At 39.7% G+C, this 1,153,433-nt stretch overlaps 5 protein-coding genes, 2 non-coding genes and 5 pseudogenes across 31 annotated transcripts; 4 read left to right on the top strand and 8 right to left on the bottom strand.

Annotated features, from left to right (window-relative positions):
- Positions 1 to 1,173: 1,173 nt before the first annotated feature.
- LOC143681898 (U6 spliceosomal RNA) lies at positions 1,174 to 1,279 on the bottom strand. The gene has a single exon (XR_013174946.1). It is a non-coding gene; the product is annotated as a U6 spliceosomal RNA (small nuclear RNA).
- Positions 1,280 to 20,491: 19,212 nt separating this feature from the next.
- On the top strand, positions 20,492 to 21,138 carry LOC143680598 (large ribosomal subunit protein uL18 pseudogene; annotated as a pseudogene).
- A 19,785-nt stretch (positions 21,139 to 40,923) lies between these two features.
- On the bottom strand, positions 40,924 to 91,320 carry MTMR6 (myotubularin related protein 6). 2 transcript variants are annotated; one of them, XM_077158855.1, is made up of 15 exons: positions 91,107 to 91,315; positions 72,358 to 72,474; positions 64,609 to 64,771; positions 60,152 to 60,309; positions 59,719 to 59,847; positions 56,379 to 56,513; positions 53,387 to 53,500; positions 51,987 to 52,119; positions 51,230 to 51,339; positions 50,695 to 50,820; positions 48,223 to 48,272; positions 47,516 to 47,716; positions 45,619 to 45,750; positions 45,402 to 45,528; positions 40,924 to 43,123 (listed from the first exon to the last, which is right to left on the bottom strand). In XM_077158855.1, the coding sequence occupies exons 1-15, from the start codon at positions 91,128 to 91,130 to the stop codon at positions 42,863 to 42,865; spliced, it is 1,980 nt and encodes a 659-aa protein (XP_077014970.1). In that variant the 5' UTR covers positions 91,131 to 91,315; the 3' UTR covers positions 40,924 to 42,862. The 2 variants fall into 2 exon arrangements, with proteins under 2 accessions (XP_077014970.1, XP_077014969.1); XM_077158854.1 differs by lacking the exon at positions 53,387 to 53,500 and having other exon boundaries at positions 91,107 to 91,320.
- Positions 65,251 to 66,346, top strand: LOC143679670 (testis development-related protein pseudogene; annotated as a pseudogene).
- A 27,167-nt stretch (positions 91,321 to 118,487) lies between the features above and the next one.
- Positions 118,488 to 118,978, bottom strand: LOC143680599 (glia maturation factor beta pseudogene; annotated as a pseudogene).
- Positions 118,979 to 124,999: 6,021 nt separating this feature from the next.
- On the top strand, positions 125,000 to 189,901 carry NUP58 (nucleoporin 58). Of its 3 annotated transcripts, none has more exons than XM_077158858.1 (16): positions 125,001 to 125,306; positions 131,668 to 131,807; positions 135,264 to 135,410; positions 136,043 to 136,180; positions 139,300 to 139,437; positions 146,005 to 146,115; positions 151,574 to 151,598; positions 153,347 to 153,412; positions 155,150 to 155,324; positions 158,574 to 158,653; positions 160,967 to 161,085; positions 161,402 to 161,484; positions 165,267 to 165,468; positions 171,048 to 171,146; positions 172,770 to 172,865; positions 189,491 to 189,901. In XM_077158858.1, exons 1-16 carry the CDS (start codon positions 125,200 to 125,202, stop codon positions 189,571 to 189,573), a joined length of 1,809 nt encoding a protein of 602 aa, XP_077014973.1. In that variant the 5' UTR covers positions 125,001 to 125,199; the 3' UTR covers positions 189,574 to 189,901. The 3 variants fall into 3 exon arrangements, with proteins under 3 accessions (XP_077014974.1, XP_077014973.1, XP_077014971.1); XM_077158856.1 differs by lacking the exon at positions 189,491 to 189,901 and adding an exon at positions 174,075 to 176,227; XM_077158859.1 differs by lacking the exons at positions 136,043 to 136,180; positions 189,491 to 189,901 and adding an exon at positions 174,075 to 176,227 and having other exon boundaries at positions 125,000 to 125,306.
- A 12,220-nt stretch (positions 189,902 to 202,121) lies between these two features.
- Positions 202,122 to 859,078, top strand: ATP8A2 (ATPase phospholipid transporting 8A2). 11 transcript variants are annotated; one of them, XM_077158861.1, is made up of 37 exons: positions 202,122 to 202,292; positions 342,179 to 342,320; positions 393,477 to 393,576; positions 394,870 to 394,968; positions 395,866 to 395,911; positions 396,540 to 396,580; positions 400,845 to 400,918; positions 402,868 to 402,937; positions 403,941 to 404,068; positions 405,393 to 405,504; positions 411,571 to 411,736; positions 416,737 to 416,864; positions 418,059 to 418,136; positions 427,826 to 427,914; positions 428,928 to 428,972; positions 431,242 to 431,317; positions 442,055 to 442,160; positions 443,131 to 443,213; positions 445,641 to 445,690; positions 448,837 to 448,906; positions 450,693 to 450,777; positions 451,718 to 451,857; positions 453,796 to 453,934; positions 461,802 to 461,866; positions 549,523 to 549,695; positions 618,908 to 619,091; positions 622,854 to 622,964; positions 683,814 to 683,888; positions 695,969 to 696,091; positions 698,072 to 698,150; positions 708,251 to 708,312; positions 708,939 to 708,995; positions 710,422 to 710,529; positions 810,943 to 811,031; positions 817,448 to 817,552; positions 849,170 to 849,261; positions 856,413 to 858,828. In XM_077158861.1, the coding sequence occupies exons 1-37, from the start codon at positions 202,232 to 202,234 to the stop codon at positions 856,508 to 856,510; spliced, it is 3,549 nt and encodes a 1,182-aa protein (XP_077014976.1). In that variant the 5' UTR covers positions 202,122 to 202,231; the 3' UTR covers positions 856,511 to 858,828. The 11 variants fall into 11 exon arrangements, with proteins under 11 accessions (XP_077014976.1, XP_077014981.1, XP_077014984.1 ...); XM_077158860.1 differs by lacking the exon at positions 202,122 to 202,292 and adding an exon at positions 239,911 to 240,002 and having other exon boundaries at positions 856,413 to 858,829; XM_077158862.1 differs by lacking the exons at positions 202,122 to 202,292; positions 710,422 to 710,529 and adding an exon at positions 239,910 to 240,002 and having other exon boundaries at positions 856,413 to 859,078.
- On the bottom strand, positions 240,389 to 296,374 carry LOC143679671 (ribosomal protein S6 kinase alpha-3 pseudogene; annotated as a pseudogene).
- On the bottom strand, positions 382,984 to 383,175 carry LOC143681980 (U2 spliceosomal RNA). The gene has a single exon (XR_013175012.1). It is a non-coding gene; the product is annotated as a U2 spliceosomal RNA (small nuclear RNA).
- Positions 859,079 to 869,423: 10,345 nt separating the features above from the next.
- Positions 869,424 to 878,082, bottom strand: SHISA2 (shisa family member 2). Of its 2 annotated transcripts, XR_013174766.1 has the most exons (3): positions 877,743 to 878,082; positions 873,289 to 873,956; positions 869,424 to 870,075 (listed from the first exon to the last, which is right to left on the bottom strand). XR_013174766.1 is itself a non-coding variant. In XM_077158871.1 (2 exons), the coding sequence occupies exons 1-2, from the start codon at positions 878,080 to 878,082 to the stop codon at positions 873,403 to 873,405; spliced, it is 894 nt and encodes a 297-aa protein (XP_077014986.1). In that variant the 3' UTR covers positions 871,121 to 873,402. The 2 variants fall into 2 exon arrangements, 1 of the variants encoding a protein (XP_077014986.1); XM_077158871.1 differs by lacking the exon at positions 869,424 to 870,075 and having other exon boundaries at positions 871,121 to 873,956.
- Positions 878,083 to 901,074: 22,992 nt separating this feature from the next.
- LOC143679610 (actin-related protein 3 pseudogene) lies at positions 901,075 to 902,966 on the bottom strand (annotated as a pseudogene).
- Positions 902,967 to 906,374: 3,408 nt separating this feature from the next.
- Positions 906,375 to 1,138,384, bottom strand: LOC143681660 (phospholipid-transporting ATPase IB-like). Of its 11 annotated transcripts, XM_077158873.1 has the most exons (38): positions 1,138,257 to 1,138,384; positions 1,128,641 to 1,128,785; positions 1,125,884 to 1,125,983; positions 1,109,261 to 1,109,359; positions 1,104,690 to 1,104,735; positions 1,104,063 to 1,104,103; positions 1,094,906 to 1,094,979; positions 1,084,356 to 1,084,425; positions 1,068,665 to 1,068,792; positions 1,057,665 to 1,057,776; positions 1,051,726 to 1,051,891; positions 1,049,018 to 1,049,145; positions 1,045,601 to 1,045,678; positions 1,038,675 to 1,038,763; positions 1,038,352 to 1,038,393; positions 1,037,830 to 1,037,914; positions 1,019,513 to 1,019,618; positions 1,018,854 to 1,018,936; positions 1,017,627 to 1,017,676; positions 1,012,038 to 1,012,107; positions 1,005,696 to 1,005,780; positions 1,001,219 to 1,001,358; positions 988,882 to 989,020; positions 985,272 to 985,336; positions 970,835 to 971,007; positions 963,481 to 963,664; positions 960,122 to 960,232; positions 954,076 to 954,150; positions 947,987 to 948,109; positions 942,866 to 942,944; positions 940,696 to 940,757; positions 939,165 to 939,221; positions 935,819 to 935,926; positions 928,964 to 929,052; positions 921,812 to 921,910; positions 915,791 to 915,879; positions 907,940 to 907,985; positions 906,375 to 906,675 (listed from the first exon to the last, which is right to left on the bottom strand). In XM_077158873.1, exons 2-38 carry the CDS (start codon positions 1,128,742 to 1,128,744, stop codon positions 906,600 to 906,602), a joined length of 3,471 nt encoding a protein of 1,156 aa, XP_077014988.1. In that variant the 5' UTR covers positions 1,128,745 to 1,128,785; positions 1,138,257 to 1,138,384; the 3' UTR covers positions 906,375 to 906,599. The 11 variants fall into 11 exon arrangements, with proteins under 11 accessions (XP_077014988.1, XP_077014989.1, XP_077014995.1 ...); XM_077158874.1 differs by lacking the exon at positions 907,940 to 907,985; XM_077158872.1 differs by lacking the exons at positions 906,375 to 906,675; positions 907,940 to 907,985 and adding an exon at positions 909,357 to 909,639.
- Between the last annotated feature and the right edge of the window lie 15,049 nt (positions 1,138,385 to 1,153,433).

A 1,153,433-nucleotide genomic window follows, 5' to 3' on the forward strand; every position in this document is an offset into this window, starting at 1 on the left:
ACACACTCCTTAACTAAAAATAACATCTTCAAAAGGTCCTATTTGCAATGGGTTCACACTCACAGGAATGCACATCAAGACCAAGAGTATGTGTTTTTTGAGGGGTACATAACTCAACCCATCGTACTCAGTGAACGAGGAAGGAAGGAGGGCCATCATCTGAGAGACAGGAGGTTCGAGGAAAGAAAGCATAAACTGAAAGGGAGACATCAGCTACTTGGTGCAGATGTGAAGCTGACAACTTTTTGAGATATCTTGAGCACGTGCAAACTTCCTCTAACATTTGCATTTTTTTGTAGCCGTTCATCCCCACAGCATGGGCATGTGTTTGCTTCAGAGAAAGCAAGAGGAATGTAGGGTAGACTGCAGAGAATGCCCAGGTTCCTGGGAAGGTCACAGAGGAGCCACCACGCCTGAAGTCTAAGGAGGGAAGCATAGGCTTGCTCAGGTAGACAAAGGGAGCTGGCAACATTGCCCAGCAGGGACCATGTGAACCTCATGTAGCTAAGCAGAGCAGGACTGCCCTTTCATATGTGACCTTATTTTCTATGAGGGAAATTGCACTTACCATGTTTGGAATTGCTTGAATTTCCCTTATGTGGATCACCAATATATCTTTATTTCTTCAAATATATCGCTATGGTTGCAGAAACTCATGGAAGCTATTTCACATACTCGCTTTTGCTTTTACAGAATAAAACATGTCTCCTTCCCCTCTCCCACAAGCACACATTTTTAGTGTTCTCCATCAGTGACCTCTACTTTCCTCTGTGATTGAAATACTAACCTTGTAAATGTACTCCTAGTCTATGGATGAGTTGGAAAGAAGTCAAACACATAAATATTTGAGATGACTAAAAGTAGGCTTTCCCTGTTAAAACAACTGTGCTTTGCCGCACACACACACACAAAAATGAATCTTTTGTCTTAACAGGCTTCAATTTTTGCCTGTGAGCCCCTGACGACACTTCTAACCTTTTAGCTTTCTGATTACTTTCAGTTTTCTTCCTTACCTTTTTATTCCTTATATACAACTCAAAGTTTCCCATTTTAACCACTTTCAGTTGTACAATTCAGTGGTGTTAATTACATTCACAGTATTGTGCTACCATAACCAATATCCATCACCCTACTTTTTCATGACCTCAAACAGGAACTCTGCACCCATTAAGCAAAAATGGGGAGTACTCCACGAATTTGCATGTCATCCTTGCACGGGGCCACACTAATCTTCTCTGTATCATTCTAATTTTAATGCATGTGCTACCGAAGCAAGCATTGACTTTCACTTTTAAAAGATAAGAGATTCTCCTCACACCAGTTCCCTATCATGCTAAGACTCCATGGCAGACCTCTAACTATAAATTGAATCTAAAAAGTGGATGCCGAATTCTAGAATCCCAAATTACAAATCTCTGGCATCTCCCACAGCCAGAGATTTCTTCTCTTCAGGTTCTGGCTATTTCTGTGAGTCCTTGCTTAGCACCCAGGCCTTTTCTGTCTTGATCTCCAAACATCTGGGCTTTCTCCAAAAAGTTTCCCCTTTTAAAGGACTCCAATAAACGAATCAAGATCCACCTTGAATGGGTGGAGTCACATCTCCATCTAATCAAAATGTCACAGCCACAATTGGGTGTGTCACATCTCTATGGAACAACCTAATCAAAAGATCCTGCCCTACAATATTGACTCAGGATTAAAGAACTTGGCTTTTCCAGGACACATGAAAATTTCAAACAAAGCACAGTGCTCTCTCAGCCTCTCTGGGGCTTTTCTCTCTATGAGCTTCTGGGATTTTCTGTCTTTAATCCTCTCATAAAGGACTCCAATAAAAAGATTAAGACCCACCTTGGGGCAACTCCTCAATTGCAATAATCTAATCAGAAGATTCTACCCACAATAGTTCTGCACAAACAGAAATGGATTAAAAGAACATGACCTTTTCTGGGGTTTTAACAGTTTCAAACCACCACACCTATGAAGAAATAGATACACCAGTACCTTCTCTAAGAGTGAAATAATATATTTGATTTTGGATATGAAGGTACACCTTCAGGTAGGGATGTTTTCTTTGACTGTATTTGAACCCTGGAGTTAAATTCCAAGATTATTCTTTATAGAACTCATTCCTATCCATCTTCTAAAAACACTAGTAAAACATTGTGGAGTGGTTCAGTGGTAGAATGCTCACCTTCCATGCGGGAGACTCAGGTTCGATTCCCAGGCCATTCACCCCCAAAAAAGAAAACATTGTGGAGAACAACTGAACATCCTACAGGTCAACCCTTGAAATAAAAAATAGATGACAAAAGTATATGACTCAAATAAATAAGAATGAGTTCCTTATGGCTTTTAACAGGGTCCATATGAACTCAAATCAAAAGCCAGAAGCAAGCTTTCATAAGCAAATACAGTGGAAGAGAAACATGGTTTAATTTTAGAGTCACATAGAAAATTTGCTTATATTCAGAAGTTTCTATGTTATAATAACCTGTCACTACGGGTACGTTACCAAAGTCAAGGGTTCTTTTCCATGCTTACTTTCTCTGATCATTCTGATGCATTCCAAATAGTAAATTATTCCCCTTTCTGGAGGTTTCCCCCTTGTGGTTTCCTGTATTCATTCTTTAATACAAGAATACTAGTCAACAAACACTTGTGTTCCATCACAAACATCATGGATGTCCCTGGGCTCAGAGATTTTGTGTTCTATTGAGTTGACTTCATTTTGAGAGGATCACTCTGGCTGCTCTGTTGAAAACAGACTAAAAGGGTGAGGAGAGGTAGGGGCACAAAGAGGCCAATGGCCTGCTCGTGCCCTACTGTCTTCCTTGCAATTCCTCAAGCATACCAGGAAAACTCCTGCTTAGGCCCATTATAAACTGCTTCCTTCCCCCAGATTGCTGGTGGCTAAGCCCTCATGCCCCTTTCATCTTTGCTCCAATGCCACCTTCTTGGGGAGGTCCACCATGATCACCCTATGCAACCCACATCCTTTCCCCACTCCTTGGCTCTACTACTCTGTATTTGCTTTTTCGTGGAATTTATCCATTTCTACCATACAGCTTAAATTACTTTTAATGGTTCTAGTCTCTTGACAGTTTCCTTTCTCTCTAGCAGCTCCTTCTGCGTTATCTCAAAAGTCTCTAGCCATACCCATATATGATAGATTGAATTATGTACCTTGAAAAAAGACATGTTCTTAATCTTAATCCATGTCTTTATGGGTGCGACCCCATTGTAATTAGGATCCTTTTCAAGATGTTCCTCTAGTTAAGTGGCACAACTGAACAAGGGTAGGTCTTAATCTTTATTTCTAGAAGTCTTATAAAAAGAAGTCAGAGAAAGTCACAAGAGGAAACCAAGGACATTGCCATGTGATGGAGGCAGAGATGCAAGCCAAGGAACTCCAAAATTGTGGCACGCCTGTGCCAGAGCACTACCGACCCCAGGAGAAGACATAACCTTCCCAAAGTCTTGATTTTGGACTTCTGGCCTCTGAAAGCATGAGACAATAGTTCTTATTGCTCAAGCCAACCAGTGTGTGGCATCTGTCATAGTAGCCTGACATTTTAAGACACCATACCTTATCTATTCCCTTGGATGTCACACTCACTTCTTTTCAACAATGATTTAGAGCCTGTTTTATGTCAGTCACTAAGGAAACAAAGATGAAATAAGCCTAGGTCCCTGTCTTCCAGGAGCATACAGTATATTTGAGAAGCCAGACATACAAATATTTTCATATCTCCCATCTTGTGCTAAGTGCTATGATAAAGACATACATATTGTTGCTGGGAGATCACAAATGGATCACTTGGCCCTTTTGGGAGTTAAAGGAGGTCTTCTGTTGATCGGGAACTCAAGGATTCATCAGCCTAAGATGAAACTTGAAGGATGAGTAGAAGTTGGCCAGGCAAAAAGAGGGATGAGAGGAGAGTAAGAACATGGATGGTGTCAGCAGAGCCAATGAACTTCCCCCAATTCCAGGCAGTCCTCTTAAATTCCCCAGCATACATGATCCTTGTATGGCTGCATCTTCCAGTGCCTTTACAGTGCCCTTGGAACAAAATCCAAAATCCTGACCTGCAGTAAGCCTACCTGCCTAGCTCTCTTTCGTGCACTGCACCCAAGCGCAATGAAAGGCAATTTGGACTTTATCATGAATCCTTTTATTTTAGGAAAACAAAATTAAATACTCCAATTAAACTATGATAATACAATTTTTAATTGATTAATATTCTCTTATCTTGAAAGACCATGATGAGAAATTAAACAGTGGGATACAGAAAATAAGGTCATTTCATGGCACTCCCAGGTTCATCTCTCCCTTTCCCCCTGAAAGCCTGGGAAAAGAGCTCTATTTAACTAATATTAGATATCCAAATAAACATAGGCACTCTCTTCTTTTTGTATGTCCACAGTTCACAAAACGGTCAGGACCAGACCTCTCTCCTGAGCTCCATACTCTTGATTCTGCCTTCCTACCAATCAGCTCACCCCATTGTCCACAGACGTCTTAAATTCTTCCTGTGAAAATGGGATGCATCGTCTCCCCCACATATACCCCACTCTTACATCTAGATTTGTTGATGTGGTTAACAAAAATGTGGTCCAAGTCAGCAATCCAAGGTTTCAGAACTTTCTACTTTTTCTCTATCCCTCATGTTTAATTGGTCCTCAAGATCCTTCAATTCTACCAGCCACCACTCTCTCAACTCCTTCTCCAACTCTACATCTTGGCAGTCAATAGTTTGATTTTGTCCTTGAAACAATCATCTTCACCTGAGCAATAGCTTCCTCATTGGCAGCTGCACTCCCAGCCTGGTGCCCCTTATCCTCCTCTCCAAAGTAGAGCTCGGGACTAGAGCTTGTGAACAGAGAGTTGATTTAGGAGGTTGTCTGGGGACAGGAATGAGGGAGAGGGCAACTGTGGGCTTGACCCCACCTAGGGCCATGTAAGCCACAAGCAGATGGCCTTTCAGAATTGCTCAATGAGGATGAACCAGGTAAAGCATTTACCCACTGGCTCCCATCCCTTTTGGTTTAAGGGCAGTGCCTGAGGGTGTTTGTCTGAGTTTGCTGATCTGCCATAAGAAAGTACCACAAACTGGATGATCTAAAACAACAGTAATTTATTGTCTCACTGTTCTGGAGGCTAGAACTCTGAAATAAGGTGTCAGCAGGGTCACGCTTTCTCTGAATTCTGTAGTGCTCTAGTGTGGCTTGCCGGCAATCCATGACATAACTTGATCTCTGCCTCCATCACATGGTCTTTTTTCTTTCTCTTACTCACTGTGTCCAAACTACCTCTCTATTTAAGGACACCAACCATATCGGATTAGGACCACCCTAATCCAGTTTGGCATCACCTTACCTAATAGACTCTGATCCTTTTCAAAGAGGATCACATTCATGAGATGAGGGGTGAGGACCTAAGCATACCCATTCGGGGGGCCACAATTCAATCCATAGCAGTGTTAAATCCCCTGCACCTCCCAAGCTGGGCAGGGCCTCATTGGAGTCGATGGTCCTGCCTACTGCAGGTGTGGCTTTACAGAGAGGTCAGGAGAAGGGAAGTAGGCAAGGCACCCAAGGCATTAGACACCACACCGATCTGATCCAAAATGTCTTCTAAAATATAAATCTGATTATGTAACTCCTCTGCTTAAAATCCTCCAGGTCGCTGAGACATCCAACCCAATACTCACTCCTATTAGACAAAGTATGGAGCCATTCACCATCCAGCCACTGAACTCTTTCCAACCTGCACCCTACTGCCCTCTCTAACCTTAACCCACCTAGTCATCCCCACAAATACCCTGGGCTCCACCCACACTGATGCCTGAATCACCTTGAACTGGTCATGATTTTTTATTCCTTTGTATTTGTTCATCCTTCTACCTTGAATATCCCTGCTGTCCTTCTCCACTTGGTGAATTTCTACTCTTCATCTAAAACTCAATCCCAAACTACGATTTCCCTCTGTATAACCTTCCTGACTCCTACCACATTCTCCCACCTTCACCTGAAAAGAGAGCACTAGAGCTCTCCTCCTTTTCCCCATAACAAATTAGAAAGAAGTGTTGTAGGTAGAGTAACATACAGGATGGTGCTATTCTCCCTACCAATTTTCTCATATTATGCGCCTGCTGTCTTAAGGGCAGAACCTATTATGTCTTATTTATTTTTGTACTCTCATGCCTTAAACAACATTTGACCCATAAGTCATTCACTAAAACCTTTTTGAAGAACAGCATGAATTGATCACTTATTATGCACTACCACTTTGCTAAGTATTTAATGCATATTATAGTTAAATGCATGGAGGAACCAAAAACTTATCCAAATAAAATACACCTGGAAACTTTACCAACATATAGTTAGCAAATGGGGAAAATGAACAGAGTCAGATACATAGTTGAAGTTTCCATTCCCCTATCTTATCCTTCTCTACCATAAAAAGCAGCATTCTCTCTATTCTTTTTATATTCTACCCTTTAAAAATATAGTCCTGTGAGAGCAACTGCTGTCAGTTTTATTAGTTCAAGTCAAATCCGTGGGAACTCGAAAAAGGACACTAAATCAGAGGCTTGGAGTAGAATGCCTTGGGAAAGGGTAAATGGAGACAAAGGCAATGTAGAGCAAGAAATTGGTGAAAATGGTCAGCGGAAACAATCAAGGAAACAGCACACAAACACAGGATCTTCTCAGAAAACAGCACTTCTCTTGCAGCTTCATGGGAAGTAGCAGCATTAAACATTTATAATATTGCCCATTTTCAGAAACCATTTAGCAAAGAGTCTCCTGGCCCTGGCTCCTGGAATGCCCAACTGCTGGGAGGCTGGCTTCAGAGCACAAGAGGCCTTCTAAGTGGAATCTCTATTTATTGCCCAAAAACTACAAGCAGTGTTAAATGCATCATTTTGATGCTGTATTCTTATGATGGAGTACCAATACTCAAATTTTAAAACCCTATTTTTCTTCTAAGGTCTATAGGATATTAAAATATTTATATTAAATGCTTGCCTCAAATTAAAGGGAAGGGAAGATAAAGCATATTAAAAATAGAACAATCCTAACAAATTGAGAAAATTAGAGGGCATTGGAAAATAAAAAGTATCATTCTTGGTAGGTATCAATATTTTAATATTGATGATTCATTTTGATTACCTCTTTTAACTTCATCTGAAAATTTTCTTAAAAGTCTGGGCCTGCAGGTACATGTGTAGTTCAGTGGTAGAATGCTCACCTTCTATGCAGGAGATCCAGGCTTGATTCCTGGACCATGCACACACACCACACCACCACCCCCAAAAAAGGAAGTCTGGACCTGGATACCTATCCATCTGTCCAGTCATTCAGATCTATTGAGCCACAACTGGGTGCTAGGGATTGCGCTTAAGCATTGTGCATAGAAGAAAGAAGATACTTCTTGCATTGAAAGGCTTACAGTCTAATACAACAAATCCCCTAGGAGAAATTTTCCTTTTTCCATATAAAATAAGGTATATTTATTCAGATGTTTTAGAATGATGGGTGTTGGGGATTGAATTATTTCTCCAACAAGATATGTTTTAAGTTATAATGCCCAGTCCTGAGGGTTTGAACTCATTTATTAGTAGGGAACTTTGAAGATCCTGTTAAGATGTAGCTAAAGTGAATCAACATGAGCCCTAATTCTATATGAGTAGAGTCTTTATAAGGAATGGAAATCAAGATAGAGATCCAGGTAACTTAACAGGAGCAGGAAAAGTCACAAGAGATTGGAGGAGACAAATGGCCATGTGACAGAGGCAGAGATTGAGTTATGGATTGCCTGCAAACTACCACCAGAAAACTACAGACATCGGAGAAAGCCTGCAGATACCTTGATTTTGAACTTCTCACCTCTAAAACTGTGAGTCAATAAATTACCGTTGTTTAAACCAACCAATCTGTGGTGTTTGTCATAGCAGCCCTGGCAAACTAAGACAACGATCTTTAATATACTTCAGTTATTTTAATGAAAAGTTATGGAGATAAGTTAAGATTTTTTTTCTAATCCTAAATTTAGTCTTCAATAAACCAGAAATGGGTTGGCTTTATCAATGTGGATTTATTAGTTTACAAATTTACTATTCTAAGCCCATGAAGATGTCCAAATTAAGGCATTAAGAGGAGGATAACTTCTCTGCGGAAAGGATGCTGGTATCCAGTGTTCCTCTGTCACATGGAAAGGCACATGATGATGTCAGCTGGTCCTTCTCTTCTGGGTTTGGGTTTCAAAATCTCTCCCTCACTCCAAATGTCCCTGGGCATTTCTCTCTTAGCTATTCTGAGCTCTCTGAGTTTCATCTGTCTTTTATCCTCTCCTAGAGGATTCCAGGAAGGGGATTAAGATCCACCTTGAATGGGCTCCATGGAAACATCCTAATCAAAATGTCCCAACCAACAATAGATCTGCCCCCCACAGGAATAGATTAAGAGAACATGGCCTTTTGTGGGGTATATAACAAGATTCAAACCAGCACAGAACCAAACCACAAAAATTCCTTAGACAGGTTCAACAGCAGAAGAAAGAAGTGAACTTGAGGTAAGAGAATTGAAATCATGCAGTCTGAAAAGCAGAAGGAGTAAAGAAGAAAAGTGAACAGAGTCTGAGGAACCTGTTGGACACCATCAAGCATATCAATGTATGCATTGTGGGAATCTCAGGAGAATAAAAGAGAAAGGGACAGAGAGAATATGTGAAGAAACAATGGCTGAAAACTTTACAAATTTTAACCAAAGACATGAATATACTACAAGATGGTCAATGAACTCCAAACAGGATAAACCCAAACAGATATACATGGTGACATATTATAATCAAATTGTCAAATGCCAAAGACAGAGAATTCTGAAAGCCATAAGAGAGAAGCAACATGTCACGTACAAGGAATCCTCTATAAGATTAAATGCGCTTTCTCATCAGAAACCATGGCATATTCAAGAAGACCGTGCAATGACATATTTCAAGTGCTGATGGTAAAAAAGCACCAACTGAAGGCATAACTATACACTTAGGTTAGATTAAATGATGTGTGAATAAAACTTTAAAAATAAACAGAGAGAAACAAGTGCTAGGAAAATGTGGACAAAGAGAGGTACCTATTCACTGTCAGTAGGGAAGCTGAGAGGTGCAGCCCCTTGGAGGGCAGTGAGGTGGTTCCACAGGAGGCTAGGAGTAGGTTTGCCATATGATCCTTAAACCCTGTTGCTCAATATATACCGGAAGGAACTGAGTGTGGGGACATGAATAGATTTTTTTTATTAATTAATAAAAAAATTACGTGTCCATCAATAAGGTAGACAAAAGGAGCATCAGATACAAATGCAAACATTCCTTTGATCATTCTGTTCTACATATATAATCAGTAATCACAATAGTTGCATATACATCATCATGATCATTTCTTAGAACATTTGCATCAATTCAGAAAGAATAAAAAGACAACAGAAAAAAATTCATACATACCATACCCCTTGCTCCTCCCCTTCATTGATCACTAGCATTTCGATCTAAATTTATTTTAACATTTGTTCCCCCTATTATTTATTTTTGTTCCATATGTTCTACTCATCTGTTGATAAGGTAGACAAAAGGAGCATCAGACACAAAGTTTTCGCAATCACACAGTCACATTGTGAAAGCTATATCATTCTACAATCATCTTCAAGAAACATGGCTACTGGAACACAGCTCTACATTTTCAGGCAGTTCCCTTCAGCCTCTCCATTACATCTTGACTAACAAGGTGATATGTATGAATAGATATTTGCAGAAAGGTATTTACAGTGGCAGTGTTCATGATCCACAATGGATGGAGGTGGCCTAAGTGTACAATGACTGAGGAATGGAAGGGGGAGCTGTAGTGTATACATACAATGGTCTACTGACCGACTACAGGAAGGAATGAAGTTGTGAGGCATGCAACTAGGTGAATGAACCTTAAGAGATGTATGTTGAATAAAACGTCAGTAACAAAAAGACAAATATTATCATGCTTCAATCGTATGGAAAAACTATAATATAAAAACTTGGTAAGCTGAAGTTGAGAACATGGGTTATCAGGTTGGGGCCTATGTAAAGGGTCCTAGATTGTAAGCTCTTACAGTAGTCACATATATTCAGAAGGTATAACTGTCATTTCTAAATTCAGAGATGCTGAGCTGTTTGTTTCTAACCTGGTCATTCACAGAAACTTCGGGTATTTATGTGACACCTGAGACTCAGAGTTAGAGCTCTGAAGCTATGAAAGTCAGCAGCACCCCTTTCAGAAACTGTTTAAATAGTTGAAAAAGTGATCAGACTTCAAGTAGAGATTTGAAGGAAGCTGATCTGGACAGGACTAAGATAAATCAGAAGACAGGGTAAAGGATGATATCGTCCATATTTTGAAACTTCAACTTCTGTCTGAGGCCAAAGGGAGAGACATTTATTTGGTAAAAATTTATATTTTGGGTAGTGCATTTCCTAATTTAACTTTTATGATCAGTTAAGTTTAACATTATAAGTACATGGAATCTTTTTTTTTATTTACTACACATGCCAACATACAAACACAAACATTCTTACCATATGATCATTCCATTCTACATATATAATCAGTAACTCACAATATCATCACATAGTTATATATTCATCATTATGATCATTTCTTACAACATTTGCATCAATTCAGATAAAGAAATAAAAAGAAAACAAAAAAATTTCATGCATACCATACCCCTTACCCATCCCTTTCATTGATCACTAGCATTTCAATCTACTAAATTTATTTTAACATTTGTTCCCCCTATTATTTATTTATTTTTAATCCATATATTTTACTTGTCCATCAATAAGGTAGACAAAAGGAGCATCAGACACAAGGCTCTTGTGACAACCACACAGTCACACTGCGACAGCCATACATCATACAATTATCTTCAAGAAACATGGCCACTGGAACACAGCTCCACATTTTCGGGCAGTTCCCTCCAGCCTCTCCATTACACCTTAACTAAACAGGTGATATCTATTAAATGCATAAGCATAACCTCCAGAGTAACCTCTCGACTCTGGAATATCACAGCTACTGACACTTTATTTTGTCTCATTTCGCCCTTCCCTTTGGTCGAGAAGGTTTTCTCAATACCTTGATGCTGAGTTCCAGCTCATTCTAGGATTTCTGTCCCACCTTGCCATGAAGGTCCACACCCCTGGGAGTCATGTCCCATATAGAAATGAGGAGGGCAGTGAGTGTGCTTGCTGTGTTGGTCGTAGGCCTAATTCTAAGTAGGCTTAGCCTATCCTTTGCGGGGTTAAGTTTCTTATGAACAACCCCCAAGATTGGGGGCTCAGCCTATTGCTTTGGTTGTCCCCACTGCTTGTGAGGATATTAAGAATTCTCCACTTGAGGAAGCTGAATCGCCCCCCTTTCTCATCATTTCCCCAGGGGGACTTTGCAAATACTTTTTTATTCACTGTTCAAATCACTCTGGGATTTATCAGGGCATCACTCTGGACAAACCTACAAAATCTCATGCCTTATTTAAGGTTCTAAGTATTATGGTGTTCAATTAAGCTGTCCACATAAGTTATATTCAGAAATGCACTAGTCAAAATATTTTGTATCAAATAAACATTTTTTGCTTTAGTCTCACACATAAGTTAAAGTTTTAAAATATGAATTACCATCTATTTTCAACACCCTGCAGTATTGACATTCCTTTGTTCTTCCTCATGGAAAAACACGTTTTAATTTGTACATTTAGTCACCATCATTATACACTCTAAGTATTCCTAGATTATACCATCTTAGTCTTTATTGTATATCTTTCCTTCTGATTTCCTTTGTGCCCCCAGGCCATCTCCCTCTATCATTCTCACATTCAACCTCATTCAGTGTTCTAATATTATCGTATAATAGTTAGGTACTATTGTGTATCCATTTCTGAAGTTTTACAATCAGTCCTGTTGCACAATCTGTATCCCTTCAGCTCTGAATACCCAATACCTACCCTATTTCTATCTCCTGATGGTCTCTGTTACCAACTGAAGTCTTCCAAGTTCATTCACTAACATCAGTTCATAGCAGTACGAACATACAGTATTTGTCCTTTTGTTTTTGGCTAATCTCACTCAGCATAATGTACTTAAGGTCCATCCATGTTATTACATACTTCATAACTTTATTCTGTCTTACAGCTTTATAATATTCCATCATATGTATACACCATAGCTTGTTTAGTGACTCTTCTGCTGGTGGACATTTAGGCTGTTTCCTTCTCTTGGTGATTGTAAATAATGCTGCTATAAACACTGATGTGCAAATGTCCGTTTGTGTCCTTGCCCTCATGTCCTGTGAGTAGATACTTAGCAATGGTATTTCCAGGTCATATGGCAATTCTATACTTAGCTTCCTGAGGAATCGCCAAACTGCCTTCCACAGCAGTTGTACCATTTGACATTCCCACCAATAATGGATAAGTGTACTTCTTTCTCCACACCCTCTTCCAGCACATGTCATTTACTGTTTTATTGATAATGGCCATTCTGGTGGGTGTAAAATGATCTCTCATTGCGGTTTTGATTTGTATTTCCCTAATGGCCAGGGAAGTTGAGCATCTTTTCATGTGCCTTTTGGACGTTTGTATTTCCTCTTCTGAGAAGTGTCTGTTCATGTCTTTTGTCCATTTTGTAATTGGGTTGTCTGTCTTTTTGTTGTTGAATTGAACAATCTCTTTATATATTCTGGATACTAGACCTTTATCTGATATATCATTTCCAAATATTGTCTCCCATTGTGTAGGCTGTCTTTTTACTTTCTTGACAAAGTTGTTTGATGCACAAAAGTGTTTAATTTTGAGGAGCTCCCATTTATTTATTTATTTCTTCAATGCTCATGCTTTGGGTGTAAGGTCTAGGAAACTGCCTCCTATTATAAGATTTATAAGATATCTCCCTACATTTTCTTCCAAAAGTTTTATGGTCTTGGATCCATTTTGAGTTAAGTTTTGTATGGGGTGTGAGATATGGATCCTCTTTCATTCTTTTGCATGTGAATATCCAGTTCTCTAGGCACCATTTATTGAAGAGATTGTTCTGTCCCAGGTGAGTTGGCTTGACTGCCTTATCAAAGATCAATTGTCCATAAATGAGAGGGTCTATATCTGAACACTCTATTTGACTCCATTGGTCAATATATCTATCTTTATGCCAGTACCATACTGTTTTGACCACTGTAGCTTCATAATATGCCTTAAAGATAGGTAGCGTAAGACCTCCGACTTCGATTTTCTTTCTCAGGATCCTTTTAGCTATTTGGGGCACCCTGTCCTTCCAGATAAATTTGGTTATTGATTTTTCTATTTCTGAAAAGTAAGTTTGGGGGATTTCAATTGGTATTGCACTGAATCTTAAATCAATTTAGGTTGAATTGACATTTTAACTATATTTAGTCTTCCAATCCATGAACATGGTAGGCCCTTCCATTTATTTAGGTCTTCTGTGATTTCTTTTAACAATTTCATATAGTTTTCTTTGTATAGATCTTTTGTCCCTTTAGTTAAATTTATTCCTAAATATTTTATTCTTTTGGTTGCAATTGCAAATGGATTTTTTTTTCTTGATTTTCCCCTCAGATTGTTCATTACTAGTGTATGGAAACACTACAGATTTTTTAGTGTTGATCTTGTAATCTGACACTTTGCTGTACTCATTTATTAGCTCTAATAGTTTTGCTGTGGATTTTTCAGGGTTTTCAGCATATAGTATCATCTCATCTGCAAACAGTGAGAGTTTTGCTTCTTCCTTTCCAATTTTGATGTCTTGTACTTCTTTTTCTTCTCTAATTGCTCTGGCTAGAACTTCCAACACAATGTTGAATAACAATGGTGATAGTAGTCATCCTTATCTTGTTCCTGATCTTAGGGGGAAAGTTTTCAGTTTTTCCCCATTGAGGATGATGTTAGCTGTGGGTTTTTTCATATATTCCCTTTATCCTGTTGAGGAAGTTCTCTTCTATTCCTATCCTTTGAAATGTTTTCAACAGGAAAGTTTGTTGAATTTTGTCAAGTGCCTTTTCTGCATCAATTGAGATCATGTGGTTTTTCTGCTTTGATTTGTTGATATGGTGTATTACATTAATTGATTTCCTTATGTTGAACCATCCTTGCATACCTGGGATGAATCCTACTTGGTCATGCTGTATAATTCTTTTAATGTGCTGCTGGATTCAATTTGCAAGAATTTTGTTGAGGATTTTTGCATTTATATTCATTAGAGAGATTGGTCTGTAGTTTTCTTTTCTTGTAATATTTTTTCTGGCTTTGGTATGAGGGTGATGTTGGCTTTGTAGAATGAGTTAGGTAGCTTTCCCTCCTCTTCAACTTTTTTTAAGAGTTCGAGCAGGATTGGTATTAATTCTTTCTTGAATGTTTGGTAGAATTCACAGGTGAATCCATCTGGTCCTGGACTTTTCTTTTGGGGGAGCTTCTTAATGACTGATTCAATTTCTTTACTTGTGATTGGTTTGTTGAGGTCATCTATTTCTTCTCAAGTCAATGTTGGTTGTTCATGCCTTTCTAGGAAGCTGTCCATTTCATCTCTATTGTCGAGTTTATTAGCATAAAGTTGTTCATGGTATCCTCTCATTACTTCTTTTATTTCTGTGGGGTCAGTGATTATGTCTCCTCTTTCATTTCTGATTTTATTTATTTGCATCCCCTCTCTTCTTTGTTTTGTCAACCTCACTAAGGGGTCATCAATCTTATTGATTTTTCTCATAGAACCAACTTCTGGTTTTGTTAATTTTCTCGATTGCTTTCATGTTCTCAATTTCATTTCTTTCTGCTCTAATCTTCATTATTTCTTTCCTTTTGCTTGCTTTGAGGTTTGTTGTTCTTTTCTAGCTCTTCCAAGTGCACAGTTAATTCCTCGAATTTTGCTCTTTCTTCTTTTTTGATATAAGCATTTATGGCAATAAATTTCCCTCTTAGCATTGCCTTTGCTGCATCCCATAAATTTTAATATGTTGTGTTTTCATTTTCATTTGCCTTGTGATATTTACTGATTTCTCTTGTAATTTTGTCTTTGACCCACTAATTATTTAAGAGTGTGTTCTTGAGGCTCCATAGATTTGTGAATTTTCTGGCCCTCTACCTATTATTGATTTCCAACTTCATTCCTTTATGATTTGAGAAAGTGTTTTGCATGATTTCAATCTTTTTAAATTTGTTGAGACTTGCTTTGTGACCCAGCATATGGTCTATCCTTGAGAATGATCCATGAGCACTTGAGTAAAAGATGTACCCTGCTGTTGTGGGGTGTAATGTTCTATAAATGTCTGTTAAGTCTAGCTCATTTATTGTATTATTCAAATTCTCTGTTTCTTTATTGATTCTATGTCTAGATGTTCTGTCCACTCATGAGAGTGGGGAATTGAAGTCTCCAACTATTATGGTAGATGTGTCTATTTCTCTTTTCAGTGTTTGCTGCATGTATTTTGGAGCATTCAGCTTGGTGTATAAATACTTATGATTGTTTTGTCTTCTTGCTGAATTGTTCCTTTTATTAATACATAGTGTCCTTCTTTGTCTCTTTTAACTGCTTTACATTTGAAGTCTAATTTGTTGGATATTAGTATAGCTACTCCTGCTATTTTCTGATTGTTATTTGCATGAAATATCTTTTCCCAACCTTTCATTTCAGCCTATGTTTATCCTTGGGTCTAAGATGTATTTCCTGTACACAACATATAGATGGGTACTGTTTTTAAATCCATTCTGCCAGTCTATGTCTTTTGATTGGGGAGTTCAATCCATTAATATTTAGTATTATTACTGTTAGAACAGTACTTTCTTCTACCATTTTGCCTTTTGGATTTTATATGTCACATCTAATTTTTCTTCTTTTTACCTTTACTGGTAGTCTTCATTTCTATACTCTTCTAGACACCTCTCTCTCCTGTTTTCTCCTATCTGTCTCTAGTGCTCCCTTTAGGATTTCTTGCAGAGTCTGTCTCCTGGTCATAAATTCTCTCAGTAATTTTTTAATTTGAAAATGTTTTAATTTCTCCCTCATTTTTGAAGGACAATTTTGCTAGATATAGAATTCTTGGTTGGCAGTTTTTCTCTTTTAGTAACTTAAATATATCATCCCACTGTCTTCTCACCTCCATGGTTTCTGCTGAGAAATCTGCACATAGTCTTATTGGGCTTCCCTTGTATGTGATGGATTGTTTTTCTCTTGCTGCTTTCAAGATTCTCTTTCTCTTTGACACCTGACATTCTGATTAGTAAGTGTCTTGGAGTACATTTATTTGAATCTATTCTGTTTGGGGTGTGCTGTACTTCTTGAATCTGTAATTTTAAGTCTTTCATAAGACTTGGGAAATTTTCAGTGATAATTTCCTCCATTAGTTTTTCTCCTCCTTTTCCCTTCTGTTCTCCTTCTGGGACACCCACATCATGCATATTCATGCACTTCATGTTGTCATTCAATTCCCTGCTCATATTTTTCCATTCTTTTTCCTATATTTTCTTTTGCTTGTTGGATTTCAGATGTCCCATCCTCCAGTTCACTAATCCTATATTCTGCCTCTTGAAATCTGACATTGTAGGTTTCCATTGTTTTTCTCATCTCTTCTGCTGTGCCTTTCATTCCCATAAGCTCCGTGATTTGTTTTTTCAGACTTTTGATTTCTTCTTTTTGTTCATTCCTTGCTGTGCTGGTTTGGAAGGATGTTTGTCCCCTAGAAAAGCTATGTTTTAATCTAAATCCCATTTCATAAAGGCAGAATAATCCCTATTCAATACTGTATGTTTTAAACTGTAATGAGATCATCTCCCTGGAGATGTGATTTAATCAAAAGTGGTTGTTAAGTTGGATTAGGTGACAACATGTCTCCACCTATTTGGGTGGGACTTGATAAGTTTCTGGAGTCCTATAAAAGAGGAAAGATTTTGGAGAATGAAAGAGATTCAGAGGGAGCAGAGCAGAATGACATAGCCATGAGAAGCAGAGGGCCCACAAGCCAGTGACCTTTGGAGATGAAGAAGGAAAATGCCTCCTGGGGAGCTTCATGAAACAGGAAGCCAGGAGAGAAAGCTAGCAGATGATGCCTTGCTCACCATGTGCCCTTCCAGCCAAGAGAGAAACTGTGACTGTGTTTGCCATGTGCCTTCTCACTTGAGAGAGAAACTCTGAACTTCATCGGCCTTCTTGGACCAAGGTATCTTTCCCTGGATGCTTTTGATTGGGCATGTCTATAGACTTGTTTTAATTGGAACATTCTCTCTGCCTTAGAACTGTAAACTAGCAAGTTATTAAATTCTGCTTTTGAAAAGCCGTTCTGTTTCTGGTATATTGCATTCCAGCAGCTAGAAAACTAGAACAGTTGCCTTTTTATAGCCTTCCTCAATTCATTGATTTGATTTTTGATGAGGTTTTCCATGTCTGTTCAAACATTCTGAATTAATTGTTTCAACTCCTGTATCTCATTTGAATTGTTGGTTTGTTCCTTTAACTAGGACATATCCAATTTTCCTAGTATGAGTCGATATTTTTTGCTCACGTCTAGGCATTTAATTACTTTAATTAGTTTATTCTGGAGATTGTTTTCACTTCTTTTACGTAGGATTTTCTTGCTGGATGAATTTGTCTATCTGTTCTTTGACATTCAGTTCAGCTTGTTCTGGACCTCCAGTTTAGGATTTGTTTAACCGATCAGAATTTTTCATTTTTTGTTTTTTTGTTTCTTGCCCTGCCTGTATTGTGCCTTCTTTCCCCTCTTAGGAGGGTCTACTTAGGTATTATAGGCCCAGCCAGATTTTCTCAGACCAAACTGGCCTTCTCTCAGGAGGAAAGAGTCATCTGTGTCAGTTTTCCCCGAGGGTGCAACCCAGCAGGTTGAAAGGCTTTCCTATGAAGCCTCTGGACTCTGCATTTTTCCTATCCTGCCCAGTATGTGGTGCTTTTCTGCCTGCAGGTCCCACCAGCATAAGGTGATGTGGTACCTTTAGTTTCAGAGGACTCTCCCTGCTGGGGGTGTGGTTGAGATAGAGGAGAGGTTGTAGGCTGGCTTTAATCACTTCACTTTTCCAGATCCTGGGGTCTGAATTCCTTGAGGGAGGGAATCCATCTGAGCTGGGCCCCACCCCTCTCCTGGGGAGGGCACAGTCTCCAGACAAACACTCAAACAAGCTTAATTCTTCCTATGCCTGGGGCAGCTGAAGCCAGAGAAGCCCTGCAGCTGTATCCAAAGAGTAGTCAAGCTATAGCAACAGCCACAAAAAAGAAAGAGAAAAATCCTTTTCAGAGCAGGACCCCCATTCCTCAGGTTTGCCAATCAAGAGCTTAAGTTGTTATGTTGCTCTGTGTACCTTCAGGCCCTGTGTGCCCACCCCTTTCCTTCAGTGCCCACCTTTCAAGTATTATGTGCTGTCCAATAAAAAAAACCTGTTTCTTTTTTCTTTTTCTGTCAGCCCTGCCCTCTCTGTGCTGGGGCAAAACCAGCAACATCCACTTTTACTCGAGGTTCAGCTGAGCTGGGGGCCTATTTTTAGTAGAATTTGTTAATTAATTCCAAAATTGGAGCTTGGTTGCACTCAGCTCCTGCTGCTGGTAAATTCTCTTTTTCTTTCCCCTCTGGAAAGTCGCTGCAGCTTGGGGGACTCACGGTTCTGGAGAGCTCACAGCCAGTCTGGCTGGTCCAGGCTGGGGTATGTTGTGTGCCCAGTCACTGATGTGGCCCCAGCAGTTGTCCTGTTTTGTTCCTGGCTATTTACTAGCTGCTGTGGAGGACAAACTAAATCCCACACCTCACCGATCCGACATCTTGGCCTGATCTCCGTACATGGAATCTTGATTACGGAGTGAGATCTTGTTGGTTTGTCCAGGTTAGTGTGATGCCCCGATATATCCCAGAGTGATTTGGGCAAAAAGAAGTATTTACAAGGTCCCCTTGGGGGACTGGGGAGAAAGGAGGAAATATTCAACTTCCCCATTTGGAGAGTTTCTGATATTCTTGCAAGCAGTGGAGACAACCAAAGCAATAGGCTGAGCCCTCGATCTTGGGGTTTGTTCACATGAAACTTATCCCTGCAAAGGATAAGCTAAGCCTACTTAAAATTAGGCCTAAGAGTCACCCCCAGAGAACCTCTTTTGTTGCTCAGATGTGACCTCTTTCTCTAAGCCAACTCAGCAGGTGAACTCACTGTTTTCCCTGTTCCCCCCCCCCCCCCCAACATGGGACTTGACTCCCAGGGGTATAACTCTGGGAATGTGGGACTGATATCCCGGGATGAGTTCAGACCTGGCATCAAGGGATTGAGAAAGCCTTTTTGATCAAAAGGGGGAATAGAGAAATGAGAAAAAAAATTTCTCATTTCAGTGGCTGAGAGATTTCAAACAGAGTTGAGAGGTTATCCTGGAAGCTATTCTTATGCATTGTATAGATATTCCTTTTTAGTCTGGTGTATTTGAGTGACTGGAGGGATGCAGCTGAAATAATAGGGGGGACAAAAAATAAATTGGGTAGCTGGAAATACTAGCAGTCAATGAGAGGGAGGGGCAAGGAGTATGGTATGTATGAGTTTTTTCTTTTTTCTTTTTATTTCTTTTTCTGGAGTGATGTAACTGTTCTATAAATGATCAATGAATACACAACTATGTGATGATACTGTGAGTCATTGATTGAATGCCATGTACATGATTGTACACCATGTACACTGATCAATAAAAATATTTTTATTGATGAAGATTTATCAATAAAAATAGTTTTTAAAAAAGCACTGGTACAGAATTCTGTATCTGGCAAAACAGTCTTTGAAAAATGAAGGGAGGGTGGGCCATGGTCACTCAGCAGGCAGAGTTCTCACCTGCCATGCTGGAGACCTGGGTTTGATTCCCGGTGCCTGCCAATGCAAAAATAAATAAATAAATAAAGGAAGAGAGCATTCAGACGTTCCCAGACAAACAAAAGGTAAGGGAGTTCATCACCATGACCAGCCCTACAAGAGGTGCTAAAGAGAGTTCTGCAGTTTGAAAAGAAAGGACAATAGACAACAGATTGAAGCCATGTGAAGAAATAAATGTATCTAGTGAGCATAACAACATGGTTAAATATAAGTGTCTAGTATTGTATTTTTGGTTTGGAACTCCACTTTTTATTTCCTACAGGATCTAAAGTCAAATGCATAAAATGTAAAGATAAATCAATGGTTTGGAACTCAATGTATAAATATGTAATTTGTGACAAGAGCTGCATAAAGGTGGAGGATAAAGATTTATAGCAACATAGTTTATATATGGTATTGAAGTTAAGTCAAAGCAAACAAGATAATTATAGGTTTAGGATGTTACATTAAGCCGGCCCTATGGTAACAAAAAGGAAACTATCCCCCCCATTCCCGTACCCCCTGCCACTGTTGCACTCCTGGGCCTCCTGTACTAAACTGTGGGCGCTGGTTTCTGTTCTGCAGAATGGGGTTTGTTAAAGTTGTTAAGAATAAGCCATATTTCAAGAGATACTAAGTGAAATTTAGAAGATGAGAGGACCATGCAATGGTGGCTCAGTAGCTAAATTCTCGCCTGCCATACCAAAGACCAGGGTTCAATTCCTGGGCCTGCCCATGCCAAAAAAAGAAAAATGAAAAAAAAAAAAAAAAGATGAGAGGGTAAAACCGATTACTATGCTCAGAAATGCTTGGTAATACAGGATAAAAATAAGCACAACACGCCCAAATACAGGATGATAGTTCATGTAACTAAAAGGGATATCATTTGCCTGATTGCTTATGCCCATGTAGAAGAGGATATGACAGTCTGCGCAGCTTATGCCTATGAACTCCCAAAGTATGTGTGAAGGTTGCCTGAGAAATTATGCTGTAGCACGTTGTACTAGCCTGCTGCTAGCCTGCAGGCTCCTCAGCAGGTTTGGCATGGACAAGATCTATGAAGGTCAAGTGGAGGTAACAGGAGATGAATGTAATGTAGAAAGTATTGATGGTCAACCTGGTACCTGCTATTTGGAGGAAGGACTTTCTGGGGCTATCACTGGAAATAAAGTATTGGGGGCTCTTAAGGGAGCTGTGAATGGAGGCTTATCTATTCCTCACAGTATCAAATGATGAATCCCAGAGCAATTTGATCAGTGAGAGGAAAAGTATTTGCAAAGTCACCTTCAGGGAATGGCGAGAACTGGATCAAGGAATTGAGAAAAACTCTAGAATGAGCTGAGACCCAGCATCAAGGGACTGTGAAAACCTTCTCAACCAAGAGGGGGAAGAGTGAAATGAGACAAAATAAAGTGTCAATGGCTGAGAGATTCCAAACAGAGTCCAGAGCTTATCCTGGAGATTATTCTTACGCATTAAGTAGATATAACTTTGTTCTTCAAGATGTAATGGAGAGGCTGGAGGAAACTGCCTGAAAATGTAGAGCTGTGTTCCAGTAGCCATGTTTCTTTTTTTTTTTTTTTTAATTTTTTTATTAATTAAAAAAAAAGTTACAGAAAGAAACACAAACATTCCCAATATGTGATCATTCCATTCTACATATATAATCAGTAATTCACGATATCATCACAGCTGCAGATTCATCATCCTGATCATTTCTTAGAACATTTGCATCAATTCAGAAAAAGAAACAAAAAGACAACAGAAAAAATAAAACGAAAACAGAAAAAAAAATACCCTACCCCTTACTCTTCCCTTTCATTGATCACTAGCATTTCAAACTAAATTTATTTTAACATTTGTTCCCCCTTTTACTTATTTTATTCCATATGTTCTACTCATCTGTTGATAAGTTAGATAAAAGGAGCATAAGACACAAGGTTTTCACAATCACACAGTCACACTGTGAAAGCTACACCATTATACAATCATCATCAAGAAACATGGCTACTGGAACACAGCTCTACATTTTCAGGCAGTTCCCTCCAGCCTCTCCATTTCCTCTTAGATAACAAGGTGATATCTACTTAATGCATAAGAATAACCTCCAGGATAACCTCTCGACTCTTGTTGGAATCTCTCAGCCATTGACACTTTGTCTCATTTCACTCTTCCCCCTTTTGGTCAAGAGGATTTTCTCAATCCCTTGATGTTGAGTCTGAGTTCATTCTCGGATTTCTGTCCCACGTTGCCAGGAAGGTCCACACCCCTGGGAGTCATGTCCCATGCAGAGAGGGGGAGCATGGTGAGGCTGCTCGTCATGTTGGCTGGAGAGAGAGGCAACATCTGAGCAACAAAAGAGGCTCTCTTGGGGGTGACCCTTAGGCCTAATTTTAAGTAGACTTGACCTATCCTTTGTGGGGTTAAATTTCATATGAACAAACCCCAAGATTGGGGGCTCAGCCTATAGCTTTGGGTGTCCACACTGCTTGTGAGAATATCAAGAATTCTACTTGGGGAAGTTGAATTTTCCCCCGTTCTCACCATTCCCTGAAGGCGACTTTGCAAATACTTTTCCACTCACTGATCAAATCGCTCTGGGATTCATTGGGGCATCACTCTGTACAAACAAACAAAATCTCATGTCTTACTCAAGGTTCCATGTACTTATGTTGTTCAACCAACTATCTACATAAGTTATATTAGGAGATGCACTAGTCAAAATATAAATTTTGTACCAAATAAACATTTTTTGCTTTGGTCTCACACATAGGTTGAAATTTTAAAATATTAATTACCATCTATTTTCAGCACCCTGCAGTAATGACATTCCTTTGTTCTTCCTCATGCAAAAACATTTTTTAAATTTGTACATTTAATCACTGTCATTATACACTCTAGGCATTCCTAGATTATATGATCTCAATCTTTGTCGTCTATCTTTCTTTCTGATTTCATTTGTGCCCCCAGCCCTCCTCCCTCTATCATTCTCACATTCAGCTTCATTCAGTGTTTTAACATAATTGTATTACAGTTAGGTAGCATTGTGCTGTCCATTTCTGAGTTTTTACATTCAGTCCTGTTGCACAATCTGTATCCCTTCAGCTCCAATTACCCAATATCTTACCCTATTTCTATCTCCTGATGGTCTCTGTTACCAATGAAATTCTCCAAGTTTATTCACTAATGTCAGTTCATATCAGTGAGACCATACAGTATTTGTCCTTTTGTTTCTGGCTAATCTCACTCAGCATAATGTCCTTAAGGTCCATAAATGTTGTTACATACTTCATAACTGTATTATGTCTTACAGCTGCATAATATTCCATCATATGTATATACCACAATTTGTTTAGCCACCTGTCTGTTGATGGACATTTTGGCTGTTTCCATCTCTTGGTAATTGTAAATAATGCTGCTATAAACATTGGTGTGCAAATGTCCATTTGTGTCCTTGCCCTCATGTCCTTTGAGTAGAGACAGCATATAGATGGGTCCCGTTCCCTAATCCATTCTGCCAGTCCATGTCCCCCAATTGGGAAGCTTAATCCATCAACATCAGTGTTCTTACTGCCCGGGCTTTTTGCCTTTTGGCTTTTATATGTCCTTCTAATTTTCCTTCTTTTTACCTTTACTCATGGTCTTCCTTTCTACACTCTTCTCTACACCTCTCTCTTCTGCCTTCGTATCTGTCTCTAGTGCTCCCTTTAGTATTTCTTGCAGAGCTGGTCTCTTGGTCACAAATTCTGTCAGTGATTTTTTGTCTGAAAATGTTTTAATTTCATCCTCATTTTTGAAGGACAATTTTGCTGGATATAGAATTCTTGGTTGGCAGTTTTTCTCTTTTAATAATTTAAATAGATCATCCCACTGTCTTCTCCCCTACATGGTTTCTGCTGAGAAATATATGCATAGTCTTATTGGGCTTCCCTTGTATGTGATTGATTGCTTTTCTCTTGCTGCTTTCAAGATTCTCTCTTTTTCTTTGACCTCTGACATTCTGATTAGTAAATGTCTTGGAGTACATCTAATTGGATCTGTTCTCTTTGGAGTACGCTGCACTTCTTGGATCTGAAATTTAAAGTCTTTCATAAGAGTTGGGAAATTTTCAGTGATAATTTCCTTCATTAGTTTTTCTCCTCCTCCTTCCTTCTCTTCTACTTCTGGGACTCCCACAACATGTATATTCGTGGGCTTCATATTGTCCTTCAATTCCCTGAGACCCTGCTCAAATTTTCCCATTTTTTTCATTATATTTTCTTTTTCTTGCTGGATTTCAGATTTTCTATCCTCCAGTTCAGAAATCCTATGTTCTGTCTCTTGAAATCTACCATTGTATGTTTCCATTGTTTTTTTCATCTCTTCTACTGTGCCTTTCATTCCCATAAGTTCTGTGATTTGTTTTTTCAGACTTTTGATTTCTTCTTTTTGTTCATTCCTTGCCTTCTTTATATCCTCCCTCAATTCATTGATCTGGTTTTTGATGAGGTTTTCCATGTCTGTTCATATATTCTGAAGTAAATGTTTCAGTTCCTGTATCTCATTTGAATTGTTGGTTTGTTCGTTTGACTGGGCCATATCTTCAATTTTCCTGGTGTGATTTGTCATTTTTTGCTGGTGTTTAGGCATTTAATTACCTTAATTAGTTTATTCTGGAGATTGCTTTACTTCTTTTACCTAGGGTTTTCTTGTTGGATGAATTTTTTTCTATTCTTTGTCATTCAGTTCAGCTTTTTCTGGACCTCTAGCTTAGGTTTTGTTTAACAAAGGAGAATTTTTCAGTTCTTGTTTTCTTGTTTCTTGCCCAGCTTGTGTGGTGCCTTTTCCCCTCCACCCTGAGGAGGGTCTACATAGGTATTATAGACCCCAGCTGTATTTTCCCAGACCAAACTGGCCTCCTATGAGGAGGAAATATTCAGCTGCATCAGTTTCCCTGAGGGTGAGACCCAGCAGGTTGACAGGCTTTCCTGTGAAGTCTCTGGGCTCTGTTTTTCTTATCCTGCCCAGTATGTGGTGCCTGTCTGCCTGCAGGTCCCACCAGCATAAGATGATGCGATACCTTTAACTTCGGCTGGGGGCGTGGTGGAGACCAAGGAGAGGTTGCAGGCTGCTTTTAATGGCTTCAAATTACCAAGCCCTGGTGTCTGAATTCCTTGAGAGAGGGATTCCACCTGAGTTGGGCTTCACCCCTCCCCTGGGGAAGGCACAGGTTCCAGACAAGCCCTCAAACGAGTTTGTTTCTGCCTATGCCTGGGGCAGTTGCAGCCTGAGAAACCCTGCCCCTGTACCCAAAGGCAGTCAAGCCTTTGTAGAAACACAGCCACAAAAACCTGTTTCCTTTTTTTTTTTTTTTTCTATTTCTGTCAGCCCTGTCCCCTTAGTGTCAGGGCAAAAATGAGCGACCTCTGCTTTGACCAGGTTCACCTGAGCTGGGGGCCTATTTTTAGTAGTCAGAATTTGTTAATTAATTCCACAATTGGCATTTGATTGGGCTCAGCCCCTTCTGCTGGTAATGTCTCTTTCCTTTTCCCTCTGGGAAGCAGCCATGGGGGAGGGGCACCAGCTGCCAAGCTTAGGGAACTCACAGTTCTGAGGGGACTCGCAGCCGGTCCAGCTGGTCCAGACTGGGGTACGCTGTGTGTCTGGTCACTGACGTGGCTCCAGGAGCTGTTCTGTACTGTTTCTGGTTATTTACTAGTTGTTCTGGAGGATGAACTAAAACACGCACATTGCTAAGCCACCATCTTGGCCCGGAAGTTCAGTAGCCATGTTTCTTGATGATGATTGAATAATGATATAGCTTTCGCAATGTGACTGTGTGATTGTGAAAACCTTGCGTCTGATGCTCCTTTTATCTACCTTGTTAACAGATGAGTAGAACATATGGAATAAAAATAAATAATAGGGGGAACAAATGTTAAAATAAATTTAGTTTGAAATGCTAGTGATCAATGAAAGAGAGGGATAAGGGGTATTGTATATAAAATTTTTTTTCTGTTTTCTTTTTATTTCTCTGTTGTCTTTTTATTTCTTTTTCTGAATTGATGCAAATGTTCTAAGAAATGATCATGATGATGAATATGCAACTTATGCTGATGTTGTGAATTACTGATTATATATGTAGAACGGAATGAGCATATACTAAGAATATTTGTGTTTCTTTCCTGTAATTGTTTCTTTTAATTAATAAATTTTTTTTTTAAAAAGCAGAATGCTGTAGATTATATGCACTACCTAATAGAGGAAGATGAAGATGCTTACAAGAAACAATTCTCTCAATACATAAAGGACAATGTAACTCCAGATGTGATGGAGGAGACGTATTCTACCGAAAGCCCATGCTGCCTCGATTCGAGAGAATCGAGGCTATGAGAAAAAGCCTAAGAAGGAAGTTAAAAAGAAGTGGAATTGTCCCAAAAGAAGGACTGGATAACTCAGAAGAAGGCTGTTTCTTCAGAGCTCAGGAATGGGCTGCTGAGAGCTAAACCAAACCGTACTTTTCTAAGACGATTTTTCAGATAAGGACAATAAATTACCAACCTGCTATCTTTGTGTTAAGCTCTTGTTGCTATGAAGTTGTAGGAAATACCTTGAAATACGAAAGAGTTAGGCAGTTAAAAAAAAAAAAAGATAGAAAGAAACTATTAGAGAATTTGCAAACTCATAGAGACAGAAAGTAGAGTATAGGTTACCAGGGGTGGGGAGAAGGGCAGTGGGGAGTTTGCAAACTGAGGGTAGGATTTCTGTTTGTGGGGAAAGGAAAGGAAAGTTCCAGTAATGAATGGTGGTGAGGGTGCTGCAACACTGTGAATGAAATTAATCCCATTGGATGGTATGCTTGGGAAGGGCTGGCAGGGGAAGATTTATGTTGTATATATGTTTCCACAACTTAAAAAAAAGAAAGAGAAACTAAAGAGATGATGACAATTAAATGCAATATACCAAACTGGATGGGATCTAAGAATGGAGGAGAAAAGGCTCAAAAGGATATAACATAAGAAAAATCAGGATATAGAATATAAAATTCGTATCAGTATTAAATTTCTTAAACTTGGTAATTGCACTTAAGGTGACTATATAAGTAAATATCATTTCTATGAAATTTAAAATTATGATGTGGCTTGCATAATTCCTCTTTAAGAGCACTGGTCTAAAAAAAAGAGCACTGGTTTAAACTTTCCCTACCATTTTTTTAGTCACTAATTTGCCACAGAAAAACCTTCAGAAAAATTTTGATGACTTAGTAACTTGAATAAGAGCTTTTAACTCACTCAATTTCACACTTATGTGTGCTATTTGACATGTTTCTATTGCATTTCTTTATATACCATAATCGCTTTCAGGTGGCTATGTTGTGAGTCTAGAATTTCTCATTATTTTACATGAGGCTTTTAACCAATTTATCTTTACTTTCATATTTTGGCATCCATATCAAGAGTAATTTTAGATGCATTGAAAGATGATGGTTCCGTTAATGAAGCTGAGAAATGCTTTTACTCCCCCTGCCCCTTTTGTTACTGAAGTATAGCTTTTTATGATGGTTACCTTCCTTCTAGTTTACCAACCCATATCATTTACCAACATTAAGGAATAGGTGTGGGGCTTTTGAGTTCCCACAGGATAATGGTGGCTGCTCAAATTATAACTCCCTCCACGCATCCCCAAAACAACCATACATGTCAACTGAGATAACAAATGAAGCCACCCTTGGTGCACATCTGCATAAGTAGGAATCAGCTAATTATATAAATTCCAATTTAAATGACTGGGAAAATAAAGATCTGAGACAATCAGAGTTGGTGTCAGATTCCATAGTCCACACCCGAGTGGGAGTCAGGTGACGAATACACAGAAACGTGGCAATGAGTTCCCAGTAGTAATGGGAAAGTTAATGCCAAAGAGTGTTTACTCTGAGAAAGAGAGGGACCTCTCTAAGTGAAAAAATATCGCCACCATATCTGAAATTTGGTGGCTCAGAGCACTGACAACTTGAAAGTCAAAGGAAGAGGATTGAAAAGTATGTGGCAGCATTATGAAGGAATTATATCTAGGGAAAAGGGAGCATCTTGGAAGGGTGAAGGTAATGGGAAAGAACACAACTGAAGATAAGCATATTTCTAAGACAAGATAGTATAATTGTTGTGGGAGACAGATAACAAAAGCACCATTTATAAACTAAAGACCAAATTTTAAGTTTCCAAAGGGAAAATATAAACAAATGGGCATACAATAAGGAACACAGAGGAAAGAAAAAGTGCCAAAAAGCAAACAGAAATTAACATAAAAAGGTAAAAGGATCAGAGAAAAAGTGATAGATATAGAAGAAAATGAAGATCCAACATTCATATAATATAAGCTCCTGGAAAGGGAAAGTCAAAAAATAAAATAGAGCTAACATTTAAAGCTACAATTCAAGAAAACGTTCCTGAAATAAAGTGAGACTTAACTGTATATACCGAGTTGGGCCCTAGTATATCTGAAAAAACTGACAGTTTACAGCAAGACATAAACTTGTAAAACTACTTTAAAATAAAAGAAAAAAACACCCTGCTAAACCTTAGGGCAAAAGACTAAATCACATATAAAGGGAAGAAATCAGGTTGGCATCAGCTGTCTTGACAACATCTGTGTCTATATGAATCTGTATCTGTGTCTATATGAATCTGTTGTGTACCCCAGAAAAGCCAAGTTCTTTAATCCTCACTCAATATTACTGGTAGGAGCTTTTTGATTGTGTCCATGGAGATGTGACCCACCCAAATGTGGTGGTAAATTTTGATTAGATAGTTTTCATGGAGATGTGTCTCCACCCATTCAAGGTGGGGTTGCTTACTGGAGGAGCCCTTTAGGAAGGAACCATTTTGGAAAAAGCTTTAGAGCCCATGAGCAAGAGACCTTTGGAGATGAAGAAGGAAAACACCCCAGGGGAGCTTTTTAAAACAAGAAGCCTGAAGAGAAGAGTGATTTGAACAGTGAATAAAGAAGTATTTGCAAAGTCCTCTTGGGGGAATGGGGAGAAAGTTAAACATTTCCCATTTGGAGAATTTCTGATATTCTTGCAAGCAGTGGGGACAACGAAATCAATAGGCTGAGCCCTTGATCTTGGGGTTTGCCACTATGAAACTTATCCCTGAAAAGGATAGGCTAAGCCTACTTAAAATTAGGCCTAAGAGTCACCCCCAGAGAACCTCTTTTGTTACTCAGATGTAGCCTCTCTCTTTCTCTCTCTCTAAGCTGACTGGCAAGTGAACTTGCATGACTCCCAGGGGTGTTAACTTCCCTGGCAACATGGGACAGAAATTCTGGGATGAGCTGGGACCCAGCATCAAAGGATTGAGAAAACCTTCTAAACTAAAAGGGGGAAGAGAGAAATGAGCCAAATAAAGTGTCAGTAGCTGAGAGATTTCAAACATATTGCAAGGGCTGCCTCACAGTGACCAGGCAACTCTGTGCACAGACCAAGGTAAGAAAAGACTGTCATGTATTGGCTTGGTGGTTGGGATGAATTCTGATGAGCCTAGTGGTGAGTAAACAAGTGCAGAGTCCCAATTTGTGGTTCCCTTCTACCACAAGGTGGGACCAAAGTTGGATGAAACGGTGTTGAGACAAAGGAACCCAGGCAAGACTCAGAACGGGCAGAGGCAGTCGGCTGGCTAGGGAAAAAGTGAGGGGTCCCCGGGAACGTTACCATGGATAGTCCATAGGGAGAATGTTGGGACATCTGCAGACTAAAGGAAAGAAGAATGTACGTTTGGACAAAAGAAAGCATTATGCTACCTGATGTATTCTGACCAAACTATGGGGCAGATGAGGATTGGCATTGTGCGTGATCTTTAAGGCTTCACTATACAGGGGATAAAATTGGCTGTACCTAAATCTCAGAACTTAAATGAAGCTTTGGAGGTGGCTCAAGGAAAAGACAGCTTAAACTATCCACTAATTTTCAGTCCTTAAAAGGGACTTAAAGAAGTTACCTAGAGTTACTAATATTCTGGTAATTTTCTAGTTTTGTCTCTGTTTCAACAGAACTATTTCAAAGTGGTTGTGACCACTAGATGCATAGTCTGGGTTTCTCTATAATAAATCCCTTTTCCAAATGCAGGAATTGCAGACTTACTACTAATAGGAGTAAAGAAAATGGGTGAATAAAATTATTTTGATGTGGGCACATTCTCCTGTAGGAGTTCAGTCTTGATGAAAGTGTCCATGCAGGAATGGGATGCCTAGGAGGGTTATGGTGTCTTCTAACAGAACCTGCCAACTACTTCTGAGCAATTATGTTGGCATTATCCAAGGTGGCAGAAAAGATGCCTCTTTCTTATTTATTTAGGCAAATAGCTGAGCCAAGGAGAGGTTGGAAAAGTTGAGGGACCTAGTAAGGAAATATTCAGGATGGACCCTGATAGTCCTATGGCCCAAGGATGTAAATAGGTGTTGTGCTGACATCCGGAAAATAGATAGCTGAAAGGATAAACCACTAGGAGAGTTATTAAGAAAGTCTCAAAGCATATTTTAGTTGTGATTTTTGCTGTATTCAACTTTATTGATGATGGCGGCCCTTAAGAACCAATTGGGTTCCTTTCTTTGCTTCCACATTTATTTTAGATGTGGGGTCACTTGCTCCTTCTTTGGCCAAGGTGTGGGCTCTTGTTTGTTGTTTGCTTGCTCCAAGGTGTTATATGAGACGGAGGTGGGGAGCAGGTGAGAGGGGGGTGTTCAGAACTGCTCAGTGTCAGGCTGTGAAGGACACGCTGGAGCTCTCAGCTTCGAATCTGCTCTGGAGAAGCAGCATGAGGAAATCTGATAGTCACTGGGCTTTTCCTAAGTGCCCAGTTAACAGGGGCCTTATTTACTCAAGAGTGAAGTAGAAAAGAGGTGCTAAAAGCAGGCCCTGGTTGTAATGGCCATGGGGCATATGCCAACCCAGCAGCTCTATAGCCATTAGCTATGTGCATGCTGGTCACTACTGCATGGAGGAACCCACAGTCTCTGCTGAGCCCAGGAACACAGGCAAACCAGAGCCACCTGGCAGACCAGGGGTAGGGGAGGGGTAAGAGGCATGAGGGCTGAGCACGTGGGCTTGATACATGCCCGGCTCCTTCCTCTAAGCCCCCAAGCCCTTCCACCATGCTTGGCCCAGCACTGGGCTCCCAGACTGCATAGCTGCTAGCCCCTCTGAGGGTGGGGACCAGTGCCAGGGATGGGCTGCCAGGGATGGGCTTGGCTGAGGGACCAGCACAAATGCTGACTGGATGGATGTCCCTCAGGCTGCCTGCCAAGTGCAGAAACCAAGTCACTTGGCTGGATGGCTTCCCATGCCATGACATTGGTCATAGAGGGTTGTGAAAAGGGAAGAGGAAAGCAGAAGCAACAAGCTAAAGTCATGTTGAGCACAGTCGACCCCATAGTCAAGAAGGGATTAGAGATAAAGCAGGGAGGAGACAGGCAGAGGCGAGATAGAGAAACAGTCTGGGCCGAAGGGGATAAAGGAGTAAGGAGAGCACAAGACACAGCAGAGGAATGCCCAAATTTAAAGAAAGATCAGGGGATACCCCTGATGAATTTTGAAAATTAGGGAGGTTAAAGCCTCCTCATCTCAAGAACCCACCAGGAACATTTGGTAAATCTAAAGGTGGGCCCGTATCAGGGAGAAATTACATTTTTAGTGGACAAAAGGGCAGCTTTATCTCTGTGACCCATATCACAAAGGGGACCGAATTCTCGGTAGCTCCCTCAGTTTCAGGGGCAAAAGGGGAAAGATTAAAGTCCCCATTTTCAAACCTAGTGATATCTATTGGGAAGATAACCAAATTATAAGCCCCCTGCTGTATATTCTAGAAGCTGGGAGTAGTTTGTAGGGAAGGGACCTAATAATACCCATGGGACTGGTTAATGACCATAACCCAAAACTACTGCATAGGCCAGTAAGTGTTGCAGCATCTGTATAAAAAAAGTCACTGCCAGTTGGGACTGGGAGGGGCAGGGAAGGGATGCAGTGGAGGAAAATGGCTTCAGAGGTAGAACTATGGAGGTTGGGATCTGAAGTTGGAAGGCCTTGGGCTGAGAGAGCAGACCCACCCAAGCACTTGGAGAAGGTGAGTTGGCCCCGAAGGCAGAGGATGGGACTTCTACCTCACGGTGGAGGAAAGGTGCCACCCCAGCCTTGGAGAGAGGGTTGAGCACATTCCTTGGGGACTGGGAAGAGACTGGCTGCCACCATATGGAGGGGTCGAGCATGTGCCCCAGAAATGGCAGAGAGCCCAGGTATGGCCCCAATGCTTGCAGAGGGTGGAGCTGAGAGGGGTGTGGTCTCCCCAGTGCCCCCCAGGGTTGTATTCAGAGAGGTGGCCACTGTATATGCTCTTAGAAAGGGTGGGACTACCGCTTTCTAAAGCCCCGAAGATAAACAACTCTCAGACTTTGAAATCTAATGCAGTTTTCCCTGAAGGTTTTTGAAACTGCTTAGGTCTGGTGACCCCTGTGTTCCTTCCAATTTCTCCTTATGTAAATGGGAATATGTATCCCATGACTGTCCTGCCTTTGTATGTCAGCAACAAATAACTTATTCTGAGTTTTACAGGTCCAGAGCCAGAGGACAATTTTGCCTTAGGATAGACCATGCCAGTAGCTAACTTTGCAAAGGACCTCTACCTTAAGAATTATATACTGGCTTTGTCCTCTGCTCTGTCATCCCACAGGCACCTAGGCTTGCTGGTTCAGACCCCACCTCTTGAATTTGCCACCCATCAACATCAACCCAGCAGTTCAGTCCTCATCAAATTGTAGAAAGAGTCCAAACTCCAACTGGCCTGGGAAAGATGTTGACAACTGAAATGACCATCTGGATGTCAGAGAAAGACTGGACTCGCTACACCCAAGTGAAAGGACAAATATCTAAGCCAGATGAAAAGTAACACAACAACACGGTTCAATTCCTAGAAATTAATTCCAACTTCGGACCCTTTAAAGTACATTAAAGAGACAATGATTGGGGGGATAAAAGTGGTTTTTGGATTTAGAGTTTGGATTCTGTATTTTAATCTAACATAGTTAATAGTGACCTGGCCAAAGAAAAGTTTTACCCAAGGAGGACAGATGAGGGATCTGGGGCCCAATTTAAAAATGAGAATAATTATACTAGTCATAATGTCCCAAATTGGGAATGCAAGAAGCCCTGTCAAATTGATAATGAATGAAACTGAAGGTTTAAAGCCCCAAACTACATTTTGATGAAAGGCAAACTCAGCAAAGTCACCAAGAAGGAGGTGGAACAAAAGAGTTGAAGCACAGACATGGAGGTAGTGTCAGACAAACATCCAGCAGGGGGTGGCAGCAGAGATGCAGTGAGAGTTGATACAATATATGGGATGGGGGCAGACCTCACTGGAAAAGACCCTCTAGGAAGGTTCAGGATACAAGTCCTGTCCCCAACACCAATAATGCCCTCACCAGTGAACTCTTCACTAGCCCTAATACAGAATAATCCCAAAGTTGTCAGGGTGGACAGAACAGAAAATTTGGAGCAAACCCTAAGGGTAAGGATAGGTTGCAGAGATACAAGTGTCTGGGTGGAATGGATCAAATATACAATTCAGAGTCTAAATAAAAGCAACTGTTATGCTTGTGCAGCAGGCTGACCTACTGTTCTTGTTGTGCCTTTTCCAATGGGTATGAACACAATAAGGAGTTCAAGTGCATGGTACTCCTTTGTCAGAATACTACCCCTGGTGAAAATTGTAGTATGTTGTCCTCTCTTTTCCCTCTACTCAGGGGCGGAAAAGTCAAGACCATACTGGCTTCTCACCTCATATCAGGAAGATGGGCTCCGGTACCTTGGGACCATGGCCTCATGTACCCAAGCATGGGATGTGGCTGAGGATAGTACTGAAAATTTCCCCAGTTTTTCACACCACCAACTGGGCTTTGATGGTATTGTGGAAAGGGCATTCTCTGACCAGTTTTACCCAAGTGGAAGGTACCTGTGCTCTGGTCCAATTGGCCTCCCATTCACCCTGGCATTTAAAAAGGAAAAGGAAGTTCTAACCTAAGGAGAAAGAAAGAAAAGAAGCTTACTTCGTTCCTTTAATGATAGAGATGCGAGGGGGAATCCTGGATAAATTAAGGCTAAGAATCAAGTAGCTGCAAGATTTGAGTCATCCTTATTCTGGTGGATCACCATCAACAAAAATATGGAATGGATTAATCAGCAAAGATTTAAGGAAATAGCAGAACAGTTGGATTCTATTAGCCAAATAACATGGGAGAATAGGATGGCCCTAGACCTATTTGTGTTATGGTTGGGGGTAGTTATACACTTTCCCCCAACAATACAGCCCCCAATGGAACTATCACCAAAGCTTTACAAGGCCTGAGGCCTTATCCAGAAAATTGGCGAAAAATTCAGGCATTGATGACCCCCTCACAAGACGGTTAGAAAAACAGTTTTAGGGGATGGAAAGGGGTGGCACTGTCCATGCTAATTTCTTTAACCATCATAGCTGGGGTACTCACAGCACTTTGGTGCTGCATTATCCCACGTACCTGAGGGTTAAATGTGAAAAGGCTATCAAGTTTGAAGACTAAAATGTGAAAACTAAAAAAATTTCAAAAAAGGAAAGGAGGGGATTTGTAAGAAAATTAAATTTAGTTTTCACACAAGATGGGGGAGGAAAGGGCTGCAGAATAACTCAAACCAGTTCTGCAGGCAGGGAAGAAGAGCACCTCTGACGTAAGCCTAGAAATGGTGCCAAACAGGTAGAAGCAAGTTTAAATAAGTAATGGCCAGGATCATTGAAAAATAAAGCGTAATCAAAAGCAGAAACCTTCCACTGGAAATTTGAATTAGACTATCAGGAGAGGCTGTAACTTCTGGAGTATCCAATCAACGGAGAAATGGGAGGGTCTTCAAGCTAGGCACAGGTATAACCATTTTGGTGTTCAGCCACTATTTTGTGTTTGGCTGGGGACCCATTCTTGCAAAATTGTGGATAAATTATTTTCTTCTCCACAATCAGGTGAGTTTATTCCCTTTCAAATATGGCATTTTTTCTAACATACAGCAATCAAGAGCCAGAGTTGGTAACTGCCTCTATCTGCCCCTTTTTCTTTGGGGCATGGCCTTTTTCCAGTATTTTCAGCTCAGTCAACTCCAAAAGCCTCTGTTTTCGCCTTCCCCACCCACCCCCCATCACCCCAACTCCTTTCTACTGAGGAGAGATCTCCTGGTTTCTCTTGTATTTACCCTGTAGATTGATCTGTGCTCAGAGTTTGTATTCAGCAGTCCAAATTAGTTAATCAAATCCACAATTGGAGCTGGGTTGAGCTCTCTTTGCTCCTAGTAGAGAGGGCTTCTGTTTTCCACTTGGGTGAGACTCCGAGATAGGCTGCTGTGCCCATGGGGGAGGAACCCCAGCCTCCATAGAAGTGAAGTTTAATTACAGTTCTGTGCTGTGATCTCAGCACTTTCACCCATTCCAGGCTGTTGTATGATGTGCATCTGATTACAGAAGTCCCGCAAACAATTATTCCATAAGTTTCTGGCTATTTACTAGCTGCCCTAGAGGATGAACTAAACCCCACACCTGCCTACACTGTCATCTTGCCCCACACCCCCTGGAACTTATTTTAAAGGGAGAAGAATGAATAAAAACATTGGCAAAATGCCAGTGCTTAATAATTGCCTCTTGATACAGATACATGAAAAACTTATTTGTGAACATTGAGATGTTTGCATAATAAAAAGTTTAAAAATAGGGAACTAGTTGAATAGATTTGTTTGATAAAATCCACTCAATGGAGTACTATGCAGACACAAAGAAAGAGTGAACTTTTAATACAGTGACATGGAGTAATCACTAAGGTTCATTAAGTGAAAAAAGCAAGGTGTATAGTATGATAATTTTTGCTTTAAAAGGGGTGGTGGTGGTGTTAATATATACACATATTTCCAAAGTTTGATGCTCCCTGTATTAGTTAGGGTTCTCTTGAGAAACAGAATCAACAGGGAACACTCACAAATATAAAATTTATAAAATAGGCTCATGTGACTGCAGAAATGCACAGTCCAAAATCCACAGGGCAGGCTGTGAAGCCGATGATTCCGATGGAGGGTCTGGACAAACTCCACAGGAGAGGCTTGGCAGCCGAAGTAGAAAGAAAGACTGTCTCTTCTAAATCCTTCTTAAAAGGCTTCTAGTGGACTTCCGGGCCAAGATGCCAGCTTAACACTGTGTGCATTTTAGTTCATCCTCCAGAACAACTACTAAATAACCAGAAACAGTACAGAACAGCTCCTGGGGCCACATCAGTAACCAGACACACAGCATACCCCAGTCTGGACCAGCTGGACAGGCTGCGAGCTCCCCCAGAACCATGAGTTCCCCATGCTGCAGTGGCTAGCGCCCCTCCTCCACAGGCTGCTTCCCAGAGGGAAAGGAAAGAGACGTTACCAGCAGCAGGGGCTGAGCCCAAGTAAACACCAATTGTGGAATTAATTCACAAATTCTAACTGCTAAAAATAGGCCCCCAGCTCAGGTGAACCTGCTCAAAGTGGAGGGCACTCATTTTTGCCCTGGCACTAAGGGGGCAGGGTTGACGGAAATAGGAAAAAAAAAGGAAACAGGTTTTTCTGGCTGTGTTTCTACAAAGGCTTCACAGCCTTTGGATACAGCAGCAGGACTTCTCAGGCTGCAACTGCCCCAGGCATAGGCAGAAACAAGCTCGTTTGAGGGCTTGTCTGGAGCCTGTGCCTTCCCCAGGGCAGGGGTGAAGCCCAACTCAGGTGGAATCCCTCCCTCAAGGAACTCAGACACCAGGGCCTGGTAATTTGAAGCCATTAAAACCAGCCTACAACCTCTCCTCTGTCTCCACCATGCCCCCAGCAGGGAGAGTCTGCCAAAGTTAAAGGTATAGCGTCATCTTATGCTGGTGGGACCTGCAGGCAGACAAGCACCACATACTGGGCAGGATAAGAAAAACAGCCCAGAGACTTCACAGGAAAGTCTTTCAACCTGCTGGGTCTCACCCTCAGGGAAAACTGCTGCTGGTGACTCCTTTCTCCTGATAGGAGGCCAGTTTGGTCTGGGAAAATCTGGCTGGGGTCTATAATATCTAAGTAAACCCTCCTAAGTGTGTGTGGGGGGGAAGGCACCACACAAGCAGGGCAAGAAACAAGAAAACAAGAACTGAAAAATTCTCCTCTGTTAAACAAAACTTAAGCTAAAGGTCCAGATAAAGCTGAATGCAATGTTAAAGAACAGATAGACAACAAATTCATCCAGCAAGAAAACCCTAGATAAAAGAAGTGAAAGCAATCTCCAGAATAAACTAATTAAGATAATTAAATGCCTAGATGCCAGCAAAATATAACAAATCACACTAGGAAAACCGAAGACATGGCCCAGTCAAAGGAACAAAACAACAATTCAAATGAGATATAGGAGCTGAAACAATTAAGAATATACGAACAGACATGGAAAACCTCATCAAAAACCAAATCAATGAATTGAGGGAGGATATAAAGAAGGCAAGGAATGAACAAAAAGGAGAAATCAAAAGTCTGAAAAAAAAATCATAGAACTTATGGGAATGAAAGGCATGGTAGAAGAGATGAAAAAAACAATGGAAACCTACAATGCTAGACTTCAAGAGACAGAACATAGGATTAGTGAACTGGAGGATGGAACATCTGAAATCCGACAAGAAAAAGAAAATATAATGAAAAAAATGGAAAAATATGAGCAGGGACTCAGGGAATTGAAAGTCAACATGAAGCATACGAATATACGTGTTGTGGGTGTCCCAGAAGGAGAAGAGAAGGGAAAAGGAGGAGAAAAACTAATGGAGGAAATTATCAATGAAAATTTCCCAACTCTTATGAAAGACTTAAAATTACAGATCCAAGAAGTGCAGCGTACCACAAAGAGAATAGATCCAAATAGACGTACTCCAAGACATTTACTAATCAGAATGTCAGAGGTCAAAGAGAAAGAGAGAATCTTGAAAGCAGCAAGAGAAAAGCAATCCATCACGTACAAGGGAAACTCAGTAAGACTATGTGTAGACCTCTCAGCAGAAACCATGGAGGCAAGAAGACAGTGGGATGATATATTTAAATTATTAAAAGAGAAAAACTGCCAACCAAGAATTCTATATCCAGCAAAACTGTCCTTCAAAAATGAGGGAGAAATTAAAACATTTTAAGACAAAAAAATCACTGAGAGAATTTATGACCAAGAGACCAGCTCTGCAAGAAATACTAAAGGGAGCACTAGAAACAGATAGGAAAAGACAGAACAGAGGTGTGGAGAAGAGTGTAGAAAGGAAAACTATGAGTGGGGACCCAATCTCCAGCTTGCCCTGAGGAAAGAGCTTCCTGATCTCTAGTCTGCTTTGAGGAAACAGTTCCTGGCCTCCAGTGTGCCCTGAAGAGCCTGCCATCCAACCTCAACCTAAAGAGATTAAGCCTTCAATGCCTGCTAAACCTGTAACCATCTTGCCTGGAGATGCAGCCCTCACTCCTCTGTCTGGAGCAACTAATCCTGTTTCATCACATGAAACTGCAATGGAATGCCCTGAGGTATTTGGCTTGCAAGACACTTCTATTTCTTTTCATGACCTACCCCCACAACCCCTCTTTTCCCCAAGACCTATAACTAGACTAACGTCCCAATAGGCCCTGAAAGGTGAGGTACAAAGTGTGATCCATGAGGTACACTATACTCCAAAAGAACTGCATGAATTTTCCTATCTATATACACAGAAATCAGGGGAATGTATGTAGGGATGGATATTAAGGGTATGGGATAATGGTGGAAGGAATATGAAGTTGGATCATGCTAAATTTATTGACATGGGCCTACTGGGCAGAGATTCTATATTCATTGTAGCTCGAGGTGGAGAAAGGGCATTAACAGTTTGGTTAGATGGTTGGCAGAAACATGGATTGAAAGGTGGCCAACATTACCTGAGGTCAAAATGCCAGAACTGCCCTGGTATAATGTAATGAGGGGATCCAGAGGCTTAGAAAGATTAGAATGTTAGAGTGGATTTATAATGGAAGACCTGATCACACAACCCAGGAATGTACAGAGGACACATATTTCACCAGAAAACTTTGAAAAATAAATTTGTGAGACTAGGCACCCACCTCCACCCCCACCCCCAAAAAAGGGCTTCTAGTGATTAGACTGAGCATCACTCATTGCAGAAGACACTCCCCTTGGCTGATTACAAATGGAATCAGCTGTGGATGCAGCTGAAGTGATCATGATTTAATTCTATGATATGTCCTCATTGCAACAGACAGGCCAGCACTTACCCAACCAGACAAACAGGTACCACGACTTGGCCAAGTTGACACATGAACCTTACCATGACACTCCCCAATCTATTGCTCTTTATACAAGAAAAATTCTGCGTCCCTTTAAAAACAAGAGATGCTTACTGATCATAGTAGATGTTTTAGGGCAGTGTTTCTGAGTGCAACTCCCCAGCCATTCTGGGGAGAACTGGCTGAGTTCTCCCCAGCCATCAGAACCTCCAAAATAGTGTTAAATGCAAACACTTTATTGCTATGCAAATGCTTTTCAAACACTACAGAGACCCAACCCATACCTACTGAATCAGAAGGCAAAGACTAGAGCTCTAGATTTTATTACTAAATATCTTCTGAAAGTTGCTTTCAATTATACATGCCACAATTTTATAAAAATTGCTGGTTAACAGGATTTTTACTTTAATGGAAATAACCAGAGTAGCAATAATATTATTAATAAAATTTGCAAGAATGTTTTTTACTAATTTTCTTATTTGACAAGTACAAAGGTATGCATATTCCTTCTTATATAATTAACCATTCTAGATTACAAGCTATCTTTTTTTCTAGTTATCAGTTCTGACCTAAACTCCCCACTGGTCTAATATACTTCTCCCTGACCCAGGGAGAATCCAGATGGAACCTGTTCCACCCAGCCTAAAGAGGCAACCCAGGAAATAACACCATGTGATGACACACCTTGACCTGCCCTTAATGTCTTCCAGTACTTTTCTACTAGTTTGCACTACAGTTCTTAAAAACCCTTCCACCCTCTGCTTCAGGAGAGTAGCATTCAGACTTAGATCTGTTATCTGTCCCCTACCGTAACAGCCTTGAATAACGTCATCCTTGCCTGTTTGTGTTTGGTGCAATTTTCTTCTTTGACAGCTCCTAAGGTTTATAATTTTATATATTTTTAAAAACAGACTCCACATTTTGGCAATTGGGCCATTACATGGAAATGTTAACAAACTCACTAGAACTTGGCTAATGAAAATGGGCCAATATCGCTGATTGCTCTATAGTTTTGCAGAAAATCAGCATTTCATCCAACTTTGAATACTAACTGGAAATTTTTCAGTATTATAACTTGCCTTCCTGCTAAAAATAATTTCAAAAAAGGCTAGACTATTACCATCTCTATGCCCTGCTATCCACCAAACAGATTTAAAAATGTGTGTATATACATACATACATACACACACACACACACACACACACACACACGCTTCCTTTTGTTTTTATTTATTCCTCAGCAACTTCTGGCCTAGCTAAACACCTCCAAATAAAGTCATACTCTTCTCTGCCAGTCATTTTCTTCCTTGTATTTACATCCAGACCTCCCTTTGGACAGAAATTCCACCTTACATACACATTCTCATCCGATCCTGCCTTCAGTCAACAAGGTGGCAAGGGCACAAGAAAATATTAACAGTAACATCAGTTAGTGACAGGAGCAAAAGAAAATGTTAATGACATTTTAAACTATATCTGCTGAAAATTTTAGCCTACTATGCCTATTTTAAAGATTGTGGAAATATTTTTATTCAATTATTATTTATCAACATGAGTCTTTTGAAAAATGAACTGCTCAAATCTTGTATTTTGTTACAATTAAAGTAACATGCAGGCCCATTTGCTTAGGTGCAAAACAAATATATAATGTGATCATTTGTTTTTTTCGACAAGAAAACCATTCAAAATGAAACATAAACATTTAATTACCTTTAAAATAACGTACAAAATAATTTACATGCTATACATTCCCAAACATTCTGAACATAAATCCAATTTTATAAGACACATACATATTACCAACATATCCTGTAGGTCACTTAAGATGTTAATTGATTCCTCAACCCATGTGTGCACATATAAACACACAGATATATGTATGAAGTTGAAAATCAAGATGATAAATCAAAGAGTTTAATATGAGAAATCTGCCAGGGAAGATTTCACAACCAAATTCAGTGACTGGAACCAAGTAACAAGGCACAAAAGTTTTCCTTTGTTGTCACAGAGATTAAAAGTTTCCTCTCCCAATGTTTAAAAAATGGAAGTAGGCTTGGCTAAATCACAAACTGAATTTTACAGTGCACTTCTGTTACTATTTAAAAAGAAGCATTTTTCTTCTTATGTAATGTGTCACAGAAAAGACCTGAAAAAACATAGAATTAATTAAATAAGCTTTCATACAATAAAGCTATTTTCCATTCAAAAAGCTATGTTTATGTTCAAACTAATATAATATAGGCATAAAAATTGTGAGAATCCTGTGCAGACTTCCCAGTACCCTTGCATTATACCTAGTGCCACCCATGTTACTTAAAGTATCCATTTTAAATCCAGATGATATTGCCAATTGCAGGTGATTTTTATTGTAATGCAAAGAAATATATTAGTACATAGAATAAGCAGTTAAATCACAAGGCAAAATGAAACTGTTCCCAGAGTTTAAGTTGCTTTTGTTAAACATTTACTTTATATTAGGCACTCTTGAATTTTCCCTTTTATTCTTCTATATTTAACAGAGAAGAAAAAATGTTCGATGTTAAAATTCATGTCACCAAGCCTAAACTATCTGTACTTCCATTTGATTTTTACCCAGGAGTTTATGAGTAAACTGAAAGTTAGATATTCTAGAAATTAACAGCTCACTGAAAGATAAGGCAGTTTTTAAAAAAATGTGTACTATTCAGTTTCTAAGAAGTATTAGACCTTATCTCTTTAAATTTACATAGTTATCAAAAGAATAAAGCCAACCACAAAACAGGAATTAACAGAATGCTATAATCCATATATAAAAGGCCATTAAATAAGCTTATACATGTACAAGAAATCAATGATCTATTTAAACCATAAAGAATAAGTTATCAAATGTAGCACTACACAAATTGTAATTAGAATAAAACCTTCAATTTTCACTAATTCTGAATAGAGAGGTGGGACCAGCTAAGCATGTACCAAATAGTGTACTTCTGCAACTGTTTACATGGAAGTATAGTATATACATGCAATTCCTACAGTTATGAAAGCACAATTTTTTATAAACAAAACAAGGCTGATTAAACCCAAACCAAACCATCTTGCTCCAGACTATAAAACTTAATGGTAAAGAATGAGCTGAAAATTTATTTTAAGGCTTTCTCTTAGACATACTTTTCATGGCACTTCAACATTAAACACCACTAATAGGCAAAATAGGTCGATATTCACAGTTACATTACATAACTGAAAGTACATGCCATGTCAATTATTAAGTAAGGGACCATTTTGTCAAGTTTTGTTTTTTCGCAATTAAATTATATTTAAGGAAGGCTATTCATGTTTGGCTGTATTAACATAAAAATCATACAGAAACGTCAGTTCACTGGTAGACAATGCAAACCGTATTTTGGGTAAATCCCTCAAATGTCACTCATTTCTCATGGAACTGAATGTCACTCTTTGCAAAAACTGCAATTAAGTTGGCTTATTTTTCTCACATGAGTAGTTCTTATCCTTTCTTCAACTATGAACCTACTGTCAAACCCTAAGATCATTATTAGACAAATTCCTTTTTTGGTCATGCGGCACAGACCATCCTCAGGATAATCCTTTTTCTTGCATTACAAATAGTCCAGAAAATATTTCATGAGTCTAACAAGTCATTCTTGCTACACCATACTCTAAGCTGACAACAGCAGGTTCCGGTTTGGAAAACTCATCTGCATATTCACTGTAACGATTATCTGCTGTGTTACTGCCCTCTATAGTTCGAAGAGCATCATTCACAGGGAGCAGAGACTGTTCCTTAAAACACAAGGAAGTTTTGAGAGGAGGTGATTCAGGATGAACTGAATGTAACAATTCCTTGGTGAGGATTCCATCTGTTTGTTTATTTTTACGTTGCTTAATTTTCTAAAACAAATTCAAATTTGAAAAAAATTAGTAACTGCACATACCTCAAGGTCAATGTATATTAGCTGAAAGACAAACTTGTTTGCATATGTTCTTTTTATGTAAGTACAATACAAAATGAAATCCCAAATGAATAAAATCTAGTACAGATGAATAAAACATGGTTGAAAACTCTAATCATTTACAACTTTTGTAACTGAATATGCTTGTTTATACATATATAAATATATATATATGTATGTATTTTTTTAATCAATCCAGCCAGATTTGACAGAAGATCATTAGGCCTTCACATTTGAAAAGGATATACATTACCCTAGAAAGCATAACAAGTATACATTTTATGATAAAAGAGATATAAGGGAGATACTCACCATGAAAGCACAAATGTATATTATAATAATCATAAACGTATTTAGGTAAAGGGCTGCTGAGTATAAACAGCTTCTTCTTACATGGTTTTCCTACCATGGTTTGCTACATAAACACAAAAGCTTTGGAATATAACAAAGCTTTTTTTCCCTTTAGAAAGCTGAAGATTTGAAAAGTGTTCTTTGACAGAGCATCATGCTCTCTAAATCACTGGACTGATCTCTGGACTGTCTTCTTGTATTACTTATGACTGGACCTATCTATCTTCAATAATTTAGTAGTAATCAATTACATCCTTATCTAAAAGATAACTAAGAAGCACTCCTGCCTAAACTGGATACCAAGTACTAAGATAGTCTTATTGAGCTCTAACAAGTATCTAGGATTTTAAAAAGATATGTAAAAAAAAAAAGGGATATATATATATATATATGTTTTGATTTTATATGATGGCAGAGAGAAAAATTATAGGAAAAGAGTTAGGTGGGAAGGGATTTCTTAAACAAGACATAAGAAAAATCATAAAATAAATACTCACTACATTAAAATTCAAAAAGATCTATACAAAACATACCAGAAATAAACTGGAAAAGACAAGCATGGACTGGACAAAGACCTTCACAATATATAACTGACAAAGAATTAGTGAGTGGTAAATAAAGAACTCTTACTAATCAAGAAAAATGCAAATATGCCAAACGGAAAAATGAGCAAAGGTTTGACTAAATGATTCTCAGAAAAGAAAAACCTAATGGCCAACAAATACATGAAAAGACATTCAACTGCACCTGTAATCAAGGAATTTTAAAACTGAAACAAATTTCAATGTTCATTGGTAGGTGAATGGATAGATCAGGATATATTCATACAATACCATACAGTAGTTACCAATAAAAAAGATGAACTAAAGCAACACGTATCAATATGGATAAATTTCAAAACTATGCTGAACAAAATGAAGCACAGGAGCTATGACAGCCTTCATGGGAAGTTTTAAAACCTGCAGTTTCTTAAGCCAAGGGAAGGTCACATCATATAGTAAAAACAGTATTTTAAACCATGTAAAATGATACCATAACTTGTGGATAAAAACATTTGTAGCAAAGTTAAAAAATGCACTGGGATGATGAGCACAGAATCTGCACAGAGAACGTGCCCACCTCCAAGCAGGCAGAAGAGGCTGGGTGGGGAGGGGTTCAGAGAGGAGTGCACAGGGCTCTTCAGTATATCTATGATGCTTCATTTCTTAAAACAAAATCAAGAAAGATCTGGAGCAAATACGACAACTATTAAAGTCTCACAAAGCTAGGTGGAGGGTGCCCAGACATTTATTACATTTATCTCTACGCTTTCCATATACTTCAAGTATTTCAGTACATTTTAAGATTTTATTCAAAGTAATCTAATCAGTCAAAATAGAGGAGACCTGATTGTGAAGCAACCACATGTACTTTATGAGGTTCGTTATCTGTTTCTATTATTTTTAATTAGAAAAGTTGGGAGTTCTCAGAATAATCATGCATAAAATAAAGGATTCCCAAATACCATCCCACCAGCAACACCTTACAATGGTGTGGAACACTGGTTATAACTGATGTTAGCCTATTTTTATAATTGAACTATTAATTAAAGTCCATAGTTTAACCTAGGGATTCACTGTGTAGTGTAGTTACATGGATTTTTATCTTAGTTTCTTATCATATATACAATCTAACATTTCCCCGTTTAATCATATTCAGATATATAGTTCAGTGCTGTTAACTGCATTCATAATGTTGTGCTATCATCACCACCATCCATTATCAAGATATGATGTTTTTATATATCCTGATTTACACTGAAAATGCAAGTAAGGAAATAAACTAACTGAATATCCCAAACAGATTAGATACTTCAGAATACTTACAGATTCTAGGTCTTTAATATCCTCCTCTAATTGTTTATTCTGCTCACTCATGTTCATAATTAGGTTAAACACAGACTGCCTAGGATGCAATGTTCGGTCAAATTGGTGGTACATGGTTCTCCAAAATCTTTATAACCAAGAAAAAAAAAAGTTTCAGTAAATTGTGTTTGAGAAAAATCATGTTAAACTATTCAATTATGACAACTTGCCAACTTACTTAAAATTGAAAGATACCGTATTTGGCTCCAAAACTGCAAATCTCTGAGATCTGGAACTGTAGAAAGGATTCAAGTACTTCTTTTGGTCATCAAAAAGAAATGGCCACAGCGAGTAAGTCTTCTCCTCCAACCTTAATGTAATCAGAAAAACAAAGATCTTTCCTATAGATAAAAAGTAGTACTACTAAACATCCATTCTTATAAATCAGACAACTGTTTTGAAAGTAGATTTAGGTTTTAATTTTCCCTTCTATTCAGTCTGACCTCACCTTGTCTCTGAATTCTATATTATTTTCCCCTAAGACCGTATCTCCTGAACATAACACAGGTATACAATTTTCTCTCCTAACTACCCATGTTAAGAGATTCCTCTTTTAATTCACAGTTTCATAAACATGCACTCTGTCACACTTATTTCACATCAACACACACATACACAGAGAATAAGAAATTAAGCTATCACCCCATTTGGTCTTGTCTCTTAGTACTTCCTCTAGGCAGAAACAAATTTAAGTGTGAGGGAGTGCAAAAAGAGAGTTAGGACAAAACCAGGATATTATTCAGGAGTAAAAACTGTCAATTAAATTTCAAATCTACCAGCAGTCAAGGGGAGAATGGTTTTAGGGAGTAAATCTACATCTAGTCTGGGCAGAGATACATGATGACAAAGGGGGAAGAAAGGGAACAATCATCTTCTTCCATGATCCCTAGAATGACCCACAGCCATTTCTTAAAGAGAAATTACTAGAAAAAAATCAGCTTTTGTTATCATCTTCCTATTTGTAAGGGTTTTCTGCAACAACTAAGAAGAGTTTTTCCTAATGTATTTCTGTACTCCAAGAAAAGTCACCTGCTCCAAATCACGATAAACTATTGTGAATTACTATAGCACAGAGCTAAACTTTTAACGTTCTCTGATTTGTTCATCTCTATCATATTCTTTATTCACATACTATTTTCCCTGTAACACCTTTAGAATTTTCCACACACTATCAGTACTGCCATCAACTCTGTTGAGAGTGAGGGTACATGGCTGTCTTCAAATTGTTACCAGGTTTAGCTTCTCTAACATGCCATTTCTGTGTTCAAGAATCTGTAACTGCTCTTTATTGCCTACTCTAAGATACCTAAACTCCTAAGTCCAATTTAAAAAGAAATAGGCCATCCCAGCCTTACCCCAGATGTCCATTACTTTACAATTCAGCCAGAAACCCCCACCACTAAAGACTAATTAGGAAAGCACAGCAGAACTAGAGCCAAGGAGAGTGTCTCAGAACTCATCTAAGATCCTACTCAGGGACAAACACATCACAGCCAACACAGGTCGATTTATTCTTCCCAAAGAATTGCTTGTTTAGAAAGTGAGGAGAGCTATAGGTCTCATCTTACCTTAAAATAAATCAACCATTTTTAAATCGTTACCACATTTTGAAGCAATTATCAAAACTTCTTAAGACATGAAATAATGTAAAAAAAAAAAAAAAAGAAAGAAAGAATGTAAGGACTTCACTGTTCTAAAATACATATTCAGACTGGAAAGTAGGATGGGGCGACTGCAACGGTGCTGGTCATGTTTCTTGTTCTGGATTCTAGTAACATTAGGGGGAGCTGTTTGTTAAGACGTATTAAGCATCATACTTATGTGTACTTTTCTGTATGTATGCTGTATTTCACAAATTTTAAAAATTAAAAAAATGTGTATTTAATGGTTTATATATGAGAGGAAGGGGATATTCAGAGGGGACTTAGATTCAGTAATATAGAAGATAAGATCTTTATAATAAAATTTTACTCTATTTCATACTGTCAAGATATTTTATTAGTTTTAATTATGATTTCTGTTATACCTCAGCTAGGCAGTAGTAGAAAAGACCAATTTTAATCAAATCATCTTACTTGAGTTCTTCTCTTTCTTTCTGATAATTTCCAAGGAAATTTCCAAATTGGCATGAATGAATGTGTTCATGGATCTGAAGAAGAAATGCTTCATTGAATTCAAAGTCCTGTGGAAACTGTTCAGTCAGATGCCACACACATTCCAAAAACTGAGTAAACACTGGTGATACTTCCTTTGGGTCACCATCCAAATGGCCACACCTAACCTCCCCCCAAAAAAGGTACAAACTTTTAAAAATGCCTCTGAAAGAAGTCTATTATGCAGGTATTTTTAAACAAATATACTAAATAATAATAATAATCCTAAAATAATGCTACATTTGCATTTGTTACATGTTTTTTGGTATTTAAAATAAAATAAATAAAAAAATAAATAAATGCTACATTAGCACACAAGACCTGAATGTTTTGATTGGAACAAGTTGTACATACTGTATAAAGAGTTTTTCAACCACAAATTTAAAAGATCTGTTACCTTTTAAATAATACAATCCAACCAAATAGAAAGGTAACAAACAGCTATGAAAATGAGCAGTTATTAGAATCAAAGCACAAAAAATTAAATCAGTGTTGATACAAAATGTAGTACAAAACCATAGCCCTTTCACCTCCCATCAGCCATGTAAGTTCATGAACACAAACACTTTGGCATTCTAAACTAGTTTTACTAATTTTACAAAATGTATAAATCTATAGCTGTGACTCACCTCTCTGAAAATTTATGGCCAAAGGAGATCCAATCCTTTTCTATTAAAACCTTAAGGAGAAAACAGTAAAATCCATTTTATAACAACTTTCAATTTTTGCCTTTAAAATGGATTAAATCCCACTAGTTTAAAAACACAGGTACACTTTAAATTTATGTATGTAAAACCGAAAAAAACTACAGGCAAAAGATAGCTGGAACCTGGAGTAGAGCTGGGGTTAAAGAAGAATGAAAATAATACCTAAAAAGAAACCGCATGATCTTCTGACTTAAATTGCCAGTTGTATTCATTACATTTCAAGTGAAAAGTACATGTTATAAAGCAGTACTACTTTTAAATTTTTGGATGTATGAAAATGACATTTGCATAAAAAAAGGCTAGAAAAATATAAATCAAAATGTTAACAGTGATAACTCTAAGTAGTAGACTAAGTGGGATGTTTTAAACATGTTATCTTACTTGTACATAACTTATATAATACTTAAAAAAAGAATTATAAGGAGACCAATACAAATGGTAAGTTTTATCTTCAAATCCAAACATTGCTGTCTAACCTCCTGAAGGACTGCCTTTCTTCTTTTTTCCTTCAGAGCTTATGTAGTCAGCAACTCCACAGAAATAACTGGTTCCTACTTTTTTCATTGTAATCTAAATGTATCTTCCTAGTATTTAATATATTTTATACTTTATATAATCAACAAGCACATTGTTAGCAGTGTTAAAATTTCTACTTTAGCTCCTCTGAAGTTATCCTCAACCTCCCCCACCTCGGCAGCAGGTCTGCAGCATGTACTGGTTAAAAAGGTGGTTTCTGGAGTTACGCTGGCCTCAAGCCTAGCTTCACCACCTACGCGCTCTCCGAGCGACCTTGGGCAAGGGGCTTTCAGACTGCAGCCGAAGATTTCATTCTGTGCCCTCCAATCCTCTTCCACAGCCCATGTGCTTAACTCAGCATCTTTCTCATTAAACCTGCCACTCTGCTATGTCAGTGAAGTGCAGAAGAGAACCAGCATCCACCCTGGCAACTGATTCAAGAACTGGGAGATCAGCTTAGAGGATGTCCCCTTCTCTTAATCTGCACATCCAATCTATAAGCCATTCTTACTGACACATCTTCCTCAACATCATTGGAACCCATCACCTACCCTCCATTTCTGGGTTACTAGCTCTGGCCCTCATTTCTCTCCAGTTTTAACAGTTTCTGCACTGGTCTTAAAGCCTCCATTCCCACACCCTGTCTTCCACAAGAGAGCAAACCATCTTTTTAAAACGCAGATCTAATCAAATCACCATTTCCTCTGTTTAAAGCCCTTTAATTGCTTCTCACTAACTAGAGAGTGTTGAGTTCTAGCTCCAGCCTTCTCTTTCTCAGGCCCTCACCCCCAATACCCCTCTGCACCCAAGCCCCCACTCTAACATGTACCCTGAATTCCATCTATAATGGAAATGCTCGTAGTCACTTAAAAAGGGCTATGTGTAGTTCATGTTGTTCTTTTTGCCTGGGAAGCCCTCTCATTGTTCCCAATCATTTTATTCCATGATTTCATTTGGAGGTCTAGCAAACAATTAAAGCCTTATGTGGCAACAAAAGACATTGCTTGTTATACACTTTCAAGGTAAGCTAAACATTATTTTCCTACTAGCAGTATTCCTACTTGGCCTGCTCCAGATTTAAAATATTTGCACCACAAAATGATGGTCCTGAAAGGGGCCTGGTGATTTTAAATCTTCCCTTACTCTAAGATGGTAATGTGTTTAATAATTCTAGACTAATGAAAAGTTTCTAAAATCTCTCTCATTTACTACGCTCCCCCCATGGGTTAAGAGGTAAATTTTGGAAACATAAATTAATTTAATCACACGTAAAAAAAACCTAACAAACAAAAATAGGAACCAGTGTTTTATTTTTACCAATAAATTTATTATTTTTACAAAGCAGAAAATCTGTTCAATAAGAAATTTAATCTTCAGATTTAAAACATGCCTCCTAATATGTTAGTACACTTATCAAATGAAAGCACCTTAAATAGAAAGTTTCCTCCAGAATATAGTATTTAAGTAGTCTTATTTATGTCTTCTTTTATCATATTATTTACATAATAAAAACAAGTGAGAAAATACTCAATACTTCTCTTTTAATATTTTAGAAGGAAAAAACACCTTAACTCTAACACTTTTTGTCAAAGAGGTAGCACAAATGAAAATCTGTCTAATTCAGAGCATCTTAACCTCAGCACTACTGAACTTTGGACTAGATGAGTCTTTATTGTGAGGGGATGATCTGTACACTGGAGGATATTTAGCAATATGTCTGGCCTCCACCCACTAGGTGCCAGTTCCACCCCTTCCCTTCAGTATTAACAACCGAAGAGAAAAAAAAAAAAAAAAAACCTCCAGATATTGCCAAATGTTCCCTGGGGGGCAAAATCATTTCTATTTGAGAACCACTGGTCTACCTGAAAAAATCCTTACCATGAATCCTTTGATTGTCCTATAGTAGGAATCTAATAAAAGAGAGCCAAGGGAGCACACCTGGGAAGTCCTATCCCAACCATCAGAACAATGCACCAACACACTTGCACTTTCAACCATGATTGCCTGAAAAGAAAGATCACATATTTACATTCCAGCAAACCATATTTTAGGTCAATCAATAAGTTCTACTCACTCAAAAACCATACTAGCAAGTATTGCATGATAAGAAGAGCTACAACTTTTCCGTAACAGCATTGCAGCTACAACTGCAACTGAAAATGTTGCTGAAATATTCTTTCCCAAAACAAAACAAAAACCTACAAAAACATAAAGCAAGAAAAAAATTCAAAGACAAAATTGCTCTTTCAAAGTACTTGCGACCTTCTTTTTAAATCCCAATATTGTGTTACATATTTTAAATATCAAATTAAAGTGAGTCTCATTAGAGAGGTAATGCATAATAAAAATGATCTAAAACTCTATTTCTTCTCAACCATTATATACCCCACAAATATTACAAATAAAAAGTTACTTTGGCCAAAAAGATTGCAGCATCCATAACAGCTTTGATGTGGCGAAGCCATCCAGAGCTCTCCAAACCAGAGTAGAAATCATTGACAGAAAGTCCTCTGGCACCACTGACTAAAAGGGGGTGGGGGGACAAACATTTCAATTAGAATGGCACAAGAGTCTCCACTTCTCCTAGTCAACATATCTCTAGTGAGTGAATTTGGGAAGAAGAGAAGATGAGGACAATATAAACAGACAAGACTCTATAAACAAAAAGATGTTATTAAAAGCTCAATAATGAATTTTTAGTGAATTTTTGTCATTTCTTGTGTTTAAAAATATAATTCATTCTCCTTAAAAATACTTTTGTGGCTCATGTTTAACTAAAAATTGCTTGACATTTTAATTTTTAAATCCCATACCAAACTGCAAAAATACATTAATATTAAAATGGAACAGCGTCACAAATTAATTAGCTCTTACCCCACTGTGGCTGCCCAATACTTGAAATGTAGCAAGTGCAAACTGAGATGTGTTGTCAGTGTAAATACACACCGAATTTTGAAGACTCAATAAAAAATAGTATAATATCCTCTTTACTAATTCATTACATGTTGAAGTAATAACATTTTTGATATATCAATTAAATATATATTATTGAAATTAATTTAGTCTGTTTCTTTTTACACTTTTGCAAGTACTAAAACTTTTTAAATTATATGTGACTAGCATTAAATTCTGTTGGACAAAACTGCCTAGAAGGTAAGTAGGAATCATACCTTCCAATAATTTCTGAAGGCTGGACCTCATGACATGAATATTTTCAATTCCAACAAACTGAAATCTAATATTAGAATAGTTGTCTTCATTTTCATAACCTTTTCCAGCTGCTCTGTTGGCCATTGCATTCAGCTAAAATTAAAAATTTCAGAATTTAGAGAAAAATTACTTTTAACTTTTAGTTTATCAAAATGTCATGAAAGCAGTACATAAACCATATTTTAGATAAAAGAAAGTTTAAAGGAACTTATCAAAACTGAATAAACTACCACTTTTTAGTTAAGAAAAAGCTAACATGTCATTAATAGTGAAGAAGGATACAAAGTAACAATAGGAGTGCTACATAATGGGAAGGTCCAGGCAGGAAGTTTCCTACAAATGATTCATAAAGCTAATCCATTTTTGTCTTTAATCAATTTTCCATATGTTTGTAATAATTCACAAGTAAAAAGAAAGGTCTTCTATCCCAATTCTAAATGATTCAGAGATTAAGAGACCTGGGGAGCTGGATCATTCAGAAAGCAATAGGGACCTTGAAAATCAGATCTGAGAAATGAGAGATTACTGAAGCCCTAGTACAGCATACAGTCCTCTGATTCTGACAAACCTCTATGAATTGGAACCAAAACTAACTGGTCTCTAAAGAGAAAGACTAACTGTAGGCCCATGATTTTCAATTATTAGATCAAATATCATCAGAGTTTCATTTAGGATTTGGCATGTTTAATTCCATCAGACCAGGATTTCAGATGTATATTTTTAAAAAAAACAATTTACTATGTATTCTTATGAATTGGGATGAAACAGAACTTAAACAACTTCTCATTTGTGGATTAGGACTCCAGACTGGTAACAAGCACAGCTGAATCATATCCACTGGCTCACCGGTTGTTCACCACATGACTAAAGAAAAATTGAGTTACGTATTTAAAATGTTTCTATATCATTACTAATTGACTTATATAACTATCAAAAATATATTTTCTGTGTAGAAAACAATTAAGAGAGATTAAATTCTAAGAAATAAATCACCCTCAGATTTCATCTTCAGAAAGTCTTGCATTACAATCACCTCTTATATCTACTATTAATTAAAATAGTTCATCTAGTTAATCAATTCAGATTATATAAAGAAGTAAAACAAGTACTTTTCTTATGGGAGATGTCACCAACACTCTTGATTCCTAAGAAAGTTTTTTACTTTAAACAAAATAAAAGATTATCAAACGTAAAGATATTCTTCCTAATATTTTTAATACTTCTCAAATTACTCAAATTAATCTCATCTTCAGCTTGTTCCATTTTCTTTTCTCTCATGGGCTGCATAATGAGAATTACTTCTAAAACAGCTACCATTCCTTTCACAAAGCTGCCTAAAATTGTGTTCTATATCGCTCACTCGCTTTCTCTCATCGCTTTCTCTTATTTTCTCATCATTCCAGATTTTTGAAGAAATCCTCACTATAATTCTGCCAATGTCCTTTTGTGTAGCCCACCAGCTCTGCATGCGATGCTACAATAAAAATTAAAAGTAATGTTAGCTATTATCACTGGGGATTTTAGCTACTTTAGTTTCAGGATCCTATAGGAATTGGTTCTTTATAAAAAGGGATTCTGACATTTGTCCTGATAAAAATTTAACCTTACACTATAGATGTCTAACGGAACAAGCATTTCCTGTTCAACATTTAGCACTCTCATGCTCAGTACTTCCTAAGTGAATTCAATGCTTTCTTCTCTTGAATATTTCAAATTAAGGTCCATTGTTTAATATAAAGTATTTTACAACTTAAAATACAACCTACATACACCATTTAGTATTTCCTCACAATAACAAGACTTACATACAATCAAGAGTTCGCATTACAAATTTCAGTTTTCTTAAATTCATATCTATATAGATAAAGACATAAAAGATAACCACTCTGGGTTATTAGGAAATCGGTCTTCTAAGTTGGGACCCTTTAAAGGATCACAACTGACATTTTACAACAGTGTATGCACAAATACCGGTGTGTCAATTTTGAATCCAAGGTTCTCACCACCTCTAAGATAACAACAGAGAACAGTAAAGAAAGTATCAGAGAATAAACAGATTTTTGAAGGGCAGGAGGGAGTAACTGCTGTTCCTTGTTACTCTCTTTAAAGATACTAACAGAAGTACACTGCCTCACATCTCCTTGTTCTCCTGTATGTAGCCTGTCTTTTATTCCCTCTAGCCACCTTTAAGATATTCTCTTTCAAAACTTCTCGACCAAAAGGGGGAAGAGAGAAATGAGACAAAATAAAGTGTCAATGGCTGAGAGATTCCAAACAGAGTCAAGAGGTTATCCCAGAGGTCATTCTTACGCATAAAATAGATATCACCTTTTTAGTTAAGGCATAACAGAGGCTGGAGGGAACTGCCTGAAAATGTAGAGCTATGTTTCAGTAGCCATGTTTCTTGAAGATGATTGTAGAAGGATATAGCTTTCATAACGTGACTGTGTGATTGTGAAAACCTTGTGTCTGATGTTTCTTTTATCTACCTTATGGACAGATGAGTAAAACATATGGATTAAAAATAAATAAATAATAGGGGGAACAAATGTTAAAAATAAATTTAGTAGATTGAAATGCCAGTGATCAATGAAATGGAGGGGTAAGGAATATGGCATGTATGAATTTTTTTCTGTTTTCTTTTTATTTCTTTTTCTGAATTGATGCAAATGTTCTAAGAAATGATCATGATGATGAATATACAACTATGTGATGAAAAAAGAATGTTCATATTGTATGTTGACTGGTTTTATTAATTAAAAAAAAGAAATTCTCTTTTTCAGTCTGAATCTATTTTTTCTTTAAGTCCTGCTTTATATTCTCTTTGGTTTGGGGATCTGAGATTTGATGTCTCATTACTTTTTGGAAAATTCTTGGCAACTATCCTTTCAAATATTTCTCTCGTTTGTCTCTTTTAAAGATTCTTATTACACATTAGACCATTTGATGCTCTGATCTGTTTTGTTTTTCTTCCTGCTTCCTCTTGCACTTTAGTAATTTCTCTTGACCCATCCTCAGTTCATTGATTTTTTTTTTTCTCAGTTGGGCTGAGTCTACTGATAAGCCTGTTGAACGAAACTCTCACCTCTCTTTCCATGTTTTTTTTTTTAGTTTCTAGAATATCATTTGATTCTTTCTATAGTTTCCATCTCTCCTGAAATGAACTACTGATACATACAACAACAAATAATTCTCAAATCTATTATGCTAAGTACAAGAACACAGACTCAAAAACCTATATATGTATGATTTAATTTACATGACACTCCTGAAAAGGTAATGCTATAAGGACAGCAAACAGATTGGTAGTTACCAGGAAGGACTGGGAGTGGAGGGGCAAGAAGTCAAAAGGGAATTTTGGGATATTGATGGTACTGTTTTGCTTGATTGTGGTGGTGGTGGTTAAACGAAATGTATATGTCTGTCAAAATTCACAGAATCACATTAAAACAGGTAAATTTTACTGGCTGTAAATAAAACAAAATTAAAAAGGTAAAAGACAACAAAACTTTTTCTAAGATTTTGCTCTAAAATTCACTTGGCAGCAAAACACCATGTGAAGCTGGGTTTATTTAGCCCCACTTAGTATAAGCACTCATATGTTTCGATTCAGAATATTAACGTTTGATTACAAGCTGCTGCCACAGACCTGCTGCTGCTGTCATATAATACCCAAATATGTACTATGTTATTTTTTTTAATCTGAAAATTTTTGAATTACAAAACATAAGAATTCTTATGAATTTGGGATAAGGTTTGCAGATCTGCGTAAAAGATTCTATCAGCTAGTGGATACAGTGGGAGATAACTGAAAAGCACTGCAAACTGAATATCTCACCTAAAAAAAGTAGAAGAATTTACCTACATATTAAATGTTACATATATCCAATCAAGCTATCATTTGTAACTTAACCTTTCCTAAACCCTGAAATGACTTTTTGTATTTGATCTTAATTACATGTATAACAATCTAAAAACTGGCCTATTCAGTTAATCACTGTCCTGATGATTATAAAGGCCTCCACTGCCACAAATAAATGTAAACAATGACAATCATTTCTCAGCTCCAAAGAGTTTTTTGTGCAAGCATTTTAGAAAATCCACGAAGAAAAAATCTCTAACTATACCACCCTTAAGCAAAGAAATATAAACAGGAAAGCTAAATATAAGATAGCTACGTGCAACAACATTAAAAATGTCAGTTCATTTCCAGAAAGAATTAAAATAACTTCAGTGATTTCCTTAATATCATTAGCCTCAGTTCATTTAACACTAGAAATTCAGATATTCCTATTAATTAAAGTAATAATGCTAATTACATTAAAATGCTGTATAGTATTCCAGATACGTACTTTGGGCCTAGTGTCCATGACATACATATAATGATTGACTGGATTGGCTTTACTAATAGCTTGAAGCAAATGTTCATCCTCCAGGCACCTGGCACTGAATCCTGACAGTGGCTGACTACATCGGCAAATGGCAGCCTAATTCAAAACAGAAAGAGAACAGATTATCCAAACAGGTTACAAAAAATGTTAAAAAGAAAAAAATACACACACGCAAAAAGAAAAAAGAAAAGTTAAAATCAAATATGCTCTCTGTTTAAAAGTTGGAAGGACAATTAAAAGGTATTAACTTTGAAATACCCTCTGAATTAAATACTATTTCAATATCTTGATGTTCTCTAAGAGTCCCCAATATTCTCTTCTCCAAAGAAACCTAATCTCCTTACCTATTTTGACCAAAAAAAAAAAAAAACCTCAGTGTCTAAGAAGCAATACCTAGTCAATTCTCTATCAAGCAAACTACTGTTAAGATACTTGCGTTGTGTGCTCTATTTAGATTACAGGATTCTTTTGACTCAACTTCAAGTAAGGAATTATTTAAGACAAGTAGAATAGGATTTTTTTTTAAGTGGTAACATTTGAACTTTTACTTTCTAAATGCTTTTAGATCTCTAATTTGAGTGTAAAGGGCTAAAAATCAGCAATCTATATAAAACAAGGCAAATGAACTTCAACTAAAATTTGGGTTAAAATTCAGACAATCCAGGAGGCAAGAATATGTATAAAAAGTAGTGGAAGCTGAATTAGATATGAGGCTTGTTTATAAATATTTCCACACTTAGTTCAGACCAAGTGGTTCTCAACTGGAGGCGATTTCCTCCCCTCTCTGTTCCACAAGGGTATTTGGCAACCTCTGGAGGCATTTTAGTTGTCAAAACTTAAGGGAGAGGTGCTACTGGCATCTAGTGGGGGTAGAAGCCAAGGGTGCTGCTAAACACCTACAATGCACAGGTCAGTGCCCCCACAATAAAGAATTATTCAGTCTCATATGCCAATAGTGTCAGGTTGAGAAACCCTGGTTTAGACCAAAATTTTGTTAGGAAAACACATAACTGGTTGAAAGTATTTAGAATATTTCATCGTAGTATATACATACAATGGCAAATATGTGTTCCACGATAACTGTTTTGACACTAACCCCGTAGAATTTTTTTTTCTTTCAATAACCTAGATGATAAAACAGAAAACAAAGCCTTTTGAGGTAAACTCAGTATGATTAAAACTGACACAGGGGACAGAACTAATAACTTCAAATCCACTAAATTCAAATAAATAACGCTATCCACTGAGAGAAAAGAATGGAAGGAGGCTTCATTACAATGAATCACTTGTTATCTTCACACAGATATAAGAATTTATATGAAAAGGCATATAACTAGTACAAAAAGTAAAAACAAAGTAATGTTTGCTTTATACTCAACATTTGATCACTTACTAATCAGCAATTAAATGTTAAAGAAAAATGTGGACTCACAATTTATAGGTGGAGAACCTAAAAAAAATTCAAACGAAAATAGATCTAAAATGCTACATAACAAGACTTAAGAAAAATTCATTGAACTAAAGGAGTAGTGAAGACCCTCAGAAACTCCTCACCCTGAAAACAATGTTCATTCTACAAAGAGGATTAACCTGAAGACTAGACAGCCAAGCACTGCTGAGGCAAGGGCGAAGCTCTGAACCAAAAAAAGGGGAGGATGAAGTAAGGCCTACAAAACAAAGGGCGAGATCCTCCCCCTTCCTCTTCCCACATATGGCTCATAGCCTAACTTATTACACAAACTAAGGGGAAAAAATCAGAGGATTGTGCTTTAAGAATCAATTCACACAAACAGATAAAATCCAAAGATAGGGATCACCTGTGCACACAAATTTCTGAACAATGCTGTCATGCCTCACTCTTAAATATAAGGCCAGCAAAGGATCAGATATTTGAGAGAAGTGAAAGACCAAAAAAACAAAATAAAATGAAAAATAAAGGAACTCTGAACAGATAGTTAATGTGGGGAGTTCAAGAACTCTAAAAAGAAAAAAACCTTCAGAGAACTAAGAGCAGATACCACGTCCAAGAAGAGAAAACTGTCTAAAATTAAATCCAGAAAATAGGAAAGAAAAAGCTGTTGGATATTAAAAACATTATAGCAAAAATAAAAGACCAAGAGATAGATAAAACATAAAGCTGAGGAAATTGTCCAGAAAATATAAAGAAATAGAAAATAGGAAAGATGAGAAAAATAATGGATTATGCTAAAAATCCCAAATGCCAAATGACGAGTTTTTTTAAAAAGTACAAAGAAAACAGAGGATGTTACCAAAGACATAGAGAAGCAAGTTCCCCAAACTGAGAGACAAGAGTCAAAAAAGACATGCCAAGGCAAATCACAGTGACTTTTCACAAGGAAACAGAAATAAGATCCTAAAAGCTTCTAGACAAAAAATGAGATCACACACAAAGGTCTGGGAATCGGGTATGGCATCAAACTCCTCAGCTCAGCAATCCAGCTCAGGAGGGAGATTTTCCCTCTCTCAATCTCAGTTTCCCCATTTGAAAGTTACAGCTAACAACAGAACCTACCTTACATGGTTACTATGAGGATTTTGTACATATAAAACATTTACCATATGGTACTTCCAGACCTTCAGTTAGTAGGCTACAGAGGTAACGAGTAATCCCTATTACTGATTCTCAGTATAAAGCTGCTTTCCCCACCTCTTCATATTGCTTACAGATTTGAAGAGCTTACTATGGAATTGGGAACCTGGAATACCCATGATTCCTTTATCTCAACAGATGTCACAACTACCCAGTTTTCCCAAATACAATCAGAATCAAAAGAGAACCACAGTGGGGGGAGGAGGGAAAGGGTGTGCACGGGTAGTTCAGTGGTAGAATTCTTGCCTGCCATGCGGGAGACCCAGGCTTGATTCCCGTCCATGAACTTTCCAAAAACCAACCAAACAAAAATTCAACAAAGGGTGCTGCAATAACAGGATACTCACATGGAAAAAATAATGACATGTGACCCCACCATACAATATACAAAAAAAAAAGAGAACCATACGGAAAAGTACTAGGTTCACTAATCCCATTATTTTCAAAGTCATTACTAGAAAGAAGGGAGGGAGAGGAAAGGAAGATGATAGGAATGTATGAAATTTCTGTATTTCAGGATAGTTTTGTTTTAAAATTTCAAAAATGTACATTAAGTGAAATGTCAGCATTTTCCTACTAATAACATTATAATAATGAGTTTTTTAATATAAAAATTAGTGTTTATTTAGTTACTTAAACCTAAAGAAGCATAATAAAACTTTTATAAAAGAAAAGGAAAAAGTTTTCTACCTCCTTTTCTTGATGATAGTATGAAAGAACTGGGAATCGTCCTTTGCTCCGGAACTTGGAACTGCCAACAATTATTGGTTTGCTTGCAATTCGGGGAACATAAAGTTCTCTGGGATAAGTTTCACAAACCTGTAAATATAAAATAATATACAACCATTTCAAACACAGTTTAAAAACAATGAGGTAGGGCAGGCCACGGTGGCTCAGCAGGCAAGAACGCTTGCCTGTTGTGCCAGAGGACCCGGGTTCGATTCCCGGTGCCTGCCCATGTATAAAAACAAACAAACAAAAAAGAAAAACAATGAGGTAAAAAGCACCTTTGAAAGCTTAAATGATATCAAATGCAGAAACATTATACAGTAATACACAGACAGATTACTACTGTGAGAGTTAACCCCCTGACATGAATTTCTCCAAAAGGTTGCTAAATTACCTTGTACTCACGGTTTGCATCAGACAACTGCCAGTTTGAATTTGGTAATCCCATTCTCTTATATTCTTCAGCAAGGTCAATGAGCTTCCAGCCTTGTCGTCGTTCTGAATCATTTTGTTTGGGATTATAAGAAAACGCATATAGATCTTCATATTTTGCTACAGAATACAAAATACATAAATACTGAAATGCAACTTATGGGACATAATATACTATATATAAAAATTACTTTTCAATTATATTCCCCATTTTTTTCTTTAAAATCTTCAGAGATGGCTAATACCTAAACATACTTGGACCTAAGTTTCTCGGTTCTTTGATACAAATGACTTTTAAAGGCACACATATCACTCTGAGAGTCAATTAATGTCACCACTAAGTTAAACTAGTAAATAATACAGTCATATGTTAAGTTCTCATTGTAGTATCTCCTTTTCTTAAAAGTAAAATTTTTGAAACATAAATAGAATCTTCGCCTTACCACTTTTCCTAAATGAATATATAAAACAGAAAATGTAATGTTGTACTAAAAAAAAAAAATCTGAAAAGGCATACAGAACATAAAGGTGACTTATACATTCCTATAGAACACTGTTGGGCAAAACGACAATGGTTGCACAGAGCTCAAGTGAGTACTTACTCTTTTTTTTAACTTTTTTATTGCATAATATAACATACATACAAAGCAAAGAGAGAAAAAAAGCAATAGTTTTCAAAGCACTCTTTAGCAAGTCGCTACGGGACAGATTCCAGAATTTGTCATAGGCTACCATACCATCATTTCAGATTTTTCCTTCTAGTGCTCCAGAACATTGGAGGCTACAAGGAATAAATATTTTTTTATATCATCACAATCGACTTTCTTTTTCTTTTTTTGTGTGTGAAAATAACATGTATATACAAAAAAGCAATAAATTTCAAAGTACATCACAACAATAAGTTGTAGAACAGATTTCAGAGTTTGGTATGGGTTACATTTCCACAATTTCAGGTTTTTACTTCTAGCTGCTCTAAGATACTGAAGACTAAAAGAAACATCAACATAATGATTCAGCAATCATACTCATTTGTTAAACCCTCCCTTCTCTGTATAATTCCACCATTACCTTTGATCTTTCTCCCATTCTTAAGGGGTATTTGGCCAATGCCCATCTAACTTTCCCATGTCGGAAAGAGCTGTCAATATGTAGTAGAGAGATGGAACTAGCTGGTGTTCTGGAGAGACTGGTTCCTCCAGGCTGGCCCAGTCCAGGTTTCAGGACTTATTTGGTCCAGGGACCCAACTGGAGGTGGCAGGTTTCTAAAACGTTACCTTAGTGTATGGAACCTTTGTAGAATCTCATATATTGCCCTATGTGTTCTTTAGGATTGGGTGGAATGGTTCTGGGTAGGGTTTGGCAAGTTATGATAGGTAGCAATGTCTAACTGAAGCTTGCCTAAGAGTGACCTCCAGAGTAGCCTCTCGACCCTATGTGAACTCTCTCAGCCACTGCTACCTTATCTGTTACAATTCTTTTTCCCCTTTAGGTCAGAATGGCATTGTTGATCCCATGGTGCCAGGGCTGGACTCATTCCTGGGAGTTATCTCCCATGCCGCTAGGGAGACTTTCACCCCTTGATGTTATGTCCCACACAGGGTCGGGAAGGCAATGATTTCATTTACTGAGTTGGGCTTAGAGAAAGTGACGCCACATCTGACCAACAAAAGAGATCCTCCAGAAATAACTCTTAGGCATACCTACAAGAAGGCTAAGCTTCTCTACTACATGCATAAGCTTCACAAGAGTAAGCCTCAAGATCAAAGGCTTGGCCTACTGATAGGGGTGTCCCTAATGTTTGACACAGTATCAAGGGTTTCCCCAGTGATAAAGTTTAATAATTTCATATTTTTTCTCCCATCCCTCAAAGGACTTTGCCAATAGTTTTTGATTATCTGCTTAATATATTCTAGGATGTATTCAGGCATTACATTAAGCTATACACGATTAAAGGTCTTCATTCCTATTCTGGGCTCCCTGTGTTCTGATTGTTTAAATGAGCTATCCAGACAGATTGAGTTAGATTATGTGAGTGTACTTACTTTTTTTTTTATTAATTAAAAAAAATTAACAACAAACAAACATTAAGATATCATTCCATTCTACATATATAATCAGTAATTCTTAATATCATCACATAGTTTCATATTCATCATTTCTTAGAATACTTACATCGATTTAGAAAAAGAAATAAAAAGACAACAGAAAAAGAAAGAAAACGATAGCAGAAAAAGAAAAGATTATACATACCATACCCCTTACCCCTCGCTTTCGTTTATCACTAGCATTTCAAACTAAATTTATTCTAACATTTGTTCCCCCTATTATTTATTTTTATTCCATATGTTCTACTCTTCTGTTGATGTGGTAGATAAAAGGAGCATCAGACACAAGGTTTTCGCAATCACAAAGTCACATTGTGAAAGCTATATCATTGTTCAATCATCATCAAGAAACATGGCTACTGGAACACAGCTCCACATTTTCAGGCAGTTCCCTCCAGCCTCTCCACTACATCTTGAACAACAAGGTGATATCTACTTGATGCATAAGAATAACCTCCAGGATAACCTCTTGACTCTGTTTGGAATCTCTCAGCCATTGACACTTAGTCTCATTTCACTCTTCCCCCTTTTGGTCGAGAAGGTTCTCTCAATCCCTTGATGCTAAGTCTCAGCTCATTCTAGGGTTTTTCCTCAATCCCTTAATGTTGAGTCTCAGCTCATTCCAGGATCTCTGTCCGACATTACCAGGAAGGTCCACACCCTGGGAGTCATGTCCCATGCAGAGTGGTGAGACTGCTGGTCGTGTTGGCTGGAGAGAGGCCACATCTGAGCAACAAAAGAGGCTCTCTTGGGGGTGACTCTTAGGCCTAAATTTTAAGTAGACTTGACCTATTCTTTGTGGGGTTAGGTTTCATATGAACAAACCCCAAGACTGGGGGCTCAGCCTATAGCTTTGGTTGTCCATACTGCTTGTGAGAATATCAAGAATTCAACTTGGGGAAGTTGAATTTCTCCCCGTTCTCACCATTCCCCAAAGGGGGCTTTGCAAATACTTTTCCACTCATTGATCGAATCACTCTGGGATTCATCGGGGCATCACTCTGGACAAACCAACAAAATCTCATGTCCTACCTGAGATTCCAAGTACTTATGACGTTCACTCAAACTATCTATATAAGTTATATTAGGAAATGGAGTGCACTTACTTTTGAACAATGATAGTCAAACCATCTTGACTATAAGATCTGGCTTAACATGGATGATAGGTTAAATGTCACAGGCTTTATGTGTCAGAAGAGTGAACATAAACCTGCTTCTACAACACCTGGAAGGCTGATCTTTTGTACGTGTGTGTTTAACATTAAAAAAAAAGAGAGAGAGAGACAGTAACATTCAGTAACAAGTTTGCTTTGTTTCTCTCAAGAGATCTATGTAATTTCACCCTAGAGTGAGCTGGGATGCAGCATTAAGGATATGAGAAAACCTTCTAGACCAAAAGGGGGAAAGAGAAAAATGAGACAAAATAAAGTGTCAATGGCTGAGAGATTTCAGAGTCGAGAGGTTATCCTGGAGATTATTCTTACACATTATATAGATATCACCTTTTAGTTAAGGTATATTGGAGAGGCTGGAGGGAACTGCCTGAAAATGCAGAGCTGTGTTCCAGTAGCCATGTTTCTTGAAGATGATTATATAATGGTAAAATTTTTGCAATATGAATGTGTGATTGTGAAAACCTTGTGTCTGATGCTCCATTTATCTACGGTATGGACAGATGAGTAAAACATATGGATTAAAAATAAATAAATAATAAGGGGAGCAAATGTTAAAAAAAAAAAAACTTAAATTAAAAAAAGGAAATCTATGTAATTTCAGTAATGTTAGGGGAATTAAGCCTAGTAAGAAGATTCCTCTTTAGGGCCTACATCCCTCTCAGTCCTACCTGAACTAAAATAGGATTCATCCTCTTTTCCCTCTGTTCATCTCTCTAAACAATTAAAGATATAAGGCTCACTGCTACGATGGCACCTTAACGTTCCTTAACTTTTGTTTAGTAAGTTCAGTTTCCAAGTCATCCCCCCGGTTGTGGAATACTTCACTTAAGAAAAAAAAAATTGTGCTACTAGCTATCAACAGCTTCTGAAAACATTAATATAAATCTGAGGTTTCTTAAGTTTGTATAAATGCTTCTTTTCTCCTTATTCTCATTGCCCTTTCTTTTGGCACCATGGTTACAATTCAGATCAGTAGTTTCTAATTATTTCTAGGCCATGTTTTTTGGGCTAGAATGCACAGGAACCTGATCATAAGAGTAACAAAGTATAAAACAGCAATAATGAGACATTAAATGGAGTTATCATTAATCATCTAATTCAAAATAAAGCATCTAAGTGTTGACCTCTAAAAGCAATACCTTGTTTCGACAGTTGCAGCAAAGAGTTGTAAATATCGTGGCAATCTCTCTCTCTAGGAACGATGAAATGCACAATCCTGAAGTTCTTGCATTGAATCACAAGTGGGCATCCAGAAGTAGTCAAAGCAAGTTTCTCTACTGAAGCAATATGGTGATGTAAGATCTACAGCATAAAAAAAAAAAGCTGAAGATACCATGATAAAAAGTACCAAATATCGTATTCTCTTCCAGAGTGCACAAATGTTAGATGTGCTCTTTAAATAAAAAGTATTGAATGCTACAGGACACTCCCAAACTTAAAATTTTGAAATGACAAATGCCCAAGCCAGAAATAATATCAGAAATCTGATAATACTCCATCACCCCATATAGTCAAGACATCACCAGATCCTAAGGATCCCACCTCCTAAATATCTCTATAACCTGTTTTACTTCTCTCCATTTCACTTCTACCTCCTAGTTGTAATGTCCTCATTGTACCTGAATTACTGTAAATAGCCTCCTAAAATATCTCTTCATATTTACTCATGGCCCTTTCTAATCTATTTTCTACAATACAGTTGTGTTATCTTTAAAAAGCACTCTACCTAGGAGCTGCCACAGGGTGGCAGAGGCAGCAGCTAGCATTGGGGACAGTTGGAAATGCAGGGGGTCTGTGGTAGTTAGATTCAGTTGTCAACTTGGCCAGGGGAAGGCACCTAGTTTTGTTGCTGTGGACATGAGCCAATGGGACGTGAACCTCATCTGTTGCTGATTATATCTGAGGTCGGCTAGGAGCCGTGCCTGCTGCAATGAATGATGTTTGACTTAATTGGCTGCTGCTTAAATGAGAGAGCGCAATGTAGCACAGCCCAAGCAGCTCGGCATTCCTCATCTCAGCACTCACAGCTCAGCTCAGCCCAGGCCTTTGGAGATACATAAAGAAGTCACCCCGGGGAAAGTTGTTGGAACCCAGGAGCCTGGAGAGAAGGCCAGCAGAGACCATCCTGTGCCTTCCCACATAAGAAAGAACCTCAGTGGAAAGTTAGCTGCCTTTCCTCTGAAGAACTAACAAAATAAATCCCCTTTTATTAAAAGCCAATCCGTCTCTGGTGTGTTGCATTCCGACAGCTAGCAAACTAGAACAGGGTCCAAATTCACCCAATTGCCAGTGGGTGGCCAAGGAGAGGGAAGAAAACAGATTCCAGTGCCCGAACACCCTGCTTAGGAGCATGGGGAAGCTGAACAAGATCAAGCACTTCTGGAGGACTCCTTCAAGGAAGAGGTGGAGGACGGCCTGCGGGAAGGGAGGCTGCTGACACCGTCCACTGCTGCACAGGTTCAGGGAACAAGTTTCCAAGGTTGGAAGGAAGTGACTTCTCTGTTTAATAAGGATGGTGAACATCATCTACTCGAAACATGTAAATCTCCGAAGTCTAAAGGAACTAATTTACGATTAAAGGAAGAGTTGAAGACAAAGAAGATATCTGGATTTTGGGACAATTCGGTTTTAAAACAGAATATACAGGATAAAAAAAGAATTGAGACTTAAGGGTAGGAGCCTCAAAAAATTGCTACTGAAGATGTAGCAGCTGAATCAAGTGACACCTTTAGCAACTACATGTCCTGGCCACCCTGGGAAGATGATACTGAAGACTCTACTCAATAGACTACCATGGCCAAATCAGGAAATGGCTCCAAGTGGAGCATCAAATCAGCTGGAAATTTGGTCAGTATTAGATGACAAAGCAAATATTAAAGAATGCTATAAAGTGTGAAAAAAAAGCAGTCTAGTAATGCTATTTCCCACTTCTCCAGCTTCATCTCAAGTCCCTCTAACCAGCCCTATGTTCTAGCCACAACAGCTTCTTTTGGATCCTCAAATGTGCCACGCTCCTTCAAACAGGCTCTGAGTTGCTCCTACTAAGTGGGATAATGTAGTTTCACCTCTTCACCTAAGAACCTCGCATCAAATTCAGACCTTTGCCTAAAACTCCTATCCCTGAGAAGTATAGTCTGATGTGCCCTCTTCCTCAACCCAATTACGTTAGTCCACCTTCATTTTCTTATCACAATCAACCTATACTTTCCATTCATTCAACCTGGTACAAAAGTGACTTGTTGTATGGTGACTGTTTTTTATTCTCTAGCTAGATTTTGCATATTTCATAAGGACCAAAACTGCAGCTAAGATTAAGACCACTACTTCTTCAGCACCTCACACAGTATCTGGAGCCTCAAATGTGCCACGTTCCTTCAAACAGTTGTTCAATAAATGTTTATGGAATCAATGAAAAGAAAAAAAAAAGATTCATTATAAACTCAATACTGGTGGCATTTTAAACACATCATTTTTAGCTACTACCAAAAATATTCTGTTTTCTACTAAAAAAATTCTCCTGTTTCTCTGTATCAATCATGCCTTTTATCTAAAAGTATGTATAGCAATCTTTTATGGAAAACAAAAGGTCTCAGAGTCACACCAGCTTCTTGAATGGGAAGACTCAATCATAGCAAGAGATCAATTCATCCCAAATTAATCCAAGAAATAAAAATAAATTCTAGGAAAAAATTTCAGCCTGCCTTTTATTTTTGTGAAAGGGTGAAGGATGGATGAGTATGCATACTATAAACATATACATATATATATATATACTAGGCATAATGTAATTGCAGTATTATAATTAATTACATGTTAACAGTCATTATATTAAACATATTATATATTAAATTTAAAGTTTGTATGTAAGATAAAACTAATTTAAAAACTGGGAAAGCTTGAAAATTAAGATTAATGAGGCAAAAAATTGCCCTATGGAAATTAAAAATGTGCAATTAACACACACACATATGTAGTCCATACTTATGGCTAAGATTTACCACCACCACCATCTATAGTAGTGGACCTGTGCCAAGTTATTAAAAATGATCTAATAGTAACATCTAATTAGAAAAAAAGGGACAAAAGACTAACTACTATTAAATCAATATTATAATTCCAATTATTGTTATTTGCAGGAAGAGAATGATGAAGGGTTCTGGCTCTACCACTAACTAGCTACGTGATCTTGAAAAAAATGATACCTTTAAAAGAAGAAGGATCAAAAACTATTAAGGTCCCTTTTAGACCTAGAATGCTAATTTCTATGGCTCTATTATACTAAACAGACTTCACTCAGTAGAGACATGGGAAAATACTGATAAAAAAGCATTTTTAAGATAACAATAGGAGAGAAAAAAAACACAGATATCTTGTAGCTGAGACAGGCTAAGAACTAAAACTAAGTTCTCAACATTTGAAACAAAAGCTGCATGGGAAACTTTCATTTCTATCTCTAGGAGATGAGAACATATACGGAAGACACTGAAGCACGTAGACAAAGGAAGAGTAACTAGAGTGAAAAATTACACAAGCAAATATTTCACATGCCACTTTAAGAAGAGAAGAGAACAGAATGGATGGAAGGAGGGAGGGGAAAATGTGACATGTTCTCTAAGGTTGTATCATTGAACAATGAGATCCCCTGGACAAGGAGACAGACATAATTAGCTGAACTCTAATCTTGATTCGACTGACTGCTTAGAGAAATAGTAAAAGCAGCTACAATTTATTGAGTCACTAATATGTTTTAGGCACAGGTGCTTTTCATATTTTATCTCATTTAAGATTTACAAAGTCCTACATGATTACTGATGCTATCCCCATTTTACAGAAGTGCTAAGACTCAAAAGTTAAACATTTTCTACCAGACAGTTAGGAAGCCATTCTTCTCCACCTTCCTTTGCTGCAACACCCTTTTTCTATAAAAAACTGAAATGCCAGAAACCTTCTTTCTATCTTCCATGCAGGTGGGGGTTGCCATGTGTCCCATTTCCAAACAATCAGTTGGTAGGGAAAGCCCACTGAAGGCATTCTGGACAATCTTTTCCTCTCTGATCAAAAGGAAACGGGGATACCGAGGAGGAGCCCACCCATTCTTCTTGCTTTAAGAGGTTTGGTGCCACTTTTTCATCAGGTATTTTCCTTAAACTAGAAAGCACCCTAATAGTCACCCAGCCCATAAGCAGCAGAGCTGGTAACTGAGTCCAAGTCTATCTGAGAGGAAAGTCCAAGCTCATTCACTATTCTGGGTTACTTGTATCATATTGAACAAGTCACAATCTCCCTGGCTTCACCTATAGAATTTCTTCACCTATAGAATGGAGATAACAAAATCTGGCATAATCAGCATGACTAAAACCTGCTCCCATCTCTCCCACCTTTTTTTGCAGGAGAAAGTAGGAATTGTGCAGTCAAGAGTAATCTGACCTAGATTTGAATCCCTGCTCCATGTATAATGTTAGGCAAGTAACTTGTACCCTTTAATCCCAGATTACTACAGATTCCTGTAAAATAAGGATAATAATAGGGATAATTATGAATAATGAAATTACTTCATATGGTTACTATAAGGTATAAATGGTTTAATACCTGTAAAGCACTTTGCACCCTATCAGTATATTAGAAATAGAGGGAACATCATTAACCTAATAAAGGATGGAAACCCAAAACCAAAACCTACAGCAAACATTACCCTTGATGAAACACTAGAATGATTCCTTTTAAAATCACTAGCAAGACAAGAATGCATCACATAATATTTTCTATTCATCTGTGCCAGTTTGAAAAGTATTATGTACATCCAGAAAAGCCATGTTTTAATCCTGATTCCATCTTGTAGAGGCAGCCGTTTCTTTTAATCTTGATTCAATAATGTAGGATGGAACCTTTTGATTAGATCATCTCCAGGGAGATGTGGCATACTCAAGTATGGGTATTAACTTTTGATTAGATGGAGATGTGACCCCACTCATTCCAGGTGGGTCTTGATTAGTTTACTGGAATCCTTTAAAAGGGGAAACATTTTAGAGAAACCTCAGAAATGACTGGAGCCTACAGAAACGACAGAGACAGCAGAGACACAGATGTCTGAAGATGCTTGAATTCCTGAAGACATTGCTGTGTGCCTTACCATGAGATGCTAAGCAAGCCCGAACCTGGAGGGAGCTAAGGGAAGCCAAGAGATGAAAGCCAGCCCCAGAAAAGCAATCAAAGTGAGGAATCCTGACAGGAACAGAGACTAAAAGCAATAGAGCCCAGGAGCAAGGGACCAGCAGATGCCAGCCACATGACTATCCAGCTGACAAAGCTGTTTCTGACCCACTAACCTTCCTTAAATTAAGGTATCTTTCTCTGGATAACTTACTGTGGACATTTTTGTAGACCTAGAACTGTAAACTTTTAACTTAATAAATTCTCCTTTTACAAAAGTTATTTCATTTCTGGTATATCTCATTCCGACAGCTTCCAAATTAACACATCACTATTACATTAGTAGACCTGCTCTGCGCAACAGGAGAAGAAAAGGAAAGAAAAGGCATAACACTGGAAAAACAGAAACAGAGACTGTCTTTAATTATAGCAAAAATGATTAAAGCACATAAAATATTCAAGAGAAGCTAGAGAAAAATTAAGTTCAGCAAAGTTGCTAGGTATATGATCAATATACAAAAATAAACTGCTCTTTCATAGCAAGGCAGTGTTTTTTCAAATATAATTTAAATTCATCTCAAGGTATAAAAAAAAAATCATTATCTATGGGTTAGATCTAACAAAAGATTATCACATCCAGAGTGGAATGTATAACACTTGATTGGAAGACATTAATGAAGATCTAAATACAGAGCTTTAGGGATACAAAACTCAAGTTTTGTCAAGATCTCAATTCTCCTTAAATTAATTTTAAAAATTCAATGTTAATTCCCACAGGGTTTTTGGTGGAACGTGTCAAGACCTTTTACTACTCCCCCTCCCCCATTACATTTCTACTCTTACTTGCTCTCATTTCCTACTACACACCCCCCTCACTCCACTTCATCAGCATTCTTTAAATGAACAAGGTATACTCCCACCCCAGAGCTTTCACTTGCTGTTCCCTCTGGTGAGAACACTCCCTTAGATACTCACACGGCTCATGCCCCAACCTCTTCAGGCCTGACTCAAATGTTCTCACCAAGGGCCTTGCCTGAACATACCATCTAAAGCTGCAACCCAACCTCTCAAGCACACAGACCTATAAACCCCACATTCCAGCCCCTTTTCCTGCTTAGCACTTATCACTATGCATTTTATTTATCTATTTATTCTGTTTTACTGTCTATCTCCCCGAACTAGAATGCCTGCTCTATGAGGACAGAAGTTTTATCTGTTTTATTGATGTTTGTTTCCAAAGCACCTAGAATAGTGATACAAAATACACATGTACTAAATAAATGTTTACTCTGTGAAGAGAAAATAAACGAATGAATTCTAAATTAGAAAAGGAAAATCAAAGGGCCTAAACCTGCCATGACAACTATGATGAACAATTTGGGAGTAGATGCCCTACTTGATAACAAGACTTCTTAAAAACCTAAGGTTATAAGCAGTATGGTACAGCAGTCCAATACAAAAAGAATTGAGAGCTCAAAAGCAGACCCACACATATACAGAAGCTTATTTATGGCAGAGCTAGTAATACAGATGAATGGAATGGAACATCAATACATGGCATTGGGTTTATCCATATGAAGAAAGTAACGGAAAGCCTTTATCTCTCCATACATCAAAATATTTCCCAGATGTATCAACAACTTAAATATGGAGGTAAAACAAGCTTTTACAACAAAATATAAGGGAATCTTTACAAACTTGACTTAGGGAAGGATTTAAGGCCCAAAACAGGATAAAATCACAAAAGAAAAAAATGATCTTTAAAATTTTAGTTTTTAATTAAGACACATACATTTACAAACATACACAAAAAGACAACACATAAACTGTGAGAAGCTATGACATATATATCTGACAGAGTCTTAAATAACAATAAAAGAAAGACAAAAACCCCAAAAGAAAACTAAAGGAAAATTGAATGGCCAAAATATAGGAAAGGATAACCTCCTTGTAATCAGCAAATTACAATCACAATTACCCCTTCACCAGATAAAAATTTCAAAGTTGACAACAAAGTTGACCAGATAAGAATTTCAAAATGTGTATTTTGTATATTGCTGGAGATATGGAACAATGTCATACTCTACTGAGAAAATAAACTGGAACAATCACTTTGGAGAGTGGCATTTACGAAGGCTGAATATGCACTATTCAAGATCCAGCAATTTTATTCCCAGGCAAATATCCCAGAGAAACTCTGGCACATATACACTGGGCAACATACACTAGATGTCCATTACTGCAATGTTTGTAGTAGCAAAAAGTAAATGTAAACACCCTAACAACAATTTGGTATAAAAATTATGTGGGTTACGCTATTTGATCTGTTAATATATATGTATGTATTATTTAAAATTTTTTTTAATTAAAAGGAACAAATAGGCATTTTATAATTATTTATGTAGGCAAAAAAAGACTTTCTGGTATTCTACTTTCTACATTTCACATAATATCTCTCTTTTATTAGGAGGAAGAGCTGAAGTGATCTGGCTACTCAAAAATTTTTACTTGAGGGCGGGCCACGGTGGCTCAGCAGGTAAGAGTGCTTTCCTGCCATGCCCAAGGACTCAGGTTCGATTCCCGGTGCCTGCCCATGTTAAAAAAAAAAAAAAAAATTTTTACTTGAGATAGTTTGCCAATTATCAAAAAATGTAAATACATATTCAAAACAGAATATAGCAACAGGCCAAGTCCATTATTACAGCGTTGTTAAACAGTATAATTGTGATCCTCCTTACCCAAGTTTCTTTTTGATGAGCGTCTATAAATAATAGATGTGTAGCCGTAAGATACAGCGTTCCTGTTAGTGATTTGTTGCTGGTACTGAATCGATCAAGTAATTTCACTTGCTCAACCTAAAAAAGAACAAGATGTTATTTCTCATTTCAAAAGTAGTATAAATTCTTTTTCTGTCATCCCAAGACTTACATGTACCATTTTCACTATTTTTCCTTCTTCTGTTCGAAAGTATAAGAGTTTACTTAATATTGACTGTTAAATTGCATACATCTTTTGGGAGAATTAAGGAACTACAAAAAACATAGACGTTATTTATAGTTCCAAATGTAACTGACAGAGAATAACGTTATAAAAAAATATTAACACAAATATTAGATCAAGAAGGAGACGTGTAGTATAAAATAAGCAAAAACATTTCTCACATAAAAGAGTCAATATATGTTATTTCAAGCTGACAAGTCAAGTAACATATCTTTATTAAAACAAGTGGATATACACACACATATGAACACACAAGGCTGCCTCTGAAGAATCGGATTAAGGTAGACCAGGAACGTGCAGAGACTACTGCTTTGAAAATAGTATTTAGTGTTATCTTTTTTTATGGAAAAAAGTAAAATATCCAGAGTACTGACATTTTAATCTACCACTGTGGAGGCAGGCTGTAGAATTCTTTAAATTGAGAATGTCTTCAAAATTAGAGAACTAACCATTATTTTATTAATCTATACTTTTCCCCTACATGTATTTCCTCTCCCTTACTAGAGTTCAAGAATTAAATGCCCCCAATTATGAAATTATGATTTCCAAGCAATCAATAACTACCATTTAAAAGGCTTATTAGCTTCCCTTACCTCCATAAATTTACTTCCATGAAGGATTTTTATGCTTATAGCAACAACTGTTCAAATCAGTTAAAACTTTTATGCAAAATTTAAACAATCTGTTTTTAATCCAAACTTTTATTCTGTATATGTTTAAGGCAAAGAATTAAGTTTTAAAATTGTCCTCTGTAAACTCAGAGATATATTTACGTAGCTCAAGTCTGACAGTTAATGTGACATACAAAAGCCATCAGATCATTATATATTGCATTTTAAAAAAATAGGACTGGTTCCTTTTTACAAATCTGAATTAAGATTTCTCTTGGAGATCAACATTTATTTCATTATTTAGGACTACTTTTTCCTTACTTAAAAATCTGACCTCAGGGTAACCACATATTGCAAATCAAAAACTTAAATTTAAATACCTTTTAAGATCCATAGGATCAACTACTTTTTACTAAACTATGCTCAGCCTTGCTTATAAGGGTATAGAGCCAAGGAACAGCAATTACTGTAACATCAATATCAAATCCTTAGGCAATTAAACTAAAGTTTTAATGACAAAGAGAAATACAAAGTATTACAAAGAGTAGTAATGTAGTAATTAATATATATGGAAATAAATGTTATAAAAGTATCACTCATCACTGCTGAAGATAACAAATTATGCTAACATCACTTTGTAACACTTCAAAGAAGAGAAGACAAAAAAGTGTGTCTGGCAACAAGTAGTTTTTTTTTTAAAAAAAAGTCTGATTTTATTACCATTATCAATTATTTAATTAAACAGTAAGTTTCTTTTTGTTTTAAAAAGCCCACATGCAGTTTTTTTATTTCCAAATTTTTCAAAGATAAACTCCAATTATAAGCTTTAAATTGCAATCTCTCTTTATACATATAATAATAATTCTTGACATAGTATTGCGCTATTATGTGCCCAGTACTATATGATAAGTGTTTAACATACACAATCTATATTAATTTTCACAACTCTTATGGTAGATACTATTACTATCCTCATTTTAAAGACAGAGATGCTGAGATTGAGAGAGGCTAGATAAACATCCCAAAGTCAATCAGCTAATAAAAGCTAACAAGTGATAAAGCAACTCAAAATTCAATGTAGCCCAATTCCCAAGCCCTAACGCCTTCCCACCATGCTAGACTGCCTCAACTTAGACATCTTAGAGTCATGTCAAAAACCTGGAAATCGGTTCTTAGCTTCTGGCGGCCATGGCATAAGCTTCTACCAATAAAGCTACCCTGCTTCATGCCCTAATTGACTCGGCCTTCAGTCCTTTAAACCCGCAGTGAGGTTTCCTGTGCGCGCCCCTTGGACCCAGACCTTCGAGCTCGAACCCCTTTCAGTGTCGTCTAGCGAGCAGTGAGAAGCCGAGGAGCAGAGGTACCCCGCTAGCCTAGCGGCCAGGATGACCGCAGGACACCTACTAGGGGAGTAGAAACGATACAGAAAGCGCCCAAAGCCACAACAGAGATAAAAAAGACAGCGTACCCCATCCTGGAACGGCTGGCTGGCTGAGAGAAGCAGCTCGGGTGAGATCGCCGAGGCGCGCGGGCCTTACCGGGCGGGGTGGCAAGCGGCCGGAGTTACTCCCTTCCCCCTTCCCGGGCCGGCTGGGAGAATTGGATCGGAAACCCCCAGGCCGCGGAGAACGGTGACCCCGTGACTCCCGGGGAACGTGCACTCTCTTGGGCGGGCCGCTGCCGCTGGCGCCCTCCCGCCACGCTTGTTGCCCAGGGCCGACTAGGAAATTCGGACGGGCTCTTTCCCTGGCTGCGGCGACCAGCAACCCTCCCTGCGTTCGGACACCCTCCCTGCGTTCGGACCCCGGGCCGGCTCAAGCCGCTTCGGCTAGCGAACCCCCAGGACGGCGAGAGTTTTCCAAAGTTAAAGGTCCCACAGCACCTTTTACTGGTGGGACCCGCAGACAAACGTGTGCCACGAGCGCCACCTACTGGGCAGGATAAGAAAAACAGAACCCAGAGATTTCACAGAAAAATATTACAACCTTGCTGGGTCCAACACCAAGAGAAATCTGAATAAATGCCCAGACGCCAGCAGCAGAAGATAACTGTCCACGCTCAAAAGATTGAGAATATGGCTCAGTCAAAGGAACAAACCAATAGCTCAAATGAGACACAAGAGCTGAGACAACTAATGCTGAATATACGAACAGAAATGGAAAACCTCTTCAAAAATGAAATCGATAAATTGAGGGAGGACATGAAGAGGACATGGGCTGAACATAAAGAAGAAATAGAAAAACTGAAAAAACAAATCGCAGAACTTATGGAAGTGAAGGATAAAGTAGCAAACATAGAAAAAATAATGGATAGCTACAATGATAGATTTAAAGAGACAGAAGATAGAATTAGTGATTTGGAGGATGGAACATCTGAATTCCAAAAAGAAACAGAAACTATAGGGAAAAGAATGGAAAAATTTGAACAGGGTATCAGGGAACTCAAGGACAATATGAACCGCACAAATATACGTGTTGTGGGTGTCCCAGAAGGAGAAGAGAAGGGAAAAGGAGGAGAAAAACTAATGGAAGAAATTATCACTGAAAATTTCCCAACTCTTATGAAAGACCTAAAATTACAGATCCAAGAAGTGCAGCGCACCCCAAAGAGATTAGACCCAAATAGGCGTTCTCCAAGACACTTACTAGTTAGAATGTCAGAGGTCAAAGAGAAAGAGAAGATCTTGAAAGCAGCAAGAGAAAAACAATCCATTACATACAAGGGAAACCCAATAAGACTTTGTGTAGATTTCTCAGCAGAAACCATGGAAGCTAGAAGACAGTGGGATGATATATTTAAAATACTAAAAGAGAAAAACTGCCAACCAAGACTCCTATATCCAGCAAAATTATCCTTCAAAAATGAGGGAGAAATTAAAACATTCTCAGACAAAAAGTCACTGAGAGAATTTGTGACCAAGAGACCAGCTCTGCAAGAAATACTAAAGGGAGCACTAGAGTCAGATACAAAAAGACAGAAGAGAGAGATATGGAAAAGAGTGTAGAAAGAAGGAAAATCAGATATGATATATATAATACAAAAGGAAAAATGTTGGAGGAAAATATTATCCAAACAGTAATAACACTAAATGTCAATGGACTGAATTCCCCAATCAAAAGACATAGATTGGCAGAATGGATTAAAAAACAGGATCCTTCGATATGCTGTCTACAGGAAACACATCTTAGACCCAAAGATAAACATAGGTTGAAAGTGAAAGGTTGGGAAAAGATATTTCATGCAAATAACAACCAGAAAAGAGCAGGAGTGGCTATACTAATATCCAACAAATTAGACTTCAAATGTAAAACAGTTAAAAGAGACAAAGAAGGACACTATATACTAATAAAAGGAACAATTAAACAAGAAGACATAACAATCATAAATATTTACGCACCGAATCAGAATGCCCCAAAATACGTGAGGAATATACTGCAAACACTGAAAAGGGAAATAGACTCATATACCATAATAGTTGGAGACTTCAACTCACCACTCTCATCAAGGGACAGAACATCTAGACAGAGGATCAACAAAGAAATAGAGAATCTGAATATTACTATAAATGAACTAGACTTAATAGACATTTATAGGACATTACATCCCACAACAGCAGGATACACCTTTTTCTCAAGTGCTCATGGATCATTCTCAAAGATAGACCATATGCTGGGTCACAAAGCAAGTCTTAACAAATTTAAAAAGATTGAAATCTTACACAACACTTTCTCGGACCATAAAGGAATGATGTTGGAAATCAATAATAGGCAGAGTGCCAGAAAATTCACAAATACGTGGAGGCTCAACAACACACTCCTAAACAACGAGTGGGTCAAAGAAGAAATTGCAAGAGAAATTAGCAAATACCTCGAGGCGAATGAAAATGAAAACACAACATATCAAAACTTATGGGACGCAGCAAAGGCAGTGCTAAGAGGGAAATTTATTGCTCTAAATGCCTATATCAGAAAAGAAGAAAAGGCAAAAATTCAGGAATTAACTATCCATTTGGAAGAACTGGAGAAAGAACAGCAAGCTAACCCCAAAGCAAGCAAAAGGAAAGAAATAACAAAGATTAGAGCACAAATAAATGAAATTGAAAACATGAAAACAATAGAGAAAATCAATAAGGCCAGAAGTTGGTTCTATGAGAAAATCAATAAGATTGATGGGCCCTTAGCAAGATTGACAAAAAGAAGAAGAGAGAGGATGCAAATAAATAAGATCAGAAATGGAAGAGGAGACATAACTACTGACCTCACAGAAATAAAGGAGGTAATAACAGGATACTATGAACAACTTTACGCTAATAAATACAACAATTTAGAGGAAATGGACGGGTTCCTGGAAAGACATGAACAACCAACTTTGACTCAAGAAGACATAGATGACCTCAACAAACCAATCACAAGTAAAGAAATTGAATTAGTCATTCAAAAGCTTCCTAAAAAGAAAAGTCCAGGACCAGATGGCTTCACATGTGAATTCTACCAAACGTTCCAGAAAGAATTAGTACCAATTCTCTTCAAACTCTTCAAAAAAATCGAAGTGGAGGGAAAACTACCTAATTCATTCTATGAAGCCAACATCACCCTCATACCAAAACCAGGCAAAGATATTACAAAAAAAGAAAACTACAGACCAATCTCTCTAATGAATACAGATGCAAAATTCCTCAATAAAATTCTAGCAAATCGTATCCAACAACACATTAAAAGAATTATACATCATGACCAAGTAGGATTCATCCCAGGTATGCAAGGATGGTTCAACACAAGAAAATCAATTAATGTAATACACCATATCAACAAATCAAAGCAGAAAAATCACATGATCATCTCAATTGATGCAGAGAAGGCATTCGACAAGATTCAACATCCTTTCCTGTTGAAAACACTTCAAAAGATAGGAATACAAGGGAACTTCCTTAAAATGATAGAGGGAATATATGAAAAACCCACAGCTAATATCATCCTCAATGGGGAAAAATTGAAAACTTTCCCCCTAAGATCAGGAACAAGACAAGGATGTCCACTATCACCACTATTATTCAACATTGTGTTGGAGGTTCTAGCCAGAGCAATTAGACAAGAAAAAGAAATACAAGGCATCAAAATTGGAAAGGAAGAAGTAAAACTATCACTGTTTGCAGACGATATGATACTATACGTCGAAAACCCGGAAAAATCCACAACAAAACTACTAAGCTAATAAATGAGTACAGCAAAGTAGCAGGTTACAAGATCAACATTCAAAAATCTGTAGCATTTCTATACACTAGTAATGAACAAGCTGAGGGGGAAATCAAGAAACGAATCCCATTTACAATTGCAACTAAAAGAATAAAATACCTAGGAATAAATTTAACTAAAGAGACAAAAAACCTATATAAAGAAAACTACAAAAAACTGCTAAAAGAAATCACAGAAGACCTAAATAGATGGAAGGGCATACCGTGTTCATGGATTGGAAGACTAAATATAGTTAAGATGTCAATCCTACCTAAATTGATTTACAGATTCAATGCAATACCAATCAAAATCCCAACAACTTATTTTTCAGAAATAGAAAAACCAATAAGCAAATTTATCTGGAAGGGCAGGGTGCCCCGAATTGCTAAAAACATCTTGAGGAAAAAAAACGAAGCTGGAGGTCTCGCGCTGCCTGACTTTAAGGCATATTATGAAGCCACAGTGGTCAAAACAGCATGGTATTGGCATAAAGATAGATATATCGACCAATGGAATCGAATAGAGTGCTCAGATATAGACCCTCTCATCTATGGACATTTGATCTTTGATAAGGCAGTCAAGCCAACTCACCTGGGACAGAGCAGTCTCTTCAATAAATGGTGCCTAGAGAACTGGATATCCATATGCAAAAGAATGAAACAAGACCCATCTCTCACACCCTATACAAAAGTTAACTCAAAATGGATCAAAGATCTAAACATTAGGTCTAAGACCATAAAACAGTTAGAGGAAAATGTTGGGAGATATCTTACGGATCTTACAATTGGAGGCGGTTTTATGGACCTTAAACCTAAAGCAAGAGCACTGAAGAAGGAAATAAATAAATGGGAACTCCTCAAAATTAAACACTTTTGTGCATCAAAGAACTTCATCAAGAAAGTAGAAAGACAGCCTTCACAATGGGAGACAATATTTGGAAATGATATATCAGATAAAGGTCTAGTATCCAGAATTTATAAAGAGATTGTTCATCTCAACAACAAAAAGACAGCCAACCCAATTACAAAATGGGAAAAAGACTTGAACAGACACCTCTCAGAAGAGGAAATACGGATGGCCAAGAGGCACATGAAGAGATGCTCAATGTCCCTGGCCATTAGAGAAATGCAAATCAAAACCACAATGAGATATCATCTCACACCCACCAGAATGGCCATTATCAACAAAACAGAAAATGACAAGTGCTGGAGAGGATGCGGAGAAAGAGGCACACTTATCCACTGTTGGTGGGAATGTCAAAGGGTGCAACCACTGTGGAAGGCAGTTTGGCGGTTCCTCAAAAAGCTGAATATAGAATTGCCATACGACCCAGCAATACCATTGCTAGGTATCTACTCAAAGGACTTAAGGGCAAAGACACAAACGGACATTTGCACACCAATGTTTATAGCAGCATTATTTACAATTGCAAAGAGATGGAAACAGCCAAAATCTCCATCAACAGAAGAGTGGCTAAACAAACTCTGGTATATACATACGATGGAATATTATGCAGCTTTAAGACAAGATAAACTTATGAACCATGTAATAACATGGATGGACCTAGAGAATATTATGCTGAGTGAATCCAGCCAAAAACTAAAGGACAAATACTGTATGGTCCCACTGATGTGAACGGACATTCGAGAATAAACTTGAAATATGTCATTGGTAACAGAGTTCAGCAGGAGTTAGAAACAGGGTAAGACAATGGGTAATTGAAGCTGAAGGGATACAGACTGTGCAACAGGACTAGATACAAAAACTCAAAAATGGACAGCACAATAATACCTAATTGTAAAGTAATCATGTTAAAACACTGAATGAAGCTGCATCTGAGCTATAGGTTTTTGTTTTGTTTTGTTTTGTTTTGTTTTGATTTTACTATTATTACTTTTATTTTTTTCTCTATATTAACATTCTATATCTTTTTCGGTTATGTTGCTAGTTCTTCTAAACCAATGCAAATGTACTAAGAAATGATGATCATGCATCTAGGTGATGATGTTAAGAATTAATGATTGCATGTGTAGAATGGTATGATCTCTAAATGTTGGGTTAATTTCTTTTTTTCCGTTAATTAAAAAAAAAAAAAAAAAAGAGAAGGGATAATTGGAGATGAAGGGATACAGACTGTACAACGGGACTGGATATAAAAACTCAGAAATGGACAGCACAATACTACCCAATTGTAATGCAATTATGTTAAAACACTGAATGAAGCTGCATGTGAGGTATAGGTTTTTTGTTTTTGTTTTTTTTGTTTTTTTTTTCTTTCTATTATTGTTTTAATTCTTATTCTGTCGTCTTTTTATTTCTTTTTCTAAATCGATGTAAATGTACTAAGAAATGATGAATATGCAACTATGTGATGTTATTAAGAATTACTGATTGTACATGTAGATTGGAATGATTTCTAATTGTTTTGTTAATTCTTTTTTTAATTAATAAAAAAAAAAAAAAAAACCTGGAAATCAAACTCACTTCTTTCACTCCCTGTATCTGTTCCTAGTTTTCTATTTCCAATCTGAGTTAATGTCACTCCATCCTCATCGAGTAAACCACACTGGAAATTTGGGTACCATCCTATGACTTTTTCTTGACCCCCAACATTCAATTAATCACCAATTCCTATCAATTTTAGCCCATAAATATTTTTTACATCTGCCCCTTCCACCAATAATAAAGTAATTCCTAAATTATACTGAAATTATCTGTTTCATTTGTCTGTCCCACTAAAGACTATACTATGTCCCAGGGCAAGAACTGTCTCTTATTTATGTCTAAATACCTAATGGCTGGTAAAGTATAAGATACAATAAATGTTTGTTGTGCTAAGGTGAACTGTCATAGGGGAAAAAGAGAAGGGGCCTACAATACACCAGTGGTTTCTTTTGTGGAAAAATAGACTTATTAAATAAGATTCTTCTTCATATCATTATACTGTTCCTCATTTCTCTCTTGTTACTTGTTCCCTACACAGTGGGTGAGCAGTAGTAACAAACTAACAAGTAGACAAATTACTAGTAAAGTGTACAATTACAATTCATCTGTATTTTTTTTTAATGCATGTCTGGATTCTTAGTCCTTTATCCCCACCCTATCAATGAATTAAGGCAAAATCACTTGTTCACTAGAGCTGTATAGTACAACATAAGTTCTTTTCTTGCTGGGTCCTATCAAGATGAGAAATTCAGACTGAATATATTCTTTTCAACACTGTAAGCCAATCTCCTTATTCTCCCCAGTTTCTACATCCAAAATTATCTGAAATTTCTTTTGTTAGATCTCTAACTTTGGTCAGCTGTATACAAGTTTCAAAGACTAGCTAATCATCTGAATCCATTCCAAAATTTTGCAAAAGTATAAATCCAAGCCCCACTGCATATCCACTCAATCATCTCAGGAGATGGAGGCCAAAATTTCATTATCTCAGTATCAAGACATTCTTATACAGCTAATACTCCTTCTAACTTTTAACTCTACATTAATATTCTTTCAAAATTAACTCACATTAGGTTACATACCTTCTCCATCTTAGACACTTGTCCCAAACATTTAAGGCCCCAGCTTGCCCAGTCCTCGCCCTTTTTTTTTTTAATTAATTAAAAAAAATTAACTAACACAGCATTTAGAAATCATTCCATTCTACATATGAGTCCTCGCCCTTTTTAAAGGAGCTTATTACAACTTTGATCCGTGAAATCAAAGACACACATATCTTTAAAGAACACAGAGTACATAAATATACAATATCAGGAAACATAATGAACTAGTTCATGCAACAAAATTTTCTGGCTATTAACTGAAGGCCAAGCATTATCCTGAGCAAAGCGCTTATCTTGTCTGGGTCTCATTTTCTTCATCTATAAAATAAGGGCAATAATCTTTCCCTCAAAGGGCTGCAGAAAAGTTGCATAATATGTCAGGTACTTTATACAGTTTATCTGTAAAATAAAAAGTGATAAAGTGCTCAAATAAATGTAGGCAAAAATTACTATGTTTTTAAGCTGGAAAGGTAAATTGAGTCCTGATCATCTTCCATGCTAAGCTATAGAGCAGATAAGTTCAAATGGAGAAAGAAAGAGGATGCACAGAAAGTTTAAAAAGCATGTTCAATATTCTGATATGCTCTATAGTTGGAAAAAAATTATTGCTTTCCAAATGCAAATGTCAAAAGCAAATATCAACAGAATTTTCTTGACTAGGAGGAATACAAAGAAAATAAATAAATATATAAATATAATAAGGGAGGAGTATTATACTTCATCTGATAAAAAAAACAAACCACGTACTAAGAGAATCTGTGCTGCAGATTAAAGTATACAAACAGGTTTTAAGCACAGTAGATCCTGACCAGATACTCCAGTGACAATGTGTAGAAAATGCTGAGTTGGGAAGAAACTGTGGCAGGCTAGCCAAGTAAAAGGCTAATGAAGGAATTTAGGTTTGCCTGGGAAAGACATAAGGGCCTGGACTAAGCTGTGACAAAGAAAATAAAATGAAAGTCCATCTTGAGATGATAAAAACCGGATGTGAGAAAGGAAGAAGACAGAGAAACAAAGGTTTCTTAAAGATTTCAAGCTTGTCAACCTATTTGTATTCACTAAGATAGGGTATAGAGAAAGAAAAGTAAGTCTGAGAGAAAAGAGAGCCCATTGTGAATTTAGTACATTGAGGAGCATTCATTGCCTTAGTAGTGCAAAATTATATTCAAATCCAGAAAATATAATAGTAGAAAATCATCACACAGAACCACTTCAATGCGGCACACTTTGTGTGAATGTGACAGATAATAAAATTAGCCAGAAATTTTCTAAGGCATTATTTCTAAGTATAAACTAAAGTACTGAAGAAAATAAGAGAATTTCTAAGGAAATACACTGTTCTGTCCTTTGTTGCAAATCCTAAAATCAAAAGGAAATCAAATCTTTTTATTTGCTAAAGACATTCAAATTTCAAACCACAGACTTAGCCAATTTCTAGAAACCAACTGCTTCTTTATATTTCCCTTTTTCATCAAGGAATGGAAAATATTTTATAGATGTTGCTACAGATTTTCCTCTGTTTTCTTGGAAATATTTTCAGTTAGATGTTTAGGAAGCAACTATAACTCTTTCGGGTCACTATCATGGAGGCACTACAGAAACAATGTTTAAGGTCGTTTAATTATAGGTGTAAGGCAAAAAGTAAATGGGGAAAGGGGGAAAAGCATACGGGTAAAAAAAAAAAAGAATAAACAAAGAAGAAAAAGATGAGTCAGGAGAAAGGAAATGGACGTGGACACTATAATGAGGAATGGTAAATGCCAACACACATTACCTTAAGAGCCACCAAGTTGAACTACTGTCAAATGTGGGTACTTTTTCAGACTAATGGTCTGTCTATACAGGAAGCTCAATTTTCAGTTGAGTGCATATTTGGAAATGGGAAAGGAAACGACAGGGAATCACATACACACACACACAACCACATTCAGAAAACTCAGATACACCTATTCACTTCTAAGAGGGAAAAGTTGCCTCTGGGAAAGAGAATTGCACACTGGCCTTCCTCAAACTTGTATGGCCAACAGCTGTAGTTACTCTACAACTACGTGATAATGGATGCCATGATTACTGAAACAGAAAATGCACTGTCACGGCTTCTCTGGCTTTTTGTGCTCCTTCCCTACAGCTAGGCACCCACTCAGAATACTAAGAATCATTACTTCACACTCCAGAGCACAGACAACCTGCCAAATATTAGCTATCAAAAAGAAAGAATACATCAAGTTGTCACCCATAAAGTAACATAAGTATCCCAAGGGCAGAGATTTTTATCTTTTTTGTTCACATATACACAGTTCCTAGAACACTGTCTGGATGCATAAATCATCAAATCAAACAGTCGTGTCTTTCTTAACAGAGAAGAGAGTAACCTCAGATCATAAATACAATGGACACTTTCCATTCCTATCTTTGGTTTTCCGCAGCACTGGACTCAGCTGATAAATCCATCAACAGTTTATCTCACTCAGGGTAAAATCAAAGGTTTCACAATGGCCTTCAAGATCCTACAGTAACTTGTCAAATTTCTCCAATGATGTTCACTACCTTCACTCACTCTGCTCTAGTCATATTGGCCTTCTTGCTGCTTCTTAGCAAGCAGGTATCCCAGACATAAGGTTTTGCCCTTATTGTTCCCTCCACCTAGGACACTTTATCCCCAAGTGTAAAAATGTTTCGCTCACCTCCTGCAATCTGTGCTCAAGTGTTACCTTCTTTGCAAGGGTTTCCCTAACTATCCTATTTAAATTGTACTCCATTAACCCCACCCCAGCACTCTCCATAGCGCTTGCTAGCTTTATTTTTATTATATTGCATTTAGCAACCATATAACACATTATATATTTGGTTTATAAATTTTTCTTATTGATATGCCTCCTCCAACTAGAAAATAAGTTTTCTAAAAGCAAGGACTTTTGTTTGCTGCCATTCTCCAGTATCTAGAACAGTGCCTGGCCTAGAGCATTACCTTAATCATTTGCTGGAGCAGAGGAGGAAGCAGAGAAGAAAACTGGAACACAGAAGATTCCTACCTTTCTATGATACACCCTCCAATTTTATCCTAATATTCTTTTTCTCAGGATCCTCTTTCTTCCTCTGCCTGCCCCTTTTTAAGTAGTAAGTTTATCCAGGGCTCCAAACTTCACACTCTTTTCTCCAGTTTCTACACGCCTCCTTGAATAGACTCATTCACAATAGAAATTTTCGACTATTAACTACATACTGTCAATTCCCAAATCTATGTTCCTGGGCCAGATCCTTTCCCTAGATTGAGACACTCATAATCAGCTAGCTAAAAGACAATACTCTCAACCACCACCTCCTCTCTGTTCCCTCTCACACTGCCCTATCTCACTATGGAACCCCCTTAATTAGATTATTATGTGAAACAATAGAGTATAAGGGTTAAGAAAACAGGCCTGGTATAAGAAAGACCTGGCCAGAGTTAAGTACCCAGCTCTACCACTTCCTTAGTAGGTCTGTATGTGCCAGGGGCAAGTTACCTAATTTCTTCAAACCTCAGTTTCCTCATCTGTAAAATGGTGCTAATGTTACTGAAAATCAGAACAGCATTTAACTTGGGGAAAAAGTGTTCAGGTACTCCTCAAAACCTATTGGTTCCTGTTTCATAAACAATTAAGGTCAGTTTCTCCTTATTTTTGGTCCATTCTTAGTTTTATGTGCCCTACCTCTTTTAAAAGATAGTTAATATTTATCTACATAAATGTATCATCTCACATTCTAACGGCAAAAAGGTGGAAGAAACTAAGATTCAATTGTACATTACTTTTGGAATAACTCAATTTGAGATTTTAATGGGCTATTCCATTTAACAAATTCTAGGAAGCAGTCTTTCATATATGGCTTAGGAAAACCTTCTTCCATTCCATTCTATAAAGTTCCAGTCACAAACAGCACATCATTTGACATCAATATATGATGTCAGCCAAAGACTTGGGGCCTGGCAGGGAAAGAACAAGGACAGCATAAAGAGGATCTGTCTCTGCATATTTCTCATTGTTTCTTGGCAGGACTATCTCATTATGGCAAAATCAGAGCTCAACTGAAAGGCAGTAGCTATACTGTTTCTAAGTATAGCTTGGAAATTGCTCTTTCAGAAATTCAAGTTCAGAGACTTGACATTCTTTATTGATGCTATACAGCTATTAAACCAAATGTGACCAAAACAGAATGATATAAATGTTCTTGAATGTTCAAACGCTAAAGCTATTTAATTAGTACTCAGCTAAAACATCTTATCTGATAGATCTCTGGTTAGCAAGATATAAAACAAACAATGATCCTAAACAATACAATAAACTACACTATTACAAAAACATTATTTACTTACACCAAGAAGAGGTTTGGGGAAGAAAATGTGATTTTAATACAAATTTAACAATTAGACTAAAACTAGAGAAGCAGCGGAAAAAGCATATATAGTTTTTGGAGTGAGAGGAACCTTGGTTTAAATCCCAACTCTATCCATCATGAGCTAACTGAGCAGATAACTTAAACTCTCTAAACGTATTTCCTCCTCAGGGTCATTTAGCAAGCAGATGAGTGATAATATTCATAAATTTACATTTGTGAAATTGTAAATACTGTGAAGTTAACATAACATTGTATAATTGACTATACTGACACATAATCACTCAACAAATAGTAATTATTACTTTTCAAACACGGATGAACATAGAATAAAGTACTAGTCCCATCATACGGTCCATTCTTCACCATGCTGACTAAACTACACAAGAGCTCAAAAGAGCTAATAAACCTAAAGCAATCCATTTCTGGTTCTGAAATATTTTGAACTATTTTTGCAGAAAATTAACTATGTTCAGACGAAGGCTATGCATTACAAAGAAATAGTTTGTATATTCAAATCAATCTTTTAGGAGTAAGTTATTTTCCCAATAGTCTTAATAACTGAAGAAAATGTTATAGCATGTACAATTATCAGAATGTATTATCAGGTCCATGTCTATCTTGCTCATTTTTGTATATCCAGTGTCTAGAGCAGTGGTGGCACATATGTGCTTAATTGTAGTCTACATATACCACTTAAGATTATTCCAGGATAGTGGGCCAACACTAGAAAAATAACCCCAAGCAATGTAAGAGCACACCTGAGAAATAATTTGGATTGAAAATTATTATAGTCAAAAATTTCGTAGTCTTTACAAAAGCACAAAAGGGCCTTCCTAAAACAACTGTATGGGTCCACTGTGAAAATGAAGACTAAATCAGAAGAGTAATCGAAATAGTCCATCAACTGGTAGTTCAAGCAGGAGCATCAGAACAAAATGAAAGCCACCAAGCAAGGAAATAAGAAGGGCTATAACTATACAGACAAAAACAAATTTATATTTCCATCATAAATTTAAGGACAGCAGACTTAAAATAAGCCAAAGGTCCTTAAAAATTTTCCAATTTTTTGTTCACTCATCACCTAGAAATGAAATGTGTTCTAGTCTATTAAATTCAGTTCACTTTTACTGCTTTCTACTGTGTCCTATACAGTTGCAAGCATTTTGGAAGATGTGAAGGCAAGGTTCAATACAGTGCAGGAGGCCAGGGCACACAACTACTATATAACACACATCTGGAATCATGGAGTCTAATCTAATTCCTTCTCTAGTTCTCTTTTCTATCTCTGCACGTGTGATAGTTTTGTTACTTACTTAACTATCCTCCTAATTTCAAATTTTAAGTGCCAGCAGCTTGAATTCCAAACTTATCCTACCTTTCTGCTATTAATATATATATATATATATTTAAAAAGGGAATTAGTTCTAGTACCTGTAATTTTATTCTGTATAGTATACGCAATATTTTTAAAAGATCTATTAAAAATCCACATGCAAGAAAAAGAAATACAAGGCATCAAAATTGGAAAGGAAGAAGTAAAACTATCACTGTTTGCAGACGATATATTATACGTCAAAAACCCGGAAAAATCCACAACAAAACTACTAGAGCTAATAAATGAGTACAGCAAAGTTGCAGGTTACAAGATCAACATTCAAAAATCTGTAGCATTTCTATACACTAGCAATGAACAAGCTGAGGGGGAAATCAAGAAACGAATCCCATTTACAATTCCAACTAAAAGAACAAAATACCTAGGAATAAATTTAACTAAAGAGACAAACAACCTATACAAAGAAAACTACAAAAAACTGTTAAAAGAAATCACAGAAGACCTAAATAGATGGAAGGGCATACCGTGTTCATGGATTGGAAGACTAAATATAGTTAAGATGTCAATCCTACCTAAATTGATTTACAGATTCAATGCAATACCAATCAAAATCCCAACAACTTATTTTTCAGAAATAGAAAAACCAATAAGTAAATTTATCTGGAAGGGCAGGGCGCCCCAAATTGCTAAAAGTATCTTGAGGAAAAAAAACGAAGCTGGAGGTCTCATGCTGCCGGACTTTAAGGCATATTATGAAGCCACAGTGGTCAAAACAGCATGGTATTGGCATAAAGATAGATATATCGACCAATGGAATCAAAGAGAGTGCTCAGATATAGACCCTCTCATCTATGGACATTTGATCTTCGATAAGGCAGTCAAGCCAACTCACCTGGGACAGAACAGTCACTTCAATAAATGGTGCCTAGAGAACTGGATATCCATATGCAAAAGAACGAAAGAGGACCCGTATCTCACACCCTATACAAAAGTTAACTCAAAATGGATCAAAGATCTAAACATTAGGTCTAAGACCATAAAACAGTTAGAGGAAAATGTAGGGAGATATCTTATGAAACTTACAATTGGAGGCGGTTTTATGGACCTTAAACCTAAAGCAAGAGCACTGAAGAAAGAAAGAAATAAATGGGAGCTCCTCAAAATTAAACACTTTAGTGCATCAAAGAACTTCATCAAGAAAGTAGAAAGACAGCCTACACAATGGGAGACAATATTTGGAAACGACATATCAGATAAAGGTCTAGTATACAGAATTTATAAAGAGATTGTTCAACTCAACAACAAAAAGACAGCCAACCCAACTACAAAATGGGAAAAAGACTTGAACAGACACCTCTCAGAAGAGGAAATACAAATGGCCAAAAGGCACATGAAGAGATGCTCAACATCCCTGGCCATTAGAGAAATGCAAATCAAAACCACAATGAGATATCATCTCACACCCACCAGAATGGCCATTATCAACAAAACAGAAAATGACAAGTGCTGGAGAGGATGCGGAGAAAGAGGCACACTTATCCACTGTTGGTGGGAATGTCAAATGGTGCAACCACTGTGGAAGGCAGTTTGGCGGTTCCTCAAAAAGCTGAATATAGAATTGCCATACGACCCAGCAATACCATTGCTAGGTATCTACTCAAAAGACTTAAGGGCAAAGACACAAACGGACATTTGCACACCAATGTTTATAGCAGAATTATTTACAATTGCAAAGAGATGGAAACAGCCAAAATGTCCATCAACAGAAGAGTGGCTAAACAAACTGTGGTATATACATACGATGGAATATTATGCAGCTTTAAGACAGAATAAACTTATGAAGCATGTAATAACATGGATGGACCCAGAGAACATTATGCTGAGTGAGTCTAGCCAAAAACTAAAGGACAAATACTGTATGGTCCCACTGACGTGAACCGACACTCGAGAATAAACTTGGAATATGTCATTGGTAACAGAGACCAGCAGGAGTTAGAAACAGGGTAAGATAATGGGTAATTGGAGCTGAAGGGATACAGACTGTGCAACAGGACTAGATACAAAAACTCAAAAATGGGCAGCACAATAATACCTAATTGTAATGTAATTATGTTAAAACACTGAATGAAGCTGCATCTGAGCTATAGTTTTTTTGTTTGTTTGTTTGTGTCTTTTTTTTATTATTATTATTTTTTCTCTATATTAACATTCTATATCTTTTTCTGTTGTTTTGCTAGTTCTTTTCCTAAATCGATGCAAATGTACTAAGAAATGATGATCATGCATCTATGTGATGATGTTAAGAATTACTGATTGCATATGTAGAATGGAATGATTTCTAAATGTTGTGTTAATTTCTTTTTTTTCTTTAATTAATAATAAAAAAAAGTATAACAAAAAAAAATCCACATGCAGTTTAAAAGATTTGTGAAACATTTTAAAGACACATATCTCAAATGCTCCTCGTAACAAATCAAGGTAACTTATGTCTGCTAGTTCCCTAAACGAATGGTAACTTCAAGTTGAGGAACAATTGACTGATGGTTTCAACAAAATCCAGGAAGTCAAGAGTTCACAGATAGGTCCTCCCCCTAATTCCTTGAGGCTGTAAGTGATCTTCAAATCATGTCAATTCTTTTGGTCTCAATTTAGGCTTTTCTTCTTCCCAACGTTGAAATTTAACTTAAATGTTGGCAAAGTAATTAGGTAATTTTTAATGTCATTTCTTTCTTTTTAATATCTTATTTCTAACAGTGTCATAAGAATATTTGTTCGTTCTCCAAATAAATTTCTTTCATACATAAAAATTAAGCATGGGATTTAATAAGTTCAAATGAAGAACAGTTCCACCAAGACCATTAAAAATCTCGGGTAATAACTGTCCCTTGCCTATAACTTCTCTATTAAGCTGACTACGGACAATTAGACAATAACTCAAGTTTGAAGCACAGAGACGGAAATGCCAAATCTAAGTAACTGGGCACCGAGGCAAAGTGTGACACGGGAAGATTAACTGTCAGCAGAGAAGATACCGTCGTATTTATTAATTTGGGAACAGCCCCCTCCTCCAGTTTTCTGACGAGGCGGCAAACGACGGAAAGCCCCTTCGAGCAGCCGGGATGTTGGCCTCCACCCAAATTTCGCCCACAAAAGTGCATCGCTGAGGGGCCGGTCACCAGTACCCCCGGGACTTACACCCCACAACATCCGCGTGCACAACATCCCCGTGTACCCCAAGGCTGAAACAGACTCCACTCCGGACAGACGGCGCGGCGGCAGCACGCCGGCGCCCGGGCTGTTCCCGACTGCCCAGACCAGGCGCGGCCAGGCCCTCTGCCCCAGGCAGGCCCCGTCGGGCCGGAAGCAAATGGCTCGCCCGCGCCCGACTACCTTGGTCGTCCGGATGTGCTCCATCCCGAGGAGACGTCGGCCGGCAGCCCGCCTCACAGGCGTATCATGGAGCACGAGGAACCTGGCGGCGACAGCGACAAAAAGCCGCGGCTCTGCCTCCACCAGCCAGTGCCACCGTCGGTCAGCCCGCCCCCGGCCCGCATCCACGGCGCAGGCGCGGCCGGCGAGCGCCGTCTCCTGGAAACCCTTCCCCAAACCCGGCCGCCGCCGAGTGGCAGAGAGATCCCGAGGGAGAGCGTCGTATTGGCGCACCCGGGGCCGCCGCGAGTCTCACAGCGCCCCCTGGCGTGGAGGGACGATATGGCTCACCACCTCAAAGCTGGTCCTTCGTTTTCCAGCGGGCGGGGGGCGGGACCGGAACAGACTTTCTCCGCCCCCGACTGGATCCTGAGGACCTGAGTGGGTAAACAGCGTTAGGAGGTGAGGCGCGATTGGCTGGTACAGGAGACCATCACCATACCAGCGGACAGCACGAAATTTAAAGTTTCTCTTTGAGTTAAAACTCTAGTTGAAAGAATTTATTCTAAAGAAATAATCAGATATATTTATATCTACCATATTCATAAGAGAGGAAAATTTGAAATCATCAAGTTCACCAATACTAGAGGATTAGTTAGGCAGATCATGGCATGTTCACACAATGTTAGTATTTAAAAGCCTGCTTTAGAGTGATTTTACAAAATAATAATGTTCATGTTGTATTACTGAGTGAGAGAAAAAAGCTGACTACTGAACAGCAGGTACAGTGTGATCATGTTTTGTAATTTTTTTGGTAACAAAAAGTTAACATTTATAGGTGATAGGATTATAGGTGATTTTTGTGATTCCCCTATGTCAGGGGTCTCAGCCTGGGTGATTTTGCCCCTCTGGGGACACTTGGCAATATCTGGAGCCATTTCAGTTGTCACAATGGTCATTTTCCTTAGAAAGTTAATTATAGGTGGGAAGAGGAAGCGTGAGTGGCATCTATTGAGTAAAGGCCAGAGCTGCTGCTGAACATTCTAGGATGCACAGGACAGCCCCCAGAGCAAGGAATTGTCTGATCCAAGATATCAGTAGTGCAAAGGTGGAGAAACCCTGTCCTATGTTTTCCAAATGTTCTATACTAAGCAGTTTCATTTTAGTAATTAGAAATTTTATTTTTAAAAGTCAAGGAAGGAAATGGTTACATCATCCTTTTTAGTATGATGGGTGTTACGAAAGTGTTTTCTACAACTAAGTTTCCTTCTCTAAATGAAAGTTTTGCTTCGCTTGGCCTGCGAAGCGGCCATTCATTTTCATTCGTTTTATTAAGTTTCTTCTTGTCATTTTTTTTTTTATTCTTGTTGTCATTGTTTTGAATGCCCACTTTCTTTCTGACAATAACAAAGCAATGAACATTGTGGAAGAAAAGGAAATGTTTTCATATAGATTATGGTGGCGAAGGCAGGTCTATATACTTAGGTTGGACCATCTAATGTGCAAATAAAACTTTTAAAAGGAACAACGAGAAACAGTGCCAGAGAAAATATGGAAAAGAGATGTAGCTATTCACTGTTGGTAGGGAAACTGAGAGGTGCAGCCCTTTGGAGGGCAGCGTGGTGGTTCCACAGGAAGCTAGGGTTGGGTTGACATATGATCCTGCAACCCTATTGCTTAATATATATCTGGAGAAACTAAGGTGGGGACACGAGTGGACATTTGCACACTGGTGTTTATGGCAGCAGTGTTCACGATTCACAATGGATGGAGGTGGCCTAAGGGCACAATGACTACGGAATGAAAGGGGGAACTGTGCTGTATACATACAACGGACTACTGAGCAGCCACAAGAGGGAATAAAGTTGTGAGACAACAATGTGAGTGAACCTTAAGGACTGTTTGTTGAATGAAATGTCAGAAACAAAAAGACAAATACTATTATGCCTCACTCATATGGACTAACTGTAATATATAAACTCGATGAACTGAAGTCGATTGTATTGTAAAGGGTCCTAGAATGTAAGCTCTTACAGCAGTCGCATATATTCAGGTGTAACTTATTTCTAAATACTGAGCTACTGAGCTGTTTGTATACTGACCTGGTTTGTTCCCAGAAACTTCAGGTATATATGTGACACCGGAGACTCAGAGTTAGAGCTTTGGCGCTAAGAAAGTCAGCAGTATCCTATGCAAGAACTGTTTAAAAAGTTGAAAAAAGGATCAGACATCAACTAGAGATATGAATGAAGCAGATCTGGATAGGACGAAGGTAGATCAGAATACAGGGTAAAGGATGATATTTTCCATAGTGCAAAACTTCATCTTCTGTGTGAGACCTAAGGGAGAGATGTTTATTTGTTACAAAATTTATATTTTGAGTAGTGCGTTACCTAATTTAACCTGTATGGTCAGTTTAGTTGAACACCATAAGTGCATGGAATCCTGACTAGGGTGTGAGATCTTGTTGGTTTGTCCAAGTTAATATGATGCCCTGATATATCCCAGAGGAATTTGGACAGTGAATAAAGAAGTATTTGTGAAGTCCCCTTGGGGGACTGGAAAGAAACGAGATAATATTCAACTTTCCCATTTGGGGAATTTCTGATATTCTCACAATCAGTGGAGGCAACCAAATCAATAGGCCGAGTCCTTGATCTTGGGGTTCACTCCTATGAAACTTATTCCTGCAAATGATAGGCTAAGCCTACTTATATTTATGCCTAGGACCCACCCCCACTCCCACCCCCACCCAGAGAGCCTCTCTTGTTACTCAGATGTGGCCTCTCTCTAAGCCAGCTCGGCAGGGGAACTCACTGCCCTCCCTGCTACATGGGACATGACTCCCAGAAGTGTAAATCTCCCTGGCAACGTGGAATAGAAATCCTGGAATGAGTCAGGACCCAACATCACGGGGTTGAGAAAAACTTCTTGACCAAAAGGGGGAAGTGAGAAATGAGACAAAATAAATTTTCAGTGGCTGAGAGATTACAGAGTTGAGAGATTACCCTAGAGGTTATTCTTATGCCTTATATAGATTTCCCCATTTTAGTTTATGGTATATTGGAGTAGCTGAAGGGAAGCAGGTATAACTATTGAGCTGTATTCCAGTAGCCTTGATTCTTGAAGACGATTGTATAATGATATAACTTTTACAATGTGACTGTGTGATTGTGAAAATCTTGTGTCTGATGCTCATTTATCCAGGGTATGGACAGGTGAATTTTTAAAAATAGGGGGATAAGGGGTAAAATAAATTGGGTAAATTGAAATGCTAGTGGTCAATGAGAAGGAGGGGCAAGGGGTATGGAATGTATGTTGTTTTTTCTTTTTATTTCTTTTTTCTGGAGTGATGCAAATGTTCTAAAAATGATCCTGGTGATGAATACACAACTATGTGTTGATATTGTAAGTGATTGATTTTATACCATGTATGGACTATATATGTGTGAAGATTTGTCAATAAAATAAAATAGATTTGTTTTATTTTTTAAATAGATTTGTCATAAAAATAAGATAAAATAATTTAAAAAAGAAAGAAATGAAGATGCTCAGTAAACACGACAGTCTCTACAGTGGAATTGCCTACTCTTTTGAGGCAATTGTGCAATAAGAATAAAATTGAGAAACCAGCCTTGGATGTACAGTGTCACATCCAAAAGGAACACAAATCCTACTCCAAAATGAAAAGTAATGTAGGTTTTTACTGAATGCCTTTTGGAAAATGTAAAGGGGTGAATTATGTTGCATAATGCACAGGAAGAATTCCTTAATAAAATGTCTTTTTACATTTTTCCTCTAAACTACTGTTGCCTTATTCATCCTGTCTTCCCATGCAGGTTCTCCTCATAGCATTACTCCCCCTTTTCTTCTCTCATCGTTTCTCCTCTTCCCTCTCTCACCAGTTCTCATATAGAGGTAATAATAATGATGCTGGCTAATACCTTATATTAAGTACTTGTCAGGTGGCAGGAAGTGCGATAAACGCTTTACATATATTGAAGAAAATAATATTATTTCCTCATCTTTAAGATGAGGAAACAAAATGAAGTAACTTGCTCAATATCACACAGCGGGTGAAGCCTAGATCCATGGTATAAAACTAGGCAGTCTTACTGTAGAATCAATATTCCTGATCAATATATTATAGTGATTTGCCATTAGTGAACGAACTTGGAGAATTTCAGTTGGGAACAGAGACCATCAGGAGATAGAAATAGGGTAGATATTGGGTATTTGGAGCTGAAGGGATACAGATTGTGCAACAGGACTGATTGTAAAAATTCAGAAATGGATAGCACAATACTACCTAACTACAATATAATAATGTTAGAACACTGAATGAAGTTAAATGTGAGAATGATAGAGGGAGGAGGCCTGGGGGCACAAATGATACCAGAAGAAAAGATAGATGATAAAGACTGAGATGGTGTAATCTAGGAATGCCTACAGTGTATAATGACAATGAATAAATGTACAAATTTAAAAATTTTTTTTGCGTGAGGAAGAGCAAAGGAATGTCAATAATACAGGGTGTTGAAAATAGATGGTAATTAATATTTTAAAATTTTAACTCGTGTGAAACTAAAGCAAAAAATGTTTATTTGGTACAAAATTTATATTTTGACTAGTGCATTTACTAATACAACTTGTGTGGACAGTTTAATCGAACACCGTAAGTACATGGAACCTCGAATAGGGCATGAGATTTTGTAGGTTTGTCCAGACTGATGCCCCCAATAAATCCCAGAGTAATTTGAACAGTGAGTAAAAAAGTATTTTCAAAGTCCCCTTGGGGAAATGGTGACAAAGGGAGAAAATTCAGCTTCCCCAAGTGGAAAATTTCTGATATTCTCACAAGCAGTGAGGACAACCAAAGCAATAGGCTGAGCTCTCAATTTTGGGATTTGTTTATATGAAACTTAACCCTGCAAAGGTTAGGCTAAGCCCACTTAAAATTAGGCCTAAGAGTCACCCCTAGAGAACCTCTTTTGTTGCTCAGCCAACATGACAGGCAAACTCACTGCCCTCCCCTCTCTTTGTGGGACATGACTCCCAGGGGTGTAGGAATTAACTTTTGATGAGATGGAGATGTGACTCCGTCTATTCCAGCTGGGTCTTGATTAGATTACTGGAGTCCTTTAAAAGAGGAAATATTTTGGAGACAGCCAGAAATGACAGAAGCCTCAGAGCTGACAGAAACTTTACAGCAGAGCTGACACAGATGGAGACACATGGGGAACAGAGATACAGATATTTAGAGATGCTTGGAGCCCAGCAGACGTCCCCACGAGATGTTAAGCAGCTAGAACCTGCAGAGGCAGATGCCGGCCACGTGATACCCAACAGCCAAAGGTGCTCCTAACCCATGGACCTTCCTTGAATTAAGGTAACCTCTTGTCGGTGCCTTAATTTGGTGTTTTCATTGCCTTAGAACTGTACACTTGTAACTTATTAAATTCCCCTTTTGAAAAGCCATTCTAGTTCTGGTATATTGCATTCGAGCAGCTTGCAAACTAATACTTTTTTTTTTAATTCCATTTTTCACTTCTACTTACTTGGAACTTTTATGTTATTTCTATTGTTTTAGCAATTACCCTAGAAATTAAAACATACAAACAAAACTTGTTGAAGGCTAAAACTAATCAACATTCCTACTCTTTTCCAGGGTAATACAAGGATCCTAGAACACCTTATTTCACTCCTGATTTATGTATTTGAACTCTTTATTTTCAGCCTCACCAAACTTTACTATTATTGTTTAATGTGGTTGAGCTTTGCTTACATTTACCTATTTATTTACATTTGATTGGTCAATGTATATTTTCATACCTCTGGATGATACTAGCAAATTAACAACAACAACAAAAATTCTTAAAGAGCTCTATTCAAATTGCTTAAAGATAAATAAGCATATATATGTTTATATATGTATGGGTGTGAGTAAACTAGCACTTCTGTCTTCCCAGGGGAGAAAGGAAAAAAAAAGCCCTCTAGGTACCAGGGATTCAAAGCCTTAGTTTTCATAATTAGTGAAAACAAACCTGAACATTGGAAAGAAAGTGCCCTCTGAAATTTCCCAAAGGCAGTAGAAGACTGCCTCTGGAAACAGCAAAGTCTTTTCCAATTGTCCAGGTCACAGTTTTAGGCAAAATAGATCTAATTGGAAATGATTAAAAAGGCATAGGAACTCTCATTAACATTGAGGCCACCTTAGGGATCTTAAATCCTACTGCCTTCATTTAAAACTTTTACAACCAAGTTTAACAGATAAGGCCTCATTCTTTCTGCCTTACCTATCCCTGCCCTCAGGACCTAACCAACTAAGGCAGGTATAGGGGAAAGGTTAGGAACAGAAAGATGGGTAGCTTTGGGCTTGGTTTAGAATTCCTCCTACTGGACCTGGAAATTAGAAATGGTGGGCACAGAAGAAATGCTATAGAATAGGCCATGTTCTGAAAAAATTCCCCACTCAAAATTGTTTTTTCCAGTAATACCTCTGCAAGGGTTACCATAGTAAACAAATCATTATTAAAATATAAATAGCCTTGGGATAGGAGTAGATGAACAAGACCTAACTGCTGAATTTCCATAAGTAAAAGAAAATGTCCTTGAGAGATGTGAAAGTTTTCTGGGATTTATGCTTGGGACAAAGTCAACAATTTTAGTATATTTTCCACAGCTTGAGAGTCAGTATACTTTTAAGGTTGTTCATAATTTTAGGATATTATGAAAAGAAAGAGATTTTTTTTTAACTACCAGTAGAAGGAACAAAAAAGCCAATACAACTGTAAAATATGCAATGATAAAGTCTGGTCCTAGTCCTGTTTTTATGATGACTTTTTGAATCAAATACATACAATTTTATTCTACTTAGGGATGTTCTCCCTAAATTTATGTAAGTTTTAACATTCTCTTTGTTATTTTAAAAAGTCACTTTGTATTTAATGAAATGAGGTCATTGTTTTGACAAACTATATTTTGTTACAAACGATGGAATATTATGCAGCATTTAGACAAAATGAGGTCCTGAAACATGACAACATGGATGAAACTTGAGGACATAATGCTGAGTGAAATAGGTAAGACACGATAGGACAGATACTCCATGATTCCATTATTATGACTCTGATAAAGCTGCCGATATTTTGGAACAGCTAGAAGGAAAAATCTGAGATGAGGGCATGGTAGCCTATGACGAACTCTGGAAACTGCTCTGCAGCTGCTTGTTGAAGTGTGCTTTGAGAATTATTGGGTTTTTCTTTTGTTTGTATATATAAATATATATATTTATATGTTTGTATATATAAATAGAATGTCATATTTTACAATAAAAATGGTAAAAAACAAAAAACTATAAGTGGTTATAGTAATATTAGATAAAATGTATTTCTGAAATAAAAAATTTGAAAATATTTAGTGACATAGCTCACTAATATAGCAAAGTTGATATTTGTAATAACTTTTTACTTGATATTTTGAGATTGCACAGAATTCTGATAGTTAATCAAATGGTATTTAAGATAGTGTTTAATGTTTAGAATATAAGAAACTCTGATATCTGTGTCTATAGATTTTTTTCCTTCCTTGCTTTAATTTTAAATTGGTTCATGAAACATATTGTACAAACAGGTTTTATGATGATTATTTAAATATATATTTTTTAATATGCCTATGGATATGCTGACTAAAATATCCATTTTATACTAGTAAGATTTTCATGTTAATTGTAAAAATATTTGTGTCTTCATATTCATATCAAATGGTATCTAAGTTAATGGTTAATACTTAGAATTTAAGATCTTTGCTATCTGAATTTGTAGATGTTTTCCTTGTTGCCTTAATTTTAAATTGGTTTATGAAACTTACTATGCAAATACAGACTTTACAATGATTATATGGATATTTTATTTAAATGTGCCTATGGTAAGCTAACTATCCATTTTTGGTGGTTCTAAGTGTATTGTTTGTTTTCTTAAATAAAAAAAACAATTATACTAAACAAACAAAAAAGAATTGTATTTTGTAAGATGTTTACAGAGAGTATCAAAGAACTTTTTGGTGATGTAAAGTGTGTGGATATATAAAATATATAAGATGTTTCTTTGTTAAAGAAAAGTGTGTTTTTTTATTGATAAAACAAACAACATACAAACATGAACATTCTTAACATATGAACATTCCATAATTGGTGTACAATCAATGGCTGACAATATCATCACATAGTTGTATATTCATCACCATGATCATTTCTTAGGACATTTGTACCACTCTAGAAAAAGAAAAAAGAGAAAACTCATATATACCATACCCCCTACCCCTCCCTCTCACTGACCACCAGTATTTCCATCTACCCAAGATATTTTTACCGCTCTTCCCCCTATTTTTTCTCCTATCCCCGTTACCACTCCCTTTCATTGATCACTAGTATTTCAGTCTACTCAATTTATTTTAACATTTGTTCCCCCTATTATTTATTTATTTTTAATCCGTATTTTTTACTTATCTGTCCATACCATAGATAAAAGAAGCATCAGACACAAGGTTTTCACAATCACACAGTCACATTTTGAAAGCTATATCATTATACAGTCATCTTCAAGAAACATGACTACTGGAACACAGCTTCAGGCACTTTCCTCTTGCCTCTCTAATACACCTTAAACTAAAAAGGGGTTATCCATATAATGTGTAAGAATAATCTCCAGGATAACCTCTTGACTCTGTAATCTTTCAGCCACTGACACTTTACTTTGTCTCATTTCTCTCTTCCTCCTTTTGGTTGAGAAGGTTTTCTCAATCCCTTGATACTGAGTCCCAGCTCATTCTAGGATTTCTGCCTCACATTGCCAGGGAGGTTTATACCCCTGGGAGTCATGTCCCATGCAGACAGGGGGAGGGCAGTGAGTTTGCTTGCTGTGTTGGCTGAGAGAGAGAGAGAAGCCACATCTGAGCAACAAAAGAGGCTCTTTAGGGGTAAAGAAGGGTGTAGTTTTGTTGCACAAAACAGGGAAAAGGTTTCAAACCCCCTAGAATGTTACGTGGAAACAGAACAAACTGGGGCTGAGGCTCCAAAGTTTCAGGAATTAGGTTTTATTGTCTATGGCCATAGGGCTTAGCCTAGTAGCCTCTGAAAGTCTGAGCCCCAAACAAAAGGTAAACATCAGTTTTTATAGACAGGATGACATGTTAAAGACAAGGTAAATGATTGGCTGGTTTAAATTGGGAAGGGCATGAAGCTGGGTTTACAGAAGCAGATGAGTGGTTGGTGGGAAGGGGGCTTCACAGGGACTTTTCTTATCCTGCCTATTGACCATCCTCAGGGTCTGGGAGATTTTTCAGCAGGAAGTGATCCGAGTAAACAGGGGCCTGCTTGCTGCAACAGAAAGTGGCTTTAGCAAATAGGGGATCCTGCAATCGTTTTATCCTCAAGGATGTGTAGGACAAAGCTGCACGAATTTGGAAAATTATAGAAGGTTTGTGAAAGTAAATTTTGTGTGATGTAGTCAATGCTGACTAAAATTTGATGAGTTTGTCTAAGGAAGTATTCTTTGTCCTAGTAAAATGGCTAGTTTTAATATGTAAGTTAAGATCTGAATGAATATAGAAAGTTGTAGAAGGTTTATGAAAGTGAATTCTCTCTGTCATAGTTAATGCTGACCCAAAATTTGATAGACCTCTTTATAACATGTTTTTGTGTCAAATCATGTGTGCTGAGGCATTTATGTACCCTAGAAAAGCCATGATTTAGTTCTAGTCCAATCTTGTGGAGGCAGCCGATCTTTTAAACCCTATTCAGTACTGGATGTTGGAAACTCGATTAGATTATCTTCATGGAGATGCAACTCACCTAATTGTGGGTATTAACCTTGGATTAGAGGAAGATGTTACTCCACCCATTCTTTTTATTTTATTTTATTTTTTATTTTTTTAATACCAAAAAAACACACAAATTAACCCAAACATTCCTATTTTGATTGTTCCGTTCTACATATGCAATCAGTAATTCACAATATCATCACATAGTTGCATAGTCATCATCGTGATCATTTCTTAGAACATTTGCATCAATTCAGAAAAAGAAATAAAAAGACAACAGAAAAAGAAATAAAAAGACAACAGAAAAAGAAATAAAAAGACAACAGAAAAAAATATATATATATACACATACCATACCCCTTACCCCTCCCTTTCATTGATCACTAACATTTCAAACTAATTTTAACATTTGTTCCCCCTATTATTTATTTTTATTCCATATGTTCTACTCATCTGTTGACAAGTTAGATAAAAGGAGCATCAGATGCAAGGTGTTCACAATCACACAGTCACATTGTGAAAGCTATATCATTCTACAATCATCTTCAAGAAACATGGCTACTGGAATACAGCTCTACATTTTCAGGCAGTTCCCTCCAGCCTCTCTGTTATGCCTTAACTAAAATGATATCTATTTAATGCGTAAATAACCTCCAGGATAACCACTTGACTCTGTTTGGAATCTCTCAGCCATTGACGCTTCATCTCATTTCACTCTTCCCCCTTTGGTTGAGAAGGTTTTCTCAATCTGTTTATGCTGAGTCTCAGCTCATTCTAGGATTTCTGTCCCACATTGCCAGGAAGGTCCACACTCCCGGGAGTCATGTCCAACGTAGACAGGAGGAGGGTGGTGAGTTTGCTAGTTGTGTTGGCTGGAGAGAGAGGCCACATCTGAACAACAAAAGAGGCTCTCTTGGGGGTGACTCTTAGGTCTAATTTTAAGTAGGCTTGACCTATCTTTTGACTCCATCCATTCTTGATTACTTTACTGGAATCCTTTAAAAGAGGATGCATTTTGGAGAAAAAGGGAGAGAGAGAGAGAGCTATGAAGTACAGACTCTACAAGTCAGAGCCCTTTGGAGATGAAGAAGGAAAACACCCTCAGGAGAGCTTCATGAAGCAAGAAGCTTGGAGAGATAGCTAGCAGATGTCACCACGTTCACTATGTACCTTTCTGGTTTAGAAAGAAACCCTGAACTTATCATCGTTTCTTGAGTGACGATAACCTCTTGTTGGTGCCTTAATTTGAACATTTTTATAGACTTGCTTTAATTGGGATATGTTAATGGGCTTAGAACTGTAAACTAGCAACTTAATAAACTCCCCCTTTTATAAGCCATTCTGTTTCTGGTATATTACATTTCAGCAGCTAGCAAACTAGGACACCACGTAGTCATACAAAACTGGAGTTTAGTTTCTCTCTGTTAAAATACTGTGGACGGTTGGTGTGCTCTTTTTTTATTGTGAAAAATAACATATATACAAAAAAAAACACTAAATTTCAAAGCACACTGCAACAATTAATTGTAGAACAGATATCAGAGTTTGGTATAGGTTACAATTCCACAATTTTAGGTTTTTACCACTAGCGGCTCCAAACACTGGAGACTAAGGAAATATCAATATAATGATTCAACGGTCATACTCATTTATTAAACCCTATCTTCTCTGTTATAACTCCACCTTCTCCCAATTTTTAGGGGTATTTGTTATATGTCTATTCTAGTATTTTCATGTTGGAAAGGGCTGTTGATAATATGGGATAGGGGGATGGAAATAGTTGATGTTCTAGAGAGGCTGGCCCTCTGGGTTTCAGGACTTATCTGGCATAGGAACCCAGCTGGTGGTTGAAGGTTTCTGGAAAGTAAAAGTGCATGGAACCTTTGTAGAATCTCAGATAATGCCCTAGATGTTCTTTAGGGTTGGCAGGAATGGATTTGGTTGGGGTTTGGCAAACCATGATAAGTAACAATGTCTAACTGAAGCTTGCATAAGAGTAGCCTCCAGAGTAGCCTCTCAACTCTCTTTGAACACTTTCAGTCACTTATACCTTGTTACAATTCTTTTCCCATTTTTTGTCAGGAAGGCATTGTGGATCCCATGGTACCAAGGCCAGGCACATCCCTGGGAATCATATCCTACTTTGCCAAGGAAACTTTCACCTTGGATGTCATGTCCCACCTAAGAGGGAGGGTAAGGATTTCACTTGCAGAGTTGGGCTTAGAGAGAGAGAGGCCACATCTGAACAACAAAAGAAGTCTTCTAGAAGTAACTCTTAGGCATAACTATAGGTAGTCTACGCTTCTCTACTACCTATGTAAATGTCACAAGAGTAATCCTCAAGATCGCGGTCATGGCCTATTGACTTGGGGGTCCCTAAAGTTTGAGACAGTATCAGGGATTTACCTGGTGGTAAAGTTGAATAGTTTCATATTTTCTCTCCTGTTCCTCAAGGGACTTTACCAATCCTTTAAAATTATCTGCTCAACATACTCTGGGACATATCCAGCATTACATTAAGCTATACAGTATGACAAGTCCTCATTCCCATTCTGGGCTCCCTGTATTTGGGTTGTTTAAATGATCTATCCAGACAGGTTGAGTTAGATTATGTGCCACAGAAAATTTAGGTTCTGGACAAAACAGAGCTCTCTTCCTTTGGTCTCATAGAATAGGTGAAGTTCTAAAATATAGCCAACGTCTTCTTTACCCAACTATTCTGATTTACTTTAGTCCTAACCTGATTAGGTTCATTCTTATTGCTAATTGAAGCCTGATTTCTTTTTAAATTTCTTTAACAGTTGCTGTCTGTGGCTGTTGGTCTGTTCTTAATGGAAGGTTATAAACTGCTTTTCTTAACTATGTAAGTACTCTATCTAGAAGATAGAGATTTTATATTATATCAGAATAATATCCTTGTTGATGTTTATGTTGACCTTATCATCCTTTATTTCAGAAGATAAACTTATCACTTTTAAAGAAAAGCTGTTGCAAAGGATTTGTTCTTTCACCTTGTAAAAGTAAGGTGCTAAAATAGTTTAACATATTACATGGGAAGGATTTGGGAAGTATACAATAATTAAAACAGATTTAAAAAATATATATTTTTACTGGGAAACAAAACACAGATACAGAAAAACTCACAATAAATGTATAGCTCCACCACCGGATTAAAAACAGAATTTTTATGGTCACCCCAGAAGACCTTTCATGGACCTTATGCAAATTACCTCACATTTCCTTCTTCCCCAAATACCAGTATTTTGACTTTTACTGTAATTGGTTCCTTGCATTTCTTTAGTTTTGTCACCCAAGTGTGCATCCACTTACTTTAATCTAGGTTTTTTTTTTAACCACAGATTTATTAAGATACAGTTCAAATATATATATGTATAATTTACCCTTCAGTGGTTTTTAGTGTTTTCACGGAAATGTGAAACCAAAACCACCAATTAGGTTTAGAACATAAAACAGATTTTGTATCTGTCTGTTAGCTAAATTTATATGGGTGAAATGCTATTCCTTTATTTAAAGACTGTATAAAATTCCTGAAGACTTGAGAGTGCTCTCATTGTCCATGTTATATCCTGATACTGATCTGCATGATGTTAGACAACAGTACGTACGATATTGTTAGTCATGGTTTAGTTATTCTTAGAAGAAGGTAATAGATCCTGGAAACAACCAAATTTACTTGTCAGTTATACTACTTTCCTATGATCCTTCTCTAAAAGTACATGTGTTCAGCTATATGTCAGAACTTCATCTTCAACAAAAAGGGACTTCAAAAGAAGACTAAGGCAAGTATATAAACTATATTCTACCTGTTAAATTAACACAACCCTCATAAATATGTAAAGGTGAGACAGGACAAAAAGCTTCTGCTATGGTTTGTGGTTGATGACACCAACGTAAGTCAACTCTCAAATGTTTTTCTTTCTAAAAATAATTTCATTCAGAAAATGCTTAAAGAAAACTAGGGCCTAGATTGTAAGCTCTTACAGTGTCATATTTATTCCTGGGCTTTAATTGTTATTTATTAAATTCTAAGATTCTTTGTTCTTTGTGTATAACCTGGTAGTTCCCTGGAACTTTGGGTTTCTATGAGACACCTGAGACTCAGTTATACATCTCTGAAAGTCAGCATTACTTCATACAGTAACTGTTAAAAAAAAAAAAAAAGCTGAAAAAGAAATCAGGCTTTGAGTAGAAATGTAAATGAAACTGAGTTGGCTAGGACAAGGTAAATCAGAATTCAGTGTAAAGGATGATATTATTTGTATTTTAAGATTTTAATTTCTGTATGAGACCAAAGGAAGATACATTATTTTGTCCAAAATTTAAATATTTTGTAGCACAAAACCTGTCTGCTTAGTTTATTTAAACAAATTACATGGAACCTAAAATATGGAGGGAGCTATTGATATTCTGTACAGATTGATGTAATACCTGCTGCATTTCAGAATATTTGGGGCAGAAAATGAAAAAGTATTTGCAGAGTCATATGATGGACTGGAGTAAAAAACATCGAACAATTAAACCTCCCCATTTAGGGAATTCTTGCTATTGTCTTAAGCAATAGGGACTTGCAGTTTAACAAGTCAAGCACTCAATCTTGAGGCTTGCCCTTATGAATCTTATTTCTGTCCTTGTGAAGCTAAGCCTACTTATAATTAATGGCTATGAGCTGGATCTAACCAAAATTGGCCCACCTGACATGCGCAGTAGCTTGAACTTTAACTAATAAGTGATCTAAATCTCATTATAAGACTAAAAGTCACACCCATCATCCTATTAAGACTGCCAGTTTCTTACATACAGTCTGTGATTAAGCATGTAATCAATCTGCGTGCTCAATAATTAGATTATCTCTAAGCTCATCATTTAGAGCCATTGTGCTCATTATCCTAAAACCTGCCCATCTTTTGGTACTATAAAACCATCCAAGTTACTGGAGTTTGGAGAGACAGAGTTTTAGGCCAATAGGCCATCTGATTTCCTTTTTCACACCTAGCAATAAATCTTTCTCTCTTTGAAACGCTGGTGCCTCAGGAACTGTTCATTTAAGTGGGTCAGGCAGAGAAACCACTGTTTTTGATTGGTATCAAGCACTTCCTTATTTTCTGGCACTACCAAGATGTTCCAGGTTCAACTTGCTTCTTTTACACCCCAGTCTTGAAATCAGCCATTTCTCTAAAACGTCTTGGAGACTTGGTTCCTTTTATTGCAGAACAGTTAAGAAATAAAGCTCTGGGTGCCAGGTGTGCTTGATTCAATTGGTATGTTGTTACTTCTAGGCAAGGAGTTCTCTGCTTAAAATAAAATTTTATGTTTTAAAAATAGCACCCTTTTCTGATATTGTGATGGTGATTTTCTGATCTAATCATCTCTGTTGGAATATGATCATTTTAATTTTTCCTTTGCTTCCTGAATGATCTTTATTCCTTCTAGGCTCCCTCTAGTTTTGGTTTGGTTTCAGACTTCTCATGTTAGAAGCTTTCTTCTCATGTCTGAACATGTTTGTCCTTTCAGGCAATAAAATGCTAATTGGAAACCTAATCATTGTGGGAGAGCTTGTCTATGTGGTGGGGACTTGGTTTGGTGGGGGATCCCCCAAGTCACTATTTGGAAGTATTGAGTATGTGATTAGGGACAACTCTGAGAACAGACATCGAGTTAGAAGCAGTAGCAGGTCCTGAATAGAAGCCCTGGTCGGGCACCAAATATAAAACCCGAGTCATCCAGACCATCTGCTTCTCTGTCACTACCTCTCTCCTGGTGATTACTGCATGAAACAAAGAACCCAATTCCCCTGTCAGTGCAAGGGGGGAGGGTTTACCCAAGGGAAATAGAGAGTAGAATGGTTATTGTTATTGATGTTTATGCAGTTTATGGTCCAGTTTAAGAGGACTTCAGTGCATACCAGTGTTTCTAAATCCTACCCTTCCTTAAAATGTTGGTATCTAATAAAATTAATCAAATTAAGTATTTTCCGCTGTCCTGATCGCGTTACTATGCAAAGTTAGTATAGTTAGACTGATGGCTATCAAATTAGCAATGTAATCATTTACAATGGAAGCAAGTTTAAAATAGACCAGAATGAGGATCAGCATATTCTCTTCCTATAAATCTATGAGGGAAGCCACACTACAATAGAAAAGTTTGCCTAGTTAGCATGAATTCACAGCAAGGGAAATTAGCTCGATGATATGAGAGGCTGCTGTAATTCTGCCAAGATCTTAGTGCATTCTTATACACCATTGGGAGAAGATAATAGTGTTCCTGGGCCAAAGAAGCCACTGGAAGCAGGTCTAGAGGCTAATTATTGGTGTTTGCCTTTCTTAATTTCCCTGGTCTGGGCTTTCCTGCTGAAAAATCTCTCTTCTAAGGGCAGTATTCTTTCTTTAGCTATACCACTCTGTCAACTAGGTTCCTACCAAGTCATGGTCTAGAAAACATGCTGTCTTTAAGGAGATAACATATCGTGCTTTGATTCATTTTGTTTTGACATGTATATTTATAATTTCTTTTAGTACCCCAGTTCTTGGGGACACCTAAATGTTTGCCTTACATATATTTAGAAAAACAACTTAAATAGTCAAGTGACAAGTTATTGATGACTTTACTAAAAAATTATTTTCTTAATTGAGCTTGCACTGAAATTAAAGATAGATTTTTCTTTTTGCTGCAAAATACAACAAATACACAAAAAAGCATCAAATAAACAGTCATGATTGTTTGAAACTTGAGGAAACAGTCTTCTGCTTTCTTTCCTTAAACATTACATTAAGGTGTAGTGTTTATTTTTACACTATTAACAAAAAACCCCACTTAGTTCTTTCATACAAGACATAAGATATTGTAATGTGAGAAAACATTTCACATTTTAAAATCAAATGTTGATGCTTTTATAATTGTTTACTGTTTAGCAACTATTGGAATATTATACAAGCAATCACACTGCTTAATCTGGGTGCTTCTTTAATAAACGTAAATCATAAAAGAACAAGAATATTTTGCTTGATTAGATTCCTTAACTTTTATTTTTAGGTGTTTTATAGCAGACAGTGAAGTTTATCATAAGAATTGGGTCAGAAATCAAAGATATCTGAATTCAAATCTCATTTCTTTCAAGACTTTCAAATCTAAAGTCTTGTGACTTTAGTCTAATTATTTGATTTTTCCGTTTCTTAATTTTCCTTATCTGTAAATAGTGAGACCTATCATTATCTTTCCCATTGAATTATTTGTGGGGGTTAAGTGACATAATGAACAGATAAATGATCAATGAATAACGGCTCTGTGTGTGTGTGTATGTGTGTATGTGTGTGTGTGTCTGTGTGTGTTAAACAGAATGAACCCTAGAATCCCAACAGTGGTCTAGATACCTGTTGATCCTCATTCTAATTTTTCAGCACAGATTTCAGAGATTTATGTGGGTCATGTTGTGTTCATGTGGGGAGACTGAAGTGAAGGATGAAACATTTATTCTTGTCTGAACTCCCTCTATTCTGAAATTGAGGAGATGCATCTGGCTCAGATGCCCCAACTAAGCAAGATTTTCTATTGCAGTTTCAACAGAAATGGACAATTTCTATTTGGCCACTTCATTTTTCTCTCAACCCTCTCTTCTGCAACTTGAATAATCTCAAAAAAGAAACTGACTCAGACAAAACTAGAAATCTGTTGAGTTTTACCTCTTTCTATAGGGCTTCTCTCACCCCCCACTCCCGTTCCTTATCCCTTTTCCTACCTTCCTTGAAGAAAGGTAGGATCGCCGCCATGTTCCTTATTCTCCATTCCTGTCAAAGAGACTGCCGTCTTCTCTTGCCCCTTTTGGAAAACTTATTTCAATTTCTGAGAGAAATAGTTCAGATTTTCCATTTTAAAAGTTACACCTTTCCTAAACTGCAAGGATTTGTTAAGTGGTGGGGATGTGCATTTATTGGGGGAGGAGGGGTGATTTAGTTGGGTTTTTAGTTTTTGTTTTTGCTTGTTTTGGTTGGGTTCAGAAAAGACTTTTCTGGCATCTGAAATCACTTCTTAAATATCTTCTTACTGGATAAAAAGCACATAAAGAGACGTTCCTTTTCATTAGCTGTAAGGGAAATGCAGATCAAGACAATAATGAGATCACCTTACATCTATATGAATTGCTGCTATTAAACGGGAAACTACAAATGGAGAAACTGGAACACTTACGCACAACAGGTGCCAAGGTACAATGGTATAGCCCCTATGGAAGTTTGGCAGTTCCTTAGAAAACTAAATATTGAGTTGCCATACCCCAGGGAAGTGCACATTTACAGCAGGGCTGCCTCAGCCTTACATTGGTCTGAAGGGAAATATATTATTACGTTTGTAGGAGGTTGATGAGACCCTCACTTTCTCAGGGCTTGGGGGTTTTGGAAGCTTTCTCCTTATTTTGTCTTAAAGAAGTGAGAGACTGAATATACGATAGGACAGTGACCAGGAACCTCTGACCCACTATCCTCAACAGCCAGACCAGGAAAGCCTGTCCACTCCCTGTAACACTCAGGCTGGGTAGCTGGCTACGATCTAAAACAACTAGGAAGTCAAACCACAATCCCTGTAACAGTCAACCTAAAATAGCCAAGAATTAATCAAAACTGATGGCTTCCCTAGTGCTTGCCCCCAATTCCAACTTAGGACCACCTTGAAAAAGCTAAATATGCTCCCCCAACCAATCACGTAGGACGGCCCACTTCTGGTCAACCTGCCTTCATCCTGCCCAGGCCAACAGCCACCAATCAGTCTTCCCCCTTTTCTGCCATGAAGCTTTCCCACTTCTCTGAGTCTGTGCCAAATGCAAGTGATGGTGGCTGACTCCCTTGCTATAATAAACCCTGAATATACAGCCTTTGTGTCCGCGACTTCTCGCTCAGCGTCAAGCCCCCGGCCGGCGGGTGAGACAATGAGGAGAGACAGAGAGACGCAGACAAATCCGCGCTGGTGAGAAACACAGATCCAAGACACGTAGCAGTTGTAAGCACAGACCTTTACTGGAGTTAAGCTTGCATTCTCTGTTACAGGTTCCACGCGGGACAAGATACCCCGCGGGGGAACAACCTCTATGCGGCCGTCAGGTACGGCTCCCTGCGGGTCGTCTCCACCCACCCTGTCCGGGTAACCTCTTATATACTGTGCCCAAACCCAATAGGTTAGTGCCACGTATACAGAGGTGATTGGAAGATAGGGTTGGTGGGCGCGTACGTCATACGCGGAAACAGGATGCGGGCGCCATCTTGGCTCACTCGATGGGCGGGGGGAACTCTAGAGCAGGCTGCAGCGCGACCACTAGGCCTGACCCGGGAGGCGGCTCTCCACATCTCCCCCTTTTTTATTATTTTTGGTCCGTAGACCCTTTCTTAGACCCAGTGTCTCCATTGATGAGTGAGCTCCCGTGAGCTTGATTAGCCCACTACTTGTTTTGGTGCTTTGGGGAGTCTGGACTAGGCTTGCTAGGCACCAACCAGAGTGCACTCCTCATATAGAGACCGGAGAGCCCGTGAACTGGAAACCACGTGACTCTCCCTGCAGTGCTTCGCCTCGCAACTGGGCTAAGCGGGGCTCAGGAGAGAGGCAACCAGAGTCGAGAGTGTCACTAGATGTCTCTGTGCAATGGCCGGAGTCTAGTCTGGCCAGGACCGTGACTCTGCCTTAGAGATCATCCTTTAGACAAAAATTATGACTTCTGGTGCCGCCTTTTACACCCGGGACACGGCCATGGGCTTTGCAGCAGACCTTACTTTCGAGCGTCCCGCCTTGAGTGGCCGTGACGGGCCACGCAGTGCGGGGGAGGACAGGGCTACGGTGCGGGTGTCGCCAGGGGCATCAGGGGCAAGTGACATAGCCAACATAGTGGTGACGCGTAGCTGTTGCTGCGTCTGGAACAAGCGTTCTAACAAACATTTAACAATGAGCAGAGTTACTAAGAGTCCCACTGCTAAAAGAATCCAAGTGGTCAACCTGGGCCAAGAGAACCATGAGGTGACTTGGTCCCACAGTAGCTCGTAGTGGGAAAAGTGGGGTTAAAGCTAGTTTCTCTTCTACTCGGTCGGAGGGTCACTTGCACTGTTGTTGTCATCTTTTCGGTCGTCGCCATCATCAGTAGGGCTGGAGACCGGGCCTGATGGTTCAGGTCGAAAGCTTGCTGACTTGTCGGGCAGCAGTTTCTCGGCGCCCCCGGGCGGTGTCACGGTTCTCACCAGTCTCTCCGGAATCCACACCGGCTGGCGTCCTGGTTCCTGGGGGAAAACACAAACAGAGCCTCTGGCCCAGCTGAGCACTGGGTCAGGGCCTTGCCATTGTCCTGACAGGACATCCTTCCAACGGACTAGACCTCTATGTGGAGGACTCGGAGTGGTGTGTTGAAGGGCAGGTGTCATTCCCTGTGAATTTTCATTTAAAAAATTATATGTAAATAAGGCTACAGACAGTTGAGCCTTCGGGGACAGGCCGTGGCCTATTCCCCCTTTCTGTTTTTTGAGCAAGTCTTTAAGAGACCTGTGTGCTCTTTCAATGATTCCTTGCCCTTGAGGGTTGTAAGGGATACCATGTTTTAATTGCACTTCCATATTTGCACAAAATCTTTGGAAGGCTTTGCTGGTGTAAGCAGGTCCGTTATCTGTCTTTAATATTTTTGGCTTGCCCCAAGCCGCCCAAGCGGCGAGGCAATGAGCAATAACCTGGTGGACTTTCTCTCCTGTTTCAGCAGATGCGAATATAATTTGAGAACATGTGTCTATTGACACATGTAGATATTTGGCTTTGCCATACTCTGGATGATGAGTGACATCCATCTGCCAAATGTCCCCCGGGATGAGGCCCTTGGGGTTAACTCCAACTGAAGGGACTACCCTCTGTTCTGCACAATTATTGCAGGCTCTGACTATATCTCTGGCAGCTGCACGCGGTATGTGAAACCGTCTGGCTAAGGTGCTTGCATTGACATGAAATTTAGTATGAAACTCTTGGGCCTGTTGATACGGTGTCAGCGCAGGGAAGATATGTGGCTGTCGAGTGGCCACATCCACTACGTGATTTCCCTGTGCCATGGGGCCTGGCAGGCCTGTGTGGGCTCTAATATGGGTTATGAAGAAAGGACATCGTCTGGCATATATTGTCTCTTGAAGTTTGAGAAAGAATGGTCTGACTGAGGAGGAGTGGTTTATAATTCCCACCGTTTCTAAAATTGTTACAGAATTCACTACATAAAGGGAATCGGATACAATGTTTAGGGGGTCGGTAAGTTCTTTCAGGACTGTGATAACAACTTGCAGCTCTACCCATTGAGGTCTCTGTGGTTGGAAGAACACAGTTTTAGGAGAACCTCCTTCTACGCAATATGCTCCTGAACCGGAGCTGGAACCGTCTGTGTACACGGTGAGAGCGTTCGCTAGTGGCTTAGATGAAGTTACCTTAGGAAAGATTACTGGGTGACGGGTGACGAATTGTAAGAGGGGATCTTTTGGGTATTGGTTATCAATTTCTCCCAAAAAGGTACATCGGAGGATGGCCCACTGATCTATACATCCAGTAAGTATCTCAAGTTGCTGAGAAGAGTAAGGTACTCTGAGGTACTTAGGCTGTTGGCCAAAATGCTGTATGGCCTTCTTGATGGCCTCCAATGCCAACTCTGCAATTGCTGTAGGAAAATGCTCTAAACTTTTCTTAGGGGAAATTCCAGGGTGGACCCAGAGTAATGGTCCCTGTTGCCATAGCACTGCCGTGGGCTGTAGTTTTGTTGGCAGTAAGCAGGCTTCGAATGGCTGTTGGGGGTCTATTCTTTTTAAAGCAGCACTACTGAGCGCCTGTTCTACCTGACGTAGTGCTTGCCTCGCCTCTGGGGTGAGACACCGGGGCGAGTGTAGGTCTGAATCTCCTTTTAGCAAATCAAACAAAGGTATTAATTTGGCATTGGTGATCTTTAAGTACGGACGAACCCAATTGATATCTCCCATAAGTTTTTGCAGATCATTAAGGGTATGTATGTCATCTACTCTGAGAGACACTTTTTGGGGGGAAACATGCTGAGGCATGATTTTTGCCCCCAGGAAGGTGGTAATCTCTGTCATCTGGATTTTTTCAGGGGCCACTTCCAGGTTGGCTTCTCTAAGACTAAGGACTAAATGTGATAAAGCTGTTTTAAGAAGATCTGTGTCTTTATGGGCTAAGAGAATGTCATCCATATAATGGATGATTTTCACTTGGGGGAACTGCTGCCGAGTGCTAGCTAGCTTTGTAGCAACATACAGCTGGCACATGGTAGGACTATTAGTCATGCCCTGGGGCAGGACCGTCCACTCGAAGCGTTGACAGGGCTCGCGTACGCAGGCGGGGGGTACGGCTGTAACTGCCCCTCCCCCGACCAGCCTGTAAGGGGTTCCCGGTCTCGCAAAGGAGGGCCACTGTAATTACCTGATTCGGCCACCAGAGGGAGCCCGTGGTGAGGGTTTTTGGCGAGATCACCAAAACCATTCACCGGAAGCCGCCGCGCCCCTGCAGCAGACGCTGGCGGGGCGGAAGGCTGCGTGGGTGAGACAGGGGGCCTCTCCCAATCGATTAACGGAGGCGCATCCGCACCTTCGGTCTCACCGCTATCTGACTCTGAGTCAGAGGTGTCTGAACTAGCGCCAGACTCTGGCGGCTTACAAGTGGGCGGCTCACTTTCACAGGAGCCGTCCGCTAAAAGGGTCTTTAAGGGAGCTAACAAAGGTAAACTTCCGAACTGCCCCATGTTTGCAGTCGGCACTGTACTTTAATCACTTGGAGAGCTCTTCCGAGTCCCCGGGGCTACCTGAAAGCCCGCGGGCCTTAACTCTCACGTAATAAGAAGTACTCACCTTCTGGCGGTGATCAGGTGCGGGAAGTCCGCTGCGAACTCAAGAAGCACGTCCTCACCAGCTCGGGGAAAGGCAGCAGAAGGTTCCCCGTATGGGCCACCACTTGTCCGCGACTTCTCGCTCAGCGTCAAGCCCCCGGCCGGCGGGTGAGACAATGAGGAGAGACAGAGAGACGCAGACAAATCCGCGCTGGTGAGAAACACAGATCCAAGACACGTAGCAGTTGTAAGCACAGACCTTTACTGGAGTTAAGCTTGCATTCTCTGTTACAGGTTCCACGCGGGACAAGATACCCCGCGGGGGAACAACCTCTATGCGGCCGTCAGGTACGGCTCCCTGCGGGTCGTCTCCACCCACCCTGTCCGGGTAACCTCTTATATACTGTGCCCAAACCCAATAGGTTAGTGCCACGTATACAGAGGTGATTGGAAGATAGGGTTGGTGGGCGCGTACGTCATACACGGAAACAGGATGCGGGCGCCATCTTGGCTCACTCGATGGGCGGGGGGAACTCTAGAGCAGGCTGCAGCGCGACCACTAGGCCTGACCCGGGAGGCGGCTCTCCACACCTTTGTTCTCATTTGGGTGTTCTTTATTCCCACAGAAGTTTACCAATCATTTTCCTGAATATTCCAAATGTGCTATTTTCTCTCTCTTTAGGTAAGTAAATCCTGACAATGCCCAAGTGGGATCTGCATCTGGTCTTTCTGTTCATTTGTATCTGCTATTGATATTGGTCAACACAGTGCTTGTGCCCTATTCTATATAGTCTCTTTACTGAAACTGGATTTTATTGGATCCAAACAGGTTATCAGCATTCCTCTTCCTCACCACTACTTTTCCCCTCTCCTCAACTGGAATTTAAGCAGATCCTACAGCAGGATCAGTCACTCTTGGGTTTTAGAGCAATCTAATTTTTAGGAATCAAACAGTCCAGTCTAACAGAAATCAAAGTTTGGCCTGTGTCCAATTCAAATCTCCTCCCTTCTCCTTCCATCCCCAGTTTTAGTAAGCTAGGGTATTGTGCTGGTTTGAAAGGAAGTATGTCCCTTACAAAAGCCATATTTTAAGTAAAATCCCATTTCATAAAGGTAGAATAATCCTTATTCAATACTGTCTGTTGAAACTGTCAGATCAACTCCCTGGATGATGTGATTTAGTCAAGAGTGGCTGCTAAATTGGATTAGGTGACAACATGTCTCCACCCATTTGGGTGGGTCTTGATTGGTTTATTGGAGTCCTATAAAAGAGGAAACATTTTGGAGAATGGGAGATTCAGAGAGAGCAGAGCAGAATGACATAGCCACGAGAAGCAGAGCCCACCAACCAGTGACCCTTGGAGATGAAGAAGGAAAATGCCTCCCAGGGAGCTTCATGAAACAAGAAGCCAGGAGAAGAAGCTACAGATGACGCCATGTTCGCCATGTGCCCTTCCAGATGAGAGAGGAACCCTGACTGTGTTCACCTTGTGCCTTTCCAAATGAGAGAGAAACTCTGACTGTGTTTGCCATGTGCCCTTCCACTTGAGAGAGAAACCCTGAACTTCATCAGCCTTCTTGAACCAAGGTATCTTTTCCTGGATACCTTTGATTGGATGTTTCTATTGATTTGTTTTAATAGGACATTTTGTTGGCCTTAGAACTGTAAACTAGCAACTTATTAAATTCCCCTATTTAAAAGCCATTCTGATTCTGGTATATTGCATTCCAGCAGCTAGCAAACTAGAACAGGTATGGAGGTGGGGTCAGAGTGGCAAAGACTCTATTATGACAGAGTCTTGTTTTACCTCCTCCCCACTTGCTTGCTTGTTTCTGCTTTTGCTTCCTAAGAACCAGATCATACTTGACCAGTGCTATTATAAAGGGACATCACTGCTCTTTGTGGACAGATGTCTGAGTGCCTCCTCTTTCTCCCCTGGGCACCTGGTGAACTAGTTCAACCCTTTCCCCAATCTCTGGGGCCTCCAGCACTTCTCAATTTCCTGAAGTACTTACAACTCTATCGAGCACATCTCTTATAAGCAGGATCCTGGTTTCTCATTTCCCTGAAGCCTTGCTATTCTTTTTTCAGATTCCCTTAAAACTTGCCTGTATCCATAAAATAACACTCTCTTCCCATGCCTCCTCCACATAGGTACCCACTATGAACTACTTTGAGAGGATCTCTATTCCTTACAACCCAAAGAGTTCTAATTAAGTTATGGAGATACTGACCAGAGCGAATGTAATCAGACAGTTGAGGGAAGTTTTATCCATGCTATGGAAAAGACTTAGGAATGTATTCCTGCTTCCAGCTGCAGGACATCTGTGTAGTGGCTGGAGTACTCACCTAATACAGTGATTTGTTTCCTTGAAAGGTAAGATAAATGCAGATAAATTCTTCCTCTTTAGCTCCCTTTTTTGAGACTAGGTAATGATCCTTCCATTAGTATGTTTCAAGACAATTAACTAGATAACAGGTTGTTGTTCTTGCTGCTTTTATTGCTATATTTAGTCCTATAGATATTCTGGAAATATCTATATTCTAGTTCAATCGTGACTATTCCCTAGGTTTGCTCAGTAACACACATAAAATTCATCTTTTGAACAGGTTCCTACTAAGGATGTATACTAAATTCATGAATAATAGAGACCCTGCTATAATATAAGAAAGACCCTAAACAGAATAGAAGCTGTTTTTTTTTTTTTTTAATTTTTCTCTCTCTCTCATTTAAAAGAAGTCTGAATGTAAGCAATCCAGGGTTGAAAAGGTGTCTCTGTGGTATCATCTCTGGAACCTAAGCAATCCAGGGTTGAAAAGGTGTCTCTGTGGTATCATCTCTGGAACCTAAGCAATCCAGGGTTGAAAAGGTGTCTCTGTGGTATCATCTCTGGAACCTAAGCAATCCAGGGTTGAAAAGGTGTCTCTGTGGTATCATCTCTGGAACCTAGGCTCATACTCTTTTTCTATTATACATTCCTTAGCATATAACTTCCATTCTTAAGGTCACTTAGAGTCCAATATAGCCACTGAAGATCGAACTATTGTGTCTAAATTCCAGGCAGCTGAGAGGAAGAAAGAGAGAAAGGCAAAAAGGATATATGCCAGTTATCTGTCCTCTTCTAAAAGAATCATCTTGGAAGTTTTATCTCACAAATTCCATTTATAGCTAACCAGCCACCTCTGCCTATAAAGGAGGCTGATATATAGTCAATTATCTGGTTAGTGTGCTACCTTAAACAAAAGTGGGATTTTATGAAAGAAAGGAAGAACGAAAATTGTTGGCAACTTTATTGCTACCCTCATTTATTTTATGTTGGCACAGCCTGGTTTCTTTTTCTTGATTGTATCCTTGGTCTTCAGTAGTATTTATTGCCTCCTTCACTCTGAAAACATTTCTCCACATTTAAAAAAGTTAAGGTCACAGACTGCCAGATTATTAATTTATAATGACATTCGATCCTGGCCATCTAGCCACAGCCATACATAATGTCTCTCTTTCCATCTCATATGAGTTTTCTGCTGACACAAATAGAACCTCCAATATTTCTGAATCAGGCTTCCTTCTTTATAGTTACATGCTTTTGTTTCCTCACAATGTTTCTGCCAACTTTTACATTTCAATCTTAATAGTTATAAGATTAAGGCACACCTTCAAACATTTCTCAGTAGAATTTTTTAAGTAACATATTATTATTATTTTTTTTAAATATGAAGCTGATTTTATTACAAATTTTGGATACACATACTAGGAAACTGCTTTATTTGGACCCTTTACAAAAGTATTAATCTCACCAAATCTGGAATACTGGCAGTGAAAAAGTTTTAAGCTAACTTTAAAGTTAACAAATCAAAGGCACACTATTAACACATTTAAAATAACCAGTTTTCTGCCACAGACCCAGGTTCGAGTCTCGGTGCCTGCCCATGTAAACAAACAAACAAACAAACAAAACCCAGTTTTCTTAGAATATTAGGAGGTACTTTATAAATAAAGTGTTATTAACCTAGGTTAGAAATGACCTAGAAATGACATAATTAGGAATGAAGCCCTTGATTGGTTACAACCCACCTATTTCTAAGACTAAGATGCTATTTCCATAAGAAGAAAACCCAGTAGTCGTAACTTTATCACAAAATCTAACTTCCAGACTTGAAGAATAAGTGAGTGATAAAAATAGTTTCTGAACTTGATTAAAAAGATACAGGGAACCAAAATGGGTATGGATTGATGAAAAAATGTAATGCAGATTACACAACAGTAAATCATTATTCATGGCTCAAAATCGGGTCACTGAAGTCTTTAGCCTCAAATTAATTTCAAAGATTTGACAAGTGATAATATGCTATTTTTATATAAACTGCTAATATTCAGTATTTGTCCAAAGGAGGCAACTGTTGTCTATCACAATGGAATATCCTCTTTCCAATGGTGCCTGTAAATAGTAACAAATTCTGAACCATACATTATAGAAATTAGTCACAAGAGTGCAAAAAGTCCCTGGAGAGAAATAGTCCATCTAACAATTACAAATATAAGGACACACTTTACAAAGTTTCATTACCATGAAGATAATCTCCTCATTGTTCACACTTTGCACAAATGAAAACTTTTTCTTTACTGGAAAAGGAAACAAGACTAAATAACAGTGCATTTTTAGGCATAAATAAGTATTTATGTCTGGTTCCAGCATGGTCAGGATAATACATAAATACTTTCGAAACACAGAAGTTCACATTAGTGGAAAAATCCAAGTTTCTCACATAACCTTTTTTTCAGTCAGATCTTTGGTATTTATTTCAAATACTTTGGTTAGTTCAGCTGTTTGGACTAGCTTATTCTTACTCTCAGCATACATCATCTGTTCTGCAGGCTTACATCCAACAGGACTGGAGAAAATAAAGCACAAAGGATACAAAACTCTTTCATCATCATGCTGATTATAAGTACACACAATGAAGCAAGGTTGTCGTTTAGGCAGTTCATCTTTAAGATCATCAGGTGAAATGCCCTCAAGCTCCTCATCCAGTACCATCAGGCGTTTATCCTTGTCAATCTTCATTATTGTTCGCTTCTTTGCAAAGAATACACTTTCTTAGTTTTTCCACTAAATCTTCAGCAATACAGCAAACCACCAAAGACTCACTCGTTTTCCTTCTGGCCACTGTCAGCAACCTCTTAACTTCGCTGGGGTCCCTTTTTTGACATGTTATTATGACTGGCAAGATTTTTTTTTAAGAAAGCAATCACTACTGTCTTAGTTTCCAGGCTGCTAAGATAACTGCCACACAATGGGTTGGTTTAATAAGAATTTATTGGTTCACGGTTATGAAGTCCAGAAGGCTTGCTTCTTCCTGTGGCTGGTAGCATTTTGGTTTGCCAGTGGTCCTTGGGCAAGTCATGTGATAATGTCCTGTGCTGGTCTGAAAGGAAGTATGCTCCCTAGAAAAGCCACGTTTTAATCAAAATCCCATTTCATAAAGGTAGAATAATCCCTATTTGATACTGTATGTTTGAAGCTGTAATCAGATCATCTCCTTGAATGATGTGATTTAGTCAAGAGTGGTTGTTAAACTGGATTAGGTGATGACATGTCTCCACCCATTTGGGTGGGTCTTGATGGTTTATTGGAGTCCTATAAAAGAGGAAACGTTTTGGAGAATGGGAGATTCAGAGACAGCAGAGAATGCTGCAGCACCACAAAGCAGAGAGTCCACCAGCCAGCAACCTTTGGCGATGAAGAAGAAAAATGCCTCTCGGGGAGCTTCATGAAACCAGAAGCCAGGAGAGAAAGCTAGCAGATGACACTGTATTCACCATGTGCCCTTCCAGCTGAGAGAGAAACCCCGATTGTGTTCACCATGTGCCTTCCCACTTGAGAGAGAAACTCTGAACTTCATAGGCCTTCTTGAACCAAAGTATCTTTCCCTGGATGCCTTAGATTGGACATTTCTATAGACTTGTTTTAATTGGGATATTTTCTTGGCTTTAGAACTGTAAACTAGCAACTCATTAAATTCCCCCTTGTAAAAGCCATTCTGTTTCTGATATATTGCATTCTAGCAGCTAGCAAACTAGAACATGTCCTCTCCTTTCTCTTTACTGTTCCATTGACTTCCTGCTTCTTGTTTCTCCCCTGTGGCTTTCTGTTTTATGAGGCTTCCAGTAATAGGGTTAAGTCCCATCCTGATTTAGCTGGTCACACCGTAACTAAAATAACAACTTCTAAGGTCTTATTTACAACAGGTTCTCACCCACAGAAAAGGGGTTAAGATTCAGAACGTGTTTTTTTTCTGGGGCCCATAGTACAACTTGCCATAACGACCATCTACCATCATCATCAGGTCATTAGAACAACTTTTCGCTTCCCCATCCCTCACTCCCACCAATAGGAAGGACATAATTTCAAAATAAATGACCACATTTTGAATTAAATACATTTAGTTTTATGAAAAGTTCTCTATATTGCTTTTATTTTTCTCACTTTTGGGTAATGGGTGAAAACGTCATTAGGAAACAACCAGTCTTTTGAACTTGTGATTGGGGATTCTTATTTTAGCTTTAGTTTTTTTTTTTTTGCCCTTTAACTTTGTTTTTAAACAGTTTCATTCATGCACCATATAATTTATCCTAAATGTATAATCAGTGGCTCTTGGTATAATCACATATTTATGCATTCACCACCACAGTCAATATGAGAACAGTTTCATTTCTTCTGGGAAAAAAGTCCCATACTCCTTATATCTTTCTAGTATTGATATTTAATGACATTTAGCTTTGGTATAGTGCCTTTGTTACAATTAATGAAAGAATGTTACAATGTAACTGTTAACTACAGACCTCAGTTTGTATTAATTATATGTTTCCCCATATGCCACCCTATTATTAACACCTTGTAATAGTGGTGTACATTTGTTCCAGTTCATATAAGAACTTTCTTATTTTTGCACACTTAACCACCATTATCATCTACTCTAGGTTTTGCCAAGTTATATAGTCCCAGTTTTTATCCGTTAGCTTTCCTTCTGGTGATACACATGATCTAACCTTCCTCTCTCATACTCAGACTCAGCTGTGTTAATTACACTTACAGTATTGTGCCCCTTAATGTTCTATTTTGAAAAATTTCAAACCTACAGAAAAGTTGAAAGAGTGGTATAATGAGCATATCTTGCTTGTGGAATCATTAGTTTCTAACATCTTGTCACATTTGCATTGTTGATCTCTTTATATACATATCATTGTTGTTGAATCATTTGAGAATTTAATAGGATTTTTAAAGAGGAAGGACACTATCTAAATCTTTAAGATAAAACCTGTGCCAGTTTGAATCTGTGGTGAAAACCCATGTCCTTTAATCCTTATTCAATATGGCTGGGTGGGAATTTGATTAGATTCTCTCCACAGAGATGTGACTCATCCAATTGTGGGTATTAACCTTTGATTAGAGGGAGATGTGACTCCACCCATTCCAGGTGGGTCTTGGCTAGTTTACTGGAATCCTTTAAAAAGAGGAAACATTTTTTTTTTGAAACAGCAACAGAGCCAGGAGAACCACGCAGCTAGAGACCTTTGGAAATGAAGAAGGAATATGCCCCCGGGGGAGCTTCGTGAAACAAGAAGTCTGGAGAGAAAGCTATCAGACATTGCCTTGTTCACCATGTGCTTTCCAAGTTGAGAGAAACTCTGAACTTCATTGACCTTTCGTGAGTGAAGGTAACCTCTTGTTGGTGCCTTAGATTGGACATTTCTATAGAACTGTAGACTTGCAACGTAATAAATTCCCCCCTTTAAAAGCCATTCTGTTTTTGGTATATCGCATTCGGCAGCTAGCAAACTAGAACAGACCCATTCTGGGAAAACTTTTCAAAAGAGAGCCTTAACTGAGGACAAATATTTACATGTAGTTTCTTGAAGGTAACTTCTCCATTGGATATTTCTGAGATTCACAACCATGAATATTACAAATCCTTTTAAATAACTTCAGATTCCACTACCCTCCTATGTTAGAATCACTTAACTGAAGCTTCTCAAAGTATTAGCGTGATCTGAATGCATAGATGAATTGTGTACAAAACAAGCTTCTTCATAGAGTTTAATGCGAATAAAATTAGAAATGTTTTTAGAGTGCTATTGCTTTTCAGATAATTCATTCTGATTATGACATTAACAATGTCATTATCCAGCCAGCAAATCAGCAAAAGATGGAATTTCTTAACAGATGGAGTTTCTCAACAGGAAGTGAAGTGGCTTGCCTTAGAATTTAGAATCATTTGCTTCATCCTTGGAAAGCAGTAATTCACATAGAACTGACACATGGGTTCAGTTCCCATAATTTCAGACAGTGATATTTGGAACATCCCTTGTAATAAGGATTGGTTACTCTTGCTAGGTAAGGAATGCTAAGCCAAATTGCAGCTCTCCATGTTTTTGCCTGGCTAGAGGGTAGACTTTAGGCTTTAGTAGGCATTAAGCTCAGGTTATTGTCAAGTTTTCAACTGATAACAATTGGGATTATTGAAACTGCTCACTTTGATGTTATGGTTCTGTAGAATTTAAGGATGTAAAGTTTTTTTTTTCTTTCTTCTTTTCAATAGGACAAACAGAAGAACATATAGGAGATAAGATATAGTTTTTAAGGTTCAGTCTTAGCATTTGGTGCATCTAGACGCATGTGATAGAATAACTGTTCATCAAGTATTTCCAGTTTCCCTCTTGGTAGTGCTCCTGCCTGTGGGATTTTGGGGGGTCATTTTTTTATTGCAGCATAACTTGAATTACTCTTCCAGATACAAAGCAGAAATGTTATACTAAAATTTTTCTAAAATAAAATTGAAAGAATAATTTGGTTGTCAATTTGAATGGTGCTTTCCACACAAAAAAACATTTATTATTTCCTGCTTCCCTACTTTATTTTCCTAATAAACTTTTTATTTTAAAATAGCTTCATATTTGCAGAATTATTGCAGATAGAGTTCCTGTATACCCCATACCCAGTTTTCCCTATTATCTTGCATTAGTTTCTACTATATTTTTACACACTCTTTCCATCCAACTAATCTTATATATCTTTTTTATTAATAAACAATTTTCAGTATCAAGTATTTTGCTCTTATTAATTTTATGTGGTATTCTTCAAAAGTTTTGAAAAAGAATATTCTAGGGAATGAAAAGAGATAAGGAGCAGCTTTCTATCTTCCCACAAAATAATCTGAATCCATCTTTTGTTGTTTCAGTTCAAAGGAACTACTGTAGATTTTAATTTTTTTTTTTTTTCATGGGCAGGCACTGGAAATCGAACCCGTGTCCTCTGGCATGGCAGGCGAGCATTCTTGCCTGCTGAGCCACCGTGGCCCGCCCTACTGTAGATTTTAGCCATCACTGAAAATAACATTCTCTGTAAAACCCATATTTTTTCTTTTTCTGTTCAGTAAATCACTATGAATTTCTTTATAATAGTGTTCAAATATGTCCCATCCCTTTCTTATTTATCATTCCCATTGTGATCTACATAATGTTTACAATGCTATTTATCTTCGTTTTAATTATGGAAACATAGAGGTGGGAATGCCCAGGCTCAACACAGGAGAAAGTGTTGCATTAAGGGAGTTAAGAGAGATGAGGTGGGAAAGATGGGTCAAATGGACAACCCTGAGGGCCAGACCAAGGAATCACTGGGAGTTTTTTTAAATGCAATTTTGTTGGTATATATTATATATTGACATACCATATAATCATCCAAAATGTACCATCACTGATTCACAGTATCATCATATAACTGCATTCATCATCACAATTTTTGAATTTTCATTACTCCAGAAAAAGAATAAAAAGAAAAATAAAAGTAAAAAAGAACATCCAAACATCCCATGTCCCCATCTCTCCATCCCCATCCATTATTTATCCATTTTTTGTCTTTATTACTCATCTGTCCATATACCGAGGTCTATTTTAAAAAAAATAGCTAACATTTACTGAACAATTACAATGTGTCTTGCATTAAAAAAAAATTTTTTTTTTAATTGTGAAAAATATACACAAAAAAGCAAATTCCACAGCACACCACAACAATTAGTTACGGAACAGATTTCAGAGTTTGGTATGGGTTATAGTTTCTTAATTTTACGTTCTTCTAAAAGTCTAGCTGCTCCAAGACACTGGAAATGAAAAGAAACACCAATATAATGACTCAGCAGTCATACTTATTTGTTAAATCTATCTTCTCTGTTGTAACTCCACCTTCTCCATTGACCTTTCTCCCAATCTTTAGGGGTATTTGCCTATGCCCATTCTAACTCTTTCATGTTGGAAAGAGCTGCGGATAAAATGTGTTAAGGGGATGAAACCAGCTGATGTTCTGGAGAGGCTGGTCCCCCCGGGTTTCAGGATTTAACTGGTCTAGGAACTCAACGGAAGGTTGTAGGTTTCTGGCAAGTAATTATGGAATCTCTGGAGTTTTTGATCAAGTCTGTGTCAATGTAAGAACTGTATTTCAGGAGGACTAAAATCTGGTGGTCGTTTATGGAATGGATTTTGCCCAAAGAGATGGCAGGTAGAAAACCACTTCTGGGGAGAAATAAAGACCCACATTATGACGGCGGCGGCACCTCAAATGTCCCATCGTCACAAGATGCCGTCTTCGGAGTCAAATTTTTCTTACGTGACTAAAATAACGCTTAAATTTCGCCGTATATTATCCTTGCTTCTGTACTTTTCTTATCCCTTCCGTTCACACTATTTGACGACTTGTCTAAATCATTTTCGGTTCAAGGAGCTTGGACACCTGTGTTCCCTCAGCACCACGCACAGCCCCCGTCGCCACCCCAAATCTATCCGGGCGTTTCTGAACCCCCTATCAGTGGCTGCACCGCCAGTACTCAGTCTCAGAACGTTACTGAGCACAGAATCGAGGCTCAGCTCGTCGGACGGACAGCTGAATTATTATTAGTCCCCTTCTTTTTCGTAAACGGAAGGGCAGGTGGATGGTCAGTAGGGCCCGTCTCCACTCTAAGACTCTCCGTGCCCTTTTGGCAGAAGGCAGGATATATGCAATAATTGATCAATAAAACACACAAAATATAGATAACGTCAAAAACAAATGTCAAAATAGAACTAAAAGGAAAAAGAGTGGTTGCCTTTGCTTCTGCTTCAATCCTGCGTACTTATCCTCTCAAGAAAGCTCGGCTCGCCGGCCCCACCCCCGTCCCAGAGTACCATGCGGGGCGCGCCGACTCCACCCCCGTCCCAGGGTGCTGTGCGCGGCGGGCTCGCTCCCGACGAGCTGCGTGCGCGCGGCGTCCCACCCCTTTGGCCTGGTCGCTGGGGCTTGAGGTTCCCGCCAGGTCGGGCCTGGGCTACAGCGATGCTTCCCAGCCCGTCACGGCTTTGAGGCGAGAGGACACCCTGACTACTCTCAGCCCGTGGACGGCGCCGGGCACAGGGTGCAGCCATGTCCACCGGTTTCTCCTTCGGCACCGGGACGCTGGGCTCCGCCACCGTAGCCACCGGCGGGAGCGGCACGACCGGTGGCTTCTCCTTCGGAACCGGGACGTCTAGGTAATCGCGTCTCCCCGCCTTCCCGTCGCGGGTCCTCGGCCGTGGGACCCCCTATGGGCCTCTCTTCTTGGTTTCCATCCCTGTGGGGCTGGAGATTTGTACCGGCCGAGCCGAGGACCTCGTAGGCCGCCACCTGGCCCGGGCGCTGCTGGCGACCTAGTGGGGAGGAGGGCGGGCGGCCTCTGCGAGGTCTCCAGAATCCACGGAGGGGCCAGGCATTGTTCCCACAGAGTGGGGTCTGCGGGTAAGAGGGCCTGAGGGTTCCCACTGCAGAGCCTTAGGGAAGCGTCCGTCTTAAGCGTGGAATGAAAATGGAACGAATGAATGAAATAATAGCTTATCATGGAGTTTTAGAAAGAGCACTTAATGAATGGAAATTTGTAAGAAGGATGGTTAGGTTTTCTCTGATAATTCAGTTTCCGCTGCAGTGGGAATTTGACATATCATGGTGTCTTTTAGCGAGCTTTCAAGTCTTTGTGGCACATGGGACCCTTTCCGCCTTTAAAAAGTGTTTTTAATAGCATTTACTGGTAGTGATTTTGTACAGTTTGTACAGGTTATAGTGTCGTAGATGATGTTATTACTCGCATTGTGAAATTTTAATGGCAAAATGTAGCGTAGTCAGCCTCTTTGTACAACCTGCTAGTTTAAGTGGTGGCAAAATATAGCTAGCAGAGGTCCAGAAAGGGACAGTTAGGATGGTGAAAGATCAATTTTTAAAAATTTTTTGTTAAATTAGAGTAATTGTAGGTTTACAGAAAAATCATGCAGGAAGTACAGTTCCCATATGCCATCCTCCCACCAGTTTTCCCCATTATGTTTTGTTACCATTGATGAACCAATATTATTACAATTATATCATTAATTGTAATTATATAGTTTTTAAATTTAGTTTTATTGTGATATATTCACATACCATATAACCATCCAAAATATACAGTGCTTCACAGAATTATCATATAGTTGTGCATTCATCATCACAATAGATTTTTGAATATTTTCATTACTCCATGAACAGTAAAAATAAGAATAAAAATAAAAGTAAAAAAGAACACCCAAAGCATCCCATAACCCCTCTTCCCTCCCTATTATTTATTTATTTTTTGTCTTTATTTTCTTACTCATCTGTTCATACACTGTATGAGGAGAGTGTCAGTCACAAGTTCATAATCACAATGTTGCACCGTAAAAGCTGTATAGTTATACAATTATCCTCGAGAATCAGGGCTACTGGATTACAATTCGAAGGGTTCAGGCATTTCCCTCTAGGTACCCCAATACAACAAAAACCGAAATGGGATATCTACAGTCCAGAATGATCTCAACTCTTTGAAATCTCTCAGCCACTGAAGCTTTATTTTGTTTCATTTCTCTTCTTGCTTTTGGTCAAGATGTGAAAGATCATTTTAATGATGAAAGATTTAATCTTTAGAGTTCAGCATTTTGAAGCTAAAGGCTGAGAAGTTCATAAAATCAGGTATACAGAGGATGAGTTACAAGATACCTCCTGAAGTTTGAAAGAATAGGGCTGTAAATTAAAAAGGCAAAAATATCCTCAGGGTTGCCTTTGTTAAATAGTAGGGCTTGCAGACTACACTGTCAAGTCAGAAATCTGTGAGTTTTCCTTGATGACTCCTTTTTCACTGTTCCCACTTAATCAATAAGACTTGGTAATTTTATTTCTGTAATTTCCATTTGTGTTCATTTCCAGTGCTCTGCACCAAGCTATGGCCATTCATGAAACAAATATTTATTGAATTAACTCATGTGCTAGGCTGTGTTTTAGGTGTTAAGATACAACTACCCTTAGAATGAAATAAAAAATATCCTTGCCGTGGTCTACAAGGCCCAAATAACCTGGAACCTCTCAGACTCATCTTGAGCCTATCTTTTTATTTTATTTTGCTCCCCTGCAATGATCCAGATCCACCTTAAAAAAAAATAACACTTATGTTACCACCCACATAGCGGTACACAAATAAATAACTGAAATAAAGTTTTGAAGAAAGATACTTAACCTCCTTTCATGTGATGTTTTCTATTATGTTCCATTTCATAAAAAAATCGAAATACTGGCTGTAACCTACTAAATTGATTCTATGCTTCTCTAATGGGTCCCAGTCTCAGTTTGAAAAACTCTGCTCTGATGACATCAGCCTTTTCTTATTTCCTCAGATAGGTTTGCCCAAGCCCTTTCTCACTTTGAAAAGTCCATTCTCTCTATGTGGAATATTCCCTACTACTCCATGTACTTTACTAAGGCCTACTTACCTTTTTTTTTTAATGTGCCTCCCTACATATTTGTATATCTACATCTATTTATAACATGCACAGAGGCAGATATGCGATATGTTTATCTGGGAATTTTTGTTCATGACAGGTTTATTTTTTTTGCCTACCTACTTACCTTTTGAGACTCAAATGGTCACTTCCTGAGAGAAGCCTTTTCTGACCTATCTGCCTAGGGTACCCTGTACTTAGAGCACCTTTCCTGTAATCAATTGTATACCAGTTTGTATAATTACTTATTATTTGTTTATTATCTGATCCCAACTCTAGAATGTAAGCCCCATGGATGTAGAGAACTTATCTTTTTCACATTGTTTTTCCAGTGGATAAAGTGCTTGGTGCTCAGTTCATATCTGTTGAATGAATGAATGTCTGTTTCTCACACTGACTGGAAATTCCATGTGGGCAGTGACTAAGTCATTCCCAGTCCCTGTGACAGTACTAGCATAAAAAAGGGGCCTGGTAAATACTTGCTGAATAACTGAATAAATGAATTGGTTAATACACTAGAAAGATTTAAACCGGCTTTAGAAAGGTTTGGGTAAATGAATGAAAGTGATGCCTGGCATCTGCCCGTTAGAGTACTGGCTTCAGGACCTGATGACTCCTGGTACTGCCTGGTGACTTTGTCTTTTCACCATTTAAACCTCCAGAAAAGGAGTACAATAATGTACTTTCCTCAGAAGGTTGTTGACTGAGATAAAGCTGGAAATGTATTGAGCATCTTGGTAAATGCTCAATAAGCATTAGTTATTATGTTAGCTCCTAACTCCACAGTCACTGCAAGCAGGGGAAGTTAAAGTAACATTTCTGTTCCCATGGAGTGAACTTTGCTTTTTCACAGTGCATCCTGGCACATAATACTGGATTGAGACAATAATTGCTGGGGGTATTGTTCATCTTTTGCTTCGCTGCTGGAGTATAAAAAGAAAAATTTTCGCTTTGATGTGTCTTTCATAGTGTTTTCAGTTTAAGTCATGAATGCTTCAGTGTCTTCAGTTTTCAAGAAATTTAAAAAATTTAATTCATTGTCTAAAAATACATACCTTTCCTTGTTCATCTTTTATACACTTATGGAATAACAGTAGGGCACAGCTTTAAAAAAAATGGTATCACTGATGTGTTTGGAGGAAGGGGAGCATGATAACCATCTTTAAAATTTTATGTCTTTAAAATATACAAAGAATGTTTCTTAAAATACCTCTAATTGTTCAATAGATTAAAAATTTTAAGTTCTGTGCTGTAATTGTCAATGAGATCTTGCACCTCTGCTCTATTGAACCCCCCCTCCCATTCCATTCCCACCCGAGGGCATTTAGGTATGTGCTTTTAAGAATCATTTTTCAATGTTAATGACTCATCTCAAGTTCACCTCTATAAGCTCCTCTCTACACTGGCCTCATGGTGATTTTTTAGGTGATTACCTCAAATTTCAGCCATATCTGTTTTCCCTCACTTGGTACTTAATTATAATCTGCTTTTTAGTGATTATAAATTTCTTGAAGGTATAAATTTCTACTTTTTCATCATAATGCTCCCATGCCTCTAAACACCTAAAAAACTGAATAATTCCTTCAGTTTGGGCTGATTATGGAATTGATGAAGTTTGGACCCAAGTAACTTGGATAATTCTTCTACCTTGGATGACAGTTATTGCTGTTATCTTAGCCTCTTGGTAACACAGACATTTTAGTCATCTTTGTGTGCCCTTTCTATTTCTGGCATGATGTTTTGTGCGTAATGTGTTTAATTTAACCTAATGATAATGATGGTTACAACATTTATTGAGGGAGGTTATTTCACCCTGCCTAGTGTCTTAATCTTTACTTATTGTAATCTTCACTTAATCCTTATTAAGTGAAGTGGGTTCTGTTTATTCCTATTCTGCACACGAGGAAATAAAGGCTCAAAAAGGTAAAGCAATGCCACACAAGTACCAGTAAGTAGCAGAGTGTTTGGATCCCAACCACAGCACTGCTGTCTTCCCCTTAAATTGAAGTGGATCTTTACACTTTTTAGTGGGTTCTCTCAAGTTTACATTTTTATGAAAGGTCACGGAGGGAAGTAATAGATAAGTATATTTGAAGTCTCAAGTCAAGATTTTTTGCATATTTTTATGATTTACCCTCCCACCTCTAGAGAGCAAATTTGAGCCTTTGAAGCTTGAAAAGAACAGTTGTGAAGTTTGTGGATTTTGTTCAAATTGACTTTTTAAAAGAATTTCAGCTGCTCTTTTTAAGCTTTCTGAAGAGAATTTTCTGCTAGTGAACACATAATCTTGATAAAGGGTAATTTTGCTCTGCATTTGCAGGGTGTCTCCCCCAAATTCTTACTTCTCTTCTGGTGCCAAGATACCTAACCATCCACTGCCCTTCCTGTGACCGTAAATATGGTGATATAGCAATAGAGTGGTAGAGAAGACAATCTAGAATGACTTTTCTATTTTTGTAATGTTTTACTTTTGCTTATATTAGTATTGGGGGAAGAGCAAATGGATTTAGGAATGTGAACTGTGCCTAAATTATTCAAAAAGAAAGGGGTCCATGTTCAGACAATTTCCTATGGCCGTTGTAAAATATGTGAGGTTCTTCTTTTGTTGCTCAGATGTGGCTTCTCTCTCTAAGCAAGCTCCACGGGTGAACTTACAGGCATGTAACTCTTCCTGAAACATGGGACATGTCTCCCAGGGATGAGCCTAGTCCTGGCATCAAGGGACTGATAACCTTTTTGACCAAAAGGGGAAAGAGAAATAAAGGTTCAGTGGCTGAGAGATTTCAAATAGAGTCGAGAGGTCATTCTGGAGGTTTTTCTTATGCAGTGTATTGATACCCCTTTTTAGTTTTTGGTATATTGAAGTAGCTAGAGGGAATACCTGAAACTGTTGTAATCCAGTAGGCTCAGTTCTTGAAGATAATTGAATAACTATAGAGCTTTTAAAACCTTGTGACTGACACACCCTTTATCCAGTGTATGGACAGATGAGTAAAAAAAAAAAAAAACAAAAAATAAATGTATAATAGGGAGTGGGGGTATGGGATGTTTTGGGTGTTCTCTTTTGCTTTTTTTAGTGGAGTAATCAAAATGTTCCAAAATTGATTATGATGATGAGTGCACAGCTCTATGATGGTATTGTGAACCACTGATTGTATGCTTTGGGTAATTATATGGTATGTGAATATAAAATATTTCTCAATAAAATTGCATTAAAAATATGCTAGGGTCAGTCATAGAAACAAAAACTGGTGAAAGAATATGGGTGATCTCTGAAATCCTGATTACTAGAGTATGCTTTTCTGGAAGACTGGTGTTTTAGTTTCCTAGGCTACTTAAAGCAATACCATGAAATGGGTTGACTTAAACAATGGGAATTTATTCACTTAAAATTGAGGCCAGGAAAATGTCCAAATCAGGCATCATCAAGGCGATGCTTTCTTCCTGAAGACCATCTGCTAGAGATCCTTGGCTCCTCTGCTACATTGCAAGGTACATGGCCACTGCTGCTGGTCTCTCCTTTCTTTTCTGAATTTCATTGATCTCAGCTTCTTGCTTCCGTGACTTTTTTTCCTCTCTCTGTATACATTCTTTTTATAAAGGACTCCAATAGTAGGATTAAGACCCATTTTGAATGATGTAGGTCACACCTTAACTGAAGTAGGCTCATCAAATGGTCCTCCTTACAATGGGTTTACACCCACTGAAATGGATTAGTTTAAGAACATATTTTTCTGGGGTGCACAGAACTTCAGGCCACTGCAACTGGTGTTGTGTTTTTTCTTTAGGATAATTTTTTTTAATTGTGGTAACATATAATAGAATTTCCCATTTAGCCATTTTTAAGTGTATACTTGGTATTACTGATATTTTTAAAGAATAATTTTACATACAGGTTTATTTTTAAGGAGAACAGACAAATATTTGAACTTGGTTGGTTAAAGGAAGATAGGCTGTTCATTTTGACTCAACAGAAATGTATTAGGTATATTAAATGAAGAAAATAACCCTGAGTTAATTTTTATGTTTTCTTAAGTGAATATTGGCTCTAGTAGACTTTTTTGTGTTTTTTATAAACAAGCAATCCTGTGGGGCTCAATTTTGGACCTCTTGGAAGCACTGCAACCCCAGCAACTACATCAGCTCCTTCAGGTGGTTTTGGAACTGGGCTTTTTGGATCTAAATCTGCCACTGGATTCACTCTAGGAGGAACAAATACAGGTAAGAAAGATTGTTGCATTTTCAGGGAGTAGACTTGGAATATTTTTTCTTTTTCAGGTTCCGTCCTACATTTCTTCCCTTTACAAAGTTGTCTCTGTAAAGAATCAGAGTGGGAGACCTAAAAAGTGGTAAATACTAAGATCAGAATAAATACAGAGATTTGGAATTAAGGCTCAGTCATAGGCTATGATCTAGTGAATGTAAAGAAGGGGAAAAAATCCTACAAGCATGTGTTGATATCTTCTTTCAAGTTTAATGAATTAAGATAACTTAAAATTTTATATTAGATTACATAATGCACTGTTTTATTTTAGTGAAGATAGTTTTCTAAGTCGTTTATCAATTTGAAACATTAATTTGACAGTTGGGACAGTCAGCATTCTGTTTTGTTACAACATCATAACTTGCTTTAGATTTTTCTATTAAAACTATTCTCTCAATAGAAAAGGACAAGAAGGTTCCTCGTAATTATTTCAATAAAAAAAAATACCTATCAATATGTTTGCTATTCTAAGCTAAAAACATTTCACTAGAAATGATCATTTAAAAATTTTGTTTCCTTATCTTTACTCTATATATCCTTAGAGCCTCATGGTCTATGTTAATCACCTTTTCCTTTGACTGCTGCACATTTCATGACCACACATAGAAGATAGAAGGCCTATAGAATTAACTATGAGCAGACCAGCCAGTCAGCCTTCAGACTGTTCTGTGTTCCTTTGTTTTGCTCAGGCTGTCTTTATTCCTTCATGCCTAATTTTATTATAAGCAATAGCTTGCATTTTACAAGTCTTATTTCTTCATTAATCAAATTACGTATATATAGCATGTAGTATAAGAACCAATGCTATAGGCAAAATGCTTGTGTTACTTAGTGGTTATGGTGGAAGATACTGTGGTCTTATTAGAAGTATCTCCTAATAAGAATCGCTGAGGTTGATTCTAAGTCTTTCTTTTATGACAAATAAACCGAAAAACTGCCATCTTCCATTGATGATTACACTTTCATTTCTCTTTTTGTCCTCAGGAATAACAACAGCTAAAACTACAGTATTAACTCTGGGTAAGAATTTGAGGAAGGTCCCAGATCTGTCGCTTTCTAATAATTTAAACTAGTTGATTGATCTTTCTACTCTCCTTTTTCCAATATCTCACAGAGTTGGAGTATATAGGAGAAAACTTGTAAGGAACTGAATATAAATAATGGATACTGAATTATCAGAGAACCTTCTAATATTTGAGTAGTTTAAGAAATTAGTGACTTTATATGATTTCCTTTTATAATTTGGAAAAAAATTTAAATACCAAAATGGTTTTAATGTGGAAATCTATTTCACATTATTTTTCCCAGTCATTTCTGAATCCTTTTAGAGGAAAAAGCACCAAACCAGAAATCAGAAGTCTTGGAATTAAGCACTGGTTGTATCTGCAAATAGTTGTGAGGTCTAAGATAGTCATGTAATTTCTAGGAATTTTTAATTATCACATGAGGATATTAGACTGAAAAGTTTTAGATTCCCTTCCAGGTCACAAACTTGATTCTCTGTAGTATGCTGAGGGGGATGTAAATAATTAAGGTTGCAGTCTTTCCTAAAATTTGGATGGCAGTAAATTATGTGAAAGGAAATAAGGAATAAAAGGAAATTGAGAAGCCTTTTAAATTTAAATTAAATTAGGAAGTGGCTACTTTCTTCATTTGGGTGCTACTTGCCTATTTTCAGTAGAATGCACAGCATATCTCTTTACTGCCTGGACAGGATTGGCTACAAGAGCAATCAGTATGGTTCCCTTGTAGAACCCATACATGATTTCAAAGTACTGTATTCTGACAGCAGTTTCCAGTTGTAGGAAGGGCAGTTCAGGAGCATAATATAATATCTGGCTAAGCCAAAATGCTGCTCATCAATACACTTCTTCATTTAATATTTTTTGAGCAACTCCTTCGTCCTAGCTATGTGGCTTTGAGTAAAGTTATACATCTTCTCTAGGGTTCAGATTCCTCAATTGTAAAATAGGAATAATAACGTTAATTAGTATATGAACAAATGCGTAGGAAATCCCCAGCACTGTGCCTTGAATAGTCAATATTGGCTGTCGGTGTGGTGTTTCTGGTGGTGTGGTAGCACTGAGGGTGAAATCTGAGTGCTGAGTGAACACCATGTGGTGTCTGCCTTGAAGAAATTCAGTCTTCTGAGGTGAAGGGGACAAGCATGCATCTTAATATGTTCGTCTGTCTCTGTAAATGCTCTAACCAGTGTATGAAAGGCATTTTGGAAGACAGAGGAAGAACAGAGTTGGAGTTTATTTTATGGGCAGGAAACCTTAATCAGGAAGAGAAGTGCAAAGGCCCAATCTTAAAAGGGCCCGGGAAAATATGAAAAATGTTTTTTACTTGGAGCTTAGGATTCATAGGTCAGAATGGTAGGGAGACCTGACATTTTAGGAGCAGGTTGGGACCATATAGTAAAGAGAAGTTATATGCTAAGCCTTTAGCCTTTATTTTAGAGAAACTCTGTGCCTAATGGAGAATTTAAATCGGAAGGAATCACCAGGATGTTTGTTCTCCCTTTTTCTTTTTTTTTATGGTAACAGATAATTCCAAGGATAGATTAGAAGTTGGAAGAAACTAAGTAACAAATTAGGAGATTATTGTAATATATCTTAAGGGAAAGTTGACCTGCACTTAGTTTTTTTTGCCTGAAATCCAGGGCTAGTTCTGAGATAGCATTGACAGACTTTATAACTAATGGAATGTTAGGGAGGTAAGAGATGTCAAGGATGGTTATGCTTTCTGGCTTGAGGAATCAGATTTACCAAGATGGGGAATTTAGGAAATGTTTTTATGAGGAGAGCTGTGAGTTCAGCTGTGGACATGTTGGGGTCCAAAGGGTCATTAAGGGAGAAATAACCTAATGGGAACTCAGGTAGCTATGGATTTAGACTTGTACCTAAAGCTGAAATTCTGAAAGTGGGTAAGGTCATTCAGGAAGTAATGGAGCAGGGATGCAATTCTAGGGAGCATCATTTAAGAAGTCAACAGAGGAAGATCTATGAAAGATGACTGAAAAGGAGATGTAAAGAAGAATAGAAAAAGCACTGGGAGTTAATAGAAACATGGAGATTGAAAAGGAAGAGAATTTTAAAGTATAGAGAATATTTAAATAGTCTTAGAGAAGAGGGCTCATTCTTCTGCTGAGGCTACAGGGGGAAGGAAGAAGGATAAACACTGTTCTAAATAAATCTAGAGATGGAGTTGAAATTGGCTTGCAATATTATGTTGGCTGGACACTCCTTTGCTTTTCTTAACCCACAGGGCCATCTTTTTGCTGTTCTCTATGATTTAGTCTCAACTCACATATGTACACCTCGTTCTACCTAAAAAATGTCGGATTCTCATTGAGACTGGGATAATACATATACTCTTAAGGTAAAATGAGATTTTTTTCTTTAAAACAGGAGCACCAACCACCACATCTGCATCTACAACAGGTTTCAGTCTAGGATTCAGTAAACCTGCAGCGTCTGCCACACCATTTGCTCTACCTATTACTTCTACCTCAGCTAGTGGTATCACTCTTTCATCTGCTCTGACATCAACTCCAGGTGAGACAGAATTGAAAAAATTGTTTAATGGTTATATTTTAATTTTGTTTGGTTAATGAATATATATAGTTATCCACAGTATATGTAACTTTGATTTGAAAAAAATTTCAGTCATTCAACAATTTTGACTCACTAAGCAAAGGACTTGGGAAGAAGCAAAGTCAACATTAGGCATTAAAGCAGGAGAGGCCATCTTGGGAGTTGTTCTCTATTTACAGAGCAAAGTAGAAGAGAGATGGAGAGGTGTAAAACCTAAACCTATTAACATCTACTTTGTTTTTAAGGAGCATTTTGATGATAGGAAAGGATATAGAGTTCACACAAATCTTGCCTTGCTTAGGATTTGTGGAATGAGTGGCCTGGGTTGAAAACTCTTTATTACTGTCTGGAGTCAGTTACCTGGTTCCATTCTAGTATTAACTGAGGCCCTTATTTCTGTTACTGGTTTTTCTTCTAAACTATTATTTCTTGTTATTCTTGAGTATCTTTGATTTTGATTTTACTGAGTAGTTTTTCTAAAGAATCAGTTTTATCATGGAAATCAGGTTTTTAAAAAAAGTTATTTGTATTTTTCTACTGTGTTCTTAGAAATAATGTTGCCATTGGAAGGATTGCTTTCTCATCTTTTACAGCTTCTACAGGATTAACTCTAAATAATTTGGGCGGATCAACAGCCACAACAACCGCAGCATCAACGGGCATTTCTTTAGGAGGAGCCTTAGCTGGTTTGGGAGGTTCACTTTTCCAGAGTACAAACACAGCAACGTCAGGTAATTTATTCTCTAGCAATATTAAATGTTTAGATTTAAATTTACTTTGGCCTTTTGAGCAGATCAATGTCTCTCTTTTTTTTTTTTTAACTTTTTTACTGTATAGTATAACATATATACAAAGCAAATAAACAATAAAGCAATTGTTTATAAAGCACTCTTCAGCAACTAGTTACAGGACAGATCCCAGAGTTTGTCATGGGCTACCATAAAATCCTCTCAAGCTTTTTCCTTTTAGCTACTCCATAATATAGAAAGCTTGAAGGCTTAAATATTTTTTATCACCACAATTAGCTTTTTTCTTTCTTTTTTGTGAAAAATGACATATATACAAAAAACAATAGATTTCAAAGCACAGCACAATAAATTGTAGAACACATTTCAGAGTTTGATGTGGTGTACAATTCCACAAGTGAATAAGGTTTTTACTTACTGCTGCTCTGAGATACTGGAGACTAAAAGAGATATCAATTTAATGATTCAGCAATCATATTCATTTGTTAAATCCTGTCTTCTCTGTATAACTTCACCTTTACCTTTGGTCTTTCTATCCCACTCTTTAGGGGTGTTTGGGCTGTGGCCATTCTAACTTTTTCTTGTTGGAAGGCTCTATCACTAATAGGGGGTAGGGGGATGGAACTATCTAATGTTCTGGAGAGGCTGGGTTCTCTAGGTTTTAGGACTTATTTGCTCTAGGGAGCCATCTGGAGGTTGTAGGTTTCTGGAAAGTTACACTAATGCATGGAACCCTTGTGGAATCTTATATATTGCCCAAGGTGTTCTTTAGGATTGGCTAGAACGATCCTGGTTGGGGTTTGGCAGGTTGTGATAGGCTAGCAAGGTCTAACTGAAGCTTGTGTAAGAGCCACCTCCAGAGTAGCCTCTTGACTCTATTTGAAGTCTTTCTGCCACTGACACTTTATTAGTTACACTTCTTTTCCCCCTTTTGGTCAGGATGGAATTGTTGATCCCATGGTGCCAGGGCCAGATTCATCCCTGGGAGTCATCTCCCACGTTGCCAGGATGATTTTCACCCCTGGATGTTGTCCCACATGGTGGGGGAAGGCAATGATTTCACTTGCAGAGTTGGGCTTAGAATAAGGCTACATCTGAGCAACAAAAGAGGTCCTCCAGAAGTAACTCTTAGGCATATCTATGGGTAGACTAAGCTTCGCTACCTAAATAAGCTTCACAAGAGTAAGCCTCAAGATCAAGGACATGGCCTATTGATTTGGGTGTCCCTATAGTTTGACAGAGTATCAGGGGATTTCCTGATGATAAAGTTTAATAGTTCGATATTTTCTCTCCCATCCCTCAAGGGATTTTGCCAGTATTTTTTGATTATCTGCTTATATACTCTAGGATGTATCCAGGCATTACATTAAGCTATTCAGTATTAAAGGACCTCTTTCTTACGCTGGGTTCCCTGTGTTTCAGTTGTTCGAATGAGTTATACAGATAGGTTAGATTATGTGCTACAGAAAATTTCATTTCCAGGCCAAACAAACCTTTCTTCCTTTGGTCTCAAAGAATATAGAAATTGTTTTCTTTACCCCTGTGTTCTGAATTACTTTAACCCCAACCTGATCGGCTTTATTCTTATCATATATATATATATAAATATATAAATACATATATATAAAACAGCCTCTCGAAATCCAAAAATAATAATTACCGCTCCAGACTTAATGTGTCTACTATAAAAGCTTACAGTCTAGGCCCCTGTTTTCTTGTAAGCATTTTCTAAAGGAGACCATACCATTGTTGTTCTTTTGTTTCTGGCTTATTTTGCCTCACAAATGTCCCACACATTCATTCACATTGTCCCTTGCCTTGTAACTTCGTTCCTTTATTGTAGCAGCACAACGTTTGTTTATAAGTATACACTATTGTTCGCCAATCTACTTCTCAGTCAGTGCATCCTTCAGTTACCTGCATTCATCAGGGATCATGTTTAGTCCACAGCCCAAAGCTCACAGTCCATCAACACTCTCACTTTTAGATAATTTCATTGTTCCCAAGAGAAAGAAAAGCAATTACACACCCTCGCCAATTAGGAAATCTTAACCTCCTCTTAACTCTTGTACCTCCCCCGTTACTTACCTCTCCTGTTGCTGTGATAATGCTGATGTTTTCCTTTTAAACATAGCCAATAGCATGCAATAGCAGTTTTCCCCTGTACCCTGGGCTTAAACACTCTTTGCACATGAGTCCTACCTTTGAAGTAGTTCTTATAAGAACTAATTCATATTTCTAGTGTTAATTAGTGGGACACGTAGGTCTGTACAACCCCTTTCAATCCTGTTCATCTTCAATATGGTAATATTACTTATAGACCCATAAGAGAACTGCTTTCATTTCTATTTGTTCCCTTACATTGGAGTTCAACCTCATTAGCTAATCGTTCACCCATCTCTAGTTTCTATATGTCTCTAAGTCCCCTATATTCTGTATTATAAACCTCTGATTTTACCTTTACCTTGGTTATAAAAGAGGAACCATACAAGATTTATCCTTTTGTATCTTATTTCACTCAACATTCTGTCCTCAAGGCTCATCCATCTTGTCATGTACTTCAGGATGTCATTTCTTCTTACTGCTGCATAATATTCCATTGTATGTATATTCCACATTTTGTTGATCTGCTTAGTTGATGGGCATTTGGTTTCTTGCTTTGTTTCCATCTTTTGGCAATTGTGAATAATGCTGCTATGAATATTGGTGTGCAAATGTCTGTGTCATTGCTTTCAGCTCTTCTGGGTGTATACTAAGTAGTACCGTTGCTGGGTCACAGGGCAACTCGATACTTAGTTTCCTAAGGAACTGCCAAACAGTCTTGGATAGAGGCTCCACCATAGTACATATCCACCAGCAGTACATAAGTGATCCAATTTCTCCACAGCCTCTCCAACATTTATAATTTTCTGTTTGTTTAATAGCATCCATTCTTATAGGTGTGAGGTGGTATCTTAAAGTCTTGATCTGCATTTCCCTTATAACCAATGAAAATGAGCAATTTTATCAATGAAATCAGATTTAAAAAAAGTTACTTGTATAATTCTATGGTTTTCTTAGAAATAATGTTGCCATTTGAAGGATTGCTGTCTCATCTTTTACAGCTTCTACAGGATTAACTCTAAATAATTTGGGTGGATCAACAGCCACAACAACCGCAGCATCAACGGGCATTTCTTTAGGAGGAGCCTTAGCTGGTTTGGGAGGTTCGCTTTTCCAGAGTACAAACACAGCAACGTCAGGTAATTTATTCTCTAGCAATATTAAATGTTTAGATTTAAATTTACTTTGGCTTTTTGAACAGATCACTTTGTCTCTTTAACTTGTATGTTTTTCTTTTAATATGAAAAATGTATTAACGAAATGTTTTTCATACATAATTGGACATCTTAGCTATATTTTAGAAATAAAATTTCCTCTTTCTCAATAGTGACCGGCTGACTAAATAAGGAAATACTTAAGGTTAAGGTGTAATGGCTATTTGATTTTGGAAGTTTTTTGAGCACCAGTATATATCAAATACTTGGTTGTGTGGAGAGGATGAAAGAATATGCCAATGTTTTTTGGTTAAAGAAGCTGTAGTACTTTTATTTTATTTTTGGGTGCATGAGCCAGAAATATAGTGTTTTTATGTCCCCTTTTCAAATCCTAAATTTAATGGAAGAAATCTAAGTAGGTGGAAGGGCAGAAAATGCATCAGAATAATCAGACTGTTTCACCTGTAGAAACTTGTAGGATTCAACTTTACATTGATCTTTCACTTATTATTATCTGACTTTGTAAGTGTTCAAAATGCTTTCTGATTACCAAGCAATAGGTGACCATATATGCCTTTGCAATATGAATATTTAAATATTGCTCACAAAAAATCCTATGAAAGTGAAAAAATGAAATAAAATAGAAAGGATAAATACAGGGTAGTTATACATTCTCTCTACTGAGTTTTTAGGTCAGCCCTAATTTTTCTTACACTCTTGGCTCAATATTCAGTGTTTAATTTATAGTATATATAGTATATTGACCTAAAGGTGCCATTGGTATTTTAATTTAATTATAATTGTTGTCATCATGTTTTTGTCACACATTGCTAAGATTTGAACCCAGTTTTCAGTTTTCCATGGTCTTAATTTGTACATCCTACTGTTTCCTCTCTTTTTAAAATAGTAACATCTTATCTGAAAAGAACAATTGTGCCAGCTTGGGATGCATGGACTTACATAAGTATAGATTAATCAACACAAGTTGAAATTTTGTTAACTTGATTCATAAGTATACATTAATGATTTAGGATTAACTATAGTCTACCCCGAAATCTAGCCCCTCTAGTTTCTTTTGGCAATGAGAGGGGGTTTAATTAATGATTTAAAAAACCTTTATAAAAAAAGTTTTAGGAAAGGGACTTCAGAGTATGAAATTTTGATGTTTGTTTAAAACATTCAAATGACCAGTTCTTTAAAATTTCATTCATAATAATATTTCCTTAATATTATACCAAAATCTTGTGAATCTATATTAGATTACTGTTATTATTATTGTTATTATTATTATTTTGGCATGGGCAGGCTCCAGGAGTCAAACCTGTGTTTCCAGGATGGCAGGCGAGAATTCTGCCACTGAGCCACAGTTGCATTGCCGTATACTAGATTATTTTAAAAGCATGCAATTTGCGAACAGGATTGTAGGGTAAGACGTTTTCTCTTGGAAATATGCAAACTAAAACTGCTTTTGTAGAGAGGGTTTTTTTAAAAAACATTTTTATTGTGAAATATGTGTTTAAATAAAAGAAAGAAAAAGCAATCATTTTCAAAGTACAGTTCAACAAGTAGTTTGAACAGATTTCAGAGTTGGTTATGGGTTATTCTTGCACTATTTCAGATTTTTCCTTCCAGCTGCAGTGATTCAGAGTCATACTTGTTTGTTAAATCCTATTTTGTCTGATATACCTCCTTCTCCTTTGATCCTTCTCCCAATCTATAGAGATCTTTAGGCAGTGCCTATTCTGACTTTTATGAGAAGGGATGTCAACACTAAGGGATAGGGGAATGTAATTAATTGATAATCTTGGAGAGGCTGGTCCCTCTGGGTTTCAGCATTTATCTGGCCTAGGAACCCTCTGGAAATTACAGGTTTCAGGAAAGCAAACTTAGTGCATGAAACTTTTATAGAGTCTCAGTTCAAGCCCTAGAGGTTAACAAAAGTGATATGTGGTGTTTAGCAAAGCATGGCCATTAGCGCTATCTAACTGAAACTTGCCAGAGAGTAGCCTTCAGAATAGCTTTTTGACTATTTGATCTCTCTTGGCCACTTATGCCTTATTTTATTATACTTCTTTTTCTCCTTTTGGTCAAGAAGGTGTTGCTGATTTCACGGTGCCAGGGCCAGACTCATTCCTAGGAGTCATGCCGCATGTTGTCTGGGAAATTTTCAACCTTGAATGTCATGTCCTACGTAGGGGGAGGATAATGATTTTCCTTGCAGAGTTGGACTTGGAGAGAGAGGCCACATCTGAGCAACAAAGGAGGTTTCCTGAAAGCAACTCTTAGGCCTCATTATAGGTAGTCTTAGCTTCTGCACTACAGAGGTAAGATTTATAAGGTCAAGCCTCAGAATCAAGGGTTTGGCCTATTTTCTTGGGAGTCTTCTGTAGTTGAGAGGGTACCCAGGGTTCCCCAGATAGTAAAGTTTAATAGTTCCTTTTTTGTTTTCCTTTGGACCCTCAAGGGACTCGAACCAATACTTTAAAATTATCAGTCCACCATTGTCTGAGATATATCCTGGTATTACATTAAGCTAAGCAGAATTAAAGCTGCATTCCCATTCTGGACTCAAGGAGTTTGAGTTGTTTAAATGACCTACCCAGACAGGTTGGTTTAGATTGTGTGCTGAAGAAAATTTAGATTCTAGATATAATAAACCTCTTAGATTTTGGTCTCATACAGTAGGTGAAGGTCTAGTGTAATACACAATCATCTTTTACCTTATATTCTTGTTTCTATTAGTCCCAGCCAGATTGGCTTTGTTTTTATCTCTAATTGAGGCCTGATCTCCTTTTCAGTTACTTTAACTGTTACTGCGTATAATAATGCTAACTTTCAGGGCTGCAGCACAGGGTGTCACAGAGTTACTCAAAATCCCAGGAAAATACCAACTGATACACATGTAACTCAGTGTCTCAGAATCTAGAAATACACTTACAACTTCAGATTAACTGTGGCTGCTATAAAGGTTTACAGTGTAGGCTCCAATTTTCTTATAAGTATTTTCTAAAAGAGACCTTGGCATATTTGTTTTTTTGTTTCTGGCTTATTTTGCATAACACATCATCCTCAAGGTTTATGCAGTTCATTGTGTGCCTCTCAACATCCTTCCCTTTTGTAGCCACACCGTATTTCATCATATAAATGTATCACAGTTTGCCATTCTGTTCTCAGTCATTGTACCCTTTGGCTCCCTCCATTTATTGGGCATCATAGATAATGCCCGAAATAAGCAAACTATATCTTAAAAAGTATCCTCAATTGCTTGTACAGTCAGCTGCATTCTCAGTTTTAGACAATTTTCATTGGTCTATAGTGACAGAGAACCAACAAACACAGCATCACCAAACATCAAATCAAAACTACCCCCTTATTTCCTCTCCCTCCCACCAATTAAGTTGTCCTAGGTAGTGCTGTGGTTCTGTTAATGTGTTCCTGTTAACTATTGGCCATAGCATGTGTTCTAGTTTGCTAGCTGCCAGAATGCAATATACAAGAAATGGAATGGCTTTTAAAAAGGGCAATTTAATAAGTTGCTCATTTACAGTTCTAAGGCTGAGAAAATGTCCCAATTAAAACAAGCCTATAGAAATGTCCAATCAAAGGCAGCCAGAGAAAGATACCTTGGTTCAAGAAGGCCTATAAAGTTCGAAGTTTCTCTTTGAGTTGGAAGGGCACATGGCGAGCATGGAGTCATCTGCTGACTTTCTCTCCTGGCTTTCTATTTCATGAAGCTCCCCAGGAGGCGTTTTCCTTCTTCATCTCCAAAGGTTGCTGGCTTGTGGACTCTGCTTTGTGGTGCTGCAGCATTCTCTGCTCTCTCCAAATCTCCTTCATTCTCCAAAATGTTTCCTCTTTTATAAGACTCCAGAAACTTATAAAGATCCACCTAATCCAGCTTAACAACCACTCTTGATTAAATCGCATTTCCAGGGTGACAATCTGATTACAGTTTCAAACATACAGTATTGAACAGGGATTATTTTGCCTTTATGAAATGGGATTTAGATTAAAACATGGCTTTTCTAGGGGGCATGCAACCTTTCAAACCAGCACAGCATGCATTTTTAGTTTTCTTCCTATACTCCTCTACTATTGATTCTTTGTCCAATATCAAACTTTTGAAATAGTTCACGTGAGAGCTTTTTGTAAGTGTAGATTTAATCAGTGGGATACATGGCACTATACATCCCCTTTCAATCATATTTGCCTTCAATATGGCAATATTACTTATAACCCCACTAATTGGTTAGCATCACTTCTCTTTGTTTCCTTGCATTTAAGTTCAGTTTTGTTGGGTAGCCTTTCCCTTGTCTCTAGCTTTTGTGTACTTCTAGGTCTGCTATCTTCAATAGTGTAACCTCTGATATTACTTTTACCAGAATCATAATAACAAAATCATACAGTATCTGTCCTTTTGTGTCTGACTTATTTCACACGGCTTTATGTCCTCAGGGTTCATCCACGTTGTCATATACTTTGGGACTTCACTTCATCTTACTGCTGCATAATCTTTTATCCTATGCGTATACTACATTTTGTTCATCTACTTGGCTGTTGTTGGATACTTGGGTTGTTTCCATCTTTTGGCAATTATGAATAGTGCCTCTGTGAAAGTCAATGTGCAAATGTCTGTTCGTGTCACTGCTTTCAGCTCTTCTTGGTATATACTGAGTATTAGTATTGCTGGGTCATAGGGCAGCTCAATATTTAGTTTTCTGAAGAATTGCCAAACTGTTTACCGCAGCAGCTGCACCACTATACATTCCACCAACAGTGAATAATTGTTGCAAATTTTCCACATCCTCTCCAACATTTGTAGTTTATGTTTGTTTACTAGTAGCCATTCCTATAGGTGTGAGGTGAGATCTCATTGTTGTCTTGATTTGCATTTCCCTTATGGCTAATGAAAATGAGCATCTATTCATGTGCTTTTTAACCATTTTTATTTGTTCTTCAGAAAAGTGTCCATATACCTTACCCATTTTATAATTGGGTTGTTCTTTTGTTGTTGAACTGTATAATTTTTTTGTGTACACAGCATATCTAGTCTTTATCCAATATGTGGTTTCCAAATATTTTCTCCCATTGAGTTGGCTGCCTCTTCACCTTTTTAACAAAGTCCTTTGATTCGCAGTTGATCTTAAGGAGTTCCCATTTGTCTGTTTTTGTTTGTTTTGCTGCTTGTGCTTTAAGATGTAAAGTTTAAGAAACTACTTCCTATTACTAGATCTCGAAGATATTTTCTTTCATATTCTTCTCAAAACTATGTTACTGGCTCTTACATTTAGGTCTTTTATTATTTGACTTAATTTTTGTATAGGGTATAAGGTGGGGGGGTCCTCTTTTATTCTTTTGGCTATTGATCTCCAATTCTCCCATGCCCATTTATTGAAAAGACTATTCTGCTCCCAGTTCAGTGGATTTGGAGGCCTTAGCAAAGATCAGTTGACCAGATAGATTTGGTGGTCTATCTCCATACTCTCGATTCAGTTCCATTGGTTGATAGTCTGTCTTTGTGCCAGTACCATGCTGTTTTGACCTTTGTAGCTTTACAGTAAGCTTTAAAGTAAGAAAGTATTAGTCTTCTAATACTTTGCTCTTCTTTTTTAGGATATCTTCAGCTATTCAGGGTCTCTTTCCCTTTCAAGTGTATTTCATAACTAGCTTTTCCAAGTCTTCAAAGTAGGTTTTTGGATTTTTATAGGTATCACATTGAATCTGTAGATCAGTTTGGGTAGAATTGGCATCTTAATGACATTCAGCTTTCTATTCATGAATGTGGAATGTCTTTCCATCTATTTAGGTCATTTTTTTATTTCTTTTAGCAATGTTTTGTAGTTTTCTGTGTACAAGTCTTTGACATCCTGATTAGGCTTGTTCCTAGGTACCTGATTCTTTTGGTTGCTATTTTGAATGGAATTTTTTCCTTAATTTTCTCCTCAGGTCATTACTTGTGTAAAGAAACATAACTGATTTTTCTGCATTGATCTTATATCCCATCACTTTGCTGAATTTGTTCATTATCTCAGGTAGCTTTGTTGTAGATTTCAAGGGTTTTCTGAGTATAGGACCATATTATCTGCAAATAATTAAAGTTTTACTTCTTCCTTTCTTATTTGAATGTCTTTTATTTCTTCTAATCATGCCAGGTAGGATTTCTAGTACAATATTGGATAATAGTGGTGACCATGGATATCCTTGTCTCATTCCTGATCTAAGGGGGAATGCTTTCAATCTTTTAGAGAGAGTTTTAATACACATAACAAAAAATAAAAGTTGAATGTCCATATATATTGAATTCATAAATATATCCTGATTCTTTTAATAAGGAAGAATCACACAATCTAAACTATTTGTACTATTGAATTCAAGCAGGGCTATCAGTCCTTGTCCAGAACACAGAGGCTTCTTTCTTGTCATATGCTTAAATCAAGTATGTAGAAAATCTGGTATCCAAATCAAAAGCATTTGAATGCTTTGGTCGGTAATGGGAAATTTTCATAAAGTGTTTTCAGTGAAATTTGTAAATGATGTTTGGCTTATTTGTAGGACCGGGACAGAATGCTCTGGGTGTGGCTTTGGGAACTACTGCATCTACTTCAACTGCAGGCAATGAAGGCCTTGGTGGTGTAGATTTTAGTAGCTCATCAGATAAGAAGGGTAAGTAATATAATTTTATGTTCTAACAGTCATGTTGAAGAAACTTCTAGTTTACTCAAAATTTCAATGTCTGGGAATCATTAGTTATACATTCAGTAGTGAAGTTTTACTTTTAAGTTTGATTGTGTGATCATTAATATATTACAAATTTTGTGTGTGTTATGCATTTAAAATTTTAGTTTAAAAAAGACATATTTGTATGTGCATATGTATTACATGCTATCTTAAAATGTTTATTAATACATTTTTAAAACTTGGGCTCATAATACATATATTATTTTTGTAACCTGTTCTTTCTCTTGGTACCATAACATGAGTATTATAGTGTCAGTAATTCTTAAAAATATTTTGAGCTGCTTAGTATCAATTTTACGAATGGATATATTGTAATTTGGTCAACCATTGTTCTGTTATTAGGTATTTGTTTCCAGTTTTTTTACTCTGGGAAATTTTGTATTGAGCTTCTTTATATAGAGAGGCAGCACAGTATAGTGGCTATGCATGTCAACTCTGGAGCTAAATTGTCTCGATTCACATACTGACTCAACTACTTACAAGCTCTATGTTCTTATTCAAGTTATTCATCCTCTTTGTGCCTCAGTTTCCTCATCTGTAAAGTGGTTTAAAATGTTGTACCTACTTCATCATGAAGTTGATTTGAGGACTACTATTTGTAAAATTGTAGTAGAGCTAAGCATAAATAGTGTTTGCTTTTATTTAAATTTTTTTCCATATCTTTATTTCTATAGGGTAAATATCTAGAAATTGGATCATTGGCTTAAAGAGAGGGATGTTTTAGAGACTATTGTGAAATTGCTTTCAAGAAAGGTTTTTAACACTTTCTATAAAAATTTTACTCTAAAGAATTTATGTTTTATTCTAATAGCTCCATCAGTTAGTCTGGGACCTGAAGTATCAGTGTTAGTGACAAGGGGAAAATATGTATCAAGATCCAGAGATGAGAAGGACCTTGGCCCTTTTGAACAGATAGTATCCAATGTGGCTTTAGAATAGGAAGATCAGATTCCAGAGATGAAAATGCCAGATGATGAAAGGTCTTATATTCTATATTGAGAAGTTTTATCATTATACAGAGGACTCTTGGGAGCTGCTAGAGGATTTTGATTGGGGTAGTGTGATATGATGACATCTTTATTTTAAGAAGAATATTCTGACAGCTATGTGGAAAATAGTATACAGGAAGGCAAGAAGGTAAGCTTTTGTATTAGTCCATATATATATATAAAAGCAAAACTCATATTTCCATGGAAATCTAGAAACAGGCACACATTTTATGTATACAAGTTTATGTACATGTAAATATTTATAAAATGTAATAAAAGCTGAATATCAAAGAATTAGTAAAATCATGTGCTAGTCAATAGAAAAGGTCATGGAACTACTTGGAAAAAAATAAAATAAAAATTACTATCATTTGTACTATGTTTCATCAAATTTAAAACAACATCTATAGAAGATAGGTCCTGATTTTTAAAATATTAAAATATGAAAGAAAAGGCTTAGAATCAATTAAGTACAAAATGTGGAAAAATAAATTATAGTCAGATTAAATAGTTAAAGATAAAAATATGTAACCCATGTACAGAGATAAATGGTAAATGAGAAATTGAAAATAAATTACTTCATTTTTATTTTTTTTCACATTTTAACATCTCTGAAATCAAGACATGTTTTGCAATTATGAGGTAAGGGTCTAATTTTAGACATATACTCAAGAAATATGATACAACCAAAAATTAATACATTTAATATTGAACACTTTTAGAAATCACTAAGAAAATACCTCAGTAGAAAAATGCACAAATAACTTGACTAGACGGTTTACAAAACAAGAAATATACTGGTCCAATGAATAGTTGAAAAATGTTCACTAGTAATGTTGGAAATGTGAGTTAAGATTATAATGAGGGGATATTTTTCATCTCCATGACTGAATAAAGGTTTTAAAAATACGATATCCATTGTTGCTGAGGGTGTGATAAAAAAGTCACTCTTATCTGTGGTAGATGGGAAGGTAAATTGTGACAGTATTTTTAAGTGATTAGTTTGGTGATATGACGGAGGCACCCTCTTTGACCTGTAGATTCTTCTTTCAAAAATAGAAATAAAATAGTGCACAAGTATTTGTGGATAAAGACATTCATTGGAGCAGCATTAAAGCTGCTGGAATGCAATATACCAGAAATGGATTGGCTTTTATAAAGGGGATTTATTAAGTTACAAGTTACAATTCTAAGGCCATAAAAATGTCCAAATTAAGGGACCAAGAAAGGGCTACTTCTCTTAAAAAAAACTGATCATGTCCAGGTCCCTCTGTCACAGGGTAAGGCTCCTCCCTCTCGTGGCATCTGGTTTCACATGGCTCTGTCAGCTCGTTTCCAGTGGTTTTCTCCCTAAGTGTCCATGGGTCCTCACTTTGCTTCTCTGAGGCAGACTCTGGGTTTTATCTCTTAGCTTAGCATCTCAAAATCTCTGTGTCTTGGCTTCATCTCTCTGTGTTCTGGTGTCAGCTCTCCCACCTCCTTTGAGTCCTTTCTAACATCTCTTGGGGAATTTCTTTATTCCCCAAGCATCTGCATCTATGCTTCTTGTGTTGGCTCTTTTAAGGACTCCAGTATGCTAATTAACACCCATTTGAATGGGCAAGGCCACAACTCCATGGAAATTATCTAATCAAAAGGTCACACCTACAATTGGGAGAGTCATGTCTCCATGAAAACAGCCTAATCAAAAGATCCCACCCAAACAATAGGCCTGCCCCCCACATGATGGATTAGGATTTAAGAACTGGTCTTTCTGGGTTACATAAGAGTTTCAAACCAGCACATTCCACCCTCTGGACCCCAAAAGGACATGCTCTTTCCATATACAGAATGCATTAATTCCATCACAAAAGCCTTAAACCATTTCAGGAGCAATACAAGTACAATACAAAGTCAAAAACAGTACAAAATCTCATCAAAGTCAGTTACAGACATGGTCTGTCCTAAGGTAAAATTCTACTCTGGCTGTGGACCTGTGATGAAACTGTCTAGATACAAAGGGTGGCCAGTCATAGGGGCATTTCCATTTCCACAGGGAAAAATTGAAAGGAAAACAGGGGTCAAAAGTCCCAACCAGTTCCTAAAACCTTCAGGACAAATTCCATTAGATTTCAAAGTCTAAAAGTCATTTATAGAATGACATTTCATCCTTGGGCCTTGAGAGAGTGGCAGTCCCACTCTTCGAAATGCTTACAAAGTAGCCCTGTTCTCTCCAAACATTGGGAAGACCACCTTATTCTCGGCCCCACCCTTTCCATGCATCTGGGCAGCACTTGGTCTCTGCCATTTCTGGGGCACCTGGTCAGCCCCTTCAGAACAGTGGAGTGGCAGCTGTTAGACTCTTCCCATTACCCAGGAAATGTACTCACCCTCTCTGAGGTCTGAGGGTGGCAGTGAATCATTGAACCTGCCCTCTGCTTTTGGGGCTAGCTCACCCTCTTCACATGCATGCATGTAACTCCTCGTCTGGCCCGAGATTTCCTGGATCCAAATCTTAGCTTCCATGGCTTTCCCTTTGAAGTCGTTTTTCCTTCAGTCATCCCTTTTCTGTCCTTTTTAGTCCATACTGGCAGTGAATTTGTTCATATAGATCTCTCAAGAAACTTTTTTGATTTTCCATGCAGTGTATAGGGATACACCCATCAGACAATAGGACTTTCCATAAATCCTTTTGGGATAATTGCGTTTCCAGTCCTGGCTTTTTCTGAAATGACTGACTGGTTCCATGTTTGGTTAAATCCTCTCATGGGGCAGTAGCCTCTGGGGTCTCACTTTATGGAAGTCCAGAATTTTCCAGACCATCAGTTCCTGGTTTCTTTGTACCCAAGAGTATAGTTCTCAGCTTATCTCTTTCTTGTCACATTTTACCATAAGCTGCAAGAAGCAGCCAGGCTGCATTTTCCACATTTAGTTTGGGAATCTCCTCAACTAGATATCCAAGTTTGTCACCTTCAAATTCTACCTTCCATCTAAAACCAGGACTCAATTTTGCCAGTTTCTCTGCCACTTTAAAATAAGGGTCACCATTCTTCCAGTTTGCAATGACACAGACATCCTTTTTAAGTTCTCATGGAGGTATTTTTTGAGCCCATATTTCTACCAACAGTCTCTTCAAAGCAATCCAAGTTTTATTATTCACCTCCTCAGTTCTTCCTGAATCTTCCCCCTGTCCATGTAAAAAGCTATTTCAACATGTTTGGTATTTGTAAACCACAGCATCCTACTTCTCTGGCACCAAAATGTGTTTCAGTTTACTAAATCTCCCAGAATGCAATATACCAGAAGTTGATTGACTTTTATAAAGGGGATTTATTAAGTTACAAATTCTAAGGCTGTGAAAATATCCAAATTAAGGCACCACAAGAGTATACTTCTCTTAAGAAAGGCCAGTTACATCCAGGTTCCTCTATCATAGATAAGGCACATGGTGACATCTGCTAACCCTCTCTCCTGGCTTCTGATTTCACATGGCACTCTTAGCTCTTATTTCCAATGGCTTTCTTTCTAAGCATCTGTTGGTCCTCACTTTGTTTCTCTGGTGCAGACTCTGGGTTTTATCTCTTGGCTTAGCATCTCCAAACATCTGTGTTGTGTCTTCATCTCTTTGGGTCTTGTGTCAGCTCTCTCACCTCCTTTGAGTCCTTTCTAACATCTCTTGGGGAACTTCTGTGTTCCCCAAGCATCTTTCTCACTGCTCCTGTGTTGGCTCTTTAAAGGACTTCAGTGTATTAATTAGGACCCATTTGAATGGGTGAGGCCACAAACCCCTGGAAATAATCTAATCAAAAGGCCACAACCACAATTGGGTTGATCATGTCTCCATGGGAACAGTGGAAATAAACTAATCAAAGGTCCTACCCAACAATAGGTCTGCCCCCACAAGGTTTGATTAGGATTAGAAGAACATGGCTTTTCTGGGGTACATAACAGTTTCAAACCAACAGGTGTATACTACTAATAATTATCAAATAGATACTGAGAGAGCTGTTAAAATCTCTGCAGCATTGAAGTATATATATAAATTGGTTTTGTAAAATATTTGGAAAAATTCAGGTAATGTAACATATTACAGTGTTCTATTCTATATGGATAGGGCCCAAAAAGTGTCAAGTTAAGCTATCAGGAATTAAACTACGAGATATGACTGTAAAGTATCCATACAGGATTTTTTAATGGAAGATGGTTGAGAAAGAAAGACTTTTGCCTTTGAAAGTAGATGCAAACCAGTTACATAATGTCTGATTGATATGTTTGTTTTTCAGTTCATGATGTAATGTTCAAAAGGCATGCTCAACAGTTTATATTTATACCTTAATTTATGTTCATTTAATTCTTGTGTTTGGAATATGTTGTTAAATTATCTGTTTTTACATAAACCTTCTTAATTTTTCTAGGTGATAAAACAGGCACAAGACCAGAGTAAGTTTACAATTTTTTAAAATATTTTAAAGAATTTTATTTATTAAATTGTGGGTGGGTAGTATGGTTGGAAGTAAATGGAACCATTTAGAAAGAATATGTCTTCCTTTTAACCATTTTTTTTGTCAAAGATAAAATAATAAACATATGCTTTGTTTCAGTTAGTAAGCTGCTGGAATGTGATATACCAGAAATGGAACAGCTTTTAAAAAGGAGAATTTATTAAGTTGCAAGTTTGTAGTTCTAAGGCTGTGAAAATGTCCAAATTAAGACAAGACTAAGAAAATGTCCAAATTAAGGCATCTAGAGAAAGATACCTTGTTTCAAGAAGGCCAGTCATGTTTCTGTCTCAGCTGGAAAGGCACATGACAATGTCTGCTAGCTTTCCCTCATTGTATAAGGCTTTCCTGGGGGGCATTTTCCTTCTGTTCCAGAGTTCTCTGACTCTGTGAGCTCTTAGTTCTGGTGGCTCTAAAGCTTGTTCCAAATTAGTTTCCTCTTAAAAGGTTTCAGTAAGCAGTTCCACCTTGAATGGGTGGATACACATCTCCATGGAAACCATCTAATCAAAAGTTGCCACCCACAGTTGGGTGGGTCATATCTCCATGGAAACAATAAAAAAGATTCCACCCAGCAATATTGAATGAGGATTAAAAGACATGGCTTTTCTGGAGTACATAATAGCTTCAAACTGACACATTCTGCAAAGACTATGAAAGGTTAAATCTTTAATTTATAGTCAGTTAAGAAAACTTATAACTACTTCTTTCTAGGAAGGTGGTTGGCTTTTCCTCCAAACAATATAAACAAATAAAAATGTACCGTGTATTTTTTTTAATTTATCAAATACTAAACAACTTGTCAAACTTTACTCTTGGAGTACCTTTTATTTTACATGTAAATTACCACAAGACTATTTGAAGTTTATTTCCTGATGGTCTTTGGTTAAGATGGGTAACAGCCTCCATATACATCATCTGTGTTTGAAGATCATTATTTTTATTACCAATTATCTTTTCTCACTGATTTGCATTATGTTAGATAAAGCATTTATACATAAATTACCAAGTTCAGTCCTCACAAACATCTTGTGGCTGTTTTATCCCAATTATATAAATGAAGAAGCTGAGAGGGACAGAGCTTTGCCTGAGGTTTTATCAAAGAAGTTAACAGTAGATCTGTGAAAGCTAACTCCTGATTCTATCACACTGTGCCAAATTTAATTTGCTCTTGTCCTTATAGCGTATGTGTGATTCTCTTAAGCTACCCCTAGGTCTTAGTTTCTTATTCTAGGAGATGTTGAAGAACAAATTGAAGCTATTTTAAAGTGAAATACTCTGAGAGTCTTGTAATGAGAAGTTTTGTAGACTTTCTTTAATGAATCCTTTATTATTTCGAACTGTTAAAATGTCAATCATAGAATCTTTGAGCCCGAAGGAACTTAGTTCAGTAGCTCACCCAATTGTCGTATTTTCTGATCTTTTTCTTTAGTCAAATGGTTTTATTTCATGTGCATTTATAAAAGATGCTGCTCTTTATAGAGAAAAAGTCATGTCAAATTATTTGTTTAGTATCTTTATTTTATAGATCAGGAAATTTATTGTTCTTTATGAAAAATTTTGAATTCCAAGGTAAATCTTAAATAGGGACCATTTTCTATATTTACTCATCTTTTTATATATTCTAGAAACAGCTGTCTATTTGAAAAAACTTGATAATTTGAATATATGTGTGGCATTTTTCTTTAGGGATAGTAAAGCACTGAAGGATGAAAATCTACCTCCTGTCATCTGCCAGGATGTTGAAAATCTCCAGTAAGTGTCAAGTATAAGTAAGTAAGACTCAAAAAATTGTAGTATATATTATAGGGTGAATGTCTCCTATTACTCCTAAACATTTGAGCTTGGATTAAAATTTTAATCCTCTTTGAAAATTGGAAAGAAAGCAGAACAGTGGTAATTAAAATACAGCAGTTACCATATGTAAAAGACTTAAGCATAGATGCTTTTTGGGTTTTGTTTCTTAAAATACTTGGTCTCTGGCCAACATGTTTTTTTTTTTTAATGGTTTATTTATTTTTTTAAAATGTTTTTTAATTTATGAAATGTATATACAAAAAGCAATAAATTTCCAAGTGCATTTTAACAAGTAGTTATAGAACAGATTAGTTTGGTATGGGTTATATTTCCATAATTTTTTGTTTTTCCTCTAGCTGCTCCAAGATACTGGAAACCAACAGAAATATCAATATAATGATTCAGCAGTCATGCTCATTTGTTAAATCCTATCTTCTCTGATATGTCCTTCCTTCTCTTTAATTAATATATATACATAAAAACAATAAATTTCAAAGTACATCACAGCAATTAAGTTGTAGAATAGATGTTAGAGTTTGGTATGGGTTACAGTTCCACAAATTTAGGTTTTTCTTTCTAGCTGTTTTAAGGTACTGAAGGCTAAAAGAAGTATCAGTGTAATGATTCAGCACTCATGCTCATTTGTTAAACCTGACCTTCTCTGTATAACTCCACCATCACTTTGATCTTTTTATTTTAACTTTATTATTATACAATATAACATGTATTCAAAGCAAAGAAAGAAAAGAACAATAGTTTTCAAAGCACTCTTCAAGTAGTTACAGAACAGATCCCAGAGTTTGTGATGGGTTACCATATGATCCTCTTAGATTTTTCCTTCTAGCTGCTCCAGGACATTGGAAGCTAGGAGGAATAAATATTTTTATATCATCACAATCAACTTTTTTTTCTTTTTGTGAAAAATAACATAATTACAAAAAAAGTAAATTTCAAAGTACAGCACAACAGTTAGTTGTAGAACAGATTTCAGAGTTTGGTGTGGGTTATAGTTTCACAATTTTAGTTTTTACTTCTAGCTCCTCTAAGATACTGGAGACTAAAATATCAATTTAATGATTCAGTGCTCATATTCATTTGTTAAATCCTACGTTCTCTGTATGATTCCATCACCTTTGTTCTTTCTGTCTTGCTCTTTAGGGCTATTTGGGTTATGTCCATTCTAACTTTTTCATCTTAAAAGAGACAGTCGATAATGTGGGATGGGGGATGGAATGTGATGATGTTCTGGAAGGGTTGGCCCCCCCTACATTTCAGGATTTAGCTGATCCAGGGACCCATGTGGAGGTTGTAGGTTTTGGAGAGTTACCTTACTACATGGAACCTTTGTTGAATCTTGTATAATGCCCTAGATATTCTTTAGGATTGGTAGGAATGGTTTTGGTTGGGATTTGGCAAGTTAAGATAGGCAGCAATATCTAAATGAGGCATGTGTAAGAGTGACCTCCAGCATAGTCTCTTGACTCTATTTGAACTCTCTGAGCCACTGATACCTTATTTGTTATACTTTTCCCCTTTTTGGTCAGGATGACATTGTTAATCCCATGGTACCAGGGCCAGGCTCATCACCGGGGGTCATCTCCCATACCCTAGCCAACATGTTTTAAATGCCTTTTTTTTTTGCTCTAGGAAACCAAAGATGTCTTCTTTTAAAACCCAGTTTTATTTATTTTTTAGGAAATTTGTGAAGGAACAAAAACAAGTCCAAGAAGAAATTAGTAGAATGTCTTCAAAAGCTATGCTTAAAGTACAAGAAGATATTAAAGCTTTAAAGCAGCTTCTCTCATTGGCTGCCAGTGGATTACAGAAAAACATTCTCAATATTGACAAATTGAAAATAGAAACTGCTCAGGTATACTAAGTTATAACCATTTTACCAAAAACTTTTTTTTTAAATCGAATTAACTTTTTAATTTTAGTTATAAAGTTTAATTCAGGCATACTGTAAGAAATCAGATAGCTCGTTTGCTTTTTAAATTCCTATGATATAGCCAGGTTTTATTGAGTTTCATTGTAAGAGATAGTGTTCCGTGTGGTTTTTGCAGTTTAATTTACCTACAGCTCTTTGCAGTAGGTACTACTATTATCCTTATTTTATAAATAAGAGAGCAAATGGAGAGCTTTGTTAATAAGTGGAAGAGCTGGATTCAGACCCTGTATTCTGACTCTAGAACTTATTTCTTCAACATTTTGTTTTATAAGAGTGCCTGCTAGATTAATTGTTATGTCTTACAAGGTAGAAGATAGCAGTTCAGAAGAAAATAATGTGCTTTTAATCTGTTAATTATCTAAAAATTGTATTATGCTTTATAGATTAACTAAATTTAACTGATGACTTTCACCTAAATTTAACTGATGGCTTTCTTGTATCTTGGTTAATAAAAATAATTATGAGACTAGTCTTTTTATTCCCTATTGTATTATATATATATTCTAACATAATATATAGTTCTACTTCAGTCCAGAAGAGTGATGATCAGTAATTTATTTGTGTTTATTGCAATTTTAAAATATACTTGATCTGATCATGGCGGTCTATATTTCTTTCCCTAAAGTTAGCCCTGATCTGGTAAAGAACATCCTGTGATATGCCTCTTTAATGTAGACTTATTAAAGTGCTATGTTCTTCATAAATGAAGTGGTTATATTTTAAATTAAATTTTAAAGGTGCTTACATACCTTTTAGTCAGGTATTAGAGAATCCTTTGCATCTATTCATAAAAATTGTTAGTAAAATAGCTGTTCTAAACTATGAAGTTGTTAAAGGGAATTTAAAGGCTTTGCAGTCTGCTTTCAGATTTCCTGGTCTCTAACAGATTGTTTGGTCAAATATATAAATAAAATAGTACCCTTGTTTCTTCCCCACTTATTCTTCCTTTTTATATCACTAGACATGTACTTTCTAGGAGGAAGAGGATTTTAATTATGTATTTAGACTGGAGAATGTATAAAAATTATATGAAATTAAAATTTCACATGTAGATTAAATAGGAAATTATTTAATTTACGTGAGTTTAAAGGAGATAAACTCTAGTAAAAGTTAAATGAATGCTATTTATGATAGAATCCTTGTAACTTTAAAACTGATTGATATCATAAATATTAGTGGGGCAACTGTTATGCACCAAAATTGCCAATAGACTTTCAGAGATATAAGTGTTAACTCCAAAGGTACTAAAAGTCCAATGGGTCAGATGAAGAAAATTATCATTAGGTAGAGTACAGAGGTGGCAGAAGAAGAGGGTAGAGGTTAAAGCAAGTTTCTTTAAAGAAGACACATCAGAGCTAAGTATATAGACAATACCAAAGAAATATTATATTACTCTTCTCCAGTATACAGGAACTAGTATTCTGTGTATATTCTGGTGAATTAACAATTGAAAAGAAAAATGTTCTGAATCTCTCAATGAAATGGTTGTCATTCTTTTTTTTTTAATTTTATCATTCTTATTTAACCCTAAAACTTTTTTTTCAAGAAAGCCTCTCTGGGAAATTTAATCAAATATGAAAGTAAACTAATTCTGGAGTGAGGGGTAGTGTTGTTGCAGAGCCCAGAGCCTTGTGGAAAATAAAGCGAAGGCTTTTATACCTTATTTTTGAGATTTATAAGAAGGATGGTAAAAGTCCTCTTTTTTGGGGGGTGGGGATGGGAATGGGATGCCAAATGGGTATCCTAACTTCAATATAATGAACTTCTATTACTGAGTTCAGCTGTTTATTTCATGAGCATGTTTTAGGGGTCTTTTATGTGCCAGGCATTTTAATACATTTGGGATCAAAAAGCTTACGGTATATTGGGTAGAGAGAGTTATGTTAGTCAGCTAATGTGTTCCAGGTACAGGATATGGTTGGGACACAAAGGGCTTGAATGGGTGCTTTTATGACCTGTCCATGGTAGAATACCTTTGCATTGAGTCTTGAGACATATGTAGGTGGGTAAGAAGGAAGGAGAATGTCTGGGAGGGCATTCCAAGAAAAGGAGCTATATGTGCAAAGGCGTGGTGGTGTTTAATAGGCACATTTTATTGTGTGCATCTAGTGTTATGGGAGCATTTGGTGTGAGTCTGGGCTTGGCACAAGTCAGTGCTTAGAGAGGTAGGCTAGGGTCAGAGAATGGTCCAGACCTCTCCCGGGAATTCGTACTTCATTGGGGTAGGATAGGAGCCTGAGCTAAAGAGTGGAAAGAACTTGTGGAGACTTTGAAAACTAGTTTTTGTTTTGTTTTGTTTGTTGAGAAACTTAGTGTAAAACAAGGACAGGAGGTTGGTACAGAAGAATAGAAAGGTGCTTTATTTTCCCTAGCGAGAGAAACTTAAATAGATGTTGACAAAGCAGTGAAATCATAGGAATGTAAAATGTGAGGAGGTGAAACAGAATTTTTGTCTTGGAAACCTTTGACTAGAAGATAGAAGTGGCATGAGGAACAGTAGGAAGGAATATGAGAAAGGTTGTATGTGCAAACTTTATACAAAGGATTAGGTTACTTAGATTTGTTTATTAGTTCTTCCAGTTCCATGGCATTGGGCACTGCTATTGTCTCTGGAACTCAATTTCTTAATCTCTACACAGGTAAACAATAGTACCTACATTTTAGGGTTATTATACTATGTTAATATGGTATAATTATATAATTATATGATAATTATATAGTATATTTATGAGGGTTGATTAAGGTTTAAAATAAAGCCTTTAACATACTTGTTACAGAGTAAGTACCTGAATGTTACCTGCTGCCATCATCAGCCTCGACATGATTATCACAACTCTACCTTTTTTTAAATAGTATTTTTTACATTTTTATGTTAATGAAAATCTAAAAAATGGTAGCATGGTCTTTCATTGTAGATGCATTAGCTTTATGAGGCCTAGAGAAATATAGTAACTTAAAGTGGACCAACAACTTGTTGCCTTTTTATCATGAAGTTTATAATTTATCTTTTCTGGAAAAAGTTTTAGCAACCTGTTATAAAGCAACTGCTTCTGTAATAGGTTCTCATAGCATGAACCACCAGTAATTGCATAATTTGAAGTTTCAGGCGAGGAATAGTTGATATTTTATCCTAACTGGCTTTTTTTTTCCCTAAAACTTCTGGTATATTAGGAGTTGAAGAATGCTGAAATAGCTTTACGAACCCAGAAAACCCCACCTGGATTTCATCATGAAAATACAGCTCCTGCTGAGTAAGTTACTAGATATTTCAAACAAATGTGTCGCACTTTAAGAAAACAAAACAGTAATAATAATATACAAGCTAAGAAGTTTTAGTTGTTTATGTGGCAGGCAGGTTAAATAAGCACTTCACATGGATTTTTTAGCTTAATTTTCAGTGTATTCTCCTTTACTAAATTTGAAGTTTATGCTTTTACCTAGTAGGACTTTAAAAATAATTTTGCAATAGTCCCATCCTTAAACAGGACACACTAAACATAGTTTAACACTTTAGCTTATTTACATAGATTTTATACATATATGTAGGGAATACATCTTCAGGAATAAAAATTAGAAAACACCGATAAATAAAAGCAAATAAAAAACCCACCTGTAACCCTCACCACTCAGCACCTCTGTCTAGTTTCTATACATGTGATATCTTTGGTCTTTTCTTATATCCTTTCATGTTTATAGAGATAATAATAGCTAATATATATCAAATGCTTACTATATTCCAAGCATCCTGCTTAAAACTTCACGTTTTAGCTCATATTTTTCACAAAACCTCTCAGGCTGTTATCTAGTCTTGAGGTAGAAGAGGTGAAATCGTAAGCTTGTGAGTGGTAGGCTGTGCTCTAACTCTTGGTACCTTGTCCTTTTTTCCCTTTTTTTCCTTTATTATTCTATAATTTAAGAGTTGCAGAAAAGTGCCATGAGTCAAACAAAGAGTTCCCAAATACCTTTTATCCAGATCCCCTATGTATTAATACTTTTACCAGTTTTGTGGTGTTCCTCTCTATATATGTGTGTATATATATATTTTTTCCTGAACAGTTTGCTATTTGCAGATGTGAATGCCCCTTTACATTTTGGTACATCATTGTGTGTTTCTTAAAAAAAAGGATATTCTCTTAACCTAATACCATTATCAAATTCAGGAAATTAACAATGACAGTGACACTCCTGTTATCTAATGTACAGACCTTTCTTGGATTAACATGGGATGTGGTACATGGTAGGAACTTTTTTTTTAAACAAAGAAAGCATCAGACTAAGACAATAGGTTGATCTCAGTACCACAGTATAATTCCACATTTATAGTTTTAAAGTTCAGATTTAGCTTGAGGCTCCTTTTTTTTTTAAACCTGTATCATTTAATCTTCTGAGATTTATGTCTTATTTCTCTGTTATAATAGCCTGTAAACATGGTAAGACAGACATATAATAAGGTCCCCCTGGGTGGACCCCCCTAGTGTTTTATCCTCTGTACTGTTCTTCACTTTGCCGTCAACACACATTTTGAAACTGGTTGAATTGTATTATTTTCCACTTAGAAAGCTTCCGTAGTTCCCCATTTGTTATGGCATAATGGGCAGACTCCTTTTTTAAATCTTTTTAGAATTCTCTGTGGTTATATTTATCAGAAAAATAGTAATAATTAAATGCTCTTTCTTTAGTATACTATAGTCATTTCAGATGGTAAATTTTATTAATATTAGAACTGTAAGTATATGGTTGTAAAATCTGGTTGACAGTTGTACTTGTTTGTTTTTTTGTTTTTCCTTTATATGCTATGTGGTATGGGTCACATTTCATTCTTTTCCGTGTGACTGTCCCATTATTGTAGCACCATTTGTTGAATGTTTTTTTTTTGGAGTGCATAGGCCTGGAATCGAACCTGTATCTTCTGCATGGCAGGTGAGAATTCTATCACTGAACTATCTGTGCTCCTCTGCTGCACTTGTTTTTTAACTTCTTATTTTGAACTTATTGTAGGCTTAAAGAAAACTTGCAAACCAGTAGCACAAAGAATTCCCTTGTATTTTTTATCTTGCTTCCCCAAATGTTAACATATTATATAACTGTGGTATAATCATCAAGAAAAGAAAATTAATACAGATACAACATTATTAACTAGACTATAGACCTTATTACAATTTTAGCAGTTTTTTTCACTTCTCTTTCTGTTCCAGGATCCTGTCAGGGAATTGCGCTGCATTTAGTTGTTATTTCTCCCTTGTCTTTTCCAGTCTGTTGCTTCAGTCTTTCCTTTTCTTTCATGACCTTGATAATTTTGAATAATATTACATTATTTTGTAGAATATCCGTTACTTTAGGTTTGTCACGCATGATTTGAGTAAGGATATGCATCTGTTTTTGTTGCCCTGAGAACTTCCTACATGGTTTTTTGTTTCAATAATATTTGTGCCAATTGAAGATATATTGCGCTGTCAAACTAATTCAAAGGTCTTACTCAAATGGGGCATTTATTTGATATTTAGAATGTGAAGAAAATAGTGTTTTAAAAAATATGATTTAATTTTAAAAATGTTTTTATATAGCTACTTCAGAATCTTGGTTCAGCAGTTTGAAGTACAGCTTCAGCAATACAGACAGCAGATTGAAGACCTAGAAAACCATCTTGCCACGCAAGCAAACAACTCACACATAACCCCTCAAGGTGATGTGCTTTCTGTGGTAGTTGTTTTAATAGCACTTTGTTGTTGTGTAGAAGATATTAAGCTTCCATTGGAAAATGTTCTTAATGATCCTTGATTAGAACATATAATAAAATGCTTTATTATAAATTGTGACCATGTTAACCAGCATGGAAATCTTACTGCCTCCCCCCACATTACTTAGGTAGACGTCTTTGGAAATATCAGTGATAATTTTTTTTCCTATACACTCACAATACCAAAGTTTAGATTCATAAATAATAGAAAAGTAAAGTTCTTATATATGTATTTTTGTGATAATATAATTTTCTTTTATAGATTTGTCAATGGCTATGCAGAAAATTTATCAGACATTTGTAGCTTTAGCTGCACAACTTCAGTCTATTCATGAAAATGTAAAGGTAAGTTCTCACTTGCATTTCATTTACCTGGATATCTTTTTATCTCCTATTCATTTGGGGGAGAAAAGTATCTGTGCTTATTACAGAAATAGTTAAAATCGCATATAAATAAACAGACTAAAACTTGTATAATCCATAATCATATATAGACATGACCATTATTCATATCTATGTTTAAAAAAGAAAGTCCATGTACACTGTGCAATCTGTTAAATAACCTTTTCCAGCAGTATATTATGAAAACCTTCCAGGATGTTTCTTCAGTGTCATTTTTAGTGGTTACTTAGTATTTCATTTGTCATGTCAATGCACATGTCAGTTTGTTTAACCCATCCTATATCATTGAACGTTTCGATTGTTCCCATCACTTTACTGCCATAAATAGCACTTTTGTAGTATTTAAATCATCTTGTACTGCCTTAATTTTATATGTTTTAAGTATATATTGGCTACTACATAAAAAACTTGCTTCCAGCATTTCCCCCTTCTAAATACATGGAAAGTTTGTGTTTATTAAATTATGTAAATAAAATTATTTGTCACTGAATATTTTGTCCTTTATGTAATAATCAATGTTAGTTCTTTTTTTAAAACTTTGTATATATAAGTGAAATGTTAGATATAAGTACTTTTTCTCACCTATTCAAGCTTAAAGTAATTAAATTCTTTCTTGAAGTTATTTATATTCAGAATAACTTTAAATTTCAAAGCATTGTAGCCTGAGTCTAAATAGATTATTAAACTGCGTTAAGCAGAATTGAATCAAGAGTACCACATTTTCGTTTTAGACCTTTTTACTTTTAGACCACATTTCACTTTTAGACCTTTTGCTTTAATAGATTAAAGCCTAAACTTCATTTTTTTACATTAAAAAAGTATATTTTTGTTGAGAAATCTTCACATACATACAGTCCATACATGGTGTAAAATCAGTGGCTCATAGTATCATCACATAGTTGTGTATTCATCACCATGATCATTTTAAAAAAATTTTTTTAAATACCAAAAAAACACCAAATAAACACAGACATTCCTATTTTGATCATTCCATTCTACATATATAATCAGTAATTCACAATTTTGTCACATAGTTGCATATTCATCATCATGATCATTTCTTGGAACATTTGAAAAAGTAATAAAATGAAAACAGAAAAAAAGAAATTATGCATACCATACCCCTCACCCCTCCCTTTCATTAATCACTAGCATTTCAAACTAAATTTATTTTAACATTTGTTCCCCCTATTATTTATTTTTATTTCATATGTTCTACTCATCTGTTGACAAGGTAGATAAAAGGAGCATCAGATACAAGGTTTTCACAATCACACAGTCGCATTGTGAATGCTATAACCATGATCATTTTTTAAGAAAATTTTTATCACTCCAGAGAAAAGAAAAAGAAAAAACTCATAATCCCATATCCCTTACCCTTCCCTCTCATTGAGCACTAGTATTTCCATCTACCCAGTTTATTTTACCTCTTATGCCCCCATTATTTGTTTATTTTTATTTTATTTTATTTTATTTTTTTACATGGCAGGCACCGGGAATCAAACCCGGGTCCTCTGGCATTGCAGGCAAGCATTCCTGCCTGCTGAGCCACCGTGGCCTACCCTATTTGTTTATTTTTATCCATATAAAACAAATTCAGTTTAAGGGAGGAACTTTTTTTTAAGGGAAGAACTTTTATCATGTTTTCTTGAAAGTGTAATTAAATCTACAGTAAATATTAGTTTAGTTTTTGAAAGCAGTAAAGAAGATTGTACGTTGGGACTTTGAAGTCTTTGTTGTACAATTATTATTATTTTTTGCATGGGCAGGCACTGGGAATCGAAACAATTAATTTTTAATATTGAAGTTTTCAAATATATGTAAAACGTTTTCTGATATTCTCAAAAATAGGGCACTATTTTAGGTTCATCTGACTTAGCTGTTACCCATATCCGCTTGACCTTGCTTTTTCAATTCTCCACACAGAAATGCTTTTTACCCCTAGAGAATTTTAGAGCAAATCCCACACTTGTTATTTCTAAATATACCTGCTTTTTCAATCACATTTTCCCCTTTGCGCTTCTGTCGTAGTTTGGAAACTATACTCTTTTTGGTAATGTGACCATAAAAAGCAATGCAACGGATATTCACCCACAGCAGCCTCAGATCATGCTGTTACTCAACATGAGATTTTGACCTACTCTTTTTTTTTAATGCATTCCCCCAAATCAAAGAATATTCTAGGATCAGATTTGGTATGTTGTCATTTATGTTCAACTGAATTTTGTGACCAAACTATAAATTCTAGACTTGTTCATTTCTTATATACCTCTCAGGTGGTGGTTTTTGTCCCTTTTGTTTTTCATTAGATAATATTTTGAAACAGACTTTTAAGCTACTTTACCCAATCTGGCCTCAGTGATATTAACTTGGAAGTTTTAGCAGTTTTTAAATCATGGTGGCTGATGTCAGATTTTTTCATTAATTGTCTTATATTTTTCTTGTGCATGTCATTATTTCCTAGTATCTAAAGTAGAACTAAAATGTCTGGGTGCTGACACCAAGGACTGAAAGAGTATGTGCACGTAATTACACAGAAATGGAAAATGGAATTAGAGGAGATCGATTCTGTTTTTTTCTCCTTATATCACATGCCCATCTTCTGACTCCCTGCTTTTTCCCCAGTTTTTATAGAAATAGCAGAATTTGGAACTGGAACATAATACTGACATCCTCACAAAAGGAGGATAGCAGTTTTTAAAGACAAAAAATAGCAATAAGATTACCTGTTATAACCAGAGATCCTAATATTTATTAATTTCTGCTAAGAATAGGTAGGAAATACAAAAATTCTTCATCTCTTCAAAAGCTAGTATAAAGCCTGTTGAAATTAGGTTAAACCTTTAATGAAAGTATTTCATGATTCTAATGTGAAAAGATTCATTTCTATTAATAGCCTTAATCAAGGCAGGTTTTGGGTTGGGTAAGCCAGCCCACTTCATGAACTTGGTAATTCTTCTTTCTACCTCTGAACTAAATTCTAAACTCTTTCTTTTCTTTTTTGGTTATACAAGCTCAAGCTGAATCATTCTCAAAAAGTATTCAAGCAATATTGACTAATAAAACAAAAGTCCTCCCTATTCCCTTCAAAATTTCTCTCTGCTGAGGTAACGTCTTGTTTTAAAATGTCACACAGGTCTTTCAAAAAAATGTATTTAATGAATAGATATTTAGTGCTGGCTTTTTTTTTTTTTAAGCTTTCTGAGTCTAAAGGTTATTAAAAGGTTGGACTTTTGGGGAAAAAATTTTACAAAGCTGAAATGTTTAAAAAGCAATTTGAATACTATTCTGATTATCTGCTTATTCTGCTTAATTTAGCTAACTCATTTTTTTTTTTTTTTTTAATTTTTTACATGGGCAGGCACCGGGAATCGAACCCTGGTCCTCTGGCATGGCAGGCAAGCATTCTTGCCTGCTGAGCCACCGTGGCCCGCCCTAGCTAACTCATTTTATACAGAACCTCACAAAGCCAGAATAATTGTTGGCAGTGTATTGTAAAAATGTGTGACAAAATTAGGGAAGAAAGTATTCAAAAGAGTGCTAGAACTCCCAGACATGTCACTTCCCAATCCAGCATGCACTAACAATAGTTTAGATGTAAAGTATAATATTGACATTGCCTATAATCTATCTTGGGTAGTTTATTTCATAGTTATATTCATTCACATATTACTCAAGTCAACGCAGAATTTGATTAGCCTTTTTTTTTTTTTTCATTGTTTTAGGTGCTCAAAGAACAGTACCTTGGCTACAGGAAAATGTTCTTGGGAGACGCTGTAGACGTGTTTGAAGCCAGGCGAGCAGAAGCTAAGAAGTGGCAGAATACTCCCAGAGTTACTACTGGGCCCACCCCTTTCAGCAACATGCCAAACGCAGCAGCCGTTGCCATGGCTGCAACACTTACGCAGCAGCAACAGCCTGCTACAGGTCTGAATGCATTCAAGTTATAGCTTCTTATGTTAAAAAGCAGAACATTTATGTGCATTTTCATAAGTCTTCCTTTTGTGTTAGCACTGAACAGCTATGAATAGCTGTTCCACAATCTAAAAATTGTGATGGACACAATTATAATCATATACCTAGTAGAAAATGCAGGGTAGTCTTAGCAATAATTATACATCAGCTAGACATTGAATATTGTTAACTAATGATATCTGCTGTATTGCTATAAATGCCCTTGAGAACATGGTGTTTCACTACTGAATTACATTTAAGGTTACTAGATTATAAAACTGTGATTGTGTCATTTATTGTTTAAAGTTGGAGGTAATCCAGCCATAGGTTACAATTTTCACATATGATACAGATAAATGGTGCATTCTCATTTTCCTCATACATGGCAGTTATGAAATACTCACATTCAGGATGAAGTACAATTTTATTGATTAAAGGAGTATTGAAGATCAGTAGGTTTTTTATATGTATGTTGATTGAAAACATTTTATTTCCTTTAAACCAAATTTTGAAAATGATACATGCTGGATTCATTGGTAGCCTTTTCAAAGTGAATATTATAGTAGCAGGACCAGGAAAAAGATGTTTTGAGATGCTCTGGAATTGCATATCATGTATGAATTGCAGAGTCAAGCAACTTAAAGTAATTGGTGAGACACGGGAAGCAGAAAATTTTAGTACTTGGTTTAATTCCACTTTTAGCCAGAGAAACAATTTTCTGATCAAAATTCTATAATGTTTAATTTGGTCCTTATATATTTCTGAAGTTATCATTTGTCTTTTTGACTCCTACATCCCCTTTTGTCTGGTTTGAAATTTGACATAAAAAAGTACAGTCTAAATGAATATTGATTTTTTTCTTTAATCGTTCTTAAGTTTTGGGCTAATGCTTGTTAGTTATATGGCTTGTGTCTTTCTGGGCTAATAGTCCCATATAGATAGGCCAGTAGTAAATTATAATGTAAGAAAGTAAAAATCATATACCTAGGTAAGTTGCTTTTAGGCTGCCTTTACCAGGAAAGAATTATCTAGTTTTCACTGTGGGTGGTGGGAGATGACAGAATAGACTTGTCATCATTAAAGGGTCAGTGGTGGATTTATGCCAAATCCTCCATACTCCGTGGGCTGGACCCATGTGAATGGTGGCTCTGTAGTTGGCTGGAGTGTAAGATTGCATTCTCAAGTTATGGAGATTCCTAAAGAGATCAATCCCATAATTTCAGCCATCAGAAACTAATCAAACTGTACATAAACCAGTTTACTTTTCGGAAGTCAATATTAAGCACTAATGTAGCTCAGAGAATAGTTTGGTTAAGTGTTTTTAAAGCGTAATAGATTTTCATTCTAAGAAGTAAACTAAAGAAAGGTAATCATCTAAAATGTTATGCAGTAGGTGAATTACTGTATATTATACAACTAAAATTGAAAAAAAAAACCCTGTTAAAAGGAGTTTTTAAAAATGTTTTTATATGAACAGTCTTATCTTCAGAGATTTATAGGTTTTTCCCTCGTACATTTTGGCTCATGGATATGTGAAGGTAGATGTTCATTCAGTATATTTAAGCACCTGCTATGTACTAGGGTGGAGGATTATTTTATTTTATTATTATTTTTGCATGGGCAGGCACCAGGAATTGATCCCAGGTCTCTGGCGTGGCAGGCAAGACCTCTGCCTGCTGAGCCACCGTGGCCTGCCCTAGGCTGGAGGATTTAAAGATTAATAAAACAGATGTGGTCTTTGCCCTCTGAGGTGGTAGAGGATATTAGGTTAATTTAGAGTAATAATCTTGGCAAACCTTTTGCTCATATGCTCTAATTTTATCTGTGGTTTTGCCAGACCTTGGGGAAACTGAGTGCTTCCATATTACCTTCAATTTTAAAGCCTTTATAAAGGGGCTTCTAATCAGGAGACAGAAATTATAATTTCTCAACCTAAGCAATCTTAACATATTTTCATTTTGAATTATATGGATTTTTGGAACTGAGAAATAATTGATACAATTTTGCATTGTCTTATCTTCTCTGTTTTTTTCCCTCTGAAGATTGCCCAGTCTCCATAGTCTATCCCTTTATGCCTCTTTAAGTCAAATATTAATAATATTAGTCATTTTAGTCATGTCACCATTATTGCAAGATTTACAAACACTGTTAGGTACATATGTAATGATTTTAGGGGTTGTACCCCATTTCAAAATTGCCCTATTTATTGCATTGTGCTCCCTGCAACTTTTATGAAATCTTTAAGTGCCAGTAACAAATTCTAAAGACCATATAGATGAAACTAAATAGGGCCTGTGCACTGTTTTTATGCATTACCGTTGATCTGTGCAAGATTTGAGTTATCAGAAGGATTTTGTTTTTATTTGCATGTTAAATCTTGACTTCATTGTGTAAATATGGGCACAGAGCGATGGCTTCTTAGACTGCTACCTCCTGAATGAAGATGGTTTATATGTAGTCTTTCTTGGACGTGGAGGAATGGGGTTAAGTGACTTCTGGAGCCTTTTTTATGCTTTTTTTTTTTTTTTTTTTGCATGGGCAGGCACTGGGAATTGAATCCTGGTCTCTGATATGGCAGGCGAGAACTCTGTCTGCTGAGCCACTGTGGCCTGCCCTGTTAGTGCTTTTTTAATGAAAAAACTGTACGTATAAAATAGGGCCAAGGCATGTGTGATTTATAGCTTCTGGTTCTGAAGGCAGAAGAGAATTGCTAAAAATAAAAACCAGCAGGCTATTTATTAGATAAGCATCAGTACATGGTTAAGTTACATGTTGGTAGATCTTGAGTACACTTGTTCACAAGTGCTTCCCAAGCCTTTTAAAAAACTTAAGGCATTTACGTTAGGCTTTTCAATGTAATTTTAACTTATGATAGATTTTTTTTGAGTGCTAATGTCCTGGGGTTGAGTTTTGCCGTTGTGTTTTACTATTTTAAAGGTTTATGATGTTTACATAATAAGACTTTTCTCATGTGACTTAGCTGCTGTATTTAGGGAAAGCTGAGATATTTTGTTAGAATTCTAACTTTTTAGCTTTTAGTGTAGGTTTGGAAATTTAAGGTGTAGTGTTAAATAGTAAATTTTAAGTATTTAACCTTAGTTTCTTGTGGTTTTGTGATTTTGTTGTATTTAGGAACCAAAGGTATAGTCCCCACTAAGTCAGTAAGAGTAAAGCTTTTATAAACTGGGGAAAAGGCTTTTTTTTGCCTTTTTTTTTTTTTTTAAGAAAAATTATTTTAAAATATGACTTAAAGAATAACCATACTAATTAGACATTCTGAGTGATTATGGAAAATTACGAAGAATTTTTAGCACTTTAATCATTTTCCTGTGATTGCAGTTTTACTTTAAAGAAAGTAGAATTTATTCTGGAATACACTAATTGCAGTGCGAAACCTGATTTTGTTTGTGTGACTATGTTATACAGTAACTTGTAAAATGTTACTCAACATAAATATTTCACTTTGGGCCATCATTGGGTATATTACCACTAACTTGGTTTTAATTGTGTAACTAATAGTCTCTCATTGATTTAGATCTCAAAGCAGACTTCTGAACTGTTTACTTAGTTTTTGCCTGAAGGATTTAGATTCTGCTTTCTTGTAGTTATACTAATTTATATGGTGACCAGAGTGTATTATATACTAATACTTTGGCATGGGAGATATTTATCATGAGTTTTTACTATTTAAAAAAATGGTATATATGTTTGCCTACTAGTTTTATAAATGATCTGACCTTCAGAATTTGTATGAAGGTACACAATTCAAAGTATCATGCCCCCATTGTGCAATGCAAAGTCTTATCATCATTAGGTATAAGTTATTGATTATTTATATCCTGAATTTGGTGATGAGGAAAGCTGTGTTCTGTTGCTCTTACAGACTCACCCACAACAGAAAGCCTGTTATTTGAGTAACTGTGGCTTGGAGGGCCGAGGGCTGTGGTGTAAATTATTCTTTAGGGTCTTCCACCAGCAGTGCCTCCCGTTAACATGTGACACTTAAGTCTCTCGATGTTAAAGAAACTGGACATGTGTTTTCTACATACTATTTTTGTTAGAAATAAAAAAGTAATGTGCTTAGTTTCTTTTTCCTATAGTAACATTTTACAAAAGAACTGCTAGGCAGATATTTTATTCTCAAACTGGTCTCAAACTGGATGTAAAAATCCTTTTTTTAATTTATTTTTTTAATAGTGTGAGAACTGTAGCTGCTATTAGTTGCTATTTTTTATTTTCTGGGTAGAAGAAGCTATTTGAAAGTCCAGATTCTGTCCCAGTGTAGTAAAATGTAGTTCTTTAATTTTTTTAAAAATGCTTTATAATTTTACACTACCTTTTTTGAATATTACAAACCTCATTTTTCATTGGGCAACTTGAAGGCTTTGATTTCTTTTGAAAGTTAAAATTTTAATCTGTATATATTACTTTGGCAGTCCCCTCAACATTGAGATGCACTGATCACTGTGCTTGAAAATAAGACTGAAGATTGTACTTTGAAATTTATTGAATAATTTTAGTAAATTATTTATCAATTGAGAGATTTCTAGATTTTGTATTCTGCTTAGTTAAAAAAAAAAACTAGTTAAAAAGAGAGTCTAGTAAGTTTGATGCTATTCTTGTCAAACAAACTCAGCCAAAATCTTTAAAGTAATGAATGGGAAAAGGATAACTAATCATTGTGCATCCAAGAACATTTTCCAAAATGTTGGAAAGAAATTTCTGAATTGAAATCTTGAATGTATTGAATCTGTCAAGGTACACATTGGTGCCTTTGTAAATGTTCGCTAATCGATCTTTAATCAAGTGATAAGTGGTGTAATGTAGCAGAGCTTAACAATAGAACTCAGTCATCACTTTTTGTGAACAAGTTTGAATTGTCATGTTACTCTGTAATTGAATTGCTTTAAAATGAACAATAAATTTAATAAAATTAAACATTGTCTTGTTTTTTTATCTACTTATTGTATTTATCATTTATATTTCATATGAGAAATCATACTTATTTTTTTGGGTACTTACTCCTTGAAGTAACATGATAGTTTTGCCATGTCAATGTCAGTTTTTGATCAAATGAGACTTGATCCTAATGATTAGGAGATTGTTTTTCAAAAAATAAAAACCTTCACTGGTTACACTAACTAGTTTTATCAGAACACAAGTGAGGTGAATTATAACAATTCTAGAAGTAAACCTAAAAGAACTAAAATTTATAATACATTAAAGATTTCAAATTATTTGTTAGGTTAAATTAATATTCATCTTTCAATGTGGTAAACCTTTTTAAATTATCTAGCACTGCACAAGTTAATTTAAAAATTGGGTTTTTTGGATAGGTTAATCAGTTAGAACAAATAAGTTAGGCTGGCAAGACATTCTGAAAAGTAAGCTTTAACAAGTGTAATTTGTTAAAAGTGATCACTGTTCATTTTAAAAATAATTTGATAATTTTAAAAATTATTTCAAAGTAATTAATCTTGAAAGAGTAAGGAAAATTTGTTTTTTTCCCCCCTCCCCCATTTTTTTTTTATTTTTTATTTTTTTTGTACCAGGGCCACAGCCATCTCTGGGAGTTAGTTTTGGAACGCCATTCGGCTCAGGTATTGGCACTGGCTTGCAATCAAGTGGCTTAGGTTCTTCAAATCTTGGAGGTACACTTTAACTTTTCTAATATTCTATTGCACTAATTATACATTTGAATTGATACTAGCCTGTAAAAACAAAATCTCTTAAGAGGAACTGCTCATATTTTGGAAGTTAAGTTTCCACCTGGCATTAATGAATCTCCGAACTTAACTCATGCCTTCTACTTCTAGAATTAGAGTCTTAAGAATCATTTTGTCTTCTGTGACTAGTAAATATGATAAAGTATTAAAATTAAGTTATAGAAAGGTTTGTGTTTTCAAAGCAGTATGCTAAAATACAAACTTGAGAATTCCTTGTTTTTAATAAATTTAATTTTAATTAAATTTTAAAATGTCAGTAGTCTTAATACCAATTTAGAGTCCAAACTACTTCTGTATATACATGCTCCTAATCTTAAATCATATTTGGAGAGAGCACTGGGGGAACGATTTTATTAGATTGAATAGCTTGACTTATGTCCATTCTTAAGCACTTTAGGCATATGTGCCTATATGCATATTTGTGTTCATAAGGAAATATGGTTATTTTAATAGTTTTATAAGTTAACTGTAGTTAATAAGGTAAGTCCTCTGCAAAAACATCATGGTAAATGCAAATACATTAAAAATTCTTCGGTATGGGTCACTGAAAGTTAATTATACTAAAGCGGTTGCATCATAATGTAATGTGATGAGTGAGGTTTTCTTATTTCCACCAAAATATATCTTCATAAGAGGAAAAGCTTATAAGCTGTTATAGCTACTTAAAAATAGTAGTCGAGAATAATGGCTGACAGCGTAATTTTCTGTGATCTATGACCTAATTTGCCATCATATTTCTGAAAAGTTAGAGTCAGTAATACTCTTAAGTGCAATATTTTAGGTAAGCTGTTGCAAAGTAGTCTGAAAGGAGTTTGAATTTTTTGTAGAGCACCTGGCTTTGTAGGCGAGTGGAAACAAGCCCTCAAATACCTTAACAGAAGCTCATGAACTTCCTGTGATAAATATTTCTAAAAATTGTGAAAATATTATTGTTTAGAGGAAAAACATGACACCCTCACCCCCACATTTCTGACGGTTGCATTGGCTGGTGGTATGGGGGGAACCTACTATTATTTAGTAGATTTAAAGTAATAACTAATATAGTTAATGTGGAGTTTTTCTGTGGTAAAAATTAAGTGAAAATGTTCTGGCAAAGAGTAGATTAAAAACGATCTTGCAGTGAGGACTTAGTGTTTAAATTGTTCGTGTCATGCCTGTACATGAATTTAGACTTTTTTCCACAAAATAAAATACCCTCCTAAATAGATGAGATAACTGTTTGGCTAAAACGAAATTTCACTGATCACTAAAATTTCTGGCCCATTTGGGAGAAAAAATATTAATATTATCTTGTTTTTGCATGGCCTTGTTGTTGAAAAATTGCTGATGGATCATAAACTTAGTCTAAATAGATATAAATGTATTATTTCAGGGTTAACCTTTCAAAAATCTGATGCAGTAGACTAAAGAGCAGGTTTCCTTAATCAGGTCATGTTTTCAAGACTGTTATATGTTAGACCTTTGGTACTTCTAGGTTTTACTTGTTAGTGGTCTTTAACAACTTTGTTTCATGTTCCGTTGTATATCTCTCTATCACCCTCCCACCAGGATTTGGAACTAGCTCTGGTTTTGGAAGCAGCACCACAGGGGCCTCCACATTTGGATTTGGAACAACAAATAAACCCTCAGGAAGTCTTAGTGCAGGTTTGTGTGTTTCTGCCTAAACCTTAGGCAAATTTACACGTGCAGATTTCTTAATTTAAAAGTGTATGTATTGTTATTTTCAGTATCAAAAAAAGATCTCTGATTCAGTTTCTATTCCCTGGATGAAGCATGCAAGCCTACCCAATTACATGCCTTTATCTCTTTTATAAGCTAAGGTCAGGTTTGTCAAATATTTCTAATAAGACTTCTTAGTTTGATTTCATAAATAAGTATACCCTTTCTTAACTAAATAGAGGTCCATGGTTAAATTTCCCTCCTTATTGCAAAAAATGAAACTGTTACTGTGAAAGCTTTAATCCAGTTTTAGTCATTATTCTGACAATCAGGAGAATGATTTCCATTCCAAAGAGATGTCCACAGTCTGGTTTTAAGAATAGCAGTCTTACAGATGGTGATTAATTGGGTTTCTTATTCATTTTTGATAGAGATCTTATCTTTTTGACTCTTCTAAGTGAAAATTCCATATTATATCTATTTATGCATTTACTGTTTTTGTAAATAATAGCTTGTTTCAGTGTGTAATGCGTAAGGATAAATAGCATGTCGAAAATAATATTCATAAAATTGGGTTAGATTTGGGAATTTGAAAGAAATTACACTTAATATTAAGTAGTATTTAAAATGAGCAGTTCCAGCAATAGGATAATAGTAAAATTTAGTGGTAACTACGTATGGTATTGGTTAACTAGGTGATAATAGTACTTAATTATGCAAGGGCCCTTATAAAATTGAAATGGTCAGTGCTGTTCTTCTCAGGGTGTTTGTTGTCCTGGAAATTGTGGGTTTGAACCTTTTTCAGAAGACTTGGAGTTGAAGCATGTATGAAGATGTTATAAAATTGTCTTTTCCTTGTTGATAAGTTTTTTATGGTGGGTCTGAAGACAAAGGCACCTTGGCATATGTAATCAACACAAATGGTTCTGGCAACTTCAAGTTTTCTGTAAACTTCAGTTATTTGTGCTCAAGTTTTTCTTTTGTATCATTAAACTGCTTTTCAAGGTGCTACTTAGAGTTATTAGCTTATTTTCCTATAAAATTTCTCAGAAATTAGAAATTTGGGGCCCTAAAGTATTTGATGGTCTTATAAAGTGTTTTCTTTCAGATAGAAATTTACCTTTCTTACCCATTTTTGATAGTTGTTTTTGTGATTTAACTTCTGATGTAAATATTTTCTTCCCTAAACATAAGGCTTTGGCAGCTCAAGTACATCTGGGTTTAACTTCAGCAATCCTGGCATCACGGCTTCAGCTGGTTTGACATTTGGGGTGTCCAATCCTGCCTCTGCAGGTTTTGGAACAGGAGGACAGCTCCTTCAGTTGAAGAAACCTCCAGCTGGGAACAAAAGAGGAAAAAGATAAATATATGGGTTGATGTGTTAAGAGAATCCATAGCAGCATCATTCATTCTGAGTCTATTTTTCTAAAATTTGATGCAGTAATTAAATTGAACCAGGAGATTTATAAAGTTTTGCTATTTTTCTCTACTTTGGAATTTGAATTTTGTTCTTATTTGCCATGCTGAACTGCTCCTTTTCTTGTGAATTAAAAACCCAGTTGTGTATTTTTTGTTATTTTGATTCTCAGTGTAAGAAATATTTTGATTACATCATTGGTTGACTAGTGAAACTTATTTAACCTAGGCTATAGCAATGATTTTGTTAGTAAGGTTTACACTATATGAATATATGCACATTCGTTTCTTAATACAGACAATATGAACTCTAGGTATATACTAGAATCAGTTTGTTCCTGATAAAGGCCATTTGATCTACACTGCAGGGCATCTTATGGTATGTTTGTAAATATATACAGAATAATACACACAATTATGTGTACATATAAACATATATTTACAGACCTACGACTCTTGCCTCAGACTGTTAAGGATTCAATTTTTCACCTTTTAAGCTTCAAATCCCCAGTGCTTGTAAAAGGAGCTATAGATGTACCAGTTCACTGCAGTTGTTTGCTTAAAGACTTGTTGAAATAGTTATTAGTATGTTACTGACTCAACCTCATTGCCCCAGCCTGTTCCATTTTTGTTTCCACCTTAACTTTTAGCAGCTACTCCAAATGAGGAATGTTGTGAGACTGGTCTAACAGATTTTAACAGCTTTTATTATCCCTTATACCCTCATTTTGCTTATATGGAGTATTTTTCCTACATGAGATGGACCTTCAGGAGCGTATTTGAACCCCAGGCTGATATTCTTGGGGCAAATAGCTATTAAGCCAAATTGACTCTATGCAGGTGAAGGATGCACTATTATTTTAGTGGAAACTTTTCTAGCTCTTCCAATACAGAGTTCTTTGTTACAGGGCTATTGATAACGACACCAAATGGAGTGACTTATCAGCCTCTTAATGTCTTAAGTAAGTGTTTAATATGGAATAGAGAAACAATATATTTTAAGAAAAGATATTCTTTGTAGCAACTATAAACTATCCCCTGTTTTGTTAACAGTGAGCAAAAGCACCAGGTAATAACTCATACGCATGTCAGGTTGTGCTTCTGTATAAAATTTGTCTTTATTAGTATTAGAAGTGACATAGACTGGGTAAAAAAGAGAGCCCTTTGAAAGAGAACTGCCTTAGCCATGATTCCAGAGAAACCACTAGGTAGACCTATTTTTCTTTCAAGTACAGTTTTCAGATGGAATGTGAACATGGAATTTCATTGAAAATATTTTAATTTTTTATATAGAAGGTTTTGTACATAATGTGCATCAAGTGAATATTTTCAGAATCATTTTCACCAAGGCACCTTTTTTTCTAAAATAGTACTGCATCATATATATATATATATATAGATAAAATATATATATATATATTTTAGTATACTTTTAGTTGGGTTTGATTATAAAAATGTTGTCAAATCTGTTTTATTTATCTGCATTTTGCAGTGATTGGCTTTTTTAAATTTAAATTTTTGCGCTTTCATGTATTAAAATATAGAAAATTGTTTCTGAGCACTAAACTTGCTTTTATTTTTGCTTACTTCTCTAATAATACAATCCCCAAATCCAGATTGTGGGGAAAGTTAGGAAAAGGTGTGGTTTCTGTGTTTTATTTACTGTCACAATTAAGTATACAGTTATATCAAGCTTTTTTTTTAAAAGGACGTTAAATTGAACTGCAAAAATCTGAATATTTATATTTATTTTTTTGTTATGTATTTTACATTTTAATGTTAAACCACTAGAAATTTTGTGACTGATTACTTTGTCATAGGAGTTTAAATGTGTTGTCATTGTCACCAATGTCTTCACTTTGTCTAGAACTATCATTATATAAACAATAAAATTTGTGTAAGTTGCTTTGAATCTTTATAGGTGTCAGTAGTTGTTCTTAATATGTAGTTTTGCTAATTATTGCCCTTTATTCTCTTTGATTGGTTTTTAATATTTTCCCTTCACTGGTTTGTACATCTCAGTTTTTTCCTAACACATGACTGAGCACTAGTAATTTCTTTGTCACTTGCTTTTGTCTTTTCAATATTACATGAGCATGAAAAATTTTAATAATACATTTTCAGTTATACAGAAAAATATTAAGTAAAAAAGTGAAAGCCCCCTTCAACTCCTGGTCCCCCTGCTAGTCCCACTGCCGTCTCTTAATGGTTTGGTGTGCATTCTTGCAGACCCTTTTAAAAAATCTTTGTCGGCATATGTGTGTATAGGTAGTTCATTCACCTTTCTTCTTTCTCATTCTCTTTTATTTTTTTGCTCTTATTTTATTAAATTTTATCATTTTCTTCTTTCCCTTCTTTAACAATGAAGTTAAAAATGTATGTATTCTCTCTCTGACTTGCTTTTTCCCCCCCTTTTTTCCACGACAGTTTATTTAGATTCACTTTACTTTCTCTATTGATGGACAACTAGGTAGTTTCTGATATTTCACTTTTATAGTAAAAGTTGCAGTGAGTATTCCTTCTACATGACTTTTTGAGTGTATGTGTAATGTTTCTTTGGGATTGATTCTTAGAGGAATTGCTAAAAAGACATAATTTATGTTTTAAAGTCAGATTGCCTTCCAAAAAATGCTATGTAAACATACACTCCTACCAGTAGTGTACTGAGTACCTATTACGTGCATTCTTTGTAACAGTTGGTATTACCATCTTAATCTTTTTAATAAGTACTTGTAAAGTTGAACTTTTTTACATGTATATTACCCATTTGCATATTGATGTAAATTTTATATTACTATCTTTTGCCCATTTTTATTCCAGGTTATATAGGAATGTTTTCTGCATGATACATAGGAGCTTCCTATATAAAATTGATAGTAAAATTTTTTCTGTGAGTATGTTGGACTCTTTGAGTCAGCTGGTTCAGATCCCTCAATGACCGATTAATCCTGGGCAAGTTACTTAGCTTTTCTCGTTTCATCATCTGAAAAATGGAGATAATATATATTGTGTGTTATATTATTAGGAGAGATAATCTACTAATACATTAATCTGTGCATTTAGATAGCATAACATCTGAGAAACTCTGTAAGCATTAACTGTCTGTGCATCAGTGCAATACTATTTTAATCATGGTAGCCTGATGCTTTATTTTAGTACCTGAAATAGAAGCTGCCATGTCTTGTTATTTTTTGTTTGATTGTTTTTGTGGGTATAGCTATATACTAAAAGAATTACTCCTTAAGATGAACTTGGGTTATCTGTTTCGTCGTGTTTGTTTTGTTTTTTAAAGATTCCTATTGGAGTTTTGATTGAATTTGCACATATAAAATATATTAATATTATGATGTGGGCAGAAATGACATCTTCACAATACCTAGAGGTATGGTATGCACATTTATTTAGGTCTTTTATGTCCTTCAGTAAGGTTTTACAGTTTTATTGGAGAGATTCTTTCCTAACAGCAACTTAATTTTATTTCTGAATGTGGATTTTTTTTCCTGTAGTTGGTAGAAGGTCATTTACATTATTAAAAATGTAAATTAACTTCTTTTGTGATAATATATTAAGTCAAGGTTACTGCCCTATCTGAATAATGCCTTTTGCAAAAAGGGAATTTGAATAATACCTTTATAAATATTGTCACGAGATATTTGTTTATGCAATATTGAGGTTTGAATGGTCTGTCACAAGATAATTTGCTTTAGGGTTCTCCTCTTCCAACCTTCACCTCAGTCTCTTTTTTTTTTTTAATTTATTAATTAAAAAAAATTAAGAACAAACAAAAACATTAATATATAATTCCATTCTACATATATATTCAGTAATTCTCAACATATCACATAGTTGCATATTCATCATTTCTTAGAACATTTGCATCAATTCAGAAAAAGAAATAAAAAGACAACAGAAAAAGAAATATAACAATAACAAAAAAAAAGATTATACATACTATACCTCTTACCCCTCACTTTCATTTATCACTAGCATTTCAAACTAAATTTATTTTAGCATTTGTTCCCCCTATTGTTTATTTTTATTCCATATATTCTACTCGTTTCTTGACAAGGTAGATAAAAGGAGCATCAGACACAAGGTTTTCACAATCACACCGTCACATTGTGACAGCTATATCATTATTTAGTCATCCTCAAGAAACATGGCTACTGGAACACAGCTCTACATTTTCAGGCAGTTCCCTCCAGCCTCTCCATTACATCTTGAATAACAAGATGATATCTACCTAAAGTATAAGAATAACCTCCAGGACAACCTCTCCACTATGTTTGGAATCTCTCAGCCATTGACACTTTGTCTCATTTCACTCTTCCCCCTTTTGGTCGAGAAGGTTTTCTCAATCCCTTGATGCTAAATCTCAGCTCATTCTAGAGTTTTTCTCAATCTCTTGATGCTCATTCTCAGCTCATTCTAGGATTTCTGTCCCACGTTGCCAGGAAGGTCCACACCCCTGGGAGTCATGTTCCACGTAGACAGGGGGAGGGTGGTAAGATTGCTTGTTGTGTTGGCTGGAGAGAGGCCCCATCTAAGCAACAGAAGAGGCTCTCTTGGGTCACCTCAGTCTCTTACTCTGAATAACATGGCTGCTTTGCCTTTTTGAGGCACACACTGAGATGGTTATTATTCCTTGGGTAGGTTGACCCTGGGACTTGCTGGAATGGTAGCCAGCATCCTGAAAAATCTGAACTGGAAGGCCTACTTTAAATATCATTTACAAAGTCATCTTTGCCTATCATATCTCCCAGTTTTTGAGCACATACTCTTCTAGGCGTTACACCTAACACATTATGTTCTTGACCTTGTTTAATCTCGGTATTGCCATATGAAGGAGAAATCTCCAATTTACAGATGAAGGAATTAAGGCTTAGGTTAAGCAGTTTGAGATCATGGGGCTATTAAGTCATGAGCTGGAATTTGAACTGACATCTGCCTGATACCAAAGCACAAACTCTTGATCACAATGTTATACTGCCATTCTGTGGAATAGGAATAGTACACTGATTTCCAAGCTGTAGAATAGCATACTGATACCCATGTCTAGCTTCTACAAAGGTACTGAAGATACTGTGATTGGTGTTTACGGGAAAGATTAAAAGTGCAAAATAGGCTCTAGATCAGGGCAAGGTAAGTAGTGCCAGACTATAGGGCTTAATAAAAGGAGGGAAAATAATCAGATCTAGAGTGTAAAGGATATTATGAAGGAAAGAAATAGGGGTTGGACTTTTCTGAGCTTTCTCCACTGTTTCGCTAAAAGTTCACAACAATCCAGTCAACCTAGCATGGTCTGCCCACTTTGGAAAGTGTAAGGATAGCAGTTTTGGCTATTTGAATCTTAGGAACCATAAAAAAAGTTTAACTTGAAAACTTTCCCAGAAATGCTTGTATGGCTGTCCTATGACCCAAAAGAGCATTCTGCTCAGACCAGGGAAGAGTCTAGTTCTTTTGCTGGATTCATTTTTTTCTAGGTCTTTTTGCTGGAGTCTAGGTTAATTAATCCTTCAAAAAGCCAAAGAACCATGGAAACGCATAAGAAGCACTAGGAGATAACAACAAATAGAGCAAAGAGTGGGGACGACTGGAAAAATTGGGTATGACTCAGAATGGCATTTTTTTGCCTTTTCCCACTCATTCAAACTAGTGCAATTTTTTTTTAAACCTAAAACTATTTGTCAATAAGAAACCTACCAGGTCCACAAAGATTTATGGGCTGAAGAGTATGCTGTAGATTTAACTTACAGAAAACTTGGTATTGTCGTCCTCACCCCACTTTGAATTCCTTGGGAGTAAGTTTCAGTAAACATTTCTTAGTCATTTGCCGTGTGCGACTCACTGCTGGAAATGTAGGGCATTATAAGAATGGGTAGAACATGTCTACTCTTCAGTTATAGCATTTATTGACTGTTGAGAAGATGCCAGAACCTGCTCTTAAGACCTTTACATATGTTAACTGATTTAAGCTCCAGTCCAATAAAACAAGTATTATTCCTTTACACAGAAGAAAACAGGCACAGAGAAGTTAAATTAACTTCCACTGGTCACTTAACTAGTAACTGGATGAGCCAGAATTTAAACACAGTCAGTCTTCCTGGAATGTAGGCTTTTAACTCTCCCTATATGCAAATAAGATGGACATGAAATGATAGGAAGAAAAAAAGTTTGTAAGTCCAATGAGTAGAGAGATTAACTCTGCTTAAGGGAATTAAAAAAAATTGTTTTAATAGTAGGTAGTTTGAGTATGATGAATATAATTTATATTTTATGAAAGGTCTACAATTTTAACATAACACACCGTTATATGTTTAATTTAAAATATTCATAAATTTGAACAATTTAAAGGGGTTTAAAATAAAAAGTAAATACCTCCCTTTCCAGAGGAAATTTATTTTATGTTTGTTTTCATCTCAATACATATTGATTTGACTCATTCTATTTAATAGCTGCATAGCTGATATTGCCATACACTGTTTAAATATTTTCACTTTTTTAAATTAGAGAAGTTGTAAGTTTACTGAGAAATCATGCAAAAAATATAAAGCTCACATATACTTCCCCCCCCCACACACTCATGCAATTTCCCCTATTATTAACACTTTAAATCAGTGTAGTACCTTTGCTACAATTGATGACACAATATTATAATTATGGTTCATAGTTTACATTAGGGTTCACTATGTTGTACAATCCAATGGTATTTTTAAATTTTAATTCTAGTAACATATATGCATCCTAAAGTTTCTCCTGTAACCACATTCAAATATATAATTAAGAAGTGTTAATTTCATTCACAATGTTGTGCTACCTTCACCACCATCCATTACCAAAACTTTTCCATTACTTCAAAAATAAACTATACCAATAAAGCATTGATTCCCCAGTCCCCAACCCCTCCCTGGACCCTGATAACCTGTTTTCTAGTTTCTGACTGAATTTGCATATTCTAATTACTTGATTTCAGTGAAATCATGCAGTATTTGTCCTTTTGTGTCTGGCTTATTTCACTCGACATGATGTCTTCAAGGTTCATCTACGTTGTCACATCAGAATTTCATTCCTTTTTACATCACATGAATATTCCATTGTATGGATATATCACATTTTGCTTGTCCATCTATTGATGTACACTTGAGTTGCTTCCATCTTTCTACAGTTGTGAATAATGACACTGAACATAAGTGTACAAATACATGTTCAAGTTCCTGCTTTTAATTGTGGGTAGATACCTAGCAGTGGGAATGCTGGTTATGGTTGTTTGGAACTGCATGTACCCCAGAAAATGATGTTCGTAAAGCTAATCCATTCCTGTGGGTGTCCTACTTATTGTAAGTAGGATATTTGATTAGGTTTACTTACTTCAAATAAGGTGTGGGTCTTAATCCTCTTACTGGAGTCCTTTATAAACGGGATGAATTCAGAGAAAGAGAGACAAGCCACAGAAGCAAGAAGCTGAAAGAAAGCAAAGAAACCCAGAAGAAGAGGGAGAAACCAGAAACCACTACGACCTAACAGAGGAATCCAGGATGGCCAGCAGTCAGCCCTTGGGAAGAAAGCACTGCCTTTATGATGCCTTGATTTGGACATTTTCATGGCCTCAAAACTTAAGTTTGTAAGCTAATAAATTCCCATTGTTAAAAGCCAACCTTTTCTATGATATCAACTTTTGGCAGCCTAGCGAATTAGAACGCTGGATAATATGGTAATTGTATATTTGATTTCCAAGGAATTACTAAACTATTTTCAGTATTGTGGCCACTGGACTACAATACATTTTTACCAATAATGAGTGAGAGTTTCTATTTCTCCACACATCCACTCCAATATTTGTTTTTTTAAAGAGCCCTTTTAGTGAGTATGAAATGGGATCTCATGGTGGTTTTGATTTCCCTAATTAGGGAAATGCTAAACTAGTAATGTTGAGCATCTTTTCATGTGCATTTTGACCATTTGTATGTCTTCTTTGGAGAAATATCTAATCAAGTCTTTTGTCCATTTGTGTATCTTTGGAGAAATATCAAGTCTTTTGTCCATTTTTTAATTGGTTTGTATTTTTGTTGTTGAGTTGTAAGATTTCTTTATATATTCTGGATATTAACCCTTATTGAATATGAAGTTTCCAAATATTTTCTCCCCTTATGTAGGTTGCCTTTTTATTTTCATGAAGAAGTCCTTTGATGCACTGAAGTTTTTAATTTTAATGAAGTACCAGTTATCTTTTTTTCTTTGCTCCTGCTTTTAGTGCAAAGTCTAAGAAACAATTATATAACAAAAGGTTCTGAAGATGCTTCCCTGTGTTTTGGTTATTTTGATCTTTGATCCATTTATCCATTTTGAGTTTAGTTTTCGACATAGTGTGAGGTAAGGGTCCACCTTCATTCTTTTGCATATGGATATCCAGTTTCCCAGCACCATTTATTGAAGAAACTGCTCTTTCCCCATTGAGTGAACTTCTCATAAATCAATTGGCTTTAGATGTGAGGGTCAATTTCTGAACTCTCAATTTGATTTCATTGGTATAAATGTCTGTCCTTGTATCAGTACCATGCTGTAGCTTTGTAATAAGCTTTAAAAACTGGGAGTGTGAGTCCCCATTGTTCTTTTTCAAGAGGGTTTTGGCTATTTGGGGCCCCTTCCATATAAATTTGATGATTAGCTTTTCCATTTCTGCAAAGAAGACTGTTAGAATTTTGATGGAAATTGTGTTGAATGGATAAATGGCATTGGTAGAATTGACATCATAACGATATTTCATTTTCCAATCCATGAATAGAGAATGTCCTTGCGTTTCTCCAAAATGTTTCCTCTTTTAAAGGATTCCAGTAAACTAATCAAGACTCTCCTGGAATATGTGGAGTCACATCTCCCTCTAATCAAAGGTTAATAGATTTAGAGCTATGGATTTCGTTTTCAACACTGTCTTTGCTACATCCCATAAGTTTTGGTATGTTGTTTTTTTCGTCTTCATTTGCCTCAAGATATGTCCTAATACCCCTTGTAATTTCTTCTTTGACTCGTTGGTTTCTAAAGAGTGCATTGTTTAATTTCTACATATTTCTGAATTTCCAGTTGTCCCTCTGTTGATTTTTCACTTCATTCCATTAAGGTTGGAAGAGATACAGCGTATGATTTATATATATATTTTAATTATTGAGACTTTTTTTGTGACCCAACATACAGTCTATCCTGGAGAATGTTCCATGTGCAATAGAGAAGAATGTATATTCTAGTACTGTTGGGTGCTGAGTTGTATGTCTGTTACATCATTTGGTTTATAGTATGGTTCAAGTCTTCCATTTCCTTATTGATCTTCTGACTAGATGTTTCATCCATTATTAAAAGTGGTGTATTGAAGTCTCCTACTATTAATATAGAGCTATTTCTCCCTTTAAATTTGTCAATATTTACTTCATTTATTTTGGGGTTCTGCCCTTAGGTACATATGTATTTATGATTATTATGTCTTCTTGTTGAATTGACCCCTTTGTCAATATTTAATGACCCTTTAGCTTCCTCATAACATTTGTTTTTATTTACAGTCTATTTTAGCTGATATTCATATAGCTATCCAAGCTTTCTTTTGGTTACTATTGTATGATATATATTTTTTCCATTCTTTTTCTTTCAACCTAAATGTGTCTTTGAATTTAAGGTGAGTTTCTTGAAACAGCATATCATTGGGTTGTGTCTTTTTTAGTTAACATTAATTTTTAGTGAATTGAATTTGAACATATTTTCATATGGTTATTGACCATTTAAGGATAAAATGTTTGGTTTATGCATTTAAACTTTTTCTGAAGTATTTGTAAGAGCTCTTTGGATATAATCACATTCGCTCCATAGAGACATTTAAAAATCCTTAGTCTTGGGCTCAAATGACTTCCTTATTTTATTAATGAAAATCATGTCATCATCCTTATTTCATAATGCTATTAAGCATGTTTAATATTTAAATCATCTTATGTGATAAAAACATTTCTACAATTACAATTAACCCTTATTTTACCTCTTTATGATTATTGTTTTGTTTTTTATTGTCTGGAAGTTTTAATCTTTTTATGTAGTCAAAACATATTAGTCTTTTTTAAATGACTTCTTGGAATGAATGAGATCATAATGGGAGGAGAAAAGGATGACGTTGTAAGTTTTATAGTTTATAAACTCTTTTGTATTTATTATATCATTAAAACTTCATGACTGTATGAGGAAGATGTTTAAAAGTTTCATCAGCTTGGCTCAGTTCATCGTATACTTAGAGAGTAGCAGATTGAAACAGAGTTCCCTCCACATACCACTGTATGGAGTGCTTTTACATCATAAAATTATTGGGCATTGCAGCAACAGTAAGATACGTGATAGGGTCATTTCCGTTTTACAGATGAGCTAGGAAGAAGCTAAACTTATCTAAAGTTGTACAAGTACTAAAGTGATTAGGCTAAGACTCAAATTTCAGAATCCCAGATGTCATTGTAGTGAAACCTTTTGAAATCTATTATCAAGTGGATATAGCACTTTCAGCTCAAGTTTTAACTTTGCCCTTCTAGATGGAGGTAAGAATGTGACGACACCAACTTTTATATTAAAAAAGAAAAATGGGTGATAAGTTCTGCTACTCTCATCTTAATTGGCTAACTATACATATCTATAGGTGCCAATTTGAATTCTGAAAAAAGCTATCTTTTAATTGAACTTTCTAGACTAAGTCCTTGTTAGATGTAATGATTTAATTTTATCTATTGCCAAGACCAGTATAGAAGGGTAAGCTAGCTATTTCCTTCTTCCTTTACTATTTAATTTTTATTATGGTAGTATATATACATAAAATCTTGTATTTTAATCAGTTTTCAGTGTACAATTCAGTAGTGTTAATTACAGTCACGATGTTGTACTACCATCACCACTATCCATTACTGAGACTTTGCATCATCCCAAACAAACGCTGTACTCACTGAGCTTTGTGGTAGATTGAGTTATGTACCCTAGCAAAGTCATGATCTTAATCTGCATTTTTGCAGGTGTGAACTCACTTGTAAATAGGACTCTTTGGAGATGTATTATCAATTAAAGTGTGGACTCATTTGTGCAAAGGGTCCTTTTTAGGTATGGGCAAACTGAATGAGGTTAGGCCTTGTTCCATATGACTGGAGCCCCTATTAATAGGAAATTCAGTGGCAGCCAGAGGAGACAGAACCCAGAAGTCAGCAGAGACTGGGAGATCATAATCAAGGAGACAGATTGCCATGCAAAGGGGGACTGAGATATAAACCACACCAGAGCCAGAACACCACTGACTCTGAAGAGTGAGCAGGGCCTCACCAGTGTGTTGATTTGGGTCTTCTGACCTCCGAAACTGTCAGCCAATAAATGCTTGATTAAGCCAGCCAGTGTGGTGTTTCTCATAGTAGCTTGGCAAACTAAGATAACCATTACCTCCACTTTCCCTACCCCCAGCCCAGCCCCTGGCAACCTGTGTTCTAGTTCCTGACTCTATGAATTTGCTTATTTTTTCATATCAGTGAGGTCATATAATCTTTGTCCTTTTGTGTCTGGGTTTATTTTATTCAACATGATTAAAGTTTCACATGTACAGAGCTTCAGTCGTTTGGTTTTGTTTTTTTTTTACAGCTGAATAATATTCCTGTGCATGTGTAATCACATTTTGTTTATTGATTCACCTGTGTTTTCTTCAGTTTATAGAAGGAAAAGGACACACTGATTTAGTGGAATTGACTTGCACAGAGCCCGGCTGCTGGCCTCTATTCACACAGATGTTAGCGTTACAGTCCTCCCTCAAAAAAGCATTAGGAATGAAAACTTACACACTGTGTAGTAAATTTTTCAATGTTATGGAAAGCCTCTGGTTTTCTCATATCAAGCCTCAATCATTTCTCTGGAAGCAATGAATAAAAAATTAGGTGTTCTGCAGTGCAGTGCAGCTGACAGTAGGGGACAAGAGACAACTTTTCTCCCATCACAGGGCTAGTTATAAATTTCTGCCACTGTTATTCAAGTCATAGTGCATGGCCTGTTATTTTATAATTTAAAGTTCTATACCAGGATTTGTTCGTGTGTGTTTCATTCTTATAGGTTCATTAATAGAAAAATGATTATTTCAAATCAATGTTTGCCTCTTCTGTATTAGCTGATCAAGGAAAGAACTGGTCTAAACAACAATATTCTTTTAAATAACTTAGCCAAAATTTAAAAAAAGGTGCTGAGCAATTTTTCCTTCAGGCCTCAAGAAGAATATCTTTTTTTCCCTAAATTTTATGTTTTATTTGATGTTGAGTAATTCTCCACTTTTTAAATCCTGGGCTGTCTGATAATAACAAATATATTTAATGAACCCCTGTTATAAGCCAAGCAGGTATTTGACAAGTTATTCTGTCCTTGAGTGGGAATCAGTGTTTTAATTTGTGCTGGCCAAATGATCACCACCTGAAATATGGCTAGTGCAATGAGGAACTGGGTTTAATTTTAAATTTTAAATTTAAAACCTGACACAATTCAGATATTGGGAAACTTTTAAATACGTTTGGAGCAACTTTGGTATATGAATCTAGTTTTTATATTTTTCATGAAATCTCAATTGAAATAAAATATTTATTTTTTATTATAGGAAAATTTAGCATCCAAATTGAGATATTTTTAAGTATAGAGTACACATTGAATTTGGAAAACTTAACAAGAAAAAAAATTTTGTTAATATTTTTTATCTTGACTTCATGTTGAAGCGATACTATTTTGGGTTAAATCAAACATAGTATTAAAGTTAATGTCACTGTTTCTTTTACTTTTTTCGTGTGGCTACTAGAAAGTTTAAAGTTATCTGTGTGGCTCACATATTTCTGTTGGGTGGTGCTGCTTTGGATGGCACTAGTCAGGATCCTGGAACCACACAGAGCTTATGACTTAAAAGTAAATTGTGGGGCGGGCCGCGGTGGCTCAGCGGGCAAGAGTGCTTGCCTGCCGTGCCGGAGGACCTCGGTTCGATTCCCGGCCCCAGCCCATGTAAAAAACAAACAAACAAACAAAATATAATAAAAACAAGAAAATGTTTAAAGATGTTTCCCTTTCTTCCTTTCATCCTTCCTTCCTTCTCTGTCTTTCCTTCCCTTCCTCCCTCTCTCTAAAAAAAAAAAAAAAAAAAAAAAAAAAAGTAAATTGTAGCTACTTAACTTGCTTCTTTATCTCGTACATCAATTGTTATAGCAGCCCCTTACATAAATATCCCTGCTTTCAATCTCTCTCTGTCCTTGTCATCATCTGACTTATTACATTCATCTTCTCAAAATACAAATGGGATCATGTCAAGCCCATATTCATTAGGACTGTGTTCTAAACTACTTACATTATGTACGAGACCCCCTCATGGGCTGGCCCCTACTTTTTTTTTTTCTGGGAATTTAAAAAAAAATTTATTTATTAATAAAAAAATTAACAACAAACGAACTAAAACATTAACATGTGATCATTCTGTTCTACATATATAATCAGTAATTCACAATATTATCACTTAGTTGCATATTCATAATTTCTTAGCACATTTGCATCAATTCAGAAAAAGAAATAAAAAGACAACAGAAAAAGAAATAAAACAAAAACAGAGAAAAAAAAAGATTATACATACCATACCCCTTACCCCTCGCTTTCATTGATCACTAGCATTTCAAACTAAATTTATTTTAACCTTTGTTCCCCCTATTATTTATTTTTATTCCATATGTTCTACTCATCTGTTGACAAGGTAGATAAAAGGAGCATCAGACGCAAGGTTTTCACAATCACACAGTCACATTGTGAAAGCTATAACATTTTAAAAATTTATCCATTTAGTCACTATCATTTTACACTCTAGGCATTCCTAGATTATACAATCTCAGTCTTTATCGTCTATCTTTCTTTCTGATTTCATTTCTGCCCCCAGCCCTCCTTCCTCTATCATTCTCACATTCAGCTTCATTCAGTGTTTTAACATAATTGCATTACAGTTAGGTAATATTGTGCTATCCATTTCTGAGGTTTTACAATCAGTTTATAATCAGTCCTGTTGCACAATCTGTATCCCTTCAACTCCAATTACCCAATATCTACCCTATTTCTATCTTTTTTTTTTTAAACTGGGCAGTGAATTTTTTTTTTATTTTAACATTTGTTCCCCCTATTATTTATTTTTATTCCATATGTTCTACTCGTCTGTTGACAAGGTAGATAAAAGGAGCATCAGACACAAGGTTTTCACAGTCACACAGTCACATTGTGACAGCTGTATCATTATTCAATCATCCTCAAGAAACATGGCTACTGGAACACGGCTCTACATTTTCAGGCAGTTCCCTCCAGCCTCTCCGTTACATCTTGAATAATAAGATGATATCTACTTGATGCATAAGAATAACCTCCAGGATAACCTCTCGACTCTGTTTGGAATCTCTCAGCCATTGACACTTTGTCTCACTTCCACCTTGCCCCTTTTGGTCGAGAAGGTTTTCTCAATTCCTTGATACTAAGTCTCAGCCCTACTTTTTTATTATGCCCTTCTTCTGACACATCCACACACCAAAGCCATTCCAGAAAAATCTGGATTACTTTATAGCATTTTACTTTTTCACATGCAGCTTCAGCTCTATCATTCCTCATCCTTCCCCAACTCCTCCAGCAAAATTAATATGTTCCTCTTTATTCTAGTCTGACATTGTCTCTTATGAGGTAGGCTTATCACATTATAGGTTTATGGCATATTTGTCTCACACGTTAAACTGGGCACTCCAGGGCAGAAGGCATATCATATTTCTTTTGCTTTTTGTATACTCAATTCTTAGTATCTAATATGACTCCATAAATACCTGTAGATTGAATAACTAATTTAGTGGCAAAAAGTTTAATTCAGTGATCCCCTGCGGACATTTCTCCATATAGGCATTGGAGCCATACTGCTAGGGCTAGAATCTCAGCTCTAACTCTTATTAGCTATATGATCTTGGGCAAGTTATTTAACATCTTTGTGCCTCGTTGGTGAAGTGGAGATAATTCCCACCTTAGAGGTTGATTCTTAAAATTAAAATGACTTAACATATTCAAAGAGTTTAATTATGTGCCTGGTGTCAGCTAAGGATATAAACCACAACTATTCAACTATTATAATTGTCATAATACAGTCTAAACTATTTTTCTCTTTCTCTCAGGCAACAAATCACAGGTTTTAACTGGATTTCGAAAACCCAGTGTTACAGAAACCAATGAAGTAGGAAGAAAAATCCAGTTTTGAGCAGTCATTGAATCAACAAGTGTCTACTTTGCAAGGAACTTCTGATTCTCATTCTGTGACTCTGATTATTTAAGATGAACAGTATAAGGCGTAGAGTGAGATTGGTCAAGATACTTGGAATTCAGGAAAGAGAACTTGCCTTTATGGTTAATGGCAATCTAAGGGATCATATAGCAGATACTGGGAGTGTTTGAAAGAAATGGGAAATAGACCACTAATTCAGTGTGTAGGAAGAATTGTGGAACATTCACAGATGAAGGCTGAAAAGTTGATGCAAGCTACAATTGACCAAGAACTAAATATTTGTTAAAGCTAATTCTGTAACTCATTCCTTTTTTAAGCAGCTTTATTGCGATATAAATCACATATCATATTAACCCATTTAAAAAATACAATTCAATGTTTTTTATTATATTCACAAAGCTGTGTAACATCACCATGACTTAGTTTTAGGACATTTTGTTTTACCCCAAAGAGAAACTCCATATGCCATAGCAGTCACTCCTCATTCCCCCCCCCCCCCCACCATCCCGAGTTCTAGGTGTTAAAGTCTAGCTGAACTGGAAAATGCTGAGCTTCCAAGTTGATTAAGATAACAAACCAAAAAGAAAGTAACAGTCAAGGCTTTGATCACTACTGTGATAATAGAAGTGGGAAGCTAAACAAGAAGTGCTGGCTCCCCCAATGTCTCATTTTTCCCCATGGAAAAGGGTCAAATGAATTCACACAGACAGGAGGGTCATCTCACTCCTGAGAGAACCCTGAACAAAACCCTGCCTTTTTGTGGACTCAGGGGCCGGGTGGGGGGTGGAGGAGGGAGAAGGACTAGGAGTGGGAAAGTACTGAGTCTTGAGTTAAAGTGGTAAAAAGTATCTTCAAGTTCCCTTCACCGTCCCCTTGATAAGGAAGTCTCAGCAGAGATATGTAGGGAAGGCTTTAGCACAGGGCCTCCCATTAAGGAATTGGAAGACAATTGCAAGGCATGTAGGCTGTAAATGCAGAACTTTTGGGTCTTTGGGTGGTCTGTGCAGAGGAGTGACACGGTGACTTCCATTTAACAGGATGTTTGGGGATGCGTGTGTTTTTACATGTGTGAGGGGATACTGGTTGGCACAGTGAATGGGGCCCAGGGATGCTTAACATTTTGCAACACACAAGGCAATCTTACACAAAATGTCAGTAGAACCTCTGCTGGGAAGCACTGGGTCTAGGAAGAAAGAGGGAGGCCCGTCATCTGAAGGCTGTTACTGAAATCCAGGCAAGGAATGGTTGTGACTTCGTTCAGGGTGGGGGCAGTTGTGGGTGTAAAAAGCTAATGATTCTGGCTCCCTCGCAGCCGCCGCCACCGCCGGCCTCGGGCCCCGCGTGGGCCGCCGCCTCCTGTCCGCCGCCGCCTCGGCTGTGCCGGCCCCCAACCAGCAGCCTGAGGTCCTCTACAACCAGCTACCTGCCACAACACTCAAGAAATAGAGAACTGAGAAGATGGCGGCTTAGTAAGACATGCGGATCTTAGTTCCTCCTCCAGAACAGCTACTAGGGGAGTAGAAACAATACAAAACAGCTCCCGGAGCCACGACAGAGATAAAAAAGACAGCGTACCCCATCCTGGAACGGCTGACTGGCTGAGAGAACCCGCTCCGGTGAGATTGCTGAGGGGTGCGGGCTTCCCTGGGCGGGGCGGCAAGCGGCCGGAGTCCCTCCCTTCCACCTTCCCAGGCCAGCTGGCAGAATTGGGCAGGCGGTCCCCTCAAGCCGCGGCGGCTGGCGCCCCCACCACGCGCGGCCCCCCGAACCAACTGAGAGAATTGGATCGGAAATCCCCAGGCCGCGGAGAACGGTGACCGGGGGGGTCCCTTCCAAACATGTGACTCCCCGGTCCGCCTGGGAACGGTACACTCTCCCGGGCTGCGACAGCTGGCGCCCTCCCGCCATGCTTGGCGCCCCGGGCGGACTAGGAAATTTGGACGGGTGCTCTCACGGGCTGCGGCGGCCAGCGACCCTCCCGGCGTTCGACCCCCGGGCTGGCTGGCACTCTTCCAAGCCGCTTCGGCTGGCGAACCTCCCCCACGACAAGAGTTTTCCAAAGTTAAAGGACCCACAGCACCTTTTACTGGTGGGACTCGCAGACAAACCTGTGCCACGAGCGCCACCTACTGGGCAGGATAAGAAAAACAGAACCCAGAGATTTCACAGAAAAATCTTTCAACCTGTTGGGTCCAACACCCAGGGAAATCTGACTAAATGCCCAGATGCCAGCAGAAGATAACGGATGACGCTCAGAAAATTGAAAATATGGCCCAGTCAAAGGAACAAACCAATAGTTCAAATGAGATACAGGAGCTGAGACAACTAATGCTGAATATACGAACAGAAATGGAAAACCTCTTCAAAAACGAAATCGATAAATTGAAGGAGGACATGAAGAAGACACGGGCTGAACAAAAAGAAGAAATAGAAAAACTGAAAAAACAAATCACAGAACTTATGGAAGTGAAGGATGAAGTAGAAAAGATGGAAAAAACAATGGACACCTACAATGATAGATTTAAAGAGACAGAAGATAGAATTAGTGATTTGGAGGATGGAACATCTGAATTCCCCAAAGAAAAAGAAACTATCGGGAAAAGAATGGAAAAATTTGAACAGGGTATCAGGGAACTCAAGGACAATATGAACCGCACAAATATACGTGTTGTGGGTGTCCCAGAAGGAGAAAAGAAGGGAAAAGGAGGAGAAAAACTAATGGAAGAAATTATCACTGAAAATTTCCCAACTCTTATGAAAGACCTAAAATTACAGATCCAAGAAGTGCAGCGCACCCCAAAGAGATTAGACCCAAATAGGTGTTCTCCAAGACACTTACTAGTTAGAATGTCAGAGGTCAAAGAGAAAGAGAGGATCTTGAAAGCAGAAAGAGAAAAACAATCCATCACATACAAGGGAAACCCAATAAGACTATGTGTAGATTTCTCAGCAGAAACCATGGAGGCTAGAAGACAGTGGGATGATATATTTAAATTACTAAAAGAGAAAAACTGCCAACCAAGACTCCTATATCCAGCAAAATTATCCTTCAAAAATGAGGCAGAAATTAAAACATTCTCAGACAAAAAGTCACTGAGAGAATTTGTGACCAAGAGACCAGCTCTGCAAGAAATACTAAAGGGAGCACTAGAGTCAGATACAAAAAGACAGAAGAGAGAGGTATGGAGAAGAGTGTAGAAAGAAGGAAAATCAGATATGATATATATAATACAAAAGGCAAAATGTTAGAGGAAAATATTATCCAAACAGTAATAACACTAAATGTTAATGGACTGAATTCCCCAATGAAAAGACATAGACTGGCAGAATGGAATAAAAAACAGGATCCTTCTATATGCTGTCTATAGGAAACACATCTTAGACCCAAAGATAAACATAGGTTGAAAGTGAAAGGTTGGGAAAAGATACTTCATGCAAATAACAACCAGAAAAGAGCAGGAGTGGCTATACTAATATCCAACAAATTAGACTTCAAATGTAAAACAGTTAAAAGAGACAAAGAAGGACACTATCTACTAATAAAAGGAACAATTAAAGAAGAAGACATAACAATCATAAATATTTATGCACCGAACCAGAATGCCCCAAAATACGTGAGGAATACACTGCAAACACTGAAAAGGGAAATAGACACATATACCATAATAGTTGGAGACTTCAATTCACCACTCTCATCAATGGATAGAACATCTATACAGAGGACCAATAAAGAAATAGAGAATCTGAATATTACTATAAATGAGCTAGACTTAACAGACATTTATAGGACACTACATCGCACAACAGCAGGATACACCTTTTTCTCAAGTGCTCATGGATCATTCTCAAAGATAGACCATATGCTGGGTCACAAAGCAAGTTTTAACAAATTTAAAAAAGATTGAAATCATACACAACACTTTCTCGGATCATAAAGGAATGAAGTTGGAAATCAATAATAGGCGGAGTGCCATAAAATTCACAAATACGTGGAGGCTCAACAACACACTCCTAAACAATGAATGGGTCAAAGAAGAAATTGCAAGAGAAATTAGTAAACACCTCGAGGCGAATGAAAATGAAAACACAACATATCAAAACTTATGGGACGCAGCAAAGGCAGTGCTAAGAGGGAAATTTATTGCCCTAAATGCCTATATCAGAAAAGAAGAAAAGGCAAAAATGCAGGAATTAACTGTCCACTTGGAAGAACTGGAGAAAGAACAGCAAACTAACCCCAAAGCAAGCAAAAGGAAAGAAATAACAAAGATTTAGAGCAGAAATAAATGAAATTGAAAACAATAGAGAATATCAATAAGACCAGAAGTTGGTTCTATGAGAAAATCAATAAGATTGATGGGCCCTTAGCAAGATTGACAAAAAGAAGAAGAGAGAGGATGCAAATAAATAAGATCAGAAATGGAAGAGGAGACATAACTACTGACCTCACAGAAATAAAGGAGGTAATAACAGGATACTATGAACAACTTTACGCTAATAAATACAATTTAGATGAAATGGACGGGTTCCTGGAAAGACATGAACAACCAACCTTGACTCAAGAAGAAATAGATGACCTCAACAAAACAATCACAAGTAAAGAAATTGAATTAGTCATTCAAAAGCTTCCTAAAAAGAAAAGTCCAGGACCAGACGGCTTCACATGTGAATTCTATCAAACATTCCAGAAAGAATTAGTACCAACTCTCCTCAAACTCTTCAAAAAAATCGAAGTGGAGGGAAAACTACCTAATTCATTCTATGAAGCCAACATCACCCTCATACCAAAACCAGGCAAAGATATTACAAAAAAAGAAAACTACAGACCAATCTCTCTAATGAATATAGATGCAAAAATCCTCAATAAAATTCTAGCAAATCATATCCAGCAACACATTAAAAGAATTATACATCATGACCAAGTAGGATTCATCCCAGGTATGCAAGGATGGTTCAACATAAGAAAATCAATTAATGTAATACACCATATCAACAAATCAAAGCAGAAAAATCACATGATCATCTCAATTGATGCAGAGAAGGCATTTGACAAGATTCAACATCCTTTCCTGTTGAAAACACTTCAAAAGATAGGAATACAAGGGAACTTCCTTAAAATGATAGAGGGAATATATGAAAAACCCACAGCTAATATCATCCTCAATGGGGAAAAATTGAAAACTTTCCCCCTAAGATCAGGAACAAGACAAGGATGTCCATTATCACCACTATTATTCAACATTGTGTTGGAGGTTCTAGCCAGAGCAATTAGACAAGAAAAAGAAATACAAGGCATCAAAATTGGAAAGGAAGAAGTAAAACTATCACTGTTTGCAGACGATATGATACTATACGTCGAAAACCCGGAAAAATCCACAACAAAACTACTAGAGCTAATAAATGAGTACAGCAAAGTAGCAGGTTACAAGATCAACATTCAAAAATCTGTAGCATTTCTATACACTAGCAATGAACAAGCTGAGGGGGAAATCAAGAAACGAATCCCATTTACAATTGCAGCTAAAAGAATAAAATACCTAGGAATAATTTAACTAAAGAGACAAAAAACCTATATAAAGAAAACTACAAAAAACTGTTAAAAGAAATCACAGAAGACCTAAATAGTTGGAAGGGCGTACCGTGTTCATGGATTGGAAGACTAAATATAGTTAAGATGTCAATCCTACCTAAATTGATTTACAGATTCAATGCAATACCAATCAAAATCCCAACAACGTATTTTTCAGAAATAGAAAAACCAATAAGCAAATTTATCTGGGAGGGCAGAGTGCCCCGAATTGCTAAAAACATCTTGAGGAAAAAAAATGAAGCTGGAGGTCTCGCGCTGCCTGACTTTAAGGCATATTATGAAGCCATAGTGGTCAAAACAGCATGGTATTAGCATAAAGAGAGATATATCAACCAATGGAATCGAATAGAGTGCTCAGATATAGACCCTCTCATCTATGGACATTTGATCTTTGATAAGGCAGTCAAGCCAACTCACCTGGGACAGAACAGTCTCTTCAATAAATGGTGCCTAGAGAACTGGATATCCATATGCAAAAGAATGAAAGAAGACCCATATCTCACACCCTATACAAAAGTTAACTCAAAGTGGATATAAGATCTAAACATTAGGTCTAAGACCATAAAACAGTTAGAGGAAAATGTTGGGAGATATCTTATGAAACTTACAATTGGAGATGGTTTTATGGACCTTAAACCTAAAGCAAGAGCACTGAAGAAGGAAATAAATAAATGGGAGCTCCTCAAAATTAAACACTTTAGTGCATCAAAGAACTTCATCAAGAAAGTAGAAAGACAGCCTACACAATGGGAGACAATATTTGGAAATGACATATCAGATAAAGGTCTAGTATCCAGAATTTATAAAGAGATTGTTCAACTCAACAACAACAAAAAGACAGCCAACCCAATTACAAAATGGAAAAAAGACTTGAACAGACACCTACCAGAAGAGTAAAATCAAATGCCCAAAAGGCACATGAAGAGATGCTCAATGTCCCTGGCCATTAGAGAAATGCAAATCAAAACCACAATGAGATATCATCTCACACCCACCAGAATGGCCATTATCAACAAAACAGAAAATGACAAGTGCTGGAGAGGATGTGGAGAAAGAGGCACACTTATCCACTGTTGGTGGGAATGTCAAATGGTGCAACCACTGTGGAAGGCAGTTTGGCGGTTCCTCAAAAAGCTGAATATAGAATTGCCATACGACCCAGCAATACCATTGCTGGGAATCTACTCAAAGGACTTAAGGGCAAAGACACAAATGGACATTTGCACACCAATGTTTATAGCAGCCTTATTTACAATTGCAAAGAGATGGAAACAGCCAAAATGTCCATCAACAGACGAGTGGCTAAACAAACTGTGGTATATACATACGATGGAATATTATGCAGCTTTAAGACAGAATAAACTTATGAAGCATGTAATAACATGGATGGACCTAGAGAACATTATGCTGAGTGAGTCTAGCCAAAAACTAAAGGACAAATACTGTATGGTCCCACTGATGTGAACCGACGTTTGAGAATAAACTTGGAATATGTCATTAGTAACAGAGTCCAGCAGGAGTTAGAAACAGGGTAAGATAATGGGTAATTGGAGCTGAAGGGATACAGACTGTGCAACAGGACTAGATACAAAAACTCAAAAATGGACAGCACAACAATACCCAATTGTAAAGTAATCATGTTAAAACACTGAATGAAGCTGCATCTGAGCTATAGGTTTTTTTTTTTTACTATTATTATTACTTTTATTTTTTTCTCTATATTAACATTCTATATCTTTTTCTGTTGTGTTGCTAGTTCTTCTAAACCAATGCAAATGTACTAAGAAACGATGATCATGCATCTATGTGATGATATTAAGAATTACTGATTGCATATGTAGAATGGTATGATTTCTAAATGTTGGGTTAATTTCTTTTTTTCTGTTAATTAATAAAAAAAGAAATAGAAAAAAAAGCTAATGATTCTGGATATATTTTGAAGTTGGAGTTGACAGAGCTTACTGGCAGATGGAATTAAGGGTAAGAATAAGAGAAGAATCAGGGTTCAAGATTCTTCTTGAACCCAAATCCTAGAAGTGCTGGGAAAAATGGATTTGGCATTAATTGTGAAGGGTAAGATTGAAGGAGGAATAAATAAGTGAGGGGTGGAAAAATCATGGGTGTGAGGTACCTTTAGACATAGGTGTGAATATGTCGAGTGGCCAGTTAGAAATACTAGTCAGGAGATCAGGAAAGAGGCCTACGTTGATGATAAAAGTTTGGAAGTCTCATTAGATTGGATGTAATAAAAAGTGGTATAGAGAGGAGGGACATTAGGAGTCAGGGTAGTGAGGAGGAACCAGTCAAGCAGACTTGGAAGTGATGCCTGATGAAGCAGATGGAGAAAGGAATTACCATTCAAGTAAGGTAAATCTTTGGTCACCTTGAGAAGCACAGTCTCAGTGGAGTGACAAGAAGGAAAACCCTACTGGATTAAAAAATGATATGTGTATTTCCAGTTCTGATATTTTGATAGAATCTCCCTATAGCACATCCATCTTGCTGATTACAAATATAAACTCTAGAAAAAACAACTGCCTGAGGATTTTGGAAAGCATACAATAGAAGGCAGATTGTAGAAGGGAGTCAAACCGTGGAGAAAAAGCCACCTGCACCAGGGCAGATTTCCTATTTTTTTAAAATGATTTTTTCTCAATGCTTTGCCCCACTGAAAGAGCAATGTAGTCGAAGTAGCTAAAACTCCAGTAGAAACTTCCCAGTCATTATGGCCAGATGACCCAGGGAGAAAAGCCCTTGTGGACTAGAGTTTGTGTGTAATTCCAGACAGGAAGAAAGCTGGAGAAGGGGATTCCCTAACTGTGTGTTTGAATATGCATAAATTCTCAGACTAAACTTTGAATGATGTGTATGCAGGGAAAACCCAAACCAGGTTAGTGAACTGGACTGAGATGTGAACGACTGAAGGCAAAACAAGAACTCAGAATTTGAATTTAACCTGGTTGGTTGCTCCATAAAATAAAGCATTCAACATTCCCTAGAAGAATATAACAGAACCCAGAGTCTATATGACATAACATTGACAATGTTCAGGACACAATACAAAATTACTTGAGATAAAAAGAACCAAGAAAATGTGACACTAACCCCAAGGGCAAAGCAACTCTGAGATACTCCATGAGTGAAAGAAAATAATTGAGATGACCCCCAAAATAGGAAATCTTGATGAAGAAATAAAAAGTATAAAAAAGAACTAAATGGAACATATAATATCTAAAATGAAAATTTGCTGCGTGAAATCAATAACAAAAAAGAAAATGATGGAGGGAGGTGTCAGTGAAATTGGGGATAAAGCAATAAAAATTATCCAGCCTGAAGAACAGATCAAATAAAATTGAAAAATAGATTCTAAAAATCCAACATATTTGTAATGCAAGTCCAAGAAGAATAGGAGAAACATATTGGGGCAGGGATAATATTTGAAGAAATAACAGCCAGAAACTTAAGTTCTTGAAAGATGTACATCTACAAATTCAAAACTTTTACTACATTCCAAACAGAACAAATTTGAAGACATTATGCCTAGGCATATGATGATCAAACTGTAACATCAAATATGAGGGAAAAATATTTATAGTATCGAAAAATGGCAAATTGTTTATGGAAAAAATGATTTGAATGATCATGGATTTCTCACTAGAAACCAGAAAAGCCAAAAGACAGGGGAATAGTGCTAAAAGAAAAAAATGTCAACACAGAATTCTGTATTCAGCTAAACATACTTCAGGAATGAAAGCAAAATAAAATATCAGATAAAGGAACCCTAGGAGAATTTGTCCCCAACAGATCTCTATAAGAATTGCTGAAAGAATTTCTTCATATTGAAGGGAAATAATACCAGATGGAAATTTGGATCTCATTAAGTTCTTTAAAACGCATAGGATCATTTAAAGCAAAATTATAACATTTTCCAATGGAGGTTTCAATGTATGTAGAAGTACTGCTCATGACAACTTTAAAACAAAGGGCAGTGGGAAAAGAGTAAAGAAACCTTTATGGTTGTGAGACTTCTACAATTTATGTGAAGTGATATATTAACTTCAAGTAGACTTGAATATTTATGTCTATTGTAATCTCTAAAGCAACTACCATCAATAACAACAAAAATACAGAAATAAAGCCAAAAAGCCAAAATGTGAATTAAAATAGAATGTTAAATATGTTCAAATAATCTAAGGGAAGGCAGAAAAGGGGGAACAGAACAAAATAATTGGGGATGAACCCATCTACATTCTGATGGGTTTCACAGTTGTATGCCAAAACTGGTCAAATTGTACACTTTAAATATGTGTGATTTATTGTACGCCAATTTTGCCTCAGCAAACTGAAAATAAATTCAGTTTCTCAGTCATATCAGCCACATTTTAAAAGCCACATGTGATTAATGGGTACCATATTGGACAGCTTATATACAGAACATTTCCATTGTTAGAGACTGTTCTAGTTTGCTAGCTGCCGGAATGCAACACACCAGAAACAGATTGGCTTTTAATGAAAGGGGATTTATTTTGTTGGCTCTTCAGAGGAAAGGCAGCTAACTTTCCACTGAGGTTCTTTCTTACGTGGCAGCCACAAGATGGTCTCTGCTGGTCTTCTCTCTAGGCCCCTGGGTTCCAACAACTTTCCCCGGGGTGACTTCCTTCTGCATCTCCAAAGGCCTGGGATGAGCTGTGAGTGCTGAGATGAGGAATGCCGAGCTGCTTAGCTGTGCTACGTTGAGCTCTCTCATTTAAGCACCAGCCAATTAAGTCAAACGTCACTCATTGCAGCAGACACGCCTCCTAGCCGACTGCAGATGTAATTAGCAACAGATGAGGTTCATGTACCATTGGCTTATGTCCGCAGCAACAAGACTAGGTATGCTCACCTGGCCAAGTCGACAACTGAATTTAACTAACACAGAGACAATTGTGTTGGACAGGGCTGAGAGCACAGCCATGGGAGAACCTAATATGTGGGGAAGATAAAATCGATGGAGGAGATAAGGTCAAGGGATGCTGGGGCCAGGGGTTTGGATGGCTCATCCACATGGATATTGAGGTTACCAAGAATCACAGAAAGAGTAGTGTTGGAAGGAGTGAGAGTAAATCAGGCCCTACGGTCTTGGAGGGATGAGGTCAGGAAGAATGACTAGGGTAGCAGGTGGTATGGTCTGATGATTGGGGCTTTAGAGCTCAGGGATCTCCTAGAGGAAGGAGGGAGAATGCTCTGGAAGCAATAATGAGCAGCAAGAAGGAATACCTACACCATCTCCTGGTAAGGTGTACAGAAGATATGAAAAAGGAAGCAGCAACTCCATGAGAGGACTGTAAGGGAAGCAGTGCACTCAGTGGGGAGGAGGTTTCAAATATATCAAGAAGACGACAGAAAGTTCAGGGGGCCAGCTGATAGTTGACCTTGTGTTGCAGGGGACATAGGATTCAAGGATTGGGGAAGCATGGAAGATAAGGTTAGGGAGGTTGGTGTGCAGGGGCTGATAGAGTCCAAGTGGGGAAAATGAAGGGTGACTAGAGATATCTGGATCGTTGAGTTGACAAAAAGATAAAGGGCATAAATGAGTCGAGTTCTGGTGGTGTCAAGTTGTGGAGTTGAGTGGTATGTGGATCTGGTATCTTGCCTGGAGCATGCAGAATTCTGGCGCTTCCTCGTAGGAATTGCCAATGGAGGTTTGGTGCCCAGAACAAAGGTTTTCTTACTCTAAGCACCTGGGGCTTCCTCTGTCTCTTGCACATGGGAACTTGGGCCAAATCCACCATTTATTTCAAATTAAAATATGTGATACACATGCAAAAGAAGAAAGTATAGGTAACGTAGGAAAATAACACAATAACATGTATGATAATAAGTAAATAATGACGAGTATAGAATACATATAATAGCTGCATAACAATTATAAATAAATATAAAACGGAAATAAGTAGAAATTATGAGGAATAATCATAAATACTCATGAAGCCATTATCCACTTTAAAAACCAGGACAGGATGGATATTGGTGAAGCTACCTATGTATTTTTTCCCAATCCCATCTCCCCCGCAGAAATAAAATAACCACTATCCTAAATTTTGTTTTCATCTTTTTCTTCATTTTAAAAAATTGTTTTTATCACATATGCATATTTCTCTAAACATTGCATTTAAAAAATATTTTTTGTGGTACATACATAACATGAATTTTGCCATTTTAACCGTTAAGTGTACCATTCAGTAGTATTAATTATAATTACAATGTTGTGCTAACATCACCCGCCATACATTACCAAGACATTTTCATCACCTGAAACAGAAACTCTATGCCCATTAAGCAATAACTCTCCATTTCCCTGTTTCCCCCGTATCCCTAGTACCCTCTAATCTACTTTCTGTCTCTCTGATTTTGCTTATACTAGATGTTTCATGTAAGTGGAATTATGTGATATTTGCATGCACTATTTGGCTTATAATTCTCAGCATAATGTTTTCAAGTCCATCCACATGGTAGCATGTGTCAGAACTTCATTCCTTTTTTGCATCTGAATAATATTATGTACAAATGATTGTTGTGACATTTTTGTACATGTTTCCCGACACACCATGTTACAGCTTCTCTGGGGAAATATTATTTCAAACTCTGGGTCAGGATCCATTAGTAAGTCATGAAAATAAACTGAGTAGAATGCAACCAGCATCTATAAAAGAAGTCAGGGATGGCATGGGAGGCAAGGTAAGTTTAACCAGACCTGATATCTATTAGTCTTTACTGAAACGGTGAACAGAAAGGAAGAAAGAGGAGACTTCAGAGAGGTTGCCTAGGCTTTTTGAAAACTTTGAGTTGTTCCTTCGGCTGTATAAATATGGGGATCCACAGGAATGTTGATATTGCAGACATCAAGAACATATTCTAAAAGGAAGACCTCACAAACGTCACCATGGCAACACTGGACTGACTCTCTGGTGCCGCTTGCAATGCTACTGAAATTTCTGGATCCAGGAAGACCCTTACCAAGAGCCCCAATGTCTGCTTGGAGCACTGTAAGCACTCTAAGGGATGGAGACAGGGTCCCGAGATGTGAGGAAAAGTGGTCATCCTGAAATGGAAGCTCAGAGAGGTAGGCACCTGCATCCAACTGAAACACCCCAGCCCACTCCACCCAAAGCAAAGCATTAGTGAACGTCCATGGTAAGGAGTGCAAGCTGCCAGAAACGATACTATAAAAATCCACAGCATGACTGGGATAAAAGAAACAAAGATACATAGGAAAATATATAGAGAAGAAAATCTGTGATGGTTAGGATTAGGTTCATGTGTCAACCTGGCCAGGTAATGGTGTCCAATTGTTTGGTTAAGTCAGCCCTAGCCTGATTGTTAAGGTGAGGACATTTCATGCACTAAAGCATCAGTAAATTGATTGCACCTATGACTGATGACATCCACAATCAGCTGAAGAGATTGGCTTCAACAACAAGAGATGTCTAATCTAATCAGTGGAAGGCTTTAAAAGAAGAAGTGACGATTTCAGCAGTCAGTAGAGTGAATTTCCATCTATCAACTTCCCCTGGGGAATCCGCTTCATTAAAGTTCCCAGCTTGTAGCCTGCCCTATGGAATTTGGACTTGGGCATCCCACAGTTGTGTGAGACAATTTTTATAAAAATCTCGTAATATTATAGATATCTCCTGTCAGTTCTCTTTTCCTAGAGGACCAGGTGATATATGTAGGTCGGGACTAATATGCAATCAGAAATCATCACACATAGTAAGAGCAAGTATTGTTTTATTAAACTAATTTTATTAGTAAATGTATTTGTATGCTGGATTAGGATATAACTGTATTTTGTTTGTTTGTTTGTTTTGTGGGCCAAATGTTTAAAGGCAACTTATTTAGAATATTTGAGAACGAAAATGTCCGAAGTGTTTTTCAATGTGAGTTAACATTCCCTCTAGCAGGGTCTGAGGCTCCACGTCTTGCCAGCCTTAGTAATGGAAGATTTCTTTCCTTTTTGCCAGTCTAATTGGTATTAAGGGTATCTCCTGGCGATTTTAATTTTTCAGTTACTAAATTACTAAAAAGTTGGAGAATATTTTCCTATGTTTATGGGCCATTCATGTTTCCTTTCCTGGGAAATGCCTGTGATAGTTTCTACCTTTCTCTTTTATGGTCTTATCTTATTGACTCGTAAGTTCAAGATCTATTTTGCAAACATTTAATCCCAGTTTGGGATTGCCTTTTCGAACTCTGGTATTTTTTGATTAGCAGAAGTTCTTAGTTTGAATGTATTGAAGTTATGGTTTACGTGGCTTGTTATTTTAAAAAATCATTCCCTACTTAGAAGTCACAAAGATATTCTCCTGTATTGACTGCTAAACTTTTTTTTATTGTACAATATAACGTATATACAAAGCAAAGAAAGAAAAAAGTAATAGTTTTCAAGGCACTCTTCAACAAGTAGTTACAGGACAGATCTCAGAGTTTGTCATGGGCTACCATACCATCCTCCCAGATTTTTCCTTCTAGCTGCTCCAGAATATAGGGGGCTAGAAGGAATAAATATTTTTTTTATCATCACAATCGACTTTTTTTCTTCTTTATGAAAAATAGCGTTTTTACAAAAAAGCAATAAATTTCAAAGCACAGCACATCAATTAGTTGTAGAACAGATTTCAGAGTTTTGGTATGGGTTACAATTTCACAATTTTAAGTTTTTACTTCTAGCTTTATATGTTTTTTCATATGGAAACTGTTTACTGAATCCAGCCCTGTTTACTGATTAATCTCTCCTTTTCCCGCTGCTCTCAGTGTGATCTGTGTTTTATATCAAGTTTCAGGTATTTGTAGATCCCTTTCTAATAATCTATTATACACAGGTCTATTTATCTATTCCAGCATCAGTTCCACCTTGATTTAAATATTAATTTAAATTCTTTAACTTCCTAATAAATCTGGAAGTTAAGTTTTCCACTTTGTTCTTTCTGGGAGTGTCTTGTCTATTCTTGGTCCTTTTCCTTTCTATATAAAGTTGAAAATTGGCTTTTCAAGTTCTATAAAAATTCCTACTGGGAACTCGTTTTGAATTCCATTGAATCTATGGATTAATTTGGATAGAATTACATCATAAAAAACTGCCTTCCTACCAATAAGTATGGTATAAGGGTCTTCTATTTATTCATTTTAATGCCTTTTCATGGAGTTTTATACTTTTTTTCATAATAAGACCTGTACAATGTTTGCTAGATTTGTTGCCATTGTAAAGATAACAATCAACATTTCTTCTTATTCCATAGAAATACAATGGAATTTCATAGAATGAATTTGTATATGATAGTAGTACTAAACTCTTATTAATTTAAATAATTTACTTGTATATTATTTAGTGATTTCAACTCTGACAATCACCTCATCAGCAAGTAATCAGTTTTGTTTCTTCCTTTATGATCCGTGTATCTTTTGTTTTTATTCTTACTCTCCTGGCTAGGTGCACTGGTACAATACTGAATAGAAGTGTGATAGTCTGCATACTTGCCTTTTTCCTGATCTTAAAACAAATGCTGCCCGTATCTTGCCACTGTTAGATTCTCTTTATCTAGTTGAGGAAGTTTCCATCTATTCCTAGTTCGCCAAATACATTTTTTAAATTCAAAGACCATTTGTGTATTCTCATGAAAGATGCTGCATTACAATTTATATATGCCACCTGTGACGTTAGACTAATAGTATTTTTTTAATTTTCATTTTTTAATCATGGTAACACATGTAACATAAAATTTACCACTTTAACCATTTTTAATCTTACAGTTCAGGGGCACTGATTATTTTTACAATGTTGTGCTACTTCCACCATGTTCCATTACTAAAATTTTTCATTATACAAAATAAAAACTCTGTACCCATTGGCCATGTCTCCTCCTTCCCCCTTTCCCTGGCCCTTGGCAACCTCCAATCTACTTTCTGTCTTCATGCATTTGCTTATTCTAGGTATTTCATTTAAGTGGAATCATACAATATTTGTCCTTTTGTGTCTGGCTTGTTTCACTTAGTGTATTTTCAAGGTAATGCAGTACATATTGAAGGATGTATTAGAATTTCATTTCTCTTCTCAGCTAAATAGCATTCCATTATATATTTTAAAAAATCACATTTTGTTTATGCATTTATCTTTGATAGATAGGGGTTGTTTCCACCTTTTGGCTATTGTGAATAATGTTGCTTTGAATATGTATAATGTATGATGTACAAAAATCTGTGTTAGTCCCTGTTTTCAGTTGTTTGGGGTATATACCTAAAAGCAGACCTGCCAGGTCGTATGGTAGTATATATTTAAAAATTTGAGAAACTGCCGAAGTGTTTTCCATAGCAGCTGCCCAATTTTACCTTCCAGGGTTCCAATTTCTCTACAACATCTCCAGCACTTATTTTCTTTTTGGGGGGGTTGGGGGGGTGCATGGCCCAGGAATTGAACTGGGTCTCCCACATGGTAGGCGAGCATTCTACCACTGAACCACCTGTGCACCCTTCTGCTTTATTTTTAAAATAATAGCTCCCATAAAGATATGAAGTCTTACTGTAGTTTTTTGTTTGCTTGTTTTTGTTTTTGTTTTTTTTGCAATCTGCTGGGATTCTTATTGTGGTTTTTATTTGCTTTTCTCTAATGGCTAATGATGTCAAGTTGTTGGCAATTTGTGTATCTTCTTTGGGGAAATGTCTATTCAAGTCTTTTGCCTATGTTTGAAATGGGTTGTCTTTTTGTTGTTGAGCTGTAGGAGTACTTAATATATTATGGATATTAAGAGCTTATCAGATACACGATTTACAACTATTTTGCCCCATTGTTTAGATTTTCCTCACCTTCTTGATTATCTTCATTTTAGTCTTAGGTATATATTAAAATACATTAAATGTTCACCATCAATCTTTTTGGCTGAAGTTTCTCTACTTTCTCTGATTGGAGAATTTATATTTCTTTCTCCATAATTTTTTTTGTTGAAGACTCCTGAAGAAAGCTTGTGACTACAGTAGTCCCTGAGTTCTATTCCATGTTTTAAGTTGTTTTTCTATGGCCTTTATCTTTAAAGCAGCTTGATTGGATCATTCACTCTTAGTTCATGCTTTCTTCCCGTGGATTTCTCGCTTCCCACTGTAATTCCTTGTATTTGCTAAAAATATTGCTTCACTGTTGCTTTGCTTTGGATGTGGCTGTTTAGATAGGAGTCTGTGTTTTGGTTTGCTAAAGCTGCCAGAATGCAATATACCAGAAATAGATTGACTTTTATAAAGGGGATTTTTAAAGTTACAAGTTATAATTCTAAGGCTGTAAAAATGTCCAGATTAAGGCAACAAGTGTATACCTTCTTGGAGGAAAGGCAGCTGGCATCTGGGACACCTCTGTCAGCTGGGAAGGCATGTGGCTGGTGTCTGAGGTTCTTGCTCCCAGTTCATTGCTTTCAGCTTCTGATTCTAGAAGCTTTTTTTCTAAGTATCTGTGGGTTCTCACTTAACTTCTCCAGGGCAAATTATAGATTTAATCTCTTTGCTTCTCTCGGCTCTTTCCAGGTTCTGGCTATTTCTGTGAGCCCTTGCTTAGCACCAGGGTAATTCTGTCTAGCTCCTCTCAGCCCTGAGTGAGCTCTCTTAAAGGACTCCAGTAAATGGATTAAGACCCACCTTGAAAGGGCAGGGTCACACCTCCATGTGTGTGGAAAAAACATGGAAAAAACCTAATCAAAAGGTCCACCCAACAAAAGGTCTGCCCCCACAAGATTGGATTAAAAGAACATGGCTCTTCTGGGATACATAACAGTTTCAAATGAGCACAGCCTGGATGTTTGTTTCCCTTTATCTTTATAGACTAATAGTTTTACTATGCTATGTCAATTTTCCAAAGTATGTGAATAGCCCCTTGTTTTAGTTTGTTAATGCTGCCAGAGATGCAAAAAAATGGGTTGACTTTTTTTTCTTTTAAATAATTATTTTATTAGAATCATTGTCAGCTTACAGAAAATGTAGAGTTCTTATATACCCTCCATTATTACCACCTTGTGCTAATATACATTTATTGATATTGATGAAAGAATATTTTTATAACTGTACTAACTATAGTCCATGGTTTTTATTAGAGCTCACTGTGTTGTACACTCCTATGTTTTTTTTTTTTCACATGGGCAGGCATTGGGAATCGAACCCGGGTCCTCTGGCATGGCAGACAAGTATTCTTGCACTCCTATGGTTTTTTTTTTTTTGGCTTTTTAAAAGGGGAATTTAATAAGTTGCTAGTTTACAGTTCTAAGGCTGTGAAATTGTCCAGATTAAAACAAGTCTAAAGAAATGTCCAATCTAAGGCATCCAAGGAAAGATTCCTTGATTCAAGAAGACCAATGACGTTCAGCATTTCTCTCTCAGCTGGAAGGTCACATGTTGAACGTTGCAGCGTCTGCTAGCTTTCTCTTCAGGCCTCTTGCTTCATGAAGCTCCTCGTGAGGCATTTTCCTTCTTCATTTCCAAAGTTTTCTGACTGGTGGGCTCTGTGGTTCTCTCGTCCTTTTGTCGTGGTTCTGCAGCTCGACCCTCATTCTCAGAAGATCGCTAGTTGGTGAACTCTCTGCTTCCTGGTTCTGTGGTGGTCTCTGCTCTCTCAGAATCTGCAGGCTTTTCCAAAAATGCTTCCTCTTTTCAAGGATTTCAGTAAAGTAATTAAGACCCACCTGGAATGGGTAGAGACACGTCTCCACCTAATCAACTTTAACATCCACATTTGTTTGAGCCACAACTCCATGGAGATAATCTAATTAAAGTTTCCAACATACAGTACTGAATAGGAATTAGAAGAGACAGCTATCTTTTTTTTTTCAGTTTCCTGCATTCTTTTTTTTATTATTAATTAAAGAAAAAAAAGAAATTAACACAACATTTAGAAATCATTCCATTCTACATATGCAATCAGTAATTCTTAACATCATCACATAGATGCATGATCATCATTTCTTAGTACATTTGCATCGATTTAGGAAAAGAACTAGCAAAACAACAGAAAAAATATAGAATGTTAATATAGAGAAAAAATAAAAATAATAATAATAGTAAAAAAAAAGACACAAACAGACAAACAAACAAAAAAACCTATAGCTCAAATGCAGCTTCATTCAGTGTTTTAACATGATTACTTTACAATTAGGTATTATTGTGCTGTCCATTTTTGAGTTTTTGTATCTAGTCCTGTTGCACAGTCTGTATCCCTTCAGCTCCAATTACCCATTATCTTACCCTGTTTCTAAGTCCTGTTGGTCTCTGTTACCAATGACATATTCCAAGTTTATTCTCGAATGTCGGTTCACATCAGTGGGACCATACAGTATTTGTCCTTTAGTTTTTGGCTAGACTCACTCAGCATAATGTTCTCTGGGTCCATCCATGTTATTACATGCTTCATAAGTTTATTCTGTCTTAAAGCTGCATAATATTCCATCGTATGTATATACCACAGTTTGTTTAGCCACTCGTCTGTTGATGGACATTTTGGCTGTTTCCATCTCTTTGCAATTGTAAATAACGCGGCTATAAACATTGGTGTGCAAATGTCTGTTTGTGTCTTTGCCCTTAAGTCCTTTGAGTAGACACCTAGCAATGGTATTGCTGGGTCGTATGGCAATTCTATATTCAGTTTTTTGAGGAACCGCCAAACTGCCTTTCACAGTGGTTGCACCATTTGACATTCCCACCAACAGTGGATAAGTGTGCCTCTTTCTCCACATCCTCTCCAGCACTTGTCATTTTCTGTTTTGTTGATAATGGCCATTCTGGTGGGTGTGAGATGATATCTCATTGTGGTTTTGATTTGCATTTCTCTAATGGCCAGGGACATTGAGCATCTCTTCATGTGCTTTTTGGCCATTTGTATTTCCTCTTCTGAGAGGTGTCTGTTCAAGTCTTTTTCCCATTTTGTAATTGGGTTGGCTGTCTTTTTGTTGTTGAGTTGGATAATCTCTTTATAAATTCTGGATACTAGACCTTTATCTGATATGTCATTTCCAAATATTGTCTCCCATTGTGTAGGCTGTCTTTCTACTTTCTTGATGAAGTTCTTTGATGCACAAAAGTGTTTAATTTTGAGGAGCTCCCATTTATTTATTTCCTTCTTCAGTGCTCTTGCTTTAGGTTTAAGGTCCATAAAAACGCCTCCAATTGTAAGTTTCATAAGATATCTCCCTACATTTTCCTCTAACTGTTTTATGGTCTTAGACCTAATGTTTAGATCTTTGATCCATTTTGAGTTAACTTTTGTATAGGGTGTGAGATACGGGTCTTCTTTGATTCTTTTGCATATGGATATCCAGTTCTCTAGGCACCATTTATTGAAGAGACTGTTCTGTCCCAGGTGAGTTGGCTTGACTGCCTTATCAAAGATCAAATGTCCATAGATGAGAGGGTCTATATCTGAGCACTCTATTCGATTCCATTGGTCGATATATCTATCTTTATGCCAATACCATCCTGTTTTGACCACTGTGGCTTCATAATATGCCTTAAAGTCAGGCAGCGTGAGACCTCCAGCTTCGTTTTTTTTCCTCAAGATGTTTTTAGCAATTCGGGGCACCCTGCCCTTCCAGATAAATTTGCTTATTGGTTTTTCTATTTCTGAAAAATAAGTTGTTGGGATTTTGATTGGTATTGCATTGAATCTGTAAATCAATTTAGGTAGGATTGACATCTTAACTATATTTAGTCTTCCAATCCATGAACATGGTATGCCCTTCCATCTATTTAGGTCTTCTGTGATTTCTTTTAACAGTTTTTTGTAGTTTTCTTTATATAGGTTTTTTGTCTCTTTAGTTAAATTTATTCCTAGGTATTTTATTCTTTTAGTTGCAATTGTAAATGGGATTCGTTTCTTGATTTCCCCCTCAGCTTGTTCATTGCTAGTGTATAGAAATGCTACAGATTTTTGAATGTTGATCTTGTAACCTGCTACTTTGCTGTACTCGTTTATTAGTTCTAGTAGTTTTGTTGTGGATTTTTCCAGGTTTTTGACATATAGTATCATATCGTCTGCAAACAGTGATAGTTTTACTTCTTCCTTTCCAATTTTGATGCCTTGTATTTCTTTTTCTTGTCTAATTGCTCTGGCTAGAACCTCCAACACAATGTTGAATAATAGTGGTGGTAATGGACATCCTTGTCTTGTTCCTGATCTTAGGCGGAAAGTTTTCAATTTTTCCCCATTGAGGATGATATTAGCTGTGGGTTTTTCATATATTTCCTCTATCATTTTAAGGAAGTTCCCTTGTATTCCTATCTTTTGAAGTGTTTTCAACAGGAAAGGATGTTGAATCTTGTCAAATGCCTTCTCTGCATCAATTGAGATGATCATGTGATTTTTCTGCTTTGATTTGTTGATATGGTGTATTACATTAATTGATTTTCTTATGTTGAACCATCCTTGCATACCTGGGATGATTCCTACTTGGTCATGATGTATAATTCTTTTAATGTGTTGTTGGATATGATTTGCTAGAATTTTATTGAGGATTTTTGCATCTATATTCATTAGAGAGATTGGTCTGTAGTTTTCTTTTTTTGTAATATCTTTGCCTGGTTTTGGTATGAGGGTGATGTTGGCTTCATAGAATGAATTAGGTAGTTTTCCCTCCACTTCAATTTTTTTGAAGAGTTTGGGGAGAGTTGGTACTAATTCTTTCTGGAATGTTTGATAGAATTCACATGTGAAACCGTCTGGTCCTGGACTTTTCTTTTTAGGAAGCTTTTGAATGACTGATTCAAATTTCTTTACTTGTGATTGTTTTGTTGAGGTCATCTATTTCTTCTTGAGTCAAAGTTGGTTGTTCATGTCTTTCCAGGAACCCGTCCATTTCATCTAAATTGTTGTATTTATTAGCGTAAAGTTGTTCATAGTATCCTGTTATTACCTCCTTTATTTCTGTGAGGTCAGTGGTTATGTCTCCTCTTCCATTTCTGATCTTATTTATTTGCATCCTCTCTCTTCTTCTTTTTGTCAATCTTGCTAAGGGCCCATCAATCTTATTGATTTTCTCATAGAACCAACTTCTGGTCTTATTGATTTTCTCTATTGTTTTCAATTTCATTTATTTCTGCTCTAATCTTTGTTATTTCTTTCCTTTTGCTTGCTTTGGGGTTAGTTTGCTGTTCTTTCTCCAGTTCTTCCAAGTGGACAGTTAATTCCTGCATTTTTGCCTTTTCTTCTTTTCTGATATAGGCATTTAGGGCAATAAATTTCCCTCTTAGCACTGCCTTTGCTGCGTCCCATAGGTTTTGATATGTTGTGTTTTCATTTTCATTCGCCTCGAGGTATATACTAATTTCTCTTGCAATTTCTTCTTTGACCCACTCATTGTTTAAGAGTGTGTTGTTGAGCCTCCACGTATTTGTGAATTTTCTGGCACTCCGCCTATTATTGATTTCCAACTTCATTCCTTTATGATCCGAGAAACTGTTGTGTATGATTTCAATCTTTTTAAATTTGTTAAGACTTGCTTTGTGACCCAGCATATGGTCTATCTTTGAGAATGATCCATGAGCACTTGAGAAAAAGGTGTATCCTGCTGTTGTGGGATGTAATGTCCTATAAATGTCTGTTAAGTCATTTATAGTAATATTCAGATTCTCTATTTCTTTATTGATCCTCTGTCTAGATGTTCTGTCCATTGATGAGAGTGGTGAATTGAAGTCTCCAACTATTATGGTATATGTGTCTATTTCCCTTTTCAGTGTTTGCAGTGTATTCCTCACGTATTTTGGGGCATTCTGGTTCGGTGCATAAATATTTATGATTGTTATGTCTTCTTCTTTAATTGTTCCTTTTATTAGTAGATAGTGTCCTTCTTTGTCTCTTTTAACTGTTTTACATTTGAAGTCTAATTTGTTGGATATTAGTATAGCCACTCCTGCTCTTTTCTGGTTGTTATTTGCATGAAATATCTTTTCCCAACCTTTCACTTTCAACCTATGTTTATCTTTGGGTCTAAGATGTGTTTCCTGTAGATAGCATATAGAAGGATCCTGTTTTTTAATCCATTCTGCCAGTCTATGTCTTTTGATTGGGGAATTCAGTCCATTAACATTTAGTGTTATTACTGTTTGGATAATATTTTCCTCTAACATTTTGCCTTTTGTATTATATATATCATATCTGATTTTCCTTCTTTCTACACTCTTCTCCATACCTCTCTCTTCTGTCTTTTTGTATCTGACTCTAGTGCTCCCTTAAGTATTTCTTGCAGAGCTGGTCTCTTGGTCACAAATTCTCTCAGTGACTTTTTGTCTGAGAATGTTTTAATTTCTGCCTCATTTTTGAAGGATAATTTTGCTGGATATAGGAGTCTTGGTTGGCAGTTTTTCTCTTTTAGTAATTTAAATATATCATCCCACTGTCTTCTAGCCTCCATGGTTTCTGCTGAGAAATCTACACATAGTCTTATTGGGTTTCCCTTGTATGTGATGGATTGTTTTTCTCTTTCTGCTTTCAAGATCCTCTCTTTCTCTTTGACCTCTGACATTCTAACTAGTAAGTGTCTTGGAGAACGCCTATTTGGGTCTAATCTCTTTGGGGTGCGCTGCACTTCTTGGATCTGTAATTTTAGGTCTTTCATAAGAGTTGGGAAATTTTCAGTGATAATTTCTTCCATTAGTTTTTCTCCTCCTTTTCCCTTCTCTTCTCCTTCTGGGACACCCACAACATGTATATTTGTGTGCTTCATATTGTCCTTCAGTTCCCTGATCCCCTGTTCAAATTTTTTCCATTCTTTTCCCTATAATTTCTGTTTCTTTTTGGAATTCAGATGTTCCATCCTCCAATTCACTAATTCTAGCTTCTGTCTCTTTAAATCTACCATTGTAGATATCCATTGTTTTTCCAGCTTTTCTAGTTTGTACTTCACTCCCATAAGTTCTGTGGTTTGTTTTTTCAGTTTTCCTATTTCTTCTTTTTGTTCGGCCCATGTCTTCTTCATGTCCTCCCTCAATTTATCGATTTCGTTTTTGAAGAGGTTTTCCATTTCTGTTCGTATATTCAGCATTAGTTGTCTCAGCTCCTGTATCTCATTTGAACTATTGGTTTGTTACTTTGACTGGGCCATATTTTCAATTTTCTGAGCGTGATCCGTTATCTTCTGCTAGCGTCTGGGTATTTACTCAGATTTCCCTGGGTCTGGGTTCCAGCAGGTTGAAAGATTTTTCTGTGAAATCTCTGGACTCTGTTTTTCTTATCCTGCCCAGTAGGAGGCGCTCGTGGCACACGTTTGTCTGCGGGTCCCACCAGTAAAAGATGATATGGCTCCTCTAACTTTGGAAAACTCTCGCTGTAGGGGGGCGTCACTAGCCGAAGCGGCTTGGAGGAGTGCCATTCCGAATCTCCCAGCCAGCCCGGGGATCCGCACGTGGGGAGGGTCGCCGGCCTCCGTGGCTTGGGGGAGTGCCTGTCCAAATTTCCCAGCCGGCCCAGGGCGCCAAGTGTGGCGGGGTGCGCCAGCCTCCGCAGCTTGGGGAAGTGTCTATCCACCATTCCCAGCCGGACCGGGAAGCCATGTATTTGGAAGGGACCCCGGTCACCATTCTCCGCGGCTTGGGGATCTCCGATCCAATTCTCCCAGCTGGTCCAAGGGGCCGCACGTGGGGGGGGCGCCTGCTGCCACGGCTTGAGGGGACTGCCTGTCCAATTCTCCCAGGTAGCCCGGGAAGGAGGGATGGAGGGACTCCGGTCGCCTGCCGCCCCGGCCCGGGGAAGCCCGCGCCCCTCAGCGATCTCACCTGAGCAGCTTCTCCCAGCCAGTCAGCCGTTCCAGAATGGGGTACGCTGTCTTCTTGGTCTCTGTCATGGCTCCGGGAGCTGTTCTGAATCGTTTCTACTTCTCTAGTAGCTGTTCTGGAGGAGGAACTAAGACCCGCGCATCTTACTAAGCCGCCATCTTCTCCGGAAGTCCACTCCTATGGTTTTAAAAAAAGTTTATTTTAGTAACATATATAAAACTTAAAACTTCTCCCTTAAACCACATTCAATTATATAATTCAGTCTTATTAATTAGATTTACAATTTTGTGCTCCCATTACCATTCTCCATTTCCCAAACTTTTACATCACCCCAACAGAAATTCTGTACCAATTAAGCTTTAATTCCCCATTCCTTACCCCCTCCTCAGTCCCTGGTAACCTGTTTTCTAATTTCTGACTCTATGAACTTGTTTATTCTCATTATTTCATTTCTGTGAGAGCATACACTATTCGTCATTTTTGTGTCTGGATATTTTCACTCAACATGATGTCTTCAAGGTTCATTCATGTTGATTATATATCAGGGCTTCATTCTTTTTCATGGCTGCATAATATTCCCTTGTATGTATGTACCACCTTTTGCTTATCCATTCATGGGTAATGAACAGGGTAGGAGTGGGAAATGGGGAGTTAATGTTTACTTGTGTTTAGGGTGGTGATAAAGTTTTGGTGGTGGATGGCTGAGGATAGCATAACTTGTGAGTGTGGTTAGCTTCACTGAATGTACATTTAAAAGTGGCTAAAATAGGAAATTTTAGTTTGTGTATATTGTACCAGAATGAAAATTAAAATAAAAAAACACAGGACTGTACAACTCAAAGAGTGAACTCTGACATAAACTAAGGACTATAGTTAATAGGATAGTTGTGATAATATTGTTTCATCAGTGTGCTGGTTTGAAAGGATGTATGTACCCTAGAAAAGCCATGTTTTAATCCTAATTCCATTTTGTAAAGACAGCTGTTTCTTCTAATCCCTATTCAGCACTGTATGTTGGAAACTTTAATGAGATTATATCTGTGGAAATGTGACTCAATCAAGTGTGGGTATTAAACTTGATTAGGTGGAGACGTGTTTCCACCCATTCTATGTGGGTCTTGATTAGTTTACAGGAATCCTATAAAAGAAGAAGTATTTTGGAGAAAGCTTCAGAACGACACAGAACCACAAAGCAGAGAGTCTACTAGCCAGCGACCTTTGGAGACGAAGAAGGAAAACTACTCCTGGGGAGCTTTATGAAACAAGAAGCTGGAAGAGAAAGCTAGCAGACTTCATCATGTGCCCTTCCAGCCAAGAGAGAAACCCGGAACGTCACTGGTCTTCTTGAACCAAGGTATCTTTCCCTGGATGCCTTTGATTGGACATTTCTATAGACCTGTTTTAATTGGGACATTTTCTCGGCCTTAGAATTATAAACTAGCAACTTATTAAATTCCCCTTTTTAAGAGCCATTCTGTTTCTGGTATACTGCATTCCGGCAGCTAGCAAACAAGAACAATCAGTTGTGGCACACTTATGGTATCACAATAATGCAAAATATTAATAGGGAACATTGTGTGTATGGTGGGAGGTGTAGGTGAACTCTGCTTTCTGCATGATTTTTCTGTAAACCTACAACTTCTCTAATAAAAAAGAAAGAGGGAAAAAAACACACAACAACAACAGTGGCTTAAAACAGAAACCTAGTGGCTTACAAGTGCGTATTGGCTGGGTGGTTCTGCAGTTTCCCTCTCGGGCACATTTGTCTAGGCCTGGGCTCACCTGGGATGAGCATCGGGACACTCTGTCCATGTCGTCTTTCATCTTCAAGGCAGTGTTCAGGGAGGGTAAGAGCAGGAGTTGCAAGGCCTCTTGAGGCCTGGGTTCAGAAGTCACACAGTGTCACTCTTACAGCAATCTATTCATCAAAACAAATCACAGGACTAGCCCTGGTTCAGGGAGGGGTAGAAGAATGCAAAGTCACATTGCCAAGCAGCACTCGCATATGGCTGGGAGGAATTGCATTCATCTTTCTGAGCGATCTGCTACAGAACATCCTTAGTTTAAGAGAACCCTCTTCTATTTTTCATAATGTGGATATGTAAGAATCGCTGCTTTTTAATGGATGGAGTTTTTGAGGGAAGCCAAGGAGGCTGGAGTTGGGTTTCCTTTAACTGTTTGTTCTCTTTTGTATTTGAGAATTCTAAATTTTTCTTTCCTTTATTTCCTTTATTTCCAGCTTTATTTCCTTTACCACCAAGTCTCCAAAGGACACTTACCTCTTCTTGTTCAGCTTCTTCTCCCCAAGAAGTGGTGTTCTCCTGTGGCTGCCACCTCACATCCAACACACTTTAAAGACCCTTCTCTGTAGCTGTGCTCTGATGTACTGGGAATCTTTTCCAGTATTTTCACTCTTGAGGTGGAATTTCTCCTTCTGGGGATGCTTTTTGGTAAATCTTAAGCTCTCTCTTCCTTTGTTTTCTTTTCCACGGAGACTTCAGTAGCTCTGCAAAGGCTTGTGATGGCACTTTAGATTAGCTCTTCCAGAAATGGATTTGAAGTTATTAATGTTCTTTGTCTCCTGGTTATGCTGATAGTGTAGGATTTGTGCTGTCTTGTTTGTCCTTGTTGAATGGTGTCATTTGTTGTAGAGTGTGGATAGACAGCTGCCATTACCTCAGGAACCTAGAGGTCTGGTCCTTGCATGGCTCCTCATGACCAATTGTTTCCATCTCCGCATCTCCTTGCTCTCCATCTGCACTTCTAGACACATTTTCAGATCTGTTCATCAATTCCTTTTTTCCTGTGTCTAATTTGCCATTTCAATGTCAAGTTTAATTTTCCCTTTGAAGGTGCCAGCTTATTGGGGGCATTTAGAGTTTAACGCGTCCACTCTGTAGCAGGCTTCAGAAGAGCTGTTGTCTCCAGGGCAAAACCTAACTCAGAAGTCAGCTTATTGTTTATGGTTCCCATTTTAATGCATTGCTCCTTTTAAATTTTCTAACTTCCCACTCCCCTTTTGCAGGAGCCTTTGATGCTCGCTTGCGAATCCAAGGATGCTTTAAAAAGCATGATGATGCCAATTTACTCAGCGTCTAATTGTTTCTGGCCAGAGACACTGAAGTCCCATTATTTATTTTTCATTGCTGCTTTTTCATCATCACCAGGCACACCCATCTTCTCTAGGCCAATTACATAGAGATATTAAGAGGAGCAAGAGAAATTGATTGGGAAATATAGAAGCATTTGAAGTATGAAAAAATGAAGACATCATTGACTGCAAATAGACTCTTGCCTTTGTATGAGCATTTATGCGAGTTTAATCTGGGCCATGCGGAGACTCAGAATAGGGATCTGAACTAGAACTAGACTGTGAACTACGTGAAGTTCTCTCAGAGGAAGCAGCCTGAAGCTTAATTAATTTTGCACATTGAAAGCCTGTCTGGGGACAAAGCAGAGTTCTCTTTAATATATTCAATTTTTCCCCAATAAAGGAGGCTGATGGTAAGGGCAAAGACTTACCGTCTATTTATAACTTCTGTTTAGCAGTGGTTGTGCCTTTTGTTGTTCCAAACCACAGGGCAGGTAGTCCTGAATTTTTTTATTTGATTAACTCAATCAAATCTACGACCTGAGAGCCTGTTCTTTGGATTCTTGCTATTCTGCCAAGTTACGTTAACAGGCTATGAGCTTCCTGACTGGCCTCAAACTGATTATACAGTCCTCAACCTCGCTCCACATTTCCAAACCAGAGTGAGAATAATTTTTCCTTAATGTGGTTAAACTAATGCATGTCTCCATTATCATTGACTACTTCCAAATTTACTCACTCTTTTGTTGCTATAATTTGACTTTTAAATATATATCTTCATAATTTAAATCTTCCAGTTGTGATTTCAGTTCACGAACTAGTTGAGTGGCACGGTTGCAGGTGATTAACGCTCTGACAGCGCTGCTCCATTTATGAGCTGTGCGCATTGAACATCCATACGGTAAAAAATCAGGAGGGGGTCCTTTTTAGAAAAGTCTGCTTTTCATTAAAGTTCTTTCACTGAAGGTAAATTAGCTAGCTCACGTCTTTGGGATGACTCTGAGGGTTGGGAAAAGTATCCTTCCTTTTCTATGAGAGAGAAGGGGAAAGGATCTCGAAAATCTAAAATAGGCTTTGTATCATAGAGATGACTCCAGCTAAAAAGAGATAAATGGGGCAACTGAATAGGAAGAATCAGAATTTCAAGCTGCCTGTGAGGCATCTTCATGCTTATTAGCACTGCGCAGACATTTAATGACCACCACCTTCCTTTTCTAAGCATGCGTCGCCTCTAGCCAGAGAAGGACACATCTGTGTAGACCTAGCACTCGGGGTGGAGGAAGGTGTCAGAATTCTCTTTGCAGTGACAGCTGCCGCATTGAAAGTGCTCTCAACATTCTTGGTTTGACATAGAGAGACAAAGAGCAGGGCAGTCTGTGCTAGATTTTTTTCCAGAATGCGGGAGGCATCCATTCCTAGATCGTCAAGCAAACTTCGTAAGTTCCACAAGACAAGACAATCTTGTCAGGGTAGTTGTGTTTCCAGGTTTTTGAAACAGAGTTGACTTTCTAGTGAGTTCTTTTCAGGGGTTATGAGTATATTAGTTCCCAAAGGAATTTGCCTTTATGTTCTTTTGGTGCCACCATAACTGCTATCTGCAAGAAGGATGCTATTAAAGGACTGACTCTTTGAAATACCCAGTTTGGCCCTACATTTCTGTTTTAAAAAATCATCACATTTCTTCTGCAGAGTTGCATACTTCTGTGGAGTTAAATACACTTCCAGACATATTTTTAAAAAACTTTTTAATTATACAGTATAACATATGTACAAAGCAAAGAAATAAAAAAAAGCAATAGTTTTCAAAGCACTCTTCAACAAGTAGCTACAGGACAGATCCCAGAGTTTGTCATGGGCTATCATATAATCCTCTCAGATTTTTCCTTCTAGCTGCTCCAGAATATAGGAGGCTAGAAGGCTTAAATATTTTTTTATCATCATAATCGGCTTTTTTTTTCCTTCTTTTTTTTGTGAAAAATAACATATACACAAAAAAGCTATAAATTCAAAGCACAGCACAACAATTAGTTGTAGAACATATTTCAGAGTTTGACATGAGTTACAATTCCACAATTTTAGGTTCTTATTTCTAGCTGTTCTGAAATACTGGAGACTAAAAGAGATATCAATTTAATGATTTAGCATTCATATTCATTTGTTAAATCCTGTCTTCTATGTATAACTCCACCATCCCTTTGATCTTTCCACCTCTCTCTTTAGGGTGTTTAATCTATGGCCATTCTAAATTTTTCATATTGGAAGGGTCTGTCACTAATATAGCATACGGAGATGGAACTATCTGACGTTCTGGAGAGTTGGGCCCTCTCGGTTTCAGGACTTATCTGGACCAGGGAGCCATCTGGAGGTTGTAGGTTCCTGGAAAGCTGCTCTAGTGCATGGAACCCTTGTGGAATCTGATATATTTCCCTAGGTGCTCTTTAGGATTGGCTGAAATGGTCCTGGTTGGGGGATGGCAGGTTATGATAGGTAGCAAGGTCTACTGGAAGTTTGCGTTAAGAGCAACCTCCATAGTAGCCTCTCGACTCTATTTGAACAGAGAAGTTATACTATTTCCCTCCCTTTTGGTCAGGATGGAATTGTTGATTCCATGGTGCCAGGTCTGGATTAATTCCTGGGAGTCATCTCCCATATCGTGGAGACTTTCACCCCTGGATGTCATGTCCCATGTAGTGGGGAGGGCAATGATTTCACTTGCAGAGTTGGGCTTAGAGAGAGTGAGGCCTCATCTGAGCAACAACAGAGGACCTCCAGAAGTAACTCTTAGGCAAGCCTATAGGTGTCTAAGCTTCTCTACTACCTACAGAAGCTTCATGAGAGTAAGGCTCATAATTGAGGGCATGGCCTATTGATTTGAGTGTCCCTAAAGTTTGACAGAGTACCAGGGGATCCCCTGATGGTAAAGTTTAATAGTTCCATATTCTTTCTCCCCTCCCTCAGGGGACTTTGTCAATATTTTTTTATTATCTGCTTAATATGCTTTAGGATGTATCCAGGCATTACAATAATCTATACAGGATTGAAGGACTTCTTTCTTATTCTGGGCTCCCTGTGTTTCAATTGTTCAAATGAGCTATACAGATAGGTTGACTTAGATTATGCACTACAGAAAATTTCAGTTCCAGACCAAATAAAACTTCTTCCATTGGTTTCAAAGAGAATGTATGATTCTAAAATATAAACACTGTCTTCTTTACCCCTATGTTCTGAATTACTTTAACCCCAACCTGTTCCGCTTCATACTTATCTCTAAATATCAGGTTATATATATAAAACAGCCTCTCAAAATCCAGAAATAATAATCATCACTCCGGACTTAATGTGTCTGCTCTAAAAGCTTACAATGTAGGCCCCTGTTTTCTTATAAGCACTTTCTGTTTTCTTATAAGTATTTTCCGTGTTTTCTTGTAAGCATTTTCTAGACATAGTTTACCTTTTTTGATTCGTTTGGTCTCTCAACATCCCTGGGAGAAAGGGACATCTGCCTTTTTTTTTTTTTAAACAAAGATTGCTTTATGTACAAATACAAACATACTAATAACAAAGCATGGAGGGAATATGCATACTGTTATAGTCCTCGTTTCTTCTTTTTTTTATTGTGCATAAAATGGATGCTTGTTTATTTGTACATTTCTCTGGTACATAGTATTTGTGTTTTGGGTGTTTGTCGTATGGTACATTTATAATGTAGCCACATATCATGCAATTATACAACAGTTTATACAAATATGTTCTGACCAGACAAAGAGGCATAGAATACAGCTGTGAATTAAGGGATGTCTTCATCCCAGGCTCCTTGGGTGACATGAAGACAAGGGTGAAACAAATTCTTAAGGTCCAGGTTCACCAAAAGGGTTTGCCCACTGCTGGTCCCAGATGGGTGGATCTGGCCCACAACCATCCTGAGAAGGGACTTCACTTGTAAGGTCCAAATCAGAAGGATCCTGGAGAGGACGGATTAGTTCTATGGGCTCAGGTCCTCCTAAGTTGAGCCTGCGCTTCTCTTCAGTCACAGATTCCAGATGTAGTTTTAAGCAGATCCAGCGACCGATGTGTGTGATTATTTGGGGGATTAGTCCTCATTTCTTTAGCTGGTCCCATGGTCTTGCGTCATATTTCTCACCACCGTCCCCCACTCCCCATTCCATGTTCCCTTTCCCCTCAGCAAGCACTTCAGCTGCCCGTGGTTCTTTGTCTGGTGGGATGATCCAACTCTTCATTCCTGAAGTTTCTAGGCCATTTGTAGTCCTGCCTGGATTGGGTTGTTGCACTTTTCCTTTGACTTTACTCTCAGGGCATGTGTTCTAGTTTGCTAGCTGCCGGAATGTAATATACCAGAAAAGGAATAGCTTTTAAAAAGAGGAATTTATTAAGCTGCAAGTTTACAGTTCTAATACTGTGAAAATGTGCAAGTTAAAGCAAGTCTATAAAAATGTCCAAATTAAGGCAGCAACAAGAGGTTACCTTCACTCAGGATAGGTCAATGAAGTTCAAGGTTTCTCTCAACTTGAGAGGCAAATGGGGAACTTGGTGATGTCTGCTAGCTTTCTCTCCTGGCTTCTTGTTTCATGAAGCTCTCCCGGGGGCATTTTCCTTCTTCAGCTCCAAAAGTTTCTGGTTGCATGGGCTCTGGGACACCCACCTTTTGTCTATGGATTAAGTGAATACAGAAAGAAAAGAGATCTAAAGCATTTGTACAATAAGTGATCTGGGTCCAGAATATGTGAGCTTATTTTTTTTTCTTAAAAAAAATTTTTTGCGTTACATATATACAATATAAAACTTCCCATTTTAACTACTTTTGTAATAAAAACAGTACTTCTGAAATCTACAGTGTCCAAAAATTCAATTCAATTTGGAAAAAAGTTCACAATCCCTTAATACCATCCCTTAATTGTGCAGACTTAACAAAAACAATAAATATGTTATGAAAAGTATAAAGGATGGTGTTTGCAACCTCTTCATCCCCACAAAGGGAATGGAGGGAAAATACAGGACAAAAAAAGTAATTATCCTCTTGGCAAACTGGCTCCAAGTTGGAAAATCGATTACATGGGCAGAACTTGAAGGCAATATTTTGAAAAGTTAACATTTAAAATTTGGTTTGTTACCTACTTCATCACTACCATGGACTAAAAATATTTTAGAAACATTAGTGTTTCTAGAACATTAATTGTAAACAGTTTTTTTCTTCTATTTTTCTTGTTTGAGTTTTAAAAGAAGCAGTAAGGAAAGAAGAATATTTCAAATGCGGTAATTTTTGAATTATTTAATAACCCAAATGTTTTAGGTTGCATTTTGGCAGAGTAACAAATGTACTCTCAAGCTGCACCACCACGCTTTGCTGTCAGGAAGAAGCACAACTGGCTCTGCTGAGACCTGCTCCAGGAAGGAGGGAAGTGGGGAGGTAGGGTGGAGAGAGAGGAGCCCTCAGGCCGTCACTTGGCTCTCCAGCTCCACCTGGGCCCAGCCTGGCTTTGCTGCAGGAAGCCAGGTGTCCTTGGCTGCTGGAGGTCACTGAAAATTCTCCTGAGCATGATGCAGTTAAACTGTGCCCTGCTTCTGAGATCGCTGAGCAGGGCTCTGTGTAGAGTAGGTCTGATGACCTGCCGGGAGGACCCATTTACGTCCTCCTGCAGGAGGGTGGCAATCGGCACCATTGTATTGGTGCCTGGATTTGGAAACACAAGGCCATCAAAGATGACTAGCAAAACCATGTTCTCAGAGGACGGATGGAAAAGCTGAAGTCAGCGCCTTAAGAAGGTGCACATTTTATGAACAATAATGGGGAATTGGATGCTAAATATACTGCAAATAGATTAGCAGGGACTCACGTGCTGTCTGGGTGCCCTCAAGCATGTACACACACACACACACACACACACACACACACACTCACACACACCTCACAGGCAGGCCGGGAGAGTCTCTTCCTGGGGTCTAGGGCTGTCTTGGTTTCTGGTGGGCCCTGGGCAGGTCTCTATCAGGGACCTCACCTCCATCCTGGAGCCACTCCCTGATCCAAGTGCTGGAGCCCGGAGAGAAAAACGAGGGCAGCAGGGAGAAATGGGGAAGAGAAAGGAAGAACCTGCAAGGAAGGGAGGGGAGGAGAGAGAACATGGCAGAGGGTAGAGCAGGGAGCGGCACCCAGGCTTGGCACCCTGCCCTGCAGAGCCCCCGGCCCCACCTCTCCCTGGGCTGCTGCCCTGTCCTAGCTCTTCGGCTGCCCCCCCAGGCTCCCACTCGGCCTGAACACCCTCCCTCCCAGGTACCCTCTGAGCTGGCAAATCCAAAACAAATCTGCTATGGGCTCTGTCACGCTGGTGAGCAGTACAGGCTGGGGGATGCCCGAAGAGCTGACTCAGACAAATTCAGTCTCCCCAATTTAGAAGATGATTACCATTGTAGAACATGTAATAACGAATTGTCAAAATTGCCCCCAGTCATAAACAGTAAGAGGGGCTTGTGGCTCCTTTTATAATGATAAGGACAAAGCACATTTCACAACCCCGTGCCTTCCCCCCCCACCCTCTGCTCAGCACTTGGCATTGAGCAAACTCATGAAGGGGTCAACATTTGGTAGAGCAGAGCCTGTGTTCAAGTCTCCCTCTTGGTAGGGGCACAGGCTCTCACTGCCACTGGAAGACTAAGGCTTCGAGACCTCTTTCTTGCCTCCAGAATTCACAGGGCCTCCTCCTGTGCCCAGGGTGAAGGCTCCGAGCTCCTTCCTTCCCAGCCCCGTGCGAAGGCACAACTGCTCCCTAAGCCTCGCTCTCTCTTCCCACCACTGCTGGAGGTCCCAGGCTGGACTTAGGTCTAGACAGTGTTCAGCCTGGAGTCTGGGTAGAAATCCAGATTCCCGGACTCCGCCCAGACACGCTGACCTAGAACCGTTATGAGAAGGATGAGAAGCACTTGGCTCAGGAATCTACATCGTGTGATAAGTTCTTCTGGGCTGATTCTTAAATACTCTGAAGCAGAGATTTTCCGGGTGGGGTGCCTGCCCCTTGAGAGGCACAAAGGGGATCCCCAGAGGTGTGGAAAGGAGATATTAGAACGTCTACTGATTATTTGTTTTTATTCTTGAAGTTGATATTTCTTTTATAAAATTCACAAATTTAAAGTCTTGGTTCTTCCTTAAATTTTTAAGAGCATCCTTGAGGCATAAATTATATATAATAAAATTCACCCAAGTTAAGTGTAGAATTCAGGAACTTTAGGTCAATTTATACAGTTTGGCAGTCCTTTCCAACAATCTGATTTTAGAAAATTTTCTTCACCCCAAAAGATCCCTTGTGTCCCTTTCTAGTCAATCTCTGTTTCCACCCCATCCCAGGCAATCTCTACTCTGCTTTTTGTCTTTATAGAGTTTTCTTTTCCTGTAAATTTCATATAAAAGGAACTATGTTATTTAAATTAATTTTTTATTTTTTTAAAAAATAACAAATGCAAACATTCTTAACCTACGATCATCCTGTTCTACATATATAATCAGTAATTCGCAATATCATCACATAGTTGCATATTCATCATCATGATCATTTCTTAGAGCATTTGCATCAATTCAGAAAAAGAAATAAAAAGACAACAGAAAAAAATTCATACATACCATACCCCTTACCCCCCCTTTCATTGATCACTAGCATTTCAATCTAAATTTATTTTAACATTTGTTCCCCTATTATTTATTTTTATTCCATATGTTTTACTCATCTGTTGATAAGGTAGATACAAGGAGCATCAGACACAGGGCTTTCACAATCACACAGCCACATTTTGAAAGCTATATCATTATGCAATCATCTTCAAGAAACATGGCTACTGGAACACAGCTCTATATTTTCAGGCAGTTCCCTCCAGCCTCTCCATTACATCTTGAATAACAAGGTGATATCTACTTAATGCATAAGAATAACCTCCAGGATAACCTCCCGACTCTGTTTGGAATCTCTCAGCCATGGCCATGGACAGTATTTTGTCTCATTTCACTCTTTCCCCTTTTGATCAAGAAGATTTTCTCAATCCCTTGATGCTGAGTCTCAGCTCATTCTAGGATTTCTGTCCCATGTTGCCAGGGAGGTTCACACCCCTGGGAGTCATGTCCCACGTAGACAGGGGGAGGGCAGTTGAGTTTGCTGGCTGTGTTGGCTGGAGAGAGAGGCCACATCTGAGCAACAAAAGAGGTTCTCTTGGGGGTGCCCATTAGGTCTAATTTTAAGTATGCTTGACCTATCCTTTGAGGGGTTAAGTTTCATGTGAACAAACCCCAAGATTGGGGCTCAGCCTATTGCTTTGGTTGTCCGCACTGCTTGTGAGAATATCAAGAATTCAACTTGGGGAAGTTGAATTTTCCCCCTTTCTCACCATTCCCTGAAGGGGACTTTGCAAATATTTTTTTGGAATCATAATACATTATGGATCTTTTACATCTAGTTTCTTTGGCTTTGCCAAATGTTTGTGAGGTTTCAGCTTGTATTAATAGTTAGTTTTTATTGCCAAGTAGTATTTCATGATATGGGTATTCTAGTTTGCTGGCTGCTGGAATGCAATATACCAGAAATGGAATGGCTTTTAAAGAGGGCAATTTAATAAGTTGCTAGTTTACAGTTCTAAGGCCAAGAAAATGTCCCAGTTACAACAAGTCTATAGAAATGTCCAATCAAAGGTATCCAGGGAAAAATACCTTGGTAGATGAAGGCCGATGAAGTTCAGGGTTTCTCTCTCAAGTGCGAAGGCCCATGGCAAACACAGTCAGTGTTTCTCTCTCATCTGGAAGGGCACATGGCAAACACTGCATCATCTGCTAGCTTCTTCTCCTGGCTTCCTGTTTTATGAAGCTCCCTGGGAGACATTTTCCTTCTTCATCTCCAAGGGTCACTGGCTGGTGGACTCTGCTTCTCATGGCTATCTCGTTTTGCTCTGCTCTCTCTGAATCTCTCATTCTCCAAAATGTTTCCTCTTTCATAGGACTCCAAAAACTTATCAAGACCCACCCAAATGGGTGGAGACATGTCATCACCTAATCCAGTTTAACAACCACTCTTGATTAAATTACATCCCAAGGGAGTTGATCTGATTACAGTTTCAAATATACAGTATTGAATAGGGATTATTCTGCCTTTATGAAATGGGATTTAGATTAAAACAAAGGCTTTTCTAGGGGGCATACATCTTTTCAAACCAGCACAATGGAAATACTACATTTTGTTTGTCTATCACCTTACAATGGACATTTGGATTGTTTCCAATTTGGGGCTTCTAGGAATAATGTCATTTAAACAAGTTTTTTTCATGGAAGGATGTTTTCACATCTTTTGGGTGAATTGCTACGAGTGGAATTGCTGAGTCACAGTGTGTGGGGACCTGGGGGCTGAACTGTTCCCTAAGTCTTTGTAGAATTTGAAAGCGTGCCCCCGCTTACCTGACCTGGGTCAGTTAGTGTTGAAGCTAACCTCCAGAAGGAAGGAGAATGTGCAGGGGGTCAATGCACATAAAAAACCAGACTCTTCTCTGCGTAGGATGTTGATCTACGTCCTACCACCTTCCTGGAGTCCTTGTGATGTTATTCATGTTCACTGTTATCTACAAAGCAATCTATAATCCTTCCCCCATGCACACCAACTACAATTAGTCCTAACCTCATGTCACAAGACCCCTCTGCTCTACCCATGTCCTCATACTCAATGGAATGTCTTTGTCTCCAGACCCTATAACTGGCCCTGTTGATTCCGGCCCAAGTGCAGAGTGTTTTCACCTGAGCTCTGAATACACCACCTCATAGCAGGGTAATTCCTTCTTTGCTCCTATAAGTAAATTCCTAAAATGAAGTTCATGTCTCAGTCCATACCTAGCACTTTCTTTGGTCTCTTGGCTGGAAGGCCCCTGAGGGCTGGGATACAGGGTAAGTTTGTGTTTACCTTTTTAAGAAACTGCCAAAATGTTTTCTGAAGTGGCTGTCATATTTAAAATTCCCACCAACAAAGTATGAGGGTTCTGGTTGCTCCACATCCTCATCAACACTTTTTGTTGTCTGTCCTTTTTACGGTAGCTGGTATGGTTCTCATTTGCATTTCTTTAATAACTAATGATGGTGAGAATCCCTAAATGTACTTGTTAGTCATTTGTATCTCTTCTTTGGTGAATTGTCTATTCAAATATATTATGCATTTAAAAAATTGGGTTATCTTATTGAGTTGTAGGAGTTTTTAGATATTCTTGCTACAAGTCCTTTATCAGATACATGATTTGCAAATATTTCCTCTCAGTTTGTGTCTTGTATCTTTATTTTCTTAATGGTGTTTTTTTAAGCACAAAAGCTTCTTAATCTCAAAGTCCAATTAGTCATTTTATTTTCTTTTATGGATTATGTTTTTGGGTCCTAGGAACTCTTTGTATCACCCAAAGTCATGAAGATTTTCTTCTATGTTACCTTCTATAAATTTTATAGTTCTAGGTCTTGTATTGTCTATGCACTATTTTGAGTTAATTTTTGTATATGTTGGAATGTAGGCGACTAAATTCATCTTTGTGTATGTGGATATTCAATTGTCCAAGTACCATTTCTTCAATGTATTTTTAAAAAGTCAATAAAGAAATTTTCATATCAACAATTTTGCACAGTGTCCTCACTCAATTTGTAAACCAGTTGGCATATGCCATGTAAGAACTCCAGGTGTCTCCAGGTAAAAGAGAACTCAAGATTTAAGGAATAATTTTGATTACTAAATTGTTATATAAATATTCCTTTTTGCTTTCTGATGTAGGCAGAGGAAAATACCTAGAATTTCTGAATAGTAATCCAGCTGCCTTGATCTCTGATAATGATTGTATAGTCCTTATCTTCTGTCCTATGGTTGTAAAAACCTTGTGACTAACTTTCATTTGTACCCAGTTATCCAGTTTTTCAACTTTAGAGTCTTGTAATCACTAAAGACAGCCCCTAATGTCTATTAATGGAGGGTCTTGGATCAACCCAGAACTAATCCACCCCAAGTCCAAAGTTATCTTGATAACCAAGACTGGATTTAATGGAAGTAGGCCTGCCCGACATGTGCAGTAGCTTATACTTTAACCTACAAGTCACCTATACCTCATTCCACCATTTTCTTACACAGGTTCTATAACTAAGCATGTAACTAATCTATGTATGCTCAATAATTAGATCACCTCTAATTATATCATATGGGGCACTGTACTCATTATCCTAAACTGTTCATCTTTTTCTCTAATAAAACTATCAGAATTGCTGGAGTTTGGGGAGACAGATTTTGGGCCCGTAGGCCATCTGCTCTCCGACTACACACCTAGTAATAAACTCTTTCTCTCTTTGAAACTTCAGTGTCTCAGGAATTGGTTATTGAGCGCAACGGGCAAAAGAATCCATGGCCTTTTTCCAGTAATACTCAGTTCCATAGCAGGAAGGCCTGGGCAGTGATGTCCTACCTTTCTTTTCACCAGGTGTATTTTGATATATTACAGGTTACATATACCTGGTTAGGCAAATGTACTGATCATGGTGTCCAGTTTTAACTAAAATAAACCTCGAGAAGTGAACGCATTTCTTTAAAAGTGCCTATTAATGGAGAGGTGGTGAAAGTAAATCGTTAGTATTCCTACAAACTCTCCGTTGATTGCCCAATTTGTTATATTCTCTGTCTACACCATTCTCTCTCTCTCTCTCTTTGGACACTCATGTGTTCCTTGGCCTCCTCTTGTCTCAAGGCAGGAAGGAGAGGGAATTACTCTAAGTTGTTTCTGAAAAGAAGCCAGGGAGGGCATGGTCAAACTTGCATTTCAGTAGGAAGGAGGAAAAATAGTTTGGATGGCAGCTTCTTCTCCAAGTTTGTTTTAGTAAAAAGTTCTGCTCTTCTGAATTATTTCCCAGAGGTCTGCCTTCCTTAAAGTACACATGGCCAAAGATGTTTAGCCCACTCTATTCTCAGTTGGAGAATGGAGTCCTAAAAGAGGGGGTTCAAGCCACGAAGCTGGTCCACCCATTTCTTCCATCTCTTCTTCAATTAGAAGTGCACCATGACTGAAGCAGGAGCAAGGAAAAGATGCTTCCTTTTGGAGAACAGGCAGAATTATCGGTATGGGTGTGGCCACTAGAGCCAGGCTAAGTTCTCTCATTCCGGCTCCATGCAATGCACAGCTGTTTGATTTGGGGCAAATTAAGCTCTCTAACCCTGAGTTTCCTCATCTGCAAAATAGATGGAATAATGCACTTATCTCCGTGCATTGTTTTGAGAATTAAATGAGAAAATGCAAGTAAAGCATGTGCCTTATTGCCAGATACAAAATAAGCACTTCAAAATGTTAGCTATTATCATTATTATAAAGCAACTTCTTCAGCTGTTGACTTGTGAGTTTGCCATCAAGCTGCTGCCTTAGCTGCTGAATTTCCTAGTATTTGGCAGCTGTGTTGCGGTTCCTGATGAGGTATATTATTTTGCTATTATGCTATATCTTCTGTTCCCCCAGTTCAGCTTGGCAACCAACTCTAGCTTTCATAACTTGGCGACATTTTTCCTTTGCACATATTCAGCCAGGTGCCGAGTTATGTTGAAGGCAAGTCTCTGTGCTGATGCACTTCTGTATTCCCAGACTTCATTTAAAAAGACACTTTCCTTATTGTATTGTGAAAAATTTGAAAGATACCAAAAAGTATAAAGAAAGAAATAAAAATCACCATCCAGAGAGAATTACTGTTAACATTTTAGTATTTTTGTCCCTCTCTCCACAACCTCTTTCTCTATAGATATACAGATATGTATATGTTTATTGACATAGATTGGCAAAGATACACACCTCTATTTATATCTATATAATTTACATATAATGGATTGTCTTTCCCCTTTGTTCATTTAGCATTATAACATTTTTTCAAGTCATCGAGTATCTTCAAAATTTTCATTTTTAGTGCCATGTTTTTAGAAATATTTTTATTTGCTCATTCTCTTTTATCAATCTTGTTTTCCAGTTTTTATTATTGTCAATGACACTGTTATGAATACCCTAGCACATTTAAAGAAATCTTTTCATTTATTAGTTTCTTTATTAACCAAATCAATAAATTGAGGGAGGACATGAAGAAGACATGGGCTGAACAAAAAGAAGAAATAGAAAATCTGAAAAAACAAATCACAGAACTTATGGGAGGGAAGGACAAAGAAGGAAAAATGGAAAAAACAATGGATACCTACAATGGTAGATCTAAAGAGACAGAAGCTACAATTAGTGAACTGGAGGATGGAACATCTGAATTCCAAAAAGAAACAGAAACTATAGGGAAAAGAATGGAAAAACTTGAGCAGGGGATCAGGGAACTGAATGACAATATGAAGCACACAAATATACGTGTTGTGGGTGTCCCAGAAGGAGAAGAGGAGGGAAAAGGAGGAGAAAAACTAATGGAAGAAATTATCACTGAAAATTTCCCAACTCTTATGAAAGACCTAAATTTGCAGATCCAAGAAGTGCAGCGCACCCTAAAGAGAATAGACCCAAATAGGTGTTCTCCAAGACACTTACTAGTTAGAATGTCAGAGGTCAAAGAGAAAGAGAGGATCTTGAAAGCAGCAAGAGAAAAACAATCTGTCACATACAAGGGAAACCCAATAAGACTATGTGTAGATTTCTCAGCAGAAACCATGGAAGCTAGAAGACAGTGGGATGATATATTTAAATTACTAAAAGAGAAAAACTGCCAACCAAGACTCCTATATCCAGCAAAATTGTCCTTCAAAAATGAAGGAGAAATTAAAACATTTATAGACAAAAAGTCACTGAGAGAATTTGTGACCAAGAGACCAGCTCTGCAAGAAATACTAAAGGGAGCACTAGAGTCAGATACGAAAAGACAGAAGAGAGAGGTATGGAGTAAAGTGTAGAAAGAAGGAAAATCAGATATGATATACATAATACAAAAGCCAAAATGGTAGAGGAAAATATTATCCAAACAGTAATAATACTAAAAGTTAATGGACTGAATTTCCCAATCAAAAGACATAGAATGGCAGAATGGATTACGACCCAGCAATACCACTGCTAGGTATCTACTCAAGGGACTTAAGGGCAAAGACACAGACGGACATTTGCACACCAGTGTTTATAGCAGCATTATCTACAATTGCAAAGAGATGGAAACAGCCAAAATGTTCATCAACAGACGAGTGGCTAAACAAACTGTGGCGTATACCTACGATGGAATATTATGCAGCTTTAAGACAGACTAAACTTATGAAGCATGTAATAACATGGATGGACCTAGAGAACATTATGCTGAGTGAGTCTAGCCCAAAACTAAAGGACAAATACTGTAAGGTCCCACTGATGTGAACCGACATTCGAGAATCAGCTTGGAATATATCATTGGTAACAGAGACCAGCAGGAGTTAGAAACAGGGTAAGATAATGGGTAATTGGAGCTGAAGGGATACAGACTGTGCAACAGGACTAGATACAAAAACTCAAAAATGGACAGCACAATAATACCTAAGTGTAATGTAACTAGGTTGGAACACTGAATGAAGCTGCACCTGAAATATGGTTTTTTGTTTGTTTGTTTGTGTGTTTGTATCTTTTGTTTTTGTTTTTTTCTTTTTCCTTTTTATATATATATATATTATTAGTATTATTATTTTAATTCTCTTCTCTATATTAACATTCTATATCTTTTTCTGCTGTTTTGCTAGTTCTTTTCCTAAATCGATGCAAATGCACTAAGAAATGATGATCATACATCTATGTGATGATACTAAGAATTACTGAGTGCATTTGAATATACAGTGAAATTATAGAATATAACTGCAGTTTGATGAGTCTTAACTGCATACAGCCTATAGCCACACCTTTATAAAAAATAGAAGCTTCCCATCATTCCAGAAAGTTACCTTGAGACCCTTCCCACTATGTCTTTGCAACCCATCAGTTTATTTTTTTGATTTACTTTTTATTATTTTTTTGTATGCTGCATAGGGGCTACATTTCATTCTTTTTCCATGTGACTATCCCATTACTATAGCACCATTTGTTGAATTTTTTTGGGGGGGAGAGTGAACTTTTTTTTTAATTAATAAAACCAATCAACATACAACATGAACATTCTTAACATATGAAAATTCCATACTTGATGTGCAATCAATGGTTCACAATATCATCACATAGTTGTATATTCATCACTATGATCATTTCTCAGAACATTTACATCACTTCACAAAAGAAATAAAAAGAAAATACATACCATATCTCTTGCCCCTCCCTCTCATTGACCACTAGTATTTCCCTCTACCCAATTGTTCTAGTTTGCTAGCTGCCGGAATGCAACTCACCAGAGACAGATTGGCTTTTAATAAAAGGGGATTTATTTTGTTAGTTCTTCAGAGGAAAGGCAGCTAAGTTTCCACTGAGGTTCTTTCTTACGTGGAAGGCACAGGATGGTCTCTGCTGGTCTTCTCTCCAGGCCCCTGGGTTCCAACTGTCCATGGGGTGACTTGTTTCTGAATCTCCAAAGGCCTGGGCTGAGCTGCGAGTGCTGAGATGAGGAATGCAAAGCTGCTTAGACTGTGGTTCGTTTTGCTCTCTCATTTAAGCACCAGCCAATTAAGTCAAATGTCACTCATTGCAGCAGACACGCCTCCTAGCCGACTGCAGATGTAATTGGCAACAGATGAGGTTCACGTACCATTGGCTTATGTCCGCAGCAACAAGACTAGGTATGCTCACCTGGCCAAGTTGACAACTGAATCTAACTAACACACCAATTTATTTTAAGATTTGTTCCCCCTGTTACTTATTTATTTTCAATGCATATTTTTTACTCATTTGTCCATACCATAGATAAAAGGAGCATCAGAACAAGGTTTTCACAATCACGAAGTCACTTTGTGAACGCTATATCTTTACACAATCATCTTAAAGAAACATGGCTACTGGAACACAGCTCTACAGTTTTAGGCACTTCCCTCTAGCCTCTCTAATGCATCTAAAACTAAAAAGGTTATCTATATAACACATAAGAATATCCTCCAGGATAACTTCTTGACTTTATTTGAAATCTCTCAGCCACTGACACTTTGTCTCATTTCTCTCTTCCCCCTTTCAGTCAAGAAGGTTTTCTCAATCCCTTGATGCTGAGTCCCAGCTCATTCTAGGATTTCTGTCCCACGTTGCCAGGGAGGTTTACACCCCTAGAGGTCATGTCCCACGTGGGAGTGGGACAGTGAGTATGCTTGCCATGTTGGCTGAGAGAGAGAGAGGCCACATCTGAGTAATAAAAGAGGTTCTCTGGGGGTGACTCTTAGGCCTAATTTTAAGTAGGCTTAGCCTATCCTTTGCAGGGGTAAGTTTCATGTGAACAGACCCCAAGAACAAGGGGCCTGTTGATTTTGTTGTCCTCACTGCTTGCAGCAATACCAGGCCTTCTTCAAATGGGAAAGTTGAATTTTCCCTCTTTCTCACCATTCCCCCAAGGGGACTTTGCAAATACTTTTTTTATTCACTGTTCAAATCACTCTGGGATTTATCAGGGCATCACTCTGGACAAACCTACAAAATCTCATGCCCTATTCAAGGTTTCATGTACTTATGGTGTTCAGTTATTTTAGGAGATGCACTAGTCAAAAATATAAATTTTGTACCAAATAAATATTTTTTGCTTTAATCTCACACATAAGTTAAAGTTTTAAAATATGAATTACCATCTATTTTCAACACCTTGCAATATTGACATTCCATTCTTCTTCCTCATGCAAAAACATTTTTTAATTTGTACATTTAGTCATTATCATTGTACATTCTAGGCATTCCTAGATTATACCATCTCAGTCTTTATCATCTATCTTTCCTTCTGATTTCATTTGTGCCCCCAGGCACCCACCCTCTATCATTCTTACATTCAGCTTCATTCAGTGTTCTAACATTTTTGTATTATAGTCAGGTAGTATTGTGCTATCCATTTCTGAATTTTTACATTCAATCCTGTTGCACAGTCTGTGTCCTTTCAGCTCCAATTACCCAATATCTACCCTATTTCTATCTCCTGCAGCTCTCTGTTCTTAACTGAAATTCTCCAAGTTCACTCATTAATGTTAGTTCATGTCAGTGAGACCTTATAGTATTTGTCCTCTTGTTTTTGGCTAATGTCACTGAGCATAATGTCCTCAAGGTCCATCCATGTTGTTACGTAGGAAATGCACTTACAAAAATTTTTTTTTATTGCAAAATAGCCACACACATATAGTCCAAACATATTATACAATCAATGGTTCACAATAGCATTGCATAGTTGTGTATTCTTCACCATGATCATTTCTAAAATATTTGCATCACTCCAAAAAAGAAGTAAAAAGAAGAAAAAAGAACTCATACATTCCATACCCCTTACTCCTCCTTCTCATTGACTCACAGTATTTCAGTCTACCCAATTTTTACCCTCTATCTCCCCCTATTATTTATTTATTTTAATCCGTATTTATTTATTTATTTTTACTCATCTGTCTATACCCTGGATAAAAGGAGCATCAGACACAAGGTTTTTACAATCACACAGTCACTTTGTAAAAGCTATATAGCTACAGAGTCTTCTTCAAGAATCAAGGCTACTGGAACTCAATTCAACAGTTTCGGGTACTTCCCTCCAGCCACTTCAATACATCATAAACTAGAGAAGGGGTTATCTATATAATGCGTAAGAATAACCTCCAGGATAACCTCTCAACTCTGTTTGAAATCTCTCAGCCTCTGAGACTTTGTTTTGTCTCATTTTTCTCTTCCCCCTTTTGATCAAGAAGGCTTTCTCAATCCCATGATGGCAGGGCCAGGCTCATCCCAGGGAGTCAAGTTGCATGTTGCCAGGGAGATTTATACCCCTGGGATTCATGTCCCATGGAGGGGGGAGGATAGTGAGTTCACCTGCCGAGTTGGCTTAGTGAGAGAGGTCACATCTGAGCAACAGAAGAGGTTCTCTAGGGGTGACTCTTGGGCATAACTATTAGTAGGCTTAGCCTCTCCTTTGCAAGAATAAGCTTCATAGGGGCGCGCCCCAAGATTGAAGGCTCAGCCTATTGAATTGGTTGTCCCCACTGCTTGAGAGGCTATCAGGAATTTCCTAGATAGGGAAGTTGAATATTTCCTACTTTCTCCCTAGTCTCTCAAGGGGACTTTGCAAATACTTTTTTATTCTCTGCCCAAATTACTCTAGGATATTGGGGCATCACACTAACCTGTACAAACCAACATGATCTGATGCCCTATTCAAGATTCCATGTACTTATGGTGTTTAAGTAAACCATCAGTTTATTTTTGTCCTTTCTTAAACTTCATTGAATTGGAAGCATATTACATATACCTTTCGTGTTTTGCTTTCACTTCACATAATGCTTCTGAGTTTCATCTAAGTTGTTGTTTTCATGGGTTATTTATTCAATTAAATTTTTTTTATTGTGGTAACATATATACATAACAAAATATCCCATTTTAGCTGCTTTTATGTGTACAATTCAGTGACTGATTGCATTCAAATATTATACTACCCTCATCACCTTCTATTACCAAAACTTCTTCATGACACCAAACAGAAACTCTGAATTATTGCACAATAACTCCTTCACCCTCCTTTTCCTCCTCAGCCTCTGGTAATCTGTAATTTACTTCATCTCTATGAATTTGCTTATTCTAGGTAGTTCACGTAAGTGGATTCATCCAATATTTGCCCCTTTTGTCTGCCGCATTTTACTCAGCATGTTGTCACCAAAGTTCATCCATGTTGTAGAATGTATCAGCTTTTGTTGCTTTTTATGGCTGAATAATATTCCATTGTATGAATAGACCACGTTTTACTTATCCACTCATCTGTGCATGGACATCTAGTTGTTCCTACCTTTTGACTATTGTAAATAATGCTGCTATGAACACTGGTGTACAAGTATCTATTTTTGAGCCTGTTTTAATTCTTTTGTGTGCATAACTGTATTAGCTAGTGTTCTCTAGAGAAACAGACTCAGCAGGAGATATCTATAGGTATAAAATTTATAAAAGTATCTCACATAAGCATGGGGATGTAGAATCCAAGGTCTGTAGGGCAGGCCACAAGCTGGCAACTCCAATGAAGATCCTCAATGAACTCTCAGGAGAGGCTGGTTGGGCAACCCTAAGAACGGAAGGGTCCAAAATCCATAGGGCAGGCTGTAAAGCTGGCAACTCCAATGAAGAGTCTGGATGAACTCCACAGGAGAGGCTCACCATCTGAAGCAGGAAGAGTGACTATCTCTTCCGAATCCTCCTTGAAAACCTTCTGGTGACTAGATTAAGCATCACTCATTGCAGAAGATACTCCCCTTAGCTAATTACAAATGCAATCTAAGCTGTGGCTACAGCCAACATAATCATGATTTAAGTCCATGAAATGTCCCTATAGCAACATACAGGTCAGCACTTGCCTGACCAGACGACCAGACACCACCACCTGGCCAAGTAGACACATGAACCTGACAATGACAATAATTAAGAGTGGAATTGCTGGGTCACATGGTAATTCAATATGATTTATTAAGGAACTGCCAACCTATTTTCCACAGTGGCTATATTATTTTACATTCCCACTAGCAACATAGAAATCTTTCTATTTCTTTGTATCCTTGCCAACATTTTTATTTTCATTTTTTTGGATAATAGCCATCCTAGTGGGTATGAAGTGGAGTTATTTTTGTTATATTGCTGAGTCATATTCTATGAACATACCACAATTTATCGATGGACATTTGGGTTGCCTTCAGCTTGAGGCTATTATGAGTTAAGTTGCTACTAACATTCTTTTACAAGTTTTTTTTATAGATATGTGTTCATTTCTCTTGTATAAATCTTGGAAGTCAAAGTTCTGGCTCATAGGGAAGTCTTCATTTGAATGGGAGGACTTCTTGAGAAAGATGTGAGCTGACTGTTCTTTAGGACCATGAAGACTAAATAAGGAAGAATGGGCTTAGGCTAACCCAGAGGGATATAAGGTGGTCACCAGTAGACCTGCTAGAAAACCCTAGCCTTGAACACTGGAGTGGACTACCAGGAGAGACCATGAACTCTCCTTCCTTGGAACACCTAAAGAAAGGTAGAGACAGCCTCTCCGCAGTCACACGCCTGAGGGTTTGGGTCCCTTCTCAAGGAGACTGGTCTGTCTTGGCTGGACTCATTGCTTAGAGAGGGGTGGAGTACATAGAATAGTGAGAAGGGATGGAGACAGATTTCAGAGGGAGAAGACTCTACTTTCCTTTTCCCCTCCACTTCATCCCCAAGGAGGAAAAGGGTTCTGTGGCCTCATTGATAGTCATCCATCCTCAATGCTAGAGGAATGATGTGTATCTTTCTGGGGATTATCTCTTGTCGGGCTCGTTCTTCCTTCTGCAGGCTCTTTCTGTTACTTGACGGGCAAATGTCTGGGATAGAGGCTCCAGGTATTGAGGCAAACTCTCTTGAGAAGTTCTCGCTCCCATAAAGCTAGAGCTATAACACATTTCTCTGAATCGCTCTGTCGCACTGGATTCTGTATCTGCTCTTTCTTCTTCTTAGAGGCCTGTCTGTCTTCTTTGATTCTAGCTGACACTGCCTCTGAAAAGGGTGAACGGAGTTCTCCACAAGGTCAATACGTCATAGGGGATTCCAAAATGACAGTTGGAGTCTAAGTCCAATAATAGATACTCATCATTTGCTACCTTTTGTCTTTCGCCAATTTCCCTGGAAGACCTCAAAGATAGAGTATAGGTCTGGAATCTTATGGCTAAATACTATCATAATCTCTTCAACTTCCCAACAAAGATACCCAAGCAACCAGTCAGACCAGGGTCATTAACCATGCCAATCAATGAGCTAACAAAGCTCAAGTGGACCATCAGCTGTAGCTCCTCACACCCTGTGCTATGATTGTCAAGGTCGGCCAGGGGAATTTTATCAACACTTCTACGAACTTGTTAGGACTGTTTCAGTAATTGGACGATAAACCTGGAAACAAAAACAACGAGCTAGGTTGTACAACAGGGTTGCATGAAATCAGGTTGGGGTACCGGGTCATTTGGAGGAGATCAAGGCAAATGTTCTATTTGGACAAATTTTGCTTCTTTGTTAAAAATTAAAGTTTACCTCTATTTTTCTGTTTTCATCCAGTTATGGCAAAAAAAAAAAAGCTTTCATTTATCTCAAAGTCCTATTTTCCAGTTTAAGTCCCTTTTAATTCAATTAGATCCTTAAAGGGTTGTCATCAACAAAAAATGTACTGGGTTGGTAGAGACAAAATCTTGACAAATTCATTCCTAGGATTAACCCTTTGTTCATCCTTAACAGCTATGCTGTCTCTGAGAATGCATCTCCTACCCTGAAGCTGATCTCAACAATTTAGAATATTTTCTTCCTCTGAAACTTTCTGTAAAGACTCATTTCTTGCGAATCACTCCACCACCACCCCTTCTGCCCCACAGAATAGAAAGGCAAGAGATCCTAATAGAAGCTAACCTTTTGTATAGGCTCTGGCCAGCCTACAGTTTTTAACATAAATTGTTCATCCCTTCTGGATTTTCCTAAGAAATCCATAGCAGAGACCAGCCAGGAGGAGCTTGGAGGTGGGCATGGCTCTGTCTTCCCAGGCATGGATTCTTTCTGCTGAGCTCTATTCTCTTTTGTTTTAAATAATACATATTTTTATTGAGAAAACAACGTACAAAAACATTTTTAACATACAAATATTCCATACTTGGTGTACAATCAATGGCTCACAATATCATCACATAATTGTATATTCATCACCATGATCATTTCTTAGTATATTTGCATCACTCCAGAAAAAGAAATAAAAAGAAAAAAGTCTATTCTTCTCTTTGCTAGTGCCTCATGTTTAATTGATGTTAGATAACATATAATAATCACATTAGTAAAATGCAGGGTCAAACCTTTTTCTGAATAGGGTTGTTTTTTTTTAAAACTCTGAGGTCAGATTTTCATTAGATATTCTAAAAATTCAGCTTTTTTTTTCCTTTATGAATTGTGTCTAGAAGGACCAAGCTCCATTTAAACATCAACTGACAATTAAAAGCAAATAAACACAGATAAAGTGACTTTGGATAAGTCACTTCACCTCGGGTGATTTCAGTTCCTATGGGAAAAGGTGAGTGGGGGCCTAGGGTGGGGGCCTGGGGAGTGCCAAGTGCTCCTTAGGGTTTCTTACAGCTTTTACATCCCAATAGCTGGAATTCTAAGCAGGCTGGAGAGTAGCCGGGATGAAGCAGCAGGAGGCGGGGAGGGGCGCGAGACCCAGATCTCCTTGGGGTGCCAGGCTCCACAGAGCCTGGGGACAGACACATCAGGCACCTTGGAAATAAATGTTCGCATCAAGAATCGCGGTCAGCACCAGGAAGGCGCAGGATGGGGACTTTCAAAGCGCAACTAGGGGTCTCGAACTATTCACATGAGACACGGTCCCTCCACACTGAACACATGACAGGCGACAGGTAGCAGACACACGAAAACCGGGACACCGAGGGGCGCCCGTCCCCTAGCAGAGCTCTCTAAGCATCGATCCATCTACCCCAAGAAGCCCACCCCACGGCGTGCGCCGCCGCCAGAGAGTCCTCGGGCCCGCTTCCCGCTGCAGACGCTGCCCGGCCTCCGGGTCTCCGCCCTCCTCCACCAGCCCGCCGCGCTCGCCGCACTGGCGCTCGCCGCGCTGCCGCATTGGAGCTGCGGCATCCACCGCGCAGCCTCCGGCGGCCGCTCCCGGTCCCGGCCCCGGCCCCGCGGCGCGCAGAGGAGCTGCAGGTCGATGACCTTCTGGCCGCAGCCGCTGCGCTCTGGCCCCGGCCGCGGACCTCCCGTGAGCCGGCGCGATGCTGAGCCGGCCCGGCCTGGACCGGGCTCTTCGGATGTCCCTGCCGCGAAGGGCGAGGATCGGCTCGTCCGTGGGTGAGCGGGGAGGTGAGCGGGGCGGGGGGGGGGGGGCGCGGGGCGGGCCGGGCCGGGGGGTCTGCGCCGGGCGGGGCGCCCCTCGTTACCTGACACCTCCCCGCCCTGCCCCGCCCTCTCCCGCCCGGGGGCCTCGGGCTGCAGGATCCGGGACCGCGCGCGCTGCCCTCGCCCGCGGGTCCGGGCGTTCCTGCACCCCGAATGCCTGACGGGTTCCACGGCCCGGGCGAGGGGGCGAGGGGCGTCGGAGGGCCCGCCCGCTCCGAGTGTGTGTGTTTGCCTGTGTAAGTGCGTGTGTGTGTCTCTGTGCGTGCGTGCACGAGCGCGCGTGTGGGAGTGTGTGCACGAGCGCGCATGCCCGTCCGCCCCCACGGGGAATGCGGTGGTTAAGGCCGCCCTGTCGGGACCGAGTTCCCACGGCGCTCCCGGCGTGGGCGCCGGTTGGTGGGCGCCGAGAACAGCTCGCCCCAGTGGCGGGCGGGCAGCACCGCGGGCGGTGTCTACTGCAAAGGCTCAAAGGGAGCCCAAAGGGCACACGAATGTCCTTCCCAATTGGGGACCTGGGTCCTCAGGCACGCACTGCAGCGACCCAGAGGCCCTGGCCGCCCCGCAGCCACCCCAGACCCGGTCAGGAAGCACAGGGCTCGCGCACTCCCTGTGTGCAGGCACCCGGCTATGGAATTCTTATTTAGCTAGAGCCTTTCACCTCCAGGGCTTCCAACGCAGCATCCCCAACCATTCATATCGTTGGAAGCCTGTATTTAATTGGTTATATTTTAGAACACATTTAGAAACCAAAATCTTGGTGAGCCATATGTGGTTATGGTACAATGGTTTCCTAGATCCTTAGATGATAATAGTAATAATAAAAAATCTAAAAAAGCGTCAAAAATGATTTATTTCTTGCTATTTCAGGTCTCCCTGTAATTTGTAGATCTTTGATAGGAGGAAGTTTGCATGATATGGGGTTTGCAGGGTGGAGCTGGGATCACTCTGTCTTTGAAAAAATAGGCATCTATACAAATAGGCAACTTTCGTCTGGCTGTAGTTGAGCAATGCGAGAGGGAAACAAGCTTCTCAGGTAATTGAGATGAGGGTTTCTGGTCTAAGGGCACCTTCAAAATTTGTTTTGAGAATATAGGTTTAAAAGGATCACTGTGGGGAGCAAGGGCTGAAGCATGGAGCAACTGGGGCGATGGCGCTGATTAGGTGACAGGTGATGGCTGAGCCAAGGCCAAGGCAGAGAGGCGGGCAGAAGGAGGTGCATTCTTGCTGAGTTTTGAAGATAGAACCAACAGCATTTCCTTATGATTTGGATGTGGGCTTAAGTCAAGGAGGAGGATCAAAGATGGCCCCAACATTTCTGGTCTGGGACTAAGGTATCATTTACTGAGATGAAGAAACTGCAGAAGGAACAGGGGGGGTTGGTGCATCAGGAATTTGGTTTTGAACACATTAAGCCCGAGGTGCCTGCTAGCGTGCCAGTGGGGATGTTTAGTAGAAAGTGGGGTTCTAGGCTAGAGATACGCTCAGGTGTTGTCAGCAGGTCTGGTTCCACCCGGGCTGTGACTGGGCAGTGGCAGAGCCTTGCTCTTGGAAGCGCCATGGACTTGCTTTAACGCTCAACTGCTGCCGTCTTGAAATGCTGGATAATTTTGAAGTAGGAGCCCCACATTTTCATTTTGCACTGGACCTTCTAAGTTATGTAGCCGATCCTTGTTGTTTGTGTGTCTAGAGGCAGCTGAAAAGAGAGGGGTCCTGGGAGAGAGTCCTGGGCCCCCCAACATCAAGAGCTCAGGAACATTAGGGGAACAGCAAAAGGGACTGAGAGGATGGCCAGTAAGGTCAGAGGAAAACCCAGAGGGAGGTGCTCAGAGCTAAGGAAGGCAAATACTCAGCTCTGCCAAATGCTGCTGGCAGCTCAAGGCAAATGAGACCTGAGAACTGACCGTTTGATTGAGTGATGTGGAGGTCACTGGTGACCTTGAAAAGAGCTGTTCTTGTGTCATCATCTGGAAGAATGTCTGAGAATGTGGGTTCAAGACAGATGATGGGGACAGAAATGGGAGACAGCAAGTGTAGGAAACACTCTGGGGAGAGTTTTGCAGAACAGTAGGAAGAAGCGAATTGAATATTAGCTGGAGGAGGACACGCATTCAAGAGAGGTTGTTTGGCTTTGTTTTATTTTAAATCAGATTTTAGAGTGGTGCAGTTTGTTGGCATGGACTTTAAAGCCAGGAGGGAGCTAGGGAGGCAGGGTGCTTTCAGAGCAGCAGTGAGGAAGGGCAGCAGCAGAGCAGAGCAGCGTAATCAGAACCAAAAGTCCAGGAAAAGTCAGAGAGGTGGAAGGAAGAGGGGCGCTTGCTGATGAGAGGCTGCGAATCTCAGAAGACACAGGGAAAAATGTTTCCTTTAAGAGATGGGGATCAATTTAATGTGTTTATGTAACAATATGGGGATGAGGTAGGACCTGGAGAGTGTGGGCTCTTTGGGGTGATTCGTAGAAACTTGAGTAAAAGCCTGATCGGATTGGCTTTCATGATGATCCAGACACACTGTATCATTATTTTCTCTGTGAAGTTTCTATACGTTCAGAAAGATTTATTCCAAGATATTTTTGTTGCTATTATAAATGGGATCATCTCACAATTACATCTTTAGTTGGTTTTGCTGCAAAGTAGCAATTGGGTTTTTGTATTGATCCGGTATCTAGCACCCTGGTGAGCTAACTTAAACATTTCTGATAGTTTATGGGCTATTTTGATATTTTTGTGCAGGCGAAGTATTTGTCTGCAAATAATGATTTGGTTTCTTCTTTTATCATTTCCATAACTCATTCCATTCCATATCATTGCCATTTAATTTTTAAAATTAAATTTGCTAGTATGGTAAGAAATTGTTGACCAGAAGTTCTTTTCTTAATTTGCTCTTAGAACAAAGGGAATCCCCCAGCATTTCATTTTGAGTATGACTTTTGCTGTATTACACTGAGGAAGTACACTTCTGTTCCTACCCAGGCTTCATTAAAAGCAGAGGTGCATATTTGTTGTGCATCTTAAAATAATGACAATGGCCCATGGAAATCTTAAAGATTCTTGGGTATTTGTAGGATTTCTGGATCTTTGCATTCCTCTCTGAAATTTTCCTTTCTGGATCTTCGCAGTTGTTAAAAATAAGTCAGGGCACAACTATCAAAATGGCTAAAAAAAGTGATAACACACCAAATACAAGCAAAGCTGCAGAGAAATTGGATCAATCCTCCATGGCTGGTGGGATTGTAAAATGAAACAGCCACCCTGGAAAACAGTTTGGCAGTTTCTTGAAAAACTAAACATACAACTATCCTATGACCCAGTAATTGTGCTTGTGGGCATTATTCCCTGAGAAGTGGAAAATTATGTTCACACAAAAAACTGTACAGCGTTTTCATTCATAATAGCCCAAACCTAGATGTCCTTCAGCAAGTGAATGATTAAACAAACTGGTGCCTCCACACCATGAAATACTTGTCAGCAATAAAAAGGAATGAACTATTCATATATGTAACCACTTGTTTGACCCTCTGGGAGATCGTGCTGAGTGAAAAAGCCAGTCCCAAAAGGTGACATGCTGTCCAAATCCATTTATATAGCATTCTTGAAAGGTCAAAATTATAAAAATGGGGGAGCAGATCAGTGAATGCCAGGGGTTTGGGAAAAGGGGCAAAAGGGAAGGAAGGTGGGTTTGGCGAGAACAGGGCAGTAGGAGGGGTCCTTGCAGAGACGGAATTGCTCTGTGTCTGGACTGTGTCAATGCCAATATCCTGGTTGTGGATTTTGTGCCATCATTTTACAAGATGTTGCCACTGAGGAGATTGGGTAAAAGGGCGCATAAGATCTGTCTATATAATTTCTGCAACTGCATGTGAATCCATGATGATGTAAAATTAAAAATTTAAGTAAAAGTAAATCATAGTTTTCATCAAAGTCCAAAGAGTTATTTGATTGTCATGTTTCAGATCTTGTAATTTATTCTCTGAAGACATTTGAATTATCTTATTATAATTTTCTTAGTAGGCTGCTCCCTGAGGACAATTAAATTGCAAACCAACTATTTCTAAAACACAGCAGAGACTAGAGCTTGGAACTCTTTGCGCTTGGCACATTATCTCCTGCTTGATGCATCTCGGTAAGGTCGGCGTTAGGGTGGAATTTGGACCATCGTGTTCTTCCACAAAGATATGAAATAAAGACGTGCGCCTTTTCAACCTTGCTTGTGAAAGGAGCTTCACAGATCACAGCCTACTTCAAGATTCTGGGCTGAACTGAATACCGTTTCGTGAAATGATTCTGAAACTATTGTTTCTTGCCTATGAAACATCCTTGACTTCTTTCTCAAGCTTCTGGATATTCAATTGCACTTTTCTTAGTTCTACTGTCTCCAAAGACATATTGCGTGCCGGTATGTCTCAGACATTTAACTGGGTGATGGGCATACAAAGACAAATAAAAAGGAAGGGGGGGTATCCCCCTGCCCTGATGGAGCTCACACTCTGCTCAGGGTGGGCCTTTTTAGTCCAGTAAGGGAGGCAGAATAGAAGCATCGTCATCAGTTTAATGTATGTACGGTGCAAGTCCTACACGGCAGGCACTGCTCCAGGTGCTGGGGACATAGCAGTGACAGAACAGGCGAGCGCTCATGGAACTCATGCTTTCCCAGTTGATCACAATACATGGGGTAAGTGCTTTGAGCTCGGTGATCCCTTCTGCAGGGAATTACATTAAACACATTAGGAATTACTTAATTATAAAATGCCCCTAGAAGTCTTAATTTTGTGTGTTTTAAAAACTGTAATCTTAGATTTGTGTGCACGTAAGTAATTAAGGTACATCATTATTATAGCTTGAGCTGTACATAATAAGACTTTTTTTTTAACTGATGTTTTTACTAAACATTCTATTCCCCATATTAGGGCAAGCAAAAATAAAATTAGGTTAAATGCACTGTACTGCAGGCAACGTGCACAGACAGTGCTCTGAAATGAATAAGGAAGCCCGGGGGCACGTGTGTGCATGGGCGTGTGGAGAGGGTGAGTAGTGGGGGCAGAAAGGAAGGGAGGATTGTTTTATGTGGACCATGGCAGCGGCATTATCTGGGGCAGAAGCTTCCTATCTTATTGAATTTCTCTATTTGTTGAAATGACAAAAATGATAGCAAGAAAAACCAGATGGGCCATAAGTGCACGGACCCATCCAGAACACCACACCTTCCAGAAGCTGCCTAGGGAGCCTGGTCCCTGCCCTGTCCCGGCCCATCCATCCCTCCTACCCTCTCCTGGCCATCAAAGGTGGCCTTTTGTTTAGTGCATTTTTCTTGGGTTCTTATATGGACCCAGTTTTCCCATAACCACCTCCTCCCAAGGTTATAGGGGGAAGAATTGGAGCAGCTGACAATTTCTTATGGAGTTGTTAGATTGGAATGTAAAAGCTGGGAGAGATCTCAGGTAGAGTTTAATCCCCTCATTTCACAGATGAGAAAAGCAACCTCAGAGAGATTAAGTTGCTTGTTTTCAGGTTTATTTCCTGCGGGAGCAGTTAATTCCCAGCCCAGCACACTCTCTACTGTCTCCAACCTGAGTATTTCAATATCAGGCTGAAGTCCAACTCATCCTATACCGTTTCCTGTGTCTCAATAGGAAATCAAGACATGGGTCTACTTTCCTTGCTTCCTGTGCCAGCTATCCTGTGTGTGCTCAACAAGCGGAGGTCTGGCTGAGCTCTGTTATGTATTAATTTTGGGCTTGACCTTATGGCCTCATTATTTTGATAGTGTCTTAGAGGTGGGCACTTAGTGGTTAAAATGCCAGGTTTTAGGGTTAGAATTGGGTTCAGACTCTTAACACTGTTGTTTCCTGCTTGTATGGCATTAAACAGTTTCCTTTATTTCTATATGGAGATTGGAAAGAAAGAGATTGCACTTCGTGGGGTTGCCGTGGTGATTCGTTATATATGTGTATATAATATAATATTATACATGCATATGCATAATGTATATTAAAATATAGATGTTAATTATATGGTACATTTAGCAAACTCTAGGATGGTATTCTATATTTTATAACCTATATTATATCAATGGTATGTCCAGTCTGTCTCTTGCTGCCCTATTATCATCTAAAGTAGACTCCTTCCTCTAGAAAGCTACGCTGCATACTAGCAGAATTAGCAAAAACTTCACTTGTCAGTGTATTTCCTCCACCGAATGATGGGAGGTCCCACTGGAAGGTGACTGCATAGGGTCATCACTGGAGAATTGGAAAGATTGTTTACTTTCATTATCCAAGTGTACACGATGACAGAAATGCAGACCGACTCAGCCAGCCCTCGGTCTAGACAGTGTCCGTCCTTGAATACTTCTGAAGGTCATCACCTTTGTTAAAAGTAACCCCGCCGTTTAATGATGACTGATTTTTACAACAAATATTCTGTCCTAAACCCTCATCTCTCGTAGGTGCCAGCTAGACAAACAGGCTAAATTAAAACTACTCTCTAAAACATTTTCAAACATTTATGGAACGACGTGTACATGGAAGCCTTTGAAGATGGGTCTCTACCTTTTCCCCCTGGATCTTTGCATTTACTAAAAATAACCTCTGGTCAATACCCCACTGGATACAAGATGTTATTTACATCCATTTAGGCGGTAAAAGTGCTCAGAGCGAATATTAGCAACTGTTAAGAAGGGCTAAAAATAACAGTGCGCTCCGTGCCACATCCTGGGAGCTTCCGCCATCATCACCAAGGGCAAACACCGAGATGCCACCCGCCCCGGACCAGGAGAAAGCCCTCATCTGGTCCGAGCAGTGTTGAAGTGGACATGGATGGCTGCATAGGAAAGTAGCCTGGCAGCATCCTCACAGCACTTAAAGATGCACTCACACCTGCCGGGTGGCCTGTAGCTATCCATGCAGGTGTGGCCGTAGGAGGGCACATCTCCAGTTGTCGATTCATTCAGCAATAACTGTGGGGGGTTCACAGTGTCAATATGTGTGTGTGTGCGTGTTTATATACACGGGTATGTATGTTGTTTTTGGGTGCAAGGCTCTTGCTCTGATGGTTCATCTTTTACGTCCCTCACTGCCTCTCTGCAAGAATCATAATTTGAGATGGCATCCTATTTCACCTTAAAAAGTATTCTAATCTGGTTTAATTGATTTAGGGGTTTTGCACCTGGAAGCCACTTTTCTGCTCTTGTGTTATGGCAAATAATAAGCAAATGTACATTTCAGCTTTGGCGTGAAGCCTTTGGGTGCTCCTTCTCCCTTTTCTCTCTCTGGAGGTGCTGTGTGAGCCGTGGGTAGCAGGGAGGGTCTCGAGATTACTGTAAATACTTTAAGCACATTACTGAGGCTGATTACGTGGGAAACTAGGCTAAGCATCCGGCCACATGCAGTAAGTACTTCTCTCTTCTGACATTTAGAATCTCATTCCAGATGTGAAGTTCAAAGAAGGTTGCTTTTTCCCGTGGTACTGAAGTGACACCTAATATCACAGGGACGTTCATTCATATTCCAAGGGGGAAAGCGTGCGCTGCCAGATGCCATATGCAGGGGAGCCTCCTTCCCTGCACCCCCCCCCCCGCCCCTCTCGCATCAGGCCTCTTATCACTATTTTTAACCACACAATGCTTATCCCGATTTAAGACTCTTCTCCATTCTTTTTATTTTCTTTATTCTAAGGCATTGATGAAGACTGACTTAGGTTTTAAAACCACAGAATTCCTGCCTTTAATCCCCCAAGAGACAGAAATGGTTACTGTATATCCAGCAGACAAGCCAAAGGCTCTTCTCTCCTCTGACATCTCAGAGAGACTCAGGCTTGCCGAGTTTAACCTGACCAGATTGCTAAGCCTGTGAGATGCCGTGCCCTTTCTGTGGCATCCCCTGTTACATGCCTCTTCTGAAACTTACCCATGCTGTCAATTTGTGCTGGAGAGAATAAGAATTAGAGATAAGCATTCTGGGCCCAGGGTGAGTTCACAACCCTGTGTGATGCTAGGAAGTACACTTATTCAACTCTTTTGAACAACTCCGCTGCCTGATTGCCTGATGGTAGGGTTTGGGCAGATTTTCTGGAAGGGCAGCTAACGGTGGAGGCTGGCAATTAGAAGGGTTCTCAGGTAAGGGTAACTTGGGTAAATGTAGGCACAAGATTGTAAGTCAAGGGGCAATAGAGAAGACGGAAGTGTTGGCCGGGGGAGGGAGCTGGATGAAGGAAACAATCAGAAGGAGAAACAACCGGGAAGGAAGCAGGCTTCCTGGCTGCCACAAACCAGGCAGCCAATGAGCTCCTCTTTCTGGTGCTGCATCCGGTAAGGGACAGGTTAGCTGGGTTAAAAATGTGGGACTGGCCAGACATCCAGGAAGGCTGCTCCAAACCTTTGTGCTCTGAATTTCAGCTCCTCACTCACAGCTGATAACTTTGCCTCCTGGTTTCTGGAGCAGAGCCTGCTGGGTGCAATTTCCTTCCTTCAATTCCCGAATGTCCCTCACTACCTTCTCTTCTCTGTCACCCCACTTCTTCTTCTCTTATTGTCTCAGCAGAAGAGGTACTCTTTGCTGCTTTTATCACCCCATTTGGACTGAGCAGCCTTTGGACTTCCTCTTTCAATTTCTCTTGCTGTACCCAGCAATCCTTAGCCACATGTGGCTACTGAACACTTGAAAAGTGTCTAGTCCAAACTGAAATGTGCATGAAGTGTAACATACGCTCAGAATTTGGAAGACTATGAGAAAGGAAAGAATGTAAAAATCTCAAATTTTGGGGGGGGGGTCACATGTCAAAATGTTAATATTTTGGATATATTGGGTTAAATAAAAATATATCATTAAAATTAACTTTACCTGTTATTTTACTTTTTAAATCTAGCCACTAGAAAGTGACATATGTGGCTTGATGTGTGACTTAACACTGTATTTCCACGGGGCAGTGCTTCTCTGTGGCTACTCTGAGCTCTGTGCTTCCACTAGCTCCTTCTGTAATCTCTATTTCTGTCTTCCCTCCCCTGAACATGGTTTCCCCTCAATCCAGCTACCTATAAACAGTTTATTTCTCTTTATCCTTTCGTGTCTCTCACATCCTCTACTTCCTCGCCAGTCTTCCTCCTTGACCTTCGCCATCTGGCTTTCTGTCCACACCTCAGTTCCTTGTCCAGCATCACGCCCTTAGTGGTCACCCAAAGGCCTCGGCATGGCGAGAGCAAATGGCCTCTTGTCAACCTCAGCCCCCTCCCTGTCAACCTCGGATCGCAGCCCTTCCTCGGGGAAAACTCCTTCCCATGGGCTCCAATGCTTCTGCCCGTCTGGCTTCCCAGCCTCTCAGATACAACTTTTCTGTCTTCTTCAGTTGTTACGTGTGGGCATTTCTTGAAGCTTTACCCACTTGAAGGTAATTCTTTTCCTACATGTTGTATTCTAGTGATCTCATCCTTTAACATGGCTCTAAATAACTTTATGTAGATTTTGTTATTATTTTAAAATTCTGTATTTGTTGTTTCTAAATGTAAAAGTCTTGCATCTTTATTATATTTGAAAAATAGAGTTAAAAACAAGAAAATAAAATATACTAAGAATCCTCCCACACTTGATAACCATTATGTTTTTTGTGTATTTTTGTGGATGATCTTTTTTCCCCATTAATAAGTTTTTTAGATATTAGCTATATACAGAATACTGTTTTGTATTTTAAAAATCTCTAAACTTAAAAATTATGTTAAATATTTGTTTGGCATTCCATTTGATGAATTTGATGATGTACTATGATTTACTTGATTGCATCCATCTCTTTCTTTTGTGTGTGTGATTTGTATCTTCTTCTCCTTTTGATTTCTATTTTTGTGCTAGTTCCTAATTTTGAATGAATGGCTGACCGTTTCCATCTCTATGTCCTACTGGTGCCTCAGACTCACATGCCTAAAATTCAGCGCAGCCTCATCCTCAGAGGGGGCACAGACCACAGAGTAAGGGAAGAGAGGGCCTTTGGGGTCAGAGCTCCTTCACATTGTCATTGGCCACTTGCTAGCTTTGTGACTTTGGATATATTATTTAACCTGAGTATCCGTTTCTCACATAAAAATGAGAATGATGAATGAATCCTCACAGGTTATGATGCTGTGAAACTCTGTAGAACACCGTGTAATATAGTTGTAGGAGGGGTGAAGGCTCAGGGATTAGGAGATTGTTGTCTCTGCCTTCAGGAAGTCTCCTGGCTAGTGAGGGAGATAGGTGTGTAAACAGCCAATTTTGCTATGGGATAGTGGGAGTTTGGCAGGCAGAACAGGAGGCCTGCATGTTATAGGTGGAGGAAACAACCAGAGTAAAGGCCTCGAGGGATGACGGGTTATGAGGCACGCAGATATACCGTCTGGTGGGGCATAAAGCATAACGAGATAAGACTGGAGAAGCTGGTTGGGACCACCCTCCAAAGGGCCTCAGACACCAGGTTTAGGTATTTGGATATGCATTAAACTAACATTTCTTCTGTAAGATGAAAAAGCACCTGTTCAACGCTCTGTAGTTTATGGCGAACTTTTTACAAACATTGTCTTGCCTAAAGCTCACAAAACCCATTGATAGACATGTTGTTGTTTCTTCCATTTTAATACTTGAGGAAATGAGGACAAGAATGTGATCACGACTCCACTGAGCTCCTCCCAGGTAACACGTGGAAGATCTGGGACTTGAATGCATGTCCTCGGTCCCTGGATGCCTTGCCTTCTTCACTACACCAGGAAGCCTCAGGAGAGAATAGGGGAATGAATGCGGGTGTCTGAGAAGAGAGGGACATGTCTGCATCTGTTTTTAAACAAAGTTAGTGGAGGAAGTAAGAAGGATTGGTTGAGGAATCAAGATTTTGGAGATAAGGGCAACACAAGGGATGAAAAGAGAGCATGACTATGGAAACCGTTGAGTTGGAACCAACAACCTCCCAGAGCAATGGACTCTGGGAGATGGGTGATGAGGCAGAAGCCTTTCCTGACTATATATAAGTAGAAGAAGTTATATTTCCACATTGCCTGTCTTGATATCTGTCCTTAAAGAGGGTCCAAGACAGTCTTCAGAGTAGGCAATATTTCAGAGTCAGAAACTATCACAGCTGAAGGTTTGTGATACAATATGGTGGCCCCTAGCTGCGCTGAGCTCTTGGGAAGTCATTAGTTAGAATTTGACTGGGCTATAGGTGTAAAATCATACTGGATGTTGAAGACTTAATGTGAAAAAAATGTAAAATACCTCATTAATAATGTTTTTATGTTTATTACATATGATAATATTTCAGATATGTTAGGTTAAAATGAATTTCTTGGTTTCTTTTATTTATTTTTATGTGTAGCTACTAGAGCATTTAAAATTGTACATGTGGCCTATAATAAATTTCTATTAAACAACCCCATTAGATCATCTAGTCAAAACATTTTTGATTGACTCATCATGAAATTGCAGAGTTTCAGAAATATAATGATCTGATGACCCAACTTTCTCACTTCTAGATGAGGACACCAAGGTTAGTGAAGGTTAATTGATTTACCTGAGGTTTCAGGGATAGTGATAGAGTGAGTGTCACTGTCTTAGACTACTCCATACTCTTTTCTGTTATTTCCTCTTCCTCTTGCAAATGAGTAAAAATCTCCCTTGAGCATGATCTAAGATACCCACCCTAAATTGATTTTGAAAATGAACTGGGTCATGGGTGCAGTGAAATTCTATTATATTTCTTTGAATCAGATCTCAAATAAAATCTAGGTGCTTGATTCTTTGACTATTGTCTGAGGGGATCTTCAGATATCAGGTGCCCACACTTTATGATTAAATGAACTTTTAACCGTGTGTTGCCCAGCCCAGGGAGAGCAGCTTGCAAATCTTAGGTGCTTATAGAAAAACCCCATTAAAAACCAGTGGGCACCTCAGGGGTGGTTTTGTCTTCCCAGAAGCTAGTCAGTAACTGGAGTTAAGCTGTGTGATTTTTTTTTCTAGCAACATATTTTAAAAATGTTTCCCTCTTAGTATATATGCTCTCAATAATTTATTATTTTCCAAAATACGTGTCCCAGAAGAATGCAGGAAGTACATACAAAAGAAAAATGCAAGCAGATGGGGTTCAAACACCATCAGGCTGTTAGCAGCACTGAATCTTATTGAGAAAACAAAGGTTTTGTTACAAAGGGATGATGCTAGAATTTTAATTTTTTTCTTTTAAATAATAAAAATAAAAACAAATTTTTATTTTTGTTCTTTTAAATAATAAACTTTATTTCTAGAGCCAGTTTTATGTTTACAGAAAAATTGCACAGAAAGTACAGAGAGTTCCTTTGTTCCTCCCCACCTATGCACACATACCACACTCCTAGTTCACATTAAATTCTTCACATCTTTTATTAGTGTGGCACATTTGTTACAACTGATGACCCATTGTCGTTACATTCTTAGTAACTAAAGTCCATGGTTTACATTTGTGGTCACTTTTGTATTGTATGCTTCCATGTTTCTTTTTTTTAGTAACTAGTTTTTCAAACGTAATTTTATTGAGCTATATTCATATACCATATAATCCATCCAAAGTGTATAATCAGTGGTTCACAGTATCATCGCGTGGTTGTGTAGACATCACCATGATCAATCTTAGAACATCTGCATTACTATAGAAAAAGAAATAAAAGGAAAAAAGAAACCCCCAAACACCCTATACTCCTTCTCCTTCCCCCTTATTGACCCCTAGTATTTCATTCTACCCAATTTAAAGACTTATGATAAAGGTAAGTTAACTAAGACAGTGTAGAATTGTCAGATATAGATATATAGATCAGTGAAATAGGATAATACATCCAGAAGTAGATCCATAAAGACACAGGCCTCCTTTTTATTTTTTATTTATTTATTTTTTTTATTAATTAACGGAAAAAAAGAAATTAACCCAACATTTAGAAATCATACCATTCTACATATTCCTTTTTATTTTTTAATTTATATTTTGCTATACAGCTATAAAATCATTTTCAAACATCAGGGTTAGTGGATTACAGCTCAACAATTTCTGGTATTCCCTTCTAGCTATTCTAACACATTAGATACTAAAAAGAATTCTCTGTATAATGTCGGTAGTTATATTCATTTGTTAAATCGGAATTTCTGTGTTATACCTCGCCCTCTCATTTAATCATTCCCTCAGTCTTCAGGGATATTTGGGCAATGACCATTTTAACTTTTCTGTGCTGAAAAGTGGTATTGACCTTATGGGATAGAGGAATGAAATTGGTTGATGTTCTGGGACGAACTGGTACCTCTAAGTTTCAGGGCTTATCTGACATAGGAACAATCTGGATGTCCTATGTTTTTGAAAGAATAAACTTAGTAGGTAGACATTTGTAGAGACATAGGTAGAGCCCAGGGTATTCTTTCGGGTTTTCTGGAATACTATTGCTTGGGGCTTGGCATTCTGTGGCAATTTGCAATATTGTATAAGAGAAACCTCCAGAATGACCTCCTGCCCTATATGAAATCCCTTAGCCATTGAAACTTTATTTTGTTCCATTTCTTTACCCACGTTTGGTCAAGAAGGCATTCTTAATCCCACAATGTCAGAGCCAGGCTTGTCCCTGGGAGTCACGTCCCACGTTGCCAAGGAAACTTACACCCCTGGGAGTAACGCCCTGGGTAGAAGGGAGGGTAGTGATTTTATTTGTGGAGTTGGCTTAGAGAGAGAGGCCACCTCTGAGCAACAAAAGAGATTCTCTGGGGATGACTCTAATGCATAGTTATAAATAGGCTTAGCTTTGCCATTGAAGAGAAAAGTTTCATAAGGGCAAACCTCAAGATTAAGGGTGTGGCTTTTTAAATTGGGAGTCCATAATGCTTGAGAGGATATCAGGAATTTCTCATTCCTGATAAAGGAATTTTAAGTGTTTCACGTTTTTCCCCAGTCCCTCAAAGGGACTTTACAAATACTTAAAAAAAAAAAAAAAGTTCTGTGTGTTAACCTGTATGAAATAACAAGATTTCATTCCCTATTCTAGGTCCCGAGTAGTTAGATTGTTTAGATAAACTGAACTGACAAGTTAAAGTAGATAGTGTGCTACAGAAAATTTAGATTTCAGACAAAATAAGCATCTCTTCTTTTGGTCTCACACAGAAGTTGAAGTTGTGAAATACAGGCAATATCACTTTTACTGTATTCCGATTTGTCTTAGTCCTAACCAGATTAGCTTCATTTATGTCTCTAATTGAAGTCTGATCTCCTTTTTAGCCTTCTTTTACAGTGGCTGTATGGCGTAATCTACCCAAAGTTCCAGGAAACTACCAAGGTATACATAAAGGGTGCAGCATCTCAGATTTTAGAAATAACAGTTAAAACTCAGGAATAGATGTGATTGCTGTATGAATTTCCAATCTAACCTTTACCCTGAGGCTTATTGAATATTCTGTACTCCTTAATCATTGATTGCCAAATCTCTGCCCATTCTCTATCCCCTGGCAATCTACGGTCTCGAATTCAGTTCTCAGAGTTTTCTCATTATATTTAGTGTATATCAGTGAGACCATACAATATTTGTCCTTATGCTTCTGGCTTATTTCACCTAGTTGTATGCCTCACAACTTGATTCCTTCCTGCAGCTGCTCGATATTCTGTTGTATGTACAGTTTGCCTTGCCATTCCTCTGTTGATGTACCCTTAGGTCTCCTCCATCCATTGCAAATTGTGAATAATGCCACCATAAGCACTAGTGTGCAAATGTCTATTCATGTCCCAGCTTTCAGTTCTTTCAGGATATACCTAACAGTGCTTCTCTGGGTTTTGATCAATGCGTAATGTCATGCATTTGCCAACACAGTATCATACAGAATAGTTTCATGGCCCTACAAATGCCCTGTGCTCCACCCATTTCATCTTCTCCTCCAACTAATGCCAACTGCTTGATCTTTTCCCCCTGCCTCTATAGTTTTGCCTTTTCCACTGTGTCTCATAGCTGGAATCAGACAGCATGTAGCCTCTACAGACTGCAATAGGCATTTAAGTCTCCTGCTTGTTTTTTTATGACTTGCTAGTTTGCTTTAATGAATATTACTCCATTGCATGGATGTGCCATGGTTTCTTTTTTTTTTTTTTTTATGATTTTTTTTTTATTAATTAAAAAAAGAATTAACAAAACAATTAGAAATCATTCCAATCTACATGTACAATCAGTAATTCTTAATAACATCACATAGTTGCATATTCATCATTTCTTAGTACATTTGCATCGATTTAGAAAAAGAAATAAAAAGACAACAGAATAAGAATTAAAGCAATAATAGAAAGAAAAAAAACAAAAAAAACAAAAACAAAAAACCTATACCTCACATGCAGCTTCATTCAGTGTTTTAACATAATTGCATTACAATTGGGTAGTATTGTGCTGTCCATTTCTGAGTTTTTATATCCAGTCCCGTTGTACAGTCTGTATCCCTTCATCTCCAATTATCCCTTCTCTTTTTTTTTTTTTTTTAATTAACGGAAAAAAAGAAATTAACCCAACATTTAGAGATCATACCATTCTACACATGCAATCATTAATTCTTAACATCATCACATAGATGCATGATCATCATTTCTTACTACATTTGCATTGGTTTAGAAGAACTAGCAACATAACCGAAAAAGATATAGAATGTTAATATAGAGAAAAAAATAAAAGTAATAATAGTAAAATCAAAACAAAACAAAACAAAACAAAACAAAAACCTATAGCTCAGATGCAGCTTCATTCAGTGTTTTAACATGATTACTTTACAATTAGGTATTATTGTGCTGTCCATTTTTGAGTTTTTGTATCTAGTCCTGTTGCACAGTCTGTATCCCTTCAGCTTCAATTACCCATTGTCTTACCCTGTTTCTAACTCCTGCTGAACTCTGTTACCAATGACATATTTCAAGTTTATTCTCGAATGTCTGTTCACATCAGTGGGACCATACAGTATTTGTCCTTTAGTTTTTGGCTGGATTCACTCAGCATAATATTCTCTAGGTCCATCCATGTTATTACATGGTTCATAAGTTTATCTTGTCTTAAAGCTGCATAATATTCCATCGTATGTATATACCACAGTTTGTTTAGCCACTCTTCTGTTGATGGAGATTTTGGCTGTTTCCATCTCTTTGCAATTGTAAATAATGCTGCTATAAACATTGGTGTGCAAATGTCCGTTTGTGTCTTTGCCCTTAAGTCCTTTGAGTAGATACCTAGCAATGGTATTGCTGGGTCGTATGGCAATTCTATATTCAGCTTTTTGAGGAACCGCCAAACTGCCTTCCACAGTGGTTGCACCCTTTGACATTCCCACCAACAGTGGATAAGTGTGCCTCTTTCTCCGCATCCTCTCCAGCACTTGTCATTTTCTGTTTTGTTGATAATGGCCATTCTGGTGGGTGTGAGATGATATCTCATTGTGGTTTTGATTTGCATTTCTCTAATGGCCAGGGACATTGAGCATCTCTTCATGTGCCTCTTGGCCATCCGTATTTCCTCTTCTGAGAGGTGTCTGTTCAAGTCTTTTTCCCATTTTGTAATTGGGTTGGCTGTCTTTTTGTTGTTGAGATGAACAATCTCTTTATAAATTCTGGATACTAGACCTTTATCTGATATATCATTTCCAAATATTGTCTCCCATTGTGAAGGCTGTCTTTCTACTTTCTTGATGAAGTTCTTTGATGCACAAAAGTGTTTAATTTTGAGGAGTTCCCATTTATTTATTTCCTTCTTCAGTGCTCTTGCTTTAGGTTTAAGGTCCATAAAACCGCCTCCAGTTGTAAGATCCATAAGATATCTCCCAACATTTTCCTCTAACTGTTTTATGGTCTTAGACCTAATGTTTAGATCTTTGATCCATTTTGAGTTAACTTTTGTGTAGGGTGTGAGAGATGGGTCTTCTTTCATTCTTTTGCATATGGATATCCAGTTCTCTAGGCACCATTTATTGAAGAGACTGCTCTGTCCCAGGTGAGTTGGCTTGACTGCCTTATCAAAGATCAAATGTCCATAGATGAGAGGGTCTATATCTGAGCACTCTATTCGATTCCATTGGTCGATATATCTATCTTTATGCCAATACCATGCTGTTTTGACCACTGTGGATTCATAATATGCCTTAAAGTCAGGCAGTGCGAGACCTCCAGCTTCGTTTTTTTTCCTCAAGATGTTTTTAGCAATTCGGGGCACCCTGCCCTTCCAGATAAATTTGCTTATTGGTTTTTCTATTTCTGAAAAATAAGTTGTTGGGATTTTGATTGGTATTGCATTGAATCTGTAAATCAATTTAGGTAGGATTGACATCTTAACTATATTTAGTCTTCCAATCCATGAACACGGTATGCCCTTCCATCTATTTAGGTCCTCTGTGGTTTCTTTTAGCAGTTTTTTGTAGTTTTCTTTATGTAGGTTTTTTGTCTCTTTAGTTAAATTTATTCCTAGGTATTTTATTCTTTTAGTTGCAATTGTAAATGGGATTCGTTTCTTGATTTCCCCCTCAGCTTGTTCATTGCTAGTGTATAGAAATGCTACAGATTTTTGAATGTTGATCTTGTAACCTGCTACTTTGCTGTACTCATTTATTAGCTCTAGTAGTTTTGTTGTGGATTTTTCCGGGTTTTCGACGTATAGTATCATATCGTCTGCAAACAGTGATAGTTTTACTTCTTCCTTTCCAATTTTGATGCCTTGTATTTCTTTTTCTTGTCTAATTGCTCTGGCTAGAACCTCCAACACAATGTTGAATAATACTGGTGATAGTGGACATCCTTGTCTTGTTCCTGATCTTAGGGGGAAAGTTTTCAATTTTTCCCCATTGAGGATGATATTAGCTGTGGGTTTTTCATATATTCCCTCTATCATTTTAAGGAAGTTCCCTTGTATTCCTATCTTTTGAAGTGTTTTCAACAGGAAAGGATGTTGAATCTTGTCGAATGCCTTCTCTGCATCAATTGAGATGATCATGTGATTTTTCTGCTTTGATTTGTTGATATGGTGTATTACATTAATTGATTTTCTTATGTTGAACCATCCTTGCATACCTGGGATGAATCCTACTTGGTCATGATGTATAATTCTTTTAATGTGTTGTTGGATACGATTTGCTAGAATTTTATTGAGGATTTTTGCATCTGTATTCATTAGAGAGATTGGTCTGTAGTTTTCTTTTTTTGTAATATCTTTGCCTGGTTTTGGTATGAGGGTGATGTTGGCTTCATAGAATGAATTAGGTAGTTTTCCCTCCACTTCGATTTTTTTGAAGAGTTTGAAGAGAATTGGTACTAATTCTTTCTGGAACGTTTGGTAGAATTCACATGTGAAGCCATCTGGTCCTGGACTTTTCTTTTTAGGAAGCTTTTGAATGACTAATTCAATTTCTTTACTTGTGATTGGTTTGTTGAGGTCATCTATGTCTTCTTGAGTCAAAGTTGGTTGTTCATGTCTTTCCAGGAACCCGTCCATTTCCTCTAAATTGTTGTATTTATTAGTGTAAAGTTGTTCATAGTATCCTGTTATTACCTCCTTTATTTCTGTGAGGTCAGTAGTTATGTCTCCTCTTCCATTTCTGATCTTATTTATTTGCATCCTCTCTCTTCTTCTTTTTGTCAATCTTGCTAAGGGCCCATCAATCTTATTGATTTTCTCATAGAACCAACTTCTGGCCTTATTGATTTTCTCTATTGTTTTTATGTTTTCAATTTCATTTATTTGTGCTCTAATCTTTGTTATTTCTTTCCTTTTGCTTGCTTTGGGGTTAGCTTGCTGTTCTTTCTCCAGTTCTTCCAAATGGATAGTTAATTCCTGAATTTTTGCCTTTTCTTCTTTTCTGATATAGGCATTTAGAGCAATAAATTTCCCTCTTAGCACTGCCTTTGCTGCGTCCCATAAGTTTTGATATGTTGTGTTTTCATTTTCATTCGCCTCGAGGTATTTGCTAATTTCTCTTGCAATTTCTTCTTTGACCCAGTCGTTGTTTAGGAGTGTGTTGTTGAGCCTCCACGTATTTGTGAATTTTCTGGCACTCTGCCTATTATTGATTTCCAACATCATTCCTTTATGGTCCGAGAAAGTGTTGTGTAAGATTTCAATCTTTTTAAATTTGTTAAGACTTGCTTTGTGACCCAGCGTATGGTCTATTTTTGAGAATGATCCATGAGCACTTGAGAAAAAGGTGTATCCTGCTGTTGTGGGATGTAATGTCCTATAAATGTCTATTAAGTCTAGTTCATTTATAGTAATATTCAGATTCTCTATTTCTTTGTTGATCCTCTGTCTAGATGTTCTGGCCCTTGATGAGAGTGGTGAGTTGAAGTCTCCAACTATTATGGTATATGAGTCTATTTCCCTTTTCAGTGTTTGCAGTATATTCCTCATGTATTTTGGGGCATTCTGATTCGGTGCGTAAATATTTATGATTGTTATGTCTTCTTGTGTAATTGTTCCTTTTATTAGTATATAGTGTCCTTCTTTGTCTCTTTTAACTGTTTTACATTTGAAGTCTAACTTGTTGGATATTAGTATAGCCACTCCTGCTATTTTCTGGTTGTTATTTGCATGAAATATCTTTTCCCAACCTTTCACTTTCAACCTATGTTTATCTTTGGGTCTAAGATGTGTTTCCTGTAGACAGCATATAGAAGGATCCTGTTTTTTAATCCATTCTGCCAATCTATGTCTTTTGATTGGGGAATTCAGTCCATTGACATTTAGTGTTATTACTGTTTGGATAATATTTTCCTCTAACATTTTGCCTTTTGTATTATATATATCATATCTGATTTTCCTTCTTTCTACACTCTTTTCCATATCTCTCTCTTCTGTCTTTTTGTATCTGACTCTAGTGCTCCCTTTAGTATTTCTTGCAGAGCTGGTCTCTTGGTCACAAATTCTTTCAGTGACTTTTTGTCTGAGAATGTTTTAATTTCTCCCTCATTTTTGAAGGATAATTTTGCTGGATATAGGAGTCTTGGTTGGCAGTTTTTCTCTTTTAGTATTTTAAATATATCATCCCACTGTCTTCTAGCTTCCATGGTTTCTGCTGAGAAATCTACACAAAGTCTTATTGGGTTTCCCTTGTATGTAATGGATTGTTTTTCTCTTACTGCTTTCAAGATCTTCTCTTTCTCTTTGACCTCTGACATTCTAACTAGTAAGTGTCTTGGAGAATGCCTATTTGGGTCTAATCTCTTTGGGGTGCGCTGCACTTCTTGGATCTGTAATTTTAGGTCTTTCATAAGAGTTGGGAAATTTTCAGTGATAATTTCTTCCATTAGTTTTTCTCCTCCTTTTCCCTTCTCTTCTCCTTCTGGGACACCCACAACACGTATATTTGTGCGGTTCATATTGTCCTTGAGTTCCCTGATACCCTGTTCAAATTTTTCCATTCTTTTCCCTATAGTTTCTGTTTCTTTTTGGAATTCAGATGTTCCATCCTCCAAATCACTAATTCTATCTTCTGTCTCTTTAAATCTATCATTGTAGCTATCCATTATTTTTCTATGTTTGCTACTTTATCCTTCACTTCCATAAGTTCTGTGATTTGTTTTTTCAGTTTTTCTATTTCTTCTTTATGTTCAGCCCATGTCCTCTTCATGTCCTCCCTCAATTTATCGATTTCATTTTTGAAGAGGTTTTCCATTTCTGTTCGTATATTCAGCATTAGTTGTCTCAGCTCTTGTGTCTCATTTGAGCTATTGGTTTGTTCCTTTGACTGAGCCATATTCTCAATCTTTTGAGCGTGGACAGTTATCTTCTGCTGCTGGCGTCTGGGCATTTATTCAGATTTCTCTTGGTGTTGGACCCAGCAAGGTTGTAATATTTTTCTGTGAAATCTCTGGGTTCTGTTTTTCTTATCCTGCCCAGTAGGTGGCACTCGTGGCACACGTTTGTCTGCGGGTCCCACCAGTAAAAGGTGCTGTGGGACCTTAAACTTTGGAAAACTCTCGCCGTCCTGGGGGTTCGCTAGCCGAAGCGGCTTGAGCCGGCCCGGGGTCCGAACGCAGGGAGGGTGTCCGAACGCAGGGAGGGTTGCTGGTCGCCGCAGCCAGGGAAAGAGCCCGTCCAAATTTCCTAGTCGGCCCTGGGCAACAAGCGTGGCGGGAGGGCGCCAGCGGCAGCGGCCCGCCCGAGAGAGTGCACGTTCCCCGGGAGTCACGGGTTTGGAAGGGGCCTCCCCCACCCGTCACCGTTCTCCGCGGCCTGGGGGTTTCCGATCCAATTCTCTCAGTTGGTCCGGGGGCTGCGCGTGGCGTGGGCGCCAGCCGTCTTTGTTTCAGGGGACCGCCTCTCCAATTCTCCCAGCCGGCCCGGGAAGGGGGAAGGGAGTAACTCCGGCCGCTTGCCATCCCGCCCGGTAAGGCCCGCGCGCCTCGGCGATCTCACCCGAGCTGCTTCTCTCAGCCAGCCAGCCGTTCCAGGATGGGGTACGCTGTCTTTTTTATCTCTGTTGTGGCTTTGGGCGCTTTCTGTATCGTTTCTACTCCCCTAGTAGGTGTCCTGGAGAAGAAACTAAGATCCGCGCGTCTTACTAAGCCGCCATCTTCCAGGAAGTCTCTGCCATGGTTTCTTTATCCATTCTTCTAATGAAGGGCCTCTTGGTTACTTTTTATGCTAGACTTCTTAAATTGGTCGCTGCTTTGAGTTTTCAGGAATTTCTTTTAAATGACACTGATGAAATTGCAGGCTGTGATAGTAAATACAGTACTGGTGACAAAAGTGACACAAGTGTTGTGGGAGTAGCCTGACACTTTGTATCATAGTATGTGGTTATTTTTATTTAAGGATAGGATTGAACTCACAGTGTGTGAATCTGTATAATGAAAAGCTGTGTTGTGTTTAGACTACCATATGTAACGATGGCAGTTATGGATTTATGAGTGTGGGTATAAAGAATGAATTGAGATGTCCAGGGTAGGTTAGCTATTCTACAGTTCTGAAATTTCTCTGTGTTGGCCTAAATATTTTTCTTTTTTCTATTAGTTATCTGCTCAGCGCTAGAAAGTCCTTTTCAGTCTGAAGATTGTGTCTTTCTTTTATTTGAAGCTACTTGGAGCTCCCTTCTTCAAGTGTTGTCTGCCCAGTGTTTCTCTAGTGTATCTTTCAGCTCCAATTAGACTACTGTGGCCTTCTTTAGCTCTCCTCAGGGTTCCTAACTTTCCTTTTATTCTTTTCACCTTGTAATGCCCCATTTTGAGAGGAATGCGCTTCGCATCATTTTCCAGTTTAGTAATTTACTCTTCATCGTTCCCCCATCCCTGTTTTTAGTATAGTTATCGAATTTTTATTTAACAATTATGTATTTTTTTCTTTCTAAGCTCCCCAATTCTTTTTTTTTTTTTTCGTAACAGTCCTCCATTGCTTCATATACTGTATCCTCATTCATATTTCCCGGAGGATATGAATTGCTCTTATTTAAAAGTCTTTTTCAGGCTGCTTTATTATTTGCTTTCTCTTTTTCATGGTGTTCATACACCTTTAATGCCTGTGATTTCAGAACTCACTCTTTTTGCCATCGAGATTCCCTGGAGGGGGGCAAAGAAAATCTTCAGGGATGTGTACTGTGTTGTCAGTGAGATGAGGGCATGGGTGAAACGTGCCACCTGGTGGGGACCTGAGCTGCTCCTTCCTTCCCTGTAAACACATCTGTACCCCCTGAGCAGAGAGACAAACTCAACCTTTCAATCCTAAAGGGCCAGTGTTTTAGTGTTCAGCCACGTTAGCCTCGTGAGGGACTAGGAACGGGGTGGGTGGACAAGTTTGTCTGCATCTTTGCTGCCTCTCCCTTGAATGCATGCTGGCTGACGAGGAGAGCCGACCAAATGCATATACTTCCATGTGATTTCGTGCTGGAGTTCAGGTTGAGTGCAGTTTTTCTTTAGGTGAGGATACCACCCAGATGGCTTCTACTCAGACCAGCTTTTGAGTTTTGACACTGACTCTTACTACCTGGGTGTCTGGGGGAAGTTACCTAATTCTCGCAACTCCAGCTTCCTCATCAATAAAATGTAGGTGATGATATTACCTGCCTCACTGGATTATTGAGAGGCTGAATATGAAGCATAATAAGATGATTCTTATGAGACTGTTATTATTTTAAGAATAATTACTGAGATACTTTACCTTGATCTTCCTCCATTTCATTTTGTCCATGTCTAGATTGTTAACTTTTCCCCATATAATATGAACTCTTTCTAAATGCATACAAATTTCTTTGGGAAGTCTAATGGTTTTTCATTACACCACATTACATTACATCGTGTTACATTACACTATATTACATTAAATCTCTGCTCCTGCCAGTGAAAGGTTAGGAGAATTTGCCTCTGCCTTTAGAGGACCAGTTTTCTACGTGATCCTGCTGGTAAATTCAGAGGAGCACAGCAGTTATCCAGAACCCTCTCTGTCCTCCCCCACCTCGGTCCCTTCCAATCACCGGAAGGTCTATATGTACTGCTGAGGCAGCTGGAGTCGGCACTGATTGCACTTCTTCAACAAGACTATGCTAAGCCCTGTGATGATTAGACACTATATTAGAGTTTTAAAAAATATTAGCTTTTTTTTTTTCCCTCTTGCACTCCAATTTGCCATTCCCTCTGGTCACTAAAGATGAGAGAGGTAAACACCCCATTAACTCCAGATTCCGTTTAATGGTGTCCTTTTTTTCCCCTCTGACTTTGATTTCCCCACAGGGTACTTCTTTCAGGGACTTCTACATTCTGCCTCGTCAGTGATCCTGCGAATTCAGGATGAAGTCACCGCCTCTCTGCATCGTTTGGGGATAACCCCTCCCTGCCTTTGGCCTGGGAAGTAAAGAGAACAGGGCATGCTGTGCCTGGGAGAGGCTAAGGCAGCACTATCTAGAAGGCTGTTGGGGATTTCTCTGGGGTGAGGTGGCAGCGTGAAGCCCTGAACCCCAAACTGCATATTTTAGCAAAATCAAAATAGCACAAGTGTGAGGAACCACTGGGTTCACTCGAAAGTGTGGGGTCTAAATGGACACGTCCTCTCTGCTTCCTACACTTTTCTTTTCACTCGTTGGTACACATTCGTGTCTCACACTTGCTTCTGTCCTTTAAGGTCGCTGTGGGATGAGCTGTGAGTCCTGGTCACACCTTAGGGTGTCTGCAACCCTTTTTCCCTCGGGAAGGTAAACCCTAGAAGGGGAGGGAAATGTATTGGCGCCAAACACTTGAAGAGGTTTATCCAGTAGAGACTGTGTTTGAAGTTGGCGTTGACTCTTTTTTTTTTTGGGAATACCCAGCTTTACTGCCGCAGGTTCTTCGTTGGGTTCTAAAATGGGTACAACTAAGCTGGCTTTGCCAGCTTACCTCAGGCCACCCCTAGGAAAATAGAACCATTGAGATAACTACAAAATGATTTAGTTGCTATAACCTTCCTACAACTCTGATGAGAATTTTGTTGTTGTCAGAGTTTTTGTAAACGAGACCTGTTTCTATAGGCATTTCTTTTCTTTAATCTTTAAATATGTATTTCTATATGCAAATTCAAACCTTTTCCTCTTTACTAGTGTTTTCAAATGTGTTCCTTGTTTTCTGGTGGAGATATTGCTGTATTATCTTTTTTAGAATGTGTCAAAATAAAAAGAAGAAGAGGAAGGAGGCAAGAAGGAGAAAGGAGAGAGCCCTTCCCCGGTACAGAGCGCCTAACACATTGGAAAAGCAGCTGCTGCTGGGCTGAGGCCCTGGTGAGCGTCTGGTCTGGAGAGCTTTCCTCGGGAGAGGCTCCGACCCACAGCAGATGCACAGGTGCCGTGGGGGCAGTGCCCGTGTGCTGGAGGGGAGCTGTGCAGGTGGAAGGGCGGTTGAAGGAAATGACTCACTAAAATAGATTTGTGAAAGAAGCTAAGGGAAATCCATTATGAAGCCAGTTGAAGGGCCAAGGGTAAACCTTGAAATGGGAAAGATTTGCAATTCTGCAGCTACAGGGGATTCAAGCGGCCTGGGACAAATGGCCACTAAACAGAGACTAACACAGATTATATTTCCTTTGAAAAGGATGGGCCGACCAAAAACTTAATTAAGGTACGTACCACTCACGGGAGAATACAGGAAGCAAAGTAGCCATGGTTTTATTTTCAGGAATTGAAATTAGGTAAGTTTGGCCCTAGGAAATCCCAGAATTTTTAGATGTAGTGCGGATCAAATAGAAATTGTTGGATTTTGTACTATTGAAGCAGGAATATGATTTTGTTGAGTTTGACATTATTTCTGTCATCTTTTTACCCCCCTAAAATACTAAAATCTGGGCTTGATGAGTAATCTCCAGCAAAAGTATATCAGCTGCGAGGCCTCGTCTCTTGGTCTAGGTTTACTTGGAAATCTTCAGCTTTCTATGTCAGTGATCAACAACTGGGAATCTGAGGGTAAAATAAGAGTGATTGAGTTGGACAGCCAGTGGCTTTGAGTAAAAGTTGTCTTTGGCAATTCATGGGGAAAGGCAGTTTTGAGTCAATCCTGTTCAACTTTGGACTGAAGAAGTACACAAAATATCTTTGCTTACATGGTTTTCTGCTCAAATCAACAAATATTTTTTGAATATCTCTGAAATATAATGTGTTAGGCAATGGCCTGGAACCATAGTTGTGGACAGAGACTATACATGATATGTCACAGTCCCTGTTTCCAGGGAATCTACAGTCTGGTTGGGAGATGAGGCCTGTGGGCCTGAATATGTAAAGAAGAAATAGGAGAAATGGTATTTCAAGACAATAGCCAAAGAGGTGCCCAAGAGGCAAAATTGGTGCTTAATGAGTTATGAGGATAATAAATGGTAACTTGAAGAAGAGACTTGATAGGCTTTTTTTTTTTTTTGTATGCTGTATGGTGGGGTCACATTTCATTATTTTTCCATGTGAGTATCCCTTTATTGCAGTACTATTTGTTGAATTTTTGTTTGTTCGTTTTCCTTTGTTTGTTTTTTTGGGAAGTACACGGGCTTTATCTGTATTCTTATTATGGATAAATCCAGTTCAAGCCCTCTCTCCCCCTTTGACCTCTGAACAACAGTGATTTTTCACTACCCTGAGGTGCTAAAACACTGTACCTCTGTCCATCTACCCATCTGTCCATCCATCTATTATTTTTCTGTTATAATTTTTCTCCCATTATCTATTTATTCACCATTTAGCAGACATTAGCTGAAGGCCTCCAATATGCCAGGTACTCAGCGATGATTGGGTTATTCAAGTTAAAAATCATGAACTCTTTTCCCAGGAGTTCTTGGTCTAGGAGGAGGAAATAGCAACAAAGTCAACAATGAACCCAAACAATTGTCACCTGATGCTCTGTATAGTTATTCCATGTGGGTCGGTGAAGGCAGGAAGCCCGCCTTGCCTCTGTTTCAGTGCTGTGAGTATCGTAGGAGTTCAGCAAGTACAAAAAATATTTTGCATTGAAGACCTTTAGGTTAGTTTTGATCTTTGGGAAAAGAAAGAACTTAGTTATACGAATTTTGAAGGTTTTGCCCTGGCAGGATGCCATGCAGAAGAAATGTGGCCATGGTGGTGGTCCTCGAGGAGCCTGTCCTAAGAGGGCATTGGACTCACGGAGAACTACAGCGTGCACCCTCTTCTTGGGTGGACACAAGTGGTTGTTTGAACACTGGTTAAAATGGTTGCCCAAGGCCTTCTTGAAGGGGAAAGAAGAGAAGAAATTGCACAAAAGTGTATTGTGCAGGGTGCACAGGTGGTTCAGTGGTAGAATGCTCGCCTTCCATGTGGGAGGGCTGGGTTCAATTCCTGGACCATGCACCTAAAAAAGGCATGTGCGGCCTGCAGAGGTTATGAAAAAACAAAGAACGTTTGGGGTGATAGGTATAAATGGCCATCTGAAATTTGGTTTGCCTTTTTTTTCCTTTTTAATGCAATTTTATTGAGCAGTATTATATATTCATATACCATAGAATCATCCAAATTGTACAATCAGTGTTACAAAGTGTCATCATATAGCTGTGCATTCACCATCAATTGAGTTTTGAACATTTTCATTACTGCCCCCAAAATAAAAATAGGAATAAAAGTAAAAATAAAAGTAAAAAAGAATACCCCAAACATTCCATATCCCCATTATTTATTTATTTATTGTCTTTTTTTTTCTTACTCACCTGTCCATACACTAGATAAAGGGAGTGTCAGTCACAAGGTTTTTCATGGTCACACAGATTCAACTTAAAAGCACTGTAGATGTTTAATCATCTTCAAGAATCAAGGCTATTATATTACAGTTCAACAGTTTCCCGTATTTCCCTCTCACTACACAAAAGCCCCCCGAACTGAAAAGGAATATCTATATATTGCATAAGAATAACTTCCAAAATGACCTCTTGACTGTATTTGAAATTTTGCAGCCATTGAGACTTCATTTTGTGTCATTTCTCTTTCCCCTTTTGGTCAAGAAGTCTTTCTCAATTCCATGATGCCAGAGCCAGGCTCCTCCCCAGGGGACATGTCCCACATTTTCAGGGAGATTTACACCCCTGAGAGTCATGACCCATGTAGGGGGAAGGGCGGTGAGTTCACCTGGGGAGTTGCTTAGAAAGAGAGGCCACATCTGAGCAACAAAAGAGGTTCTCTGGGGTTGACTCAGGCATAATCATAAATAAATCCCAACTTCTCCTTTGCAGCAATAAGCTTCACAGGGGCAAACCCCAAGATTGATGGCCTGGCCTGTCAAATTGGCAGTCTCCATTGCTTTCAAGAATATCAGTTCTTCCCCGGGTGAAGAAGTTTAATATTTCCACCTTTTCCCCAGTCCCTCAAGGGGACTTTGCAAATACATTTTAATCTTCTGCCCATATTACTGTGTGATATATTGGGGCATCACACCAAACTGTACAAACCAACAAGATCTTACTCCCCTGTTTGAGGTTCCATGAAGTTATGCTGTCCAAATAAACTGAACAAGCAAGTTAAATTAGGTAGTGTGCTGCAAAATTTATAAATTTTGCACCAAATAATCATCTCTTCATTTAGTCTAACACGGAAGTTGAGATTTTAAAATACTGTCAATATCATCCTTTACCCTTTATTCCTTATCTTAGTCCTACCCAGTTCAGCTTCATTCATATCTCTAATTAAAGTTTGATCTCTTTTTCAATATTTTTAACAGTTGCTATATGGGGTAATGCTGACTTTAATAGCTGCAGAATCTCCATAATCTTTTTTAAAATTTTTATTAATAAAACCAATCAACATACAGCACAAACATTCTTAACATATGAACATTCCATAGTTGGTGTGCAATCAGTGGCTCACAATATCATCGCAGAGTTGTATATTCATCCCCATGATTGAGAATCTCCATAATGATTGAAGGACACATTTGCCAGATAGAGAATTCTTGTGTTTGGCTTTATTTTTGAACTCACTGATTGTCTTAGTTTCCTAGGGCTACTGTAACAAAGCACCACAGAGTGCGTGGCTTAGAACAACCGAACTTGATCCCCTCGCAGTTCTGCAGAAAGACATCAGAAATCTAGGGGTCAGCAGGGCCATGCTCCCTCTGAAGGCCATACAGGAGGCCCCTTCCTAGCTTCGGGTGCTTGTCAGCAATCCATGGCGCTGTCTGCCTTGATTGTCACATGGGCTTCTCCCCCCCCTCTGTCTGTGTCTCCTCTCCCTTCTTACAGGGACAGCAGTCCTATTGGATTAAGGGCTCACCCTGCTCCAGTGTGACCTCATCTTAACTGATTCCATCTGTAATGACCCTCTTTACTCTATTTCCAAATAAATTCACATCCTGAAGTACTGGAGATTGGGACTTCCACATATCTTTTGGAGGACCTAATTCAACCCCAGCATTAATGGTGCCAGCTCCTTGCTCACTGTCCTCTCATCCCTGAGTTTAGCCCTCAGCTACAACTTACCTCCTTTGAGCAAGAAAAACTTTTTAGGCTCACAGTGATATTGGTCACATTTTCCTCATCCAGTGTCTGTGGCTGAGAAGATGGTTCAAAAAATACCAAAAGGCAACAATCAATCATAATGTTCAATATCCAAGATATGGAATAAAAAAATAAAAGACTGCCAAAACCCATTAGGGAGAGGTGGATTGGCAAGGACAGCTGGGATGTCCCTGGGTTCACTGTATGAATGCTGAGCTCATGCAGTGGGAGAGTAAGGTCAGGGATAAGACCCCATCCTGGGAACAGAATCACTTGCTATCTGATTTGTGGATGGGGGTAGAACTTAGGGGTTTGGTGTTTAATAACTGATGCACTCCCTAGACACATGCTGTGCCTTTCCTTTGCTTGTCTATGCATGTCCATGCAGACCCAGATGTCCCCTCCTCCAGGCAGCCCTTCATGACTGATCAAGATTGAGGAGCTTTTCTTTTGTCTGGATGCATGGTACTTTGTTTGTATCACCTTTTAGTTCATGAATACTTATTTTTTTTAACCTCAGAATTATTTATATTCTTTTTTGATGTCTTCATTTGACTTTCATCATTGTGAGGGAAGGATCACTTATTTAATTTTGCATATGCCTTGAATGTTATACATTTATTATATTTATTTAGAATAAATTTCCATTTATTTATTGAAAATCTACCTATAAGGCTGTAGTAGGTTTGGGAAGATCCAAATTTGGGAAGAGTTCAAGCTTTGGCCTCAGGCAGGCTGGGCTTGAAATACCAGATCTGAGTTATGAGACCTTGGGAAAATTATGGAACTTTTCAAAGATTCTATCTACCTATCTATTAAAACATGAATACTATCTCAATGAGTTCCTTACTGAGAGGAACTAGACAAGATGCAAAGTGCCTGTTTTTTTCTTTAATGAATACCAACTGTTTTATTGTTTTTTGTTGTTGTTGTCAAATAAGTGAATGAATCAATGTAACTATTATCATTTTATGCATGTATCTTTAAAACAGGTTCCAAAGATTCTAATGGACTGCTTCAGTTTTCCAGAATCTGCTTTTGGGCTGTAGATAGGCCAGGCTTGTCCTTAGCAGAGTGATCTGAAATAGAGGCAGTCTCCTGGCCATCATGCTGAGAGTGAGGTGGGACCAACCCAGAGAGGAGAGGGCTTATTAGAAGGTAGCTGTGAGGTAGGGAAATTGGACTCAGCAGGCATCTACAAGTGTTTTCCCCTTAGGATAATTCATTAAGCCATTGTCTTAGTTTGCTAGAGATGCTATGACGAATACCACACAGTGGGTTGGCTTTAACCATAAGCGTTTATTGTTTCATGCTTCGGAGGCTAGACTAGACATCCAAAGTCAAGGCTTCTTTTCTCCTGGGATTGGTGGCCTTCGGGTGAAGGCCATTACCTGGCAATTTTCCATCCAGCTCATTCTGACCTCTGGTTTGTACTGATTTTTCTGAGTCTGAATTTCCTTTCTTTATAAGACCTCCTGGTCATATGATTAAGACCTACCCTCGTTCAATTTTGTCCCCCACCCCCAAACTAATAATAACATCTTCAAAAGGGTCTTATTTACAAATGGATTCACACCATGGGGCGTGGATTAAAATGTGAACATATGCACAGGACATGATTTCATTCCCAAGAAGCCACAGCGCTTGCAGTGTGTAGTTTTAGTTTACAAAAGAAAACCAAGGCAGAAAAAAGCAAAAACAAAAACAAAAGACAAAACTCAAGTCTGACCAGGATGCAGCAGGTAAATCCCAGACTCAGGCCTTGGCCCATGAGCCTGAGGGTAGCTCTGCTCAGAACAGCTAGCGGTTAAGACGAGGCAGGAGACTGCCAGCCACCAGCTGCTGGCTAGGCTGATGAAGTAATTCGGTCTAGGCTTGCCAGTCTTGCCATTTTTTTCTGGCTAGCCCTCAGCAGGAATCTGGCCCATCCGCCTTCGTCTTCTGGAAGAAGGCTTTGGCACTCTGCTTATCTCCTCATCCCTGGCTTTGTGCCTTCTGCCTAGGCGTCAGCCTCTAGAAATGTGGGCTGATACCAGACAGTCTCTGAATAGGAGGGTGTTTGGGGCCCACCATTACCTTCAAGTTTCCAACCTTCACCTGCACTAACCTTAGTCTGGAGAGTGAGAATTTGGCTTTTTAAACAGACGTCAGCCATGGGTGCATTTCCTTCCCTTTCTGCTTTCAGACCAGGCAACCTAGAATAAAGCTTACCTCTTGCTGATTGGACCTTGCTGAAGCCCACGAGTAGTCAACACCCAGTAACATCCTGATGTTTTCCTATCCGTTGGGAAGCTCCAGCTTCTGTTGGGGCTGAAATTGCAGGGCAGCATTCACCCTTGTGCTTTGCTGCTAACTAACAAGGCTGGCAACTTCCTAATCAGGGAAGGGGGAATCCTCACCATTCCTCATCCCGGCTCAACTCAGCCCAGTTTCAGTATTTTAGGATCCAGCAGTAGCCCACATTTGGGGACCAATTTCTCTTTTTGTCTGGAATCTTTTTTATAACTTCCTGGAATGCTATTTATAATTAGTCATTAGATTAGACACCCATTTGCATGATTGTCTGATTGTCAGATCTTGCCAGGAGGTCGTGAGTTCAGCCCATGTCACTTGCCTCATTCTTGCTTCATTTAGTGCCTAACATACAGTACATGCTCAATAAATGTTGTGGACTGGATTTTTAAAAAGTGTGAGACTACAGTCCTGGAAATTCAAACTTGAATAAGGCGTGGTCCCTGTCCTTGGGGAACACAGGAGGGGGGGGAGGATATTTCTAGAAGTATTTTCAGTGCGATGTGATACGTTCTTATTAAAGAGATCTAGATGAGGCTGAGAGATGATAGAGAGAACACCAGTTCTTCCCAGGGTAGAGGAAATCAAGAAAGGCTTCACAAGAGAATACAATGCTGTCACAGAGCGTCCTAATTTAACTGAGGTAATGTATGAGAAAAGAAGTAACCCTATTTTAATACATAGTTATAAATCCATACAGTAAGATATTATTACTGTTATTGCTACTGTCTACTTCCGCTTCAGAGTTTTCCTGCGGTTTATAGTAGTGGTTGCCACATGCCAAACTGTAGACTGGTGAAGCAAACCCTGGGAGCTGGGACCTGGGTCTCTCACCTGCCTGTTTAGCCAGCTCCCCAGGTGGCTCTGCCGTACAGGCAGGTGTGGGGGCCGCTGGGGAGTGCAGTGCTCCTCCAATGTTAGTGAGCATCAGGGCACCTGGAGCGCTGGTTAAACCATGGACTGCGGGGCTCTGTCCGCAGAGTTTCTGATTCAACCTGCCAGGGCCAGGGCCTGAGCTTTTGCATTTCTAACATTCCCAGGTGCAGCTGAAGCTGATGTGGTGCATCTGTGATCACTCTTTGAGAATCCCTGGTATATAGTAAGGGGATGATTTCTTGGCACTTCTGAGGGACGCAGTGTCCTACCCAAACAGACTTGTCCGAATAACTAAAGCTTATCTCTCCGAATGCCCAACATTGGTTCCTTTAAATCATATTAAGAGGACACTTTCGAAAATGAACTCTGCGTTTCTTTGCTTTTTTAACCCCAAGACACTGAACACCACCTAACCCTTTCTTGATGACTCAGGATGATCCAAATGAACATCCATTATTATTATGAATGGAATAAACACGGAGGTGACATTTGAACAGCACGGGCCATGGCAGGCAGGGCAGCCCTCCAGCATAGTGATGGAAGTGGGGGCTGGGGGGTCCTGCTTGGGCAGGCATTACCCTGTTGGCTGCTGGGTCGTGGGAAGGCCGTGGAGCTCCTGGGAGAGGGTCCGCGGGGGCTGTGCCTCAGGGGCCACCCAAGGGCTTGGGACAATGGCCATTTACCAATCGCTCCAGACACATTTCAATATTTCTGCGACCGTTAGGCCATGCTAGTTAGCTCTGAGACTGCCCAGTTCGATCATGGATAGTCTTGATTGTGTAGTGTTTCTTTCTTCTTGCTATCAAGGCCTCAGCTACCATTTATTGTTAACTTTTAATCATTTATTGAACAACTCCGTCAAGCACGGTGGTTATATGTAACGATGCGTCTGGCATACAGCAAGCCTGAGCCCAACTGGAATATCAGACAAGCTCCTTTGTTTCTCAGAGACTCGTTTCCTTCTTAGTAAAATTTGAATATATTCTTGTCCTAATATTGCAAGTAAGGAACATAAAATGAAAATGAATGTGAAAGCAATCAAAATGGTTAAATATTACACAAATGAGAGGGATTATTATTCTTTTTACTGAAAGCATTAAAAATATGATCCACAGATAAGTGGCATGATGCTATAGCAGAAGCAGCATTTTCTCATGTATTTTTAGCAAATGCTTTTAAGTATCAAGTTATAAATCAGATCTGAAAAAAGGGCGAGCAGCAATATTTTTTAATAAATGCCCACTCAGGATATAGTAAGTAGGCTCTTGTTTCTTGTAAACCACAGCCAGAAGCCTTTTCTCTCCCCAAATAACCATTTTTCATTGCTACCCTCCTGCTTCAAGCTGTTCTTTCTTTAGCCGTGACTTCAAGTTAGGCTAGATTGTGAGTGTCGAAGAGAAGTGCTTGTTGGTTCAGGGAGGAAAAAAAATAGATAAGCCTATAAGAGAGCATTATCAAGTGCAAGCAGGGACCATTGCCCCTCGGTGTATGAGGGGGATTATGTTTTTCTGTATGAATGAAAGGACAAGATTAAACACTTTTAAGGTGCCCTTTAAAAATAGCTTCGCTCCTTTTCTTTCGGGCTGGTTTGCCATTGCACCGGCTTCTGGGTCACACAGAAAGAAGCATGTGGCTCATCAGTTTAATCTCATCCTCTTTCAGTAGGGAGCAGCTAAACCAGGCTGTGCACCATTTCCGAAGACCCTGGTGGAAATATCATCCTATTCATTTTAACTTCCCCATACCCACCCAGAGGTGGTGTTTCCTTGGCAAATTGATTCTTGTTCCATGAACCAGTCTAACTCTGGCTATGATATTGATTTAAAAGAGACTTAATTGAAGAAGGCTGTGAAAGAAAGCACAGCATTGTGGTGCATTGGAGATAAAGCATAGGAACAAGTCTGTATCAAGTAGAGCTGGGAATTTGATCTCCAGAGCTGCCAGGAACTCACTGAGTGACCTTGAGCTAGTTTTTAAATTCCTCTGCACCCAGATTTTTCATTGTGGGCCCGACTTCCACACGGGGACATTTGGTGGTTACTCTATACGTGGCAATCATATTTTTCCTGAACTCAGTAGCACTGCATGGACTGGCAAAATTCTTTTTCTAACATTTATTTATTCAAAATGGAATGTTGCCAGCTGATTTGACTCCTTCTGTAGCAAATTGCAGGCATGGCACTTTGAGGGCTGGGGATGTAGGATTTGATGTAGAGGATGTGAAGTTAGGGATTGCCCAAGAAAATCTCACGGTTGCTACAATCTGTATGAAAGTTACCAGTTTGCTTTATTTCTCACAAGGAAGACAAAGCCTAAAAGCCTAAAAAGAATGGAAAGAAGCTTCTTCACTCATCTGTTTGAATGTTTATTGACAGCCAGGCACTGTGTTAAGTGCTGAGGATATGCTGGTGAATAGGATATGATCTCTGCTCTCACGGAACTTAAGGTCTAGTGCAAGATTGAGATGCAGAGAGAGTCTTTTTCCCAGTACAGTGGGGAAGTGCCCCAGCAGGGAAAGTAGAGGAAGCACACAGAGAAAGCACTCAGGCTTGGAGGCGGTAGAAGGCTTCTTGAAGGAAATGATATGTGAGAGTGAAGATTGAGTCGGTCTAAGAGAACCAAGTTCCAGAGAAATGTGAAGAAAACTAGGAGTATTTTAGGCTGGCAGGCCCTTGAGGAGGGAGAGAGAGAAAACTCAGCCTTGTTACAGAATTCGAACTTCATCCTCAAGGAGGTGGAGAATCCTTTGAAGGACTTTAAAGTGATAGAAGATTTCCAAATGAAATCTTGGGAATTTTTACTAAGGAGAATGGCTTGGAGATGACGGTGGCAGGGAAAGCATCATCAGGAGTGAGATAATGGTGGATGTAGCCAGGGAGTGGCCATAAGGGTAGAAGGAACTGGATGCATGTAGGAGAACCTTGGAAGGTTGATTAAATGGGAATGAGGGAGAAAAAAGGATGCTGCTCAGTTCTCTGGTTTGGGCAACTGGGTGGATAAGGAACATGAGAGAAGGAGCAGTGCTTTGAGGTAGATAATTACTTTTAGTTTTTAGACATGACTTGATGTGCCTATGAGAGAGCCAAGACCAGGCATCTTGTAGGTGTAGGGTGTAAGGGTGTGGAGCTGAGCCATGAGAGAGTCAAGGGCACTGGTGAGTACTAATGGGAATCGATGTGGTCATAATAGATGAGGAGCCAAAGAAAGTTGGGTAGAGTGAGGAAAAGTGTCCTGAGCAAAATTACTATGAGCATCAACATTTAAGGAACAGGCAGAGGAAGAGAAAGCTATAAATGGCATTGAGAACAAGGGGCCAGAGACTTTGGAATGTGGTCCCACTGAAGCAAAGGAGGGATGGGAGTGTTCCAGGTTGAGTGGTCAGTGGGGTCAAAGACTGCTGAGAAATCAAGTGAAGTGAAGGAGTGAAAGGGTCCTTGGATTTCAGAAATGAGAGGTTGTAGGAGACTGATGAGAGCAGTTCACCGAGGGCCTAGTGTCTTAGTTTTCCAGTACTGCTAAGACAAATACCACACCATGGGTTGGCTTGGTCATAGGAATTTATTGTCCCCCAGTTTCAGAGGCTGCAAGGTTGGCTTCCTCCCGGGGAAGGAAGTGAGGGGGGGAGGTTGGCAGCTTTCTGCCTGGCCCTGGAAATCCCCAGGTTCCTTGGCTTTCCCATCACATAGGCAACCACACCTCCTCTCATCTCTATCCCGGGTTCCTGTTGATTTCCGACTTCTCCCTGTGGCTTTCTCTAAAAGGCCTCAAGTATAAGAGTAAGACCCTCCCTGATTCAGTTGCCACTTGACTAAAAATAACATCTTCAAAGTCTTATTCACATCCACACCCACAGGAATGGAATTGAGATTGAGAACATGTTCCCCACACACACACACTGGGTACATAATTCTACCTACCACAGCTGGGTACCATTGCAGTGCCTGAGGAGATGATGCTCTCCGCAAGTTCAGCTATGAGGGAAGGCTTGGGGAGAAGCATGGGAAGATGCTGTTGACAAATGAATAAAAGTACAGAAAATGGAGTCCTGAAGAGAAATGATGTCTACTATATAAGGATTGGCCATGCCCTTACATATAAGTTAAAATTAGAATACATAGAGATTTCACAGTGAAACCCATCTCCCCTCGTTCCTTCTAGTTTTTGCAGGACAGCCCCTGTATCTCAGGACCATCACTGCCTTTCCAGCAGATCTCTCTTCACCTTGTACTCCTGAGGTGCCTATTGGGCTCCTTTAGATCTTAAGTGGCACCAGACTCTCTCTGCAGTGAGTGCTGCCCAAACCCATTTGTACCCTACTTTGTCCTGGAGAGCGCAACAAACAAACAGATAAGGCTGATTTGGTGCCATGTTCTCTGGGTCATGAGTTTTGAATAAACAGATAGAATCCTAAAGACCTTCTAATACAGTGAGGTCAGGATATGACATTATATGGACTACTGCTTTGTGTTTTTCTAAAGTAAATATTCTGGATATGGCAGGCTTTAGGGGAAACTGAGGAAAAGATGATTTATCTTCAGTAACTGTCTTGTCTGCTTCTCTTTGGATACTCTTATTTGCACATACTTAGTTTCTGATGACCTGGCTTCGGGCCACTTGAGCCATGACTCATTCCTTCATTCTTCATTCACTCACTCATTTACTCATTCAGCAAAAATACTTTGAAGACCTGCTATGTGGCAGGGAATGTTCAGCACTAAGGATTTAAAGATGAATAAGATGGGATTTTTGCCCGTTGGGGTAATGTGGCAAACACTGGTACCAGAGCCATGTGTATAATGAAGCAGGAGCTCCAAAGAAGGCCCTAATAAATTTTCCCAGAAGTAGAGAAAGGACAGGGAAGGCCTTAAAGAAGAGGCGACATTTGGGCCCAGCCTTGAAGGAAGAGTTAGATTTTCCAGATAGATCAAAGCTGAATCCCATGCCTGGCCTCTCCTGCTTCTCCCAGATCAGTCTCCCTGACACAATTTAAAGGGAAAACAAGTTAGGTATTCTTTCTGAAAGGTCTTTTAAGGAAGAATGTCTTTGAATTATAGTATATGGTTTAGTTTCTAGACAGTATTTTGAATGGGAATTCAAATGACTCAAGTCAGTGAGATGGGAAATGAATTTTTGCAAAGGGTACTTTGTAAATTATTTGATAGTTCATGCCTATACTGGTTCCAGGAAATAGCAAACTCACAATAAATATTTGTTAAACAGATGCAGGAGAGAATGAGCGATTAGAAGTTTCCCTTTGTTTGTAATGACCAGATAACTGTGAAAGTTTGTAGTTACATCAACAGTCTCAATTGTCTGCTTGTGAATTAAGGCTGGGGACTCTTTCTTCCGGTTAGCACATACAGATCTACAACAAAACTGAACACCTGTTGATGTCTTCACCTTTTCTTCAATTTTAGCTATTCTTGCTTTAGGACTTATTAAACTGTGTCTTTGTAGGCAGGCTCAATTCTTTCACCACCCAGAACTATCTGGAAAGCATATATCTTCAAGTAGCTGAAGGAAACCATCTAGTGAGAAATGCAAGATATTTTTCTGTCCACTCATAGATGAGATTCTGGATATTTCTTGCAGGCTTTATTTGCCTGATGTATAGGTTTAGGAACTAGTCCCTGTGAAAAGAGCCAACACCCTCCTTTCAAAGGATCTTTTGGAGCTCTGATATTCAGACAAGGTCAAGGTTATGATTAGGCAGAAGTATGGTGAGACGGGAGGCTTATTCCATCATCCTTTCAGACATGGTCCCCTATGAAAATGCACATATTTCAGAGTGTCATACTTGAGCAGATAGCAGCTGACTCCAAGTGGAGAAAAGACTCTGGGAATGAGATACTGGTAAGTACATGGGGCTGCTAGGTCCAAGGAAGGAGGAAATCCCACCTTGTCCCCAGATCTTGAGGGAAAGAAGACTTGTTAAGTTTTATGCTCCCTATGAAGAGCTTCACTCATTATTGAAAGAGTTAAAATCAAACCAACACAAAAGGGATTTTAAAAAGTCAAAATTTTCAAACTGCTCATATTTGGAAAGTACAACCTGAATTATGTATAATACTACTGAAGCATAGTCTCAATTTGAAGTTAATGAAAACCAAAAAAGGCAGCTATCTTCTCCTTGCCTGGGATTTCCCTTTATATTGAGGTCTAGGAAAATGACTGAGTGATTAGAAAACAGGGATTATTCAATTTAGAGGCAGAATATACAAGGGAATTATAAGGATAGTGGTAAACCACTGTCAAGACGTTTCACAGAGGGAAAAGAAATCAAAAGACCTTGAAGAAAGATTAAAATTGAAGTAAATGTTTACCTTTAGAGAAAATTGCCTGCCTGTGTCACATGGGAGGATCTGAACAAGTTGTCAAAGAAGATTGCAATCTGAAATTTTGTGAATAATAGAAACAAGTCAACAAGTATGTATTGAATATGTAGGAGGCATCATATGAGGAACTGTCGGGGATACCGAAGGGCGTGAGACATGGTTTCTGACTTAGGAAAGGGGATTTGTGGAATGGTAACATCTCATAGTCATTCACTTGAGATTATGGATTACCCCTGATAACAGTTGTCAAAATTCAGCATGATCAATATTTTGCTTTCCTGATTTGCCACTGGCCCAGCCCACATTTGCCAGCATCAGCATCAGCCCCTCCATCTCTATAACCTTTCCCTGAAGACTCTGTTCTCTGAATCTGGTCCTTACCCCAACTTCTTCTTCTTTTTTTTACCTTCCTATTTTATCTGGATGCACCTGGCCCAAAGACACAAATGTCTGCACTGACCATGGTTTCCAGTGGGACAGGATGAAGAGGAATGAAGCTTCTCATGGCAGAATCACGCACTTTGATAGGTCCAATTTGTTGAAAGAAATTTTTCTCCAGCCTTCCCTGCTGTGTGATCACTTGGTTTGTCCTATAGGAAAATGGAAATTTGTAGGGTATTTTATCAGCATCTTCTTAATGAAGTCTACTAATGGTTTATCTACATCAAACCATTTCTCAACTCTTCCCTCTCCCAAAGCAATCTTGTCCATATTTTAAAAGACTGTTCAATTAGGGAATTCTCAAGTTGCTCATGCTTTGGCATAGCTCTCATAGTTCCTTGAGCAGATATGCAAGGAAGCTAATTTTACATCTAATGAACTTTAATTTCTGATTGTAGATGCAGAACAATACTGAGATCCCCTTGAGGCACTGCAAAGGAACATCTTAAATACAGAAAGAATAGGCTTTTTGCAAACATGCTGCGACTTATGATACTTTGAGAAATGAAGCATTTGCTTGATTTTGGTACCTGCAATTATAGTTTGCGACTTCATATATCATTTCATGGGATTGTTCTTTAAAATGTTTTTTCCTTATTTTTCTGTTCCCTGCCTATATCGATGGATGCTCTTTTCTGTTTTGATCTTCCTGTAAAGCTCTCTTTTTCTGCAACGATTTCTGAAAATAGCACTACTGGCTAAAGCAACAGGCTGGCTTTCATTACTTCTCAGACATGATACACTCTGTCTACTCAAGTATTGACTTAAAATTTTCGGGTTTAGTAATAATATCTATTGTGTCTATTTACAGAAAAGGAATTTGCCTGGGCCTCATTTCCTTTTGAGGGGGAAGGAGCTTGTCACTGACATTTGTACAATGCCCTGAGCATGGTCCTTGTAAAGCACGAGAAGGATAAAACCAAAAGACAAAGTCCTGCACATCTGGCACTCAAGATCTAAGATTTAGAATTCCAAATACCAAAGTAAATAAAATAGACAACCTGAGAAAAGAAAAACGATGGTAAAATAGATAAACTGGAAGAATAAATGGAAAAAGTGATTCAGAAGAACAATAATACTTTGTCGGGTGCTTGTAAAGATTTATCATGGGCTTTAAAAAGAGACACTGTGAAATTTAGATAGAAGATAGTGTCTCCTCTGAAATAGACAGGAAAACTCGGGGTGGGGAGTGAGGGGAGATGGAAAAGAAAGGAAAAACTATGTCCATTAATGAACAAGATGCAATGACCTATGACCAGGAAGAACTCATACTTTTTATGTTTTTCTGGTAGAGGTAATAGAATTTTTCTGTGGCTCCCACATCTAATTGTTTTTTTTTTTTTTTTACATGGGCAGGCACCAGGAATTGAACCCAGGTCCTCTGGCATGGCAGGCAAGCATTCTTGCCTGCTGAGCCACCATGGCCCGCCCCACATCTAATTGCTTTTGTGGCAAGTGGTGGTGTTTGGGGTACAGGCTGACTCTAACTGGACAAAGAGGCTGACCCCATCAGTACAGTGCTTTTCCAAATGTGTGACAGTCAGTATAGAACCCATCTTCTGTATGGGCCTTGCTGCCACAGTTGGTTCACACACAAGGACAACTCTGGCGTCTCTAAGAAGCCTTGGTATTTACAAGTATGAATGCATGCATGCCGTTCTTAGCAGACTTTTTCCCTCCTTAGTATAAAATAGTCTCCCACCAGTTTCTGAGTATTGAATTCCTGTTTGTCTTCAAGCCCTTGATCAGATATTATTTTCTCTGTGAAACCTTTCCTCGCTGTCAGAATGAACTGAGCTTTTCCTAAAAACTGTACTGTACAGTTGTATCTGCTTCTTTAAACATGACCAGTCACTGTCTTACATTATCATCTTCATGCCGGTTTCTCCCATTGGATTTTAAATGATTTGAACTCTACGACCATGTCTGATTCTTATTTGTGTTCCCAAGGCCCTGCTTGGTTGCTGGTACCTATGAGGCTCTCAGTAAATATTTGCTGGATAAATAAATTAGTACTAAGCAAAGTAAAAAGATTAGATTTGTGGCCAGCAGACCATGTTAGCTCTTTGTGTATTTTATTGTGGTAGCACATAGATAACAGAAAACTTGCCACTCGAACCATTTTTTAAGTCTGCAATTCAGTGGTGTTAATTACTCTCACCACATTGTACTCCTTTCACCAATATCTGTTACCAAAAGCTTTTCATCATCCCAAACAGAAACTCTGCACCCATTAAGCAATGACTCCCCATTTCCCCACCTCCAGCCCCTCGTAGCCTCTAATGTACTCTTCTTCCCTGTGCATTTGCTTATATTAGGTATGTTCATATAAGTAGAATCATACAATTATGTCTGGCTTATTTCCTTCTGCATAATGTTTTCAGGTTCATTCATTTGTAGCATGTGTCAGAACTTCATTCTTATGGCCAAATAGTATTCCATTGTGTATCTGCACCACATTTTGCTTATCCATTCATTTGTTGATAGACACTGGGGTTGCCACCTTTTGGCTCTTGTGAATAATACCTCTAGGACCATTGGTATACAAGGATCTGTTTGAGTCTCTGCTTTCATTTCTTTTGGCTCTATACCTGGAAATGGGATTTGTTGGGTCATATGGTAATTCCATGTTCACATATTTTAAAAAATACCTCCTGGGATCAAGGTGCTGTCTGAGTACAGATTATATGTCCTGCTAAGCATGTAGCTCCAGAAGAAGCAATGTCTTTTTTGGGGATTGGCCCATATTCCCCACAAATGTCAGGTTCAGACCCAATCCCTGGTTCTGTGGTTGTGGACCCATTATAAATAGGATCTCCTGAAGATATTACTTCAGTTGATGTATGACCCAACTGAATCAGGTTGGGTTGTAAACTGGATTACTGGAAGCCTTTACAAAGAGAATAAAATTCAGACAGAGAGAGAGAAGCTGCAGGGAGCAGCCAGAAGTTGGAAGTCAATAGAACCTGGAAGAGAAAGGAGAAGATGCCGCCATGTGCATTGCCAGATGCCGCCATGTGCATTGCCAGATGACGGAAAAGCCAAGGAACCCCAACGGCTGCCAGCCAGTCAGAAGATGCCAACCCCAGGAGGAAACCGTGAGCCAATAAATTCCTGTTGTTCAGCCAACCCAACATATGGCATTTGTTTTAGCAGTCAGTAAACTAAAACAGCCTTGTAGCAAGGAGTGGAAGAAAGTGTCCGACCACTGACCAATAGTACGACTGCTGTCAGTGAGTTACTAATGCATTGTGAAACCAGGCTGCCTCCTCTATTAAGCTGGAGTGGGCAGGGTGGGAGATGCTGGATGGCACTGAAAACCAAGTAGCTGTGCTCAGTGCCTGGCACAATATAGGTGATCAGAACACGGCAGCCATTGTTGTAGCTTGAGAAATTTCTCTGTCAGTAGTTGACTGAACTGCCATCATCCCAGGAGCTCCACTTTGGGAAATGACCTCAGCTGGTTTCTCTTGCCTTCTGGGCCTGCAGAGTGCTTCCAACTTTTCATGACCAGTCCTTCAGTCACATTCCTTTGTCCTGGCTGTGAATGCCTCCATCTGTCTGGTCCTGTTAGTTTCACCAAGCGGCCCTCCTCTGTTCTTCACATCTCTGGTTTTTTAGCCACCTCTGTCCTCCAGGAGTGCTGGGCTTCTTATCTCCCAGTTGGGGTCCCCCCTTTTCTTCTAAAAGCTGTCTATTAGGACACTATTAGTGAAAGACATTGACTTATTAATAATGTCATCAAATTTATAAGTTTTTAAAAACCCTCTTATTAACTCTGCTCTAAGGAGAGTTCACTGTTCATGAATTTTAAAGAAGGAGATTTGTTTTGTAAAGCCTCAGGGTTGTTTTCCTCTGCTACAGCTTGTGCAGTTTCCTGTTCAGCCTGAAGGAGAGTATTGGGTGTTTATTTCCACCTGGTTAAGAGAGATAGGGATACAATGGAAGAGACCTGGGCTAAGAGGAGAGTCTGTGTACTGGTTTGAATCTGTGGTAGACCCCAGAAAAGCCATGCCCTTTGATCCTCATTCAATATTGCTGGGTGGGATCAAGATGTGACCCACCCAATTGTGGATTGTGGCTTTTGATTAGATGATTTCCATGGAGGTGTGTCTCCACCCACTGAAGGTGGAGTTGCTTGCTGGAATCCTTTAAAAGAGGAAACATTTTGGAGAGAGTCCCTTTTGATAGAGCCAGGAGGAAGCCAGCAGACACCACCATGTTCGCCATGTGCCCTTCCAGCTGAGAGAGAAACGTTGAACCTTGTCGGCCTTCTTGAACCAAGGTATCTTTCCCCAGATGCCTTAAATTGGACATTTCTATAGATTTGTTTTAATTGGGACATTTTCTCAGCCTTAGAATTGTAAACTAGCATCTGATTAAACTCCCCTATTTAAAAACCATGTGCCCTTCCAGCTGAGAGAGAAATGTTGAATGTCATCGGCCTTCTTGAACCAAGGTATCTTTCCCCGGATGCCTTAAATTGGACATTCTATGGACTTGTTTCAATTGGGACATTTTCTCAGCCTTAGAACTGTAAACTTGTAACTTATTAAATTCCCCATTTTAAAAGCCACTCTGTCTCTGGTATATTGCATCCTGGCAGCTAGCAAACTAGAACAGTCTGATATTCAAATTCTGTCGCCCTACTTACTAGCTTCATGACTTTTCATAAACCATTAAACTTTTCTCAGCCTTATACTAGCTTCATGACTTTTCATAAACCATTAAACTTTTCTCAGCCTTAATTTTCTTATACATAAATGAAATAGTCCCTACCTACTTCAGAAGGTGATTATCTACCTTGTAAGCAAAAATGTTAGTACCATTATTAGGAGACTGGGTTAATAAATTAGGTGAGCCGTAGAATAGAGTCCCAGACAGTCACTCAAAGATGGTTTAGCGCTGTCGTTACTGCTCTGGGAAGATGTCTGCGTGTGTTGTTTCAAAAAAGTTACACCATAATCCATAATTCCATTTTTTGTAAAAACAAAGTGTGTGTAAGTATTCTTATTTGTGGTAGTTAGGTTATATAAAGGTGTCGTAAGCGCTGAATTAGCGAATACTGAGACATCGCTCCTTGGAGTTCCCGTGGGTCTCTGGTCAGAATATTTTCATCAGCCGATCAATACGTAACCTTGTTTTCTGTTAAAGACCCTGATTTAATATACTGTTGATTCATTAACATTGAACTCATAGCCAATAGCGTTATAACTCATGCCTTAGCTTAAGCTTATTTAATAAACAAGTTCCTAATGCTTAGACACAGTAGACAGCACTTCAGCACCACCCTTGGGGGGGGGGCATTTAAACAGTGAAATTGCCAACCAAAAAGCACAAAAACATAGCACAGAAAGGACACTTGTTTTCAGTGTGAGCTGAAGCAAGAAGGCAGAGTATAGTCTTGTTCTCTCGTTCAACTCCAGCTGGAAACGTGGGTGTCGGGCGATGTAAATGTTTTTGCCACTCTGCGCATATTTGCAAATGACAGAAAGTGCTGAGAGTGTTGATTTTGGGGGTTACAAATAAATTTTACCGAGTAAGAAAAATCGCAAATAGGGAGTGTGTGACTACTGAGAACTGACTATATACATATCCACTTTCGTAGGCCTGGGGGTGGGAGGTGGGTACAGGGATGGGTCAGGTGAGCTGCTTGCACATGTGAACGAATGACTCTGTTTGGGGGCAGTGGAATGAGGGATTGATTTAATGATGGACAGTTGCTGTCAATCCTGCAGATAGCTAGTATGACCTCAAACAATATGCAAAAGTAGGAATATTTTTATGATACAAAGAAGTATGGCTGAAGCGGCCATATCAGGGACTGGTGCTCCAGGAGTTAGTTTTAGTTTCCCAGTTGCTACGCTCATTGCCTTAATGACAGGTTTCAGAGGCTGGAAGGCTCGTTTCCTCCTGGTGTCGGCAGTCTTTGGGTTTCCTTGGCTTTTCCGGCACATGGCTTCTTTTTCCTATGGGTTCCACTGACTTCCAGCTTCTGGCTGCTCCCTGTGACTTCTTTCTCCATCCGACTTTCACTCTGCCTATAGAGGACTCCAGTTAACCTGGATAAAGCCCCCCCTGACTCAGGGGGGCCACACCTCAACTGAGGTAGTGCCCAAAGACATCTTATTTACAACAGGGTCCACACCCACCAGAATGGAGACCAGAACCAAGAACTCATCCAAACTGGAGTACAGAATTCAGTCCACCACAGGGTTGATCTTTCTAGCATGGAGATGTAAAATGTTTCATGGAGTTCAAGCCACTCTTGTTTCAAATGAGAAAATAGAGGCCAAAAAAAGTTCAGTGACTTGTCCAGTCCCCAGCTATTTAGGGGAAGAGCAGATAACGGCGCAAGGGGAGTTCTTTTCTTCCATCATTGACTGAGGAGCTGACTGTCATTGGGATCACCAGTTGGTTTGGTCATTTCCTTGATGGCTGCTATGTGTTGACTCCTTAGTAACTTCCAGTTTTAATTTGCATTTCTTTGATTACAAATGAGGTTTAACATTTCATCCCTCCCCCTGCAGGTTTTAAAAAGTGGATGGCTCTTTCTCATCTTAGCCGAGACAGTGGTGTGAATATGAGGATTTGTCAGTGTTTTGCATATGGGATGATCATGACCAGAGGAAAGAACCAGAGAAGATTAGAGCTGTCCCTGCTGAGTCTTTTGCTTTCAAGTTAGGAAACTGAGACCCATGGAGATCAAATGACTTGTCAAAAATCAGAGCTGTGATTGGAACCTGAGACACTTGACCCCTTGACTACCTTATCACAAGGACTGTAGTTCTAAACAGAAGTATCAATTGAACTAATCTTCAGAGACAAATATGAAAATTTTAGGAGATTAAACTGGCTGTTCATAAGTCTAGGATATAACCAGAAGTGTCTTTATAACCAGTCCCTGGAATCATTTTGTGATTGCCATTTTTTTTCACACATTGAGCACCCTCATTTATTTGATTGAGACTTTCTGCATGTTAATAATCCTAGGCAGGATATTAATTCCATGCTGCAAAATCTCAGAACCACAAATAATGCTGGATTTCATTGCCTAATTTGTGGCTAATGATCTGATCATGTTCTTCTTGGAAAATTGCTTTTGTTTACTTTTGATAATTTCCTCCCTTTTTGTCTTCTCACCACTACCAGCTGTTATTTCATCTCTTCATTTGTTATTTTATCAGTTCCTGGAGGCACAGGGTCACGTAAAAAATAGATACTGTGTAAATAATTAATCAGGAGAGCATGTATAGTTCAAATTTTCCAGAGAAGATTCAAAAGAGCATGTCACTTTTTGTTGACCAAAGAAATACTAACGGTGGATGGTTTCTGGGAAAACTGGTGCTCTAAAGCAAATTGAGCATGTGGCAGATATAATAGTGTCAAAGCTTTTTCATTAGATTCAAATTTTCACTGCTGTGGAGTCCATAGTAAAAAATTTTATTTACCTTCACGTTTGCCTGTGAACATGCAGAACTCATTGGGTATCTCATTGTCTTCATTTGCCATGGCTGCTGTAATAAATACTTTACAATGGATTGGCTTAAACCACAAGCATTTGTTAGCTCATGGTTTGGGAGGCTAGAATTATTGGGGTTCCTTGGCTTGCATCTCTGCCTCCTAGTCACATGGCAGTTTCTCTCTCCTTGATTTTGTTCTTCTGGTTTCCTTGATTTCCAGCTCCTGGCACCTCTCTGGCTTTCTCTGTCTTTTGGCTCCTGATTTCTTCTCTGTATACGGCCTCCAATAATATGGATTAAGACCCATACTGATCCAGTTGGTCATACTTTAACTAAAAATAATCCTCAAAAGATCCTATTTATGAATACATTCGTGCCCATGGGAGTGTGGATTACGATTAAGAGCATGCCTGTCCCTGGCATGCATAATTCAATCTATCACACTCATTATTAAATGTGACATGTCCCAAGCAGAACTCCCCTTCTTGGTAAATGGCCCCATCATTCATCTAGTTGTGGGGGAATAATCCTTGACTGCTCATTTTCTCCTATGCCCCGCATCTAACCCATCTGTAAATTCTGCTGACTCTGTCTTAGACATATGCTCCAAAGAGAACCCTTTCTCACCACCTTCATAACTAAGGGCTCTGGCCAGAGTCACCACCATCACTCAGCTGGGGTCTGCACTGACCTCCTAACTCCCTCCAAACATTTATTTCTCAGCTCACAGCCAGAGTGATCTTTTCCCTCATTTAATCAGATCACACTGTAGTCCTGCTCAAATCCTAAATGGCTTTTTCAGGCCTATTTAGAAAAACACCTCGAACTCACCTAGGCTAGATGTGCTGCATGATCAGGCCCTAGTGAGCCTTTGGTTCTACCAGTCTCCTCCTCTTAACGTGTTCTACAGCTTCCTTTCTAGTCTTCACATGCACCAAACACATCCCTCTCTCGGCCCTTTGCGTTTGTTGTTCTCGCCATCTTGGATGCCCTTCTCCCACTGAGCTTGCTTCCTCATTGCAGTCAAGTGCCTGCCCAAATGTCACCTCTTCAGAAAGGCCCACCTTGACCATTCCTCCTAAAGTTCAACTCCACTCACTCTATCCTTCTTCCTTCTACTTCTCCCTGTGGAATACACTATACATGTACTTCTCTATTATCTGCCTCCCTGCCTAGCTTGGAGGCTCTGTGACGAAGGCATTGTGTTTTGTTCACTGTTTTTGCTATAAGAAATAAATATTTGTTGAATGAATTATTGGGATCATCTGGGCACTGTATTACAACTATTCAAATTCCTATTAAAGCCAAAAGCTTTACTCCACATTTGGACTGAAAGCTCCTAGAAACATTCAAAGGGTAAAACACAAGTCCCACCCCACTCCACCCTCATTGCCATTGAATGGGTTGCTGCTGAGGTTCCTCTGTTCCCACTTCCCCCATTTGTTTTATAACATTTATCTGTAGATTTCATGTGAGCATCTCTGGGAAGACTTCGGTTTAAGTCCTGGCGCCAGGGTCTGAAGGTTAGAACCTTACATATTTTTTTTTTTAGTCGTTTTCTAACATCCACCAGACAGCAAGCATAGACAATGTGTATTGATTCTGGGCAGGTTTGATGTCTAAGTGTTTATCTCCTTTATAGAAATTTTAGAATCAGTCTGTCCTTCCCCCAGCCTTCTCAAGACCCAACAGGAAACATTAGCTTTGGACAATTACTGTCATTATTTGGTTAATTTGCTGTATCACAAGAATTACAAATTGCCCAGGAGAAACCAAAATTGTCGATTGTCCTTCCAGAACTGCCAACTTCATTAATATTTATGATTAATTTTGGAATGGTGTCTTTTAGCTTTTCTACTTTCTTTTATTCATGGGAGATGCATAAATCAAGCATTCTCCTTATCAGGCTGACAATATTGAGGCATATACAAAACAGAGACATTCAAATCAGGCCATAAATGAGCCAGTGCTTTGTCATTGTAAGCTGGGCTCCTTGATAAGAAGAGGGGAGGTGTGGGCATTGACCCCTTGGGTTGGCTATGCAGTTCACAGCGTGGGCCACCATGGAGGTAGTTTAGAAAACTGGACTACAGATTAATGAAAGCTTTGATCACTTTTATTATGATATGTTGGAGTATTTAGTTTCCATTCACCAATCAGAAAATCTTGATTTTTTAAAATATTTTATTGACAAATCACATGGTAGACAATCAGTGGCTCACAATATCATTACATAGTTGTGTATTTCTCACATGATCATTTTTAGAACCTTTGTATCACTCGAGAAAAAGAAATAAAAAGAAAAAAGAAAGGACTCATGTATCCCATACCCCTTACCCCCCTACCTCTCATTGACCACAAGTATTTCCATCTATCTAATATATTTTTCTCCTTATCCCCCCTATTATTGATTTGTTTTTATCCATTTTTTTCCTACTCATTTGTCCATTCCCTGGATAAAAGGAGCATCAGATACAAGGTTTTCACAATCACACAGTCACATTGTAAAAGTTATATCTTTATACAATTGTCTTCAAGAATCAAGGCTACTGGAATGCAGCTCAACTGTTTCAGATACTTCCCTCCAGCCACTCCAATACACCATAAACTAAGAAGGATTATCTATATAATACATATAAGAATAACCTCTGGGATAACCCCTTGACCCTGCTTGAAATATCTCAGCAGTGAGACTCTTTTTGGTCTCTTATCTCTCTCTCCTCTTTTGGTCAAGAAGGCTTTCTCAATGGGAGCTTCTTTTGTCCCCTGTTTTTCATATGTTCTTGGTCATTTATGGAAGCAGGTGTTATTTGATTTTCCCCAGTTTAGGAGGTACCAGGCATTCCCTCCCATCTTGAACTTACTGGTGTAGCTGAGTGTCCACCTGAGTTGTATCCTAACTACCCAGTAACCTTTGCTCTTATTTCTCTTCCTTTTCTCTGTTTCTCTCACTGCCTGGCTCCTGTGCTCTTCCTTCTTGGTTTACCTAAGAGTTTTGTCAGAATCCAAGTAACTTTAACATTTTAGCCCTCAGTTTCTTCATTTACAGAACAAGAGAGTTGTATTAGCCAATCTATAACGGCATTCATGTATTAAAAAATATTTATGGACCATCATTTTTTCAGACCCTGGATAACTTTTCTTTGATTTATTCATTCATTCATTCACTCATGGATTCTAATATGTTTCAGACAGAATTTAAGGCAACTTATAATTGATGTTTCCTTTTATAGTAAACAAACCACTTTCAAATGTATTATTCCATTTGCTTATTATGACAGTCCTGTGAGGGAGGCATATAAATATGAATAATTCTGTGGTAAAAATGGGATAAAAGGCTTTTCCTTTTTGATGATTATATTGATGATTATATTTGATTTGATGATTATATTAGTCAGGGTTCTTCAGTGAAACAAAACCTACAGGATATATATATATATATATATAGTTTATGTTGTATTATATATTAGTATATATTACATTATACGGGATATATATAAAAGAGATTTATTATAGGAATTAGCTCCTGTGACTGGGGAGGGATTGGTAAGTCTGAATTCTCTAGGGTGGAGCACAGGTTAGAGATGCTGGCTGGCTGAAGTAAGATTCAGAAGTTCTTTCTGATTTCTGAAATCCTTGGTTCTGGCTTTAAGAGCTCCTGATTGACCGAGGAGATCCCTCATTGCTGAGCGCAGTTGTCTTTGGGCTGTCACGATAATCACTGACTGAGATGCAGTCAGCTGACTGTGCCTGCGGAGCCATCTAGAAGCACCCGCCCAGTAATAATCAGCCTGGGGCTTCCTTGAGCAAACAACTGGACACCATCACCTAGACAGACCAACACGTGAACCAAAGCATCACATTGATTCTATAGTCCGGTTGTTCAATGTGAGCTACTTAGTGCAGTCATTCTATTTCGGAAATTCTCAAACATCCATATGCATAAATAGGAAGTGTGTTAAAAAGGGGAGCACTCTGCTTCACAGAACTTGGAGCACGGTCTGGGAATCTGCACTGCTAAAGAACAGTGAGCGGTGATACTGGTCAAGATTTGCCAACTGCACCTAAAGAAAGATCGTCTTCAAGGCTAACGGTGCCTGCCACATTGTGGCTGTTTATTACATGTTTATTGACCTAATTTATGGATGACAGATCTCAAGTCCATATTTGCCAATGCAAATAGACATTTAAAGTTTTTAAGCACAAGTAGGTGACAACCTACATAATGGGTGTAGTGAGCGACTTGATGTCATCATGGAATCAGTTAATTGGCATTTCAAGCATCAGGAAGTGAAATTAACTGGTGCTCAGTATGCCTTGCTACTGGGTCTCCTTTCCAGTGCCAGAGACCTTCAGGTTTTACACACATGCCACATGCTTCTAATCCCACCCACACCACTAATAAACTATCTTTATCCCTCGTTAGCAGACTGTCAACCCCTTTTCTCTTAGATGCCTGACCTAGCCACTAGGGAGCCAAAGATGTCCCAACCTAGAACATACACCCCCTCCAGTGGGGTACAGTGGGGAGCTGTATAAAATGATCCTGACCCCCCTCTGGCACAGAACCAAAGAACGCTGACATTTGCAGAGAACTCAAGAAAGCTCTGTGTTCAGGAGAGCTGATGTTAAACATCAGCTAAAGTTTTCTTGCAGCCTATTGAAGGCTTTGGGTAAATGACAAGTGCTCACAGCAGTCAATGAACCGAATTTTGAGCCTTGCAGCTTCCAGACCTCCCTTGAGGACCCCTAGTCTCCTTGGGGACACAGCCACTCTGCCTCCCTCTTGATCTGTCACCACTTTGTTAAGAACTGTGTTAAAGTTAATTTAAAAAAATGTAAAACAGTAAAGATTTTATTCAATGCTTTAGTAAGGAGGGAACTGGTAACATGCTTAGTTGGTTCAAAGGAGAATCCCCAGAACTGATGCATTTATAGATCAGGAATATTGAAAGGAATATGCAAATAGAGCAAAACTGGCATCTTCCACAGTTGAACCACCATGGAATATAATTTGTCTGTAGGCAAGAATTATTTTGCATTGCTGTCAGTCACCTACAACTTACAGAGTAGTGAAATTGTTCAAAGACAATAAAAGGCTAAAATCAACTCCACTGAGACACTCGTTTTTCCTACCTTGTCTTTATGTACTTATGCCGAACATTCAGTTTGCAGGAGGGGATTTTTTCTAGGTCTGGCTGCTCTGAGATTTCTCATCTAGGTCCTTATGTTAATATAGTACCACATCTTCTAATGAAGGGGATTGAGGAGAGGGAGGAATGGGGAAAGAAGGGAGAGGAGGACACATCAGAATCAGCTATAGGGCTAAGAGTGTTTGTGTGTGTTTTGAAAAAGCTTCTCACTTCTTTGTTGAGATGTATGACTGCTCTAAAGTTTTAAGTTCCAACTATTATCAATGAATGATTGATTCGGATCAGTTTTCCCTGAAATAATTCAAGGTGCAGTCAACCTCTTATACCCTTGGTCCAATCACTTAACCTTGGATATTTCATCGAAATCATGGAGAAAGCCCAGCCATGCATGGCTTCCAGGGTTCTTTTAAGGATCAGCTCAGATAATGTGCATTGAAACATTTTGCATGTGTGGTGTTCTCTTTGTCATGTGCTGTTAAGTTACTTCTACCCTTGTTGATTTTGGAGGAAAGAGTGGTGTCTGGAGGCAAGCGGACACCTCTCCTTCTTGCTAGCCGTGCCAACCAGAACAGAACATTTAACCTCAGTGACTCCCAGTTTTCTCATCAGTAAAACAGAGGTAACAAGATTCCCCTTATAGGAGCTTGTAAAGTTTTAATGAAATCCTGTACAGAGTACCTAGCCCTTAGTGGGTGCTACACAAAGGGGAGTCAGCCTCCATTCTGCTGTCCATTTCTCCTTGGTCTACAGACATTGTGTTCATCTGCTATGGGCTGGGAAGTGGGGGCGGTTAGGTGGTTAAGAGTTGGGCATTTAATCCCCACAACTGCCAAATGACTAAACTACTGTAAAGTTTAGTTAACACTCAAGGTGCCCTGTCCCTGCACAATGTGGATTTTGAGTAAGAGAGGAAGTGCTGTGATTCAACTATGAAACAGTCATTGGGAACAATCAGTAAGATTAAAAAAATAAAAATAAACTTCAATGTGTTTAGTATGAGGGTTTATCTCCTGTGGCCCTCTAAAGAAATGTTAAGGTATAACCTCTTGCTTTCGAGAGTTTACTTTCAGTTGCAAAAATAAGGCTAACGGGTAAAGAAAATAAAAAGGAAATACTCCAAGACTAAAATGTCATTGAGTACCGATAGAGGGATAATATAAATTTGTAGTAAGTGCATATTTATGTTATCTTGCTTAGGAATGTATTTTGCAGAGTGCTGGCCCTTTATTCCTATTTTTAACAATCTAAATAAAGGAAGAGCTCGACTGGTGTCCTACTGGTAATTGAAAGGAGCAAAGAATTGAGGCAAATTGTTCTAGAAAAGAATCTAATTGATAACTAATGGAAAAGTGTGTGTGTGTGTGTGTGTGTGTGTGTGTGTGTGTGTACTGCATAGGTGATAGGTGGAAGAATTAATGATCTTAGCAGAATCCTAGACTTCTTGTGTTACAGATTTGCTGTGGAAAAACCAGTTTTAGGAACAGTTTTCAAACAGAAGCTTGGAAGCATCTCCTAATCTGACAGCCTTTTGAAAGGGGGGGAGAGGGCTGAATGGGATTTATCACTTTCCTTCAAGACATATTCCTTTCTTTCTGTTATCTATTTACTTAGTTTTCTTTGTTTGTTTTAAAATAGATTTTAGAATTAATTGGTGGGAAGAAGGTTACTCCACAGCGGGCAGGTAGAAAGTACAGCTGACTGTGGGGGAATCACAGAGAAGGGAGTCAGGCAGGATGGCGTGTGGCAGAACAGAGGCAAGGCTGTGGAAGTGGGAATGCACAGGCCCCTTTTGTTAGCATTTAAAAACCAATTTTCACAGAAATTGAAATTTCACAGAAATTCAACGTCAAGACTGACATTGAACAGTCAATATGCTTTTCAATGCAGTGTTGTTAGTGCAAAATGAAATGTTGGGTGATAAATGAAAGTGATTTAATATTTGATTTTGCAAAGGTGAATGCTTTAATTGACATATGTCTGGAGCTAGTCAGTTCTTAGTCGATATCTGTGTAATACTACTGGTGCAAATGGACATTGAAATGAGCAATTTGAATATGAAAGGAATAGCACCTCTTCTTAAGTTCAAGTTTTAAGTGATGCACTGCTTTTATGCATAGTTTCGAAAAATAAAATTTGAAACAGTGCTGTTATTTTTGCACAGAGCAGAGTTTTATTGGCATAAGCTTCTGTATTAGTTAGATTCAGTTGTCAACTTGGCCAGGTGAGCATACCTAGTCTTGTTGCTGCGGACATAAGCCAACGGTACGTGAACCCCATCTGTTGCTAATTACATCTGCAGTTGGCTAGGAGGCGTGCCTGCTGCAATGAGTGACCTTTGACTTAATTGACTGGTGCTTAAATGAGAGAGCGCAAGGTAGCACAGCCTAAGCAGCTTGGCATTCCTCATCTCGGCACTTGCAGCTCAGCCCAGGCCTTTGGAGATGCAGAAAGAAGTCACCCCAGGGAAAGTTGTTGGAACCCAGGGGCCTGGAGAGAAGACCAGCAGAGACCATCCTGTGCCTTCCATGTAAGAAAGAACCTCAGTGGAAACTTAGCTGCCTTTCCTCTGAAGAACTAACAAAATAAATCCCCTTTTATTAAAAGCCAATCCGTCTATGGTGTGTTGCATTCCGGCAGCTAGCAAACTAGAACAGCTTCCTTCAGATATATTGTGTAAGCAATACATCTATATATCCAAAAGCCTAATGTATAGATACATATACTCCTGAGAAATGAGTAACTCCGGTGTTTGTCCAAATATTTCTGAAGTACTGGAATTTGTATTTTCTTATCTTCCTTGACAGCACATTTACTTATTTGGAAATTTTATGTTGTTTATACTTGTTATTCAAAGTCTGATCTACTATAGTAAAATACGGTTTACTGAATGTAAAAATTAAGAGATGTGCATTTGCTTTAAATAAGGGACTTCCTTTATAGGCACTCTTGAAAATAGATTAGGATCAATTTTTTTACAAAAGTAATAACTTATTAGTGTATTTATTAGTACATGTGTTATTAGCCTATCATATTTATTAGTCTGTATATTATCAGTATACTTATTAATAGTAAAATTTATTGGTATAATTTTTTTACAAAAGTAATAATTAAAAAAGCCTCAATCCTTCAAACAATTTCAATTGTGTAGTTTGTTCCCAGCCTGTCTTTAAATCTGATTTTACAGTGAGCTTGCAGTGAACACATTGAGTTACTCGTTATAGTTCCGGATGCCTGTATTTGCTTCCTCACCTCCTGTAGTGTTTACACAAATGCCATTTGCTCAGCGAGCTCTGTCCCAGCTGCCCTGTGTATACTGCACATGCTCCCCTTTTACTGTCATCTTTCTCCTTAGTCCTTTTTCTCTTTTGAACTATTTAACCAGATTCAATTGTTGATTGATTAATAATACTAGATTCCAAGTAAAAGAAGTCATGTCTACATTAAAGAAAGCATAGCAGTATGGAAATATACTGCTGTGAACTGTTCACAAAAACGTACCGAATGCTGGGTGGCACCAACGACCCAGTGCTAACAGGAACGAATCATTTAAGCTAAGTGCTTAGCACAAACTGCCCATTACTAATACCAACAAAGAATATTGAAGGGACATGGAATGTTTCCTATACAAATAGTGTTCTGTGGTATAGAGTACTTTATTCAGTCTGTTTTTGGGTGGTGGTCTTTCTTCTTGTTGATTCATCGTGGTTTGCAGAGCTCTAGGACAATCACATCTACTGACCATCATTTAGAGGGAGAAGAAAAGCAGGGGGCAGCAGCACTCTCGGTACCAGCTGGGAAGGTGTGTTCCTGCAGGTGTCACCAGAGCTTATGCTATCTGCTCACACCATGAGGTCACTTCACAGAGCTGTGGACATTGCTTAATTTTTTTTGCATAGGCAGGCACTGGGAAATGAACCCGGGTCTCTGGCATGGCAGACAAGAATTCTACCTGCTGAGCCACTGTTGCATCACCCGGGACATTGCTTTTTAAAAATACCTTCAGCTGAGCAACAGTAGAGGAGCCTACTGGTTCCAGAACTGGCAGCTCATTCCAGGCTCCTTTGCAGCCACTGTGGCCCTCTTTCCTAGCTGTATCTTGTCTATTCTTGGGAACTTTGGAACTTGGTCCCAGTGGGCCATCCAAGAATGGCCTTCGTCTCTGAGGACGGTCCATATGAAGCCACTTGATATGGTCCTTTGCAATGTGTCACCCAATGTGTAAGCATCGAGCAAGATTTTCCACTGCCTATTCGTGCCAGTATTTCCTGCAGTGAATCACCAGGGCCCTTTGCAGTTGGAGTGTAACCAGTGAGCGCTGATCCGGGGGAACATTCCTTCTCCATGTAGCACAAACAGCAGCATAGCCTTGTCTTTTAAAAACCTATGGTGTAACTACATTTGCAGTATAATACAGAGTCGGGAGAAGACTATTTTCTGCTCTTTGCTGTTTTCAAGCCCCAAATCACAATTTTGAATAGCTTCTGGATTAGCAGATTCATTGACATAAAGAATGTTGCTCACTTTCAAGTCTCTGTGACCCACTCTTCGTGTGGGAGGATATTCGGCAGTTTTGGTGTAATAAGCAGGACGCGGCTGGCTTCTTGTTCAGAGAAATCTTTCCATTTAAGAATTATATCCAGCAATTCCCACCCTTTCTTAAGTTCTGCTACAACACATATGTATGTTCCATCCTCATAGCCTTTAGGGTAATAATGTCTGGATGCTGTCCATAAGGAAGGAGGACTTCAATTTCTTCTCTGAGGGTCTCTCTGGCTTTTATCAATAATCTTCACTGCATATTCCATGTTTGTGGTTTTATGTATCCATCGCTTGCAAACAGGGCAGGTGCCTATTCCAATATTTTCTTTGACTTCATACCATCAGTAAGCAGAATATGTTCTTCTGAAATGCCTGAGCAACTGAATGCACACAACTGTCTGCATAGTTTGACTTTCATCATCTGAAGTGACGGCAACAAAATAAATCTTCCAAAAAGCTGATGGACATTCATACTAGGTGGGATGCCAGGTGGGTCTTAAGGAGTTTTTGTAGCATATTCAAGATCAGAATTATTTTCGTTGTAAGTTGCCACTCTCAAAGGGGGCTGGATTGCTTCTTCTGTATGATTTACTCCAGTCTATCACTGAGAAAGATGAATCTTAATTTCTTCAACTCCATCTGCTTCTAGGCCCGAACTGTTCACAGGATTCTATTTGAAAAGCATTCACAGGGGTGGGCCGCGGTGGCTCAGCGGGCAAAGTGCTTGCCTGCTATGCCGGAGGACCTCGGTTCGATTCCCGGCCCCAGCCCATGTAACAAAAACGGAAAAACAAAATACAATAAAGCAAGAAAATGTTTGGAAATGTTTCCCTTTCTTCCTTCCTTCCTTCCTTCTCTCTGTCTTTCCTTTAAAAAAAAAAAAAAAAAAAAAAAAAGCATTCACAAAAGACTCCAGCCTTCAGGATTCAAAACCTGGCATCCCAAGCTTGGCTTTAAGAACCATCATTGTTCCATCTTCATTCTTTTCCTTGGAGCATTTCAAACATTTACACACTCAAGGACCACCAACTAATACTCTGACATGTCCTCCACAATTAGCTACTTCTACAAAAACAATTTGTTTTCTTTTCATGACCAATAGACTTTTTTACTTAATCTGTTACACCTTGATGTGACCTTTCATCAGGAAGCTTGTTTTTTCTTGTTTGTTTATTTGTTTTAAGTCTCTATAGATTATTCCCAGGCTCTGAAGATGGTATAAAGCATGTACAAGTTCAACTAAGTAGAGTTCGATATCTTCTTCTGTGAATATTGCCTTGTTGGATCAGCCTGTAAACAAATCTCCTCTCCTAAGAAAATCCAAAATAAAATACAGCTTCCCTACCTAATGTATAAAAAGCATAATGCAACTTGATAGTAAAGGGATCACTGACTTCTACCAAGATATCATGTCCATTTTTGTGTGAACATGGTCTTGAACTTTGTGTGACCTTCCTCAATACGTCTGCGCTCTCCTTGGTTTTTATCACCGATAACCTCGGGTTGTTTCTCTTGCTTGTCTTTCTCACACTGTCAGCTTCATGAGGGTTCCAGTACCTAGGGACAGAGTATGCACTCGGTAGACACTTGAGTGATTCAAAGGCATTTTAATATAGTCTTCACATCCCATTGTTAATGGCAAGTCAAGCATCTCTGCTGTGTTAATGTAAGTGTGGGGGCTCTGTTAGTGTAAGACATTCAGACTCCCCACCCCCAAAGGTGTTTAAAGATTTGGTTGGTAAAGCTAAACACATCTCTGTACTTTAAATCCATTGATTAATTAATTAAGTTTTAATAGACTGGTTTTTTAGAGAAGTTCTAGGTTTACAAAAAATTGTTCAGAAAGTATACAGAGCTCCCATAGACCGCCCTCTGCCAACACCACCTCATGCAGTTTCTCCTGTTATTCACATCTTGCATTATTGTGGTGCATTTGTTGTAGTTGATGAACCAATATTGATATATTATTATTTGTTGAAGCCCATAGTTTATATTTGGGTTCCCTCTTTGTGTTGTACAGTTCTATGGGTATTGACCAATGCATAATGTCATGTATCTACCATTAGGATAGTTTCACTGTCCTAAAAATGTTCCACCTTTTCCTCCCCCTTGTCCCTGAACCCTTAGGAAGCTCATTTATTTTTTTATTACTGCCTTGGGATTTCTCCCAGAAGACTTTTTTTTTTTCAATCATGCCTTCTCTTCATCTCCAAAACTTTGATTACCAGTTGCAAAGACTACGAAATGCTTAGAATTTCTTGTTTTACATAAAGTGTAATACAACCCTAGATTGTCAGCAGAAAGCTCAATTTCTTTTAGAAATGCTACTATTAATCATCTTGGCATAAAATGCACAGGTCAAAATTAATTTCACTACTGGGTCCGTCATTGCAGTGGATGACAAGATAATTACCTAGGAGTAGATTTTTTTTCTGATTCCTTCCAGAGTTCTATGTGAGACATAGCAACTGTACTTTTTACATTAAAAAAAAATGTTTCTTCATAATGTGTTCTCTTCTTTTTAAAAGAGAAGTCAACTCTATGGCAATGTGAAAGTTACACAAGCAATTTATTACTTTATACTCACCCAGAACTGGAACTAAATAGCAGAGAAAAGAAAACGAGCATGGAATCTCTCTATATTCTTGCACTGGCTCTATTTGGTACCGTAGAAATCTCTGGAGGTGATATAACTGTGAGTATATATTTGCTGAACTCGGCTTCCTGGCTGGCCTGACAAAGGAAATATCTGATGGAAATTCCCTTTGTAGTTATTTGAATTTCTCTTTTTTTGCTCTTTTTAACTTACCACCATTTTTATCCCACATTCTATAGTACTTAAAACAGACCCTCTTATCATATCCCTCACCTGCTTTCCCTTCCCCAAGTTATCAAATGGTGATAATGAGCAGCTATTGGAAGAGGATTGAAAAACATGGAGGGATCCAATCTTGATTTCTGGTTTTCAGGAAAGTCAGCAATCCAGCTGCCATTTCTCTTCTGGCTTGTTCTTTAACTACAGTATTACTTAAACAGACAAACGACTTAGGAATCGACAAGAGTAATATAAAGAATTCCTCAAGGACTTAATAAATTTATACAGAGGCATCTTCAAAAGCATGTATTATTTATCACAGTATGGTTGTGTTTTGACATAAGCACTTGCTCAATAGACTAAAGGATTTTTACTTTAACAGTATTGGCTTATTTTAAATGCTTTGCACTGTGATATGGTTGAGGCTTGGTAGTGGATAAACTTGGTAGATGACACAAGACCGTACTTAGAGGTTTAAGAAAATGTCACCATTAGACCAGCGGGTTAAACCCTATTGTCATTGTAGACTTCTGTCAATAAACTTCTGTGACTTCCCTGCTTTGCAACATTTTGGTGCAGCACTTTTTTAATTTCCGAAAGATACTAGAATATATTCTTGTAAGAGATATCCATTAATATTCCTACATCTCCTAAAGCTATGAAATATATTCACTTGTCCCCATTAATTCCTCTGCCTCCACTGTGACAGCACATACACTTGCTGACGTCCACCCTCTGATCACTTTGGGTGTACCTCTCAGAACTCTTTCTGTGTCTTTTCCTATACACAGAGCTTTTTTTTTTTTTTTGTAACATTAATTGAATCAAGTTATACATATTTGCGACTTTCTTTTTCTCTTAATTTATCCTTCATATCTTTCCTTATTTGTATATCTATCGTATTTTTGATGATGCAGTATATTCCATAATCTGGAAAGATTACATAATGATCCTCCATTATAAACTTTTAGGATGTTTGGCTTTTACAAAAATGCTGAGTGATCCTTGGATATATCTGTTTTTGTGTGCAGTTTTGAATATTTTTTAGATGAGAGAGCCCTAAGGGTGGAATTGAGTTTTGAATTTTGTTCTGTATGTCCACATTACTTTTCCCGAAGGCCATATTACTCTATATTTACATAAACAATCTATGAAAATTTCCAATCTATGAACATGTCCTTTTCTACTTGGCCCTCGCAAGACTGAATTATAGCAATTTTCTTGGATTGTGCCAACCAAAGGGATGTCAAAGGCTTTCTCGTCAGTATGATGAGTGAATTGCTAACTATTATTAAGGTGAGCACCTTTTAATGTTTCTTCTCCAGTTTGATTAATGAGAGATGAGTTGTGTGACACAGATTTTTCTTTGAGCAAAAAATGTAAAGGCCTTTGCATATCACGGGAAAAGTAGGTTCTGAAATTTAGAGTTTAATAATAAGGTTAATAGGCTGAAAGCTCTTCCTTTAAGGAGCACGCCAGCAGTGAGGTGGCAGAATAATTAAATATGAATTGTGTTCATATTTAACACTTTGAACATGTAGGCAAAGTTCTAAAGAAGGAATGTCAAACTGAGAGTGGCAGGGGTCGGGTAAGGTTTGAGCCAGGTTTGAAGATTTCATGAGGTGGAAGAGGATAAGGCAAATGGGGAGGGCCCAACAGCAGTAGAGAACTGTTAGCATAGGGTGCTTTGGAAAAGTGAGTTGTCCTATGTGACTCGAGAGCAGGGTCCTAAGGGGGAGGAGTGGGAGATGGGGCTGGAAAGATGCTGAGGAGCAGGCTGTAGGGTGCTTGGGGGATGGAGCCTCCTCTGGGAAGTGCAATGTGAGATCACCTTACCCTGCTCTCCTCGAAGGGTTGTTTCTTATCCTTTGTACTTAAGTATCAACTGAATATAGGATTCCATGCCTTCAGGCCCCAGTTTAGTATATAACTCTCTCTTGCTTTCCTTGTGATGTTTCTTCCAGTGGGTCGTTCTAATAGTGGTTTTGTTTTAACCTTCTGTTCCTTCAGATGACATCATCAGCCGAGATTGAATTTCAACCACCTTTCCATTCTGGTGCCACTCAACTGGCAATTACTTTCTTCTGTTCTCCAAGTATTTCTCCTGATCTCTGCAGGAATGTCTGAGCAGGATGTCCTAATCCTAAATCTACATTGCATTTAGGTTCAACTGCTGTTTTACTTTGTGTTTTCTATGAAACTTAACTGTAAAATGCCCAGCTAAGGCAGTTTTTTGAAATAAGTTCACTGGAGTCATTCAATGAAGATCTTCAATAAAGATTAAGGTGGCTGAATTTATGTAACTAAAGAAACTTCCTGAATTTTTTCTAGTAGATCATGTGCATTTCAGTGATGACAGATAAGACTTATCTTGTTTTCTACCTATTAGTGGTTTTTGGTAGTCATAGACACATCACTGATAAATTAAGGAGCTGACAGCTTCCCTCCTTAAATACATAACCCTAAAATACATACCCGGTACATCAGTCTCAGCCAATGGGCTTCTCTCTTTCCTTGGACTAACAATATGGAATTGTCTATGTGTTCCACTAATGTGTTTTAAATATATATTTTGCCAGTTTGCATTTCCTCTGGCTTTTGCCTAAGATCAATCTGTTTCTGTTTATAGAACTAGCAACTTCCCCCCAAAGGTCAGAAACTACATCTATGGAGAAGACAATCCTAATGGTTCCTTGCAGAGGTCTATGGAGATGAAGTCAATGTTGACCTCGTTTGCTGTTGTTGTTTTACCCCCTTAGAACTTTCTTGATGAAACTGAATAAAAATGCTCTCTTGTTATTTTTTATTTTGACTTTTATTTGAAATCATTTGAAAATTTTCAACTTTTTTTGAGGTGGGGGGTGTGTGATGGGGAGGCATGGTGTGACTCTTTAAAAAATGAGGTAGATGAGAGAAATTCTTTTTCCCGAGAATTTCTCTTCTTATTTGAAATGAATTGGTGAAAATTCTTACTTCTTTGTAGTTTTTCTTGGAAGGCAAGTCTGATAGAATACGCAGCCTTTGAATTGAGACTGCTGAGTCAGAGAGATGCCATGTTACGCCCTCGCCCAGCGGCACTCTGGTGGTTGCAGATCCAGGAGACCTTGCTGGGACAACGGGTTTGGGGTCTGTTTTTATCAGAACATAAAAAGGAATAGAAGACAAAGGTGAGGAAGGTGTGAGAGTTGGTCATTGAAGGATGGCATGCAGGAAGGATGAGAGATGCAAAAATTCATTTAAAAGGAGCTGGCGGGTCATAGGTGACAGAATTTATGAAGCATGCCTTCCTCTCTGCTCTTTGCCTCTGACAGAGTTCTGTCCACCGGTCCTACTACTATGACACTGACCGCTACTTCCTGGGGTGAAGGGACTCTCTCAGTTGATGGAATGAACATCAGCTTGGTGCCAGGTGCACCAGGTTCAAGGATAAGGAATATCCCTGCTTGAGCTCAGTGTGGTAACTAGACGTGTAAACAGATGACCAGCACTTAACCCGTTGTGTTGAGGTTTGTAGAGTTACGAACCGAGTGCTGTGGTTGTCAGCACTCTGCTAGGAGAGTTAAGGACAGCTTCAGAGATGAGGAGGGGCCTGATGTAGGTTTTTAACTAATTCATACCAGGTTTGATGAGGTGCATGTTTGTGGGGTGAGGCGAGCAGCTGTAACAAACCCACAATGTGTGTCGGCTCAAACATGACAGGCCGAGCTTTCGGCTCACAGAGCATCAAAATGGCCCAGCAGGTAGCTCAGTTCTGAGGAGTTATTTGCCCCCCCAGGGCCTTTCTGGGGTTGCCATGTTTCTGGGGAAAGGGTGGACGTGTGGAGGGAGAGCGGCAGAGGCAGGAACTGGTCTAACCACTTTTCTAGTATCCTAGGGCTGCGTTAACAAAGTACCACAAACGGAACGGCTTGAAACAACAGCAGTTGCTTGTCTCACAGTTCTGGAGGCCAGAAGAAACTGGAGAGTCAAGGCGTCAGCCCAGGGCTCTGCTCCCTCTGAAGGGGAGAATCTGTTGCATGCCTCTCTTCTGGCTGCTGGCAGGGGCACTCTGGGAATCCGTGCAATTTCCTAATTCAGTCATCATCTGGTCTTCTCTGTCCATGTTCAATTCTCCCCTTAAAAGAACACCAGGCATATTGGAGTAGGGCTCACCCTCATTCAATTTGGTCTCATCTTAGCTAATAATGTCTTTAAAGACCCTGTTTCTAAATAAGGTCACTTTCATAGGACTGGGGGTTAGGACTTGAAAATGTCTTTTTGGGGAGATGAAATTCAACCCAAACAATGAGCTTGGCTCAGGCTTGGCTCGCATCACTCTGTGCACGGTAGCATTAGAAAGATGCACTTACAAGCAAGGGTAGCTGGCAATTTCACTCCAGACCGTGGAAAGGTTACTGACAGAGAGCATTCACCACTATATCAGGGGAAGAAAGGGGCTATTTTCTAAACAGGAATACTGTGTGTTCATTGTTTGGAAGGATTCCCCAAATCTTGGAATAGTATTTGCTTTCAAAGAGAAAAATCAGACAGCTGGATAGACAGATGGAGGAGAACTTATTCTTCACTCTGTGCCCGTTGGTACACCTTGACTGTTTCCTTTAACGTGTATTAATTATTGAAGAAATCAGTGTAATTAAAAGACTACCAAAACCGTGTGAAATTCTATGGATATCAGTGAATTTGGTCTTTTTAGGGATGCAAGCATTTCTCGTATTCTAGGGTGAAGTAGTAGCAACAAGAGAAGTCACGCCTTGTCTTTTGCTGAGGAGTTTAGACTCCCTCTTGGAGGCCAGGAGGGGCCTGAGGTTGTTAGGCAGCGAGTGTTACCACGGGGGCTGGAGAGGTGGAGAAGGTGGTGATGAGGAGGGGCACTATTTGGGCAAGAGTAGCACGCCACGTGATGGTCCAGGCTGAGACAGTGGGAACCTGAAGTAGATGATGGCAATGGGGACTGGGTGGAGGGGCTGCAGAGTTAGGGAGCTTTAACTCTCTAAATTGCTAGTATAGTTAACGAGGACTTAGTAACCATTGCCTTAGAGGCAGAAAATCTCCAATGGCTATGATGTTTGTGTTCTGAGAGCTTAACTGTACAGCTGATTTGATGGGGAAAAGCAAACAATTCAGTGGGGGATTTAGAGAGTTGAAGGAGCAATGGGGGCTTCCAGGTACAAAGGCCCAGTAAGCAGCTAGAAATGTGAGCTCATGTTCATAAGAAAGGTTTAGGATCGAGATGAGCTTGAATAAGAATGGCCTCCTCTGGGGTGAATGTGGAGCCTAAGAAGGGACCTGACCTAAGAACTGTGGGAAACCCTGACAGGTGAGCAAGAGCCAGAGGGGAGCACCTGTGTGGGAGGAAATGAAGAGAACATCAACGGCAAGAGGGAATCTTGGGGCAGAAACTTCTAGAAGCAAAAACAAAAGGTGGGGGATACTTCATAAGCCAGATGCTGCAGAGTGTTGACAGGAAAAGTAGTTGTAGACCATTTGATTTGGTAGGTAAGGAGTCATCACTGATCTCGAGGTGACCAATTATAGAAGATGCTCACAGGAAGTCACTGTGGTGGGGTGAGAAATGACTGCCTGGTGGTTAGATGTGAGGACAGTTTGAGATGCATGTAATTTTTTTCTGTCTCTTGGTTATTTTGATCAGATACCATCTGAGTGGACCAGAAAACCTCAATGTCGTTAATTATACATGTTTTCTATAAAAAGATTTTAATTGATGAGTTCTAATGGTGACCTTTACTTTGAACCAATCTTATACAGTCACGATGGAATGGCAATTGATTTTTTTTCCTTGAGCTCTAGAAAACATCCTGAGTTTATCTGAGATACAGTTTTAATTCTAGCTTGATTTCTTCTAATTAAGCAATAATCTTGCTTTAACACGGAGTGCTGCTTAGTAAAATGTAAGTGTTGCTTTTTTGAAGTTAAACTCTTTATTGAAATAGAACCTACATGCAGAAAAGTACATGATCGCTTTAACATATTTTAATATTTATAGTATTGTTATAATTCACATATATAAAATTCACCTTTCTGAAGTGTACAGTTCACAAAGTCATGCAATCATTACTGCTATCTGATTCCAGAACATTTTCGTCATCCTAGAATGAAACCTTATACCCATTAAGCAATCACTATCCATCCCCCTCTCTCCCCAACCCCTAGCAACCACTAATCTACATTTAGTCTCTAAGTATTTGCTTGTTCTGGACATTTCCTATAAGTGGGATCATACGATATGTGAACGTTTGTGTCTGGTTTATTTATTTTAGCATAACATTTTCAAGGTTCACCCATGTTTTAGTAGATATCAGTGCGTCATCCCCTTTTTATGGCTGAATAATATTCCATTATATGAATATGAATATGCCACTTTTTGTTTATCTGCTTTTTGTTTATCCATTATCAATTGATGACCATGATTGCTTTTAAACATGCTTTCATTTGAAAGACTGGGGCCTTGGTTTTGTACGGGAGGACCGCCCTGGCCCTGTGGAGAAGGGTGCACGCTCAGCCCAGCCCCATCGGGGTGTCAGCTCAGGGGGAAGGGGCAGGGGCAGCTCTGTGTCTAACCCACTCTGTAGGGAATAGAATGTTTCTGGGACCCCTAAGATAGAGCAGAACCTCCAGGCAAGGTATGCTAGTTGACTTTCTTTCCTTGGAACTGTTTAGGTTTGCATGAACATGGAGTGAGCTCTTTCTTGTGGTGAACACAGGCTGCCTTAATTTAAGAGCTTTGGGGATTCCCAAATGTATATACATGTGGGAGAAACTGGCATGTGTGGAGATCAGCAGGTTGGATTTGTGTAGCCTTTTCTTTATCACCTTGTCTCACCTGTGGGTGATGGTGAGAGACAGGAGAGGCAGCCACAGAACCATCTATTCTTTGGGCCCTAAATACTCCTTTTGGGGTCTGGGCACCTGTTCCATGCTGGGGCACCTTGAAATTCCTGTGTGTTAATCTGTTGGAGGCTGGTAGAAATGTATTACCAGGAAGTGAAAAGAGCAGAAGGCTTCTGAACCGTAGGAGATTTTGACTACAGGATATCTTTAATTATATAGTCAATTGAGCAACATGTGGCTGCATCTCCTGGGAGAGAGAATCAGTAAAGTTTAAGTTTTTTTTTTTTTATCGATATGATCTTTTGGGGGATTTTTCCTTTTGAAATCATCTAATCTCAGGCTTGATGTAATCCATCCCTGGTGGGAATGTTGCCAAAATTGATGGGATATTAATTGCTTTTTCTTGGGTTGGATTTTCTGTTCATTTTGAGTTTTATTTGTGCAGTTAATGGATCTTGTGGGGTTTTGCCTCCACTGAAAATATACGCATGATGAATTATATTAAATTGTGTCTCTCCTCTTCTTTAATTTACTTAAGCAGTCTGCACAAGGAAAATATAGACTATTAATTTTAATAACTGTGATTGGATCAGAATCATATTTATTCTCCCCCTAACTTTATCTTAGACTGTAGCCTAAAATGATATCATTTTTACAGTTTTACACAGTTAAAGCAAAACAAAACACAGAACTGCCAATAGGTGTGTGCGGCTTTTCTGACCAATTTTAAACTGTTAGCAATGTTTTATTGGTTCCTAGCCATAAAACTTGATCTTAGCACTGAAGATTTTAAATTTTGTTAAAGTGGAGTTATGATAACTTGACTTTGAAGGTGTCCTGCCAGCTTTCCAGACAGGACCTGCATCACTTGGTGAATTCAGAACAATATTTTATGGTCTTGATATTGCTGCTGCTGTCTTAACTTTTATATAATGAAAATGTCAAGTGTTTATATATTTTACTTCCCTTTGCCCCAGGGATGTGTTTATGTAAAGGTATTTTATGACTTTTCAATACTAGATCATAGACCTATAAAATCAGCCATCAAAGCCTTTGAAGCTGTGGTACAGCGAGGAAAGCAGTGCAAATAAAATTAGTATGACTTTTAAAGCACAACTTTTCCTGCTACTGTTAGAGATAGTGTTTAGCATTTTAAAAAGATTCTTTATGGTAGAAACCTCACCACCCAACCAGATTAGAGAACCATGTATGTATGTTTTTTAAAAAGATTCTTTATGGTAGAAACCTCACCATCCAACCAGATTAGAGAACTATGTATGTATTTTTTTTTAATTAAAAATTTTTTTTAAACATAAACACGAACATTCTCACCATATGATCATTCCATTCTTGGTATATAATCAATAGCTCACAATATCATCACATAGCTGTATATTCATCACCATGATCATTTCTTACAACATTTGCACCAATCAGAAAAAGAAATAAAAAGAAAAAAGAAAAAAACTCATATATACCATACCCCTTGCCCCTCCCTCTCATTTACTGCTCGTATTTTTGTTTCCCCTATTTTTTCCTATACCCCTTACCCCGCCCTTTCATTGATCACTAGCATTTCAGTCTACTAAATTTATTTTAACATTTGTTCCCCCTGTTATTTATTTATTTTTAATCCCTATATTTTACTCATCTGTCCATACTGTAGGCAAAAGGAGCATCAGACACAAGGTTTCCACAATCACACAGTCACATTGAGAAAGCTGTATCATTATACCATCATCTTCAAGAAACATGGCCACTGGAACACAGCTCTACATTTTCAGGCCATGTATGTATGCTTTAAGTCAGAATTACAAATGGATTTTAAGGAAAATATATTAAGGGGAACTCCTGCTTTATCTGCAATTCAAAGAATTGGTAAGGAGAGAGGTTGAGGAATTAAGAAATTTTGAACAAGTTTATATTCTGGAATATTTATAATTCCCTAAAGGATTCTTCACCATTGGGCTAAATCCATGATGGCCTACCTTTAAGATATAGATCACTATACATTGATGATGAGATAAGACAGTCTTTATCAGTCCCATGTTAACAAGGCATTTTTTGCTAATACAACGTTTACTAGAAATGAAAATAATCCTTCACATTTTAATATTTTTCTAATCTTAGAATATGTTCATTTTAGAAAATATGAAAACAGGAATAGGAATAAAATAGAGATATGTCATGCAGAATCTTAAAGCCCAAAGAAGGTAACTGTTATTAACATTTGGGGGTATTTTCTCTAAAAAGAAAAGTGAATTTAAAATGTTTGCTTTCACTAGTTTGCTATATTTGTTGTTTTTCATAGTCACAGTATCGTTTTCAAATCTTAAATCAATGAATGTCTCTGGGGTATTGTGTGATCCCTAATTGATTTTTTTAAAGATAATACATGTTATTTATTTTTAATACTTTTTAAATTGTGAAATACATATACAAAATATATTTTTTGTGGCAATAAATTTCTAAATATATTTTAACAAGTAGTTATAGAACAGATTTTAAAGTTTGGTATGGGTTACAGATCCAGTTTTTTCATTTTCCCTTCTAGCGCCTCCAAGACACTGGACACCAAAGGAAATATCAATATACTGATTCAGCAGTCATACTCATTTCTTAAATCTTGTCTTCTCTGTAATACTCCTATCCTCCTTGTCTTTTTTTTTTTGTGGAAAATAACATGTATACAAAAAGCAATAAATTTCAAAGTATATTGCTACAATTAGTTGTAGAACAGATTTCGGAATTTGGTATGGGTTACAATTCCACAATTTTAGGTTTTTATTTCTAGCTGCTCTAAGGTACTGGAGACTAAAATAAGTATCAATATAATATCAGCACTAATATTCATTGTTAAACCCGAACTTCTCTGTATAACTCCACCATCACCTTTGATCTTTCTCTGTAGGGGTATTTGGGCTATGCCTGTTCTAATTTTTTCATGTTGGAAGGGACTATCAATAATATGGGATAGAGGGATGGAACTAGTTGATGTTCTGGAAAGGCTGGCCCCTCTAGGATTCAGGACTTATGTGGACCAGGGACCCATCTGGAAGTTGTAGATTTCTGGAAAGTTACCCTAGTGCATGGAGCCTTTGCAGATTCTTATATATTGCCCTAGGTGTTCTTTAGGATTGGCAGGAATGGCTTTGATTGGGGCTTGGGAAGTTATGATAGGTAGCAATGTCTAACTGCAGCTTGCATAAGAGTGACCTCCAGAGTAGCCTCTCGACTGTATTTGAACTCTCTCAGCCACTGACACCTTATCTGTTACACTTCTTTCCCCCCTTTTGGTCAGGATGGAATTGTTGACCCCACAGTGCCAAGGCCAGACTCATCCCTGGGAGTCCTCTCCCATGCTGCCAGGGAGACTTTCACCCCTGGATGTCAATATCCCACAATTGTGGAGAGGACAATGGTATCACTTGCAGAGTTGGGCTTAGAGGGAGAGGCCAGATCTGAGCAAAAGGAGAGCTCTTCTGGAGGTGACTCTCAGACATACCTATAGGTAGGCTAAGCTTCTCCACTACATACATAAGCTTCACAAGAGCAAACTTCAAGATCAAGGGCTTGGCCCATTGATTTGGGTGTCCCTAATGTTTGACACAGTATCTGGGGTTTCCCCAATGGTCAAGTTTAATAGTTCCATTGTTTTTTTCCCATCCCTTGAGGGGCTTTGCCAATACTTTTTTTTTTTTTTAAAAAAACATAACAAAGAAACACAAGCATTCTTAATATATGATCATTCCATTCTACATATATAATCAGTAATTCACAATATCATCACATAGTTGCATACTCATCATCATGATTATTTCTTAGAACATTTGCATCAATTCAGAAAAAGTAATAAAAAGACAACAGAAAAAATTCATACATACCATACCCCTTACCCCTCGCTTTCATTGATCACTAGCATTTCAATCTAAGTTTATTTTAACATTTGTTCCCCCTATTATTTATTTTTATTCCATTTGTTTTACTCATCTGTTGATAAGGTAGATAAAAGGAGTATCAGACACAAGGGTTTCACAATCACACAGTCCTTAATTGATTTTTTAACATTGTATTTTGAAATAATTTCAAACTTAGACAACAGTCATATGGAGAACTCATATGGAGAACTCCAACATACTGCTCTATCCAACTACCCAGATCCACCAACTTTTAGCATTTTGTCACATTGGCTGTGTCATTCTATTTATCCATCTGTCTGTTATTTCGTCTGTCTTTTTCTCTCCCTTTCTTTCATTTCTTTATTCCTATCTATTCTCTAAACATTTGAGAGTAGGCTGCATATATCATGCTCCTTGAATATTTAATACATCCATGTACATTTCCTAAGAACAAGATATCTTTAAATATATATAATTTTTTAATTAGAGAAGTTATAGATTTATAGAAGAATCATGCAGAAAGTAAGGCGTTCCCTCAGACACACAGTTTTCCTATTGTTAACACTATGTGTTGGCATGGTACTTTTGTCACAATTGATGAAACAATATTATCATAGTTATACTATTAACTATAGTCCATAGATTACATTAGGGTTCCACTGTTTGTGTTGTATATTTCTATGTTTTTTTCACATTTTTATTCTAACATATATCCAACCTCCGATGTCCCATCTTAACCACTTTCAAATATACAACTCAGTGGCATTAATTGCATTCGCAATGCTGTGCCACCATCACACTATCCATTACCAAAACGGTTCCATCACCTCCAACAGAAGCTGTATCAGTTAAACGTGAACTCCCAGCCCCTCTGTGCTAAATCTTCAGAGGAGGAGGAAGGTTCTGCATAAATATCTTGGTAGGGAGCAATAGGTTCTATCAGGTGGTCTTATATAAGAGTCTTTGTTGTGTTTCCATCATGTTCAAAGACAATTCTGTCATTGCCTTTGATACTAGGCTGGCTTTTGGAACATCACATGATTTTTTTTTTTTTTTACCACTTGTTTTTAGATTTTAACTGGAGACATTTCCCATGTATGGATTTGTTAGATATATTGAGTTTCGAGACTGAGTTATTCTATAAAAATGTCAGCCAAAAGCCTTCTTACTGAGAGATCTTTATAGTCTATAAAGTTTGAGTATTAAAGTCCAAGAGACGTTTCATGAGGGTGTTTAAGCTCTGTGGTGCATGTGGCCCCATTGGCTCCCTTAGCCCAAGTGGCACAGTGATGGCTCTTGCAGACATAACTTAATTCTGTCTGCAGATGCAGTTAAATGGCAGGCGTCCTACGGGGTGATGGAGAAGCCTGTGTCCTGGGCTAGGCTCTCGCTGCAACCTGCTCACAGCTTCTAGGAATGAATACTCAGGTGTTATTCAGGAATAAAGCAAGCCCGGGAGGCTGCCTGTCCATTAGGACATGGCGTGGGCTACCACTATTCATGTCCCCGATTTTTTCCTTTGCAAATTTGGTACGTGAAATGTTATTTTTTCACTGAAGTCATTCTGCCTCACCCTATATAACTCTCTACTGTCTGTCCTAGGTTTATTGTACTCGGGAGCTGTGTTTTACACCAGGTTAATTAGCATAGGACAGCGTCAGGGCAAAATGTAATTCTCCCCAGATTATCATAGTATTAAGGGACCTTGAGCTCCCTTAATACTTAGGAGCCTGTGAGAGGTTACTGCTGCCCTGTCTTCATGCACCGGGTGTGAAAGCCTGAGCACCATGCCTCCGACTCGCGGCTGGAGACGATTTTGCTCCATAGGTAACAGATGATGTCTACTAATTTTAAAAAACATATATATACACACACACACATGCAGCATACACAAGGAATGAGTGAAGGAGGATGATAAGAGCAGCAGTTTGCGGGGCAGATGCTTGGCCTATTATTAGCAATTCTCTAGTTCCATGCAGTCTAGCTATGGATTATAGGTCCTACAGCTTAAAATGAAGGAAAAATGATTAGATGATTATTTAGGGATTTTGTTTTTTTCTTTGTGTACGTTTTAGACAGTTATAGTTCAAATATGTTGAGATCCCTGAAATCGCTTTTTGCATTAAAAATATTTAGATGAAAACTTAAGGCAAATTAAATGGGCTGTAGACAACAAGAAACCCTGCAGTTATATATGAAAATGGTCTAATAATGTTCTGTAGTGTTGGAATAGGTTGTTTGCCTCAGTGTCACCAAAAAGAGAACTGCAGGCTGAAAACTGTAAGCCTCTGATTGGCGAACATCATGCTCATATTACTTTAAAATTACCTTTTCTTCCTCCAAATTTGTTTTCATCCTATTTCTTTTAGTTTAACTATCATGCCAGATTACTGCTAGGTTTTTAATTTGCTATTGCAGTTTAGAATTGTGAGTGTAGTGGCTGATGAAGTATAGCAATCTAAAGAAAGTAAATTGACTTCTGAATTTCTGGGCAACTTCTTTTAATTGGTGAAAGTTATAAATGTTGACAATTGTAGTTGGGAGAAGAACCTAAAACACTGTTTGTCAGGACATATTGCTTTTGACAATTGAATGTATTGGTTCTTACCTTACAGTGGGAACATGTTAGGGACTTGAATCCAGAAGAATTCACAGGTTATGGCAACTCCATGTGATGAGAGAATGGCTTCTTCCTTGGTGTGGTCTTGTACTGGCCTCTCCATTGAGTCATTTACCAACCTGGATGGCAACTTCTGATTCAGGTTGTTGCCGCCTAGATTCGAATGGGATTCTTTCAGATGCACTTCATAGTATTATCGGATGACCGAGAAAATTACCATAGTAAAACAAGTACCCACCACTGCAACGTCCTGCTTTGTATATATATGTTTTCAACAATTAGGCTAGGTTGGTTTATTTACAGTTAAATTTCATCCTGAGAACTGTGAGATAGACTAATACTTTTCTTGAGTCCTACTATACTATGTGTAAAAAATTAAATGAGATCTACCAAATAAAATTTAATTTCCAATTCGAAAGGCCATGATCAATCTTCACTTCAGATGGAATTTTTTTTTAAATTTATTTTTATTTTTTTAAATTTTTTTATTAACGGAAAGGAAAAAAAAGAAAAGAAATTAACACAACATTTAGAAATCATACCATTCTACATATGCACTCAGTAATTCTTAACATCATCACATAGATGCATGATCATTGTTTCTTAGTACATTTGCATTGGTTTAGAGGAACTAGCAACACAACAGAAAAAGATATAAAATGTTAATATAAAGAAAAGAAATAAAAGTAGTAATAATAGTAAAAAACAACAACAACAAACAAACCAACAAGCAAACAAAAACAAAAAAAACCCTATAGCTCAGATGCAACTTCATTCAGTATTTTAACATGATTACTTTACAATTAGGTATTATTGTGCTGTCCATTTTTGAGTTTTTGTATCTAGTCCTGTTGCACAGTCTGTATCCCTTCAGCTTCAATTACCCATTGTCTTACCCTGTTTCTAACTCCTGCTGAACTCTGTTACCAATGACATATTTCAAGTTTATTCTCGAATGTCCGTTCACATCAGTGGGACCATACAGTATTTGTCCTTTAGTTTTTGGCTGGATTCACTCAGCATAATATTCTCTAGGTCCATCCATGTTATTACATGGTTCATAAATTTATCTTGTCTTAAAGCTGTATAATATTCCATCGTATGTATATACCACAGTTTGTTTAGCCACTCTTCTGTTGATGGAGATTTTGGCTGTTTCCATCTCTTTGCAATTGTAAATAACGCTGCTATAAACATTGGTGTGCAAATGTCCGTTTGTGTCTTTGCCCTTAAGTCCTTTGAGTAGATACCTAGCAATGGTATTGCTGGGTCGTATGGCAATTCTATATTCAGCTTTTTGAGGAACCACCAAACTGCCTTCCACAGTGGTTGCACCCTTTGACATTCCCACCAACAGTGGATAAGTGTGCCTCTTTCTCCGCATCCTCTCCAGCACTTGTCATTTTCTGTTTTGTTGATAATGGCCATTCTGGTGGATGTGAGATGATATCTCATTGTGGTTTTGATTTGCATTTCTCTAATGGCCAGGGACATTGAGCATCTCTTCATGTGCCTCTTGGCCATCCGTATTTCTTCTTCTGGTAGGTGTCTGTTTAAGTCTTTTTCCCATTTTGTAATTGGGTTGGCTGTCTTTTTGTTGTTGAGATGAACAATCTCTTTATAAATTCTGGATATTAGACCTTTATCTGATATGTCGTTTCCAAATATTGTCTCCCATTGTGTAGGCTGTCTTTCTACTTTCTTGATGAAGTTCTTTGATGCACAAAAGTGTTTAATTTTGAGGAGCTCCCATTTATTTATTTCCTTCTTCAGTGTTCTTGCTTTAGGTTTAAGGTCCATAAAACCACCTCCAGTTGTAAGATCCATAAGATATCTCCCAACATTTTCCTCTAACTGTTTTATGGTCGTAGACCTAATGTTTAGATCTTTGATCCATTTTGAGTTAACTTTTGTATAGGGTGTGAGAGATGGGTCTTCTTTCATTCTTTTGCATATGGATATCCAGTTCTCTAGGCACCATTTATTGAAGAGACTGTTCTGTCCCAGGTGAGTTGGCTTGACTGCCTTATCAAAGATCAAATGTCCATAGATGAGAGGGTCTATATCTGAGCACTCTATTCGATTCCATTGGTCCATATATCTATCTTTATGCCAATACCATGCTGTTTTGACCACTGTGGCTTCATAATATGCCTTAAAGTCAGGCAGCGCGAGACCTCCAGCTTCGTTTTTTTTCCTCAAGATGTTTTTAGCAATTCGGGGCACCCTGCCCTTCCAGATAAATTTGCTTATTGGTTTTTCTATTTCTGAAAAATAAGTTGTTGGGATTTTGATTGGTATTGCATTGAATCTGTAAATCAATTTAGGTAGGATTGACATCTTAACTATATTTAGTCTTCCAATCCATGAACACAGTATGCCCTTCCATCTATTTAGGTCTTCTGTGATTTCTTTTAACAGTTTTTTGTAGTTTTCTTTATATAGGTTTTTTGTCTCTTTGGTTAAATTTATTCCTAGGTATTTTATTCTTTTAGTTGCGATTGTAAATGGGATTCGTTTCTTGATTTCCGCCTCAGCTTGTTCATTACTAGTGTATAGAAAAGCTACAGATTTTTAAATGTTGATCTTGTAGCCTGCTACTTTGCTGTACTCATTTATTAGCTCTAGTAATTTTGTTGTGGATTTTTCTGGGTTTTCTACATATAGTATCATATCGTCTGCAAACAGTGATAGTTTTACTTCTTCCTTTCCATTTTTGATGCCTTGTATTTCTTTTTCTTGCCTAATTGCTCTGGCTAGAACTTCCAACACAATGTTGAATAATAGTGGTGATAGTGGACATCCTTGTCTTGTTCCTGATCTTAGGGGGAAAGTTTTCAATTTTTCCCCATTGAGGATGATATTAGCTGTGGGTTTTTCATATATTCCCTCTATCATTTTAAGGAAGTTCCCTTGTATTCCTATCTTTTGAAGTGTTTTCAGCAGGAAAGGATGTTGAATCTTGTCAAATGCCTTCTCTGCATCAATTGAGATGATCATGTGATTTTTCTGCTTTGATTTGTTGATATGGTGTATTACATTAATTGATTTTCTTATGTTGAACCATCCTTGCATACCTGGGATGAATCCTACTTGGTCATGATGTATAATTCTTTTAATGTGTTGTTGGATACGATTTGCTAGAATTTTATTGAGAATTTTTGCATCTGTATTCATTAGAGAGATTGGTCTGTAGTTTTCTTTTTTTGTAATATCTTTGCCTGGTTTTGGTATGAGGGTGATGTTGGCTTCATAGAATGAATTAGGTAGTTTTCCCTCCACTTCGATTATGTTGAACAGTTTGAGGAGAGTAGGTACTAATTCTTTCTGGAATGTTTGATAGAATTCACATGTGAAGCCGTCTGGTCCTGGACTTTTCTTTTTAGGGAGCTTTTGAATAACTAATTCAATCTCTTTACTTGTGATTGGTTTGTTGAGGTCGTCTATTTCTTCTTGAGTCAAAGTTGGTTGTTCATGTCTTTCCAGGAACCTGTCCATTTCTTTTAAATTGTTGTATTTATTAGCGTAAAGTTGTTCATAGTATCCTGTTATTACCTCCTTTATTTCTGTGAGGTCAGTAGTTATGTCTCCTCTTTCATTTCTAATCTTATTTATTTGCATCCTCTCTCTTCTTCTTTTTGTCAATCTTGCTAAGGGCCCCTCAATCTTGTTGATTTTCTCATAGAACCAACTTCTGGTCTTATTGATTTTCTCTATTGTTTTCATGTTTTCAATTTCATTTATTTCTGCTCTAATCTTTGTTATTTCTTTCCTTTTGCTTGCTTTGGGATTCGTTTGCTGTTCTTTCTCCAGTTCTTCCAAGTGGACAGTTAATTCCTGCATTTTTGCCTTTTCTTCTTTTCTGATAAAGGCATTTAGGGCAATAAATTTCCCTCTTAGCACTGCCTTTGCTGCGTCCCATAAGTTTTGATATGTTGTGTCTTCATTTTCATTTGCCTCTAGGTATTTACTAATTTCTCTTGCAATTTCTTCTTTGACCCACTTGTTGTTTAAGAGTGTGTTGTTGAGCCTCCATGTATTTATGAATTTTCTGGCACTCCGCCTATTATTGATTTCCAACTTCATTCCTTTATGATCCGAGAAAGTGTTGTGTATGATTTCAATCTTTTTAAATTTGTTAAGACTTGCTTTGTGACCCAGCATATGGTCTACCTTTGAGAATGATCCATGAGCACTTGAGAAAAAGGTATATCCTGCTGTTGTGGGATGTAGTGTCCTATAAATGTCTGTTAAGTCAAGCTCATTTATAGTAATATTCAGGTTCTCTATTTCTTTATTGATCCTCTGTCTAGATGTTCTGTCTATTGATGAGAGTGGTGAATTGAAGTCTCCAACTATTATGGTATATGAGTCTATTTCCCTTTTTAGTGTTTGCAGTGTATTCCTCACGTATTTTGGGGCATTCTGGTTCGGTGCGTAAATATTTATGATTGTTATGTCTTCTTGCTTAATTGTTCCTTTTAATAGTATATAGTGTCCTTCTTTGTCTCTTTTAACTGTTTTACATTTGAAGTCTAACTTGTTGGATATTAGTATAGCCACTCCTGCTCTTTTCTGGTTGTTATTTGCATGAAATATCTTTTCCCAACCTTTCACTTTCAACCTATATTTATCTTTGGGTCTAAGATGTGTTTCCTGTAGACAGCATATAGAAGGATCCTGTTTTTTAATCCATTCTGCCAGTCTATGTCTTTTAATTGGGGAATTCAGTCCATTGACATTTAGAGTTATTACTGTTTGGATAATATTTTCCTCTACCATTTTGCCTTTTGTATTATATATATCATATCTGACTTTCCTTCTTTCTACACTTTTCTCCATGTCTCTCTCTTCTGTCTTTTTGTATCTGACTCTAGTGCTTCCTTTAGTATTTCTTGCAGAGCTGGTCTCTTGGTCACAAATTCTCTTAGTGACTTTTTGTCTGAGAATGTTTTAATTTCTCCCTCATTTTTGAAGGACAATTTTGCTGGATATAGGAGTCTTGGCTGGCAGTTTTTCTCTTTTAGTAACTTAAATATATCATCCCACTGTCTTCTAGCTTCCATGGTTTCTGCTGAGAAATCTACACATAGTCTTATTGGGTTTCCCTTGTATGTGACGGATTGTTTTTCTCTCGCTGCCTTCAAGATCCTCTCTTTCTCTTTGACCTCTGACATTCTAACTAGTAAGTGTCTTGGGGAACGCCTATTTGTGTCTAATCTCTTTGGGGTGCGCTGCACTTCTTGGATCTGTAATTTTAGGTCTTTCATAAGAGTTGGGAAATTTTCAGTGATAATTTCTTCCATTAGTTTTTCTCCTCCTTTTCCCTTCTCTTCTCCTTCTGGGATACCCACTACACGTATATTTGTACGGTTCACATTGTCCTTGAGTTCCCTGATACCTTGTTCAAATTTTTCCATTCTTTTCCGGATAGTTTCTGTTTCTTTTTGGAATTCAGATGTTCCATCCTCCAAATCACTAATTCTATCTTCTGTTTCTTTAAATCTGTCGTTGTAGGTATCCATTGTTTTTTCCATCTTTTCTACTTTATCTTTCACTTCCATAAGTTCTGTGATTTGTTTTTTCAGTTTTTCTATTTCTTCTTTATGTTCAGCCCATGTCTTCTTCATGTCCTCCCTCAATTTATCGATTTCGTTTTTGAAGAGGTTTTCCATTTCTGTTCGTATATTCAGCATTAGTTGTTTCAGCTCCTGTATCTCATTTGAACTATTGGTTTCTTCGTTTGACTGGGCCATATGTTCAATTTTCTGAGCGTGATCCGTTATCTTCTGCTGGCGTCTGGGCATTTAGTCAGATTTCCCTGGGTGTTGGATCCCACAGGTTGAAAGATTTTTCTGTGGAATCTCTGGGTTCTGTTTTTCTTATCCTGCCCAGTAGGTGGCGCTCGTGGCACACGTTTGTGTATGGGTTCCACCAGCGAAAGTTGCTGTGGGTCCTTTAACCTGGAAAATTCTCGCCGTAGGGGAGGTTCGGCAGCCGAAGCGTCTTGGAAGAATGCCAGCCGGCCTGAGGTTCCGAATACGGGGAGGGTCGCCGGCCGCCGCAGCACGGGAGAGGGTCCGGCCGAATTAGCTAGTCGGCCCGGGGCACCAAACGTGGCGGGAGGGCGCCAGCTGTCGCAGCCCGGGAGAGTGCACTATTCCCAGCCGACGGGGGAGTCACGTGTTTGGAAGGGATCCCCCGGTCACTGTTCTCCGCAGTCTGGGGATTTCCGACCCAACTATCTCAGTTGTTCCGGGGGGCCTCGTGTGGTGGGGGCACCAGCCACCGCGGCCTAAGGGGACCGCCTGTCCAATTCTACCAGCTGGCCTGGGAAGGTGGAAGGGAGGGACTCCGGTCGCTTGCCGTCCCACCCAGGAAAGCCCGTGCCCCTTGGTGATCTCACCGGAGCTGGTTCTCCCAGATAGTCAGCTGTTCCAGGATGGGGTACGCTGTCCCTTTGATCTCCCTCGTGGCTCCGGGAGCTGCTCTGTATTCTCTCCACTCCCCCAGTAGCTGTTCTGGAGGAGGAAAGGTGAGAGCGGCGAGGCTGTAGAGGCTGGTGGTGGAGGAGCCGGTGAAGGCGGGGGAAGAGGGCACCGTGGTGGTTGGAGAGCGGCCGGAGCAGGAGGGGGAGGAGGGGGAGGAGGGGGAGAAAGAGAGGGGAGAAGGAGGGCGGGCGGGTCGGCTGCTGCGGGGCGTGGGCACCGCGCGGCGGGCCGGTGGAGAAAGAGAGGGGAGAAGGAGGGCGGGCGGGTCGGCTGCTGCGGGGCGTGGGCGCCGCGCGGCGGGCCGGCGGAGAAAGAGAGGGGAGAAGGAGGGCGGGCGGGTCGGCTGCTGCTGCTGCGGGGCGTTCAGATGGAATTTTATATTTATTTTAACATTGCAAGTCTCCCAGGCAAAGAGAACATTACTGGGACAATGGAAAAATCGGAATTTGGACTGTGGGCTTCATATCAATGCTGATGAACTTGGTGGATATGCTTAAGGTAGTTACATAAGCAAGTGTCCGTGTTCTCAGAAAATGTACATGGAAATGGTAAGGGTCAGAGGAGAAGATTTTCTAAATCTCTCAAAGATTTAGAAAAAATAGATAGACTGATAGATGACAGAGAGAGAGGGGAAAGATAGACAACACATAGCAATGGATGAGTAGACACATAGATGAATAAATAGAATGATATAAAATTGTGGCAAAATGCTAATAGTTGATAAATCTGTGTATCTGGAAGGGGGATGCATTGAGTTGCTTATTATTTTTGCAACTTTTGTCTAAGCTTAAAATTATTTCAAAATTAAACGTTAAAAAAAAGTCTTTTGTAAAGACATACTACCATTTCCTTGAGCTATAGTGAAGGACTAATATGGGCTTTATTGGATTTTCCCCCTTTTGGGGGCTTTGCAAATGATAGAAACACTTCCTTACAAAATAAGAAAGAAGGATAATGAGTTAATTTCAGGTAAAGGTAATTTGGAAGAAGAGAGAGCTGTCATTCTAAGTGTGTAATGTTAATGAGTCATAACTTCACAAGCACTTAAGAAAAACCAAACCCACATAAGGAATGTAGTGTATATATCTATCCATCTGATCAATCTAAACAGTACTTTAGGGGGTCAATGCCGACATTATAATCCATCCCTCCCCATTCCCTATCCTCATTCACATTTAAAATTTTTGCTGCCTTACCTCTCTCCTTATAGAACACTCTATAATTTACTAGTTTACTTTGTGTATTGCTTCTCATTTCCTCTAGAGCATAAGCTCTCTGAGGGTAGGAGCTGCTGTCCATTTTGCTCCTTGCAGTATCTCCAGTGCCTAGAAGGATGCCTGGCATATAAGAAGTTCTCAGAAAATATCTGTTGAATGATACGATACTTCCAGTCAAATAGACCCCCTCAATGACAAGTGCATTTGGAATATTTTATTTCTCATATCTTTCACTTTGGGGATTTAACTTATATAAAGTATTTAGCTCAATGAATTTGTATACAGCTACATACCTGTAACCAGAATCCAAATAAAAATGTAAAATATTTCCATTAGCCCTAGAACGGTACATAATTCAACCTACCACACAGATGCAATCACTGTTCTGATTTTGATCACTCAGATTTGTTTGCCTTTGAATGCTATATAAATGGAATTCTCCAGTAGGTACTTTTGTTTCTGGCTTTCTTCACAGAAACCTTTGTGAGGTTTGCTGATGTTGTTGTGTGTACCGTTTCTTTTTATCACGGTGTAGCATTCCACGGTGTAACAGATCGTAATTAGTTTGTTTCCCTGCTGATGAAAATCTGGGTGGTTTTCACTTTCTTTCCTAAGAATAAAAGTCTTGTTTGCATTTTTGTGGACATGACTTCTCATTTATTGTGGGTTAAATAACCAGGAGTTGGATTACTGGGTCATACAGTAGATGGACATGAAACTTTCAGAATCAGTTTTCTAATTTATATTCCTACCCCGTTCTAGTGAACATGAGGAGTCTGTACTGGTGGGTGTGAAGTGGTAGCCTATTGTGGTTTGAATTTGTAGTTTCCCAATAACTAATGATGCTGAGTGTCTTTCCTTGTGGTTATTGGCCATTTGGAATCCTCTTTTGTGAAGTACCTGCTCAAGTCTTTTGCTCACTTCATTTTTACATTTTGTTGGTGCTTTAAATGCATTTTCTCATCTGGATATAAATCTTGGTCAGATCCATAAATTGCAAATATCATTTCCCAGTCTGTGACGTGGCTATTCCCTTTCTGGATGATATTTTTCAATGAATGGAAGCTCTTAACTTTAATAAAGTCAAACCATCATTTCTTTCTTCAGTGGTTTTGCTTTTGTGTTCTGTTTAAGAAAACTTCACCTATCCTGGAATGGTTTTAAAGCCTCCAGTGCAGCTTGCACAATAAAATAAGGTTAATTGGACACTTTTATTTGAAAGGGAAGAAGAAATAGGTTTTATCCTTTGCTTGATCTCAGATACTCTTTCTGTTCTAATGGTTTCTTAAACTCCAGCCCACCTTTTTCTTCAACTTCTATGCATAAATACCTGAATATATACTGCTGAATATCTCTCCTTGAAGGTTTCCTGGCAATCACAAACTTTCAAGTGTGTTTCAAGTATTATAAACACACCTGACAAAAAAATGTCTCTTCTTTCTCTTTCTTACAGCTTTCGTCTCCTTCCATTCATTTCCCTCACTCAAGCACCCACAGTTTTTCCATCATAGTTAATGGGACGGCCATAAAATTGCTCAAGCCCCAAACTGTATCAGTCTTGGCTCCTCTTTCCTCTTCTCCCTGGTGATTTTCCTGTTGATTCCAGTGCCTTAATGTTTCTCCAAAGTGTCTGTTTTTCTTTTTCTTGTTGTTTTGTTTTTTACATTTTTGCTACACCTTAATTTAGGCTACCACGTTTCACCTGTTTTTTTGCTGCAAGATTTTATCTGATTCCTTGCGCCAGGCTTCCCTATTCTCTCTCTATTCCAACCAAGATGACTTTGCTCAATGGAAACAAATGTGAGAAGATCACTTTCTTTCCTTCAAATTCTTCGATATTTATCAGATGGTTATGAAGTTCCTATGACTTCACATGGATTGCAAGGCCCTTCATATTTTGGCCACTGCTTGCCTCTTTCATCCTACTTCACCTCGTGCTTGTGCCTTTTGTTCTAGCCAAACTGACCTTCTTACAGCCTCTAGAATGTTCCATATTCATTATGGCTTTGGGGACTCTAGATATGTCGCTTATTTTATCGAGAATGTCTTTTTGCAGCTCATTCATTTATTCTTAGTTACCCTCTCCAGTAAAATAGTTTCTACCTTTTGTTATTACAAACACACCTGTCCCCCCCAAAAAGCCTTACAACTAAATCTTTGGGTAGTCCATGATTATTTCCATAGGATAAATTTCTAGAAAAATAATTTTGATCTTTTCAAAGAACCAATTTTTGACTTTGTTAATTTTCTTTATTATTTGTCTCTTCTCTGTTTTATTGCTTTCCCTTCTCATTTTATTTCTCTCCTTCAACTCTATTTTGTGCTTAATTTGCTCTTCTCTTTCCAGTTTCTTAGGATAAAAGCATAGTTCATTCATTTTAGACCTTTCCTCTTTTCTAATATAAGCTATACATTTCCTTCTAAGACATATCACACATATTTTGTTATTTTTCTGTTTTTATTCAGTTCAAAATATTCTAATATTCTAATTTCCATTTTGATTTCTCCTTTTACCCAAGGGTTTGAAGCACATTGTTTAATTTTCAAATATATGGAGCTTTTCTAGTGATCTTTCCATTATTTATTTCTAATTAATGCACTTGTAACCAGGGAGCATCCTCTGTATAATTTCAGACCTTTTAAAAATATGTTGAGAGTTGCTTTATGACACATATTATGGTTTATCTTGTTAAATGGTCCATGTGTATTCTTCATTTGTTGAGTGAAGTCTCCTATAAATGTCACGTGTATCAGGTTGCTTTAGAGTTTTGTGCATATGTTGTCATATAATTATTGATTTTCTTTCTATTAAGTACTGAAAAGAAAGTATTGATATATAATTTTGGCTTTGCCTATTTCTCCTTGTACAGTTTTGTTTCACATATCTATTATTAGATGCACAAATGTTTAGGATTGTTAAGTGCCTCCTGATGAATTGACCCCTTTTTTCATTATGAACTGCTTTTTTTTTTTTCTTTACCCTGGTAATGTTTCTTATTCTTAAATCAACTTTACCAGAGGTTGTTGTACTCCAGCATTCTTATAGTGGTCTGCATGGTACACCTTTTTCCATTTTGCTTATAACCTATCTGTGTCTTTATGTGTAAAATGGAGTTCTTATAGGTAGCATATAGTTGGTTCTTGCCTTTCGAAAAAAATCTAAACTGACAATCTCTGCCTTTTCATTGGGATATTTGGACTCTTTACAATTAATGTCATTATCGTTGTGGTCAGGTTTAAATCAACCATCTTGCTATTTGTTTTTTACTGTCCACTCTTGTTTCTGTTCCTTTCTGTGTTCTTTTCTTGCCCTTTTAAGTATTAATTGTATTTTTAAGTATTCTGCTTTCTTCGCCAGGGACTTATTAATGACAACACTTTTTGAAGTGGTTGTTACAGGATTTCCTAAATGCATCTTTTCACTTAGCGCTTTCTACCTTCAAATAACAATGTAATATTTTATGTCTTGTGCAAGAGCCATGTTACAATACTTTTATTCATTCCCTTTCCATACTTTGCACTATTAGTCTCAAATATTTTACTTCTAGCTATAAGCTTTATAATACATGGTTATATTTGATTATCTGTTAAATAAAATATAAATATCTTCAAAGGAATTGTCTCGTTAACTGACATATTTCCAATTTTGGACACTCTGCCTTTGTGTGTGTGATCCAAGTTTCTGTCTGGTATGTTTTTCTTCAGTATGAAGGAATTCTTTTAACTTTTCTCATGGAACATAAATTCTGTCAGCTCTTGTTTATCTGAAAAAAGTCTATATTAACTGTCATTTTTAAAAGTAATATTGCTGGGTATGCCGGTTTGAATCTGTTGTGTACCCCAGAAAAGCTGAGTTCTGTCATCCTCATTCAATATCGCTGGGTGGAGTTTTTAAGTTGTTTCCATGGAGATGTGACCCACCCAATCATGCATGGTAGCTTTTGATTAGATGGTTTCCATGGAGATGTGTCTCTACCCATCCAAGGTAGGGTTGCTTACTGGAGCCCTTTAAGAGGGACCCTTTGGAAAGAGCCACCAGAACCTACAGGGCCAACAGAATGGACAGAGTTCCAGGGAAACCATTGAAGATTCCTGGAGAGAAAGCTCACAGATGTTGCCGTGTCCCTTTCTATTTGAAAGAGAAACGCTGAACATTATCGGCCTTCTTGCACCAAGTTATCTTTCCCTGGATGCCTTAAGTTGGACATTTACATAGTCTTGCCGTAATTTGGGCATTTTCACAGCCTTAGAACTGTAAACTTGCAACTTAATAAAAATTCCCCTTTTTAAAAGCCATTCCATTTCAGGTTTATTGCATTCTGGCAGCTTTTGCAAACTAGAACACTGGGTGTATAATTCTCAATTGACTTGATTTCTTTTTATGCTTTTTAAAGATGTTGCTCCATTGTCTTCAGACTTGCATAGTTCCTGATGAGACGTTTGAGAAGATCCTTATTTTTGTTGTTTTGCAGTATGTAATCTGTCTTCACTGGCTACCATTAAGATTTTTTTGTCCATTTGAATATGATATGCCTTGAGTTTTTTTTTTTTTAATATATATCTTTATGCTTATCTTGCTTGGTGTTCATTGAACGTCTTAGACCTTTGGGTTTACAGTCTTCATCAAATTAAGAAATATTTTACCTATTTCCTCTTTAAGTATTTCTTTCCCCTCCCTCCTACTCCACTTCCTCCAACTCCCCACCCCCACCTCATGGCTCCAATTATACATATGTTTTGTCTCCTTGATAATGTCTCATAGGTCACTAATACTTTGTTCTCCTTGTGCTCCATTTTGCATAGTTTCTATTGCTATGTCTTTAAATTTCTTTGCAGTGCCTAATCTGCCGTTAGTCCTATCCGGTGTAATTTTGATTTCAGATCATCTGTTTTCCTTTTGTTTCTTTCTTATTTGTTTCTCTTCTCTCAGGGATTACTTTCCTATGCTGCCTGTTGTTTTATATCTGAAAAAAAGCTGTTTCCTATAATTTCTCTAGTTTTTCAGTTGTTGTAAGCAGAAGGGCTCATCTGGACCTTGTGCCACCCACATAGTCAGAAGTAGAAATTCCAGCTAGTCTATTTAAACTTTACCTGCTTGTGAGGTTGTATCTTCCTGTTTTAATTTATATTTCTTTGGTTGCTGATGTGCAATTTCCCCCTCTAAATTAGCTTAGACTTTCTAGACTTATCATAGTACAGTTTGTTTGAGGGAGTCATTGTTTGGGTATCTTCTAATTTGGGTTGTTATTACAGTAGTGGAAAGTCACCTCTTGCCAAAAACATGGTTATCACACTGGGTTCAGTTTTCTAAATCTCAATGTAGAGTTTAACAGGGGAAGAGGGATTCTTTTCTGTAAGTAATATATCTTCATGAATTTAAAAAAGTACACTAGTTTTAGTTAGAGAATTTACAGAGTGCAGAAGTTCAGATGTTAGTCACACAGGAAACTGCTGAGAGATCGCGAGTAGAAAGTGGATAGTGGCTCCACATTTGCCTCTGGCATCTTCTCCACCATCAAGGGCTAAGAGTTCTGTAAGAGGACCTCATCTTCTATTCTTTAGGTGCAACAAGGGCATCATCTTTACCATTTCTTCACTAAAATAATTTAATTCTACTTAGGTGCTTTTCTCTGCATATAAATGTATGACTGGTTTTTGTGTCCTATTGGCTGTAACATTTTTGTGTAAATTAAATACTAACATGGAATGTTTGAAAAAGATGCTATTAAAGATTGATAGATATCTTATTTAAGTTCATTTTAAGTATATAGCAGTAATTACTGCTGTATATATATATATTTAAACATTATAAAAGCAATTATAGACAGGCATTTTAAAGATACATTGCAGTGTCATTTTAGACATTTTATATTCCAAGAAAATCGGAATTGTTTTATAAACCAAATAGGTTTATTCTAGCTTGATTGCTAGATACTGAATTAACTATTTATAGTTGATGCTTGAAAAAGAATAGAAAACTGCTGAATCAAAAATAACTTAGAGCAAAGTATTAGGACCCCTAGGAAGGTTTTATATGAACTATTTTTTATGATTCAAAATAGTAAGTGTGAACATAAGTGCCTATATAGTGCCTACTTCGGGTTATTTTTTGTGGTTGGGGTTTTAGGGCCCCAGGGGTTACTGTGCTTGATAAAATGTGGCTTTTTACATGTCTGTGCCCTTCCTTGGGGTAAGCTCTCACTTCTGACTACTGACGAGAGTGCCTGCTTATAGCAATTTTTTTTTTCCTTTGTCTCTTCTATGAGGTAGAGTTGGAACTGGTTTGCTAACCTTATTAGAAACAAGGGTCAAAACTAAATATGTGCTTATATCTCGAAGGTAGGAGTAAAGTTCTCCTGTAAGAAAAGTACATGTATTTTAGTGAAAAACTTTCTGACATTAACTTGGATTTCTCTAGAGGGCTTTTGATCCCTAAATCACAGCTAACTAGGGGAGTTTGCCAGAGAACTAGTTACAGATAGGTGCTAATACTTAGCTCTGGGATATAGCTCTATCTTTCCAGCTGGGTTTTCCCTAATCCAGTATTAAATTACGTATCTTCTTCTTAAATTGTCAGTTTGATTGAGGGTGGGAGGGTGTGTGGGTGGAGGAGAGAACTGGTTTATGTTGTTGACATGTAAGACACAGATGAGGAGATAGATAATTATTAATAATGGAGTTGTAGGTAATAGACCATTTCTGTCTATTGTAAATATAATGCAAACATATTTGTAATTTAATAATATATTGCGCTTAACTCAATGTAGCCAAAGCATAATTTCAGCATCATTCAATATAAAAATATTAATGAGACATTTTCCTTTTTTTCATACTAAGTCTTCAAAATCCAATGTGTATTTTATACTTAACAGCACATCGCATTTCTAATGAACTGTATTTCGAGTGCTCACTAGCCACGTGTGGCTGGGGGGCCCCTATTGTGGGGGAGCCTTCGTCTCTGGTTGTTTATCTGGTCCGCAATGTTCTCACTGCAGTGTGCCCTGCTGTCCCACGCATCTGTCTCCTGCTTCAACAGTGTTTGATAGGAACAGACCCAGGGACTCTCTGCTCCCCTCTTCAGCCTCTACCTCCCTCCAGCTTTCTCTCCAGCCACAACATCTGGGACCATCTTCTAGGCCGTCCCCTACTTCCCGGTCCAGCTAACATCGTTTTCTGCGGCTAGTGCCTCATTGTCCACCAACCAAGAGCTTCCAGATCCATCAGAATTACTCCGCTGGAGTGGAGGTCTCTGCTAACTGCCTGGTGGCCCTCCATCTTCAGGCCTCTGACACCTGCCTCTCTCTGTGCTTCTCTTTTGACTGTGCAGAGGTGGCCCTGAAGGTGTGGATCACCTCTTCTAAGAGTTGGCAAAGGAGAAGCATGAAGGCAATGAGAGTCTCTTGAAGATGCAAAACCAGCTCTCTTTTCTAGGATGTGCTGAAGCTGTTCTAAGATGAGTTTGGTAAAACTCTGGACACATTGGAAGTCACCATTGGTGCTGGAGAAGAGCTAAATCAGGCCCTTTGGATCTGCATGCCCTGTGTTCTGCCAACACAGACCCTCGTCCTGTGACTTCCTGGAGGACCATTTCCTAGAGGAGGAGATGAAACTCATCAAAAAGTTGGGCGACCACCTGACCAACCTCTGCAGGCCGGGCTGGGCGAGCACGTCTTAGAAAGGCTCATCTCTGGGAGCCCTCTGGAGCCCAAAGGCCTTGGGGGGCCCCCTCTGCATTGCCCTGGCATGCAGACTTCTGCCTGAGCTCCTCTCTCCAGCCAGGAGGGATCTTTTTAACCAGCTACCTTGCAGTCTTCTAACAGCTGTGAACCAAGTGCAAACAATAAAGCTTTTTCAGCTAAAACAACTGTTCTTACTATTCGGCATTCATTCATGCACACACAAATCATTTAAAAATTTTCATTTTAATCAATTTGGAAAGCTATAATGAGATAATATTTTATAGATTTTGATCTTTGGTTGTGAATTACTACACTTACTAGTACTGTACTCTGGTTACTGATACCCGTTTAGGTTAGGACAGATAATCTTTAGAATGCAGTGCCTCAAAGTGATAAAAGTTTGAATGCAACCTGAAACAGAGCAAATATTTTTCAAGAGTTTGGGTTGTCTGGAGATACTGAAGTTCTCATTTGCTAAATATGGATGTATATGCAAGAAAATACAAATTGTATATACACAGCTGGAAAAAGTGAGTTCCCTGGGACAAGTAATAAAATATGCAAGCAATTTTTGTGAAAGGAAAGCTTTGGATTCACCTTAGAGTTTTAAGGTGCAGGAGAAATATAGCTAGAAGTAAAAGGTAGATACACGAACATTTGACAGCTATGCCCTTTCATAACAGAGAAGATAGTGTGATTACTGAATTAGGCAAAAGTATTTCCTGGTTAGAAATTTCCTTGACATGAGTTGTATATTTCTTATAGTTAGTTACACCTTATAGTTCCTTTAAGGAATTCCTGTTGAGGCGATTGGCTTTAGCAAATATCACCCCCCCCCATAAAATAGTGTTTAGATCACTGACTTTTGACCTTCAAAGTTTTGCATAATGATTATTTCAAAACTGAATTTAAGTTTTTATTCTTAGAAGGTGAGAGAATAGTTCTAGGCAGAAAGTGAACATGTCTCCCACATTGCTTAAGTTGATGGCAGTGCTCTTAGACACTTTGTAAAGTAAAATGCTAACTTGCATTCTCCCAGCACAATTATTTTTCTATAACCGTTTTGACTGGGTAATTATGTTGACATTAAAAACTTCCCCTGTTAGTCACCCCATTAATAACATTGTATAGGCTGTTATGACTTTTTTTTTTTTTTTTACCATTACTATGAAACATCTGAAATAGTAATCTCTAAATTCACAGCATGAGCTATGGAGTCAGACAAACCCAGGTCTCAACCTTACATATTTCACCTACGAGTTAAGCGATCTTGGGCAAATTACTCAACCTCACAGAGCTCCAATTTTCTCATCTGTGAAAGGGTGACAGTTCCTCTCTTACACGGTGGTTGTGTGAATTAATAATGATTTTGTGTGGGAAGCATCTGGCAGGTGGTAGGTCTTAGGAAATTTAGTTTAATTATTAACCTACAATCACTAAGTAAGGTCCCTAACTTTGCAATTTTAGAACAATCCCCCTTTTAAATTGGAGAACTTTATAGTTTCCTTGGTGTTTTCAACCTGGAGGTCTCATCTTAACATTATGAAAGCCTTACTATGCAAGACCTTCAGGCCTGCCACCCATCCAATCAATAAAGCTTTATTGGAACACAGCTGCGCCTGTTTGTTTGTGAAGGGTCTGTCACTGCCTCCGCGTTGTCATGGCAGAGTTGAGAGTCCGCATGGGCCACAGTTACCCACATGGAGACACTGCTTTTTTAGTGATTAGAGCGCTTGTTCGTTTCAGAGAGTCTCTTTCCCCTGGTTACTGTTTTGAGTCTCTTGTTCCTGAAAGACTACATAAGCGTATTCATTCTGTTAAGCCAGGCTATAGAATTGCTCACATCATTTTAGCTGATCTTAACTAAATTTTGGCTGAGTGTAGAATTTTAAGAGATTCTCTGTTCTTGGGAACATCACATTTACTGATGTCTTTGACGGACTTTTTTTTGCCTTTACCAGTATATCCATTTAGTCTGTTTGCACGAGTTTCAGTTTCAGGGGCTGTAACCCCAATTCTGCAGGGATTGTAACCATATGATTGGTTCTCTCTCTTCCCGGAGTATCTCCTGTTACAGGCATGTAGACAGAGTCTGAATGTCAGTGCAATTAATTCAAGACTGTGCACACCTGGCTGCTAGCTCATTGGCAAAGCGTTTGCAGAGTGGAGTGTGCTGTAGAAACTTACTAACGGTTTAGGACTGTTATGTCAGACATCATTTTGACCTTGGGATAATTATGGCAGGTTTCTGTAATGCTCAGCCCAATTGTTTGTAGTAGGTTTGGTAGGATAGTACATTTGTTTGGAGTGCACACCAAATAGCATGGGCCTGTAATTCTCTCATCGTCATAGAATTATTGGTTATAAGGAAATTATACTATATAGATATTTTATTTGTTTGTATTAACATTTCACTTTCATTCCATTGTTCATTTAAGTGAAAACCCATTCATATAAAGGGAGAATTAATCATTTAAATGATTGAAATCCAATAGGCAAAGGAACACTATCAGAAAGTGCCAGGCCTCTTGTCTTTTCTTTCCTGCCATCCAGTCAACTGCCAGTTTCTGTTGAGCAATTGCTTTGGTCTGTTGTGAGATCTGCTGTTGTCCCTCTCCCATACCAGGCTCTCTAATCCACAAGTAGAGAGCCTTTCTTTGTGGGAATGCCTTACCTGGTTTTTACCTCTTCATATGTATCTTCTTCTATGTGTAATTTTGTACATATTTTCGCTCTTATACCTAGCCTATCAAAATAGTCTTTCTAGCCTTTACATTTTATGTCCTCTTCAGAGTATTATATAGGGAAGTAGAACTAGGATCTTTGTCCTTTTTATATGTCTGTCTGGGCACAGAGGGTAGTAGGGTACAATCCTAAGAGAAGGGACATTTTGGGAAGGTCAAAAATAGCTACCCATGTAGCATATGTGCTCATGGCTTTGTCTCACTGCATGGGATGTCCTTCTCCACCTTTACCTTCTGGACGCCTTTGGATGATGATAACTTGCTCAGATTTTTCTGCATACTTGTGAAGGTTACATTATAATTGTGGGAGGAAAGAAAGGAAGGAAGTCAAGGGTGTTAGGTTAACAGGGCCAATGGTCATAAGCAAATATGACAGACTGATTTGCATGTGACACTAGGATAATGATCAAAGCAAATGAATGAACTTTTCTCTTACACATGACACTTGACTTTTGTCTGTTCTGAGCCTCCACCTTCCTGGGAAAGATGAGAAGAAATTCCAAGAGCAACATCAAGGTAGTTTTCATCTTACACCTTTCAGTATAGGTCAGCTAGCCTTTTGCTTATGAGATGACTTTGTTGATTCATTTTCTCCCTTTTTGTGTCATATTTGCAATTGAGCTTGGAGGACTTGACTCTCGGCATTCTCTACTGTGAAAAAGAGGCATTTCAGCCATTTTTTTAAGAGTAGCTTGGAATCAGGAAGGGGGATGATGTCAGAGTGGTACATTAAAAAACCTGCCTCTGTTTTGATCTTCAGGATCTGTAAAGGAAAGTGGTGGGGAGAGAAGAAAGCAATATGTTAATGTATGTCTTGAGTTTTCTCTCTCTGGAGAAAGTTTCCTCCCTCCAGGAGGGATGGTATGTGGGGCAAATAAGGATACTACTGAGGGGAAAGATGAGGTTTAGACTTCCTGAACTACCCGCCACACTCCTCCTGAGGTCTGGGCTCTTACGGCCCTTCTGAGGACCCACTGCGGCTGGGCTGTAGATGGCTATAAAGAATGGTAGGTCCTGGGGTGGGGGCAGTGGGAGCCCAGGTGAGGCAGATCCACCTGGGGACAGGGCTGCCCTTTGATAATGCCAGGCCCAATGGGTCACCAAGACCGTAAGCACAAATGCCAGCAGGACCAGGAATCCCAACTCTTCCCATCATCCATAACCGTACCCTCTACTGACCCACTCTGTCTCCAGGAAGGAAGAAAGAGCGGGACCTGGGAGCCAAAATATCTTTATTTAAGAGAGATGGAATACTACATATGGGAACTTTTAAAATTTTTAAAAACTGGACTAACCTGCAAATGAAACTGGACATTTTAATTTTTTTCCCCAGCTATCAATAGAAAGGTGCCTCAGTGGTTGGTCAAATTAGTTGTAGCCTGAATTTAAGAAGTTACATTTTCTCTGTACACATGTAAGGCAGAATGTGAAGTTTTATGGCCATGTGCACTTGATTTGTCTGATGAACACACTTACTGAAGGCCTTCATGTCCCATGCCCTGAGGATGTGGAGGTGACTAAGACACACATGGAATCTGGCCCTGTGAAGCTTGTGTCCATTGTTGAAACAAACACATTTCAGGCAGTGGTAAGTGCAAGTGCCATGAAGGAAATAAGACGAGGTGTCAGGGAGCGACCAAGAGGGCTTACTGTGGATTTGGTGGTCGGTGAGTCCTTCTCGCTAGCAGTGATATTTAAGCTGAGGCCTGAGTGCCAGGAAGGAGTTAGCAACGCAAAGACTAGGGGCATAGGATTCTAGGCAGAAAGGAGAGCAGTTGCCAAGTCTTGGGAGAGGGAACAAAGCTGACGTTCCTTGAAGGTACAGGAAGAAGAGCCCAAGTGGTGGCGCTTCAAGAACAGGGGGACGTGGTCACTAAGGACTCTAGAGAGTTGGGGTGGCCATGTGAGCAGAGGTGGTCAATCCACTTATCCTTGGCCAAAGCATTGTGTGTCTTCAGACTGCCAAGAGTGGGCAAACCATGACTTCACAGAAAATGGGACCTCCCTTAGGAGAAACTCAAGTCATGAATTCAGAGACTTTGCATTCATGTGTATTGACTTGGCAATGGGATTTTAAAGTTGGCATTCCAAACTCTGAGCTCAGTTTTGAGATCTTAGGAACAATGAAGAGCACCTATCCTAGCAACGGAAGTTTGTACTTTCAGCCTCAGCCAGTCCAGTCCATATAGAAAAATCCTCTGAATTGAGGATAGGTTTTATTTTCTGTTGCTTTTGGTTTTATATAGGAAATACATTTCCTTAAAAGCACATTTAGTTTGGCTTCCCTTCATTTGCATGGTCAGTGTTAAAATATGTAAGGGAGAAAATGGGTTTCGAGGAACAGAAGGCCAATTTGTATCACTCTCCTTAGTGGAAACAGGGCTTCGGATTACTGTAGCTCAATTTTCAACCATCATCCCGGAGACAGCTACACTGGAGGTGTGCTATTACTGCAGGTGCCTCCGTTCACACGCTGTTACTCCTGGGGCACTCAGCTCTTTCTCTGCACACCCAAATCATACTCAGTCCTGATAGTCTAGTTCAAATACTTCCTTAGTGAAATTGCCCTGTTTGTTTGTTTGGTTCTATTTGAGACTGGAAGTCCCCTTTGTCCTCTGCACGCCCATAGCTCTTGGTCTCTCATAGTCATATCATTGTCATTTCTCTTGCCTCTACCAAAATGTAAGCAAATGCCATACACTTTGTCCTTTCCCTTCCTAGCACCTATCAAAATGCTTTATGTGTAGGAGGTGTTCAGGAGCTGTTTGCATGAATCCAGCACTCAATAATATTTTCAGTTATGAATAGCTGGTGGCCTATTTTTTTTTTTTTTTTTTTTTTTTTTTAAAGAGGGAGGAAGGGAAGGAAAGACAGAGAGAAGGAAGGAAGGATGGAAGGAAGGAAGGGAGGAAGAAAGGGAAACATCTTTAAACATTTTCTTGTTTTATTGTATTTTGTTTGTTTGTTTGTTTTTTACATGGGCTGGGGCCGGGAATCGAACCGAGGTCCTCCGGCATGGCAGGCAAGCACTTTGCCCGCTGAGCCACCGCGGCCCGCCCAGCTGGTGGCCTATTACTTCCTTTCCCATTCTACCCCTGAAGAGAGAGCAAAAAATTAAAAAAAAAATAAGTAAATAAAACCAATAAACACTTGCAGAAATAAGAAATATAAATCCTTCAATGTGACTTTTCCTTTACGTTTTTTTCTTTTGAATTCTTGGGTAGAAATGGATCACAGATGCTATATTTGGAGAGATGTGGTTTATGCAAAGTGGGGTCTTGGAAAGGCCTTCAAAATGTGTCTGCCAAAGCTAGAATAATCACATTTTGCATTTGCTCAGCATTTTCATTGTGTTTGCTTGATTAAAGAAAAACCATCAGCCCAAGTGCTTCCTCGCTGTGGGTGGCTTTGATGTGTCTGTGTTCTGAAGGATTGTGAAACATCTTTGTAAATATGGGGTAGAGGCCAGAGTTGAACTGGAAACTCTTTAGGGAAGGGCAGTGTGTGTGTGTGTGTGTGTGTGTGTGTGTGTGTGTGTGTGTGTGTATGCATGCCTGCGCATGTGCACACATAAACCTCTTGTTAAAAAGCTCTATGATGATTGCACTGTTTTTTTTTATTTTCTTCATAAGTTTTTTTTATTAATTAAAAAATTAACTAACAAAACATTTAGAAATCATTCCATTCTACATATACAATCAGTTATTCTTAATATCATCACATAGTTGCATATTCATCATTTCTTAGTACATTTGCATCGATTTAGAAAAAGAAATAAAAAGACAACAGAAAAAGAAATAAAACGATAATAGAAAAAAAAAGAAAAAAAACTATACCTCACATGCAGCCTCATTAAATGTTTTATGCACTGTTTTCTTAGTTATTTATCTGGAAGCAAAGAGAAAGCCGTCCTTACATGCTTTTCAAGTACATAAAATGTTAGGAAAAAGACAACTAATTTCTTAACTCATGAAACAGAAATTTGAATACCTATGTTTGCCAGGAATTCTATGTCATGTCGTGTAGTTATAGAAGAAATTTAAGATAATGCTTCTTTGAGTTGGGAGTTGGGACAGCATCAGATTGTTAATTATAAAAGAACTTATTTTATGTTAGGGTTTGGGGCCAGGTCTGGTCTGTGAGTGAAGAATGGCTTTGACATTTAAAAAGCGTTTTGTGTTTAAAAAAGAAAGAAGAGTAGAAAAAGAAGAATATGCGAGAAAGAGTCTTTGTGGCCTACAATGCCTTAAATATTTACTAATACCTGACCCTTTGCTGGAAAAGCTTGCCAACTCTTTACACAATCAATTTCTATTTTACTGATGAAGACACTGAGGCTCAGAGTGTCGCCTAAGCTCACAGAAAGCAGCCTATTCTAGTGGAAGGAGAATGGGACACAAGTGTCTGCAGATCTGGCTTCTAAACCTCTCTCTTTTTGAGCTAGTCTGGTTTCGTGGTTGTCAGCGAGGTTCCCTTTAGCCTCTGCTATTCTAGAGTTCACGCTGTCATGTCCGAGCCAGGCCTCGCTCTCCTCCTTTTCTTTCCACCGCATAATGAGCACAGACCTGCTTAGAGGCCCTGCAACAGGGTTACCACTTAAATAGGTTCTGGCTTAGGGTGTTTCTTTCCCAAGAATCTCTCCTGTAAGATGAACTTCTTTGTAAGGGAAATGGGCTAGATGGGGTCTTGAGCATCTTTTGGAGTTTTGAACATTTGATTTGAGTTAGGGGGAGAGTATTGTGGTTTGGAGTACAGAGCTTTGTTTCTGTGTTACTTAAGCAATAAAATGCTTAGTGATAACTTGCATTACATAAACTCTCCTTTTGTGTTTAATTTTCTTACTTGAGGGTCTTAACTCTCTGGATCTAGGTAGTTTATTCTAAATCGAAATAATATTTATTAACTTATTTAAAAAAAAACCCAACTGGATGGCGTTTTCATTTTCTTTCTCCAAACAAACTCCATGGAATTATTTACTGCAGTTGAATGGAAATGAGACACCCTCCTGCCAGAGGGAGGTCTGGTCTGTCTGTCCCTTTCCCTGCTTTCTAATCAGTGGCTACCACATCCCCTCGCCACAGACATGTTACATTTGAGTGAAACAGTAAGGGGTTGAAAATACAATGACAGTGACATGAACACAGTGAGTGGGGAAGAGGCTCACAGGAGAGCTGGAGCCAGGCCGGGGGGAGAGTCGTGGGTGGGAGACGCTGGTGGGAAGTGGGCCCTGTGGACGGTGCCAGAACAGCCGTGGCATGCGTTCCTCTCCCTCAAACTCCCATTCGACTTCGGTCACCAGCACGCTTCCTGTAATTAGTCTCTCTTCCCTCGGCCCCTTCCCTATTGCAGACCGTTCTTCTTCACAGTCTCCTTTTGGGCATACTCAAACAACGATCTCTGTTCCTTAAAATTCTGTTTTCCTCTCTAACATGCAGCAACTCCAAAGGGAGGAGAAGACAAGGGTGCCCACCTCTTTAGCCCATCACCTTCCAGCTACATCTGGGCTTCATCTAAGCCAATTGCCCAAATGTTGCCATGAAGATTTTCCTGTCGGACCCAGGTTTAGTCTTTGGCATTCAACAGCACCTGTGCACAAAGGCATCTAAATCATTGGGTACCTCCTAGTAAATAGGTACCTGTCCCTCCTCTTCAAACCTACTTGCTCATCTATTTTACAGGCCAAAATAGATTCTCACCGTTCCCTTGCCATATTCACTGGGGTTTCTAGCTATGAGTAATTGATATAATGATTCAGGGGTAGTTTATGGAATCCAGGACCCAAAAAAAGTTGCCAGGATGGGATCTGCTGCTCTCCAAGGGTCTACTTCCTTCTTATCTCAAAAGATAGTCTTTCTCTGCTTCCTAGTCCATCGAGTGGCTGAAAGATGGCCTTGGATGCCATGATAAGAGTCCAGATACATGCAGAGGCAGCTTTGTGCATGTCCCATGTCAAAATTCCCAGGAGACGCTAAGTGACCTTCTTGGATCAAGTAACCATCACTGGTGCAAACTGCTGTGGCTGGTGGACGCATCATGCAGTATAGACGTGGCTGCAGGGCCCTGCCCGGGTGCACAAGGGTGAGGGCTTTGCCAACACAGAAAGGAGAAGTCATTGGTCTTTGGTGGGTCCTCAGTTTGTCAGTGCTGCTACAGCAAGTGTCCCAGAATGGTTGGCTTAAATAACAGAAATTTATTGTCTCACAGTTCTGGAGATAAGTCCAAAATGAAGGTGTCAGTTGGGACATGCTCCCTCCAAAGTTTATAGGGTTCTGGCAGTCTGGCTTGCCAGCAATTTGAGGCATAACTCAATCTCTGCCTCCCTCACATGGCACACTCTCTTTCCCCCTTTCCCCCTTTCTCTCTTTCTCCTTCTCTCTTACTGTGTCCAAATTTTCTTTTCTTATAAGGACTCCAGTTATATCGGATTAAGATCCACCCTAAATCACTTTGGACTCATCTTAACTATTGAAAGCCTATCTACAAGTAAATTCACATTCACAGGACAGGGGTGAGGATTGAACATTTCTCTATTTTTGGAGGGATGAGTGGGAATACAATTTGATCCATAACAACTGGGTAGGCACCTTCAAGAGGCAGTCAACACACTAGGCTTTATTTTTTTAACATGTATGTGCCGGGCGCTGGAGACAGCTGGAGCAGGGTTACGTCTCTGCCCTCAGGCCTTGTCCTCAGGTCTCATCTGCCTTTCCACTGTGGAGTGAGCAAGCTCAGTGTGTACAATTTGCCTGCTGCTCTTTCAGTTTATTTTTCCTTTCCCTTTGTTTTCTTTCTTCAACTAATAGATATTTCTCGAACTCCCTCTATCTGATGACATTGTGCTTGTTTATGACCTAAAGCAGGGTCATGTCAAAGTGAGGCCCCTGAGATAGAAAAAACTTATCTGAGATTTTGGAGGAAACTATAACTATTTCTACCTAGACTGAACTTTCCATGTCCTGCCCTGTTGTAATAGGGAAAGATGGGCTGACCTGATGCATGCTAAATGCATTAGAGATGTTATTTCACATGAGTTTGTAATCATTACGTGTGTGCATCAATTATTTTTTCATCCCAGTATTGTTACCTAATATTTGAATTGTTTGGAAAAACCTTCCTGTCTAATTTCTGTTGGTGATGCTTTTTTTGTCCTCAAACCCCAGTCATCCAGCGCTTCCGATGCTTTCCTTGCCCACGCTCTTGCTGGGGAAAGTCTTTAAGTTTTCCTTTGAGATGTTTCTTATGTCATGCTTTTCTCTAGTCTCCATTTAATTCATGCTTTTATCATTCCCCCCACCCCAGATTGTAAAAATAATTTCCTCTCTGATCTTGACTTCACATCCTTCCCTCTTTCTGCTCTTACTTGGACATCTTTGCCAGAAGCACTTCTCTCATGCTTCAACATCTCTTGCAGCTTCCTGTGACCTTCAGGATGATGCTCAAGCTTCTTTGTTTGGGATTTAAGTTGTTCACAGTCTGGCCACAAGCTGTTTTTCTCGAAGGTTCTTTTCTACTCTTCCCCAGTTTGGACCTCGTTTTGTTTTGTTTTTGTGTTTTTATTGGTCCCCTGATATCATTTTATCTACTTGCGCCTTTGCTTAACTCTTGTTCTTACCCAGAACATACTCCCCTTTCCTAATGTAAAACTTACCCATACTTTAAGACACTTAGATTTGTCTTCAAAGTTTGTTTCCTCCCCCAGCAGAGAGGCTGCTGTCTTCTGAACTTCCTTGCATATTCCAGCACCTTTTAAAATTATAAATATATATATACATCATAAAACACACCATTTTCACCATTTTAAAGGTACAATTCATGGCATTAATTCCTTTTTCAGTGTTGTGCTACTGTCACACCTTCCATTGCTGAAACTTTTTCTGTACCACAAAATGAAATTCTGTATCCATTAAGAAATAACTCCCCATTCCCCCTACCCCAGCCTGTGATAACCACTAATCTACTTTGTCTCGGAATTTGCTTGTTCTAGATAGTTTATTTAAGTGCAATCATACAATATTTTTCCTTTAATGTCTGGCTATTTTCACTTAACGTTTTTAAGGTTCATCCATGTCGTAGCATGTAGCAGAGCTTCATTCCTTTTTATGGCTGACTAATGTTCCATTGTATGGATATACCACATATTGTTTATCCTTTCATTTGTTGATGGGTGCTTGGGTTGCTTCCACCTTTTGGCTATTGTGAACAATGCTGTTGTAACATTGGTGCACAACTATATGTTTGAGTCCCTGTTTTCAATTCTGGTTGGCTATATACTTAGAAGTAGAATTTGCCAGATCATATGATAATTCTATGTTTAACTTTTTACTACCAAACTGTTTTCTACAGTGGCTCTACTATTTTACATTCCCACAAACAATGCATAAGAATTCCAATTTCTACACATCTTTTTACCAACACTTGATTTTTTTCCAAAACAGGAGTCATCTGAGTGGGTGTGAAGTGGTATCTCATTGTGGTTTGGATTTGTATTTCCCTAATGGTTAATGATGTTGAACATCTTTGCATATGCTTATTGGCCATTTGTTTATGTTCTTTGGAAAAACGTCTCTTCAAGTCTTTTGCCCATTTTTAACTGTTTAATTATAATATGACATATGTGCAAAGCAAAGAAAAAAGCAATAATTTTCAGAGAAGTCTTCAACAAGTACTTACAGGACAGTTCCCAGAGTTTGTCATGGACTACCATACCATCATCTCAGATTTTTCATTCTAGCTGTTCCAGAACATTGGAGGCTAGAAGGCATATATATATGTATATTTATCATCACAATCGACTTTTTCTTTCTTTTTTTGTGAAAAATAATACATACACACAAAAAAGCGATAAATTTCAAAGCACATCACAATAATTAGTTATAGAATAGATTTCAGAGTTTGGTATGGGTTACAATTCCACAATTTTAGGTTTTTACTTCTTGCTGTGCTCTAAGAAACTGACGACCAAAAGAAATATCAATTTAATGATTCAGCAATCATATTTGTTTGTTAAACCCTACCTTCTCTGTATAACTCCACCATCCCACTCTTTAGGGGTATTTTGCTATGTCCATTCTAACGTTTTCATTTGGGAGGGGCTGTCAATAATATGGGGGTAAGGAGATAGAAGTAGCTGATATTCTGGAGAGGCTGGGCCCTCTAAATTTCAGGGCTTATCTGATCCAGGGACCCATTTGGAGGTTGTAGGTTTCTGGAAAGTTGCCCTAGTACATGGAACCTGTGTAGAATCTTATATACTGCCCTAAGTGTTCTTTAGGATTGGCTGGGATGGTTTTGGTTGGGGTTTGTTTTGCTCATTTTAAAATTGGGTTATTACTCTTTTTGTTCTTGAGTTATAGGAGTTTTTATATGTTCTGGATATTGAACCCTTATCAGATATATGCTTTCCATCTGTTTTTTTCTTCTTCTTTTGCTGCTTGTGTTTTTCTTGTAAAGTCTGAAAATCCATTGCATAATACAAGGTCCTGAAGATTTTCCCATATGTTTTCCTGTAATTGTTTTGTGGTTTCAGCCCTTATATTTAGGTCCCTGATTCAAGGCCACTGCTCAGCGCCCAGGCCTGAACTGTGGGGCTCCGGTTGTGCCCATGGCTTAGCTCACCTGTCACCTGCCACTAGGGGAAGAATCTGAAGGCAGAGTCCAGCTCTTCCATTTTCGGTTCCCAGTAGCATCTAACAAAGTGGTTCTCAGCTGTGGTTAGTATCACTTAAGGAACTTAAAAACAAAATAAAACAAAACAGAATCCAATCAGATTCTGTGAAGATAGGCCCAAGATCTAGTGAGTCATGAAATCTGATAAGATTTCATATGATACGAATGTGCAGGCAGAGTTGAGAAGCACTAATTGAACACAACACAGGCAATGGAATATTTTTGACCAACATGTGTGTACGTAGTTTAGGCCCTTTGTGCTTATCATTACCTCTCTGTCTTGAGAGATTTCAAAGGGACCTTTTAAAAGATTGAGTCAAACAAATATGAATGCCCATTATGTGCCAGGCACTGGTCGGGGGGCTGAGATCACTAAAATGAAGCAAGCCTGCCCATGGTCGCCTGCAGCTTACACTCTTGGGCATTGGAGACAGTCAATGAATAACATCAGATAAAGATAAATGCTGTGGACAACAAGTGGAGTAAGTGGGTAGAGAGCAAAGCAGTACTTTCAGATAGGCTAGCTGAGAGAATATTCTCTATCTCCCTTAAATCAGTAAACGCTTTTAAATCCAGCCCTATCTGGGGGACAGCAGGGAGCAGGGGCTTGCTGGCCAGTAGGACGTCCAGTAGGGTGCCTTGCTCTCTGCTGCCCCTTGTTGATAAGGAGGAGGCAGAGCAGTGTCCAGGGGAGTGTGAGGAACCGGAGAGGGTGGGAGGCGGACAGGAAGGAGGTGAGGATGGGGCCCCACAGTGAGGAACAGCTGGGGTGCTGTGGGGCCAAGAAAAAAAAAAAAAAAGAGTGCATGTGGCCAGGAACTAAGCCCTGGCTAAGGAGCGCCTGCACCCCAGGGTGTCATCTGCCTGGGTGGAGAGAGAAGCCTTAGCTCATTTCAGACTTAATCAGGATGGTCTTTTGGGTCTCAAGAACGGATTTTAAGTTGTGGATGCCCCTCCACCCCTTGAATTTATGATTATGATCCTTCTTCTGGCTTTAAAAGGATGACATAAACAGCACCAATTTTCCCTCTCAAAATGTTTCTCTTATGTCAGTGAGCAGTATTTTTTGTAGCAGAGAACTGGGCGTTTAAGTCAAAGGAGATTTTGATTTCTTAGCTGATACCAAGGAGACTTCCTTCTTTGATAGAGTTAAAAAAAAAAGCATGACTGGTATTGGGTAGAATGAATATTAAAGGAAAACAAGCTACCAGTTTCACCTGCAGGACATTGCTCTGGGATCCTTGACCTAAGAAGCTCCTCCCCGAAGGTCAGTTCTCAAAGGTGCGTCTCCCTCACTTAGTGAAGGAAACCTCCTTGCACTTGGAGAGGAGGTTCTGGTTCTCTGTGCGTGAGTCTGCGCGCGCGTGTAACCGTTTTGTTTTTGGGTGTACTGCTCTCCACGGGGACACCTCCGTAAGTGAAGGTGATGGGGGAGATTTAGCTCACCTCGAGAGCTCTGCCCGAAGGGCTGGAAGCAAGTCTTAAGGAAATGGGCTGGCTTGTGCCGTAACCACAGAAACAGTAATTTAAGCAAGGAAAAGGCAAGATCGCGCCTCGGGCCATCGGCTGCGATGGCTAAAGCTGCCACGGTCCAGGTTGCCAAGCGCATCTAGGCCGAAAATAAACAGCTGGTGCGTTCCGGACAACGGTGGGAGCAAGCCCTCTGCACTAGGGTTTGCAATTTTCGTTTTTTAGAGCGCTCTTGCTGAAGGCAAGAAAGAGACGCGCTCTCGCCCTGCCTTCCCGCGGCGAGTGCGCGCAGGGAGCGTCCCCGCTGCCGACAGCCCTCTGTCCCTAAACACAGCCAAAGACGCAGAGGCAAACCTAGTTCTGGGCCCGGGTCCCTGGGACTGGGCGGGAGCGGCGCCCAGGGCTCTTCCCCTGGGGCCCGCGGGGGGCGGGCCGGGCTCCCCCGAGGGCGGGGCGGGCTCTCCCCGGGGGCGGGGCGGGCGGGGAGGCGGGGGCTCCCTGCGCGCGGGAGCCGGGGGCGGGGCGGAGCCCGGGCCGCAGCCGCCGCGTCTCCAGGGCTGCGCGGTCCAGAGGCGGCCCCGCACCGCGCGCCGCGAGCATCCTCCCCGGCCGCTCCCCGCCCGCGCGCTGCCTCTCCCCGGCGTCTCACTTCTTTTGTGCTCCGTTTTCCGCCCCACGCCTTGTCTCCGCAGGACCTGTTTGTTCTTCGGGCTATAAGAAGGCAGACGATGAGATGTCCCGGGCTACGTCCACTGGGGACCAGCTGGAGACACCAGCCCGCACCATTTACCTCAACCAACCGCATCTCAACAAATTTCGTGACAACCGGATCAGGTAGGAGAACGCGGGCGAGAGGAGGACGCGGCGGTGAGCGCGCAGCGGGATGGGGCTCATCTCCCCATTGTTCTCGGTTCCGCGCACCTCCCCAGCCCCCGCCCCTGTCTGCGGCGCCTACCCTTTGCCCTGCCCTCCCCCCGCGGTTAGAGCCTCCCTGTCTACACCTGCGCTCCGCGTCGGGTCACGTGCACACCGCCTTTCCCTTTCTCTCTTTTCATCTATTATGTGGCCAGGCTGTCCGTGTGTCCCCAGGAAGTTTTTATTCTTATGGTCACCGCCAAAAATAAAGTCTGGTATCTTTTCATCCCTTGGAAGTCTTCCTTCCAAGAATTCCCCCTTAGTCCCGTTTTAAGTCAACCGATAGCTTTTCTGAGCAGATTGCAGACCGCAGTGTAGGGAACTAGCACATCACAAGGGCTCCACCTCAGTTTAAGAGGTCTCTATTTGCTGGAAAACTTTGCCCAGAGGCAGAGTTAGCGGAAAGACCGTCAGACGGTACCATTTAAGTGCCTTCTATTTGCTGGCCGCTGTGTCAGATGCTTTTGATCTACTAGCTTAATGAATTCTCATAACCCCATGATGAAGGCGGGTGTTACTCCAAATCAGGAAACTGAGATAGAAAGATGTTGAATAATGCACCTGTGGTCATAGAGCAACTAAATGAGCCGGAAATTGAACCCAGGCCTGGCTACTAGGCTCAAATTCTTTCTGCATGCATCGCTAGATTTTTAGGTGTGGATATTTGTACGTTTTCAAAGTTCAGGAAGCTTTCAGGCTTAGGCAACGTTATTTATATCTGGGAGCGTTTTCAGATGGAGTTCTGTGAGCTGCGCTACACATTATGTCCAGGTATAGAGAAATGAAGTGATTGATCAGGTTACACATAGTTTACTGACAAAGCTGAATTGCAATCCAGCTGCTTCTTGGAAGCTCTGGTTAAAAGCTTTGTTGTTGTTATAAGTTTAAATATTCCACAATAGCATTACATTTTTACAAGGTGCATAGCCTGACATCTTTATTTAGAAAGAATTATGACTGTTGGATATAATTGTAGTTTCATAGGATTTGGGGTAGAATGATGGCGCATATTATGGGGAGATGATATCTTCATTTACTTATTAAGGGAATGTTAGATATATTTTGGGCTTTAAGAATGACCATTTGGACATATTTTCTACTTTAAAAAGTATAGCTTAAAGAATAGCTGGGCCATTGCAGAAGGACTGGCCTTGGCTTATGATTCAGAGCACTAGCCATAATGAGTTATCGCTTCACATCCACAAGTACGGCCTTAATAAAAAGACAGATAATAACAAGTGTTGGTGAGGATGTGGAGAGATTGGAACGCTCATATACTGCTGATGGGAATGCAAGATGACGCAGGTACTGTGGAAAACAGTCTGCTAGTTCCTCAAACAGTTAAACATAGAGTCACCATGCCCTGACAATGCCATTCCTTTGTATATATCCAAGATAAATCAAAACATATGTCCACACAAAAACAAATGTTCATAGTAGCATCAGCCATAATAGCAAAAAAGTAGAAACAATCCAAATGTCAGTCAACTGATGAATGGATAAATAAAATGTAATTTTAATCCAAGAAATAGGATGAACTTATTACTTGACCATGAAAAAGAATGAAGTGCTGACACGTGCCAGGAAAACATCGTGCTCAGTGAAAGAAGCCAGACACAAAAGACATACAACTTGATTCCATTTATTTAAAATTTCTAGAAGAGGCCAATCTATTGAGACAGAATTTAGATTAGTGGTTGCCAGGATTTGGGGGTGGGGAAAAGGGTGAGGCAGAAATGGGATGTGACTGCTAATATATAAGGGGTTTCTTTTTGGGGTGATGAAAATGTTCTGGAATTGATTGCGGTGGTGGGTGGTTTGCCCAACTCTGTAAATATACTAAAAACCATTGAATTGTATACTCTAAATGGGTGAATTGTATGGTGTGTGAATCATCTCTCAATAAAGCTTCTATTAAAAAAAAACAACCCACAGCATATCTCTGGAACCCTGCACTGCTAACACAATTCCATTTCATCTTCTTTTCTAAATTTTTATTTTGAAATAATTTCAAACTTACAGTGACATTGCAAAAATAATACAGAGAACTCTTGTATCCCCCTACCATTCTTTCTCTATCTATCTGTCTGTCTGTCTGTCTGTCTGTCTGTCTATCTATCTATCTATCTATCTATCTATCTATCTATCTATCTATCTATCTATCCATCCATCCATCCATCCATCCATCCATCCATCCATCCATCCATCCATCCATCCATCCATCCATCCATCCATCCATCCATCCACCTGTCTGTCTGTCAACATACCTACCTACCTTCCTGTCATCTGCTTATCTGTCTTCTAAACGTTTTAGAGTAGGTTGCATGCATCATGCCTCCTTTCCCACTTAAGACATCTATGTATATTTCCTAAGAACAGGGATATTCATTTATGTGACTTTTGTACCCTAAGTACAATTATCAAGTTCAAGAGATTTAACATTGATACTAAGCACACTGTCTGCATTCCATTTTTTTCAGTTAACCTGATAATGTCCTTTTGGGCATTGTCTCCTCCATTACTAGGTCCAGTCTAGGACGATGTGCTGCACTTAGTTGTCATTGTGATTCCATCTCTTCATACCTTATATGAGTTTCTGTTGAATTACTTTTAAAAAGATCAATACTGTATTAGGATGTGGAAATTGAAGAGTTGCTTTTCTTTTTAAGCTTAATATTTTTTCAAGTAGTGTTTTTGCTTAGTTCTTCATTTCTTTAATTTTGTATCCAATTACACATGCTTAAACCCTAGATGAAAGGGGGCTTTTGCTTTTGTCTACATTTTTCGTTTTGTCTAAATTACCTAGTTTCCATGGAAGGTGAGGATTTTTAAGAGCTTTGGTAATGGAGCCTCATTATTTGGTCTGCAGTCAGGACCCAGTGCTGACTTCTGAGGCTGATTTTATTGTCAGTGAGGTGGGTTTCAGGTGGCTACCTGTGGTACAGTTTTGTTTGTCCTTTTCTGGGGAGGGAAAACGTTGGAATGTGCAGTGGGTTGGCTAGGAATGAAGTAGGCACATACCATCTATTCTCTTTGTTTAAAGCCTTGTGTAAGTGTATAATTTAATTAAAATTTAAAATTTGACCAATTTCCGAATTCATGGTTTATTTTTTGAGTAGAAGTTCAGAATACAGCGGATAGGGTCTAAGAAATTAAACTATGGCCCTTGTTAGTCTACAAAATGATCTTTGAGTAATTGGTTCTCCTCAACCATGTATTTTAATAGCAATTACTAATGGTTATTAGTGACTTATAGTTCATTAATGAATTGATTATAAGGCTTCTTTGGATTCTAGTTCAAGGATTTTACAAACATCAAACCACTTTATTTTTAGCACTTCAATATTGCTGAAGTCAAGTTTTAAAAAAATACCAGTTTTTAAAACAAGGCTTTTTATCTAGGCTGTGTGGGTTGTTTGCTAGAAGCTGATCAAGATAGAGGAAATTGTTTTAAAGGGAGCTGATTTTGTTTTTCGCAATGTAATTTTTCTTGAGAAAAGGCTACTGGTTATTCTTAGAGGCAGGGGTGTGGCATCTTTTCCCGGATTGACTGCCCCGCGGTGGAGGGTTCTGAAAAGAAGGACCACAGGGCGCAGGTGAGGCGCCCGCTGGTGACCCCGTCGGCGGGTCCGTCGGCCCGGGCGTGTGTGCACCGCCGCCGGCCACGCTCTCTGCGCCGAGACCTCTCGCTTCCTCCCGCCGCCGCGAACCCTGGCTGCCTTGGAACTTTGCGGAGAGTGCCACGTGCTTTAGGATGGCCTTCGTGGGCAGCTGGCTGGCGTTTTGGGTTCGGGAAAGGGATCTGAGTTCAGTGGTGGGGGTGGGGGTGGGTAGGGGGGAGGGCTGTGCGAGGTCACGTGGTACAGCCCAGGACCGGGCTGAAGTGGCCGGGGTCAGCTGGGGTCAGCGTTAGGAACTAGTGTGACCCAAGGAAGAGCTGGCCCGAGGCGAGGCCCTGGCCCTCCAGGGAAATCTGCTACATACATTTGGTTGACTCCAAATTCGGAAAAATTAGGTGCATCTCCGGTAGGTTCTGCGCCAGGGAAGCAAATGTATCTCCAAACCTTCTTCTCTTTTCTTTACACTTAAAATAATACCAGTATTTGATCTGAAGCCTCTAGTCGGTATACTGACATTTTCCTTTATTGGAGCAAATAAATTTGGTAATTGTGAGAAAGTATGAAGGCATCTTTTTCTCCTAGGCAGTGATTTTTTCCAGAAAGCACTAACTGTATGGAGAATCACTATTTTCATCCTCAATAAATAAGGCGTAATTAATGGACTGTTATTCAGTGCATATACCTTTGTTGCAGTGTGTATATGTCCAACCTAACAGAATTTTTTTTCTGAAGTGAAAATCATATCTCTTTTAAATATGTTCGTTTAAGTATTAAGTGCCTGCAGAGAGCTTATTATTCAGAGGAGCCTGGTGGTGAATTTTCGATTTTATGTATCTAAATTTTCAAAGGTGTTTAAAATCAAGCAAAAGTTTAAATACTCAACCTTCTGATCAAAGGAATGAGAAATATATGTAGAATCAAAATCCAGCATATGCTGTCTTTCTATGTCATTATTAACATTCTCTTTGAAATAGTGAGTTTCAAAGCTGTAAGGCAGTTTTCATCAATGTTTGAAATTAGGTCTTCAAAGCAAGTTAGGATTGTTTTCAGATTGTTCTGAATGACTCATTCATTTCAGGTGGGAGGTGTAGCTAGCAAAAATCTTCATGAAAGCAATTACTTGCTTTACATAAATATTTTGTTGACTTTGCTAAGACAAGTTTAAGATATAATATTGCTTTTTCAGAAAAGGGAATTAACACCGTGCTGGAGTTTACAGGATCATGGTTTTATGATATTATGTATAGGTCCTAATTTCTGGAGATGGTTTTTTTTGCCTTAAGGAATGAAGAGAATGGAATTACGTTTGATAATCAGTTTGTACTTGGAGAGTGGTGATAGATGACATGTCTGCTACCACATTTAGTAAATGATAGTCCTCCAAACATTTTAAAGCTATGGAATTTATGGAGGATCTGGCACTATCACCTAGGATGATTATTAACTAAGGTGCAATATCAAGAGCCTACTAAGAATCATAACTTCCTTTTGAGGTATGTAAAGATTTTTGCCATAAAACCCAGCATTAACCAATCCCTGAATTGAGACGGCTTTATCTGCTGAGTTTGACAAAGGTAAATGAGTACATAAAAAAAAAAGTCCTCACAAAGAGTAATTGCTTATGTTAAAAGCTATCTATCTACCTGCCTTAAAACGCCCCTCAAGATGTTCCTTCTGTGTGTGCTTTTAATTTAGAGGCAGTTGTACCCAGTCTCCATACCAGAAACTGTTTTCTGAACATGAATGTCATAACCTGTCGTGAGTTCTTAATTTACACCTCTCTGCTGCGGCTAGTGCTGTAGAAGAGTCTTACAATTAAAACTTTTATCAGGTGAAGCTTCTGGACAAGGCTGTGCTGGCACCCTGCAGATAAAGCCACCAAATCGGAGGATCCCTGGCATTGTATCTGCCAGATAAACATCGAATGAATGAGCTTTCTTAAAACGGAAAAGCATGCCAGCCCTAGGCCTGTTTTATGTTACACATTTCTAAGGAAACTGAATGTCTAGGAGAACAGACTTACATGGTGATTTCTTTAGCAGGTTGACCCTTGCGTGGAGAGAATGGAGCAGGGGTTGAATTTGACCGAAGAAGCATCTGTGCCTTCCCATTTGTAAAAATAGGTCATGATGTTTGGCTTGAGAGTTTTGGTCAGTGATTTATTTTTCCTATCCCCCCATTATTGTTAACTTAACCGCTAAGTTAACTAATAATTTAATTCAATTAACTCATTGTCATCTGTGAACTTAAGAGCATTTCTCATTCCTCTTGATGAAAAGAATGAGGGGCATCAGAATTTGGGGAAAACAAGTTAGAATGTAATCACACTTGGAGGCGTGACAACTCAGTGCATTGTATGTTCCTGAATTGGATCCTGGAACATAAAAAGGACATCGATGGAGAAACTGGGAAGTTTGAATAAAGCCTGTAGCTTAGTTAGTATTCTGCCAGTGTTATTTTCTTAGTTTTGATGATTGCATTTTGATGATATAAGATGTTAGCCTTGGAAAAACTGGGTGAAGAGTACATGGGAATTCTTTGAACTATTTTTGTGGCTCTTCCATATGTATAAAATCCCTGCAAGATAAAAATAAAATAAACCAGACGTATCTGGGAGAGGAGGAGCTACGTGTGCAATGCTTATCTTTCTGTCAGTACTTTGGAAAATGTTTGGATGGCTTTATAGGCAAGACATGATTTTAAAGAGTTGATGGTCTGGGTGACGCTGGACAGACATATCTTCACGTGTTTGTTGTGCAAGGTAGATGGGAAAACACTCACTGGGTGTCAGAGAATTCCCTTAGATGACAGCACTAATTGTGTAACACCTAATCTAGTAGTACAGATGCTGGAAAAGTAAGTAGCCAAGTGGACTGCAGAATATTCTGTGATCACAGAGTTTAGTCAATTGAGCCTTTGTGTAGTAATCTAGAAAGTAGCATCTAAGTGTTTATTCTACTTGCTGGCTGAATCACTCACAGACAGCAAGCGCTTACTCAGAAAAGCTCATCAGCAATATTTTCAAGAGGGACAATGCTTAGAGAGAACAAAAGGTCAGGACTGACCATTGTTGGGAGGTAGAGATGTTTTACAAAGAAATTTCCTGAGAAATCCATGAGGTTGGGGTTGATCGATTAAATGTGGATCCATCCTTTTCTCTTAAATGAAAGCCAGTTCTTCAAAACTTGCAGCATAGGTTTTTATCTAACCTTTTATATTAGAGGTAGTTAAAATGATTTGGGCTGCTGAGGTCAAGATATTGCTATTGGTCATTCCAGGGGATTGGTCTATAATTGTTCTAGTTTGCTAGCTGCCGGAATGCAATATGCCAGAAACAGAATGGCTTTTTAAAAGGGGAATTTAATAAGTTGCTAATTTACAGTTCTAAGGCCGAGAAAGTGTCCCAATTGCAACAATTCTATAGACATGTCCAATCAAAGCCGTCCAGAGAAAGATACCTTGGTTCAAGGAGGCCGATGAAGTTCAGAGTTTCTCTCTCAAGTGAGAAGGCAGGTGGCTAACACAGAGTTTCTCTCTCATCTGGAAAGGCACATGGTGAACACGATCAGGGCTCCTCACTTATCTGAAGGGCACATTGGTGAGCCTGGCGTCATCTGCTAGCTTCTTCTCCCGGCTTCCTATTTCATGAAGCTCCCCAGGAGGCATTTTCCTTCTTCATCTCTAAAGGTCGCTAAATGGTAGACACTGCTTCTCGTGGCTATGTTGTTCTGCTCTGCTCTCTCTGCATCTCTCTTCTCCAAAATGTTTCCTCTTTTATAGGACTTCAGAAACTAATCAAGACCCACCCAAGTGGGTGGAGACATGCCTCCATCTAATCCAACTTAAGCCACTCTTAATTAAATCATGTAAGAAATGGCTGTCTTTACAAAATGGGATTAGAATTAAAACATGGCTTTTCTAGGGAACATACATCCTTTCAAACCAGCACAATAATCTTCAGTGTTTCCCAGGTATGCCATCATGTTAACAGCTACTGGGGCTGTGGGCTGCTTCCAGTTTTCCACCTGCTTTAGGGAAGGCATCCGTTGAAGAGTGTGCTGCTCTGTCACATATGTTCTGTGTCTAATTCATCGGTCTCTAGACTTTTATGATCGCCTGTCCCATCAGTAAAAATTTTTAGCATGAATCTTTGAATATATATATTTAAATATCTGTACATATGCACTACTCTTATTATCTCAAAATCCATTACCTATTTGCAGCAAGATGCTCAGTTACGAGTTGTGGATGCAAATCTGTATTGTTTTGAATGTTTTTGGCTGACCTCAGATTATGGGTAGGTGATCTGGCTGTTTAACCTGGTAAAATGGTTTTGAAGAGCTCCTGTTGGGACTAAGCGTATCACTCTGCTGCCTTTCTGTGTGCTTGTGATCGCACAGCGAATGGCATTTCCATTGTTGGTTTCATTGCATGATTCTTAAGCCACTTGTTCTTTTTGGGAGGATGAATTGAGTTGAAGTTAGGTAATGGAACCTGCAAACCCACCTAACTGGGCATATAACTGGAACATGTTGTGATAAGCAGAGAGACAGCAAACAGGGAGGATCCCGCTGTTGTCCTGTGAGTTTCCCTCACAGTACCCAGACAGAAAACTGCGTGAAGGCCCCAGGATCAGTCCATTCAATAAATCTTAATGAGGATTAATTTTTTAAAGATACCTATAAATATAAGCTCAGGCAACTTCTTCCCAAACCCCACTTTGGAGCCACCTGCATCAGACTCCCATTGAGTAGGGCTCGGAGGGACAAAGTGCCACTTTTAATCCCACCTTGGGTATCCAATAGGTAAACATTTCAGCCCCCTTCTCTCACGGGAGAGTTGGTGAAGTTCTAAGAAGTTCTGAGAATGGGGGAGCTTCTAGAAGGTGACCAGTGAGCTGAGTTTTGCATGAGCTAAGCAGTATTTAGCCTGAAGGATGAGGAGGACCGGATGTGGGGAAGACCTCCAGGGCATGGGGACAGCCTGTGCAGAAGCACGGAGGAGCCCAGCGGTTGAGCCCGAGCCTTCCCAGGAATGCTGCTGAGGCTGTAGGCAGTGATGGCTGATGGGCCGTGAAGGGGGGAGTGGCCTGACTGAGACCCTGCAGCCCTGCATGCTCTCGTTGCCCAGGGGAAAGATGGGAGGCTCTGGTGCTGTAGGGAAAGGAGGAAAATTCTCTAGGCATGGTTAGAGGTGGGGTTGGGAGTGGAAGGAGGAATCGTCAAGGGTGATTCTCACATTCCAGCTTTGGTGAGAGAAGGGGTGGTGACACCAGTTCTAGGGTTACTGTTTTGAACAGTGGGTTGAAGGTGAGGTCACTGATCCAGAGTAGCCCCAAGTTCCCCTTCATCCCAGTATCTACTACTCTAGGGGACAGAGGAATTCGGGTGACCTCCACTGGCTATGCAGTGAAGGAGGGGAGTGGAGTGGTGTGACTCTCCTGGAGAGACGTCCCAGTTGGGGACAACTCTTCCCCAGCTCTGGATGAGTTTGGCTTCCATTTAGTGAACAGGTCCTACTGCACGGTGTGGTAGGATTTAGATGAGAGTGTGCATGTAACCCTTGTTGTATCGAACATGTTGTGTCATTGTTTAGGCAGGGGCTGCTGCCTCCCTGGTTATTACTAATATTGTTCTGTTACGCAACTCCTGTGGCCCCCTGTCTCATTCTTTGAAACCCTAAACAATGAGTTGATAAGCCGTAACTGGGGTAAAAGGGAAAGTGTTATTGACATTCAGCTCTGCAAGGGGCACAGATTGCCTGGAGAATAAATATGCAGGCTAAAGAATGACAAGGTAAATTCTGGATGTTAGTGGCTTTTGTATATGTTTTCTGCAGCCCACACCTGCTACAACCAAGCTGGCTGCACTGAGCAGAAGGCAGCTGAGAGGTTTTTGAGTATACACATGCAACTGTGCATTGTTCAATCAGGAAATTCACTTCTCCCTTTAGTGTATAGTTGGGTACACATTCACAGTAAATTCACCCCTATACTTCATCCAAATAGAGAGCTAGAATTTTACTGAATTGTGAATGTCTTTCTCTCTCCCTTCTTCATTTTTCCCCCTTCCTTCCTTATTTTGGCCTGTCAGCTTTTCAGGCATTTGGCCTCTGTTTTGAATATTCCTAAGGGAATTTGGCATTATGCATAATATTTATTCTATATATATAATCATAGATTCAATTATATAAACATATATTCTTTAAATGATCCCATCAACAGCATTACTCTTTTATTTTTACTCCAGTAAAGAGTGGAGTTTTTGAAATATTACTGTCTATGTAAGAAATGTTTTTTAAACATGTAAACATTTAGACAATTCTTAAATAGGGCTCTTTATTTTAAAATAAGAAAGCTATTTGCTGAATATTATCATAATTACTTCCCCAGTATTCCGTCTTTGTTCAAACTGGCTCATATTAATTTTTAATGTTACCTTTACACGTTAGAGTTCATTAATCATTGGAGTGCTGATGGATCAGAGTAAATTAAGTCATTTCATATAAAGACTGTGCCGAGAAGAGACGGAAACATTAACTTCTCAGAATTACCATTTTGCCTGCTGGCTGTCACATAATTTCATCGCCAGATGTATTTTTAAAAAAGTTTTGTTCACTATATGCTTAGACATTGCAGGAGAAGTCATTTTAAGAACAGAATAAAGAATTGTGTGCATGTGTCTGTGTTTGAACCTGAGTTATTCTCTACATGAAGATCTTGCTATAGGTTAGCTGACTTGTAAAGGCAAAAAATAGTATGGTGATGATTCCCATGATATTTTTATGTCCCTTCTTCCACCATTTTGTGTAAAGGTGCACGTGCGTTTACACCATTCATCCCTACCCCTTATTTAATGCTTATGATTTATCTGGCCCGTGTACAAGTCTGCTAGGAACTTGTTAACCCATCTGGGAAACCCTTCTTGGCCGTGGTTGATGGGCGTTGAAAGTCCTTCCTTTAAATTGAGGCTTCCCATGACTCCCAAAGCATCAGTTGTGGACTGTGGGCTACCCAGAAAAAGCAGCAGTGGGTTCATAAGCAACTATAAGCATTCTTAGTTTCTGTAGCAAACTATGGATCCCGAGTTCACATTTGGATTAGTATTCATGAAATTGCAATGCATTTCATGGTGCTCCCACTGTTTGGTGCAATGTTGCAGGTGCATTTGTAGAGGTGAACTTTTTAGTGCTTACCCTTGGAGTGCATGTAGCCTCCTCAAATACTAGGTCTTCTACTGTGTCCTTGGAAAAGGGTGTACTTACTTATTAATTAATTGGTAACTGCTTTGATTTTTGTCACTCCCATTCCTAACAAAAATTAAAACGAGGGTGAAAGCCATTTTCATTTTTTGCCCTTACGACTGTACCTACAGACTCCAAGACTACATAGTAATATGTATGAACTTTCAGGAAATGCTGAGACAGCTGGAGGTTGTCAGTCAACTGTTGAAAAAATTTTCGTGTGTTTCTATTTTACTTTCTGAAGACTACATATTTCTAGTTTTACGGTTCAGTTGTTAGTATTTCTTTGGGCGGTTCATGGGCACAAATAGTGTTCCAAAAATGACTTTATCACATCACATACTTGATAAGAAACTCTTTACATTGTAATGCTGGTATTTGCTGCAGAGAAAATGTTTTATAGAAATCAACCTATGATTTAAGGCCTTTGGAATAGAGGATTGCTATATAAGAAAGTTAACTGACCTTGATTTTTAAATAATAAAACTTTTTATAGAAATATTTTGAAAATATCAATTTAACATTCTTTTGCATGTTTTCCCACTTAAGGATTGAAGATAAACTGATTACTCATCAAGATTTCTGTGAACTATTTTGCTAAGGGACCTCATGAGTTTTGAGATTTTGAGATCTCATGATTAGTAAAGTGAATTCAGTAAGAATGTTAGCCTTTTAAAGAAATCCATTGCTGTTTTCTTTTAGAAATATATTGAGTATTTTTAAATTGGAACAGCATAATATTGGATCCACGTATAACCATAGTTACAGCTATGGTTGAGTTCTGTAGAAGCGATATAGCTATGTAGTTCCTTCTAAGATATATTCTCTCCTTAGTAAGACTTCGATGAATATTTGGCTGCAAAGTTAGCAATAATTTTGTCTTTTAATAACTTATTGCCAAGGACTATCATCCCCATCAAATTATCAAATTATTTTTAGGAACTCTGCAAAATGATGAGAGTGCTTCTTCTCAACATCTCACTCATGTCATATTTTGATTTTGGATGCATGATTTGTACTTCATGCTGTAATGTGCCTCATTTCCTGTTGCATGCATATAAAGGTAACTTGGTTGCTGAGACCTTGATACATGGATCAGTTATTAAAAAAAGACATCAATTGTATAAGAAAAAATTTAGGGTGTGTGTTAAACAGGTAGGTTGATGAGTTCTTCTCCTGTCCAAGTTTGTTTTATCTGGGCACAGCTCTGAAATCCTTTGGAACAAGCACTCCAGGTGATTTCACTGAATGCGGTCTTCATTCACTGTCACCCACATCCCACAGCGCGTATTTCATGTGTGTGTGTAAAACACTTTCAACAGTGCTTTATAAGCTTCTATGTTACTGTTGTTTGTATTATAAATTGCATATTTGATAGTCTCCCATCAAACTTGGTACATATCTCTTGAGTTCAAAAAACAGGTTCTGAATTATATTAGTAGAGATTAAAAGGTGGTGTGCAAATGGAGCAGGATGAGTGGCTTTAAGGAACAAAGTAGAAGCATTTTCTTTATTGAAGTACCTGATTTTTAAGATTAATAGGATTGTTCACCCATGGTTATCTTGGAAGACTTTAAGTTAAGCATTTAATGGAAAACATCTAACACTTAGGCCACTTTTTTTTTTTTTTTTTTTTTTGAATAGCCAAGAGGGAGGGTAGTTTGGTATAGTGGAAAAGGCAACATAAACCTGGTATATAAGTCTGGACTTTGTCAGTGATTAGCAGAATGTTCATATTAGTCAGGGTTCTCCAGAGAAACAGCAGAAATAGGATTTATTATCGGCATTGGCTCATGCAACCATGAGGATTGGCAAGACTGAACTCTGCAGGGCAGAGACTCCCCTCTGATGGAGGTGAAGTCAAGTTCCCCAGGAGAGGCTGGCTGGCTGACGTAAAAATAGGATTTCTTCTTTCTGAGATATAAAATCATATTCTGGCTCTAAGATCTCCAACTTATTGGATAAGGAGACTCCTCTCATTGCTGAGCTCAATCTGTTTGTTCATTGTAGATGCAATAGACTGATTATATGTGCATATCCATTCACAAAGTATCCTTACAATAACAATCTGGATGTCATAACCTAGCCAAGTTGACACATGAAATTAACCATCACCATGACCTTTTGCCAATTATATAATTTCTCTGAGCCTCTGTTTCTTCACTTGTCAAGTGGGGACATACTTCTCTTGAAGGGTTGTTGTGAAGATAAATGAGGGTACAATGTGAAAATGTCTAAGACGTAATACATTGGGAATATTGTTTATATCACCTCCTCTGTGACATGTTGGATAGGCATATTGTTTTTTGGAATAGTAATTCTCTGCATTATAAGTTCCCTAAGTTGTTATTTTTAAATGACTTCTTTATCCTTTACTCTTTTTACCCTTGACCTTCTGTCTTCTTCTGCATACCAAGGTAAGCACCGTGGTTTTGAAAATAGGTATAAAAATTTGAAGAGAATTTGGAAAAGTTTTTTCCCTTTCTTTGGCACCCCTATTTCCTCTGGTAACCCTGGGTAGGTTGGGATATACCAGGATCAGGATGGAGAATTAGAGGACTGAGGAAGAAGTTGGGTGGGGCAGAGTATTCTTGTTTGCTAGCTGCCAGACTGTGATATACCAGAAACAGGATAGCTTTTAAAAGGGGGAATTTATTAAGTTGCAAGTTCTAAGGCTGTGAAAATGCCCCATTTAAGGCAAGGCTATAAAAGTGTCCAAATTAAGGCATCCAAGAAAAGATACCTTGATTCAAGAAGGCTAATGAAGTTTGGGGTTTCTCTCTCATCTGGGAAGGTACATGGCCAATGAAGTTTGGGGTTTCTCTCTCAGCTGGGAAGGCACACGGTGATGTCTGCTAGCTTTCTCTCCAGGAATCTTCAATAGCTCCCCTGGGGCTCTCTCCATGGTGTTAGCTCTGTTGTCTGTGTGGGCTCTGAAGCTTTTTCTAAAATGGTCCCCTCTTAAAGCGTTCCAGTAAACAACCCCACCTTGAATGGGTAGAGATGCATCTCCATGAAGACCATCTAATCAAAAGTTACAATCCATAATTAGGTGGGTCATATCTCCATGGAAACAGTAAGAAAGATTCCACCCAGCAATACTGAGTGAGGGTTAAAGGACATGGCTTTTCTGGGGGTACATAATAGCTTCAAACTGGTACATAAAGCCTGGGCTTTTTATACCAGATCTGCTTTTTCTTAAGTAGATTGTTCTTACTGCATTGATTCCGTCCCTGATTTCCCAGCTCCTGCCTCCACTCTCACCTCCACTCCCATTTCCCTTCTCACAGGAAGGTCTCCCGTCTTGTTGGTGGTCATTGTCTTAAGGCTATTGAATGACCATTGCTACTCGCAGTTTGTCTTTAGTAAGATATCCAAGGTTTTTCTCATTTTATCCCTGGCTTCCATTCTGTTTCCCAAATTCCTTCTGTTCCTGGTTCTGGTTATGGTGAGTTACTCTGTGAGCCTTTAATCCCGGTACTTTTCTAGAATGCTCTTCTTCTTTTCCCTTCCCTACCAAAGCTCTTACCCCTGGTGACCTGTCTTCTAAGGCTCAGCTTCTGTATCTCTCAAGAAGCATTTTCTTCCTTGTCCCAACACCTCCCTGCTTTGCAGGTCAAATCCCCCCATGCCATGTGCCGTGGCCTTTCACAGACTCTGCTGTTATGGGATTCAGACTTGTGCATTGTATCTATTTTTATATGTCTCTGCCACTCCTGCTATGCTCTGTCGTATTTGGTGGCAAAGTCTGTCTGATCTGACACTCTGCCCAGGACCTACCACAGTTCCTGGCCCATAGGAAGTGAAAAATCATTATTGAGTGGCTATTCTGCAGGTGAAGGTCAGATGTGGGAAGAAAATAGGAATTGGCTTAACATCTTGTTCTAAGATTTCTTTTCTCTTTCACACTTAATTGCTTATTGAATGAGTTATAACCCCACAGTGATGTATAGGTTACATAAGCCTCAAAAATCAGCATATGGTTTTTGTGTACGTGTGTGTGTGTATAAACTACTCTTGAAATGGAGCCACTAAGTTAAATGCTTTTAATGTCAGTACTTCAGACTTAAAAGATTAATATCTAACCTCAAATGCAGGTACATTTGGAATTTAATGTGATAGCTGGCACCTTAGTCATTTATATCAGTTCACGTTTAAAATGTGTTCATTTAACAAATTTATTTTTAGAGCTTGGTACACAGGCTTGATGTTGGGGATTCAGTGATGGAAGAAAACGCGGTCTCTGCCTTGTTTCTCTGATCTTTTTGCTCCTTTAGCTTCCCTTTCACTCATGCTTCTCTTCAGCTCTGTGGGTAGGTTTCAGTTAGGAAAATGAAAGAGAAAAACGTTATGAGTTATCCATTTCTGTGGTGAAGTTAGTTGCCCCCTATTTTGGCCTAGGTTCTCTGCCTCTTGAAACAGGAAGGTTCCTGAGGGAAAGATTGAGAAGGAACCTTCCAGTATGTCCTTCTGAGGTCACAGGCGGGTGCAGTCAGGCCTCACGGGGTGGGGGGAGCCCTGCCTTGCTCATGCCTCACCCCTCACTTTTCTTTGAGGCCTGCAGGAGTGCCCACGCCTGTAGGTTCAGGTGTGGGTGCTTGCTGGCCGGAAGGTGGTCTCTTCCCCAGGTGAGGTTGTAAGGAGAGTGCAATGCAAATGAGAGCTGGAAGGTGGGACAGTGTCGTGGGTGGAGTGATTCCACGGAAGGGATTCTTGCATGGGTCAGCTGATGAATCACCAAAGAAGCTTCTCGTACTGGCGTGTAGTCAGGGATACCAGGCAAGATGGGGACAGGAGTTGGCGTCAGATGCTGAGGGGAGGAGTTCTCTTGTGCGGTTCACTTAATGACCGCGGGGCAGCTTTAGGGGCAGCTGGAAGGGGGGAAGTCGAATCCAGTGTTGGCTCATAGCTTGGAGATGTGACGTATATTTGTCCTGAAACTAGGGGCTGAAGCCTTGGCCATGGGTAAGGTGAGGCCAGGGACAGAGGGCAGTGGTTCAATTCAGCATGAAAGTGGTGGGCCAAAGCTTGCCAGTGAAAACGAACACCCAGAAGGAAACTGGAAGAGAGCAGTGTCCTGGAAAAGGCAATGTAAGAATGTAAAGGATTTCAGCACTGGAAATTAACTAGAAAAACTAATTAATGTGCCAGGCACCATTTTAGTACTTTACATATTCTTATTTAATCCTTAGAAACCTCCTGTGTTATAGGGGTGATTTTCCCTGTTTTACAAAAGAGGAATAAACAAGTTGAGCTAATTCTGCCAGGTCCCCACAGTCCGTGGATTAGCAGGGGCAGGGTGGTGGAGGGGGCAGTCTGCCCGAGGTGGGGCGGGAAGAGGGCGGAATAGTCAATCTGCCTTTCCTTATTCCCATGCACCAGAAATTCTAAAATAGTGATAAAATAGCCCTCCCTGAAAAGGTCTATTGAACAAACTCCTAAACAATTGCTGTAGTTACTGTTTTATATTTATGCAGATATATATTTATGTATTTATTTATTTTTCTCATATATTTATTTTTAATTTAATTGGTTGCTATTTATACATTTTTGGATTTGAAGCATATATACGCTTCGAGGTAGCACACTTTTATTGCTTTTTAGTGAGTGTTGTGTTCTAGATGGAAATCAGCTGGGAGAACTTCCAGTTTAATCCTTGGGCTCTCAAGCACGTGGACTCAGCAATCTGTGTTCATTTTGGGAGTCAGGTCCTACCTAAGGGTCTGAACTTGTTCTGTGTCACCACGACTTCTGGAAAACGACCTATTCCTGAGTTTAAACAGTGAGCATGAAGTAAACAACGACAATACAGTGTTTGCAAATACAAAACAGTAGAAACGAGTTACTTCAGTTCTGCCATTTTGTGTGACCCCTTGGGGATTTTGTGTTTAAAATTTGAAACAGTGAAACAGAACTATGAACTGAGAGGTGTCGTATCTTTGGTAAGTACAAATTTTGTTTTATTTAAATTTTACTCAGTTTAATAATATTCTAAAGGTGGAAATTTGTTTTTAATTCTTCATTCTTTTAAAAATGAAACCGAGTCAAGGAAATAAAATGTAACCTTATTGGGATGATTTAGACCAGAATTTTGCCTAAATTGTACCTTGTGCAGACTGTTTTGTTGTTTTGAAATTTTGCTTACAAGTTATTTGACAGTTACTGGCATATATTGGCCTGTAGCCAAAGGATCAAAATTCAGCCTATTATGTAGATATAAAGCTATTGAAGAACTAGTTGTCCTCTTTTCATTTTCTGCTGTATAGTAATTTTATTATTGTATTTTATTGCCTGGCACAATGATAGGTACATTAATAAAGATCATTGTTCCATCTGTACCCCTTTTCTGTCAGTTTTATGTAAGCTTTAATTTCATGCTTATTACTGAAAATAAAAGTGGGGGCTGGTCTTAGCTTCTCAGGGCTGAAGTCACAAAGGGCTACACACTGCGCGGCTTAAGACAGCATGGATGTGTTGTCTCCCGGTTCTGGGGGGCAGTAGCCTGAAGTTGAGGTGTCAGGGGGCTGTGGGGCAGCTCCCTTCCTGGCCTCCTCTTGATTAGGGTGTTTGCTGGGCATCCTTGTATCCCTTGGCTTGTGGCACCTGGCGCCTGTCTCATCCGTCACTTCTCCCCGCCGTCTGTCTGTCTCTTCTCCCTTCTTATCCAGTCACCTGTCATATTGGATTTAGGGCCACCCCACTCCATTGTAACCCGATTGATTACATTTCCAGTTACCCTATTTCCAAATACGGTTAGATGTAGGACTCTGAACCTGTCACTTTAGGGGACTCAGTTCAGTCTGTCTCAGGGCTGTAAACACCAATCTGCTGTTGGTGTTGTCAGATGGTCGAGGTGGGGCACCGGCCACAGCCGTGGTGCTGGGGAGCTGGACTGGCCAGTTGTGGTCTCTGAAACCTCCGTTCCTGCCCCCAAGCTCCTCCTGCCCCGCGTAGATGCGGTGCGTAGACAAAGCATGTTAACTTTCAAGATGTCATTTTCCTTAGTGTGAAAGCGAGGGCTTAACTGGATTTTTTGAGTTCTTCCAGTTCTGAAATCCTGTGGATGAGTGGGCCGTGACCTTGGCACTGAGGGAGCCTGGGCTCAGATGACCTGCCGGTCAGCCCCTGAGTCGCCACCTCTCCTACCTGTCCCAGGATCTGAGAGGCGACCCCCCCTCGCTCTGGACCTTGGCAGCACTTGGAGGTGGCCAGTGGGTGTGGCCTGTAATCTGCTCCTGCGACTGGAGTGAAGATTTGAGTCTGGGTTTTCCTTTGTTCTCGGAAGGAGGCTGTGTTCATCTGTCCAGATTTCCTAATTGCATTTTGTGGAATTTGTAATTTTGGCCTGTCCAGTTATTCAGTGTGATAATAGCATTTGTCTCTTCTGACAACTTTCTGGGGCAATTATCTCATGATTTTGTTTTGTTTTCATGCTTTGTTATCTGATACATAAAAATTCATCACCTGATAGTAGTATTTGCTGTAATTATTATTTTGGTATTATCATCTGTTATTTTGTTCTTAAACTTTATTTTTTTTTTAAGGAATAAGTAGTGAAGTTTATTAAAGAGGGGAGCACACGTTAGAGAGGTTACCGTGGACATGCCAGAGGGAGGGACACACTGAGTGGAGTGGGCTAGCTTGTTTTATAGGAAGGTTTTGTTGGTAGCAGGTTTTCATAGTAACCTTTGAATACGAGGTGTCTTCTTTGTTCTAAGAGGAAATAGCTGGCAGAATTCATATACCTAAAATTTGTCTCTGGGCAAATGGTTAACAATCTTTATGGCCCTGTGCTTCCTGCCATTACTGAGCGTTTGCTTTGGGCCCAGGATTTTACAAGCTTTTATGGTTTGGGAGGTTCAGTGGTTTGGGGAGGTTTTTGGGACCTTGGAGAAATTTTTGCCCCAGGAAGCTTAAACTTGATTTTGACATTAACAGTCTGGTCTGTGCTGTTTTTGTGCATGTTTGCTAGTATGACTTTGCTAATAAATCTGTTTTGGGCTCTTTGGTTTTTTTTTTTTTTCTTTCTCACAAATGGTCTCTTTATTATCTGTTACATGGCCAAAGAGTGCAGGGTCCCCAAACCGTCTAAACCCTGAAAATACCTGGAGAGCTTCATAAATGTAGGTAAATTCTGGTGTCCTGCCACTCACTGCTGAGTCAGACTTTGTGGGAGGGAAGGACTGAGACAAACTGTCACCCCCTCCAGGTGATTCTCTCAGCCTGATTGGCGCGGCAGCTGCCTGCACAGTGGGTCAAGGGCAGCCTCTGGGCGGGGTCCTGGGGCAGGTGTAGAGACCCTGTCCTCCCACTAGAGGACACGTCTCTGGGCATGCATCCGCCTTTACTGCGGCAGCTGTCGGGACTTGCCCTTCACGAGGGAGCGATTGTTTGGGGGGCTGGGGAGGGGGGCACCCTGTCGGTCTCCCATCACCATCAGCAGGAAGTGAAAGTGTCGTCAGTCCTTCAGAGACTTTCCGGAGAGATCGGGAGTTTATCTGATGGAAACGGCTTAGGGAGACATTTTGGTCATGGACAAGGACCAGGAAACAGTCGGGATGTGCTCTCCACAGTGGCGATGGGTACCAGAATCGGGGTGGGGCACAGAGGAGACATGATTACACGGTGTTACTTTAAGCGACTCCAGCTCACAGGGAGAGGCAGTCATCCTTTCTCATGGAGGCTGGGGGAAAAAATAGGAAATGTTCTGTGCATCAGCTCCTACAGGGCGGCCGGAGCATGGGGCTGCTTGAATCCGGAGTGAGAGGTGGTCTGTGTGCGCCGGGAGCCCTCCTCGTGGGCCCAGAAGCGGTGTGGAAGGCAGCGGATGGGTGAGGTGAGGTCCCCAGCCCCTGGGCCCCGGCTGCCCTGAGTCCTGACTGATGGGCTTGTCGGTTGAATACAGCTGGTGAATGAGGACCTGCTGCAGAGTTATTCTAGGGCTTTATTCATTAGGGTTTGAATTTCTACAGGATCTTTTATATTTTTGATTTCTCTGAAGTCATCTCTTATCTTCCTGACAGTGTAAGTTCTGTAGTTGTAGGCACTGAAACACTTGCTCTCCTTCAGCATCTAACGCTGCACAGCAGGAGGCTGCCATTTTGGACAGGATACATTTGTTTTAATTATTAAATTAAAAAAATTTTGATACCATATGTGTAATGCAAAATTTCCATTTTAACCTCTTTCATGTGTATAATTCAGTGGTATCAGTCACATCCACATATTGTGCTACCATCACCATCCATTACCACATTTTTTTCCCACCTCAAGCAGAGACTGTGCACCCACTAAGCAAGACTCTCCATTCTCCACTCCCCCTGGCCTCTAGTAATTTCTTATCTGCTTTCTGTCTCCATGGTTTTGCTTATTCTAGGTAGTTCATTTAAGTGGAGTCCAATATTTGTCCTTTTGTGTCTGTCTTATTTCCCTCAATGTGATGTCTTCAAAGCTCATCCGTGTTGTAGTAGGGTATCAGCATGTCATTCCTGTTTATGGTTGAATAATGTTCAGTTGTATGCATCATATATATACAACACATTTGGTTTATCCATTTATCTGTGGATGGGCATGTGTATTAGGGTTCTCTAGAGAAACAGATCAACAGAGAACACTCACAGATATAAAATCTATAAAAGTGTCTCATGTGACTGTGGGAACGCAGAGTCCAAAATCTGCAGGTCAGGCTGTGAAGCTGCCGATTCCAATGGAGGGTCTGGACGAACTCCACAGGAGAGGCTCACCAGCTGAGACAGGAATAGAGCCTGTCTCTTCTGAATCCTCCTTAAAAGGCTTGCCATGATTAGATTAAGCATCACTCATTGCAGAAGACACTCCCCTTTGGCTGATTACAAATGGAATCAGCTGTGGATGCAGCTGACGTGATCATGCTCTAATTCCATGAAATGTCCTCATCGCAACAGACAAGCCAACACTTGCCCAACCAGACAAACAGATACCACGACTTGGCCAAGTTGACACATGAACCTGACCATGACAGCATGTTTTAGTTTTTCTGAGATAAACAACAAAATCCCACAGAGACCCTTTTCCTTTCAGGGCACTTAACCTGTTTGTTGCCTTAACTTTGCGGTAGTGCATTTTTGTTTTATGCTTCTTCTTTTTGCTTCCTTGTCTTGACTCTGGCTGGGGAAATAGGACTGATGGTGGAATCACTAAACAAATGGGGGGAATGGGGGCGAAGCAGTCAGTTTGGTCGTGCTGACAGGCATGGCCTGTGGGACATTCAGGTGGGTGCACCAGAGCAAGTGGAATGCATTCACCTGGGTGGGCTTAGGGCATGGCCCAGCGCTGGGCGTGGACTTGATGGCCGTGAGCATGGTCATCTGAGCCACAGGAATGGGAAGCGCGGCCAGGAAGCTGAATAAAGGAGGGGGCTGCAAAGGAACCATCAGAGGAGGAGGCTGGTGACCAGGAAACGGGGTGACCGGAGCTGAGGAGGCCTTTCCAGGAGGAGGGAGTGGACACAGATCCTCTGGCCGTGGTCATCCAATTGTGGAGCCATTTCAGCTAATGAGGGGCTGGGAGCCAGGAAGCTGTAGGTTAAATGGTGAACATGAGGCAGGAAGGATGGCAGGGCAGGTCACCCTTTCCAGCAGGGTGGGTAGCCAAGGAAAGTGGATAGGCTGCTCACTTCCTGGAGAGGAGAAAGGGCTGGGAAGGATTTGTCCTTTAAGTATGCTCTTGCAAAGATTCCAGAGCCCATCTGTAGGCTGAGGGGCAACAGCAGAAAGAGGAGGGATTGGTTGAAGGTATTGGGTGGAGGTGAAGACAGATGCCACAAGGTTCTGCAGGAGATCCCAGACTCTCTCTCGGAAAGAGAGAGACTTGACCCCTTTCCGAGACGGGCTGGACAGGGTGGAAGACCGAGGTTGGGGAGGTCAGCTGGGGTGTTGTGGACAATGCAGAGAGTCGAGTCCAGTGGAAGGTGGCTTGACTGGCTGGGGTGACGATGAGTCTACAGTCCAGGTGGAGGGGAGAGGTAGGGTAGAGTTCGAGCAGAGGGGAGGGGTGGGGCAGCCACTGTCCTGAGTGGGCGAGGGAGCTGTCCAGGGTCACAGGTGGGAAGACATGTTCCTGCTGTGTGGTGTATTTGAAGGGATCCATTTAGCTTTGCTTTGTTGAAGAATATACTTTATTTTTTTGGAAAAATCTGAATGGAATAAAAAGATTAATCTGGGTCTCCTACCTTTCAGCAGATATAACCTTCAAGTGGTGTGTGTGTGAGTGTGTGAGTGTGTGACTATGGGAATGTGTGAGCATGTGTGAGTGTAAGTACATGTGTGAGTGTGAGCGTGCATGTGTGTGTATTTGAGTCTGAGCATGTGAACGAGCATTTGCATATGAGTTTGTGAATGTGTGTAAGTGCATGTGTAAGTGTGTATGAGTGTGAGCATGCATGTGTGTTTGAGTGTGAATGTATGTGTTTAATGCTGTGAGTGCATGCATGTGTGAGTGTCTGTGTGTGTGTGCAGGTGGGGTGGGGACAGCTTCTGCCTCTCTGTCACTGCTGAGGACTCTTGCTGCTAATATTGAAACATTCATAAATATTTTACGAGGTTTCCTGGGAGCAAAACCATGCTGCCGAGGGGCTGCACGTGCGTTGAGCAAGGCTGAGTGTAGGGAGGGACTGTATGGCATGACGGGGGGTGACAGGGAAGGTGGTAGCCTGAGTTTGTTTGGGGTGAGGGGCAGGAACCCTTGGAATCTGACTCCACATCTTAGAATAGCTTTGCCCTTGTGACAATCTCAGGGCTTTCCTCTGTGTTTAAAATACTGAAAACATGCCGATGAGACGGATTTGAGCTTTTGGCAGTTTCACTATCGTGTTAAAGCACGCTCAGCCCCGCCTCCCTGTAAGGTGGGCACCTGCCGTCTAGCCCTCTCGGCTCTCGGTGGGGTCAGCAACCTCAGGGGTTAGCCCTTAGCCCCCAACTGTGACTCCCCAGCGCCCTGGGGGCCCCTTATTCAGCCCCCCCCAGTCCAGTCCTTCCCTTTCCTCAGCTTTCAGCCGCCCAGCCCTTAGGTGGTCCGGGTTAGAGACCTCCGCAGGTTGCCCTTTTGTGTTCCCACCTCACCTTGGTGGGCCCACCTTTGGGGTTGTCCTTATGGCATCCGAGGGGAAGATGTGTGCAAACTTCGAAGAGTGGGGAGGTTTGGATGTCCCAGCCTAGCCCTCCTCCCCCCGGGGCAGGGCCCATCTCATGCCACCTGCACAGTCTGTGTGGGAATAGCCAAGTTATGTCATTCCCTCAGAAATGGCGTGAGTTGAACATGCTGAAAGGTGTTAGCATGGCCTGAAGGAGCACTTGGGGTTGGCTTTTGGAAGGACTGGAGAGGATGTGCAGCCTGACCAGAAGCTGACCCAGAGGCTGAGGAGACTCTTTCCCTGCCCCCTTCGCCTCCTCGCCCCTCCCCCCTTCTTTGTCCCCTCTCCTCATCCCCTCCACTCGCCCCTTCCCCATCCCCTTGCCCCTCCCCCTCCCCCTCACCCACCCTTCCCATCCTGCCTGTTTTTATTTCTTGAAATCCCCCTTTTCTCGCCCCCCATGTCCGAGTTCTGGCCTAGCTTCACGTTGTGCTTTGGGGCTGAGGTGTCCCACTCAGGCCTTCCCTGTGGGAAGACGCCGTGTCTCTCCGTCTATACTGGCAGCCTGTTTACACAGCAACACCATCGTTTGTGTCCGTTTCCACATGGGAAGCGTAACTGACAGCTTATCTACCGGACCTCTTTTAACTGAGACTCGGGCTCGTTTACAGTCAGACCCGTTGTCCCCCCCACCCAGTGTTCCCCTGGGCGTCAGCCGAGGCTAATTTACAGTTTCATTTGAGTTCTTTGAAAAATTGCTGCCACATGGAAAAAGTCTGGGGCTGGTCTCTGTCTCTGAAAGAGGAAAAGTTCAGCAGGCTGGTGAGTAAGATCTATGAGGTGTCCAGCTATGAAAACAAGATGCCAGATGATTCCCAAGTCCTGTATTTTAAAGATGCTGCAACTCATCTCTTAAAAAAATAAAATGAACCAATTTTTAAAAAATTCTTTGGAGACATTTAAATAGACTCCATGTGCATTTTTGATTCCTCTAATGCCTTGTGCAGTTGCTCACTTTTTTTTATTATTTAAAAAAATTTCTTTACCAAAAAAACACCAAACGCAAACATTCTTAACTTTTGATCATACACCATACTGTCCTACATATGTAATTAATTCACAATATCGCCACATAGTTGCATATTCATCATCGTGATCATTTCTTGGAACATTTGCATCTATTCAGAAAAAGAAATTAAAAGAAAACAGAAAAATATTCATACATACCATACCTCTTACCCCTCCCTTTCATTGATCACTAGCATTTCAATCTAAATTTATTTTAACATTTGTTCCCCCTATTATTTATTTTTATTCCATATGTTCTACTCGTCTGCTGATAAGGTAGATAAGAGGAGCATCAGACACAAGGTTTTCACAATCACACAGTCACATTGTGAAAGCTATATCATTATTCAATCATCTACAGGAAACATGGTTACTGGAACACAGCTCTACATTTTCAGGCAGTTCCCTCCAGCCTCTCCATTACATCTTGAATAACAAGGTGATATCTACTTAATGCATAAGAATAACCTCCAGGATAACCTCTCGACTCTGTTTGGAATCTCTCAGCCATCGACGCTTTATTTTGTCTCATTTTGCTCTTCCCCCTTTTGGCCCAGAAGGTTTTCTCAATCCCTTGATGCTGAGTCTCAGCTCACTCTAGGATTTCTGTCCCATGTTGCCAGGAAGGTCCACACCCCTGGGAGTCAGTTGCTCACTTCTGAGAAGCTAATCCTTTGTACCTGCTTGTGCTTCTTTGTCGTACTCAGTTCCCACGTCTATGACACTGTTTTGGTAGAGGGGTCGGGGGAGGGGGGCAGCCCTAGGAGAGATGGTGGACTGGCTGGGAACCTTCCAGGCGTTTGGTCAAATGGAAGAGACGAGGCGCGCACACACGGATAAACGGTCCTGGCAGACCCACAGGGTCTGGAGTCGGGCAGGCCCAGGTTTGAGTCATGACTGGTCCCTTGCTGTTTGGGTGACGCTGGACAAGTTAACTTTGAAGCTGCAAAGAGTAGCTGCCATTAGAAAGTAACTGCTGTTATAAAACTCAGAGGATGACATTTGGAATAAATGTGGTTTACCCCCTTCTCTGCCTAGAGCACTGGCTGCCCCTGGCCCTCTAGGACCAAACGTCACTTTCTGTGTGTGGCAGTTGCATGAAATGCTCCTTGTGGTCATACTTACGGTTCTGGAGTGTAATTGCCTGTCTCAACTCTCCGGACTCTCTCTCAGTTTCTTGAGCTCAGCCTTGTATTGTTGGCACCTGACATGCTAGTGTTAAGACATACTAGGGCTTTCTTGGGTACTGTTTGGCAATTACATTTGAAGAGGAATTGTTGGGGAGATTGACAGGTGAGGTTTTTATTGATTGTGAGCTTGGAGGGGAGTCCCGGAGAGTTCAGAAGGGGTGGGTGGGGGTAGGGTGGGGGCTGCTGTTTAAGGCGTGTCCTGCGGCTGGGGTGATGGGGCTGGGCCCTGAGCACGTGTGGGTGGCAGGGCCTCTGAAGTCCCGGACCTGCGACATCGCCTGACCTCACCGCCCCCTTCATTGTGCAGTTGAAACGGAGAAGGGTAAAGCAGAGATTTACCCGGAGCCATGCGCGGCGATGGTGCATAGCTAAGCCAGACTCAGCGGTGGCTCTGGGCAGCCCTTTATCTGGTCAGGGACACCTTCCAGGGCGGCAGGGGCCTGGCTGGGGTGCGGCACCGCCGAGGGGAGTAGCCGTCTGGGCAGCTGCATGGAAGGGAAATTGTCGGGATGGAGGACGAGGCCAGCGCGGTGGTAGGGAGTGAAGCCGTGAAGCGCATTCACACAGAAACTTCCCATTTTAAGGGTGATGCAGGTGCAGATTTGCTCCCAGGGGTAAGATATCCGGTCCGGCTGCCACCCTTGGACCTGCGGCTCTAAATCGTAAGAGCTGCTCATCTGTCCCCACGTGGGGCCGGATAGGGCCTCCTTTGCTTGGTGAAAAGAAACTTAATAACGAACTGTTGGGAAAGTCATGACACACGCTGGATATTTTCTCTTATGGCGCACCTTTCAGAATTTGAATATTTAATTAATTTATTTATTTTTCAAAATTTTTAAATCTTTTTTAAAATACCAAAAAAAAAAAAAAACCCCACCAAACAAACGCAAACATTCCTAACTTTTGATCATTCCGTTCTACATGTATAATCAATAAGAGTTTGAATTTTTGCCGCCTACCACAGGATGCGGGAAAGGATGGAAATGCCATCATTTCTGAAGGAAATGCAAGTCCTTGGGTTACAGCACCCAGCCACGTGGCTGACGCCCTGCGCTCCTGTGTTCCTCGGAGCGTCTTCCCCGTGCTGCACCTGTGCCCACGGTGGGGTGGGGGGTGGGTTGCAGCCGAGCAGCTTCAGCCCGGGCGCGGTGGGCGAGGTCCGTGAAAGCAGCCTTCTGAGCAGGACGCTGAGATTTGCCCTCAGGAGTGATTTCCCCAAATGTTTCAAAGCACCGCAAAGTAGCTTTCGGTATCTGAATCGCTTGAGCTGTTCTAAGAGCAGGTGGTGAGGGCCCCACGCAGGCGAATTCCTTGTTGTAAATCATGCTTAGGAGGCGTCTGGTGGGGATGTTGCTGTCTTTTCTCCTCCACCTCGCATCTCATCCCAACTGAATGCTATTCACAATTACCTTTTTTGTTTTTTTTTTTTTTTGCACGGGCAGGCACTGGGAATCAAACCCGGGTCTCCGGCATGGCAGGCGAGAACTCTGCCACTGAGCCACCGTGGCCCACCCCACAATTACTTTTTTTGTGTCTCTACCCCCCACTCCCCAGTCAGGTTTTGGGTTGAATGCTGTGTCCAGAAGAGATGAGGATTAGATATTATTTCAGTAGAATTATTCGTGTATTGGTATGGAGTTTTGGAAAGGTAGAAGGAAAGGAAACCCTCTTCTTTTAAAATTCTTCCTCTGACATCTATTTCATGTGCTCATCCAGAATTATGGTCACAGGGGAAGAGGAATAAATTCCTTTCTCTCTTTTTTTCCTTTCAATATAGTATGTTCAGACCGAGTTCAGACCGAGTCAGTGTATAGAGGGTGGGAAAGGTCACGTATAATTATCCTTGGTTCCTCTGTTAGTTAGGGTATGTCCATAACCCAAACAATTGTCCTTGTTATGTCTAGAACCCTTGCTTGGGTCAGTGAGCTTGTGGCCAGCTGACACTATTTACTTGTTCTGCAGTCTCAGAATCGCGATTTTAATGAGGGTTGACAGGTATTGTTTAGTTACTGAGGAACTTAAGCTCTTTTCCTTATGTGGAGTAATATCCTGGCGTGGTCATTTTAGCAAGAAGGGGTGTGTCTTGGTTTTAGAATGAGTGGATTGGATGAGTCTGAAATGGACTGCTTTGGCCCTGATCTCAAGATTGTAGACCATAAAACTTTTATTTTCTTTAGATTTGCTAGCTAGAATATATGTATCTTTTTTTAACTTTTTTTAATTAAAAAAATTAACAAACAAAACATTAAGATATCATTCCATTCTACATATGCAATCAGTAATTCTTAATATCATCACATAGTTGCATATTCATCATTTCTTAGAACATTTGCATCGATTTAGAAAAAGAAATAAAAAGACAACAGAAAAAGAAATAAAGTGATAACAGAGAAAAAAAAAGATTATACATACCATACCCCTTACCCCTCACTTTCATTTACCACTAGCGTTTCAAACTAAATTTATTTTAACATTTGTTCCCCCTATTATTTATTTTTATTCCATATGTTCTACTCTTCGGTTGATATAGTAGATAAAAGGAGCATCAGACACAAGGTTTTCATATTCACAGAGTCTCATTGTGAAAGCTATATCATTGTTCAATCATCATCAAGAAACTTGGCTACTGGTACAACAGCTCTACATTTTCAGGCAGTTCCCACCAGCCTCTCCGCTACATCTTAAACAGCAAGGTGATATCTACTTAATGCATTAGAATAACCTCCAGGATAATCTCTCGACTCTGTTTGGAATCTCTTAGCCATTGACACTTAGTCTCATTTCACTCTTCCCCCTTTGGTCAAGAAAGTTCTCTCAATCCCTTGATGTTAATTCTCAGCTCATTCTAGGGTTTTTCTCAGTCCCTTGATGCTGAGTCTCAGCTCATTCCAGGATCTCTGTCCCACGTTGCCAGGAAGGTCCGCACCCCTGGGAGTCATGTCCCACGCAGAGAGGGGGAGGGTGGTGAGACTGCTCATCATGTTGGCTGGAGAGAGAGGCCACATCTGAGCAACAAAAGAGGCTCTCTTGGGGGTGACTCTTGGGCCTAAATTTTAAGTAGACTTGACCTATCCTTCGTGGGGTTAAGTTTCATATGAACAAACCCCAAGACTGGGGGCTCAGCCTATAGCTTTGGTTGTCCACACTGCTTGTGAGAATATCAAGAATTCAAGTTGGGGAAGTTGAATTTCTCCCCGTTCTCAACATTCCCCTAAGGGGGCTTGCAAATACTTTTCCAGTCACTGATCAAATCACTCTGAGATTCATCAGGGCATCACTCTGGACGAACCAACAAAATCCCATGTCCTACCTGAGATTCCAAGTACTTATGACATTCAATCAAACTATCTACATGAGTTATATTAGAAAATGCTCTAGTCAAAATATAAATTTTGTAACAAATAAACATTTTTTGCTTTAGTCTCACACATAAGGTGACATTTTAAAGTATTAATTATCATCTATTTTCAGCACCCTGCAATAATGACATTCCTTTGTTCTTCCTCATGCAAAAACATTTAAAAAATTTGTACATTGTACATTTCACTATTATTATACACTCTAGGCATTCCTAGATTATACCATCTCAATCTTTACCATCTATTTTTCTTTCTGATTTCATTTATGTCCCCAGCCCTCCTCCCTCTATCATTCTCACATGCAGCTTCATTCAGTGTTTTAACATAATTACATTACAGTTAGGTAGTATTGTGCTGTCCATTTCTGAGTTTTTATATTCAGTCCTGTTGCACAATCTGTATCTGTCATGGTTAGGGACAGGTGTCAACTTGGCCAAGTTGTGGTACCTGTTCATCTGATTGGGCAAGTGCTGGCCTGTCTGTTGCAATGAGGACATTTCATAGGATTAGGTCATGATCACGTCAGCTACATCCACAGCTGATTCCATTTGTAATCAGCCAAAGGGGAGTGTCTTCTGCAATTAGTGATGCTAAATCCAATTATGGAAAGCCTTTTAAGGAGGACTCAGAGGAGACAGGTTGCATTCCTGCTTTGGCTGGTGAGCCTCTCCTGTGGAGTTCATCCAGGCCATCCATTGGAGTCATCGGCTTCGCAGCCTGCCCTGTGGATTTTGGACTCTGCATTCCTACGGTCACGTGAGACACTTTCATAAATTTTATATTTGCAAGTGTTCCCTGTTGATTCTGTTTCTCTAGAGAACCCTAACTAATACAGTATCCCTTCAGCTCCAATTACCCAATATCTCACCCTATTTCTATCTCCTGATGGTCTCTGTTACCAAGGAAATATTCCAAGTTTATTCACTAATGTCAGTTCATATCAGTGAGACCATACAGTATTTGTCCTTTTGTTTCTGGCTAATCACACTCAGCATGATGTCCTTAAGGTCCATTCATGTTGTTACATACTTCATAACTTTATTCTGTCTTATGTCTGCATAATATTCCATCTTATGTAAGTGTCACAGTTTGTTTAGTCAACTGTCTGTTGATGGACATTTTGGCTGTTTCCATCTCTTGGTAATTGTTAATAATGCTGCTATAAACATTGGTGTGTAAATGTCCATTTGTGTCCTTGGCCTCGTGTCCTTTGAGTAGAGACAGCATGTAGATGGGTCCTGTTTTTTAATCCATTCTGCCGGACTATGTCTTTTGATTGGAGAGTTTAATCCATTAACATTCAGTGTTATTACTGCATGGGTAGTATTTTCTTCTGCTATTTTGCCTTCTGGATTTTATATGTCATATCTAATTTTCCTTCTTTTTACCTTTACTCATAGTCTTCCTTTCTACACTCTTCTCCACACCTCTCTCTTCTGTCTTCGTATCTGTCTCTAGTGTTTCCTTTAGTATTTCTTGCAGAGCTGGTCTCTTGGTCACAAATTCTCTCAGTGATTTTTTTGTCTGAAAATGTTTTAATTTCTCCCTCATTTTTGAAGGACAATTTTGCTGGATATAGACTTCTTGGTTGGCAGTTTTTCTCTTTTAATAATTTAAATATATTATCCCACTGTCTTCTCACCTCCATGGTTTCTGCCGAGAGATCTGCACATAGTCTTATTGGGCTTCCCTTGTATGTGATGGGTTGCTTTTCTCTTGCTGCTTTCAAGATCCTCTCTTTCTCTTTGACCTCTGACATTCTGATTAGTAAATGTCTTGGAGTATGTCTATTTGGATCTATTCTCTTTGGGGTGTGCTGCACTTCTTGGATCTGTAATTTTAAGTCTTTCATAAGAGTTGGGAGATTTTCAGTGATAATTTCCTCCATTAGTTTTTCTCCTCCTTTTCCCTTCTCTTCTCCTTCTGGAACACCCACAACACGTATATTTGTGCACTTCATATTGTCTTCCCTGAGTCCCTGCTCATATTTTTCCATTTTTTCCCTATAGTTTCTGTTTCTTGTCAGATTTCAGATGTTCTGTCCTCCAGTTTTGAAATCCTATGTTCTGTCTTGCGAAATCTACAGTTGTAGGTTTCCACTGTTTTTTTTATCTCTTCTACTGTGTCTTTCATTCCCATAAGTTCTGTGATTTGTTTTTTCAGACTTTCAGTTTCTTCTTTTTGTTCTTTCCTTGCCTTCTTTATATCCTCCCTCAATTCATTGATTTGGTTTTATTTATTTATTTGTTTAAACATGGGCAGGCACCGGGAATCGAACCCAGGTCCTCTGGCATGGCAGGCAAGCGTCCTTGCCTGCTAAGCCACCGTGGCCCGCCTGTTGATTTGGTTTTTGATGAGGTTTTCCATGTCTGTTCATACGTTCTGAATTAATTATTTCAGCGCCTGTATGTCATTTGAATTGTTGGTTTGTTCCTTTGACTGGGCCACATCTTCAGTTTTCCTAGTGTGATTTGTTATTTTTTGCTGGCATCTAGGCATTTAATTACCTTAATTAGTTTATTCTGGAGATTGCTTTCACTTCTTTTATCTAGGGTTTTCTTACTGGATGAATTTGTTGTCTATCTGTTCTTTGACATTCCGTTCAGCTTTATCTTGACCTTGAACTTAAGTTTTGTTTAACAGAGGAGAATTTTTCAGTTCTTGTTTTCTTGTTTCTTGCCCTGTTTGTGTGGTGCCTTCCCCCCCACACACACACTTAGGAGGGTCTACTTAGATATTATAGACCCCAGCCAGATTTTCCCAGACCAAACTGGCCTCCTATCAGGAGGAAAGAGTCACCTGTGTTGGTTTTCCCTGAGGGTGAGACCCAGCAGGTTGAAAGACTTTCCTGTGAAGTCTCTGGACTCTGTTTTTCTTATCCTGCCCTGTGTGTGGTGCTTGTCTGACTGCAGGTCCCACCAGCATAAGATGATGCGATACCTTTAACTTTGGCAGACTCTTCCTGCTGGGGGCATGGTGGAGACAGAGGAGAGGTTGTAGGCTGTTTTTAATGGCTTCAAATTACCAAGCCCTGGTGTCTGAATTCCTTGATGGAGGGATTCCACCTGAGTTGGGCTTCACCCCTCCCCTGGGGAAGGCACAGGCTCCAGAGAAGCCCCCAAAAGAGCTCACTTCTGCCTATGCCTGGGGCAGTTGCACCCTGAAAAGTCCTGCCACTGTATCCAGAGGCAGTCAAGCCTTTGTAGATACACAGCCACAAAAACCTCTGTTTCCTTCTTTTTTTTTTTTTTACCCCCTTGGCGCTGGGGCAAAAATGAGCAACCTCCGCTTTGATCAGGTTCACCTAAGCTGGGGGCCTATTTTTAGTAGTCAGAATTTGTTAATTAGTTCCACCATTGGCGTTTAATTGTGCCCAGTCCCTGCTGCTGGTAAAGTCCTTTCCTTTCCCCTCTGGGAAGCGGCCTGTGGGGGAGGGGCGCTGGCCGCCGCAGCTTTGGGAACTCACGGTTCTGGGGGGTGCCTGCAGCTGGTCCAGAGTGGGGTATGCTGTGTGTCTGGTCACTGATGTGGCCCAGGAGCTGTTCTGTACTGTTTCTGGTTATTTAGTAGTTGTTTTGGAGGACAAACTAAAACACGCACATTGTTAATCCGCCATCTTGACCCAGATGTCTGTAATGTATCTTTTGTCACAACTATTTTCCCATCATTGAAACTGGCTGCTCACTCTCTCTTTCTGAGAGCTATTGACCTTTAAGACCTTTCCTCTTTCCTCCAGTTTCTTTTCTTCAAATCACATAAACTTTTAAATTTATTTTTCCTTGTAAGAATGTTACTTTCCTCCTGAGTATCCATCATATACTCTGATGTCTGCTGTTTGGTATAAAGTCTCAATAGTTAAGCCATTTTGCCTGTATATAACTGGTTGAACATGTTAGAGACACACATAATTTTGTTACCTGCAAAACTTCTTAAAACACAACCTGATGCTACTTTAATATTTGTAGCTGATCCTCAGCGCCTTGTATTTTTTTATTTTCATTTTATATTTTTCCTCTGACCTAGAGACACTTCATCTACAGCGTATGCTTTCTCAACTCTTTTAGCTCCTTGGGGTCTGAGGAGTGTCATCACAATGAGACAGTGCCCATTTGTTTTCCTTCCAGAAGCCTTGCCAGCAGCTTCTGCTTATATCTTTATATTGTTAAATCAGATATCCTTTTGTCTTCCTTTATAGTCTTCTGCACAGATTTTGTTATTTTGCCCTAGAGTTATAAATTAGCCACAACTTCACAAAACCTGTGTGGTAGTTAGATTCAGTTGTCAACTTGGCCAGGTGAAGGAACCTAGTTCTGTTGCTGTGGACTTGAGCCAATGGTACGTGAACCTCATCTGTTGCTAATTACATCTGCAGTTGGCTAGGAGGCGTGTCTGCTGCAATGAATGATGCTTGACTTAATTGGCTGGATGCTTAAATAAGAGAGTGCAACGCAGCACAGCCCAAGCAACTCAGCATTTCTCATCTCAGCACTCACAGCTCAGCCCAGGCCTTTGGAGATGCAGAAAGAAGTGACCCCGGGGAAAGTTGTTGGAACCTAGGGGCCTGCCTGGAAAGAAGGCCAGCAGAGACCATCCTGTGCCTTCCCACGTAAGAAAGAACCTCAGTGGAAAGTTAGCTGCCTTTCCTCTGAAGAACTAACAAAATAAATCCCCTTTTATTAAAAGCCAATCCATCCCTGGTGTGTTGCATTCTGGCAGCTAGCCAACCAGAACAGATTTGGTACTGAGAGTGGGGTGCTGCTGCATTTGCAAATACTAGATATGTTGGAACAGTGTTTTGGGTGGCTAAGGGGAAGATTTTGGAGGAACCCTGAAGAGAATGATCAAGAAGTCCTGGAGTGCTTGAAGAGACTGTCGGTATAAATGGAACCACTGCCAATCTTGACAAGGGAGGACACAAAAGGGAAAAAAATTGGAGTTTGCAGAGTGAGAACCATGGAAGCTTGGGTCTGAAGCCAAGAAACCTCGGCCAGGAGAGTGAACCCACCCACATACATGGAGAGGGTGAGTTTACCCTGAAGGGCAAGGATGAGTCTCCCCTCTCCTTGCAGTGGAAGAGTTGTACAGCCTCAGGCCTTCGAAAAGGTGTAGCACACTCCTTGGAGGACTGGGAGAGCCTGCCTGCCACGACATGGAGGGGTAGAGCATGTGCCCCAGAAGTGGCAGAGAGCCCAGGGGTGGCCCAGGTGCCTGGAGAGAGTGGAGCCGAGAGGTGGTCTCCTCGACGTTCCCCGAGGTTGATTTGGAAAGAGGCGGGCCACTGCATAGGCCCTCGGAAAGGATGGGACTGCCACTTTCTAAAGCTGAAGGATGAATGACTTTCAGACTTCAAAATCCAATGATGTTTGCCCTGCAGGTTTTACATCTGTGTTCTTCCAATTTCTCCCTATGGAAATAAGAACCTGTATCCAGTGAATATCCTCCTTTGCATCTTGGCATCAGACAACTTGTTTTGAGATTCACAGGTCCACAGCAAGAAGGGAATTTTTTGCACCTGTTTAAGGTGATGCTTGTAGTTGCCAAGTTGACAAGGGGTGGACATGTGTTAGTTAGATTCAGTTGTCAACTTGGCCAGGTGAGCATAGCTAGTTTTGTTGCTGTGGACATGAGCCAATGGTACGTGAACCTCATCTGTTGCTAATTACATCTGCAGTGGGCTAGGAGGTGTGCCTGCTGCAGTGAATGACGTTTAACTTAATTGGCTGATGCTTAAATGAGAGAGCGCAACGTAGTACAGCCTAAGCAGCTTGGCACTCCTCATCTCAGCACTGGCAGCTCAGCCTAGGCCTTTGGAGATGTAGAAAGAAGTCACCCCAGGGAAAGTTGTTGGAACCTAGGGGCATGGAGAGAAGGCCAGCAGAGACCATCCTGTGCCTTCCCACATAAGAAAGAACCTCAGTGGAAAGTTAGCTGCCTTTCCTCTGAAGAACTAACAAAATAAATCCCCTTTTATTAAAAGCCAATCTGTCTCTGGTGTGTTGCATTCCAGCAGCTAGCAAACTAGAACAACCTGTGTCACAGAAAGGGAAAAATTGTCTCTACTTACAAGTGCAGCAATAGAGACAGAGAGAAGTCAAGTCACAAATACGAGCTGGAGCTGGGAGTAGAAACCATCACGCCCTACACCGTGCCCAGACCTTCCTCTCCTTTGGAACTCTGAGGACTGTTGATGTAATAAATGCTTACATGGTGTTAACTATAAAGGAAAGTTACTTTCAACTTTAATATACGACTCTGTATTTATTGTCAGTTTTGCCTACATATGATTTCCAGAGCCTTTCCTTCTCTTGCTAAGAGTTGGTTATTTTCTGGTTCAGAGAGCTTCATTTGAGGAGTGGAGACAAATTTCTTCATTTTCAATGTTTCATCATTCATTGTATGGTTCCTAAAGATGGGTACATGATTTTTTTTATGCCCCACGGACAAACCATTAATAATTTAGCTCTTCCCTTTACTAAATGATGTGTGGGACAGCCTCAATTCGACACTGAACTTCAGCCCACATTGACTCACTCATTGAGGATGGGCTGGGGGGCTTGTACCACCAGGCGAACCTACCACAAACCTGAAATGGGTCAATTCTAGGACATTTGCTTATCCCAGGAAAAAGGCCTTAAGACGGATATTACCCACTAATTTTGTTACAGGTGTGCCCAGTTAAATATAAATTGAAATTAGGAATGGCTGTGAGATACAGTTCTGGCCAGTGAGGTGTAAGCTGAGGGTCTTCGGAGAAGCCCACCTTCCCTGAAATAGGTGCAGAACTTTCTAGTTTCCCTTCTTTTTGTCTGGAACACAGCCAAATTGAAGAGGGAGCAGCCGTCTTGTGGCAATAGTGTGAGCAGGCCAAATGATGAGGCTGGTGGAGTAGAGAGAGAAGATGCCCAGGGTATCCCCATTAGGGGAGCTGTGGGCTCAGCTCTGGACTGCCTGCCTGCGGAATTCTTGTAACATGTGGAAGAAAAACACCCTCCCACCCGTGGTGTCTTTTGATGAGTTTCTGCTACAAGAAGCATAATTCACTTTCTGATTAAAAACCTCTTTTTTTCTAACCAAAGCTATCTGCTCATCTTCTAAGAATTCATTTGCATCTTGAGTTGCTTGCCTTACACAATTTTTTTCTTAGTAATTTTCTTTGGCTTTTAATGAATAAGAGTTTTCTTATTAAAGAGAGTCTGCTTTTCATATGAAAATCTAGAGCACTGAAAAATTGAAATATCATACAGTGTTGAATTAATGGCTTTTTGTTTTGGTTATTACCACAGTCGTGACAATTTTGTGACTAGTTCTTAATAAGGTCTACTCCCCCAAATATATTCTATTTATAAAAGCATTGTTAATTGAATATGTTCATCATAATGTGAAAATTCCTCTAGAAAAATTGCAAGTTTATAATCCTAATGTGATGATAGACATTTCAAGAAACCAAATCTTTACCTAAAAATGATAAAATATTTATACTTTGGGATAAAGCATATATGCGGATGACTTAAAGTCTTTAGAAGTGCTAAGGGTAAAACTGCTTTTTCTGTTTTTTTTTTTTTTTTTTTTTTTAGAGAGAGGGAGGAAAGGAAGGAAAGACAGAGAGAAGGAAGGAAGGAAGGGAGGAAGAAAGGGAGACATCTTTAAACATTTTCTTGTTTTATTATATTTTGTTTGTTTGTTTGTTTCTTACATGGGCTGGGGCCGGGAATCGAACCGGGGTCCTCCGGCATAGCAGGCAAGCACTCTTGCCCGCTGAGCCACCGCGGCCCATTTTTCTGTTTTAATTCATCAAGTGATCATATCCAAATCTGCAATAACCATTTTTTTAAACAGATATAGGATCAAATGCTCTTCCCTTTTTATTGTTTTTTGTATGTGGTGTTAATTTCTTGTTGAGAACTTGGAGATTATATATAAATGGTGAGGTTTTAGAATGCTTTTGAAATGTAATTTGCTGTCTATTAAAATTAGAAATAAATGATCCTTTTGGGGGAAAAAAGGACAGTAAGCAAAAACTAAGGTGTTCAGAATAAAGTGTGGAACTTTAGTTAATAACTTAAACAAATAAACAAACCATGTTCCTTAGACTCATTAATCCCATTTCAGATCATTTATTTCATGGAAATAAAATCACCAGTAGTCATGGACAGATATGAACATGGATACCCATTGTAACATGTTTCATAGTATAAAAATTCTGGAAATACCATGAATTCCAAATGTAGCAGAATGGGTGAATGAATTCTGGAGGAATGTATTACCACTAAAAGGAATGAATTAGAGCTATACCACTGAGACGGAGAGATTTTGTAGTGTTGAGAAATTCAGAAAATGGCGTAATGTCCCATTTTGTGGAACATTGACAACCCTCTGTATTATATGTGTGAGTATATATACACAGCTATATAAGCTTGAAGAAAATTATGGGAAGCTATATTTATTGTTATTAAAATATTGTAGTTGCTTACATAATTAGATTATGCAGATTTACTTGGAGCTAATGGAACTTACACTTGAGGCCTTATATTTGCATCTGCACTTCCATCTGCTCATCCCAAGACCCCGGGAGAGACTCTATTGTTTATTTAAATGGCCAGTTGCTTTGATATAACTTAAGAACTATATGTAACCTTGACTGGTTAAGATGCTGTCTCTTTTCATCCAGATTTCTCCTCCATCACACTTCCTCTCTTATTAGCTGGTGTTGGTGTGGCATTTTGGGGATCTGGAGAAGGGAAAGTTGAGTTGGAAATATCATTTAGTTTGGGCTTAGGGATATACTCATTTGGTGTGCAGTCTCTTTTGTGAGTAAATGAGTTATTCTAACTGTTCCAGCCTAGGAGTTAAGCACCAGATGTGCTCCTGTTGCCTATGATGTCACAACATGGTTAGAAGCATCAAATATCAGTGCCACCCACTACATTCCAAGTAAGTGGGTGACATTAGAGAAGTATTGTTCAAAATGTAGAGAACCTGGTCTGCAGTAAATACTTCCATTTTACATGTTGGTTCTTAGGAAATGTACATAGAATACTAGGCGTTCAAATTGCATGATGTGTACAATTTACTCCCAAATATTTATAAAACAGATAGGAGAATAGATAGCTCAATTGATGGATGAATGAATGGATGGATAGAATGTTGCAGGAAATGTGACAAAATGTTAAAGTTGGTGGATCTGAGTATCTGACAGGGGTGAGGGGTATGTTGGAGCTCTCTGGATAGGGTTGGCATTATTTTTGCAGCTGTTGTGTAAGTTTGAAATTTTTTCAAAATAAAAGATTAAAAAGTTTACGTCGCATTTCACTTGATGGATCGTGGATGCTGAAAGAAGCTTAACAAATGAAAATAATTGATCAACCATTGCTAGAAGAAAGAATGGATTAACTTTTTTTCCTTTTTTTTTTGACATGGGCAGGCTCTGGGAATCGAACCTGGGTCTCCAGCATGAATTAACTTTTAATTTTCCTCCTAAAAATAAATTGCAGAGTTGTTATGAAAGAGGTGATCTAAGCAAATGGAGTTAAAAGATGTGGGGAGAAAAGTAAAATACCTGACAGTTAATAAAATTCCTACATTTTCTGGAGATTGTGACATATTTTTCAGCTTTATAAGCTTGTGTTAATTTGTGATTCTTTTCTTACTCTAAATAAACATTTGTTTTTGTGCCCAATTTTGTTTTTGTAATTTTGTATTGGTATTAACTTAAGATTCCAAAGTTGTATCCATATTGTATTCAAATTATATCCAGGCCCCATAAAACTTAAGAATTTGTTAGATTGTTGCCAGGACCTTGAGTTTCACCTTTGGCTCCAGTGTTTTCTTTGCAGTAACCACCGGTCATGATGGACGGCCAGCAGGGGGCATTATGCTATTGGTCCTGAGAAGTGCCGTGAGCTTTTGCAGCCTGCCAGGCTCTAAGTGCAAGGCAGTTAGAGGTGGTAAGGGGAGTAAATATTTGATGCGGCCAGTTAAGAGCTCACTGTGTAAGAGAAGAAGAAATAGCTTTAACACACACAGACGCACACACATAGAGCATTGAAATGAGTGGATGGGGATTACAGACTGTGCATTAAGTAGACATAAATAGGGGAAAATTGGCCAGAGAAGGTCACCCCTGGGCTGTTAGCTGAGAGAGAAGGATGTGGTTTGGTGAAAAGAAGAAAGAACGATGTTCTAGGAATTTGGCTGAGGATTAAAAGATGCAAGAGAACTTAATAAGAGCAAATACTTTTCAGAATAAAGGGATTTCCTTCTAAGGAGTTACAGGGTAAAGCCTCTGCCTGTTCTGAAAGCCAGTCTGCTCAGTTAGAAATGCTATACTTCCAGAGCTGTACTTGGGTTTGCTTCTTGTTTGACTCTCATGGAACAGGTTAGAATTGCTCTTCCTTTTCTCCATGACCGCTGGCCAAAGGAAGTGACTGACATGGGTGGTTCCTGTGTCTTTTTTGTGGTGGGAAGTCATATAAGAATAAATGAGATCTTTAGCCTAATTTCATGTTCCAAAATACAGCTTCCCGTGTTTGACCGTACTGGAAGTTGGCTAAAAGAGCTAATGGTCCCTCAACAGCTAGTTATATTTGGATGCTACTTATTTCTATAAAAATATCAAACTGCTGTTAAAATGGCACCTGGACATGGTTAAAAGGTCACGTAGGATGGAAGGGGTCATTGTGGAAATTAGTGTCCAGCTCCACCGCTCTTGCTCTAGTCCTGTTCCACTAAAGGCAACCAATATGAACTCTTTCTGGCTTTAATTCTTTTGTTGGTTTTCTCCATATTTCTAAATTAAGTTTAGAAATGATCTCTCTGAATTCTCTTACAGATAAAAGATTTAACTCATTTGCTTTAAGCCCAAGTAGTGTAAGAGTGTATACCTGTTTGCTTCTTTTCTAATAGAATTTGCTTTTCCTGCCTCATTTTTCTATCAATCAATTTTTTATGTATTAATCCTTTTTTTGTCAGATCAGTATGCATTTAAGTTATGCAATCACTTTATAATTTAAAATAATCTCTCAGTGCCACTTTTTCCCCCAATAGACCTCTTTCCCAGATAGACTGTTGGCCTGCAGGTGTGTAATAAAATGATCATCCCAGGACTTTGCTTTGTTGCTTTCTTGAGTTGGAGTCATTGGTTTTTGGATACTGTTTTTTATTTCTTTCTTGGATTACTGTCTAGTTTTGTTGAAGCACACATGACGATAGCTTCCTTAAAAAGTTTACGTGAAAATGGAAGTTGAGTGTTAACGCTTGGTTAGGCATCGAAATCTAAAGCGTGTTCTCCTTGTCTGTGTTACTAAGTTCAATGTCATACTGACTTTTTTTTCCTTTATAAATGAGCTCTATTACAATTTTTAAAAATCTTTGGCATTGTGTAATTTCAAAATTTTGATTGTCTTTTATTGTTTTGGTTGATTTGTTGAGCCCTTTCAATCAAAAACCTCATTTCTTAGAGTTCTGGGAAATTTTCTCTTTTTTTTTTTGTGGAGTGTGGTGAGGGAGCCGAGGGTGTATGCAAGGAAATCGATCCGAGTTAATAGAGAGAGGTAAAGAACATGGTGTGTTGGAGGGTGAGTGAAGACAGAGGAAAGTGGCAGGTAAGGCAGAAGGTGAACGGAGAGCATGATGCTAGCAACAACGGGGGCTACAACCAACGGGAGGTGTAAGACCTAGGATAGAACAGAGAGAGTGAGCCAGGAGCAGGTGACGCAGTTCATGGCGACAAGGAGAGAAGGTCTCTCGCAGGTTGGACAAAGTATCAAACAAAGGGCCTGCGTGCAGCACAAGTAAAAGTACTCACGCAAGACTTACTTCCTAGCATCTATTTACCACTTGGGCGAAACTTGGGTTGGCCATCGCCACGAATAAAGGACGTGTCACTAGAAAAGAAAGAAAGAGACGAAGAAGAAACGACCTTACAATAGACATTCCGGTCTGGTAAAGAAAAGAACAAGGAAAAAGCAAGTCTGTCAATTCATACCGCAATTGAGGAGGGGGTGCACCATTCCTGGAAGTACTGCAATACCAGGTCGATGCGTGGCGTGGACGGAGCAAGCTCCCTATTCCCTCTCCCTGTTCCAAAAATCCATTTAATATATTGTCCTCGGATAGAGGATGTATCAGATATTAAACTGATAAGAACAGATACTACACTTGATCTTAGCCAAAAGGCCGAGAAGCGATCTGGGAAATTTTCTAGTATAATTTTTAAAATATTCTCTTTCTCTGGTGTTTTTTTTTTGTGTGTGTGGAACTCATAATTGTTGATTCTTGGCTGTCATGTTGGTGGTATAATAAATCTCCTTTATCTTCCTTGGTATCTTTCTTTTTTTGGTTCTACTTTTTATTTCTTATCCTCTTGATTATAATTTATAGCTAGGATATCATTCTTCTCACTGCCAGTAGTTCTTTTATTCAGTTCACTTTTAAGAACAGCATCTTATTCTTGATTAATGGATGTGTTATCTTTTTATAACTGAGGATGCTAGCATTTTAAAAATAGCCTTTTAAAGTCTCCTGCACTGTCTGTTACCTCAGTTCTCCCTTTCTTCTTTTTTCATTTTGTAATCTCTTTTTCACATTGGATACTTTCTAAATATGCAGGCTAATTTTCACAAGTCTGAGGACAGAGACTGGTGGGATGTCCTGGGAGAAAGGGTCAGATCTCCAGCTTCACTTCTTGTTTCAAACCTGGGTATGTGAAGGGCTTGTTTTTTTTACTTCCCTGAGGTTTGTGTGCTTGCACCAGGAATCATCTTGGGATGTTTGGCCATGGGTTTAGCAGTTGGCTGTGAGAGAGGAACACTGCTTCATTTATTTAGTCTTTTGCTTTTAGCTCATTAGGGTTTATCTCCTTGAGTTTCTCCAGACACATTACCCAGATCTCCTGAGGTCTCCTCTGTCTGGAGACTCCAAACATTTCCTTTTACTTTCCTCTGTTGCCTCAGACCCCTTTCCATATCAGTTTTACAGGCTAAAGCAGTTTGCTTCTGGTCTTGTGCCCCTCTTATCCCCTCTGTCTGTGCCCGCCTTGTGAGAACTCTATTACTCCTTAAAGATGGATCAGAGTGTCTCCTCAGAAGGTTCTGGAGGTAGAACCCAGCTTCCCTTTCTTCAGACTACATCCCCCTCCGTGGTTCCTCTCTTGTTGCGGGTCAAATTTAGAAGACACTTTGGAGGCACACAGACAAGGAGTCTATTTTAGAAAAAAACTCCTTTGCTGCTGATTCCTCTCCTAGTTGTGCTGGTTTGAAATGATGTATGTACCCTAGAAAAGCCATGTTTTAATCCTAATCCCATTTTGTAAAGGCAGCTGTTTCTTCTAATCCCTATTCAGTATTGTATGTTTGAAACTGTAATTAGATCATCTCCCTGGAGGTGTGATTTAATCAAGAGTGATTGTTAAGCTGGATTAGCTAGAGGTGTGTCTCCACCCATTTGGGTGGGTCTTGATTAGTTAACTGGAATCCTATAAAAGAGGAAACATTTTGGAGAAAGCTGGAGATTCAGAGAGAGCAGAGAAGAATGATATAGCCATGAGAAGCAGAGTCCATTAGCCAGTGACCTTTGCAAATGAAGAAGGGAAATGCCTCCTGGGGAGCTTCATGAAACAGGAAGCCAGGAGAGAAAGCTAGCAGATGGTGCTGCGTTCACCATGTGCCCTTCCAGCTGAGAGAGAAATGCTACCATGTTTGCCATGTGCCTTCTCACTTGAGAGAGAAACCCTGAGCTTCATCGGCCTTCATGAACCAAGGCATCTTTCTTTTGATTGGACATTTCTACAGACTTGTTTTAATTGGGTCATTTTCTTGGCCTTAGAACTGTAAACTAGCAACTTATTAAATTCCCCTTTTTAATAGCCATTCTGTTTCTAGTGTATTGCATTCCGGCAGCTAGCAAACTAAAACATTAGTTTTTGAAAATGTCTATAATTGATTCTCATTATTTGCAAATTCCGTATTTGCAAATTCACCTATTTGCCTAGGTTTACTTGTAATCCCTAAATCAGTGCTTGGGGGGCTTTTGCAGTTGTTCATGGATACTCGCAGGACAGTGAAGAATTTGAATCACCTGATGTGATGTGCACACGTTCCCAGCAGAGGTCAGATGTGGCAGCCCTCTGCCTTCTTGTGTCACCTCTCAGACTGCAGGTGTCCTTTCCATGGGACGTTTAATGCCCATTGTCTAACTTTTGTGCTTTTATTTTTTTATGATTTGGCTGTTTAAAATGGCCCTCAAGTGTAGTGCTGAAGTGCTGTCCAGCGTTTCTCCATGCAAGAAAGCTGGGATGCGCCTTACGGAGAAGATACCGTGCATCAGATAAGCTTCATTCAGGCACCAGGTAGCATGCTGTGCGTGGTGAATTCAGTGTTAAGGAATCAGTTATATACTAAATAAGACATCTTCAAACAGAAACACACTTGAATGAAACAAGATTATGCGTTAATTGGTTGATAAAGACGTCACCAGAGGCTCCTAGAAACTGACCCTGGATGTCCTGTAGGTGCAGTGGTTCAGTGTTCCCCGGTTTAGCATTTGTGGTGACTGAATCGAACATGACTACCAGAGTGATGTGTCTACTGCATTTTAAAATTCTGTTCTACTGTTTTAGTGGCATCTCCGTGGGTGGAGCTGATGGGCATGTGTCTGTTTTATAATTGTGAATTAAAAGACTTTAGACTGGACCATCATTGCTGTTAAAATCCTACACATAAAGTCAGAATTTCCCAATTTCTAAATGTTAAGTTTCACTGAGATGACTATGGGGTATATTTACTCTTTGAAAATTTGAGCTGTAACCTTAGGTTTTGTACATTTTTTTTCATATGCATAATAACTTAGAAAAATTTCGTTTAGGATTAAATAGTTGAATAAAGTTTGGTAAGTGAAAAATTCAGAATAATAAGCATATGATAGCTTAACTTGGGTTTTTTGATATTTTTAAACTCCTTTGACTCTTTGCAACCAAAGAACTGAAATTTTTCTTTATGTCTGGATCTAAATTAAACTTTTGTACATTCCATACCAGTGAATTCTATGTATTAATCCCTTAACCTCCCACTGATCTCCCCATTTGTCTGTGCCAGCCTAGTTTCCCATCCAGATATTGCTCGTTATTCTAGTTCCTGAGCTCGGTCTGCTTGAGAAGTGTCCTTTTGACTCTCCAAGTCCTCTCCTTCCACCGATGGCATCACTGCTTTCCTGACCGAGAGCAGTGGCACAGGGCATGCGGGCAGCATGGATTTAGCTGTATCTCATTTGATAATATTTGATAATGTGATATCAGAGTCTTGGCCGTGCCTTATTTGATTTGTAGCATGTCAGTACCTAGGATAGCCATAAATCTTGCCTTTTGATAGGGTCTGTTTCCTTCTCTTTGGAAAGAATTTATTGAATTCTAAGGAAAGGAATGAAGGTGTTATAAATTACATGCGATACATCGTGGCGTTAAAGTTGATACCTTGACTCTTTTTCCTGTTCTCTTGGGGTGGGGTAGAATCAGACCTGGGTTGTGACTGGTTCTGTACTTATTTTTAGACCAGATGTTCTCCTAACAAATATTTGTGGTTTCTTTCGATGGTACGTTGTTAAGGTATTTTATTTGAGGAGATTTCCAGAATATAATCGGGGAGGGAGCTGGCATGGCGTCAGGAGTTGATGTCAGGCAGGGTGGGCCACAGGCTTTGCTATTCATTGGAATGCTCTCTTGGGGGACCCCGTGGATGCAGGTGGCATCTGCTGTCAGGAAGGTGGATGAGTGCCTTGGCGTACAGTGGTCTCACATACTCCTGCTCTCTTCTTCCTGAGATGGTTTAATATATCTTGGGGGATATGTGAATTTAGCTGTTTATGAAGATATGAACAACCTTCTTAGGACATGTAATGTTATCTCCATGTCTCCCACTCCCGAAGACCTCTTTGCCTGGTGAATTTTGAGTGGTGACAAGTAATTGGTGTCTTACAGGGAACTTCTCATGGGGAGGTTTACAAGAGACCTTCTTCCATTCTTTCAGTGAATATTCAACATGCACTGTCCCCTGGGCACTAATGTAGGAGAATAAGATGATCAGTCTGGGCTGTTTTTACACCTTGGTGTGCCTTTGCTGCTCATGTTTTTGAAGAAAGTGTTAAGCTAGTTTGGTTTCTGGGTCTTTAGAGACTTGCCTTAGGAGGAAAGTGACACTTTGAGCAGCTACTGAATTTTAGATTTGCCTCTGAGGAACGGTTGTCAGCTTCGATTTTCCCCATAGCTGGAAAATCATACTCAAATGCTGTCTGTGGTTTTTGCCTTTCTCTCTTTCTTCAGATCAGAAGAATTGCTTTGTGATCTGTGGTGGTTGGGCAGCCCCAGACCTGTAGGTTGGCAAGACCCATAGTTTGGTTTCTGATGGACTGTTTCCCATGCTTGCCAGATCATGAGAATTATCAAGAGGGGAGTGACCATGCCCATCATATATATATAACTGTGCTCCACCCCTGCTGGATCCCAATCTCCAGAGGAGGTTTGCAAGTTGGTATTCTTGTTAGATCGTTTCCTTCTCCTTGGAATCCTCCAGAAGTTTCCCATCTCCTGAAGAGAAAAAGGCCAGAGTATGGACTTGACCTCCAAACCCCATGGGAGTCTTCGATGTTGTCTTTGTGGGTCTCCTCCTCCTTTCCACTCACATTGGCCTCCTGTTGGAGGGACAGTCGGACTCTCCTGCCTCAAGGATTTTGCTCTTGCTGTTCCCTCTCTCTGCAAAGTTTTTTCCCTCTGTATCCACATGCCTTGTTACTACTTCTTTACCTGCTTCAGGGCTTAGCTCAAAAGTTACCTTCGTAGTGGAACACTGTCTGATCACCCTGTTGAACCCCAGCCCCCACTGGTGTACCTTCCACACCCCTCTTCCCTGATATACTCCTCACCATGGTATTCATCATCATCTGTCCTGTTCTGTGCTTTATTTATTTCTTCTAACTCTCATTTCTCCTCTAGAATGTGATTCCCTTCAGGCTGTGACGTTTTGACCATTTGGTTCCCTACAGTATTCGCATTGCCTAGCACAGGACTCAACTCAGCACAGATTTGGGATAACTCAGAAATTATCTGCTGAAAGGATGGGTGGACAGATTTTGACAAGCCCCTAGCTCGTTCTTCATGTCACCCAGTTCCAGGAAACGCTGGGCTACCAGATGTTTAGGCAGAAACAGAATAAATTACAAGGAAAGGTTCCTGTTTGCTCATGGCCAATTCCCCCCAATTCCACATCTCTGAGACTCATTGAATCCCTTGGACTTATGTGCAGTCGGTTCATTTTGTTTTGCTATGACCATCAACACCGATGGCAATGCTGGCACATGAAGTTTGAGTCAGGTCTTTTGGGGATGACTGTTGCCCATGGGTGAGCCATCTGTTCTGCAGGGAACTCCTTCTTTCTCCCACCTAACTCTGTAGATGTTATTTCTCCTGAAACAGTGAATGGTACACTTTCTCCCATCCTCTTACAGATGACCCTTTTATTTTAGAGTGTTTGGCAGAGTTGGTGTGCCTTCATTCAGTTAAGAGATTTAAACACATTTGCCTCCTCAGTCACTACCCTAAACCCTTGCTACTCAAAGTATGAACCTTGGTCTAGCAACATGAGCCTCTCCTGGCTAACTGTATCTCAGAATGAAAACATTTAATACTCCTTTTCCTAGTTCTAGTGGAGTAAATGTTGATATTGTCTCCCTTCCCCCACCCCTGCGTAGCCAGGGTCCCTTCCTCCCCAAGTCCACTCTGCGTTCACAGCGTTTGGAGACAAGTGGGTCTCTAAGCAGACTTCAGTATTTCACTCAAGTGGGAAATACTCGCCCATCAACTGGCTCAAGGGCTAATGGTGTATGTACGGTGTCTGTTTTATTATAGCCGCGATCTTAGATTCAGATATTAGATATGCATATTGTCAAGTTTGCAAGATACTTTCTACAGTCTTGGAGTGCTGTGTGAATTTTCATGTTTTCTTTTTTTTGAATTTTATGAGAAATTATACTTTTATTGATTAAAAGCATGATTATTTATGTACATAGACATGAAGACAACATTCAAATATTCAGACATTACGTATATATTTTCTGCCTGACTTCATAGGCTGTATATAAAAGCATTATAAGTTCAAAGTAGTATTATACTTGTTAATAACTAGCAGTATTTTCATTTTGCTGTACTTTTCTTCAGAATTTCTGGGACACATGCGACATTAAAACATACTAAGATTCTAGAAAAACAAATGATAACAGTAATCCTCTAAATAAAAGCAATTTGGAGATGACATAGCAACTATCTAGCAATTTACCACCAAACCACAGTATACATTCAAGTTGAGAAGGTTTTCTGGTTGAAACAGATTTTTTTTAAAAAAGCATACTGATCATATTTTAAATATATATCTTAAATACCTAAAGCAAATATTTTTCCCCTTTTACCAAAAAAAAAAAAAAAAAAGTCTAGTGAAATCGTTAGTGGGTGTGTGGTGACAAGATGTTTTGATTTTGTGCTATTTGAAAGGTATCACATTTGCCACATTTTCTACTAGTAAAGCAATCAGGATGGACACATGTGGACTGTGGCCTATTTAATTTGCAATTTTGTGGAGCTTGTTACATAGGAATATGTTCTTCATATAATTTTAACAATCTTTGCCTGGCCTAAAAAAGTTAATTATGTTCATTATAGACACTTGGAAAATACAGAAATGTGTAAAGCAGAATATAAAAACCCTGTAGTCTGACCATGTAGAGATATCTCATTGGCAATATTCTGGTACGTTTATTTCCTGTTTTTTTTTTCCCTAAGCATACAAAAATATAAAAATATGTATATAAAATAGGATTGTTTATATAATTTAATCTCCTGCTTTTTCACTGAATAAAATGGTCCTGAGGTGCTTTTCCTTGCCCTTAATAAATAGTCTTCATAAAAATTGATGGTTGTAATGGCAAAAAAATGCATTTTTCATTGAATGGCTATACCGTCATGTAAACACACATGAAGAATGCCATTTTACATTTTGTAGCTTTACATAAGCTTACAGCCTCGCAGCATGCGACTCAGTTGTCACATTCTCTGTATGTTTTCTTAACTCCACGAGGACTGGGAGTGTCGGCAAGTGGTACAAGCACGCTACATCCGAAATATCTAAGGTCCTGTACCCAGAATCCGGCTGAAAGTGAGAAGCTCTGTGCTGAGTCCCACATGGGTAACAAGCTCTGCTGGCAGTGTCCGCCCGCTGCGCTCCGCCGGGCTGGGGGGCAGGGCGGATGCGTTTGGAGCCAGTGTGTCCCGATGGCCGTGTGGGAGATGCGAGTTAATGCTTGCACCTAAGGAGAGAGGTCCGCCTTGCTGAGCTGGGTCCCCTTGGAAATCAGAGGGCCGGCCCCGCCCATCACAGGCTCCCCGGGCCTCCTGAGGGTGGATCTGACTCTTCCTGGGAGCTCCGTCCTCATATGATGGTAGGATGGCTTAGAAAACTCTTGGGGATTTTGGCCGTATTTTCTTGGTGTGCTGTGCAGGTGTGACCCAGGCCCAGCTTCGTGCCACTTCTACTTGCTTTCGTGATATGGGGTGGTGGCTTTATTTCAGAGTTCCTTTCAGGTGTTGCCTTATCAGAGCGCACGGTGTCCCATTCAACTTTGTGTGTCCTCCGAGCTGGAGTAAACACAGCTTTGTGCTGTGAGCTGCCATATACATGCGTGTGATATATTTTCCTTAATCTTTAACCAACTTAATGCAAGCTAGTCTATTCTCTCTGGCAAAAATTTAAAGAGACATCTGATTACCCCTTGTGCTAGATAAACGAGAAGGAAACTCCATGTCAGCACATTTTTCTAGTGAATTTGAATACATCCTTACAAGTGTCAATTTCTTGAAGTCTGAACCATTTTATAAATGCTTTTTAAATATAATTTATCATACTCAACCATTAGCACCTGAAGCAGAAGACTAAGCACGATTTTGTCTTAAGGGAAACTCTGATCATTACCTATTGTAGAATACCAGCCGTCCCTGCAGGATTTCCCCTGCGGCAGTGGCAGGGAAAGTGGTACACTGCTCCACCACATGACCTCTCACTGTTAAATATGTATAAATTGGACTGCCAGCTTTGGTCTTATTTTGTCATTCTTCTGATTGGTTGCTGTCTAGTTCTCCACCAGCAGCACATGTGCCTCTAGCATTTTCAGTCCCCTTGAACCCTCTGCTCTCTACTTTGATGCTTCTAATTTGTTGTATATTTGAAACCCAATAATCTTGCTAAAATTGCATTTCAGTTAAGAGTGGACTCAGACTCATGCCTTCAGGCCTTCAGAGGGTGAATTAGAAATCAAGTATATTCTTATGGTTTGAACTGGGGTTAGCCTTTGAGCAACTGTAGCAGCAGTCCATTTTATCCAGGGTTCTCAATTTATGCTTTTGGGTTCTTTCACTGTGCACAGACTATCTACCTTGTGATTTATATAATTAAAGCAAAGCAGATGATAAGGCAGGGATGTGGTAGTTTGCAAGTTGCCAGAATGCAATATACCAGAACTGGAATGGCTTTTAAAAAGGAAAATTTAATGAGTTACAAGTTTACAGTTCTAAGCCTATAAAATTGTCCAGACTAAGGCATCCAGGGAAAGATACCTTAATTCAAGAAAGGCCAATGGGTCCAGAACACCTCTGTCAGCTGGGAAGGCACTTAGCTGATATCTGCTGGTCCTGTGCTCCTGGGTTCAGTTGCTTTCGGTCTCAGTTCCTGTGGGGGCTCCTCACTTTATTTCTCCAGGGCTGGCTTTCATCTCTCGGCTTCCCTTTGCCCTCTCCAGGTTCTGGCTTGCTTAACATCTCATGGTGATATCTGCTGGACTTCAAAGAATCTCCAAACGTCCGTGGCTCTGTTCTCCAAGTATCAGCATCTGTGTCAGCTCTACTCTGAAGTTTCTGTCAGCTCTATCATTTCTGACTTTCCAAAGTCTTTCCTCTTTTAAAGGATTCTAATAAACTAATCCAGACCCACCTGGAATGGGAGGAGTCACATCTCCATCTATTTAAAAGATCAGACCCACAATTGGGTGTGTCACAACTCCATGGAGATAATCTAATTGAAAATATTCAATAATGTGCAATATTGAGTCAGCATTAAAAGAAACAGCTGCTTTCACAAGATTGGATTAGGATTAAAACATGGCTTTTCTGGGGTGCATAATGCTTTCAAGCCAGCCCAAAGTATAAGCACCAAACTGTGGGCTCAGAGGAAGAAGAGTCATTATGAATTTACCAAACTTAATGGAGGATGTGGGATTAAGTGGGAAGATAAGATGTGAAGCACAGTTTAGTCACATGGAGAAAGCAAAAGTGTGAGTAAAAGGGGCTGCCTTAGGACTCTCTAGAGAAATAGAACCAACAGGATATGTGAATACTAAGAAATTTGTTATAGGAATTAACTCACACTCCTGTGGGGTTTGGCAAGTTTGAATTCTGCAGGGAAACATTAAATCTTCCAGGAGAAACCCCAAGTTGGAAACTCTGGAAAAGTTGACATTGAATTCCCCAGGCAAAGTTGGTTGGCAGAAGTAGAGATGGAAATTCTTCTTTCTGATTGCTGAAATCCTCAGTTCTGAAATCCTCAAGGCCTCCAAATGATTGGATGGGGAGACTCCCCTCATCGCTGAAGGCGATCTCCTTTGTTGATTGTAGATGCAATCAGATGTACATGCCATCAACTGACTAATGATTCAAATCTGTCTACAGAATACCCTTATAGTAACTGACACACCAGTGCTTGCTTATCCAAACAAATGGGCACCATAACCTAGCCATGGTGACACATGAAATTAACTATCACCCTAAAGAGTGTGTGGAAGAAATATAGTTTATTCAGGTGTGGTTGAAGTGTAAGATATCTGTGGTGGGTCTGCAGAGGGACCTATGAACTCTGTTTCCCAGGCCTGTTAATCAGGGCATGTTTTATAGAGTTGACTTTCTATGTTGATTCCAGTGGTTTTGTAATAAATACTGCAGTGCATCACAAATTCTGGAATAATTCCTCTCCTTCACTTGTGTGAGTAAATCGATTGATGGTGCCGCCTCACTCTTTATTTCAGCGTTCATATCTTACCGTATTTGGTACATGCTTTGTGATCCTTGAGACGTCTTCCTCTAACAAACAATCTTTGCATACCTATTATGTGTGTAGCATGTAGCTCGTAGAAGGTGAGAAGATTTTCCTGCTTTTAATGTATGAAAACTCTAGGAATATATGTGTATCAAAGTTTGAAAACAAAGATTGCATCCAAAATTATTCCTATCAGGTGCATCCTTCTATATAATAAGGCCTTTGTAAAAGAGCGCCAGCATTCCAGTTTTCTTGCTCCGAGTTTTGAAGCATTTTGTCATTAAAACTGGTTGTATGTTTTTGAAACTTTTTGTTTTGTTCTAGTTTCTTAGTTTAACTGATAGTCGGGTTTTTTTCTTTTTGTCTTTACAGTACAGCTAAGTACAGCTTGTTGACATTTCTACCTCGATTCTTGTATGAGCAGATTAGAAGAGCTGCTAATGCCTTCTTCCTCTTCATTGCCTTATTACAGGTAATTTTTTAAAAGCTATCTAAAATTTGTAACCTTAATTACATGCAAAGTGAGATTTTTGCTGAAAGGCCACTTCACTGAAAAAGGGTTGCAGATACCTGAATGTAGGTTGCTTCCTTCATCCATTGTTTCCAAGAGTGAACAAACATCATCTTTCTGTAAAGGGAACCTTCTTTCGGTATTGCCTTAAGGATAATTGTGGTTACTAAAAGAGTCATTGAAAAATAGCCCTGTGGTCATACTTTTAACCCCTTTTCTCTCCCCAATACACAGCAATGTTGTATAAAATATATAAAAACATGGCTAGTTTTTTTAAAAATGTTTTTTATTGTTAAATATAGCATATATACAAAGAAAAGAAAGAAGAAGCAATGATTTTCAAAGTAAAGTTCAACAAGTAGATACAGAACAGTTTTCAGAGTTTGCTATGGGTTACCATTCCACTCTTTCAGATTTTTCCTTCTAGCTCCTCCAAAACACTGGAGGCTAGGAGAAATAGTTTTGTTTTTTCTTTTTGTGAAAAATAATATATACACACAAAAACAATAAATTTCAACGCACATCACAACAATTAGTTGTAAAACAGATTTCAGAGTTTGGTATGGGTTACAATTCTACCATTTTAGGTTTTTGCTTCTAACTGCCCTAAGATACTGGAGACTAAAAGGAATCTCAGTATAGTAATTCAGCAATTATACACGTTTGTTAACCCTACCTTCTCTGTATAACTCCACCATCACTTTTGATCTTGCTCCCACTGTTTAGGAGTATTTGGGCTATACCCATTCTAACTTTTTCACATTGAAACTGGCTGTCAGTAATACGGGATAGTTCTTTAGGATTGGCTGGAATGTTTTAGGCTGGAGTTTGGCGAGTTATGATATATAGCAATGTCTAACTGAAGCTTGTGTAAGAATGACCTGCAGAGTAGCCGCTCGACTCTATTTGCACTCTGGGACCTTATTTGTTACACTTCTTTTCTCCCTTTTGGTCAGAAGAGCAATTGTTGATCACCCAGTGCCAGGGCCAGGCTTATCCCTGAGAGTCATCTCCCACGCCGCCAGGGAGACTTTCACCCCTGGATGTCATGTCCCATGTAGGGAGGAGGGCAATGATTTCACTTGCAGAGTTGGGCTTAGCGAGAGAGAGGTTTTAAAAACCGGGTAATTCTGTAATGCGTTTTTCCATTAGAGAAAAGGACCAGAATTGCGAAGGGAGTGGCCAGCGCCTCCTTTCTTCATTGCATGGATTTTAATGTGCCAACTTCCTCTCCTTTGATCTTTTATCTTACAGCAAATTCCTGATGTATCTCCTACAGGAAGATATACCACCCTGGTGCCATTGATCATTATTTTAACAATTGCAGGCATCAAAGAGATCGTAGAAGATTTTGTAAGTTTTTGCTTTCAGATAATATAGCCATTGTATTGAGTATAACTTATAACTTACTGGTTGCTTTGAGTTATGTATTTAAAACAGGAAACTGGGCTATTGATTAACCAGTGTCTTAAGCCTTGTGATGGTATTTTTTGGAGGCAACGAGGACCCTGAGTGCCTTAAATATTTCTAGAGTGACACACAAGTGGTTCAAACTCATTCCAATGTTATGTCTCTGGACCCTCTCTGATTTTTATCATCGATATTCCTTACATCCTACTTCAGAGCTTGCTAATATGGGTGGCAAGTTAAGGATTGTCATGCTGCCTGTTGAGCTGCACTGTGCTTGCTATGCCTGAGATAACGTTTTAACAATTCTCTCTATCCTCACATCTATCCCAGAATATGTATCTCCAAGTTCTTTGTCTATAACCACATTCGTATTGTCTCCCTCTCACATCCCCCCGTGCCCCCACACCCCCTGATACTTCCTCATTGTCACTCATCCATACATACAACCTTCTGGAAATTGATGAATAAATGAGATACAAATCAAGACAAAGGCACTTTGCCCAAAACATACTTTATCGGTAAACTGGACTCAGTTGTTTGTTTAGATTATCGTCTTGAGTAATTCTTTTAATCTCCTCTAGAACAAATGAGGAGAGAGGAGTTTCATACTTCAAAGTGCTTGCTAATTGGTAGAACCAAAACATACTCACTCAAAGCAGCACAGACTCCATCTAAAATTTTGTGAGCAACGCTAGGTCCCTAAACTGTTGAACTGAATTTAGCTGCATTAGAGCCCTTGACAGTTTCCTTGATTTTTTTTTCCCCTGAACTTATCATTTGTGATTTCAATTACTCGTTTGGAACTCTGAGATCTAAGGACCTCTTTTCTTTCTGTAACAGAAGCGGCATAAGGCGGACAATGCAATCAATAAAAAGAAAACCATAGGTAAGAGACCAGGTTGAATCACTTTTTCTATTGTAAAACTTAGAATAAGGTCTGCATTTTTAGAAAGTTTAAGTAATTAGCAGTTAGTGGTATTGAGATAAATTGGGAAGATGATCTAGAAAATATTTTAAGGGAAGAGAGAAATGAGAAACAAATCAAAGAAAATCTTAGTCCTGATAAAATGTCTGAATAGGACTGGTGCACTTTAGAATTTTAGAAAACATTGCAATTTTCAGGAACTAGACAGTTCCTGAAAAGCATCTGCACATTTACATCCTCGATTCATAATCTCTCCCTACCTACTTTTTATTGTAATGATTTTTAGAACATCAACTCTCTCTCTCTCTTAAATCTTATAGCAGCAGACTTTTTTATTGTTCTTTTTTTGGGCGGAACATGAAAATTTATGTGTCTTCATTAAGGTATATATGCAACAGGGTATATAGATTGGGGATCAATTTTCTATGGGAGGGGTAATATAACTTTATGTCTAAGGATAACTTTAACCCTTGATAAGGAATATTAGAATTAATAAATTAACATTTTTAAGGAGCCTTTGGGCTTTGAAAAGCTGATTTCATTTTAATTATCACCAGAATTAACCTGTATGTTGTTTTTTCTTTTGCAGTGTTAAGAAATGGTATGTGGCATACCATTATGTGGAAAGAGGTAAAAACTAATTTTAAAGACATGCCAGAAAGTGCTAGTTGGGAGACTTGAAATTAATTGCTAGCATTGATTGCAATATGTAGTTTGTGAGAAGGCACAGGTCATCTCCATGATATGCAAATTTCACATTGTGGCATTTGCATCCTCTGTGAGGTTTACTTAGAATAAATGCACATTTGCCCTGTTCCCTGGCATCCCTTAGAAGGAGCCCACTGCTTCAGTTCAGACTTGTCAACTGCATTGCTCTTGATGGATATTTCTGAAACCTCAAAGCAATTTTCTAGTTTCTAAATCCAATTTGGGAAAGATTTTCCTTGCTTTTCTGCTATTCTCCTGGCTTAAATTGAAAAAAAAATTTTTTTTTAAATTTTATTTTGAGATTCTCACTTTCAGCATTTTGGGTAGAAATAATTTTGTGTTTACGATGAGCATAAAATATGGAACTATAGCACAGGGGTTGAAAATCTAGTTTCAGTTCCAAGGCAGGGGTGGCTTAGCCTGGCCGTAGTTACGCTTCATTGTACAATGTCAAGGATGGCTGTGCCGCCACGTCCCAGGAGGTGTGAGGGCCGCAGGATGGTCTGCATGCTGTTTGTAGTGATGGGGAGACAGTTGAGAAGAAATATGCTGTGCCACTGGGTATTTTGTATCTGAGAAAATTCGCTTTTTATAAACCTTTCAGCTGGACTTTCTTAATGGCCACAAGGTGTTTTTGGCGCTGACTCTGTTCCAAAGTCAAAGCTGACTAACACAATTAAATAGAAACAACAACTGCATTTCAGGAGGGTAATTTAAAATGTTTCTTTTGCTGAATATTTGATGAACTGTGTTTGAAAACACCATTTTGTCCTTTTATAATATGAAAAATGCCCATCTTAGGGTAAATTCAGCATTTGTTGTAATTTTGTTTTGTTTTTACTTTGTCCTGGGAGGACCACCCACCATTTAAAAATATCTCCCTTTTACACTATTATGTGATAACTTCCTAACCTTCATAGCAGTCTAGAGGTGCTGTGTGAACTGACCTCGCTGTCACTGGAACTGACGTTGGAAGTGACACGCTTCTTGGCCAAGAGAGTGGGAATTCTTGACCAAATAGAAAATAGAATCCCGCCTGGTACTCTGAGGATTTAGGGGTTCCCACAGCCCCCAGGAATTACCCCTCTGCTTCTCTTGTTTTCCTCTGTCACCATCTTCCCCGCTGGCAAGGGTAGGGAATGATTTGGATGGCGGCAGGTACCTGACACTGCTGGAGACAGCAGAAAATGGTGTGACAGTGTCTGGGTTCAGGGCCCAGGCATACCTTGAAGAAGGCTTAACGATGGTGACTTCCCCCCTGCCCACATTTGGAGGAAACAAACCAGCAAAAAGAACCTGTTAGGATGGTTTGCCACATGGTTTTTTTTTTGGGTGCATGGTCCAGGAATCGAACCCAGGTCTCCCGCAGGGCAGGCAAGCATGTTTTACCACTGAGCCACCGTGCACCCTGCCACGTGCATTTTTAAATCGATTAAAATACAGTTTGCTTGCTCTTAGCCTGTGCCAGGGACTGTGCCAGGCCTGGGAGATACAAATAAGAATAGAACATGAACTTGTCCTGAGGAGTCTTGGGTGGGCTTCTCAGACTCGGCAGGCCTGAGCCCGTACCTAGAGCTTCAGCGTCAGTGGGTTGAGGTGGGGCCTTAGGGTTTGCACTTTGCCCAGGTTCTCAGGTGCTGCCAGGGCTGTTGGTCTTCCCGACCACACCTGGGAACCACTTAGAGGAAGTGATGGGCAGTGAATTAATGCACCATAGGCTCTGGCTTGGAGAAGGGGTGTCCTTTGGAGCTCTGGGAGCATGTGCTGGGTGGGGCTCAGGGCAAGACAGGCTGCCCTCAGGAGATGCCATAGTGTGCTCTTGAAGGGTGAGTAGGAGGTAGCCAGTGTAAGAGGAAGATGCTCCAGAAAGAGGGAACTGGGTCAAAGCTCTGTGCTACAGGAAACCAGGCATGTCTGCAAAGCTGCAAGTCATACAGTGTGGGGCTGGGACTCAGGGAGAAAGTACGAGATAAGAGGGCTTGTTTTCCAGCCAGAGGTGGCAGGAAGTGGTTATCTTTGAGGTTCCAGAAACTAAACTCTGAGCTCAAATTGGAATCTGGCTTCTGGGTTCTGGCTGTAGAGTTGGTGGGTGCTGAGAGGCAGCTGTTGAGTGGGTCTCCCCAGCGGTGGAGACTCTGAGAGCTTTTCATTTCTTCTTCAAAATCAAGAGGCCTGAGAACCCTCTGAGGCTAGAGTGGGTTCCATCTTTGGAGGAGGCTCTTTCCCACCACAAGCATTAGAGCTTTTAGCGAGTTTCAAGTACTCAAGAATACATTCATGCACAAAGACCTAAATCAGAAATCACTTTTCAAATAAAATCCCAAGTTGATTCCCCAATACATGAAACTTCTTAGTTCTTTGTGACTGGGATGGAAATGCTTCTTTATTTAGAAAGTAGACATGGGAGAAAGCCATCATTTCCCTTGTCCTCCCACTTTGAATTAAAAAAAAAAATCCACTGTCTTTTTTTCTTTTGAGAATATGGCTCATTTTCCTTATTAATGCTTCTGATTTTTCTATGTAATTAAGCTATTCAGATAAAATAATTTTACTTATAACAAACATTTTCAGTTTATGTAGATATCCTTTGCTTTTGTACTGGTGGCCATTATAATAGCTGGGGGGCATTTATTCTTTAGCGTCTCTTAATTATAGAATATATTTGAAGTATTCAACTCTCTTTGACCTTTAATTAGATACTAACTTCAAAGACCAGGGGCTTTAGAATTTAATTTTTACCATCCTTTTCTATGCTGAGTCCGATTAAAGCTCCAGGAGGAAACCTTTTAGTAAACTCTCCTTTCTCCCAGCAGAAAATTAAACATGGACAGCTGCAGGGTTTGCTCTCTTAGCTTATAAGATCCAATAGTTTTTTGCTTCATTTGAAATTCTTGATTTCTAAGTGAGTAGTAGCATGGATTAGAATAGAAATCAGAAGTGCCCATTATGAGTCTGTGTGAAATGGGTTCTGCACTAGGGAAGCTCTTTCTTCTTGTGTCGTCAGAGAATTCCAGTGCCCTTGCCTCTCACACTCAGTGCCCATTGACTTACACGCGTGCTGCAGGGGCCAGTGTTTAGCACAGATGCCTGTGTCGTGCTGGGTTTAATGCTTGCATCAACCCAGCCAGGCCAGTGGTATTATTTTCCCCTATTATAAGTGCAGAGACTGACGCTGACAAGTCAGGAAGCTTGTCGAGGTTACAGAATTAGGACACACTTGCCAAGCTAGAATCCGAACCTCAGCCTGGGGTGAACATCCACCTTCTATTCCATATGGTGCTCCCCGTGGTTATTTAAAAGATTTATGGCTCCTTGGCCTTGGGGCTCATGATTCAGACACTGGGGCCTGTTTCCTTGGCTGGGAATCTTCTGTCCATTGGAGTTTGTTTCCCAGGATGGTCTCTGACGTTGGCTAGGGATCTTTTTTTCTGGTAATTTCTTGAGGCTAGACATTCCCAGGGGAACTTTTAGATGTGAATTTTTCGGGGTAAATTTTTTGTTGCCTTTTAATTAGAGCACCGGCCTTCTAGGCATATTAGCTCGTGTTGAATCAAGGTTTCTAACACTCATTCGATATGTGACCGGTGGCAGGTTATTTAGCCTCAGTTTCCTCATTTGTAAAATGGGGAAAATGTACCTGTGTTAATTCAGTTGCTCCTCACTGTAACCCATGAAAGACATGCTGTAGTCTTCATTCTACAGATGAGGAAACTGAGGCAGGCAGAGTGCTTGGTCACATGGCCAGTGCTGCAGCGGGGAGTTCCCAGCCGGATGGCCGTACTGTGGTGTCAACCTCACTGCCAAGCTGCCGGGAGCTCTGGAGGTGTCCCAGCATTTGTAACAGAATGAATCATTGTAAGAAAATGAGATTGTGAGAGTTCAGACAGATCCCTTTTCTCCCTGCCCTTGCCCTTTTTCTTTTTCATTAAGTATCTTTGCAAAAAAGGGCAATATTATCAGGTGCCAATATTGAAGCATTTGAAAGCATCTTTGCAAAAGACAGGGCAGTATTACCAGGTGCTTGTACTGAAGCATTTTCCGTTTATTATTGTCAAGGGAAATAATTTGGTCTTCTGTGGCTTCATGGCTTAGTTATATGGTGGCTTTTCCTTCGAATATTTAACTCCCTCTCTCCCCGTTTGTGCTCTTTCTTTCCTGCCCCTCTGCCCTTGTCCCTGGTCTGTAGGTGGCGGTGGGGGACATTGTGAAGGTCGTGAATGGGCAGTATCTGCCGGCAGACATGGTCCTGCTCTCCTCCAGGTCAGGCGTGCGCGGGAGCACAGCTTCTGAAATTAAGGTTAAGAACAAAAAAGCATCCAATGACAACTGTACAGTACCTACAGCTGCCTTTTCCCATGACCCCCGAGTCACTGTCTTTCTCTCTGCAACCTGTTCTTCCATGCCTGACCATTTGCCTCTCTCCTGCCTTAACCCTTAGTTTCCCTTCTCCCATTCATTCCTTTGAACTTTCCCTGAGTTCTTTCTTCATTGATTGCCTCATTTTAGTCTCACGGCTCTTCTGGGGTATTCTTCACTTGTAGGGAAACTCATTCAAGAGCAGTTGACTCATATGTTCAATCGACAGCTAGGTTGCAGCAAAACCGGGTCATCAGAACCAGTTTCCCAATGGGTCCAGCCTGTGAGCTTTCTCACAGAACTCAACACCTCCCTTTACTAGCTGTTCAGAGAACCCTGGGACTTTGCTTGGAGCAGATGTGACCTGCAGATAATATTTCCTCCTCATTAGCCCAGAGTTTGCCCAGAGCGTGCCCCTTTTCTGCTCAACTATCAGTTCCATGTTCTCCAAGTAGTTTTGTGCTCCAAAGGTCTCATCCGTCAGTGCCATAAATAGTGAACACCACAGCCTTTGACTTCTCCTTAGGAATAGCTTAATGCATTAAAATATATATTAAAGAAGGAGCCAAAATTAGAATAGGAATAAACTTCTATTCTTGAGTTCAAGATTACACCATATGACGTTAAGACTCTAATTTCCCATGTTTATGTGCTATTGAGAATCATGAATACTCACCCTGTTTGCATTTTCTTTGATTGCAGACAGTGTTTCTTGTGTTGGATTTGATCAGTCACTGGATTTGAAACCTCAGCATTAATTTCATGCTCAAGATTAAGGATTAAAACATAGGACCTCAGGTTTATCAAGGGGGCAAAGCACCATAAAAACACAGGGCAGGGTTAATATTTGGCCCTAGTGATTGGTCCTGAAGAAATTTTTCATAAAAAATATTAACGTATTGGTCACTTGATAGTTATGGGATATGAATCTTGGCTGTGACCCTCAGAAAACTTGGTTTACAGGATTGTTTGTCTGAACCAATATCATGTTTGCAGGGTGCTTGTTTATTAATGTTTGAGCGTGTGTTTTGTGCCGAACAGCATGCTCAGAATTCCCACACATTATCCCATTTAATCTTCCCAGTGGCCCTTGTTCATCTTATTTCATACATGAGAATACCAGGGTGCAGAGAGATTAAACATCTCGCCATGGCTAATAAAGGTAGCGCCAGGGGATTTTAACTAAACAGTGCGATTGGCGAGCTCTTTCTCTTAACTACTCACTGTTCTGTAACACCCACAGACTGGAAGGATGGTATCTGTGGTGCTTACCCTTCTTGTTTGAGTTTTCTGTCCTTAAAATCACAGGGTTTGATTAAGAAGTTGCTTTTGACGTGGTAAAAAAAATGCAATCACACAAAAACGCAGTGAAGCAAAGTCTTGCCAACCCTCAATCCGTTAACTTCCCAGGCTGTGGTTTTCTTCAAAGGGCGCTTTCATATCAGCCGTTCGAGAGCATCTCTTTTGGTCGGGGGTTGCCCTGAGGGATTGAAAGAAGCCTGAGCGCCTCGCACCCAGCAGCTGGGTCTTAGTTGGAACAGTGTGTGTTTCAGATAACTTGCCCCTTCCCAGCCATCCCCATTTTTTTCCTGTCTCCTTGAGGTCAGGTAGTAAGTATGTGGGGGCCTGTGAGGGTGGATCATTGGGGCACATAATTGTGTAATGGTGCTGAGCCCCAAAAGTGATGCTTGTCTGCCTTTTAAATCGACGATTCCTGCTAAAGTAGTTGTTTATGACTATTTAGTTTTGAAGGGCTGAATCAGCAGACATACTTCCCATCATAGAAACTTGATGAACTATGAATTTGGTAGAGAGGATTGTAATGAACTTTGCTTATTTTCCCCTCTCCTTAGTGAACCTCAGGCAATGTGTTATGTGGAAACAGCTAATCTCGACGGGGAGACGAACCTTAAAATACGCCAGGTAAAGTCCACTTTTGACATTCAGTGTTGTTCTGGCGGCCCAGTTGTAAGTTTGGTTTCCCACATGTACCAGTCCCTATTTTTTATAGAGAAAAAAAGAAAAGATCTACCGTAAAGGTTATGCCTTAATCCCAGTGAGACCTATGGAAATATGCCTTTCATTATGAAGGGAACTAGTTGAGAGTGACACTAGAGAGAAAAAGCTGACCTGGACAAACTGGAGGTCACAAAGGGTAACAGGCCTTATGTTGTGTCTTCCTGAGCTCCATGCCGGTTTGAGCTGCAGGAGGAGACGTGAGTGAGGGAGAAGGTGACCTCTCTACTAGAGAGATAGTAAACAGGATGGAGTACCTACCCTACATCATTGTTTTCATCATGATTCTAATTCCAGCGACATAGTGAGATACACATTTTCCATGCCTTCAATAAAGCTTTTCTTATCGTGTATTTTAATTGGGGAATGAAGAGTAGTCTTTACGTATGAATATGATATATCAAATTTGAAGCATTTTGACATTGAAGAATAATTTTCTGACACATATTGAGTTGAATTTGGTAATTCTGTCCATGTATCCTTCTTTTCTACCTCAAAGGTTTGAGTCAGGCAGTTTTTCCATTTGAAGACGGGTTCCTGAGTGCTAGATGTAGCAAAATATTAAAGGGATGCTTTAATTTTATGACCACTGTTAGGATACTGCTAATCGGTTATGCTTTCTGTAAGGTGTTGGAGTATATTGACTGCTGTTGCACATGGAGGTGTCTAGCACACGGGTGGAATCTTAGTTTTATGCTTTGCCAGATTATTTCGAAACCTTGGCATTAGATTGCTGTTGGCAAAATCTTCTGGTAAAGTCTATCTCAAGGGCTGATAGTTTGACTTGTTAAACCTCCAAATTATTCCGTTTTAGGTGATTCAATATTTTCTTTTGATTAATAATAGGGATGCTGACGATTGCCCCCAAACCCTTATTGCTTATGGTTTTGTCCTTTGGTTTAACTTTCAGGGTCTGAGTCACACTGCTGACATGCAAACCAGAGAAGTCTTGATGAAGTTGGCTGGGACCATAGAATGCGAAGGACCCAATCGCCACCTCTATGACTTCACTGGAAACTTGAACTTGGATGGGAAGAGGTGGTATCACTTTTCCTTTTCTTAGGTTTTTGTTTTTGTTTCTTATTGTGACTCACACTGGAGCTTTGGAAAATGCAGGTCTGTTCTCTAGTTTCATAATATTTTAAAAGAGTGAGATTTTTTCATGTTAAGTTTATATATGAGAGACAGAGCTTTTCTTCAGACACTTAAAGAAAGTACTTCAATCAGTTTATACCATCTCTTAAATGTAAGGAAAGAATCTCTGATTTTTGAAAAAAATAGAGGCCTAAGGGTCCCCAGAGAGACTCAAAATATGTGGCCTGCTCTTTCTATATATGCTATAGGCGAGGGCAGAGAGATGGTTTTGGCTGCATAAGAGAAGCAGGAGAGAAGGCGAGGTGTATGAAAATAAGGTGTAAACTTATTAGCCGAACATCTGATTTTTCTTGCTCGCATTCATCTAAATAGCATTCATTTATTTCTAGAAAGTGGAATGGAATAGATAATAGTTTCTCTTTCTTTTGAATAGTATGTGCGCTTCTGTCTGTATTCTGTTTTCTTTGTCCTCTTGGCATTTGTTTTCTGGTTTGAGCATCCTCTTGTCATTTTGTTGGGATGCAGTTTCCCATTTTCTGCTCTCTTTGTCTGCATGCCTCTTATCAGCACGTCCCACAGGCCGCAGCCCCTCCCAGCGGGGAAGGACCTGGTCTTGTGAACCAACCCAAAACAGATTTGACACCTTACCCAAAATCAGTTTATAAGGGTGACTGTTTTCTTGGTTTCCATTTTGTAGGCTCTGGATTTTGAATTTCTAACTCATCCAGGTATTTGTTCAATTGAATCATCCTTGGCCAAATTTGATATCATAGGTTTCCTGCTTTTATTTTTCTTATAGTGGTGTATAAAATAAACTGGGTTTCCCAAATGGAGAAGTGTCTTGTTGGTATTTTAGCATTTTCCTTCTGGGTGTTGAGTTTTATGATGGGGTTATAAGAGTCACTACTCCTGCTGACATTTTTTAGATTTTTTTTTTTGTAATGAAGACTGGAAAAGATAAACCTTTTCTTCTTTTTATTTTATGTTTTTGCTCATTTAAGCATAGGGTGACTTTCGTTGCCCTTTGTTTCTCAGTGAAACGGTTCAAATTTGACTGAAGGAAACCTTGGATTTATTGTGGGGTTATCTTTTTTTTTTTTTAACATGGGCAGGCACCGGAAATCAAACCCGGGTCCTCTGGCATGGCAGGCAAGCATTCTTGCCTGCTGAGCCACCGTGGCCCGCCCCGTGGGGTTCTCTTTAAGGGGAAAGCTCATGCTTATTCGCCAGGATATCATTAAATATAAATGTTGCTTCTCATTTTTAGAACTGTCCCCCTTGGGCCTGACCAGATCTTATTGAGAGGCACCCAGCTTAGAAACACTCAGTGGGTCTTCGGCATCGTTGTCTACACTGGACACGACACCAAGCTCATGCAGGTAAGCATCTGTGTGCTGCAAAACGATACTGATTTTAGTTCCCCACCCCCCTTCCTTGTTCTTACTGAGTTGAGGCTAGAAAATGCAGATGTTGTATTTTGGAAGCTCACATTTTTTATGAATCTCAATTTGGAAAGGAGGTGTCTTTTAGTTTCCTAGATAGTTTCTTGCTGTCTGTTACCAGGTATTTGTTACCTTATACCTGAAATAGAAATAGTCCTTGTCTTCTGGTTTTAGGGGAATAGTCAGTTTTAACTTAAGGGGGAGATTAGCTGGAGCTTCTTGATTTCTCTCTTTAATTCTCCTCCTTACCCCATTAATTTGGACTTTAATATGGACTGTTATTTAACCGACTTCTTGATAATTTCAAATCCATTATTTCTGAACTTTGAAATTGATGTTTGTTCTTTATATACCAAAGAAAAAATATTAAGTTAAAATGATCCTTCTTTTTCTCCCTGCTAAGGCGTCTCATTATTTATGAGTTTACAGCTCACAGTTGTATTACAACATATTTTGCCAGACAGCTTTTGAAATTCGAATAAATCAGTGACTCTGTGAGTCACTTTGTATGTCTATTTGGTATCCCTCAGTGCTTTATTTTGGACTAGCAATCGCTAATGGGAGCTATTAATAAACATTGGCTTTCTGTATCCCTTCTTGAACACATTTTTGGCTATACTTGTAAATAAGAATTATTTAGTGACCACTGTGCATCGAATCCTGTGCTAGGCTATATGGAGGCAATACTGAAAGGCACTTGGTTTCACCCTGAGGGGCCAGGTAGACTAAGAAGGTGATAAGGAATTGCAAAGTAGAGAGACAGTTGTCCCCACGTCATTACAGAGTGCTACGATGTCCCAGCAGTGTCCTCTAACCCAGGACTGGGGTATCAGTTGACGACATGCTAAGAACGATCCCGAGGTCAAAGTGTGTTTTTGACAATAGACGTGGAGAGCTGTGTGCTGTTGATCCGCATTTGGCATGTGGCTCCCTGAGGTCAAATGGTGGTGCAAGGAGAGAGTTAAATATTTATTGGAACAAAGGAAATGCTAGATCACAGTGTCCAGGCAATTTAGGTAATCGGTAAGGCTGGCAGAAAGGATTAGAAGGGTCGAGTGGCTCATTAACGTTGGAGCTTGCTGGGGTCCCCGAGTGAGAGGCTGATCAGAGTGTAGGATGTGTGTCGTTGAGTTTCTGGGGTGGAGGGTTTGCAGAGCCCCGAGACCTGAGAGTGAACCAGCATGGGGGCCTTGAGCTGCTGAAGGCTGTGGAAGTTGAGAAGTAAAGAACTGTGCTGTGGATTTTGAAGACAGTATAACGGCCAGGCTGGGGTAGAGAGGAACCCCAAGAGCCAAGAATTTAAGTCCCCAGTGAGTGGGGCAGCTGTGGCGGACTTGCTGGGGGAGGGGCCGCAGGTAGTGTAATCAAATGGCATGATTTTAAAAAGGTGCGTTCTTAATTGCTATGACATTAGAAGATTAGAGGTTCAGAGGTGTCACCCGGCCCTGAACGTACATCCAGTAATACTACCTTCAGCTTCCAGGTGGGAGGCTTTTCCCTCTCTTTAAGTGGGCTGTGGGTGGAAGTGTCCGCAGCTGGTAAGGCACGGTGCAGGGGGAAGGCTCATCAAGGACAAGGAGAACTTGGGCAAGGTATTGTTCCTAGAATGGTGCAGCTGAAGGCACAGTGGAGAGGCTTCTAAAGGAAGAGCATCAGGGAGCCCATGGCAGTTAAAAAATGGTCTCTGTCTGTTTTACTTAGGATTATGTATTAAGTGTATTTAAGGGGTACCTGACCTGTCCCTCCTGCTGGGTTCTCTTCCATTCGCAAGCAGTGAGCAGAATGGTTAAAGTGATAGGTTCTGAGCAGCCTGTGCTTGAAGACTACCTCTGATGAGCAGCTGAGTGCTCAACCATGTAGCAGATACCCTCCAGCTCTCCCAGCCCGGTGCCAGTCGCCACCACTTTACACTGCTGGGGCTGCACTAACCACTCATCACTACTTCGCATTTTTATGATGGGGTGGCAAAGACATCAGCACTAGCCAGCCCCGACGCAGGCAGGGCACCAGGACTAGTTTTTAGATAGTGCATATTACACTTTTAACCCTTGCCAAGACTCTTCGGACACTGGGTATTATTTTCAGCCTGTGATATTGTTTTTCTAGATTATACATTGGCAATATCGCTTAGTAGCTAAAGTAGAAGGGTTAATGGGGTCACACTTAAAATAATCCCATCATCTTTAGTGAGCAAAGCCTGCACAGTTACCTCTTGATGTTTACGTCCCGGCAGTGGGATGGGCTTGCTTCCTTACATGAGGTTATACACATTTTTGCAAAGCTCAGTTCCTGTTGACTGCTTGAGTAGAGAATAATGGCAAGCTCCTGCAACATCAGCACTGGATTTTTTGTGCCGTAAGGGCTGAAAAAACAGGTAGAAATAATGAGCTTTCAAAAGAAGCATAGCATGCAGCTGGTAGCCACTCTGTTGGGGTAATAACATTTTTTGACCACAGAGAGAAAGTGTGATTGCTTTAGGATGCTTATTACTCTACTTTGTTTTTTAAAAAACTCTCACCCCTATGGCTTCTAACTTTCAACGTTCTCTCCTTTCATGTTTGGTTTAGTTACACCTAGAGATTTTTCAATATCTACCATCTTAGTTTCCTTCTGCTGCTGTGACCAATCAGCCCAGGCTGGTGGCTTAAGCAACACTCATTTATTGTCTTCAGTTCTCCAGGCCCCATGTTCAAAATCAAGGTGTCAGCAGGGCCACGCTTCCTCTGAACCCTGTGGAGATGGGTCCTTCCTGGCCACTTCCAGCTTCTGGGGTTTGCTGGCGTGGGGTTCCTTGGCAGGTGGATGCTGCTCTCCAAGTCTCTGCTTCCTCCGTTTCTGCTTCTCTGTGTGTCTGGGTCCAAACCGCCTCCTTTTGTGTAGACACCGTTAGTCTTGGATGTGGGTCCGCCCTAGGCCAGTCTGGCTTTGTCTTCGTTTTGCAGCTGCTAAAACAAATACCACACCGTGGGTTGGCCGAAACCACCGGACTTTATTGGCCCACGGTTTTGAGGCTCGAAGTCCAAATGGAGCCATCAGCAAAGTGATGTTTTCTCCCCAAAGACTGTGGTGCTCCAGGGTTGGATGAGACCAACCTCGGGTCCTGGGCTGCTCCGTCACGTGGTGATGCTCCTTTCCCTTCCAGGTGCCGTGGGCTTCCCATTTCTTTCCTTCACGTGGCTTTCTCTCCCTCGGTCTGAATTTTATTCTTCTTACAAAGGACTCCAGAATCCAGATTAAAGCCCCACCTGATGCAGCTGGACCACACCTAACTAAAATTAACCCCCTCAAAAGCTCCTATTCACAGCGGGTTCACACCCACAGGAATGGATTAAGATTACGAAGATGTTTTTCTGGGGCACGAAATTCGATCTGCCACAGGCCTCATGTTAACTCACATCTTCAAAGATCTCTTTCCAGTAAGGCCACGTCCATGGCGCCTGGGGTTAGGACCTGATCATACCCCTTTTAGGGGGCACAGTTCAACAATTACATCTACTATTTCTATTAGTTGATTTAATGGGAAACAGATAATATCACATTTATTTATAGAAAACAGTTAGTGCCCTGCCTTTTTCTATGCCATTCGTGTGCATTGACTCATTTATTCCTCACAGAGGCCCTCTAAGGAAGGTACTGTTATTGTTCCCATTTTGTGGATGAGGAAAACGAGGCACAGAGCATCTGCATTACCCAGGATTACATACCTAGGGTAAGAGGCAGAGCTGGGATTCAACTGACCTTCATGTGGTATTTGGCTGGTGATAGGTCCAATACAAAAAAATAGGAAATACCAATGAATTTCCATTTAGACTCTAGAGGAATTCTTAAAATGTGAAGTCTGTAAAGGACAAGTAATTTAGAGAACTAAAGTGAAAGGCAAACAAATAAACAAAAGTGCACATAAAGGAAAATGTTGCCTGCCATTTAGGTACCCGAAGTTTTTAGCTTTTCAGAATCACCAGAATAACAATTCCTGCTCCAAAGCATACTTTGGCAATAGTAGTATTTTTGGATTTGGTGACAGAATTCAGATAACAGTTTTTGGGACCTTGCAGTATGAGGTTCTTTCATGGAATTTAGGAATGAATTGTCCCCTATTTTTACCTCAATTTTATTTTCATATTGTGACTTTATTTGCATTCTTATTTTTAGGGACATTTTCATGCTGACTCTTTTAATGCCCAGATACTTTGAGAATAGTGAAGGAGAGGGCTGAATTAGATTTAGTGCAAGGTACCATTTTAATGGCCAGTTTATGAATTTATGAATTTTGAAATCACCTTTTAGGTGCAATGGTGCCTCTGAAGAGACAGGGTCCCTGACCTTGCATGGGAAGCCTGTTGGTAGGTGAGGCTCTTTTGCCCATCTCTTCTTGTCCATTTCCTGGCTTCTGATTTAATCCAGACTCTACTCCCCTCCAGGAATGAATTATTATTTCCCACCTGGCTTTCCTCTCCTCAGTGTCTCCTTCAGCCATCTGCTTGACTAATATATTCACTCCCAGATGATGCTCTAACAAATAAATGCAAGCTCAGTGGCTTAAAACAACACAGATGTATTATCTTACAGTTCAGTAGGTCCAAAGCCTGGCATGGGTCTCAGCGTGCTAAAATCAAGGTGTCGGCAGGATTGGATTCCTCTCCGGAGACTCTGTGGGAGAATCGGTTTCCTCACCTTTTCCTGCTTCTAGAGGCTGCCTGCTTTCCTTGGCTCATGGCCCTGCGTTCTATCTTCAGAGCCAAGAACATTGCTCCTCCCCAACTTTTCTTCCTTAGTTCCATCTCTTTCTCTTAGCATAGGCAGGAAGGGTTTTCTGCTTTCAGGGACCATGTGATTAAACTGGGACCACTTAAATAATCCAGCATAACCCCCTACCTCTAGCCTCTAGGTCCTTAACTTCATCACATCTGCAGAGTCCCTTTTGCCCTGTAAGTAACGTGGTCACAGAGTCCAGACATTAGAGTGTGGGCATTTTTAGGAGGCCGTCGTTCCCCCTCCCCAACAGACTTCAAGATCTTTTTAAATAAAATGGGCATACTGATGCATCGCTGCCTTGTTCAAACACTTCTATTGAAGTTTCCAGTGCTGAGAAGATACGGTCCCTAAGTTTTAGCCTGACATGCCGTGGTCTTTGAGTCTGGCCTTAACGAATCTTTCTAAACTTTCTTTCCTACGGTGACCTCTGCTCCATCCAGGCTGGTTTCCCCGTCAGCAGCGAGGAGGCAGCCACGCCGGTCTTTGGATGCTAAACTTGTGACGATGCCCCATTTCCAGCTTGACTTTCCCATTGTGTTTTACCTTCCCATCTGCGTTCTGTCTGTGATCCAGGACTCGGGTCCAGCTCTGCTCCTCAGGCCTAGCCCGACTTTCCCTGCCCACTTCTATTCACGGTTCTCTAAGTAAACTTTTTGTCCTTCGTCTATTTTGACGTCCCTCAGTGTTCTACTGTTTACATTATTGATGTGTATGTGTTCGTGTGTGTCTTTTCTCAATTAAATTTTGAGCCATTGCAGGGAAGATATGCCCTTGTTAATATCCCTTAGTATACTTTTTTAGAGCTGTGTTGTGACTGAGAAGATTCTCTCTGGATTTTTATGGTATAAATTCTCAAAGTTTCTTTTGATTTAGTCACATCCTGATTTCTTTTACTCTGGCCTTAAATTATTTGGAAACTGTGCTGTTCTATGCTAATGAATATAGCCAATTTTAATCTTAAAACATGATCATCAGAAATAGTCTGTAGGTTTGGAGTGTGCTCTTTACACCAACCAGTAGAAGGCGCCTTCTGCCTTTTTCATTTAAAACCAGCTCGTAGGGGAGACGCACTATTTAGGAGCATGATAAACTTTTAAATTTTGTTGGGGTTATTTGGCACCAAAACAAAACAAAAAATCTTTTACTTTGAGTTGCTGCAGTTGCTGCATTTGGTTATCTTTCCTCCTTTTCTCCCCACCCCTTACCTCCAAACCTGTGACCCTTTTCGACTTCAAATGGTTCGTGCAGAATTCAACCAAAGCCCCTCTCAAGAGATCGAATGTTGAAAAGGTGACCAACGTGCAGATACTGGTACTGTTTGGGATCCTCTTGGTCATGGCCTTGGTGAGCTCGGTGGGAGCCCTCTACTGGAACAGGTCTCACGGCGAGAAGAACTGGTACATCAAGAAGATGAGTAAGTGCGGGCGTGGGTTCGAGTTGACCTGGGACAAAAACCATCCTTGCTGAGTCCTTCCAACCATGATTTGCATGGGGGCGGGGCATGGCACTCTTTCCTTCTCTTTGTGTACTAAAGATCCGGTCAGCCTGGGAAGGAAGTTAATAGTTAGGAACCATGTAAAAGAGGTGAAGGTGGGCACATTTGGGGATTGCTTTATATTTAGCTTCATTTTTTTAACTATGTATTTTTTTCAGCTATTTTATCATGGTTTTACATGGTCTTAAGTCTTTTAAAGATGCAAAAAGAAAAATGTAAAAATGTATTTATAGAATTTTTTTCATCAGTCTACTGGTTTATCATTTCAGTACTCTTCATTTCTTCCTGTGGATTTGACTTACCGCCTGGTGCATTTCCTTGTTCCATGTATATTCATTCTCCTTCCGTTCCTTTGTCCTGTCATTTTACATGTTATGACTCCAACTGTGTAATTTTATAATTATTGTTTTAATTCAATTGTTTTGAAACCAATAAGAGAAGGAAGGATCAAAACATAGAATTGTACAGTCATTTATAATTACCTAGTTAATGACTTAAGTTCTTCACTTTTTAATGTGCCTTTGCTGACTGGTGTCACTGCCTTTCATCCTGAATAACTTCATTGTTTCTTATACGGCAAATCAGCAAGTGACAAAGTCTTTCAGTTTTTATCTGAGAAGGTCTTAATATCACTTTCTTTTTTGAAGGATGATTTTAATTGGCATAGGCTTCTTGGTTGACATACCTTTTTTTTTGTCTCCCCAGTATTTTGAATGTCATCCCACTGACTTTTGACTTTTATTGTTTCTGTTAAGTCATCTGTTTTCTTTCGTTTCTCCTACACATGAGTCATTTTTCTCTTGCTGCCAAGATTTTCTGATTGCCTTTGGCTTTCAGTCCTTTTAGGTTTATCCTTTTTAGACTTCACCAAGCTTTTTGGGTGTGTAAATTAATGTTAATCAAATCTGGGAAGTTTTGGCAATTATCTGTTCAATTATTTTTCCTGTCCCTTTTTCTCTTTTCCTTTTGGTACTTCCATTACATTTAAGTTTTAGTCTACTTGATGAGTCTTGCAGGACTCTGAGCCTTTACTGCTTTTCCTTTATTCTGTTTCTTTCTGTTCTTCAATTGCATAATCTCTATTAATTCATCTTCAAGTTTGCTGATTTTTCTTCTGCAAGCTGAAATCTACTGCAGCCCCTCTAGTGATTTTTTTTCACCTTAGTTATTATGGTTTCAACTTGAGAATTTCCATTTGGTTCTTCTTCTTCTTCTTGTTTTTTTTTTTTTTTAATAATTTCTATCTCTTTATTATATTCTCTGTTTGACAAATCATGGTCACCATACTTTCCTTTAATTCTGTAAATATGTTTTCCTTTAGTTCTGTGAATAGATTTATAGTAACTGCTTTGATATCTTTGCATGATCAATCATCTGGGCCTCCTTAAATGCAATTTTTATTGAGTTTTTAGTTTTGGTTTCTTTGCATGCCTCATTTTTTTTGTTGAAAACTGGACATTTTAGGTAACGTATTGCAGCAACCTGGGTTATAATTCTCTCCTTCTCTGGGACTTGTCATCGCTGTTGTTTTTGTTATTTGTGTATTTAGAGACTTGCCTGGGCTGGTTCTGTAAAGTGTTCTTTCTCCCATAGTGCACGGCCTCTGATGTTACTGCTCAGTCTTCCTTGTCTTGACTTTAAACATCTTAAGAATGTACAGTTCAGTGGTTTTAAGTAAAATCTGCAAAGCTGTGCAACCTCACCACTGTCTAATTTTACAACATTTTATTCACACCAGAAGAATCTCTTCTGCTTTTGCAATCATTTTCCTCCTTGTTTTGATTTTGAAGCCTGGATTCCTAGGGTCCACCTGTGGGTCAGTATAGCTGAGAGGCCTGGATTCCTAGGGTCCGCCTGTGGGTCAGTATAGCTGAGAGGCCTGGATTCCTAGGGTCCGCCTGTGGGTCAGTACAGCTGAGAGGCCTGGATTCCTAGGGTCCGCCTGTGGGTCAGTATAGCTGAGAGGTCAGCCAGCGATTGGTCAGTGGTTGTGCCTAGACCCCTTAAGCCAGTAAACCTCTTTGCTGCTGGGTATGGTGTGGCTTGGGGAACACTTCATTGTTTGGGGAGTTTACAAGTCTGGCCCGTGTCCAGGTGGGCACTGGTAGCTTACAGGTGCCCTCTCTGGTCTCTCCTGAGCAGGTGTAACCTTGTCCATTCACAGGGCTCCCTGGACCAGCAGGAACGAGGGTGAGCTCAGCCGGGCTGCTCTGGTTCTCTCTTTCTCTGGCTTGCCCTGTTAAATTTCTGACTGGTCTGTTCTTGTGCTTCGCCTCTCCTAGGGCAAATTTGAGATATTAACCTGCCTGATTATTCAGCACCGAGATCTCTGTTGCTTTTGCCAGATTATGGTAGCTCCACCAGGCTATTGCCTGTCCTGGCAACCTGTTCCACTCTGGGGTAGAATTTTGGCAGCATGGAGCTGGGGTGAGGTGGGGGCTAGTGGGAGCTGCCAGAACTCATGGCCCGCTCTGCTCCCCACCAAGAACAGAATTTCAGCAACATGGAGCTTTAGAGGGCAGGCGGGTGGGCTTGGAACAGCCTCTGGCTTAAAAGCCAGACAATCCCACTGTTGTTTCCAAGACTCAGTGGATTTTCTTGAATACATGCATTTCAATTTTTTTAATATGCTCTATGATCATCTTCCAGAGCATTTAAATGGGTGTTCTGATAATTGTATTGCTGCCAGTTTGGGGATAAGTTTTGCTGTTCTCCGTACATATAGCCATTCCAGAAAATAAGAAACATCTAATGACAAAAATATTTAATGATAAATTTGAATTTTAAAACTTAGGGATAGCTTCTTGGGGTTATTATTTTCATCTTAAAATATCCTCTGGATAAACTGATCAAAAAAAAATTTTTTTTTTCCTTTTCTAATGATTTCACGTAGAAAATGCACTCTCTCCTTTGCCCATGGGGACCCTTGTCACCAGTTTACAAATGTGAGAAATGAGCCTGGGGCTTCAGCTGTAAGCCTTTGGTATGGGTTCTTAAAATGTGGATTTGGATCATGTTATGTTTCCAGCTTCAAATACGCAGCCTGGCAATTTTTGTTCCTGGACCCTGGGCTTCAGAATGTCAGGGTTGGGGGTAAACATGTGCTGTTTTTACTGTCTGTGTACAGAACTTGGGGAAACAGAATGACATTTGAATTGCTTGGACGATGTCATACTCCAGTCTAGCCGCACTGCTTGCAATGGCAGAGCTGTCTTTTTTGACCCACCGCTCGCTGGTCCTGTGAGCAGCTGTTATCCTTATGCGGATGCCTGGGAAGTTCTGGGAGAAGCCTCCAAGGTTCAGGACTTTTGCATTGTTCCGTTGGAGGATGACTTCCATCTCTATCCCATTCTCTCATTCTTCATCTCTACTTGATTACTTGTGTTTGGTTAGAACCTTTAGACAGATGGCTAGAGAGTCACTTTTCTGCTGCTGCTTCTTTTTTTTTTTTTTTGCATCGCTCTGTTTTTCTGCTTCGAACCAGAACTTGCAAGGGTTTCTTCGGCCTTGGATTTGTGTCTTCCCTGAATGTGTTCTACTTTTCAAAACGAAGGATAACACTGCCTAACGCTATGAAGCTCTTTTGGCCGGTGTTTCCTTTGTGCCATTTTTTAGCTCTTAATATAGGATTCTAATTGGCAGCTGGAGATTAGCTTATAAGCAAATGCCATACCTCAGGGGTATTTGTTAACTATGAGTACTTAGAGATCCTATTTAGCAACTCCTTAATTCAATACAGGAACCAGAAAGCAAAGAAGTGTATCAGTTGTGTATCCAAAGCCCTCAGGGAAGATAGAAGACTCAATAGTGAGTAGAAAATGAAAGGATGGTGGAAAGTTATATACTACTGACCAGCTTGTATTCACTCATCCTTGTTATCCTTTCCCAGAACCTTTTCATTGTATCACAACCACCTCCTGAAGCTCTAAATCTGAATCAAGCCACCACCATTTGATGTGATTATCTGGAGAAAAAAATCTCAGTAACTGTGGTTTGAACGGCTAAAAATCCTCGTTTTCAATCCTAGCCTTCTGCTCCTTCTAGTCTAATTCCAATCCCCATCAGAGGCATCTTCAGTGTTATTGAAGCCTTTAACCTGTTGCTGCCGAACCCTGCCTCTGGCCACATTAAGAAGAAAGATCCTACTTGTTTTTATTCAACTTCCTACGACAGCATGGCCATTGGGGAAGAACTTCCTTTTTGATACCTTTGGACTTTGCCCTTCTTTCTCCATCCTGGTCTTTCCTCTTGTCCAAGCTGGCCCAGCCTTGGCTTCGAATTCCATCCTTTAGGGATCCTGCTCATCAAATAATTTTCCTCTCATCTTTAATGAATAGAGTCAAGACATTTTGCCTGCCTCCCTCTCTGTCCCTGCTTCCCTACTGCACACTCCTTTCCACCTTTCTAACTCATTGGAGTGTCCCAGATGTACTTGCAGCTTGGTGAGGACATGCCTGTTCTCGTTTCAGCATCTTTTTTGGTTAGCTCTCTTCCCTCTATCCTTTACAACTTGGCACAAACATCTCTCCTTCTGGATGGCCATCCGTGACTGTGCCTCCTTCTTTAAAAACCTGCTGGCTGGGTTCCTGCAGTGCCTGATGACCTGCCCTTTCCATAGATGTAACCTGGTGAGTGATTACGTTGTGGGACCTGCTTGCTGCCACATGCAGCCCCCTCCCTGCCAATTAGGAGCCAGGTCTTTGTTGGCAGGGATTGTGTCTTAGTAGAACTTATATTCACAGCTCCTAACACATAGTAGGTGTTCAGTAACTGTTTTAGCTTGAATCTCCAAATTTCTACATACGCCAATAAACTTTTGTTGGGACCCCTTTTAGCAAAAGTCTAAAATAATGAAGTACAGAGAAACTGAATAGAGTCTAAGTCTAAAGCTATATAGATATTCTGGTTTTCTTCCACAGACGCAAGCTCAGATAATTTTGGATACAACCTGTTGACATTCATCATCTTGTACAACAATCTTATTCCCATTAGTCTGCTGGTGACACTTGAGGTTGTGAAATACACTCAAGCCCTTTTTATAAACTGGGTGAGTATTAGAGCTGCCAGAGGAATGCCAACTGGTCTTTCCTACTGTACTCTCTGGGCTCCTGGAAACAGAAAAGTAGAGTTCATTTATGGTTAGGTTTGGGGTTAAACTGACCGAATGGGGAACTGGCATTGACATATGTGTCAAATTTAGAATCATAGATCATCCGTGAGGGTGACTTTGATTGCTTAGGGAATTCCCTAGCTGGTTTAAGAAGGGTTGGGTAGTAAATAAAGTTTAGAACATGTTAAGCAGATAAGGAAGGTGTTGGTATACTTGTGAGGGTGTAATGAAGTGAGAGGTCAGCCCTGGAGCCATTGGTGGGGGGGCAGTTGCCTGACATCTCAGCTCCCTGTTGTATGAAATGGGGGGGACTACAGTGCTTTCTTGGTGGTGGGAGGAGGTTGTGAAAATTGTGATAATACACGTAGACTGCTTGGCTGGTGCTTGACATCTGGTGAGCAGTGATGAAATGTCTGCAGCTGCTGTTTGCAGAACCATGGATGTGGTTGCTATGTCTGTAGAGTTGTGTGGTATTTGAAAGTTTTAGTCAATGGAAAATACTGTTTATTTTGATGTGCTTTTTGAGGCACTGCTATATCTAATTAGCACTGCAGAAAAGGTCTCATAGGGTTTCTGCTTTAGTGTTACTCGTGTATCAGAATTCATTGTGATAATGAACTTGAATTCCATTTTAAGCATGGAATTGAGGTTTTCAGGTAGAGTTTATTGTCTTACTGTTATTAGTCCTCAATTCATAACCCCAGTTTTCTAAGCTGTAAGGAGCTGCTGTGCTCTCCATCAGTAGGTTTCAGCAACCAGTATTTACAGACTGGGTCCTTTTGTGTGCATTTTAATTTGATCTTTGCAACAGACCTGTGAAAGAGATGTTACCTGAGCTGAGCTCAGAAGTTTTGATGAGTCTCTGTCATGAAGCCATCACATGGAGACCAGATCTGTATAAAACATCAGGCTTTTACCTTGCATCACAGTGTTTCTCTGCCCTAATAGTCACCATATGTTTTCACCCGAAAATTAAAAGCTAACCTTTATATTAAAGTGCAAGGGATTTAAGTTCCCTGTTTTTAGCTGCTTTTCTGTGTGACTCTAACTGGAGGATTAACGGTATCTGTTTTCTGAATGTTTGCTCTCTCTCCGTCTTGCTTCTCCTCTCTCCCTGCCCTCTGTCCCCAGGACACAGACATGTATTACATAGGAAATGACACTCCTGCAATGGCCAGAACGTCGAACCTTAACGAGGAACTCGGGCAGGTGCGTGTCCTTGGGTGCTTTAACTGCAGGGGTGTGAGCTTGAGAGAGCCGAGTGCCTGGAGAACAACCGTGAGCAGCTTTTACAAAACTCATTCTCCCTGGATGTGCTTGTTATGTCTGAAGGGTTATGTAGCAGTTGAAAGTATTATTAAATGAAGAATATTTTTTTGACATGCCTTTTGAGGCATGCATATATCTTATCACCTAGAAAGTACCTGCAAAAAATGTAGTACAACTGGATCTAATAATGGAGGAGAAAATGTCCAGAAGGACATTATAGGGACAAATGAAAAAAATGAAATATAGACTATGGCTTTATAGTAGCTTTAAGTTTCTTCAACGTATAATTAAACCTAAGGCGGTTCCATAAGTGAACACCCTGTTCTCGGGAACTAGACAGGGAAGTTTATTATATGTTCAAGGAGGATGATATGTATAACCTCCTCTCAGGTGTTTAGAAAATAGATAAATAGGTAGATAGGTGGGTAGATACAATGATGTGGCAAATGTGCGAATTGTGAAAATCGGTGGATCCTAAGTGTCTGTGGGGTGGGGATGGGATATGTTGGAGTTCTTTATGGGTTTTTTCCCTTTTCATATAGTCAGGCACCGAAAATTGAACCCAGGTCTCCGGCACGGCAGGTGAGAACTCTGCCACTGAGCCACCGTTGCCCACTTCCTTTAAGGGTTTTGTATTAATTTTTAAGCAGTCCTGTAAGTCTGAAATCATTTCAAAATGAAGTTGAAGAAAACATGATACAAAGTATAGTACAACATCATTTTGAACTCTTTTAATTGTTTATCAGGAGCAAGTCACAGGGAAAGCAGTAGCTAGGATACTCTGATTTCAGGTACCCTACACCTGGAGAGTTAATTTTGCTGAATATTAGGGATTTATTCTTAATGATGCTGATGAGAGAGAGATCACTCAGACATGAAATCATGTGCTAAATATATAGCAAGCAACATTATTTAAAAATATATAATAAGCAACATTATTTAAAAAGGGACAAAAGGTATTTTAAAGCTATGGGTTTATGATATAAAAACTTTCCTTATTCTCAATTCTACTCAGACCAAATGATAATTTAAATGACTTTTTTTTTTGTAATGATTGCTTCAGCCTCTTTTGGTCAATAGCAAATATGGTAGCTCTCTGGTCTTGGGAAGATTTTTAGACAAAGGGAAAATAATTGATTTTTAATCCTGTAATTAATATAGCCATCTAGAATATATACACAGGACACAGGGCTGTTGTGAACTTGTTGTACCTCTACCCAATTAATTTAAATTGGTATAGAATCAGCTCTGGTGATAAACCCAGAAGGTGCCAAAAAATGAGTAAAAATCAATAATTCTGATTTGAAGAAAAGTATTTACAAAGTAAATAGGCAGGAGTGACATCATCAACATGGTAATGTAAGACAGCCCCTGGGATGATCTCCCCCCAGAAATAACCAATACAAGGACAAATCCCACTTGCTTGGAACTCTGGAGAATGTCGAGTCTTGAGAAGGACTTTATGAACTGTGGATTTAAGAAAAAGAAAAACATGCACACGCAACAGTAGTAGCTCTACGACCTGGACTCACCAGGCTGGACTCACCAGGCTGGGCCTCTCCGCCTTACTTGGTCCTGTGCTGCTTAAGAGACACACAGAGGCAGCTCCACCCTGGGACCTTCTGCTGGGGATGCAGACCATAAAGCCACTCCCAACAGCGGGTTAAAACTCCATGCATATCCAGGCACCGGGACCCGAGGCTGCAGAGACCCAGGGTAGAACCCAAGTGGCTAACTAGCATGTCATACAAAAGGGCCCTCAGAAAATAGAAGACACCATGGCAGAACTGTTGGCAAGAGTGCACACACTCAGCCCAGCCTCTGATTGCTGGATCACATAAACATAAAATGTACCTTTTTGGATTGACCCTATCTGGCTCCCTGGGGCAGAACACCTGGGGAAGTAACTGGTGGCAGAAAAACCTCAAAGAATTAAAAAAAAAAAAGGGTAGTGGTGGTGGGAGCTGAACTGCCGTAAGGCAGGATGGCTCTCAGAACTGAAGAGTGTAATACAAGGGGAGCACTGGGTGAGGGAGAGAAGGCAAACCAAACATAGGAGCTGGGATGAAAATTCCACACAAAAACAAACAGAGCAGATCAAGATTCCTGAAAAAGGAATAGAGGAAAGAAACTTTCTCCTGGTGGTGAAACAATTGCACAAAAAGGGAAATCTTAGAAGTTGTACTATATATCCAGGGTGAGAATCATGAGCAGAATTGCTGGGAAAATCTGAACATTTAAAACATGGGCTACTCTAAAGATTTCATATAGTTTGGTTGAAGCATCATATAAGAGTGTTAACACAGAACCAATTTATGATAAAACCATAGGCAAGAGGGATAAACTGACCTTCAGAGTTAGCACATAAAAATATTCAGATGCCCAGACATCAGCAAAATATTACAAGCCAAACTAAGAAACAAAAAAATATGGCTTAATCAAGGGAGCAAATTAAAACTTCAGAGGAGACATTGAATTTGGAACAGCTGGTCAAAGAAACTCAAATAAATCTTCTAAATCAGTTTAAAGAGATGAAGGAAAATAGAGATAGAAATAAACTAAGGGTGGATATAGAAAGAAAGGATATTAAAAAGACTATATGTGAGCATAAAAAAGAATTTGAAAGTTTTAAAACATCATAACAAAAATTATGGGATGAAAGGCATCATAGTAGAGATTAAAAGTACACTAAAGGCATAAACAGCAGATTTGAACAGGGCAAAAGAAAGAATCAGTGAATGAGATGACAGAACAGTTGAAATAATACAATCAGAAGAACAGACAGAATAAATAATAGGAAAAATTGAGCAGTGTCTAAGGGACTTGAGTGACAGCATGGAGTATACCAGCTTATGCATCATGGGAATCCCAGGAGGAAAAGAGAAAGGAAAAGGGGCAGAAAGGATATTTGAGGAAATAATGGCCCCAAATTTCTCAACTCTTAGGAAAGATATAAATATACATGTCCAAGAAGTGCAACATGCTTCAAACAGAATAAACCCTAATAAACTTACTCAAAGACACATACTAATCAGAAGTTAAATGCCAAACATAGAGAAAGAGTTCTGAAAGCAGCAAGTGACATAACATACAAGAGGTCCGCGATAAGACTAAGTATTGATTCTTACCAGAAACCATGAAAGTGAGAAGGCAGTGGCATGATCTATTTAAGTTAATGAAAGAGAAAAACAGCCAGCTCCAAATTCTTTGTCTCACTAAACTGTCCTTCAAAAATGAGGGAGAGTTTAAGACATTCAAAGATAAACAGAAACAGAGAGTTTGTTAACAGCAGGTCTGCTGTACATGAATTATTAAAGAGAGTTCTGCAGGTTGGAAGGAAAAGACAGGATAGAGGGATTTGGAGCAGTGTGAAGAAGTGAAAATCCTCAGTGAAGGTAAGTAAAGGGTATATGCACAACCATTCGCACTGTACTCTCAACATAGAACTGTATTCTCTAATTACTATAGAAGTTAGATACAATTGAATAAAAATTAATCATATTTCCTGATAATGAATATGCAAAATACAAAGAGATAATGTGGACCAAAAACAACATAAAGAGGGGAAATGGAAGGTTATGGAAGCAGAGGACGTTTATGCTATTGAAGCTGACTTGGTTTCTTTTCAAATTAGTAGGTTATAGATGTACCACTTAATATAAAGTGTATATTTTATATTATATATATATAATATGGCCAAGGGTGACCATGAAGAAAGTATTTTAAAAATATACAGAAACATTCCTGTGCCTGCCCATGCAATATATATATCTAATATATATATATTAGATATATATACAGAATATATATATATATACAGAAACAAATGAGAAAGGGATTAGTCAATATATCACTAAGATCAATTATAGAGAAAAGGAGACTGCAGTAAAGGAAAAGAGAGGCAAAAAGTTATACGACATATATAAACTAAAGGACAAAATGGCTGAAGTAAATACTGACTTTATAGTAATAACACTGAATGTTAATGGATTAAACTCTCCAATTAAAAAATATGGTGTGGCAGAATGGATTAAAAAGCAAGATCTAACTATATACATAGTTTACTAGAGATTCACTGTAGACCCAAAGACACAAATAGGTTGAAAGCGAAAGGATAGAAAAAGGAAATTCATATAAGTAGTGTGGAATAAGCTATATTAATTTCAGACAAAATATGCTTTATGTCAAATGTTATTATAACAGGCAAAAAGGGCCGTTATTTGCTAATGAAAGAGTCCCCCCACCAAGAAGAAATAACAGTTATAACTATTTATGTACCTAACCATGGTGCCCTAAAATATATGAGGCAAAAACTGAGAAAACTGAAGGGAGAGACTTCAGTATACCACTTTCATCAATAAATAGAACATCTAGACAGAAGATTAATAAGGAAACAGAGAGCTTGAATAATATGATAAATGAACTATACCTAACAGACATATACAAAATATTGCACCTCAAAACAGCAGGATACACATTTTTCTCAAATGCACACGGGTCATTCTCCAGGATAGAGCACTTGTCTCAATACATTTAAAACAATTGATATTGTACAACACATCTTCTCTGACCAAATGGAATGAAGCTGGAAGTCAATAACGGATGGAGAACTGAAAAATTCAATTATATGGAAGTTAAATAACCCATCAATGGGTCAAAGAAGAAATCACAAGGGAAATCAGTAAATATTTTGAGACTATTGAACCCAAGAACACAACATATCAAAACTTTTGGGATGCTGCTAAGGCAGTGTTCAGAGGTAAATTTTTAGCCCTAAATGCTTACATTTAAAAAGAAGAGATAGCTAAAATAAAAAACCTAACCGCACATCTCTAGGAACTAGAAAAAGACAGCAAATTAACCCAAAGAAAGCAGAAGGAAAGAAATAGCAAAGCTTACAGCATAAATAAATGAAACAGAAACTGAGAAAACCATCAAGAGCATTAGCAGAGCCAAAAATTGGTTCTTTGAAAAGATCAATAAAATTGACAAACTTTTAACAAGACCAACAAAGAAAAAAAAGGATACAAATAAACTAGAAATGGGAGGGTGGAACATTACTGCTGACCCCACAGAAATAAAAACGATCATAAGAGGATGCTATGAAAACCTGCATGTCGTCGAGTAGAGAGATGAATGAAGCTGACCTGGACAGGACTAAGGTATATCAGAAGACTGGATAAAAGATGACACAGTCCATATTTAAAAACTTCGACATCTATGTGAGACTAAAGGAAGAGATGTTTACTTGGTGCAAAATTTATATTTTCACTAGTGCATTTCCTAATTTAACTTGTATGGTCAGTTTAATTGAACACCATAAGTACATGAAATCTTGAATAGGGCATGCAATTTTGTTGGTTTGTCCAGGTTAGTGTGAGGCACTGATAAATCCCAGAGTGATTTGGACAGTGAATAAAGAATATTTGCAAAATCCCTTTGGGGGAATGGGGAAAAAGGGGGAAATATTCAGCTTCCCCATTTGGAGAATTTCTGATACTCTCATAAGCAGGGGCAACAACCAAATCCATAGGCTGATCCCTCGATCTTTGGGTTCACCCCTATGAAACTTATTCCTGCAAAGGATAGGCTAAGCCTAATTAAAATTAGGCCTAAGAGTCACCCCCAGGGAACCTCTTTTGTTGCTCAGATGTGGCCTCTCTCTCTAAGCTGGCACAGCAAGTGAACTCACTGCCCTCTCCCCCCCTCCATGTGGAACATGACTCCCAGGGGTGTAAATCTTCCTGGCAGTGTGGGACAGAAATCCCAGGATGAGCTGGGACCCTGCATCAAGGGATTGAGAAAACCTTCTTGACCAAAGAAAGAAGAGGGAAATGAGAAAAAGTGGCAGTGACTGAGAGATTTCAGAGTTGACAGGATTTCATGGAGGTTATTCTTAGGCATTATATAGATGTCCCCTTTTTGACTTGTGGTGTATTTAGTGGCTGTAGGAAGGTATCAGAAACTGTAGAGCTGTGTTTGTTTCTTGGAGACAATTGTAAAATGATATAGCTTTTATAATGTGACTGTGTGATTGTGAAAACCTTGTGTCTGATGCTCCTTTTATCTAGGGTATGGACATATGAATAAAAAATAAATAATGGGACAAAGGTTAAAATAAATTGAGTAAATGGAAATACTAGTGGTCAGTGAGATGGAGGAGTAAGGTATATATGAGTTTTTTTTAAAGTTCTTTTTCTGGAATGATGCAAATGTTCTAAAAATGATCATGGTGATAAATATGCAAGTATGTGATATTGTGAGCCATTGATTGTATGCCGTGTATGGAATGTTTGTATGTTAAGAATGTTTGTATGTTAAGTTTTATCAATAAAAATATTAAAAAACTGCATGCCAACAAATTAGATAACCTAAATGAAATGGGAAAATTCCTAGAAACACATAACCTACACTAATTCTAGAAGAAATAGAAACTCTCAACAGACTAATTATATGTAGAGATTGAATCAGTCATCAAAAACTTCCCAACAAAGAAAAGCCCAGGACCAGATGGCATTACAGGTGAATTCTACTAAATACTCCAAGAAGAATGAACACCAGTCCTGTTCAAACACTTTCAAAAATTTGAAGAGGGATCACTGTCTAATGCATTCTATGAGGCCAACGTCACCCTAATATCAAAGCCAGATGAAGATATTGTGAGAAAGGAAAATTACTGGGCAATTCTCTATGAATATAGATGCAAAAATTTTCAACACAATCCAGCAGTCCATTAAAAGAATTATATACTGTGATCAAGTGATTTTTATCTAGGTGTACAGGTATGGTTCAATGTAAGAAAATTAATATATTATACTGCATTAATAGGACAAAGGGAAAAAACCCACATGTCTCAAGGGATGTAGAAAAGGCATTTGGCAAAATCCAGCATCCTTTCTTGATAAAAACATAGAAAACATAGTAAGCCAAAGACAGAAAGCTTACTCTCTAGTATCTGGAATACGACAAGGATGCCCACTGCCACCACTGTTAATTAAATGTACTGGAAATTCTAGCCAGAACAATTTGTCAAGAAGAAGAAATAAAAGGCATCCAGATTGGAAGGAAGAGGTAAAACTTCCACTTTTTGCAGATGACATCATCCTATATATAGAACATCCTGAAAATCTACAACGAAACTACTAGAGCTAATAAACAAACCCAGAAAAGGCACAGTGCAGATCAACATGCAAAAATCACTAGTGTTTGTCTGCACTAATATTGGGCAATCTGAGGAGGAAATCAGGGAAAAAAATCCATTTACAACAGCAGCTAAAAGAATCAGATATCTCACAATAAACTTAAGATGTAAGAGACCTATACATGGAAGACTTTTCTTTTCTAAAAGAAATTTTAAAAAAATCTAAATAAATGGAAGGGCATTTCTTGCTCAGGGATTGGAAAACGAAATATTGTCAAGATGTCATTTCTACCGAATGGTTTACAGATTCAATGCAATCCTAGTAAAATGCAGTAGTTCTGAAATGGAACCTAAAGGATAAGATAAAATTCAGTAGGGGTGGGCCACGGTGGCTCAGTGGCTGAGTTCTCGCCTGCCATACGGGAGACCCAGGTTCGATTCCCAGTGCCTGCCATGCAAAAAAAAAAAAAAAAAGAAAAAGAAATTCAATTAGGCAGAGTAATGTCAAATCATGACAATTCCTTATTATAATTTTTTTCATTTTTTGGTATTCTGATGCAATCTATTTAAATTTTTTAAAAATGCAGAAGGAAACACTGCTTATTAGAAGGTAGATTCTATATTCCTAGACTTTCTGAGTATAAAATTTTTAGTTATAATCAAAATATTAATTACCGCCTGGCCCTGGAGGTTATTCTTATGCATTAAGTAGATATCACCTTGTTATCCAAGATGTAATGGAGAGGCTGGAGGGAACTGCCTGAAAATGTAGAGCTGTGTTCCAGTAGCCATGTTTCTTGATGGTGATTGTATAATGATATAGCTTTCACAATGTGACTGTGTGATTGTGAAAACCTTGTATCTGATGCTTTTATCTACCTTGTCAACAGATGAGAGGAACATATGGAATAAAAATAAATAATAGGGGGAACAAATGTTAAAATAGATTTAGTTTGAAATGCTAGTGATCAATGAAAGGGATTAGTAAGGGGTATGGCATGTAAAAATTTTTTTTCTCTTATATATTTTTTGTTGTCTTTTTATTTCTTTTTCTGAATTGATGCTAATGTTCTGGGAAATGATCATGATGATGAATATGCAACTATGTGATGATATTGTGAATTGCTGAGTGTATGTGTTGGGAATGTTTGTGTTTCTTGTAATTTTTTTTAATTAATAAAAAATTAAAAAAATAAAAATAAAAATAAAAGAAAAAATATTAATTACCCATTTTATGCTAATGTTATATTTCTATGTGTTATATGAGTTCTTTAGGAGCTTTAGTGACCTTTCTTTACTTGAAGGCCTTGATTGCTTTAAAGAGCAATTCTCAGTATATTTGCTTATGTTGTGTGCATTGTGAGAATACAGAAAAAAGAATTCTTGTCATTATTTACCCTTTATAAAATAGTATGCCGCCATCTCCCAGGGGCAACTCTTTGAGGTCTGTAGAGTACATACAGCAACCAGTACCAGTCAACACCTGTTTTTAGAAAATCATTGAGAAACTGGAATTTTTACTGGAGATTATGCTTAATTTCCCCCTCTCACCAATCCATCACGTAATGTCCTGAACGCAATGTTAAATATCTTCTGGTCAAAGTCTTTTATTGTATAGATGTAGGAATTGAAGCCAAGAAGGATAAAGTGACTTTTCCAGGACCCACATCACTAGTTAATATCCAGAGCCTAAACCAGGCTATTCTGTTGTCTCAAGTCTTGGGTTTTATTCCCTTTTCCCCAAATGCATTATCCACCTGAGTTAACATAATTTGCATGCCACATTTGCATGTGGAGTATGTCTTTTTTGCATTCAGGTAGTCATGTTGCGATGACATGCTTATTAACCTCCTCCATTAATATTACCTTTCATCTTGGTATGTTGAGGACTTTGTGTATTAAATCTATAAAACTTTTTATCTTAGAAAGTGATATTATCTATAGCAGATCCACGCTGCTTTCTTATGTATCTTAATTATGATAGTGATTGAGGTGCTTTGCTGAGAAGCTTCAAGTTACTCTGTGTGATATTTCTGCATATGCCTTTTTAATCTAATGATGGGGCAAAGTCTTTCACAACATTTTTTTGAGGGTTGCGAAATCTGAACTTCTTATCTTTAACATATTGGACACTAGAACAAAATACTGTATGAGATCATGGGAATTTCTTGGAGACTAATATATCATTGAGATAGCTTGTGCCAAGACTTATTACTTCTGTATATAGATATAAAATGGAACCAGGGCTGGTTCAGAAGCTTCATTCACACATTTCCATTTAATTTGTTTTTATGTTTCCATGCAATTTGACTCTACAGGTGGTTAAGGAAAAAGGTTTGTAAGCAGTCTAAGTGTTAAAGTACATTTTTTTTTCAAGGCTGATTCGCTTGCCTTAAGAGAATTTTCCCTTTAATTTAATATAGATTTTCATCTATTGGTCTTTGTACTTACTACATTCTTGATGTGTTTCTTCTGTTCTTTGATTTAGGTAAAATACCTGTTTTCTGACAAAACTGGAACTCTTACATGCAATATCATGAACTTCAAGAAGTGCAGCATTGCAGGAGTAACCTATGGGTAAGAGTGCTTATTGCCAAATAAAAATTTTAATTTTTATTCTTCCAATAAAGTAGATGTAGTTTCAGCTGCTTAGTCCAATACTAATGACTTTCTGGTTTTTTGAAAGGGTACTTATAGGGGATGCAGATATATAGTCATTATTCAGTGTGTTGAAATGTATTCCCAATATAACATTGAACAGTGTATTAGTTTGTTAAATGCTGACAGAATGCAGTATACTAAAAGGGAATGGCCTTTAAAAAGGAAATTTAATGAGTTGCAAGTTTATGGTTCTAAGGCCATAGATATAACCTAAGACATCCAGAGAAAGATACCTTGGCTCAAGGAAGGGCGATCTGGGAAGACACGTGACTGGTGTCTGTTGGTTCTTGTTTCTGGTTCCATTGCTTCCAGGTTCTGATGCCAGTGGTTTCCTCTCTAAACATCAGTGGGCCTTCACTTAGCTCCTCCAGGACACAACTCTGGGTCCTGGCTTACTTAGTATCTCATGGGAAGGCACATGGTGATGTATGCTGGGCTCCAAACGTCCCTATCTCTGTTGGCTCTGAAGAAACTGTTCTTCAAGCATCTGCATCTCCAAGTGTCTCTGTCAGCTCTGAGCTTTCTCCAAAATGCTTCCTTTTTTAAAGGATTCCAGTAAACGAATCAAGACCCACCCTGAATGGGTGGAGTCACATCTCCATCTAATCAAAAGGCCATATCCGCAATAGGGCACGCTGCACCTTCATGGAGATAATCTAACCAAAACAGTTTCCACCCTACAATATTGAATCAGGATTAAGAGAAACAGCTGCCCCCATAAGATTGGGTCAGGATTTAAACATGGGTTTTCTGGGGTATATAATAGATTCAAATCGGCACAAATAATTAAAGCACAATTGATTTCTGCAAATATTAACTTAGTGCGAAATCCCCGGGGATCTGTAAGTTTATACTTACTTGTGACTTGATCTTATTGTCTGTCTTTTGATTACAATTTTGTAACCATTATGTTTTTCTTTCCTTGGAAGTCATTTTCCAGAATTGGCAAGAGAGATGTCTTCAGATGACTTCTGGTAAGTAGATTCTGACACTTAATGAAGCTTCTGTGGAAAAGACTTTGGGACTTTTCATGTTGGCATTTCTCACTTGGATATCTTTCCATGTAAATAACAGTTGCATGTATACTATTTTGAGAGGACCAGAATGAAATTTAAATATGAACAAAGTTTTAAATGTCCAATAATACTATAGACTTAACAGAAAATAGTCAACTCCTAGCTCAGTACTTCTCATCCACTTCCTACTTCTCAGAGGCAGCCACCTTCAGCTTTCTAAGCTTTTATTGCTTTGTTTTGTTTTGATTTTTATCTCTATATTTCAAAATAATGTTTTTTACTCATTTGTCCAACATTGTCTCTAGATTTCGATCAATGGAAGATCAGGGTTTAGATGTGATCCTTTGTGTGCGGACTGCCGCCCACCCCCTTCCCTTTTGGAAGCATTTAAATTTTTCTACTGTCTTTGGCTTAGGCAATTTCAACCACGTGCCTTAGTGTAGGCATTTTTTAAAAATTATGTGGGGCACTTAATGGGCCACTAGTGGGCCCCTTCCTAGCTGTACTTTGATTAATTCTTATGCCCTTGTGTCATTTCTGTGATAATTTTCATTCGCTCCAACTTCTCTGTTCCCTCTGGATTTCCTGTTAGTCAGGTTAACTGAATCTCTTGGGTTGATCTTCTAATTGTGTGTCATTTTTCTTTCCATTTCCCCTCCCATGTCTAGATAGATTTTTTAAAAATTTTCTGATGCTTCCTCAAGTTGATCTTCTGTCCTTTATGGTGAAGTTTTCATTTACACTCATATTCAGTTTTGAGAGCATTCTCATACCCTTGCTTGTACTCTGCTTTGCTCCTCTATCCACCATCCCCTTCTCAAGCTCCTTGTGTTTGTGTCTCTCTTATTTTAGAGGCTTTCTCCAAAGGCCCAGTGACCATTGATTGTCTGCTCATATTTTAAGGTCTCTACACAAACAGAATTGATTGGCATTGACTGGGCTCGTGTGTGTGGGGGTGTGTGTGTGTGGTTGGTGATTGGTTGACATTTTTTGTGGGATCAGTCAGCACCCTGCTCTTTTATTAGGGGATGCCTGCATATCAGTATCTGTGGGTCTTCTTTATGGGATGCTCAGTTTTCTTCTGATGAGAAGAGCCCTCCAAAATCTTCTGCCAAGACTTTAAACCTGTGCTGTAGTTTTTATGGGAGCCAAGCAGTAGATATCTTTCAGTGTAGATGGAATGTCACTTACCCTCCCATCCTGGGTCCAAGGCTACTCTGGGTTAACATCTGCTGAGAACGAACCCTCCCTTTCTTTCTGGGTACAGAAAGTTTAGTTGCTGGCTACATGGATTATGGGAGGAGTTTTGTGGGCTGAGTTTTCCTCACATGGATTTGGAACCAGTTGTGTTTTCAGAGTTCCCCATACCTCACAGTTACCCCGCCATTCCCGTCACCTTCCCAGGCTCTGCTGGGTGCATGCACTTGCTAGTTTTAGGGGCTTCCTCTTGTGAGCCGGTGGTCTCAGCTTGCTCTGCTCTGCATTTCCTGGTTATCTATTCAGAGCTGGAAAGTCTCTAAACATCAAACTTTGCTTTTGTCGCTTCTTCCATGGTCTTTGTCCTGAAGAAGGAGTTTCAGGAAGGAGTGGAGATAAACCCGTGACAGGTTCTTCAGGATGTTGTAGCATGTAGCCATCATATTAAGTGTCCTTTCTTACAACAATTTCCCTTCTTCTCTCACTTATCTATGAGCTCTGGCCATAAATGTTTGCATAGTTATGATGCAATCATTCCTTTTGTTTTACCTGCTTTGAGCAGGCATGTTTTTTGTTTGTTTGTTTTTTGTTTTATTTTTGCACGGGCAGGCACTGGGAATCAAACCCGGGTCACTGGCATGGCAGATGAGAATGCTGCCTGCTGAGCCACTGTGGTGAGTCACCATGGCCCATCCGAGCAGGTGTTTTTGGAAGTTTTCCCTGGTAGAAGTTAATCAGGGAACAACTAAAATGAAAAAGTCATGACGTTGATCCTTGGCTTCTGTTTTCCCTCTTATTAACCATTTTGTTATTTATTATTACTTTAAAATATGTTATTATAAGTATTTATTTATAATAAGGTTAAGGATTTGATGTCTTGAGGATTGAACGAACAGATGGTATTCCAAATCCTTAAATGCTTAATATGATTCTGTAGGCTCCTTAGGCACCGTTCTTCCTGAGGACAGGTTCTTACTAGGTGTGAGGCTTTGAATCAAATAGATGACCATTTTCTATCCCTCTCTTACAGCCGGCTGGCTCCTCCCCCTAGTGACTCGTGTGACTTTGATGACCCGAGACTATTGAGGAACATGGAGGACCGCCATGTGAGTCTGCCATTTTGCTTCTGAGACATCAAAGAGCTTAGTGTGCAGTTGTATAAAAGCATCTCAAAAGTTGCACTTTTGGAGTCTGGGGGAGAGAGGCAGCCTCAGTTTCCTGTTGTTGGTACACCAAGGATGCCATCGTAAACACATGTCTTTGGTGAACCCTGTGCATTAGTTAGTGTAAGGCTGAATTTAAGTATGTCATATAGTTATAAAGAAGTACACTGAGATGAAAATGAGTCTTGTAAAGATTTCTGTAGTACCATTTCTTCAGTTACGAGGCTAAGAGGACATTAGAATACTTTAGAAAACAAAACTAAGATACAATAACAGGTTGCCTTTTTTGAATCCTATTATGTACTGGGCCATTAATAGATGTTTTCATTTAGTACTTGAATAGCTCCAGTGAAATGATGAGAAAATTGTGAAGAAATATTGTGACTTGGCCAAGAGCTACCCAGCTGATAAATGTAGAATTGAGGCTCATGATCTCAATCTATTGGTCTTTTAACCACCAACATGACACCACCTCAACTACTGTAGCAAAACCGAAAATAACTGCAAGGTCGTACATTCTTATTTTATAAACTCCCCTGAAAAATACCAACTTATAAAAGCAGTCAATGATTGTGGCATTTCATAACCAGTTTAGGCAGTATAAGTTGGATTAATTTAATCCATTATGATTACTTTTTCCTGAAAAATACTCTAGATATAAAGTTAGGTAACATGAGCAGAGTTAAAAATTTGTTTTCAAAATTTTCTAACGAAATAGATATGTTTAGAAATTTCCCATGGAGAACCCTTCTATTCTCTGTTATAGTGAGTGCCTCTCTGTTAATGCTAAAGCCTTTCCAACAGGGGTCCTCTTATGTGAGTGTGTAAGGAGCCCACACCTGTGGCTAGAACGTGGACACACTGACTCTATATTTTGGGTGATGCTGGTGTCATTGTCCGGGGCCACAAAGGGAACTGCTGCTTATGTACATGCTTTCATCAGAGACATCATGAGGTTCTTTTTGCGTTTGATCTTAGTGATAGGTGCAGGGTAATCTAAGGACTGGATCCAGCCACTAGGCTAGAGTTTCATCAAGCAGAAGCGTGGTGCCTCAGAAGAAAATCTTTTCTGAAGGAGCGTAATTTCAATCAAGCGCCCTTGTCTGTTCAACTACGGCAAGGACTTGTTTCATGAAAGAAGAAACAAGTATTTCCAAGTAGTCTCCAGATTGGGTGATTTGCCAAAGAGGTCCCCTGGGTGTGTCTGGTCAAGTCAGGAGGGTGATGGGGGAGGAGAAAATAGAAGGGTGACGTAGTGGCCCAAGAAACTGCTACTCGTGTAGTCACAGAGGTTTTGTTTTCCTAGCATACTGTCAACAGTTGACATAGTAGGAACCATGGAATGAGGATAGTAGACTGAGTACCATGGAATTCCAGTGTTGGGTTAGGCATAGCAGCCAACTGGTCACTCCCTGTTTATGAGACTCATTTATTTGTCCATTCAGTAACAGTTCAAGGGCTTAGTATATATCAACTGCCTCACTAGGTATGAGGGGAAAAAATGAATAAAAAACACTGAAGAGATTCTTGTTAATTTGGGAAATAGACGTGTGGAATTATAAAGAGACATCATACACTTTCGCATCACAGGATAGGTATGATGTGACTCACATGTGGCCGTCATGGTTTCCATAACTGTTGAAGCGTGGGCCAAGTGGTCACCAGTGAATGCTGCTGGATAGTGTTGCCCTGCCCTGCCCTGTACATGGGCCTTCGTGGAAGCCTGGTAGCCAGGAGCAAATCCTCAGCAAGGACCCTCTGAGGACCTACAAGATGTGTTTCTGGGATACTTCTGCTTGAACCTTTAAATATTTGGCTCAGTTAACTTATACACATGGAGATGGTCTCTCCAAGACTGACCTCCCATTGTGTGTGGTGGATTTCTGTGGGTTTTTGGCCACCACTTCTATGCATTTCTTGAGCTTGTCCTTCTCTCTTGACATTGAGTCAAAACCTGAGCACAGGTCATGGCCCTCTCGGTCTCTTCCCCTAGCCATCTGCTTCTTCCCAACTCTACCTCAGAACCATTTTCTATTTCAGAGCAAGCAGCAAGTGTTTTCATGTCCTAGGCTGCTCAAGCAAATACCATGAAATGGGTCAGGTTAAGCAGTGGGAATTTTTTAGCTTACAGTTTTGAAGCTAAAAGGAAGTCCAAATGAAGCCATTATCAAGGGGATGCTTTCGCCACAAAGTCTGGTATTCTGTAACTGGCTGCTGTGATCCTTGGTCCTTGCATGGCAGTGTCCCCCTTCTCTTCCAGGTTCTGTCGATGCCTAGCCTCTTGCTTACTGTGACTTTTTCTCTCTCTGTGTGTCTGATTTCACTCCATTTATAAAAGACTCCAGTAATAGGATTAAGACCATTCCTGATTCAGTTGGGCCACGTGTTCTTAACTGAAATAACTTCATCAAGGGGTCCTACTTACAATGGGTTCACACCCCCAGGAGTGTATTAGATTTAGGAAGATGTTCTGGGAGGACATACAGCTTCAAACCACCACAACAAGCATTTTAGGAAGAAACCCCAGTGGTTAGAGAAAACATCAGTGATCTTCTTTCTTCTTTCCTCCCCACCTCATTTTCTATACTCCTGAGCGAAACTGCCTTTCATTTCATTGGAAACACCAAAGAGCCAATACAGCCTAGCAAAAAGGAAGCCCTGCCCTGGGAATCTTACCATGAGCATCGAGGAAAACAAGGGAGACTTTTAAGACCATTTAAGTAATCTGGATATCCATAGATCATTAGAAGCATTATAAGGCCATTGATTGGAGAATTTATTTTCAATTTTTTAGTAAAGGCTAACTTGGCCATGCTTTAACATTTTGAGGCTCTCCTGGGTCCCCTAAGCCTTCTGTGATATTCTTCATCTTGGCTACTGCATTGTTAAACCCTCTGACATGTAGCATGTTACTACTCCATCATAAATAGCAAGAACCACAGGCTCCAGTCTTTTTGTTTGGGAAGATGTGGGATTGCATTAGATGTACACAGTGAATGTTTTAAATAGTTTAAGTGCAGGCCTATAAAGATCACTTGATAATTTTGCCAAAATGTGATTGGGGTGAGAGGAGAAACATTTTGGACTTGTAGACTACAGATGCCTTACATTTTAAGCTAAACTGTCTTGGGACTATTGATTAAAATTAAAGCATTTGAGCCTAGGATACCCTTTCTTCACTCCCAAGAGAGTACTTCCATCTGCTACAGAGTTTTGTTTTATCCTAGGTCATCATTTCTGATATTCTAGGTCCCTTAGGACTGTGTTTATAGTTCCCTATGGGCTGATAGCCAAGATGGAATTTGGCTCTTACTCAGAGAATCAGCCTGTGGAAAATTTCAAGGAACAATTGCTGATGTTTCTCACCAGTGACTTCCTATTTGTGGGATAATTTTCCAAAAACTTGGCAGGGAAGAAGACACAGCTTTCTTTTGGGTTATTAAACCTAGAAGTTTGGAGCTTGGAGCTTGAATCTTGAAGAAGAAATCATTTGTATATGTATATCGTTTAGATACTTAATAGCTGGAATTTGCCATGCCAAACAATACATTTTCCTGCTATTTTTTGAGTTTGGCAAATAAATTGAAGATATTCATTTATAAATATATAGCATTTTGTTCCGATTAAGAAGTTGTAATTTCTAAGATGATGTATATATACACATACACACACGTATGCATTTTGATAAACAACTAATTCTTCTTGGAAGTTATCAAAAGTTTTTCTTCTTGAAAGTTACATTAAAAAGTTTACTTTCAAACATGGAGTCTTGTCTGAAATATATTGCAGTCACCTTAGCTATAGGCTTCAGGTTAATTGCATCTCCTTTCCCTAACTTATTTTAGAATCTCAGGTTAAGTAGAGAACTAAAGGTAGATTAATTTTTTCTTAGAAGTCATTTTCTTAGTATTTATGAATTTTATTTGACTACCACTCAAGGATGAAACTCATTTTGAGGTTGTGTGCTTCTCTTCTTTATAGCTTTCATAATATTTCACTATTAAGCCTATTTGTTTGCTTTAAAATCAAAGACCTGCTTTCTTGTTTCACTGTGAGACAAGGACCATGAGCAAGGCTTGTTAGTACTCAAATATAGAAGGCAAATCTTGATTTTGAACCCAGTTTTGAAATTAAAAAGGCTTTTGGGTAACTATTCTTACCATTTTTGCAATGTAGGTCTTGTGGGAATTCGTAAGCTCTCTAATCTAACTTTTTTTACTTCACAGAGATATAATTAATGTGGTTTATCTTTTAGTGTAGGCAGATAAGAAGCAACCACATGAACAGTTTTTTTTAAATTTATTTTCATAAAACTGCCATTAAATCATGTTAATAGAACAGAGGAGAAAACTAAAAATATTTCTGTTGAATTAATCATTCACTGTGACTAAAATAATAACATAAAAACAAAACTCCAAGAAAAATAGCAAGCATAGAGTTGTTTCCTTAATGTGAAAATATTAACCTATCTCAAATATATTACCGGCTGCCTATTTTAAAATGAAACATTAAAAACATTGGCATGAAAATAGCCATGAAGGAAATCTGTTAACACCCCTGTCTTTGCACATCATTCTTGAAGTGCTAGCACAAGCAGGGAGATGAGAACCATACACGTGCATATCCTAGAAAGGGAAAGGGGAGGGCTATCATTTGTGGATGATGAATAGCTTAAAAACCCAGACGAGTCTACTGAAATTCAGAGAGCTAGTAAGAATTCAGTTGGTTGGCAATTAATTTACAGAGACCAATGTTTTTCCTTATATCTCAACAATAAAGAACTATAAAATGTAGTGAGAATAAGATTCCATTTATAATACAAAAGAGATAGATAAAATGCCTAGTATATTTCTCACCTACAGTAGGCACTCAAATATTTGCCGAATGGATAAAAAAATAAAACAACAACAACAAAAAACCAAACAGGAAACATACCGTCTCTTTGATTTAGGAGATTTAGAAGGCTTTAATAAAGAGAGAGAAATGCTGGATTGTTAGATGGAAAGACAGCATTAAGATTTTATTTCTCCACTAATTATAAATGTGGTCTAATCCCAATGAATGTTTGGGGATGGGAGCAGTGGATTAAATATATATCTAGGCCAATTCAGTTTCAATTAAACGGTCATGGCAGCGGGGGTGGGGGGGGGTGGGGGTGGGGTGGAGGGGAGTGCACTTACCCTACAGGTTTTAAGGCATTGTAATGTTAAAGAATGGACGTCTGTATAGAACAGATGCCAGTAGAATGGAATAGAAAGACCAGGGACACACATGTTTTATTGAATCAGTTCTCACTACATTGGCTCAAAATACTTTTGGGTATCTCCTGTTTAGTGGGCTGGGAGATACATGAGTGGGGGAAGTAGACAATGTGCCTGCCTTCCTGAATCTTCCAGAAGAAGGATCTTATAGGAAGGAGGCACATCGATACGAGGAATGTAGAAATGAATGATGTTTTAGGAGGGGGCAGCCCTCTTTTTTATTCTCACCTGATGGTACAGGCCAGCATGTCAAGGGGTGGTAGTACGCTTCTCAAATGAGATGAGGGTTAAACAGAAACTGAAGTCTCAGATAGAAGATGAGCAAAAGGCAGGTAGAGGGGAGAGATTTATCAGTAGGAAAGGATGTGCCTCCTTTGAAGAACTGAAAGACAATCAGCCTGGTTGGTAGGGGACCAAGTGGCAGATGCAGGAGACGGGGCTGGAGGGTGAGCAGGTGCTAGCTTGTGTGGGACCTGGGTATTCACGTGTAAGATCTTTGCAGGAAGCCGTTACAGGGGACCACTTAATCTGATTTATATTTTGAGTAGGCGACTGTGATAATTAGTTTCATGTGTCGGGTTGGCTAGGCTATATTGCCCAGTTGTTTGGTCAAGCACTGATCTAGATGTTGCTCTGAAGGTATTTTGTAGAGGTGATTATTAACATCTACTCTCAGTTGGCTTTAAGTAAAGGAGATGACCCTTGTGATGCGGGTTGACCTCATCCCATCAGTTAGGGGCCTTAAGAGCAAGAAACCGAGGTTCCTAGAGAAGAAGAAATTCTGCCTCAATACTACAACATCACCTCCTCTGAGTTTGCAAGCCCACTGGCCTCTCCCATGAATTTTAGACACAAAACAACAAACATGAACTCTTAACAGAATTTCTAGCCTGCTGGCCAGCCCTACAGATTTCAGAGTTGTCAGTCCTTATAATTGTCTGAGCCAGTTCCTTAAAATGGGTGTATATAAATCTCTGTATCCTGTTGATTCTGTTTCTCTGGGAACCCTGACTAATTTGACAACTAAATTTGCAGTGTGGAGAATGGACTGAATGGGGCAGGAGGAAAGTGGGAAGCCAGTAAGAAGTGGCTCTGAGTGATTCAGGGGAGTGTCCCAGCACCATCCCCCTATCGGAGTAGACCCTCATTAATAACTGTTGAATGAATGGGCATATATACTGCCCAGCTTCTTTCTGAATTATGCTTTCACTGTATTCCCAACTACAGTGCACCATTTTCCCCACAGCCTCAGGGAAATGACACTATTGTTTATTCAAAAATTCCATTTTAATTGGCGTTTCTTTGATTATGAGATCGAACATGTTTATCAGACACTTGTAATTAGAAATGTATAAATTGTCTGTGTTTTTGCTAACCCCTGATATGAATAATAGAAGGGAACTAGCTGTCACCCACCCAAATCTTTAGCCAGGTATGCCAGGACCGAAGAGTGCATTTTTCTAGAAAAATAGGGATAGGTGTTGTGTGTGTGTGTGTGCATGTGCAAATGTTAAACATAGTGGTGTTAATTATTATGAAAAATTAAAAGCAACCAGAATGTTTATCTATAGGACATTGTGCTATAATTGTGGAATAGCATACATTCATTAAAAATGAGCAAAGGTTGCGTCTGGCTCCCGCCCTCACAGCCATTGCTGTACGTTGAGCTCCATGGAGACAGCCCCGGGGCACATCAGGCTGGGTAGGTGCTGGGCGACTCTGAGCCTTCTGGATGAAAAATAACTAGGCATGGGCGAGGGACACCTAAAAGCCAAGAAACAAAATGTGTTCATATGCCTTCTTCATGCAAACCGGCCGGGAGGAGTACAAAAAGTACCCGGATGCTTCAGTCAACTTTTCAGAGTTTTCTAAGAAGTGCTCAGAGAGGCAGAAGGCTGCATCTGCTACAGAGAAAGGAAAATGCGAAGACACAGCCAAGGTGGACAAGACCCATTATGAAAGAGAAATGAAAACCTAGGTCTCTCCTAAAGAGGAAACAAAAAAGAAATTCAAGGCTCCCGGTGTATCCAAGAGCCCTCCTTCCGCCTTTTCTTGGTTTGTTCTGAGTAGCAACCAAAAATCAAAGGTGCACAGCTGACAAAGACAAGCTGCCTTGTGAAAGGATGTCTTTCCCAATTTATCTAACCATTATAATTAGATATTTTAAATGAATTTTGAAGTGATGGTGCCACATTTAAAGGAGGGGATGTTTTCATATATTGCCCCTTTATGAATAGGCACAAGGAAGGAAGACACTTTGCATCTCAGTACGTTATCCAATTTATATGAATTTGGTTTTTCTTCATATAATCCAAACACATTCATTAGGGTCATTTGTTACTGCTTAGCATCTTAGGGAACAATTTGGCAACTTTGTGATTTTTACAATTTGCATTCTCTTAAAAAGCCAGTGTGTTAAAATAGTGTTCTTATAATTTTACATGCTTTGGGATGGAGTAGTGTTATTTTAATATTATTTTGACTTTTGGATTCTTTCCATTTGCATTTGTTTGTGTGTGATTTCAGGAGAAATATTGACTGTCTGAGTCCTGGGTAAGACTAATAAACTAATAAATGCAGAGGTTTTAAAAAACGAGGCAGAGACATATTCATGATAGAAATATACTCAAGATACATTGAGTGGAAAAATTTAGAGTGCAATAAAGAGCTGGGGAGCTATGCATACAAGACTAAAGTTGTATACCATCAGTGGTTATTCCTAGGGAATGACTATGGATAATCATTACCTTCTTCCTTGTACAATTCTGCATTTAAAATTTTTTTGTCATGAGAATGTCTTACTTCAGTTAGTAGGAAATATACTCAAGAAACGCAATTATGTAATGTAGTAGTTTTCATAGATTCCTGTTGGTATAATCCTAGACAGTTATCTTTCTTGATGGGCCAGAATTGCACTTTATTAGCCGTGGTGAATTAAATATTTCCACTGCTGCTCTGAGTCCCAGGAAACTTGGTGCACTCTTCTGCATCTGTGTTCCCTTCCTACTGTGGAGGTGGGGACACTCCGAGTCTCAGTGCCACCCAGCGGGGGCCTCGACTCAGCTGAAGGGAGGTGGCCCCGACCTACCTCCCACGCTGGGCATCGTTTCAGAAGCTGAGCCTCTGGTCTCAGCAGGGGGCTCAGGAAGGACCCCCTTTGTGGAGTATCAAGGGTCTACGAGGAGAGGCGCCCCTCTACCTTTCCCTGCCAGCTTCTTGCTGATGTGGAATGCTTCCCGTCTCTTGGAATCCTGGTCTCTGTGGGACATGTGGGAAATGCAGAAAAGGTGAAGAAGAAAATAAGCCCCCACCCCCCTTTGTTTTGTTCTTGTAGTTCTAATCCTAAGTGCTTGATGGGCAATTTTAAATAACTTTGCGTCAGTAGGTGAACAGTAACCAAGTGAGTTTAGTTGGAGGTCGTAACTGGTAGGCAGGCGGTTTATGCGTCTCCCTCTTTTTGCTCCCCTTCTTTCTAGCTCTGGGCTGGTGCCCATTCTTTGGGATAAAAAAGCATCCCCGTGGACCTGCTTCTTTGCCCCAAAGAACCTCCGTAATTATCTTGTGTAGTAAAATCGCTCAAGTTCAATTCCTTGGCAAGTCAGAATGTCTGTTTTTATGTCACTAGAATAGGGAATGGCTTGTGCTAAAATGAAAGAATGTATTTATATATATTTCCATATATGTATATATATGGAAATGTACATATATATGTGTACATATATGGAAATGTCCATGGAAATATTAGTGTTCGAAGAGCATGATGAATGCAACTTACCACTCAAATGTTCAGAAAATAGAAAAACAGATTAGATAGACAAATGAACAGAGATAGCTAGAATACATGGATGGATGGATGGATAGATAGAATGATGTGGCAAAACGTTAAAAGCTGGTGGATCTGGGTATCTGGTGGGGGGCGGTGCTGGAGTGCAACTGTCTTCTAAGTTTGGAATTTCAAAATAAAATCCTTAAAAATTAAATAAAATAAAGGGACATATACTTTGGTCTCAGAGGGCAGCAGTGATGAGCAGGCCTTGAGGATTCTCTGCTATGAAAGCTGTGCGCATTTCGGGTAACTCATCCCAGTACGACGGCAGGAACAAGTACAGTGACTGTGTCTCTGGGAACTGTGGGGTGGACTTGAACCCCCTGGGGAGGAATGTGGGGGGCTGCCTTCCCCAGAGGTAGTCAGGGCTTCTCGCTTAGGTTTCACCCTCATTCCCACTGGAGTTGAGAGTGGAGCAGAAACAGGTGTAGAATTGGGAATTGTGTGGTTATGAATTGTAATTTCTATTCTTATTGACAACCGTTGTCCTTTGTTGAGAATTTACTGATACACTGGGCCCCTGCCTAATTTCCACTGTCCGCATAATCCTACAAGGCAGTCGGTACCCTTAGTTTGCAGATGAGAAAACAAAGCTGAGTGAATTTCCCGAGTGTGCCAAGGGTTATCAAGCTGGTCTGGCTTTTCCTAAACACCAAAGCAGTGTTTCAGGTCACGATTGTTCAACCTTTAGAACTGTGGCAGTTACAATTCTGGCTTTGGCGGATTGTTTCCATGTGTTTGTAAATAACCTCTAATGTAACTATGATGCAGAATTGTACTTCATCAGAGTTTTCTCACACACTCATACCCCTTTGGATCATTTGGAACGTGGCCTGATGAAAATAAATTAAAAAATTTTCAAAGTTGATGCCTTTTGATTGTTCTATTCAATGGGGAAAAGGAGGCAAAACATTCTCAGCAATTGAAATACTACTGACTCTATTGAAAGCTGTAAACACCACTGTCAGGGGTGGGCCACGGTGGCTCATCAGGCAGAGGTCTCGCCTGTCATGCTAGAGATGGGGGTTCGATTCCCAGTGCCTGCCCATGCAAAAATAGATAAAATAAAATAAAATAAAATAAAAAATACTGCCAGCAAATCCTTATCAACTCTAACTTTTCCCAGATTTGTAACTAGGAGTTTTCAAGTACCTGAGAAAATTGGTAAATCACCTGAAGTGTTAGCATACCAGTGATGCCCAACGTATTAAAAACATATAAATTATATGAGTTTGAGCCCTGCTTTGAAATCCAGTGTATTATTTTTGTTTGTTTTGTTTTCCTTTTAGCACTAAGAAGCCCCAGCTATTCACAAACCTTTTCACTAATGCATAAGATTCCTAAACATCATTTGAATGTTTATTTCTTTAAATTTCTATGCCAATTTTTTTTTTTAAGTTTGAGTAATACATTTTAATTTTTTTTCAGAGGGACATTGTTTTGAAGTTCCTTTTGTAAGTTTGCAGCATTTATACTCCTGGTGTTATTAAAGCTGAAGGGGTTGTGCATGTTGGTAGCTGCGAAGCTGCAGGGGCGGGCGGGCGGGCTGTGAGTCCCGGGCACGGCGGGTTAACTGGGCGCCGCGCTCTGCAGCCCACAGCCCCGTGCATCCAGGAGTTCCTCACCCTCCTGGCCGTCTGCCACACCGTTGTTCCCGAGAAGGATGGAAATGACATCATCTACCAGGCCTCCTCCCCAGGTGAGGGTCCCCGAGGGGTGGGCCCTGCTGTCCCACCCGGAGACGCGGGAGGCTTGCGGGACATGTGGCCGCCCCGGAGAGACCCCGCCCTCCGCCGCTGGCCCCACCGGGTGGCGTCCCAGGTTAGACCCGGCGCTGGGCGCTCCCGGCGGGGAAGGGGGCCCGGGCTGCCGTGCGCGGCCGAGCGGGGGGCGGGGTGCCAGAGAAAGCTCGGGGGTAGAGCAGGGCTGGCGCCCGGGCCCGCCCCCCACCTCGGGGTGGTCCGCCCGCTGGAAGCTCTGCCCCTGGGGCTGGGAGCCCTGGGCGCCGGGACGGAAGCGGCGCCCTGCTCGGTGCCCGGTGTCTGAGCTGCTCCTTGCCGCGCACCGGGTGGCCGAGCCACCGTCTCACGGTTCCCGGGCGCAGGAGTCCGAAGTCAGGGTGTGGGCAGGGCCCTGCTCCCTCTCCAGCCTGTCAGGGGGTGTCTGTGCCCCAACTCCTCCTGGCTTCAGGGGGCGCCCAGGCAGTCACGCGCCCTCCCTCCCCTGCCCGTCTGGGTGCAGACGTCCCCTTCCCGTGAGGACACCCGCCACTCCTCTTAACTTGCCCAAGTCCCTCCGAAAGGTCCTGGGCGCAGGACTCCAGCCTGTCCTGGGGCTGGGGGACAAGTCAGCCCATTGCCCTCAGAGAAGCTATTAGTCAGAAATTAAAGGGGATGCTAAGTGGGTTACTTAGAGAGAACCTGCCCCCAGCCGAGAAGGGTAGGCATGTCGCAGCCATTTGTCCTGGTGGACCAACCCCGTGTCCCCCGCTGGTCCCACTGAAGCAGCCATTTGAGGAGAGGCGGCCGTGGGAGAGTGCGTGTCCCACCCGAGCCCTTTCCTGCCACCCAGGTATGGCCGGGTCGCTTGCAGTGGGTGGGTGGGTGGGGGGTGACCACCCGGCTATTTGGAGTGACTGGGCATGGTCTCACCAGAGTCTCTGTTGGCAGATGAAGCCGCCTTGGTGAAAGGAGCACGAAAGCTGGGCTTTGTCTTCACGGGCAGGACCCCCTACTCGGTCATCATCGAGGCTGTAAGTGAAAACCCTGCCCCCCCATCCCCCCAACAGCATGCGTTTGAGCAGCGTGTCTCTGGTAGATGCAATAATTAAATTTCTATTTTTTTTTCCTATAAGAAACATGACCTATTTAGAAACGAGGACTTTATTATTTATTCTTCGTTATTGGCTTATCTTTGTTGCTTTTTGCCCTTCTTAAGATGATTCACCACAAGCCTTTCATAAACCGATGAAGTTACTGTAGCAAAGCTCCCCGCAGACCTCTTTGTTCTCGAACAGTTGGGAAAGTAACTCCACGGCCCACCTGGTGGGCTACAGATTTAGCTTCACAGCGGCAGCACCCAATGGCATGTCCTCGGCCATGAGAGAAGGAAGACGGGGTTTAAGATTGCGTTTATCTGTACTGAATCTGTGAATTTTTCCTAAAATTATTTAATTCTTATTGCTGTTTAATTTTATTTATTTTATTTTGAGTTTCCCTTTCTTTGGGAAAGAAGGAGAAATTTGGTGATAGGAGAAAGATAAGTCAAGAATTAGATCACCAGGGGAGGTGGGAAACAGAGGGAGATGAGGTTTAGGATTGGGGAAACCAGGCACTTTACACGGCGACCAGTTATAAGGACCGCGGCTTTCCGGTCTGGGCTATCCCTGCCTTCTCTGCCTCTCCCTTGCCCTCACTTAGGGAAGGACCCGTATGTTAGGTTTTCGGTTCTGTTCATCCTTCAGACCCTTGACCTCTCTAATTCATTTAGAGTGCACTTCCAGCTGGTAAATAACTCGATATCCTTGTCTGACGTGGTAGTCGTCAGTTTTCTTTTACATATACTCGAAACCTGTGAAATGTTGTACCTTACACAAAGTGCCCATTTCTTGGCATTTTTCTTTTTTTTCTTATGGAGCACAGAGACCCGTTTGTATTTATTTTTATTTTCTTTATTTCAGTCACTGGAGGGAAATGTGCAGTCATTCAGAGTGAATGAAGTGCTGTGTGGATGTCACATCTCCTTCCCTGATGCTTTTCAAGTACAGGGTCCCATTTCCCTTCCAGTTGAGGAGACTTCTAACCGCCACTGCAGGATCATTGGTTGCTTGGGTGCCCACGGCCAGCCCTGAGTGTCTCAGGGCAGGTGGGCATGGCAGGGTGAGGCTGCTGCCCCTGCTTTCCTAGCCAGGCCAGGAGAGTACCGGAACCTGGCGCCCCTACGTTATTTCATCAAAGGGTTCAAGTCATTTCTAGAAGTAAAAAATTCTATCTGATTGATTAAGACTCAAAATGCATAATAATTCTTAAGATCCTTTCCAGTCTTTAATACTGGGATATCATCAGATCATTTATTCCAGAATTACTTGCCAGCTATTGACATGAAAAGTCCTTCCTGGGAATCAGACTGCAGGAAAGGCCCATCCTTTCCAGGCTGAGTCCATTGGCTGCACACAAAACGGGTGAATATAATTGTGGGTGCAAGGAGGAGGCCACTCCTCGGGCAGGGGTGAGACCATTTCTAGACAGGGATGTCACAAAGTTGGGTTTAGGCTGAGAAGAAAGGAGGCTGGTGCATTCAGAAAGAGATGAGTAAGGCTGAGGAAGGCAAGATTAGGTTAGCTTGTGCTATCATCATATGGAGAGAAGTCACACACTTGAGTGGCAGAAATTGGATTTGAACTCACATCTGTTATTTGAACTCACATCTGTTGTACTCCGAAGCCCACACTTTTTCTACTGTGATATGTTGGGGAAAGTAGAGAGCAGATTAGGTTTAAAAGAGTTTGAAAATGGCATGCACATTATCTGGAAAAAAATGGAGAATGTTGAGGTCTAACCTGAAAGAACCTAGAATAAAAAAGGACATTTGATTAATTGCCCTAAAATTGGATGCAGATTAATCATACTTTATCCTCAAATCCAAAATCCAAAGAAGTTTTGAGCCCCCAATGGTTTCCCTGACGTTTGGGACAATGTCGTTCGGCAGCCAAGCCTAACCAGAGCTGACAGGAGGCTATTTAAGGTCTCTGTGAATCTCACTTAATGTGAGTATTCATGTATTTTGCTGAAGAAAATTGATGTGTTGTGTTAGAGACCCCACCGGGAGCATTGTGGTATATGATCTCTGCTAACACCTTTAAAGTATCTGTTGAATTCTGGATTTGGAGACATACCTGGCCCCAGGGTTTTGGTGAGAAATGGCGCGTGTGTGAAGTGTCTGCCCTCGGAAGAGGCTATTCCAGCCCCGGACTCTGACACCAGCGCTGAAACCAACGAGAAGCTTCTACCGGAAGAGGGAGCTGTGACCCCACCAGGCTTAGGGGGAAGCAGTGCAAGTTAGCAGAGGGGGAGGTGGAAAGCGTGTGCGTCTTTGTGTTTCGGGAGAGAATTGTTTTGAGAGTTAATTCTTTGCACCTTTGCACTTCAGGTAAAAATATGTTATTTTTTTCTTCCTACAGATGGGAGAGGAGCAGACATTTGGAATCCTTAATGTCCTGGAATTTTCCAGGTATATATCTCTTTTCCTACACCTGAAATTCTTATTTATAGGTAACTAATTGAACAGAATGCTCCTACGATTGTGTGGTATGATTAAATAGTGCATCTAACTGTTAAGTAGAGTAGATATATTTCCACAAACGCTCTTCTCTCTGAAACTCGTAACTTTGATTAAAGATAGTGAAGTAGGTTTTATTATTTTTTTAAAAATAGAAATACAATACTTTCGTATCCTTCTTTTCCTTAGACTTCCATGTCTACATAGTTTGGAGTATTCTGAAGAGGGTTTTGTTTTCCTTGACATTTCTCTGCCTCTTACCCAGTCTGAGCACCCCTTAGGCAATATCTGAGAAGCGGCTGCTTAAGGACAGATTAGAGTGTCCCACCAGAAGCTTGTGTTTCTCTTGTATTATTCCTAAGTATTCTTCCTTTGTGCCATTTCTCCCCCCCCCCGCTTCTTACTTGCATATATATTTTTAAACTTTATTTTTTTTGACATGGACATGCTCTGGGAATCGAACCCGGGTCTCCGGCATGGCCAGCAAGAACTCTGCCACTGAACCACCATTGCCCACCTATATTTTAAAACTTTTTATGTGCAACTCAGAATTTCCCATTTTAACACTTTCAAGTGTACAATTCAGTGGTATTCATTACTGAACTAATCATCCATTACTGAAACTTTTCCATCATCCAAAACAGCAGCTGTGTACAGATTAAGCAGCAACTCTCCTTCCCTCCCTGCCCCAGCCCCTGTCTTTGAATTTGCGTATTCTATCTATTGCATGTAAGTGGAATCACACAATACCTGTTTTTCTGTGTCTGGCTTTTTTGACTCCCCATGATATTTTCAGTGTTTGTTCATCTGTGTTGTAGTGTGTATCAGAACTTCATTCTTTTTTAATGGTTGAATAATATTTCATTGTATGTATGTACCACATTTTGTTTATCTATTCATCTATTGATGGGCACTCAGTTGTTTCCACTTTCTGGCAATTGTGAATAATACTTCTGTGGACACTGGTATATGAATTTAAGTTTTGAGTCTCTGTTCTCACTTCTTTTGAGTATATACCTAAGAGTGGAATTGCTGGGTCGTATGGTAATTCTTTGTTCCACTCTCTGAAGAGCCACTCAAACTATTTTCCACAGTAGTTGCACCACTGTACAGTGCCACCAGCAATGTATAAGGGTTCCTATTTCTCTGCATCCTTGGCAATGCTTCTTTTCTTTTTTCTAAAAAATAGCCATCTTAGTGTATGTGAAGTGGTATCCAGGGCCATTTTGTTAATTTAAGAATATTAGTTGGATTTGCTGGTATCCCTGGAACATTCATAGTTTGTTGTAAGAAAACACATATTAAGGTTTTGTTACTTTCTCTCTTCTTAACATGGAATGGTTGATACTAGAGGATGGTTCTGTTACTGTCTCGAAAGCCTGTTTTCCTATTATTAAAATTAGGTGGCTTATTAAATAACCTTTGTCATTATTGACACATTGCTTTGTTCTGTCTGCTTCATTAGTGACTTGAAAAAGGTCAAATTTTATCTTGTCATGGGCAATGCTTTCCAGTCCCAATCTTCAGTTTTAGGACTGTAAACTTGAACTTTGGTGGATCAGAAGCCTTTGGGGTTGGAGATTCCATGCTGGGACAGCAGTGGTCCACCTGGGAGTGGGTCATCATGTTCCTGAGTCGTGGTTGGAAGTCACAGCAGACATCTCTCCACACTTCTTTAGGGCCCCCCTCTTGCTGACATCCAGGAACCTGCAACTGCTTTGTGGCTGTGTTGGCTGGGACTGGCAGTTAATGGAGAGGATAGGAGGAGAAAAGGGAATTAGAGGGAAATAGGATGTGCTAAAAACATCATGGGAGAATAAAGGGGTCACTTGTGATTATAGCTTTTGGTTCACTTTCTTTTGAATTGACTCATTTTTTCCCTGATGCCACTATAGTCATGACACTATACCTTGGAAGTACTTTGTGGTTAGCTGGTTTTATAGATCCAGAAACTGAAACTCAGGTTGAATAACTTTGCTAAGGGCATCTGGCTACTGAGTAGTTGAGAGAACTCAAATTCAGCTCAGAAAGCATGCTGTGGGCTAGGGTGTAGGGATTTGTACACTGCTGAGAAGGTGTGACGTCACCTCTTAGGATCCTGTAGTCCAGGGCTCACCACACTGTGAGGCCAAAAAGAGATGGGAGGCCCATTTGCTAAAAGTGTGTTCTGGGAGAATGAAACGCTACTGGCAAAGTCCTGGAACAGAATGTACAGAGAGGAAAAAAGGTGAGTCTTCAGGCGTGTGAGAGGGTTAGTGGAAACAGGCAAAGCTAGACAGATGGGTGGAGCTCAGGTTGAACAGGAATTCATAGGCAGCGGTGAATGAAGGCTGAGGCTGAGCCCTGATGACAGATGTGTGAGCAGGTGTCATGTTGAAGTGGAGGCAGAAGAGCAAGAGAGAACCTGGGTGCTGGATTAAGAATGTTCTACAGAGGCTGCGAGGGTAGTTCCGTGGTACAGTTCTTGCCTGCCATGTAGGAGATCTGGGTTCAATTCTCAGCCCATGCACTTCCAAAAAATAAAAAATAAAAAGCAAAACAGACCAACAAAATAAACAAAAAATCAACAAATGTTGCTGCAGTAATGAGATATGCACATGGAAAAAGAATGAAATGTGACCCCCACCATGCAGCATACAAAAAAAAGAAAAGGATGTTCTACAAATTAATTTCTTTGACTCTAGTTAAAAGAAGAAACAAAGACATACTTTTAAGTCGACCTGTACTGACTCTCCCACATTGTTACTTTCTGGAAAAGTTACTTAATATTTTTGAGCTGTAAAATAAAGAAAAATACTTGATTAAAAAAAAAAGTCAATGGAAATAAATTAGACATACACAGTAAGTGCTCAAATTTTCCTTTTCCATTTCTATGGCTGCAAATAGCGGTGCTAGTGAAGTTCCATGGGAAAGAAAAACTAGACTTACATAGATTCGAAAAAAATAAAAAGAGTTGGAGATATATAATAAGGAAAAGAGTAGGGGAAAATGGAGCTTGGTCATTTTGTGTTTTGATTGGTGTTTAGTCGTTTTGGGACATGGATCCTCTGAATATCTGACCAATGGCAACTTTTCGTTTTCTTTTTTTACTCTTATAGCGACAGAAAAAGGATGTCAGTAATTGTTCGAACGCCTTCAGGACAACTTCGACTCTACTGTAAAGGGGCTGTAAGTATTGGACTAGGTGCTCAGAGACTGGGGGATTTTGGTAATTTCTCGTGCATCTGTTACTTTCAGTAACTTCCACTGTTGTTATTTTCTGATCATTTCCCGAAGGTTGAAAGGCTGTTTCAGACCGGCTATTGCGTTGACTTGGTAGGAAAAGCCCACTGACAAAATGGTGGCTCAAGCCAGCCTGGCAAGGATGGTTGGGGAACAAGTAACTTTTAACCAGTAGCTGGTTTCAGAAACAGCCGCTCTATGTGTGATTCAAAGCTTTGGAGTAGGAATTCACATTTAGTTGCCACCATCATGTTGTGACTCTGAGACGATGAGGTCATTGCGTTTACACGTGCTTGTCTTCTTTCAGGTCCTCTCATGTGTGGTTCCCCATCAGCTCTTTTCAGGTGTGGAATAGGTCCAAGGACAGTGCTCATCTGTTACACTCCTGAGGCCAGTTTCCTAGATTGGGCTTTTAGTCATATATTTACCTCCTGTTAATCAATCGAAATGATTAGATTAATGTAAGCAAAGAAATTATTGCTGATGAACCCATTTACAAAATTACATACTGTTAAATTTTGACCTAATGCGCTGAAGGCAAGTATTAGGATGCTCCTTTTGTGAGACTATGTCAGAAGAGGAAGCTATTCTACGATCAGTGATTTGTTGACAGTCTCACTGATCTGTACTCATTCTGTGAAGAGGGATGGTCTTAGTTGAATACATTCTGACTTTAAAAAATGATTAATTCACATGACTACTGAATACACTATATCTAGAGCCATTGAAAAATTCTGTGTCTATACTAGCAAATTAATATCACGTTTATGTTCTCACATGATATTCTCTCTTGCTTTTTTATTTATTTGTGTATTTTCGCTGTTGTATTCTAAGACCAAAGCAAATAAAAAGGGGTTGATGTGAGTAGCTGGAGAGGAAGCCGGCAAATATAGAATAGGGTAGATGTGAAAATCCTGTGATGGTGCCTTTTATTTTTGTAGGATTTAATTCCCTCTAACCCCCTTCTTCCCCCAAACCCGAACACACTAGATTTATTTTTTCAAGTGCTAGTTTCTGAAACTGTGTAATTTATAACATATTTTACTGATTATCTGTGGCATTCAGTCCCCTCAGTCCTGCGTGGCAGTCATAGGTATATACATAGGGCGACGAGCTGTGTCACACTCGTGTGTGTGTCAGCCAGGATGCGTTCACCGTCAAGTCATTTGTGCCCTCTCTGGTTACTTGCCTTCAGTGGATGGACAGAAGGAAAGAAAAAAGGAAGGGTGGTTGGGGAGAGAGGAAAAGAAGGGAGGACGGAAGGAGGAAAAAAGGAGGGAGGAAGGAAAGAAGGAGAAATGGAGGAAGGAAGGAGCAGAGATGGGGAGAGAGTGTGAGAAGAAGGTAGGTTTTCCTTGAGTAATTTCAGATATGCAGTTTTACCCTTTCCACTTCCACAAGAAGATGCTGTAAACTTTGCTGCAATTTTTGAAAATTTGGGTGAGTGCAGGCACCGTTGTCTTTAGTTTTTCTTTTCACACCTATGGTTCTCTCAACATGTTTCTATTTGAGTTTTAAGGCACGTAATAGATTTCGGTTTTGCAGGACCTATCCATACCCGATTGGCTTTTCAAAGCTCATGACTGAGTCCAGCCAAGAATTCTGTTTCTTGTTTGCCCACTCAAGTATAGTCATGCGCATTAGATAGCACCAGTCAAACGGCCAGCTTTAGACTGCCGCCTGCAGAGTTGACCTAAGGATTTGCAAGTCACAATGTTTCCTTATTTTATAGGATAATGTAATTTTTGAGAGACTTTCAAAAGATTCAAAATACATGGAGGAAACACTGTGCCATCTGGAATACTTTGCCACAGAAGGTGAGTGAAATTTGGAATGTTATTTTTAACCATGGCAGTTGCATTTTCAAGTGCTTGGGTGAGGATTCACACTCTGAAGAGATGTGTATTTTTGTGTAGTACTTGGCTTGCTTTATAGCAGTCTAGTTTTCTAGAGCCAGTCTCTGTCCCTTCCCCATTCCACGTTCTGAACCTATGACAATGATGAAACAAGTGGCAAAGTCCATATTCGGTTACCTCCGCATGACTGCTCACTCCTCATCGGCAGTGACGGGAACTTTTGGGCAGACAATGTTTGGAATCATTTTGTAGCAATTGTTTCCTTTCTCGAAAGACTCATGCTATTTCCCTGTCCCTCTCTTGTTATCTTTTGACACTGGCTTATCCTTGTCTTAAGGAAATAATAATTCACTGACTCCACAGTGAATAGGAAAGGTTTCTCTGAAAGTCTAAACAGCAATGATGTCAACTTTTCCTGCTGGAGGATGTGATGAAAGCTGGAGCCTTAGTTAAGTGCTGACTGCTGCTTTCTCGCCTTAGTGTGGTCCCTGTACTGCACACACTCACACTCACACTCACACACTCACACACACACAAGCTTCTGCTTGAAGGCCTGGATCTTGGCTACCTTGAAACGTACTTTCTGTGTCCTCCACCTGCTGATGCCCGCCTCCTGCACATGCTCAGTTTACACGGGGAGTGAACTTGCCGTGACTTCTCATGTGCTTCCAAATTTATAGCAAAGGTGATTGCTAGTAAAATCCAGGATAGTTATTTTTCAAATCTCCCCTTTTAGATGTCTTATAGTTGAATGAATGTGATCTAAGCAAGGAGACGATTTCGCTGATGTTTTAGAGCTGTTGGCATAAATTGGAGCCCCATGCTTTCCTGAGGGAGCTGAAATGTTCTGCATGCCCACCTCACCGGCGGGTGACCAGGGGGCGACGGGGCTCTGTTGCAGGTTTGCGGACTCTGTGCGTGGCTTATGCTGACCTCTCTGAGAGTGAGTATGAGGCGTGGTTGAAAGTCTACCAAGAAACCTGCACCATCTTGAAAGACAGAGCCCAGCGCCTGGAGGAGTGCTACGAGATCATTGAAAAGGTGCAGTTATCCCCATGACATACGCATGGCATCCCCACTGACCGACGTCACTACCTAATGAACAGAGTATCTGAACAGGAATCCTTTTGCCATATAATGATACTCTCTTTTCTTGTATCTTAATTAACCAATAACTTTTTAAAAATTAAAAAAAATGTATAACAACAAACAAACACAAACATTCTTAACTTATCATTCTATTCTACATATATAATCAGTAATTCATAATATCATCACATAGTTGCATATTCATCATCATGGTCATTTCTTAGAACATTTGCATCAATTCAGAAAAAGAAATAAAAAGACAACAGAAAAAAATTCATACATACCATACTCCTTACCCTTCCCTTTCGTTGATCACTAGCATTTCAGTCTAAATTTATTTTAACATTTGGTCCCCCTATTATTTATTTTTATTCCATATGTTTACTGGAATAAACAGATGAGTATGGAAAATTCCATACTCATCTGTTGATAAGGTAGAAAAAAGGAGCATCAGACACAAGGTTTTCATAATCACTCAGTCACATTGTGAAAGCTATATCATTATACAATCATCTTCAAGAAATATAACCAATAACTTTTAACCAATATCTTTTTTGCTTCAAGAAGCACTTAATTTTTTTGGGTTCCCTGAAAGGTCTAGTTACCCTCAGCTAAGCACTATTAGCATCTAGGGAGCACCAGGTCAAAAGCCACATCAGTGACTTCTGTATGGATCTCACATTTGTTGTAACGAGATTAGGTCACCCTAGTGAATTACATGTGCAATCAAAATGCTTCTCCGGCTGCTTACACGTTGGGTATGCTAAGAATTTTCACACTTAGTTATTCTAGTAATAATTGCAACGCTGTGTTTCCTACTTTGATTTTTTTTTTTCCTCTGTTTCTCCCAATGCATTGGGTAGCTTTCTACTTACTGAGTTGCCCCCATCTGAGGATCTGGGTTTCAGTTTTTTTCTGTTTCATGTTAGTAACACTTGGTCAACCCATTTTCCAGTTTCTATAACTTTGAAACCATCACTTGTTTGTATTTTTCATTCCTTTTTGTTTTTTTTAAATCCCTACCTTTTTAAAATCAGTTTTTGTTTGAGTTTTGCATTCAGTTGTTTGTCATTTTAATGAAATTTAGGTAGGAGTAAAACTGAATTCATGTATTCATTTGCCATTCTTGACTGGAACTGTCCAAATAACTTTTACAGTTAGAAAAATGTTGTTAAATAGGTTCTGTGTCCATGTGGTACCAGGTGGGTGGTAGGTGCTCAAGGGTCAGTTGGCTGTTCCTGCAGTCTGTTAACCAAGATGAGGTGCTAGGTCATGCGGTTGAAGGGCAGGTACGTGGCTAATGGGCTTCCTGTGCAGAGGCTTTGAAATCTGCCAGACCAGCAAGCCACAGCAGAGGCAGCCCAGGCAACGGTACAGCCATTCACCCTCAGCGGGAACAGGTGCTTCCTCTGGCTTTAAGAGGACCCAGAGAAGCAAAATTTTGTAGTTCCTCGGTCTCCAGCTGTTAAATTCTTAGCATCATATTTTTCTTTTGCTCTCCTTCTAGATCTCTCTAGAATCATCTAGAATCAGACTTTTCTCAAATGTTCTACATATGAGAAGAGAAGACTCATTTCCTGTAAAGTATAGCTTGCCCATAGTCTCTGCTACCAGGTGGCTTATTTCTTCAAAGTCCAACATGCCCATGTACCAAGAAATAAAACGAGGAGTATTGTGTTGACTTTGTGCATTGCATGGTTCCAACATTGTGTGTTATTTTGAAGTGCCATATGCTTGATATCACTGACCATCTACAAACAAAAGTTTAGCATAGAGGAAATGGCATCGCTGTCTCAGAACATTTAGCTCCCTTTCTTCTGTCAAGGTAATGTGACTGATGCTGCCCTTGGGTCTGTCCTTGCCTTTAACTGAGGGTATTTTTCAATCTAGAATTTACTGTTACTTGGAGCCACAGCCATAGAAGACCGCCTCCAGGCAGGTGTTCCGGAAACCATAGCGACTCTGTTGAAGGCAGAAATTAAAATATGGGTGTTGACGGGAGACAAGCAGGAAACTGCAATCAATATAGGTAATCAATTTTACAAACAATTTCCTGATACTGGCTTTTGTTTTATATTTTTAGAGTGTCTGGCAGAGGTGTGCAAAGGTTCCTCAAATGCCTAGACAAATGACGTTTGAGAGAACTCCTCATTCACAAGGCAGAGTCTGCCTAAATCAAATGAAGGTGCTCTGACGAGCAGTATCTGTGTGTTATGAATATTCAAACTCTTACTGCTCCCTGAAAAGTACTAGATACACTTATGCATGGGATGGAGAATTCAAGAGTTGAGTTGACACTGTTAGTTTTCTTACTGCTTTCCGCACAACATTTTATTACTCTTAAAGCATTTGTCATTAAGTTTGAATCTACTTTACTATTTTATGTAATTATCACCATTTTCATTACTTTACCAATTGAAGGATTTTTTCCCCTTTTTTCTCCTCCTTTCCAACCTTGACTGGTAACTGCCTTGCTTGCCAAGGATCACAGAAATGAAAATTGAAGAAAGGGAGTTTAAGTCAAAACAACTTTTCTATTGAAGAGGCACGTTTTGGGTGGGCCATAGTGGCTCAGCAGGCAAACTTCTTGCCTGCAATACCGGGGACTGGGGTTTGATTCTTGGTGCCTGCCCATGCAAAAAAAAAATAGGCCGTTTTAAGAATGAGGAGGAGTTGAAACTACTAATTAAAAAATCTGATTTTGATTGTTTGAAGTATTTTTAAATCATCTCTTACTCTGTCACCCTTATGGTATAACAAGCTCTTGTACATAGGGGGTAAAATGAATATCTCAAGCCTGAGTGATCTGCAATGTCTTGATGGAATATTCTCTACATGATAGAAAGAAGCACACTAGTAGAACCTCTGTGCTCTCCAGGGTAACCTCCTTGGAATACTGCCATCCTAATCCAGCAGTGCCTCTTTTCCTTAACACCCCTCCTCTATCGTTCAGGAGCCACAGTTGTAGATGATGCCTCTTCTCTGGGGTGAATTTCTTTCTTTCTTTTTTTTTTAAATAGACAAAAGCTATTTAGTTATTTCTTATCAAGGCAACAGCTAAACAAATGCAATTTGGGCTTCCAGACAACTGAGGTTAAAGTCGTAGGAGTGTGACATGTGGTTTGGAATCCACGCTGATGCCTCTACCATGAACTGTGTCCATCACTTTGTTCTGGTTGTCACCCGAATGCATGTTTCTGGACGAGAGTATGAGGATGTTTCAGTGCAAACCCATCACTGTCACTGCTGCTGGAAAATAAAAACCCAAAGCGTACTGCCCTTTGATGATGTGTCGGCCGCCTTTTAATAAGTGAAGGATAATATACTATCTTTTTGGGTAATATCTCTCTATGGGTACATAGATTGGTCCTTCAGGTTTTCCATATAAGTTTGGTCTGAAACACCCATTGACATATGGCCCCCATAGTTCATAGAAGGCACATAAATTTGCTTGCTACTTGAATTACCTAAAATTTAGGATGGTATATATTTGCTCTTTTAGAACAATATGAAAGAAATGCATAACCCCTCAATTAAAATTGGACCAAGCGATAGCCTTTCTTCTTTTCCCAGATCTTGGGTGTTCCTGCTGGACCTAGGTAGGAACTTTGTACATCTCTAGCCTCAGACTTACCTTTCTAGGTGCTTTCTTGTGTGTACTGTGAAAAGCATGCTTTAGAATGCTCTGGAAAAGGACAACTGCCCTGTCCCTCCACCTCTCAGCCTGTTATCCTGCTCCTTGGGAAGAACACGTGTTCTTTCCTTGCTTGTCCATTTTGTCACACCTGCGCCCATCAGCATCTGTCTAATTTGGAATGTACCCAAGTGAAAACAAGCTGGCTGGAAATCCTTACAGATAACACTGAGTTAGGATTTGTGAAGAAAATGTTTACTTGCATTGACTAAGGCTTCTCTGAGTTTTACAAGAGAGCTGATACCTTTCCAAGCAGGTTTTAAGAATATATAATTATTATATTGTTCTACATTTTTTTCAAATAACGTTACCGGAAACACTCACATCCATTAGATACTTTTAAATTGTTTTTTTCTTAGGGAATATTCTTCAAGACCCTTAGAAGAGGATGCCTTCTGCCTATTGGCTGCTGACTTTGCCATAGGCTTGTATTTACCCTGGAGTTTTCCTCTGTTTGTGTTTTTCCTAGTCCATCAGTTGAACTCAGACAGCTCTTTAGTGTTCCTATGCACGTTTCCGAGAGCTAGGAAATAGGAAGAGCTCTTTGAAAGAGCCCTACCGAAATTACTTCTTAACTTCACTTTCCAAGCTCAAGTTCATAACCCTGAGTGATCTGAGGGACTATGTGCAGTTTTCTGATTTAGGATATCAGTTGAATCTATGAATTATAAAGAAGGCTCAGCAAAGCGTATACATCCAGGGATTTTATTACACTTGTCAGTGTCAGGTCACAGGCAACAACTGTAAGCAGCAGGAGGTCTACACTCCTGTGACAGGATAGATTTTATGACTGTTTCTAGTCATATGCACCTCCTGAAAGCAACCTCTGATAATCAGTTGACCATCGTACATATTGGCTGCTCATTACATTTTAGTGGCTCCCATGTGTGGTTTAGGGTATGCACAAGCTTTATCTTCTTAGATGAAGAAGAGGTTGTCTGTGACCTGACGGTGACAAGTCTAATAAAATTCCTGGATGTATGCACTTTGCTGAGCCTTCTTTGTAATTTGTAGATTCAATTGATATCCTAAATTAGAAAACTGCATTTAGTCTGTCTATCTGTCTATCTTGTCTGTCTGTCTACTATCTTACCTATCTTATCTATCCGTCCATCCATCCATCCGTCCTTTCTAAACATTTGGGAGTTGGCTGTATACATTGAGAATTTATTTCTACATGGTAAATTGTAGTGCATACTTTGGAAATAAATATACTTGGTCAAATTAACTTGCAGGACATTTGTGTCTTGCGTGAGCTGGGGTGAGTTGGTGGGTGTTCTGTAGATAGTCATCTTCCCTTTGAGTTTTTGATAGTTTGGAGCTGGCAGGGTGCCAGAATCTTGTGTGCTGTGATAGAATTTACACTAACTAGCCACATTTCAGGGAATTGGCAATTTTCTCTTTTAGCTTAAAAATTTGGCATCAGCTAGTCTAAAGTGAAATTTCAGATGTAGCTTTTGTGAATTTCATAGTCGTCATTTCCTTATAACCACTGGATAAGACATCTATTAAGCAGTTATACAATTGATGTGGCGTTTTCAGAGCCTGTGAATTTTTTCTAATGGATGTAGGCTGAGTGAGAGCAAAATCCCAGAGAGTATTCCATTTTAAAGCCATTAGAAAGCAGTGTTCTTCTTAAACCATTTCTGAGTTAAAAGATACCACCCCCTCCATTTTATTAACCATCCTTTGATACTTTAAGCCACTTCTCATTATCTTAGAAATTTTTAAAAAGTGAGCATGTTTGGTGCTTGCCCACAGTTGCTGTGTCTGTGAAAAGGAAGGCACTGCCCATTCTCCAGTTAAGTTAGGGTGTGATGGTCACAGCGCTGCTTGGCGACATTCTCAGTCATTATGTTGTCTTAACAGGAAATTCAGATGTGAGTTTCCTGATTACCTATCGCCATCTTTGTTGCCTAGTTCCCCATCCAGGCTTGGAAAACTGACATCCACTAGTTGGGACATGAATTCATTAGGAGACAAAGTGGGGTACAAAATAGATAAGAAAGAACTAATTTTGCAGTGCAGGCATCAAGTATGACTGGTGTTCATAAGAGTTACTTGATGCGTGGTAGCTGGTATGTGCCGGATATTGTGCTTAGGCCTCTCTGTGTGTTTTATATTTTAATTGCCTCTGAGGTGGCCTTTACCCCTTTTGCAAAGATGAACCTGAGGCACAGGGAGATCAGGTAATTTACCTTGGGTCATGTTGGTGTGAGGATGCTGGAATTCTGAGCACTGTACTGCACGGCAGTACTTGATGGTCACCTGTCAGAAGGGAAAATACCATGAATTGAAGAGGACCAAAGAAGACTTCATGAATAATATAAGTTTAAATCTGGAGCCTTCACAGATTTTTTTTTTTAAATGAGTGTAGAATGGGTTAGGCTAGTCCAATTTGGGGAGGAGATCATGAGGTAAGCCTGAGGCAGTGTGTTCTCACACACTGGACAGAGTGTTGCTGAGATGGGGTTGGAGGAGCTGGAGGAGCTGGAGGAAAGGGCTGAGGCATGTGGGTTCCTGGAAGGATCCTCAGCCACGCTGGGGGATGAAGGACCCCATACTGAGCCTCTTTGTTCCCACAATGCATTTGTGGTGTTGGACGGTGTTTCATACACTCACACTCAAATGTTGGTTGAGCAAGTTCTTTGTGAAGATATTTAGAGCCAATGACATTTATTGAGAACTTAGAACCATGTTGACTCTCAAAGGATTGGTTGGTTTGATCCCAGGTTGTAGGGTTAGTTGTATGAATTGTTTCTGACCTTTTGAACAATGTCCACAGAGAAGTCTGGATTGTCCAGCCCTGGATGTCTTTTAGAATGTGAGTGTCCCTAAAAATGGGATGCTGGTTGAGAGATTTGGTTTGGTAGCACTTTCTATAAAGAATTATTTTTTTGTCTTACAAAAAAAGTGCTACTTTCAGTGCCTTAGACATATAAAATTTTGGTTTCTTTGAATGTTGATTGTACTCAGGTAGTAGAAAGAATAAACACTTTTGTAGTGTGCTGTTAATTTTAGCTGTAGTAAAAAAGCTAAATCCCAGTGGTTTCTTCTTAGTGATTTTATGGTCGTTTTGTTAAATTGCGAGATTAAAGAACGAGACCTCAATTTACAAGTGTGGATTGACATTTCATACCTGGCTCTTTACCAAGAGTTGATCTCATTTTGTCCAAAAACATTAGAAACCAAGCACGCTAAACTTGGTTTGACATAATTTAATTTACCACGTTAGCTAAGTCACAATTAACTGTGTTAAACTCCTGTGGTCTGTCTAGTGCAAGTGGTCTCTGTGATAATTCCCTAAATCAAATCTCGCTGAATTTTCCAAATTGGGGAAAAAAAAAAAAGAAACCAACAAAAAACAAAAGCCATAAGCTGTTCCTTCTCAGAAACAGTTGTGAATATTTAAATACACAAAAGTGTCAGTAGTTTTATTTATTGCTTTCCCCGGCAGAGCGAGAGAAATACTTCAGAGTTTTTCCATAAAATCCTTGTGCAGCTTCAGTTGTCAAATGGCATTTTGCTTAAATTGAAAAATATAAAATAAAGCAGCAAGCTGGGGTTTAAAAATCACAGCCTGCTTCTGCAGCTGTTGTTCAAATAAAAAACTAGCAGCAAATCCTTTTGGATTAGTTATACTACATTTTTAACAGTCTATATTGCATGAAGTTGCTGGCTGTCTCTGGGGATAAAAGTAAGCCTAACATAGAGGGAAATAATTAAAGTTGCAATATTCCCTTTTATAAATGAAAATAAAATGGAGACCTCTCTTCTGGACTTAATCTAAAAACTTGTAGGAAGAAAGAATGCATTTGTAGAATTTTAATGGGAAGCAAAAAGTTCATTGACTCCAATCCTACTATGCAGAACTTTAAAAAATATGTTCTAATTGTGGTATCATATATTTAACATTAAATTTGTCATTTAAACCATTTTAAATATTTGATTCAGTGGCATTAAGTACATTTAGAGTGTTGTGCCACCATCACCATCATCCATTCACAAAACTTTTCCATCATCCTGAACAGAAACTCTGTACCCATTAAACAATAATTCCTCTTTCTCCCCTCCCCCAGCCCCTGGTATCCTCTACTCTACTTTGTGTTTTTAGAATTTTACTATGCATAACTATAATGACATTCTGAGAAAGACTCATTTTTACTCATCACTTTTATTGTTAAAATATGGACTTTATTAAGAACAAAGTTTGAAGATATATAAAAAATTATTTCAGGTTTGCCTGACTTATTTTTTTGTCTTAGAAAACTTAGAAGATATTTGCCCATGCGGCATTTGATTTTAAATTATTTAAATTTTAAATATTTAAATATTTAACTTACATTTTTAGTTTTAAAAATAATACATGGGGTGGGGGTGCAAGGGTAGTTCAGCAGTAGAATTCTCGCCTGCCATGGAGACCTGGGTTTGATTCCCTGCCAATGCCCTTCCCCCAAAAAACAAACAAACAAGCAAAACAAACCACAACAAAATATTCAATAAATGGTGCTGCAATAACGGGAAACTCACGTGGAAAAATAATGAAATGTGACCCCCCCCCAATACAGCATACAGAAAAAAAAAAATAAATGGTTGTTCTAACAAGCAAAATAATCTCATTCTCTTAAGAGAACCGCTGTTAATAGTCTGGACTTTATCTTATGGTATTTCTTCTAAAAAGTAACATTTGGATCAAAAACCATAATTTTATGCTTTAAAATTTGCGTTCAGAAGTGATTGATAAAATATACCTCTCAACGGACAGTCATTAGAGAAGGATATACTTTTTACCTTCCAAAATAAACAAATAAAAATATTTATCATCTCCCCACCTGCAAAAATGCAAGATTTTCTTGGTCTTGGTTTTTGTCTGTCTTGAATTCTATTTTATGCACCTTAGTAAGGTTTCCTAGGGACAGAAGGAATACCTGTGTACATAAATGGAGCAGTTCTGTGACTTGTCAGTTGAATACCTAGCTCCTTTTCTATTAAATATAATGCTTGTGGGAGTACCTGTTTTAGTATGTTTTCCTGAGAATCCAGTCTTCTTGTTTTAGGAAGAGTCTTGGTTAAAGTCCTGTCCTGAAATGTCACATACGTACTTTATTGAAGGTTGAAATTCTGCTAGCTGATACTTTGTTTCATTTTTCTGTAATCATTGATCCATTACCTAAATGCGCTGGGAAAAGCTGGTTATGAAGGCCTGTTTTCTAGTTAGGAGGAAACTTTTCTTGACTTTTTTCAGTGATGTAAATTGAGAGAGGGTCGGTGAGAAGCACGTGTAGATTCCCGCCATCTCCAAGGGTGCTGAGAGGTTGTAAGGTGATTTGACAGGAGAACGTGGAGTCCATACAGGATCCCCTGCTCTTAGGGTTTGCAGGGGACCCTTGTCCTCAGAGAGCATGGAACTGGGTGGGCTTAACCTGGAGAGGGTCTGTCCCTTAGCGAAATCTTGCTCTCAGATGTTCATCACATCTTCGTCTTTCTCTGTGGACTGCAAAGCTTGAGTAGGAAAGATCTTCAATGACAATGCGTTTACCTGCTGGGAGGAAAAGTAGAAAAATAAATCTTGGTTAACCTACAGAGATAAATTTACTTAAAAATACAGTGTAAATTTTTAATAAGAATTGATATTGTAATATTTTTGTTCCAAAAAACCTTTTTTTTTTTGTTTTCTATCCTGGGTTTCATTCTTGAATTGAGGATTACTCCAGCTTTTTGAAGGAAAGATGACTTCCTCCATATGCTATAGTGTCTCTTTGAAATCTGTGGTGAGAATTACCTAATCTTTTTAAGGTGAATGAAGGATCTTGATATTCCAAAAGGCACATTTATGCTGATTTAGGAATATCATTAGATTCCACTTGTCTTCCTAAAGTGTTTGCTGTTATCATAGATAATCCAGGGCTTATTCTGATGTTATACAAGGATAAAGAGAAATCCACAGAACATTGACAAGTACTTCTTTTTGTTATTAGTTGTGACACCCTCCACCAACAAGTTCCATTTAAGCTGTCTGCAAGAATTAAAAGCCATTCACGTTTACTCCTAACTCTTGCCCAGTTGGTATGTATAGGAATCCATAGGCTTTAAAAGGGTGGTAGCCATAAGAAAGGAGGCTGAATTCACATAAACCTTGAAAAATGTTGAGCTCATTGAAGGAATGATAAATTCACCTTTGTTTTTCCTTCCCTAATTTTAGGATATTCCTGTCGATTGGTATCACAGAACATGGCCCTTATCCTACTGAAGGAAGATTCCTTAGATGTAAGTAGTTTTTCAAAAGTTATGTTTGATAATAACTTTACTAAACTCTTATTTGTATCTCCCATGGTTGATAATCAGGATTTGTTTTTTGCTATGAAACAATAATAAAACGATATGTATGTGTGTTTTGTAGCTGCATTGATGAGCAGAAATCATATAACCATATCTTTAAAGAGAAAAATAGTAGACTTAGAATTGCATCTTATAATAATGCTTTATTTTATTCATCTAGAATTCTGCATTGAAATGAGATAGTTTTCTTTTAATCTGATTTAACTTTAATAGTTTAATAGTGACCAAAATGAGTCTACATTTTCCTTTTAAACCAGGTGCTCTCTGGAATCTAGGATATGAAATTTGATTCTACATTAACACTCCAAGAGTTGGAAGCTTTTGGCTTACTTTGACCTGTTTAGTTTTTGAAAGTCACCAAGGAATGGTTTGTGGTGCCAAAGTAAAAAGATTTTATGGGTGTATGTCTGACTTCCTTTAGTAACCTGTGAACAGTGTTTCTTCCTTACTCATTTTTGAACTTAATTTTTTCGTAGTGACTTTAATATATTCAGTGCTTACTGAGAATAGCTGGGCTTTCGAATGTATATTTTTTGTTGTTTTCTGAAACTCAAAGGGGTGGGCACTCCGTATTTCTGACTGTCTACAGATGAGACTTCTTCTTTTCCTTAAAATTGGCTTCAACTCATTCCTATCACTAAAATTTCATTCGGTAGTTGTGGAATGAAAGCAGAGTTTTAGGAGGCCAATAAATTAGCTGTACAGTAGATCCCCAGTGAAGCTCCTAAGTTGAGCTTTTAAGGGCTGTGATAGTTAAATGCTCCAGACAGAGAAAAGCAAATAGCCCAGGACATGGAAGGTCTGGGCCAGGCTTCCCTCCTGCATCTATCACAGAGCACAGGATGTACTGCAGAGACCTTGTGCAGGCTGCATCATCTTTACTCATTGAACCTGTATCTTGGCTAGGGCTCCAAATGCTTATAAATATTAGAGTTTATCTTTCTGATTCGAGTTTTTTGGCTATTGCCAAAATAACATGCAAGATTCTGTTTGTAACACAGATGAGACCGGTGATCTTTGAACAAGGGTGATGGTGGAATGCATACCGGGGGCACACTCGGTGATCCATGAGAATGTGGGAAGAACATGCTGTAATGGTCTGTTTTTAGGCAAAAAAAAAAAAAAATGTACAGAGATGTTAAGGCTTTTTGGTAATAACTTATGGATTGCCATTGATGTCCCCAACCCTTATTTCTGCTATACTGACCAGAAATGGGTAGGGGAGGGATGAATGGGTGGGGAGTGAGGGTATTGAATGGGGGGGGGGGCGATGGAGGAATGGGTGGGAGTTCCGGAAGTAAGAAAGATTGACAACGGGACCCTCAGTATTTACCTGTTATGGAAGATTGCCATTTCTGTGTATTGGTTAAAAGGATTTGTGGACTCAGTTTAGGTTAAGCAGTCACGCATGAGTTGTGGCCTTAAAAGGATTCCCATAAAGAAATGGTGAATTGAGGATACCACCAACAGGTTAAGCAGCAGCAACAGGATGGCAGCACTTGGCATGTTCCGGCTTTTCTCCAGCTGCTTTATAGGGTAAAATGAGGCATAGATCGGGCAGAGTAAACATAATTTCAAAGTTACCCTCCAGGCTATGGTCATTAACCATAAATTGTGTCCTAAATAAATATGGAATCTTGAAACATTGGCTGTGATAAGATGAAACCCAGAATTACTGATACATTTTAAAATCAAGAATCCTGAGTATGAGGATAAAAATCTACAACTTTATCAACACTTTTTAAAAAAACATGCAATACTCAAACCAGTACTCTATGAAATTTCACTAAACCTACTTAAAGCCATCAATTGAAGGATGAATGTCCTTTGATCTTTATTTGTTAGAAAAATACAAAAAGTGTCATGTCATGGGGGAACATTTGTTTTTCCTGTTGTGATAATGTAGAGAAAATAGTTTGGCAAAAATTAAAATGAATATAGGGTGAAGACCTATAGCAAACTTTGCTAGGATTTTTTTTAAGAAACAAGGAACTGAACAAATTATGAAACATTCGGAGCTTTGCTGCACATTTGAGCAAAAGTGTAGCTGCTTTTAACATGTGTTAACTTCTGAAATACACAAAAGACCGCTATTTTTTTATGAGCCATCCAGAGAAAGATGCATTGGCAAACACTAATTCTTCAGTCCAGAGTGTTTTATGACATAAGTATGTATAACCACTGATGGAGTGGCTACTTAGGAATAAAAATGGAATCATGTAAAACTCATTGACCACACCTGTGGCAGGGAGTGCATTTCCTTGGCTCCCTGTGGCTAGATGCAGCCACTGGTTGAATGTGAACAGAAGTAAGGTGGGAATCTTCTGCATTACTCCCTGGAAAGGAAATCCTTTGCCCCGGTTTTTTGGCTCTTTGCACTTTGCTGGCTGGAAACAGCAACAGCTGGAGCAGCTGGAAGCTAATTATTGAGAACACTGCATACTGAGGACTGCAGCACTGCCTCGGCCCCCTTCTCCCCCCCTTAGGTCTCTGAATGACTTTGAGATGCAAAATCTGCTGATTCACTCTGGATTTGTTTTGTGAGAAGTTACATAGTTTGAAGTATGGCACCAAAAGGGGGTTCAATACAAGGTCTTTAAGAAAGGCAGGGTTGTCCTCAGAGAGACGGAGGGCGCATTCTCTTCTGCTGGCAAAGGAGGGAATGGGGTGTGCAGGTCAAGGGGTTTGGACTCACTGAAATCATAAGGAGGACCCTATCCCAGTTCTTAAGGCTCCACTCTTCTCACTCATTGCCCTGACTTTCCTAGAAGAGACTGGGTTAGTCTGTGAAGGAAACATTCATTGATTCCTGTGCCACGCAAAATTAGCTTTACAAAGCTGCCCGTGTTGTACTGCTACAAGAGAAGAGTTTCTCCTAAGCTTGTCGTAGATACTCTCCTGTCTTCTGACTTTGCCTTGAGGCCCGCTTTTGTCATTTTCTTTTTTTAAGGCTCCCAGTGCAGTAAGTGGCTAACTTATCCCATTACCTGTATGTTCTCTTGTTGTAACAATTATTTCAGCAACTGCCACATCTACCAGAGATTTGATTTACAAGTTGACCATAGGTAATAATTTTAAAATAAACTTTATTGAGACATAGTTTACATACCTATCATTAAATGTACCCATTTTAAAGGTACATTTTAATGTGTTTTGACGAATGTATATACAGGTAACCACTACTCCATCCAGGACTTGGAACGTTTCCATCATCCCCATAAGCTGTCTTGAGCCCCTTTGCCGTCACCCCTTCCCACCCTCTAACAACCACTGATCTGCTTTCTTTCATTATAGATTAATTTTTCCTCTGTTAGAATTTCATATGAATAGAACTGTGTTAGTTAGATTCAGTTGTCAACTTGGCCAGGTGAGCATACCTAATCTTGTTGCTGCGGACATAAGCCAATGGTACGTGAACCTCATCTGTTGCCAATTACATCTGCAGTCGGCTAGGAGGTGTGTCTGCTGCAATGAGTGATGTTTGACTTAATTGGCTGGTGCTTAAATGAGAGAATGCAATGTAGCACAGCCTAGCAGCTCAGCATTCCTCATCTCAGCACTTGCAGCTCAGCCCAGGCCTTTGGAGATGCAGAAAGAAGTCACCCCTGGGAAAGTTGTTGGAACCCAGGGGCCTGGAGAGAAGACCAGCAGAGATCATCCTGTGCCTTCCACGTAAGAAAGAACCTCAGTGGAAAGTTAGCTGCCTTTCCTCTGAAGAACCAACAAAATAAATCCCCTTTTATTAAGAGCCAATCCGTCTCTGGTGTATTGCATTCCAGCAGCTAGCAAACTAGAACAAGAACCAAACGGTGTGTGCTTTTTTTTTTTTTTTTTTTTTTTTTGGTGGGGGGAAGTGTCTGGCTCTTTGCATTCAGCATAATTATTTTGAGATTCATTCATCTTGTGTGTATCATTAGTTCATTCCTTTTTTTATTGCTGAGTAGCCTTCTGTCGTGTGGATAATAACAAATAAAAATTTGTTTCTCTGTTCACCCGTTGATGGACATTTCAGTTGTTTCTGGTTTGGGGGTGTTATAAATAAAGCTTCTGTGAACATTTTTGTATAAGTTTTTGTGTGCACACGTATGCTGTCATTTCTTTTGGACGATTACCTAGGATTGGAATGGCTGAGTCATGGGAAGATATGTATTTAGCTTTCTAAGAATCTGTTAGAGAGTTTCCAGTTTACACTCCCACTGGTGGTATATGAGAGCTCTAGGAACTCCACATCCTCACCAATATTTGTTATTTTCAGTCATTTTAATATTGGCCCTTTTAGTGGGTGTGTAATGGTATCTCATTGTGGTTTTAAGAATTGCAATTCCCTGCTGACTAATGATGTTGAGCATCTTTTCTTGTGCTTATTGGCCATTTAAAAATCGTCTTTCGTGCAGTCTTGGTCAAATCATTTGCCCATTAAAAAAATTGAATTATCTTATTATTGAGTTATAAAAGTTCTTTATATATTCTGGATACAAGTCTTGTATCAGAGATATGTATTGCAGATGTTTTCCAGTGGTCTCGTCTTGTCTATTTATTTTTGTGACAGTTTTATATAGCTAGACCCTAGGGTGACTCCCAATAATAAGTCATTTTTAATAAGCTACTGCTTAATTTATCTTGGGTGTATAGTGTAATTTTCCCACTGTGGCTGGACGTTATTTGAGTATCTCCCAACATGTGAGCTTGGGGAACTCTTCATCTTACAGCCCTGATTGTTGTTTTTTCCTCAGATATCTGTATTATATATATAATGGCATCTTGCCCTACATGTATATTAATTTAATGTTTAGTCAGAGACACAAGAGGTTCCTTATTTTTGTTAATCTTCCTGGCAACTCTAAAAGGTGGTAAAGTTTTCTTTTCTTGCTAGGCCAGTGCTAAGGTATTTGCTTGGAAATTTCTCTGTTGCTTTTATTCCCACTATCTACTAAATTCTTGAATATTTGCCTACTTGGTAAGAACATTTTATAACTAAATTAACTAAATTGGTTTTTTTTAGCATCTCTTTGTAAGGAAAGTAAGATTGTGATAGACCCCAAATGTTGCTTCAGCATATTTTTTCTGCTTTATCTTTAGACAGTGTTCAGTTAATACTTCTTTTCATCCCTTGGAGGTACTTACATTTAAAGGGCAAAGACCCTTTTTTTTGGTCAACTCTTGTTATTATCCTTTCTTTTAAAATAATGGCTATTCTAGGGGGTATGAAATGAATCTCATTGTGGTTTTAATTTGCATTTCATTAATGGCCAATTACTGGCCATTTGTACATTTCTTTTAAAGGAATATTCATTCAAGTCCTTTGCTCATTTTTCATTTGGGTTGTTTGTCTTTTTGTTGTTGAGTTGTAGAAGTTCTTTATATATTCTAGGATCTTAAACTCTTAGCAGATATATGGTTTTCAAACATTTTCTCACATTTTCTAGGATGTCTTTTCACTTCTTACTAATGTCCTTTGATGCACAAATGTTTTAATTTTGATGAAGTCCATTTTAGTGTTTTCTTTTGTGGCTTGTGCTTTTGATATAAAGTCTAAGAATCCATTGCCTAATTCAGGGTCCTGAAGGTATCCCTAATGTTTTTTCCTAAAGATTTTATGGTTTGAACTTTGATATTTATGCTGTTGATGCATTTTGAGTTGATTTCTGTATATGGTGTGAGGTCAGGGTCTGATTTCATTCTTTGGCATGTGAATATTGAGATTTTCCAGCACCATTTGTTGAAGAGACTGTTCTTTGCTCATTGTATGTCCTTGGTGTTCTTGTCAAAAATCAGTTGGCCATAGGTATGTGGGTCTATTTCTGAACTTTCAATTCTATTCCATTTGCTTACTCATCTGTTCTTTTGCCAGAACTTTGCTGTTTTGATTACTGTAGCTTTGTGCTAAGTTTAGAAATTGGAAAGTGTGAGTCCTCCAGCTTTGTTTTTTTCAGGATGGTTTTGGCTATTTGGGGCCCCTTGCCCTTCCATACAAATTGGGTGATTGGCTTCTTCCAGTTCTGTGACAGTGTATAATTTTTAAAGTAATCCAAATGGATGAGATCTCCAGGATTGATTAGAGGTCTAAGAATTAAGTTCCGGGGTTATTACTTCATTGTTTAAAAGCTTGGGACATGAGATTGAACCAGCGAAGACCAAGAAAGTTTAATCATTGGGGTAGCTAGAGAAACTACAGAGGCTTGTATCTTGGCAGTGAGACAGAGCAGACTTTTAAGAAGCAAGAGGAAACAACTGTGTCAAATGCTGCTGCCAAGTTCCATGAAATGAGATCCAGTAATTAAGAATTGCATTTAGCAATGAGGAGGCTAGCATTCATCGTGTCACTAGCTGTGTGGATGGTGTCGTGGAGACCAGTACCTGACTGTGTAGGTTTAAGTGATTGCATGGAGAAAAATTGGAAAATTTCCATGAGTTTTGCAGAAACTTTTGAGCATATTAATGGGTAACTTTATTATTCTTTTAATACATAATAAACCAAAATTTTTTTTATAAACTCAACCAATGAACAGAATATTCTTTCATTAGCATTTTCTCTGTTTCATTGATTGTAATGGGTGTTTGTTGCCAAAAGCCTTGAAGTAATAAACTGAATCAGAGACTTGAATAGTGTACTGACCTCTTTATAACCTAACAGTCATACTTTTGTTTATACTTTTCCCAAAACAGAGGTGGTAGCACTCCTCTTTTTCTACTGTTGCTACTTAACAAATCATACCCTTCCAGTGGGTTTATTTATGATAGATAACCTATGTCTGTGAAATCCAGCTTTGCGAGGTGATCTCAGAAGTCTTTGCCCAACTCTAGTGAAAATGGTGCCCTCAATAGTATCAAAAGCCTAGGGAGAGACAGGCATCCATCACCTTCCAGGGTGCCCGGCGATCCTTGACTGATCATACCCAAGTGGAGAAAATCAGTAATTACATGGTAATCAAAAAGTATATCATGGCAAATGCTTAACGTCATAATGATGGCTCTTCCTAAGCTTAGGGAACAGCCTACTTTGGAGCCAGCGTTGCTGTTGAGGTGCTACAAGAGAAAAATTATTACATCAGCGGCTTAAGTCCCTCAAATTCCTTTATCAGTGAAGTTTGCTCTGTGGTCAAGTTTCCAAACAGTGTTTTCGTATATAGAGTAACTTGAGGTAGTCATGGGCATGTTTCATTGGGTATGACTCTAAGATGTCTCTAAGAACCTGTGAAGTAGGTCACTTGATTAATGGGATTATAACCAGCAAATTTTATTCTGAGGGTAATTTACACTTTCTGGCAATCTAATAGTTTTATACTACATCTATTCCCCTTTAAAAAATTATCTGCTCCATTTAATGTAGAAAATAATAGATATAAGTGTAAAAAAAGAAAAATGAAATCACTTGGACTCACACTACCCGGAGAATGAATTGCAGGTAATATTTTGTTGATGGTCTAAGAAACTTTTTCTGGGATAAGTAAAAGCTTATAAAATTTATATACATATATATTAAAAAATGCATGCATGTATATATGTATATCTGTGTATATAGCCTTTTTTTTTTCAAAAGAATCGGTCACAGTTCTATATTTAAATTAGTTTAGGTATTGTAGATATTCTGGTTATCCTATTATTTTCCCTTGGCAAAAATTTTTTCTCTAGATCAATAAATATGTAGCTCCAGCCCTTTTTTAGGAACTATATAGAATTCTATTGTATATGTTGCCATGATTTATTGAACTCTTCACTTATTATTGCACCCTTATGTGATTTCTAACCTTTCATGTTGAGGGACAGTCCTTGTTTTTTTTATGCCTCTTATTTTCTGAGAATAAAATACCAGAAGTAAGGCCCCTGTGTCCCAGGAAATAAATCTTTTTGGATGGAGATTAATTAGGTACATGCATGCTCACTTGCACATATACACATGTTCATCTTTTCCATATGGATAATTTCTGACAGTTTACCTGTAATTTATTGTGGTTAATGAATGAAGAGAGCTTATTGCAGTTTTGTATAGGTAGTATAATTATAGTTGGAAAACTCTCGGTGGAGTTGAAATCCTGTGAATTGAGATTGTATTTAATGTTTTAAATTTGAAGCTATTACAGAAAAAATGAATACTTCAGATGGACCCTGTGCCTATTTGAATCTGGAGTACCCCAGAAAAACCAAGTTCTTTAATCCTTGCTCAGTATCACAAGGGTGAGAGCTTTTTGATTATTTCCATGGAGATGTGACCCACCCAATTGTGGGTGCTAACTTTTGATTAGATGGTTTCCATGGAAATGAGTCTCCACCCATTCAAGGTGGGATTACTTACTGGAGCCCTTTAAGAGGAAACTATTTTGGAAAACGCTTCAGATCCACCAGAACTGACAGAGCCCAGCCAGAGACCTTTGAAGATGAAGAAGGAAAATACCCCTAGGGAGCTTCATGAAACAATAAGCCTGGAGAGAAAGCTAGCAGATGTCACCATGTACCCTCCCAATTGAGAAAGAAACCTGGAACTTCATTGGCCTTTCTTGAGTGAAGGTAACCTCTTGTTGGGGCCTGAATTTGGACTTTTTTATGGCCTTAAAAATGTAAATTTGCAACTTAATAAATTCCCCTTTTTAGAAAGCCATTCCATTTCAGGTGTATCATATTCTGATAACTTTCCAACTAGAACAACCCTATATCATAAGACTTGAAACAGTGATGAATTTTCAATTTGTGTGGATCTTTTCTGCTTTTCTTATTCAGTGTACCGAGCTAGGTGAACCATGAAATGGATAGCTGCCCCTGATTCTCTTTATGTTTGAATGTATTGATTTTCCTTTAAATCTCTCATCATGAGAATGATTTCAAATGTATAATATAAGAACATACTGAAGAAGAAGAATTTATTGGCAGAAAAAAAGCAAAGCTTACTAGATAAGTAGGCACAGGATTATCCTTTAGAGATGAACTCTGCCCTACTTTCATTTGGGAAATTCTTGACTTATCAAGTTAATAATCTCCTTCATCCAGCTTAATGGTCTGGTTTTTCTGCTTAAAATTAAATTATAATGGATTGGAAAATATTTTGGTCATCCATTGTGATAGTCATAAGCTGCCTGATATTAAATCATTTGAAACATAACTAGTCTGAATGAGGAATTGAATTTTTAATGCATTAAAGTTTAAGTAGCCATTTGACCAGTGGCTACCACACTGAACAACACAATGTAGATAATTTTCGTTCCTCTAGCATAGAGATCAGCAAACTATGACCCAAGGGCCAACTCTAGCTTACCCATCTGTTTTGTAAATCAACATTTATTGGAATGTAGCCACATACATTCGTTCATTACATTTTGCCTATGGTTACTTTCATGCTACGATGGTGCAGTTGAGTAATTGCAGCAGAGCTCAAATGGCCCACGAAACCTAAGGTAGTTGTTATCCGGTTCTTTTTAGAAAAGGCTTGTCGACCCCTGCTCTGCCCACTCAAATTGAAATGGACATGGGTTCCATCTTCTGCTCTAGCTGCATCTTCCAAAATGATTTTTTAAATGTTAATGAACATTATGGAAGAAACCTATGTCCAACATGGTTTAATGGCGAAATGATAGAGTTGAATCTTTGAAAGTAAGAATGAGATAAGCATATTCCCTGCCAGTAGTCCTTTTTAACATTTTCCTGAAGATGCTAGCTCACAGCGTGGTAAGATAAGGAGGTAAAAAATAAAAGTTTTAAGGATGAATATAGAAAGGGGACAACTATAACTGATAAAATATGAAAATATGATTCTCTATGTGGAAGGTAAAAGAGAATCAGCAGATGAATCATTATAATCAAGAGTGAAGAGTTCGATTCCCAGTGCTTGCCCATGCAAAAAAAAAAAAAAAAAAAGAGTAAAGAGAGATGGTCAGATTTTTTGTTTTTGGGTGTATGGTCTAGAAATTGAACCTGGGTCTCCCACATGGAAGGTGAGCATCCTACCACTGAACCACCTGTGCACCCTAGAAGTTTTTTGGAAGAAACAAAATATTATAGATAATTTAAGTCACATTTGTTCTCCTGCTTTATCCCATTAGCTAAGAGAAATCTCCTATCCTGAATTTGGTGATTATCCCCTCCATGAATGCTTTTATGCCTTTAGCGTAATAGTATGCATCCATAAACTATATGTAAATGCTGCTTTGTGTTTTTCAATTTTCTGTAAATGATGTAACACTTCATATATTTTTATGCAGTTTGCTTTTCTCACCTATGTTTTTTTTTTTGCATTATTCATATTGATACGTCTAGCTGTAGTTAATTGTTGTGTGCAGTATTTAAAACTTGTTGACAGCTATTTTGGACAGTTCTCCATTTTTTCTATTATCACAAGTGCTGCGAGAACATTTCATGTGCATGTCCCGTTATGTGCCTCAGTTCTGTGCCTAGAAACAGAAATGGAGTTGCTTGACCTGCCCATCTTCAATGCTACAAGTATTCCCTGATTGCTCTCCAAAATGGTTTGGCCAATGTCACTTTCTTCAGGAGTGTCTATAAGTTCCTGTTGTTCCTTATTCCCCATCAGTACACAGATGCTCAATCCTTAATGTGACGTAAAGATTTATATGTCAAGGTTCTCTGCTACCAACCACACAGGCTTTATTGGGAAGTGAAACTTGATCACATTGCTTCCTGGCAAGTCACGAGTAAAATTTGTAGCAGGTAATGTCACCCTGATTTGTCACTGGTGTACCAGGTCCTGTGTGAAGAATATTTATCAGTGTTTGAAACCCTGTTTCTTTTTTAGAGACCGGATCTCACTATACCTTACATAGCTTTTTAGGTGGCTTGTCCCTTCTTTTCTTTCGGGCAAAAAGGATTCTAGAGCATATCTTTTTCCCCAGGTGCATGAATATAAATCCTTTCCTTGTTTTCATTTGTTGGTGACCACTTAGTGAAATATAGAATTTAAGAACAATATTTGAGATAGTTTAATTTGTAAGATACCCCAAGCCCCTAAATAGTTATAAATATTTTGCTTTAGGATCTAGAGAAAAGGCAATACTTCTAGGATGCTTCACCTCTGGAACATTTATTTTTTCTGTTTCTGAGTCATGGATACCAGGGATCAACTTGTGTTTTTTTGTAAAGTATTAGCAAAGTCTGATGGGTTAGATTAGTTCATAAGAGTACAAATTACTGTGGCAGACTGGCACATGTGGTTGCTATTGAACATGATAATAACCTCAGAATCTGGGCTAGTGGGTGGTACGTTTGTAATTTAAGCAGTGGCACAGAGATTAAATATGTAATTGAAAATGATTTTGCAGAATAAAATTGAAGCCTGTTGTATCTTGAAAAGGAAATTATTGCAGACATATAAATAGCTTGCTGTACAGTTTAATTATAGTTTTAGTAGTAGACAAGACTCAAGTGATAAATCTCCATAAGGATATATTCAGGTGGGGCTGAAAATCTTGCTATCTTTGTATAGAAATAACCAAGACCATAATGTCAAGTTGAAAGTAAAAATAGTTTCATTTTCTGAAAATTAATTTTTTGACTATAATTATACAGATAGTGGCCATATACAATTTCTTTCTGATTGTCTAACAGATTAGTTTGAAGGCCTTTTCCTTGTTATTCATATGGAATCTATGAACATTAGAAGTTAGATTTTGATTTTAGGGATTGGTTATTTTTATATCTAAATTTAGTTAAATTTTTGGATCTGTATTCGTTTGAATCCAAGAGTTGTCATCGGTATTCCGTATTTCCATTCTCTCCATTGAGAAGTCACAGGATGATTTTGTGAGTATGAAGTGAATAAAACTGAGAGCTGATTTATTTGACAAAACTCTAAGGTACAAGCAAAGGACGAGATATTTGCTTTGCTGACCTTGTTCATACGTCTGCTTTGCTGTTTATGATGATTATATTTATGAAATTCTTGAATTTGTTGCTTTTTATTATAATTCCATTCCCAAATTTACTAACTTAGAATTAAAAAAAAACTTCCCCATGGTTTTTCTATATTAATGGAGAATTAGAAAAACTAAAATGGTCTTGGGGACTATTTGGGGAGAATATTTTAAGAAATTCCCCTCTTCCTTCTTTCCTACCTTGGATCTTCCATTTGCCAATCATATTATCTATACTTAAAATAGTCACATTAACTAAGGACTAATAGACAACCATAGAGAGAGAGGTAGGTTTCTCGCTGTTTTGGAAGACAGAAATTGGTGATGTGATATATACGTGTGTTTTATTTTAGTGTTTAAATATTCTAAATTTTTTCTGTCCTTTTATTCTACCAACTCCTCCTACTGCCCAATGATGCATTGTTTATGTCAGTTAATGTATGGATTCCTATGTTTTGTATGATTTAGACAATATAGAAATTGATATATAAATCATGTGCAAGTTTCCAGCATATACGCATGTAATGCTCATGAAATCAGTGTTAAACTTTGTGATTAAGTACCTACCCTCTAAAAGATGTTTAGAAGCTGAAAGACCAGATGGTGTTTCGAGGAGTAGATGATAGTATGATGCCATTTGGATAATTGGCCAAAATAAAAATAGAATTATAAATGAAGTCTTGTAGCTAAGGAAAAACAGGCAGTAGAATAATATGAGCAGGAATGAATAGTTAGGTGGCAATGTGAAAGGATAGCTCTTATATACCTGAGTACTTAAGATGTTGTTGGCTTATGTTTAATTATATGTAGCTTTTGGATTTTTCTTTCTTTTGATGTATGGGTATAAATGTCATTATGCTACTGCTTCTGAGCATTCAGCAAATATTAAAATATAATGGGTGGACTGCGGTGGCTCAGCAGGCAGACTTCTCGCCTGCCATGTTGGAGACCCGGGTTTGATATATATATATATTGGGGAATTTAAGGCCTCCACACTGTCCTTAGGTCAGATAAGCCCTGAAACCTGAGGAACCAATCTCTCAAAGAACATCAACCACTGTCATTCCTCTGTCCTATAGATTGACACCCCTTTGCAGCATGAAGAAGTTACAGTGGTCATTGCCCTGATATCCCTGAAGATTGAGAGAATGCCCAGATGACAGGGAGGAGGTGTGACTGAGAAATTAGGGTTTAACAAATTATTGACTACTGATTCATTATATAGATTTTTTCTTTTTTTTAGTTTCTAGTGTATTAAAATTACTAGAAGGGAAGACTGAAATTGTTGAGCTATAATCCAGGAGCCTTGGTTTTTGGTAATGATTCTATAACGTTTATCATGTGACTGTGTGTGTAAAAACCTTGTGACTGACTCTCCCTTTATCCAGTGTATCAGTAATAAAATAAAGACAAAAAAAAAAAAAATTGGTGGGGGGGCATTGTTAAGGGATATGGGATGTTTTGGGTTTTCCTTTTTAATTTTTTTTTTCTTTTTTGGAATAATGAAAATGTTCTAAAATTGATTGTGGTGATGCATGCATGATTACATGATGATACTGGGAGCCATTGACTGTATACTTTGGATGGACTACATGGTATGTGAATATGCTTCGATAAAATTGCATTGAAAGATAAAACAAACATGTAATGTGGTGGTTGAGAGTGATAGGTTGGGGTTGGTTAGGAGCCTACGCTTGCATAGGCAAGAAGGGATTTTCTGAGCTGACCAGGGAGCTGGGGAAATGATAGGGAAGAAGTGGAGAAGATAATGCTTAGTGGCTCTTCATGGAGGGTGTGGTTATTGCCCTGCAGCTGCCTTGTTGTTGTCCGGAGAGAAGTGCAGGCTTGGGAGAAGAAATAGGTTTGTTGGAATGGGCACTAGGATGGGACACGGCCTGCACTTGTCGGTCCTGTGAGTAGAATTCTGCATCTTTGGATGGCCTTGTTTAGAATACTCAAAACCACCTCTTTAGGGAATTGGTCTCTTTTGAGCTCTTGAGCCGCAAAAAATTATATTAATTGAAGTAAAAATCGATTGAAAAGTGAACCCTGTCCTTCTTTAGAAACTATAGGATTTATAGAGTTTCCTTTTTCAGCAGGATCTTTGTGCAGGGTAAGAGATTTCATATTGCTGGTAGGAACGATGCCTACTGGTAGTAAGTATCTTAAGACTTTTCCGGGGACATGTGGAATGGCACAGTGCTGGACCGCAGCCCACACGCACTGTTATTAGGCTCCTTGGGCCATAGGAACGAGCTTGCCTGATCACCTTCTTAACACTGAAATGGAAAAACTCTTGACAAAATGTAAGTATAAAATTGAACTTCTGTGTCTGTTTGCCAGTAATGGTAGGCTGGGTTACTCTAACCAACCCCTCTTCTGAAAAATAGATAAAACTCTTGAATAAAATATTTAAAAATATATTTTTAAAAACAGCAAAGGCAAGATAAGGTAGTAAGGTACACAGAGGAATGCTGGAATCCTAAAGACACATGTGCTGGTTTCAGTGGATTTGAGCTTTTATTTTGACACGTCTGCAGGGGAGAATGACAGAAACTCATCTAGGGAATTTCTTCCCCCAAAGCTGGGAATCTCAAAGGGCTTCACCCTCAGGATAAGAGTGAGCTCCACTGACTTCTTCTGGATCTCCCGCCTGAGTTCTCCTCCCCTTTGGGTTTAGGCACCCTCAAACTACACACTTGTCAAAAGCAAATGCAGATCCTCTTAGGACAACGGCAGCTTTATTCTAAGTGAAAATGATGAGTTCATTGTCAAAAATAGTAAAGCATGGGGGGAAACACCATGCACAATGAACAGTACAAAAAATACACCAGAAACAAACTACATATATTGAAGATACTAGAATAACGTGATAAGGAATATAAAACCACCATGCAGACTACATTTGCAAAATGGACTATAAGCCTGTGGATATCTATAGGGAACAATAGACCATAAAAAGTAGCACAACAGATAGGAAAAATGACTAAATAGAATCTATGGAAATGACAAATATAGTAACAAATTAAAAACTCAAAAAAGGGTTGAACAGTATATTAGATAATACTCTAGAAAGAGTAGGTGAAGCAAAAGAATAGTAAGAAATAATGATCTGGAACACAGGCATGACAAATATTTTTCTGTAAAAGTTGTGGCAGGCCACATATGGTCGCTGTTGCCTATTTGTCTTTGTTTTATTTTTCAACCCTTTAAAAAGGTAAAAACCATCCATTGATTACAGGCCGTGGCCAGATTTGGTCCCCAGGCCATAGTTTGCTGTCACTGATCTAGAATACAGTGTGGAGAGGAAAAACAACAGAAAAAACAGAGGGGAGGTTGAGGCCCACAGCGTGAATCCAGAGGTTTACCACCATATGGTGTTATCAGCAGAGCCCCAGAAGGAGGGAAGACCTAGAAAAAGGAAAAGGTAATATTTGAGGAAATAATGACCAGGCATTTTCCAGAAGTGAAGAAAGATACCAATGGACAGATAAAAGAAAAAACCAATAAATCCTGAACAGGATCAGTAAAAATATCTTTATGAAAATATATCACAGTGAAACTTCAGAGAAACTTCAGAACCCAATACAAGGAGAAGATTTAAAAGTAGGTGGGAGAGCAAGGGAGTGTTCTAGATTACTTCCTCAGGGGAAGCACATGATTTCTCACCACAGTGGAAACCAGAGCACGGTGGAATGACAGCTTCAATGTTAAATGCAAATGACTACCAAAGTAGAATTTTATAGGCAGAAAACATTTCAAGAAAGATATTACAGAGACAAAAGCTGCGAGTTTGCCACTACCAGATTCTTACTATAGGAAATTCTCAAGACTATAAATTTTTTAACTTTTTGTTTTGTTGTACACAAAACAAAAAAAGCAATGGTTTTCAAAGGCACTCTTAAACAAGTAGTCACAGGACAGATCTCAGAGTTTGTCGAGACTGTAATTTGTACAGAAAGAAAATGATCTTGAGTGGAAAGATAGAAAGCAAAGCAAGTGTCATATGATTAAACCTAGTAAAATATTGAATATATTTAAAGATGGCTATGGGTTTGAAAATATTGATTTGAGACAGCAATCGCCTACAAATTGAGAAGAGTGGACAGTAGGGATACACTGTCCTCATAGTGCCTGGGAAAATAATTTTCTAACCCAAACACTTTTACAGTTGATAGACATCTTAATTTAAGACAAAAACCCTTATACTCCATTTTTAATGGAATCGTAGAACCAAATGTTAGAAAGAGGCGCTCTCAAATATATTACTTGGTGCTTGTATGAGCAAGGGGAGATGTGGGGATGATCCAATGGTGACGTTTTACTTTCTTCCAGTAAAATGGTGTGAAATCATCAAAGGGGGGAAGACAGACCTAAAGTAGTATAAAAGCCACAATAAGTCCATAATTATGATAGGAAGTTATTTTGAGCACCATTCGGGATTGGGCAGGGTCCCTGGGATGCATAACGGGACTGTGAATGTTCCATTTTGGCCTCGGTGTATCACTTCCTGAAGTGGGTTAGAATTGTGGTGATGAATTTCTTCCCTGCAGGATTTGGGAGTCCCAGCAAGGTAATCTCATCTAGTTATTCTGTGCTCTGTCCTCTTCACGAGTGTACAAGAAGCTGCCTTGAAATGCATCAAAAAATGCTTACTTAACAAATAGGAAAGAAACTCTTAATACCTTTTGTGAATTAAGTATTAAATTGACGTAAGTGTGTCAGAGACCAGTTCCCTACTCCCTGGGCTCAGTGTGGGTGATGACCCTACATTGGAAAAACAACTAATCATGGATGGGATTTCTCCATTTTTTATTGAGTATATTTATTCTTTTATTTGTATTTTCCTTAACCTTTTCTGCTATTTAGTGTGATTCCACTGTCTTGGGGTTTTTTAAGTATTAAAAATAATTGTTCTATCATCTGTGCTCTTCCCAACCACAGCAGTCTTCATAGGTTTGGTTTTTGGTTAGACTGAAAGCCAGCCTACTTTTTAGTGTGGGCTCATTGTCTTCGCTCTGGGTAATGTCATTGCTTGCCGTATTCAGTCCAGATCTATAAGTAAGGGTCCATCACCATGGAGACCACACACACACAAAGGTAGGCGGACTGCTTGGGAGATAGTGGGTTACCCTCTATGGACTTGGAGATCTGTTCCCCTCTTCGAAGCATTGGAAGGTGGCTAAAATTTAGAAATTGTAGAAAACACATTTGCACTGAACCTAGAGCAAAATTTCCCCAGTTTGATGCCTTTGTAATCCACAGAGAGCCTGGACTTTTGTCCTGTGAATGTGTCTCAAGCATACCTTTGACCATATATTATTTTCATCTATTAATACCCTCAGGGAATTAATTTGCCAAATGGAAGATGTAAATAAAATGAAGGACATTTTTTGGGCAACTTCTGAATTTAATTTCTTATGAAGAGAAAAAAGAAATAGGAATGAGTGTAGTGAGATAAGTAATGTTGAGAGGAGTGAGGTGGGAAGAAGCACGGAGAAAAGATATCTCAGGATGGTGGAATATTGTGACATGAAACAATCCTATTTGTAAACCTAGAGAAGAAATGAGTCTTGTCTGGCCCTTCCTCCAGCCTATGCTTTGGAAGAGAGAAATAATCTGAAAACAGAAAGGCTCTTAGTGTTACAGAGCTAAGCCATCATCTTAATGTAAAAGATTGATTTGCAAAGATTTTATGATTTTAAAGGTAGTGTGTAAGTCCCTTTGAAATGTACTAAGTTAATTTTTGTTTTTGTCTTTTAACAATGGGAATTTTTTGACTGAACAAGCTTACAATTTTAGGGCTGTGAAAATGTCCATATCACGTATTATCAAGACAGTGCTTTCGTTCTTTTTTATCAAAGAATTTTAACTATATATATTTAAGCTCCAGCACCAAGGGTTCTCATTCATTTGGTCTGGGTTTGGGCTCAAGAATCTATAATTAAAAAAAAAAATTTATTGATATATGTCATATATTCACATGCCATGTAATCATTCAAAGTGTACAATCAGTGGTTCACAATATCATCAGATAACTGCATTCATCATCACAATGAACTTTTTTCTTTTTTGTGAAAAATATCATATATACATAAAAGCAATAAATTTTACAACAATTAGTTGTAAAACAGATTTCAGAGTTTGATATGGGTTACAGTTCCACAATTTTAGGTTTTTACTTCTCGCTGCTCTAAGGTACTGTAGATGAAAAGAAATATCAATATAATGATTCAGCAATCATACTAATTTGTTAAATCCTACTGTTTTAAGCTTGTTTGCTGCCAGGACGTGATATGCCAGAAACAGAATGGCTTTTAAAAGGGGGAATTTATTATCTTGCAAGTTTACAGTTCTAAGGCTGTGAAATTGTCCCAATTAAAACAAGTCTACAGAAATGTCCAAATTAAAGCACCAGCAAGAGGTTGCCTTTACTCAAAAAGGCTGATGAAGTTCAGAGTTTCTCTCTCAACTGGAAAGGCACATGGTGAACATGGTGACATCTGCTAGCTTTCTTTCCAGGCTTCTTGTTTCATGAAGCTCCTCTGGGGGCATTTTCCTTCTTCATCTCCAAAGGTGTCTGGCTGCATGGGCTCTCGTGGTTCTTGTGGCTCTTTCGTGGCTCTGTAGCTTTCTCCAAAATACTTCCTGTTTTAAAGAATTCCAGTAAACTAATCAAGACCCACCTGGAGTAGGTGGCGTCACATCTCCCTCTAATCAAAGGTTAATACCCACAACTGTGTGAGTCACAGCTCCCCGTAGATAAATCTAAATCAAGTTTCCAACCTACCGTACTGAGTGGAGATGAAAAGAAAGGACTGCCTCCACAAGATCAGGCTTAAAACATGGCTTTTCTAGGGTACGTAATCCTTTCATACTGGCACATGTGCCTTCCCTGTATAACTCCACCATCACCTTTGATCTCTCTCCCACTGTTTAGGGGTATTTGGGCTATGCCCATTCTAATTTTGTCATGTTGGATGGGGCTTTCAATAATATGGGATAGGGGGATGGAACTAGCCGATGTTCTGGAGAGGCTGGGCCCTGTGCATTTCAAAGTTAAATATTTCCAATATTTTGTTATAAATAAAGTTATGATCAACTGAATGTTAAAGAATATAGTCTCTTAAATGTACCCTCTCCCCAAAATATCAAACTTGTACCAAAAAGCCAGCATTATGATTTGTTTTAAAAAGTTATTCTTTGTGTCAATTCACAAGTGATGAAAGTTTTTCCCCCAAGGCAGAATTTGAAGAGAAAAATAGAAAAATCCTTCCAACTACTTAAATACATGTTTCACTACGTAATTCTTCTAATTAAATAGTCTCATTTCCTGATTCTATCTTATGGCCGATTTCTCTTTCTTTGCGCTTTCCACCCCCATGGACTTTTGGTCATCAGAGGTTCTTACCTTGCTAGAAATAAACTGCTCTGACCTTTCGCATGTTGTTAGAAAACCTCCAGGAAGATGATCCGAGTCTCTTCTCTTGCTCTTTCCCTACAATTCAGTTGAACGGCTTTACTGGGCAAGGCCCTCAGCATCCAACGTACACAGGCTGGCGTTGTGCCCGGTGCTCACTATGTTGAAAGAATGAATTGCTTGCTTTGTAAATTCTGGTCCCTGATCCCTACTCCTCAACCCTCGCCATAACCCTACTCATGTAAAAATAGCATTTCTTCCATAAAGCCTTTTCCTGAAATTTTTCCCACCTGCCACTCGAACTAGAGTTACCTCTCCATGTGCTCATTTTGGGGAGTGTATCCTGCCCTGTATTGATTATATAGCGCAGTGCTTGGCAAATTCACCTCTGCACTGTAAACTTTTGTTTTAATACGCAAGTTCGTGATGGTAAGCTGCTGTACTGATCTTTAAAATATTTTGCTCACAGATGTTGCTTAGGACTTTTTCCTACATTGAAATCCCCAAGAAGCAGATTGCTTAAGAGCAAACTGTCTTGCTTTTACATCTGCATATTTCTTTTCTGGTTTATTTACATAATCCCTAAAACAAGGACCGTGGTTTCTTTCTCCCTTTGCCTATGGTCTATGTAAGGTCTGTGTAAGCCTCTCGTGCCTCATGTTTATGACTTTGGAAGAGCTGTTAAGTTTAGTTAAGGCTTTCTCAGTCACCTACCTATAGCTTGTGGTTTTAGGAACATAGAAAAGAAAAAGCAGGAAAATCATGACAGAAACTACCTCCAGGTGATTGAGTTATAATCTTAACTCTCTTATATAAATGTGGGCGAGTGCTTTACCTTCTCATTTCCCCTCAATTTAAGTTTTGCTAAGCATTTGGTGAAACCCAGTTAGCTTTAACAAGATATGTAATTCTATGTTGAATAGTCTTTCTGCTTATTTTCAGTTGCACTGATATTGTACAGTACTGCATGAAGGTTAAACATGCACTTCCAAAGCACAAATTATACTGTTTCCCAAAATTATATGCTCTAAAGGCAACTGAGGTATGTATGCAGCTAAGTGTTTATCAAGTTAGTGATTTGTGATTAGTTGTTGAGTACAAGTTGTGTGAGTTATGCTCACCCAGGGGTGGTCTTGTCTGCGTAAGATGCTTTTCAGAAAAAGCCATGTAACCCAAATAAAGTGATTGGTACGTCTTTCCAGATGATCACCCTCTAAGTTTTGCATGTCTCTTTCAGCTCCTGTAAGTTTTAGAAGTATGTCATTAAAAAAAAGTCCTTCCATGTGCAGTAGTGTGTTGTTTTTGACCTCCTTGAAGCAGCTGGAATCTATAAGAGTCTGCATATTCATTCCCTATAAATACACTGAACTTCTATTTTTTTCTTTCATTATATGAGAAAAAGTTCATAGAAACAATGGATTGTGCAAGATGAAATCATATATAGTCACATTTGAGGGGAAAGAACTTTAAGTCAGCAAGGGTAGGCAAGGGGAAAATGTGCACTTAGCAGGGGGAGAAAGAAGAGATCAGTTGTGTATCCAATGATTGTGTTTACCTGAGCAAGCAGAGAATGTGGACGCTATTCTTTAGGGGTGACACTGTGGTTTGGGTGCACCTATCAAGAGATATGAGATGTATTATTTCCTAAGACGAAAACTTTTATTTAGTCAGTTTCCTTTATTCTCTCTTTTTTATTAGAGAAGTTGTACATTTACAGAAAAATCATGCAGAAGGTACAGAGCTCCCATAGCCCCTCCTACGATTAACACCTTGCATTTGTGTGGTACCTTTGTAACATGTCAGCTCCCTTTTTTAGGAAGAACAAGTGCAGTCTCTGGAAGCATCAAGTGTTGAGAGAAGGTTGTAGAAATGTAGTAGTATAAATGTGCCTTAAAATATACAGCCCTTACGTTCAGAGTTTCTACACAGCGTGAAGTCATTGTCTAAGATTACAAGTGCTACTGTAGTGATTGAACTCCAGCTGCTAATTGAGCCTTCAGGTTTAAAAATACACAGGCCTCGGCAATTCAAGGATTATTAAATTACATCTTCTTGTGGGAACCAACATTAATTCATTTGAGCAGTGACTAGTGAAGGTCTTTGTGGAGACAGGGATGCTGGGTGTTTCATTACAGCTTCTGCTACTGAGGAGCTCTTAATGGGTTTTGTTCCTCCCCAAGAGTGTAGATTTTATCAACACGTCATCTCACGTGGAGTTTAAGAAAAGCAGGGGTCTCTTGTGTCACTTGACTGTTATCCAAGTTTCCTGTTGATCTCTGAATGAGTAGACATTGTATGAAGTTGATTGTGAACCAAAAGACAAGCTTTGGTCTGTAACTCAGTTACTCTCAGTTCACCCTCACATCTGCCTATGACATGATTGGCTATGTGCCCGTTGTACAGATGGACATATTGGGGCTCAGAAAAGTGAGACAACTAAGTAGAATTACTAAGACAGGCTTTTCTTGCTCCAGAGCGGATTTTTTCAGTGTCTTGGTTATTCTGATGTTTCAAATGTTTCATGGCTAGAATTGAATCTAGAGTTATTTGATTTACTATTCTGGGCTGAATGAAGATTGGATGCTCATTAAATAAGAGATTTATTCTTTGACCCAATAAATTTATTGTATACTGATGGGGTGCGAAGCACCCTTTTTGGCAACCGGGTAGTTAGAAAACACACAGCTGTAACCTTAAATTGAGCTCCTGTTTTAGTTGGAAGTAGACAAATAAAACAAAAAATCAATAAGCCAGCATAGGGGCATTGAAGAGCATTTACCAGGATGGTGTATTGGGGAGTGAATTGGGCATAAAGGAGGGCATCTTTAGATAGTGTCTTAGTTGGCCAGGCTTCAATGTCAAATGCCACACAATGGGTTGGCTTAGACAATGGGAATTTATTGGTTCATGATTTTGAGGCTAGATGAAGTCCAAAATTGAGACATCAGCAAGGCAATGCTTTTTCCTCAAAGTCTGTAGTATTCTGATGTTGGCAGCCAGCAAGCCTTGGGGTTCCATTGGCTTACATCCCTGCCTCGTGTCAAATAGCCATCCATGTCCTCTTTGTTCTCTTCTGGGTTCCATTGACTTCTGACCTCTGGCTCACCCCTGCAGCTTTCTCTGACATTTTATGAATTTCTTCTGCTTCTAATAATCTGTATAGAGACCCACCTTCCTTTGGTCAGGCCACATCATCACTAAAAAAATATTCAAGGGATCCTATTTACAATGGGACCTACACCAGAAGAATGCAGATTAAAATAAAGGGTATATCTGAATTGGGAAACATAATTCAAATGACCACAGATAGGCTAATGGTGGGAGGATCCCCTGTGAGACCTAGTGATGAAATGAGGCCCAGGGAGCAGGGCTGGCAGAGGGATAGCCAGTGCAAGTCCCCTAAAGTTGTGCAGCGGAGGGAAACTGAGGAGGGGGCAGGTATGGAGGAGCTTAGTTGCAAGAGATGCTGGATGGGACCCAGAAGCAGCGAAGATCAGCCCTGCAGGAACTTCTGGAACATGAAATGAGGCAGGATCACTCAAAATGCAGCATGGTTCCACTGAAGGGAACTGCCGCGGACTGAGCTAACAAAGACTGGGACAGATGGCTCAGGTCCCTTGGCATGGTCACTCAGGTTAAAGGTCCACACCCCAGCTGGGTAGATGCAAACTCTCCAGTTGGTTTCAGAAATAATTGTGTTTGGGGAGGCTGAGTCTCACCATCAAAACTCACAAGGTTTGTGACCTGGGATGCAAGGGTGTTATTTGACAATGAACATTTTCTCTAAGTGAACTGAGTGTATGACTTGGGTAGATCGATTTATTTGAGAAGCCTTCTTTTCTACCAGAACTCAAGCTATACGGGTTCTTAGTTCTAGAAGTTAAATACTGGAAAGCTTCTGATGATGTGGCTATATTTCTTGGCAGTCTCCCATTTGCCAATTTAGAAACCTATGCCATCCACCCATAACTAATGTTGTAGTCTTTCCTTTTGGACCCTTTTTGATTCACAGATTTTCTCCTTAATACTAATTTCTTCAGTCAAGTTATAGTCGAAGTCTTCCGGCGCAGGAATCATTGTCTTTTTACGTTGCTGCCCACACAAGCTTGCTTTGAGGTTAGTTCATCTTTCCAGATTTTCCAGGTTCTGGGAGATGGGGCTGCTGTCACTTTTCTGTCCCCCACCTCCCACCCATGACCTCAGCACTCTGGCTGCCGTGGGGACTTTGGAATGTGCTGGGCTGTTTTCATGCCGACCTGCTCTTGTTCTGATTCCTGGGTCTGCACATCCTTTCCTCATTTAGGTCTTTGCTCATTTCTCAGTGCACACATTGCTTCACAAACATTCTGACCCCTTGTGTTTTGTAAGGCTCTTCACGTAGATAGGATGAGTGGCACCAAAGATGTATGGAAGAGGAGCTTATTAATCCTCACGGGGCCCAGAAGGGAGGGGAGTGGCGTGCCTCGCAGGACCCCTTGGGGAAACACATCGTGAGCACGGGTGCCGGCAAGGGGGCAGGTGCAGGGGCAGGGGGCCTCAGTGAACCCAAGCGCTATGCCTTTCCATTGTTGAATGGGTGGCGCTGTAGCGGTTGGTCAAGCAGGAGTGGGGATGGGGAGTTTTTAAGTGAGTTTTGTGAGGACTCGAGCCTGGGCTGGAAGTGGGGAGGAGAGGGAGACACTGTTTATCCTGTGTCAGGGGTGGTCCCGGAGGGACCTGATAATAGGTCTGAGATATGAAGGCATTGTGACAAGGCGAAACCCCTTGGATGCCAAAGCAGCATGGTGGTGGGGAAAAGGCCCTACTTTATTTTAATTTGCCCCATCTTATTTGAAACTTGGTAGTCAGTGTTCTAAGTGCAGGGGAGGGTGGACTTGCTGTAGCTTCATCCTCACTGTCGCTAGAACTCTGCTGTCACATTTGTCCTTTGACTTGTCTCTTACTCCCATTAGTCTGTAATCGCCTGAGACCAGGGACCAAAATCAGCTTTGAAGCTTCCCCCGTGGCACTTAGAAAGTGCTTGCATCTTGAACGCAGGGAGGTTATCAAGTAAAGGCACTGGCTGTAGACCAATGTGACTTCTTCAGCATGGGCATAATTTGACTCAACACAATTATTTTCTGGAAGGGGAATAGAATAGCAAGCAGAGGTTTGCAAATAGAAAAGAGGTTTAAAATTTATTCTTTTAATTAACACAAGTTAGGACACTAAAGTAGACGTGGAGCTATATACCATCTTGGTATGAGAGATAAAAGGTAAATTTTTTAATCAATTATTTGATCTTATATATAGTTTTCATAAATTCCTTCCTCCCAGTCTTCTTTAGGAACATTCTTTCAATTTTGAAATAACAGCTCAAAATAGAAATGCCTTTACTCTATTTCAATTGGTGTTTGAGGAACCAACAAAAATTTTACGCTGAGAATGCATTTCCTATGTTGCAGTTTGCTACGGTTTATGGAAAGTCTATTTTCAGGTGAAGGAGCTCAGAGGGCCAGCAGAGTGCTCAGTTCTTACTCTTTCCCTTTCCTTTCTCTCAATGGCCAGTTGTCCCTCTGCTTGTCACCTCACCCATCCGAGCGTGACTTCTGTTTTCTGGTATGAAATCCCTGACCTCAAAGGAAAAAACAATGGTTTAACATACAGCGTAGATTGGTCTGCTTCACATGGCAACTTTATACCAATATTTTTACTATTTTGATATTTGAGAGAGAAGGTAAGATATAGGAGAAAGGGAATAATATAATACTGCAGTTCATGTAGCAGTCACGGTTTTTAATTTTAGGGCAAAATTGATGACTAGAAATGGTGAAGTATTTATAGAACTGAAAGCTTTGTGTTGGCAATTTCTTTCAAAGAAAGCGGTGCTAATTATTCTGTCATTGACATGCACCTCACCCTCAGGCTGTTAAAGAACCCCTGTATTTCCCCTGAGCAAGGGGGACTGGAAGGGAAAAGCAGGTCTAAGAGTTTTTCTGCTTGCTTCTAATGTTTTACTTCTAAGTGAACTGAGACCATATGGTCACATAAACTCAAAGTGAGGTGGTTCAAGGATTTAATCTGGTGGCCTTGAGTTGTATCAGTTTTGCCTGCAATTGCTAAGGAATAATGCCTGAAACAAGGTCTAACTCACCCAGACCTATTCACAAAATGGCAATCGACGCATTGTGGTGTGTCCAGAGAGAAATGGCAGCATGAATCTCCGTGGAGATGACACAATCACTGGACTAAGCCCTTTCCCTTTGTGATATGACAACATTTATTGGTTGTGGCACTTATTTCACAGTGTCAGTTTTCCCTGCCACCGTGCCCCTGCCCACCCTCATTTCCCATGCATCTGTGTTCATCCCATCCTTGATAAAACTTGGCTTCGGGCTAACCGTGCTAAGTGGTGGAATTGTACTTTGCTAAAGGCAGCGAGCTGATTCTGAGGTCCTGTTCTGAATAGGGAGATCTTCCAAATACTTCCTTGGGGGCAGGGTTCTACAGGAAATCTTGAAACAGCCCTTATGTTGGTACATGAATATGCTTCTTAGTAATACATGCTCATGAGTGTCAGATAAGTGGGGTGTTGGCTGATAACTTAAGCAATTTTATTGGCTAATGAACAGGATGTTTATACTCAGTTAAAACTCTGGGCATACCAAAGACAACTGCATCATCTGTTGAAAAAATAATCCTTAAGCTCTTTTCCTTATCCTTCATTTTAATGTACAAGTGCAATAACTGCTTCTTGAATTTACTAATTGTATTTTCTGGGAATCAAGTCTGCTTTAAAGGCTTTTGGCTGTGCCCGACTGTGGGTTTCTCCTAGGAAGTGCCTGTGTGCCTCTTTGGCCATAGCTTAATTGCAATGTTTACACCCTGAATCATTGACTGCAATTTTGGGGGCTTTGAGAGTGGGGAGTGCAATTTGCTTTTTAGTTTTCTGACCCAGGGAGTAAATAACTTTTCTCAGATAATTGCTGATTAAGGTAAAAAACAAAACATAACATAATACAGTTTTTGCATGGGGAAAAACTAGTCTTCAGAATTTATGACAGCATGTCTCATACAACTTTTTACAGTAGTGGAAATGTTCTGTCTTTTCTGAGCAGTACACTAACCTCTAATCATGTGGCTACTGCAACTGAGCAACCCAATTTTAAATTTTATTTAGTTATAATTAATCACATGTGGCTGGAAGCTACCATATTGAATGGTGTAGATTTAGGATACTTTTAAAAAAACTGAAGACAGTTTTACTTAGATGTACTCCAGGAAAATGTATATTTTGGGTCCAAACTTGCTGATTGGAGAAGAGGCTTACATTTGTTTTTTTTTAATTATGTGCTGACTTGTCTTCAGGAAGCTTTTTTTTTAAATTTTTCTTTTCTTTTCTTTTTTTTAAATACCAAAAAACACATAACAAATGCAAACATTCCTATTTTGATCATTCCATTCTACATATATAATCAATAATTCACAATATCATCACATAGTTGCATATTCATCATCATGATTATTTCTTGGAACATTTGCATCTATTCAGAAAAAGAAATAAAATGAAAACAAAAAAAAATTTATACATACCATACCCTTTACCACTCCCTTTCACTGATCACTAGTGTTTCAAACCAAATTTATTTTAACATTTGTTCCCCCTTTTATTTATTTTATTCCATTTGTTCCACTCGGCTGTTGACAAGGTAGATAAAAGGAGCATCAGACACAAGGTTTTCACAATCACACAGTCACATTGTAAAAGCTATATCATTCTACAATCATCTTCAAGAAACATTGCTGCTGAAACACAGCTCTACTTTTTCGGGCAGTTCCCTCCAGCCTCTCCATTACATCTTGAATAACAAGGTGATATCTACTTAATGCGTAAGAATAACCTCCAGGATAACATCACGACTCTGTTTGGAATCTCTCAGCCATTGACATTTTGTCTCATTTCACTCTTCCCCCTTTTGGTCGAGAAGGTTTTCTCAATCCCTTGATGCTGAGTCTCAGCTCATTCCAGGATTTCTGTCCCACGTTGCCAGGAAGGTCCACACCCCTGGGAGTCATGTCCCATGTAGACAGGGGGAGGGTGGTGGGTTTGCTTGTTGCGTGAGGCTTACATTTTTGCATCATCTCTACTTTATACTTACATAACATCATTTTGTCAAGTACTGGTTAATGGTCACATTTACACTAAAAGAAAAGATTTTCTGTTTATGTACAGAAAGAGTCGTTGATGGATTATCTGTCCCATTCGCAAGTTGAAGAGGACAAACACTATACCTGAACTGGGTAATATTTTTTCTCAGCTGAGGCTAATTTACCCTTATAGTGACCCATCCGACATTATCAGAGCTTTTGTAGGGGCATTTTAAAAATGCTGCTACCGTCAAGATAGGTATCACTCCCCGACTTCTTTCAACTTTTGTCTTATTGTACAACTGGCTTAATGTTTGCCCTAACTCTCTTATACTTCACTGCATACTACGTTTTCCTTGCTTGGTTTCTGCAAGACTTGAATGAGATAATAGGACGTTGGGTAGGTGTGGGGTTGTTAAAAGGTAGAATCCTGAACTTCTGTGTAGAGGTGGTCTGGATGGGGATTAATTAATCTCTTTAATTTAGTAGAGATTTATAGTTAGAGTGGGAAGCTGGGTCTCTGCAATGAGGCTCCCTTTTAATTATCTAACGCAACTGGGAAGCGCCCTTTTCAGTGGGGGAGATGCCTCTGCTCACCTCCCAGGTTTGCATCATTCCCGGGGGAGGAGGCTCCAGAGGCAGAATCAGAGTCACATGTTTATATAAAAGTACCGAGTCACAGCCTTTAGGGGTTGATGTAGTTCTGGCTAAGCAGGCTTTGTTTTCAGTGTCAAGATTTGGGACCCAAAGTTTACAGGCCAGATAAGTCACCTCCCTTTCGGAATGATGCACAAGGAGATATCTTCCTTCCTCTGGAGAGCTCATCATACATTCCACATGCACAGCCTGCAAGTCTCTGTTTAAGGTGGTTCCTCTAGTATGATTTCTAAGAATGTAAACTGTTGGTGATCAGCTTTGGAGTAGTGTGTTTGAATTCCAGCCTTACCCGCCTTTCCAAAATGAAAGAGAGGGAGCACACGGGAGAAATCACCTCTTGATCTTTTTAGAAATCTTATATATGGGCGTAAAAATTAATCCAGGGCTTCTCACTGTGTCCTTTCAAAAACAGCAGCAACATAATGCCATTGATGATATTGATTATGATGTAAGCCTCTTTCAAGCTTTACCTCTGGGGAAACTCGCATCCCAGAAACTTTGGTGTGAGATTAGTTGGATACTATCTACCAGGACCTAAACCAAGAGTATAGTGGAATAAGATTGCCTTACACATATTGTTAGTTGTGGGAAAAAAACATGTGCATTTGAAGAGCGATAGAGAAAATGAACTTGAATATTGCGTCTAAAGATCTACTAAAAACCTAAGAAAATTTAAGAATTTAAAGTACATGCACTCAGTCTAGCCAGCCATAGCTGTAAGCCCTCTCTCTTTTTAGTTACGGTATGTTTCAGGGGCCAGTGGCATGAAGTGCGTTGTCAGGATAGCTGTCAAGATTTTCTTGGGGGGCCATTGCTGTAATTGGAAAGTGTGGTCTTGATGAAGAAGCCATCGGATAAATTAGACCCATGAATATTAATACTTTCTTAAAAGTAAATACATAACTCTAAACCACTTGCTCTTGAAAATACTAACATGTTCTAGCTGCAGTAAATATTATTAGGGTATATTATACAATCAGTCTCATAAAATGGTGTATTCAAAAAAATTTTTAGTATTCAAAAAATTCTAATGTGTCGTAAACTCAACTAAAAACTAAGCTATAAAAAATTCAACATTTAATGAGTGATAGTTTGTCTTAAGGCTTGTAAGTTACCACTCAAGTGATCTCTTAAGGCTTTTGTGGGAAGTTGGAACTAGTGAAGTTTTCTTTTAAATTTTCCTAGACCATTTAGATCATTGAAAATAAGTCAAGGGTGCTGTTGTTTCTGCTGTTGCCTCATGCTGGGGTGTTTTAATCAATGAAAAACATTTGAAAGAAGATATTTCTTCCATTTCCTCCCATCTAATCTACTTGGGGTTATTCAAATTTCTATTTTAACTTTTTGGTATTGACCTGAGAGGGAGTTAAGGCTTAACTTCAAGGACTTTTTGGACTCACAGTTGTCTTTCCTCGACTCCAGCTTGGCAAAGTAGACAGACACTCCAGAAGTATTAGTTGACTAATTCAATTCCGTTTTATTAAGTGCAAAGTCTTTATGCTGCTAAGTGATAATGACTACTCTTGGTTCATATAAAGGATGTTGCAGTGTTTTGTTTTTTTTTTTTAACTTTTTTTATTAATTAAAAAAAATTAACAAACAAAACATTAAGATAACATTCCATTCTACATATACAATCAGTAATTCTTAATATCATCACATAGTTGCATATTTATCATTTCTTAGAACATTTGCATCAATTTAGAAAAAGAAATAAAAAGACAACAGAAAAAGAAATAAAATGATAACAGAGAACAAAAAAGATTATACATACCATACCCCTGACCCCTCGCTTTCATTTACCACTAGCATCTCAAACTAAATTTATTTTAACATTGTTCCCCCTATTATTTATTTTTATTCCATATGTTCTACTCTTCTGTTGATATAGTAGCTAAAAGAAGCACAAGGTTTTCACATTCACAGAGTCTCATTATGAAAGCTATATCATTGTTCAATTGTCATCAAGAAACATGGCTACTGGAACACAGCTCTACATTTTCAGGCAGTTCCCTCCAGCCTCTCTGCTACATCTTGAACAACAAGGTGATATCTACTTAATGCATAAGAATAACCTCCAGGATAACCTCTCGACTCTGTTTGGAATCTCTCAGCCATTGACACTTAGTCTTATTTCACTCTTCCCCCTTTGGTCGAGAAGGTTCTCTCAATCCTTTGATGTTAATTCTCAGCTCATTCTAGGGTTTTTCTCAGTCCCTTGATGCTGAGTCTCAGCTCATTCCAGGATCTCTGTCCCATGTTGCCAGGAAGGCCCACACCTCTGGGAGTCATGTCCCACTCAGAGAGGGGGAGGGTGGTGAGACTGCTCGTCATGTTGGCTGGAGAGAGATGCCACATCTGAGCAACAAAAGAGGCTCTCTTGGGGGTGACTCTTAGGCCTAAATTTTAAGTAGACTTGACCTATCCTTTGTGGGGTTAAGTTTCATATGAACAAACCCCAAGACCGGGGGCTCAGCCTATAGCTTTGGTTGTCCACACTGCTTGTGAGAATATCAGGAATTCAACTTGGGGAAGCTGAATTTCTCCCCACTCTCACCATTCCCCGAAGGGGGCTTGCAAATACTTTTCCAGTCACTGATCAAATCACTCTGGGATTCATTGGGACATCACTCTGGACGAACCAACAAAATCTCATGTCCTACCTGAGATTCCAAGTACTTATGACATTCAATCAAACTATCTACATGAGTTATATTAGGAAATGCTCTAGTCAAAATATAAATTTTGTAACAAACATTTTTTTGCTTTAATCTTACACATAAGGTGACATTTTAAAGTATTAATTATCATCTGTTTTCAGCACCCTGCAATAATGACATTCCTTTGTTCTTCCTCATGCAAAAACATTTTTAAAATGTGTACATTGTACATTTCACTATTATTATACATGCTAGGCATTCCTAGATTATACCATCTCTATCTTTACCATCTATCTTTCTTTCTGATTTCATTTATGTCCCCAGCCCTTCTCCCTCCATCATTCTCACATGCAGCTTCATTCAGTCTTTTAACATAATTGTTTTACAGTTAGGTAGTATTGTGCTGTCCATTTCTGAGTTTTTACATTCAGTCCTGTTGCACAGTCTGTATCCCTTCAGCTCCAATCACCCAATATCTCACCCTATTTCTATCTCCTGATGGTCTCTGTTACCAATGACATATTCCAAGTTTATTCGCTAAGGTCAGTTCATATCAGTGAGACCATACAGCATTTGTCCTTTTGTTTCTGGCTAATCACACTCAGCATGATGTCCTCAAGGTCCATTCATGTTGTTACATACTTCATAACTTTATTCTGTCTTATAGCTGCATAATATTCCATCTTATGTAAATGTCACAGTTTGTTTAGTCAACTGTCTGTTGATGGACATTTTGGCTGTTTCCATCTCTTGGTAATTGTTAATAATGCTGCTATAAACATTGGTGTGTAAATGTCCATTTGTGTCCTTGGCCTCGTGTCCTTTGAGTAGAAACAGCATATAGATGGGTCCTGTTTTTTAATCCATTCTGCCAGACTACGTCTTTTGATCGGAGAGTTTAATCCATTAACATTCAGTGTTATTACTGCATGGGTAGTACTTTCTTCTACTATTTTGCCTTCTGGATTTTATGTCATATCTAATTTTCCTTCTTTTTACCTTTTCTCATAGTCTTCCTTTCTACACTCTTCTCCACACCTCTCTCTTCTGTCTTCTTATCTGTCTCTAGTGTTCCCTTTAGTATTTCTTGCAGAGCTGGTCTCTTGGTCACAAATTCTCTCAGTGATTTTTTGTCTGAAAATGTTTTAATTTCTCCCTCATTTTTGAAGGACAATTTTGCTGGATATAGAATTCTTGGTTGGCAGTTTTTCTCTTTTAATAATTTAAATATATTATCCCACTGTCTTCTCGCCTCCATGGTTTCTGCTGAGAGATTTGCACATAGCCTTATTGGGCTTCCCTTGTATGTGATGGATTGCTTTTCTCTTGAGCTTTCAAGATCCTCTCTTTTTCTTTGACCTCTGAGATTCTGATTATTAAATGTCTTAGAGTATGTCTATTTGGATCTATTCTCTTTGGGGTGTGCTGCACTTCTTGGATCTGTAATTTTAAGTCTTTCATAAGAGTTGGGAAATTTTCAGTGATAATTTTCTCCATTAGTTTTTCTCCTCCTTTTCCCTTCTCTTCTCCTTCTGGGACACCCATAACATGTATATTCGTGCACTTCATATTGTTTTTCAATTCCCTGAGTCCCTGCTCATATTCTTCCATTTTTTTCCATATAGTTTCTGTTTCTGGTTGGATTTCAGATGTTCCATCCTCCAGTTTTGAAATCCCATGTTCTGTCTCTCGAAATCTACCATTGTAGGTTTCCATTGTTTTTTCATCTCTTCTACTGTGTCTTTCATTCCCATAAGTTCTGTGATTTGTTTTTTCAGACTTTCAGTTTCTTCTTTTTGTTCTTTCATTGCCTTCTTTATATCCTCCTTCAATTCATTGATTTGGTTTTTGATGAGGTTTTCCATGTCTGTTCGTACATTCTGAATTAATTGTTTCAGATCCTATATGTCATTTGAATTGTTGGTTCCTTTGACCGGGCCATATCTTCAATTTTCCTAGTGTGATTTGTTATTTTTTGCTGGTGTCTAGGCATTTAATTACCTTAACTAGTTTATTCTGGAGATTGCTTTCACTTCTTTTATCTAGGGTTTTCTTGCTGGATGAATTTGTTGTCTATCTGTTCTTTGACATTCTGTTCAGCTTTATCTGGACCTTTAGCTTAAGTTTTGCTTAGCAGAGGGAGAATTTTTCAGTTCTTGTTTTCTTGTTTCTTGCCCTGCTTGTGTGGTGCCTTCCCCCCACACACACTTAGGAGGGTCTACTTAGATATTATAGACCCCAGCCAGATTTTCCCAGACCAAACTGGCCTCCTATCAGGAGGAAAGAGTCACCTTCATCAGTTTTCCCTGAGGGTGAGACCCAGCAGGTTGAAAGACTTTCCTGGGAAGTCTCTGGACTCTGTTTTTCTTATCCTGCCCTGTGTGTGGGGCTTGTCTGACTGCAGGTCCCACCAGCATAAGATGATGCGGTACCTTTAACTTTGGCAGACTCTCCCTGCTGGGGGCATGGTGGAGACAGAGGAGAGGTTGTAGGCTGGTTTTAATGGCTTCAAATTACCAAGCTCTGGGGTCTGAATTCCTTGATGGAGGGATTTCACCTGAGTTGGGCTTCACCCCTCCCCTGGGGAAGGCACAGGCTCCAGACAAACCCCCAAAAGAGCTCACTTCTGCCTATGCCTGGGGCAGTTGCAGCCTGAAAAGTCCTGCCACTGTATCCAGAGGCAGTCAAGCCTTTGTAGATACACAGCCACAGAAACCTCTGTTTCCTTCTTTTTTTTCCCCCCTTTTTCTGTCAGTCCTGCCCCCTTGGTGCTGGGGCAAAAGTGAGCAACCTCCACTTTGATCAGGTTCACCTAAGCTGGGGGCCTATTTTTAGTAGTCAGAATTTGTTAGTTAGTTCCACAATTGGCGTTTGATTGTGCCCAGTCCCTGCTGCTGGTAAAGTCCTTTCCTTTCCCCTCTGGGAAGCGGCCTGTGGGGGAGGGGCGCTGGCTACCACAGCTTTGGGAACTCACGGTTCTGGGGGGTGCTCGCAACTGGTCCAGCTGGTCCAGAGTGGGGTACGCTGTGTGTCTGGTCACTGATGTGGCCCCAGGAGCTGTTCTGTACTGTTTCTGGTTATTTAGTAGTTGTTCTGGAGGACGAAGTAAAACGTGCATGTTGTTAAGCCACCATCTTGACCTGTTGCAGTGTTTTTAAATGCGTGTGCGAACCTCACAATAGAGAGGGACGTTGATAGGCACAAAATAGATGTGACATATAGAACCCATGTGCCATGTCTATTTTGTGCCTATCAATGTTACTTTTTTTTTTTTTTAATAATAGGACGTGGTATCTTCAGGAAAGCCAAGAACATTGGGTCAAGTAAAGATAGTAAATACCTAAGAGTGAAAATTTACAACCCTCAAATGTCATTTATTAATATTAAAGACAATACTATCTGCCATCTTGGGACCTAGGACATGTCCAACTTCTGAGTCCACCTCTGTGATCTTCCCCTGACACGATTCCTTTCTGCCTGCACCCCTAGCACTATCCTGAGTTGTGGGTTTATTATTCCCTGGCTTTTACCAAGAGTTTTGCCCACATACATAACTTTCCCTAAAACACGAATTATTTAGTTTTGCTTGTTTTTATGCAATATTACATTAAAAACTGTATCCGTGTTTTAATATCAGTTGGTTTCTTTTCACTGCTGTGTATCATTGCATTGTAGAATAATGTTTCCATCCTTTCTCCTCTTGATGTGTGGGTCACTTGCATTGTTTTTGCCATTATGAACAGCACTTCTGTGAACATTTTTGGACATTCTAGGGAGATGTACCTGGGAGTGGAATTGCAGGTTAGAGCACACTTCAGCCTTGTGAAAGGATGCCAACTGCTTTTCAGAGTGGTCGTGGTAATTTACATTAATTTGATTTCAGTGAAATTATTTTGTTATTTTTTCTATCACTTTTAAATTTAGAAAAGCATTTATCTAGAAATGAATGATTAAAAATTTTCTTCCAACTTTAATTTTATTTGTGTCCCTCATGCCAATCAAACTCTATCTCTAATCTGGAATTTGGTTCTGACCTGTGACCTAAAGACTCAGTGATCCAAAATTCCGCTTCATGATAGAATTCATCTAGAACTATTTTTTTTTTTTTTTTTTTTTTTTTTTTTTTTAGAGGGAGGAAGGGAAGGAAAGACAGAGAGAAGGAAGGAAGGATGGAAGGAAGGAAGGAAGGAAGAAAGGGAAACATCTTTAAACATTTTCTTGTTTTATTATATTTTGTTTGTTTGTTTGTTTTTTACATGGGCTGGGGCCGGGAATCGAACCGGGGTCCTCCGGCATGGCAGGCAAGCACTCTTGCCCGCTGAGCCACCGCGGCCCGCCCAATTTTTAATAAGACCTTTGGCCATTCCCTTTTCAGACTTACTGAGCCCTAAATTTGATGAGTTTGAGATCTTGCAGTGTTAGGTTAAAAAAGTATCACAGGTAATTCTTGAGGCACCAGTCGGGGTTGGGAACCACTGATTTATATGTACTCACTTTTCCCAAATTGCTGCTTGATTGCTCCAGCACCATTTATTGAGAAATTTTTTTTCCTTCATTGCTGGTTTGTGATTCCTCTTTTTCCATGTATTAAACTCCAGTGTACCCGAGGGTCTGCTCCAGGGTTTCTTGGTTCTATTGATCAGTCTGTTCTTGTATCATCATGACAGGTTTAATTATTATAGTTTAAAAAAATGTTTTAATGTTTAATAAAGCTAGTCCTCTCTTTTCCCTACTTTTATTTTTAAAAAACATATCTTTCTATTCTTTTAAAAAAACATATCTTTCTATTCTGAAATATAGTATGTTTTTTTCCATGTAAGTATGTCATTCAAAATGACGTCTGTTATGCATAATCATCTTTTTCATGTCATTTCCACCCCTTTCTTGACTGACGGTTTCTTCAGTGTGTGGTTTGTCATTGTTACCTCATTTTCTTCTTCTGTTTTTACTTTGAATTTATGCGAAGGGTGTCATTTCCTTGATTTTCTAACTGGCTTTTATTGGTACTTAGGAAAGGTACTGGTTTTCTTTCAGAATAGTATTTTAAGCACACTCCACATTTCGCTCAGTTGAAGTTATCTCAATGCCTGAACGGTGTTGCCCTTTTATTAATTGTGCATCTGCTTCGTTTTATGGAATGCCCGCCGTCCCTCCCTCCACCTAATTATTTCCTAAATTTTGTATTTCAGGCTGTTTCTCGTGCTTTTGATTTCAAATGAGTTGTCACTTCCAGTAGGATGCTGTTTTTGATTCCTCAGCTAGTTTATGTCCTCCTGCTGTACCTAACAAACCACATCTCCCAAAATGATACTTTATGGCCAGACTGTAAGCTCCCTGAGGGCCGGGAGTACTTTGGCCTTTTCTATTGCTGTCTCCTCAACACCTAGTGCAAGGTGCACAGTACGCATTGAACACATGGTTTGAATGTGTTTTAGTTTGCTAGCTGCCGGAATGCAACACACCAGAGACAGATTGGCTTTTAATAAAAAGGGATTTATTTTGTTGGTTCTTCAGAGGAAAAGCAGCTAACTTTCCACTGAGGTTCTTTCTTACGTGGAAGGCACAGGCTGGTCTCTGCTGGTCTTCTCTCCAGGCCCCTAGGTTCCAACAACTTTCCCCGGGGTGACTTCTTTCTGCATCTCCAAAGGCCTGGGCTGAGCTGCAAGTGCTGAGATGAGAAATGCCAAGCTGCTAGGCTGTGCAACATTGCGCTCTCATTTAAGCACCAGCCAATTAAGTCAAACGTCACTCATTGCAGCAGACACGCCACCTAGCTGACTTCAGATGTAATTAGCAACAGATGAGGTTCACGTACCATTGACTTATGTCCACAGCAACAAAACTAGCTATGCTCACCTGGCCAAGTTGACAACTGAATCTAACTAACACATGTCCACCCCTTGTCAACTTGGCAACTACAAGAATCACCTTAAACAGGTGCAAAAAATTCCCTTCTTGCTGTGGACCTGTGAATCTCAAAACAAGTTGTCTGATGCCAAGATGCAAAGGAGGATATTCACAGGATACAGGTTTTCATTTCCATGGGGAGAAATTGGAAGAACACAGATGTAAAACCTGCAGGGCAAACACCATTGAATTTTGAAGTCTGAAAGTCATTCATCCTTTGGCTTTAGAAAGTGGCAGTCCCACCCTTTCCAAGGGCCTATGCAGTGGCCCACCTCTTTCCAAATCAACCTCGGGGAACATCGAGGAGACCACCTCTTGGCTCCACTCTCTCCAGGCGTCAGGGCCACCCCTGGGCTCTCTGCCATTTCTGAGGCACAAGCTCAACACCTCCATGTGGTGGCAGCCAGGCTCTCCCAGTCCCCCAAGGAGCATGCTCTACCTTCTACAAGGCCTGAGGCTACACAACTCTGCAACAAGATGAGAGGCTCATCCTCACCCTTCAGGGTAAACTCACCCTCTCCATGTATGTGGGTGGGTTCACTCTCCTGGCCGAAGTTTCTTGGCTTCAGACCTGAGCTTCCATGGTTCTCACTCTGCAAACTCCAATCTCTCCCTTTTGTGTCCTCCTTTGTCAAGATTGGCAGTGGTTCCATTTACACCAACAGTCTCTTCACATACTCCAGGACTTCTCCATCAATCTCTTCACAGTTCCTCCAAAGTCTTCCCCTTAGCCATCCAAAACACTGTTCAAACATATCTGGCATTTGCAAATCGCAGCAGCACCCCACTCTCTGGTACCAAATCGGTTTTAGTTTGCTAGCTGCCGAAATGCAACACACCAGGGATGGACTGGCTTTTAATAAAAGAGGATTTATTTTGTTGGTTCTTTAGAGGAAAGGCAGCTAACTTTCCACTGAGGTTCTTTCTTACGTGGAAGGCACAGGATGGTCTCTGCTGGTCTTCTCTCCAGGCCCCTGGGTTCCAACAACTTTCCCCGGGGTGACTTCTTTCTGCATCTCCAAAGGCCTGGGCTGAGCTGTAAGTGCTGAGATGAGGAATGCCGAGCTGCTTAGGCTGTGCTACGTTGTGCTCTCTCATTTAAGCACCAGCCAATTCAGTCAAACATCACTCACTGCAGCAGACATGCCTCCTAGCCGACTGCAGATGTAATTGGCAACAGATGAGGTTCATGTACCGTTGGCTTATGTCTGCAGCAACAAAACTAGGTATGCTCACCTGGCCAAGTTGACAACTGAATCTAACACAGAATGGATGGATGAAATTTGTGTTTTAGTAACATTACGTTGTCAATGTGGAGGTTGGGGTGGAAAAAAGAGAGAGGATGCAGTGGTGTCAGATAAGATCGATGGCAGTTTTCCAAGCAGAGAAAGATAAGGGTATGAGCTAAGTTAGACTGAGCTGGGATAAAGAGTACGGATTAAAGTGTCACAGAGGTGATTGGCATGCTTTCAGTGCCAGCTGGGTGCTGGTGAAGGCGAGAAAACTGGGGGAATTGCATACCCCCAGAGGAGCTGGCATTGACCACAGGAGATGGGGGAAAGATAGTGACATTTGCTTTTTTCCCTTTTCTACCCTGCAGTTAAGGCAAGAAGTACTTGAGTTCTTTTTCTCAAAACCCAACAAAACTGCTTTCAGGAGGGAATAGAGATCCCGTTGCACTTTGCCCATTAGGGCTTTCTTGTGAAAGGTTATAAGGGCTGTGGAGCGTTTGAACACAGCTGTTATGATATCAGGATATTACAGTGAATTACTAGGCCATCCTTTTATCTTACCAGATATAAAACTTGGGAGTTTCGTCTCCAGGCACTGGCTGATGGGGGGGTTTCCTCTGGGGTGGGAATTCCTTCTAAAGTGAGAGCTCGTTTTGTTCTTAGTCGCAGCCCTTTGGCTGTCGGCATGAAAGGCCATCTTTCCTTGCTGTGCCTCCTGCCTCCTTTGTTACTTGGGAGACAGCCCCATCCACACTCCTTCTTAGTCTCCCAGCAAGTGCCCCTGTGTGGGTGGTTCTTGAGCTTGTCGGCAATGCCTGTTTTGGTGAGGTGGTGATCCTGAGCACTTCTCAGCAGTTATATGCTGTATTTGGGGTACATTTTGACACCCCAGTGTGTTCAAGACAGACCTTCACATCGTTGCCAGTCCAGGGCTACCTTAATTGCCTGGTGCACTGAAGGGTGAAGCAGCTGGGCAGAAGGGGTTTACCTCTCAGTGAGCCTAAATGTCCTCCTTAGGTGGTGCCTTGAAGGTTGGAAGAATTTGAAGAGTTTTACATGCTGTGTTGACAACACAGGCTCTCACTCATGGTGGGTGGTATTATTTCCTTGCATCCTCAGTGCAGTTTCCAGTATCGTTCAGAATATTACTGTTAATGCAGCTGAACGCCATCAGGGAGTTGAACTGGAGATGATAAGAGAGAGTGGAATTCTGCTGTTGTTTAAATGAAATGCTCCCCTGAACTGTGATGATCTCCCACTATAGAGAGGTAAGACCCACTGAGGGAGGTGGTGAAGAGCAGCTGTCACGTGTTTCTGCTGGGAACAGGGCCCTTTGATTCCTTAGAACCGACCTTAAGCATCTCCATATCGCTTTCTAAGCTTATGGTCCCAAACTAAACCTGTAGAGGAAAGAGTAGATTATTAGATCTTGTAACATGGTTATTAGACTCTTCATATTCTGTAGTTTAAATGAATCACTGATAAAAGTTGTTTATAGTGTATGTTGTGTATATCCTGCAAATTTCCATTTTGTTTTAGAATATTTGCGTGCAAATGGGTAGAATGAATTGGCAGTTCATGCCACTTGGCCAGCTCATCAGATATCAATGTTTGGGTCACTCAGTTTAAATATATGTTGATAAATAGGCTTTTCTTTCCAAACACAACACCTCTCATTATTTTGAAGAAGCTTTTCAACAAGTCGAATAAATATAAGGCAGGAAATTATATGTGGAGTCACATTGCCCAGCCTGAAATCCTGACTCCATCCTGTGTGACCTGGGGCCAATGACTTAAACTCTCTGTGCCTTCATTTCCTTGTTTATAAATAGGGGGTAAAATAATTTGTGGGGATTAAGCAGGTTTCTCCATGGAAAGCACACAGTACAGTATCTGACAAAGCATTAGCAGCAAATGTTTGCTTTCAGTATTATGAAGTACTTTCCAAGATACGGCTTTACTTTATAAGCAGAATGCTAATTGAAATGAAGTGTAGTGAATTGTAGTCAGTTAAAAGATGAATTGCTTTTGATTAAAAGATTCAGCTCACTGAGATTCATACTCTAGTATGAAAGTATGTTTTACGCATATGTGCAGGATATAAATTGTCCAAGTAGGTTGGGAAAAAAACTCAGATCCACAAGCTACATTTGTTTTTAAACTCCAGAAAGCGAAAGAAAATGAATTGAATGTGAACTCAGGCATCAAGGCTAGGAAACCACAGTGTGAAAGCAAGAGGAGGGGATGTTTCTCTCCTCCCAATGCTTTGTCTAGAAGCACAGGGGTTGCTGAGAACCACTAGGACCTAGGAGCAGTGAGGTTTAGTGAGCACACTGCAATACATCAGCGAGCTCTTCCATTCTGTCTGAGAAAAATGACTTTATGCCTCAGTATCTCATCTGTGTTGAATTGTGTCCCCTAAAAGGGTATGTTGAAAACCTAACCTCTAGTCCCTCAGAATGTGGCCTTATTTGGAAATAGCATCATTCCAGATGAATTCCAAGTTAAAATGAGATCATACTAGAGTAGGGTGGTCCCTTAATCCAATTTGGCTGGGGTTGTTATGAGAAGAGAAGAGGAAGACAGCCATGTAATGGTGGAGGCAGAGATTGGGTGATGTTGCCACAAGCCAAGGAATGGCACAGTCTGCTGACCACTGCTAGAAGCCAGGAGAAGCATGGAGCAGATTGTTTCCTAAACACTTCAGAAGGAGCATGGCCCTTCCAAAACCTTGGTTCAGATTTCTGGCCTTGTGAACTGAGAGAATAAATGACTGTTTTTTGAAGCCATCCAGTTTGCGGTACTTTGTTATGGTGGCCCTAGGACACTGAGGCAGTTTCCCTTTCAGTAAAGAGAGGGTTACAAACTCAGAAGCCTCCATGGGCTACCTGGCCTGTGGCAGCTACAGAGCACTTTCTCTTCCTTAAGGGGCAGCCCTACTTGGTTCCAGTTTCCACTGGAATTGGAAACAACTCAGTTCCAGATTTTTCATACAAAAGTTCAGGTTTCACATTCCAGAACTTCTGATTTTTTTTCCCAGAAAAACTGAAATTTGGGATTTTACATAAAATCTCCCTATTTTGACACACTGGAAATGAGTTCAAAGTTTTAAGAGTACTGTGTGCCCAAATAAATTGTATCTGTACCTCATATCTGGTCTGAGGGCCAACAGGTAGCAATTTCTGCGATGGAAAGAAAATATTTGTTACACTTATAGCACACAAATGTTACAAGATAAACAGGTAAGTTTACTAGAATCTTTGAGTAAAATGAAATCTGATGGCCTAGTTAACAGTATCATCTAATGCCTGCTTTCGATTATTCAAGGTATGCTGACTGTGTTAGTCAGTGTTCTCTAGAGAAACAGAGCCAACAAGAGAGATCTGTAAATATGAGATTTATAAAGTTGTCTCATGCAACTGTAGGCGTGCATGAGTCCACATTCCTTAGGGCAGACTGCTAGCTGACAGCTCTGATGAAGGTTGTCTATGAAAGGTCATCCCCAGGAAAGGCTGGCCAGCTGAAGAAAAGAGTGAATGTTCTCTCTTCTCCCTTAAAAGTCTTCAACTGATTGAATTAATTACAACTTCTTGGATTCTCTCATTTTGGAAGACACTCCCTTAGTTGATCATAGGTGTGATCAGTTATAGATGCAATCAAGTGACTGATGCTTTGATACACCAGCCTTCTGCTTTATTCACCAGCCATGAAATGTACTTGAAGTAATGGTCAGGTCAGTGCTTGCTTGACCAGATTGCTGGACACCATCAACTGGCCAAATTGAAGCATGAACCCCATCATTACACCCATTATGTGAGTTAATACACAGCTTGTTAATATTCCCTCTTTAGATTGAGAATTGCGACCAGCAAAACCTGGTCCAGAAGTAGCAGATGGCCACTCTGTAAAATATTTGGAGGTTTGGAACTGTGTACCCCAGAAAAGCATGTTCTTAGACTTAATCCATTACTGGGGGTGTGAATTCTTATAATCAGGACCTTTTGTTGAGGGTACTTCAGTTAAGGTGTGGCCCACTCCAGGATAGGTCTTAATCCTGATACTGAAGAGAGAAGGAAAGCTGGAGGGATCTGCCAAGAAGGTGACCATCAGTGGAACCTAGAGAGAAGGGAGAAACCAGGAGAGGCTGCCATGTGCATGGCCATGTGGCAGAAAAGTCAAGGACTAAGGATGGCCAGAAGCTGCCCCTGAATGCCACAGCCTTCTGGGCAGAATCATCACCTTAATGATGCCTTGATGATGCCTGGGTTTTGGCCTACTCTTGGCCTCAAAGCTGTGAGCCAGTACATTCCCATTGTTTAAGCTAACCCATTGCATGGTTTTTGATTTAGCAGCCAGGACCCTTTTATGTTTTATTAAATTGATAAAGGTGACATTACTTTTGGTTCATCTGTTCTGTCACACTCAGTTGACAGCATCATCTTCTAAAGAATTGCAGTTTTATGGTTTGGAGTCTTGTAAGGCATTGAATCTCTCCCTACTCCCCCCCCCCCCCCCCCCCCCCCCCCGAAAGACATGTACAAATTTTATCCAGATTGTAAATAAGACCTTTGAAGATGTTATTATTAGTCAAGGTATGGACACATTTGTGAATAGGATCTTTGAAGCTCCTATTTAAATGAGGCCAAATTGAATGTGGGGTGATGGAGGGTTATAATCCATGTGGTTGAAGTGTCCTTATAAGAGAGAAAATATAGACAGTGACACAGATCACTGAATAGAAGCAGAAGCCAGAAAGAGCCAGGTGACAGAGATGCACCCCAAGGAACTCCAAGAACGTGGGAACTGGCACCAGAAAGCTACAGGCTTTGGAGAGGAAGCAGGGCCTGTCTCCCATCGTCTCACTGGGAGACAATGAATTCCCTTTGTTTATGTCCAGCCCATTGTGTGGTGTTTGTCAGAGCAGCCCCAGCAAACCTGGACAAATTCACTGAAACGTTTGAATAAACTGGAGGACTTGGTACCTCTTAACTTTATCATTGTGCATATGGTATTGTTAGTAAATGATAGTTGATTGATTGTTGACAGTGAAGGACTACCTTAGTAGGCAGTTATTTCCAAGACTGTATTACTTGGAAAACTTACAAGAGTCTAAAAGTTCTACCATACAGGTACATATGCATCTCGAATTACCTATGTCCAAAGCACAAAAATGACCATCCTTGCTCCTTTCTTAATCCAAGTGACTGCTAATTCTTTCCCCATTAAAGATTTTGCTTTACTTGGTTGTTCCCATCTTCTGGATGAGATTATTACAAAACCCAGTCACAAAACTGCCCCTTCTTTCTGACAGCACCCAGTCCAAGTGCTTCTACTCGTGCTTCTGTGGTCCTTTCCCTATGTCCCCTCAAAGGGGCCCAGATCCATTACAAGGCCTTCCTAGAACTTTCCTACTGAGCACACCGCAGGTCCCCATAATGTACTGACTCCCTCATCATAGGGAGCCAGTCATGCCGACTTGGTTCCATTTCGGGTCTGTTCCTGGGGATCATTGATGAAGAGTATTGATACCTATGTAAGATTTTATTTAGGTTTCCTTTTTGCCCGATTATATTATTACTTTTTGGTAATAATGTTGTAATACATTAAAGGCAGTTGGACCTACCATAGGAGACGAGTTTATAAAAGAAGATTAATGGTGGAAACAGAATTATCTATTTCCAATGAAAGCCGTTTAACAAATTGCCTCCCCAAGGTTGTTTATGTGCAGCCTCTTCAGTGTCTGGGAGTGCCAGTAAGTCCCTAGAGGCAGATTTGCAAAAGTAGTTTGATTTGCATTCAAGATAGTAGGAGTTGATGGACCCTTGGGAACCTATTTAGAAAAAGTTCTTTCTACAGGTCTATAGATTACTGTGTGAGGTTACTATCATAGCAGGTTTCAACCTGCTGTACAAGTCTGGAGCTTTAGACAAGTTAAGCTCAACAAGTTTTTTGTGGTCAAGTTTCATTTAATGAGAGTTTTCTGCCAAGTCATGGTTTTGAAACCGATGTTTCTGCCAGGTGCCTTTCAACAGTGGCCAGTCTGAACAGGGGAGAACCTGCTAGGGTGCTCTCCCTTTCCTCCACGCCAGCCCCTAGGAGGCCAAAGCCCGGACATTCACCCCGAGAAAACCTACCTTATGCTACTGGATAGAGAACCCTTTACTGCTAATGCAGGAAGGCAAAATAAAACATGGAAGGCCCTAGAAGTGGAAAGTCAGGTTTGGTGGGCTTTTTCCAAAAGCAAGAGGTTTTGTCAAAAACCAAACCAAACAGAATAACAAAAGGAAGCTGACTTGTATTATATCAGGTCACTTTTAAAGGAAACATGCAGGGTCTCAGGCCCTGCTGTCTCCCTTTATAAACCAAACAGGGAGCTCTCCCTTGCCAGCTTTCTTATGTCATTGAATTAATAATATTGTAAAGAGATCAGAAGTCAATTTGGCAGCTTTGCCTTGAGGGAAATTTTTGGATGAGTGACCATCCATTTCAACAAGCATGCTATTGCATTTAGAATTAAATTACTGAGAGGAAAGCTATGCCCTTGAATTAATTAATAGGAAATTAGCCATTTTTTCCCTTTTACTTTTAATGGACTAGACCAAGTTTAAGCCAGCTGTTTCTAACAGTGTTCAGTACAAAAGGTACTCATAATCTTTTGCTCTCATGCTCCTCATTTTACACAAGTATAGTTCTTCTAAGTGTTAGAATTTGTAATAGTCTTCTACAAAGTCTTCATTTCTTTTTTCTTAATTATGATGGATTGGCAGGCGCTATTGCAATGCTTTCACCATGCCTCATCATGCTTATGTTTTCTTCCTTAAAGTAAAATAAATCATCTTCATGAAGTCTTTCTATGATTCTGAAATTTGTTGGGAAAAGAAATGGGTCAAGAAATTCTGAAAGCATTTTGTAATGCTGGCCCTGTGAAGAGGCTTTCACCCCATCCAATATTAGAATCCAAATTAAAAAATCAATTCTTGAGGCAGTGCAATGCTGGGGCCAACATCACATCATAGCAACTCAGAGGGCAATTGAGAAATAGCTAGCTAGCAAGTTGGGACTACTTTAATATCAACCAACACTCACAAATAAGACTTGAGAACTTTTTATGAATGATGTTGGAATAGGGAGATGCCAATTTACAGCCAGAAAGTGAGATCACACCACTCCATAAACCTAAAGCAAACAAAGAACTAAAGATGGCAGAAATTATCAAACCGTTGAAAAACATAATGGCAAGAAAGATAATGGATTTATGGGTAAAGCAATAACAAATCACAAAGCTAGAAATATTCCCGTGTTATAGCCTTGAGACCAGGGTTGGTGGGTAATCTTTTGGTTTCTGGCCCCAAACGAACCTACCTAGTAGAAGTCCACATGTTAGCTGAATATGAATTTATGAATGCTGTTTGTGAAAAGACCTGCATAAAAACTAGTGTACCTGAATGTGTGAGGCAATACGCAAAGTAAAAGTAATTGTGCTAGGGTGATTATGTGATTATGTTGTGAATACTATTTTTAAAAATCCCTATTAACTATCTTTTCAGTAAAACAGGGAAACATGAAACTTAAAATATATGGCTGTATAGAGTTTTTAGCTTATAGAAAGTCTTTGGTCCAGCAATAGGGAAATTACTTTGTTCTTTATGTCAAGCAACAATAATGTTGTTATGGTAATAGGCATTGTTTGTTGAGTACTCACCATGCTGGATGCTTTTAAGATAAGGATCTTTTAGTTCTTGTAGCACTTTTATAAGGTATAGTCTCATTTGTTTGAATATATGTTAGCAGTAAATCTATAATGATGGCTAGTTTGTATGTGTGTGCATACAACTCTTTGTAGAGAGCGACAGCATTAACTTTACATGCATATATGACATTTAAATTCTTCAATTGGAAAGTGAAATCCTTGAGGTCCAAGGGTATTGTGAAACACAGGTCTCTGACTTAGGAACTCAACCTGGCCCACCCATGGGAGACTGACTGTAAAAATCCTCTATTCTGCTCTTCCGTTTCTGAGAACTCTGCCTCTGTCCGGGGCCACCCCGTAGGCTTAGGTGTACAGATTACTTAAAGAGGGCATGGCAGTTCCCGATGCCTGCCCATGTAAAAAAAAAAAAAAAAAGAGAAAAAGAGGGCATGGCAGTAAAGGTCAAATTAGTTTTCTACTTGTACATTTATTGATTCTGATGATATCGTTTATTCATTTTGTTTATTGGTATGTTGATTGAACTTTTGAGTCTAGTTAGGATAGTTCCATAATTCTTGTTTTTGACTATATACTCATATAGAACACTGAGTAGACCCCAAGAGTGATCGTTTTCCTTTTCTTTCATCAGCTTATGATATCTCAATTATGCACTAAATAACTTGAAAATTACATTAAGAATGGCAAAATTATTAGGAAGTGAAGGTTAAACCAATTTGCCTAGCTTTGGCAATGACTGCCTTTCCTTGCATCACACCTCTAAGGTAAAATTGAAAAGATATGAGCTCTAATATCTGAATCTGGATAGTGGGGCTTGCCCACAGTGTGCATTTCTAATACCCTAATGGACATTGAAATCTGATTAAACACATTCTGGGGAGTGATGAACAATTGTGCTATTTATATAAAGATTTTAAAAATAAGGCATCAAATTGTAAAGTGAGAAGGAAGGATTAGTTGCTAATTGAAGAAAGGATTAGATGCTAATTGCAGTGATTGTGATTTGCAAAAATGAAAACATTCCTTTGGAGATGTGTGGTGAGAATGATGAGAATTATATATTTGGGACATCATCATTTCCTAGGACATTTGAGGCAATATAGGGTAGTTATTAACTCAAGAATCTGAAGCTAGTGCTGGCTTGTTAAAACCTGAATCCTGATTTTACTATTTCCTAGGTCTTTGACCTGAGGCAAATTCCTTAAATTCTCTATGCCTGTTTTCCCATCTGAAAAATGGCGTTAATAACCCCTTTCTCAAAAGATTATTGTGAATATTAAAATTACTTAGATATGCAAAGAGTATGTGGCATAGTGTAAAATCCCTATATGTTTGTTATTGTTATTTATATTTGTTAATGGGCAAAGGGAAACAAGGGCAGAAAGGAAGCTAAAGCATCAGAGAGGAAGTTGTTTGGGCGCTGCATCTTGGCCACGTTTTGTAGTCTGTCCAAGATGGTTTCCTCATGTTTTAGAAAGATAGAATTAATTGGCTTAGCATAAGATTGTTATAAGCCTGAATGCTCACTGCTTTTATATTGGATTCTAGTTCCTTGTTTTACTTTGATGTTCTTTAGCTTTACCTATTGTGGTAGATGGATTTATGTAATCCCACAACAGACCTGTTCTCTGGCATAATCTGTGTTCCTGCGAGTGTGGACCCATTTGTAAAAAGGACCCTTGGAAGACGTATTATCAGTTCAGGTGTGGGCTCATTTGTGAGTAGGATCTCCAAAGACCCTGTGTAGGTGTGGCCTGACTGAATGGGTCTTACTTCATATTGCTGGAATCATATAAGTAGAAGAAATTGGGGTGCAGTCAGTAGAGAAAGACACTGGAGGAGATGGAGGAGATTGAGATGCAAGCTAAGGAACCCCAAGGATTGTGGCAAAGCAGCACGACAATAGTGGAGAGTTCAGAGAGAAAGTATGGACTTACTGATGCTTTGATTTCACTGTGAGCCAATACATCCTTATTTTTAAGCCAATCAGTGGGTAGTATTTGTCATAACTTCCTGGCAGACTAAGACACCTGTCGCATGTAATTTTTTGCCTAATGTTATCCCACAGAAGAGTGGATTTACTAATTTTTAGATTCTTTTAAAAGTAAAGTAAAAGGGAGTTCCAAGATGGCGGCTTAGTAAGGTACGTGCATCTTAGTTCCTCCTCCTCCAAAGCAACTACTAGGTGAACTGAAACAGTGCAGAACAGCTCCCGGGGCTACGGCAGGGAATGGACATACAGTGTACCCCAGTCTGGACTGGCTAGTCTGACTGTAAGACTCGGCTGCGGTGAGATCCCTGAGCGGCGCGCGATTTCCCTCGCAGCGGCAGCTGCGGCAGTCGGAGCTACTCCCTCCCTCCTTCCCGGGCTGGCTGAGAGTCTCGGAGAGGCAAGTTTCCCAAGCCGAGGCGGCCAGCGCCCCTCTTTTGCGGGCGGCTTCAAGTCTCGGCTTCGAGTCCGCGGCTACGAGTCTCGGATCAGAGGGCTATCCAAGCTGCGGTGCCCCCCCCCCACCACGCAAGCGGATTCCTGGTCCGGTGGGGAATTCCTCAGGCCGCGGCGGCTGGTGACCGATGCCCCTCCCCCGTGGGTGACTTCATGGTCCGGTGGCGAATTCCCCGGGCCCGCTGCGGCCGGCGACCAGCCACAGGGTCCCCTCAAGCCGCGGCGGCTGATGCCCCCACCATGCGCGGCCCCTGAACCAACGGAAAGAATTGGATCGGATATCCCCAGGCCGCGGAGATCGGTAACCAGGGGGATCCATTCCAAACACTTGAGACAAACGTGTGCCATGAGCGCCACCTACTGGGCAGGATAAGAAAAACAGAACCCAGAGATTTCACAGAAAAATCTTACAACCTCGTTGGGTCCGACACCCAGGGAAATCTGACTAAATGCCCAGACGCCAGCAGCAGAAGATAACTGTCCACGCTCAGAAGATTGAGAATATGGCCCAGTCAAAGGAACAAACCAATAGTTCAAATGAGATACAAGAGCTGAGACAACTAATGCTGAATATACGAACAGAAATGGAAAACCTCTTCAAAAATGAAATCAATAAATTGAGGGAGGACATGAAGAAGATATGGGCTGAACATAAAGAAGAAATAGAAAAACTGAAAAAACAAATCACAGAACTTATGGAAGTGAAGGATAAAGTAGAAAAGATGGAAAAAACAATGGATACCTACAATGATATGTTTAAAGAGACAGAAGATAGAATTAGTGATTTGGAGGATGGAACATCTGAATTCCAAAAAGAAACAGAAACTATCGGGAAAAGAATGGAAAAATTTGAACAGGGTATCAGGGAACTCAAGGACAATATGAAGCGCACAAATATACGTGTTGTGGGTGTCCCAGAAGGAGAAGAGAAGGGAAAAGGAGGAGAAAAACTAATGGAAGAAATTATCACTGAAAATTTCCCAACTCTTATGAAAGACCTAAAATTACAGATCCAAGAAGTGCAGCGCACCCCAAAGAGATTAGACCCAAATAGGCGTTCTCCAAGACACTTACTAGTTAGAATGTCAGAGGTCAAAGAGAAAGAGAGGATCTTGAAAGCAGCAAGAGAAAAACAATCCATCACATACAAGGGAAACCCAATAAAACTATGTGTAGATTTCTCAGCAGAAACCATGGAAGCTAGAAGACAGTGGGATGATATATTTAAATTACTAAAAGAGAAAAACTGCCAACCAAGACTCCTATATCCAGCAAAATTGTCCTTCAAAAATGAGGCAGAAATTAAAACATTCTCAGACAAAAAGTCACTGAGAGAATTTGTGACCAAGAGACCAGCTCTGCAAGAAATACTAAAGGGAGCACTAGAGTCAGATACGAAAAGACAGAAGAGAGAGGTATGGAGAAGAGTGTAGAAAGAAGGAAAGTCAGATATGATATATATAATACAAAAGGCAAAATGGTAGAGGAAAACATTATCCAAACAGTAATAACACTAAATGTTAATGGACTGAATTCCCCAATCAAAAGACATAGACTGGCAGAATGGATTAAAAAACAGGATCCTTCTATATGCTGTCTACAGGAAACACATCTTAGACCCAAAGATAAACATAGGTTGAAAGTGAAAGGTTGGGAAAAGATATTTCATGCAAATAACAACCAGAAAAGAGCAGGAGTGGCTATACTAATATCCAACAAATGAGACTTCAAATGTAAAACAGTTAAAAGAGACAAAGAAGGACACTATATACTAATAAAAGGAACAATTAAACAAGAAGACATAACAATCATAAATATTTACACACCGAACCAGAATGCCCCAAAATACGTGAGGAATACACTGCAAACACCGAAAAGGGAAATAGACACATATACCATAATAGTTGGAGACTTCAATTCACCACTCTCATCAATGGACAGAACATCTAGACAGAGGATCAATAAAGAAATAGAGAATCTGAATATTACTATAAATGAGCTAGACTTAACAGACATTTATAGGACATTACATCCCACAACAGCAGGATACACCTTTTTCTCAAGTGCTCATGGATCATTCTCAAAGATAGACCATATGCTGGGTCACAAAGCAAGTCTTAACAAATTTAAAAAGATTGAAATCATACACAACACTTTCTCGGGTCATAAAGGAATGAAGTTGGAAATCAATAATAGGCCGAGTGCCAGAAAATTCACAAACACATGGAGGCTCAACAACACACTCTTATACAACAAGTGGGTCAAAGAAGAAATTGCAAGAGAAATTAGTAAATACCTCGAGGTGAATGAAAATGAAAACACAACATATCAAAACTTATGGGACGCAGCAAAGGCAGTGCTAAGAGGGAAATTTATTGCCCTAAATGCCTATATCAGAAAAGAAGAAAAGGCAAAAATGCAGGAATTAACTGTCCACTTGGAAGAACTGGAGAAAGAACAGCAAACTAATCCCAAAGCAAGCAAAAGGAAAGAAATGACAAAGATTAGAGCAGAAATAAATGAAATTGAAAACATGAAAACAATAGAGAAAATCAATAAGGCCAGAAGTTGGTTCTATGAGAAAATCAATAAGATTGATGGGCCCTTAGCAAGATTGACAAAAAGAAGAAGAGAGAGGATGCAATAAATAAGATCAGAAATGGAAGAGGAGACATAACTACTGACCTCACAGAAATAAAGGAGGTAATAACAGGATACTATGAACAACTTTACGCTAATAAATACAACAATTTCGAGGAAATGGACAGGTTCCTGGAAAGACATGAACAACCAACTTTGACTCAAGAAGACATAGATGACCTCAACAAACCAATCACAAGTAAAGAAATTGAATCAGTCATTCAAAAGCTTCCTAAAAAGAAAAGTCCAGGACCAGACGGCTTCACATGTGAATTCTATCAAACATTCCAGAAAGAATTAGTACCAACTCTCCTCAAACTCTTCAAAAAAATTGAAGCGGAGGGAAAACTACCTAATTCATTCTATGAAGCCAACATCACCCTCATACCAAAACCAGGCAAAGATATTACAAAAAAAGAAAACTACAGACCAATCTCTCTAATGAATATAGATGCAAAAATCCTCAATAAAATTCTAGCAAATCGTATCCAACAACACATTAAAAGAATTATACATCATGACCAAGTAGGAATCATCCCAGGTATGCAAGGATGGTTCAACATAAGAAAATCAATTAATGTAATACACCATATCAACAAATCAAAGCAGAAAAATCACATGATCATCTCAATTGATGCAGAGAAGGCATTTGACAAGATTCAACATCCTTTCCTGTTGAAAATACTTCAAAGGATAGGAATACAAGGGAACTTCCTTAAAATGATAGAAGGAATATATGAAAAACCCACAGCTAATATCATCCTCAATGGGGAAAAATTGAAAACTTTCCCCCTAAGGTCAGGAACAAGACAAGGATGTCCACTATCACCACTATTATTCAACATTGTGTTGGAGGTTCTAGCCAGAGCAATTAGACAAGAAAAAGAAATACAAGGCATCAAAATTGGAAAGGAAGAAGTAAAACTATCACTGTTTGCAGACGATATGATACTATACGTCGAAAACCCTGAAAAATCCACAACAAAACTACTAGAGCTAATAAATGAGTACTGCAAAGTAGCAGGTTACAAGATCAACATTCAAAAATCTGTAGCATTTCTATACACTAGCAATGAACAAGCTGAGGCGGAAATCAAGAAACGAATCCCATTTACAATTGCAACTAAAAGAATAAAATACCTAGGAATAAATTTAACTAAAGAGACAAAAAACCTATATAAAGAAAACTACAAAAAACTGCTAAAAGAAATCACAGAAGACCTAAATAGCTGGAAGGTCATACCATGTTCATGGATTGGAAGACTAAATATAGTTAAGATGTCAATCCTACCTAAATTGATTTACAGATTCAATGCAATACCAGTCAAAATCCCAACAACTTATTTTTCAGAAATAGAAAAACCAATAAGCAAATTTATCTGGAAGGGCAGGGTGCCCTGAATTGCTAAAAACATCTTGAGGAAAAAAAAACGAAGCTGGAGGTCTTGCACTGCCTGACTTTAAGGCATATTATGAAGCCACAGTGGTCAAAACAGCATGGTATTGGCATAAAGATAGATATATCGACCAATGGAATCGAATAGAGTGCTCAGATATAGACCCTCTCATCTATGGACATTTGATCTTTGATAAGGCAGTCAAGCCACCTCACCTGGGACAGAACAGTCTCTTCAATAAATAGTGCCTAGAGAACTGGATATCCATATGCAAAAGAATGAAAGAAGACCCATATCTCACACCCTACACAAAAGTTAACTCAAAATGGATCAAAGATCTAAACATTAGGTCTAAGACCATAAAACAGTTAGAGGAAAATGTAGGGAGATATCTTATGAATCTTAGAATTGGAGTCAGTTTTATGAACCTTAAACCTAAAGCAAGAGCACTGAAGAAGGAAATAAATAAATGGGAGCTCCTCAAAATTAAACACTTTTGTGCATCAAAGAACTTCATCAAGAAAGTAGAAAGACAGCCTACACAATGGGAATCAATATTTGGAAACGACATATCAGATAAAGGTCTAGTATCCAGAATTTATAATGAGATTGTTCGACTCAACAACAAAAAGACAGCCAACCCAATTACAAAATGGGAAAAAGACTTGAATAGACACCTCTCAGAGGAGGAAATACAAATGGCCAAAAGGCACATGAAGAGATGCTCAATGTCCCTGGCCATTAGAGAAATGCAAATCAAAACCACAATGAGATATCATCTCACACCCACCAGAATGGCCATTATCAACAAAACAGAAAATGACAAGTGCTGGAGAGGATGCGGTGAAAGAGGCACACTTATCCACTCTTGGTGGGAACGTCAAATGGTGCAACCACTGTGGAAGGAAGTTTGGCGGTTCCTCAAAAAGCTGAATATAGAATTGCCATACAACCCAGCAATACCATTGCTTGGAATCTACTCAAAGGACTTAAGGGCAAAGACACAAACGGACATTTGCACACCAATGTTTATAGCAGCGTTATTTACAATTGCAAAGAGATGGAAACAGCCAAAATGTCCATCAACAGACGAGTGGCTAAACAAACTGTGGTATATACATACGATGGAATATTATGCAGCTTTAAGGCAGGATAAACTTATGAAGCATGTAATAACATGGATGGACCTAGAGAACATTATGCTGAGTGAGTCTAGCCAAAAACTAAAGGACAAATACTGTATGGTCCCAATGATGTGAATCGACATTCGAGAATAAACTTGGAATATGTCATTGGTAACAGAGTTCAGCAGGAGTTAGAAACAGGGTAAGATAATGGGTAATTGGAGCTGATGGGATACAGACTGTGCAATAGGACTAGATACAAAAACTCAAAAATGGACAGCACAATAATACCTAATTGTAAAGTAATCATGTTAAAACACTGAATGAAGCTGCATCCGAGCTATAGGTTTTTGTTTTGTTTTGTTTTGTTTTGTTCTTAACTATTATTACTTTTATTTTTTTCTCTATATTAACATTCTCTATCTTTTTCAGTTATATTGCTAGTTCTTCTAAACCGATGCAAATGTACTAAGAAATGATGATCATGCATCTATGTGATGATGTTAAGAATTACTGATTGCATATGTAGAATGGTATGATTTCTAAAAAAAAAAAAATGGACAGCACAATACTATCTAATTGTAATGTAATTATGTTAAAACACTGAATGAAGCTGCATCTGAGCTATAGTTGTTTTTTTATTATTATTTTTTCTTATATATTTTTGTATTTTTTATTTTTATTTTTATTTTTTCCCTATATTATCATTTTATTTCTTTTTCTGTTGTCTTGCTATTTCTTTTTCTAAATTGATGCATATGTACTAAGAAATGATGATCATACATCTATGTGATGATATTAAGAATTACTGATTGCATATGTAGAATGAAATGATTTCTAAATGTTGTGTTAGTTTATTTTTCTTAATTAATAAAAAAAATAAAGGAAACACATATTCCAAAAAAAAAAAAAGTAAAGTAAAAGGAAGGATGTTCTTGAAATGTTCTGTGTTACTGACCAAAACCTGACTGCAAATGAGCAATGAGACACTGCAGATGTGACAGCTATTCATGAAAGCATGAGTTCACCAACACCGGACCTGGAGTGGATTCATGATTAATCTAATCTAGAAAAAAAATGAACACATGACAACAAATAAGCTTTACACTTCAGGGTACCTCTATGGAATTGTCTTTAGGCTGTGGGTGGTCCTTGAAACTCTTAACTGGGGATTTGGGCAGGTAAATCTGAAGGACTTAAAGAAAGCTGGGTCTGTGCTGAAGGTCTCTTTTTAATATTCCATAAAATTTGCATAAAGCATCATTGTAAAATACAGAAGAAAATCTGCATAGGTAGATATGAACAGCTGTCAGCACCTTGAATACAAAGGAGAAGGGACCATCCAGAACTGAGAAAAACAGGAAGGGAGAGAAGAGATGGGTATTTCATACTTGCTCTGTGCTCTGCATTGGGCTGGGTGCTATCAGATGATTTTCTCACGAACATTCATAGCTGTCTAAGATAGGTTGCCACAGCTCTATTTGGCAGATTGAGGAATTGAAGGCTCAGAGGAGATAAGTGCCTTTCAAGGTCACACACACAGTAAGGTGGAGCCAGGATTCAAATTCAATTTTGAGTAATTCCAAAGTTAATGCAACTCCTGAATTTGTAGGCTTAATCAAATTCAAGTAATATCCCTAAAAGTTAATGCAGTGCCAGTGTGACCTTTGCACCCATATTAATTTCTTTCTTCTTTTTTTTTTTGCTCATGGATTACTTCAAGTTCATTGTATCTTTAAAGCTTTGAATTGAACTTTCTGTCCATTTATGAATTTGCAGACAGAAGAGATATTCTTCAAAATAGCTTCGCAATTGAATTTGAGTAACTAAATTGTGAATGCCTTGACTTATCTCCAGTACCTGATATAATATTTGAATGACCTCATGATCCATCTTCTTTTATATTTCACTGAAGATGAATTCGTCTACTGTTTTTTATTCCCTGATCTCTGCAGTTGCATCACAAATTCTCTCTTCCAAGGATCACAGACCAGCTGCTTTCTCAAAACTAGAATTCCCCATTTGTTCTAGACCTGTTCTTCTGTGACATAAAGACATAAAGCATCTTTGACCTGATTAGTTTATGGCAATGACTTTATTACAATACATCATGTGCAGAACTAATATGAATTTTGCCTCTATCTAGCTATAGGGTGAGAATAAAGACAGTTTTGGAGGTCCCTTTAATAGGAATTTTTATTAAGCACTGATAATCTTAAAAATCATTATTCAACTTGTAACTTTTAGGAGTTACTGAAGCAGAATGAGGGAAAAAATGCTGATGCTTAGTTAGCAACTGTAAGAGTTAGAAGATGATTAAAATAGCAATTTACTTTCTCATGTTCTGAGTGAGAGGCCTTAAATATTTAGTGGGTTGTAGGAGAGTGCAAAGTGAAATAAATGGTATGATATTTGAGATTTCACCATTGCCTCCCCTAACTATAGCTTTTTCTAAGTGGGCAATGGGTTACAGTCCCTGCCGTCTTTCAGGACTTACTTCCAAATAAGGCCGCATTCTGGGGTCCTGGAGATTAAAACCTCAGCATATCTTTTTGGGGACACAGTTCAACCCGTAACAGCTCTATCTTCCTGTTCTAGTTTGCTAGCTGCCAGAATGCAATATACCAGAAACGGAATGACTTTTAAAAAGGGGATTTAATAAATTGCTAGTTTACAGTTCTAAGGCTGAAGAAATGTCCTAATTAAAGCAAGTCTATAGAAATGTTCAATCATAGGCATCCAGGGAAAGATACCTTGGTTCAAGAAGGCTGATGAAGTTCAGGGTTTCTCTCTCAAGTGACAAGGCACATGGTGAACGCGATCAGGGTTCCTCTCTCACCTGGAAGGACACATGGCGAACACGGCGTCATCTGCTAGCTTTCTCTCCTGGCTTCCTGTTTCGTGAAGCTCCCCAGGAGGCGTTTTCCTTCTTCGTCTCCAAAGGTCGCTGGCTGTGGACTCTCTGCTTCGTGGTGCTGCAGCATTCTCTGCTCTCTCCAAATCTCCTTCATTCTCCAAAATGTTTCCTCTTTTATAAGACTCCAGAAACTTATAAAGACCTACCCAAATGGGTGGAGAGATGTTGTCACCTAATCCAACTTAACAACCACTCTTGATTAAATCACATCTCCAGGGAGATGATCTGACTATAGCTTCAAACATGCAGTATTGAATAGGGATGATCTGCCTTTACGAAATGGGATTTGATTAAAACATGGCTTTTCTAGGGGACATACATCCCTTCAAACCAGCATACTCCCTCTCTCTCTGATGCCAAGGAAATCATTGTCAGCCTCCTGGGACCAAGTGCAGGTCTTCTTCTTGACCCTACACACTAGATTACTTTTTGAATCTCTCTTTTTATAATGACAGCTCTTTAACATCCCAGGAAATTGTTACATTGCCTCAAGGAAAAATATGTCTATTTTCTGTATGTAAAGGAGAAATGAAAACCAGGCCTGAGGAAGCCAGGAGACAGGGGCAGCAGGAGGGTCTCTGTGGGGGTCTCTCTCCTCCCCTCTGGGGGTCTTCCTGTTGATTCTCCATCAGTGTGGCCCCCTCTGCCTCAGGTTCAGCTTCCTGTGGCCCATCATGCCAGACCAAGCCCAACTTCCTTTGGCTCCCACCTCCAGCAACCTCTGCCCCCTGGCGACTTCTCTCTGTCTCTAATGGTTTCTCAAGGCACTTCCAGTGGCACAGTTTACTGCAAGCCAGTCTGCATCAGTGCAGCTCCAGGCAGCTGTATCAAAGGGCATCTGTTGAGTGGGTTCATCCCTGGTCCAGTGAGCCGAGAGAGGTGGAAGTCTCAGTGCACAGCCTGCAGGGAAAGGAATATTTTCCCTTATAGTGCAGGGGAACTATTTCCTGATAAACACTGGCATTCAAGTTAACATCCATCTGACCGGGTGTCATGGTCAGGTTCATGTGTCAGCATGTCCAGGTAGTGGTGCCCAGTTGTCTGGTCAGACAAGCGCTGGCCTGAGTGTCACTGTGAGGACACTTCGTGGACTTAAATCATGATCACACTGGCTGTATCCACAGTTGATTGCATTTGTAATCAGCTAAGGGGAGTGTCTCCTACAATGGGTGACACTTAATCTAATCACTGAAGGCTTTTAAGGAGGATTCAGAAGAGACAGTCACTCTTCCTGCTTTAGCCAGCGAGCCTCTTCTGTGGAGTTTGTGCAGACCCTTCATTGGAGCTGCCAGCTTGTGGTCTGCCCTACAGATCTTGGACTGTACATTGCTACGGTTGCAAATTTACTTTTATAAATTTTATATTATGGATATCTCCTGCTGATTCTGTTTCTCTAGAGAACCCTAGCTAGTACACTGGGATTATGTCAACCTAGTTAACAGTCAAGACAGACCATCAACACTTTTGAGTATTTTGAAATTGGTAGATCAAAAATAAGACAATTTATTATTCTTATCGAGCACAGAGGTCCAAGTGCAAAAATTCATTCCCTGGGTATTTGATTTTCATTCTTCTTTTAGTAGCATGTGTGGGAGTGTGCCTAAGGATGTGGCACCGAAGACTATGCCTCTGCCAGATAAAGATTCAATCCAAATCAGTTGGTGCCTTCTGCCATTCAGTATTAAATTCCAGAAACCAAGGGTTTGAAAGTTACATGCAACAGAAGCCATGTTGACTGAGCTCTGTGGTCTGGAATCAGGTTTTTAGGCCTTATATGTTCATAAAATATGCAATAGAAATCTTATGACTCAGAATAGTGTTCTTTCCTTTGATTTTTATTGGCTGGTGAGAAGGACGTCAATGGATTTCAAGCCAAACTTGTAGAATGTTTACACAGGCCAACAATGGGCATCTTCGTGTTTTCAGGTATGGACACGGTAGGGCATATATATTTAAACTTATGGAGAGCATATATATTTAAACTTACGGAGAAGCTGTTCCTTGGAGCATCTTAATTGATGCATTGTAGGTTTTAAATTAGTGATTTCAGGTTGAACTTCCACTATCTGAGATATTGGATTAATTATAATAATTATTTGATTTTGTTTGCCTTAAAGGCAGGTGGTTTTGGTACTTTCCCCTCCCTTTCACTGTTATTTATTAAGTTCTATATCTTTTGATGACACTAGGCTGAATGTGAAAATGTGCATTTAACTTTTCTCTTTAGGAGATTAGAAGAGAGGAGTAAATCTCTGAGAGGGATTTGCAACTGGACTGAGGATTTCTGGGTAGACGTGAGGCTGCAATGATCCTAAAACTACTTCCGGTATCTCTTTATAAGGGCTAATCTTATTCAGTCTGTTCTTATAAAGAATAAGCTTTAGTTATTTTCTTTTTATCCCTAGTAGAGTGAGAACAAAATTAGAGTACTTATTTTTTGAAGGAAGATATTCCCAGGTTATAGAAATCTGACTGGTGATATTTTTAACTAAACGTACTGTTTATTCAACCAACCTTTGGAATCCTGGAAATATTCTGCCTGGGGCTTATTGGAGCAGATGTTCTAGGAAGCTGCCCCTGCCCAAACAGTCAAGGTCCCCCCGGCGCTGTGCATGGGAGCGTGGGGTGAAATCTTAGCTTCTCTTCCCCCCACGGTTCTGGGATCTTACTTGATTCTTCCTCAGCTTTCTACCCACATGCCAGAGTAGCTCTGTGCCCCTTACCTCGCCATTCTTCACTCCAATTTCCAGTGTTTCTGCCTGCCTGCCTGTTTGTTTTAACTTTTTTAATTGTATAAAAAACATATATACAAAGCAAAGAAAGCAAAAAGCAATAGTTTTCAAAGCACTCTTCAATAAGTAGCTACAGGACAGATCCCAGAGTTTCTCATGGGCTACCATGCCATCCTGTCCAATTTTTCCTTCCGGCTGTTCAACGATATAGGAGACTAGAAGTCTTAAATATTTTTTATCATCACAATTGACTTTATTCTTTCTTTTTTGTGAAAAATAGCATATATACAAAAAAGCAATAGATTTCAAAGAACAGTACAGCAATTAGTTGTAGAATATATTTGGGTTACAATTCCACAATTGTATAAGGTTTTTACTTCTAAGCTACTCTAAGATCTGGAGCCTAAAAGAGATATCAATTTAATGATTCAGCATTCATATTCATTTGTTAAATCCTGTCTTCTCAGTATAACTCCACCATCATCTTTGATCTTTCTGTCCCTCTCTTTAGGGGTATTTGGGCTATGGCCAGTCTAACTTTTTCATGTTGGGAGAGGCTATCAGTAATATGAAACAGGGAGATGAAACTATCTGATGTTCTGGAGAGGCTGGGCCCTCTAGGTTTCAGGACTTATCTGGTCCAGGGCCCTATCTGGAGGTTGTAGGTTTCTGGAAAGTTAACTCTAGTGCATGGTACCTTTGTAGAATCCTCTGTCTTTCCCTAGGTGTTCTTTAGGATTGGCTGGAATGGTTTTGATTGAGGGTTGGCAAATTATGATAGGTAGCAATGTCTAAGTGAAGCTTGTGTAAGAGCAACCTCCAGAGTAGCCTCTCGACTCTATTTGAACTCTCTTTGCCACTGATACTTTATTAGTTACACTTTTTTTCCCCTTTTGGTCAGGATGGAGTTGTTAATCCCACAGTGCCAGGACACTTTCATGCTTGGATGTCATGTAATGATTTCACTTGCAGAGTTGGGCTTAGAGAGAGAGAAAGGTCACATCTGAGCAACAAAAGAGGTCCTTTGTTGCTCCTATAGCTATGACTTTTAGACATACCTATAGATAGGCTAAACTTCTCCACTATATACATAAAGTTCACAAGAGGAAACCTCAGGATTAAGGGCTTGACCTATTGATTTAGGCGTCCCTAATGCTTGGTGCAACATCTGGGGTTTCTCTAGTGATAAAGTTTACTAGTTCCATAATTTTTCTCCCATTCCTCAAGTGATTTTGCCAATACTTCTTGATTATCTGGTTAATATACTCTGAAATGTATCCAGGCATTACATTAAGCTATGCAGGATTAAAGACCCACATTCTTATTCTGGGCTCTCATTGTTTTGATGGTTTATATGATCTATCCAGAAAGACTGAATTAGATTTCTTCCTTTGGGCTCAAAGATTAGGTGAAGTTCTAAAATACAGGCAATGTCTTCTTTAACCCTGCATTCTGAATTACCTTAATCTCGAACTGATTAGTTCCATTCTTTTATCTAAATACCAGGTTATACATATATAAAACAGCCCCTCAAAAATCCAGAAATAATAATTACCACTCCAGACTAAATATGACTACTATAGCAGCTTACAGTCTAGGCCCCAGTTTTCTTATAAATATTTTCTAAATGAGATCATACAATATTTGCTCTTTTGCTTCTGGCTTATTTTGCCTCACCATATGTAGCACAGGTTCAGTCATATTGTTGCATGCCTCACAACTTTGTTTCTTTTTGTAGCAGCATAATAATCAATCATATGTTTACACCATCGTTTGCTGTTCTACTTCTAAGTTAATCCATCCTTCAGCCACCTGCATCTACTGGGGCTCGCATACAATGTCCAAAGTCAACTGTCCATCAACACTCTCAATTTTAGATAATCTCATTATGGAACAGCTTTTAAAAGGGGGAATTTATTAAGTTGCAAGTTTACAGTTCTAAGCCTATAAAAATGTATAAATTAAAGGTATCTCTGAATCCATTTGGTCAGTGGTTGCCACCACAGAGTGGCTGAGCCCTGGCTTTCCTCTATGCCAATGTGTTCAAGTTCTGTCTTTTGAGCCCATGTATGCAATCCAATTTCTTTTGCTTATGAGAGCTATTAAGACATTTCACGATTTCAAACATGCTTATCTAAGACAGGAAGACACTGGGTAAAATAGAAAGAAGGAGGCAATTAAATAGAGTGGGAATGGTTAGCTTTTAGTAGTTGAAGAGATTTTAGAAATAGCATGAATAATATAAGGTATGGATTAGTGAAGAGGAAAGGGGCAGGCTAGAGACAAAAACCTTTGTTTGACCAGTAGCTTTATAGTTAATATTCCCTGAAAGTAATCTTTCCAGCTTCCTTCCTCAGAATGAAAATATGAACAGTGCGTTAGATTGAAAAACCACAGAATTCCCAGGCTATCCCCGACTCTCCGTTCAACCCTTGCCTCTTTCTTATCAAGGTGGTAAAAGAGAGAAGATGGATGAAAAGGGACAGAATGCATTTATCTCTACTTCTTTGCTGTTCCTGTAGTTTTCACATGCACTATTAGCAGAGTTCTACAGAAATTTTTGCCAGTGAATACTGGTAGTCTTCAGTAAATTTACATGGGATTGTGTCTGACAGTTCTTGTCTAACTTCACAAGAAGATTATCCATTATGTGACAAATGAGACCTATTGGTATAGCTATAAAGCCATGACTCTGACTTTCATATGCTACACAGGAAATTGGGTCTCATTACTCTAATCCTGTTATTATGCAATACTGATATAATTATAGGAATAGAAGTAAAAAATATTTAAGCAAATGTGGTATTGAAAATCATATAAACCTATTAATTTTACCATTATTTCGTATTTTACAAATTGGCATTTATTGTTCTCTGTCCACCCTGCTTTGTAAGGTGCTTTTCTTACTTCAGACACAGATTTCATCATAACCATCCATCTAACCCACCAAAACAGCTATTCATGAGTTTAGGCTGATAAAGGAAAATTTAAACAGTAGAAAGAAAGAAAGAAGGACAGAAGGAAAGACAGAAGGAAGGGAGGATGGAAGGAAAGATGGAAATGGAAAGAAGGAAGAAAGCAGAAAGGAAGGAAAGGGAGAAAAATGGCCATTGAGTTAACGTATAAAAGGAATCTAGTAATTAAAATGGTGTGCTTAGAATTTGATTTGTTTGTATGGTCCTGGTTGTACTTGGTTGCATGTAGGGACAGGAGAAACAATTTCAGAGAAAGAAAGCAAATGATGGTACTAAGTACTTGGTGAAAATTATGTAGTCTACAATGCTGCTTTGTCATCATTAAGCTAATGTTTAAAACAAATGATTTTTTTATGGTCCGGCAGAGGAAACCCAAAGTGTGATTGCAGTTTTGGAATCCTATTTGGTTTTGGTTTTACCATGGCTACATTTTGCCATAAGAATCTTAGGAAATGTCTAGGGATTATCATAGTGTAGATGTCTCAAGTTAAAAGCCAACCATTCAAGGGTCTCTGTGTTCTGGGCAAAGTAACATTTCCATGCTTGGGGAAGCTACCAAGCCTGTGTCGCTTTTTATGCTTGAAGGAACAAATTCTTCCTAGACATAGAGTCTTCCCAGGATTCCTCTTGAGGATCCAGACACCAGTCCCAAGAAACCAAATCTTTTCTGTGAGGACCTAGTGCACCCTCTCAGCGGCTTCTTTCTTGTTGTCAGCCATGCATGGGGATCGTGGTAGATTGACTCATGTACCCCAACATAGACATATTTTTAGTCTTAATCTGCAATCCCTGTGGATGTGAAGCCATTGTAAGTAGGACCTCTCGAAGACGTTATTTTTAGTCAAGGTGTAGCCCAGTCGAATGAGGGAGGGTCTTAATCTGGATTACTGGAAGCCTTATAAAGAGAAGAAACTAGAAGCCAGTTGGAGAAGACCACACAGGAAGAAGCCGAAGTTAGCATAACTGGAGAGAGAAGAGAACCTCACCATGTGATGGGAGGCCGAAACACAAGCCAAAGAGCCCCAAGGATTGCTAGCAGCCAGCACCAGGATGCTACAGACTCTTGATGCCTAGTCTATACTTTGACTCTGAACTTCTTGTACTCTAGAAACCGTGAGCCAGTAAATCCCTGTTGTTAAGCCAAAACTTTGTGGTCCATGGCAGCCCTGGCAAGTAAGACAGGGATTAAGTATGCAAGTTATGCATCCTCTAACAACATGTTGTTTCCACTCCAACTAGTTTTTAGACCTCCAAACCAAGTCATTAAGCCTCTGGAATTGGTTGAGCCAGGCTTGCTTTTAAAGTATCAGATATCTGTTGGTATCTTTTCAGCATCAGGAAGTTAGAAAGGGTTCCTTGCCAGTGGTGCCCTCTCCTTTTCTGCCTCTGAGTGAGTGGATGGTGTGTTTGTTTACAATCTCTGCAACAGACTTAGTTTCTAACTCAATGTTCCAGTCGGATGTAGTGAACAAAATGAGATTGAAATTTAGAGAAAGAATGAAGCACCTTTTGGCATGTTCAGCCTAATCCCATGTCTTAACTATGCATTTCTTCCCATTTCTTGGCTACCAAGAGAGTCAAACTTTAATTTTTCAAATTTATAATCTAATCCCGGTAGTAAACAGAGCACAATTAAGGTTGGTGGTAAAGTGAGAAGTTGCTTCTAGGCTTAAACCAAGCCTAAATGATTTCCCGCTTACTGCCAGATCATTTCACTGGTGAACTTTTTTTTCTTTTTGTATGCTGTGTGGTGGGATCACATTTCATTATTTTTCCACGTGAGTACTCCATTATTGCAGCATCACTGGTGAACTTTTGAGTATAACAGATTCACTTGTATTAGTAGTTTGGAAGCCAATTGCATTTGCTAAATGCATATAAGGTATGATAGAAGGACCCTTTATTCTTTGTTTTCTCTTAACTTCACTGTTTTCGTGAAAGTGTTCAAGAGAAATGGGGGTAATCTTGCTTTTTCTCATTTTCTTTCTCCCTAAATTCAGATAGCTTCCCTGAGTGGATTGCCAGATTGTTACCATTCAGGGGTTGTAAAGAAGATGGACATATGAAGTAGACATGGTGGAGCCTAGAAGGGAAAGAGAGGCCCTAGGAGGACAGAATTTTTGGAATGATGGTAAATCCCACATCTATAATGTTGGCTTTGTTCTTAGAATTTGCATCACGTGGCGATAATGCCAGGAGGAGCTGAATAGGTGTCATGCTGAACTTGTTCAGTGCCCTTGCTAGCAGTTGTCAATCTTAAAGTGCTTAAATGTGTCTGGCATTCTTCCTTTCCATGGGGCATCCTGTGTTTACACATTTACACTACTTAAATCAAGCCTAGGCGATGGGTGACTTATGGAACAGGACAGACAAAATCAAATCAGGCCAGGTGGAGAGCAGTACCTTGGGGAGTATCTCCATGTTTTTCAGACACTTGCAACTCCATGGAAGCTAAAATTTATCAAGTAGTTTTTCATTTTATTAGTTTGGAAATATGGTGACACAAACTTTTCTCATCAGTATACTTTGTGCTTTTGATATAACTGTGAAAACATTCTGTCGGAAAGAGAAGAGGAGTGTGAAAGAATTATATCCTATAAAAATATTTTGAAATTAATGTTTTTCTGGTGAGCATATTTCAGAGAGAGAAGGTTCTAGGAAGGGAATTGAAAGTCCTCTCCTGTATAGGCTGTATACAGGAGCCCTTGAGTTGGGTAAGCTCGCATTCAAGAGACAGGCCTATATGCTGACAATGATGGGAGACTGAGGGATTTGCATGCTTGCAAAGATGACATTTTAAATGGAAGTGCCATAAACAGTGCTTTCCCATTATTGGGGATTGAATCATGTCATCCATAAGGCATATTCAAGTTCCTAACCCCAGGTTCTGTGGGTGTGAATTCATAGGGTTTGAAGATCCTATCAAGATGAGGTCAGATTCAATCAGGGTAGGCCTTAATCCAATATGGCTGGAGTCCACATAAGCAAAGAAAATTTGGCATGGAAGTAGAAGCCACAGGAGGAGAGAGGGGACAGACTGCTCTGTGACAGAGGCAGAGATTGAGCTATAGACTTCAGAGGAAGCATGGCCTGCTGATACCTTGATTTTGGACTTCTAATGTCCAAATTGTGACAAGATAAATTCCTGTTGTTTAAACCAACTAGCCTGTGGTATTTGATATGGAAACCCTGGCAAACCAAGATATCCTTGTTCCATCTATACCGTGTGAGTTTTATTCACAGTCAAATCTAAATATCTCTGGAGAATAACACTTCTTTTGGCTCAACCATGTATACTTCAGTACAGTTAAAAATGAAGACGCCCAAGCAAAGAATTATCTTATGTTGTGTAGTCTTATTCTTTTGAATGGGTTTAGAAACCCTCCACCCCTTTATTTCTGTTTCTTTTTTTCCCTAGTGTCTTGGTGATAGGGCACAGTAGTCTTTTTCTTTTCTGTTCTACTGTCCTTTGGTCTAAGGAAAGGAAATCTTGTACCGAGAACACTCTTTGAGGTGCCCAGCTGCTCTCCCTTGCTCTACCCCACCATCAATCTGCTGATCAGATTCATCTTTTAAAGAGTCTCTCTCTTATCATGGGAACAGCTTAGCCTAGAACTCTACTGCCAAATACAATAGCCTATAGCCACATGTGGCTATTTAAATGAAGTTTCAATTCAATTACACATTGACTTCCTTTGTTGCCCTAGACACATGTCAGGTGCTCAGTAGCTACTTGCAGACTGAACAGAGAGTTTCCATTATCACAGAAAGTTCTTTTAGACAGCATTGGCTTTGAATCCTATTTTTCAAGACTCTAAGAGTGGAACTCTTAGTTTGGCTTCTAAGTCTCCTAAAATGCTGGTATCTATACAGACAGAAAGAAATCTATTAGAAGGAGGCTCTAGAAGGTAATCAGGAAAATCTGTGTGCTGAGAATATGGGAGATTTGGGTTGCAGAAAACAGGCATTCACTTCTTTTCTGAAGAATGCACAGTGCTCTGCCAGATGAAAGGACAGTGGAAGGTGGTTCCAGGAGAACATGTGACATGGAGATAAAGTGGTGGAGTGTGGAAGATTTGGACTTGTTAAAATTTAAGGTGAATAAAGGAAGACGGGAAAGGGATGCTCTTGTAGTGTCTGTTAGGGTTTTATATAGTTGTCTTTTCACGGTCTTCAGCCTGTATTTGGATTCAAACATTGTCAATCTCCTCTGTTCTATAAAGGAGAATGTGAACGAGTTAATTCAGTGACTGTAGAGAAGATGGAAACAACAGTGTCAGGGGATAGTGTAGGCCTCAGAGGGAAGAGAGATGATAGATACTCAGAGATTCAAAGTTCTGGAGGAAGCACTGTGGCCTGATGCAAATGAGAGCAGGAGAGCTTGGGAGAGAGAGAGGAAGAGAGAGGGTAGTGAAGCAAGTAATTTTGCAGAGAAGGTCAGATTTCAATGACAGCAAGAATGTGGGAGTGTTTTTTTTTAAAGATTGGGATGGAAGGAAGACTACTTGCAACAGCTCAGGAGTTTCAGAGGACCCAGGAGAATAGGGCATTGAAGGTCCAGGTAGTTCTTGATGGCAAAAATTTGGTTTTCAACTTGGCATCCTTAGCCCCTGCGGGATGCTTAATGATTAGTGGATTTCTCTTAAACATTGATGGCCTGGGTGGGGAAGGTGGGTTCCCCAAGCTGAATAATTGTGGAATAGCTAGATGGTGTAAACTGATTTTTATGTCCAGAGTTGCAATTGCTGCAATGAGTGGTGGAGATTAGGGAGAAGGGTAGAGGTACTTAGTAACTGGGATGGTGGCAGGTGGAGCATGTGGCCAGCAGTATTGCTGAATTTATGGAATTAACCCCCCACCCCCACCCCGGAGAGCTGCTGAGTTTATTGAATTACCTATATCCAAGGTGCCAAAGTAAACGCTGCGGGTTCAGCTTCTGAAACGCCCATCCCAGGGCTGGCTAGTGCAGTGAGCAGCCCCTGGGTGTGGGATCCTTTGGAGGCAGGAGGGCAGGTCTGGTGGAGCTGAAGAGAGAGGGCCACTGCAGACTTCTACAAGCGCTGGCCTAGCTTTCGAGCCCTCATTTTATGCAGAGCCTCGTTATAAGAAATGTGCTTTGGAATAGTAACTTTGGCAGCAGTGGAGCTGTGGAGGAGCTCTGAATTTGGAATCAGACTTGGTGTGGAATTGCAGCTGTGCTCTTCACGTGTTCTGTGACCTGGGGTGAGTCAAGTAACCTCCAAGGCCCTTTGCTCTTCATAAGGTGAGGAGAAGCATTCTTATTCTGTCGATACAGGCTCTTGTGGGGATGAAAGGGTATGTATGCAAAAGCATTTTATAAGCTCACACATGCCGTAGAAAGGAAGGGAGCTATTTGTAAGTTGCGCTGCAGTGGGCTGAGAGTTGTGGCAAGATTGTTCTGCCTGGTAATCACCACAAGTTAATGGAACCATGACTCCAGGCTATGGTAGAGGGAAAAATAAAAGAGGCAGCAGGGAGACATTTTCTAGTGTTAGTTTAAGAAATTCACATGGAAACCAATTTTGAGCAAGGTCAGGGAGGCAGGGGGATGAGGGAGAAAAGAACTGAAAAAGATACTAGGATTCTGGATTTGAATGACTGGGAGAAAGGTGGGAAAATTAACTGAGAGGGAATGGACAGGGAAAGACCTGAAATCAGGTAATGACCTTTTGGTGACCTACCGATTCCAGGTGCCGCTGGAACATCCTGATAGAAAATGGCAAGAGGATATGCTGGTTATAAGCACAGGGGAAAAATTGAGGCTGGGATTAGGAACCAACCACTTTAGAAGCAGTGACTTTGAAACTACAGCATTTAGAAGGTCAAAGACAGGCTGTTGGGGCAGATTATGAGATTTAACTTCCTCTGATGTTAGGTACCTGTGCTGGTTTGAAACTGTTATGTCCCCCAGAAAAAACCATGTTCTTTTAAATCTAATCCAGTCCTGTGGGGGCAGGTCCATTGTTTGGGTGGGACCCTCTGGTTAGATTATTTCCATGGAGGTGGGTCTTCATTACTTTACTGGAGTCCTTGAAAGAGCTCACAGAAAGAGAGGGAGTCAGAGCCAACAGAGAGAGAGCAGAAAGATGATTTGGAGATACTAAACTAAGAGATTAAATCTAGAGTTTGTCCCAGGGAAGCTAAGTGAGGACCCACAGAGGCTTAGAGGGAAAGCTGTTTGAAATCATAAACCAGGGGAGAAGGACAGCAGATGTCGTCATGTGCCTTCCAATGTGACAGAGAAGCCCTGGATGTCAGCTGCCTTTCTTCCAAGTAGGTATCCTCTTTTTGGTGCCTGAATTTGGACATTTTCATGGCTTTAGAACTGTAAACTTTAACTTAATAAAAGCTCTTTATAAAAGCCAATTCATTTTTGGTATATTGCATTCTGGCAGGCTTAGCAAACTGAAACAGTACCCCTTGATGCTTCCCTGATTTCCTAAATTGCCTTTATGCTGGTACTTATTGCTGTGCATTTACTTGTCCATGTACCTGCTGCACTCGAAATTCTGGGAGGGCAGGGAATGCATTAATCTTCTCAAGAGAGGACTGTTTCAAGGATGTTGCTCTCATTTCCTAGGCTGCTTAAAGCAAATACTATGAAATGGTTTGGCTTAACAGTGGGAATTTATTTGCTCACAGTTGGAGTCCAGGAAAATGTCAAAATGAAGTCATCATCAAAGCAATGCTTTGTTACCGAAGGCCAGCTGCTGGTGATCCTTGGCTCCTCTGCCCCAAGGCAAGGCAGTGGCAGCATCTGCTGGTCTCTTCCCTCTCTTCTGGGTTGCATTGCTTTCAGCTTCTTGCTTCTGTGGCTTCTCTCTCTCTCTCTGTCTTCATTCCATTTATAGAGGACTCCAGTAATAGGACTAGGATCCATACTGAATGAGGAGAGTTACACCTTCACTGAAGATGAAGTAGGATCAAAAGATCCTACTTGCAATGAGTTCACAGCCATGGGGATGGGTCGACTGTAGGAACATGTTTTTCTGGGGTATATGCAGACACCATCCTGGGCCTATTCCAGGTCGAGTGGTGTGAAGATGGGGCCAGTTGGCAGTGTTAGTGCCTTTCGTCTCTGGTGCCCAATAGGTAGAGAATATGAGTAGAAAACATTAGCTGTGGATTAGGAAAAAATGGAAATAAAAGAAGGTAAGGGCATGTGGACACTGTCACTATCTGAAGCCCAGGGTAGATGGAAAGGTAGGTGCAGCGCAAACATGGAACTCACTGGATAGAGAGTAGTTGGTGACTTAGGAAAGAAGTATTGCAGGCTGTGTTGAATGGGTGGGAGAAATTAAGTGATAAGGAAAGTTCATGCTTTAGGTACTTGAGTATGGCTGTGCTAACCGGGTGGCTAAAGGGAAGTGATAATGAAAGTCAGCAAGGCCAGTGAGTTTTGAGTCATCGATGCTAGTACAGAGAACAGATTAGGGGAGGGTTCTGTAGCCTCCCAAGAAAAATGGTCATGTAACCATAAAGCTCTCTGTGTCTCAGTTTCTTTGAAAGCAAGCAAGAGCTTCAGCCATTACCAGGAAAGTGCCTTCAATGTTCGTGCTTTTATTAATCTTAGCAGTCCAGGCCTAATAGTTCTTAGAAATAGTTCGGGCCGTTTTTTGATGTGTAACGTTGGTTTCTTTGGGAGAAATAAAGGGGCTCTGTGTGTCTAAAAAGAATGGAGGTCAGCAGCTGAAATGGTTCAGTGCGACTCCTAGCCTCTGCCGAAATTCTCACTGCAGAAAACACAGTCAAACAGTATTCCCCAGTACACATCTTTTTCTTCTGCATGGCCCTCTAGTATGGGACCTGCTTTCTGGAGAAGACAGTCTTTGAAAGCTGAGACACTCTCTTGGGGGTGGGCTGGGAAGTCCGTGTCCGTGAACCTGGACTTGGCAATATCGAGGACGTAGGGAATGACAAAATGCCCTAAGAATTAATTGCTTTTCTTTCCCATGGTTCCCAACAGTTCTGGTCTGATGAAAAGAATGGTCTTTAATTTGTTATCCAAGAGCTCCTGTGTCAGAAAATGAATTTGGGGGTAGTGCTTAAGGTTTAGAAGATTTTTTCCTGTATTGGGTACAGAATTAAATGTTTGTATGCCCCTCACTTAAGTGTTTGCTTTCATTTTTCCACCCTCATAATTCTTCAAGAGGTTGACAGCTTGTAATTTTGGGTGACAAGCACACCCTGTCTGTTTTTCTCTGGTCCTGACCACCATGGACTGAGGGCCATGTTCCCTCTTGTGCAGTCCATCGCAGGGGATGTACGATGGCAGGGCCCCTTACTGTGGTTTTCAGCATAGCTTTCGTAGGAATGGCAGCTTGCTCCTAGTGTGAAAAGAGGAATGAGCCAATATAAACTTGTGGACAGGTTTGCTTCCCCTTGTTTAGATGTGAGTATTTAATTTTTTTCTCTTTCCCTCCCTCCCAACCCCCATCAAAATAAACAAACTCTTCAAAAACACTTAAATAAAAGGATTTATTCACTAAAGACATGTAAGAACAGTTATCTAAGAGGTTGACAAAGTCACTGTTTTTTTCCATTCTTGCCCACCTTTTAAAATAGATGAGAACAGAGCATGACTTTGGACTGCTGTGGAGGTGTTTTGGTTCACCCTGGAACCGATTGACAGCTGACAACTGTGCTTAGATATGATCCAAGATGGAAAGAACTCTCTGCTACATGGCTGATGTGCCGTGTAGAAAAACGTATCAAAAAAGAGCAAAATGGCTGCATATCAGTTTCCTGCTTTCACCCAATGCATGTAACTATAGCTAAAAGAAAAGCAAAATTAAAACAAATTGCGCTCACCGTCCTTTTTAACTTAGACTCTTTATGAAGTCCACAGTGCCACATAGCTTTGGGGAAGATACTGGTGTCTGTTAGCCATGCTCTGTTTTCAAAGTCAATAACTCTCTTTCTTTCCAGTCTTCCACTTTTACTTGTGGGTTCCTGTTGTGAATCGGATCCCACCTCCACCCTTCTCTCCAAACACCTTATAGTTCTGAGCGATGATTATCGGGAATAAAATCCTTTTGCCACAGCCTGGCTCTGGGACGCTGGTCACTTTTCAGACTGAAAGACTGGAGCAGCTTGGCGGACTCACCGACAGTTGTTTTCTTAGGTGTAGCATTGCTTTAACTGACCACGTTCTCTGCATGTGTCATTAAACCTCAGACCAGAGTAATTCTTCCTGCCTTCTTACTGCTGGTTATTTTCTTTTGATGGGGTGCCCTGCTGGTGATCGGGCCCCACGCCCCCTGAGTGTGCCCCTCTGCTCGTTTTGGTAAGGGAGCAGACATCTGCTGGGTTTGCACAGGCTGGTCGATTGAGTTACACCCCTAAGAGTGTTCAGCGCACCCCTCAGCTGCCGCATGTCTTTCCACAAAGTTCTTGAACTGCAAGGCGGGCGCTGAGGATTCAGAAGTGGGGATCAGTTTACAATAACAGGAAAGCTTCCTCCCCATAGGAGATGGGTGAGTTACTCTAGGACTGTGAGCTAAAACTCTCCCAGGGACTGCAGGGTCGGGCTGGTTCCCTTCTGCTTCATTCCACGTTTATTTGGAGCTTTCGGTTACATCTGATCATCTTGATGTAGGTTTTTAAAGAGGAACTTTTCATGCAATTAGAGAGAGAGAGACTCTGTGCCAATTTGCCATAAAAGGTTGACAGCACTGATCATATAAAGCACAAATAAACAAAAGAACAGTCATTAAATCAATCTCTAAATATTGTACCTGAGGAGACATAAGTAGAGTGGAAGATCATACACAGTGATATGGCTTGCTAATATTAAATAATAAGTCTATTTCAGTAACAGTGTTCAAGATGGAATAGACTAGCAAAGAAATCAGGAGCGAAGCTTGGGGCGCACACGTTGCCCTTGGGCTTTAATCTGGGGCCATTGCAGCATCCGTGGTAGGTTCCGGTGGCGGGTGTGGTGAGGGTTTCCACTTGTCCTCTGCAGCAGCCATTTGGCTGGAGCTGTGCTTTGAGCCCACACGATTCTTAGAATGTGGATGGACGGAAGAGGAATATATACGTCTGGGTCTGGGGCGTCCTTTTGTGCTTGCGCTAGAACATCTCCAGGTGTACTCATTGCTTCAGCCTACACATGCTTATTTTACTCTCGACCTGAGAGCCTTGCTATGATTGCTTGTAGGGCTGGTTTCTCATCTCAGCTTCCGTGCCCAGGCCTCGGTGCTTTCCTTTACCCAGCAGGAAGGGTGGTGTCGGATGCCAGATGGTGGCTGCTGGGAAAGCACGTCGAAGAGTTTGTTCAGACTTGTGTTTTTTTTGTTTTTTAATACTTTGTGAATCATCATTTTCCTTTTTTATTATGAATCTCTTGATTGTATTTGATTTTTATGGGGAATGGTTGGTCAGTGGGCCGCATTTAACTGAAGTGGCTTTTTGTATGGATAGCACTGTGCTTTTCTGATTAAATTTTGAATGTTTCTCTGTGGGGTAGCTAATTCTAGCCTGCCACAGACCACACTGCTCCCTCATGTTCAGTCATACCTCTATTACCAGTGCCCTGAAGTTATTTTTTTACATGGAACCAGAAGTACGTTTTCAAATTTCATCTCCAAACAGAAGCAAATAGGGAGAAAAGCAGATTTCTGCTTGACTGATATTTTTATTTGTTTCTTCAAATGCCTTTCAATGATAATTTCTAATCTATAACAAAATGCTCAAAAGGCTTGCAAGGAAACAAAATTGCTAAGGAATGGAGTAAAAAGGCTTAGGGCCAGGATAACACATTCACTTGGCTAATTGACCCTGGAATCTGGGACACTGATCTTAACAAGTGCACGTGGCAGAGGAAAGCTTGTGTGTTTCAGGTTTACTGAGTGAACAGCCTGGCATGGAATGCTTCTGGTTCAACCTTTTTCCAGTCTTGCTGGAAACATTTTTGCTCTTGGGTTTCCCGTATTCCCCAAATGTTACTAAATTAACACTGGCCTTGGAAATCTCTGAAAAGTCATCTCTACTGCACTTACTTATCTTGTTTAGTCCATTGGAAGTGTTGATTGAAAGACAAGCTGAAGGCAGGGAGGGGATGACAGAGAATGTGCTGTGTGCTCGGCCACGTGGTCCCAGACTTCCTTCTGGAAAGAGCATCTCGAGTTCGTCCACTGTTGTGAATGAAAATAATCAGTTGGTGAAAACATAGAATTAGAACCCCCTTGGTATATTTATTTCTGTGTCTCAAGAATTCTGATTTAAAGCAGACTTTATTTCAAGTTATGTGAACAGTAGGTTGTTCAGGAGTCTCGGATGAATCAATGTTTTCTTCCCTCTTCTGCAAGAAAATCTATTTAAAGCAAAGGTCAAATCTGTGCTGGATTTAGAACCCATTAAACGTAAGTCTGGGAGAACAGAGCCTGTCTCTCTTTTTATTCTCTACATAGTTTCAAGCACTGGGGACACTTTGGTCTTCTGCAAATCATCATTTCCCAAATATTTCTGGTGTTTGTTCATTTATCTTTTGTTCTGGAGGATGGAGTGTAATCTGTAGTATATTCCTAGTGCATGTGAGCCTTTGCGTTGATTACATTTAGGAAATTAAAACTGAAAAACAATTGTCCACAAATGATTTATTAGGCCTTGGATTACTATCTGAGAAGGATGTATTAATGCGTATTCTACCTCTATTGGCATGCTCAAAACTTGAACTCGTCATGGCCACCCTTTCCTCCTGGCTGCTGTCCCCATCCCTCTCTCTCTCTCTCTCTGACTTTCTCATCTCCAGGACAGTTATCCAGCCGTGGTTCAAGTTAACCCCTGAAGCATCTCCTTCCCACGGCCCTTGTATTTAGTTACCCAGCTCTGTGCTTTCCACTCCTGGAAAGTCTTCAGTCCTTTCACTTAGTGCAGATCTTATTCTACGTGTGGATATTGGCAGAATCTCCAGACTTGCCTCCCTGCTTTCCATTATCTGCCTTGTCTAAGCCACCCTTTCTTTCAGTAAATGTGTGACTCTGTTCTGGGCTCTGAAGATACAAACAAGTCAGTGAAAATCTCCCTGGCCTCAAGAAGCTTACATTGTAGTGAAGAGGGCAGACAGTAAGCAAAATACATAAGTGAAAAAATACCAAATGTTTAACAAGGTAAGTGCCCCGATAAAAATAAAGCAAGAATGGGAGGTCTTTGTTTTGTCTTAGTTGCTATAATAACCACATGGTGGTTATACAACAGGAATTTCTTGGCTCACAGTTTAGAGCTGTGAGACTCTAAACTAGAAGCGTCAGCAAGGAAGAGTTTTCTTCTTGAAGTCTGTAGCACTCTGGTGTTGGCTGCTGGAGACCCTTGGGGTCCCTTGGCTTGTGTCCCTGCACGGATCATATGGCCATGTCCTCTCCTTTCTCTTCTGGGTTCTACTCTTCTGGCTCCCAGCTGCTCCTGACATTCTCTAACCCTGCCTTGTGGAAGACCCAACCTCATTCATTGAGCCACACCTTAAGTTAAAATCACATCTCCAAGAGGTCCTGTTTCCCATGGGCCACCCCCACATGAATGCAGACTAAGAACAAGTCTAAACTGGGGTCTCCCAGAGGAGGTGATGTTTCCTTAAAGACTTCGAGGAACTGGGAGTGGGCCACAGGGGAACTGGGAGAAGGGCGGAAGGGAGTGGGCCTGGCATGTTTGAGGAACAGCAAGAGGTAACTGGGGCCATGGTGGGAGATGAGCTCAGGGGTGCTGGGCCTCCGAGGCCGCCGAGAGGACGTTGGCTCGAATGCAGATGGGAAGGGAAGCCTTTGAATGGAGTGATATGTTCTGCCTTTCATGTGAACAGGATCTCTCTGTTCCTTTGAGATTAGAACATAGGGAAGCAAGGGTGGAAGCTGGAGACAATTTAGGGGCTGTTCTGATACCCTGAGTGAAGGAAAAGCGTCACTCTAGCAGTGATATGGTGAGACTCAGTCAGGTTCTGGATGTATTGAAGGTACAGATGACATTATTTGCAGATCCATTGACTATTTGGGATGTGAGAGGGAAGGATATGGATGACCTTGGTAACTTTGGCTTGAGTAGCTGAAAGGATGGAGTTGTCATTAACTGAGGGGGAGAGAGTTGTTCACTGCCATAGCCCCATAGTTGGTACTCTATAACTATATAATTCAGGGAAAACGGGCTTGCATACGTGGGGCTTGGGAAGGAGGGAAGCAAGAGCGTGGTTTTGCAGTGCCTTAGTAGACAGCCTAGTGGCGAAACTGAGTTAGGTGGTTGGATATTTCAGTCTGATATTTAAGGGAGATGTTCTACCTGTAGATGTAAAATTGAATCATAACACCGAGATGAAAGTTAAGGTCATAGGCTGGATGAGATCATCAAAGGTACAGAGAGAAAAGGACCTTGGACTGATCTCTGATGCATTTTTCTTATAGGTTTGCGAAGTGTAGGGTTTGAAACCAAAGATCTTTACCCCCTGGCCCCAGCCCCATGTGTGCTCCTGACAGATGACGCCCATTATCAAGCTGCAGCTCCTTTGCAGTTTCCTTTGCTGGACGCCCTTTTGCCCATCCCCAGTCCCCCCACTCAGTTGTCCTGCATTGCTCCTCCTTAAGGTTGCCTCAGTTATAAACTGACCTCTGTAGTTTTTAGTAAAGCTGTCTCCTGCTTCTCACCCCTCCCATTAGAATTTATTTCTGTTTCATTTATTTCTTTCTTCTATTTTTACACTCCTCAATAATAGCATTTATCCTGTTTGTTTTATTTTTATTTCTGAGTTCTTAATACACTACTGGCTCTTTTAAGACAGGATGGTTTAATTCATCCTTTTATCTCCAGTACTTTGACTATAACCTGTATGTGACAGCCCAGTAAATGTTTGTTGAGTTGAGAAGTTTGATTTTATTTTTACAAATTGGTTTCTATTATATATGTACAACTGTATGTATTTGTGTATATATATATGTACACACATATTGCATGTATATATAGGTATGTGTATATTTTTTCCAGAAGAATTTCACTTTTCTAAAGCATTTTGGGCTTGGGACCCCAAAAGTGTATACATGGAGAAGGAAACTCATAAGCATTAGTAGAAGTTACTAGCCCCATCCAATATTCATTCTACTAAAAGTTTTCAGTAGTAAAGCTGACACTTTATTTTCCCCCTAGAAATGTCAGCCATCTGGAAAATTGTGTATGGATTGTGTGCGTACGTGTGTGTGTACATGTGTGTTAGTGAGAAGGTGAAATCTCTGAAGAAAGCAATTTGAGAAGCTTCCGGAAATCTTTACCCCTGTGGATATTTTTTCTTGTTTTTTAAAACTGAGAGCTTGCATGTTCTCTCAAAATTCCTAGTTCAATTTTGGGGGCAAAATCTTGGTCAACTAGATGGAATAAAGAATCTGACACTGTACCTTTATTAGAAACAGCCCATGACCCTCCCAGAGAGGAATTGGGTAGAGTTCTCCAGAGATCCCAATTTTGGACTAGTTGTGTCCCATTGGAAATCAAAGAACACTGTGTTCACCAATATGAGAAGTTGCCACATGTGTGCAGAGGCCAGTGTAGATGCTTAAAGTAGACCCATGTATGATAAACAGCAATATATGGCCTCCCTTGGTCATTTTTATACCCAGGTTTCATGGAGAAGTAGGTATAGAGCAATTACAACAGTCTATACCCAATAGCCAATGATAATTGGTATCCTTGTATGGTGGAAACTATTCTAGTATCTTAGTATGGTGGAAACAGATATTGGGAGTTGATGTGACAGACTCTCAAGCATATATATTTTGCAGCTCTAGCTGACTGTTGGTTTGCACAAATATCAGCCTAGGGTTCCCAGATACTGTAATTTTTTCAGTAGCAGTTGGATATCAGGGTTTTCATGTGAAGTCTGTTGGCTTTTAAATTTTGAATTTTTTAAAAATGTAAGATGGTAATTGACTTGTGCTCAACCTGTTCATTTTATTTCTTGGCCACTGAAATCAACTTGGGAGCTTTGTCCTTTTAAGCATAAACCATTGCATTTCTGCTCTTAAGCCACAGCATGGATCAGTCTTCTTGACCGAGATCCCTGATGGTCCCTGCAATTAGGAGGTGCCCCCTCTCCTGAAACCTTGGTTTATTTTCCTTCCTGGCACTTATACCACATGGCATTGATTTACTCAGGTATCTGTTCCTTCACCAATGTATATGCTCCCTGAAAGCCGGGCCTTTGTAGTTTTGTTCACTGCTGGATCCTCACAGTTAGCAATTGACAACTGTATATTGGATGTATGAATAGTCCACCAAGCTATGTCTCAGATACTTTTTAACATGTTAATATAAGGCTATTATCACAAGACTGATGCAGTGATGGACAGAAGGGGATCGCCTGAGCAGAAAAAAAACAGTTGTGCACAGCACACAGTGAGTGGATTGTTCCAAGGAAGGTCAGCCTTCAGGAAGCAGTCAACTTTTCCCAAATAAGGTGACAAGCATTTTTCTCAGCACTTGCTGTATGCTGAGTGATTTGTTCGTTTGCTTTTCTCCCCCCCCCCCGGGTGTGTGTGAGGAAACTACCCCATTGCTTTCTTTTTCTGTTCTTCAACCAACATGGATTGAAAGGTTATATGATCCATCTAAAACAAGTGATTGCCTCCAGAGGTTCAGTTGGAGGTTTGCAGACATCAAAAGGACTCCCATGAGATGTCATCTAAAACAAGTGATTGCCTCCAGAGGTTCAGTTGGAGGTTTGCAGACATCAAAAGGAGTGACTCCCATGAGATGTCATCCTGCACAGCAGTATACCCCAAGAGTAGCTTTGGGGGGCCCAGGCAAGAAGAGGCTCCTGGAATCCCCACCACGATCTCCCAGGGAGCAGGAGGTTAACATCAGTATAAGAAGGTAGGGTTGAGAGGAGACATTGCTTTTAAACCAGAGAACCAGCTCTCCCTCCACAAAGTCAAAATCCACTCTACTTGCATCCCTAGCCACACTCCACCCAGACTGCCCTACTCCTCTACTCCTTTGCCCAATGAATGGCTGTTTATCCACCTGGCTGGAGACCTAACCTCATCCTCATTTCCTCCCTGCTCCTCGACCATTCATTCAACAAGTACTCTTTATTCTTTTTCTTAAATGTATTTCTTGGTATTGCCTCTATTTATCAGTCAGAGGTTAGCGCCCCATCTTCTGAAGCCTCTTTAAGTGTTCTCTGTCCTCCTTCCAGTCTATCTTCCATACCGTTGAGGTTTGATCAATTCATGCAGAAATCCGAACCTGTTACTGTTACACGTGAAAGCCTCGGCTGGCTCTCTGTGAGCTCTGGGAGAAGTGCTTCAGCCTCCAGTATCTTCCTAACACAAGCCTCAGTCCATCACCGCTGTCAGGCCTCTGAGACTTGTTGCCTGATGCCAGATGCTTTCTGCTGTTCCATGCCTTTGTCTGCATTGCTCTTTCGATCTGGGACTCCTTAGCATCTAAATCTTGTGCACAAAACAGGATTGTCTTCTCCCTCCACATTCCAGTCAATGTCTGTCTCCATGACCTTGAAATTCTTGATAGACTGCATGGAGAAGAGAAGGGTGAGACCTGCCCCAGCCTGCCCCACAGCCATCCCTCACCCATGTCCTGGTAATGACTTAGGATTCAGCCCAGTTTGGGGAGTCTTCTGGTCAGGTGTGTGTGTTCAGGGCAAGATGAAACTTCCTCCTAATTCTGTCTTTAGGATGGAGGTCCTGCAGTCAAAATGAGAATTTTTCTACACTTTTTGCTTATTTATTTGGTTTCCTTAATTTTTTTTAAAGTTGTGTATACTAGAGTATACCACGTACTACTTTACTAATTGTAGATTACCACTTAGAAAATATTTCCAACTTTAGATGTAGCAGTCGTGTTCCACGTAACATGGGGTGCTTTCCTAATATAGCACGGGACTTGTGTACAGTTGTTTTTCTTATTACATCACTCTCTCTGTATCTTCCCACTCCTACCAATTCAAGGAAAATCGATGAAGTACCAGTTCCCCTGGGCAGATGCTTTTCAGACCTGCAGCAGCCTTAGAGCCAGTGGGGGAGAGGGGCACACACTCCCAACTCCTTCTCTTCCACCCCTCCTGCTTCATTAGGTGCTGCCTGTGAACCCCAGGGCCAGTTCCTTCACATGGCTGCATTCTCCTGCTCCTATTTGTACAGCCTACAGTGGCCACACACGTGCTTTGGATGATGACATCCAGCACAAGCCACACATGTGCTTTGGAATATATTTTTTTAATGCCCTCCTTTGACTATTTCTCTTTCAGAAATTTTACTGTTTTCGTTTGCTGCTTTCACAAGTCTAAACACAGCCCAAGTGCTTTGTTATTCCTTGAAGAGCCAAGGAGACTTTAGAAGCAGTGAGTGTAGTAACTCTATCTTTGAAATTTTTAATTTAAAAAGTTAGTTTGCACTGGGTCAGGAAATTAAATAATTAAGCTAAGATTATGATGTTCATTTTCTCACTTGAGAGGTGCAATGTTGGTTCAGAAAATTAGCAAGTGTTCAAGAAAGTAGTTTTATCATAAGGCAAATCATTAGTTCAAGAATTAAAATGACTTTGTGCTACTTATAATGACATAATAGATTCTAGCATTAGTCATTGTGAGTCAAATATTTGGTATTTTATATCTTTCTGTAAAATTAATAGTGCTATCTTCCCTTGCTAAAGTTTACCTGGCAGACTTATTCACATAGTTCACTAAAAACACTCTCTACAAACTTCATTGTCTACAGATTAATTTCTGCGGTGATCTTTTTTTTTTTTTTGATTTAAAAATTTCGTCACCATTGTGTTTTGTTTGAGTTCTTTAGAATTTTGGTAAGTATCTAGGAGACTTTAGAAAGAGTGATGGCTGCATCATTGAAATATTAAAGTTAAAAGTTTAAATCACCCAATGTCAGGAAATTATATGACTATACTAAGGTTATTTTCATAGAAAAATTGTCCCTAATTAGTGTGATAATATTGAATATAGCAGTGATTCATTGTGTCCCTGAAGTATGTGATGACATCCAGAGATTCATTCTGGGCAAGTGTGACAAGCAACTGTTCCATGGAATTGTGGAGGTCATTTTACACATAGCTGAGTGACCGCTTGTAAACGCTGGTTCCGCATTCTTCTTGCAGAAAAGTATCACTTCAAAATAATCTTAACAGTGAAAGATTTATCTACTTTCAGTAAAATTCTTCATTTAAAAAAATCAGGTGTGTTCTGAAAAAATGGATTCACATTTGAGGTTCAAAAAGCAAATGCCCCCACCTTTTTTTTTTTAGTTCATTAACATTTGATGCAATTATTGATATGGTAGGACTTGGGTCTACTATTTTACTATTTGTTCTCTGTTTGTCCCACTGCTTTCTTTTCCTCCATCCCTTCTTTACTGCCTTTTCTTTTCTTTTAACTTTTTAATTTAAGATAATTTCAAGCTTACAGAACAATTGCAAAAACAATGCAAAACCCATAGAGAGAACTCCAACACACCCCCTCCCAGATGCCCAGATCCACTAATTTAACTTATAGCCATGATTAGCAAATACTTTTTAAAGCATATGCATTTATTTTTTAGATTGTATACATAGCTATTCAATTATTTGCTTAGTATTTTACAGGATGCTTAATACTAAAAATAAAGTCTGATTTTTGGAAGAAAATAAATTAAGCATTATGGTTTGGTATTTAGTAGCCTCTGAAAAATGAATAAAAAAGAAAGTTCATATTTAGTATCCTCTGAAAAATGAAAAAAAAGAGGTTGTAAATCGCAATGATTTGAGCTCTGTCAACAGTCAAATTTCCCTCATTAAGTAATGGTGATTTGATAGTTTTCAAACGTTCTAGACCCTGAAGCCTAAATGAACAAATGGTCTCTTTCTTGTTGATGGTTCCTGGTGATTAACTATCACTGCCTACCTTATTTCATGCTCCCCCTTACCCGAATCTCTCTTCTAATATGGCCTGGGATGCTATTTTCAGAAAATGCGGTGCTTTTCAGGATTTCATATGTAAAAGAAAAGGATGTATCTTAGGGTGACCCGTGCTGCAGAGAGATGGTTGGAAAGGGATCACCAGTGTCCGTGGATGTTACGACCCTGTCCCCTATGCACCGCTTGAATTGTCCCACTTTATTTAGCTGTGTGTCCTGAATTCCCAGCAAAAACAAAGCCACTTATTTAGTTAAGCAATACAAGATGTTCAGCATCTTTGGTTATTTGGGAAGTGCAAAGTAACACCATGATGAGACCTAACACTGCATACCCACTTGGAGACTAAAGTTAAAGGCCATCGTGCAAGTGTGGGCAGGATATGGAAAAGTGGGGACTTTCACCCATTGCTGGTGAGACTGCAAAATGGTGTAGCCACTTTGGAAAGCAGTTTTGCAGTTTCTGTAAAGTTAACTTTACGGAAGTTACATACTATGTATGTGTGTAGTATCTATGTGTGGTCATCTTAGGCATCTGCCAAAGAGAAATGAAAACAAATGTTCACACAAAGGCCAGTAAGCAAATTTTCATAGCAGAATTATTCATAATATCCCCAAGCTGGAAACAAGCCAAATGTGCAACAATTAGTGAATGGATAAACAAACTGTGGTATATTCATACAATGGAATACTACTCAGTAATGAAAAGAATCAACTATTGATACATTGAAAAATATTGAATTAATCTGAAAGCATTATAGTAAGTGAATATATTAGATACCAAAGACTACAAAATATGACTCCATTTATATGACAATCTAAAAAGGGCAAAACTTATTACTTAGACAGAAGTAGAGGGGGTGGTTGCCAGGGGCTGGCTGTAAGAGGGAATTGTCTGCAAAGTGGCAGGCGACAACTGTTTGGGGTGATGGAAATGTTCTGTATTCTGATTGTGGTGATGGTTAGTTACATGACTGCATACACTGATCAGATGTCACTGTGTTGTACAGTTAAAATGGGTCAACTGGATAATATGTTGTTAACGTATGAAAAAGGTAATATCTCTTTAAAGGCTTATATGCTAGTATGAGTTTGTGAATTCAGTAAATTAGGTTGGAGATAATAATTTTTATAGGAAATAGAAACATTTTGCAGGAGGTAGGGATGGCGTGTGTGTGTGTGTGTGTGTGTGTGTGTGTGTGTGTGTGTGTGTGTGTGTGTGTGTGTGTGTGTGTCCGCGCGTGCTCGCGCCTGTCAGAAGACAGCCTGGAAGTACCATAAAGACACTTGGGTGCTTGTTAGCAAGAAGACAAGTTATCTAAAAAATATATTTACTTCCTTCCTGTGAAACATTGTTCCATCTTTCTCAAAATTATGGTTATCACACGAAATCCTCAAAACAGTAAGCATTAAAGAGAGTTTCCTTTTATCTACTTGCAAGCTTCATCTGCTGTGAACTTTACCTTATGATCTTCATCTACTTAGGAACTTTATCTGAAAAAGGAATCGGCTTCTGCCTTCCATCACCATTAGAGGCCATGTGCAATTATTTTGGTTTTGGCTTCGACCTCCTTAGACTATAATGGATTTACTACATTTTACTTTCATACCAGTTGGAGTCCATAAGTGCAGAAGCACTGAGTGCATTAGTGCTGTCAAGAAAGAGATGTGAGTTTATATTGGAAAGGAAAGAGATATTTTTAAAAACTTGAAAATGATGAGGAAGTGGCAGATGCAGCAGCCCGAGGGCCAAGAGGCTGGAATAGCGCAGTGGACAAGAAAAAAGGCATCTGACAATCTGCAAGGCATAGAAAAATAGACTGATGCAATGGGAGGCAGCATTTTTGAGCATAGGGGCAAAAGGTGAACATTATTATCAGGTACTCATCAGCCCAAGGTGAATTCAGGAGAAGGGAGTCTGCTGTCCAACTGGAAGGCTGATCATGGCATAGTTGAAGGGCTTCTAATGAAATCTGAACCGTTCCAGCTTTTGGCATCATCAGCTCTGAGCTCCTTGGAATTTGGAAGACATCAAAGTGAGGGCTGAAGCAGCTGCTGCTATCACAGTGTCTAAGAAATTCCTTGTGGGACACTGACCCGATCGTGGAGGAGCAGGATTGCCTGCCTTGGCACATTTCAGTGTTGTCGAAACTGTTTAATTTTGCAAACCACTTCCTGCTATCTGTAAATTGGTAGAACTGCATCTGGTTCTAGAAACTTAACTTTTTCTTTTATTAAATCCAAAGTGATTAACAGTGGAACCACCTTTCAGGTCCTATCTGCTCGTAGGTTGGGTGATTTCTTGACTTCTCTGTAGCCTTGCATCACCTCTGAGCCTCTGTAAATCAGCAGGTGAATCAGTATTTCCTGGTATCACAGGTGGCACTGCCTATGGTGCTTGTGCTGAAAACTGGAAAGACAAAGTTAGGTTCTGATCTCAATGATAAGAAATGCAGGGTTCGCCATATAACACAACTTAGAAAAAGATGCATGTTACATGGCATGGCTAAGGAGAAGATGTTTAGTTGCAGCCATTCACTTTTGGCTGTGTGCTCACTTGGGTATTTAATTGCGAAGGAAAAGAAAATTGTACAACATGTATGAAAAAGTGTAGATATAGGGTTTAATATTAATGCATGAGAGGCAAATCCTAATGAAAGATTTTGGAATGTGTCGTATCTTTGGGGGAATGAAACTTCAGCCCCAGCTTCCTACCCACCTCCTAATAGGCAGGTCCATTGTAGCTTTCAGTAATTCATTTCTTATTAAAATAAGGGACTGCTGTGTAAAGTTTAGCGACGGGGCTAAATAGGTATTAACAGGCCCTGGGAATCCAACCACAATGTGTAACATCGTTCCTTTGGGAAAATGAATTCTAAGTGCCCAATAACCAACTTACAAATAGACTTTTGAATCATGGTCCATTGGAGAATAAGGACGTGTTTGTGATAGTAATGCCTTCGATTGGCTTGCTTGAGAACTGCACAGCAGGGACCTATATTCTGCCACACGTGTGTGGTGAGCCCAGCTGGTCTGGCGTTGATCAAAGATTACTGCTGAGTGGGCACTGAAAGCCTAAGAATTAAAAGCAAAGTTGGAGGCTGGAGACAAGTCAAGAGTGGAGTTAGAAAGATGGAATCAGGCAAGTTTTTAGTGGTAGAAAAGGTTTTTGATCTCAGAGATAAAGGTGTGATTTGGAGCAGATGAAGTGAGGGGAGAACAAGATGGAAAATCCATAGGGAGTGGAGGTTAGGGGTAGGAGATGCTGAAGACAAAAAGGTTGGGAGATGATCAATAAGAAAGATGGTGAACCAGCCATTTTTAAGGCTGCTCAGCTCACTAGGAGGTCAGGCAAAGAGGTGTCCCTGAAATCCATGAATAATCTCTGGTAGGTTACAGTAGAGTATTTAGAAACAAGGCTCAAACACAGCAGATCATTGATGATTTCAACAAATTTAGTTGGCATCTAACATCTATGTGTTAGCATGATCAGAGGTCAACAAAGAGAATCTCTGCTTTCATAGAATTTACAAGTCAGCGTAGAACTAGCCAACCACAAAAATGAGCCAAAATTGGCCAGGGTGTGATGATGGTGATGTCTAGAGTCTGCCCATAAGATTAGATTTTTATTATTTATCCCTTGTTTTTTTTTAACATGGGCAGACACTGGGAATCAAACCCGGGTCCTCAGGCATCGCAAGCAAGCATTCCTGCCTCCTGAGCCACTGTGGCCCGCCCTATCCCTTGTTTTGAGTGTGACACCCTGATTGCATTGTAAGGTTTATGGGGACAGAAAATCTGAAACATTTATTGGCATTTTTATTGCCACCACAGGAGCATAGTAGGAACTCCAGTAGCTCCATCTTGGCTGATTGATTTTATACATAAGGAAATGATTTAATAATACATTGTACTTTTTATAAATGTGTAAGAAAATGCCCTCTTGATGGAATATAAATGAGGAATTTATCTTCCTTTATTGCCATGGCTTAAGTTGGTATGGAGAGGATTGCCACCACAGACCCATAGGTTTCAAATCAACACAGTTAATGAATTGTCCTTCCCTTCCACGTGCCCTCCCTTCCACACCATGAGGTAGCTGACTTCTCCCCCATGTGCCACAGTAGGCTATACCTGTATCTGCACTGCAGGTACTGTCACTTAGTAGGAGTCTCATTCTAGACAGTCAAAATAAGAGGACGCACTTACTGAGCACCGATGAGGGTCTTCACTGCTAATTTGCATTCACCCATCTCGTGGCATGGCTGTAAACCATGTCTTTCCATCTTGGGGTCCCTGATGCTGAGAAATGAGCTGCATCCCTGGTGGGGTTCCAGCACTTGTCTCTCATGATTCAAATCAATATTGTTTTGAACTGCTATCAACTGGGTTCCCCCTGGCCAGGTGGTCTATGGGACTGTAAGAGAGTTTCAGGAAGGGCCGCCATATGCATTACTTGCTCCTCCTGCAGCTCTTCCAGCACCAGCTCCCTTTCAGGTTTTGCACTTTTGGGGGTAGTCATGGGGTGAATGTGCATGCCTCAGGGACTTAGTTTTCCCAGGTCCCGCATTTCTGCCACTCAACCACCCAGTGCTCAGGCTTCCTCTTGTGAGACTGTTCGTGTTTATGCTCCAAGCAATGGCCCCAATGTGGGATTAACTGCCTGTCCCTAGGGCCTCTCTGAGTTTCCTCCAGCCAATGAAGGAGCAGCATCCATGCCCAGTCTGCCCTCGTGCACACTCCAGAAACAGCCCCAAGTGGAGAAGGCACACTTCAGGATATTGCTATCTCTATCCACCCCCTCACTGTGTTCTGTTTATAGAAAGGCCACAGTAATTGTCTGTACACCTCCAGACTTTTTCACTCCTAAATCCTTTTCTCCTTCAATCTGGCACAAGTCTGTGGGGGAGGCCACTAAGAGAGAAAGACACTGAACCACACATTACTGTCCCTCAGCTACAACATCAAGACATGTCCTTGCACCCAATTGGCACCCCTTGAATCATCCCTTAGGGGGAAGATTGCTCAGGAGGTTTTTCCATCCTTCATGCAACCTACCTCTGCAGGCATGCCTCCAGAATTGCCCAGGCTTGTCAGAGTTCCCTGAGCAGTACCCTTAGGCTGCCAAGCTGGGATTTCCCTAATTTGAAGAAATGCTCAAAGAAGAAGATTGTCTTCTCCCTAGCCCCCCTTGTGGTTTCATAGGAAAAGGAAACATGGGTGTTTTCAATGTGATTGATAGACGCTCAGAATGACACAACCAATTAAGAGCAAAATGTATGAAGTTTCTTCTGGTTTTAAATTTAATAAAAATCAGCTTTGACATTTTGTTCTTTAAGCATTATTCTACCAAATTAGCTTATTACTGCATTGACAAAGAAGGCATTGTGAATGATGGCATTTATTCACTGAGGTATCTGAAATGTGCATTTTCCTTAATATGGGAAGTTCGTAATGAATAAGTGTTAGGATGAAGCTGGGCTTCGTGTGTGTGTGCATGTGCACATACTGTGGCCTTGTGCCAATCCCAGTGCTAAGCTGTTGGCCTTGATTAGTTCATTTGTCCTCACCAGAGTCTTAAAGTCCTATACAGTAAGTATTGAAGTCCTGTGAAGCACTTATTCATGGCCCCATTTCACACATGAAAGAATGGAGGTTTCAAGAGGTTAGGTATCTTTCTCAAGGTCACATAGGTAAGTGGAAAGTGCAGCTAGAGGCCAGGCCATGTGGAGACCACAGTCATGCCTTAAGTGTACCTTCCTGATAGTCTCAGAAGTTTCATGTTGAGAATGAAAAATGGAATAGTAAGCCGGTAAGTAGCACACATTTCTGACTTTGCAACGGTAGCTCATTCTTAATTTAACTAGAAGTAGGAGGATTCCTGTTCATTAAACATATTTGTTTCTTTAAGACTACAATTTATGCTATCGTATGATCATGTGATAAATTACATGCAAATGTAACTTAATAACCAAGGGAGACTTATCTAGACAGAATAATTTTAGCAGACTTTTGTGCTGCACTCCTTAACTTAAACCAGATTTTTTCCTTAATGAGCCAAAAATTGCTTTCTCATATTGAGCCAGCTATCCTAGCCAGTCAGTCATAGATTCACTGTGTAGATCAGAACATAATTAAAAAAAATGTTTTTAAGAATGGTTCTATGATTTAATTCCACCCGATAATAGACAGCCAAGGCATCCATCCCAAGACATTTATTCATTCGGGTAGCAATGCTTTGGTAAGTATTGGTCATTTTATATGATTAGGTATTTTCTGTAATACATGAAAATGAACAATTTGCTTCTTAACCTGATGGCACATAGAAAGTATGCTTTAATTTGAAGATCTCATCAAAAAGCAGAAATTAACCTTTTGAGCTTTTTTTATATCACCTAATATCTTGTGGATGCTTTGAAGATTATCTTGTACAAACTGAGAAACATGAGTGTCTGCCACTTAAGTTCTAGCAATGTTATCTGTTTCCAGAAGCACATATGTTTATATGGAATTTCCTCTTCTGATGTCACCAAGAAAGATGTGTATGCAGTATAAAAAAGTGGAGAAAGAGCTGGCCCTTGGAGCCCCAACAATGAAAGGCTTGGATGCTTTAGACCAGCCTTGGAACCCCAATCAAATGATTGATCGCACATATCAAATGGATCCCAATGTGTTGATGTTTTCACCCATAAAACAGACTCAGAAGGCATTCTTAGTGAATTTTGACATATATGAGGGCCAAGTTGAACAGTGTCTGTGCATTTTGTATTAGAACAGGCCTGCTCCCATTTCAGGGTGCTTGCTTTTGATGGCTGCCGTGGTCTTGATATCTAACACACACACACATGTGGTTTTCTCCTCTCGTTTCAGGCCACGAGGGCAGCCATTACCCAGCACTGCACTGACCTAGGAGGATTGCTGGGCAAGGAGAACGACGTGGCCCTCATCATTGATGGCCACACGCTCAAGTATGCGCTTTCCTTTGAAGTGAGGAGGAGCTTCCTAGACCTGGCCCTCTCCTGCAAAGCTGTGATATGTTGTAGGTAGGCACCCGTGGGCTGCGCCTGGTTCTTCTGACATGTCTGTCTTCTGTGTCCACGTAAAAGAAATCACCGCGTGGGCATTCTAGGCTTCACATTCTGCATCCCAGAAAAGACAAAACAAAAATAGCAAATTTCACGTGGTCAAGTCTCAGGTTTTTGTAGAGGTGGTTAGCAGTGTTTTGTTTATTCCCTCCTGAGACAGTCATAGTCACAACGGAAGAGAAATTGGACGTGCCTCCAGTGGTGTGGGAATGTTATAGGGCTCTGTCTGCTTGATTGCTGGATGTCTGGGCTCGATTTCCAAGACTTGAGGGCCTTTTAGGCATTTTTTTCTGAAGTTCAGTGGGCGTTTCTTTTCAGTCAGCAAGCAGCTTTGTTTTGGGGCTGAGCTGTACCACTTTTTGTGTTAAGGTCTAACCAGAAGTCGTCGTCTTTTTTTCACGAAGTCTGGGTGGGATTTCCCGGGCAGAAGAAGTTGGCACATTCCATTGATGATTGACTCCATGGAGGTCTATTTCTAATAGAGACCTGAAAATCAGGCAGAATGATAAAGGAAATAAACTACAAGAAAGATGAGTGGCACCATCCCAATTCTGTGGTAACTATCTGGAAGGTCAGAGGAGAGTTTTCCAAGGCTGAAAGTGCTGTGCTTGCAAAGCACATGCCTGGCCCATGATTAAACGGTCCAGGGATAGCATGTAATTAATAATGTAATTAATACATATGACGGCTTTGATATTTTGTGATCATATACTGTTTATGCATTGTTCCCTTAGATATGTACCTGAAGCCAGTTATCAGTTGTAAATTCCCAACTACATAGTACTCCATGGATACTTTTGTGAGTTCTAACATGGTCTGCTCAGAATAACTGGTTGTCACCTTGGCAAGACAACCCTGCCAGTTCCACCTTACCAGGAGGTCCTAGGGATATCCTCTCACTCCTCTCTACCCCAGACCTCACAAGTCACTTCCTATGTTCATATTCTCAGCTGAGCATCCTAAGTAGCCACACGTATCTCTCCAGATCTCTTACCCCTACCAACCACTTCCCCCGGCCCCCACTCGTTCTTACATGAGACCCAATAATCTATTCTCATTTCTTCCACAATACACATCCCTTCCCAGAACCCTGCACTGTCTGTCTGTACATAATGATAGTTCTCTATCATTTTATTCTTCTGTCCTGCTTCCTTTTTAAAATTTGGGACATGCCACCAAAGGCCAAGGATGGTTGGGCCTCCATGGTGGAGAGGAGTAGCGGTTTTATGCCTGTGGTTGTAGGATGTTCAAGGGCCATGGAGCTGAGGAACTAACTCAAATGTGTTTGGAATGACAAATGAGAACTCCGTGTTTTACCTTTTAGTGAGGCAATGTGGTGCAGCTAAGAGGGACATGGGTGCGTGGATAGCGCCTACAGCATCTGGAAATGAAATTCCATGCTTCCTGCTTTTATGATGGTCTTCTTGTTTCATTCATTAAACAACTTGAATGAGATATAATTCACATACCATCCAGTTCAACCATTTAAAGTCTACAATTCAGTGCTGCTTAATATGTTCCCAGGATTGTGCGGCCATCACCACAATCAACTTGAGAACATTTTTATCACCCCTGTAAGGAGCTCCAAAGTCATCAGCTGTCAATCCCCATCCCCTCCTGTCTCCCACTACCCCACCCCATACCCGCCTTTCCTCCCCAGTACTAAACAACAACCCATCTACTTTCTGTCTCTATGGATTTGCCTACTCTGGGCATTTCATTTAAATGGGATCGTAGAATATGTAGTCTTTTCTGACTGGCTTCTTTGATTCATCATATTTTCAAGGGTCATCCCTGTTGGAGCATGTATCAATACTTTCTTCCCTTTTATTGCTGGATAATATTCTGTTGTATTGGATATACCACATTTAATTTATTCATTCCTTAGTTGATGGACATTTGGGTTGTTTCCATCTTTTGGCTGTTAAGAATAATGCTGCAGTAAGAACTTGAGGACAGGCTTTTATGTGGAGATACATTTTTGTTTCTCTTGGTTCTACCTAAGAGTGGAAATGCTGGGGAATCTGGTAACTCTGTGTTGATGTAACCTTTTGAGGAGTTGCGAGACTGGTTTCCCAATCAGCTGCTCCATTTTACATTCCCACCAGCATGTCTGAGGACCTATTTCTCCACGTCCTCCTGAACCCTCATTATTTTCCTCTTTAAAAAGAATCATAGCCATCCTTGTTAGTGTGGAGTGTTATCTACTTATGGCTTTGCTTTGCATTTTCCTTATGGTTAATGATGTTGGGCATATTTTTGAGTTTATTGGTCATTAGTGTAGCTTCCATTAGAAAAATGTCTGTTCAAATACTTTGCCCATTTTTTTAGTTGGGTTATTTATCTGTTTATTATTGAGTCATAAAAGTTCTTTATATACTCTGCATACAAATACATTATCAGATACATGTTTTGCAAATATTTTATCCCTTTCCGTGGGTTAAGTTTTCATTTTTTTTGTAGTGTTGCTTGCAGCACAAAAGTTTTGAATTTTGACGAAGCCCAATGTACCTATTTTTTTTCATCTGTCTCTTGTTCCTTGTTCTTTTGTTGTCACATCCCCCTATCCCCTCACCTTTTTTTTTTTTTAAAGCAATTGATAACTGTGCTTCCTTTCCTGGATTTCATCTGGCCACTTTTCATTGTGGATATGCACATGGTAAAGGAGGTAGAAAGAGTGGTGGGGGAATTACTTCTTTTCTCAGAAGTTTCCCTTTGTGTTGAAGTTTGAAGTTGCCGAGTAGGTCTGTGCCTGGTTTCCATGAATTCCTGCACACTCTGCCTCCCAAAGCCAGTGGTCCCAGGGGTGGGCTGGGGGGCGGGGGTGAGGCACGCCAGCCTTCCAGCAACCCCCTCGGTCACACTGCTGTCGCCCCGACATATCAGTGAGCAGAAACCAACAGCAGCAGCAGTGACAACAAGAAACAATGTGAAGTCTGGCAAACTGTAAATCACAGCAAACATGATATAACTTTGCGGTTTTCAAAAGGGAAATAAAAACGAGTACGTTGAGATTCTCAGGGGATAGGCAGGAATGCCTTTCAGGCTTTACAGGAACATACTCTTTTCTTGCCAGGTGCTTGATACTAAAGAAAAACATCTTTTTCCCCTTCTTACTTTTGGCTGCCTTTACAGTGCTTTTTGTGTCACACAAGGCTGTATACTTTAAGACTTCACAGGAAGGAGTTCAAACTGTAATTGGCACAGAAAGAGGAAATTTCAAATTAAATGCTGTTACTGTCTACAAAATAGGAGCACTAATTGAAAAAAGGAATCTAGGATAGTGTGCTACTCTACCACTCTGGGAGACATTTCTTGGCTGGTCTCACAATTTTTAAAAAAAAATCAACACATGCTTCAAAAAAATACTGTATACTTCGGATGAATTTTTTCTTCACTGAGAATTTAAACTTAGGTAAATTTAATATGTGTTTTCAAGTATAGGGTTGACCTTGATTCTCAGTTGTCCTCTTTAAAATGTAATTGTTAAAGGAGTCATGCTTTTCTCTAATAACAGAAGAAAGTACATTTTAATGTGAAATCACAGAAGCATGGTTTCTTACCAATTTTGATTCAGAGACCGTTAAACTTAGTATAAAAACAAATGAATAACTTTAAGTATTTTAGGTGGCAAGAAGAAAAACGTGAGAACTTGTTAAATTTTTAACTGATGTTAGAATCAATTTTGTTAATTGTACAGGGCTATACCCAAATATTTCTCTTGTTGTCAAAATCCTAGAAGGGTCATCTCGTGGTCAAGAGTACAATTATAAGTCTGAATTCTACTGCAGTTCGCTGTTGTGTCTGGAAGGGATATTGCCACGTTATTAATCAGTCCAATAAGATTTTTATTGCAGGCTTATTTGCATACGGTGCTCCTAGGTGCTATGGGAGAAAAAAGAAGTACAAGACATGGTCTGTGCCTTATAAGTTTCAGTCGTGGGTACCAGAGTACATTATAGTGTTGGCCTCTGTTTTGCATTTCCTTTATTTCCGTCTCAGGCCACTGGGGATCCTGGCTAGCCTACCTCTGGTCTCTGGGGACTTCTACCTGGCCATACATAGCAGAGTCTGCCAGTCCTGCCTTGAAATATTTCCTTTGTTTTTCTGAATTAGCAAATAAAGGCTTAACAGAAATTATAGAACTTGTCCATGGTCTCAACTGATAATGAAAGAACTGGTATTTTATCTCAGATCTAAATAATATCAGGTCTGGGTGGCTCAGTGGTAGAAGGCTCACCTGCCAGGTGGGAGACCTGGGTTCTATTTCCAGCCCATGCACCCCAAAACAACAACAACAAAACAAAACGAACAACTAAATAACATCAGGGTCTGTGTTCTTAAATCATGCAGTTGTCAGTGAATTCATTGTCGCGTGTGTCTGTTACTGTTAATAGTCGCAGTTTCAGACAGAAGTATTTGCTTTTCGTGTATTTTCTCAAAATGGTGGAATTTGTTTAAATCTCCTCGGCACAAAGTTTTGTCAGAGTTGTCGTTCCCCAAAGGGTAAGAGAAGTGTGCAAAACGTATAAACCATTTTCGATTATGTTCAAAAAAGAATTCTCTGGTGTCTCTTCCTTGTTTCCTTTCCTTAAAATTTCCGTCTTTCTTGTTTTCTCATTTTTCCTTCTACTCTGAAGCTCTTTACTTTGGTCAAAATGGAGGTAAATGTCATCAGCACAGAATACCAGGTGGGGCGGACCCGGCCCTCTGGAGAATGTTCAGAAATTTAAGAAGTTTCTGGGTATTGTCAGGAAAAGAGTCATGAAAGAATCATCAGCTCTCGCCATGTGGGGAAGTTGGTCACAGGCCATACCACGTGTCCCCTGCTCGTACAGGGCAAGCTCAGGCGCCGCGGTCCTGCTTCGGTGGCAGAAGTGATTTATGGCACCGGCGTCTGTTGGGCTGGAGATGAAGGAGTGAAGGAAAACACCGCGGCAGGGATTTCAATGGGATGTACAAATTAAGGGTTCAGAAGACATCATTTATCTTCTCGGGTGTGTTTAGATTTCTGTCTTTCAGGACAGACTCAGAGATAAACATTTGTAAACCTACCGTGAGATGGTGGAATGAAGGTAGTGAAGAGAGGAAGGCAGAGTGGGCACGATGGATGTTTTTAGACTCAGTTTTTGGTTATTTTTCTAACTCTTTAAGAGTGATTTATCATTTTTTGTAGAAAAGGTTAGAAAACACAGATAAGGGAGCAGAAGGAAAACGGCCTTCACAATCCCACCGAGTAGAGATAATTGTTGCTAACAATTATTGCTCAACGCTACATCTTTTTCTGCAAAAATACTTTTTTTATTCGAAGGGGGTTAGACTGTTCAAAATATGTTAAGTTCAGAAAGTTAGAAACATATATACCTGTGAAAATAGTAAGTGAAAAAGTTATATATAAATGTGAAAAAAGTTATAAACAAACATAAATGAGGATTTTAAAAGCTTATTAACATTCTGTCATAAGAAAATACAATAAGTAATTTCTCCTTTTCCTCGTTGTTGGATATACAGGTGGTTGTTTTATTGTGATCGTCAATATAAAAAGACTATTTTAGCTAGGTCTTTGCCAAAATCTGATGATTTCCATAAAATAATAAACGGAGGGATCCTCTTTACATAAGTGAAGCTATTTGACTTTGAGTAAGAGGGCTGTGGTCGACAGTTCATTGACATTGGGACGACAGAGTTTTCCTCTGGTTAGTAAGGGAAACTGTATTCCTAACCCCAGCTGAAGGTCTGTTAACTTCACTAGTAAAGGGGCACAACTGAGAGATTATTTGTGGCAGGATACATACACGAGCAGAAGCCGAGAAGCAGCCACCACAGTTTGCTCTATTGAAGAGGAAGGGCCAGCATTGTCACATACCGACAGGTAGGTCCCACGGCCGACTCTGTCTTCCACCCACTGTCTGGACTCCCGACTCGCTGAGCCTAGATCTGAGAACCTGTACACAATCGTCCAACCTTTAGAAGCCGTAGTGGAGAATGAACTAGCTGCCCGAATTTGGCCTCTTCCCCGGCTTGGCTTTTTTATGTTAACAAGGCATGATGAATAACAGGGAAACTTAGGGCGTTATGTTTTTTTTGTGTGTAGTTCAGCCTGTGGACTACTCATGAGAATTAGCGTCAAAACAGAGCTGAGACACGGTAATTAGAATTGTAGCACCGATCGCGTGTGGGTTGGCCTTCGTGTTGATGGGTTCTAATCACACACCTGCACAAATAAAGCTGTTTTTTTGTTTCTTTCAAGATTGTGATTTCTCAGCATTGTACATGTTTAGCTATAAGTCAGTTCCCTGCCTTGGACATTTTCTTCCAGGGACATTATTAACTTGCCAGGGTTATCCTTGAGTTGTTTGTATTACGGCTTAGCGTATATTTGCCCATTTGTTGATGAAATGCAAAGAGAAGAATTCATTTTTGTCCTGGTTTCTTTTCATTTGGCTCTAAAATGAATGCTGTTATTTGAATGAGTTAAGACGATTTTATTTGGCTCTAACTGGCTTTACTGTTACTCTACTAAGTGTGCCGCTGCTTATTTGTAATAGCTCTTTAGCAGCTTGTTGAATAAAAACAATTCCTAAATGCCCAAAGTTGAAAGAAGGCTCCCCCCACATCCCTGCCTCCATTCTCTTTAATCAGTATTTTTCTAGAAGGGAAATTAGATTGATGTAGATTTTTCTGCCTATATCAAAAAATAGCTCTTTTGAACCACTGTGGAGACTAGACTGTTTGGGGACTTTGGAGTATTAATCCAAAGTAGAAAAGTGAAATTACTTCTAGATAAATATTTCTAGCTTTGAGGAAAAAAAAAACATTTTATGGAACTTTTTGAAATCCAAACTACATTTTGTTTTTGACTTATGTATAGGCCCTATTTCACCTTAAATAAATACCATGGAAGTGACTTCTATCGACCACTGTATAAGAACAACTCGTGACTTTTAGGTATTTCTTATCTGATGGTTTTTATTCCCCTCCCTCCCGCCCAGCTACATGTTAGATATCATCACTATTTGTTATAACTTCTTCAGGTAAAAAATAGGAAAAGAATTAACCTGTCAACTTAACAAAGTTCAGGTCCTGAACTGATAAAATAATTTGGTGGGAAGATGCAATACTTGTAATACAATGTGAGCAAATATTTAATATGAGGATGAGAATTTAAAAAAACTCATTAAGAAAATCTGCTCTAGGTAATCCAAATGAAATGACACAGCACTTATGGCATGGTAACATGACAGAAGTATCTACCCCAGAACATTTAATAATAGGGTTTGATCTATAATAATATGCTGGTTATTTAGGAACACGTCTTGTATGTGATTTCTTTTTTTAGTTATAAAATTGATGTCATAGAACTTTTCTTCTATAAGTAGATCTGCTTTTCTGTAATAGCAGTGAAAAGTGGTTTGCATGACAGAAGTTATCTTCAATTGACCTGTCTTCACACTGGTGTCTCCATGCATAAGCTCAGATACAAAATGAACCGCGGAAGTCATGTGGCTCTTTCCCCTTCTGGCAGTCCTCTAACGATTGTGGTATGGGTTTCCCGTGATTCTTCTCCCATCCATTCTGTCTGCCGCTTTCAACACAGAGGAACCCACGTGAGGTGCCACCAGAGCTAATAGACCCATCACTTTTCAAGGTTCTTCCTGTTTTCTTTTCGTTCCTCTCCCCTTCTCCATGAATGATTAATTCATTGGTAAATGTCATTTTTGACAATTCTGCTTGCCAAGCGAAACAGGGTGATGTGAGGCCAAACAGTGATCCAGAATTCTGAAGTAGAAGCTCATAACATTTGGCATCTTTCTTACTAGAAAAACAAACCAAAAAAGAAAAAAGTCAAGAATAGAGGTTAAACACATGGAATACGTCATGAATATTTATGCCGCCAGCCTTGCCTTGTTATCATATTTGCACTTACAGTGCTTTTTCCCTTCTTCCCTGTGAAGTTGTTCTGAATGTTTCATTAGTACAGGAAAGTATCATGTTAACTTTCATTAAAAAAAAAAAGTCCCCTTTCCTCTGACAACAATGACACTTTCTGATTGAGAGTATGCAAAGTAGCTCTTATGTTAATTGGTCCCAAAGAAAATGATGTTTTTCATCTTTTTTGTATATGTTTGGCAATTTCCCTCATTTATCAAGTCCTGAATTATCAATGTGTCCCTGCTCCTGATTTTGACAACCAGTATTCCTCTTTTGACTTTGAAACCGAGAAGGAATATTCCATCCTGGAAACTTCACAGCCCTCAGGTGTGAATTGGCAGAATTCCTAGACTACTGTTGGCCATGGCTGTCGTCAGGCAGACAGAGCCATGTCCAACAACCCTTGAACTTCAGGCTTCTCTGTTTTAAGCCTCTCTGGTTCCGTCTCCTCCTTGTTTAACATTAAAGAGGACACAGGTGATGAGAGAGGAACATTTACATCTTTTATTTCTCAGAATTCTTGATACTATATTTATATTTAGTACCATATAGGATCACAAGTAAATTGTCAGCAGGAGATATGTCAGATTGATCGAGCCAACCTGACTTGCCAAATTTCGGAAGCCTGTGCTTTGTTGAGTTTTACGATTGGTGATTTCTAAGTTTTATTACCCTCGTCATCTGCAAGGTTTTGCTGGGTCAGCAGAGGCTGAGTGCTTCTGCTGGATGATTTGGCTTCAGTTGTTTCTTGTTAATCAGCTCACCCATCTTTGTCAGAGGTCTAGGGCTGATCTATCTCCAGTGCCGTAGTTTCTGTCAGACTGGCAAAGGAGAGAGACAGACAGACAGAATTACCCCCCACGCCCCATTCTTGGCACCTGGATGATCCAAGAAAAGAGCATTTTTTCCCCTCCTCTTAAGCAAATATTCGTGCTGGTATCCTTTCACCACTTGTACACATCAGTTGCTAAAGACCAAAGTAAATATCCCAGCTTGAAGCTAATCCTTTCTAAAATACACTGGTACGAAGTTAGAAACTCTCTGTCAGTCGTCTGTGTATTTTGTCTTTGTTTTACTTGCTTTAATGCTAGGTGTTTGAAGATATTAGAGCTTGAAAATTAGTCATACGGTATCACAGTGTTTTGCTTATTTATAGATACTTCAACGTCAAAGTCCTTATTATATTTTTATAAAATCATGATGAATATGTGTACTGAATTTTTTCCCGAAACAAAGAATAACAGTAAGGGGTAAAAAAAAAAAAAAATATATATATATATATATATATATATATATATATATATATATATATATGTAGATAAGTGAACCTATGAGCACAGGTAATATCTTTCAAATTTCAGTGCTTCACATCAAAATATAAATTTTTAATTATCATATGTAGGAGCAAATATAAGATGAATATAAAAAGAAGTGAAACCTTTTTTTAAAAAAAGGGAAAGTTAATATTGAATAATGCTAGTTTACTTTAATAACACTTAAGATCTGAATTTATACTCTTATATAGCGAATTCTATTCTAAACCATGTAAATATCAGCATAGCTACCTAAGAATAATAAATAATGTTCGATTCCCAGTCCATGCACTTTCCAAACAAATAAAAAGCAAATGAAAAACAAAGCCAACCAAACAAAAATTCAACCAATGGTGCTGTAGGAAGGGGATACTCACATGGAAAAAGAATGAAATGTGACCCCTCCCCCATACAGCATACAAAAAAAAAAAAAAGAAGAAGAAGAATAAATAATGAATGCGCAAGGTCTGGTACCAACATGTCATGAAGTTTTAAAATATTTATGATCAGGGAAGTTAAAGAAATAATGTAAGAGCTTACTGTGGTCACATTTGTGTTTCCTTTATTGGGGAGCTGCTGCCACAATTCTTCAGTGTGATTCCGTCACCAGGCATGCCACATTTCTATTCAAGACTGTCACAAGCTAAAGCCTTCTTTGGATTAAGTGTCTGCGCATTTAGATAACGCTCTGGTGAATAAGAGGACTTTTCAACGTCTTCTAAAACTACTCAAGGTCTATTTTATCCTATGAAATATTTTTTCCCTATTATTTTTAATGTAACCTTTTTTTTTTTTTGAGAACTTGTAGAATCACAGAAAAATCGTGCAGGAAGTCCAGAGTACTCACCTTTATGTGGTATCTTTGTTACAACCAATGAAAGAATCTTACTATATTTGTGCTATTAGCTATCATCAGTAGTTTACATGAGGACCCACCGTGTTGTATGTTATGCTTTTAAAAATCCTATTATTTTTTGAAACTACATCATTTCAGTGTAGTCGGAGAAGGTGCCTGCTCTGTCAGCAGGCCAGTTCCTGGGGTCCCAGCGCCCAGCAGCCCCTCACTGTGGCCCCACGAGGGCGCATTTATTGATTCACATTATCATCTGACTACAACTAGCACAGCCTTGGCCTGCCGAGAAGCCTCGCTGTGGTGTGAGAGCCAGCCAGATATGACAAATGACAACATATCTCAGATTGTGAGGCGCTTTAAGAGCCCCATCTAGGAAGATGAGGGAACGTAGTGCATTCAGAGGGGTGGGTATCTGGTGGGAAATACTGATGACAAAAAAGCTAGCCTTTGAGCTATCACTGTGGGCAGACTGTCTGCGAGCACTTAGCCTAAAACCTTCTGCAGGTCCTTAGAACCACCCCACCAGGAGAAAACTGTTCTTAGCCTTATTGTCGAGTTTAGAGAGCCAGGGCATGAGGAGTGAAGAAATTTCCCAGAGATCCTGCAGCTCTTAAATCAACAGCTCCAGGGTTGGAGCCCAGATAGTCTAACTTGAGTTCGTGCTGCAAGATGGTATTCTAAAGTTGATGAGGGGCTGGCAGGATCTGAGCATGTGTTAGGGGAAGGAAGCAATATGAAGATCAAATTGGAGTACTTATGTGAGGCATGAGGACCTTATAGTATGTCAATTTACTTATAATGACGCAAGCTAGATGTGGTATCCTGAGTCTCTGGGACATGGTAGGTATTCAAAACTGTGTTGGAAAATGGGCAAAAGTCTTGAATAGAAATTTCTCTGAAGAGGTTATATTAAATGGCTAAAAAACACATGAAATGATGTTCAGCATCATTGGCTATTTGAGAAATGCAAATCAAAACCACAATGAGATAGCACTTCACACACACTGAAATCACTACTATTAAAAAAAATACAGAAAATACAGATGTTGGAGAGTATGTGGGGGAGATAGGCACATTTGTTCATTGCTGGTGGGAATGTAAAATGGTACTGCCACTGTGGAAGACAGTTTGGGAGTTCCTCAGAAAACGAAGTATAGACTTACCATCTGACCCTGCAATCCCTCTTCTAATGCTAGGTGTTAATATTAGAGTGGCATGTTGGAAAAAAAAGATATCTTTATGTTAACTATGGACCATAGTTAATACTACAATTATGATGTTCTTTCATTAGTTGTAAGAAAGGTACCAAACTAATGCAAAGTGTTAATAATAGGAGGGCAATGGGAATACTGTATTTTTCATATGATTTTTCTTTAAATCTATAATTTTTCTAATTTAAAATATATTTTTAAAAATGTTAACCATTGATAAAACTGGGTATCTAAGTGGGGGGTGGGTTGGGGTTCTCTGCATTGGTTTTGATTTTATTTTTGCACTTTCCTCTAAGTTTGAAGTTATTTCAAAATTAAAAAGTTGAAATAAATTAAAAAATATATGTTGTACTGAATTTCCAGATTCCATAGCCATGAAGGAGTCAGAATCAGTCATTTTTAGTGACTTACTGGATGTGGTTGGGGTTGTCAGGGAGAAGTTGAGAATATCTATAAGGAGGGATAGAAGAAGAATTTGCTCACTATTTTGAGGTGCTGTGTGCAGCCAAAGGGATGACCTTTTACATTTCCAAAGAGAGGAAAGGCTCTGGTCCAGCTCCTGGGAAGGCACCGCCAAGCCCTTGGCAGAGTATCTGTTTTCCCAGGGCCTTGGGCCATGCCACAGAATCAGTGATAACGGTGATTTATGGGGGAGTTGAGGCCACGCCGTATCAGCTTGACCTCTGAGGGGGCTGGAGATTAAGGTTATCTACGTGGGCAGTCAGCCATGCCTACCTGGCTAGCCCTGAATAAAAACCCTGGACCTCAGTGCTTGGGTGGGCTTACCTGACTGGGAATTCTGTGTGCCTGTTATCACGCATTGTTGTTGGGACAGAATTTAGTGCCATCTGCGGGACTCCACTGGGAGAGGACAACTAGAAGCTCAGGCCTGGTTGCTCCTGGATCTTGCCCCATGTGCCTTTTTCCTTTGTGATTCTAATCTGTATTCCTTTGTGGTAATAAACCATAACTATGAGAGTAGTGGCTTTTCTGAGTTTCCTGAGTCCTGCTAGCAAATGGTTGAGCCTGAGGGTGGCCTGGGGGACCCCAACAACAGGCTGTACAATCTGCAGCAGCTGTGAGGTATTCAGATCTGCAGATGAGTGTCCCCTGAGCCCTGATTCTCCCAGTTACAGTCTGTGGTGGATTGACTCACATGCCCCATGGAAGATGTGTTCTTAATATTAATCTGTGTTCCTACAGGTGTGAACCCCTTTGTAAGTAAGACCCTTTGAGGATGGATTATCAGTTGAGGTGTGGACTCATTTGTGAATAGGATCTTCTAAGATCCAATTTAGATGTGGCCCAACTGAATTAAGGGTGAGCCTTAATCCTTATGACTGGAGGCTTTATTAGGAGAAGAAATCCCAATGCAGACAGAAAGTCAGAAACCAGAAGTCATTGCAAACTGAAAGAGCAGATCCAGAGAGAGAGAATTCACCAGCAGGCAGAGATGCAAGCAAAGGTTCCTTCACCCCCAAGATTGCAGCAACCCAACACCACAATGTCATAGACTTCAGGGAGAAAGTATAGCCTTGCCAATGCCTTGTTTTGGACATCTGGCTTTCAAAACTGTGAGACAATAAGTGCTCATTGTTTAAGTCAACCCATTGCATGGTATTTATCATGGCAGCCTGGCAAACTAAGACACCACCTGTCAATCTGAATGAAGCTATCGAAAATGCCTCCTTTTATTTAATTTAAATGTAGCATTTATGGAACATCCATTTTTGGTCGATCACTGTAGCAGATGCTGCTGTAGGATTAAAAGGAGAGAGAAACAACGACTCAAAGATTCCATCTTCTTTAGCTTACAGTTTGGAAAAAAGAAACATAATACAATCTTAGAAAATAAGCAACACATGTAGAACATAAGAACTGATTGAAAATTAAATATCATACAGCCACAAATTCCATTTTTGGGCTGGGTTTAATCAGAGGAGATTTTGTAGAGAAAGTAAGTTCCTCTTGCATCTTGCAAAGGTGGTAGACAACATGGGGGAAGCTAAATAATTTCGTCGAGAATGGAACAGGCTGCATTTGAGAAGGGCAAGACTTTAGAAGGCATATATATCACAATCACAGAAAGTTAGGAGTCATCTTTATTCATTGGATAAATTTGTTACCTTTTTCGCTGTTGGAAGAAACTGTGATTATTTTGTGGTTGGTTTTGTTCTTGTGTTATTAGAAATCAGAGGAGGCCAATTCTTTCCTGAATTGATCCTCTCGATGCATAAAGTAGTATCTTTAACCAGCCACGTTGTGGGCACTTTTGAATCCATTTCTTTGGCTTTGATCAGAATGTATTTACTAGGCTGCTGTGTGACTTTAGGTTTGCAAGCCAAGATTGTTCTAGCAGTTTTCCTATGAGAAGATGATTCCTCCACTCAGGTCTTGTTTGCGCACAGTACTGTGGGGGCTCCATCCAGAGGGTGCTGAGGTGCTCTGCCTGGTCACTGCCACTGCCTGTGGCATCTCAGCGCCTGGAGGACTAGCCTCGTAGGAAATCCCTCTTTAAGTGGACATGCAGGGCAGGGGGAATTTTGAAGTAAGTACAGGTTCCTTCATTCCCCTTTGTCCCTTTGACAAGGTGACTTTAGGAGGTCACTAAGGTGGTGCACCAGACTTTAACAATCCTTTCTGGGCAATAAACCTATTCAGAATAAGATCCCTGTGCCACTTTCAGCTGGGCCCTCCCGAGGGTTTGATGAAATTCTGAGGAGCCTAAGGGACTAGATGATACATACAGAGGGTTGTAAATGACTCCCCAAATGCTTAGCTCAAGACCGACACAATTGCAGTAAACCTGATACTAAGCTTAGGTTTCCTTACTGTCCAAGCTAATTAATAAAATTATTTTAATAGTTATTGAGTTGCCTTAACAAGCTCTGTATTTATGTATGTAAAGGAATTGGAAGGGGCTTTGGGGATGATGGACAGGAGAAATGCCCGAGTAGGAGAGAATATCCTTAAAATATTCCCTTGCAAAATATCCCTGGTAATTTTTTATATTTAAAACTATGCTGTTTGGAGGATCACGGTGGCTCAGTGGCAGAGTTCTCATCTGCCATGTCGGAGACCTGGATTCGAGTCCCAGTGCCTGCCCGTGCAAAAAAAAAAAAAAAACACAAAAAAATGAAGAATTATGCTGTTCCAACACTGGATAAGTTATTACATTTGATAAAAGCAGAAGCGAGGCATATTCTCATGGAACCAACAACCCAATATTGAATTTAGTTTACTATGCCACATCTTCCACTAAAACTGTCCTAAGAATAACTTGGTTTATTGTGTCTTGGTATGACTTTAGCAACTTAACCCCTAAAAATAGAAATAGCAATCATTGTACAGAATTCCCTCCTTACCCAAAATGATGTCTGCTTCCCTTTTACTGAAATTCCCAGGCTTCCTAATCTATATTTCAGTTTTGATGTAAGTTTTAAAAAGATAGCAAGCTGAAATTGCTTCTACGCTTTCTAACTTGAAAGACTTTTTTTTAAAATTATAATTCTGCGAAGTTCATTATTCTTACTAAGTCTATTGCTTCTGATAGGACTAAGAGGCAAGTTTTATTGGCTTAGAAATTTTCATCAGTTTATAGGCATTATGCTGTTCAAACATATTTTAATGTGTATATAAAAAAGGATGCTGATTTACAACCAATTTATTTTACTCCATTTCTCGGCATTAATCTTTTTTTTCTTCTGTACTACCATGAGACTTTATTGGAGAAGAGAGAAAAGTAGAGTTAACAGTGTGAGCATAACAATTAGGATGGACATCTTCACTCCCCAAATTTAAAATAACCCATTATGGGGAGAACAGCCGAGACAGTGACTGGAGGTTATGGGAAACAAGTATGGTGCTAAGAGGGCCACGAGGCAGTGCTGTGCTAAGAATGTGACTGTATGTCTCTGAATCTTCCAAGGATGGCTGGGTATACATATAAACAAGTTGTCCTCTCTTTTCCCTCTTTCCTCTCTTTTTTTCTCTACTCTGCTGATCATAGCCCCAGCTCCTCTTTCTACAGAGAAGGGACAAAGAAAGGGAGCTAGACAAATTGTAACCAAATTGTGATCAGACCCACCTCATTAGCTTCTTGATTTTTGTGCTACTGCAGCTCTTTTGCATTTGTTTTAGGATGTACCATAAGGCTGGGTCACACGTTACACTTCAGGTCATTTTCCCCTTCCAGCCTCAGGGTTGTCATGTCAATTGAGTAGAGCAGTCATAGGGCACTGACAGCCTTCTGCTGCTTCCTTGCTGTGGAATACCAGCCTTGAGCCTTATGGTAGACACCCACGGTGTTTGTGGTGTCCTTCATAGCTTCAGGAGCAGCTGCATTCTGGCTAGATGTGTTTCTCACTGTCCTTGGTGCTAGCTCTTCTTGGACATGATTGTTGTAGAAAGTGGTATCCCATGGATGCCCTTCAACAGCATTTATTTATTTAATTTTCTTTATTGCATAATATAACACATATACAAAGCAAAGAGAAAAAAGCAATAGTTTTCAAAGCACTCCCCAACAAGTAGTTACAGGACGGGTCCCAGAGTTTGTCATGGGCTACCACACATCAACTCAGATTTTTCCTTCTAGCTGCTCCAGAACACTGGAGGCCAGAAGAAATAGATATATATTTTTTACCATTGCTTTTTTTCTTTTCTGTGAAAAACAACATATATACAAAAAAAGCAATGAATTTCATTGCACAGCACAATTAGTTGTAGGGCAGATTTCAGAGTCTGGCACAGGCCACCATTCCACAATTCCAGGCCTTCACCTCCAGCTGCTCCAAGACACTGGAGACCAAAAGAAATATTATTATAATGATTCAGCGATCATACTCATTTGTCAAGCCCCACCTTCTCTGTATAACTCCACCATCAGCCCTGATCCCTCTTCTACTCCCGGGGCACCTGGGTCATGCCCGTTCCACCCCCTTCAACAGCTTTTGTATAAAACTGCATGCCTGGAGATAATTCCCTTTCTGAAAACACTCATTGCCTTTGTTTGTCTCCTCCAAAAGCAGGTTGGGGCTTATGTAAGCCAACCGATTTTGTTCCTTCCTCTGACTTTTGTTGTTCTTATGTGCATTTGGGGTTCAATGCTTTTCCAAAGATTTATTATAGAAATGGACGGCATCCCTTAAACTTCTCTTCTTTGAAACAGGCATTGCCAATTTTCTCTTCCCACTTCAATGGTCTTCTCACAAAGTTCTTAGTATTTATTGTAGTGGATCTTTTCAAAGTGTACTCCTGCTTGATTGATGGTGTATGCTGGGTGGGTTACAAATCTTTGGCTCAGTAGTAATGCCTCAAGGCTGTGTCAAGTTTTTCTTCTTGTAAACATCATTTTCCAACTCTTTTTCTTTTCAGTGCCTCCTTTTTGTTCAGGAGAGTTTCTCCACTGGCTCCGATTGGGACTCCTTTTTAAGAGTAGGCAGTGGAGTCAATGTCAGTCTTTTCCCCTTCATCCACAATGCCTGATATACTCTAAGAACACTAAGAATTGTCAGAATTTGGGTATTTCTCAGCATCAGGCCCAAATCAGATGACTTATTCACATCTGCTTTATTAGTTCACTGTAGGCAGAGTTACCAAGCAATAGGCTTTATTCATCACTGTTGACAGAATCACACTTTCCAAGTTTTGGTAGAGATTAGGTATACCCAAGTGTTCATGAATTTCCTACCAGCCAAGCCTCCAGATTTTATGAACCCTCTTTGAAATAGGAGATTATTTACTTCATGTTTCAGGTCCACCTCATAGGTTCACTTGGATTCTTCAAGCCAGTTTAAGAATTTAAGTACCATTGCTTTCTACAAATTTATCCCTTGCCTCAGTCAAGCTTTCAGACAACAGTTTTATGGTCTTCCTCATAAGCCTTCTTCTCATCATCTCTTTTCTTGGCATAGACAGTGGTTCTCAAGCAGAGGTGATTCTTCCCTCCAGGAGACATCTGGCAATGTCTTGAGACAATTTTTTTTTTAATTCTTCCTTTTGAGGGACTGGAGGACATCTTTCTAAATCCAGAAAATCTAGTGGTCTTTCATTTAGTGCAGTTCACGGGGTGGTGTTTTAATACCAGAGGTTTAAAGGGAGTTGACTGAATAAGGCCAAGATCTGCTGGTCTTGGAAATGGAACATCTTCATTATTTCCTGCTACAACAATCCTCTCTGGAACCTGCATTATTACATCAGCATTTGGAACCATGTCTTAGAATCCTTGTTCCATGTCAGCACTTGATGGCACTACTTTAATTTTTCAGGGACCCTCATTTGCTGACTAATGCTGGTTGTAGTCCATTTCATGCTGAACTCGATGAATTTCTGCCATCTCAGCAGGTGTAGTCCGTTTCATGCTGAACTTGACTAATTTCTGCCATCTCAGCAGCAGGGGTAAAAGAAAATGCTGCCCCACTCCCCAGATGGGTACCTACTACTGCTTGCTACTTGGCATTATCTGCTTCTGTGCTTCATATTAAGTCCTTTAACTTGCATCAATATGTATGTGATGGATTTACAGCCACTCTTTTCCCACTGGGCCCCCTGGAGTTTCCCCAGCAAAGGCCACCGCCCACCAGCTGCCAGGATGCTTGGGTGCTTGCTCTCCGAGGCCACTGACCCCGCGCACCATGGCACCCATGCAAAGCACAGGCCAGAGCTGCCGCCGCAGCAGGGAGAGCTCCGCATAAATCTCAGAGTTACAGTTTTCCCAAAGATAGTACCTCTTATGGGAACAACAGACAACTCCTCACTCTATACTGGGATTCTCAGTTAGAATTCTAGAAAAGTCCAGCCTGAATTCCACACTTGTTAATGATTCCTATGTTTGTCCTGTTTACACCTTAGTACTTTCTCTGCAGTTATTCCAGCAAATTTAAGTCTCTAAGGATGGCCTCAGTCGTAGGCCATGTTGCTTTTCTCAGAAGGAGTCGGCAGTCTCTCCGCATGTGTGCTGAATGGCTATTGAGGGCACATACCACAAAGATGTCTTCCCCAGCACCTACCCTGTGCTCGGTCATAGATGGAGCAGTTTCCGTGGTGGACAGGAAGTGAGTAGGTCCAGCCTTTGTGGGGCTCAGGGGCCACAGAGAGAGATGGGTGGTGAAAGTGACATGCATTATACACTTATGAATTTGGTATCTCACCTCTTGTAGTTTAGTATGTAGGTGCTTTTGACCTTGGACACATTGAACTCTTAAGTTTAACAGCTTCTCTGATGCAGATTTCTTTGGTTACACTTGACAATCAGCTCTGAATATCTGGGGGTTTGACTTTAAATGAAAAGCTGTATTTCTCTCCTATAGAAACCTTCTAGTTGTCCACCCTTTTCCTCCAAGTAAAATTAAAGGCCTTAATGGGATGCTGCTTCCCTCTTCCTTAGCATGCCCTGGCCACACTGGACTCCTTGATGTTCCATGGGCTCCCCGAGCAGCTTTCTGGCTCCAGCCCTCTACGGATTGGTTGGCTGCCCATTCCCCAGAGGCTGCATGGCAAACTCACCTGATTCTGGTCTGTGCTCAAATATGACCTTCTTAGTGAGGCTGTCCCTGAGGACCCAGACAGAATTAGTGCCTCCTTCCTCTTAGCTTTATTTTGCTTCGTAGCATGTCTCACTGCCTGGAATACTATGCTTGCCTCTGTTTGTTAATAATCTTTCTTTACCCAAACAGAATTTCAGTTCCATTGAAGGACGATTTCTGTCTCTTTGTCCCTGCTGCATCCCCAGCACCTGCAACAATGTCAGACCCCCAGGGAGCCCTCAGTGAACATCCGTGAATGAATGCACAGCAGGGTACCCCACCTGAGCCTTTACTTTCTTAGAGGCAGCCAAATGCCTTCTCTTGACAACTGCTGAAATCATGCTGACAATTGGTGACGATGTAATGATGGGAATGAAAATGTTTGTGGAGCCAGAGTTAATTTTTTCTCCTTTAATTACTTTTCCTATGACCACTTGGTTAGGTAAAAACCTGCATGTTCTCACTACTCACCTGAAGGAAACTGCTTCCATGTGAGAGTATATGGAGGAGCTCAGAGCCTTCTATGCCTGAGTTCGCATGTGACCCTGACAGCAGACAGCTCGTACCTTCCAGACTTAGACACTAGAATAGAAAAAAATGTCTTCACTAGAAACCTAAGTGCTTCTTTTCAAAGTTATGCCCCTTACTTTTTCCTTTCTCATTCTCATGCCACTCCTTGAGAGTGAAGCTGGCTCCATTTACAGTTAACACTCCTGAGTGTATTATAGAATTAGTGCAGCAGGACCTGTTTTTCTTGAGCAATTTCTATGTGCATCATTGAAAGAATGGTGCAAGATGAGGGTGGGGAAGCAAGCTTGGAATTTGGAATTGGATCATATTGGAATTTGGAGTTGATCCTAAGAACAACAGGAAACCTTTGAAAATTGGTAACCAAGGAATGTTATGGTCAGGTAAGTATATTTTTAGAAAAACTTATTGAGATATAGTTCACATACCATACAATGGTCCCTTTTAAAGTGTACAATGCAGTGGTTTTTAGTATATTTACAGAGTTGTGTAATCACTACTACAGTCAAATTTAGAACATTTTCATCTATTCCCCCCAAAAACTCCTATGCATTAGCAGTCACTCTTCATTCTCCACTCTCCCAGCCCCTGGCAACCAATAACCTCCTTTCAGTCTCTATTAATTTGCTCATTCTCAATATTTCATATAAGTGATAACATACGGCATCTGTTCTTTTGTGTCTGGCTTATTTCACTCAACATAATGTCTTCAAAGCTCATCCATATATCAGTAGCATGTGTCAGTACTTCATTGCTTTTTATTGCCAAATAATATTCCATTATATGGTTGTACCACATCTTATTTATCCATTCACTCATCAATTGATGAACATTTGGATTCTTTACACTTTGATTATTATGAATGATGATGCTTTGAGCATACATGTACAGGTTTTTGTGTGAACATGTGTTTTCAATTCTCCTAGATGTGTACCTGGGAGTGTAAGAGCTGGGTCATATGGTAATTCTACATTTAGCATTTTGACAAACTGCCAAGCTGTTTCCAAACTGACTACATCATTTTACATTCCTACCAGTGATATATGAGGGGTCCCGTTTCTCCACATTCTCACCAACGTTTGTTATTGATGAAGTGATATTTCACTGTAGTTTTGATTCACATATCCCCAATGGCTAAAGCTATTGAGCATCTTCACATGTGTTTATGTATCTTCTTTGGAGAAATGTCTATTCACGTTCTTTGCCTATCATTTTATTGGGTCATTTGCCTTTATTATTGAGTTGTAGCCATTCTTTATATACTAGATAAAATTCCCTTATTAGAAATATTATTTGCAAATGTTATCTCCCATTCTGTGGGTTGTCTTTTCGTTTTCTTGATGTGTCCATTAAAGCACAAAAGTTTTGAATTTTAATGAAGCCCAATTTATCTCCTGTTTTATTTTGTTCTTTGTGCCTCTGATGTCTGTCATATCCCAGAAACTGTTGTGTGAGGTCATGAAGATTTTCCCCTGTGGTTTCTTCTAAGAGTTCAGTAGTTTCAGTTCTAAGGCCTTCCATCCATTTTGAGTTAATTTTTTTTTTCTTTTGTATAGTGTGAGGTATGGGGTCCAGTGTCATTCTTTTGCTCATGGATATCCATTTGTCCTAGTACCATTTGCTGGAAAGAATATTTTTCCCCATTGAATTATATTGGTCAGACACAGTTGTTTTTTTTTAATTCACTCTAACTGCAGTGAGAAGAATGGCTTAAGAAGGGGTAAGAGACCAATTTGACAAATGCTTGTTGAGCTCTTCTTATGGTGGAACCGTGGTCATAAACAAGTCAGACATAACCCTGTCTTGTGGAGTATACATTCTGTGCTGAGGATTGGACTGCAGACTCCACCAGGCAAAAATAAGTCAATGAGATGATGACCCATTGTGAAAGAAAAAAAAACAGTGGATGTTGAGCATAATAAATTATGCAGATATGGAACTGATGACATAAAACATTAATTGTATTCCTTTTTAATTAGAACTTTGTATTTTAAATATGCCTCCACACTTGCATTTGAGCATGCCAAATCACACATCAGAAGAGTTGAGTTAGGTTCTAGTCTCCTCTGGAAAGAAAGGAGTCTGTCATTGTCCCAAACTTGCTACTTTCTCTAGTGAGTCTTTACTTTCTGTTTGTATCCAACTCTGGCAGCGTTGTCAGAGACAGACAGGCTGCAGGAATAACCACTCTTTAATTCATTCATTTATTCATGTGTCTCTTTATCAGATCATGATAGCTTGGATTCAGAAAGTGAAGAAAAAGGAACAGAATTGGGAGAGGTTTAGATGTGAAATAGAGAGGACTTGATAATCAAGTTGAAAAGGTGAGAGTGAGGAAGCGAGAGCTGTCAAGAATGGCATTGCACTGGGGATTTAGAATTTTGTTGGTGATGACAGCTATTGAGCTTATAATGGACCTGGCCCTGAACTGTGCAGGCATTATCTCAGGTGAGGGCCCAGAAGCCCTCCAAAGTAGGTCACTAGATTTCACCACCGCCATCGCCACCGTCACTCACCATCATAAGATGGAAACAAAGCTTAGAGGGATAAAGTAATTTGCTCTAGTTCACGAAACAATGCAACTGGATAAATGATTGTACCTTTACTATTTTAAAAAAAAGTTTTTAATTTGAAATCATTTCAAGCTTACAGGGCAGTTGCAAAAACAATACACAACCTTCAGAGAGCCCTCCAACATATCCTCCACCGACACCCAGATCCACCAGCTTCTAACACATTGCCACATTTGCAGCAGCATTCTGTCTGTCTGTCTGTCTACTTATTTTCTAAACATTTTGAGAGTAGATAGTATACATCATGCTCCTTGAACACTTAAACCTTCCATATATGTTCCCTAAGAACAAGGATGTTATATAACCATCTTAAGTGCAGTTATCAAGTTCAAGAAATCAAGCATTGATATAAAACTTACAGTTCCTCTGTTATTTTAATGAGTTTTGCTCCTTTGCTAAACTCTTCTTTTCAAAAGGTACCCAAAGATTGAATGAAAAGATATATATATTATGGTTACAACTGAGTGCTCACTACAGAAAATTTGGAGAGAAAAACTGACAAAGAAATATAATAACTTTCCTGTAGTCTCTCTGACTCTCCATAAGGGTTGACTAATTCTCTTCTGTGGAATTTGCTTCCAGGTGGAGGGAAGGACCCAAATGTGAGCACTGCTCTTGGTGTAGTAGATTCTGGTCTTGGAACAGACGCTGCACATTCGGTTCCTGATGCATGCAGCTTGTATTTAAGGATGGAGATTAAGTTTGCTTACCTTTGGTATTTTAATTTCCTTCCTCTTACTACACAATGTACTTTTTTATGATAGTGTTTAAAAGTCTAGGTTCACAAGAAAAAGGAAACAATATTATCTGTGAATGCCTCAGGGTTTGATGAAACAGCTGGCAGTGGGGCTCAGGGGGCTTAGTGCGAGTTGCCTGTTCCTAAATTATATCGAATATGTTCCGGTGCTTTATTCCCTTGATGTCAGTAGTGCTTAGGCCATGGGATTTTAATTTGTGTGTTTGCGTGTTCTGTTTTTGAGTAGGGACATTAGGATATTTGGGTTGAGATCATTTTTTTGGTCATAATAATGTGGGACATAATTTGTGTAGGGTCCTTGTGTTGGAGCAAGTCTTAAGACATGAAGGATTGAGATTTTACTATCTCAGACTTGGTCAGAAAGCACTGGAATGACTGGGCCTATATGAAAGTAGTTTTTCCATTTGCTATTCATTTTCTAACATTTGTTTCCTTTTTATGGCTCTAACATTCTAAATCTCTTGGTCCTTTCTTACCTGTTTAGCATGTTTCTGGTTGTGCATGCTAGCTGATACACAAAGCTGAGAGCTGATTTGCTGTGAATTTACTACCAATATATTGTGTTTGGAGGACTATTGTTTTGTTGCCCCAATGAGCTACAAAAAAAACAGCATTGTAGTGAAAAAAGAGAATGTCAGAGAACCAGCAGCCATCCAGGAAATTTCAGCCAAAAACACCAAATACTTGGGCCCAGCCTCCTGAAACAGAACGTGAGCAGGGGAAAGGAAAGGAAAACAAGTTCTGTGGGATTTTTGGTTTTTATCCCAAGAATAACAGTGAAAGATTAAAACACCATTAAATTGTTTCAGCTTTTTTTTTTTCTGAAGTTCATTGGAAGTAAAGACTCACAAATATGAAGTTTTATTTAGTGGCAAATGAAGTTTATAAGTGTTTCTTCTGTCGTAGTTGGCTTTGGCATCGATTAGGACAGACAGACAAGGTTGGTGCAAACGTGGCAGAGGCATTAAAAGGGAACGGCCCCTGTCCATGTGTAAAGACCTGTGTGAATGCGTGTAGACACCCAGGGATATTTCTCTGTGTATCTCAGGGTTTCAGTGGACTCTTGCCCTGCTGGCCACTTTGCATTAGAACTTGAGTGGAAACTCATTGCTCAGTCTTGGTGAATTGTTTTCTCCCTGGGCTGTCTCAGTTCAGCACATAGATCCTCTGGGTCCAACTCAGTGTCAGAGAAAGACTGCTGCACTGTCGGCTCTTGGCTTTAAATGGGAATGTCTTCCCATTTCATTTCTTCAAAAATAAAACACGTCTACTGCATCCCAGCCCAGCGCTGATGGGCAGCTGCTCATTTCCCTTCACAGCCTGCCTGTGTTAATCAGGTGGTGCACAAGAGAAAGAATATCAGAGTGACTGCTATTTTGACCCAAACTTGGCAAATGGTATTTTTCTAAGGGGGCTCTGGACTTCCTGGGCACGTAGGGATTGGAGCTTGCTTAGCTGGTCTGAAGTCGAGGTGTAAGCTCCTGAAATGGTAAATACAGGAGAGAGAGACAATTATATAGATACAGATGATAGATTTATTGATAAATAGATGGATAGCAGATAGATAAATAGATGATAGAGATAAAAATGATTCACAGAAGTTAGGTAATGGATAGATAATAGGTAGATGATAAAGATATCTGATAGATGGTAGGTAGATGGATGGATTGATAGATGATAGATCATTGATAAATAGGTGATCATTGATAGATAATAGGTAGGTAGATAAGCAGGTAGGTAGGTAAGTAGATTCCATGGCAAGTATTTCAAGAAAAATCATCACTTGCCATACTGAATTTTAGCTATTACAATTTTGAGTTGTACAGCAGATACAGTAGAGTTAAGAAATACTTAACATCCATTTCAACCTCTTTCTGTATCCCTTCCTGAACTGTAGAATCTTGAAAGCCAAAAACTCTTTCTTGCAGCCACAGTTCTGGAAATGATTTAGTTAGCTGGTCCGATTCAGTTGGGAGAAACTTGAACTCAGAACAGAATTTGCTGGGGAGGGAGTCAGGGTGTGGGCGAGTCCCCGGCTTGCTGGCCCCCACCCTGCCAGCGAGGTGCGGCCTGCCTGCTCAGGCCTGCACCTGGTGTCCAGGTGTGGGAGGGGCAGCGGATGACTTGGCAGGCCAGGGGGCCCAGCTCACAGGCTGCTCCTCCAGTCCCTCCAGTGATTTTAGAAGCTCGGAATGCCTGCCTACAATTCCCATATTTTAATGAAACCTCTACTTAGAGTTGTTTCTGAAATCTGCGCTTGAACTTTGATAGATCCATCCTTCGTGTCAGACCACTTTTTCAGGACTTGACAAAGAAAATCTGTTCGTCTGTGGGGACATTGGGAGAGTCCCACGGGAGAGGGTTACCTTCGGGCAGAATCGCCTCTTTCTTCCCTGGGGAAGGTGGTTCCTGCACATTTGCTAATGACAGCTGCTCTGGAGAGAATTCCCAGAATTGGTTGCATTTCTCCTTCTTCTTAACCACTTTAACCGGGTCTGCATGGCAGTTCTTGCTTCTTGTTGGTGATTTAAATCTAACCCTTCCTCTCCATTCAGCACTCAGCACATGTTTGCAAAGTACTTTCTCTGTGCTTCGGCCCCTGCTCAGGGCTCCCTGCACCTTGGCTCATTTACTTCTCATAACAAACCAGAGGGCAAGTGAAGCAGCAGGCCTGGGTCTGCAGCTGGTGGGGGAACAGGAGTAAGAATCCAGCTCCCATTGACCCGACTCATAGGCTGTTTCGGTTTGTTTGTTTTTATAACAATTTTATTGAGATATAATTCACTTATCATACAGTTCACCTATTTAAAGTGTATAATTTCTGTGGCTTTTAATATATTCACAATATATATATGGTGCAACTCTCACCATAGTCAACTTTAAATAATCTCTGCCTTGATGGATTTGCCTATCCTGGACACTGCATATAAATGAGATTATATGTATAATACATGGCCTTTTGTGAGTGGCTTCTCTCATTTAGCATATCATTTTCGAGGATCATCCACATTGTAGCGTTTCATTCTTCTTTTGTGGCTGAATAATATCCCACTGCATATGTACCATATTTTATTCATTCATCAGTTAACAGACATTGTACTGTGTCCACCTCTGACCATTATGAATCCTGCCACTGTGGACATTTGTGGACAAGTCTTTGCGTGGATAAAGGTTTCATTTCCCTTGGGTATTTTCATAGGCTTAGAATTACTGGTCATATAGAAACTCCGTGTTTAACCTTTTGAGGAATATCAGACCGTTTTCCACAGTAGCTGCACCATTCATTTTACATTCTCACCAGCAAAGCACAAGGGGTCCAGTTTTTTTACATCCTGGCCAACACTTATTATCACATGACTTTTTGTGTTATTATGTGACGTGGCTTATTTTTTGAGCTTTTGCTATAGCCATCCTAGAGGCTGTGAAGCGGGCTGCCATGTGGAAGCCAGGGGCTTCCATGCAGTAGTGTCCTCTGTTCCCAGTTCCATGTCCCCTTCTTCCTTGACTGCCATCAAGCCTCCTGCAGGGCCTCCACCAAGAGGTAGCCACGCAAGAGCCTGACTAAAATCCTGTTTGGCCCCAGAACTTTCTACAGTGTGATATCTTCATGGTTTCACTGGAATAACGAGCACCCCATTACCAGCCTCAGCCTTCCTTTCCCCTTTTCTCTTAGACTATTTGCCCACTCATTGCGTCCTACACTTGCAGGGTGCTTTGACCCTTTGGAGCCTTTGTCCCTGCAGTCCCTCTTGTCTTCCCCCAGTGTCTTTCTGCCTATTCTGGCTGCAGTAAGTTATTCCACACTCTTACAGTAACACAGACTTGGCACTAAAAAGTATTGCTTTGCATTGGTTAATAATCTGTTTTGACTCTTGTTGTACATACCAAGAATGCATATAACATATAGGAGCCACAATAAAATAAATCCTTGTATTCCCAGACCCCAGCTCAAGAAACAGAACCTTCTCTCTGCCCTTGACTTCCCCTGTGTGTCTAAGACCATGTCTGCCTTTCACCCCCGCAGAGGTAGCTGCTCCACTTGAATCTGTTTCATTGTTCACTTACTTTTATGCATAGTTTCTACATATCTATGGTTCAGTTGTTTTCCTATATGTGTGTTTTAATATGGAGTAAGTGAAATTGTACATTTTGGCTTATTTTGTTCAATGTTGTTTGGGTTTGCTCTGTGTCAATTCACATAGTTGCAGTTGATTCATTTTCTCCCCTATGTTAAGTGACATTGTATGAATAGCACCACAGCTTATTTTATTATTCTCCTGTCCATAGACATCTGGCTTGTTGCCAGAATTTTGTGATTGCATACAAGGTGACTAAGAAAAAATAGTACATGTCTCCTTGTGCACATGTGCAAATATTTTCCTAAGGTGTAATATTTGGGAGTAGAATTGCTTGTTAATGGGGAATGTGTGTTTTCAACTTCACTAAATAATGCAAAATTATACTTTTAAGTGATTTGGCAGGAGTTTATAAAAGTTTCCATAAATCTACATCCTTGCAGAGACTCAGTTGTTTTTTTTTTCAGGTGTCTTAATCTTTACCAGTCTTTCAAGTACTCAGTGACATTCCTTTGTTCCAATTTCATGTTTCTCTACTTGCTAAGGAGGCGACAGTCTTTATTTTTAGTACTGCTTGTTTCTGCCTTACCGTCTGTTATCCGATATTAATTTGGCTCTAGTAGGTTTCTCTTAGTTAGCATTTACTTGGCATATCTATTCCACCCTTTTATTTTGGCTTTTCTGTATTCCTTTAAAACATCAAATAGCTGGTTTTTCTTCTTAATTCCAATTGGAGGGTCTTTCTGGCTGGAGAATTTTGTCCATTTTCATGGAAGTTGTGGCAACATTATTGTTTGGGGTGGGGAAGGATAGGACGGACAGGTTTACTTTGTGTGATTGTGGCAGGCAGCAGTCTAAGCTGGCATGCAGCCCTGGATAATGCTGAGACTTTGACTGTGATCAGTGTCATTGTGTCATGTGTTATGGCAAGTTGGGTAGGGCTAACCTAATCGCACAAGCCCTTTAACTTTGGGACTAGAGGTTAGAGATAGGGGAAGTGAGAGAGCTTTACAGTGGGAGAAGGATTCTGTGGGCCTCATGAGGCTGGGTTGAAGATGGAAGCGATCGCATGGCAAGGAATGCAGTAGTCTCTAGGAATTGAAAGTGTCCCCAACTTATAGCCAGCAAGGATGTGGGGATCTCAGTCCCACAACCATGTGAGCTTGGGAGAGGATCCTGAGCTCCAGATGAGAACTCGGCCTGACTGATACCTGGATTTTAGCCTTGGAAACCCTGAACCCAGAACCTACCCATGCTGCACTCTCATTCAGCTGGGACACTCCTCACCTAAAAATAACTTCTTCAAGGGGTCCTATTTATAATGGGTTCACACCCACGGGACATGAATTGAGATTAAGAATGTAATTCAACCTGCTACACTCTGAATAATAAAACCTCTAGTTTTCAGAGAGACCAGCTATAACATTATTCAGGCCCTATCAGATTGATGTTCTTCTTGTTGCAATTCATAAAACCTTAGATCTAACCTTGGAGAATTCTTTTTTTTCTTTTTTCCTTCCCTTTCTTGGGCAGGATTTCAGTCAGGTTGATGAGTTACCCCTACCTGATGATGCCCTTTGATTGCTTCTGTTAGTCCCCCCCCCCTTTTTTTTTTCACATTTTTCCACGTTTTCCTTTCTGCTTTAGGACATAAACTAAGCATGTCCTACACTACCTTATAGTGTAAAATCAAGATTACCTTGCATTGATTTGGGTTACACTCTCTCTCCCCACACTGTCCTGCTCTTTTAACTCCTGTATCCTATGGAGAACTCGGGAGGGGTGGAGAGTAACTGAGGTGTTGAGTGCCTGCCGAATGGCCAGAGCAGGCACTGCAGTAATGCCATCATACATCATCTCATTGACCCCATTTTGTATTCTTCACGACAGGCCTTGGCATTCCCGCTTAACTGAGGTTTAAAGACATTAAATTATTTTCTCAGGGTGTTACTCTTAGGAAGTTTGCAGTCAAGATTGAGGTCTGAATCGAACTATTATATCATTTATTAACATAAATGGGGCCTCTTGTGACCCTGGATCTTTTTCGTGGTTTGGCGTTAATATCACTCCCCTAGCAAGGTTTGGATAAAACTAATCCTGCCCTATATTTCTTGGGTTGGCTTTGTTTTGTTGTTGTTTTGTCTGCTTGTTTTTCTCCTTTTCTTTTTGATGACCTTTTTTTTTTTACTGAAAACAACAACAGCAGCAACAACTAGAAATAGTGATAAGAGATAAAATCCTCAAGAGAACTAGCTATTCATCTAGTTTAATACTTCATGAACTGTGGTTAAAGGAAATCATTTAGGATGTTAGCGGGAATGTGGATGGAAGTATTTCCCTGCACAAATAAACATGCACAATTGTTAAATTGGATTCTAACCAACCCCCAGCCTTTAATCTACTAATGTGCATATGCCAGAGGGGAATGTAGCATTTGGCACCTCCCAAACGAATTTTTGTTCATGTCCAGCTTAATTGATTAGAAAGCAAAATCAGATTAGGACAGATTTGTCTTCAATTCCATCAAATTATTTTAGTTTTGAAGAATAAAAGGAATAGTGGTTTGGCAATTTCAGCTATGTCAGGGCTACCTAGGATTATACTAGTGTTCTCCTGCTTTTTACTACTGGTGTTTAAAATCTAATAAAATCTGGAAGAGAGTTCATATGGTAGCTTCTGCCCTGAGAGACTAACGTTCTCCTGTAGCTTTATATCTATCACACTAGAAATACAAATCACAGATGGCTCTTGATGGGTTGAGGTTCTTTATTTTGTCCTTCGTTCTTACTTTAAAATTTTTCATGTTTAATAGACCTAACATGAAGGCCTGAAGGCAGACCAAATGGAAAAAGTTTTAGAAAAATGTAGAATCCTTGACCAATTCACTTATTCTGGAAAAGTTTACTATGTAAGATGGATTACTTGGATTTTTTTCTTCTATGTTAAGTATTTAAAGAAGGGGATAAAGATAAATATTAAAGCCATAATAGTTAAAATATTGACCCACTGAACTCTTATACTTTCAGTTTTCCTCCATCTCCCAAACTCTCTTGGCCACAGAGTGCTTTCTGTTCACTGGAAAATGTGGTGCTGTCTTGTGCTGTTAGTATTTCTGGGTAAAGGAACTGAGCTTTCAAGGGCTCATGTCAGATGTTTATGGGTACCCAGCTGATTAGTAGAATTGTGCCTGTTGGTGTCACCAAATTTACAGAAAATAAACTGTTCAAAAAAAAAAAAAAGGAGAGATAGGGTAGAATCTAAGTGACATGTACAAAATGGGGTCATGAGGTGACTCATGAAAATGTGTAGCTTCGAACCAGGAAAAGGCATCACAATCCTGCGCAGTGATGGTCTTGTTCTTTTTGCTGAAAGGAAAGATAGAGTCTAACACAAAAGTTGCGAACATCCACACCTGGAAGTTTATTTCCTTTGTATTAAAGGACATAAAAAGCCTGGTCTCTCAAAAGGAAGGGAGTTGGTTTGAAGGTAACAATATAAAAACTGGAAAAATGGTTATTTTGTATGTGGGCAAGGCATTTTCTCTTGCAGCACTCTGGTGCCTGCGAGGTTCCCAAGCCATATTCGTCTTATCTCTGTCTTCCTAGACTTTTGCCTTGAAGACACTTGGCTTCTCTGTTGTGCTTATGTGCCTCAGATACTGCCTGGTCTCCCGAGAGGGTGAAACCCAACTGTGCTCTCCCCTGGCCCCCAAAGCTGGGCTTTTCCATGGGGAAAGAAAGAAGAATCCATACTACAGTCTTTATGCTTAGGGAAAGGAAACAACATTTTTTCCCAAAAAACGATCTTTGTAAGTTGAAAGTACTGATGATCCTTTCCAGGCTGTATCCAGTCTCATTGAAGAGATAATCAGCATTGCACAGCTGAAAGGAACCTGGACCAGAATTCAAAAGACGTGGGCTGTGACCCTCACTTTGTCTCCAACCAGCTACAATCCCTTAGCAAACCATTCAGACTCAGGCCTCAGTATCCTGTCTGTGAAACAAGAGGGATAGGTTAATCATCTCCAAAGCGCTTTTTTTTGGTTCCAAATCCTATGCATTACTTGAATTCTAACAGCTAAGAGAAGTAAATGAAATGTCTTCTGAACTTGTTTTCAATTTGTAGTTCTGGCCAAGAATATTCACTGATGTGAAGGAATCGTTTCAAGAAGTACTTTATATTTTCTAAGGGACTATATCATTCTTAACATGTTTAGTTCCATTGTGTCCTTTGTAATTAATTTATTCAGCTTGTCCGTGAGCTGAGTGGCCTAATAAATTAAGTGATAATAGAATGGACATTGTGTTTTATGAATCAATCATTCACTTCTCAAAGGAATAAAAATTATGGAAAAGTACACATAATTTATCCCAGTAAAGGAACTAGTTAATTGCTGAAAGAAAAAAAATCTGTATGGTGCCTTGTATTATTGCTGGTTTTGTTCCACAGGTGCGAATAAATGTGGAAAGTATCAACATTTGGAAGTTATTGAAAGTTTATTAAAATTCAGTGCAAAACTCCCACCCTTTCTTTGTTCCCATCCAAAACATAGAATGATTACAGTCGGCTGGGGTTTTTTATATCTCAGTGGTATAATTTCCCCACACATAAGAAAACTGAATGGGTAGGGTCTAAAAATAATAAGCTGTTAAACAGCAATTTTGCATGCCTTTATGATGAAATATAGATGACGGGAGATGTGTTTCATGAAAGTCTTAAATACCTAAGAAGGAAATAATCTGACTGACAGCAGGTGTTTTGATTAACAGAGAAGTTAGTTTATAGCATAATAAAGAATGGCATGAAGGAGTACATTGTCCAAAAAAACCAAGCCAGATTTTTTTTTGGCATCAGGGGAGGAGACAATTTCGGTTTTACCCTCAACTGTAGAAGTAATAGATGTTTGTTGTGGACACTTGGAAAAACGAAGGACATAGGAATCACTGATGGAGTTACTGTCCTGAAGTGACTGCTGTTTTCTCCTCACCCACACTCTTTGTTTGCACCCATCTGTGTTTGCATGCACATGTGGGTGTGTCATTTTTTCATGAACTCTGTATATTTAGGCTTGTGCATTTTCCACAAGGTGAAATAGGTAATAAGTGATGGAGAAGAGACTGGAATCCTGGGTCATAGGACTCCAACTTTATCTTCTTTCCAATAGGAGCCTTTGTCATATAAATTGTACTAATTTAGTAGTTATTGCTTATCAGTTCTGTTCTTTATATCTTATCAACTGTGTCGTTTGGTGGATATGAACAGTTTTTTCAAAGGGGTGGTATGTAGTAGTTGCAAGTAGTGAATCATTTCGTTTGTGTTATATATGGGCCCACTTCTCAAGGAAAACAGTTCACTCATGGTCCAAAGTGGTACTGTGAGAATCTGTCAATTCTACCTCCTTTCTTCAAATAGAGCAGCCCCAGTCCTCCCAGACTGTTTTAGGACCTCCTGAAAATAAAACTGTAAATCATAAATAGTAGTTTAACACCCTTTGATGTCAGAAACTTATTTCTTCTACCTAACTGCAATGCCCTAAGTCATTGCTTAACCCCATTTCCTTTTGATTTTTCCTCACTGGAGATGGGGAACATCTGGTCACCTCTTTTGAAAGTTACCTTTTCCCAATATACAAACAAGATCAAGTTACCGTTTAACTTTTTCTTTGTGTTACATTTCTTCCTTTAGTCCTCTTTTACGATGAGAATCTTGCTAGCAACACCAAACACAGTCCCCAACATGTGGAAATAAGTTTGATTGCATAAACTTAAGTAGTGGCAGTTAATTGCTGTGTAAATAAACCATCACCTTCCTTCCTTCTTACCTTCTCCCCATCCCCATCCCTTTTTTTCCTCCTTAGAAGCATTGCTGGAAAAGCCCCTGTGTTCTGCTGGGAAAAGGAACTAAGACCATAGCTGACACAACACTTTGAAAGGCCATTTGTAACAACTTGATCAAATTCTTAGCCCAGAACTTTTCTCATCCTCTAGTTTATGTCTGCAGGGCAGAAAGGGAGAAGTAAAATGAACATAGCACATTAGGATTTCTCTTTTCAACTATTTGTATAGACTTTTGCAAGTTTGTGCCAGTTTTGAATCTGTTACGTACTCCAGAAAAACCATGTTTTAATATGATCCTAACTGTGGGAGGCAGGCACCAGGAATTGAACCAGGGTCTCTGGCAAGGGTGACAACTTTTTTTTTTTTTCAAGCTTTTTTTTATTATATAATGTAACATATATACAAAGCAAAGAAATGAAAAAGCAATAGTTTTCAAAGCACTCTTCAAAAAGTGGTTACAGAATAGATCCATAGAGTTTGTCATGGGCTACCGTACGATCCTCTCATATTTTTCCTTCCAGCTGCTCCAGAATATAGGAGACTAGAGGGCTTAAATACTTATCATCACTATCAACTTTTTTTTCCTTCTTTTTTTGTGAACATAGATACAAAAAAGCTATAGATTTCAAAGCACAGCACCACAATCAGTTGTAGAACATATTTCAGACTTTGACATGGGTTACAATTTTACAATTTTAGGTTTTTACTTCTAGCTGCTCTAAAATACTGGAGACTAAAAGAGATAACAATTTAATGATTCAGCATTCATATTCATTTGTTAAGTCCTATCTTCTATGTATAATTCCGCTATCACCTTTGGTCTTTCCATACCTCTCATTGGGGTTGTTTGGGCTATGGCAATTCTAAATTTTTTATGTTGGAAGGGTCTGTCACTAATATGGGATAGGGAGATGGAGCTATCTGATGTTCTGGAGAGGCTAGGCTTGGTTTCAGGACTTATCTGGGTCAGGGACCCATCTGGAGGTTGTAGGTTTCTGGCAAGTTACTCCAGTGCCTGGAACCCTTGTGGAATCTTATAAGTTAAAGGGTGGCAACTTTCAAATAGATTTTCTCCATGGAGATGTGGCACACCCAATTGTGGGTGTGACCTTTTGAGTAGATGGAAATGTGACTCCACCTATTCAAGGTGGGTCTTGATTAGTTTACTGGAGTCCTTTAAAAGGGGAAACATCTGGAGAGAGTTTGCAGCTGACAGGCAATGCCAATGTAGACATTGGCAATTGAGACAGGAATAGCCTGGGTGCTAAGCAAGAACTCACAGAAATAGTCAGGACCTGAAGAAAAGAAATCTCCAGCCCTGGCAGATGCTAAGCTAAGAGATGAGACTTAGAGTTGTGTCCCACAGCACCCAAGTGAAGGTCCACAGATGCCTAGATAGGAAACCACTGGCATCAGAAGCTAGAAGCAATGAAATTGGGAAGACACACCTTCCCAGATCAGCCTTCCTTGAGCCAAGGTATCTTTCTCTGGATGCCTTAGTTAGGATATATTTATGGCTTTAGAACTGTAAACTTGTAACTTATTAAATTCCCTTTTAAAAAATGTTCCAATTCTGGTATATTGCATTCTAACAGCTTAACAAACTAATGGAAGATTACAAAGTATTGATCATCTATTGACTGCCTATTGTGTATTATCTAGTGGATTAGGTGCTAGAGCTTAAAGGTTGAATAAAACAGCCCTTACCCACAAGAAGCTTACAACCTAGTAGAGGGGGCCCGATGTAACAATAACCACAACACATTGTGATAAGCTTTGTCATAGAGGTGAGTGAGTTCAAGGTGCAATGCAAGTAGAAAGGAACAAGTGGTCAGTTCTACCCAATGGTTAGGAAAACTCAAGATAAAGTGGATGAATTGGTTCACAGCAAAACATCTAAAATATAATTTCATCTATTGAAATTATTTGGACCCATTATCCCAACAAGAAGGTCGGTGCTGGGTCTTGCATCCTGGAAGTTCTTGCACAGTTGCTGGCCAGCTTGAGTGCTGGAGGCAAAGGAAGAAGTGATTGTATATGCAGACAAGGAGTTGGGGCCATGTCTTAAAGGACAAAGAATGAGAAATGAGAGTTTGAAATTTTTGTGTTAGAGAAATAACTGATGGTAGACAGAGGATGACTGAGAGGAAGGCATATCAGGAGGAAAAGGAAAGTGGAGAAAGGATGGAGGCATGGACAGTGGCATGAACAGAGGTTGGAGATGCCATGGTGATGGCACCCAGGGATGGATTTAGAAGGGAGAAGGAGGTAGGAATGACCTAAATGGGTCACAGATGGATGTGGTCAAAGATGGCAGCCTCTGGGATGGTGGGTGTGGGTCTTGTTTCCATTAGCTCATAATGCAAGAAGACAAAGAGATCATCATAGGTTGAAGTGCTCACTTTCAGAAATTTGGATGTGAGGGGCCTGTGGACATACAGGTCAGCACATTTAGTGAGAAAGGAAAATATGAGTGTGACTTGGGCGAAGTCTACATCAAAGGCTGGCCAGCATTTTCTGTAAAGGGCCAGATAGTAAATATTTAAGTCTTTGTGAAATAGATGGTCTATCTTGCAATTGACCTCTACCGTTGTTCACAGAAGCTGCCATGGGCAATACATGAACAAATCAGTGTAACCGAGTTCAGTAAAACTTATTTACTAAAATGGGGGGATTTGGCTCCTGGTCCAGATGATCATCACCATGGTTGGTTACAGTTGATCGCAGGAGTCGGGGGAATGTGTGACTGGGTCTGAGGATAGAACCTGGGGAATACTAACCAGTGTGGAGGGAGGAAGAAGCCAGCAAAGGAGAATGATGTAACTATCAATTGGGTAAAGACCAAAGCAGGGAAAGGTTTTCAGTGTTTGGGGAGGGGGAGTTGGAGTCAACTGTTGCAGAGATAGCCCAGGCTTATGCCTGAAGAGTGCTGGGGGAGGGGGATTACCCATTAAGTAGGAGGGGAGCTTTGGTGTCTTAGTAGGGGCAGAAGTAATTTGAAGAGTGACTTGAAGGCAAGGAAGTGAGGACAGCAATTCTAGACCATGTGTCATGTGTGTTTTCTCACTGAGGGCTTACAAGAAACCTGGGAGGTAGGAGAGTAGGGATTTTTTTTTCTTTAAACTTTTTATTTTGAAATAATTTCAGACTCACAGGACAGTTGCAAAAATAACAAAATACTCCATACAGAAAACTCCAGCATACCCCCCACAGATGCACCGATTTCAGCATTGTGCAGCATTTGCTGTATCATTCTATCCATCCATCTGTCTTATTCATCCATCCCTCTGTTTTCTGAACTTCCAAGAGCAGGTTGCACACATCATGCTCCCTGAACATTTAACACTTCCATGTATATTTCTTAAAAACAAGGATACTCACTTATGCTATCACCTTCAGTGCAATTACCACCTTTAAGAAATTTAAAGTTGATTTAAAGCTTACAGACTGTATTTTAATTTTTTCATATGTCCCAATAATGATCTGTTGAACATTTTCTCCTCTGTTATTAGATCCTGTCCAGGATCATGTATTACATTTACTTGCCATTATCTTTTTAGTTGCTAAACCTTTCCATCCCAGCCACTCCCAGCCACACCAGTCAATGGAAGTAATTACATTCACCACTGTCCATTCCTCGGCATTTTCCCTCTGCTCCAAGCAGAAACCTGCCCGCATTCTGCCTTAACTCCCCAGTGCCCCAAGAACAGGGATGGTTTTCCTCCAAATTTAAATATGAGGAAACTGACCCGCACTGAGGCAAAGATAAATTATTCAAGCCTGAGCCTGGACTCAGACTTATGTGTCTGTATTAATTTTGTGCTCTCCCCAGTAGAGCCTTACCTAATTCTCTTGGTGATTTTGTAAAGTCCGAAGTTAAGAGAATCTTTTCTGGTTTTACAGAAAAGTTCCCTGTTGCTTTACTGATTCCCCAGTTAAGTACAAAGGTAAAAAGCAACCCCTCTTAAAGTAATCCACAACAGACTGATTTCCTTATTTCTATAAACTATGTGACTTTCATTTTCAGAATCCAGAAGACTTTTTTTTTTTTTTTTCGGTAAATGTGATATCACTAAGTCTGATGGTTGCCTGCACTGTGCATTGTGGACACTGATGCTGGCTCACTAAGTCTTTATATACAGGCTTTAAAATAGATATGTAAACCTCTGCTTCTGTATTGTCACTTAGAGAAAACTTGTAGATCTGGGATGACCCGCATAGTAAGTGGCGGGGCTCAGATTCAGGTCTCAGGTGTCCCTGAGATGGTCTCTCGGGAAGTTTACATTGATTGCAAATCCTGAAACAGAGGAGCCTTGTTAGATCAAACAAGATATCTCTGCCCTCCTCCAGAGCTCCCCTCTTTTCCTAGTAGTTGCTGTGGTTTCATCTTTAAGAAGGTTTTGGGGCTGTGGAATTTTATTATATCCTCTATTCTTGTTCTGAGGTCTACTGCCATGGCTGGGCATGTGAACTTAGCCAGAATAGTAAGTGATAAAAATGGGCTGTGATCAGAGGGAGGTGGGGAGGTGGGCAGGGGAAACCCAGCAGAGAAAGCAGAAAGAGATTTGTGATGAAGGGAGGGAAGGCGACAGGGCGTGGGGGTGGGGTGGGGAGGCGAACATGTCTGAGTATCCTAAACACATCTGTTTGCAGCTGGCTTGCTTCTCAATTTACATATCTAGGAATTACAGGCAAAATGACTCGAATGGGGGGCACATGCCATGTGGAGCCTGACCAGTCTTCTCTATCAGGTTGACAACTTTTTGGAAGAAATACAAGATTTATAATTGTTTGTTTCTTCTAATGAGGTGGCGAGCTAAGTCGACATGTGCTGCTGCTGTTCAGCACAGGAGTTCTGAATATTGATTTCTTTTTTTTTTTAAGAGTATAAAATGGGAGTATAAAACTTGCAAGGTCTAAAAATATTGGAAGTGATTGAACTAGCAATCAAATGTATCACAAGCAAACCTCTACCACCATATTGGTGAGTGTGGGAGGGAAGCCTGATTGGAAATTGCATTCACATGTGAAATTGGTAGGTCAAAGCCCTCCCTTTTCTTTTGCACATGAGCCAGGAGAGTCATGTCGTGCACTTGAGGAGGGGAAGGAAATCGTCTGGCATTTTCCTCAGATGTCTGCACGATCTGATCCCGGTCCCGGAGCTGGAATGCTGGAATGCTGGTGTGCCCGCCCTCCACGGCGCTGGTAACACAAATCCAAAAGCATCTCTGAGACGTGGTGAGGGTGGAACCAAGAGCAGCTGCTGCCTGCTTGGAGGCTTTACTGTCTCCCAACTAAACCGTCGCTATGCTCAATAGAGTTTGTGGACTGTATGCTCTTGTTTGCAGGAGAAATGTTAAACTGTAGTGGAATCGTCAGACTACCATGGAACAGAAACAGTATGTGAAGCAAAAAGGTTTAGAGTGAAACCTGTGGTTTTAACTTGGCTTACTTTATGGCTAGATAAAGACAGAGGTACAGCAACCTTATATAGTGCAGGGGGGAGGTTTTCTTCCTTTTCTTTTTCTTTAAGACATCGTTGCCCCTGGTCCATTGCAAAATAAATTCAGCTTGGCTTGGAGAAGAGCCACACGGATGGAAAGTAGTTGAAAGACAGTATAAATAAAATGTAACAGCAAATGGCCCTGTGACCACAGCCTGATATTATGGGAGTTTTATGATATGTCCCGTTTTATTTCAGGGGGAATGAGCTTCATGGTAATGAAGTTGGCAGGTTATCCTGAATCAGGGGAGATTTCATATATCTAGAAGGACAGAAAAATTCTAATTATACCTTAAGGACATTGAAATTATAGGCAGGAAATAACAAAATGAGATGCAGCTTGAAAAATGAGCACTAATACAACCAGGGAGAAATAACGTAAAATGCAGAACCCACATGAACAGAAGAAATCTGTACCAATTGGCCAGAGAAGAGTGATACTGGGAAGGGTACACTGGACTGGAATACTACAGTGGGCCAATTCTAGGGGCCACTTAGGTCACTCATTCTCAATAGAGAAAGAGATGATAATGCTTGCAGAAGGGAGGCCAGCAGTGTTTGGTTTTGTTTCCATAATTTCACTGTTGAAGAGAGGAGATTGGAAACCAGTCATTGGCCAGACTTGATGTACCAATAGGAGAACTGGGATATAGCAATAGGCATGACGAGAGTCTGAATTGAGATAGCGACAGTGCGGTATGTAGGAACTGATGGATTTGGACAAATTTAGGAGGCAAAATCAGCAGGATGAAGATCCAAGAAGGAAGAAGAAGATGACTCTGCAGTGTGGCGTCATGGAGTTGGGTGGGCACTGTCACTACCTGAGAGAGAGATTTTAGGAGGAGGATCAGATTTAGCAAGAAAAACGATGAATTCTGTATTAGTTGCATTGCAGATACTTAGGGGCTATTCATCTGTGGTAGTTTCTAGCATGTGAGTGGATGTTAAGGTCCATGTGGGATTGTCTGTAAGTTATTTTGATGCATTAGTGATGATATGAAATTTTATTTAGATAATTATATTGAATAGACGTTTACTTAACATTTTATCCCAAAAGGGTGAAAAATGTGGGGCTCTCAGATACCTTGGACAAAACAGTGGAAACCAGCCACTCAAGCTGTCCTTTTCTTTTCATAAGATTCTGCTTGTTCATCTTGCTTAAATGTAACTGTCGTAGATGAAACTATTTTAATAATCAGGCATTTAAAAGCATGCATTTTAAATACATATTTTATTTCTTCCCTTTTTTTTTTTTTGCATGGGCAGGTACTGGGACTCGAACCCAGGTCTCCAGCATGGCAGGTGAAACTCTGCCGGCTGAGGCACCGTGGCCCACCCAAAAGCATGAATTTTAAGAGCTAAATTAGAAAATAACTATTTTTATGAACGCTCATATGCGGTATCACATTTTAGTTTTTGTAGAAAAGGCCTTTGTCTGAAAAAGTTTGTTTTAAAAATAAACTGATTCTCTCGTTTCCTGGTGCCTGCCTATGCAAAAAAATAATAATAAACTGATTCTCGAAAACCGTGGAAATTTTGCTGAGTACTAGGTGTAAGTCTAATGCTCTAAGGATGCTGATATGCAAAGCTGAAATCAGAGGCTGGCTTAGTTTCTTAACATATTGGATTGATTATATCCCTTGGTAGTAATTAGCAGTTAATGAGCTTGGTATCCAGTATAGAAGGGTTCCTGAAACAGCTGAACCATACACTCAAGCAAAATTTTAGTTCTTTAAAGAAAACCAGACAGGTGTTTTCCCCCAGGTATTTGAAAGCCCAGGAAAGCTGCATTATTGATCTTCAACTGAAATGCAGTCTTTGCTAAATGAGGGCCCAGCTCATGGTGTTGCTGAGGCTGGGCCTGCTTCCTTTAGATGAGAGAGTTTTCACAAGGTGCCTGAGATCTCAGAGCTTGAGTCTGCGATAACTGAGAGGAGGAGCCATGTCTGACCTTCATTGTGGACTTCCCGGCATTGTAGATGTTTATTGATGGAAATCATAGCGACCTTCCTTACAGGTATTTATAATAGTCAAAGGCCTTGATTTGTGTATGATGTATATGAAATTATATATATAAGCCATGATTGTTACTGTCAGCTTTCTGTAAAGATGTGTCTAAAGCAGACAGCAGATTAGGGACATGTTTTAATGTGTTGTCATCATAAGAAAATGTCACAAGTTAGGAGCCAATTGGAAACTTGAGCTCTGTGGTTCTCAAAACATTTTGTGCCTCTACACCACTACCACCAACAGTGTTTCACCTAGAAGGCTGGTATTGTGTATTTAGAATTTTTGAAGGGGGATCTATAGTAAGCAGTGATTCCCCAACATACTTGACCTATTTGAAGTTTTTCTTTGGGGTGTGGGGTGGTAAATCTTTGGGATCAGTTATTTTGAGGAATATGCTTTAAGAATTCATAACCAGGGATTTTAGAGTAGGTGGAGAAAGCAATGGTTTGGAAATGGCCTTTGGAAGTCTAAGAGGTTGCTGTCTCCCTGTGGGTCTTGAGGATATGGACCATGTGACAATATGCAGGACGCCCAGGGAGGGCTGTGGAAGCCCAGATAGCAGGGTGGGAGGTGGGGAGTCTTTGAAGGGGTGGAAGATATGGAGGAGATGGTATAGTGAAGGGGAGGGGAATCCTAGCAGAATGGAGAGTGGTGGCTGGTCCCATCCAGGGAAAGGAAGAACAAAGAATAAGCTAGAGGGTGTGGAGGAGACCACGGGAATTGCTCCATGGTGGGTGGTCACAGAATCTGGGACCATGGCTTCACTTTTTTTTTTTTTTTCTTTTCCCATGCTCTCTCTCTCTTTTTTTTTTTTCCCAGAACTTCTGTGTCGGCTTCACTTTTGCATGTGGAATTCACCCGTCACATTTTTCATTTGTAATGGCAGATGGTGCATCAGTTTCCGGCATGTGGTGTGCTGGAAAAGCTTAAAGAGATATTAGACAAATGTGTCTTGGGGTGTCAGGCAGCCTCATTGAGAGAGTGCTGCAGTGATTTGCTCTGAAGCTTTCAACAAGTTGATCAATTTCATCCACTTCACCTGTTGCTGGGTTTTCCTTAACCTTAGCAAGAATGCTAATTAGTTATGAAAACCTATACTGATGGATGAGGTGAAGACCCTCCAAGGGACGTGCAAACTATCAGTTAACCGTTGATTTATTCATTGATGGAATGTCCTTGGAAAGAGTATTTCTGGTTATAAAAAAGTATTTTGAAGTGTTGTAGGATGTAAGTTAATCCTATGACTACATCAATTACTTATATAAAAAGGATATACTACATTTACTGTAGTATAAATATTTAAAGCCTTTGATTATCTCATATTATGGATCTGGTTTAGTAATCTTTATAAACTAACATCTTCCAATATGTGGCTGTATTTTATAAGAGGGAAGAATCTGAAGTCCATTTACCCGAAGTATGAAGTTTCTTAGACAATTGCCCAGTTGTTTTCAGCTTCTCAGCTTATTAAACCAATATGAATGCAGCAGATTTCATGTAGCTCTGAAACTGTAGGGAAAATTGTTTTTTCTTCATTCATTTCTGTTTTGTCTCTAGTAAAATAAACTCTGATACTTGTACTCATTTTCTTGCTTGCTTTTTCCTCCCTCCCATATATATTTGTATGTCAGTCTTCTGTGGGATGGGTTTCGTGCTGCACAAGTATGAATGCTTATGGGTCAGAGAGGCTATTGGGAAATGGAAAACTAGTGTAATTTTGTACACTTCATTTAGGGTGCACTTCCCTTAGTCCTTTCAAAAGGACTACGGTAGAGAAAGGGGAGAATTAGTCATACACATGGTTCTATATTTTGAAATGATTAGATTTCAGTTCCATTAGTGATATTAATTAGGAAGTAATAGTGGGCTGATAATTAGATTGGGAATCAGTATGCATTTCCAATCAAGTGGCCTTCGTTAGAAATCTCAAAAGCCACTGTGGTGATCATAATCTACCTCAATCAACACTCATGATGAAACACTCATTATAAGGCCTTTGGTGTATGAAAGAGCATTGATTGACTCAGAGAGAAATACCAGAGTTCTTAGATCCAGGTTTGCATTTGCAGAGGGAAGGGCCTTCAAGATATTTCAGAGGATGTGTCCCCATGTTCTGCAGATAATGAAAGGAGAATTATCACCTTTAGAGAAAACTACAGTGACTTTATGGTTGAGTTACATGATTGAAGGACACTTCATTGGGGAGCTCCCAACTATGATACCACATGTTCTGGATTTACCTTTAGGGTGGAGGGATGGGGTGGGGTGCTGATGATGTTTAATTCACCTTCCCTCTTGTTTTACCGAGGTTAATATGACATGGTGCAAATAAGTTGCTGTCAGAGGGAAGTGACGTGCTCATGACAGGGGGAACCTGCCAACTGACTCTAAACTTTAAAGTTACTTGGATAGTTAACTCATCTTTATACATATCCTGTTTGGGTTTCAAAAACTGGATATGAGATGCATGCATTTGCTTTGGCATCATTGTCCAGGTTTGTCTCATGAAGGCCCTTGGACTATTTCATTTGCTTCATCTCAGTCCATATGTGCTTTAGACTGAGTCTGTGCTCTGTGACCAAGCGTGGACTTTTCCTAGTGACTGGAGGAATGGGGATCTTCTGCCATGTTTACATGAGAGTGATAGATGAATCCTATCAAGGTACAGCTGATACAAAGATAGATTAGTATTAAATGAATGAAATTAATGTCGTGTGTCATACTAGTAGATTTTTTTAAAATTTAAATTAGATTGTTTTTAAGCAAACGAGCAAAAAACACCTAGATTCACCCTGGAGTTCAGTTTCCTAGGAATGAAACATTTTTTTCAGTGCTAAAAAAAGATGTTTTATAGAAAGAGAAATGGTGTAAGAATAGATCTCTCTGGATTTGACAGGATGCCAAGCAGAAGGCTAACTCAATCCTCCTGTGTTTGTGGTCATATTGTTTTCACCAGGCCTCAATGCCTGTTGGGAATGACTTCTCCTTCCTATACAGTGAGCTATTTTAAAAATGCCATTCAATACCCAAGAGTTTCTGATCACCAGTAATGCTTTTCAGAAAACACTTTAAACTCCAGGCAAAGGTTATTCCTATTAATCATTTTCTTTCTGGCTGAATTTGGCATTCTCAGGGACGTTCTCAAGGAACTGTTGAGAAAGCCAATGAAATCTCAAAACACCTAAAACCAAACAAAAAGCTCCACTAATAACAAGGAAGACGTTTTCTTAACTTTGAAGCTGTCTGTAATAATTTACCTACAGACATGAAATTTAAGCAGAATGGAATCATGTGATGGACAATTTCATTGGTTTTCTAACTTGGGAAATGAGAATAAATCTAGCACCTAGGCAAATAAAGGGCTTCAGAATGAAACCGAGTCAACAATTTGAATTGGACTCAGCAGGACTTCCGGTGGTCCTTTTTTGTGTATGTAATGGCATCTTTTTATAGAAAAATGTGTCTGAGGTTACTCCGTGTTTTATAGGTGCTCAGATATTTGTCAAATTGCATTACAGTTAGAAAAAACTTAGCCCACGTAGAGTCTGTTGCATGAGCTGCTCATCTGTTGGAACTATGCCTCAGCAACAACAATGATAAAGCACTGACTCAATAGTTAAGAGTCTGACAATTCTAGTTGGAGACAGTTTAGAAAAACATGCATCTAAGACTCAACCGTACAAACAGGTCAGAGTGAAAGCATAGTTTTAGAACCAGAGTCAAAGTCAGAGTGGAATAATTCATAGATTTTCCTTAATATTATACTTAAAGTATTGTGGCATCATCTCTTGCTTTTTGGCCTGGGCTTTCAAAAAACCTCTGTGTCCTTAGCTTCTTAGATAGGATGCATTTAGTTTCATTTGGGAGAATCATAGCGCCTATTAAGGGTCATGCTAATTCTATGCCATTTTTCTCTACTTCCTCTGTAAAATGAGAGCCTTTCTTTCTTATGTTTCCCTGATCTCACTTGAGAGTTTTTTAATTATTATTATTTTTTATTGAAGGAGGATGTTGCCATCTCCTAAAAGATTTTGAAAGGCAATTTTTCTTTTTATTTTTCTGTACATATTATGTATGGGTTGAATTGGGTCCCCACAAAAGACATCTTCATGTCCTGGCCCCCTTCCTGTGATGTGACCTTATTTGGAAATAGGGTTTTGAAAGTGTGATTAGTTAAGATGAGGTCACACTGGAGTAGGATGATCCCTCAATCCAATGTAACTGGTATTCTTATGAGGAGAGAAAAGACCACATGAGGGCCACATGAGGGGAGAAGGCCATGTGACCACAGAGGCAGAAATGGGGGTGACGCTTTCCTTAGCAGCCAAGGGCTACCCGGTTGCCAGCCACCACTAGACCACGAGGCAAGGAGGGATTCTCCCTTCCAGGTTTCAGAGGGAGTACAACCTCGTGAAAACCTTGATTTCAGAAATCTTGTCTCCGGAACTATGAGACAATAATGTCTGTTGTTTCAAGCCACTTGGTTCATGGTACTTTGTTACAACAGCCTGCGCAAAACCAAGAGGGTGCATATACTAGATATCAGAAGTATGGATCTGTTGAAACTTCCCAGAAGAAACTCATCTGCAATATAGTGGCCTGATGCATTTGGAGTAGTAAATTCAAGACTGTGCCCTGAGCCCATGTTCCTTGGGCTCATGTGTCCTCATGACACTGTGGGAAGTGCAGCGGAAGAGTCATCTTCAATTTTACATCTCCAAATTTTGTGGCTTTTTCACTTAAGAGAGTTCGAAAATGTAAAGGAATTCAAGCTCCATTATTGGATCAAAGTGGCAAAGGTCCCTTTACGCATGTTTATTTAATGTCTTCCCTACCCCCAAAGAACCTTTGACAAAGCAATCTCTGCCCTTAAGGCACTTACAGTGTGTTGAGGGAGACAGACCTGTAAAGCAGCCATTAGGATGCAGTGTGACTGCTAAAACAGGAGGGTGAAGCTCAGCTACAGAGATGGAATAAGCCACGTGAGGGGTACATTCGGAGGCCAGGGAATGCTTCGCGAATCATTTAGTAGAGGAGGTAGGTAGAGTGTGTGGGAGGGATGTTTTAGGGATTGAGAATTTATGCAGTGTATCTACACTATAGCATTTCATCATAAAATCCTACGAGGCGTGCCTTGCTCTCCCTATTTTATAGATTAGGAAAGAGTGATAATAACTAGCCCAAGGACACTCCAATAAATTGGTTAAAATAATACTGAATTACTTAAGAAGAGTTCCTCCAAGACATAGAATGGCTAACTTTTTTCGTCATTTGATATCAGTAACTGTTTTTCTTCCAATATTTTTCTACAAGCATATAAATTAGTTTTATTCTGTTACAGAGAGACTCATTGGGTTTCTAAAAATGGGTTCAGTTAACCATTCAGAAAATTTGTGAGGTTGAATGGCTGACACATTGGTAGTTCATTCTGATTTGAGAATCATAGTTTGGCTTAATTTTTAATTTCAAAAAAAAAATAAAGACTTGCTAAATAGAGATACATTGATACAACTAAAGTTGTTTTAGCTCTTTGTTTTCTGAAGAGCATGCATAGGTAGTCTTAAATGTTGTGAGTGGGATAAATGGTTTAAATTAAGAAAATTTCACTAAGAAAAATTATTATTTTTTTTTATGAAAGGAGGTGATGAGAGAGTTTCTTCCCCATAGTATTTCATTTCGAAGATCTTTAAGCAAACTGGTTGGAGTTCCTGCCAAACTGCTTTGAATGTTCTTTAGAACTGACCTGATTTTTCTCCTCATTAAACATCTGAATTTTCTTAAGCTTCATGGAACTTGTTTTTTTTTTCTTTTCAATGTTACGGAAACGCTTTGGTTCGACCATTGAATGAAATGTTATGACATTTAAGGGGAGAAATCCTATAAGCATTAATCAATGGAAGATATTTGTTACTCTTTCGTTGGACCCCATCCGGCTTTCATCCTGATGAACTTCATACTGCAGGCCGTCGGTGGCAGCTCGTTTAATTGTTTAGTGCAGAACTTGGTTTGATCTGTTTTTTGTGTGCTTTCAGTACTGGTAAATTAATCAAAAGAAGTCACGGCTCTGCTGGGCATTAGCATGGGTTTAGATGTTCCTGCTTCAGGGTCTGTTCATCAACTAAAATGCTTTTAAGCCCCAAATAGAGAGTAAACAGTATCTCTGCAGCTGCTTTGAGGTGAGCCATTACTTGTGACCTGCTTACATTTGCAAAGAGGCCTGTTTGCATTAGCAGTTATTCTGGTTTGGGTTATATCATTTCAAAATGTTTATTCTCCTCGATTCATTTTAAGGTTTTTATTATTTGTGAAGAACCACCCCCACCATCACCACCTCATGTAAGCCATAGAATGCTTCAATAATAATATACGGAGATTAAAATATGGGAACTTAGTTTGGTCCTATGCAAACAATTTTATGAAGTTTGAAAGCTAAAATATGTATATAACAACTCAACCCTATCATTAGAGGACATGAAGTTATAATGCTGTTTAAGGTATGTTATTGGAGTAGTTTTTAATCACATGAAATTGTGGATCTTGAGGTTTATTTTTGTCTTCCACTAGATGAAATTATGTCTTCCATTAGATAAAGTTGAGATAAAATTGCTAGGCAGTGGTGGATACAAAATAAATAGTGTTTGCACGCTAAGGAATGAGTCCTATGAGGAAGACAGACAGAAAACTGGCCATTTCGGTGTGATGTAGTGAATGTTATGGGTGATAGATGTGCCAGAGTAGTGTGGGGATATAGAGGAGGATGCTAGTTTAGGTTGGTGGAATGGAGAATGGGCAAGTGATGGAGCCAACCATCAGAGACGACCTCTTCTCCAGAGGAGGCGATGACTGAGCTGCTCTTCAAAATTGAGTAGAGGTTATTTGAGGGGAGAAAGGAAGTTAAGGAACTGGAGGTGGAGATCTCGTCAGGGGTAAAGCAGGGCAGTGAGAATGCAGGTAGGAAAAGCAAACATGGAATTACCACGTGAGCCTGGCCGTTCTACTCCTAGGTTTCTATCCTCAAAGAATTGCAAGCAGGGACTCAAATAGATACTTCTACACCAAAGTTCATAGTAGCACTTTCACAATAGCTAAAATTAGAAGTAACCCCTGTGAAAAGATAAATGGATAAACAAGATCAGGTATATCCATAGAATGGAATACTCACCAGCCACAAAAAGGAATGAAATTCTGATGTATGCGGAACCATGGATGAAGAAGCCAGACCCAAAAGGACAGATACTGTTATGATTCCACTTATATGAAATATCTAGAATAAGCAAATTCAAAGAGATAGAAAGTTGATTATAGGTTAGGGCTACAGGGGTTGGAAAGGGATAATTGGGATTTTGACTTAATGGGTACAGAGTTTCTGTTTTGGGTGATGAAAAAGTTTTGGTAGTGGATAACAGGGGTGGTAGCACAGCATTGTACAAGTAATTAATGCCACTGAAGTGTACACTTAAAAAATGACTAACGTGGAGTATGTGGGTCATATAGATATTACCACAATTAAAAATAACATGCCTGGGTTGAAGGATGGGAACAAGTAGTTCTGGATGCCTACAGCCTCACGGAGGAGATGGTGTTGGGAAAAGAGAGGAGTGATGGTGGGCAGGGGAGCGTCTTGATGCAGGTTTTTGTTTTTTTGTTTTTTTGTTTTTAGCACGGACAGGCATCGGGAATCAAACCCAGGTCCCTGGCATGGCAGGCAATAACTCTGCCTGCTGAGCCACCATGGCCTGCCCTTGATACAGTTTTAATCAGCTCAGGCTTCTTCTCAGAGGGCAGCCAGTGAGGAATTTCAGAAGGAGTACAGGTGACATCATCAACATGGCAACTGAAGATAACCCCTAAAAAAGTCTCCCCAGAGAATCAGCTAATTAGAGGAAAATCCAGTTTGCTTAGAACTCTGGAGGATGGTAGAGACTAGAGAAGGACTCTACAAACCCTGAATTGAAGAAACAGAAAAATAATCTCCAATATCAGGTAGCAAATTTCTGAACCCAGACCCACTAGTCCTAACCCCTCCCCTCCCTTGGCCCCATACAACTTGGGAATTGCACAGAGGCAGCATGGCCCGGTCCCTCTAGCTACAGATGCAGCTGTAGGGCCACTCATGGCAGTGAGTCAGGGCCCCATGCATGCACAGGCATGGCAACCCAAGTCCAGAGAGAACCGGGGTAGATCACTAGCCCCTGAGGTATATCCCACAGGGATATGGGAGCAGAGAACATGTATGCTATTGAAACTGAGTTGACTAATAGTAGCCAGAAAAGGGCTGGGGAAGGATTACTATAGAACAAAATGCACTTTCACTCAAAAGTTGTTAGAAGACAAAAAGGATACCATATATAATTAAAGGGGCAATCCTCCAAGAAGAAATAACAATCATAAATATTTATGCAGCCAATCACAGTGCCCCAAAATAGGTGAGATACCTCTGTAATAATAGTTGGAAATTTTGATATGCCACTCGCATCAATAGATAGAACATCTAGACCAAAGATCAGTAAGGGAACTGAGAACTTGAATAATGTGATAACTGAGCTAGACTTAAACGACTAGACCTATACAGACCTACTGCACCCCGAAACAGTGGGATATATGTACTTCTCCAGTGCACATGGATCATTTTCCAGGACAGACCACACATTGGGTCACAAAACAAGTCTCAAATTTTAAAAGATTGAAATTATACAAAGCATCTTCTCTGACCATTATGGAATGAGGGTGGAAATCAATAACAGGTGAACTGGAAAATCAACAAAGATATAGAAGTTAAATAATATGCTCTTCAATAATCAGTTGATCAAAGAAGAAATTTCAGGAAATATCAGTTGTAGTAGTTAGGTTAAGGTGTCATCATGGCCGGGTGATGGTGCCCAGTTCTGTTGCTTGGACATAAATCATCAGCATGTGAAGTTGACTTATGGCTGATCATATCTGTGGATGGGAGCACCTTCCACAATGATGATGTTTAATTATCTGGAGGTTTAAAAGAGATAGGTCAGAAGAGAGCTCAGCAACTCAGATCCAGATGTTTGGAGATACAGAAAGGACATGCCCCTGGGAAAGCTGTTTGGACCCAGAAACCAGGAGAGAGGGCCAGCAGACACTGCCATGGGCCTTCTCATGTGACACTCTATGTTCTTGGATTGGAAGATTACATATTGTTAAGATGTCAGCTTTTGCCAAAATATTTGTAGACTCAATGCAATCCCAATAAAAATTCTAACAACCTACTTTGTGGAAATGAAAATTTCAACTATCAGGTTTATTTGGAATAGCCAAAAACACCTTGAAAAAGGAGATTGGAGGACTTACACTTTCTGACTTTAAAGCTTACTACAAAACTAATCAAAACAGCATAGTACTGGCACAAGGATAGATATATCTACCGATGGTAGTCTCTTCAACAGATGGTGCTGAGAGAACTCAATATCCATATGCAAAAGAAGGAAAAAGAACTTCTCTCTCCCACCATATACAAAAAGTTACTCAAATTGGATCAAAGACCTAAATATAAGAACCAGAACTATAAAAGTCCTAGAAGAAAATTTAGGGAAGCACCTTCAGGATCTCATGTTAAACAATGCTTTCTTAGACTTTTCACCCAAAGCACAAGGAACAAAAGAAAAATTAGATAAATGGGACTGCATCAAAATAAAAAACTAATGTACATCAGAGGACTTTGTCATGAATATGAAAAGACAACCTAAAGTCAATGGGAGAAAATATTTGGAAACCACATATCCAATAACAGTTTAATATCCAGAATATATAAATAAATCCTACAACTCAACAATAAAAAGGCAAACATACCAATTTTAAAAAGGGCAAAAGACTTGAGTAGACATTTCCGCAGAGACAGTACACAAATGACTCTAAAACGCACATGAGAAGATGATCAATATCACTAGCTGTTAGAGAAATATAAATCAAAATCATAATGAAATACCATTTCACAACCATTAGAATGACTACTATTTAAAAAAAAAAAACCCAGAAAACTACAAGTGTTGGAGAGGATGTAGAGAAACAAGCACACTCATTCATTGCTAGCAGAAATTTAAAATGGTGCAGCTGCTGTGGAAGCTGGTGATTCCTCAGAAAGCTAAGTTTAGAATTATCATATGACCTGGCAATCCCTTTACAAAATGTATCCAAAAGCACCAAAAAGCAGGGTCTTGATGCTTTCAAATAGCATCAACACATTTTTAAAAATTGTGTCATTTTTTAAAAAAGTAAGAGGAAATAATAATATAGGTACTCATAAATTTGCTAGTAAGATGCCCATCATTTAAAATGATAGTGCCTTTTTTAATTTTAAAAGATATGTTTGTGGGGTGCAAGGGTGCGTAGTTCAGTGGTAGAATTTGCATCTGCCATGTGGGAAACCCAGGTTCAATTCCCAGCACGTGTGCGTCCCCCGTGCATCCCCCCCTCAAGAAAAAAACCAAGTAAACAAAAATTCAACAAATAGTGCTGCAATAATGGGATGCTCACATGGAAATAGAATGAAATGCGACTCCAGGCATATTGCATACAAAAAAAAAAGCTGCATTATTCACAATCACCAAAAGATGGAAACAATTCAAATGTCATCAACTGATAAGTGGATGAACAAAATGTGGTATATACATACAATGGAATATTATTCAGCCGAAAAAAAGAATGAAGTCCTGATGCATGCAACACCGTGGGTGAATCTTGAAGCCTTATGCTGAATGAAAGAAGACAGACACAAAACGACAAATACTGTATGTTCTCGTTGATATGACCTAATTAGAATAAACAAACTCATAGAGTTAGACTCTAGAATATACGTTCCCAGAGGCTGGAATGGAGGTAGAAAATTGGGAGTCAGTGCTAAATTTGTACAGAATTTCCTTTTAAGTTGACTGCAAAGTTTTGGACATGGATGATGATGATGGTACCATAATATTATGAGTGTAATTAGCAGCACTGAATTATAAATATGAAAGTGATTAAGAGGGGAAGATTTAAGTCATATATATGTCACTAGACTAAAAACTGAAAGATAAAACATACTATACAATACAGTGAACCCAATTATAAACAATGGACTATAGTTAATAGTACAAGTATAAAAGTGTTCTTTCCTGGATTGTAACAAGTGTACGACACTGACACAAGGTGTGAATAATTGGGTGGTATGTGGGTAAAATGTATCTAATATAAACTATGGACTATAGTTAATAGAACAGTTTTAATATTCTTTCATCAGTTTGTAGCAAAGGTACCACACTAATCCAGAATGTCAGCAATAGGTGCGTATATGGGAATGCTGTGTTTTTTATATGATACTCCTATAAACCTTCAGCTTCTCTAATTTAAATAAATAAATAAAATTTAATATGAAAAGGAAGGGAGGGAGAGGAGAATGCAAGAGCAGAAAGTGGCAGAGTTGTGGCAGGGTGGGTGTGGGGCAAAAATCCTATGTTGGTTTAGTTTTTATCTCAAAATGAAAATGAATTTAAAATGGGAATTTCTGGTTATTATTGAAGAGAATGAATTCCTTAAGGCTACCTACGGGGCATATTACTCTCATTTTCTGATCACTGACATTTCAGTCTACTTTCTTGTGTATTTGACAACCAGTTTCATCTTTATACATTGAATGATTTCATCAGTATTCATTTACTTATTCATGTCCCTATGAAGCCTTCAGCGACCCTCAGTGACACTCTCTCTCAGGGTAAATGGCTGTGTTAGAGTGAGGCTGGCCAGGACAGTGGATGCTGGCAGAGGCCCCCTGGGAGGCAGACCAGGTTATATATTTTGAAGGGCTTCTATCTGGGGCTGTTCCTAGGCTTTTCATGACACCTAATGGAATAAGGTTTTAGTGAAATAATACACAACTGTGCCCAGATTTATCAGATCCAAACCAGAGGTTCCAAATACAAAATTTGTATCCCTGGTACTTACTTGCCTCTTCCTTTTTTTTTTTACTCCAATTGTTTTCCAGTTCCCTCCTTGCTTTAAATTTTTTTCCCAACTTCCATTCCTAAGATCAGCTGGTTTCAGCTGAATGTCAGAAACACTGAGAGGATATTTGTAGTTGCAAAGGCCCTTTCTTACCATCAAGTAATAGGAGCTTAGCAGTGCATTCAGATAATGTAGGTGAGAGTGTGAGGATTCCCACTAGTACAGTTAGTGTCGGCGACACATTTGTATGGTGGAAAGAAACCCCAGAACTCAGGAGGAAAAGTCTATTTCGAAAGTTGCTTGGGAAATAATAGAAACCCTTTGGAATCAAGTTGCTAGTTCAAGAAAGTATTCCTAGTAACCATGTGTCCATTTTTAGAGCCTGCACATTTATTGTTCTGGTTTGTCCAGGATCTAAAATTGAAGTGTTTTTTTCTTGTTTTACTAGATCACAGTGTATTGGAAAACTCATCCAGGGCTCTGCAGTATTAAGTCAAATGATCCAGCAGCTAGCACTGCTGTCTTTGGGTACAAATACCACATTTTCCTCGTTGAATTTAGCTTACTGTGTAAATGTGACTTATTTGGTTGATTTCCTGATTCTCCTAAAACCCTCCTGTGGTTATTAGGAAATAGTCAAATTAAAGCCCACTTCTCACCTCCTTGACTTATTTTGAATCAACCTCATTGACAAATGTTTAACAAGCCAGAAACTATACTTCAAAAAACTATGCCAGTAATGAGGGATAGAAGCACAAAGCAAAGAAATACGAGCATCTTGTTTTCCAGGAATTTCCCATACCATTTGTATTTGGAAAATTCAGACATATCACTATGAGAATATAAATGCCCTATAATGCAGTATAATTCAGATAATTGCAATTTAGGGCAAGGGTTGTCATAAAAGGCTTTTAACCAGGAGTTTGGGATCAAGTGAGTCCTTGAACGTTATCCCTACAGCTTTTACTTTCAATAACTTCTTTACTATTTTATAACAAAAGCAATACATTATAATGATGTAAAATAGAACAGAATGAAGGAATAATACACTTAAATCTGTTGTATTCAGAGGTAATCATCTTCTAATTATTTTCATCTGTAGTTTTAGCTATGCATATAAATGTGTGCATGCGTCTGTTTAATTTATGTCTAAAATTGGATGCCACTGTGCATAGAGTTTAACTTCCTTTCTTCATTCAACACATAGTGAGCATATTTGCATGTTCTGCATCAATACATTTCAGATCTAGATTTTCAATGAATGATACTTAGGAACTGAGCTGTAGTATCTGTGCTTCTTTTGAACACTGAACCATTCATTTTCTTAGCATAAATTCTTTGAATTCAGGTGCCTGTTCAAAAATTATGCATGTGTGAAATTTTCTTTTAGATTACCTTTGTGCAACATTGCACCAAAATGTATGCCCATCATAGCATCTCAAACACCAATTCTGTGCATTTTTGGTTTATTTAGTCTTTGCCCAACTTTGTCCCAACTGTTTACTCCACCTGAGATGCTCTTTTGTCAGTTTAGGCCCACTGTCTCTATCCATTATATATTTTTGAGAACTAGCTGAAAAAAAAGACTCCTGTGATCTTCTCTCTCTTCCGTCTCCTTACTTACCTCCCTCCAAAGTGCTGGGCCTTTGCTCAGAATTCCTGTGGTGCTCCATCATGAGCAGCTTCTCTTTGGACCTGGATGGTGCCATCCATAAATGCAGCTCCTCCACTCTGCTAGAGCTGGAAGCCCACAGGTGCTTCGCTGTGGGAACCCTGGGACCCTTGCATGGTGCTCTCCAACACGAAGGAGCATTACTATCACTTGCTCAAAGAAAGACTGGACAGGGCATGGTGGAGCCAGGGTCTCAGGGCACCTCTGTCCATCGATAGCCTAACCAGACTGACCTTCAGCAAGGATCAGAACAACTTTCTGAGCAAGAAGGACAAGTACATCTGTGAAATAGTTTCACAGCAAGAGCTGCACAATATACCCCTGGAACCCACCAACCCGGTGAATGCCGTCTCCGAGGGGAGTCTGTTCTAGTTTGCTAGCTGCTGGAATGCAATATACCAGAAACAGAACGGCTTTTAAAAGGGGGAATTTAGTAACTTGCAAGCTTACACTTCTAAGGCCACGAAAATGTCCCAATTCAAGCAAGACTATAAAAATTTCCAAATTAAGGTACCAACAAGAGGTCACCTTCACTCAGGAAAGGCTGATGAAGTTCAGTGTTTCTCTCAGCAGGGAGGGCAGATAGCGACATCTGCTAGCTTTCTCTCTCCAGGTTTCTTGTTTCATGAAGCTCCCCTGGGGGCATTTTCCTTCTTCATCTCCAAAGGTCTCTGGCTGCACAGACTCTCGTGATTTTCATGGCTCTGTTGTGGCTCTGAAGCTTTCTCCAAAATGTTTCCCCTTTTAGAGGACTCCAGTAAAGTAATCAAGGCCCATGTGGAATGGGTGGTCACATCTTCCTCTAATCAAGGTAAATGCCCACAACAGGGTGAGTCACGCCTCTGTGGAGATAACCTAATCAAGCTTCCAACCTACAGTGCTGAATAGGGATTAAAAGAAACAGTTGCCTCTATGAAATGTTCAGGATTAAAACATGGCTTTTCTAGAGTGATAATCCTTTCAAACCATCACAGGATCACACAGCGGCTCCTCTGGCTCGAGACCCCCACCCCCACCCCACACACAAACATGCACACATAAAGTCACTTCTAGCTTATTTTCAGCCATCAGTTCAGTGTTGATTGACATGAACGTTGGCCAAATGCTCTTTTGTTTGTCTGGTGATTAGCTCCCTTTCCTTTTATTGAAGCTCATACTCCACCTGCCTTTTGACAGAATGGAGCAACGGGCAGCTGCAAATTTGAAGAATCTCATTCTAGTGCATCAGGCTAGTCCACAGACACTATTTGAGCGCCAGCTGTGTGCCAGGTATTATAGTGGACACAGAGTTTATGCTGTGAAGAGTGAACATGGCTCGGCCTCCTGGGGTCGTTCCCACGGAGGGAAAACTATCTTCAGCTTAGAGCGATAACCTCTTGATTGCTGCTCTGTCATTGCCCAATTTATCTCATAGAGATAGTTTGTAAATAGGACCAGCAGCCCCCGCTGGAGTGAAGCTGCTCTCTGATTGTGTGCAGGGCTTCCTTTCCCTGCCTGCTTAGAGTGTGGGTGTGCCTGCAAAAAACAAACGCCCCCTGTGTCAAAAATCAGCCCCCAGAGTGGAGGCAAAGTCTATTTCCTTAGTTAGTGCAGCATCTGGAAGAAATAGAAAAAGGCTGTTTCCTAATTACTGTTAAAGTGTATTAAGCCAAGCTTTGTGTGCATTTTCCTCTCCTTCCTTCACTCAAGGACTGGAAAAGAAATTGCTCTCCTTGTATTTGGCATCGCCATCTGTGAGACCCGTCCATTGAGCTTTTAGGCGCGCTGCAGATATGCTGTGACACGGCCAAGATTGATCGCCCAACCTTATCACAGAGCACCTGGGAAGTCTTCAGATATCTTTACTAATCTTACTTAATTGCCTTATGCACTTATACTGGTCGACTAGTTCAGTGCAATCTGCGTGGCTGGATTGTTTAATATGTTTTTCTTTGTTCCACTAATGGCTTGAACTTCATCTTATAACATGCCAATAAAGAGTTCAAAAATGTACAAAGAAAACTGACAAAGGATATTCTTTCCTTATGAAACCAGCCAGCATGTGCTAGCTCCTGCTTTTCTGCTCCTTAAAATATCAGTTCGCAAGTCGAATGGAATGGACTCATTATCCTACTGACTGCCTCGATTTGTCAAACCATTTTCTTTCCAGCCAACGGGATCCTGAAGCAATGGCCTTCTGTTTGCTTCTTAGGAAAACTCTTAACTTTTAAACATTTAGATTGAGAGAGAAAACTGTGCAATTTTTTTTGAGCTTTTACTGATATGACTTGATGGGCTCCAGCTAGTTTCTTGGAAGCCAGTCAAAACTGTCTTTCTGTTAATGCTTGAAAGTATTTCCTTTTGACTGAAAATTAATGCCTTCAATTTTAGAAGATCTCTAGTTCGAGGCTTGTAGCGCTAGCAAAGCCCCGCATAAATAAGAGGATTCTGGAGAGTTGTCTAATGTCAAAAAAAAAAAAAAAAGAAAAGAGAAACAGGCAGAGAGGTTTAGCTTTTAAAGCTATTTAGCTCAAATTCAATTTTTAGTAATATTAAATGATCATTTTAGATAGGAAGTGCTGTTTAGATTCTAGCTTTTACTATAGCAATACAGATTATCTACAAAGTAAAGGTATTATTGATTTGGCTAGAATTTTCGCCAACTGAAAATGGTCATTTGTTGGGTAGTTTTTCCCTTGTTCATTCTATAATGTTATTGTACATAGAGAGGCCTTTTATAAAATTTGTTTTATAGCAATTTCTATCAATTTTTTAATATGGAGAAAACTGACTAGAAGCTTCCATTTGTTTTAACTGCATCCAGAATGGGCTATTTGCTGCTTTTGGATTTTGGAGATGAGAGTAAGGGGAAAACTATTTCCAGTGTATGAATGAAAAATAATTAGTTTGGTGTTTGGTTTTGCTTGAAGAGGAAGAGGAGATAATAGTTGTAACCATTGCACATTTTCATGTGTTTGTAATTTATTCTAGTCAACAGCTGACATTATTTTAAGGCATGAGTACAGATTGACCTAGTTGCACAGTTCTAATCATTAAAAAAAAAAATGGCATTATTATAGTTCAAATTCCAGAGGTAGGCAGACCCCATTTTACCTCCGAACTTCAGCCAGTGGCCAGGCTACTGAAAGAGAGTAAGCATGAAGACAGACAGGGCCAAAATTCTTTCTTTTTTCCTAATTTGCTCTATGCTCCAAACATGCATGTGTATCATTTCCCTCATACCTTATACCAGAACTGTTCCCCATAATACTGAAATCAAATCCATGTCGGCAAGACAATTAGTACCTATGGCATGAAAGCACTTTGTTGGCTGTATGGGAATTAAAAAAATAAAATAAAGACCTAATATTTTCCTCGTAAGTACTTAATTTCAATTATGCATGCATATCCTCATAGTCAGGGTACACTAATATTAGTGTGAAAATATTATATAATTTAATGTGTTAGTATATAAAATTATACATGACAACAATCTGATATGGAGCTTTAAGGAAAGGAAGAGAATTTCTTCTTTTCTTGGTTCTAATTCCTTCTGCTTCCTGAGGACCTTGAGAGACCCTGAAACTGGGAGTTTTTGGAAAAAGGACATTTCTTGTTCCCAGCCAAGAAGCTGGGAGAATACCCTTGAGTATGCCCTTGGAGCCTGGAGGGTATACTCAAGAAAATGGGGTGACAGGTGCTTTGTAGTAAGGTGTATTAGAGGTACTTTGTGGTAGGTTGAATTATGTACTCCCCAAAACCTGTTATTATTCTAAATTCCTATGGATGGAAACCCATTTTGACAACAATTTTTGTTGATGATCATAATATTAACTGAACAACAGAGGGTCTTAATTGAATTAATAGAGTTCTTTATAAACAGAAGAAATTCAGATATATAGAGAGAAAGCCAGAAGAAGGAACTGGAAGTCAATGGAACCCAAAAGATAAAGGAGAAGTTTGTCATGTGATGGGAAAGCCAAGGAACCCAAGGATTGCCAGCCAGCCAGAAAGCCAGGGGCCCAGATGGAAAGCAAGCCTTCCAGCCTCTGAAGCTATGAGTCAGTAAATTCCTATTGTTTGAAGCCAACCCATTGGGTGATATCTCTCATTGCACCCTGCCAACTAAGACATGCTTCTTCAAGGAGTCAGGAAGGAATGAGAGATGTTTCTTTCTATCTGTCAAAATACTTGTCCTTTATTAGCATTTATTTGGTCCTCATGGCTGTGTTGTGATGGACATCTCCATATCATAGGCAGAACGCGGACGGTCAGATTGATATGGTAAGTGTTGGGAAGTGGATCCCACAGGTGCTCTTTCCCCCCACAGGGTCTGGGGTGGGCCTGTCCGGCAGTACTGGGAGTTCAGTCTCAAACATCCACATGCATAAAGTGGCGAGGCAAGAATATGCACACCCTGGGCAGGCCACCATGTGCTGAGACCCTGTCTTGGCCACTTGCAAGGCTTGTGACCTTGGGCACACTGTGTTGACCTTCCTGAGCTGGACTTCCCCATACATAGAGTGGAGGAGAAGACAGTGGACTGATCTCGCAGGGTCATAGGATTAAATCAAACCATGCATGTCAAGCCCTTATCCCACATACTCACCCATGTCAAGTGCTAAATCAGTGCTTGCTGCTGCTGTTACTTCTATCATTATTAGGAGCTTGTTATTACTATTATTATTATATTCTCCTACTTTTGGTTTCAACTTAAAAGCACAGGTCTTAGAGCCTAAGGAACATTAGAAGTCCTCATTGTTGTTCTCTTCACAGAGAAGGATAAAGAAGACCAGGGAGATGATTTATCTGAATAAGTAGAAAGCAAGGGGCCCCTTTGTACCCTCTCTCCTGTTTCCTGCCCACTTCTAGCATTTCCCACCACACCTCTTGCTTGTTTGTTCACACATTGTCATCACCTGCATCACTTTCTTCCACCTCCACAAGCTTTAGACTAAAAACCCATAGGGAAGAGAATTTACTGAGTTTCCAGGAGATGGGGTGGAGGTGGCAGTTGGAGGAGGTGTGGAATATTCTTAGCAACCCATAGAAACATTCAACCTTTCCCCACAGGTAGGTTTTTACAACGTCGGACCTCAAACCACAGAATCTGGTTCTGGTACAAATCTGGGATGATGGCTATGGAATTAAAAAAAAGTAAAGCCTTCCCTGAATCCTCCTTGGGCACAGTGCATACTTTGATCACCTTTATATTCCTCAAGTCTACGCCTAGCAGGCTGCTGTCATCTTGTGGAAATTGGATGGCTCTGAGGGAGTGATAGATCATGTCATTTTCATTGGAATGTATGAAAAAATTGACGATACCGTTGCTGTCACTAATCCTAGATTCTATAACACATAGGTCAATTTAATGAGATATCTATGTGTGTGTGTGTGAGAGTGAGAAAGAAAATTCACTCTAGTTGTGCTTGATTCTCCCCTGCTTTAGCCTCTCCCTCCATCAACACATCTCTTTAGGACTGTCACCCACTCTGGAGGCTCAGTGGGGCCGATGGCTCCCGCCTTCAGCTGGGATGTGAGTGTGACTGCAAGGCCCAGGCGTGTCTCGCCTTCTCCACTGTATTTCAAGATGTATAGGAGATGACAAGTAAATGACCTTCTCAGTAAAGCTGCGTGTCTTCTGAGATCCCCTGTCCATTTCTTAGGTTTCCTAGCTGGAACTTTCTTCACTCTAAACTCTTCTCTTGTACTAGCCCTAATCCAAGTGGTTGTGAATCTAGCTCTGTTTGGCCCTGATCCCCTTTCCCAGCTCCACGATGGGGCAGTAGGCCTTGACCATGGTGTGGCTCTTGCTTGCTCCTTGGTGCCACTGCCAGGCAAGGAAAATGTGGCATTGCCTCTGCCTATCAAGCCACGTTGATGGTAAACCTGATCTGTACATTCAAAAGGTGGCAACCTGATAAGTGTGGCTGCCTGTGCATTAATCTGCTCTGAAAAATAGTGCTACTAAGGGAATTTAAAGGTTTAGATTTGGGGTTCTTTTCTGAACAGTAGTTATTTTTCTTTATAATGTATATTAAACTATTTTTATATCTTTTATTGATATATATTCATATACCATGTAATCATCCAAAGTGTACAGTCAGTGGTTCACAATATCATCATACAGCTGTGCATTTATCATCACAATCGACTTTTTAAAATTTTTTTGTGAAAAATAACGTATACAAAAAAAGCAATACATTTCAAAGTACATTTCAATAATTAGTTGTAGAACAGGTTGCAGAATTTGGTTTGGGTTACAATTCCTCAATTTTAGGTTTTTACTTCTAGCTGCTCTAAGATACTGGAAACTAAAATATCAATATAGTGATTCAGCATTTATACTCGTTTGTTAAACCCTACTGAATGTGTTTATTATAAACCCAGTCTTAATTTTTCACTTTTTTCTACCCACACTGCAAGAAAATCATTCATTCAGTGCAATAAATAGTCTTTGAACATGAAAACGGAACATTTATAACTAAGAAGGAGGAGAAAGAAAAGAGTGCTATGTTTGAAGTCCAAAAACCAAAAACAACAACAACAACAAAAAAACCTCAGGCAATTCAACAAACATTTGTTTGCTACCTATTGTGTTTGGTGTCAGGAGATTTAAAGATGAGTGAAAGGAATGTCCTTACCAGGTAGTTCGTAGTCTCATGATGGAGACAGTAGCATGCAGTTATAATTCAGCTCAGACGTTGTCCAAGGAAAGCTATTAGGATGGCATTAACCAATTAGAAGCACAAGTTACAAATTATGCCTTGTGGTAGACTATGTTAATGGTTGACTGTTATACATTTTTTCGGTTGAACATGCCTTCTGCGCGTATACAGTGTTTTGGGCTCATGTCCCATCTTTAAATAGATCATTGTGTTATTGATCCTGAAGCCCATACTTGCCTCCATTTATCACTCCCACCAAATCTGCCCGAGTCTGTCCGTCTTTCTCTGTCAGTCTCCAGGACATACACAGATATACAGAATCTTTCAGAGTCGTGTTCCTGCTCTGTTTGGGGAAATGCAGGGTGCTGCTGCTGCTTTATCTAAAAGTTGGTATATGGTAGCACACAAGAAAAGCACCGTCATTTTTCATTATCAAGATCGAGAATCCATGGCTGGTATGAGCTTTAGGTGTTACAGGCTTGGAAGACAGAGCTCTGTGTTCCATTCCCACCCAAGAGCTCTCACTCAGAAAGAAAGAAAGATAAACAAAGGAAGGAAGGAAGGAAAAGAAGGAGGGAAGGGAAAACAGAAGATAAAAAGGGGAGTGATAGAGGGACACATGGTGTTGGCGACTTCGGTCCTAAGATAGGCTCCTGCGTCTCTTTTAGGACTGCTGTAGGACAGAGGTAGACGGGCTCCTTTCTCCAGAGCACAGGTTCAGCTGGTCTACAGGCTTGGCAACCGTGTGACCTTTTGTTCCAGAAACAGGTGACAGGTGAAGGGTTGTTCTGACAAATTTTTCCACTTTACATCTTGGTCATCTTTAACTTTCAGTGGAGCGTGAGCTCATCTTGCCTGGTCCTGAAGGAACTATAAGCTTGCTCCAAAACACAAACATTTCTCAGCTTTCAGCTCAGTCCTGTTTTGTATTCCCTCCTTCCCACAGCAGAGGCCAAGCCCACTGTTGTGAAACACGAGTGAAATTTGCAGCGCAGGACGATAAATGAACGTAACTTCAAGAAAGGCAGACACTCCTGAGAGAGTGTCTTAATAAAGCATTTCAAGGAAGCAGAGTATCAAATTAATGCTTTTTGTGTTAAAAACATTAAGGTATTTAAATGTGTTATTCTAATCCTCGTTTCAGCCTGGGAACACAAGGATCTAATATCTTTTATTTAAATCCCAGCCTTCCTAGATTGCTACATTCTTTTCAGCCTAGTACAGGAAGAAACAGACCATAACCAGTTGATTTCAGTGAATATAAAATTGTATGTAATTCACAACATATGACCCATTAAACTTTTACATAAAATGCGGTTGCCCAGGTATGAATATACCTGCATCACTTCATGGAGACATTAGATTTTCAGAAGCTATACTCCCGTCTGAGTGCCACTTTAATTATTCCGTTCCCTGGACATGTGATAAAATGGTCATTTTATAGATGACATTGCATAAATTCCGAACTCCCAAGCAGGAAATGTTTACTTCTCAGCGAGCCCCGCTTGGCTGCAGAGTAAACTGATGCTGAGCAGACAGGGGTGTCCTCTCGTGTTCCCAGAGGCGCCCCAAAAGCCTCGGCCACAACCACAGCATTTATGGCTGTGGTGCAGGATCGTGTTATAAGGGTTTTGTCTGGTTAATAAAGGCTATCGAGTTGCCCTCACATCTCACAACTGTGCTGGGCTTGATCTGCAACTTCTGGTTTGGAGAGACGAGGATGCTCATAGGAAGTTAGTTGAAAGCAATCGCCAGCCATGTCCTGATTATGATTATAGATAGATATAGATACACACACACATCCCCACATATATGTTTGTATACATATTTCCTCATCCCTAAGTCAGTGCTTATGGTTTTTCCTATTAAAATTCCTTGTGTTTTGCAGAAATTATTTTACAGTTTGAAAACAAGATTCAGTTACCCTATGAGGCTAACTCAGGGCAACTATAATAACTGGTCTTCAAATGCTTGATATGTGCCCATCCAAATGGAGGAGTGCAGAAGATTTTGATTAAGACACTAACAAGATAGTTTTTCAAGGTATAATAAACTGGAAGGAGAAGCAAGACTATATGTTGTGCAATATGTGTGCATATGACACGGAGGTATTCAGAGACCCCTTAAACTTTATATTATTATTAAATATTAAATGTTGAAAATGAATTAAATAGATCTTTTATACAAGGAAGTTGTTAGTAAATGTCGCTATATTGTTACAACTAAATAGAGAGTATCTTTAAGAAACTGTCTGGGTTTTTGTTTGCTTGTTTTGTTTTGTAGAGTGTGAATGAGAGCTCAGCTCCTGTTCTTGAAAGTTGACTTATACCTAAAGAGTATGTCATGGTGTATGGAAGTGTTTAACTTTAGTGTTTTTGAAAAATGAATTTACACTCTGTTGAAAATAATCTTTGCACTTATAGGATGCAATGGGAATTTTAAGCTTTCTAAAATTCAAATTTAGTGTATGCCCCAATATATGTGTTGAATTCCTAAAATGACCATAGACTTTAACCCCCAGCTGAAAAGCAGAATGAATGCTCAGCTTCCTGGTCCTCCCCTATCCTTGTGGCATCATGCTGTGGTACCCTAGCCATAGCAGCCATCCCCACTGCAGTGCGGTAGAATGGAAGCCAGTTTATGACTGAATCGGGCAAAATGGGATTATACCTAGAACAGTTATGCTGCAGCCATCCCAAAGTAAGTTATTCCATTATCACTTCTGGGGCTCTTTGCTTTGTTTCTGGCAAAGCCTTCAGCTATGACATGTTGACTTGTATCTCCCAGGAGTGGCACGGTCAGATAAGGGTTCATAGTTATTTAGTGCAAATTTTATCCCCAGTAATGAGACGTAGGTACATCATTTTATTCCATCAGCAAGTTAAATGCTTATCCAGTAGCAGGCACCATGTGGAGTAATTACTAATAGTGCAGTAGGTCAAGAGAAGTGTACACGATTGTGGTTGAATGGGACTCTGGGCTTAAATCGTTGTGCAAAGAGCAAACTCATGGCGAGGTGCTCACAAATAAAGCCTCTGTCTGGATGATTTGCAGCACCCAGCGTCCCTGAGGCCATTTGTAAAGACTTAGTAGCCCAATGTCTGTTAAGTTGCCAAATCGCTTATGCAAGATGATACCCGGGCTGAGGCTCAGCTTCTGATAGTCAAAGCATTATGATCTAAAGAGGCAGGGCATACAGACTGAGCCTCTGTGTTGGTCTTGCCCAGGAGAGCCCTGTGGGAAGCAAAGAATGGTTGCCAGCCAGAGGTCATTAAGAGCTGTCTGAAAAAGCCGAGAATGTTTTCGAGGGTTTTAGTAGAAAACAGAATCAAGACCACCAGCACATGGCTGACAAGTTTGCAGACAGCATTAGTCCCAAGATCATGGAGAAAGTATAGCTTTTTTTTAAAACAGCTTTCATGGATGGTAGATTTTGAAAAATTTAAAGATAACTCTAAGGAATGAGATGTATTTTTCTCATTGTTCTTTTATGGTAATTTAAATGTAGCATAAAATTTGCCATTTTGACCATTTTTAAGTGAACAATTCCATGGCGTTTATTACTTTTACAATATGTGCTGCCATCACCCTTCCATTATTAAATCAATGGGTTTGTTTGTCTCTACAAGGCCTGTGTGATGTGGTCCTCTCTGTACTTCTTGGATGGTATCCCTACTACCCTCCCCCCTTTCCCTCTGTGTTTTGTTTCAAATCAAAGAAAATCCCTTTCATGGGTTAAATGGAAATGTTCACAAATGAAATAATTTGACATGTTGGCAGCACTTTGTTAATTATTATGTATTTCAGGATAGACAAACTGTTTGTGCAGCATTAAAAAAGTATATGAAGTCATGTATGCCTTATCCTGGCTGGCATCCCCTTCCCTGCCTCACCCTGTTATTGAAACACTCAGATTGGAAATATATTTTAAATAAGATTCCAGCAAAAAATTTGTACTTATTGGATTTTGTTTTAGAGCAGAGAAGAACCTCTGCATGCAAACCTTGGAAGAAGGGAATGAGACTCAGTATTTGTGCTGATCAATTGTTAAATGTTACTCTATGAAAATTATTTATATATATATATTCCATCCATATATATATGGATGGAATCCTAAGCCTAGCCATTTAAAAACTTTGAGCTAAGGAGAGCTTTGGATATTATCTAGGCCAGTGCTCACTAAGTCAGCATGCTCCACAGGCAAACAGCTTCAGCATCACTAGGAACTTGTTAGAAATGCAAATCCATGGTTCCATCAAACCCTCCTGAATCAGAGTCTGTATGTTAACAAGCTTTCCTGCTGGTTCTGATACTCACGCTTAAAATATGAGAAGCACTAGATGTAGGCCAGTGGTTTTCCATCTTTCTTTTGGGTTATAAGCACTAAAGGAGTAGTTTATTGGTAGGTGTTGTGGCTCTGACTAAAGTCCTCTTGGATGCCCCTGGGTGGAGTCCCCTGTGACTCCTCTGACTCAACTGAGAACAGTTTGCAAAACAGGACTCTAGACCCAGGCTCTTATAGACAAATGGGGCAGCTGAGGTCCAGAGAAAGTAACTTTGCTCAGAAGATACTCTAAGATCAGAAGTTAAAAACTCACCCCAGAGTAGGGCTTTTGTAGCTCATATAAATTAAAGCATGATCATTAATTCTATAAAAAGCATTTACTAAAGGTGTTATTTAAATGTTATCTTTGAAATGACTTCAGAAAGCTGATTTTTAAATTTCAGAAACACATATCCCATAAAATGAGGTACTCTGGAATACTGATTTTTTTTTAGAACTCTCAGTAGGAAAACATTTTATTCATTTTAGAATATGTTATGTTAGTGGAAAAAAAGGTGGCAGGGGCAATAGGCTGTCTCTCCAGTTGCTTGAAGAGCTTCAACTTTACATTTTTATTCATCATGCGCCAAAATGGGTTATAGAAGTGTCACAAATACCTAGCTTGGCTCAGATGTGGTCTGGGTTCATGTTTTATGGGTTGAGTATATTATATGCTAGGAATACTTATTAAATGTGGCATGTGATTCCTGGTCACAAAGTAAGATTAGCAAAGAGCTGGTTTGTACTGCTTGGTAACTTGGCATACAAAAATATTACATATGGCTGAAGCGTAATGATGCCTGTTCAGTTCTATGGAAATTAGCTGTTTGACATCTGTTTTGAACCCCTAGTGTGTGCTAGAATTATGTTTTCTCAAGGTATTACAGCTGAGGGCGTAATAAATCCTTGATGAGAATTTCATTCTTCTAAAACACAGGGATATGATTTGGTTTATACCCCAGGCAGGTTTTCCTCTTATTTTTCCTTTTGTGGGAAAGGTAGCCATTGGATGTTCATATACTGTCTTTTAAACCATCAGAATCATTACTTGTCTTGACTTGCTTGAGATCTGAATTCCAGAGTGGCAAATGTCGCAATTCTACTTGACCCACTACTTGACTCACATTGGTTGGCTGATAGCTAAACTCCCTAATAGAAAGCAGAAACGTGTTGACCTCAAAGAAAATCTTGAATCCGTTGAGCTCCTTCCCCCTCTCCCCACATCCCCTACCCCAGCTCCCACAGCAGGATGTTCCTGTGTCTGAGCTTTCTGCCCCATGGGGCCCCTTTCTGACTGGGGAACTCCCTTTCTCTCTAGACTACTCCGGTTCATCGAGAAAGAGGCCAACCTGTTTGGTCCTTTTTGTGGGCTGTAGACTCTCCAGGAGTTGCAGCCCTCAGTCTGTCCCAGGGCTGGTTAAATTTCTGTCCATGTTCTCTTGTGATGTCTTCATGGATACTAAAGAAGAGTTGGAACCTATATGATGATGTCACTCTGTGAATTTATACCTCAGAGGGTGCATAGCTGAGCATGCAAACAGCAGCTTATGGAATCATGGATAGAAGGGCTGAGTGCTGAGGTTTCCAGGCTTTCTCAATTCATGGTTCCCAAACTGTCTCAGTCATTAGGCCAAAAGGAAAACCAAGCTGCATCCAATCATTATATAGTTAGGGCCAAACAGTTTTTGAGGATTTGTGTCCTAAAAACTTGGTCGTTTGAAGCAATAACTTACTTGGTCGTTTGAAGTGAAGGAAAACACTTATTTCCTTCATCCTTTCAACCATAACCGCTTACCAGTGGTATGCGTGTGCCTTTTGAGCCTTGCACAACTCCTCGGTCCTTGGAGTCATGGATGACAGATCATTTTGTGTGCTACGTTGATTTTTACAAGGTGATTGCTTTTTTTCCAACATAAATATCAAGGAATGTAGCACAGCCTAATGTTGAAGCCTTGAGCTGCCTCAAGCCCATGTTCACATCAGTTCCGGAGAGATGTTGCTGTGTTTCCCTTAAATATTTAAAATATCCCACTGTGCACCCCTAGAGTACCTACACACACAGATGAAAACTATGGGTCAGATGAATGGGATGCTCACATGTTTTCTCCACCCACCCCCCCAACAACTGACATTTTGCAGATAAGTTTATGGAGGGGGGTGCTCTAGTTTGCTAGCTGCTAGAATGCAATATACCAGAAATGGAATGGCTTTTAAAAAGAGGAATTTAATAAGTTGCTAGTTTACAGTTCTAAGGCTGAGAAAATGTCCCAATTAAAACAAGTCCATAGAAATGTCCAATCAAAGGCATCCATCCAGGGAAAGATACCTTAGTTCAGGAAGGCCGATGAAGTTCAGGGTTTTTCTCTCAAGTGAGGTGGCACATGGTGAACACAGTCACAGTTTCTCTCTTGGCTGGAAGGGCACATGGCGAGCACAGTATCATCTGCAGCTTTCTCTCCTGGCTTCCTGTTTCATGAAGCTCCCCGGGAGGCATTTTCCTTCTTCATCTCCAAAGGTCGCTGACTGGTGGACTCTCTACTTCGTGGTGCTGCAGCATGCTCTGCTCTCTCTGAATCTCCCATTCTCCCAAATGTTTCCGCTTTTGCAGGACCAATCAAGACCCACCCAAATGGGTGGAGACATGTCGTCACCTAATCCAGTTTAACAACCACTCTTGACTAAATCACATCATCCAGGGAGATGATCTGATTACAGTTTCAAACATACAGTATTGAATAGGGATTATTCTACCTTTGTGAAATGGGATTTTGATTAAAACATGAATTTTCTGGGGGGCATACTTCCTTTCAAACCAGCACAGGGGGGTAGGAGATAAAGCTCGCTTAGCACTTGATGGTTACCATAATGATTTCACAACCATCTCATGAGGTGGGTGCTTCTCATTTTCTTTAATTCATTCATAGAATGACAGAGACTCATGAAATTACTTTCTTTACCTAAATAGTCAGTGCAGGGCACGGGAAAAGATCCTGCTGAGTTATTTATCTTTGACCGTGAAGGTGTTTTCTCTATGCTCTATTTGATCTCTGCTTCCATTGCGTTCAAAATGAAACGAGGAGTCACAATTGCCAAGCATATTGGAGTTATGGTCTGTGACTGTGAATAAGAAATTTAGCGAGAGAGGCACATAAAAACAAACCTTGGCACCAAGTAGCAGCTATACAATCTTGGAGGAAATAGATACAGCTTAATATCCCTGTACGTTAAACTGGCCTACATTTGGTTCAATGGAAGTTCAATAATAATCAATAATAAAACTTCAGTAATTTCATTTTAGGCAACATTAAAGTCCGTCCTAGTGTTCAATACCAAGGAGATGGTGGTTCTTTCTGTTTGTCTGTTCTCAGCAGTCTAGAAAATCATACTTGGAGGCTACTTTTAGGTTCTGAAGCATGCCAATTAAATAATGATTAAAGAACTTGAGAATACTTAGCTAGTGGAATCTGAGCTGTAGGTGGAAGGTTCCTTTATAGTTCAGCCTTCCAAATATTTGAAAGGTGGGATATACACATGTTCTCATCTAGCTCCGAGGACAGAATTAGAACTTTAAAGTATGCTCAACAAGAACAAATTTAATAGTCATGATTTTTAACTGCCCAAGGAGGCAATGAATTCCCGTCACTGAAAATCCCTGTGAAAATGATAAAAGGGATATTGGATTGTACCAGACGGCTGCTAAAGCCCCTTCAACCCAAGCATTCTGTTTCTCTAACTCACTAAATCTTTTTTCTTTATGATCAAACAAAAGATTTTAGATACCTGTGGTTGCGGTTCACTTGCTGTCTTCCCTAAATGCATTTCTTTCCAGAGTTGGTGAAATTAAATGTAAAATAAAATGTGAGTCTGTCTGTTGGGTTTTTATGGGGGTCACGTTGGGTTGTGTTGGGTTGTGCGGACAGTCTGTTTGGTGTTTGTGTGGGTCGGAGGCCACAGGGCAGGTACAATCCTTCCCAGGAAAGCCTTTGAGAGTCCATTCTACTTTGCAAGTCCAGTCCCCCATCCAGTTGTCAGAGACGGGCAGATTTTACAGAAAACCCCCTTGGATGTGGATGATATACAGCAAGCTAAAAATGAAGTTTGTGCTAGTTTTCTGATTTATTGGGAAGCCATTTCCTAAGAGCCCTGGAACTGAGCCTTTCTCACTCAGGAGGGCATGTGTGCACACCAAGGACATTGCCCGCATAATCCCTGTGAAGGGTGATTACCAACGAACTGTGTTTTAACTTAGCTTTGACTTGTGCATTTCATCTGTGAAGTTGGCAAATACTTGAAAGCCACAAGCTACTGTTCTCTGAAAGCTTCTTTGCACACGAACAGAAAATGCATGTATTGAATTTGGAAATTGTCCAACAACTGTCCTTTTAATGCAGCTAAAAGTAGACTACAGCTGTTGCCTCTGGAAAGACATGGATGGTGATGATTTCTCTCTGTTCTCTTGCAGAGTATCTCCTCTGCAGAAGTCTGAAATCGTAGACGTGGTTAAGAAGCGGGTGAAAGCCATCACCCTGGCCATTGGGGACGGAGCCAACGACGTGGGGATGATCCAGACTGCCCACGTGGGCGTGGGCATCAGCGGGAACGAGGGCATGCAGGCCACCAACAACTCGGACTACGCCATCGCACAGGTCAGGGGCATAGGTGACCAGCTGGCCCATCCCATTGACATAGGTGTCATCTGAGCATGGGACCTGGTGCTTGACCTCCAGTCTAGTCCCAAGAGTTCTGCTCCATGGTTTGGATCGTGTACAGTTTGGAGGTCCTGTCCTGCCAGTTGGGTCTCTTTGGGCCCAGTTGTGGAGTTGGCCAAGCCACTCTGTCTTCCAGGCGAGGTGCTGTTCCTGATGGCTCTAATCCTGCTAAGAACCATTGCTTACCCCCAACTCCAGGATCTGCTGTGTGTGCTTTTCCCCATGCTGTCCCTGACCCTAAATGGGTGTACCCTTAGAAGCCACTCTGTTATTCTAATCCCACTATCTCCCCTTTTCCAGAACCCCTGATACATTTGTGTCAGGCATGTACAGTCAGGAAAAAGCAGGTGGTGACAGCTGCTACACTCTTTGGACAGGAGCAGGGGCGTGTGACCACAATGAGCTGAACTGCTGGTTCATTCAACAGTTTAGGGCTGTGGAAACTCCAGTGGCAGGAGCAGGCAGACCCTTGCAGTTAGGCGAGCCTGGTTTCTGCACAGTTGCCCTGGAAGGAAAGAAAGGTTTATGCCTTCGTGATTGTCAAGGAGTGAAGGGAAGCAGCCCAGCCCCTTTCAGAGCCAGATTGCCGGGCCTGCATGCTCATGCAGCAAATCCAGAATCCATCAGGAGCACGTTTCTTCTTTGCATCTGGATTGCAGTTGGTTGTGATAAAATACCTGGTTAGCTATCATTTTCCATGTTTCTACACTGTTGCATTCAGTGTTTTGAAAAATAGGTTCAAGGAACAATGGCTTTCTCTTCTTCAAGCAGAACTTGGAGGCAGTCTGTCAGATGCTAGAAAGCTCCCTGCAGTCTCAGGGCTGTGGGCTGCTCCTCTAGGGCTCTAGTGGTCTACCTGCCCGAGAAAGATCTGGGTTAGATCACCTCTCCATCCCTTCCGGCTCCTGGGGGACTCAGGAATTCCTCATGGCTCTGGAAAGTGTATGAAATCCATCTTGTTCCTTTGTTGGTTTCAAGTAAATCCTCAGGATAATTGCTGAAGTAGGTAAGAAAAGAAACTCTGATTTTACAGGAGAGGGGGGCTGGGCGCCTTCTCAGCAGGTGGGCTGCTGGGGGTCCCGGGTTGGGGGCCAGAGGACAGCAGACCAGTGTGTGAACAGCGGCCCAGCCCAGCACACCTGCCCACTTCCTCTCCTGGGGCAACTGCCCCAAGGCCTCCGGGAGCCGCGCTTCCTGCAGCCTGTCAGCAACTCTCTAGGCTGTGCACCCCAGCGTTATTAAATACTTGAGTTATAGCATCACATGGCTGAAAGGCATCTTACGAGGTTTCCTAGGAGTTCCAGGCAAATATTTGTCTGTCTTTTTCTTTACTAGGTCCAGGGAAGGGAGATTCCATGACCTCCTGTATTGAAACTAAGTACTAACGGGAAGTGGACTCTTGAGCAATGGCTCTCCTCAAATTAAATGAATCAAGTAAGGGTAGAGCAGGGAGCAAGGTTTTAGAACTCTACTCAGCAATTTTCTTGCGTAACAGTTGCCTTTGCTGAATGAAATGATAAATGGCCCAGGCTTTAGACCTTCCCCTTCTCCTGTCCGTGACCCTTTATGATTGGGCGGAAATCCTGTTATTCCAAGGTGGAGTCCCTCCCAGCCTCCACCCCCACTCCACCCTAATCATCAAACCAAAAAGGCCACTGTTGCTTTCCCCTCTTGACATGACCAGTGCCTCTGGTTGAAGTTCCTACTCCCGGCTTTCTCTGCTGCTGGCATTTTAATGTGGTCAAGTAAGTTTTTGATTGGGTTTTTGGGAAGGAACCTCCTAGGGTACTGAAGAAAAAAGAAATTTAGCTCCAAGCCTTGTCCTCGGGAAAATTATGAAGTAGGCAAAATTCTGTTTCCCTTTTCTTTCCTGCCTGCCTTGTGCTTGTATCCACATCAACAACCCGAAACTAACAGTTTCTCTGTTTTGGCTGCCTTGTCTGGCGCAAATGGGACATTTCACCCATAACCAACAGCTTCCTGCTCCCCTCTGGAGAGACTCATTCCTGCCCCCTACCTTCTTAATGTTTTCTAAACGACCTCATGAAAACAGCATTTTGATTTAGGATGTATTTTTTTTTTCTGGAAACAAATCATCATAGCACTCCAGTGGAGACATTTGGGATGGCTCAAGCAGATGTGCTGTGTGCCCATTGAAGTTTAACAGCAGGAGGTCCGGGTCAGATGCAAACTTCCTTTTTATTTGTTTAGCTAGTTATTTTATGATTCCCCCATTCCCCTTTGGAATCCTTTAAATTTTCCATATGTACCTACTTTGGCCATGTTGAAGTCGTCATTTAGATTTTTGGAGTTACCCTGCCTGGCTCCGATCTTCTGGAATAACTCAAGAAAATGTGATTTCATGTTGGGTGCTGTCTCCTTCATTAGTACTCAGGGAAATTATTACTTGGCTCCCTCTTTTTTAAAAAAAAATCTTGTTTCTTTTTAAAATTACTATGTTATTTTCCAGCAGGGTCTTTTTCCCTACAGATAATTAAATTTAATATCGATGTCATCTCATATTAGTAGGTGTTTACAATAACAACAGAATTTCTATTGTTCGGGGATGTTCTTAACACAGCTTGATTATCTCTTTTAGTAAAGTAGTATGTGGAAGGGAACCTTCTGGTGCTGGGGTTAGAACGGGAAGATGTCTGCTGCTGGGGTTTCTACTACAGAGGCAAGGGGAGAAAAGGTCCTCACGCTTTCTGTCTGATTGTGGCAGTCAAGATTGAATGGGGGAAATAATGGAAATTCTAAAAACATGGGGAAAGGGAAATAATCTTTACAACTCAGAAATAAACTTTAAGTAGCAAAGAAAAAAGAAAAATGAACGGGGGATTCAGGTTTTTATTCAAGGGGAAAACTCAACCCTGTGTGTGGCTCATTTATTGCATCAGAACCGTGAATTTTAACAGAGCCTTCATGCCAGAACGCAGTACAACCTACAAAACCCCAAACACTCATTTTCTTACCTCCTGCTCAATGTTCAGACGTTTGGGGGTCCTCATGACACAGGACACAGCAGGCAAAGCCAAGCTAAAAGGAGGGTGTGGAGCTGTGATTTGAGGGGTGCCAAAAAGAGCCCCTACCACAAAGAGGATTCAATTGTTTTATTGGAATATTGCTGGTTCCTTATTTCAAACTTCAGAAGTCATTAAATTAGTGCCCACTTTGAATCAATGAGCTATTCGTTGACTTTTTTTCCCTGACTACATGGTTCTTTGACGAGAGGTTCTCCTTGCACTGGTGGAGGTGGGACGAGAGCAGTAAAGAAGTGGAGGCGGGAGCATCAGGGGTCACTTTGGAGTTGGAATTAAGAAGAGGTGTCTGGTTCCCACTGTGCTTTTCTTTTCTTCCAGTTCAGGTGGTTACCTTCTTTTAATCATTAAGGCCCTGAAAAGAATTAATTTAAATAAAATTGTATGAGAATAACAAAAGCCCAACAGCATATTTGGGGAAAAAATAATAATTATTTAAATTAGAGATTTGGGTTGTTCTCACCAGGCCTGAAATCTCCGCCTCTAGTGAATGAATGGTTTTCTCAGGTTGCAGACTCTGGTTTTCTCTACCTACCTTCTCTGCCATCTTCCACTCATGAAGAACCCTTGAGGTTTAAGAGTTTGGGAAGGACGACATTTTCTAATGTTTATTCCTGGGTGGCAGGCGCTTCTGAACTCTGTTCTTTTCCTTTTTCAGTTTTCCTACTTAGAAAAACTTCTGTTGGTCCATGGAGCCTGGAGCTACAACCGAGTGACCAAATGCATATTGTACTGCTTCTACAAGAATGTGGTCCTGTACATTATCGAGGTAGGAGAACTGATTATTATTATTGTTTATTTGAGGAGGAAGACCTTGTTCATAAAGTCTATTAAGAGATTAAAGGTAACTCAGGGAAAGTATTTGTTCCTACAAAATTAATTAAAGATGATGCTGTGATGTTTTGAAACCTGTGACACACAGAACCTCATCGAAGTTGGTATACTTCCCAGATCTAGCTCCTCCTGGCAAATAACCAAAACTGGAAGCCCTTTCCTCCTACCCAGCGGTGCCTCCCCCTTTGTCTTGCCATCAATAGCTGGCCAAGGGCCCTCTTGATGCGCACCCCCCTCTGCCGGCCCCCTTCCTCTGTGTCCTTGGCTGGGGTTGAAGGCACTGTCACTCACCCCCTCCTCTTCTGGGGCCATGTCTGGGTGCAGAAATTCACACTCGCTGCTGTGGCCCTTTGCGGTGGACACCAGGAGGTTTCTAGGTCACCCAGTTATTTTTTTCTCTTTACTAGAATGATCAGGACCTGATCTCTTGCTGTATTTCTCATGGAATCTGCAAGTTTCCTGAGCATTCCCTGCCTCCTGGGGCATTTGGGCAAGTTTCCTTGTGTGGAAATGGGAGAGAGAGTGGGGCAGTGGGGAGGAGACCAAGAGGGTAATTCAAAATGAGCTCATGTTCTGTTGGCCAACTACTTTTCAAGATGCTGATTCGATTCCAAGCCAAGTAAGCTTGCTTTCTGGAGGGACTAGGAGGGAAGGTGTGAGCCCAGAAAGAGTTGGAAAAGGTACCTTCTGTGTGCTTTCATCAGGAGGACCAGCCACCTCCTTCTTCCTTCCTAAGCACAGTTCAGCTCTAAAGGTGTCTTTTCAGGTCCTGGGACTAATGGATTTATTTGCAAAGGTGAACCTTTTAGGAAAGCAGGAAGCAGCTGGTCACTCCTGGAGGAAGAGAGAACCATTGTTAATTTCCACTGTGTTTTCAAATCTCATTCTTTTCTGGTCTCTCAATCTTGGCAGAAAATGGTAACCAAGGCAGAGATGGACTTGTTCTGATGCAGTCCCCTAAAACCCTCAATTCCAATAATGTAACAAGTGGTTTGCTAATTTAACTGTGAGCGACCATTTCTCAAATTATCTGCTTCCCCCAACTGAATCTTCCAAGTCAAACATACAGGTTCTTTTTACTTATGCTATAACTAACTGTTCTAGTTTGCTAGCTGCCGGAATGCAACACACCAGAGATGGATTGGCTTTTAATAAAAGGGGATTTATTTTGTTGGTTCTTCAGAGGAAAGGCAGCTAACTTTCCACTGAGGTTCTTTCTTATGTGGAAGGCACAGGATGGTCTCTGCTGGCCTTCTCTCCATGCCTCTGGGTTCCAACAACTTTCCCAGGGGTGACTTCTTTCTGCATCTCCAAAGGCCTGGGCTGAGCTGCAAGTGCTGAGATGAGGAATGCTGAGCTGCTAGGCTGTGCTACATTGCGTTCTCTCATTTAAGCACCAGCCAATTAAGTCAAATGTCACTCATTGCCGCAGACACGCCTCCTAGCCAACTGCAGATGTAATTAGCAACAGATGAGGTTTACGTACCATTGGCTTGTGTCCGCAGCAGCAGAACTAGGTATGCTCACCTGGCCAAGTTGACAACTGAATCTAACTAACACACTAACTGACATCAGAGTAATTTTTGCCTCTTGCTCACTGTGCAAGGCTACTCAGCCGAGTAGGGCAATGACCTGCTCGGAGCCCACCTGGGAAAAGAGATGCATTTTCTAATTTGCACACAGGGGCAGCCCACTTACTACACTGTGTCCTCTAGGGTGGGTCTGTATCTGCATAGAGGATGTTTCTAGTTTCCACAATGCCTTGTGGGTCAGGGGCAGCCCTGGTTGAGCAGGGCTTGGCACTTACTCTCCTAGGGCTGCTCTAGCAAAGTGCCGTAACCTGATAGCTTAAAACAGCATAAATTTATTGCCTTACAGTTCTGGAGGCCAGAAGTTTGCAGTTACGATGTCCTATGTCCATAGAGCTATGATCCCTTTGTACCCTGCAAGGGAGAACCTGTCTTGCCTCTTCTTGGCTTCTGGTGGTCACAGACCATCCTTAACTTTTCTGGGCTGACAGCGGTAACAGTCTCTGCCTTAAAACTTGCATGGCCTCTTCTCCCCAGGTCTGACCACACTTCCCTCTTCTTATAAGAGGCATGCTGGATTAATGGCCCACCCCCACCCGGTCTGCCCTCATCTTAACTAATCCTATCTTCAAACACCCTTTTTCCAAATAAGGTCACATTTATGGGCAGGGGTCAACACTTCAGCATATCTTTGTGGGGACAGTGTAATAAGCAAAGAGCAAAGTCCAGAAAATGGATCTGTTTTTCCTAATTCAAAAGGAATCTCCTTTATGCAAGAAGTCATGTCTGCTCTTTAATAATGATTTTGTAATAAGTTGTATCCCTAGGAAGAAAATATTCTGCAGGGCCTTGAAAAATTGGGAGATGTAATTGCAGTTTCATTCAGTATGATGAGGTTAAAAAACCAATCAATCAAAAAAAATTGCCACAGTTTGTCTTCTTGTGCTGCAGTATTCAACTCAAGAACTTGTAGACATTATTTGCAGTGGATTTTGTAGGTGATCTCTTCTCATTGCCTTCATTTTTACAGTTCCCACTTGCCTCATTTCCTGCATCTTTGATAGGAGTAACTCCTAAATGTCCTTGGGTCACAGATAATTAGTATGATGAACTGAGGTGAAGGAGTGTGGGAATCTCCATTCCTATGTGTCATGCCAGTTTCAGAAGCATTTTAAGCTATGCTAGCCATTGACTTCACAAGATTTCTCAATAATCTGGTTTTCTTCACAATCAGCAAATAACCAATAGTCTAGACTTCTTATCCAAACATTCCATATGAGGCTCCCCTTAGCGATTCTGGAACATCTCTGAGGACCCTTCTTAGACATTTACATGTACTCTCTTGCCTTTATTTATTTATTTATTTATTTTTTACTTCAACTGGGCTGAGAAGAGTACAGTTTTAGTCTTTCCGAAAAAATCTATTTGGAAGTAGGCCTTAAAAGTGCTATATGAGCACCTCAAATTAGTCTTTTAATTGTAACTAGAAAACAGCTAAGTAGTCTTCTGTAACCAGTATTTTTATGTAGTCTTTTGAAATTTTTTTTTAATTGTTTTTAAATCTCTACCACTCTAGGCCCAATTTTCTGTTTAGAACTTCCAGGAGTTCTTGATTTCAAACTCAAGGAAACTAAGCCCTTGACCCAGCCCAGGCTGCTGGAGTGTTGGCTTGCTCCACGGCCACTAGTGCGCGTATGGTAACTGCTATGGCCTCAACGTACACTTCAAATATGATTTAAAAATAGACATGTGATTAAGAAAAGTGCTGCTCGCATGCTCTTCTAGGTTATTTTGAACTACGGGATCAAAGGTGGTTGTAATTTGATTTGCTCATTTGCAAAACATGCTTTTACATTCTAAGAGTAACCTTATAATGAATTGCTAAAGTGTGAATAAATTAAATGCATTACTTATTTCTCTTAAATGGCTTTCTCGTAATTCAAAGAGAAATATTTCACAATCGCCAATATGTTCTCATCTCAAACGTCCTCTAATACAAGAAAATACCAAGTCTCATTTTTAGATGCAGTCATTGAAAAGTACAGTCAAAAAGTGATTTGGCAAATTAAAACTCACACACACACACACACACCCTCTATAACCCTAGCCATTATTATGAGGCTTGTGGAATGATTTGAATTACCAGTAAAAACTGTATGGAAGAGCTATGAGCCTGTGATATAGGACTCTGCTTACTTGGTGTACTTACCCATAAAACTGGCCTTCTCTCTCTAAGGAACACATGGATATATGTTTAGAATGGCAAATTTAATGTTTTATGTTGCCACAAGAAAATTAAAAAAAAACAGGATCATACACAAATCAGGATGCAAGTTATATGTTTACATGTAACATATTAACACACTGAAAAATAAAACGGGATCTTTCTCATGAGAAGCTGATGATTCTCGGCCTGCCTCCCTAGACAGTGGCTAAAGGCTCCCAAACCCTGATATCTGCTGAAAGCCCCATAGTTTTCCTTCACTGCTCTGCTCACCTAGCAGGGTACAGAAATGGGTGGGCAGACCTTAGACTCTGGAGTCCTTGTTGACGATCTGAAAAAACTAACTTAATGCATGGCTTCATTTTACGTTAAACTAAGTACTTTTTTTTGAGGCCTTGCCAGCTGGACCGTAAGTCTCAGAAGGTGAAGCCCTGTGGTGGGCTGGTGCAGACAGCTCATGGGGGGCAAGAAGAGGCTGCCCGAGCTGTGTTGTGCTGGGCGGATGGGCTACCTCTCGCCCTCCCCCAAGTGGGCACATTCTGAGTGGGCTGTGTCGGGCTGGGGGGGATCAAACTAGAAAAGGCAAGGAGAGGGGGGATACGGAACGGCCAGCCAGGTGATCTGAAAAATGACAGGAGTTTCGTCCCCCGCTAAAAGCTGTGATTCCTTTTCCATCCTGGAATAGGCGAGTTGCATGATATAAGCAATTTTGGAAATCTTGTCTGTCCACATAGAGGGCAGATTGGAAGCAGAGAATGTAAATGTCATTTTTAAGCCTGGGGCATAAATCATGACCTTTAGGGGACTCTCTCCCCGTGTCGTTTATAAGCACAAATATAGGCTGATTTCTTAAAACTTTGTTTTTGACACAATGGGAGGAATTTACTTTAGATGCCAGGGTTGGGGGTAGGGAGGTTAGGGAAGGGTTCTGAATAAATTTTTTTAAACTTTGATTGTCATAACATATGTACAACTCAAGATTTCCCATTTTAACCACTGTAAAGTGTACGATGTAGTGGTAATAATGACCTGTGATCTCACAGGATCACACTACTGTCATCAATATCCATTTACTCCAACTTCTCATCACCTCAAGCAGAAACTTGCCCATTAAGCAGGAGCTCCCCCTTTCCTCCTCATTCTGTCCCCTGGTAACTTATAATCTACTTTCTGTCTCTGAAACTTGTTGCTTCTAGGAATTTCACACAGGTGAGGACACGATATTTGTCTTTCTGTGTCTGAGTTATTTTGCTCAACATGCCTCAGAACTTCATTCCTGTTCACAGCTGAATAATATTCCATTGTGTGTAAATATACTACTTTTTCTTTATCCATTCATCTGTTGATAGACTCTTGGGTTGCTTCTACCTTTTGGCTATCGTGAGTAATGCTGCTATAAACATTGGTGTGCGCTTATAAATCTTGAAGGTCTGATGTGATCCTGCTGTGGTATTCCCAAAAGGGAAGGGTTGAGTGGATTCCCCAAAGTACCTACACAATTTAATAAAGTAGGAGTTGGTTTTTCAGAATTTTCCAAAAAACATGTGTAGCCTTGTCAGCATGTTAAGTGCCTGTGGGACATTGTGATTTCCTAAGAAAAAGTTATTTAGGATAAATAAAAATTTTAGTGATAATAAAATTAGATAGAAAAATAATAGGAAATAGGAAAGTTGCTTGAATTTTACCTGCATTTCAAAAAAGTATGATAATGGATCTACTGTAAACTTGGGCCTAACATACAATAGTTCTACCAAATTATCCTTGAAATGGAGGTGAGACTTTGAAATTATAATGAAGATTAGCTGGTGGTTCCTAATTCAGAGAATAACCATAACATATGGACAGAGATGTGAAAAATGGGAATTGCAGAACACTTACAATGTCTACTTAGTTTTGGCAACATATATGAGAAATATTAATGTTTTATTGGGGTCTTAAACTGGTATGGGGTAAGGGCCAGGAAACAGGAGGCATAGAAGTCTGGAAATATCACTCAGTAAGAAAGAGAGATTTTCAGACAAAACGATGTTGGGGCAAAATAAATCCTACCCAACAGAGTTTAGTTGAACCCTTCTTAGGATTTGTCAAAATCTGGCAAACTAGAATAAACAAACATACGGAAGCCTATGCTATATACTATTAAAGCTTGTGAAACAATACTTGCCAGTATTTTATTTTCTGGGTCTGCAAACTAAGAAATGTAAAATGGATTATGATTTTTGTATAAATTGCCACCCTAATCCAACAGTTCTCTATAAATGTGTACTTTGATTTTTTTCTTTTTCTGAAAATATATGCATAGTTCTAATAGCTTAAATACAACATTATTTTTTCTATTGGACCTCTGAGAGGTTGTGGATATTTCATCTGTCAGATGCCTATTGTTGGGAAGATAATTCTGTTCGAATTGCTTGTAGACAGCTCCTTTATCCATTCAACATATGACTCATTTCTTGTTTGGGGAGCCTTGATTTAATATGTTAGTCCACAGAAATTCTGCAGAGTTGGTTAGGCATATTCCAAACTGGCATCTTATAATAACCCAGACTGCATTGTCTTATGGAACTGTATTTCACTTTAAATGCTAGAATAGAGAGAAAATAGAATAAATGTTTTAAGCCATGATGAAAAACTTCATCCAGTGACTTGTCTCCCTCTTGAATGTGAATGAATTAAACATACCTCTAAAAAAATTATGTTTCATTCTTGGCACACGGGAAATCTGATTATGGTGAAAGGCAGAATTACTGAGAGCCCTGCCTTCCTCTCTGGCCTGTGCATCTACCTTGTCAGCGATGGCTTTAGCATTCCTGATATTCGTTATTTGAAGCCTGTAGTGGCAGCCAAGGGGTCAGCGTTAGGGTGGTAATAGGAACGAGGCGCATTGACAAGTACTATGAGCATAGGGACCTTTCTTTAAAGGCTATGGCTTCATCAAATGCGAAGCCAAACATTTCCTATTAAAAGCTTTTTAGGAGAAGAATAGGGATATAGTGTGGTTCTTGTTGCACATGGTTTCATTTCTATAAATTCAATTCAGCACTAGAAAGTTTTGTTGTCAAGGTATATTCTTTGCATAGCTTTTAATGTTAGAATTCTCGTTGCAACTAAAGCCCATTTTAAGAATGAAATGAACTAAACAATCCAAATAATGTTAATTCAGTAATCATGTGTTGACTGACTACTCTGTGGCAGGTGGCGTGTCAGGACCCGGTAAGACCAGGGGTGCCAAGACAAGCTCTGACCCTGCAGGTCGAGTCCCCAGTTTGACAGGGTCAGGAATGAGAAGTGCCCCAGGAGTTGGAAGCTCGGGGGATTCTGCTCATGGGGCCAGATCCATTCCAAGCGCATCCTAGCTTGTAGCATCCATGGTTATCTGGGAGGTTTATATTTCATGCTGATAATTAATGAGCAATCATTCCAAATTTAATATGCTAGAGAAAAAAGTAGGGAAAGACTTTCCATGGGGCAATTTGAAAATGGGAATTAACTAGAAATAGAAGCATTCTGACTGCTTCTCCTCTTGTGTCATGTCAAGCACTGTTGGGTCTAAGAACCCAATGAACAAGACAGACAGAGTCACTGCTCTTGAACCCCACCAGCTACAATCCATCGTGTTCAGTGCTGTCTTCGAGGGAGACGGATTGCACTGAGGACTTTCGGATGTACTTCTCAGCCTTCGTGAGCCAGGGCCTCAGGTTCCCAGGATGAAATGAATTAGGACCTGAAGGATGAGTAGGAGTCGATCTGGTAAAAAGGGGAGAATGGGAGGGTCAGGCCAGGATATCCCAAAGAGGCAAGCCCCTGTCTTTCCCATTTCCCCCTCCCTGCTTATTCCAGCTCAGTGATAAATGTCTGAGTCAGCCGGGCCCTTTCGTAAACAGGGAAGAAATGCAGTTTGCTGGGTTTTGTGTTTCAGTAGGAAGATGGCTGCAGAATCAGACATGTGCTTAGGAACGTTTGTTTACAAAGCTGGGAGTCTATTAGCAAAAGGTGTGTGTGAGAATGAGAAAGAGAGACGATGAGATTCTTATAGAGCCAGAGAAATATTAGCAGGCTGGAGGGATTCCCCTACAAGATACGCAATCACTTTGAACTTCATGAAAACAGTCTCTTAGTGCCGTTTACATGTGGTAGTGTATGGTTTTTAATGATGTTTTTGCAGCTGTCTTACCTAAAAGGATCATTATAAAGACCCAGCATTTTTTTAAAAATGTATTTAAGCACTGATGGCTTTAAAATGAAGTCTCTGAAACTCTATGAAATGTTTAAATCTCCCTGGAATACAAAAAAGTACAAATCTAAAACCAGAGTGACGCAAAGGCCTTCCAGGACTCCAATGAACTCCTGTCCCTAGAATTCCCCACTTCCTCCGCGCCCTGTTCCTGCTGCAGAAAGAAATAAAATTCAATTCCAGCAGCCCGGCTCCCTCACCTTGTGCATTAACACTCACATATTCCCCTCTCCTTCCTTCCTTGGGGTCCTGCAACATTCGTAGACAGTGCCCGCCTGTATTAGTGCCAATTGCTTTTAAGGGTCCCAACATCATTTTTATTTTCCAAATTGGTTATGACTTCCCATTTCTTTAAGACTTTGTCCTCTTCAATGCTAAGTAAACTGATGGCCCATTGGATGCATTTGAGGAGAGGCCGGGGGGCACATAGCAATCTGCTGAGTGTTTTTGTGTCCTCTCAAATCGAAGAAAAGATTACTTAGGTAGCATATTATATTATTTGTCTTTCCTTGAAGGAAATGCCTTTCTTATCTAGCTTAAATCTTTCCTGAGATAATTTTCATGTGTGTTCACATATAGCCTCTAAGTATTAGAAGATTAATTTATATTCTAGCTTGTTTAACCTCCTCTTTTGAGGGGGAATAAAAAGGATAGTTTTAATTTCATTCCTTAAACTCATTCCTGTCTTACTCTTATATTTTTTGCTGGAACTCTCAAATAGGTTTTCAGCCTTGTGAAAATGATTTTATCAATTAGATTTTTTTTCTCCTGGTTTTTCTTGCCAGTTGGTACTGCTCCCTGCGTTTCTTCCTGTTCTTTCTTCTGCCAGGAGGAATCTTTGTCCTTTAATTTTGTAAATTAATTTTATGACCGTGTATGAGCATACTTACACGAGATCATGCCTGCCTGTCGACTTTTCTCTCTGTGCACCTAAATAGCACCCTCTGACCCATGTGGATTTCAGGGACCTTTGATTAATTATGTTTGAAACCCTAAGATCATGAATGGAATAATCATAGACTGTAGATAAAGCAGTGGGACAGCTGAAAGAGCGTCTTTTGTCGCAGATGAGGGAGAAGACAAGGTGAAGGAGACAAAGGGAATTTCCAAAATATCTGCTCCCATGCTGGAAAGATTTTCCCTTTGTTTCATGATCCTACATGCACTCGGAGAGAATCAGAAACAATTTCTTCTGTTCTGCTTGTTTTCTCTAAACCGGTCACTCGGATTTTAGGAAAGAGATCTATTTCAGCCCATAGTTTTAGGATACCTTTAAATGTACAAGTAAAATGCAATTGTTTCTAATAGGCAGTTCATCTATCTTTTTCTTGCACATATGAATTTGTTGCCTTTGACCTTCAGTTAAAATAGCTTCTCTTTAGAACACAGCAAGAGGCTCATCTCTTCTCTAGTAAGTTTCTGTTCATCTTAAGGGGTAAATAATCTCCACTGCATGCTGACAACTCATTTGAGCTGCTATATCAGTTTCCCAGCAGATGTCAGGGGAATTTAGAGTGTCCTTCACTCCAATTCCAAGGCCTCAGCAGAGCAAGTAGACTATTTAAAGACGGCTTAAGCGCAGGCATGATGTGTGTGCTTTCTTGCCTCATTTTTTCAAACTGAATGAAGGCAAAAGTTGATTCATTCTCTTAAATACTGCTTGTCCCTCCAGAGAATGCCAGTAAAAGAATATTGATTAAAATATTGATCTCTTTTATCCAGGGATTATAGGATGAGGTTTATGATTGCTACTCTAACTAAGCTGCTTGTTGTTTTTGATAACCTTTTTTTGTCAGCCCCTTGCCAATTTGAAAGTTGTTTTTTTCCCAACATTAGCCATTAACCAAAAGCTTTTATCTCCTCATTAGCCTCATTTTAGAGGTTTCCTTTACTCCTTCAAAGGAATTCATTAGTATGCTCTGCAGTTCTCTCTCTTTTTTAAAGTATCATTTACATATAGTAAAATTAACCCTCTTTAGTGTCGAGTTCTGTGAATGTTGATAAACATGTCCAGTCATGGAACCACAACCAAAATTGGATATAGAACAGTTCCATCACTCCAAAAAATCCCCTTAACCCTATACCCAGCCCCTGGCAGCCACCAGTGTGTCTTCTGTCCTTACAGTTTTGCTTTTCCAGAATGTCATATAAATGAAATTACGGAGTGTGTGGTCTTTTGATTCTGACATCTTTCACTGAACATAACACATTTGAGAGTCATTCAGGTTATTGCAGGCATCAGTAGTTCATTCTCTCTTTGTTGCTGAGTGCTCTTCCATCGTATGAGTGTGCCCCAGTTGATTTATCCATTCTCCTGAGGAAGGATATTTGGACTGTTTCTTACTTTTTTTTGCGATTATGAATAACTCTTCTTTAAACACCCATTTGTTTGCTTTTGTAGGCACATAAGTTTTCATTTTACTTGGTAAATACCTAGGAATGGGATTTGCAGTCATGTGGTACGTGTATGGTTTATTTCCCTACATCTGTATATCTTCTTTGGTGAAATTTTTTATCATATTGCCAATTGTTGACAATTATTCAAATCTTTTATAGTATTGCCTATTGTTGACAATTATTCACTCACTGAAAAGTCTAGAATTTTCCCCTAGAGAGAACAGTCTACACCAGTGTATTGCAGATGACTAGTAGATTCTCCTATTTAATGTTCCCAGAAAATTTGCTTTTTAAATTAAATGTTCCTTTGTAGTCAACCCAAGCCCCAGTTGCTTGCTTATTAAACCTAATGAATATCCATTTTCATTTCAGGCAGCAAATGAAGGACATAGTTTTGGGTGTTTGAATTGCTCTTGTAGTCGTACTCCTGATTCTCTGTACCACGTGGGTTAGCATCAAAAGCAGGAGGAGAAAGGAGCATTAGTGTTCTCTCCTTCCCCTTCTTGTTCCTGTTTTCCCAACTTTAGCTACATAAGGGAAAGCTGGGCAAGAACCTTGCCCCAAGTTCCTCTAGCACCATAGCAGCTGCCCAGGCCTGCTGCCCTGCTGGTATGGTTTATACCAAACCTTTTCACAAAGGTTTGGGAGTTCTGGAAGCCCAAGACCTGGTGACCATGAACCAGTGGCCAGAAACTCACTGGATTCCTGGGAATATCTTAGTGTGAGGAAGGGCTTGCCTACAATTTCACTGGGCTTTGATAATAATAAAACATGATGATGGGGAAGAGTGAGTTGGACTAATGAGTGACTCCTACCCAGCCCTTCCTGTGGGAGGAGAAACAGCAGGGGCTCCCAGACTGGTCTTCTCCTACAACTACTGCCGTTCACTGTCACACATGCAGGGAGCATGATGGTAGAGGGCAAGGCTCTGGAACAGACCACCTGAGAGACTGACCCTCCAGTCCAAGCCATACCTCCTAACCTCTCTCAGCCTCAGTTTCCCCATCTGCAAAATGAGGATAAAAATATCATAGCTTAATGGATACGGAATTTCTATTTGAGGTGAAGAAAAAGTTTGGATTATGGGATGTTGGTGATAGAAGCACAATATTGTGAATATAATTAATACCACTGAATTGTATAATTGAAAGCAGTTAATAAAAAGCTTTTTAAAGTACACACATCATAAATTTGTGAGGATTAAATGAAATCATGTGTGTGGAGACTTTTTTTTTTAACATGTTGTCAATCGCATAGTAAGCTTTCAAATTTGCCTTTCGCATTGTTTCAGGACTTTAATATTTAATGAGCCATAGCATTATAGCATTGTTAAGGGTTCGAGATCTTCTAGTCCAAACCTCCTCCCAGTGCAGGAATCTTCTCCCCATAATAGCAGGAGTCATCTACGCTCTGCTGGAAAGCATGCAACTCTGAACAGTCATGAAAGAGCAAAATCTGTAACAGTCACCCTGGCGAAAATAACCATGATTCCATGATTTGCTTAGTTCCTGTCTGTGCATTGCCAGTAATTGAGGTGCTCATAAATCATTGTACTCCAGTTGTGTGGTCACCTGTTCTTCTCACATCATCTCTGGCCTAATCTTCTCCACTGACCCAGGGTGGTGTTCCACCAGAGCCCTTGAAGTTCAGAAACTTCTGAGTTGCATCATGAGCGGTTAAATGAAACACTAAAATTGACATGCTGGTTCCTTGATAATCCAGCCTGTGAACAGTCCCTTTGGCCTTTGCCTAGATTTCTCTAGAAGGAATCCATGTGAGAGTGGCTCCCTTTGTTCCAAAAATTTTGCTGTTTTCTTTCCAAGCAACCCATCTCAAGCTGACTTGAGACTGGTTCTCCAGGATGCACTGGATCAAATCACCTGCCTGCTCTAGTGGCCAAAAAAGACAGTGCCTGCAATTATCTGCTTATTAGCTGGTAGTACCATTTCCCCTCTCTCTGAATTCAACCTTGTAGTGATTATGCTACCGACAAAGATAATGCTGTTGCTTTCACAAGAGTAAAAGTATTGTAGGAACAACTGAAGCCTTAAAGGAGTTCAGTGAGTTACCCCTCCCTTTAGGGTGCTTTTCAAATTCACCTGCTCTGGAACATGCCGTCATAAGAGCAAGCAACAATGAAATACATGTTGGCAGTAGTAGGAGTTAGTATGAAAATAGGAAACAAAGGTTTCCTTGACTCTTATTGTTCTTTTTTTGCTAAGTATATTTTAAACCTATAAAATCTAGAAGTATTTTGTATGTGCTGATTTTTTGTTGTTAAGACTTAAAAGAGAAGCTAACCTAGCTACTGTCTGTTTGCAGAAATTAAGCAAAAGCCATTGTCTGTGAGTGTACATGTGTGTGCTAGTTATACCAGAACCCAAACTGTTTAAACTAATAAATTTTTAGAGCAGTGTCTGTTCTCTTTCTGCCCATGAGTAATGCCAATAAATTCAATATAAAGAACTGAAAATGAAGAAATAAAATAAGTCAGTATTCACCCTTGAGCTATAAAAAGTTGATAATCAGAAACCTCATGTAACCGATGTACTATCATCAGACATTGCGTATAATCAAGGTGTATTTTCTGTGCAATTCAGATATAAAAATTTAGTTTTTAGTGATTTAAATTAACTGAAGTCCATGGATTGCATTAGGGTTCACACTCTAACTTGTACAGTTCTATGGTTTTACAAATACATTATGTCCTGTATCCTTTATTGCAGTATTATACAGAATTGTTTCACTGCCCTAAAAATTTCCTGAGCTCCACCTGTTCATCCCTCCACCTCTGTCTCTGAACCCCTGGCAACCACTGATCTTTTTACTTTCTCTATGGTTTGCCTTTTCCAGAATGTCATGGAGCTGGAATCATGCAGTATGTAGCCTGTTCAGTCTCCTTCTTTCACTTAGCAAGATGCATTTAACATTCCTCCATGTCTCTTCATGGCTTGATATCTCATTTATTTTCATTCCTTCATAATACTCCAGTGTATGGCTGTGCCACAGTTTGTTTATCCATTCACTTAAAGGGCATCTTGATTGTTTCCAATTTGGGGGAACTATCAATAAAGCTATAAACACTCATGTATAGCCGTTTGGGTGGACATCAGTTTACAGCTCCTTTGGGTAAATACCAGGAGCATGCTTGCTGGAGCAGTTGGTAAACTTGTGGTTAGCTTTGTAAGAAACCACCAAACTCTCTTCCAGATTGGTTCTACCACTTTGCATTTTCTCCATCATTGAATGAGATTTCCTGTTGCTCCATATTCTTGCTGGCATTTGTTGTACTCGGAATTGGAGGTTTTAGCCCTTCTAGTACAGACAGTTAATTGCCTTGGGCATATTTTATCCATTGTTTTCCATGTGCTTCTTTATCTGCTCAGACCTTTAAGGCCCTGTTCAAATGCCCTTGTCTCCATGAAATCCACACCAACTTCCTGCCCATTTCAGCTCTTTGCTTCTCTAAACTTCTTATGACCTACATTGCAAAAGGTACCTTTTGAAGGGACACAGTTCACTCTATTACAGTTGGTTATGAAAGATGTGGCTAGAACTCCAGGGTAAGAGAAAGCTGGGTTTATGTTAACGAGACCTTGTACATGTGCATAAGGAGTTTGAGTTCTGGCATTTCAAGCAGGGTAGCAGTGATGTGGTGACCTTTGTGCTTCCGGAAGATCCTTCTGTACTTTGATGGCTCACGGTAGAGTGGCAGATTGTATTTTCCAAAGACGGCTGTACCAGTATAGATTATATCCCCCATGCTCTCTATTAGTGTGTCTCTAACACTCCTCCCACCAAGCGGCCAGGTCTGTGATCTCAGTCCTTGAAGCCGGGAAGACCTTTGTAACTGCTTCAAGCAAAAGATACCGAGTGACTTTTGAGTTGGGGACATAAGAGGCAATTCTCTTAGTCTCATGGGACACGCACCCTGGGAACCCTGCCATCATATTGTAGGAAGCCCAGGCCATATGTTTTCTGCCCAGCAAGTCCTACTTAAGTCTCAGCCAACTGCCAGCATCAACTGCCGGACACGGGAATGAGCCTCCTTTCCAGTGATCCCCGCTCCCGGCCTCCATGTGTTCCCAGCTGATGTGAGCGGAGTAGAGATGAACTATCCCTGCTGAGTCAGCTTAAATTGCAGATGTGTGAGCAAAAGTAATGTTGTCATTGTTTTAAACCACTAGGCTTGGCGGTAATGTTTTAAGCAGCCATAATAACCAGGAAAAAAAAAGTTCTACTGATTTTCATCAGAAAATAACTGTTGAATATTCTATCAGGACAATCAGTTTCTCTGTCTGTTGGTTGATGTACCTTTGAGTCAGTTTTGAGGGATCCAGACAGGGTGTTTGTGCATGTAACCAGAAATTTAAATGCACAAGATGGCAAATTTATCCTAAAGGAACATAGCTGTGAGGAGATTTTAAACAATGGAGTTCAATGACCAGGAACCAGACCAGCTGTCCACTCCCCCCAGGACAACCTACTTTTATTATACTGCATTCACCTGGACTTAACTCCAACACTGAAATGATCCAGTTTGCTGATAGCAAAAAGAAAAACAAGATTTTCCTCTTGTTCATAGCAGTTAAAATTTTCTACTCTTAAGCCAATTTTAGAAAACCAAATTGGGCCTAACATTGAAAAGCAGGATTTTTTTATTTTATGTTTGTTTGCAGGTGGCAACACTCTGAATTTTTTTCACTTTTAAAAACAGTCCTGCTCTCCAATTCTTTGAGTAAACTTGGTAACTGTGCCAGTTCTTTATATTCTGTGGTCCACCCATCTTCTCATGGTCCTTGAATCCTCAGAGGTTCATTGGAGTCATTTTGGAGACAGATGTGGGAAGAGAAGATAATCTTTACCCATATGTCATCCTTACCTCTCCTCTATTAAACTTCTAGATGTGTTTGCTACTTGATTGGATTGTTTGTGAGATAGGGGCTATTGGGAGGGAGAACAGAGGCTTGTAAGTAATTGGTGAGTTTAAATAGATGTTCTGATAGCCATAGTGGCATGTTTTCAATTAAAAAGAAAAGAGAAGTATGAATTGAAAATGGTTGTTTAGTTCTCTCTCCACCCTGTTGGGGTGGCTGAACACATGATACCCTACACGAAACAGATGACATGACAGTATTTTATTAGTCACTTATACTTACAGCCTGTAGGGAGTGGGGGAGGGACACCACACGCCTTTCAGGGCTATATGTGGGCTGTACCTTGGTGCAGAGCGAACCAGCAGGGGCTATGGGAGCCAGGCTTTGTAGTAATAAGAGGGTGAAGTAGCTCCCGATTCTGAGAGGAGGGTGATTGGCTTATTTGAATAATTCTGAAGGCTGGCAGGGAACCAAAACCCATTAGATTAAGGACTGGCTTATGGAGGAACTATCTGGATGGGGACCTTTCCTGCTCAGTGTAGGGCATATCTGGTGAGAGCAAGGGTACTCATGGCTAGACTAATGGGGCCTTGTGAGAATCAAAGATGTCAAGGCAATACTTGAAATTACGCCTTACAATACAATGTTCAGCCACTTAGGTAAACAGTTGGCAGTTTCTCATAAAGCTGAACATACCTTTACCAGATGTAGTGGTTTAAAGTTTTTTGTACCCCAAACAAACATGTTATTAAATCTAATCCATTATTGAGGGTGTAAACCCGCTACTTCAGTTAAGGTGTAACCCACCTCAATTAGAAATAGTCTTAATCCTCTTTCTGGGGTCCTTTAAAAGAGAACGTAAATTCATACAAAGAGAAGAAAGCCACAGGAGCTTTCTCCTGAAAGCCACTAAGCCCAGAAGGGAAGGGGGAGACCAGCAGACATCCTTGTGTGCCTTGCCATGTGGCAGAGGAGCCAAGGATCGCCAACAGCCAGTCTTCAGGGAGAAAGCATCACCTTGATGATGCCTAGATTTGGACATTTTCCTGGATTCTCACCTTAAGCAAATAAATTCTCATTGTTTATGTTCAACCCATTTCATGGCATCTACTTTAAGCCGCCTAGGAAACTGAAACATAATCCAGCAGTCCCACTTCTAGAGAAATGAGAATTTATCTTCACACCAAACCCTGTACCTGGATTAAGGTTTATAATGGATTAATTCATAATCTCCCCAAACTGAAAACAACTCCTATGTCCCTCAACTAAGTCTGTGTTATCCATACAATGGGAACTAACACAGCAATAAAAACGCAGCAACTATTGATGCAACACTGTGTTATTGTATCCAACTGCATTATGCTAAATGAAAAAACCTAGACTCAAAAGACTACAGATGGTATGATTTATATGAAGTCTTGAAAAGACAAAACTATGGGGGTAAAAACCATATCTGTGGTGTCCAAGAGCTTAGAGTATACAGAGAAAGAGTGGCTACAAAAGGGGACGAGGGAATTTTGGAGGTGATGGAGCTATTTTATATCTTGATTACAATGGTTATGTGATTATATGCCATTGTTAAAACTCATCAGACTTTATAGCAAAAAGGGATAATGTATTTGCATACAAATTGTGTCTAAAAAATTCAACAAAAAGGAGAGATTCCAGTAATTGCTTCTTGATATTTGAAACCATCAAGTGCCTAATAACCAGAAGTGTCCTTATTTACATTGAATTAGTTTCTCCCCATCTCTCTTCCTTTCTCCTTCCTCTCCCTGTTTCTCTTTCCTTCTTTCACATAACTCACAAAAACCCAGACACATTTTTAAAATAATTTTGGTTTTTTGTTTGTTTGTTTGTTTGTTTTTGCATGGGCAGGCACCGAGAATCGAGCCCAAGTCTCCGGCATGGCAGGCGAGAACTCTGCCTGCTGAGCCACCGTGGCCCGCCCTTTATAATCATTTTTATGAGATTTGTGGAATTCTTTCAACTCACACCTAATATCAGTCCCTTGTTTGTGGTCTCTAATGGCTAGGCCTGTTAAGGTGCCATCCAACCATAGCAAAGTTCTGATTCAAGTAATAGGACTGTCATCAGGATATTGGCTCTATACCTTATAAACCTGGGGAACATTTGCTCAAAGTAAGTTTGAAGGATGCAACTTAAGCCTGGAGAGGTTATGCCTATATGAAGAGTTGCAAGCAATTTTCTTCCATTCTACTTTCTCATTCTTGAGGGATTAGATGATGTGAGGGTATTTGAGCTAGGACTCTTCGATGTACCACTTGGCCATCAAACTATATCCTGCATTACTTTTCAGTTGTAATTAGAAGATAATTAAAATGCTCATGTTTCTTTACATTTCCTTAACCTTCAAAAATGTATATTATAGTAAATCATAAGCTACCTCTCATAAATGCAAAGACAGACCTTGTGTGCCCACATTTAGCATATTTAGTCAGTTTCTTTTCCATACCTACTCAATGAAAGCTGAATAAATTTCTTTGGGATGACAGATTGTCAGTACATTGACATAGATTGTTTCAGATGCATATTTTTAGTGGAAATGAATAATTTTTAAATAAGCATTTCTCAGAAATATAAGATTACTTTATATTTTAGGAAAAGAATTGTTATTCCATATGTCAAACTTACGGAATTTCCTTTTACCTTCTGGGATTAGAGTCAACCTAATTAATAATTATTTAGCAAGTATTTTGCAAAAATTAAAAAGAAATTTAGTGTTTTCAGGAGAGCATTCTAATGTCTGTTGGAACAGAGCTGTTGATTTGTGCTGAATAAAAACTGAAGACATTTATCTCAATTCTTCTTGGCCCAAGAGAAAGAAAACAGATTAATTAGGAATAGCTGAGAATGAGTTTCCTCTATTGCATTTTAGTAAGTAGGTAATGTTTGAGAAAGAAGAACTTCTCAGAATTTTGTAGAAGGAGAGAGTAATTGCTTCTTGTGTGTTTTTAAGATTGAACTAGAATCTGGAGTTCAGACGACACTATTTCCCAAGCTTATTTATTTTAAGAACTATATTGACATCATAGGATTTTGGTTTCCTAAGAAGATTTTATTAAGAATATAGGCTAAATTATGTGATTATGACCTAGTTACTAGCTGAAAGCATTGAAAACATTCAATAAGAAGCTTGTGGATATTGTTTTCTTTATCTCTGAACCCAATTGGGATGATTCCTTCACTGTGTGCAAGCTATGATGACTAGAGATAGGAACGGAGAGCAGGAAACATGCTGAGCTCCTTTTGACTTAGGAAAGGACCAAGCTGGTTCTGCCAAGGATAAAATTAGTTGGAGACCTAACCAGCCAGAGCTGTTTCCACACTGGAGAGAATAGGTCTAGCACCCTACAGGGACTGTCTTTAATCTTCAGCTCTGGACCAAGGAATTGTATTCTTCATACTCATTTGACATGGCCGTTGCGCTACTTGATAACATTGCCTGCTGGAATCCTCAGCTTGACTCCTTTGAACCCAGAAGAAATCTTTAAAGACCCAGGAATTAAACTGTTGGGGTTTAATTTTACGCAGAAGAGAATATAGTTTAGGTTTTCTCTGGAAAATAATTAAAAGCTGTAGGGGACCATGAGTCCTTCAACAACTACCAACCAACAACATAGGTTCCTTAGTGTGATTGTTATTGGTGCTTGAATGGGGAAATCCACACCCATGTCCTATGAGAATGAGGACCAGACCCTACAGACGTCTAGCCCTGTGTGACTGGCCTCACCAGTGAGATTGAAAGACTTCTCTTCCTACCCCAATCCATTCTGACACTCACATGATCGCCAGAAAGGAGGCAACTTTCTCTCCATAGTAGAAGGAAGTCTCAGTTCTTTAGTCCCATAGCAATTATCAGAATTTTAAAAAAGAAGCTAAGAATGGTGTTCTAGTTTGCTAGCTGCCAGAATGCAATGTACCAGAAATGGAATGGCTTTTAAAAAGGAGAATTTAATAAGTTACTAGTTTACAATTCTTAGGCCAAGAAAATATCTCAATTAAAACAAGTCTATAGTAAGGTCCAATCTAAGGCATCTAGGGAAAGATACCTTGGTTCAAGAAGGCCGATGAAGTTCAGGGTTTCTCTCTCAAGTGACAAGGCACATGGTGAACACAGTCAAGGCTTCTCTCTCACCTGGAAGGGTGCATGGTGAACACAGCGTCATCTGCTAGCTTTCTCTCCTGACTTCTGGTTTCATGAAGCTCCCCAGGAGGCATTTTCTTTCTTCATCTCCAAGGGTCACTGGCTTGTGGACTCTGCTTCATGGTACTGCAGTTCTCTGCTCTCTCTGAATCTTCTTCCTTCTCCAAAATGTTTCCTCTTTTATAGGACTCCAGAAATTTATCAAGACCCATCCAAATGGGTGGAGACATGTCATCACCTAATCCAGTTTAACAACAACTTTTGATTAAGTCACACCTCCAGGAAGATGATCTGATTACAGTTTCAAACATGAAGTATTGAATGGGGATTATTTTGCCTTTACAAAATGGGATTTAGATTAAAACATGGCTTTTCTAGGGGATATACATCCTTTCAAACCAGCACAAATGGTAACAAATCAAAGAATGGATTAATCCAAAGAGAAGACTACGAAAATGAAATTAATGGTATATATTTGCAGATACAGGTGCCATTCACAGCTGTATCCCTTGCCTAAGGAGTACCCTTGGTTTTAGCCTTTGTCAAGTCCTCTTTTTCAGGCTAAAGGTAATGTGGGCAGGGGATTCTTTAAAATCATATTGTGGTAATATATAAAATAAATATATACATGTGTTATATATATATATATACACATAAAATACATACATATATATACACAACACATAAAATTTACCATCTTAACCATTTTTAAGTGTACAATTCAGTGACATAAAATACATTCATAGTGTTGTGCAGACACACACACTCCCATCTGTTCCCAAAGTTTCTTTTTCTTTTTCTGCCTGGGCCAGCACCAGGAATTGAACCCAGGTCTCTGGCATGGCGGGCGAGACCTCTGCCTGCCAAGCCACTGTGGCCCTGTTTCCAAAGGTTTTAGTCACTCCACATGGAAACTCTATTGAGTAGTAACTCACCATTCTTCTTCCCCCAGTACTTCGCAGCCTCCAGTGTACTTTCTGCCTCTATGCATTTGCCTATCCAAGATATTTCATAGAAGCAGAATAACATGTATCTGGCCTTTTATGTCTGGCTTCCTTCTGTTAGCACAGCGTCCTCAGGGTTCCTGCACATGGCAGCATGGGTCAGAACTCCATTCCTTTCTGTGGATCGGCCACTTTCTTTTCCTTTTTGGTGGGATCACTTTTAAGTCGTATGTACAGTTGCTGGGCTTTGTGTTCAAAAATATGGTTACTGAGTATTTTTAATGACCAAAAGAAAGCTTTGTTAAGGTAAATAATGACAATGTTTTATACCATATAAACTCAACTATGCAAATACATGTGCATGTAAAAAAGAATAGAAGGACATGAATATATGTGCCTATGTATGTTTGGGTAGTAAATTTTCAGATGAATTTTCCCTCTTTGTGTTTTACAGAATATTTTTATGTTCTGAAGTGGTATATTGCTTTTATAACCATAAAAATGTCATATTTTAATGTATATGTGTGTCTGTATAGATACTACAATGAAAAGGGTTAAGAGAAACACAAGCAGATGTTACAGCTGGTGTGCATATTAAAAGCAAAACACCACCACACAGAAGATATGACTACACAGAAACAAAAGTGGGCCATTGCAACAAAAAGTGGGATATTATGGGAAAAAGTGTCACTTAATGAATCTTAGATTATCAAAATGCCTTTTGTTCTCAAGAATTTTCACATATTTATTTATAAATAGTTCCCTCAAAAAGATAAATGCTATCAAGTAAGTTTTTAAATAGTGCTCTCAGCAGGTTTTCATGAACTGTCTCTTTAAGTGTCGCAAATAGACATTGGATAGTTTGTGCCGTTGTATGAGTTGGGATTTAGAAATATCAAAATAATAATAAAATTCATTACAAGTTCAGGATAAACAAAAATAGCCCTGTTGCAAGATCTATTATTTTAATTCATTTCAGTTTTCTTTCTCCAGTTTCAGGTAGAATATTCATCAAATGTTGAGATTGTACCCAAGCACAGCTTAGCTCCCATTGAAGTCAATAGTGTTGTGTTGTCTTGAGTTCTTAGATATTTAGTGTCTTTTTGTTATATAAGTGTATTTGTCTATGTGAAAGTTTACATTTAAGTAGTAATCAATAGTAAATTACAAGTGTTTAAGAGACACTTTCATCCAAATAAAGCTTTTTTGCTGACTAATCTAACTTGAGGGAAACTATTTCATCTGCAGTTATATAGTCTATATAATTGTCTATGAAGCATTTAATGGTACATATGCACATTTTACTAGAAAGGAGAGATAAGTTGTCTTAGTACCAGAGGTTTTATTCATGTTAGGTTCTCTTTATTCAGGTTGGGTTCCATTCTTTATTATATTATTAAGTTCTGGAGGTTCCCACCAAGTTTCCTTTAATGATATTTTTTATAGGTGGGGTCTTCAAGGGCCTCTTAGCTCTTTCGGAGCAAGTTTATTATTCATAATGGCATATTTTAAAGGGCACATGTTTAGATGGCCTTAAACATTCCTTGTGGAATTTATAAAAATTAAAGGTCTTGATGTTAATTGTAGAATTAGCAAATTGATTCTCTTTGAGGTAGAATCCATGGAAAGGGTACCCAGTTTAAATTTGACCCATTTTGAGATATGTAAATTTTTTGGATAATTTATACAGATTGGATCTGTATCCAATAGTAATGAATCCCTTTTTGGGTTTTGTTGTTAATTTTGTTTCAATAATTCTTTAACTCTTTTTCCCTTGTGTAATGTTGCTTAGCTATGACTTCCTCAATGCAAGTTTCTTTTGCTCCTTAGACTATCTCCAATTGATTAAGGTTACGAATGACCACCATGTCCAGACTGAAATTAAGCCATGTTTGCTTTATGTTCACTGCAACAGTAGTTGTTCTCCACATCATAAAATGATCAGTGATTCATGTAACTCTGAAAATCCCACTGGGAAGCATCTGTTACTTGTGGGAAATGTCACCTAGTACTCGAAGAACTTTCTCAGCTTTCTATATGCGTATCTAGGAAGGACATGGGAACAGAGCACGATGGCATCTATGTTTGGTGATTTGTATTTATTGCAGAAGTCTTGTGCTTTGATGGAAGCCTTTTATCCAACTAGCCTATCAAAAAGAAAGGTTTGTCTGTATAGATTACTTTTTATAAATATCCCCTCCTTTCTGGAGAAAGACTATATTAAACAGTTTTAGTTGCTTAGTAAGAAAATAATACGAAATTGCTGTCCATTACAATGGCACTGGTAGGCTAGGAGATTCATAAAGGCTTAGCTTTACAAGGAAGAACTAGAAGACAGGACTGTTTTGCAATGCAAAATACATGAGTTTTAGATTCTAGCTCCAGTTGTATAATCCTGTACTTCACTGTCCTAATTATTATAAAATGGGCATTAATTGACTTCACAGGATAGTTATGACTGGAATTAACCTATGAGGTGCTACCAGAGTTAACCACAGGACAGTTGGGGGAAGGTTTTGTTTATTATGACAGATGACTCTCACTTAAAGATAATGCTAAACGAGGCTCCTCACTGAAGGGCATTTGCAGGCTGGAATGGAGAAAGGAGTATATGCAACCGCATACGGTTCAGAAGGAGAAACCCTCTCTCTCACCACTCGGATTTCTCTGTGTATTTTTAAGGGCTCCCTTCCCTGGAAGCATACCTCCGAGTCAGGCATTTCAGCTGTATTACAGAAGGCTTTATAAGAAGCCCTCAGGACAGAGAAACATTGTGAAGTAACAAAATACCATTTTTCTCCTTTTGACCTGATTGCTAAACAGTGGCTTTTCTTCCTGAAAACAAAATTTGGATATTTCCAAAAGAGCATGCAGATGCTCAGGAAAATGTAATACGTTTTGTAAAGGAGGTTAAGAAGGTGAAATATTTTCTGATGATTCATTATGTTCTGCAATAATCTTAGTAACAATAACAATATTAGTTACTGTCATTTATCGAGTCCTTTTATGCACCATCCACTGTTTTAGGCCCTCACACTTACTGACTTACTGTCCACCATTCCCTGCTAGATGGTCATTATCTGATATGGGGTGAATTGTGACCCCAAAAAGATCCATGCAAGTCCTAACCCCCAGTCCTGTGAATTTGACCTTATTTGGAAATAGGGTCTTTGAAGACGGGATTAGATGAGATGAGGCCAAACAGGATTAGGGTGACTGATGTCCTATTAAGGAGAGGAAATCTGGACATGACACGGGGCAGACACGTGAGAAGATGGCCATGTGAGGCCACAGCAGTGACTGGGGCGATGCATCTACGTACCCAGGTCTGCCAGGGCTGGCCAGCAGGCACCAGCAGCTGGGAGAGCCCGCCAAGGATGTTCTGCGAAGATTCAAGGGCAGCGGATCCTGCCGACACCTTGACTTCAGACTCCTGCCTGAACCACGAGACGACACAACACGTCTGTTGTTTCACACCACCGAGTTTGCCATGCACTCTCCCAGCAGCCTGGGAAACTGGAACCCTTTCATCATCTCCATTTCACACGACGGGGGTAAGCACCTGGAGGTTAAGTAACTTGTCCCAGTCACACAGTGTCTGAGCCAACATTTTCAACATTTTCTGGCTCCAAAGCACCAAGTACATAGACTGCGTCTATACTAAATGCCTCTGTGAATCCAGTGGGAGCAAGTACAGAGACTCAGAGGTGCTGAGAGGTCAGAACGATGCTCAAGCCAATTACTTGCTAAAGGGAAAGGTAATAAACACAATGACAAACTAAAAAGAAAGACCTCAAGTTGGACCACAGGTGAGATGTAAGAAGTCAGGCAAAAAAGATGGTGCATCAGGAATTACCATGCACAACCTTGAATCCAACACAGATGTCTATGGAAAGCCTTCTTTCCAGTGACTTTCAAAAATCATACATAACGCTTAAAGCAGCAGCTCGTTTTGGCTTTATAGGAGCTGTATGGCAGAACCTGGGGGCACTATACAGTATTCCTTTCCTAAAATTTTGTCCCTAGGGAGAATACTAAACTGAGAAAGTACACATCTCACAAAGATTCTGTGGGTCTCAGTTCTAGGAAATAACCAGTTTTGAGCTGTTGTAGTTGTTGTGAGCTTTCCATCTTCAGACCTTGCTTCACCAAGCCCCTGCCCCCACTCCATCTTAGTGCATGCAGGGAGGATAATTTAACCCTTGTGAAATTTTCAGTAAGCAACAGCTAAAACAACAGGGTGTGTGAGATGCCTCAGGTAGCCAAAAGGAACTTATGATCCTAAGTTCTTCCTTAAAAACTGTCAGTACCCACCTCTGCAGTAATCCTGGACAAAGGAAGCAGGATGCGTCTTTCAGGGTCAAGAATTAATTAGATATCGACCCTTGGCAAAACTACACTTCCATTCAGTCACTGAACCTGAAATCTGAACCCTAATTTTACTTGGTTTTCTGAGTTCTGTCTGTAGGAGAACATTGGGCTGTTGTCGGATTAGATACACTTGAGTTACAACCAGACCTGAACCCTGCGGTGGAAAGAAAGTTCAAATTAGCTGGACGGAATAGCTGGCTGCCCAGGTGCTCTGGAGTCTGTGGTCCTTGCGTGATGCCTGCGGGGCCAAGGGCATCTCCAGGGAGGGTGCAGCCTGTGACGGGGAAGGCTGTCCAGACCTGCTCACCCCAAGTGAGTCCATGTCCTGCCCCAAGTAAAAATGCCTGTTTCTCAACTCCAAACACAATCACTGCCGTTTCAGCATTGCTTCCCAGCTCTTATCTATTGGTGAAACACGGAACTCTGCTTCAAGCGCGTACAGGTCAATTCCACACAGTGTTGTCATGAGAGTGTTGCTCCCATCTCCCTGCCTGTGGGTGGGCTGCCTGGAGAGAGGGCAGGTCGTTTCTCATTGACCAGAGAGAAATCGCTTCTGGATAGTCTTCCCTCCGCTTGCCAGAGAACTTGAATTTGCTGTTGGGAGATTTAAAAGTGCACTTGAAACTTAGAGATAATTAAGTATTTGGATGTGGGCAGGGGTTAATTGAATATTTCAGTATTAAAAAGACAGTCTTCTTGGTAACCTGCATTACTTACATTTGTGATTTGAATAATAGAACTTTAAAAATTTCTGCCTTGCATTCGAGGCATGTCCATCACTGTTACACATAATCATGCATCATTTGAGAACTTGTCTTTATATAGAGAGAATGAATAATTGTGAAACATGTGATTATGATTCAGTAATCGAGGCACAGTTTCTAGACTGGCACCTTCCTAGCAACCTAAAGATCAGCAGTTCCAGAATGTTCTCCCTCTGGAAATAGGCAAACGCACAGAGAGTCATGATGACTCATGCCTGCTAAATGCTTGCCAACTTTTAGAATATAACCAAGTCAATTGCAGGATTATGAGAAATGAATTGGATGTTTTAATTAGAAAATACAGTCATCCTAAGTGAGCTTCTCACTCTCCTACACAAAAGCACTTGTATAATTAATTAATTGTATTTGAAAACTTTCTCTCAAATTGAATTGAAAAGAGCAAATTAGGAAGCAGTGGGAAATGTAACCTCTGGGATTTTGTTATCAGCAGGTGTGTCAGCGCTAAAGTAGGTGTAAAATAGAGGGCTCAGATGCTATGCGTGATCTTATAATACATAAATTTGAAAATCAACCTATCTTTAAATTTCACCGTAAAACTAAACCTCTCACCTCTCATATTAGAAATTTTTGTCTTCCAATTGTGATGGAAGAAACATGAGGATTTATTTACTTTTTCATTCCGTTGGACTTGTAGTGGTTACTGTCTTACAGGTGGGGCAAGTTCTTGTAACCTGGTAATATAAACTATTACATAATGTGATGAAATGCGTGTGCAACAAAGTAAGGGAGGTTTTTTTGTTTTTGTTTTTTTCTGCTATTGTTTTGTTTTTAAATGAGCAAGTTGGAAGGTTGGGGAAATCTCGAAGGCCAGTGTTGTTTTTCTAAGCTGTTTAATTAGATACAGGAAAGACAACTGCGGAAAAGCTAGATAATTATTAAATATCATGAAGGATTTTATAATCGAATTGCCTTACAAGTTTTTTTTTCATTTAATAAACAAAAACATAAAAAGCCCCTCAAACTGGAACCTATGGAAACTGAAACAGTATTAATCCATTATGAGTATAACTTAATTATGATAGAAAATATAGAACTACAATTGGGAGAGCAGTTCTTGGCTCCAGAACAAAAGTTTGGTGAATGAATGTACATTCATTCCTATCTTTTAAGTTAGATAAAATACTAGTATGTGTCAGCTTTGACTGCATTGTCAATTAACTGACGTATTCCAGTCTCAACTAAATCAGATGGCAGGATCCTAATGTATTGCCAAAATATGTTTAATATCAAACATTGACATATGAAACTGAATATAAAAATTATTTTCCTCTTTTGGGAACATTTAAAGCTACAACACAATAATTTGATAGAGGGTCACAGTTTCAATTTGAAAACTATGCCATATTATATAGAAATGTCTATATGTATGTATATCAGTTATTAACTTATAAATTCTTGATCCAGGTTTAGATTCTGTTTAGCTCCAGTAATTCAATAATTAGTTATCACACAGATTATATGTGCTGCCTGTCCTTGTGCTTTTGTCTACACCAGCATCTGAAGCCAAAGTACCATTTCCCTCTTTCTCTTTATCTTAGTATTAAAATTTCTCCCATCCTTCAGAAATCAGCTTAGAGGATACTTTTTCTTGAAGGTTTTCCTAGGCTCTCCATGTGAAATTGTGGGTGACTCATGAAACTTGTTTGTTGATGACACATTATAGATTATTGCCTATCGTTTGCATTAGAGAGAATTGAATTTTGGAGCCATAATGCTGCTACTGCATCTGAGAGTTCTATTTGGCCTTGTTTGAAGGTTTGTCTATTCAGAGGACCAAATCTCCAGTTTTTCTGAAACCCTTTGTCTTTGGCAGTTTCGTATAACTTATTTAAGATGAGATACTGAAACACGGAAAGAGTGGCCAGAAGTTCCATTTATGTATTCCAAGTACCAATAATTATCCAGAGCAAGTTCAAAATGATACATTTTTAGCAAAAAAAAAAAAAGTGGATTAATAAATATTTTGCTTATTAAGTGACTTCCTGAGCATATAGGGTACTATACACTTTGGCAAAACTCTTTTTTTAAATGTGAAGATTCTTTTATATGTTTTCACCTGTACATATAAAAGTGTTTGTCTTAATTTATATCATATTCTGGAAGGTATGAGAAATGGCCATTTTAAGGACATTCAGATGGAGTGGATTCTTGGTTGGGAAGAAGTATTACCCGATATGGTAACCTATATTACAAGTTTGAATGTAGAATTAAGTGGCTGACGGTTTGAGAAGCTATAAGATTTAAAAGCCAACCTGCTCTGACAAAGGATAGGAAACTAATTCCAACTGTGAAATGTAACCTTCCTGTGGTTTTGTTTTCTGTTTCAAAAACTTTTTAAAAAAATTTTTTAAGGTACCAAAAAACACCAAACACAAACATTCTCAACTTTTAATCATTCTGTTCTACATATATAATCAGTAATTCATGATATCATCACATAGTTGCATATTCATCATCTTGATCATTTCATGGAACATTTGCATCTATTCAGAAAAAGAAATAAAAAGAAAACAGAAAAAAATTCATACATACCATACCCCCCAACCTCCCCCTCATTGATCACCAGCATTTCAATCTAAATTTATGTTAACATTTGTTCTTTATTCATCTTTATTCCATGTGTTTTACTCGTCTGCTGACAAGGTAGATAAAAGGAGCATCAGACACAAGGTTTTCACAATCACAGTCACATTGTGAAAGCTATATCATTATACAATCATCTTCAAGAAACATGGCTGCTGGCACACAGCTCCACATTTTCAGACAGTCCCTTCCAGCCTCTCCACTACATCTTGACTAACAAGGTGATATCTGTTTAATGCATAAGAATAACCTCCAGAATACCCTCTCAACTCTGTTTGGAATCTCTCAGCCATTGACACTTTATTTTGTCTCATTTCACTCTTCCCCCTTTTGGTTGAGAAGGTTTTCTCAATCCCCTGATGCTGAGTCTCAGCTCATTTTAGGGATTTTCTCAATCCCTTGATGCTGAGTCTCAGCTCATTCCAGGACTTCTGTCCCAAGTTGCCAGGAAGTTCCCCACCCCTGGGAGTCATGTCCTATGCAGACAGGGGGAGGGTGGTGAGTTTGCTTGTTGTGTTGACTGGAGAGAGAGGCCACATTTGAGCAACAAAAGAGGTTCTCTTGGGGGTGACTCTTAGGCCTAATTTTAAGTAGGCTTGACCTATCCTTTGTGGGGTTAAGTTTCATATGAACAAACCCCAAGATAGAGGGCTCAGCCTATAGCTTAGATTGTTCCCACTGCTTGTGAGAATATCAAGAATTCAACTTCGGGAAGTTGAATTTTCCCCCTTTCTCACCATTCCCCAAAGGAGACTTTGCAAATACTTTTTTATTCACTGTTCAAATCACTCTGGGATTTATCAGGGCATCACTCTGGACAAACCCACAAAACCTCACGACCTACTCAAGGTTCCATGTACTTCTGGTGTTCAATTAGCTGTCTACATAAGGTATATTAGGAAATGCACTAGTCAAAATACAAATTTTGTACCAAATAGACATTTTTTGCCTTAAGTCTCACATGTAAGGTAAAATTTTAAAGTATTGATTACCATCTATTTTCGGCACCCTGCAGTAATGACATTCCTTTGTTCTTCCTCATGCAAAAACATTTTTTAAATTTGTACTTTTAGTCACTATCATTATACACTGTAGGCATTCCTAGATTATACCACCTCAGTCTTTATCATCTATCTTTCTTTCTGATTTCATTTGTGCCCCCAGCCCTCCTCCCTCTATCATTCTCACATTCAGCTTCATTCAGTGCTTTAACATAATTGTATTACAGTTAGGTAGTATTGTGCTGTCGATTTCTGAGTTTTTACATTCAGTCCTGTCAGAAGCTTTTTTGAATCTAAAAGTGTCTTTAGAAGGAATATTTTTCGTTTCTCTTTTTGAGCATTTTACTTTGCTGTAAAGGAGCACCTACCTACCAGGCCTTCTGACTGAGCTCCCATAGGCTGGATTTGGTGGCCCTGACAAACACGTCTTCAATGAATGTGTTGTAGAATGACGTCTGTGAACTTGAAGTCATAGTACTGGCCCAAGGGACTTCTACGTAAAGAAAATTGGAAGCTTACTGAGATTTAGAGGTTTGGTTAAAAAAAAAAAGTGTTAAGTAGTTAAATACTACCTTTGGACTTTTAGCATTGTTGCACAGTTTTGAATATCTTAGGTCCAAAATGCAGTAGTTATTCAGCTAAATGAAATTAAACATCAGTTGCCAGCGTATTTTTTCCCCTAGATTGTTCATTTTTTGTACATGCAATTTAGATGTTTCACTACAGATTTTGGTAAAATAATTTTTCTTGTTTACATTTTTATTTCTTGCAAATACTGATTTTTCTTTAGAATCCACCAAGATAGATATTTGTATTTAGCTTATTTTTTCTTATTTACCCTTATTTAAGAGTTATGAGGCAATTCATTGCTTGTCTGCTCATGAAAACCATAATATACATAGTGTATTTAAAAGCAAAGTTAGCTTTTGAAGCATTTTGAAATCCAAAATATGCATGTGGATATATAGATTCTGTACCTATTCCATACTGAAACCACACTGGCATTTCATGAATTAAGTACAAAAAAACTGTTTATAAAATCACATTTTTCGTTTAAAAAAATTTATTGTAGTAACGCATAATAACAAAATTTGCCATTGCGATCATCCTTTTTTATAAAGGGAATCTGTTATGTTACAAGTTTACAGTTTCAAATCATTAAAAAAAAATGTCCAAAAAGCATCCAGAGAAAGATACCTGAGTTAAGAAAGGGTCAGTGACATTTCTGGGGTTTCTTTGTCAGTAAAAAGGCATATAGGGATGTCTGCTAGCTTTCTCTCCCAGCTTCTTCTTTCAGACATTTTCCCAGGGGGGCGTTTTCTTTTTTCATCTCCAAAGGTCTCTTGTCTGTGTCAGCTCTGAAGCTTTGTCCAAAATGGTTCCCTCTTGAAGGGCTCCAGTTAGTGACTCCACTGTGAAGGAGTGGTGACACATCTCCATGGAGACCACCTAATCAAAAGTCTCACCCACAATTGGGACGGTCACATCTCCACGGAAACAACTTAATCAAAAAGATCTCACCCAGCAATATTGAATCAGAATTAAAGAACATGGCTTTTCTGGGGAACACAACAGTTTCAGACTGGCATAGTGATAATACAAGGTTTTTTAAAATTGGTTTTTGTTTGTTTTACTTTTTTATTAGAGAAGTTGTGGGTTTACAAAACAATCATGCATAAAATTCAGGATTCTACATATACCATCCTATTATTTTTAAATATTTTTATTGTATCATATTACATATATACAAATCAAAGAAAGAAAAAAGCAATAATTTTCAAAGCACACTTCAATAAGTGGTTATAGAACAGATCCCAGAATTTGTCGTGGGCTACCATTCCATCATCTGTTTTCTCCTTCCAGCTACTCCAAGACACTGGAAGCCAGAAGGAACATTTACTGTGATCATCTTCAAGTGTACGATTTGGTGCCTTTACTTACCCTGTGCTACCATCCCCACCATCCATTACCAACACTGTTTCAGTATTTCAGATAGAAGCTCTGTACTCATTAAGCAATGACTCCCTGCGGTAGACTGGCTTATGTACCCCCAACGAAAGGCATGTGAAACCATTTGTAAGTAGGGCCCTTTGAGGATCTTATTTTCAGTTAAGTCGTGTCACTGAATCAGGGCAAGTCTTAATCCTTGTTACTGGAGGCCTTGTAAAGAGGAGAAACCAGAGGTCACGGGCAGCCATCTGGAAGAAGCAGAGGCCAGTGGAAACCAGAAGAACAGACACAAGGCAAAAACATCTTCAAGCCACAGGAGGTCAAAGAACCCCAGGGACCAAGGCAAGCGGTACCAGAAGACTTGCCAGTATCTTAATTTTGGAATTCCAACCTCTGAAACTATGATCCAATAAATTCCTGTTTCACCCAACCCATTGTGTTGGGTGAAACTATTTGTCACCCAACAATAGTGTTGGGTGACCTATTTGTCACAGCAGCCTGGCAAACCAGGACACTCCCCATTCCCTCTACCCCAAACTGTAAATCTCTGATCTAGTTTTTGTTTCTAAGAATTTATGGTATTTAATTTTGAAACCAGGCAAATGCTTACATTACTACCTTGATGGAGGTTACATGTGCTGTAACAGTAAACTTGTTCATCAAGGCATTCATAGGCTCTAAACAATTGCCAATGAAGATCTTTTTGTTTTTCTGGACTGTTTAATTAACTGTAGATAAATCTTAGCACTTAAAAGAAAGAGAAAAACTTCCAGACACTTTAACCTAAAAAACAATAACAGTATGTTTTCTGTAATATGATGTTTGCTACCTATGAAGGCATATCACAGGCTCAAGCTCCTGGTGATGAGATGTGAGGTCATTATGATTCAGCTTTTGTTTGAAGACTGATTTTATTCCAGGGCCTGGAGATATTAGGTCTGCTACAATAAGTAGAGAAGTTCCCTGCTTTAATTGAACCTCACAATTTAAGTAGAAAGGAACAAAAAAGTGAAGTGTGGGTAGAGGAAATACAGAAGATGCCATAAAAAGAATGAATGAGATGGGACTGAGAGAAGAAGGAGCAAAATCTTGAATTCAAGATTTTAAGCTTCAAATGGGGACCTCTAAAGAGAGATTTAGTTTGGGTGAAAAATGAGAGATTGATTTTAGAGGAGTTAAAACTACAGTGATACATAAAGAGGAAGATGTTCAACAGCCTGTTGGTGATAAAGACTTGGTATGAGGGAATGCAGTTTGAAAATCATGTATATAAAGAGACTCTTTGAACATTAGAAGGAGTTGAACTCGTGGAAGGGAGAAATGAATGGGGAAACATGAAGAAAGGACCAGCACAGAGCTTTTCCCATCTAGGGGACTGGTCTATCAGAAGGAAATGGTGAGAACCAAAAAAGAATGATGAAAAAAAAAAAGAAAGACAGGTATCATGTCACACCACAGCAGCCAAAAGGGAGATAAATCTGAAGGAGGGCTTAGTCAGTGCTGATGTTCTTAAGAGAACATAAAATGGCCATTAAATTGGATGATTAGCTGGGGAAAAATCTGCCATAGTCATTTCAAAACCGTCATTATTGAAGAATCAGGTTATTCAGGGGTTAAGACTAAATTGATATTGAAGTAGCTGTCAAGAGGTAAACCATCTTGCTTTTAGGGAGCTGAGGAATCGTTTTTATCATTTTTTAAGAATAGAGAAGAAAATCTGTCTATAGGAAGAGGCAAAATAAAAACAAAAAACCCAGAATTCTGGCAGAGGCTGATCATTTGGGAGAAAAAGGATAATTGGAAAAGAAGATGGAAGTGAACTCAAGTTTGATTAAGGGGAACTTCTGAAACCAGATGGAATTGAAAGATGAAAGTAATCAGAGATTTTGAGTTGCAAAGAAACTATATGGAGAGACTAAGGTTTTCTCAGCTCTATTATTTTCAATAAAATAATAGTTGAACTTGTCTGATAATTAATTTTGAGATGTTGCACCAACTGGAGCATAGCTACATTGAGATTTTGAGGTATTTTTCCTTTGAAATCTCCCAGAGTACAGTGCTATGGATATCCTGCAAAGAGCATCCTTGTTAATTCAGAAGACCCTGGAGAAATGATCATGTCCAGCACATTCATCTTTCAGAGAATGAGAAAGGCACCAAGAACAGGCAGGTAGACTGCCTGCGGTCACACAGTTAGTTAGGGATGAAATCTGGATTCGAATTAAAGTCTTCTCTCATTCAGTCCTGTAGCTCTTCAATCCTGTATCTCTGTATTCCAGCAGATAGGGAGAATTTGAGCTAATTCAAAGTTAGGCATCTCAATGAGATATATCATAGGAAGCTGCAGGTAGATAACTAGTATTGCTTGAGAAGTGAGAGCTGAAACATAAGTTCTTTTTTCCTAATGCGATTTTATTGAGATATATTCACACACCATATAATCATCCAAAGTGTGCAATCAGTGGCTCACAGTATCCTATAGTTGTGCATTCATCACCACAGTCAATTTTAGAACATTTTCATTACTCCAAAAAATAAAAAAGAACACCCAAAACACTTGGTACCCCTTATCCCCCTATTATTTATTTAATTTTTTGTCTTTATTTTCTTATTCATCTGCCTATACATGGGTTAAAAGGAATGTCAGTCACAAGGTTTTAAAAATCACACCATCACACCATAAAAACTATATATTATACAGTCGTCATTAAGAATCAAGGCTACTGGATTACAGTTCAAAAGTTGCAGGTATTTCCTGCTAGCTATTCTAATACACTAGAAATTAAAAAGGAATATCTATATAATGTATAAGAATAACCTCCAGAATGACCTCTTGACTATTTGAAATCTCTTAGCCATTGAATCTTTATTTTGTTTCATTTCTTTTCCCTCTTTTCATCAGGAAGGTGTTCTCAGTCCCACGATGCCAGGGCCAGGCTCATCCCTGTGAGTCATGTTCCACATTGCCAGGGAGATTTACACCCCTGAGAGTCATGTCTCACATGGGGGGGAGGATAGTGAATATATTTGCAGAGTTGGCTTAGAGAGGCCACATCTGAGCAACAAAGGAGGTTCTCTAAGGATGACTCTTAGGCATAGTTATAAGTAGGTTTGGCTTCTTCTTTGCAGGAATAAGTTTTATAAAGGCAAGCTCCAAAATCTAGGGCTTGCCTCATTGATTTGGGAGTCCCTAATGCTTGAGAGAATTCCCCAGGTGGGGAAGTTTAATATTTCTACATTTTTCTCCAGTACCTCAGGGACTTTGCAAATACTTCTTTGATTTTCTGTCCAAAGTACTTTGGGTTGTATCGGGGTATTACATTAACTTATAGACTAACAAGATCTCATTACCTGTTCTAGGTCCATGTAATTATGTTGTTCAAATAAACTGACTATATGGATTAAATTAGATAGTTTGCTACAGAAAATATAAATTTTGTACCAAATAAGCATTTCTTCTTTTGGTCTCACACAGAAATTGAAGTTTTAAAATACAGTCAATATCATCCTTTATCCTGTATTCTGATTTCCCTTAGTCCTAGCCAAGTCTGTTTCATTTATATCTCTAATTTAAGTCTGATCTCTTTTTCAGCTTCTTTGACAGTTGGTGTATGGGGTAATGCTGACTCTCGGAGCTAGAGAAATCTAACTCTGAGTGTCAGATGTCACACAGTTACCCAAAGTTCCGGAAAACTGTGGGTTATCCACAAAGAGCTCAGCATCTCAGAATTTGGAAATAACAGTTAAAACTCAGGAATAGATGTGACTGCTTTAAGAGCTCACAATCTAGGAAGCTTTACGATAAGCCTTATTGAACATTCTGTACTCCTTAGTCATTGATTGCCCAGTCTCTGCCCACATTCTATCCCCTAATAACCTATGCTCTCAAATTCAATTCTCAGAGTTTGCTCCTTATCGTTAGTTTATATTAATGAGGCCTTACAGTATTTTTCCCTTTTGTTTCTGGTTTATTTCATGCAACATGATGTCCTCAAGGTTCATTCACCTAGTTGTATACTTCACATTTTTTTGTAATTGAGATGCAATTCACACATCATAAAATTCTTTTAAAGTGTACAATTTTGCATGTTTCAGTATATTCACAGAATTGTGCAACCATCTCCACTAATTCCAGATCATTTTCATCATCCCAAAAAGAAACCCTGTATTTATTAACAATCATCCTCCATCCCCCCTCCCCACCCTGCTCTGCTCAGCCCAGGCAACCTCTGATCAACTAATTTCTCTAAGGATTTGCCTATTCTGGACATGTCATATAAATGGAGTCCTAGAACATGTGACCCTTTGTGACTGACTCCCTTCACTGAGCACTGTGTTTTCAAGATTTATCCACATTGTAATATATGTCAGAACTTCATTCCTTTTTATGTCTGAATAGCATTCCCTTATATGGGTATACCACATTTTATTTTCCCATTCATCTGTTGATAGATACTTGTGTTGTATCTACCTTTTGGCTCTTATGACCATCTGTGTTCAAGCTTTGGTATGGATATATGTTTTCAGTTTTCTTAGTTCTGTACCTATATGAGAAATTGCTGGGGCATATGGAAAGTCTTTGTTTAACATTTTGAGAAATGACCAAACTCTTGCAAAGGGACTACACCATTTGTATTTCCATCAGCGGTACATGTGTGTTCCAATTTCTCCACATCCTTGTCAACACTTGTTATCATCTGCACTTTTTATCGTACCTACCCTAGTGGTTGTGAGATGGTTTTGATTTGCATTTCCATAATGAGTAATGTTGTTGAGCATCTTTTCATGTCTTTATCGGCCATTTGTCTGTCTTCTTTAGAGAAATATCTATTCAGATCCTTGCCCATTTTTAACAGGCTTGTCTCTTTATTATTGAATTACAAGAGTACTTTATATAGTCTGTATACAAGTCCCTTAACAGATATTTGATTTGTAAGTGAGTTCTCCCATTCTCTGGGTTATCTGTTAACTTTTTTGATAGTGTCTTTTTTTATTTTTAATTTTTGATGGTGTCCTTTGAAGAACAAAAACTTTTAATATTAATGAAGTCCAACTTATCTATCTTAAAATTTTGTTGTTTATACTTTTTGTGTTATATCTAAGACTCCTTTGCCTAATCTAAGTTCACAAAGATTTATTGCTGTGTTTCTTATAGGAGTGCTATAGTTTTAGCTCTTACATTTGGGTCTATGATTCATTTTTAGTTAATTTTTGCATGTCATAGGAGGTAGGGATCCAGCCTCAGTCTTTTGTGTGTAGAAATCCTGTTGTCCTGTCACCATTTATTGAAAAGACTATTCTTTACCCACTGAATTACCTTGGCAATCCTGTCAAAGATCAACCATAAATGAGAAGGTTTATTTCTGAACTTTCCATTTTGTTCCATTGATCAATATGTCTATCCTCAAAATGATTTTAATAAAAACAAATAGCACATTACTTTAGTCATATTATTAAATCCATGTGGAAAACAGAGAATGAAAAGTATCTATAATTCCATCATGGTAAACACTTTGCTTTGCTTTATTTGCCTTGAATGAGACTTAGGCCATTTAATTCCTTTACATATTGTTATTCCTACCTGTTTTTTTACTCACTCTGTTCATATTTATTGCTCATTTCTTTTCCTGTGTGCTGCAGAGGGAGCACTGCAAATCAGCATGACCCCTAAAAGCTCTTGTCTTTGCAGTCCACCCCCACCCCACAAACAGGAAGGGGTAAATTTCCTTTTAATATTTTGTTTTTCCCATTTTCTACCATAAGCTACTGATTTACTGCCTGCAATACTGAGGTTCTACAACAGCTGTGCACTTTAGATTGTCCCTTAATACTCTTTTAGAAATATTTTCCTTAGTGATTTGAATCACAAGTTGCCTTATTTATAGGCAAGAAAGGAACGTGTTCTGAAAACGCATAAATGTTTTTGATCCCAAGTTCAAACTGGTTTATTTGCAGCCCACTTTTTCATACCTGAAACATCTGCTTAAAACATATCTCTACATGAAGTGTAAAAATCCTTCAGATACCTGTTCTTTACTATGCATGATTTAATTTTTAGCAACCATCATACCATAAACAAAGATAGATCTCTTGAGAACCCAACTGAGAATCCATATTTTCAGAGCTGAGAGGTTTTCCAAAAAGTTGAAAGAGATCTGAGGAATACAAATCTCAGAAGGAAGACTTATGTCCTACTTAAGGGCTAGACATGAAGAACGCATGCAATACTCTTTTAAATTTATGGCACGACCGAATGTTCACATGCTACATTTTAAATTATCTGACTTTGACATGACTTGGCTTGTATATGAAATAATATTAGCTTTTAAATGTCAGACAGTGAAATGCTGCTTTTAAAAATGAAGTTTCTTATGAAATTAAAATCTGTATCATTTTGCCTTCTCAAACTTAATATGACCCAAAGAGAGTCACTGGTTCTTTCTTTTCCAAACCCTTTCTTGCCTTTCTCTCTCCCCATGCCCCCTCCCACCCCCTTCTGACCTACCCCGCCTGCCTGTTCAACTTATCACCACTCTTCTAATTACTTACTGTATTTCAGCCATATTGTCCTCCTCACAGCGATTTGAATAAAGTAAATTCTTTCCCTGTTATTTGAATGTGCCAAACTCTTCTTCCTTCCAGTTGGTTTCTCCCACATATACTACCCCCCACACCTTGAAAGGCTATTCTCACTTCTCCCCCACCTAGTACACCATGCCCTGTTTCTCTCCATAGCCCCCCGTGTGCTCATCTGTATGTTTATTCCTCTATTACCTAATTCCCCCACCAGTCCAGAATCACCTTGAAGGCGAGGTCCCTTTTGTCTCCCCCCCCCCCAATTCTCTAGTACCTAGAGTAGAGCCTAGTACATAGTTGATGTTCCACAAATACTTGTCCAGTAAGGATTAAACAGTGGTGAGTTAAAACCAAAAGTCAGCACTCCAGAGCATCTGAGAACACGCGTGTGTACGTAAAGCCATAGTTAATGGGTGGCCACCGAGCAGACCAGGTCACCTCTGGAACTTCTGGCAACCTCAACCTTTGAACACAGTAAAGGAGAAAGGTGTTTCTGTTTTGGTTTGGTTTGGTTTCCTCTGAGTTTTGCACCCCTGAAATGTAATTTCCCTATAACTCCTGCAGCCCAGGACCTTCATTCCACATTGACTGGTGGGAAAAGCCCTTTCTCTGAATGAGGTTTCATGTTTATTCTGAATTTATCCTAACTTCTAATGTTATCACAGATCAATTTATACAAAATTCTGTTTCTTAGATGCCCCGTTAAAATTTGCAGGTGAATGGAAGAGCTGACCTGTCGATTTACCCACACAGCGAACTCCTGTTCTCCTCTTTCTTAGTTTTCTAGGACTGCTGGAACGAGCACCACAGACGAGGGAAACCTCAGTGAGTGATTACAGTTCTGGAGGCTGCAAGTTAAACGCAAGTTGTCACCAGGGTCTGGCATTCTCCTAACGGGGCTGCGAGCAGCCGCTCTTCTGGTTTCTAGTGCCTGCCACAAGCCAGTCTGTGCCAGTCAACCCAGTTAACTCTGTCCTTAACTCTGCCAGCACATGACCACCAATCTCTCTCTCTCTCTCTCTCTCTCTCTCTCTCTCTCTCTCTCTCTCTGTCTCTCTCTCTCTCTCTCTCTCTGTCTCTGTCTCTCTCTCTCTCTCTCTGTCTCTCTGTCTCTCTCTGTCTCTCTCCCTCCCTCCCTCTCTCCCTCTCTCCCTCTCTCCCTCTCTCTCTCTCTCTCTCTCTCTCTCTCTCTCTCTCTCTCTCTCGTATATAGTAAATACTCAATAACAATAATTTGAATTAATGAATCCTTCCCAGCTGTTCTAGTTTGCTCACTGCCAGAATGCAATATACCAGAAACAGAATGGCTTTTTAAAAGAGGAATTTAATAAGTTGCAAGTTAACAGTTTTTAGGCCATGGAAATGTCCCAATTAAAGCAAGTCTATAGAAATGTCCAATCTAAGGCATTCAGGAAAAGCTACCTTGATTCAAGAAGTCCGATGAAGTTTAGGGTTTCTCTCTCAGGTGGAAGGGCACATGGTGAACATGGCCAGGGTTTCTCTCTCCTCTGGAAAGGCACATGGCAAACATGGCGTCATCTGCTAGCTTCCTCTCCAGCTCCCTGGGAGGTATTTTCCCTTTCATCTCCAAAAGTAGCTAGCTGATGGACTCTCTGCTTCGTGGTTCTGTGGCATTCTGCTCTCTCAAAATCTCATGGCTTTCCCTCTTGTCATTCTCTAGCTTTTTCCAAATATGCTTCTCCTTCTGGTAAGACTCACCTGGAATGGGTGGAGGCAAATCTCCACCTAATCAGGTTTAATACCCAAACTGATGAAGTCACATCTCATGGAGATAAGCTCATTAAAGTTTCCAACATACAGTACTGAATAGGGATTAGAAGAAATGACTGCCTTTACAAAATGGGATTAGGATTAAAACATGGCTTTTCTAGGGTACATAACCAACCTTTCAAACCAGCACACCAACTTTAAAATTCATTTCTCAGATCCATGAATCTACCTTCTAACAGCGGTGATCTGTGTGACTGTGTCTATAAAATTAAATAAATTCCTGGAAAGCTGTTTTCAGTGATGGGGACCATCTACAGTGCTCGGGCGACAGGGACATAAATGCAGGGCTATGATGAGTGAGCGAAAGGACTGAGATATTGAGAAAGAGAGTGTGAGGAGTGGGAGAAAAGCAGCCGTGATCTGCAGGCAGTACATTTGGTCCTGGGGAAACCACTTTGGGTTTTTGGACAGTGACTGATGGGATGATGGTAGTTTAGTTGATGCCATCAAATCATTGAAGGACTTTTGTCAGTTTTTCAGAAAGTAAAATTAAAGGAATTATGATCACATTTGCATTTTATTTTATCTTCTGTTCTGAGTTAGCCCTATAAATTTTGTCCATGATGTTATAGTTAAGAACCTTAGGGGATGATTTTAATAAAGAGTTATACAGAGCTTTTGTCATTTGACTCCCTGAAAGAAAAAATTGCTACAACTGCTTTAAAAGGCCCTGTCATCTTAATTTAGAGGCAGCTGTTTCCTGGTTGTTGCTTTTTTTCCCCCCTCTTAATTACATAAACTAGGCTGAGTAGGATGTAACAGCATGATTTTTAATTGATAATTACTGTGTGGAAGGCAGCTGGCCGTGAAATACACATTGTAACATCAGTGGTTTAACTTTGGCAGTAGAAAAATACCCACTATAATCCAAATGTCAGTGCAGAAATAAAACAGTACAAGGTAGTCAATGATTTTATAGCATTTCTTTGGAAAACTATAGCTAATTACACTTGTATTTTTAATCAAAATAAAACATGCAATTAGTTTAAAACTCACAGTACCAGAGGCATATGCACGTGTGTGTGTGTGTGTGTGTGTGTGTGTGTGTGTGTGTGTGTGTGTACCATGAAAAACGGTATTCTGTGCCCCCAACTTGCACGTCTCCTCTGGTCATAATCACCAAATTAAGCTTGAAATTTATCTCCTGGAAGTTATCTTATTATCCCTTGTTCTGCTGTGTGCAGATTTCTCTGTTTTAGACATTATCTCTTGGCTTTTTTGTTGGGTAAGGATTTCCCTCTCACACCCTACGGCCTTTCCTCCCCTCCATCTCACTCCTAAGATCTGCATCTCTAATTGTAATTAATTCAGGAATCCATATTAACCTCTTTAAGATTACGTAAACTATGTTCACTGTAGATCCAGGAGTATACTATGATGATTTTTCCCCTTCTCACTCAGGTGTCAGCGTTTTCTGGACTTTCTCATGGACTTCTTGAGGTCTCTTGTACTAACTAAATTCTGCATAGGTTGGATACGCTGTAGGTGCTCCATTATAACAGGCACTTTCCTGAATATTCCTTTCTTAACCCCTGGCTCCTCCAGCCAACAGAGACTCTTATTCTCAAGGCCTCCAGCTGCTGCCCCTTGCCTCTCGCTACATTTCTTTCTCAGGTCCCTTGCCATCCTCATTCTTAGTATCCTCACTCATATTCTTTTTTTTTTTTTTTTTTTTTTTTTTTTTTTTTTAAAGGAAAGACAGAGAGAAGGAAGGAAGGATAGAAGGAAGGAAGGAAGGAAGAAAGGGAAACATTTTTTAAACATTTTTCTTGTTTTATTGTATTCTGTTTCTCCGTTTTTGTTACATGGGCTGGGGCCGGGAATCGAACCGAGGTCCTCCGGCATAGCAGGCAAGCACTTTGCCCGCTGAGCCACCGCGGCCCGCCCCACTCATATTCTTTTGGTTTTTTTTTTTTTTTCTGTCTCTAGTTGATGTAAAAACTTTCTTATGTTTGTGCCACCAATATCATCCAGCCTAGATTTCAGTAACTTATACAGTCCCAGTTTTTGTCCTCTAGCTTTCCTTCTGGTGACATACATGACCCTAACTTTCCTCTTTCAACCACACTCACACTCAGTTTTGCTAGTTACAGTTACAATATTGTGTTGCCATCACACACTATTGTGCTATCCATTTCTGAACCTTTAGAATAGACCTTATTGAGCATTCTATACTCCTAAAGCATCAATTGCCTGATCTTTACCCTCTTTCTATCTCCCAATAACCTATGCTCTCAAATTTAACTATCAGAGTTTGTTCCTTTTAGTTAGTTCTTATTAGTGAGACTCCAATATTTTTCCTTTTGTTTCTGGCTTTATTTTGCTTAGCAAAATGTCAAGATTCATTCATGTCGTTGCCTGCCTCACAACTTGTTCCTCCCTGCAGCTGCACAACATTCCATCGTATGTGTGCACCATAGTTCAGCCTCCCATTCATCAATTATTCATGTTCTTGAAGCACATGCACCAGTAGATTCTTGAGAAGTGGGAAGTACATTTCTGGGGCATTGGATAACCAAAAATATCTTTATGCTGTGTTTATACTTGATTGGTAGTTTGGCTGGGTATAAAATGTATGGTAAAATCTTGTTTAGCTCAGACAGTTGTGGTCCTTTAACTTCCTTCTGTTTTCCTGGAGAGAAACTCAGTGTAATCTTGATTCTCAACCCTTTGAATTTAGGTGATGTAAAAGTGTCCCATCTTCTTTTTATCTCTAGTGTTCTGCAGTTTTGCACTGGCATGGGTGTTCATGTGGATTTTCTTTCCTTAATGTACCTTTTCAATGTAGAGGCTGCTTTCCTTTAGTCTGAAAAAAAGTTTCTTATTTTTTGGTAATTTCCTCATTTCCATGTTGTACATTCTTTCATCTTCCAACTTAGTCATATTGACCTTTCTGAGTTCATATTCCAAGATGCTTGTATTTTCTTGAATTTATCTTTTTTATCTTATTCTTTTATTTCCTTGGAGATTTCTTTGACTTACCAACTCTAGTCCTTCTGTTGAGTTTGCTTTTAGTATTTAAGAAATTGTTTTCTTTCTTTTTAATTTTTAAGTGCTTTATGTTGGTGGAGATTTTTCTGACTTTTATAGTAACATTCTGATCTTACTTTATGCATGTAAAATCTTCTCTTATGTCCTTGGGAATGTGAAATAAAATTTACTTGAAGTTTTCTTTTGTCTCTTCGTCTATCTACATTTTATCTGGGTTTCTTTTTCCATGTTTGAAAGCTCCCCCTAGAAGCCCCAATTGGTTTCAGTCTGTATTTAATTAATTTTTATTCTTATGTACATATTTTAACATTTAATAATGCAAACAATGAAATACATTTACGATGCTAATAAAATCACTGTGTGCTCATAGAAATTTGGCGCTATGGTAAAAGGTGACAACTTTTTCCATTGCTTAAGATATTTACTTTACTTTCCTGCGAGAATCTCCAAAAGAGTCATGAAAATACCAGAACAAGCTTCTTAGCAAATCTAGATAATGATAACCACCATGCCAGCTTCTTCCAGTGTGGTCTCCTCTGACTCTTGCTTCCAGTTTCTTTTCTTCATAGGCCTCCAGAAATATGGACTGAAGCCCACTCTGATTCATTTGGACCACACCTAAATAGGACCTTCCAAGTGCCTACTTACAAATGAGTCCACACCCTGACTCACCTTAACATATTCAAAGATGCTATTTAGAAATGGTTTCACAGGGCCATGGATTAAGATTAAGAACATATGTTTTCTTGGGGTAACTCGTTCACTCTATCACAAACAGAGACCATGTCTTATTTACCTTCAGATCTCAAATGTCTGGTCATGAGTGTGTGTGTGTGTGTGTGTGTGTGTGTGTGTGTGTGCATGCATGTGCACATGCATGTGTGTGTACACACATGTAGGCCTGCATGTGAATTAAATGCCAATTGAAAATAGGAGCATGGGGAAAATAGGAGAAAGATTTTAATCCTTAATGACTTAAAGAGTGGTAGGAAAGAATCTGGTAGAAGACTTCTGAGTCAAAATGGGATTTGTCATTGTATATAAGGTACTTTAAGATCGATTTATAAAGCCTCCCAAACACAGATTTTAAATAGAAAATTATCCTGTGTCATTTAAAAATCAAAGAACGGGAAATCAACAGAAATCAGAAGAACAGGCCCAAGGAGAAAGAGGTGACCAGGTAAAGAAAGGTAGAAGACAAGGAACCCCAAGGATTGCAGTAAAGCAAGACCAGAGTGCTACAGACTTGGGGGAGAAAGCATGGCCTTGCTGGTGCCTGGATTTCAGACTCCTGACCTCCAAACCATTTGCCGATAAATTCTTGATGTTGGAGCTAACTTACTGCATGGTATTTGTCATAGCAGTCCTTGCAAACTAAGATACTGCTTTTAAGTGAGTTATGAATGGGTAGTGCAGACAGGAAGGTAAACAGTTAATTATAAAGCGAGGTGAGACACGTACCAATAAATACATCAACAGGCCTTGTGCCCAAATGATTCAGGAACGAGCTCACGTCTAAACTACATTCTGAAGTCAGTGCACGTTGACCAAGTAGATGGGGGGGCCAGACATTGTGGGTAGGGGAGACAGGATGGAAAAGGATGTGAGGAAAGGATGGCATGCTTAGGAAACCATAAACGTTTCAAGACCCCTGAAGGATAAGGTCTTGGGCAGGCAGCACCAGGACATGACGTCAGAGAGACAGTCGGGGTCCCCTGACTTGTTTCTTGAGTGCCTGCAGAAACCAACTGACTGTTCTTTCCTCATCCTCTTCATATGTGGTTTTTACTTCCATGGTTTTCCCCAGCCAGCCACCCCTTCTTTACCTTACCCCTTTCACCTGTCCTGACTTTGCCTGTGTGTGTCCACCTCCTGAAAGCTTTCGCTGACCCTTTTTACTCCACGGGGCTGTGTTTGCCATCATATTCTCCCAAGATCCTGGAAGAATGGCTCATCAGTCTCTGCACTCACTGCTTTGTGCCCTCTTTCAGGTCCAAGACTACATTTTATTCATGTTGAGGATTGTTCGTGGGTTGTGCAGTGTTGGCCCATGATGAATATTTACTTAAACTTAAAATAAAAGAGCTGTAATGTTCACCTTTAAGGTTTTACTTCTTTCTTTATTGCTCCAGCTTACCTCCCTGGATAAGGTCTACCCCATTGTGATTAGCATCTGTTTGCTAATACCACAAAAATGTTTCTTATCTGAAACTCTCCTGTGAGCGTCAACCCTGCATTTTTAAATTTCTTCCCGGATTGCTCACAGTTGCAACATCCACAAAGTGCCTGGAACTAGCTCTTCCTGCAGTTGGCCCCCTCGCCATAGTGCTCCATCTCTTGTCATTCTTGTCATTCTACTCTCGGTCAGAAGTCTCTCGGCATCATCCTTTGCTGTCCCTTGGATTGGTCCATCTGTCAGACCTTCTCAACATCTCTCCCCAGAACCATTCCAAATTCCCCCTACCTGGGAGTCCTGCCTCCCGGGTCTCTCTAGTCTGCCCTCTCCACTTTTCTAGTCAGAAAGTATCCCCAAGACGAAAGAGAGATCATGTCCCATTCTGCCTAAATGTAGCTGCCCTGGGCTCCCAGGTACTTTAGGAAAATAGCTTCTAGAGCAGAAAGTACTCCTTGGGCAAATGAAGCCTTTCTAAGGGAACCATTTCTAGACGTTCACTTACATATATACTCTTGATTCTCCTTTTCACCCTCCTCAGTCAACATTTCCCATTTTACAAAAGGAAGGCATTCACCTCACCCATTTGGAACCCTATTGTGGGCTTGGCAACGTGATGTAGGAAAACCTCCAGGATGGAAATTAGGGAAACAGTATTTCGTGGAAACAACACCTCTTCCACCCCACTCTGGTCATTGATGCACTGCTCCCAAGGAAGAGTCTAAAGAGACCGAGGCAAAGAGACCCTCGATAAAAGCCATTGAAGGCACCTGACCTCCTTTTATCCAGGCTCCAAGTTCATGGCATGGCTGCGTTCATCCTGTCAATCTACGTTGGTGAATGGAAGTTCAGAAGTGAGATGATCATCTCGGGGATGCATATTAACATGTGAATTGAAATTGAAATATGATTCTTTTTTCAGAAAGAACATCTGACTTCAATGATTAGTCTTAAAGTGAAAGCAGGTGTTGCTTGCTCAGTTTTAAGGCAGAAATTTTCCAAAATGTGAGTGAATAAATCTGCAGCTCCATAGTTGAGGAACATGTCGAAAGTATGCGATACAGGATGACTGTGTTATGCTCTCTGGGGAGGTTCATTCATGGAGATACGGTTACAAGTTTGGTGGCCTATGATAGTTTGAAACTGTATTGTACCCCAGAAAAGATCATGTTCTTTTAATCCATTCCTGTGAATGTAGACCTATTGTGGGTGGGACCTTTTGATTAGGTTATTTCATTTGAGGATATGACCCACCTCATTCAAGATGAGTCTTAATCCTCTACTGGAGTCCTTTATAAGAGGGTAAAAGGACACACAGAATAGAGAGAGAGAAACACACGCAGAAAATAGACAGGAAACCACTGAAGCAACGAGACCCAGGAAAGAAGGACCAACAGACATCGCCATGTGCCTGGCCATGTGACAGTGGAGGCCAGATTGCTAGCCACTGGGCTTCAGATGCTTAATTTGGACATTTTCATGGCCTTAGAATTGTAAACTTATACATTAATAAATCCCCATTGTTTTATTAATTTTTATTGTATTGCAATAAGCAGCTTTACCAATCCAAAACATGGCCCTATCCAACAAGAGAAAACTATGGGATCAAACAATGTGGTAGTAAAAGGGTATTTGAATGAAAAATACTTTAATGTTCCCCAGGTCTTTCTGAGTACAGTGGGTGGAGAAGGTGTATCCAGATGTGACAGTTAACGTGTATATTCAGAAGTCATTTGAAAGTTCTTGGTACAGCCTTTTAGGCACACTTCCAGAAGCTGAGAAAGCAAATATTTTCATGACTAGTTAACAGATTGTTTTGCAGATCAAGTGAGTTCTTGCTTCTTTGCTTTCAGAAAAATTTTAAAAGAACCTAATGAAGTAGTCAGCAGATAGATGAACTTAAGATAACTTTACCAGTAGCTCACTATCTCAGTGTGCCAGGGCTGCTGCAACAAGGGACCACAGACTAGTTGGCTTAAACATCAGGAATTTATTGCCTTACTGTCCCAAAGGCTAGAACTCCAAAATCAAACTGTTGGCAGGGCCCCACTGCTTCTTAAAGGGGACAGTCCCTTCCATGATTCCCTCTCCCCTGGCTTCTGGTAGGTGACCAGCCATCTATGATGTTCTTTGGCTTGTGGTGGAATAAGTCAACCTCTGCCTCCATATGATGGAGAAAGAGAGCCTCCCCCTCTCCCTCCCCCTCCCCCTCTTCTTCCTCTCCTTCACCCCTCTGCTTATGAGAACACCAGTCATGTTAGATCAGGCCCAGTTGGTCTCATCTTAATTAATAAGGTCTATATAAAAATAGGGTCATATTCATGGGGCTAGGGTTTAAGACTTGAATATGTCTTTGGGGGGGGAGGGATTTCAATGCTTAAGGACCACTATCTAATTTTTGGCACATGGCCCAGAAAAAGTCCCTAGCATCAGTGGATATTACCATCTGCACATTTTACTTTCTCATCTATTATGTGAATAAGGAATCCCGGGATGCAGATCTATAAAAATGAACACCAGGATTCGGAACCATCTGTCTTCATTTCCCAGGCTGCTATTGCAAATACCCTATAGTGGGTTGGCTTAAACTACAGGAATTTATGGGCTCACAGTTTCAAAAAGGCTTCCTTCCTGCTGGGGTCGGTTCTGGCTGACTGGTGATCCTTGGGTTCCTTGCCTTTCCGGTCGTTTAACGGTCTCCTCTCCTTTCTCTTCCACGTTCCCCTCGACTTCCAGCTTCTAGCCACCCTCCCCCACCCTGACCCCATGGCATTCCCTTACTGTGTCTGAATTTTTTCTGCTTATAAAGGAATCCACTAATCCAAATAAGACCTTCTGTCACTTAGTTGGACCACATCTTTTTTTTTTAACTTTTTTTATTGTATAGTATAACATATATACAAAGCAAAGAAATAAAAAAGCAACAGTTTTCAAAGTACTCTTCAAAAAATGGTTACAAGGGAATTACTGATTATATATGTAGAATGGAATGATCAAAAGTTAAGAATGTTTGCGTTTGGTGCTTAAAAAATTTTTTTTAATTAATAAAAAAAAATGGTTACAAGGGGTACACGGGTAGTTCAGTGGTTAGAATGCCCACCTTTCATGTGGGAGACCCAGGTTCGATTCCTGGACCATGTGCCCAAAAAAAAAAAAAAGAAATAAAGAGTTACAGGACAGATCCCAGAGTTTGTCATGGGCCACCATACAATTCTCATATTTTTCCCTCTAGCTGCTCCAGAATATAGGAGGCTAGAGGGCTTAAATGCTTTTATATCATCACAGTCAATTTTTTTCCCTTCTTTTTTTGTGAACAATAAATTATATACAAAAAAGCTATACATTTCAAAGCACAGCACCACAATCAGTTGTAGAACATATTTCAGACTTTGATATGGGTTACAATTTCACATTTGAGGTTTTTACTTCTAGCTGTTCTAAAATACTGGAGACTAAAAGAGATATCAATTTAATGATTCAGCATTCTTATTCATTTGTTAAGTCCTATCTTCTATGTACAATTCCACATCACCTTTGATCTTTCCATACCTCTCTTTGGGGTTGCTTGGACTATTGCAATTCTAAATTTTTTACATTGGAAGGCTCTGTCATTGATATGGGGCAGGAGGATGGAACTATCTGATATTCTGGAGAGGCTGGGCTAGGTTTCAGGACTTATCTGGACCAGGAACCCATCTGGAGGTTGCAGCTGTCTGGAAAGTTGTGCTAGTGCCTAGAACCCTTGTGAAATCTTGTATATTGCCCTCGGTGTTCTTTAGGATTGGCTGGAATGGTCCTGGTTGGGGATTGGCAGGTTATAACAGGTAGCAAGGTCTACCTGAAGCTCGCATAAGAATAACCTCCAGAGTAGCCTCTTGACTCTATTTGAACTCTGTCTGCTGATACTGTATTATATGTCTTTTCTCCCTTTTAGTCAGGATGTAGTTGTTGATCCCATGGTGCCAGGTCTGATTTCATCCCTGGAAGTCATCTCTTACGTCACTAGGGAGTTTTTTTCCCCTGGATGTCATGTCCCACGTAGCGGGGAAGGCAATGATTTCACTTGCAAGTTGGACTTAGAGAGACTGAGGCCACACCTGAGCAACAACAGAGGTCCTCCAGAAGTAACTCTAAGGTGTGCCTTTGGTAGTCTAAGCTTCTCCGGTGCTTACATATGCTTCACAAGAGTAAGCCTTGTGAGAGAGGGCATGGCCTATTGATTTGGGTATCCCTAAGGTTTGACACAGTATCAGGGAAATTTCCTGATGGTAAAGTTTAATAGTTCCATAGTCTTTCACCCCTCCCTCAGGGAACTTTGCCAATACTTTTTGATTATCTGCTTAATATACTCTAGGATGTTTCCAGGCATTACACTAATCTATACAGGATTAAAGGACCTCTTTCTTATCCGTGCTTCCTGTGTTTAGATTGTTCAAACGAACTATACAGATAGGTTGAATTAGATTATGTAGTACAGAAAATTTCAGTTCCAGATCAAATAAACCTTTCTTCCATTGGTCTCAAAGAGTATATGTGGTTCTAAAATATAGACACTGTCTTCCTTACTCCCATGTTCTGAATTATCTTAACCCCAACTTGTTCAGCTTCGTTCTTATGTCTTATTGGGTTATAGATATAAAACAGCCTCTCAGAATCCAGAAATAATAATCACCACTCTGGACTTAATATGTCTGCTCTAAAAGCTTACAATCTAGGTCCCTGTTTTCTTTTAAGCATTTTCTAAAGGTGACCATACCATTTTTTTTTGTTCCTCTCTTATTTTGTCTCACCGAATGTCCTACATGTTCATTCACATCATTGAATGCCTCATGACATTGTTCCTTTTTGTAGCAGCACAACCTTCATTCATAAGTAGATACCATCGTTCGCCAATCTACTTCTCCATCAGTGCATCCTTCAGCTACCTGCATTCATCGGGCATCATGCAGAGGGCCCCACACCCATAGTCCATCAACAGTCTCAATTTTAGATAATTTCATTATTCCCAAGAGTCAGAAAACCAATACACACCCTCACCAAATAGGAAATCTAAACCTCCTCTTAACTCTTGTCTCTCACTGGACCACAACTTAACTAATAATAGCATGTTCAAGAAGTTCCACTTACAATGATTCACCCCCAAGGAAAGGAGTTGAAAGAACCTGTGTATTTAGGGGTATGCAATTTAGCCCATCCAACCTCTCTCAATCTAGCAATAGGTTATATTCTCCCACAGTTACCTGAACTAATTAATGGGTAGAAGGAAGACCCAGTTCTGTTTCACTACGGGATATGGTTCTCACAATATTTTTACTTATTCTTTAATCATTATCAAAATGCATATTTTTTATCAATTAGGTACTGCTAATAATGGTAATAAAAACTCAATCCAGAAGAACTTTTTAACACTTAGAGCCATAGGATCACAGAAAATAAAAAGAAAATAGATTTCAATTTCCATTCATTATTTTTGTGAAATGTAATAGGGTGGTTAAGAGTTGTAGCAAAAATACATTAAATTAGGATAAAATTATATGTGGATCAAGTGGAATGGAAAAACAAGTTCAGAGAGAAAGGGAATGATATGAAAATCCTGTTAAAAAAGTATTGGGGGGCTAGGTGGGTATAGAGTATAAGTGAGAATTCAATATAGAAAAAAATGATGTTTGTTCATGTATTTTTTTTAAGTAGATTGTGAAGACTGTCTAGTCATGGTATTTGGAATTATTGGCTACATTTTAAAATTTTTTATCTTTTATTTTTTTAATTTTTATTTTTTTTAAGTTCATGGTCTGGGAATTGAACCCGGGTCTCCTGCATGTAAGGTGAGCATTCTACCACTGAACCACCCATGCACCCTTTTTTCATTTTTTTAATTTTATTTTCCCTGTATTTATCATCACAATTGACTTTGTTTTCTTTTTTTGTGTGTGAAAAATAACATATATATAAAAAAGCAATAAATTTCAAGGCACATTACAACAATTGGTTGTAGAACAGATTTCAGAGTTTGGTATGGATTACAGTTCCTCAATTGTAGATTTTTACTTCTAGCTATTCTCAGATACTGGAAACTAAAAGAAATATTAGTATAATGATTCAGCACTCATACACACTTGTTAAACCCTTAACTTTGATCTTTCTCCCACTCTTTAGGGGTATTTGGGCTATGCCCATTCTAACTTTTTCATGTTGAAAGGGGCTGTTGATAATATGGGATTGGGGGCTGGAACTAGCTGATGTTCTGGAGAGGCTGAGCCCTATGCATTTCAGGACTTACCTGGTCCAGGAACCCATCTGGAGGTTGTAGGTTTCTGGAATGTTTGTTTTGTTTTTATATGTCAATAATTACAGTATGACAGAAAATATATCCTTTGCAACTAGTTAACCTTATGATTAAAAAAAGATATTAATATAAAAACAGATATTAATTAATATGATATAATATATTAATAAAATTAATATAAAAGATATTAATATATATTGCTATAGTTTTCAACTTTCTAGATGCATTGGTAGATACATCATCTTTCAAATTCTCTTAGGGACTATGTGAACATCCAGTCACACACATAAACACCACTTACCTAGTCTGACCCCAGCCCTCTTTCATTCATTTTGCTTCTTCCAGACATCTCAAGCCTGCTGGCAGTGCATACCCCTTCATGCCTCTACCTCCAGAGCCCCTTCTCCCCCGACCCCTTTCATGAATGGAATGTAATGCTTCTGCACCAGCCCACATGCCCACCATCTTTGGGACAGCTATGCTGACCCTTCTAGAAAGGACCAGCTTCTCCTCCTATGTTCCCAGAGAACACCTTCATACTTCTCATACAGCCCAGGCCTGTCACCAACAAGACATTTCTCTCAGGCAGGGATGGCATCCCATTCACGTCTGTCACAGAGCATAATTTGAAGCAGTATCTAAGTAAATAATTTATTGACTAGTTGCTTTTTGAAAGAAACACATGACTATTTATTATAATCCTCCTCTGAGAGAGGAGCCAGTCCTTTTCCCTGCATTCCAGAGCAAGAAAATAAGACATAAAGAAATGTTAAGCTTTGCCCAGGCTCCAGGCACTCAGCGGCTGAGGCGGGCAGAGGGCTGGTGTCAAATTCTGTCCTGTAACCCTCGCGCCTTGCCTGTGGGGCCGGGCACTAAATCTGACTGTCAGTGAGTTAAGAGCATTACTTTATTGCTTATAAAACCCGTGTTTTCATATATTTGCCATAGGTCCCATCCATAAATGAAATGATCTTATACATATTTCTGCTACTCCTTCGATAATAAATCCACCGCCACTGTTCCTATACCAGGAGGTTGGAAACAGCTGTGTCATTAATGAACGATAGCAGTTCCCAGCGCGTGACCTCCAGATGAAAGGCTCATTATTTCATTACTGGTCTCAAGAGCTGTTCGGTCCCCTTGCATGGGATTTGGGCTGAAGAGTCTAAGCCTTGAACTGTAAAACAATTTACATAGTCCTTGACACAGTTTGGAACTGTTGCATTCTATTGTGCCAAGAATTCCATATTAAAGATTGGTTTAATTGTGCATGCCCCATCTGGTCAGTATTATGGTTTTTTTATGGAAGGGGAGGCAAAGGGGTAGAAACACAATCTTGTATTTACCTGATGTTCCATGGTATAAGTATGTAATTTTACAGAAACAGACATTTTGATGCTATTAGTAATTAAGAAAGCTTTAAAAATGTGAAGACTTGGGGTGCACGGTGGTTCAGTGGTAGAATGCTCACCTTCCCTGCGGGAGGCCCAGGTTCAATTCCCGAACCATGCACCCAAAAAACAGAAAAAGTAAAGACTACCCTTTACTAACTTTTGTGACTTTTAAGCTATATGATTCAACTTTCTGTATCACTTGAAAGAAAATGTTAAACTATAGTGAGAATTGTATTGTGCACATCATATGCCGCATGCATCTGCATGCAATGATTTTTATTTCATAATTTCAAAATTCAAAGTATAATCCTTTTAAAAATTACCTAGATTGTCCCATTAGTATTATTTTGGGTTGCTTTTTTTATTCAAGGAATTTGGAGCTATCAAAGTGGAAGTTTCTTTCTGTTTGTTTACTGGGTCAGTCTCAACTATATTAGCAAAAGATTACAATACTGTAACTCAAAATACTTCTGGAAAATATTTCAAACCAGAGTTATTGCAATTTGTTTTATAAAATGGGGATGATTTTTGTGGTCTCCTTTTCAAAGCAGTTGATACCCTAATCTAAAGAAGATTCCTTCGCTTCCTTAACATGGCATTGGGGGTGGAAGATTTGGATCATTTTTCTTAATAATATCTTTATGTTTACAGTTGTAAACCTTTTGTTCATCTTACATTCTTAAAATAGCAACAGTATATTAAGTAGATAACCATAAAGATTGATTTGATTCTGAATTACCTTAAATGCTTTTAAAATCACTTGTTATGTAGAAACTTTGGTTAGCAGCAACTGTCTATGGAGCATGAAATTTGGTCTAGAATATCTTTAATCATCTCTGTGCTGTGATTTTCTCATCTGTGAAAGAGCGATAACACCTATTAGAATTGCCACAAGGTTTAATAGAATAATCTGTGTGGAGTGTTGCAAGGTTCTTGGCACAGAGTAAGCATTCAATGCATGTCAACTTATATCGTCATCAAGAAAAATGATAATTCTGCAGAGTTGGTGATTTCCTTCCCCTTAGCTCATAAAATCCATGCAGCTCTGGAAAATTAGGGAGATTGGCCATGCTCAGACAGCGTTTCAGTGATTGTGCTGGGATGAAACTTGTTTAGCTGATTCTGTATGTGCCCTATGCTCATTTTTGTGCAGCTATTCTTCCTTAATATTAAATATCACTATCAAGCACATATTCATCTATTGGGCACCTACTGTGTGCCAAGCACTGTGCTAGATACCAGGTGTTCAACACTGAATGGAATATATAATCTCTGGCCTCATGCATTTTATGAATGGTGGGATAGATTGGTTAACAATGCAGCAACGAAATTATAGAATGCAACAAGCTAAAAGAGAAAGTAGCCTGGCACAGTGATAGAGAAAACAAGTTGATTTCTTCTACATAATTCTTTAAAGTTGAAGTAATGCTTGTTGTATTAATAGAGATACACAAAGAAAAATATTTCCCCACATCTGCCACCATTTCTGTGGAGGCATTCGATATGAACAGTTTGGTTAGTCTTCCATACCTTTCCTTGGGTTCATACAAAAAAAAAAAACAACAACATTTTGTTTGCAGTTTTGCAAAACATGGGTACTACTGGCATTACTCTGCAATTTGCTTTTTGTTTGTTTCTTTGCCTTGAAAAGTCCGTAGGAGTTTTATTGGAAATATGGGATTTGCAGCCCCACTGTATCTGCCCAGGGCTGATTCAGCAGGTGAGAACTCTGCCCAGATTTTACAGTTGAGGCCCTGCCCATTTATTATAATATCTTCTGTAGTCTCCATTTATTCTGGCTGCTCAACACCTTAATTTATTGGACAAGATAGTTGAGGGGAGGTCCCTAGAATATTTTGCAACTATTACTGCTGACACTACCTCTATTTCTGACTACTTTCTTACTCTGATTTTTCCCCCTTGATTTCCCATTCATTTATTTTTTAGCCTCTTTTTTTTTTTCAATCTAATACTGCACCTTGGACATTTCCATACTTATAGATTTAACAGGTCAAAAAACAGGTGCTAAATATTGCATAGAATTGCTAACTTGCCCTTCATAAAGGACCTTTAGGATTGTGGGTTTCCCCCCCCATGCTTTATGTTTTGTTTAGTCCTCAATTCCCAACAGTGCTGCAGAGCAAGAGACACATACTTATTTATGAGAACTAGAATTCCAGAAATAGGATTCCTAGACCAAGTATGTGGATTTTTAAGCATTTTAATATGTATTGCCAGATCAAATTCCAGCAAGATCGCAGTACTTTGATTTTTCGACAAGAAACCTTTAATGCCAGTTAATCAGCTCAGAGTTGGTGTATAAATTAGTAGATAGTGATTGTTTTGCCACTTCGGTAAGAAACCATATGGCAAATTTCACTATTCTCAGTAGGACACCTCCCCTCTTCAGTCTGCTACTATGGATCTTGGAAGGACAGCGTAGACAGAGGAAGAGTCCACCCCTTTCCTGAATTAAGCGGTCAACTGTTGGCGGCTGGGACACTGAGAGTGGCTGCAGGTTCGAGGCACCGAGGCTGTCCCCTGGCTGGGGAGACCTCCGGACAGGAGGCTGTGTGATCAGCCAAGGCGGTTACTGCATTTTTGGCAGGCAGGCAGCCGTTAAAGCAGAGGGAGACCTTTTTCCAAGAAGGAAAAGCCATTTACTAAGTTGTGTCAGCTTGCTCGTAACAGCACTACATTTGAAGATCCAGAACCCCAGGAGCTTGGCACGCAGCAGTGCTTGGCAGGTTTTCCCACCAGCTCACCAAGTCTGAGTCAGTTCAGCTAGGAGTGGGCCCATCCAGCTTCAACCGTATTCATTTAATAACATTCCTAGTTAACAAGAAAGTAAAAGCAGAGAAATCGTTTTTCCCATTAATCCAAAGAAGTAAAATTGAGTGGCTCTAAGCAAGCCACAGTCTAAGTAACTGCACATCAGCTGGGGGCCTGGCCATCTATTTCAGTGGAGGGTCGTATGTTTGGTGTTTGCAGCTTGAAACATCTGGTCCACCAAAAACTGGTATTTATGTTGAGGAATTGGATGGTGCCTTCTTTTTGTATACGAAGTAACATCTGTATATGAATAACTGGTGTGAAAGACTGATTTTATACTGTGTCAGAAAACCATCATGTACCTGTCTCATGAATAAATAAAATATAAACCAAACATGTTTGCATAAATATTTTAAAATACAGTGTGTTCCCATACTTTTTCCGTTTCACCTATGGACATCTTGCCAAAATGAAATCAAGTTTGGATGTTTACAGTGTTTGAGAAAACCAGTGCACGGAATTTGAAGTTATAAGGTAGATTTTTGTTTTGTTTTGTTTCTTTAGGTTTTAATTTGTTTCTCTACCAAATAAATAGTTCCAGTGAAATAAACAGGTCTGATTGCCTAATGATAGATTATTTTAATGAAGAATGAAATGGAATTGGAAATATTGAGAATGATCTTGTGTATACCTTTAAAAACTGCAGCACCTGCAACTGATAAAAATTAGTATAAACATATAAAAATTCTTTGAAGAAGGATGTGACTGGGTCAATGCAAACCTGGACAAAATCAGAACCCCAACTGTTTAGAGAAAGTACCCCAACTTTCTGCTAATCGGCGATGTTAACCTAAAGTGAAGAGTAAAAATTTTTTTAGTTGGTTCAGGGTGGCTTGGAACAAAAGTCAATGGTGGGAAAGAGATGCTTAAGTTCCTAAGATTTTCATCCTTTTATTGTGTATTGTCAACAACTTGGATGTCTTGGCTATACAAAATTCATTCTCGGTCTTTAAAATTATTTCTAATTAATAATGTATAAAGATACCTTCATATTTTAGAGAGCTAAATTTAGGAAATTACTGGATTTATATCCAAAGCTACCATAACCCCTAAATAATAGGGACTGTGGTTCTACATCTGACGTCAGGTTAGAGGGCAGTTATCCAAAATGGAATAACGCTTTCTAAACTCACACCCCCATACAAGCTTAGAGAAATCACAGCTGCATGCCACCAGTCACGTCTTATTTTTCTTATAACAAACATCTGTTACAACAAGATTTCTAATTTGTCTCAGGTTGACCTAAATAAATGGATTTCTTTAATCCAGAATTTCTCAGCAGTGACACTTTTGACATTTTGGAGCAGATAATTATTACTATTTTTTTTTTAGGGGCTGCCCTGTGCATTGTAGGCTGTTGAGCAGAATCTTTGACTTCTCCCCACCAGATGCCAGTAGCACCTCTCCACCAGGTCGTGACAATCAAAAACGTTCCCAGACACTGTCAGATGTCTCCTGGGGGTGGGTGGGAATTCAACCCAGTTGAGATTCACTGCTTGAATCGATTATATAAATGAAGCACAGACATTCTAATAAAGTTAAAAACCGTGCAAGAGGTAGAAGTGAGTCTCTGCCCTGGAAAACACTGTTGCTACCTAGAGGTAATGAATATTCAAAATTTTTTGTGTGTCTTCCAGGAATTGATGATGCTGTACATCTATTGTACACAATCCTGACTATTTTAACATGCATCTTGATATTTTTCATTTTAATAATTTACCTGTGAGATTTTCATGTTACAGTGCCTACAGATATACATTCCTCTTTTTACTGCCTGCAAACTATTGTATGATGAACTTCAATTCATCTAACTAACTAGCCACCAGCAAGTGCAGGTTGTCTTTTCAAAAATGTCACGGGAAATGTCCTCATATTTTCACATTGAATACTGTGTGACTGTAGGCTATAAAATATTACTTAGAGATTGCCCCTAAAACTACAATCACTGTGTCAAATGAAGGGTACATTTAATGTTTCTGTAGACAAGGCTACATTACACACAGGGTAGGAGACTCTTTCCCCAGGTTATCAAACTGTTAATATTTGCCCATCTGATAAGTAAAGAATGGTATGCCTGTGTGTATGTGGGTGTGTGTTTAATAAAAAGTGATATCTTTATATTTCCTATATTTATGTCGTTTTCCCCTGTGATCAGACTTCATATACTTTTTGCCCATTTTCCCAGCCCTTGTGGGACTTTTTCTTTCTGATTTCTAAGAATCTTTTCTGCATTAATGGAATTAGGCCTTTGTTTTCATAGATGTTACAAATGTACTTTTTGTTTATCAATTTTCTTTCCACTTTATTGATATCTTGCTGTATAGAAATTAATTTTGGTATTTCAAATTTATCACTGTTTCTGTATAGATTCTGAGTTTAATATGCTCATTTTCCCATACAAACACCTTTTTGTTCATGCTTTTTTCTAATGATCTCAGAGTTTCATTTTTTATGTTTGAATGTTCAACTCATCTGTAACTACTCTGAGTATAGATTACCTAATATTGTAATGCCAAATTATATATCATATAATTTTTTCAAAATCCTATGGTAATTTATTATGTGATAAAGGGCATTTCAAACAAGTGGGATAAAGATGGCTTATTCGGCAAATTCTGTTTAAATAATGGTCTGGATATTTGGGTGCAAAATAATAATGCTGGATCCCTAGTTGGTATGTGCAGGGAACCCATTGACAGCCACTAAGCTGGAGATTGATGGCCAAAAGGCCCATTTGTCAGAAAAGTTGGAAAGACGCGGTCATATGGGGCTTTTTTTTTTTAACTCTTTTTTTCATTATATAGCTGTTCATTTATCATCACAATCAACTTTTTTTTCTTTTTTTGTGTAAAATAACACATATACAAAAAAGCAATAAATTTCAAAGCACATTGCAATGATTACTTTGTAAAACAGATTTCAGAATTTGATTCGAGTTACAATTCATATATGTCTTTGTAAATCAAGGTTTTGGATTTGACCTTATTTGGATAGTGTGATTTTTTCATCCTTGTTTTGCCTTTCTCTTATATATAGCATTTATTTTGGATTTCATTTTTTTATCCCTCTGAGCATGTTTTTATTTGTGCTATTATTAATAAGAGACATTTGATATTAATCCTGTCATTACATTTCATGTTGTGTTTGGGCTCTTGATGTTTCCTTGGTTTCTATCTTTTTGCCAAATTCTTGTCATACTTTATTTCCCTTAGGACATGTAAATATTCATTGCTGGAGAGAGTTATGAAGCCAACTTGCTTTTTTTCCCCCTTGTAAGTTACTTGTTTATTCTGCTTGAATATACTAGAGAATTGTTCTTTTTGAATTTTCAAACTCATGAGTTCATATAACAAGATGTATATGGTTGTTGACCTTTCTGTACTTGTTTTCTGTTGTTTTTGTTTCCTGGGGGACAGTGAGTGTCCCCTCTTTTTGCTGACTAAAGGTTTTTAGAATATGTGACAAGTTTTTCTTCTACTGTATCTTTGTATCTTTTTTTCTATTCTACTTGCTCTTTTTTTCCCCAAATATACTTTTTAAACATTTTTTTGGTTATTCATTGAAAACTTTCTATATCTAACAAGTTCTTTTAAAATCAAGATTAACCTTTTGTCCTGTGCTTAGCATTTGTTTTCTCAAGCCTGTCTCATCTCGCTCTCACTGTGCTTTTAACAGTGTCTGTTCTGCTTCTTATTTCTCTTTATATGTCTTTAATATATATCGACCTTTTTCTAATCAGTCCCTTCTTTTTTGGTATCTTACACCTTTTATTTTATCTCCTGTTTTAATGAAAAGTCATGCTTTCTTTAATATTGTCAGGAGCGTTCGCATTTTTCTTCTGCTGTGGCCTGGCTCTTCTATAGATATTATTTCATGTGTATTTTGTTACATTTCTGGGGGTTTCTTCTTTAATATTTTTTATTATGTTAGTGTCTAAGCTCCACACTATTTCTTTCCTGACTGTTTTTTTTCTTCTTTTGACACAGGTACTTGTGGAAGAATTGTATGTGGGAGAGTGGGTGGTGGTTAGCTGGGGAGGGGAGGGGTCAATGTTTCCTCAGAACACTTTCTCTCAAATTTTCTGTCTTCTCCATGGATCACCCATCACTTTTCGGTAACAGGCGCTCCTCTCCACATTGCTTCTGCCCCTTGGGGGAGTGGAAAGCCTGTATGCCTCACCGTGAATCTCTACACATAGGCCTTTTCTGTTAGATAATCTTGCACTTATTTCTTTTCAATTCTCCTTGATCGCCATCTGCCAAGTTGATTGCAAATTACTCTCCCTTCTCTATCCTGTCTATCCCACTTGCTTCTTGCAAAAATAAACAAAAATGGCATGTGTGCACAGAATGCCCTCCAACCCCAACTGGCCTACCGTGTTAAATCAGTCCAGAAACCTCAGCACTGGGTTTCCCTGACTTCTAGATTATGCACTTACGAATAAGGACCGCTGGTTCCATCCTTCAGGGCCCTTTCGACTGTTTCTTGAAAATCTTTTTACTTGGTTTCATTCTGCACATTTTCTGTACTCTGGGCATTCTCCCATTCTCCCTTGACCTGATCTCACCCTGCGTAGTGTCACCTATCTGTGTCATTTGTGGTTTTAGTTAGAGCCATCTCATGGTTTCCTTGAAAATGGTGATTTCTTTTCTATGTCCAGTTATTTTTGCTTTTTCAGTTGATGTTGGGACGGAGGGTAGCAGAGCTGGCACCACTCTACCACCTTCGACAAGACAACAAATTAACAGAATTAAAATACAAAATAGCTGAGGACTTGCTAGATAGCTACCAATGTTCTTTGAATTATGGAATAGGAGATGTATAAGACCATCTTGGGGAGATTAGGTTAAAACCTACATATCTCAGGCCTTACCTTCTAATTAATTTCTCATCCTCCTGGTGGTTCAGCCTGCCCTCCTCACCTCCCCTGTGCCCTAACCTCTTCATACCCTGGGCAATGCTGCCTCTTCTAGAATAGTTTTATACCCTCACCATGCAGCACTGATTGCTTTCTGGTGCTTTTTCTGTGGTTATTTTTTTTATGTTGGTCTTGCCTGATCAATTAGAATTATAGATGACATAGCTGCATGGGTAATAGCCCCACATTTCATTTATTTGTATACCCGTTGCTATTCTAAAAGAGAAATAAGGCCTGTTTCTTTCTATTATTGCCTTTTGATCTTCACCTGGGTGCTTGACATCCAACTGAGAAGGGTCAATATTGTGTGGACTTAGGCTACCACGACTAACAGGAGCTTTTATTTCTAGAGTTTCATCTATTTGAAAGTCTTACCAAGATAAATCTAATGTATCAAATCAGCCTTATAGGAAAAAAGAGTGTAAAGTATGACTCTTCCAAGCCAGGAGAAAGTGTTAACACAAGACATGTTAGTCATAAATTTTTTTCTATTAACATGTGCATGCTACCTCATAAATTATTTGCTTAACCATATTGATGTATGCCTTAAATATCCATTTTCCTTAAAAGATCGATATTTGTGATAGTGGGAATTTATTTATATTTTACAAAAGCACGACTGCTGTGGTCCTGTGGCTACTTTTTATCCCCTGAGCAGCTACGTCCAGCTGGTGGTCCCTGCTCCCTGCTACTACTACAGTGAGTGAAAACATTTAGGTCAATATTGATATAAAACCTCATGAACTTTCTTCTCTTTCAGCTTTGGTTCGCCTTTGTTAATGGATTTTCTGGGCAGATTTTATTTGAACGCTGGTGCATCGGCTTGTACAATGTGGTAAGCATTCCCCGCCTCTCCTTGATGGCATGCAGGGGGGTGAGGGTCCTCCGCTGCGAGGGTCTGGAAAGCGTATCTGAGTCAATCATCTGTGCACATGGCGGGCAGCACCATACGTCTTTAGGGCCTTTGTGGCTGTGACAACATCCTGTAGAAGCCCAGGCTCTCCGACACATGGTTCCAATCATTGCAGATCATTCGTGAATAACCCCATGAAATTATTAACCCATATATCTTGATAATATGCCCTTGTTACCTCCTTGCTGAATGCCTGGGCACCGTTTTCATGATTTGAACTCAAGTAAAAATCCCCAAAGTACACCTAAACTTATTCCATTTCAGAATTTTATTTCTGAAGTCTCCAGCATAGATGCGAGTGTATAGCATGGGGTCAAGTGTCCTTTTTGTCCTTCTTAAAAGAGTGCCTGTCCGTAGTTTTCTTCTCCAGTTAGTGCTAAAATGATGAATTCCGATTTCCACTTCCTGTGGTGAATGGTAATAAGCCTCTCTGGTATTTGTCATGATTTTAGGTTCTTTTCTTATTATTTGACTGTAATGAATTTAAATGCTAGAAATAAATATAAAGAGTGTGCTAAAATGACTGGGTAGCTGCTTGACTTTCTGGCTTTTGGTTTTCCAGGGAGGAGGAATCGAGGGTCTGTAGCTTAGTGTTTTGGCCCCCACTGCGGCCCATCCTGTGATGACACAATCCCCTTGCTTTGGACCTAACCCTGACTTTCTCTGCCCTGTAGGAGTTTACTTTCTAAAGCAGTCACCATAGACAGGGGTAGAGTAAAGCTCCCAGACATGCAATCATATAAATTGTAGTGCTATAAATATTTACAGCCTTTATATACATTTGTGGCTGACTTTTCAAGAGTCATCCATTCACTCAATCTTGTTTTTGTTTTTTTGTTTGTTGTTTTGAGTTGTCATTGTCCTGGAGTGCTGAGCGTGAAATGCTGAATAAAATAGGTTGCCCTGTCCCCTGTGGTGCTTACAGGATAAGAGGGTCAGAGGTTAGACTAAGATGCCACTGAGGCTAAATTTGCATCTTGACTTTAATCTGTGTCGGTGTCACTTGTACAAAAAGCAGTAGAGAGTTGGTTGGCAAACCTGATGCCCTAAGAGACAAAGGCGAGGGGTGTGTTGAGGCAGGGCTGAACCTGGGCTGAAAAAGCTACTCTACCTCTTAGCACCTGGAGAGTAGCTCAAGGGTTTCCCCTTTGTGTACAATGAGCGGAGCCCAGATGGCTAATTTTGCAGGACTTAAGCTTTTTGAATTGCTTAAAACAGTTTAGGGGACAATATACTGATTATTCTATAATGATTTAGTGCTGGAAAGGGACAAAGTGTCCTATAGGGCACACCTCACAGAGCCGTGCCCACACATAGATTTTATAAATAGGCATCGCAACCAAGGTAATTGTACTTTAGAGCCAAAGACAGGGTTAGTATAGCATCACCTGGTCATGCAGCCGATGGATTTTAGCCCTGTTTGCATGCTTGGGGCATCAGGGCTAGATTTTGTTCTTAGATCTGTTCAGCCTTGGGCGACTCAAATTAATTCAAGAAGGCTTTATTGAGCACCCACTATATATAAAACGTTTTGATGGGCTATAGAACGATGTTTGTCAAAATATGGTCCACAGACCACTTCTTGCATGCCAGTAACTGGGGTGGGGAGGGGGAGCATCCTAGAGATTTTATATTTTTAACAAACTCTTCTCGTGATTGTTATGCACATTAAAGTTTAAAGCAACAACCTTGGATAGCTAGGGCTGGGAATATGTTTTGGTCACTTTGTGTCCCCTGATCTACAGAGAAATGTTATTACCATACAAAACAGAAAAAATAAGAGCAGAGTGGGGAGCTTCAATGAAGTGAAAGAGGGATGAATTTTGAATAGAGAGACTGCAGAATTCTTCTCCAAGGTGTTATCTGAAATGAGCTTTGAGAAGTTCTGAGGTCATAGGAAGGTGATGCTAACTGGGGAGAGGAATGGACAAAGGCACAGAGATGTGGCAAGTTCGTGGGTATGATTTCTGGGGTCTTCCATTGGTTGGGGAATGGTGCTCTAGAGGGAATATAGAAGAAGGAAAGCCAGCAAGGCAGCATGTATATGCATCTGTATCTGAAGGTCTTGAGTTTCCTGCTAAGGAATTTGTGACCTTTATCTAAGAGACAGTTGGGAAAGCCATCAAGAGTTTAAATCAGTAGGGCTATGTCATCAGATGTGTGCTTTTGAGAGCTGCTGGTACTGTGAAGGATAATGATGATAAGCTGGGAGTTCAGTTAAGCAAAGGTAGTGATTTAGGTGGGGACATTTGAGGCCAGAGAAGCTTATGAGTAATAGCAGTGAAAATGGATGGAAGGTTGATTCAGAGGTTATGGCCAGTTCCAGTGAATAGGACTTTATTTATTGGATACTGAGGAAGTGGAGGGTGGTGAAAACAGAATTCTAACTTAGATAGTGTCTAAGTTTACCAGAATTGCTATGACAAATGCCGAACAATGGGTTGGTTTAAATATCGGAAATTTTTTGTCTCAAAGTTTCAGAGGCTGGGAAACCTATTTCCTCTCAGGTCCCTCCCCTTCCTCTTTTGGCTGGCCAGTGGTCCTAGAATTTCTTGGTTTGCATACCTCCCTCGCATCACATTTTCCTGGTTCAATGATTTCCGGCTTCAGGCCCCACCCGTGGCTTTCTTTGGGTCTGAATTTCTTCTGTTTGTGAAGGACTCCAGTATCTGTATTAAAGCCCAACCTCATTCACCTGGCCACACCTCAGCTAAAAATAGCATCTTCACCTGGTCCTGCTTAGGATGCGTTTACACCCATAGGGGCACTGATTTAGAATGTGTTTACACTGCGGTGCATGATTCCATCTACCGCAGGTGGTGAGGTGGACAGGGCAGCTCCCAACCAAAAGTGAGTACAAGCAAAGGAAAGCAGCCAGGGTGGGAGGGTGGTGAGGTAGTTTTTAATACCTTCATTTCTAAATAGTCAGTGACATCATCATGGATTATTTCCTATTCAAGAATGCCAAACCCTGAGAAGATAATTTAGAAATGATGAAGTTATTGGTACCTTTCAAGAGAATGGTTGCAGTCAAGTATTTGATTGAATATATGTAAAAGATTGAGCATCTCCCATGTGCCAGGCACTATTCTAATCTTCTAGAAATACACTGGTGGCTGCAACGGACACTTCTTCTGCCTTCATGTAATTTATGATGTGGTAGGGGAGAAAGTCAGTGAAAAATCAAGTACGTAATTAGAAACTGCGATAAATGCTCTGAAGGGAGAATGCGGGGACCTTGCTGACTGTGTAGTGGGGGATGCCTCTGGCCTGCAGAATCACCAAAAGTTTCCCTGTGGAATTGACCCCACGAGTTGAAGAATGAATGAGATAGGAAATTAGCTAATTAATGTAATTATTTCAGTGGTGTGTAGTAGAGAGCATGAGGATAACATGTAGCTTGAGTAGAAAGCAGGGTCAAGGGAAGGTTTTTCTTTTCTCTTACAGAAAGGGTAGACTTCTATATAGGTATAAGCAAAGGGGGAAATGCCAGGAAGCAAACAGTGTTGACAGTTCCCAGGATAGGGTATGTGGTTAACTGAGGAAGTGTGCCACAAAGGGAAAGGGTTGGTGGGATTTATAGCACCTTCTCCAATAATGCTCCCAACCCCAGAACAGGAGGGCTCAACACGGCTTATATGGTTACTCCTAGAAGGTCATGGTGGACCTCGATGGAAGGGCAGAGGACAAAGGGCTCTCTGGGTGGAGAAGCACAGGGAGATGACCGGGTGTTGGTAGCCTGAAAGGGGAAAGCATAGGCTATTATTGAGGACCTAGAAATTGCAATAATGATGAAAGGCGAATTCAGTTAGCAAGGGAAAAGGGAGCAGGCACTGTAGCTGGAGAAGTGAATTTTAAAGGTAAAACATTCCCTATGTGGTGATGGGGTCAGCAGTGCCGTGTTGGAGGGGCCGCCGGCAGGCAGCGCAGCGGAGGCTTCTCCAGCAGGGACGGGCAGGTCTGCCAGGTGGACACCAGGTGGGCTGCCGGCCTCTTAACTCAGTCATGCCGCGAGCACCAGGGCTTTGAAGAACTAGGAAGTTTGTCCCCGAGGAAATGTTTTATTGCTCAGAAATTATTTTAGTAACTTTCGTTTGACGTAAGTGAACTTAGAAAAAAGTTGCAAGAAGAATACTGAAAAAACTCCTCTGTACCCTGTCACCCAGATTTGTCAGTTATTAGCATTTTGCCTCAGTTTACATTCTTTCCCTCTCCATACACACACACACACACACACACACACACACACACGTGTATACGCACGTTCATTTCTTGACCATTTGAGGGTAAATTACAGACGGCATGCTGTTTTAATGCATAATACTTTAGTGCATAGTCCGTAAGACCATTCTCTTATGTAATCACAGTATAATGATTAAAATCAGAAAATTCTACATCAATACAATACTATCATCTAACCCATATTAGTCCATATTCAGATTTTGCCATTCTTTTTTAGTAATGTCCTGTTTCGCCAGTATTTCTCCAGTCCTGTATCCCTCTACCGAGCCCAGGAAAGGAAGCAGGTTGTGGCATCAAAGACATTTGCTAGTGACTAGTGGCCCTGTCTTCTGAGCTAGCTTCTTCCTTGCATCTTCTCTAAGCAGTGTTTCTCTCCTGCTTTTCCTGCGTCTGTACTTCTCCTTCTTATTTGATTCCACAAGCCAGCTAAATTGGCAACCATTGTTTCCTAATTTAATTCTTATAGCGGGTTAAATAGAGTTAAAACCAACTTAAAACTCTTATGCCTTCCTAAATAATGAATGAATGCTGCCCCATTAGATTCCCATGATATCGACGGTCACATTTCTACATCTATTTTTGCGTCTAGGGTGAAATGAAAAAGCCACTAGTGATAAAAGTTATCAGGATCAGATGGAGTTCAGCTAAATTTTATTCATCCTGTTTTTAAAGGAGAGCCAGCTCTAATATTCTTTCAGCTGTTTCAGAAAATTAATCCTATTTAATTTCATCAAGCCAGCATGAATTAAAGGAGAATGCTATAGACCACTGCACTTATGAGCATACGTGCAAAACTCCTCAATAAAATATCAGCAGAGTTCAACAGACTATCAAAAGTATAAAATACTCAACCAGGAAGGATTTATTTCAGGAGCATAAGGGGTTCAAAATCAAGAAGACTTCTTAAATGTCTGTTTTAACTAAATAGTGAAGAAAAACACCATCCCATCAGTAGATGCCACAAAAACAATTGAGGCAATTTAGCTGCCATTCCTGAAATAACACTAAATAATACAGAAATAGAAAGAAGCCAGTTAACTATAATACAGACTATTTACCCAAAACCAGTAGCATTTTACAATACATGGTAAAATTCTAAAACTATTTCATTTAAAATAAATTAGTCAGGGAAGTCTGCAATCACTATATACTTCAGCATTGCTTTGGAATTTTTAGCAACTGCCAAGAATATTAAATAAGTATTTAAATATTAGAAGAAAGATAAAATATCTGGACTTAAACAAATAACGCTTGTAAAAGATAGCCCTGCAGATATGTACAAATATGATTATATATCTAGAATATATCAAAGATACCAGTAAAGATACATTAAAATTACAAGAAAATTTTAGGTGACCAAATACATGATAAATATATAAAAATCAAGAGCTTCTTTTTATTCTAACAATGAACACCTAGAAATAAAAAGGGGAAAATAATTTCTAGCAAAATAGCAATTAAAATTACACATTACTTGGGAGGAATTTTACAGTACATATATGAAAAAAATCACATGAAATCTTAATGAAGAAATAAAAAATGATTTGTGCTAGTGGAAAGGCTCATGATTTTCTTATATGGGAAGACAATATCATAAAGATTCAATTCTTTGAAAATTAATATATAAATTCATATGATTCCAAAAATGGAATTCCAACAGATGATAATTTTAAGGGGGAAAGAAAGTAGTTGGATAAAATGATCTTGAGATACTCCAAGTATACCTGAAGTTAACAAATGCCTGAAAATAAATACTCCAGGAAAATTCAAAAAAGAACAATCATAAGGGTACTTACTAGCTTTACTAAATATCTGACTATACTTTAAAGCCACCCTAATCAAACCAATATGGCATTGGCATAGAGCATGGCAAATAATCCAGAGAATCTAGAAGCAGATCCCAGGATAAATTGGAAATTAATAAATGTCAAAAGTGGTATTTCAATTTAGTGGGAATATTTTGGATTAATTAATTGTGCTCTCACATCTCCCCATCTGGAAGAAAGTAACATTGGACTCCTACTTTTTACTACATACGAAATAAATTCCAGATGTGTTAAAGACTTAAATGTGAAAAATAAAACTAAATGATTCCTGCGAGCACCTCCTGAAAACTACATGTACGTTCCAAGGAAAAGAGACTTCTCTAAGTGTACACAATCAGAAGCTGTTCTTGACTCTATAAAACTTTTTTTCTTAATTTTGCATTTTAAACATCAGTATGCACATGTTTCATTTTTACAGTTATACATTTTCTAGTCTGTTTTAGACAACAGCATTGAATAGTTTTTAATCTATTAAGAAGTGATGTTTCACTTCTGAAACATTTTGTGTATATATATATACAAAATTATATATATATATATATATAATAACCCAATGTATGACTGATCTGACAGCTGTTTAAGATCAATAAAAGCTTATTTTTGAACATGCAGGTAGTAGAGAGGGAACAAACTTTACATTGTCTTGCTGCTGGCTTGTTTTTGCAGAGGTATCAATAGTAGTTTTGGGAGGTAATGTGTGTGCCTTCAGCCTCTCCTTAAGATCAGATACCACAAGCAGCATAAAGGGAAGGAAAGATGAAGAAAGGGGAGTAGGGGAGGGTATTGAATGTCAAATTTTAAGTGTGTACCTCTTCTAGGTACAAGATAGAAACAGGCCAATGAGGAAAAAAAAAATGTATAGTTAGGGAAAAACGCTGCAATCAAATCAAAAGACATTTTAACCAAATTAAGTTCTTTTAATAGATTGCGTATATAGATGGTTAGCTGCACTCATCTATCTACTGTTTTAAGAGTACAGCTTTATATCCAGTTTACAGGCTTCAGATAAGATAGCCTTTCTTATTTGTTACTGTTTGGTCTTGTATCCAAATTTCCACTTGTACACTAAGATTTAAGAAAAAACATAGGACACAGAGGATGTTGGCATTTTTTAGCAGCAATGAAGCATCATTAATTCCTTTCACACACTGAATTCCAGTCACTATCAGAGGTGAATTCACCATAAAGTCACCAGGTACAAAATTGCTACTTCATTTTTAAATAAAGTTAGAATTTCCCCTGACCCACACCCTAGTACCTCCCTTCTTTTTATAAACAGCAAGCATTTTGCTATTTTATACATAGGCTAGCAGGTTTGTTTCAATATAGAAGTGCTAATTCATTTACAGATTTTAAATCAGTTATGTCATGCTACAATAAATGTCCCATCTACATAGGATGATCTTTGATGAATGAAAATGATGATGTTTGAATAAGGCTATCAGATTACCTTATGTTATTTACATATAAAGAATAGATATCCAATGGTGAGGAAGAGATAGAAATTGAACGAATACTCATAGGCATAAAAATTACATCTACCTTTGAGCTTATACTGTAAATGAGATGTTTTAAATAGTCCTGCAGCCCATGCCTATTTTTTCCTCAGAAAAAGAAAAGCTGCCTTCATGACATCTCTTGTTTCTAGATTTTCATAGTGTCATTTGAAGTTTCAGACTCAGGATCTTACTTTCTTCAAGAAATAAAGAAAATACCAATCCCCCCCAAAACACCTTCCCTCCCCCGCAAATTCCCTCCGTTATGTTTTCCAGTTCCAGGTTGCATGACCAGTTTCCACCTCCTGGGTTTTGCTGTCTAATCTATTGATCAACTAGTTGGACTCTGTAAAGCCTAAAAGCTCTTGCATGGTAAGAGAAACCCTAAAGAAAGTCCAATAGACAAAGTTCATTTGGTTGAAACTTTGTAACCTAATGACAGAGTTGCTATCTACTATACTGAAAGAACTCTTAGGAAAGGGATACACCATGCATAGAAAAATGGGCAAAGAACCTAAATAGATATCTCACAGAACCACAAATCTAATTGGCCATCACATATACGAAAAGGATCTCAACTTCACTGGTTGTCAGGGAAATGTATATTTTTTAAAAGAAAGATTTGATATCCATAACTTTTCAGACTGAGGAATATTAAGAGACAGATATAACACTATTGTTGATAGGGACGCAGGGAAAAGGTTACTGTTGCCCTTTACAAGTGGAAATGTTAATGGTTGAAACCTTTTTTTTTTTAAAGCAACCAGACAGTATCTAGTACAATTTAAAATGCATGTGTCCTTTTACCCAGCAATACTCCTCCTGGGAATCCTTCCCATAGAAATAAAAGATCAAGTGTCTGTGTTGTACCTCTTGTTATAAATGTTTGTTACGATTTGCAGTAACAAAGGGAATGCTTGTCAGCGGGTACGTGGTTGGAAATATTTGGTTCATCCGTATGGGAGTTACGGGAGCATTAAAAGGGCTGCGTTTAGTGCTGGGGCCCAAGAGACTTTGGAGGGATTTCCATGATGTATTGTTTAGCAAGAAAGAATGAGGAAGAAAAGTGTGTATAATATCCCCTTTCTGTAAAGCCAGTCTTGACCCCAGATGGCCTTTGCGTGTCCTGCAGTATTCTATGAGCAGGGTAGAAACATGGCAGGGGCGAACTTGGATGTTAGCCCTGAGGTGAAGGGTGGAACAGGAGTCTACATGGCCAGAAGGAGAAAGTCAAGTAAAATTTGAAAAGAAAAAATAGAGAAGGCAGCATGGGCAGTCTGTATGATGTCACACTTACGTGTTCATGTAAAATAACGGATGTAGGCATATGTAAGAAGACAGCGCACTGCTTCTAAGATGGTCCTCAGGGATTCCTCCTCCCCACCCTCCAGGGAGCTTCTGGTGGTGGTTTCTGTGATTGTAAGAGAACTGAGAGCAGCAACTCTGGATCTTTCTCTCCTGGAAAGCTTTGTGAAGCCCTGAACTCCCAGGGCTGTTGGCGCTTCCGCTTTAGGGTGGAGGAGCGTGACTTTATTGGCATCACTCATCCCATCGCCCATTGCTTTGCCCTGACAGACTTTTCAATGGCTTATTCCTCCAACTGTGCTCTCTGTCTCCCATAACTGGTGTGAGTTCAGAGTGCTCTGAGACTCACGCATCCGATTTCCACGGGCATGAGCGCTTGCTGGGTGGTGGGCGTGGATTTGACTAACTGATGCCAGCGAGTGGGTGGCCCTGTCTCTGTGCCCTGTCACAGCAGCCAAACAGTGGCCCACGGGCTCACAGCATGACCTGGGTGGACACAGCGTGTCTACTACACACCCCTTCTTTCAGCACCTGGCTGGATCTTTCCAGAACACGAAAGTGATTGGGTCACACTTCTCCTGAGTGCCGGTAAAAGTCAAAGTCCACGAAGCAGCCGCCATCGGCCCCAAGAACCCATTGCTCAGGAGAGGTTGCTTCCATCTCCTTTCCAGCCACTGGCCAGCCGTTCTGCAGGGTCCCCCCAACACACCATGCCCATTGGTGCCTCGGAGTTTATGAGGGGTGCGCTTTTCATGGGATGCTTCCTTCTGCACCCCTCCCTCCTGACACCCACCCTGCATTCCTTATCATCCTGCCAGATCCTGTAGGTTCAATCCCCTGCAGGTCAGATCCTCTATGGTCTAAGAACCCTTTCTTGACTCTCTTTCCTCCTCCTCTACCACCGCCTCTCATAGGTCATTTTGTTTGCACGTACCTGTCGCCCTGCTGCCCCATCTCCTTCTCTGTCATACACTCAGTTTCAGAACGCTTGCTTCTTTTCTTTCTTCTTTTAAAATTTCTGAATCCCTGGTATTTATCCCAGTAGTGACCCCAAATTCATTTCCAATAAATGGCTGCAGTATTATTTGTACAATGGGTGAGGTGTGCTGAGCTTCCTGAAATTTGAGTATGAAACCAGGATGGAGGTTATAAAATTCGCCTTAGCTAACACTACCAGAAAACAACATTTCACAAAGCTCACTGCAGAGTTTCTAAACCACAGCTGGTTTAACAGAGGGAGGCAGTTGTTAATTTAGCAGGATGTCCTGGCTAATCAAATATTTATTACACTGTTTTGTGTGTTCAGTGTATTCATTTTACACTTATGAAGTAGCAATTGGAAGTGGTCCTTTGCTGCCTTTCTTTGTTTGGAGGGTGTCTGGAGAATTGTGAATCATCAGATCTCAGGTTCAGACTTGACTGGAAATGAAGTCATCATTCCATAGAACTGAAACATGTAAACTGGGGGAATCAAAAAGGCCTCTGTGGTGTCTGGCTGAGCTCACCTAGTATAAAGTCTTCAGGGCTCATCTATATTGTGGCATATGCCAGAAGATCAGTCCTTCATACAGCCAGATAGCATTTCGTTGTGTGGATATACCACATTTTGTTTATCGTTTTGTCTGTCAGTGGACACTTGGGTTGCCACCACCTTTGGTTCCTTTTTTTTGAGGTCTCCAAAATACAGAAGATTTTATATGTGGTGTCACGGCACACCATGGTCACGACTATCAGTTGTGAAGTCTGTACTATGCACTTTGTTATTTAATAGTCAAACTATTAGCATTAGAAATAATAAGTGGCAGGTTGTGCATATCATTACATCAAATACTTATTTGCATTACAATGTACTTCTTTTTAATTAGAGAAGTTATGGGTTTGCAGAACAATCATGCATAATATGCAAGATTCCCATATATCACCCTGTTGTTAACACCTTGCATTGGTGTGGTACATTTGTTACAGTGTATGACAGCATGTTTTATACTTGTACAGTTAACTATGGTCCATGGTTTAACCAAGTGTTCACTGTTTGTGTTGATCAGTTCCATGGATTTTTAATAATTGTCTTTATTCTAGTAACATATACACAACCTAAAATGTTCCCTTTTAACCACATGATCTCACTTATATGAAATACTTAGAATAAGTAAATTCAGAGAGACAGAAAGTAGATTATACAGGTTACCAGGTGGGGTGGAAAATTATTGCTTAATGAGTAAAGAGCTTCTGTTTGGGGTAATTAAAAAGTTTGGGTGATGGATGGTGGTGATGTCAGCACAGCACTGTGAAAATAATGGCACTGAATTGTATACTTGAAATATAAATGACATAGCAACTGTGGAAGACAGTGTGGTAGTTTCTTGCGAAGTTAAAAATAGACTTATCATATGATCCAACAATTGCATTCTTAGGTAATTACTGAAATGAGCTGAAACTGATGTCCGCATAATAACTTGCATTTGCAAATATTTATAGCAGTTTTATTCATAATTGCCCAGTCTTGGAAGGAGCCAAATGCCCTTCATGAAGTGAATGGATAAACGAACTATATACATCCATGCAATGAAATATTACTCCGCAATAAACAAAAATGACATGTCCAGCCAGGAAAAGCCATGGAAGACTTTAAATGTGTTTGTTGCTAAGTGAAAATAGCCATTCTGAAAGGCTTCACACTATATGATTCCAACCATCTGGCATGGAAAAGGTGATACTGTAGAGACAGTAAAAAATCCGTGGTTGCCAGAGGTTCAGAAAGAGGGGAGAGGGATAAAAAAATAGAGCTCAGGCTATTTGGGCACAGTTACTATTCTGTATGATACTGTAATGATAGATATGTGACATTATGCATTTGTTACAACCCATGGGATTATACAACATAAAGAGTGAACCCTATAATAACCTATGGTCTTTAGTTAATAATAATGTATCTATATTGGCTCATCACTTGTAACAAATGCATCACGCTAATGCCAGATGTTAATAATAGAGGGAACTGGGGGGTGTTGGGAGGCAGCAGAAGGCATATGGAAAAATTTGTATGTTTTGCTCAATTTTTCTGTAATCCTAAAACTGTTCTAAAAATAATTTTTTAAAGTCCTCTTTTAATAGATCATTGCTCTCCGTATAGATTTTCACCGCTTTGCCACCCTTCACTCTGGGAATCTTCGAGAGATCTTGTACTCAGGAGAGCATGCTCAGGTTTCCTCAGCTCTACAAAATCACCCAGAATGCCGAAGGCTTCAACACAAAGGTGAGCAACCTTTGTTGCAGAGGGGGCCCCTCAAAACGGCATAAATAAGCCTTTTGTCTTTCAGTTCTCCTTGCTTGCCTGGGAGAGGTCAAAAGCTTCAGAGGGAGCATCTGAAAAGCAGCCAGACCCCACAGCCTTCCTCTCACCGTGGCAGGCCCAGTGACTGAGAGATGCCAAGCTGGAAGGGAAGTTTCCAGGTTGTAGGTGGTGCTTTCTTCCATCCCAGCTGGTTGGCCTCTCCCCCCTCCCTACGTCCCTCCACGTTAGGTGCGTGGCCCCAGCCCCCAGCCCTGCTTCCTTTGGGGGCAACCCCCTGCATTTGGGTGGACAGGGAGCTGGCCTGACAAGCCCTCCAGCCACAGGGGCCTGACTTTTCTTGTAAAAGAAGACATTTCTTTAGCTAGTGAGGAAGAGGGTAGCTGTGAACTCAGGGACAGGGCATTCATGGTGGTAATGGTGGTTTTCTCAGACTGGAGAATCAGAAAAGATAAATCTACGCAAGACCAAGAGGAGAAGACAGCAGAACCTGAGCTGGGCGTCAAAGGGAGTCTTTAGTGTCTCGTGGCTGGGGGGATCCGTGGCCCAGCCTGCCCCCCATGGCTTTAGGGGCTCTGAAGGAAGGTGATTGGCAATACCTGGCAGCAGAGGCATGGGTCAGCACACCTGGCGCTCCCTTGTTCTGGGCTTAAACAGAGATTAGCTGCCCGGTTCAGCTAAAACCCCATGTGCAGGTTGTGGTAGTGAGTTGCTTGGGTCGCTGCTGGGGGCCTCTGTAGAGATAATGCAGGATGCCCTTCTCTAGGCTGCTGTAAGAGAACAGCAGCCCCCGAAAATACCTGCTTTAGAGCCAGGTATTGCCAGTCACCTTTCTTCAGAGCTATCTCACTCTTGAGAACTCATAATAACAGGTGTATCGGAGACTGGAAAAAGAGAAGTTTCCCGTTGGTTCTGCTCTCATCCGTACTCATGCACAATGGACGTTGTCAGCCTTTGTTTGCTGTGTTTCTATCACTGGGAAAATATGACCTGCTTGCTCTTTATTATTTATATAAGTCAAATCTGCTTTCTCCGGAGTTTGACTCAAAAGCCACGTGAGGGGAAAAGTAAAAGTAAGGAATAGATGTTAAAAAGGCAATAAAGCTTATTTACAGGCACCTGGAAAAACATCTTTTATCCTTTGGTAGCAAGTTCAGGGGAAGAGTGCAGGAGAATGAACATTTAAAATGGGAAAAATCTCATTGTCTTATAATAATTTACTTTGTTTTCTATCATCTTACCACTACTTAGGATCAACCTATATGACAATTCCCAGAAGAATTTATAGGTTTTCAAAAGTTTAATCCGGCTTTAATAGTTCTGTCATCAGAGTGGTGTAAAACATGATTAAAATACACTAATGAATATGCGATCTAGCATAAACGAAATTTTACATTCTTTTGTTTGACCTTTCAAGCACTAAAATAAAGGAAATTTTAAGTGTGCAAGATATTAATCAAAATCCCAAAATTAGAGAAAAAATGGAATGGAGGGGTTTCAGGGAATAAAACAAGAGAATGAGAATATTGTATGAGAATTTTCATGTAAAATGTTTTCAAATGCTTTCCAAAACTACACAGATTTAGTCTCATTAATAATGTTCACCTAATACCCCCTTTTCTGGATGATGGTAAGATTTTGTTGCCTTTCTTGAGAGTCTAAAGAAAACTGATTATAACTCATTTTGGGGATGTTGGCAGATTGTGTGTGTGTGTGTGTGTGTGTGTGTTGTCTTTGTACTGAAGTCATGTTCTCTGGAGAGAGTCTGGTCACTTGTATGTAAAAACGAGGAAACAGTTGTATTCTTTTAACTTTAAGAATAATGCACTGCTCAGGAGCTGTGAGGACGCAGCCAGCGCCCCCTGCATAGCCGGGCGTTTGTTGGGAGCTACATGGGGGTCAGGATGTGGGGCAGCTCCTGACCCCAGGTCTGTTTTCCCCTAGGTGTTCTGGGGTCACTGCATCAACGCCCTGGTCCACTCCCTCATCCTCTTCTGGTTTCCCGTGAAGGCGCTGGAGCACGGTAACGACCACTTCATTCCAAATGTCAGCACAGAGCTCATGCACCTCTCTGATGCCATGTGTCTCTCTGATGCCGTGTGTTCACTGTTTTGTTCTGTTTTCCAATTCTACAGAACTAGAGATCACAACGACAGATTTTTTCAAGGAAAAATATGCTTGATGACTAATGGGAACTAGTCCGCAGGTTTAGAGCGTGCAGGTGCCATCCCTGGCTTTGAGAACCCATATTCTTTAGAGGTGATTGGGTCGTTTCAAGCACTGTTTGAGTCAGGGATTTTGTAGGAAAGCAGCATGTTCCCTAATGAAGCAGAGCTGCTGCTTGTCCAAGAGTTAGGTGTTTTCTGATAATTACTTGGCCTTTCATTTTCCAAACCTGGTAAGAGTTTAATCTTATATCTAAAGTTTTCTGAAAGCATCTCCTTTCCTTGACAAACAGCTTTTCATGGTGAACTTTGTTTGAGACTCATTCTCCAAATTAGTGTTACTCTTTGTCTAGAGCCAGAAGATGTGTAAGAAAGGCTGTCTCCTCTCTGTGTTGTCAGCACTTCTTTTTCTTTAATTATTTTATTGATATGTATAATGTATTCACATACCATGTAATCATCCAAAGTATCCAGTCAATGGTTTACAGTATCATCATATAGCTGTGCATTTAATATCACAATCGACTTTTTTTTTCTTTTTTGTGAAAAATAGCATATAACAAAAAAAGCAATAAATTTCAAAGCACACTGCAACAATTAGTTGTAGAACAGATTTCAGAGTTTGGTATGGGTTACAATTCCACAATTTTAGGTTTTTACTTCTGACTGCTCTAAGATATTGGAGACTAAAAGAAATACCAATATACTGATTCAGCACTCATACTCATTTGTTAAAGCCTACCTTCTCTGTTTAACTCCCCCATCACCTGTGATCTTTCCCACTCTTTAGCGTTGTTTGGGCTCTGCACATTCTAACTTTTTCGTGTTGGAGGGGATTGTCAGAGTTTCTTAATACATCCAAAGCATTGCCTCTTAAAGAGACATATCAATGTCTCAGAAAAAGGAAATGTATCACTAGAATGCTGCTCTTTCACTCCTCTCAAAATAGTAATAATCCCCTTGGGAAAAATACCTCCAAATGTTGACTACACAAGGCCTTTTATTGTTCAAAGAATCACAGACTATAACATTTCCAAGCCTGTTTGTTCCCATGTCAATGTGTTTTTTACTTCAGACAAAAATGATTTATTCTCACTGTTACTCTTTAACCTATCAAATACTGAAAGTTAGAGGAGGTACATGCACAGCCAATTTATTATACCATATGATCTGTTCTTTCATTCATCAGACTTCCTTTGCTTTCGAGGGTCCTTAAGTCTCTAGATCAGAAAATAAAACTCTCTGCTTCTAGGCCCATCCACCCCCAAAGGCATTCTAGTGGACTCATTTTTTTCTTTCATTCTAAAATTTCCGATGATTCATCCTTCCTCAGAGTAGATATCGTTTATTTTGCAATGGTTTTTAAGTCTGAGAGTGTGGGCCATGGCTTGGTTTCAGAAGCTGTAACGTTTCTGGTGGTGGACGCGGTCATTGTCATCCCAGCTTGTCCTGGTGATGGGAGGCAATATGTCAGATGAGGTCTTCATCCCTAGGCCTGTTGTAGCAAAGCCCCACAACTGGGTCGCTTCAGACAAATAGACATTTATTGCCTCATAGTTCTGGAGGCTGGAAGTCCAAAACCAAGGCGTTGGCATGACAGTGTTCATCAGAGGCTCTGGGGAAGCATCATGCCTCTCTCGTGGCTTTTGGTGGCTCCTGGGATTCCCTGGCTTATGCTGGGTCTACCTCCATCCCCACAGGGCCACCTCCCTCCGGGTCTGTCGGTGTGTCCTCATAGTGGGTTAGGGCCCACCTAATCCCATTTGGCCTCATTTTTACTAATGACGTCTTCAACTAATGACATCCAAATAAGATCCCATTCGTGGCACCAGGGATTAGGACTTGAATACGTCTTTTAGAGGGACACAATTTAACCCATAAGAGAGGAGCATAAGGGCAACTTCCTTAAGTGTCCTCTTGCATCTGCCTTTCATGCTTAAGAAGAGACAGCAAACAGCTTGGACTGCCTGCAAGTACTGGCTCCGGGCCCCTCACCTTTCTTATTTGTGCATCAGACCATGTGTCTGGCCCAAGAAGTGCATGCCTTTGGGCTTCTACCCAGAAGTTTTACTAGACAGTCACTTATTTTCCTCAAAAGGAACTAATGTGACCTCATTCTATGGTACAGATATGGTTTTCTAGCTTTGGAGTCGTGATCATGGGTTTTGAGTTTGTAGCTTGTAGTTTATGGTGAAATTGCTATTGTTTGCCCAGATTCCATGATGTAAGACCATTCATTCGCCCAAGGTGAAATATGTTTAAATTCCAACAGTTGCTGATTTTACTAAGATATACATACCATCAGGTAACTCCCATGTTAGCTTCTTCCACCCTGTTCGGCTGCCCCCAAATTTGGAAATTTGCCTAGCAGCCAGCCAATAAGATTTTCCCCAGTTTTTCTTATTATCATCATCATTAATGCCATTTTTTCATTGTATTTATTAAGACTTCAGCATAAGGATTTTCTTTTTGCTGCATTGTAAGCATTAACTTATTGAGTAAAACTGTTGAAGGTGAAATAAATTGCAAGTACTGAGTGTATTTGGCATGGAGTAAGAGGAGGACATTGATCTTGTCATGAATTAATGTTCTCTAACAAATTAAATAAACGCTTTAGAATTTATTTCTAAATTTACACAATTAACGCACACAAAAAATATTACATTATTGACTGCTCCTTAACCTTATTCATTCATGTAGTATTTATGCCCAAGATGGTGTGGTGGATTCTAAGGGAAGGAAATAAATGGATCAGTGTGGGTCTTACCTAAAAGAGTGTGCAGACTGCTGAGGGAGATTAGATAATTGTGTGCCTAACTCTAACACAGGGTAGAAAATGACTGTCTCAAGTAAAATACAGAAAAAGTGTTACAGATTTCAGAGGGCTGAGTGATGCCTTTCATTTGGGATTATAAATGGATTCTTAGAGGAGGTGGCATTTAGGCTTATTCATAAAGCCCAAGCAGGATTTAGATGTGTAGGAAAGAAGGGTGGCATCTCACCAAATGGGAGACCCAAGCCAAAGCCAGGAAGTGGAGAAATTCAGGGCGAAAGTGGAAAATTATGAGATGTTCAGCCTTTGAAGGATGGAAGCAGGGGGAAAGCTTGAAAAGGTACAGGGAAGCTGGACTGTAGAGGGCTTTGGGTTTAAGATTAAGATATTGAGATTTAATAGTTTAAGGACTGACTGGTCAAAATAGAATTTAGATCATGGAAAGTATTGTAATCAGAGCAATTTGGGACAACGAGTCTCTCATATCTTGGGGGGTAAATGCTAGCAGGGAAAACCAGATGTAAGAGTAGTGATTAGAGGGGGTGCAAGGGTAGTTCAGTGGTAGAATTCTCGCCTGCCATGCGGGAGACCTGGGTTCGATTCCTGGCCCATGCACTCCCCCCTCCACTCCCCAAAATAATCAACTAAGGGTGCTGCGAAAATGGGATAGTCACATGGGAATGAAATATGACCCCCCACCATACAGCATACAAAAAAAAAAAAAGAACTCAACCCCTAACTTGCAACCACCGGAGGCCCTTCCAGAACCTGGGTACCCTGATCTAACAGAACACCTCTCCTGCCCACCCACCCCATCCCCACCAAGGGTTTCCTGCAGCTGTCCCTGACCCCTGCCTGCAGGACACATGGAGGCAGCCGTGTGTGACCCAGGGACAAAAGCTACCCTTTGCCCTCCGACACTCTGTGTACTATGTCACAAAGGCAGTTAATTTTACTGGGAAATTCTCTCTCCCCATCCACAGGGAGAAGCTCAGGGACATGTCAGCACTGTTCACTTGGGGCAATATAATTGTTGGAGAGAAGTATTTTTGGAAAGGTGCGGGCACAGTGTTCATTTCCAAGAATGCTCCCAAGAGTTTTGCTTTGCCTTATTGTCACATGGTTTTGCATCTAATTTTCAGAGCACTCCTTTGCTGATGGAGTTTGCAGTGACTCATTTCAAATTTCAAAACACATTTTTCCGCTCAAGCTATCAGTATATTAGACCTCTTACAACCACCACAACCTTACACATTCTCCTACAGTCGGCCACAGCTCCCAGCCTTTGATCTGAAAAGTGATTCTAGGTTGAAACCTGGGATGTCACTTTTCAGGGACCAAAATTTATCACGGCATTTGGTGTCAGGCCACTGCCAAGGTTTCCACTGGTGCACCCAGTCTTCGTATTTGGGCATCCTCCTTGACATGGGACACAGTCATTGGCAGAAGAACAGAGGAGCAGTTTTGATTTTAAAAAGGTCCAGATTTCTTGATGAAATTTAAAAAAGAAGTGATGGGGAAGAGGGTATAGTCATGGCTCAGCATCATGAGAATGGACGCAAGGAGGATAAGTGGGGGCTAAAGGGCTGCTTAGAGGGTAGAATTGAGAGGATCCAGAATTGAATTAATGAATGCTTCTCTAACCTCCCTCATCATACTAAGCCTGTACTATTGTAGTTACAAAGTCCCCCCAAAATATTTTCTTTTAAAGTAAGCATATGTGGAACAATAAGGTGACATTTTTTTTTTTTTTTTACATGGGCAGGCACCGGGAATCAAACCCTGGTCCTCTGGCATGGCAGGCAAGCATCCTTGCCTGCTGAGCCATCATGGCCCGCCCAATAAGGTGACATTTTGCTGCCCTTTAACAATTATTAACAATGCTGTATACAGTTTGGAAAATTTCTAGCATAAATGTAAAAGAACCAGAGATGAGCGTTAAATGCTACAGGGGATGGAAGAGGGGAGTGATAACTAGATGTGACCACCTCTGCTGCCTGGGAAACCTGCAGAGAGAACAGAGTGTGTGGTAGGTCATCAAATTCAGAAGCTCAAAAATGAAGCAAATGCAACTTACTAAAAACCAGCAAGACAGAACAGTCTGGAAGCTCTTGAGATTTAGACCGATGAAGCTGCAGCTTATAAATCTAAGTAACTTATTAACTCAATGATTATAATAGGCTTTAAATATGAACAAGTTTCCAAATTCAGATGCAAGATATTTTGTCCTGTTTCGATTTTTTTTTTTTAACACAATAAAGAATTGCTCAAATAAAGCTCTAACTTTAGAGATTTCTCTTCTAATGCTAACCAAGCCCTGCCTTACACATACTCTAGTACTGTTTGGAAACACAGAATTGGCTGAAAGGGCCATTATTCTCACTCAGTTAAATATTTCTTAGGTTTCGATGTGTCTCTTCTCATAAATTCTGTATTACATCTATTGCAGACAGTTAGGTTTGGGTTAAATGTTGTAAGACGTGTGAGCCAGAGTTCCACATTCAAACTTGGGTGAATTGAGGTGTGTTCCGGTGGGAATAACTGCTGCAGCAAACCAACCTCAGCTCTCAGGGGCTTAGCCCAGTAGAGTTTTGTTTCTCACGCGTGTCACCCTCAGGGAGGGGATGCCGTCCAAGCGGCTCACTTACTACAGGGTCCTGAGACCGCTGTCAGCCTTGACAACAGGACAGGAGGGACCGAGAAGGGGTCCCCTGCTCCTTACTGTCTCTTCTGTTCACATCTGATTGGCAGGAGCTAGTCACTGAGCCCCATGCAGGTACACAGAGTGGAGAGTGTCACTCAGCTGGGTACCCAGGAGTAGGACGTGGCTTTGTGGCACACGAGATGACCGTTTGGTGTGGGTGGTCTTTCTACAAGCTGTACTTCCTTTATCAAAATCAACAAAAGTGCAAAAAGAGAAACATTGACGTTGGAGTTTCACGTCCTTAGCTTTATCCAGCAGAAATGTCAACAGGGAGGAGAGAGCCAAGCAAAAACCTTCATAACCAGGAACTTAGCCCAGCACTTGTTCTGGAGGCAATGATGTTCACTAACATTTGTATAAACTACCTTTTATGAAGCTCTTGCCAAGATTTTATATCTCTCCTTACAGAAGAAGGAAAAAATAAATTTTCTCTTCATTAATATGTAGTGCTGGCAGCAGAAAGAATAGTTTACAGTATAGTTCAGGTAGTCCCCAGATACGAGTAAGTGAAGTTCTAAAAGTTGATTTGTAAATTACTTATTTGAAACTTGGACTCCATCTTCACTCTTGATATAAAGCTGATCGTAAATAGTTGGCATTGTTTCTCTTTTGAACCTCAGAGGTCTTAAGAGAGCCAGGGGTTATAGGTAGGGGATGGGACTCAGTGACTATTCTGGACTCTGGGCTGCCCAGAAGTAGGACCGGTGGAAGGCTCTTGAAGCAAATGGGTGATGAGTAAGGGAAAACTCAGGGTTCACTTTCCAACCGGAATTTCTTGGCAAGTGCATTGATGTCAGGGAATCGGTGCCATTGCCACCTCGCTTTGTCCTCCTGCGTCACAGGTGAGTGAGGTACCACCTGTGATTCTCAATTCGGGTATTCCGCAGATGCTATGAAATTAAAGTTACATCCATTAATCCACCCCATCTGTTTTCTTTCTTTTTAAACCCTATCTTTTCTGACTGTACAGTTCTATACTGTAACTTTGTCTTTAAATTTTGCCTTCTTGTCAGAGCCATTTCTGAATACATTTTGTGGTTTAGATGGGCAAGGAGGTCATGTTTTCAGTGAGCATTTAATCGGAATGGTGTATTTACAAAATATCATCAACCTAGCCTTTTGCAGTATTCCAAAATAAGTTCCTTGACCATTTTTTTGTCTGTTTGGAAAATGAGATGTTTTTCGTATGAATGGTGCCTTACCCAACAAATATTTTCACATGCAACATTTTGGGGCTGTTTCTTCTTATGTGGCTGCTGGAATAGTTTTGTCCCACTCGTTCACAAGAATCTGTTTTTGTGACTGGTTTCCAAACCTCCTTCAGCTGTCCCTACAGTTATATACCTCCCTGTTTTGGATTTGCAAAATCCAAAACATTTTGCAAATGCTGCCTTTGAGAATGTGTTAGCTCCCCAAGACGGTGTTTATTTCCGCTTCATTTTATCACAATTTTGATATAAATAGCACACTCCATTATAAGATTAGGTTTAAAACTCACTTTGTAATCACAAATCTATCCAACTGTGACTAAGTGTTTTTTATCAACCTAAGCAGACGGGGTATCATACCTGGCTCTGTGTCCTGAGCCTTTAGGCACTGTACCCTGTGGAGCCCCCCGGGGCAGCTGGGACTGGAAACGCCTGCCAGTCTCTTTGCAACCTTCAGCTGAGGGTGGATCCGAGCTTCTGCTTGCAGCAGGCTGACTGATGGGCTAGCTGATGTCGCACCTGCTCAGTGAGACGCCAGCCGTTCTGGTGCCCTAGAATGGCTCAGCACTCTCACCTGTCTAGTGGCCCTTTTCAGCCTTGGTGTGCTAACTCGGTTTTTTTTCTGTTAGTAAGTACCCAGCACTGTGCTATTTCAGATAAGAAAACTAAAATTTGGTCTGATGCTCTCTCCACCTGTACTTTTGATGGATCCTTCTTAGACATTCTTAGGATATTTATCCTTAGGATATTTAGAGCCTTGCCCAGTTTGACCTCTAGTGACCCCACCATTCCAGCACGCACCGACATGTACCTGCCCTGACCTCGTGCCCCCCACTATTTCTCATTTTTTGGCCTGAATCATTCTCATTTCCCCCTCACTTCTTTTCCCCAAACATCTGTCTACACCATTCCATAGAGTCCACGAAGTCATGGTATTACTGTGACTCACACAGACACTTGTTAAATAATGTTTTAAAGGCTGGTTTGGGAAACCCAGTGCCTCACCTCCATTGGGGGATGGGTTTTTTGTTCCCTCCCCTATCAAAAATATATCAGATTTTTACAAGTTTGGCTAAAGTAAAGACAGCTATACTACAGAAAAGATGTTTCCTGAGGGGAGGGGTAGAATCCTAACAATCCAGGCACAGTGGGAAGAAATATTTTATAAAGAACAGGCTTCAGGAATAAACTGGAAAACCTAACTGGGACTTGCTGGCCTTGTATGATCAATAAGCTGGAGCATATTAGTGCGCTTGGCCACAAATGCTTCCTTGGGGCTTCTTTTCTTTGGGATTACCTTATTGGCATGGCCCATGGCTTTGTACCATTCAAACAGTTGAAATATAACCAGTGAGAGAGCACTCTGTTCCTTGGGGGGTTTTCCAACAGGGGGTGCAGAGAGAGGACTTGTTGACTTGCTTGGTGGATGCTGTCTTTTCAGAGGCTCTTGGTGTCTCCCAGAAACTCAAGTTGGTTTGGGAGTTTTGCCTCCAAGGTAATAAATTATTTCCAGATGGGGCTAGTTTTGATCTGGAAGGAGACAGTATTTCTGAAACTGAAAATGACGCTTTTCAGTGTTGACTTAGCCCTCCCAAACAATGAACTGAAATAGCAGATTGATCCAGCCTTAAGTAAAAGTTGGATGTTCAGTTGACCTTCAGCATCCATGCTGTATTTACTGGCAATAACATTTGCTAACGAGACAAGTTAGAAATGAAACCATTGCAGAACTCTCAAAGCAGCAGTTGGAAAGTGTGTTTTAGACTTCCTTGTCTGCTCCTTCTGTTCAGGCCAGATTGCTAGTATAGTGTTAAATAGTGGCTCCGAGGAGGCGTTTTCTTCGTGAGTTAGCTCTCATGCCCTAGGTAGAGATTTCCCCTTTTATTTAACTGCCTTTTAAATTCTGTCCAGCTTTGTGGATTACTGAAAAGTAAACCTCTGCAGCTTTGAATAACTATTTGCTAGTGCAACAATTTGTTGTTGCCTTCTTGAAGCTAATTGAGCCTCTCCCTTACCTCTTTGAACTTTCCTCTTCCTTCCCTTTTGAAGTCCTGCCTAAGCTTCTAACAGCTACTCACCAGCTGTCCCTTCAGCCAGTGGCCGCAGCTCTCCCTGCTCTCCTAGCATAGCCCACACTCCCCGGCAGCCCTCCCTCAGTTTAAGTCTGTCCTTACTGCAGCCCCGTTGGTGCCTGTCTTCACAACTTTGCCCGTCTGGCATCAGGACAAGGGCTTACCCAAGAGTGGGATCCAGGGATCCACTATTTTCATAGACCCCAACCACGAGGTGCCATAATGGTCGCACTGTTTAGGGACATCAGCAGACCTTGACTCTCAAATAAAGAGTGGGCATCCCCAGCGGCAGAGGGGGTGGTCCATGAGCTCAGATATGTGGGTAGTACTGGACTGGAATTTTTAACACACACATTCCTATGTGTCTGGACTGTGGACCCCAGATCTGCATTTGTGTGCAAAAGGGAATAAAAGGAGGCCGCCAGTGCTATTCAGGGAAACTGATCTTAAAATACATAAGCTCTGAGCCCTCGGGGCAAACGCCAGAGTTTTCTCAGCGGGTCTTGCTGACATGAATTAGACAGTTCTCTTAGGGATGTGCCCTACAGGTGCTGCCTACATTGTAATCGTCATCCTGAAAAAGAAGAAAATATATATTGGAAAAGATAGGAGAGCGAAAGCTTCCAAATCCTGGTAGTATTTTCTTAGACCTCCCCCTTGGATTGTTTGCACTTCACCCAAGTTATAGACTCCAAGAGAAGCTTATGTGGCTGTATATGAAAATATGAGTAGTGACTATGCCTTAAAATCCTATAAGAGTTCACTAGGAATTGTTTTTTTATTCATATAACTATTTTTTGTCACAGGGCCATAATTGCAATTTAGCAAAAATTAGAGGTGAATTGTAAGTGAATTCTTGAAGAATGTTCAGTACTGGCACTTAAAAAGAGCGATTCATGTGTTTGTTTTCCTTTCCTTTTTTTTTTTCAACCAAAGAAAGAAAAATATATATGTGTGTGTATGTGTATATATATTCTGGTTTTGTTTGTTTGCTTCATTTCGAGAGAATATAAAATGAAAAAAAAATTTCAAAGAGTCAGAAAGGAAGGGAAGCCTTTTTTAGAATCACAGATAAGGCAATTTTACAATACCGTTAAATTTCGATAGATGTGTCCAAAGTTCCATTTTGGTGTTCTAAATAAATCAGATTGTAGCACTCAGCTCCTTCAGAGTTAATAGTAACCTCTTGTTTTTTTTTCAGATACCGCATTGGCTAATGGTCATGCCTCAGACTATTTATTTGTTGGCAATATCGTTTACACGGTAAGTTTATCTGTTTCCTGAACCATAGTTTACCACACAAGATTTTACCTTGCTAAAACCTCAACATAGTGGTTTTCTAATTATTTATTTCAAATCTTTAAAATAATTCCTTGAAGCGCAGAGTGATTGTGAAATGCTCACCTCAGTTTTTAGCAGAACTTATGCAGAGTCAGGATTTCTGGACAGGTGATAAGCAGATTCACCCCCTTCTTCAGATGACACCTTCACTTCTACCTGTGAAAGAAAACAACCCTGGGCAATGCGATGGTGGCTCAGTGGCAGAATTCTTGTCTGCTATGCCGGAGACCTGGGTTCGATTCCTAGTGCCTGCTTGTGCCAAAACATGAAAGAAAGAAAACAGGAGAGTGGTTACCCCCAATTCTTCCAAGCTCAGAAAAGAGCAAATGGAATTATTTTTTTTGTGAGCCAACAATCTCTAGAAGGAGGGTTTTTCTTGGAAGTATACCTGCGTGAATGTCCCTCAAAATTAACCCCTGGAGAATTAGTTACCAAAATGGCACTCTCAAAGTGTAGCCTCTGAGGGCAGGCATGGGAGTTCTCATGGAAAGTTACAATAATTCAGTGAGGCTAACACGTTTTTTCCAAACTCCTCTTTCTTTTTACAGTATGTTGTTGTTACTGTTTGTCTGAAAGCTGGTTTGGAAACCACAGCTTGGACTAAAGTAAGTTTTCTCTAGAATCGTTTCTCTCTCTCCAACTTAGATGTTTTTATACTATGATTTATTGTTAAGCCATAGGAGAACAATAAACACCATCTCCCTATCTTATTTTAAATTTTACATATTAAAATTGTGGTTTGATTTTTATCATGGCAAATTTGCAATCTAAAGTTTCCTAGTGAGTCATTTGTTTGGCATGTTAATACAGCTCTAAGCTATTAACAGTCATCTCATTTCAAATGTATATGTTGATTGTAAAATAATAAAAGTGTTTATGCACATACATGCATGGGAAATACAGGACAAAGAAAAAAATTTAAATTTCCACAGTTATATCACCAAGGGATAGTCACTGTTGACTGTTATAGCACGTTGCTGTATAACCTTCCATGCTTTGTTGTGTGTGTGTGTGTGGATTTTTTTTAAAGACATGTTACAGAACATATAGTTTTGTGATCCTCTTTCACTTAAAATATATATCAGGAAATTTTCCATGTCTTAAGAGGTACTTGTTCAAAGTCATTATTCATAATTAAAGAGAATTAAATTGTATAGCTGTCCATTATTTACTCAGCCCCCTATTGTATGCATTTGGATCATTTCCAACATTTGGGGATACCCGTGCTTCATGTTTTGTTATGGAGTGTCGTGATGTAGCTGCCATTTAAGGGGCTCCCTTAATGCTGAGAATAGTTGGGTCAGGAGGTAGGGGCGGTGTGTAGAGTGAACAAGTGCCAAAGCAGGGATTAGTTAGGAGACAATGGCAGGTGATCCAGGTGAGAGAGGATGATGGCTTTGCCTGGGGTGCTAGAGAAGGAGGTGGTGAAAAGTGGTCAAATTCTGGATAGAGGTTTTATTTAAAAAAAGGAGACAAACCTGACAGAAGTTGCTGATGGATTGGATTGTGGGATGTGAAGGAAAGGAAGAAGTCGAGATGGTCATATTAAGAGGACAAAGGAGAAATCTGTTAGCAACTCAGTAGGTGCTTAAAGGGGATTTGTTAAGATGCCCTATCCATTGCAGACTTTTTAAAATCCTTGGAAAATTAAAAGAACATTTGAAGCTGTAACATGACAAATAATAAAAACCTCTCATTCATTTTCTTTGTTCAAGCCTGCTCCTACTGTCCTGATGAGACCTTGTTTTACATACCCCAAAGTGTAGCAAACACTTCTGATGAATTGAGAAGTGCCTGCTATTCCTATGGGATGGTTGTAGGGGAACGTGTGTGGTGGCGAAAGCACTTTCATCTTGAGGGTAGTTTTAGGACACTAGTCACTTGAATGCATTGTTAAACATCCAGACATGAGAAAATTAGAGTGAACTCACCCACAACGGATGAGCTGTCAGAATCTTTCCCTAAGGAAGGGTGGATTGGACACTGGGTTCTGTAGCTGGGGGAGTCACAAATGTCTGTTGTCTTCTGCAGTTCAGTCATCTGGCTGTCTGGGGCAGCATGCTAATCTGGCTGGCGTTTTTTGGCATCTACTCGACCATCTGGCCCACTATTCCCATCGCTCCAGATATGAAAGGACAGGTTAGTGCTGCTCGTGGTAGGTGAGCCTGCTTTTTCTGCGTCGTGCAACAATGTTCAATTGCAGGAGATGCAGCTTTTTTAGGGGGTCCTCTCTGTGTACATTTGCCATCAGGAACCCTAATTCAAATGTGCATGCCTTAGGCTGTTTGCCAACTTTCTCTCCCATCAGGAGGTTGACTTCTGAAGTGCAGGACCAAGCATATAATGCATTCACTAACGGGCCAGCTTTTCTGCTATACGGATCACAGAAGCAAGCTGGCCTGTGTGGCTTGAAGGCTTAGCTTAGACAGCGAAATGTACATACTGGGGACTTTTTTCGGAAAAATTTAGTGAGTTGCTCCTATCATCCAAAAGCAAATGATCATATTCAATCATATTTCACTCAGTATGAAAACTTTTTATTTTTCTACCTAAACCATGTTATTTTAACCTGTTGGTTGATTGGTTTCCAGGAGGCAAAAGATGTTGTTTCAAAATGTAACATAGCTGGCTGAGAGAAGTTTAAAAATAATAATAATAAAATGCCAAAGACCAAGGTTTTCACTAGGAGTTGAATAAGATGATTAAGTAATGCTGTTTGCATATAGTTGAGTTTCTGAGTGGCAAATCCACTAAGTTTTAAGAGCTGTTTATCATTTCTGTCCTTTCGCTAAGGAAGAGTTCTTCCTAAGAAAAGGACATCAGGAACGTGTAACTTGAGTGTTAGCATCGACTTCAGTGTTCTTTTACCTGATGTCTGCCTTGCTCTATTTTAACTCAGTAGTTTGTTCCATGCTGTGAAACAGGGTAGGGAAATATTAAACATAAAACCAAATATTTTTCAATACTTTTGAAGAATCATTTGGGTTAAGAGTGCCAGAAAACGAGCCCAAAGTTCCAAAAGGCTTTCTGCTGACATGGAAGGAATTTTATGCCTTCCTGAAGAGAAAATGGGGACAAGTGTAATCAGTAAAAGGAAACTGATTTTGGGGACTATTGAAACAACACTGCATCCATACCACATTCAACCTTTGGTTGAGGTAGGATAATGTTTAGGAGTGGCAAATGGTCTGGAAAAGAATGCTTTTTTTTTTTTTCAAGAATGTTCTAGTGATTTTTATGGACGACTCTTTGTAGTTCACAAAGCAGTAGTTTTTATGTCAATTAAATGTGGTTCTTTGGACCTCTTTAAATTAAACTAGTATCTTGTGGCAAACAGCATTTCTCACTATGGTGCTGGAGATAGACTTGGCACACAAAACGGTTTATTCTGTCTATTCATAGCATCTTAAAAACTGCTGAAAAGATGCATTGTTTCCGCTGGGGTTTCCTAAACTGATCTGATAAATATTTCTTTGTCTTGTTCATTGTATTTGAAGTTTACCTCACTGGGAAGAATACAGGTTTCCCCCCTTTGGGGCAAAGGAAAGGAAGGACTGTAGAATTAAGAAGCTGTTCTCCCTTGTCAAAGAGGCTTTATCTTCCCTAAAGAACCTCATAATGTGGCACCTGAAACCCAACAAAACAGTCAAACCTGGAAGTCCCCCTGGGATGTTTTTCTTGTGTGTTTTTTAAAAAACCATCCTTCTACATAAACATAGATGTATAGGCTTATGCACACACACACAGTAGAGAGAACTCTTCATTGTCTCCATGCATGGGGAATCAACTTTCCAGTCCAAGAGGCTACTCAGAACCTCTGTAATCTGGAACTTTTCTTGTAATCTTCATTGTCTAACTAGGAAAATGTCCTCTTTTCCAATCCTTTTACATTACCTAGTCCCTTTTTGTAAAGGTAGAAGTGTGTTCTCCTTGGTAGCACAGTCTGTGTACCATGCCACAGACTAATCATCTGTTTTTTTTTAATTTCATATTTTAATAACTTTTTTATTAGAGAAGTTGTAGAGTTATAAAGAAATCACTCAGACCACACAAAGTTCCTGGATGCTCCTTGCCAATTACTAATACTTTGCATTAGGGTGGTGCCCTTGTTACAAGTAATGAAAGAGCATTGTCATAATTGTACTATTAACTTTAGTCCATAGTTTACATTAGGGTTCACTGTATGTGCTGCTGTACAGTTCTGTGGTTTTTTTTTTAATTATAGTGACATAGATGCAATCTAAAATTTCCCCTTTTAACCATATTCAAGCATTTGATTCAGTGGTATTAATCACATTTAAGTGCTGTGCAACCATCACTGCCATCCGTTGTCAAAACTCTTCCATCACCCCGAACAGAAATTCCACATCCATTAAGTATTAGCTCCTATTCCCTACACCCCACTCCAGCCCCTGGTAACCTGTATTCTAGTTTCTGACTGTAGAAACGTGCTTATTGTAATTATTCTCCATCTGTGAGACCATCCTATGTTTTTCCTTTTGTGTCTGGCTTCTTTCACTCAACATGATGTCTTCAAGGACCCTTCATATTGTCTCAGGTGTCAAAACTTCATTCCTTTTGCAGCTGAATAATATTCCTCTGTATGAATAGACCACATTTTGTTTATCCATTCATCTGTTGATGGACACTTGGGTTGTTTCCATCTTTTGGCCATTTTGAGTAACGCTGCAGTGAATATCTTGTGTGCAAATATCTGTTAGAGTCCCTGCTTTCAGTTCTTTTGGGTTTATGCCTAAGTGGGATTGCCAGGTCACATGGTAGTTCTATACTTAACTTTTGGAGCAATAGTCATACTGTTTTAAGAGTGGCTGCACTATTTTATATTCCCACCAACAATGAGTGTTCTTATTTCCCAACATCCTCTCCAACACTGGTTGCTTTCTGTTTTTGAATTGTACACACTCTAGTGTGGGTGTGAAATGGTATCTCTTTGTGGTTTTGAGTTATATTTTCCTAATAGCTAATGATTTTGAACATCTTTTCATGTGTTTTTGTCCATTTGTATATCTTCTTTAGAGAAATGTGCGCTCAGGTCTTTTGCCAAGCATTTTTAAATTGTTTGTCTTTTTGTAGTTGAGTTGTAGGATTTCTTGATATATTCTGAATATTAAATTCTTATCAAATAAATGGTTTTCAAATATTTTCTCTCATTCCATAGGTTGTCTTTTTGCTTTCTTGATAAAGTCCTTTGAAGCACAGAAGATTTGAATTTTGATGAAGTCCCTTTATTTTTTCTTTCACTGCTCACATTTTGGTATAAAGTCTAAGAAACCATTATCTAACTTAAGGTCCTAAAGATACTTCCCTTAGTTTTCTTCTAGGTACTTTATAGTTTGGGTTCTTATATTTAGATCTCTGATCAATTTTTAGTTTATTTTGTGTATATTGTAATTAGGGGACCCCCTTCATTCTTTTGCATATGGATATCCAGTTTTCCCAGCATTAATTGTTGAAGAGACTGTTCTTTTCCAATTGAGTGAATGTGGAAGCCTTGTGAAAAATCAATTGGTTGTAAATGTTAGGGTCTATTTCTGAACTTTCCCATTGATTCTGTTGGTCTATATATCTGTCCTTGTGCCAGTATCATGCTGTTTTGATTATGGTAGCTTTGTAGTAAGTTTTAAAATCAGGAAGTATTAGTTTTCCAACGTCATTCTTTTTTCCCACATGGTTTTGGGTATTCCTAGCACTTACCCTCCCGTATATAATTGATCATTGACTTTTCTGTCCATCTTCTCTTTTCTATCTCTCTTCTTTCAAAGAAGGATGTTGGAATTTTGCTTGGAATTGTATTGAATCTGTAAATCACTTTGGGTAGAATTGATATCATAAAAGTACTTCCAATCCATGAATACAGAATATTCTTCCATTTATTTGGGTCTTCTCTGATTTCTCTTAGAAATGTATTTTTACTTTTCCATATTTAAGTCCTTTACGCCCTTGGTTAAATTTATTCCTAGATATTTGATTCTTGCAAATGTATATTTTCCTTTGATTTCATCTTTAGACGGTTCATTACTAGTGTCTGCAAACACTATTGATTTTGGGGTATTGAGCTTATATTCCACCGCTCTGCCGAATTTGTTTATTAGCTCTATTAGCTTTGTTGGGAATTTTCAGAATTTTCTCTATATAGGATCATGTCATCTTCAAATAGGGGAAGTTTTACTTCTTCCTTCCCCATTTGAATGCCTTTTATTTATTTTTCTTGCCTCATTCTTTGGGATAGAACTTCCAGTACTATGTGGAATAACAGTAGGCATCCTTGTCTTTGTTCCAGATCTTGGAGGGAATCCTTTTAGTCTCTCACCCATTGAGTATGTTAGTTGTGGGTTTTTTCACGTGTGCCCTTTATCATGATGGGTAAGTTTCCTTCTATTCCTAATTTTCTAAGTGTTGTTATCAAGAAAGGGTGCTGGATTCTGCCAAATGCTTTTTATGTGTCAATTGAGATGGTCCTATGGTTTTTGCCTTGACTTCTATTTATATAGTGAATTATATTAATTGATTTTCTTATGTTGAACCACCCTTGGGTACCTGAGATAAATCCCACTTGATCATGGAACATAATTCTTTTCATGTGCCGTTGGATTCGGTTTGCTAGTATATTGTTGAGGAATTTTGCAACCATATTTATAAGGGATATTGGTCTGTAATTTTCTTTTCTTGTGGTATCTCTATCTGGCTTTGGTATTAGGATGATGTTGGTTTCATAGAATGAGTTTGGGAGTGTTCCTTCTCTTCAGTTTTTGGAAGAGTTTGAGCAAGATTGATACTAATTCTCCCTGGGAAGTTTTTGAAATCAAAGAAGTCATCTGCATACATGATCTTAAAATCTGCAACACTTGTGAGATTTGAAGGGACATTCTGTTTTTCCATTTTTCTAAGACCCAAGCTAGACCTAAAATTAATTAAAAACTCAGGTTTTATTTCTCATAGTTAATGCCAATGCCTCAGCCTAGGATAATATATGATGTTTTTTTCCGTAGGGTATCTGTGTATTTTTCCATAGGAGACCGTAGGTTTTCTCACCCTAATAAGTTATAAGCTTCTCCGTAATGGGTCCCATAAGCAAATGCTTAAAGGTAAAAAGTTGCCCACCTCCTTTAGATCGCCCCCTGCCCTCATAGTTGCCTGCTTTGAATTAGAGCAATGAAGAAAACTTGATTTGACACTAAAACAGAAACCATGTTTCTTTTTTTTTTTTTATTTCCCAAGTTTTCTACTTTAAGGGTGTCTAAGGGGACACCACCTTGTCTGAGCTTTGTTTAAAAGTCAAGAGAACCTGGGTTCCTGCCCCAACCAGCTATGAAACCTTTGGCAAATCACAACCTGCCTTAAGTTCCTTATCAGTATAATAAGAAGAATATCACCTGCCCTAACTACTTCAGAGGACTATAGTGAAGATAAAATAAGAAAACCTGTAGGAAATTGGAAACATGCGTGCTCTTCTTTTTCCTGGAGTGACAAATTATTTTTGAACCTTTATAAATAGAATTGTTGTTTTGATTTAAAATACCAATTCTTTTAGCCAAAGACTTTTAACATTTTATAGATTCAAGATGTCACGGTCCTCAATAACGTCGATTGACCACCTGCATCAAGATCTTCTGAATTTCTTGTTAAAAATGCTACTCCCCACCCCAAAATACCTGCAGGCACTGCACACTCACATACATACACACACATGCAACTGGATCCGAGTCTCTGGCAGTGGGGCCCCAGCATCTGAAATGATTCTTCCCTTTGAAGTTTGAGAATCACTGCTCAAAATATCTAAACTATGACTCCACCATTATAATGTTTAGGTAGTGCTGGCTGTTATGGGAGGAGATGATATATATAAAATATTAGTGGTTCTATAAGAAAAGCTCAGGGAGTATCAACAATGTAAGTCAGCTAGCTTCCTAAACTGAGAATTATACCAAAAGCCATCACATCGTTCATCATGGAAAAATACCCCTCACCAACTCTGGTGCTTTGTTTCTCAACTTCTTTTCATTGCTAGCCAAACAGGAGAGAAAACACTCACTGTGACGTCTACAAACTGCTAACCTCATCTGTAGTTCCAAGCTTTGGGCTCTAACCAGTTTTTGGCATAGGACATGCTTTTTTTCCCCATACTAAATACAGGAATAAGTTGACTTTAGAGTTTTATATACACACTGTATACACAATGCAAATCCCAATGGACAAAAAATAAAATGTCATTTTGCCATTGTTGAATTAAAACGGTTCATTACTTACCTTGCCCTGGACTTGGCAGCCTCACAAGGTGCAGGCCCAGGCATTGCCCACAGGAAGTGTGAAAAGGACGATTCCTGTTTCCAAGGTGCACAGGCACTAGATGGTAAGCAGGGAGGGAGACGTGGTGGGCAAGTCAACAACCTTCCTTTAGCTCTGTTTCCTGAATGTCTCTGCTAGGCAGGGTCTTGTGGTGGGAACCCACTTGTGGGTCAGTCCAGTAAAGGACTTATCCTCAAGTTACTTTTTATGCCGTGGAGGGCATTGTTGGTTGTCCCCAGCATCCATTCCTCCTTTACCCCTCCGGGAGGGTACCCTAGCTTATATTCAAGTATCATGGGGGTGCAAGAGTTCCTGTGCCTTAGGGGAGTTGTTTCTGCCCTAACTCCAGGGGAGAGTCTAATCCTGCCACCCTGCCATAGTGAATGTTCCAGAAACCCTGAAGGAGACCTGAGAAGGCATTCTCTGGGGGTTTCTGGGATGGAAGTGCATTGGCTCCCAAAAGAAATCCATCCAGGAAACAGCCTTCTCTTCTGAACGATGTGGTTGTCACTGTGAAGCCACAAGCAGAAAAACCACCTTCAGAATCCCACTGCTGCTGTGAAAGATAAAGTAGAAAGACCAATTTTTTTTTTAATCCAAGTCTTTTGTGCAATTTTTGAGACACCAGATGAAGCCATCTCTGAAGCCCACCCTACTTGCAGCTCTTTGGGGGTGTCTCCTGCAGGTGCTGCGTGTGCTGGTGTGCACTGGGTGTTCAGGAAACATTGCTTCATCCCCATGTGAATGGTGGAATGGTTGCTGGTTAGAAAGAGAAACATGTAAAGGAATGTCAGCCCACTCCAGTAGAGGTGTCAGGGTCACCAGCTGAAGCACTCACGCAGGCTCTGATGGAAAGATGTTTTACCCACAAAAAGAAGAGAAAGAGCAAGTCAACTTCACTGATGAACATCAGTTCCCCATAACTAGCAGGTCTCAATCTGTAGCCGCGTCAAGAAGGTGTTCGCTGCCCAGCAGCTGTCTCTTGTGTTCCTGTGCCACTGTGATGGGGGAGCCCCTCTTGCTCCCTGCCAGGGAGAGGTATACCACCCGGGCACAGCCAGATGTCTTAAAACAAGCACTCCAGAGTCAGGGTGCCTCCAGTGGATGTTTACATATGCTTGGAGCACTAGGGGAAAGAAGGGACTGGCAGCCCCTTATCTACTAGGGATAGTCACACCTGGTCCTGATTACAGGATGGATTTGCAGGTTCCAGAGAAAGGCAATAGTCTGTACTAGGACTGGTCCCTACCACAACACTCAACCATTTTAAAAGACAGGCATAAGACTCTAACACTTGCATATGGAACTATACTTGAAGTTGGGTACTTATAGAACACTTTAAGAAATTGATAAAATATTACTATAGGATTACAACAGTTAGTGTTTGGTGGTAATTTGCCAGAAACATTTACCATGAATACTTAAAACTTACTGGATTATTTTTAATATGGCAATGTTGAATAGAATAGGATGTGAATAGTGATAAGAAATTGCCTCATTTTTCTCCAAAAAAAATGTAAGCCATAAATACTCTGGGTTAAGAAGTAATGCTTTTCTCAATAGTGTGGATGCTATAATCCCTTTATTATTCAGTTCAAAATACACTTCCACTATGAAAACTTGCTTGGTCAACTTCAGCCACCCTTCCTTTCTCCTAAAAGCTCCTGTATGTACCATGCAGACCTGAAGCTGCCTACTTTGCAGTATATACACAGAAAAAGCAGAGAAGGGGTAAATGTCTTGTCTCCTCTATGATATCATGAAATGCTAAAAAAAAAAAAAAAAGAAAGAAAGAAAGAAAGAAATGAAAAGCTCTCTTTTTACTAATTAGTGAGTTTTTTCATGAGTACTCAAAAACATTTGATAGCTTTGGAGTCCCTATTGTTTTCAGACCCTAAAATAGGTAGGTAGGAGTGCTAGACCAGCTGAGCATGAGGGAAGGATTGGTAGACGATTGATTCACAGGTGTTCACGTAGCCATCCCAAGAACTTTAAAGATCTTAGAAGCCGGTGGTCCTGGACTTACTTTGTGCAAGTCTCAAGTCTCATGAGCCAACTTCCAGTTTACAGGAATTCCTGCGGGTAGAGGAGCACACTAAATGACATCATGAAGAAGCAAAAGCACACACACAAAGAGAGAATCGTTCCTGTAGAAGGCTGAGTTATGTCGTCATCAAATTGATGGCTTGAAAAGAAAAGAAGCCTGGAGAAAATGCAGGGTGTGGATTCTGATTCAAACAAATGGGAAAAAGACCTTTTGACATAAGCAGGGTCACTTGAGTAAGGTCTGAGCCTTAGATGACATCAAGGAGTCATTATTAATTTGGGTGCATTTAATAATAGCATGGTGATTAAGTCAGAGAATGTCTGTATTTTTAGAGATGTATAATTGAAATATGAGGCCTGGAATGATGTGAGGTACTTAAAGAATTTCAGGGAGAGAGTGGGAGGGAGGAGAGGGAACAGATGAAGTGGGCTCTTCAAGCCCAGTATACCCCGGAGACCAAAGAACGGGCCACGCTGAAGATTAGCTGTGAGTTTGTTAATTAAGGACTTACAGACAGGAGGAAGATACTTCCCAATGGCAGCCAGTTGGGAAAAGAAAGCCAGCACTCCACCTCATCCCAGGGTGGGGGTAGGGGAGCTGCAGTTTATAAGGTTCAGAATCCCCAGAGACTTGATTAGGGGAGGGGAGTTTACATTTTTGACCTTTAACCTCTGTCCAGGTCCTGTAGGAGGCTGTGTGACTTGCTATCAAAATGGGGAAGAGGGCAGGGCCAGGGCCCTGGGTCCTTACAGTCCACCCCCACACAGCAAATTACTTTGACCATAGGTCAGGCACTGCATTTATTAACAGTATAAGAGAAAAAAAAGCATCAGGAGTTCCCCACACAGAAAACAATTACACAAAGTGATGCCCTTATGGATAATTGGTAAAGCCTGTGATTTCAGTCTTACACGATAAGGTTCTCTTCCAGACTTTTCCAATGTGCTGAATTTTGCCAGGCCAGCAAGGTATTCTGCACAGTCCAGCTCACAGGGGTCACAGTCCAAGGCAGGCCAGTGGCACCCAATGGTGGCAGTTCAGTGCACACTCAGCATGGAGATCTAGTGTGCACAGAGGTTACCACAGGAGCCTTTTGCAGGAAGCTATTTACTACGACACTAAGGGCAAAAAGAATACAAGCTAAATTTCCAGTAGTAGACAAATACCACAGTTTTCACCCTGCAATTGCAGGGAGCTTTCTGGAGTCAAATCCACAGTCATACATACTGTGACTTGGGGTAGGGGGGGTCCTGGGTTGATTACATATAGAACTTTTGGCCTTTTTTGTATAAATATGGTCCAATACTTGAAGTTTGGGTGACCCCAATACCTCAGGGACCTAGGATTCCCAACCAGCACAGCTGTGTTGGCCAGGACTATGACCAATCAACCTTATTTTCCCCAGCTTCTAATGCTAGTAACACAGACAAGAGAAAGAAAGTTCTTTTCATTACCTCGTTGTGGTTGTAGTGTTGCTGATCCTTTTACCTGAATTTGCAGCACCTGCCTGTGGCCTGCTGTTACCATTTCAGCAGGGGTAGGAGCAGCTGCTCGGAGCCATGAATTGAGGCTGGTGAGGACCAGAAACAACTGGTGTGTCCACTGCTACAGAGATTGATTATTATCTTTCAACTGCTCTTTTAAAGGCCATTCATCCTTTCAATTAACCCTGCTACTTTAGGATTGTAAGGCAAATGAAATGTCCATAAGATGTCGTACACAGTAGCTGTTAATTGTCCAGTAAAGGGCTTCCCACCTCTTCACTGTTCACATGTGTGGGGACCCTGAAGAAATGCACTGAACTTTTCTAAGCTATGTATTGTAGCTCTTTGATTAGCTGTCTCTACTGGGGAGGCCAGCAACAGTCCAATAGCTGTATCTATGGCTGTAAAGGCATATTTTGCACCTTCAGATAAGGGGAGGGGCCCGATATAATTTACCTGCTAACTGGTGACCAGAACCTGCTCATGGCATTATGGCTGAGGTGATGAGGAAACATCCTTGAGTGTCGCAGCAAATAGAAGGGGCTGGTGTCCACAACTTCTTTCAGTTGTTGTCTGGTGATGAGCAGCTGGAATTGCTGTGCCAATCTCCACAGAGTCTGGTACCTGTGGTGTCCTGTTTTTCTATGTATCCACTCAATAGTCTTGTGCAATGTTGGCTTTAGACTATGAATTTTTGCTAAAACATCTGCTTCAGTGTTGCCTGGTAAAGAATCAGTGTTATAGTCAGAGACATAAAACACAGCTACTTTTGCTTGTGACAAGTGGTCCAAACATCTTCCCACATTTCTTTTCCCCATAAGGAGCAGCAAACAACAGTCCATTGCTTTTGCTTCCATGGCCGTCCACATTGAGGACCCATTATACTTCCCAATTGTCAGTACAAATATTTAATACATCTCCTGGTTTGTGAAAAATGACCATCCATATAACCCTTAATCCAGCCCATTGGTTGCTTTACATAGTCCCAGTTTCCCACCATATATTGTCTGTACTCGGTTTCACACTACTGCCATCCATATAGCAGGCTGTGCATGTGCTGATCCATCAGTATACCAGGCAGACTTAGGTATACTGACTGCCGCATCCATCAGCAATGGGCACAGAGACAGCCACCTCAGGAGGATCAGCAGAGAGGGAAAAGCGTCGTTCTTCCACGTAGGAATCTGGTCTCAGGATATCATACATTTCTGCACTTAAGAGGCTATTGTTGAAAGTGCTGTAGCAGATAAGCTTTCCATTTCATTAATGTGCTCAATTGTTCACTGCCAGAGTGAGACTTAGTGGCAGTGTCCCAGATCCACCCTTGTATGGGAATGTCTGTTCTTAAATTCACAAGGCATTTCTGAGTTAGTCTTTCAACTTGCAGTAAGGCATTATAAGCAGCACACAGTTGTTTTCTCAAGGGACTGTACTGCAGTTCAGCCCTTTCAACTCACTTTGCTTATTGCCTTTGCCACAAGCCACACACAAAGCCATTATTGGTACTGGCCATATCTAATTCACAAAGCATATCTGTCTCCAACCCCCATAAAGTCTGAGCCAGTGTGATAGCCAATCTGGCCTTTTCAAAAGCAGCCTGCTGGGGGGTATCCTATTCCCAAAGAAAGCTTTTCCTAATCAAAACATACACAGGTTTTAACATTTGTTAAATGAGGAATGAAAGATTTCCAATACCCCAACAATCCCAAGAAAGCCATAGTTGTTTTGGCATATGCAGCGTAGGAAACATTGTACCTCATCAATTACTACAAAAATAATAAATTTTGCCTTTCTCAACCATGCAGTACTCAAGAATTTGACAGGGCAGCTAAGGCATTGCAGTTTACTGTGATCAGTTGCCCCTCTCTGACTGTTAAGATAAAATAGCAATGAGCGTGAGGTTTCTTTTAGTTCTGGAAAAGAGGTACTGGTTAACATGTCAATATCAGATAAAGAATCTACAGGATCCCAAGCCTTTGGATCCCAGTCAGGAGAAGTCAGTATATGCCCTCTTACTCTAACATACCAGCAGGCTAATATTTCTAAACTCTTATCTACAAGGCATGACCTCTCATTTGATACATTCTCCATGTTTGTTGATTTCTCTTTCTGAGACAGTCTGCTGCAGCTGGCTATACCACACACAAAAGTAGCCAACCAATTGCAGCAGAGTCAAGCAAGTGGGTGACCCCTTCCACCACCAGGGAAGTAGACCACCCTGGGAATATCCCTGTGGGCTTGAAAATTTCTCTGTTCTCCTCTGGACTGTCTGCTATAGCTGGCCATACTGCATACCACAACGGCCAATTGACTGCAAGGCAGTCAAGCAAATGGGCAACCTCTCCCCACATGAAGGAAGCAGGCCACCCCAGGATTAGCCCTGCTGAGCCTCCCTTCCTTAGACTCATACTCCTTACAATTGGTGGCAGTTTGGTCTCCTGGCTGGCTCGCCAAATGTTCCAGCACAGTACAACCCCAAGAGCAAAGAACATGCCAGGTAGAATATTAGCCATGGGTTTTAATTAGTGACTTACACACAGGAGGCAGATACTTCCTAATGGTGGCTGGTTGGGAAATGTAAGTCAGCGTTCTGCCCCAAGACTAAGAAAGCGAGGGAGGACTTCCGGTGCATGATGGGGATAGGGGATGGCAGCATATAAGGTTCAGAGCCCTACGAGACTTGGTCAAGGGAGGGAAATTTTATATTCTTTGACCTTTAATGTCTGTCCCCGTCATGTATGTTGCTGTGAGACTTGCTCTCAAAATCGAGGAGATGGCAGGGCCCTGGGTCCTTACACAAGTATGGCAAAAGTTGATAATCATCAAAACTAGGTGATGCAGTTCTTCAAAAATTTGAACTGAGAATTATCATGTGACCCAGCAGTCCTACTCCTAGTGTATACCAGAAAGAATTGCAAGAAGGAACTCAAACAGATCTTGTATACCAATGTTCATAGCAGCATTATTCACTAATATTATTCAAAATAGCCAAAAGGTGGAAGCGACTCAAGGTCTATCAACAGATGAATGGATAAACAAAATGTGGTCTATCCATACAATGGAATATTGTACAGCTGTAAAAGGAATGAAGTTCTGATACATGCTACAACATAGATGAACCTTGAAGATGTCATGTTCAATGACATAAGCCAAATACATAAGGACACATATTATATGGTTCCACTTATATGAGTATGTAGAATAAGTGAATCCATAGAGACAGAAAGTAAATCTGAGGTTTCAAGGGGTTGGTGGGAGGTGGGGAGTGGGAAATTATTCCTTAATGGGTACAGAGTTTTCTGTTTGAGGTGCTGAGATAGTTTTGGTTGTGATGGCAGCAACATATTGTGAATGTACTTAATGCCACTTACTTTCATACTTGAAAGTACTTAAAATGGCAATTATAATTATATATATATATATATATATATATATAACCACAACAGAAATAATAAATGTATATAAAAAACAACTAGAAGATGGATGTATGGAGTTCATTATATAATGGTTTTTATTTATGTGTACATTTTTAAATGTTTCATAATGTACAGTTTTTAAAACCAGGAGTGGTTAAAATGTTCTTGATCAATATTAATTACTGCTTATATCAGTACATCAGAAGTCTGAAAGTCTGGCCTTGGGTTCTGTTTGCTTCTTATTTGATTCAGCTCATGGCATTCAGAACCTTGAGGTCTGGTTAGGGTGAGATATGGTACCTCATTGGGTGGAAGTGACTTCATGGCACTTAGTACGTTTTGGTACGGTTTGCTTGAGTATGGAACCTGACCCAGTTAATGATGTATTAAATTCCAGGTTATGTTTTGACTTCTAAATTTCTTGTATATTTGATGTGATAGTAAGGCTTACATACAAGAAGAAGCAGGCTGTTTCTGGAAGACATTAATATCTGAATAAGTAGCAATATGAGCAAAATTAAGAGGGCTGGCACTTCCCAGTACCTCTTTTTGTGTCAATCTTGTCACCGCATCCAGTCCCCACCCCCAGGAGCGTGGGGACAGCTCCCCTCACCAGCCCTGGCTGAGGCTGTGGCACAATAAATGATGCCAGTTAAAACTCTCCCCCAAAAGTCCTTCACTTCTAACAAAAAGAAAACCCGGGAACCTTCATTCACTTGCCTGATAACTAAGGGGGTTCCTAAAAGTCTTGTAAACATTTGGTCTTAAAAGCAGAAAACTGAGGCATCAGACCGCAGTTTTCTGGCAGAAAGTGGCTTTCGTAGATGTTCTATGTAATGCCAGGTCACTTTAATTTTTCTTGTCCTGGTTAATAACCAAGGGAGAATTTTTAAACACTTGGAAGGTCCGTAAAGTTGTTCAGATTCTATCTGCAGCGAGTGGGAACAGCACACATCTGATCCTGGTTGCTTCATGCTCAACATGCAGGGCCAGCGCATGTCTGTACTGAAGCCACCTGCACAGCCCTATTTCCTGTTCACAGTGACGAGTGGGGTTTGCACTGAGTCAGCCTGATGCCTGAGATAGTTTCACAGATAAGTCTGCTTTTCCTAATATTTGGCTCTCACTGTGTTGTTTCTGAGCCTCAGTTTCATCAGATGTATGAAGTAGAGAATATCCATCTTTTGACTTATTATGTACATTAAGAAAAGTTAGGCATGCCCATAGGTGATGTTTATTGAGCAGTTATTAGACTTCAGACAAAATAGATATCACGTATAAATATATTATACATGTGCAATTACGTACAAAGTGAGTTAAGCATTATATCATCTGATCATCTACACCATATAAGGAAACTGAGGCTTAGAAAGGTTTGGCCAGTGAGTGCACAGCTAGGATTTCCCCTCACACCTTCGAGGGGAATCCCATACTTCTTTTCCTTATGGAAAGTACCTAGGAGGAGGCTTGGTATAAACCAGGTAGGTGATAAATATCAGTCAGTCCCCCCCCCCCCCCCCAATTTTGCTTGTATTGCATCTTATCTGAAGTGACATCCTTCAATATAACAGAAATTTTAAAATATAAATGTAAAGGCAGGAGGCTTTGCTTTGGAGCAGCAGTAGTGAGAAAACTTCTGTCCATAAATCCCAGTTTTCTCTATAGTAAAGTAGGTGCTCAAACGGAAGTTTTGTTTTTAAATAAGTATGGTATTGATTTTTAGTCCTTACCCTTGCTTTTCCACCATCCCCCTACAACACCTCTCTCCATTTTGGCAGTTTATTTTATTTTAGCCTCTACTTTCAGGAATGCCTCGTGTTAATTAGAGGACTGGAAGCTTTGATTGTGAGTCATTTTTCTCTTCCGATGAAAGGTTTTGTTGTAGTGTTGGCATTTGTCATTCATTCTGATGTTAATTTTTAAAACATCTGTCAGCAAATGAAAGCACGCATTACGTGCTGATTTGTTTGTTTGTAGTATTTAGGCATGGCGGTCACAGAGTGTTTTTGATATCGCTCGGAGCTTTTCCTCTCTTATTATGCTAAATGACAATGTGTGTGGGGAAGCTCGGGTGCACGCCCTGCCAAGGGCTGGCTTCCCTGGCATCTGCAGAGGGACAGTGCCCGGTCTGTGGGTGGTCACGGCCTCCTCCCACCCCAGGGATGCTGTGGCCTTCCAGATGGTTCTATTTCAAAAGTGTGAGATGCCTGAGAAAAGCCTCCAGATAAAGGATTGGCACAAGCAAGGCTGATGGGGTAAGTTAGACTAGAGATGGGGAAAACAGAAGCATAACGTGATGTTAGACACATGCCAGGGTATTTTTCTGTTTTGTATAAATGAGGATGCAAAGCTGTAGCTGAGAGTGTCCAAACTGTCCAAACGAGTGAGAGGACTTAAAATTGGGTGAGATTTGAGTTCCTGATATTGCCATCGGCACTGTAAAATATTGAAACATCCGTTGGGGAGAACATATGCTTTTTGTACCTGGGACTCACCAGCTGTTCGCAAGTGTTTGACATTCCTCTGGCTAAAGACAGGAAAAGAGAAATCCCAGGTGCCTGTGTGTACCCCCATGTGCGCTTGATTCATGTATTTTGCTTTTTTTTTTTATTATGGTAACGCATACATGCCATGAATTTTACCATTTTAACTGATTTTAAGTGCACAATCCTGTGGCATTAATTACTTCCACAGTATCACACTAGCATCAACATCACCCATTACCAAAACTTTTTTTCCACCCTAAACAGACTGCACCCATTTTTAACTCCCCATTCTTCCCTGCCACCCTCCCATCCCCTGGATGCCTCTAATATGCTCTCCATCTAGGAATTTACTTATTCTAGATGTTTCCTATAAGTGGGATCATACAAATAGAGGTCCTTTTGTATCTAGCTTATTTCATGCAGCATAACGCTTTCACAGTTCATCTGTGTTGCAGCTTGAATCAGATCTTCAGTCCTTTTGAGGGCTGAATGGTATTCTATTGCGTGGATATACTACATTTTGCTTATCCGGTCCACAGTATTATTTTGTAAAAAGAAGGTTGCAGCCTGATTTTGATAAAGGATACAGTTTGTAAAAAGGGCATATTTAAATGTGCAGTACTCCCCAAGGTAGTATCTGAAGGCAGGCCCTACCCGTTTAGCTCAGCACCAGCAAAGATGTCCCTAGAGGGCAGGGTGTGATGACCTCTGTCATTTTTTTCCTGTTCTCCATCTATTTCTCCTTCTTCTAGTCACAGCTGCTAAATACCACTCCCTCATACACACACACACACGCACACACACTTTCCAAACACACACCCAGGCAATCTGATTCCAGTCTAGACACACAACCCAGGGCAATCTCATTAATGGTGATGGTTAATTCAGGAATGGCCAGACTGACCCAAACCAGGCCAATCAGAAAGGGTTAAAGGACATGTCATGACAACTCATGAGGGAGAAAAGCTCTCTGGCTGCTGGATTTGTTAGTTGAAGACGATGTCAGCTAGGGCTTAGGTGGGCCACCAAAGTGAGAAGGTCTGGCTGCGATGAATTGAGCACAGAGGAAGCTGAACTGAGAGGTGGCAGCATGGGGACAGTTGCTGGATCCAGCTCTTCTTGAAGCTAAGGCCATCTCTGAACTTGGTGACATGCATAGACCACCGTATACCCTTTCTCCTCCCACTTTTTTCTTTGGCCAAAGACATTTCAAGTTGGATTTATCTTCCTTCTGAAGAGAGCCTTATTGAATAGAGAAATTAAGCATTCAAGTTGCAGACCCAAAAGGTAAAATTGCCTAGGTCAAGTTAAGATAGAGGGAGTTCTATTCCCATCGGGAAAATTCCTCATCTTTGTTAAGTAGTAGAAAAAGTAGCCAGTTAACTTTTCCTACTGTGCCTATCCAGTTGCAGTACAAAGGGACTTTGGGAGAAAAATGTCAAGAATTTGGAATATGTTACCTACTTTTTATAGCCTTCAGCATATCCCCACACACTTCCCCTTTCCCCAGAAAAGAAGACAAGCTTGGATAGAAGCAAATTGTCTGAAATGGAGATGGAAGGAAGTAGGACCTTTTCTAAGAGAGGTGTCCTTCTCTTGGCAGCCAGCAATTCATATATATAACCTAGTATTTCGCTGGAACTTTGGCTACCTTTGTGACACCTAAGACTCAGAGCTGGAGTTCTGTAGCTCAAAAAGCCAGCGTTTTTATGTACAACTGTTTAAGAAACCAAAAAAAATAGATCAGACTTTAGTTAGAGATAAAAATGAAGTCAGTCTGGTCAAGACTAAGATAAATCAGAATGCTTGATAAAGAATGATATTGTCTGTATGTTAGAACTTCCCCTATTGTGTGAGATGAAAGGAGGAGAGGTTTATTTTGTCTAAAATCTCAATTTTCTGTAGCACTTAATCTAGCTCAACCTGTCTGGATGGCTCATTTAAACAACCTAAACACATGGAGCCCAGAATGGGAATGAGGGCTTGTATTTCTGTATCGCTTAATGTAATGCCTAGATGCATCCCAGAGTATGTTGGGCAAATAATTAAAAAGTCTTGGTAAAATCCCTTAAGAGACTGGAGAAAAAAATATGAAACTATTAAACTTTCCCACAGGGGAATCCTTGATACTCACCCAAACATTAGAGATTCCCAAGTCAATAGACCAAGCCCTTGATCTTGAGGCTTGCTGTGATGAAATTTATTTCTGTAGCGGCAATGCTAAGCCTACCTATAGTTATGCCCCAGAGTTACTTCCAGAAAACCTCTTTTTTTTTACTCAGATGTGGCTCTCCCTCTCTAATCCCAACTCTGCGAGGAAAATCTTTATCCTCCCCACTACATGGGACATGACACCCAGGGGTGACAGTCTCCCTGGAAAAGTGGAACATGACTCCCAGGGATGAGCTGGCCGTGGCACCGTGGGATCAACAATGCCTTCCTGACCAAATGGGGGAAAACAAATGTAACAAAAGAAGAAATCAGTGACTGAGAGAGTTCAAATACAGTCAAGGATCTATTCTGGAGGCTATTCTTATGCAAATATCGCTAGTATTCTTGTTAACTCTAAAGAACACCTAAGGCTGTATCTGAGATTCTACAAAAGTTCACACACTAAGATTATTTTCCAGAAATGTACAGCCTCCACATGGTTCCTAGGGAAGATAAGACCTGAAACCCAGAGGGACTAGCCTCTCTTAAGACATCAACTAGTTCCAGCCCCCTGTCCCATTTTATCGACATCCCTTTCCAACATGAAAAAGTTAGAATAGGTATAGCCCAACTACCCCTAAAGATCAGTAGAAGGATCAAAGAGGAAGGAGGAGTTATAACAGAGGAAATAGGATTTAACAAATGAACATGAGTGCTAAATCATTATATTGATATTTCTTTTAGCCTCCAGTGTCTTGGTGCAGCTAGAAGGAAAAACCTGAAATTGTGAAAGTGTGTCCCACACCAAACTCTGGAACCTTTCTATAACTACTTGCTGTAATATTCTCTGAAATTTATTGCTCTTTTTTGTTTATATGTTATATTTCATGATAAAAAATGTCAAAGAAATATAATGTGAGGCACAGAGATCATTTTAAATGTTCTAGTAGCCATTAAAAAAAGAAAGAGGAAATTAATTTCATTAATTTATTTTCTTTAGCCCAGTGCATACAAAGTATGATCATTTCAATGTGTAATCAATACAAAAAGAAATTCTTAACAAGATATCTTCCATTCTTTTTTATTTAGTCTTTGGAATCCAGCATGTAGGTTACACTTGTATCTCAAGTTAACCTAGATATATTTCAAGTACACATTAGCCACAAGTGGTCAGGGTTTATTGCATTGCATATCACAGCTCATGGCCAATGGAGATTTGAAAATGCAGGTATCTTCTCTAAAGCTAAAGGTAGTAAAGCCAAGTCAGGTGGTAGGAAACCTCGCCTCTGAGAAGAAGCAACCTAGGAGACCCCTGAGCCTCTGGGTCCCGCCCCAGACACTCCTGGTGTGCAATACCTTAGCTCCATTTCAGTCAGTTGTAAATGAAAGGGTCTTGCTATTCCACAAGAATTTGTCCACAGATAAAATCTGAGGATGACTCAGCTGCTGATCTATATGGATTTATTAATTGCTTTGAGCAGAATTAGCGCTTGCTCATCGCACAACTCTGAAAGGAATATTTGGTGTAGTAGTGCTTTCTAATTCTGGGTCTATTTTATAATATACACATAAGATAAACCATTAGCAAGAAAATCCTGGAACTATCCACTTCCCTTTCCCATCCCCAACACACACACACTCACAGACGATTAAGAGCAAAGAAAGAATCGTCTTGCAAGTATACACTTAACTGGTTCCCAAAAACTTTGAGTAACTAAAGCTTGTAGAAGCCAGATACTTACTCTTTAAATTAGAATACTGTTTTCTGTGTATATACCAAGACTCGACTCAAATCTTTCTTCCCAGGAAACCGTCAGGCTCACTAGCTTCTGGCGAATGCAAGCCTCTCTGAATTCCAGTAGCACACAGAGTCTGTGCTCCTCTTTTTTGTTACACTGTGACTTTATTGGCCATCTATCTAAAGCATAATCCTGCAAGGGCAAGACTTTGTACTTCCTCATGTACATAACAAAAAGTCAAGAAGTGTTTAATTTTGAAAAGCGTAGAAGCAATCTGGTTTTCTAGTTTTTCTGGTTTTATTTTCTTTAGAACCTATTCCTGGTAGGGAACATATTCACTGACAATAAACAGAATATCTGACTAAAGATGACCTGGACAACTTAAATATTCATCTTTTTTTTTTTTTTTTTTTTTTTTTACATATGGGATAAGCTATTGTGACTTGGTTTGTTAGTTCAAGGATGTGAAGGCCAATGTCTCTGTGACTTTTTGGCATTTTTTTTTGTGTGTGGTTACAAGATGGCTGCTGTAGCTCCAGCCATCAAATCTATGCACTATTTAGGCGATAGGGGAGAGAGCAAAGAGGCAAAGGTCACACCTATATTGGGAAAGCAGAACTTTCCCAAAATCTCTTGCAGACTCTTGATTACATCTCATTGCCATAATTTTGTCATGTGGCCACCTCTATTTTAAGGAAAACTGGTAAATGCTGTTTCTGGTATGGGTACATTGCCCTCTTCCCCACGCCCCACCCACACACATGCCCCCACATGGGGATTCTGTTAGGAATGAAGTAGAGAACAGCTATGAAGTAAGCGAATGTGTGATATGCAGCTTTTCATTTGCTGTAAACAAGTGCATCGTTTTAGCAGAAGAGGGAAAGTGCTGCTACATCCACGCCCTCCCCTGGTGGTGGCAGAAACCCGGCCCAGACGGCCCCTCCCTTGGCACAAATGAGAACGCAGCCCCAGGTGAATGTTCTCGAGACCTCACACTGTTTGCTTTGGTGAGTAGCCACTGCTGTAACATCGTGGCATAAAGACATCGGTGCTGGAAGATAACAGAAAAGCCTCTCAGTCCCAACCCCAGAGGCTGGTGAAGCAGCCTGGACTTCAGCCCTCCTGTGAGTGGGAGGCTCGGGGAAAGGAGGTGTCTGGGGTAGATTGCAGAACATGCGAAGTCTGCACCGAGGTTTTATAAAGTGTGTGAATGGACTTCAGTTAGTTTTTCCAAACTGTTGGCTGATATCCTGGCCATTTCCTCACAAACGTTGGAGGGAGACCGTGAGGACACGGGACTGTGGTCCCGCTTACGTCATGCTGCAGCAAGTTGAGCAGAAAGCATCTGTGCCACTAAAAATAAACCAGGTCTGCTCTTCCAAATGGGTAAGCCAGTCGGTAAATGGCAATCTCTAAATAAGATTATTATTTAGTCCCTGAGATTGTATGAAACCTTCATCCTTTCTTCCTTCTTGGGTCTCAGGGATACACACACCCTCACTTAGCATTATGATAAACACAACGCCTGTCATTGTCAATTCTAAATATTTCATAAATATATCTCCTTCCATCCAGTTCTAGTTCCATCGGTTTAGTCTGTGCTGCAGCATTTCTTGCCTATACTATTGCAGTAGCCTCTAGCTCCGTGAGTAGTTTCTGAGCATCCAGTCTGTCCCACCACGTGCCCATCTTGTGTCTCTCTTGTAGCCAGAATGGGCTTTCAAAACACAAATCCAGTGTAGTGGTCCTCCTGCTTGAAGCTCTTTAATGCCTTCCCATTGCTCTCAGAACAAAGTTCAGAGTCATTTCTGTGGCACTTGGGCCTTTGAGGCCTGACCCCCTGCTGACCTGTGCATCCCCTCTGTTGCCGTTCTCTCCCTCACTCTTGCATGTCCTGAACGTGCCTTGCTTGTGCTACCGCAGGACATTTGCACGTACTCACTTCACTTCCTAAATGCCTTGGTCTTGCCTTATTCCTAGTTAATGCTTACACAGATTTCAGATCTCATCCCAAGAGAAGCCTTTCCTGGCATCCTTCACCAAGTTAAATCCTCCTAGTATATGTTCTTTTAAAACTGTGTACCTCTTCTTTGTGGCAGTACCACAATTAAAAATGTGTATTTGCGTGATTTTATAATAATAGTTTCTCCCTCTAAACTGTGAAGACAGTGAATATATCACTGGTACCTGAAACCTGTTTTTTTACTTTTGATAGGTATCAGTAAAGATCTAGATGAATGAATTAATAAAATAAACTTGTGTATTGCTCATGTAAAGTTGGAGAAGTATAGTTGGCTTGTGCTGTAGATATTCAATATCTGTTTGCTGAATTGATAACACAAACAGATGCCAAAAAATTGAATATTTAGAAATAGTCTAGCACAGAATCCGCATATAATAAGTGATGGTGAATTAGTGGTTAGTGAATTTAGAGAAGTGTGTTAAAAAAAAACAAAAAACAATGGCATTACCCATGCATCTTTTCTACCCAAAGGATGATAGAACATTTCCAGTTAAATTGGAGCCAAACTGCTTTAGCTACATGGCTGGTGCAATGCTCATTGATCCTGATATTTGGAAAGGGCTAATACTAATGTTTAATTGTTTCATGGAAAATATTCATTTTGGCACTGATATTAAAGGAAAGGCAAAAATGAATCAAGATGGATTTTTGATTCCCTAAGTCTAGGTGGTAGGTTGTGCAGTGGTTTTATTATGAGACACAAAATGTGAAGGTGACTGATTGTGGCATAATTTTATTCTTGGCCTGGTGGCTTAGTCTCTTTCTCTCCCTCCCTCGCCATTTTGGCACGTCCGGTTCTTCTAAGCCTCTGAATTACAAGCCTCACCAGTGACTAGTGATGATGCAGCCTTGTCTCTCTAACCCTATTGGCCTTCTCCTTAGTCCTCCACCTACTCAACATCCTCTGCTACGGGTACACTCAGGAACAGCATCTCTATGGTCACAGTCACTCATCCGTCCTCCCTGTGTGATTGGCTACCCTCCCCTGGAGGCCACGCCCTAACTCCGCCTCTCCTCAAACTGTATATAATCCAGGGCTCATCAAGTCTCATGGTCTTTAGCTTCTGGCGGCCCTGGCATAAGCGTCTACCAACAATAAAGCTACCTCGCTTCATGCCTTAATTGACTCGGCCTCCAGTCCTTTAGACCCGCAGCGAGGTCTCCTGCGCGCGCCCCTTGGACCCAGACCCCCGGCTCGAGCCCCTTTTCTGCATGCGGCAGTGTCGTCTAGCAAGCAGTGAGAAGCTGAGGAGTAGAGGGTCCCCGATAGTTTAGCGGTTGGGCCCAAACCGCAACTGATCACAGATGGGGCTAGCAGAAATGAAAATACACCAAGCCAACATATCACTGGGAAATGTTTTCATTGTTGTATTGAAGGGATTGTTATTTTTAAAGTAATAAATATAAGCACATGGTTAGAAAGGAGGATTTGGTTAAGAAAATGTCACACTTGGAATGTAATTAGCAGCTGGCTACTGATAAATCTGGGATGATTTCCTGGAAGTGGGTCAGTGGATGGGGCGTCCCAAAGCTCATGGACTGCCTTAGAAAAGGATCTAAGGTTTGAATAGGTCAGGAACCAAAAGCCCAGAGGGACATTTCTATGTGAAGTGAAGTGATGTTACAAGAAAAGTTTGACTTTTGAAAAGTCTGTCCCCAACACAGCATCTTGATTTAAGGAAAAAGGTGCCATAAGCAAAGTGGTTATATGTTAAGTAAAATCAAAAGCAATGAAAGCTGGAGAAAGAGGAAGAAGAAAAAGCAGTTGTCATAGGAAGGAGGAGAAGTCTTCATTTGATGGAAAAGGACAGATGGAGCTTTGAAATCTGAAAGGAAAGGATTTAAAATTTTCACTGAAGGCAATTATAGGGCTGAAAAACTTTCCTAAGTATGGCATCAAGAAAGAATAAGACTAACCATGGAAACATTCCTGTAACATAATAAGTCAGCATTTTCTGTGTTTATGATTAATATGGGAAAGTCATTCTTGAAAACTAAAGGAAATAGCATGAAGATGAGTTATTTTGTGTTATCTTTCTGACTGCTAAATCGTTTTAAATGAAGCCTTAAAAAAAGTGCTGTTGTCCATGCTTAAAAAACAAAAACAGAATCCCACAACTTTTCAAAGAGAATTAAATATTGCAGTAGAGCATTATAATAGTTTTCTGTGATAAGACCGTATTGATTCTAAATCAAATTCTTAGATCTAAAATAATCATAGTTTTAGAAAATGGTTCATTATGCCAGAATAGTGTGTTTTGGACAAGAAATAGAAAATCGAGAAGCAACTTCAGATAATTCACAAAAGTGTTTACTTGGGGATTTTTTTATAGTGTTAAAAGAAAAGACTAATTCTGCATGTATTTTTTTTTTTTTTTTTTTTTTTTTTAAAGGAAAGACAGAGAGAAGGAAGGAAGGATAGAAGGAAGGAAGGAAGGAAGAAAGGGAAACATCTTTAAACATTTTCTTGTTTTATTGTATTTTGTTTTTCCGTTTTTTGTTACATGGGCTGGGGCCGGGAATCGAACCGAGGTCCTCCGGCATAGCAGGCAAGCACTTTGCCCGCTGAGCCACCGCGGCCCGCCCTCTGCATGTATTTTTAATGCCTTGGGTCAGTGTAATAAGTTTAATGAAGCAGTATTATCATACATAGGATGAAAAAAACACCTGTCCAAGCCCTTCATGAGGTTTTTCTAACATAGATTATCTTAGTAGTAGATTTCTATATATTAGAAGCCATTTTAGGGCCACTTCCCCTGACTCCCCTCCAAAAAAAAAAAAAAGACTTTTTTTTTAAAAAAGAAGGATAATTACCCTTTTACTCCTCAATGTCATTCATGTAACTTCCAACATTGGGGATTATAGTTCTAGAAAGTTACAGTTTGAGTCTAGGTGGTCTGCAGAGCCCACCTCTTTATCCTCTAAGATTCTGATAGGGTGAAATGACCTTCCAAAACTCAGTACATTCAGCTTTTGATTAATAAAATGCTGTGTTTGAAGCTTTATTATTTGTGAATTATCTGTCTCATTTTATTTCCGGCCTTATCTTGGTAGAGTCATTTCTATTCATTAATTAGTATTATGTGTTCTGCCTTCTTCAAATTTAGTTCTTGATTGTTTTTCTTTTGGATGTCTCTGTACTTTGCACCCCCTGCTCCTCCCTCTAATTCTCTTCCCTTTTTCAGCAGCTACTCTGGGATATCTGCTGTTAAGTTTGTTAGAGCAAGTGCCTTTCTAAACTTTTGTACACTATTATAATGGTTTAAGTTTCTATTTTAATTTGATTATCACAGTTTTGCCAAGAGACCCCTCTCAAGCTGTTTTCTGCCAAAATCGCCATTGCCTCAGGCCCTAAAGCCATCCATAGGGCATTCCCCCCTCCACACACCCTTCTGGCATGACTTGGAAAATAGTTGTGTCATTCCTGGCAAAGGGACAACTCCCCTTTTCCAGTGGCTTCCTCACAGAGCCGCTACTCCACCCAAAAAGAGAATCCTCAACACCTGACATGCACACTTCAGTTTTAGAAAATGGCCTGGGAAATAACTCATCTGCTAAATAGAGTGGCGTGTAAGCAGAAGATACGAACCAAGCCATTTGCTTCCCCTGAACACTGGAGAAAAACGAATTTTCCCTTATCCCCTTTAGATGCGAATCTTCTTACAGACAGCACACTCCACTGCATGTAGAAGATAATTCAGTGTGTGTTTAAGGAATAGGTGAAAGAGGCAGGAGGCAACACCACAATATGACCAAACAAGCCCCTGCCTGCTACTCCCAATCATTGTCCTCCCAGGTGCCTTCACTGTGCTGGGTTACTTCTTATCTGCTACTACAATTTGGGTCAGAACTGATGAACAGCATTATGGGATGGTGTTATAGATTGAGCGCTCTCCCCTCATAAGGGATGTTGAAGTCCTCGTCTCCAACACTGCAGAATGTGACCTCTGCTTGGAGATAGGGTCACCACCCATGAAACTATGCGAGTTGAAATGAGACCATCCTGGAGTCGGTTGGGTCCTTAAGCCAATATGACATGTGTCCTTATGAGGAGAGGAGACACATACAGATGGATAAGGGAGAGAGCCATGTGAAGGTGGAGACAGGGAATGCCGGGGGTTGCTGTCAAGCCATGGCCAAAGCCAGGAGAGAGGCAGGGAACAGATTCTTCACTTCACACTTGAGAAGGAGCAGGGCCCTGCCGACACCTTGATTTCAGACTTCTACCCCCCAAGACTGAGAGACGGACATTTCTGTGGGTTTGAGACACCCAGTTTGTGGTACTTTGTTTCGGCAGCCCTGGGGTTCTCCTGAATGATTTTGACTGTTCTGTGTCACCCACACCCATAACCTCCCAGGCTCGGGCTTGAAAATGTCTGAAGCACAGCCCTTTGTTCCTTGTACCCCAACTCATCCACTCCTGTTCCCTCCTTGCTTAATGGGGTCATCAACCTTCCCAGTCACTCAGGACCTGTTCCCCTTCATCCTCCTCACTCATATTCAGAGATTCTACACTGTGCTACTGATTGTGACTTCTGCAGCCTCTGCTGCTCATCTGTGTACTAGAGTGCTTACAGCATGTATACCACCAGTCTTGTATCAGATATGTTGATGAGCTTTTGCTCCAGGCCACAAACTCTCTGCATGCATACTGGGTCTTTAGGACAAGTTGAAATGGAGGGAGGAGAGAGTGTTTGGCATTGGAGATGAGAATTTAAGTAGACTCAAAGAGTCAAGACTCTGAATTTTGTCCTTTGTATGACTTAGTTCCAGGAGAAAATATCTTAACACTTAAACTCTAGCTCCTCACTAGTGTCTCTTTCTAAGAACTCCTTTACCAAGCAAGGCCCATTCTGCCCAGGAAAATATCTCCAACATGGCCGCAAGTGAAGGCTCCTGAGAGAGAGAGGCTTCCTGCTGCCCATTGACCTTGACCTTCAGAGGTCAGGGTGAAACCTAAACATGCTAAATTTTCCTTTATTAACTGTGCCAATCTGAGCCCTTGGTTGCAATCAACAAAAACTGACTTTGATGTAATAAGCAGGGAAAAACGCATGGCAGGTAATGATGCAGCCCACAGAATGTATGGAGAAGCTTTGGAACCAGGCTTGGAAAGCTGCCACAGGACATTCTGGCTAGGAGACACCCCTGGCGCTGCTGACGTTGGGTACCCAATGGGCTCTGGACACCCCACTGTGAGTCATCTTTGGGTTACTGTTGACACAAAGGGCAGGCAGGAGCAGCTGATTGACAAGCTGGGGGTCCACGTTGTCCCCAGCCCTTGTTCTGTTAGATGTGAGTAAATGACCTAAATGCTCCCGCAAATAACAGGAGGAGAAAGGTCATTTCCATTGGACTTCCAGAGAGGGGAGGAATTAGGAGGGGAATCCTAGGCCCTTTCTTGAACAGCTTTTCTCAACAAGAAGAGAAATGTGCTTGCCAAACAAGAACTGAGTTCAGTTTAACTGCAGGGCAGTAACAGACATATTGAGAAATGAGCTTAGACAAAGCAGAAGTCGTCAGTGAGGGAAAAGGTAAATAAATGGGACCTAGAGCTTGGAGGAAATCATGCTTAGGCGGTACAGAGGAGGTGGCATGGAAGCAAGCACAGGTCCATGGAATGGTCAGTTGAGGGCAGAGGGACTGTGAATGGGATGAGATAATCCTGAAGTTAGAAATGTGCTACATGTAAGGGTCAAGAATTTACTGGTACCCAAAGCACCTGTACTGGCAATTTCCCTTGTGCTTCAGGAAAAGGCAGTAGCGATTCCATATAGGGGAACTTCTTGACAAATTGTTGCTCTCTCAGAAGCAAATATTCTATCATATTGAAAAGTGTAATTTCTTTGTTCTCCCAAAACGTTTTCAAACCAGTCGCAACTAAAGAAAGTGGAGAAAAATATGTGATGGTTATTATTTCATTGCATTAATGAAAACACTGTGGTAGTTTCAACTTAATCAAATCTGTCACTACAACCAATTTTAATCCTTATGGTGGGAACGAAAGACTTGAGATGAACTTTGTTGTTTGCAGGAGAATTAAGGCATTTTCAGGATCTTTCTGGGGCACATTTTGGTCAATTTATTTAGATCTGTTGGAAGAACCTTTACTGTTAGGAGATAGGATTGCTAAGCTCCATCTTTTCTATCCCAAGAGCTATTCTTTATTTTTGTAAGTTATATGACCCCAAATGGAAAATGCAATGTCATCTATCTCTGTGCACCCCAAAAGCTTTTCAGCATAAATTAATATTTTCAATAGAAACAGTCGACTTTTCTAGCAAAGGAATTTGCAGTCTTTGTGGTTTGGGTAAAAGGCTTTTCTTTTTTACCAGTTTCTCGATGAAGAATGTTTCGTGATAAATCCAATTTTTCCTCTAAAAAAAAAATTCCCCAAATCTACTTTTCTGTGCACACTTCGACATGGAAGCCTTTCTCTATTAAAGCAGCCAAACACTGAGTTTGTGTGGACCTGAGTAAACAGTTTTGGGTCCAAGCTTAAGGGTATTTATTGCTGGAGGTGTTATATGTTTGTATCCAGGAAGAAAGAAATCTGACACGCTGACTCTGGTTTTCAAATATATTAATTTACTTTCTTTTGTTAGGTGGTGGGGTTCTCCCTGCCCTCCCTTTTAATCCTGTTCCACACTTGGTAGGATTTGGATGGATTTTTTGCCTGGGATTACTTGCAAAGGTAGGCAATGTGTTAATACACAGGAGATGTGTTGATTTCATTGCCCAGACTTCAGAGAAAGTTTCTTGCACTGCGCCTTTGGCATAGCATGCAGGAAATTCCTCGTTGGTCTGCCCAATGCAATAAACAGACCTCCTGCATCCAGCCACATCCAGGCTGAAGTTTCTCATGTGGGCGCCCTTTTGCTTTTTGTGTAAAGGTTAAGGGCCCTAGCATTCCTATTCCATGCTCACTTCAGCTCCCAGGCTCTGAACTTTATGGTGGACTATGTTTGGGAGGTCGTAGGACTCATGATTTAATGTATTCAGTCTTCTTTACACATGCAGAAAAGGTGGGCCAGGTAAACAGCTACCCTGTGGGTACTTGTTTATATGTTTCTGATAACTGCCTAATTGCATCAGACTGATTGGAGAGAGCAAAGGTGACCGTGGACCTTTGGGTGAATCTTTAAGGGCACCACTTATTATTTCCCCTGCCAGTGGGCACTTCAGTAACCCCTGCTATTCAAAGTGCGAGTCCCAGACCCAGAGGCATTGGCCTCACCCGAGGGCTTTTCAAAATGCTGAATCTCAGGCCCCACCCTGGAACCGCTACATCAGAATCTGAATTTTAACTAGATCCCCAGGTGATTGAGAGGCACTCGTGAGTTATTCCAGTTAGAGACTGGAACTCCACGGGAGGCCGTGAGGCAGAACCAGACCCGTCAGTGGGGCAGAGAGAAAGGAGAGCCGGGAAGGACATCGCCTGAGTTAAATTATGCTCATTAATTCAATTTGAGGCAGGAATGTGTGTAAATAAACCCTGGCAGCTGCAGCGGCTCTGCTTCCTCCAGGGTGCGGGCAGGAATGCGGGGGCCAGTGGACACGAAACCCTCAGTTGGGAGGGCGCCGCTCTGCGAGCAGGAGATAATGGCTGCAGAGATGGCACAGCTGTTATCCTATTAGAAGTTTTAAAGGCGGAGTAAAGTCCCAAACCCACCGAGAGTTTGGCTGATTAAAGAGCCTGCTTGAGCATAGATAAAATCTTAATTATTGAAAAGATTAAGCTTACTTGACTGTTCCCCGTCTCTTTTTTAAAATCAGTACACATCAGATTTCCAGGGGTTAAAGTAAGCACAACAGTGATAATGTCCTTTGCACCCTATCAGCATTTCCAAATAAGTCACCTGTTCACATCCACTTTTTGCAAAACAAAACTGCATCCATGAGGAATAGGGAGGAGAAAATTGAGTTCTATAGGTTAAGAGCAACTTTTTTTTGTACTATGAGCCTGTGAAATGTTTATAGATTTACTTTATGTCCAGGAAGCATTATTTGGGGCTGAGCAATCACCACCGGTTAATGCTTATTAAACTCTATGTGTGTGCTGGGCACAGGTGCTCACCGGCCCATTAGAGATGGTTCTTGTTTGCATTGCCATCTTGAGAAGCTCATCAAATAGCATTTATTCAGGAGTCTCAAGGAATGTTTGTTTGCCAGCATAAAAATAGCTGTAATTCCCATATCCCACCTCATGAACAGCATGGCTGTATATGAGAAAAGTTATATTCTTTGTGAAGACTTACCGAAACATTTTTCTTAAAGCCAAGGCTGATGTTGATGATAATGATGATGACGACGATGACGATGATGTTTATGATGATGATGATGATGTTGACGATGATGATGATAATGATGACTATGATAAGGACAACAATTACACCAAGGCTGATGTTGATGATGATGATGATGGTGACAATGACGATGATGATGGTGACGATGACAATGATATGATGATGACTATGATAAGGGCAACAATGATGCCAAGGCTGATGATGATGATGATGATGACGATGACGATGATGATGATAATGATGACTATGATAAGGACAACAATTACACCAAGGCTGATGATGATGATGATGATGATGGTGACAATGACGATGATGATGGTGATGATGACAATGATATGATGATGACTATGATAAGGGCAACAATGATGCCAAGGCTGATGTTGATGATGATGATGATGATGATGATGATAATGACGATGATGATGATGATAATGATGACTATGATAAGAACAACAATTACACCAAGGCTGATGTTGATGATGATGATGGTGACAGTGATATGATGATGACTATGATAAGGGCAACAATGATGCCAAGGCTGATGTTGATGATGATGATGATGATGATAACGATGATGATGATGATGATAATGATGACTATGATAAGGACAACAATTACACCAAGGCTGATGTTGATGATGATGATGATGGTGACAATGATATGATGACTATGATAAGGGCAACAATGACACCAAGGCTGATGTTGATGATGACGATGACTATGATAAGGACAACGACTATGATAGTGACGATGATGATAGCTAACCAAGTGCTGGGTACTTTATTGGGTGTTCTATTTATTTAATCCTCACTGCAATTCCTATTTTATGGACAGGAATGTGAGTCCTAGGGAAGTTAACGAACCTCCCTCTGGTCCCACAGCCCATAGGGCAGCTGGCGTAGGACCTCAGTTTGCCTGCAGGACCCTAATAGCAGTTCCTCACACTTCAATTCTCCTTCTTCTTGACCCATTCCAGACACTCCCTCCCCAACACGTCATACTTTCTCTGTGTTTTTAGAGCTTCCTCTGCATAATTTTGTTATAAAAACTTATTTTTTATTATTATCACAGACTAATGTGTGTACCAGTCTCCCTTCTGCACTGGATTGTTAGGGCTTTTAGAGAAGGAGCTGATGTCGAATAGGCCCTGACTGACCTGTAAATAGTTCCTCCAGATGCTGACCATTCAGCATCTTCATTCCTGGCCCTGCTCTGGCCCAGTAGGAGGACATAATATGACTTTACCAGCAGTGGGTTGAATGCTGGAGAAGAAGGTGGAAGCTTGCCTCCTGGCCTTCTCCCAGCTTCTGTAACTGGATAAAGAAAGTCCTCCCTTAAAGACACTCCCATAAACTGGAGAAAACATCACTGCCTTCTGGTCTGTCCCCTGGGGATCCCCCACGATCATCCGTGGAGCTTGCAGGTGTAAGTCAAGAAGGACGTGCAGGGAACTCTTGCAACTGGTTGAGTCCCTGATTGTCAGCCTTGGTAGACAGACTGCTTTTAGCTTAAGAGAAGAAGATTTCACATCTAGCTGAGGACAGAAGGCAGAGCAAGGAGTTTCCATCTGCAGTCATTTCATCCCTTTTGTGCACACAGCCTTTCCCTTCAGGAGGAAGTGAATTTCAGGGGAGAATGAAGACAGGAAATCAAGATCTTCAGGCTCATCCATAGGAATGCAGAAACCTTCCAAACTTGCAACATCCTCTTGGGAGATTGGGTAATTGAGAGTGGAGCTTTTACTTCCACCTTCTGTGGAAGCCCACATTTGGCTGGCTGTGGCAAACCAGGGGAAGTCGGTGTTGAGTCTGTTTCTTCTCACTTGCCCATCATAGTGGGGCTGCCAAGAGACTCAACACGTTCGTGCTGATCCTTAGGGATGATGTTGTGCAGTGTTGGAGAAAGGAGATCATTTCAGGGTGTAATTTTCCTGTTTCCCATCCTCCCAACTCCAAATATTCAGGGACTATGTGATCCAGCCCCCCTGCTCTCCTTCCATTCTTTTTTCTTCCTTATCTCTTCCAGCTTCCTCTGCTCATTAACAGGTCATCAGAAATCAAGCTAGAGAAGGAAGCATGAAGATAATTCTGAAATCAGTGCCTGTTTTGGCTTGCACTTCAAGGTTTGCTTCCTTCAGAAGACAGGATTTTTAAACACGGGTCACTTGAGCTGGGTCAAAGACGAACCCTTTCTTTCTGTTGCTCTCTCCTTAGGTGCAGATAGGCGTGGCTGCTTTGAGTGCTGGGCTGTTGCTCCTTACCTTGGCCTACAAATGTCCCACCCGTACTTTGGAAACTGAGATATTTGAGGAAAGGGGCCCAAGTCAGAGGGCCGGGATGAACAGACTCAGATTTCCTTACCCCCTTGCTGCCCCCTAACTGACTGAACCTTCCCAAATCCATTGGCCCCCTTGAACCTTCCCAAATCCATTGGCCCCCCTTGGTCATCACCTCTCATGTCTACCCCTTCCCCCATGCCCTGCCGCTGCTGGTTTACTCTGCCAGGATCCAGCACATTCTCTGTAGTGCTGCAGGGAACCTGGGGCTCTGGCCGTGCCACGTGACCCCCCAGGACATGACCTGTGCAGCCATGACCTGGGGCTCCCCTATTCTTGTCTCTACTTCCTGCTATGCCCAGGACTCGCTTCCTTGCTCCAGCTCCACCCCAAGGATCACCTCCTTTTCCTCTTTGCCTCCTTTCTCCTGCACCTCTTTCCCTTCCCCTGCCCCTCTCTTCTTCCATCGTTCCCATCTGGGGTGAGTGGCCTGCTTCACAAAGAGGAGCATTTCAAGCTAGTTATTAGGTCTGGTAATTGTATGGGGACTATGGCTCCCCCTTTCCAGCCGTTTACCAGAACAGAGGGGCCTGTGTGTTCCAGCAACTAACAGCTTCAGTGAGTCCTTCCTTAATTCAGGGGACTTTTTGTGTCCCAACATTTCTGATTTTGTTATTCTTCCTATTAGATCTATAGTCTTATTTCTCTTAGAACCGAACAATCATGACCTGATAGGAGGGGAATCCGATCAGAGCAGGATATTTATGGAACCAAGCCATTTTTTTTTCTCTTAAAGTTGGCCTTTTATGCAGCCGCAGAGACTGTTTTCATGCATTACTCCTTAATCATGTTTATTTATCCAGACTCTTATCATCCTTTCTTGCCTTGGGCAATCCAATATTAAATTGTAGTGACCAGGATTCCTATTCAAGGAAGGAATTTTTCAAAGAAAAGCAAAGGGAATTGTGAGTTCAAAATTCCACAGATAAACTTTGAGTCAAAAACTACAGAAGAGGATGTGGGAAAATAACTGAATTAGGAACACAGTCGCTTAAATAAGATGTTGCTAGCTATCTCCACAGCTACCCTGTTGTTTGGAAGTTTTATTTGTTTTTCAGGAAGTTCTTTCTCCAAAAGTATTATAGTAACTAACTAATCTGAAACTGCCAGGCAATGTTATATCTTTGATGAGGTGTACATTTATTTAATATATGTAACAAATCAGTAATGACATTACATTTTCCAAATTAAGTTCTCACCAAAAGCAGTTAGAATGTTGGGTGGTGATAGTGATGGTATTTGTCGCTGGGATTAAGTCATAAATCTAAATTAGCTTTTGTTCTGGAAGCTTCTCAATGTGGAAATGGTGGCATTTGGCTCCTGGTAGGTTTGACTGCATAGAACTTGTGTGTTTTATAATTAAAGGGGGATTATGTTCCTCTGATTTATACATTGCCTGTTGCATGCTGCCTTCCCTTTTGGCTTCCCTCTATTTTATCACATCTGCAAGTTCAGTCTGCTTTTTGTAAGCAGGTCACTAAGCCAGCTGACTCTGGAGATGGCATGATGCAGTCCTCGTGCTCTGGACTCTGGCAGGGGGAGCACAGCTCTCAGGACTTGGTGTCTCAGCGCCCACTGTGAAATTCCACTCCATCTGGCAGCCCAGAGTGTCTTTGTGCCATCTCGTAGCTGTCCAGTGGCTGATAGGAAAAATGTCCTGAGGCTCAGTGCCTTCTCCAAAGGGAGCTTCCAGGGATTTACTGCCATGAGAGCAGAAAATTGTGAGAAAAATATAGAGAAGCTTTCAATCCCCAGCCCCTTGGTACTATGTAGGAAAGTACTTTATATACATTATATTGCTGGTTGTTCATTATAGAGTCAAATTTATAAAGAAAAGGGTAACTGACTTAGGTACATTGAAAACAGCTAGTGCTCTGGCAACCACAGACTGCTTTTCCATATGCTAATCAACTATACATGTCTGTAGTCTCTACAGATATCCATGTTGTGTGTCCCTTTGTATAAAGTTCAAAAGCTTGCAAAACTAAATCATGATGTTAGAGGGTCAGGATGGTGGTCCTGCTTGGGTGAAGTAAGGATGAGTCATAAATGCAAGGGTTCCAGCAAAGCTTCTGATAAGATTCTGGTTTTCTGATCTGAGTTCTGTGTACACAGGTATTCATTTTGTGAACAAGAAAAAGCATTTGAGATGTACACATATGATCTGTGCACTTTTTTATATCTACTATACTTCAGTAAAAAAGTTTACATTAGAACATGTGATTAAGAATATAAGGAAAAATGTGTTTTCTTAACTCAGCTTTTATTAACAATAAGTTCAGACAAAAGAAAGAAAGAGAAGGCAACACATACATCATGTGTTTTCCACACAAGATCCTTGAGCTGGGGGCTTCTTTCATGCCCACCCTGTGTGCTGCTTGATTTTTTAGTGACTTTTCTAAAGTTTTGGTTTGTCTATATAGGGTTCCCTGTTTGTTTGTTTTTATTTAGCAATTATAAACATCAATTTTTGAATCACAATAGAATAATTTTGAGTAAATGCTTCAATTGGCTGTTTATGAAATAATCTAAATGTTCATTTCAATATACTAATTTAGAAAGTACTACCATTTGATTGATAATTAAAATCATGAGAGCAGATGGTACTGCCCATGAAGAATTCCATGAAATCTAAGATAGGAAAAGAACCCAGGCTGCCAAGGGAGTGTTGGTATTTACATGGTGGATGAATGACCCTCTGCTTACCAGTGTAAGCACAAGTTGGCTAGACACTTACAGTGATTGTGTGATAAAGATTGATTAACTACTGTAGATGACATGATTTTACATTTGGAAAACTCCAGAGAATTTACAGGAAAGGTACTAGAGCTAAAAAAAAGTTGGCATATTTTCAGGAAACAAGACTGATGCACAAAATCAGTTGTGTTTATTCACCAGCAATGAACCATCTGTAAAGGAAATTAAGAAAACTACTACATTTTCAATACCTTCTAAATGAATAAAATATCTAGGGATAAATTTAGATAAAGAGGTTAATGATTTGTATACTGAAAACTGAGAAACTGTTGAAAGGAATTAAAGAAGACCTAAATAAATGGGAAGATATCCCATGTTCATGGATAAGAAGGCTTAATATTGTAAAGTTGTCAGTACTGCTCAAAGAGGTCTACAGATTCAGTGTGATCCCTATCAGAATCTCTGCTGATGGGATTTCCGTTTTTGCAAAAATGGAAAAACAGATCCTCAAAATCATATGCAATGATAAGGGAACTGGAAAACCCAAACAATCTTGAAAAAAAACAACGTTGGAGTTCTCACTTTTTCCAATTTCACAACTTAGCACAAAGCGATGGTAATTAAGACAGTGTACTGTTGGCATAAGAATAGATATATAGGCCAGTGGAATAGAATTTAGAATATGAAAATGGACCCACACGTCTACAGCCAATTGATTTTTTTCTATTTTTTTAAATTACAGATGTCATAGGTTTACAGAAAAATCATGCAGACAATAGAGTTTCCAAATACCCCCCTCAGACATGCATCTTTCTCTGTTATCACCATCTTGCATAAGGTGGTACCTTTGTTACAATCAATGAAACAATATTATTATAGTTATACTATTTACTATAGTCCATCATTTACATTAGGATTCACTTTTTAAAAAATTTTTATTCTAGTAACATATATACAACCTAAAATTTCCCCTTTTAACTACATTCAAATATATAATTTAGGAGGTGCAAGGGTAGTTCGGTGGTAAAATTCTCACTGGCCATGAGGGAGACCCAGATTTAATTCCTGGTCCATTCATTTCCTAAAACAAATAAACAGGCAAAACAAATAAAAAATTCAACAAATGGTGTTGCAATCATGGGATACTCATAATGAAATGTGATCCCTCCATACAACATACAGAAAATATTTTTTATATATTAGAATATATATACAATTTAGTGATGCTAATTGCATTCTAATGCTGTACTGCCATAACCGCCATCCACTGCCAAAACTTTTCCACCACCCCAAACAGAAACTCTGTTTCAAGTAAGCATTAACTCCTGATTTCCTCCTCCCACCCCAGGCCCTGGTAACCAATGTCCTAGTTTTTAACGCTATGAATTTGCTTATTCTAATTATTTCCTAAATGTGTATATACCACATTTTGTGTACCTGTCTATCTGTTGATAGACACATGTGAGTAATGCCACCACAAACATCAGTGTGAAAATATTGTTTGAGTCTCTGCTTTCAGATCTTTTGGATATATACCTAGAAGTGGGATTACTGAGTCATGTGTTAATTCTATGCTTCAATTTCTAAGGAACCACCAAACTGTTCTGAGAGTGTCTGTACCACCTTACATACTCCAACAATGAATGAGGTTTCTTATTTCCCCACATCCTCTCCAACACTTGTTATTTTCTATTTTTTGAATAGTTGCCATTCTAGACAGTGTGAAATGTTATCACATTCTGGGTGGTCAATTGATTTTGACAAGGTTGTCAAATCCACTTCATGGGGGAAGAATAGTCTCTTCAACAAACGATGCTGGGAAAACGGAATACCCACATAAAGAATGAAATCGAACTCCTACCTCACACCATATACAAAAATTAACTCAAACTGGATCAATAATCTAAATATGGGAGCTAAAACCCTAAAACTCTTAGAATAAAACATAGGGGAAAATCTTCAGGACCTTTATATAGGTAATGGATTCTAAGACTTTATACCAAAAGCATAAGCAGTAAAAGAAAACATAGATAAATTGGACTTCACCCAAATTTGAAACTTTTGTGAAGCAAAGGACATTATCAAGAAAAGGAGAAGATATTTTACAGAATGGGTGAAAATATTTGGAAATCATATATCTGATAAGGCTGCTATCCAGAATACATAAAAACTCTTACAACTCAACAACAAAAGGACAAGCAACCCAATTTTAAAAATAGGGAAAGGATCTGGATATTTCTCCTAAGAAGATAAATAAATGGCCAGTAAGTGCATGAGAATATGTTCAATATCATTAGCCATCAGGGAAATGCAAACCAAATGTGCAAACCTCAGTAAGATACCATTTCATCCCAACTAGGATTGCTATTATATATTTTAAAAATGGATGAAATGGATGTGGAGAAATTGGAACTCTTACATTGCTTATGGCAATGAAAAATGTTGCAGCCATTGTGGAAAATAGTTTAGTGGTTTCTCAAAAAGTCAAACATAGAATTACCATATGATCCAGTAAATCCACTTTTAGTTATACACCCTATAGAACTGAGAGCATGGATTCAAACAGATAATTGTACACTAATGCTCATAGAAGCATTATTCACAGTAGACGAAAGTTGAAAACAACTCTAGTGTCCCTTGACAGATGACTGGATAAATGTGGTATATTCGTAATAATTGAATACTACTCCGCCATAAAAAGGAATGGAATTATGATACATACTGTAGCATGCATGAACCTTGAAAACATCTTGAATGAAATAAGCCAGATGCAAAAGGACAAATATTTTATGATTTCACCTATATGAAATCCCAAGAATAAGCAAATGTACAGAACACAAAGTAGATTTGAGGTTCATCCATGTTGTAGCCTGTATTCCATTTCTTTTTATGGTAGAATCAGGGGCCATGAGGATGGGAAATAGAGAATTATTGCTTAATGATACAGAATTTTTGTTTGAGGTGATGAAGATTTTTGCCAATGAAGTGTTAGCACAACATCATAGAAGTAATTAATGCCAATGAATTTTGCACTGAAAAAATGTAAAAATGGCAAACTTTCTGTTATGAATCTGTTAACATACACGAACACAAAAAATTTCATTGACTAATTCAATTTTGTTTTCTTGGTTATAAAAATAAAATAGTTTTGCGCTGCTGTCAGATTCCATGGGTGAACTTTTAAGACAGGGCTCAAATAATACCTTGACTGAAAATTTAGTAGCATCACAGTCTTCCTCATTGAAGAACCATGCCTGAAAGATGTCTATAAATATTTTGTATTCAATTTCCAAAAATGGCTAAGGAGAATTTCCTCTTTTATCCTCTATCAAGTTCAGAAAAAGCTTAAACAAAATAAGCAGCAACAAACTATGGGCTCTGTATGGGGGAACTGATCAAGAGAGTTGGGCAGCTCTGGGTATTCAGTGATTTCCAGGATTGGAGCTGATTATTCCACTAGGTGCTATAGAAAAGTGTGCAGGATCATTTTGTGTAGGTGAAAATTTTATTGGAATCAATAAATATTTTTCAAATATTTAAGTTTATATGTAAAGAGTATTTCTGAAGTCTGCCTTCCTTGTCTTCCCCTAATTTATGGTATTTTTTCCCCATGACCTGGCAAACAATGTTTAAGTACTATCTTATAAGAGAGACCTCTCTTGTACATTCTCTACAAAGGAAGAATTAAATGTTTTCATATGCCGTCTTCAGACAACTTAATTGTTTGGTATTGTTTTTTGTAATCATTGCTTCATTCCTGATGTTCTTCCCCATCCCCCACTTTTTATTAGTTGTTATTCAATTTGCTTTATTGTTAATTGTTATGTGTAATTTTTAAAAAATAATAAATTATTTCAGGAAGTTGAAAATCCCCTGGCAGGAACATGGAATGAGTAAGTTTTGTTTAAATCATTTTGCTTCTTTCTATTCCTTGGCTAGAGGCTCTTGAGGAAGTGGTTTCTCTTGTCTTAAGAAAAGCTTTGAGATGTGGTCTGAGCATAAGTCTCTCCACACTTCCTTGAAGCCCAATAGTGGATCTTTGGAATATTCCTTAAGAACTATTATTTTAGACTCGATGTGGTTTTTTTAATGCAAACTCAGCTCTTTTCCTGTTGCATATAATCAGAATCATTTCCACACTCTCCTCCTGAATGCAGTGACTCTTCTTAACCTTCATGGTGGTTGATCTCCCAGCATTGATCAGCAGTGGACTCGTTCGTTCTCCAGATTCTTTCATTTGCTCCTGAAACATAATTCTCTCCTACCCTTCTTTCTGTTTCTTTTACCACTTACTTCATCAGTTTATCCTACTCAATGGTTCAACCCTTAAATGGAATTGGCCTGAAGGATTCTTTTCTTCAGCCACCTTTTTTTTTTTAATTTTTACTTTCTCCCCAGATGACATCATATGCACCAAAGGCTTCAGTTCCAGCTAAAAACTAACAACTTGTGAACGTGTACCTTTAACACAATCCTTTACAGTTGCTTATAACTCTATTTACTTTGAAAATGAAGACTGATCTTTTTCATCTTCTCTGTATCTTTAGATGCCCAACAGAATACCTGGCACATGATAAATATTAGATAATTTCTGTTTTCAATTTTGGGATATAATCCTAATGAATTAAGCAATGACGTACTGGCAGAATGCATGTAGCTACTTCCTTTCCCTAATCCACATTTGTGTCTCTGCCGTGAAGACCCAGAGGCCAGCCTCTGAGCTGGTACAGTTGTTACTGAAGATTCTGTCTGTCAACCTCGTGGAAATATATTTTGGAGATTGCAATGACACGTCACAGAACTTATTTTTTTTCTTTATTCTTGGAGGACAGACCGATCCTAAGCATAAGTCTATGGGGCAGAAATACTAAAACATCTTGGAACTTTCTTTTCCCCTAGTGAGAGCCTTTTATTGCCAGAAGTGAATATCCTATAGAGCTAAGGAAAGGCCTATGAAATTTAGCTTTTAAAAACAAAGCTGTGTTTAAGTTCTGTGGAAACAGAAGGTATTGCTTAAAAACGACATGGCAGATGTTATGAAAATTTATTTTAAAGCATTACTCTCAGGTTAAGTCATGTTTGCCAAGTTACAACCTGGAACACATTTTTACAACTCAGCAGAGCTCAAAAATGAGGGTCTGTGTTGATAAAGAATGCTCGTGTTTTGGGATAGGCGGCTCGTTCTCAGTTGAGCTGGAGATTACAAAATGGACCTTATGTTTCTTTAGATGTGTCCTTCTTCTCTTCCTGAGTTGACTTAGTGAACCTAAAGACAGATTGAAAACGCGAGCTACATTGTCTTACACTGTACTTCTTCTTAAGAGAGAATGAGTTTTAATAGATGCTCAGCGTTGCTCTCAGTTGGTTTCATCGTTGTCTGTGGTTTGTTTCCATGTGTGCCTGACGTTTCTTTAGGGCCACCAAAAATGGTCTTGTTAAAATACACAGTTCAGAGTGGAGGAGAAATAGAATTGCTTTCCGGATCAGAACCATTTGATCCCTGCCACTACCTCTCCGCCTATGAATTTTAAACAAATAAATAAACCAGGGCGCTCTGTGGGTTGGGCTCTGGCTCAAGTTGAAGGGTTTAGCAAGCACTGCAGGGTGTTCTCACCAGGACAGCCGATGTATCCCACTCTTGAATAAAGACAAAAAGTGATTTTTCAGTTGCCTATCACATTAAAACAGTAGCATATGTAACAGAATGAGTTGACTGCTGTTTAGTTGTTGATGTATGCTGGCTTGCTTAGTGTTGAACCTTTATATTGATTTTTTTTTAAGGAGATGTGTGAGCTTTAATTTTTTCCTCATTTTTTATTAGTTGGTGGTGTCCATTTGGATACCTGTCATGGCACAGAGGGGCGTCTTTTGGTTATGAGATATTCAGTTTGGCCTTAAGGATAAAATTTTCTTAATGCCTGTGAAAAATAAGTAAAAGCCAATGGAAACAACTAAACAGAAACTTTCTTTTCTGACACATGTAGGTCTTAGTGAACTTTCTTCCATCTTTGTTAGTCTGGATTCTGGAAGGTTCCGTGCTTACAGAGTAGAGTGTCCTCTCTCGTATGACAGGAAGCTTCTCCCTGCTTCCTCTCTTCTGTCATAGCCTGTTCAATGGCACAGGTGACTTGTCTGGAGACCACAGGCTAGATTGCCTTCATGTGAAGCTTGGAGGTTTTGTTTTGTGCTGTTGATTGTTTTTCATATAAAAATGAAGTCTAATTTTTATGATTAAATGACTTCCAATTGAAGAATATTCCCCAAACAATAGCCAGGAAGAGAGCATTACATGTTAGCAGAGAGCGTTAGAAAGAATTTGACGTTAGATGTGCTTTTCCAACAAACCTACTGGACATTGCTTGTCTTGGCATCTGTCGGGGAAGGCTATTACAGGCAGCGTGGAGCCACGTGCTCCTTGGCTGAACACGAACTGAGGGTGAGGTAGAGATGGGGTACCTCAGGAAGGGTCCCCCAGGTGTCAGAGGGGCCCTGCGAAAAGAGGGGCTGCCATTTCAGCCTCTGCTCAGGAAACCGTGGCCATGCCTGCCCCTTGTTGTATGGCATGCAGCCATTTTTCCATCATCCTGAGCCTGTGTGTGCCTGCGAGATGGAGGCTGTAGGGCCTGATTTCGTAAGGACTTTGTGAGATGATGCATGAAGATGGCTGGCGTGCACCTCGGTAGGGGTTTGTGTTGTGAGTTGAATTGTGTCCCCTGAGAAGACACGTTCAACTCCTAACCCCCAGTCCCGTGAATGCACCCTCAGTTGGAAATAGGGTCTTTGAAGATGTGATTAGTTAAGGAGGCCAAACTGGATTATGGTGGCCCATTAATCCAATATGACTGGTGTCTCATAAGAAGAGGGAAGGATGGGCAGATGGGAAAAGTTCATGCGATGATGGAGGCAGAGACTAAAGCTCTGCCACTGCAGGCCGAGGAAGCTAAGGGTGGCCATTCACGCCAGCAGCCAGAAGAGGTGAAGAGAGGGCCTCAGGTCTCAGAGGGAGCCGGCACCTCCACTTCAGACTTGAGGCCTCTGGAACCAAGACCATAAATTTCTGCTGTGGTAACCCACCCCGTTTGTGGTTCTTGGTCACTACCACAGCCCCAGGAAACTAAGACAGTTACTATATGGCATTTATTATAGGATCCTTCTCATTTCAGAATATTCATCTGTCAGAAATAGTTTTGGAACATTTCTGTCAATTGAACACAATGAGTGAGTGGCCACCATGCACCAGGCACTGTTCAAAGGCCTGGGAATCCAGCAGGGATGAAGAGGTCGGCCCTGCCCTCGCAGAGCTTGCATTCCAGTGAAGTCAAAGCAGGAGCAAATGGATAATGTGTAAACGGGGAAAATATATAATGTACCATTGTTATGCAGAGAATCAAAATAGCCAGTGACTGGAAATGTTCTCTCCCTGGGTGGTCGCGGAGGCATCTGGGAGCCACCGTCCAGGCGGAGAGCTGAGTGGCAAATGGGAGCCAGTGGTACCAGTCCAGGGGAAGGACAGCCTGAGCAGAGGGAGCAGAGGATGCAGAGGGTGGTGTGGCATCAGCACCGGGCAGTGGCCCATTCACCTGGCACAGGCAATGAGAGCAAAGGGTGAGCAGCAGGCAGACAGGATAAGAAATGTGGGTTTTATTCTAAATGGGATAGCAAGTCCTCGAAGAGTTTTAAATAGGAAAATTACGTGACCTGCTCTGATATACACTTGGGAAGGTCACTATGTGGACAATAAATTGTGCCGTGGTAAGAGCTGAAGTAGAGAGTCCTGCCAGCCCTGGTTAGACAAGGAAGCCTCAGATTGAAGAGGGAGTTAGAGGAGAGAGAAGTGGGCATGCACGGTCTGCAGAAGGCTTGCAGGGGTTGGAACTTGAGGTTTAGAGAAGGGGAAGGATCCAAGACAACTTGTAGGTTTTGGGCTTGAGCAAGTTGGGGGGATAGCTGTTTACCAAGATGGAAAACTCTGGGAAAGAAGGGGTTTTGTGGGGGGAAATCGACCCTTCTATCCTGGCCATGTTATTTGCCATTTTGGTTTGATAAAGCTGCCAGAATGCAATATGCCAGAAATGGGTTTATTTTTACAGTAGCAAGTTACAGTTTTAAGGCCATGAAAATGTCAAAAGTAAGGCATCAACCACAGGATACCTTCTCTGAAAGCTGCTGGCATCTGGGGCTCCTCTGTCACAGGGAAAGACACATGGTCGGCATCTGATGGTCCTCTCACCCAGTTTCTGTTGCTTCCAGCTTCTGGCTTGGGTGACTCTCTCTGCTTCTGTGGGTGTGTCCCTGTCTCTCAGCTTCTCTGGAGCTTCTCTGAGCTCTCTGGCCTTTTCTGTCTTCTGTCCTCTCATAAAGGACCCATGAAAAGGATTAAGACCCACATCGAATTGGATGGACCACGTCTCAGTTGAAACAACCTCACCACAAGGTCCAACCTACAACAGGCCTGTACCCACAGAAATGGATTAGAAGAGCATGTCCTTTTCTGGGTACATAACAGCTTCAAACCAGTATAGATGGCAGTTGTAGGAGATGGTACACAGAGACAGCAAGAGACTCAGTGAGCATCTTCAGAGAGTCTGGATCTAGATGGAAGAAAAGACTAACTCCTCTTTGCTGTAAGACAGTATCCAAGGCATGACTTCAACCATCATCACCCAGGCAGTATAATTTGTGTGGTGTTGAGAGGAAGCAGGTTACAAGTAGGACCCAGGGATTACTCTCCATCAGTCTAGAGAGGAAGGTGAAGTTGGAGATGGTGCTGCAGTTGGCTTAAGTAGTGGTGAACAAGCCTGAAGAGAGTTGGCAGAAATGCCAGAGCTAGGAGAAGGAACACTTCTGGAGAGTTCTCCCAGCCTGTGTGGTGCCAGACGAGGCCACAGGGTTCTGTAAATGGAGTTGGGATAAGAGAAGCTGAGAGTTGTTTTGAAGAGGAGACAGAAGGAAAATGGACTCAACTGAAGGACCTTGGGAATTGGCAGGATTGGAGAACTTTGCTCAAGTAAGGAGCTCAGTCACATTTATGTTCATGTAAAAGAGAAACAAAACCACAAATGGTGCTTGGAGAATTGAGAAATTTTAACATACATGTGTATGCCTTCAAAGGAATTAAATATTATCCTCAATGGCTATATATTTTAATATCAGAATAGATCAAAGCTATATGATATGCACAGAAAGTATTACTTATAATATGAGAAAGAGCAAAATAGAAATTTTAATTATCTGTAGGATTTTCCATTGTTTTGATAGACAAATCTTTGAAGCAAAAGTTTCAGGAACCATTTCCTGAGAGGAGTAAATATGAATTCCTTAGATTGGCCTTGATAAGAGAGACTGCAATGGATGGCTGACGTTTCAAAGTTAGATTAGATTTCACTCTAGAGCTTATTAGCTAAGCTGTAGTCCCTCCATGGAGGGTGCTTCTAGACTGTTGGCTGGGAAACTATCTCCAAATAGGATACAGAGGTTATTTGTAATAAACGTTGCTCATTCTGAGGATAGATCATCACCACTTGATGCCTGAGGGAATAACAACTTTGGAAGACACATATAAAGATGATTGAAATGAAAATATCATTTCAGTGTACAGCATGAGAAACACTAGCTGATCTATCAAATTTGAGGATGTCTGAATTGAGTTAATTCACAATACTTTAGTTATATTAACCTGGATTTGGATTCATTAAGTAACTGGCCAAATAGTTATAGAAAAGGATAACAAAATTTTTTAAACTTTGGATACCAACAGAAACAAGAATGTGGGGTTTGAAAAGGACAATGAAAAAGTTCACTGGGCAGGAAAGGAATCAAAGATTGCCCATTCAGTCTACAGCAAACAATCTTCCCACTATCACCTCTGCATTTCAAACAGCAAATTCTAGTCCAAAGACATTTTCTGGATGACAAATCTTCATCTTGTTTTTTTTTTTATTTGCATAGTGAAACATCAATTATATCTCCTTATCCCCCTCCCCAAGATGTGAGGAACATTACCAGTTTTCTATGCAAGCAGATTGGATTATTTATCCAAAAAATGTATTTTCAAAATAAGGCACCCAGCTTCTATCCACAGGAACCTCCATGTCTGGTGGGCAAAGAAGAGAGTTTAAATTCTGTGTATCTGATATTTTTATTTTGCATCATTTATGTTTGAAAGAATCAATTATTTCCATTCTCTGGAAATGCTTGATCATATCATAGCAGCAGCCTCAGTTAATAAAACAAAACATCCAGTGTGTGCACCCTGTGTGTGTGCCTGTGTACGTGTGTGTGGTCATCCTGCACCAGGCTGAAAAACTGCCCGTCTTCCTCCATTTGCCCTGAAATGTGCATTTTCCCCAGGGCGTTGATCTTCCCCTCTTCTGTCCATCTGGTTGACCCCATGATCCCATTTGCCCCCAGCTTTCAACCATGGCTTCTTGACCAATGACCCCAGACTGCCTGAGGCTTGGGCCCACGTTTGTTGACTGAATTTCCAGCTTTTTTTGCTGGTCATTTCCTCCTGAATGTCTCATAGTCTCATAGGCCCCTCAGAATCAACATGGAAAAGTAGTAACTGATTTTTTATATGCCACCCTCCCACCCCCAGATTTTTGCAGTCAGATGGGTAGGGGAAAGGGAGAACAAAGCAGAACAAAAACTTGTTTCTTCTGCTGTAAATCCTGTCTTGGTTTCAGTCTACCCAAACCCAGAGCCTGAGACTCTTTCCTGACTTCTCACTCTCCCACGCTCTCCATGTGCAGCTGGTCACCCAGTATGGACGTTGCTTTCTAGTCTTCTCTTTTCCTTTGTGCTGGCCTCTCACTCCCCCCTCAGCCATAGCAGTAACCCCCTCACTGATCTGATGACCACAACTCACCCTCGCTTCCCCTCTGTCATGGAGACACTGTGGATCCAGAATCCATTTCTTCTCACATCTCCGCCGCCATCTTTGAGTCGGTCTCAATTCAGCAACCACAATCATCCTTTTAACACCAAATTCGCTTAGGTTATTTCGCTATTCAGAAACCTGCCCATCTCATTCAGAGCATGAGTCTAAGTCCTTGAGATGGTCCAGAAAATTCTTCTTAACCTTCGTCCTGAGTCCTCTCTGACCTCATCCTCTGCTGCCCCCTCCACCCCCGTTCTTCTCGGCCACCCTGGTCTCATTGCTGTTGGCCAGCCACCCTGGATGCACCCTCTCCTCGGGCTCTCTGACCCTGCTCTTCCCTTTGCCGACAGCCCTCCTCCCAGAACTCCATGATGCGGCACCCTCACCACCTCCAACTCATCGCTCAGCTTCTCCTTGACCACCCACCACACTGAATGCATTGCACAACACACACGTGCGCGCGTGCACACAGGCACCTCATTCTTCATGCTTATTTTTCTCCATAACATTTTCCACATCCTGATATATCATTAAATTCACTCATGTCTTTTGCATGTCTTTTTCCCACACACATACATGAAAGATTTATATAAGCTAATAAGGTAGCAGTTTTTGTCTAATTTATTCATTTTTGTGTCCTTAGCACTTAAAATAATAGGAACTAAATAAATGTTTTTAAAGCAGATTAGTAAGAATCATCTGGGAGGGAGATTTATTTAAAAAACAATGTTGTGCAAATTCCACCTCAGATCTATGGAACCAGAATCTCAGGGTGGGGAGCCAGGAGATGATGGTTTTTACAAGGCCCCCAGGTAGTTCAGGACCCTGCCCTGAGGGTCATGGCTACCAAAGAGGAGTCGACATCCTAGGTTTCCCCCCAGCTGAGGCCCCACAGTTCTGCGCTTCCTGTGGAGTCAGCCCCACATTGTTTAAGTTGGCGTGGGTGCCCTTGCTGGATGAGCCCCGGGGAATTTTCAGCCGTGTGTCTGCCCCGCTCCTCTCTACCCCATGAAGCATTCACTGTCTCCCTACAATATTATGTTGCTTCATGTGCCCTTCCCTGGGATTGGCCTCTTCTCATCTCAAGTCCCTTTTTCCCCACTCTCTGGAGAGTGGGTTGCTCGTGGTTCAAGTTTTGGTTCCAATGTCCATGTTTATGCATGCTTTTCTCTTATGCCTTCTTTTCCCCACCAATCCCCTTCAATTATCAATGGTGACCTTGGATAACACATTGTATATCATATCCATGTCTTACCCCATTATAAATCTCCATTTCCATGTCTTAAGACAATTCCATGTCTTGATTAGCTTCTAAACTGCTAGAGAAAAGGAATGTTCTACTGTTTGATCCTCAACACCCAGCAAATTATTGCGTTGAATATGCATTATAGTTCTTCAGTGTACCAAAAAAAATATCTTAATGGTGTGAGATATCTTCACTGTTTTTCTTGTGTTGACTAACTAGACTGCTAGTCACAAGCACACACTCAGAGAAGTGCAAGCATCTGCCCTGCTTCCTTGGTCCTGGAGACAGGCACATATTCCCCCTTCTCTTGTTTTTTCATCTCTTCTCCACCTGGAGACATTGTCTATCTTTCTTCCTCCTCTTTTTCGAAGCCTTTGATTTAAACTCTGCTATTTTCTGTTTCAGCAGGTCATCTCTTTAGGTACTTTACTTCTAAAGAACGCTTTTTAAAAGAAAAGACAATTTTATCTTTATATGCTTGTGACATCTTATATACTTGTTTCTAAAAAGATAAGATTTTCTCTCCCTTTCCAGAGTTCACCGTTCTTCCTGTTCTCATCATCCCATCTTTCATCACTTCTTAATGGGTCTTGATTCTGCCCCAAACTATACATTCCTTCTCTTCCTACCCTCACTCAGTCTGTCTCCCTCCTCAGCCTCCACCCACCCCCGTGTCCAGTTGCTTTAGCTCTGCTATCATTTTAAAAACAAGAGCCCCGACAAACCCTTTGCCTGACCCTCCTGCACTCCTCCTCTTGGCTGCTTTCCTCTTTCCACCTCATCACTGCCAAAGTTTGTGTGTACTGGGTTTCTGCTCCTGTCCTCTGACCTCCAGCACTCGCTGCAGGCCTCTACCATCGGGGGTTCTCATCTGGAGATGAGAGGCCACTGGTTGCCATCTAAACTCCGGACTCATTGTCTGCCTCCTGCTTCTCTGCCTCCAGGTAAACTATATGGACCTCTGACCTTCAGACCAGAAGGCACCTTTTCAGGCTCCTTTGTCCTGGACTCCCATCCTGCCTGTGTGAGGGTCTTCCCTTCTCCCACCCCTTCCTCGCCTTTCAGGGTTCTCTTGGAATAAACGAGCGATCTTACTAGGAAAGTTCATTGCACACAAGCATTGAACACACTCATTGTTTCTTCTTTGCTTATTCTCTATCGATACTCCTCAAGGAAATATTTTTCTCAACAGGGTACAATTACCCCTATGCTCTCTGCCTTCTTTATTTTAGCACCAATCTGTATTTGCTAACTGTGTGCCCAAAAAAACATTACCTTGAGCTTTACCTGTTTAAAACTCCTCTTTTCTCCTCCTCACCTCTTTTCAGTTAGCTCCTTCCAAATATCTCTTGCCATCCATCTTCCGACTCCAGTATCCCAAACTTCTGATCATCGTACTCCTGCTCCCTTCATTTTCCCTTCACAGCCAGTTGGTCACCCAGTCCTGTTGACTTGCCACCTGCTCATTCTAGGGTGAACCTGCTCAGCCTTTAGTATCTTGCTTTTCTATCTTATTTTCTTCTTAATTATCAATGTGACCAAATGAAAGCCTTGTGGTAGGAAATCCTGGTTTCTAATGTTGTGTCTTAGCACTTGATTAAGTCATCCTGTAAGGTATATAACAGGAAGGCCTGTCCTGTCCCCTGGTTAGGTCCCAGGTCTGCACCGTTTCCCCAGTGCTTGGAGCACAGGTCCTTAATCAATATGTGTTATTGATGAGTGATCAAAACTGGGTAGATGACATTCAAGGACTGGTCTATTGTTGCAATCCAACAAATAATAATTTTGAAAAGGAGCTAAATTAAAATTGGACTGCCAGTTTGCTACCCATTTACCAATAATTGTGGCCTCTTTGGTGCATTTCTTGAGGACAAAGGTCTTGGTCTTCTTTGTATCTTTTGCTTTTCTCCTTTCTGCGGTAAAGGGGTTCACTAACACAGCCGTTCAGTAACTACTTTGTGACTAACTACTATGTGGACAGGGTTCTCTCTAAAGCCCCTTTCAACTGTAAAATAGCAATGGCATTTTCTGAAAACAGACAAATCTTTACTTAATTAGAGATTTTTTTTGTCTTCCTTTTTGCCATTATAGACTTTTCTCATACTCCATTTTTTTTGTTTTTGTTCGTCCTCGCTTTAATCCTAATCCAAGGCTTGTCTCCCATTCTTTCAGCTGCTGATTATCATATGCTCTTAAGTAAACACAGTAGAATAAAAATTAAGATTTTCGTTTGCATTTTATGATGGTCCAAAGCTTAAAATGATAGAGCCAGCTTTTCACAGCAGTGAGGTCATGAATGTTCTTTTCATCTGTCCTATTATGGTTTTTTTCCATTTTAAGACTTTGGCTTATTTCTATACCCTTGATAATTTTTTTTTCAAGCTGAGGTTTAATGACAAATGAGCTCTATGGTCTGGCACCTCTCTTACCATGCCCTCAAAATTGAAATAAGGCACATAAATACCATCAATGAAGATCATCCTAGAAATGTCATTTAGAATAGCCTTTCAGTGCCTGGTGGGTTTCTATTGAGACACACTCTCCTACTTTTATTTTTAGTACAACAGTTTCTGTACTTCCTGGAATCCGGCAGTCACTGAATGCTAGCGCGTGAGCCTCTGTGCTGGGCACCCATTTGTGGTGACCTTGGCTTACGATGCTCTGAAAGTAGCCACCTGTTGAGTCATCTTGTCTGGCTGGGGCGACCAAGGGCCTGAGAATTTCCCCGTTTACTCTGTAGATTGATCTTGGCTACTTTCAACTTCACAACTACTTGTCTTGCAAGAAAGTAGGGAAGCAGGGAATGTGCCTAGTTCAGAATAGATAAGCCTCCGGGCCCGCGTTGGGGGTCTGTAGCAGCAATCCACAACAGCTGTTCCCTTTTAAAGCTCAGTGCACACAACAAATTCCAGACGTCTCATGGCCATGTGATTGCTGAATGGCCACGTCAGGCTTGACTTGATCTGGGTCTCAAGGGGGCTGGGCCCAGGCTGACATGACTTACTGTTCAGGCAACAAGTTCCACATAAAGAAAACACTGTGAACACTGGCTGACTGCTGCTTTCTTCAAAGGGAATAGGCTTGAGAGGAGCGGCTCTTGCACACAATCACTGTCCTTGCTCCGTTTCCTTTTGTAGCTTTAGCCTCCTGGCCCTTTTATAGTGGGGACCCTTGACCCAGTAATTTTGAATAATTTTGGTGCGCGATTCAAAACTTCTAAATAGCAGGTCAATAAAGTAGAAAATATTATTTGGATGTTAAGAGGAGCAAAGAGCATTAAGGAGTATAAAAATAAAACCTAAATATTGAATCATATATTAAATTTTTATAACATGGCACCTTGGACTTTGGGGAGTCTTATTTACCCATGACAAACACTTATTGAGTATTTAGTTAAACCTGATATATTTTGGCTGAATGTGAAAATTCCGCAACTATATGTGGGAGTTGCTGGTTTACTTTGAAATGTGCCTCCCTCTGTCTTTTCCCTATGATAGGAAGTACTTTTTGACAGGAAATCTTTGAGTGGAAGTAAACTTCCTATTGGAAGGTCCAGGTTAATGAGGTATGAATTGTATAACTATTCCTGCCCCATTGTAAACCCCATCTTGAATAAGAGGCCCATCACACTGCCCCTACGAATAAGTAAATGTGATGAGAAGATGAATTAGTGTGCCTTAGATAGGACTGGAGTTGGCAAGAGAGGTGTTTATTTCAGCCTGAAGTTTTGAGTGGAACAAAAAGTTCCAGTGTTTTCCCGGAAGTCTGCCTTCCAGATTAGTCTGTCGTAAACCTTCCTTGAGGGTGCAGCATCCAGGCTGTTTAGACCAAATGGGCGGAGAAAGGCTCTGGAACTCGGGCTGGAGATTTCTGCAGCTCCACACAGGCCTTTCTAAGGTTTCATTGAAGTGTGGCTATTAAATGACTAGCCACACGTGTTTGCTAAGTGGACATTAGGTGGAAAGCGGCACACAAAGTCAACGCATTAGACTTTTTTCCCCTTAATTCCTGTGTTTGAAAAACATGGAACAAAGAGCAGCTACTCTGTTTAGTTTGGATTGGGACCTGATGGAAGTATTTTTTGTTTTTGTTCCTGTTTTCCAGTTAGGAAGACGTGTACCAGTTTGCTCCCAAGGCTGAATGAAGGTGGTGGTCTTTGCTCGATATCTTTGAATTTTAATACCTTAATAATAACTGAGCTTATAATAAAGAACCGTGACCTTTCAAATGTTCTGAACTGTCTGCTGTATGTCACATTTTACCTTTTTGGAGAAGTGCTAATTCACGTTAAGTCCGCCTGAGAGATTTGTTTAATGAGCAGATTAAACGGATGATTATCCCTCTCAATTTTATTTTATTTTTTTCTTAAAGAAGGGCTCCTTGTGATGCCCCTCTGCTATTTGGCACAGGAACACAGAGAGGTCTTTTTAAAATTACCCCTGCAGGGTCACGGGGACCCAAGCTGTTTGCTTCTTTAAAACCCTGGTGGCAGCTTTAGAGTCAGCCCCCTCCAAAATGCCTGACACAATTGTATCTAAATTAGCATCTGACTGACCCCTTTTCTTGCTTTTTCTCCAGCCCCAGCTGACAAGGATTGGCAAAAAGATGTTAATTGGTTGGGCCTGGCTGGGAACAATAGACTTGCCAAGTGGACAAAGGGACTGATGTTTCTTTCAATATGCATCCAGATTCACATAAGTACCTCTTTTAATTACCAGGAATTATTGTAATGCCTGGTCAATGGAATAATTGACCCTCAACAGCCAGTGCTTATTCCATCATAAATAATGGCACTGACCTACTTGGAGAAGCAGGTCCAAGGATGATTTGCGGAGACTAAAAAGAGATTTTCTCAGCCAGCGTTCTGTTTTGTACCCCAGCAGCCCTGTGGGAGTCCCTGAGAGGGGACTAATTTGGGTTTAGCCAGGAGGAAATGTGCCCAGGGCAAGAGCTTTAGAACTCAGCCTCAGAATCATAAAGGAGTGCATAAAGGAAGGAGTGAGTAGTTTGGATGGGATGAGTTAGTAGCTTGGCTGCTCGGGACTCGTGTGATCAATGCAAGGTATGGGTCAAACCACCTCTGCACACCTAGAGAGAAACTTCACCCAGAATTCCTACATGTGAAAATACAGTTCATTTCCAGCCTGCATCTCACCTATCCCTTTTCAATGAACATTTTATTTCAGATGTTAAGTCCAACACACTTCCAAACCCAGTATTACCTCACTCTTCCATGCAACCCATCATTAGATATCTCACAAATAATACTGTGACATGTTGCAGTTCTTAGAAAATGTGTTTAAAAAAATTAAGGATGTCACTATGGTCTTCCCTAGTTACCTGCTATGCATTACGTAGTAAAGACCTACTTTGAGGTTTAGGTTCCAGTTCTAATCAAGGCTAGCATTTTAAGCTAGCTCTTTCCGAAATAATAACATCAACCTGATGCTACCAGGGGCTTGTCATTTCATGTGTATGGTAGTTTGGAGCTGTTATGTACCCCAGATGATTCCATGTTCCCTGAATCCATTCCTGCGGGTGCAGACCTAGTGTGGACAAGCCTTTGGTTAGGTTGTTTCAAATGAAATGTGACCCACCCAATTCAACATGGGTGTTAATCCTTTCCTGGAGCCCTTTCTGAGAGGGTAAAAGGCTGAAACAGAGAGAGAGAGAGAGGGAGAGAGAAGAGTATTAGTTCAGAGAGAAATGCCCAGAGATGCTAAGAGGGGCCCACAGACATCAGAGAGAGGCGAGAAGGACCCACAGAAGCTGAGAGAGCCATTGAAACGAACCCGGGAGAGAAGCAGCAGCTGACTCACCATGGCCTTCCTGGTGTAATAAAGGAACCCTGGGTGCCAGAGCCTTTCCTCAGAGAAGAGATCTTCCTCTTGATGCCTTAATTTGGGCATTTCCATGACCTTAGAATTGTGAATTTGTAAACTAAGAAATCCCCGTTGAAAAAGCCCACCCATTTCTGATATATCGCATTTTGGCAGCTTTAGCAAACTGAAACAATGTGGAATGTTGATTTGGTAATGACTGCAACCTCATCTAGGTGGCAGGTGCTTGTGAGCCATGGAAATGTGGTTGTGCCCTGGTTAATGGTTATGCCTGGTGATGTGGGATGGAACCAGGGTTCTCTCCCAGCTTAGCCACATTCTTCCTGTGTGACCTTCAGCAGGTTACTAAAGGCTGAAGCTTACATTTCTGCTTTTAAAGGGGCACAATGCCTCCTTCACAAAGTAACGGTAGCACTAAGTTAAATGAGCTAATTTATTATTTTATTCACTACAGTCTCAGATAAATAGTAACATTTCATATGCTGGCTGTGGTAAGATTGCTTAGCTAGTAAATGACAGAGTTTGACTCACAAGCTGAGCCTTTTCCCAGAATGCTACATCGTCCATTCATCCCTAGAATTTAAAAGAAAATACTAATACACTTTAACAGTGGTGAAAAACAAAACACATGCTTATTTCTGTTTTTTTAACAGCAAGTGAGAGGAAAATGTCAATTAAATATAACTGACAATTCATAAGCACCATTCTGTTCTTCTTTGCCAGCAAATTATTTTCCTTTTCATAAAACATATTTCTTTCCAGCAAATTTCCATCAGGGGAAGAGGAACATTTAAGCAAGATATCAGGTTTTAGTTCTCAAGATCTAGCTTTTTGTTTTCCACAAAGAAAAAGGTATAATGTATAAACTAAGAATATAGAAATACATGCTGATGCCTCAACAAGGGTAAAAAGGATCTGTGTTGGTTTGAAAGCATGTATGTCCCCTAGAAAAGCCACGTATTAATCAAAATCCCATTTTGTAAAGGCAGAACAATCCCTATTCAATACTGTATGTTTGAAACTGTAATTAGATCATCTCCCTGGAAATGTGATTTAATCTGAGTGGTTGTTAAACTGATTAGCTGGAGGCATGTCTCCACACATTTGGGTGGGTATTGATTAGTTTCTGAAGTCCTATAAAAGAGGAAACATTTTGGAGAGTGAAGGAGATTCAGAGAGAGCAAAGCAGAACAAAACAGCCACGAGAAGCAGAGTCCACCAGCCAGTGACCTTTGGAGATGAAAAAGGAAAATACCTGTCAGGGAGCTTCATGAAACAGGAAGCCAGGAGAAGAAGCTAGCAGATGACGCCATGTTCGCCATGTGCCTTTCCAGATGAGAGAGGAACCCTGACTGTGTTCACCATGTGCCTTTCCAGATGTGAGAGAAACTCGGACTGCGTTTGCCATGTGCCTTTCCACTTGAGAGAGAAACCCTGATCTTTATCAGCCTTCTTGAATCAAGGTATCTATCCCTGGATGCCTTAGATTGGACATTTCTACAGACTTGCTTTAATTGGGACATTTTCTCAGCCTTAGAACTGTAAACTAGCAACCTCTTAAACTCCCCTTTTTAAAAGCCGTTCCATTTCTGGTATATTGCATTCTGGCAGCTAGCAAACTAGAACAGGATCTTTTAGGCTTCAGTTATCTCATCAGAAGTTCATTTTGTGTTTGTTTGGATGTGTGGTCTTGTGGGTAAATCCATTCTTTAAGAATTAAGTTCTCTTGGGCTAACATAGATAAATATAAAAAAGACTTGTGCAAAAAAAAAAAACCCACATATTTAATGACTTATATTAGGAATGAATATAGAGTAGCAAGTCATTCTGAGCATCTGCATGGGAAATCTTGATTCTTACTGTGGAGAGCAGACTGTGGTGGCTACCAGGCTGCTTGACCATCAAAAGCCAAAATTCTAGCCCAGCTTTCCTCTTAACCAGTGCTGAGTCCTTGGGCAGTTTAATCAACCCCTCCAGACTGTTTCTTCAATTGTAGAATGATAGGACAGAACCTGATCAAAAACACCCCAATCATCTTCTTACAGCTTGTTCATGCCATTATATATTCATTACTCCTTTCTGCTGCTTCTACTTCTAATCTATGTATCTATGTATTTCCTCCTATCAGTCTCTAATCTATGTATTTCCTCCTATCAGTCTCTAATCTATGTATTTCCTCATATCAGTCTCTTCCCTGATAGTTCTTCTTTTCTTTTCTTGCTTTTAAGAAAGTTCTTAGGTGTTCAGCCCTTCCTGGATTTCTCATCTGCTCTGATGGCCAGTCTTCTGTTCCCATACTGTAACTATCAGCAATGGATATATTTCAGTTGTCATCTTGTGGTAGTTAGATTCAGTTGTCAACTTGGCCGGGTGAAGGCACCTAGTTCTGTTGCTGTGGACATGAGCCAATGGTACATGAACCTCATCTGTTGCTGATTACATCTGTAGTCGGTTAGGAGCCGTGCCTGCTGCAAGGAATGACGTGTGACTTAATTGGCTGGTGCTTAAATGAGAGAGCACAAGGTAGCACAGCCTAAGCAGCTCAGCATTCCTCATCTCAGCACTCACAGCTTAGACCAGGCCTTTGGAGATGCAGAAAGAAGTCACCCTGGGGAAAGTTGTTGGAACCCAGAGACCTGGAGAGAAGGCCAGCAGAGACCGTCCTGTGCCTTCCCACATAAGAAAGAACCTCAGTGGAAGGTTGGCTGCCTTTCCTCTGAAGAACTAACAATAAATCCCCTTTTATTAAAAGCCAATCCATCTCTGGCGTGTTGCATTCTGGCAGCTAGCAAACTAGAACAGACCTCAAGCTCTTCCCTTTTTCTTGAGTATAGCCTTGCATTTCTAAAACCGTTCGTGCTCTCCACCTGTTTGTTCTCAGTCATCTAAAACTCAACATGCTCAAAAACCAAACCATTGCCTCCAACCTGTGTGCTTATGAACATCATCTTTCATCTTGATGCTCAGATATGAAATGCACAAATTTTCTTAAACTGACAACTCCCTACCTATACATCTATCTATTTCCGAACTCATCCTTTCCTTCATCAGTGCATCTTGTAAATCTGCAATTCTCCACATTCTCAACCACTGGTATGCTGAGTTTGATCCTCATCATCTTTTGTTAAATTTATTTTTTAAATTGTGATGATATATTTTAACCATATTTGTAAGTGTACACCTCGTTGGTATTGTTTACACTCACAGTACTGTCCTACCATCACCACGATCTATTACCACGGCTTTTTCATGATCCCAAATGGAAACTCTTCACGTTTGAAGCAGTAAGTCTCCATCCTCCCCTCCCCACCCCCAGCTCCTAGTAACCTCTACTCTACTTTCTGTCTCTATGAGTTTCCTTATTCTACATATTTCTAATAAATGGAATCGAACAATATTTGTCCTTTTGTATCTGGCTTATTTCACTCAACAAGTGCTTTCAAGTTTCATCCATGTTGTAGCATGGATCAGAATTTCATTCCATTTTTATGACTAAATGATATTCTGCTGTATGGATGCATCACATTTTGTTTACCCATCCTTCTGTTGACAGACCTTTATCATCTCCTGCTCAACTATAGTAATTACTCTCAGCATCTCCATGTCACACCTCCTTCAATCCATCTTTAACCCAAGAGTACAACCCTGTCATTGCTTAAAATGTGGTGAGGTCCACAGCCACCTACAGAGCAATTCCCAACTCCTTAGCAGGGTTTTCGGCCTCCTTTCCCTACCCTCCTTTCCCTACCATGCTATTTCTGAAATGTGCTGCATGTTTTCAAGCTTCTGGCCATGTTGGGCCCTCTGTTTGGAATGCCCCTCTCCCTCCTTCCTCAACTGTGAAGATCTAACTCAATTTTCAAGGACCCAAACCCTCATCATGTTTCAAGGTTTCACCAGGTGTTTTGGTTTGCTAAAGCTGCCAAAATGCAATGTACCAGAAGTGGAATGGCTTTTTCAAAGGTGATTTTTTAAGTTACAAATTTACAATCCTAAGGCCATGAAAATATCCGAATTAAGGCATTCAGACAAAGACACCTTGACTCTGAAGAAAGGCTGATGATGTCTGGGGTTCCTCTGTCACATAAGAATGCACATGGCGAATTCTGCTGTCCTCCCCCGGCTTCTGGTTTCAAATGACTTTCTCAGCTCCTGTCTCCAGTGGCTTTCTCTGTAAGCATCTATGGTTCCTCATTCAGCTTCTCCATGGAGACTCTGGGTTTCATCTCTTAGCTTAGCATCTCCAAACGTCTTTGCCTTGGTTTTATTTCTTTGCTGTCTGTTGGCTCTGAGCTCTCTCTTTCCATGAGCAATTCTGAGGACCCCAGTAAACAAATTAAGACCCGTCTTGAACGGACTGGGCCACATCTCCACCGAAATAATCTAATCAAAAGGTCCCACCTACAACATTGAATTAAAAGAGCATGGCTTCTCTGGAGTACCTAAGAGTTTCAAACCAGCACACCAGGAAAGGTATTATCTTCTCCAAACTTTTCAGAAAAATTAATTGTTCTCTCTGTTCCCACCCATAGCTCCTAACCATTTTTGCTCAAGTTGCTAGTAGAATACTTATTATACTATACCATCATTGATGGGTTGTATATTAGTTAGATTCTAAGCAGGACCACTCTATTTATTTAGAATATTATATTTTAATTCAAGGACTTCACTGCATAGACGCAGAAGGGCTAAGAGAGAAGCCAGAGGGGAGTAACAAGAGAAAGTCCCAGCACTGTAGGCAGGAAGGACAGAAGGAAGGGACAATACTGTCAGGGCACAGGGGCTGCATCACTCAAGGGAGCTGGAGCTGTGGGGAAACATGGCCACTTCTGGGACCTCCTAGGTGAGGGGCAGGAGCATCCTGGCTCCTCCCTTCTTCCCACTTTTTAATCTCCTGCCAGAGCCTCCCACTGGCAGAACCCACTTAGAAGCTGGTAGAGAAATGCAGTCTGAAGGGGTATGCTACCCTCTAACAGGACTGAGCAGGGATGGAGAGGAATGGATTTGAGTGCAAAAGAGAGCAAGCATGGACACTGGTTATAACTGTCTCCCTGATATAGTTTAAGCTGTTTAAAAAGTGGAACCTCATCTTTTTAAACCTACATTTGCTTTTGTAGCCACAATGCCCAGTACCAAGGCTTAATAAATATTTAGTGAATTGAAATGAACTCCAAGGTTTCCTCCCAAGACTAAAATTATGCTGCTCTCTACCAGCATGTTGCCGCCATTTATCGTAATGTTAAAACAAAACCATTTCTATGAATTCTTTTTAATAAAAGTCATAGATTTTGTGTAATTATTTACTTAAACCCATGCCTTAGTTCAGTCTGGACCCTATTCCTTTATTGACGTGCAGTCCATGCTATTTATCAGCTCTGGGTCAGTTTCCAAAACATTTCCCACCAACTGGGAGTCAGATTAAATGCAGAAAGGGATGTGGAGATGTTGAATTAATAAATGCTAACAAGATGAGAGAAAGGAGGAAAATTACACTGTGACAGTTTTCACATAACTCATCCTAACCATGCCTTTGAACAGGCCCCCTTCCCTGCACTGTGACCAGGTGCCCCTATGATGGGCAGGACAAGCCATTGGTAGTTCAGCAGGTCTGGGGGTGGGCAGAGTCCAGCGGGTCCCTGGTAGAGATCTGCCCATCTGGCCCAGCCTCTCCTTTTCCAGCTGTCTTGCTCTCTTTTCGAGGAGACATTCCAAAGAAGAAAGGCTCTCACCACAGCGACACACGTGGCTGGCTGACTTGCATATCAGCTTCCATCTCCTCATGACTCCATTCTCTGCAAAATCCTGTAGGTCGGATCAAGTGAGCACGGGGTACAATGTACTGTGTGCCGCAGGATCTGACTGCGTTGAATTTTACCTGAGCCCTGTGATCCTGGAAAACAGCATAGCTTAAGAAATCTCACATCCATTGTGTTACTGCCCAAGGTGGACTTAACTCCTCCTTTGCTTGTCTGAACTTGAGACAGTCTTCTTCACTCAGGTCCCCTGACACCCCTCCCCTTGGCCCTTACAGAGTCCAGGGAGAAATGTCCCACCCGGCCTCCACAGTAAACCCAGGAGATGATCACGGCTTGTAAGGGGCATGCCCCATTTTCCGACCTCCCCGCCCCATCTCTAACTTTAGCTTACCCAGGTCCTTAAAATCTCTCCTGCTCTCCTCTCTCTCTCTCTGTCTTTCTCTCTCTCACACACACACAGACACACTAGCCTTCTGGTTCAGAGCAGTTTTTTCCTTGACAGAGCCATTATTTGAGGCACGTGGCTGAACAAAGTTAGAGGAACTCTCCAAGACCATACATACCTTGTTGAGGAAACTGAAGCCCAGGGAAAAGGGGCAGAGTCGCTTATCATCTCTAATGTGATGGCAACACACCTCACCCAGAACCCAGCTCATCTGACTCCTAGTCCAGAATTTGTATATTGCTGCAAAAGTTCCAGAAGTGGTTTTAAACCTCAACTTTTAACAGAGTATGATAGTGTCATAGTTGTCCATATCAGTGAACTAATTTGTTTTCCCCTGTACATCTCCTCTTAGCTCTAATTTATTTGTGTTAATTTTTTTCAGTCTGCCTCCTTGTATTATCCTCTTACTTGAGATCTGGATCCCCGCCCCACACATCAGGCACTGGCTGAGTTCCAGTCCGTGCTCGCTGTGCTTTCCAGACCATTTTCCTCCCACCTTCCAATGCCGACCTTTCCCCCGCCTTATGGGCCATTCTGTAGGCTGGTTTCCTCCATGGCTCCAAATGTTCTCACTCATTAAGTCCTTAAATCATTGTAACTCCTTAGTTCTCATCTCGAAAGGACTCAGTGTAGCCACCCACACCTGGCAGCATCCTCAGTGTGTCGATAGAGTTTTAGGGTCTTTGATGCCATCATCCTAACTCATCTGACTTCAGTGACCCACTCAGTTCTGGAGTCTTTTTAGAGGCAGTTAATCAAAGGTGACCCCAAATGTTTAGCATGATAACATCATAAGAAGTTGTCTTCTTTCCCTCCCTTCTTTCCTTCTTCTTTTTTTTTAATTTCATTGAAAGACTTTCCGTATCTGTAGAGTACCAATTCTAACTTACCTCTGCAGCTTATGTTACTGGGTGCCCAATTCAAGCCAAATCCCGTACTAGTTGTTTTACGTTGATTATCTCTCTTCCCCACAGGCACCCTGAAGTGATACTTTTTTATTGTCTGCACTTGATGAAGGAATTGAGGAACAGAGAGATTAAGTAAATTACCCAGAGCCACTGAGCTGTTAAATTGCAGTCCCAGGTCTGACTCATTGCAGATCTCTCCACTGTATTATGTTATTCACTCTACTGTGTAAGATACGCATAATTAATTGGTGGCTATACCAATTAGAACTCATATAAATAACTACAATTTCAGGAGAAATTGCTAATTAAGGTGACATAAATAATTTACTAGAAATTTTTATCTTTGTGAAGTTTAAAAATAGCATGGTTCTCACTGTGCTGATAAATAAAGATATAAGCCTTTATTTTTTCCCAGTGAGTATAAAAATAATTTCTCCAAAATGTGATTTATTCTTTTTAAATGTTAATAGACTTATCATAGCAATGGACTGAAAGATACTTTATTTAATTGTATACTTCCTTAAATATAAGAGACTAAATTTTTATTCCTGAGATGTGAGGGGCCCCAAAAGGCTGTTGACAACAAGGAAAGATGAGAGAAAATGTGAGAAAGGCGGATGTTTGAAAGAGGAGAATAATTATCTGTAGAAGGACATATGTTTTTAGATTCAGTAAATTCATCTTTTATAAAGTAGAAATCATGGCCAAACCACATAAATGAACTTGAACTGGCCACCAGATAAGAAACCTTTTAGAAATAAAGGGCTTGATGCAGCCCAAAGGAGAGGTTTCCTAAAGCGGTCCGATAAAAATAAACTACTTCAAGATGCCAGAGGTATATGGGTGACAGATACGAGCTCGACTTGGGGAGAACATTAATTACTAAAATAGGAGGGAGGGCAATTTGTAACAGGAAATAAGGAAGCCAAAATGTTGTATTTATTGACTGGACTACAAATGCTTTCCACCACATGATATTCCAGCTGCAAGGCTACGTGGGTAGAGAAGGAAAAGACCAGGTGACAAAGTTACATTCAAAAGTGCAAAGTCCTGTCCCAACCCAGGAAAAGGGCACAGGCTCTGAAGTCATTGTGGCTTTGAGTACCATAGGGAACCAGCAGAAATTTACATGATAAATTATTACAGTAGCTCAATTAAAGGAAAATAATTTTGTTCTTATCTGTGAAAGTTTCAGTCCCCCCTAAAATTCATGAGTCACTACACAGATGATGTGATAGATTGAAACTAAGGATTACATAATTTCAGGGATTACCAGATCAGCCATCATTTCCTGTCCGTCCCACCGAGCCATCCCTGGTGATCTGATTTCATTTTGGACTCCACTTGTAACATGATATGAGGGGATGCCTGTATTTATTACTGTGATTGGTTATTTTAAATCAACTCCTATGTATTCTTCATGAAATAATCATCATAAAAAGCAGATAGCTACTCGGGATTTGGTACAGGAATGGCAGTTAAACTGTAAGAAAAAAGAGGCTTAAAATGCTATTTCTATAAGATGGTATTAATATGTGAGATTCCTGAGTGTCATTTTAGCCCCTGATGTACTTGAGAACTTGTTCATGAATTGGAGGGTGGAGTAAACCACACAAGTCAGGGCTGTAGGTGAATTTTCTTTTCCCAGCCTGAACAAAGTAAAGTACTGCCTGGAACGTGTATCAGATTCACACTTAAAGTAATATAGACTTTTCCAGGTAGGAAGCCATCCTTGTTTTAATATACTCTCCTCCAAAATTATATATTCTTTTTATTTGAGATGTTCAAGTGAGTTTTATAATAAGACTTAGAAGTGAGAAAAAAGACACAGGTTAATCTAGGAAAAATGCAAAGAAGGGCTTGACGAAGGCATCCTGCATGTGACAAATGACCTGCCCTTCCTTCTCTGTGCTTGATTCCTCCCCTTACTGGTGCACTCAGTAGCCACACCCTGGCGACTCCTAAATCCACTGCCCTCCGTCCTGCCCCTCGAGGGAACCTCAACATTTCTGGCCAAGGTGGCCTCAGTAGGTCTCCATCCAGCATTCTTACTGTCTGCCCCAGCTTCTTAATTTCCACACCCTTCCTCCATCTTTAGTAAATGCCTTTTCCTAAATAATTCCAACATTTTCTTATTCTGCCTTTACTTTTTTGTGCCCCTAGAAAAAAAACTGTGAACAGCCTCCTTAACTGTGTCCTTCAGGAGCAGCAGAGCCCTGCTTTGCCCTCTCAATGTCCTGTGCCCACTGGAGGCATTGTGACTGGTGGGTGAGATCTAATCAAAACAGCACATCTAAAGGGTATTTCCTAAAACAGAATAAACTAGATTACGTGACTAGCGGGGAGATGTTGTGAAATCCTTTTCCTCCTTAAAATGTTTAAAAAAAAATGTCAGATACTAGAAAGGCTGAACTGAAGGTAAATTCATATTTGTATGTTCTGTTTAATTTATTTACCTGTAAAATCTTGTGTTGGCCTGAAAGTTTTAAGCCCAGGAATGCGGATATGCTGTTTTGCTTGATTTTGTGATTTATTGTAGAAAGCACAGTTTTTATAATTTGAATTTTATAGATTGTGGTGTTCATATGATCAGATGTGATTAGAGGTAAAAAAATGTATTAAAATACATTTCTATATCAAAAATAAGGAATTTATTGAGGTGACAACTATTTTCCCTCTATGGTTTATTTCTGAGACTTTTTTAGAATGTGAAACAGTGATGATCTTGTTTTGTGAAGTTTGAGGAGTAAGAGTTTACAACAGTTGCATTGTTCAGGTTTTAGAACAGATCAGAAACAATCTTAGATATGGAGAGTCTGCGGTTTGGCTTCATATATAAAATAAACAGGTATCACTGTACCACGTGATCAATAAGAGTTCTTCCAACTCTAAGATTCCATGAACATGTCCATCATCCTAATCAGTCACATGCAGTTTTAAAAATATCTCTGTGGTCATTTCATAACGTTTCCTAGGAGCTTTAATTCTGAAGTAACTTTCAAAATGTGGGCTCCTGAGTCTGGACAGGGCCTCGGGTGGCTCCATAAGAGTTTATAAGGAAGGAATGATTTTGCAAGAGTAAGTTTGATGAGTCCGACTGCAGCCTTGTTCTAGGCATTGATGGTGGCTGGTGACAGGCTGACGGGCTCTTTAGATACCGACGTCTCAGTGAATCACAAATAGAAGGAAAGAAGCTGACAACTGTCACATTGTGGAATCACAGCTATTCGCAATGATGACTGAAAGAAACATGTGTTTGCAGTCCGCGGGCAGGGCGGTGGGCTTCCCGCAGTCAGCTGCTTGCTCCCTGCTCAAGCCTCCCACGTGCTCCAAGGTCATAAATGAGCAATTCTCAGAGCCCCTTCAGAGAGCGTTAGACGGGGGGCTGGCAACTTCCTCACATTCTTTTTTCGGCTTGCTATTAGGGTTAGGCTGCCACGACTGATACCCTGCAATGGAGCCACATATTCTGTGCCAGGGTGCGGCTCCCAAAACAGGGAGGTCTGGGCTGTTGCACACAGTTGTCGTTCACCTGCTCCATCCCCGGCAGCTGGACCAGCCACGCTCCGACTGTGGCCCGTGCCAATTCTAATCCTCATATCCTAATTCCAGTAATTGTACCCAGAGCACTGCCCATTGGAACCGCCTTTGTGTAGTCAGGAGTAACTGGTCTTGGACTCAGTGCTTTGAGTCCAAATCTGAGTTGGAACCTTCCCTTTTGGTTGTCAACGTGAAGGGAAATGGCCTAAACAGATCCAAGCTCAGCTACCCTGTTTACATTAGAAAACAAAAGAAATCATCTCTTGGTAGGAACACAGGGTCCAAAATACTGCCGCCACTCCCATCAACAGCTATCATATTTGGCTGAACAAGAAATCTTTCTAAAATAGCATCTTATTAAAGTCTGTTATTTCATGTTCAACGAGCATTTGTTGTCTGCCTTCTAAGCCAGGTGCTCTGCTGGGTACGGGGAGGGCATAAGAGTAAACCTTGGTCTGTGGCTGTGGAAGCTTGTACTGAGCACTAAATTGCATGAGATGCACGTGTAAAATCTGTTTCTGCTTTTACTCCGTTTTTCACCCTAAACAAAATGACCCTCTTAATGTTGATGTCCATTCAACCCACATTTCCTTCTGTAAATGGCTGAGACTGGAATACCAAAAATGGGTTCAGAGTCCCTCCTGCCATCCCAGGTACACATTGCCGTACTCTAGCCCTGTTTTTCTTCTGTCTAAAGGGTTGATGTTAAGTCCCCCCGTCACCTAGAAGCTGTTAAAATGGCACACATGGAAGTCCTCTTAAAGATGCTACCTAAGTCCAAGGAACTAGTATTTTATGCTGGCTTTCATCTGCCTCTTTCTGTAGGTGGAGTATTGAGCAACTTAAATCCTTTCTGTTTTTATTTTTCTAAGACTATCATCTAGGTAAGATTATGTCATTCTAGCATTTTCTGTGCGTTTATCCACTGGCTGAATAATATATTAGCAATGATAGTATAATTATAACGTCTGGTTTTTGAAGTGATGTAGTTTGCCATTATCAAAAGATATTTCCTCTCCGTATAATATAGCCCACATGGATAGAGGAACCAAATCCTCACCAGTAAGCTGCTCCCCAACTTACTGTACCTGGTCTTGGCAAGAACCAAGTGGGTCGATCATGTCCCATAGTGCGCATCTCATAAATTAATTCCTACTTCTCCTTCCTAGATGTCTACACTGGCTCTCCCACTGAAGGCTTGATGAGAACAATCACATTTTGAAGTGTAGATCACCCATTAATGTCGGAAATTGACTTTTCATTGGGGTGTTTTTTCTTCTACTATATGTAGTTCTTTGAAGGAACCAACCAAGAAGCAGACTAGATTGCAGATGAAGGAGCCTAGCCCTTCTCTTTCAGAAAAGAAGTAAGTTTCTCTGCTAGGTTGTAAGTGTCGCAAGAACTTTCAGATGCTTGCTGTTTGTACTGAATTCAGGTAAATATATATAGCTAAATTCTGGTGAAAAAAATATGTATATATGTATTTGAACAAGTCTCTTTTCTGCCAGGCATTGAGCGAGGTACTGCAGATATGAAAGTGAAGTGGTTGACCTTTGCCCTCCAAGAGCTGGTGAAGGGTACAGGCTTGTAAATATATAGTGTAATGAGTTCTGTGTAAGGACTGAACTATATATACAGAACCCAAAATAAAACTGTAAAAGGACATGATCAATTTTGGGTAGGGTCAAGAGAACCATGGAGACTTCTTGAGGGCTGAGAGCAAAAATAGGGATTTTTCCAAACATTTAAGGAATTGGCCAGCACTCCAGTGTGAAAGAACAGCATGTTCAAGGACAAGTAATGAGGGATATGGCAGGGGAGGGGTGACTCATGGCACAAGTAATTAATGGGCAAAGAAGAAGTGGGATCAGGTGTTCAGGAATAAAAGGTAGCTTTAGACAAAAAGAAGACTACCCCATCTTCTGAGATTATAGTGAAAACAATTAACGTGACTGTGACTAGAAGTGCACTTATAAGTATAAAATATCTAGAAAGTTAAAAATTTCATGCTAAAGTTCTCAGTTTTTATAGAAAATGTTCGCAGTTGAATAATCGTTCGTAAATGTAAATCTGAGTGTGTCATTGTGTTACTTATAGCCCTTTATTTAGTAGCTTCAGCTTAACATTGTGATAAAGTTCAGGATTTAAATAAGATTAGTGAGATTTAAAGACGCTGCACAGCCACTAACTCCTGTTTGCATCCCCTGTCCCTTATTCTCTGCCGTATTAGTTCCTGGAATGCCCAGGCTTTCTCCAGCTTTGGGGACTTTAACCATGCCCGGAGCTGGATCTCCCATTCCTGCCCATCAGGTGCCCCTCCCCTGGGTCCTGGTTTGCCAGGTCTGCTCTACTGATGGGCTTAAAAGACACAATTTTGGAGGCCAGAAGTGCAACATCACAGTCTCAACAGGCCACCCTTTCCCCCAGAGTTCTAGCGTCCTGGTGGTGGTTCAATCTCTGCCTCCGTCACATGTGATCTGTCTCTTTCTGACTCCAGTTCTGGTCTCAGAAGTCTGTATCCAGTTTCCTTTGCTTATAAGGACTTCAGCCAAATTGGATTAAGGCCCATCTTAACTCAGTTTGGGCCACATCTTAAAGTAAGAGCATCTTCAAAGGTCCTTTTACAAATGAGTTCACACCCACAGGCCCAGGGGTTAGGACTTGGGCATGTCTTTTTTTTTATTCTTTTGTTTTGGGTCTGTCTTTATGGGGGATATGAGTCCCTCCTCAAAACCCTGTCACCCAATGAGCTCCTACTCATCCTCAAGCTTCTGATGAAATGTTGCTTATTCAAGGGTGTCTTTCCTGATCACCTCCCATCCTTTCTCTATCATCAACTCCCAGAGACCCTGTTCTCCACTGTGTAACTTTTTTAACACTTACTTTTGACTTAGTAGCTTTCTTTTCCTTATACATCTTCCTTATAGCCCATTGTATTTTCAGCAGGAAATACTGTGTCCGGCATATAATAAGCATTCAGGGAATCTTCAAGAAAAATTTTGTAATGTGTGTGTGTGTATTTTATATATCACAATATTTCCCATTTTAACCATTTTTGATTACACACTTCAGTACTATTAATGGCATTCACGATGCTATGCTACCATCACCACCATCCATTACCAAGAGACAGAAACTCTGTACCCATTAAGCAATAACTCCCTATTCTTCTCTCCTCCCGGCTCCTATTAACCCCCAGTCTTCTTTCGGTCTCTATGAATTTGCTTATTCTAGGGATTTCATAAAAATGGATTCATGTAACACTTGTCCTTTTGTGTCTGGTTCAATGAATGGTTTCATTAATGAATGAATGAAAGAAATACACAATTGGTGCATCACACTTTAATAATAAAGTTAAGGTTTCAAAATAAAAGTAGGTAAATTATTTCTTTTCAGTCACACAAAAAGAAGTTAAAATATAAATAATTATGCAGAGCTAATATAGTTGGTTTTTAGGTGACTCTTGGAAAGGTTTAAAAGAATGAACTAATGAATGATTCAGTAGTAACTTGTTTGGAGGCCAAAGGAAAACTAGGCACTGTGCTTTCCATAATATACCCTCCCTAGACTCTCCTGAGCCTCCCTGTCTGCACTCTCCTCTCCTGTCTTGTTATTTTATATTTCCTCTTCCTCCCGACCACCCTCCATTCCTCTCCCTGTCCCCTCCCGCTGTCTCAGATACGAACCTTGTTCTAAGACAAGCCCAGGAAGGCTAGTTCCATGTTTTCCTCCACAGCTCCACATGGCTGGTCTCGTGCGCAGAAACCCCGCTACCGTCATCCTTCCGTCTCCTCTGTGACGCAACACAGTGGAACAAAGCTTTTCATAAAGTGGCTAAAATGCTGTATTCTATCGCCAGTATTGTTGAGCAAACTTGACTGGCTTCTTCATTTTGGAAATGCGCTCAGTATTTGGTTTTGTTCTTAAGACTGAATTAGGTTCGATTTGAGGGGTGGAGAGAGCTGCGCCTGAACTATTCCCAGTCCTGAAATAGACCAGTAGTTGTCTAAGTTTGGCATTTGCAACTTTTTTTTTTTTTTTTGTCATATACCAGTTGCTGTTTTTTTTCTTTAAACCACGGGACTGCAGAGTTGGGAAAACAAGAATGTGATGCATGCTGTAGTTAAAGGAGTTCGTGTTGAAAAAGAGTCCGGCACTCTGTGATTTGCCAGGTTTGAATATTCATAGGGTTTTATCTAAGTCTCTCACTGGTTATTAGCTTTTCACATGAAGTTAAAGATATGTAAATCCTTAGAGGGTCATGGTATATCCAAGGCTCTGTAAATCTGAACCTTTCAAAGAGAACTGGCACCTGGAATTTCCAATAGATATCTGTCCATTCTTCTCTGCAGTCCACTTATGTAACAGCTTCTTCTTTTTCCTTCCATCAGAGGGTATGGCAGGAGCCCAGATAAAACTGTGATCGCTTCGTCTCCAAAACTGTATTTGAGTTAACTTTCTGTTCATGCCATTTTTCTTCCCTTTCCTCAAATATTCTGCAGTGAGGAAGACGCCTTTGAAAGCAAAGCACCCGCATTTGGTATCACAATGTTCATTTTTCTTATATTTTGGCTTCAATTAGCTTGCTTTTTAATATTCATGAAGTTTGAAAAAATAAATATCCTAGACCGTTTCCTCTCAATGGAAATGTTGTGCTTTCCAACCCCAGAGAAAACAATTGCTAAGTTCTACAAACCCACATCTTCAGTTGTTTGGGGTTTTTTTAATCCCCTGTCCATTGGAAAGTAGCTCCAGCTTGGCACACAGAACAGACTCTCATTTTTAGACTTCCAGGGCTGACGGCTGAGAGGTTCTGTTCTAGGGAAGAGGCAAAAAGTCAGCAGATTTCCATTTTAAAGACTCCCTTTGGACTCATCCATTGTATAATTCTTTAAATTGATTCAAAAATCTTATTATTTCTGTCATTGGAGAATGTAGAAAAATCATGTATTTGGTTTACTTCTCTGTGTTCAAATGAAAATACTTGAAAATTCTTCCAAGTCTTCTCTTCCCCTTTACATGAAACCTATATTGATATTTTTCCTCTCTAAAATTAGCTCTACAGTTCCTTAACTAGTTTTATAGAGAGCAAAAATTTCCCACAAACTTGGAACACAAACCATTAATAAAACAAAATGACTTATTCTCCTAAATAATTCAGAGGAAACTGGTATTCAAAAACGGCTTTTCCTTAATAGAACACTGCTCTGGAATCTGTGTGCTTTAGTCAGTGCTGGGTAGTTATCTTGTCAACTTTGGTGCATTGCCCCAGAGGGCCTTCCAGAGGTCTCCTGCTCTCCTGCTGGCAGCTCCATCCTTCTTTCTTCCCTGGCTCCTTCTCAGAGGATGGCCCCCTGTCCTGCTTTGATGACTGGGCTGTCCCACACACTGTCAGTTTCATGCCTCTCTCTTTCTCAAAACTCCTCCATATCATCTGTCTTCTCTTTCTCAGGAACTATGTAGTTTCTCTATATATTTAAGGCTAACTACCTCTTCCCTAAATCCTACTCTACATCTCTGTGGCTGAAATGCCATTAACAACTACTTTCATTCATAATGCATCTCACTGAGGGTGCAGGAAAGACAAATATTTGCATTCCTAGCCTTCCTTGCAGCTGTCAGTGGTCAGGGGAGCTAGAATTGGCTGGTGAGCTGATCGAGGCCACGTTCTCTTCCTCCGTTGGAGGCTGATACCATGCCTAGTCCTACAGCAGCCACTTTGGAACTACAAGGCCACAAGCGAGAAGCAAAAAAGCCAAGCTGGGGTGGTAGTGCTAAAAGACTAAAAAAACCTGAGTACTTGATATCATTGAGAAACAAATGCCTACTTCCTTTGAGAGAGAAATCAACTGCTATTTGTTTAAGCAATTATTAGTTGAATTTTTAGTTACACACAGAAAAACATAAAGAAATTCTAACTGTACCTCCCCCTACCCAACAAAACAAAATAAAAATTAAAACCTTGCCTATCCCTGGAACCTCTTGTTCATTTTAATAACTCCATCACATCATCAGTCCCTAACACAAACTCCCCAAACGCCCTTCTTGTCCTTGCTTTGTCTCCACTTATATGACTCTGTGCTCTCTTTGTTGCTCCCCTAAGTTTGTCAAGAGAGGACCTATACTTGATCTTGTGCTCCACTCGCTTATTCCTTTACTCCCTGCGATTGGACTGAAGTCCTCACCACCTTGCTTAACCTTCTCTCTCGCAGGTCATAAGCATCCCTCTAATCTCTAAAACCCATGAGTCTTTGTCTTCATCAGCCTCGACCTCCCTGCAGCGTACGCTAGCATCGTCTTCTTCCTCCATGTTGGAGTTCTCCCAGCTCCTGAGTCCCTACCCAGCCCTCCAACCTTGCCCCCTGAACTGTAGGAGTTCTCCAGGGTTCTGCCTTTCCACACTTTTTCCCTTGGCAATCTCACATACTCTAACATCCAGCTTCAAATAGTATTTCTACTTGACTGATTCCAACTCTGACCCATTTTGGTCCATATGAAAACTAGACTGTGTTTCCAACTGCTAGATTTTAGATCTTTATTTCTTTACCTTGAGCCACCCTTAGCTTTTTTCTCATCCTTTTCCTTCAAATTCTATATCCAAAGCATCAAGTCTTGTCCATTCTCCCTCAGCAAAATCCCTTACAACTGTCCTGCCTCTCAGTGCTGCCACCCTAGTGGTGGCCCTTACCTCTTACTCTAGCCATGTGTGATCATGTCCTAATTGACTTACCTGTTTCAACCCTAGGCTAGACCACCAACTTGTTACATTCCTCTCCATCTCAGTCCATCACTGAGTCCCATCCATTATTCCTCCTAAATATTTTTGCAGTGTCTCCATTTATCCCCACCTCCACTGCCGTCACCCTAGCACACACCCACGTCATTGCTGGACTATAACCTCCTCCCTTGGGGCTCTGCTTCCAGTCTTGCTCCTCTCTTCTGTTTTCTCACTGCATCTGCAATATTCTGCTTTAAAATGTGAAGCAAGTTATGCCCCTTCCCTTTTCAAACCCTTTAATTATTTAGGATTATATTTAAAACTAAAATGCAAACAAGGCTCTGTCTGATGTAACCCTGGTCCATCTAGCTACCTTCGTCATCAAGCACTGGCCAGCTATACTGCTTGTCTTTTAGTTCCTCACGTTCTCTGAGGCTGTTCCCACCCAGGGCCTTTGCATATGCTATCCCATCTGGTTACAGCACACAAAACCTCCACCCAAACTCCCCTGCCAAGTTCCACTCCTTCATTTTGGGCTCAGCTCAAGTGCTACTTTTTAAGAGAAGTCTTCAGCCCTTTTATTACTCTCTGTAATGGCAGCTAACTGTGTTTCTTCACGGTCATGAATGGCAAGACTTTCATGGTGTTATTTGTTTAATGTTCTCTTCCCCTCCCCTAGAATGTAAGCACCTTGAGATGAGGAATCTTATCTGTTATTTCTACACTGCCCATCTCCTAGCTCAGTATCTTACACATAATAGGGGCTCCCACATATATTTTGAATGAAAACAAGCAGAGACTCAGCATGATTTCTGTCTCTCAAGTAGAATCTCAGCTCCTGGGCCTGTTGTCCAAGGCCTTCTAGGATTTGTCTTCAACCAACCTTTGCTGCTTCCTCCCTTTCAACTCCCACAAATGTGACGTATGATTGAGCCGAATGGAACTGTCCATCCTTGCCACCTTCACACTTTGCAGCCACTGGTCTCTGTCTGGAATTCCCTCTCATGGCTTTTTTTTTTAAATTTTTATTTATTTATTTATTTTTAACATGGGCAGGTGTCTCCATGTCTCCAGCATGGCAGGTGAGAACTCTGCCAGTGAGCCACCATGGCCCACCCCATAGCTGTTTTTTCTAGCTATCAAAACTCTACCCATCCTTTGCAAATTCAGCTCACATCTCTTTCTCTATGAACATGCTTTGGATTCACCACCAGCCAGCAGTGATCTCTACCTCCCTTGGCCTCCCATAGTACATTGATATATCTTCACCATCATACTGTCTTATGGTATACCAAATGTTGGTATGCATCTTCTCTCCTGCACTAGAACCTCAGATGCTCAAGAAGCTATTTTGTCTCATTCGTCATTATGCGCCATTGGTCTTGGCGCCCATCACCTGCCTAGCAGAGACTGGTTTGATAGACTTGTTGGGTAAACAGGTGGGCAGAGTTAGCCAGTGCTTTCCATGCTGTTGGAATGCCAGGGAGAGGGAGGGAGGGAGAGCTGAGCATTCTGTTTGAAATACCTGGACCAAACTGAGATAAATTAGAAAGAGCCTGAATTTAAAGGAGAATCCTAAAGTTCTTGGCCAACCCCAGAAATGACACTTGATAAGTGCTGAGTGGCATCAAAGAAAGGACAGAGCCAGAGTGTTTAGATTTGGGGACCTATAATAACCTTTCCTATACAGTGTGCACAAGACGTGACTTCACGCCCCTAATGTAGGTAAAACGTAGTGCGGAAGTATATTGGCCCAATTGGTTCAGCGGATGTTGTGCTGAATTTGGATCTCAGAAAGGAACAAAAAGGGAAAAGACCTCCAGTAGAAGCATTAGAAAAGAGCACACACCCTCTCTCTTGGGACTGGCCAGAGAAAAAAATCCATGCAGTGTTCTGCTTAGGGATTCCCTACTGCCTGTTTTGTTGCAATTTCCCACAAGAAAGAAACTTTTCATTACTTGAGTAATAAGTGCCCCCTTCCTGCAAAGGAAGGTAAACAAACAATTTCCCGTTGGGTGGACTCTGGGAATCAGCTGTAGTGACACTAGCAAAAGATCAAACCAGAGTACTTGTACCTTGTGGTCACTAGCATCAAAGGCTGCAGGTTTTCTCTTTCCACCTAATTTTAATATGCTTGTGAGCCTTGGGAGGCTTAATTAAAACTTCAGGGGAGCCAAAGTAAGCACATAAAGGAACAGTTTTGATGTTTTAAAAACCCAAGCAAACAATCTGGATTATTCTATTAGGTACGCTTATGGAATTTGTCTGGTGTGTTTTGACTGCTCAGAGCCTGCTCAGGAAGTCAGTCGTGGGCTTTAGACCTGAAAGGAGCCATAGTGAATGCCCTCAAATTTCTCTTTTCATGTTCCACTTTTGGTTTAGCATTACCTGTGCATTGTGAACTGTATGCGAACTTTTACTCCATCTTCTGTTTACTCAGCTTCTCATAGGGTATTCCTTGGCAGAGCCACCCCAGTTTCCCATCCCAATTTTTCTACATGGATTCACAATGATGTATGATATCCTTTGCTGCTTTTTGCTGATGTTCTTTGCTTTAATAACACACAGTGTTGCCTGAGAGTCCATATTACATGGTGGTTCAGAGCACGGGATCGCCCAGCTCTACCACTTCTTCACCGATAGCTCTACCACAGACAACTCACCAATCTCTGGATGACTCAGTATATCAACTGCAAAATGGGGATCAGGATAGTAGAAATTATGCCAACATCTTAGAGTGTACTGTGTTAATCCAGTGGGAAAAAAGTCATGACAAAGTTCCTAGCACAATGTGTGGCTCAGGGTAAGAGTTCAGTAACTGGCAGCGATTCATATGATTTTCCCAGGACAGAGGTAGGCATGTCCCAGTTGGCGGCAGCCAGTGGATGCAGGAAGACTGGAAGGGTTGGGCACCCGGCTCTCTCCAAGGCATGGGGAAGACCCAGCTACCCATCCACGGGCAAGCCCAGGCTCAGCAGTCAAACCGGGCCCCAGAGGGCCACAGCACAGACAGAACACGTACTCTGGGGTCAATGGAGGTGACCTGTCAATGGGGCTGCATTTTCTAATAGGCATTTTAAGCAACAAGGACTCTGGTGGTAAGTCCATCTGAAGCCAGCTAGTTAGTAAGTTCAAGAGCTCTCACTCTGAAGGTGGGAGCCAGGTCTCCAGAGGAGTTTCTTGCTGGGATCAGGGCCAAGGCCCCAGATCTAAGGGCAAGCTGCCGTACCCCATGGGGCTGAGGCAGTTCTGGCATGTTGAAGAGCCCCGCACAGAGTCTGACCAGCCTCAGAGCAGACCCATGTGCTAGGAGCCTAACCTGATATCTAAGCATTGGAAAAAACACCCAAAATGGAAGGCTTACCTCATGCCAAATGACAAATCCTTAAGAGTCCAGACAAAAGTACTTAAAGCTGGTTTGCCAAAAGTTTACAGACCAGGGTTACCTAGGAGGCATTGAATGCTGGACCTCAACTCCCTTTATAGATGTTTATACCCCAACAAAGCTGCTGTGTGGAGTTTATAGTTTATAGGCACATGAACAGCCTTTGTGAAACCTGTTCTCCTTCATTGTCTCTAGTGAATCTGTCTTTAAATGCCTGCCTGCTATGTACCAGCCTCTGAGGATACCAGGATGGTGAGAACCCAGGCGTGCTGTAGCAGGTGTTATGACATGTTTAAGTCCCCTGGTTCCGTGAATGAGACCTTATTGGGAAACAGGATCTTTGGAGATGCAATTAGTGAAGATGAGGCTCAACTGGATTAGGGCAGCTCCTCATCCATTACCACCAGTGTCCCTATAAGAAAGGGGGGATTGGACCACGACAGAGGGGTCACCACCATGTGACAGTTGAGGCAGAGAAGGCCCTGTGTCGCCAGCAAGCCACCAGAAGCTGGAAAAGGCACAGAACAGATTCTTCCCTATGAACTTCAAAGGATCTCTGGCCCTGCCGACACCTTAATTTCAGACATGTAGCCCCCAGAAGTGTAAGATTGTAATTTTCCATTGTTTTAAACCACCAGTCTGCTACGGCAGCCCTGGGAACTAAGACAAGAGGCTTTCTGTCTAACGAAAGAGACAAGTAATAGCATTAAGCACATGATAAGACAAAGGCTAGAGACACCCTGGCAGGAGCAGGCACTGTGGAGTCCGTGGACCTGGTTTTTACTACCAGTTGTCTGTGTGACCTTAGGAGAATTATGTGACCTCTCTGAAGCATGTTCCTTCTCTATAAAATGGAAGTTAATGCCACTGTTGTAGGCCCATCTGTGCGTGTTAAGTGAGGGGAAGGCACATGGCCAGAATGGAACCTGACCTCTGGTATCCTGTAGGATTGTCACCATAGAGGAACGCAGGGGCAGAAGCCTATCATTCAGCTTGGGGGAGCTGAGGAGGTGATATGTGAACTGAATCTTGAAGGAGGAAGAGGAATTGTCACAATCAGAACAGTGGCAGGCTGGGGCCCTCCAGGCTGAGGGAAGACGAGGCAGGCAAAGGGCAATAGAAGAGCACTAAGGATCTGGAGGAGTGCAGGCAGCTCAGCATGGTGGGGGTGCGGGGGCTGGAGACCGATGGCCAAGCACCAGGTCCAAGCAATAGACGGGGGCGGGGCCAGGAATGGCCCCAAAGACCATCCATCCTGCAGGGTTAAATTTCGCCAAGTTTTGCAAGAAAGTAGTGAAAATTCCAGGTACCATTTATTAAGTGCCAGGCACTATATTAGGCTATTTATACCCATGATTGGATACCCATCAGCTACCTTGCAGAGGTAGGGCAGCCCCATTTTACAGATGCATAAACTCAGGCTCAGGGAGGTTAAGTGACTCAACTGTTAAACTCACCTTATCGAATGAGAGTGAACTGGACAAGCTGCCTACCCAAAGTACATACCATCTCATTTGACATCTCATGTTAAATTTTGGTGCCTTTAAAAAAAAAGTTTTCATATTCACTCTCTGTGATTCTGCCTTGAATACATTTGGAACAAAGCAGGACAGCAAATAAAGAAAATATATTCTCTCCACCAGCATCAAACTTGACTGTGTTTGGTCACCTTCCCCAGTTGATTCGGTGGGAGGTGGAGAGTCAATAATTCTCCAATACAAAGATTCAATTTTACTTTGGCACAAACAGTTCCCTCCAAATAAATCAAGCATTATATTAAAAACTGCATACTATATTTTATTTTATTTTTATGTTGGTTATTAGGTTTGAGTCAAAACAAGGTAGCATGGAGCATTTGATTGAGGTTGAAGCTATGGATTTCATGAAATTTTGCGTTCCATCCAGAAAGGAGTGAGGCTCAAGTTAATTCTAGATGGACCATCTCAATTTAAAGATTGCAAACCTACTGGTTAGCATCAACTCTAAGAATTTAAGGTATGCATTCACCCAAGTGCCCAGGGTTCTGTAATTTGAATGGCTCATGTCAGCTTCAACCCCCTCAAAGTACTCAATGTGCATTTTTGGGAGATGAGTCTTAAACAGGTGTTTCCTTTAGATCGCAAATGGTTGAGCCGAGAGCCTGGCCGTGTCCCGTGCGTTCAGCTGGAATCACCGGCCAGCTGACACCATGAGCTTGTTTGCTCATCTGTGCGACATGGACGGGAGATGCTTGCCGATTCCCACGTTGATCAGCACTGGACACAGAACAGATGTCAGGATTATGGGGAAGGATTCAGGGAGGCTGTGGGCCTGTGCGTCTGCGGAAGTAATTCATTCTGGAGATGCAGACAGGCCTTGCTAAACCTTCAATAGACGTTCTATGAAATAGACTTCTGTGGTCCTTCACATCAGCACGCAAAACAAATGTTTTTCTGGCTTCCTTTAATTGAAAGAAAAATAGTAAGCCATCATCTTCAAGTCACACTAAATGAAGAGGGGATTCTTCCCCTAATCCTAGAAATATTCATTTAAAGTCTAATCTCTTAGCTAATTAGCAGGATCATGGTATGTAAATGTTAGGGTGAATCCTCTGATTGATTCGATGGCGAACCAGTGGGAGATGGTTTCTAGAGAACTGGAAGTCTGTCTACAACCTCTGGAGAATCCCTTTAAGGCCGGGCTTGGTTTTCCCTAATACACAACAGGGCTATTTCTTCCCACCCATTTCTGATTTTCCTGGTGATTCTCTATGGCTGCTTTCCAGATGGTTCTGTCTACCCCTCAGCTACCTACCCAGGACAGTGAGAGGCTCAGAGCTTACAACCATGCAGGGATTGATGGAGATTTACTGTCAACTCAGTGGCCCACTTGTAATCCTGAAATCTTATTGTAGCAGTGCTCTGTGGAAAGCTAAGCAGAAGATAGCTTCCTTTTTTTCTAGTGTTTCTGAGTAGTGCTCTTTGGGTTTAAGGAAACTGAATTTTATACCACTCATAGCAGAGTTTCCCTCCAAATGTATTGGTTAATGCATTTCACTAAGTTTTGTTGGTTAAAAAATCCAAATGTTGGCAGAACCTTAAAGACAGAGATGACATGATGAGAATTTCTAAGTTGAATAGTGGCCCCACCAAGGAATTGTCCAGGTTTTAACAACCCCTAGAACCTGCGAACATGATCTTATTTGGAAGAAGACTCTTTGTGGATGTAATTAGGTTAGAGAAGAGACCATCCTGGATCTAGGGTGGCCCCTAAAGCCAGTAGCAGATGCCTTTGTAAAGAAAAGGCAGGGGAAGGTCTGAGATGCAGAGATGCTTGGGGAAGGAGGCCACGTGAGGACAGAGGCAGAGATGGGAACAATGCCACACCTGGCACCCCCAGAAGCCGGAAGAGGAAAGGAAGTGATGCCCTGCGGACAACCTTGATTTCAGATGTCCACCTTTCAGAAGTGTGAGACATTAAATATCTGCTGTTTGTGGTAACTTGTTATGGTAGCCTTCGGAAGCTCAGAAAATTAGTAATGGTCGTCTATGACAAAGTTGACAGAGATTCTAAAAGGAATAGAATTCACAAAATGTGTTTTCTGGGTTTTTCTCTTTCTTTGGTTCCACTGACAGCTTATTTATAGCCAGTTAGGGATTTCAGTAGGAAGACTGGCAGGTGACAATGTAAGCTCAGCTGCTAGTGCCTTAGAGTTGATTTGGTTTTTGGTTGCTTTCCATGATGTCAGGATGCTTGTTCTGGGACAAGCACATAAATGTTTTTGTTAGGTTGTTCGTGAGGAGAACAAAGAAACTGGCAGTAGTTTACAAGTAAATGTTTAAAAAAATGTATAAATGAGACATAAAATTGTACATCATTGGCATAAAGGCCAGAGTGAGTAAGCAAGTAAAAATATGAGGAAAAGCGAAAGGCACCTGTGCAGTAAATATTCTATGACATAAAATCACAAAAGCATTAGAAGAATTCATTCATTCAATCACTTAGGAATTGTGTTTCTTTTTTATTATTATTTAAACAGCAGCTCAAAGAAACCTCATTGGTTTTGTTTTTGATAAATTGGGAAAAAAAGCTAATTTTTGTATTTTGTTTCCCCTTCTCCCAAAACAACTTCAGTTCTCCCAAATTAATGGAAAATTATAAGAAGACTATTCTCTAAAAGCAAGAAAAAAATCCCTCATAGCTTCTAAGAATATTAAGGGAAACAAAGACATCAGTTAAAGAAAAAAAGTCTGGATGGATTTATGAAGAGCATATCCTATCAAATGTTATTTATAAACTTACCCCAATTTTAAGATGAGGGAACTTCACAAAGTCAAAGGTATTCATTTATGATTGTATCTAAGTTTTTAAAATAAGGGAAGCTGTAGTGGAAAGATACATCGAAATATGTTGGAAAGGAAAGTGTATCTGAAATTTTTCTTCTGGGGTATGATGATAAAAATTGCATCTGTTTTATGTAAATTTTCAACAGCGACCTGGTAAAGAAAGTCAAAAGTACATTAATTAAATTTACAGAGCCAGAAAGGTGAAGACCCAGGAGGTTAGATGTAAGACAAACAGATGGACTAAGAGAGATGAGAGGAAATGGACAGACTTTTACAACATGCTATTCAGCCTGGAAATATGCAGGCTAATACGATGGGGAATACCAGTCAAAAGACAGATAGCGGGCTTAAAGAAAAAGTTAATAAAACGTTGAGTCTGAAAAACTATACAGACCAAAGCCAGGAAATTACAAAGTTATGGTTCCCGCAGTAAATGTAAATTAACCCCATTGCACATATGTAGTATTTCATATGATTGTAAATGGTGTTAACTTTCACGCCTAAACATACGTGATGTGTGTGTTTTGTCTGCATGACAGTGGTAAGAAGAGCAAAGGTGGAGACAGGGCAAATAATACCCCGTTCACAGTCAGTCAGGAACCTCGAGCACAAGCTGCTCATGGGAGTGGGAGTGGGAGTGGAGGGGGCAGGGAGACGGACCTTTGATTTGAGTTAGATTGTGTACCAAAGAGCTGGAAAGATACATGCATTGCTTGACAGTTGTCAAGAAGACATGAGTGTCTTGGGTTGATGGAAGGAAGTCCATAGTGCATTCCAGAGGCATTTTGGACTGAAATATGTCCCCTTTCCTACTTTCTCCTTTGCTTTTGCTTGCCTCATGCAAACTGTTCCAGATCTCTCTAAGATTCTCCTTTTACCCTTATTTTCTGCCTTTTTTCATGCTTTTTCCCCCTATGTATCCCTTTCTCTTAGCTGGGCTCACTACAGTGAGTTTACTACAGTAAATTACAGTGTTTCCCTTTCAAAGCATCCAGTCTACTGATTTAGTTGTTTCTTGTTTTAGGCTTTGCTGTGGTTTTTTTTTTTTAAACCTTTTTCAATCAGCTTATGTGGTACAAACTCCAATACATCTCTCATGTCAGAATAGGACCAGCAGGGAGAGGTCTGCATGCTTCTTCCCAAACCATTATTTTCCATCCGTCAGCCGTCTCTCTTCTAATTGGTTCTAGTACCTTCTACCCTTCCTTGTCAAAGCAACACAGATTTTTCACTCCCCTTCCTCACTTTTCCCTCATTATTGGAATTTCTGTATCTATATGGATAGCTCATCTATTATCATGTCCCCATGATCCTTTGGCCTCCTCAGCTCCTGTGAGGTCCTTTTCCACAGTTACCTCCCCGTTCCTGACAAGGCTACACCTCTGTGTCACCCACAAGATCTTTACATTTGATTCCCATTGGCTGCTATCAACCTGTTCTGTTTTTCCCTAGGCACTTGTTTCCCCTGGACCTGCCTGTCACCTTTATTGTCATTATTAATCCCTTAAGCTTACAGTTGGTGTCTAATAAATTGCTACCTCACTCAGACTTCATTTTCCTGGGTGGGCTGGGCTCCAAAATCAATTATTTAGAAAGTACATTCCTTCTTGCCCCTCATTTCCCTGCTCTTTTTGGATCTGATATATCCAGCTTACCATGCCCTGCCATCTGACTGCTTAGCTTTGTGCTCTTAGGCTGTTGAACACCGTTAAAGGAAGTCATGTGTTTGGGGCCTGTCATGGTCAGGTTCAAGTGTCAACTTGGCCAGGTGGTGGTGCCTGGTCATCTGCTGCTTTGAGGATACTTCATGGACTTAAATCATGATTATGCTGGCTGCATCCACAGCTCATTGCATTGCATTTGCAATCAGTTAAGGAGAATGTCTTCTGCAATGAGTGACACTTAATCTAATCACCAGAAGGCTTTTAAGGAGGATTCAGAAAAGATAGTCACTCTTCCTGCTTTAGCTGGCAAGTCTCTCCTGTGGAGTTCATCTGGACCCTTCACTGAAGTCACCAGTTTCACATCCTGCCCTACGGATTTTGGACTCTTCTATTTCCATGGTTGTCCAGCCAGCCTCTCCTGAGAGTTCATTGAGGAACTTCATGAGCGTTACCAGCTTGCAGCCTTCCCTACAGACCCTGGACTCTACATCCCCATGGTTACATGAGACATTTTCATAAATTTTATATTTATGGATATCTCCTGCTAATTCTGTTTCTTTAGCGAACCCTAGCTAATACAGTGCCCCCAGCAGATTCACCTGTTGATGCTAATACTTGGAGTCTCATGGGCATTTTTTTATTTTTATTTTTTGCATGAGCAGACTCTGGGAATTGAACCTGGGTCTCCAGCACAGCAGGCAAGAACCCTGCCACTGAGCCGCTGTTGCCTGCCCCTCATTGGTATTTTAAGGTCTGTCTTTCATTATTCAAGCAGCAGTTCCCAATGTGTTTTGCTCATCTGAAGTCTCTGATTACTTTGCTCTAAACATAGGACTTTGCCTTCTACTGGCTGAAAAAGATTTCTTCTTTCCCTCTCCCCACTCAGAATCAGCATGTACAGATGCTGCTTGCCTCCTGTCTCTGAGCAAACAACTGGTTTGACCTTTTCAAAGTTACCTCTTCCAACTTGGTGCCTAGTATCATCTCCTCTCACTGACTCTGAAGTCAGTTCCAGACCAGTTCCCCTCTTGATTTTTTACATTTCAGGATTCTTTCTCTCTCTGCTTCTTCCCCAATGTCACCTCACCATCACTGCCGAGCTCCACCTTGCCTTTACTTTCTTTCTTACTCATTCACATTATTGCATTCCACTTTTACCCACACCCACTGCTTCCTCTTAAATTTTTTTTCCACTTCAAAATAGAACTCCATCCGGGATTCCCTCCTCCTTGACTGAGACATAATTGAGCACTGCCTCCTTCTCTTTCTCCTTATCTCCTAATGTAGATATCACTTGGATACTGATCTCAAGCTTTTTCTTACCATGGGTTTCCATTGTTTGTGGTCTAATATGTTTCCATAGGTTCACCTATCACCACACATAGATAGCATACATCTCTTGTGAGAGGCTCTGAGAGGCTAAAGTCTTGGACGTGGGTCCTGGCTTTGCAGCTCTGTGACCCTGGCCAAGTTACCTAGCCTTTCTTGCCTGGGTTACCACATCTATGAAAGAAGAATCTCATAGGATAGTTGTGAAAATTGCATGCGTTAATTTGTGGAAAGGACTTAGAACATTGCCTGGCACACAGTAAGCCTGAATAAGTGTAGCTTTTTTCCTCTCGTTGGTTTGATCATCCTCTTGGGTCTGGGCATGCTCGTTTTTATTGTGAGCTCTGTACTCACATTGCTGCCTTTCAGTTAGACATCTTCCTCTGGGAAGTCTCCCAAGGGTTGCACTCTTCACCCTCTCTCCAAAAGCAGAGCTTTCTGACTTCCTTCAGAAAGGTACTGTAGCTCTCTTAACCTCCAGCCTTCTGATTCCCACCTTCCCCTTCATTGCCTGCTCCTGATTCTGCAGTAGACTCCATGTTTTCTCCCTTCTCTGCGGCTTCTCCTTCCAATTTAGGCTCTCGTTTGTCTCCTTGGCCATTTCCAAAGCCTCCTTTAGGCCTCCAAGCTTCTGAGCTCACTTCAGATGCTCCCATGAGCTAATGTCTAGATGAATTGTCCACTGTTCAAAGTAACTTCTGTGGTTTTTTCCTTTGTTGCCCCCCAAATGAAATCTAAACTCCGTGATCCCACGTTTTTCCCCTTCTTTCCAGGCTTACCTCCTTGCATGTGCCCCAGACCCAAGCAAATCATTCTCCTGGAGAATGCACCCGTGGCTCTCTGTTTGTGTCTTTGCCGCTGCCTTTGTTCTGCCTGGGATGCTTCTACTTACTGACCACTGGACAGAATCTCAGTGAACCCCACACAAGGGTCCCTCCTAGACCCTGTGTTACTCTATTTCACATTGGAATTACCTGTCTGCTCCTCCTTTGTGGATCAAAAGGTGCTTGAGGATGAAGACTGAGCCTCTAGAGTCCCATGTTGTCCCGGAAGCAGTACCCATTGGCTCGAACCTTTGTGAGTTCATAGCTGTGGACCCATCCCTTTAAATCCAGCATCCTGCACTTCTTCTGTAAATGAGAAAAACAGCATACCTCCCTCATAGGTTTGCCATGAGCTGTAAATGAATTAATAGATATGAAAAACGTTAAAAAGTGGCTGGTGCATGGTACATTAGCCTAATGATGTGTTTATACTGTTTACTATAACCTTAAATTTTATTTAGACACCACAGAAGCGGTCAACAGTGACTCCTGGGTGAATTGAGTGGAATTGGGTCCAACAGATTATGATCAGTTCCAGCTGTCTGGAGAAGGTTTATCCACCACAGCTGCACCATGGCCAAAAAGGGGAATTTTCCAAACAGTAATAAATTTCACACATAGAGACAAAGGACATAGAATTAAATATCCTGCCTAACCAAATATTAACATGCCACTTGCTTCAGATGGTTTTGAGTTGTTGATATTGTCAGATATTCTTCAGTCCTCCGGAGTTACCCTCCCGTTCTCACTCCCCTAGACATATTGTCACTTTTGTTACTTAGTATTTATGATTTTCATAGCTATATTATGTCTGTATAGACCTGTAGAAAATATAAACAATGTGCAGTGTTGATCTAACAAGGTTTTGAAGCTTTATATAGCTTGTATCCTATGTTACACTTCTGCTCAATGCTGGTCTTTTTTTAATACTGTTTTTGATGTTTATCCATAGTGATGAAACTGTAGGTCATTCATTTTAATGCTGTTTTCAGTTATGTACTCACCTGTCAATAAACATTTGAGTCAGCATTTTTCTGCAATTATTAAAAATGCTACAGTCAACATTCCTGCACTGTCTGCTTGGGGACAGGTATGAGGGTTTTCTGAGAGCATAAACCCAGGAATGGAATGCACTTCGGAAATTTCTCAATCTGTGGCTTTTCTTTAAACTTCATTTATGGGATCTTTTAGTGCAAAAGTTTTCCAGTTTAATACAAACTCATCTCCCTTCCTCTGTGGTTTCTGCTACTTGTATATTTTCTAAAAGGTAATAAAGGACATGAAGATATGCTCCTGTTCTTCCTTCTAAAAGTTTTCGAGTTCTGCTTGTCACCTGGAGGTCTGTGATCTGCCTGGAATTGATGTTTGTGTATGGTACGGAGGGATCTAATTTGATATCTTCCACCTGGATAAGTAATAGTACTTTGTACTGCCTTGCCCTCCTCTCCTTGTTGATGCACATCCCGACAAGGGAAGGACATTTGGCTGGGTTTCAAGCTTTATCATGTTGGATTCTCCATGTCTAAGCTGAGAATTTCTCTTCTGAGCAGAGCAGGTCTTTGGGATACTTTCCACGCCATGCGTAGAGGAATGCGAGAATTTGCCTCCAGAGTTTGAACTTAGAGACTAGTTGAGATATTCCAAGATCCCTGCATGGGAACCTTTGTTTCCCTGGCGGTTTTCCAAGTAGTACCACCTCTGGTACAGTTAAGTCTTATACATCTCCCAGCTTGGAATCCCTGGAGAATAGCTTATGCTGTCAATTAATTGGAGGCCTCCTTTCCTCTCTGAACTTACTTCCTTTTTATGAAAATCACTACTTTGTAACCTGTTGATGCCCTCTGGGATGATTTGAAGACTGAGATGCTATTTTTGCTTCTTAGAATTCCATAATTAATCAATCTTGTCCTACTGAGGAATGGTGAGGACCTGTGAAATCCCATCAACTCCCACAGCCTGTTTAGGTTCTGGACAGTCGAGTAACAGATAAGTGCCCCATTGTTTATCAGCTGAGCACTGAGACAGAGCAGTCTTTGCTTTATCGGGTAACCATCCGTGGCTGCTTGCTGTTAGCACAACTGCACTGTGGGGGTGTGGGGGGAATAAAGCACTCCCTGGAAATACTCCAGTTACTAAAGTCATCATTTAAAAATGTTACATTTAAGCAGAATAGAAAAAGACAAGGGTCATAATGTAGTTAAAGAATTAACTTACATTCAGTGAAACCAGACTAGGATTTCTGGGCTAAAAATGGAAGCAGGGTGATACACACTTAAAGGCTTGCAATGTATTAAAATAATCATATTGGAATGCCAGAAAATCCTAGCAAAGAAAATATTAGCAAATGATGAAGTGGACAGCAAAGGCGTTGTCTGTGGAGACCGTGGATCTCTGCCATAGATGCCGAGAGACCTGGGTTCAAATCCTGATTCAGCCCCTCACCATGCAAACCACTGAGCCTTCATCGCCTCATCTGTAAAATAGGGGAAATGAATATCCCCTTTGCAGGAATTTTTGAGGGACTTAGAAGTAATACTTGTGGATGTACCCAGGGAAGAGGGGTTGATAGTAGAGAGTGGAAACTGAAACCCAAGACCTACCTCTCACCTGTGCCTGGGACGCAGCAGGGGGTGTGTCATCATCAGCAGTGACAATAAGCAATGCTAGGGCAGGGGTGGCAGGGAGGGGGGCTGGTTTTAGGTGCTGGCTAGTACTTGGGAGCCCCTTGCTGGTGAATCCATACATGCATCGAGTAGCAGATAGACAGATGTTAGGATCTAATGATGTGTTCCACATTTTGTCAGATGTGCCTCACTGGGGGGTTCAGGGGGACGGTGCTTCCTTCCACTTTGTGTCTCTCATGGCGTCAAATGTTGCTGAACGAGGGGAGGCATGTTGGTTGTCGCTGTGAAGTCAAGGGTTTCATGAAACAAACCAGTCCACTCTCTGAACATGGAAATTTTAATTTCTTAATTCGGTACTCAGGTGGAAATTTTGCAGTATTCATTTTGCTGTCGTGGAATCTTTTTTGAGTTACGTCTTTTCTTCCCCCCAAATTTTTCATATTAAAAAGGAAATATGAACTTTGGTGTAAAGGAGCAGTAAAAAGAAAAATAGTGAGAGAGAGAGAGAGAGAGAGAGAAATACGCTGAAGAAATCTCTGGAGGAGCGACAAGCTGCTGCTAAGTTTCAGTTTCAGTTGTCAGAGTTAAGGAAAAACACTGGAGCAAACTATTCTTTGAGGGGTCCCCGGGATTGGTGTTCTCCGAGGGGGGCTGAGGGCGGGCTGGCAGCCAGCCGCCCAGCCACGGTGCCTCAGCACAGGTGTCAACCAGTGAGCTCATTCACTGCTTCTAAGTCATTTTACAGTCAGAGCCGTTTCAAGATCAGCACAAGGGAATGTGCAGATGTTGAGGGGAAGGAGAAAGAAAAGCAGAATTTGAGGAAGGAAGAAGCATGTGCTTATTTTTGAAGATTTAGCCCCAGGGCTTCTTAGAATTTTTGGTGAAATGCAATGTGTGAGGTTATGAGAATAACTAATTTTATGCGAGTCACAATAGCTCCAGGAGACACATGCTCCCACTGTCATTGTTTTACAGCTGGGGAAATTGAGGCATGGAATGGGGGTAACTAACCAGCTGAAGCATCGCAGTCTCAGGCTGAGGCAGCATTCCTTTCCAGGGCTCTTCAAATTCAAGTTCCTCACTCTTTTCGATCCCACTGTTCTCCTGAGCAAGGAAAAGAAAAGGGAGTTAGCCCAAGTCTGCTACTCCCTCAGTGGAGTAGCAGTGTGATCCTGGACCCATCAGCCACCTGGCACAGAGGTGACCATGAGCCAGGAGGAGGCTGGGTCTCACAAAGCTGAGATGTGCTCCCAGCCCAGTCATCCCAGGCCCTTCTGTCTTTGCTCCCTGCTGCTGCCCCCATCACCAATTACTTGGCTCCTGCCCCCAGCTCCTGTGGTGTCCTAGGCCTGCAGAGTGACCACCTAATTTATTAATTAATTTTAAGCCCAGATATTTATGGGCTGCTAATTATCTGGCTGCTAATTCCAACCTCATCAAACCTGCCCATGAAACACCCCCCAATTACACAGGAGAGAAATGTTGTAGCCCTTGGACGTTCTGGGAATATTTGTTAGGGCTTTGCATCTCAAAAAGATTTATTTGAAGACTTGGGCTATGTATTAGCTAGGGTTCTCTAGAGAAACAGAATCAGCAGGAGACATCTGTAAATATAAAATTTATGAAAATGTCTCATGGAACCATGGGGATATAAGAGTCCAAGATCTGTAGGGCAGATCATGAGCCAGGGAAGGTCCTCAATGAACTCTCAGGAGAGGCTGGCTCACTGAAGCACAGTAATTGTCTCTAAACCTTCTGGTGATTAGATTAAGCGTCACTCTTTGCAGAAGACAACCCCCTTAGCTGATTGCAGATGCAGTCAGCTATGGATGCAGCCAACGCGGTCATGATTTAAGTTCATGAAATGTCCTTACAGCAACAGACAGGCCAGCGCTTGCCTGACCAGACAACCGGGACCCACCCCCTGGCCAAGTTGACTCGTGAACCTGACCATCATAGGTTGCTTCTTAAAAATTTGTTCACATTTAATGTGAAGACATTCTTGGTTTTCCAAATCTTTGGGTAAGATTGAAGACCCAGAGAGATGTGCCTGGTTTGTCATGTGGTTTGATGGAACTACCAGCACATTGGTCCTTGACTTTAGGAGATCTGGCTCTTCCAGGTAGCATTAGCCTTCTAAGGATATTATAAATAACTTCAACCAGAGGAGCGACTAATAATAGATTCTTCAGTGGGATAAAATGTATGAGATTTAGGATGTGTGTGTGTATTCTATTAATGATCTAATGTCAGTCCCCTCCATCGTCAATAATTTCAAGTAGAAAAGCCTGGAAGGGGGACATAAGCTTTCCCAGTCTCACTCCTGTCTGGCTACATGGGTAGCTGCCGGCCTGACTTTTGAAAGGCCAGCTGTTGGGGTGAGAAGGCATCTTCATCAGAAACAGTTATTCTATGTCTCCAGTTTGTGGCTTCTGCCACCTAAAAGTTCACAAGGAACCTGATGGCCAAGATGTTCTCCCAGATCATCCAGCTCCAAAATTCCCATTTGACTTGGAGCTGGTCATAAACTTTATTATCCAACTCCCATCCAAACTCATCCAGGAGTCCCTCTACATCAGTGTTGACCACTTCTTTGCTGTCTAAATCAAATTTAAAGTTAAAGTCAATGGTGTAAAAAATATCATCTATAAGCAGAAGACTGTACAACACAAACAGTGAAGACAGATGTAGACCATGGACTGAAGTCCATAGTACAATTATGATATTCTCTCCTTGGTTGTAACAGAAGTGCTGCACTAATGCAAAATGTCAGAAGTGGGGGTCAGTATGTAGGCTTTCTGCATGATCTTTCTACAACTTCTCTAATAAAAGAAAGAGGAGAGAGGAAGGGTGGGGGAGGGAGAGGAGGAGAAAATCCTTTAGTGACAGCTCATGTGTATGGCATGAACCATATGCCAGGCACTTATTCAAGTGTTTTATATCTGTTAATTAATATAAGCCTCATGGCAACCCTATGGAGGAAGAATTATATATTTCCCATTTTATGGGAAATGTAGATGAAGAAACTGAGGCACAGGTGGTTAAGTAGCAAGTAGGTGGTGGAGCTGGAATTCAGCCTAGGCAGTCTGGCTCCAGAGTTGATGACCCTAAATACTGTGCTGTATGGCCTCCAGACTTGCCAGAAACACATGCCATCACCCTTTTTGGGTCTTTCCAACACCTCTTCCACTGCAGTGATTCCACAAAGCATATGATTCAGACCTTGGTTGCAGTCCCCCCTGTGCAAAGGGACAAGCAAAGCACATCCTCATTCTACCTTGGGAAGTGTGGGGGATCCCATAAATTGTGCAGCAAGGGTCTGTATTCAGCTACCCAAGCAGACCAATGAATGAAAAACACCCGTGCATGAGAGAAAGAGTTACCTGGCTATTCCGGGGCTGTGGGCTCTATGGGGGCAAGAGAATAGCCTTAGCCCTGACTGGCCCCAGTCTCTGGGTCACTGGCCCTTCCAGATGCAGAGGCCAGCAATAACAAGCATGGGTGAGGGGTAATCACCTCTCTTCAACGGACTTGCAGCTCAGACTGCAAGAGATGGGGCATTTGAGTCCAATCTTTATTGGATTCTCTCCTAAATACTGGCCTTTAACGTTGCTCACGATAGCCTGAACAGTCATGCTTTTTGAGACTGTTTGTTCTAGTTTGCTAGCTGCCAGAATGCAATACACCAGAGACGGATTGGCTTTTAATAAAAGGGGATTTATTTTGTTGGTTCTTCAGAGGAAAGGCAGCTAACTTTCCACTGAGGCTCTTTTCTTACGTGGAAGGCACAGGATGGTCTCTGCTGGTCTTCTCTCCAGGCCCCTGGGTTCCAACAACTTTCCCCGGGGTGACTTCTCCAAAGGCCTGGGCTGAGCTGCAAGTGCTGAGATGAGGAATGCTGAGCTGCTTGACTGTACTACATTGCGTTCTCTCATTTAAGCACAAGCCAATTAAGTTAAACGTCACTCATTGCAGCAGACACGCCTCCTAGCCGACTGCGGATGTAATTAGCAACAGATGAGATTCACCTACCATTGGCTCATGTCCACAGCAACAGAACTAGGTGCTTTCACCTGGCCAAGTTGACAACTGAATCTAACTACCACACTGTTAGACATCTAATTTTTCTCCCTAAGAAGGTAGATAACTTTGCTATGTCCACAGAGTCCCTCTTTTGGCTTTCTGTATAACCTCATGAAGAGTGCAAGCTAAAAGTAATGATTGTGTAATGATTGTTTAGCATTGCCTATAAGCACACAGTGTTATAGACACAGCCTACTGCACGACTTCTGGAAGCTAGCAGGTCACCTCTGCTAGAGGAGAGTTAGAGTTGGTGCAGAGGCCAGGCACTGTGTTTTCACTGCAACTTGCCCAGAAACCTCCACCGGAAATTGCTTTCATTACATTGAAGATAGAGACATGTGTCTTAAGTGGATACTACTGTTCTTATTTCCTAAAAGTAGAATAAAGTGCAGATTCCTTGTTTTTAAACCATACCATATGAGTTTTAAATGTATTCCATTCTCAACTTGAAGATAGGAGTTGCGTGACTCCAGAGAAGCAGTATGCCGTTTTCCCTGATTTCATTTTCTGTACCACACCCTAAGTAAACAGGTAAGAATTGCCTTGTCTTCTAACCCAAAACACTGCTTTGGGAAAGTAGGGTGCAGGGACAATTCTGGGTGATATAATACAACTGTTTGCTTAGATCAACCATTTGACTCTGTGATGGTTAATTTTGTATGTCAACTTAGCTAGGTTATGGTGTTAAGTTGTCTGGTCAAGCACTGGCCTGGTTGTAGCATGAAAGAATTTCATAGATGGGATTAGCATCTACAATCAGTTGATTTTAACTAAAGAAGATGACCCTCAGTAATGTGATTGAATCCTGATTCAATCAGTTGGAAGTCTTAAGAGTGAGAACTGAGGATTCCAGGGCTCAGAAGGAATTCTGCCTCAAGACTATGCCCTGCACTGCTGCCTGAGTTTCCAGCCTAAGGAATTCAGACTCAAGATTTCAAGATTGCATGAGCAACCAAAGAAGAAAAAACAGATAAAATGGATTTCATTAAAGTTAAAACTTTTGTATGTCAAAGCATACTATCAAGAAAGTGAAAAGACATCCTACAGAATGGGAGAGAATGACTGCTGTCATGGTTAGGTTCACGTGTCAACTTGGCCAAGTGGTGGTACCTGTTTGTCTGGTTGGGTAAGTGCTGGCCTGTCTGTTGTGATGAGGACATTTCATAGAATTAAATCATGATCACGGTCAGCTGCATCCACAGCTGATTCCATTTGTAATCAGCCAAAGGGGAGTGTCTCCTGCAATGACTAATGCTTAATCTGATCACTGGAAGCCTTTTAAGGAGGATTCAGAAGAGACTGGCTCTTCCTGTTTCGGCTGGTGAGCCTCTCCTTTGGAGTTCGTCCAGACCCTCCATCAGAATCATCGGCTTCACAGCCTGTCCTGCAGATTTTGGACTCTGCGTTCCCACGGTCATGTGAGATACCTTTATAAATTTTATATTTGCGAGTGTTCCCTGTTGATTCTGTTTCTCTAGAGAACCCTAACTAATACAGCTGCTAATCATATATCTGATAAAACTTTAATATCCAGAATATATAAAGAACTGCAACCCAACCAAACAAGGACCAATTTAAAAATGGGCAAATTACTTGAACAGATATTTCTCCAAAGAAGTTATACAAATGGCCAATGAGGACATAAAAAGATGCTCTACATCAGTAGTCATCAGAGAAGCGCAAATTAAAACAACCACAATGAATACCACTTTATACCCCCTCGGATGGCTATTATTGGAAAAAAATAGAAAATAACAAGTATTGGTAAGGAGGCAGAGCAGTTGGAATCCTTATACATTTGTTAGTGGTATTGTAAAATGGTACAGCCACTATGAAAATCAATTTGTAAGTTCCAAAGAAAGTTGAACATTGAATTACCATATGATCCAGCAATCTCACTTTTGGGTATATAACATAAAGAATTGAAAGCAGGGACTTGAGTAGATATTTGCACACCAATGTTCATAGCAGTATTATTCATTGTAGCCAAAAGGTGGGAGCAACCCTGGCGTCCATCCGCATGAATGGCTAAGCACAACATGGTATACACGCATAATGGAATATTATTCAACTGCAAAAAGGACTGAAGTTCTAATACATGCTACAATATCGATGAACCTTGAATACATTATTTTGAGTAAAATAAGGAAGGCACAAAAAGAACAATATTGTGTAATCTTGCTTATATGAAATACCTAGATTAAGCAAATTCATAGAGACAGATAGATTACAGGATACCAGGGCACCAGGGGATTGGGAAAAGGGTAAGGGCAGTTATTGCTTAGTAGGTACAGAATTTCTCTTTGAAATGCTGTAAAATTGGGGTAATGGTAGTTGATGATAGCCTAATATTCTGAATATCATTAACACCCCTGAAATGTACACTTGAAAGTGGCTAAAATGGGAAAATGTGAGTCATGTATATTGTTGTATAAATGTAGTCATTTTAACACACTCAAAGCATTTGAAAGCAGGTTCCATGCAGCTACAATTTGAATGCTTAATACAATTTATTTGCTCACTTAATCGCCACTTCCAGTATGACCAGTGCATAGTGACTGGGTCAAGGAACACAATACATCTAAAGGCAGCAGATATTAAAGTATCTCAAGTCCTTTGTCAGGAGAGCCACTGGGCTGATGTAAATTCCTTTTAACAAGTGGACTTGGGTCCGATATGGCATTCAGGGAGGATCTAAAGTTGACGATGGGAGGTGCTGGTGTGGCATGGGTGGCATGGGGAACAGCAGCGAATCTCACAGTGCAGCCTCTGAATTTGGGAGTCAGGGTGACCAGGCGTCCCTCTGCCTCACCCTACAGCTCACCAAGACTGTGTCTGCACGGGACTTGCATAAGAAATGCTGGGCCAGCTAGCCCTAAGCCAGGTCATGTCATTTCTTTACACAAATGTCTAGTTATCACTTTTTACAAAAATATGTTTTTCTCATTTGTTGGCATTCTATCTGTGGTTGGTCAATATGTTTACAGTATTGTGGTGTTTTTTCTCAATCTGTTTGCATTCCTTTTCTGGTCAACATGTTAACAAGTTTGTGGTATTTTTCTGAAGTTGTTTACATTCTAATTGTAGTCAACGTGTTTACAGGTTTTGAGATTCAAGATCATTAATGTCATTTTAATATCTAAAATATATGTTGCTAGAGCAGAAAGTTAAAAAAAAAGACCTCAAAATTGCACTTTTGTCACCCTTAACAAAATTTCCAACCTCCACCTGTCCTATAGAATTCAGAGTTGCCAGCTCCCACAATTCTGTGAGCTTCTTCCTTATATAAATCTCTTTATATATAAATATACATTTATATATATACACACACATATAGTCTGTTGGTTCTGTTTCTCTGCAGAACTCTGACTAAGAGTGGTGCTAAGAGAAAAACTGGAAAATAAAATGACCACTACCTATAAAAGAAAAATGCATTAATAATTTAAAGAGTTTAATTCAACCTTTCTTTCTAATAAATAAGCAAATTACAGTAACAGCACTCTATCTCTTCACTGCCTGTTTGGAACTGGAAATGTCTCCTCATTGTCTGGGGAAATAAACAAGCATTACTGTTACCACCAACTTAAATAAAAAACACCGTATTCTACATGCCCTGAAGTAAGAATTAGCTCCTTTGGAGAAGGATCCTCATTTGCTTCAGGGTTTTTCTCTGAATTTTTAAACCTTGACTGAGCTGTTCTGCCAGATGGCAGAGAACTGCTGCACTCTTAGAAAACTAATATGATGGTGGTAATGGTTGACGGAGTATTCCTATCCCATGCTCAATAGCATTAGTCTTCTTAGGAATGTACATTAAAACCACAGTGGACCAATGGATAAAATAAAAAAGACTGACAATACCAAATGTTGACAGGGAGGTGGAGCAACTGGAGTGCTCATACATTGCTGGCAGGGTATAAAATGATGCAACCATGTTGGAGAACTCTCTGGTAGTTTCATATTAAGTTAATCATACATTCCCCCAGCATTCCCACTCCCAGATGTTTACCCAAAAGAAATGGAAACATATGTTCACATGAATGACTTGTACAAGAATGTGCATTGCAGCCTTTTTCTTAATAGCCTCAAACAGGAAACAACCCAAAAATCTATACAAATTGATAAACAAATTGCAGTATATTCATGTAATGGAATACTATTCAAAAATTTTAAAGTAATGAATTATAGATTCATAATTCAGCAACATGGATGAATCTCAACATTATGTTGAGTAAAAGAAGCCAGGTTCAAAAGAATACATACTCTGTCATTTCATTTATATGAAGTTCTAGAATAGGGAAAACCTAGCTGTAGTGATAGAAGTCATGACAGTGAGTGCTGTGTAGGGATTGAAGGGACTGGATACAAGAAGACTCAGGTGATCTTTTTCTGGGTGGTAGTTATATAGGTATAGACAGTTGTCAAAACCCTTAGAACTAACTACTTTGGTTTGTACATTTTATTGTATTTAAATTATATACCACTTCCCCTCCTCCACACACAAAAAAGCATTGCCTCATCCTCCTGCAGGGAGGAGGTACTTAATAAGGGCATAAGAGTATGCTTTTGAGAAACCGTTAATGGGTTACTAAGTTAATAACTCACCACTAATTTATGGGTTTCAAAATAGCAATAGTCCAGGCTAAAGCTACTTCATGCTTTCTAGACCAAAAAAAATAATAATTAATAAAGCTTATTGTCAAAAAGAATGCATTTCTTTTGTATTATTTTTCATGACACCACATTTGTAGGAATTTTTTTTTAGGTGATGGTCTAACTTCGCTCACCGTCACTTGCAGGTGATGGGGAGGCTGAGTGGACAGGTTTGTGCTGGAGGCTGTGGGCTCAAACCCCTCTTTGTGCAGGCATACCTGGGCAGGCCAGTACACTGATATTTAAATACCAGGAAGGGGCAGGGGTTGTGCATTTTTGGAGTAAGCATAGGTGTGCACAATCACTTTGTTTTCCTAAAAATTCATTTGTGTAGCATCCCAGACCCTGCTTAGTCACACCAGGCTCTTCTGTGAAATGATGCTTGGTAGGGTACTCTTCAGAACGAGTTTCAATGTATTGAACTGAGATATCTTCCCCATTTTCAGTAACTCTAAACCTAAAATTGGCGCTAGGCTGTAGGCATTTTGGGTAGGGAAAGAGTGGGCATGAATGACTATGTGAAACTAAGAACTGAATTTCCACCTGGAGTTGGCCTCCTCCTTCCTGTGGCAAGTTAGTGTGGTCTCACTAAGTTCTTTGTTGGGCTAAGAATGTTCCTTTCTGCTGTCATGCTAGCTCCAGTGTGCACTGAGAATTTGCATTGCCCCCACCCAAGGTGGATGCCCACAGCCCACCTGTCCCCATCAACTGGGCAGTAACCCGAGCACACAGCTTTGCCACTGAAAGTGTTCTCTCCCTAAAACAGCGTGAGGTCGAGAGGGTAGAAGATTTAGCAGTTGACCTGCACATAAATGGAACACCAGATTTTCAGAGCCTCATAAGCAAAAGTGGGTCTCCCTGGGCCTTTGAATAAAGAACATCTAGAGGAGAAAGATGAAGCATAGGGAGGGCAGAGGAGAGCAGGCATCGACTGCAAACGCAAGTATTTATTCTTTAGTCTCAGTATCATTGCAGTTGCATCATTGTCATTTTGGCTGGGTGGAATTAGAGGGGTTGGGGATTTTTTTTTCCTTAGTGTATTTTTCTTGTTTTTTGTGATTTTATGAGGTTGCCAAGTTTTTTCTTTTAAATTTCTGATAGGATGCCTGATGTTTCTGGTGTTAAAGTAAAACTTTTGCCCCAAGTATTGTGCTATCTCAAACGAGAGGTGACCTGCAGAGGGACCTGGGGGAGCAGCCCCTCGCCCCCTACCTGAGAGGATTTGGAAACAGAACAGCCTGGGTCTGAATCCCAGTGACTATACTGTCTGGGGAAGCTGCCAGCTTAGTTTCTGTTCTGTAAAACTGAGACTGTGACAGATTAAATGAAACAGTTCACGGAAGTCCGTGGCATATGGTGATGCACAATGAAGGCTCAGTGTCCTTCTCTCAGCTGGGCTGCTGCCTCCTCCAGCTTCGCCACATCTTGAATAATTCTCCCCACACTGCGAGCATAAACACATCTGGCATGACCCAGTTACCCACCTGCTCCATCCTCCACCCTCCTTTTTCTGTCTTTTTAATGCAGTTTTTTGGAGATCTATTCACATACCATGAAATTCATCCAGAGTACACCGTCAGCGGCTCGCAGTGTCATCACCTAGTTGTGCATTCATCACCGCAGTCAGTTTTAGACATTTCATTACTTCAAAAACAAACAACATAGCATCCCAGAGGAATTTGAGCAGTGAATATATATGTATTTGTAAAGTCCCCTTGGACTTTACTGGTACTGGAGAGAAAGGAGGAAATATTAAACTTCCCCATCTGGGGAATTCCTGATATTCTCACAGAAAGTGTGGACCACCAAATCAATAGACCGAGCCCTTAATCTTGGGGCTTGCCCCTATGAAGCTTATACCTGCAAAGGAGAAGCTAAGCCTACTTATGCCTAAGAGTCACCTCCAGAGAACCTCTTTTGTGCCTCAGATGTGGCCCCTCTCTAAGCCAACTCAGCAGATGAACTCACTGCCCTCCCCTGCTACATGGGACTTGACTCCCAGGGGTATAAATCTCCCTGGCAACGTGGGACAGAGTTCCTGGGATGAGCTATGACCTGTCATCATGGGATTGAGAAAGCCATTTTGACCAAAAGGGGGAAGAGAGAAATAAGACAAAATAAAGTCTCAGTGGCTGAGAGATTTCAAATAGAGTCAAGAGTTTATTCTAGAGGTTATTCTTATTCATGAAATGAATAACCCTTTTTGGTTTTTAGTATATATTACAATAGTTAGAAGGAAATACTGAAACTGTTGAAGCGTATTCCAGTAGCCTTGATTCTTGAAGATGATTATATAACTATATAGTTTTTACAATGTGACTGTGTGATTATGAAAACCTTGTGACTGACACTCCCTTTATCCAGGGTATGGACAGATGAGTAAAACAATAAGGACAAAATAAGTGAATAAATAATAGAGGAGGATAAGAGGAAAAAAATAAATTGAGTAGATTGGAATATTAGTGATCAATGAGAGGGAAGGGTGAGGGGTATGGGATGTATGGGGTTTTTTCTTTGTCTTTTTGTTTACTTTTCTGGAGTGATGCACCTGTTCTAAAATAATCATAGTGATGAATTCACAACTATGTAACAATATTGTGAGCCACTGATTGTATACTTTGAATGGACTATATGGTGTGTAAAGCTATCTCAATAAAAAATATATATTAAAAACAGACAAACAAAACCTCAGAGCATTCCCATACTCCTTATCCACCCCCCCCCCCCCCATTATTAACCCCTAGCATTGGTGTGGTACATTTGGTACAGTTGATGAAAGAATGTTAAAATATTACTGTTGAACTATAGTCCATAGTTTGCAAAAGATACCTGTTTCTCCGTATGCTACTCTATTATTGTTAGCTCTTGTCCTTCCTTTTAAAAGCCTGGCCTGACTTTGCTGCTGGGTCCCGTGCTGGGGCGCTGGGCCCTGAGCAGGTGGCTGGAGCCAGTGGTGAGTTCACCCTCAGGCTGCAGTTCAGGGGCCAGCCCTGTGGTCACTGTCGGACACCAGCTCGAGGCAGTGCGGCCGGCTGGCGGGCTCCAGGTTCAGACACGCCTGGTCTCTAGTCCTGTCTAATCCAGCCTTGTGTCCTTCTTTATCAAGTCACCCATTTTAGCCTCACCTTCCTAAAATGCAAAATCGGTGTAATTTACTACAATGGGTTCCTAAGAGTGAGGCATCTAAGTGGTTAATAGCTAATGATGTGTTAACTAAGGGACCCTCCTTCCCCAAGGGACTTAGCCCTGGAAGAGGAGGTTTTTAAAACTCTGCTCTGGAGCTTGGAGGGGGGTTGGGGCTTGAGGTGGGGTGGGGCTTGAGTAATTAAATACCATTTGTCAGCAGGCCCAGCTCAGTAAACTTTTTTTGTTAAGAGAGATCAAGAGTACGACTAAATTTAAATAACTAAAGCTCTGGCCTTTAGCAGGGATTTCCTGATTTCATAAACCTCAATCTATGAATCTGAAAGGTAGGAACCTTTCTAGAGACCTGCCCTTAAAATTACATGGGTGATACCTTTGCAGCTCCTGGTTTCAAAACAACCCCATCCCTACTTCCAAATCTCCATATACTCTTCATGTCAGCGAGAGAGGGGCTTTATAGATCCAGAAGGCGAGAGCTCAAAGTCCATTTTCCTTATTTCTCTCAGCAACTGAAGCAACTATTGAGTATCATGATCTGTTTTAAATGATACATTATTGTTGTAAACTGGTGTTTAAAAATGACTGTAGCCTTTTGATAAACAGACCTTGTGATGACCCCATTCATATCCACAAGTATTGCTTTATCTGGTCTACCCTCCCTGGGCCAAGCATCACCCACCTTCAGTGAGAGCAAAGCACAGACTAGGCACCTGGGGGTTCCTGCGAGCCATCTTCATGAGAGCAAAGTACAGGCTAGGCACCTGGGGGTTCCTGCCGGCTAAGAAGGCTGGACGACCAGAGGTGGAAGGCTGGACTCCAGAAGGAACTCAGCTCATCTGACTCTGTCGCTGTGGTTTTCTTGGTGGCAGGAGCTTTTAGAATGGCTTATCATATAAATAATATGTGTTTTCCAAAGGGAAAAAAAGCAAGCAGGGGTCTTAGTGCTGGGCCTGCCGTACTGATGGGGCTTCACGCGGTGGAGGTTGGCCGGCTCGGGTCTGGGAGGCTGCACGCACTGAGTCGAGGTGTCAGCAGGGCCCAGCTGCCTCCCGGGTTCCCGGGGAGCATGCTCTGTGCCTGTCTCCTGGCTTGTCTCCTCACCCATCCCGTGGCTTCCTCTCCTCAGTCTGTCTGTGTCTGATTGTCTTCTTGCAAAGACTCCAGTCACTTTGGAGTAAGACCCAACAACCCAATTTGGCCTAAATTTAACTAATGCTATCTTCAAAGACCCTCCTTCCAAATAAGGTCACATTCACAGGACTTGGGGGGGGGTAGAAATTGAACGCGTCTTTTTGGGGGACACAATTCAACCTATAATATTCAAATAGTCAAAAAGAGAGATGAGAAGAAAAGTCGCCCACTTTACCACTAGCGGGGTGGGTGTTCTCTAGTAGGTCAGGCCCTGGGCCGCTCCACTGTTTCAAGCCCTAGGATATTTTTTATAAGTTGAGGAAATGCCAAAATAGGATTACAAAATGTACAGTACATATTGGTATGTATCGATTCCTATGCAATGCTGAACACACTTTGTGCATGTAATGCATTTGGAGATGACATTTCGGGTTTACTTCTGAGCCTCAGGCCCATCAAGCTTCCTTCCTCACATCCCCCTCGGCTCTGGCAGGTCCTGAGTCAGATGCTCTCCTACAACCTGTATTTTCACTTCGCCATAGCCTGCCTTCTCCCCATAGCAGCCTATACAATTCTGCATCGCTTTTCACTGCTGCACAGAAGCCCACTGTATGGGAGAACCTCAATATGTGTAATAAATCCTCTTTCTGGACATTTATTTCTGATTTTTTTCTTTGGATGGTAAGGCACTCCAGTGAATATTCTTCTTCTTGCCTATAAAATAGTCTTGTTCTTTATGTGTTTTCTATCTTTCTTTCTTTTTTAGAATTTATTTCCTTAGGATAAATTCTGGGAAGTGTGATTGATGGGCCACAATGTACTGACATTTTTATGCTTTAGAATTATTTTTTCAGAAAAGTGGTGCTCTCATTTTAAAAAGGGAAAGCAAGCCCTCCAATCCCAGCATTGGAGTTCAGCTCTTTTATCACAAATCTGTATAATTGTCATAAAATTCTGGCAACTCCACGGGTTGGGGGATGGCGTTCAGAGGTTGGAGAGGTGGCGCGCAGGTGTTGCTGGCTGGGTGGGTCGCAGGTGAGCGGGGCTGGGCCTGCGGGTGGCGCAGGGTTGGGCGTGCCGGTGGCGTGGGGCGTGAGAAGAGTTGCTGACGGGGGAGCCCATGGGGCAGAGGGAGGCTGGTGGGCCGCAGGGCGAGAGGCTGGGCCGCCTGGCCGAAGCAGGGGTTGGCACAGGAGTGGGGCGAGCCCTGATGGCCAGGCTGGAACCTGACCCTGGTGGGGCAGCCTGGAGAGCGCCCCCGTCCCCGCGGCCTCCCTCCATGTGCGGTGCACCCAGCCCCCAAGGGCAGTTAACCAGGCCGGCCCGGACCCCCTACTCTTCCTCGCTCCATAAGGCTCCCTCCACTGTGCAATGACATTTCAGCCAAAGATACCCGAGTGGGATCAGAGGTCTGAAGACTCAAGAAAAGCCCTTGAGCATTAAGGGGTATGGTCAGGATTGAACTCTTGTGTCTTTCTCGCTTAGTCCACCCTCTCTAGGCCAGCTTGCCCATTGCCAGCCAGCCCCGGGCTACCTGCCTTTGTTCACGGGAAACCAGCCCTGAAAGAATCTGGACGCTCCGTCCCCCAATTTCTCTTCAGAACAAGCTCCTCCTACCCTCTGTTTTGCCCTAAATTCTTTCCATCTCTGCATGTAACTAAAATCTAATATGACTGTACACCCCTATTCACACCCCTGTTCCCCAAAACCCTCTCTACCACCCTCCCAAACTCCCCCTGGTTCACCCCACCAGGAACAGGGAAGTTTCCTGAAAGGCTTAGCTGCCAGCGGCTCTTCCCTAATCATGGAGATCAGAGTCCCCCCCACCCCCCCATCCCATCCCCACCCCACCCCACCCCTCTCTAGCTGTTGAAATACTATGTCTGTCCAGGCACATTCCACCTCCTGGCCTCTGCGAAGTCCTCCCAGCTTTCCAGCCTTCCTCTAAGCCCCGGAGATATTTTCCTGGAACATATACCATTCTACTATGTAATGCAGATTATACCACATGGGTTAAAATTCTACTTTGACTTGTTCATCTTCCTGGTCCGGGCAGAGGGAGTCACGATGCACTGCAGCAAGTAGTTTTGATACTGCTTTGTTACTGCTTTTGGTACTGCTTAAGTGAGTAAATGAGCAAGTGAAGGAAAATGAGTTGATGGATAAATGAATGAAAGGAGCCTACTGGGATAAAAATCACCCCCCTCTCAGGAATTTGGTGGCCCCCAAATTTCTTTATAGGGGGGATTTTGGAGGGCATTCTGATTGTAAGGGAGTGTTGAAGCCCTTTATGTAAGAGGGACGAAACTTGTCAAAAGACAAGAGTGGAGATGAGAGCCGGCATGAGTGCCCTGCCTGTGTTTTACCTAAAGTATTGAATTTTACCTAAAGTATTGAATTTAATACTTTCCTTTGTTTTCGTGTGTATTTGTGTTGCGGGATGCTTTATGCTGATGAAATTTTGTTTCCACTGTTTTTAAAAATATTTTTAATTAAGAAAAACAATATACTTAGAACCACCAAAAAATGGATATATTAGCTTAACTATAGGCATATTTAAATAAAGTATCCATATAATCATTGTAAAACCTGTGTTTGCATAGAAAGTTTCATAAGCCAATTTAGAATTCAGGCAACACGGAAAAAAATCTACAATTTCAGATAGCAAAGTTCTTAAATTCTAAATATTAAACACTAACTTAAATACCATTTGATCAGCTGTCAAAACTGAATGTTCTCAAAATATCAAGTAGAAAGTTATTACAGATAGCTACATTGCTGTGATAATGACCTATGTTACTAAAGGTTCTCCTGATTTCAGGAAAATATGAAAATACAAATATTTTTACAATTAACATATGAAAATCTTAACCACCTCAAATGGATATCTTAGTTAGCTTATCCATAGGCATATTTAAATAAAATTCCTTTATCTACGTAATCATCATAAAGCCTGTTTGTACAATATGTTTCATAAACCAATTTAAAATTCAAGCAAGGAAGGAAAAAAACCATCAATTTTTTAAAGCGAAAGTATAACATAGGACTCACTTCTATTTTTTGGCAGGCAACTATGGTACTGAGCTCTGCACACTTCTGGTTGGGATTATTTCTGGTTCCTACGGCGTGTTTGATTGAAGACGTGGCTTGGAGAGCGTAAGTTGAAAAATGAAACAGGAACCCTAAGTCTAACTCCTTTGCCCTCACAACTGTCACATGAAGCTGAACCCCACCACAAAATCCCAGGGGATTAAATGCTGGGGTCTTCTGAAGAAAGGGGTCCCCTGCCACCTGCTAGCGAGGGATGGTGTTTCAGCATCGCCTGAGGATCTAGATGGGAACGCGAAGGGAGGCTGGGATGGGATGTTATCCTGGACCTAATTACAAGGAAGAGTTTCTAAGTACACACCCATTCCAGCAGGCTTAGAAAGTATGACTCAGAATTTATTTCTATTTATATCTAAAACTCGATGCTAAGTTGATAACAAACATGGCCTGGCTTTAAATCTCAGTCTTCAAGTGGAAGTGTGTATGCATGTTATTTTAAATTATGAGAAGGATGTATTCTTCATGTTTCCAAATAATTCAGTCGGAATCTTCCAATAAAATTCTTCTGGGGTATTGGTTTACAGGTCTATGACAAAATTAATCACAAATGTGAAATTATAATATCAGTTAATAATAACTCATGCTCAATTTTGTTTCTGAAATATCTCATGTACAGATAAAAGAAGCAACTGATTCCAACATAATGTAAATTTTAATTTATTCCATGAGCAAAAGATGGACTACTCCAAATGACATAATATTGATCTGTATTTGGGATAGGCCCAATTCTTACAAACAGCTGTCAACTTCCTTGAAAATTGAGAACCCTGGTTTTGCTGTACTTTGGGCACAGCATAATTATTTTAGGGCCCTAAGGTAGAGAATTGAGACTTTAATTCAAACCTTCCAGAAAAAGACATCAGATTTCATTCTTCTCTCTGCCTTCCTCCCACATTCCGTGAGAATTGTTCTTGCCTGACAGTTAAAGATGTCTTTTGAAAAAGTCTTCATTTTGGCATTATCTTGACAACTAATGATAGCTAATGCAGAGAAAGAGAGAGAAAAAAAACGTTAAGGCACATATTGGAGGTTTCTTTTTCCTTCAGTTCACTATGTTTTGCAACTGTTAGTAAAAAGTAAATAGTTCTAATTTGTTAAGTGTTTTGATTTACCACTACTTCCATTTTATCTGTTAAAAACTGTTCTGTAAATAGAACAGAGTCCTCATAGATGAAATGATTATAGCAAGGAAAGATGTTTTCTTGATCTACTAATGCACTGTAAGGAAATGTTAATTGTTATTTTCTCTTTTAGCAAATAGCCCAACTGTAGCACAATAGATTACCTAACTGAATTTCTTGAATTTTGCAAGGTAGTCAAATTCATTTGTTTGGATAAATATATTATAGTCGTAGCTGTACCAAATGACTTTTTCCATTTGTAGTGATTGAGAATTTGTAATCTGCATGTAAATTAGTCTTAGACTATTTTAATCCAACCATCTTAAATTAATGTCATTAATTTTTTTTTTCTGATTGAGTCTGAATATTTGTTAAGGGAGACTTTGACAAAAGTGGTTTTCTAGCATTTTAAGGAGAGCGTTTGCAGATGACAGAGTCCCGTAGCCCCATGGCTGCTTTCTGGGCCTTTTCCAATGAGTTCCAAGTCACCAGGAAACAAGTGATCTAGCCTGTCAAACAGGACCCTTTTTGTTTGTTTGTTTTCCCCTGTCACTGTAAAATTAACACCAATTATGTTTTAACAAGGATAAATCAAATGATCCTGCTCACAGCCCTGCCATATGGAAAGAGTAAAATGCATTTCCTTTCCAAGAAGCTTGCCAGGCCGAGCTGGAACGGGGACCCAGGCCCTGAAAAGAAGGCGTTGTCAAGTGGGGGGGAGTTGGGAAGTAGTGTGTGCTGTGCAGCTTGCCAGCTGCTGCCTGCTCCCCTGCCCTGTGGGCCCGGCAGTGCTCTCAGCAGAAGCCAAGTGCACCCCACCTTTGTGCCCACGCCACAAAGGCTTCTGCTTAAGTATTTGCCCAAACTGCACGCTCACCTTGTGATATACATTTAGTGCCTACATTTACTCTCTCATCAAAAACAAGAATTTTGCAAAGTTTATTTGGACATTTTCCTTTGATCATGGAGCCCATATCAAGACCTGTCACCTCTCATACTGTAAGCCCCAAATATTTGTTGTTGAATCAAGTGAGTTGGAGGTACTTCTCCTGAGAAGAGAAAGCACGTTACTAGTCGCTTTCCTTTGATGAGGCCACGAGGCTGACTTGTGACACTGTAGCGCACCACACAGCTAGCACTCCTGCAGGTGTGCAACTCAGCACAACCGCCATCCTTTGGTGTGAGTTCCTAAACATTTTATTGAGGCATAGTGCTCTAAAAATTGTGTGCCTTGAACTTCCGAGAAAAGTTCTAAAATTAATGAATGTGAATTCAGGAGCAGGTGAAGAAATTGTTGCGTGACAGTGGCACATGGCTGCGTAAAGAAGCATCCCAGGGTTTGCTTTCAGCTTATTGATCTTAAACTGGACCCATCCTAGAGACTTATTGGGTTGGTTTTGAATGTTAGCATTTTCACTTTACTTTGCAAAGGCTTTTCAATTCCAGCCCATGGCAGGTCTCCTTTTTCACATATATTTCTTATTTATTTATTTATTAAAAAAAATTTTAACAACAGACAAACAAAAACATTAATATATGATCATTCCGTTCTACATATATAATCAGTAATTCACAATATCATCATGTAGTTGCATATTCATCATTTCTTAGAACATGTGCATCAATGCGGAAAAAGAAATAAAAAGATAACAGAAAAAGAAATAAAACAAAAACAGGAAAAAAAAAGATTATCCATACCATACCCCTTACCCCTCGCTTTCATTGACCGCTAGCATTTCAAACTAAATTTACTTTGACATTTGTTCCCCCTATTATTTGTTTTTATTCCATATGTCCTACTCATCTGTTGACAAGGTAGATAAAAGGAGCATCAGACACAGGTTTTCACAATCACACAGTCGCCTTCCACATAGATTCCTAAAAGCTCTTAACAAAGTTAGCGGAATTTCTCCTCTGTCTCTGCCTGGTCATTCTCTTCCATTTCAGGACCTGGACTGTTAAGAGTAAGAAAAGAGAAAGAGCATGAGGTAGTTTAATCATTTTTTCCGTGAAGTCTGTCAACTTTCTCCATGAAGATCCATCATTATTAGACTTTTGTTAAGTCCAGTTTGGAACACAGTGCGATACCTATGCTGTTTTCCTGTTAACCAGAATTTTCATGGGGGACCACACTAGCATATCTTTTATTAAACTAATTGATTGATTATATGTGATACTTGGCTAATGAGTATTTTTATTAGAAGCATGAAGCTTAAATTACCCAGACCGACTTTAATATCCTTTCGCTTACGCTCTTCCAAAATGTTGACCTATGACAGCATTCTTAGGTAAGCAGCCACATACTTATTCTCATCTAGGCAGAATTCGTCAGTATTGCTTTGTAAAAATAATAGAATGCTCAAGGCCACTGAACACATAGGAACCTGTTTCTTTTTTATCTGATGTATCTCTTTACTTTACCAGTCATCACATCATACATTCAGCAATTCCAGAATGACTTCATTTCCTCATTATAATCTCAAATAGAGAGTTAAGCGGAAATAAAAGGTAATAAGCAATTTATATATACCAGTGGGCCTGAATTTTTCTTTCTTTTACTTTCTAACTAAACTAATATCTTTTAAAGTACATCCTATTTGCATTTGCATCCACATTTTGAATTTAGCATTTCCTTTTGACTTGCTGTCCTTCCAAGCAGCAGAAAAGTATCCAGAAAAAAAAAAATCAGAAACAAAAAAATGAAAAGGTCAAAATTCTAAACTTTATTTTCAAAGTCCCTGGTAACCTGACAATACCTTTAGCCATATCTGCAGATTCACAGACAGCTCTCACTCCTCTGCCAATGCCCAAACCACCCCTGGGCTCTTGATATGTGGTGAGATAAGGTAAGCCCCAGACTATGGGATAAGCCATTTCCAAGCAGCAGGCTGACCTCGTCAAAGCTGTGATTCACCACAGGCTAAATCCCAGCTCCTGGGGGGACCTAAATTACATGCCCATGGCTAATGTTTATAGGTTGACATTTTTCTTTTTTTTTTTCACACGGGCAGGCACTGGGAATCAAACCCAGGTCTCCGGCATGGCAGGCGCGAACTCTGCCACTGAGCCACAGTCATACTGCCCAAGGCTGACTTTTCAAACCTACAGGTAGTAGGTTTTAGTGAACTCACCTGTCAACTTTGACAGGGGGATTTTAGAATCATTTACCTCTAAGACCTGATTATTTGGTAAAGGTTCTTGATAAAACAGTCTAAATTGCCAGCATCACTTCTACTCAAGCGTCAGATGCAGAGCATAGCAGAATCGTCCCCAGGGCTGCAACTCAGCGGTCTCATGGTGGCTAGGTTCCCAGGCTAGCATAGAAGGAATGATATCAAATTGCCGAGTAATTCTTAAATATAGATGGAATTTCATCTACTAAGAGGGTGTATAATGCATGGGTGCAGGGACCTGCAGAAACTGCTCAGAACATTCCCCTCACAGGCGACTGAGTGAAGGAACTAGAGCTGCCAGGTCAGTCCAGGGGCTCCGCTGTGGATCCCCCATACTCTGAGCCCGATGGTCCAGCCTTCTTAGTCCGCACCAAATTCCTAGTGACAGCCTCCTCTCTCCCAAGCCCCAAGATAACACTGGATGCTGTTCTGAGGCCGATGCCTCTGCTTGCTGGTGGGAGGCAGGGGAAGAGGAAGCGGAGAGGAGGGTAGAATAAGGAAAGCCCACGAAAGTGAATGCGCTTCCCCATCCTTCCGGACTAGCCAGGCCTGTGCTCAGGGGATCTGTGTGGCCACGAGTGAAACTGAGCGAGTTGGCTTATCAATACAGCCTCCTGTGCTCTTAAAATGAAAAGCAAAATCCGGGGGCCCAGCATCTTTAATGATACTGAACCATGTAAATGTAAACATCCTTTTGGACTATCTCCTTTCCAACAAAATAGTGCATTTTTTTTCTTGTCTAGTGTTCAAATCGAAATTCTGCGGGCTTCGCTTTGAACTGCCGCATTTTATCGGTCCTGAGCGTTTCAGGACACTGTTTGATGTAATTAAGGTATGATGTGTCAAAGCCTGTGTGGTTGAGTTCTCTTATTTACTTTGGGGTAAAGGCATGGCAGGCACATAGACAGTGTCTTGGTAGTAATACCCCATTACAGATTAACTTGGAGTGCCAGGAGATGATCACATTATCTTGACAGACTTCCTTTTCTTTAAGGTGGAGGGTGAGCAGGGAATATGCTGATTCCGCTACAGCCACTTGTGGTTTCAGAATGTTTCCATCGCACTGTTTGTATTTCCTTGCAGATAGGGTCAGTTTTGTTCTTCTATGTTTGAGTTCTGGTACCTGGCAGGATTCTCACTTGTATTTATATTGTAATAAAATGAATGCAAAGCTTGTCATAATCAGGAAAGCTGCTTTGCGTTGCTGTGTTATGAGCCTCCCCCTTCTTACTGTTTGCTTTTTCTGCTCTCTAGCCTGTATCTTGTTAAAGGCCTTTTTTTTTTCACCTAGATTGTTCCCATTTTGCAAAGACCCTGAGATCAGCCAGTTATTTGAAAGTTGTGAAGTACTCATTTTAGGTTTAGTCGGAAGAAGGTTACAGCTAACTCTTCCTATGGTTCAAGAAGGGTCATGTGACCCGGTGTAGGTCCGCCTAGAAAGGCCAGCCTGCTGTGGTCGTATCATCATTGTTTTATGCCATTGAAGTGCATATGTTGATCCTGATGTCACATCATTGCAAGAGGAGGTTGGAAAAGCTGTGCCCAGATATTTGTGTTGACCCCAAATTGCAAGTTGATGGTTTTGCATTATGAGCACAAGCACCAGCGTTATAAATCCCTTCCCTGCCATGACAGGTGGCTGTTTTCACACTAAAAAGGGAGGGAAGAAGGTGCTAACCCCTTGAGCTCTCCAGTCACAGTAAAGGCTAGGACCAAAGGATTAGAAATAACCACCAGGGTGAGATGTTAAAGCATCATCTGGGTTTCCTGGTCCTGCCACAAAAGCTATAGATGTAGACCCACGACTCCTTCATGAATCCCAGTCTCTGGTTTGATGGCTGGCTCTGAACCAGTCCATCCTCCAGCACCTGGTCTCCTCCCAACTCTGCCTCTCAGCCTAATCTATAGACTTTCAGAACCAAACAGCATTCTTTGGGGTGGTGACTTCTGACGTTTACAGCCAGGCCTCTTTTGCAGCACTCTGGGATGCTTCCTGGGTTTCATGAAAACAGATGGAGCCAGGCATGGATTCTCTGGACCCGCCAGTGTATCCTAAGCCTCCCCCATGGCCCGTGGGTGTCCAGTTGTGGTCCAAGAGGGGAGAAATGGGTCTTTTCCGCTATGTGAAGTTCACATGTTATATCCTTTTTCTCTCTTCCTGGTGATACAGGGTCAAGCATACCTGCAAAAAAACATTGCTGGAGGAGGTGCAAGAGTTGGAAACGAAGTCCAGAGTGATGGGAAAAGCAATGCTTCGTGATAGCAGTGGGAAAAGGTGGGGCAGCTCCTTCCAAATGTTTGAAGAACACAAGTTACCCAGCCCCTTTCCCTGCCTTTCCTTCCCATATTGCTCCTTCTCCTCTCAGTCTTCGTTAGGACCATGGAAGGCTCGTTTTGAAGCATTGTGGTTATTCTATAAATGCATGATGACACTGGGATTTCAGTTGCACTCTCTCTCGTGGTGGCAGCTGAAAACATGACTTTTGGGGTCACTGGACCTGCCCCCAGATAAAGCTGGGGTTTATATTGGGCCTGGACATCTGCAAAACCACCATAGAAATAGAACGCAGAAATAGTAGCAATGTTAACTGGAGGTGGAAGAATTCAAGTTAACAACACTGCTGAAGAGTATTTAAATGCTAGCTCTTGTGAGATCAGGACCAATCTTATATTAAAAGATGAATATCTGCTATGAAGAAGTGCATACTAAATAATGCATGTGATCAGTTCTGTAGGTAAATCTTGTTACAGTCTACTTGGAGCATATCTTTTTTTTTTTTTAAGAGTTATTATTTTTTTTTAACAGAATTAAGAAAGCTTCATGTGAACTACTTATTGGGTAGTTCATGGTATATCAGCATAATCTCCTCTTTACTCACGTATATTAAAATCTTTCTGTTAAGAGTTGAATAAAATCCATTCACTAGCCAGAAGAAATTCCTGGAGCCTGAAGAACAATTTGCCATTTACTAAAGAGCCATTGCTGTATTAGAGAAATGGCATGTCTCATAAATGAGGAATGGAACTCTCCTCTAAATGCTTCCAGGGAAATTTGTTGCAAATGAATCAAACAAAAAATGCTGAGCACTTCTAGAGTAGATTCCTACTTTGTGTTTTGTTTCATAGTCTATTTATTTGTATCATCCTTCATTTGTTTATCAGAGGTACAGCAACTTTTATTTCCTATTTTGAAAAGGAGAATCCAAACATTTTGGGAGGTATCAGGAGTGCAGTTTCAAATAACTGAAGATGTTTTTGGAAAGGGGTTGTGGGGTCTGTTGTTCAAGTGGTGGTTTGTGTATTTATGAATTATTTTTTAATAAGGGAGTTCATCAAGCCACTATTTTATGGCCTCCTTGCTAGTCATTGCTGCAGATTATCAGTGAACAAGACAAAACTCACTGTCTTCAATGAGCTTAAATTGTAAAGACATGAGGGTAGAGGGCTGGGCTTAAAGCAAGTCTATATATAACTGTTGAAGACGCAGCACGTGGTCAGTGCCAAGAGCAGGGCTAGCCTGTCTGTTGGACACATTACGGACTTTTCAAGGACCACACAATTCCTTGAAACCTGAAAAAAAGTCTTCCTAAGCTCCAAAATATGGCTGGGTTGGGAGAGGGGAGAAGCCCTGCCAGTTGAAATGAACAAATGTTAGTATTAAGCTAACAACAATGCAATTAATAAACTCTACAAAATGCATAGGGTTCATAATCATTGTCAAGCTCCATAAACACAAAAAGTTTTCTCATGTTAGGGAACAAATTACAAGCTCTTATAGCTCAAGAATTCTCAAGTAATCGATAGATCATAGTCATTTCCAAGTAAAATGGGAATTCCCAAACAAAATCCTAAAACTCCTTTCCAACATTCTACAGGAAAAATTTACAAAAACCGTAGGATGAGAACGCACTGAACATGTTGATCTGCTGTGGGGCAGGGTCTCCTCCTGGCTATGGGGTAGGTAACGCCAGGGCATTGAGAAGGGACAGCACCCAGGAGGCCACCGAGGAAGGCTTCCTGTGAGATGGGGGTGGAAACAGGACTCTGAAGACGGAAAGGACTTGAATGGACAGAGAGGTGAGAGGGTGTCTTGGGCCGAGGGAACAGTATATGCAAAGGCCTCTGTGCAGTCTGGAGGATCACATGGCACTTTACAGAGGCCCTGAGCCTGAGTTTGAATTCAAGCCTTGTGACCTTGGGCAAGATAACTCATGTCTCTGGGATTTTCTCTTCATCTGTTACGGAAGGATGCTAAGAATACTATTTGTGGTTAGGATTTATGGAATATGTCCGGCACAGAATACTGCCTGACCCTTTGCAGGAGTGCAAAGTGCCAGCTGCTTGTCTTCACTGAGACAGGAGAGTCGTGGTACTGTAGCAGTCACGGGCCCTAAGCCTTGAAAGAGAGCATGAGCCTATCTTTGCTTGCTGTTGATTAAAGGAGCAAAATTTTATAACTTCACCTACACTCTTCAAAATTCACGTTTAAATCTCCTGATAGCCCCTGAATGTGGTTTCCTGCCTTGTGTTAAAATCTGTTTTCTGGTCCCTTTGTAAATGTCATACTTTTGTGGTTGGGCAGTTGTGTTCTGCAAGCACGAGTGAGTGTGCAAGCGTGGGTGAGTGTGCAAGCGAGGGTGCGTGCACATGCTGCTCTGGCCTTTTTCCTTTTCCTCTGGTCTTTCTAGACTGTCTTTATATTCTTCCACAGAGACTTTCTCCTCCTTTTGGATTCCTAGGCACAAGATAGTTTGGAGAGTCCTTCCCTCCCCACCCCCTCATTTGTTTTCTCCCTCCTAATTGCTCCCAGATTTTCTGGGTGGTCCATCTGCAGACTAGATAATGGCAGCATGCTGCTCGCTGCAAGAGATGATTGTGTCCTGGCAGGCCTCTGGAGAGCTGTCTCACAATTGTTCTTTTATCACCTTTGTTTGCTTCTTTCACACCTGCTTGAATTCCTGGGCGTCTCTGGGACTGTGTGGGGTGGAAGAGGGTAAGTCGGGGTAGAATCTTCGCCAGGCAGGGGCAGGCTCTGGGATTCTCCAGCTCTATCCTTCCTGCTAAAAAATGTGTAGACTCCTTTTTAAGAGATCCTCAGTAATTTTTTCTCTTCTCTTCTCTCCCCAATCCTGTCCAATATTTCCATTTGCTTGTGTATTTCCAGCCGTTAGTCTGGCACAGAGCAGAGCTCCATTAAGCAAAAGCAGAAGTTCTTGCCTAATTGGGCAGGAATCGCCAACGTCCAGTGAGGTGGGACTGAGGACAGGGAGGGGCGTGCACTGCTGACACAGAGCTTGTGGGGCCCAGTGAGTTAGCTCCCGGCAGGGGAGCCCAAGGAGGCTGGCGAGAGGCAGGCCAGCAGTCCCGGGGCCGTGTGCAAGGGCAGGCCATGCGGTGGCTTGAGGAGAGCCTGCCAGGAGAGGCAGTGGGGATGCAGCCTCAGCCTGCCCATCTGGTTAACCCTCCAGCAACCCCCATCCGCCCGCCTCCAGGGCCAGCAAATCCTCAGCACCCCGCAGGTGCTCCGTGTCCCAAACCATCTGAAGGGTTACAGAAAAACTCCCAAAGCGCTCCTTGGGGCCCCTGAAAGGACACTCTGCCACATAATAAAATTTAGGTCCAAGTCACGGGCAAATATTCTAGCATGTAATTACATGGAAATTACATAGGAAATGATACCAAAGTCTTCATGCATTCGTTTTTTATTAAATCCTGTTATGCCATGGTTATCACTGCAATTTTGAAATGATAGCTAGGATTCTAAATCTTCCTCTATACCCTTTATTGATTTAATGCAGTGCTTTAACCTAGCACGTTATTGAACATGTCTAAGCCTCAGACTTCTACAGTGTTTTGATAGACGTTCAGTCTTCACTACATGCCTTTGAACTTTCTCATCAGTAAATCTTGTCACCCAGAGTCACCCTGTGTAATTTATGTGTGAATAAACCTGCTTTTACCACTGAGATAAAGTAACTTGATTATGAACAAGGATTTGGATCACGGTATTAGATATCCAAAAAGTATAGTTTAATAAGAAAATGCTTAAAGTATTACGCAAAAATGTTTTCCCTCTTGCTTTAGAGTTTTTCTTGACCTATTTGTTTGTTTGCCCTGTTAATACTAGACACTGGTTAATATTTGAATTGGTTGGGATACCTTTCCCCCAAGCCATCCTACTCAGTAATCTTTGCCAAGATGAAGCAATGAAACCATTTTGTGTGTAGCGCATATCAGGCAGTCAGTTATTTTTGTGCATGTCTAAAAAATGAGGAGCTAACTGGAGGAATTCCTTTTTTTTAAATTAAAAAAATATATATAACAGCGAACACGAACATTCTTAACTTATGATCATTCCTTTCTACATATATAATCAGTAATTCACAATATCATCACCTGGTTGCATATTCATCATCATGACCCTTTCCCTCTTTCCTCCTAAACTTTAATTTGTACATTTTTTTCTGGTAGCAGAGAAAAACTACCCATGGCCACTTACCTTTACAAATATAATTAAACTAAATGTTTAAAATGTCATGTAACATGAGAGAGCTAACTTTTTTGCCTTAAATTGTTCTTTCTTCTTTGGCATCAGGTAGGGGGTACTCTGTAATGTTTTAGGTATTAGGGCAAGCAAGTAAAATGTTTAATATGTTTAATGGAAATAACGAAAGTTATATTTAGTTTGGCTAAATAACAAGAAAACCTTCGTTTTTAGTCTCGATCTTTCTATCTCTGCTTCACAAACTGGTGGGAGTGGGGATGGGGGTGGTGGGCTGATTTTCTCTGATTTCAATGTCAGGCAGTACTTTACTGCTCTTACCTTTTCCAGCGAGGTAGTGGGATTTTCTTTCACTTGGGGGAAACCCCAAGAATAAGCTGTCCTGGGTCTTTGGGCAAAGGCGAGCAGACTGGCCTCCCTGGCAGAGGCTCCGGCATTTTCTGGCCCCTGGTTTTGTGTTACCAGTGGACCCTGAAGCCTGGGCTCTGGGCTATTTCCAGGTTATCTAGACAGCCAGGCAACCTGTCCAGGAGCGGGAGGAAAATCTGATTCTTGCCTCTGCCTGGGCAGGCAGCCTGCGCTTGTATCTCCCCAAGCTTACCTCTGAATCGCCAAGGCCCTGCTTCACGCCTCCACAGTGAGTATTCTGGAAGCTTCAGCAACAGTATCTGCTGAGAAATAGGAGAGAGAGCCTAAAACACGTCAACAAGATTCTCAAACAAAGGTGAAACCCCCACCCAGCCCCACCTGCTCCAGGTGCTCACCTAGTACTCTTTTTAAAACTCATTATATTGAAAAAGGAAAAGGAAAAAAAAAAAAGAAAACACTCCACAATCCATTTTGAGTGAATGCCCAACTAAAAATTAGCCACTGTGTTCTGATCTTTTAAACAGAAATCTTTTGAACTTTAAAATAATGTTTAAAAATCAATTTAATATCACACCTCTAAGACAAAATTGGAACTGCTGAGTCAAATATAAGTATAAACAAGCTTAAAATGAGCTACATTGGCTTAATTGTACAGTATTTTTCCATTAGAGGCTTCATGTGTTTTCGGGAAACATTTTTTTCTCCAAGAAATACATACAAATACAGGGGTATTGGCAATGTCCGACTCTGGCTTCACTTTGTTTCCCTTCCCACCCCTTCCTATTCTTTTTCTCCTAAAATGCCATCAGTTTTTCGTAACTAAAAGGATAGGAAATTCTGGCATCAGTTTAGCTCACCACTCTAGGCCAGGTGGCAAATGTATGCTTCCAACACCTGATTAGGGTTTCTTTCTCTCCTGGCTGCATTTCTCCATGATTGTGCTGGGACGCAGTGAAAAAAGCATCGATTTTCAAGACAGACCTGAGCTGTGAGCCAGAAGCTGCCACTCAAAAAGCTGTGTGACCTTGGGAGGGTTATTGAGCATCTCTGAATTCTAGTTTTCTCATCACAGATTTGCTTTGAGGTTTCAGTAAAATAATATATATTAAATCTGTAGCATGTGTTGGCACTCAAAAAGTGTTACCAGCCATCTCTCCCTTAACTTAAAAGCTGAACAATTAAATTTCACCAACCATTTTAACACACATGGGTTTTTCCCAGAGCGGTTGGCTTATTTCTGAGACTGTGAATACAGTAGAAATCCAAAGGACCCCTAGTCTGGGGAAAAGTCAGAGATGCAGGTGGACCCCACGTTCATCAGAGAAGTGTGGGGCATGTCAAGGGTGAGTTTTGGATTGGGGAGCTCTGGTGGGAGACTAGTCTAGTGAGTTTGATAATCCTGAGAATTTCCCGAGTCTTCCTTGGGTTTACTACTTCAACCAGCTCCTCTCTACAAAGAAGAGTGTGTATCCAACCCTGGCTGTCGCCCTAATCAAATTTCCCTGCCAAGCGTGGAAGTCTATGTTAAATGCAGTATGTCCAAAGCTGGAAAGCGCCGTCTTCCCCTTTGGAATCAGCCCTTCCTTCAAGTTCTTTGCTCCCACAAATGGTATAACTAGTCCCAGGATCTCAGATGCACTCTTGGCTTCATCCTTCCTTCCTTGTCTTCCTGTCTAGCTGCTTGCCAGTTCTCATGAGTTTTTCTGTAAATGGGCACTTAACATGCCCTCGGCTGTAATGCCCTCGGCTCTGATGTAGGCTGGCGCCCTGCATCAGAGGGCAGCCACTTCGTGCTTCAACATTCGTTCTCGCTGGTTTCCCACCGTGGTGCCGCCCCTCTCCATCCATCCTCACGTCCCTAAAAAGCAGCCCCAGCCATGCCGCTTTCTGCTTGCAATCCTGCAATGATTTCCCATTGCCCAGTGCATGAAATCTAGCCCTCTCCCTCTCACCGTCCCAGCCCAGAATTCTTTTTAGCCTTATCCCTCACTTTGTCCTTGTGTGACTCTCAGCCCCTGTCCTTCCACACACCGAGCCTCCCCTCACCGAGCTCAGCCACCTCTTGTACGGTTGGTTAGCCCTTGGCCTGCCTCTGTCCACTGGTTTTACCGGGTAGCGTTCGTCCTGTGTCCCGGGTACCGGGCCAAGCCCCTGGGGGCCCAGGACTAATGGGACAGACTTGTCCTGGGGGGGCTTCCAGCCCTGAGGATAAGCGCCCCGGGTGAACTGCTCCCGAGCTGCCCACCTCCAGACACATCCCTCGTCACCCTCTGCCATCTCTCCCTCTGCTGTATGCCGTCACCTGGGGCTTCCCGTAGCACAGTCATTGTCAAAGTTTTCCTTTTAATATCATGAAATTATCCAAGTATACACAATAGTAGAGAGACCAACACAATGAATTCCCACGGACTCATTGTCCAGATTCAGCAGTTATCAAGATTTTGCCACAGTCGCTGCATTTATTCCCTTTCCCCCATTTGTCCTTTGCCAGAGAACTTAAAGCAATTCCCAGATATCACATCATTTCAACCTTACCTACTTCAGTATGTATTTCTAAATATTATGTTGTCTTATAGTGTGTTGTAATATATACACATGTTATTAAATATATATCATTTCAATGCCTATTTTCACACCTAATAAAATTAATAATTCCTTGGTAGTAATCTAATACCCAGGCCATAATCAGATTCTCCTGATTGTCTCAACAATGTCTTATGAGAGTTGGTTGGTTTGTATTAGGGTCTGAGCCGTGTCCACACGTAATGTTTGGGCTTTGTGCTTTTTGTCTTGAAAAGTACCTCCTTCGAAGAAAGAGATCTGGTTCTGTCACTTTGAAAAGTAGTGTGCGGAACTCAGAGGGCTCTAGACAGTCCCCCAAAGGAATATGGGAGCAAAGCAATCTGATAACTTCAGGGCAAATGAAGGTAAGAGAGTCCCTGCCAGCTGCCAGCTGTTGGGCTGTAGTTCAGAAAAGAGCCGCCTGATGGTGGGAGATGATCTCCGGGCAGAATCACCCAATTAATTAAGTGGATTTAACCTCTGTGTAGACTAGAAGGGTGGGTAAAGGCTTGAAGTCAGCAAACATTTTAATTTAGACAAGAAGGCAGGCTCTTAGAAAAACAATCAGAGTCAACAGCCCTCCCAAGCAAGGCCAGTGAAATCCCTGGACTTAGTGGCAAATAGAACAGGTGAGGAAATGCACTGGGGGCGACAAAGGAGGTAAATGGTGCAGGAAATTACAGAAGGGCTGAGTGGATTACCCAAATGGGGATTTCTGGTGACTGTTTGTCTTCTAGGTACAGGAAGGAGAGGATGAAGAAAATAAACTGCTAAGAAACTAAAAAGACTAATTAGCATTTAGTTAATACTGAAACTGACTGTGTCAACCAAAAAATAATTGGCTCCCTGTTATTTTAAGGATATTAAATCCTAAGTGCCCTCCCCCCACTTTTTTTTTTTGCTACAAACTGATGTTGAATAATTCTAAAAAAAATATTTATAAATACCACTTGTCATTTATTTGAAGCAGGAAAAAGAGTTGTTTCTCGCCTTTAGAATGGTGCACTGGCCGCGTCATACTGTCCATCTAATGAGGAGCGGAGCTGCTGTGCACAGCAATAAAAGGCTCGGAGCATCTTTATGAAATGTCTGGAGAGAGGCATGGAAGAGAGGAGTCGCTTTCTTGTGAGGTAGAGAAGTCCCTAAATCGGAGGTTGAGTGTCAGCCTATTGTTGGTTTGAGGTGTCCTTGCAGTGCATTTCTGGGATGGCTTGAATATGGTTTATTTTTTTTTAATTATGACGAGTTAGTTTAAGTCACCTTTCTTGATTTGCCAACAATCAGAAACATTTTTACTCATGAAATGAATGTTAGTAACTAATTAGTGCTAATGGTTCATTCCTTGCCTCCTCTTTTAAAGTAGCAATGACACATTTTAATCCTTTATTTTTTTTTTCAAAATTGGTTTTATTTAATCTACTCAAGTAGCCAGCAGAAATATATGAAGGTAGATTTGGGGGAGAAAAAAAAGATTTTTACATTGTCTAGAGCATATGTAATTTGAATGGTGACATTAGCACATTCCAGGCAGGGATTAGCGCTTCAGGAAGACTTTAAGAAGATCTTGGCTAATCACGTCTCCACTTCATTATCCTGGAGTTGTTTGCTTTTCATTTGACTCCTCTTTCTTCCCTTCTTCCAGCTGTGATGGAGAGTAAACCATTCCAGCCAGCAGAGAACTCATGACCAGAAACTCCCCCCCGAGACTGAGTCTTCATTTAGACAATACCCTGGAATAACCACATTCTGTACTCATTTCTTAAGAACCTCTCAGCCCTATTGGCTTCCTGGAAGTATGTGTGAAGTAGTTTCTGTACTGCGTTGAAGAGAATTCCGGAATCCCCTTAGGTTTCGAACTGGAGGAGGAAAAAAGGACTTAAGGGTCAGTCCTGAACATATTTATATTTGATGGATGATTTTGCACTCCAGGATACCCTGGGTGTGTCTGCCCCATCCCAGGTAGAGTCCTTGATGTAAGGTCTGGTAGTTCCCATCTAGAACGTTTGGTTGGCATTTGAAAAGCCAGGTAAGGTCCATTGGGTCACAGGTGAATGTGGAGCTCCTGACTTTGTGTTTGAGAAGGATGTGTAAAAGTTATAACTAGAAGGTGGCCATGGTGGATCCCAGCCTTGGGCTATGGGTTTATTGGACTTTTTGAAAGAAAGATTTCTCTATAACAGGTATGGAAAAGCAGGTGGGGGACAGGTTGTCTCGTGCGAGTGCACCTGAGAACACATTTTTCAGTAGACCAGGACATAGGAGTGGATGCTCACCACAGAGCCTCCCATCCAGTGAGTCCAAGTTGTCTTCTCCTTTTAACAGGGCAGTGATGACATGCTCATTCAGTCTTTACTCTATTTCTCCAGCAATTAGGATGGGCTCAAGATAACTTAGGTGGTAATAATTGGGAATTCACACTTTCTGATGAGAAAACATGTTGGCTTCATAGCAAACAGAACCAGCCCTTAGCCTACTGCCGGCAAGTTGTTAATTCATCCATCCATTCCACAGACATTTATTGAACCCTGAGGAGGTGCCAGGTCAAGGGTGTGGCAGAGAACAGGAGAGAAAAGATTCCCAGTGTCTCCGAGCTTATATCCTGGTGGGAGTAACAGACAATGAACAAACAGGAGACTATGAGGCTGTGATGGCTCTTTTGAGAAGATGAAAACGGGTTTGTAATGGGGAATGAATGCTGGTCAAGAGAGCTCAGAACGTGTTAGGCAAAGTCAGTTACAAGGCAGCAGGGTCTGGTCACACAGCTTTGTAGGCAAGGATGGGGCCTTGGGAATTGTGCCACCAGGAGCCGTGGGAAGTCTCTAAGCAAAGGACAGGCATGATCCAATTTTCTAGAATGTGTATTACCATGCTTTTTTAAAGCTGCGGAGTTCCATTTTGAATCAAGAAGTTAAGTAAAATTTATTTATTTATGAATTCAAATTAAGACATGTATTTATTTTAAGGTCAATTAGAGGTACCAGTGAGATGATTTACATAAGGACAAAAATTTGAAACTAGTGTTATAGAGGACAGTATTGTGTAATCTCTTTATGCAATTTATTTCTGTTTTCTGAGAGCATGAAGGTTAGTTGCCAATGTTAAACAGGTTTTCACAATTCACCTTGTAATCTCAGACTCTTCTTCCTTTGTTTTCACTCTATCTAACCACTGCTTACATTTCTTATCATCAATGTAAAGTCGCATAAAGAAGGAACCCAGCGTTTACGTAAGTGCTGACCAGCATCGTGTGCTCATTTGATTGTTCTCTTATTATATAGCTGACCTATGCAGACAAGAACGTGGTTAAGCAGATGTACTTTGAGTAGAAGAGGATAATTGTCTGTATAATTTTTATGCATGAAAATAGAAGAATGCTTTTTAGCAATTACAATATAGAATCACAACCTTTCTAATCAGTGACTGGTCGGTAAGATCAAATATAATGGCAAAGAACCTTTAATTTGAGATCTTCACAGAAGCAAGCTTACTTGAAAACACTTATGGTTTTCAAAATCTGAAGATTTGATATGTATTAAATGAAACATTTGCATGTATCTTATTTTAGTTAAGTATTTATTTTAAATATTCAATGACTTCAGAATAGTGAACAGTGCTATTTAAACCTAAACGCATGCACTATCCTGATATTTCAATTCAGTCACAAAATCCAAAGTATAAATTCTTCCAGTATTTTGAAGCCTTTTGAGAGCATATACATTTTAGAGTAAAACCTGTTTATTATCTTAATGTTATTTTCAATCTAGTTTGAGAATTCAAAATAAATAATTTGAAATTTTTGTATGTAAATTAAAAAGTAGAACTTAATAGTTTCATAGGTACTCATTGAGTTTACTTATAAACATAACTCATCATTACTTAATGGAATCAAAATTTTAGAGTTCCGTCCTATATTCCTTTTCATCAGTTTATCAGAAGTAGTCAAGATTTGAGGTGGAAGAAAATCTAGGTGGAAATTAGTTAAGGTATTTCTAGACTGATGGTTGTTTTGTTTATTAAAGCTTCACTATATCCCCCCAGATCTTTTGTTTGCCTTGCTATGTCCTACTTATTCAGAAAGCATTTGCTTTTAGAAAAAGAACTGAGGACAGGAACTTGCTGAAAGCACTTTTGTCATATGGAACTTTGGGCTCATTGTCTAAGCTAGCATCTTTTCACCATCCTCACACAGCCCTATTGAAAGCTGGAGAATTGTCCGAGTTGTCACCAGGCTTGAGATAAAGGCCTTTTGCGTGCTCCCAATTCATGCACAGTCTCTTTCACATGCTGCAGGGGATGAAAGACACCCAAACGGTCAAGAGCAGAGAGGCATTGGGGCCGCTTGATGGCCTTGCTGCCATGTTGCAGGACAAATTGGTTGTATTCTTTGACCAAACATCTAAAGACATTTTTGTATACCAGAGCATTTGACAATGGCTTCCAAATACAATCCCAAGCACATTCTTTATTTGATGATCCAGAGAAATACAGAAGCCAGCCTCACATTTCTGCTACATTTTGGCCTGTGTTTCTTGGGTCCAGAAACTACAGTATAGCAGCAATTTTGTCTGACTGAAGACAGAATTCTTGCTGTTCCTCTAAAAAATTTTTCACCTTCATGTCTTTGGTATTTGGAAATGAAATCACTCTTACTGATCTCCTCAAAAACAATTGTAATGTCTACGAGCAAAGTGCACTGTCTGATTCCAGATAAATAAATTTCTTGAGGCTCTTTAGGGAACTGTCCGTGAAGCCCATCACACATCCACATCTGTGCACTTTATGTCTTCAGTTCTTACAGATTCTCACAGGACAAATTTTCTTCATCTTCTGTCTTATATTCTCAAAGGACATAATGATATAATTCCATCAAGTTGACTTCATACTTTATGTCCTACTTTATTCTTTGCTATTAGCTTCTTTCTTGAACACAGCAACTTATAACATGAGCAAGTTTCAAGTTTTCTGACTTTTGTATTTTTAGAACTTTATTTGGAGAGTCTCCAACTCCATGACATCATTACAAATGTATTGTAGGCTGTGGGATGCATATTCTGTTTCTCCATTTTGATTTTCTGTGCTGATTTCATATTGATGTCAGCAGCAAGTATTTTCACATTCCTAACAATTGATATATTCAGCGTTTTCATATATTCCTACTATAAGAAAACAAACAAAAGAAAATAAGGTGACAACATAAGAAAAACCTGATCATAGAATTAAGAGTGAAATTTATCATTTGTTCTCCCAAAACTTTGTCCACCCATCTGTAAGCAATGCAGGACATCATGCTGCTTGAACTTTTTTTTTTAACTTCTAGGAACCATTCAACATTTACATTCTAACCTTATGAAATTGTTGTACAAAGCACTTGCTAAACAAGTAGTATCATGATTCTTTAAAAATGCCAAGAGTGTGCATACCCCATGGTTGAAGATCGTTTTCTAAAAGTATATTCTTGAAAAACCTTGGTGATTTTTCTTCCTAATCATCAGAGGTCAAAAGTAGAGCTTCTGAGAGTTTCCCACATGTGGTTGCCTATATGCATCTACTCACTTAAGGATTCTGCTCTTGTCATCTTTCATGGTAATGATACTCCAAGCAAGAGTATGAATCTAGCCCTTAAAGTTTGTCAGAGACAGTGCCAGGCAGTGAAGAAAGAAAAAAACAATAAGGCCTGATCTGTGCACGCTGGGAATTCAGTCTCAGTAATGATAGCAGATGAGTAGTAGAGAAAGAAGATGTGAAAAGTGTTTTACTAGAACGATGGGGAGACTGCCGGGGGTGCCCAGGCAAATGAGAATTTCCCACCAGGCAGTGGAGCAGGGAAAAAACCTTCTGGAAGATGTAAAGAGTTATTTGCAGGCAATAAGAAGTTCAGTACCTTGGTGGTGAATGATTAGGCTGCATAAGTAGGTCAAGGCCAAATTGTGTGACCTGTCGATGAAGCCTGGGCTTTTGGGCTTTAGTCTGTAAGCCACAGGGAGCCATCAGAGGCCTCAGTTTTAAGAAATAGCCTAGAATGAAGTCTGATAAGTGGAAAATACGAAAAAGAGCCACTTGCCTTTCTTTATCATGGTCTCCGGAACTTGTCCCTAGACTATCAAAGTCTGTATGTCCCTGGGATTCCCCTTGCATGCACAGTTGTATTGGGACAGGCATATTCCCTCTGATAGTGTTTGATAATAACGTTCGCCCCCATTCCAGAACAGCTTACATTATAGGAAAGTTTTCTTATCATGGTCTCTCACCCTTTTGAGGATAAAAGAAAACTGTAGGTTTGTAATTGCCTTGCAGATAACACTAAGCAGCCAAATGTGCAAATTTCAGAATGAGCTCCCTATGGATTTACCATAAACTACTCCCCAGCCTTTTGGAGTTCATGACACTGTTAAACAGGGAATTTGCTTCATCACGGAAGATCTGATGTATCTAATGGATTTCATTTAGTGGAAATAATGTATGCTGGCTCTAAGACTAGTGGAGATGATAAAACCTAGATTGCTCTGTGAGTTGGGTCAAAAGAACCACTCACTGTAATCTCAGGGATACAAGGTCAAGAATAAATGGCCCCCAATTCCATCTTTCTTCAACTCAGTTTTTCAATTCACTCTGCCTGCTCTCTCTTCTAAGCCTACACTCTTGGTTCCTGAAAATCTGTCCTTGGGCCAGATTTTTTAATTATTAATTAAAAATTTGGAACTTAATTATTTGGAACAAGAAATCTTGTGCCAGCCAGAGGATGCTTTCAGTCTCAAATAACAGGAGCCCGAGTTCAGGCTGACCTTTAGGGTGAGAGCAGTGGCCAGCTCCTGCCATGAGAAAATCCTACTGAAGGCAGTCCTGGCCGGTTCACCCACTGCTCAGAAAAGTCACCACTTTCTTTTCATCTTTTTGCTTTGGCCCCAATACCTTATATGACGTTGACTTCCTCTCTGCACTACCCCCGCAACACACACCCCACGCCCCACCCTCCTGTGATCACAGGCTGGTCACCCCTAGTGATGAGGACTGTCTCAGCCTTTGTTGACAGCCAATGAGAGAGGAGAGTTTGCCTCTGACAACCAGTTAACAGAAGTCCCTCATTTCCCTGATGGGACAGTTCTGAGCCAGTCCCTACAATCAGGGACATGCCTGGTAGTGGGCTAAGGTCCAGCTTACCTGATGGGGCCATAGAGGAAGGAGTGGGAGGGGAGGCTCTTGGCCATAAGTGTGGGGCTCCTCGGTGGGGGATGGAAGAAATGGATGTTGAGGAATCTTATAGATGCCATGCACCGTCTCCCAACATGTCAATTTTGCAACACGGTTTAGTTGGGCTGTCAATCTTAAGTCATAGAAAAATCATATTGCTTCCTAGAGGCCAACGTGCAGCTCACCCACAATTTCTTATCCTTGGCATTCAGGAGGCACAGTGACCAGGCGCTGGAGATAAACAGTGTTTGTAAAATTCCTGTTTCATAATTTTTAAGGATTACCCAGAGAGAGGTCAGATATAAATGTACAAATTATTAATTCAAACATTCAATCCATTCTTTTAAAAAGTTTGTAACCCAGAGTTTTGTTTTGTTTTGTTTTTCCACTTGGGAAAGGGAAGGGACATGTACTCTGCCACTCCCATGCCCCGTGGATTTTTATTTTTTACCATGTCTTTCTCAACTCTATCCCAGCCTCCGCCATGATGAATCTTTCCACTGTGTGCTCGGTGCCAAGGGACAGGTCTTGGAGCCGCCAGGCCTGTCCGGGCAGCCTCCCATCGTGAAGTCCGCGGGAGGCTGTGCCGTGAGACACAGGCCATGGGATGCGGACACTAGGCTGATTTGGAAAGTTTCCATGAAATGGTTTGCCAGCAATACTGGCCGTGTTTCAAGGCTGTTCTTCTTGGAGGAAGGCAAAGGCCTTCGCTTCCTTGGCCTCTAAAGCTCTATCATCCTGATGTGTCCATGGGTTTCTCAGTTGGAAGTAAACCTTGCCTTAAAGGCAGTGAAGGAAGCCCTTGGCAGAGGCAGCGTGGTGTTGCCCACTGGGGTTCTCCACCTGGAAGATACTCTTTTGAAAGACCAGGCCCCAAGAGAGTGGAATAAGTTGCCGAGAAGACTCGTGGCCACCAGCCACAGGGGATTGGGGTGGCACTCCCCACCACAGGTGTGGTTCTTGGGCTGGACACCTGTCACCTGGCCCCAGATGACTGCACGGTGGTTTCCCTGTTCTGTTTGCCTTAAATCTCAACAGTCAGCACAACTAAGAATAAAAAAGGCAGCAGTGGCATGGGGCCTACTTCTTCTGCACAGAACTTGTCTGCAGAGGTGGTTTTACTTGAGAAAAGGCTGCACAGGGGCTGTCTCCATCTTGCTGTCTCCATCTTGCTGACTAAGCATCCACCTGTTTAATTCACCATCTGCTGAAAGTGTACAGGCTGATTTTTTTTCTTCTGGTGAACCAGACATTCCTTGAGATTTAACCTGACTGCCTGGCAATAGGAAAATAAAGTCATAAGTACATATGGAGATAGGGAATTATGGAAAGTGAATTTTTAGTTCTAACTACAAAGCAATCCATGGTGAATTGAGATCTGTCCCAGGTTAGTGACTAAGAGCCTAGCAGGAACATTTGCACATTCGGCTTCTGACAGCAGCTCTGGCTAAGGACGGGTGTTACCTCAATTGACGACGCTCCCCATCTGTTTCTGCAGCCTCTGAGTTCGGTGTCATCCCGCTATCTGTGCAGAGATGCAGCTCCAGCACCTGCGGTTGGCTGCAGAGGGCTCGATGGGCCCTGATTCTGCGTGATGGCTATGGCAGCCTCGCACGTTTCCATTCGTGTAGCTCAGTCTCCAGCCTGCAGTTACCACAATTGTGGTAATACTCAGGCCCCGCAGTGCATCCCAATATGCCACATTCTTTGGAAAAAGGAAGGAAGTACAACTGCACCAAGTATTTTTTTTTCCCCTTTGGCTTTTTATGAAACTAGCTAGGACTTAATTGCTAATATGACATGACTCACCAGGAAAGATTGAAAGGAGGATGATAGGAAAATACTGTCGAAGTTGTGTAGTGGCAGGGCTGGACTCCAGAGTGCTTAGGAATGTGAATTCATTCACTCCTTCCTACCTCTTATTTACACACGTCCCACCTTGTTCCAGAGAGGACTTCAAGGATCTCAAGAACATAAGTGTTATGGTTTAAAAAGTGGTTTCTGGCTCTCTACAGGAGGTGGGCTGAACTTGGAGTAACTCAGCTCTGGTATGAAATCCTATGAATAAATACGTAGGCTGAGATGTGCACAATTTCCCATATTATTTCCTTTTTTGTTCTTGAAAACTTTTATTTTTTATAACTTCAAACTTTTGGTATACTGGCAAAAATAATACAAAGCCCATACAGAGAATTCCATCATACTATACCCCAGACACCCATATCCACCAATTTTAACATTTTGCCACATTTGCCAAGTCATCCTAACTGCCCATCTACCAGTCCTCCATTTATGCCTGTCTGTCTGTCTATCCATTTCTGAACATTTGAGAGTAGATTGTATATGCCAGGCTCCATGAACACGTAATACTCCATGTGCATTTCCACAGAATGAGGATAATCACTATGTAACAACCTCAAGTATAGTTATTATGTTCAATAACTTTAACATTGATGTAAAGCTTACAGTCTATATTCTAATTTTTTCACATGCCCCAATCATGTCCTTTTGATCCTTTTCTCCCCCATGATTATATTCCTTCCATGATCATATACTGTATTTAATTGTCATTCTGTCTTCAGTTGCTCTCCTATATATAATTCTCACATGGAGAATTTGTTATATTCCCCCACTAATTGGTCCACATATTCTCCCAAGGAAACTTCGTCCTTTTCCTCCTTGTGAGTCTTGCCTGTGCTTCTGCCTATTTATGAACTCAGGCAGGATGAGAGCTCAGACTGAGCCAAGCACTTTAAACCCTCATTATCTTTAATTAGTGTTCAGGAGGTAAATTGATGGTGAACATCAACTTTCTTTAATTACTTGAATAATTGAGTCTGGGGTACCTTGTGGCCAACCTTGAATTATTCTGTTTGTTTGGATGCTTACTTGAATTTGTAAAGTCAAATGTTTGCTGTGCAGACCTGGACCCTGTTTGCATTTGTAGTGGTATTAGGAAAGCAGGAGGGAAGGTGCGGTTGAGGGACATGTCTGTTGCTATTAATTTGGAGCTTAAGGAACCTAGAGAGTCTTCTACTTTAAAAGACCATCCCATCCTCAAGAGATATCAGCAATTTCAAACTTGATCAAAATTTTCTTAAGCTCCAATTAGCAACTTTATTTTATTTTTATATAAGGGGAACTTCACATTCAAGGAATTTAATTGATTAAAAAATGCCATGAAGTCATGAACCCATTTCTTTTATGTCACATGTTAGGTGCTTTGGCAAGTCACATTTATTCTTCAATGTGTCACACGATAAAGCTGCCAGCTATACTCTTGGGAATCTATATTCCAGCACAATAGGCTTCACTGTTCAAAATCTTCCCTTAATACTTAAAGGCTTATTTCCCTTTGCTTATTTCTAGCACCCTGTGCTCTCTCTCTTCTCCAGGTATTATTTGTGACTATCATACTTTAAAAAATCATCTTTGCATTTTTATAACTAGCCTTTCAACCATTCTGAGATCTTTTCTTTCCTCCATCATATAATCCACATGCTTGTCCCTTAAACGAGCTGGTTGTTTCTCAGCATCATATAGGGGTGGATTTTGGACTTTGTCTGAAATGCTTGGATTCCATTATACAGGAAAATAACTGCTAGCCAACAAAAGCAGCTGTCTGAAAAGTGTTAACTTTTTTGGCAAAATTAGAATGTGACTGGGTAGACCCATGGCTCTAGAAATTCTTGGCTTTGGAAAGAAGCTCCCTTACACAAAACACTGAAAGGTCAGCACGCTAGCTTCTTCCCTCCCCCTCCAGGCAGCTGGAGCCTTTGGAAGGAAACAATAGAATCCTGTGCCTCGCTATTTCCCTTTGCCTCTACATTTTGTCCTTTAAAACTTTTTATTTCAAAATAATTTCAAATATACAGGAGAATTGGAAAAAGTGTATAATACCTATCCAGAGAATTCTGACATACCCACCACCCAGATACCCAGTTCCACATGTTTTAACATGTTGCCACATTTGCCTTACCATACTATAATCTGTCCATCTGTCAGTCCATCCATCAGTCCATCCATCTATATCTGTCTTTCCTCTGCTTTTGTACTTTGGCCCAGCGTGCATTTATTCATTCATTTCTTCAACCCTTCAGCAAATAGTTACTGAGCACCTATATATATGTACAACACAAGATTTTGGTGTTGGGATAAAACTATAAAACAAATTCAAACAATTCCTGCCTTCATGTAACTTACATTCTAACGGAGACCACATGATAAACACAAATAAATTATGTAGTGATAAGTATGGTAAAGAAAAATAAAGCAGGGTTGGGTGAGTGATGAGGAGGTGGTTTTATACCAAGTTAGCCAGAGGAGGCACGTCTGAAGGAGAGGCCATGTCTGGGAAGAATATTTCAGGCAGAGGGAAAGTAAGTACAAGGATCTTGAGGTGAGAAAATATTTAGAATGTTCCAGAAGCAGTAAGAAAGGCCGTGTGGCTAGAGCAGAGGGAGGGAGGAAAAGCATAGCAATAAATTGAGTTTGAGAGAAAGCCAGGGTCTTTGCATTTGTTATATGATTTTAAGCAGGTAAATACCGTGCATGGCCTGATGTGCCTTTTTAAAGGGATAACCTTGGCTGCTGTGGAAGGAGAATTTGAATAGAATACCATTTAGCTTCTAAAATAGCATCTTCCTGATTAGTTGAGGCATCACCACCATAAAATTGTTTTGTTTTGTCCTCTTCTCCAGTGCCCCTATCTATAAAGGCACAGAGTCTAGACTACTTCTCACTCGATTACACTTGGGGCTTTTCAACCCACCTGCATCACATTTTGCCTGAGGCTTCTCGGGGTCAACCAGGTGTCCCGCTAATTTATCTGTCCCTAACAACCCCATGACTCTAAGCTGACCTTTCCTAGGCGCCTGACTGCACTGGAGAGCTCACCCTTATTTCAGATCAGCCTCACTACCTGACTGCAAATCGTGCAATGAGGTAATGGTTTCCGTCTGTGCCCAGGCTCAGCTAATGAGGTCATCTGGCTCTGGGGTGGGGTGGGCAGCCGCCCCCTTGAGCAGTGTGCCTCCAGGAGATGTGTGAGAGGGTCTCCCCCAGCCACTGTAAAGTCGGCTTAGCAAGGGAGCATTTCTTAGCCAGCTGAGGAAGGGAAAGCTACAAAGAAACATGAAATAGAAGGGAGGGCATAAAAGCCAAAGGGATTTTACAAAATTATTTAAATTTTTAATTTTGAGATAATAGTAGTTTCACATGCAGTTGTAAGAAACAATGTAGAGAGATCCCCAGTAGCCTTCACCCTTTTTCCCCCAGTGGTGACGTCTAGCACAGCTATAGCAGTGTCACAACTAAGACATTTACATCGATGCAGGCAAGATGCGAAGCAAACCCACCACAACCAGAATCTCTCATGTTGCTAAACCCCCTTTCCTCCCGTCTCCCACCTCCTCCTTTGCCCCTGACAGCCATTAACCTGTTCTCCTTTCTATACTTTTGTCACTTAGGGAATGTTATATAATTGAAATATATGTATATATATATATATATATATATATATATATATAGTATCAAACCTTCTGGGATTGGCTTTTGTCACCCAGCATAACTCTATGGAGATTCATCCAGGTTGTTGGGTGTTACAATGATGCATTCCTTTTTTATTGCTGAGTAGTACTACTCCTTGGTGTGGATGTACCACCATCTGTTTAACCATTCACTCATTGAAGGACATCTCAATGGTTCCCAGTTTGGGGCTATTATGAATGAAGCTGCTATAAACATTTGTGTACAGGTTTTTGCATGAACTTAATTCTCTGTTTCTCTGAGATAAATGTCCAGGTGTGCAATTGCTAGGTCATATGGTAGTTGAATGTTTAGTTTGTGTGTGTGTGTGTGTGTGCATGCACGTGTGTGTGTTTTAAATAGCAACCGTTAGCTCACAATTCTGTGAGTTAGCAGTTGGATTGGCCATTAGGCCAGGTTCTTCTGATTATTTTGTTGTTGTGAGATAACTCACATAGCATCAAGTTCTCAAGTTCACAGTGGATTTTATTATATTTAGTGGATTTTAGTATATTCACCATATGGTGATATGTTTAGCTTTTTGTTTGTTTTAGAAACTGATGGTTTTCCAGAGCGGCTATACCATTTTACGTTCCCACTGGCAGTGTATGAGCAATCCAGGCTCTCCACACCCCAGTCTGAGTTTGGTATTGTCCCTATTATTTTCTTTTTATTTTAGCCATTCTCATAGGTGTGTAGTGACATCTCATTGTGGTTTCAGATTGCATTTCCCTAATAGCTAATGGTGTTGAATATCTTTTAGTGTCCTTATTTTCCATCTGTATATCCTCTTCAGTGAAATGTCTCTTCTTATTTTTTGCTCATTTTCTAATTGGATCTTTGGATTTTTTTCTACTGTTTTAAGAATTCTTTGCATATTTTAGATACTAGCCCTTTGCTGGATAGGTGGTTAGCAAATATTTTCTTCCACTGTGTGGCTTGTCTTATCAGCCTATTAGCAGGGTCTTTTGCAGAAGAAAGATTTTTTTAAATTTTGATGAAGACCAGTTTATCAGTTTTTCTTCTTATGGATCAAGCTTTTGGTGTTAAGTCTAAGAACTCTAGAACCCAAAGATTTTCTCCTATTTTTTTTCCTGAAAGTTGTATAGTTTTATGTTTTATATTTAAGTCCATCATCCATTTTGAGTTAATTTTTTATGTAAGATATGAGAGCAAGATTCTTTTATTTTTTTGGCCAGTGGTGTCTAATTGCTCCAATATGATTTATTGGAAATGTTCTCTTTCCTATGTTGAAATTCATTTGCATTTTTGTCCAATATCAGCCAAACATCTTTGTGTGAGTCTATTTCTGGGTTCTCTATTCTGTCCCATTGATCTGTGCCTCTGTCTCTTTAAGAATACCACACAGTCTTGCTTACTGTAGCTATATACAGAGCCTTGGCATCAGATAGATGGATTCCTTCAACTTCAATCTTTTTCAAAATTGTTTGAACTATTCTAGTTCCTTTGCCTTTCCATATATATTTTAGAATAATCTTGTCTATATCTACAAAAAATCTTGCAGGGATGTTGATAGGAATTCTATTAAACCTGCATATTAGCTTGAGGAGAATTTATGTTTTTACTATGTTGAGTTTTTTAATCCATGAAAATGGCATATCCCTCCATTTATTTAGATGATTTTTTATTTCTTTCATCCGCCTTGTATAGTTTTCCACATCCAAATCCTGTACATTTTTTGCTAGATTTAACCCTAAATATTTCATTTTTTGAGCAATTGTAAGTTGTATTTTCAATTTCAGTGTCCATTTGTACACTGCTAGCAGACAGCAATACAACTGATTTTTCTGTGTTGATCTTGAATCCTGCAAACTTGTTTTGTTACTTATTAGATCCAGGAATTTTTAATATATGTAGATTTCTTGGGACTTTCTACCTAGTCATCATGTCATCTGCCAATTGGGACAGTTTGTTACCTCCTTTCAAATCTGTATGCATCACATTTCCTTTTCTTGCCTTATTGTACTAGCTAGAGCATCCAGAGCTGGGCTGCATAAGAGCTGTGGGAGCAGACATCCTTTACTTTTTTCCGGTTTTACAGCAAAAGCATTCATCTTTCACCATTAAGGATGGTGCTGGCAATATGTTTTTGTAGATGTTCTCTTTCAAGTTGAGCAAGTTCTCTTCTGTTCTTAAATTGCTGAGAGATTATTGTTTGATTTTGTTTTGTTTGTATCATGAGTGGGTGTTGAATTTTGCAAAAAAAAACCAATGTGTTTTTTCAGGTGGTGGGAGGGAATTTATCTCCCATTTGGATCCCCTTTATCTCAGATTCTCCCTCCTTTTTTAAATAATTTTTTTGGGGTGGGGAAGTGCATGGGCCAGGAATCAAACCCGAGTCTCCCGCATGGCTGGTGAGAATTCTACCACTGAGCCACCCTTGTACCCCCCTCCTTTTTTTTTTTTAACACAAATCTCATTGCTCTGTATTGTTCTTCCCCATGCTAATTTGTACTAATCTTTTGTTTTTTTGTCATTAACGCAGTTAACCAAGATACATATTGGTTGCATTTTCTTCAGTTTTTCCCTATTTATCTGAGTGGATCACTTCCAAGCCATATGCAGATAATATAATGTTATAAACATTTATTAACCTGATTTCCACCACCTCTCTATCTTGAGCTTTTCTAACTTTATTATTTATGATAATTTTTTAATAATTTCTATTCACAATGGTCTTTTTCTTGCTTAAAGAAGAAAGACAAATTTGGGAAACAGTATTCCTTGGGATTTCAACATTGGAGAACCTGCAGAAGGCAATACATGAGCCACTTCCAGTAAAGTGTTTTTATAAATTCTGGTATTCTTTCACAGCCTAAAGCTTTGTCAGACCTGTTGCTCTTGTCTGTCTTTTCCTTTTTTTTCAATTTGAGCCATTGTAGATTTATAGAAATATCATGCAGAAAGAACACAGTTTTCCCCATTAACATTTTATATTACTGTGGTATCTTTGTTACAATTCATGAAACAATATCATTATAATTATGCCTCTTTGTGTTGTATAGTTATATGGGTGTGTGTGTGTGTGGTAACCTATATACAACCTAAAAATTTCCTTTTCATCCCTCCAAATATACAATTCAGTGGTGTTAATTACATAGGCAAAATTATGCCACAATCCCCATTATCCCTAACCAAAACTTTTCTATCACCCAAAGCAGAAACTCCATACCAATTAAACTAAGTTCCCATTCCCCTCTCCCACTCAGCCACTGGTAACCTATATTCTAGTTTCTAACTTTATGAATATGCCTATTCTGCTTATGTCAAAAGTGAGATCAAACGGTATTGGTCCTTTTGTGAGTGTCTTATTTCACTAAGCTAATGTGTTCAGGATTTATCCATGTGGTAGCATGTCTCAGAACTTAATTCCTTTTTTAGGACTGAATAATATTCCATTGTATAGATACACCACATTTTATTTATCTGTTCATCTATTGATGGGCAATTGAGCTGCTTCCACTTTTTAGCAATTGTGAATGATGCCACCATGAATATCAGTATGTAAATGTCTACTCAAGTTCCAGTTTTTTGTAATTTTGGATATATACCTAAAAGTGGAATTGCTAGGTCATGCGGTAATACCTACCTTTCTGAAGAATCACCATACTCTTTTCGAGTGGCTGCAGCATTTTACATTACCACTAACATGAATTATTTTGCCTGTTTCTCCACAACCTCTCTAATACTTGCTATTTTCTGTTTTTTGAATAGTAGCCATTCTAGTAGGTATGAGGTGGTGTCTCATGGTGGTGTTTTTTTGCATTTACCTAATAGTTAGCGATGATGGGAATCTTTTCATGTGCCTTTTGCCCATTTGTATGTCTTCTTTGAAGAATGTCTATTCGAGTTTTTTTCCCAGTTTTTTAATTGGGTCATGTGTCTTTTTGTTGCTGAGTTGTAGGAGTTCTTTGTATATTTGGATATTAAACCCTTATAAGACATGTGGTCTCTAAATATTTTCCTTCATCCTGTAGGTTGCCTTTTTCCTTTTTTGATAGAGTCCTTTAATGCAGAAAAGTTAAATTTTGATGATTCCCATTTGTCTGTTTTTTCTTTTATTATTTGTGCTTTGGGTATAAAGTATAAGAAACCACTGCCTAACACAAGATCCTGAACAGGTTTCCCTATGTTTTTTTCTAAGAGTTTAATAATTTGGGTTCTTATTTTTAGCCCTTTGATCTATTTTGCATTTTTGCATATGGTATAATGTAGGGGTCCAGTTTCATTCTTTTGTGTGTGGCTCTCTAGCTCTCCCACCACCATTTGTTGAAGAAACTGTTCATTCTCCAATGAGTGCACTTGTCACCTTTGTCAAAGATCAGTTAGCCATAAGTTTAAGGTTTATTTCCAAACTCTTAATTCAGCTCCATTGCTCTATACGTCTATCCCTGTGCCAGTACCACGCTATTTTTTTTTTAATTTTTATTAATAAAACCAATCAACATACAATATGAACATTCTTTTTATTTTCCATCACATAGTTGTATATTCATCATCATGATCATTTCTTAGAACATTTGCATCAATTCAGAAAAAGAAATAAAAAGAAAACAAAAAAATTCATACATAACATACCCCTTACCCCTCCCTTTCATTGATCACTAGCATTTCAATCTACTAAATTTATTTTAACATTTGTTCCCCCATTATTTATTTATTTTTAATCCATATGTTTTATTCATCTGTCCATAAGGTAGATAAGAGAACATCAGACACAAGGTTTTCACAATCACACAGTCACACTGCAAAAGCTATATCATTATACAATCATCTTCAAGAAACGTGGCTACTGGAACACAGCTCTGCATTTTCAGGCAGTTCCCTCTAGCCTCTCAGTTATGCCTTAACTAAAAAGGTGATATCTATTTAATGCTTAAGAATAACCTCCAGGATAACTTCTCGACTCTGTTTGGAATCTCTCAGTCATTGACACTTTATTTTGTCTTATTTCTCTCTTCCCCCATTCAGTTGAGAAGGTTTTCTCAATTCTTGGTGCCGAGTCCCAGCTTATTCTAGGATTTCTGTTCCACGTTGCCAGGAAGGTCCACACCCCTGGGAGTCATGTCCCACGTAGAGAGGGGCAGAGTAGTGAGTTTGCTTGTCATGTTGGCTGAGAGAGAGAGTGGCCACATCTGAGCAATGAAGGAGGTTCTCTTGGGATGACTTTCAGGCCTAATTTGAAGTAGTCTTAGCCTGTCCTTTGCAGGGTTAAGTTCATATGAACAAACCCCAAGATTGGGAGCTCAGCCTATTGCTTTGGTTGCCCCACTGCTTGTGAGAATATCAAGAATTCTCCACTTGGGAAAGTTGAATTTTCCCCCTTTCTCACCATTCCCCCAAGGGGACTTAGTACCACACTATTTGATTACTATAGCTTTGTAATAAGTTTTTAATTCAGGAACTGTGAGTTCTTCAACTTTGTTTTTCTTTTTCAAGATGTTTTTGGGTATTCAGGCCTGCTTACCCCTCCATATGAATTTGATGTGTGGTTTTTACATTTCAGCAAAGAAGTCTCTTGGGATTTTGATTGAAATTGCATTGAACCTGTCACTTTTGATAGAATTGATACGTTAACAGTATTTAGTCCTGCAATCCAGGAACATGAAATGACCTACCTTTATTTGACTTTTCTTTAACTTCTTTCAGCTATGATTTGTGATTTTCTATGTGCAAGTCCTTTACATTCTTGCTTAAATTTATGCCTAAATATTTGATTCATTTAGTTGCTATTGTAAATGGATATTTTAAAATTTTCCCCTTCAAATTTTTCATTACTTGTGTATAGAAACACCACTGATTCTTGTGCCAGTGATTTTTGTGTGTTGATCTTATACCCTGCCACTGTAGAATTCATTTATAGCTCCAAAAGTCTTGTTGTGCATTTTAAGGATCTCTTATGTTTAGGATCATGTCATTTGCAAATACGGAGAGTTTTATTTCTTCCTTTACTATTGGGTACCTTTTATTTATTTTTCTTGACCAGTTGCTCTGGCTAGAACTTGCAGTACTGTTTCAATAACAGTGGTGACAATGGGCATCCTTATCTTGTTCCTGATCTTAGGGGAAAAGCTTTCGATCTTTTACCATTGAGGATGATGTCAGCTGTGAGTTTTTCATATATTCCCTTTATAATGTTGAAGATGGTTCCTCTATTCCTCATCTTCTGAGTGTTTTGTCAGGAAGACCCTTTCCCAAACCCTCTGGATTTTGCCAAATACCTTTTCTGCATCAACTGATATGATCACTTGTTCTTTTTCCCTTTCTTTCTATTAGTGTGGTATATTACATTAATTGATTTTCTTACATTGTACTATCCATGCATAGCTGGGAAAAAACTTACCTGATCGTAGTGTATAATTTAACGTGCTGTTAAATTTGGGTGGTGTTCTAGTTTGCTAGCTGCCGGAATGCAACACACCAGAGATGGATTGGCTTTTAATAAAAGGGGATTTATTTTGTTGGTTCTTCAGAGGAAAGGCAGCTAACTTTCCACTGAGGTTCTTTCTTACGTGGAAGGCACAGGATGGTCTCTGCTGGTCTTCTCTCCAGACCCCTGGGTTCCAACAGCTTTCCCCCAGGGTGACTCCTTTCTGCATCTCCAAAGGCCTGGGCTGAGCTGCTAGTGCTGAGATGAGGAATGCCGAGCTGCTTAGCTGTGTGCTACATTGCGTTCTCTCATTTAAGCACCAGCCAATTAAGTCAAATGTCACTCATTGCAGCAGACACGCCTCCTAGCCAACTGCAGATGTAATTAGCAACAGATGAGGTTCACATACCATTGGCTTATGTCCGCAGCAACAAGACTAGGTATGCTCACCTGGCCGAGTTGACAACTGAATCTAACTAACATAGGTGGCTACTATTTATTTGAGGATTTTGCCTCTATATTCATGAACAGTATTGGTCTGTGATTTTCTTTACTTGGCTTAAATTTATCTAGTTTTTGTATTAGAGTAGGTAATGCTGGCATCATAGAATATATCGAGAAGTCTTGTCTATGCTTAAATTTTTTGGTTGAGTTTGAGCAAGATTGGTGTTAATTCTTTGAATGTTTGGTAAAACTGCTCACTGAAACCATCGGGTCTGTTCTAGTTTGCTAGCTGCCGGAATGCAATACCAGGAATGGAATGGCATTTTAAAGGGGGAGTTTAATAAGTTGCTGCTTTACAGTTCTAAGGCTGAGCAAATGTCCCAATTACAACAAGTCAATAGAAATGTCCAATCAAAGATATCCAGGGAAAGATACCTTGGTTGAAGAAGGCCGATGAAGTTCAGGGTTTCTCTCTCAAGTGAGAAGGCACATGGCGAACACAGTCACAGTTTCTCTCTTAGCTGGAAGGGCACATGGCTAACAGGGAGTCATCTGCTAGCTTTCTCTCCTGGCTTCCTGTTTCATGAAGCTCCCCAGGAGGCGTTTTCCTTCTTCATCTCCAAAGGTCACTGGCTGTGGACTCTTTGCTTTGTGGTGCTGCAACGTTCTCTGCTCTCTCTGAATTGCTCATTCTCCAAAATGTTTCCTCTTTTATAGGACTACAGAAACTAATCAAGACCCACTCAAATGGGTGGAGACATATTGTCACCTAATCCAGTTTAATAACCACTCTGGATTGGGATACATCTCCAGGGAGATGATCTAATTGCAGATTCAAACATACAGTATTGAATAGGGATTATTCTGCCATTACCAAATGGGATTTTGATTAAAACATGGCTTTTCTAGGGTCCATACATCCTTTCAAACCAGCATATGGTCCTAACCTTTCCTTTATTTGAAGGGTTTATATTACTGATTCCATCTCTTAACTTGTTATTGGTCTGTTGAGATCTTCCATTACTTCAAGAGTTAGTGTAAATAGTTTGCGTGCTTCTAGGAATTTGTTCATTTCATCTAGATTATCTAATTTATTTGCATACAGTTATTCTTAGCATCCACTTATGATTCTTTTTGTTTCTGGGGAGAGGGAAGTAATGTCCTCACTTCCATTCTAAATCCACTATTCTTTTAAATCTGCAGAAAAGGCTTGTACTAAGTGTAGCATATCTTGGAGGAAAGAATAGTTCTGTGATCTTGTTCAGTAGACATAATGCCTTCTAGTAGTTGGGTTAAGGAAATACAGAATATTAATGTAAACCAAGTAGAAGCAATATAGCAGACTACGAGGGTTCAGAGAAGAACTTTCCACATGCATAGAAATGCTGGGTGTAATATGAAGAAAGAAAGGCTTTCCATACAGAACCTAACTCAAAAGAAGATTAAGGAAAACCTCATGTGCAAGAAATGGGAGACATCGGAGCCAGCAGGGTCAGAGGGAGCTGAAGCAGAGGTAGAGGTAACTGTTTTGGAATATCAAAATTAGTGCAGGCTTCAGGGGCTGGAGATTGGGGTTTAATGAGGGAAAGAAGATAAGACGTCAGTTCCATGCGAGATGGGATAGAACTCTGTGCCTAAAGCTGAACATTTTGTTGGGCTGCCATTTTACTGAAACAGAAAGTGGACTGGAAAAGGAGCAATGAATCACAGTGTGTGCCCGGAGCAAGGGAGGAAAAAATGCACACTGGAAACTGGAAGTCCACGTGCTCACGTATGAGGTCCAATTTTAGACCATTCCCAATGCTGCAGGGTCCCCAAGCTAAGATATTGATATAGAAATTGGTGTAAAATAGGCAGAACCCCTTCCCCCACCCCAGGTCCCTGGCAGAGGCAAAAGGCAAGTCTCTCTGAAGCATGGTTTTAAACACAGTTTAGATAAAGCCAGCGTGAGATAAGGAAGAGATTTAGGGATGTGGAAAGTAGAATGAGAGAAAGGGTGAGAGATCTGATAGAAGCTCCAGGACAAGCAAAAACAGAGGAGGGGAGAGATAGTGTTCAGAGAGAGTTTTCCATAAGTGAAGAAGAACAAATTATGGGGTTATGGCTTCACAGGCCTGAGCAGCTGAGCAAGACAGAGAAGCGCTCTACACCTCATCGCACCGAGTGTTGTAGTGAAGCTGCAAAACATCAAAGACAACGAGAACTCTTGTAAAAGCAAAAGAAAGAAAAGGCATTACCTGCATGGAACAGCAGTCAGACTGAGAAAGTTTCAGTGCTGGGGAAAAAAAGACGAGATGGGGAAAATCAGAGTTAGGCTTTCTAAACTCCTTGTTTTATTCAAGGAATGGGTTAACTTATTTTCTAATTTTTGCCCTTGTCAAATATGCATGTTAAAAACTTAAGAATGACCACTAAAATAAATGATAAGGTATTCCTCTGAACCAGGAGACAAAACGAAAGAAAATAAGAAAACTTAATCAATTCTACAGAAGGCAAGAAAAGAGAAAAAAATAGGTGCAAACAAAGCATAGTAAATAGGATGCATAAAATAAAATACATTTAAAACATATGAATTGTGAATATATATACATGTAGCAGACAAATAAGATATTGACTAGTAGAGTATTTGTAACTTCATTTAGTAGAAGGGAGAGGAATGGGATCAGGGTGGAGTAAAAAGGGAATGTTATATTTAGGATTTTATTTGTTTTGTTAAAATCTGAAGGAGTAATCACAGCCAGGCCCACTCCTAACATTTGCGGTACTTGGTGCAAGAGTGTAAACGGAGACCACGTACTCTGTCTAAATATTTGAAAGTTGTAAATTAAGCTATCAGATAGTTGCAGATCTAGATTGATGCGTCGTTATGAATAGGGTGGGGACACAGCTGCCTGCTCTACTTTCAGAGCAACAAATCCAGGGAAGGGGCCAGGCTGTCCCTGGATGCAGGCTTAAGGTCACTGAGCAGGGACTTCTAGGGCTGTGGGTGGACATGTCTCCTTGGCCCCATGGACCCCTCACCGTGTGGGGTGGGAAGGAGGGCTGTGGGACAGAGTGAGTCCCTCCAAAGCATGGCTACATAGAATGGTACTTAACATCCCTTAAAGCTGAAAGAGTGAGTGGGTGGGTGGATATTTGTTTTACTCATTTTTGACCGTTTCCATATGCTTAGAATATTTCATCCTTAAAAGAAAGGAAAATGTACGCCATTCCATGAGGACATTGTCTTCTGTCATAGGCCAGAAGAGGACAGGAGGTGGGAAGAAGTAGCATGTTAGTTGACACGTCCAAGTTTCTGTTTCCTCACCTGCAAAGTGAGACACCAAGATTTGTGGCTCCCCTCTGTGAGGTTATGAAGCTCCATGCCTGGGAGCTTCAGGAGCTGCCCAGCCGACCAGGGTGGAAGAGAGGCGTGAGGGTTGGAGCTCAGCCCTGCTCTGTCCCCCAGTTCTGGGGAAAGAGTGCACTGGTCTCCCTTGGTGTTTCCAAAGGGCACAGACCCCCGGCCCAGGCAGACTCGCCGTGCCCCAGGCATGAACAGCCGTGTCTCCTAGGCAGGAATCGTGACTGTCTAGTAGCAAGTGTCAAACAGGGAGGACAGGCCTTTTGTCACAACCCCCCCCACCCCTGCAGCCACACGGCCCAGGGGGCTGCTAATGGTCTGGACGCTGCGGCACCCCAGAGAGACAGGCGCTCCAGCGTGGCCCATTTATCTGCATGTCACTGAAGAGAAGGGCAGCCGCTCAGCAGGACCCAGTGAGATTAATTTGGCTCATGGAAGAGAAAGATACGAGAGGGAAAGGAAAGCTGCTGTGAAGGAGTAGGAAAAGTCTTTTTTCCTTATCAGCCATGGTTCGTTCTGCTAAGCTGAGCTAGCCAAGGCTCGCCCTTAATTGGTGATGAATTAAACATCATTTCAACCAAGACAGTCAGGAAATGATCTCCCTGGAAACCCAAGTGCAAAATGGATTTCAGCCCATGGGATCTTCTTCAGCCGACCCTTGGGATGGCTGTGAAGGGCATTGCGGTCAGGCTGGAGCCTGTAGACGGGGTTTGGGATTGCAAGCAACTGTAGCTTCCCATGTCCTCAGAGGCCCACAAATGACAGACTGGGGCCATGGGCAATCTCCCATCACCAGAAGCCTCTTTCCGACCTGGCCGGTGGCATCCTGACAGGGGAGAAAGCAAAGCAATTCAGCTCAAGTGGGTAATTTCCAAGCACCACCTTTTAGTTTATGGAAAGAAGCCGTAGCTGGTCCTCCAGTATACTTCCCTTTTTCTTTACAGCAGTGGCAGCCTTGGGGTAATTTAAGGAGTATGAGGAGAAGAGTATGTGATCCTTGTGTTCGAGAAGGAAACTTGCCTTATTTCCACTTTGTGGTTCAAAAATAAAAGCCAGTTCTGCAGAAAGAACTATTTCTCTTGACTGGGGGCCTGTGATTCATTTGTCCCATCTCTCGCCCCAGGACAGATTTTTGGCTTTGGGAAAGACAGACTGCAGGTGGGATCAAGATTTTTTGAGACGTTTACCATAGAAACACTGATCACTCCCTGCAAAAAAAAAAAGTGTTCTGGGAAGCCGCGGGTTTTGCCCGGAATGAAAAGGGCGCTTGTCAGGCACTTCAATTAGGAGGAAGGCAGAGTTCAGAGGCGCTGTGCGCTGTTCAGACTGAAAACAGAGAGCCTTTTAGAAGACGGAGCCATGCACTCAAAGTGTCAAGATAGCATCTAAGGTAAATAATAGGGTGGCTTATGAGACGGGACATTTTTCTTGATGTGGGGAAGCTTCCCCCCACTGTCTGCCTGTTTTATTTTCAACCCGCTGTTAGAAACTGCGCTGAGGACCTCTGAGCTGGGACCGAAGGAGCTCGAAGGAGCTCGAGGCTGACCAGTGTTTGATTTACTTGCAGGACGAATGAGCGTGATCGCCTGTTAAAGAGACTTAGCAGGAAGACGCCCCCGACGCTGTTCCGAGGAGGTTCTCTCCAGCAAGGGGTCCCGCGTAAGTAGCTGCCCTGCGTGGGGGTGGGTCCGCGGGGCGTTGAAGGAAGGTGTGGGTGGCGCTCGCAGGGAGGGTGACAGCTGCCAAGCAGAGGCGCACATTTCCAAGTGGAATTAGTGTAGGTGGCCCGAGGCAAGTGCAGCCTGAATGTAGGTAAATTCCCAGGGACCCAATCAAATGCCTGAATGACAAAAATCCTTAAATTTAAAATCCTGATGTTTCTTAAGATCCTTCAGTCAAGCTCCCAGTAGGATTTTTTTTTTTTTTTTGGTAATTTCAAGTAATAATATTTTAAAATTAGTTCACCCCAAAGATAGCAATATGAACTGTGTTTTATTTACTTTTAACAAATACATTAAAACAACAATTGTGGTATGAGGGGGGTGGGGGGGGGCACCACCTGCTTCTCCAAAGAAGGTTCTCCACACCTGTCCTTGGTGGCCCACCTCGGAGGGCTTGGAAGCCCAGATTTGCTTCCACCGAAGGGGTCTCACAGGGATGTATGGAGTGGGGCACGGGGACCAGGGGCAAGGGAGCGGGGAAGGGGGGAAGGGGAGGCCCTGAAAGACGAGGTGCGCTCTGGGATCTTGTGGGCTTGTTATTAGTGAGCAAGCCGTTTAGCGTCCAGTCTCTAGATCCCAGGTGTCCCTTGAGACCCTGCTTTGTGCAGATCGATCACCTTCCCCAGGACCCGGTAGGTCAGCTGTCTGACCCTGTCTCTGTCTGTCAGCCTCCTTCTCCAAAGCCATATCCTCTGTTACTCGTGCCCCTTTATCCGACCCCCACCTCCTCCCTTCATCCGACCCCCACCTCCTCCCTTCCTTTCCTCCTTGAGCTGAGAAAGAAAATCTTGGTAGAACAAGAAAAGCTTCAGGAAAGTTGAGCATTATATTGAAGTATCCCATTAGATGCACAGACATTGTAGGATTTACATTGAGTCTCTGTTGAGCTCCGTAAGCGAACGTGCGCACTTTCTCATGGAGAAAGAAGGAAAGCAAGAGAATGTCACCACTTTGGGGATTCTCTCCCTCCCCTCACACACCCTGTGGAGTATTAATATGGAAGGCGTGACACGCTGTACCACAGGCCCCTGAGGGGGTGGTTGAGCCCGGGAGCAGGTGAAAGAGGTGCCGGTCACCAGGGACCTGGCCCTCCCGTGCCCAGTGACCGAGCCGTGGAATCTGGGTGGCAGCCTCTGGCTGTCTGACATTGACTTAGTTTCCTAGGGCTGCCGGAACAAGGGAAATGTATCTTCCCAGGCCTGGAGGCTGGAAGTCTGCAGTCCAGCTGTCTGTAGGGCCCACCTTCCCTGAACTACGGGGGAGAAACTTCCTTGTCCTTCCAGCTTCTCCAGCTTCTGGTGGTTGCCTGCTGTGCCTGGTGTTTGAAGATGCATCACTTCCACCTCCACTCTGGTCCTCACGGGGCCGTCTCCCCTCTGTCTGTCTGTCTGTCTGTGTCTCTTCTCACCTTTTATAAGGATACTGGTCACACTGGATTAGGGCTCACTCTGCTCTAGTTGGACCTCATCTTAACTAATTGTATCTTCAAAGACCCTATTTCCAAATTCACAGGACGTGGGTTAGGCAGGAATTCTTTGTGGGGGGCACGATTCAATCCCTAAACGACTCCAAGAGGGAGTCGGATCCGATGGAGTCTGGCGGGTCTCATCTCAGACCCCGTCGTTCTGCCATCGTCTTTGGGGTCTCATCTCAGGGCCTTGGATCAGATCCCACCTCTGGGACTTTTGTGTGACCTCCAGCAGGTTTCTTAACCTCTCTGTTTTGACATCTGTAAAATAGGCCACTAGGAGAACCTACTTTGCGGTATTTGGGGGGGTTAAATGAGATTTTATATATGTATTCGTACAGGATCTAGAACGACACCTGACAATATAAAGAGCTCAATAACTGTTGGGTGTCACCACTGCTACCATGGCTTCTGTTACAATTATTATTATTAAACACTCAGTCTGCCATCAGCTGCGTAACTTTGGGCAGCTTGCATGTTTTTCTAAACTTATTTTCTCCTCTGGAAAAAAATGGAATAATAATTCACATCTACGGCAGTCTTTCTGAGACTTCCCGGTGATGGAGGCGAAGCACCATCTCCCTACCGTACACGCAGGAAACCCTTCCTGGCTCCCTACACTGCAGAGTCCACACTGCCAGCCACGCGGCTTCTCCAGTCAGTGATTTAAAGTAGCGCTAGAAGGAATACACAGTCCTGGAGCTCAATATTGCAGTCAGAGACCAAGTGAAAAGTTTCATGGAGGAACCATAAATGTCCTAAAACTACTGCGAAACATTTTTCTTAGCTCTCAATAACATGAAGGAGGTGGGGATGAGAAATCCACTGAACAAATATAAGAAAAAAAGCTTCCCAAATCACACTACAGTTTACAATCACTCAGCAGCTAGCAGAACGCACCTCATTCGTCACTCACTTCGTCAGTGTTATTAACAGGTAGAGAACGCTGTCTTGTGGTCCAAATGGAGCCTGGCATGCAGGAAGTCCTGGGTGCCGGTCTCGGCCTCCCCTGCTCCTCCTGGGTCCATTCTCCAGCTGACCCGAGCCCCAGTCTTCCCAGGAAACTGGGAGGAAAACATTCTAACTTGGAAGCACGTCTACGCCCTCTGAGCCACCCGATTAAAAAACCCACTCTCCGTAATTGAGATCAGCATTTCCTCTGGCGTCTAATTTCCCTCTTGTGCCAGTGTTCTTCCCCCTTCCATTTCTTTTTGCAGACAGCAAACTGCTGCTTCTATTAAGATGTTATCAGAGCTCAGATTCAAAGGAATGCTACTCAAATAGTGGAAAATAACAATTTTATGGACTTCACCAAATGGTCCAACAGGAGAAGACAAAACGACCAAGAAATTCACCTACCCTTCCATCTCCTTCCACCGACCCCCTTCTGTCCCCCAGTTCTGGCACTGGCTGAGTATTTAACATGCAGCTGCCTTAGGAAGCCAGCCAGGGAATGCTCAGGAGTTAGAGCCACTGAGCACTTTCTCCAGGTCCCATCATTACTTTCTGGCTGTCAGGATGTCCAGAAAGATTAATGAAAGTGGAAAATGCAAAGAGCTGGAGGCTTCCTCGGAGCTCCCCATTTGGATGCACATGGCAGTTAAATGTGCATTAGGCCAAGCCTGGTGATCCGCTAATGTGTCTCCGTCAGGCTGTTGGGTGGGGCAGGGTAGGCAGAGGCAGGCTGAATGATGACGGCTGCTGTTGTCCCACTAAAATTTCTCCCATTACGGTTCTAACTCCCACCTGGCCTGATTTCTAAGAGGAAAATATTTTATATCTGAACCAGGGAGGAGACACCCCCTGGGATAAACCTGCCAGACGATCCTCCTTTTGTCCCTGAATTATAAAGTTCATATGGTCTAGTCAAGAAACCCACATTCTGGAAGCCACTGGCAGATGCCACCCATAGGAACCGGTGGAGAAGCCTTTGGCAAGGACATCTGGTTTACAGTAGAATGAGAAAAACTCTCTGCTCTCCCTTCTGATGGAGTTCTAGAACTCCTTCCCCTCCCAAGAGGCTGAATGATCCCTCTAGGAGCCTGTGGGAGACCCTGGTACCAGGGAAACAAATATAAGCCAAGAAGTGGTATGACTACAAGCTGGGCTCTCAGCAGGCCCAGGGGTGTTATGAATTAAAAACAGTATAAATAGAAGTCAAGGTCTTTGCACCTTCCATTTGAGCAAGGAGTAGGCAATTCCAAATGCTAAAATACCTTTCCCAAAAGGACACTACCAAATTATGTTTTATGTCCCAACAAGTACTCTCCATTTCCCTACCCTATCCCTACCCTTCCCCACCCCCCCAAAAAAACACATCAAAAAATTAAGGTAGTAATTGTTCTGTTTGGATGGATTGTTGAAACAGACTCCTTGCCTTTCTGACGTGGACTTAGAGGGCACTTCCATTGGTGCAGACTTGTACTGAAAGAAGGAGAAGGGCTCAGAGACCTGGGTGTGGTTGACCAAAGAAAATTCCTGGAGGCCAAATAGTGCCGGAGAGCCCTTGGACCTCCCCTGTGGTAGGCCCCTTATTCTACAAAAAAGTAAACCAAGGCCCAGAGAGGTTAAAGAGCCCAACAAATGGCCAAGGACTCATTTTCTTGCCCTTAGTGCTTTAGCCACTTCATTCCATAAAACCAAAGGTGCCAGCATGGTGAGGAGCAGAAGCTGTCTTCCAGAGAGGGAGCTCAGAGTGAATTTTCCTACCACCAGAAGTTTTTCTAAAGTGCACTTCCTTGGTTTTATGGGTTAAATTGTGTCCCCACAAGAGACTTGTCCAAGCCCTAACCCCCTTCCTGTGAATGTGAACTCATTTAGAAAGAGGGTCTTTGAAGATGTAATCAGTTAAGACAAGGCCAAACTGGATGAGGGTGAGCCCTGAGCCAATATGACTGGGTATCCTTCTAAGTGGAGAGGTGACACAGACAGACAGACATGGCCGTTTGACAACTGAGGCAGAGATTGAAGACCAAGGATTGTCAGGAAACCACAAGAAACTAGAAAGAGGCAAGGAAGGATTCTCTCCTACAGATTTCAGATTTCTAGCCTCCAGAACTGTGAGACATTATATTTCTGTTGTGTTAGGCCACCCAGTTTGTGGTTCTTTGTTACAGCAGCTCTGGGAAACAAATACACATGGTGTTCCCCATTACCTGGGAAGAAAGGTGATCCTTACCTAGTGAGAACAATTTCTTTGAGTAGGATGTGCCTATCCAGAGTGGGGAGCCAGGCCCACAAAGCATGTGGGGCAGAATAGACATTCTAATAGCTCATCTGATCCCAAAGACAACTAATGCTTGGCTCCCTCCAGAAAATATAAGATGTTTCCTAGAAATAGTCCTTTTTAAAAGGCCCAAGAATGAAAATTGTCCAAGTCAACTACAGTACACAGTCTTGTTCCTGGTGGGGGGGAGACAGTGGTATTTGCCAACTGTTGCTTTGAAAAACCCAAAGGCAAGACCTGTCCACTTGGACTGTGGTGAAACTTGTTCACAAAGAGGACTCTGTGCTGGCTGGGGGCTGGGAGGCATGTGTGCTACCCAGGGTTGGCTGGAGGCAGGAGGTTTGAAGGAGCCACTCCAAAGCTGGGCATGGAGGTCTCAGTTGTCCATGGCAATGACTGGGAGCCACACAGAGAAAATCTAAAGGATCTTAGGAGGACAGAGGAAAGAGGAGGCACTTCCTGTTCAGTACTAAGGAGCAGCACACATGCCGAGTCCCTACACACAGAGCCACCTTGGAAAGCTAACATGAGGAAGCCCAAATGCCCTTGGGGTGCCTCCAGGTTCCAGACAAACCCGCAGGTGTCCACAAGCCTACCCCTCCAGTTCCTTCTGTGTTCAGGGCCCAGGAAGGCCCAGCTGGTCTTGGTTCTAGGCAGCCTGCTCTTGTACCCAGTTTTATGGGGCATCCCCTTACTTGGCAGCTTTACCCTGGCTGCCACGTGGTAGGAATTGGGGTCTGTTGGTTAGGTTTAATTAGAAATGGAGATGACTAGACAAAAGTCCACTGTGGTCCATCCTCTCTGCTGCTCTTCCTCTCCCCCTCTCTGCTAGTCCTGCTTCTCCCCCAGGCAGCTGTCCTGGTCCCCCCTGCTGCTGCCCATGTACCCTCGGTCAACTCCCAGGCCAGGTCACTTCTGCAACCAGCCCCCTTCCCAGGGTGGCCACGCCTACCATGTGGGCCGCGGGACACTCCTGAGCTTTGGGTATTCTCCAGTGATGGCTGATGGGCAGGCTTGCTGGAGGGGTACGAAAGCTAGTGCAGGGATGCTCCAGGGACACACTCTCCGCTGCTGGCTTACACAGAGGCAGAACACACCATGAGCACCTTCTTTTCCTTCCAAATCCTCCTCTATCTTCATAAAGATTCTAATACGTTGTAAGAATATGCCTTTAGACTCTGACAGCGTTTCTTTATAAACCAAATGTCTGAGTAAATTAATTGATCCATGATGGAAATATCACATGGGCATAATGTCTCATTTCTTTTTCTCCTTTTAGAGAATATGGCAACTCTCTACTACCTATTAACTAACAACTCCATCAATAAATCTTAAATAGACGTGGGTGAGAATAAAAATTGTCAGGCCTTTTGCTATGTTGTCCTTCAAGCCAGGATGTCTGGTTCCTCTCTGGGTTCCATGTGGACTCCTCTGGCCCGTGACCCAGAAGGATTAGCAGTCCTCTTAAATGTGGGATGGCCCACGGAGAAAGGGAAACTTCATTTTTTGGCTTAGAAATGCTAAATTCAGAGAATGAGATGTGGGGGAGATGGACTCACACTGCCTGGGCTTCATTCCCAGGTAGGCCACTTACTCGGTGTCCTAGGGCAAGTTACGAAATCTCCCTGTATCTCAGTTTCCCCATCTGTGAACAGGGAAGAACAATATCATATCTCATGGGATGGCTGGGAGGATTAATTGTGGTAGTCATGAACGGCACATCAGAACAGCAGCTCGTCCATAAGCAGCTTGGAATAAGTGTTGGCTATTCATCATCACCCTTGTCTTTTCATTGATTCTTTTCACAGTTTTCCTGTGGCCAGGGACTGATCACTAAATTCCTCTTGACTTTATCTTGTGATCATAATTCTTTACTTAAATGAAGTAAACCTGCTTCAGGTGCATGTTTCCAGTTGGGATCAGTCCAGTTGAAAACTAGGAATGCTCCGAGCGTTAGGTGTGCTTTGCCCACCTTCTCAACCAACATTCTGTGTGTTTTCCCCGGCATGTTTAGGGCTTCATAAATTCCTGGACCAGCCTTCTGTTTCAGGCAGATGGCAGCATTTCCGGAGCAGAACAGCTCGCCTTTCGTCTTGATTAGTGGTGGGAAGGTGAAGACATGGACCAGTGAGCCACTGTTTATGCTTCTCGGACTGAGCACAGCGGGCCCCTCAGGGATAAGAGGCCTGCCCCGTGAGCTGTTCCCATCACAGCCTTGTCATCCGCTCCAGAACCATCAGCCCCTGGGAGGCTGCCCCCTCCTAGGACCCCACTGTCCAAGGCTTGATGGCCAGCACCTCACAGTCCAGCCAACTGCCTTGGTCACTAGCAACTCTGCTAAACCTGGTGTGCTCCTCATCACACTCCTGAGTGTCCCTGTGCCTCTCTCTTACAGATGGATATGCCTTTTCTCAAGAAGAGCATGGACCCGTTTCTCAGGAAGAAATAGTCCGCGCTTATGACACTACCAAGAAGAAATCAAGGAAGAAATAAGACGCGCTTTCTCCTGACTGGCATTAGCTAAGAGATTTGGCTTGTGGCATCCAGTGTTAACACATCTTCAGCAAAAGAGACTGGCGTCAGCAACCCAAACACCGGAAAACACATTTCTGTGGCCTTAGCCAACCAGTTTGTTAGTTCTAGATTCTCTCGCAAACCTGGAGGATACACAGCTGGGGAATCCATGTGTCCCCCATCTAAGTTGTCTGTAGTGCTTGGCCTAACTTTTGTTTACGTTGTTATGAAGCGTTCAGCTGTGCTCTGTGAGGTGTGAAATTAATAACGTTGTGTTTCACCCACATTTAAACATCAGGACGAGTTGTTCAGGGAGAAAGACAAAAGGGTTTTCTGTTGCGTGAGAAACCCACCCTGTGTAATTGGAGTGGAGCTACGTCCACTTCCTGTTTTGTTCCCTCACAGATTAAGTCCTCCAGGCAGCATGTAAACTTCACTCCAGGTCGGTTGCTCTCCAGCTTTGATTCACATTCTGTTTGTATGACATTGGCATAAACTTCTTGATTGCAATGAAATCTCAGTAATATATCTCTGGGTGGTAAATATGAGGATGCTTATTTTAACCTCCCAGCCACATTCCCAGCAGGGCAAACCGATCGATGTTCCAGAAAGGATTTCTCCTTTCCCCATGCCTGGGCCGGCTCTCCGGGCCCTCCTGTCCACACCTGCCCCCCTCAGACCTCCTGCATGGCTGCCCAGGGTGCAAAGAGCCCTGAGCTGCAGACAACCGCCCCAGACCTGCACTCTTCCTTGTCCTACTGCAGACTCAGCTGCAGCTGAGAGAAATCCCTTCTTCCATCCCCTTTTTCCTTCTATAACTAAGGAAACCTAGTTATTCACCATATAGTCTAAGGGTTTATCTGCCTCTTTCCGATGACAGGGTCAGGGTGCTGGGAGCCCTCTGCCCTGGGAGTACTCCCTTCCCAACCACCAGACCACTGGACTTTGGGCCCCCACTTAATGTAGAACTTATACTTGTTTTGTGGAGAGTTTGGGGCCCATTTTGGATTTTCTCTGTTGGGAGATGAATGCATTCCTGACATTTCTCCCTAGAGAAGTAGCACAGCTGTCACTCTGTAGCTTTGGAGCTGGAAGAAACCCAGGAAGGGAGAACGAAGGAAATTGAGGGGGGTACAGCAAAAAGACCATAGGTGAAAGCAAGAAAGAAGGGCATAGAGAAACCAGGAGGACGCAATGTAAGAGGCTTTCTTCCATATCTCAGTGGAAAGTCTAAAATCAAGCCCTGAAGCCCCAGTGCTTGTCACAGTCAACCTCCTGGGTACAGGAGATTAAACAAGACCGTGGCGTGCAGGTTGTTTGTTTTTTGCGTGTGTGTGTGTGTGTGTTTTAATGAAAAAATATTGTACTGTGATAACGTGGCACAAAATTTCCCATTTTAACCATTTTTATTTGTACATTTCAGTGGCAATAATTGCATTCACAATATTGTGCTGCTATCACCATGAAAACGTTTTCATGAGACATGCAGGTTACACTGAAAAGAGTTCCAAACATTTCAAGGAAACTCCCTGGACTCTTGACATCCTTTCTTTAGTTATCTAGTCAGTTTTAGATGCCAGGACCTTTCTTAATGCCGAAATCTAAGACAAAGGGCAAAGGGCTGAGTCTCTGGCTTGCATGGCTGCAGTGTCCCACATTTTCAGGGAGACGGGGACCTGGTTTCCACGGACACAAAAGGAAGCACCTACAACCCTCCCCAAGCAGCATCCCAGGGCGTTCTCTTGTTTTGGCCTCCAGACCAGAGTTTTGAAAGGCATAAAGTAAATACTCCTCAGCTGTTATTGGTTAAAATGCCACAGTTCCTCCCAGAAGGGTGTGCTAAATTAGGAAATAAAACAAGAGTGCCCTTTGCATCCTAGCCCTTTATTTTGGAAATACCAATATCTTAGTGGGCAAGTTGCAATAATTTAGAGTACCATTTGCATTGACTAATCCCCGAATCCCTCACTTTTGAGGAGACCAGGAACCAAAGATGGCCTGGGGGAAGGCAGAACTGTAGGCATGGCTCGGAGAACTGCCATTCCTTCCAGTGTGAATAAAAGCGTTTTTATGTAGGGCAATCGGCAAGATGGATCACTGAAGGGCTGATGTGTAGGAATCACAACAACCAAAAAAATGTGCTTATGAATAACATAACAAAAGAAGGTGTATGTCTTTATCACACACCCAAAAAGAAGGTGGCCTAAATACAGAGGAGAAAAGAAAAAGAGCTAAATATCTATTAGGCATCTTGACGACTTGCTTTCATTTGGAACCTAGTCCTATTTGGAGAGTGACTTAAAACTCAATTGTTTGTCAAATACTTAGCTCTTTTTTTTGAAGATTTCCCAAGCCAAAGTTGTGCATTAAATGTGAGTGTGTGTGTTTCAGATTTTTTTTTTCTTATTTTTACTTAAAGTTACGGTTCAGATTTTCTGGGATTTAAGTATGTTTTCGATTATTTTGAGAAGTCAATGAAATAGTCTTTGTAGTAATGAAATACGCACGCAGAAGAAAACATTAGAAGAGATGCCTTTCTATTTTCTTGTAGCCAAATGACTAGAATGGATTTCTAGGAGGCACAGCTGTCACCATGTGTGAGGTACAATATTAGGCAGGGTAGACTCAGGGGCTATGTCACTTGCCATATCTTTAAATCGGGGTCACGGTGTCACACACAACCCCTCCCTGGGGACACAGGCTGGCTCTCAGCCCAGTGGAAGTGCCACATGGGACTTGTCACTGCCACACAGTCAGCTGAAATGTAGGCTGGCAGGTCAGGACCCAGGCAGAGCCCATTCAGGTGAGGCCCCAGCACTCATCTCATTCTCTGGAGTCCTTGCCCCATCTGTGTTCTAGTGTGGTACACAAATGACTTTTTTTCAGTTTTATGTCCTACTCCTGCCTGACACTGCAGAAGGAAAAGACCAGCCATTCTGCAAACTCTGTTCTGAGTCCCGTTGCCCACACATGTGTTCCAGCACGGGTAGCTTCAGGAAGAAGACATTGACAAGGGGGGGTGGGAAAGCAGGATGGCCTGGCTGTTTCCACTTGGCAGTCTTCCTCGCTGATCAGAAGGGGCTTTGAAATAACTTGGGGGCAGTAGCCGACATGTCTGTCCCATCTCTCAGCAGAATATTTACGGTTGACCAGATCTCCCATCCGCTGACACACACACACACACACACACACACACACACACGCACGCACACACAAGCACACATGCAAAAAGAAAAACGCATGTGCAGATAACCTTTTTTGGATCAGTACAACAGACAAGACCTGTACTTTGGAGAAAGCTGATACTGTTTCTTTAACACACACGGAGTAATATCCTAAAAAGTGAGCCTGGATTTCAGCAAAGCCCTGCTGAGAACTCTGTTGACATTTTCTTTTCCTTGACAAGGCTTCGGGTCATGCTGTCGGGAGCTGGTGGTGAAAATCAGCAATAACTTGTCAAGAAGTAGTGAATAAAGAAAACAAACAAACAAAAAAACTCTAGCACGTCTAGGTAGCTAGTGTCTGAAAATGCATATGGATGTATATATTACGGAGTTTAAGACAGAATTTTTTTTAAAGAAAGCTATAGTCTATAATCTCCATTTGGTAGAACAATGACCCTTTATCTTCTTTTGTCTGAACCATAAGGAAGAGAATTTTCTATAAGATATTCCTGTTCCTAGGGATTTATGTCTTAAGCCATAAACTGAATAGAATGTTTGCAAAACTGCAATAGAATAAGATAGTCTTCAGTTTTGGACGTGTGAAAGCCCTGAACACATTTCAGCCAGGGTTTGAATTACTGCGCAGGGTCATTGCTCCAGAGTAATTCAAGGAGTGATTTAGCTGCAGCATTTGGAAGGTAGCCTTCATCTCCTGGGATCCATAAAAAATGTGAACCGAGAACCTGTGGTTAGGCAAAGCCTGAAATTATAACTTGGCAAAGAAATGATGAATTTGTCAGGTCAAGTCAAAAGATAGCATCACTGTCATATTAATTACATACTTTCATCATGCAGATGCTTAAATTAGCAAATATAATAGTGATGGAGACAGTTTATAATAAAGCCCTCTTCCCTCTCAATGCCCCAAAAAGAAAGCATACTTCCCTTGGCTTTCCTGTTCTTTGGCTCAGGGCACTCTTCTGTCTTGGATAGCCTTGGGGGAGATTATTTTGTCTTATGTTAACCATTTTTCCATCTAGAAGGGCAAGGAGGACAGTCTGAAGGGTTGCCAATGGGTCGTAGAGGTGAAGGCCAACGATCCCCCAAGATGACATATTATTAGATTTCCCTGAAAGGAGCAGGTCTGAAATACTTGTCTCAATGAGTTGTTCCCTTCATTTATTTTTCCTTAGCACCCCAGATTATCCAACGGTACATATTTCCATTTTCTTCCATCTTACGTGTCATTCAATGCCAACCCTCCAGGTAGTGCTCTGTTTAAAGCTCTGTGAGTTTGTTGGGTATGAACAAATGATTGATTTGGGAATCTGGGAGGCAATCTTGAGTGGGAAGAAAAGGCTACTGAACCAATATCAATCTCGGTGGTCAGAAGATACAAGACAAATGGGAGCAGAGAAGAGGACAGGCTCACCTGCTAACCCACCCACGTATGTTAAGTACAACCCATAACTGTAAACCTCGGATGAATACCTTTCTTCCCCTGGCTGAGGGTGGGGGATGGGGAGGGGCAGAGGACGGACTCATTATGCGCTGGCTGGCTCATTTTCAAATGATAAGCTCTTGCTCTGGTGGCCTTTTGGATATCTACTCTGCTTTCTCTCCCAGGCTTCAGACCAAGAAAAACACGAAGATTAGCCCATCGGCATTTCTTCTGACCTGGCTAAAGAAAGAAAGGAGACCTGTTAGTTTTAAAAGTCAGGAACAAAGTGTCAGGTGGCTTTGATTTATGACAGAAATAGAAAGAAGTATGTTGAAGTCATAGCACTATCCAAATAACCCTGCCCAGGAAACTGAGAGGTCAATGAGAGCTTATCAAGAGCTTTTTCTATAGGTAAACTCTTCACTGTGGAAGGGAAATGGTTGGGGAAGAGGGAGAAGGTCTGAAGATCAGGATGCAAACCTACTTCCAGGGGAACTGGAGCAGTTAGATACCTTCAGCGAGCCTTGTCTGTGATTACAGAGAATCAGTGAACCCTCATTAAAAGCAGAGAAAGAAAATCTGCCCTCCCATAGTTTCTCTCCTTGCCACAAGACACCCGCACACGTGTCTATTTTTTTGTTTTTTATTAATAAAGTCAAGGCTAGCACTGAAACTCATCCTCTAGCTCCCTCCCCCATGTTGTCTGTGATTGCTCAGTGCCAAGGTCTGTGGCTCCAGCTTCCCTCTAAAGCTGTGGGCAGGACAGAGAACTACAGCCAGGGTAGCGGCCAGCCGCTGTCCCTGCAGGCCACCTTCCCTGCGGCCACCAAAGAGGGCTTCAATGCAGCATCTTCCTGTTGTCTTGTTCATGCAAATGAACACACACCCTCTCTGATGTGTCACATCTGAGCTTGGATTGCTTAAATTCTGTGTTGGGTGGGGAGGTTTCCATCTGGTTATGCAAGGGGCAGTAATGTGGTGACAACGGGAACTTCTCTGGCATGTGTGTATCTTTGTTCCCTCCCTCCAGACATGTTACCATTTCCCTGTCCTACAATGTCCTCCCTTGGTAAGTTACAGCAGTGGTGTGGCAGCTCTGGGCTCCCTCCCGGGGTGAATACAAATGAAGGGCATTTTCTTATATCTTTAGAAGGTTGGGAGAATTTAGGAATTTGTGGCTTTGATAACTCCTGTTGACTGGTGTACATGTCTGCACAAATCTGTTTCAAATAAATCTTTTCTTAAAGTAAATGATCAGACCCCGTTTTACTTAGGCATTTTTTTTTCCACCAATAGCAGTGACTGCCATTGGGACCTCGAGCTCTTAAACAGAGGGTTTGGCAGCAGGTACCGACTCTGTGTACTTGGACACAACAGGCAACGGCAGGGCGCAGGGGTGGCCCGGGAGTCTGGTGTGGATGAGCGTGCGGTCTGGGCACTCGGAGGCCAGCCCTGCTTTCTGACAAGAGGGGCCAAGAGGCCATACTGACTCGGGGTTCATCACTCACAGCAAAGAGCCGTGCACAGAAGGCTGCTGTCCCTCAACCACGTCTCTCCCCTGGGTTCATCTCAGTGTATCTGCAAGCAGAGATTTGAGGAGTTCAGATTCTACTGTCAAGCATGTCATCATGACCTTCTTATTTCAGAGAGACGAATCAGGCCCTGTCCATGCACAGGTCACCCTCCAGTAGGTGTCCATTGACTGCCAAAGTCAGCTGGGAGGCCACAGCCCGCTGCCGGCACCACGCTCAGGGGAGCCGGGGGGCCGGGACCCGAGCTGGAGCACAACGGGCCGGCGGGAAGGCAGCCTGGGGCTCGCCTGTGTGGCTGCTCGCTGCCCTCCGTTCCAGGAGCTCCACGCTTCACCAGCGAGCGCTGACCTGGAGGAGGAGAGGAAGGAAAGAGAGCCTGTTAGAAAGGTTCCCAGGAGAAGGTTGAATCTGGAACCCAAAAGGCCTCTTCATTGTCCGCCTCGAGTTTATTATCAATTTCCCAGTGCTGAATTCGATTACCCACCCCCCACCCCCCCCAGCCAGGCTCTGTCTGATTAGACGTGGGTCTGGCAAGCCGAGGGCAGCTGTGGCCTTGGTGGCCGGATCCCCAGACGTGGGCAGGAACACTGGAGCCCAGGGCTCACTGCCAGGCAGGGTTTTGCAGCTGAGGGCAGGGTCGGGAAGGGCTTCCGTCTCCTGCTCTGCATAAACAGGCCCATTTATTCAATCGGGAAAAACGGTGTGGTTTTATAGATGATTTGTGTGGAAAAGAATTGGTACAATCTACAGCAAGGTGTTAAATTCCAACATTTGCCATCTCTTAGCATGCCTTGACACACTCTGTCTTCGCGACTAGTCATTTTTGTATTTGTTTTGAAATGTCATTCTTCACTTGTGCTCACCAAAATCAGTAGGAACCACTGGGAAGCCACTATCAACTGAGGGGATTTTGCAGACCCTACACTTCTGCCTAAAGCCATGTCCTTTAAAATGGTGTTCTCTCTGGAAAAGCTTCAGGATATTTGAAAAAGCTTTCAGGCTCAGCTATTTATTTCCAAAGTGTTCACACAGATGTGTCCCCATGTTAGCGATTGAAACGTACGCCAAAGCAACAGGGAACAGGTGAGCCTGTGCTGTCAGCAGCTTTCTCCAACTCTGATAGCTCCTACCTACATCCTTTTCCCTTCAAGAATCTTTCTATGGAACTCTCCAGCAATGTTGAAAAGCCAAGCAGTTTGTTATAACTGAGACTATAGATGGGGGATCCAGGACTTTCTCTTTACCCAGAGGACAAAATCAAATCAATCCACTTACCAAAGCAAGAAGCACCAAACACGCATTGTCTTGCTTAGAAATATTAAACTTTCATTTATTGAGAGTAGGCCACACGTTAATAAAATGAGTTAGAATTCTTGAGGATTGGCCTCAAAGCCCTGCCTTGAGCTGTCCCTTTTTGCAATCAACTGTCCTTGACTTGAGATCCCAGAATGATGGACATTTAAAGTCAGAGAATACAGGCTGGCCTTAGAGGCAGAGCCTTGTCCAGAGCCCCTGAATTTGAATGGTCTTGTCCCCAAAGTTCTTATCTAATTGTTATTATAGTGGTTTGTAAAATTTAATGCTAACTATACTGACTTTTCTTATGTGAAAGAAAATGAGTTGTGAATTGAAATATTTTAAATTAATTATTGAGAATCGCCCCCTGATTTTTCCCCAATTCTCAAAACAGTCACTGTGCACACATGAAGTTTCATTTGACTGACAGCCCCTCTGCTGACCTCACCCACTTGTCCTGTGGCTGGGCCGAGAGTGCTGGTTGCATTGCATTCCAGAAGATTTTGAATGGAGGGTATGAGTAGCTACTATGAGCCGAAAGAAAACAGCTCATTAGCTGAGAACAAAGCGTTTCAGCTCATTTCTTTTTTTTTTTTTCCCAGCATCCTGCAAATTACGGACACTTGGAACACTTGAGTTTGTTTCAACATTGGATTTAAAATTGGATGGGGGTGTGGTGTGGAATTGAGGAAGATTTGCTAATCTGTAAAAGGAACCACCTCACCTCCAAGCAATTTAATGCAATACTTGAGCTGGAAAATGTTTTAACGTAATCCAACCTTCCAATGCATTTAGTGACAAGCCTCACAATCAGCTCACTGCTGATAGGAGGCAGGACGGAGCCTGGGCCAGGGGTATTTGCCCTGTGATCAGAGAGAGCCCCTCAAATACACATGCATTTTGTGCTTTTGAAATTTGCGTGTAAGCACACGTGAAGGAGCCCAAACTGCACATGGACCCCAAAGAAAAAAAGTTCATTCTTGACCTAGAGAATTTGGCAAAGCAACTCAGACAATGCAATGGAAGGTATGTAAGGGCTTAACCATTTTTATTTTGGGAGACAAGAGAAAACCCACTTTCTGGCAACTTGAGTGCTAACGGGAAAATGCTTCGGGGGCCCTTTCAGTTCCCAGTGACCAGACAGCCAGATGTTTGTCTGGGAAGCGGGTGCCTTCCCGCTAAAGCTGCCGAGGCCTCTGCTCCCGCGGAAAGGCCTGAGCAGGGAGGCCGGGGTGGGAAAAGGGGGGCCCTGCCTGCCAGCTGGAGCTCGCTCCTCTGTGACGTAAGAAGGGACCCCTGCCACCAGTCTCAGGGCTGATCCATCCACAGAGCCTCTGCTGTCAGACCCACTTCCTTGCTGTTCTTTGGAAGACAAACTGTCCTGTGACCACCGGCCAGCTGCTGGAGATACAGTGGTGGCAAAACACCATCTCTGCCCTCGTGGCACCTACATCCTAGCAGGGGAGACAGACAATAAGCAAACGAGCATGTGCTGTGATGGCATAGTGTATAATCCCATGCGGATAACTCACGACTCTGGGGCCAGAAAACCAGGCTCCCTGCCAGATGACTCGCTCTTACTCAACACATGCCGTTACCCTTTTCTTATCAAAAGAACCTCTGAAAAATTCTTGGAGGCTAGACTTGTCCCATTTGGCCTTATGGATACATGACTAGGGGTGGGGGGCAACAACATCCCCTCTTCCTTTCCAACCTAATCATGTCTGTCTGCTCACCAAAGAGAACCTCTACTTCAGCCAGACCCCAGGGTTTTTTCCACCCCAGGCTTGGCCTCGCCACACACTCTCTCTTCCTCTCCCTCCTCCTCCCCAGTGGCTTAACACCTTGTTGTCCTGAGAAGCTCAGTTCCTCCATGGCCCTTCCCAACCCGAGAGGCTCCGCTCTCCACACCTGAGGGCTTTCCCTGTAGCATCTGGGTCCTTCCGGCCCGTACTTTTCTATGGTGGGCATCTGGCACATGTAAGCCTTATCTTTGGGTTATAAAGGTTATAAACTCCAGCAACAAGGACCACGTTACCATGGAGTTCAAGTTCTCGGCATGGTGCAGCATGTACAGTGGAATGGCCTCTGGGCTTAGAATCAAGGCACTTCGGGTCGAGGATTGATTTGGCCAGTTATGAGTCCCCTGACCCTGGAGAAATCATTTGGCTTCTCTGATCCTCAATTTCTTCCCCATAGGGTTAGGTTCTGTGCTGGTTTAAAAGGATGTATGCCCCCCTAGAGAAGCCATGTTTTAATCAAAATCCCATTTCATAAAGGTAGAATAATACCTGTTCAATACTGTATGTTTGAAACTGTAATCAGATCATCTCCCTGGATGATGTGATTTAGTCAAGAGTGGTTGTTAAACTGGATTAGGTGATGACATGTCTCCACTCATTTGGGTGGGTCTTGATTGGTTTATTGGAGTCCTATAAAAGAGGAATCATTTTGGAGAATAAGTGATTCAGAGAGAGCAGAGAATGCTGTAGGACTACGAAGCAGAGAGTCCACAAGCCAGCGACTTTTGGAGATAAAGAAGGAAAACACCTCCTGGGAGCTTCATGAAACAGGAAGCCAGGAGAGAAAGTTAGCAGATGATGCCCTGTTCGCCATGTGCCCTTCCAGCTGAGAGAGAAACCCTGACCGTGTTCACCATGTGCCTTTCCACTTAAGAGGGAGACCCTGAACTTCATCAGCCTTCTTGAACCAAGGTATATTTCCCTGGATGCCTTTGACTGGACGTTTCTATACACTTGCTTTAACTGGGACATTTTCTCGGCCTTAGAACTGTAAACTAGCAACTCATTAAATGCCCCCTTTTAAAAGTCATTCCATTTCTGGTATATTGCATTCAGGCAGATAGCAAACTAGAACAGGTTTCCTCCCTCTTCATAGGCCAGTGGTGAGCAGAGGACTTCTGTTTCCATGCTGGCACAATTATACTACATGTTGAAATACTGAAATATGCCCATCTCAGTTGATAAACAGACACTTCCCTGGCCACTCACCGGGCAACTGGGTTGTCCCCACCACCGCCTCCAGACCTTTCCACAATCCAGCACCTAATAAAGAGATGCAATCACCAAACAGGGGCCTTCAGACCCTACTCCAGCAGCGTGGCCCTCGTCCACTATGAGGGTCAGTAGCCCATCCACGCAAACGGATAAATGGCTTTCATGGCACTCCTGGTGGTGAGAGTCCCCGTTCATTCATTCCATAACTATGTGCCAGGCACTCAATGGTTATAATCAAATCATGTGGCCCACAAAGACGTGTTCAGTCCTAACCCCTGGCCCTGTGAGGGTGGACTCACTTGTACATAGCAGCCACGAAGAGGCTATCAAGATGAGGCCAAATTGAATCAGGCTGGGCGTTCATCCAGCATAACTGGAGACCTTATAAGCAGAAGGAGTGAAAAGGAGATTGAAGGAGACAGATTGTCATGTGGCAGAGGCAGAGACTGAGTTCTGGACTGCCAGCAAGCCAGCCCCAGAACCCTACAGCCTTCAGAACCCTGCCGAAAACTTGACTCTGGACTTCTAGCCTCCAGATCTGCGAGACAGTAACCTCCTGTTGCCTAAACAGACCAATAGCTCTAGCAAACTCAGACGCCAACGGAACTAACCATTCCATGGAGTCGTTCACAGGTTTTTCTTGGACAACTAACAGCTTCAAATAACCAGGCAGATAACAGTGCCTGAGACAGAAGACTGCTAGTCGTATTGGGTTTTATCCCCGGGCCCGTTTTGGGGTGACTTCAGTGAGAATGATATTTGCTGCTGCTGTCTAGAATTAACTACAAACACTTTATTCCAACAGAACAATAAGGACCACAGAGATCTGAAATAATTTAAAATGATTTCCCCCAATAATAAATGATACGGCTAAGGGCAAGTATAAGTGATTTTTTTTCTAGTTTTTAGCATGTATGGGTTTTCTTTTTCTTTTTTTGAACAGCGTAGTGTTTTGATCAATGTTAGTTTTGAAAAGTTTTAAGAAAGTGTGTTGGATTTAAGATTTAAGAAAAGTGTGTTGGAATAGAAAGAGTCCTCATTGAACAGTGACGTTTTTGTTGAACTGTACACTTAGGATTTGTGTACTTCATGTAGATTACAGTTTAATAGAAAATTAAAATAGAATAACTGGTGCAGGCTCTATTTTCCTGGCTGAACCCTGATTGGTTGAGTGATGCCAAGTGGCAAGGTAAAAGCAGCCAGCCTAGTAGAGATACAGGAAAAAAGAACTTGTGTGAAAGTGACTTTGCAAAGCAACAGGGCAGAGAAATGAGACAAGGACACTTTTGCGGGATGACAAAGATTGGTCTTGCTTCAGGAGTATGAGGACGCCAATTCCATACAAGCAACGTAAAATCACCAGAAATTTAGTCTAACCCAGAAAAACACATTTATTAGTTATTGAAACAAAAATAAGAAAGATTTCCTGTGCTAGTTCTGCCTCAGGATCTCGATATAGTTCATATTATTTGATTTGCCAACACAAATACATATGCGTTTCTCTATACTAAACAGGGAAAAAACATCTGGAAGGAAATTAAATTGCATATTAATTGTAATTTATTGGCTGCCCCTGTACTGTGCTCTCTTATATCGTTTTGCCTCCATACCAACCCTAGGAGGTGGGTGTCAGTGCCCCTTGTTCCAGCAGCACGCTGATGCTCAGAGACCCTAGCACTCCAGAGAAGGCCACACCACAAGCAGTAGAAGTGAATTCTAACCGGGTCTGTTCAACCCGTTTGCTCTAAATCATTCCATACAGAAAAGCAGAGGGCAAAGTAGAGAAAGCAAATGCAGAGTGATGCCATGAAACATGTTCATATCTTGTCTATTTCAGCTTTCAGGAAAAGAGGTAAAAACATTTTTAACACTTACTCTGCCTCTTAACGGTACTTGAATCACATCAACATTTATGTTTTCAATTAATAAAGACAAAGAAAATTCAGAGGGCAAAGAAGTTTTCTTTATAGGTATTTTTGAATGAAAATAGCCTCTGTAGCTTTTAAAAGAGAGGGGTGAAGATGGGGGTGGCAGGATGGAAATATTCTTAAGGCCCTACCATCTTAGCAAGGAGAAGAAAAGGAGGATTAAAGTTGAGGGGTGAAGAGTGGGGTTCTTATTGATATGCACCTTTATTCCTCCTTGCAATGTTTAGGCTGCTACTTTTCAGAATGAAAGGGGTTCTAAGAGGACAAAGGCTCTGCCTTCCCGAGGCCAAGCGCAGACCCACTGGGGGCTCTCTGCTCCTTCTCTGGGCACACCTCCTGGTTTTTATAAAAGCTCCTGCCACCTTGGGGTGCCTCTGCTGAAGATAAGCCCCACTGTGAGATTATGCAGCTTCCTCAGACTTTTCAGCTTGACTTTTGCTCAAGGAGGTAAGAGAAGTAAGTTAAAAGGGGAAGTGACCATATTTAAAAAAAAAAAAAAATGCCAGACAGTTCATTTAGCCATTACTGCCAATACATTTATTTACTTAGCAGTAACTCAGTAACTTCAGCAGGGAGTGCCTGAGACCTGGCCTTCTATCTTTATGACTAACAGTGTCTCCTTAAAACTGCTTTCACTCTCTGGCCCCGAGGGCTCCTCTCTGCAGATTCCATCCAGCATCTCAGGCACATGTCAGGAGCAGAACTCTGCACTAGTCCCAGTAGTAAAGCACACATTATGTATTTTAATGAGTCACTTAAGACTGACTGCAAGAAGACCAGGCTCAATGAGAAAGCTCAACTCTAAAATACAGGAAAAAGAAACAAACTTACTCTTTTCTGAACTAAAAGCCAGCACCATCTGCTAATCCACTTTAATGAACTGCTCAGCCTGCATGTGCTGAAGAGACTCAAACAACCTGCGAAAGACTGTGACTCTGCAGCAAGAAGAGACAGTGGTCTCCAGAGAAAACGGAACCAGAGTGAGATCACTGGGTGGGGGCAGAGATGAGAAGAGAACTTATTACTCAAACTCTTTCAGATCCCAACTTTCTCGCCATGTAAACTTTTCAGCCCTTGGCTTGTGTATTTGTGAACATCTGCCCCGCCTCTCAGCAACTTCATCCTTCTCTTCAGGCAGTGCTTCTGAAGGAAATTTAAATCCTAATCTGTAACAGAAAAAGGAGAAAACGTGGGCTGCGGGTCTCTGGAAATTGAAGTGTGTTATCATGTAAGAATGAGCTCAAGATAAATTTAATAGATGGGAGATTGCATGAGCCAAGAATCCAGGAACTTAAACTCTCAGAAGCGGAAGGCTAGCTTGCAGGTGAGTGTGGCAGAGTAAATATGCTCAGCCAAAATGCATTTGTCTTTAGCAGTGTTCTCACCCCTTTGAATGTTGATACTTTTGTTACAGTTTAACTTTTTCCAGACACTGAAATGATAAAGAGATTCATATTTTCTTGGCTCTCAGATTGACACAAAGGTTAATTTCTTCCTTGGAATCAAACCTTCTGGATTTACTCTCCTACCTTCAGGGATGTACTAGTTAATAGCTGCAACTAAAGCATTCTTCTGGAGCTACCATAAATGAACTCTAAAAGTTTAGATACAGAAGGAATTGTGCAGCAGCAAACTATTTTTCCATCTCACGTGCTTTTCCCCCCCATTTTAAAACATTTCTACTTACTGCACCTTATACATCGTACTGTCTGTTTTTTAATTCTTTAGAGTCAGGTGTACTTACACCAAGTGTTAGAACTTTTTACTCTGTTGGTAGAATTTCTGCAGATTTTACCAAAACTGAAAAAACTTGAGGTTGCTGCTAGTGATGTTACATTTTACGAAGGACCTGGTAACACTAAGTTAAAACCTCATCTCATTTATTAACGTGTGCTTCTGCTGTAAACATGGAATTTAATTATCACATTAAAGAGGAGCCAAAATTCTTCAATCTTTGTGTAGGAGCAGCAAGTACGCTCCATCCCTCTATGTTTAAAAAAGGCTGTCAAGAACGCTGCAGAGGCAATTCCTGTTTTGTGTAAGGTCGGACTGGACTTGGGATTGCCGTACTATGGCTTGTGAGCCTATTTTTATACAGCCCTAGAGTTAAGGATGGTTTTTACATTTTGAAATGGCCGGGGCGGGGGGGGAGGGGAGATGAAAAGATTATTTCGTGACATGAAAAGTATACAAAATTCAAATAAGGTTTATTGGAACACAGTCACACTCATGCATTCCTGATAGTCTATGACTGCTTTTGTCATTACAAGAGACCCTGTGGGGCACTGTGATGGTGGCACAGTGGCAGAGTTCTCGCCTGCCATGCTGGAGACCCGGGTTTGATTCCTGGTACCTGCCCATGTAAAAAAAAATTAAAAATAACTTAAAAAAAGAAAGAGACCCTATGGCCCAAAGCCTAAATTATTTATGATCTAGCCCTTTACAGAAAAAAGCTTGCTGAACCCTGGATTAGATGACCTCTAATGTCCATTTCAACTCAAAGGTTTTCGGAATTTTACTCTTGGGTAAGCTGGAATCCTCCATGGAAGACAATCTAGGGTACCCACGTTAGCCTGGTCATTGAATGATCCCCCAAATTCCTAATGCACTGTCTCTTTTATGCTGTCAACATTTCCCACAAAATATGTAAAATAACACTCATGACTCATGGAATGTACACATGCCCTTTTTCTTTGGGGGGGGGAGCCGGCGCCTGGGCCAGGAATCGAACCTGGGGTCTCCCGCATGAAAGGCGAACATACTTACATACCCTTTTTTTAAAAGTAGGTTATTGGCTCTAAAAAGCAGTATTTATGATTTCTTTTTTACCAATTTCTCTCTATTAACAGGTTTATTAAACCATCTGAAAAATTACCAGGTAGGATGAAAATGACAAAAAGCAAAAAAACAACTCCCCTAGGAATTCACACCATAAAATATTTATTAATAAGTAAAATGTTTCTCCCCTGCTTTTGGCTATTAAAAAAAAATTGATTTGACTATCTTTGCTGATATCCATAGCTGACAATGGCTCTACATTGTTCAGTCATGATAGAGATAGGGAGACAAATGTGTAAAAGACAACCAAAGGCTTGCCCAATTACAAATCTTGGCTTTGCTAGCAATAGGAAATTTACTTACACACACGTAAACTTTTTTTTTAATAAGTAAACAATACACAAATAAATTCACTTGAATTTCTAAATCAGAACACTGGCAATGAATTCAGTGTGTGTTGAGTGACTGAAGAGAGAGGAAAACAAAGACAACTCTGTGGTGGGAGAAAGGTAGTATCTCCTTGAAAAGCTTTTCTCCTGACTTAGCAGTCCCTATTGCCTGAAAAATAAGCCATTTTGCTAATGAGAATATACAAAGCTTCTCTTACAGAGTAAATCTGTATACGTGGTTTAAATTTCATCCCAAATATTGGCTTACAGGCTATAGTACATACCTTTGTGAAACAATTCTTTGCATTTTTGATAGGTAAAAGAAGAAAATGTTTTATCGGATCTAGGCAGAAATACTGACCCTCTTTATCACTACCATAATTCCCTGCCCGCAATACTATGGGGACACGAGGACCGAAAGCCAAGCCAGACCACAGGGCAAAACTAAAAGGAACAAGGAAAAGAAGACGTTGATGGTTCATGATTTCAATTTTAAAAACATCTCACTATTACAACTTCTCAGGTATCAGCTGTAAAGTCAGAAAATTAAGAGAGACAATCCAGAAGAGGGTGGTTTTGTTACTACACCACTGTTCCTTCAAGATTAAACTAATTCCAGGGGTCTGAAATGTCACCATGCGTTAAGTGACCATACCATTTCTTTCAGCCTCTTTTTAACGTAGAAAATCACTTTGTAATAAGATCTCTACACAAGAATTTTTTAAAAAGCACACTCACAAAATATATATATCTTTTTACACTGAAATTAAGATGTGCCTGTCAAGTACTGAGCTCAATGGCTCATTTCATAGCGTTCACATGGGTTTCCTTGTCTAGCAGTTGTGTTTGTCTTTCTCTCAACCTTGGGTGTTTATTAAAAATGGCCCAGGTTAAAAGAGCGTGTGAAAGGTATTCTGATTGTGTAGCGTTCCAAACAAAAAAAGAAATGATAATAATAATAGTGATAATGATATAATAAAAACCCTTATTCTATCATTTACAAAATCCTTTTGCTAACTATACCTCAAGGGCACTTAAGGGCTCAGGAATTTGTCACACACAAACCATCAGCATTGGCACGTGCATCTCCAGCTAACTGTTTTTTCCATCATCAATCAATGGGGCGCTGGGAAGAGACATATCCGGATATGCTAATGCAGAGATGATTTCATCCAGTTTGGGGGCAAATGAACCCCTCCAAAAGAACCGTACCATAAACACTTCCAACATGCGTGGAGCCTTCACTTTGAGACTTCCTTGCGCGCTGACCGTGCGTGGCTTCGCTGCGCTTCCTCTGCCTGTCGCACAGTCCCCCGCGGCCTGTGATTACACGGTCACTGCCGGGAACATCTTCTGCTCGCCGGTATTGTGGGGGAAGGGCGGCTGGATCTGCCTGTAGCCAGGCTGCAGGCCGTCCATGAACGGGGGCACAGGCGTCATAGGCACAGAGTCATGGGGTACCGTGTACCCCACGTAGGGGGGGTGCAGATACTGCCCCTGGTGCGGCACGATCTGGGTGGCCTGCTGGCAGTTGAGCACGGAGAAGTTCGTGGGCATGTTGACGTACACGTTGTTCATGGCCCCCTCGGGCAAGCAGCAGTTGGTCTGGGACCGCGTCGGGGGCGCCCGGGCGCCCGAGTTGGCGCTGGAGCTGGAGCTGGCAGCGGTGCTGGACTGGCGCGAGGAGGAGCCGCGGGATGTGCTGGCGCTGGGGATCATGGGGATGGTCTCCAGCAGGCGGGGGCCGCCGGGCGCCCGGCTCTGCTGCGGCTCCTGCTTGGGCCGCAGGCATCTGCAGCAGCACGCAGCCACGAAGGAGCCCAGGATGATGAAGGCCACAAACACCGACCCCACGATGAGGAACGGGACGTAGATGGGCACTGGAGGACAGAGAGCAGAGAAGCCAAGTCAGGACCTCCAGCGAGCAGCAGGTGTGCCCAGGACCGCAGGGGCGCGGCCGGCCTGGCCAGCGAGCGGCCCACGAGGCCTGAAGTTCTGCTCAGGCGCTCAGGAAAGGTGGTAAGGAAGGGCCTCGGGGGCACAGCGGGTCGGTCCCCCAAAGCTAAACTGCTAATATTTACAGTTAGACTCGCCAGTCGCAATACTGACGTAGGCAGAGATGCAATTTATTAGAAATTGGGCTTAAGGTTAAGACTGGTATGGTTCTAAAAGTCCTGCCATAACTCAACTGCCCAAACTTAAATCTGCCCTGACAGACAGAGTCAATCCTCATCAGTCGCCGGCCCCGTATTTGTTGAGTTCGCCCACTTGCTTAAATGGATCCATAAGCCTACAGTCAGTACTTGTGGCCCTCCCCCAGTCATTTCCAGACCCGTGCAAAGCAGCAAGGAGCTTGCATCGCCCCCTGCTCACACACAGTGACACTCTGCCTTCTCGCTTTAACTCTCATACTGCAAATGTCCTTTTTGCCATCTACTTAGTGCCATATTTTTTTTTTTGCATTTTGGTGCTTTTATTGGTGATTTCACCACTTTAAAAGCCCTCAAAGAAAATTTTAAAAAAAGAAAAAAAAAAAGCTCTCAAAGGTAATGCTAAAGTGCTGTCTAGCGTTGCTAAGCACAGAAGGCTGTGGGGTGCGGTACGGAGAAAACAGGTAGCAGATAAGCTATGTTCAGGTATGAGTTATAGGGCTGTAGGCAGTGAGTTCAATGTTAGTGAATTAACAATATGTACTAAATAAGGTGTCTTTAGACAGAAACACATGTAAAGCAAGGTTATGCATTGATGGACTGACAAAACATTGTGACCAGGGACTTACAAGAACCTAACCCTAAATTTCCCTTAGGAGCAATGGTTCAGTAGGGCTAATTCAGCATTTACAGCAACTTTAGAGAACATAAATACCTCAAAGAATTGTAGTTGTAGGATCTGCATAGTAACGATAGGCTGAAAGTATTTAAAAGTCTTTCCTTCTTTTTTCCAGAAAGTTATTTACCTTTCTTACAAACTCCTTATACCGTTTTTTAGGAAGCATTTGCAAAGGCAGACAAAATATTTGTCAGCCTCCATCTACTATCATTTCTGAAGAAAGTCCATAAAGCACAGGAGGTCAAAGAAGCGTAAAACAATTCCAGCTGCTCTTGCCAGCTGAAGTGAGGGTGCTTGGATGGTGAGCCCAGCACGGGGCACTGGATGGCGGGAAGGTAAAGGAACTTCAGTTTGGAGGAGAGTTATTCCGGGGCAGTGGTCCAGTGTGAAACAATATGTGGGGGAGAACAAGGGTCAGGAGCAACAAGTCATGTTCAAGGCAGGAGAGCCAAGAACGGTGAGCCAGGAAGCACCCATGCAGGACTAGGCACCCAGGCAGGTGCCTTAACCCAAGGTTAAGATGCTGCATTCTATATGAGGAACTACAGGGAAAACCTGTGGAGCAGAAAACAGTCATCATAATCCATAGTAAGTAAGGTTTATCCTGGAATAAAACAAAAAACCTTTTACTAATGAAACCAGTAGCAAGTGGTACTTTTAAATTATTTTACTTAAAAGAAATCTTTTATAAGCCACGTGGATGGCATTATGAGGCTTTCAGAAGATGGAAAATACAGGCTCATGGGTCAGAAAAGGATGCCTTTGCATCACTTCTGTGGAATTCTGCCCCATTACCAAGAACCTCTGTTATTTATTTATTTATTTATTTATTTATTTATTTATTTTGGTGTGTCCCTGACTGATCTTGATTATTTGACTGAAAAATACACGAGAGCAACAACTGGGTCTTACTGGTCTTGGCAAAGTAGAACACAGACATCCTGGGGCAGCCCTTTTACAAAAAGCCCCTTTCTTCAGCATTCCTAAGGTCAGATACTTGAGCTGTCATTTGGCAGTCCATTCCAGGCGCCAGCTGGCTAATTGTGCTCCTCTGGACTGTTCTGGTATTCCTGGAGTCAGCGCTCTTAGAATACAGAACCACGTAGAATCATGGAAAAACAAGGTCTTATAAATAAAAAGTATTTAATCAAAGGTGGACAACTAAAGAATTCCCTTGGATTTCAATGCTGAACAAAGCAAGTACAATATACAGTGCCCGTAAGTCAGGAGAAACCCTTGCTACGGAATCCACCCCACAGCTGGCTGTCCCGGAGAGGAGCTGCTCTAAGGACGCTGCTCCAGGCGGACTGTAGGGTTCTGTGCTCGTCCCATTGCAGGCTATAAATATTTCAACCTCTCAATTGAGATGCTGGCCCCCAATATGTTATCAAATAATAGTAAAAACAGAAAAAATACACCCCAAACATTATAGTCAAATCTAGCTGAAACTAGTCTAAGTTTCCAGAGTGAGGTTTTTGTTTTGTTTTGTTTTGTTTTTTGGAGAGGTGTATGTGAATAACTTATCTTTCCAAGATTTCTAATTGGAAGTATAAATAACTACCCAGTGGTAAAGAATGCAGTGCTGCTACAAACCCTCACACTGTTTAATTAGGTGTGCTGTCTGTCCTTCCTGACTGCAGAAAAGAATAGTAAGGTTCAGAATTTTTTAGGAAAAAAAAAAGGGTTAGAAGTAGAATTAAGAAAGCACCCAGGCACAACCATGGAGGCATCAGGAGACCGTCCGTCACCTATTGATTTGCCCAAAGACATGCCCACTTTTTAGAGACCAAGCGGGCTGAACAGAGGTATCATTGTAGCCAGGTGGTTTTGGCTGGTGTCTCCAGGCCACACATGCTGCAAAGCTGAGCCTGCATTTTAAGATGGAACCTTTTCTGGAATTACTCTCCATTCCCCTCTGCTCAAAGTCAAGGCAGCAGGACAGTTGGAGGGGCACGTTAATAAAATGCCTGACTGCTAAGGGAAGTGCACTGAAAAAGCTGTCTCTTACTGGCCTGAGGAGAAGGCTCTGAAAACATTTCGGTCCCACAGCACCAAATGCTCTGGGAGCTCAGACCCTGTGGCAGCGGGTGCTGATGCCACTTCCTCCAGCTAAACCTCGGCAGAAAATGCAGGAGACAATCCCCTCAGTGACAGGTCACCCCTACCCCATAATTAAATCCCTGCCCCCCCCCCCCCCCGGCACACTTTATACCCTAAAGGGGACAGAAGAATGGAGGAAGTAGGATCCATCAAAGTCTTTCACGGATTTGTTTATGCTCCAAATTGGGCTTTGGCAATTTGAAAACCAAGACACTTTTTTTTTTTTTAATTTAAAAATGAGAGTCATAAAGAGCAAGGTTCTAACATCACACCTCATAAGTCTGACGAGGCAAGAACTGTCCAGAAGCCCCAGGCCTGGCCCACCTGCAGGAGGGTTAGAAGCCCACGGGGTCTGACACATGGGCTCCGGGAGGACCCTGAGGAGGTGAGTTCTCGGTGTTTCATAGGGACCCTAACACCTTCCTCCCTTGCTACTAGGTAGACCTCTGGAGAGGCGGTGACCACAGGAGGGGTCTGTGGTCTCTGGGCCTCTGCAGAGAGGACGTGGTTGCCGTCTAGGTCTGTGGAGCTAAAGGACGGGGAAACTGAGGCCCAGGATGGTGAACGGGTGCCCCACTTCCCACGAGTCAACGGGCGGGCCAGAATGTAGGCTCTGCCTCCTGGCCCAGGGATCCCCTGCTGAGATTTTGGCGGCCCTAATTCCTTCCCCACTCGGGGCTGCCCGGTCCGTCCCGTCCGGGCAGTAACTGCGGGTCTCGGCTCGCGCCCCTCCCTACCTGCAGAACCGTCAGGGCCATCTTTGTCGGTCCGTCCCGGCTCTCCGGCGCCCTGCTGGCGGTCGTTGTCACAGCCGCCCTGGTCGAGGCGCGCCTCGGCGCTGGAGCAGCAGTACCGCAGGGCGCAGCTGCCGCAGCAGATGGTGGCGTCGCCGCCGTCGAAGCGCTCGGGGCACTGGAAGCCGAGGCGCCAGACGCCCTGCGCGTCCAGCCAGCCGTGGCAGTACTCGCCGCTGGCCCGTGCGCCCGCCGCCAGCAGTGCGGCCACCAGCAGCCGCAGGAGCACAGCGGCGCGCCGGTTCCCCGAGGGCGCGGCGACCGAGCGGCTGCCGCCCCACATGGCACCGCCCTGGGCGAGTTCGGCGCGGCTCCCGCGGGCGCGAGTGGGCTCCGCCAAGTCCTGTCTCCGGCGACTCCCGGGCCCAGGGGTGTCCCGGCCGCGCCCACTCGCCTCTGCCGGACGTCGGCGAGCCCACGCCGCGGGGCACGCCTAAGCCATGCTCCGCTCACCCGCTGGGCCGGCCCTCGGGGCAGGGGGCGGCTGGGAGAGGCGGCCCGCGCTGCTGTAGCTCCAGGTGCAGAGTCCCGCGGCCCCTGGCGGCGTCACCCCCCACGGGACCCTCCGAGTGCATCCCAGAGGGGCCGCCCGCTAAGCCTGGAAGATCGCTGGGCACAACGCCCGAGGGCCTGCCGCCGCCTTCCGACGCCTCCCGGCTGCGGATCGGAGCCACGTCGCAGCGTCAGCCTGTGAGCCTCGGGGTCCCGGACACCTTATTCCCCTCGCAGGCGGAGAGAAGCGGCGAGGGAGGCGGGCAGCGCGCGCAGAGCTCCGGGCAGCAAGTGCAGCAGCCGGCCTCGCTCAGCCCCCGACGCTGCAAACTTTGTCCACATGGCTGCGGCCGGCCCCTCGGCGACACACGGCAGCCCGATCCCAGCCGCTCGGTACGTCCCTACGCGGGGAGCCGCCGCCGTCGCTCCCGGGGCGCCCAGGACCCGGGTGAGGGGCCCGGCCGCAGTCCCGGGAGCCTCCCGGCGCGCGCCGACCCGGGGCTCCGCTCCCCGCCCTGCTGGAGGCGGCTGCCGCTGGGCGCGCGTCCAGGCGCGGCCGCTCGCCCCGGGCTCCCCTCGTCGTCTCCGGGTCCTGCGTCCGGCTCGGCCTCGGCTCCTCGCTCCTGGCCCTCGGGGAGCTGCGCGCGGCGGGAGCCTCCCACGGGAGTTTCAGTGGCCCGAGCAGCGGGAGAAAGTCAGCGCAGCGCCGCCCGCATCTCCGCGCCCGGCGCCTGGCTAGCCCCGGCTCGGCTCCCCACCGCCGCCACCGCAGCCACCGCGCTCTTAATATAGGCGGCGGGAGCCCCCGCCCCCTCCCCCGGCGCGCATGCGTGCGTGCCTGCCGGCCGCCCCCTCCCCGGGAAGCCCGAAGCTGCCTGGAGTCCTCGGAGGCCACCGGGGAAAGGAGCGCGCGGCCCCGGGCTGTAGCTGCGGCTGGAATAGGCGCGGGCACAGAAAATCAACGTTAAGGTCCCGGGCTTTGCTGCCACGATAACAGTAATAATGAACTAATGTTGCTGATGAGAGAATTTGACGTTCAGAATTCGGTTTGATTCTCAAAACTTTCCAAGGCGGGATTGTCGTTTCTTTCCATTGCACAGATAATGAAGTTGTGACTTAGATGAACTGTCTTCCCTCTGTTTGCAGCAGCTGCTGTCCAGACCACAGCTGGTCACGCGCCCAGCCGAGAAGGAAATCAGATGTCTTGGGTAGTTTTCACACTCCTGGTGCCACGCCTCGTTCAGGCTTCGATGACTAGGGGAAATGAAGAGAGTTCAGCAAAGATATTACAAGGGGGGTGATTTGTGTCCTCTCCACGCCCCACCCACGCCCGCCTTTTTTTTGTTCGGTGTGGCGATTTATAGGATTCCAGCAAGAAGGTGCCTCAGTTCAACATTTGGCTTCAGTGGTATAGACAGCTGCAGTCACGAGGAAAACAAGATTCAGACGGACCAGAAATTCAGCTTTGATGAGGGAGAAATTAATAGCCTCTCTCCTGAGGAAGCTGAAACAACAGGTGTTGGTGCTATTAAAGCAGCAGAGATTATTTTTAAAGGAACTGGTGCCCTTTCAAACACCAGTGAGGAAGTCAGGAGCCCTGAATTCTAGACCCAACCCCCCCAGAAAAGAATCACTGCCCTTCTCTGACCCCAGTCTCTTCTTCTATACAGTAGAGGATGGGATTTGATGACTGCCAAGGTTCCTCCCAAATGCCAGGCCGAAGAGCACAAGGCCGTTTTTTAAAAAACACGTTTTATTGTAGAAATGTATATACCACTCAAAATTTCCCATTTTAACTTTTTAAGTATACAGCACAATAATATTAATTATATTCACGATATGGCGCCACCGTTATCAATATTCATCACCCAACTTTTTCATGACTTCAAACAGAAATTCTGCACTCTTTAGGCAGTAACTCCTCCCCCAACCCATATCTACTGTCTTTGTGAAATTTACTTCTTCTAGATATTTCCTGTAAATGAAATCATACAATATTTGTCTTTTTCTGTCTAGCTTCTCTCCTTCCACATGATGTGTTCCAGCTCAGGTTGTAGCATACATCAGGCCTTCATTCCTTTTTACAGTTGAATAATGTTCCCTCGCGTGTATGTACCACGTTTTGTTCAGCCATTCATCTGTGCACAGACAGTTGGGTTGCTGCCACCTTTTGGTTATTGTGAATAGTGCTGCTATGAACATTGGTGTGCAAATATCTGTTCGAGTCCCTGTTTTCAATTCTTTGGGGCCCATATACCACGATATGGGATTGCCGGGTCATGTGTGGTAATACTATTTTCAACTTCCTGAGGACCTTTGTTATGACAACATTCTTCAGAGCAGAGACAAAGTCTCCTGGGGACAACAGCCATAGGGCACTTGTGGGTGCCTGGTTAATGGAGAGACTCAGCCATGTTGATATTCTTCTGTTTGCCCCAACAAAGTCAAATTAAAGAAGACACCCTGTTCTCCACCCCTGCCCCCGCCCTCAGTCAAGGCTCTTCTGTTCGCTAAACCTAACTCTGGTATTGCGTTTTATTTCCTTGCATTTTGAGGGTTATTTTTAGCCACATCAAATTACGCAGTTTAAATGCACTAATCACCAACTTTCCTTAACCCAATGAGTTAACAAACTTCAATATCCATGAGTTATTCATTCAACAAATATGTGCTAACTGTTTACAACGCACAGTGCTGAGTTAGGCGCTGAAGATTCACTGAGAAGCCAGACAGGTTGCCATTTCTTCCCAACTTTATGCCTAAAGTTTCGAGCATAAAACACAGAAACTGGTTAGAACAACAAGGAATTGACTAAGCAATGATAATTCAAATATGATAAAAATCTATCATCATGTGATAGATTCTATCATTTGATAAAATCTATTTATCAAATATGATAAAACCTATCATATAGGTGATGTAGAGGGCCAATTTTAAACCCATAACCTGGGGATAGTGTGAAGAAGGAGTGAGAAAAATCATCAGAGGAATAGCATTTAAAATTAGACCAGAAGCAACCAGGGGAAGAATGAGGTTATCAGGTGGAGTCACATTTTTAGACCATCCGATTAGCTACTGTTGAGGGTTTACTCTGTGCCAGACACTGTGCTAAAGGTTTTACACGCTTTGTTCCAACCATCCTCCTTGTAACCCTGTGAAGACGGCTGATTACTACCTCATTTTATTGATGAGGTTAACTTGACCAATCCATCCAGATAGAAAGTGTCCATTGGCCTGCACTGAACCCAGTTCTACCTGATTCCAAAGCCCACTGCCTCACAGCAAATGCTGCAAACTCTCACCAGATGGTGTCGTATATATATACAAATTATATATATTTGTATGGCAGCATGGATTGATTTGGGTGATATTCAAAGGGCTAATACTTTATATTGTTTTGCTTTGGAAAAAAATTGATGCAGAAGAATTTTACTCACTTTAGATAGTATGAATACTAGATCCTTCCTCTTCTCCAAAACACCCATCATTTGTCAGAGTTTATTTCTGAAGTAAGACATTGTTGAAAGTTTTCACACTGGAATTGGTTAGGTGACCTGACAAGGCCACAGTTTATGCAAAATAAGTATTTCCCAAATAGTCCATAATTGAAGCAACAGCTGATTCAGCTGGAAATGTGGCACTTTGAGCAAATCCACCTTCTTTCAGACTGTTTTCCCTTTATTCCTTAAAAGTTAAAATAGGTTTATGGAGTCACTCCTATCTTGAAAGAGATCTATTTTGCATTTACTTTATGAGGTGGCTGATTTCTCCAGTGCTCAAAGATCCTTTGTCCCTCTGTCTTATATTTCGATGTTTCTTTGTATATTTAGTATGTTTTATGAAATAAGTCAACAAGTACTTAGTGGATTTCTCTATAGGAGGTGTGCCTGGGAGACACTAAAATTTTCCTGTTCCTTCCATAGGAAATAAAAAAGAAATTCCCTACCCTCCTTAATGGACAGGTCAAACTATTTTACTAGTCTCTTCTGAGAGGCTGTAACTGGGAATCATAACATATAGGCAGTAGCAATAATAATTTATTATAATCAAAACTAAATGTCAGGCAGTCTGCCAAAATACATTTAAACACATATGAAAGAGTGCCCCCTCTCTTTTAAAAAGTTGAATTCTATAGACATTAACTGCGAAAGTATATTTTCAGGCTATTTTACCTTTCAGTATGTGCCCATATATAAATATGAATAAAATACAATCATTTAAAAACAAATTTCTGACAGATCATCAGTGGTACAAGTAGCAAGTCATATAACTAAAGAAATGATTACTTATAACTTTGCTAACTGAAATTGATATAAATCATATGGAAGTAATCATATTTCATTTGGCTGGAATTTCTAAAAGTTGCAAGAGCTACAGTGTTTTTCTGCAAGTTTCAGCAAGAGCAGAAGGTTCTTAGCATCTGCACACCAGTCAGCAGGCTGTTTAGAAAGAACAGCTTTCACTAGGTCTCTACATTTTTTCCCCCTTCTCTTTCATAAATAAGAGTGCTGCAAATTCACATTTGGTTTCCCAGAAGTTCTTTTAAGTTAAAGCGTTTGTGTTGACAAATGAGCCCTCAAAACCCAAACAAATATGATAATTTACATTTCTTTTAATTTTTTCTTGTGGTTACCTAACCTCATTCTGAAAATAAAAGCGGTCATAAAAAAGAAAAAAAAAAGAAAAATGGTCATAAAAGTTTGAAAAAAAATATTTCTTGGTGGTGTTCTTTTTTTTTTTTTCATCTTCCATCCTCTTTCTTTCTTTTTCTTATAATTAACATGCTGACTTTTGGAAAATTAATTGTCCGTATTTTAAATTCTTTTCTCTTCTCATCTACCTTTACCTTTAAACATTTGACATACTCTTCTCTTTTCGTCCTGATTTTTTTTTTTTACCAAAGCTTTCTTTTAGGTTGAGTTTGAGGTCTACTATTGTTATATTTTCTTTTTGGATGTATGGAATTGAAAGCCATCACTGGCTTCTTCCAAGAATGCCTGTATGTCTAAAAGGGTGGCATAAGTAGAGTCAACAAGTGACATCAAAAAGCCTGCAGCTGTGAAGCCAGTTATCTGTCGTCGGCCTCACATAAAGGTCTGGAGACAGAGTCATCAGTTTCAGAGGGCCTCTCTGTTCTTTAACCATGAATGGTATAGAGAGAGAATCAGTTAAGGAGTTCTGGGACAGTCAGATACCTCTGAGCATAATTCCAAGCCCCCACCCCAAATTGTTGCAAACCCTCTTTCCCCCTGCTCCCAGACCCCCTAACACCAGGATTCCCGTGAGAAATGCCCATGAGATTCTCCCTTACCTTGGATCCTAAAATGGGAGACAGCTGGGGCCAAAGCTTATCTACGGACCATGGAGGGATGACTGGATGTAATAGGGACCTTGCAGTAGAAAGTCAGAGAAACCCTGACCTAGAGTAGAATAAAGATCTGGTGCATTTGGGCTGATTCAAAGTGGTTGGAGAAGGGAACGTAAGCTGCTACACTTGAATCTTGCAGTGTGCAGATTCAATCCCGCCCCTATGGCATGTTATGCACGTGCCAATTGATATGACTTGACTTATGATTCCCTTCGTCCCTTTGCCTCCCTCCCCTTCTAGATTATCATCAGTTTTGTGAAGGCAGAACCAAGGCTTGCTCATCTTAAAAGTCCCTACAATGCTTGACCTGGTAGGCTCAGTCTATGTATTCAACAAATATTTAATGAGCATGTACTATATGCCAACACAAAAGTACTTGATTCATATTGAATGGAATTCTTAATTTCAAGATATTTGAAATCAATAAACGTACCTAAATATTGAAGCCATTCTGAGTACGGGAGCTTGGCTATAAAACGTCTGGAGGAGAATAGAAAAAATTCTTTGGACAGAAGGTTCGGAGAGAATGGGATTCCTAGGACAGGACAATGCCGTTCCCTCAGAGTCTCCCACAGTCTTGCCCCACAGATGTATAGTTGAGGACTAAGTTGAGAGGAGTTTGTGATTAAAGAGGTTGTGAAAAGGAAACCAGCAGTTTCCTGGATATCACCATGTGCAATCGAAATGTAATCATCAACTGAATGGGGGCCCAGCATCCTCGAGGGCAGAGGAGGCTCCCTTGGTGCTGCCACTGGGGATGTCCATTTGGGTTCTGAGCTGCCCTGAGGCTGCTCCAGCAGGCAGTGGAATTGCCAGCACCTCCAGCTCACCCCCATATCTTCGGGGCATCTGCCCTCAGCACTGAGAGTGAGAGACAGAGACAGGGAGACCGTGCCAGCCTCTGGTCATCAGGAGGATGAGTTTGAGAAGCACCTGAGGACATCCGAGGGGATTCCTGGAAGTGAGAAGAATTTGGGGTGGGATAGAGCGGGAGGAGGTGGAGAAATGACCAACATCAATATGTACTATGAAAATACATTGTTTTACCTTTAGGCTGAGAAATCAGATTACTTGAATATAATTCCCTATTTTTTATTACATAATTTGGAAGGCACTATTGGATTATAGGTTCCTTGGGATTCCTCTTGAAGATCATTGTTCTATAGGACAATGTAGGGGAAAAAGTCCCATTTATCGTGGGCATTTAGATTGGATATAAATAGGAATTTCCTTCATCAAAGCTGCCTCACCAGTCTCCTGGTTAAAGAGAAAGAAAATAGTAAATGAAAGAACCACTGTGCTGCTTATTTTAGCAAAAACAGAATGATGGACTTCACAGCACAGCCTTCGAGTTGCTGCAATTATCCCTGTCCAAATCAAGCCCGCCCCTGTTTCATGGTTTCAACCTTTTTTGTACCTTTTGGATTAGGAAAAGATTTTCTTTGGCTTTTGCAAGGGGTCAATCTCTCAGGAATCAATTGAATTAAATTTCCTATTTGTTTTAAGAGCCTATGAATAGCACCTCGCATCTGCATTTCCTTAAAATGTCTCCACTGAAAGAAAAAAGGGAGAATGTTATGCATTGTGTAGTATTCAAATGAGCAGAAAATATATAATGAGTTCCATGTTCTGAAAATGTCAGCATTCCAATAACACCTTAAGACTTGTTAAGTATTTCAGACTATTTTGCAACCTTACAGAGTCCAAGCCACTTCTCCCTCCACATTGTAAAGTCTTATGTATTGTAACAGTTTATCTGGAAAGTCTCCAACTGACTAGCCTTCATTCCCTAATTAGAAGGAAGGTTAGATACTTTTTTATATTATTATGTTATAAAATATGCCTGAATAGCTATCAGAGTGAAGCTCAATCAGCTATTAACTACTATTTATTGAGCATTTGGTATGAGCTAAACGTTGTGTTAAATTCTTTGATATCATTATAGCATGTCTTCTAAGAACTATGTTAGTAAGTAGGCTAAAAACTATTTAAATTCATCTATTTGTCAAAAATTTCTTAATAAACTAAAAAAAAAACCTCCAGCCTATACAGAATGTCATCCCAATACTTTTAATGGAGTATTCTTTTCTGGCTTTTATTTTCATTGAGCTGGTTTCTAATATGACACAAATGAAATAAGATGTCTTTTCAGGGAGAAAAATATATACACAAATTGCCAGCCTTCTTTATTTCTATTACTGAATTCCTTTTTGGGACACAGTGGTTTGATTTTTTTTAAGGTGCAAATAATTTTCATTTATTTCTGGGAGTGGATCATTTTGTTTTGGAGATATGAGGCCCAGAAGAAAATACTAGAAAAATGAAAAACAAAAGAATAGAAAGGTGTAGAGTGATGATTTATTATGCCTTAAGGAAATTAGGTGGGGGCAGCTGCTTCAAAGCTGTGGTTGGCAATGGTTTGCAGGGGTATTTTAGGACTGTTAGCCACTACCATCCAGTACTGATGAGGGCAAACCAGAAGAAGCAGATTTAAATGACAAAAAGAGACATTTAAAGAATACTATCTAATCAGGTTAAATGATGAAGTAAGAAAGCAGATGAACAGAAAGATTATGAAATCACTCAAACCCTATTTTCCATAAAAGCTTGTTAAATAACTGTCAGCCTTGGGTGGAGGGCAGGTGTAGGATAACTGTGCTCGTAAACAGAGCCAGGACTAGGTCAAGTCTTGCGATTCTTTACTAGTATTTCTTGAGTCTTACTACCTGAAGTGAAATTTTTAGGCTTAACACAATGAAAACAAGCAAAAAAAAAGTTGTTTGTTTGCCATCTAGCAAATGAAACTTTTTGTCAGGACAGTATTGTTGCCTGTATTGATATATGGGGTAACCAATTCCAATGAGTCTTTTTTTTTTATATGCTGTATGGCAGGGTCACCTTTCATTCTTTCGTGTGAGTAGCTAATTATTGCAGCACCATTTGTTGAATTTTGTTTGTTTGCTTTTTGTTGTTGTTGGTTTCTTTGTTTTGTTTGTTTGGGAATCAAACCCAGGCCTCCCGCATGGCAGGCAAGAATTCTACCACTGAACTACCCTTGCACCCCCTCCAATGAATCTTTCAATTAAAGTTTTGGAATAAAATGCATGCTTTGTACTTTCAGAAGTGGGAAGAAGAGTGAACGTTTGCAGCTCGAGGGCTCCCTTTACCCCTGCTCTGATCTGTAGAAGTAATATAATTCCAACTCAGGCACGCTCAAAAGCCATCCAGAGTCAGTTTGAGATGTAGGCAATTTACATTTATAGACTGGGTCAAGCAAATTGGACAGTTTAAGTAACCACTGAATGGGAACATAAATATGTCGGGGCCAATAAATGATCTTATTTATGGAGTGCAATAAAACCAATATCTCTACTCACTTGGAGAAATCTTGCCAACTGAATTGAATGCAGTGGTCATGACACTGAGTGCAGAAACCACAGAAGAGGCAAACTGAGCTCCTTCAGTTAAATTTCCAACTTGTGCAGTACTATTTCAGATGAACCTCGAACCTCCAGTATCCCCATAATCGAGAATGGGTGATAGGTGTTAAGAAAACCAAAAAAACAAAACAAAACAAAACACAGAAAAACCACAACACTTCCTTCTGAACTCATTCATACATTACCAGAAACCTGTATGGAGCTGCTAAACTCATACTAATTTTGGAGAAAATGTAATCCATATGTCGCTTGATAGGAAGAGAAGCATTAAGCCCGATTCCACGTAATGTAAAATGGGTAACCAGTCCCAAGGCACAGCGCTCACTGCTGTTTTATTCCTTAAGGTGAGTTCTATTTGGGCAGTCTTGGAGGCAAAGCTGAAGATCAGGGCTTGGTTTACTTTAAAATCAGAGTGTGCAATCGATTTAGCCTCCCAAATATGGAAAACAAAACACACATCTCTGATTGTTGAGCTCTGGTGCTAGAATATTATGCCACAGGATGGTATTTCAGTGGCTGAGGAGTCCTTCTAAAAGACGAACACAGAAGACCAAAAAGAGATTCCCCTCAGCCTTGCCATGTGTGGTAGTTAGATTCAGTTGTCAACTTGGCCAGGTGAAAGCACCTAGTTTTGTTGCTGTGGACATGCGCCAATGGTAGGTGCATCTCATGTGTTGCTAATTACATCTGCAGTCGGCTAGGAGGCGTGTCTGCTGCAATGAGTGACGTTTAACTTAATTGGCTTGTGCTTAAATGAGAGAACGCAATGTAGCACAGTCTAGCAGCTCAGCATTCCTCATCACAGCACTTGCAGCTCAGCCCAGGCCTTTGGAGAAGTCACCCCGGGGAAAGTTGTTGGAACCCAGGGGCCTGGAGAGAAGACCAGCAGAGACCATCCTGTGCCTTCCACGTAAGAAAAGAGCCTCAGTGGAAAGTTAGCTGCCTTTCCTCTGAAGAACCAACAAAATAAATCCCCTTTTATTAAAAGCCAATCCGTCTCTGGTGTGTTGCATTCCGGCAGCTAGCAAACTAGAACAGAGTTGGTACCGGAGAGTGGGGTGCTGCTGCGGTTTGCAAATGCCAGATTTGTTGGAACTGTGTCTTGGATGGCTAAGGGGAAGACTTTGGAGGAACTGTGAAGAGATTGATGGAGAAGTCCTGGAGGGCTTGAAGAGACTGTTGGTGTAAATGAAACCACCGCCAATCTTGACAAAGGAGGACACAAAAGGGAGAGATTGGAGTTTGCAGAGTGAGAACCATGGAAGTTCGGGTCTGAAGCCAAGAAACCTCGGCCAGGAGAGTGGACCCACCTGTATGTGTGGAGAGGGTGAGTTTACCCTGAAGGGCGAGGATGAGTCTCCCCTCTCATTGCAGTGGAATAGTTGTGCAGCCTCGGGCCTTGGAAAAGGCGTAGCACGCTCCTTGGGGGACTGGGAGAGCCTGGCTGCCACCATGTGGAGGGGTTGAGCGTGCGCCCCAGAAATGGCAGAGAGCCCAGGGGTGGCCCTGATGCCTGGAGAGAGTGGAGCCCAGAGGTGGTCTCCTCGATGTTCCCCGAGGTTGATTTGGAAAGAGGCCGGCCACTGCATAGGCCCTTGGAAGGGGTGGGACTGCCGCTTTCTACAGCCGAAGGATAAATGACTTTCAGACTTGGAAATCCAATGGTGTTTGCCTGCAGATCTTCCTTCCAATTTCTCCCTATGGAAATGAAAATCTGTATCCTTTGACTATCCTTCTTTGCATATTGGCACGGGACTTATTTTGAGATTCACAGGTCCACAGCCAGAAGAGAATATTTTGCACCTGTTTAAGGTGATGTGCGTAGCTGCCAAGTTGACAAGGGGTGGACATGTGGTAGTTAGATTCAGTTGTCAACTTGGCCAGGTGAAAGCACCTAGTTTTGTTGCTGTGGACATGCGCCAATGGTAGGTGCATCTCATGTGTTGCTAATTACATCTGCAGTCGGCTAGGAGGCGTGTCTGCTGCAATGAGTGACGTTTAACTTAATTGGCTTGTGCTTAAATGAGAGAACGCAATGTAGCACAGTCTAGCAGCTCAGCATTCCTCATCACAGCACTTGCAGCTCAGCCCAGGCCTTTGGAGAAGTCACCCCGGGGAAAGTTGTTGGAACCCAGGGGCCTGGAGAGAAGACCAGCAGAGACCATCCTGTGCCTTCCACGTAAGAAAAGAGCCTCAGTGGAAAGTTAGCTGCCTTTCCTCTGAAGAACCAACAAAATAAATCCCCTTTTATTAAAAGCCAATCCGTCTCTGGTGTGTTGCATTCCGGCAGCTAGCAAACTAGAACACCATGTCTAATGGTAAGTGAATGCTGCCTTGCTATGGAAATATTTTGACATTGCCTGTCATGGCTCCGGCTCACTGTGCAGAATGCAAGATTCTTTGGATAGTGGCACTGATTTCGAATCTTCATCCTCCCTTAATTAATACTCACTGTGTTTAATTTTTGGATTGTCTTTAAAGATCTCTGCAAACTCCACCGTTTAACTGTTTTTTGTTTTGTTTTATTTTGGGTAAGGGTTCTAGCTTGTACCAATTAATCAAATCATGCCGTGTCTGATTGACTAAAATAAACTAGGAAATCTGCTTTTTATTTTATTTTACTTTTTACTTTCAAATGACTTCAAGCTTAGAGAAAAACTTGCAAGAATACAAATCACACAAAGAACTCCCATACACTCCTTTACCAGCTTCGCAAACTGTTAACATTTATGCGAGCAATCTGTTTTATGTCCACACGATGACTCATAAAAATGAATTAACCCTCCTCCTTTTGATTTGGGACTGTCACACAGAGACACGTAGACAAGAGCACCAATGTTACTTAGTGTGCATTATGTGGTAGAGCAGAACCAAGACCCATTCTCCTGTGCTAGTCCTTGATTTATGCTTTTTCCCTGTTTTCAACAAATTATTGAATCTAAATCATATGCTTGTTAAAACACATTACTTAAGTAGTCCACTCGGAACAGCTTGGCTAACTTTACACATATTATGATGCTGAACTTTGGGCACCATATGCTAAATTGAAGAGGAAAATTCCAGACCTCTGAATACAGAGAAAAATAAACAAAAGCCATAAACTTCCAAAATTTCCTTGGTTTTGGCTCTTGCACTCCATCTTCTGGCGGAAAAGTGGCTGTGGAAAGATTAAGTTGAACACATCAATTCTTACAATCAATTACATAATGTAGTCTCCCGAGAACTAGCTTTAAACAAGAGTCATTCACATTATACCAGTAAAACTGTACTAAGTCCATGGGGGGAAAAAAACAATTTATAAGATCAAAAAGAAGATGACTGCCAAGCTGAAATGACATCTTGTGCTTACCTGGCATGCCAATCTGAGAAGCCCATTTCAAGAATACTGTAGGTCAAAGTATTATAGCCTAATGATGGGGGTAGGGGAGAAAAGGTGGAGCTGGGGACTGGGGTTCCAAGCAAACATCGAATCGTGGTGATTTTACTTTAAACTTTAGGTGAACATTCTCCGAATTTCCACCCCTAAGATGTAGGCCCCTTGAAGGAAAGAACTGAGTCCATTGTGTCTGTGCATCATCCACAGACTTAGCACAGTTTCTTGTTGAATTAAATAAATGAAGAAAGAGCAACAAATTTATTTGCACGTTTAACACAGACAGCCAGGCTATTTAAGTTTTAATCTGAATTTCAAATGTTAAAGAACTAACATTATTACCCTACACAATAGTAAAATATCTAGGAACTAGAAGCTTCTCAGTTGCCAAAATTAGGTATTTCTGTTTAGAAATATTTTGAGTTTGCTCCTGAAATCCAATCCGAGGAAATAACTATCCATTTAGAATTCTAATATTCTAGACCCAGAAGGATCTGTGATAAGTTTATGTGTTACATCCAAAATCAATAATTTTTGGCTTTTAACATGATCATGGATAATTCTCCAGATTCCATACACTTTAAGGTGCTGTTCTAAGTTTAATCACATCTACAACACACCCTCGAAGTAGGTGAATTAATTGTCTTCATACCATGAAACTGAGAGTCCCAATGGAATGCAGCATGGAGGCTATGGTAAATTGAGGCAACCAGACATGGAGACCACCTTCTATATGACATTAAATTTTTATCTCTGAGGGACCAGGATCCTTTCTTGCAGAGACATTCCCTGTCCTCAACCTCATCTCTACTTTGACTCGGCAAGCTGATAAATTTCATTAGGGGTCAAAATTCTATGCAGTGTTATAACAAATACTGACCAACAGCAGAAATAGTGAAAAATAATATCTTCCACTTATTGAAGGCTAATGATACGCCATACATTCTCTACATATATTGCCTCATATATTTTTTAAAATTCAACCGGGATTATAGAGGAGCCCAGAGTTCAGCTTTGCTCTCAGTGTTCAGAAAACCTGCCACCTGCCTATAGCTTCAATTCTAGAAGGTGCTTCAACATTCCTGAACTTGTGTTTGATCAAGTCAACTGCTCGCATAGATTAGCATCATTTTTAATCATTAAAACCACATCACTAATGCAAACATAGTGTGGCATCCAGATTTGTTAATATTGAAATAGAATATTCCTTTTAAATATATGTAAAGATTCTAAACAAAACTTGGAGTGAAAATCTTAAATGTGTTTAGAAGTTGGAATTCTATCAGTCAGTGAAAATAAAAATCTATATTTAATATAGGATATCTTTTTATAAATCATTATTTGTACAGTGGGGGGTGAAAGCTAATTTTATCTAAAAGAAAGCATTTTTTTTAGGATACATACTGTATCATATTTTCCGTCAACAGATGTTCATGCAAATGTAAATGCTTATACAAGGCAAAATAATAACGACTAATCAATTTCATCATAATTCTAGTCTTTGTAGAATTTCTTTGGTGTAACACCATTCTTAATATCAAACAAAATAATATTTAAGAACTGTATTTTTCTGTTGTTTTTTAAATCACATTTAAGCATAATCCTCTTAAGGAAAAATATTACTCAGAGATTCTTCAAATCTTGGAGGGATGCTCTAAAAGCAGTATGTTAACCTTGCCACTTAAAATTTCACAAGCAGGAAAAACACCAAAATCATTTTACAAAACACCCATGATAAATCGTCTTTGATCCAGACATAATAAAGTATAAAGGAAGAAAAGTAGCACATTTATGTAAAAATAAACGTTAAATTAAGAAGCGAGCTTCTCAAATATCCTGCTTCTCTACCAATCATACCTGAAAGGAAGCTTTAGTTGGTATTATAAATATGTACATAAGTAGCTACCAGAGGAGACACTCAGCAGCTGACAGTGGAGGAATTATTGTTCTCTATAAGGTCAAATTTATAAAATGTGACTGATCAAACTCAAATAATAAAAGTGTATTCATGTGTTAGGTTGACTGCCAAAATGGCAATCTAATTCTCTAGAACTCCATGTATGCATAACCTTTGCAATGTGTCTTTGAAGTTCCTCCCATCAAAAGATGGAGTCTCTTTTCCCAGATTTCTTTGAATCGGAAAACTTTTGAGATTTGCCTTGACCAATACCACAAAGGAGAAGTGAGCAACATTCCTGTTCTGAGCCTAATCCTCAAGAGGCCTTGCATGCTTCTGCTCTCCCCCTTAGAACCCTACCATGCCATGAGAACAAGCTAAGTTAATCTGCTGGAGCATGAGAGACCATGTGGAGCAGAGACGAGTTGTGTGAGCTGAAGCCACCCAAGACCAGCCAGCCCCAGCTGACCTGTCATCTGATGGCAGCCACACAAGCAGGAAGGTACCAGCAGGGCCCAGCTGAGCTCCACCAGGTCCGGCCCAGATCAGTGGAACCACCCAGCTGACCTATAGACTGGTGAAAAGTAAGTGTTAACTATTGTATGCCACCGAACTTTCATACTTGATAGTCATACAGCATTACTGTGGCAACAGATAACTGATGCAACCGATGAAGTTAATGATCACGTCTTAAAAACAATATCAGGTTTCTGCTTCATTCCAGAAACCCGTGTTACCAAGGTACTATTTAGCTTTGGCCTCAGTGACTTTTCTACTTGACCATTTAAAATGCAGACTAAATGTGGATTTGTTACATCTTTCTGTGAAGTCAGAATTACTACATATATCTCTAATTTATCATTAAAACATATACAGGGCAGGCCACGGTGGCTTAATGGCAGAGTTCTCGCCTGCCAGGCTGAATACCCGGGTTCATTTCCCGGTGCCTGTCCATGCACAAAAAAACACAAAAAACAAAACATACACACACACACACACACACACACAACTGAGGTCCAGGAGGTTTTGGCAGCTTTCCCAGGTCCCAAAACCAGGTCCTCTGATTCCAGATCCAAGCCGCATAGCATCCATAACACATCCTCTTGTATGAGCTCCAGCAAGAATGAAGTTTTGTTGTTTTGTTTTTTGTTTCTTGGAGTTGTTGAATTTTGCGCATTGTCACTCTGGCATGATGGGTGACTTTTTTCTAGGAAGGAAGTAGAGAAAGCTGCTTCCATTTGAAAACTGATACCTGTGTATTAAAAGTAACTTGATTATCTGGGAAAAGAGAGCATAGAGAGCAGGAAATACTGTATCTCCATCACATACTGGCACACAGACACTAATAAATGCTGAATGAATTAATGAAGCATGACCAGTGAAATACATTTAGCGGTGCAAAGAAAGGAAATCTCTTAGAATTCTCGTTTAACATTGCAGTCCTTTCTGTTTACTCCTGACACATTTACTCCAAAATTAGGTAAGAGAATGATTTGACCATATGGACCTTAGTCCACTGCTCTCGTACTAGAGAGAAATTGGGAGGCATTGGAAATGAAGTTGCAGGTCTATAAGTAACATAAAGGAAAAAACTGAGTAAATGTGTAAGTGAAAGACAATGAATTGATTGGCTGGTTAAGAGCTGTGCTTCTCAAGGTGGTTTCAGGATCCGCAGAACCAGAATTATCTGGAAACTTACTAGAACTGCAAATTCTCAGATTTAACCCCAGGCCTTCTGAATGAGAGCTGCTGTCTCAGAGCGCAGCGATCCGTGTTTTAACAAACGCTTTGTGTGATTCCGATGCTGCTAAAGATTCAGAGCCAGTGGGAAGGAGAAAAGTGCCATTCAAAGGGAGGAATTTTCATCGGTAATCATTTTAAGTTTGGGGCTTGCTTTCAGTTTGGAGAGGTGGAGCCAGGCAGCCCTTACCTTCCCAGCTCTCAACTCCCCGAGGCTCCCAGAAAAGCTGGAGATTCTTTGTTCCCTGGATCAGTTTCACAGTGAAAAGTAGGCTGGGAAAAGAAAGCCAAGGGAGGGAAAGGTGGCTAAAAAATGGGTTCTGCCCGCCTGTGGCCTCCTCACTTTCTTTAGGCTTCAGTGGCAGGTCAGCAGCTTCCCTACTTCTCAAGCTTTACCTTCCACCACCCTAATGAAGTCAAAGCACCTTGTATGTCACATGAAAAATATTTCCAAGCAAAGTGCTTTGCTTCCAGCTGTGAAATTGATTAGTGGTCCTAAAGTCCCCGAAGAGTCTCTCCTGGCAGCTGTTTTTAAAATGGAAGGAAAAAAAAGAGTGTATGAGAAAGAAAGGGTTGTTATTACGTGCAGGAAAAATGATAAATATTTTTTCTTTAAGTTGGGGAATGGCACAGAGGAAGAAATGTGGGGGGAAAATGAGATATAATTTTACTTCCTATGTTACAAGTTTTGATGGAATATTCTAAATGTCAGTTAATTGTTAAAAAGCTACTTCTGAAATTGGCATCAAGACATTTATTTTTTTTTTAGGGGTTTCGGAGATTGTGGAATTGTAGGCTGAAAAAGACTATCAATTTAGCCAGCATAGTTCCTAGGGAGGTGTGTTCCTTTTTGAAGGCCTCTTCTGGATGAAATGCCCACATAAAGTGTATCCCAGGAAATACGCGGTGGAAATCAAAAGGGCCTCATAGAATACACATGATGGGGTCAAACAATGGCTCAGATCTAGAGTTTTCCCCCAAGTTCATTGCTTCCCAGAAGACTGAGTTTTAAAGGTCCAGTTAAAACCTAGGAGTCATTTGCTGCCTGAGGTTGCCTGGCCTGGAGAAAAGTTGGCCATCCCATGAATCCAGCATGATTTTATTTATTCAGCCAACATTTACTGAGCAACTTCTACATGGCAGACATTGTGCCTAACCCCAGAAATACAAAATTAAAAAAAATAATCAAGACAGTGTACAGGAGGAGACATATTATCAATAAATAATTTGAAAACGAATGGAATTCAACTGTCCAGAGGCAAAGGTTGAGGGAGCGTATTTTGCTGAGGAGGAGATATCCAAGTTGGGTGAAGAAGAGGAAGAGAGCATTTCCATCACGAGGAGGCACCTCTGCAGGGGAAACCGAGGCTGAGCGACAGGGACCATGAGATGACTTCATGGCTGTGAGGCAGGACCCTTGGAGAAGTGCAGGTGACTGAGAGTGGGAAGGGAGGCGAGCCAGCTGTGGGATTTATTCTGCAGACAGCCATGTGGCAGGGACAGTGGTCTCTAGCAGAGTTTGTCAAGATTATATATTTGGAAGATAACTCTATCAGGAATCTGAAGACACTTGAACTAGTGAGACAGAGCAGACAGAACATTTGTCATTTGTCCTGTTAGTTACAGGATAGGCCCTATTTGTTCCCAAGACCACAGCCGATGCTTCCCCAGCCAAAGCAAGATTCGGGGGGCAGGCAGTAATCGCTGTTATGGGATCACTAACTATCTGGAAAATGAGACAAATCAACCATCCACTTCTTGCTTTTGAAATTCCCAATATCATTAAGGGCCAGAAATATGTATTTTTTTATTTAAAGGGTATATGTGGGTTGAAAAATGAATACTACTGATCTCAAAGCCCCTTTTGAATGCATCCTAATATGAAGTGGAAAGGTGCGGCTTGCCACAGGAGGGAATGCACGTGGGGCTGGGAGGCTGCTTTGGGGGTCGGTTATGTGAAACAGACTATTCTGTGGGCACAGAGGCTGTGTGTGTTTATGTGTGTTGTATGTTTTCGGGTAATACATAGCCCATTAGATTTTCACACAGTTTGCAGAAAAAAGCAAGACTCACAATGAACTATGATAAAGCAAATACAGGTCTCATAGGTGGAAGAGCTGCAACCGTAACACCGGCGGTAAATGTGCTCTGTCCTCAGAAACCAAGCGATTGGTTGACAAAGAGGGAAAAAAAAGAGTCTCTCATGCCCCCTGGTGTCTGATAACCTGACTTACAGCGTTCCAAATTATCTGAATCATTTTTTCCAGGCGAAAAGATTCCTATAGATTTTTCCCTATTCCAGAATAATTTACATCACAGTAAAGGAATTTTAATTCCTCATCCTTATTTATGAGATACTTTATTCATTATTATTATAATGATTGAAACATCTGTTTTAGTTTCTCAACTGCTAAAACAACTACAATGGGTTGGCTTAAAAAAAAAAAAGGAATTTATGGCCCATTGTCTCAGAGGCTAGAAGGCTGGCTTCCTCCCAGGTCAGTATCTTCTGGCTGGATGCCCATCTTTGGGACTCCGTGGCTTTCCCGCACACGGCAGTGCACATGGCCACAGGGAGTTCTCCTTTCTCTTCTGGGTTCCCTTGACTCCCGGCTTCAGCTGTTCCCTGGGGCTTGTCTCTCCGCCTGACTTTCACTCCGCCTAGAAAGGACTCCAGGAATCCGGATTAGAGCCCCGCCCGATGCAGTGGGGCCACACCTCAACTGAAGTGACACCTAGAAGAGATTTTATTACGGTGGGTCCGCACCCACCAGAATTCGAGCCAAGACCCAGAAGACATCCACACTGGGGTCCAGAATTCCAGCCACACCACCTTCTGACTATGGAAGGCAAGGAACCTTACTTCAGCCGCACGATGGGGCGAATCAGACTCTCAGAGGACGCCCAGGTCATGATCACACTGCTGCATCAGGGGAGAAAGGCAGGAGGAAAAGCTCTGAAGTTTAACAGCTACAAGGGACAGACACAAGCACAGAGGGCCCAGGACAAGTGGTGGAGTTTGGTAAACTGAAGGCAAGCGCTGGGCAAAGAAGACACAAGAGCAAGGAGGAAAACCAGGAGTATATAGGAGGAAAACTGGAGATAATTGCGTGGGAAGCATAAACCTGCGCTAGCCCATGGAGTAAAACACCCTGCGTGGATTTGGAATTTGAGGCACCTCCAGGCTGACTTAGATCTAGGATACATCACTGATGCTTATCAATCAGAACATTTAAGAAAAAGAGGCCATCAAGGAGAAGAAAGGAAATCCCCATTTCAGAGAAATAATCAAATAATGTGATCAAAATGTGAAGAAGGAGTTCTAGAGGCTTCTGAATTTGATGCTTAAATATTTTTAACGAGTTAAAGGACAGGAACAAAATTAAAAAAATCAAACAACAGATTATGGAAAAGTATTCTTTCATACGTGTGGTTTTTGATGGAGAAGGAAATAGAACACACAGTACAATGAATCTATTTACTTACCTGTTGCTTTGAGGGCAAAAGCTCCCCCTCCTTAAGTACTGTGGCCCAAGCACCCAGCACGATACCTAATGTCTGTGAGATCCCAGGAAACGCTTGTTTTTGCACAATCAGAGCTGACCGAGGCAAAATGTTACAGGACTCAACAATGCCTCACGGATATACAGTCATTTTCAATTACTTCGACCACTAAACAGTTCACAGTTCATTTCATACATGCTGGATATTTTTGCTAAAGTAGATTTTGTTGACATTTACCCATCCCTCTATGATATTTCTATAAGAGAACCTCATTGCCTGTGTTCACCTATCTCCCCTCCCACAATAAAAGACATTTCAAACAGAAAGTCATCTGCTCTTTCCTTTACCAAGGAACTCAAGTCACAAAGGCATTGCTTTATACAGAATCATTCGCGTGGTAGCTCTAAAACTATACAAGGCTTAACAGCTAGCAAAAGTTGTTGAGAAAAGCTTATGATCTTTCCTTAAGATCATAAGAAAACTCAATTGTTTTCAAAAGGAACACATTCAAAGAAAAAAAAAAAAGAAAAGAAAAAGAACAGTTTTCCTTTACTGAACAATGCCCCTGTTTTGATTGAAGTGAATCCAAAGGCCCAGGAAGAATGGAAAACAGAAGCAGTTTTAATGGTCCCAAAGCTCCTGTGTTTGATGTTTTCCTGGTTGGGTGAGAATATTTTCACCAACACAAGTGTTTTACTTCTTAGCTGTGTGGCAGGTAAAGACAATCACCTGGCCTTACATTTTTGCACGGATTAAAACGTGAACTTTGCATAGTAAAATAATCTTTAGTCATTCATACTAAATGAACCAATTCGTTTTAGGAACTGGGGACCAATTCGTAGCCGTATGGTCACTGGAGGGCAGCCTTCTCCTGTCGCTGAACCTGGGGGGTGGGTTGGGGGGCTGGGGTTGCAGCCTCACCTGGGACCGGACAGCTTCACAAAAAGCCCGGGGTTTCGTGCTCGCAGCTCCCCAGTGCCACCACGTGGCTCCCCAAAGTTAAGAGCTGGCTCCTCAGCCGGACTTTAGGGAAACCTGGCCAGGGAAAGAATCCAAAGCATAGAAGCATCCGCTTCTCGGATTTATCCCTCGCCAAGGTTCGGGCCCGGGGTTCGCGCCTCTTGGCGGTCTCCACGCGCAGCCCAGCCAGCCCGGACTTGCCTGTAGCTGCTGAGACGCTAACGAGGCCCGAGGAGCTCGTGGTTCCGATTAGAAACGCGGCTCTACGGGAGTCACACGCTGGGGGCGAGCGAGTGCCCGCCGTGTGTGCCCCGCGTGCGGGCTGGCGGGAAGCACCCCACTCCTCGGGGCGCCCCGCCATCGCCTGGAGAGCCCCTGAGACTCCAGGTGGGGGACGGGGACTCCCGCTGCAGAGTTTCTAGCCCCCTAGATCTGGAGTGGGGACCGGCGACCACGTGCGTTTCTGGTGCTGCCGGTGCTGCCGCCCACACTTGGAGAACCGCTGCTATTGGGTGCGGGGCTCGTGAGGCGTTGGTTTGGGTGGATGAGAAGGGAGAAGGCAGTACGTTTCGAGAATATTCCTCGTGGCTCTTCATCTCCCTTTGAGCTCTGCAACGAACCCAGGGTTAGGGCCCAGGCTGACACCCCGGGGGGCGGGGCGCGTTCTGTCGGGCACTTTCTCCCCTTTGCACACCCACGGGCCCACGGGCGTGCAGGCGGGGCGGGGTCACCTCCTCTTGGCCTCACCCCAGCTCCCCACCGCCCACTGCGGCTCTGCAGACCCGGCGCGCGGCCCGGGCTCCACCCCCAGCAGCTCTCGCCCCCGCACCCCCCGTGACCCCTCCTCCGCGAGACCCGCGGCGCGGTGCCCGAGCCCCGGGGGTGGGGACAGCGGGTTGCGCGACCTGGCGGGAGCTGGGGGCGAGGTGACGCGGCCGCGCTGGGGCTTGGGGCGCTGGCCCGAGGCTTGCAGCCATCCTGCGGCGCCTAGCCCGGGTGGAGGAATGCGGGAGGCCTGGAGGAAGCTTCCCCGCGGAGTCACCCGACCCTAGCTGAGGACCACCGCCCTCCGGGGTGGGCTCCCCCCAACCCCACCCCGCGTCCCGCCTTCGGGTCCCGCGGCGCAGCCTGCGCCCCCTAGTAGGAGCCGCGCGGGTTCCCGGGTCTCCCCGGAGCCCCCACCTGCGCGATTCCACCCGCATCGGAATCCTCTTCACTATTGCTGTGTAACCGATTCCCTCCCATCTCCGAGACTTAAAAGGACAAACATTTATTGTCTCGGTTTCTGTGGGAGATGTCAGGACTCAGGTCCCCTCTAGCTGATGGGCTGAGGACCCTGGAGGTTAGCTGGAGGCGTCCCGCAGTTAGCTGCCCCGTGGCCTTTCCCGTGGGAGCGCTGCACAGCGCGCCAGCTGGCCTCTAGCGGGGCGAAGACGCGAGAGAACCCGAAAGGCCAGCCAGATTTTGTAACTTAAATTTCATAAGTAGAATCCCATCGTTTTGCCATATTCTGCTCCTGAGAAATAAGTCGCGAGGTGCGCCCTGCACCCAAGGGGATGAGATTAAACGAGGGCACGAAGACCAGGAAGCCGGGAAGCTGTCAGCAGCGGTGTGACAAATCTGGGGCTAGATACTAGGACCCGTGGACTCCATCTCCCTGGAGCCCAACAGTGAGGACCGTCCGTTCTCATCGTTCCTAATGCAGCCCCTAATTGCCTGCTTGGGGGAAGCATTTATTTTGAAAGCACGCACACATGCATGCATGCACATACACACCACCTGCACTTTCATGCCTCAATTTTTGATGATTGCATTAATTTTTTATTTTTCTTTTGGTTACTATGCCGGTTTGAAGCTATTATGTACCCCAGAAAAGTCATGTCCTTTAATCCTCATTCAATATTTGCTGGGTCAGATCTTTTTATTTCCATGGAGAGATGACCCACCTAATTGGGGGTGGTAACTTTTGATTAGATGGTTTCCATGGAGATGTGTCTCAACCCATTCAAGGTCAGGTTGCTTACTGGAGCCCTTTAAGAGGGAGCCATTTTGGAAAAACCTTTAGAGCCACCAAAACTGAAAGAGTCAACAGAATGGACAGAGCCTCCAGGAAGCCATTGAAGAAGCCTGATGAAATGAGGAGAGAAAGCTAGCAGATGTCGCCATGTGCCATCCCAGCTGAGAGAGAAATCCTGAACTTCACTGGTCCTTTCTTTGGAGTTAAGGTATCTTTCCCTTGATGCCTTAATTTAGACATTTTCATTGCCTTAGAACTGTAAACTTGCAACTTAATAAATTCCCCCCCCCCCCTTTTTTTTTAATGACACTACAGAATTGCAATACTGGTCCAACAGTCTTGTCTTTACTTTCCTTTTAAAGCAAGAAACAGAATGCAAGTAATCAGAAAGCACTAGCAGGCATCAATTAATCCCAAATACTAGCTTCTTAGTTCCAAAAGCACTTGCAAAGAAAACCATGGAGAGGGTGGAGGGGATGGAAGCAATTCCTAGTAACTGGAATCCCATGAGTGTGTATGTCAAGTCTCATGAGGCTACTTTTAGAATTTATCTGTTACTTGGTCACTTTTTTTCCTCAAATACTACAGTTTTTCTTTGACTTTTTCTTCAAAGTATAAAAAGTATGAAATATAAACAAGCTCTTGCACTGCACACTTAAAAGTGTACAATTCAAGCATTATAGAGCTATCTACATACCGATAAACCCCATCAAATCTTGGATAATTCAATAATATACAAAATATCAGGGCACAGAAAGAACTAAAACCCACTTTTTTTTGATACACATAAGAGTCAGAGTCAAATATTCAATCTAAAGAAAAACACTCATTTTAGCTTTCCTCTACATTCGCATGTTGATACACTTATTAAAATATTCCTGTATAATTATGTTTGGTCTTATTATTGTCAAATCAGGCTTAAAACTTCAAAACAGCCATCCAGACAAAACAGGCCATCAGAAAGATGATCTCTTCCCCACCTCCCTAGCCCCGATAACTAGAAGTCAATTTTACGACATGACTCCAAACACTGCGTTATGACGACAAATGCTAGGTCCAATTTCTTCATAATCCTTTTTGGTATGGCATACTTGGTAGAACTCAGGTGTGGAGGCCAGCATCGATCCCCCAAACCAGACTGCATATCGCTGCATGTGGTGTGTAATCACTTGTACGTCAATAGGCTTTGGCTTCAATCTCCCATCACTCAGATCTTCACTTAATTTCAGCCTGCCGTCTACGGTCCTTCTCAAATCTCTCTGCAAGCGACGTCCAAAGTCCCTGAACATGGTTGAACCTCCAGAGAGTACAATGTTCTTGTAGAGAGGACGTCTGACATCAATAGGACAATTCTGAATTACCTCATCTACAACTTCTGAGATAGGTTGTGTGAAGTCTGGATTAGCAAACTCTGGGTGAAAAAATATTTCAGGTCCCAAGAATCGCTCATAACCAACATCAATAGAAAATTCTTTCTTTGAGATAGCATTGATTCCAGTATACTGTTTAATCCACTTTGGCCCGTCTGTGTCATACTTGTTAAATTCTTTTACTAAATCTGGGCATACAAACTATAACGCTCCTTTACTGCCTTAGCTGTTTCCAAGGATTGCTCCGGAGGGATTCCTACTTCTCGGTCTCTCAGTAATTGCTGAATAAAATATGTTATATCTCGTCCTGCGATTGGAATGTGCTTAATACAGCTGCCAATCACATACCCTTCAGCCACAGGAATGACATGAGTGACACCATCTCCACTATCTATTACCGTACCAGTCAACGTCCGTTCTCCTACTTGTCTAGAGGTCCAGGATGCAGCTAAAGCACGAACAGCCTGCACAGCAATGTACAAGCCTGGAACATTGAAGGACTCAACCATTATTTCAGCAGTATATTCCCTGTTTTCTGGAGTATTCAGGGGAGGTTCAGTCAAAAGAAAATAATGGTCTTCAGGTTCTGCCCTTAAGTATTTAAAGATCACTTGCTCCATAAACCTTTCCATCAAGTCCCAATCTTCAACTATTCCATGGCGGATTGGCCCCTTTGTTGCATATGTAGGCTTTTCTATTGCTTCATCACCAATGAAGAAGTCTAGGTCATCGACACCTTTCATCACCCTCCTCTGAGCTTGATCACCCACTTTTGCTGACTCCTTAATAGCAATACAGGAAGGGATGATAAACTGTGGTCTGTATTTCCAGCATATCCTAGTTTTGTATACCCAGTGCCACAGTCCACCACACAGGCCGGCAGCCGTCCCGCCATCTTCCTCCTCGCCTGCTGCTGCCACGGCCGGCGTCGGCTCCGAGCTGGTTGGGGCCCGGGATTGGCGGCGCGAGATGGGGGCTATCTGACCATTCACAGCCGGGCTGCCCTCTCCGCCCAGGTGGAACTGGGAAGCCGGAGCAGTAGCGAGAAGGCGGCAGTCTCGGTCAGCGGCTACCACTTCCGCAACCCAAGCAGGCAGTCCCCGCCCTGTCAATAAATTCCCTTTTTAAAAGCTGTTCCCTTTCTGGTATGTCACATTCCAGAAGTCACATTCCAGCAGCTTTTGCAAACTAAAACAATTACCATCCTAACTTTCAACCATATTTTAATCCTCTTTTCTCATTTCAGCAACTTGAGTCTCTTGACTCCCCAATATACAAATGAATGTTAATTTTAACATTGCATTTACATCTGAAATAAACTTATATGATGCTCTGGTAAAAAACAGATAACCCATATGGTCATGTGATATTCTTTCTGGGAAATTCTTTTATGTGTGGGTAAGGGTGGTGGTTATATATTGTAATAAAATTTCACATTTTAACCATTTCTAAGTGTAAAATTCATTGATTTTCATTTTATAAAGTTGTGCTACCATCACTGTCTTCCATCACTAAAACCTTTTCATCATCCCAGACAGAAACTCTGTGTCCATTAAGCAGTAACTCCCCATTGGCCCATGGCCAAAGAATCTACTTTCTTTCTTTATGAATTTGCTTATTCTGGATATTTCATATAAGTGAAATCACACACTATTTGTCTGTTTGTATCTGGCTTATTTCACTCCACATGATATCATCAAGGTTCATCCATATTGTAGCATGTCTGAGAACTTCATTCCTTTTTACCGTTGAATAAAAATCCATTGTATGTATGTATCACATTTTGTTTATCCATTCATCTCTCGATGGACACTTGAATTGCTCCCACTTTTTGGCAATTGCTCTTGATACTGTTATGAACATAGGAGCACCAGCATGTATTTGAGTCCCTGCTTTGAGTTCTAAGAGTGGAACTTGGCTGTCCCTTAGCTCAGGAAGATGGCTATTTGAGGCACCTTACCCTCCAAATAAATTTGATGATTGGCTTTTCCACTTCTGCATGGTAAGCTGTTGGAATTTTGTTTGGGATTGTTTCTCTAAATCATTTTGGGTAGAATTGACATCCTAATGTCCACTCCATGAACACAGAATGTCCTTCCATTTATTTAGATCTTTGTTAATTTCTTTTAGCAATACTTTACAGATTTCTGTGTATACGTTCTTTACATCCTTGGTTAAATTTATCCCAAGATCTTTGATTCTTTTAGTTGTATTGTAAATGGATTTTTTTTTTACTTCTTCTGCAGATTACTCAATAGTAGCGTATAGAAACACTACTAATTTTGGGATGTTGATCATGTACCCTGCCACATTGCTGAATTTGTTCATTAGCTCTAGTAGCATTGTTGTAGATTTTTCAAGACTTTCTCTATATAGGATCATGTCATCTGCAAAGAGGGAAGGTTTTACTTCTTCCTTTCCAATTTGGATGCCTTTGTTTCTTTTCCTTGCCTAACTGCTCTGGCGAAAACTTCCAGTACAATATTGAATAACAGTGGTGACAGTGGACATCCTTACCTTGTTCCAGATCTTGGAAGGAAAGCTTTCAGTCTTTCACCATTAAGTAGAATGTTAGCTGTGAGTTTTTCATATAAGCTCTTTATCGTGTTAAGGAAGTTTCTTTCTATTTCTAGGCCATGCTGCCTTTGTGTGACTCCCAAACTGTGGAACTGAATGAGGGGTTACAGACTGGTGGGTCCTGGACAGAAATTTTCTACCTTATCTTGGAGATTTTTCTGTTTCCTTGATTCAGTGTTTGTTGAATCCTTTTCCAGTTTCTATAGTACTCCAGAGTTCTAAGCAAGTGTGATTTGTCCTTTCATTAGTTGATTCTGAAAGGAGATTTTTCCAGGGCATGTCTTACATTGTCATGTCGATATCACCTTTGGGGGCTTGTTTTTAAGCTCTGTTAAGATGGATCTAGAAAAATTCTTCCTGTAGTTTGGCCCTCCTGTTAAGGCAAGTGCCTTTTGAGGTCTCTATGGAAAATCCAGAGTGTTCATTGAGCTCTTTCCACCATTATTGGCAAAACTCCTCCAATGGTGTGGGAGCTCTGGGAATTGTTTGGTGTACATCTCCCTGGTAGCTGTCTTTGCCCAACTTCATTGAGTTCCACTTTACAGATTTATAGCTTAGCATCCAGCGAGCCACACAAGAGGGGGTCACTACAGCAATTATTTCTCTTCACAGTTCCTTTCTCTCTAATACTCTGCCCAGCAAATTCCAGCTGCTTTAGCTTCCCCAAACTTCCGTCGTAGTACCTTCCGTGTACTGAGTGCCCTGCACTTTGCTTGGCCATCAGACAGAAAGCCTGGGCAGAGGTGTAGAGCACGTTATTTCCTGCTGAAGATCATTCATCCTGGGCTGCCCTTTGTCTAAGGTCCAATAACTGTTGTTTCATATATTTTTCTGATTTTCTAATAATTTTTAGCCTGAGGACAAGTCCAATACTAATTATGCCACAATACCTGGAAGTGGAAGTTCCCTGGATAATTTTTTGAGATGTCAGTTTAGGTCTCGTTTTCCTCCCAATGTTTTCCTTATTGCCGTATCTCCACTCAAAGAAGTGTCAGGCTTTTTCATTCATTTTCTCAGAGAAGGCATTTGGCAGGGCAGAAAATAGAGGTAACCTTCAAGAATTCCTGGTCTTCGCTTCTAAAAATCTCACTAAGTAGACTAGGGTTTGAGAAGGGGGGGCAGGGGGTACCCTAAACAAGGGGAGGGACTTGAAAGACATCTCTCTGTTTCATCCCTGGCAGTGCCCTGGGAAGCTGACCTGCTCCAGGAGGGGAATGGCTCTCCTGGGGATGTTAGCCCATCAGCGTGGGGAGTTCCAGTCTCCCCAGAGGCTCTGGTTGCCCAGACCTGACACTAGAAGCCACGCAGCGTTCCCAGGCCAAAAGGACCATGTGTCTTAGTGGAGGCCTGTGAGGACAGGCCTCCCCACAGTGGGGGGTGGGGGGGTGGGCTCTCCAGTGAGTAGTAATGTATAAGACCCTGGAGAGTTGGTACAAGCCTGAGGCAGAGCCCCAAGAATGACCGAGGTTCCATTTCTCACTATTCCTTGGATGCGGGCTCAAAATGGAGATTAATTTTGAGTAAAGTATGATGTGTAGATTCTTGCACGCCTGCTTCTGAGGCCTGCGATTTGTGAATACTACGCATATGTGAACTTACTGAAATAATGAATACTGTACAAATTTTGTACAAACAAAATAGGACTCAAAGTGAGAGGGCAGCCTACTTAAAAAGATGTTTATATGCTGCCTAGTATCCTTAATCTGTGAATTTTCAAATTAGAAAGTTTCTGGGTAACCTCTTCCCTATACGGCAAGATAGGTCTATTACACAAGTTGAAACCCTTTACCTTTTTTTTTCTCAAAATAACTTGTACCAAAGTTTAAGTTTTGTTGAAACATAATGTTTTTAATTTTACTGTTTAGACGGAACTGATAAATTATCTCACAACTACAGAAAAAAGTTCGGTAAAACATTGAAGACAAATCAAGGAAAAGGAAATGAGTTCCCCCCACTGTATACAGCCAAGGATGAATATTGAGTCAGTCAGTAGACAACGCACTGGTAGGCTGAAGGCTTGGGACTGTGTGTTTAGAAATTCTCAGTCTTCTCAATTTTAATTTCATTCAAGTTGTAAGCACGGATTAGTTCTTCCTGACTGATCACAGCTCCTTCTGTTTGAGAAAACGCATACCCACCTGAAAGAGCCAAGCACAGGGGAGTCAGGTAAGCGCACAGTCCGGCGAGCATCCGCAATCAGAGGTCTCCACGGGACGCTGACACCGGGCCACGGGAACCAGGCCAGAGATGAGGGTCTCAGGAAGGCAGGGCGTGTAGGGATGGAGCTGCCGGCAGGCCGGCGATATTAGGATCACCTAAGGAGCCTTTCGAAAAGATCCCTTCTGGGCACACAGTGGATTGATAGGTGGGGCTGGGTGACAGTGTGTGCTTTCCTCAAGCTCTCCTGGTGATTCTCAGGTGCAAACAAGGATGCGAGCTACTGTCCTGCAAGGTGCAACCTGGATGCAGTGTTGACCCTTTCGATTTGCTGATGCTGCTCAGGGTCAATAGCTCTGTTTCCTGTGTTACTGTGGATGTTAGCCTCTTTTTAAATGGTATCTTTGAATATGTTAGAGTGCTCAGGGTGTGGACTCATCTGTGAAAAGGATCTTTGATGACCCTATTTAGGTAAGGCCAAACTGAATTGGGGCAGCCTTAATCCATATGACTTATAAAGAGAGGGAATTGAGATGCAGTGGGAGAAGCTGGAATTCAGTGAAAACCACAGGAGGGGACCAAGGACACTGCCATGTGCAGTCGGTGGAGGCAGAAAAGCAAGCCAGGACCCTCTCAGATTGCGGCAAGCCAGCCCTGGAGCCCTACAGATGTCAGGGAGAAAGTATGGTCTTCCCGACACATTTATTTAGGACTTCTGGCCTTCCAAACTGTGAGCCAATAAACTTTCTTGTTGTCTAAGCCAACCCACTGTGTGATATTTGTTGTAGCATCTTTGTCAAACTAAGACAAGGCCTGTTGCTCTTGTCTTTTTAATTCCTTACCTATGACTGAGTGTAGCAGGGCAGCTGGGGGTGCGATGGGGGTGGGGGTTGGCTGGGGGAGGAGGCTATGGCTTAGAGCAAAGGGGTCCCTTGGTTCTCAGCAATACATGGGTACAGAGGTGGATTTCCAGTGAAGCTGATGAAGTTTCAGCTTCAGGATCCTTAGTTAACAAGGTCCCATCCCAGCTCTGGGTGATGTTTCACAATTTTTCAGCTTTCATACATTGGTGATTTGTTGTGATTTCTGTCCTCATTCTAAATAAATATTTGCTTTTGGACTTAATATTTGCATTTGTAATTTTGTATTCTTTTCCTAAAGAGGGTTCTCCTAACTTTTTAAACTTCTGGCCATACAAAGCTGGGATCTGCCATCATTTGGAGATAAAATATGTTTTTTAGATACCTGGGCTGATGTTCCTTTTCACAGGATCCCCAGGGAGGAGCAGGAGCTGAAATGGGAGACGAGGGAGCAAAACCTCTTCAGCCTGCGTCTGCCTGCCCTGCCCCACCCAACAGCCTGACAAAGATACATGAGCAGGTCACGAGGCTTAACCTAGCGCACATTTAACAGCTATGTGCATCCAAACAGAGCGCTCAGAGGAAGCCTCCAGCTTTTTGCATTTCCCACTCTCATTAATCTTTCAGAAAGTCCTGACAGGCAGAAAGTAATGATGGACCTAGAGAAAGTACTCAATGGATCCAACTTGTGAACATTCCCTGGCTGGCTTCCTAAGGCAGCTGCATCTTAAATAATCAGCCACAGCCAGGAATTCAGAGAGTTCGGCACAGAGAAAGGCAAGGGAAGGAGAAGGATAGAGGAGAAGGATGCAGAAATTTTCAAGTCCCTTTTCCTTGATCTGGTAAAACATTTATCAGATTTCAGAATCAGCCATGCCACTTTTCATTATTTTGGCATAACTGTCTCATTTAATCTACTTCCTTAGAAATTTGAGGGACTCATATAATATTAAAGGAAGTTAGATTTTTTTTTGTCTTGAAGTTGTATATATTGCAAGTCAACAGAGAATTTCCCCTGTGTTTCTTATATGAGGAACTCAGAACAGTTTATAAATTAAAGTTAATATTGTAGTGTAGAGCAGAAAAACATTCTGGACCCAGGAAGTTACAAACTGGCTGCGGGACTTTCCCTTTTCAAGTAACAGGGGGTCATCTGACAGGTTCCCAGGCCAGATAAATCCTGAAACCCAGAGGGGCCAGCCCCTCTAGACCATCAGCTAGTTTCATCCCCCCAACACATTTTATCAACACCCCTTTCCAACACAAAAGAGTTAGAATGGGCATAGCCCAAATGCTCCTAAAGATTGGGAGAAAGATCAAAGGAGAAGGTGGAGTTAGAACAGAGAAGGTAGGATTTAACAAATGAGTATGACTGGTGAATCATTATATTGATACTTCTTTTAAGTCTCCAGTGTCCTGGAGCCAGCTAGAAGGTAAAATCTAAAACTGTAGAAACTATAACTCAAACCAAACTCTGAAATCTATTCCATAACTGATTGTGGCGTTGTGCTTTGAAATTTATTGCTTTTTGTATAAATGTTATTTTCAAAAATTAAAAAAAAAAGGTCATCTGAGTAGAGAAAACACTTTGGGCCCTTTTTTAATCCAATCAAATGTCTGATTATCCATGGGTCTTTTCTGTTTTTATGTTAAAAAATAATGAGTCGTGGAAATAATTTCTTCTTATATAATGAATTTTTTTAAATAATTGAAATATTTATTTTCTATTTCTCACATAAATTCAATGACCTGTTGAGGTCACTCATACTCCTGTTTATTATAATTCACCATCTGATTCTTGCATAAGGCTTTTCTCCCTCTATTTGAATCCAGATGCACAGGCCTTTTTACACTTCGTACTGCTATGTGACTCCAATAGCATGGAATACCAAAAAGACAGAGACACTGAGGCCCAGAGATACAAACATGCCTAAAGTCCTGTAGCCGAGAAAGTGTCACGCCAGGTTGCAGTTTCCAATCTGTCTGATGTCAGTGTCTCTGCTTTTCCCACTGGACAGTAAGGCATTTTGGAGTGTGGTACAGAGAAGTTGCAGTCCAGGTTTTGCCAGCTACTAGCTACAAAATCTAAGACAAATGATTAACCTTGCTGAGCCACCATATCCTCGTCTGAAAAATGGGGAGCCATTCTGTTATTCTTTCACTCAAGTGTTTAAAATTATCTCCACATAGGGGCTCCAAATAATTAATGCAATATAGATAGCCCCATAATTTAACAGAGGGCTCAGCACAGAGTACTAGCTCAACACGTATTGGTTCCTTTTTCCCATATTAATAGTTTATATAAGAGAGATGGAAGAAGTAATGGGTATCTATTAGCACATATAATTCAGCTTGGACTATTCATTCATTCATTCAAGAAAATTTTTATTGAGTACTTATTATGTACTGGGAATAATTCTAAGTGCTTGGAATACATTAGTGAATAAAATTAAAATCTTTGCTCTTGTGGAGTTTGCATTCCAGGAATGAAGACAGCAATGACATGATATAAAGTTGATCATATTGCATGGAAGAAAGTAATGCAGAATTATGAACAAAAGTAAAATTAAACTGGGTACAGAGGGTGGGGTGGTGTAGCAATCTAACATTCAGGGTGGGCTTTATGTAGAAGGTGATATTCAGGCAGAGCCTTGGAGGAAGTAAAGGAGTAGTCTATACCGATAGCTGAGGGATTAGGAGAGGGACCAGCCGGATTAAAGGCTCTAAGGCAGTAGCATTCCTGGTATGTCATAAGAAGCGTGCAGAGGCTAGAATGGAAGGGGTGATGTTCTAGTTTCCTGGGCTGCTCAAGCAAATACCATGAAATGAGTTGACTTAATGGAGATGTATTAGCTTATGGTTTTGAGGCTAACAGAAAGATGAAATCAAGGTGATGCTTTCTCCCTGCAGACTGTGACAGTACTGGCTGCCAGTGATACTTAGTCCTTCGTTTGTTACATGGCTAGGCACATTGTGGCATCTCCTCGTCTCTCCTGGGTTCCACTGATGTCTAGCTTCTGGCGGTGACTTTCTCTCTGCTTATCTGAATTTCATTATCCTGTAAAGGGCTCTAGTAATTAGATTAAGACCCAGTCTAACTGAGGTGGGACATAACTTAAGTAGCCTCATCAAGCGGTCCTACTTACAATGGGTTCCCATACACAGGAATGAATTAAATTTAAGAACATGTTTTTCTGGGGTACACAGAGTTCCAAACCATCACAGATGATGCCAGGAAAGTAGCAGGGTCCAGATTAAATAGGCCTTTGCTGGGTATTGTTAGGACTTGGCTTTTATATTGAGTGTAATGGAAAGCCATTGCAGTATTTTGAGCAGAAAACTGATGTGTTTCGGTATAGTTTAAACAGATATTATTGACTGCTGCATAAGGGGCAGGAGTAGAGGTAGGAAGACATGTTAGGGGGTATGTTGGTTTGAATCTGTTGTATACCCCAGAAGAAACCAAATTGAATCCTCATTCAATATTGCTGGCTGGGAGCTTTTTGATTTTTTTCCATGGAGATGTGACCTACTCAATTATGGGTAGTAACTTTGAATTAGATGGTTACCATGCAGATATGTCTGCACCCATTCACAGTAGGGTTACTTACTCGAGCCCTTTAAGAAGGAAGCATTTTGTAAAAAGTAAGAGAGCCACAAGAGCCACCAGAACCAACAGACCCCATGCAGCCGGAGACCTTTGGAGATGAAGAAGGAAAATGCCCCTGGGGCAGCTTCATGAAAAAAGAAGCTGGTAGAAAAAGCTAGCAGACTTCACCGTGTGCACTTCCACTTAAGAGAGAAACCCTGAACTTCATTGACCTTTCTTGAGTAAAGGTAACCTCTTGTTGGTGCCTTAATTTGGATGTTTTCATAGCCTTGTCTTCATGTGGACATTTTCACAGCCTTAGAATTGTAAACTTGCAACTTAATAAATTTTTTCTGGTATATTGCATTCTGGCAGCTTACAAACTAAAACAGGAGACTACTACAGTGGTGCAGACAAAGCTGATAGTGGTTTAGACCAGGGTGGTAAGAGTGGAGTGGATGAGAGGTGACCATACTCTGCCATACAGTGGCAAAGCCACTGTAGCTGCCCAATAATGGACTGCATATCACGTGTGAGGGGAAAAGAGGAATTAAGATTGACTCCAAGAATTGTGGGGACTGCTCATCACTGAAATGAGCAAGGATGCATAAGGAGCAGGTTTGGTGGGAGAGTACACTGAGAGTTCAGTTTTGGACATATTAAGTTTGAAATGTCTAATAGACAACTGAATGGAGATGCTGCTTGGGTCATTGGAGATGTGCATTTGGAGTTTGAGATAGATGGGTGGGCTGGACTTAGAAATTTGGGAGTCATCAACATATAGGTGGTGTTAAAACCATGAGACTGTGTAAGATTATCAGTGGAGTATGTGTAGACAGAGGAAAGAAAATACTCAAGAATGGAGCCTTGGGACACTCCAATATTAAGAGATAGGGGAGCAAAGGAGGAAGTTAACCAAAATGAAAAAGGAGCGACCCATGAACTCAGAGGAAAATTAAGAGGATGTGATATTCTGGGAACCAGGTGTTTCCATTTGCTAAAGCTGCTGATAATACTATATAGCAGAAATAGATTAGCTTTATAAAGGGAAGTTATTAGGTTACAAATGTACAGTTCTAAATCAATGAAAATGTCTTAATTTAAGGCAGCTAGAAGATATCTGGACTCTGAAGAAAGGCTGCTGGCACCTAGAACACCTCTGTCAGCTGGGAAGACACAGAGCAGGCATCTGCTCATCCTTGCTCCTGGTCCATTGCTTTCAGTTTCTGATTTCAGTGGCTTGCACTCTATGTCCTGTGGGACTTCTCTTAGCATTTCCAGGCATTTCTCTCTCTAAACTTCTATGGGTCCTCTCTTAGCTTCTCCGGGCAAACTCTGGATTTCATCTCTTGGCTTCTCTTGGCTCTCTCCAGGTTCTGTGTACTTCAGGATTTGTGCGTCCTTGCTTAGCATCTCCCAGGTAATTTCTATCTGTCTTTCTCCAAAATGTCTCTCTCTTAAAGGACTCCAGCAAGCAGATTAAGACTCACCTTGAATGGGCAGGGTCACATCTCCATGTAAACAACCTAATCAAAGGGTCCCACCTAGCAGGATTGGATTAAAAGGAGATGGCTTTTCTGGGGTACATAACAGTTTCAAATCAGCACACCAGGTAAAGAAAGTGTATCAAGAAAGAGCAAGCAACCTACATGTCACATGCTGCTGATGTACCAATTAGAATGACAACTGAGAAGTGACACTTAGTATCAATTAGCAACGTGGAGGTCACTGGTGACCTTGATGAGAGCAGTGTCAGTGGAGTAGTGGGAGAGATGGCCTTAGTGAGTTGGAAGCAATGGATAGAGCTAATCTTATCTGGCACTGTTGCTGCAAGAAGGAAGTACAATCAAACTGAAGCACAATCTAATTAGTTATATGCAACCAGGATTAAGTTCTCTTTTTTAGATGAGAGAAATAACAATCTGCTGTATGCTGGCTTGAATAATCCAGTATAGTACCAAAAAAATGGATGAAATAGGTAACATAGGAGAACATTGTTGGAGTGACGCTCTTGAGTAGGCAAGAACAGATAGAAGTAGTAGCACAAACAGTAGGGCTGGCTGAACACAGTGTGTAGAAGTTAATCCGTGGTAAAAAGTGGAAAGGAAGATGTGATGATTTGGAGCTATGTACTTCAGTAAAACTTATTCTAAAACTTAATCCATTCCTCTGGTGCAAACTCTTGTAAATAGGACCATTTTGATGAGGTTACTTCACTTAAGGTGTGGTCCTACTGAATTAGATTGGGTCTTAATCCTATCACTGAAGACCTTATATGAACAACCACAAAGAAGAAAAAAAGTTAGACAGCAGCCAGCAGTTGAAAGTCTACAGAACCCAAAAGAGAAGGGAGAAAACGCAGCCATATGCATTCTCATGTGATGGAAAAGGCAAGGACCAAGGATTGCTGGCATCCAGTCCCAGAATGCCAGTCTTCTGGGAGAAAACAATGCCTTGATGATGCTTGAAATAGCAGAATATGTAGGTGTGGGAAACTAGTAGGTCTTAGTTTTCCAGCTGCTATGACAAATACCACACAATGGGGTGGCTTCAACAGCAAAAATTATTGGCTCCTGGTTTTAGAGGCCAGAAGTCCCAAATAAAGGGATTGGCGAGGCCATGCTTTCTCCCTAAAGTCTGGAGCATTATGGTGCTGGTTTGCACAGTTCTTGGGGTTCCTTGACTTGCTTTCCTGCCTCTAGTCAAACAGCAATCTCTCTCTCCTTGTGTCTGCTTTTCTGGTTTTCTCTGACTCTGGCTTCTTCCTATTAGACTCTAGTAACAGAGACTAAGCCCCCAGCTTCCATTCAGTTTGGCTATACCTAAATAGGATTTAGAAGATCCCATTCACAAATGAGTCCATATTTTAACTGATAATACCTCTTTAATGGGCCCTATTTACAATAGGTTTGCACCCATAGGAACTCAGATAAGATCATGGACCAGTCTCTTGTTGGGGGTCATAATTCAATCACCATGGCAGTTGTATGCAATTGGGGGAGCCCATGGAAGTTCATTTCTGACTCAGGTTTCTCAGTGAAGTCAGAAATCAAGGCTATCAGCTGGGAATAAGGATGGGATGTTAACCCAAATCCTTTAGATGTCTACTCTGCTCTAAATTTCCTGGTTCATGTTTTAACCTCTTTGACCTTTGAGCCTTTTCTTCATAAATGTCTCCAGGGAGGGGAAAAAAAAAGTGCTGTGGTAGGATAGGACAAGGAAAAGGCACAGTGTGGGGTAAGGTGGGGGATATGTGATTTTATCAACCTTATAACTTTATAGTCCTAGCAATAGATTGGATATTTATCAATCCTACAACTTTGAATAAATACCTTGATTGAAAAAAAGGGGGATGGGACAATTGGTTCTCATTCTCAACAAATACTATGTTTATTTGTTGTTATTCCTTTTCTTGACTTGTTTTCTTTGTTACTGTGATATAATAAAGAACCTGGCTGGTCATTGTCCCTGGTTCCTGAGGAGTAGCCTCTAACATCTTTGGAATTTCCAGGGATAGGAGTTGTCCTTGTCCCTGGTGGGCCCCAGACCACACCTGATATTTTTATGCTAATGAGATGACTTAGGGTTGGGACAGCCACACTGGAAAAACCAAGGATGGGATTAGGGAGTTGGGGCTTGAAGCCACTTCATATCAGGCTGACTTTTGGGGAGGGAGGGAGCTGGAGATTGAGTTCAATCTTGTGGGCATTGATTCCATCAATCATGCCTATGGTATGAGACCCCAGGAAAAATGCTGGACACCTAAAGTGGGAGAGAGCTTATATGCTTGATAATACATACTCATGTGTCGAGAGCGTGATGTGCTTCAACTCTACCTGGAGAGGACACAGAAGCTTCACATTTGAGATCTTCCCAGACCTCAACCTATGTGTCTCTTCTTTGTATCTTTTTTGTTGTTGTTGCTATAATCCTTAATAGACTAGTTCACTGAGTGCTGTGAGTTATTCCAGAAAATTATCAAATTGGAAGGGATGGTGGGAACTCCCAACCTTGTAACCAGAAGTGTGGGTGCCCTGGGAACTCCTGAACTTGCCACTGGAGTCTGAAAAGAAGGCAGTCTTGTGGGGCCCTCTATGCTCTTAGTCTGTAGGGTTTTGACCAATTCTTAATAGAGTCAGAATTGAGCTGTAGTTGATGTCCAAAGTTAAGGTACTCAGTTTAGTATTAAACATTCACCTTTGACAGGAGCCTCCTAGCACCCATGTCTTCCTCCCAGGCAGGGCTTGGAAGGATTTCTTATTGAAGAAGGGGAAAGTTCAATAACTTTAAAAGTTATTTAAATATCTGGCTGGACTATATACGTATTTACTTCAAAAAGCGTATGCAAGTTTTCTTTGGGTAAAAATTATTTGGAAGCAAACCTAACTTTTACCTTTAAAATGGTATTTTGGGGAATCAGAGGATCTTGCAAACATTGGGATTTTACATTTAAGGATTTTATCATTTAGGAATGATTGGCCAGGAATTACTTCATTCAAACTGCCTTGGTTTCAAGCCAATCACATTAATTTCACAAATCCAAATCGACCCTCTTTCCCCATAAGAACCACTTAATTTTTAAGTACTTGTCCATTTGTTAGTAGCTGGTGTCTCAGTGCCTTGACCCATTCACACTACTTTACTTACGTGGGATACTTTGATCAACAGAATCGTTTTGGAAGACAACCTCGCAGGACAGCTTGGTTTGGGGCAGTAGTTGGTTTGCTGACTTCACTCTGTGAGTACATCAAACATAGTCCAACTTTAGTTCATTTAAACAGATCCCAAGAAATTGTTGTAAAAGCTAAAAATCAGATTGCAAGGTAACATAAAAAGTCTTCTCCCATTCTGGAGAATGTTCCAACGTTTAAATAAAATAAAATTCTCAGCAAGATGCTTCTTCTAAAATAGTGTCCAGCTAGCAGCATTTCTTATATACAACTTTCCCAACTGTCCTTTCACCGTAGTTGAACTAAACGATAAATGTCCTGTTTTCTGGCTTCCCAGAGCCCCTTTGAAATTTTATGATGTGGGTATTAAGATCTTCGTCACAACTTCCTTTCCTAATGGCAAAGCAATAAACGATACCAGTTCAAAACTTTTGCTGATGTTATTTATGAGAATCTTCCTACTGCAGATGCCCTGGCTCACTGTAGGACAATCTGGAAATCCAAGTATAACAGCTCTAAACTCCAGACATTGGGGTCATTTTAGGAGCTCACCTTTCCTAAGGCTTCCACTGCTTTTGATAAAGATACCAGCATACTCAGGACAGTTCATGGTTTTTAGTTGCTGTGTTAGTCAGGGTTCTCCAGAGAAACAGAACCAATAGGAGAGATCTGTAAATATGAGATTTAGAAAGGTGTCTCATGCAACCATGGGAATGGAAGAGGCCAAAATCCATAGGGCAGACTGTGAAGCTGGGGGCTCTGATGAACTGTCTGAGTGAACTTCACAGGAAAGACTCGCTAGCTGAAAAAGCAATGAAACAGCCTCTGTTCTCCCTTAAAAGTCTTCAGCTGATTGGATTATCTTGTTTGTGGGAGGCATGCCTTAGGTGATTGCAGATGCAACCAGCTGACTGATGATTTAATACCCCAGCCTTCTGGTTTATTGACCAGCCACAAAATATATCCTTGCAGCAATGGTCAGGCCAGTGCTTGCTTGAGCGGACAACTGTCAACTGTGCCTCATCCCTGGGCCAAGTTGACACCAGAGTCTAATCATCACAATTGCTGTTTTTTGTCTGTTTTCCTCATAAACTGAAAGATGGAGTTTAAAAAGGAAGACTTCTTTGTTTCCTCACTTCTCCGATGGCACCAGCCACAGGGGCCTTATGCTGTGATGGGACTAGCCTCATGCCCTGGCATTTCCAGGGATCTGAAGGGCTCTGGAGACTGTGTGACAAATCACAGCTGCCTTCTGAAGTTGCAATACAGCACCCTGTACCATGGCCTCCTGCCTGGATGGTGTCCCTTTGTGGCTTTATTCCTGCTTCTGAGGCTGACCTACCTGACACAATGATCCCCTACCACCTGCCAGGTAGAGAGTCTGCCCTTCCCACTCACACGCACGTTTTTAAAGACTGTCTGAAGAGGTAAGAGAATGGTTGAAATTTTTCAAAGTAGTCAGAAGAATCAGATTAGGATTCTACTTTCACTTATCCATGCAAGAGCTGTGGTACATTTGGCTCTTTGCTTTCCAGAATCCATTGACCCATTGGCATTTCCCCTTTTATATTTCCTAAATTTGTAATAGGTAACACATCTACATGATTCAAAATTAAAAAAAAAAAAGGTAGAAAGTGAACCGTCTACCTTCCTTGTCCCCTGTCTACCTGGTTCCTTACCTCCATTTCTTACTGATAATTACTAGTACTGGTGTCTTAAGTAATTTTGTAGAGGTACTTTTAAGTAACTGTGATTATACATTCTCATTATTCTTGTCCTTTTGCATATTGTACACAGTGTTGTGTATTTTTTTCCTGTTAATGTATCTTAGAGATAGACCCACCTCGGTACACAGAGGACTTCCTCTTTCCTTTTCACAGATGGACAGATGGCATTTCAGTGTGTGGATGTACCACACAGGGTATTGTTGTTTCTAAAAGTTTACTATTTAAATAATGCTGCAGTCCCTCACTTGAGATATATTCAAATATGTGTGTGGGGGGGGATAAGTTCCTAGAAATTGAATTGCTGATTTGAAGACTGTACACATTTGCATTTCAGATAAATACTGCCAGACTAACTCCAATAAGTCTTTTCCCACATCTTTAACCAAGAAAGTGTTGCCAATTATGATTGAAGAAAATTACCCTTTCTGTATACTTTAAGTTTGCATTTCTAATGATGAGTGAGAATATTTTCAGATGCTTAAGAGCCATTGTGCTGGTTTGAAAGGAAGTACACCCCCTAAGAAAAGCCATGTTTTAATATAAATCCCATTTCATAAAGGTAGAATAATCTCAATTCAATACTGTATGTTTGAAACTGTAATTGGATCATCTCCCTGGTTGGTGTGATTTAGTCAAGAATGGTTGTTAAACTGGATTAAGGGACGACATATCTCCACCCATTTGGGTGGGTCTTAATTAGTTTCTGAAGTCCTATAAAAGAGGGAACATTTTGGAGAAAGAGACTCAGAGAGAGCAGAGAATGCTGCAGCACCACGAAGCAGCAAGTCCACCAGCCAGCGACCTTTGGAGATGAAGAAGGAAGATGCTTCCTGGGGAGCTTCATGAAACCAGAAGCCAGGTGAGAAAGCTAGCAGATGAGGCTGTGTTCGCCATGTGCCCTTCCAGCTGGGAGAGAAGCCCTGACTGTGTTCGCCATGTGCCATCTCACTTGAGAGAGAAACCCTGAACTTCATCGGCCTTCTTGAACCAAGGTATCTTTCCCCAGATGCCTTTGATTGGGCATTTTTATAGACTTGCTTTAATTGGGACATTATCTCAGCCTTAGAACTGTAAACTAGCAACTTATTAAATTCCCCTTGTTAAAAGCCCTTCCATTTCTGGTATATTGCATTCCAGCCGCTACCAAACCAGAACAGCCATTTATAGTTCCTTTTCTGCAACCTGTTTATACTCTGCCTGTTTTTCTCTTGCTTGGTGGTCTTTTTCTTACTGATTTCTGGAAATGCTTCATTTATTTGGGGGGTTAGTCTGTTGTTGTGATCTTTCTTTTCATACATTTCTATTGTGTTTATATTTTTGTTTTTGTTTCTTGTGATTCATTTTACACATGATAAAATGAGTAGGCTTTCTAGGTACCATGTAATGAGTTTCCATTAAGATCTTTACCTTTGTACCCATTTGACAAATTAAGATAGAGAATATTTCTTTTACATATGGAAGTTCCCTCTTGAAATCTCTCAGTCAATACTTTCAGCTACTGTTCTGAGTTATATCACTATAGATTAATTTTCTCTATTTAAAAATGCATATAAATTGAATCAGACAGTATGTACTCTTTAGTATTCAGCTTCTTTCTCTGAATTGAATGGTTTTGAGAGATTCACCCATGGCTTTGTGCGTATCAATGGTTCATAACTTTTTTGTCCTGAGTAATATTCCTGATTTTCTTCAATCAGTCTCACGCTGATGGACAACTGAATGGTTGCCAGTTTGGGACTTTTATGAATAAAGCTTCCTTTATTCATAAGTCTTATACAAGTCTTTGGTGGACGTATATTGTAATCTCTCTTGGGCAAATACCTAGAAGTGGAACTGCTGAGTCAAGGAGTAGGTGTTTGTTTGAAATGATTAGAAATAGCGATTTTCCAAAATGATTGTATAAGACTTCCGGTCGCTCTGCAGCTTCACCAACACGTGATCCTGTTGGTGCTGAGTACTCAGTAGACGTCAGATACATGCGTGTAAACCCATTCACTTACTTTCCATTTGCCTGTGTTTATAAATTTGCTGATCTCTAAATATTTTTCAATATATATTTGGGCCTCTTTAACCCAGACGATGTCTTCAGTTGCTTTTGACTCTTTCTTTAATGCCTAATAAAGTGTTCAAAACTTAGCAGGTATTCAACATGGTTTGTAGGTTGATTTTTCCTCATGATATTCCCTATACCAATATCCATATTCAGAGAAGCCTGTGCAAAACTCTAGGTCTCAGTAAAAACCCCAAACAAAAGTCTGCTGACTTTATTGAGAAGGGACGTGGTATTTCTATTAAGAAGAATACCCAGGTGATGGTGGACAACTGAAATTTTCCTGTCTGTGGAGATAGTTTGGGTACAGAGATTAAAAATGTTAATACAAATTTAATTCCTATAAGCCTTCTGTTATTTCTAGCACTTGGCATGTTCCTCTCTTAGTGCATCAAATAAGGGGCAATATAAGGCAGCAATTACAAGAGCAAACACAGATGTTTTTCTTGTACCAGGCAATGCAAGAAAGAGATCAGGGTAGATGCTGGAAGAAACCCTAGTCCTTCTCATCTGTAGTGCAGCTTCCTATGTTCCTGTACCCATAGTTTGAGCTATAAAGGAGAAGATAGAAAGAGGAGCTACTTTCCCCTGTATATCCAAACATTTGTGCAAAAATCTGTAGGGGAAATTCCCAGATTCTCTGGTCCAAAATAGATATGTGTTAAAGTTGGTGTAAGCTTAATGCACCTGCAGATGAAAAAATAAAGTTAGTGTACATAGCTTAATGCACCTTCTGTTAGAATAATAGCAAGGGAGACTGTGAAAAGGATAAAGTTTTCCTTAAAAGTATTGCAAGTGAAATGGAAACATGATTTTTCTAAGTGAGGCACTGAAACTTGCCTGATAACTAGACATTAGGAGAGAAAACCATAAGCATCCAACTGGTTTCGTGTGTGTGTGTGTGTGTGTGTGTGCGTGCACAGATTGTGCAGAGAACTGCAGGCCTTTGAAAGGATCTTATATTTTTCTGAGAGGAGGAGTCGCTAGAAGGTGACATGCTCTAATGTGTTGGGTAATAGATCCTATGGGGGAAAGGTGGAAGCAGAGAGACCTGCTAAGAGGTGATGCAGTAAGCCAGGGTAGCAATGATGGCGGCTTGAGGCAGTGTGAGAACAGTTGGGGTTTGAGTAGTGGTCCAATTCTGAATTTAATTTGAAGGTAGAATTAATGGATTTTCTGTGGGCCTGGAAAAATGAGGTTGCCTGCAGCTGAAGGGAGAACGTGGGAAGGTGGTGAGTGGTGGAGTTGGGGAGACGGGGTTGGAGTGAACGGTATGGAGGGAGAGGAGTGATTGCACTGTGGACGTGGTAAGTTAGAAAGCCTGGCTGACATACACTCAGCAGTTGGCTATATTAGTCTGCACTTCAAAGAAGAGGTCCAGGCAGGAGGTTTAAATTTGGAAGATATCCACGTATGGATGATATTTAAAGACCTGAAAGTTGATGCAATCCATGTAAGAATAAGTGTAGACAAATAAGCAATTCAAGACCTGAAAGTTGATGCGATCCATGTAAGAATAAGTGTAGACAAATAAGCAATTCAAGTACTGAGTCAAGGGTCAATCCAATCAAGAGAGGTCAGAGAGAAGGGAAGAAACCAGGAAGGAGGTTGAGAATGAGTGGCCAATGCAATTGGAGGCAAGCTAAGAGACTCTGGTGATCAGGAAGCTGGGTGAAGAAAATACTGCAAGGGGGAAGTATCAAAGTATGTCCAAAGCTCAAAATAGGTCAAATGACTATTAGGACTGAAAACTGAGCATCATGTTTCACAAGGTGGAAGCCTGATTGCAGGGAGTTTTAGGGCAGAGAAAGTAGAAGCTATGTGTACAAAACAACTCTTTTTTAGGAGTTTTGCTGAAAAGGGGGTTAGAAAAATTAGACAGGGAAGGGGTCCCGGGCTAAGCAGTCCTCTTCTACTGGATGTAAATGTTTAAAGCTTTTCTGCTTCATGCGTGTGGTTGACCTGGTGTACCACAGCATACCATGGACCGCTGAGCCATTTCCAGGGCAGGTTCAGTGACACAGACAGCCTTGTGCCGTGCCACCTTCTCAGGGTGCTTTGTCTCTCAACTTTTGCTGCTGCTTTGAGGACAAAAAACTTGATTAAAATAAGTACTTAGTGAATCTGTGAAAAGTAGGGACAATATGGAAATGTTTGGGAAGGGGATGGAGAGAAAGCAAGAACTGGTTCTTAAACATCAGGATCAAAAGAACTGCCTCACCTTTCAAAAATTTTACTGACAGAATGTATTCCTTTAACTTTGCTGCTTTCCAGCATCCGAATCTGCTCTAGGAAACTTCCTTTGTAGGTATTCACAACCCTGTGTCACAAGGGAAAGACAAAAACAACATAGCGCGTGAGCTTCACACACTGTAAAAGAATGATTTCACCCCCTTGGATGATAGCTGGGCATCCTTTGGTAAAGTGAGGATAATGGAAAAGAATGCAGCATTCACATTCTCTGTGTGCAACTAGACTCCATTTTCATAAAAGCTAAGAAGTATGACCAGAGAACTGGAGGACAGGGATGGGTGGTGGACACTGGAAGTCAGCCACCCAAACACTACTGATATTCAGTGAGTCTGGGCTGCAGAGGAGACACAATGTTGGGGGGAGACATGCCTGGACCAAACAGATAGTGAAATATTCATAGAACTGAGACATGATTCCACATAGCTTTTTCTCCTGTGGTCACAGTTTGAGAATTCAGTTGCTTAAAATCTCATTCAGTTGTCTGCTGGCTCCTGTCCTTATTTCTATCAGAGAGCCCTGGGGTTAACTGTGCCAGGCACAGCACTACAAGAGCAGGAATTATGACAGCAGAATTTATCTACCGGTAGTTCATAGACTAAGCATGAAGACCCCTGACTTGAAACATACAAGGCAACATTGACAGATGCTCTATCTTTCTTTGGCAATTTTTTTGGGAGTATATCTACATTCAGGCATTCATTGTTCATCCACTCACCCATATAATAAATGTATCCCTTGAGCCACAGTTAGTTGCCAAGACAAAAACAGACATTGTCTGTCATGAAGCTTCCAATACACAGAGGAAGAGAGAGGCAGTGAGCAAATGAGTGAGCAACGTCAGATGGACAAGTACTATGGAAGGGAGGTTATGTGGTACTGTGACAGAATGAGGCAGAATGGTAGAAGCTTGTTGAGTGTCCTAGTGAGAGCCTCTCTGAGAAAGTAGAATTGGAGCTTGATGCTGGGGTATAAAGGAGAAGGAAGCAGTAACTAGGGAAAAGTTGGGGAGAACATTCCAGAAACATCCCATGCAAAATGGTAGGGAGGTAGGGCAGTGAGCTCTAGCAACTGAGCAAGGAGAGCATGGGCTGAGGTGAGCTTGCCAGACCAGCCACACCTTCAGAAGGATCCAGGCTTTTATCCTGAATGAAGGCAACATGAAGGGTGCTCGGCACGGGGATAACATGGTCAGATACGTGTCTCTAAAAGATCATTCTGTTTGCAGTGTGCACAACAGACTAGAAGAAGTAAGCAAGGATGTGGAGAAACATTTTCAATACACTCCACTCTCATTATTCACAGTAGTTATGATCTGTAAAGTCACCGTAAGCACTGAATTAGCAAATACTGAACCATTGCTCCTAGGGGAAATACAACTTTAGTTTCCTGTAAACCTCTTAGTCACAACATTTTCATCATCCAATCAATGTATAACTTTGTCTTCATAAATATTACATATTGTTGGTTCATTAACAATAAACTCAGCCAACAGCACTATAACTCATGCCCGAATGACACTTATCAATATTTACTCTGGAAGGCATGTCTTCTCGCACTTAGGAACACTAGACATCACTTCAGCACTACACATGGGGGCCATTTAGAAGTGAAATCACCAACAAGAAGCATAAAAATGTGAAAAACATGGTACTGAATATACCATGAGAAGCACACTTGTTCACAATATCAGCACAGAGACAAACAGTCAGTGTCACCTTATTTGACCTCATCTGAGAATGGGGATGTCAGGTGACCCAAAATTTTCACTGCTCTGCATGCATCTGTGAATGACTGTTAAAGCACCATGGGTACTAATTTTAGGGTTACAAATTATTTTAGCAAGCAGATGCACTTGCAAATAGAATTCGTGACTAATGAGGCTCAACTGACTGTTGCAAATATCCAGTCAAGAAATAACAGTGGCTTGAACTTCATAGTAAACGTGGAACTGGAGGGAAATGCACACGTGTGTGAGAACTATTGAAATGGTAGTTGACAGAATCTGGCGATGGGCACGCTGTGGGGAATGGGGCAGAGATGTGTCAAGGACAGCCTCCTGCACTTCTGGTTTAGCCATAGCTGTTTCCTCCCCAGGCAGTTATAATGAAAATGTGCAAAAGAGTTTAGGATATTAGTAAAAGTGCTAATGCATCGATAGTTCATGAACTTTAGGCTGGCTAAGATGGGAAATGATGGGAAGTAAAGAGACGATTGGTGGATTGAGAGAAAATGGAGAGGTCAGTGGCCGAGTTTTAAAACAGTACAGTCAAAGGATGTAATATTGTGCACATCAAAATAAAATTGTAAAACAATTTACAAATCTACATGCTGACGTACACCTGAAGAAACACTCAAGTGTTCTTCAATTTAAGGGCTTTTCTAAGCTGCTCCCTAAAAATGCAAGTTATCAATTCTGCCCCAGCCACCAATCAGCCTACCAAACCTTGACCTTAAAATTCACTTTGTTTGCATCTTATTTATCTTTTACAAACATTTTCTGATTAATGTAGCATAATGAATAAATTATAAATGGACTTTACACTTTACCAAGCTCTTCACACAAATGATCACTGATATCAAGATATCAGGAAATTACTCATCAGAAATGATTTTTGAAAAAAAAGAAGGAATAGCAACTAAAATGATATGGTTTAGATCTTGGGAAAGAAAGGCCATGCTTTATTACAGAACTTTAAAAGTCCATGATTACTCATCATGAAAAAGGCTCTACCCAGAGTATGTGCATCTAAGGACATTTTGGGGTATCACAACCCCCCACCCCCCAAAAAAGAAAAGTGTAACAAAGGAGAGCATTTGTAAAGCAACTGAAGCAGAGGCATAGATGTTTGCTGTTGATTCAAATCCAATGTTTCTTGTTTATGAAAAGAAAGTTTAAGATAAACTGTATAGACATCTTCTAACACCAGGGAATGGATTGCAAATGAAAGGAAAGTGAAGGAGTGTAGAGGAGGAGAATGCATGAAAAGAAGAAATGGCCAGATCTCAAAGGATCAAGGCAAGCTTTACTAGAGAGCTGGAGAGGGATGGCCTGAGATGCAGTCAAGCCGACTGAACCAAGAGCCGTGCTAAGGGGGCGGGAGAGTGGCATATTTATAGAGCAGGGTTTATTGAAACCAAGAAAAGTAAAAAACAAAAGAATAATGTCTTTTGTGGTTACACTTCTGTAGTTCAACCTTTGGTGTGCTTCGGAGATTGTTAGGAATAGGTGGGTGGGGCTCTGCAGTTCGCCAGGGTGGATGAAGTTCAATCAGCTGCAACAGGTTAGGTTAGTTTGTTAGTTCCATCAGTAAATAATACCATAATGGTAATATTTCATTTATTCCTCTCCACTGCATAAACCAGAGAACTAATCTATAGAGGTTTTACACATGATAAATAAATCAATAGATAAATAGAAAATATTATATGGCAGGTAATTTTCTAAGTATTTTATCTACACTGTCATTGAATCATCTTCCCATGGGATAAAGTCCTGTCACTTAAAATGTGGATTTGTACATTGGCATTAGATTAAATAAGACGTTTGTCAATTTTATATGAAATCACTATTAAAATAACACTAAACCATGACAATATGTAGTCGCATTCCTTGATCTGAGAACCGCACCTAACTGTAAATCGCACAGAGAAATAACTGGTCTGGCTGTACAGGATACAGAAATGTCCCCAGACATTAGGGTATCCCCGAAGCCACCCTGTTTTCTTCTCATTGCATGGCAGAAGCCACAGCCCTCAGGCAGTAGTAGGAAAACAGGTCACAATATTAACTTTTGGGTTCCACGGCCTGAGGTGGCCGCTCTGGTAATAGTTCCTCAAGGCAGGGTCTGAAGGTTTGTCTTGCAAACAAAGAACAATACCTGACTCCCTTATTTACTAGCCACTCCACCTTCCTAATTTCACTAACTGCCGATCATAACATTATACCGAATATGGCTAAGGGTATCTGCCTTTCAAAGGCAAGTAACAGCAATCCTGAATTTTTCATTATCTTTTTTATTATTTGAGACCTTTTTTTTCCCCTGTGAGTAAAAAGACTATGCAGGGCTTTGTTTGTTTGTTTTTGTTTTGTGGCATGGTAAGTACAGGTGTTAGAGTAGCAATTCAAAGGGAAATGTGATATTTCTCAAACTAGTGTGTTAGTGTAAACACTGCACAGTTCAAAAGGAAGTACCTCAGTAGTAGTTGGTATGGTCTCTTCAAATCTAAGCCTTTGGTGTATATAATCTGTTTTGCCTGCATTATTTTCATTTGTCTTCCTGAGATTGTGTCAAGGATTTTCCATCATTCCGGATGAGCAAATATTTTATAAGTGGCAAATATGGTAAGTAGAGTAGTAAAGGAAATAGATACTTTAAGGTTAAAAAACAAGAGAACCAAAAGCGCTGCTCCTAAAAAGCTCAGTGGCTTTAGGCTTTGAATCAGCATTTTAAAGCAACATCAATTAGTGAATTTCTTTGTGCTGTGAGTGAGTATATGGCAGTTTATTTACAAATACCATTTCAGATAAACAAATTTGGGAGAATAAACTGAAGTAATTATCCTCTCAGGGAAAATCAAGGTCTATGCTTTTTTAAAACAGATAAATATATTACCCATATATTCCAGGTACCCAATCAAACGTCCTAATTAAAATCTGATACCCTATCAAAGTTCTGGTTAAGAGGATAAAATTATTGCCTAAGAAGAGATGATCACCCAGAAAATTTTCAGATGCATGAAAAGATAACTGCCCTGCTTTATTCTGACTCTTTTTATTCCTCCACAGTCTGAGTTCTGAGATGGAGAAATGAAGGTACGCAAAGAAAGAGCAGAAATATTGCAGTTGGCTTTAAGGGCTTATTGTGATGGATCGCTAACGACAAATTGTCGTCGTGCTAGAATGTAATCACTTTTAAAAGTTAAACATACTTCAAAATGTTCCAAGATTCAAAAACCTAAGTTTAAAGATTTACTGTGGTACCAATATCATTGTTGTTGTTATTATTATTTCTGATATCAAATCGAAAACTTTGAGGATAGGATGTAGTTTAGGATGTGTAGTCAGGAATATTTAGGAGGAACATACTGCACATTTTCCAAAGTTAAAATTTATCAGTAGATTAAAGTTGTTCTGTTATAGTGCCTTAATAGTAAGCTTTCTCTTCCCAGAAAGAGAAGACATTCCCACTTTATCCAATTTAGTAAAAATAGTTTATATTCAGTGATGGAAATTGCATTTTATAAGCAAAAGAAAATAGAGATTAAAACATGGCCAATACATATTTTAACTTGGAATCTACGTTCTGGTTTTAGACAGGCAATGGGTTAAGAGTTCAAGATAAATTTCTGCTTCCTCAACAGCGAGCTTTGCTACTAGAAACACTGCTGTTGAGTAAATGCCTTTTGGGCTATGTTTTCTTTAGCACCCAAAGGGTTCGTTAGGGGATTTGGGGGTTGTAATTTTTTTTGTAATTGTTTTTAATGAACAAAGATCACAGATTTATTAATACAAAGCTGGGTCTGTAAGCTAAATTAGGAATATTTCCTCCCCAATTGGTAAAACGTGTGGAATGGAAGATAAGATGTAATTGTGGGACTGAAGAGAAAATATTTATTTTTATGTTAGGGCAGAAATGTGTACATTTCAAAAGGGGATGAGGCCTGGAGCCTTAGGGACATTCTAGGGGATATAAACTCAAAGCCACTTGTTTTATCTCTCTGTTAGGGATACTTATGTACATTCCAGAGGGTAAGAATGCAGAATCCTTCCTCTTCTCTTTAAGGAGAATTTGTATATATTAGAAAGCAAACTTTCTCTCCTCTCTCAGAAGGGCGCAGGGAACAGCTGCTCCTGTCCTACACAGACTCCTGGATTAATATTTTGGGGGTCCTTTCCTGTGGTACGTGACTCCGACTTGCAGGCCTGTCTACCTCGCTCCTGAAGCGTCACCCCACAAAGAGGGAAGTCCCCTTCGGCAAGGGGAACCAATGTAGTCATCACTATAGGCAAGTAATAATAGTCTCTCTGTCCCCCGAACCTCATCTGTACTTTCAGGACCATACAAATAAATACAGATCTTACAAACTTGTCTGTGCTGTCTTCACATGGCCCCTTCCTAATTTTAACTGACAAGTTAATACCGATGGGAAAAAGGGACTCTTCAAAACGCCCCTTAAACTCTTCGGCAAACAGTTCCTATTGAAGAGGAATGAACAAAAATCTCACGCACACACACACACACACACACACACACCCTAATATTTTTGTTGAGAAACTTCGGGAAAGCTGCAGTTCTCCTCTTTGGGGCCTACAATTAGTTATGTTTGCCCTGATACATAGAGAAATTAGGGACAATATCAGTTATTTTACTTGGGAAGAATTGGACACTGCAGAGCAAAATTCAATTTAGAATATGTCCTTCTCTGCTCATTCATTTAGTTTAACATTTATGTTTCAAAGCCTTGTGTATGTTATATGTTATAGAGTATGTGTAATAATTCATATTGTAAATGAATCATTTCTAATTTTAAACTTTATAACTCATGGATCCTTTAACATTAGGGATTTCTAAGACCTTAGTTTAAAGTTTATTTTTTCTGCTAGACTTGGTAAAAAAGAAATTGGAATACTATAATCTAATACTTAAATATTCTGAGAGAACTGTACTTGAAAGGTTCTTACTTCAAATGTTTTGAAAAAGTTACGAATGCTTTTCTAGTTTGAATATCTACTACCTATTTCTTATTTTATTATTACTTTTTAATTTGTGATCCTCAGGCATCAGGTTTTGGCTCCTGTAAAGTAGATAAAAGTTACATGAGTCACACTTATAAGGAATGAAGAAATGAACCGGTTTTCAGAAACAATCATAGGTGAAGTCACATCATCACCAAATTTCACATATACTATGATGTATTTTGATTCCATCTTTTTTTCTAAATTGATTTCTGATAAATCTCCAGTGGCAAAAGAATAGAGGGCATCTACATTATTCAGAAGCCCCATGTACATTAGGTACAATAAGGTGGCACACAGTTTATTCTGATAGACAAATACTTAGAAATAGATAGTTAAGCATAATAATATATTTTTTCGCTACCACTTAATTTTTTAACTTACAATTTCCACATTAGATTTTGAATCAGACAAATAGTGGGGATCAAGAAAAAACCCAGCCAGAAGAGTGGGCAAACCAGGATCACATTGGCCTGGAAGGAAAGAGAAATAAAGAGTATTTAAATAAGAATATCGTTTAAAGGACATTTGTCAATATTGGGTACTAAGTGCAGCTGACAGTTTCCCCCGCCCCACCAAAACCTGCAGATGACAGAAAAGATACAGAATCAGTCATATGAATATAGAACTACTAAATCAACGTAGGTGCATAAAACTTAAATAAATGATTAGCTAATTTAATTTAATAATATATTTTACAAAATTTTTTTTGATCAAATAGGTTTTATTCCAGTAACACTTGGGTTGCTACCATCTTTTGGCAATTGTGAATAATGCCACTATCAACATTGGTGTGCAAATATCTGTTCGAGTTCCTGCTTTCCCTGCTTTCTACACTTTGGGGTATATAACCGGAAGTGGGATTGCTAGGCCAATAATGATTCTATATTTAGCTTTCTGGGGAACTGCCAAACTGTTTTCCACAGCAGATGCACCACTTTCCCTTCTCACCAACAGTGAATTAGTGTCCCTGTCTACATCCCTCCCACACTTGTTTTTCTTTTTGTTATTTTCCATTTTTTGAGTAGTAGCTATGCTAGTGAATGTGAAATGGGGTCTTATTGTGATTTTGACTTGCATTTCCCTAATAGCTAATGATGTCGAGCATCTTTTCGTATGCTTTTTGGCCATTTGTATATCTTCTTTGAAAAAATGTCCATTCAAGTCTTCTGCCTATTTTTTTGATTGGGTTGATTGTCTTTTTATTGTTGAGTTGTAGGATTTCTTCATATATTCTGGATGTTAAACTCTTATCAGATATGTGGTTTCCAATATTTCTCCCATTGTCTTGGTTGTCATTTTTGCTTTCATGATAAAGTCCTTTTATGTACAAAACTTGCTAATTTTGATGGAGTCCCATTTATCTAGTTTTTCTTTTGAGGCTTTTGCTTTTGATGTATTGTCTAAGAAACTACTGCCTAATATAAGATCCTGAAGATGTGTTCCTAGGTTTTCTTTAATGAGTTTTACAGTTCTGATTCTTATATTTAGGTCTTTGATCCAATCAATCTTTGATGTCATTTTTGTATACGGAATGAGGTCTTCTTTCATTCTTTTGCATATGGCTATCCAGTCATATCATACTCTGTCAGATATTAGTATAATCACTTCAGCTTTTTTAAAATTAGTATTAGCATTGTATACCTTTCCCCTCTTTCTTTTAACCTGTTTGTGCCTTTATATTTAATGCGGTCTCCTTGTTGATGGAAATCTGAGAACCTCTACCTTTTATTGGGATGTTTAAGTCATTTACACTTTGTATAAAAATGATACAGTTGGATTTAAATTTAAATCTTGCTCTTTGTTCTCTAATTGTCCCATGTGTGGAATATTTGTTATTATTTTATTGTACCTCCTTTGTTGACTTATTAGCTATACTGTCGTGATATTTTAGTAGTTGCTTTGGGGTTTATAGTATACATCTTTATCATAGAATACTTTAAGTATAGGAACCTTAACAGTATGATTGTTATTTCTCCCTCCCCAGTCTATGTGCTATTATTGTCATACATTTAAATTTTGTACACATATTTTGCATTTAAAAGTTAATCTTTTAAAGAAATTTTAATATTAACTTCAAAAAGTCTTTTATATTTACCCTCTTAGTTACCATTTCTGGAGCTTCTTATTTCTGTGTCTATATCAAGATTTCTATCTGATATAATTTTTCTTCTGTCTGAAGGACTTCCTTTTAGCATTTCATATATTAAACATCAACTTAGGATTCAGTTTTTTCAACTCTTATATGTCTGAAGGAGATTTTATTTCACTTTGATTTTCAAAGGTATTTTTACTGGATATGTTATTCTAATTTGACTTCTTTTCTTTGGGGACTTTAAAGATTTTGCTCCATTGTTTTCTCATTTTCATAGTTTCCAGTGAGAAATCTGCTGTAATCCTCATTTTTGGTCCTTTGCTTGTAAAATGTCTTTTTAAATTTAGCTATTTATGTATTCTATTAGTAATTTTAAGCAATTTGATTATGTGCTTCTATGTAATTTTTTTACAGCTTTATTTGAGATATATTTCACATACCATAAAGTTCATGCATAGAAAGTTACAGTTCAGTGGCTATATTATATTCCCTTGGTTGTATAACCATTAATACAATCTAATTTTAGAATTTTCCAGAAATACAAAAAGAAACTCTGTACACGTTAGTAGTCATTCTCCATTCTTACATCCCACATAATCTAGTAACTACTAATCAAGTTCTATCTTTGTTGATTTTCCAATGCTAGATGTTTTCCATAAATTGAATCATATAATATGTGGTCTTTTGTAACTAGCTTCTTTCACTTAGCATAATGGTTTTAAGATTTACCACTGTTGTAGCATGTATTCCTTCTATATTGCTGAATAACTTTCTATTATATAGGTACATTACATCTTGTTTGTCCTTTATTTGGTGGACATTTAGATTATTTCTACTTTTTGGCTATTGTGATGGTTCTATGAACATTTCTGTAAACGTTTTTGTGCAGACTTAAGTTTTCATTTCTCTTAAATAAACACCTAAAATTAAAGTTGCTAGAACACTTTGTAACTCTATGTTTAGCATTTGAGGAACCACTAAACTGATTTCCAAAGAGGCTGCCACATTTTACAACCTCGTCAGCAAGGTATGAGCATTCCAGTTTCTCCCATATCCTCACTAACATTTGTTATCTTTTTAAGAATATATAAATATATATTATATATATATATATATTTAAGAAGTATCTTGATGTGATTTTAATTTGCATTTCCTTAATAATTAATGATGTTAAGCATTTTTTCATGCATTTACTGGTTGTGCATATATCTTCTTTGGAGAAATGTCTATTCAAATTTTTGGCACATATTTTTTATTTGAATTTTTAAAAAAATTTTGAGTTGTGAGAGTTCTTTTTACATATTCTGATGCATCTCTTTTCATACACATTTATATAAATATTAATGCAAATATCTTTTGTCATTCTGAGGTTTGTTTTTTCAATTTCTTGATGTTGTCCTTTAACATATAAAAGTTTGTCATTTTGACAAAGTTCAGCTTATCTATGTCTTCATTTTTTGCTTAGCTTTTAGTGTCCTAACTAAGGCTTTGTTTACTCTAGGTCATAAAAATTTATTCCCATATTTTCTTCTAAGAATTTTTATAGTTTTTGCTCTTACATTTAATTTTGTGGTTTATTTTGAGCTAATTTTTGTATTTGACATAAGATAGGTGTACATGTTTTACTGTGTGTGGATATCCATTTTTCCCTGTACCTTGTATTGAAAAGTTACCTCTTTCCCCATTAGATTGCATTGCACACTTGTTGAAAATCAATTGACCTTAAATGTAAGGGTTTATTTATGGGCTCTCAATTCTTTTCCATTGACCTATATATTTATTCTTATACCACTACCACACTGTCTTATAGCTTCAAATTAAGTTTGAAATGAGGAAGTGTGAGCATTCCAAATTGTTTTTCTTTTTCAAGATTGGTTTGGCTATTCTGGGTCCCTTGTATTTTCATATGAATTTAAGAATCACCACATCAATTTCTGGGGGAAAACAAGAAGCTGAGATTTTGAAAGGGGCTGTGTTGAATTTGCCTGTCAATTTGGGGAAAATTAACATTTTAGCAATGTCTTAACAAGTCTTCCAAACCATGAACATGGGATGTCTTACCATTCATTTAGTTTTTTTCAACAATATTTTGTAGTCTTCAGTGTACAAGTCTTGTACTTCCTTTGTGTGTTATGGAAACAGCCTTTGAGGCTATTATATACCCTCTAAAAAAGGCCATGTTCTTTCAGTCTGTTCTGTGGGTGCAGACCTTTTTGGTTAGTTTATTTCAATTGAGATGTGACACACCCCATTCAAGGTGGGTCTTAATCCTTTTAAGAGGATTCTTTGTGAGAGGAAAAAAGATAGAAAAAGCCCAGAGAATGGAGAGAAGCCCCAGAGAAGCTGAGAGGCAAGGACACACCCATGGAAGCTGACATTGAAGCCAGAAGCTGAAAGCAACGAAATCTGTGATAAAGGACCAGAAAATGACAGCCATGTCCCTTCCCATGGGACAGAGGTATCTCAGATGCCAGAAACCTTTTTTTTTGGAGAAGGTATCATTTCATTGATACCTTAATTTGGACATTTTCATAGCCTTAGAACTGTAATTCATAAGCTAATTAATCTCCACTGTAAAAACTAACCCATTTCTGGTATATTGCATTTCAGCAGCTTTAGCAAACTGAAACACTTTGTTAAATTTATTTCTAAGCAATTTATTCCTTTTGCTGGCATTATGAATGGGATGGTTTTCTTCATCTTATTTTCAAAGTGTTCATTGCTATGTTTAAAAATACAACTGATTTTTTATCCTTCAACATTGCTAAAATCATTCATAAGTTCTTATACTAATAAGTATAGACATACTATCTGTGAATAGAGATAGTTTTATTTCTTTCTTTTCATACTGGATATCTTTATTTCATTTTATTGCCTAATTTCCCTGTCTGGACTCTCCAATAGTATGTTGAATAGAATGAGTGATCTTGTTTCTAATCTTAGGGGCAAAGCATTCAGCCTTTCTCAATTAAGTATGATGTTAGCTGTGAGGTTTTCATACTTACCCTTTCTTTTTCTAGTTTGTTGAGTGTTTTTATCAGGAAATGTAGTTGCATTTCGTGAAATGACTTCTGTGAATCTACTGTGATGGTCATGTGGGTTTTATCCTTTATTCTATTGATACAGTGTATTACTTTGATTGCTTTTCAGGTGTTAAACCAACCTTGTATTCCAACGATAATACCACTTAATTATGCTGCATTTTATTCATGTTTCCAGTACTTGAGATTCATTGAGCTTATTAGAATTGTGGATTTATTGGTTTCATCAAATTTGGAAGATTTGGGGACACTATAACTTCGAATATTTTTTATGCCCCCTTCCTTTCTTTTCCTTTGTATTTGTGGACATGATTTCATTGTTTTAGTCCTATAGCTCATTGGTGCTTTGTTCTTTTTTTCTTATGCATTTCATTGTGGATACTTTCTACCATTATATCTTCAGATTCCCTATTTTCTTTTCTTCTGTAATTTTTTAATCTTTGAACCCCTTGTGACTCTACTACTACTGTATGTTTTTCACTTGGTTTACAGGCTATCTCTTCTAAGCCTGTTTCATATTTTAATTGAATATGAACAACATGAATGAAAAATTGTAGAGGCACTTTATGGTGTTTTCTTTCTCCATAGAGAAGGAAATATGTAGGATAATTTTTTAAGCAGAGTATCAGGGGAAGACTTTAAACAGGCAGAGATGGTTTTGAAGCTTTGTTAGTCCTTGTTTCTTATGCCCTTAATAACAACCATGTGTCTTAATCTCAGAGTGTAATACTTTGTCTTAGGGCATGGCTTTTCTAGGACTTAAGAAAATCCTGGTTGTTTACTTCAGCCACTCTAACTCAGCAAAGCTTCAATTCCTACATGCATTTCCCCAACTTCGGGCAGGTGCTAAACTTCTGTTCAACTCTTTGCCTGCTTTTTTCCCCCTGTGTTTCTTGAAGTCTCATTCTGCACAGGTACTGTCTAAGAGGTAGCCCAGGAAGTAAGGAGAATTTGTACACTGATTTTGAATCTCACTTCACTATCGCTTCCTCTCCATGGGGTCTTTGACCCTAAGGTTAGCAGCACAGGACTCTGAATTCCACTTCCCTGGCCCAATAAGATCACTGCATTATTTTTAGATTCTTTTCCCTTGCACTGCAAACTGAGAAATGCCCTTAAAGAAGAAGCCAGCATAATTGGGACAGCCACCTTAAATACTTTCCTTCTTTCAAGATCATAGACACTCAGGTATTATCTCTTTTGCTCTCTTGCCCATGCCTTCAAATCATTATTTTCTTACTTTTTTCATTTTTTATTGTTGCTTTTGTTGTTATTTCAATATTAACCATTAGGTCATTGCTAAAACAAGAAGTCTCTCGCAATTTCCTTTTACTGGGCCCTGGGCTGTCTTAGCCTGGAGATATAGGAAGCTTTTCCCATTTCTACAGGGAAATACAGGACTGTAAAAGATGGTTGCACTGTGGCTAGACCAGAGGAATTGTGCTCTGGACTTGCATTTCTTCATTGGTTAACTCATTGGGTGTGGACCAAGGTCACTTCTAGCCCTAATATAGTATAATTCTGTTATCCATTTTGTAAGCATTGAGAATCTCATGCCATATAATAGGTACAAAGTAGAATTTAAAATATTTAAATTTTTAAGTAAGTGTAAAACTCTTAAAGATATGTAACTTCTGAAGTTTAATATAAATGAAATAACAGCTTCTATATAATTTTAAATATTTAGAAACTTATACCATGCTTTCTTTCTGAAGCACCAAGGAATGGCTATTCTGGCCAATTAAGTGTTTTAAATAAAAATGCTTTCTTATTTACCATGCATGGCTACCAACTATCAAATAATTTCAGCACATGGCCCATTAAATGAAAGATATAATTGCAGCATTAGCTTTTGTAAGTGATTCAGAAATTATCAAAGCTTTCATCAGTATGCACAGAAGATACAAACTGTGGAAAGTCTAGCTAATATGGGTAGGTATTAACTCTAGAATTTAGTTGGATCAGTGACTCCTTCTTATTGCATTACTTTATCCTTTCTTCCCAAATTAGTTTGAAAGTAGGCAGCACTCACTGTAATTGTTAGTGAACATAAGTTTTCATGAAGAATGTAAGGCATGCTCACCAGTGACAGTCAGAACTAACCTGTCCATGCATATCTGGAGAAACAGGAATGGTAGGCCAGAAGTGAGAGTAAATTGCAAAACACACCAACCAGATTATTATGCTTCCCCAAACTGCCAAATGAGTATACTGCAGAAAGAAAGGTATCATAGAAACACATTAGTCTTTTGTAATTAAAAATAAAAATTATTTAACTCTGTCTAGTAAGGAAATACATTTGTCCATGTCACATGTTCTCATGAAGGTTATTGACCATTAATTAGTTGCTATTTGAGACTTCCTTTCTAACATCCTTCTCAGAATGCTTGGCAGTGGACTCATGGGGCCATTGTTCATAGAATCTAGAACAAGACAACCGTGGTCACCCCAAGCCATCGCCCTTGGCTGTCTTCAGCTGTCAGTCAGGAGTAGTTCACACAATGATGGGTTAGTTAATGAGACTGCTTCTGACTACTTATTAAACAAAGCTTTCTTCAGGGAAAAAAATAATCAGTTTGAACAGAGATCCTTAACAGGGATAAAAATCTGACCTGATCATATTGTTCTGTGTAAAATGACAGAAGTTTCAATTGTTAGGTTGGCTGAGTCTGGAAGTTTCTTTGTAGTATAGCAATTCCTTATATGACCCCAGTAAAGACTTTGGGTTGAAAGATCACTGTCCATGCCTGGGTCTGGGAACTTGTGCCAAATTCCATAATGGGAAATACGAATGACTGATCTGTTTATCTGACCTATTGCTTTGTACAGTTTGTGTTAACAGTGTAATAGTAAGGAAAATGCCCAGGAGACACATGTTCTAAACTTTGCTATGCTAGGTGCCCTGCCTAACCGCTTGTAGGCCTGAGGTTTGTTATCTATAAACAATCAGGTGATTAGCTCGACTAGATAATTTCTTAAGGGCTAAAGTACTCTCATCTATTAAGTACTGCTCATTACTTAATTATGTCTGAGTAACAAAAATGTTACTCATTTTTGAGAATGAAACATCTGCTATTTCTCAAAGTATTTGTTGATGTTTGTTTATCTCAAAGGTATTTTTTCACACATTTGAAAATAGCCTGTTGCTCACTCTACTCCTCTCCCTGGTTAGACTAAATAGAAGTAGTCTTCTGAGGTCCTCTGGTAATCATGTAGAGATGATGGAGAATCAGTTCAAAGCTGTGAACTTTTCAAATCAACAGTGCATTTTCATGTAATGGTTCTCTTGTAGATGATTTAATACATCATGACTTATACATCCCTTGAGAGACACCCCCCACCACACCTTGGGGGTAGTGGCGAACCACAGCTGCTGCTCTGAGATGTATTTTGTTATTTGCAGCCCCAGCTTATTGCCTGTGTCTAAACAATGGCTTCCCAGCCTCCTCCTCTTCCCCAGTGAGGAAGCTCTGGGCCTCCCTCCCTGACCCCTCCTACAGGGCAGAGCACTGTAGAAGCAAACACTGCAGCCAGGTTGCCCCACTTCCCGGGTTCCCTCTTTACCTTCTGCATAAGTTGGAGGGCAGGAGCCTGGCACATCTTGGACCAGAAAATAGATCTTTGCTTTTTGTGGTTTGATTTGGGCTTTAAGAACTGCTTTATTTCTAAATTAGATTCACTCCATGTGGATAATGTGAGTGGTCACGGATCTAAGAAATACTCCTGGTAGAGGGAATTTAACAACTATTTGTGCAACACCTGAGACTCAGAATTAGAGCACCAAAGCTATGGAAGCAGCATTACCCCACGGAGCAACTGTTTAAAAAGTTGAAAAAGTGATCAGACTTCTACTAGAGATATGAATGAAGCTGATCTAGAGAGGGCTAAGGTAAAACAGAAAACAGGGTAAAGGATGATATGGTCCATATTTTAAAACTTCAACTTCTGAGAGAGCAAAGGAAGAGATGTTTAGTTAGTCCAAGACTTTTATGTCTATAGTACACTATCTAATTTAACTTGTATGTCCAGTTTATTTGAACGCCATAATTACATGGACTCTTGAAAAGGTAGTGAGATCTTGTTGGTTTGTACAGGTCAGTGTAATGCCCCGATACATCCCAGAGTAACTTGGGCAGAAAATATAAAAGTATTTGCAAAGCCCTCTGAGGACTGAGGAGAAAGGAGGAAATATTAGACTTCTCCATCTGGGGAATTCCTGATTTTCTCACAAGTATTGGAGACAAATAATTTCATAGCCGAGCTTTCAGACTTGGGGCTCACCCCTATGAAACTTATTTCTGCAAAGGAGAAGCTAAGCTTACATATGATTATACCTAAGAGTTACCCCCAGAGAACTTCTTTTGTTGCTCAGCTGTGGCCTCTCCCTAAACTAATTCAGTAGGTGAACTCATAACGGTATTGATTATATATTGTTTATAAGTTAAAACTGTCATCCTAAAAACAGTCTAAATTAATAAATATACATGTGATGGAATATTTTAAGTCATTAAATAAAGTATAAATTTAAGGTACAGAATAATTTAAAGGTATATTGGTAATTCCCGGTGGCTGCCCATGCCAAAAAAAAAGGTATATTGGTAAGTGAAAAAAGGAAATTATAAAATATTAGGGTTATTATACTATTTTTCTGGTAAAAGTAAAACATACACAGAACAAAGCCTGAAAGATAGAAACCAAAATGTCAATTTTGGCACCGAGAGGCATGGACAGTATGCTTTTTTTATATTTTCTAAATTTTCTATAGTGAGTCTGTACATGGGCGTTGGGGATTGAACTATGTCCCCTACAGAAGGCCTGTTTGGGTCCCAACGCCTAGTCTGTGTAAGTGAGCCCCTTTGCAAAGAGGACACTGGAGGATGAATTAAGGTGTGCCCAAGCTTGAGGGTGGGCCTGCGTGAGGGAGGCTGAACTCCTATAAACTCAGAGAAGCCCCGGGAAGCACCCGGAAGAGAAAGGAGCTGATGCCTCCACATGCACTGCCATGAAGTAGAAAAGCCAGGGACCCTGAAGACTGAGGCCAGCCACCACACTGTCCCCTGGAGCAAGCCACATTCTAAACCGTGAGCCAAAAAAATGCCTGTCGTCAAGCCATCCCATTGTATGGTATTTGTTTTAGCAGCTAGGAAAATCAAGCAGTGGGTAATCATCATCATAATAATAAATTAAGGGTCTCAGTAGCATGCTAAATTTAATCTATTTCAAATGTAAGGAAGGAAAAGGAATAATTCTAAAGGTATTATAAATAAAGATATTCTGACAATCTTAAGATAGCTAATATACCCTGATACCATTAAACTGATCATTTTAATACGCAAAACGAAAAAGAAGTAAAACATGGAGGCTATAAGAACTTTATTTTTCTAAAGTTTAAAAATATATCTTATGGACGACTCTTTTGGATTGAGGAGGTGTTCTAAAGAATACTTACTTTATTCCAAGACAGTGTCTCCAAACCAGCCTGCAGACAAACTGTAACAACTACGTACTGTGTGAGGTGAGATGGGATGGGGAGAGAGATTAGAAAAAATGTATCAAAACTTTTCACTAGAATCCAAGTGTGCCCACTCCCTTCCCAACACTCCACCCCAGTCCCCTTCCATGTCTGGTAAAACCTCACATCAGCAGATTGCGAAGTGTTTTGCTTTGTTTTAGTTCTGGAGAGCATGCAGTGGTTTTTTAATAGTTTTTCTATGCGTAGGAGCCTTTTAACATATGCCTAAAACCCATGTTTACGTCAGAAGCTCTCAGAGTAATCTTCCATATAAATAGCATGGAAGATTTGACTCTGTCTTGAAATCTGAATGCTATTGATGAAAAAATACATTCCAGGAGGGTAGATGGAAAACAATATAAATCCAAGAGCCTTTAGGGCTTTGGATTGGGATTACAATAAATCTATAAATTAATTTTGGGAGAGTTGATGTCTTTATAGTATTGAGTCTTATCATCAATGAATATGGTATATTTTTAACATTTAAGTGCTCTTTAAGGCCTCCAATAACATCTTCTAATTTTTATCAAAGATCTTTTATATCATTTGTGATATTTATTCAAATATTTATTCAAATATTCTTCAAATATCTTCTGTTATTATAAAGTAGTATCTTTAAGATTTTTCATTTTCTAAATACTGCATGACAAAATTCTATGTAAAGTTCAAATATGAAACTGGAATTATTTTGTAGCAATATGAGAAAATACTATAATTCCTAATAATAAGAAAAAAGACCAATAACCGAATAGCACAATGGCAAGGAAAGTGAACAAGCCATTCACAGGAAAAAGAAAAGGGAGTGGTTTTTTACTTTATACAAATATGCTTACTCTCAAAGCAAAAACTACAGTAAGCGATCATTTCACCTATTATATAAAAAAGTATGATAAGACAAGTTTCCATGAGGCTTTGGGGAAACTGATATTCTTATCGCTAAATTTGTGCAATGTTTCTTGAGGAACATTTGATAATGTCTTTCAAAATTCCAAATACCCTCTGATCCAACAATTATAGTTCTAGAAATTTATTCCTACTGCTGTACCTACTCTTGTGCTCAAAGGATGGTTTTTGAAGCATATTGTTCATGATGGCAGAGGACCCAAACCAACCTTAAAGTCCACTCATAAGAGACAGGTTTTGAAAGGTTAATGAGGTAGGCATTTGTGGGCTGATTTGAAGCCATCTCCAAGGCATGCTCTGAAGTGAAAAAACAAGATGTAGAAAAGAATCTCCCTACTTGTGCAAAAAGAAAGGTGCATGTGTGCAGAAGGAGGTAACATATAGATTTCTGTATGCATGTCACATTTCTATAAATATAAATATATATAACCTCTGCAGTAGTTTCATTGAAGAAAGATATTGAAGGGTGAAGGAAACTTAAAGTTCATGGGTTACTATCTTCTAATGCTTGTATGTTTCAATTAAAATCGAGGAAAAGTGATTCAATTGACATGGATGATCTTACCGTATAAATAATATTTCCTAGAAACAAATAGTCTGTAGTGTAACCACCTGGTAAGACCATATCTGCAAAATGGAAAAAGCATTTTTTTTAACTGTATGAACTCTGAAATGATTTTAAATTTATTTTTACCAAAGGAACCCATACTGGACACAAAAATGTTTATCAATTATTGGTCATATTTCTTAATTAACCTACTAAACTTAGTTTCACGTGTGTCTAAACCATCTGAAAGAACCTATAAACGGAAAGTTCAAATAGTCCAATGAGTGATGCTAGGAAACAAGACTAGAATTTTAAGAATTTGGTCAATATATTTTCCAAATTATTCTCTTTTCTTTTCAATGTTAGCTAAATGGACACCAAGCCAGGCACACAGTGAAAAATCCTCTGTATAAGGTTACAGATGTAATGACAAGTTTGTCCATTTTAAAATAATTAAGATTTGTACACAAGACATATAACCCTTCATTTGGATTTTGTTTATAACCTAACAAATGAAATTCCAGGCAATTTTTCAAAAGTTTAACTGGTCTACATTTTGACTTAATACATTGATCATAACCAAAGATATTTCTTGGTCAGGCTGCACAAGGACAGATAAAACTATGGACCTCTTACACTGTCTTCCAGAAGTTAAACTGAATGTTCGTAAACGTGCCTTTGCCATTTTTATTTTTGTCAGGTGAAAGTTTCACTCATTTTTAAGAGGAAAAAACTGAAAAATATGATGGTGGAGTCATTCTTTTAAATTCAAATAAACACACAACTCAAACTCATAATTTTTCATTTAAATAGACCAAGACAAAGAACATGTTCCTAGAAATACCCAGTAAAATTAAATCCATAATAAGAAAATAATAACATTTCACTCTTTTATTTGTGGCTTCTGAAAATGTGAACCTGTTGCATGCCAATATCACACTTCATAATTATCCCTCATAGTTCTGGATGTATTAGACACACAGTTTGGAGAAACACTTCACACACAATTCTATTAGAAAAATTGTATGTCAGCAAAACAGACTTGTTGTGATATACAAAGTCTGGTTTGGAAATATTATTCACCCCAGAAAAGCCATGGTTTAATCCTGATTCAATCTTATGAGGGCAGCCATTTCTTTTAATCTTGATTCAATGCCGTAGGTTAGAAACTTTTGATTAGATAATCTCCACAGAGATGTGGCACGCCCAAACTGTGGTGCAACCTTTCATTAGATGGAGATATGACTCCACCCATTCCAGTGGGTCTTAGATTAGTTTGCTGGAGTTCTTTAAAAGAGCAAGCATTTTGGAGAGAACCAGAAATGACAGAAGGCTCAGAGCCGACAGAGAACAGATGGAGGTGCTCGGAGAACATTTGCTTCAGAGAACAGAGACACAGATGTGTGGAGATGTTTGGAGCCCAGCAGATATTACCATGAGATGTTAAGCAAGCCAGAACCTGGAGAGAGCCAAGGGAAGCCAAGAGATGAAAGCCAGCCCCAGAGAAGCAAAGTGAGGAACCCCCACAGGGACAGAGGCTGAAAGCAACAGAGTCCAGGAGCCAGGGACCAGAAGACACCAGCCACGTGACTTCCCAGCTGACAGAGGGTTCCTGTCCCTGAATGAAGGTAACATCTTGGTGCTTTAATTTTGATACTTCCATTTCTTTAGAGCTGCAAACATGTAACTTATTAAATTCCCCTTTTTAAAAGCCATTCCAGTTCTGGTATATTGCATTCCAGCAGCTTGCAAACCAACACAGTAAGCTATAAGTTTACATTCCTTGAAGATCTTATATTACACTCTAAACTGAAGTATGAAGGTAGGGCAGTAAAAACAAGACAAAGTAGATAAATGTCAAACTCACCAACAGGAGACAGCTATTATGTAAATGTCTTTCCACCAAACTTACTGACTCAAATATGTATTATTTTGAGAGTAAAGGCACTAGTTCTCAATTTACATGTTAGAAGCAAAGAAAATGGAATCTATAGATCAACCATTAAATTTTCAAATTACAATCCATTAACCAAAGGAATGCTTAATTATAGATTTAAGTGAATATTTTATTTCCCCTAAATTTTGTGTCCTCCATTTCTTTCTGGGGACTCAAACACATTTATAAAAGCATTAACGCCAGTGAGAATAAGATGTTTATTGCAGAAATTTGAAGCAATGAAACCATTACCTCTCCAGAGCAATTTTGTGGGAAACCAGAAGAGAATGAAGGAGTGGAGCAAACTACTCATACACTGAATCCAGAACACCTGAAAGAAAACAGCCCAGGAAGGTCAAGATCGGGATAATTTTATCTTGGTCTAAATCTAAAAATATGTGGCATGAAGTATACTTTCTGCATGTTACACAGTTACAAAGTTAAAATACTTTTCTTGAAGACTGAAATTAATAAATTTTCTTCTACTTTTGAAATTACAGACTATAGTATTTGAGTAATACATTTATTAAATAAAAATGTAAAATTCAATTATGATATTTTGCTATTTTAAAATTCTGATGGTATAAACTTTCCAGTGTAAAAGAACTTGAAGTAATTTTCAAAAGATATCATAAAATAATTTCAATCCTTGAACTATAGTATTTAAAATATCATTTCATTCCATATTTTATGATATGCTCTACTCTGTTAAACTTACACATAGGCTCTGAGCAAAATATTTATTTAAGAACACTTTTTATCAACAGAACCTGCAACATTTATCTTTCAAGGAAATTTCATTATTATGAAATCTCTAGGTTCAATCAAATAAGGTACACATAAGTTAGGGTATGATAAAATGACAACAAAGGGATAGAGAAGAAATTAGTGTGGAACAAAGATATCTGGCTTGTGACCCAGAATTTCCCTGGAGGAAGGCAGTTCTTAGGAAAGAACTTATGAAACTGCTTCAAAAATAAACCTAATGCCAGACTGGAAGACATCAAGATTCATGGGACATTGGGTATTGTGCATTGAAAGTTGTTGATGTATCAATAGTAAAGAACAATTAGGGTGGCCACGATGGCTCAGTGGCAGAATTCTCGCCTGCCATGCTGGAGACTCAGGTTTGATTCCCAGAGCCTGCCCATGTAAAAAAAAAAAAAAAAGAAGTAAAGTATAATTACCCCTGGACAGCACTGTTACTGCCCTGCCTAACAAATCTTAAAAGCCAGAATTTAAAAGGATCAAACAATTTCCAACTTGGTTGTGTTCCAGAGAAACACTTGAGAATATTTATAGGAATACAAAACCTCGAGCATTCAATTAGGTAAAGTCCACAGTGTTAGGAATCCAGTCAACAATGTAGAAGCAGGAGATAGATATAATAAGATATATAAATAAATAAAATCCAACCCTGAACAGATAGAATCTGCATAGAAGGACTTTCTATAGACTCTGCATAGAAGGACTTTGAAACAGTCATTATAACTCTATTCCATATATTCAAAAAATGGGGACATGGAAGATGCCAGAAATATCTAAATAGCTATTCTAGATATGAAAGCAACAATACGTGATATAAGAAAATACATTTTATGGGTTAATGGTAGATTAGAAGGAATCTTTTCCTTTCCTTTTACCAAAGGAAAAAACAATGGCAGATTAGACATGGCAGAATAAAAACTATACAAAATTAAACACATCAAACATCCCAAAGTATTTTGGGCAGAAAATTAAAAAACTATTTGCAAAGTCCCCTTGAGGGACTAGGGAAGAATGTGGAAATATAGAAAACATGGAAATAGTAAGTCTCAACCAGGGGAGTTCCTGATATTCTTTCAAGAATTTGGGACTTCCAATTTAATAGGCCAACTCCTCAGTCTTGGAGCTTACCCTTATGAAACTTATTCCTGCAAAGGAGAAGCTAAGCCTACTTATAATTATGCCTAAGAGCCACTCCAGAGAACCTCCCTTTCGTTGCTCAAATGGGGCCTCTATCTTGAAGCCAACTCTGCAAATAAACTCATTACCCTCCTCCCTTTATGGGACATGACACCCAGGGGTGTAAATCTCTCTGGCAACATGGGACATGATTCCTAGGTATGAGCCTGGCCCTGGCATTGTGGAATTGAGAACTCCTTCTTGACCAAAAGGAGGAAATGAAATGAAATAAAAATTAAGTTTCAGTGGCCAAGAGATTTCAAATAGAGTTGAGAAGTCATTCTGGAGGTTATTCTTATGCATTGTATAGATATTCCCTTTTAGCTTTTAGTGTATTTGAATAGCTAGAAGGAAATACCTGAAACTGGTGAACTGTAATCCAGTAGCCTTGTTTCTTGATGAAGATTGTACAACTATATAGTTTTATGGTGTGACTGGGTGATTGTGAGAACCTTGTGATTGACACTCCCTTTATCCAGTGTATGGGCAGATAAGTACGAAAATAAAGACAAAAAATAAATAAATAATAAGGGAGGATAAAATGCATGGGATGTTTTGGGTGTCCTTTTTTATTTTTGTTTTTGCAATAATGAAAATGTTCTAAAATTGATTATTGTGGTGAATGCACAACTACATGATGATACTGTGAGCCATTTATTGTATACTTTGGATAATTATATGGTATGTGAATATATCTCAATAAAATTGCATTAAAAATTAAACACATCGAGATAGGAGAACTTAAAAACAAAAACATAGCTTCAAGAAGTTTGGACAATTTCAGGTAAATTAATATATGTGTGATTTGAAGTACAAGATGTACAGGAGAGAATAAGTAAGAAACAATATTTGAAGAAATAATGCCCCCCAAATTTCAAAACTTGACAAATACTATAAAACCAAACCAAGGGTCAGCAAATTTTTTCAGTAATGAGCCTTATAATAAATATTTAGGCTTTGGGTACCATATAATCTCTGTGGTAATTACTGATCTCTGCCAATTAGCAATAAAGTAGCCATAGAAAATGTGTAAGTGAATAGGAATGTCTGTGTTCCCATAAACTTTATTTATAAAAACAATCAGAGGACTGGATTTGGTCCATAGGCTACAGTTTGCTGACTCTTCTACTATGACGCCGCAGGTCCAATAAACTCAGTGAAGTCCAAGTCCAAGATATATGAAGAACTAATCATATCAAAATTGCTCAAATCCAGTGACATAGGAAAAAAAACCCTCATAAAATCCACCAGAGGAAAAGAGATACATTGTGTACAAAGGCATAACAGAGGATGACAATAATGTCAACAGAGGATGACAGCAGATTTCATGTCAAAACAATGCAAACAAAAAGACAATGGAATGCACTGAAAGAAAAAAACCATCAACCTAAAATTTTATACCAAGCAAAAATATTTCTTTAAATAGGGGTAAAATAAAAACTTTTTCAAATATGCAAAAGCTGAAAGAGATCAATGCCAGCAGAAATATTCAAAATATTAAAGGAAGTCCTTTGGACAAAAGGAAAATGATGACAGATGATGTTCACTAACAGAAGATGATTGAAAATGTCAAATACATGGGTAAAGAGAAAATTTTCTCTTACTATTTAAATTGTTTCAAAATTATTTAAAATATTTTGATCAAATATGCCCAGTGTATGGGCAGATAAGTAAGAAAATAAAGACAAAAAATAAATATTAAATACTTCTGCTGGCATTGATCTCTTTCAGCTTTTGCATATTTGTCATAGTAGAACAGTCAGCAAACTGTAGCCTATGGACCAAATCCAGTCCTCTGATCGTTTTTATAAATAAAGTTTATGGGAACACAGACATTCCTATTCACTTATACATCTTCTACGACTACTTTATTGCTAATTGGCAGAGATCAGTGTATGGGCAGTGTATTAATATGATCAAAATTATTTAAAAATAAAAATATTAATAAAAATATTAATATTCAAAATTATTTTAAAATATTAACAATGTAGTGTTTATAACATATATATATATATATATATGCTATAAAAGTAAAATATTTTAAAACAACAGCCCAATGATCAGAAGGAGAGAAATGGAAGTATACTATTGTAAGTTTCTTATACTATATGGGAGGTAGTATCATCACTTGAAGGTAGACTATAATAACTTTAATATGTATACTATAAGCCCTAAATCCACTTCTAAAATAAGAAAACAAAGAATTATAGCTAATAAGTCAGCAAAGGAGATAAAATGGAGTCATAAAACATAATTAAGCCAAAAGAACAAAGGAAGAAGCAGGAAAAGGAAACAAATTGCAAAGTGGACAAACAGAAAATAAGATGGCAGGTTTAAATCTAAATATATTAATAAGTAATTAAATTCAAATACTTTAAACATTCCAATTAAAATTTAGATATCATCTGTTTGGATAAAAAACAAGACTATAAGCTGCCTGCAGGAAACACACTTTAAACATAAAGATGCAGGTAAGTTAAAGCAAAATGATGAGAAAAGATATACCATTCCATTACTAAAACAATCTGGAATAATTATATTAATATCAGACAAAGTAGTAGATTTTACAGCAAAGACTATTGCCAGGGGATTAAATTAATATAGAGAAAATAACAATCCTAACCATTTATTCATCTTAGTAATAGAGCTTCAAAACACATAAAATAAAAAACAGAACTTCAAAGGGAAATAGGCAAATCCACAATCATGGCTGGAGATTTCAATATTTCTCAATAATTGATACAACACATAGAAAGGAAATCAGTTTGTATTCAGAATAAACAATAATATCAACTAATGTGATCTAATGAATACATTTTTTTCAAGTGAAGGTGAAATATTTAGAAGATAGACTATTCTAGGTCATGAAATAGGTTCCAGTATATATTTTTTTGGTGCCAAAACCCAGGAACGAACCAACCAATAAATTTTAAATGCCTATTTTTCTTCCAGCTGTTTGTATTTTTTAAAAACTTCACATACGATGGAGATGCACAGATAGGTCTACTCAAAATTGACAGTGTGCATCACTATTCTTACAGCCCATAAAATTCCCTTAACTTCCACCCTCAGTCCCAACTCCTATGATCTCAGGATACAACCATTCCAAGAGAATCGTTTGGAGCAGTGGTTCATCTACATACAAAGTCCCTCTTTTGTCATTTCCAGGACCTACCCCATTGCACAACTTGCTTCCTTAAGCTGTGCAGTGCAGACTGTGACACTGTACATGGTAGCTTGCATCTTTTTCACAAAGTTTTTGCCAACATACCCCCAAATCCCTGGGTATGCTAAACTGACAGAGATCACACAGGGCTGTAATTCTTTGTGTTTTGAAAATTATTTTCCTTAAAGCATCAAAAAGGCATGAGACAAAAAATACATCTAGAGTCAATTTGAGGAGAAAGACACGCAAATTTTTCTTTTTACCTTTGTGTTGAAAATTTCTGCTCCCTGAGAAACTGTATAGAGTTGTGGATACTTGAGCAGGCTCTCTTTACTGCAACACTTTTCAAAGATCCCCAGAGCAAAAGGTGGTAGAGAAGTGAAAATCTATACAGAAAAAAAAGAATCCATTATAAAGGTCTTTAGTCTATACCTGAGTTAGTAATATTGCAGCAATGTCAATTTCCTTGTTTTGACAACGTACTTTGATTAAGATATCATCAATGGGAAAGTCTGGGTGAAGAACAAGTAGAACTTTCTACTATTTTGCAACTTCTGGTGACTCTTAACCTGTCTCAAAATAAAAGTAATTTACAAAGGAGCTATCGCGTCACCTTGATTCAAACGATCTACCAAATCGTGACTCTTTTTGGACTGGCCCAACCCTTTGATTTAATGGCTTCTAACTATGTAAATGTTGCTTTGTGGGCATAAAATGAAAAAAGTGAGCATCTAGCTATTTATATAATAGACATAAAAATGGCTAATAAATCTAGAAATAATGACATCTTTCTTCCCTCTTGAGAAGGAGCTTTTATAGCTAGCTCAGCAGCTAGAACTTGGCAGATAGAAGAAACTTAATAAATATTAATTAGTAGACTAAATGAAAAAAAGTACACATATTCATCTTGATTATTATAACAAGAAAGAAAAAGATGTTTCCCATTAATTTCTTCTTTGAACATTTATTGAATAGCCATTAGTCTAGGAGCCATGTTAAATGAAAAAGGCATAAGCCCTTAAAGAGCTCTTTATCTTGTCCAGGATGGAATCTTATAACAGCAGGCATAATATTATGAGGAAAGTAGGAGAAGGAAGAGGCAGAAAGAACAAGGAAAGAAGGGGTGGGGGTGGGGGGTGGGAATAGGGAATGGAGAGGAAAATGGAGAGCAGGAATAGTGGAGTACATGATCTCTGTCCACTGAGGACTGAGAGGTGCTATCAAAAAGACTCCACTAGAAGGACATTGAACCTGTCTTAGCTTCCTATGCTGCTGTAACAAATGAGCACCAATAGCTATGGGTTAAAACAACAGATATTCAGTCTTGCACTGCAGGTTAGAATTCTCTGCAGGTTAGAAGCTCAAAATCAAGGTTATGTCAGGCCATGCTCCCTCTCAGGGCTCTAGGAGTGGATCCTTCTGTACTTTTTTCCCAGCTTCTGGTGCGTGCTGACAACCCTTGGTGCACCCTGGTTTACAGCTGCAGTTCTTCAATCTCTGCCTTCACTGGCATGTGGCCTTCTTCCCCATTCGTCTGTCTCTGTGTTTCCTCTCTTCTTATAAGGGCTTATGAGATGAGGGATAATGGCTTTAAAGTGAGAGCAGTCAGAATCACTGCACAGGCACAGGAGATAACTGTGGGTTTGGTTCCAGACCTTCCCAATAAAGCAAATGGACACTGAAGGAGTCACATGAATTTTTTTGGTTTCCCAGTGCACATAAAAGTTATGTTTACGCTATACTCCAGTCCACAAAATGTGCATTAGCATTGTATCTAAATATATAGATACCTTAATTTTAAGATACTTTATTGCTAAAAATGCTAAGCATCCTCTAAACCTTCAGCAAGTCATAATCTTGATGCTGATGGAAGGTCTTGCCCCGATGTTGGCAGCTGCTGCGGATCGGGTGGTGGGTGCTGAGGGTTGGGGTGGCTGTGGAAATGTCTTAAAATTAGACAATGATGCCACATCAACTGACTCTTCCTTTCACTTGAACTCTTAGAGGCCGCTGTAGGGTTATTAATAGGCCTAATTTCAACATTGTTTTGTCTCAGGAGGCCCGAGGAGAGGGAGAGAAATGGAGGAGCCCATTAAGTTTGCCCTCTTATCTGGGCACGGTTTGTGGCTTCCCAAAACAATTTAAATCGTGGCATCAAAATGACTGACAATAGATCACCCTAACAGATAAAACAATAATGAAAAAAGTTTGAAACACTGCGAGGTTTACCAAGACGTGACACAGAGACACAAAATGAGTATATGCTGTTGGAAAAACAGTGCCAACAGACTTGTTTGATGCAGGGTTGCCACAAACCTTCAATTTGTAAAAAAAAATACAGTAACTTGGATGCATAATAAAGTAAAGCATATAAAAATGAGTTATGCCTGTATGTGAATACTTCTCCAATGTACAGCTGTTATTGATTTCTAATTTTAATCTTTTGTGATCAGAGACCATGTTCTGTGTGAGTCTAATCCTTTTGTATATAATGAGACTTGTTTCATGGTCCAGCATATTGTCTATTTCATTGAAAGTTCCAGGTACCCTTGAAAAGAATGTGTGTTCTTCTGTCATTAGGTGGAATTTCCTAAAAGTGCCAATTGGGCCATGTTGGTTGATAATGTTGTTTAAACTTTCTATTTCCTTTCTGATTTTTATCTCTAGCTCCTCTAAATTACTGAGAGCAGTGTTAAAATTTCAAATTGTAATTGTGCTTTATTACTTTGTCTCTCAATTACACCAGGTTTTTGTCTCATATATTTATAAATATTTCTTATTACATATTAAGGATGGCAGTGTATTCTTTATAAATCAACCCCTTTACAATTAGGAAAGGTCTCTCTTTATCCCTGGTCATATTTCTTGTTCTGAAATGTACTTTTTCTGCTATTAATGTATAACCTCTCCAGCTTTCTTTTAATTACTGTTTATATGGTAAATTTCTTTCCATCCTTTTCCTTTTGACCTTTCTGTCTTTATATTTAAAGTAGGTTTAAGTAGAAATCACATAATTGGGTCATGATTTTTTTTAATCCAATCTGGCATTCTCTACCTTTCAGTTGGAGTATTTAGAACATTTGCATTCAATGTAATTAATTGATAAGCCTGTGTTTAAATCTACCACCTTGCAGTTTGTTGAATCTGTTCTACCATTTATTTTGTTTCCTACCTTCTTTTAGATCAAGTGGGTATTTGTTAAGATTCCATTTGATCTCCAGTATTGGCTTATTAGCCATACCCCTTTTTAGTGGTCCTTAAGGTTACAATACACATATGCAATATACCACAAAATTCAAATAACATTATTCCATTGCATATAAAATTTCAGAACCTCACCACAGCTTCCTTCTTCTTTTTTGTGGTTTAGTTATCATATATTTTAATTCTACATAAATCATAAGTCCTAAAATACACAATTAATTTTTCTTTAAACAGTCAAGAATCTGTTTAAGAGATAGATTGAAATGCAAAAAAAAGTCTGTTATATTTTCCTGCATAATTAACACTCCTGGTGTACTTTATTATTTTTGTTTTTTGGATAAATACAGATTTCTTTGGAGTATATTTTTATTTTGCTTGAAGAACTTCTTTTAACATTTCAGGAATTGCAGGCCTTTTGATGATGAATTCTCTCAGATTTTCTTGGGCTGAATAGGTTTTCAAGTCACTTTAATTTTTAAAAGATATTTTTGCTGGGTGTAGAATTCTGGGTTAATGGACTTTTCTTCAAACTTTAAATGTATTATTCCATTGCCTTCTGACCTGCATGGTTCACAATGAGACATCAACTTCTATTCTTATGTTTGTCTTCGGTATATAATGTTTCTTTTTTCTCTGGCTGTTTTAAAGATAATTCTCTAAATCATTGATTTTCAGCAAGTTGATTATGAAGAGTCTGTGTGTTTTTCTTTAGGTTTATTCTTCATGACATTTGTTGAGATTCTTAGATCTGCGAGTTTGCAATTTTCATCAAATTTGACATTTTTCAACCATATTTCTTCACGTATTTTTCTGCTCCCTTCTTTCTTTTGAAACTCTAAGAACATGAATATTAGATTGCTTGATATTGTCACAGAGGAAAACAAAGCCCTGTTTTTTTTCTCTCTGTGCTTCTTTGATATGTCTTATTTTTTTCTGAAGATTACAATTAGTTTGCAATCCCATTCAGAAAAATTTTCATTCCAGCTATTGTAGTTTTCTGCTCATAATGTTCCAGTTAGTTCTTTCTATATCTTCCATATCTCTCTTCATTTTCATGTTTTCTTTCCCTGAATAAGTTTATAAGATTTATAATAACTGTTTTCAGGTCTTTTACTAACTCCAGGATCTTAATAATTTCTGTCTATTCTTATCGATTTTTTCACCTGATTATGGGTCTTGTTTTACTGTTTATTTGCATGCTGCCTTTTATTGGATGCTGAACATTGTGTGTTTTGTATTGTTGGGTGCCAGATTTTCTCCTTTAAGCACTGTTTGACTGCATTCGGCCATACAGATAACTTGCAAAACAGTTCGATCCTTTTGAAGCTTGCTTTTAAGTTTTGTTACAGTAAGTTCAGAGTAGTCTTTATATGGGACTAATTTATCCTTACTATTAAGAGTGTGGAATTTCCCCCAATATCCTGTGTAATAGGAGGTCTTTCCACTCTGGCTGGTTGAAAAATTTCCAGTCCTGAACAAACTCTAAGAATTTCTCAGCCTATTGCTTTCTGGTGTTTTTTACCCCAGCTTTGTAGACTTTTCTCCTGCATTCACGGATCATTGATCAGGTATAGGCTCACGGGGAGCCTTCTGCAGGTCTCTGAGACTCTCAGGGACCATAGTGTTGAGAAGGCTACTGTCTCATATCTGAAAGTCATTATTTTTCACATTTGCCTGACGCGCTCATCTTTTTTGGGGGGGGGGGGCAGGAGAGCAATTCCTATTGCAGTTAGTCATTCATAGGCAGAAGCAGCAGTAATATGTGACTTCTAGAAATAGTATGGTGATTAATTTAAATTTAGTATCAAATAAGTAGACCTTGTCTATCTCTTCCATGGTAACTACTTGAAATGTCCTGGCCTCATTTCTTCTATCTGTAAAATGTACGTGGAATGAGAAGAGATTTAGTAAGTAAACAATATTCATAAATCATCATACTTTATCCTAAATTGGTGCATAATTTGGTTTCCCACTATATTCTCATTTAATGCTTGTAAAAACAAGCAAGCATCTGTGTTTCCTTTGTAAAGAACTAAGATCCTGCCCAACAATATATGTAGTTCATGCAATCATAGTGATTTTTTTTAACACAGAGGAGAGATTCTGCCACTCCCGACTCCAGTCCATTATGATGAATAAAGTTGATCAGTGTTATCACCTGTGACAAGTACCCTCGTAGAGACAACTCCAAATATGACTGGGGCAGGTTCTAACTAAATATAAATCTAGTCATGGCCTCTATACAACTGTACATATTCATAGCAGTAGATTTAAAAAAAAAATTATCGAACAGTTTCCAGTGGCTTCCACCTCTGTGGTCTGCTTCAGAACTCAAGTGCCTATAAGACAGAATTTTAGGAGTTAAGACTGTAGAGGGGCTAGAGCCTGCAAAGTGTAATGTGATTGAGGTGATGCCATGCAGAAGGAAGTCATACTACAGTCCTGGGAGCCTAATTTTTATCCTAGGTTTCCCTAATTTACAGTCTTTGAAGCGGAATAAGAATTCAAGAAATATATAACTAAACAAAAATGAAAAGGTAATGTAGCTAATAAGCCATTTAGCCTTAACTTTTTAACTTATATCTAGGCTTTGAATTCTGAATAAGTAAAGTAACAGCATGTGAACATTTATATATATATTTTAAATACCATGACAATGGAAAATAGTATTTACTATAGGACTTGGGATTAAAATTCACCGTTTGGTACAGACACAGACTGAAGACAGTAATAAACTTCCAGACAGACAAATTTTCTACAAGGGATTTAAAAGGACACTAAGTTACACTGTAATCTAAGCATATATACAAAGATAAATCAGAATTATATTTACCAAATGGACCAGATTTAGGGAGAGTTCAACATTTTCACTTGGCTCAAGTGCATAAAAACATTACACAGGCATAGCATAAAGAGGCTTTGGATACATTATCAAAATATATTGGGTATAAATTTCATATGGTTATGCTGGTATGATTTGCTGTGATTGGAAACACATGTGCAGAGTTTGACTCCTGCATGATTTGTTGCAGCAACAGAAGCCCTAAAGGTGTATACATGATGATTGACAGATACTTCCCAGACCTACCCAGTAAAGGAACCCAACTGAAGTCCTGCACGCCATTAATTAGAGGTAGAGAATGCTTACCACATTGTACAAGCTGATGCACCAATGATCAAATAAAATCTGCCCGGAAAATCCATTAACAAAGGTGAACCAGAGCTGAAAGAGAAAAAAGCCAGATGAAGCTTTCTATCAATATTGACCTGAGTTTATCCATATATAAAAAAGAAATGGGATAGAAGACGGACCCCTTAGCAGTCAGACTGCTAAGTAAGAATTACTGAGAGGGCCATTTACTTGTTCTTTCATAAATTATGACTTTCAAATGCCACATATTACTAATACTAAAATTATGCATGTAATTCTGTAATTAATGAAATATAATTTCATACTAAAATACGAATTTCTTACAAAAGGCCATTTGCAAACAATCTCAATCAGCTAGCAAGAGTTGAATGTACCTTTTCAATGGACAGTTACCACAAATATCCTTTCTCTATCTCGGTACTTGTAATAGTCAAAACCAGCATATACTGAGCACTTAAAACATGCCACCTACAGCCCTGTTACTTAAAATGAATTTTGATTCTGGTTATTTGACGTAGGTCTGTTCCATAAAGCCGCTGAGAAAAATGAATTAGTGAATAATGAATCATTGCAGAGGGAAAATATAGTTAGGGCCCTTCGAGGCTCTGGTCATATTTTATTAATCAATGAATACATAAGCTTGTTTTATGTGTGTTTCTGTACATAGACACCTTACTTAATACGTGCTGTTGATTCATTGACATTGTGCTCATGGCTGACAGCAATATAATTCATGCCTAAACAAAGCTTATCTAACACACATTTTCTCTGAAAGGCACATCACAACCTTTCTTGCAGTATGTCTGCACTATGCTTGGGGTCCAGTGTAAACAGATAACTCATCAACAAAAAGCACAAAAATGCGAAAAGGGTGGCACTAAATATACTGTTAAAAGGACCCTTGTCTGTAGTCGAAAAGCTGAAATGAGAAGACAGGGCATCGCCTTGTTCCACCTCAGCCGGGAATGTGCACGAGGGCGGCTCAGCTGTTTTCTGAATGACAAAAGCGCCCTGAATGTTCATTTGGAGGTTACAAATGAATTTTAGCCAGTAGCAAATTTACTAATACAGAGTCCATGAATAACGAGGAATGACTGTTTTATTATTATTTCAATGTGAGAGTTGTGGAAGCTAGAGCTCAGAGCAGTTAAATTATTCACTCAGGCCACACAGCTGGGAAGAAGCAGAGAGAGGATGCAAGTTCAGATCCAACTGATTTAGAGACGATACCCATCAACCCCTCTTTTGCAGGCGATTTGTTAAAATGTATCATTCATAAGACTGTTCATATAGGTAACATAACACATTAGAAAAAATACTCTTCAGCAACTTTTTGTAGTTTAGATTTATGGAGCTATGAACATCATTCCATCTTTTCAACTAAGATTTACATGCATGCAATTTGGAGTAAGACAGACCTGGGCTTGAATCCCAATTATATCACTTCCCTAGCTCTCACTGCTGTGTGAATCTAGTAGACAAGTGAATTAGCTTTTCTGAGCCCCAGTTTCTCATAACATTTGGACTTTTAAAATAAGATACACAAAAATTATTATCACAATGCCTAATATAAATATATCAATAAAATGTTATCTGTGCTAATTAACCACATATAATAGGTATTATAATTTTTAAAATAAGCCTCAAATCCTTTCTAGAATGAGCTGAAATTATCAACAAGATATATTTGTAAATACGATCCATACTTTGAAGCATCTTGCAGTTTAATTGGTTAAAATAAAAGCCATACTCAAACAATTAGATGATAATGAAACACAGTAAGTATTTTTTCATATGTAATAAAGTCATGAATCATCATTAAGACCCATCATTATGGGCCCAATTCATCCAAGTTGTTGAAAGACACAAACATTTCCTGAAAGAATTTCTCAGTCAGTAGTTTAGTACCAAGAAATCCTAGACCAAATAAGACCAATGTAAGAATTTATATCTCTCCCTTGAAATAACATCCTTGACCACAGCATATCTGTAAGATTTGGGCAGCTTCTCCAAATAACCAAGGACTTGGCAAGACGCTCCTTGCAAAAATCAAATCAGCTAATTGTAGATGCCATTAGTTATTAGCTGCAGGCCCTGCAGTTTTTTGAAGTAATAAAGTCATTTTAGGATTTAAACTCAATTTAGGGTTTAAATGTTCGTAAAATTTCCTTATTCTTGATGTTATTTTTCACAAAACGCATGATGGCTTTTTAGCATATTATAAAATCTGTCTTTCAAACCAGATAATGCAAATCCAAAGGTAAATACAGGCCAATTCCTAGACAGGTTAACGTCATTTTGAGTGACCCTCCAATGGAAAAATAGAGATGTCAACACAAGCATATGTCTCACCATAAAAATAGACAAAAATCCTAAATTGGCATGTATAGTTAATTGAATCTTAAGTGTTAACAGAATACATTTTACTCTTTTAAGTTATATGGAAAAGGTGTAAGTAAATATATCCAAAACTGGGAAAGCCAGAGATTAGCTAAGTTAACTCAGACTTGGTGAGTTGGTGGAAAATCCATTCAAGTGCTGTTAGCTTTCCAAGCTCCTCATATTTTCCTTAAATTAAGTATTATTTCTGAAAAACAACTGACCCAAAGTCATTAAGGTCTTCATTTCTTGGAAAAGAATCCTCTGTCACTCTACTTGTCATCAGACTGCCAAAAGTGCACTTGCAGTACTTGCAAAAATCTTCACAAAATATTAGCAAATCAAGGCAATCAATGTATAAAAAGAATTATGCACCAAAACCAAGTGAGGTTTATTCCCAAGATACAAGTCCAGCTCAATATTTGAAAATCAATGTAACCCAGGCAGGCCACGGTGGCTCAGCGGCAAGAATGTTCGCCTGCCATGCCAGAGGACCCGGGTTTGGTTCCCGGTGCCTGCCCATGTAAAAAAAAAAAAAAAAAAAAAAAAAAAATCGATGTAACCCACCATATCAATAAACTAAAGAAGAAAAATCATATATTCAGATCATTTGACATAAAAAATTAATTTGACAAAATCCAACACAATTCATGATAAAAACTCTCAGCAAACTGGGAACAGAGGATACTTTCTCAACTTGATAAACAACATCTGCAAGAAACATTATTTCAATGGTGAAAGCCTGAATGCTTTATCTCTAAGATCAGGAACAAGGCAAGGACATCCACTCTTCAACTGGAAGTCTTAGCCGGAGTAAATAGGCAGGAAAAAGAAATGAAAGGCATATAGATTGAAAGAAAGAGCTAAAACTGTCCAAGTTTGTATATGATATGATTATTTACATAGAAAATCCTAAGGAATCTATTTTTAACACTCCTAGAACCAGTATGTGGGTTCAGCAAGTTTGCAGGCTATAAGATCAGTGTACAAAAATCAGGCACATTTCTATATACTAAGAATAAATACATGAAAACTAAAATTAAAAACAATGCTGAAAAGTACAAAATGATAAGGAAAGAAATATAAAGGATAATTAAATGAAGAGTCATACCATGTTCATGGATGGGAAGATTTAACTTAGTAAAGATGTCAATTCTCCCCAAATTAATCTATACATTTAATGCCAATTCTTATAAAAATTCCAACAAGATTTTGTGGACATAGATACACATTCTAAAATATATGTTAAAAAAGCAAAGGAACTAGAATCGTTAAGACAATTTTGAAAACAAATAAAGAGGGAGGAATCATTTTACCAAGGTCAAGACTTACTGTTATTACAGTAATCCGAAAAACTTAGTACTGGTAGAGAGATGGATACATAGGTCAATGGCTAAGGTTAGAGACCCCACAAATAGATTCACGTAAGTTTGTACGATTGATTTGTGACAAAGCTGCAGTAGAAATTCAATGGAGGAAGGACAGACTTTTCAATCAATAGTGCTGGAGCACTTGGACATTCATGGGCAAATAATTAAACACAATCTAAGCCTCACAACTTATAGAAAAATTAACTGAATACGGATCATGAACTTATTTGCAAACTGTAAAACTTTAAAAAAAATACAAACAAGAAAATGTTCAGAAGTTAGGGCTGGGCAGAGTTTTTACACATGTCACCAAAAGCATGATACATAAAAGAAAAATTTGATTAATTGAACCTTGTCAGAATAAAAAAGTTCACTCTGAGAACAAACTATATACTGGGAGAAAAATGTTTGCAAACCATATATCTGACAATGGACTAATATCTAGAATACATAATGAACTCTCAAAACTTAAGAATAAAAACAATACAACAATCCAATTATAAAATGGGCAAAAGTCATAAGCAGATATTTTCACAGAGGACCATATTATATGGCAAATAAACACATAACAAGATGTTCAACATCATTAGCCTTCAGGATAATGGAGATATCAATGCACCCTTTTCAGTATGGCTAAAAGGAAAAACAGTAATAACACAAAATGCTGGTAAGGATGTGGAGAAACTTGATCAAGGATATATCGCATGGGATTGTAAAATGGTAAAGCCACTTTAAAAATAGTTTGGCAGTTTCTTTTTAAAGTACACATATAACTCCTTATGACCCAACCATTCAACTCTTGGACAATTATCCCAGAGAAAGGAAAACTTACATTCACACAAAGACCTATCTATGAATGGTCTTAGAAGCTTTATTCATAATAGTCCCAAACGGAAACAATCCAAATGTCCTTCAATGACAAATGATTAAACAAACTGTGGTACATCTATACCATGGAATACTACTCAGCAATAAAAAGGAATGCACTACTAACACATGCAACAAACTAGATGAATCTTGAAAGGAATGATACTTTGTTAAAAAGATAAATTTCAAAAGGTTGCATACTGTATGATTTTGATTTTACATTATTCTTGAAACAACAAATTACGGAGATGGGGAATATGAGTCACTGCCAGGAGTTATGGATGAGGAGGTGCTCTAAAGGGATAGATAGAGTGAGAGAGCTTTGTGAAAATGGGACAATTTTGTATTTTGATTGCCATAGTGGTTACACAAATTTGCACATGTGATAAGATCTCTTGGAACTATCCCTACAAAAACACGTACGTGAGTGCATGCAAAACTGGTGGAATCTGAATGAAGTCTGTGGATTGAACCTATGTCAATTTCCTGGTTGTGGTACTGAGCTGTACTTACCCAAGGTGGCACTTTTGGGGGAAGCTGGGTGAGGGGTACTCGGGACCTTCTTATATACAGGTTTGTTTATTAATTTATTTATTGCAAATCTCTGTAGATCCATAATTATTTCAAAATAAAAAAGGTTAAAATATTTTCCTCACCAAACTTAAAGCTTATACAGGTATTTTAAAATCAGGATGGTGGTTAGAAGTGTCATTGTTACCTTTTCCCCATGACCCATACAACTACACATTACACGTTGCAGGGAGAGCTTTCTCTTTTTTCAGAGGTGATCACTGCATGACAGATGAGAAATCTTCTTTGGCTCATTTTAAAGGGGAAAAAAAGGGACCTGCCTGCCTAGAACAGTGTCAGCATTCACTCAGAGGCCTCAGAGCCATATGCCAGCAAGGAGTGCCAAATGCTTTTAGGATGCCCTGTACACTTTCCCTGCAGACAGGAGGAGGTAATTTATTTAGGGGGTTGTAGAAACAATGCTAATTAAAAGTGTTTCTTTTTTCTTTAACTATCAATGCTAAGTAGAGTTATATATTTTTATATATATAAAGGGAGGGCACCTGTAACAACAAGGAAGTGTTAAGAAAGACAGCAGTAGCTTCATTCCAAAGATTTTCCATTTTGACAGGAGTAGAACTAAAAGAGCCTGAAGATTTTTGGTGTGCTTAATCACTGGAAGGGTCTAAAGCTGAGAGATAAACACTAAGTTCCAAACAAGCTATTTTTACCATAGATTATGCTGATAAATTATCATGATGTCAGAACATCTTTCACTTAATCACTTTTTTGCAAACAAAATGTTAAAGCAGGATTGTGTAACAGTGGGATAAACAGGAGAAATGTGTAAATAACCAGACTTGCTGTCCAAGAGAAAAACCTAACTTCTCAATGAAAGAAAGGGTCCCCTTTCTTACCTCAATAACATATAACACTACGTTCTTGTAGAAGCAATACAATATGCACTTGGTCACTCGAAAATAATCCCAAGTTCCATGAACCAAGAGAAGTTTCTCCAAGTCACTAAACTAAAAGACAGAAACAACAGTCAATTCAAGTTCAAGCTAACCGACCATTTAGTGACCAAAAAACACAATGTCATTTTTTCCAATATTTCAAACTCCAGCATTTCCCTCTGGATAGAATACAATACAGAAGGTAAGTAGAATAAAACCAATTCTGCAGAGAACCTGGCACAGCGGTTCTCTAAGGGAATTTTGAAAAGCCACATAAAATTAACTTCTCTTATTGTTCCCCGCCAAAGAAAGCATTGAAAAATCAAATGCTGCTTGATTTTTCACTTGCCATGTGTAAGGATTTGATTTCAACCTGACACACATTTAGGACTTTATGTATGAGAAGGGGTCTGAATTATTTAATCAAAAGACATCATATTTGAAACAAGAAATTCAGACGCAACCACTGGTTTTTCTCTATGATTCATGGCCATTTGTGCCTCCTAATACAAGATGCCCTTTGTTTGTTTATTGTAATTATTGGGGTTTTTTCTCCCCTTGCTAGAATGTAAAGTTCCATGAGGGCAGAACCAATTACCCTTTTTTTCACTGATGCGTCCTGAACATGCTTAACGTGTGACAGGCATGCAATAAACAGTTTTTGAATGACTGAATTTTCAGAAGACTTATTCCAGAAAAATAAGGCAATACCTAGTAATTTAGTGATTCCTAAATTTAATTACTGATATTGAAGTTGGTACATATGAGAAGAATAAACCTTTCGGTAAAAGATCACCTAAGAGTTTGGAACATGAGGGAGGGTGAGGAGATGGGGGAGGGGGTGGCGGATCATAAAATGGATAGTTAAATAACAAAAAAAAGTGAGTTAAAAAAGGAAGCGTGCATTTGACCTAGAACCTAATATTACACTTCAGTCACAGTAGACAACGTTTCTATTGCCTTAATTTTTAGTTTTGAAATTTTTTATTAAATTTATTAAATAAAATCAAAGTTCTGTTTCTTGGGATGATTAGAATACTTAGAAGTTTAGAGTTAAGGAAGAAGCAAATAAATTATTCTCTCCAGAGGATAAAAAGATCTGGGTTATGGGCAGAATGTAATACGGAGAGGCTATGATCCGGGAAAGGGATAAGTTACACATTGCCAAGGGGCACTGAAGTACGAGATCACTGTCTGTCTTGACCCACAGCTGCAGCATAGGTGTGGGATGGGACGGGGGAAGGCAGATGGGGCATCGGTGAAAAAATGTCCACGAGAGTACGGGAAATAAGGCTCAATCTAGGGAAAAGCACCACATGGCATACACCATGGCAGAATGTCCTCTCTCTATCTCCAGTGAAAAGATGCTCTTGGATAAAACTAAAATGGGGAAAAATATGGGATGTGTTTCAAACTGTTATCATTAACCTGAAATGGACAGCATTTTAATAGAAGCCGAGCATGAATTAAATCAACCTCCTGCTTCAGAGACTGGCTTGGTGCGGCAATTTAGGGGTGGTGTGGAAGGAAGGAAAGAAAGCCTGACATCATCATACCCTACCTGCCTAGTCATGAATTCAGCTGTGCTAAGAGAGCCAAGAGCAAAGGTCAAAAGAGGGACTGGGTTCCAGGGGTTAGAGAGCATTGAGGGGGACAAATGCTGGTCCAGAGTATGGGGCCTCCTTGTTTCTCTCAAACTTTACCTCTGAAGAGAACAATCTAACAAAATTCTAAATCCCTTTAGGATTTATTTGGTTTAAAGAAAGAAGGTGGGAATCTCCTTCCCCACACACAGGGCAAACAAATATTCCCCTAGGAACGCGGGAAACCAAATGCCTGCGAACCCTATAAAGCTCTGGTGTCAATAGTTCAAGAATGATAGGACATAAGTGCTAAGGTCATGGTAGGTAGCTATACCACTGGCATCTCGCAGTTAAACAGGGAAATGAAACCATGAGTTCGGTGTGTCTCTTGCCTTGTTCACGTGCTCGTGTTTTCATCCTGCTCTACTGACAGTTGCTCAAGGCAGATCTCCTAACAGACAGGAGCCCCGGTTTTCCCATGTGGGAGCATCTCAGAACTGCTCTGATCGAGGGCAGTGAGCTTCTCACCCATGCTGAGGGGCCCTAGGAACGAACGTGGTTACCTTCTAGATCCAGGCATTCGCCTCCTGTGGGCAGATGACTGCGTTCTGGCCCATAGAAAGGACAGTGCTGGGGAGCGGGCGGAGGTGTGTGTGTGTGTGTGTGTGTGTGTGTGTGTGTGTGTGTGTGTGTGTGTGTGTGTGTTTGTGTGTGTATGTGAGACCTACTCAGAGCCTTAGGGCTTCACAAGAATTGCATGTGGCTCCTGAATTCAGCAAGAAAAAAAGTGTATTATTAATTTGTCAGGTGCAATAAATAAAATAAAAATACATTAAGAGCCAATTATTAAATGATTGATTAAAATATCATACTCCTTAAAAAATGTTTTAAAAATGATAAAATGCAGAGACGGTAGGGTGAGCATTCTGGCTGTGTGGCCCGTCCCCTTGCCTCCTGCCAGTTCTGGCTCCTGGTGTTGATGCTTGAGCTCTTCAGTGTCCTCTCCACCCTGTCCCCGGAATTGTGAGCTTGTCTCTTGCCATTCACGCATTAAGAAACAGCTATATTAAGGGGGGATTTCTGTTCATGAGACTGGCTATTTTGCCTAGGGAAGATATGATATGAGAAATATTTGGGAATATTCTGTGTGTTAGGAGATACTGCTTAATATAAATAAATAAAAGACAAGCCTGCTTGCTTCCAACTCCAGGGTTGTTACGGCTGAAAGATGGCCATCGCTGCCCACCCTTCAGCCCACGGCAGCCTCCCAGGCAGCCACCACAGGTCATGGATGTAACATATGGGGTCTGTCTATCACTGGGCCATACATTCTCCCTTTAAATCCCTGACAGGAGGCAGAACCTCCATAATAAAAGAAAGGAGGGAGGGAGGAAAGGATAAATAAATAAATAAATGGGAGATCATATGTCTTTAAGAATTCTTCATCGAGAGACACCATAAAGCAAAGTACACATCCAAGATGTGGAGAGATTGGGAAGTTAGAGATTGTTATTAGCAGGGCTGCAGATTCTTGGTGGCAGTAGATTGACCAACTCCATAGCTTGTCAAAGGAAACCTTTACTGCTCCAAAGAGCGGTAATTAAAGGATCCCCCAGGTGTGCTGGTGCTCGTAGTCTCATGGAGTAAGCAGCTTCAAAGAGGTGGCATCGACCTCACGGGCCGGCTGATGGCCTTCAGCAAAGTCTCGGTGCCCAGCTGGTTACCCACGCCCCTGACCTGTGCGATGGCGTAGTCTGAGTTGTTGGTGGCCTGCATGCCCTCGTTCCCGCTGATGCCCACGCCCACGTGGGCAGTCTGGATCATCCCCACGTCGTTGGCTCCGTCCCCAACGGCCAGGGTGATGGCTTTTACCCGCTCCTTAACACTGTCCACTATTTCGGCCTTCTGGATGGGAGACAACCTGAGAAGGAAGACAGAGGAGTCAACAGCAATCTACATGGCGCTGCATTCAGATGGCACCTACTGGTAAGTTTCCCAATTCTTTAATATATATTTTAATATATGTTATATGTATATTAAATACAATATATCAAATATTATATAATATATATTTTGCTTTTTGCATATACAAAAATGCCCCTCCTCTAAAATAACAAAACCAAAAAACACAGTAGCTTCTTCAACTTCTCAAAAGAAATGTCAGTTGCCCAGTTTACATGGAATTGCACCCTTCCATTTGTCATTTTCCCCACCACTCCTTGTTGGCTAACATTAATTTATTTTATCTGCCTGGGTGAGAGGAAGAAGTAAAGGTCTACTGTTTCTGAAACTATATAAAAGGATTTGGCCAGTGTTGAAATCCAATTACAGTCAAGCAAACCTGAATAATGCAAGGAGATAACAAAATCATGTTTTGCTGGGGTAACAGCCAAGAGCTAAGCAGCTTAATGCAAGGGTGTATTTTTGCAGGCTATGTGGATCAGCGAAGATTAGAAAACATTGTTGGTACTCTTTCACAGACCAACTACAAAAGCAAATTTAATATTCCTAAAATATTTCAGGCAGGCAGATACTTTCCTTCCATAATTGTATACATGCTTCTCTGAAAAGAAAGTCTCCCATCCTCCCAAATCATTGCTATACACAACAGAGCTTAAAGGAAAATGGAGTGCCATGCAATGAAAATATGAACTGTTTAACCAGAACACTAACAAAAAATATGGCAAACAATAAAAATACAACACAGTTCACTCTCTACTGGTTTTCGTCATCCATCCTCAGAATCAGCCAATCCTGTGCAGTCTTCAACTGGGGTTCATGCTTCCTCTTTGACGTGTTAATTCTAAAGGGCATTAGGTTCTGACACAGACCATTATTATAAAAAATAAAAACTATATCCATTGTTTTAAAATGGGAGAGATATCTTTCTTGCTTCCTCTACTGCACCCAAATCTTTGCCAGATAGCTAGAGAACGGAAAGCAGAGTAATTTTTGAAGCCACAAAACCAATTTTTATTTTCACTAAAGGAAGAGAATTCTGTAGTTTTTTGTTTTTTTTTTTTTTACTTTTTTCATGTATTACTAAAACTATATTTTTTAATTGTAGGAAAAGCTTGTCTCTGAGTAGTTTTGAAACTTTAATGGCTAGGGAAAATCACACATGAACCAATACAATGCTTATCATTATACTGGTATCAATCCCTGATTCCCTGATTGTATATGAGGTCATTCTTATAAAAAAAAACACAATCAGTAACAAAATAGACTAGACTTAGGTGGTAAAAACAAAAGGGATGTGGGAGAAGGACGTGTCAAGAATAGCACTAGTCCATCAAGCAACACAATCATTCAATGCACAGGTACAAATATATCAGATTCCATCTTTTCCAAAAATCCTATATTCACTAAGCTATTAGGAGAGTTAGCCCTTGTCATGTGGGCAAATGCCTGGAACCTAGAAGTGAGCATATGCATGAGGCAGGGTTAAGAGTGGTACCCCTTGAAAACTACTACATCTTCCTGAGAATTACAAGAGAGGAAACCAGTTCAAGGTCCATTGAATAGCGTCCTTCTATCAGTAGGACTGACGCACAAGCTTGCGTCTGTTGTGCCATGCCGGGTTCCTGAGAGCTTCTCAGAGGAAAGACAGAGGTGGGTAGGCTGAACCTCTGACTTGACAAGGTCATTCTTGGGGTTTCCTGTTCTTGTACCTCAGAGCCTTTAGCTGTGAGTTGAACACCGGACAAACACGCTCTGTTTAGCATTCAGTGACTTGCTTAAAAAAAATAGATTACATATAAAATAATCATTCTGTTGGCCAAAAATGAGAGTCCTGTGGTGTTCTAGTCACAAAAACTGAAGTGGGGGAAAAACCTACTTGCACTGCGAAAATAAGTCAATATGTTATGTTTTAAAGGCACAAAAGTAATGAGAAAATATAGTTCTAAAATACAATAGGGAATTCAAAAACGGACATTAAACAGCTAACGACTACTCTATTTAACTAATTAGACATTAATACCTTTCAATAAAATAATATTTCATGTCAGATACAACTGGAAGCAAACTTCTTAATTTTAATTTTTGGCAAGAAACCAAATTCCAAATTTAATAACTATTTGGAGAAGGCAAAGAACAGGTCATAACCTATAAAACAAGTACTCCAGGCACCTTTGATTTAAGTGTTTGTAGTATCCCTATCATCTATTTTCATGGATGTAGAATACATGAAGATAACTAAACCTTAAACGATGCTATGGTTTTTCCATGTGTCCATGCCCTCCATTTCCTTTTGAATACCATATGTTATAGGAATAAGAAATAAAGTGTATTCTACTTGAAGTTTGTAAAATAAGTTCAATATACTTTATGGCACAGATGTTTTCTTGGGTATATAAAAAAAACTTTCTTGCTAGATTTGTATCTTGAATACGCTGGACAAGCTATTTAAAAGTAACCTTGTGTTCATTCTTTTCATTTATTCAACAAATATTTATGTACCTACTAGGTGCTAGGCATAACTGTTGATATTGGAGATGGAGCAGAGAGTAAAACTTTCCTACTCTCATGAGATTTACATTCCAGTGGCTAGGAGAGAGATGATAAAGCAAATAAAAAAGCAAAATATAAACTATGGCATACGGTGATAAGAACTCTGGGAAAAATCAATCTAGATTATATTTTATTAAAATCAATCATATTTTTCTATGTTAACTATGTAGGCCCAGAGTGTCATTTACTAAGCATTTATAACACTCTACGCTATCCTTCCAATTATCCAAATTTTTTGATATGCAGTAAACAAAGTCAAAATTTTAACAAAAGCATTCTACATCCGTTAACAGCAGTATAGGGAGGCTAGACAATTTCCTTCTTCAGGAAACAAGTATAAAGCTGGACAAAATTATTCAAAACAAATGTTTCAGGGAGCTAGAAAATACCTTGAGTCACCATTCACTGGCACTGAATCACAGAGGTACAGCAAGTTTCCGAGCATTTTCCCCGGAGGTTCCTATTCACTCTACCTGGAGGTGGGGCAAAAATTTGCAGATCTATTTATTGGCTGAAGAGAGTGGGTGGGATTTGGAGCAGGTAGTAAAAACCCACAGCTTTACTAACTGGAGGTGGCAGCCGCAGGGCAAAGAGAGCAGAAGGCTGGTCAGAAACTTGACGGAGAATTTTGAAGCCAGAGAATCAGAGAAGGGATGAGATCATTAACTTTCCACCCATTCCTAGCTGACCGCTAAATTATCCATGATGAAAATTGCAAACCTGGGGAGATTTGAGACTTGCTATGCCTTTGAAAGCATTCCCCAAACCACACACAGCACCTGCAGCAGAGAGTGGAAACCTGAAAGCTTCAATTGTCTGGGCATAAACATGCCGAAATAAACTTTGCAAAACAGGAGACCTCCCAAAAAAGAAAGGCTTTAAAAAATATTGTGTAAAGGCACTAAACAGCTGCAAACTAACAGGAAAACTTATTTCACAGTCTAAATCTACAGACCACTAAAATATAGAACCGATGAAATTCAAGAATCAGCAGAATCCAGACATATTATAACAGTTTTTTTCCCACAATGTCCACTTTAAACCAAAAAAACAAAACAAAACAATATTTTAATAAATTATCCGTTCTTAGTAAAACAAAGCAGTCAATATAAATTGATTGTGAATAGGCCATTAGGTAGAGCTTAGCAGACAAAAACTTCAAAGCAGCTTTATAAATAATCACACAACTCAAAGAAAATATTTTCAAAGAATCAAAGGAAAATATGCTAATATGAGTCAATAAATAGGAAATAACAGAAGAATGGCAACCATTAAAAATCAAAATTCTAGCAGTAAAATGAAAATTTTACTGCATGAACTCTATATCAAATATGAGATGGCAGAATAATTTGTGCATTTGAGGGAAAATCAGTAGAAATTATGCAATTCAGTGAAGAGTGGGGTAGGGGAGGGGAACAACTGAAGAAAACTAAGCAGTGCCACAGGCGTGCATTCAAGCATGCACATAATCGGTTCCCAAAAGTATAGGACAAAGAAAATAGCAGAAAATATTGAAGAAATAATGGGCAAAAAACTTGCCAATTTTGGTAAAAACACACAAACTTAGGGATTCAAGTCCAACAAATCTAAAGTAGAATAGACACAGTGAGAAACACACTCAGAGTCAAGATATGCAAATTGCTGAAAGTCAATGACAGAGAAACTCTTGAAAGCAGCAAAAGAGAAATGAATAACATACTGGGAAACAATACTATGACAATTGACTTGTCATCAGAAGCAGAAACGACAAAGCCTGAAGACAAAATAACGATAAATTTAAAGCCCTGAGAGAGAGGGAAAAAACCATCAACCAAGAGTTTGTTTTCTAACAATGCTATTCTTCAAAAACAAAGGAGATGTGGTGATACAATGGTAGCTCGATGGCAGAATTCTCACCTGCCACGCCAGAGACCTGGGTTCAATTCCCAGAGCCTGCCCATACCAAAAAACAAAAACAACAACAAAAAAAGGAGATATAAAGACTTCCAGATTTAAAAAAAGAAAGAAAGAAATGAACTGTGAATAGCAGAATTGTCCTGCTAGAGGAAGTTCTTGAGGCTGAAAGGAATTCTCACCAGATGGTAACTTCAAATCCACAGATAGGAAAGAAGAGCTGCAGAAAACATTAATGTGGGTAAATATAAAAGATTGTGTGTGTTGCTGTGTGTGTACTCTCTTTTCTTTTAATTTTTAAAAAATATTTATGACTTTAAGCAAAATTGATGGTACTGTGTTGATGGGTTGATAAAGTATAGAGATGTAAAATATGATAATAATAATAGCACAAAGAAGGAGAAAAGAAAATAGGATTATACTGGTGCATAATTGCTATATCTTACCACTAGTAAATCAGTGTTAACCTGAAGGAGATTATGGTATGCTAGATGTGCACATTTCCTAAAGCAGCCACTAAAACTAACCATGACAAAAGAGATAAAGCAATAGAGATAAAAAGTCAATAAGGAATTAACTAAAAATACTTGCTTAACATAAAGGAAGGCAGTTGAGCAGAAACAGGAACAAAAAAAAAAGAGATGAAAAAAATAGAAACAAATGGCACGCCTAAACTCAAGGATAGCAATAATTACTATTTAATGTAATTAGGCATATGGTGATAAAAACTTTGGGAAAAATAAATCTAGAGATTCGTAGATTGCATTTTATTAAAATCAATCATGTTTTTCTATTTTAATAATAATGTAATAATTATAATAATGCAAAAATTACAGTAAATGTAAAGGCGAAGATCGTACAACTGGATGAAAAAGAAAAATCCAATGATATATACAAGGAACACACTTTAAATTTAAAGACACAAATAAGTTAAAAGCAAAAGGACGGGAAAAGATACATCATGCAAACAGAGAGTGGCTCAATTAATACAAGGAAAAAAAAATTTGAGGCAAGGAATATTGCTAGAGACAAGAGGAACATGCCATAATGGTAAAAGGGACAATAGAGTGTAACATCTAAAAATATATGTGTGCCTAACAAGAAAGCCAGAAATATAGGAAGCAAAAATAAGAAGTGAAGGAAGAAATATACAGTCAAGAAAATAGTTGAAGACTGCAATGCCTTCTCTCTGCTCGTCTAAAGGCAGCCTGTTCTGTGAATCTCTTTCCTTTCAATTGCCAGTTAGCACTCCCACATCCTCTTATCCATGTGGACATAGATATGCTGACAACTCGTTCAGTGTTACCAGCATAAAAATAGTCCCTTTAAAAAACTTTTAAAACAAACAAACAAACAAAAAACCTCCCAATATTATCCTCACTTGAGTGGGACTTCTGTTCATGTTTGGCCCATCCCTGCCTAACAGCAAGTTTCTACTTTCAGGGTCAGCAAGACACGACTACCCATTTCCTGAGATTTCTGGGAGAGAGAATATGCAAGCCTTTAATAAAGGTGGTCGAATGTGAGGCTTGAGTTTGTTGCAGCCAAGTTGTTAACAAAAGACGATCCAGCCTGGGGACAAAGCCAGCATCCAGAGGAAACCTGATGGTACCGTTTGAGTGGTCTACCAAGCCATGTCTGAAGCCATGGTTAGGACAATCCAACAAAAGTTCACTGAAAGCCAACTGCTGGGAAACACTTAGTGGCCACATTAGCGTCTGGGTTTCCTTACTCTCTCTGCTTCTGCAGCATATCCTCACACTGCCTCCTCAGTTCCCATTAACAGAGCAGAGAAAAAATGAGCATTCCTAAAAATAATGTTATGATGCAAAATGAAATAAGTTAGTTAAAAGAAGCAAGTCATTTTAGTGGATTGGCCACTGGCGAATTTTCTTGCTTCGCTTATAGACATTTGAAGTATGTGAGCTAATAAGTTCTCTTTTTGCCTAAGCTCAGTTTGAATTCAACTTCCTGTCATTTTCAACACAAAAGAGTTGTCACGGATAGAAAACAAGGTCACAAATAGTCCTGGAGGCTATATTAAAGACACAAAGAATCGGAGTAGAATAAGGAACAGAAATTGCTGAATTTTTTTAATAGATACTGAATTACAGTGACACAGAGGGACATAAAGATGTGAGTGTAGAGTGGATTTCATTAATAATAATATTTAGAAGTCCAAGGTATTCATATATTTTAGTAATTGACCCTTTTTAATATTTTCATTGAAGAGCAATTCTATATATTATTTCATAATTTTTTGCAATTCCAGCCATCTTTGTTAGAGATGATTTGCTTTTTTTTCAAGTGAATTTTTCACTTGCAGTAGTAGTCACAACTTCATTAGGTTGTTGTTGCTGTTGTTAGGTTGTCCTCTAGGTATAAGTGGATTTTTTTTTCAGATTTGCCCCTCACTGTGAATAAACCAAGGACCTTTGTTCTTATTGTAGACTTCTTTCATCTTGTCATAAATTGATCAACAATTTACCATTGAAACATTATAAACTACTTTCTAGTAAATCTTCGCCCTGACAATTAGAATGAAATTCAAACCTGTTCATTTCAGTTTGATCACATAATTTCCCAATATGGAAAGCTGCCTCTGCTAAAACTTACGTCTATCTCTATTTTCTTTATAAAGCAATATTACAATAGCATGTAAAAAGCAAAGTGAATATAGTCTTACCTACAACATAAAACTGCTCTACATGAGAGAGCCAAATTTAGGAAGTTCCTCTTAGTTTCAAAAGCGAGAGCATACTTCAAAGTGTTCCCATCGACAATTAGGGCCAGATCATTTTCTTTCCCTAACAAGGTGCCAAGATCTTCACAGTTCTGATTAATTGCTTGCTGTGTTGCCTGAAACAGAGAGGAGGGGGAAAATACTTTATTTTTCTTATTTTTAATATATATGAAAAGGCTTGACTCAAGATGGTGGACTGAGGTATGTGCTTACCTCCTTGCCTTTCAAAATCTCACTGAGATGAGTTTTAAAGTATATGAGTAAGAATGAACTCAGGAAGTATAGAAGACTGATAATAGCAGGCCAAATATTTTAGAAAAGTTTTGGGAAATATTTAAAAGATGAAAATGGGAAAATGGAGTGCACATCTACCAAACTGGGTATCAAGTTTCTAATAGAAAAGTATATTTTAGAGATTCATAAGTCAATTTAGATAAGAGAGTCATCTCTCAGCTTATTTTTCTCACATTATCCTTCCTTTACTTCATTATAAAGGTAAACCATTGAAAGCTCCAAAATGTATATAGAAATGGGATATTTCTATGTGCTGTATCTCATGCAGTGGAAGAGTGAATAAATAGTTCAGTAGCATTTCATACATTCACAGTGTTGTGCCACAATCACCTCTATGTAGTTCCAAAATATTTTCATCACCCCAAAAGGAAACCCTATTAAGCCATTCTCATCTTCCTGCAGCCCCCAGAAACCACTAATATGTTTTCTATCTCTTTAGATTTGCCTATTCTGGTTATTTCCTATAATGGAATTATAAAGTATGACCTTTGTGTCTGGCATCTTTCACTTAGCATGTTTTCAAGGTTTATCCGTGATGTAGCATTTATCAGAATTTCATTCCTTTTTATAGATGTATAATATTTGATTATATGGATATATCACATTTTATTTATTCATTTATCTATTGATGAACATTCATTATTTCTATCTTTTGGCTACTGCAAATAATGCTGCTATGAATATTTGTTTGAATGCCTGTTTTCAATTCTTGGGGGGCATAAACATAGGAGTAAGTCTTCATGACCTTGGATTTGGGAATAGATTCTTAGATATGATTAGATATGACACCAAAAGCTTAAGCAATAAAAGAAAAAAGATAAATTGGACTTCATCAAAATTAAAAACTTTAGTGCATCAAAGAACACTACCAAGAATGTGAAAAGACAGTCTATGGAATGGGAAAATATAGTTGCAAATCATGTATTTGAAAAAAGGTCTAGTATGGAAAATATATAAAGAATAACAATAAAAATGGAAACAACCCAATTAAGAATGGGCCAAAGACTTGAACAGAGATTTCTCCAAAGATGATATAAAAATGGACAAGCACGTGAAAAGATGCTCAAAATCGTCAGCCACTAGGGTAATGCAAAGCAAAAGTACAATGAGATACCACTTCACAGCCACTAGGATGGCTATTATTTTTTAAAAAACGGAAAATAACCATACTGGTGAGGCTGTGGAGAAACTGGAACCCTTATGCCTTCCTGGTGGAAATGTAAAATGTTAGTTCAGCTGCTGTAGAAGACAATTTGGAAGGTCCTCAAAAAGTTAAGCAATCACATGTTTGAGTTGCATAGATTAAGTTTAAAGAAAATTCCTCATGAAATACAAATGGAATAAAAAAAAATTATCAGTTACTATTATCTGCCGAAAGACAAGTGGACTAATAAGTACTCCAAAAATATTTACTGATTATTGCATCTTTATTTTATTTCTATGATTGTCCAAGTAAATACTATAAAGGCACTAAATCATTTTTAAAAGGCTATCATTTAAACAATGTATTAACTATCATCTTTAGTTACTGATACTCAATGATCTATGTAGAAAGCAAAGAAAATTCTTTCAAGACCTCTGCTTTCCTCGTACATGTCAATAAATGTGATTTTTGCAAAATGTACCATGAGAGGAAATATTTAAAAGCACAATATATATCAAGCATCAAAAAAAAGGCATAATGAAATAATCTTTATACCTATTTTTCTCAAATGGCCCTTATTACTCATCACTCAAATGAAATAAATGTGTTTCCTAAAAAAGAAGTTAATTTAATAATCTTTGAATTATTAAGACCATTTTATAAACTTGAAGGTCTAATGATGGCCGAAATTCAATCACTTGAAATATGACCCCATATTGGGCAGGAAATATTCTGTAAAGAATTGTATTTTATATTGCACATTTCCATTCTACTTTTTCCACACAGTTAACTGAATATTCAATCTATGCTTTCAAATGACTGCAGTTGTTCTGCTCCTCAAAAGGTGATCTGACAAAAGAGAAGTTTTTCTCTACTTTACTAACTCTTCTTAGATTCATTTGGTTACTGAACCCAAAACTTGGTACAATTCTAATTAATATATTTTCCCCAATTTTACAATTGCTTAGAAATACTAATGCTGGTAACTAAAACTGTCAGTTTTAATGCCTATTTTTTCCCTCCCATTCCTAAATTTTGTTTCTCTTTGTAAGTGCCTCTGCTGCCCCTGTGTACAGGAGTTAAGATCATTCTTCTGATATGGGTCATTTGAGAATGTGACTTCCTGAGTGACTCACTGAAACCAATGATATAAAATCCACTTAAATGGGCTAACACTACATACAAGTAAAACTAGGGTAGAACTTTGGTTTCTTGAGGCACACAGATGGGAAAACTGCATTATGTGCTTCAGTTATATAAAGCAAGTATATCAACAGTTCAGTACTTCTTCAGGAACAGTAAGTTTTGAAAATGGCACAAGATATCAAGGTCGCTGGGCAAACCATGACATTTAAGTGAAATAGAGCTTTCCAAAAGTAGATTATACTGACAAGATAAACTTCTGGGAAATTCTCATTCATTCAGCTAATTCTAATTACTTGTGCAACTGAGAACATAACATTCACAAATTTAGTAAACGCAAATTTGAATATGTTTCAGTTACCCTTGGTGAATATAATTTGTAGAAATAAAATCTACAATTCAACATTCATCTAATGTTTAATACTAAGGGAGCTTTATAAAACATACAAGAAGATTCTGTTCTATGTAATACTTTTAACAGCCTTATTAATCTTAGATAGGCTACATATCACCCTCAAACTATATGCAGACTAAATTAAGAAGTAAAGAAAAATGAAAGATGCCCTACAACAATATGTTATGAAGTGTTAGGGCTTGGATTATTTATTCCTTAAGCATTGTGAATTTTTTTTCTTGTTAAAATCTTAAGAAGATATTATTATATTATTATTAATTATATTATCTTGTTAATATCTTAAGTTGAGTACTTTATCAAAATATAATAGATATTAAAATGCATAAATCTTAAAATTACAGCTCAATGAAATTTTAAATATATGTATATATATACATATATTTATATAATCACCATCCAGATCAGGATATAGAGCATTTTCAGGACTTAAGAAGGCTCTTTCATGCCCCTTTGCATTCCATCACCTGCCTCCAAAGGTAAACACTGTTCTAATTCTGTCTCTTTTGATTCATTTGCCTGTTTTTTGACATTCATATGAATGGAATCATTATATACTTTTATGTCTGGCTTCCTTCACTCAACATACATTTTAGAGATTTATTTATGCTCTTGCACATATCAATAGATAATTCTTTTAAATTTCTGTGGGATATCACACTGTGTAAATTTACCAGTTTGCCTTCTGTTCATAGACATTTCCATTTGCCTTAGTTAGTAAGCTGCTAGAATGCAATATACCAGAACTGGAACAGCCTTTAAAAAGGGGAAGTTAAGGAGTTGCAAATTTACAGTTCTAAGCCTATAAAAACGTCCAAACTAAGGCATCTAGGAAAAGGTACCTCTATTCAAGAAAAGCCAATGGGTCTGAAACAGCTCTGTCAGCTGGGAAGCCAAGTGGCTGGCATGGGCTGGTCCATGGCTCCTGGCCCCCATTGTGTTCAGCCTCTGTTCCTGTGGGGGTTCCTCATTTGGCTTCTCTGGGGCTGGTGTTCTTCTCTTGGCTTCCCTTGGCTCTCTCTGGGTTCTGGCTTGCTTAACATCTCATGGGGGGAAGATGGAAAGGTCTGCTGGTCTCCAAGCATCTCCAAACATCTGTGTCTGTGCTATCTGTGTGTTGGCTCTGAAGTTTATGTTGGGTCTCTCTCTGTTGGCTCTGTCATTTCTGATGCTCTCCAAAGTGTTTCCCCTTTTAAAAGATTCCAGTAAACTACCAAGACCCACCTGGAAGGGGTGGAGTCACATCTTCATCTAATCAAAAGGTCATACCCACAATTGGGTGTGACACATCTCCACGGAGATAAACTTATCAAAAGTTACTGCCTTACAGTATTGAATTAGGATTAAAATAAATGGCTGCTTCCACAAGATTGAGTCAGGATTAAAACATGGCTTTTCTACACTTCTCAGAAGAAGAAATAGAAATGGCCAAAAGGCACATGAAAAGATGCTCAACTTCCCTGGCTATTAGGGAAATGCAAATCAAAACCACAATGAGGTATCATCTCACACCCACCAGAATGGCCATTATCAATAAAACAGAAGACGACAAGTGTTGCAGAGGATGTGGAGAACGAGGCACACTTATCCACTGTTGGTGGGAATGTCAAATGGTACAATTACTATGGAAGGCAGTTTGGCAGTTCCTCAGGAAGCTAAGTATAGAACGGCTATATGACCCAGCAATACCATTACTAGGTATCTAATTGGAGTACATGAGGGCAGGACACAAACAGATATTTGCACACCAATGATTATAGCAGCATTATTTACAATTGCAAACAGATGGAAACAGCCAAAATGTCCATCAACAAACGAGTGGCTAAACAAACTTTGGTATATGCGTACGATGGAATATTATGCTGCTGTAAGACAGAATAAAGTTATGAAGTATGTAACAACATGGATGGACCTTAAGGACATTATGCTAACGAGATTAGCCAGAAACAAAAGGACAAATACTATATGGTCTCACTGATATGAACTGACATTAGTGAATGAACTTGGAGAATTTCAGTTCGTAACAGAGACCATCAGGAGATAGAAATAGGGTAGATACTGGGTGATTGGAGCTGAAGGGATATAGATTGTGCAACAGCACTGATTGTAAAATGTCAGAAATGGATAGCACAATACTACCTAACTGTAATACAATAATGTTGGAACACTGAATGAAGCTGAATGTGAGAATGATAGAGGGAGGAGGGCTGGGGGCACAAATGAAATCAGAAGGAAAGATCGATGATAAAGACTGAGATGGTATAACCTAGGAATGCCTAGAGTGTAGAATGATAGTGAGTAAATGTACAAATTTAAAAATGTTTTTGCGGACTTTCAGAGAAGATGGCGGCTTAGTAAGACGCGCGGGTCTTAGTTCCTTCTCCAGAACAGCAACTAAAGAAACAGAAACAATACGAAACAGCTCCCGGAGCCACGACAGAGACCAAAAAGACAGCGTACCCCATTCTGGAACGGGCAGGGAGAATCCGCTGCGGTGAGATACCCGAGGGGCGCGCGTTTTCCCGGCAGGGGCGGCTGGCGACTGGGGTCCCCTCCACGCACGTGGCTTCCCGGTCTGACTGGGAACGTTGGATAGCGGGGCCCTCCCACCACGCTTGGCGTCTCGGGCCAGCTGGGCAATTTGGACCAGTACTCCCCCAAGCCGCGGCGGCCGGCGACCCCCCCTCCACGCGCGGTTTCCCGGGCCGACTGCGAGATTCGGATTGGCAAGTTAAAGGAGCCACAGCATCTTTTACTGGTGGGACCCACAGACAGACAAGTGCCACGAGCGCCACCTACTGGGCAGGAAAAGAAAAACAGAGCCCAGAGATTTCACAGAAAAACCTTTCAACCAGCCGGGTCCCACACCCAGGGAAATCTGATCAAATGCCCAGACACCAGCAGAAAATAATGGATGACGCTCGGAAAATTGAAGATATGGCCCAGTCAAAGGAACAAACCAATAGTTCAAATGAGATACAGGAGCTGAGACAACTAATGCTGAATATACGAACAGAAATGGAAAAACTCTTCAAAAACCAAATCAATAAATTGAGGGAGGACATGAAGAAGACATGGGCTGAACAAAAAGAAGAAATAGAAAATCTGAAAAAACAAATCACAGAACTTATGGGAGTGAAGGACAAAGAAGAAAAAATGGAAAAAACAATGGATACCTACAATGGTAGATCTAAAGAGACAGAAGCTACAATTAGTGAACTGGAGGATGGAACATCTGAATTCCAAAAAAAAACAGAAACTATAGGGGAAAGAATGGAAAAACTTGAGCAGGGGATCAGGGACCTGAATGACAATATGAAGTGCACAAATATACGTGTTGTGGGTGTCCCAGAAGGAGAAGAGAAGGGAAAAGGAGGAAAAAAGCTAATGGAAGAAATTATCACTGAAAATTTCCCAACTCTTATGAAAGACCTAAATTTACAGATCCAAGAAGTGCAGCGCACCCCAAAGAGAATAGACCCAAATAGGCGTTCTCCAAGACACTTACTAGTTAGAATGTCAGAGGTCAAAGAGAAAGAGAGGATCTTGAAAGCAGCAAGAGAAAAACAATCCGTCACATACAAGGGAAACCCAATAAAACTATGTGTAGATTTCTCAGCAGAAACCATGGAAGCTAGAAGACAGTGGGATGATATATTTAAATTACTAAAAGAGAAAAACTGCCAACCAAGACTTCTATATCCAGCAAAATTGTTCTTCAAAAATGAAGGAGAAATTAAAACATTTATAGACAAAAAGTCACTGAGAGAATTTGTGGCCAAGAGACCAGCTCTGCAAGAAATACTAAAGGGAGCACTAGAGTCAGATACGAAAAGACAGAAGAGAGAGGTATGGAGAAGAGTGTAGAAAGAAGGAAAGTCAGATATGATATATATAATACAAAAGGCAAAATGGTAGAGGAAAATATTATCCAAACAGTAATAACACTAAAAGTTAATGGACTGAATTTCCCAATCAAAAGACATAGACTGGCAGAATGGATTACGACCCAGCAATACCACTGCTAGGTATCTACTCAAAGGACTTAAGGGCAAAGACACAGACGGACATTTGCACACCAGTGTTTATAGCAGCATTATCTACAATTGCAAAGAGATGGAAACAGCCAAAATGTCCATCAACAGACGAGTGGCTAAACAAACTGTGGTGTATACCTACGATGGAATATTATGCAGCTTTAAGACAGACTAAACTTATGAAGCATGTAATAACATGGATGGACCTAGAGAACATTATGCTGAGTGAGTCTAGCCAAAAACTAAAGGACAAATACTGTATGGTCCCACCGATGTGAACCGACATTCGAGAATCAGCTTGGAATATATCATTGGTAACAGAGACCAGCAGGAGTTAGAAACAGGGTAAGGTAATGGGTAATTAGAGCTGCAGGGATACAGACTGTGCAACAGGACTAGATACAAAAACTCAAAAATGGACAGCACAATAATACCTAAGTGTAATGTAACTAGGTTGGAACACTGAATGAAGCTGCACCTGAAATATAGTTTTTTATTTGTTTGTTTGTTTGTTTGTATCTTTTGTTTTTGTTTTTTTCTTTTTCCTTTTTTTATATATATATATTTTTATTAGTATTATTATTTTAATTCTCTTCTCTATATTAACATTCTATATCTTTTTCTGCTGTTTTGCTAGTTCTTTTCCTAAATTGATGCAAATGTACTAAGAAATGATGATCATACATCTATGTGATGATACTAAGAATTACTGAGTGCATGTGTAGAATGGAATGATTTCTAAATGTTGTGTTAATTTCTTTTCTTTTTTTGATTAATAAAAAATAAATAAATAAAATAAAATGTTTTTGCATGAGGAAGGGTAAAGGAATGTCAGTACTGCAGGGTATTGAAAATAGATGGTAATTCATATTTTAAAACTTTAACTTATGAGTGAGACTAAACAAAAAATGTTTATTTGGCACAGAATTTATATTTTGACTGGTGCATTTCCTAATTTGTGTGGACAGCTTAATTGAACACCATGGTACTTGGAAACTTGAGTAGGGCATGAGATTTTATATGTTTATACAGAGTGATGCCCTGATAAATCCCAGAGTGATTTGAACAATGAATAAAAAAGTACTTGCAAAGTCTCCTTGGGGAAATGGTGAGAAGGGAGGAAATTCAACTTCCCCAAGTGGAGAATTCTTGATATTCTCACAAGCAGTGGGGACAACCAAAGCAATAGGCTGACCCTCCAATCTTGGGGTTTGTTCATATGAAACTTAACCCAGCAAAGGATAGGCTAAGCCTACTTCAAATTAGGCCTAAAAAGTCACCCCAAGAGAACCTCTTCTGTTGCTCAGATGTGGCCTCTCTCTCTTAGCCAACACAACAAGCAAACTCACTGCCCTCCCCCTTCTATTGGGACATGACTCCCAGGGGTATGGACCTTCCTGGCAACATGGGACAGAAATCCTAGAATGAGCTGGGACTCAGCATCAAGGGATTGAGGAAAGCTTCTCGACCAAAACGGGGGAAGAGAGAAATGAGACAAAATAAAGTATCAATGGCTGAGAGATTCCAAACAGAGTCAAGAGGTTATCCTGGGGGTTATTCTTATGCATTAACTAGATATCATCTGTGTAGTTAAGGTGTAATCGAGAGGCTAGAGGGAACAGCCTGAAAATGTAGAGCTGTGTTCCAGTAGCCATATTTCTTGAAGATGATTGTATAATGATATGGCTTTTGCAATGTGACTGTGTGACTGTGAAAACCTTGTGTCTGAAGCTCCTTGTATCTACCTTATCGACAGACGAGTAAAACATATGAATTAAAAATACATAAATAATAGGGGGAACAAATGTTAAAATAAATTTAGTAGATTGAAATGCTAGTGATCAATGAAAGAGGGAGTAAGGGGTATGGTATGTATGAATTTTTTTCTGTTTTCTTTTTATTTCTTTTACTGAATTGATGTAAATGTTCTAAGAAATGATCATGATGAATATACAACTATGTGATGATATTGTGGGTTATTGATTATATAACAAAGAATGGAATGATCATATGGTAAGAATGTTTGTGTTTGTATGTGGTTATGTTTCATAAATAAATAAATAAAAACATGGCTTTTCTGGGGTACATAAAATTTTCAGACTGGCACACCACTGCTTCCAGTTTGGGAAAATTATAAATAAAACTGCTACGAACATTCCTCACAAATCTTTTGGTCCACATGTGCATTAATTTATCTTACTATATACCTAGAAGTGGAATTGTTGAAATATAGGACAGACGTTTGCCTTACAGAAACTGTCAAAAAGCATTCCAAAGTGGTTGTTGCATTTTTTACACTCTCACCAGCAACGTATAAGAGTTCAGCTACTCTACATCTTTGCCAACAGGAGGTGATATGGGTCTTAAATAAATTCACTCTGATGCCTGTGGAGCAATATCTCATTTTCATTTTCACTTGCTTTTCTATAATGATCAGGGATGCTGAGCACTTTAAATATGTTTATTGGCCATTCAGATACCTTCTTTTGTGGAGTATGTATTTAAGCCATTTGCCCAAATTTATTGGGCATTCATACCAGATTATGAGTCAAACATTAGTGACTTGAAGAAACTGGGCCACCCAAAATATTTTTCTGGTAAGATGAAGAAGAATTACATGCAGTTTCCAGAGTTAACGGTGACAGTAATTTGAGAGAACGTTCAGTTTCCAGCATTTGTAGTACTGTTGATGCCAACGGCAGGGTCTGTACTAAATGACCATGTCTTCCCTGGACCAGTTCTGCGTTATGCGTTTGTGAACTGCTCCTGTTGCCCAGTTTCCAAACCTGTTTCTCTTGGTCTCCGAGAGATTCCGTGAGCCACTTAATGTTCTGTAATAAATTATTAATCTCTTTCAATTATCCAGAATTGTTTTCTGTTTCTGCCAGTTAAGAACCATGATTGATATGAATATAATAAAGTGTTTATTTAGAGAAAATTTATTACCATAAGAAAAATGATTATTTGATGTATTTAAAAAGCATAAAAATCAAGACGCCAGGAAACAAAACAAAGTAATTAGGATTAAAAATATAACTTAGTGGAATAGAAAATAATATAAAAAAACAGTAAAATCAAAAGTTGTGTCTTTGAAAAGGTCAATAAAAGAAATAGATCCGTTTTCACTCCTCTTTGCTCAAAGATAACGATATTCTTCAAAAGAATATTCTTCAAAATACCTATGAAAACTTTAAAGAAACGATCTGATTCCCCAAAACAAAAATGAATTAAAAGTGGGAATGTAACACACATCATTAAAAGTAATTATATATATCTTCATATCAACCCAGATGATATTATTGAAACTGATTTAGAGAGAGTTCCTGATTCTGGTATAGGCTCCAGAGAGTGAACAAAGGCAGGTAGGTTTTTGAGGAAAGTAAAAATGTAGGATAAATGACCAGCATCGAGTAAGTTTTATGTTTGGTTTTTTCAACTTTGCCCTCAGTTATGGCAATCTCAGGAGCAGCGGTGGTAATATGTGGGCAGCCAAAACTCTGAAAGAAAGCCTGCCATTTTTCTGTCCAGAGGAATCAGGATAAAGACCCTAGACAACAAATGCTACCAAAGAGCAGATCCTTTGGACAGGAAAGAGACAGAAAAATAGAACCACAAATGATGTGATTAAATTTAATCCAGATCTCTGGTTGAGCCCTGAAGCAGGCATATGTAGGATAAATTGAAACTGTATTGCACCTAAGATTTAAACAATTGAACTGAGATATGAGTCAAAGCTTACTGTATTTGGGACTGTTTGCAGTATGATTCTAACCAAGTTAATTGCCTACTTACGCAAACACCAACAACTCTTCTAAGCAATATAAATGAATCCAGAGTCACCACAACATAACACTCACAAGGTCCAGAAAGCAAACCCAAATTACTCAACATAAGAAGAACCAGGCAAAGATTGCCATACTCAAGGGAAAATATAATAAACAGATACTAATTACAAGAAGACCCAGATGCCAGAATTATCAAGCAAAGATTTTTTAAAAGCTATGATAATTATACTCAGTGAGCCTAAGGAAAATGCACTCAGAGAATAAAAAGAGGAAATCTCAGCAGAGAAATAGAAAGGGGGGATTTTAGAACTAAAAAAATACAGTAGCTGAAATTAAAAAAAAATCATTTGATGGACTTGATAGCAAAATGGAAATGACAGAAGAAAGAGTCGGTGAGTTTCATATAGATACATGGAAATTATTCAATGTGAAGACAAAAGAGGCAAAAGATGGAAAAAACATGAAAAGAGATACAGCGACGTGTGGGGAAATATCAAAGTAGAATTTACAGGTAATTTAAGCTCTACAAGGAACAGAGAAAGAGAGAGTAAGACAGAAAAATTACAGTAAAAATGACCAACTCTTCAAATTTCATGAAAAACATAAATTTACAGATTTAATAAGCTGGGTGCAGCGGGTTAAATTATGCCCACCAAAAAGTTCTAACTCCTGGTAGCTGTAAAGGTGGATTATTTGGAAATAGGGTTTTTTGTAGATACAATCAAGCTAAAAAATAAAGTCATAGTGTATTAGAGCAGGCCCTAAATCTAAAGACTGATGTCTTTCTAAGAGAAAGGAGAAATAGAGTTGAACACAGAGAGAAGAAAACCATAGGTGACAGAGACTGAGATTGGAATGATGCAGCTTCAAGCCAAGAAATGCAAATGATCGCCACCAACCGCCAGCAGCCAGGAGGAGGTGAGAAGGAGTCTTCCTTCCCCAGAGCCTTCACACGGATTGTGGCCCTGCCAGCGCCTTGATCTCAGACTTTCACCCTCCAAAAGTGAGAGAGAATACATTTTGACTGTTGTAAGCCATCCAGCTCTGGAGCACTAATGCGCTTGGTAAAGCCCAAACAATTTTTTTTGTTTTTTGTTTGTTTGTTTTGCACAGGCAGACACCAGAAATGGAACCCGGGTCTCTAGCATGGCAGGCGAGAATTCTGCTACTGAGCCACCATCGCACTGCCCCAAAACAGTATTTTTAATGTGTGAATATATCTTGGTCAAACTCCTGAAAATGAATATGAAAGAGAAAATTTTGGAATCAGCCAGAGAAAAAAAGACACGCTACCTAAAGGGAATAACAATTTGAATAGCTGCAGGCATCAAACGATAAATTTAAAGAACTAAGGGGAAAATTCAATCCAGAATTCTATATCCAGTGAAAATATTATTCATGAATAAAGATAAAGACATTTTCAGATTTAAAAAAGCCAAAGAAATACATTACCACCAGTCTGAAATGAAAAAACATACTGAAGAAAATTCTTTACCTGAAGGAAAACAATGCTGGAGGGAAAACTGGATCTTCAGGAACAAAAGGAGAGCATTGGAAATAAGAAATCTATAAGTAATGTACAAATCTATAAGTAATGTAAAAGAAATTATCTTAATTTCTTCAAAATACATGAAACTGTTTAAACAAAAATTATTCCATTGGCATATGAGGATTATAAAGTACTTAGATGAATATTCTAAGGGAACATATATATATATATATATATATATATATATATGAAACTAATATGTAGTTTCATATGTTTATATATGTAGTGATATGTTTATATATCACTGTACTGATATATAAATATCAGTACAGTGGAAAATGTTAGCAGGAGGAAACATAGGGTTATAAGGTTTGAACATTTTATGTGAAATGTTGTTATATTAACTCTAAATAGAATATTAAAAGTTAAGGATATATTTTGTAATCCCTAGAGTAGTCACTAAACTAATAAAACAAAGTTTTATTAAAACAATAGATAAATTAAAATTGAATTCTAAAAGTGTTCAAGTGATAAAAAAAAGGCAGGAAGGGAAGAACAGAGAAACAAAATACAGAAAGACAAATAGAAAACAAATAATAAAATGGTAGAAATAAGTCCAGTGATATCAATAATTATGTTAGTATTGACAGATTAAGAAGTACAATTAATAGGCAGAGATTCTCAGAATTGATAAGAAAGAAGCAAGAGCAAATATATGCTTTCCTACAAAGGGCACATTTTAAACAAATCAGAGGATTTGTAAATGGGTGGATAAAGATAAACTAAGCAAACAGTATGAAAAGGCTGGAGTGGCTATATTAATACCAGATAACATAGACTTATCGCCAAGTTGAATGAACCTTGAGGACAGTATGTTGAATTAAAACCAGAAACAAAGTGACAAATATTATCATGCCTCACTCATATGGACTAATTATAATATAAAAACTAAAAGAATTGAAGTTGAAAGCATGGGTTATCAGGTTGGGGCCTCTTGAAAAGGTTCTAGGTCATAAGCTTTTACAGCAGTCACATCTATTCTAGAGTTGTAACTGTTATTTCTAAATTCTGAGTTACTAACCAGGTTGTGTACAACCTGGTCATTCCCTGAAACTCTGGGTATTTACGTGACAATTGAGACTCTGAGTTAGAGCACTGAAGCTATGAAAGTGATCATTACCCCATAAGGCAACTGTTTAAAAAGTTGAAAAAGTGATCAGACTTCAACTAGAGATATGAATGAAACTGATCTGGATAGGACTAAGGTAAATCAGAATATATGGCAAAGGATGATATGGTTCATATTTTAGAACTTCAACTTCTGTGTGAAACCAAAGGGAGAGATGTTTATTTAGTGCAAAAATTATATTTTGGGTAGCACATTCTCTAATTTAATTTGTATGGTCAGTTTACTTGAACAACATAATTACATGGAATCTTGAATGGGGAGTGAGATTTTATTGGATTGCACAGGTTAGTGCGATGCCTCACTATATCCCAGAGTAATCTGGACAGAGAATAAAAAAGTATTTGCAAAGTCCCCTTGGAGGACTGGGGAGAAGGAAGGAAATGTTCAATTTCCCCATTTGGGGAATTCCTGATATTCTTGCAAGCAGTGGGGAGAACCATATCAATAGGCTGAGCTCTCGGTCTTCACGTTCGCCCCTATGAAACTTATTCCTGAAAAGGAGAACAAACCTCCTTATGATTATGCCTAAGAGTCACCCTCAGAGAATCTCTTTTGTTGCCCAGATGTGGCCTCTCTCAGCAGTATGAGCTCATTGCCCTCCGTCATCGTGGGACATGACTCCCAGGGCCTGGGATAAGCCAGGACCCAGCATCACAGGACTGAGAAAGCCTTCTTGACCACAAGGGGGAAGAGAGAAATTAGACAAAATAAAGTCTCAGTGGCTGAGAGATTTCAGAGTTCAGGTTATCCTAGAGGTTATTCTTATGCATTATAGATATATATCCCTTTTTAGTTTAGTGTGTGAAGATTTTTAGTGTGTGAAGATTTCTCAATAAAAACATTTTTAAAACAAACACACACACACATACACACACAAAGTTACTTACCTCAAATGAATTTGCATTTAGTTGAATACGAGGCATTTGACCTGATATCAGTTTGCAGGAATGTGCTAGAAAAAGAGAAATAAGGGTGTCATCTTTGAAGACTCGGTGCCTTTCACAAGCTCGGTAAGAACAGAGATCTGTTTATATTCTTCCGTCATCAGACTCTCTGTCTTGTGACTCCTTCAAAGTCTAGCAGCTCATCATGAAAACTGAGCAAGAGGTTTGTAGAGGGAAAAGGAATTGAAGCTGTGATTCATATTAATCTTTGTGAGCAGTTTAAATAGAAAAGGTTGGGGAGGTACTACTAGCTGTATTTCCACTTTTAGAGTTTTGTGGATTTTTATTTTTATTATCTCTCTGTGATATGAACTCAAACTCATGGGTTATAATAAATCCAAGTTTTGAGGAAGCCAAATGCTGTTGTATCAAAGTACTATATCGATAATTTTATATCTAGTATGCTAATAAAATCCCAAGTATAATTAAAAGAAATAACCTGTGATAAATCTGTAATAATGGTCAATGTGATTGACCTCAGAAATTGATTTTCATTTTGGAAATTTCAAGTCATTCCCATTTTAAAACTTAAACTGGAAAATAAAAAAACAACAAAACCAGGAGTAGCTCTTACCTAAAAAGGTTTATTGAGCAGTGATCTTTTTTTGTCATAAAACCAGTTATTTAATTGAAGCTATAAAAAAGAGGCAGTATAACTGATAAAATAATTTAAAAAGAATATTTAGCATGTTTCAAAAGATTTAAAATAGGAGGACACTTTACAAAAAGTTTTGTGTGAAAATAAATTCTGAAACCATAAGTAGAAACATAACATTACAGAGTATCTTATAAAGTACTGAGACAGAAATAAAAGAGGAATATTTTTATAGCAGTCATCTTAAAACTAAAGGAATAGATCTTTGTGATGCTGAGAAAACAGTCATTAACAAGTAAATAGGTCACTTTCTTTTCCTCTCAAAGGGTCACAGGCCCATCATTTGAAAAGCTATTAGATGAAAGAAAGGAACTAACCTTGTTATGGATAATAATGTGAAGTACTGGTTTGACTGAGAGAGAAGAGTACTGTAAAGGTTGAGAAAGTTGGGCAGGTATTTCTCTTTCTTCTTCTAAGGTCAGCCTTGGCCACTGAGAATTAATGCTTATCCTAGGGAGATGGTATATGGTAGTGGTATGGGTGTGTGTGTTTAATTCAGCAACTGTCCACTAGCTCATTAACTCTCCCACTCTCCTAAACTATTTCCTACAGTCTCCTCTCTTCACAAAGCTTTAGTACATCTTTTGCATCCTCCTTCTCAGCTTGGGACCCTGGCTTCCTATTTTACTGAGAAAAAGGAAGCGATCTGAAGAGAACTTTCAAAAACTCTCCTTACTACATTGATGCAACTACCTATGCCCGTGCTCAAATGTTCTACATCATCTCCTGTTACAAGGAACAAACTCTGCATATCCCTTCTGAGTCCCTTGTACAACGAGCTAAGACCCACACCAGCCACACTGATGTACTTGATCCCAACCCCTCTCACCTAATCAATGGCATTATTCCAGCAATTCTTCTTCTCTCCTGAACTACTCCTTGGGTCTCTCCTCTTTTATATCAATTCTCACTCCCTTGTTGATCCCTTACTGTGTCATCACTTTAAATTACCATCTTTCTGCTGAAGACTCCCAGTTTTTTTTATTAATTAACGGACCCACATCTCTCCACTGAACTCTTAACCTACCTACACAAGTGCCTACTTGACATCTCCATTTGAAGACCAGGAGGCACCTCAACATATCCAAAGCCAGGTTAAACTACATAGTATGCTTATAAAGGACGACAGTCATAGGAGTCAGACCTATCCAGATTGAGTTGCCTCACATCTTAACTGAAGTAACCTCATCAAAAGATCCTTCTTACAATGGTCTCACGCCCACAGGTATGTTCTCATGCCCACAGGTATGTTCTCATATACTTGTTGCTTGGATAAATAAGGTTAAACACTTGATGTGAATATCTAAATTCATAGAGGAGTTGCTAAATGCTTGGCATCAAGCTGAGCTCTTCCCAAGACTGTCTCAAACCGTCCTCACAACCCTATTAAGTAAAAATTACTATCTCCATTTTGCAGATGTGAAAACTGATGCTTAGAAAGGTTATATAATCCTTCAAAACAACCAATGCTTCATTGACCCTATGTTCTTTTCCAGCTGTCACCCCATTTCTCTGCTCTTTCTCACAGTAAAACTCTTTGAAAGAGTTGACTATACTCATTCTATCCACATCAACAAGTGCTGACAGCCCAACTCACAAAATGTATCCCAATTTCAGCTCCGCTCTCACATTCCCCATCAAACACAAATCACCATCATCTCATTAGTCTAGTCTCAGCACAGTAGCCAACAGATACTTTTAAAACATAAACTAGATCATTTCACTCTCCTGCTCAAAGCTGTAAACATTTCTTTCTGTGGTCTGTCAAGTCTTGACCTATTGTTCTCTGCCTTTCTCACAAAAATCTAGCCATGATGACCTTCCTATTTCCTCAAACATGACAAGTACATTTCCACAAAAGGGCCTTTGTACTTTATTGTTTCTGCCTGGAGTACTTTTTCCATAGATTTTTCTGACGCTTACTCTCTCTTCTCATTTCGGGTCTCTGGTTAAATATCACCTTAACAGATCATCTACGTAATATTACCCCTCACCCCTGTCTACACTCTGCTTTGTTTTTCTTCTTAGCACTCTTCAAAATAATATTACAGGACACATTTATTTGGTGGCTTATTTTCTCTCTTCTCCACTTGAATGTAAGCTCCATGATGGCAGAGAATTTCCTATTCAACTCTTCATACCCAGGTCTTAGAATTTCCTGATACGTAGCAGGCGCTCAGTGTTAACTGCATGAACGAACATAAAGTGAGCAAACAAATGGAAGCAACAGTCAAAGATGTCTTTTGCATACAGTCACTTTATCCTGTCTGCCCAGCTAATCAGAGGTGGCTACCACAATGACCACAGAAAGAATAATAGTTTCAACCCCTTCTTATGATCAGTACTTTCATATTCACTGCTAACAGCTGATTTTTAACTCCATTTCTGCTCAACTCATCCCAAGGATGCAACAAAACAGTGAAGTTTTAAAAAAATACTATAAATGTAAAAGTTGATATTGAAGCTTGAGGCAAAAAAATCACTAATTGAATATCTCACTAATCAAAAAGTTATATCAATAAACATACAATAAAATATATATATATATGTATATATATACATATATATATATATATATATCAAATGGTGAAAATGTCAAAAGATAATTTTAAGTTTTGAGGGGAAAGGAATAAGAAACTACCTGTCACTTATGCTTGCATTCTGCATTCAAGAATGTGAAAGGGACAGAACACTTTGCTTTGCTTAGTCTTTTCAAATTCTCTGCTTTGTGATGGAATGGTTCCACTGCATTCCATTTTTCCAAAGACAAATAAAACAATAACTTTAAAGAAGCTCAGCCATATATTCTTGATACCAGGATTGATACATGTATCGATTACATTTATTGTGAATAAATAAATAACAAGATTTCAACACTTTTTTTTATATATCTATTACCTATGTTAATTGCAGTTTCTTGTTTATCTCCAGTCAAGACCCATATTCTTATGTTTGCTTTCAGTAAAGATGTTATGGTTTCTGGAACACGTGCTTGAAGGCGATCCTCAATGGCTGTAGCTCCAAGTAGCAGAAATTCCTAGATGTTTTTGAAAGAAATATTTTCTATTGCTAATTAAAGATGAAAACTTTTCCATTTATTTACTGTGTCGTTAATGTAATGAATGAAAGGTGCTCTGCGCACACACACAAAAAAGATAAAAACATGTTCAAGCTGGAATCATAAGATTACATTTTGACAAAAGATATACAGTCTAATAATTTATTCTGCAAAATCTCATAAATGTGTATACACACACAAGCATTCTATTTTCTTCCATTGATCTATCTGTTTATCCCTGTGTTTGCCACATCAAAAAGCAGTGCAATATGAGGCTTAGGGGGTTAGGCTCTTAGACTCATGCTCTAACTCTACAACTTACTAAATGTGTGATCGAAAGTAGGTTATGTAAACTTTCTGTGACTTAGTTTCCTCACTCATCTACCAAGTGGAGAGAATAAGATTATTCATAGGGTTCTTATTCAAGCTAACATTCGTAAAGTGATTGGAACAATGTCCAACAGATTGTAAATAGGTAATAAACGTAGTCCATAAGTGTTGATTATTATCACTTTATTATAAATATTCATGTCTGTTCAAGCAAGCCACATTTCTTTTTATCTGTCTACAAAGTTTTCTTTATGATTCTCAAACTCTTCCTGCTTCTTTTCATAATAAACTTGTCAAATTCTGCTATGAAATTTCTGCATTGAAAATTCTGCTATGAGTTTGATGTATTTTTGCATTGCACTGAATTTTGGGATCACTTTGAGGAAAATTGCCACATTTATGATACTGAATTTCACTATATATGGCATATCCATTAATATGGTTTCTGTGCTGGTTTGAATCTGTTATGTACCCCCAGAAAAGCCTATGTTTTTTTAATCCAAGCGTGTGGGAGCAGACCTATTGTTGGGTGGGAACTATTGATTAGATTGTTTCCATCAACATGTGACTCCACCCATTCAAGCTGGGTCTTAACCCTTTCCTGGAGACCTTTATGAGAGAAGGTTGAGAGAAGTAAAGAAAGAAAATACTCCAAAAAGAAGCAAGAAGGACCCACAGGAGCTGAAACAGCCATTTGAAACAAGAAGCCTAGAGAGGAGGCAAGCCAGCGTCGCTATGTGCCTTCCCATGTGATAGAGGGACCCCAGAGGCCAGACGCCTTGCCTCGAAGAAGATATATATTTTTTTGGTGCCTTAATTTGGGCATTTTCATGGCCTTAGAATTATAACTTGTAACTTAATAAATCCTCTTTGTAAAAGCCAGTCGTGCTGGTTTGAAATTGTTATGTACCCCCAGAAAAGCCATGCTTGCTTTCTTAATCCAATCTTATGGGGGCAGACCTACTGTCTAGGGTAGAAACTTTGATTGGAATGTTTCCATGGAGACGTAACACACCAGTTGTGGGTTGGACTTGTTGATTAGATAGAGATATGACTTCACTCGTTCAAGGTGGATCTTAATGACTTTGCTTTAAGAGAGCTCACAGAAAGGGAAAGATGCAGATATTTGAAGATGTTTGAAGTGCCAACAGAGAGAGCAGATGCCTAGGCAGGGATGTTGGAGATACAGAGCCCAGCAGATGTTGCCTTGTGCCTTCCCATGAGATGCTAAGCAAGCCAGAACCCAGGGTTGTGTCCTGGAGGAGCTAAGTGAAGGCCCACAGATGCTTAGAGGAGAAACCACTGGCATCAGAGTCTGAAAGCAATGGAACTGGGCACATGGATCCGCAGACACCAGCCACATGCCTTCCCATGTGACAGAAGTGTCTTCCCAGATCAGCTTTCCTTGAGGTCATGGTATCTTTCTCTTGATGCCTTAGTTTGGACATTTTTATGGCCTCAGAACTGTAAAACTGTAACTCAGTAAAGTCCCTTTTAAAAAGTCATTCTATTTCTGGTATATTATTCTCCAGCAGCATTAGAAAACCAAAACACCAATCCATTTCTGGTATATTGCATTATGGCAGCTTTAGCAAACCAAAGCACCTTCTAATTTAGTCCTCAAGTAAAACTTCAAAATCTTCTCCATAAAGTTCTTACTCATCAAGGGATTTATTTTATAATTTTTTCTCCTATTAACTGTAACTGGAAGGATTCCAAAAATTTCACTAGGAGCATGAATAGTAGACTTTAACCGGCAGAAGAAAGAATCAGTGAACTTTAAGATGGATCAAGAGACATTATGTAATCCAAAAGAAAGTACAAGGAATGAAGAAAAATGGGCAGAGCCTCAGAGACTCTTTTGGACACCATCAAGCACACCAGCGTATGCATAGTAGGAGCACTCGAATGAGAGAAGAAAGAGAAAGGAGCAGAGACGTGTTTGAAGAAATAATGGCTGTAAACCACCATATTTGATGAAAAGGAATAATACACATATTCAAGAAGTTCAGTGAGCTCCAAGTAGAATAAATGCAAAGAAATCCCTATCCAAACATACCCATTTAGTAAAACTGCTGAAAGTCGAAGACAAGGGGGCAATTCTGAAAGCAGTGAAACAAAAATGACTCATCATGTACCAGGGAACCCCAATAAAATTTAAGATGAACAATTTACTTCACTTCAGATACCAAAGAACCCATCTAGTGGTAGGATGTGTATTCAAAGTGCTGAAAGGAAACAATGCTATGAACCAAAAATCTTACCCCCAGCAAAGCTATCTTTCAAAAACGAAGGCAATTTTTTTTAAAAATGAAGACAAAATACATTCCCAGGTTAACAAAAACTATGAGAATTTATTGATAGCAGACATGCCTTACAAATAAATTTTCAAGAAGTTCTTTAGTCTGAAAGAAAAAGACCCCAGACAGCAATCCAAATGGTCACAAAAAGTAAAAAGAGCTGATTAAGGCAATTATATAATTACAAAACAGTATAAATACATACATATTTATTATTATCCTATTAACTGTTTTTTTTAAATGGTATAAACTAAGAGGTATCTAATTTATTGTTTGACCTATAACATAACCATATACTTGACAATAACAGTATAAAAAAGGCAGGTGGATGAACAGCTGTTTTGGCATAAGGAAATAACACCCAGTAAGAGCACAAATTCATATAAACAAATGAAGGATATCAGAAATGGTAAACAAGAAAGTTAGTATAATAAACTCCATACATATATATTTGCTCACTTTCCTTGTCTGTTTCTTTAATAGACTTAAAATTATATAAAGTAATAATTAGAATAATGTATTACTGAGTTTGTACCATGTAAGATGAAATATGTATAACAAATAGCACAAAAAAGGGAGAAGAAGAAATAGAGCTATATAGGAATAATGTTTCTATAGTTTACTGGAATGAAATTAGTATAAATCTAAAGTAGGTTCTAATAAGTTAAGATATATATGGTAAGCTCAGAGAAACCGTTAAGAATATAACTCACAAAAATATAGTGAAAAAAATATTTTAAAATTATGTTACACTAGAAAATATTCAGTTAATGCAAAAAAGAACAGTAAAAAAGGAATAGAGGAATAAAATATAGAGATATGGGATAACTTAGAAACAAAATGGGAAATGGCAGACTAATTTAACTATATCAATAATAACATTTAATGTAAATGGATTAAACAATCCAGTCAAAAGGCAGAGGTGATTTTAATATATTCAACCATATCAAAGGAAAGATGGATAATAAACCAACATCCCATTATATGCTGTCTATGGGAGAACATTTTAGACTTAAAGATACAAAGTAGTTGAAAAATAAAAGGATGGTAAGCGTTCGAATGCAAACAGCAATGTAAGAAAGCTGGAGTGAGAATAATAATATTAGACAAAATAGATTTTAAAGCAAAAGGTATAGCCAGAGATGAATGGGGACTCTTTATTTATAAAAGTATTAATCCATCAGGAAAAAAAAATAGTCATAGTTATATATGCACTTAATGACAGAGCCCCTAAATACATAAAGCAAAAACTGGAAGGGAGAAATAAGCAATTCAACAATAATAGTTGGAGACATCAGTACCACATTTTCAAAAGTCAATACATATCTACACAGAAAATTGACAAAGAAATGGAAGACCTGAACAACACTATAAACCACACACACTGAGCAGATGCTCACAGACGGCCCTTCCCAACAACAGCAGAGTACACGTTTTTCTCAGTTTTCCAGGATAGACCATATGCTCGGCCATAAAACAAGCCTCAGTAAACTTAAAAGAACTGAAACATGCAAAATATGCTCTCTGAGCACAATGAAATAAATTTAGAAGTCAATTACAAAAAGGAATTTGAAAAACACACATCTGAATAACCAACGGTTCAAAAAAGAATCACAAGGGCAGTTAGGAAGTACTTAGAGGTGAAAAGTCCAGAATAGGCAAATCCATAGAGACAGAATGTAGATTTGTGGTTTCTAGTGCCATTAGGGCAAATGGGAAGTGACTGCTAGTGGGTATGGGATTCTTTGTGGGGTGATGAAAATGTTCTAAAGTTGATTACAGTGGTGGGTATACAATTCCATTGTGGTGGCTTGGATATATATATACCCCAAACCAACATGTTCTTAAACTTAATCCATTCCTGTGGTTGTGAACTCTTGTAACTAGGACCTTTGATTGAGGTTACTTCAATTAATGTGTGGCCCATATGAATCAGGATGGGGCTGAATCCTATTACTGGAGGCCTTATGGGGAAGGGCACAGAGAAAGCAAGCCAGAGGGAGCAGTCGGGAGCTGAAAGACAATGGAACCCACAAGAGAAGAGAGAAGCCAAGAGAGGACGCCATATGATCTGCCATGAGACAGAAAAGCCAAAGACCAAGAATTGCTGGCAGCCAGCTCCAGATGCCACAGTTCCAGGAGAAAGCAAATGTCTTAATTTCGGACTTCTCCTAGCCTCAAAACTGTGAGCCAAGAAATTTCCATTGTTTAAGCCAACCCATTCATCCTATTTGTTTTGGCAGCTAGGAAACTAAAACATGTGAATACACTGAAGACCACTGAATTATGCATGTAAAATTGGTGGGCTGAATGCTATGCAAATTATATCTCAATATGGCTTTTATGTTAAATTAGAAGGAAATGCTACAAAGGACCTATAAATTCAGAGGGCCTTAGTATCAAGTTTGGTTCTATATATATACACAAACATATTAAATTCATATTTGTAGAAATAGCAAGATCCTGATAACATAATAGCCAAAATAATTTCTTTAGAATTCATAATCTAAGATGTTATATATTAATGGCATTGATCCAAATGTAGAAATTGTCTTTTGTACCCTTACCTAACTAGAAAGAATTTACAGTCTTGTGAGTCCTTATAAGAAAAATATTCAGGAACTAAAGAAGGGCTAATGGCCTCAAGAACAGGTAGATAGGGCAATATATAAGATTCCACAAGGGTTCCATGCACTAGTGCAACTTTCCAGAAACCTGCAACCTCCAGATGGGTCCCTGGACCAGATAAATCCTGAAACCTAGAGAGTCCAGTCTCTCCAGAACATCAGATAGTTCCACCTCCCTACCCTATATTAGTGACAGACCCTTCCAACATGAAAAAGTTAGAATGGCCATAGCCCATAAAGAGAGGGATGGAAAGATCAAAGATATGGTAGAGCTATACAGAGAAGATAGGACTAAAAATGAAAATGATTGTTGAATCATTAAATTGATATCTCTTTCAGTCTCCAGTATCTCAGAGAAAATAGAAGTAAAAACCTAAAATTGTGGAATTGTAACACATGTCAAACTCTGAAATATGTTCTACAACTAATTGTGGTGTTGCACTTTGAAATTTATAGCTTTTTTGTATCTATGTTATTTTTCACAAAAAGAAAAGAAAGAAAAAAGTCGATTGTGATGATAAAAAAAATGTAACCCTTTTAGCCTCCTATATTTTGGGGCAACTAGAAGGAAAAATGTGAGAGGATTGTATGGTAGCCCACAACAAACTCTGGGATCTGTCCTGTAACTATTTGTTAAAGAGTCCTTTGAAAACCATTGTTTTTTTATTTCTTTGCTTTATTTTGTATGTGATACCATACAAATTACAAAAGTTAAAAAAATAAATAAATAACAGGCAGAGCATCCCCCAAAATACCTTCCTAACTGGAAATAATGAAGAGCCACAGCATTACATGTGGAATTGTCTGAAAGAATCAATTTCCCAGAAGCAGGCAGTTGTACACTCTCTGGTGTCATCTGTATGAAAAGATTATGACGACTACTTACAGCTCCTCAGAAGGTAGCTACCACACAACTATAATTATAGTATAACATCATTTAGAATTGTAAAATTAAAACATTCCATGAGGCAAGAGTTAAGAAGGTTTGGGAGCTAATGTAAAACAAGAAAAAGTAAAACCAAAGGACAAGGCTATTAGCTTTTCTAAATGGAAATAAAGGTCTACTAAGCCTAAATAACTGGAATTGATAGCGTGGCTAAAACTAACACTAAAGTGAAGAATCACAAATTTTTAGGCCATTATAGCTGAAAAATATACCACTTAAGAAAATCCAGTAACCTGGTAATCAAATCTAAGTGCACTAAGCTATCTTCTCATGTATTATTTAGTTCTGCTAATTGTCCATTTTTATGGACAATTCCATTCAATGGACAATTCATCTAGTTCCAGGACTAGTCTCCGCTGACCAAGATGTAATGAATGGTAAGTCTGAACTACTCAGAAGCTAATCACCCTTGATTGAACTGAAAAAATCAAATTGGAGAACATAAATTTGGTCATGGTAGACTCTGAATGAGTAAGTCTGATAATTATCAATGTCATTTAGCATCATGGAATGTGATTATTTGTATGAGATAGTTGCCTAAGTGACTTAAGCTAAATCTCCCAAACTAAACAGAGAAATTGAATATTTTGACTTCTGATGCTGCTCTGTATTTTTTAACCTCATAGTCATTGAGAGGTAATTCAATGCTTTCTTACATAGTGTGTCAGTGTCCAAATAACTGATTACATTTCCCCTCAAACTTTCCAAGAGCTTGTAATCACATAGACAAAAACAATATGTAACCTCACTGCTTGCTCTCAGGTGAACAGGTAATGTTTAGAATACAATGTAGCATTTACCCAGGTCAAATAACCACCAAGATCAGATGGGGAAAACAACTGTGATAGCCCTTTTAACTTTGATTACTGCCATTTATATAAGGAAGTATAAGAATGAGAATACACCCAGATAAGGAGCATCAAGCCCGGTTGGCTATATGTTTTCCTTGGATATTGAGAAAATTGACATAATCAACTGTCAATATTTCATTCATCCATTCAACTGTTATTTTCTGAATACCTGCTGCATGCCAGACCCTCCATAGAGGGTGGAGGTATACTACAGAATGAATTAGTGAATTTAAGAATACTTTCAAACAAAAGATCAAATATTTAGGGATAAATTTAATTAAGGATACAAATTTAAGAGTTCAAAAGCCTATACACAGAAAACTACAAGAAATTGCTAAAAGAAATTATGGGAGACCTAAATAAATGGAAGGGGCATACCGTGTTCATGGATTAGAAGACTAAATATAGTTAAAATGTCAGTTCTACCCAATTTGATTTATAGATTCAATGCAACACCAATCAAAATTCCAAAACCTACCTCACAGAAATAGAAAAACCCATAACCAAATTTATTTGGAAAGACAGTGTGCCCCCAAAAGGTAAAAATATCTTGAGAAAGAAAAATGAAGCAGGAGGTCTCACACTACCTGACTTTAAAGCATATTACAAAGCTACAGTGGTCAAAACAGCATGGTACTGGCATAAAGATAGATATATGACCAATGGAACTGAATAGAGTATTCAGATATAGACCCTCTCATCTATGGACAATTGATCTTTGATAAGGCAGTCAAGTCAACACACCTGGGACAGAAGAGTCTCTTCAATAAATGGTGCTTGGAGAACTGGATAGCCACATGCAAAAGAATGAATGAGAATCCATATCTCACACCCTATACAAAAATTAACTCAAAATGGATCAAAGACCCAGACATTAGAGCTAAGACCATAAAACTTTTAGAAAAAAATGTAGAGAAATATCTTATAAAACTTGCAATAGGAGGCAATTTTCTAGATTTTACACCCAAAACATGAGCATTGAAGAAAGAAATAGATAAATGGGAATTCATCAAAATCAAACACCTTTGTACATCAAAGGACTTTATCAAGAAAGTAAAAAGACAGCCTACACAATGGGAAACAATATTTGGAAACCACATATCAGATAAGGGTTTAGTATTCAGAATATGTAAAGAGATTCTTCAACTCAACAACAAAAAGACAAACAACCCAAATAAAAAATGGGCAAAAGACATAAACAGGCACTTTTCAGAAGAGGAAATACAAATGGCCAAAAGGCACATGAAAAGATGCTAAAACCAAAACCTCAATGAGATATCATCTGACACACATCAGAACGGCCATTTAAAAAAAAACAGAAAATGACATGTGCTGGAGAAGATGTGGAGAAAGAAGCACACTGATCCACTGTCGGAGGGAATATACTGCTGTGGAAGGCAGTTTGGTGGTTCCTCAGGAAGCTAAATATAGAATTGCCATATGATCCAGCAATCCCATTACTAGGTATACATTCAGAGGACGTGAGGGCAAGGACACAAACAGACATTTACACACCAATGTTTATAGTGGCAATATTTATAATTGCCAAAAGATGGAAACAACCCAAATATCCATCAATGGATGAGTGGCTAAACAAGCTATGGTATAGACATGCAATGGAATATTCCATCTTATTATGCATATACATACAATGGAATATTATACAGCTATAAGAAAGAATAAAGTCATGAAGTGTCACAACGTGGATGGACTTTGAGGACATTATGTGGAGTGAAATTAGCCAGAAACAAAAGGCCAAATACTGTATAGTCTCACTAATATGAACTAACATTAATGAGCGAACTTGGAGAAGTGAAGTTAAGATCACAGGTTATCAGGAGTTAGAAATAGGATAGAGATTGGGCAATCAGTGCTGAGGGAATACAGATTGTGCAACAGGAATGATTTGTAAAAATTCAGAAATGGATAGCACAATACCACCTGATTGTAGTACAATAGCATTAGTATGCTGAATAAAGCTGAATGTGCGTTATGATAGAGGGGGAAGGGCTGGGGGGGCACTTCTGGTATGAAACCAGAAGGAAAGATAGAAGATAAAGACTGACATGATATAATATAGGAAAGCCTAGAGTGTACAATGATGGTGATTAAATATACAAATTAAAAAATGTTTTTGCATGAGGGAGAACAAATGAATGTCAATATTGCAGAGTGTTGAAAATAGATAGTACGTGGGAAAATGCACAATCAATGTAAGCTAGGATCTAGTGTCATCTGTAACATTGTAATATGCTTCCACTGAATGTAACAAAGGCATTATGCCAAAACTAAATGTCAGCAGGAAGAGGGTACGGGGGAGGGGTATGGATTCTTTGTGGAAGAAAAGGAAATAGCTCCATATAGATTATGGTGGCAAAGGCATTTCTGTACACTTAGGTTGGATTGCATGATGTGCAACTGAAACTTTAAAAATGAACAGAGAGAAACAAGTGCTAGAGAAAATTTGAAGAAGGAAATGTACCTATTCACTGTCGGCAGGGAAATGAGAGGTGCAGCCCCTTGGAAAGCAGTGTGGTGGTTCCACAGATGGCTAGGGGTGGGGTTGCCATATGATCCTGAAACCTGCTGCTCATAAATACCTGGAGGAACTGAGTGTGGGAACAGGAATGGACAGTTGTACACTGGTGTTTCTGGCAGCAGTGTTCCCGATTCACAATGGATGGAGGTGGGCCAAGGGTCCAACGGCTGAGGAATGGAAGGGGGACTGTGGTGTGCACATACAATGGACGATTGAGTGGGGAGAGAGGGGGAAATATTCAACCACCCCATCTGGAGAATTTCTGATATTCCAGCAAGCAATGGGGACAACCAAATCAATAGGCCAAGCCCCCGATCTTGGGGTTTACCCCTATGAAACTTATTCCTGCAAAAGACAGGCTAAGCCTACTGAAAATTAGGCCTAAGAGTCACCCCCAGAGAAACTCTTTTGTTGCTCAGATGTGACCTCTCTCTAAGCCGACATGGCAAGTGAACTCACTGCCCTCCCCCTCTACATGGGACATGACTCCCAGGGGTGTAAAACTCCCTGGCAACGTGGGACAGAAATCCTAGAATGAGCTGGGGCTCAGCATCAAGGGATTGAGAAAACCTTCTCGACTGAAAGGGGGAAGAGAGAAATGAGATAAAATAAAGTGTCAGTGACTGAGAGATTCCAAACAGAGTCAAGAGGTTATCCTAAGGTTATTCTTATGCATTATATAGATATCCCCTTTTTAGTTCATGGTGTATTGGAGTGGCTGGAGGGAAGTACCTGAACTGTAGAGTTGTGTTCCAATAGCCATGTTTCTTGAAGATGATTGTATAATGATATAGCTTATGTAATGTGACTGGGTAATTGTGAAAACCTTGTGTCTAAGGCTCCTTTTAACTAGGGTATGGACAGATGAATAAAAAATATGGATAAAAAATAAACAAACCATAGGGGGAACAAAGATTAAAATAAATTGGAGAGTGTATGAGGATAGTTCAGTGGTAGAATTCTCATCTGCCATGTGGAGACCCAGTTTCAATTCCTGGCCCATGCACTTCCCCAAAAAACAAACAAACAAACAAAAAAACCAAACAAGCAAAAATCCAATAAATGGTGCTGCCATAATGGGATGCTTACATGGAAAAAGAATGAAATGTCACAACGCCATACAGCATACAAAAAAAAATAATAAGTAAATATATAAATTGTGTAGATGTAAATACTAGTGGTCAACGAGTGGGAGGGGCGAGGGGTATGGTGTGTATGACTTTTTTCTTTTTTATTTCTTTCTCTGGAGTGATGCAGACGTTCAAAAAATGATCATGGTGGTCAACACACAGCTATGTGATGATATTTTGAGCCACTGATTGTATACCATGTATGGAATGTTTTCATGTTAAGAATGTTTGTGTGTTTGTATGTTCTTTTATTAATAAAAATATTATAAAAATAAAAGAATACTCTCCTCCCCAACCTTGGCCCCCACCTCTCACAGTCTGGAAAGAGAAACTTACTTATTCTTTTCCTTATCCTATGACTTCCTTACTTTTCCTTACGCTTTTCCCATTTATGACTTCTAGACTGCCTACCCCTTTAAACCACAACAAACTATAAAATATAGCAGTTTGATTAAAAAGTTATTGCCATGGTAATTACTTGTATAGTTTTTCAGGTCCCAGAGTCCAGTTTTCAATTGCTGGGTCTTCTCCATGTGTGGGAGCTCTGTAGGACCTGTGCCATAGCTGGTAAAATTCTAGTGGTGGTTTTGAACTGGAAACATAAGGTTCCCACAAATCCATGAGTCCTTCTTCACTGTGATTTGTCAGCAGATGCTGAGTAATTATACAGGAGGAATATTTTAGAGGGTTCAAGCATTTGATATGAAGCTAGATTCTATTACAAATCTTCAATTTTTATTTTTGAAAGGGAGATGGGCCCAATGAATTCAAGAAAATCTACCCAGTCTAAATTTGTTCTGGTCAAGCCCCTGCAGAAATGAGATGCAGAATCCATGCAACCAGATAACAAAAGTGCCCCAAGCCAAAAACCTGATTTAAAATTGGTCCTGTGTCTGTGGAACCCCTGAGGCCTTCGGTGAAGCACAACCACACTCTAGTAACACTCAACAACCCAGGGTACACGAGAACCCCCTAGGAAAAACAACAGCCAGACAAGAAAAAGTATTCACTCACCCAGTGAAATACGCTGGAGTAATCAAAGAAGATAAGAGATAAGAATATTCAATCACATGAAAAAATGTCTCCAACTTATTAAGTGAAAAAATCATGGTTCAATCAGTTTACACAGTATGAGCTAATTTTTATGGGAAAAAAATTGCATATCTGTGTATGTACTACATGTATAACACCCTCATATAAGGAAAGAGATTAGGAGCTTATATCCAGAACCTAATCGATCCCTAGCCCTGTATCACAGATGCTTCTTTACTCTTACAGCTTATTTTTTAATGACCATGTACTATTTTTGAAATGGGGAAAGTTATTATATGGAGGATAACAAAATTGAACTGAGTTTTCAAAATTACATCAATATATGAAAACATCTATAAGTTTTATTTTTATTTTATTCACATATTTATCTTGGCATACAGAGTGTGTATGGGGCATGTTACCTTTTCGATCCCCTCATAACATTCTTCCAATGTTTTTATTCTGTCTTGTAAAACTGTGCTAGCTTTTTTATACTCCTTCAACCACTCCTGATATTCTTTCTCATTTAAATCTGTATAGGCGATACAGAGAGTTCTCAGACCTGAAAAAAAGGATATTATATATGCTGGTCACGCTGTCAGTGATCAGGGACAAGGGAAGCATTTGAAAATAAGGTTCAAGAGCCTCTGAGAAGACATGCGCATGCGCAGTCCTAACTGTGCCCCTCAGCACATCATTTGCCCCTGGCTACCTTACAGGCCTGCTCTCTTACTGTCTGTTCCTTGCTCACAACGGCATCCTTGCTGATCTTCTTACTTCCAGATGCTTCCACTTACTCTACCTTTTACTTGGGAAACTTTCCCCTAAGTACCCCATGGCTCTCCCCATCACTTCCTTCAGCCTGAGCTAAATCCTGCCTTCCCGTCCTATATAAAGTACACAGTTGTCACTCTCCATGGTCTTTATTCTGTTTCATTTTTCTTCATAGTACAACATACCATGACCAGATACCATGTGTTTACTGGTAGATTCCTTGAGGGAATGAGCTTTCTATGCTTTATTCAACTGCTGTCCTGGAGACTTAAAACCAGTGTACGGCACAAAACAGATACTCAATAACACTTTATTAAATGAATGAAATAATGAATGAGGGCTCGATTTTTCAATTACTAATTAAATAATCTCTAAATTAAGAGAAAACTTATTTTAATCCAATTTTTATCCTTCTTAATCTTTGATTTTGAAATAATTTCAACCTTACAGGAGAGATGTAAAAACAAACCTATGCAGAGAACTCCAAAACACCCCATTCCCCAGATACCCGATCCACCAATTATAACACTTTGCCACCTTTGACATATCATTCTATCTGTCTCTATATTCATTATTGATCATTCATTTTCCCATCTACCTATATCTATTACTTAGTGAACATGTGAGATCAGGTTGCACATATTATAATCCTTGAACACATAATGCTTCCATGTACAGTTTCTATGAACAAGGATAGGAGATTGAAGTATGAAATCGCCTTAAGGGTGGTTATCAGCTCAGGAAATTTAACATTGATGCAAAGCTTACATTCTATATGTCAAATTTTCTTACATCCCAGTAACGTGTTTTTGAGCATTTCCTCCTCTATTCTTAGATCCCATCCAGTATGAATGTATTGTATTTCCTTGTCATTATCTCTTTTAGCTTGCCTTTCTTTTTTTTTAAATTGTGGAAGTGTATATACAACATAAATCTTCTCATCACAACCCTTCCCAAGCAGAGCATTCAGTGAAATTGATTATACTCACAATATTGCAAACCCTCACCATCATCTGTTACTGGCATTTTTCCATCACCCCGAAGAGAAACTCTACACCCATTTTGCATTACCTCCCCGTTACTCCTGCCCCCTACCCCTGATAACCTGCTCTCTAGTTTCTGACTCAATGAATTTGCATATACTCTGACATTTTCTTTGTGTTCACTGTGGGGCTTAAAGTTAATATCCTAAATCTAAAACAATGTCATTTGCTTTGATACCAGCTTAACTTCAATAACATACATAAACTATATTCCTATGCCTTCTATCTCTCTACCTTTCTACAGCTCTTCCCACAAATTACGTATTTATTCATATGAGTCAAAAACTATTGATTTATTATAACATTTCATGTATTTGCCTTTTAGATCCTGTAGGGAGTAAAAAGTTACAAATAAAAAATATAATAACTGATATTTACATTTACCCATCTCATTGTCTTAAATGGAGATCTTTATTTCTTCATGTGGTTTCAGTCAAGTATCTATCGTCCTTTCCCGTTAACCTGTAGAACTCCCTTTAGCTTTTTTTGTAGGGACAGTCTAGTGGTAACAAAGTCCTTTAGCTTTTGTTTATCCATGATTTTGGAAATAGAGAATTCTTGGTTGGCAATTTTTTTGCTTTCAACACTTTAAATATGTCTTCCAATGAGAAATTACCATTTCATCTTATTGAGGCTCCCTTGAATGTGACATGTGCTTCTCTTTTGCAGCTTTCAGAATTCTCTCCTTATCTATGGCATTCAAGAGTTTGTTTATAACATGGCACATCAGGACTTTTTGGCTTATCCTCTTTGGAGTTTGTTTCATATCCTGGATGCGCATAATCAACGAGTTTTTCATTAAACTTGGGGAGTTTTCAGCCATTATTTCTTTTGAATATTCTTTCTGCCCCTTTCTCTTTCTTTTCCTTCTGGGATTCCCACCATGCATATATTGGTACACTTGATGGCATCCCACAGTTTCCTCAGGCTTTGTACACATTTCTTCATTCTCTCCTCTTTCTGATCTTGAAACTGGATGATTTCAATTGTCTATCTTCAAATTCACCGATTTTTTTCTTCTGCTATCTTAATCTGCTGTTGAACCCCTCTAGGGAATTTTTTATTTCTGTTGCTGTGTTCTTCAGCTTTGTTTGGTTCCTCTACATGGTTTCCAGTTCTCTACCGAGATTCTATTTGCGTATATCTATCATTTTCCTGATTTCTTTGCTTCTTAGTCTATATTCCTTTAGCTCTTTGAGAATATTTATGACAATTTTTTACAAGTCTTTCTCTGGAATGTCCCAAGTCCGATCTCCTCACTGATGGTTTCTAAGGTTTGAATCTTGACCTTTGTCTGGCCCATCACATTCTCCTTCTGTATATGTTTTATAATCTTTTGTTGAAACCTGGATATTTTGATGTGTTTATGTGGTATCACTAGAATTTAGACTCTGAAGTGGCAGTTCCTTAAGCTTACATCCAGCTGGTGTTATAAGAAAGCGTTCCTGGAATGCCAGGAACTAACAAAAAATAAAATGAAAAAAAGAAAACACCTTTCCTAGTCTTTGCAGATTGACACCAGTGTGTTCCTTTAGGCCATAAAATTTAGAAAATAGTTCCAGGCCAAGGTAGGGGCCTACCTGGTCTTTTCTGTGTGTGCATCTTGTCTTGGGCATGTGTATTTGGGCTTGGGAATTCCCCCATTTACACAGTTACGTATGTCCCCTTTTCCCTAGGAAACCTTTCTTCGTGGTCCTGAGCACTGCACTGTAAACTCCTGCAGGCAGCACGACTTGACTGCTGTCCCAGAGCATTCTGTAGGAGAGCCATGATCCACTTCTACACACAGGTTAAGTTCTGGGATGGTGAACCCCTCTGGCCTCTGTCAGACAGATTAAGCCAGACCTACACGCTCCCAGTGTGTGCATGAGGGTTACTCTGCTCCCGCAGGAACTGGAGCTAGGAAACTGAACTGGGAACCCGGGCCAGCTCCGTGCCAATCTTGTGAGGGGTGGAGGACAGGTCAGCCAGGTTGGCATGAGATCCGACCTCTATTAAGTAGCTTTATTCTAGATTTGGCACTTGCCTGGTTACTGCAGTACTTTATTTTCTAGAGCTTTTAGAAAGGTATTTCTGCCAGTTCTTGCAGATTGTTCAAAGCTTCTGTGAGGGGCAGAGCACTGAAGGTTTCACTCTGCTATCCTGATTGCAGCGGGGATCTTAATCCCATTTTGATGGGAATTCTTTAGACAAATTTTGAGCTATATTATATTCTGACATTTTAAGCTAACTCTAAAACATTCAAAATTTGACGATTCCCTGAGATTAATTCTCCACAGAAGAGTTACAGAGTTTGTTATTTTATTTTGGAATTCAGTTAAGTAGTTCCCATGTGTTTCTAACTGTAATAGCCTGCCTATGTGTATGTGCATGTTTTAAGATAGTAGTAACAGGCCCAAAGTGCAACTTTGCAAAAATATTCACACTTTCAGTCCAGAAACACATATGACCAAATGAAGCAGCAGCTTACAAACGAAGGGGAGAAAGTGGGCTATGGCTTTTTCATGATATTAATAGCAGGATATCTTGTGTTCTTCAAAGCCTTGGTCAACCTTTCAGTGAGTGTTTTTCTTGTTTGCAATGTATTCATGGAATTTTATTTCCTTCAAAGATTAGAAGAATAACGGGAAATTTTCAATTATGTTGCTCTTCTGAGTAATAGGCACCAATTGATCAAAATACACAACATATATTGAAAAAGCCTTCCTTTTTATCCAACTGTGGGTCAAGTTTCTAGTACAACTAATTAAAGCTCACACTTAGCAAACAGAAATAGGGATGCATAGTAATCCTGCTGCTTGAATAGGAAGACCACAAGGAAAAAAAATATTACTTCTATAAGAAAAAAACATTGTTGGGGTGAGAGTGGAAGAAAGAGAAAATAATATAATATCTCACAGGGTATATTTGGGGAACTGTTTACTTTTAAGCAAACAAAGGCATTATAAAGTCACTCATATGCGCTAGTCCAAAGTTGCCTACTTTGTATACCCACAGGCATCATAGCTTGTCCACAGAGCCATGATTTCAACACTCAAATCTTATTCCAAGGGGTAACAGAATATAAATAATGCTCATTTACCTTCTGCAGCAAAATGTCCCAGATGGGTTAATGTCTCCTGCACAAACAGAGAATCTTCTGAAAGCCTCTCACAAATCACTGAATCCTATTAAATAAGCAAAAATTCCTATGATCAACAATCTGCTATGCAATCCTTCCAGTCATAATGATAAATAATGCTTTAAATTTTATTGTTGTATCTAATAGGTGCAAAGCAGCTTGAATAGCCACATTGAACTAACCATTCAAGAATGAATACAGAAATAAGCTTTAAAGTATTAATTGAACTAGTCCCTTTAACTTAAAACCTAATCCTGCAAATAAAACATGTGTGAGAAGACTACAAAGCTGGGAGGGTGATGAAAGAAAGATACCACTGCTTTAAGTATCCTCAAATTTCTCAAAGAAAAAATAACAAAATCTATAAAAAACCACATATACCAGAAAAAGTAAAAAGAGTTAAATGCCACATGCTACATTACTGAAATGCAAGCCAACTTTCCAAGTCTAATGGAGCCCTGTAGTTAGACGGGCATAGACCCAATAGGTCTCTGGTCAAAAGCCATAGCACCCCAAGCTCATGAATATTACCAATCAAAAGCAAAGTATAGTGAGCAAAACTTGACTTGCATTTCTTGCCATGCATTTCAAACTGAGTTTAATAATTCACAGTACCTGTTTTAGTTTGCTTAAGATGCCAGAATGCAATACATGAGAAATGGATTCGTTTTTATAAAGGGGATGCATTTAGGCACAAATTTAAAATTCTTTGGAGGAAAGGCAGCTAGCTATCATGTGGGTTCCTCTGTAATGTGGGAACGTACACGGCGACATCTCCTGGGCTTCTTTCCCAGCTTCTGGTTTCGAATGGCTTTCCCTGGGACATTTCCTTTCTGCATCGCCAAACCTCTGGATCTATGTGGGCTCTGAGCTCTTTCTCTCTCCTCTGACTTCTTCTTTTCAGCCTTCAGATGACTAAATTAAACATCACTCATTGTGGAATGTATTCCCCTTAGTTGACCACAGATATAATCAGTCATAGATGAAATTCATGTGCTGCTTATTCATAGCAACAGAACAACTGGGCACCATCACCTTGACAGCATGACACCTGAATCTAACTTTACCACAGTACCTTCCTTGCTGTTCTAAAACTAGAAAAATGAAGAATTCAGTACTTGTATATTGAAGTCATGAAAGGAAAAATATTGTCCACCTAGAATTCCATACCCAGAAAAAAATATATTTCATAAATGAAGGTGGAAAACAAGATGAGATAAAGGCTTTTTCAGATATACACAGATTAAAAAAAATTATCACTAGCCAACTCACACTACAAAGTAACTTGGGCAGAAAGGAAATGATACTACAAGGAAATATGTATATGAAAAGCACTGAAAATGGAATGATATGGGTAAATATGCAAAATTTTTCTTGTTATCCAATTCTTTTAAAAGACTGTTGACTATTTAGATCTCTGGTCAACCAAGATGGCAGCATAAGATGCTCCAGGGTTCTGTTCCCTGACAGAATCTTTGAACAGCTAGTAAAAACTGGCAGAGCCATCTTCCCCCAAACTTCAGAAAACAGTTTAAGTGTTGCAGTTACCGGGAACATGCCAAATCAAGAAAATATAGCTTTAAAAAGTAGGAGAAGCTCATGGTGGTCTTGCTGGCCCCTCCCCCAGTGTGGAGCTGTCCTGAACTTCCACTGAGCTACTTAGCCCTATTACTGAGGGAGCAGAGTAACCCCGTGTGCACACTGGGATGCCAGTATGTCAGTGCATTTCTATCTGAAGGCAGCTTGAAAGCCTGAATCAGCATACTCATTTCTGGTTAACTCTCCAAGAACTTTCCATCAGGCAGAAGCAGTTTTCAGACAGCCAAAGCAGTGTAAAAAACAATTAAGTCAAAACAGCAGGGGACAAAGGATTACTGGCTTTAAGACAAACAACTGAGCACCTGGGAGGAGGAAGAAGTGTATTGGATAGGGAGTACAGGGGATGCTGGGATTCCTACAAACAGGGGAATTCCTAAGGTCACGAGCAGGCACAGCCCAGGACAAGATGAAGTCCCGGGAAAGACAAAAAGGATCCTGCACTTTTGCCTCAGGCTCATCTTCTTGATAAAAAGGCTAAACTCTGAAGGAGAGAATAAGCCCATGCAAAGCCAATTTGTAAAGAGTGAAGCAATCAGTAAAATAAAAAACCAAAAAAAAGTTTAATAAAATAATCCAAAAGAAGGCAGAAAAACAGGAATCAGGGGAAAAAGAGCAGATGGGACAAGCAGAAAATAAATAAGATGCTGAATTTAAACCTAACCATACCAATAAACACCAATTTTATCCATTCTAAACATCCCAATTAAAAGACAAAGGTTTTCAGAATGAATTAAAAATGCATTAACTACATTCTGTCTAAAGTAAACACACTTATCTTTTACTTTTTACTATGTAGTTATCCTATTTACCACTTGAACATACGGAGTGTAGCTATAATAACATTTCATGAATTTTTCTGCTTGTTTTAGCTTTCTTTGGCTGTTCAAGCAAACACCATGAGTTGGTTCGGGTTAAACATGGGAGTTTATTTGCTCACAGTTTTGAGGCTAAAAGAAAGTCCAAATCAAGTTGTCATCAAGGCAATGCTTTCGTCTAGGAGACTGGTGTTCTGGAGCTGGCTGTGGTGATCCTTGGTCCTTTGCTCTTCCTGTCACAGGGCAATGCATACAGCGGTCTATGCTGGTCTCTCCATTTCCTTCAGATTCCACTGAATTTCAGGTTCTTGCACCATGGTTTTGCTTCTCTCTAAATTACATTCTACTTATCATAGACTCCAGTAATAGGATTAAGACCCATCCTGATTGGGTTGGACCACCCTATCATAAGGTAACCCTGTCATAAGGTCCCACTTTACAAAGAGTTCTTGCCCACAGGAATGGATTAGATTTAAGAATATGTTTTTCTGGAACATACAGCTTCAAACTACTACACTGCTAAATCTAAAGTCCATGTCAGTTCTGCGTCAATTTTTATTTCCTATTTTACTTCCTTATTTGTGTTGCATTTTCTTGCTTCTTTGCATATCCAGTAATATTTTATTGAATGCCAAACATTTTCAATTTTACCTTTTTTGGCACTGGATTTTTTTAGCTTTTTAATTTTGAGATACTTGTAGATTTACATGCAATTATAAGAAATAATACAGGGATATACTATATCCCCATAACCCATTTTCCCCTATGATAACATCTTGCATAACTATAATACAAATAACACAACCAGAAAATTGGCATCATCTTTATTCAGATTTCATCAGTTTTACAAGCACTCATATGTGTGGGTATTTGTGTGTGCTCTAATTTGTGTGTGTGAATTTTTTTCTATGCACTTTTATTGCATGTGTAGATTTGTGCAACCACCACCACAATTGGGTGTTGGATATTTCTGTAAACTATTTTGAACTTTGTTTTAGGACACATTTATGTTACCTAGAAACAGATCCATTCAGACCCTGCTTTTAAGATTTGTTAGGCAGGTCCAAGCAGTGCTCAGTTAGGACAAACTATCCCCCACCACCGAAGCGAGACCTTCCTATCTACCAAGGGCCCATGAATCATGAGGTTTACCTCTAATTCTTTCTGGAGGCTCTTTATCTGGACTCTGGCAGTTTCCTCACACATACACAGTAGTTAGTCTTCAGCTAATTAATGCAGATCTTTAGGTCTCTGTGTAGCTTCTTCTCTCTGGCCTTATAAGCCATACTTGCCAAACTTCCCTGGGATCTCAGCTCTGTTTCCTCAACTCATAAAGTGCACTGAGCTCCACCTTTCCTCGCATCTTGGACTGGAAATTATTTCAAACCAATAAGCTGGGGCAATTGTTAGGCTCACTCATTTGTTTCCCATCTCTCAGGGCATCAGGCTTTCAAGAGACTTGCCTGATGTCAGTATCTTAAAAACCACTGTTTCAGATATTTTGCCTGAAAATACAGATCCTGTACTTTACTCTTAACTTCTGCATTCGTGTACGCTTCTCCCTCTTTACTGCACACCAATTCGGTTAGGTTCACCAAAAGAAAATATTCACATCAAAGCCTCGGTGAACAATGTAGTCTTTACCAAAATAATTGTAGGAATGTTGGAGTGTGCTAATATCTCAGCCTCCACACTTCAAACAACAAAGAACTTTAAATCTGTATTTGACATTTTATAAAAGTTGTTTCACACTCATGTTTGACCCCATCTTTCTCCTCCTCTCTCCTCCATGAAGGCAGAGGAAATCAAGTTGCTTTAGCTTGTATTCTCAACTTTAATATACAAGACTGTCTCAGGTTCAGTCAGTAAAAAAGGGACTTCAGTAAATATGACCTATCTTCATATTGAACAGGGTGGGAAGTATCTGACACTTGACCAGCCTATTGATATAGCCTTCCCTTACCAGAGAAAGTGTCACATCAAAGTGTTTCTTCCGGTCATTTACAGTTTCCCCATAGTAGGAAATTTGTGAATAAAACATTCACTATTTTGTCATATATTTATAATGGAGGATTTCGTGTTTGATAGGGTTTTTCTTTTAACATGCATGGAAATAAAATTGATCCTTCATTTTTCCCAGTTTATAACAATACAGGAAGTTACTGTGAATTATTAAACTCTATCTGAAATACATGGCAAGAAATTCAAGTCAAAATTTCCTCTCTACCCTTGGGTTTTGATTGGTGGTTTTTTTTTTGGTTTCAAGTGCAGTGTCTGTTGAACAGAGACCAATTTGTGTTGATGAAATCTACCAGTGGGAATATAAACACAGTTTGGTGGTTTCCTAAAAAGTTCAGCATACATCTACCATAGGCTCCAACCATTTCTCATCTAGTTATTTACCCAAAAGAAATGAAATCTCATGTCCATACAAAGACCTGTCCACAGATGTTCAAAGGAGTTTTATTTGTGGCAGCCAAAAACTGCAAACAAAATGTCCATGAATAGGTAATCTGTTAAACTGTGACAGAACAATACAATGTAATACTTCTCAGCAATAAAAAGAAATGAAGGATTGATAGATTATGATACTAAATGAATATCGAGATAATTAAGAGTGAAAGAAGCCAGTCAAAAAGAGCTATATTATATGATTTCATTTATATACTATTTTAGAAAATGCAAACTAATCTAAAGTAACAGAGACAGATCAATGCTTGCCTGGGGGGAGCAGAAGGGAAGGATTACAGAGGAGCGTGAGAAAACCTTTTGGGGGATGGATGCATTCACCATCTTGGCTGGGATGAATGGGATTAAAGCTTATCAAATTATATGATTTAAATACGTACAGTTTATTTTATATCAACAATACCTTAATAATGACGTTTTTTCAAAAAGTACATAAGGAGTGAAAGAATTTTTAAGTCCTTAAAAAGATTTTCAAAGATAAAAATGAATTGCCTACATGAAAAAGTTAGAATGGGCATAGCCCAAATACCCCTAAAGAGTGGGAGAAAGATCAAAGGTGATGGTGGAGTTATACAGAGAGGATCGGGTTTAACAAATGAGTATGATTGCTGAATCAGTTTATTGGTGTTTTCTTTAGTCTCCAGTACCTTAGAGCAGCAGAAATAAAAGTTAAAATTGTAGAATTGCAACCCATACCAAACTCTGAAATCTGTTCTACAACTAATTGCTGTGATATGCTTTGAAATTTATTGCTTTTTTGTATAGATGTTATTTTTCACAAAAAAAGAAGAAAAAAGAGAAGGAAGAGTATAATAGAGAATATAGGATTTAACAAAGGAATATGGGTGGTGAATCATTATATTGATATTTCTTTTGGTCTCCAGTGTCTTGAAGCAGCTAGAAGAGAAAAAGAAAAATCATGGAACTGTAACCCATACAAACTTTAAAATTTGTTCTATAACTATTTGTTTAAAATGTACTTGGAAATTTATTGCTTTTTTGTATATATGTTATTTTTCACAATAAAAAAATGTTTAAAAAAAAGTGAATTACCTGAGACTTTCAAGTCCAAGCACCTTGAGCTCAGAACCAATATCACATTCATGCTACGAACACTTAACATCCCAAACTAAACATTTCTTCTCAATAAAACAATTAAGTGACAGCAAAATTTTCACTTACATTAAAGCTTAGTAAACATTCCCATGTGAGCCACCTCAAATTCCAATGGCTTTTGCTTGTTCATAAATTTTTTGGCTATCTTGAAATAGATTTTTAAGTTTTGGATCATGTTGTCAACAGCCAATGACAACACTGAAAAAAGCAATAAAAATTCTAAATATTGTGAATTTGTTAAAGGCTTCCTACCAGTTGTTGGAATAAGAGAGAGTTAATATTAACGATGAATCCTCATACTTACAGCCCCTTTACAGTAGAGCCGGAGCTGTCCTGTAGGGGTTCGGGCAATTATAGACATCCTTTTTCTATTACTAAAACAAAATAAAGAAGTATTATTAGTTTCTGTTTTATTATTTATTTACTTTTCTGAACTACAGGTCTCTAATGCACAAAAGAATCAAATTCAAAAGAATTAAAGCTGACAATTAGAAGGTCAACATGAGTCTTCCATTGTCAGTCTGTATTTCTTTTTCCTTCTCTATTCTTTACACGGGGTTGCTAATTAAAAATTTCTACTTCCTCCCACTGCTACTATTTCTCAGGCACCACCTTTTCTTCCACAGAAATGTACTACCACAACTAAATGCAATACAATGTTTAAAAACTGATGAGGAGACAGAAGCTTTGAATAATTTGCAAAAACTGGTAGGAACATTACTGGCAAAGCTCAAGAAGGCAGTTAAAGCACTGCTGTAACGGGGGGGGGGCACCAAATCAAGAAAAAGCAGGAGGATCTTGTGCCCCCCCCGGCCAGCACCCCCACCCCCACCCCAGCTTACACAAACCTAGCCTGTGTTCCCAGGGCAGGATCTTCCTCCTGGTTCCAGATGGAGCAGAATAACCCTCGTGCACGTACTGAGAGCATGATGTCTGGCCCAGCACGGATGGCTGGTGGTGGCCTGAGGGACTCCCATCTCAAAATTTGCCCAGCAGGTAGAAGGCAGTTTACAGAGCTCTCCTAAAGAACACCTCTCCTAAAGTGAGGTCAGTCAAATGGCTGCTGGGGCAAGGCATTGCCAACTGTACAGCCTACAGTGCAGTGCCCCCCACCAGGAGGAAGCAATTTCCTAGGAACAGGGTACATTGTATCTGTTTCTGTGATGGAATTCCTAGGGCCACATACACAGCCCAAGAAAAGCCTCATGTGCACAATGGGTAAGGGCAGCTCCCACACTTTTATCTTGGAGCTATTCTCTAAACTCTTCGTACAGATAGGCTCTGAAGAACAGCACTCACACAGGGTAACTTGAAAAAACTGGGAAATATGTTTTCTCTTTCTTCTTTTTCATCTTTGTCTTTGTCGTCATCTTCTTTTTTGTTAGTTCCTCATATTCAAGGAAAGCTTTCTCATAACACTAGCTGGATGTAAGTTATATATATAGTGGACAAGCTAAGCCTACCTATAATTATGCCTAAGAGTTACTTCCAGAAAACCTCTTTTGTTTCTCAGATATGGCCTTTCTCCCTAAGCCCAACTCTACAAGGAAAAGCATTACCTTCCCTCTCTACATGGACATGACTCCCAGGGATGAGCCTGGCCCTGGCACTGTGGGATTGACAACACCTCCCTGACCAAAAAGGAGAAAAGAAATGTAACAAAATAAGGCATCAGTGGCTAAGTTCAAATAGAGTCAAGAGGCTATTCTGGAGGCTACACTTATGCAAGCATCAACTAGATATCGCTAATTATCACAGTTTGCTAAACCCCAACCAACATCATTCCTGTAAACCCTAAACAACACGTAGGGCTCTATCTGAGATTCAACAAAAGTTTCACACACTAAGTTTACTTTCCAGAAACCTATAACCCCAAATGGTTCCTAGGCCAGATAAGTTCTGAAACTCAGAGGGGCCAGCCTCTTCAAGAACATCAACTCGTTCCAGCCCCCATCCTATACTGTCAACATCCCTTTTCAACAAGAAAAAGCTAGAATGGGCATAACCCAAATATTTCTGAAGACTGGGAGAAGGATCAAAGGAGAAAGAGGAGTTACAACAAGAAGATAGAATTTAATTATAAGTACGACTGCAGAATCATTATATTTATATTTCTTTTAGTCTCCAGTGTCTTCAAGCAGATAGAAGGAAAAACTTGAAATTGTGGAATTGTAACCTATATCAAACTTTGAAATATGTTCTATAACATTTGTTAAAATGTATTTTGAAATTTATTGCTTTTATATGTTATATTTCACATGCAAAAAATGTTCAAAAAATTCCAGAGAGGACTTCAACAGCAGATTGAAGCCAGAAGAATAAAGAATCAGTGAACTTGAAGATGGGCAATTAAGTCATCCAGTCTTAAGATCAGAAAGAGGAAACAATGAAGAAACATGAACAGAGCCTGAGGAACCTGCAGAAAACCATCAAGCCCACTGATATGCACATTTTGGGAGTCTCAGAGGGAAAAGAGAAAGCGAAAGGGGCAGGCCGAATATTCAAATATATAATAGCTGAAAATGTCCCAAATTTAACAAAAGAATATTCACATCAAGATGCTCAACAAACTCCTAACAGTAAACTCAAATAGACACACACTGCTTCACATTATAATCAAACTAGTGCCAAAATACCAAGGGAATTCTGAAAGTTGCATGAGAGAAGCAACATGCCACAAATGAGGAAGCCTCAAAAAGGTTAAGAACCAACTTCTCATCAGAAACCACGGAGGCAAGAAGGCAGTGGGAAGACTTTTAAAGTGCTGAAAACACATGCAAAAAATGCCAAACAATAATTCTATATCCAACAAAACTATCTCTCCAAAATGAGGGAGGGAATAAGATATTCCCAGATAAATAAAAACCGAGAGACAGCAACATCACTAGCCTGGCCCAACAAGAGGTGCTTACATTCTCCTCGACACCATCACTGTCTCCACATCCCCCTTCTAACATGTGCTCTGCACACCTAACTTCCATATCTACCATGGAAATCCTGCCCATTCTGCAAAGATGCAACCTCCTTTGCAAAGCTTTCCCAAAACACTCTCATCAGAAATAATCCTTTTTATGCTCACATACATCTTGATATATCCATCTTAACATAGAGCTTACCTGACAGTCTAGTACTAAATCTATTTTTGCATATAATTGTTCTCCTATAAACGGTAAGCTCCTAGGGGTATGGACAGTGACTTCATCTTGATATAATATCTCCTAGCACATTCCTTACTGCAGAGTAGTTACTCACATGTTCCATGAAACGATGGCAGAAAGGCAAGTATTTCTCCTACTGGTAAAAAATTTTATACAAATTTCAGTTTTGATAGAACAGAGAGGCACCTGAGGTTAGTAAAAGATATATTAAACTCTAAACTGTATTTGAGTTGCTGATGTTAAAGTCGGCAACTACACATTTTCTTCTCAAATTGAGGCTACTATTTAATGTAAAGGGGTATCACTCCTTCTCCTTTTTCCTACCCATTCTCTAGAAAAAGCATCGGCAAAGACCTAAATGAGGAAAAAACTAAGCATCACATGACCACAACTAAGTAGTCAGTTGACAAGCAAATAAAAACATTACAAACTTAGAGATGAAGTATGTTCACCGTTTATGATTTTATAAGTTGCACTATTGTAAGTAAAAAGGGTATAACTACATCCAAGAAAATCATGATCTATGAAAAGCTCAAATCAGATAACAATCCCAGTTTGTCTAATGAATTTCCATCACATCCATAAGACCCTGAAAATCTTGCTACTGCATTCTGTTCTACCTTAGTCCTATCTAGATCAGCTTCATTCATATTTCTAGTCGAAGTCAGATCACTTTTTCACTTTTTTAAACAGTTCCTGTATGGGGTAGTGCTGATTTTTATAGCGTCAGAGCTCTAACTCTGAGTCTCCGGTGTCACATAAATATCCAAAGTTTCTGAACCACAAGGTTATACACAAATAGCTCAGTATCTCAGAATTTAGAAATAACAGTTACCACTCTGGAATAGAGGTGACTGCTGTAAGAGCTTACAATCTAGGACCCTTTCAATAGGCCCCAACCTGACAACCCATGCTCTCGACTTCAATTCACCGAGTTTTTATATTATAGTTAGTCCATATGAGTGAGGCCTGATAATATTTGTTGTTTTGTTTCTGGCATTTCATTCAACATACAGTCTTTAAGGTCCATTCCCCTAGTTGCATGCCTCACAACACCATCACCACAATTCCCCCTTCCAATCCTCAGTCGTTGTATCCTTAGGTAACCTCCATTCATTGTGAATCTTGAACACTGCCACCATAAATGCCAGTGTCTACACACATCTTTGCTCTCATTTCCCTTCTCTCCACCTTCTTCCTCCACTAGCCTGCTGATCCCAGTCAATATAGTCTCGAATAGCACATTCTGAGACCCAGATGGCAGCTCAGCCAGGCCAGACGCAAGCCATATGTCAGCAGGATATTGGGCATATAGGGTGGGAGAGATAGCAAAGCACCTCCCACCTCCCTGGGAGCCCCATCAGCCAAACCTTCCTACAACAGAGGCTTCATGTTCCTGACCTCACTTTTTGAATAGTCTAAGCCCAAAGTTTCCATGCTCCAAAAATGTTTTTTTTTAAAAGAAATCTAGAATATTTGAGACATTTTCTTGTAATGAAGATTCTAAAAAAAAAAAAAACTTAACTAGATTGAATGGAATTGGTAACAAAATTTTTTCCCAGGCCTTAAAGCTTTTTAATTGGGAAACAAGGCTTTAAAGCTATGATTTTAAAAGTCATCCCCTATTGCGAAGGACATGAACAATGCTCAGATGGTTCAAGAAATAGGATGTCATAAATTCTAAGAAACAGTCCAACGAAAATAATAGCAGCAGCAGCAGCTTTCTGGCAGCTGTGCAGATGTCTGTTTTTGGAATTAGATACGCAGCTAAAGCCGCATACCCTCTGAAACGTAAAAGGATCAGAGAATCTCTGGATGCACTTTTTTTTTTTTTAAAAAAAGAAAACACGAATTAGGTCACTATCTGTTTGTAAAGAAATAGTCTTTATTTGTGAAAATAATTACCAACACCCGTCCATTCATCAGATATTTTGTGAGCATTTACCAGATACCAAACCCTGCAAGAGGTGATTCCTGCCCTCATGGAGCTTATTGTCATTAAGTAATAATACAGATTTAATATCACAACTCAGACTGTGATAAGTGCTATAAAGGGAAGTTATGTGAAGCCATATGAGCTTACAAAAAGGGAAGACCTGATGAGGACTCAGGAGATGAGAACTGAGCTGGTGTTTAAAGGATGGGTAGAGATTAACCAGAACTTCATGATTCTCTGTGGAAGTTTTGAGTTACATGGCCATCCCTCAGTTGAACAGTCATGGAAGCAGCCCTGGGAAACAGATGCACTGTGTGAAAAGATAACTGTGGTGGTTTGGAGCTATATGCATCACAGGAAAACGTGTTCTTAGATGTAATCCATTCCTGTGGGTGTGAGCCCATTGTAAGTAGGTAGGACCTTTTGATGAGTTTCCTTCAGCTAAGGTGTGGCCCACTTCAGTCAAGAAGGGTCTTAAATCCTATTCCTAGAGTCCTTTATAAGAGAATGAAATTCAGACAGAGAACGAGAAAGCTACAGGGAAGCAAGAAGCGGAAATGGAACCTAGAAGAGAAGGGAGAGACCAGGAGATGCCGCTATATGCCTTGCCATGTGGCAGGGGAGCCAAGGATCACTGGCAGCCAGCCCCAGACTGTATGGTCTTTGGAAAGGAAGCAATTGCCTTGATTTGGACATTTTTATGGGCTCAAAACCATAAGCAAATAAATTCTCATTGTCTAACATACCCCATTTCATGGTACTTGCATGAGCAACCTAGTAAATTAAAACAGTGACTTACCTAGAAAACTCTAGGACGTGAAGAATTTCAAATGTTTGTTCTTCTCCCATCTATGAAAGATAAGACAATATAGTCTTACCTGAGGAAAGAAGAGTGACTCTTTCAAAATAACACTCCCTCTCAATCAGAGACAAGCTCCACTCTCCAAATATCAATTTTCTTTTGAGTCTGTCAGGAGGATGATGCCATCCTCTGGTGAGGGCGTGGTTAGCCACATGTAACTTTAGTAAGCCAGATGTTTCCAATAGTGCCTATTTTAGACCAAGACCCCTCTCTTCCACATGTTCTGGTCTAAAATCGGCACTACTGGAAACACTTCACAAGCACTCTCAGGTGGTGGGGATATAAGTAGTGTCCATCAGTACACAGCAGTGGGAGCAAAGCACATCTTTTAATAAAATTTCAAGGATTAAATGCAATCTTTTATGCTTAGATAATTTGAAGAGGTAAAGATGGTAAGAGGTGGCATGCTATAACATGTTATAGCAATGAAACATGCCTCCTTTTCTAAATGTTTCCTGCTATGGCCTCTTGACTGCTGGTACACAGAGCTGGTACCAGCTCCCAGCTTCACCAATATGGCACTGCAGAATTTCAAATAATTTGAGGGCCTTACATGTGTCAGGTACCATGGACATAAAGTTGAATTAATTGATTCCTTCTACTAAGTTCCCAATGTCTTGTAAAAAAATCCCAACTGTCACATGGATTATGAGAGAGAATTGAAAAATCAACTTGGTGGCTACTATGTTTACTTTGCTTCAACTTTCTCTCATAATCTCAAAGGCTTGCAAGTGAGTGGTTATCAAGACAAAACAAGGAAACATATATAATAAAATGAGTAAGTCAACAGAACGCTCTGAAAAATATTGCACCACTTCAATTTCTCGTAGAAGAGAATAGTATCTTTCTTGAAGGGCTGGTGATTCAATCTCTAGATTAGGTCATTTTTATTAAGCACTGACTCTGTACCAGGTGCTCATTCGAATTCCTTTTCATGTATTATGAACTTGTTTACTCATCACAAGGACCATCCTTGACGTGATCAGAAAAGGAATAGAGAAATTATGTGATGGCCCAAGAACAAGGGCTGGGGAGGTATGAGGCCAGGATGGACTTCTAGGCTCTGTGACTCCAGAGCCTGTGTTTCTAGCCACTGGACTCCTGAGCCTCTCTGGAAGAGCAGATCCATGCAAAAGACTGCAGAGTACACAGTATCCTACTCACAGCTTCTATGGTGACAGAGCATGGTGTTCTTCTAGTAAAAACAAAGCCAAGTTTTTTTGCTCCTTTCACTAATGCTGCCTCATCTGTCAATAAAGAGCATGCATTAATAAGGGTTGAGCAAATGTATCAACACCAAATTTACTTTAACACAGAGTCTTGTCCTCTGGCACTAAAAATAAAATGCCAATTTTTAAAAACTTAAGTCTTCTACTTAGAATGCTCTTATTCATGTCTCTACATATCACTTTGTGTGCACGAGAGGAAATTTGGTTAACTGGGGCCTCTTTCAATTGGGCCAAAATAAATTCACTAGGTGGAAAGTGCAACACTTTCTCACAACTGATTGTGTGATCTTGCTTGCTCTGGAAGCCATTAGCATCTCCATAAAATGCTGAAGGGACTTAAGCTTTCCTCTGCTTCCTTAATGATTATAACCAGACACGCTTACTGAGCCCCAGGGTCCAGGCACCCTTCCCGTGTCCTCAGTCAATGCTGCCTTTGGAGGTAAAGGGACAGGAGCCTCTGAGCTCAGAGCTGCACTCTGACATGACTGGCCCTGACCTGTGAGAACCCTAGGGATCAGCAGCACAACCTCCTCTGCGGGCTCATCACCCGCCAGGCACCATGAGCTTTACACTTCACATGAGCACAACACCTACCTGGAGAGGAGGCCTGGTAGATTATATCATTTCCACTTTTCTCAGGAAAAACAGTGTGGCACACACATAAAAGGGTAAGAAATTCCTTTATATATTTTTCTGTGGGCTATAAAACAAGTTATGGAGTTAGTGAGCCTTTTTCAACAGTGATGTGAGAGTTATATTCTGCAATCATACTAAGGTTTGACTTTAGATACACACAGAGTCAGACACCAGCTAACAGTCACATTATGCATTTAGAATGTGTTTGTGGAAGGTCTTCCAGGTTAGGACGGCATAGGAGGCTGGGGAGACGACAGGGAGCAAGACAACTCTGCCCTCTTGGAACTTCTAACCTAGTTGAGGTGACAGGTTTTCTCAAAACTAGATGAGATACACTTTTTACCCACTAAGATCCTGGAATAAAAATTAATATAATATAATAATAACAAGTGCTAAAAAGGACGTGGTGAACTCAGAACCCTCAAACGCTGCCAGTGGGAATGTAAACTGGGGCAGCCATTTTGGAAATTGCTTAAAAGTTTAAATATAAAATTCCCATATGACCTAGCAGTTCCACTCTTCGGGACACATATATGCAAGAGAAATAAAAACTATGCCCAACAAATAACTTGTATACAAAGGTTCATAGCAACATTATTCATAATAGCCAAAAGATGGAAACAACAAAAATGTTCATCAATGAATGAATGAATAAACAGATACGACATATCCACACAATGTCATGTTTCTCAACCATTGAAAAGGAACGAAATACTGGTATATGCTACAAAATTACTGAACCTTGAAAACATTATCTTAAATGAAGGAAGCCAGTCACAAAAGACCACATGTTATATGATTCCATATAATATGAAATGTCCAGAATAGGCAAATTTATAGAAACAGAAAGTAGATTAGTGGTTGCCATCTCTGCAGACTACCCTGCAGATTTTGGACTCTTGCACCTCCATGGTTGCATTTGACAACTTTATAAATCTCATATTTACAGATATCTCCTGTTGGTTTGTTTCACTAGAAATCCCTGACTAATGCAGATATTTTCTCTTTTTCCTTCATCTTTTCTTACTTTTTTTGGTTGTTGTCATTTGCTCCTGGCATTCAAAGAAAGCTCTCTCATAACAGTATCAGGATATAAGTTTAAGGAATTGACACCTCAGAGCCTAAATTCCAGTGGTAACATGTTAAAATAACAAACTGCTCATGTTTCAAGAAAAGATTACAAAAATACAGAGAAACAAGAAATAATGACTCAGGCAAAAGAGAAGGTTCAAGCATAAGAAACCATCAATGAAAAAAGAAATTAATAAGTAAATAAAAAGAGAAACCATCAATGAAGAGGCTCAGACCTGTGGCATTCCAGGCAAAGACTTACAAAAAGAGTGGTCTTCAATAAACTCAAAGAGCTAAAGGAAAACATGGACAAAGATCTAAAAGGAAACAATAGATGAACACAAAGAGAATATCAATAGAGTCTAAAAAGGAACCAAACAGAGCTGAAGACCATGGTAACAGATATTTAAAAATTCCTTAGAGGGATTCAACAGTAAATTAGAGCTGCCAGAAGAAAGAATCAGTAAACTTGAAGATAAGAGAATTGAAATCATCCAGTCTGAAGGGCAGAAAGACGAAAAAATGAAGAAAAGTGAGCGGAGCCTGCGGGACTTGTGGAACACAAGCAAGCATATCTGTAAGCACATTGTGGGAGTTACACAAGGAGAAGAAAGAAAGAACCCTGTGTTAGTCAGCGTTCTCTAGAGAAACAGAACCAACAGGAAATCTGTAAATATGAGATTTATAAAGGTGACTCACACAACCGAAGGAATGGAAGAGCCCAAATTCCATAGGGCAGGCTGCGGAGCTGGTGGCTCTGATGAAGGGTCTGGGCAAACGTCACAGAAAAGGCTTATTGGTTGAAGAAGCAGTGAAAGAGTCTCCACTTATTCCTTAAAGCTTTCTGCTGATTGGATTATTTCATTGTGGGGGATGCCTTAGCTGATTGCAGATGTGACCAGCCTCAGATGTAGTGAACTGACTGCTGATTTAATACACCAGCCTTCTGATTTATCAACCAGCCACAAAATACCCTTGCAGCAACAAACAGGCCAGTGCTCGTCTGACCAGACAAATGGGCATAATCTCTGGGTTAAGTTGACACCAGAATTAACCATCATAGGAGCACAGAGAATATCTAAATAAATAATGGTTGAAAGCACCCAAATTTAACAAAAGACATGAATATACACACCCAGGATGCTCAAAAAATTCCAAACATAATAAACCCAAATAGACCTACACCATGTCATGCTCTAATCAAACTGTCATATGCCAAAAAAAGATAAAGAGAATTCTGAAAGCCACAAGAGAGAACCAATGTGTCACATACAAGGGAACTTCAATAAGGTTAAGTGCCAAATTTTCACCAGAAACTGTGGAGGCAAGAGGCAGTGGAGAGAATATTTAAAGTGCCAAAAACCTGCAGGCCAAGAATTCTCTCTCGTAAAACTGTTTTTCCAAAATGAGGGGGTGGATTAAGACATAAAGAAAAGCTGAGGGATTTTGTTACTACTAGACTGGCCCTACAAGAGATGACAAAGAAAGTTCTGCAGGTTGAAAGGAATGGACCCTAGACAATAGATTGAAAGTCACATGGAGGAGTTTCAAAAATAGTATATATGTATCTTATTGAAGTTAAGTTGGTATTAAAGTAGAAAAGGTTGCTAAAGATTTAGGATGTTACATTTAAGCCCCATGAAACCACAAAGAAAATATCAGACAGTATATAAACTCACAAAGACAGAAAGAGTACCAGGGGTAGGAAGCGGGGACAATGAGGAGTTTGCAAAATAAGTGTAGGGTTTATTTGGGGTGAAAGGAAAGTGATAGTAATGGATGAGCGTGAGGGTAATGCAAGTTTGTGAATGTGATTAATCCCACTGAATGATATCTCAGGAGTGGTTGTGATGGGAAGATTTACGTTGTTTATATCTTTTCATGAGAGAGAGAGAAAGAGAAGGAGAGAAACTAAAGGGACAGGGACAAATGCCATACATGATACTGAATGGGATATAAGAACAGAGGAGACAAAAAAAATGAAAGTTATATATCAATATTAAATTTCTTAAACTTAACAATAGCACTCAAGGTGATTATACAAGTGGATATACTTCTTTGTAGGAAATGTAAGTATTATGATTTCAAGGAATATGTGTGCAACCTGCTCACAAGTGTCCAGAAGTTATATAGATGGATACAGAAATTAGATAGAGAAATAGGTATATAATTGGATAGATAATTAGATGATAAGATAGATAGTGTGGTAGTTTGAAGTTGCATGTACCCCCCAAAAAAACATTCTTAAAGTTAATCATTCCTGTACCTGTAAACCCATTGTAAATAACCCTTTTAGAGGCAGTTACTCCAGTGCAGGTATGACCCACCTCAATCAGGAAAGGTTGTAATCCTGTTATTGGAGTCCTATAAGCAGAATGAATTCAGACACGCACAAAAAGCCATGGAAGCAAGAAGCTGAAATCAATGAAACCTAAAAGAAAAGGGAGAGACCAGGGATGCTGCCATGTGCTTTGCCAGGTGATAGAGGAACTGAGGATCAGTCTTCAGGAAAAAAAGCATCAGCTCAATGGTGCCTTGATTTGGACTTTCTTTTAGCCTCAAAACCAGGAGTGAATAAATTCCCATTGTTTAACCACCATTTTATGGTATCTGTTTCAACAGGCTCGGATGGTGGGAAGAAGGAAAGAAAGAAGGGAGAGAGGGAAAGAGAGAGAGAGGAAGAGAGGGAAAGAGAGAGAGAGGGAGAGAGGGAAAGAGAGGGAAAGAGAGAGAGAGAGAGAGGGAGGGAGGGAGGGAGGGAGAGAGAGAGAGACAGAGAGAGGGAGAGAGAGAGAGAGAAGAAAGGAAAAAAGAAAAAGAAACAAAGAGAAAAAGGAATTAAAGAAGCAAAGAAGGAAGGAAGGAAGGAAGGGGACAACATGGTAGAATGATGTAGTGAAGGTAGTAAAATGTTAAAATTGGTGGATCTGGGTATCTGGGGGTGTCAGGTATGTTGAAATTCCTGTATGGACTTTGTATTATTTTTTTCATCTGTCCTGTAAATTTGAAATTTTTTCAAAAGGAAATCTTAAACATTTAAAAAAATTGGAGGTGACAAAGAGGAACCTGATAAAGGAGGGACCTACTTTAGTTAGATGGTCAGGATAAAAACTCTTGAGATGTTTAAATTAAGATCTAGATGCAAAGGATGAGTTAAGTGTGTGTATAATTGACAGTGATGGCCTGGCACACTAAACAAAAAGAATATCATTTTCAAAGGCCTCAAACAGGAAACAGCCTCGTGTGTTTGTAGAACTTCTAGAAAATAACGCCTTTCGCAACTTAATCAAGGAGAACCATGAATGGCCTAGAATGAGATTGGTAGAAGGCCAAAGTAACAAGTTTTCATTTTACCTGAAATTTGGTGTCAGACCTTGTAAGATTATTAAGTAGGTATAGATTTATGTTTTAAAAGATTAATTTTTTAAAAGATCAAGATTTCAAAATCAAGTTTTTCAATACCTTAAAAGAGATAATGGAGGCTATTAGTAGCATGCTATAGGATCAAGTACTTTGAAAGAACCGCCAAGTGGAAATACAGGAGGTTAAAAAAAAGTGATAGTTGAAAGAAAGAACTCGATGCGTCCCATAAACAATAACAGAATGAAGACAGCCAAGGAATAAATTATGAAGCAGGATGATCAGGTCAGGGAATTCCCATATGATGCTTTGGGAAAGGAAAAAAGGTCAGAAAACATAACAAGGGTGTTGATACAGAAAAGGTAGAAGCCAAAGTGTAGATAAAAAGGAGCTATCTCAGCTTGAAAGGGTGCATGATGTGACAAAGAGGATGGAAAAGAAAATCCTATACCCAGACTTATTTATAGTGAACTCCGCAAACATTTGTGCCAAAGAGAAACATCCTATAGGGTTCAGGAGAAATACATTGCCTGCAAAGGGACAAGGGTCACATTGATAACAGAGTTCTCAATGCTTACTTGAAGGAAGGAAGGAAATAAAGGAATGTTTTCAAGGTATGAGAGGGTGCATCAACTCTACAGGCCCTCTAACATGGTCTTCCCTCTGAGTCACCGCTATTCGTCACCTTCAGACCATCAGGACAAAACTCACCATGGCCTTTATCCTGGTGGATGGCAGGGAGCCGAGGAAGCCCCACTCATCACAGGCTTCCCCTTAAATAGCGTGCTCTGATTACCCCTTTAAACTTCATCCTCGTCATTCCCCAACTTCTCAAGATCTCCCTTGTGCCCTGGGAAGCTGCAAGTCAAGAGCAAAACCTTACTCTTCAACTTTGTGTGGGGTCTCCCTCGAGGAGTCTGCTTATTCCACACACCCTCAAAAACAGTCCTTGTCTCCCCTCTCAATCTCAGGCTAACACTTGGTCTAACAGTCAAGGCTAATCGTCTTCATTGATGGTTCTCTCTCGCTCCTGCCTGAAAACCTCCAGCTTTGAATCTCACGGCAGACAACCTGTCCACTTCTCACCTACCAGCCCTGCTTCCCATCCGCTCATTTAACCATGGCCCCAGTTCCTGGCCCCCAGTCATTCTCGCTGAAATGCTGGTCATATTTTCGGGGAAATAAACATAGACACAGATGTGGGTTCTGTAGAGCTTGAAGTTTATGCAAATTGTAAGATCCTTTTTAAGAAAAGAATAGTACAAATACAGACTTAGGTACGAAAGTGAGTACTTGTTTAAAAAAGGAAAGAAACCACAACAAATTACATATTTTAAAAAGCTGACAAAAAATACCACAAACATCACAAAACTCCAGCAAAATATACTACATTTTTATCCATTAGTTGCCCAAAACACCTCAGTAATACTTTTCCATCCAGTCTTTGCCTGCATTCGCTTTCATCACTTCATGTAACGAGGGTAGTGTTATACCACTTTCTTTTGAGAGAATATAAATAAATTTCAGACTTTCTTTTGACAGTTGATCAAAATTGTTTTTATCTCTTTTACTATCGATAGTTTAGAAAAATTTCTTTCAATTTCATAGCTTGTTATGAGTATAAAATTTCAGGGTTATTGGTAAATTTGGGAAAAAACTCTATCAAGTTCTTTTACGTTCAAACTGTGAGAACCAGAAGGACAGATTGGCAAATGGCACCACACATTTCCAATCTTGTTTCTCCCGCACCCTGCACAGACTTCCAGTGCCAGGAAGGACATCTTCAAGTCCCCGGGCTAGGACAGGGAAAGGAGGAGGTTTTCTGAAAGCTACCTGTTCTATTTTGCTAGCTGCCGGAATGCAATATACCAGAAATGGAACGGCTTTTAACAAGGGGAATTTAATAAGTTGCAAGTTTACAGTTCTAAGGCCTAGAAAATGTCCCGATTAAAACAAGTCTAAAGAAATGTCCAATCAAAGGCATCCAGGGAAAGATACCTTGGTTCAAGAAGGCCGATGAAGTTCAAGGTCTCTCTCTCAAGTGAGACGGCACATGGCGAACAGTCAGGGCTTCTCTCTCAGCTGGAAGGGCACATGGCAAATACAGCGTCATCTGCTAGCTTTCTCTCCTGGCTTCCTATTTCATGAAGCTCCCCGGGAGGTGTCTTCCTTCTTCATCTCCAAAGGTCACTGGCTGGTGGACTCTCTGCTTTGTAGTGTTGCTCTCTCTGAATCTCTCTGAATCTCTCATTCTCCAAAATGTTTCCTCTTTTATAGGACTTCAGAAACTAATCAAGACCCACTCAAATGGGTGGAGACATGTCATCCCCTAATCCAGTTTAACAACCATTCTTAACTAAATCACATCAACCAGGGAGATGATCCAATCACAGTTTCAAACATACGGTGCTAAATAGAGATTATTCTACCCTATGAAATGGGACTTATATTAAAACATGGCTTTTCTTAGGGGGCACACTTCCTTTCAAACCAGCACACTACCACAACAGTGAGCAATGACTTCATCACAAACAGAAGGGATTGTGAGTCACTCAGCCCAGACTAAAGGAATGCCCAACTCTAATCCCTTTCAGCAGATCCTGAAAAGACCTACAACTGCTCCAATGCCATCCAACTGGAATTGATGTGTAACAGAGGGGAAGGTGGAAGAGAAAAAAGGCACTGGCCTTCATCTGTCACAGTTTCAAATATTTTTCAAATATTGCAAAAACATAGGAAAATGCTAACCTTGTTAATATAACAAAGTAACCTTGCTAGAGTTACTTCCGGAGCTTTGGAAAGGACCCAAATAAGTGGAAGGTCTGACATTTACGTTTCATTGGCTCCATGGAAAATTCTCCTTGGCTGTTCCAGTACCTTGCCATCTTAGTACCCTGCCTGCCTCTCCTCCAATGAGGTCGCCTTTCACTGTGCCTAGCCTTGACCCCAGTAGGTCAAGACCTTAAGACTGACCTAGACTTCAACATTGCAGTGACTGCAATCCCTTGTAATCTGAAAGTCAAAAAGGCCAATCTCTGCTATGACCTCCTATCTTTTTAGCTCACCCTCTCTAATACCACAGCTGCAAGAATGCCTCAACTCCAACACTATTTTGATTCTACCACTTTTTCTCTGCTCCTTACTGTCCTTGGGGGCTCACTTCCCATCTTACCTGGCTTAAATTTCAAGGTCAGCCACTATAACCTCTCCCTTGTATGCAACCCTTGACAACCTGGTTCCACCTTCATGGCATTACTTGCACAAAACCCCAGTCCTCCTTAAACCAAACTTGCTTCCTCTCCAGGCCTGCAGGGAAAAACACACAACCATTCTGACCAGTCTCACTTCAGAACCATTATCAGTAATCTCATAAACCCTTAATGCTGCCTGGCTATATCCTGTATTTCTCCATGTTTACACTCGCCTATCGTTTTGGGAACTATTGCATACATTTTCCTATCTCCTCAAATCTGCCATAATTCCTGCCCATCCTCACCCTCAGATAATCCAGCTTCCAAAGTCACTGAGAAAACAGAACAGTCGGAAGAGACCTTCTGCAAGCTTCCTCTGCCATCTCTATCCACCTACTACTGGGTGCTCTTAGACAGTGCCTTCCCTCCTGCTACTATCATTTTGCCCACACTGCTCTCCAGGGCCAGTGTCCCCTTTTAAGGCTGGTGCTCCAGCAGTGCTCTCTCCTCTTTCCTGAATTATCCCTCTACTTTCCTTCTCTTTGTTTCTCCTCTCTTTAAAACAAAACAAAACAAATCCTTTTAACCCCAGTTCCTCCTCTAATTACCATGTCTTGGTTCCCCCTTTGAGCAAAACTCCAAAGAGACTTGCTGATTCTTACTGTCCCCAAATCCTCTCTCCCTACCCTCTCTTAACCCAACCCCAAGCAGGCTCTTCACTGTCTGTCATGGTCAGGGACATGTATCAACTTGGCCAAGTTGTGGTACCTGTTTATCTGGTTGGGCAAGTGTTGGCCTGTCTGTTGCAATGAGGACATTTCATAGAATTAGATCAGATCACGTCAGCTGCATCCACAACTGATTCCATTTGTAATCAGCCAGAGGGGAGTGTCTTCTGCAATAAGTGATGCTTAATCTAATCACAGGAAGCCTTTTAAGGAGGATTCAGAGGAGACAGATTCCATTCCTGCTTTGGCTGGTGAGCCTCTCCTGTGGAGTTCATCCAGACCCTCCATCGGAGTCGTCAGCTTCACAGCCTGCCCTGCGGATTTTGGACTCTGCATTCCTGCAGTCACGTGAGACACTTTTATAAATTTTATATTTGCAAGAGTTTCCTGTTGATTCTGTTTCTCTAGAGAACCCTAACTAATACACCGTCCAACAGTGCCGCACTCTGCTGTGTATTCATATACAGTATTCTTCCAAAAATAGAGAAAAGCATTTGCATTTAACCCCATTCCTAGATTCCATGATGCTGGTGGCTGCCATCTACCATCAGCTGATGGTGAGCCAGGTGCTGCATCAAGTAGTTAACATACGATATCCCACTTAATCCTCATTCCAACCCCACGAGCCAAACATTAGGAGACCCGTCTTACACATGAGAAAAGTGAGGCTTAGGGAACTCAAGTTCAGTTAGCTAATAAAGATTTAAATATTTATTAAAATTTGGATTTAAAAGCCAGGTGTGACTAATTCCAGGAACATGATCATAACATACATTCTGAATTTCTGAAGGGCAGATAACAAGTTTCATATTCATTTGCCTTCCTTTGATTAGAAATTACCAAAAACATTCACCCAGGAGGAGTTCATTAATCACTGTGAAATACATAAGGAAATTCCATTATCATGTGACCAGTTTGATAACACTGGATTATAGACAAGTATGGTTCAACTGTTATAGGAGGAAAGAGGATTTCTTTTCTGGGACAATGGATGACCTGAAGATTTAGAGATTATATACTGAGATCAGTGCCAACTCCTCCGAGAAATGAATATGCCCTCTATCAGCCTGCCCTGTTTTTTTGTTTTTGTTTTTGTTTTTGTTTTTTTTAAGATAAATTTTTTTTTATTAATTAAAAAAAATTAACTAACACAACATTTAGAAATCATTCCATTCTACATATGCAATCAGTAATTCTTAATATCATCACATAGGTGTATGGTCATCATTTCTTAGTACATATGCATCGATTTAGAGAAAGAAATAGCAAGACAACAGAAAAAGAAATAAAATGATAATATAGAGAGAAAATAAAAATAAAAATAAAAAGTACAAAAATATATAAGAAAAAAAAACTATACCTCAGATGCAGCTTCATTCAGTGTTTTAACATAATTACATTACAATTAGGTAGTATTGTGCTGACCATTTTTTTTTTTTTTTTAGAAATCATACCATTCTACATATGCAATCAGTAATTCTTAACATCATCACATAGATGCATGATCATCGTTTCTTAGTACATTTGCATCGGTTTAGAAGAACTAGCAATATAACCGAAAAAGATATAGAATGTTAATATAGAGAGAAAAAAATAAAAGTAATAATAGTAAGAACAAAACAAAATAAAACAAAAACCTATAGCTCGGATGCAGCTTCATTCAGTGTTTTAACATGATTACTTTACAATTAGGTATTATTGTGCTGTCCATTTTTGAGTTTTTGTATCTAGTCCTATTGCACAGTCTGTATCCCATCAGCTCCAATTACCCATTATCTTACCCTGTTTCTAACTCCTGCTGAACTCTGTTACCAATGACATATTCCAAGTTTATTCTCAAGTGTCGATTCACATCATTGGGACCATACAGTATTTGTCTTTTAGTTTTTGGCTAGACTCACTCAGCATAATGTTCTCTAGGTCCATCCATGTTATTACATGCTTCATAAGTTTATCCTGCCTTAAAGCTGCATAATATTCCATCATATGTATAGACCACAGTTTGTTTAGCCACTCGTCTGTTGATGGACATTTTGGCTGTTTCCATCTCTTTGCAATTGTAAATAACGCTGCTATAAACATTGGTGTGCAAATGTCCGTTTGAGTTTTTGCCCTTAATTTCTTTGAGTAGATTCCCAGCAATGGTATTGCTGGGTCATATGGCAATTCTATATTCAGCTTTTTGAGGAACCACCAAACTGCCTTCCACAGTGGTTGCACCATTTGACATTCCCACCAACAGTGGATAAGTGTGCCTCTTTCACCGCATCCTCTCCAGCACTTGTCATTTTCTGTTTTGTTGATAATGGCCATTCTGGTGGGTGTGAGATGATATCTCATTGTGGTTTTGATTTGCATTTCTCTAATGGCCAGGGACATTGAGCATCTCTTCATGTGCCTTTTGGCCATTTGTATTTCCTCCTCTGAGAGGTGTCTATTCAAGTCTTTTTCCCATTTTGTAATTGGGTTGGCTGTCTTTTTGTTGTTGAGTTGAACAATCTCATTATAAATTCTGGATACTAGACCTTTATCTGATATGTCGTTTCCAAATATTGATTCCCATTGTGTAGGCTGTCTTTCTACTTTCTTGATGAAGTTCTTTGATGCACAAAAGTGTTTAATTTTGAGGAGTTCCCATTTATTTGTTTCCTTCTTCAGTGGTCTTGCTTTAGGTGTAAGGTCCATAAAACCGCCTCCAATTGCAAGATTCATAAGATATCTCCCTACATTTTCCTCTAACTGTTTTATGGTCTTAGACCTAATGTTTAGATCTTTGATCCATTTTGAGTTAACTTTTGTGTAGGGTGTAAGATATGGGTCTTCTTTCATTCTTTTGCATATGGATATCCAGTTATCTAGGCACCATTTATTGAAGAGACTGTTCTGTCCCAGGTGAGTTGGCTTGACTGCCTTATCAAAGATCAAATGTTCATAGATGAGAGGGTCTATATCTGAGCACTCTATTCGATTCCATTGGTCGATATATCTATCTTTATGCCAATACCATGCTGTTTTGACCACTGTGGCTTCATAATATGCCTTAAAGTCAGGCAGTGCAAGACTTCCAGCTTCGTTTTTTTTTTCCTCAAGATGTTTTTAGCAATTCAGGGCACCCTGCCCTTCCAGATAAATTTGCTTATTGTTTTTTCTATTTCTGAAAAATAAGTTGTTGGGATTTTGATTGGTATTGCGTTGAATCTGTAAATCAATTTAGGTAGGATTGACATCTTAACTATATTTAGTCTTCCAATCCATGAACACGGTATGCCCTTCCATCTATTTAGGTCTTCTGTGATTTCTTTTAGCAGTTTTTTGTAGTTTTCTTTATATAGGTTTTTTGTCTCTTTAGTTAAATTTATTCCTAGGTATTTTATTCTTTTAGTTGCAATTGTAAATGGGATTTGTTTCTTGATTTCCCCCTCAGCTTGTTCATTGCTAGTGTATAGAAATGCTACAGATTTTTGAATGTTGATCTTGTAACCTGCTACTTTGCTGTACTCATTTATTAGCTCTAGTAGTTTTGTTGTGGATTTTTCCGGGTTTTCAACGTATGGTATCATATCGTCTGCAAACAGTGATAGTTTTACTTCTTCCTTTCCAATTTTGATGCCTTGTATTTCTTTTTCTTGTCTAATTGCTCTGGCTAGAACCCCCAACACAATGTTGAATAATAGTGGTGATAGTGGACATCCTTGTCTTGTTCCTGATCTTAGGGGGAAAGTTTTCAATTTTTCCCCATTGAGGATGATATTAGCTGTGGGTTTTTCATATATTCCCTCTATCATTTTAAGGAAGTTCCCTTGTATTCCTATCCTTTGAAGTGTTTTCAACAGGAAAGGATGTTGAATCTTGTCAAATGCCTTCTCTGCATCAATTGAGATGATCATGTGATTTTTCTGCTTTGATTTGTTGATATGGTGTATTATATTAATTGATTTTCTTATGTTGAACCATCCTTGCATACCTGGGATGAATCCTATTTGGTCATGATGAATAATTCTTTTAATGCGTTGTTGGATATGATTTGCTAGATTTTTATTGAGGATTTTTGCATCTATATTCATTAGAGAGATCGGTCTGTAGTTTTCTTTTCTTGTAATATCTTTGCCTGGTTTTGGTATGAGGGTAATGTGGGCTTCATAGAATGAATGAGGTAGTTTTCCCTCCGCTTCGATTTTTTTGAAGAGTTTGAGGAGAGTTGGTACTAATTCTTTCTGGAATGTTTGATAGAATTCACATGTGAAGCCATCTGGTCCTGGACTTTTCTTTTTAGGAAGCTTTTGAATGACTAATTCAATTTCTTTACTTGTGATTGGTTTGTTGAGGTCATCTATGTCTTCTTGAGTCAAAGTTGGTTGTTCATGTCTTTCCAGGAACCCGTCCATTTCCTCTAAATTGTTGTATTTATTAGCGTAAAGTTGTTCACAGTATCCTGTTATTACCTCCTTTATTTCCTTGAGGTCAGTAGTTATGTCTCCTCTTCCATTTCTGATCTTATTTATTTGCATCCTCTCTCTTCTTCTTTTTGTCAGCCTTCCTAAGGGCCCATCAATCTTATTGATTTTCTCATAGAACCAACTTCTGGCCTTATTGATTTTCTCTATTGTTTTCATGTTTTCAATTTCATTTATTTCTGCTCTAATCTTTGTTATTTCTTTCCTTTTGCTTGCTTTGGGATTAGCTTGCTGTTCTTTCTCCAGTTCTTCCAAATGGATAGTTAATTCCTGAATTTTTGCCTTTTCTTCTTTTCTGATATAGGCATTTAGAGCAATAAATTTCCCTCTTAGCACTGCCTTTGCTGCATCCCATAAGTTTTGATATGTTGTGTTTTCATTTTCATTCGCCTCGAGGTATTTGCTAATTTCTCTAGCAATTTCTTCTTTGACCCACTCGTTGTTTAGGAGTGTGTTGTTGAGCCTCCACGTATTTGTGAATTTTCTGGCACTCCGCCTATTATTGATTTCCAACTTCATTCCTTTATGATCCGAGAAAGTGTTGTGTATGATTTCAGTCTTTTTAAATTTGCTAAGACTTGCTTTGTGACCCAGCATATGGTCTATCTTTGAGAATGATCCATGAGAACTTGAGAAAAAGGTGTATCCTGCTGTTGTGGGATGTAATGTCCTATAAATGTCTGTTAAGTCTAGCTCATTTATAGTAATATTCAGATTCTCTATTTCTTTATTGATCCTCTGTCTAGATGTTCTCTCCATTGATGAGAGTGGGGAATTGAAGTCTCCAACTATTATGGTATATGAGTCTATTTCCCTTTTCAGTGTTTGCAGAGTATTCCTCACGTATTTTGGGGCATTCTGGTTCGGTGCGTAAATATTTATGATTCTTATGTCTTCTTGTTTAATTGTTCCTTTTATTAGTATATAGTGTCCTTCTTTGTCTCTTTTAACTGTTTTACATTTGAAGTCTCATTTGTTGGATATTAGTATAGCTACTCCTGCTCTTTTCTGGTTGTTATTTGCATGAAATATCTTTTCCCAACCTTTCACTTTCAACCTATGTTTATCTTTGGGTCTAAGATGTGTTTCCTGTACACAGCATATAGAAGGATCCTGTTTTTTAATCCATTCTGCCAATCTATGTCTTTTGATTGGGGAATTCAGTCCATTGACATTTAGTGTTATTACTGTTTGGATAATATTTTCCTCTAACATTTTGCCTTTTGTATTATATATATCATATCTGATTTTCCTTCTTTCTACACTCTTCTCCATACCTCTCTCTTCTGTCTTTTTGTATCTGACTCTAGTGCTCTCTTTAGTATTTCTTGCAGAGCTGGTCTCTTGGTCACAAATTCTCTCAGTGACTTTTTGTCTGAGAATGTTTCAATTTCTCCCTCATTTTTGAAGGACAATTTTGCTGGATATAGGAGTCTTGGTTGGCAGTTTTTCTCTTTTAGTAATTTAAATATATCATCCCACTGTCTTCTAGCTTCCATGGTTTCTGCTGAGAAATCTACACATAGTCTTATTGGGTTTCCCTTGTATGTGATGGATTGTTTTTCTCTTGCTGCTTTCAAGATCATCTCTTTCTCTTTGACCTCTGACATTCTAACTAGTAAGTGTCTTGGAGAACGCCTATTTGGGTGTATTCTCTTTGGGGTGCGCTGCACTTCTTGGATCTGTAATTTTAGGTCTTTCATAAGAGTTGGGAAATTTTCAGTGATAATTACTTCCATTAGTTTTTCTCCTCCTTTTCCCTTATCTTCTCCTTCTGGGACACCCACAACACGTATATTTGTGCGGTTCATATTGTCCTTGAATTCCCTGATACCCTGTTCAAATTTTTCCATTCTTTTCCCGATAGTTTCTGTTTCTTTTTGGAATTCAGATGTTCCATCCTCCAAATCACTAATTCTATCTTCTGTCTCTTTAAATCTATCATTGTAGGTATCCATTATTTTTTCCATCTTTGCTACTTTATCCTTCACTTCCATAAGTTCTGTGATTTGTTTTTTTAATTTTTCTATTTCTTCTTTATGTTCAGCCCATGTCCTCTTCATGTCCTCCCTCAATTTATCGATTTCATTTTTGAAGAGGTTTTCCATTTCTGTTCGTATATTCAGCATTAGTTGTCTCAGCTCTTGTATCTCATTTGAGCTATTGGTTTGTTCCTTTGACTGGGCCATATTCTCAATCTTTTGAGCGTGGACAGTTATCTTCTGCTGCTGGCGTCTGGGCATTTATTCAGATTTCTCTGGGTGTCGGACCCAGCAAGGTTGTAAGATTTTTCTGTGAAATCTCTGGGATCTGTTTTTCTTATCTTGCCCAGTAGGTCATGCACGTGGCACACGTTTGTCTCAAGTGTTTGGAATGGGTCCCCCCCGGTCACCGATCTCCGCGGCCTGGGGTTTTCCGATCCAATTCTCTCCATTGGTTCAGGGGCCGTGCGTGGTGGGGGCGTCAGCTGTCGCGGCTTGAGGGGACCCTGTGGCTGGTCGCCGGCCGCAGCGGGCCTGGGGAATTCCCCACTGGACCAGGAAGCCTCCCGTGGGGGGGGGCACCGCGTCTTGGATAGCCCTCTGGTCCGAGACTCGTATCTGCGGACTCGAAGCCGCCCGCAAAAGAGGGGCGCCGGCCACCTTGGCTTGGGAAACTTGCCTCTCCGAGACTCTCAGCCATCCCGGGAAGGAGGGGGGGAGTAGCTCCAACCGCCGCAGCTGCCGCTGCTTGGGAAATCGCGCGCCGCTCGGGGATCTCACCGCAGCCAAGTCTCGCAGTCAGACTAGCCAGTCCAGACTTTGGATAGCCCTCTGATCCGAGACTCGTAGCCACGGACTCGAAGCCGAGACTCGAAGCCGCCCGCAAAAGAGGGGCGCCGGCCGCCTCGACTTGGGAAACTTGCCTCTCCGAGACTCTCAGCCAGCCCGGGAAGGAGGGAGGGAGTAGCTCCGACTGCCACAGCTGCCACTGCTCGGGAAATCGCGCGCCGCTCGGGGGTCTCACCGCAGCCGAGTCTCGCAGTCAGACTAGCCAGTCCAGACTGGGTTCCGCTGTGTGTCCATTCCCTGCCGTAGCCCCGGGAGCTGTTCTGCACTGTTTCTGTTCACCTATTAGTTGATTTGGAGTCGGAGGAACTAAGACGCACGTACCTTACTAAGCCGCCATCTTGGAACCCCTCTGTTTTATCCACTGCTGTATCCCCAGTGCCTAGAAGAATGCCTGGCACATCCTAGGAACTCAGTACCTCTCTGTAAGTAGAGGTGATGGAATGAGGGCCCTTCCAGTTGCCTATTCCAGTCCACTTCTTTTCGTGCTCCTCCCCTTCAAACTCGCGCGCTTTTTCTCCACGTGTTGCTCTGTGTACCAGCCTGCCCTGTTTTACTGTCTCCTCAACACTTACAATCTGGAAATATCTTACTCATTGAATTGTCTGTTGGTCTCCTGTCTGTCTTCTCCCTGCTAGAATGTAAGCACCATGAGAGCTGGGAATTTGCCCCTTGAGTCCTCTGCTATTTCCCCGAATCTAGAGCACTGGGAGCAAGAGGAAAGGAGGCAGGAGAAGGGCTAGAGGCTCAGGCAGGAGGGAATTTTTGCAATAACTTTTGGAGGCTTGATGTTAAGTGCGATGGGAAACAACTGAAGCCCTCCAAGCAGAAAGGCAGCACGATCCAATTTAAGTTTTTTAAAGATCACTTTGGTAAAGCAAAAATTAAAGCAGGAAGACTAGCCAGGAGACCATTGGTCTTTAGGACGAAGTAGAGGAAATAAGAGAAAAGTAGACAGATCTGAGGTTTGCTGGTGTGGAAGTCAGCAGGGAGGACAGCAGCATTTAACAGATCCTACCAGTACTTGCGAGTCATTCATGCAAACCAATTGATAAAGACTCAGGGCATGAAGCGTGTACATGTAAACTATGCATCAGTAATAGTTTCTTATTTAATTTTTCTTTCTAAAAGCCAAAGTTCACCAAAGGGCTAATATTTTACACAATCTACATAGTACCATCCTCCCATCTCATTGCCTCTCTGAGTCCATTCCCCTTTCACTTACTCTGTAAAAAGCCATGCTGAATTCTTTCCTGTCCCTCAAGCATTACAGGCATGCTTCTGCCACTGGGCCTTTGCACATACTGCTCCTCTGCACTTACTTGGCTCTCCTCCCAGATCTCCAGATGGCTCACACCATTATTTACTTGAGGTCTTTCCTTAAACTGCCCTTCTCAGTGTGACTGTCCCTTACCTTATTTTAAACTGCACCACCTCAAATATGTGTATCCCATTTTCCTACTTTGTTTTTCTCCATTGCACCATCATTTGACCTATTACAATAAATTGCGCAAAACAACAGGCAGAAACAGCTGCAGCAATGAACTGTGATTGTTTTGTTTAATCACTGCTTGGTATCTGGATGTTAGCATCTGTTTGCCAAATGAAACTGTATGTACTTTGTTAAATGAGCTTTAACGTGCCCTTTACTGACTTGGGTCAGAAACACGGCCCTGCTCTAAGCCCTTAGTGGAGAGAGAGAAGTCAGAGCCTCAGCTGAATCAAAGATGATGTGAGCCCAACAGACCAGCTCTGCTGTCACCAGAATTGTGGAAACACCCTGCCTTACCGATCACCACACACAGGCATCATTTGGATCTTGCAATGGATTCTTCCTACCTAATCTGACGAATATAGAGAGCCTATATTAGTTGTTTTATATTTTTGGAAATATTAAGCTATAAAACAGAAAGTTGTGGATAGGATGGGAAGGAAAGAATATCTCTGATATCACAACCGCAACCCAGTGGGCAGCAGTAAACCGGGGTAGGTAGCAGGTTTCTCCTCCTAGGTTTAGGTCCGCATAGTCCAGAGCAAGGGACTTCTGTCTTCAACAGTCATGGGGAATGAGTAGGAAAGGGAAGGAAAGCAGGGAGGTGTGGTGGCAAGACCTTGGTCTTCTTAGAGGAACATTCTGCTGTGAATCCTTGGGTCATTCTAGTTCATAAGATGACCACACCCAAGCCAAGGTTTGGCCAACAATTCTTGGGGAGCTCTGAGATACCCTTAAATCTCTGAACAAGAACAAAGTAAGGACTTATAAAAGCAACAGCTCCTGGTCCATAAAGATTGGACCACCCTCTACCTCAGCTTCAGAAGCTGCCATATGTGGCAAGGATTCTGCCGACGCTGAGGCCCAGGAGCCCAAGAGGCAGATGTTGACCAGTACCACCATGCCAAGCAAACAGGTATGGTATTGCACAGATTGCTACATATTAAAACATTCTCACAGAATATGTAAATTCACCCAAACTGATAAGCTTGATTCATAATATCAGTGTAAAATCTCTTTCTTACCATATAAATTTCAAGACTCTCTTTCCTGAGGTCCCAATATTATACCTTTTAGGAAGATATAAATATATTTGTTTTGAAGATATAGAGCATTGCCTTGTCAACTTAGAATGAAAATAACAGACTTACATGGCCGTTCTTAAAGTTCTTCAACAATGTTGGGTCATCAAATTCACACTGATCGCATTGATCCATGAAGGAAGGAGATAAATGACTGTGAAGAAGAATTGAGATTATTTTAACCAAAAGTTCCTGAGAGTAACTGTCAATAATCAAAAGGATCTAAAGAAAACACATAGCTCAATCTTCTAGCTGCAGTAAGCGTCCAAAGAAGCCATACAGCCATATTAAATATTGAGTTTTGTCAAATTATATATCATTCCAGGCCTGGAGCTGCAAAATAGCATTAGAAAATACACTTGTATTGAAAAAAATACAATTATAAGACATTGGAGACAGAGTAACTAGAAAAGTAAGAAATCAAAACCTAGATTCTGTGGTTGAATAGCACACAGGGAAAACCTATAGAGGGGAGATTCCTAGGAACTGGAGAAAAGAGACAGGTGTATCACATGTAAGTATTCCAGTACTGATAGAAGTGCATTGTAGGGATGAACAAGGGCAAAGTAGAAAAGGATGTCATCTACTTACCTGATGTTTTCTCTATCAGCATCACTTGCTTCTGAGTAATTACTAAGGAAAAATAGGGAAGAAAATATAATCATTACAAGAAATATGATCAGATGGGTACACTATGCTTATAGGAATCCTATATAATTTATAATGGCTATGCTAGATAATGAATATAAAACCTCCTAGGATTTCTAACTCTACAACAGAACAGGTATAAATCACATATTCTGTCAACTGAAAGTTGTATTATATATTCAAGTAAGCTCTGGAGTAAATAAAGTTAATTCTGTTAAGAAAATAGATGTGCATTTCCAGGAGAGTATGGCAATAAAAACACTTACCCATAAATTATTCCTGCAATGGTACACTTCTTAAATGTCATAACATTGCAAGTGAGGGTTCCAGTTTTATCAGAAAATAAGTATCTTACCTAACAAAGAAAAAGTAGATAGGATAAACTGCATACATTTAAAATGTAGTTACAGGGCAAAGATACAAAGATGAAGTTCTCTCTTTAAAAACTCAAAATAGGCAAATATTCTTAAAATAGGAATCTGTCTTCAATATTTAGATTTCTTTCCAAAGTATTACTCTTCCCTTTGTTTTACACTGGAGGTGAAGTTATTTGTTAATCCATGTTTAAGTTTAAACCATTATACCTAAGAAAATCAAAGTCCAAGTTCATTTTCCTGTAACAAGAAATCTCATCAAAAGTAATTTACACTGGCCATGGTGGCTTAGCAGGTAGAGTACTCACCTGCCATGCCGGAGACCTGGGTTCAATTCCAGGTTGCTGCCCACAAGCAAACGAAAAAAAGTAATTCACACTGGCATAACCCTCAAAACTTCTTAAGAATTGTCCCATAATTACACAAAAAAATAATATTTAGAAATCATTAAGAATATTAATATATATATTAATCAGATGAGAAGGAAACCAACCTCAAAATATACAAAGAAACAAGGATGTGTGGTCCATTTACAGGAAAAAAAAGAAAATTGACCAAAACTGTTCCTGAGGATCCCAGGTTGTCTACCAGACTTAGTAGAGAAATTGACTCTCTTAAATATGGTAAATGAGCTGAGGGAAATCATAGACAAAGAACTAAAACTAGAAGAAAATGTATGAACAAATAGGGACTATCAATAAAGAGATAGTAATTATAAAAGGAACTAAATAGAAATTCTGGTGCTGATAACTACAATACCTGAAATCAAAAAAACTCACTAGATGGCTTCAACAGCAAATTTGATCAGGCAGAAGAAAGAATAAGTGAACTTGAAGATAGGACAATTGAAGAAATGCAGTGAGAGGAATATAAAGACAAAAATGGAAAAAAAATGAACAGAAGCTAAAGGACACCATCAAGAATACCAATATATACATTATGGGAGTCCTAGAAGAAGGAGAAAGAGGAAGAATATTTGAATAATTAATGGATGAAATTATTCCATATGTAAGGAAAGGCATGAACCTACATATCTAAGAATTTCAACAACTCCAAGAAGGATAAATTCAAAGAATCCACATTAAGATATATTATAATCACACTCTCAAAAGCCAAAGTAAAAGAGAGAACCTTGAAAAGAATAAGGGAGAAGCAACTCATTACATAAAAGGAATCCACAATAAAAGGCAATTTCTCATCAGAAATCATGGAAGTAATGAGACAGTGGGATGACATATTTAAAGTCCTGAAAGAATAAAACTGTCAAAAAGGAATTCTATGTATAAAACTGTTTTTCAAACATATATGTCACCCCATGGTGCCATCCCCCCACAAAATCTTTGAACAACTAGGAAAAACTGGCAAAGCCACCTGCCTTAAAATTATGCAAAACAGCTAAAAGATTTCAGTAACTTGGAAAGTACTAAATAAGAAAACACAGCTTTAAAAATAGTAGGAGAAGCTTGTGGGATCCTTGCTGGACCCTTTCCTCTCCCCTTCCCCCCTGCATAGTGTGAAGGCATCCTGTGCTCCCATTATGAGTCCCTGGACCTATTCCAGAGAAAGCAGAGTAACCCCTATGTGCAAACTGTGAAGCTTATATATAGCCACCCAATGATTGGGTGGAAGTCTGAAATTCTGACCTGGACACTTCTCTCTGGCTCATTCTCCCAGAATTTGCCCTGCAGGCTGAAGCAGCATGCAGACAACTAAAGCAGTGTGAGAAACAATAAGTCAAAGCAGCCTGGGGAAAAGGATTGCCAGCTTTAAGAAATATAATAGAGCACCCAGAGGGGGAAAACTCATTTCATAGGGAATAGAGGTATTTCTGTAAATGGTAATACCCAGGACAAAATACAGGTTCAGAAAGGACATTGAACAGCACTTCTCTTTCACCTCGGGTTCCTCTTCTTAATAGAAGGGCTAAATTCTGAAGGAGAACAACAGCAACACAAAGCTAATTTTCAAAGGCTGTAAAAGGTGGTCTGCGGTTTTTTGGTTTTTTTTCTCTTTTTTTGCATTTGTTTCTTTGTTTTTGCTAGTCCCTATCACTCAAGGAAATCTCAGGCATATTACTAGCTGTATTCAAACTTAAGGAACAGATAGCTCAGGGACTAAATCCTATAGTCAATACATTAAAAAAAATAAAATTTACAATGTGCAACAAAAGATTAGAAGACAAACAAAGAAACAAGAGATGGTGGTACATCCAAAGGAACAAGATAAAAATTCAGAGACCGTCAATGAAGAAGATCAAACTTTAGACATACTAGAAAAATACTAAAAAATAAAGTCCTCAGTATAGCTTAAGGAGATAAACTAAAGGATAACAGGAAAACAATGAAGGAGCAGTAAGAGAATATCAATGAAATGATAAAAATTTTTAAAAGGAACCAAGCAAATACTAGAGTAGAACACCACAAATGCTGAAATAAAAAATTCCCTCAAAAATTTCATTTGGGACAGCAGAAAAAATAATCAGTGAACTGGAAGACAAGACAACTGAAATGATTCAGACTGAGGGGCAGAAAGAAAAAGAGCGGAAAATAAGTGAACAGAGAGTACGAGAACTGTGTGTCCCCATCAAGCACACCAATACATGCATTATGGGAGCCCCAGAGGGAGAAGAGAAATGGGCAAGAGAAAGGAGCAGAAGAATAGTCAAGGAAATAATGGCATGACTTCCCAAATTTAATGAAAGACATGAATATGCACATTCAAGAAGCTGAGCAAAGCTCAAACAGGATAAACTCAAAAAGAACCATACCAGATATATAGTAATCAAACTGTCAAATGCCAAGGACAAGGAGAGAATTCTTAAAACTGCAAGAGAAAAGCAGTATTTTATCTACAAAGAAGTCTAATAAGATTAAGTTCTGACCCTTGAGATAAAAAGGCAGTAGGATGAAATATTTAAAGTGCTGAAAGAAAACAACTACCAACCATGAATTTTATATCCGCTGAGAATGTCTTTCAAAATAAGGGAGAGATAAGGCATTCCCATATAAACTAAAGATGAAGGACTCCATCACCAATGGATTTTCCCTACAAGTAGTACTAAATGGAGTTCCTCAGATTTAGGAGAAAGGATACTGGACAGCAAAATCAGAAAAACATAAAGAAATAAAGATCTCTGGTAAAGGTAAGGGTAATTATAAATACCAGTACTATTGTACTGTATTTTTTGATAGCTAACTCCAATTTGTACTTTTTACAGATTCTAAAATGCAAATGCATAAAAAGTAGTGATAAATCTGTAGTCTGGGTTATTCAATATATAAAGACATCATTTGTAACAAATATGAAAAACAGGTAGGGGGACAGAGAAATATAGGAACAGTGCATGTGTATGCTATTGAAATTAGGTTCGTATCAAATCAAATGTGATTGTTATAGATTTAGGACATTACATTTAAGCACCATGGTAACTAATAAGAAAATAGATGGAAAAATAAATACATAAAGAAGTAAGAAGGGACTCAAATGGTACACTGCAAAAAATATATATAAATAAGTATGAAAACAGGCATTAATAGAAGGATTGAGTAATAAATGAGTCATAAGACATAGAAAGAAAGTAGCAAAATGGCAGATGAAAATCCTGAATTAATAGTAATTACTTTAAATGTAAATGGATTAAGCTCTCCAGTCCAAAGATAGAGATTGGCAAATCGATTTGATTAAAAAACATACGATCCAACTACATGTTGTCTACAAGAGTCTCTGCTAATACCCAAAGACAGAAATAGGTTGAAAGTAGAAGCATAGAAGTATATATTCCACGAAAATAGTAATTTAAAGACAGCTTGGATAGTTATACCTATTCGACAAATAGATTTAAGAAAAAATTGTTATAAGAGATAAAGAATACATTATATATTGATAAAAAGATTAATTCATCAAGATATAGCAATTATAAACATATATACATTTAACAGAGCCAAAAAATATGTGAAACAAATATTGAACAGAACTGAAGGGAGAAACAGACAGTTCTACAATGGTGGTAGTTAGAGATTTCAATACTCCACTTTCAATAATGAATAGAACATATAAAGATCTATGAGGAAACAGAGGACTTCAGTAACAGCATAATACAACTAGAGAATATTCCACCAAAGAGAATAGACTACCCATTCTTCTCATGTGCACCTGGTAAATTCTCCAGGATAAGACACATGTTAGGTCAATCAAGTGTCAATAAATTTTAAAAGAATGAAAATTTCAAAGCTGCAAGAGAACTCATACAAACTATCTTCTCTGACCAGGATGGAATGAAACAGCAGAAGAAAAACTGGAAAATTCACAAATATATGGAAAATAAACAACACATTCTTAAAGAATGACATGTTAGGTCAATCAAGTGTCAATAAATTTTAAAAGAATGAAAATTTCAAAGCTGCAAGAGAACTCATACAAACTATCTTCTCTGACCAGGATGGAATGAAACAGCAGAAGAAAAACTGGAAAATTCACAAATATATGGAAAATAAACAACACATTCTTAAAGAAACAATGAGAGGGATAGGAGAAAAATTATGGAACTATTAACATTAACACCAGGGAAACCCCAGATACTGTGCCCGACATTAGGGATACCCAAATCAATAGGCCAAGCCCTTGATCTTGAGGCTTGCTCTTGTAAAGCTTATGTATGTAGTGGAGAAGCTTAGCTTACTTATAGGTATGCCTAAGAGTCACCGCCAGAGGACCACTTTTGTTGCATAGACATGGCCTTTCTCTCTCTAAGCCCAAATCTGCAAGTGAAATCACTGCCATCCCCCTACATGGGGCATGACATCCAGGGATGAAAGTCTCCCTTTGTGGCATGGGAGATGACTCCCAGGGATGAGCCTAGCCCTGGCACCGTGGGATCAACAATGCCATTCTGACCAAAAGGACAAAAAGAAGTGCAACAAATAAGGTATCAGTGGTTGAGAGAGTTCAAATGGAGTTGAGAGTCTACTCTGGAGGTCACTCTTATACAGGCTTCAGTTAGACATTGCTACCTATCATGACTTGCCAAACCCCAACCAAAACCATTCCTGCCAATCCTAAAGAATACCTAGTAAATTATACAAGATTCTACAAAGGTTCCATGCACTAGGGAAACTTTCCAATACCTACAACCTCCAAATGGTTTCCTTGACCAGAAAAGTCCTGAAATGTAGAAGGACCAGCCCTTCCAGAACATCAACTAGTTCCATCCCCCATCTCATATTATCGACAGCCCCTTCCAATATGAAAAAGTTAGAATGGGTATAGCCAAAATACCCCTAAAGAGTGGGAGAAAGATCGAAGATGATGGTGGAGTTATACAGAGAAGGTCAGGTTTAGCAAATGCCTATGAGTGCTGAATCATTATACTGATATTTCTTTTATCCTCCAGTATCGTAGAACAGCTAGAAACAAAAACCTAATTTGTGGAATTATAACCCATACCAAATCTAAAATCTGTTCCACAACTAATTGTTGCAATGTACTTCGAAATTTATTGCTTTTATGTATGTATTATTTGAAGAGAAGGAGGAGTATAACAAGAAAGAAAGGATTTAATAAATGAGTATGACTGCTGAATCATTATATTGATATTTTTGTTGGTCTCCAGTGTCTTGGAGCAGCTAGAAGAAAAAAAATGAAAAATTGTGGAACTGTAACTCATACCAAATTTTAAAATCTGCTCTATAACTACTTGTTAAAATGTACTTGGAAATTTATCACTTTTCTGTATATATATATATGTTATATTTCACAATTATAAAATGTTAAGAAAATAAATGAGTCAAAAATCACAAGTGTAATTATAAACACTTTAATATAAGTAAAAAGGAAAACATAACAATCCAAACCTATAGAATACAGTGAAAAACAGATCAGAGAGAAGGTAATAGCTTTAAATGCTGATGATAACAAAAAAAGAAAGATGTGAAATTAATAATTTACCTCTACAGCTTCAGGAACTAGAAAATGAAGCGCAAACTAAGCCCAAGAGAAAGACAGTAATAATAAATATTCTAGCAGAGATAAGCAAAAAATAGAGAATAGAAGAACAGTTGAGAAAATCAGTGAAATTTTGGTTCTTTGAAAATATTAACAAATTGGCACACTTTCAGGAAGACTTACTAAAAAAGAGAGAGAAAGAGGAGGCAAATAACTAAAATAAGAATTGAAAATGAGACATTACTACCAACCTACAGAAATAAAAACATCAGAAGAAGATACCATGATATGCTGGCAAATTAGATAACCTAAAGGACATAGACAAATTTCTAGAATGAAACTAATTGCCAAAATCGATTTGAGAAGAAATAGAAACTCTGACCAAACCTATAACAAGTAAACAGATTGAATCAAGAATCAAAAGCCTCCCAGAAAAGAAAACAGGACCAGACGGCTTCACTGTGAATCCTAGCAAATATTTAAAGAAGAATTAACATCAATCCTCTCAAACTTTTCCCAAGAGGTGTATGTGTGTGTATCAATTACTAGTTATAGTGGCTAGTTTATTTAGTCCTGTTCGATACAATAGGCACTTCCTCATTCAATCCTCATATCAACCTTAGATACTATTATCATCTCCATTTTGCAGATGAGGAATCAAGGCTGTGGAAGTTACATAGGATGCTCAAGATCACTTTGCTTGAAACCCATGATGCAGTATTACTCAATACTTTGAACAAGCTATTCTTTCATATCCCCATCTGGCTACACATGTTGATCTAAACTCTACGCTTTTTCTGACTTAGGCACTAGTTTTGCATGAGCTCTCTCTGAGACCCTTCCTGATGTATTGCTTCATTCCAGAAAGTAGTATTCACCTGCCCAAGCTCCTCATTCAGATTTGATGACCTGGCCATTGCAGAGGTATTATTTCCTTCATAATGCATATCTTCATCCTACAAGAAACAAAAAATATCACCCAAGCCATGGAGGAATCAGAACTAAAGCTCAAGTTTCTTTAGGAAATCTACCTTGCCACTGATCTTTCAATTGTTATGGTCATTTAGAAAAAAATTTTGAATGGAAGATTTAGAATATTTGGATTTAAACTGATCTAGGCTACTATCTCAGACACGTTGAGAGGATCAATTCAGGACAGCATGCCATAAACAAATTTGATGTGGTTGATGATTTGGAACTGGAAGATTTGGCTTTCAAATCCTGGATTAGCCACAGACAAGCTGTGGGAACTTGAGTAAGTTAATTAACATCTCTGTGCTTTAGCTACTGTATCTATAAAATAGGAGTAACAGCACAGTTCTCACAGCACTCTTGTGAAAATTAAATGAGACTATATTTGAAAGCATTATCTCACCATGCAGTTGTTAATATTCACCTTCAAATGATGGTGATTCAATGATATATTGAAAGGGTATTTTTAATATATGATATTTAGCAATGATTTTAGTTCAAAGATATATAGTTCTAAAATAGCTAAAAATTGTAAACCCAGTTTTTCCACAACGGGTTTGCCACCAGAACACGGGTGTCATGAAAACCATCACTATATCTTAAGCCAAAATGGGAAAGGAAAATGCTCATATCAATATTGTTGGTATTGGACATTGTAGATTCAGGCAAGTCCACCACAACTGGCCATCTAATCTACAGATGTGGTGGAATCAACAAAAGAACCACTGAAAAATTTGAGAAGGAGGCTGCTGAGATGGGAAAGGGGCCCTTCAAGTATGCCTGGGTCTTGGATAAACTAAAAGCTGAACGTGAGCGTGGTATCACCATTGATATCTCCCTGTGGAAATTTGAGACCAACGAGTATTATGTGACCATCACTGATGCCCCAGGACACAGAGGCTTTATTAAAAACGTGATTACAGGCGTATCTCAGGCTGCTTGTGCTGTTCTGGTTGTTGCTGCTGGTGTTGGTAAATCTGAAGCTGGTATATCCAAGAATGGGCAGACCCGAGACTTGCCCTTCTGGCTTACACACTGGGTGTGAAACAACTAATAGTTGGTGTTAACGAAATGGATTCCACCAAACCACCTTCAAGTCGGAAGAGATATGAGGAAATTGTTAAGGAAGTCAGCACCTACATTAAGAAAATTGGCTACAACCCTAACACAGCAAGCATTTGTGCCAATTTCTGGTTGGAATGGTGACAACATTCTGGAACCAAGTGCTAATATGCCTTGGTTCAAGGAATGGAAAGCCACTTGTAAGAATGGCAATGCCAGTGGAACCGTGCTGCTTGAAGCTCTGGATTGCATCCTGCCACCTACTCGTCCAGTGACAAGCCCTTGCGCTCTGCCTCTCCAAGATGTCTGTAAAATTGTTAGTATGGGTACTGTGCCTGTGGGCCAACTGGAGACTGGTGTCCTCAAACCGGTCGTGGTGGTCACCTGTGCTCCAGTAAACGTTGCAACTGAAGTCAAGTCTGTTGAACTGCACCACGAAGCTTTCAGTGAAGCTCTTCCTGAGGACAATGTGGGCTTCAATGTCAAGAATGTTTCTGTAAAATATGTTCATTGTGGCAATGTGGCTGGTGACAGCAAAAATGACCCACCAATGGAAGCAGCTGTCTTCACCGCTCAGGTGATTATCCTGAACCATCCAGGTCAAATCAGTGCTGGCTCTGCACCTGTGCTGGATTGTCACACAGCTCACATTGCTCGCAAGTTTGCCGAGCTGAAGGAGAAGAGTGATCGCTGTTCTGGCTAGTAGTTGGAAGATGGCCCTAAATTCCCGAAATCTGGTGATGCTGCCATCGATATGGTTCCTGGCAAGCCCATGTGTGTTGAGAGTTTCTGTGACTATGCTCCTCTGGGTCATTTTGTTGTTCATGATACGAGATAGACAGTTGCTGTAGGTGTCATCAAGGCCGTGGGCAAGAACACTGCTGGAGCTGGCAAGGTCGTCAAGTCTGCCCAGAAAGCTCAGAAAGCTAAATGAAAGTTACCCATAACACCTGCCACCCCAGTGTTAATCAGTCGTGGAAGAACAGTCTCAGAACTGCTTGTCTCAATTGGCCATTTAAGTTTAATAGTAAAAGACTGGTTAATGGTAACAATACATCATAAAACCTTCAGAAGGAAAGGAATGTTTTGAGGACCATTTGTTTTCGTGTGGCAGTTTTAAGTTATTGGTTTTTAAAATCAGTACTTTTAAAATGCAAACAATGATCAAAAATCTGTCACAGAATTTTGAGACCCATTAAAACAAAGTTTAATGAGAAACCTGTGTCTTCTTTTGAAAGGTTAGTCTTGAATTGCTCAGGAAAAAGATTCTTAACGTATTTCTGGTGTTCTACCTGCTGAAATTTGATAGTTCAAGGTTAAGTTTTGTTAGGACAAAAATTAGGGTTTCGTTTTTGTTTTTGTTTTTTTACCTGCAAGGAGGAGGGATCATGACATGACTTAAGGTGTCTAAAGTATTTACTAAAATACAGTGATTTGTTGGTTGCAACTTTGGTTAGTATGGAAAAGCGGAGGGTAATGTGTAATGTTTATAAGCTTTCTTAGGTCAACTTCTGTAATAAAGGCCATGTGTTGCATATAGAATACTTGTGTAGTTATGTGTATATCAATAATCAAGTAAATGAGTATATATCTAGATTCTAGGAAAAATAAAAAGGTGCTGGAAGTTGAAAAAAAATTGCAAACCCATTTTCTGATTGGAAAATTCATTCAATCCTAACCTACTAATTATGAACTACAATCCACACGTGGCTGTCATCTAAAAAACTTTTCTTTCATTTGAAGTGATTCCTCGATGGTATGGTTCCATCATTCTTGCCAAGGCTGTCATTTCAAGATTCAGAATCCATCTGTAGGTCTAGGGGACCCTGCTCCTCATTGAGCATTTTGAACTTTAATGGATTAACTTTCTCTCTATTACTTTCTACTCAGCCACTATCTCTTCAATCTGTCTTATCAGCTAGAAAAATATTTGGGAAATGTTGTCCTCAAGGGTGAGCTGGGGAGGCCCAGGGCATCGCTGAGCCAGGTGAAAACCAATTTGTGGGGTAGCCACAGTGGCTCAGTGGCAGAGTTCTCAACTGCCATGCCGGAGACCCGGGTTCATTTCCCGGTGCCTGCCCATGCAAAAACAAACAAACAAACAAACACCAATTTGTGATTTTACTGTGCAAACCATTTCTGGCCCATCACCAGCACTAGCCTTGTTATAAGGACTCGAATGGTAGCCATTATTCCTAAAAAGGAAACAAAGGCATAGCTCACGAGAGAATTATTTTAAGCACTTTGATTTTAATACTTACCCAGTTTATAAACAGGGCCTGAATATATTTCACAATTTCAAGAGTCACCAGCAGACTGATGGGAATGAGATTATGGTACAAGATGATGAACACCAGTAGCTCAAACCCAAAGTTGTGGGGGCTGACATCTGTGGGTGATATCAGAGGAGTCACGTCACAACTTCAGTAGCATCTTAGTTTAGTCCCTCTCTCTCTCTCTCTCTCTCTTTCTGAACCTCTCACTCTCACATTAACTCATTTTTAAATTTCAGAATTTTCTCCTTGGAAACTGTTACTAAAAGTAAATGGCCACAAGCATAAATAGTTTTTTTTTAAAAATGTTTAAAGGCATTACTATAATATATAGGTAATTTGGTAAGCACTAGAGACAACAGATCTGATGAGACATGGACCCTGAGCTCAGGGGCTTAGAAGAATATATAAAGAATGAATTTGAAAGGAACTTGACTAAGGGCTGGGCAACCAGTTAGAAAACTGTGGCAATAGTCCAGGAATGAAGAGGAGTGAGTACACAGGGGAAGTATTTTAAAAGTGGGTTCAGCAAGACTTCATAACGGATTAGTTGATGAAGGCAGTGGGGGAAGAAAGGAGAAAGCTAAGAAGGAGGGGTAAAGGTGACTTTTAAGTTTCTAGTGTGGATGATTGTACCTAAAATTTACATGGAGGATATTGAAAAAGAAGCTACTTTGAGGAAAGAAAATGTATTTAGGTTTTTACATGCTGAGCTGAGAGGCCTTATGACATCTGGGAAGCCATGTCCAGGTAATAATGCACTAGTACTCATAGAGAAACCTGAGCTGGAGGCAGACAGAAGACATCAAGAAATGGATGATGGTTTAAATTATTAGAGTAGATGAGTGCTGTCAGGAGGATTATCTGGGGTAGGAAATATTAACTCCTAATAAGCTAATACAGACTCTTTCAGAAAATAAATGCACATATACATATATACATAACATTTTTCACAAAATTTTGGGATTCATGAACCGAAGATGAAGAATTCCTGGTGAAAACATCAGCATTCAAAGGTTGGATCAAGATCTCCATGACTCAAATGGAGAAAAAAGAGTGAAAAAACAATTAGATAAAGGTGCCAGGGAGACCCAGTAAGATGATAAATAAAACAATGACCACTGTGTTTGACAATTAAGATTATTCATTTGCTTGAGAAACAGTTTCAGCAAACTGGCTGAAGTGGAGATTAAAAAGATTAAAATGGGTCCAAGACTGACCAGAAAGTCAGGAGAAGGAAACAGTATGGGTAGCCTCCACTTTTAAGAAGTCTGATTAAGAAGGGAAGAAGAGAGACTTAGGGCATCTGAAAGGGACTGTGGAATACAGGCTTTCATAGGGATGGACTCAGCTTGTGGATACTTCTCTGTTGGGTGAAAGCCAATGAAAGGAGAAGTTAAGGTTCCAGAATCAATGTTGATGAATATTAGCACAAGATTCCAGAGGATGCACTGGCTAAAGAATAAGCTTTAAACAGTCAAACTTGAGTAAAGGAAAAATGAAATATGGAGCTTAACATTCTTCTATTAGATTTGTTTTAGTATTCACCCCAAAAGTAATCTCTCTACAGTTAAGGTAAAATGCATTATAAATGACCAACAGTAAAACGTATCCACAGTAAATCATGTAGTTACCATTAACAGAGATTATCCCAGCAATTTTAAATGTTATTCATGCATTTTCCCCAAAGTTTAAAATCCAACATAATGTCAATATTGTACAATATACAGAACTTGACACATTTTATGGACAATTTATGCATCTGTATCAAAATATCAGTGACTTTTGTAAGCCTTTATGTTTGTTTCAAAATAAGACAATAATCATACTCTTGGGTTAAAGCAAATTGAACAAGCAAATTAAAACCCAAGAAACATTTTTTAAAAACCCAAAAACCTAAGGTCTAGAAGCTTGAAATCAAAGCCGGAAAGGCAACATCTAGAAGCCTATCTTTAAGAATGAACTATGGATTTTTAATTTGGTTTACACAGTCTGTCTTTGTTTCTTTATTCCTAAAATGTTCCCAAATGGGTTCTTAAATGGGAAGAGAGAGCAATTTAAAATCCTCCTGTGACAGATTAGAAAAGGCAGAAAGATGCATAATGGTTTACTCTGAAAACACAGAGAGACGTGAACAAAAAAGTGCTTAATTTTTAATACCAAATCCCAGTTTAGCTTTAAGCCTTTTATTGACAGAAGGGCAATTTAGCCATTGAATCCTCATCTGTCACGACTGTCATTTTTTGGTACCGCCCTAAACACTGTACTAAACCACCCCAATAAATCAATGAGAAAGGTATCATCTCTAGTTTCTAAAGAGAGAAGTAAAGGTTCAGATCAGCAAAAACAGCTTTCCTGGGTTCTCGTGGTTATTAAAGAATAGAGCCAAAATTTCAGACCTTGTGCAGCTGACTCATGACCTCATGCTTCTGCCCTGACTACTCTCTTTCTTCTGGAGTGCCTGGATTATGTGTAATTGTTAAAACAATCTTTTCAAAATCTTCCTAAAAAGGGAACATTCTGTTTCTAGAACTCTTTAATGCTCAGTTGAGGGAGAGAAAAGACAGCGGGAAGGAGACCACCAATTAGTCCAGTGTCTTCCTTTTTAAATGAGAAAGGAAACAACTCTTTAAAGGTACTTTTAGAAGCATTACAGTTTCCAAACATGGCAGCTCCTCACCTTCTCTGATACGTACCCTTATTCCCGAGGTACCAGATGTCTGCCCTGTTTCTTTGGTTCCAGAAGAGGGCACCCACACAGCTCAGGAAGGACATCACCAGAAGCAGGATAAACAAAGCAAAAATCTGCATGTTGGTCACTTTCTCAACACTTGATCTCTTGAGAGGCGATTTGACTAAATTCTGCACAATAGCACACACAGAGAGAGAGAGAGAGAGAAATACATATCCTAAGGAATTATAATGCACAAACATAATGGTGGAGAGAAGAGATCAAAATTCCCACAGTTAAAAAGTGGAAAGCACTTTTGCCAAAAAACGAATTAAACAAAAGCACGCCACATTGTTGAATGCATCTCTTTTCTCCTTACTTGATCCTAAATAGCCTCATACTTACATGATTCCATCACAATTGCTGAAGATATATTCTTCAAAGAACACTAGTTATGCTCATTATTCCAACATAACCAAAAGAGAACTTGGGCAAAGTCTAAAGTGGCTGAATAAAAATTGAAGCTAGTGAACTCATTTTACAAGTATTTACTAAGGAGTCACATTGTGGATGCCAGAAACTTAGTTCTTGTTTTGTTTTGTTTTGCTATAAGTTCAAGAACTTTATGTCAGGATCCCAAGAGACTGAAGGACATCTGATAAATCACAAAACTGTTCACACCTTTTTTTTTTTTTTAACATTTAGTACATAGGCATTTTTCTTAGAGAATATGCATTCATTTTCTTAACAAATATCTCCCATATGCCTCCTATCTTCTAGACACTATTCTAGGCTCTAAGGATTCAAAATTGAAAAAGACAGGCATGGTCCACAGCTTTCATTAGATTCCCAAAGGGAATGTGCATTGTCCATTCTGCAATGTTCTTTAGCACTGGTTATTTCAAGCTTGAATTAGCAGTTAAACTCATATGACCAAAAAATGACACACTTGGCATTGGCTTCATCTGGAATGTTATAGAACAGGAATCACAGCATGCCAGGCATGTGTTTGGGGTGTCAGGTGTGTGTTTTAGTGAGCTAGGTCCTCACAACAGTCCGTGTTCTAGTCTTCGGTCCCCCAAGTAATAGTTCAGATGTGAGCAAATGGAGTGACATGGGTTAGTGCAGAAGCCACCCTGGTCTAAAAGCCCCTGTCCATAGAGGAGTGGAGAACTCTTGAAGAAACCCTTGGCCAGGCATCCAGGTCACAGCAATGGAATGCCCAGTTACAAGCTCTCCTGCACTGGGGGAAACCCAGAGCCATGGCTTCCCACCAAGTGTTCATAGTTCACTCACAGGCCTCCTGCTCCAGAGGCAGTTAAACAATTAGGCATCATTTTTATCACAAGCTGTGTTACTGGTAAAATGGCACATATTCCTCTTTCATCAGTTTTCCAGAGGATCTGAGTTGCAAAGTTAACCCAAGATTATCTCCTTCTGAGGAGGGAGAAAGTTTTATTAGCCCTTTGATCATAGTCCCAAATAAAGTTTAAGAACCACTGATTAAGTGGATCAGATGAGTGTATTCACAATTGACAATACAAAATTGTTTTCCGACCCAAAAATACACAAATAGATGCCCAAAACAATTACCATGAAAGAGCTGAGAGCAAAAAAGTCATGCAGGCAGTCAAGGCCAGGAAATTTCCCATAAAAGCTAAGAAATTTGAGCTGAATCTTGGATAATTAAGTATCCAAAGAGGAAATCAGCATGACTAAACTAGAGGGGTCATACTGGGGAGATATGGGAGGTAGATTGGCAAGGAATTCTGAGCACCAGGCTGAGATGGTGAGGAGGTTCTAGGAGCTCATAAAAAGGACGTTTTATGCAGAAATCAGCATTGCTGGAAAATTCATGGAGGGGGAGCAAGCAAAATAGAGTGAGGGAGGAGAATGGAGTGGGGACAGCTAAGAGCTTCCTGACGCTCCAATCAAAAGTCTTCTGTGCTTCTTACTGCATTTGTACCGCTGGAAGAGTTTAGATGTTCATTCTCAATCTATACTTTTTAAGACATCTATATTTCCTCAATCACTGTTCCTCAAAATTTAGATCCATTCTTCAATAATATATTTTCAGCATTGTGTATGTTTGGTACTTTTCCTTTACAACAGAAATCATAAATTCCCCCAGAATAAAAATCCAATTGATATTCAATAGAGATAAGACATTTACCACTTTTAGCATATCTAATGTTCTACTTTTCCTGATTTGCATTTTTTGCTAGTTGTCAACAGTTCCTAGGCCACTCATCTTTATAAAATATTCAAATACTTGCAAACTTTTACCTTCAGAACATGCAACAGCTCAAAATGTTTCTTTACCAGTTTCTTTTGCCAGTCTTCATGAACTTCGGAAAATAAATTAAAGAGTGTCAATTCATGACATAGAAAAGCTGAGAAGGTATGGAAGTCAAGAACCACCTGTTCACAATTCCTTGCATCTCCTTCACGTCCCATATGTAAAAAGTCAACACATTCCATTGGTTCTACCACCGAAATGTCTTCCCAATCCATCCATTTCCTTCCATCTCTGTTTTCCCCCTAGTCCAAACCCATGGCAGCAGATTCCAAATTGCCTTACCTGCCTCATCTTGTTCCCCTTCATTCTATTTTCCACACAATGACCTTTCCTCCCTGAGATTAAAAACCCTTTCAATGGCCCTCCCCTGCACTGAAGGCAAAATTGAGAATCCTTTCAGGTGGTATATAGAGTAGACTAGCTAATATAACAAGACCCCAAAGTATATAATGCCTCACAGACAAGAAAAGCTCATTTCTTGATCACCTAGCAGTCTTGGGATGGCCTTACTCCATGCAGTCATTTGGTAACTTAGGCTGATGGCAGCTCTGCCAACTTCAATACACAGCTTCCAGAAACATGGTGGAGAGCGCTTCCATCATGACAGACTATTCAGAACAGGAGAAGAGCATGCACTCTGTAGCTGATCTGAGAATTTCAATTCCTCGGAATAATAGGCTCTCCTCTCCCACCACACTACCACAGAGCTCTTTTCTCTGTATGGAATAGTGTTTCCTCTCCTGAGACTTTTTGCTAGGCTGACTCTAATGCAGCTTTCAAGTCTCAGCTTGAACATCACTTTCTTGGAGAGGCACACCTGCCTCCTGAGTCAGAATGTCCACCTTGGTATCTGCCCTGCCTTATGGTATTTCCTGTAACTTAGGACACACCATAGTTTATTGGAATTGTGTTTACTGTGTATAGTAAACACAGTATAGTTTCTTCTCCAACTATTATCCCATGAAGGTGAGGACCTAGCAAGGTAACTGGAATTCAATAGATAGGCAATAAATACTTTATTTTATGGCTACATGTATATATGAATGAATGTACTTGGATGACTAAATTCCACAATAACAAGATACGTTCATTTTAATTCTCAGAATTTCATTCTCTCTCAACAACACAAAAGAGTGCTCTAGTGGCAAAGCAGGAATGGATGACTGCTGATTATTCTTTTTTCCCACACTCCTCCTTAATTCCCACACTCTACCACCTGCAATGGGGCTCTGCAAAACCAAATCCAACCTCACAGCAGTCCAGCACCTCAGTGTTGTAGCATTTTTAAAGACCAAGTACGGTAAATCTGACAGCCTACAGGACTGTCTGCATAGGGAAAAAAGGGACACCTTATTAATTGACTTATCTCTGCTAGCTTTTAAATTATTTCCCATTTTAAAACTATGAAAAGATACCTCTCACCAGAGTCTGTTGGAAAAATGTTCCAGGTATTGTTAATACTACAATAATTGGCCTAATGTGCACATTTTAGGAAAACCAAAGCTCTGGGTTATGGTAGGGAAAAATCTTCTATGATACATTGTCTATCTGAAGTGAGAACTTGAAATGGTAAATTTCTGTTAACATTTCTAGTTCTCCTATAAATATCTACATAATAAAACTAACTACATCATCTGTAGAATCTATCAGAACATAGGTAAAAATAATTATCTTTTCAATCACATTTTACCAGATTACATTTACCATTCCATATTTCATTGAAAAGAGAGAACTATAAAATGCTGAAAGTTCATGAAACATCGAAATACATTAATTATGCAAATAACTCAACTTTCCTACAAAGCACAGAAACAGACAAAGTGAAAACATCCTAAGTTTAACTACATTAAGCTTATTACAAGGGAACTTCCTTTTAAATATAAATATTTGTATCCCAAAGTGATCATGTTGTTCTCTCTGTTTGGTTAACTTGTGTAAGTAATAGCTATAAATGCTCTATAATATAGAACCATTTTCAGTTGAGTATGTTACTTTTTACAATCTTTGAGAAAGAAAACATTTATCTTAACTAATTGTTTCTTATCTATAGACAGGAAAACACCTTCTCTGGGATTTTGATTATTCTGTAATGACACAGCCAGTGTGTATAGTAAACCCTATAAGGATTTAGATCCACAAAATGTTGTGATAGAATAGGAAGCCCTTTATCACGTGCTACAGCACAGACCAACCACACTGGGTGGATAATGGGATGTTTGGTTTCATTTTTTAAGTTACAGTAGACATTTAAATCTTAAATGAGAAGCTGTATTCATATACATATATAATTAAGAAATACAGAATTATCCATTGAAGAAAATTGAAGACATAAATGTGTATCTTCAAAAATTGCAAATTTTACCACTGAATCACAAAGTCATTATGATGTGGGTTCCACTACATCATAAGCAACAACCAGATGTTAACCCTGGTCTCCTGCCCAAGGATGAGCTTTTGTTGAAGGTACAACTTGAGTTTATATCACTGTCCTAGCCCAGGTCACTTGGAAAGCAAAGTTCAAGTTAAAATGTACATGCTTATGTTCGTTATTGCAGAGCACAACCCCAGCGCAGCAAGAGAAGGCATAAAAGGACTATGAGACAGAGAAGCAGAAAAGTAAATATAGGATTGCATGCTACTGAGCTGGCCACAGCTTCACAAGAAAATGCAGCCAGTACCTTGGTCATGTGGGCCCCAAACTGCCTCCTACCAGTCTCTCCCGACTCCATCCACCTTTCCCCTGCCAAGTGCATTCCAGCCATCCTGAGCAGCACTCACCAGTATTTCAGGACACGTGCCATATCCTGGGCCTAGAGCTCTCTTGCCAGGCCCCTGTTCTGTGGCCTCCCAGCCCCCTTATATTTCTATACACCCTTCAGATCACAGCTTATTTACGACTTCCCAAAGGCAGACTCAACATTGGGTTGGATGGGGCTTCTCCTTATACATTTGGCTTCCTATATGTACCCTTCCTTATAATATTATAAATGTAGTATTATACCTTGACTGTCTTCCTCCACAGATTACCAGCAACTGGGGGTAGGAAATATCCCTGTTTTTTACTGTAGCTCCAAGGGTACTAAATAAATATGGGGGGAATTAACAGCTAAAGCCAAATGTTGTGTTTAGAAAATGGAAAAATGGATAGACATTGTTAAGTTACTTCTCATTTACAATTAATATTCAAGAGATTCCTAGTCCAAACCACGATGTCCTGAGGGGTTCACAAAGCTAACAGGCATGAGGTTTGATACATGAGAGTAATAATTTATGTCAAATTTCTAAAGCTATCTTCGCAAAAAAAAAAAAATCTTACCATAAGTGATAGCCAGATATGGACTTTTAGTCAATATAGATACATAATGTAAATCAAATATTATTAACACTGAAGCACTTTCTCAACTTACTCAATATAAACCTAAGTTGAGAAAAATTTCCCCCATTCCCTAAGACACAGGATAATAAATGTCTGTTAATACATAATTTTAAAGGTCAAGAAAGATCTAAATCAGAGTTGAAATATGGCCCTCCCTTCAAATTTCAGGCTAATGAACAGAAATGAGGTCCCTAAGTTCAAGAGGCAATAACTAAATTCCCACATTTCATAAAAAAAGCGGAAAGAAAAATATAAAAACAGTTCCATTCATTGGCCCATATTTTCTTACCTGCATGAATTTGGATTCTGATCCAGTATAAACAACAATGCCCACTATCCACTGAGTATTTCTAAGTTCTGTACCTCTTAGCAAGACCTGGTGAGGTCCAAGGGGAACAGGGCTAAAAAATAAGAAAGAGCATTTATAAACTACCCAAAGAGTTTTCTCTTAAAATGCATAGGTTTTATTTTTTAGAAAATATTTTTATTGATAAAAGTTAACATACAAACATTCCATACATGGTGTACAATCAGCAGCTCACGATATCATCACAGAATTGTGTATTCATCACAATGATATGTATATCCTTTGGTCAATTTTGATTTTGGGGGCAAAAAGCAATAAAACAAATGTTTCTCCCTAAAAAATATTTTTCCTAAAATGTTTTAGAAAACAGTTTGCTTTATCATTCATTTCTCATCATTCCAAAGATATGTTCATTTTAAATGTTAGGGCGAGAAACATCTCTTATATCAAGGGTTATTGTGAAATATTTCATCCAAACTAGACACTTTTGAGAGCAAAATGTGGCACTTAAGACTAAAAGCTTAAAATGGAACTGGTTATAGACTAACTTTGATGAACAGTTACTCTGCTGCTCTACTCTAAAATAAAAGATGAATTCTGAGACAATCATTAAAGCCTCATCCACTTTGGAAATACTGTTCATTTTATGAATATATAGCATTTAATTTGTCAGGAGGGTGAGGTGGAAAAATAAATATCCACGTGCCCATTTGGTAATCTATAGAAGGGATTGCATGTGGCAATTCAACGCGCAGAGAGCATGTTTTCTGCCATATTTACATAGCCTCTTCCCTTCCAGCACTGGGCTACTCAACATATAAATGTACTCCCATGAAAGTCCTAAGTGGAAAATAGGCATAAGAGGAGCAGAGGTAAGGAAAAACACTCCATCATAATCAAAATGCATCCTTAGTTTTCTTTCTTCTTTGGTCACTTTCAAAACCTTGTTTTCCCCACTGATTTGCCCCAAAGGATGTGTTAAATATTAATACTCAAAAGAAACTTGGAAGGCCTGCAACGATGTGAATGAACACGTGGGGCATTTGGTGAAACAAAATAAGCCAGAATCAAAAGAACAGCAATGGTCTGGTCACCTATAGAAAATGCTTATAAGAAAACAGGGGCCTAGATTGTCAGCTTTTAGAGCAGACACATTAAGTCTGGAGTGGTGATTATTATTTCTGGATTTTGAGAGGCTGTTTATATATATATATATATATATATAATCAGATATTTAGAGATAAGATCAAAGCTGAACAGGTTGGGGTTAAAATAATTCAGAACATAGTAAGGAAGACAGTGTCTATATTTTAGAACCACACATACTTTTTGAGACCAATGGAAGAAAGGTTTATTTGGTCCGGAACTGAAATTTTCTGTAGTGCATAATCTAATTCAACCTGTCTGTATAGCTCATTTGAACAACTGCAACTCAGGGAGCCCAGAATAAGAAAGAGGTCCTTTAATCCTGTATAGATTAATGCCTGTATACATACTAGAGTATAGTAAGCAGGTAGTCAAAAAGTATTGGCAAAGTTGGATGGGACAAAAATATATAGAGCTATTAAACCTTATGATCAGGGAATCCCCCGATTCTGTGTCAAAATTTAGGGACACCAAATCAATAGGCCATGCCCTCGATCATGAGGCTTACTCTTCTGAAGCTTATGTAGGAGAACCTCTGTTGTTGCTCAGATGTGGCCTCAGTCTCTCTAAGCCCAACTCTGTAAGTGAAATCATTACCCTCCCTCCTACATGGGACATGACATCCAGGGGTGAAAGTCTCCCTAGCAATGTGGGAGAGGACTCCCAGGGATGAATCCAGACCTGGCACCGTGGGATCAACAATTCCATCCTGAACAAAAGGGGGAAAAGAAGTGTAATTAATAAAGTATCAGTGGCAGAGAGAGTTCAAATAGAGTTGAGAGGCTACTCTGGAGGTTGCTCTTGCGCAAGCTTCAGGTAGACCTTGCTACCTATCATAACCTGCCAACCCCCAACCAGGACCATTCCAGCCAATCCTAAAGAACACCTAGGGCAATATATAAGATTCCACAAGGGTTCCAGGCAATACAGTAACTTTCCATAAACCTACAACCTCCAGATGGGTCCCTGGTCCACTTAAGTCCTGACACCTAGCCCAGCCTCTCCAGAACATCAGACAGTTTCATCTCCCTACCCCATATTAGTGATAGACCCATCTGCTCTAGTTTGCTAGCTGCTGGAATGCAAATATACCAGAAATGGAATGGCTTTTAAAAAGGGGGATTTAATAAGTTGCAAGTTTACAGTTTTAAGGCCGTAGTAGTGTCCAAATTACAACAAGTCTATAGAAATGTCCAATCAAAGGTATCCAGGGAAATATACCTTGCTTCAAGAAGGCCATGAAGTTCAGGGTCTCTCTCTCATCAGAGAAGGCACATGGTGAACACAGTTATGATTCCTCTCTCGACTTGAAGGGCACATGGCAAGCAAGGCATCATCTGCTAGCTTTCTCTTTTGGCTTCCTGTTTCATGAAGCTCCCCAGGAGGCATTTTCCTTCTTCATCTTCAAAGGGCGCTGGCTTATGGGCTCTCGTGGCTATGTCATTCTTCTCTGGCTCTCTCTGAATTGCTCTCATGCTCTAAAATGTTCCCTCTTTTATAGGACTCCAGAAACTTCTCAAGACCCACCCAAATGAGTGGAGACATGTTGTCACCTAATCCAGTTTAACAACCACTCTTGATTAAATCACATCTCCTGGGAGATGATCTAATTAAAACATACAGTATTGAACAGGGATTATTCTACCTTTATGAAATGGGATTTTGATTAAAACATGGCTTTTCACTTTCTCCTCCTACTCCAGCGGCTCTCCAACCACCACCGTGCCCTCTTCCGCCTTCACCGGCTCCTCCGCCACCGTCCTCGACAGCCTTGCCATCCTCACCTTTCCTCCTCCAGAACAGCTACTAGGGGAGTAGAAACGATACAGAACAGCTCCCAGAGCCACGACAGAGATCAAAAAGACAGCGTACCCCATCCTGGAACGGCTGACTGTCTGGGAGAACCAGCTCTGGTGAGATCACCGAGGGGCGCGGGCTTTCCTGGACAGGGCGGTAAGTGGCCAGAGTCCCTCCCTTCCTCCTTCCCGGGCCAGCTGGCAGAATTGGGCAGGCGGTCCCCTCAAGCCACGGCGGCTGGTGCCCCCACCACGCAAGGCCCCCCAGACCTACTGAGAGAATTGGATCGGAAATCCCCAGACCGCAGAGAATGGTGACCGGGGGGGTCCCTTCCAAACACATGACTCCTCAGTCCGGCTGGGAACGGTGCACTCTCCCGGGCTGCGGTGGCTGGGGCCCTCCCGCCACGCTTGGCGCCCCGGGCCGACTAGGAAATTCGGACGGGTGCTCTCCCGGGCTGCGGCGGCTGGCAACCCTCCCTGCGTCCGGACCCCCGGGCCAGCTGGCACTCTTCCAAGCCGCTTCGGCTGGGGAACCTCTCACACGGCGAGAGTTTTCCAAAGTTAAAGGACCCACAGCACATTTTACTGGTGGGACCACAGACAAACGTGTGCCACGAGAGCCACCTACTAGGCAGGATAAGAAAAACAGAACCCAGAGATTTTCAACCTGTTGGGTCCAACACCCAGGGAAATCTGACTAAACGCCCAGACGCCAGCAGAAGATAACGGATCATGCTCAAAAATTGAAAATATGGCCCAGTCAAAAGAACAAAAGAAGAGTTCAAATGAGATATAGGAGCTGAGACAACTAATGCTGAATATATGAACAGAAATGGAAAACCTCTTCAAAAACGAAATCGATAAATTGAGGGAGGACATGAAGAAGACATGGGCTGAACAAAAAGAAGAAATAGAAAAACTGAAAAAACAAATCACAGAGCTTATGGAAGTGAAGGATAAAGTAGAAAAGATGGAAAAAACAATGGATACCTACAATGATATGTTTAAAGAGACAGAAGATAGAATTAGTGATTTGGAGGATGGAACATCTGAATTCCAAAAAGAAACAGAAACTATCGGGAAAAGAATGGAAAAATTTGAACAGGGTATCAGGGAACTCAAGGACAATATGAACCGCACAAATATACATGTTGTGGGTGTCCCAGAAGGAGAAGAGAAGGGAAAAGGAGGAGAAAAACTAATGGAAGAAATTATCACTGAAAATTTCCCAACTCTTATGAAAGACCTAAAATTACAGATCCAAGAAGTGCAGCGCACCCCAAAGAGATTAGACCCAAATATGCGTTCTCCAAGACACTTACTAGTTAGAATGTCAGAGGTCAAAGAGAAAGAGACGATCTTGAAAGCAGCAAGAGAAAAACAATCCATCACATACAAGGGAAACCCAATAAGACTATGTGTAGATTTCTCAGCAAAAACCATGGAAGCTAGAAGACAGTGGGATGATATATTTAAATTACTAAAAGAGAAAAACTGCCAACCAAGACTCCTATATCCAGCAAAATTGTCCTTCAAAAATGAGGGAGAAATTAAAACATTCTCAGACAAAAAGTCACTGAGAGAATTTGTGACCAAGAGACCAGCTCTACAAGAAATACTAAAGGGAGCACTAGAGTCAGATACGAAAAGACAGAAGAGAGAGGTATGGAGAAGAGTGTAGAAAGAAGGAAAGTCAGATATGATATATATAATACAAAAGGCAAAATGGTAGAGGAAAACATTATCCAAACAGTAATAACACTAAATGTCAATGGACTGAATTCCCCAATCAAAAGACATAGATTGGCAGAATGGAATAAAAAACAGGATCCTTCTATATGCTGTGTACAGGAAACACATCTTAGACCCAAAGATAAACATAGGTTGAAAGTGAAAGGTTGGGAAAAGATATTTCATGCAAATAACAACCAGAAAAGAGCAGGAGTGGCTATACTAATATTCAACAAATGAGACTTCAAATGTAAAACAGTTAAAAGAGACAAAGAAGGACACTATATACTAATAAAAGGAACAATTAAACAAGAAGACATAACAATCATAAATATTTACGCACTGAACCAGAATGCCCTAAAATACGTGAGGAATACACTGCAAACACTGAAAAGGGAAATAGACTCATATACCATAATAGTTGGAGACTTCAATTCACCACTCTCATCAATGGACAGAACATCTAGACAGAGGACCAATAAAGAAATAGAGAATCTGAATATTACTATAAATGAGCTAGACTTAACAGACATTTATAGGACATTACATCCCACAACAGCAGGATACACCTTTTTCTCAAGTGCTCATGGATCATTCTCAAAGATAGACCATATGCTGGGTCACAAAGCAAGTCTTAACAAATTTAAAAAGATTGAAATCATACACAACACTTTCTCGGGTCATAAAGGAATGAAGTTGGAAATCAATAATAGGCGGAGTGCCAGAAAATTCACAAATACGTGGAGGCTCAACAACACACTCTTAAACAACAAGTGGGTCAAAGAAGAAATTGCAAGAGAAATTAGTAAATACGTCGAGGTGAATGAAAATGAAAACACAACATATCAAAACTTATGTGACACAGAAAAGGCAGTGCTAAGAGGGAAATTTATTGTCCTAAATGCCTATATCAGAAAATAAGAAAAGGCAAAAATGCAGGAATTAACTGTCCACTTGGAAGAACTGGAGAAAGAACAGCAAACTAATCCCAAAGCAAGCAAAAGGAAAGAAATAACAAAGATTAGAGCAGAAATAAATGAAATTGAAAACATGAAAACAATAGAGAAAATCAATAAGACCAGAAGTTGGTTCTATGAGAAAATCAATAAGATTCATGGACCCTTAGCAAGATTGACAAAAAGAAGAAGAGAGAGGATGCAAATAAATAAGATCAGAAATGGAAGAGGAGACATAACTACTGATCTCACAGAAATAAAGGAGGTAATAACAGGATACTATGAACAACTTTACGCTAATAAATACAACAATTTGGAGGAAATGGACGGGTTCCTGGAAAGACATGAACAACCAACTTTGACTCAAGAAGACATAGATGACCTCAACAAACCAATCACAAGTAAAGAAATTGAATCAGTCATTCAAAAGCTTCCTAAAAAGAAAAGTCCAGGACCTGATGGCTTCACATGTGAATTCTATCAAACATTCCAGAAAGAATTAGTACCAACTCTCCTCAAACTCTTCAAAAAAATCAAAGTGGAGGGAAAGCTACCTAATTCATTCTATGAAGCCAACATCACCCTCATATCAAAACCAGGCAAAGATATTACAAAAAAAGAAAACTACAGGTCAATCTCTCTAATGAATATAGATGCAAAAATCCTCAATAAAATTCTAGCAAATTGTATCCAACAACACATTAAAAGAATTATACATCATGACCAAGTAGGATTCATCCCAGGTATGCAAGGATGGTTCAACATAAGAAAATCAATTAATGTAATACACCATATCAACAAATCAAAGCAGAAAAATCACATGATCATCTCAATTGATGCAGAGAAGGCATTTGACAAGATTCAACATCCTTTCCTGTTGAAAACACTTCAAAAGATAGGAATACAAGGGAACTTCCTTAAAATGATAGAGGGAATATATGAAAAACCCACAGCGAATATCATCCTCAATGGGGAAAAATTGAAAACGTTCCCCCTAAGATCAGGAACAAGACAAGGATGTCCACTATCACCACTATTATTCAACATTGTGTTGGGGGTTCTAGCCAGAGCAATTAGACAAGAAAAAGAAATACAAGGCATCAAAATTGGAAAGGAAGAAGTAAAACTATCACTGTTTGCAGACGATATCATACTATACATCAAAAACCCGGAAAAATCCACACCAAAACTACTAGAGCTAATAAATGAGTACAGCAAAGTAGCAGGTTACAAGATCAACATTCAAAAATCTGTAGCATTTCTATACACTAGCAATGAACAAGCTGAGGGGGAAATCAAGAAACGAATGCCATTTACAATTGCAACTAAAAGAATAAAATACCTAGGAATAAATTTAACTAAAGAGACAAAAAAACCTATATAAAGAAAAGTACAAAAAACTGTTAAAAGAAATCACAGAAGACGAAATAGATGGAAGGGCATACCATGTTCATGGATTGGAAGACTAAATATAGTTAAGATGTCAATCCTACCTAAATTGATTTACAGATTCAATGCAATACCAATCAAAATCCCAACAACTTATTTTTCAGAAATAGAAAAACCAATAAGCAAATTTATCTGGAAGGGCAGGGTGCCCCGAATTGCTAAAAACATCTTGAGGAAAAAAAACGAAGCTGGAGGTCTCGTGCTGCCTGACTTTAAGGCATATTATAAAGCCACAGTGGTCCAAACAGCATGGTATTAGCATAAAGATAGATATATCGATCAATGGAATCGAATAGAGTGCTCAGATATAGACCCTCTCATCTATGGACATTTGATCTTTGATAAGGCAGTCAAGCCAACTCACCTGGGACAGAACAGTCTCTTCAATAAATGGTGCCTAGAGAACTGGATATCCATATGCAAAAGAATGAAAGAAGACCCATATCTCACACCCTATACAAAAGTTAACTTAAAATGGATCAAAGATCTAAACATTAGGTCTAAGACCATAAAACAGTTAGAGGAAAATGTTGGGAAATAATCTTATGAAACTTACAATTGGAGGCGGTTTTATGGACCTTAAACCTAAAGCAAGAGCACTGAAGAAGGAAATAAATAAATGGGAGCTCCTCAAAATTAAACACTTTTGTGCATCAAAGAACTTCATCAAGAAAGTAGAAAGACAGCCTACACAATGGGAGACAATATTTGAAAATGACATATCAGATAAAGCTCTAGTATCCAGAATTTATAATGAGATTGTTCAACTCAACAACAAAAAGACAGCCAACCCAATTACAAAATGGGAAAAAGACTTGAACAGACACCTCTCAGAAGAGGAAATACAAATGGCCAAAAGGCACATGAAGAGATACTCAATGTCCCTGGCCATTAGAGAAATGCAAATCAAAACCACAATGAGATATCATCTCATACCCACCAGAATGGCCATTATCAACAAAACAGAAAATGACAAGTGCTGGAGAGGATGCGGAGAAAGAGGCACACTTATCCACTGTTGGTGGGAATGTCAAATGGTGCAACCACTGTGGAAGGCAGTTTGGCAGTTCCTCAAAAAGCTGAATATAGAATTGCCATACGACCCAGCAATACCGTTGCTGGGAATCTACTCAAAGGACTTAAGGGCAAAGACACAAACGGACATTTGCACACCAATGTTTATAGCAGCATTATTTACAATTGCAAAGAGATGGAAACAGCCAAAATGTCCATCAACAGACGAGTGGCTAAACAAACTGTGGTATATACATACAATGGAATATTATGCAGCTTTAAGACAGAATAAACTTATGAAGCATGTAATAACATGGATGGACCTAGAGAACATTATGCTGAGTGAGTCTAGCCAAAAACTAAAGGACAAATACTGTATGGTCCCACTGATGTGAACCGACATTCGCGAATAAACTTGGAATATGTCATTGGTAACAGAGACCAGCAGGAGTTAGAAACAGGGTAAGATAATGGGTAATTGGAGCTGAAGGGATACAGACTGTGCAACAGGACTAGATACAAAAACTCAAAAATGAACAGCACAATAATACCTAATTGTAAAGTAATCATGTTAAAAAACTGAATGAAGCTGCATCTGAGCTATAGGTTTTTGTTTTTTGTTTTTTGTTTTTTTGTTTGTTTGTTTTGTTTTTGTCTGTCTGGTTGTTTGTTTGTCTTTTTTTTTACTATTATTATTACTTTTATTTTTTTTCTCTATATTAACATTCTATGTCTTTTTCTGTTGTGTTGCTAGTTCTTCTAAACCGATGCAAATGTACTAAGAAACGATGATCATGCATCTATGTGATGATGTTAAGAATTACTGATTGAATATGTAGAATGGTATGATATCTAAATGTTGGGTTAATTTCTTTTTTTCTGTTAATTAATAATAAAATAAGAGTACAATTATAAAAATTTGCTTTTATCGATTGTAACAAATATCCACAGCAACATGAGGTGTTAATAATAGAGTGGCAAATGAGCATCCTGTATTTTATGCATGATTGTTCCATAAACCCACAACTTCTGTAATAAAGAAAAAAATACTTTTTGGTTTGGGGAAAAAAAAAAAACATGGCTTTTCTAGGGTCCATACATTCTTTCAAAGCAGCACACCTTCCAATATCAAAAATTTAGAATCACCATAGCCAAAGCACCCCTAAAGAGAGGTATGGAAAGAACAAAGGTGACAATGGAGTTATACAGAATATTAAGCAGAAGATAGTGTTTAACAAATGAATATTAATGCTGCATCATTAAATTCATCTCTCTTTTAGTCTCCAGTATTTTAGAGCAACTAGATGTAAAAACCTAAAATTGTGAAACTGTAACCATATCAAACTCTGAAATATGATCTACAACTAATTGTGGTGCTGTGCTTTGAAATTTATTGCTTTTTTGTATATATATGTTGTTTTTCACAAAAAAGAAGGGGAAAAAGTCGAATGTGATGATTAAAAAAGTATTTAAGCCCTCTAGCTTTCTATATTCTGGAGCAGCTAGAAGGAAAAATATGAGAGGACCGTGTGGTAGCCCGTAACAAACTGTGGGATCTTTCCTGTAACTACTTGTTGAAGAGTGCTTTGAAAACTATTGCTTTTTTATTTCTTTGCTTTGTATATATGTGGTACTATACAATTAAAAAAATTTTTTTTAATAAAGGAACTTGGATCAGGGACTCAAACAGATATTTGCACACCAATGTTGTAGTGGCTTTGTTCACCAATACCAAAAGATGCAAGCAACACAAATGTCCAAAGCAGACAAACAGTTAAACAAAATGTGTGATATGCATATGATAGGCTGTTAAGCAGTGGTGAAAAGGAACTTTAAGCAGTTGTAAAAGGAACAAAGTTCTGCAACATGGAGGAAACCTGAAGACATTATGTTGAGTGATATAAGTCAGAAACAAAAGGTTAAGTATTGCATGATTTCACTGATATGAAGTAATTAGAACAATCTAATTCACAGAGACAGAAGCTAGAATACAGGTTACCAAGGGGCTGGGGAAGGGTAGGAAATGGGAAGTTAATGTTTAATTGGTACAGAATTTCTGTTTGGAGTGATGGAAAGTTTTGGTAATGGATGATGGTGATGATAGCACAATATTGTGCATGTAATTTACAGCACTGAATTATATATCTGAATATGATTAAAAGGAGCAGAAATTTTAGATTGTATATGTTCCTAAAATGATATTTTTTTTAAAAAAAAGGAACTTGGACTTTGTATTAGCTAGGGTTTTCTAGAGGAACAGAATCAGCAGGAGCTGCCTGTATATATCAAATTTACAAAAATCTCTCACACAACTGTGGAAATGCAAAAGTCCAAGATTCGTAGGGTAGGCTGTGAGCTGGAAACTTCAATGAAGGTCCTCAAAGAACTCTCAGGAGAGACTGGTTGGCTGAAGCAGGAGGAAAAATGATTGTCTCTTCTTAGTCCTCCTTCAAAGCCTTCCGATGATTAGATTAAGTGTCACTCATTGAAGAAGCAACTGAAATCAGCTGTGGATGCAGCCAACGTGGTCATGATTTAAGTCCATGAAATGTCCTCACAGCAACAGAGAGGCCAGCACTTGCCCAACCAGACAACCAGGCACCACCACCTGGCCAAGTTGACACATGAACCTGAAATCACAGACCTGAACTCTCTACCTCTAGCATTTGCAGGTATACCAATTAAGACAATGTCTTTCACTTTCCACTTATATTTGACTTCTTTTTTAAAAAATTGCATTGATGCTTCAGTATACTTGTTTTCTCAAAGTCAAGTAAAACATGAACAATCACAATGTTGTAAAATCTGATTAACTGAAAGAACAAAAATGATCACACTCTATGTTCTTTGAAAGAAAAAAAAATGTTTGAGAAGAGAAAGGTGATACCTGTGACCATTTAGATACAAGGTTCCAATGAAGTTATCAAAATGATGATTAGGTCCTTCACATTCTATTCTTCCAGACAGGCTTAACAATGGTTTTTCTGCATATATTTCTGCTGTTTCTGCCAAGGACTACAAAAAAGAAATAAATAAAAGGAAAATAAAAGTTTAATGTACTGCAGCAGAGTTCAATATCTCTTGGTAGTCAATAAACAAAGATGAAAGTCAGTGTCTACAAATGTTATGCATTTATTTGATAATAAAACAATTCATAAAGAACTTCAATATAAACTTTATCAGAAGACTTTGCTGTACCAATATTTTTCAAAATAATTTTATTATGGTTGAAAGAAATAGGAAAGATAATTTTCACTACCTCTGCTGAAAATATTATTTTTGAAAGGTATAATTACTATAACCAAACATCACATAATATTTTATTCATTTGCCTATATACCTGAATTAGATACTGCTAAAGTATTCATAAAGTTACTTAATAGAGCTTAAAGCCCACCACTTAAGAAAAAAATCAAGAAATATGTAAATTTTAAAATCTAAAGTTGGATATCTGCTTCATGATGTCAAGAGGCACCCATGTACTTGCCTTTGAAACCTCAAAAAATTGCATTAGTAGGTCAGGAATTTTTTCAAACAATAGAAAACTAAGAATATGAATAGTGGACCATTAGTTTTTAGATATTTCAAAAAAAAAATAGATCAGTTTAACAAGCAATCCAGAGCAAAATAAAATAAAAGCAAAGAAATATTAAGTTCTGAGTGCGAAAATAAAATGAAGAGAAAGTGTTCTGTGTGTAATCATCAAATTTAAAGAGCATATGGAAGCAGCCAAGCCTGTTAGTCTTTCCCATTTCCCTTAAATAAAACAGCTGGGAGTAGCAGATTTATCTGAAGTATAGGGCACCAAAAAGTACTTCAAATGGTTATAAATGACCATCCCTGGCACTGAGACCAGAGTAAAAACTTTAAAACAAACTATGGAGAAGTTAAATTAAAATAAAAGTGGCTGACAGAGACTAGAGATTTCATAGAAAATCTGACAACCTGCTGGGTTTCACCCTCAAGTAAATTTCATACTGGCAACTCTCTCCTCCTGAGACATGAGCCTCTCTGGTCTGGAAAAATCAGAGTGGGGTTGATCATATCTGAGGAAACCATCCTAAAATATTCGGGACTCAAGCTCAGGTCTGTCTGATTCCAAAACACTCGCTATTAACCTGTGTACATGACAACAGCTCTTATTCATCTTCTTTCTAAACAGCTTTATTTAAATAAAATTCACCCGTTTATAGTGTAAAAAAAAAAACTAAAATAAAAAGGGCTCCATATAGATAGGGCAAGAAACAGAAAAACAAGAACCAAAAAATTCTGATCAGCTAAATAGAACTTATGCTAGCAGTCTAAGATACGTTTACTGGAAAGCCAAAGAACAGATAAAGAACAAAGACAACTAACAAAAAAATCCTAGGTAAAAGAGAAAACACCTCCAGTAAAAAATAATGAAGGAAATCAAAACCCTAGATGCCAGCAAAAAATAATGAGCCATGCTAGGAAAATTGAAGATATGGCCCAGTCAAAGGAACAAACCAACATTTCAAATGAGATACAGGAACTGAAACAACTAATTCAAGATATTTGAACAGACATGCAAAATTTCATCAAAAATCAAATCAACAAGTTGAGGGAGGATATAAAGAAGACATTGACTCCTGAGGGAGGGGAGATAGACTATGGAACTATTAAACCTTACTATCAGGAAATCCTCTGATACTGTGTCAAAATTTAGGGATATCCAAATCAATAGGCCATGCCCTCGATTATGAGACTTACTCTTGTGAAGCTTACGTAGGTAGCGGAGAAGCTAAGACTACCTATAGGCATGCCTAAGAGTTACTTCTGGAGGACCTCTTTTGTTGCTCAGATGTGGCCTTAGTCTCTCTAAGCCCAACTCAGCAAATGAAATCTTTGCCCGCCCTCCTTCATGGGACATGACATCCAGGGGTGAAAGTCTCCCTGGTGATGTTGGAGAGGACTCCCAGGGATGAATTCAGACCTGGCACCATGGGATCAACAATTACATCTTAACTAAAAGGGGAAAAGAAGTATATTTAGTAAAGTATCAATGGCAGAGAGTCAAGAGGCTACTCTGGAGGCTGTTCTTACGCAAGTTTCAGGTAGACCTTGCTACCTATTATAATTTGCCAACCCCCAACCAGGACCATTCCAGCCAATCCTAAAGAACACCTAAGGCAATATATAAGATTCCACAAGGGTTCCAGGCACTAGAGCAACTTGCCAGAGATCTACAACCTCCAGATTGGTTCCTGGTCTACTTATGTCCTGACACCTAGCCCAGCCTCTCCAGAACATCAGATAGTTCCATCTCCCTACCCCATATTAGTAACAGACCCTTCCAATATAAAAAATTTAGAATTGCCATAGCCCAAACAACCCCAAAGAGAGGTGTGGAAAGATCAAAGGTTATGGTGGAATTACACGTAGAAGGTAGGACTTAACAAATGAATATGAATGCTGAATCATAAATTCATATTGCTTTTAGTCTCCACTGATTTAGAGCAGCTAGAAGTAAAAACCTAAAATTGTGAAATTGTAACCCATGTCAAACTCTGAAATATGTTTTACAACTAATTGTGATGCTGTACTTTGAAATTTATATCTTTTTTTGCATATATGTTATTTTTCACAAAAAAGAAGGAAAAAAAGTCAATTGTGATGATAAAAAGGTATTTAAGCTCTCTAGCCTCCTATATTCTGAAGCAGCTAGAAGGAAAAATATAAGAGGATTGTATGGTATGCCACAACAAACTCTGGGATCTATTCTGTAACCACTTTTTGAAGAGTGCTTTGAAAACTATTGCCTTTTTATTTCTTTGCTTTGCATACATGTTATACTATACAATAAAAAAGTTAAAAAAAAGACATTGGGAGAACATAAAAAACTCAAAAGTTTGAAAAAACAAATTGCAGAACTTATGGTAATGAAAGGTATGATAAAAGAGATAGGAAAAACAATGGAGACCTACAATAGGCTTGAAGAGACATAACTCTGTAAATTCTGAATATAATTCAAGATTGGCTTGTTGTAGTCATTAATAAACTAAATTCACACAGGCCTTGAGGTCTTGCTGAATAATTAGGCTTACAAAAGAGAGATTAGAAATGTGATCATTCTTTAGCTAATTGTTATTTATTCATAGCTAGCATTATTTTCTCAGACACTGGTAAATGTAAAAAATTGAGTCTTTGAAGAATAATTTTTTATAACACCAACATTATTCAGTAATGGACTTTAAGAATGATGAAAGGCATTACACAAATTTTAGAAATCTCATTAGGCTCTAGATAAGATCCATAAACATGAGATTAAGTATGCATGCATTTTTCCCTAATATAATATTAAAAGAATTTATTTGCTACTGTACTTTTTATTTAAATGCTTACAAGAAACAGAGCTTCTGCTGACTAGATTCAAATATGCTTCTTTATATGATTTAAAATTTGCTGTGTGAAATAAACATTTAAAAGGTTTTCTTTTTAAGACTTAAATGTACTTTCAATAAAAAAAGAAGGGGAGATTAAAATATTTTCAGACAAATAGTCACTGAGAAAATTTGTAACTAAAATACTTATTCCACAGGAAATACTAAAAGGAGCACAACAGGCAAATAGAAAAATACAGGAGAGAAAGGTCTAGAGAAGAGTGAAGAAATGAAGACTATCAGTAAAGCTAAAAAGAGAAAAGATAATTAGATGTGACATGCAAAATCCAAAAGAGAAAATGGTAGAAGAAATTACTGCCTTTGCAGTAATAACATTAAATGTTAAAGGATTAAACTCCCCAATCAAAAGATATAGCAAAATGGATATTAAAAACAGGATCTATCTATATGCTGTCTACAGAAGGCTCACTTTATACCCAAGGACAAAAAAAGGTTAAAAATGAAAGGTGGGAAAAGATATTTCATGCAACTAACAACCAGAATAGAGTAGGGGTACCTATATTAATAGTCAACAAAATTAAACTTCAAATGTAAAACAATTAAAAGAGACAGAGAAGGACACTATGTATTAATAAAAGGAACAATTCAACAAGAAGACATAAAAATCATAAGTATTTATGCACAAAGCCAGAGTGCTCCAAAATATTTGAACAATTAACACTGAAGGGAGAAGTAGATACCTCTACCGTAATAGTTGTAGACTTCAATTCCCTGCTATTATTAATGGATAGAATATCTAGACAGAGGATCAATAAAGGAAACAGAGATTTTGAAAATTATGTTAAATGAACTAAACTTAACAGACATTTACAGAACATTACACCGCACAACAGCAGGATACACATTTTTCTCAGGTGCTCAGAGATCATTCTCAAGGACAGACCACATGCTAGGCCACAAAGTAAGTCTCAATAAATTTTAAAAGATTGAAATTATACAAAACACTTTCTTGGACCATAATGGAATAAATTTGGACATCAATGACAGACAAAGGGACAGAAAATTTACAAATAAATGGATGCTAAACAACACACTCTTAAACAACCAGTGGGTCAAGGAAGAAATTACAAGAGAAATCAGTAACTATCTCAAGGCAAATGAAAATGAAAACACGACATGTCAAAATTTATGTGATGCAGCAAATGCAGTGCTGTGAGGGAAAATTATTGCCATAAATGCTGTTCCAGTTTGCTAGCTGCTGGAATGCAACACACCAGAGACAGATAAGCTTTTAATAAAAGGGGATTTATTTTGTTAGTTCTTCAGAGGAAAAGGCAGCTAACTTTCAACTGAGGTTCTTTCTTATGTGGCAAGGCACAGGATGGTCTCTGCTGGCCTTCTCTCTAGGTCTCTGAGTTCCAACAACTTTCCCTGGGGTGATTTCTCTCTGCATCTCCAAAGTCCTGGGTTGAGCTGCAAGTGCTGAGATGGGGCATGCTGAGCTGCTTGGACTGTGCTACGTTGCGCTCTCTCATTTAAGCACCAACCAATAAGTCAAACATCATTCATAGCAACAGGCACACCTCCTAGCCGACTGCAGATGTAATCAGCAACAGATGAGGTTCACGTACCATTGGCTCATGTCCACAGCAACAGAACTAGGTGCCTTCACCTGACCAAGTTGACAACTGAATCTAACTACCACAAATGCCTATATTTAAAAAGAAGAAAGAGCAAGAATGAAAGAATTAACTGTTCACCAAGAAGAGCTAGAGAAAGAACAGCAAACTAACCCCAAAGCCAACAAAAGGAAAGAAATAATGAAGATTTTAGAGCAGAAATAAATGAAATTGAGAATATAAAAACAATTGAGAAAGTCAACAAAATCAGAAGTTGGTTCTTTGACAAATTCAATAAAATTGATGGAATCTTAGCAAGGCTGACAAAAAGAGAGCGATGGAGAGAGACATGGGGGGGGGGGAGAGAGAGAGAGAGAGAGAGAGAGAGAATGCAAATAAATAAAATCAGAAATAGAAAAGGAGACATAACCACTGACCCTGCAGAAATAAAGGAAGTAATGAGAGGATACTATGAGCAAATGCATGCCAATAAACTAGACAATATAAATGAAATGGACAAATTCCTAGAAAGACATGAACAACCAACATCTAGCTGAGAAGAAATAGATGACCTCAACAAACTAATCATAAATAAAGTGATTGAATCTGTCATCAAGAAGCTCCCAAAAAAGAAATGTCCAGGACCAGATGGCTTCATATGTGAAGTGTACCAACCCTACTCAAACTGTTCAAATAATTGAAGAGGAAAGAAAGCTACATAACTCATTTTATGAAGCCAACATCACCCTAATAACAAAACCAGACAAAGATACTACAAGAAAAGATAACTACAGACAAATCTCTTTAAAGAATATAGATGCAAAAATCTTCAAGAAAATACTTGCAAATCAAATCCAGCAACATATTAAAAGAATTATACACCATGACCAAGTGGGATTTATTCCAGGTATGCAACGCTGGCTCAACACAAGAAAATAAATTAATGTACATCATATTAATAAGTCAAAGGAGGAAAACCACATGATCATCTCAATTGAAGCAAAAAAGGTATCTGACAAAATTCATCATTCATCACATTTGAAGTGGTGAACACTTCAAAGGATAGGAATAAAGGGAATAAATAAATCCTCAACATGATAAAGGGAATATATGAAATGTCCATAGCTAACATCATCCTCAATGGGGAAAGACTGAAAGCTTTCCCTCTACAATCAGGAACAAGACAAGGATGTACACTGCCACCATTGTTATTCAACATTGTGCTGGAAGTTCTAGCCAGAACAATTAGATAAGAAAAAGAAATAAAAGCATTCAAATTGGAAAGGAAGAAGTAAAACGCTCACTGTTTGCAGATAATGTGATTCTATATGTTGAAAATCTCGAAAAACCTACAGCAAAGCTACTAGAGTTAATAAATGAGTACAGCAGAGTGGCAGGGTAGAAGATCAACACTCAAAAATCAGTAATGTTTCTGTACTCTAGTAATGAGCAATCTGAGGAGAAATCAAGGAAAAATTCTACTTACAATAGCAAACAACAGAATAAAATATTTAGGAATAAATTTAACTAAAGATACAAAAGACCTATACAAAGAAAGCTATAAGAAATTGATAAAAGAAATCATGGAAGACCTAAGGAAATTGAAGGGCATGCCATGTTCATGGATTGGAAGACTAAATATAGTTAAGATGTTATTCTACCTAAATTGATTTATAGATTCAATGCAATACCAATTAAAATCCCAACAATTTACTTTGCAGAAGTAGAAAAACCAATAACCAATTTTTTTGGAAGGACAGGGTTCCCTGAATAGCTAAAAATACCTTGAGAAAGAAAATTGAAATGGGAGATCTTACACTACCTGACTTTAAAGCATATTATGAAGCTACAGTGGTCAAAACAGCATGGTACTGGCATAAGGATAGATATACTCACCAATGGAAATGAAATTGAGGGTTCAGTAATAGACCCTCTCATCTATGGACAATTGATATTTGACAACGTGATCAAGCCAATCCACCTGGGGCAGAGCAGCCTCTTCAATAAATGGTGCTTGGAAACTGGATATCCATATGCAAAAGCATGAAAGAGGATTCATATCTCATACCCTATACAAAAATTAACTCAAAATTGATTGAAGACTTAAACATTAGAGTTAAGAGCATAAGCCTTTTAGAAGAAAATGTAGGAAGATGTCTTATAAATCTAGAGAAGAGGTATTTTCCTAGACCTTACACCCAAAGTATAAGCAATGGAAAAAGAAATATATAAATGGGATCCCCACAAAATTAAACACTTTAGTGCATCAAAGAACTTTGTCCAACAAAAATAAAATGGCAACCAACACAATGGGAGAAAATATTTGGAAACCACATATTAGATAAGGGTTTAATATCCAGAATATATAGAGATTCTACAGCTCAACAACAAAAAAGACAAATAACCCAGTTTAAAAATGGGCAAAAGACATGAATACATACTTTTCAGAAGAGGAAATAAAAATGTCTAAAAGGCACATGAAAGGATGTTCAACTTCACTGGCTATTAGGGAAATGCAAATCAAAACCACAATGAGATATCACCTCACACCCACTAGAACGATCACTATCAAGAAAACAGAAAATGGCAAGTGCTAGAGAGGATGTGGAGAAAAGGTACACTATCCATTGTTGGTGGGAATATAAAATGGTACAACCAGTGTGGAAGGCATCTTGGCGCTTCCTCAGGAAGCCAAACTTCCTCAGAATTGCCTATGATCCAGCAAATCCATCACTAGGTATATATTCAGAGGAACTAAAGGCAAGGACACAAATGGACATTTGCATACTGATGTTTATAGCAACATTATTTACAACTGCCAAGAGATGGAAACAGGCCAAACTCCATCAACAGACAAGTGACTAAATAAGCTGTGGTATATACATACAATGGATTATACAGTTATAAGAGAGAATAAAGTCACAAAGCATGTAACAATGTGGATGAACATTGAGGACATTATACTGAGTGCAATTAAGCAGAAACAAAAGGACAAATACTATATGATCTCACTAATATGAACTGATATTAATGAGAGAACTTTGAGAGTTAGAGAACACAGGTTATCAGGAAATAGAAAGAGAGTAGAAATCGGACATTTGATACTAGAGGAGTACAGAATATTCAATAGGTTTGATTGTATAGATCCAAAAATGAATAGCACATTATCTCATTGCAGCACAATATTGTAACTACACTGAACAAAGCTGAGTGTGAATATAGTTGAAACAGGAAGATCAGGAGAATGTATGATACCAGAATGAAGGATAGAAGATAATGACTTAAGTATAACTTTTCAAAATCTGGAGTGGTTGATGATGGTGATTAAATATACAAATATAAAAGCATTTTTACATGAGGAAGTACAAATTAATGTCAACATTGCAAGGTGTTGAAAATGGGATGATATATAGGAAAAAGTATAATCAATGCAAGCTAAGATCTATAGTCAACAGTAACATTGTAATATGAGTCCATTGAATGTAACAAAGGCATTATGCCAAAACTAACTGTCAACAAGTGGGGGATATGGGGAGGGGTATGGATTCTTTGCAGAAGAAAAAGAAATTTCTTCATATGGATTATGGTGGCTAAGGCATGGCTATTTATTTAGGTTGGATTGTATGATGTGCAAATAAAACTGTTTAAATATAAACAGAGTTAATTGTTCCAACCTGCTAAGCAACTTATTGCCATTTTGTATGTTATTTTTCACAAAAAAAGAAAAATAAATAGATAGAAATTAAAAAGCAAAAAACCCCACAAATATATATATATATTTAATATATATATATATATATATATATTAAATGAATAGAGAGAAATGAGTGCTTGAGAAAATGTGGAGAAAGAGATGTACCTATTCACTGTTGACAGAGAAGCTGAGAGGTGCAGCCCCTCCAAAGGGCAGCATGGTGGTTCCACAGGAGGCTAGGGGTGAGATTGCCATATGATCTTGCAACCCTATTTCTAGGTAAACACCTGGAGAAACTGAGAGTGAGGACAAGAATGGACATTTGCACACTGGTGTTTATGGTGGCAATGGATGGAGGTGGCCTAAGGGTACAAGTGAGGAATGGAAGGGGATCTGTAGTGTATACATACAAGGGACTACTGAGCAGCTGCAAGAAGGAATGAAGTTGTGAGGCATGCAAAAGTAATTCGAATGAAATGTTAGAAACAATGGACAAATATTATCATGCCTCACTCATATGGACTAACTATAATATACAAACTCAGAGAATTGAAGTCAAGAGCATGGGTTATCAGGTTGGGGCCTAATGTAAAGGGCCCTAGATTGTAAGCTCTTATAGCAGTCACATATATTTAGGAGTTGTAACTGATATGCCTAACTTTTGAGATACTAAGCTATTTGTATATAACCTGATCATTCTCTAAAACTTTGGGTATTTATGTGACACCTGAGACTCGGAGTTAGAGCTCTGAAGCTATGAAAATCAGCATTACCCCATAGAGCAACTGTTAAAAAAGCTGAAAAAGTGGCCAGATTTCGACTCGAGATATAAATGAAGCTGATCTGTAGAGGACTAAGGTAAATCAGAATACAGGGTAATGGATGATACTGACTATTTCAAACTTCAACGTCTGTGTGAGACCAAAGGGAAGGATGATTATTTGGTGCAAAATTTATATTTTGAGTTGCGCATTATCTAATTCAACTTGTATGGTCAGTTTACTTGGGCACCATAATTACATGAATAGGTCATGAGATCTTGTTGACTTGTACGAGTTAGTGTGATTCCCAGATATAACCCAGGGTAAACTGGGCACAGAATAAAAATGTATTTGCCAAGTCCCCTGGAGGGACTGGGGAGAAAGGAGGAAATATTAAATTTTCACATCTGGGGAATTCCTGATATTCTTGCAAGCATATAGGGACAACCAATTCAATAGGTTGAGCTCTCAATCTTGGAGCTCGCCTCTATATTTTTATTTATAAAACTGCAAAGGAGAAACTGAGTCTACTGATAATTATGCCTAGAGTCACCCCCAGAGAACCCCTTTTGTTGCTGAGATATAACCTCTCTCTCTCTAAGCCAACTAGGCAGTTTAATTTACTACTCTCCCCTCTGTGTGGGACACGGGTCCCAGAGGTGTAAATTCTCCCTGTCAACGTGGGACCTGACCCCCAGGGATGAGCCAGGTCCCAGCATCATGGGACTGAGAAAGCCTTCTTGACAAAAAGGGGGAAGAGAGAAATGAAACAAAATAAAGTGTCAGTGGCTGAGAGATTTCACACAGAGTCGGGAGGTTATCCTGGAGGTTATTTAATGCATTATATAGATATCCTTTTTTAGTTTATCATGTATTGGAGTGGCTGGAGGGAAGTACTTGAAACTGTTGAGCTGTGTTCCGTTAGCCTTGATTCTTGAAGATGATTGTATAACTATATAGGTTTTACAATGTGACTGTGTGATGGTGAATACCTTGTGTTTGATGTTCCTTTTATCCAGGGTATGGACAGATTAATAAAAAAAAATAAGGATAAAAATTAATAATAGGAAGAAGTAAATGGTAAAAAAAGTGGGTAGATTAAAATATTGGAGATCAATGAGAGGAAAGGGTAAAGGGTATGGCATGTATGAGTTTTTTCTTTTTTCATTTTATTTCTTTTTCTAGAGTGATACAAATGTTTTAAAAATGATCATGGTAAAGAATACACAACTACAGCGGGCCACGGTGGCTCAGCAGGTAAGAATGCTTGCCTGCCAAGCCCGAGGACCCAGGTTCGATTCCCGGTGCCTGCCCATGTAAAAAAAAATAATAATAAAAAGAATACACAACTATGTGACGAGATTGTGAGCCATTGATTGTATATTATGGCTGGACCATATGTGTGTGAAGATTTCTCAATAAAAATATTTTAAAATAAATAAATGATGCTAAAAAATAAAGGCAGCTGTCAAGGAGAGAAATACACTAATAGATTCTTCCCCCATAGTAAAATGCTCTGCATTCTATATATGCACCTGACTCGCTCACATACTCTTTCATTTATTCAACAACTCTTTATAGATATTTATTTGTATTATTATGTCATATACTTATTTATATTATATTAATATAGGTATTAATATTTATTCATTGTATTTATTAAGTATTTATTTATTGTAACATGTGCTCCCATGGAACCTGATCAGCTTTTTTTGAAGATAAACATCTATGGGGGCAATACCAATTCACGACTACAGAGCAAATCAACATCAGTTACAAATTCTTGTTAAAATTGTCCTTCATTTGTAAATGTGAATAAGTAATAACAGATCACTGGATAATTGATGAAAACTACAACAGGAAAGGGAGTGGTGATAGAGATAATGCCTCATCCTCATTTGTAAGAGAAATGGAGAGGAAATGGAGGTGGACTGTGGAATAATAGGCAATACCCTTGACACCACATGGGCACAGCCAGATCCTGGGAGAGTAAGTCAATCAGGTCCTGGCATTCAACAAAGGCAAATCATCTTTTGGCTCAGGAAAAGGAGGATAGCTACAGTCCAGGGTCATTTTTATTAAGTGTGACAGTGAGTGACCCAAGATCCTCCAAGACATGGCAGGGGAGGTGGTATGAAAAGGTCTTATTTTTCCCCAGAGGAGTTGGTAACTCACACCCTTCTATTGATGGGAAGGACTGGGTAAGGACAGCAAATCAGATACTCTTTAGTTTCTCAGCTGCTAAGACAAGTACCATGTAAAAGATTGACTTTAAACAATGGGAATTTTTTGGCTCATGGTTTTGAGGCTAGGAGAAGTACAAAATCAAGTTGTCCACAAGGTGATATAGTCTCCCAGAAAACTGTGGCATTCTAGAGCTGGCTGCTGGCAACACTTTGATCCATGGCTTCCATCACATGGGAATGTTCATGGCGGGTTCTCCTGGCTTCTCTATTTCTTTGACTTCCAGCTTTGGTTTCTTTGACTTCCATGGCTTCTCTCTGTGTGTCCAATTTCCCTCTCTGTGGTTTTCTCCATAATGCCTCCTGTAATAGGATTAAGACCCATTCTGGTTCGGTTGGACTACACCTTAACTGAAATAACCTCATCAAAAAGTCATATTCACAATGAGTTCACACCCAAAGGAATGGGTTAAGATTAAAAACATGTTTGTCTGGGGTGCACAGCTCCAATCCACCACAGATTCCATCATAAGAAACTGCCACCAAAACATCATCTCTGACCCTGTTCTATTCCTAGTTATTTTTTTTAACTGAGGTAACATATATATCACACAAAATTTCCCATTTAAACCATGTCAGTAGAAGCAATTGCATTCACAATGTTGTGTCACCATCACCACTGTCCATTATCAACACTTATTCATGACCCTCAAAATTCAGTTCCCATTAAGCAATAACTCCCAATTTCCCCTGTACCCAGCTTTAGTAACCTCTAGTTTACTGTCACCCTCTATGAGCTTGATACTCTAGATATTTCATATAAATGGAGTCATACAATATTTGCCCTTTTGTATCCGTTTCATTTCTAGTCACGCAATAATCTCAGTGTTCATCCGTGTTGTAGAATGTATCAGAACTTCGTTTCTGGGGCAGGCGGAAGACCTCGTTACTGTTCAGTAGGATTGAAAAGTCTGGCTCCCTACTCAGCCTTCTCCGGCACCATCCTGGTGAGTGCTCTAGAAAGTTGGAGATCTCTTTCAAGCATGGTGAGGATATAAATCTAGGTTCCCCACTCAGCCTCTGCTGGTATAAACTGGAGCAGTTTCATAGTTTTACTGTGGTATTTGGCTGAAGCAGAGTGGCGATTGCCTAAAAGTTTTCTATCTTGGTAGGCTGTTCCTATCCTGGTCCTTTGAGTATAGAGAGCATGCTTTTGTTGGGATTTTCTTTTGTCTTTGCATATTAGTCTTTCTGGGTTTTTTGACTCCAAGTCTGAGATATATGGCAAAAGGAAAACCCAAGGAAATCACCACCTTGTTGTTCCCTGGATTTCTGCAGTCCCTAAACAATCTGTCATCTTCTCTCCAGTCCTCTTACATAGATTTTTAGTTGTACTCATCAAAAAAATTAGGGAAAAGTATGTTTACTCCATCTTCCCAGAAATAGAAGTCTGTTGTTATTGCATTTAACAAATCTAAAAGAGTACCACTGTTCTAGTTTGCTAGCTGCCAGAATGCAATATACCAGAAACAAAAATGGCTTTTAGAAAGGGGAATTTAATAAATTGCTATTTTACCATTCTAAGGCCAAGAAAATGTCCCAATTAGAACAAGTCTATAGAAATGTCCAATCAAAAGCATCCAGGGAAAAGATACCTTGGTTCAAGAAGGCTGATGAAGTTCAGGGTTTCTCTCTCAAGTTAGAAGGCACATGGTGAACAGAGTCAACATTTCTCTCTCAGCTGGAAGGGCACATGGCAAGCATGGCATCATCTGCTAGCTTTCTCTCCTGGCTTCCTGTTTCATGAAGCTCCCTGGAAGGCATTTTCCTTCTTCATCTCCAAGACACTGGCTGGTGGACTTTCTGCTTCATGGTGCTGCAGCCTTCTCTTCTCTCTCTGAATCTCTCTTTCTCTAAAATGTTTTCTCTTTTATGGGATTCCAGTATACTAATCAAGACCCACCCAAATGGGTAGAGACAGTTTAACAACCACTCTTGATTGAGTCACATCTCCAGGGAGATGATCTAATTACAGTTTCAAACATACAGTATGGAATAGGGTTTAGAAGAAATGGCTACCTTTACAAAATGGGATTAGGATTAAAACATGGCTTTTCTAGATTACATACATCCTTTCAAACTGGCACAACCACCAACCAATTACAATGATTAGCACTGGGGATGAAGGGATTTGGAAATACAGAGGGTTGAATAGACTATATATATTTATGTATTATTTAAATTATTTTTACAGAAGTAATATATTACTTTAACAAATTCTAATTCCTTATTTCATTCTAAATCAAATTAAAATTCACACACATGCAAAAAAATAGCAAACAGACATGAGTAATCAAATCAATCAAGGAATTCCTTACCACAGTAAACCAATAAAGCAAAGAATCTATTATCTTAAAGATCAACATCTATTTTTCTATTAATGAAAACTTAATTGGGAAACTCCTCTCCTCCCTCTCATAGTCAGAAGTTTCTCCAAAATTCAAATGGTAGTTTAAAAAGTAGTGATACATAAAACCACTTGTGCTGGTTTGAAGCTGTTATATACCCCCAGAAAAGCCATGTTCTTTTAATCCAATCTTGTGAGGGCAGACCTACTGTGGGTGGGACCTTTTGACTGGATAGTTTTCATGGAGATGTGACCTACCCAACTGTGGGGGTCCTCTTGATCAGGTTGCTTTCAAGTTGAGTCTTAAGTAGTTTATTGGAATCTTTTAAAAGAAGAACATTTTGGAAAAACCTCACACACAGATGCTGCAGAAGCTGAGAGGTGTTTGAAACCAGAAAGCCTGGAGAAATGGATAGCACATGTCGCCATGTGCCTTCCCATGTGACAGAGAAACTCCAGACTTGATCAGCCTTTCTTTAGTGAATGTATCCTCTTGTTGATACCTTAACATGGACATATTCAAGGTCTTAGAATTGTAAGATGTAACTTAATACATTCCCTTTATAAAAGTCAATCCATTTCCAGTATATTGCATTCTGGCAGCTTTAGGATACCAAAATACTACTGTTATTAATGTTTTGGTGATAAAACTACTGTCATGGCTAAATACCATAAATGGATTGATAAGGGGTGTAAATGAGCTTTAAATGGTGTTTTGGTTTGCTGAAGTTGCCATAATGCAATATACTTGAAATGGATTGGCTTTTATAAAGGGAATTTATCAAGTTACAAGTTACAATTCTAAGCCCATGAAAATGTCCAAATTAAGGAACCCAACAAAAGTACACATTGTAAGAAGAAAGACCAACTTTTTTCTGTCTGGGGTTTCTCTATCACATAGGAAGGCACACGGTGATATCTGCTATCCTTCACTCGTAGCTTCTAGTCACATCTCCATCTAATCAAAAGGTCCTGGTCACATCTTCATGGAAACAACCTAATCAAAAGATTACACTCTACAGTAAGTCTGTCCCCACAGGTTTGGATTAGGATTAAAGGAGCATGGCTTTGAGTTTTTCTATTTATTTCTTTTTCTGGAGTGATGCAAATGTTCTGGGAAATGATCATGGTGATGAACATATACCTATGCGATGATATTGTAAGTCATTGATTGTACACCAAGTATGGAATGTTCATATGTTAAGGATGTTCATGTTTGTACGTTGTTTTGTTTTGTCAATAAAAATATTTTTTAAAAATTCAAATAAAAAGAACATGGATTTTTGGGGGTACATAAATTTCAAACCAGCACAAATAGCCTCAAAAGAATGTGCATAAATGTGTGTTACCCATTCTGACCTGATTTTATACCACATAGTTTTCTTGCAGTGATGACACAGTCATCTAATGCCCCATTATAATTAAAAATGTACCCTGTAAATATATAATGAGAATAAAGTAATCCATTAAATGGTCATGAGAGAATTTTCTTCTTGACAAAACTTGACATTGTGGTTCAGGTATAAACTTAGAATGAGAAAAATGTCTTTACCTGTCGTATTTTCAGATTTGTCTCGCCATCCAGGTTAGCTGTTGCAATATAACACATCGCCTGAGGTTCACTAAGGAAAATAAAGCAAATATTATTGAATTAATATCTTGTCACATATTAATTTCACAATAATGCCACATGTGTGGTCACCATGAATTGTGACCTACATCAGTAATTGTTCTTCAAAACTGAAATAACAAACAACAACTTTTCCGGGAGATATTAGCAGTCTAAAATTCACCTTGCAGGATGGATGAGTAAAAAGGTTTTGTACCTACATCTTCCACTCTTACAGACCTGTGTGACTATGCTTTAATTCTTAAGAAGAAAAACTGAGGATGAATAGTAGACATTAATTAGTTCTGAACAGACCCAATTCCAGACTATTCTGAAGTCATACCTGGGATCAAATCTAAAACTCTACCACATTCTAAAATGGATCCACTGTTATCTCACAACTCCCTATTCTAGGGTCATTACTATGAGGGTATATCTTCCAGGACAGCTCTAGATGGAGCGGGAGCCCTGAGACAAACACTCCAAATTGGACTTCTCTATTTCCAGTTTACATCAAGATTTAGGAAATCAAGGCACTGAACTTAGAAGCATTTGCCTTGCCAGATTTTATACCATGTGCAGTGCCAACTCACTTATGAAAATTCATCATTTGGGGAAAATCCATGAAAAAATAATGAAATTTCTTCATTAAATATACTTGGGCTTAAATTCAGACTTATCTCTTTAATCTGGAGCATTTATTGAAATGTCAGCTTTGAAGTAAAACAATTCTGTATTAATTTCCCTATAATTATAGCCAACACTATATGCCCCCAAACAATGACTAATACATAGTCTAATATTAAATATATAGCTTCATTGAGGATGTCAGTGATATTGCAGAGTAAGGACCTTCAATATTCTCTCCTCTATGGAAGCAACATAAAAACTAGCAAAAATTATCAGATTGAACTTTACCAGAACTCTAAGAGAAAAACTCTTTTTTGGTTAAAAAAAAAAAAAAGAGGAAAAGGCTTTGCTTTAGGGTAGTGCAATGGTGGCTCAGTGGCATGAATTCTCACCTGCTGAGCTGGAGACCTGGGTTTGACTCCTGGAGCCTGCCCATGCAAAAAAAATAAAATAAAAAAATAAATCTTTGCTTTAACCAAAAGTATGAAGCAACCCAAGGAGGTTTTAAACAAGAATAATGGCAAAATCCTTTTTTTTAAAAAAAAAAAAAAGAGAGAGAGATTTGTGTGGTTTTAATATATCCTAGTCCCATCCCCTATCTCTAGCTCAGCAAGTGGTAATCTAGAAAAATAACAGCTCACATTCCAGGTACTAGAAGGAGCAGAACAGATCTGGAGCCCATTTGAAGCCTCATTTCCAAATCATTGTCATGATTCGTACTGTCTGGCAATTCTCCAGAGGACTCCACTGACTCAGAGCTTGCCCAGTACAGAGGGTAACTCTGTGGGGTCCATTTGTTGAAAACACTTACAGGAAAGTGTTTTAATGTAGAACTGTCTGAAACGACGAGTAACAGGGTAAACAATAGACTAGTCATAAAGCATAAAAGTAAAAAGCTGAAGAATAAGTCCATATAGGCTTTGAAAAGCTCCTACTTATTCCTGGAAATCTTGAAAGCTACACGCAAATATAAGACTATGTGCATTCCCAGTACTGAGCACATGCTCAGAAAAGCCCTGAGAAAGCCATACACTCTCACCTTTAGTTAACCTGGAGGCTCTGCTCAAGCAGGGAATGAGGTCTAAGGAAAGAGCTGTACACTGCCTGGCTGTGTTAAAGGCTTGTTCCAACATGCTTGCAGAGCTCCTCAGCAAAGACTGGAATTTTTATTAGTTCCAGGCAATGAACATCACATCACTGATCGGCCATAAACTGACCAAATAAAAACTTCAGTGACTACACATGATATGACCAGGAATATGAAACTTAAAGAAGGAGACTAGAAAAATCACTAAACAAACAACTTAAAATGTCAAGTTTTCATTTAAAAAAATTATGAGATATGCAGAGAAACAAGTAGCATGGGCTATACATGGAGGTGGAAAGCAATCAATTGAAGCTATCTCTGAGGAAGCCCAGAATTGGACTCATAGACAAAACTTCAAATCCGCAATGGTAAATATGTTCAATGTGCTAAAGGCTGCCATGTCTAAAGAACTTAAGGAAAGTTTGAGAATGATGTCTCACCAAATGGAGAATATTAATAAAAAGACAAATTATAAATAGAAATTCTCAAGTGGAAAAGTGCAATAATTGAAATGAAAAATTCAGTGAGGGGCTCAATAGCATTTTTAAGCAGGCAGAAGAAAGAATAAATGAACTTGAAGATGGGTCAATTGAGATCATCCATCTGAGGATCACAAAGAAAACTGAATGAAGAAAAATGGATAGAATTTCAGAAACCAATGGATGCCATCCAGCACAACAACATATACAGAATGGGGGCCCCAAAAAGAGAGAGAACAGAGTAAAGGGACAGAAGAATATTAGAAGAAATAATGGTAAAAAACTTCCCAAATTTGAGGGAAAACCTAATCTACACATCCAAGAAGGTCAACAAATTCCAAGTAGAATAAACTCAAAGAGATCCATAAGGAGACATATTATAATCAAACTGCCAAAAACAAATCTAAAAAGAGAATCTTGAAAGCACCGAGAGAGCAATTCATCATGTACAAAGAATCCTTGATAAGATTAACAGCTGATTCTTATCAGAAACCAAAGAAACCAGAAGGCAATGGGATGACATATTCAAAGTGCTGAAAGATAAAACTGTCAAGCAAGAATTCCATATCTGACAAAACTACCTTTCAGAAATGAAGGCACCCATGACAAAAAGGGGGAAGAGAGAAATGAGACAAAATAAAGTTTCAGTGACTGAGAGATTTCAAACCAAGTCAAGAGGTTATCCTGGAGATTATTCTTATGCATTATATAGATATCCCTTTTCAGTTTTTGATACATTGGAGTGGCTAGAGGGAAATATCTGAAACTGTTGAACTGTGTATAGTAGCCTTGATTCTTGAAGACAAATATATAACTATATAGCTTTTACAATGTGACTGTGTGATTGGGAAAACCTTGTGTCTAATGCTTTTATCCAGGGTATGGACAGATGAGTAAAAATATAAGGATAGAAATAAATAACTAATAGGGGGGATAAGGAGTAAAAAAAAAGTTTAGATAGATTGAAATACTAGAGGTCAATGAGAGGGAGGGAAGGTGTTTGGGATGTATGAGGTTTTTCTCTCTTCTTTTTATTTCCTTTTCTGGAGTGATGCAAATATTCTAAAAATGATCATGGTGATAAATACGCAGCCATGTGATAGTACTGTGAGCCACTGATTGTATGCTATGGATGGACTGTATGTGTATGAAGATTTCTCAATAAAAATATTTTTTTAAAAAGGCAATGCAGCTGGAAAAAAAAAAAGAAGCAATTTAGACATTCCCAGATAAACAAAAACTGAGAGAGAACTACTTATAAGAGATACTAATGGGAGTCCTTCCAACTTAAATGAAAGGTCACTAGATAGTACCCAAATCCACATGAAGGAATAAAAAGTACCTAACCAGTGAAGGTAACTATACAGGTAAATATAAATATAAGTGTAAAATTACATATATATATAGTTTGCTTGTAATTCCTTTTTTCTCTGATATGATTTACAAACCAACTTGATAAAGCAAAAATACTAAATCTATTTTGATAGGCACATAATATATAAACCTGTGACAATAAGAACATAAAGGAGGGGGAAAATAGAGTTCCTAAGGAGCAAAGTTTGTACATACTATAAAATTCAATTGCTAGTAATCCAATTTAAATTGTTATAAATTAGGGCAATAATAGTAACCCCCACAGCAACCACAAAAAAAATAATTAAAATATATATAGTAAAGAAATAACAAGGAAATTAAAATGGCACACTAGAAAATATATATATAATACAAAAGACTGCATTAATGAAGGAATGGAGGAACAAAAAAAGACATAAGACATATAAGAAGAAAATAGCAAAATAACTGATAAATGCAACTTTATCAACAATTACATTAAATATAAATGGATTAAACTTACCAATTAAAGGGTAAAGATTGACAGAATGGATTTTAAAGAAATATGATCCAACTACAGAAAAATAAAGACCATGCAAACAGTAACCAAGGGAGCAGTTGTGGCTGATATTAATCAGAAAAAATAGACTTAGAGTTGAAATTGTTAGTAGAGAGAAAGAAAGATATCTTAACATGATAAAAGTGTGAAACCATTAAGAATATATAATTATAAACATGTACCTAACAACAGAAGCCAAAATGCATCAGGCAAAAATCATAGGGAGAAATACACAATTCAATAATCATAGTTGAAGCCTTCAATACCCCGCTATCAATAATGGATAAAAAAACTAAGAAGAAGAATAAGCAAATAGAAGACTTGTAAAATCCTATACATTAATCATACCTAACAGACATTTATAGAGCATTCAACAATGGAAGAGTACATTCTCAAGCATACATGGAACATTTTCCAGGATAGAGCCTATACTAGGTCAGACAAAAACCTCAATAAAAATTAAAATGATTGAAACCATACAAAGTATGTTCTCTGATTACAATGGAATGAAATTGGAAATTAATAATATAAAGAAGTTTGGAAAATTCACAAATGTGAAAATTAGACATATATTACTAAATAACCAGTAGATCACAGAAGAAATCAAAAGATAAATTAGAATATCCTTCAGGATGAATGAAAATGAAGACACAACATACCAAAACATATGGGATGCAGCTAAAGCAGTGCTTTAGAGTGACATTTATAGCTGTAAACACCTATATCAAAATTTTTTTAATTTATAAATTGATATCCTAAGCTTCTACCTTCAGAAATTAGAAATAGTAAATATTCTACATACATTTATAAATGAAAACTGTAAGATATTGTATAAACATCAAATATCTCTGGAAGTATACACAAGAACATAACAGTATTTGCTGTCTAATGGGAGGTAATCTGAAGAGGGAGGAGACTTCACTGGATGTCTTTTCACACCTTTTAAATTTTACAATAGATAAATGAATTAGCTTTAAAAAAAAACCTGTAAAAATTGACTCCCAAATTATTAATACTCTATAATTTAATGTACTCAGTACAGCAATCATCTTGTCATTATTTTGTCCAAACCTAGAATAGCTTAAAATTTTGAATTAATGTTTCTACTTTCAAAGTTTTTTCACTCTTAACATCATCATTCTATTTTAACAACCACCATGTGACAACAATAAACTAAAGTTTTCTTTCAGAGAGGTAAAAGAACCAAGAATACAGAGATGAGTTCCAAATGATAAATCTTCTTCATATACCCCAGGTTTTTCCATTAGACTAATAGCCTTTAACTTATGTGAAACTGATTTTTACATAAAAGTGAATCAAGATTCCGTTTCATTCTTTCCTCTGTGGATAACCAATCTCCAAGCACTACTTATTTAACAGCCCCTCTTGTCACCGTGGATCTGCAATGCCACCTTTGTCATATTTCCAATATGCACAAGTCTGTTTCTAGATTTCCTGTTGTCTTCCAATGATATAGTTTTTCTATTCTTCTGCCAATATTATACTCCAAAATCTAATCTACTACACTACAAAATGAAATATTTTATATCTGGTCAGGCAAGTACCCCTAACTTGTTCTTTTTCTTTATTGTCTTGACTATTCTTGGCTCTTTGCTCTTCCAAATACATCTTACAATTAACCTGTCAATTTTGACCAAAACATTTTTGGAATTTTGGATGGAATTTCAATAAACCTCTAAATCAATTTGGAGAGAACTGGTATCTTTATTATATTGAATCTTCCTGTGTAAGAACACTATATATTTCTCTATGTATTTACTCTATTTTTTAAATAAAATTTCATTACATGCTCCCTGAAGTGCTTATGTGTATTTTGTAAGATTTATTCTTAAGTCATCTATAATATTTGTCACTACTGTAAATTATACCTTTTTATTATATTTTATAGTTATGGGTATATAAAAATGCATTTGACTTTGTATAATGTTTCCACAAAGTTGCTAAACCCTTTTTACTAACACTTATAATTTATCTGTACATATTTTGGGTTTCTTTTTTTTACTGCTTATATCCCATTTCTTCCTTTTATTGGGTTAAAATAATTCCCTTTTACTGTCTACAGCAAATGGATCCTCTTTTCAAATGTTTATGGGCCATTTACAATTTCCTCCCCTGTGAAATTCTCAACCAAATCTTTTGCCTGTCTTTTTGAGGATGCTTATATGTTGATAGGTTTCTAAGAGTTTTCAGTTGAAAGCTGCATATTTCAAAATGTTTCTATTGATATAATCTTGTGTCTTTCTCCTTTAACCTATTAAAGTGAAAAATACATTCTTTGATTTTCTAATAACAAAATTGATCTGGCCATCACTCAGAAACAGGATATATCACTCACTCAAAATTAGATTCAGAGGTCAGGACCGATTATATCACATGCAGAGTCAGAACCGATGAAAAGGTTTATTACTTACTGTGCTGGTTTGAAAGGATGTATGTCCCCTAGAAAAGCCATGTTTTAATCAAAATTCCATTTTGTAAAGGCAGAATAATCTCTATTCAATATTGTATGTTTGAATCTGTAATTAGATAATCTCCCTGAAGATGTAACCCCATCAAGAGTGGTTGTTAAATTGGATTAAGTGATGACATGTCTCCACCCATTTGGGTGGGTCTTGAGTACTTTCTGGAGTCCTATAAAAGAGGAAACATTTTGGAGAAGGAAGACATTCAGACGGAGCTGAGCAGAATGACATAGCCACGAGAAGCAGAGTTCACCAGCCAGCGACCTTTGGAGATGAAGAAGGAAAATGCCTCCCAGGGAGCTTCATAAAACAGGAAGCCAGGAGCAGAAGCTAGCAGATGTTGCTGTGTTCGCTATGTGCCCTTCCAGATGAGAAAGGAACTCTGACTGTGTTCACCATGTGCCTTCTTACTTGAGAGAAACCCTGAACTTCATTGGCCTTCTTGAACCACGGTATCCTTCCCTGGATGCCTTTGATTGGACATTTCTATAGACTTGTTTTAGTTGGGACATTTTCTCAGCCCTAGAACTGTAAACTAGCAACTTATTAAATTCCCCTCTTTAAAAGCCATCCCATTTCTGTTATGTTGCATTCCGGCAGCGAGCAAACTAGAACACTTACATAATGAGACTTTCTGGGAGAGCAGTACAGACCTCCTAAACTGGTTCAAAATGACTTCAGGCAGCAAGGCTTTGGATTTTTATGCTGGTTGGGGGTTGAGAACAGGGGGGGGGGTTCCTGTGCAGGGCTTTAGGGAAGGAGCACCGGGGCCTTCTTATCAGCTTGGGGCAGAAGAGGAAGAGGGAAAGGGTGAGGCTTAAAAGCTTTAGGTCGTCAAACCTCGAAAAGTAGAGTTCAGAACTCTGTTAAAAAAACAAAAGCGAAAATTCCTTGGATGAGCCCTACTTGGTCATGATAAATTACCATTTATAAATTATATTTTAAATTATAAATAAATATTTAAATTATAACTTACCATTTATAACAAAAATGCAGCTCAAAATTTCCCATTTTGACCACATATATTACCATTTTTATAGTCAAATTTTGTTTACGTTTTTATCTATATTAATGGTGAAATGGGCTTGTAAGTTTCCTTTCTTATTCTGTCTTTGTTGAATTTTGATGTCAAGGTTAAAAATAAGCTATAGAAAAATGAATTCAGGAGTCTCCCTCCCACTTTCCTCCTTCCTTTCTTCCTTTCCTCTTGCAAAACTTTTGAAAGTTTGGGGTAATCTCTACAGTGTTTAATTGAATGTGCCAGGTATAGTGTCCGTTGCATGTGTGCTTTTTATGGGAAGTGTTTGGGTTTTTTTTTAATTTTCTACTTATATATTTAATGATTATAGGACCATTTGGGTTCTATATTTCTTCTAGGATAAGTTTTGGTAAGTTATATTTTTCCATGGATTTATGCATTTCATTAAATGTTAAAATTTGCCACAGATTTTTTTAAGATCCTCTCATTATTTCTTTAATTTCTAATGCATTTGTAATTATATCACTTTTTCAATTTATAACATTATTTGTGTTTTTCCTTTTGTCCATGATTAATCTTACCAGATTTTTCATTTATTTTATTGTTTTTTCTAAGAATCAAGTTTTGCTTTTGTAATCCTCTCTATTATTTGTTTTCTTTCATTAGTTTCTATTTATCTTTATTACTTCCTTCCATCTGATTTATTTAGCTTATTCTTTTGTACTTTAGCTAATTTTTTAGATTAGATGCCTAGCCTAATTTTTTCCAGCCTTTCTTCTTTTCTAATAAAAAGTATTTTAGGCTGGTTGGTGCAACGGTGGCTCAGTGGCAGAATTCTTGCCTGCCATGCCAAAGACCCAGGTTCAATTCTCAGTGCCTGCCTATGGCAAAAAAAAAGTATTTTAGGTTAAAATGTCTAAGGACCAATTCAGCTGTATCATAAGATATTGGATACATAGTATTTTAATAAGTATTTTCTAATTCCCATTATCATTGCCTCCTCAACCCATAAGCTGTTTCAAAGTGTTTTATTTCCAAAATGTGGGGTTTCTAGTTATCTTTTTATTATTGATTTCAACTTATTTGCATTTTGATCAGAGAAAGTGACCTGTAGAATACCAGTCCCTTGAAATTTGGTGATTCTATTCTGTCCTAACAATTTTCACAAATATTCTATGCACACTTGAAGATTAAGTACATATAGCTCTTGAGTGCAATGTTCCACATATGTCATTATTTCAAGTTTGGCAACTGTGCTGTCCAAATATTCTATATTCTCACTGTTTTTTCCTCCCTCTTATCTATTCATTACCAAAAGCAAATATTAAAGCATCCCGATATGACGGTCAGTTTGCAAATTTCTTCTTTGTAGCTTCATCCATTTTTGCTCTATATTCAAATCACATTGCCTTATGAATTAAAACTTGTATCATTATGCAATGACTGTATCTCAAATAATCCTCTTTGCCTCAAGTCTGTTTTGTTTGAGAGTGCTATAATCTCTTCTGAGTTTTTTTCCTTTATTATCTCCTGTGTATATTTTTTCATCCTTTGATTTCCATCTTTGTGGTCCTATGTCTTAGATGAATTTCTAGTAAACAACATAGAGCTGGAAAATTTGACAAACTTCTATCTTTAACTTTTTAGGTCTATCTACATTATTGTGATTATTGATATATTTTTATTAATCCTACTCTAATTATATGTATTCTATTTCTCTCCTTTTTGTCTCTTTTTCTTTCACTTTATTTTATTCTTTTGGATACTTTGGGTTTTTTTCTCAACTCATTTTTCCCATTATGTGGTTGGAAGGTATATGCTGTATATGTAATCTATCAGATATTAATTATATATATATCCTGAATTTAAAGTTTGGAGCTATTCAGTGTTTTCAACCTAATCCTGAACAATACAAGTACATTAAGTACAGTTCTGATTATCACCCTCACAACTTCTGTGGTGTTGATTTCTACTATTTTAGTTCTAGCCTCAGAGCTAGCAAACCCAATGTATCCAAATAATTCTGAAAAATTGTCAGCCATTATCACTTGGATATCGCTTCCTTCACATTCTCTGTATTATCTCTTTCTAATTAGTTAGGTATTTTCTGTTTATCCTCCATGACCACATTTAAATTCTCTGCTTAGAACTTTCTTTTGCCACACAGGCAAGGCGAACTCATGGCTGCATGAGGGCCATCTTCAATTTTCAAGAGGATTATTTTTCCTTCCCAACCAGTAGTATGTACAAGATGGGCACATTTCTCTACTGCACCCTTTGGCATGGCGGATTTTATTTTTCATTCTCCCTTAAGTAAGGGTGTGACCCCCTGGGTCACAACTTTATGCAAGGATCACTTATTAGATTCTCTACATGGGAGTGTCTCCCAGGCTTTGTCCCATTTCTCCTGTACTCCCTTTGTTCATCAAAATGGAAGTGCAGGATCTTCAGGACTTGACAGAAACCATCAGGGAAATAGCCTATATAAGCACGGGATTGCCCTCTCCAGGTCCTGAGATTTCAGTTCATTCTGAAACTTCCTGACTTTCTTATTTTTATGCAGCGCAATTAAGCATTTTAATAACGGTGTGTCTTCAGGGTCTTCAGAGCTTGACAGAAACTATCAGAGAAATAGCCTACTTAGGCAGGTTAATGGGTACACAGCCTATATGAACAGCCATGCCCATTTGTTTACATACCATGTGTGGCTGCTTCTTTTGGTGGAAGAGAAGAGTTGAGTAGTTGCCATAAAGACTGCACGGCCCACAAAGCTGAAAACATTTTTATGTGGTCATTTACAGAAAAGTTTGCAGCCCCTGGTGTGCTGCATAATGAAAGTGATAGTGAAAGGAAAGAGGAAGGGAAAGGTGGCTTTTGTCCTTGGTTTTCTTAAAGTTCTCAATCCAGAATATAAGTTCCTTAAATGTCCACTAAAGTAACTAACCTGGAAGAAATCAGGACCAAGTCTGCAGGAATGAACTGCCCATTCGAGACCTTCACAATGTCTCCCACCTTTACCTTTTAAACCAGGAGAGAGAATATGGAAGCATGAATTTTTAAGGCAGAAATAGAGGCAATGTGTCAAATATTTTCAAGAAAAATTACAAAGTAAAAATAACTTTAGCTAATCCAATAAATGTCAACTATATTAGAGCAATTATTCCTTAGTAAATTCATGACTCTAGAAAAGTGGTTCTTAACCAGGGGTGATTTTGTGACCTCAGGGAGCATTTCTAGGGGTAGGGTTGGTGTTACAGGCATCTGGTGGGTAGACGCAAGAAATGCTGCAAAGACCTTACAATGCACAGTTCAGTTACCCACAACAAAGAATTATCCAGCCCAAAATGTCTAGAGTGCCGAGGTTGAGGGATCTTGCTCTAGAATGAGATATTTCTACATGGGGAAAGAAGTACAAAAGGAAAAAGATCCAAAACCGACTTATTGGTTCTACTATTTTTGCCATGACATGCTATTCATAGCAAGATCACACTGTAAATGCTTGCCTAATGATCACTTTTCCTCTACTAGTCTGCAAGCTTCATGTAGAAGAGAGAGCACTTTGAATTCTCAGTCTCAGCTGAATTCTTAGTGCATGCCATATCATAGGCACTCAATAAATTTATTTGTAGACTGAATTATGAATGAATTCTAAATAAGGAGACACAAGTAATTGTAGAAATAACAGGGGAAAGCATTATAAGCTCTTGAAGTTTTTTTTTAATTTTTGAGAACTTATTCTTTAACAAAGCATTTGAATATTTGCATAGTACTTCCTGGCATCTAGAAAAGCAAAGATTAATATTCTATACTGAAAAGAAATGATAATATCCTTTTAAGGCAGAAATAGAGGAAACGTGTCAAATATTTTCAAGAAAAAATTACAAAGTAAAAATAACTGTAGCTAATCCAATAAATTTCAACTATATTAGAGCAATTATTCCTTAATAGATTCATGACTCCAGAAAAGTGGTTCTTAACCAGGGGTGATTTTGTGACCTCAGGGAGCATTTCTAGGGGTAGGGTTGGTGCTACAGGCATCTGGTGGGTAGAGGCCAGAGATGCTGTGAAGATCTTACAATGTACAGTTCAGTTACCCACAACAAAGAATTATCCAGTCCAAAATGTCAAGAGTGCCGACATAATAGGGTCCTTAATAATAGGAGTGGGGCGAAGGAAAAAAATTTTTCTTTTTATAATATGAATAAACTGATCATTTCTGTCTTAATAGAGGCATAGATTCACTTAAATATCTGAATTTGTTTAACTAACTAAATGAATGCTAAATCGTACAATTCATATTTAAAATTGGTTCAAAATGTATATCTCCTCAAAGTAAGGAGAGAATATTAAAACCTGCAATGGGGGAGGAGTGTAGGCACAGAGAAGAGAATACCCAACTCTTTCTTTGGCTGATCCTCTTTTCTGAACCTTCAATGTTGACTCTGGTGGGGAGTCCACTTTACCAGGGCACAGTCACTGGCATTGAGTAAGCTGAAAACAATCTCAGTGATTCAGCCAGAGGTCCAGGAGAAGGTACTCAAAAAAGAGAGCACCAGAAGCTTCCTGCCCTGTGTACCTATGCCCTCAAGAACCCCCTCCTGTGGCCTCAGACTTCCCCAGAAACTTCTCCTGGACACACCCAGGGGGCACCATGTTTCTGGGCCTAGGCTGGCACTTTCAACAAAATGCCAACACTCTCTTGCCTAGAGTTTTTGCAAAAATAAAACACTAGGCAAGAAAGAGAAACCGACCTTCAGAATAAACTCATCAAGATACCAGATGCTGAGACATCAGCAAAAATTACAAGCCATACTAACAAACAGGGAGATATTGCCCAGTCAAAGGATCTAATTAAAACTTCAGAGGACACATAGAAACTAGAACACTAATCAGATGCCCAAACAAATCTCCTAAATCAATTCAAAGAGATAAAGGAGAATATGGCTAAACATATAAAGGATATTAAGAAAACAATGGGTGAGCATAAAGAAGAATTTGAAAGAACTAAAAGAAACATAACAGAACTTATGGGGATGAAAGGTATAACAGAAGGGATTAAAAATACACTAGAAGGGGTACATGGGTGGTTCAGTAAATAATGCTTGTCTTCCATACAGAAGACCTGGGTTCAATTCCCTGACCATGTACCTAAATAAAAATAACAATAATGCACTAAAAGCATACAACAGCAGATTTAAACAGATGGAAGAATCAGTGAACTAAAAGACAGGGTGTCAAATTCATACAGACAGAAGACCAGATGGAGAAAAGGATGGAAAAACTGAGGAGCCTCTCAGGGAATTGAACGACAGTACAAAGTGCACAAACATATGCATCATGAGTGTCCCAGAAGAAGAAGAGAAGGGAAGAGGGCAGAAAGAAAAATTGAGGAGATAAGGGCCCCAAATTTCCCACCTTTCATGAAAACATAAATATACATATCCAAGAACTACAATGTACTCCAAACAGAGTAAATCCTAGAAGACCTACTCTAAGACACATATGAATCAGAACGTCAAAGGCCAAAGGTAAAGACATCCTGAAAGCAAGAGAAAAGCTTTCCTTCTAAGATCTAGAATAAGACAAGGATGCCCACTGTCACCACTGTTATTTCATATTGTGCTAGAAGTTCTAGCCAGAGCAGTTAGGCAAGAAAAAGTAATAAGAGGTGTTCAAATTGGAAAGAAGTAAAACTTTCCCTATTTTCAGATGGCAAGATCCTATATATAGAAAGTCCTGAAAAATCTACAACAAAGCTACCCGCACTAATAAACAAGTCCAGCTAAGTGGCAGGTGACCAGATGAACACCCGAAATCCAGCAGCGCATCTACACACTACTAATGAGCAATGTGAGGAGGGAATCAAGGGGAAAAATTATTTACAAGAGCAACTAAAAGAACCAAATATCTATGATTAAATTTAACCAAGGATGTAAAGAACTTGCACACAGAAAACTATAAAACATAGTTAAAAGACATCAAAGAAAACCTAAATAACTGGAAGGGCATTCTGTTTTCATGGATTGTAACACTAAATGTCAGTTCTGCCCAGATTAGATTTATAGATTTAACACAATCCCAATCAAAACACAACAGTCTACTTAGCAGAAATGGAAAAGCCAAACATTAAATTTATTTAAAAGTATAAGGAGCCCTAAATACACAAAAACATCTTGAAAAAGAAGAATGAAATTTGGAGGATTCACTCTTCCTACCTTTAAAGCATATTGCAAAGCTACAATGGTCAAAACAGCATGGAACTTGCATAAGGATAGATGCATTGACCAACACAACCAAATTAAGCGTTCAGAAATAGGCCCTCAAATCTATGGCCAATTGATTGTTGACAAGCCTGCCAAGTCCACACAACTGTGAAATAATAATTTCTTCGGCAAATGGTGTTCAGAAAACTGGATATCATGTGCAAACCAATGAAAGAGGACTCCTATCTCATACATTATGCAAAAGTTAACTCAAAATGGACCAAAGACCCACATATAATAGACTAGATCATAAAGCCCCTAGAAGAAAAGTCATAGAAGCATCTTCAAGATCTTGTGGTAATCAGTGGTTTCTTAGACTTTATACCCAAGCAAGCAGTGAAAGAAAAAATAGATAAATAGGACCTCCTCAAAATAAAAACGTGTCTTTCAATGGGCTTTGTAAAGAAGCAACCTAATCAATTGGAGATAATATTTGAAATCCAGATATCTGATTAGGGTTTAATATCCAGAATATAAAAAGAAATCCTAACTGGAACCCATACTAAACACTGAAATCTGTTCTATAACTACTCATTACAATGTACTTTGAAATTTATTGCTTTTTTGTGTATATACATATTATATTTCACAACTAAAAAGGTAAAAAAATAAAAAAAACAAATCCCACAACTCAACAACAAAAGAATAAACAACCCAATTAGAAAATGGACATTTTTTTCTGAAGAGGAAATGCAAATGTCTAAAAAGCACAAGAAAAGATGTTCAATATCACTACCTATTAGGGAAATGCAAGCCAAAATCACAGAGATTTCATTTCACACCTACTAGAATGGCCACTGCTTAGGAAAAAAAGCAAAAAAAGTAAACTACAAATGTTGGAGAGGTTGTGGAGAAACAGGAACACACATGCACTGTCGATGGGAATGTAGAATGGTGCATCTGCTGTGGAAGACAGTTTGGTGGTTCCACAGAGAGCTAAGTGTAAACTTGCCATCTGATCTAGCAATCCCATACTAGGTATATGATCAGAAGAATGGAAATGGGAAATTTTGGGCCATTATTTCTTCAACTCTTCTTTCTGCCCTTTTCCCTTCTCTTCTCCTGGGACACTCATGATGCATATGTTTGTGCACTTTGTACTGTCGTTCAATTCCCTGAATAACCTAGTGGTGTTATTCATAATTGTGTTATTCACAATTGCCGAAAGATGGAAGCAACTCAAGTGTCCATTAACCAATGAATGGATAAACAAAATGTGGTATATACATATGATGGAATATTATTCAGCTGTAAGGAGGAATGAAGTCCTGATGTGTGCGACACCATGGATGGACTCTGAGGACACTATGTTGAGTGAAATAAGCCAGACACAAAGGACAAATACTGTATGATCTCACTAATATGAACTAATTATAATGAGTAAACTCATAGCATTAGAATCTTGAATATAGGTTACTAAGAATAGATTGGGGACAGAGAATGGGGAGTTGATGCTTAATTTGAAATTTTAATCAGGTTGATTTTAAACATTTGGGTATGGCAAGTGATGGTAGAACATTATTGTGAGTGCAATTAGTGCTGAATTATGTGTGTGAATGTGGTTGAATATGCTACTAAAAGGGACACTAGAGGATGAAACATGGGACTGGATAACACAGAGAACCTTGTTGTGGATGAAGACTTTGCTTAGTAGTAAATATCTCAGTTTTATTGAGATATTTTTACATACAATGCAATCTATCCAAAGTATACAATCAGTAGCTTTTACTATAATCACAGAATTGTGCTTCATCACTAATTAAGAATGTTCTTTCATCAACTATAACAAATGTACTCATTATTACAAGGTCTTACTAATAGGGTGGTATATGGGAAAAATATATCTAACGCAAACTATGGACTATAGTTAACAGTAATAAATTTATACTCTTTCGTCAATTGTAACAAAGTTACCACAAGGGTGCAAAGTGCCAACATTAGGGGGGTATAAGGGAATGCTGTATTTTTTATGTCTTTTATGTAACCTACAACTTCAGTAATTAAAAAATAATAATAAAACATGCTGAGTGAAAGAAATCAGATACAAAGTAATACATATGGTATGATTCCATTAACATAAAATGTAAATAAAAATAAATCCATATATACCAAATTAGGTTAGTGTTTATGCAGGGCTGGGGGAAGGATAGAGGGATTGAGAAGTGACTTCTCAGGGATATGGGGTTTTTCTTTTTGGAGCAATGAAAATGTTCTAAAATTAATTGTGGTGATGAATTCACAACTCTGTGATTATAGTAAAAGCCACTGATTGTACAATTTGGATAGACTGCATTGTATGTAAATACATCTCAATAAAACTGAGATATTTACCATTTCCTAAGATATTCACTATTAAATAGCCACTACAACTATTTTTCCAAATAGTACATTTTTTAGAGTAAGTATTATAAAGAAGCCTTTGTATATTTCTAGGAATTTGTTTAATTTATCTAAAATGGTACAATTTAATTTGCTCTTCATTTCCTAGTTCCTTCAGGTGTAACATTATGTTATTGATGTGAGATGGTCTCTCTTTTTTGATGTGGGTGTTTATGGCTATGGATTTCTCTATGAGCAGTGTTTTTGTTGCATCCTATAGATTTTGATATATTGTATACTCATTTCCATTTGTCTCAAAGTGCTTTCTAAATTCCCTTGTGATTTGTTCTGTGACCCCATTGGTTGTTTAAGAGTGTGTTTAATTTCCACATATTTGTGAATTTTCTAGTTGCCCTTCTGTTGCTGATTTCTAGTTTCACTCCATTTTGAAGATATTTATGATTTCAATTTCAGTGTTTTATGCAGGTTGTGGGGTTATGTGTGGTCTAGTCTCGGGAATGTTCCATGTAGACTTGAGAGGGACATCCATTATGCTGGGTCTGGTTGGTTTATAGAGTGTTCAGAGCCTCCATTTCCTTACTAATCTTTCTTTAAATTTTAATTTTTATTTTATAATTTTTTCTTTTTGTTTACAATTTTTTTCCTTGATCTTTTGTCTGGTTGTTCTATCCATTCTTGAACTTGGGAAATTGAAGTTTCCATCTGCTATTATGTAAATCTACATTGCTTCCTTCAATTCCGTCGGGGTTTTTTCTCCATATATTTTGGGCTCTGTTTTTCCATGCCCATATGTTTAGGATCGTTATATTTTCTTGATAGATTCATGTTGACATTATTAAATGACTATGTCACAAAATGTTTTCCTCTTGCTGGATGTTAAAAATTTGGGATATTATTAATATAAAGATTTTGTGGATATTCAGGTACAAGTCCTTACTATAAATATGTGTTTTCATTTCCCCTGGGGATCTGTGAATAAAAAAGATTAATCAGTTTTTAAAAATATACAATGTATCCTTATAAACGGATAAGTTGAGCACTGGGGGGAGAAAAAAGATGGATGATACATTCATCACTTCTATAAAATTCACAATAAACATTTGCAACTTATAATATATATAAGCAACAGACAGCCCACTTACAGCAAGCTCTTACACAGCTATAATAAGACAGGTTAAAACTGTATAAGTCAAACTGGATTTTCCCCCAGAAGTAACATCAACGTAGAACATCATTTACCCATGAGTCTGATGTCAGAGTTAGAGTTGTTTTTTTTAAACATGGGGAGATACCGGGAATTGAGCCCGGGTCCTCGGGCATAGCAGGCAAGCATTCTTACCTGCTGAGCCACCGTGGCCCACCCAAAAAAAAATGATCCAGAGTTGTTTTAAGAGCAGTCATTACTGCCTCTTACAAGCTCTCTTTCTGTTTTTCGCCCACAGGACCCCCAAATTGACTCCCTTTTCCTTTTCTAAGCCCCTGATGTTTGAAGTGCTCCATTTGGTTGCACCAGGCAGGCGGGATAGAAAGGACTCAGAGAAACAAGATGCCTGGCTTTGGCTGCTAAACTTCTTTCTCCAAGGAGAAAGGAACTAGGTTAAACTAGTTGTCCGAGACCAACCCCTGCAGCCTCACCTCCTCTCCTCTTGCTCCCCCTACCTCCTGTCCACTGAAGCACACTACCATTTATTGATCTCCTCCCCACCCAGCCCCAGGATTCTGACATCAGAAAAGATGGCTTATTTCTCTCAGTCACAGTAGAGAAGCAAAAATCAATCATTATTGATTCGCCACTTTTATCTCACTCAGGGAAAGTAATATTGGTGACACTTTGAAAGCATTTTACACAGATCATCAACTAATTGTTGATGTAGGCAAAGTCAATATCTAAGCCTGAACACGTTCAGCATACCTTTGACTTATAGTCTCAGGGAAAATATTCACAGCACTGTACCCAGAGATGTTCATAATATAAAGGCTGACTTGTGCACTGAACAAGGGTTTATGATGCATCTTCTGTAAATATTGTAAGCAGTGACACAGAGGTACCAAAAAAGTAATTACAACAGTGTAAACTTCTAACCAGACAGAACTGGGTCTCCTTTTCTGCACTTACTAGCTGTGTGACTTGCGCAAGCTACTTATTCTCTTTGATTCTCTATTGCTTCATCTACAAAGCAGGGATAATATTACAATACTTGAAGACTTGTTTCAGAGAAAAAAAATCTTTAAATAGATTGCAGGTACTTATTGTTGAATTAGAAGTTAAATAAATTAAATTAAAAGTACAAAACTAAATAAATAACCAATGGGTCCAAGAAGAAATGATACTGGAAATGAGAAAATATTCCAAACCAAACAGTAATGAAAATGACATAGTTTATGAATTTAAAGAGGCATGATCTTTTCACATTTTAGCCTCTCCCAAATTTGGATTTTCTCTAAGGGAGGGCAGCTGTCTCACAATTGTTATCACCAACGGGACAGAATTGTCATTTCCGTGCATGTGTGACTAGCAAAAAAAAGCATTGTAATAAATTGAACAGTTGATATTGGAGGTTTGAGAGAAAATCTCAAAGACAGTAATGGAGCATTCCTTTAGCCCCAGGAACCAAATGGTTTGGTGCACTTAAGCTTTCTCTAAGAAGTCTTTTAAGAAATGCTCCATCACCAACATCCCAGTGGCACAGGGTAACATTGTACAGAAAAGGAAGGATTTAAAGACTTGTGGCCAAAAGGAGATTTGGAGAATCAGGCTTTGAATGTTAAGAAACTTTAGAAAAACAGAAACCAATTTCTTTCACTTATGTGTGTATAAAAGTGATAAATAATAATAATAATGTTGATGCCTAACTTATCTCCTTCAATAAGAATCAAAGAAAAATTCTAAAGTGATGAGAAAAATCACAGCTTAACAGGCAGTGATTTTTCTTTTGTAGAGATAAGCAAAAAAATGAAGCATCCTTGGATTTGATGAAGTATCTTAGATCTTATGAACTATAGACCCACATATCAAAACTTACAAGATGTAGCTTAAACACTACTCAAAAGAGAAATTATATATATAAGCCAATCCCTTAATTCCACACTTCCCAGAAACCATATATAAAAATCAGTTCTCTCCTCTGCTCAGATACTCTGGTTCACCAGCATAGCTCTCTCTTACTTAAGTAAGCAATAAATTCAGCTTTGTGTTTTTGTTTCACTGTTTGGGGTTTTCTGTGATTCTTTGGTCTCTTCCTTTGACATATGAATGAACTGCTTTTAAATATTTAGACTCTGCAAGCATAATTTTTAATATGCAGAAATGATGCAGGAATATAATTATGTATGGTATCTAAAAACACCCAGAACTTAAAACTCTTATCTTATAAATAACAGTGAACCTCAACTCTAAATGAATGCAAACTTTTAGAATGGAATCAGCCCTTGCAAACAGAATTTCTCAAACCGGTTGGGAACTACAGCACCTGAATTATCTTTAAAATACATTCTTACCTCGCTCCACGTAATCACTTGCCATATATTGCTTCTCAATACTAAAAATAAACAGCTGTGTATTAATTGTAATTTATTGACTCAGGTAAAATCCAAAATAAGAAAAGATATCTTTTCACAAAGACAAAATGGATTTCTTTATGCTATTTTTGTTTACACTGCAAAAGTATATATAAATTGTGCTCAAACATGCAGTACACTAAATTAGAATATATAACATCAAATAATACAGTGTGATTAATATAATATAATGTAATGATAGATAGAGGCTATATTAATTTCTAATCAAGCAAAAAGATAGCACATATCAAAATTGGAGGACTAGGAGAGAATAAGAACCAATCATGTAATGCCCAGTCTGTTTATGGACATAAGAATTGTCCATGTACTTAATATTCCATCTTTCTCATCTTTTTTTTCTCTTCTTTTTTCTAATGAACATGAACACTGATTCTAATAATTGGGAACTGAATTTCCTCCTGATCTTTGCTCTTTGCTTCTATATTTCTTTAAGTATCCTATAATAAATTTCTCTTAAGTATTACAAAACATATGACGAATATCTACTTAGTGAATTTGGATATTTGCTTATAATGAGAGGGATAAAAGTTCAATCTAATATCTCACCTACTGCGCTCTTTGTGTTAACTAATTTGTCTGCCAAATGTCGTTTCTGTTAAAGAAAAAAAATTTATTACATCAAAAGTTCAAATTAATAATTCAAATTATAATACAAGTCACAGTAGGCTTAAGAAAGAATAGAGGCAGTAAAAATCTAATTGTAAAGTCCTCTTTGTTATAATTGGTTTTGCCCTTACGTGATGCTAGGGAAGCCATGGACACACTTAGCAGCCATCTCTCAGCCCTCGCCTACGCCCCGTTTTCTCCGTGTGCGTGCTTGCTTGCAGGTGTTTGGTGCATTTCCATTCATGCTTGTTTGCATGCAGGTGTTCATTATGTTTCTATTTAGCAAGAGACCACAGGCAGCCAGGGGAGACACTAAATCTTAACCAGCCCCAGCTGCTTGCCAGGACACAAAGGTGGCTCTTTGACAGGGTTCCCTCCCCCTGGAATATATAACAACCTATCACTTAGATGGCGTAGGTCCCTTATCTCCATTGTGAAGCAAGGCTTGCAGAGCTGCCAAGAAGTTAGCCTCTCTTAGGTGACCGGCCAAAGTGGGACTTCTTCCCTTGCTCCTTTGGACCCTTTTACTGATTTTTTTTTTTTTGATTCTTTCCATCTTTTTCCATCATAACCACTCTTGTGTTGCTTTGGTTATATTCCATCTGGAGCATATTGGTCAACACAGGACTCATGGATCTGCAAGACTAAACTAATGGGTTGCCCCTACCCTACCAACCTGGGTAGAGGTACCAACCCACAGCAGGGGACCTAGAGTGTGCTGTCTCCATCCTTTGGGGCAAGGATGACAATAACTGGGACTTTGAGAATTCACACACACACACACCCCCCACTCATGCATGCCGAGAACTTGGCTAGCTGGTTCCACAGTGAGATCAATGAGGTGGGAGCTTCCACCATTCGGCATTCACTCCCCTCACTCATGGTCTCTTCTACTGTCCTGGTTCTATCTGCAGACTACCCAGTCTGAGCCTCAGGTTAGTGTGAGGCTGGTGATTATACAGGAGACTATCAAAACTGAAGATGGGGACCTGGGTGCGAAAATGAAAGTATGTGCTTTTACAGAAAAGGAGGTCCATTATATGAAAGACAGGTACGGACAGAAGTCTGGAGAAGATGTCCCTTTATGGCTGTCCCGATTTTACAATAAGGGCGCCACTACCACCCTGATCAACTAGGCTGAATGGAGGTGTCCTGGCTGCCTCACGTCTAACTCCACCTTCCAACAAACTCTTAGTCAACTGGAGTTAGGGGAGGAGGAGGTGCGGTTGGGAGAGGAGCAGCTGATGGTGCAGCTGCTCCCACCCCACAGCCACAGCCACAGCCTCTTTTTGACTGGATCCTTCAGGAGTCAGATGAGAGTAATCCAATCTGGGTGACCTCCCCTGAATTCCAACTAAACCCTGGAGTAATAAAGAGGAAGTGTGGTCACACTGCAGTGATCGATCATTAGCACATGGATATTCCACCCCACAGGAGGGATTTCACCTCTCCACAGATTCCCATTTTCTACAGCAGAATATTAATGATCTTATTATAAAGGGACCTTCTGAAAGGGGCAGCAAGATAGTTCTCTCCTCACCCAGGGATTCTTTTGGGAGAGAGAATTGAGAGGGTTTATTGTATCCTTCCTTCTAGGGGCAGGGACTCCCTCTGATGAGGGTGGCTACCATGGTAACTGACCAAAGACCCAGACCGATGGGCAGTAAGCACCTGTCTGTTAACCCAGCAAATTGTAAGATCCACATGATGAGTCAGTGACCACCCCTTCCTCTCAGGACTCCCCCTCTCCGAGATATGTTCTTGTGACTACTAGAGCAAGAGGTACCAAAAGACACCTTAGGTGGGATCTCCAATGGGGAGCTTTGGGGAAAATATAAACTAGAAGGAGGGCCATGAGCTTGAGAAGAACAATCTGCCCCTGCCCAATCCCCCCACAAACCTGGATATGGGCAGTAGAAGGGGCAGGATCCTGAAGGTCTCCCACCTTTCCCTTTGGCTCACCTGAGGAGACTAGCCCCCAGGAAGGACCTCTTTACCCAGACTAGAATAAGTTGAAAATGGCCTAGACGTGGGGCCAAGGACCCTGTCCACCCCACCCCCAAGGACTAAAGGCCCTACACACCAGTATATGTACAATTTGGGAGACATGAGCATACCTTCATCATGCTTTTGGATAGAGATGCCCAGGCCACTATCATTACAGGAGATGCAGAGGGGAGGAGGTGACAAATCATGATGGGAGGTTTCAGGCATTCCATATAGATTTGGGAACAGGAGGTTGCTGCATCCCCTGGATGCCCCTGTCATTGTGTTTCCCACCAGGGAATGCTACATAGGGATTGACACCCTGCACCACTGCACATCTTAGCAACAACTGTGGGGAAATGTTTCCCCATGAGAGCAAATTCTGACCATCACAGCTGAACGAGTAATGGACCACACACTCCCAGTGCTCCCATCCTCTTGCTGCATTGTCCAGCAGTGGCAATACCACTTCCTGGTGGTGACAATGACATTACTGAACTCAGAAAGAACCTTGTATCTGTAGGTGTTCTCCACTCCACCATCTCTGCTTATATTGCCTGATGTGGCCAGTGAAAGGAGGAGGTGAAGCATGGCAGCTGACTATAGACTACTGGCGCTTGAATGTGGAAGTGCCCCCTTTGGGACCCATTGTTCCCAAACACAGAGCTCTTATGGCCTCACCGGCATTTGGTATGTGGTCATTGACCTGGAAAATGCCCTTTTGTTCATCCCTCTCTGGGAGGAGTCCCAAGATCAGTTTGCTTTCATGTGGCATGGCCCACAATGTATCTTCACTCTACTGCCACAGAGGTATTTAAATTCCCCCGCCTTCTGCCATCAATGGATGGGACAGGATTTGAAGAAACTGCTCCTACCTAAAAGGATTCCAAGTGTTCGATTGTATTGATAGTATCATGTTGGTGGGCTAGAGCAAGAAGCAAACTACACAGGGATTGCCTGCATTGCTAACTGGGCTTTGACAGTCCAGCTGGGCCATAAATTCTGACAAGACACAAGGCCCAGCCCAGCAGGTCACCTTCTTAGGCAGTAAATGAGCTGGATCCAGCGCCAGACTCCTGACCTGGTCCAGGAAAAATTACTGTCCCTAAAGTCTCAACTTACAAAAAGGAGCATAATCAAATGGTTGGGTCTATTTACATATTGGTTCCATTATATTCTTCATCCTGGTATCATCTTGGCACCCCTTTATCTGGTAACATGAAAAGCAGGTACTTCACACTGAGGAACAGAGGAGAAGAAGGCCCTGCAAGAGGTAAAAGTGGCTGTTTCAGCTGCCCTGCTTCTAGGACCTTTGGAGCATGGCTCTCCATTTGAGCTACAAGTTTCTGCCACCCAGACCCATAATAGCTGGTCCCTTTGGCAGAAAGAAGAAGCAACAGGAATTTGGAGATTCCTGGGTTTTTGGACAAAGAAGTTCAAAGACCCAGCCTTGCACTACTCCTGTTTTGAGAGGCGATGGCTGGCATGCTATTGGGAGTTGGTGGACATAGAAAGGTTATTGAATGCTCCCAAGTCATTCCCGGGGTCAGAAATCTCTGGGTTTCTGAGACTCGTTTCCCTGGACACATCATATAACAACCTGCTCCACACATGACTCTCTAAATTTAGATGTGACCTGTAGGAGCCAGTATAGCAAAGTGGTTAAATGTGGGGACTCTGGAGCCAGCTTGCTTTGGCTGACATCCCAGTTTTGCCCCTTGCTAACACAGCCTTGGCAAGTCACTAAAATATACCTCAATTTAATATCTACACACATGGATATGGTACATAATTGCTAATTAAAATGTTAGTATACTATGTGTTGCTTGGAATGATGATATCTGATTAAAATGTATAATTAGCAATTCTGGATTTTGCCCCCACTTAATGTAAGTTTGAAAAATACTTACACATTATAAACCAACCAAAGAGATGACAACTGAATATGTTTTACTGGTGATATATCTTTACGGCATAGTAAGAACCAGGCAGAAGTGTGTGAATAATAATACCAAGCTATTCTGGAAAATCAACATTGATAACGTCAGTGAGGAAGAAAGAGACTCCAGAAAAGTGCCCCAGACACAGCAGGCAGGGTGAGAGCAAATGGAAATCAATACGGAATATCTCCCTTCTCTTCCTTCACTACCCAAATCAGCAGGCTTGTGTGAAATTGTGCTTTTTTTAAAGTAGTGTCTAAAGGATAAATGAAATCGCAGCCAAATTCATGTACACATGCCTTTTAGCAATAGAAAATTTTTACCTAGGGGTGATTTATGTACCCAAAGATACTATCATGGTTCTTAATACAGCTATTAAGTCCTGTTAGTCTCTAAAATATATAAGCCAGAAAGTGTATAATTTAAAAGTTGAAGTCCCAAAACTTTAATTCACTCTTCACACCAAGTAAAGACTTAACAAATTACACCACTTCCAACCAACCACCTAAAAAAAGAGCAATAAATATACTTTTTATAATTAATGCTGCATTTCAAGAGCTTTTAATTACCTAGCAGTAAACTTACATAATCTTCTACAATCTCTTTGATCCCTGAAATTGAAAGGATAATCAACAAAGGCAACAGAGTTGTGTATTTTCCTGTTGGAGACACATCTGGAATTTGCTGCAAAACAATTAGAGTTGCATTATTAATTTTATGGTAAATTCCTATTAAATTTTCTAAACTCAAAGTCATACTTCTAGTGGCAGGCCACAGGGTATGAAAATGATAGACACATTAAATTAAAAGGGGAGGGGACTCAGCATATCAAAGCCCTCCCTTTAGTGTACCACTAAGTATTACATTATGGAATAGCTGCTTAATAATGCTAAATTTAATGTTAATAAATAAAGCTTAAATAACAATATTATATAAAAAATAATGTAATGATTATATAGAAATAATAAAACTTAAGAAATTACAACCCCTTGATAAAACTTCCATCAATTATATCACCTTCATCATAGAGTAATTATATTTTGAAAGGAATCATTTACAACCTATATATTAATTTAAAATAGCATCTTTCTGAAACAGTTAAAGTCAGCTGCTAAGATATCTTACCTGAACCTCACTTCTCTTTGATGTAGAGGGAAATTTTTGGAAGCCCAGTAGAGTAACATTTCCTAGAATCAAATTATTTATGGATAGGGCTCTCAGGCTATCCCCTCCCCACCACCTAAAATACAGAAATAAAGTGACTGGCCTTCCAGGAAGATGACAGAGTAGGGTAGTCTGGGTTCACCCCTGCTCCCTAGAACAAGATAAGGGATAGAAAAAATGACTGGGACTGCAGTCCTGGGGGGTGAGGGATAGAAGAGGCTCCTTACCATTTCATAGGGAGGAGAGAGGAAGGAAGTTTGGGATGGGGAGACCAGGGTAGGTCTCATTGGCTGTGACCCTACCAGGGGTGAGCAGTGGTGCATGAGGAAGTGAGGATCCAAGGGAAAGGATTGTCCCTCCACTCCAGCCTGTCCCAGCTGCTGGCTGGGGAAACTGCCCTGTGTGGCTTGCAGGCAGCTGCACACGCTCCCAGGTGCTGGGATCAATGGCCCCATCAGGCATCATGATTAACCATCTGGTTGGGCACAGTGAACAGCGATCCACTGGGCACCATGGGGGGTGCCAGACACTGCAATCAGCTGTTCTGTCAGGCACTGTGATTGAGCTCCTTTGTCCCACGTGCCGGGTTTGGCCATTCCACTCCCACTGCCCCATGCTGGGAGCAGCCCCCACCCACCCACCCCTGCCACCACGTATGCCATCTTGCCCAGCTGGCTGCTGCTGTCAGAGAGGGGTGGGCCTGAGGGGAAGAGGTGCCTCAGGAGCCACCTGCAGAGAAGAAGCAGTAAGTGCAGTCTGGCAAACACCCTGTCTGCTCAGTTTTTTCTAAATATATATTTATATTTTATTATCATTTTTAATATGTATACATAGTTTTATATTAATATTTTTTCTAATTCTTCTGTGGGCACCACTCTGAGTTCATACCCAATGTATCTTGGGGTGTCTCCTTTTGATTTCAGGGCCTACTATTGCGCTATATATTTTTTCAGGGGTGAAGGGGCTGGGAGTTGACCATGGGTCTCTCATGTGGTAGACATGCATTCTGCCATAACTACCCAAGCACCCTGGCCTAGCTTTTAATAGACCCTTAAGTAGAATTATACCCCTACATGAGATTGAGGCCTTGGTTTGGCGGGGAATTACCGACAAGCCAAGTGCAAAAGAGGACGTTCAATGCAAACCAAAGATATACAAAACTTTAGACAAGTGAAGGTAACCAATTTTCAAAATAAACTTATTAAGATAATCAAAGGCCTCAAATGCAACAGAAAATCACAAAGCATAGGAAGAGCCAGGCAAAAATGGGTCAGCCAGAGCCCCCAATCTTGGGTTTGTTCATGTGAAGCTTAACCCCACAAAGAATAGGTAAAGCCTACTTAAAATTAGACCAAAGAGTCAGCCCCAAGAGAACCTCTTTTTTTGCTTAGATGTGGCCTCTCTCTCCAGCCAATATAACAAGCAAACTTACCACCCTCCCCCTGTCTATGTGGGACATGACTCCCAGGGGTGTGGACCTTCCTGGAAACGTGGGACAGAAATCCTAGAATGAGCTGAGATTCAGCATCAAGGGATTGAGAAAACCTTCTCAACGAAAACGGGGAAGAGTGAAATGAGACAAAATAAAGTGTCAATGGCTGAGAGATTCCAAACAGAGTTGACAGATTATGATGGAGGTTGCTCTTACACATTAAACAGATATTACCTTGTTATTCAAGACGTAATGGAGAGGCTGGAGGGAACTGCCTGAAAATATAGAGCTGTGTTCCAGTAGCCATGTTTCTTGAAGATGATTATATAATGATATAGCTTTTACAATGTGACTGTGTGATTGTGAAAAGCTTGTGTCTGATGCCCCTTTTATCTACCTTATCAACAGATGAGTAAAACATATGGAATAAAAATAAATAATAGGGGGAACAAATGTTAAAATAGATTTAGATTGAAATGCTAGTAATCAACGAAAGGGAGGGGTAAGGGGTATGGTATGTATGAATTCTTTTCTGTTGTCTTTTTATTTCTTTTACTGAATTGATGCAAATGTTCTAAGAAATGATCATGATGATGAATACGCAACTATGTGATGATATTGTGTTACTGATTATATATGTAGAATGGAATGATCATAAGTTAAGAAAGTTTGCGTTTGTTGTTATATTTTTTTAATTTAAAAATTAATTTAAAAAAAAAGGCTCAGCCAAATGAACAAATCAAAACACCAGAGGAACACAGTATAATGACAACTATTCAAGGATATTTATAAAGAAATAAAAGTATCAGGAAGGCACTAGAAGAGCATAAAGAGGAATTCAAAAGATTAAATAGAAAAATGGCAGATGTCACAGAGATGAAAGGCACAGTAAAAAAAATTATAAATATACTAGAGACATGCAATGGCAGATTTGAAGAAGCAGAAGGAAGAATAAATGAGATATAAAACAGAAAAATTGAACTCCAGTGCCCAAAAGAACAAATGGCAAGGAAGATGGAAAAAACTGGAAGGGACCTTAGGGAAATGATGGACAACAAAAGACACACAATGATAATAATTGTTGGTGTCCCAGAAGAAGAAAAGAATAAAGGGCTGGGAAGGTTAGTTGAAGATATAATTTGGGTAAACTTCCCAACCCTTATAAAAGGCATAAATATGCAAATCAAACAAGCCCAATGAACTCCAAATAGAATTAATCCAAAAGAGGTCTACTCCAAGACACATACTAATCAGACTGTCAAATGTTGAAGAGCAGCAGAAAGTCCTGAAAGTGGCATGAAAAAATGTGATCTATTACGCACAAGGGGAAAAAACACGTAAGACTGAATTCAGACTACTCAACAGGCCCACGGAGGCAAGAAGGCAGTGGTATGATATACTGAAGATACTGAAAGAGAAAGGCTTTCAGCCAAGAACTCTTTATCCAGCTAAGTTTTTCTTCAAACTTGAGGGAGAGATTAAATTCTTCAAAAACTGAGAGAACTAGTCAACAAGAAATTGGCCCTACAAGAAATACTTACAATACATACAAGAAAGGGAGTTCTGTCAGCTGAAAAAGAAAAAAGACAGGAGAGGGAGGTCTGGAGGAGGCCACAGAATTGAAGAGTACCAGTAAAGGTAATTTAAAGGATAAAATGAGAGAAAGGGAAAATAATGTATAGATCTGACAAATATAATCTAAAGGATAAGACGGTAAATTCAGGAACTGCTTTTGCAGTAATAACTTTGAATATTAATGGACTAAAATAAAAAATAGTTTTACAGACTGGCAGAATGGATTAAAAAATAAAATCCATCTATATGCTGTTTCAAGAGATGCATCTTAGACCCAAGGACACAAATAGATTGAAAATAAAAGGATGGAAAAAGATGTTCCATGCAAGCTGTAACCAAAAGAAAGCAGAAGTAGCTATAGCTATACTTATATTAGATAAATAGTCTTTAAATATTAAAGATGTCATAAGAGACAAAAAAGGACACTGCATATTAATAAAAGGGATAATTCATCGAGAAGAAATAACCATCATAAATGTTTATGCTCCCAATCAAGAAGATCCAAAGTACATGAGGCAAACATTGGAAAAACTGAAGGGAGCTATAGACAGTTTAACAATTATAGTGGGAGACTTCAATATACCACCCTTCTCTATAGATAGAACAATCAGACAGAGGATCAACTAGGAAAAAGAAAACTTAAGCAATGTGATAAATGAATTAGGCATAATAGGCATATATAGATAATTATATCCCGAAATATCAGAATATACATTCCTCTTTAGTGCACATGAAATGTTCATCAGGAGAAATCATATGCTGGGATGCAAAAACTCATTATAGATTTATTAAGACTGTAGTTATCCAAAGCACTTTCTGTACACAAGGGAATGAAACTGGAAATTAATAATCGCTAAAGAACCAAAACTTTCACAAATATATGGAGATTAAAGAAAACTTTCTTAAATAATCAGTAAGTCAAAGAAGAAATTACTAGAGAAATTGGTAAATATCTGGAGATGAATGAAAATGAGAATACACCTATCAGAACTTATGGGATGTGGCAAAGGCCATGCTGAGAGGGAAATTTATTGCCCTAAAGGCCTATACTAAAAAATAAGAATGCGAAAAAAATCAAGGACTAACTGCTCACTTGGAAAAATTAAAAAAAGAACAGCAAACTAACCCCAAAGCAAATAAAAGAAGAGAAATAACAATGATTAAAACAGAAATAAATGAACAGGAGAAGAAAAAAACAGAATCAACAGAACCAAAAGATAGTTCTTTAAGAAAATCAATAAAATTGGTCAACCCCTAGATAGAGTGACAAAGAAAAAAGAGAAAGAACACGAAAAAAATAAGAAATGAGAGGGGAGTTATTACCATGGATCCTGAAGAAATTTTTTTTAATCAGAAGAGAATACTATGAGCAACTATACTCCAACAAATTAGATAACTTAGATGAAATGGACAAATTCCTAGAAACACAGTAACTACCTACACTGACTCAAGAAGAAACAGAAGATCTCAACAAACCAGTTACAAGTAAACAAACTTGATCAGTCATCAAACATCTTCCCACAAAGAAAAGCCCAGACCCAGAAGGCAACACAGGGGAATTTTATCAAACATTCCAAAAAGAACTAACACCAATCCTGCTCAAACTCTTCCAAAAAGTTGAAGAAAAAGGAATATTACCTAACTCATTTTATGAAGCTAATATGACTCTAATACCAAAACCAGATTAGATGGTACAAGAAAGGAAAACTACAGACCAATTTCCTTAATGAACATAGGTGCAAAAATTCTCAACAAAATACTAGCAAATCAAATCCAGTGACCCATTTAAAGAATTATACATCATGATTAAGTGAGGTTTATGCCAGGAATGTAACATAATACAGCACATGAACAAATTGAACAGGAAAAACCACATGACCATCTCAGTTGATACTGAAGGAGCATTAGACAAAATTCCACATCCTTTCCTGATTTAAAAAAAAAAAAACATTTCAAAGGGTAGGAATCAAGAGAAACTTCCTCAATATCAGACAGGGCATATATGAAAAATCTATGTCCAGCATCATACCTAATGGTGAGAGACTAAAAGCTTCCCCCTAAGATCGGCTGTCACCCCTATTACTCAACATTGTACTAGAAGTCCTAGATAGATCGACTAGACAAGAGAAAAAAATAAAAGACACCCAAATAGGAAAGAAAAAAGCAAAATGTCAGTATTTGCAGATGACATGATCCTATATCTGGAAAACCCTGAGAAATCTATGATAAAGCTACTTGAGCTAATAAACAAATTCAGAAAAGTGACAAGATGCAAGACTAATGTACAAAAATCAGTAATGTTTCTATACACAAGTAATGACCTATCAGAGAAGACAATTAAGGAAAAATTCCATTCAAAACGATGACCAAAAGAATCAAGTATCTAGGAATAAGCCTAACTAGGGATGTCAAAACTACAAAACGTTGCTGAAAGAAATTTTTAATGACCTAAATAGACGGAAAGACATTCCATGCTCATGGATAAGAAGGTTGAATGTCATTAAGATGTCAATTCTACTCAAACTGATCTACAGATTCAAAGCAATACTGATAAAAAAAACCAACCAACCTACTTTGAAGACTTGGAAAACTAGTTATCAAATTCATTTAGAAGGAAGAAAAAAAACCAAGTAGCTAAAAATATCCTAAAACAGAAAAGTGAAGTGGGAGGACTATCATTTCCTGAGTTTAGAGTTTACTATATAGCCACAGTGGCCAAAACAGCATGGTACTAGCACAAAAGACAGAAGTATCAACCAATGGAATCAAATCAAGAGTGTGGAGATAGACCACCAAATCTATAGACAATTGATCTTCAATAAGGCCCCAAATCCACTGAACTGGAACAGAATAATCATTTCAATCAATAGGCGTAGGAGAATTGGAGATCAATAACCAAAAAAAAGAGAGAGAACCCCTATCTTATACCCTATACAAAAATTTAATCAAATGGATTAAAGACCTAAATGTAAAAGCCAGTAACATGAAATATTTCACACCTATAAGAATGACTGCCTTAAAAAAAAACCAGGAAATTAAAAATTTTGGAAAGGATGCAGAGAAATTGGAACACTTATTCACTGCTGGCAGGGATGTAAAATGGTGTCGCTACCGAGAAGACAGTTTGACAATTCCTCAGAAAACCAAATATTGGGTTGCCCTGTGACCTGGCATATATACATATATGCCCAACCTTTCTGGGTATGTATGTATGTATGTATATACTCAGTATATACCCAGAAGAGCTGAAAGAAATGAGACAAACAGGCATTTGCACACTGATGCTCATGACAGTGGCCAAAAAATGGTAACAATCCAAATGGCCATCAACAAACAAGTGGATAAACAAAATATGGTACATACAAACAACGGAGTATTATGCAGCAGTAAGACAAAATGAGGTCCTGAAGCATATGACAATGTGAATGAACTTTGAGGTCATAATGTGAGTGAAATGAGTCAGACACAAAAGGATAGATATTGCATGATTCAGCTATTATAAGTCTGGTAAAGACCAATGAAAATTGCCTAAAGTTGAGAGTGCTATGATTGTACTACCAAGTAAGGATACTTTAAGACATGGTTTGTTTATTTTGGATATTATCCATGTTGCTCAATAGATGGAGGGAGACAAAGGGAACAATAACTGAGAAGCAGAGTGTCATGGTCAGGTTCATGTGTCAACTTGGCCAAGTTGTGGTACCTGTTTGTCTGGTTGGGCTGGTCTGTTGCAATGAGGACATTTCATAGAATTAGTTCATGATCACATCAGCTGCATCCACAGCTGATGCCATTTGTAATCGGCCAAAGGGGAGTGTCTTCTGCAATGAGTGATGCTTAATCTAATCACAGGAAGCCTTTTAAGGAGGATTCAGAGGAGACAGGTGTTATTCCTGCTTCGGCTGGTGAGCCTCTCCTGTGGAGTTCGTCCAGACCCTCCATCAGAGTCTTTGGCTTCACAGCCTGCTGTGTGGATTTTGGACTCTGCATTCCCACGGTCACGTGAGGCACTTTTATGAATTTTATATTTGCGAATGTTCCCTGTTGATTCTGTTTCACTAGAGAATCCTAACTAATATGCAGAGTGGCAAACTGTAATACATTTATGTGATGGAATATGGTGTGGCTACAAAAAAGGAAGGATGTCGAGAGGTACGCAATGAACTGAACAGATATTGAGGATAATGTGTTGTACAAGATAACCCAGAAACAAGAGTAAGCTAAGGACTCTTTCAGAAAATATTTGGAAGAAAATTGGAGCCTATATTGTAAGCACTTCTAGCAGCCACAGTTAGTCTAAAGTTGTAAATGTATTTCTGGATGCTGAGAAGCTGAGCTAAGTGTGTATCAGCAGGTATTTCCCTGCGACTTTGACTAACTCTGTAATACCTAGGATCCAGAGTGGAATGTTACAGCTCTGAAGGTTAACACAGCTATATATAATAACAGTTAAAGTAACTGAAAAAGAGATCAGGCCTCAATTACAGATAAAAATGAAGCTGGTCTGGCTGGATAAGGTAAGTCAGAATACAGGGTAAAAGATGATAGTTTATGTACTCTAGAACTTCACTTACTCTATGGGGCCAAAGGCAGAGAGGTATTTTATGTCTAGAACCTAAGTTTTCTGTAACACATAATCTAAATCAACTTGTCTGAATAGCTCGTTCGAATGACCCAGACTCCTGGGGTCCAGAGTGGGAACGAGGCCTTATAAAGCCTACTATAGCTACAGCTCTGTGTACCTTGGTGAATACCAGGACACATTTCACACTGTGGTGAGCCAATAATTGGGAGGTGTTGGTGGAGTCCCTTGAGGGTCCAAAGGAAAAAATATGTGCATATGGAATTATTGAATTTTCCCATCTGGGAAGCTCTAGGTACCCTCTCAACCATAGGGGACTCCAAGGAAATGGGCCAAGCCCTTCATTTTGAGGCTTGCCCTTATGAAACTTGTTCCTGTGGGGGAGAAGCAAAATCTATCCATGGTGAGGCCTGGGAGTTCCTTCCAGGTAGCCTCTTGGATGCCCTGATGTGGCCTCTCTTTAGGCCCAACTCTGCAAGGCAAGTTATTACCCTCCATCCCCCTCCTGCCCTCTGCATGGGACATAACATTTAGGGGTGAAGGTCCTGGGGCATGGCTCCTAGGGATGAGTCTTGTCCTGGAACCATCGGATTGAAAATGTCTTCTGGACCAAGGGGAGGAAAAGAGGCATTAAAGATGTGTAATAAAATAAGGCATCCATGGCTAAGAGATATCAAATAGAGTCAAGAGGCTACTCTGGAGGCAACTCTTATGCAAGCTTCAAAGAGATAGTGCAGATTTCCATGGTTTGCTAAACCCCAATGAGCATCACTCCTGTTGACTCTTGAGAATACTTATGGCTTGAACTGAGACTCTTGAAAGGTTTCATGCACTAAGTTTGCTTTCCTGGAACCTATAATTCTCAGAGGGTTCTTGTTCTAGTTTGCTAGCTGCTGGGATGCAACACACCAGAGATGGATTGGCTTTCAATAAAAGGGGATTTATTTCATTAGTTCTTCAGAGGAAAGGCAGCTAACTTTCAATTGAGGCTTTTTCTTATGTGGGAAGGCACAGTGTGATCTCTGCTGGCCTTCTCTCCAGGCCTCTAGGTTCCAACAACTTTCCCTGGGGTGATTTCTTTCTGCATCTCCAAAGGCCTGGGCTGAGCTGTGAAAGCTTAGATGAGGTATGCTGACCTGCTTGGGCTGTGCTACATTGCGCTCTCTCATTTAAGCACCAGCCAATTAAGTCAAACAGCATTCATTGTAGCAGACACGCCTCCTAGCCGACTGCAGATGTAATCAGCAACAGATGAGGTTCACATACCATTGACTCATGTCCACAGCAGCAGAACTAGGTACCCTCACCTGGCCAAGTTGACAAACTGAATCTTACTACCACATGTCCACCCCTTGCCAACTTGGCAACTACACACATTACCTTAAACAATATTAAGGTGCAAAAAATTTTCTTCTAGCTGTGGACCTATGGATCTCAAAACAATTTATCTGGTGCCAATATGCAAAAGAGGGACAGTCACAGGATCCACAGGGAGAAACTGGAAGGAAAACCTGCAGGGTAAACACCTTTGGATTTCAAAGCCTGAGAGTCATTTATCTTTCAGCTTTAGAAAGTGGCAGTCCCACCCTTTCCAAGGCCCTATGCAGTGGCCCACCTCTATCCAAAGCAACCTTGGAGGATATTGAGGAGACCACCTTTTTCTTGGCTCCACTCACTCCAGGCATTGGGGCCACACCTGGGCTCTCTGCCATTTCCAGGGCACACGCTCAACCCCTCCATGTGATGGCAGCCAAGTTCTCCCCCGTCTCCCAAGGAGCATGCTGTACCTTCTCCAAGACCTGAGGCTATACAACTCTTCCACTGCAACAAGGTGGGAGACTCATCCTCGCCCTTCAGGGTAAATTCACCCTCTCCGTGTATATGGGTGGGTCCACTCTCCTGGCAAAGGTTTCTGAGCTTCAGACCCAAGCTTCCATGGTTCTCACTCTGCAAACTCCAGTTTGTCCTTTTGTGTCCCCCTTTGTCCACATTGGCAGTGGTTCCGTTTACACCAACAGTCTCTTCAAGCACTCCAGGACTTCTCTATCATTCTCTTCACAGTTCCTCCAAAATCTTCCCCTTAGTCATCCAAAAAACCGTTCCAACATATCTGGTATTTGCAAACTGCAGCAGCACCCCACTTGGTACCAAATCTGTTCATGTTTGCTAGCTGCCGGAATGCAACACACCAGAGACAGATTGGCTTTCAATAAAAAGGGATTTATTTTGTTAGCTCTTCAGAGGAAAACAGCTAACTTTCAACTGAGGTTCTTTCATAAGTGGGAAGGCACAGGGTTAGGGTTAGGGTTATAATCTCTGCTGGCCTTCTCTCCAGGCCTCTGGGTTCCAACAACTTTCCCCGGGGTGATTTCTTTCTGCATCTCCAAAGGCCTGGGCTGAGCTCCAAATGCTTAGATGAGGTATGCTGACCTGCTTGGGCTGTTCTACATTGAGCTCTCTCATTTAAGCACCAGTCAATTAAATCAAACATCATTCATTACAGCATGCAAGCCTCTTAGCCGACTGCAGATGTAATGAGCAACAGATGAGGTTCATGTACCATTGGCTGATATACACAGCAACAGAATTAGGTACCTTCACCCAGCCAAGTTCACAGCTGAATCTAACTATCACAGTTCCTAAGCCAGATAAATCCTGAAATCCAGATGGACCAGCCTCTCCAAGATTACCAATTAATTACATTCCCCTATCCTTTATGTCAACACCCCTTCTCAACATGAAAAAGTTAGAACTGGCATTGCCCAGGGATTCCTATGAATCAGGAGAGGGATCAGGGAAGAAGGAGTAGGCATAACACAGAGAAGGAAAACAAGTATGACTGCTGAATCACTAATTTAATATTCCATCTAATCTCCAGTGTTTAGGAGCAGCTAGAAGGGAAAACTCAGAGATGCTGGAATAGTAGCCCATGGCAAACTCTGGGATCTGTTCTGTAGCTACTTGTTGAAGTGTACTTTGAAAATTATTGCTTTTTCCTTTCTCTGCTTTGTATATATGTTATCTTTTATAATAAAAATGATTTAAAAATTTAAAAATATTGTGAGCCATTAGTTTGCACCATGTATGGAATATTTGTATGTTAAGAATGTATGTGCTTGTACATTGCTGTATTAATAAATTTTTAAGAAAATTTAAAAAAACCAACTCCACTGACCTATAATTTACTTATAACAAAACATACACATTTTAATTCTAAAAACGAAAAGTGCTAAAATCAAAGACCTAACAGCACACCTGGAAGAACTAGAAAAAGAACAGTTTATGCTTGCTTTGGCATTAAGAAAGAAATAATAAAAATTAGAACAGAAATATATGAAATTGAGAATAAATAAATAGAATCAACAAAACCAAAAGTTAGTTCTTTAGAAGATTGGCAAACCCTTAGATCAATTGACAAAGAAAGAAAAAGAGAAGATGCAAATAAAATCAGAAATAAGAGGAGAGACATTTTGTGTTCATGGATTTGAAGACTAAATATTAAGATATTAATTCTACCCAAATTGATTTATAGATTCAACATGATCCAAATCAAAATTCCCAAAGCCTACTTTGTAGAATTGGAAAAGCCAATTACCAAATTTATTTGTAAGGGTAAGGGACACAAAATAGTCAAAAACATTTTGAAAAAAAAAAAAGAAATTGGAAGACTCTCGCTTCCTTACTTTAAAACATACTGCAATGCTACAGTGATATAAACAGCATGGTATTAGCATAAAGATACACATATTGATCAATGGAATCGAATGGGGAGTTTAGAAAAACACCCTCACATCAATGGTCAATTGATTTTTGACAAGGCTGCCAAGTCCACTCATGGGGATAGAACAGTCTCTTCAACAAATGGTACTGGGAGAACTAGATATCCACATCCAAAAGAATGAAAGAGGACCCCTAACTCACATCTTATACAAAAATTAACTCAAAGGGGGTGCAAGGGTAGTTCAGTGGTAGAATTCTTGCCTGCCACATGGGAGATCCAAGTTCGATTCCCAGCCCATGCACTTCCCAGAAACAAAACAAACAAGCAAACAAACAAACAAAAACCAAAAATTCAACAAATGGTGCTGTAACAATGAGATACACACATGGAAAAATAATGAAATGTGACCCCTGCCATATAACATACCAAAAATCCCCCACACAATTTAAAAAAGATTAACTCAAAATAGATCAAAGACCTAGATTTAAAAGCCAGAACCATAAAACTCCTAGAAGAAAACATGGAGAAGATGTGGAGAAATACGAACTTATTTACTGTTGGTGGGAATGTAAAATGGTGCAGCCCCTGTGAAAGACAGGGCAGTTCCTCAGGAATCTAAGTGTAGAATTTCCCTATGATCCAACAACCCCACTACTAGGTATATTCTCAGAAGCACTGAAAGCAGGGATACGAACAGACATCTGCACATTGATGTTCATAGCAGCATTATTCAAAAATTGCTAAAAGACAGAAGCAACCCAAATGTTCATCAACCAATGAATGGATAAATAAAATGTATATACATACGATGGAATATTATTCAGTGGCAAGAAGGAATGAAGTCCTAATGTATGCAACAACATGGACATTGAAACTTGAGGACATTATGTTGAATAAAATAAGTCAGACTCAAAAGGACAAATATTGTAGCATCTCACTAATTGGACTAAATATAACTAGCAAACTCATTGTGTTAATATCTAGAGCATGGGTCACCAGAAGCCAAAAATGAAGCCAAAAAATGGAGATCTAATGCTTAATTTGGGCAGAATATGTAATACGTTTGACTGTAAATATTTGGAAATGGATGGAGGTGATGGCAACACATTTTAGTCAGAGTAACTAACAGTGATGATAAATGGGTGTGATTGTGGTTGAAAGGGAAAATTTAGGGTCATATATGCGCTAGAAGCAAAGCCAGAGGATGAAACATGGGACAGTATAAAATAGTGAATGCTCTTCAGGGTGAAAACATTCCAGAATTAAGGTGGTGATGAATGCACAACTCTGTGAATATACTAGAAGACAGTGATTGACACTTTAGATGGATTGTTATGGTACATGAATTTATCTCAACAAAACTGCTTTAAAAAAAAAAAAGACTTACTACAAAGCTAGAGAAATTGAGACAGTTTGCTAATGGCATGAGGTATGGTATAAAATAATTAGAACAGAAGAGACAGTCCAGAGAAAGACTCATTTAATAGATGCCCTATAATTTTTGATGGGAAATGCAGGTAACTCAATAGGGAAAGGTAGTCTTTTTAGAAAAATCGTGTTAGAACACTGAATAAACAAGTTTAAAACGAACCCCAGCCTTTACCCTCACCACACACAAAAATTAACTTAAAATGGACCATAGACCTAAGTGTGAAAGCTAAAACTGCAAAAGTTCTAGAAGAAAACACAGGAGAAAAATATGCATAACTTTGAGGTCCACAAAGATTTCTTAGGACAGAAGTCACATGAACCATAAAAGAAAAATTGGTAAGTTGGACTTCATCAAAATTAAGGACTATGGATCTTCAAAGGATTGTTAAGGAAATGAAAAGGCAAACCACACATTGGGAGAAAACATTCACTATATATATATATATATATATATATCTTATTTGCAAAATATACATAAACATGAAACACAACTCAATAGGAAGATATGATTTTTTTAATGGGCAAAAGATTCAAACACATACTTCACCAGAGGAGGTGTATGGATGGCACAAAAAAAGATGCTCAACATCGTTAGTCATCAGGGAAATACAAATTAAAACCGTGAAGAAATACCACTATGCACCTATTAGAATGGCTGAGACTAAAAAGTTTGACCAAAGCAAGTGTTGGCATGTGTGTAGAGCAACTGGAACTCTCACATGCTACTGGAGGCAACAGAAAATGGCACAAGCACTTTGGAGAATGGTTTGCAAATCCTTATAAAGTTAAACCTACACCTACCATGTGACCCAGGAATTCCACTCCTGGAAACACAACCAAGAGAAATGAAAATATGAGCCAGACCAAAATTTGCTGACAGAAGCTCATAGCAGCTTTACTGACCAAGGACTGGGAACCACCCAAAGGTCCATTGACAGGTGAATGGATGAACAAATTGTGGCTTAGTTTGATTAATTGATACCCATGATATGGCGGAGTCACACACAATTCACACACAATTGTCAAAAGGTGGAAATAATCCAAGTGCCCATCAACAGATGAGTAGATACGTACAATGGAATATTTTTAAGCTGTAAAAAGGGATGAAGTCCTGATGCAAACAACATGGTGAACCGTGAGGACATTACACACATTTGTGTGATCTCACTAATATGAACTAATTACATTAAGGAAACTCATAGAGTCAGAATCTTGAATACAGATTATCAGGGATAGATTGGGGGTAAAGAAAGGGGAGATGCTTAATTTGCATGGAATTTCTCTTTAGATAGAGTCTAAAAGTTTGGAGATGATGATGATGTGGGTAGCACATTATTGTGAGTGTAAAGTGCTGAATTATGTACGCGAATGCGGTTGAAAGGGGAAGTTTGGGGGCGTGTATATTACTAGAATGAAAATTAGAAAACAAACACGGAACCGTATAGCACAGTGAATCCTGTTGTGGACAATGGACTGGTGTTAACTACAAGAATAAGAACGTTCTCTCATGAACTATAACAAATTTATGACACTAATACAAGGTGCTAATATACAAGGGTGGTATATGGGAAACAACTACACCTAATGTAAACTACGGACTATAGTTATTATTATTTTAATATCATTTCATCAGTTGTAACAAAGGTACCACACTAATGCAACATATCGACATGTAGGGGGTATTATGGGAATGCTTTACTTTTTACCGGCCATTCTTGTAAAACTACAACTTCTCTAATTGAAAATAATAATTATTTTCAAAAAAACATTGTGCTACATGGAAAAAAAAAAAAAGATTAACCAGAGCTGGTCATTATTTCACCATGCAGCTTATACCTGTCCCTGACTTCCCACTTCCTATAGGATAAAGTCCAAACTTCTCAGTGTGGCACAGGACACTCTTTATAACTTGACCTCAGTGTATTCCTTTAGCTTCTTTTCTACCTTACCATCTGCTCTAAGAATAAATTTTTTGCTGTTTCTGAAATATATCAGGTAATAAAAAAAATTTTCATACTTTAAATTTGTGTTTTATTTATTTTTGAAGGGTAATACATTTATATGTTTTACAATTCAAGACATATAAAAGTGTTTCCAGTGAAAATTGGACCTCTCCCCTGTCCCCCAGGGACCTGGTTCTCCTCCCCAGAGGCAACCAGTACCCTCACCCGGGACTCTCACTCTGCTGTGCCTTGACTCACACTGTCCCCTGTGCCTCGATGCCTTCTATTCTGGGGCCCTGGTTTGCCTGGCAAGCTGCTCCGTCTCTAAGATTTGGCTCAAATGTCACCAGTTTTCAGAAGCTTTTCCTGAAGCATTCACCTCCAAGCCAGAAGCCATCTGTGATCCTCCAGCACTTTATAAATATCTCTGAAACTTGCATGTTAGATTCCACTCTCCAAGGGCAGGAATCAAGTCTAAGTATTCATTCTTGAACTCTTAATCTGTGCACAGAGTTGGATGCACATGATGAGGCTTCAAAAATGTGGACTGAATCAAATTTCTTCCATTTGAGGTCAACTGAACTCATTTATTGAATGCTTATCCAAAAAGCTTCCAAAACTGTGCTTATAAGCAGTTTTCCTAGATACTGTTTCTGTTCTTGAGAATTTATAGTTTGATGGGAGAAATAACAAGGATGATGACAAGCACAGATCATCACTACAGAAATTCGGAGAAGGGAGAAGTCAGCATGGCTATAAAATTTGGAAAAGCTTGAAAGAGGATGGTTTTGAACTGTCTATAAGAGAAATGACAGGATTTAGCCAAATTAGTGCATTCCACGTTTAGGTAAGATAATAGCATAAGCCAAGAACTGGTGAGAGAAAGAAAATTAGGGAATTATGAGGAAGCTTGCCTAGTTGGAATGTCGAGTTCATGCTGGAAATAAGGCTTAATAAACAGGAATAAACCAGATTTTGGAAGACCTTGAATTTAACAGTTTTGAAAAGATGCCATTTTAAACTAACATTTCAGTTTTCTTTAAAATATTCCTTTAAATGTTTAATAAAAAGTATCCTATTATGGAGGTGACATAAATGATCAAAGTTACAACAGTAATGTCTCATTATACATTTCAACCAGGATGAACTGTGGACCAAAGCATCTGTTGGGCATCTACATGTTATTAGCCAAAAATGGAGTTTTAGTGTCTCACTGAATAATTTCAATATTGAAGAGAATTATAGTGTTTGAATTATATCACGTTCTTATTTCAGCTAAGCAAGCTTTCATAACTTTTAAGAAAACTTTTTAAGAATCTTAACATATTGAAATTTTGAATAACATATTTTAAAATATTACCTGCAATATAGCAATGAATAGGAAGAAAGCATTGGCAGCTTTGCTAAACTGCAGATACAAGAATCGAGGGAGAAAAGACCAGAGGCTGTACTTGGTTGTGCTATCAGTGAAGAGAAAAATACGATTATCAGCTAACATTCTGAACTCTAAAAGCACTAATGGAAAAAAAAAGTTACAACTCAAAAGTGGATTAAAACTAAAACATTATTATAAAAAGCCCTTTTCTAAGGATGTTTTATCTCTTTTGAAAGTATTCACTGTCATCTGAAAACAATCTTAAAAGAATAATTTTCTCCATTTCAGGAACTATGTGCTATGAAAACAGTAAACATGGAGAATCAGGGTTCAAACACCAAAGCATGGCACGTTGTGTCTGGATACAACAAATGGATGAGAATAGTGGAGGAAAGCAACACCTTTCATTCCATTAATGATTGAGATCATTTATTCACTATTAACACAACAAATGTTGATTGAGTAGCTACTGTGTACTAGGCACTATCGTAAGGGCTTATGATATACAAGGGAACACACAAGGATCCCTGCTTTTATGGAGTTTATATTCTGAGGTGGAGCAAGATAAACAATAATCGATAAGCATGGAGTTAGACATAGATATAGATACATGTTAGAAGATGGTGAACAAGACATTCCACATTTGCTATTGACCTATAATGTTTATGTCAAAGCTCTTAATGACTGTGGTAAATTTAAAAATAAGGACTAAAATCAAAACTGCATATTTTCTGAGTTATCAGAGGAGACGGTGGGAGGATGAACTAGATTCAGAATGAATTCCACAACACCACATGGCATAAGCGAAGAAGCAGGACCTACTGGGGAAATCGTGAGGGTCATGAAGCAAAGACTTGGGTCCCTGATCCTGTCATCATTGCTCCGAGGGCCCGTTGGGGCCAGGCAATGCCAGTGCACAGGCAGTGGTCTTGCAGGGATCCCGCCCCACTATTGCTCTCCATTCTAGTAGGAAAAGAGTGAGAATGACTTTGTCAGTAGGCAAAGCCCCTGGCCCAAGGAGTCTGGTCTTAGGTGTCATCGGTTTGTGAGGGAAAACTAGCTCAAGCCACCTTGGAAACCAGGGTTCAGGTACAGTGCCTCTACTTGGTGATGGGAAGAGATGTTAAGGGTCCACAGACCCTGGCTGGGTCATCATCCAGGCAACCAGGTGGCTTCCTGCGTCACTGTTAGATCACTCTGCTCATTGTACTATACAAACCAAAGACAACAGTGTGACAACATAAAAAAGAGAAAACAATACAATAGACCTATGGTCACATATGTGTTACATAAATGCCAAGAATTCATCAGAATGGGTAGAAATACAAACACAAAAAATATATGAAATGTGCAAGAAACATTCTTACAAATTGAGAATTCTTCCCAATAAAAGCTTACCCTTTTAGAAGAGGCAAACTAAAAGACAGAGGAAGAAAGGGGGGGAGTGGGGGAGGAAGAAAGGAAGGGGGGAAAGAAGGGAGGAAAAAAGAAAGAAAGAAGGAAAAGCGAGTAGGAAGGATTTGCAATATTATTATCGGTCAAAATTGAATTCAAACTAAAAAATATTAAGCAGGAAAAGAGTCTACTTTGTGATGACTGAGAGGACAAGTCACAGTGAAGATACAGTGCCCATTCTGCATCAATTCCCACAGTATTGGGGTTACCCGGTAAGGCGGCAGAGTATGACTACATTGATGAATGGCTTCCCTGAGGAACACTGAAACTGTCGGACCTGTCAGAACCAACCAGAATTCTGTGCCATCATCCAGAATAGACAGCAACTCAGTGAACCCACAGACAGGAAAATGAAAACCTAGGAGCAGTAAGAGACTGGCAGGATGGTTTTATTTGCCCTCGCCTCTCCCCCCTCTCAGCGCAGCGGTCTGTGGGACCACGGGGGTTTGGTGGCCGGGATGCTGGCTTCGCTATACATGGAAAGTAAATTGGATGTGTTTGCATATGAAACTCACCTGGCCCCTTGGGAGACTGATTCAAGGCTCATGTTTGGGTTAACGGACTCAGAGTTTACCTGGGACAGAGAAGCTGTGCAAAAAGGTGAAGCAGAGTGATGGATCCCAGCCAAGTTGGCCATGGCTACCTGGGGCACAAGACTGAGGTCGAAATGTCGAGCACAGCACTATGTTTCTCCTGGGAGTGGCGGTCCCGGCTCCCAGGAGGAGAAGCTGCGGAGAGACACTCTTTTTCTACAGGGGAAACATTCATGCACACTGGGAAATTCTTGAAAGCTCTGCACATGCCCAGGGCAAGAAGCTTGCTCAGGGACCTCTGAGAAGACCCTAACTATATTTGCCGTGGACTGATCCATCTGACTGGTATAAAATGGGCGAAGAACTGAAGGAGCACCTCAGTACAGCCTCCATCTATACAAAAACCCTGGGGAAAGGGGAGAAGTTCGAGAGTTGCAACAAAACTTCAAAGGTCCAGAATTCACCAGAAAAACCATAAGGCACACAAAGAAGCAAGAACAGGTGGCCATTTTGGACTTCTAACCTTCAAAACTGTAAGACAGAAAATTCCTGTGGTTTAAGCCCACCCATTTGTGGTATTTTGTAATAGCAGCCCTGGGAAACTAAGGCAGTTGTGAAAATGAAGATTTAAAGTCCCACGAGATTGGGGGCACTATTAGAGCCTGAAGCATAGACCCACATGAATGATCCCTGCAAGAGTTTTTCCAGGCAGAAGGTCACATGGAGGACAAAGGAGCACTTCTGCACTTCTCACCTGATCGAGTTTCCACAGAAATTGTTCTTAAGGGGCTCGTTGAAGTAAATGATGCGGAGCTTTGGCTCGTTTGAGCCTTGCAGATTTTGTCTCCAGTTCAGCATTTCATTGACCTTCTTAGAGCCCACAAAGCAACATACAGGTCCTGTGGCAAGAAAGGACAGGGACATTAAACCAAAAAACAAAGGAAGTCAGACTCCAGGGAGGCCACAAGCGCAACTCCACAGACATTAGCCGGAGCCGGGGCCCCAACTCCCAGCCCCTCTCTTGCTCACCCATGCCTCATCTTCTACCGCATCCACCAGCACCCCCTTCCCAGGCCCCACAGGCTCAGGCTGGGCACCCCAGAAAGGCCCTTGTGGTGAAGTGGGGCCCATCTGGGTGAAGGGCTCAGAAACAGAAAAAAGGGGAAGCCAGGGGGCGAGTAGGGGAAAGATGAAGTGGGAAGGCGGAATGGGAACCCACCTGAGATAGTCTTGGCTGCAGAGCAGCAGCTGCCTGGCCAGAAAGGAACCTCCCTAACTGAAAACAAATGGGATTTTTGATGACTGAGCCAGGGCAGGTTTTATGGTTTGGAATGAGAAGCAGAGGTCAGATGGGAAAAGGAGACGTGCCCTCAACACAGAGTGAGCTTCTTTGCACTGGAGCCCATGTGCCCGAGTCACCTCAGACCTGCAGTAATTGGAAATTGTTGTTGCCAAAGGTCTTGTGTTCAGGATTAGTGTGAAAATCCTCGTGTAAAGGGATCGTCCCACTATTATCTTATGTTTAGTTCAGCTGTTTCTCCGCGTGAATTTCACTAACCACTCATCCACCTGGGCGGTGGAGAACCTAAGGTGGCTGACAGTTTGCTAAGCAGCTACTGAAGAGTCCAAACCACCACAGTGGAAGGTCTGCTCTGCAGGTCCCCCCATGAGGTGAGCTGACCTCCTGCCAGCTGAGGCAGGACAGGCTGTTGATGACCAAGTGTTTCCACCTGAAAGGACTAAGCCGGGCTACTCTCCAGATTACCCACTAAATACCTCCCACCACCCCGACACATCTCTTAGCAAATAACTGGTTCATTAACATGGCCCAATTTACACAGTTGCAGATTCATCATCATGATCATTTCTTGGAACATTTGCATCTATTCAGAAAAAGAAATAAATAGAAAACAGGGAAAAAAGGCACAATTTAAAGAGAGTTATAATAAAAACTGAGCCACCGTGAGACTTACACAGTCCTTTGCCCAAAACATGAGGAAATATGAGGAACAAGAGATTTTTTGTTTTTGCATATCAGAAGAGTGATGTTGTAAAGTGGATGAAAATAATGGAAAAATGCATTTCCTTTCAAGGAAAGGAATTCAATATAGGCATTATGAAACAAGAAATTCAAAAAATGGAAATACACCTTGATTTTAGCCTGATACCCATCCCTGACTTCCAGAACTGTAAGATAATATATTTGTGTGATTTAAACCATTTAGGTTTATAGTAATTTTTACCACAGTAATAGAAAACAAGACACTGATGATCAGAAATTTAAAATTCTGCTTAGCAAAAGATACAACATGAAAAGACAAGCAACTGACTAGGAGAAAATATTTGGAAATATACATCTGACAGCTAGCTTGGATCCAGAATATGCAAAGAACTCTCTCCATGTTATAAGAGACAACTCCAATTTTTACAAAATTCTTTAACAGAAATTTTATCAAAAAGATATGAATAGGAAAAAAAGCACATTATAAGATGCTAATTACTAAAAATAATAATAAAAGATGCTAATTATTGTTAGTCATTAGTGAAGTGAAAAATGAAAATGAGATCCCACTACATGTCTCACTAAAATGACTACAATTAAAAGGATTGACTATACCACGCATTGTCAAGGATATGGAGGAAGTGAAATTCTCATATACTGCTGATGAGAACGCAGAACGATATAACCAATAGGCAAAACAGTTTCACTGTTAACCTTACACCTACCATACAATCAGCTATTACTGAACTTTATGTTACAGCTATCATATATTTTATATACACTTATATTGAAAACCCCACCAGACAAGGCCATGATAATCTTTTCTAAGAGGAAAAGAAGATACTCTTTCATCTTTAACCAATTCTCTACCATTTCTGTTGCTTTTACTTCATTCCTAAGATTCAAATTTCCTTCTGGTATTGTTTCCATTCAGCCTATAAACTTTCTCTAGCATTTTAGAGCAGTTTTGCTGGTGACAAAATCTCTCAATGTTCTTTATATGAGAATTTCTTTGTTTTGCTTTCATTCCTATAGAATGTTTTCATCACATATAGAACTCTGGGTCTACTGAGCTGGTTTTCCTTCAACACTTCAAAGTGGTTTCCACTGTCTTCTGGATTCCATGGTCTCTGATGAGAAATACATGGTCATTCAAATTATTTTTGCCCTATATAAAATGTGTTATTTTTCACCAGGATTTTTTAAGACATTTTTATCTTCGGTTTTTAACAATTTGACTGTGATATGTCTAGGAATCATTTTCTTTGAGTTTATTGTGTTTGGCCATCAGTGAGCTTCTTGAATATGTAAATATGTGTTTCTTGCCAAATTTGGAGATTTTTCAGCCATTATTTCTTCCATATTTTTGGCACCAGTTTTTCCCTACTTCTCCGGTTACTCCAATGACATGAAAATTAGAACTTTTAACATTTTCCCATCAATCCATGAAGCTCTGTTGGATTTCCTTCAGTCTTACATCTTTTGTGTTCTTCAGAATGGATAGCTTTTACTAATCTACCTCAAGTTTGCTCCTCAAATCTACTCTTTTCTCTTAGACACTTTCCTCCTTCTCTCTGTTTTACTGCTGAGCTCATCCAGTGAAATTTTTTATTTCAGAATTGTATTTTACTATTGCAGACTTTCTATTTGGTTCATTTTTATACTTTCTATTTATCTGCTGAGAACTTATTTCTTTCAATTCAAGTCACCTGAAGGAGATGATTTAAAGTCTTTCTCTGAGAATTCCAACATCTAGGCCATCCTTAATTAACCTTTATCAGATTGCTTTTTCCTTGAGGAATGTTTACATTTTCATAGTTCTTTTCTATGTCAAATGATTTTGGACCATATCCTAACAATGTTAATGTTAGTTTGCACAGACTCTAAGTCTGTTATAATCCTACGGAGAACGTTGATTTGTTTTGTTTTATTTTATTTTAGCAAACCAATGACCTGGTTTGGTTCAGACCACAAATTCTGTCTCCCCTTCCGAATGTAGTGATTCTAGTCTCAGGTTGGTTTTCAAAGTCTTTGAAATGATGCTTGGGTCTGTTTCATGCATATGCTACTCACAGCTTACTCTGACACTTGGGAATTGTTTCAAACATCAGTTCAGTTGTCAAACTCTCTGCCATGCTGCTTTAAGTCTGCCCTCTTCCTGCACAGCTCAGGGATAAGCCCAAGACTTGTGTGGATTCGTACCCAGGATTAGGGGACCCCTATTTTCAGCTTGCTCCTCCATGATATCCCCCCTCTATGCTCTCCAGGGTGCAGGGCCACCTTTTTCCTGATTCCCATGGCTAGGGAAAAATGGCATTTATATCAAATTACTGGAGCCCATGCTGTCGTTTCACCATTCAACTCCATGGTGTGATTACTTCTCGATGTGCTGATTCCCTCCACAATCTGCTGAGTTTTTACTTTTCAAAGTGTTAAGTAATTGCTTTTCATATTTTGTTCAGAGGTTTTGGTGGTAATCAATAGTGAATACAGACATGGGTGGGTTTATTCCATCGTGGATGGAATTGGAGCCAGGGTGGTCTTTTTAATAAATGGTTTTAGGTCAGTTGGATAGCCACATTAAAAAAAAAAAGGAAACTTGATCTCTATATACTGTACTCAAAATCATTTACAAATGGATTGCAGGTATAAATGAAGAGAATAATATAATAAAGCTTCCAAAAGATACCCGAGGAGAATATCTTCAAGATCTTGGATTAGGAAACTGTTTAAATAGGACAAAAAGTAGTAAACAATACCTTAAAGGACCAAAAATCCAAGACAAATTTTAAAAGAAGAGGAAAGGGGGGGGAAATTAGTAGAGAATTGCCCTAAAAAGATATGAAATAGCCACTATTAAACCATTGTAATTAAACTCTGTACTATTAGGTAAGGGATAGAAAAATAAACCAAGGACTAGAAAGCACATTAACTACATCAGCCTGATAAATGATGAGTGTGTCACAAGGCATTAGGATAAGAACAATCCATTCTGAAAATGATGCTGGAATAACTGGTCAACAAAAACAAATTTTACCTGTACCCTAACAATACTCACAAAAAACACTCCTGATAGGCTAAGGGCTTAAATGTGAAAATCAAATCCTTAAAATTTTGATACAATATATTAGTTAAATCTTTATGAAATTAAGAGATGGGAAAGATTTCTTGGAAAAGTTTCATAAAATACAAAAAATAAAATATTAATCAGGCTTCATTAAAACAAAGAAAATTTTCATATTAAAACAGTAAGTAAGATTTCAAAACAAACCACATTGCTTTTAGAATATATTTGTAATGTATATAACTAACAAAGATTTCCTGTCCAAACTATTTAAAGTGCCCAAACCATTTAAAGAATCACTTTTAAAATTGAGAAAAGCACGAGGAAAATTAATGAACAAAGGATATAAATAGGTGATTAATTCAGAGAAGAAAAGAACCACATGGCTCCTATGATATGAAAATATGTTCAAGCTCTATCAATCTTTAACTAAAGTTAAAAAATACCACAGTGCTAAGTGCTGGCAATGATGCGGGGAAGAAACCCACGTACTACAGGTAGGAGTGTGGATTGATACAACCATTTTAGAGAACAAGTTTAGGTTGCACATGTCCTAAAATTCAGTATTTCTACTTCTAGTAATAGCTTTAAAAAATATATGTAAGATGGAATTATCTAAAATTGAGAATGTTGATGGACTGTGGACTTGGGGCCCTCTGCGTGGTGCCCAATGAATGCAGGTGGCTGAAGGATGCACTGACGGAGAAGTAGATTGGAGAATGATGGTGTATACTTATGAACGAAGGCTGTGCTGCTACAAAAAGGAACATTGTCATGAGGCATGCAACGATGTGAATGAACGTGTGGGATATTGGTAAGACAAAATAAGTAAAAAACAAAAAATCAACAATGGGATGGTCACCTTTAGAAAATGCTTATAAGAAAACAAGGGCCTAGATTGTAAGCTTTTAGAGCAGACACAATAAGTCCAGAGTAGTGATTATTATTGCTGGATTTTGAGAGGCTGTTTTATATATATAACCTGATATTTAGAGATAAGAATGAAGCCGAACAGGTTGGGGTTAAAGTAATTCAGAACATAGGGGTAAGGAAGACAGTGTCTATATTTTAGAACCACACATACTCCTTGAGACCAATGGAAGAAAGATTTATTTGATCTGGAACTGAAATTTTCAGTAGTGCATAATCTAATTCAACCTATCTGTATAGCTCATTTGAACAACTGAAACACAGAGAGCACAGAATGAGAAAGAGGTCCTTTAATCCTGTATAGATTATTGTAATGATAGGAAACATCCTAGAGCATATTACACAGATAATCAAAAAGTATTGGCAAAGTCCCCTGAGGGAGGAGAGAAAGACAAAAGAATTATTAAACCTTACCATCAGGGAATCCCCTGATACTGTGTCAAACTTTAGGGACATCCAAATCAATAGGCCATGCCCTCAATCATGAGGCTTACTCTCGTGAAGCTCATATAGGTAGCGGAGAACTTTAGACTACCTATAGGCATGCCTAAGAGTTAGTTCTGGAGGACCTCTATTGTTGCTCAGATGTGGCCTCAGTCTCTCTAAGCCCAACTCTGCTAGTGAAATCATTGCCCTCCCCCTTACATGGGACATGACATCCAGGGGGGAAAGTCTCCATGGTGATGTGGGAGAGGACTCCCAGGGATGAATCCAGACCTGGCACCATGGAATCCTGACCAAAAGGGGGAAAATAAGTGTAATTAATAAAGTATCAGTGGCAGAGAGAGTTCAAATAGAGTTGAGAGGCTACTCTGGAGGTCACTCTTATGCAAGCTTCAGTTAGACATTGCTACCATCAGAACCTGCCAACCCCCAACCAGGACCATCCCAGCCAATCCTAAAGAACACCTAGGACAATTTATGAGATTCTACAAGGGTCCCAGGACTAGAGTAACTTGCCAGAAACCTACAACCTCCAGATGGGTCTCTGGTCCAGATAAGTCCTGAAACCTAGCTCAGCTTTTCCAGAACATCAGATCGTTCCATCTCCCTACCCCATATTAGAGACAGACCCTTCCAATAGCAAAAATTTAGAATTTTTGTTATTCTAAACAAAACAGTGAGAGGTATGGAAAGGTCAAAGGTGATGGTGGATTTATACATAGAAGATAGGACTTAACAAATTAATATGAATGCTGAATCATTAAATTGATATCTCTTTTAGTCTCCTGTATTTTAGAGCAGCTAGAAGTAAAAACCTAAAATTGTGAAATTGTAACCCATGTCAATGTCTGAAATATGTTCTACAACTAATTGTGGTGCTGTGCTTTGAAATTTATAGCTTTTTTTGTATATATGTCATTGTTCACCAAAAAGAAGGAAAAAAAGTCGATTGTGATGATAAAAAAGTATTTAAGCCCACTAGCCTCCTATATTCTGGAGCAGCTAGAAGGAAAAATATGAGGATTGTATGGCAGCCTATGACAAATTCTGGAATCTATCATGTAACCACTTTTTGAAGAGTGCTTTGAAAACTATTGCTTTTTTATTTCTTTGCTTTGTATATATGTTATACTATACAATAAAAAATGTTTAAATATAAATATATGTAATGAAGGAGATATGAACAAAGATGTGCATTGTAGCACTGTTTATAATAGTGAGAAAAAAAAACGGGAAAACTTAAATACCCATCAGCAGAGGGATAGATAACTGTGCTGGTTTGAAAGTATTAGGTACCCCAGAAAAGCCATGTTTTAATTCTGATTAAATCTTGTAGAGACAGCCTTTTCTTTCAATCCTGATTCAATACTGTAGGGCAGAAAGTTTTGATTACATTATCTCCATGGAGCCGTGACACACCCAATTGTGGGTGTGGTCTTTGGTTAAATGCAGTTGTGATTCCACCCATTCCAGGTGGGTCTTGATTAGTTTATTGGAATCCTTCAAGAGAGGAAACATTTTGGAGAGAGACAGAAGCAACAGAAGTGGCAGAAATGTCAGAGCTGATAGAAACTTCAGAGCAAAGCTGACACAGATGTGGACACATGGAGAATAGATACACGTGTTTGGAGATGCTTGGAGCCCAGTAGACATTGCCATGAGATATTAACCAAGCCAGAACCTAGAGAGAGCCAAGGGAAGCCAAGAGATGAAAACCAGCCCTGGAGAAGTAAAGGGGGGAACTTACACAGGAACAGAGACTGAAAGCAACAGAGCCTAGGAGCAAGGGACCAGCAGATGCCAGCCACATGACTTCCCAGCTGACAGAGGTGTTCCTGACCCATCGGCCTTTCTTGAAGGTAACCTCTTGTTGGTGCTTCAACTAGGACACTTTCACTTACTTAGAACTGTAAACTGATAACTTATTAAATTTCCCTTTTTAAAAGTCATTCCATTTCTGGTATATCGCATTCTGGCAGCTTACAAACTAGAACAATAACTAAAACCCACCTAATTGTGTGATGAAATGTAACAGAGACATTAAAAAATGTGACTGTCATTTTGCTGGTTTGTCCAGAGTGATGCCCCGATGAATCCCAGAGTGATTCGATCAGTGAGTGGAAAAGTATCTGCAAAGCCCCCTTCAGGGAGTGGTGAGAACGGGGAGAAATTCAACTTCCCCAAGTTGAATTCTTGATATTCTCACAAGCAGTGTGGACAACCAAAGCTATAGGCAGAGCCCCCAGTCTTGGGGTTTGTTCATGTGAAACTTAACCCCACAAAGGATAGGTCAAGTCTACTTAAAATTTAGGCCTAAGAGTCACCCCCAAGAGAGCCTCTTGTTGCTCAGATGTGGCCTGTCTCTCCAGCCAAAACAACGAGCAGTCTCACCACCCTACCCCTCTCTACGTGGGGCATGACTCCCAGGGGTGTGGACCCTCCTGGCAACGTGGGACAGAGATCTTGGAATGAACGGAGACTCAACATCAAGGGATTGAGAAAAACCATGGAATGAGCTGAGACTTAGCATCAAGGGATTGAGAAAACCTTCTCAACCAAAAGGGGGAAGAGTGAAATGAGACAAAGTGTCAATGGCTGAGAGATTCCAAACAGAGTCGAGAGGTTATCCTGGAGGTTATTCTTATGCATTAAGTAGATATCATCTTGTTATTCAAGATGTAATGGAGAGGCTGGAGGGAACTGCCTGAAAATGTAGATCTGTGTTCCAGTAGCCATGTTTCTTGAGGATGATTGAATAATGATACAGCTGTCACAATGTGACTGTGTGATTGTGAAAACCTTGTGTCTGATGCTCCTTTTATCTACCCTGTCAACAAAGGAGTAGAACATATGGAATAAAAATAAATAATAGGGGGAACAAATGCTAAAATAAATTTAGTTTGAAATGCTAGTGATCAATGAAAGCAAGGGGTAAGGACTATGGTAGGTATAATCTTTTTTTTTCTTTCCTGTGTTCATTTTATTTCTTTTTCTATTGTCTTTTTATTTTGTTTTCTGAATTAATGCAAATGTTCTAAGAAATGATGAATATGCAACTAAGTGATGATATTGTGAGTTACTGATTATGTATGTTGTTTTATTTTATTTTCTTAATTAATTTTTTTTAAAGTGAACAGCAAAAAAAAGTGACTGTCAATAAATAACTGATACATAAATAAATAGATCTCAAAAGCATTAAAAGAGGTGTGAAATGGATTGATATAAGACACATACTCTGCAAATCATCTGTGTAAACCTTTAATAACTTACCTACAATATTATATCTTGCTAATGGAGCTGTAGATGTAGTTTTAGACATATAAGTGGACCAGAATGGCAGACAACCCATTCATAATGGTAGCTGCCTATGAGTAGGGGGGCGGGGGGGGCCACCCTGGAAATGATGGTTAAGCAAAGTTTTTGTTTTGCTTCATCACCAATGATTTTTTTCTTTTAGACACACACACAAAGTGAAAAAGTATGGGGAGAGAGGGAAAATCCTGAAAGCAAATATAACAAAATGCTTTTATTCTGAATGCTAAAAATATTTGTTGAATTTTACACACTGGCACAGACACACACACACGCACACATCATATCTTATATAGACACCAACAGTACCAGGTCCAAACTACCAGAATGTTTACAAGCAGTGGGTAAATTACATGAGTTTATCATCTCAATTTACTATTTCTCTGAACTTTTAAGGTACAGGACATTGATTTCATCTCTCAACCTCCTCTCAAACCTCTCCCACAGTCTTTTGAGGGCAAGAACCTGGAATATAAGAGGAGGAGTCACAGACTTTGTCTGAGCAGAGCCAGGACGTTTGAGAATGTAACCAAGTTCAGTTACTCTAACAGTTGTGGGCAGCTGCGGTGCTTAAAGGGACAGCGCAAGATCGGAAAAAGGGGCTTCCCAGCTACTCACCGGTCTTAGGCTGGGAGACCTCTTTGCCTAGAAAACTTGTCTTCTTAGGGGAAGCATCCTGAATGTGGTCTCAGACGTGGTCCCCTGGCCTCCTCCTGGAATGACAGGGAAGCCTTCCCAGCCTGCCCCTTGGAATTCTGGCACAGTTGAGAGGTCAGCCCTTCCCTCCAAGCTGAGCTTCTCACCCAGGGCGGCCTGGTCTACTGCGCCTTCCACACTCACAAACCATGTTGTCCTCACCCTCCAAGTCCCTCCACTCTTTGACTCAGCCTGGACAGATGAAAGAGACCTTCTTTATTTAGAAGACAACTCACCTTTCTTCCAAGTGGTGAAAAGAATACATAATGGACCCTACTAAGAACCGATCACATCAGGGCAATATATCACCCCAAACAAGATGAATTCCATGTATGTTTGAATATTGACCATTTTTGCCAATGCTGATATAGTCGAAGTCAACATTTCTCCAACTGCATGGTCTCAGGAGCCCTTTGTACTCTTTAAAATGCTGAAGGACCCAAAGAACTATTGTATAGATATATTATTTGTTATTTACAATATTAGAAATTATAACTGAGGGGGAAATTTTTAATATTCACTTATTAATGTGTTTTAAAACACATAATAAACCCTTTACAATTTAACATAAACGTTTTATGAAAATTACGACATTGTCTAAAACACAAAATAATTGGTGAGAAGAGTGGCATTTTTTTTTTTTTGAGTGGCATTATTTTGCATTTTGTATTCATGTCTGGTGTAACAGAAGACAACTGGGAGTAAATTTAGAAAATCCAGCCTCAACAAATATGCAAATATCAAAAAGGGGGAATATTTCAATAGTATTTTCAGATAATTGTAAAATATTCATCTCCAAAAGCTTAGTTGCATTGTGCAATGCGCAACCACATCAGTGAACTTTTCATACTGTTACTTTAAAAATCCATTGCATACTTAAAATGAATGGATCTTTTACATGAATGATTTTCAAAACATAAGTCATTCATGACTGGAATATGAGCTCTAGTCACTGAGTTATGCAGAACTTTGAAATCACATTTGTTAATTTCATCTCTGATCTCATCTGAAAAGCCTTTACATATCGGGAAGTTGTTCCATCATGGAGTTGGATACAAATTTTCTAAAATTCTAATTTTCACTTGAAAATGCAAATGTGATCACTACCAACAATACTATGAGTTATGTTTCTTGACGAGGCCCCCTTGCTTCATTTGCTTTTGACAAAGTGCCTATCAAATATCCAGGACTGAATAAATCTAGTTTGTCCATCAACCATTCTTTCAAGTTAAAAAGGTGTTCCCTGAAAAAAGTGGTTCATTCAGCTGACAACTCAAAAGTGTTTTTCCTCAAGACAAATATCTTACTTCAGTGCACAGAAGAGGTGCTGCCTGGGTGTCTCATTCCATTTTATTACACAGGACATCAAAAAGATGTGCATGCGGGCTTCAGGATTTAATAAAATTGACAATGTTTGCTGTTTCATCAAGAGCTATTCTAAGTGAAACTGGGTTGTTATTTTTCTGAAAGTGCACAACAGTGAAAAACACAATGTGCAAGGCACCCACAGTCTTAGCAACCATTGCTTGTGCTCCAGTAGTGCAAATGTGAACTCCTTGAAGGAAGCAAACGACATTTTGTAGTATTATGAAAATACTCTTGCAGACGCCCAGAAGTGTCTGGTCTAAGTAAATAAAATGTGCATATTGACTTTTTTTAAAATGCCATTTGTCAAGCACTCATTCACCTGGTAGCATATTACTATTTAGATGTACATTCCATCATGGAGCTTAAGTTATATGACCCAACAAGGGATTTTTCCAAGGAGCAGCTGTACGACACATGAAATGTTATTTTCTTCCCTAAAACAAAAAGAAAAGTTAAGAGTGAAACAGCAACAAGCAGAGCAACGGTTGAGAGGCAGCAGTTTCTTCCCATAGCTCTCAGCCAGCCTCGTGGGAAACGCTGTGTGTCTCAGTTTGCAAGGGCTGCTATGACAAATATCACATGCTGGTGGGCTTCGACAAGAGGAACTGATGGTCTCACGGCTTTGACGGCTGGAAGCCCAACATCAAGGGATTGGCAGGGCTTTCTCCTGGAGTCTGTGCAGTTCGGGCAAGCCTCTGTCCTCTGTCATGTGGTGATCTGTGGGTATGTGTATCTGCTCCTCTAGTTTCCATTGGCGTCTAGCTTTCACTAACCACCTGCATCTAAATTTCCTTGGCTTATAAAGGCTCCCGTCAAATGGATTAAGGCCCCCACCCTCATTTAGTTTGGCCTCATCTAAATAGGCTCTTTAAAGATCCTATTCACAAATGACTCCACACCTTAACTAATAACGTCTTCAAAGGTTCTACTTACAAATGCGCTCACACCCACAGGACAAGGGTTAGATCTTGACCATGTTCTTTGTGGGGACACAATTCAATCCCTACACCATACAAAACACATCCCTGGTACTCAGGTGGGACCCTCCCGGGCCAGGGATCACAGCAACCCTTGGGCTTCCCTAATGCCAAGGGGGTGTGAGTTGGTACAAATGAGAATGACCATCAAATATAGTCAAAATCACTGAGTATGTAGAAGTGATAACACTGAGCTTTTCTGATGCATTTCAAGATGATGTTACTGAAATAATTAAAGAAAGTGAATCACAAATCATAAGGATATCCTCAGTGTTAATAATTCCTCATTTTCTGGAGTGTCCAGGCACCAGGAGATGCTCGAGCTACTGCCTGGGACTCCGGGTTTCTCCCCCGGTGGGGCAGTTCTCTACCGCTCAGCCTCACCCCCCTCCCAAAGTGGAATATGAATCTCCCCAGTTCCACAAATTCAGCCGATACGCAGTTATCTTGCATTGTAGCGTTAACTGCAGGCTTAGGACCAGTAAAGGGAAATGAGAACAGAGCAGGGGACACCTTCAACAGCAGACCTTGCTGCTCTCCTGGTGGGCCACTTACCCCAGCAGTGTGCATTGCAGCCGAAAAACCATCTCCCCTATAGGGGGTCCTCGGGTCCTGTCTTTGATCAGTGAAAAAAAAAAACAAAAAAACAGCAAACAGAAGGCAGCAACTGCATTTCATCTGAGGTGCCCCTGCCCACAGAGAAGCTAGTGGCCTCTTCTGCTTCTGGTCCACTCTCCACGCACTGCTGAGCAGAACTCCCTGGATCCAAAGCCTCCCTTATCTCCTTGGCCAGTAAAATCAAGTTCTGAGTTTCAAAAAGAGCACGTGGACGCTCCCGGGCCCTCTCTCCTGTCATTCCACTCTTTCATGAGAGGATCCAGGTGCTCACTAGTTTCCAGGGGCCAGCATGCGCCCTGCACACCTGTGACAGTGCCCTCCCCTGGCAAATGCCTACTCCCGCCCAGGTCATCTCCTCCCTGCAGCCTTCCCTGATTTTCCCCACCTCCTGTGTGCCCCTGTCCCACAGACCTACCCTTATCTCTCTTTTTTTATTTATTTTATTTACAAACACTCGATATCCACCTAACATACACTCCTCCTTGCCCCCCCATCCCAATCTCATCTACTTTCTACCTCTGCAAATTTGCTATTTCTGGACATCTAGGTGGCATCATACAATATTTGTCACTATGTGCCTTGCTTATTTCATTGAGCACAATGTTTTCAGGGGTCTTTTGTGTCTCAGAATTTCATTCTTTCTTTCTTATGGGCAAATAATATTCTACTGTGTGTGTGCCAGTAATTGTTTATCCATTCATTTGTTGATGGACCCTTATTTCGTGCTTTGCACTACTGTGAATAGCCCTGGCGTACACATATCTATCTGTGACCCTGCTTTCACTTTCCTTGTGTAGATACCTCGAAGTAGAAGTGTCAGAATATACCTACCTCTCCATCACTAAGACCATGCTGTGGAGGGATTTAGCAACATACATGTCTAATTGCCAGGCCAGATTTCCTCAAGGGCATGGACTGCTCTTTATTAGTTGTTTTGGGTGCTGCAAGTAGAAGGCACACAGTAATTTTTGTTGAGTTAATAAAACAAATAAATGCCTTGTACAGTTCATGAAAGGAAGAACTCACATAAATGATGGATGGCTCTTTAAAGCCATCTGCTACAAATGGACAGAAGAATTAGACAGCTCTTCTACCAAACAGTGATTTACATTTGTCTACCTGTCCTGTCCCTCACAGGTAAACCACACGCATTTCTTCCTGTGGTCAAAGGAGAAGTTTCCCACTGCCATCTACACGTGCCCATTGGGTGCGAGATGGGGTGGTGACTGTGCTGCATGCCCTGGGAAGCAGCTTGCTCTAGTTCAGCATCATCACCCCAAGTGTGCAAGGTTTGCGTCCCTCAAGAAGTCTGAAAAGTGAATTTTTCATGGAGTCATTTCAAATAGGAAATCAGAACTTTGTGGAACAAAAAGAGTTCGCTCCCCAGCTCTCATTTTTTAAGTCACACGATATGATGTGACTTATGACTTATGACTTAGGTTCTGGTGTCAGCTTGGCCAAGTGATGATGCCCAGGGCTCTGGGCAGGCAGGCACTGGCCTGACTGTTGCTGCAAGGATATTTCGTGGCTGGTTGATAAACCGGAAGCTGGTGTATTAAACCATGTGGTTGATTACATCTGTGACCAACTAAGGAGTGCCTCCCACAGCAAGATAATCCAATCAGGTGGAGGCTTTTCAGGGAGAAGAGAGACTCTTTTACTGCTTCTTCAGCCAGTGAGGCTCTCCTGTAGATTTCGTCCAGACCCTTCATTGGTGCCACCAGCTTTACAGCCTGCCGTACAAATCTTGGGCTCTTCCATTCCCATGGTTGCGTGAGCCACCTTTATAAATCTCATATTGACAGATCTCTTCTGTTGGTTCTTTCTCTAGAGAATCCTAACACACACCACTTGCGGCAAACATGTTAATCACAGAAAGGGTCATAGGGACAGGTTGCATTCCTCTGGTTCAGATAGGATGACAATGAAGAAGTGGATAAAAGTTTCCAAAATACTGTGGGCATGTGTTCTATTGCCATGGAAGAGCCTGTCCATGTGTCCAGTGGTAGTACTGGAATGGCCTGTCTGAGCCCAGCTTGGAAGATGGAAGACGGTTGTTTGAGAAATCAGTATGTGAACAAGCTGTTTCCCAACCATGTGTAATAGGACTTCATATGATTGCCAGGAATGGGAGTTGCTTTCACCAGACGAGGAGGTGGTAGGGAGTTTGTTTGTCTGTGTGGGTCAATGAAAAGGGAAAAAGATGGAGAGTGTTCTGGTTTGCTAGCTGCCAGAATGCAATATACCAGAAATGGAATGACTTTTAAAAGGGGGAATTTAATGAGTTGCTAGTTTACAGTTCTAAGGCCGAGAAAATGCCCCAAATAAAACAAGTCTATAGAAATGTCCAATCAAAGGCATCCAGGGAAAGATACCTTGGTTCAAGAAGGCCGATGAAGTTCAGGGCTTCTCTCTCATCCGGAAGGGCACATGGCGAATACGGCGTCACCTGCTAGCTTTCTCTCCTGGCTTCCAGTTTCATGAAGCTCCCCGGGAGGCGTTTTCTTTCTTCATCTCCAAAGGTCACTGGCTGGTGGACTCTCTGCTTCATGGTGCTGCAGCATTCTCTGCTCTGCTCTCTCTGAATCTCTCGTTCTCCAAAATATTTCCTCTTTTATAGGACTCCAATAAACCAATCAAGACCCACCCAAATGGGTGGAGACATGTCGTTCCTTAATCCAGTTTAACAACCACTCTTGACTAAATCACATCATCCAGGGAGATGATCTCATTACAGTTTCAAACATACAACATTGAATAGAGATTATTCTACCTGTATGAAATGGGATTTATATTAAAACATGGCTTTTCTTAGGGGGCATATTTCCTTTCAAACCAGAACAGAGAGTAAAGGGAAAGGTATAACCCTGAGTTGACCTGAAGTCTCTAGTGAGAGAGGCTTTATGGCCAGAAGATAACTAAGCTGTTTTCATTCATTTACTCATTCAAATAGATATTTATTAAGTACATACTCAGTGCTGACACAGGTCAAAATGCTGGGGATACAGCAGTGAACAAAACAGACAAATACCCCTCACTAGGGGAGCTTACATTCTATTGAAGGCAGGGGAAGGGGTGTTCAGAAAATACCAAAAAAAAAAAAAGAGCAAAATGTTTGGAATTTTAGCCTTTCTAAGAGAAAGGCTTCTCTTAGAAGGAGAAAAAGTGAGAGAAGTGATAGGGAGAGCGATGCACAGGGTGGGAAGACTTCGTTTTAATTCTGAGCAAGTGGACACAGTTGCCGGCTTCTGAGCAGAGGGGAGGGGACTGACATTTGACAGCAAGGCCTTGGGCCCTTCGTGAGGAATAAACTCAAAGGGCCGAGGGCAGAAGCCAGGAGAGCAGGTTGGAAGCCATTGCAGGATGCAGGTGACAGATGAGAGGGGCTTGGCTCAGGCAAGCAGCTGTGGAGATGGGGACAACTGGACAGATTCTGGATTTTATTTTTCCCTAACATTTTATTTTGAAAGTTTTCAAATCTGCAGAAAAATTGAAAGAGTAGTACAACACCACCCATTATCTTTCACCTAGTTGTACCAATTACTAACATTTACCATATTTGCAATATCTCTATGTCTGTCCCTATATATCTGCAGATAGATATATAGAGGGGGAATGTGAAACCATCTGAAATAGTTAACAGACAACACACAGAATATAGTCAACTGTGGAACTGTTTACTAAATATTTCAGTGTGTGTCTTCTAAGAACAGGCATGCTCTCTGATATCCACAACCCTGTTATCTCTCTCAAGATATTTAATACTGGTTTTGAATAATATTGTCTAATATAACAGTACCTATAAATTTCCTAATTGCCTCAATGACGGCTTATGTAACTGGGTATTTTTTTTCCAATCCAGGAGTCAATCGAGTATCAAACAATGTATTTAGTCTCTTTGGTCTAGAACATTTCCTCCACCTTTCTTTTTGTGTTTCGTGACATTGACATTTTTGAAGAGTTTAGACTGTTCAAGTATTTCTCGATTTGTTAACTCAAATTAGACTCAGATTAAAAATTTTTGGCAAGTGTACTGCATAGGACAGCTTTTGGCCTCCTCAGTGCATTACATTAGGAGCCTAAAATATCAGTCTGTCCTATTATTGATAAAGACAAGTTGATCCTCTAATTAAAAGAGTATCCTCCAAATTCCTCCTTTGTAATGACACCTTTTTCTATTTGTAATTAATAAGTGATCTGTTATTTTCTGAAACTCTGTAACTTGGTATCCCATATGACCCATGTAGAGATCAAAAAAACAATTCTTTTGGTGACCCTGAATAGACAAAGGGATAAGGTTGCTGGATTTGGATGTGGGCTTTGGATTGGCATTCTGGGAGATGCGAGTCATTTGAATACTGTGGTTGCATAATTTCCTTGCCTATCCTCTGTCACGGAGCCAAACTGGGTAAATACTATGATCTGTGAAAGAAGCTTCTGTCAGAGGTGAGGCGCTCAACATCAATGGCACATCAAAAGCAATTCTACTTTGTCTTTCTTCCCTCTTTCCCCCTACACTCTCTGGGCATTCCTGGGGCATTTGTATATTTTTATATTTGCTGGTAAATGTATTATTTGGGAGACAAAGTGAGGAATCAGGAGTCTTATCTGCTGATTCTCATTTGTCTCCTTTCCTACATCCCTAATAGACTTTGAGCAACTTGAAGACAGACTTAAGAAAGATCCTGAAACAAATAAGCATAGCAAGACATAGAGCTGAGAAGGTAAAACTAAATATGTTGGTTATGCGGTAAAAAAAATAATTTTGGAGTCATAAAATATCCACTGAATTATTCATCTACACATTTGGCAGCTTAGTAAACAGTTCCACAGTTGGCTATATTCTGTGCTGCACTTTTCACTCATATTTGTCACAGAAGTAGTAGCTGGAAATTCATACACAGACATGTTAACATATTCCTAGGGGACCATGTTATGATTTCCCCCTCCTCACCCCTTGCATAAAGGCATTTCAAAATTTTCCCTTACTTGGAACTGTTCAGTCAAAAATAGATAATTTTGCTGATAGAAATCTTTTAATGTAAAAGCCTTCAAGATTTAATAGTCCACAGGGAATATCCCACTATCAAACAACAATAAAATAACTCAATTATCCTTAAAGGGAGAAAATTTAAGATTTGAAACATGAAAACAGATTATGTCATTTTCCTTTTTTCGAGTTTTGACCGCAATGCTACCGAGAAGGACACTCAGTTTTGAGTGGGTGGCAGTGGATGCTTCCATGTTTTCCTGATCCATTATGACTGCACAGTAGGAGGGTCTCTGGCTCTTAAAGAGGATGTGCTGGCTATAAATAATGTATTCATTTACCATGAATGACAATAATGTAGGGTGAGCCACGGTGGTTCAGCAGACAGAGTTCTCAACTGCCATGCGGGAGACCTGGGTTCGATTCTTGGTGCCTGCCCATGCAAAAAAAAAAAAAGTAGCCTATGGCTACTAAAGAGTGCACATAGTCCACTAAATAGCAGGCCTGTGGCATCCTGCTGAGCCCAGCCACCTGAAGCAAATGTCCTCACCCACCTTTTGCCAGTAGGAGGCAGTTCTCCTCCCACAAACTACCTGTTCCGCTCCAAAATGCAAAGCAGGCAAAAAACGTAAAACTTTGTTTATAACTATTATTTTTAGCTTAGCTTTTTAAACTTTTTAGTTGGTGTGTGCATTATAATAAATGAAACATCTAAGCATATATCATGTTGTCATAGTTTATAAATAAGTAAATACATTTGCATGTATTTGGTGTGCGCATGAATATATATATACACACACACACGCTGGGACTTAATGTACCTTCAAAAAAGTTTGGAGACCATGACTTTAAACCTGTTTCCTGTGAGTCGAATTGCAAACTTTGCACCTTCCTTTCCAAACTCAAGGTTCTGTATTCACATCTTGGGGAAGTACCCGCCTTCCCGCATCAATGAATATTCGGGGTACATCCACTCTCTCCTAGGCACGGTGCTGGGTTCAGAAAGCACAGTCATAGGCAAAAGCGACATGGCCCCTGATCTCTGAAAGTTACAGTCTAACATATTTAAAAACTAAAACAAAGTACTTTCTTTAAAAGCATGTATTGTAAGTGCCAAGGGATACACAGTCTGGGAGCTCTGGGAAAGACTTTCCCGGGAAGTGACAGTTAAGCTAAGAGCTAAAGGATGGAAATGAGGTAGGCAGAAAAGGTGGGAGGGGGAACCTTCCGGGCAGCGGGCAGCTGCCACCGCCTTCCCCCGAGGTAGGCAGGAGTCTGTCGGCGAGCTCACGTGACGGGGACGCGCGGGGAGGGAGCTGCCCCGGCTTAGACCCAGCCACGGGGCCAGATCTCGCAGCGGCTGGAGACCCTGTAAGCATTTTAGATTCTATCCTAAACGCGTTGGGGAAGCCAATTGCAGGTTTTCACGGGGGAGAAGAATTCAAGCCACGTCTTGAAGCTCCCGTTTCCATTTTTCATTACCTGAGGTTGCGTGGAACGCCGCTACGCAGAGCAGAGGAAGGTTACTCAGCAGCGTTTCTATCTGTCGCTTTTAATGACAGATTGGAGCGCCGAGTGTGACTCGCTGGCGCGTGCAGAGCGCTGAGCAGGGGAAAGCCCAGCGATGGGGCTCGGGAGCGGTGGCTGCCGCCGCGAGGCGCCGGGGCGGGCGGGGGCCTGGGCGCCGGGGATCGAAGGGCTCCGGGGGGCGCCTCACTCGGGGTGTTCTGCGTTTTATCCCAACGCTGTTAGCCCTGAGTACAGGTGTGCAGCGCGCGCGCGCGCGCGCGCACACACACACACACACACACACACACACCAGTACCACGTACGCAACCAAATGCGCACAGACGCGCCCGCCCGCCTGCGCCGACCCGCGGGCTCGGGCCTCCCAGTCGGCTGTCGCGCGCTCGGCGGTGCCCTGTGCTGCGGCGGTCGCGGTGGCGGGACGCGAGCGCGGTGCGGAAAGCTCCGGGCCACCCCCCCCCCCGCCCCGCCCCGCTCCGTCCCGCCCCGCTGAGCCCGCGCGCTGCGCCCCGCACCGCTTCTCCCACGCCAACTTGCAGATGCGCGACGTTCGGCGCCGGCTCCTGGGCGGGTGGGGGCGAGGGTTCGGGGCTGGGCTGGTCCTGGCGCCCTCCTTTCCCACCTCCCGCCGCGCCGCGGGGCGAGCACGCATTCCTGGCCTCGGCAAGTGGAGGCTGCCCGCCTTGGGCCTGGGACCCTCCCTGGTCCGGGACGAGTGAGACGGGAAATTAAGGTGGCACAAGAAGGAGCGAAACCAGATGGCCAGGCAAAGCTGATAGGCTGGGGGCGGGAGGGGGGGGGGCGTCGCGGAGGACGAGCTGTCCCGGTGTCTTGTGTAGCTGGAAACAAGGTCAGCCCGCGAGCCCAGGTGTGCAAAAAGCCACACGCCTCTTAAATTTCGATTTTTCAACATAATTTCAGACTCCTCTGGACTACATACAACCTATTCTTCCCTGCCCCCATTCTCATGGACTGGTTAAAAAAAAAAATCCTAATTCTTCTTGGGGTCCTCCTTCAAGGGATTAGGCAGAGTTCTGGAAGCTTATTGAATGCCTTGGAGGGGAATTTCGTGGTTAAGTAACTTACCCAATATCTCATGGGCAGCAAGTGCCAAAGTGAGAATTCAAACCCTGACCCCTCCAGCTTCAGAGGCTGCGCAGGCACCAAGCTGCTGGCACTTCTCTCGGAAGTGCCAGTTTCGGCCACAGTGCCCTGAAGTATAAGGCACACTGGAATGGACTCTGGGCTTCCGTTTCCTCAGCTGGATGAAATGGAATTGGACTTGTTTATGTCCAGGAGTTCCAGGGAGTGTAGCTGGTCTGGTCATCTGCAGGCGTCCATCCACCAGGTCACAAGCATGTCTTCTGAATGTTCACAGATGCAGCAGCTCCTCAGGGAACTGGCCTCACCGTATTGTGCAACTAGTTTCAAAAAGGGTAACCTGGTGGGTACCCGAGGAGGAATGGGAAGTACTGATGATGGCAAGGGAGACTTCCCTGAACCCCCACCCCCACCCCTTTTCCTGAGACAAACACAGACAAGGACTTCGTTGAGCCAAACTGGAAGGAAAGCTGACCCTTGAGACAAGAGGGAATCACTTTTTCCAGAGAGCCCTCTCATCACACCTGGCGGAGTAGCAACTCCTGGAATTATCAACTGTCCAGCTGGATTTATGTTTTACTTTCCAAAACAACCAAAAAGAGCAGGATATGCCAGGCACTGCTTAAGGCAGATAGGGTGACGTCTTTGAAGCCAGAGGCAGGTGACACACAGAAGTGGAGGAACACAGAAGTAGAGACAGGGAGTTTTGAATGAAACCTGCAGGCTATTCTCTCCCTCTCTCTGAGGGTTTTGGTAGGACCGGTCAGAACACATTCCTAAAGAGAGTTCTGGTTGTGTGCAAATTGGTGTGGAGACTCCTTTTAATGAGAAAATTCCAGATATAATCAAAATGCTTCCTGGTGTTACAGCCCTTGGATGAATGCAAATGACAGGCTCAGTTTGTACATAATATCAATGGCTACTTCATTTGTTTATGTATCTGTTTTAGTTTGTTAATGCCGCCAGAAATTCAGTAAACCAGAAATGGATTGACTTCTTTAAAGGGAATTTATTAAGTTACAAATTTGCAGTTCTGTCCAAACTAAGGCCTCCAGAGAAAGATACCCTGACTCAAGAAAGGGCTGCCTGTCAGCAGGAAAGACACATAGTCTGCTGGTTTTCTCACTGGGCTTCACGTTTTGAACAGCTACCGCAGGGATGTTTTCTTTCTGCATCTCCAAAGGTCTCTGTCAGTGTTGGTTCTAAAGCTTTTTCCAAAATTGTTCCCCCTTAAGTGGGACAAGTTCCTGGGGGGAACACCAGGTAAGTGACCCACCTTGAATGGGTGGAGACACATCTCCACGGAAGCCAATTAATAAAAAAGATCCTGCCCAACAGTATTTAATCAGGATAAAAGGACATGGCTTTTCAGGGGTACATAACAGTTTCAACCCGGCACAGTATCTGTATGTTCACATGAAATTTTATACTTCATGCCAGATAGAAAATGAGTGTTTTAAATTACTTTGATTTGGACATTTTTACCCAAAACCCTGAAAAAGCTTTCAGAAGAGAAATTGTTTCCATTTGAAGGCAGTTTGCCCCATTGGGATAGAAATCCTGCCTCCTTCAGCATCTAGGCTTCTTTTATAAAATCCTGAGGGTAGGAATTTATTTAGCTATTCCCAGTACTCTTGGGTGATAGAACTTTATACAGACTTCTATCAATATCATTTTAAAACTACTTGAAGATCAGGATTTCATAACCTGCTTGATAAACCACTCCCTTATTTAATTACTACCTACTTGGGAGTGTTTCCTGGCTGTAATCTGATATTTCCTCTGACAATTGAACTTTATGGATTCTTAAGGCTGGAAAGTAACCTTAAAGATCACTATGTTAGTTTTCCATTGCTGCTGTAACAAATTATCAAAAACTTGATGGGTAAAAGCAACACTTATTACCTTAGAGTTCTATAGGTCAGAAGTCCAACATGGGTCTCACTGGTCTAAAATCAAGGTTTTAGAAGGGCGGTGTTCCTTTCTGGAGGAGCGTGTCATTTCCTTACCTTTTCCAGCTTCTAGAGGCTGCTCACAGTCCTTGGTTTGTGGTCCCTTCCTCCATTCTGAAAGCCAGCAACTTTGCATCTCTCTGAGTATTCTTTGCATCTTCCTCTGACTCTGGACTCAGTGGTAAAGACTCTCTGATTTTAAGGACCCACCCATATGATTATATTGGGCCTTCTAGATAATCCAGGATAAGTTCCTCATCTCAAAATCCTTAATCACATCTGCAAAATCCCTTCTGCCATGTAGATTAATATAGTCACAGAATGTGGACATCTTTGGAAGCCATTATTCTGCATATCTCAGTCATCTTTTCTTTTTTTACTTTTTTCTCTATTATAGAAGTTGTAAGTCTGCAGAAAGGCATTCATAAAGTATAGAGTTCCCATATACCCACACACACACACACACAGTTTTACCTATTATTAACACTTTGAATTGTTACGATACCTGTGCTGGTTTGAAACTCTAATGTACACCAGAAAAGCCATGTTCTTCTAATCCTTTCTTGTGGGTGCAGATCTGTTATTGGGTATGACCTTTGGATTAGGTTGCTTCCATGGAGATGTGACCCACCCAACTCAAGGTGGGTCTTAATCCTTTACTGGGACTTTATGAGAGGACACAGAGAGCTCAGCACTCAGAGACGTTTGGAGACAGAGAAAGAAAATGCCCCAGGAGAAGCGAAGAGAGAAAAAAATGCCTAGAGACATTTTGGAGACAGCCATTAAGCCAGAACCAGGAGAGAGGAGCCAGGAGACATCGCCATGTGCCTTCCCATGTGACAAAGGAACCCTGGATGCCTGCAGTCCTTCCTCTAAGAAGCCTCTTCCTTTTGATGCCTTAATTTGAACATTTTCAATGTTCTTAGAACTATACATTTGTAACTAATAAATTTCCTTTGTACAAGCCAATATTGCTGGTGTTTTGAATTCAGGTGGCTTTTGCAAGCTGAAATAGTACCCTTGTTGGTGAAATGAAGTATAATTATACTATTAACAATATCCTATAGTTCACGTTGGGGTTCACTGTCTGTGTTGTACAGTCCTCTGTGGTTGGGTTTCTTTTTAAATTCAATCTAGTAACATATACACAACCTAAAATTTCCCTTTTAACCACATTCTAATACCTGGTAATCTTTTCCAACTCCTTTCTCAAAGAAGGAATCCCCTTTCTAAGACCTCTGGCAGCTGCTTATCTTAGATGCTCAGTATTTCCACTGACGTGGAGTTCACTACTGCATGAGGCCGCCAAGGATAATCTTGACCTACAGTGAATGTCAGAAAATTCTTTTATTATGTTCAGTGCCCATAGTTTCCATACACTAGTCCTTAAGAAGCCCTGGAGAAACCCCCACCCCATGCTCCCACTCATATACCCACCGCAGGAAGTTCTTCAAATATTTGAAGGCAGCTAGAAGATATCCGTTTTCTTTATTAGTCCAACCCATTGAGCAAATATTATATGTAGGTGCTGTTTAAGGTTCCAGGGATATGGTGATGAGTGAGCCTGATAAGGCGCCTACTCCCATAAAGCTTTCTTTCTAGTGCAAGAGGCAGACAGATAATCCAACAGTCAGTCTTAGGGGCTTGAGCACCATCAAATCAAGAGGCACCAAAATTAAGTTTGAAAGAATTTGATGTTCTTTTTAATTATCAAGTAATTACAGAGGGGAAGTTAGAAATGATTGGATCTTTATACACATATTTTATATTTTAGAATTTTTTTTAATTGTAATAGAGAAGCTACACAATATTTTCAGAGCTTAGCTCCTTTGAAGATTTCTGTTCTAACCTTGAGAGAGAGGGATAAGAAACAGATAATTTCAGGATGTGGTAAGTGCTATGGAAAATATAAATCAAGATAATGAAAAAGGTATTTACCAGATGGTGGGGTTTATGGGGTGAACAGGGAAAGCCTCTGAGATGGTTCCTGGGCTGGATGTGAATTATGGGAAGAGATGGAGAAGAGCATTCCAGGCAGGTGAAATAGGAAGTGCAAACACCTATCTGTCATGTGTCTGAGGACAGAAGAAAGAGGCGCTAATCCTGGCTCTAATCCGATCTTTGCTCTGACAGTTGAGGTCCATAACCAGATAATGACTTGGGGTAAGAAGTTTCCTTGCTAATTCCTTTTACCTCTTTCTCATATCATATGGGTTTTAGTAACCCTGCCCCCCACCCAGCATCCTGAGCACTATATATTGTCTTGTTTTCTCACCAAATGACTTATGCAGTCTGTAAAAAAATAAAGAATAAAGTTGAATAAATTCACTAGCTGCAAGACTTAAGCCTCCCTGGTGCCTTGTTAGCTGGCCCTTAATTGGACTTGTCTGCTTTGATCATTCAGCTTAATTTCGAGTTGCTTCAACTTTAGGGAAATGTAGCCCTCAAAAAGGAGGAAAGTTGAAATTGCTTTACAGGATCTATCCATATCTTACTGAAAAATGAAATTTGCCCTAGATTTAGTCTCTAGCCCGCACCAAGCCTCCTGGTAAAGGAAAGTGTGACA

The sequence above is a fragment of the Tamandua tetradactyla genome, chromosome 4 (assembly GCF_023851605.1).
Source record: "Tamandua tetradactyla isolate mTamTet1 chromosome 4, mTamTet1.pri, whole genome shotgun sequence".
NCBI classification, from domain to species: domain Eukaryota; kingdom Metazoa; phylum Chordata; class Mammalia; order Pilosa; family Myrmecophagidae; genus Tamandua; species Tamandua tetradactyla.

Coding starts and splice junctions, on each gene's coding strand:
- SHISA2 (XM_077158871.1), bottom strand. CDS start 878,082: ATGTGGGGCGGCAGCCGCTCGGTCGCCGCGCCCTCGGGGAACCGGCGC. Junction 873,957..877,742: donor TGGCCCTGACGGTTCTGCAG/GTAGGGAGGGGC, acceptor TCTGTCCTCCAG/TGCCCATCTACGTCCCGTTC.
- LOC143681660 (XM_077158872.1), bottom strand. CDS start 1,128,744: ATGCTGAACTGGAGACAAAATCTGCAAGGCTCAAACGAGCCAAAGCTC. Junction 1,125,984..1,128,640: donor TTCTGTGGAAACTCGATCAG/GTGAGAAGTGCA, acceptor CTTCACTGATAG/CACAACCAAGTACAGCCTCT. Junction 1,051,892..1,057,664: donor CAGAATCCAAATTCATGCAG/GTAAGAAAATAT, acceptor GCTATTGTGCAG/AATTTAGTCAAATCGCCTCT.
- NUP58 (XM_077158856.1), top strand. CDS start 125,200: ATGTCCACCGGTTTCTCCTTCGGCACCGGGACGCTGGGCTCCGCCACC. Junction 146,116..151,573: donor TAGCTCATCAGATAAGAAGG/GTAAGTAATATA, acceptor TAATTTTTCTAG/GTGATAAAACAGGCACAAGA. Junction 165,469..171,047: donor GCAGCAACAGCCTGCTACAG/GTCTGAATGCAT, acceptor TTTTTGTACCAG/GGCCACAGCCATCTCTGGGA.
- ATP8A2 (XM_077158860.1), top strand. CDS start 239,927: ATGCTGAGCCGGCCCGGCCTGGACCGGGCTCTTCGGATGTCCCTGCCG. Junction 396,581..400,844: donor ATACCATTATGTGGAAAGAG/GTAAAAACTAAT, acceptor CCTGGTCTGTAG/GTGGCGGTGGGGGACATTGT. Junction 696,092..698,071: donor CCGAAGGCTTCAACACAAAG/GTGAGCAACCTT, acceptor GTTTTCCCCTAG/GTGTTCTGGGGTCACTGCAT.
- MTMR6 (XM_077158855.1), bottom strand. CDS start 91,130: ATGGAGCACATCCGGACGACCAAG. Junction 64,772..72,357: donor CTCATCAAAAAGAAACTTGG/GTAAGGAGGATC, acceptor TTTATGCTGTAG/ATCTTACATCACCATATTGC. Junction 47,717..48,222: donor GGCCATAAATTTTCAGAGAG/GTGAGTCACAGC, acceptor GGGGGAGGTTAG/GTGTGGCCATTTGGATGGTG.